This window comes from Orcinus orca, chromosome X (assembly GCF_937001465.1).
Source record: "Orcinus orca chromosome X, mOrcOrc1.1, whole genome shotgun sequence".
Classification (NCBI taxonomy): Eukaryota; Metazoa; Chordata; class Mammalia; order Artiodactyla; family Delphinidae; genus Orcinus; species Orcinus orca.
In genome coordinates this window covers 75250930-76404362 of record NC_064580.1, presented here as the reverse complement: position 1 = coordinate 76404362, position 1153433 = coordinate 75250930, and the positions used below count along the sequence as shown (strand labels likewise).

General features: G+C 35.8%; 2 protein-coding genes, 2 long non-coding RNA genes, 2 other non-coding genes and 1 pseudogene across 8 annotated transcripts; 4 read left to right on the top strand and 3 right to left on the bottom strand.

Moving 5' to 3' along the window:
- Window positions 1-183996: 183996 nt before the first annotated feature.
- Window positions 183997-827111, bottom strand: DACH2 (dachshund family transcription factor 2). 2 transcript variants are annotated; one of them, XM_049705106.1, is made up of 14 exons: window positions 826415-827111; window positions 678839-678877; window positions 585358-585470; window positions 419686-419817; window positions 352914-353072; window positions 339224-339396; window positions 322148-322283; window positions 319560-319643; window positions 216029-216207; window positions 215786-215933; window positions 202411-202557; window positions 200460-200525; window positions 188835-188881; window positions 183997-184496 (listed from the first exon to the last, which is right to left on the bottom strand). In XM_049705106.1, exons 1-13 carry the CDS (start codon window positions 826927-826929, stop codon window positions 188877-188879), a joined length of 1896 nt encoding a protein of 631 aa, XP_049561063.1. In that variant the 5' UTR covers window positions 826930-827111; the 3' UTR covers window positions 183997-184496; window positions 188835-188876. The 2 variants fall into 2 exon arrangements, with proteins under 2 accessions (XP_049561063.1, XP_033267425.1); XM_033411534.2 differs by lacking the exon at window positions 188835-188881 and having other exon boundaries at window positions 216059-216207.
- Window positions 384948-478186, bottom strand: LOC101284463 (ubiquitin carboxyl-terminal hydrolase 10-like; annotated as a pseudogene).
- Window positions 430031-430133, top strand: LOC117197883 (U6 spliceosomal RNA). The gene has a single exon (XR_004478781.1). It is a non-coding gene; the product is annotated as a U6 spliceosomal RNA (small nuclear RNA).
- Window positions 612848-612953, bottom strand: LOC117197884 (U6 spliceosomal RNA). Its single transcript, XR_004478782.1, has one exon. It is a non-coding gene; the product is annotated as a U6 spliceosomal RNA (small nuclear RNA).
- Window positions 782897-787484, top strand: LOC125963139 (uncharacterized). Its single transcript, XR_007474958.1, has 2 exons — window positions 782897-784988; window positions 785764-787484. It is a non-coding gene; the product is annotated as an uncharacterized LOC125963139 (long non-coding RNA).
- An 81275-nt stretch (window positions 827112-908386) lies between the features above and the next one.
- On the top strand, window positions 908387-1106633 carry CHM (CHM Rab escort protein). 2 transcript variants are annotated; one of them, XM_004283098.3, is made up of 15 exons: window positions 908387-908458; window positions 935047-935113; window positions 962847-962919; window positions 965238-965362; window positions 986190-986577; window positions 997766-997882; window positions 998402-998522; window positions 1000302-1000527; window positions 1034474-1034551; window positions 1049768-1049872; window positions 1050279-1050342; window positions 1055608-1055704; window positions 1091602-1091700; window positions 1097063-1097223; window positions 1103305-1106633. In XM_004283098.3, the coding sequence occupies exons 1-15, from the start codon at window positions 908410-908412 to the stop codon at window positions 1103494-1103496; spliced, it is 1962 nt and encodes a 653-aa protein (XP_004283146.1). In that variant the 5' UTR covers window positions 908387-908409; the 3' UTR covers window positions 1103497-1106633. The 2 variants fall into 2 exon arrangements, with proteins under 2 accessions (XP_004283146.1, XP_033267442.1); XM_033411551.2 differs by lacking the exons at window positions 1091602-1091700; window positions 1097063-1097223; window positions 1103305-1106633 and adding an exon at window positions 1077616-1078330 and having other exon boundaries at window positions 908400-908458.
- LOC117197880 (uncharacterized) lies at window positions 908468-935025 on the top strand. The gene is made up of 4 exons (XR_004478779.2): window positions 908468-909136; window positions 916511-916614; window positions 918639-918781; window positions 927524-935025. It is a non-coding gene; the product is annotated as an uncharacterized LOC117197880 (long non-coding RNA).
- Window positions 1106634-1153433: the final 46800 nt, after the last annotated feature.

Here is a 1153433-nt window from a genome sequence, read left to right as displayed (position 1 = left end):
CCCTGCATTCCAATTATGACTACTCTACCCCTCCCTCTCCCCAGCCTCAGTGAACAACAGAGCCCTAATCAGCCACTGCCTTAACCTCCTCTCTGGGCAGAGAACAGATGCCTGAGGGTGGCCTTCATGCAGAGGTAGGGCCAAAACCAAAGCTGAAAGCCATAAACAGGGAAAACAAGGAAGAGAAAGGGAAATTTCTTTGTGCAGCCACAGGAGCAGTGGATTAAATCTCTGCAATCAACTTGATAAACCCTGCATCTGTGGAATACCTGAATAGACAACAAATGTTCCCAAAACTGAGGTGATGGAAGTTGGGAGCAACTTTAGACTTGGGATTTGCTTTCTGTGTTTGGTTTGTTTTTGGTTTTATGTTCATCTTAGTTTACTTTTTAGTGCTTATTTTCATTGGTAGGTTTGTACATTGGTTTGTTGCTCTCATTCTTTTTTCCCTCTTCTTTCTGTGATTATGTGTGTATATGTTTCTTTCTGTGATTTTGTCTCTTTAGTTTTGCTTTCACCTTTTGTCTTGGGATTCTGTATGTTCATTTTTTCATTGTTTGTTTGTTTTCTTTTTCTGAGTGTATGGGTATGTTTCTTTGTGTGATTTTGTCTGTTTAGTTTTGCTTTTACCATTTGTTTGGTGTTCTGTCTGTTCAGTCTTTTTTCATCCTTTTCTTCTGTGCAGTGCAGCTGGCAGAGACTTGGTTTTCCAGCTGGGTGTTGGGCCTAAGCCTCCGAGGTTGAGAGCCAAGTCAGGACGTTGGACCACCAATGACCTCCTGGACCCATGTAATATTAATTGGTGAGAGTTCCCCCAGAGACCTCTGTCTCAACACAAAAACCTAGATACATCCAACAGCCAGCAAGCTCCAGTTCTGCATTCCCCATGCCAAACAACCAGCAAGACAGGAACAAAACCCCACCAATTAGCAGAGAGGCAGCCTAAAATCATACTAGGTTCACAGACATCCCAAAACATGACAACAGATGTGGCCCTGCCCATTAGAGGGCCAAGATCCAGCCCCTACCACCAGAACACAGGCACCAGACAACTCACCAAGAAGTCAACACAAGGCACTGATCCAACGTAACCCACTGGGGACAGACACCAAAGGTTAGAGGAATTATGAACCAGCACCCTACAAAAAGGAGATGCAAAACACAGTAAGTTAAAAATAAAAATGGGAAGACAGAGGAATATGAAGTAGAAGAAGGAGCAAAGTAAAAACCCACCAGACCAAACAAATGAAGAGAAAATAGGCAGTCTACCTGAAAAAGAATTCACAGTAATGATAGAAAGGGTGATCCAAAATCTCAGAAATAGAATGGAGAAAATACAAGAAATGTTTAACAAGGACTTAGAACTAAAGAGCAAACAATGATGAACAACACAATAAATGAAATTAAATATACTCAATGCCAGAATAACTGATGTAGAAGAAGAGATAAGTGACATGGAAGATAAAATAGTGGAAATAACTGCCACAGAGCAGAATAAGAAAAAAAAATAAAAGAATTGAGGACAGTCTCAGAGACATCTGGGACAATGTTAAATGCACCAACATTCGAATTATAGGGGTCCCAGAAAAAGAGAATGAGAAGGGACTGAGAAAATATTTGAAGGGATTATAGTTGAAAACTTCCCTAATATGGGAAAGGAAAGAATCAATCAAGTCGAGGAAGCACAGTGAGTCCCATACAGGATAAATCCAAGGAGAAACATGCCAAGACACATATTAATCAAACTATTACAAATTAAATACAAAGAAAACATATTAAATACAGCAAGGGAAAAGCAACAAATAACATACAAGGGAAACCCCAAGAGGTTAACAGCTGACCTTTCAGCAGAAACTCTGCAAGCCATAAGGGAGAGGCACGACATATTTAAAGTGATGAAAGGGAAAAACCTACAACCAAGATTACCCTACCCAGCAAGGATCTCATTCAGACTTGATGGAGAAATCAAAACCTTTACAGACAAGCAAAAGTTAAGAGAATTAAGCACAATCAAACCAGCTTTACAACAAATGCTAAAGGAACTTCTCTAGGCGGGAAACAAGAGAAGGAAAAGACCTACAAAAGTGAACAGAAAACAATTAAGAAAATAGTAATCGGGGCTTACATATCGATAATTACCTTAAATGTAAATGGATGAAATGTTCCAACCAAAAAACAAAGACTGGCTGAGTGGATACAAAAACAAGACTTGTATATATGTTGCCTACAGGAGGCCCACTTCAGACCTAGGGACACATACAGACTGAAAATGTGGGGATGAAAAAAAGATATTCCATGCAAATGGAAATCAAGAGACCTGGAGTAGCAATTCTCATAACAGACAAAATAGACTAAAATAAAGACTATTGCAAGAGACAAAGAAGGAAACTACATAATGATAAAGGGATCAATCCAAGAAGATGATATCACACTTATAAATATGTACATACACAACATAGGAGCACCTCAATATACAAGGCACATGCTAACAGCCATAAAATGGGAAATTGACAGTGACACAATAAAATTAGGATACTTTAACACCTCACTTTCAAAAATGGACAGATCATCTAAAAGGAAAATAAATAAGGAAACACAAGCTTTAAATGACACATTAGACGAGATGGACTTAGTTGATATATATAGGACATTCCATCCAAAAACAACAGAATACACTTTCTTCTCAAGTGCACATGGAACACTCTCCAGGATAGATCATATCTTGGGTAACAAATCAAGACTCAGTAAATTTAAGAAAATTGAAATTGTATCAAATATATTTCCAGGCCACAGTGCTATGGGACTAGATGTCAACTACATGAAAAAGCTGGAGAAAATACAAACACATGGAGGCTAAACATTATGCTATGCAATAACCAAGAGGTCACTGAAGAAATGAAAGAGGAAATCAAAAAATACCTAGAAACAAATGACAATGCAAACAGAACCACCCAAAACCTGTGTGATACAGCTAAAACATTTCTAAGAGGGAAATATATAGCAGTACAAACCTACCTCAAGAAACAGGAAAAATCTCAAATCTCAAATCCACAAGCAAACCTTACACCTAAAGCAATTAGAGAACGATGAAGAAAAAATATAAAAGCCCAAAGTTAGCAGAAGGAAAGAAATCATAAAGATCTGATCAGAAATAAATGAAAAAAAATTGAAGAGTACAATAGCAACGATTAATAAAACTAAAAGCTAGTTCTTTGAGAAGATAAACAAAATTAATAACCTTTAGCCAGAATCATCAAGAAAAAAATGGAGAAGACTCAAATCAACAGAATTAGAAATGAAAAAGAAGAAACAGCTGACATTGCAGAAATACAAAGGAACATGAGAGATTACTGCAAGAAAATATAGGCCAATAAAATGGACAACATGTAGGAAATGGAAACTTCTTAGAAAAACACAACCTTCCAAGACTGAACCAGGAAGAAATAGAAAATATGAACAGACCAATCATAAGCACTGATTGAGACTGTGATTAAAACTTTTCCAACAAACAAGAGACCATGACCAGATGGCTTCACATGTGAATTCTATCAAATATTTAGAGAAGAGCTAACACCAATCCTTATCAAACTCTTCCAAAATATAGCAGAAGGAGGAACACACCCAAGCTCATTCTAGGAGGCCACCATCACCCTGATACCAAAATCAGACAAAGATGTCATAAAAAAAGAAAACTACAGGCCAATATCTCTGATGAACCTAAATGCAAAAATCCGCAACAAAATATTAGCAAACAGAATCCAACAGCACATGAAAAGGACCACACACCATGATCAAATGTGGTGTATCCCAGTATTGCAAGGATTCTTCAATATAAGCAAATCAATCAATGTGATACACCATATTAAAAACTGAAGGATAAAAGCCATATGATAATCTCAATAGATGCAGAAAAAGCTTTCAACAAAATTCAACACACATTTATGATAAAAACTCTCCAGAAAGTGGGCAGAGAGGGAACCTACCTCAACATAATAAAGGCCATATATGACAAACCCACAGCCAACATCGTCCTCAATGGTGAAAAACTGAAACCATTTCCTCTAAGATCAGGAACATGACAAGGGTGCCCACTATCACCACTATTATTCAACATATTTTTTGAAGTTTTAGCCAGGGCAATCAGAGAAGAAAACGAAATAAAAGGAATACAAATTGGAAAGGAAGAAATAAACTGTCACTGTTTGCCAATGACATGAAACTATATATAGAGAATCCTAAAGATGCTACCAGCAAACTACTAGAGCTAATCAATGAGTTTGGTAAAGTTGCAAGATTCAAAATTAATGCACAGAACTCTCTTGCATTCCTATGCACTAACAACAAAAGATCAGAAAGATAAATTAATGAAATACATTCACCACCACAACAAAAATTAAATAAAATACCAAGGAATAAACCTACCTAAGGAAATAAAAGGCCTGTATGCAGAAACTATAAGACACTGATGAAAGAAATCAAAGAAGATATAAGCAGATGGAGAGATATACCATGTTCTTGGATTGGAAGAATCAACACGTGAAAATGACTATACTACAGATTCAGTGCAATCCCTATCAAACTACCAATGGCATTTTTCACAGAACTAAAGCAAAAAATTTTACAATTTGTATGGAAACACAAAGACCCCAAATAGCCAAAGCAGTCTTGAGAAAGAAAAACAGAGCTCGAGGACTCAGGCTCCCTGACTTCAGACTATACTACAAATGCACAGTAATCAGACAGTATGTCCTGGCACAAAAACAGAAATATAGATCAATGGAATGGATAGAAAGCCCAGAGATAAACCCATGAACATATGGTCTCATTATCTTTGATGAAGAGTCAAGAATATACAATGGAGAAAAGACAGCCTCTACAATAAGTGATGTTGGGGAAAACTAGACTGCTATGTGTAAAACAATGAAATTAGAACACTCCCTAACACCATACACAAAAATAAACTCAAAATGGATATTAAAGACCTAGGTGTAAGGCCAGACAGTATAAAACTCTTAGAGGAAAACATAGGCAGAACATTCTATGACATAAATCACAGCAAGATCATTTTTGACCCACCTCCTAGAGAAATGGAAAAAAAAACCCAAAAATAAACAAATGGGACCTAATGAACCTTAAAGAAAACAACAAAAGAAACCATAAAAAAAGATGAAAAGACATCACATAGAATAGTACAAAATATTTGCAAACGAAGCAACTGACAAAGGATTATCTCCAAAATATACAAGCATCTCATTCAGCTCAGTATCAAAAAAGCAAACAACCCAATATAAAAGTGGGTTGAAGACCTAAATAGCCATTTCTCTAAAGAAGATATAAAGACTGCCAACAAACACATAAATGGTTGCTCAATGTTACTAATTATTAGAGAAATGCAAACCAAAACCACAGTGATGTATCACCTCATGCAGGTCAGAATGGCTGTTATTAAAAAATCTAGAAAGAGTACATGCTGGAGAGGGTGTAGAGGAAACGGGAACCCTCTTGCACTGTTGGTGGGAATGTAAATTGATACAGCCACTATGGAGAACAGTATGGTGGTTCCTTAAAAAACTAAAAATAAATCTATTATATGCCCTAGCAGTCCCACTTCTAGGCATATACCCTGAGAAAACCAAAATTCAAAAAAATACATGTACCACAATGTTCATTGCAGCACTATTTACAACAGCCAGGACATGGAAGAAACCTAAATATTGATTGACAGCTGAATGGATGAAGAAGATATGGCACATATTTACAATGGAATATTACTCAGACATAAAAAGGAATGAAATTGAGTTATTTGCAGTGAGGTGGATATTCCTAGAGTCTGTCATACAGAGTGAAGTAAATCAGAAAGAGAAAAACAAATACCGTCTGCTAAGAAATATATACAGAATCTAAAATATGGTTCTGATGAACCTAGTGGCAGGGCAGGAATAAAGATGCAGACGTAGTGAATGGACTTGGGGACATGGTGGGGCAAAAGGTAAGCTGGGACCATGTGAGAGAGTAGCATTGACATATATACACTACCAAGTGTAAAATAGATAGTTAGTGAGAAGCAGCTGCATAGCACAGGGAGATCAGATCGGTGTTCTGTGACCACCTAGAGGGGTCGGATAGGGAGGGTGTGAGGGAGGCAAAGAGGGAGGGGATGTGTGGATATATGTATACATATAGCTGGTTCACTTTGTTATACAGCAGAAACAAATACAACATTGTAAAGTAACTATACTCCAATAAAGATTAAAAAAAAAACACCTGTGGTGTCTATGTATATCCACAACAATGCACACACACACACACACACACACACACACACACACACACACACGAATATTACTCAGCTATAAAAAAGAATAAAATTTTGCCATATGCAACAGCATGAATGGATCTGGAGCATGTTATGTTTATTGAAATAAATCAGATATAAAAGGACAAAACCTGTATACTATAAACTGTATGTCAAATCTAAAAGTAAAACAAAAGAATGAATATTATGAAATAGAATTTCACAGATACAGAGAACAAACTAGTGGCTACTAGTTGGGAAAGTGTTGGGTGGAGACACAAGATAGGGGTTAGGGAATTAGGAGGTACATACTACTATATAAAAACAGAAATAAGATACTGGGATATATTGTACAGCACAGGGAATGTAACCAATATTTTATAATAACTTTAAATGGATAATAATAATAATGATAATAATCATAATGAGGAGGAGGAGGAGGCAAAAGTCTCTTCTCTGAAAACTATAAGACACAGGCAAAAATAATTGAAGATGACACAGAAGATGTTAAGATACACTGTGTTCTTAGATTGCAGGAATTAATATTGTTAAAATGACCATATCAACCAAGGCAATCTACAGAATCAATGTAATCCCTTTCAAAACACTAATGGCATTTTCCACAGAAATAGAACAAATAATTTTAAAATTTTATGGAAACTCAAAAGACCCTGAATAGCCAAAATAGTCTTGAGAAAGAAGAATGGAGCTGGAGGAATCATGCACTCTGGTTTCAGATTATATTACAAAGCTACAGTAGTCAAAACAGTATGGTACTGGCACAATAACAGACACATAGATCTGTGGAACAGGATAGAGAGATCAGAAATAAACCCATGTGCTTATAGTCAATTAATCTATGACAAAGGAGGCAAGACTAAACAATGGAGAAAAACTGTCCCTTCAAAAGTGGTGCTGGGAAAACTGGACAGCTACATGTAAAAGAATGAAATTAGAACATTATCTAACACCACATACAAAAATAAGCTCAAAATGGATTAGAGAACTGAAAGTAAGGCCAGATACTATAAAACTTTTAGGGGAAAACATAAGCAAAACACTCTTTGACATAAGTCATAGCAATAATTTTTAGATCCATCTCCTAAAGTAAAAGAAATAAAAGCAAAAGTAAACAAAATGGATCTAATTAAAGTTGAAAGATTTTGCACAGCAAAGGAAACCATTCACAAAATGAAAAGATAACCTACTGAACAGGAGAAAACATTTGCAAATGATATGAGTTATAAGAGGTTAATATCCAACATTTATAAATAGCTCATACAACTCAACATAAAAAAAAACTATCTGATTAAAAAATAGGCAGAAGAACTGAATAGACATTTCTCCAGAGCAGAAATGCCAATGGTCAGCAGGCTCATAAAAAGATGCTCAACATTGCTAATCATCAAATCAAAATCACAATGAGAAATCACCTCACACCTGTCAGAATGGCTATCATCAAAAAGAACACAGATAACAAATGTTGGTGAGGATGTAGAGAAAAGGGAACCTGAGTACACTGTTGGTGGGAATGTAAATTTGTGCAGCCACTGTGGGTAACATCAAGGTTTCTCAAAAAACTAAAAATAGAACTACCATATAACCCAGAAATTCCACTCCTGGGAATATATCCGAAAAAACAAAACCACAAATTTGAAAAGATGCATACATCCCAATGTTCATAGCAGCATTATTACAGTTACAAAGATAAACAAGCTACCTCTGTCCATCAACATATGAATGGATAAAGAAGATGTTGCATATATATACAATGGAATACTCCTCAGCCATAAAAAAATGAAATTTTGCAATTGCAGCAACATGGGTGGACTTGGAGAGCACTATGCTAAATGAAATAAGTGAGACAGAGAAAGACAAATACTGCTTATATAGAATAGCACACAGTGGTCTGTTTTCCTGGGGTTTCTTTTCTAGCTGAAGCTGTGTCTAAATGGAAAATAGATTCAACTTTTCACTAGATTTGACTTATCAACTAAGTAACAAATAGATTACGTGTCTTGACCCATACTAAATTATCAGTTATTACGATGCCCTATAGTCACAGCCGTAGATATAAATGCATTTACTTCCCACTCACCCACAAACTAAGGCTTGGCTCATGTCCACCAACCAATAAATACCCTACATTCTTGAGCTAATATATATACATGATTGTAACAACATTTTTTCTCAATGAGTTCTTTTATTCAAATTATTCATCTTATTTATGGGTTTTCCACATATCACAAGGATGTTGAGCTATGTAATCCCTGGCAAATTATTTTAAGCTTTAATATTCTCTGTAAAATAGGGATAATAACAACTTATTGGGGCTGTTTTAAAGTTATTTGAGATTATGTAAGTAATAATAATATTAATAATAATAATTTTCTGACTACCACTGTGCTCCAGGACTGTGCTAAGTACCAGAATTAATTTTTAAGCAAATATCTTCCTCTTCATTCTTTATAATTAGGGCAACAATCTCAAACTCAAAAACCTAGTCTGTGTGACTGAGTAAATATTATTTTAATATGCTAATAATCCCTAATGAAAAGTTTTCATTTGTTAAATATGTAATCATGTAAGAACAGAAATATCAATTATGCACACCTTTATTAATTATGCATCATTGTTAACCAGTTAATCATGTAATTATGAACATTTGCATATATATTTGAGTATTTACACATTTGACAAATTATTATGAACATTCTCAGAGGTGTATACATTTGACTTTCCAAAAATTGTTATGTCTTTCATAGTATCATGTTACAATTTCATTGTCTTTTACAGTTTATCAAGCATTTGGCATACATTACTTAATTTGATTCTCAGGGAAATGCTTTTTGATTAGGTTAGGTGGTATTATGCCCGTGATATGAATGAAGAAACCACACTTCAAAGAGATCTTTTGAATTGTCTAACTTTACATGAATAATAAATATTAATAGAAGAGTGAGGAATAGATCCTCAGACCTTTTGACCCCCAATTCAGTGCTCTGTGCATTTACAAGAAGACTCTCAAAGTAAGAATAAATATAGGTAAAAGGTTGAGGTCAGAAAGTACATGAGTAGGTCAAAGGGTACAGGGCCATTTTAAAGTTCTGTTTAAATTAAGTGAACTAGATTGTAGCCTGCCGTCAGTGTGTAAGTGGATTACATCACTGTTATCAAGATTTACCCAAATAATCTTTGATACATAGATTCTGACAAAAGAATGTTTTGAGCCATTAGTCTGTCATGCCAAGTACTAATTAGAGAATGATGAGTTATCTGCCTCTGACTTCCATTTACTCTTTATTTGGTCAAACTGACCTATCTCTAAGTAATGATGGGATAATTCACCAGATGCCAATTTGTCCTTCTAAGGAATAAAAAATCATGGTCTATATAAATTCTACCTTGTTTATATGAATAGAAATAAATCTACCCCCTCAGCAAGATTTTCCTATATTTGGGGGAAAATTTTTAAAATTATTTTAATGATGATTGTTTGAATTGTCATTAATATTTATAGCATATGCTTTAAAAATCTCCTAGAAAATTAGAGAGATCCAATATTTGAAATGGCAATAAAAAAATCAACACCTGTCTCTATAAAAATATTAACAGAGAAGTGATAACCTAAGCCATTTATTTTTAAAGTTAGCTAAAAATAGAAAACTTAATCAATAAAAAGTTTACATACTTAAGCTTGTTTCCTCCACATTATTAGGTAGGAGTCATTAAATTATTTTTAGAATTATGCATTATAATTTTTATGTTTTAAAATTTAAACAACTGTGGGATAAGGGAAGCATTTATATTTTTATTTTTACAAAGGAAACAAAGTTTGAGCTAAATATTAATATAATTCCAGTTTTGACAAGCTTTATTCTTCCCCAAAGAAAATTCTCCCAATGAGTATAACTCTCTAATTAAGTATGTGTTTCCAAGTATTTTTACTCACACTCACAATTGAATGACTGCTATATTGAGATCTTTTATTTGAGAAATATTGGTCAGGGACACATTAATGTGCAAAAACCTTGTATGACATTTTTAATTCATTGATTAAAAAGTTTGAAGTTTATGTGCTATCTCTATGTTTCAGTAGAGTAAAATAAGTCATTTAAAAGACTTTTAATTTCCATTAGAGCATTCCCAAATTCCTTAGGAATGTTAACTGAGTCTACCTAGCAAAAAGCATCTTGAAGAGGTAAACAAAAGTAAAACAAACAAAACAACAACAAAAAACAAGGCTAGGGCTCTTTATCCCCTTAGTGAAGTACACTTTAAAAAGTGCTGATACCTTTTTGTTCTCACTAATTCTATGTCCTCCACTAATTCTATGTCCTCTAAACTTTTCTTCAAAATAATTGTTTTTTTCTGTGTTGAAAAAAAAACAACAAAGAAGTTAAACATTAGATAATGTCATAGGGCTTTTCTCTACATTTTTCTCTCAGTGGGTTAAAAGATTATATAAAGGGATCAGTTATTCAAATTTCAGCTGATAAAAATGCATAGGATATATTTCCAGTTCAGGCATAATGAAGTAGACTCATTTCTCCTTACACTTCTCTGCTAAGTAAAAATATAAACCCTGAAATTATCAAAAGAGGTGACCAAAGGAGAGCACTAACAGGTGGTGAGAAAGAGGTGAACTCATTTCAGACCCCAGGACTGGAAAAATAAGACAGTGGCAGGGTATTTTATTTTGCACTCCCAACAGAAAATGGTGAGCAAGACCTTGCACTTACTGACCCCCAAAATGACAGCAGGAGCTGGCTGTGGTAGGCTAATTCCTCTCTTAGATTGTCAGGAATTTGTCACAACACTAGGCAAGTATGACACAAAGAGAAAGGGAATCAGTAGGGAGCCCCACTAAAAATAAGTATCCAGGGGTGTTATTGTCATTTTCTGCTAGGCCTTAGAGTCTACTTTTTCATTGAGAGATACTAGGCTGTCAGATTTGCAGTGGCAAGAGGGACTCAATGACAACAAACAACCAACATGGGATGCTTCTTTGTAGTCATGGAACTGAGACTCCTTTCCCCCACCAATAGACACCAGGTTGCCCAGCCTTGGGAAAGCAATGTTGAGGGAATTTTATAACTGTAGATGCCTACATTAAATATATATATATATATATATATATATATATATATATATATATATATATATATATATATATATATATATATATGCAGTCAGTCCCCTACCTACAAACCTTCAAGTTGTGAACTTTCAAAGAAGCGAATATGCGTTTGCATGTCCAATCACACAAGTTAGTTCATGTGTCTGGTGTACATTGTCACATGTGTGCATCCTCTACGTGTTTGTGTGTACTTTACTGTACAGTGGTATATAGAACAGTATATTTATTTCACGTTCAGGATTATGGAAGCAAGCATAAAAACAGTGCTGATGTAGCTGGTACTACTGTACTTTTCAAGGTACTGTACTGTAAGATTAAAAATGTTTATTTTTGTTTGTTTTTATGTATTATTTGTGTGAAAACTATTATAAACCTATTACAGTACAGTAAAACATAGCCGATTGTGTTAGTTAGGTACTGAGGCTAACATTGTTGGACTTACGAACAAATTCGACTTATGAACACATTCTCAGAACTGAACTCATTCATATGTAGGGGACTTACTGTATATAAAATCAAATGTAACTTTACACTTTGAGGAATTTAAATGAAGAAAAAATTAAACCCAATGCTAGCACAAGGAAGAGGATAATAAATGCTGTAGCAGAGACAAATAAAACAGAGAATAGAAAAACAATAGAAACAATAAAACAAAAGATTAGTTCTTTCAAAAGATCAACAGAATCAACAAAGCTATATCTAGACTAACAAAAAAATAGAAAGAGAGAAGATACAAACACCTAAAATCAGAAAGGAAAGCAAAGACATTAATACCAATGTTACAGTTATTAAAAAAGGACCATAAGATAATACTATGAATAATCATACACAAATTAGATGATATTGATTAAATGTAGAAATTCATAGAAGTATATAAATTACCTAAACTGATTCAAGAAGAAATAGAAAATCTGAACAAACCTATCAGAAGTAAAGAGATCTATTTAGTAATTAAAAATCAAAAAAGAAAAGTCCAGAACCAGAAGTCTTCACTGGTAAATTCTATTAAACCTTTAAAGATGAATTAACACAAATCCTTCTCAAATTTTTCCCAAAAATCCAATAATGGGAAACACCCTTTGACTCGTTCTATGAGGCTAGTGTTATACTGATACCAAAGCCAGATAAAGACATCACAAAAAAATTACACAACAGTATCCTTTATGAATGTAAATGCAAACACTCTCAATAGTATCAAGCAGAATGCAACAGCATATTAAAAGAATTAAACACAATAACAGATTGATATTTTTCCCAGGAATGTAATAGGGGTTCAACATATGAAAATTGATCAATGTAATTGACCAAAATAATAGAATGAAGGTAAAAAGTAAATAACCACACATGGCCATCACAGTGCACACAGAAAAGGCATTTGACAAAATCCAACACCCTTTCATGATATAAACGCTCAAAATACTAGAAACAGAAGAGATTTTTCTTAATATGATAAAGGCCATTTATGAAAAATCCAAGAAGAAAAGCCAATAAAACTGTGGAGGCCCCTAAGACTGTGACAGTCAAGATTTTCTTACTTGGAACCTTGTCCACACTCAGCCTTCAGCAATTATCAAAAATTAACATTTAGGCTTCCTACGAGTTTATACTTCAAGCAGCTTCTTCTCCAGATAATTACTTTTATGATATATCCATGATATTGCTTTAATGAGCATGAGTCTTCAGATTTCAGGGTGATGGGTTGCCCTGAAACCCCAGTTTTCTGATAGGTCCATGAAAAGTCATTGATTTCCAAATAGTCCACCTCTTTCCTATAGTATTGATAAGAGTGAAAATTTCCAAGATTTTACATGTCAGAGCTGAAACTGGAAATACAGGATCAAATTTTTATAATAGTCTATTTTAAGTTGACAACAACTTAAGTTTGAATGCAACTTAAGTTTGAAAGCTCTACATTTTTACTTTCCCCTGTCCCCATGTTTTATGTTTATGATGTCACATTTTACATCTCTTTATCTTGTGTATCCTTAAATAATTATTGTATTTACAGTTATTTTATTACTCCCTTCTTTTAATTTTCATACTAGCATTATATGTGATTAAACAACTACCATCACAATATATTATATGTACAAGTGTGATTTATACTTTCATATATTTTCTTATTAATTTCTATCCTTTCTTTTCAGGTTAAAGAAGTCCCTTTAACATTTCTTGTAAGGTCAGTTTAGTGGTGATGAACTCCTTTAACTTTTACTTGTCTGGAAAACTCTCTCTCCTTCAAATTTGAAAGTTAACCTTGCCAGGAAGGGTATTCTTGGTTGAAGGTTTTTTATTTCATCCCTTTGGAATATATCATGCCACTCCCTTCTTTTTTAAAAAAAAAATTGAAGTATAGTTGATTTACAATGTTGTGTTAATTTCTGCTTTTCAGCAAAGTGATTCAGTTATGCATATATATATATATATTCTTTTACACACTCTTTTAAATTATGATTTATCACAGGATAGTGAATATAGTTCCCTGTACTATACAGTAGGACCTTGTTTTTTATCCATCCTATATATACTAGTTTGCATTTGCCAACCGAAAACACCCAGTCATTCCCTCCCTGACCCCCCCTCCCACTTGGCAACCACAAGTCTGTTCTCTATGTCTGTGAGTCTGTTTCTGTTTCATAGATATATTCATTTGTGTCATGTTGTAAATTCCACATGTAAGTAATATCATATGGTATTTGTCTTTCTCTTTCTGACTTACTTCACTTAGTATGATAATCTCTAGGTTCACCAGTGTTGCTGCAAATGGCATTATTTCATTCACTTTTATGGCTGAGTAATATTCCATTGTCTATATATATCTATATATATCTATATCTATATCTATATATATATATATCACTTCTTCTTTATCCATTCATCTGTTGATGGATATTCAGGTTGTTCCATGTCTTGGCTATTGTAAATAGTGCTGTTATGAACACAAGGGTGGATGTAACTTTTCAAATTATAGTTTTTTCTGGGTATATGTCCAGGAGTGGGATTGCTGGATCATATGGCAACTCTATTTTTAGCTTTTTTGAGGATCCTCCATACTTTTTTCCATAATGTTTACACCTTTTTGCATGCAGCTGTCCAGTTTTCCCAACACCACTGGCTGAAGAGACTCTCTTTTCTCCATTGTGCATCCTTGCCTCCATTGTCAAAGATTAATTGACTGTAGGTGTGTGGGTTTATCTCTGGGCTCTCTATTCTGTTCCATTGATCCATATGTCTGTTTTTGCATCAGTACCACACTGTTTTGCCTACTGTAGCTTTGTAGTATTGTCTGAAGTCTGGGAGGATTATAACTCCTGTTTTGTTCTTTTTCCTAAGGATAGCTTTGGCAATTCTGTGTCTTTTATTGTTCCATTTAAATTTTAGGATTATTTGTTCTAGTTCTGCGACAAATGTCATGAAGAGAAGTGATGAAAATGGGCATCGTTGTCTTGATTTTAGTGAGAAGTCTTTCAGATTTTAGCAAGAAGGCTTTCAGCTTTTCACTGTTGAGTATTATATTGATGGTGGGTTTGTCATAAATAACCTTTGTTATGTTGAGATATGTTTCCTATATACCCACTTTCATAAGAGTTTTTATCTTGAATAAATGTTGATTTTTTTCTAATGTTTTTTCTGCATCTATTGAGATTATCATGTTTTGTTTTTTTTTTTACTTTTATTTGGTTGATGTAGTGTATCACATTGATTAATTTGTGTTCGGTGAACCATCTTTGTGAGCCTGGGATGAATCCAACTTGGTCGTGTTGTATGATTTTTTAATTTTTGTTGGATTCAGTTTGCTAATATTTTGTTGAGAATTTTTACATCTATATTCATCAAAGATATTGGTCTGTAATTTTCCTTTTTGGTGATGTCTTTGTCTGGTTTTGATATCAGGGTGATGGTGGCTTCATAGCATATCTTTGGGAGTGTTTCTTCCTCTTCAATCTTTTGGAAGAGTTTGAGAAGGATCGGTATAATTCTTCCTTGTATATTTGGTAGAATTGTCTGTGAAGCCATCTGGCCATGGACTTTTGTTTGTAAGAAGTTTATTACAGACTCTATTTCACTTCTGCTAATCAGTCTGTTCAAGTTACCTATTTTTTCTTGATTCAGTTTTGGTTGGCTGTATGTTTCTAGAAACTTATCCATTTCTTCTAAATTGTCGATTAGTTGGCATATAATTGTTCGTAATAGTCTCTTATGATTTTTTTTTATTTCTGTGGTATTGGTTGTGATTTTTCCTCTTTTATTTCTTAATTTGTTTTTTTGGGTCTTCACTCTTTTCCTCTTGGTGAGCCTGGCCAGGGGATTGTCAAGTTTGTTTACCCTTTCAAAGAACCAGCTCTTTGTTTTATTGATTTTTCTATTGTTTTTTTAAATCTATATTTTATTTATTTCTTGTCTGATATTTATTATATCCTTCCTTCTGCTGACTTTAGGTTTTGTTTGTTTTTCTTTTTCTAATATTTTTGGTGGTGAGTTATGTTGTTTATTTGAGATTTTTCTTGTTTCTTAAAGAAGAGCTGTATCACTATGAACTGCCCCCTAGGAACAGTTTTCCCTGCATCCCATAGATTTTGTAGGGTTGTGTTTTCATTGTCATTTGCCTCAAGGTATTTTTAAATTTCTTCTTTTATTGTTCACCCATTGTTTTTTATTAGTGTGTTGTTTAGTCTCCATGTAATTGTTTTTTTTCTTGTTTCTTTCTCTGAGGTTGATTTCTAGTTTCATGCCATTGTGGACAGAAAAGATGCTTGACATAATTCCTATACCCTTAAATTTGTTGAGGCTTGTTTTATGCCATAGCATGTGGTCAATTCTAGAGAATGTTCTGTGTGTGCTTGAAAATAATGTGTATTCTGCTTTTTGGGATGTAATGTCCTGAAAATATCAATTAAATCTAACTGTTCTATTGTATCATTTAGATTCTCTCTTGGCTTATTGATTTTCTGTCTCAAAGATCTTTCCAAGGATGTGAGTGGGCTGTTAAAGTCCCCTACTATTATTGAATTCCCATCAATTTCTCCCTTTATGTCTGTTAATATTTGTTTTATTTATTTGGATGCTCCTATATTGAGTACATATATGTTGAGGTGTGTAATATTATCTTCTTGTATTGATCCTTTTATCATTATATAGTGTCCTTCTTTATCTTTCTTTATAGCCTTTGTTTTACAGTCTATTTTGTCTGATATGAGTATTGCAACCCTTGCTTTCTTGTCATTTCTGTTTGCATGAAATATCTTTATCCATCCCCTCACTTTCAACCTATGTGTGTCCTTTGTCCTAAAGTGGGTCTCTTGTAGGCAGCATATTGTAGGCTCTTGATTTTTTTTATCCAATCTGCCACACTGTGTTTTTTGATTGGAACATTTATTCCATTGACATTTAAGGTAATTATTGATAGATATGTATTTATTTCCATTTTAAACCTTGTTTTCCCATTGATTTTATATTTCTTTTTTGTCCCTTTCTTTTTCTTTTTGTTATTCCTTTTGTGGTTTGATGCTTTTCTTTTGTATTATGCTTATGTTCTATTTGTTTTTTTTGAATCTACTGTATGTTTTTATTTGCAGTTTCCCTGTTTTTCAAGTATGTTAACCCCTTCCTATATCTACTTGCCTTAGACTGGTAGTCATATAGGCTCAAACACATTCTAGAAAAAGAACCCTGCATTTTCTTTCTCTCCTCCCCCACATTTTATAATTTTGATGTCCTCTTTTACATCTTCATTTTTATCCTTTTGCTGTTCATTGTGGTTATCATCGCTTTAACAGAATTTTTTTTTTTTTAAATCTGGGTACTGACTTATTTAAGTAATTCACTTTCTAATCGTGATTTTCTTTTTCCTATAGATTCTTACGTCTTTCTTATTTAGAGAAGACTTTACAATATTTCCTTTAGGATAGGTTTAGTATTGCTGTATTCTTTTAGGTTTTGCTTGTTTGATAAATTCTTTAACTCTTCTATTCTAAATTATAATCTTGCTGGGTAGAGTATCTTAGGTTGCAGATTTTTCCCTTTCAAGACTTTGAATATATCTTGTCCAGCCCTTCTGGCCTGCAAAGTTTCTGTAGAGAAATCAGTTGATAGCATTATCAGGGCTCCCTTGTAATTAACTCTTTGTTTTTCTCTTGCTACCTTTAGAATCCTCTCTTTAACTATTGCTATTTTTGTTATAATATGTCTTGGTGTAAGTCTGTTTGGTTTTATCTTGTTTGGGACCCTCTGTGCTTTCTGTACCTGGATATCTCTTTCTTTCTTTATGTTTGGGAAGTTTTCAGCCATAATTTCTTAAAATACATTTTTAATCCCTGTTTCTCTTTCTTCTCCTTCTGGGATCCTTATTATGCGTAGATTGACATGCTTTATTTTATCCCATAGGTCTCTTACATTGCTTTCATTTTTATTTTCATTTGGCTTGCTGTCTGTTGTTCTGATTGGGTGATTTCCATTATTGTATTTTTCAGATCACTTACTCATTCTTCTGCTTTATTCATTCTGCTATTCATTGCCTTTCACTCAGCTTTCATCTTGGCACATGAATTTTCTTTTTCTTGGCTCCTCCTTATATTTTCTAGTACCTTTATTACAGTAATCTGTATTTCTATCAATAGTCCTGAATTTCTTCAGTATTTTTATTGTCTCCTTTTTGAACTCAGTGTCTATTAAACTGAAGAGATCTGTTTCATTTTTTGTTCTCTCAGGGGAATTCTCTTTTTTTTATTATTATTATGGAGTGGTTCCTCTGCATCTTCATTTTACTTATATTTCTCTTGCTCTATGAGTTTAGGAGAAACAATTATCTACTGTGGTCTTGGAGAGCTGTTTTTATGTGGAAGCATCCCTGTGTAGCCTGCACAGGTTTAATATTTTATGGTGAAAAGTCTCTTTTTAGTGTGGTTGCCTGTTTCTTCCTTCCTCAGTGTATGCTGGCCATTATCCCCTTGATTGGAGGTGTGATATGTGTTGTGGTGACCAGAGCCTGCACTGGATGTTGAGTGGGGTCTCCTCTTTGCTCTGCTGTCTTTACCCTGTCAGGGGCCAGTTCTGTTCCCTAGTTGTTGGGGTAGAAGCCCCCGGATCTATTTCTGAGCTGCGTTTCTGATCTGCAGTGTGAGTTAGATAGGATTGGAGTGCTCCAATTGGGAGAGGAGCCACTGAGTATTCCTCTGACAGAGCTGTTCACTGGTGAGTGTGTCCTGTTGTGTCACCTGTCACCTGTTGTGCTGGCTCACAATGTACACTGTTGTTGGCTCTGTCCTAAGACTTATCTCAACCTTGGGAATGCCAGCAATCAGTCCTGATGTCCCTCGGGTGTTTTTTTTCATGAGGCCACCATCACAGATCCATTGAAGTCAGGTCTCAGGACTGCAGTAGTCACACACTTGGACCCACTGTGGGAGTTATGGAAGCAGCTCAGACCCTGGCCCAGCCCAGCCCCCATGTGCATGGGCCCAGAAAGCCCACAGCTGTTAATGCCAGACCCATCCCAGCTGTGGGAGCACCTGTTGTCCACTCAGATGTCCCACAGGCACTGAATTTACAAAGCTGGTGGCAGAGGTATTAATCTACAGCTCACACAGCCACAGGGAAATGTCTCAGCTCTGTTTCCTAATTTGCACAACCCCTGGGGCTCAGTTGTGGTTTCAGCCCCACCTCTGCGAGTGGGCAACCCACTAGCATCTGCTCCTAGAGCCCATTGAGGTTACGGCTGGGGTGCAGGAGCCTGCTGAGGTAAGAACCCCGAGATGGCAGCTGGGGTGCATTCTCTTTGAGCCCACGGAGGCAGGGCTGCATGCCACTCCCTTCTAACCTGCAAAGTTCTGCTGAAAAGATACTTGAGAGTCTTATGGTAGTTTCTTTGTACTTAACACGTTGTTTTTCTCTTGCTGATTTTAAGGTTCTCCCCTTGTCTTTACCTTTTGATGATTTAATTTTAATGTGTCTTGGTGTGGGTCTCTTTGGGCTCATTTCATTTGCAACTCTTTGGGCTTCCTGGTTCTATATATCTATTTCCCAGGTTATAAAATTTTCAGCCATTATTTCTTCAAATAAATTTTCTTCCCCATTCTCTCCTTATTCTCCTTATGGGATTCTATAATATAAATGTTAGTCTGCTTGATGTTCCTTAAGTCCTTCAAGCTATCTTCAATTTTTTTCATTCTTTTTTCTTATTTCTACTCTAACTGGGTGAGTACTTCTGCACTGTCTTCTAGTTGATGAATTCTTTCTTCTGCTTCATCTAGTCTGCTGTTGAATCCCTCTAGTGTATTTTTCATTTCAGTTATTGTATTCTTCAACTCTGTAACTTGTATATAGTATCTTCTTATATTTTCTCTCTTTTTGTTGAAGACCTCACTGTGCTCATTCATTCTTCTCCTGAGTTTGGTGAGCATTTCTATGACTATTACTTTGAACTTCTTATCAGGTAACTTACTTATCTCCATTCCATTACAGTTTGTTTCCAGGGTTTTATCTTGTTCTTTTATTTGGAATATTTTCCTCTGTTTCTTCATTTTGCTTAACTCTCTGTGTTGGTTTCTATGCATTAGGTGAAAGTCATCTCTCTCAGTTTTGAAGAAGTGGCCTTGTGTAGGAGATGAATCTTATTCTTCAATCCTGCCCTAGCACTTGATTGTTTCTTAAATCTTCTGATTGTCTAAGCAGCCAGTTTTATTTTTAGTATCTATCAGTTGTTGAGGGTGCTCCAGGATCTATCAGTGTCCCAAAGGGAAGGATCTTAGTCAGAATCTAGGTTGGGGCTGGTTGGATGCCAGACTAAACCAGCAGCTTTTAAAGTATACAAATATATATAGTCCTGTGGGACTGCAAGCATAAGCCCAGCTGACCACGAGAGCCAAGCAATATGGAAGTGTCCCTTGGACAGCAGTCACAAAAATCAGGGGTCCAGACCAGTGTATAAGCTCATTTCTGGGAAATACCAGTGAGCTCTAGAGAAGTAGAAGGTATGAAGATGGTGTCCCCTGACCTACATTCCCTGAGAGTACCTCCATAATTTCCTAACTGTATGCCAAACCTGAAGCCTACTCCTCAGAATGAAGATCCAGGACAAACAAATAGGCCTATTTTGCAGAGAGACTGGAAGTGTATTTCAGTCTGCAGTCTTTGCAGCGCCCTGGGGTAGCCTGCCAAGAACTTTTTCTCTGATTGTTACAGTCCTGTGGGACTCAGGAATGCAAGACCCTCTGGCCATTAAGGACAGGCGATTGAGACATGTATAAGAGCTTTGCTCTGAGAGACAATGGTGCTCTGGAGCATAGCAGAGAGAGAGCACAAAGATGGTGCCCATCCTCTAAGTTCTCTGGAAACATTTATAGCCAGCCATTAGATGTAAAGTTAATTAGAAGCCTGCCCTTCAGGCTGCAGCTGTGATAAGCTATAGGCCTCTTTCACAAAAAGATTGAGCTTCTTGGTCTGTTGTCTCTTGCTGTGCCCTGATGGTGGTAGCTCTTTAAGAACTTTTTCTCCTTTGGCTATAGTCCCTTTGACCTGTGAGCATAAGCCCCACTAGGAACCAGAGCCTGGTAATGTAGAGGCAGCAGCACAAAAATCATGGAGGAGACAAGGTTATAAACACTTTTTTGGAAGATACCAAAAAGATGGAGCAAGGCAGAGGGAGAGTACAAAGATTGTGTCCACTGGCCTCCATTCTTGAGAGCACCTCCATAGGCCCCCTTACCTGTGCCAAACCAAAAGTTTTTCCCTCAGGCCAAAACTCCTAAATGAGGAAATAGGCTTGTTTCTTAAAAAGACTAAGAGTGTGTTTCAATCTTTTCTCTGTGCAGTGCCATTGGAATGGTAATCTGCTAAGAGCTGTCTCTCTGATTGTTACAATCCCATGGGATCCAGGCACACAAGCATTCCTGGCCTCCAAAGCCAGGCAATTAACGGGCATCACCTGGGCTGCATCCACAAAACTTGGATCCCCCGACATAAAAATCAGGACACCAAACTCATGTAGAAGTTCCTCTTCTGGAGATATTGTAATGAGGCTGAGTGAGAGTGCAAAGATGGCAACTACTGAAAAAAGCAAAAAAAAAAAAAAAAAAAAAGAAAAGAAAAAGTATAGCATCCATCAGCTTTAGCAAGGTAGAGAAGAGAATGAATATGTCACCCACTAGTTGGATGGAGGTAGAGAGGGTGTGCAAAGATGACACCTGCTGGGAAAAAAAAGAAATAAAAAGAAAACAGGGAAAAAAAGAAAGAATACACAAAAGAAAAATATGGCACCTACTGGCTTTAACAAGGCAGAAAAATAGTGCATGTAGATGGTACCTGCTGACTGTAGTGAAAAGATGGCACCTGTCTGGAAAAAGAAAAGATGATGGCTTTAGTAAAATAGAGGGAGAGTGGGAAGATGGCATCCCTCCGTCTCCATCCCTCAAAGTATCCTAGCAGGTCCCTGCCCTTCACTCTGATGCTTTAAAATTAGCAAATGAGTCTCTTTCATGTAAAGTCTGGGCACTTTTCATAGGTGACTTTTGTGCTGGACACTGTGGCAAGAGCATTTTAATAGCCATTTCTGAGTTCACCACAACCCTGCAGGTCTCACGGACGTGACTCCATTGTTTTTCAAAGCTAGATGTTTTGAGGTCTCATCTCTCAGGTGGAGGTCTTAAAAGTTGGGTGACCAATTTGGGGTATGAACCCTTTGCTTCTCAGGGAGAAACTCTCAGTTTTGAGTTCCCTTCTGATTGTGGGTCATCATGCCAAGGGTGGGGTTTGTGGCTAGATTGGGTCTTAGTCTTTCCTACCCATTTCAATGTGTTTTTTTTTAATTTGGTTAATGTAAAGGGGTTGTTCCACTAGTTCTGGGGGATTTTCCTAGAGGATTTTTTTCTATATGAAACTGTAGATTTGGTGTCTTCATGGGAGGAAGTGAGTTCAGGATATTTCTATGCCATTGTGAACTGGAACTCTCTCCAGGATATTTTTTAATATAATTAATGTTTTATTGAAATATATTTGATTTACAATGTTGTGTTAGTTTCAGGTGTACAGCAAAGTGATTCAGATATATATATATATATATAATTATTATATGTATTCTTTTTTTACATTCTCTTCCATTATAGGTTATTACAAGATATTGAGTATAGTTCCCTGTGCTATACAGTAAGTTTTTGTTGGTTATCTATTTTATATATAGAAATGTGTATATTTTAATCCCAAACTCCTAATTTATCCCTCCACCCAGGATAATATTTTTAATTCAAGACATATGTAGCCATTTCTCTCTTCCTCTCATTTGCACTTACGACATTCTTTCTTGTATTATATGAACTTTCTACATATGCTACTGTTCTTGGCATTAAACTCCTTGACTGTATAAACTATTTCTAATTTATTTTTATATTTCTTGTAGTGCTTAGAATGGTAGGCATTCCTTAAACATTCACTGAATGCATTGACTTTGGAATAGCACCTTATAGCTTGCAAGATTTCAGCTATATAAACCCAGTTAAATATTAGAACCTCCTAGATGAAATAAGCAGTATTACCCCACTCTACAAATTAGAAAACCAAGGCTCTGAGAGTTTAATTGGTTTGCTCAATGTCACTCATTAACAAAGTCATAATTCATAAGTTTTCTGAACCTGTCTAGTGTACTTTCCACTATACCTTGACTTTAATATTTTTCCAACTGTATTCCTTTATCATCATGATATCACAGTTGAAGAACAGTGTTCTTCCTTCAGAAGCCTGAACCATCAATTTTACTTTTATTCTTCTTAATTTACATAACATAAAACCAACATTTTTGGTGAACATTTTTATAAGTTTTGACCAATGCATAGCATCACACAACTGCCACTATAACCAAGGTAAAGGACAAGTCCATCATTCCAAAAAATACGCACATTAGTCCTTTGTAGTCAAATAGTCCTCCCAACACTTACTCCTGGAAACCACTGCTTTGTTTTATATACTTACAGTTTCACTTTTTCAAGTATGTCACATAAAAGGAATCATCAATTATGTGGCATTTTGAATCTGGCTTCTTTTGCTTAACATAACGCATTTAAACTTCATCTATGTTGTAACATGTATCCTTTTTATTGCTGAGTAGTATTCATAGTATAGATATACTAACATTTGTCCATTCACAAAAAGAAGGAAGTTTCACTTGTTCATAGTTATTGATGATTATGAGTAGAGGTGCTATTTATATTTACATATGGGTTTTTATGTGAATGTAAGTTTTAAATTCATTTGGGTAATTATCTAGAAATAGAACTGTTGGGTCATTTTGTAAGTGTGATTAACTTAATAAGAAATGGCCAAACTGTTTTCCAAAGTGGCTGTGTCATTTTGAATTCTAAAAATTAATGACTGAGAGTTTCACACGTACTTCATTCTTGCCAGTAATTGGTACATGTAAGGGTGGTTTTTGTCTTTATTTGCTTATTTTAGTTATCATAATGGATGTGTAGTGCTGTCTATTTCTGGTTTTAATTTGATTTTTCCCAATAACTAACGATGATGAATAATATTTCAGTATATATTTTTCATGTAGTATCTTTCCAAATCTTGTAAATTAGGTTTGCTTATCATTTAGTATGGGGAATTCTGTATATATTCCGAATTAAATATCTCTGTAAGAAATATGATTTGCAAATATTTTCATTCTCTTAACACATTTCATAAAGCAATTCTTTTTTTATACTTTTTTGTTTTTAAAAAAAATTAACATCTTTATTGGCGTATAATTGCTTTACAATATTGTGTTAGTTTCTGTTGTATAACAAAGTGAATCAGCTATACATATACATATATCCCCATATGCCCTGCCTCTTGCATCTCCCTCCCACCCTCCCTATCCCACACCTCTGGGTGGTCACAAAGCACCAAGATGATCTCCCTGTGCTATGCAGCTACTTCCCACCAGTCATCCATTCTACGTTTGGTAGTGTATATAAGTCAATGCCAATCTCTCACCTCGTCCCAGCTCAACACTCCCCCTCTCCATGTCCTCAAGTCCATTTTCTACATCTGCATCTTTATTCACGTCCTGCCCCTAGGTTGTTCAGAAATTTTATTTTTCTTGGATTCCATATATAAGTGTTAGCATACAGTATTTGTTATTCTCTTTCTGACATACTTCACTCTCTATGACAAATTCTAGGCCCATCCACTCCACTACAAATAGCTCAACATCATTTCTATTTATAGCTGAGTAATATTCCACTGTATATATGTGCCACATCTTCTTTATCCATTCATCTGTCAATAGACAATTAGGTTGCTTCCATCTCCTGGCTATTGTAGATAGAGCTGCAATAAACATTGTGGTACATGACTCTTCTAGAATTATGTTTTTCTTAGATTATATGCCCAGGATTAGGGTTTCTGGGTTGTATGGTAGTTCAATTTTTAGTTTTTAAGGAACCACCATACTGTTCTCCATAGTGGCTGTATCAATTTACATTCCCACCAACAGTGCAAGAGGTTTCCCTTTTCTCCACACCCTCTCCAGCATGTATCATTTGTAGATTTTTGCTGATGGCCATTCTGACTGGTGAGAGGTGATATCCCAATGTAGTTTTGAGTTGTCGCTAATGATTAATGATGTTGAGCTTCCTTTCCTTTGTTTGTTGGCAATCTGTACATATTCTTGGAGAAATATCTATTTCGGTCTTCTTCCCATTTTTGGATTGGGTTGTTTGTTTTTTTGATATTGAGCTGCATGTGCAGCTTGTATATTTTGGAGATTAATCCTTTGTCTGTTGATTCATTTGCAAATATTTTCTCCCATTCTGAGGGTGTCTTTTCATCTTGTTTATGGTTTCCTTTGCTGTGCAAAAGCTTTTAAGTTTCATTAGGTTCCATTTTTTTGTTTTGTTTTTATTTCCATTTCTCTAGGAAGTGGGTCAAAAAGGATCTTGCTGTGATTTATGTCATAGAGTATTTTGTGTATGTTTTCCTCTAAGAGTTTTAAAGAGTTTAGCCTTACATTTAAGTTTTTACTCCATTTTGATTGTATTTTTGTGTATGATGTTAGGGAGTGTTCTAATATCCTTCTTTTACATGTAGCTGTCCAGTTTTCCCATGACCACTTATTGAAGAGGCTGTCTTTTCTCCATTGTATAATCTTGTCTCCCTTGTCAAAGAAAAGTTGACCATATGTGCATGGGTTAATTTCTGGGCTTTCTTTCCTGTTCCATTGATCTATATTTCTATTTTTGTGCCAGTACCATACTGTCATGTTTACTGTAGCTTTGTAGTTTACTCTGAAGTCAGGGACATGATTCCTCCAGCTCCGTTTTTCTTTCTCATGATTGCTTTGGCTATTTGGGGACTTTTGTGTTTCCATACAAATTGTGAATTGTTTTTTCTAGTTTCTTAAAATGTCATTGGTAGTTTCATGGAGATTGCATTGGGTAGTATAGTTATTTTCACAATGTTGATTCTTCCAATCCAAGAACATGGTATCTTTCTCCATCTGTTTGTATCATCTTTAATTTCTTTCATCAGTGTCTTATAGTTATCCACATACAGGTCTTTTGTCTCCTTAGGTAGGTTTATTCTTAGGTATTTTATTCTTTGTGTTGCAATGGTAAATGGAAGTGTTACCTTAATTTCTCTTTCAGATTTTTCATCATTTGTGTATAGGAATGCAAGAGAGTTCTTTGCATTAATTTTATATCCTGCAACTTTGCCAGATTCATTGGTTAGCCCTAGTAGTTTTCTGGTAGCATCTTTAGGATTCTTTATAGATAGTATCATGTCATCTGCAAACAGTGACAGTTTTACTTATTTTTTTCTGATTTGGATTTCTTTTATATTTTTCTTCTCTGATTGCTGTGACTAAAACTTCCAAATCTATGATAAATAACACTGGTGAGAGTGGGCAACCTTATCTTGTTCCTGATCTTAGTGGAAATGGTTTCAGTTTTTCACCTTTGAGAACAATGTTGGCTGTGGGTTTGTCATATATGGCTTTTATTATTTTCAGGTAAGTTCCCTCTGTGCCTACTTTCTGGAGAGTTTTTATCATAAATGGGTCTTGAATTTTGTCAAAAGCTTTTCCTGCATCTCTTGAGATTATCATATGATTTTTATCCTTCAGTTTGTCAATATGGTGTATCACATAGGTTGATTTGCATATATTGAAGAATCCCTGTATTCCTGGGATAAACACCACTTGATCTTGGTGTATGATACTTTTAATATGCTGTTAGATTCTGTTTGCTGGTATTTTGTTGAGGATTTTTGCATCTATGTTTATCAGTGATATTGGCCTGTAGTTTTCCTTTTTTGTGACACATTTTTCTGTTTATGGTATTAGGGCGATGGTGGTCTCATAGAATGAGTTTTGGAGTATTCCTCCCTCTGCTATATTTTGGAAGCGTTTGAGTAGCATAGGTGTTAGCACTTCTCTAAATATTTGATAGAATTCCCCTGTGAAGCCTTCTGGTCCTGGGATTTTGTTTGTTGGAAGATTTTTAATCACAGTATCAATTTCAGTGCTTGTGATTTGTCTCTTTATATTTTCTATTTCTTCCTGGTTGAGTCTCAGATATTTGTGCATTTTTAAGAATTTGTCTTGTTCTTCCAGGTTGCCCATTTTATTGTAATATAGTTGCTAGTAGTAATCTCTCATGATCCTTTGTATTTCTGCAGTGTCAGTTGTTACTTCTTTTTCATTTCTAATTCTGTTGATATGAGTCTTTTCGCTTTTTTTCTTGATGAGTCTGGCCAATGGTTTATGAATGTTGTTTTTCTTAAGGAACCAGATTTCAGTTTTATTGATCTTCCTCATTGTGTCCTTCATTTCTTTTTCATTTATTTCTGATCTGATATTTATGATTTCTTTCCTTCTGCTAACTTTGCATATTTTATTTTTCTTTCTCTAATTGCTTTAGCTGTAAGTTAGGTGGTTTGTTTGAGATTATTCTTGTTTCTTGAGGTAGGATTGTATTATTATAACCTTCCCTCTTAGAACTGCTTTTATCGCATCCCATAGGTTTTGGGTTGTCCTGTTTTCATTCTCATTTGTTTCTAGGTATTTTTTTGATTTCCTCTGATTTCTTCAGTGACCTTTTGGTTATTTAGTAGTGTGTTATTTAGCCTCCATGTGTTTTTATTTTTTTACATATTTTTCCTGTAATTCATATCTAGTCTCATATCATTGTGTTAGGAAAAGACACTTGATATGGTTTCAATTTTTAAATTTATGAAGGCTTGATTTGTGCCCTTGGATATGCTCTATCCTGGAGAATGTTCCATGAGTACTTGAGAAGAAAGTGTATTCTATTTTTTGTGGGTGTAATGTCATTAAATATCAATTAAGTCCATCCCGTTTAAAGTGCCATTTAAGGACTGTGTTTCCTTATTTATTTTCATTTTGAAAGATCTGTCCATTGGTGAAAGTAGAGTGTTAAAATCCCTTATTATTATTGTGTTACTGTTGATTTCCCCTTTTATGGCTGTTAGCTTTTGCCTTATGTATTGAGCTGCTCCTTTGTTGGGTGCATAAATATTTACAGTTGTTATATCTTCTTCTTGGATTGATCCCTTGATCATTATGTAGTGTCCTTCTTGGTCTCTTCTAACATTCTCTAAAGTCTATTTTGTCTGATTTGAGAATGCTATGCCAGCTCTCTTTTGATTTCCATTGCATGGAATATCTTTTTCCATCTGCTCACTTTCAGTCAGTATGTGTCCCTAGGTCTGAAGTGGGTCTCTTGTAGACAGCATATATAGGTGTCTTGTTTTTGCCTCCATTCAGCTAGTCTATGTCTTTTGGTTGGAGCATTTAATCCATTTACATTTAAGGTAATTATCGATATGTATGTTCCTGTTCCCATTTTCTTAATTGTTTTGGGTTTATTATTGTAGGTCTTTTCCTTCTCTTGTGTTTCCTGCCTAGGGAAGTTCCTTTAGCATTTGTTGTAAAGCTGGTTTTGTGGTGCTGAATTCTCCTAACTTTGGCTTGTCTGTAAAGGTTTTAATTTCTCCATCAAATCTGAATGAGGTCCTTGCTGGGTAGAGTAATCTTGGTTGTAGGATTTTCCCTTTCACCACTTTAATATGTCCTGCCTCTCCCTTCTGGCTTGCAGTGTTTCTGCTGAAAGATCAGCTGTTAACCTTATGGGGATTCCCTTTTATGTTATTTGTCATTTTTCTCTTGCTGCTTTTTATTTTTTTCTTTGTATTTAATTTTTGATATTTGATTAATGTGTGTTTTGACATGTTTCTCCTTTGATTTATCCTGTATTGGACTCTCTGCACTTCCTGGATTTGATTGACTATTTCTTTTCCCATGTTAGGAAAGTTTTCAACTATAATCCTTTCAAATATTTTCTCATTCCCTTTCTTTTTCTCTTCTTCTTCTGGGAACCCTATAATTTGAATGTTGGTGTGTTTAATGTTTTCCCAGATGTTTTTGAGACTGTACTCAATTTTTTTCATTATTTTTTCTTTATTCTGCTCTGTGGTAGTTATTTCCACTAGTCCAGGTTACTTATCCATTCTTCCCCCTCAGTTATTCTTCTACTGAATCCCTCTAGAGAATTTTTTTTTTTTTGTGGTACACGGGCCTCTCACTGTTGTGGTCTCTCCTCTTGTGGAGCATAGGCTCCGGATGTGCAGACTCAGAAGTCATGGCTCACGGGCCTAGCCACTCCATGGCATGTGGGATCTTCCTGGACCGGGGCACGAACCCATGGTCCCTGCATCGGCAGGTGGACTCTCAATCACTGCACCACCAGGGAAGCCCCTTCTAGAGAATTTTTAATTTCATTTATTGTTTTGTTCATCATTGTTTGATTGTCCTTTAGTTCTTCTAGGTCCTTATTGAATGTTTCTTTTATTTTCTCTATTCTATTTCCAAAATTTTGAATCATCTTTACTATCATTACTCAATTCCTTTTTAGGTAGACTGCCTATCTCCTCTTCATTTATTTCGTCTGGTGGGTTTTTACTTTTCTCCTTCATCTCCTGCATATTTTTCTGTCTTCTCATTTTGCTTAACTTACTGTATTTGGGGTCTCCTTTTCACAGGCTGCATGTTCATAGTTTTCATTGTTTTTGGTGTCTGCCCCCAGTGGGTAAGTTTGGATCAGTGGATTGTGTATGCTTTCTGGTGGAGGGGACTGTTGCTTGTGTTCTGGTGGATGAGGGTGTATCTTGTATTTCTGGTGGCCAGGACCACCTCCTGTGGTGTGTTCTGGGGTGTCTGTGAGCTTAGTATGATTTTAGGCAGCCTCTCTGCTAATGGTTGTGGTTGTGTTCCTGTCTTGCTTGTTGTTTGGCATGGGTAGTCCAGCACTGGAGCTTGCTGGTCATTGATAGGAGCTGGGTCTTAGCACTGAAATGGAGATCTCTGGGAGAGCTTGTGCCAATTCATATTACATGGGGCTGGGAGGTCTCTGGTGGACCAGTGTCCTGAACTCAGCTCTCCCAAGTCTGAGTCTCAGGTATGACACCTGGCCAGAGCACTGAGACCCTGTCGGCCACACAGCTCATTCTGGGCTTCTATTTTGATGATGAGGCTCTGGAGAGCATGGGCCACTTTTCTGGGAATTGTCGAGAAGAACAAGCATGCTGAGTTTCTTGAAAATGCAAAACCTGTGCAGTCACTGCCCTCTCTTCCAGGAGAGCAGAAGCCTCCCCAAGATGAGTGGGGTAAAACCCAAGATACTGTGGGAACCTTTGTGTTCATGGAGAAGAACCTGTACCAGGCTTCTGTGGACTTGAATTCCCTGGGTTCTGGCCCTACAGACCCCCACCTCTGTTACTTCTGGGAGAGGTGCTTCCTGGAAGAGCATTTGAAACTCATCAAGAAGATGGGTGACACTTTATTTACTCCTTGGTTTTGTTGTGGCAATTTTCCACTAGCTTCCTCCTCTTGAAGGTTGGGAGGGGGTAAAGACTGTGCAGCTGAGCCAGCTGCAGCAGTAGCCACCTCCCTCCCTCATAACAATTCTTTCTTAAATTTTTATTTAGTCCGCCTATTCATTTTTATTTCCTGCATTATGGTTTGGAATTGTTTTAGGAATATTTGCCCAGTCCAAAATCAAAAATTTTATCTCCAAAATATTCTTTTTTTTAATTATTTTTATTGGGGTATAATTGCTTTACAATGTTGTATTCATTACTCTCATACAGCAAAATTCATCAGCTCTACATATACATATATCCCCTGTTTTTTGGATTTCCTTCCTATTTAGGTTGCAACAGTGCATTAAGTAGAGATTCCTGTGCTAAACATTAATTTCTTATTAGTTATCTATTTTACTCATAGTATCAATAGTGTATATGTGTCAATCCCAATCTACCAGTTCCTCCCACACACACCTCTTACCCCTTAGTATTCATCCATTTGTTCTCTACAACTGTCTCTATTTCTGCTTTGTAAATAAGATTGTCTATACCATTTTTTCTAGGTTCCACATATATGCATTAATATATGATATTTGTTTCTCTTTCTGTCTTACTTCACTCTGTATAACACTCTCTAGGTCCATCCACGTCCCTATAAAGGACCCAATTTCATTCCTTTTTGTGGCTGAGTAATATTACATTGTATATATGTACCACATCTTCTTTATCCATTTCTCTGTTTATTGACGTTTAGGCTGCTTCCATGTCCTGGCTATTGTAAATAGTGCTGCAGTAAACATGGAGGTGCATGTGTCTTTCTGAATTATGGTTTTCTCAGGGTAAATGCCAAGTAGTGGGATTGCTGGGTCATATGGCAGTTCTATTCTTAGTTTTTTAAGGAACCTCCATACTGTTTTCCATAGTGCCTGTATCAATTTACATTCCCTCCAACAGTGCATGAGGGTTGCCTTCCTCCACACCCTCTCCAGCATTTATTGTTTCTAGATTTTTGATGACGGTCATTCTGACTGGTGTGAGGTGATACCTTATTTAATTTTGATTTGAATTTCTCTAATAATTAGTGAGATTGAGCATCTTTCCATGAGTTTGTTGGCCATCTGTATGTCTTCTTTGTAGAAATGTATATTTAGATCTTCTGTCCCTTTTTTAATTAGACTATTTGGGGTTTTTTTTTTTTGATATTGAGCTGCATGAGCTGCTTATATATGTGGAGATTAATCCTTTGTCAGGTGCTTCTTTTGCAAATATTTTCTCCCATTCTGAGGTTCGTCTTTTCATCTTGTTTATGGTTTCCTTTGCTGTGCAAAAGATTTTGAGTTTGATTAGGTCCCATTTGTATAATTTTGTTTTTATTTTCATTACTCTAGGAGGTGGGTCAAAAAAGATCTTGCTGCAATTTATGTCATAAAGTGTTGTGCCTATGTTTTCCTCCTAACATTACACCTAAGGCAAGTAGAGAAAGAAGAACAAGCAAAACCCAAATTTAGTAGAAGGAAAGAAACCATAAAAATCAGAACAGAAATAAGTGAAACAGAAACAAAGAGAACAATAGCAAAGATGAATAAAACTAAAAGCAGGTTCTTTGAGGAGATAAATAAAATTGATATACCTTTATCCAGACTCATCAAGAAAAACAGGGAGGGGACTCAAATCAATCAAGTTAGAAATGAAAAAGGAGAAGTTACAACTGACATCACAGAAATACAAAGGATCATAAGAGACTACTACAAGCAACTCTATGCCAATAAAATGGACAACCTGGAAAAAATGGACAAATTCTTAGAAAAGTATAACCTTCCAAGACTGAACCAGGAAGAAATAGAAAATATGAACAGACAAATCACAAGTAATGAAATTGAAACTGATTAAAATTCTTCCAACAAACAAAAGTCCAGGACCAGATGGCTTCACAGGAGAATTCTATCAAACTTTTAGAGAAGAGCTAACACCTATCCTTCTCAAACTCTTGCAAAAAATTTCAGAGAGTGGAACACTCCCAAGCTCATTCTACAAGGCCCCCATAATCCTGATACCAAAACCAGGCAGAGATATCAAAAAAAGAGAATTAGAGGGCAATGTCACTGATGAATGTAGATGCAAAAATCCTGAACCCAATGCTAGCAAACCTGATACAACAGCACATTAAAAGAATCATACACCATGATCAAGTGGGATTTATCCCTGCGATGCAAGGATTCTTCAATATATGCAAATCAGTCAATGTGATACACCATATTAACTAAATGAATAATAAAATCATATGATTATCTCAATAGATGCAGAAAATTCTTTTGACAAAAGTCAACACCCATTTATAATAAAAACTCTCCAAAATTTTCTTTTAAACAGTTTTACAGTTTTATAATATACATTTAGATCCATGATACATTCTGAGACAATTTTTGTATGAAGTATAAGCTTTAGGTTGTGATCCATTTTTCTGCACATTCATGTCCAATTGTCCCAGTGTTGTCTGTTGAAAAGACTATCCTTTCCTCATTGAATTGCATCTTTTTCAAACTTCAATTGATCATAGTTTGATATCTGTGCTCTGTATCATGTCCGTTGATCTATATGTCTGTATTTTCACCAATACTTGATTATTGTACATTTACAGTAAGTCTTGAAATCAAGTCCACCAACATTGTTCTTCTCTTTCTAAATCATTTGGATATTCTAATTTCTTTATCTTTCTATATAAATTTTAGGATCAGCTTATCTGTATCTACGAAAATATCTGCTGGGATTTTGATCAAATTTGAGTTGAATCTATAGGTCAAATTGGTTATAAAGACATTTTTGTTGATAATTTTTATCATGAATGTATATTGTATTTTCCCGAATGGTTTTTCTGCATCTATTTAAATTATTATTTGATATTTTCCTCTAACCATGGTGAATTGTTTTCTATCTTAGTGGATGTTCCACAGATGTTCAAAAACAACGTGTATTCTGCTGCCTTTAGCTGGAGTGCTTGGCAAGTGTCAATTTTGTCAAGTCAGTTGATAGTTTGTTCAAGTATTCTATATTCTTGCTGATTTTCTGTTTACTTTTTCTATCAGTTGGTAAGAGACAAATATTGATGTTTCCAATTATAATTATGGATTTATCCATGTCTCCTTTTAGTCCTGTAAGTTTTTGCTTCATGTATTTTGGAGCTCTGCTCTTAAGACAATATACACATACAGGATTTTTATGCTTTCTTGGTAAAATGACCCTTTTATCACAGTGTAATACCTCTATTTATTCCTGGTAATTTAACTTGTTATGAAGTTTACTTTATCCAGTATTAATACATCTATTTGAGCTTTCTTTTGATTATTGTTTGCATAGTATAGTGTTTCTAATTCTTTTCACTTACCTATATGTTCTTATTTAATGTAGAATTATTGTAGGCAGTAAGCTGGGTCTTGTTTTTCATTCATTTAAATTCTTTGACTTTTAGTTTGTGTATTTAGAAAATTTGTATTTGCTATAATTATTGACATGTTTGGATTTAATTTTATGGTTTTATAATTTGTTTTTGTATGTCTCTCTCTTTTCCTATCTTTCCCCTTTTTCTGTCTTCTTTTGGATTATTAAATTGTTTTAGTTTTCAACTCTAATTTATCTATTGCTTTTGACTGCATCTTTTTGTATTATTATTTCATTGGTTACTGTTGGGATTACAATATACCTACAATTTCATGTCTACTTAGGATTAATACTTATCACTTCAAATCACACCCTTCTACTCTTTTCCTCCCTCCTTTATGTTACAACATTCATTTGTATTATATCTGTAAATGTTGAGTTGCATTCCAATAAAGTTATAATTTTTCATTCAACAGTATGCATATTTTAAATAATTTGAGAGAAAACTTTAGTGTCTTATATTTCCCCAGGAGTTTGTCATTTATGTTTCTCTTTCTTATTTTCTGATGTTTCAAGTTCTTTCAGCTTGAAACTCTTACTTTATCTTTTCTTTTAGAGCAATTATTCTTACACTGAATCCTAGTTTTCATGCACCTGAGAATGCCTTTATCTTTCCTTCATTCTAAAGGATAGTTTTGCTTGATATAGAATTGTAGATTGACAGTTTTTTCTTTAAGCACCATTATCTTCTCACTTTCATGTTTTCTGGAAAGAAGTCATCATTTGAATCTTTTTTTCCCATATGTAATGTTTTATATTTCTCTTAGCTGCTTTCAAGATTTTTTCTTTATATTTGGTCTTCAGCAGTTTAGTTTCATGTTTGGTTTCTCTAACATCCTGAATCTATAAATTTTCAGTAAATTTGAAACAGGCTTAACCATATATTTCTTTAAATATTTTTCTTTTCCAATCTTTTTTACCTCTGCTTTTGAGAATCCAATGACATAATTGTTAGACATTTTGCTATTGCCTCACATTTTCTTGATTCTCTTGTTCACTTTTCTGTAATTATTTTTCTCTGTGCTCTTAAACTTGGATAATTTCTATTAATCTGTCTTCAGTTTTACTATTTCCTCTATTGTCTCCATTTTACTGTTGAACCAATCCAATAATTCTCTTTCAAATATTTTAATTTTAGGTCTGAAGTTTCCATTTTCTTTTTTATAGTTGTAATATAAAGTTTATATTTCTATGCCACAAGCTTATATTTTTTTAATTCATTTCAAGATTGCTAAACTCTACTTCTTTTTTTTCAAGGGTTTGTCTAAGTCCAGAAAAATCCCTTGGTTTACTTACACTGATATTTTACTTTCAAATTTGAATGCTTTCGAACTCAGAAGTAACCTATATTTCAAAATATTTAAGAATGTATATGAAGAAACCTGCTTAGTTATATAACCACCCTCTACTTAAAGCTAAGTATTATTAACTACACAGTATCAAACAACTTCCCTAGTAAGATTTCAGAAAACATTATCTGTAATAGGCAAGTTTGGAATGGTTAGTCATACTGTTGGAGGGCAGTACGACCTCTTAACAGAGGTTAAGAACAGAGGTTAACAGAGGTTAAGAATGTGTGAGCTGAAGTCCAACAACACTTGTTTTTGTTTTATTTTTAACTTTTTACTTACTATCCCTGTCATATTAAACAGATTGTTTAAACTTACTGACCATTAATTTCCTCATCTGTCAAATAAAAATAATAATTATAAAGAAATCACAGAGCTATTGTAATGACTAAATGAGTTAATATAAGTAAAGTATGACATATCAATTATTAATTAATAAAGAGTAGTTATTATCAGTATACTAAAAAATGAGGAATGGCTCACAGTTGGTCCCACATGGTCATTAAGTCACAACTCAGATTTTAAAACTGTTTTCATAAAAGTTACTTCTTTCTTGTTCTAGATGAATAGAAACAACTCCACATCATTAAAGTTCATGTTGAATTCAGCATAAAATTCACTTTGTAAGACTAAATGTTAGATACGCTTTTAAGTCCTTTTGGGGAATCTATCTCTTGACCTTGGAGTTACCACTACTACCCATATATAACCTTGTAAATGGTAGTATATCAGTACAGACCTCAAAAGCTAACTAGAAACATTTGGGTGTTAGGAGCAAAAGAGCAACCTAATGTAGAACAAACTAAAGTGAACACACCCTGAGTCACTTGATACTATTTGGGGGAATCTAAGTAACACAAAATTTCAAGCCAATAACATCTAAAGTCATAAAAAGTCTAATATTTATTTAGCTTACTTTGTAATATTCCTAACATATAATTATTCACTTACTTGAATCACAAGATTGGTAAATACCTGTGCCTCTTTCCTTTACTTATATAGTGATGCTGGAACAAGGGTGTCAAAGATGACACTAAAAGTGTCTAGACAAAGAAACGGAACAATAACTTTTTTCATGTGTTTTATGGTTTTGAGGATATATTCATCATACTTTTATGAAATTGGAAATTATAAAAAATATCTGATGAGAATTCATTTCTGCCATTATAGATTTTAAATACCTCGGTATTTTTAATTCTCTTTATCCTTTCAAAGAGTGATCAGTGTATCACACCTCAGCTGGAAAATATCAAAATCTATTATGTAGTCCACAAAAGTATAAATCAAAGTAGGAAATGATGTGGGGCTCAAAATTTTCAGGAAAACTAGTGGAAATATTAGAAATAATTTACACAAAGGACCAGAAGTTAAGGCTTTGGGGGATATATTTGTACTCCTTTTTTTTTTTTTTTTTCAGTACGCGGACCTCTCACTGTTGTGGCCTCTCCCATTGCAGAACACAGGCTCTGGACGTGCAGGCTCAGTGGCCGTGGCTCATGGGACAAGCTGCTCCGCGACATGTGGGATCTTCCTAGAGCGGGGCACGAACCCATGTCTCCTGCACTGGCAGGCGAACTCTCAACCACTGCACCACCAGGGAAGCCCTGTACTCCTTATAATGACCAATATATGAGAAAAATAAAATGAAGGGGATGTTGTGGAGTTTCTGAAACCAATTCCTGACTACTGATTTAAATAACCAAATGCTTTCATTATGTGCTCTATCATGCAGAATTAACATCATACGTAAGGAATTTCACACTTTTATTGACATAATTTTCCTAGAAAATGTTAACCTGCTCAGCCTTTGTTGTAATATTTCTAATATCTTATTATTAGTCTCATTAATAAGATAGTGAATAAAAATAAGATAGTGAAGCATTTTGTCAGCCTGTCATGAAACAATTTATCTACTGCTTAATAACATTTCTAATGAATTAAGTTTGTTCATCTTAATATGTATAATATTTAAAAGGAACTTACAAATCAAATAGTACTAAAATCCTCCAGCATACATCCTCATTTTTATTATGCAGAAAATTCAATTGCAGATAATTTTAAAGGATTATATTCTCAAAAAGAACAAGTGTTTTTCATTGTTTAAAATGCTTATTGCCTTAATATTATGATTTGTCCATGTGTTATTCAAAATAAATGCTAATCACTTGGATATATGACATTTCATTATGAGTTTTACTAGTAATTAATTGCAATCCAGTTACTTGAAATATGTTTATTGTCAAATTTGGTCAAGTCTTCTAAATTATAAGTGAGCAAACTGGTTTTTCAGTGAATTTTAGTTTTCAAATAAATATCTCCCCTTGCAAAGTGGAATGTTCTAGGCGAACCCCCATACAATTTTATTTTGTGTTTCTCTTTTCTACATTAGTGAAAGCAGATAGAATATTGCATTGATTTATTTTCATACTAAACCAATAATATATCTTTGATATATTTGAACAATCTACTTTATTACTAGATATGATTCATCAATTCTATTGTTTTGCTTTATGCATTCATTTTTTTTGCAAACTCATCCAGCTATAGTTATTTTAAATTAATTTTTATTGGAGTATAGTTTCTTTACAATGTTGTATTAGTTTCTCATGTACAGGAAAATGAATGAGCAATACATACACATATAACTCCTATTTTTTGGATTTCCTTTCCATTTAGGTCACCATAGAGCATGGAGTACCTTCCCTGTGCTATACAGTACCTTCTCATTACTTATCTATCTTATACGTAGTATCAATAGTGTATATATGTAAATCGCACTCATCCAATTCATCCCATCCCCCTCCTTCCTCCTTGGTAACTATATGTTTGTTCTATACGTCTGTGTCTCTACTTCTGCTTTGTAAATAAGATAATCTATACGATTTTTCTAGATTCCGCATACATACGTTAATATACGTATGTTTGTTTTTCTCTTTCTTACTTCATTCTGTATAACGGACTCTAGTTCCATCCACGTCTCTGCAAAAGACTTCATTTTGTTCTTTTTTATGGGTGAATAATATTCCATTCTATATATGTACCATATCTTCTTTACCCATTTCTCTGTTGATGGACATTTAGGTTGCTTCCATGTCCTGGTTATTGTAAATAGTGCTGCTTTGAACATTGGGGTGCATGTGCCTTTTTGAATTATGGTTTTCCCAGGGTATATGCCAAGTAGTGGGATTGCTGGGTCATATGGTAGTTCTATTTTTAGTTTTTTAAGGGAGCTCCATACTGTTTTCCATAATGGCTGTATTAATATAAATTCCCACCAACAGTGTAAGAGGGTTCCCTTTACTCCACGCCCTCTCCAGCATTTGTTGTTTGTATATTTTTTGATGGTGGCCTTTCTGACTGGTGTGAGGTGATACCTCAGTGTGGCTTTGATTTATATTTCTTGAATAACTAGTGATGTTGATCATCTTTTCATGTGTTTGTTAGCCATCTGTATGACTTCTTTGGAGAAATGTCTATTTAGATCTTCCACCCATTTTTGGATGGGTTTGTTTGCTGTTTTGTTTGTTTTTGATATTGAGCTGCATGAGCTGTTTGTATATTTTGGAGATTAATTCTTTGCCAGTTTCTACATTTCCAAATATTTTCTCCCATTCTGAGAGTTGTCTTTTCATCTTGTTTATGGTTTCCTTTTCTGTGCAAAACTTTTAAGTTTACTTAGGTCCCATTTATTTATTTTTGTTTTTATTTTCATTACTCTAGGAGGTGGGTTGAAAAAGATCTTGCTGCAATTTATGTCAAAGGGTGTTCTGCCTATGTTTTCCTCTAAGAGTTTGATAGTGTCTGGCCTTACATTTAGGTCTTTAATCCATTATGAGTCTATTTTTGTGTATGGTGTTAGGGAGTGTTCTAATTTCATTCTTTTTCATATAGCTGTCCAGTTTCCCCAGCAGCACTTATTGAAGAGGCTGTCTTTTCTCCATTGTATATTCTTGCATCCTTTGTCATATTAGGTGACCATAGGTGTGTGGGTTTATCTGTGGGCTTTCTATCCTTTTCCATTGATCTATATTTCTGTTTTTGTGCTAGTACCATGCTGTCTTGACTACTGTAGCTTTGTAGTATAGTCTGAAGTCAGGGAGCCTGATTCCTCCAGCTTCATTTTTCTTTCTCATGATTGCTTGGCTATTCGGGGTCTCTTTTGTTTCCATAGAAATTGTAAAGTTTTTTGTTCTAATTCTATGAAAAATGCCACAGGTGCTTTCACTGGGATTACATTGAATCTGTAGATTGCTTTGAAAATTATGGTCAGTTTCACAATATTGATCTTCCAATCCATGAAAATGTTATATCTCTCCATGTATTTGTGTATTCTTTGATTTTTTTTCTTCAGTATCTTGTAGTTTTCTGAATACAGGTCTTTGGCCTCCTTAGGTAGGTTTAGCCCTAGGTATTTTATTCCTTTTTAAAATAAATTTATTTATTTATTTTTGGCTGCATTGGGTCTTTGTTGCTGTGTGCAGGCTTTCTCTATTTGCAGCGAGCAGGGGCTACTCTTCATTGCGGTGCATGGACTTCTTATTGTGGTGGCTCCTCTTGTTGCAGAGCATGGTCTCTAGGCAGGAGGGCTTCAGTAGTTAGTGTACAGGAACGCAAGAGATTTCTGTTTATTAATTTTGTTTCCTGCGACTTTACTAAATTCATTTATTACCTCTAGTAATTTTCTCGTGACATCTTTAGGATTTTCTATATATAGTATCATGCCATCTACCAAAAGTGACAGTTTTCCTTCTCTTTTTCCAAATTGTATTCCATTTATTTCTTTTTTTTTCTCTGATTGTCAAGGGTAAGTCTTCCAAAACTGTGTTAATAATAGTGGCAAGAGTGGACATCCTTGTCTTTTTCCTGATTTTAGAGCAAATGCTTTTAGGCTTCACCATTGAGAATGATGTTTGCTGTGGATTTGTAATACATGGCCTTTATTATGTTGAAGGAAGTTCACTCTATGCCCACTTTCTGAAGAGTTTTTATCATAAAAGTGTGTTGAATTTTGTCAAAAGATTTTTCTGCATCTATTGAGATGATCACATGGTTTTTATTCTTCAGTTTGTTAATATGGTGTATCACACTGATTGATTTGTGTATATTGAAGAATCCTTGCATCCTTTGTATAAATCCCACCAGATCATGCTGTATGATCATTTTAAGATGTTATTGGATTAGGTTTGCTAATATTTTGTTGAGGATTTTTGTGTCTATGTTCATTAGTGATATTGGCCTCTAATTTTGTTTTTTGGTGGTTTCTTTGTCTGGTTTTGATATTAGGGTTATGGTGGCCTTGTAGAATTAACTCAGGTGTGTTCCACACTCTGCAACTTTTTGGAAGAGTTTGAGAAAGATAGGTGTTAGCTCTTCTCTAAATGTTTGCTAGAGTTCGCCTGTGAAGTCATCTCCTCCTGGAATTTTGTTTGTTGGAAGATTTTTTTTTTTTTCTGTACACGGGCCTCTCACTGTTGTGGTCTCTCGCATTGTGGAGCACAGGCTCCAGATGTGCAGGCCCAGTGGCCATGGCTCACGGGTGCAGCTGCTACATGGCATGTGGGATCTTCCAGGACCCGGGCATGAACCCGTGTCCCCTGCATCGGCAGGCGGACTCTCAACCACTGCGCCACCAGGTAAGCCCCCGTTGGAAGATTTTTAATCACAGTTTCAAATTCATTACTTGTGTTTGGTCTGTTCATATTTTCAATTTCTTCCTGGTTCATTCTTGGAAAGTTTTACTTTTCTAAGAATTTGCCCATTTCTTCCACGTTGTCCATTTTATTGGCATATAGTTGCTTGCAGTAGTCTTTTATGATACTTTGTATTTTTTGTGGTGTCAGTTGTAACTTCTTTTAATTCTAATTTTATTGATTTGAGTAATCTCCCATTTTTTCTTGATGAGTCTGGCTAAAGTTTTATTGATTTTGTTTGTCTCCCAAGGGACAACCTTTTAGTTTCATTGATCTTTGCTATTGTTTTCTTTATTTCTATTTCATTTATTTCTGCTGTAATCTTAAGAATTCTTTCCATATATTAACTTTGGGTTTTTTTTTTTCTCTAGTTGTTTTAGGTGTAAAGTTATGTTGTTTGTTTGAGATTTTTCTTGTTTCATGAGGTAAGAATGTATTGCTATAAACTTCCCTCTTAGAACTGCTTTTGCTGCATCCTATAGGTTTTGGATTATCGTGTTTTTGTTGTCATTTGTCTCTAGGTATGTTTTGATTTCCTCTTTGATTTCTTCAGTGATCCCTTGGTTGTTTAGTAACATATGGTTTAGCCTCCATGTGTTTGTTTTTATATATTTGTGGGTTTTTTTCCTGTAATTGATTTCTAATCTCATAGAACTGTGGTCGGAAAATATGCTTGATATGATGTCCATTTTCTTAAATTTCCCGAGGCCTGATTTCTGACCCAATAAGTGATCTATCCTGGAGAATGTTCCATGTGTCCGTGAGAAGAAAGTGAATTTTGATGCTTTCAGATGGAATGTCCTATCAATAAGGTATATGTGTTCTAACGTGTCATTTAATGCTTTTTTTTCTTATTAATTTTCTGTCTGGATGTTCTATCCATTGGTGTAAGTGGAGTGTTAAAATTCCCCACTATTACTGTGTTACTGTTGATTTCCCTTTTTATGGCTGTTAACATTTGCCTTATGTATTGAGGTGCTCCTATGTTGGGTTCATAAATATTTACCATTGTTATATCTTCTTCTTGGACTGATCCCTTGATCATTATTTAGTGTCCTCTTTGTCTCTTGTAATAGCCTTTACTTTAAAGTCTATTTTGCCTGATATGAGAATAGCTACTCTATCTTTCTTTCTTTTTTTTTTTGTGGTACACGGGCCTCTCACTGTTGTGGCCTCTCCTGTTGCAGAGCACAGGCTCTGGACGTGCAGGCTCAGCACCCATGGCTCATGGGCCCAGCTGTACCGTGGCATGTGGGATCTTCCCGGACCGGGACACGAACCCGTTTCCCCTGCATTGGCAGGCAGACTCTCAACCACTGCAACACCAGGGAAGCCCTCCAGCTTTCTTTTGATTACCATTTTCATAGAATATCTTTTTCCATCCCTTCACTTTCAGTCTTTATGTGTCCTTAGGTCTGCAGTGGTTCTCTTGTAAACAGCATATATATGGGTCTTCTTTTGTATCCATTTGTCCAGTCCATGTATTTTGGTTGGAGCATTTAATGCACTTACATTTAAGGGAATTATTGATATGTATCTTCCTATTGCCATTTTCTTAATTGTTTGGGGTTTGTTTTTGTAGGTCTTCTTCCCTTCCTCTTTTGTTCTCTTCTCTTGTGTTTCCTGCTTAAAGAGGTTCCTTTAGCAATTGTTGTAAAACTGGTTTGGAAGTGCCTAATTCTCTTTCTTTTTGCTTGTCTGTAAATCTTTTGATTTCTCCATTGAATGAGATCCTTGCTGGGCAGAGTAATTTTGATTGTAGGTTTTTCCCTTTCATCACTTTAAATATGTCCTGTCACTCCCTTCTGGCCTGCAGATTATCTGCTAAAAATCAGCTGATAATCTTATGAGAATTCCCTTATATGTTTTTTGTTGCTTTTCCATTGCTGCTTTTAATATTTTTTCTTTGTACTTAATATTTGTTAGTTTGAATAATATTTGTCTTGGTGTGGTTCTCCTTGGGTTTATCCTGTATGGGACTCTTTGCACTTCCTGGACTTGATTGACTATTCCCTTTCCCATATCAGACAAGTTCTCAACTATAATCTCTTCAAATATATTCTCAGACTCTCTTCTTCTACTGTGACCCCTATAATTCAAATGTTGGTGCATTTAATCTTGTCCCAGATATCTCTGAGACTGTCTTAATTTCTTTTCATTCTTTCTTCTTCTCTGTGACAGTTATTTCCAACATTCTATCTTCCAGCTCACTTATCCTTTCTTCTGTCTCAATTGTCTGCTATTGATTTTTTCTAGTGTATTTTTCATTTCAGTTATTGTGCTGTTTATCACTGATTTTTTGTTCTTTAATTCTCCTTGGTCCTTGTTAAACATTTTTTGTGTCTTCTTGAAACATGCCTTCATTCTTTTTCTGAGATCTTGGATCATCTTTACTATCGTTTTTCTGAACTCATTTTCAAGTAGATTGCCTATTTCCTCTTCATTTATTTGGTCTTGTGGGGTTTTACTTGCTCCTTCAACTGCAACTTATTTCTCTGTCATCTCATTTTATTTAACTTACTGTATTTATGGTCCCCTTTCCACAGACTGCAGGGTTATAGTTCCTCTTGCTTCTGTTGTCTGCTCCCTTTTGAGTGAAATTGGTCCAGGTGCTTTTGTCAGCTTCCTGGTTGGAGGGACTCGTGCCTGTGCTCTGATGTGTGGAGCTGAGTCTTTTCCCTCTGATGTGCCAGACCACATAAGGGGGTGTGTTTTAGGGTGTTTGTGAGCTTAGTACAACTTTAGGCAGCCTGTCTGCTGATGTGTAGGTGTGTGTTCCTGTCTTGCTGGTTGTTTGGTGTGAGGTCTCCAGCACTGTAGCCTGTAGGCAGTTGGGTGGAGCTGGGTCTTGGTATCGAGATAGATACCTCTGGAAGAGTGCATGCTGATTAATATTACCTGGGCCCAGGAATTCTCTGTTGGTTCAGAATCCTAGACTTGGCATTCCCACCCCAGAGGCCCAGGACCAACCCCTGTTTGGGGAACCAAGAGCCCACAAGCTGAACAGCACTGCCAGAGAAAAAAGAAAGAAATGAAAGATAAATAAACAAACATACAAACATACAAAATCCAAGACAAATGGTAAAAACCAAAACAAACAGCAGCAACAACACAACACACAGGCAAAAAAAATAAACAAAACAAAAACATAAAAATGATCAAAAAATAAAGAATAAAAACAAGAAAAAACACAGAGTAGTAAGAAAGTAAATAAAAATAGAAAAATAAAAAAGGTGTATTTTAAAAAGTTAAAGTAAAGTAAAAAATGAAAAATAATAAAAACAACACTGTCAACAACTGAACAAGACAAAACAAAACAAAAATAATAGTAACGAAAATATTTTCCTGGGGCCTCCTCTGTCTGTTTCCTTGTTCTCACAGTGAGCAACAGCCAACCCCTGCCTCCCCAGCAGGCCCTCACATAACTCTAGGTAGATCTGTGGATCTTCTGTGGGCACTGTGGGGGCAGCTCACTCTGATCTGTCCCATCTCATGCCAGTACTTACACCCAAAGTCTACTGCTGCCAAATTTAGACTGGTATCAGTTGTGGGAACACTTGTGTATTCATATGTTCCATGGAAACAGGATTTACCAAACCAATCACAGGATTTAATCTATGGCTTGTGCAACTGCGTGGAGAGATTTCCTTTTCTCTTCCTTAGTTGTACCACCCCTGGGGCTCAGCTTTTATTTTGGCCCCACCTCTGCATGTGCACCACCCTCAGCCATCTGTTCCCCACCCAGGTGAGAGGGAGCAAAAGCAGCAGCTGACTGGGATACACTTACTCACTCAGGTCAGAGAGGGATATGGCAGCCACAACTGAGGTGTGCATGAATTGCCTGCAGCATCATAGACCAGAAGGCAGTTGCAAGAGATTGGGGTGCACTCACTCTGGTGGGAGTCCTACCCAGTGCCCTTGAAGGCAGGGGCTGTCATGTGGGGGTGGCCCCACCCCTTGCCTACCACTCAACAATGGTACCTCATTTCCTAGGTAGACCTCATTTCCTCTAGGGGCCACAGAGCCCCTCACTCCTGTCCCCTCTGTTGTATCTGTGCAGCCAACAGCTGTCCTCTCCCTGGATCTGGTCTCTTTACCCTATGCTTTAGAACTCAGCCCCCATCAGCACTGGCAGATTCCCGTCTCAGGCAGGGGAACCCAGGGCTGATTCCCAAGGAGGCTTTGGGATGGGTGGTGCTCATTACCCTGGAGCCTACGTGAGTGGAGGAGACTTTGGCTTCAGGGGTGGGTGAGCCTGCTTAGATGAGTACTCTCCCCAGTACCTGCAGAGGCCAAAGAAGCCAGCTGGTGGGGAAAGGGTTTGCAATGGCGGCTCTGTGCCTTGCACGCCCCTCAACAATGATGCCTTGCTGTATGGTGTCCCTGGCTTTTTCCTCAAATATTCCCAGTTGTGGAGCTCCTTAATCCTCTCCCATCAGACTGTCTTTTCACAGCCAACAGCTGTCCCCTCCCTGGATCCATGCTCCAAACACCACTTTCTAGCACCCAGCCCCCTCTGCAACAGGAGATACATGACTCAGGCTGAGGTCTGCACAGCTGCAGCACAGACCATACACTCAGTTCTTACTTTGTTCTGCCTTCCATAGACTGTCCGCTGCTTTCCCCTTTAGTCCCCTGAAGGTCCCTTTCTGTCCCAGCTGATTTTCCCACTGTAAGGGGGGTTTTCTGAATGCAGGGGTCTCTGCTCAATTTCAGCTTCCCACCAGGGTTTCTGGTCCCTTTTTTGATTCCTTTTTCTTTTTCTCTTTCTTTTGTGAGGGGATTTTTCTTGTCCTTTTAGGTGTCTGAAGTCTTCTACTAATGTTCATCATGTGCTCTGTGAGAATTGTTCCATTTGTAGATGTATTCTTGATGTACTTGTGAGGAGAGAAGAATTCTGCATCCTCCTATTCCACCTTCTTGACTCCTCCCCCATCAATTCTATTGAGAACTCAGAATGTGGTTTTAAACATTCATTCATTTGACAAATACTTATTGAGTACTTACATTGTTCCTGGCACTAGTCTAGATGCTGGTGATTTACCAGTGAACAACAACAACAGATTCCTATCCTTATAGCACTCAAGATCTAGTTGGAAGAAGAATGATACAGGGAGACAATCAACACCATAAATATAAAAATACCACTTGTATATTAACTAATTTAAAAACTTTTACCAACTCTGCCTAATGCACTGGTGTCAAGACTGGTAACAAGGAAGAGCTCTGATGTATTTGCATGGTTAACTTTCACAAAGCCAGTTTACTTTATCCATAAATGTCCTAGTAATTGAAGCAATGGTAAAATTTAGCTTAGCATTTTACTATTAAGCAGTAGTCATTGAATATTGGAAAGATGGTTCTGGGGGATCATTTCACAGAAAAACCAATTATCTGTTCTTTTAACCATTATTTGACCATGTAAAATAATGAGAACCAACAATTAAATATATTTTTCTCTACACACAATAAGATGACATATATAGATACAGAAGTAATATTGACAGTTTAATAACTAAACTAGAAAAATTTCATTTTAACAAATTCAACAGGCCATAAAAATTATTGTCACATTAACTTTTTTTAATGGTGAATTACCATTAGTGTCCAAAGGGAAATGTTGTTTACAATTTCAGAAAAAAAAAACCAAACTTGTGAGTGTTAATGGAATCATTATTCAACACTTAACACTTTTTCACATCTCCTCCCATTCTGGGTTTGTTCTATTCATCCAGTGCCTCTTGGATTCCACGTCTCAATTACCAACAACTTTTTTTTATAAATTCTATAAATCTTAAAAACACTTTACAATTCTGGGAAATATGGTTTTAACATAAAAGATAAATGCAAAAGCAGCAATGTCTTGTTATATAGACCTTGGCATCTCCATGGGCAAGTGCTGGATGAAACCATCTGTTATACAGGATTTGAGGTTTAATAGATGTCACTGTCACCAAATCAACAAAGCATTATGATTATGGGCCGCCTGCTACAACATGGAAATAGCCTCATTATAACAAACAAGATGTTATAATGGTGACTATTTAGATATGATTCTCCTGTAAAAGTATTTCCTATTCTACTGTTTGCTTGCCACTCAAATGGATGTAGATGTATTCTATAAACTGGTCACCAGTTTACACAAATACTTTCAAATATCCTTTAGCAATGTAATGTCTTAAATTGGCCTCAGGCTAAGTATATGAAATCTCTTATTTCATTTTCAGTTGAAGATGATTTCATCTTTACTTTTCCTCCCCCAATATTGGGAGGATACTGCTCTGGACACATGATTTTAAATGCACTCATTGCATGTCTAAGAAAAACTTTATTTGGATTGATTTCTACTATATCTGCCTGTCAGGTGGGTTTCTTAAAACAGTTGATATTATTAGCATGACAATTCATTATTTTTTTCTTAAATAAATACATCGATTGAGTCTTTACATGGCATTAAGGAAGAAAAAGTCATTTTGTGGTAGCAAATAGGTACATTTCCAAACCTTCCACTTACAATTTGAGGATTGCTACATTATTTTTCCCAAGCTGTCAACATTCTCAATGCAAAACAACTAAAAATATAACTCCAATGATGTTAACAATTTACATCTGAACCATGCTAATAATTATAGTAACACTAATATTAGTACAGTTTATATTAATTTATTTTTCTTTTTGTCATACCCAGTTATTTCAGAGGGCCATTTTTTTATATACAGAAACATTCTACTAACCAGAATTGAATTCTATACAATTATGTGGCTACAATTTTTGTTCTTGCATGTCCACATGTGTGTGTATATGTGTGCACTGTCAGAGAATGATCTCTGGAATCCATTGGAGCACATTTGTTCAATAACGTGATTTATTGCTGCTTATGAAACAAATGCAGCAACTGTAAACAGAAAGCAGATTGGCTAATAAACCACAAATATGTGTTGTGCAAACAAAATTCTACAGATGTCTGGCATTATAGTATCTTAGTTAAAGCACTTTGGGTATATATGAAAGACTTATTTATGTATGAAATTAAATGGTGCATTTTCCCTGCAAGCACACTGCATTTCTGCACATATGGAGGTGTGTCTTTCTAAGTTAAGTAAAAATAAGAGTGTTTAAATAAATGTATGGGAGTGTCCATGATAGCAGTGACTCTCTACCTCAATTTTTTAAAAGGAAGTTTCTTTTTATAAGTAATAGAAAGCAATGTGTTTATGAAGGCTGCTGACATAAAAGTAAGTTGATAGTCAGCTAACATATCAGTTAGTTGACTTGAAGTTATGTTTGTAACAATACAGAGACTTTTATTTGAAAATCCACATTAAAATGGAAACATGATAAAGTCTTATCATTGGGTTAGAAGCTCACAGTATGCATTAGAAATAAATGTAAATATCCAAAATTATTTTTCTACCTAGCCTATTTAAGGCATGGGCACGTGGATATGCAAATAAATATTTCATGTAATATTTATTACATGACTCTGCACCATGTAATATTAAATTTTCTGTTGTTGGCATAAAATGTAAGGCGATCAGACAGTATAAGAATATTATTCTGATAACTGAGTACACGTGGGAACTATTGTAAACAGGATTTCAGTGTGTAATATGTTATAAATCTTTGTGAGGGCCTCAATTTTTATTGAATTCACAGAAGGTGATTTTCCTTATTAAATACTGAAGGAAGGGGGGATCTCCAGATGATTCAAACCTTTTAAAATATCTTCATGATAATTTTATTTCTGTCTAGTCTATAGGTCCTAGAAGACTGAGAAAAAGAGAGTAAGCATTCCTGAAAACTTGCCAAATGTACAATAAAGGCAAGCTCTAAAAAATGTTTTGTTTCTTTAGTGGAAAAACAATTTTGCATTTAAACATGCAATACTAGTCTGTTAAAATATAATAACCTGAAAAATCTTTGAATCTCTATAAGATTAATGTTTTTAGGTGACTATAACCTCTTGAATTATATAATTATATAATTAATTATTTATATAATTATAATTAATTAATTATATAATTAACCTATCAGTATGCTATGTTCATCTGTGCTTATAAAACTTAAAATGTAAAAGTAAATGATTAATGGAAATTGAGAAATGTCCATAGTTGGGCCTCAGCATAATCGTGATTTTTTAACCAAGGTAAAACACATAAATGTTTTCTCTCATTAATTTCTAATAAAGATTTCTCCCACCTCCCAAAAATATTTTTCCTTCCCCAAAATATTAATTTTATAATTAATATCGAGTTAACAGACTTTTTTTCTGTCTTCTTTTGGCTTAACACTGTTACTCTTCACTCAGCCATTGAACACTGCATCAAAATTTTAATGTTTTACTGAAAGCAAGTTTCCAAAAGCTGTTTAATCAAACTGATATGTTTTTCATCACTTCAGAAAACATGCAGACTGTCTAAAAGTCTGTTAATGCCTTTGAAAATGAGAGAAGAATTTTCAGCAAAATATTTTCTGCTGATAGTCTAAAAATCAATTTAATTAAAAGTTTATTTATTAAGTGTCTTCTATGCACATAACATTAATTTAGTACGTTTCTCAATATAATTTAAATTGTGTTTATCAATAAAGAAACATTTTTAGTCTTATAATTAATGAGCTATGATGGAATTTAGAGTTGGTAAGTTGGATCTATGCATGTATATGTGTTTATGTTAGCAAAGCAATAGTACATTTTGTACAAAGACAGATCAAAATACACTTAAATCTGTAGAGTTTAAAGAATATTTTTATTAAATGTATCAATAGACACAAGACTTTTTCAAACTTGAATATCTATTGTAATTTACAGAATAATTTGTAACCTGTCAGCATTAGCCCTAGTAAGAATTCAAGAGGTTATAGTCACCTAAAAACATATACCTTTGTTATAATTTTAAACTCATTCAAGGTACAATGGATTGTTTTAAAGCAGAAACTGAATATTCATCTATGAAAGAAATTATAGATTTAGCATTGGTTAAGTAAGTAAATGATATGGTTGGCTTATGTGACAACCATCCTATTGATTGGCTTTGGGTCATTTCATTCTTTTATTCATGATGTTTTCATTTACTCATAGAAAAGAGTTATTGAATGCCACTCTGTTCTCAGTGCTGTGGTAGATAATACCAATACACCAGTGAAAAATATATGATGTTCCTGCTCTCCTGGAGCTTACAGCTTAAATAAAGAACCAGTCCTCTTCCTACATCAAAAAATATTTATTACTATTCTGATGTATGTTATGAGGAGATAACATTTGGAAGATTACATTGTAGTGTAACACAGCAAAACTTAAAATCTAATGTCAAAAAGTTCAGTTTTTAAAGTCATTTACTTTTACATAGTAGCTAAAACTTTTCCCTAGACAAATCTTTTTATAGATTCCAGCTTTCTAAGATATTCTTATGCTTAATATTTTGTTATTTCCTGGGATTTTCAATCCTTAATCTAAAGTTTCTCACAAAAATAAAAATTATTCTTACATTTTTGTGCAAAGGATGTGAAACACATTGAGAGGAAATACAGTGATAAGACCACAAACTCTAGAGCCTCACAACCTGGGTAGAAATCTTGGTACTATATTAGCCATAGGCAAATTCACCACTCTTTGCCTCAGAATGACAGTACTATCAGTGTTTTTGTTGTGAGTTTTTTTCCTTCCAGTTTTAGAGATAAAATTGACATATAGCACTTTATAAGTTTAAGGTATACTGCATAATGATTTGACTTATCTCTTAACTTCCATATAATACATCCAGCAGTGTTTAGTATATTGATCATGTTTGTACATTACATCTCTAGTACTTATTTATCTTATAACTCAAAGTATGTACCTCTTGAATGCCTTCATCCAATTCCCCCTCTTCCAATGCCAGACCTCTGGTAACCACAAGTCTAATCTCTTTTACTATGAGTTTGGCTTTTCGTTTGCATGTTTGTTTTGAAATATAATTAACACTGTCAGAAAAATAAAAATATTCTTAAGGTGGGAAACAGAATGTAAATTCTCATACAATTGCAATTTGTAAACAAGGATCAGATGAAAGAAGTAGGGGTGATTTAGACAAGAGTGGAATACCTTTATGTTCAATCTATCAGTGCTGTTTTGTTTTTTTTTAACATCTTTTTGTTTGTTTGTTTGTTTTTTTAACCACAAACTTCCTTTATTTGGCTTGCTTTTTGCCTATTAATCAGGAAGGGTCTATATCAGAAAATATAAGCCAAATTGTCCCCACAATGAGTGGTTTCATGTTCTGGCTTCCTACAATATTTTTCTCATCTCTTTGTTCCAGCCCATAGAATGCCGCATTATAATTTATCAGCTTACATATCTGTCTATCTACAAGCCAAGGGTTTTTTTTTTTTTACATCTTTATTGGAGCATAATTGCTTTACAATGGTGTGTTAGTTTCTGCTTTATAACAAAGTTGATCAGTTATACATATACATATGTTCCCATATCTCTTCCCTCTTGCATCTCCCTCCCTCCCACCCTCTCTATCCCACCCCTCTAGGTGGTCACAAAGCACCGAGCTGATTTCCCTGTGCTATGCGACTGCTTCCCACTAGCTATCTATTTTATGTTTGGTAGTGTATATATGTCCATGCCACTCTCTAACTTTGTCACAGCTTACCCTTCCCCCTGCTCATATCCTCAAGTCCATTCTCTAGTAGGTCTAATTGCTTTACAATGGTGTGTTAGTTTCTGCTTTATAACAAAATGAATCAGTTATACATATACATATGTTCCCATATATCTTCCCTCTTGAGTCTCCCTCCCTCCCACCCTCCCTATCCCACCCCTCTAGGTGGTCACAAACCACCTAGCTGATCTCCCTGTGCTTTGTGGCTACTTCTCATACACCCACTATGGAGAACAGTATGGAGGTTACTTAAAAAACTACAAATAGAACTACCATATGACCTAGAAATCCCACTACTGGACATATACCCTGAGAAAACCATAATTCAAAAAAAAAGTCATGTACCAAAATGATCATTGCAGCTCTATTTACAATAGCCAGGACATGGAAGCAACCTAAGTGTCCATCAACAGATGAATGGATAAAGAAGATGTGGCACATATATACAATGGAATATTACTCAGCCATAAAAGGAAACGAAATTGAGTTATTTGTAGTGAGGTGGATGGATCTAGAGTCTGTCATACAGAGTGAAATAAGTCAGAAAGAGAAAAACAAATACCGTATGCTGACACATATATATGGAATCTAAGAAAAAAAAAAGTCATGAAGAACCTAGGGGTAAGAGAGGAATAAAGACACAGACCTACTAGAGCATGGACTTGAGGATATGAGCAGGGGGAAGGGTAAGCTGGGACAAAGTGAGAGAGTGGCATGGACATATATACACTATCAGTGCTGTTTTGTTTTAGGTGTGTTTTAAACAGAATGGAACTAGACTGTTAAAAACTCAATCTAAATAGAAAGCCAAGAAATAAACCTTCATATACTTGGTCAATTAATTTATGACAAAGGAACCAAGAATATACAATAGGTAAAGGACAGTCTCTTCAATAGATGGTGTTGGGAATACTGGACAGCAACATAAAAAAAGAATGAAACTGGACCACTATAAAATTCCATGCAAAAATTAACTCAAAATTGGTTAAAAACTTGAATGTAAGACCTGAAAACATGAGACTCCTAAAATAAACATTGGGGGTAAGCTCCTAAACATTAGTCTTGGCAAAAATTATTTTGGATTTGACACCAGAAGCAAAAATACACAAGTGGGACTACATCAAACTAAAAAGCTTTTGTACAGCAAAGTAAAACATTAACAAAATGAAAAAGCAATGCAGAGAATGGAGGAAAATATTTGCAAATAATATATATGATAGAGAGATTAATATCAAAATATATGGAGAATTCATACAATTTAATAACAACAAAGGTCTGATTTTAAAATGGGCAGAGGAACAGACATGTTTCCAATGAAGACATACAAATTACCAACAGGTACATGAAAAGATGCTCAGCATCCCTAATCATCAGGGAAATGTGAATCAAAAACCACAATGAGATATCACCTCATACCTAATAGAATGATTATCATCAAAAAGACAACAGTGAGCAAGTGTTGGAAATGATATGGAGGAAAGGGAACATTTGTGCATTGTTGGTGGGAATATAAATTGCTGCAGCCACTATGGAAAACAGTATGGCGATTCCTCAAAAAGATAAAAACAGAACTTCTATATGATCCAGCAGTTCCACTTCTGGGTATTTATCCAAAGGAAACAAAAGAGATATGAGTACCCCATGTTCACTGACGCATTATTTACAGTAGCTAATACATGGAAAAAGCCAAAGTATCCATTGATTGATGAATGGATAAGGAAGATTTGTATATACATATAATGAAATATTATTCAGGCATTAAAAAGAAGGAAATCTTGCCATTTGTGATAGCATGGATCAACGTTGAGGGCATTATATTATGCTAAGATAAATTAGAGTAAAACAAATAATACATAATCTCATTTATATCTGGAATCTAAAAAAAATTAAAAAGTAAAAGCAGGGCTTCCCTGGTGGCGCAATGGATGAGAATCTGCCTGCTGATGCAGGGGACACGGGTTTGTGTCCTGGTCCATGAAGATCCCACATGCTGCAGAGCAGCTGGGCCCGTGAGCCATGGCCGCTGAGCCTGCACGTCCAGAGCCTGTGCTCTGCAATGGGAGAGACCACAACAGTGAGAGGCCCGTGTACCGCAAAAAAAAAAAAAAAAAAAAAAGTAAAAGCACCAGGTTCATAGGTACCCAGAACAGAGTGGTGGTTGTCAGTGGCAATGAGTGAGGAGTGGGTAAAATGGGTGAGTGGTCAAAGGGTACAAACTTCCAGTTATAAGATAAATAAGTCTTAGAGATGCAATATGCAGCCTAGTGACTGTTGTTAACACTGCATTTTGTATTTGAAAGTCACTGAGAGAGTAGATCTAAACATTCTCATCACACCCAAAAAATTGTAAATGTGTGGTGATGGGTGTTAATTAAACTTATTGTAGTAACCTTTTCCTAATATATACATATATCAAATTCTGGGGGCTTCCCTGGTGGCGCAGTGGTTGAGAGTCCACCTGCTGATGCAGGGGACACGGGTTTGTGCCCTGGTCCGGGAGGATCCCACATGCTGCAGAGCAGCTGGGCCCTTGAGCCGTGGCCGCTGAGCCTGTGCGTCTGGAGCCTGTGCTCTGCAACGGGGGAGGCCGCAGCAGTGAGAGGTCCACATACTGCAAAAAAACACTACTACAACATTACATGTCAATTATATCTCAATAAAAATAAAATGATTAAAAACTAAATCTGAGTCTCTCTCTTTAATAGTTGAATTTTATTGATTTACTCTTATTATAATTCCAGGCCTGCCAGTTAGTGCTTTCTCTTTATTTCATTTTTCCATTTTATTGCCTTGTGATGGTATAAATGGGTTTTCTGTATTTCTTTAATGGACTAATATCATACATTATTTGTCTCTTATTTTAATAATTACCTTTAATATTTTCACTGAAATATTTAAATTTATATTTGTTTTAAAATGCTTTTTTCAGTAAAAATTTTTTTCCAAAACAATTCAATAATTTTGGGAAGCTTTTACTGTTCTATGCCTCTCTCTCCTACTTCCCATGTTGGTATCTTCTAAATTTTATGTCCAGTTTTTATTTAATTTCATATGCCTAAAATCTATAAACTTTAGAGGTGGTAGGATATTATTTTAGATAATAAGCTGATTTTCCCTGCCCTTTCCTCATTCCCACAGACTGCTCATCATACTTTCAATTATATGCTCTGTGCCCCCTGAGTCTCTGTCCAATCTTCCTTCATTCATAGACTAGCTATACAGATGCCAGTTCTTTGGACAGACCTAGAGAAATAGGGGCATTGTACTCATGGATCAACTCTTCCTCCCCTGGTGGAATCTGAGAGCTGGGATTTTTTTGTCCACTGGCTCTGTGCTGAGCAGGGGGAAGGTCTATGGCATCTATCATTCTAAACCTCCATTTCTATTCTCCCATAGGCAGCTAGATTCTGCTGGACCCATCAGAACTTCAAGAGAGACAAGACAGAAGCCTGTCTCCTATGGAGTCCCCTCTGAAGGGTTGAGATGCTGGACACATGAACCTAATTCCTCCCTCCCTTGAGAGAAGTTGAGAACTAGGGGGTCTCTTCCTGATCACAAGGCAGGGACTCCAGGAAGAGTGCCCAGAATCTCCATACTTGCTTCATTGACTCTGCTTTTCATATTCACCTGGGGTGCAGAAGCTTTTCAATTAGTTTTTGTATTTCTCACAATGGGAATTTGTCCGTGGATTATTGTTGCATTATTGTATTTGTGGGCAGAAGAAGAGTCCAGGGCTTCCTACTGTGCCATCTTGTTGACATCACTCTTGTCTTTTTCCAGTGTCTTAGGGTGGAAGATTAACCTATTGATTTGAGATCTTTCTTCTTTCTTGACATAGACATTTATTGTTATAAATTTCCCTCCAAGGACTATGTTAGTTGTGTCACACAAATTTTGGTATGTTCTGTCTCCATTTCATTTATCTCAAAGTATTTTCTGCTTTTCCTTTTGATCTATTCTTTGATACATTGTTTATTTAGACATGTGCTGTCTAATTTCCATGTCTTCATGAGTTTCCCAAAATTTTCCTGCTACTGATTTCTAATTTTACTCAATTGTTGTTGAAGAACTTTGTATTATTTCTATACTTTTAGGTCTGTTGAAGTTTGTTTTATACCCTGGCATATTGGGTATCAGGAAACTTCCTCATGTGCACTTGAGAAGAATGTATATTCTGTTTCAGTACTGGGGAGTGTACTATGGATGAATGTTAGGTCTAGTTGGTTTATTAAGTTGACCAAATGTTCTATTTCCTTGTTAATACTGTGTCTAGCTCTTCCATTCATAATTGAAATTGGATATTAAAGTCTCCAATTATTATGTTTAATTGAATAGTTCATTCTTTATTTCTGTCAGTTTTGTTTCAGGTAGGTTGATGCTCTGTTGTGAGGGGCATATATGTTTATAATTGTTATATAGTTCCTGATTAATTGACATTTTAACATCATAAAATGTCCCTCTCTATCTCTAGTAAAATTTTTTGCTTTAAAGTTTATTTTGTCTGTTATTAGTGTAACAACTTTAGCTTTCCTGTGGTTGCTGTTTGCATGAAGTATCTTTTTGTTCATTCATTTTCAATTTACATCTTTCAATCTAAAGTGTGTCTCCTGTAGATCCCACACAATTAGATCATGTTTTTATACAGTGTGCAGTCTCTGTCTTTGAGTAGGACTGTTTAATTCACATGTAATATAATTGGATTAATATCTGCATTTTACTTTTTTAATATGAATCTTGTCTTTTTCTATTTTTATTTCTACTTTACTGCTCCCATTTAAATTAAGTGAATAGTTTCTAGTGTACCATTCTAATTTCTGTAATCTCTTTTTGATTACAGCATTTTAAATTAATTTTTTAATGGTTGCCCTAGAGTTTACCATGTGCATTTTAACATATCAGAATTAGCTTCAGATTTATACTCTCATAATTCTAGTGATGTATAGAAATGTTACTACTGCATAATTCTATTCTCTTTTCCTCCTATCATAGTATTATTGTTATACATAGTTTATTTATGAATTTACCACTGATACCCATTTCATCAGCTGATAGTTTTGCTCCACCCACCTTCTTTTTGGTGATATTGGCAAATATATTGCACATATGTGATATTTCTATGTTGTAGACTCAACATTATATTATATACATATTTTATACAATTTAAAAATAAGTTATGAGAATGAAGGTGAAAATATGTATTAATACTGAGCTTTTTATAGTTACATTATTAATTTTATGGTTGTTCTTTATTTCTTCATGTTGATTCAAATAAACAGGTAGAACCACTTGCTTTCAACCTGAAGAACTTCCATTAGCAGTTCTTGTAAAGTGGTTAAGTTAACAACAAATTCCCTCAGCTTTTTTATTTTTTAATCTGGGAGTATGTTTTTCACCTTCATTTGTAAAGAAAGCTTTTTTTTTTTTTTGCATGGCTATTTATTTATTTATTAGGGTATAGTTGTTTTACAATGTTGTGTTAGTTTCTACTGCAGAGAGAAGTGGATTTACCTGTGCTATACAGCAGGTTCTTATTAGTTATCTATTTTATACATATTAGTGTATATGTGTCAATCCCAATCTCCCAATTCATCCCAGCTCCCACCACCAACCTCCCCATTTTCCCCCTTGAAGAAAGATTTCTGTATATATGATTCTTGGGTGACAGTTCTTGTTCTTTGAGCACTTTGACTATTTTAACCCATTGCTTTCTGGCTTTCACTTTTTATACTGAAAATTCAGTTTTTAATCTTATTGGAATTAATTTGTAAGTATATATTCTTTGTCTCTTGCTACTTTCAAAATTTTCTCCTTGTCTTTGAGTCTCAGCATATTTTCTATAATATGTCTTTTTGTGGATCTCTTTGTATTTATCCAACTGGGATTATTTGCTTCTTGTATGCATAAATTATTGCTTTTTAAAATAAATTTGGATATTTTTCTGTCATTATTTCTTTGAATATTTTTTTCGGCTCATTTATCTTGCTTTTCTTCTCTGGTAATCCCATTACACATGTATTATTGCACTTAATACTGAGGCTTTGATCAATTTTCTGAGGCTCTGTTCATTTTTCTTCATTCTTTTTACTCTCTGTTCTTCAGCTTGTAAAATCTCTATTGATATGCTCTTGAGTACATTATTTCTTTTTCCAGTTTAAGTCTACTGTTGAGCTCCTCTAGTGAATTTTATTTTATTTTATTTTTTTTAACATCTTTATTGGGGTATAATTGCTTTACAATGGTGTGTTAGTTTCTGCTTTATAACAAAGTGAATCAGTCATACATAAACATATGTTCCCATATGTCTTCCCTCTTGCATCTCCCTCCCTCCCACCCTCCCTATCCCACCCCTCCAGGCTGTCACAAAGCACCGAGCCAATATCCCTGTGCCATGCGGCTGCTTCCCACTAGCTATCTACCCTACTACGTTTGTTAGTGTGTATATGCCCATGACTCTCCCTCGCCCTGTCACAGCTCACCCTTCTCTCCTCTAGTGAATTTTAAATTTCAGGTATTGTACTTTTCAACTCCAGAATTTCTAATTGATTCTTTTTTTCAATTTTTAATCTCCTTTTAGATAGTCTCTATTAGATGCCATATTTTTATCATGCATTCCTTAACTTCTGTAATCACACTTTCCTTTAGTTCTGTGAGTATGTCATAGTATCTATTTTGAAGTCTTTTTCCTGTTAGGTCTGATATCTGTTTACTCTCATAGGCAGTTTGTGTTGCCTGATATTTTTCCAGTGTATTATTAATAATTTCTAGTTTTTTACATGACTTATAATGTTTTATTGGAAATTAGCTGTTTTATATAACATATTGTAATCTCTGGGTCCTGATTCACTCACTCTGAGACTTGTCATTGTCATTTGTTTGTTTAGTTTTTAGTGACTGGCTGGATTATTTTAGTAAAGTCTACCCATCTTATAATGTTAAGAGTCTAATATTGCTCCTCAGGGATCCTCAGCTTCTGATAGGCTCACAGTCACCCTGTGATGATATTGATATGGGTAGAATTGTCTTTCTCCCTTTCCCTGACACAGATGTTAAATTTCTCTAATTGTTCTCCTATTGCTCTATTGTTTTGACCAATACTGTGGGACAGAATTTCCTCTACACGGTAGTCAAATCAAATTGTGGTTCCTGTGAAGGAATAGTTTCTGAGGTCTGAGGTTGATATTTGTCCTGACCACAAGACGACTTCCCCCAGATTTTTTATATCCCAATTCTCTCTTACAAACTAGCTGATCCTCATTCAATCCATAAATCTTCCAGTGCATTTTACTATAGCCTCTACCTTTTTTAAGAGCTTCTTTAGATTTGAAAGAAGCTTTAAAAAGTTCTCTGTCACAAATGAAGTCAATTATTTTGGGAAAAGAACTTACTAGAGGGCGCACTTTGAAGTCCTCTTGGCTTGCCACTCGGTTTGGAACCATTGCCTCATGAATGATAGTAAGGTCAATCAGGGCCCTATTATTCCTATTATGACATATTCAAGGTGGAGTTACCATTCTTTGAGTAGGAACTGGGTGGAAGAATGGATTCTCCACCTCTTGAAAATAACGTGCCCAGGATTTAGCCTCAGCAACAGGTAGCTTAAGGCAGGATGTGAAATGCTGAAATCCAGCTCCTTACAAAAAGAAAGCCTCTGACTAGAAGCTGGAGGTGAGGGAGCCCTGTGTTATTGGCTGTTACAGTCTAGAGTAGAGTCTCCATCTCACTGAGTTGGGAGGAAGTGGTTCTTGTTCAAGTATTGGAAATTCTTACCTTTATTACCAAGTTTCTATAGATTTTCTTCAGTAGCTGTTTCTTCATTTATTCTTTTATCTTAGGAGAATTGCCTGAGGCTTCAAATGGTTGTTTTTGTATAACTTTAACCAATTTCACTGGGGAGAAGGCTGACATGTTGCAAACAATTCACCTGTTATATCTTTTATCTTTTTTTCTTTTGGCTGCACTGCACAGCTTTTGGGATCTTCGTTCCCTGACCAGGGATTGAACCTGGGCCACATTAGTGAAACTGCCAAGTCATAACCACTAGATCACCAGGGAATTACTTATTTTATCATTTTTATCATTAGTAAGAACTTCCAGAATAAGGCTAATTATTACTGATAAAAGGGAGAGCCTTATTTTATTCATGAATATAATGATAATGATTGCATTTTATCTTTAAATATGATAGTTGTTCCTGTAATGAGCTTGGAATTCTTTTTTTTTTTTTAAAACATCTTTATTGGGGTAAACTTGCTTTACAATGGTGTGTTAGTTTCTGCTTTATAACAAAGTGAATCAGTTATACATATACATATGTTCTCATATCTCTTCCCTCTTGCGGTTCCCTCCTTCCCACCCTCCCTATCCCACCCCTCCAGGCGGTCACAAAGCACCGAGCTGATATCCCCGTGCCATGCGGCTGCTTCCCACTAGCTATCTACCTTATGTTTGTTAGTGTGTATATGTCCATGACTCTCTCTCGCCCTGTCTCAGCTCACCCTTCCCCCTCCCCATATTCTCAAGTCCGTTCTCCAGTAGGTCTGTGTCTTTGTTCCTGTCTTACCCCTAGGTTCTTCACGACAATATTTTTCTTCTTAAATTCCATATATATGTGTTAGCATACGGTATTTGTCTTTTTCTTTCTGACTTACTTCACTCTGTATGACAGACTCTAGGTCTATCCACCTCATTACAAATAGCTCAATTTTGTTTCTTTTTATGGCTGAGTAATATTCCATTGTATATACGTGCCACATCTTCTTTATCCGTTCATCTGATGATGGACACTTAGGTTGTTTCCATCTCCAGGCTATTGTAAATAGAGCTGCAATGAACATTTTGGTACATGACTCTTTTTGAATTTTGGTTTTCTCAGGGTATATGCCCAGTAGTGGGATGGTTGGGTCATCTGGTAGTTCTATTTGCAGTTTTTTAAGGAACCTCCATACTGTACTCCACAGTGGCTGAAACAATTCACATTCCCACCAGCAGTGCAAGAGTGTTCCCTTTTCTCCACACCCTCTCCAGCATTTATTGTTTCTAGATTTTTTGATGATGGCCATTCTGACTGGTGTGAGATGATATCTCATTGCAGTTTTGATTTGCATTTCTCTAATGGTTAATGATGTTTAGCATTTTGTCATGTGTTTGTTGGCAGTCTGTATATCTTCTTTGGAGAAATATCTATTTAGGTCTTCTGCCCATTTTTGAATTGGGTTGTTTGTTTTTTTGTTATTGAGCTGCATGAGCTGCTTGTAAATTTTGGAGGTTAATCCTTTGTCAGTTGCTTCATTTGCAAATATTTTCTTTTCCTCTAAGAGTTTGATAGTTTCTGGCCTTACATTTAGGTCTTTAATCCACCTTGAGCTTATTTTTGTGTATGGTGTTAGGGAGTGATCTAATCTCATACTTTTACATGTACCTGTCCAGTTTTCCCAGCACCACTTATTGAAGAGGCTGCCCTTTCTCCACTGTACATTCCTGCCACCTTTATCAAAGAAAAGGTGTCCATATGTGCGTGGGTTTATCTCTGGGCTTTCTAACCCATTCCATTGATCTGTCTTTCTGTTTTTGTGCCAGTACCATACTCTCTTGATTACTGTAGCTTTGTAGTATAGTCTGAAGTCAGGGAGCCTGATTCCTCCAGCTCCTTTTTTTGTTCTCAAGATTGCTTTGGCTATTCGGGGTCTTTTGTGTTTCCATACAAATTGTGAAATTTTTTGTTCTAGTTCTGTGAAAAATGCCAGTGGAAGTTTGTTAGGGATTGCATTGAATCTATAGATTGCTTTGAGTAGTAGACTCATTTTCACAATGTTGATTCTTCCAATCCAAGAACATGGTATATCTCTCCAGCTATTTGTATCACCTTTAATTTCTTTCATCAGTGTCTTATAATTTTCTGCATACAGGTCTTTTGTCTCCTTAGGTAGGTTTATTCCTAGATATTTTATTATTTTTGTTGCAATGGTTAGTGGGAGTATTTTCTTGATTTCACTTTCAGATTTTTCAGCATTAGTGTATAGGAATGCCAGAGATTTCTGTGCATTAATTTTGTATCCTGCTACTTTACCAAATTCATTGATTAGCTCTAGTAGTTTTCTGGTAGCATCTTTAGGATTCTCTATGTATAGTATCTTGTCATCTGCAAACAGTGACAGCTTTACTTCTTCTTTTCCAATTTGGATTCCTTTTATTTCCTTTTCTTCTCTGATTGCTATGGCTATAACTTCCAAAACTATGTTGAATAAGAGTGGTGAGAGTGGGCAACCTTGTCTTGTTCCTGATCTTAGTGGAAATGCTTTCAGTTTTTCACCATTGAGGATGATGTTGACTGCGGGCTTGTTATATAGCCTTTATTATGTTGAGGAAAGTTCTCTCTATGCCTACTTTCTGCAGGGTTTTTATCATAAATGGGTGTTGAATTTTGTCAAAAGCTTTCTCTGCATCTATTGAGATGACCATATGGTTTTTCTCCTTCAGTTTGTTAATATGGTGTATCACGTTGATTGATTTGCTTATATTGAAGAATCCTTGCTTTCCTGGAAGAAACCCCACTTGATCATGGAGTATGATCCTTTTAATGTGCTGTTGGATTCTGTTTGCTAGTATTTTGTTGAGGATTTTTGCATCTATGTTCATCAGTGATATTGGCCTGTTGTTTACTTTCTTTGTGACATCCTTGTCTGGTTTTGGTATCAAGGTGATGGTGGCCTCGTAGAAGGAATTTGGGAATGTTCCTCCCTCTGCTATATTTTGGAAGACTTTGAGAAGGATAGGTGTTAGCTCATCTCTAAATGTTTGATAGAATTCACCTGTGAAGCCATCTGGTCCTGGGCTTTTGTTTGTTGGAAGATTTTTAATCACAGTTTCAATTTCAGTGCTTGTGATTGGTCTATTCATATTTTCTATTTCTTTCTGATTCAGTCTTGGCAGGTTGTGCATTTCTAAGAATTTGTCCATTTCTTCCAGATTGTCCATTTTATTGGCATAGAGTTGCTTGTAGTAATCTCTCATGATCTGTTGTATTTCTGCAGTGTCAGTTGTTACTTCTCCTTTTTCATTTCTAATTCTGTTGATTTGAGTCTTCCCCCTTTTTTTCTTGATGAGTGTGGCTAGTGGTTTATCTATTTTGTTTACCTTCTCAAAGAACAAGCTTTCAGTTTTATTGATCTTTGCTATTGTTTCCTTCATTTCTTCTTCATTTATTTCTGATTTTTATGATTTCTTTCCTTCTGCTAGCTTTGGGTGTTTTTTGTTCTTCTTTCTCTAATTGCTTGAGGTGCAAGGTTAGGTTGTTTATTCGAGATGTTTCCTGCTTCTTAAGGTGGGCTTGTATTGCTATAAACTTCCCCCTTAGAACTGCTTTGGCTGCGTCACATAGGTTTTGGGTCATTGTGTTTCCATTGTCATTTGTTTCTATGTATTTTTTTATTTCCTCTTTAATTTCTTCAGTGATCACTTCATTATTAAGTAGTGTATTGTTTAGCCTCCATGTGTTTGTATTTTTTACAGATCTTTTCCTGTAATTGATATCTAGTCTCATGGCATTGTGGTTGGAAAAGATAGTTGATACAATGTCAATTTTCTTAAATTTACCAAGGCTTGATTTGTGACCCAAGATATGATCTGTCCTGGAGAATATTCCATGAGCACTTGAGAAAAATGTGTATTCTGTTGTTTTTGGATGGAGTGTCCTATAAATATCAATTAAGTCCATCTCATTTAATGTATCATTTAAAGCTTGTGTTTCCTTATTTATTTTCATTTTGGATGATCTGTCCATGGGTGAAATTGGGGTGTTAAATTCCCCTACTATGAATGTGTTACTGTTGATTTCCCCTTTTATGGCTGTTAGTGTTTGCCTTATGTTTTGAGGTGCTCCTATGTTGCGTGCATAAATATTTACAATTGTTAGATCTTCTTCTTGGATCAATCCATTGATCATTATGTAGTGTCCTTCTTTGTCTCTTCTAATAGTCCTTATTTTAAAGTCTATTTGTCTGATATGAGAATTGCCACTCCAGCTTTTTTTGGTTCCCATTTGCATGGAATATCTTTTCCATCCCCTTACTTTCAGTCTGTATGTGTCTCTAGGTCTGAAGTGGGTCTCTTGTAGACAGCATATATAAGGGTCTTGTTTTTGTATCCATTCAGCCAATCTGTGTCTTTTTGTGGGAGCATTTAGTCCATTTACATTTAAGGTAATTATCAATATGTATGTTCCTATTCCCATTATTTAAATTGTTTTTGGTTCGTTATTATAGGTCTTTTCCTTCTCTTGTGTTTCTTGTCTAGAGAAGTTCCTTTAGCATTTGTTGTAAAGCTGGTTTGGTGGTGCTGAACTCTCTCAGCTTTTGCTTGTCTGTAAAGGTTTTAATTTCTCCATCAAATCTGAATGAGATCCTTGCTGGGTAGAGTCGTCTTGGCTGCGGGTGTTTCTCCTTCATCACTTTCAGTATGTCCTGCCACTCCCTTCTGGCTTGTAGGGTTTCTGCTGAAAGTTCAGCTGTTAACCTTATGGGGATTCCCTTGTGTGTTATTTGTTGTTTTTCCCTTGCTGCTTTTAATATGCTTTCTTTGTATTTCATTTTTGACAGTTTGATTAATATGTGTCTTGGCATATTTCTCCTTGGATTTATCCTGTATGGGACTCTCTGTACTTCCTGGCCTTGATTAACTATTTCCTTTCCCATATTAGGGAAGTTTTCAACTATAATCTCTTCAAATATTTTCTCAGTCCCTTTCTTTTTCTCTTCTTCTTCTGGAACCCCTATAATTGGAATGTTGGTGCGTTTAATGTTGTCCCAGAGGTCTCTGAGACTGTCCTCAGTTCTTTTCATTCTTTTTTCTTTATTCTGGTCTGCAGTAGTTATTTCCACTATTTTATCTTCCAGGTCACTTATCCGTTCTTCTGCCTCAGTTATTCTGCTATTGATCCCATCTAGAGTACTTTTAATTTCATTTATTGTGTTGTTCATCATTGCTTGTTTCATCTTTATTTCTTCTAGATCCTTGTTAATTGTTTCTTGCATTTTGTCCATTCTATTTCCAAGATTTTGGATCATCCTTACTATCATTATTCTGAATTCCTTTTCAGGTAGACTGCCTATTTCCTCTTCATTTGTTAGGTCTGGTGCATTTTTATCTTGCTCGTTTATCTGCTGTGTGTTTTTCTGTCTTCTCATTTTGCTTATCTTACTGTGTTTGGGGTCTCCTTTTTGCAGACTGCAGGTTCGTAGTTCGCGCTGTTTTCGATGTCTGTCTCCAGTGGCTAAGGTTGGTTCAGTGGGTTGTGTAGGCTTCCTGGTGGAGGGGACTAGTGCCTGTGTTGTGGTGGATGAGGCTGGATCTTGTCTCTCTAGTGGGCAGGTTCACGTCTGGTCATGTGTTTTGGGGTGTCTGTGGCCTTATTATGATTTTAGGCAGCCACTCTGCTAATTGGTGGTGTTGTGTTCCTGTTTTGCTAGTTGTTTGGCATAGGGTGTCCAGCACTGTGGCTTGCTGGTCGTTGAGTGAAGCTGGGTGCTGGTGTTAAGATGGAGGTCTCTGGGAGATTTTCGCCATTTGATATTATGTGGAGCTGGGAGGTTTCTTGTTGACCAGTGTCCTGAAGTTGGCTCTCCTACCTCAGAGGCAGAGCCCTGACTCCTGGCTGTAGCACCAAGAGCCTTTCATCCACACGGCTCAGAATAAAAGGGAGAAAAAGTAGAGAGAATTAGTAGAAGTATGAAGAAAGAAAGAAAGAAAAAAGAAAGGTGGGAAGGAAGGAAGGAAGGAAGGAAGGAAGGAAGGAAGAAGGAAAGAAAGAAAGAAGCAAAGAAGGAAAGAAGGAAAGAAAGGAGGGAGGGAGGGAGGAAGGAAGGAAGGAGGGAAGGAAGGAAGAAAGACAGAAAGAAGATACAGTATAATAAAATAAAGTATAATAAGGTTATTGAATTAAAAAATAATTATTTAGAATAAAACGAAAAAAAGGGAAGGATAGAACCTTAGACAAATGTTGGAAGCAAAGCTATACAGACAAAATCTTACACAGAAGCATACACATACAACCTCACAAAAAGAGGTCAAGGGGAAAAAATCATAAATCTTGCTCTCAGAGACCACCTCCTCAATTTGGGATGATTCGTTGTCTAAAGGAGGGAAGGAAGGAAGGAAGGAAGGAAGGAAGGAAAGAAAGAAAGAAAGAAAGAAAGAAAGAAAGAAAGAAAGAAAGAAAGAAAGAAAGAAAGAAAGAAAGAAAGAAAGGAGGTAAAGTATAATAAAGTTATTAAAATTAGTTATTTAGAAAAAAATTAAATAAAAAACCATGGATGGATAGAACCCTAGGACAAATGGTGGAAGCAAAACTATACAGACAAGATCTCACACAGAAGCATACACATACACATTCACAAAAAGAGGAAAACGGGAAAAAAATCATAGATCTTGGTCTGGAAGCCCACCTCCTCAATTTGGGATGACTCATTGTCTATTCATGTATTCCACAGATGCAGGGTACATCAAGTTGAGTGTGGAGCTTTAATCCGCTGTTTCTGAGGCTGCTGGGAGAGATTTCCGTTTCTCTTCTTTGTTCTCACAGCTCACAGGGGCTCAGCTTTGGATTTGGCCCTGCCTCTGCATGTAGGTCGCTGGAGGGCGTCTGTTTTTTGCTCAGACAGGACGGGGTTAAAAGAGCCGCTGATTCGGGGGCTCTGGCACACTCAGGCCGGGGGGCAGGGAGGGGCACTGCGTGCATGGTGGGCCTGCGGTGGCAGAGGCCGGCATGACGTTGCACCAGCCTGAGGCCCGCCAGGCGTTCTCCCGGGGAAGTTGTCCCTGGATCCCGGGAACCTGGCAGTGGTGGGCTGCACAGGCTCCGCAGAAGAGGGGTGTAGATAGTGACCTGTGCTTGCACACAGGCTCCTTGGTGGCAGCAGCAGCAGCCTTAGTGTCTCCCGCCCATCCCTGGGGTCCATGCTTTTAGCCGCGGCTTGCGCCCGTCTCTGGAGTTCCTTTAAGCAGCGCTCTTAAACCCCTCTCCTCGCGCACCAGGAAACAAAGAGGGAAGAAAATGTCTCTTGCCTCTTCGGCAGGTGCAGACTTTTCCCCGGACTCCCTCCAGGCTAGCCGTGGTGCGCTAACCCCTTCAGGCTATGTTCAAGCCACCAACCCCAGTCCTCTCCCTGCGCTCCGACTGAAACCGAAACCGGAGCCTCAGCTCGCAGCCCCGCCCGCCCTGGCGGGTGAGCAGACAAGCCTCTCAGGCTGGTGAGTGCTGGTCGGCACCGGTACTCTGTGCGGGAATCTCCCCGCTTTGCCCTCCGCATCCCTGTTGCTGTGCTGTGCACTCCTCCGTGGCTCCGAAGCTCCCCCCTCCACCTCCCGCAGTCTCCGCCCGCGAAGGGGCTTCCTAGTGTGTGGAAAGTTTTCCTCCTTCACAGCTCCCTCCCACTGGTTCAGGTGCCGTCCCTATTCTTTTGTCTCTGTTTTTTCTTTTTTTCTTTTGCCCTACCCAGGTACGTGGGGAGTTTCTTGCCTTTTGGGAGGTCTGAGGTCTTCTACCAGCCTTCAGTAGGTGTTCTGTAGGAGTTGTTCCATGTGTAGATGTATTTCTGGTGTATCTGTGGGGAGGAAGGTGATCTCCGCGTCTTACTCTTCCGCCATCTTCAAGGTCCCCCCCGGAATTCTTTATCTTAAAAGAATATCTTCTTATTCCTACTTTAAAAATTTCCTTAAAAATTAAAACCAACTGAAAATAAAATTTATTAAATATGTTTTCCTTATTTAATCTTATTGTTATATATTTTTCTTATGTGGTAGTGATATGATAAATTATGTTATATGTCCTTCTATAGTTCCTTTTATCTTGAATTATCTTAGCTTTGATGTGCTGTATTTATGTACTATATAGCTATAATGAATTTTTAATACTTTATTAAGGAAGTGTCATCTATACTATTAAGTAAAACTGCTCTATTTGTGGTACATGTGTGTGAGTGAATATGTGTAAAATCTCTTGGTAAAAATTTGGTATTCTGGGTTTTACCAAGTAATCTAATTTTTTATTCTCATTTATTCCCTTCCAGACTCTACATGGAGATATTTTCTGCTTCACCGTATTAATTACTACTCCTTTATTTGTTTCCTCTTTTCCATGAATTTGTTAAAATATCTCATTTGCTGATATTCATTTTCACCTTATATTCATTTTTTGGAGCCTAGTGCTTTTTATTCCATCAGTTTTCTTGTAATATGATATCAAAAAGGATAGATGATAATTATGTATTTACAATCCATCATATTCAATTGGTATTTCATTTTTTGTTATATTTTCCTATATGTTTTATATTTTCTTTGCTTTTATTATTTTGAAAGCATACCTTCTGTTTTAATTTTATTTTTGGTTATATTTAATTGAAATATATATTTTCAATTATCTATGTGAAGAAAAAAATTATCAAATTACAAGTATTTGTTATTTTGGGGTCATCTTATATTTATACTTCATTTATCATTTTCAAGTTACACATATTTATGTTACTAAATATTTCATTTTAAGTTATTTTCAATGAAATTTGTATCTGTATTTAAATATTAACAAATTTATTCCATTTTTAATTTTCTCCATTTAATGTTTATAATCACTTTTTTATACAATGGTTTACTCAATTTTTGGTCTATTATTTGGACTCATCTCTTGTATATGACAGAATACTTTTCCAAGTATTATTTATGTTGTCAGTTTCCAGAAATGGCACAATAACAGGATGCTTTTGTATAAGCCTTTGTATAAGTTAGAATGACTTTTTGTTGAAATTAGATGACATGATTTAAAATTTGGCAGAGTATGATTTGTGAATGACAACCTTTCTAAATAAAATCTTAGATATTTCTCCATTATCCTCTGAAAAATAATATTGTGTAAAATAATTCTGAAAGCAACTAGAATCTTGTCCTTTTTATAAGTCCCTTATTTTCTCTGTGCTTATTAGATTCTTTTTATAATTGAAGTTCAAAATTTTTCACGTGTGTGTGTGTTTGAATGTTCGTCTCTTTTTCATAACTTTACCTAGTATCTTGCAAACCATTTCAATATGTTTTCTTTGATTATATCTTTAAATGTCTATCTTTATTTCTGTCTTTATTAGCAGTACCAATTATCTGTGTGTTGGCTTCCTAGTCTCTATCTTTCATCTCAATCACCTTTTCTCTCATTTTCATTTCCTTCTTATCTTTTCTTCCAAATTCTGGTATAGCTTCTCAGATTTTCTCTTCATTCAACTGATTCAATCTTTTGCATAATGTATGCTGTTCTATATTGCTTTCTAGGTAATTCCAAAGTCTACTATCACAAATTTCATTTTAATGCACTCTTTTCTAGGCTGTTTTACCTTCTTTCTATTCTTTTCTGTCTCAATCAGTTTTGTTTTCAACTTACTGTCCTGTATTTTAATTTTATCTTTTCCATTCATTGTTTCACAGATACCATGTTTTCTTCAATTTAACTGACAATACAAAATAACATATGCCTAAAATTCACCCTTGTTTCCCGCTGAAAAGTTTACATTTTCTCTGAAACTATGTTGTTAATTTTCAGCCCATTTACGTATATATACTTGAATAATGAATATTTTATCAAGGCCAGATTTTTGCTTACAATATAGTGTGAATGGATTGATCAGATCTTATGTAGTTCTCACCTTTGCAGTATAAATGTTCTTTTCATGCCTTAAGTTGAAGAGCTGTTTACTACTTCAATGATCTTCAATAGGACAAAAGAAACTCTCTCCTCATAGTTTAACCACTGAGTGATGAAACCATGGCCTGAAAGGATAAGCCTTTTTTGGATCAGGATCTTCTCCAGATAAGTTACTGAATACAACAGAGAAAAACCTTGACATTTTGAGGGGAAGAGGGATTTGAAGTTCCTCTACAATGCCTTCAATTTTCTGATTGGTACTGGAGGTTCCCAGTACAGCTGCTTTTAATTGTCGCTAATGCTGATTATCTACAGGGGCTCAGGAGGGTGTATTTTTCATCTGTCTCATATTCTCAAATATTTATTGGAATATCCATTTTATCTAGTTGAATTTTATAAAACCTGAAGGTCATCTGATGACCCAGCTTCCTCTATAACTTACTCAAGATTGGATATCATAGAGATTGAATTCATTTTAAACTCATGATTACAGCCTTCAAATGTCTACTTAATGAGGCCAAAAAAAATCATCTCATATCCCTGTTAAAATGTTTTCTCACTCTCTAAGATAGCTATTTAAAAACTTGTTATTTTCAAATGTCTGATATTTCCACCTGCTCACTCATTCTCAGCTGACAGTCTTATCAAAACCTTATTGAGAAAATAGAAGGCATCAGATACCATCATTTTACAGCATCAAATGTAAAACTTTACATACAAATCAATTTTCCTTCATGTTAATTCTATCACTTATTAGTTCTACAACCTCAGACAAATTTCTTAAACTTCCTCTGGCTCACTTTCCTCATCTCTATGGTACAGAAAATAATAGTAGCTTGTGCATAGAGTTACTATAAGGTTTAAATAGGTACTGTGTATACAATGCTTTGAACAATGTCTTCACAAAGAGTAAGCACTATATGTTTGTGTATGTTAGCTACCATCATAATCATCATCATCATCATTATCATTGCCTCTTTTACGTTTGAGGAAATCTCGCCTCTTAAACCAACTCCTCTGTTGTTCTTAATCATAAGTCTCTCTCTCTCTCTACAGTGTCTTTCCTTTAGCTTATAAATATGAAACATATTCTTGTATCTATTTTATTGAAAAAAATATTTCCTTGATACCACATTCGCCCCACATCTTGCTCCATCTCTTTGCTCCCCTTTACACTCATATTAAAAGATTCATGAAACACAGTGTCATTTCTTTATTCATTCAATCTTTAACAAATTCATTGAATGCCCATGTTGTACATTAGACTATTGTTTGACATACATTTGGGAACCTTCTCACCTCCATGGATACAATGTATTTCACTGTTTCACTTATTTGGAGCTATCATATGCCTTGCAGTGGCCTCTTAGTGGACAGAGTATACATCCATGTCCCTTGATTTTGGACGTTGCTATGTGAATTACTTTAGCTAATGAGTTGTGTTCAGAAGTGACACAATCACAGGCTTAAAACATATTTACACAGTTGGACTTGCTCTCTTGCATTTCTGCTAAAGCCATGAAAAGAGCATGCCTGTTATATCCTGACACCAAGCTGAACAAGAGACTCAGGTAGCTGACCTGGATCCAAAATGCAGCTTGGAGTCAAGATCAGCCAAGCCCATCCTATATTAGCTAACCTATAAATACATGAGTAAGAATAAATAATTTTTTTTAGCCAATGAAGAGTTTTTTGCTGGGGGTGTCTTGTTATGAAGCATTATCATAGTAAAAATCAACGAATATAAATGTTAATTTGGGTGAGGTGCTATTGTGAAAACAGCTTAACATGTGTGGTATTGGTTTTAAGACCCAGTAGTGAGACATAAAATATTTGTTATAGGACAGTGGGAAAATAACAAGGAAATTTTTATACGAAGCTGGAGAAATGGCAAATAGTTTTATACCAGTAGTGAGATATTTGAAAAAATTACTACCTACAATAATCAAGACAGAGATGAGATCAGAAAATAACTGGATAATTTGCAGGCAAAATTAGCATAAAGATAGAAAGTCTAGAAAGAATTAAAAATAATTTTTTATCACTCAATCAAAATCACCCAAAGATATGGACCAAGAACAAATACAGGGTAAAGAATAACTGTACTATAAGCTCCTTTGTTAAGATCACTGAAAAAAACTTCAGGGGGAAGCTAGTAGATATCTTAGTTGGACAAAAAACAAAACAAAACAAAAAACAAAACAAAAACCTCATAGAAAGATTTAATAAGCATACACGTCCTGTATGGAGTGTATGTTGACTTCCATGATGTAAATAGTCACACCATGGTCAAGATGAAGTTAACAATGGTTTAACAAAAACAGCCAAAATTCCTGAATATTTAACAATCATCTCTTGAGAGCTGATATAAACTGGCTTCAACACACCACTGGTAAGTGTATGGTCTAAAAGAAGATGACACACCCAAAGTATTAAACCATCAACATGAAAAGTGGTATAGTTGATCTTATTTGCAAAGCAGAAATAGAGACACAGAGGTAGAGAACAAACATATGGACACCAAGGGGGGGAAAGGTGGGAGAGTGGGATGAATTGGGAGATTAGGATTGACATATATATACTATTAATACTATGTATAAAATACATAACTAATGAGAACCTACAGTATAGCTCAGGGAACTCTACTCAATGTTTGCTGCACAGTAGAAACTAACACAACATTGTAAAGCAACTATACTCCAATAAAAATTAATTTAAAAAATCGTCAACTTATTTTCAACAACAGCTGTGCCATTTACATTGGCATTGGCAATGCATGAGAGTTGCAATTTCTACACATCTTCAGAAACACTTGTTTATTTTCCCCTTTTATAATGATGATCATACTAGTGGGTGTGAAGTGGTATCTCATTGTAGTTTTGATGTGCACTTTCATAATGACTAATGATATTGAGTATCTTTTCATCTCATTTGTATATCTTCTCTGGAGAATGTCTATCAACCCTTTGCTCATATTTAAATTGGATTGTTAGACATTTTGTTGTTGAGTTTTAGGAATTCTTTGTAAATTATGGATAATAATCCCTTATCAGTTATAGGATTTGCAAATATTTTATCCCATACTGTGGGGTATCTCTGAGTCTTATGATAATGTCTTTGATGCACAAAGTTTTAATTTTGATGAAGTCTAATTTATATATATTTTTTCTGTTGCCTGTGATTTTGGTTCCATATCCAAGAAATCATTGCCAAATCCAATGTCATGTATCTTCTTCTGTTTTCTTCTAAAAGTTTTATAGTTTTATCTCCATGTTAAGGATTTTGATCCATTTTAAGTCAATATTTGTATCTGTTATATGGTAAACATCCAACTTAATTATTTTGCATGTGAATAGCTAGTTGACCCAGAACCATGTGTTGAAAAGAATGTATTTTTACCATGAATAGCCTTGGTACTCAATGTTCAGATATCAACTGAAAATAGATGTGTAGATGTGAGGGATTAATTCTTAGGTCTCTATTATATTACATTTTTTATGTGTCTCTTTAAGACAGTAGTGCACTGATTTGATTACCAAAGCTTTATCATAATTTTAGAAATTCAAAATAAGAATTCTCCAAATTTGGTCTTCCTTTCCAAGAGTTGATTTGGTTTTCAGAGTCTCATGATATTTCATATGAATTTTAGTATGGATTTTTATTTTTCTGCAAGGACACTATTTTGAATTTCAGGAATCTGTAGATTACTTTGATCATAAACTTCTTTTTTTTTTTAATTTACATCTTCATTGGAGTACAATGGCTTTAAAAAAGTGTGTTAGTTTCTGTTTTATAAGAAAGTGAATCAGTTATACATATACATATGTTCCCACATCTCTTCCCTCATGCGTCTCCCTCCCTCCCATCCTCCCTATACCACCCCTCTACGTGGTCACAAAGCACCGAGCTGATTACCCTGTGCTATGCTGCTGTTTCCCACTAGCTATCTATTTTACGCTTGGTAGTGTGTATATGTCCATGCCACTCTCTCATTTTGTCACAGTTTACCCTTCCCCCACCCCATATCCTCAAGTCCATTCTCTAGTAGGTCTGTGTCTTTATAACCGTCTTACCCCTAGGTTCTTCATAACATTATTTTTCCTAAGATTCCATATATATGTGTTAGCATATGCTATTTGTCTTCCTTTTTCTGACTTACTTCACTCTGTATGACAGACCATAGGACCATCCACTTCACCACAAATAACTCAATTTCGTTTCTTTTCATGGCTGAGTAATATTCCATTGCATATATGTGCCACATCTTCTTTATTCATTCATCCAATGATGGACACTTAGGTTGCTTCCATATCCTGGTTATTGTAAATAGAGCTGCAATGAACATTTTGGTACATGACTCTTTTTGAATTTTGGGTTTCTCAGGGTATATGCCCAGTAGTGGGATTGCTGGGTCATATGGTAGTTCTATTTGTAATTTTTTTTAAGGAACCTCCATACTGTTCTCCATAGTGGCTGTACCAATTCACATTCCCACCAGCAGTGGAAGAGTGTTCCCTTTTCTCCACACCCTCTGCAGCATTTGTTTCTACATTTTTTGAAGATGGACATTCTGACCGGTGTGAGATGATATCTCATTGTAGGTTTCATTTGCATTTCTCTAATGATTAATGATGTTGAGCAGTCTTTCATGTGTTTGTTGGCAATCAGCATATCTTCTTTGGAGAAATGTCTATTTAGGTCTTCTGCCCATTTTTGGATTTGTTTGTTTGTTTTTTTTGTTATTGAGCTGCATGAGCTGCTTGTAAATATTGGAGATTAATCCTTTGTCAGTTGCTTCATTTGCAAATATTTTCTCCCATTGTGACAGTTGTCTTTTTGTCTTGTTTATGGTTTCATTTGCTGTGCAAAAGCTTTGAAGTTTCATTAGGTCCCATTTGTTTATTTTTGTTTTATTTCCATTTCTCTAGGAGGTGGGTAAAAAAGGATCCTGCTGTGATTTATGTTAAAGAGTGTTATGACTATATTTTTCTCTAAGAGTTTTATACTTTCTGGCCTTACATTTAGGTCTTTAATCCATTTGAACTTCTTTTTGTGTATGGTGTTAGGGAGTGTTCTAATCTCATACTTTTACATGTACCTGTCTAGTTCTCCCAGCACCACTTATTGAAGAGGCTGTCCTTTCTCCACTGTACATTCCTGCCTCCTTTATCAGAGATAAGGGGACCAAATGTGCGTGGGTTTATCTCTGGGTTTTCTATCCTGTTCCATTGATCTATTTCTGTTTTTGTGCCAGTACGATACTGTCTTAATTAGTGTAGCTTTGCAGTATAGTTTGAAGTCAGGGAGCCTGATTCCTCCAGCTCAGTTTTTCGTTCTCAAGATTGCTTTGGCTACTCAGGGTCTTTTTTGTTTCCATACAAATTGTGAAAGTTTTTGTTCTAGTTCTGTGAAAAATGCCAGTGGTAGTTTGATAGGGATTGCATTGAATCTATAGATTGCTTTGGGTAGTAGTGTCATTTTCACAATGTTGTCTCTTCTAATCCAAGAACATGGTATAACTCTCCATCTATTTGTATCATCTTTAATTTCTTTCATCAGTGTCTTATAATTTTCTGCATACACATCTTTTGTCTCCTTAAGTAGGTTTATTCTTAGATATTTTATTCTTTTTATTGCAAAGGTAAGTGGGAGTGTTTTCTTAATTTCACTTTCAGATTTTTCATCATTAGTGTATAGGAATGCCAGAGATTTCTGTGCATTAATTTTGTATCCTGCTACATTACCAAATTCATTGATTAGCTCTAGTAGTTTTCTGGTAGAATCTTTAGGATTCTCTATGTATAGTATCATTTCATCTGCAAACAGTGACAGCTTTACTTCTTTTCTGATTTGGATTCCTTTTATTTCCTTTTCTTCTTGATTGTTGTCTCTAAAATTTCCAAAACTATGTTAAATAAGAGTAGTGAGAGTGGGCAACCTTGTCTTCTTCCTGATCTTAGTGGAAATGATTTCAGTTTTTCACCATTGAGGATGATTTTGGCTGTGGGTTTATCATATACGGACTTTATTGTGTTGAGGAAAGTTCTCTCTATGCCTAGTTTCTGCAGGGTTTTAATCATAACTGGGTTTTGAATTCTGTCGAAATATTTCTCTGTATCTATTGAGATGATCATATGTTTTTTCTCCTTCAGTTTGTTAATATGGTGTATCACGTTGATTGATTTGCTTATATTGAAGAATCCTTGCTTTCCTGGAAGAAACCCCACTTGATCACAGTGTATGATCCTTTTAATGTGCTGTCGGATTCTGTTTGCTATTTTTCTGTTGAGGATATTTGTATCTATGTTCATCAGTGATATTGGCCTGTAGTTTTCTTTCTTTGTGACATCCTTGTCTGGTTTTGGTGTCAGGGTAATGGTGGCCTTGTAGAATGAGTTTGAGAGTGTTCCTCCCTCTGCTATATTTTGGAAGAGTTTGAGAAGGATAGGTGTTAGCTCTTCTCTAAATGTTTGATAGAATTCGCCTGTGAAGCCATCTGGTCCTGGACTTCTGTTTGTTGGAAGATTTTTAACCACAGTTTCAATTTCAGTGCTTGTGATTGGTCTGTTCATGTTTTCTATTTCTTCGTGATTCAGTCTTGGCAGGTTGTGCATTTCTAAGAATTTGTCCGTTTCTTGCAGGTTGTCCATTTTGTTGGCATAGAGTTGCTTGTAGTAATCTCTCATGATCTTTTGTATTATTGCAGTGTCAGTTGTTACTTCTTCTTTGTCATTTCTAATTCTATTGATTTGAGTCTTCTCCCTTTTTTTCATGATGAGTCTGGCTAATGGTTTATCAATTATGTTTATCTTCTCAAAGAACTAGCTTTTAGTTTTATTGCTCTTTGCTATTATTTCTTTCATTTGTTTTTCATTTATTTTTGAATGATCTTTATGATTTCTTGCCTTCTGCTCGCTTTGGTGTTTTTTGTTCTTCTTTCCCTAATTGCTTTACCTGTAAGTTTAGGTTGTTTATTTGAGATGTTTCTTGTTTCTTAAGGTAGGATTCTATTGCTATAAACTTCCCTCTTAGAACTTATTTTGCTGGATCCAATAGATTTTGGGTTGTCGTGTCTCCATTGTCATTTGTTTCTAGGTATTTCTTGATTTCCTCTTTGTTTTCTTCAGTGATCACTCCGTTATTAAGTAGTGTATTGTTTAGCCTCCATGTGTTTGTATTTTTTACAGGTCATTTTCTGTCATTGATATCTAGTCTCATGGTGTTGTGGTCAGAAAAGATACTTGATACAATTTCAATTTTCTTAAATTTACCAAGGCTTGATTTGTGACACAAGATATGATCTATCCTGGAGAATGTTCTATGAGCACTTGAGAACAATGTGTATTCTGTTGTTTTTGGATGGAATGTCCTATAAATATCAATTAAGTCCATCTTGTTTAATGCACCATTTAAAGCTTCTGTTTCCTTATTTATTTTCATTTGGGATGGTCTGTCCATTGGAGAAAGTGTGTTGTTAAAGTCCCCTACTGTGTGTGTGTTGCTGTCAATTTCCCCTTTCATGGCTGTTAGTATTTCCCATATGTACTGTGGTGCTCCTATGTTGCGTGCATCAATAGTTGCAATTGTTATATCTTCTTCTTGGATCGATAACTTGATCATTATGTAGTGTCCTTCTTTGTCTCTTCTAACAGTCTTTTTTTAAGTCTATTTTGTCTGATATGAGAATTGCTACTCCAGCTTTCTTTTGGTTTCCATTTGCATGGAATATCTTTTTCCATCCCCTTACTTTCAGTCTGTATGTGTGTCTAGGTCTGAAGTGGGTCTCTTGTAGACAGCATAAATATGGGTTTTGTTTTTGTATCCATTCAGCCACTCTGTGTCTTTTGGTGGGAGCATTTAATCCATTTATATTTAAGTTAATTATCGATATATATGTTCCTATTCCCATTTTCCTAATTATTCTGGCATTGTTATTGTAGGTCTTTTCATTCCCTTGTGTTTCTTGCCTACAGAAGTTCCTTTAGCATTTGTTGTAAAGCTGGTTTGGTGGTGCTGAACTCTCTCAGCTCTTGCTTCTCTGTAAAGGTTTTAATTTCTGCATCAAATCTGAATGAGATCCTTGCTGGGTAGAGTAATCTTGGTTGTAGGTTTTTCTCCATCATTTTAAAAATGTCCTGCCAGTCCCTTCTGGCTTGCCGAGTTTCTGCTGAAAGTCCAGCTTATGGGGATTCCCTTGTGTGTTATTTGTTGTTTTTCCCTTTCTCCTTTTAAAATGTTTTCTTTGTATTTAACTTTTGACAGTTTGATTAATATTTGTCTTGGCATGTTTCTCCTTGGACTTATCCTTTATGGGACTCTCTGTGCTTTCTTGACTGGTTACCTATTTCCTTTCACATATTAGGGAAGTTTACAACTTTAATCTCTTCAAATATTTTCTCAGTCCCTTTCTTTTTCTCTTCTTCATTTTGGGACAGCTATAATTTGAATGTTGGTGTGTTTAATGTTCTCCCAGAGGTCTCTGAGACTGTCCTCAGTTCTTTTCATTCTTTTTTCTTTATTCTGGTCTGCAGTAGTTATTTCCACTATTTTATCTTCCAGGTCACTTAACCGTTCTTCTGCCTCAGATATTCTGCTATTTATCCATTCTAGAATATTTTTAATTTCATTTACTGTGTTGTTCATCATTGCTTGTTTCATCTTTAGTTCTTCCAGGTCCTCGTTAAATGTTCCTTTCATGTTCTCTATTCTATTTCCAAGATTTTGGATAATCTTTACTATCGTTATTCTGAATTCCTTTTCAGGTAGACTGCCTATTTCCTCTTCATTTGTTAGGCCTTGTGGGTTTTATCTTGCTCTTTCATCTGCTGTGTGTTTTTTCTGTCTTCTCATTTTGCTTATCCTACTGTGTTTGGGGTCTCATTTTTGCAGGTTGTGGGTTCATAGTTCCCATTGTTTTTGGTGTTTGTCCAGTGGCTAAATTTGGTTCAGTGGGTTGTGTAGGATTCCTGGTAGAGAGGACTAGTACCTGGGTTCTGGTGGATAAGGCAAGATCTTGATTTTCTCGTGGGCAGGTCCACGTCTGGTGGTGTGTTTTGGGGTGTCTGTGACCTTATTATGATTTTAGGCAGCATCTCTGCTAATGGGTGGGATTGTGTTCCTGTTTTGCTAGTTGTTTGGGATTGGGTGTCCAGCACTGTAACTTGCTGGTCGTTGAATGAAGCTGGGTGCTGCTGTTGAGATGGAGATCTCCAGGAGATTTTGCTATTTGATGTTACGTGGAACTGGGAGGTCTCTTGTAGACCAGTGTGCTGAAGTTGGCTCTCCTACTTCAGAGGCACAGCACTGACCCCTGGCTTCAGCACCAAGGGCCTTTCAACCACATGGCTCAGAATAAAAGGGAGAAAAATTAGAGATGAAGAAAGGAAGAGGATAAAATAAGATAAGGTAAAATAAAATAAAGTTATTAAAATAAAAAAATAATTTTTAAGAAAATATTTTTTAAAGTTAAAAAAATTGGACAGACAGGACCCTATGACAAATGGTGAAAGCAAAGCTATACAGACAAAATCTCACACAGAAGCATACACATACACACTCACAAAAAGGGGAAAAGGGGAAAAAATAATACATCTTGCCATCAAAGTCCCCCTCCTCAATTTGGGATGATTCATTGTCTATTCATGTATTCCACAGATGAAGGGTACATCAAGTTTGTAGTGGAGATGTAATCCTCTGGTCCTGAGGCTGCTGGGAGAGATTTCCCTTTCTCTTCTTTCTTCACACTGCTCCTGGGGTTCAGTTTTGGATTTGGCCCCACCTCTGCATGTAGGTCGCCAGAGAGCGCCTCTTCTTCACTCAGACAGGCTGGTGTTAAAGGAGCCGCTGATTCAGGGGCTCTGGCTCATTCAGGCTCTGGGGATGGAGCGGCCTGAGTGCAGGGTGAGCCTGCAGTGGCAGAGTCCGGCAGGACGTTGCACCAGCCTGAGGTGCACCATGCATTCCCCTGTGGAAGTTGTCCCTGGATCATGGGACCCTGGCAGTGGCAGGCTGCACAGGCTCCTGGGAGTGGAGGTGTGGATTGTGACCTGTGCTCGCACACAGGCTTCTTGGTGGTGGCAGCAGCATCCTTAGCATCTCATGCCCTTGTCTGGGGGTCCACGCTTTTAGCCGCAGCTCGCGCCCATCTCTGGAGCTCCTTTAAGCAGCGCTCTTCATCACCCCTTCTGGTGCACCAGGAAACAGAGGGAAGAAAAAGTCTCTTGCCTCTTTGACAGGTCCAGACTTTTCCCGACTCCCTCCCGGCTAGCCGTGGTGCACTAACCCCTTCAGGCTGTTTTCACACCTCCAGTCCTCTCCGTGCGATCCAACCGAAGCCAGAGCTTCAGCTCCCAGCCCCTGCCTGCCCCGGTGTGTGAGAAGACAATCCTCTCAGGCTTGTGAGTGCTGGTCAGCACCGATCCTGCGTGCGGGAATCTCTCTGCTTTGCCCTTCGCACCCCTGTGGCTGCGCTCTCCTCAGTGGCTCCGAAGCTCCCCCTTCCACCACCTGCAGTCTCCACCCATGAAGGGGCTTCTATTGTGTGGAAAACTTTCCTCCTTCACAGCTCTCTGCTACTAGTGCAGGTCCCATCCCTATTCTTTTGTCTCTGTCTATTCTTTTTTCTTATGCCCTACCCAGGTATGTGGGGAGTTTCTTGCCTTTTGGGAGGTCTGAGGTCTTCTGCCAGCATTCAGTGCGTGTTCTGTGAGAGTTGTTCCCCGTGTAGATGTATTTCTGATGTACCTGTTTGGAAGAAGGTGATCTCCACCTCTTACTCTTCCACTGTCTTCCCCTTTGAATTTCACCTTGTTCAGGCGCCCATGTAAGTGGAGTATTGTAGCTCAGACGGTTCATGAGGGCAGTCAGTCTCTAAGCCACCAATCAGGAACCTGCTAGTGTTGGAGGGTCTCCTGTGTGGGGGTGTTTGGCTGTGGCTCACTGCAGGAACAAAGCCATTAACTTCTTAATAATATTAAGTATTCAATTCCATGAATACGGGATGTATTTCTATTTATGTACAATATTTTCAATGTCTTTCAACATAGTTTTATAGCTTTTATTACCGAAGTCTTTTGCGTCACTTATTAACTTTATTTCTAAGAATGTTATTTCATGCTACTGTAAATGAATTATTTTCTTAATTTCCTTTGTGTACTGTTCATTGCTTTACCAATTTTTTTTTGGATTCTTTACATTTTTCTAAATAAAGATCATGCCATCTTAGGATAGGAATAATTTTGCTCCTTCCTTTCAAATTTGAATGGCTTTTATTTCATTTTTTGCCTACTTGTTCCTGCTAAAACTGTGAGCATTATGTTAAATAGAAGTGGCAAAACTTATCATCTTTATCTTATTCTTATTCTTATAGGAAACATTTTCAGATTATCAACATTAACTATGATGTTAGCTTTGGATTTTTCATATATGACTGTTATCATGTTGGAGAAGTTCCCTTCTATTCCTAGTGTGCATATGACTGTTATCATGCTGGAGAAGTTCCCTTCTATTCCTAGTGTGCCTAGTGTTTTTCATCTTGAAAGCTTGTTGGATTTTGTCATTTTTTTTCTTTTTTGTCCTTGAAATAGGGTTGACGTACAATATTATGTTAGCTTCAGGTGTACTACGCAGTGATTTGACATTTGCATACATTATGAATTGATCACCACAATAAGTCTAATAGCCATCTGTTCCCATACAAAGTTATTGCAATATTATAATTACCCTTATAGGTTATTAAAAGAGGTTGAGTATAGTTTCCTGTGCTATACAGTAGGTCCTTGTCGGTTATATATTTACTATATAGTAATATGTATATGTTAATCCCAAACTCTTAATTTAACCCTCCCCCCTTTTCCCTTTAGTAACCATAAGTTTGTTTTCTATGTCTGTGGATCTATTTCTGTTTTGTGTATAAGTCCATTTGTATCATTTTTTTTTAAGTTTCCCTATATAAGCAATATCATATATTTGTCTTTTTCTGTCTGGGTTACTTCCCTTAACGTGATAAATGCTGGGTTCATCCATGTTACTGCAAATGGCATTGTTTCATTCTTTTTATGGCTGAGTAATATCCCTCTGTGTGTTTGTGTGTATGTATGTGTGTGTGTGTGCATGTATATATATATACCACATCTTCTTTATCCATTCCTCTGTCAATGGATGTTTAGGTTGCTTCCATGTCTTGGCTACTGTAAAAAGTGTTGCAATGAACATTGGGTACAATTATGGTTTTCTCTGAATATATGTCAAGGAGTGGGATTGCAGGATCATATGCTAGTTTTAATTTAAGTTTCTTAAAGAAACTCCACAATATTCTGTACCAAGTTGCATTCCCACCAAGAGTGTAGGAGGGTTCCATTTTCTCCACAACCTCTCCAGCATTTATTACCTGTAGACTTTTTGATGATGGGCATTCTGACCAGTGTGAGGTGATACCTCATTGTAATTTTTATTTTCATTTCTCTAATTAATGAAGTTGAGCATCTTTTCATGTGCTTTTGGCCATATGTATGGTTTCTTTTGAGAAATGTCTATTTAGGCCTTCTGCTCACTTATTTGATTTTTTTTTTGAGCTGTATGAGCTGTTTGTATATTTTGGAGATTAATCCCTTTTCAGTTGCATCATTAGCAAATATATTCTTCCATTCTGTAGGTTGTCTTTTCATTTATTTTAAGGTTTGCTGTGCAAAAGCTTTTAAGTTTAGGGTAGGAGGAAGATGGTGGAAGAGTTAGACATGGAGATCAACTTTCTCCCCACAGATACACCAGAAATACATCTACACGTGTAACAACTCCTACAGAACACCTACTGAATGCTGTCAGAAGACCTCAGACCTCCCAAAAGGCAAGAAACTCCCCACGTACCTGAGTAGGACAAAAGAAAAAAGAAAAAACAGAGAAAAAAGAATAGGGCTGGGACCTGCACTAGTAGCAGAGAGCTGTGAAGGAGGAAAGGTTTCCAAATACCAGGAAGCCTCTTCGCGGGCAGAGACTGCGGGTGGCAGAGGGGGGAAGCTTCAGAGTCATGGAGGAGAGCACGGCAACAGGGGTGAGGAGGGCAAAGTGGAGAGATTCCCGCACAGAGAATCAGTGCCGACCGGCACTCACCAGCCCAAGAGGTTTCTGTGCTCACCCGCCCGGGCGGTTGGGGCTGGGAGCTGAGGCTCAGGGTTTGGTCGGAGCGAAGGGAGAGGACTGGGGTTGGCAGCGTGAATACAGCCTGCGGGGGTTTAGTGCACCACAGCTAACTGGGAGGGAGTCCGGGAAAAGTCTGGACCTGCCGAAGAGGCAAGAGACTTTTTCTTCCCTCTTTGCTGCCTGGTGTGCAAGGAGAGGGGATTAAGAGTGATGATTAAATGAGCTCCAAAGATGGGTGTGAACCACAGAGATGGGCGTGAGACACTAAGGCTGCTGCTGCCGCCACCAAGAAGGCTGTATGTGTGCACAGGTGATTACGCACACCTCCCTTCTGGGGATACTGTGCAGCCCGCCACTGCCGGGGTCCCAGGATCCAGGGACAACTTCCCCGGGAGAAAGCACGGTGCACCTCAGGATGCTGCAATGTCCTGCTGGCCAGTGCCGCGGCAAGCTCACCCCGCATCCGCACCCCTCCCTCCCCCCGGCCTGAGTGAGCCAGAGCCCCCGAGTCAGGTGCTCCTGTAACCCCGTCCAGCCTGAGCAAAGAACATACATGCTCCAGCGACCTACACTCAGAGGCAGGGCAAAATCCACAGCTGAGCCCAGGGAGCTGTGCGAACAAAGAAGAGAAAGGGAAATCTCTCCCAGCAGCTTCAGGAGCAGCGGATTAAATCTCCACAGTCAACTTGATGTACCCTGCATCTGTGGAATACATGAATAGGAAATGAATCATCCCAAATTGAGGAGGTGGACTTTGAGAGCAAGATTTATTATTTTTTTCCCATTTTCCTCTTTTTGCTAGTGTGTATGTGTGTTTCTGTGTGAGATTTTGTCTGTATAGCTTTGCTTTCACCATTTTTCCTAGGGTTCTATCAGTCCTTTTTTTTTTTTTTTTTTTACTTTTTAAAAAAACTTTATTCTTAATAATTGTTTTTTATTTTAATAACTTTATTTTATTTGATCTTACTTTATTTTATTTTAGTTTACCCTCTTTCTATCTTCTTTCTTTCTTCCCATCCTTCTTTCTTTCTTTCTACTTTTTCTCCCTTTTATTCTGAGCCATGTGGATGAGAGGCTCTTGGTGCTACAGCCAGAATTCATTCTGTTCCTCTGAGGTGGGAGAGCCAAATTCAGGACATTGGTCCACAAGAGACCTCCCAGCTCCACATAATATCAAATGGCGAAAATTTCCGAGAGATCTCCATCTCAACAGCAGCACCCAGCTTCACTCAACGACCAGCAAGCTACAGTGCTGAACACACGATCCCAAACAATTAGCAAGACAGGAACACAATCCCACACATTAGCAGAGAGGCTGCCTAAAATCATAATAAGGCCACAGACACCACAAAACACACCACCAGACGTGGACCTGCCCAACAGAAAGACAAGATCCAGCCTCATCCACTGAAACATGTGCAATAGTCCCCTCCACCAGGAATCCTACACAACCCACTGAACCAACTTTAGCCACTGGGGACAGACACCAAAAACAATGGGAACTATGAACCTGCAGCCTGCAAAAAGGAGACCACAAACACAGTAAGATAAGCAAAATGAGAAGACAGGAAAAAACACAGCAGATGAAAGAGAAATATAAAAATGCACAAGACATAACAAATGAAGAGGAAATAGGCAGTCTACCTGAAAAAGAATTCAGAATAATGATAGTAAAGATGATCCAAAATCTTGGAAATAGAATAGAGAAAATGCAAGAAACATTTAACAAGGACCTGGAAGAACTAAAGATGAAACAAGCAATGATGAACAACACAATAAATTACTCTAGAAGAGATCAATAGCTCAATAACTGATGCAGAAGAATGGATAAGTGACCTGGAAGATAAAATAGTGGAAATAACTACTGCAGAGCAGAATAAAGAGAAAAGAATGAAAAGAACTGAGGACAGTCTCAGAGACCTCTGGGACAATATTAAACTCACCAACATTCGAATTATAGGGTACAAGAAGAAGAGAAAAAGAAAGGGACTGAGAAAATATTTGAAGAGGTTATAGTTGAAAACTTCCATAATATGGGAAAGGAAATAGTTAATCAAGTCTAGGAAGCACAGAGAGTCCCATGCAGGATAAATCCAAGGAGAAATATGCCAAGACACATATTAATCAAACTGTCAAAAATTAAATACAAAGAAAGCATATTAAAAGCAGCAAGGGAAAAACAACAAATAACACACAAGGTAATGCCCATAAGGTTAACAGCTGATGTTTCATCAGAAACTCTGCAAGCCAGAAGGGACTGGTAGGACATATTTAAAGTGATGAAGGAGTAAAACCTACAACCAAGATCACTGTACCCAGCAAGAATCTCATTCAGATTTGATGCAGAAATTAAAACCTTTACAGAGAAGCAAGAGATGAGAGAGTTCAGCACTACAAAGCCAGCTTTACAACAAATGCTAAAGGAACTTCTCTAGGCAAAAAACACAAGAGAAGGAAAAAGCTTACAATAAGTAACACAAAACAATTAAGAAAACAGGAATAGGAACATACATATTGATAATTACCTTAAATGTAAATGGATTAAATGCTCCCACCAAAAGACACAGACTGGCTGAATGGATACAAAAACAAGACCCATATATATGCTGTCTACAAGACACACACTTCAGACCTAGAGACTCATACAGACTGAAAGTGATGGGATGGAAAAAGATATTCCATGTAAATGGAAACCAAAAGAAAGCTGGAGTAGCAATTCTCATATCAGACAAAATAGACTTTAAAATAAAGACTATTAGAAGAGACAAAGAAGGACACTACATAATGATCAAGGTATCGATCCAAGTAGAAGATATAACAATTGTAAATATCTATGCACGCAACATAGGAGCACCTCAATACACAAGGCAAATACTAACAGCCATAGACGAGGAAATCGACAGTAACACATTCATGGTAGGGGACACTAACACCCCACTTTCACCAATGGACCGACCATCCCAAATGACAATAAATAAGGAAATAGAAGTTTTAAATGATACATTAAACAAGATGGACTTAATTGATATTTATAGGACATTCCATCCAAAAACAACAGAATACACGTTGTTCTCAAGTGCTCATGGAACATTCTCCAGAATATGTCATATCCTGGGTCACAAATCAAGCCTTGATAAATTTAAGACAATTGAAATTTTATCAAGTCTCTTTTCTGACCACAACACTATGAGACTAGATATCAATTACAGGAAAAGATCTGTAAAAAATACAAACACATGGAGGCTAAACAATACACTACTTAATAATGAAGTGATCACTGAAGAAATCAAAGAGAAAATCAAAAAATACCCAGAAACAAATGACAATGGAGACACGATGACCCAAAACCTATGGGATGCAGCAAAAGCAGTTCTAAGAGGGAAGTTTATAGCAATACAATCCTACGTTAAGAAATAAGAAACATCTTGAATAAAAATTCTAACCTTGCACCTAAAGCAATTAGAGAAATAAGAACAAAAAAACCCCAAAGTTAGCAGAAGAAAAGAAATTATAAAGATCAGACATGAAATAAATGAAAAAGAAATGAAGGAAATGATAGCAAATATCAGTAAAACTAAAAGCTGGGTCGTTGAGAAGATAAACAAAACTGATAAACCATTTGCCAGACTAATCAAGAAAAAAACGGAGAAGACTCAAATCAATAGAATTAGAACTGAAAAAGGAGAAGTAACAAGTGACACTGCAGAAATACAAAAGATTATGAGAGATTACTACAAGCAACTCTATGCCAATAAAATGGGCAACCTGGAAGAAAAGGACAAATTCTTAGAAATGCACAACCTGCCAAGACTGAATCAGGAAGAAATAGAAAAGATGAACAGACCAATCACAAGCACTCAAATTAAAACTGTGATTAAAAATCTTCCAGCAAACAGAAGCCGAGGACCAGATGGCTTCACAGGCAAATTCTATCAGATATTTAGAGAAGAGCTAACACCTATCCTTCTCAAACTCTTACAAAACACAGCAGAGGGAGGAACACTCTCAACCTCATTCTACAAGGCCACCATCACCCTGACACAAAAACCAGGCAAGGATGTCGCAAAGAAAGAAAACTACAGGGCTTCCCTGGTGGTGCATTGGTTGAGAGTCCGCCTGCTGTTGCGGGGGACATGGGTTCGTGCCCCGGTCCGGGAAGATCCCACATGCCATGAATTGGCTAGGCCCGTGAGCCATGATGCTTAGCCTGCACGTCCGGAGCCTGTGCTCTACAACAGGAGAGGCTACTACAGTGAGAGGCCCGCATACAGCAAAAAAAAAAAAAAGAAAAAGAAAAAGAAAAAAAAAGAAAACTGCAGGCCAATATCACTGATGAACATAGATGGAAAATTCCTCAACAAAATACTAGCAAACAGAATCCAACAGCTTTCAACAAAATTCAACACCCATTTATGATAAAAATCCCCCAGAAAGTAGGCATAGAGGGAAAATTCCTGAACATAATAAAGGCCATATATGACAAACCCACAGCCAACATCATCATCAATGGTGAAAAACTGAAAGCATTTCCATTAAGATCAGGAATAAGACAAGGCTGCCTACTCTCACCACTCTTATTCAACATAGTTTTGGAAGTTTTACCCCCAGCAATCAGAGAAGAAAAGGAAATAAAAGGAATCCAAATCAGAAAAGAAGAGTTAAAGCTGTTACTCTTTGAAGATGACATGATATTATACATAGAGAATCCTAAAGATGCTACCAGAAAATTACTAGAGCTAATCAATGAATTTGATAAAGTAGCAGGTTACAAAATTAATTCACAGAAATTTCTGGCATTCCTATACACTAATGATGAAAAATCGGAAATGGAAATCAAGAAAACACTCCCATTTACCATTGCAACAAAAAGAATAAAATATCTAGGAATAAACCTACCTAAGGAGACAAAAGATGTGTATGCAGAAAATTATAAGATACCGATGAAATAAATTAAAAATGATACAATTAGATGGAGAGATATACCATGTTCTTGGATTGGAAGAATCAACATTGTGAAAATGACTCTACTACCCAAAGCAATCTACAGATTCAATGCAATCCCTATCAAACTACCACTGGCATTTTTCACAGAACTAGAGCAAAAGATTTCACAACTTCTATGGAAACACAAAAAACCCCGAATAGCCAAAGCAATCATGAGAACGAAAAACGGAGCTGGAGGAATCAGGCTCCCTGACTTCAGGCTATACTACAAAGCTACAGTAATCAAGACAGTATGGTACTTGCACAAAAACAGAAATATAGATCAATGGAACAGGATAGAAAGCCCAGAGATAAACCCACACACATATGGTCACCTTATCTTTGATAAAGGAGGCAAGAATATACAGTGGAGAAAAGACAGCCTCTTCAATAAGTGGTGCTGGGAAAACTGGACAGGTACATGTAATAGTATGAGATTAGAACAATCCCTAACACCATACAGCAAAATAAGCTCAAAATGGATTAAACATCTAAATGTAAGGCCAGAAACTATCAAACTCTTAGAGGAAAACATAGAACACTCTATGACATAAATCACATCAAGATCCTTTTTGACCCACCTCCTAGAGAAATGGAAATAAAAACAAAAATAAACAAATGGGACTTAATGAAACTTCAAAGCTTTTGCACAGCAAAGGAAACCATAAACAAGACCAAAAGACAACCCTCAGAATGGGAGAAAATATTTTCAAATGAAGCAAATGACAAAGGGTTAATCTCCAAAATTTACGAGCAGCTCATGCAGCTCAATAATAAAAAAAACAAAGAACCCAATCCAAAAATGGGCAGATGACCTAAATAAACATTTCTCCAAAGAAGATATACAGATTGCCAACAAGCACATGACAGAATATTCAACATCATTAATCATTAGAAATATGCAAATCAAAACTACAATGATATATCATCTCACACTGGTCAGATTGGCAATCATCAAAAAGTCTAGAAACAATAAATGCTGGAGATGGTGTGGAGAAAAGTGAACACTCTTTCACTGCTGGTGGGAATGTGAATTGGTATAGCCACTATGGAGAACAGTATGGATGTTCCTTAAAATCTACAAATAAAACTACCATATGACCCAGAAATCCCACTACTGGGCATATACCCTGAGAAAACCATAATTCAAAAAGAGTCATGTACCAAAATGTTCATTGCAGCTCTATATACAATAGCCAGGAGATGGACACAACCTAAGTGTCCATCATCGGATGAATGGGTAAAGAAGATGTGGCACATATATGCAATGGAATATTACTCAGCCTTAAAAAGAAATGAAATTGAGTTATTTGTAGTGAGGTGGATCGACCTAGAGTCTGTCAGACAGAGTGAAGTAAGTCAGAAAGAGAAAGACAAATAGCATATGCTAACACACATATATGGAATCTAAGAAAAATAAATGTTATGAATTACCTAGGGGTAAGACGGGAATAAAGACACAGACCTACTTGAGAATGGACTTGAGCATATGGGGAGGGGGAAAGTTAAGCTGTGACAAAGTGAGAGAGTGGCATGGACATATATACACTACCAAACATAAAATAGATAGCTAGTGGGAAGCAGCCGCATAGCACAGGGATATCAGCCTTGTGCTTTGTGACCACTTGGATGGGTACATAGGGAGGATGGGAGGGAGAGAGATGCAAGAGGGAGGAGATATGGGAACATATGTGTATGTATAACTGATTCACTTTGTTATAAAGCAGAAACTAACACACCATTGTAAAGAAATTATAGTCCAATAAAGATGTAAGAAAAGAAAGCTTTTAAGTTTTTTAGGTCTCATTTATTTATTTTAGGTTTTATTTCCATACTCTAGGAGATGGATCCAAAAAGATACTGCTTTGATTTATGTTAAAGAGCTTTCTACCTATGTTTTACTTTAGGAGTTTTATAGTATCCAGTCTTACATTTAGGTTTTTAATCCATTTTGAATTTATTTTTGTGTGTGATATTAGAGAATGTTCTATTTTCATTCTTTTACATGTAGCTGTCCTGTTTCCCTAGCACAACTTATGGAAGAGACTGTCTTTTCTCCATTGTATTTTCTTGCCTCCTTTGTCATAGATTAATTGATCATAGCTGTGTGGGTTTATGTCTCAGCTTTCTATCTTGTTTCATCAATCTATATGAATGATTTTATGCCAATAGCATATTGTTTCGATTTTTTAGCTTTGTATTGTAGTCTGAAGTCAGAGACCCTGATTCCTCCAGCTCTGTCTTTCTTTCTCAAGATCGTTTTGGCTATTCAGGGTCTTTTGTATTTCTGTACAAATTTAAAAGTTTTTATTCCAGTCCTGTGCAAAATGCCACTGGTAATTTGAAAATGACTATACTACCCAAGGTAATCTCTTGCTCTTTTAATAGAGAGCAGATCCTTTGCCTTTTCATTTTGCTCAACTTTCTCTGCTTTTATGAAGTAAAACAGTTACCTTTTGTGGTCTTGAAGGGGTGTTCTTACATAGGAGTGTCTTTATACAGACTGCATGTGCCCAACACCTTTGGTGGGAGAGCTGGATTTGATGTGGATTTCAGACACATGGTTCCTCAATATGTGGGGTTCAAGCTGGAGTCAGATGTAAGGTGGGATTTCCCCGCTGCTTAGTGAATGTCTCCACCCTATCAGAGGTGGGGTCTGATCCCAGGTTGCTGGAGTAGAAGCCCTGAGGTTCAGCCCAAGCTGACTCTGTTCCCTTTAAGCGTTTGTTTTCCTCTCTCCCAACATCTGGACACTTGCCTCAGAGAGGAGGAATGCTGAAGCATGTGGGGCCAGTGAAAGCTCTTATCTTGTGTCAGCCACAGAGGGAGGTCTGGGCTGTATCCAATGTGCTGTCTGTGCAGGTACCAGTATTTGTTTCCCTCGCTTCACTCAGATGCAGCCTTGGATTTAAGTCCCCTTTGTCCCTTACAACCAATCACTTCTGCCAGCCTCCGTTGCCCCACCCTGTTGTGGAGCCACATCGCATGGTGTTTAGAGCCTTCATGGACTCTCAGCATTTATTGGGATGTGAGCTGTGGAGCAGTAGCCACTTTCAGAGATCTGGGGTGCTCCTGATGTACTGCTAGAGTAAGTGCCAACAACAGCTGCCACTACTCCACCCAGGCTCTGCCCCAGGAGCTGGTCACCACTGTGTCTCATGGTCGAGACTTCTCTTCAGTCATGGCGGCCCCTGGTCCAGTGCTGTGCTGTGACATAGAGCAAAGGAGCGGAGGAGTGCTTGCTTGGCTTAGGCTGGTGAGCACACTGAGACAGTCACAGGGAGCCCAGCAGCAGCTAGAGCAGGACTCTCACTGTCTTGTCTTGGGGGCAAACCAGCACATGTGTTTCTCATAGGAAGAATCCAAGCTTCCCATTGCCTTTTTTTTAGTCCTAGCAGTCCTCCAACCAGCCAAGTGTGCTCATCTCCCCAGTGTAGGACCCCAGGACTAGGGAATTCAATATGTGGTTTTCACTGCTCATTTCCCTAGGTGGGTGCTTTCTGTGTAACCTCCCTTTTCCTCTGAGTCCTGTCCTAAGGGCACAGGTCCCAACCCAACTGCTTTTATTCACTTCCTACCCAATTAGGTCTGTGTGTTTCTTACAGCCATAGTTGTACTAGAGTAAATCTCCAGTTTCCAGTTAGTTAAAAAGTTTCTAACAGTTTCTAACAGTTAAACAGTTTCTAAACTATTTCCCATGACCGTCCAGGAATGTGCCCCAGCCTTGGCCAATGCTCCCTCCAGTCCTGCTTGTTTCTTGATGCAGTTCCACACTGGGATGAAGGTTGCTGCAGCCAAAGTGGAGAGCTCAGTTGTGAGGGAAAAACGTGGCTCATACTCAGAGCAACATCTGAGTGGGGTGGTGGCAGCCTTTAATGGTGCTTATAGAGGGAGCACACCAGAAGCAGTCTGAGACCCTGACACTGGCTGGGTCACAACAGCCCACGCTCAGACCCATGCCAAGTGCCAACACTAGGTCCTTTTGGCACAACAACACTCACCTCTGTGGTGGGAGCCAGTGCTGGGAGTGGGGAGTGCACACACTTAAAAGGAAATGGAGCCAACTTAGACCTGAACTTCAGAGCTTCAACTCCAGCACCTCAGGACTCCCATCCACCCCTAATAGGGTGGTACTAACTGTTGAGCAGAGAAGAAACTCCAGCTCACACCTGGTTCTGGTCCTAGCACTTCCATATCCAGCCTTACCTCCTACCAAGGTGATAGCTGCCAGCATACCATGGGGAATGACATGATTCATGCTCATGTCAAATCCAGCTCTCTCACCAAAGCTATTGGGTACACTCAGATTGTGTTAAGATGCTCCCACAGAAAAGCACCCCTTCAAGACCATGATAGGTTACTTTTTCACCTAATTTCAGAGGGACAAAGAAAGTTAAGGAAAATGAGAAGACAGAGGAATATGTTTCAATTGAAAGAACAAGAAAAACACCTGAAATATCAACTAATAAAACAGAAATAACTAATTTGTCAGAAAAAGATTTTCCAAACATAAATAATAAGAATAGCAGAATTAGAGAAAATAATAGATAACACAGTCAGCATTTTATCAATGAACTAGAAAATATAAAAAAGAACCAGTCCAAACTGAAAACTACAATAAGTGAAATGAAAAATATCATAGAAGGAATTAACAGCAGACTAGGTGATACAGAAGAAAGCATAACTGACCTGGAAGATGCAATAATGTAAATTACCCAAGCAGAGCAGTAATAAGAAAAAAATACAATATTAATTCTTCTAATCCAAGATCATGGGATACCTTTCAATTTCTTTGAATCATTTTCAGTTTGCTTTATCAACATTTTATAGTTCTCAACATATAAGTTTTTCACCTCCTTGGTGAGGTTTATTCCCAAGTATTTCATTTTTTTGGATGGGGTTCTTAAAGGGATTGTTTGTTTACATCCCTTTTCTGATATTTCATTGTTAGTGTAAAGAAATGCAACAGATTTCTGTGTATTAATCTTGTATCCTGCTACCTTGCTGAATTCCTTTATCAGTTCTAGTAGTTTTTATGTGGAGTCTTTAGGGTTTTATATATATAGTATCATGTCATTTGCATATAAGGAAAATTTTACCTCTTCCCTTCCAGTTTGGATACCTTTTTATTTCTTTTTCTTGTCTGATTGCTGTGGCTAGGACTTCCAATATTATGTTTAATAGAAGTGATGAGAGTGTGTATCCTTGTCTTGTTCCAGATTTTAGCAGGAAGGCTTTCAGCTTTTCACCATTGAGTATTATGTGGGCTATGGATTTGTCATAAATAGGTTTTATTATGTTGAGATATGTTTCCCCTTTACACATTGTGGTAAGAGTTTTTACCATGAATGGATGTTGTATTTTAGCCAGTGCTTTTTCTGCATCTATTGAGATGATCATGTAGATTTTGTCTTTTCTTTTGTTGATATAGTATATCACATTGATTAATTTGCATATGTTGAACCATCCTTATGATGCTGGGATGAACATTTTTCACAGAACTAGAACAAATAATCCTAAAATTTATGTGGAAGCATAAAAGATGCAGAATTACCAAAGCAATCTTGAGGGGGAAAAAAAAACAAAAACAAACCTGGAGGCATAACTCTCCCGTACTACAAAGCTGCAGTAATCAAAACAGCATGATATTGCCACAAAAACAGACATATGGATCAATGGAAAAGAATAGAGAGCCCAGAAATAAACCCACACACCTACAGTCAATTAATCTTTGACAAAGGAGGCAAGAATGTACAATGGAGAAGAAGTCTCTTCAGCAAGTGGTGTTGGGAAAGATGGACAGCTGTATGTATATAAATGAAGTTGATCACACTGTACACAAAAATAAACTCAAAATGGCTTAAAGATTTAAATATAAGACATGACACTGTAAAACTATAAGACATGGCACTGTAAAGCTCCTAGAAGAGAGCATAGGCAAAACATTCTCTGACATAAATCATAGCAATGTTTTCTTGTCAGTCTCCTAAGGCAATAGAAATAAAAGGAACAATAAACAAATGGGACATAATCAAACTTATAAGCTTTTGCACAGCAAAAGAAACTATAAACAAAGTAAGGAAACCTGTGGACTGGAAGGTCTTCAAATGATGCAACTGACAATGGCTTAATTTCCAAAATATACAAACAGCTCATACAACTCAATAACAAAAAAAAAACAAACAATCGAATCAAAAAATGGGCCAAAGCCCTAAATAGATATGTCTCCAAAAAAGACATACAGATGGCCAATAAGGACAAGAAAATGTGCTCAACATCATTAATTATTAGAGAAATGTAAATCAAAACTATAATGAGCTATTGCCTCACACCAGTCAGAATGGACAACATTAAAATGTCTACAAATAAATGCTGGAGAGGGTGTGAAGTAAAGGAAACCCTCCTACATTATTGGTAGGAATATAAATAGGTTCAGCCACGATGGAAATTAGTATGGAGGTTCATTCAAAAACTTAAAAATGGAGTTACCATATGATCCTGCAATCCCACTCCTGGGCATATATCTGGAGAAAAACATTGTCTGAAAAGACACATGCACCCCAATGTTCATTGCAGCACTGTTTACAATACATTGCACTGTTCATTGCAAGATATGGAAGCAACTTAAATGTCCATTGACAGAGGAATGGATAAAGATGTGGTAAATATAGATACAATAGATTATTGCTCAGCCATATGAAAGGATGAAATAATGCCATTTGCAACAACGTGGATGGACCTAGAGATTGTCATACTGAGTGAATTAAGTCAGACAAAGACAAATATAGTGTGACATTGCTTATATGCAGAATCTAAAAAATGATACAAATGAATTATTTGTAAAACAGAAAGAGACTCAGAGACTTGGAGAACAAACTTTTGGTTTCCAGGGGAGAAGATTAGGGGGAGGGATAGTTAGTGAGTTTGGGGTTGACATGTACACATTGCTATATTTACAATAGATAACCAGCAAGGACCTACTCCATAGCACAGAGAACTCTGCTCAATATTATGTAACAACTTGAATGGGAAAATAATTTGAAAAAGAATAGATGATACATGTACATGTATAACTGAATCACTTTGTTGTACACCTGACACTAACACAACATTGTTAATCACTTGTACTCCAATATAAAATAAAAAGTAAAAAACAAATAAAAACACTAAAATTAGAATTGCCCAGAAATCCCACTCCTGGACATATCTCCAGAGAAAACTCCAATTTGAAAAGATACATCTGAACTTCACTTGGTTTATGGCTAAATAATAGTCCACTGTATGGTTGCACCAAATTTCTCTATCCATTCATCAGTTGATGTACATTTGTGTTATTTTGCCATATTTGATATTGTTAGTAGTGTTGCTATAAACATTCAAGTACAAATATTTGTTTTAATACCTGTTTTTAATAATTTGGGATATATATACCTAGGAGTGGAATTATTGGGTCATATGTCAATGCTATGTTTAACTTTTTGAGTTACTGCCAAACTGTTTTCCACAGCAGATTCACCATTTTACATTTCCATAAGCAAAGTACACTTTTTCTAATTTCTCCATATCTTCACCAACACAACTTGCTATTTTCTTTTCTTGATTTTAATTATCATCTTCTTAGTGAATGTAAAGTGGTAACTTATTGAGATTTTTTCTTTGCATTTTCCAAATAACTAATATTGTTAAGCATTTTTTATGCACTTATAGTCCATTTGCATATCTTTTTTGGAGAAGTGTCTATTTAAGCATTTTGCCCATGTTTTAATTGGGTTATTTATGTTTTTGTGTTTTTCTCATGGGAGTATCCAGTTGTACCAGTCCTACTTGTTTATGCCATTCAAACATCTTAGTTCCTTTGACAAAAATGAATTAACCATAAAATGTGAGGTTTTATTTCTGGACTTTTAATTCTATTCCACTGTTCCATACAGCTATTCTTATTCCAATACAAAATTATTTTGATTACTTTTGCTTTATATTAATTTTAAAATTAGAAAATATTTACCCTTCTCAGACAGAGAAAATATGGCAAAGTAGAAGGACATGAGCTCACATCTTATGAAAACACCAAAATAAGAGCTAACTTCTGTACAACTATGGACAAAAGAAAACAAAAAGAAAAAGCTGGATGCTACCTAAAAAGATATCATACATCCAAAGACAAAGAAGCCACAAGAGTTTAGGAGTGGTGCAATCACGATAAAATCAAATCCCATACCTGCCGTGTGGGTGATCCACAAACTGGAAAATAATTATGTCACAGAAGTTCTGTGAACTTCTTCTTCCACAATAGTGAATGTTCTGAGCCCCACGTCAGGCTCCCAAGCCTGGGGTGTCTGGCAACACCAATTTATGATAAAAACTCTACAGAAAGTGGACATTGAGGGAACATGCCTCCACATAATAAAGGTCATTTATGACAAACGTATGGCCAACATAATTCTCAATGGGGAAAACCTGAAAGCATTTCTTCTAAGATCAAGAATAAGACAAGGAAGTCCACTCTCACCACTTTTATTCAACATAGTTTTGGAAGCCCTAGCCACAGCAATCAGAGAAGAAAAATAAGTAAAAGGAATCAAAATTGGAACAGAAGAAGTAAAACTGTCACTGTTTGCAGATTACATGATAGTATACATATAAAATCCTAAAGATGCTACCAGAAAACTACTAGAGCTCTTCAATTAATTCAGTAAAGTTGCAGGGTACAAAATAAATACACAGAAATCTGTTGCACTTCTATACACGAACAATGAAAAATAAGAAAGAGAAATTAAAGAAAGCATCCCATTTACCATCACATCAAAAAGAATAAAATAAACCTACTTAAACAGGCAAAAGACCTGTACTCTGAAAACTATAAGATGCTGATGAAAGAAATTTAAAATGATACAAACAGATGGAAAGATATACCATCTTCTTGGATTGGAAGAATGAATATTTTCAAAATGACTATACTACCTAAGGGAGTCTACAGATTCAATGCAAGGCCTATCAAATGACCAGTTGCAGTTTTCACAGAAATACAACAAAAAATCTTAAATTTGTGTGGAGACAGAAAAGACCCTGAGTAGCGAAAGCAATCTTAAGAAAGAAAAACGGAGCTGGAGGAATCAGGCTCCCTGACTTCAGACTATACTACAAGGCTACAGTCTTCAAAACAATACGGTACTTGCACAAAAACAGAAACATAGATCAATGGAACAGGATAGAAATCCCAGAAAAAACTTATGCACCTCTGGTCAATTTATCTATGACAAAGGAGGCAAGAATATACAATGGAGAAAAAAACAGTCTCTTCAATAATTGGTGCTGGGAAAACTGGACAACTACATGTAAAAAATGAACTTAGAATATTCTTTAACACCATACACAAAAATAAGCTCAAAATGGATTAAAGACCTAAATGTAAGACCAGAGGCTATAAAACTCTTAGAGGAAAACATAGGCAGAACACACCTTGACAAAAGTCACAGCAAGATCTTTTTTGATCCATCTCCTAGAATCATGGAAATAAAACCAAAAATAAACAAATGGGACCCATTTAAACTCAGAAGCTTTTGAACATGAAAGGAAACCTTAAACAGAATGAAAAGACACTCCACAGAATGGGAGGAAATATTTGCAAACAATGCAACAGACAAGGGATTCATGTCCAAAATTTACAAACAGCTCATGAAGCTCAATATCAAATAAACATACCAACCAAGGAATGTGTGGAAGACCTAAATAAACATTTCTCCAAAGAAGACATACAGATGGCCAAGATGCACATGAAAAAATGCTCATTTTCGGTAATTATTAGAGAAACGTATGTCAAAACTCCAATGAGATATCACCTCACACCAGTCAGAATTGCCATCATAAAGAAGTCCACAAACAATAAGTGCTGGAGAGGGTGTGGAGAAAAGGGAACCCTCCTACACTGTTGGTGGGAATATAAATTGGTACTGCCACTATGGAAAACAGTATAGAGGTTCATTAAGAAACTAAGAATAGAGCTACCATATGATCCAGCAATCTCATTCCTGGTCATTTATCTAGAGAAAGCCATGGTTCAAAAGGATACATGCACCCTAATATTCATTGCAGTGCTGTTTACAATATCCACGACATGGAAGCAACTTAAATTTCCATCGACAGATGAATGGATAAAGATGTTGTACACATATACAATGGAATATTATTCAGCCATAAAAGGGAATGAAATAATGACATTTGCAGCAACATGGATGGACCTGGAGATTATCATAGTAAATGAAGTAATTCAGACAGAGAAAGACAAATATCATATGATATCACTTATATGCAGAATCTATAAAAATTATACAGTGAACTTATTTACAAAGCAGGAACAGACTCACAGACTTAGAGAACAAACTTTTGGTTACCAGGGGAGAAGGGTGGGGGGTGTGATAGATTGGGAGTCTGGCATTGACATATACACACTGCTATATTTAAAATAGATAGCCAACAAGGACCTACTGTATAACACAGGGAACTCTGTTTAATATTTTGTGTTAACCTAAATGGGAAAAGAACTTGAAAAAGAATAGATACTTCTATAAGTATAAGTGAGTCACTTTGCTGTACACCTGAAACTAATGCAACACTGTTAATCAACTATACTCCAATATAAAATAAAAATTAAAAAAGAAAATATTAAGCCTTCTTCATTTGTGTTTGTCTCGAAATTGTTTTGGTTGTTCTGGGTCCCTTCAATTTCTATATGAATTTTCTGGTCAGCTTTTAAGGTCTTCAAAGAAACCAGCTCTAATATTTTATAGGGATTTCACCAAATCTGTAGATCTGTTTGAGAAGTATTGTCCTGAAAACAATATCGTCTTTAATACATGAAAGTGGGATGTATATTTGCTTATGTTATTTAGCTCTTTAATTTCTTTCAACAAAGTTTTGTAATTTTCAGAGTCTAAGTTTTGCACTTATTTTGTTAAATGTATTTCAAAATATTTTCAATATTTTTGATGTTTTAAGTGAAATGTTTTCCTTAATTTCATTTTTGCACTGTTTATTGATAGTGTGCAGAAATACAATTGTTATTGTATATTGATCTTGTATCCTGCAAATTTGCTGAACTCATAGTATGTATGTGTGGAATTCTTAAGAATCAGAGTTTGGGAGATAGGGATTCCCATTTTTTTGGCCACATCTACTTTGAGTAGTCTCTGTTACACTGAGCTGTGATGTAAGAAGACAAGGAGTAAGTCATGGTTCAAGTGCCACAGATTCTTGCTGTTCTTCCCAATATTTTCTTGAGTAAATGTTTCTTCATTTTCCATATGCCCTTAGGACAATCTTCAAAGACTTTAATGCCACCCTGTACCACACAGACATAGCACTTGCCCTCTTTCCCACTCATTTTGCGATGAATGCTCCTTAGAAAGTCTCTTTGCAAATTTCTTTTCCACCACTTATGGATGTTTCTATGAATAACAAAATTTAATACACATAGTTGAAGCCTTCCCATCTATGAAAAATAGGATAAATTAATTTTTGTCTCTATGAAACAGTGGAAATATAATAGTTAATTGAAGTGAGAAAAGAGAACACATTACGAAATTCATTTAGTTTTAACCTTGACTGGGCATGTGTCTTCTGCCCTTGGCTTATTTTTTCTGATGTATTTGCAAAGACTAAGGCTGCATTTGTTCCTGTAACCAGGCAGTGCTCTTCCCAGGAGCCTGTCCAGGGCCACAGAAAATGAAAAAAAAGCCATTGTGCTGTTTCTTGCAATACTGTGTTTTTATATATGTTATCTCATTTAATTCTTACAGAAATTCTATATGTAAATATTATTATGTCTAATGTACAAAAAACTAAGCTAGCTCAGAGAAATTAAAAAACTTAATGTGGAAAAAAATGTTTATAACATTTCGAGGGGGATCCAGGATACTATTGCAATGTTCATTGGGTCGGATAAGATTTATTCAATTATACACAAAGAAAGTACCCACAAAAATAATAAGAAAATGATAAATTGGCTACCCTAAGCTGAAAATATTCCTCACAATAAGACATCGAAACAAAATTGCAAGTAAGTCATGTATTAGAAGACGTTAGCAATGTACATTACTGGCAGAATGCAGAAAGAATACTTCCAAATTAATAACATAAAGAAAAATCAATAAAAATGGGCAATGTCAATGAATAGGTAATTTAAAAAAAGAATGACCAATGAACATATAAAAAATGCTCAACTTCATTAGTAATCAAATAAATGCAAATTTTAAAATGAAGATACTATTTCACATCCATATGACTGACAAAAAAATCAATCAGGCAATAAAAGTTGGCAATGATGTGGAGAAACAGAAAGTGTAACATAATGAATGTGGGTTTATAAGTTGGTACAATTAATTTCAAGAGCAATTTGACAATATCTAGTAAGGTTCAGGATACAAAAATCTAATAACCTGATCAATCAATTCCAATTTAGCCTATATAAAACTGAACATCTATGCAATGAGATGTATAAAAGTGTTCATAGTAAGCCTCTTGGTGACAGAAATGAAAAGAAAAATCAATAAAAGAATGAGTGATGTGCCTATGTTTTCCTCTAAGAGGTTAATAGTGAATGGCCTTACATTTAGATCTTTAACCCATTTTGAATCTATTTTTGTGTAAGGTGTTAGGGAGTGTTCTAATTTCACTTTTTTACGTGTAGAAAACATAGGCAGAACACTCTGACATAAACTGAAGCAAGATTTTTTTGACCCACCTCCTAGAGTAATGAGAATAAAAACAAAAATAAAAAAATGAAACATAATTAGATGTAAAGGCTTTTGCACAGCAAAGGAAACCATAAACAAGACACAAAGACAACCCTCAGAATGGGAGAAAATATTTGCAAATGAAGTAACTGACAAAGGATTAATCTCCAAAATATACAAGCAGCTCATGCAGCTCAATATCAAAAAAAAACCAAGCCAATCAAAAAGTGGGTGGAATACCTAAGTATACATTTCTGCAAAGAAGACTACAGATGGCCAACAGACACATGAAAAGATGCTCAACATCACTAATTATTAGAGAAATGCAAATAGAAACTACAATGAGATATCACCTCACACCAGTCAGAATGGCCATTATTAAAAAATCTACAAAATGCTGGAGAGGGTATGCAGAAAAGGGAACCCTCTTGTGCTGTTGGTGGGAATTTAAATTGATACAACCACTATGGAGAACAATATGGAGGTTCCTTAAAAAACTAAGAATAGAACTACCATGTGACCCAGCAATCTCACTATTTGGCATATACCCTGAGAAAACCATAATTCAAAAAGACATATACACCCAAAGTTCATTGCAGCACTATTTACAATAGCCAGGACATGAAAACAACCTAAATGACCATCAACAGAGGAACAGGTAAAGAAGATATTGTACATATATACAATGGAATATTACTCAACAATAAAAGGAACAAAATTGGGTCATTTGTAGAGACGTGGATGGGCCTAGAGACTGTCATACAGAGTGAAGTAAGTCAGAAAGAGAAAAACAAATATCTTATATTAATACATGTATGTGGAATCTGAAAAAATTGGTATAGACAATCTTATTTGCAAAGCAGAAATAGAGACACAGACATAGAGAACAAACATATGGATACCAAGGGGGAAAGGGTGGTGGTGGGATGAACTGGGAGATTGGGATTGACATATATACACTATTGATACTGTGTATAAAATAGATAACTAATGAGAACCTACTCTGTGGTGATCTAAATGGGAAGGAAATCCAAAAAAGAGGGGACATATTTATACATATAGCTGATTCACTTTGCTTTACAGTAGAAACTAACACAACATTGTAAAACAACTATACTCCAATAAATATGTTTTAAAAAAGAATGAATGAGTCTAAATATACATCAATTGAAAAGTGGATGAATGTCTTTTGGTATATACATCCAATAAAATCTATTCAGCAGTGAGAATGAATGAACTAGATCAAATGCATCAATATGGATAAATCTTTACCACATTAGATAAAATATACAACTTACATATTTAAGTACAGTATTATATCATGATATAAAATGTTACATCATCACAGCAATTTTTGTATCACTAGTGAATGCACAGATATATAATGAGTGATTACACAAACTCACATATGTATAAATAAGTGTAAAATTCAATAATATTCAGTAGAGCCATCACCAATGAGGAGAAAGACAAATGGAATTGATGAGAGGCACACATGGCACTATAACTATGTGTATAACATTTTCTTTCTTTTTGTTTTGTTTGGTATTATTATCCTTTATTGTATTCTATAATTTTCAGGTATATAGCATTATAATTCTACATCTGTACACACTACAAAGTCATCACTGCCATAAGTCTACTTATCATCCATCACCATACAGTTGACCTCCTTCACTCATTTTGCCCACCTCAAAACATTTTCCCCTCTGGTAACAACTAATCTGATTTCTGTATAAGTTTGTTTTTGTTTTATTTTGTTTCTTCATTTGTTTTTTTGTTTAGATTCCTCATATGAGTGAAATCATATGGTATTTATCTTTCTCTGACTTCTTTCATTTGGCATAATACCTGCAAGTTTCATCCATATTGTTCACAAACGGCAGGATTTCATTCTTTTTATGGCTGAGTACTATTCCATTTTAGATATAGATATAGATGTTTTAGATATAGATATATACAGCAAAGGAAACCATCAACAAAATAAAAAGGTAACCTACTGAGTAGGAGAAAATATTTGCAAATCATATATTCAATAAAGGGTTAATACGCAAAAAAATATGAAGAATTCATACAACTCAACAACTGAAAGACAAACACCTGATTAAAAAACGGGCAGAGGATATGAATAGACATTTTTCCAAAGAAGGAATACAGATGGCCAGCAGGCACATGAAAAGATGTTCAACATCACTAATTATTAGGAAAGTGTAAATCAAAACCACAATGAGAGATTACCTCACACCTATTAGCATGGCTATTATCAAAAAGACAAGAGATAACAAATGTTGGAGAGGATGTGGAGAAAATGGAACCTTTGTACACTGTTGATGGGACTGTACATTGGTGCAGCCACTATGGAAAACAGTATGGAGATTCCTCAAAAAATTAAGAATAAAACTACCATATGAACCAGCTATTCCACTTTGGGGTATTTATCCAAAGAACAACAAAAAAAAAAAAACAGTAATTTGAAAACATGTATGCATCACTATGATCATTGCAGCATTTTATTTCTTTTAATAATAATTTGAAAAAATATGAGACTATTAAAATTTTGTAATTGACTCATGGTTGTTTATAATATTGTTTTCTACATGTTCTGTATTTGAAATGCTTTATAACAAAAACCATGTTAGAAATTTTGAAAAATTTCATGTGTTAACCTGGATAAGAGACAACTGAAAATAAATATTATAGCTCCTTCAAATCTTAGAAAATTGTCATATAGAATACTGACGAGTCTCATTCTGTGTTGATCTCAATTGTAGAACAGAAAAATGAAAGCCTAAAATTACACAGAGAAATATGAAGATGCAAAGAAGAATTTTTAAATATATTGAGGAGTAGAGATGTGTGCTCCTTTTTTCTAATCCTTGTGCTCCTCCTACTCTTTAAGGAGAAACTTTTAGAGATGCCATAGCAGGAATTCCTGTACTGGATGGAAAGTTGTATTAAAGCTTTAAGATTATCTTCTGTGTCTCTATGATTTGATTAAAAGGAGGTAATTAATCATCCTCAAGGTGAAACGAGAGGTTGTACTGCAACTCAAAATATGGTAGCTTTTGTGATCCTTTGGCTTTGAATTTTATTCTAAATTTTATTGACTTGACAGCATGCTGGTATATTTTGTGACCAGAGACTACATTAAATACATAGTTAACAAGAAGAAAATTTCAAATCATCTTGATGGGCTGAATAAAGTGGCCTAAAAAACAAATAAATATAAATAATAGATAATCACATACAAAAATAAGACATTTACAAGATGTACCTGTGGCCCAATTAAAAAAAAAAAAACAACCTACGCCATACAAAACAAGGGGTATTTTTCTCAGCATTTGTGAAAAAGACAATGGTGAGCTCATGTCAGTCAAAGACTGAACTGAATTCAAATGGTCATTCCCTTCCTAGAATGCACTAATAGATATTCCTGTCTAAAAAATGGAATTGATAGTACCACAGTTATAGATGACACAGTAAAAAGTATGAAACCAGAGGAGAATGACCAAATAGTAAGGGTATTCACAGCACTGATACATGAAGAAAAATTAAAGGAACTACAGAACTTGAAAAAATAAATTAAAATGGAAAGGGAAGCAATAGCTCTTTCCAAACATAAGAATGCTCTAATGTGGAAGAGGGATTAGTTTTAAGACTGATAGCTATTTTAGACCAATTTAAAGAAAAAATGTTCTAAAAATGTAAAGAAATCCTAAAATGCAAAAGACAACCTTGTGATATAGTAAGCTCTTCATCACTGAGAGTGTTTAAGCAGATGCTGGATGACAGTTTTCAAGGTTGTTTTTTCAGGCCTTCATGCATCAGGTATGATTCTCCCTAAATAACTAGGTGAGTATCTATTAGTACCAAATTTGTATCAACACTAGTCCCAAAAGTAAAAGTACCTTTTATGAAGGTCTGGAAGATTGTGATTTATTTAAATCATAGAACCATTCCATCTTGCTTTATCAAATTGTGTTTGTTTTTTAACAAAAATCATTATTTTTTGTTTTTGGAAAAAATATTATATATAATTTAAGAAATTAAGAAAATGTATATAGGAAAATGCAAAAAACACACAGGTTTGTTGTACCATACCTAATTATGCACATCATCTGAACATCATTCCAGGCAATGAATTAGAAAGATATAAAGGTAAATGGATAGATGGATGGATGGACGGATGGATAGGTAGGTATTTAGATAGATGATGATAGATTGATGATAGATAAATAAATTAATATTAGAAAATGTTTGATAAGCATTGGACCCTAATGCATGCATTATTTTAAAAAATAAGTATTCAGTGAAAATTTATATAAGTTTAACAAGAAACTGAAGTGAAATTTAGGGAAATGCTGAAGATTTTAAAAAGTATTACTTCATCATAAGAACCTTGACTAATACCTCCCAGTTTCCTCCTACCCCCAGCCCCTGGTAACCACCATTGTACTCTCTGCTTCTATGAGTTAGACTATTTTAGATTTCTTATCTAAGTAGTAACATGTAGTATTTGTCCTTCTCTATCTTGCTTATTTCACTTAGCCTAAGTCCTAGAGAACTACCATATGGTATAGTACCTATAGTTTATAATACTGTATTATATACTTAAAAATTAGCCAACAAGGTAGATAATATGTTGTGTTCTTATCACACAAAAATAGTAACAATAATAAAGAGAGTAGGAGAAAACTTTTGGAGGTGATGAATATGTTTATGGCATTGATATTGGTGGTGGTTTTAATGGATGTATATTTATCTCCAAACTCATCAATTTGTATTCATTAATTATGTATAGCTTTTTAATATCAATTATACTTCAATAAAGTGTTTTTTTTAAAAAAGAAATTGTTCCTTGATATTTATCTCTAAATATAAGAAAATAGATTCTGAAAACAATTGTTTGCTTTTTGTGTCTTTAATTCCTCTTTTAAAGTTTACAGAGTATCAATTGGCTCTGTGCCTAAAAGATAGGCATAGTATTCTTACATGTTGTCATACCTCCCTCTCTTCTTTTCCTGACTTGAGATTTATGTTATTATTTTTACACCATCAAGATTTATATTATTTAAGTATCTTCTGTTACTAAAATTTGCACAAGTTTATAATTGTGTGTTTTGTTCTTTATTTGATGTATCTCTTAATTCACTTGGTTTCATCATCAAGGAGTTTCTTTTTTCAAAAAGCTTTCAGAAATATTACTTCTTTAATTCTTTCATATTTTAGAATGCTTATCGCCTTTATGTTTCACCATTTTTTTCTAGGTGAAGAATTCTTGGGTCACATTTTATTCCCTTTAGGAATAAGATGTTTCTTTGTCTTAAAGTTCAATCACTTAACCATGGGATATGTCTTACTTAGTGTGACCATTCAGTGTCATTTTTTCCTGGAAGCTTTTATAACTCTTTCTTCATTCTCTGGAAATTCACTTTTATTATATATTTTAATAATTTTCCTAATCAATATGTTGAGTTCTTTACTTTAGAGATACCAGTTATCCACATAGGAAATTTTCTTTGTCTTTCATATCTATTTTTTTCTGCTTAGTTAGTCTTTCACAGTTGTGTTCACTGTAATTATCTTAAGCTTTTCCTCCATGTTAATATCTTGCTTTTTATCCATATCTGTTCGTTGCTATTTCTAGTTTATTAATTACCTAAAGAAGTTTTGACCCTTGACTTATTAAGTCAATAATCTCATTTTTTCTATCATATTTTAGCTCATTTTGTTTAATTCAAGTTGATCTACAGTAAAAAACATTTGTGGTGACTTGCCTTGTGTTCCTTGGCTTATGTTTTCTTTAGGTATAGTTTCTTTCTCTGTCTTTTGTATTGAAAATGTCTCACATTTTTCTTCTTTTGTTGTAATGCATTGCCATTAATATCCATGCTAAATCTTTTTAGCTTTTTCACACTGTGGAATCCCTGTAGCTTTGTCTAGACCTTTTCTTTGTTCTCCTTTAAGATGGGTAACTTTAACTCCCTTGACAATGCTTCTGAGAGTTAAATGTTTCCTCCAAGGAACAGTTGTTTCAGGCTGGTCTCTTAATGCCCTATCCACTTTTTCTGTAGTCTGCTTCCATGGAGAGAAAAAAGGACAATCTTGTGCCTGGATTCCCTTTCCCAGATTTTGTTTTGTCTGCTGTACCAAAATGAACTCTCCTAAATGTCAAATGTATTCCATTACCTTGGTTTGTATCCTCCAATTTCAAATTTACTTCACTAATTCAATTAGCCTTAGAATCTTCACTTCTGTCAGAGAAATTCAGTTACATAACTTCCTCTGTTTTACGCTTATGTTCCAGCATTTGTTTTCTCTAAGAGAGTCAAAATAAGGATACCCAATTAGTCTACTTTCCCACATTAGGTAAAATTAGTGAAAATTCTCAGGGTTTTGTGGAATCACCATTATAGTTTCTAAAGTGTAGGAGTGGGGTGGGCCTTGTCATATTCCTCTCTAACATCTGTTCTACCACATTATCACTTCTTTCTTTGGTTGCCACTTTTTGAAACTAATTACATTGGGCTGTGCCTCTTGTTTAGGTTTTGCTAGCTTTTTCTTATTAATTTTAAAATTTTATTTCTTATTGTTTTTGCTGTTTTTCTCATATTAATATTTGCTGGTTTTTATTAAATGTTCTTTTAAATAAGAATCTGAGGAAAATTAGAGCAGGAATATTCTCTTAGGCAGTTTTTTCCCTTCCATTTAAAACTGAAAATCTGAAAAAAAAAAAACAAAAACTGAAGATCTGAAGATTTGCTTTGATATGGTCCAAGTCTAGAATTATTAGGAAATGAGAAAATGACTTTGTGCCTTATGGCTGAGTGATTTTAAGAAAGTTTCACTGTAAATAAAACCTTCTGAACTGTTGTAAAGTATAAAGGTGCATAATCTGTGAAAGCATGAAATTTGGTTCCCATAGAAATAGTGGATATCTAGATCACAAAAAATTATATTAAAAGAATAAGATTTTTCCAAGTGTACATGTTTCATGTGTGCAAATAATATTGGAAGTCTTATTTAAGGTCAAAAACCAAAAAATGTATAATTTTCCCTTGGAATTATTTATATTTATTTTTCATTACTATTTCATTTTGGTCTTCTCCACTATATTACCAATATCAAAGTTTTAAAATTTATTTATGTGGTATAATTTTTATCTTTTTATATACCCTAATATATCATTAATGTGAACAAATGGAAAAGATTTGCCACTTAATCATATAAATTAGAAATGAAAAAGACATACTGATCATCTGTCCAGCCTCCTCCATTTTTTCTAAATATATGTTTTGTTTTTAACTAAAAGTCATGGTTTTGCTATGAAACAAAAAACACATTGATTTGGTTTAATGCTGAAAGTTTAAATAAAAATTCAACCCTAATGGGAAAATACAAAGTCCTATTTTAAGTTTATGATCTTCAGCTAATTCTATGCAGTATTACATTTTATCTTCCTAGCAATCATGTGTACATGCTATCATTTTTTTCAGTGAGAAAGTGCTGTGTATGAGTTACAAGTTATTTCAATGTCACCTAAAGCCTGACTCAGTAGAACTTCTGACAGAAAGAGAGTAAGGTCTAAGTGTGTTTGTCAGTTATGCCCAATTACAAATTGTACTTCTTGTAATTAATCTGTAGGATACATATTCCTAAGCAGTGTGTTAACAACCAAAAATATGTAGCTTTTTAACTTCTCTCTCACATTGTTTATCAATTTCTATTTTGTTTCAACATACCCAGAAAACCAGAAAGTTGTTTATATTGAAGCTTCACTGAGGTAATAAAAGTCTCTGAAATTGTGAATACATATTATTTGTAAATATAAAGTCAGAATTAAGAACCTAGATGTTCAAAGTAATATATATGTCCATCAAACACAGAAACAAAAGCAGGCAAGAAATATTTGGTGATATATATCATTTAGACAGTTAAAATGCAGGAAATATAGTCACCAAAGAAGAAACGGACAAGGATTGAAACAAATGATGTTAAAATAAATCTGGGAGTGGGAGGGAGGGAGACACAAGAGGGAAGATATATGGGAACATATGTTTATGTATGACTGATTCACTTTGTTATAAAGCAGAAACTAACACACCATTGTAAAGCAATTATACCCCAATAAAGATGTTAAAAAAAAATAAAATAAATCTGGGAAAATCTGAAGGTAAAGAAATAGTGGATGTAATAAAAAGTATTGCCCTGAATACTGGATGCAATCTGGTGGGAAACTGATGTGCTATGAATTTTATCTTAAAATTACCTGTGTTCTAGTATAATAATAACTTTAAAAGATTAAAGATTATGTTTTTGGCTTATTAATTGTCTTACAGTGAAAAATTTTACTCTTCATATATAAAAGATGCACAAAGAGAAGAAATTTTTTATGAATTGGTCTCCTAAATAGTAAATAAATTGCTTACTTTCATTGTTAGATAATCCTTGATGTTTCTGCATGCTGTGCACTGGAGAAGTATGTAAACATTTTAATATGATGGCAAAATCCCAGTTTTTCTTTAAAAAATTGGCAACATTATGAGTCAAAAACATGATAAAACATCATAATCTATTTCTAAATGTTTTGCATTTTAATATGGTTAAAGTTAAGGCAGTAAGTAATTTCAGAGATTTTCCCTTGAGCTACATAGTTCTTTTCACATGTAATTATTCTCTGAGTGCATTAGATAATGCTATGGTTCCCACAGCTGTATACACATCTATAAATCATTAATGAGGCAGTTAACTGAAACAAAACTATAAAAGATTTGCATTACCCGGCAGAGCCCTGCTTTAATTTACTTCTAGTTATTTACAATTAATTTTTCCTTTTGGAATAATGATTGCAAGTAATTTAGGATCCCTTTTTTCATACAGAAATTAGAAGTTGTCTGTTCATCAAAAGTTTTTTTTTTTTTTTTTTTTTCCTATGTAACAGAGACTCTTCAGTGACCACTATGGGGCCTGAGAAGATATTTTTTACTAGATTAAACCTCATCTCACTTTCCATTCCTACCCTCTATATTTGCCTCCCTCCCACCTAAAAGGGCAGGGATATTTTGGGGAGTCCAGAAATGGAAAGAAAACACTTTTGCCCAAAAATGGGATAAGGAGAATGAGCCCAGTGATAGAAATTTGGGGGAGTATATTTATTGATTATGCTTTGAAAGACTATCTTTTTCATTGTTTCTTAATTCATTAAAAGGATTCAGTGTTAAAAGTGAAAACCAAATAAAAGTTTTGAATGTATCTAAGGTAAGTATAAATGAAACATACTACTTATGTGATAAAAAAAGATGTCTATAAAAGAATTACCTTTCAAGTATAGCATAAAAATGCTTTGATGTTTATCAACTCATTTTACATTACTCTACCTGTCATACTGTAATGGTAATATTCATATGCCACACTTTCATATTTTCATTTCTCTACAGATCATCATCCCCCAAACACTAATATACAATACTCTATCGATGCCAAAAGGATTATTCTTCCCTTACTTTACACCCAGCAATGACAGAAACATCATGGAGAATAAAAGAAGAGTGAGGAGACCTAATTATCACTGACAGAAAAATACTCAAGGAAGTTATCCAAATAGGCAAAACTCTCATTGTGGTTTTAATATAAGTTTTGAAAAAAATGATTTTCCTTTTAAAGTTTCTTCTTAATGACTATCACTATGAATGAAATCTGGTTCCCAAATTTCCACACACTTAAAGTGAACCAGTCTGTCATTTGGGCAACAATATGGTGATTCCCACTTTATTGTCCTCAGCAGCTCAGGGAATTCTCTTAGGGAATCAGATTAGTTGGGCTGCCTCATCCTGTAAATTCAAGTGTAGCATCCAAACTTTTAGAGGTTAACTGGAGGCCATCACAGATGCAAAGGATTTCCTAAGGTGGAGAGATGAACTACTTTCCTTCATGAACAAAGACATTCAACCACCATCATGAATATCCGGGTAGTGACTTTGTCGGTTTCTTTTCTTTGGTATAACTTGCAATTCAGTTAACAGAAGAATAAACATTTGAAACAATAGTAATTTTCCTTGACTGGAAAAATATAAAAAACATCACTTTAATTGGGGCTACTCTAAAAAAATAAAAGTGAAATAAATGATCTTTGTCATTATTTCCCTCAAATTTCTCATTTTGTACCCTTCACTTGGACTCAGTAGTGACTCTGCCCTCATTATCTGCATACTTGTTTCCTTGTAAACTTTTCCCCATAATTTTTCTTTTACTAAGAGTAACAGCTAAAATTACTACACTTTTTCATGGTAATATTATTTTAACAGAGACTGATGTACTAAACCTTCTTTCCTTAACCTCATTCATCCTTAACTCATTCCTGCTCCTTGACTGCATTCCTTAATAAAGTAGTAGCCCATATGTTTTTGACTCAGGCTCTATTTCATAAAGGGCACAAGCTAAGGAAAAAATTCTACTAATATTAAGATATATTTAAAATACCAAATTATTTTAGTTTTATTTCTTATGTGGAATTAAAAGTAAAAATAATCAAATCTTTCTTAATCTGGATGAAAACTAAATTATGCTACTTGAGGACATTGTATATCCAAAAGCTCCTAACACATAATAGGTGTCCCATAAATACTTGTGAAAGTAATGGATAAATATCAACCTTTTGGATTTGCAGTTTGCCATCTATCTGTACAGTGATTCATTCATTCCACAAAAATAGGTGCCAAGTACTGTTCCAAATAGTGAGGATTTAGCAGTTCACAATAACACACAAAATTCCCGCCCTCATGAAGCTTAAATGTCTATAACGTAAATATAAAATAAACAAAGACATATAATGTCAGGTAGTTATATGAACTAAATAAAACAATGTAAAGAAATTGAGAGGGACAATGTCCTATTTTATAAAACGTAGTCAGGCAAGGCCTTTCTGATAAAGTAATATTTGAGCAGAGTCCTGAAAAAGTGAAGAGTGAGACACATACATATCTAGGGTCAGAGATTTTTAGACAGAAGGAGGAAAAACTGTGAAGGTATTGCAAGAAAGAACTGCAAGAAGACTGGTGTGCTAGAGTGAAGTGAATAGTGGTAACAACTAATGACATTAAAGAAATAAGGATCCAGTGTGTATCAGAATGTTATAGGCCATAGAAAGGACATGAGTTTTGTTCCACATGAGATGGGAAGATTTTGGATGTGTTGGAACAGAGAAGTGACATGCTCTGAGTTATGTTTTTAAAAAATTACTCTGGTTGAATATTTAAATGTATTTAAATAAAATATTTTCTGTTGGTTAAGCATGTGGACTGAGCTCAAATCCCACTTCTACCACTTATTAGTCATGTGACATTGGGAAAGTCAAACTTTATGGGCCTTAAGTTTTTTCATCTGTGAAATGAAGATATAATAGCACTTACATGATAGCTTATTATAAGGAGTTAATATAAATAAAGTACTTGGAACAGCACAATGTGAGTGCTAGCTTTTAGTCTTTCTAATTAACCACATAATGTGAACATCTTTTGAAATCAATGGACGTTCTTGCAACATTTTAATAGGTTCATATTACTTCTTTATACAGATACACCATAATTTATTTAAACTATGATTTACTCCTGGACATTTGGGTGGTTTCCAACTTTTTTTTTCTCATAGATCTTTATTGGAGTATAATTGCTTCACAATACTGTTAGTTTTTGTGTAAATCAAAGTGAATCAGCCATATGCATACATATATCCCCATATCCCCTCCCTCTTGAGCCTCCCTCCCATCCTCCCTATCCTACCCCTCTAAGTCATCTCAAAGCACTTAGATGATCTCCCTGTGCTGTGCTGCTGCTCCCCACTAGCTATTTTACTTTTGGTAGTGTAGTGTCAATGCTACTCTCATTTCGCCCCAGCATCCCCCTCCCCCACCATATCCTCAAGTCCATTCTCTATGTCTATGTCTTTTATTCCTGCCCTGCAACTAGGTTCATCAGTACCTTTTTTTTTTTTAGATTCCATATATATATGTGTTGGCATACAGTATTTGTTTTTCTCTTTCTGACTTACTTCACTCTGTGTGACAGACTCTAGGTCCATCCACCTCACTACAAATAACTCAATTTTGTTTCTTTTGATGGCTGAGTAATATTCCATTGTATATATGTACCACATCTTCTTTATCCATTCAGCTGTCAATGGACATTTAGGTTTCTTCCATGTCCTGGCTATTGCAAATAGTGCTGCGATGAACATTGTGGTACATTTCTATTTATGAATTATGGTTTTCACAGGGTATATGCCCAGTAGTGGGATTGCTGGGTCATATGGTAGTTCTGTTTTTAGCTTTTTAAGGAACCTCCATACTGTTTTCCATAGTGGTTGTATCAATTTACATTCCCACCAACTGTACGGGAAGGTTCCCTTTTCTCCACACCCTTTCCAGCATTTATTGTTTCTAGACTTTTTGATGATGACCATTCTGACTGGTGTGAGGTGATACCTCATTGTAGTTTTGATTTGCATTTCTCTAATAATTAGTGATTTTGAGCATCTTTTCATGTGCCTCTTGGCCATCTGTATGTCTTCTTTGGTGAAATGTCTATTTAGGTCTTCTACCCATTTTTTAATTGGATTGTTTGTTTTTTTTTCATATTGAGCTCCATGAGCTGTTTGTATATTTTGGAGATTAATCCTTTGTCTGTTGTTTCATTAGCAAATATTTTCCCCCATTCTGGGCATTGTCTTTTCATCTTGTTTATGGTTTCCTTTGCTGCGCAAAAGTGTTTGAGTGTGATTAGGTCCCATTTGTTTTTTTTTTTTTAATTTTCATTACTCTAGGAGATGGGTCAATAAAGATCTTGCTGCAATTTATGTCAAAGAGTATCTTTGCTATGATTTCCTCTAGGAGTTTTATAGTGTCTGGTCTTACACTTAGGTCTTTAATCCATTTGGGGTTTATTTTTGTGTATAGAGTTAGGTAGTGTTCTAATTTCATTATTTTACATGTAGCTGTCCAGTTTTCCAACTTTTCAATACACTTGCAGTGCATAAAATAAATTATTTTGCTCACTAACTATTATATAGCCATACTGCCCTCCTCAATGTTCCTTAAACAAGCCACACTGTTTCCCGCCTTAGATAGGGTGATCACATAAGGTATTGTCCAAGCCAGGTTGCTAATGAAATTGAAGGAAAGTAAAAGTGAGTACTATTAATGAATATACTAAGGTAACAGATAAGCTGACAAGAGTAGGACACTTTGTCTTGCTACTTCTAAAGCATTTGCATTGTTTTTTTTCCTCCCCTTTCTGGAGTTATATAGTCCCATATATCTGTATGACTCACCACCTCATTTCCTTCAAATATATGTTAAATTTTCACCTCATTGAGGATGTCTTTCCTAACCACCTACAGACAACAGCCTAACCCTAACAAAAGCATATACTACTTTATTTTTCTTCAAACTCTATTGCTGCATAATATATTTTTATTTGCTTTTTTTGTTGTCTATCTTCTCTTACTAAAATAAAAAACATCTGTAATAGAGTCATTGTTTTATTCATTGCTATAACCCTAATAATTAGAATAGTATTTGGCACATAGCAGGGACTCAATGAACATCGGATAAACAAATAAATGAATGATTGAAGGAATAAAATTTTTCCTAACTCTTCACCAGTCCAGAAACTTAATTCATGCAACTGGATTAGGATATTTAGCATTAAAATATAACTTTAAGATAGTTTCAGTTTGGGGTAAGATGGAATAAACACACACTACCTTACTCTCCCATTGAATGCAGCTATAACAAAATGCATGGCCCAGCTATTAGAGAATGCTTAAAAGTGAATAGCAACAGGCAGTTAAGGGAAATACACCAGCATATGAAGAATCACTAACTGGCAGTGAGTTTACCATTTCTTCCTTACAGTATCCCCTGGTCCAAATTCATGCAATACATAATATATAAGTGAACACAGAGGTAAAAAAATCCAGGGTAAACTTGGCTCTAAGAATGAGAAAGTGAACTTCTGAGGCTCAAAGAGAGGAAACAAGATCGCCTTTGTTTTTCTCTCCTTTTTCTCTTTTCTCTTGGGCCCCAGCCCCAGGCAATACCAAACAGCAGCGATAGTAGCCAGCAATGGGAGCTTAACAGAGCCAAAATTCTTAAGATAAGAAATATTCTTCTACATTAGGTGGAGCTGCAGCAAGAGGGCAAAGCCAAACACTGTTTCTTTCCCTCTCTCTCTCACTTCTCCCATTCTTGAACTATAATTTCAGAAGTGAGTGGTTTCTGGCCACATGACTATAAAGGAGAACCCCAGGGAACTGAAAATTCTTGGGAGACAGTGTAAAGGGAAAAGTTCAGAAAAGCAAACTTACAAATCTGTTTGTGAACTCCTGAGTTCACCCATGACCTGAGCATGTCAAATCTAAATTAGCATAACAAAACTTTTGAAAACTGAGCTAACATAGATCTCCACTTATGCCCTGGACTGACCACTGGGTGACAGATATGCAGGACAAATCCAAATCACACTGTAAAGCCTTTGGATAAAGAACCGACACTGAAACCACAGTCCATGAAAAGCAGTTTGTAACTTGCAGCCTGAATGAAACAGATCAATTTCCTTTTAAAACAATAATATCAACTTGCTCCACAGAATTTAAACAAGACCCAGAGCAACAAAAGTATTGTTCAAAATGTCCATGATACAGTTCAAAATTACTTGGCATATGAAGAACTACAAAAATATCAGTTTCCATGGGAAAATAATGAAACACCAACAAGATAAAACAGATGTTGAAATTGTCTGATCAAGACTTTAATGCAATTATTATATAAATGCTTGAATAAGTAATCATGAACACTCTACAAACAAATGGTAAAATAGAAAATTTCAAGAAAAAAATAGAAGATATAATGAAGAACTTAATGGAAATTTTAGAATTGAAAAATACAATAACTAAAAATGACACTAGATGGACTTAATGACAGAATATATATAAGAGGAAAGAGTAAGGGTACTTGAAGATAAATAAGTCAATAGAACATATCCTATCTGAACAATACAGTAAAAATTGTGAAAATAGAAACAGAGGTTTAGAGAATCTGTGGAGCACCAACAAAAGGTCTAATGATTGTGTTATGGGATTCCTAGAAAGGGAGGAGAAAGAGTACACTGCTGAAAAGACATTTGAAGAAAAAAATGGCTGAAAAATATATTGCTTGATAAAATACATAAATCTACAGATTAAAAAAGCTAAGCAAATTACAAAGAGGATAATCTCCCCCACAAAAAAAGTCCTTGCCCAGATGGATCATAACCAAATTACTGAAAACAAAAGTCAGAGAATAATCTATATGGTAATGATGATATGAATGACAGAAAAGTTTTCACCCAAAACCAGAGACCATAAGAAAGAGGCAAAACATTTTTAAACTGAGGCTGATGATGAAAGAAAATAACTGTCAACTCAAAATTCTACATCCAAGGAAAACAATCTTCAGGAATAAAACTGAGACAAAAAGAATTTCAAAAGAAAGAAAACTAGCAGAATTTGTTGCCAGCAGACCAGCTCTAAAGAAATTACTAAAGAAATTTCTTCAGACAGAAAAAATAATGATTCCAGAAGGAAACTTGGAACATCAGGAATTAAAGAAGAACAAACAGAATGTTAAATATCTAGGTAAATATAATAGACGTTCTTCTTATCTTGACTTCTTTAAAATAGATTTTTAGTTACAAGCAAAAAATATAACACTATCTAATGGGGTTTTCAAGGTATGTAGATAATATATAAAATAACTACAACATAAGGGGAGAGTATAAAGGACACTATATGATGTAAGTCTTCTATAGTGCAATTGAAGTGGTAAAATATTGATTCAAATTAGACTACAAAAATTAAGCATATATATAATATTTATACATTTAATACTAAACAGCCACTAAAAAACTATGCAAAGAGATATAGACAAAAACACCACAGATAAGTAAAAATTCAACATTAAAGAAAGTATTCAAATAAACCAATAGGAGGAAGAAAAGAGGGAAAGGGAGCAAAGAGAAAACAAATATTAAAATGGTAAACATAAATCTAAACACATAAAGTTTCGTTAAGTTAAAATCATCTAAACAAATCAATTAAATTACCGAGATTACCAGATGAATAAATATGACCCAATTATATGCTCTCCACAATAAATGCACTTGAAATATAATATAGAAAGATTAAAATTAAAAGGGTGGGAAAAGGTATACTATACACACATTCATCAAAAAAAGATGAGGTGGTTATATTAATATCAGAAAAATTAAATTTTAAGGCATAGAAAATTATCAGGGTTAATGAGGGACATTACAAAATGATGAGTCAATTCTACAAGAAGATATAACAAACCTACATGTGTACTCACCTAAAAATAAAGCTTCAAATTACATGATTTTTTTTTACAATGCTGCAAAAGAAATTCAATGGGGAAAGTATGATCTTTTCAACAAATGCTGAAAACAGAGAACTTCGATCTAAACTCCATACTTTATATAAAAATTAATTCAAGATAGACTGTATATCTAGATGTAATGCATAAAATTTAAAAATTTTTAGAATAAAACATAAGAGAAAAATTTTGTGACACAAAAATCACCGTCTCTGGAAGAAAAAGCTGATAATGTGGATTTCAAAAACCTTAAGAATTTTGCTCTGCAAAATACACAATAAAAAGGAAAAGACAAATTGCTGGCATAGGAGAAAATTTTACAAAATGTATATCCAACAGAGGAAATCTATACAGAATATATAAAGAAGTGTCAAAATTCAACAAGAAAAAAACAAGAATCCAATTAAAAATGGACAAAAAACTTGAACATTTCACCAAAGAAGTTATAAGGATGGCAAATAAGCACAGGAAAAGATGTTCAATATTATTAGCCATTGATTAAAACCATGATCAGCATGATCAGATACCTCTACACATTTATCTAAATGGTTAAAAGGAAATCGTTAATATCATTTGCCACTAAGGACACAGAGTAACCAGAACACTCATTCATTATTGATGGGAATGCAAAATAGTAAAGCCTCTCTGTAAAATAGTTTGGCAGTTTCTTATAAGTTAAACATTCATGGTAATTAGTCTCTACCTTGGACTTATGCCTGAAGAAGCATAAGTTCACACACAAAAAAGCTGAATGATTATAGCAGCTTTATTCGTATTTGCCCAAAACTTGAAACAACCCAAGTGTCCTTCCATACAATGGAATACCACTTAGAAAAAAAAGGAATGAACTACTGGTATAATGAAATGGCTTGGTGGAATCTCAAAGGCATTATGCTGAGTTAAGGAAGCCATTCACCAAAAGCTACATATTGTATGATTCCAAGTATACAATGTACTTGTCAGTTTACTCCAGAGAAATAGAACCAATAAGATGTATTTGTCTGAAGTCTAAAGGACGGAGGACCAGAAGACCTAAAGATGCAGTTGCTGTTTGAAGGCTGGCAGGCTCAAGATGCAGATGTACCCATTCGAAGGAAATCAAGCAGGAAAAATCCTTCTTTATTTAGAGGAGTGTCATTCATTTTCTTCTATTCAGACCTTCAACTGATTCAATGAGGCCCACTCACATTAAGGAGGGTGATCTGTCTTATTCAGTCTACTGATTTAAATATTAATCTCATGCAAAAACACCCTCACAGAAACATCCAAAATAATGTTTGACCAAATATAGACACTCCATGGCCCAGTCAAGTTGATGCATAAAATTAACCATTACACCTCTTGTCAATTTGGCACCCATATGCATCTCCTTCGATTTCCAGAAAAGTACAATAAAAAGGTGATGATTCTGCCTAATAGGATACAGCTATCCTGTGTACCACTGAAAACTTACTAACTCCTTCCCCAGAAGAGGAGGTAAAGTCCTTGAGTGACATTTACTCTAGTTAATATTCCACAACTTAAATACAATAATGTAAAGTTAACAATATTTAAATATCATGACATAAAGTCTACACATTGTATGTTACATGATAGAGTGACAAGAGAGGGAAGAAAACAAAGATATTTGTATACACACACATACACAATTATATTCATAAGGAAATAAGGAGGAAATACTCATGATAGTTACAGCTTTCATTTCTGTAACTGGTCACCTGTTCATAGCTCGTATTTACAAATACACCAGGTAGAGCGCTGATCACAATGAGAAATGATGCAATGGTGCCATATCATGATTCAGTGTTGGTCTCTGCTGCTGGCAGATTGGACATTAAGCAGTGGTCATAGACAGGCCAGCCTTAATGAATGAAAGTCCATGTTGCTGAGCCAATGCATAAATCCTATCCCTGCTAAAGTATCCTCTGGAGACTTTGTTCATGAACTCATTGGGTGATGTCATGGATGGCTAGAGAAAGAGGTTGACCAGTATCTACAGAATGGGTCATACTACCCATTTGATTATTAAAATCTTCCTCTGTTAAGGTGATCCTCTGATGATCATTCACATGATACACAAATATCTTTTTTTTTTTTGCCCTTTCAGAGGTATCTATCTACATAACTCTTTCTCCAATTCCCTTATCTTAACTTTTCCAATAATGTTCCCTGCCAGTCCCTGACCATCCAGCCAAACCATTGGTCACAGCTCATGAGCCAGTATAAAATTGCACATCAGGACATTTCTCCTTCCAAGAAAAGTCAGCAACCAGGTGCATTGTATGGAAATTTCCCCAGAGGATTTCCCTTTACCATTATCCTTCAGGGATGATCCAGAAAGGAACCGGAGTGCTACAACTGTCCATTTATGGGGGCTGGGTGCTTGAATATCACAGAGAACGATCTGTAAACTAGACCTGGGTCTTCTCTTCCTCTTTGAACTAATCATAGGGAATTCCCCCATGAGACCATAGATATAGCTGGGAGAGATAAAGTAGTGTACAAGAGTGGGGACCATGAACATTTGGGTCAATTCTTCATGTAACTTACTTGTGCCCTAAGGGCCTGCTGGGGCCTGACTCTACATATAATTTCCACTTGATGATGGAGTGCTGCTGTTCATGGCCAAATTCATGACTTTGTAGGTCAAATAATAACCAGTACATGATGAGTAGCTCACATGGCTTGGTAAATTGCTAACTTATATTTAAATATTCAGTCTCTCCTAAGGCCCAGTAGCAGACCACGAGCTGTTTCTCAGAGGACAGTAGGGTTTTCTTAGAAAACCCTAAGGGTCTGTGTGGTGATTTACTTCTTGAGGCTTTCAAAAGGTTGCAAAGAACACCCCTATCTGCCACTGACACTTCAGACACCACTGAGTCTGTTGGACCATATGGCCCAGGTGGAAGAACAGATTTATAGGCAGCCTGGACCTTTCGGACAGCTTTCTTTTGTTCTAGGCCCCACTCAATATTTGTATCTCTTCAGGTCACTCAGTCAATGTGCTGGAGTAATATACCCAAATAGGAATATGTTGCCTCCAAAATTCAAAGGGGCCCATTAGGTGCTGTGTCTCTCTTTTGGTGGTAGGAGGAGCCAGATAAAGTAACTTATCCCTCAACTTAGAAGGGACATCTTGACATACACTACACCTCTGGACTTCTAGAAATTTCACTTACATAGAAAGACACTGAAGTTTTCTCAGATTTAATTCCCACCATCCGATGCACAAATGTCTTCACTGTAAGTCTAGAGTAGTTGCTACTTCTTGATCACTGGTCTTATGAGCATAATGTTATCAGTATAATGGACCAGTGATCTTGTGGAAGGGAAAGGAGATCAAGATCCCTGCAAAATACATTAAGATGTAGATGTGGAGAGTTAAAATATTTCTTATTTATTTATTTATTATTTTTATTGAAGTATAGTTGATTCATAATATTATGTTAGTTTCAAGTGTACAGCACAGTGATTCAGTGTTTCTGCAGTCAGTTTATACTCTATTATAGGTTATTACAAGATAATGGCTATAATATCCTGTGCTATGCAGTATATCCTTGTTGCTTATATTTTTTATAAATAGTAGTTTGTATCTGTTAATCCCATATCCCTAATTTGTTCATCCTCCCTTCCCTCTTCTCCTCTTTGGTAACCACAAGTTTGTTTTCTATATTTCTGAGTCTGTTTCTGCTTTGCATATACATTCATTTGCATTATTTTTTAGATTTCACATATAACTAATATCATACGCTATTTGTCACTCCTGGTCTTATATTTCACTAAGCATAATATTCTCTAGGTCTATCCATGTTGCTGCAAATGGCAGTATCTCATTCTTTTTTGTGACTGAGTAATATTACACTGTGTACATATACCATATCTTCTGAATCCAATCAACTGTTGATGGGTACTTGGGTTGCTTCCATGTATTGGCCATAGTAAACAGTGCTGCTATGAACATTGGGGAGCATATACCTTTTCAAATTAGTGTTTTATTTCCAGATATATACCCAGAATAAGAATTGCTGGATCATATGGTAGTTCTAGTTTTATTTTTTTGAGGATCCTCCATACTGTTTTGCATACCGGCTTCACCAATTTACTTTCCCTACCAACAGTGTGCAATGGTTCCATTTTCTCCACATCCTCACCAACATTTGTTATTTGCAGACATTTTGATGATAGCAATTCTGACAGGTGTGAATTGATATCTCATTGCTGTTCTGATTTGCATTTTTCTAATAATTAGTGATGTTGAGAATCTTTTCATGTGCCTGTTAGCCATCTGTATGTCTTCTTTGAAAAAAAATGTCTATTCTGGTCTTCTGCCCACTTTGTATTTTTTTTTATATTGAGTTATATGAGCTGTTTGTATATTTTGAATATAAACCCCTCAATGCTCGCATCATTTGCAAATATTTTCTCCCATTCAGTAGGTTATCTTTTCATTTTGTGTATGGTTTTCTTTGCTGTGCAAAAGCTTTTAAATCTAATTAGGTTCCATTTGTTTATTTCTGCTCTAATTTCTTTTGTCTTAGGAGATGACCCAAGAAAATATTGTTATTATTTATGTCAAAATATTTTCTGCCTATGTTCTCTTATAGGAGTTTTATGATTTCAGGTCTTACATATAGGTGTTTAAACCATTTTGAGTTTATTTTGTATATGGTGTGAGGAGATGTTCTAGTCTCATTGTTTTACATGTAGCTGTCCAGTTTTCCCAGCACCACTTATGGAAGAGACCGTCTTTTCTCCATTGTATATTCTTGCTTCCTTTGTCATAGATTAATTGATCATAGGCGTGTAGGTTTATTTCTGGGCTCTCTATTCTGTTCTATTGATCTATGTATCTGTTTTCATGCCCATAGCACACTAATTTGATTACCGTAGCTTTGTAGTATAGTCTGAAGTCAGGGTGCATGATACCTTCAGTTTTGTTCTTTTTTCTCAATATTGCTTTGGCAATTCTCAGTATTTTGTGGTTCCATATGAATTTTAGAATTTTTTTTCTAGTTCTGTGAAAAATGTGATGGGTGTTTTGATAGAAATTACATTAAATCTCTAGATTATTTTGAGTAGCATGGCCATTTTAACAATACTAGTTCCTCTAATCCAAGAGCACAGGATATCTTTCCATTTATTTTTGTCATCTTCAATTTCCTTCATCAATGCTTTACAGTTTTCAGAATATAGATCTTTCACCACCTTGGTTAAATTTATTCCTAGGTATTTTATTCTTTTTGATGTGATTTCAAATAAGATTTAAAAAAATTCTATTTCTGTTATTTCAATATTAGTGTATTAAAATGTAAGAGATATCTGTATATTAATCTTGCATCCTGCTATCTTGCTGAATTCATTTATTTGTTCTAATAGTTTTTGAGTGGAGTCTTTAGGGTTCTTTATGTAAAGTATCATGTCCTCTGCAAATAGTGACTTCTTTACCTGTTCCCTTTCAATTTGGATAACGTTTATTTTTCTTGTCTGATTGCTATGCCTAAGACTTCCAATACTATGTTAAAAAAGATTGACAGGAGTGGCCATCCTTGCCTTTTTCCTGAACTTAGAGGATAGGATTTTAGCTTTCCATGGAAGACTATGATGCTAGCTGTGGATTTGTCATAAATGGTCTTTATTATGTTGAGATATGTTCCTTCTATACTCACTTTGATGAGAGTTTTTATCATAAATGGATGTTGAATTTTATCAAATGCTTTTTCTGTCTGTTGAGATGATCATGTGATTTTTATCCTTCTTTTTGTTAATGTGCTGTATCACATTGGTTGATTTCCAAATGTTGAACCATACTTGTGACCCTTGAATAAATCTAACTTGATCATGATGTATGATCCTTTTTGTGTACTGTTGGATTCAGTTTGCTAATATTTTGCTGAGGATTTTTGCATGTATAGTCATCAGTGATATTGGCCTGTAATTTTCTTTTTTTTGTAGTGTCCTTTTCTGGTTTTGGAATCAGGACAATGGGTGTCTTGTAGAATGAATTTGAGAGTATTCCATCCTCTTCAATTTTAAAAAATAATTTGAGATATTTATATCTCTATTAGTTTTTCTTTATATGTTTGGTAGAATTCCCTGTGAAGCCATACAGTCCTGGACTTTTGTTTGATGGCAAATTTTTTATTACAAACTCAATTTCACTTCTAGTGATAGGTTTGTTCAAATTGTCTGTTTCTTCTTGATTTAGCCTTGGAATATTTTATGTTCCTAGAAATTTGTTCATTTGTTCCAGGTTTTATAATTTGTTGGTATATAACTTCATAGTACTCATGATTTTTTGAATCTCTCTGTATCTGTTGTTATTTCTCCTCTTTCATTTCTTATTTTGTTTATGTGGGTCTTTTCTCTTTTCTTCTTAGTGAGTCTGGCTATAGGTTTATCAATTTTGTTTGTCTTTTCAAAAAAACAGCTTTTGGTTTCCTTGATCTTTTCTATTATTTGGACAGTTGAAATGTTTCTGAAATAGGGCCATAAATGTGTATTTCTGAACTTGTCAGCTGAAAGCAAAGTGTTTTTGGTGGTCTTTCTTTATAGGAATGGAAAAAATGTATTTGGCAAATGAATAGCTGCATAACAGGTATCAGGCAATATATTAATTTGCTCAAGCAATAAGACCACATCTACCTTATCTGGTAAGGTAGCTGCAATTGGAGTCACCACCTGGTTAAGCTTATGATAATTCACTGTGATTCACCAAGATTCATCTATCTTCTGCACAGGCCACATAGTCCAATCAAATGGAAGTGTTGAGGGAATCATCACCTCTGCAGTTTTCAAGTCCTTGATGGTGGCACTAATGTCTTCAGTCTCTTCAGGAATGCAGTATTGCTTTTGTTTTAAATTTTCCTAGATATAGGAACTTATAATGGTTTCCACTTGGCCTTTCCCACTGTATAACAATCACTCCATATGTCAGGAAACCAATATGGGGATTCTACCAGTTGTTAAATATGTCTATTTCTTTTTGTTATTTTTTATTGAGGTATAGTTGATATATAATATTTTATAAGTTTCAGGTGTGGGAATCAATTGAGACGTCATTCTCCTCTGTTTTTATGATTCAAGTTAGACTTTTTCTCACTTGACACTTCCACTATGCAGATTAAGTAACGATTTAGTTGACTTTTCATCTGTTTCACTTTTAGGAACATCAAGATCAAGTAGCCAATGTCATATATCTCTACAAGTCAGACTATTCTGATTGCTGTTTTGACTCTGATATCCAATCAAATAAACTATTATACCCCCTCCTAATCCCTTGTCCTGCAACATTAAACCCAGGATCTCAGTTCATTGGGCCCATGTTAATAAATTGGTCCTGATGCAGTTTTATGTTTTTTACATTATTGTTCACATCCTTAATACCCACTTCCACACATAGTCCCCAGATTTCCATCCATATCAATTGGAAAATCATGTAGTTCTTTTGGAGTTCAGTGTACCTCCTTATGGGTAACATTTTGTACCTCACTTTTCATAGCCTTCTTGGACTTGAATATAGTTATAGTTCCAGAAACAAAGAAGGGTTTTGTGGATGGGTTATGAGAAAAATCCTTGTTGTGTTGCAAGGCAACTAACTCAGTGGAATCAGTTACAGTTTCCTCAGGAAAAGCAGGGCTAACATCCTCAGGCATGGGGTGGAATAGCTGCTTCTACTTACAGTGAAGATTAATCAGAATTTAGGGGTTTGGTGTCTTCAGCTTCATCAGTATCTTTCCATACATCCCAACTTTAGGGATCTTATTCCTTCCTAGTCAATGCCCTCACTTTAGTAGCATAAAACTTGAGAATGGAAATTAAATTCATGTTATAATTTAGCTGCTCATAAGATGAGACTCTGGGTTTGGTTTTCAGCAATCTCAGAGCTATAGTTAGAGAATATATAGTTAGAATTTCTTCCAAGCAGACATAGAAAGTTTTATGTCAGGTATGGGGCATTTGAGCTAGAAATTAGAATTCATGAGTTCAAACTTTTCTTTCCTCACTTTATCCAGCACAATTAGGAGCAGCCATCCAATCTCAATATATTCATAAATTTGTAAAAGATGTTACAAAGTGTCAAATGCATGGTCACTCTGAAAATTGTTTTTTATTAGGAGTATCCAATTGTAATATTTTCTGTAACTCTATTGCCACATCATGCCACAGACTACCAGTGCTCTCTTTACTACTAAAAATAGTCATTAGTGCCTTAAAATCTAATCAAATTAGAGAATTAATATCAGAAATAAAAGAATAAAATCAGAAAACTCATTTGTATCTCTATCTCTATCTATCTATATCTATATACTTATGTCTATCTATCTATATCTATATATATTTAGATAGATAGATAGAAAGATAGATCTGTCGAGAGAGAGAGAGAGAGAGAGAGAGAGAGAGAGGGAGAGAGATTTAACTAAAGGAATTGGCTTACACAATTAGTGGAGGTGGCAAGTTCCAAATCTGCAGGGCAGGCTGGCAGGTTGCCAATTCTGGCAAGCATTGATGTTGCAGCCTTGAGTCCAAAGTCAGCCTCCAGGAAAAATTCCTTCTTTCTCAGGAGAACTTAGTCTTTTCTCTTAAAGCCTTCAATTGATTAGATGAGGTCCAATCACATTATTGGGGGTATTCTGCTTTACTTAAAGTTCACTGATTTAATATTAGTCGTATCTAAAAAATACCTTCATAGCAACATCTAGACTGGTGTTTGACCAAACAGATGGGTACTAGCGTTTAACTAAATTGACACATAAAGTTAACCATCACATAGCTTTAGAAAAGAAGAAAGGTATGACTCAGAAGAAGAATGAGTTTTAATAAGTTAAAGTCACCAAAGCCTACCAATGCCTTTAAGCCTCAAGATTTAAAGGTCTTCAGGCTTCAGTGATCCAGGTCCAAACTAAGAGGTAGTTTCTTAGTGAGATGTAGGTACTCCTTGAATAACTACAGCAATTACAATGTGTTACCTCCCACATATTAGCCACAAGATGACCCAAGACATTAAAACACCACCTTAATAGGGTTTTTTTGGCAAGAGTGTAAGAGTTATTATTTTCTACAGAAATGTACAAAACTGTTCATTTATGAAATTATATGAAGTCTGAGATTTACTTCAATATGAGACAGGTGTGGGGAGGAGTGGAGTGTAGATAAAAATTGATTAGTGATGTGTTGATAATTTTTGAGGTTGAATTATAGGTACATATGCTTTTTCATTGCTATTCTCTTTACATTGGTATATGTTTGAAATTTTCCATATTTAATGGCCTCCCTCCCCCCTGCAAAGAAGAAAGTAATCTGCTTCTTACTACATGTCTTCGCTAAACCTAACCTCTCTGCCAGAAATCTCTAACATCAAGCTCCCTTTAAATCATTAACTTCTAGTTATGGTTTAAAGTTCAGGATTTTATACATATGTCACCCCCTTTAGGAAGCCTTCCCTGACATTATTCTATGCTAGGTTAAGTGTCTGTACTCTGTATTCCTAGAAGACAATATTCCTTTATATTTAGCTATTGATTTAGCATCCACCCTCCAATTCTGCCTGCTAAACTGTGAATTCCTTGAGGAGTGGGATTTATTATCTTGGTATAAAGCAAAGTGCTCGGCACATGGTAGATACTCAAAGAGTTCTGAGTAAAAGAATCGACATTCTGGGAATCTACACTGATGTAATTTTTATAATTGTATTATTATACAATTGTATTGTTATAAATGTATTGTTATATATATAATTGCTAGCTATGCCAAAGGAAATAAAAATCAAATGCCTGCCTTCAAAGAGTTTACAGCATAGTGAGGGATTACATAGATGTGAAAATATATAAATATATGTAATAGTAATGAGATAAAAGCTAGTTGAATATAATTAAGTTTTGGACGTGCTGAGTTAACAGAACTTACTGAAAACACAAAGAAATGTTCAATGTGTCATATTGTACATATGTATATATATTATGCATTTGTAGGAATCAGTATTTTATTATATCACCTAGCCTAGCTCCTGACATTAGCATGATTGGTATACAGACAAGATTGACAAGTTTTGGTGGGAAAATCTGGTTTGTAAAGAGAATATTTCAGAGCAAGAAACACAATCTCAGGAGTGTAGGTGTGAGTGGAGTACTACAGTGTAGTGAGGTTTTCTTTAGTATAATTCCTTAGCTATTCTTTGTTTTTTTTACCCTTCCTCATTTTTATTCCCTCAATCCCAAGTCAGTGTTTTGATGGTCTAGATTCGTTTTCCATTTTTATGTAAATAGCCTTCTCCCATGGCTTAACTTGGATCTAACAATTAATCTTCTGAATAGTAAGTGATATTTAGTTTCCCTGGTGTATTTTCTTGTAATGTCTGTATTTTCACCATGTAGATACATTTATTTTCCAATTAAAAATGCAAATAATTTAAAATAACAACAACCATAAAGGGCAATTTCTAACAACGTAACTTGAGATGTTTTGGAACTGAGAAATAGCTTTATCTAGCAGTGCTCCTGTCATACTATTTAGACAACTGCTTACTTTCTCAACATATGGAACACTGGAAACAAACTTCGCCTATATCACATTTTAACCTCAGGCTAAGTCAGCCGTGATTAGTAACGGATGCCAGATCTTGTAATTCTGAGTCACATTTTTAGTGTTGATGCTTTAAAAGGAAAACATCTTATAAGAGGTTTAGAAAAACTTAATTGTGAAAAGTACATTTCCTTTCCTGAATAAAGTCAATTTCATTGTGTGGTCTTAGTTAATATGTAAATTATAATTATATATATCTATAGATATCTCAAAAAATTAGTTAAAAAGCAAATAATTTTGCTGTACATATATATATATTCTATCTTGATCAATAGATACAATTCCTCACAAGAGTGTTTTCAAGATTCAGAGAATTATTTATAATCAAAAGGTTCTGACTGATTATCAGATATCATGACTTAAAAAAAATTGCTTCCTGGAATTTTATCAAGTAAGTACCTTCACATGTCTATAATATTTTTGTGACCCTGGCAAACTTAGATTATATTCTTTTCAAATATTTGAAAGCTAAAAATTCTTTAGCTCCATCTCAAAGTGGCTGCAGCCAAAGGAAGCTAAGGTTCTTTACCTGTCAGAATATGAATTATTATTTATTATATGTCATTTGTGTTATATGAAGTACTTTGAAGAATAATTATGTATGATTTCAGTCCCCAGGAATCATGAGGAATGAACCTTCTCCTAAGGCTATCTTACTCATAAGGTATATCTTACTGTATAAGGTATTTAAATACCTTAAAATATTTTTTTTTAGAAAAACAAACATTTGGGCAATCCCATTAAAACCATGAGAAACATCACAAAATGAACTAATACAACACCATTAAGAGAAAAGTCTACCTATATTAGACTTCATATAGGTATATCAAAATAAAACTATAGAAGTATGTTATTTGATATGGTCCACTACAAATATTTTGTCAATCAGGCAATTATGTGTGAACTACAAAGGAAGACACAGCTCTAGAGAGTTAACTTGAAGTAGAAGCTTTCCTCAAAATGTTAATATAATGTTCTTAAAATGTGAAAAGCATGTGAAATCATTCCTTTTATTTTAAAACAGAAGGAATGGAGAAGTAAAGCTTTCTGAAAAAATTAAGACACTGTGTCAATAAGACTTAACTCAGTAGGATAAGTTTAATATTATTTAGATGGATGTGTGTAGTTAAATACACTCATGGATGTGTGAGCAAAATTGAACTATTTACTTAAAATTATATACACTACTTGAAAAACAGTCTTTCTTGAAATTTTCACTTTGTACAAAAGCATGTCCCTCTTTACTTGTAAAAATATGAGTGTTTATTATTGAACAGAGAGAGGCTGAAAAGAAATCTCAGAAGAAGAAATATCATCACTTTAAATTAAGAAAATTATGATATATCAAAGGCATTTTATAACATCAAGCCACATAAATCATGACTTTAGTTTTATTCTTCTTAATTGGGTGCCTGCAGGGAAAAAATTCCAGGCCCACTAATTGAGTATGAAGATAATTTACTTTAGAGATTAAACAGGTACAGAGAAAGGGTTCTCTACTGACAGATACATCAGATTCCAAGTACTAAATTACCATAGTAAAAAGACTGAAAGTAACATTGGAGAGACAAAATCCTGCTTCATCATTTCTGAGACAACTTGGAGAAAGCTAAATCAAGAATGGGGCTGCTTAATACAGAGAAAGACAGATATAGTGTAATATCACATACATCTGGAATTTGTAAAAGCTGAACTCACAGAAACAGAAAGAAGAACGGTAGTTACCAGGGGCAGGAGTGGGGTGGGAATTGGGGAGATGTTGGTCAAAAGGTAAAAATTTGCAGCTAGAAAATGAATAAATTCTGAAGATCTAACACACAGCCTTGTGATTATACTCAATAATACTGTATGATATATTTCAAAATTGCTAAGAGACTAGATATAAATATTCTCACCACCAAAAGAAATGATAATTATGTGATGTGATAGAGATGATGGGTAGTGCTACAGAGGTAATCACATCACATTATATAAATGTATCAAATCAACTGGTTGTATGCCTTAAACATTATATGCCAATTACATCTCAGTTAAAAACACACAAATGTAATAAAATGGTTATAAGAGTAATAAAAAAAATTGGGCTGCCTATTAAAATATAAAAACTTCAAGTCCTTTATAACTCAACTCAAAATCAAACTCAAGATTACTTCATTTTAATTCTTGATAGTTTTACTCCCAAATGAATAAGCGTACCTCAGTCTCCTCAGAACAAATGAATCAGCCATGGAGTAAAGTGGTTTCACCTTAAAGTCAAATGTAACAATAGTGGCATACAAAAGTGGAGTTACAAATTCAATGAACAATTTAGAAATGACACGTCTGTAAATGACATTATCTTATAAGTTGAAATTAAGTCATTGAGAAATACCTATTGAACATCTACTTTATATTAGAAGGTAAATTAACCCACAATTATCTTTTGAAAACCAAAAATGATTAGGATATATACTGAGAAGTACACAAAAGATGTAAGTGACCTGTTCTCTGAAGGAATGTTGATCTTGATGGTGACATATGAATTTAACTAGTGAGTAAGATCTGGCTAAACTGATGTAAACAAATGTGATAGGAAGGTAAAAGGTGTGTCTTCCACTAAGACTGTACATTTAATTGTTTGAGCTTCACTTTCCTAGAACTTAATTCTGTCTTTTCTTTTCTTTGAATTATATTTTATTTATTTTTTTTATACACTAGGTTCTTATGAGTTATCCATTTTATACATATTAGTGAATATAAGTCAATCTCAATCTCCCAATTCATCACAGCACCACCACAACCCCCCCGCTGCTTTCCCCTCTTGGTGTCCATACGTTTCTTCTCTACATCTGTGTCTCAATTTCTGCCCTGCAAACTGGTTCATTTGTACCACTTTTCTAGTTTCAACATATATGCACTAATATATGATATTTGTTTTTCTCTTTCTGACTTACTTCACTCTGTACGACAGTCTCTAGATTCATCCATGTATCAACAAATGACACAATTTTGATCCTTTTTATGGCTGAGTAATATTCCATTGTATATATGTACCACAACTACTTTATACATTCCTATGTCAACGGACATTTAGGTTGTACCACGACCTGGCTATTGTAAATAGTGCTGCAATGAACATTGGGATGAATGTGTCTTTTTGAATTATGGTTTACTCTGGGTATATGCCCAGTAGTGGGATTGCTGGGTCATATGGTAATTCTAATTTTATTTCTTTAAGGAACCTCCATACTGTTCTCCAATGTGGCTGTATCAATTTACATTCCCAACAACAGTACAAGAGGGTTAAATTTTCTCCAACCCCTCTCCAGCATTTGTTGTTTGTAGATTTTCTAAATGGTGTGAGGTGATACCTCATTGTAGTTTTGATTTGCGTTTCTCTAATAATTAGTGATGCTGAGCAGCTTTTCATGTGCTTTTGGCCATCTGTATGTCTTATTTGGAGAAAAGTCTATTTAGATCTTCTGCCCGTTTTTGGATTGGGTTGTTTGATTTTTTGACACTGAGCTGCATGAGTTGCTTGTATGTTTTGGAGGTTAATCCTTTGTCCGTTGCTTCATTTGCAAATATTTTCTCCCATTCTGAGGGTTGTCTTTTCATCTTGTTTATGGTTTCCTTTGCTGTGAAAAAGCTTTTAAGTTTCATTAGGTCCCATTTTTTTGTTTGTTTTTATTGCCATTTCTCTGGGAGGTGGGTCAAAAAGATCTTTCTGTGATTTATGTCATAGAGTGTTCTGCCTATGTTTTCCTCTAAGAGTTTGATGGTGTCTGGCCTTAAATTTAGGTCTTTGATCCATTTTGAGTTTATTTTTGTGTATGGTATTAGGGAGTGTTCTAATTTCATTCTTTTAAATGTACCTGTCCAATTTTCCCAGCACAAGTTATTGAAGAGGCTGTCTTTTCTCCACTGTATATTCTTGCCTCCTTTATCAAAGATAAGGTGACCATATGTGCATGGGTTTATCTCTGGACTTTCTATCTTGTTCCATTGATCTATATTTCTGTTTTTGTGCCAGTACCATACTGTTTTATTACTGTAGCTTTGCAGTATAGTCTGAAGTCAGGGAGTCTGATTCCTTCAGCTCCGTTTTTCTTTCTCAAGACTGCTTTGGGTATTTGGGGTCTTTTGTGTTTCCATACTGTAGGTCCTTTTCTTCTCTTGTGTTTCCCACTTAAAGAAGTTAGCATTTTTTGTAGAGCTGGTTTGCTGGTGGTGAATTCTTTTAGCTTTTGCTTGTCTTTAAACTTTTGATTTCTCCATTGAATCTGAATGGGATCCTTGCTGGGTAGAGTAATCTTGTTTGTGGTTTCTTCCCTTTCATCACTTTAAATATGTCATGCCACTTCCTTCTGGCTTGTAGAGTATCTGCTGAGAAATCAGCTGTTAACCTTATAGAAGTTCCCTTGTATGTTATTTGTCATTTTTCCCTTGCTGCTTGAAATAATTTTTCTTTGTCTTTATTTTTTGCCAATTTGATTACTATGCGTCTCGGTGTGTTTCTCCTTGGGTTTTTTCTGTATGGGACTCTCTGTGCTTCCTGGACTTGGGTGGCTTTTTCCTTGCCCTTGTTAAGGAGGTTTTCAACTATAATCTCTTCAAATATTTTCTCAGGTACTTTCTTTCTCTCTTCTCCTTCTGGGACCCCTCTAATGTGAATGTTTTTATGTTTAATGTTGTCCCAGAAGTCTCTTAGACTGTCTTTATTTCTCTTCATCCTTTTTTCTTTATTCTGTTCTGCAGCAGTGAATTCAACCATTCTGTCTTCCAGGTCACTTATCCGTACTTCTGCCTCAGTTATTCTGTTACTGATTCCTTCTAGTGTATTTCTCATTTCAGTTATTGTATTGTTCATCTCTGTTTGTTTGTTCTTTAATTCTTCTAGTTCTTTGATAAGCATTTCTTGCATCTTCTCGATATTTGCCTCCATTCTTTTTCCTTGGTGCTGGATCATCTTCATTATCATTATTCTGAATTCTTTTTCTGGAAGGTTGCCTATCTCCACTTTGTTTGTTTGTTTTTCTGGGGTTTTATCTTGTTCCTTCATGTGGTACATAGCCCTCTGCTTTTTCATCTTTTCTATCTATCTGTGAATGTGGTTTTTGTTCCACAGGCTGCAGGATTGTATTTCTTCTAGTTTCTGCTGTCTGTCCTCCGTTGGATGAGGCTATCTAAGAGGCTTGAGCAAGTTTCCTCTCTGTCTTTTCTTTGAGTCCTATTTAGTTGGCATAAGAAAACTAAGATATTAAGCAAATATAAAATTTCCTTATTGCAAAATCCTGCTTCCTTTCTTTTACACCACTCTTCATTGCTTTGGAATGATATCAGATGGTTGAGCAGGAATTTTCTCACCTCAGGTAGCTCCTTTTCCCTACTAGGCATCAAGGTTTATAATACTTAGCTTGCTAAAAGATTGCCTTTGTTGTGGTGTGTAGAAATATTAGAAGAGTAGTATGAAAAGACAGGAAAATACAGACAAGTGAAAAGCACAGATGTATAAGTATATCAAGAAAATTACTACCTAAGGATAAATATAGAATCTGTTCTTTGAAATCAAGGACTATAAAAATTTCAGAACCACATAACTCAAATTCATGAAATGACATCAAATCTCATTTTTAATATGAGGGAGTTAGTGAATCAAATTGGATTAATCCCTTTGGATTGAAGTGTGCCCTTACGACTTGCTTTAAACAATTAAATGTGATAACCTTTTGGTGGAAGATTAAGAACTGGTATTCAATTTGCCATGCTTTACTGTTATTTCTGTTTTTTTTTATGGTTACCCATAAGTCTCCAGTTAATAGATACTCTGTCACTGTGGGGGCCAGAGAGGAGCCACAATTCAACTGCAATGAAAATGTAAAGTGAACAAGAAAAATAAATCTTTGTTGTTTTAAGCCAACGAGACTGTAGGATTGTTCATTATTGCAACATAATAAACTGAAATTGAAGTTATGGGAATCTTCTTGAGAAAAGCTCAAAATATTTGGCACTGGCTTATTGGTTGGTCAATAGGCAGCAAATAAGTTATAATCAGAGACTAGAAAGGTTGTTACCTCTGTTATGCAGTAGCAAATCATGCAAATGTCTTCCCTGTAATAACGTGAAAAATGAATCATGTACCTTGTCAAATTGTTATTCTAGAGGAAATGGTTGGAAAACAGAATTTCAAAAGCATGTGTTGCTTGTTGTTGGCTGTATTTGCAAAGGTATTACAAAAAAGAGATAAACTCAAAAATGAACTAGTCCAATTTAAGACAGAAATGAAAGAGACTTGAAAGAATAGTCAAAGTATTTATAGTATTGGAAGAGACAGCTACTTCTCAAACCCAAATGGTAAAACCTGAAAAAGGAAATGTTCTAAGCTGATTAAAAGGTATCTTTACAATGAGAATCAAATCAATGATATGGCCTTCACTCCCATTGTAAAAATTATTTGAAGGGATTAGGGTGGCACTGAGTGAATTATTTCAATGGGAGAAATACTCAGAGAAAGAAGACAAAGGTGTGGTTCTCCCACCAAAGCCTGAAATCTACCCATAATTATGTTAAGAAAGATAATTAGAGAGAGGGGGAGTGGGGGAGATGCAGAAGAACATGGGAGTGAGAAAGTAAAAAGGCATACATCAGTAAGGTGGGAATTGGGTCTAAAAGATATGTTAGGATTCAAGAAACAATGGTGAGCTAAAACAAAGTTGTACATGAGAATAATTTATATAGCCACTGACTGCAAAAATAATTCAACGTAATAAAGAATAATATTGGGAATGAAAAATGCTTGATGAAACTAAATCCTAGACAATAAAAACATAGAAACTGATGGAGGAAAAACAGAGTTAGTGAGATTTAAGGAGGATTAAGATTTTTACTAACTTTATAAAATTTGTTGAGTATGCAAAATTTTAAGTTTTTTAACTAGAAAAACAGAAATAATATCTATCATATAGTGAGCAATAATTTTCTAAATACTTCACATTAATCTTTTAATTCCCACAACAACACTATTAAGTAGGTATTACTATAACCCACATTTTATAGGAAGGAAACTGAGGTTAAAATATTAATTACTTTACCCAGGTTATTATAATTGTTAAATTGTCTAAGTGGTTTCAAACTCAGGTGGAATAACTTCAGAAATAATGCTCCTAGTCACTATTTTGTACTGAGTTTTCCAATGCTAAACAAGAGATATACCAATAATAAAGTGGCAAAGAAGGTGAATTAAATGGTTAGGAAAAGATATACCAAGGAGATAATTACTAACTAAAAGACATCTGCTATGGCAGAATTGTTATCAAACTGTAGCAAAAGTAGTTCCTGTCTTTGCTTGATCCACTCTACTAAGTTGAACATTCCAGTTGTTGTAGCATTGGCTGCTAATAGCTCGCACCTCTACCCTTCTTCAGAAGTTTGTCCTTAGCCTCGTGGGTGATCCCTGGCCAGTGACTGGTTAATGTGTGGTTATAAAAGCCCAGACCCCTTGCTTCAAGAAATTGTAAACTCTGTGGTGCAATCCACGCTACAGAAATCATCATGGGAATAGACTAAAACTATACATTTCCTGAAATTGCATTTGGCCTTACTTCTTCTGCTGTCCAATCCTGCTTCCATCTCTTCTCACAGAGAACTCCTTCAGTAAACCCCTTGCACATCACAGACTCCAGTTCTAGGAAACCCAACTAACACACAAACAAATAAATGTTAAAGAAAATAAAAATATGATAAGTGGTAAAGAGGATAATTAATTCATGATAAATTGATCCATTCAAGAGGAATATGAAACAATCACAAAAATACCTCAAAATATATCCAGAAAACTTTGACAGAGTTACAAAAAAACTGTTTAAAAATCTACAAAGTTGGAAATATTTAACAAAATTTGTTTATAATTCAGAGTCAATAAAACATTGCTGAAGATATAAATGATTTGAACAAATCAATTAAGAATTTTATTTAATGGCAAAGTAGTGACACTTGGAAACAATTAAAGAATAGGTTTTCTTTTCATATGGAATATTTATAAAATTGGCCATGTACTAGGCAACAAATTTTTAAAATATTTTCTAAAAAAATATATTCCTGGAAAAAATAGCCAAGAAAGAAAACCTATGCACTATTTTTTTGGGGGGGCAGCACCCCTCAGCATGGGGGATCTTAGTTCCCTGACCAGAGATCGAACCCAAGCCCGCTGCATTGGACATGTGGAGTCTTAACCACTGGACTGCCAGGGAAGTCCCTGGAAATTTGTGGTTTTAAGTGAATACGTACAATAAGAAAAATTATTGAAAATTACTGAGCTATGCTTTTAACCTAAGATATTGAAAAACAACAACAACAACAGTTAAAAAAGAAAACAGGTACATCATTGACTAGTACACATTTAGAAAGTGGGCTTCCCCTATGATTATAAGATACAGGCAATGTAAGGACTGTGCATTACATGTGACATACATGACAATAAATAATAGAATCATCACAATAATATAGGCATGAGAATGGTAGAATGCATGTAAAATAGAAGGAAATAAATAAGAGCAGAACCTAATGAATTAGAAAACCAAAAAAACAATAAAGATAATTAAGACAATAAAGCCTGGTTCTTTGGATGAATTATAAAATAAGGAAACATATGTCAAGACCAGTGAAGACAAAAAGAGAAATGATACAAATATTAAGAAAAATTGTTATTTTTGAATAAATGAGAAGAAATGGAAGCATTTCCAGAAAAAATCAAGAAACACTGAGTCAAGAAAAGTTTTGTGTTTTATGAAACATGGAAAAATATATTCTTAAAGGTTCTCTCATTTCAAATTTTTTTTAATTTAATAAATTGATATCTGATGATTTCTAAAACTTTCAAGATAACCCCTCTCTGCCATACTGAGCTCAAATCAGAGCAGGAGCAGCAAGAAAACACAAGAGTTCGTGTTTCCCAGGGAGAGGATATTCAACTCAGTGCTACAGGTGATAGCATGATAAAGAAACTGAATGATTTGCAAGCATTTTCTCCATTCCATCAGTTGTCTTTTCACGTTGTCAATTATTTCTTTCATGGTGCAGAAGTTTTTAGAGTGATCTAGTCCCAGTTATTGATTTTGGTTTTTGTTCTTTTGGTGTCAAATCCAAAAAGTTATAGCTGATACTAAAGTCAAGGTGCTTTTTCTCTGTGTTTTCTCCTAGGAATTTAACTTTCAGACCATGTGTTTATGTCTTTAATCCATTTCAAATTAATTTTTGTGATCAATGTATGATAGGGATCCTATTCATTTGTCTGCATATGGTTATCTAGTCACTCAGCACCATTTATTCAAGAGGATATTCTTTCCCCACAGAGTGTTCTTGATTTCCTTGTTGACTATTAGTTGACCATATATGTTGAAGTTTATTTCTGGGCTCTCTATTCTGTTCCATTTGTCTATGTGTTTATTTTTATGCCAGTACCATATGCTTGATTAGTACAGCTTTGTAGTATAGTTTGAAGTCAACAAGTGTGAGGTCTCTGTCTTTGCTCTTCTTTCTCAGGTTTGTTTTAGCTATTTGGGGTATTTTGTGATTCCATACAAATTTTAGGATTTTTTTCCTATTTCTGTGAAAAATGACATGAGAATTTTGATAGGGATTTCATTGAATCTATAGATGGCTTTGGGCAGGATGGACATTTTAAAAACATTAATTCTTTCAATCCATAAACACAGGATATCTTTCCATTTGTTTTAGTCTTCTTCAATTTTTTTTTCATCAAAGCCTTATAGTTTTAATCTTGTCACCATTAGAAAGAAGGAAATTCTTCCATTTACAACAACATGGATGGATGCTGAGGGCATTGCTAAATGAGAGAAATCAGACCAAGATAGACTAATACTGTCTGATATCACGTATATGTGAAATTTAAAATTTTAGAACTCATAGATAAAGAATAGAATGGTGATTATCACGGGTTGGGAGTATGTCAATTAAGGAGATATTGGTCAAAGGACAAAAATTTGCAGTTAGAAGATGAATAAGTCTGGAGATCTAATGCATACTGTATTATATATTTCAAAGTTGCTATAAATCTAGATCTTAAATGTCTTTACCTGAAAAGAAAATGATAATTATGTAACATGACAGGTATGTTACCTAATACTGTGGTGATTATATTGCAATATATAAATGTATCAAATCAACACATTATACAACCTAAACACAAACAGCACTATATATAAATCATATCTCAATAAATAAAAAAGAAACTAACGGACAGTGTTGGGAAACTGATCAAAAGACACCCACAAAAGCTGGGATTTAAAGGGAGTTAAAGTGGTCCCAGGTTTTTACCACCCACAACCTCCCAGTAGCCCAGTGAGAATAAAAGCATCTCCTCAATGTGGAATTCTAACAGACTAAGAATAATTGAATATGCATTTAACAACAAAAATCACCAAAAACATTCAGGCAATAAATCCACACATTTATACCCTCAGGACTACACTTATTAGATGCAGAACATGAAATAACTATATAGTAAATATATAAATAATAAATGAAATTCCCAAAATGAGTAAACAAAAATAGTCTACACACAAAAAAAGCATATTAGGGGGAAATAATGTCTAGACATAAAAAACAAGGAATTGATAAAAAGAAACCCACTGGATGAGTTAAACAAAATATCAGATACAGTAGAAGAGGCAACTAGAAGATAGAACCAAAGAAATTATGCAGATTCCAAAAGTAGATAATAGAACTAATTTAAGGGAAGCAATATATTTTTATAGAGATATGATTGACATATAACATTATATTAGTTTTAGGTGTACAACATAATGATTTGATATATACTGCAAAATGACTATCACAATAAGTCTAGTTAACAGCCATCATCACACTTAGTTACAAATTTTTTTCTTTTGATGAAAAATTTTAAGATCTACTGTCTTAGCAACTTGCAAATATACAATACAGCATTATTAACTATAGGCACCATGCTGTTGTATATTACATACCCAGGACTTATTTATTTTAGAACTGGAAGTTTGTACTTTTTGACTACCTCCACCCATTTCACCCCCCATCCCCCATACCATCCTCCACCTCTGGCAGCCACCAATTTGTTCTCTGTACCTATCAATTCTTTTGTCTCCTTTTTTAGATTCCACAGGTAAATGAGATCATATGGTACTCGCTTTCTCTTTCTGAATTATTTTACTTAGCATAATGCCCTTAAAGTCCATCCATGTTTTTGCAAGTGGCAGGATTTCCTCCTTTTATAAGGCTGAATAATATTCCTGTGTGTGTGTGCACATACACAAAATGGAATATTACTTGGGAATGTATTTGCTTTATCAATTCATCAATCAACGGACACTGGAGAGGCAATACTTGGTATATATATATATATATATATATATATATATATACACACACACACACACACACACACATATATATATATATACACACATATATACACACAAAGACGGAGACAGAGACAGAGAGAGAGAGAGAACTACTAGAAGAAATTTGAAAAGAAGTATAACAGATATGCTTACAAAGAATATGTTGCCCTTGTTCTTTGTACCTATTTTGTCATCCACACTTTTACTGCCTTCTGTGGTTTTAATAGAGCATTTTATGGATTTCATTTTTTATTCTTTGTAAGCATATCTGTTATAGTTCTTTTCAAATTTCTTCTAGTAATTGGGAGATTGCGATTGACACATATACACTAATATGTATAAAATGGATAACTAATAAGAACCTGCTGTATAAAGAAATAAAATTAAATTAAAAACAAGAAAACAAACAAATATCATAGATATTGATACAACTATATCAAAAATCACTTTAAATGACAATGGACTAAATATATCAGTTAAAAGATAAGAATTTTAAGAGTGGATAAAAAAACAAAAGCCAACTATACGTAGTCTACTAGAAACCCACTTTAAATATAAAGTCACAGCTTGATTAAAGTAAAGGGATGGTGAAAGATACTTCATTCTGACACTAATCAAAAGAAAGTTGGAATAACGATATTAATATAAAACAGAGAAGACTTCAGAACAAAGAACGTTATCAGGGATAAAGAAGGGCATTAAATACTGAAAAAAAGGTTCAGTACTCCAAGAAGACATAATAATTCTTTTTTTTAATTAATTAATTTAATTTATTTATTTTTGGTTGCATTGGGTCTTCGTTGTTGTGTGCAGGTTTTCTCTAGTTGCAGCGAGTGGGGGTTACTCTTTGTTGTGGTGCACGGGCTTGTCATTGCAGAGGCTTCTCTTGTTGCAGAGCACAGGCTCTAGGCACGCAAGCTTCAGTACTTGTAGCACACGTGCTTAGTAGTTGTGGTTCCCGGGCTCTAGAGCACAGGCTCAGTAGTTGTGGCACACTGGCTTAGTTGCTCCACAGCATGTGGGATCTTCCCAGACCAGGGCTCGAACCCATGTCCCCTGTATTGGCAGGAAGATTCTTAAACACTGCACCACCAGAGAAGCCCCCAGACATAATAATTCTTAATGTGTATGAACCTAACAAAAAAGTGTCAAAATATGTGAGGCAAAAAATATTAGGACTACAAGGAGAAATAGATGAATCCACTATTGTAGTTGAGAACTTTACACCCCTCTATCAGAAATGGGCTGATCCAGCAGGCAGAAATTCAGTAAAGATATAATTGAATTTAACAGTATCATCAATCAACTGGATAAAATTGACATCTATAAACTACCCAACAACAGCAGATTACACATTCTTCTCAAGCTCACATGGAACATTAACCAAGATAGAACTAATTTGGGGCCATATAACAAAACTTAACAGTTTCAAATAATAGAAATAATACAATGTCTGCTCTCAGACCACAATGGAATTAAACTAGAAATCAATAACAGAAAGATAGATGGAAAATTCCCCAATACTTGGAGATTTAAAAACACACTTCTAAATTAAACATAGGTCAAAGAAAAACTCTCAAGAGAAATTTTAAAATATTTTGAACTAAATGAAAATAAAAATACAACCTATTAAAATTTGTAAGATGTAGCAAATGCAATATCTAGTGAAAAATTACAGTACTGAATGCATATATCAGGAAAGAAGAGAGTCTAAAATCAATAATCTAAGATTTTATTTAGGAAATTAAAAAAGAAGAGCAAATTAAATCCAAAGTAAGAAGAAGAAAAGAAATAATAAATTTGAGCAGAAATCAATAAAATTTAAAACAGTAAATCAGTAAACAAAATCAATAAATTTAAAAGCTTCTTCTTAGAAGGTGAATAAAATTGAAAAGCCTCTAGACAAGGTTAACTGAGAAAAAATAAATGTTATTAAATTAGAAATGAAAGAAGGAAAATCACTACAGAGCCAAAGAATATGAAAAAGATAATATTGGAATATTAGGAACAACTCTACACTTACAAATTTGATAACATAGATGAAATGGACCAATTTCTTGAAAGACACAACCTTCCTAAACTCACATAGAATCAAATAGAAAATTTGAATAGGCCTACGTCTATTAAAGACATGAAATCAATAATTAACAACTTTTCAAAACAGGAAACACCAGGCCCAGTTGGATTCATTGGTGAATTCAACCAAACACTTAAGGAATAAATTATACAAATTATCTACAATCTTTTTTTTAATAGAGATGCAGAGGCATACTCTTAACTTATTCTAAAAGGTCAGCATTATCTTTATATCAAAATTGAACAAAGAGGTTATAAGAAAACTAGAGACAACTATTTCTAAGGAACATAGACGTAAAAATTCTCAACCAGGTATTAGCAAATCAAATCCAACAATGTATAAAAATAATTATACACCACTATCTAGTGGGATTTATTGCAGGTATGAAAGAATGTTTCAACATTCAAAAATCAATATGACCAAACATCAATATGTTAAAGAAGAAAAATGACACAATCACGTCAATAAGTGCAAATAAAGCATTTGAAAAAATCCAACATTTATCCATAACAAAGACTTTCAGCAACCTAAGAATAGAGGAACTTCCTCAACTTGATAAATACTATCTACAAGAAAAATTATATCTAACATCATATGTAAAAGTATGGAACTCCAAACTTTCCCACTAAGATCAGGAATGAGGCAAGAATATTGTTTCTAGAGAATGGACTTGAGGACATGGGGAGTGGGAAGGGTAAGCTGAGACAAAGTGAGAGAGTGACATGGACATATATACACTACCAAATGTACAATAGGTAGCTAGTGGAAAGCAGCCGTATAGCACAGGAAGATCAGCTCCATGCTTTTCGTACATCTAGAAGGGTGGGATAGGGAGGGTAAGAGGGAGACAACAGAGGGAGGAAGTTTGGGGATATATGTATATGTATAGCTGATTCACTTTGTTATAAAGCAGAAACTAACACACCATTGTAAAGCAATTATACTCAAATAAAGATATAAATAAATAAATAAATAAAAGAGTGTTACTTCTCACTACTGCTTTTCAACATTGTACTGGAAGCCCTAGCTAATTCAGTAAGACAAGAAAAAGGAAGAAAGTGTATACAAATTGGGAAGGAAGAAATAATACTGTTTTATTTTGTAGATAACATAATCATCTGTGTCAGAAATCTGAAGGAATCAACCAATAACATTCCTGGAATGAATAAGCAATTATAGATCTCCCTTGACTTACAATGGGGTTATATCTTGATAAACCCATCCTAAGTTGAAAATATTGTAAGTAAAATGTGCATTTAATACACTTAACCTGCCAAAAATCATAGCTTAGCCTAGCCTACCATAAACATACTCAGAACACTTACAATATCCTACCTTTGGGCAAAATCATTTAACACAAAGCTTATTTTATAATAAAATGTTTACTATCTCATGTGATTTACCAAAGAGTGTATTGAAAGTTTAAAAAAAAAAAGAATGGCTATACAGATACAGAAAAGATTGTAATTGTATCAGTTGCTTACTCTCGTGATCACATTGCTGACTGTGAGCTATGGTTCATTGCCAGTGCCCAGCATCACAAGAGAGTATCATACTGCATATCACTAGATCAGGAAAAGATCAAAATTCAAAACTCAAAGTATTGTTTCTACAGAGTACATGTCACTTTTGCACCACCGTAAAGTCAAAAAATTGTATGTCAAAACATCATAAAAGTCAGAGAATATCTGTATATCAAGCATGCAGGATATAAGGTTGATATACAAAAGACAATTACTTTTCTATAATGGGCAATGAACAAGTGAAATATGCAATTAAAACATATTTACATGCACCAGTTATCTCATCACTGTTACTCTTATTATTGTTATATAAAAAATATAATTACCAAGTGAAAAATAGTCAGGTTAAAAACAGTGTGTACAGTATCATTCCTCTCTTAAATGTATGTTAGCATAAATAACTGGAAGGCTCTAAATAAAACTGTGTTATCTTGTAATGGTTGGATTCTAGATGAGTTTTCATTTTCTTCTTTTTGCTTATATTTATTTTCAAAATGAATGCTTACTGTCTATAATAGAAAAGTTAAAATTATAATAAAAAGTGAAGGGAGAGGGCAGATATGGAGGAAGAAATATACAGAGTTGAGGGAAGAAAACAAAGTTTTTTGAGGTCTGTGATAATCCAGATATTTAATCAAGCTATACATTTCCCTGTATTGTCTGTTCTTTGTAACTCAGAGTAGCCATTTGCCTACTAGTTACAGGTTTTTAAGGCCTCTAATTTTTAAATCTGTAGATCTGTATTTCTTAACCAGAGGTGCACATGGGAATCAGCAGGGAAACTTTTTCAAAGTATCCTTGCCAGGTTTCCACCCTCAGAAGTTCTGATTCAGAATGTCCTGGTAGGGCCTGGGTAGGGGCCATTTGAAAAACCTCATGTTGATTGAGGATCCCATGGTGTGCAAGATGATTTACTGGGGGAGGTAAGAAAAATATTAGAACTTCTAATTTTGTTTATTTTTATTTCATTCTTAAAAACTTTACTTGTATATGTATTAATACTGTATATAATATTGCTATAGTGAGATGTATAATTTTCAAATAAATAAATTTACTTATTTGGAAAAATCACATTTACATTAGTACTGAAAATAAATTAATTATGCACATCCATCAAAATGGTTTGAGACGACTTTCCTGGTGATGCAGTGGTTAAGAATCCACCTGCCAATGCAGGGGACATGGGTTCGAGCCCTGTTCCATGAAGATCCCACATGCCATGAAGCAACTAAGCCTGTGCACCACAACTACTGAGCCCACATGCCTAGGGCCCGTGCTCCACAAGAGAAGCCACTGCAATGAGTAGCCCGTGCACCACAACGAAGAGTAGCCCTCATTCACCACATCTAGAGAAAGCCCATGTGCAGATAGGAAGACACAGCACAGCCGAAAAAAACCAAAAGACAAAAACGGTTTGAGAGGCTCCCAGCATCTCTACCTGGGCTGATTCTATGTCAAGCCAGTCCATAAAAATTGGGAGAAGTGCTTGCTTCTTTATCATGTATTGACACCAACACAAAGAATCAGGGAAATATGACAAAACAAAAAGGAAGAATATAAACCTCCAGTAACCAACTTTAAAGAAATGGATATTTCTGAATTACCAGAGAAAGAATTTTTTAAAATCATCTTAAGGAAGCTCAATGAGTTACAAGAGGACACAGAAAGACCACTAAACAAAATCAGAAAAGTTTATTCTCATGAAAAAACAAATGAAAATTTATTCTCATGAACAAATGAGAATAACTACAAAGAGATAAAAAACGTTAAAAGAAACAAAACAGAATTCTGGAACTGAAGAATAGAACTGAATGAAATAAATGAACAGAGAATTTCAAGAGAAACCTTGATCAAGCAGAAGAAAGAATTAGTGAACTTGAAGAGAGGTCATTTGAAATGATTTAGGCAGAGGAAAAACAACAATAAAAGGAATGAAAAAGAGTGAATAAAGCCCAAGGAGCTTATGAGAAACCAGCAAGGGAATCAGTGTGTGAATTATGGGAGACCCAGAAGGAGAAGAAAGGGTGAAAAGCTTATTAAAAGAAATAATGGCTGAAATCTTCCCAAATATGAGGTAAATGTACGTCCAGATTCATGAAACACAAACAATTCAAATAGGGTGAACCCAAAGAAGACTGCACTGAGACATATAATAATTTGTCAAAAGTCAAATAAGAGAGTTTTCTAGATCCATCCATGTTGCTGCAAATGGCATTATTTCACTATTTTTATGGCTGAGTAATATTCCATTGTACATATGTACCACATCTCTATCCATTCATGTGTTGATGGAAATTTAGGTTGCTTCCATGTCCTGACTACTGTAAATAGTGCTGCCATGAACATGGGGTGCATGTATCTTTTCAAATTATGGTTTTCTCTGGGCATATGCTCAGTAGTGGGATTGCTGGGTCATATGGTATCTCTATTTTTAGTTTTTAAAGGAACTTCCATACTGCTCTCCATAGTGGCTGTACCACTTTACATTCCCACCAACAGTTTAGGAGCACTCCCTTTTCTCCACACCCTCTCCAGCATTTATTGTTTGTACATTTTTTGTTGATGGCCATTCTGACTGGTTTGATGTGATACCTCATTGTAGTTTTGATTTGTAGCTCTCTAATAACTAGTTTCAAAAAATAAAATATATAGGAAAAAATCTACCTAATGAGTAAAACACGTACTCAGAAAACTATAAGACACTAATGAAAGAAATTGAAGACAACACAAACAGATAAAAAGAGATACCATCTTCTTGAATTGGAAGAATTGATATTACTAGAATGGCCACACAACCCAATGCAATCTACAGATTCAATGCAATTCCTATCAAAATACCAATGGCATTTTCTACACAACAAGAACAAAAAAAAATTAAATTTATATGAAAACAGAAAAGACCCCAAATAGCCAAAACAATCTTGAGAAAAGAAGAGAGCTGGAGGAATCATGCTTCCTGACTTCAGACTATACTACAAAGCTAAAGTAATCTAAACAGTGTGGTATTTGGCATAAAAACAGACACATAGATCAGTTGAGTCCCTGTTTTCATTTCTTTTGTGTGCATGTATATATATATATGTGTATATATATATATGTATATATATATACATATATATATACACACACACAAACACATACATGTAAGTATGTATATATATATATATATATATATGTGGAATTCCTGGTTTATACTGTAATTTTGTATTTAAATTTCGGACAAACCTGTAAACTGTTATCTACAGCACTTGTGCCACTTGACTTTCTCACGTGCAGTGTACAAGGATAAAATTACTCTATATCTGTACCAAAAATATTGTTATTTTTCCTTTTTTTAATTGGGGTATAGTTGCTTCACAATGTTGTGTTCATTTCTGCTGTACAAAAAAATGAATCAGCTATATGAATACATATATCGCCTCCCAGTTAGATCACCCTCCTACCCCCCCATTCCACCCTTCTAGGTCACCACAGAGCACTGAGCTGAGTTCTCTGTGCTTTACAGCATGTTCCAACTAGCTATCTATTTTACGCATGGTAGTGTACATATGTCAACCCCAATCTCCCAATACATCCCACCCTCATCCCTGCCCCGGGACCACACATCCATTCTCTACATCTGTGTCTCTATTTCTGCTTTGGAAATAAGACAACTAGACCAATTTTTTCAGATTCCACATATATGCGTTAATATATGATATTTGTTTTTCTCTTTCTGATGTACTTCACTCTATATGACAGAATCTAGGTCCATCCATATCTCTACAAATGACCCAAATTCGTTCCTTTTTATGGTTGAGTAATATTCCATTGTATATACGAACAACATCTTCTTTATCTATTCATCTGTTGATAGATATTTAGGTTACTTCCAGGTCCTGTTTATTGTAAATTGTGCTGCCATGGACATTGGAGTGCATGTGTATTTTTTGAATTATGACTTTCTCTGGGTATATGCTCAGTAGTGGGATTGCTGGGTCATATGGTAGTTCTATTTTTAGTTTTTAAAGAAACCTACATACTGTTCTCCATAGTGGCTGTATCAATTTACATTCCCACCAATAGTGTAGGAGGGTTCCCTTCTCACTACACCCTTTTCAGCATTTATTGCTTGTAGATTTTTTGATAATGGCCATTCTGACCAGTGGGAGGAGATACCTCATTGTACTTTTGATTTACATTTCTCTAATAATTAGTTATGTTGAGAATCTTTTCAGGTGCTTTTTGGTCATCTGTATGTCTTCTTTAGAGAATTGACTATTTAGCTCTTCTGCCCATTTTTTGATTAGGTTGTTTGTTTTTTTGATATTGAGCTATATGAGCTGTTTGTAGATGTTGAAGATTAGTCCTTTGACAGTTGCTTCTTTCACAAGTATCTTCTTCCATTCTGAGGGTTGCCTTTTTGCCTCGTTTATGGTTTTCTCTGCTGTGCAAAAGCTTTTAAGTTTAACTAGGTACGATTTGTTTATTTTTGTTTTTATTTTCTTTAGAAGGTGGGTCAAAAAACATCTTGCTGCAATTTATGTCAAAGAGTGTTCTTCCTATGTTTTCCTCAAGGAGTTTTATATTGTCCTATCTTACATTAAGGTCTTTAATCCATTCTGAGTTTATTTTTGTATATAGTGATAGTGAGTGTTCTAATTACATTCTTGTATATGTAGCTGTCTAGTTTTCCCAACACCAATTATTGAAGAGACTGTTTTTTCTCCATTGTATATTCTTGCCTCCTTTGTCAGAGATTAGGTGACCAAAGGTGCCTGGATTTATCTCTGGACTTTCTATCTTGTTTCATTGATCTATATTTCTGTTTTTGTACGAGTACCATACTGTTTTGATTATTGTAGCTTTGTAGCAGAGTCTGAAGTCAGGGAGCCTGATTCCTTCAGCTTAGTTTTGTTTCTCAAGATTGCTTTGGTGATTCTGGGGTCTTTTGTGTTTCCATACAACTTGCAAATTTTTTTTTTAATTCTGTGAGAAATGCCATTTGCTCATTTGATAGAAATTGCACTGCCTCTGTAGCTTGCTTTCAGTAGTATATTCATTTTCACAACACTCATTCTTCCAATCCAAGAACATAGTATATCTCTCAATCTGTTTCTTTCATCTTTGATTTCTTTCATCAGTATATTAGAGTTTTCTGAGTACAGGTCTATTACCTCCTTAGGTAGGCTTATTCCTAGGTATTTTATTCTTCTTGTTGTGATGGTAAATGGGATTGTTTCCATAATTTCTCTTTCTGATCTTTTGTTGTTAGTGTATACGAATGCAACAGACTTCTGTGTATTAATTTTGTATCCTACAACCCTGCCAAATTCATTGATGAGCTCTATTAGTTTTCTGCCAGCATCTTTAGGATGTTCTCTGTAGAGTATCATGCCATCTGCAAACAGTGACAGGTTTACTTCTTCTTTTCCAATTTGGATTTCTTTTATTTCTTTTTCTTCTCTGATTGCTATGGCTAGGACTTCCAAAACTATGTTGAATAAGAGTGGTGAGAGTTGACATCCTTGTCTCGTTTCTGATCTTAGAGAAAATGCTTTCAGGTTTTCACCATTGAGAATTATGTTTGCTGTTGTTTTATCATATACTGACTTTATTATGTTGAGGTAGCTTCCCTCTAGGCCCAATTTCTGTAGAGATTTTATCATAAAAAGGTATTGAATTTTCTCAAAAGTTTTTCTGTACCTATTGAGATTATCATACAGTTTTTATTCTTCAATTTGTTAATATGGTGTGTCACATTGTTTGATTTGCATATATTCAGGAATCCTTGCATTTCTACAATAGATCCTAGTTGATCATGGTGTATGTTCCTTTTAATGTGGTTTTGGATTTGTTTGCTAGTATTTTGTTGAGTATTTTTGCATCTATATTAATCAGTGATGTCAACCTGTAATTTTCTTTTTTTGTGATATCCTTGTCTGGTTTTGGTATCGAGGTGATGGTGACCACATAGAATGAGTTTGGGAGTGATCCTCCCTCTGCTATATTTTGGAAGAGTTTGAGAAGGATAGGTGTTAGCTCTTCTCTAAATATTTGATAGAATTCTCTGTGAAGCCAAATGGTCCTGGGCTTTTATTTGTTGGAAGATTTCTTTTTAACATCTTTATGGGGGTATAATTGCTTTACAATGGTGTGTTAGTTTCTGCTTTATAACAAAGTGAATCAGTTATACATATACATATGTTCCCATATCTCTTCCCTCTTGCATCTCCCTCCCTCCCACCCTCCCTATCCCACCCCTCCAGGTGGTCACAAAGCACCGAGCTGATCTCCCTGTGATATGCAGCTGCTTCCCACTAGCTTTCTACCTTAGGTTTGGTAGTGGATATATGTAAATGTCTCTCTCTCACTTTGTCACAGCTCACCCTTCCTCCTCCCCATATCCTCAAGTCCGTTCTCCAGTAGGTCTGTGTCTTTATTCCTGTCTTACCCCTAGGTTCTTCATGGCATTTCTATTTCTTAAATTCCACATATATGTGTTAGCATATGGTATTTGTCTTTCTCTTTCTGACTTACTTCACTCTGTATGACAGACTCTAGGTCTATCCACCTCATTACAAATAGCTCAATTTCGTTTCTTTTTATGGCTGAGTAATATTCCATTGAATATATGTGCCACATCTTCTTTATCCATTCATCCGATGATGGGCACTTAGGTTGTTTCCATCTCTGGGCTATTGTAAATAGAGCTGCAATGAACATTTTGGTACATGACTCTTTTTGAATTTTTGGTTTCTTAGGGTATATGCCCAGTAGTGAGATTGCTGGGTCATATGGTAGTTGTATTTGTAGTTTTTTAAGGAACCTCCATACTGTTCTCCATAGTGGCTGAACCAATTCACATTCCCACCAGCACTGCAGGAGTGTTCTCTTTTCTCCACACCCTCTTCAGCATTTATTGTTTCTAGATTTTTTGATGATGGCCATTCTGACCGGTGTGAGATGATATCTCATTGTTGTTTTGATTTGCATTTTTCTAATGATTAATGACGTTGAGCATTCTTTCATGTGTTTGTTGGCAGTCTGTATATATTCTTTGGAGAAATGTCTATTTAGGTCTTCTGCCCATTTTTGGATTGGGTTGTTTATTTTTTTTTGTTATTGAGCTGCATGAGCTGCTTGTAAATTTTGGAGGTTAATCCTTTGTCAGTTGCTTCATTTGCAACTATTTTCTCCCATCCTGAGGGTTGTCTTTTGGTCTTGTTTAGGGTTCCCTTTGCTGTGCAAATGCTTTGAAGTTTCATTAGGTCTCATTTGTTTAATTTTGTTTTTATTTGCATTTCTCTTGGAGGTGGGTCAAAAAGGATCTTGCTGTGATTTATGTCATAGAGTGTTCTTCCTATGTTTTCCTATAAGAGTTTGATAATTTCTGGCCTTACATTTAGGTCTTTAAAAACATTTGAGCTTATTTTTGTGTATGGTGTTAGGGATGATCTAATCTCATACATTTACATGGACCTGTCCAGCTTTACCAGCACCAATTACTGAAGAGGCTCTCCTTTCTCCACTGTACATTCCTTCCTCCTTTATCAAAGATAAGGTCACCATATTTGTGTGGGTTTATCTCCGGGCTTTCTCTCCTCTTCCACTGATCTATCTTTCTGTTTCTGTGCCAGTACCATACTGCCTTGATTACTGTAGCTTTGTAGTATAGTCTGAAGTCAGGGAGCCTGATTCCTCCAGCTCAGTTTTTCGTTCTCAAGATTGCTTTGGCTATTCAGGGTCTTTTGTGTTTCCATACAAATTGTGAATTTTTTGTTCTAGTTCTGTGAAAAATGCCAGTGGTAGTTTGATAGGGATTGCATTGAATCTGTAGATTGCTTTGGGTAGTAGAGTCATTTTCACAATGTTGATTCTTCCAATCCAAGAACATGGTATATCTCTCCATCTATTTGTATCATATTTAATTTCTTTCATCAGTGTCTTATAATTTTCTGCATACATGTCTTTTGTCTCCTTAAGTAGGTTTATTCCTAGATATTTTATTCTTTTTGTTGCAATGGTAAATGGGAGTGTTTTCTTGATTTCACTTTCAGATTTTTCATCACTGGTGTATAGGAAGGCCAGAGATTTCTGTGCATTAATTTTGTACCCTGCAACTTTACCAAATTCATTGATTAGCTCTGTAGTTTTCTGGTAGCATCTTTAGGATTCTCTATGTATAGTAACATGTCATCTGCAAACAGTGACATCTTTACTTCTTTTCCAATTTGGATTCCCTTTATTTCTTTTTCTTCTCTGATTGCTGTGGGTAAAACTTCCAAATCTATGTTGAATAAGAGTGTTGAGAGTGGGCAACCTTGTCTTGTTCCTGATTTTAGTAGAAATGCTTTCAGTTTTTCACCATTGAGGATGATGTTGGCTGTTGGTTTGTCGTATATGGAAAGTTCCTTCTATGCCTACTTTCTGCAGGGTTTTTATCATAAATGGGTGTTGAATTTTGTCAAAAGCTTCCTCTGCATCTATTGAGATGATCATATGGTTTTTGTTCCTTCAGTTTGTTAATATGGTTTATCACATTGATTGATTTGCGTATATTGAAGAATACTTGCATTCCGGGAAGAAACCCCACTTGATCATGGAGTATGATCCTTTTAATGTGCTTTTGGATTCTGTTTTCTAGTATTTTGTTGAGGATTTTTGCATCTATGTTCATCAGTGATATTGGCCTGTAGTTTTCTTTCTTTGTGACATCTTTGTCTGGTTTTGGTTTCAAGGTGATGGTGACCTTGTAGAATGAATTTGGGAGTGTTCCTCCCTCTGCTATATTTTGTAAGAGTCTGAGAAGGATAGGTGCTAGCTCTTCTCTAAATGTTTGATAGAATTCGCCTGTGAAGCCATCTGGTCCTGGGCTTTTGTGTGTTGGAAGATTTTTAATCACAGTTTCAATTTCAGTGCTTGTGATTGGTCTGTTCATGTTTTTTATTTCTTCGTGATTCAGTCTTGGCAGGTTGTGCATTTCTAAGAATTTGTCCATTTCTTCCAGGTTGTCCATTTTATTGGCATAGAGTTGCTTGTAGTAATCTCTCATGATCTTTTGTATTTCTGCAGTGTCACTTGTTACTTCTCCTTTTTCATTTCTAATTCTATTGATTTGAGTCTTCTCCCTTTTTTTCATGGTAAGTCTGGCTAATGGTTTATCTATTTTCTTTATCTTCTCAACAAACTAGCTTTTAATTTTATTGATCTTTGCTATTGTTTCCTTCATTTATTTTTCATTTATCTCTGATCTGATTTTTATGATTTCTTTCCTTCTGCTAAATTTGGGTATTTTTTGTTCTTCTTTCTCTAATTGCTTTAGGTGCAAGGTTAGGTTGTTTATTCGAGATGTTTCCTGTTTCTTAAGTTGGGCTTGTATTGCTATAAACTTCCCCCTTAGAACCCCTTTAGCTGCATCCCATAGGTTTTGTGTTGTCGTGTCTCCATTGTCATTTGTTTCTAGGTTTCTTTTGATTTCCTGTTTGATTTCTTCAGTGATCACTTCGTTTTAAGTAGTGTATTGTTTAGCCTCCATGTGTTTGTATTTTTTACAGATGTTTTCCTGTAATTGGTGTCTAGTCTCATGGCATTGTGGTCAGAAAAGATACTTGATACAATTTCAATTTTCTTAAATTTACCAAGGCTTGATTTGTGACCCAAGATATGACCTATCCTGAAGAATGTTCCATGAGAACTTGAGAAGAATATGTATTCTGTTGTTTTTGGATGGAGTGTCCTACAAATATCAATTAAGTCCATCTTGTTTAATGTATTATTTAAAGCTTGTGTTTCCTTATTTATTTTCATTTTGGATGATCTGTCCATTGGTGAAAGTGGGGTGTTAAACTCCCACTATTAATATGTTTCTGTCAATTTCCCCTTTTATGGCTGTTAGCATTTGCCTTATGTATTGAGGTTCTCCTATTTTAGGTGCATAAATATTTACAATTGTCATATCTTCTTCTTGGTTCGATTCCTCGATCATTATGTAGTTTCCTTCTTTGTGTCTTCTAATAGTCTTTATTTTAAAGTCTATTTTGTCTGATGTGAGAATTGCTATTCCAGCTTTCTTTTGGTTTCCATTTGCATGGAGTAATTTTTTCCATCCCCTTACTTTCAGTCTGTATGTGTCTCTAGGTCTGAAGTAGGTCTCTTGTATACAGCATATATATGGGTCTTGGTTTTGTATCCATTCAGCCAATCTGTGTCTATTTGTGGGAGCATTTAGTCCATTTACATTTAAGGTAATTATCAATATGTATGCTCCTATTCCAATTTTCTTAATTGTTTTTGGTTCGTTATTGTAGGTCTTTTCCTTCTCTTCTGTTTCTTGCCTAGAGAAGTTTCTTTAGCATTTGTTGTAAAGCTGTTTTGGTGGTGCTGATCTCTATCAGCTTTTGCTTGTCTGTAAAGGTTTTAATTTCTCCATCAAATCTGAATAAGATTCTTGCTGGGTAGAGTAATCTTGGTTGCAGGTATTCCTCCATCATTTTCAATATGTCCTGCCACTCCCTTCCGGCTTGCAGAGTTTCTGCTGAGAGATCAGCTGTTAACCTTATGGGGATTCACTTGTGTGTTATTTGTTGTTTTTCCCTTGCTGCTTTTAATATGCTTTCTTTGTATTTAACTTTTGACAGTTTGATTAATATGTGTCTTGGCGTATTTCTTGGAATTATCCTGTATGGGGCTCTCTGTGCTTCCTGGACTTGATTAACTATTTCCATTCCCATATTAGGGAAGTTTTCAACTATCATCTCTTCAAATATTTTCTCACTCCCTTTCTTTTTCTCTTCTTCTTCTGGAACACCTATAATTCGAATGTTGGTGCATTTAATGTTGTCCCAGATGTCTCTGAGACTGTCCTCAGTTCTTTTCATTCTTTTTTCTTTATTCTGCTCTGCCGTAGTTTTTCCACTATTTTATCTTCCAGGTCACTTATCCATTCTTCTGCCTCAGTTATTCTGCTATTGATCTCATCTTGAGTATTTTTCATTTCATTTATTGTGTTGTTCATCATTGTTTGTTTCATCTTTAGTTCTTCTAGGTCCTTGTTAAACGTTTCTTGAATTTTGTCTATTGTATTTCCAAGATTTTGTATCATGTTTACTATCATTATTCTGAATTCTTTTTCTGGTAGACTGCTTATTTCCTCTTCATTTGTTAGGTCTGGTGGGTTTTTATCTTGCTCCTTCATCTGCCATGTGTTTTTCTGTCTTCTCATTTTGCTTATCTTACTGTGTTTGGGTTCTCCTGTTTGCAGGCTGTAGGTTCGTAGTTCCCATTGTTTTTGGTGTCTGTCCCCAGTGGCTAAGGTTGGTTCAGTGGGTTGTGTAGGCTTCCTGGTTGGGGGGACTAGTGTCTGTGTTCTGGTGGATGAGGCTGGATCTCGTCTCTCTGCTGGGCAGGTCCACGTCTGGTGGTGTGTTTTGGGCTGTCTGTGGACTTATTATGATTTTAGGCAGCCTCTCTGCTAATGGATGGTGTTGTGTTCCTGTTTTGCTAGTTGTTTGGCATACGTTGTCCAGCACTGTAGCTTGCTGGTTGTTGAGTGAAGGTGGGTGCTGGTGTTGAGATGGAGATCTCTGGGAGATTTTCGCCATTTGATATTATGTGGAGCTGGGAGGTCTCTTGTTGACCAGTGTCCTGAATTTGGCTCTGCCACCTCAGAGGCACAGCACTGACTCCTGGCTGCAGCACCAAGAGCTTTCATCCACACGTCTCAGAATAAAAGGGAGAAAAAGTAGAGTGAAAGAATTAGTAGAAGTAGGAAGAAAGAAAGATAGAAAGAAAGAAATTAAGAAAGAGAGAAAGGAAGGAAGGAAGGAAGGAAAGAAGAAAGAAAGAAGGAAGGAAAGAAAGAAAGGAGGGAGGGAGGGAGGGAGAGATGGTGGGAGGAAGGAAGGAAGGAAAGAAGGAGGGAGGGAAGGAAAAAAGAAAGAAAGAAAGAAGATAAAGTAAAATGAAATAAAGTAAAATATAATAAAGTTATTAAATTAAAAATACTTATTAAGAAAAAACATTAAAAAAAATAATGGACGGATAGAACCCTAGAACAAATGGTGGAAGCAAATGTATACAGACAATATCTCACACAGAAGCATACACATACACACTCACAAATGCGGAAAAGGGGAAAAATCATAAATCTTGCTCTCGAAGTCCACCTCCTCAATTTGGGATAATTCACTGTCTAAAGGAGGGAAGGAAGGAAAGAAAGAGAGAAAGAAAGAAAGAAAAAAGAAAGAAAGAAAGAAGATATAGTAAAATGAAATAAAGTTATTCAAATTAATTATTAAGAAAAAAATTATAAAAAAGAAAAAAATGGACGCATAGAACCCTAGGACAAATGGTGGAAGCAAAGCTATACAGACAAAGTCTTCCACAGAAGCATACACATACACACTCACAAAAAGAGGAAAAGGGGAAAAAAATCATAAATCTTGCTCTCAAAGTCCACCTCCTCAATTTGGGATGATTTGTTGTCTATTCAGGTATTCCACAGATGCAGGGTACATCAAGTAGATTGTGGAGTTTTAATCCGATGCTTCTGAGGCTGCTGGGAGAGATTTCCGTTTCTCTTCTTTGTTCTCACAGCTCACAGGGGCTCAGCTTTGGATTTGGCCCTGCCTCTGCGTGTAGGTCGCAGGAGGGTGTCTGTTTTTTGCTCAGACAGGACGGGTTTAAAGGAGCCGCTGATTCGGGGTCTCTACTTCACTCAGGCTGGTGGGAGGGAGGGGCACTGCGTGGGGTGCGAGCCTGCGGTGGCAGAGGCCGGCGTGACGTTGCACCAGCCTGAGGCCCGCCATGTGTTCTCCCGGGGAAGTTGTCCCTGGATCCCGGGAACCTGGGAGTGGCGGGCTGCACAGGCTCCCCGGAAGAGGGGAGTGGATAGTGTCCTGTGCTTGCACACAGGCCCCATGGTGGTGGCATCAGCAGCCTCAGCATCTCCCACCCATCTCTGGTGTCTGTGCTTTTAGCCGCAGCTCACGCCCGTCTCTGGAGTTCCTTTAAGCAGCGCTCTCAAAACTCTCTCCTCGCGCACCAGGCAACAAAGAGGGAAGAAAAAGTTCCTTGCCTCTTTGGAAGCTCCAGACCTTTTCCCGGACTCCCTCCCGGCTAGCCGTAGTGCACTAACCCCTTCAGGCTGTGTTCACACTGCCAACCCCAGTCCTCTCCCTGCGCTCAGACCAAAGCCCGAGCCTCAGCTCGCAGCCCCGCCCGCCCCGGCGGGCGAGCAGACAAGCCTCTCGGGCTGGTGAATGCCGGTCAGCACCAATCCTCTGTGTGGGAATCTCCCCACTTTGCCCTCTGCACCCCTGTTGCTGTGCTCTTCTCGCGGCTCCCCCCCTCCTCCACGTGCAGTCTCTGCCCGCAAAGGGGCTTCCTAGTGTGTGGAAACCTTTCCTCCTTCACAGCTCCCTCCCACAGGTGCAGGTCCCATCCCTATTCTTTTGTCTCTGTTTTTTTCTTTTTTTCTTTTGCCCTACCCAGGTACGTGGAGAGTTTCTTGCCTTTTGGGAGGTCTGAGGTCTTCTGCCAGCATTCAGTATGTGTTCTGTAGGAGTTGTTTCATGTGTAGATGTATTTCTGATGTATCTGTTGGGAGGAAGGTGATCTCCGCATCTTACTGTTCCGCCATCTTCCCCTCGTCCCTTGTTGGAAGATTTTTAATCACAGTCTCAATTTCAGTGATTGTGATTGGTCTGTTCATATTTTCTCTTTCTTCCTGGTTCATTCTTAGAAGGTTGTACCTTTCTAAGTATTTGTCCATTTCTTTCAGGTTGTCCATTTTATTGGCATATATTTATAGTTGCTTGCAGTAGTCTCTTATGTCCCTTTGTATTTCTGTGATATCAGTTATAACTTCTCCTGTTTCATTTCTAAACTTAGTGATTTGAGCCCTCTCCCTTTTTTTCTTATGAGTCTGGCTAAAAGTTTATCATTTTTGCTTATTTTCTCAAAGAATCAGGTTTTAATTTCATTGATCTTTGATGTTGTTTCCTTTGTCTCTATTTTATTTATTTCTGCTCTGATCTTTATGATTTCTTTCCTTCTACTTACTTTGTCCTTTGTTTGTTCTTCTTTGTCTAATTGCTTTAGGTGTGAGGTTAGGTTGTTTATTTCAGGTTTTTCTTGTTTCTTGACATAGAATTGTATTGCTATGAACTTCCCTCTTAGAACTGCTTTTGCTGTGTCCCATAGCTTTTGGATTATTGTGTTTTTGTTGTCATTTGTCTCTAGGTATTTTTTTTATTTCCTCTTTGATTTCTTCAGTGATCCACTGTTTTTTTAATAATATATTGTTAGGCTCCAGGTGTTTGTGTTTTTTATACTTTTTTCCTTTAATTGATTTCTAATCTCATAGTGCTGTGGTTGGAGGAGAAGCCTGATATGATTTCAATTTTCTTAAGTTTACTGAGGCTTGATTTGTGACCCAAGATGTGATCTATCCTGGAGAATGTTCTGTGTGCCCTTCAGAAGAAAGTGTGTTCTGCTGCTTTTGGATGGAATGTCCTATAAGTATCAATTAAGTCTATCTGGTCTAATGTGTCATTTAATGCTTGTGTTTCCTTATTAATTTTCTATCTGAATGATCTATCCATTCGTGTAAGTGGGATGTTAAGTTCCCTGACTATTATTGTGTTACTTTCAATTTCCCCTTTTGTGACTCATAGCATTTGCCTTATATATTGAGTTGCTCCTACTTTGGATACATCTATATTTATAATTGTTATATCTTCTTCTTGGATTGATCCCTTAATCATTATGTAGTGTCCTTCATTGTCTCTTATAACATTCTTTTTTTAAAGTCTATTTTGCCTGATATGAGAATTGCTACTCTAGCTTTCTTTTGATTTCCATTTGCATGGAATATCATTTTCCATCCCCTCACTTTCAGTCTGTATGTGTCCCTAGGTCTGAAGTGGGTCTTTTGTAGACAGTATATCTGTCTACAGATTGGGATTGTTTTTGTATCCATTCAGCCAGTCTATGTCTTTTGGTTGAATCATTTAATCCTTTTACATTTAAGGCAATTATTGATATGTGTGTTCCTAATTCCATTTTCTTAATTGTTTTTTTTTTTGTTTTTGTAGGTCTTTTTCCTTCTCTTCCTTTTTTTTCTATTCTCTTGTGTTTCATGCCTAGAAAATTATTTTAGCAATTGTCATAAAGATGGTTTGTTGGTGCTGAATTTTGCCTGTCTGTAAAGTTTTTGAATTTTCAGTCTAATCTGAATGACAGCCTTGCTGGGTAGAGTATTCTTGGTTGTAGATTTTTCCCTTTCATCACTTGTAATATATCCTGCTACACCCTTCTGACCTGCAGACTTTCTGCTGAAAAATCAGTTGATAACCTTATGGGGATTCCCTTGTATGTTATTTGTTGCTTTTCCCTTGCTGCTTGTAATATTTTTCCTTTGTCTTTAATTTTTGTTAGTTTTGTTAATATGTCTCAGTGTGTTCCTCTCTGGCTTTATCCTGTATGGGATTCTGTGATTCCTGGAACTTTGGTGACTATTTCCTTTGCCATGTTAGGGAGCTTTTCAACTATAATCTCTTTAAGTATTTTCTCAGGCCTTTTCTCTTTCTTCCTCTTCTGGGATGCCTATAGTTTGAATGTTGGTGCATTGAATGTTGCCCCAGATGTCTCTGAGACTTTCCTCATTTCTTTTTATTCTTTTTTCTTTATTCTGTTCTGTGGAAGTGATTTCCACCATTCTGTCTTCCAGATCACTTATCCATTCTTCTGCCTCAGTTATTCTGCTATTGATTCCTTCTGGTGTATTTTTCATTTCAGTTATTGTGTTGTCCATCTCTATTTGCTCTTTGGTTCTTCTAGGTCTTTTTAAATCATTTCTCATATCTTCTCAATCTGAGCCTCCATTTCTTTTCTGAGATCTTGGATCATCTTTACTATCTTTACTCTGAATTCTTTTTCAGGTAGATTGCATATCTCTTCTTCATTAATTGTTGTTGTTGGTTTTTATCTTGTTCCTTCATCTTCAGCATATGTCTTTGTTCCCTCATTTTGTCAGTCTTACCATGTTTTTGTCTCCTTTTCTCAGGCTACAGGATCCTAGTTCCTCTTGCTTCTGTGTCCGCCCCTTGGTGGGTACAGTTGGTCCAGTGGCTTGTGTCATTATCCCCTCGATAGGGGTTTGATTGGTGTTGTGTTGACCATGGTCTGCCCTAGATATTGATCACGGCCTCCCCTTGGCTCTGTGGTTGTCACTGCCCTGTGAGGGGCAGTGTCTGCTTCCTAGTTGTTGGAGTAGAGGCTCCCAGATCTATTTCTTAGCTGATATTCTGATCTGTGGTGCAAGGTAGGTGGGATTGGAGCACTCCCAATGGGAAAGAAGTCACCTAGTATTCCTCCTCTGGAGCTGTTCACCTGTGAATGTGTTCTGTTGTGTCCACTTTTATCCGTTGTGCTGGCTCACAAAGTACACTATAGTTGGCACTGCTCTTGTTCCTGCCTTAACTGTGGGTATGCCTGTAATTGTCTCTGGTGACTCTCAGGCATTGCTTTCAGCAGGCCACTGGCGCAGATACACTAAGATCAGGTCCCAGGACTGCAGTAGTTGTGCACCTGTACCCACTGTGGGGTCTCTGGAGGCAGCTCAGATTCTGGCCTGACCCATGCCCTGCATTTGCATGCCTTCAAAGCCCACAGGTGCCAAAGCCAGAACCATCCCAGCTGCAGGAACACTTGTTGTCACTTCAGATGTTTCCTAGGTGTTGAATTTAGGATGCTGTCAATGGAGGTGTGACTCTGCATTTCATGCTGCTGTGAGGAGAGATTTCTGGTCTTCTTCCTTAGCCACACACCCCCTGTGGCTCAGCTGTGCTTTCAGATCCTCTACTGGGAGGATTTCCTAGTGGGGGAACTATCCACGCCCTCTTGGGACAGCATGGGCTGGTCCTGGCACCTGCTGATGGATTTCTTAGTGGAAGGGCACTATCCACATTCTGCTCGGACAGCCAGGCAGGTTCCAGCATGCACTGATCGATTTCCTAGTTATGGAAGCTCTCAGTGCCCTCCTGGGACAGTGTGGGCAGGTCCTGGCACTGGCTGGTGGAATCTTAGTGGCTAGAGCTATCCATGCCCATCCAGGTCAGCAGGGACAGGTTCTGTGGCCTGTTGGTAGAATTCCTATTGGGGTAAGCTGTCTGAGCCCTCTGGGTCAGTGCTGAACTTTTTTAATTGGAAAATTTTTGATTACTGATTCAATGTCTTTACTTGTTATGGTACTTTTGAGAATTTTCTGTTTTTTCTTCAGTCATTTAGGAATGTTTCTATTTTATATGATTTGTCTAATATGTTGACATAATTGTTTATAGTATAGCCTTTTGACCATTTTTTATTTCTTTAATGGTGGCAGAAATGTACATACTTACATTTATGAATTTAGTTGTTTGCATCTTCTCTCTCTTTATTGTCAGTTAGCTAAAGGTTTGATTTTGTTGATGATTCCAAAGTAACAACTTTGAAATAAAAGAAACTTGGTTTCTTTTATTCCCTTTATTTTTTTTCAATTCTCTACTTTATTTATCTCTACTTCAAGCTTTATTATTTCCTTCTTTCTGCTAACTTCGGGTTTAGTTCATCTTTTTCTAGTTCCTTTAGTTGTAAAGCAGTCTTATTCATGAATATGAGTTCATTTTTTCTTTATAATTAGCCATTTACAGCTATAAATTTTACTCTAAGTACTATCTTCACTTCATTCCATATGTTTCAATACATTGTGTTTTTATTTTCAGTCATCTCTATGTATTTTCAAGTTTTTGTTGTGATTTCTTCTTTGATCCATTGATTTTAACAGAGTTTTGACCAGAGACATATTATGGCCACAGGAATTCGTTTCTGCAAAAATCTCCCAGTCAATAATGTGTTAAAGTGTGTATTGTTTAATTTCCACATATTTGTGAATTTTCCAGTTTTCCTTCTGTTATTGATATCTAGCTTAATTCCACTGTGGTTTGAGAAGGCACTTTGTATGATATCATTGTTGTAAAATTTATTGGAACACATTTTTTTTCCAATCACATGGTCTATTCTGGAGAATGTTCCATGTGCATTTGAGAAGAAGGTGTATTATTCTGTCATTGGGTGAATCTTGTATCTGCAATTATAATGAACTCATTTAGTAGCTCTAATAGTTTTTCCCCTGTGGATTTCATACATTTTTCTATATATAAGATCAATATAAAAAATTTGTTGTATTTCCACACACTAGCAATAAACAATCTGAAAATTAAATTGGAAATCAATTACATTTAAATAACATCAAAAGGAATAAAATATTTAAGAATAAATTTAACTTAAGAAGTTCAAGTCTTGTATACCTAAACTATAAAACATTGTGGAAAGAAATTAAAGATGTAAATATATGGAAAGACATCCCATGTTTCTGGATCAAAAGACTTGAGGTTGTTAAGATGACAATACTTACCAATTAATTTACAAATTCAAAGTAGTTCCTATCAAAATTCCAAAAGCTGTTTTTTTGTGTGCAGAAATGGAAAAATTTATTTTAATAATCATACAGAAATGCAAGTTTCCCTGAATAGTCAAAACAATCTTGAAAAGAAAAATCAAGTGTGATGATTCACATTTCCTGGTTTCAAAATTTACTGAAAACCTACAGTATTCAAAAAAGTAGGCTTCTGGCATAAAAACTGACATATAGACAAATATAACAGACTAGAGAGCATAGAAGTAAACCAACACTACTATTGATAACCAAAACTGTGAGATACAACTTCACACCCACTAGTATGGTTATAATTTTAAAAAGGAGATAACAATTGTTAGCAAAGATGTGAAGAAATTGGAACCTTCATACATTGCTGATGAGACTATAAAATGAGGCAGCCATTGTAGAAAGCAGTTTGGAGGTTCCTCAAATAGTTTAACACAGAGTTACCATATGATGCAGCAACTTCACTCCTATACACATAACCAAAAACTTATAACGTGTTCAAAATAAAAAGTTGTACACAAATGTTTTTGCTGCATTATTTATAAATGGCCACAAAGAGGAAACATTACAAATGTCCATTAACAGGCAAATGAATAAATAAAATGTATATACATACAATAAAATATAGTTAAGTAATAAAAAAGTATAAGGATTCTCTATGTATAGTATCATGTCATCTGCAAACAGTGACAGTTTTACTTCTTCTTTTCTGATTTGGATTCCTTTTATTTCTTTTTCTTCTCTGATTGCTGTGGCTAAAACTTCCAAAACTATGTTGAATAATAGTGATGAGGTTGCAGATGTCACCAAAATGGCGATACAGGAGACCCCAGCAATCTCCCTGCAAAGATCAATAATTAGACAGGAATCCATGAACAAAAACATCTCTGGGGGAGCACTAGAGTCTACTCATGAAACTTCAGAAACACAGTGGGAATAAAAACAACCTGAGAATAAATTCACAAGAAGAGAAGGAATACAGCTTCATTTGGCCTGCATAATCTCATCACCCAAGCTGTCATTACTCAGTGCCAAGAGAGAACTTCCCAGCTATAAAGAGTTTCTTTCACCAGGAAAGGAACATCAGAGTGAGGGGCCACCTTCTCCAGCTGGTCAGGGAACCACAAGAAGGTTCTGTCTCAGTTTCACCCCACTGTGATCAGCAAAGCTGAGATGTATAGAGACAGCTAGGAACAAGGAAGAAAAGCAGGGGTTTCCAGTAGCAGCCACAAAGCAGGAACAATTATGGTTCACAGTGACCTGCTCTGCAGACAAACCCAGCAGCTTTTAGTACTTAAGAAACCAAGAGCCAGCAGATTTCAACAACTTTCACCCCACCTGTTTGTTGATGCCAGTTGCCTGGGTCCCTAGCTTCTCTTACCCATCCCCATCTCTGCTGGAGCCTGGAAACCACACTAACAGCCAGCCCAGGCCTCTGCAGCTATGCAAATGCAAGACACCAATCTAGAGCTCTCTGGCTGACCCCTATTGCCATGCACATGCTTGGGGGTAGCCCCTCCAAGAATACATCTGCATGCTGCTGGTCTGATGCCCATAACTTTCCTCCACTGAGGGGAGACTGTGCAGCCACAATCAGAGTATGCCAACAGCCAGGGCTCCACAGTTGCTTATGGGTCCAGATCAGCAGGCTCTGTCTTATGTCACTGGCCTACACCATTGTGCGTACCAGCATCTAGTGCCTCCAGCTGTGCAAATACACACATCTGCCATGACCCCCATCACTGGCCTCGACTGCCATGAACGCAGGGAAAAACCCAACAGCCATGGTACTTCACACCCACAGCTGACAGCGAGCCCATAGTTGAACCACAACCATGCTGTCTGCCTTGCCACCCACACTATGTGTGTGTGTCTGCAACTTACTCCTTCCACCATACACACACCTGAAACTGGCCCCCACAGGGGAGTGTGTGCACACCACCAGCTCCAGCCACCACCACTGCCACCCTGGTTCCTAGCTATTGGTTATGGAGGCACTGTTGAGAATCCCAACAGATCATACAGTTACTGCGGACTCATCATAGTGCTCACAAAGGACCACAGTTCTTGATACTGTGGACCTCAGTGGCCTAAGTCAAAGGGACATCACACACTCCCAGACCTGCTGCTGCCACACTGTCTTACACTTGACACTCTGCACTATTAGACAGAGGATCACAGCACACTCCAATATGTCTTTACCTGTGGTAAAATCTTCCTTTACTAAAGTCTGTCCCTAAACTCTGGAAGAGATTACTGTTTCTTCAGATGCACAGAAACCTGTGCAAAGCTTACGAATCATGAAGAATCAGGGAAACATGATTTCAACAAAGTAATAGAGTAATCCTCCTGTAACTGGCCCCAAAGAAATGGAGATCCAGGAAATGCCCAGCAAAGAATTCAAAATAATGTTCTGAAGAAACTCAGAGAGTTATAAGAGAACACAGATAAACAATATAAATATATCAAGAAACTGACCACAATCACAGAAGAAAAAGAAATAAAAGAAATCCAAATTGGAAAAGAAGAAGTAAAATAGTCACTGTTTACAGCAGGCATGATATTCTATGTAGAAAATCTTGAATATGTTACCAGAAAGTTACTAGAGCTAATCAACGAATTTAGTAAAGTCACAGGATGCAAATTTAATACACAGAAATCTCTTGCATTCCTATACACTAACACTAAGAATCAGAAAGAGAAATTAAGGAAACACTCCCATTTACCATTACAACAAAAATAATAAAATACCTAGGAATAAACCTACCTAAGGAGGCAAAAACCTGTATCCAGAAAACTATAAGATACTGATGAAAGAAAGCAAAGAGGACACAAACAGATGGAGACATATACCATGTTCTTGGATTGGAAGAATCAATATTGGGAAAATGACTATACTACCCAAAGCAATCAACAGATTCAATGCAATCCTTATCAAATTACCAATGCCATTTTTCAAAGAACATGAAAAAAAATTTTACAATTTGTATGGAAACACAAAAGACCTCGAAGAACAAAAGCAATCTTTAGAAAAAAAGAAAAGAGCTTGAGGAATCAGGCTCCAGACAGTATGGTACTGGCACAAAAACAGAAATATAGATCAATGGAAAAAGATAGAAAGCCCAGAGATAAACCCACACACCTATGGTCACCTAATACAAGACAAAGGAAACCAGAATATACAATGGATAAGACAGCCTCTTCAATAAGTGGTGCTGGAAAAACTGGAGAACTGTGTGTAAAAGAATGAAGTTAGAATACTCCATAACACCATACACAAAAATAAACTCAAAATGGATTATAGACCTAAGTGTAAGGCCAGACAATATAAAACTCTTAGAGGAAAACATAGGTAGAACACCCTTTGAAATAAATCACAGCAAGATCTTTTTTGACCCACCTCTTAGAGTAATTAAAATAAAAATAAACAAATGGGACTTAATCAAACTCAAAAGCTTTTGCACAGCAAAGGAAACCATAAACAAGACAAAAAGACAACCCTCAGAATGGGAGAAAATATTTTCAAAAGAAACAAAAGACAAAGAATTAATCTCCAAAATATACAAACAGCTCATGCAGCTCAATATCAAAAAAAAAGCAACCCAATGAAAAAATGGGCAGAATACCTAAATAAACATTTCTCCAAAGAAGACATACAGATGGCCAAGAAACACATGAAAAAACATTAAACATCACTGATTATTAGAGAAATGCAAATCAAAACAATAAGATATCACCTCGCACTGGTCAGAATGGCCGTCATTACAAAATCTACAAACAATAAATGCTGGAGAGGGTGTGGAGAAAAGGGAACCTTTTAATATAGCCACTATGGAGAACAGTATGGAGGTTCCTTAAAAAACTAAGAATAGAACTACCATGCGACCCAGCAATCCCACTACTGGGTATATAGTTAAAGAAAACCATAATTCAAAAAGACACAGGCACTCCAATGATCATTGCAGCACTATTTACAATATCCAGGATATGGAAACAACCTAAATGTCCATCAACAGAGGAATGGACAAAGAAGATGTAGTACATATATACAATGGAATATTACACAGTCATAAAAAAGAATGAAATTGTGTCATTTGTAGAGACATAGAACTAGAGACTGTCATACAGAGTGAAGTAAGTCAGAAAGAGAAAACAAAATATTGTATATTAACTCATATATATGAATCTGAAAAAATTGGTATAGATGTCTTATTTACAAAGCAGAAGTAGAGACACAGAGAACAAACATATGTATAACAAGAAGGAAGGGGGATGGAATGAATTGGGAGATTGGTATTGACATATAAACACTATTGATACTATGTATAAAATCGATAACTAATGAGAACCTACTGTATAGCACAGAGAACTCTACTTAATGCTCTGTGGTGACCTAAACAGGAAGGAAATACAAAAAAGAGGGGATAAATATATGCTTATAGCTGAGTCACTTTGCTGTACAGTAGAAACTAACACAACATTGTAAAGCAGCTATACTCCAATAAATTAAAAAAAAACAATACAAGAACAAAATGAGAACTTAACAAAGAAATAGAAAACAAAGCAAGAGAATCATACAGAAATTTTGGAGCTTAAGAATAACATGATTGAACTGAAAATTTTAATAGAGAGCTCAACAGCAGACTTGACCAAGCAGAAGAAAGATTTAGTGATCTGTAAGGCAGATCCATTGTAGTTTTTCAATCAGAGGAACAAAAAAAGAAAAGAATGGAAAGGAATAAAGAAAGCCTACAGCACTTATGGGAAATCATTATATATATATATATATATATATATATATATATATATATATATATATGTAGGCAGCATTGGAGTGCCAGAAGGAGAAGAGAGGGAGAAAGAGATAGAATGCATATTTAAAGAAATAATGGCTGAGAATTTCCCAAAAGTCAGGAAAGATTTGTACATCCAAGTTCATGAAGCTAATAGTTCACTCCAAAATTTCAATCCAAAATAATCTTTTCCAAGACACATTATAAGAAATCTGCTTAAAATCATAATAAAAAGATAATTTTAAAAGCAGCAGTAGAAAAAAAATACTCTCATACAATGGGACCCCCACAAGACTATCAACAGATTTCTCAGCTGAGATTTTACAGGTCAGGAGTGAATGGGATATAAGTCTTGAAAACAAGAAACCTCCAACCAAGTATACTTTTCTCAGCAAAGTTGTCCTGTAGAAATGACGGTGAGTTAAAATTTTCCCAGACAAAACCTGAGGGAGTTCATCACCACTACTTCTGCTTCACAAGAAATGCTGAAAGAAGTTCTTTAGGCTGAAACAAAAGGTTTCTAATTAGTAACATGAAAACATAAGCAAATATATAAGACACTGGTAAAGGTAAACATATTGTAACATTTAGAAATGAAAGAAGAGATATTACAACTGATCATGCTTTATGATATTATAATGTGTTATTGAATTCAGTTTACTAGTATTTGGGGGAGGGGGATTTTTGCATCTATATTCATCAGGGATATTGGCCTGTAATGTTCTTTTATGTCATGCTCTTACAGCCTTGGTTTGAGAATAATGCTGGCCTCATAAAGTTAGGTTGGAAATGTTTCATCCTTTTTAATATTTTGGAAGAGTTTGTGAAGGATTGGTGTAAATTTTCCTTAATTTTTGGTATAATACACACATGAAGCCAACTAATCCTGGACTTCTCTTTGGTGGGAGGTTTATTATTACTGCTTCAAACTCCTTACTCATTATTGAACATTTCAGATTTCTATTTCTTCATAATTCAATCTTGATAGGTTGTATGTTTCTAGGAAGTTATTCTTTTCTTCTAAGTTATCCATTTTTGGGGCATATAACTGATGATAGTAGTCTTAATGATTCCTGTTTGGTCTTGGGCTGAATCAATGTTTCACAACCTCCTTCATGGGTCCCAAAGCTCCCACAAAGGCACTTTTGTCCATGGATGGCTGCAAAATTTTTGTTATTGTCAGAGGATATGAGTAGGGAACTTACTATATTGCCATCTTGCTCAAAATTATATTATTTTGCACAACCTGAGGATCTAATAATATGAGCTTAAACTATTATACCTCTGAAGTATGGAATGCAATGTAGTCATTTAAAAATATTCTGTATTGTAGAAAATGATGTGATGTTATGTGAATTAAATAGGTTCCAAAATTAAATGCACAGGGAGACTTCTGATTTCTGGTCTGGCATGTAAAGAGCTTAGAATTTGTCACTATCATCATCACAATAAGCAAAAACGTGAACTGAAAATCAACACCTTTTCTTATATCCATCAGAGAATTGAGGTTGGAGGGTGAACAACTGCTAGGAAAACTGGAGAGACGGATGCTGAGAATCACAGCTTACCAGTAGCAGAAGTCTTCCCCTAGAGCCAGTAGAAGTTGGAACATTAAACTCTAACGGATGAATTGCTAGAGGCTCAGGGAGCACAAGCTTCAGATTTAAAAACTTGGTGTGACTAGTCTTAGTGCAGCCCCCAAAACTTTGGAAGTTTTATCTCTAGGAGCCCCAACAAGTTCTCGGGGTGAAGGTTGGAGAAAAATCCTCTCATGCTTCTGGCACAGGGAGGAGAAAAATAACCATTTGGAAAAATATCCAGAGCATTCTGTTCTCCTTAACTATGGCCCTTCCTAAAACAAAACAAAACAACAACAAAAACACAAACTAATCATCAGAGACCAATCCACTTATTTTTTTACCAGAGCCTATCAGACCTCAGAGAAGGTAAATACCCAACACCAACCCCCTTAATTTGTCCTGGCTCACCTAATGTGAGAAAATCTAAGAGGCAACTGTGAATGTCACAACCCCTGGACACATGCTCCTATATGACTGAGACCTAATTATAGCAGTATAGCATGCTTCCTCTCACTCACACCTTACCACCATATTGATCTGGATCTTCTATAATAATAGTGGATTACAACTTATACTGCAAGGATAAAACCTTCTTTAAAAGAAGTCTCTAGGGAAACCCAAAGACAACAGAAGAAGCAAAAACAAGGACACTAGAGAAAAATGTAGCCTCTTCCAACTGCAGCTTCAGCAAACAGTAAACACAGACTATCTCCAGCCAGATGAACATAAATCCTTGCATTAAAGTTTATTTACCTCTGTTCCTTTTACCCAATACATTGCAACTGAGTTTTAACAAAAAATTACAAGGCAGGCTAAAAAGCAAAAATACAGTTTGAAAATACAAAACAAGTATCAGAACTGGACTAAGATATGGTAGAGATTTTGGAATTGTCAAGTGGATTTAAAATAATTATGGGGCTTCCCTGGTGGTGCAGTGGTTGAGAGTCTGCCTGCTGATGCAGGGGACACAGGTTCGTGCCCAGGTCCGGGAAGATCCCACATGCTGTGGAGCGGCTGGGCTCGTGAGCCATGGCTGCTGAGCCTACGTGTCTGGAGCCTGTGCTCCACAACGGGAGAGGCCACAACAATGAGAGTCCTGCCTACCACAAAAAATAAAAATAAAAATAAAATAATTATGATAAATATGCTAAGAACTCTAATAGAAAATGGACAATGTGGGAGAGCACATGGGTAATGTAAGAAGACAGATGCAAATAATAAGAAAAAAAATGATATGTTATAAATCAAAAACACTGTAAAAAGAAGTGAAGAATGTTTTCAATGGGCTCATCAGTGGAGTAGACATGGCCAAGGAAAGAATCAGTGAGCTTGAAGATGTGCCCATAGAAACTTCCAAAACTGAAATGAAAAGAAATGATCTAACAGATATAAAATAGCCATTTATTTCAAAATAATAATAGCAACCATGTATTTGGTGATTATAATTTATGGATAAAAAAATGAATAACAAAAATATTATAATAGATGGGAGGGAGGAATTGGGAATAATCTGTTACAAGGTACTTACACTACCTATGAAGAGGTATAGTGTTATTTGAAAGTTGACCTAGATTAGTTGTAAGTGTATAAAGCAAACTCTAGGGCATCCACTTAGAAGTTATTAAAATAAGCTTATTTGAAGTGCTAAGTAAGAAGATAAAAATGAAATCATCGAAAATGCTCAATTAGGGCTTACCTGGTAGCGCAGTTGTTGAGAGTCCGCCTGCCGATGCAGGGGGCACGGGTTTGTGCCCTGGTCTGGGAAGATCCCACATGCCGTGGAGTGGCTAGGTCCGTGGGCCATGGCTGCTGAGCCTGTGCATCCGGAGCCTGTGCTCCACAACGGGAGAGGCCACAACAGTGAGAGGCCCGCGTACCGCAAAAAAAAAAAAAAAAAAAAAAAAAAAGTTCAATTAAAGCAAAAGAAACCGGAACACAAAATGAGTGTCAAATAACAAGGGAAATGGATTGAACACATTTAAAAATGTAGTAGATTAAACCAACTATATTAATAATTACTTTAAATGTGAATGGTCTAAATATGCCAATTAAAAGACAAATTGTTAAAGTGAATATCATGACACAACTATATTTTGTATTAAAAAGTATGTACAATATGATTCCAATTATTATCATTATTTTTTTGCTGTATGCGGGCCTCTCACTGTTGTGGCCTTTCGTGTTGCAGAGCACAGGCTCCGGATGCGCAGGATCAGCGGCTATGGCTCACGGGCCCAGCCGCTCCGTGGCATGTGGGATCCTCCTGGACCGGGGCACGAACCTGTGTCCCCTGCATCGGCAGATGGACTCTCAACCACTGCGCCACCAGGGAAGCCCTGATTCCAATTTTTTAAAAGCTTTACATACCTTTCCCTACTTTATCTTGATAATAAATGGAAGCAAGATGAAAAGATCAAAAGTTATTGGTGATTGTATATCAGTGGTAAAATTCTAGGCTAAAATTTTTAATTTTCCTTTTACATGTTTTGGAAATTACTTATAATGAGATATTATTTCCCTAATGAGAAAAAATAAATTTTATGAAAGTAACAATGCAATTGGGAATGTTTGTGCATTTTATAAATTTGTGTCTAACTTTTATGGACAAAGTTACCTATGAATGTCAGGACTCAAGTCGAATAATAAAACATGGCTGGCCCTAGTTCTAGATTTTCTTAGCAGAAAGCTTATTAATACCTAGTTTAAGTTTTAAAAATAAACATGTAGCTTTGTGTCCACCTAGAGAGGTGGGATAGGGAAGGTGGTAGGAAGATGCAAGAGGGAGGAGATATGGGGATGTATGTATATGTATAGCTGATTCACTTCGTTTTACAGCAGAAACTAACACACCATTGTAAAGCAATTATACTCCAATAAAGATGTTAAAATAAATAAATACCTATAATAACATTCCATAATCATTGTAGCACCGTTAGGAAATGAGAAAAAGAAAAAATTAACTCTATATATAATACCCTTTCCAACCTTAGAGTGTGGCACTTACAGATTTACAGATGTCTGTCTGTGTGTATGTGCATGTGTGTGTGTTTCTGTGTGACTATGACACCCATAGATTCTATTTTCTCTTGATACAAAAACTCTACTGTGAGCAATATTGCATATTTATTTTCATATAGTTATGGCAAGGATTTAATAGAAAAATTATGAAAGAGAATTACTAAGTCAGAGTGTATGCACATTTATAAAGCTTTAAAAACATATTGATAAATTATCCTCCAAAATGTTAACAATAAACATGATCTACTGCAATGTTTGAATGATTTTTTTCACGCATCTTCATTAACCCTAGAGATAATTATTATTTCATTTTGTTAATATTATATGTAAAAGAGGATTTCTCATTTCAATTTGCATTTTATTATAAGTGATGTTGGGCATGTTTCACATTTGAATATTCTAATAATTTGATGAATCTGTCCATTTTTTATTTAACTTTTCTTATTTATCATCAATAACTTTATATATTAAAGTTATAAACCCCTTCTCAGTATGTTTTGCAAATATATTACCTGTTATTTTTCTTTAACTTTTGTTTTATATTATGTTTAATATACAAGTATAGTTTATTGCCAAGAGTCAAATCCATAAGTCTTCTCCTTTATGGTTTCTGCCTCAGGAGTTATGCTTAAAGAGCCCTGCTTCACAACACAATATAGATATTAATCTGTATTAGTTTAATTACTTTTATGGTTTCTTTAAAAAATGAGACTTTTAAAGTTAGCAGTCATTACACTTGCAAATTTTATGTAGGCACATTTAAATACATCTCATAATGATGCAAATGACTATGATTCTTAAAGAGAATGTTGACTAGTATAAAAATATTCTACAACTACAAGCATAATATTCTGCATAGATACAGATATACATGTATATCTGTATATATGTAGGCAAATCAACTTTTTTTTTCCCTCTCCTTTATAAGCATCTATATTGTCAGTATAAGGATATGTGCACATACATGTTAATGACATGTTGATGCTTTAGCTGTAATTTTTCACTTGTCATCATGGTTATATCCTAAAACATTCTACCGTGACTGTTTTTCAAAACATTGCTGGATTTACACATTCGGCATGGCATCAATCCACTTACATACATTTGAGGACTGTTAATTTAAAATCATAGTAACACTTTTATATGTATTGTTATATTCCATACAGTCAAAATAGACCATGTAATTGGAAAGTGTACTCTTGTTAGCTGCCGTACATCTTCTATACCAATTATCAACTAAAATTTCCTGTAGTAACTATTTTAGATAAATTGTAGATCCAATAAGCCTGTCCTGATGCTGCTGCTGCTGATGACTTTTAGCAATTTAGTTAGAGAAAACTAATATTAAATAGATGCTTGTGGCTTTTAATCTGTACATAACTGGAGCATTTTAATTTTCAAACTGGAATCACTTAGTACTGGATAAAAGTAATATGCTTTGTCTTCAGCTTTTCACTGGAGATTGTTATCCTGCAAAGAAACTGCTCTTTTTTAGAAAAATAAATCTAAATTCATTCAACAGCAATCCATTGCTGCAACTTGTCATTAGGTATTGTGAGACAGGCCATGTTACAAATGAATATTTTAAACATTAAATTGCATAATAAGTAATTCTGTGAAGATGGCTATTGGAGTTATGCTTTTATGGCACGAAAGTTGCTGCAGTGCCTTAGGGTCTCTACAGATGATCTCTCTGGACTACAGTCACAGATATACAGTTTACTCTTTTCTGTATTAGTCCCTGGGGCCTCCCTCAGATATAGGGTACATTCACCATGAAAGAAAATCCCACTGAAAAACAAATACTATTATGGAGCTCTTTGACATCCTTGAAATGGAAATATTATTCATCATGTAGGGATGTTTTCTGGCAGCCTGATTCACATGGGAGTTACACAAAGGTAACATTTGTGTTCTTATTAATTAATTTGAATGTCATATTTAGGAACCAGTGGTTGCTCACTGATAATCCTAATTTGCTCATATTGAATGTGTGAAAAACTCAGCAAAACAAAATATTAGTTACAAACCATTTAATTAGGTAAGGCTGAGAAATTTGTGCTTTATATCCTGGCCTGTCAATCTTTATCAGTAGCAAGCTAATAAGACCTTTATAGACTTCTCCTATAAATCCTAATAATTCTCTAAATGTCATTTGCCAGTAGTTTGATGTTTAAAATTCTTCTTGGAAGGGTAAATTAGAAGTCAATGACATACCACCAAGCTAATATCAGTGTAGTTTAGAGAAATGTAAAGCAAGGTTTGAGGGAAAATACTAAAATTAAAGTTGTGGGAAGTTAAAGAAAATGCAGGCAGTTGGCTCTTGAAGTTCTTTATGAAATGCCTACCATTAAACTTTATTTTTAATCCTTAGGTTATACCAGTGAAAATTCACTGGGAGTTTAGTCGTAAGAGAAAACAGTACTTCTCCTTCAATCAGCACTGTGAGAATTGATAAACTTATACCCAGAGGCTTCATGCTAACAGTTCACGGAAGGTTAATAATACAGATGGGCCTGAACTGACATTCTAGGTGTGTTGAAAAGTTTGCTGCACTGTGACAGAATATCAGATGTCATTCCATCAACATTTTCTTTTACTATTTGAGCATAACAGGAACATTGACAACTTGGAATTCAGAAAAGATGGTTTATAATCTCTATTTATTTTACTGTGGAATTCTAAGAGCTAGTCTTAACAAGAAAAGATAAACAAAGCCTTCCATTGGGCATCTTGTGCTATGGTATTAAAAGAAATGTTAAAAATGAAAAAAAAATCTTGGCCTAAGTCAGAAATCTTTTAAAAACTCCAGCATCCCCTAAGACAGGAATGACTGGTAACATTTGATAATCTCCTCTCCTCAATATTTTCCTTTAAATATAACTCCATTTCCTTGGAGTATGAAGGAAAATTTCTTCCTTTCAATCCCTCCACTTACATCCTTTGTTTCTTAATTTTGGCTGCAACTGAGAACTGTGACTTTAGGAGGTAAATGAATAACTATTTTTCTGAGTTCTAGAAAAATCTGTTTTGAGCAGAAGGATCCACAATTGGAGTTTATTGTGGATTTTTAGCACTCAATAACAGCTTCAACTGGAAAGCACATCATGGTGGTTAAAACATTCAATCATGGGCTTCCCTGGTGGAGCAGTGGTTGAGAGTCTGCTTGCTAACTCAGGGGACATGGGTTCGAGCCCTGGTCTGGGAGGATCCCACATGCTGCAGAGCAACTAGGTCTGTGAGCCACAACTACTGAGCCTGCGTGTCTGGAGCCTGTGCTCCGCAACAGGAGAGGCCGCGATAGTGAGAGGCCCATGCACTGTGATGAAGAGTGGCCCCCACTTGCTACAACTGGAGAAAGCCCTCGCACAGAAATGAAGACCCAACGCAGCCCAAAAATAAAATAAATAAATAAAACATTCAATCATTTCTTCACAGGTAATACAACACACATTAAAAGAATGAGTACTGTGTGCCAGGTGCTGTGCTAATTGCTCAATAAAAGCATTATCTCATTCATTCAGCATACTTTTATTGAGTGTTCTGAGAGCTGTTGTAGATATTCGGATAATTATAGAGTACAGATGATCTCTAGTCTAGTGAGGAGATGAATACAATACAAATAATCAGTATACTGTCACCCGCTAGTAACGGCATTAAAAGCTACCATTATGTTAAGTGTTAGGCACTGTTCAAATTATTTAAATAATTTTAAGCCTCATACCAATCCTGTGAAGTGCGTACTGTTACCTACATTTCAGACAAATTAAAACTCAGAATAATTAAATATTTTGTCTAATGTCACAGAGATAGCTTCAGGTCTCAAACTTATTTGTCTGGTTCCAAAGCCTGTGTACATTAACAGGGAAAAGTGTAAAGGGTTATGAAGTCAATAAAAAATGGGTTTTGTGAAGAATTTACAGAGAGGAAAATAATTGTGCTGAGTTTCAAAGGTTGAGGTAGGAGCTCACCAGATGGAGAAGAGATACTGGCAAGGCTAAATTTTGTATTGAAAATTGACAACACACGTAATAAAGTTGAATGTAAAAATGCATGCTAATAATTGTATTTTTCATAGAGTGATATTAAATAGCAACTAAAAAACACCATGTCAGGATTAGAGAGAGGCTGTGGTAGAAAGGAAAACCCTTTATATGTACATTTAATGGCACTTCTTCCCTGCTTTTTGAACAAGGTCATACATTTTCATTTTTCATTGGACCTCACAAATTATGTAGCTGGCCTTAGGTGCTAATCATTTTAGGCAGAAAGAACATGAGATACAAGGAAATGGAGGCATTAAATCTTTCATCTTGCTTAGGTTGTGGGTGCATGTTTGGTATGTGAGGGAATGTAGTAGGAATTAGGGTGGAAAAAGTAAGACTGCCTTGTATGTCATCCCCAATTAAGGAGAAGGCATTGAAAGCTTATGACTAATAATAACATGACCCAAATAAAATCCTGGAAAGATCTCTCTAGTAGGTGGGTTTATGATGAAATGAGTGAGAAAGACTAGAATCTGAAAGACCAGATAGGCTCTGAAATTCTCTGGGTAGGAGAAAATAGGGGTTTGAACTAATACAGTGGCAATTTGGAAGAAAATTATTTTGAAAGATATTTCTAAGACAGAACTGACCGGATTTGCTGGTTGATTCAATGTTGGTAATAAAGAAAAGGAAGGATTCAAGAATGTCTCTGAGGTTTCTAACTTGAGAGATGCAGGGATGGTTACGCCTTAACTAAGAAAAGGATTATACCAAAAGGAGCATGTGTGTGTAATGTGCAAATGGAGAAGTACAGCAGACACTTGGAAATATGAGTCCAGAAATGTTTGTGTTCCAGTAAGACTATATGTTGTGACTTCGGCAAAAATTTTGAATTATCTGTCTCTGATTTCTGGCCATTCATCTTCTTCACAAGTAGTTTCTAATTCCAAAATAAGAGAATCAGCCTGAGAAGCTAAAACCATAGCATGTATTCCTTTAGGATATGATCTAAAGTTTTATTCTTACTAACATTAAATCAGCTTGAGTATACATCCCTGAGACCCATGTCATTCATGCCATACTTAGAGAAAAGTTCTGAAAAGCATCAGGGATGTATAATGACGGGATATATGGAAATAAAGGAACTAATATTTCCTTAGAAACATATTGAATAGTTAACATTAAATGAAATGATTTATGAAAAGACAACTTGTCAAATGCCTACACAAATATCTGTTATGGTTTTAGTCATGTAAGATAAAACTTGTCACCCTCACCATTGAGGATAGAGAGTAAAACATATTTTCTCTTCTCACAGTTGCAAATATCATAAGAAATAAGGAAGGGTGATTTAATCTGGGAAGATGTTTGAGCCTTGAAGCACTGGAAGCTTTTAGGAGCTTCAGAAACCCTCAAGCCCTATGGACTATGGAGTGAGTATCTTGTATTTGGGGCTATCTCTAATTTTGGGGAAATAGTGGATCACAGAGAAGGGAAAATCAAGGGATAAATAGAGGTGAGGACACTTTAGGCTTATTTTTTCTTAGCGTATGAAGATACTAAAAAAGGAAGGATTTTAGGGAACAGAGGTAGAGTTTTTCTGGAAATAAATTGTATCTTTTCTCTGATCACCTAGTTAATGGTGCTTGTCCTTCAGGTTGCAAGTCAGATGTCATTTTCTCTGCGAAGTCTTCCTTGACCTCCAGGTCTTAGTTAAATGTTCCCCCTGTGTGCTCCCCCAGAAACATTTATTCCCACCCAATATCACACAAAACAGTTCAATTATTTGTAAGGACTGTGAGGTTCCTGCAGACAGGGTCCATTGCTACCTTATCCATCACCACATCCCAACATACAGCATAGAGCTCCATAAGTATTTGTATGAAAGACTGAATAGATGCATGGAAGAAATGAGTGAATATATGGTCTATTTTGGAGGAATCTGAGTCTCTGCATAAATGGGCATATTAAACATTTAGAGACCCACACCAGGAGATTCTGAATGTGACAGGAGATTTCAACCAGCCAAAAGGTAGGTAGGGGAGAATGGACATTGTTAGAACCAGTCACAGAGACAGTAAAAGTTATAGTTGCCTGCTGGACATAGAAGGAAGAGTCAAGCAAACTGAAATGCTGGCTTCCATGTATGTTAACCCATAAGAAAAAATAATTACGATCTTGAATCATAAAGAAAATATAAATTAGGCCTTAGAACATGTGGAAGTGAGACATATATGGTATATATGTGATTGCTTTTTCCTCTATTAGTCCTCCCGCCAATATTTTAATGTTTAAAATAATGATTTTAGTAAATCAAAACAGTAGAGTTTGGCATAAAAAGAGCCACATATATCAATGGAACAGAATAGAGAACACATAAATAAATACACACTTATATGGTCAATTAATATATAACAAAGGTGATAGGAATATACAATGAGGAAAGGATAGGTTTTTTAATAAAGGGTGTTGGGAAAATTAGACAGCCACATACAAAGAATGAAACTGGACCACTGTCTTACACCATACACAAGACTCAACTCAAAATGGATTAAAGACTTGACTGTAAGACTTTAAACCATAAGATTCCTAGAAGAAAACATATGATGAAAGCTCCTTGACGTTTGTCTTGGTAATGATTTTTTGGATTTGACACCAACAGCAAAAATAAAAAAGGTGAGACTACATCAAGCTAAAAAGCTTCTTTATAGCAAAGGAAACCATCAAAAAATGAAAAGCAACCTATGGAAAGGGAGAAAATATTTGCAAATCACATATCTGATAAGGGATTAATATCCAAAATACATAAAGAACTCATATAACTCAGCAAAAAAACAACAAAAAAACAAACTATTTGATTAAAAAATGGTCAGAGGAACTGAATAGACAGTTTTCCAAAGAAGATATCCTCATGGCTAACAGGTACATGAAAAGATGCTCAGCATCACTAATCATCAGGGAAATGCAAAACAAAACCACAATGAGATATCTACCTCATACCTGTTAGGACATCTATTATCAAAAAGATAAGAAATAGTACAGTGGAGAAAGGACAGCCTCTTCAAGAAGTGGTGCTAGGAAAACTGGACAGGTACATGTAAAAGTATTAGATTAGATCACTCCCTAGCACCATACACAAAAATGAGCTCAAAATGGATTAAAGACCTAAATGTAAGGCCAGAAACTATCAAACTCTTAGAGGAAAACATAGGCAGAACACTCTATGACATAAATCACAGCAAGATCCTTTCTGACCCACCTCGTAGAGAAATGGAAATAAAAAGAAAAATAAACAAATGGGACCTAATGAAACTTCAAAGCTTTTGCACAGCAAAGGAAACCATAAACAAGACCAAAAGGCAACCCTCAGAATGGGAGAAAATATTTGCAAATGAAGCAACTGGCAAAGGATTAATTTCCAAAATTTACAAGCAGCTCATGCAACTCAATAACAAAAAAACAAACAACCCAATCCAAAAATGGGCAGAAGATCTAAATAGACATTTCTCCAAAGAAGATATACAGACTGCCAACAAACACATGAAAGAATGCTCAACATCATTAATCATTAGAGAAATGCAAATCAAAACTACAATGAGATATCATCTCACAGCAGTCAGAATGGCCATCATCAAAAAATCTAGAAACAATAAATGCTGGAGAGGGTGTGGAGAAAAGGGAACACTCTTGCACTGCTGGTGGGAATGTGAATTGGTTCAGCCACTATGGAGAACAGTATGGAGGTTCCTTAAAAAACTACAAATAGAACTACCATATGACCCAGCAATCCCACTACTGGGCATATACCCTAAGAAAACCAAAATTCAAAAAGAGTCATGTACCAAAATGTTCATTGCAGCTCTATTTACAATAGCCCAGAGATGGAAACAACCTAAGTGCCCATCATCGGATGACTGGATAAAGAAGATGTGGCACATATATTCAATGGAATATTACTCAGCCATAAAAAGAAACGAAATTGAGCTATTTGTCATGAGGTGGATAGACCTAGAGTCTGTCATACAGAGTGAAGTAAGTCAGAAAGAGAAAGACAAATACCATATGCTAACACATATATATGGAATTTAAGAAAAAACAATGTCATGAAGAACCTAGGGGTAAGATAGGAATAAAGACACAGACCTACTGGAGAACGGACTTGAGGATATGGGGAGGGGGAAGGGTGAGCTGTGACAGGGCGAGAGAGAGGCATGGACATATATACACTACAAATGTAAGGTAGATAGCTAGTGGGAAGCAGCCGCATGGCACAGGGATATCAGCTCAGTGCTTTGTGACTGCCTGGAGGGGTGGGATAGGGAGTGTGGGAGGGAGGGAGACGCAAGAGGGAAGAGATATGGGAACATAAGTATATGTATAACTGATTCACTTTGTTATAAAGCAGAAACTAACACACCATTGTAAAGCAATTATACCCCAATAAAGATGTTAAAAAAAAAAGATAAGAAATAAGTGTTGGAGACAATATGATAAAAAGGGAACACCTGTGCATTTTTGGTGGGAATGTATAATGGTGCAGCCACTATGGAAACCAGTATGAAGTTTCCTCAAAAAGTTAAAATTAGAACTACCATATGATTCAGCAATTCCACTTCTGGGTATTTATCTGAGGGAAACAAAAGCACCATCTTCAAAACATACCTGTACCTCCATGTTCATTGCAGTATTATTTACAATAGACAAGACATGGAAACAACCTAAGTCTTCATCAACGAATTAATGGAAAAAGAAAATGTGATATATGTATATAATTCAGCCATAGAAAAGAAGGAAATCTTGCCTTCTGGATGGACAACTTGGATGGACCTTGACAGCATTATGTTAAGTGATAAAAGTCAAACAGAGAAATACAAATACTGTATTATCTCACTTATACGTGGAATCTGGAAAACTTGAACTGGTAGATACAGAGAATATATTGGTGGTTGACAGAGGTGGGGGATGGCAGGTAGATGAAATGTGGGTAGGATATCAAAATATCAAAACTTCCAGATATAAGATGAATAATTCCTGGGGATGCAATGTACAACATAGTGACTTTAAAAAGTAATAATTTTAGCTGTTGGGAAAATTTATTTATGGACCACAGCTTGTTCCCTGTCAAAGTCTAATTGTGTGGTATTACTGTTAGGCAACCCTTGATTTCCACCTAGAATGTGTTCAATAGTTTCATTGGTGACTGGGTTGTTCCTAATGAAAAATACATTTTCCCTATCAATCTTGTCATTTACAATGTTTACCTTCTAAAACCAACAAAAAATACAATTAAACCAATTGGATAGCTGATCTGTAGATAGAACAATAAGTCATTTAAAACTCCCAGTTACCTATCAAATCTAGCAGTCTTGTCCATGGGAAAAAATCAGCCTTATGTTGAGTTCTGTATTAGACCTAAAGTATATAGAAACCAGTGTATATTTAGCAGCAGGGTATGGAATTATTTATTTCCCATTTCAGGTTACTGAGTGATGGAAGCAAGGAGTTTCATGGTCTGTGAATGTTTTAGAGGCCCTGACTTTGGGGTTAGCCTGGACACAGAAGTACAGGTGGTAGGGGATGGGCAAGGGTTCATTGGGAGCTTGTCTTCTCAGGTGGTACAACAGTCTACATCTACAAGTAGCAAAAAGAGTGAAACCTTCGATGGTAGGAAAGGAGATGAAGGAAAGCTGGAGCTGTTTTCATGCACTGTTATGCTACTTAGAATTCAAGGGTTGCTTGTATTAGTAAAGGTGAAAGAATTAGGTTAATTGAGTCTTCAGCTGAAATGTCTTATTTCAAATAAAACTCAGTTTATAGCTTATGATTTTTTGATGTTTGTAGAACCTTAAATCCAAATATTAAATCTTACCAAGAACATATTCTTCATATTGACTGACCCACAGGATACCTGATATTTTCACAGTTAACTAAGATTTTAAACATCTATGGAAATTAATAGTGAGTGTGTCATCCTTAATTACAACAAGTACTGCTTACAAATTAAAAATATGTAGAGGAAAATATGAAAGTATTATTTTATGGCTTGTAACTGTTTCTCTTCCTGTACCATTAATTCAATCCATCCATTCAATCCATTTTACACTACTCTCAGATTAATCTCTCAAATGGGTTCCTACTATGTGCTTATTGCTACCTATTCAAGGTGCTCTGTAATTTAGTCCCATCTTAACTACCAAACCTTATCTCCCACTATGTTTGGACAAGATTCTGTGCTTCCTTTTAGTGGATTCCTCACTGTTTCATGAATAGTACATACTGCTCCAATTTTTTTCTTTTTTTTTTTTGATAAGGATATATTTATTTTAAACCATCGCATAAGATTCAGCTTAAGAATCATAAATGCCCCTTGCATTGTACATGACTGGTTTTAAATTTTTTTATTTTATTTATTTTTTTATACAGCAGGTTCTTATTAGTTATCCATTTTATACATATTAGTGTACATATGTCAATCCACTACAATTTCTTACTCTCTGGCTTAGCAGGTGCTGATCTCTTATCTTCACCCACCCCCAGTCCTACTTGTTCTTTAATGCTCTATTCAAGTTTCATAATGACTGCCCATTATCCTTGCATATAACATGTTCTTTCTCCTTTAGCCTTTGTACCATGCATATTGACATTTAATTATTTAGCATTTATAGTGATTTCTAATTATTTATAATGTAAACCCTTTAACTCAATTGGAAGTTGCTTTAACTCTATTGGAGTTTTTTGTTACATAAAAATTATATTTTCAATGTTTGGCATTGAATGGCACCTAAATACTTTCTTTTAATTTTCATTCTCCCCTTTGACTTATTAAGATAGATTTTTTTTGGTGTGTTCATGTTGCTTTGGAATTTCAAAGATCTTCATTCACATTCTGCTAATCTCAGATGCCATGGCAATCCAAGAGTCAAGCTCTAATGTATTTTTTTATTTTTTATTTTTATTTATTTATTTATTTATTTTTTGCAGTACGTGGGCCTCTCACTGTTGTGGCCCCTCCCATTGCGGAGCACAGGCTCCGGACGCGCAGGCTCCGGACGCGCAGGCTCAGCTGCCGTGGCTCACGGGCCTAGCCGCTCCGGCATGTGGGATCTTCCCAGACCGGGGCACGAACCCGTGTGCCCTGCATCGGCAGGCGGACTCTCAACTACTGCGCAACCAGGGGAGCCCCCACTATTTTTAAGCATACATTTTACCCAAAGTGTTTTAACTCGTTTTATTAAAAAAAATCATCCAAAGGTAAAGAAATATTTTCTCCATCATAATATAAAGAATTATCATGACACAGCCTGAAAAGTTCATTAGTTGAGTTCAACTTCATCTGTGCTTATTGTAGTGCATACTGGTCACCATGGCTCTCTGATTAAAGTAAGTGAGAGAAGTTGTCGATAGATTTATTTTAAAGATTTTAATAAATATGCCTGATATACCAGACAGTCTTACCATTGCTAAATCAGTACATTTGCCTTTCTGGAATTTCTGCCTCCTGTACTTCTAATGTATCAGGGCTTAAAACAGGGTCCCAGGTCTGTATTCCCAATTCTATTATTATTTAGTTTAAAACTAGAAACTTTAGAGAAGTATTGCAATATACTTAGATAAAGTATAAAAAGGGGAAATCTTACATGGCTAGTGGAGGCCGAGAAAGGGGTCTTTTTATTTAAACCTTTAAAGAGCTGAGATTCAGAATTATCATCAACATTTAGGCATTTTATATTTGAAATGACTACCACCCTACCCAATGATAATCAACTATCTTTATACTTGACTTTCTTTTTGTATCTAATAATTTAGCTGCTCATATACTTCAAGGGAGAATTGAATCAGGTGAAATTTTTTAAATGCCCAAATTCGATTTCAATAATTCACTGACAAAGAAAAGAAGACATGTTTTGTGTGTATGTACCATGTGTGTGCACACATGCACACACATGAATGCAAAGAGGAATGAAACTGTGCTTATTCATTTTCTAATACCTATAATATCTGATGGACTTCTATCATTTTAAATAAGGAGTGACTAGCTATGTGTGTAATTGGGGGTGGCTTTCCTTCATCAAGTTCAAGTTGAAGTGGCAAAATTTTGGTTCAATATCAGTTTTGACCTTTCTAATACTGACAGCTGGCTAACAAATAGGAGCTCTGTGGCATTATAATTGTTCAAATAATTGTAATTGTGTGCCTACCCTTGAGATGTCAGGCAATTGATGGCTTTTGAAGACGCTTCCACTAATTTCCTAATCTAACATTCTATTATAAGTTATTCTTTCTTTTTTTTCTTTCTTTTTTTTTTGGCCATGCCCCGCAGCATGTGGGATCTTAGTTCCCCAACCACGGATCAAACCCTCATCCCCTGTGTTGGAAGCGTGGAGTCTTAACCACTGGACTGCCAGGGAAGTCCCTGTAAGTTATTTTTGCAATGCTATTCACAGAGACACTTTTTCCTGAGTAAGAAGGCACAATGTTGGTGTTTGTTGGTGGAGGGGGCCTTCACGACCAAATCCCTTGGGGTTAATTTATACATGTATTAGTTATCTGGGAAGAGTGACAACAGTTGGATCCCCCAAAAGGTTAGGTGCTTCTCTTATCCTAGGATTGTATTTATATATGAAGGTACTGTGAGTAGGTGTGGAGGTGAGAGCAGTTGTGTTCTCCCACCATTACTCCACAAACAGTGAACTTGAGATCAGAGTCCCTTAAGTTTGTATGAGACTGATCCAGCTCCTCTAGCCATAGTCTCAGGATGAATGTAATCTGTATGTTTTCCAAAGAAAGTGCAAGGGCAATGATGTAAAAGTGATCCTCCCAACCCTAGAAGACAGTCTATACCTGAGAAAGAATTGACATAGAGTGAAACCACTGCCCTGCAATGAAGGAATTCCTATCCTATACCCAGCTTCTTTTCTTAAGGTTCTTATGTTGTTGGAGGAGGAAGGAAGAAGTGAGGAGGAGACTGTGGAAGGGTGGTCAAGGGTTTGCTTTGAAATGGCAAGCAATCCTATCCCAGGAAACATGGTGGTGCAGGATAGGTTTCACTCCAGGTAATTATCTGGCTCTTTCTTTCCAGATGGGCTAATTAACTGGGCTCCAAATAACCAGGAGATTCCTATAGTTGCACCACTTCTCAGCAAGTCCCAGTTATCTATGCAACCCAGAATCAAATCACTCCCATCAATGTTAAGCCAGTGTGGATAAGTTATAGCAGATGTGGCTAAACCACAGATAGTATTGGGCCCCTGGACCCCTGAGAGTTGGGCAGCTAATGGCACAGACCTCCTCTGGTCATTGCATTAAGCTTTAGATAATGCAACCCTGAATATCATATGATTAACTATTTGGTACCCTGCTTATTGTGCTATGGTGGGGACAGGGTACACTACCAGAGCACACCTGTTTAACCAACAAAAATCCTTAGGAATCTTTCTCCTCTAGAGCAGAGGAAGAGCTTTAGCCTTTTCAGGACTCTTAAAAATTCCATAAACAAGGATGATGATGAGCTGATGGTGAGAGGAAATATTTGTGGAAGAAAGCAGTTTCCAAACAGAAGGCCTACAGTCTTTGGCCAGCTAGAAGCATTTTGGAATACAACACACCTTTTATAAGAAAGGGTGAGGAGTGGAAGTGGCACTGCACAGGAAAAACTGTGGGTTCCTTGGTGAACCAGAATTTGGGTGACCTCCAGGATATTAGTAGAAATGAACCAAGGAGAAGGTGGAGACAGATTAGATAAACTGTAGGGCAGGGCTATGGTTTTGGCTTATCATTAGGCTATTTTTTTCCACTTGCTTTCATTTTTCATTAGCCTATAATGACTATTTGGAGGTAGAGGGAGACCTGGATTTTCTTTGGGCCCAAGTAGATACATGCCCTTCATATTTTCATTCACCACTGAAAACGGGAGAAACTCTTTTGAAATAATAGATATTCCGAAAATATTTTCCAGCTGTATTCACCACATTTTTCCTGCTTCCCAATACAACCCTTCCCCCTGGAAGCAGGTTACTAAGCACACACAACCAGAAAAAGGCAATGTCGTGTGCGATTCAATAAGAACAATTGGAGACAATTGTTTCAACAGGTGAAATGGAATAAGATGCATGTTCATATTTGTTTAGAAATAATCAAACCAGAGGAAGCTTTGCAAACATGTTCTTAGTTCCTATATTTTGATTTGTGCTCTGACTCTACTTCAATAATTACAGTTGGCAATTTGGAAATAAACACTCAGTTCAATTGACAAAGTCAAAATGTTTTTATTTTGCTGAAGTTTAGCAAGTACAGTTTTAACAAAGAAGGTGTACTTTAACTTAATATATGGTAGAACAGAGAAACCATACATATGTTTCTAGTCTCTAACACACTACCACATTTTTTCCCTTAAAAGACAAAAAGCCAAGCTGAAGTGAGCATAGAAAAGCATCAAATATGGTCAAGTTACTTTAGTCATTAGGATTTAGCTCATATTCTTAAATTGGTCAATCAATTGCAAAAACAGAGTTTACGTCATTGCTTTTAAAATGTACACACGTTCTTTCTTTAAAAAAATGTAATATAGATTGAATAACTGCTTCGGTAAACAAAGCTTTGCTGATAAACACAATTGAATTAACTCCATGTTGAATAGTTTCAGAGATAAACTGGAATCACAAGCATCTTCATTTATGTAAAGCCAGCGAAGACCTTTCAGGACGAATAAAACTGTTGTGCCATTGCTAAATAGTAATAGTTACCTCCTTTAAAAAAAAGAAAACAAGTTAGTTTTTCTGAGGAATAATTCTAATACGTACTTTAAAACACTAAACATCTATCTTCACGAACTTAAATGATCTGATGTTACAGGCTTGATTTAATATTGGTAAAATTTAAAATTTCTTAACACTTCTATATGTTAATGTGTCAGTTTTCAAAGATCCTTCAAGTTGCATGCTACAGCTTCTTTTTTTCTTTCCACTGCACTGAAGACATCAAAGACTGAGAAGACTCTTCATAAGCTATGATGACTATTGTTATCTACATTACTTTTCCTTTTGTACAGAATGTTATGTTTGAGATCCATATGGTTTACCAAAACAAGGAAAAAGGAATGTCTGGTTATGATCTAAGGTGATGACAGCTTTGATGAAACATTTCGTTTCCTCTCCCCAGGTTAACTGTCCATGTATACTGCATGAAGGGAGACAAGTTCTGAATATCATTTTAAACACAGTGTTTAGTGAAACTGGTATCTATTTAAATATGGGTAATCAAAAGAATCCATACCATTCTAGAGTTAGAAAATATTTGATGGTGTGGGTAAAAGTTATAGTTGGAAACAATTTCCAAAAACAATTCTACCTCTTTTTGTCCAACTTTCCTCTTTTCCATAGCCATGGCTTATAGCCCCAGTCTCTATCCAGCTACCTCATAAAAATTGGCTTTTGGTGACAAAAGCGGAACAAGGAAAGAAAGTGTGGATGATCAGTACAAATCCATCACCCAGGCTTAAAAAACACTTAAAGTCTATGTTTGTATCATCTTCACATATAAAGGAAAATACATTATCATTGTTGGACTGATATACCTCATCTAAAATATTAATTCAGTCTAGTCAAAGCTTAGCACTGTCAGGAGGAAGACATACCCCTTTAATGTATAAAATCTTTAAAATATTTTTTTTTCTGTGTCAGAGGTATTGCTAGTCAGTGGAATTTTCTGGATAATACCTCAGAACCAAAAATAAAGATGTGGTAAGGTAATAGAAGAATAAAAGAATGTGGTTCTATGTTAGACCACCTGGACGTTCAGACTTCATTAGAGGGCAACCAGGCATTTTGCCTAAGAGCCCATGGAATTCACCTGAACTTTTCCAGGGAAGAAGAAAACAAAGCTTGAATTTGGGGAAACTGTGTAGTAGTCTGTCACCCCAGAGAATTGCTCAGACTCCTTTGCGGTGTCTGAGATTTTTATTCTGATAAAATTCACCAGATAGTTGCTTGTTTTCCAGTCTACCTCGTCCTCTGTATACACAGCCTAAATGTCAAAAGAAAGCTCTTCAACATCAAATAGCAGACACTCATTTTACCAGAATTGAAATTTATACAATATAGTTAAAACTTAAATCATGCAATACAAATTGAGAACATTACAAATTTGAAAACAATGGTAAAAGTAACATCCTGTAAAAAAAAAAAAGGTACATAAACACAGTAACAAATGGCAAAAAGCAATCACCATCTTCCTTTAGAAAAATGCAGTTTCTGAAAAATCACCCTCTTTTGTTATGTTTAATTTTTGTCTTTGTTAAAAAAGACAAACATTTGCCCACACCCTTCATTAAATGTGCCAGTTTATAAGGCCTATCAGGAAGTGTTTCCACAGCAGTTCAAAAATCCAAAGAAAAACTAGGCCAGCAGAAGACAGTATTAATATGAATCAATTTTTCTACTTAGAATACAATAAGTTGAGATTTCAAAGTAGTTAAACTTTTTTCTCCAAATTTAGAGGATAGTAGCAAAATAGATTCTTGTGTAGCATGCTGTACAATGTTGACACAGATTCTGTTACTCTTTTACATATGCCAATACTGTGATCATATGGAAGGAGCCAATATTGACCTGCTAACTGACACTGATCCTTGGAGCAATCTCAAAGTTTGCCACATTTCAATTTCAAAATGCATTTTGCCTATAATATGAGTGATTTATCATTTAGTAGTAGCTGTCAAAGTAAACTCCTAGATAAAACAAAAACATCTGGAACCATAAACAGAGCAGAGCAGTAGCTGAATTTTAATCCAAACCTGGCATGCTCACTTCATTAGGAACAGGAAACAGCTAATTAGTAATTGAATGTTTCATGTTTTTAAAAGGTTTTATACTTGAGTTCCAAACAGAGATGATCTAATATGCATTGTGGATGTAAACAAGATTAAAGATCAGGAAGAGCAATGAACAAAGCCTCTCCAGAGGAATGTTAGGGAGCTTGGGAACTTACAAGGAGTGACACACACTGACATTTCAGGAGAGCTGGCAGAGTTTATTGCTTTAAGATATATCAGATAAGTAAAAGGGGGATTCAATACACACAAATGTAACCATTTTAAAAATAAAATAGAAGGCCCATACAGTCCCTCGCTTAGCACAGCACTGCCTGACATGGGCATACCCCATGGCACAGGAGTCTGGTGTGTCCTCCTGCATACAGGAGATAAGCCTCTGCTGATAAGTTATCTTTAAAGGGCCACACCTGGTTGTTACAAACTCAAGTAAGTGTGAGACTTGCCTTTTGTGGTATATATCTGAAGCTTAAGAAAAAAAAAAAAAAACTAAAATCAGGCATCACAAAGAAGGCAGGTATGTAGAAAAAGGCCAGAAGAAAATGCACGAGGATTCCTTATAGTGCAACCAAAGTCAATTAACATATATCTATTTTTAAAAAGATATTTATTTTTCAGTAACTTAATTAATTTGAAAATGCTGTTCAATTTCCCCTATAGCTCAATATATCCTGTTTGACTATCAAATAATGAGACGTTTCTGGATGTTATTTTTTAAGTCACACCTCTTTGTTATTCAATTCAGGTATTTGATATTAATAAAGTTCTAAAAAAATTTTATTTGCTTCGGTTCCTCTCCATAACTGATTTCTAATTTGGCACTATTTCACTGAATTAGGTTAAAGCAACATACCTACTCTACACAGATAGATCTTCTACAGTATGTAGAGAGAACCAGAAGCCTTAGAAAAAATTCCTTCAGAGCATGGAATGACTGGAATGTCACACTGATATGAATTAATGTGATATTTTAAAATGTGTAGGAAAGCTGGGCATTCCAGTAGAAATTGCATGTACTGCCACAGGGAACTGATTATTGGAGAATGGATAAAAACTCAGTTGGACTTTTGCATAGGATGAGTGATACTTCTGTCACATCAGAATTTAGTTCGAGGGCAGATGTAAAAATAACACAATGGATTAGGTTTTGCTTGGTGTAAAGAGGGCACTTTAGGAGGAGAGTTAATTTTTTTGATCACTAGACTACCATTTAGCACATTGGAATACTGCTCTATTAGATTCCTAGGAGGCATGAAAATAATGATGACAAGTATTTGCCACCAGCCTTTGGCCAGGTCTCCATTAAGTAAACAGTTAAAAATATTTGAGGCCATTTCCTGGGCAATTCAAGCCAAATGACCCATTGGGTTCTAACGACTGGAACATCTTAGGCATGTGGCCATGTCTAGACCAGAGGGTGAGCAGTGGAAAATATCCATGATGTGACTGACCCACCATATCTGCCTTTCTCCATTCTTAGATGTATAGATTTTTCAGTCTGTTTGCTGGTTGATAGCTTAATGAAGAGGAAACAGTATTGGAGATGGAAAGAGAGCAGAAAAAAATAAAAGAGGTATTTTTAGTTGCTTAGGTATGTGTTTTTATCATTGCCTTCTTTACAGTAAGGAATATGCTAGTAGAAAGGTGTTAAATGACTTGCTCCACCATCAACAAATCAAAGGAAGAACTAAGTGTGGTAAAACCTACAAACTAGAGCTCTCCATATTTCCTTAGAGAACTGTACAGGCAACGTGTTTCTTTCAGAAAGGTGATCTCCAAAGCAATGCTAACAAATATGGATCATTTGCACAAATGAATTACCTCCTCATGTTAATGCCTGTTAAATCTCGGGTCAGCCAAATATAAAGCTATTTCATAGTAATCATAGCTTAAAGTGGGTGTGTCTGCATTTTAATTTCTGTCACAGCATTTAGAAATAGAATTTTCTATGTCTTAAAAATTCTTCCACCTACTTACCCCCTAGGATGCTCTCTGGTTTAATGCGATAATGTTTATGAAGCACTATGAACTCCATGGAAGAAAGGGGTTATAGAAGTGTAAAGTATCAAGTTCAATCATCATTATGATTATCCCCTAAACACTTGTGAAGCCCATTCTCTAACACATTTTTCCTGTACGTGCCAGGTTCTAATTAACAGGAATGAACAAATAGTAATAGATGGTTCCATATTTTAAGAATTTGAGTATGAATTTTAAAGAATTACAGCACTAGATAAGCAGGTAACTGCTACAGCACCCTATTCGTGCCTATGATCAGTTGGAGTTCCGGCATCAGTGTTCAGGCTGCACAGAAAAAACAATAAAACCGGTCAAAATTTCATTCCAACAAAGAAAATCCAAAATCTACTTAATGAACTTCACTAAAAACCCCAAATTGGCTTTATAGTATTTTGCTGTGCTATATATGTTCAATATTTGAATAAATCTGTGTGTAATAAATGTATTATTTTATTACACATATCCCTTAATCATATATTTATTGATGTGGGCCTCGTTCTATTAAAAACAAAATTATACAAAGGTGAGCAAAACTGTAGATTTACAGTAATTTGAAGCTTAAGCAAATTCTCTGGGTGCGATATTAACAATATAAAAATGGTGTAAATGATATTTCCTAACTCTAAAATATGCTTATGAGCCTCTTGTGCATGTTCTACTGCTTTACAACCTGCAGTGAAATGCATGACTAGCTTAATAAGCAAGCCATTTAAAAAGTTTTTTTTTTCCCCTTCACAGTCTAAAACATGAGTAAAGATCCACACCGTTTTCTCTGAATCAAAATCTTTGTTAATGATTGCAATTTCCTTTCAGGGTGAGATTTCCTTCCCTGACAGGATGTTATTTAAAAGTAACTTCTCACTATTTTTTGAAAACTACCAAGAAACATGTCTATAACATTTTTGAAGGCTTAAATTTAAGTTTAGAAAAAATTACATTTTCTACCCAGAGCTCATATTTCCTTCCAAGTGTTGGGTCACCACTAATTCACTTATATAAACAAAGGGATTTCCTTAAAAACTACTAGGCTTCATCACAGGCATACTTTGAGCTATCAAACCTTTATTTTGGTGGGTAGCTAACTTATTCTTGAACAGATGCCAATATTTTATAAATGATTTCTCCTGCTAAGTATTAAGTTTTATACTTTCTGTTTTCTTGAAGTTGCCTAATTAGTGATATGTTTCTAATTTTCAAATGGGCATTATGTTATATGGCACTAAATAAGATCACATTTAAAAGATCATGCTTTCCTGACCTGAGTAAGAGAAAGAAAAAAAAAACATGCTGGTTAATGCTCCACTTTAGTCTTAGGTTCAATCCAAATTAAATACGCAATTATTTATATGAAGTTTACTTCAATTGTCAAACATGTTCAGAATGGGACATTCTCAAATCAAATAAGCAACAGTACTGAGGTTAGTTGGGGGTCCAGTTAGATATTAGGACAGTAATATAAATACAGTGCTTCTAATCTGTGAGTAGGAAAAGTAGAACTTTGCAAGATAGGGGCAGATAAATAAAAGTATAGCATTTGATTCGTCTTTCTCTAGAGAAAAGCATTGTTTTAGAGTCATTTTTCAGAAAGGTCTAGTGCTTATTTTTATAATGTAGCACTTATTAAAAAAAAATGGAGGTTTAGTGAAAATAATAACCACTTAGCCTTATTAGCCCTAAAAAATTTCGGACTTATACTTTAATCAAAACAAAGACCACTAGAGAATGGACTTGAGGATATGGGGAGGGGGAAAGTTAAGCTGTGACAAAGCGAGGGAGTGGCAAGGACATATATACACTACCAAACGTAAAATAAATAGCTAGTGGGAAGCAGCCCGATAGCACAGGGAGGTCAGCTCGGTGCTTTGTGACCACCTAGAGGGGTGGGATAGGGAGGGTGGGAGGGAGGGAGATGTAAGAGGGAAGAGATATGGGAACATATGTATATGTATAACTAATTCACTTTGTCATAAAGCAGAAACTAACACACCACTGTAAGCAATTATACTCCAATAAAGATGTAAAAAAAATTAAAATAAAAAAGAATAATAATAAAAAAACAAAGACCAGTACAAGTCGATTTTCTTTGCAAATGGTATAATAATGGAGTATCAACCTCTCTCACTTGCATTTAACTCACTTTGTTTTTGTGAATTAATTCTTTAATATACGCTTTTCTCTTTTATTTACTCTCTAGTTCTTGTAAGAAACACCCTAGAAAGGGATATGGCTATCTTCCTATTCTCATATGAGGATAAAATATAAAAATATATTTACCACAACTGTACACAGAAGAACATGTTTTAGAGATGGTTTTATATATCAATTATATGTCAATTATTTCACCCTTATTAAAATCTACATATACAAACACAAATGTTAACTTCATATGTATTTTATAGGGCATAGTAATAATAATATACTGTATTTATACTTGTCAAAGAGTATGGATCTAACTTATTGACGAGGAGGATTAGGCAAATATTACTATTTTACTAAAATTAAGGGAGAGAGAAATTGAATGACTTCTCAGTGTTAGTTAACTGAGTTAGCCAGTTAGTAACTGAGAAACCTTGACTACTAGACTTCTTCCCACCACTTCATTGTGCTTCCTATAGACCAGTTATAAAACAGCAACGAAAGTGCATGTGTTCAATACACAGACCTGCAAATTTTGAGCTACACTAAGAGCTCTAGAAATATGTGAACTCTACTTTCCAGCTGGGAGGAGAAAGAAAGGGAAAGGAGAATAAATAAAAACTAGTATTCATGGAATGCTATGTTAGGAGCCATACTAAGTCATTCTAAGCACTTATGTCATATGTAGAATGCCATATTCTTTCACTACTTCTTGTTGTAGATGATGTCATGGTAAAAAAGAAGTAAGCTACTTACGTGCTATGTCATTGCTGTAAAAAAATCTAGGGTCGTTATCACCTACCTTCCATAAGTACAGTTACAAAATGGATTTGTAAGGTCAAATTTACTTGAGATTTGTACAGGATGCATATTGGAAATATTTTAATGTAATAATTATTTTTTATTTTTATTATTGAGCTGTAACACAAGTCTTTCATTGGCTGTATGTAATGCAAATATTTCTTCCCAGTCTTTGACTTGTCTTTTGATTTTCTTGACATCTTTGGATGAACAGATTTTAAAATCTTTTATGAAACCCAATTAACAATTTTTCATGGTTAGTGCTTTTTATGTCTTTTCTAAAAAGACTTTGCCTAACCAAAGTTTGCAAAGATACTCTTCTAAGTTTTCTTCTAGAAGCTTTATAGTTTTAGCTTTTGTTTGTTTTCTTGCTTTTTAGGCTGGTTTTAGCTTTTTATTTATTTATTTTTTGGCTGCACCATTTGGCTTGCGGGATCTTAGTTACCTGACCAGGGATCGAACCCGCGCCCCCTACAGTGGAAGCACAGAGTCTTAACCACTGGACCGCGAGTAAAATTCTTAATGTAATATTTAAAAGTAGAACTATGTTCTCCTTTTTATAACTTTTAGCTACTCCTTTTGTATGCTGAAATGTTAGAAAAACACTGTAATTTCTCAATTCAAAGTAATCATAAAATGGAATCAAAATATGGAGAAAAATGAAAATGAGAGTAATGGAAAAACATTAAATGTTAATTTGAACAATGTTAAAAATGAACACATCCAACATTTCCCATAGAAGGTTGAAATGCAGTTACCAAGAGATTGTAAGATTTGAGTTGCAGGTTTTGCCTCACTCATTTAATTTTTAAATTTTTTTAATATCTGTATTGGAGTATAATTGCTTTACAATGGTGTGTTAGTTTCTGCTTTATAACAAAGTGAATCAGTTATACATATGCATATATCCCCAGTTCTCTTCCCTCTTGCATCTCCCTCCCTCCCAGCCTCCATATCCCACCCCTCTAGGTGGTCACAAAGGACGGAGCTGATCTCCCTGGCCTCACTCATTTTAAATAGTTACTCACCAATGCTAAGATCAACATGACATTCATTTGTATTGTTTTAAAGAAAATAAGAGCACTTAAATTATGGGAGAATAGGGAAATAGAGAAGAAATGTTTACAAAAAAAATGATGCTTTCTTAAAAGCTAATAGAGGAATTGGTGAAAGCGTTATCCAAATAACCATTTGTATAACTGAGGTAAAGTAGATTCCAACTTAAGTATGTGGATTACTACTGGTGTTAATCTTCAAACATTAAACAAGTAAATCATAAACTTTGTGATTAACAGATTAAGGAATGTCAAGGAGGTCTGTAAAAAATTCTAAACAACGTTTTTCTTTAAATTCACTTTAATTTCCAAAATTGAATGTTACATGGCCATCAAAAATGAGAAAAAAGTTCCTGAGAGCAACAAATAAAACTTTCTGCTAATGGCCTACAGAAAAGAATCCTAGCCTAAAATTAGATAACTGAAAATCTGTTAAGGCCTCATTCCTATAGGGTGATGTGAGTTTAGCCACAAATAGAAAAGTTTCTTTCTACTCCTACTTCAGCTTCTCTACATAGTTTTAAATAGAAAAGAGAGATTGCATTTGTGTAACTTTTGTAAGTATTACCCCAATCTATGCAAAGTTTTAAGGCAGAAGTGATTATTAAATTATAGTGGCTTTAGTCTATTTTGGTTAATTAACTACAAACTGGAGAAGCCTTTCCCCACCCCAGCCCTGCTGCATTGTTTTGCATGGGAGAATATTAAAGTCTAGCTAAATATCCTAGCTAGCTTACTAACTATGAGAGAGTTTTACAGATTTGGATTGATAGTAATATTATCAATATGGATTGATAGTGAAAACAATGGGTAAGGGAGTTAAGATTCCTGTGTTTTAGAACCCACTACCAATAGCAAGCCAATTAACTTCTCTTGGGTTATTTTCCTACTTATAAAATAGGGGTTAATTATACCTTTCTTAAATATCACACAGGAATAATCCTGCTAGAGGATGTGTGGATTAAGAATGGGACAGGGCTTCCCTGGTGGCGCAGTGGTTGAGAGTCCGCCTGCCGATGCAGGGGACACGGGTTCGTGCCCCGGTCCGGGAAGATCCCACATGCTGCGGAGCGGCTAGGCCCGTGAGCCATGGCAGCTGAGCCTGCGCATCCGGAGCCTGTGCTCCGCAATGGGAGAGGCCACAACAGTGAGAGGCCCGTGTACCGCAAAAAAAAAAAAAAAAAAAAAAAAAAAAAAAAAGAACGGCACGAAGACAAGTTCCTCTTTATGATGGAATATGTTACCAATGAGAGAGCTAGCAGTAAGCCTGGACTTGCAACATTTTATGTAATGGAACAAGAAAACCTAGCCAAATCTAAAAAGAAAAAATCAAAGTCTTCAAAGTGAAGGGAGACTGGGAGGAACTGGGAAGGAAGACATTTTGAATGGATTTATTATTTTGGTTTCTGGATCCAGCCAGGCCTGAATCTATCCTCTGAAGTGTCAGTTAAGTCACCCAATAAATTACCTTTTAAAATTAAGCCCCCCAATAAATAAAAAAGAAAAATAATGGCAAAATCTCACCAGGTTATACAAATATTAGGTATTGTCTTGCTTTTTTCACTGTTCCAATTTTAGAATATCAATTCCTCATTCCAAGAGTGATAAGCATCTTGGCATAGAACCATCTCACATCAACATGTCAGTAATATAATAATTTTATTTTTAAGTGATGTGACAACAGTGGCCTATGATTACAGCCTTCTATGAAAATGCTGTCTGTTTTCTTAATTAAAACAGAGATGTGAAAGTGAAAAATAAAACTAAACTTTTAATTCAAGAAAGGCTTTCCTTTTGCATGTTCCTTAGGTGTATCTGGGTTGGTAAGTGGGATAGGGTGACTCTTCCGCTTAAAAAATTGTATTGCATACGTAAAGAGGATGGGGCATAAAGTGACTAAACAGTTATACAAGTTGAGTTAAACAACTCATCCTATACTATAGTCAGAAAGACCTGTTAATGAATTACCCCTGTAGACTCTAAAATGCTTAGTAGCAGAACACCCTATTGTTATTTTGTCTTGCAAGTCTCACTATCTTGCTGTCCCTACAACTACAATTTCATCTATTATGTGAGTGAGATATAGCTAGACTTGTAAGTCTTAGATCTGTAGATGAGATTTTATGTTATCATCATAATTAGCATGACAGCCTTTTAGTCACTGCAAATATTCTTTTAACAATGCGGTGGTAAGTGGTGCAAGCCACTCCATGAAAACCAGGCCCTAAAGTATCAAGTAATGTTTGTCACATCCTCCTAAGAAAGAAATAGAAGCATAATGTGTGCTATAATCTGACAGGTATTTCACAGCAAAGAGGTATGACATGGGCTGGGAGGTACAATCAGTTAAAATAAAGATCCTGTGGAGGATGAAGAAAACGAGAGACAAATACTTCCTGGAATAGAAAGGAAAAAGAATGAGGCCATATAATGAATCTTACAGGAAAAAAAAATGTTGCTGCTTTAGAGAAAGATGCTAGGATTTTTTCTGTGGGGTGTGCGCTACAGCCTTTTCACACTCTATGATGGCAGTTGCAGTAAAGTTTCTTTGGGTAGTAAAAGTCTCCCTCTCTCAAAGGACATATTTATGAGGAAAGAGGACCCACTTCCCACAATCCTTATAATTGCTGGCATGCTATGTATTTCTACTTTATAAGAGAACATTTCTACTTAACACTGGGAATATTATAGTGCCTATGTATATCTTTCAACACAAGACAAGACATTAAAGGGGAGGGAAATGAATGGTTATGAGGGTAGGGCAGAAAATAGTCTATAGAACCCCTAGAGAAAGATGTAAACCACACTCTGGTGGAAGTTAGGAGAAAAGCCTGTAGAGAAATTCTATCTGTTCTCCTTTTAGTTTTTCTTGTCATATCACATACATGGCAAGAAATCATATGTTGATTTCTCTTTTCCAGTCCCCTTACTTGCCCCTACCATCACTTTCCTTGCTATTTTATCAAATCCTGCAATGACAATCTTAGCCCAAGGGTAATTGTTTTCAATAAATATTGGTATGGCATCTTAAGCTCTTTGGAAAAATGTAGTTTTAGTTATCAAGTGAGCAACAAAGAGAGAAGATAATGAGGTATCAAAGGTCAAGGAAGGATAAACACTGTTCAAATTGATTTTGAGAAAAATGGATAAGAATATACATATTCATATATATTTCATAGTATATATTTAAAATTCTATACTATAAATATATGTATATTAAATTACATTGTAAAATATGTGTTCTTATTAACATAGAGATGTTAAAATTGTGTCTGTTGCTTTTAGAGTCAAATAACACTTTAGTCACTTTGCTTTAATTCTTCAGTGGCATCTTCACCAAATGCTGCATAGATGAGATCATGGATTTTACATATCAGAACGGTAAGTTTATACTCTTTGAATAAGCTCCCACATTTTTTTCTGAACAAAAATGATTCAGAGGGAACAAATGGTTTAATACGTTTATTTTTTACATCAAATTTTGCTTAACTTTGACATGTAGGTTGGATTTCTTATCTACTTCTGGTGTGTTAGTATCAAAAAGAAGGGAAAATTATTCAAGATTCCACCATATATCTGAAAAAATATCAGATGAAAAATATATTCCAGTGTTAAACCATTTTGTGTCATTGTCAAGCATGTAGGCAAAAAAACAAATGTAAAAATGATTCAAAGATATTGACAGTCCTCTTGCAAAAGCAACTCCTAGTGTTTTTGTATTGTTTTGTTTTCTTCCCAAACAAATGCAGTGGCAGAAATGGGAATAATGCATCATTGTGTGCCCTTGTACTTTATGATGTTATTTCCTCTGAACTTTTTAAAAAATTATTTTATTTTGTTACTAGAAAGTCAGTTCATGAAGGCTGTTATCTGTTTTCTAAAATATAGAAGTTTCATATTCTGGATTTGTTTTGTCTATTATTATTATTAAGATGATGATATCAATTTTCGAAAACTAAAGAAACATGCACTGTACCAGTAGCCCCTAACAATGAAATATAGTCATACAAAAGTTAACTAAGGTATAAACATGCAAAAGGAGAAGTCTCCCTGTGATCATAAAATGATGTTATTTTCTGTTCAGCAGTTCATGCTGCTGCTGTTCATGCTAATTAATTAAAGGAGCTGTTGCTGTAATGTGCAAACAGGGAATCTGAGAAACTGAGAGCGCTTTTAGGTCTCCAAGTGAAGTTAAGTCAATCCGGGCACGGGCAATCAAAGGTAATGAAATCACTTGTCAGTGCTAAGCTTGCAAAAACTGTGAAGTTTGACTAGGGAGTAAAAGGATTATAATTAGATTTCCAATAGGATAATAACTAAATGGCAGAATGCAGTAAAGAGAAAATATTACTTTGTTAGCTAATGGTACTGCTGTTCGGTTTTAGTTTTTATCAGCTCACTTGTTGTTGTGCTAATTTAATTTGTTTTTATCAGCAAAAATGCACTACGCAAATGGTACTTGAATGTCATTTGCAAAAATCATTGATCTGAAGGTACACTTAATGACACCTGGTATGTTTATTTTATGTGAAACGGAGATTGGTTGATAAGATGGTTGATGTTCTGTCTTGTGGGCCCCTAACTGAGTTATGGGAATCTGTGTGGGAGGATATTAGTGTATATCCTTCACTGCCAGCAATAGTGGACACCGCTATCAGAGTGGGTGTGTATTCATTTTTTAATCACCTTAAAATATACAGGAGGAGTTGCTATCATAGACTGCTAAAATATAAGGGATACAGAAACCCTTTTATCAGAAAGTGATCTATGCATGATACCTTGTCTGTCAAACATTCAAAGCATAAAAGACATAAAATAACTAAGCTGAAGAGATTTAGAATACATATAAGAATCCTAGTACATGGGCAATTTGTGGAAATTATCATAAAACTATATATGAGTTGTTTTTTTTTTAGTTATTTTACTATTTATTTACTTATTTGGCTGCACCACGTGGCATGTGGGATCTTTGTTCCCTGACCAGGGATCAAACCTGCACCCGTTGCATTGGAAACATGGAGTCTTAACCACTGGACCTCCAGCGAAGGCTCCTATATATGACTTTATTACTTCTAATGATGGCCAAGCAACATTCTTCCAAGTCCTCTTAAGGAAATGTCACAAAACGACTAACTGAATTTCAGAGAAAAAGCACTAAGGAAATAATAGATTTCTATCCAGCAGAGCTATTGACAATAGGAAAAGACTTCACTGATGCTGGAATTGTTTGTTGTGATGAAGATGAGTTGTGGAAATGACATTGGATTAGCATGCATGAATTGAACCTCACAAACAATGCTGGGAAATAATCTTCCAAGTTAAAAAATGGGTAATTGAGGGAAGTGAAAAAGATGAAAACAGTATCAAAATATGTCACAAAAGAAAGGAACGATAACACACAAGAGCAAAATTATTAGGCAGAATGGAAAAATAATGGTTAAGCTTGCATTTTGTTTTCCAAGCATAATACATTTTCTTTAGTTCATAGGTACATATAAAAGTAATCTTTCAATTCTGAACATCTTAAACAAAAAAGTAATATTATTGAGATTTTTTTTGGTAATTATTTGAATTGATTGATTTGATGAATTATATTTAACTCTGATAATATTTTCTGGCACCTATTCCCCTGGAATAGAATAAATTGGTTTTGCTCATAAAATAATTTCTTTTAGATATTAAATTGTGACTCTACTCTCATATTAATAAAAGGAATTTACTCTAGTTTTTCATAAATTGATGATAGGAACTTTATCATTTACCATGCTTAAATGCTGTTCTAAGAGATGTGGGAATGTGTACTTTTTCATTTTTACCACTTTTATCAAGAATACTATTTAACATAACCTAAAAGACAGACAGTTAGTAAGAATTATTAACCCACCATACTTTACCATATATTGAAAATATTAACCACAAATTCTAGACAATTTGATTTGTAATTTGAAAAAATATATATAAAAGTTAATCCCCTTGCTTTAAAATATGTTCCATCTTAATCCTTTTAAAGGTAGAGCTAATTCTCTCCTGTTTACCCAGTAAAAACTAGGAAAGCTTATTAAAAGTATGCTCACTGAAAACAAATATTAAATGTGTCCTCTCCTAATCACAAATTAATATGCAAAAGCCATTCTTTGGAGACTCCATTAAAATAAAAAACTGAGCCAAATAGTGAAACTAGCTTTTCCTTATATCACCTAACTGACTTTCCATGGATAAGTTATCTGTTGTTTGTTGCATGGAAATGAAGCAACAACTTTAGGACAGTTCAAAAATTTATATTTATCTCAGAGTTAGAAAGTTAGTAGAAAGATGTTACTACTGTGAACTAAAAGAATTATATATATATATATATATATATATATATACATATATATATATTAAACAAACAGCAATAAATTGGGAGTATAGGATTAAAGGATAATGAAGGATAATTAAAGGAAAAAAAAGATACAACCCAGTGATGGTTTACCTCTTACAGTTACAAAGCTGCCCTTACATCCCACAAAGAAAGGTTCAATCAAGCTCAATGCTCCTTAAAGACTGGGTCTATATGTGTGTGTCACAGATTCAGAAGGGATCAAATGCTTCAGACTTGTTCAACCCTACCTTAGATCTATGGTGGCAACCACAACTAGTGGGGCTTTATTTATATGTTTCACTGTGGTGTACTGATTGGATAAACACTGAGTCCCATCCAAATTGGCTTTGCTCACACAAACAGAGCCTTTAAGTTGAGGGAAGAAAGCAGGTAAGCAAAAGAGGGATAAGAAACAGCAAAAGCTTTATTGAGTGAGCTAAACATGCATGCTTTCACAAAAGTTAATGCATTAGTTAGTTCTATCCAGCTGCAGCAGAATCAGGCATTACCAGAAGATCCATGATCTCTAACACTCCTGGTTTTGCAAAGATGATGTGCAAAACTACCTGAGTCAAGATTTCTAAATTTTCTGAAGTTGCCGTACAAAATGGTGACCCACAGATGAACCCACATGGATCTTTTGGTCACATCCAGTTCTGTTGCCTTCATAGATATCTGTCATTACACCGTGAAAAGGCACTGATTAGTTAAACATCCAGCAGGCAACCTTTCTATGGTTGTCTTCTTTTTTGAAAGTTAGGAAATCGTTTTCTCATGGAGATCCTTTTCTTTTTTATTAGAGTGAGACATGAATGTGAAAATAAATGTAATCTGCATACAGAGGGCTAGAAAACTGCATTAGAAAGACACTGAAAATCTCCAGAGGTCAATTTTTATTTTTAGCTGTCTTTGCGCTCCAATGAGACTATATTGATTTTTTCCCCTATTTTCTTACTACTAAATACTTTTAAAAATATTATAAAGGATCTAAACAGTTGTGGGAATCCTGTAAATTATGTATTACAAGTCCTGCTCTTATTTTCATATTTAGTTGGTTTCAAAAAGTATCTAAAATTAGCATCAGGACTTAAATATTGATAAAAATGTTGCCTAGAATACTTTGCAAATATTGAGGTTATGATTATTCTACCTGTGTCATTTACAAACAGTAAAGTAGTAAGATTTAAAAAGCATATTATTTTATACTTCTGAAAGGTAAATTATATTCACATTTTGCATTTTTAGAATATGCCTAACATATAAATGTACATCCTTTTAATGGATAAACATACAAGAAATTTGCTCACATTGTGTATGTAAAATTATTAGTCTCTAAATACATAGTCTCAATAAACACTGCAAACTTTTTCCTCTATCATGAAGTAAGAAAGTTAAACTTATTTATTTATTTTCCTTATATGAAAAGTATCAACATAGGAGCTTATCCCCTTCCCACCCCCAGGGGTCACATATTAAGCAGTTACAGAAAGAAGTACACTGTTTACTGTACCTTGCATAGAAGTACTATCATGAGGATTTCCACTGTTTTCTATTTCAATATCTGGAATCCCAGTATCTGAAAGAAGTGACATTCAATATTAAGATACATTTCTATTTTTCCTGATTCCATTTAAAGTGAAAACTCTGTTCACCACTGCTTTGGTCCTATAGATAACATGAGACTTTGCGTGGCATTTTGTTTTTGTTTTTTGTATGTCTGTATGTTTTTAATGGTAGGAGGGAGAATTATAAACCATAGCTGAATTTTACAATTGGGCATATATTTCCAGGTATATAGTAAATACTTCTTTATTCATTTTACACTCTAAAGATAAAACTCAGGAAAATAATCTGTCCATAAAACCCCCTCAGACTATCAGGTAACATGCCCTGACTGTGGAATTAAAAAAAAAATAATATAATTGCATAAGTAGAAGTGCCCCATCCTTATGGTATATTTTCCACTTGTAAAATGTGATAGATGATGAGATTATCTCTATTGTAAATGCACATGAACACCAAAACACAGGCTATTATTTGTGGTCTTTATTTAGTACTGGTCCTAGGGGCCAAGAGATACATGAATTGTTTCAAAAAAAGTTGAGAAAAAGAAACAAAGAGTTGGGTTTTTTATTTTCAATTTTAAATATGAAATGTGTTATCTAAAAGTTATTCATATACATGAAGCATAGCTTAATATGGCCATTTCTATATATATACATTTGCTCAGACACCCTTGGGTAATGTGATAACAGACACCCATATATCATCCATCAAGGACTGATGTGAGAAAGAAATGATTTGACTACAAGTTACCCATCATACTGTAGAAACAGCTGCTTTTCCTTTATAACAGAGAACACTGGAGCTAGAGTGGAATTCACATATGGGTGGATTTCAAAAACGTAAAAAGAAAAATGACAAACCTCCTCAGAACTACATGTTCAGAGCCTCAAATAATTAGAGTGCATAGCATGTTGGCCCCATTGCTGGCTCCCACTGTCTAAGATGTTCCTCAGTATGAGATATTGATGTATTATTATTTATCTTCTCTCTTCTGTGTCTCAATGAGGCATGGCTGTCATGAGCTAACAATCTACCTCTTCATTTCTATCGATTGTGAGGACAATGATCCAAGACAGTCACAGTAAAAAGGGAACTGAACTTTTGGAAAGGTAAAAATACGATTGAACATTGTACAGTATTCTCTATTCATTCTTAGTATGGGACACTTGAAGCAACCCCCTTTTAGTTCATGTGTGTGTCATATTAGCTATGGAGTATGTGTATTCACGTGTATAATATTCTTAGGCTCATCCCTGTTATGTACACATATCAGTTAGATATACCAGCTGTTAACGTGCTCTGAAAGAAAAATTTGAATAGCCTATGAAATGAAATTACGTTGTGAGGTTTCATCATTTAAAATGGAATCAGAAAAGTTTGGAATTAAGAGATTTCATGACAGAAGCACCTCTTCTCACAGGAGCTCCAGGAATTTACTTAGAACATTCATTTTCAACCAGGCACTCTTTAAGCCCTCATCACTGATGCAATCTGCATTAAAGGAACCAGCATTCTAAAGCTCATTAAAATAAAGTACACCAAACATCAGCATATTTTAACACGAATGGACCTAAAACACTTACATTTTAAGTGCAGGGAAGTTATCAATATTACTTCTTCTGCAAAAAGCAGCAGGATTTCCTGTTCCTAGACTATTTATATCTCCCAGAATAGGGCTTATTTTGACAGATTTAATTAATGAACTAAAGCACTTGGCCTCAAATCGATTTTTTAATTACTGTATTCCTGGACAAAGCTTCTCCCTCCCTCACTCCTTCCCTCCTTCCTTTCCCTCTCCCCCTCTCCCTCCTGGCTCTCTCCCCCTCTCCCTCCCTGGCTCTCTCCCTCTCTCTGCTTTGTGTACCTTGAGTGTGAAGGTGCAATACAGGCATTACCTTTCAACATCCTCAATCCACTGTCACTAGTAGTAGCTTGCTTAAGTGCTTGCTCCACTTGCTCCCTTCGCTTTGATTCAAATTCTAAGGCTTCTTGTAGTTTCCTCTTTGCTTTTTTCTCCTTCTTCAGGCGCTTTTGCATGGTAGCTAAAATATGGAAAGGAAAATAGTTTGCAAAGGCTTAGTCATTGAAATCAGTTTGCCGGTTTTGATGAATTATAAACCATAGATACAGTTTCAGAGAGATATATAAATGTATGAGTCAACATAAGATTAGATTCTTTTGATTCCGATTAACATTAGACTCAACCAAAGAGTATTCAATCATGCAACCAACTTATTTTTGCTTTCACATCTCCAGTAAGTATGCTCTATAATACACATGTATTTTTATGGTGGTGGTAGTAGTGGTGGAAGATTGTTTTCTACTTTGACTACAGGAATTTAGTGATAGCATGAAATATTTTATAAATTGATTAAGAAAAATATTCTTATTATTCATCAGGTTATTCCTATACATATTTCAAAACACAGAATATCTAAAGATATTTATTGAGTTTCAAAATATGGTATGTCTTTAAACACTCCCGAACATTCTATGAGGTCACCATCACTCTGATACCAAAACAAGACAAAGATGTCACAAAAAAGAAACAGGCCAATATCACTGATGAACATAGATGTAAAAGTCCTCAACAAAATACTAGCAAACAGGATCCAACAGCACATTAAAAGGATCATACACCATGATCAAGGGGGGTTTATTCCAGGAATGCAAGGATTCTTCAATATATGGAAATCAATCAATGTGATACTAACAAATTGAAGAATAAAAACCATATGATAATCTCAATAGATGCAGAAAAAATTTTTGACAAAATTCAGCACCCATTTATGATAAAAACTCTCCAGAAAGTGGGCATAGAGGGAAGCTACCTCAACATAATAAAAGCAATATATGACAAACCCACAGCCAACTTCCTTCTCATTGGTGAAAAACTGAAAGCACTTCCTCTAAGATCAGGAACAACACAAGGGTACTCACTCCACCACTATTATTCAACATAGTTTTCAAAGTTTTAGCCACTGCAATCAGAGAAGGAAAAGAAATAAAAGGAATCCAAACTTGGAAAGAAGAAGTAAAACTGTCACTACTTGCAGATGGCATGATACTATGCATAGAAAATCCTGAAGATGCTACCAGAAAACTACTAGAGCAAATCAATGAATTTAGTAAAGTAGCAGGATGCAAAATTAATGCACAGAAATCTCTTGCATTCCTATACACTAACAATGAAAAATCAAAAATAGAAATTAAGGAAACATTCCCATTTACCATTGCAATACAAATAATAGAATACATAGGAATAAACCTACCTAAGGAGTCAAAAGACCTGTATGCAGAAAACTGTACAACACTGGTGAAAGAAATCAAAGACAATACAAAAAGATGAAGAGATAGACCATGCTCTTGGATTGGAAGAATCAACACTGTGAAAATGACTGTGGTACTGAAACCAATCTACAGATTCAATGCAATCCATATCAAATTACCAATGGCATTTTCACAGAACTAGAACAAAACAATCTCACAATTTGTATGGAAACACAAAAGACGCTGAAGAGCCAATGGAACTGGAGGAATCAGGCTCCCTGACTTCAGACTATATGACAAGGCTACAATAATCAAAACAGTATGGTACTGACACAAAAACAGAAATATAGATCAATGGAAAAGGATAGAAAGCCCAGAGGTAAACCCACAGACATATGATCACCTTATCTTTGATAAAAGAGGCAAGAATATACAATGGAAGAATGACAGCCTCTTCAATAAGTGGTGCTGAGAAAACTGGACAGCTACATGTAAAAGAATGAAATTAAAACACTTCTTAACACCATACACAAAAATAAACTCAAAATGGATTAAAGACCTAAATGTAAGGCCAAACACTATCAAACTCTTTGAGGAAAACGCAGGCAGAACACTCTATGACATAAATCACAGCAAGATCCTTTCTGACCCACCTCCTAGAGTAAGAGACAAAAATAAACAAATGGGACCTCATGAAACTTAAAAGCTTTTGCACAGCAAAGGAAAACATAAATAAGATGAAAAGACAACTCAGAATGGGAGAAAATATTTGCAAATGAAGCAACTGACAATGGATTAATCTCCAAAATAAACAAGCAGCTCATGCAGCTCAATATTGAGAAAACAAACAACCCAATCAAAAATGGGTGGAAGACCTAAACAGACATTTCTCCAAAGAAGACATATAGATTGCCAACAAACACATGACAAGATGCTCAACATCACTAATCATTAGAGAAATACAAATCAAAACCACAATGAGTTATCCTCTCACATGAGTCAGAATGGCCATGATCAAAAAATCTACAAACAATAAATGCTGGAGAGGATGTGGAGAAAAGGGAGCACTTCTGCAATGTTGGTGGGAATGTAAATTGATACAGTCACTATGGAGAACAGTATGGAGGTTTCTTAAAAAACTAAAAATAGAACTACCATGTGACCCAGCAATCCCACTCCTGGGCATATACCCTGAGAAAACCATAATTCAAAAGAACACATGTACCACAATGTTCATCGCAGCACTATTTACAATAGCCAGGAAATGGCAGCAACCTAAATGTCTGACAGATGAATGGATAAAGAAAATGTGACACATGTATACAGTGGAATATTACTCTGCCATAAAAAGGAACGAAATTGAGTTATTTGTAATGAGGTGGATTGATGTAGAGTCTGTCATACAGAGTGAGGTAAGTCAGAAAGAGAAAAACAAATACAGTATGCTAACACATATATATGGAATCTAAAAAAACAGTACTGATGAACCTAGTGGCAGGGCAGGAATAAGCCACAGATGTAGGCAACATACTTGAGGACACAGGGGGAGAAGTGAAAGCTGAGATGAAGTAAGAGAGTAGCACTGACATATATACACTACCAAATGTAAAATGGATGGGTAGTGGGAAGCTGCTACATAGAACAAGGAGATCAGCTCACTGGTTTGTGATGACTTATAGGGGTGGGGTAGGGAGGGTGGGAGGGAGTCTCAAGAGATAGGGGATATGGGGATATATGTATACATATAGCTGATTCACTTTGTTGTACAGCAGAAACTAACACAACATTGTAAAGCATTTATCCACCAATAAAGATGAAAATAAAAAAGATGTATGGAAGAAAAAGAAAAAACATGGTATGTCTTTTAAAACTTACAGTGTCAAGGGTCTCTTTATTTGAGATGTTACCAGTTTTTAGGGCAAATATCTATCTCTTTAAATATATGCACATATCATCAAACTCTGTCTCTCTCCATATATTTATATTTGAATCTATCTCTACATTTTAAAGAGAATAACTTTCAGCAATGATTATGTTAAGCAATCTGTAAAGGCACAACAACATTTCTTTCATAAACAGAAAAGGTAATGAAGAGGTAAAAACAATTATAACTCAACTCTCAAGGCCTTATGTCTTAACTAGAAACTTTAACTGCCCTAATGTATGATTGTTACTATTCTCTGAAACCTTGAAATCTGTGATAATTTCTCAAACAGAATTGCTGGGCTCCAGCAATATAGTGGTTCATTGCAGGGTTCTAAGCAGACTGACCTTCACATTCTTCCTAAATTAGTTGTAAAAATTTAAGATATTGATATTAGGACAATAGAAAAATATTCAAGGAACATTAAACAAAATTATAAATTATATGACATTTAAAAAATCTTAAAATTATTCAAGTACAATTAAAATATTTTGATTGCACTAAAGTGAATATGATGCTAATTTGAGTTTCAGTTGTATTTATCTCACAGTTCAATGTCTTTTCATATAAATGACCTTCAGCAACTTGAAGAGAGTTATTTACTCATCTAAATTTATGTTCATTTGCGACAAAAATTCAGAGGACTAAGGTAATCACAAGATGGAAATCTTGGAATAAAGACACCGAGAATATATGGTTTCTATTATTTTTGATAAAAGACTATTAAATAAGGTTAAGCATAAAAAACTTTTACTATAATAATTATACTTAATTATCATCATTCCAATAAAGCATTTAGTAAATTATTTAAATCAAAAACATAGATTTATTCAAATTAATGTATAGCAATGTCCTTGATAAGACAAAATTTTGCTTCTAGTAAAATTATTTATTCAAAAACATTACATATGTTGATTCCCTTGAAATTTATGATTCCATATATTATAAACAATGCCACAGAATATTACATTAAAATTATATAAAAATAAACTATAATTTATTTAGGACGTACCATGTACTGAACATTTTTTCTAGGACTATATCTCATTTAAAACTTACAACAACTCAGCAAGGAAGATATTGTTATCTCCAATTTATAGATGAGGGAATTGAGTCCTTGAGAGGTCAAGAAATTTTTTCAAGATCCCAGAACTAGTAGTTCTCATAGATTGAGGGCCAAAGATTTTATAGGTAGTTGTTTCAAAGCCTGGGGACCATATAGTTGGTCAAGAACCAAGACAGATGAGCTCCAAGCTTTCCTGTAGCTCTATCATTCTTTGTTTCTAAGTGTTTAAACTGCAAAGAATATTATAACATATGTTTAATTCAAGTAACACATTCTGGCTAGGAACAAAAAGGTAGTTAGAAGGAATATATAAGTGTGAAACAATGTTTTCGTTAAAAAAAGATACTCATAGGGATTCTTACTATATACATAGTTATATATATATATATATATATATAGAGAGAGAGAGAGAGAGAGAGAGAGAGTTTACTATATACATATATATAGTTTTACATATGTTCTTTATATATGTATATATGTTGCTACTATTTTTTTCTATAAACCTGGGGAGACATTACTTTTCAACTACAATATCAATTTTCTCCATTTTTCTTTTCAATCATATGACTTTAGATAAAGAGTTCACCCTTTGTCCTAAAAAGTAGGTTTACTGGGTATGAGATATTTAGGCAACTAGAAAGGAATTTAAGTGATCATGCAGTCAACTATTGTAATAGATGATGATGCTGAGATTCATAGAGATGAAGCAGATAGTTTCTCTAAATCAATGAGGATAACAGAGTAGTATCTTTTCATTATGCTAGTCATAAGATGTAAAATGTCAAAAACAGTTCTTAGCACACGGCAGACAATTGATAAGCATTAGCTAGTGATGGTAATAGTAGTAGTAGTAGTAGTAGTAGTGATGGTAGTAGTAGTAGTGACAGTAATGACAGTAGTAGTAATGATGATAGAATATTACTAGTGGTATTATTATTATATCATAATAATTGCTAAATTTATTAAATATAAATGCTTCATAGTAAATCTGATAATAGATACAGTATTACATCTACAATGTCTAAGACTTTTTAAAAGACAATAGTTATGATATCAATTATAAATACAGACCTGAAGACTCTATAAGAAGTTAGTAAATAGAAATCGGTATGAGTAGATCCCTAAAAGTTAGAAGCCAATTTTACTATATGTAGTAGATTTTCCTAAGTCAATTTGTGAATGTTATTATATTTAACATATTTGGTACTTTCGTATAAATAATTTCCCTACTAAAGAAATGTGCTTTTATGATTCCTAATCATAATAATATATATTGCATCCCAAATATCAGAAATAAACTAATTTCTCAAAACTTTAAAAAGACAATTTAGCTTCTGTTTAGTAGTATTTAATGACTTTGGCAAGATAAGAAGAGGTTTAATTCTTTTTAAATGTAATGACTGAATTTCCATTTTGAACTGAACTAGTAATTCTTAGGTCTTAAGGAAAATATACAGTAAAATTTCAATTTCTTGATGCAAATTTCAGAATATAATATGCTATATTAGAATAGTATATAGTTAGTGGATTTCACTCGACTAGAGTAATTCTTCCTAGTTTAGGGAGGCATTATCTGGGTTGTGAATTTTCTCTCCCTTTTTGCCTCTCATTCCCACTCTTTAACTCTTTTAATTGACTTTTGCTTTGTGACTATTCTACAGAAAAATAAGCGAAGAAGAGAAAGAAGCTGAAAAGCACAATAGTCACTTTTGCTGCTGTTTTGTATTTTATGGTAAGTATAAGGAAGAGGTGAAAATTATTGGTTAAAGTTTTGAATTTTCTCTGGTTTTGATACAAGCTAGTCTCATTATCCACATCTATAGATTTTATCAAATGCCTACCCATTGTTAGAAAGTTATTTCTATTTCTGAACAATATTTTCCATTCTCTCACTTTTGTCTCCATCCATACTTATGCTACCCTATTCAGCCCTCATCACCACAGCCTAGATGAGGGCAATCCACTTTTACAGAGTTTCCTTGTTTGTAGTCTTACTCCAAGTCCCATCTAATCTATTCCCAACACCGGAGTGGTCTATCTGATTGAAAGCAGACCAGATCACTCCACTGCTTATCTTTTAATAATTCCCATAACCTACAGGACAAAGTCTAAGCTAATCTTTTACATGATTAAAAATGGCCTTTATGGGTGGACCTTCAAGATGGCGGAAGAGTAAGATGTGGAGATCACCTTTCTCCCAAAAAATACATAAGAAATACATGTACATGTGGAACAACTCCTACAGAACACCTACTGAATGCTAGCAGAAGACCTCAGACTTCCCAAAAGGCAAGAAACACCCCACGTACCTGGGTAGGGCAAAAGAAAAAAGAAAAAACAGAGACAAAAGAATAAAGATGGGACCTGCACCACTGGGAGGGACCTGTGAAGGAGGAAAAGGTTCCACACACTAGGAAGCCCCTTCACTGGCGGAGAATAAGGGTGGCGGGGGGGGAAGCTTCGGAGCCACAGAGGAGAGCGCAGCAACAGGGGTGTGGGGGGCAAAGCAGAGAGATTCCTGCACAGAGGATCGGTGCTGACTGGCACTCACGAGCCCGAGAGGTTTGTCTGCTTACACGCCAGGGCAGGCGGGGGCTGGGAGCTGAGGCTCGGGCTTCTGTCGGAGCACAGGGAGATGACTGGGGTTGGTGGCGTGAACACAGCCTGGAGGGGTTTAGTGCACCACAGCTAGCCGGGAGGGAGTCTAGGGAAAAGTCTGGAACTGCCTAAGAGGGAAGAGACCTTTGTTTCCGGGTGGGTGAGGAGAGGGGATTCAGAGCACTGCCTAAACAAGCTCCAGAGATGGGCCCGAGTCGCAGCTATCAGCATGGACAACAGAGATGGGCATGAAACACTAAGGCTGCTGCTGCAGCCACCAAGAAACCTGTGTGCAAGCACAGGTCACCCTCCATACCACACCTCCCGGGAGCCTGTGCATCCTGCCACTGCCAGGGTCCTGTGATCCAGGGACAACTTCCCCAGGAGAACACACGGTGTGCCTCAGGCTGTTGCAATATCACACTGGTCTCTGCCACTGTAGGCTCGCCCCACATTCCGTACCCCTCCCTTGCCCTGGCCTGAGTGAACCAGAGCTCCCTAATCAGCTGCTCCTTTAAAATCATCCTTATGGAGCAAAAAACAGATGCCCTCAAGTGACTGACACACAGAGGCGGGGCCAAATCCAAACCTGAACCCCAGGAGATGTGTGAACAAAGAAGAAAAGGGAAATCTCTCCCAGGAGCCTCAGGAGAACCGGATTAAATCTCCACAATCAACTTGATGTACCCTGCATCAGTGGAATACCTGAATAGAGAATAAATCATCCCAAAATTTATGCAGTGGACTTTGGGAGCAATGATATATATATTGTTTTCCTTTTTCACTTTTTGTGAGTGTGTATGTGCATGCTTCTTTGTGTGATTTTGTCTATATAACTTTGCTTTTACCATTTGTCCTAGAGATCTGTATGTCCCTTTTTTTGTTTTTCTTTTGTTTATAGTATAGTTTTTAGTGCTTTTTATCATTGGTGGATTTGCTTTTTGGTTTGGCTGCTACTTTCTTTCTTATTTTTTTCTCTTTTTTTTACTTTTTATTTTTTTAATTTTTTTATGTTACTTTTTTCTTTCTTTCTTTTTTCTTAACTTTTCTTCTAAGCCATGTGGCTGACAGGGTCTTGGTGCACTGGGCACAAAGGGACAGCCAAGATCAGGACATTGGTCCACCAGAGACCTCCTACCTCCACATAATATCAAACGGCAAAAGCGCTCCCTGAGATCTACATCTCAATGCTAAGACCCAGATCCACTCAATGACCAGCAAGCTACAGTGCTGGACACCCTATGCCAAACAACTAGCAAGACAGGAACACAACCCCACCTATTAGCAGAGAGGCTGCCTAAAATCATAATAAGGACAGAGACACCCCAAAACACACCACGGGACACAGTCCTGCCCACCAGAAAGACAAGATCCAGGCTCATCCACCAGAAAACAGGCACTAGGTCCCTCCACCAGGAAGCCTGCACAACCCACTGAACCAACCTTAGCCACTGGGGCAGACACCAAAAACAATGGGAACTACAAACCTGCAGTCAGTGAAAAGGAGACCCCAAACACAGTAAGTTAAGCAAAATGAGAAGACAGAAACACACAGCTGATGAAGGGGTAAAGTAAAAACCCACCAGACCAAACAAATGAAGAGGAAATAGGCAGTCTACTTGGAAAAGAATTCAGGGTAATGATAGTAAAGACGATCAAAAGTCTTGGAAATAGAATGGAGAAAATAAAAGAAATGTTTAACAAGGACCTAGAAGAACTAAAGAGCAAACAATGATGAACAACAGAATAAATGAAATTAAAAATTCTCTAGAAGAAATCAATAGCAGAAGATTTGAGGCAGAAGAACAGATAAGTGACCTGTAAGATAAACTATTGGAAATAACTACTGCAGAGCAGAATAAAAAAAAAGAATGGAAAGAATTGAAGACAGTCTCAAAGACATCTAGGACAATGTTACATGCACCAACATTTGAATTACACGGGTCCCAGAAGAAGAAGAGAAAAAGAAATGGCTGAGAAAATATTTGAAGAGATTAAAGATGAAAACTTCCCTAATATGGGAAGGAAATAGTCAATAAAGTCCAGGAAGCACAGAGAGTCTCATACAGCATAAACCCTAGGAGAAACATGCAAAGAAGCATATTAATCAACCTATCAAAAATTAAATACAAGGAAAAAAGATTAAAAGCAGCAAGGGAAAAACAACAAATAACATACAAGGGAATCCCAATAAGGTTAAGAGCTGATCTTTCATCAGAAAGTCTGCAAGCCAAAAGGGAGTGGAAGGACATATTTAAAGTGATGAATGGGAAAAACCTACAACCAAATTACTCTACCCAGCAAGTATCATATTCAGATTTGATGGAGAAATTAAAACATTTATAGACAAGCAAAAGCTAACCTTACACCTAAAGCAATTAGAGAACGAACAAAACAAAACAAAAAAAAACAAAGTTAGAAGAAGGAAAGAAATCATAAAGATCAGATCAGAAATAAATGAAAAAGAAATGAAGGAAACAATAGCAAAGATCAATAAAACTAAAAGCTGGTTCTTTGAGAAGACTAAAACTATTGATAAACCATTAGCCAGACTCATCAGGAAAAAAAGGGAGAAGACTCAAATCAATAGAATTAGAAATGAAAAAGGAGAAGTAAAAACTGACATTGCAGAAATACAAAGGATCATGAGTGATTACTATAAGCAACTATATGCCAATAAAATGGACAACCTGGAAGAAGTGGACACATTCTTACAAAAGCACAACCTTCTGAGACTGAACATGGAAGAAATTGAAAATATAAACAGACTAATCACAAGCACTGAAATTGAGACTGTGCTAAAAATCTTCCAACAAACAAAAGCCCAGGACCAGATGGCTTCACAGGCGAATTCTATCAAACATTTAGAGAAGAGCTAATACCTATCCTTCTCAAACTCTTCCAAAAATATCAGAGGGAAGAAAACTCCCAAACTCATTCTATGAGGCCACCATCACCCTGATACCAAAACCAAACAAAGATGTCTCAAAGAAAGAAAACTACAGGCCAATATCACTGATGAATATAGATGCAAAAATCCTCAACAAAATACTAGCAAATAAAATCCAACAGCACATTAAAAGGATCATACACCATGATCAAGGGGGTTTTATCCCAGGAATGCAAGGATTCATCAATATACGCACATTAATCAATGTGATATACCACAGTAACAAATTGAAGGATAAAAGCCACATGATCATCTCAATACATGCAGAAAAAGCTTTCAACAAAATTTAACACCCTTTTATTATAAAAACCCTCCAGAAAGTAGACATGGAGGGAATTTACCTCAACATAATAAAGGCCATAGCTGACAAATCCACAGCCAACATCGTTCTAAATGGTGAAAAACTGAAACGATTCCCACTAAGATCAGGAACAAGAAAAGGTTGCCCACTCTCACCACTGTTATTCAACATACTTTTTGAAGTTTTAGCTACAGCAATCATAGAAGAAACAGAGATAAAAGGAATCCAAATTGGAAAATAAGTAAAACTGTCACTGTTTGCAGATGATATGATATTATACATAAAGAATCCTAAAGACGCCACCTGAAATCTACTAGAGGTAATCAGTGAATTTAGTAAAGTAGCAGGATACAAAATTAATGCACATATATCTCTTGCATTCCTATACACTAATGATGAAAAATCTGAAAGAGAAATTAAGGAAACACTCCCATTTAATACTGCAACAAAAAGAATAAAATAACTAGGAATAAAGCTACCTAAGGAGACAAAAACCTGTATGCAGAAAACTATAAGAGACTGACGCAAGAAATTAAAGATGATACAAACTGATGGAGAGATATACCATTTTCTTGTATTGGAAGAATCAACATTGTGAAAATGACTCTACTACGCAAAGCAATCTACAGATTCAATGCAATCCCTGTCAAGCTACTAATGGCATTTTTAAGAAACTAGAACAAAAAATTTCACAATTTGTATGGAAACACAAGAGACACTGAATAGCGAAAGCAATCTTGAGAAAAAAAATGGCGCTTGAGTAATCAGACTCCTTGACTTCAGACTATACTACAAAGCTACAGTAATCAAGACATTATGGTACTGGCTCAAAAACAGAAATATAGACAAATGGAACGGGATAGAAAGCCCAGGCATAAATCCACGCACATATGGTCACCTTATTTTTGATAAAGGAGGCAGAATATACAATGCAGAAAAGAGAGCCTCTTAAATAAGTTGTCCTGGGAAAACTGGACAGCTACATGTAAAAGAATGAAATTAGAACACTCCCTAACACCGTACACAAAAAGAAACTCAAAATGATTAAAGACCTAAATGTAAGGCCAGACACTAAAACTCTTAGGGGAAAACATAGGCAGAACACTCTATGACATAAATCACAGAAAGATCCTTTTTAACCCACCCCCTAGAGAAACGGAAATAAAAACAAAAATAAACAAATGAGACCTAACAAAACTTCCAAGCTTTTTCACAGCAAAGGAAACCATAAACAAGATGAAAAGACAATGCTCAGAATGGAGAAAATTTTTGAAAAAGATGCAACTGACAAAGGATTAATCTCCAAAATTTACAAGCAGCTCATGCAGCTCAATATCAGAAAAACAAACAACCCAATCCAAAAATGGGCAGAAGACCTAAATAGACATTTCTCCAAAGATATACAGATTTCCAACAAACACATGAAAGGATGTTCAGCATCACTAATCATTAGAGAAATGCAACTCAAAACTACAATGAGGTATCACCTCACACCAATAAGAATGGCCATCATCAAAATATCTACAAAAAATAAATTCTGGAGAGGGTGTGAAGAAAAGGGAACCCTCTTGCACTGTTGGTGGGAATGTAAATTGATACAGCCACTATGGAGAACAGTACGGAAGTTTCTTAAAATACTAAAAATAGAACTACCATACCACCCAGTAATCCCAGTCCTGGGCATATACCCTGAGAAAACCATAATTTAAAAAGAATCATGTACCACTATGTTCATTGCAGCTCTATTTACAATAGCCAAGACATGGAAGCAACTTAAGTGTCCATTGACAGATGAGTGGATAAAGAAGATGTGGCATATATATACAATGGAATATTACTCTGCCATAAAAAGAAACAAAATTGAGTTATTTGTAGTGAGGCAGATGGACCTAGAGTCTGTCATACAGAGTGAAGTAAGTCAGAAAGAGAAAAACAAATACCATATGCTAACACATATATATGGAGTCTGAAAAAAAAAAGGTTCTGAAGAACCTAGGTGCAGGACTGGAATACAGATGCAGACGTAGAGAATGGACTTGAGGACACGTAGAGGAGAGGGGGAAGGGTAAGCTGGGACAAAGTGAGAGAGTGGCACTGACATATATACTACCAAAAGTAAAATAGGTAGCTAGTGGGAAGCAGCTGCATAGCACAAGGAAATCAGCTTGATGTTTTGTGACCACCTAGAGGGGTGGGATAAGGAGGGTGGGAGGAAGATGCAAGAGGGAGGAGATATGGGGATATATGCATATGTATAGCTTATTCACTTTGTTATAAACATAAACTAAACACCATTGTTAAGCAATTATTCTCCAATAAAGATGTTAAAAAAAGAAAATGGCCTTTATAATTTACCCTCTACTTTTGTTATGCATTATTCCCCAACATTCACTTCATAAAATTCAAAGTCATGGTATTAATACACTGTATATATTTGACCATGTTTGAGGCTTCTTGCCTCCATGCCTATGTTCATTGTTCTAGAATGATCAGATCACTCATTTACTCTCATGCTTTTCTTGCCTTACTGATTCTTCAAGACTCAGGTTCAAGTGTCAGCATCAGAAAACCTTCTTTGACCATCAATTCCCCACCAGGCTGAGCTAACTACCCCCCTCTCTATATAAACATATATGATGTACATCATTGTTCTTTCCACTTTGTCTTATAATTAGCTGGTTGGTTGTGCTAGTCCTCTGAAATGTAAATCTTTCAAGGACAGGGACTGAGTTTTATCTTCTAACACCAGAATCTAATATTGTTCTTGAAAAAGAGTAAGCATTTAATACATAAGGAATTGTTTGAATCTATCTATCTATCTATCTATCTATCTATCTATCTATCTATCTATGTGTATATATATATATATATATATATATATATATATATATATATGTCTCCAGGAGTATTTTGTGAAATTTTGAGAGAACTAAGAATATTCATGTTTCCAAAAATGAAGTGTAGATCTTGCTCATTATGTTTAATTACAAAGAGAAATAGTGTAAACATCTTACCTTGTGGATTGCACACAGTATTTGATTCTTAGCTTGTCATTTGTTTTCAGCAGTTCCTGGCTATCCCTGAGAATATTTCTATTACTACTGAAAATATCTCCAACACAGTCTTACCTTATTCACTTATATTGAACTTGTTAAACTTACTTCTGCTTTGAAGCTCAACTGCGAGTTGTCTTTCAAGGTTTTCTCTAATTTCTCTCTCTCTATAGAGCTCCATTCGCAGTTCCTTTTTCTCTTGTTGAGTCTGCTTCTCTTGGATGTGAGCATTATCCAAAGCCACTTTCAGTAGACCCTGTCAAAATACAGCAAATGACATGCAGTTCATCTTATCTGTTTTAATTTCTCAAATATGAAATAATTTATGTAGGTGCTAATGTCTTGTATTACATTTATTTTGTTTATAGAAATATTGTTGACCTGAATGTTGGTCAACAGAGTCTCCACAGAGGACAGACTATCAGCAAAAATGAATGGTCCAGGGAATCCAGGAGGCAATGCCTGCCCAGGAGTCAATTGGATCTTGTCCAGGGGTGACTTCATCATTGGAATTTGAACGGGTACCTCTTCTGCAAGAAACAAAATTAATATCAGAAGGTTCATAAACTAACAGCTCAAAATTTTCACTATGTTTCCTTTATCTCTATAAAGATTTTGTTGCTAAAGCTAAATGATGGAAAACTCATAACTGGAATTCATACCTATTTCCCAGCTGCCTCTCATTTCTCAAAATAAATGTTTCAGTAAAGAATCAGTGAAAAATGAACCAACATTTACTGCTAATTGGCATAAAATTTGGAGAAACAAATTTGACATGCTTATTAATATCTATAAATTAAATAATCAGATAACTTCCTGGTAAAACACTAATTGCTTTTTATTTTTTCCTCTTTAAATATATCTATATCTATCATTTCCATATTTTAATACCTTTATTGAAGTATAATTTACATATAATAAAATTCATCTATTTTAATTGTATGCATCGATGAGTTTTAGTAAATTTACAGAATCGTACAACCATTACCAAAAATCTATTTTAGAACACCTCAATCACCCCCAAAATACCCCTCATGCCCATTTACAATTAATCTCCTTTCCCATTCCCAGCTCCTGGCAACCACTAATCTACTTTTTGTCTCTATGGGATTGCCTTTTCTGGATATTTACATAAATAGATTCATATCGTAAGTGATCTTTTGTGTTTGTCTTCTTTCACTTAGCATAATGTTTTTGAGGTTCATCCATGTTGTGGCATGTATCAGTGTTTTTTTCCTTTTTATTGCTGATAAGTTTTCTATTACATGGATACATGACTGTCTGTCTAATCATTCACTAGTTTGGCATCTGGGTTGTTTCCAGTGTTACCTTTTATTTTGAAGAATATTTCTTATGAAAAAAAATAACCATCTATGTGTGAAACCACAAAGTGTATATTATCTCCCCTTATATTTTTATATTAACTTCTCCCACACACTAATTACTTTCATGAGATTCCCTCTTAGCTTCATATGAAGAGACACCAATAGAATTTTTGTCTAATAAGATATTTCAGATTTGTTTTGCACAGATACATCTAATTACAAAAGGAATCTCCTCTTATTTTGAGAAGCTAACTACTTGGCTATATAATTGAATTCTGGTTGAAAATCTTTGTGAGGTGTATGAACCAGATAGCAAAGTTTCTTCTGTAATTAGGAACTGGGGCCTTTTTGATATATGTAAAGATAAACTGCTACAGAGGTAATCTTGGAATGTAGCCAAACAAACCCTGGCATTCTTAAATGGCTTCAATAGCAGTGCACAATGAGTTGATCACAGCACCTCAAACAAAATTACTCTACTCACCAGTAACTGAGCACAAGCAATGTTTGAAAATATGTATCTCTCTGGTCATAAAAATTTTCAGTGACCCCATATATTTTGAGACTCATTCAGGAAAAAATTAGGCTTGAATCTAGACCTAACCAATTTTCACATGGTTTGAAAACAAAAATCTAGCTATTGGTCTAGTCTTTGTAGGGATAGGAATATGGATTTGTCATACAGTTAGAACTCATTTTTCAATTGCAAGCAGCCTATATATTTAGTGAGCAGAGTCTTGAGCCCTATTGATTTCACAGTCATCATGGTTTGCTGTGGGATTTCTTTTGTGGGAAGCTGTGACATACAATTGCTGGAACTTCTGTGAGATTACTTAATGGGATAGCATTATCTCTGAATAAAATACTCTTGATAGAGATCACCTTTACAATTTCTAATTTTCTAAAACCTATAGGGATAAAAATGCTAATGATTATTTTAGAGAATCAACAGTTTCACCTTATTTGAATACAAAATGTATTTGTTTATCAGTTTTAAAGAATTCAATAGTATGCAAAAAATAGCCTGCTAATTTTCTTTTAGCACAGGAAACTATAATGAACATATTCCCAGGAATTGTTTTGTAGTAAAACTTACAAATAATATTTTGATCATAAATGCAACTTGCTTGTAAAATTAACCCTAACCTCTTATAGAACATGTCTTCCTTCCTTCCTTCCTTCCTTCCTTCCTTCCTTCCTTCTTTCCTTCCTTCCTTCCTCCCTCCCTCCCTCCTTCCTTCCCTTCCTTCTTTGTCAGTAGTAGTTTTGGAAGAGGCAAAGTATTCCAGAGGGAGTGAGCACATGTTCTGTGATCTATTTCAAGTACAAGGTTTGAACATTGGAAATATCTCATTAAAAATATAAGTTCTAAAATATGTCTTAGGCAGCAGCTCTAATGTCTCTAAGGGATATTTCTCAACAGCTAACGAAGCAATATTTTGCTTTATTTGTGATACTTGAAGTCTGTATTTAGCTAGTATTTTGTCTTCTGCACATGAGTGCATTAAGTGAATAGGTAGAATGACTTCATTATGATCTATCAATATTAATAATAATTGAGGAGGTTCAACATCTTTATATTTATGTTTATAAATCTTAAAGATGAATTTATGTAGCCTGGAAGATCTATTTTTACAAAATAAACCACCACAAAGTGAGAACATTGACTTCTTGCTGATTCCGAGATAATATAATGATTCTCTTGAATAAATATTTTGCATCATGGGAAACTTCTTAAAATTATGGATTCTTTGTCATGTATTACTCTACACACACATGTAACCTCAGTGATCAGGGTATTCTACAAACAAAATACCTAAAAACGAAAGCAATATGTTAGGTATGCATAAAACAAACTTGGAACTACATTAAAATCATCCGAAGTCTTGTATTTGGAGATGAATGAAATGTCATTAAATTGGCTGAAAGTAAGATTACTATTGACTATGAAGACAGGTTGTATGGTCTATGGTTTGTAATGTCGCTATATAGAAGACTGAAGTTTCAAAATAGTATTACTCTTCTTTAAAGAGATAGACACAGCTGAATTAGGTGCTGCTTGCTGCAGTGAGGATCAAATGCAAGAAGAATCATATTTCATCAGACCTAGTCAACACCAGGAAAATAAATAGAAATATAAGAGGTATGCAGGCAATGATTCATTTTGATAATCTGGCCCAAGAGAGACACATAGAGACAGCACACAGATCTAAGCTTCTACCAAAAGACAAATAGGACACAGAGGGTGGGAATTGGGATGACAGTGTAGCAGAGGTCACATCGATTTTCAGCAGCAGTTTTCACACGGATGAGATAACCCTGGACTCTGTTTGGCCCATTGTTCATATCTTACCTGTCCCACAAGCAGTAAATTTCCTAGTCCTAGAAAAGGGCAATAAAGAAGAAGAATTCTACTTATGACTTCTTACGATTAAGCTTCTGTGCAAACCAAACATGCTTTTCCAGACCAAGGTCACATTGCATGTTAAGGTCCATAATAGCCGAAAACTAGTGGAAGTGTATTATGTTTGGTGTATATGAGTGGAAACTGTCAAACCATTCATCATTTTTTTTCTGATTTAAATCACATGCTACAAAAATGAATGATAAATGCATTAGAAATCTATTTCAATCTTGTAATAAGTTTTCACATCTGAATGACATCTACATTTTCCTCAGAGTTCGAATAGATGCACCGTTATGTAGGGATTTATTAGGTAGGATTGAGAAATCCTAATTGACAATGAAATAAAATATAAGCAAGTACTAGAAATATAGATTGTCAGTGAAATAAGAGCATCTCTTTGTAATCCAGGGAGAAAGGGTTTTGACGGAGCTTTTTGATTTAAAAGGCTAGTGTTCAAAATGTATATATTAAAATCTTTATCAACACATATGAAGCAATGTCATAACCTAAAAGATAAAGATAGGACAACTGCTATCTAGCTGAGGGTATAAGCAACCTCTTAATTTATTGAAGCAAATTTGAGACTGCTTTTATTGAACTTGTTTGTTAAACCTGCCATACTTTGTAATAGCACTTGGAAATCCATTTAGAGAACAAGCTTTTAATTTTAAGTTCTTACCTAGGGCCCAGATGAATAGATACAAAAGTTGACAAGTGTATTTGTAGAAAGAAAAAGATAAACCATATGGTAAATGCTCAGGATGGAAAAGTCCCCCTAAAAATTAAAGTCAAAGATGCTGGAACTTTTCTGTATGACTCTAGGGCTTGTTTTCCCACCTTTACATTGGGTTAAGTCTTTCCTCTTTCCCATGGGCTTTGAGGATTTTGATACAGGAATGGAAACTGAACACAGCAGACTCACTCAGCAGTGGAAAGATACAGCCACCTACCAGGTCATCAATTTTCATTCTTTAACAAATAAATTATATTTCATTATTTGATTTAAGAGCTTTCCCCTAAATAAATCTGGCCCAGGGGACTCTCCTTTGTTGGTGTCATTAGTATTACATTCAGCACAAGCAAGACACCTGCTTCCCTCTTCCAAAATGAGGAACAATAACAACAACAAAATGACCAACTGCTGTGAAATTATGTGACCTGCATGAATATGAGGAAGTGTTCATGGTCTGAGTTGAACAATGACTCAAGTGTTGCCATCATCAAATTTGGAAAAGAAAAACTAGATCCCCAAATTGGCTAAATGCATTAAATCAGAATATCTCAGAGCCTTTAAAATGCTAATTCTAAATATTAACATATGTCACATGTTAAATTAGATAGCTGAGAGCATAGTGACAAAGCATATAAGATGTTGGAGCCTGATTGCCTATGTTTGCAACCCTGCTCTATGATTTGCTAGCCCCTGGAAAAATTCCTTAATCTTTCTGTGCCTCAAGTTACTCATCTGTAAAGTTAGGATAATAATAATACCTCTCTTATAGGGTTGTTATAAAGATTAATAAGCTAAAATTTGTAAAGTTACTCAAAGTAAATGCAATATAAATGTTTGTCAAATAAATTGTTAATTGAAAATTCCCAGGAGTGGAAGAGAACATAGTAACATATTTGACCACCTAAGCATCCACTAACACCTCATGAAAGACATGTTGGAAAGATCCTCTTCTAGGTAATAACTAGATGAGCCTGGCTTCACCCTAAATTAAGCTAATGTTACTTTCTCAGTTATAAAAGGCCTGAGGAGTCTTCCTAAGTCAAGGTCAGTAGTTCTCAACTGGGGGCAATTTTGCTGCCCAGAGGACATCTGGCAGCGGCTGGAGACATTTTTGACTGTCAAAACTGAGGAGGTAGGGGTGTGTGCTACTGGCATCTAATGGTAGAGGCCAGGGATGCCCTGCCCTCTGTCTCCATCCCCACCAAAGAATTATCTGGCCCAAACGTCAATACTGGTTGAGAACTGCTGTTTCAAAATTACATAGGAAAATCTCAATGAATGAACAGTTCACTAGATCTCCCTTTCTGTACTAAACTTCTAGAGAGTTAATATGCTTAATAAGACAATAAGATCAAATCAGTGATGTAGAACTAACACAGTACTTTACAAGGTATGTTTTAGAGTTCTTGTGCATTTAATTTCAGGTTCCTGACTTCAGTTCTTTGCTCAAATATCACCTTATTAGTGAAACTTACACCAAACATTATTTAACACTGCAACCTGCACCCTTATTTCCATCCCCTTAACATGAATTTTTCTATAAAATTTATCACCACTTAATATACAATATAACTTATTTATTCACTATTTTTGTTACATTTCATTTTACTACAATATACTCTCCATGAAAGTGGGGACTTTTCCTGTTTTTTATTTCCCATTGCTATCTTCTTGGCATTTAGAATAGTAACTGTCTAGGGTCTTCAACAATTGTAATGATTTTAGATATGTACCAATAATCTTAAAGCGTGAGGTAAGATTCCTGATTATCAGACTGATTCCATTTTTTTCTTTTTATTCCAAAAAGGTAAAATTATATAAATACATGAATATGTAATTTTAAGTTTTTTACAAGTATGTGGTGAAAGCAAGGAAGAAAGAGGGGATCAAGGTAAAGAGTTTCTTATCAACTCTTAGCCTTTCCAATAAAATAAATGATTACTATAGTTTACAGATATTGTGATAAACTGAAATATTACAATTTTGAAAAATAGTTGATATAGTTATTAAAGGATGACTACTGTATATTTATTTAACCTGTCTGCATATCATAGTCCTTTGAGGACTAAAGATAGTAAAAGTATAAATCTTTCTGGCCCATACACATACTTTCTTATCATCTTTGAGATGATGTATTATTGTGTCAAAGATAAAGCAAACTTGACTGATTTTTTTGAAGTACATCTGTATTTTCTAGAGCTTAGAAATAGAAAACGGCTGGGGACTTGGAATAGAAAGAAGTTTCATACAGAGACTAGAATTTCATCTAAAAACTGCAAGACAGACAAGAATTTCTAATATAAACAACCAAACAGCACCAGAGGCATGTACAAGTCCCTTCTCCAGAAAACAAGCCTGGCTACCTCTGTGAAAAAGGCTGCAGAGAGAAGAACATTAAATGAGTGAAAAGTTAGTATGTAAGAGTTTGCATTAGAAATTGGCAAACAGGAGGCAGGAGTGGGCATAGAGGTAAAGTGGGAAGGAAGTTGATGTTTTAAAGAGATGTGTTTAGTAAAAATGGGGGAGAGTGCACATATTTCCATCAATCAGCTTACCCTTCCAGGGGACAATGTTTCATTGCCCTGGTTTATCTGTAAAATGGTCTCATGGTTCTAATATAACCCCACTTTTACCCTTACTAGGGGTTCAGTTATCTAGCTAACTGCAGAGGCTGTAAAGCAGATTTTTCATTTTGTTTCCCTGCTGGGAAATGTGCAATCTTTTCCATCAACCAGGGAAGAAAGCTCTCTCCTTAATCTGGCACAAATCAGGAAGAGAAATTTACTGCTTTGACCTGGCAGTTCAGTTGCTAACTTTAAAATCACTAAGTTTTTTTTTGACTTAGTTAACATATCTGAGTAGAGTGGATCAGTAGAAGGTACAAGGGAACAAGTTATTTATCAAGTACCTTAACATCAGTGGTTCTTAAACTTTATCATACATCAGAGTGTCCTGAAGGTCTTTAAAAAATCATTCCCAACTTCCAAAGTTTCTGATTCAGTAGGTCTAGGGTAGGGCCTAGCAACTGGAATTCCTAAGTGCCCAGTTGATGTTTCATGTTCCTGGTGTGGGGACCACAGTTTGAGAAACCACTGAGCTATATAAAAGCAAATTTTGCTGCATTTAAACATGATTAATATTGCTTCCTATTATAGTACCTTTTTAAAATAGTTGTCTTTGCCATTTTAAGAAATTTCAAAATGTTACCTAATTTTAAGTACGTATTTTCACAGCTTCAAAAAATTGCATAAAATTAGAGATACATCAACTAGCCTGTTCTACAGACCTAGAGATTCTGAAAACCAATTTACATTGCACTGAAAAAAAAATGTATAATGGAACCTATTTGCAACATAGAATCAGGAAACAAAACAGTAAAAAAAAAATTAGTGAGTCTATACAGGTAAAAGCAAAATACTTTTCCAAGAATGAATTTAACATAAGCAATTTGAGTACTATTTCCTTGTATCCATGAAAGATGGAAAGTGGGTATTTTGGTAGGGTTAAGATTAAAAATTAAAGATGATTTAAAATCAGAATGATACTGTCATGGAGAACTTGGCAAGAACAGTCTATATAACAGTTTATAATTTGTCACCTCCTATAAACTCTGTAATGAGGAATATGTAGATAATTATACAGGTTTGACATTTATATTTATATGCTCACTAATAACTCTGTAATTATACCTGCTTATAGTCTGTGAATATTTATATTTTTGATGTTTCCACAGTACCAATGATATAAAATTGAGAACATTCTTTTATTCATTAATTATCTCTCCTCTTCTCTTCTGTCTCTGTCTCTGTCTCTGTCAGACACACAAACATGCATGCACACACATTGGTGAGAATATATACTGATTTTTCTGTTTTAGCTAGGAAATAAAAAATTGAGGCACTGAGGCACCATATTTTTATAATAGAAAAAAATTAAGAGTTTTTCTAATAGTTGAGTTTTGGAATCATAATGACTACACTATTGTAAACCTAGCCAGTTCAAAATGACACTGATCATTTAATTTAATTATTTTACAAAACTGAATTTTCTTTAAAATAAATGTTAATTATTAGAGCAAAGCATTGCAATTTTCAGTTTTCATTTTCTGTGTAATGTTGGCATTAAGACCATCAAAACTGTTGCTTCTCCTTTGGAAACCTCTGAAGTTTTATCAAAGAAGCAGGTATCTATTAATAATGCTCAATTCAACAACCTTCACCAAATGCGCAATGCTATTTTTAGATATTGTCTATTGCTATGAGCGCCTATACCATCTGGTGAACAAGATTTTTGGTAAAATGATAATAATAATAAAATAATCCATAAGGTATAACCAAGGGAACAGGGAGGCGTAAACTTCATCACTAGAACAAATTAGTGTGCCATTTTTTTTTTTTTTTTTACGGTACACAGGCCTCTCACTGCTGTGGCCTCTCCCATTGTGGAGCACAGGCTCTGGATGCGCAGGCTCAGCGGCCATGGCTCACGGGCCCAGCCGCTCCGCGGCGTGTGGGATCTTCGCGGACCGGGGAACGAACCCCTGTCCCCTGCATCGGCAGACGGACTCTCAACCACTGCGCCATCAGGGAAGCACTTCTTTTGTGTTTTAACATTGCCTCTTCCTCATCTACATTTCTAGTTAGGCTGTGGAGCTTGTTTCAATTTTACTCTCTTCTATTTCAATATTCACATCTAACTTAGTGACTTTTATCAGAAACACTTACTTGAGTAAGTTGTGCCTGGTATTGTGGTGTAAATTATGAGTTCACAGATTTGTAAATTGAAGAGTGTTGTAGTGATTTCCTCTAATAATTGTATTAGAAATCTCAATCAATTGGAAAGTTTTCACAAATGTATCATTCACAGTAACTTCAATAGTTACTGAAAGGTTAATCACCAGATACACCCAGTTTCTTATTTTAACTTTTTTTTTTGACTAAAATGTATGATTCTGTTGTTCTACTTAAAACACAATGAACATGACTGAATCTCTCTGTGTCTTCGAATGTTACACCTCTAAACTTCAGTGTCCCTATTTGTAGAATAGGAAGAACTACTTCAGAGTGTTTGTGGGAGTTTTAAATGAGAAAACGAACGTGGAAGCACCTAACACTGTACTTAGCATATAGTAGGCCCTTAGTAAAAATTGGCTAAATCTGAAACTATGCTAGCCTTCTAAATATGGAATGCTTAAGAAAAATGATTGAACTAAATGTACACTGACTCGCCCATGAAATTTCTTTTTCTTTAAATTTCTTATGGTAAATTGATTGAAAGATTTAGTTAATGTAGCTACCATTAATTAAGATTTTGTAGCATTGTATTTTGTTTTCCTAATAACCAGACAAAAACAAACTTGCAGTTTTGTAACTAAAATCTCTCAGATTAGTTCCAAGGTAGTTGGAAGACTTTAGATTCACATAATTTGAGTCATATTTTTTTCTCTTAAGTTTAATTGAGGCTACATTTTTATTCCCGTGGAGAATTGCAAGTTTAAAATAAGTGTGCTTTCTACTAAAAAAAAAAAAAAAAAAAAAAACAGGAAAAATCTATCTTAAATATTCCTGCCAAATTCAGCCTTATTTTATTAACATTGAAATTCCTTCACCTACTATCTGTTACAAATATTTATGGATGCATATGGAATGGCAGATGTTGAAGCCGAAACACTGCAGGTATTTTTCACTTTCACTAATAACCCTGGTACTTGAGGATTTTTTTCACCTTCTATCATAAGAGCTCTAGTCTGAATAAAAAAATCTAAAAAGTTCACTGAATATAATATTTAGAATTATAAGACTATGTCTATGCTGAAACTGGGCCTATGCAGACAAAATAGAGTTTGATGTTTTTAATAGCCTGCAAATATATATATATATATATATATATTTACTATATATATTCAAAGCGTGAAACAAAGCGAATAATTGTTTGGGTGATCAAGATTACTATAATACTGCACAAACTGATCAGAACTTTTCAGGTAATTTCTCAGATCTCAACTTCCAGTGACAGTTTAAGTCCCTCTGATTTTCTCCTTTTTCTTTCCTTATCTGATCCCAACCTAATACATACTCATAACACTCATAATCAATTATATATCAATGATATTTCTTTTGAGGAAAAATTATATTTTTAAGATTCACTTTGCACAAAGCCCAACAAAAACAAACAGTTAATATTAAATGCAGTTCTCTAACATTTTCTATTTCTATGAATGTTTAAAATATTATGAACTCAGACAGAGGAATCATGTAGTGAGAATAAACAGAAAAAAAAAGAAATGAAGAAATAATACCTAATATCTTGCATTATGAATGTGTTGTAATCAGACTTGAATATATTGCCCAAACTTTCTGTTCTAGATTCCAATTCTATGAAATTGTTTTCTTTTATGATTCACTTATTTGGATAAAGTGCTTTAAGGAGCAACATTATAACATTCGATTCCAATGAAATTATATTCATTTTAGTACCATATATTAGCCATTTCTGCATTTGACCTGCACATGTCTTCACATTTGCTTTGGATGGCTTTAAGGAACATGGCTCCATCCCCTGAGCAGCTGTATTCATCCAGTTCCTTCAGAGATTGTCATTTTCCTAATCTGAATTGATCACTAGGGAAAATCATTTTGCTCACTGCCTCTGGGTCCATTGTCACCTCCCAGCCATTATTCAGTTCCCACTTGGCAATTTTCCAGTATGAAAATACCATATTTTTATACAATATTGAAATCACTTCCTACTTTTGGTTACTGACAATGGATTCCATCCTACCTTCAGTTAAAACACCTGTATTAACAGATAGTGAAATGTGCTATAGTTAGCCTGTGATTGTCAAGAAAAATCTGTATTACAGTTTCTTGGGAGAATGTACTAATAACCCAAGTAACCATCGAATCTAATTTAACACTGTCTGTGAGAATATCTGATGCTTTAAGAAAAACTTTCAGAGGGTAAAGGCAACACAATATGCTATTCAAGTTTAGACATTAATGTATATTTATTGCTTACAACATCCCATGAGATACTTTCTTATCTGGATACTTATAATATGTGTTACCTTTCCCATTTGCCTAGAAAGTGGGCTCTACGGTTAGCAAAATTCTATTAACAACACCTCATAGCTTTTTAAACTTTGTAAGCCCTTCCAAACATTTAAAGTATATAGAGGCTGAATTTTCAGGTCCCAGATAATATTTATTATTTACTTTTCAATGAAATAAAACATTTTGTAAAGGATAATTCTGCTATTATGTCTTTCCCTGCTTAGACTTCTTAAATAGCATATCCTATGCCATCCTCTGAAGCCAAGAAGTAAAGACACACAGTAGTAGTGTTTCCACAGATGTAAAATACCTCTAATAAAATAGAAATATAAGACAGGAACAAATTACTCAGGTCCACTATAATAAAAGACATGTCTTAAAACTGTATTACACTAATGATACTGGCATTCCCATTAGTATGTTGCATATACCCTTTCAAAGCTGTATACCCTTTTCAAATGACATGGCCTTTTTGTAATACTGTTTGTGTCCAAGCAGGTACAACGCTTGTAGGGAATGTATCTAGGGAGCCATAAAACTGTTAGAAAATATATTTCTCCATGATATCTTAGTACTTTGAAAAATTCTATCACAGGGAAAAATGTTTTGCTGTAAATATCTTAAAAACCTTATAAAGGCAATGGCTTCCCAAAGCACTTGTTTAAATAATTTTGAGAGCTAGAATAGAATAGTCTTCTTATACACTATAGCTCAAACTTTTTATAATTTCGTTGATTTTTCACAAGCCTTGTTCTTTAATTTTAAAAGATTTTAAGTGCATTGCAATATGTATGCTAATATGATAATGAATAATCTGGCTGCCAATTTGCAATATTACAATACATTTACCAAAACGAAGGCAAAAAATGCATTTTCCTTCAGCATAGCTTTTACTATTTCTGCATGAGGTATTGTTTGATGACTATAATTTAGCAAAGAAAAATGACATTTTACATACTCAATGTGCTGTGTATTTCTGTAAAGTTGAAATGAGTCAAAGTAGGGAAAAATGACCTATGCACTCTTCATGGTAGTTTACTTAGAGTTTAACTTAGAAGCAAAGACAGTAAAGTCCTAAATTCTGGATTTGGGGAATTGAATTTTGGAATATATGTTTTTGTTTTTATGCTTTTTCATTTTTTTAAGAAAATCTTATGAATTATTTAAAAATTAAGTTCTTCACTGTTACATGTTGCCTCTGTTCAGGCCTCATAGATTTCATTTCCATATTTGTGAACAGGAAATGTTAAGTGTATGTGTGTATGCATATGTGTGTGTGTATTCTTCCCTAACATTCAAGACACGTAAAAGGAGGGGAAGGAGATCAAAATGGTTCAGTAACAGGATGTGGAACTCACTTTCCCCCACAAACATGGTTCAGTAACAGGATGTGGAACTCACTTTCCTCCACAAACACATCACACATATATCTACAAGTGGAACACTTCTCAATGAAAACTAACTGGAAACTGGGAGAAGGACTCCTGTACAAGCAAGGCTGAAAGAAAGATACACACATGATAAGGTAGGAAGCGAAGAGAAGTGATCAGGTTGGAACCTGTGTCCTAGGGAGGGGATTCAGAGGGAAAGGGAGATTATGCAAGTGGATATCCTCCCTGGGGAGTGAGCAGTTCAAGTCACATACTGGGCACCCCAGTCCTGGGGTCGACACAGGAAAGATGGCTCCCTTGGCTGGTCAGAGGAAGAGTCCTGGTGAGAGCAACAGGAGGGCTGTGGGAAGCTTAAACTCTGCTTGTGAGGAGCACACACACATATGCTTGCTCACGAAACAGGGCAGAGAGGGCAGACTAAAACTACACAGGTGGCTGACTGGTTTCCTGTGACCATAGCAGCATACACCCTAGCCTGAGCCATGAGAGAGCTCTAGCCATGCTTACTTCACATTGTAGCTCCACACTGGAACAAGGGCTGCCTGACCAAGGAAAGAGTTCAGCTGTGAAACAGAGCCACACTGGAGCAAGGGATGCCTGACCAAGGAAAGAGCTCAGCTGTGAAACAGAACTGGCTAAGATCCAAAGTTCTGTCTGAGCAGGGTGAGAGCAGCCATTATTGGTACTTATATAGGGAGTACATTGGTAGCAGCCCTGACATCTGTTTGTGGCTGAACTTCCACAGCCTGAGACCTGACACATGCTGAGAGCCCACACAGACCCTGCCTACCCTGCAGTGCAGTTCCACACCAGAGCAGAGGCAGCAGAGGCCAACGGGAGAGACTTGCTGTGAGGGACAAAGGGGGCTCAGACCCAAAAAGGCATCTAGTGTGGCAGGGCAGCCATTGCTGGTGCTTACACAGGCAGTGCGTCAGAAATAGCCCTGACCTCTATCTGTGGCTTAACTGCCATAGGCCATGCACAATGAGATGCCCAGAACACACATGAACATCTCTTGCTCTTGCACTGCTCCCCTCAGGGGCAAGGGTGCCAGGGCTGGGAAGGGAGAGGGAACACACTTGAGTGCAAAAGAGTCAGCTCAGACCCGAATCTCAGGGCTTCAGATCCAGCAACTTGAGACCTGACCCTGCACCTGATAGGGCAGTGAAGCCACTTAGTAGAGGGGCAGCCCCAGCTCATGCCTGGCTCTGGCCCTAGTCCCTCCATCTCCAGCTTCACCTCTTACCAAGGTAATAGCTTCCAGGACACCCTGGGGGAAAGACATGACTGAAGTTCATGTCTAAAGCTACTGGGCACAAGCAGACAGTATAAGGACACCCCTTCAAGACCTCATCCAGGTATCTGTTTTACTTAATTTCATAAAGACAGAGAAAGTTAAGCAAAATAAGATAATAGAGGAATTGGTTTCAACTGAAAGAGCAAGAAAACAACCCTGAAAAAACAAATAATGAAACAGAAATAAACAATTTACCAGGTAAATAATCCAAGGCACTAGTAATAAGAATGCTAACTGAATTAGAGAAAAGAATAGATAAACACAGTAGGAATTTAAATAAGGAACTAGAAAATACAAAAAATAACCAGTCAGAGCTGAAAAATGCAATAACTAAAATGGAAAACACACTAGAAGGAATTAATAGCAGACTAGGTGATACACAAGAACATATAAGTGATCTGGAAGATAGAATAATGGAAATCATCCAAAGGGAACAGCAAAAAGGAAAAAAAGTTAAGGTGAGAACAGTAAAAGAAATCTTGGAATAACACCAAGCATACTAACATTCTGTTTCCCCAGAAGGAGAAGAGAGAAAGAAGGGCATTGAAAATATATTTGATAAAATTATGGCTGAAAATTTCCCATACCCAAAGAAGGAAAGAGATATCCAGCTACAGGAAGCATAGGAATTTCCAAACAAGATAAATCCAAAGAGACCCATGTCACAATTAAAATGGCAAATGTGACAGAGAGAATTCTAAAGGCAGCAAAAGAAAGGCAAAGAGTCATACACAAAGGAATTCCCATAAGGCTATCAGCTGATTTTCTGCAGAAACTTTGCAAGCCAGTAGGAAGTGGCATGATATATTTAAAGTGCTGAAAGGGAAAACCCTGCAAGCTAGAATATTTTACCCAGAAAAATGTTCATTTAGGATAGGAGAGACAAGGAACTTCTCAGACAAGCAAAAACTAAAAGAGCTCATCAATGTTAAACCTACCATAAAAGAAATGTTAAAGATGTTCCCTAAAGAAAAAAAAAAAAAAGAAAGAAAAGGCTATAACAAAAAGTAAAAATACATAGGAAAGTAAAAACCCCACTATAAAAAGGCAAATATATGGTAAAGGCTGAGGATCTACAATTTAAAGAAGCTAGTGTGAAAATTAAAAGTCAAAATATTGTAAAATTAACTATGAGTACAATAATCAGTAAAGGGATAAACACGAAGATGTAAAATATGACATCAAAACACAAACTGTGGGGGAGAGGAGTAAAAAACATTGATCTTTAAAAATGTGTTTGAACTTAAAGGATTATCTTCTTAAAACAGGTAGATACAGTTATAGATCAACATATATGAACCCCATGGTACTCAACATATACACAAAAACTAGAGAGAAAGGAACACTAGGATACCACTAAAGAAAATCATCAAAACACAAGAGAAGAAACAAAAAGAAAAATAAAAGAACAGAGAAGAACTAGAAAAACAATGGGAAAACAAGTAATAAAATGGCAATAAGTACATACCTATCAATAATTACTTTAAATGTCAACAGAATAAATCAAAAGACATAGCGTGGCTTATTGGATAAATAAAAGACCCATCTCTATGCTGCTTAAAAGAGACTCTCTTCAGAGCTAAAGACACACACATTGAAAGTGACATGATGAAAAAAGATATCTCATGCAAACAGAAAGACAAGAAAGCAGCGATAATGATACTGATATCAGAAAAAAATAGACTTTAAAACAAAATCTATAATAAAAGACAAAGAAGAATATTATATAATGATAAAGGGATGAACACAAGAAGAGGATATTATACCCATTAATATATATGCACCCAATACAGGAGCACTTAAATATATAAAGCAAATACTAACAGATATAAAGGGAAATTTTACAATAAAACAATAATAATAGGGGATTTTAACACCCAACTTACATCAATGGACAGATCATCCAGACAGAAAATCAATAAGGCAACAGTCTTAAATGCAACAATAGACCAGTTGAACTTAATGTATATCTACAGGACGTTACATACAAAAACAGCAGAATACACATTCTTTTCAAGTGCACAAGGAACATTCTCCAGGATAGACTGCATGCTAGGCCACAAAACAAGTCTCAACAAATTTAAGAATTAGAAGTTATATGAAGCATTTTTCCGACCACAACAGTATAAAACTAAGAATCAATTACAGAAAGAAAAATGGGAAAATCACAAACATGTGGAGGCTAAAGAACATGTTACATAAAAATACAATGGTTCAATGAAGAAATAAAAGAGGAAATCAGAAAGTACTTCAAGAATGAAATGCAAATGAATACACGAATTTTAAAAATCTATGGGACACATCAAAAGCAGTTCTAACAGGGAAGTTTATAGCAATACAGGCTTACTTAAGAAACAAGAAAAATCTCAAATGAGCAACCTAACCTATCACCTAAAGGAATTAGGAAAAGAAGAACAAAGCCCAAAGTCAGCAGAAGGAAGGAAATAATAAAGATTGGAAAGGAAATAAATAAAATACTAAAGACAGGAGAGGAAATAAATAAATTAAATAAAATAGAGATAAAAATGATAGAAAAGATCAGTGATGCCAAGAGGTTGTTTTTTTTTTTTTGGAAAGATAAACGAAATTGATAAACCTTTAGCCAGGCTTATCAAGAAAAAAAAAAAAAGGGCCTAAGCAAACAAAATAAGAAATGAAAGGGGAGAAATAAAAACTGATAACACAGAGATACAAAAAATCATAACACAATACTGTGAACAATTATATGCCAAGAAATTGGACAACATACAAGAAATGGGAAAATTTCTAGAACATAAAACCTACAAAGACTGAAATAAGAAGAAAATGACAATTTGAACAGACCTATCACTAGTAGAGAAATTGAATTATTTTAAAAAAAAACAAAAAAAAATCCCAGCACACAAAAATCCAGGAACACATGGCTTCACTGGGGAATTCTACCAAGCATATAAAGAGAAGCTAGTACCTATACTTTTCAAACTACTCTAAAAAATTGAACAGGATGGAACACACCCAAATTCAATCTATGAGGCTACCATTACCCTGATATCAAAACCAGACAAAGACACTACAAAAAAATAAAATTACATTCTAATATGTCTGATGACTATAGATGCAAAAATCCTTAACAAAATATTAGCAAAATAATCCAACAATATATAAAAAGGGTCATACACCATGATCAAGGGGGATTTATTCCAGGGATGCAAGAATGCTTCAATACTTGTAAATCTATCAATATAATATACCACATTAACAAAATGGAGTATAAAAATTATATGATCGGGGCTTCCCTGTTGGTGCAGTGGTTGGGAGTCCGCCTGTTGATGCAGGGGACACGGGTTCATGCTCCGGCCTGGGAGGATCCCACTTGCCGTGAAGCAGCTGTGCCTATGAGCCATGGCTGCTGAGCCTGTGCATCCAGGACCTGTGCTCCACAGCAGGAGAGGCCACAACAGTGAGAGGCCCGCGTACCACAAAAAGAAAAAAAAAATTACATGATCACTACAAAAGATACAGAAAAAGCATTTGACAAAATTCAGCATCCATTCATGATAAAAATTCTCATCAAGGTTGGTATAGAGGGAATATAGCTCAGCATAATAAAGCCCAATAATGACAAATTCAGTTATCATCATACTCAGCTGTGAAAACCTGAAATCCTTTCCTCTAAAATCAAGAACAAGTCAAAGATGCCACTCTCTCTACTTCTATTTAACACAAAATTGGATATCCTAGACACTGTAGTCAGACAAGAAAAAGAAATAAAAGTCATCCAAATTGGTAAGGAGAAGGATGAAAACTGGGAATACGTAAAACTGTAGGGAAGGAGTGAAACAGTCACTATTTGCAGATGATATGATACTATATAAAGAAAACTCTAAAGTATCTACAAAGAAAGTGTTAGAACTAATAATTTAGTAAAGTTTCAGGACACAAGACTAATATCTGTTGCTTTCTAATAAAATGCTATCACAAACAGAAAGCAAGAATAAAATACAAGATCACACCAAAAAGAATAAAATACCTAGGAATAAACTTAACCAAGGTGGTGAAAGACTTATACTCTGAAAACTATAAGACAATGATAAAGGAACTTGATAATGATACAAAAAAAAGGAAATATATCACATTATCTTGGATTAGAAGTATAAATATTGTTAAGATGTACATACTACTCAAAGCAATCTACAGATTTAATACAATTTCTATCAAAATACCCATGACATTTTTCACAGAACTGAACAAATAATCCTAAAATTTATATGGCACCACAAAAGACGCTGAACATACAAAGTAATCTTAAGGAAAAAAGAGCAAAGCTGGAGGTATGATGGTCCCTGAACTCAGACAATACTACAAAGCTAAAGTAATTGAAACACCATGGTACTGGCACAAAAACAGACACACAGACCAATGGAAGGTAACTGAGAGCCCAGACATAAACCCACACACTTATTGTCAATTAATCTACAACAAAAGAGACAAGAGTATACAATACAGAAAAGACTGTCTCTTCAGTAAGTGGTGCTGGGAAAACTGGATAGCTACATGTAAAAGAATGAGATTAGAAAATTTCCTCACACCGTATACAAAAATAAACACAAAATTGATTAGAGACCTAAACATAAGACCCAAAACACTAAAGTTCCTAGAAGAAAATACAGGCAAGACACTTTTTGACATAAACTGTAGAATTTTTTTTTTGGATTTGTCTCCTAAGACAAAAGAAATAAATGCATTTAAGTTCAAACACATTCTAAGAGGTCAATATTTTTTACCCCCCCACACACATTTTGTGTTTTTGATGTCATATTTTACATCTTCATATTTATCCCATCACTGTTTATTGTTGTTATAGTTGCTTTTATAATTTTGTGTCTATTAATCTATATACTGGCCTATTTAAGTGGGTGATCTTCAATCCTTACTTTATACTTGTCTTTTCTAGTGGGATGTTCCCTTTACTATAGATTCTTACTTCATTTCCCTTTACAGATGACCCTTCAACATTTCTTTTAGGGTAGGTTTAGTATTGTTGAACTCTTTTAGCTTTTGCTTGGCTGAGAAGTTTTTATCTCTCCTTCTATTGTTTTTAATTGAAGTACAGTTGATTTACAATATTGTGTTAGTTTCAGGTGTACAGCAAAGTGATTCAGTTATACATAAATATGTGTATATATCTATATCTATATTCTTTTTTAAAATTCTTTTACATTACAGGTTATTACAAGATGTTGACTATAGTTCCCTGTGCTATACAGTAAATCCTTGTTGTTTATGTTCCTCCTATTCTAAATGATAATCTTTCTGGATAGAGAATCCTAGGTTGCAGGGATTTCCCATTCAGCACTCTGAATATTTCATGACACTCCCTTCTGGCCTGAAAAGTTTCTGTAGAGGAATCAGCTGATAGCCTTATATGGATTTCTTTGTAAATGACTCTATTTTTCTCTTGCTGCCTTTAGAATTCTTTATATTTAACTTTTGCCATTTAATTATGATATGTCTTGTTGTGAGTCTGTTTGAGTTCATCTTGTTTGGGACCCTCAGCTTTTGTACCTGGATACTGTTTCATTCTTCAAGCTTGGGAAATTGTCAGCCATAATTTTATCAAATACAGTTTCAAACCCTGTCTTTCTTTTCTCATTCTGGCACCCTTATCATTTGAGTGTTGGTATGCTTAATGTTATCTTAGAGATCTCTTAAACTGTTTTCACTTTTTCAATTAGTTTTACTTTTTGCTGCTGTTATTGGGTGATTTCCATTATTCTCTTCTAGATCACTTATGTGTTCTTCTGAATAATTTAGTCGGCTATTCAATCTTTCTAGTGTGTTTTTTATTTTACTATTGAATTCTTCATTCATAATTAGAATTTTTTAATATTTCCTTGTTCCTTGTTAAAATTATGTGTATTTAGATCCATTATTTTCTCTAATGCAGTTAACAGTTTTGTTACATATAGTTTTAATTCTTTATCTGGTAAATTGTTTATTTCTTTCTCATTATTTATTTTTTCAGGGGTTTTCTATTGCTCTTACAATTGAGAATAGTTCCATTGTCTTTTCATTTTGTTTAACTTTCTCTGCCTCTGTGAATTTGGGTGAAACAGTTATCTATTGCGGTCTTGAATGGGTGTTCTTATGTGCTAGTGTACCTATGCAGACTCTGTGTACCCAGTGACTATGGTGAGAGGGCTAGATTTGATGTGGACTACAGTCACATATTTCCTCAGGATGTGATGGCAGTTATCATCCTGGTAAGGTGTGGGGCTGGAGATAGATGGGCTAGATCCAGAGATCCAGCAATTCCACTCTTGGGCATACATCTAGAGAAAATGAAAACACTAATTTGAAAAGAAACATGCACCACAATCTTCATAGCAGAATTTTCTACAAAGCCAAGATATGGAAGCAACCTAAATGTTCATCAGCAGACGAATGGATAAAGAAGATGTGGTATATATATACAATGTAATATTACTCAGCCCTAAAAAAAGAATAAAATTTTGCCATTTGCAACAATTTGGATGCACCTAGAGGGTATTGTGCTTAGTGAAATATGTCAGGAAGAGAATATCAAATACTGTATTATAACACTTATATGTAGAATCTAAAAAATAATACAAGTGAATGTATATAGCAAAACAGAGATGCACAGATATAAAAAAGAAACTAGTGGTTGTCAGTAAAGAGAAGGAAGGGGGAAGGGCACATTAGGGGTATGGGATTAAGAGATACAAACTACTATATAAAATAGGTAAGCAGAAGCTGGAGACAACATGGCAGAATAGAAGAATGTGAGCTCAGCCCTTCTTATGGAAACATTAAAATCACAACTAACTGCTGAAAAACCACTGAGAAAAAAAAATGCTGGAATCTACCAAAAAAAAATATCCTACATCCAAAGACGAAGCCATGACGAGATGGTAGGAGGGGTGCAATAGTGATAAAATGAAATCCCATACATGCCAGGTGGGTGAACCACAAACTGGAGAACAATTATACCACAGAAATTCTCCAACAGGAGTGAAAGTTCTGAGCCCCACATCAGGCTCCCAAGCCAGGGGGTCTGGCAACAGGAGGAGGGGTCCCCAGAGAATCTGGCTATGAAGCCCAGTGGGGATTGATCACAGGATTTCCACAGGAGTGGGGCAAACATAAACTCCACTCTTGGAGGAAGCACACAGGGTCTCGTGCATACGAGGACCCAGGGAAAAAAGCAGTGACCTCATAAAAGACTGGGCCATACTTACCTGTTAGTATTGGAGGGTATCCTGTAGAGGTGGGGGGTGGCTGTGGCTCACAGTGGGGACAAGGATACTGTCAGTGACAGCACTGGTACTGTGCTGAGTACTCACTGGTGTGAGCCCTCTTGGAGGCCACCATTTTCTCACCAAGACCTGGCCCCAACCAACAGCCTGTAGGCTCCATGGCTGGGATTCCTCAGTTCAAACAACCAACTGGGTGGCAACACAGCCCCAAACATCAAGAGACAGGCTGCTTCAAGTCTTCCTGAATAAACAGGTGCCTGATAAACACACCCCCTGACATGGCCTTGCCCACCAGAAGGACAAGACCAGCTCCACCCACAAGTGAGCAGGGTCCAATCCCTCTCACCAGGAAACCTGCACAAGCTTCTTAGACAGCCTCATCCACCAGGAGGCAGAGAGAAGAAGCAAGAACTACAATGCTGCAGCCTAACTGGAATCACAGAAAGTTAGATAAAATGAGACAGCAGAGGAATATGTCCCAGATGAAGAAACAAGATGAAACCCCAGAAGAACAACTAAGTGAAGTGGAGGTAGGCAATCTACATGAAAAAGAATTCAGAGTAATGATAGTAAAGATGATCCAAGATGTCAGAAAAAGAATGGAGGCACAGATGGAGAAGATACAAGCAATGTTTAACAAAGACCTAGAAGAACTACAGAACAAACAGAGATGAACAATACAGTAACTTAAATGAAAAATACATTAGAAGGAATCAATGGCAGAATAACTGAAGCAGAAGAATAAATAAGTGAGCTGGAAGACAGAATGGTGGAAATCACTGCCATGGAACAGAATAAAGAAAAAAAATGAAAAGAAATGAGGACAGTCTAAGAGACCTCTGGGACAACATTAAACAAACCAACATTTGCATCAAAGGGGTACCAGAAGGAGAAAAGAAATAGAAAGAACATCAGAAAGTATTTGAAGCGATAATAGCTGAAAACTTCCCTAACATGGGAACAGAAACAGTCACCCAAGTCCAGGAAGAGCAGAGAGTCTCAGGAAGGATAAACCCAAGGAAGAACATGCCAAGACGTAGCAATCAAATTGACAAAAATTAAAGATAAAGAAAAAATATTTCAAGCAACAAGGGAATAGCAACAAACAATGTACAAAAGAACTCTAATAAGGTGATCAGCTGATTTCTCAGCAGAAACTCTGCAGGCCAGAAGGGAGTGGCACGATATATTTAAAATGATGAAAGGGAAACACCTAAAACTAAGAATACTCTACCTATCGAGGCTCTCGTTCAAAATCGATGGAGAAATTAAAAGTTTCAAAGACAAGCAAAACCTAAGAGAATTCAACACCACCACACCAGCTTTGCAACAAATGCTAAGGAACTTCTCTAGGCAGAAAAGAAAAGGCCACAACTAGAAACAAGAAAATTACAAAGAGAAAAGTTTACCTGTAAAGGCAAACATACAGTAAAGGTAGGAAGTCATCTGCACACAAATATGATAACAAAACCAGCATTTGTGAGAAGAGGAGAACACAAATGCAGAATGCTGGAAATGCATTTGAAACTAAAATATCTGCAACTTAAAAACAACTTGTTTATATATGAACTGCTATATCAAAACCTCGTGGTAACTGCAAACCAAAAATCTACAATAGACACACACAAAAAACAGAAAAAGGAATCCAAACACACACTAATGTTAGTCATCAAATCACAAGAGAAGAGGAAGGGAAGAAAAAACATGTATAAAAACAAATCCAAAACAATTAACAAAATGGCAGTAAAAACATACATATCAATAATTACCTTAAACACAAATGAATTAAATGCTCTAACCAAAAGACAAAGATTGGCTGAATGCATACAGAAACAAGACCTGTATATATGCTGCCTACAAGAGACCCACTTCAGAACTAGGGACACATACAGACTGAAATTGAGGGGGTAGAAAAATGTATTCCATGTAAATGGGAAGAATAAAAAAGCTGGAGTAGTAATACTCAAATCAGACAAAATAGACTTTAAAATAAAGACTGTTATAAGAGACAAAAAAAGGACACTACATAATGATCAACGGATCAATCCATGAAGAAGATACAACAGTTGTAAATACATATGCACCCAACATAGGAGCACCTCAATATATATGGTAACTACTAACAGCCATAAAAGGAGAAATCAACAGTAATAAAATGATAGTGGGGGACTTTCACACCCCAATTTCATCAATGGACAGATCATCCAGAAAGAAAATCAATAAGGAAACACAGGCCCTAAATGACACATTAGACCAGATAAACTTAACTGACATTTATAGAGCATTCCAACCAAAAGCAGCAGAAAACACATTCTTCTCAACTGCACGTGGAACATTCTCCAGGATAGATCATATGCTGGTCCACAAAGCAAGTCTTGGTAAATTTAAGAAAACTGAAATCGTATCCAGCATCTTTTTCAACCTCAATGCTATGAGATTAGAAATCAATTACAAGATAAAAACTGTAAAAAACACAAACACGTGGAGGCTAAACAATATGCTACTAAATTACCAATGGATCACTGAAGAAATCAAAGAGGAAATAAAAAAATACCTAGATACAAATGAAAAGGATAGCAGGACGGTCCCAAACCTATAGGATGCAGCAAAAGCAGATCTTAAAAGGAAGTTTATAGCAATATAATTGTAACTCAGGAATCAAGAAAAATCTCAAACAACCTAACCTTATACCTAAAGCAACTACAGAAAGAACAAAGAAAACCCAAACATAGTAGAAGTGAAGAAATCATAAATATTAGACCAGAAATAAATGAAACAGATACAAAGAAAACAATACAAAAGATCAATGAAACGAAAAGCTGGTCCTTTGAAAAGATAAATGAAATCGATCAACCTTTAGCCAGACTCATCAAGAAAAAAGAGAGAAGGCTCAAATCAATAAAATTAGAAAAGAAAGAGGAGAAGTTACAATGGACACCACAGAAATACAAAGGATCGTGAGCTACTATTACAAGCAACTATAGGCCAAAAAAATGGAAAACCTAGAAGAAATGGACAAATTCTTAGAAAAGGACAATCTCCAAGTCAGAACCAGGAAGAAATAGAAAATATGAACAGACGAATCACAAGTACTGAAATTGAAAGCATAATTAAAACACTCCCAACAAACAAAAGTCCAGGACCAGAAGGCTTCACAGGCAAATTCTATCAAACATTTAGAGAAGAGTTAACACCTGTCTTTCTGAAACTACTCCAAAAAATTGCAGAGGAAGGAAGGCTCCCAAACTCATTCTATGAGGCCACAATCACCCTGATGCCAAAGCCAGACAAAGATACCATCAAAAATGAAAAGTACAGGCCAATATCACTGATGAACATAGACACAACAATCCCCAACACAATACTAGCAAACTGAATCCAACAATGCATTAAAAGGATCATACACTATGAACAAGTGGGATTTATCCCAGGGATGCAAGAAATTTTTCAATATCGGCAAATCAATCAGTGTGATTCACCACATCAACAAATTGAAGAATAAAAACCATATTGTCATCTCAATAGATGCAGAAAAAACTTGTGACCAAACTCAACACCGATTTATGATAAAATACCCTCCAGAAATTAGGCATTGAGGGAACATACCTCAACACAATAAAGGCCATTTATGACAAACATACAGCTAGCATCATACTCTATAGGGAAAAGCAGAAAGCATTTCCTCTAAGATCAGGAATAAGACAATGATGTCCACTCTCACCACTTTTATTTAACATAGTTTTGGAAGTCCTAGCCACGGCAATCAGAGAATAAAAAGAAGGAAAAGGAATCCAATTGGAAAAGAAGGAGTAAAACTGGCACTTTTTGCAGATGGCACAATACTATACATAGAATATCCTAAAGATGCTACTAGAAAATTACTAGAGCTCATCAATGAATTCAGTAAAGTTGCAGGGTACAAAATAAATAGACAGAAATCTGTTGCATTTCTATACACTAAAAATGAAAACCAGAAAGTGAAATTAAAGAAACAATCCCATTTAACATTGCATCAAAAAGAACAAAATAACTAGGAATAAACTGGGCATATACCCTGAGAACACCATAATTCAAAGAGTCATGTACCAAAATGTTCATTGCAGCTCTATTTACAATAGCCAGGACATGGAAGCAACCTAAGTGTCCATCAACAGATGAATGGATAAAGAAGATGTGGCACATATATACAATGGAATATTACTCAGCCATAAAAAGAAAGGAAATTGAGTTATTTGTGGTGAGGTGGATGGACCTAGAGTCTGTCAAACAGAGTGAAGTAAGTCAGAAAGAGAAAAACAAATACCATATGTTAACACATATATATGGAATCTAAGAAAAAAAAATGTCATGAAGAACCTAGGGGTAAGACAGGAATAAAGACACAGACCTGCTAGAGCATGGACTTGAGGATATGGGGAGGGGGAAGGGTAAACTGTGACAAAGTGAGAGAGTGCCAATATATACACTACTAAATGTAAAATAGATAGCTAGTGGGAAGCAGCCGCAGAGCACAGGGAGATCAGCTCGGTGCTTTGTGACCACCTAGAGGGGTGGGATAGGGAGGGTGGGAGGGACGGAGATGCAAGAGGGAAGAGATATGGGAACATATGTATATGTATAACTGATTCACTTTGTTATAAAGTAGAAACTGACACACCATTGTAAAGCAATTATACTCCAATAAAGATGTTAAAAAAAAAAACCTACCTAAATAGGCAAAATACCTGTACTCTTAAAATTGTAAGACACTGATGAAAGAAATCTAAGATGACACAAACAGATGGAAAGATACACCATGTTTTTGGACTGAACGAATGATTATCATCAAAATGACCATACAACTCAAGACAATCTACAGATTCAAATGATGCTGGTAAAACTGGATAGCTACGGGAAAAAAAATGAAATTAGAACATTGTTCAATACCACACATAAAAATAAACTCAAAATGGTTTAAAGACCTAAATTAAAGAGTGGATGTTATAAAACTCTTAGAGGATAACATAGGCAGAACACTCTTTACATAAATCGCAGCAATACCTTTTATGATCCATCTTCTACAGTAATGGAAATTTTAACAAAGTAAACAAATGGGACCTATATAAACTCAAAAACTTTTGCACATCAAAGGAAACCATAAACACAATGAAAAGACAACCCAAAGAATGGGAGAAAATATTTGCAAACGATGCATCTGAAAATGGATTAATCTCCAAAATTTACAAATAGTTCAATCGGCTCAATATCAAGAAAAACAAACAACCCAATCAAAAAATGGGCAGAAGACCTAAATAGACATTTCTTCAAAGAAGACATACAGATGACCAATAGGCACATGAAAAGGTGCTCAACATCACTAATCATTAGAAAACTGCAAATCAAAACTGCAATGAGATATCACCTCACACCAGTCAGAATGGCCATCATCAAAAAGTCTACAAATAATAAATGTTGGAGAGGTTGTGAAGAAAAGGGAACCCTCCTACACTGTTGGTAGGGATGAAAATTGGTACAGTCACAATGGAAAACAGTATGGAGGTTCCTTAAGAAACTGAAAATAGAGCTACCACATGATCCAGCAATCCCACTCCTGGGCATATATCTGGAGAAAACATAGTTTAAGAGGATACATGCAGCCCAATATTCATTGCAGTGCTGTTTACAATAGCCAAGACATGGAAGCAATCTAAATTTCCATTGACAGATCAATGGATAAATATGTGGTACACATATACAATTGAATATTACTCAGCCATTTAAAAGAATGAAATAATACCATCTGCAGCAACATGGATGGAACTGGAGATTATCATACTAAGTGAAGTAAGTCAGACAGAGAAAGACAAATATCATATGATATCACTTATATGAGTAATATTTTAAAATGATAGAAATGTACTTATTTACAGAACAGAAACAGACTCACAGACTTAGTGAATGAGCTTATGGTTACCAGGGGGAAATGTTGGAGTTGGAGGGATAGATTGGGAGTTTGGGATGGACATGTTCACATTGCTACATTTAAAATAGTTAACCACAAGGATCCACTGTATACCACAGGGAGCTCTGCTCAATAGTCTGTAATAACTTAAATGGGAAAAGAATTTGAAAAAGAATAGATACTTGTATATGTAAAACTGAATCACTTTGCTCTACACCTGAAACTGATACAACATCGTTAATCAACTATTCTCTAATTAAAATAAATAAAATAAAACAAATGCATGTAAAACTTTTTCTTTTAAATACTACTTATCCAGCTGTCTTTTTTATCAATTATATTATATGTCTGCCAAATTGTTGAAATCTCTTAAATATGTCATAAGAATTAATTGTTCTTTCCTGCCTCTTAAAGTTGTCCATACCATTGAAGAAAGAAAAGGTATAGTTCCATTTTTTATTTTTCTTTGAAAGAGAAAGAATTAATAAGTATCTAATCTGTTTTTAGCAATGACTTTTACTCTTAGGTCCAATCTTATAATTTCCCATTTCTACTAGACACTTTCACTGGAATATTCAGTTATTACATGAAAATATTGAGAAAGCAAACTGATCACTTTATTAAGGTCAATTATCATCCAAGCACAGGACTCAACCAAATATGACTTCATATCATGATTCTTATTTTTTCATTTTCATTCTGTCATTTTCACCATCTCTTACCAAGGCTTGAATCCTCCTAATTGCTTTGACTCTTTTCTCTCTTTTACCTCTCTGATATCTAATCTTTCTAAACAGGTCCTCTTAGTACTATTAAAATATCTCCTGTTCCAAACACTTCGCACTTGGATAGTTAAAACAATTTCCTTAACTAGAGTCCATAGCTTTGGTCTTTCCCTACCCTATACCATTTTGGACACTACCCACCAGACTAAATTGCCCCCAATCAATTTAATCCCCTGTGAACAAACCAATAGGCCCTCAAGGATCTCATTTTACCTTACCTTTTGTGCTTCATCCACAAATATTCCCCTACAAAATTTTCAGCTGTACTCAACCTGTTTGTCTCCCTGTTACCTACTACTCATAAAGCTTTCTAATTTCTATAATTTTTCTTCAACACACATAACTAAAATATTACCGCATCTACTAAACATTTCGAAATGTCATCCATCTTTAAGATCTTAAATTAATATTCTTCATTAAATCTTTTCCTGACTATCTTAGCCCACAATAGCCTTCCAGTTCTCAGAGATAATTTTCTGAAGCACACATATAGAAACTTGTGCTATCTACTAAAATATGTCTCCCATAATGCTATTTACAGCTTTTATCTGTAATTAAATATTCATGTTATTACCTTAAATCCCTAGTCAGACATTAAATTATTTGAGTATGGGGACTATTGCCTAATTAGTGTTCTCTTTCTCCTCTTCAGAGGCTACCATTTTGCCATACACACAATTGACATCAATGTATATTTGCAGTTTGATTTCTAAATTACTTAGAACTTGAAACAATAAGAATATTTTAAAGAGGTTAGGGCTATCTAGAGAGCACATATCAAAACTTAGAACACAGAAGCAATAAAGGTAAATAGATCTCTAGACTCTGAATCCTTAGAAACTTCCCATGATCCCAATTTAAGGTAAGAACACTCAATGGGATAGCACCTATTTTGTGGTTGGAGTGGGATTGTTAGAAATTGTAGACATGTCTAGTGGTAAGAAAATCACTAATTAGAATAAGATTTTGAGGTACTGATTCACTAGTGAACAAATCCCCATTTCCTAAATCCACAATGAATAAGTTTTTAGAGCTTGAAAAGAAAATGTATGATTTTCACAGCATTATTTGAGAACATTTCTTTAACCAACATTCTATGCTTGGTGGGAGCTAGATTCTCATTCTTTGACAGTGATTACATAAGTGTTTTTTTATCCTTAATAACAACACATGATTTATAATCTAAACTGGAGTTATTCCTCAATTCAACTTTTAATATTTTGAAAAAGTGAATTTTAAGTTTGTAGATTTTAAGTTCTTATGTACTTGTTCTTTATTATGTAGAACAAAATATAATTTATTCCTGAATACTACATTTTCTAAAGAGACTAACTGTAGTGGTATACACCTTGAGCTCTTTGTACACATGCAACTATTTTAATCTTTTTTACTGAAACAAGTTGGTATAAAACATTTCATAAATTGAGATAAAAAGAAACCATATTAGTTATCTTACAGAGTTGACATGTTTTCAGATTGAATTGATTGTTCAATTCAATTTTAATGACTAAACTCTGTGTGTGCATATGCATGTGGATTGAGTCAAGCACATATAAAATGAAGTCATCTTCATTTCTACCAAGAAATATAGTACACATCTGAAATATTTTTTTCTATGCAAAAATGAAAGAATTTCTTTACCACTGATGCATTACTTCAGATTGAATTACAACTGGGAAATTCAATTATTGTTGTTTTCTTTGGTTGATTCCAACCCTCCACTCCACTTTTGTCAAATTGTACATCATTTGGGATATAGGTGACATCTATTTCTAGTACCTTTAGGAAAAGGTAGCTTTATAAATCCTTTTGGCATTGTATTTCAAAAGCAGAAATGAAAGTTAATTCTATGCTGCAGTATCTCCAGGTACAAACAAGACATTTACACATAAATGTATAGTATTTAACTGCCTTTTGTCTCTGATCTCCCTTCAGTGTTGCACATAAAGCAGTATCTTAAACCTTATTCAAATTAATTTAGAAGGACCAGGATAGATAGTGTTGTATGCTATTATTTAGGGCTTAATACATATCAGACATTTTTATGCCTTTTGAATAAACACAGTATTCTAACATTGTAATTGAAGATACTTAAAAGGCAGAGATGTGTTTTCCAAATTGTGCATAGCATTTGAAATAGGCTTCATCTATTGGTTTTGCAATGAAAAGAGTTACTGGGCTTCCCTGGTGGCGCAGTGGTTGAGAGTCCACCTGCCGATGCAGGGGCATGGGTTCGTGCCCCGGTCCACGAGGATCCCACATGCCGCGGAGCGGCTGGGCCCGTGAGCCATGGCTGCCGGGTCTGCGCGTCTGGAGCCTGTGCTCCGCAACGGGAGAGGCCACAACAGTGAGAGGCCTGTGTACCGCAAAAAAAAAATAAATAAACAAATAAATTAAATAAAAGAATTACTGACACCAGATGTAACCTTTTGGGTTTTAACAATTTTCAAGAGGTTGTTACAACCTAAAAGTTAGGGGAAATGTACCTCTGTTAGCCATGCCAACAAAACACAGTCCAAATTGTTGATTACCCCTTTAAAACCTAACCTACTATTAAATACCTGAAACTGGAAAGCCATGCAAAAATATCCATCAGAGACAAGTGTGATTTTCTCCTTTCGTGAGGAAGATAAAATTACCTTGTGGGAGTCACTGTCCTTTTCCATTACTGAAACCACAGAGAAGTCTCTAAAATTTAACCATTTTCAATAACAATAAAAACTTTGCTTTTCTTTCATGAATCATTAATCATGGTTACACACAGTTTTACATGCATGGTAAAAATTATCTAGAGTTATATAGGTTGAAAATAAAGATTTGTCCTAGGGGAATAAAACAAATACGTATCCTCAAATGTAGATACATGGAATTTTTTTCAAAAAGACATATTGAAATTCTCACAAGTTGGAAAGCTAGCCCCACATCTAAGGACTAATCAGTATGGGAAAAGTATAATTAGATTAACCTTTGGAGTAGAAACAGCCTATGTTGAAAAGTGAATACCTCCTACATATTCTTAGAACCTGATTCAACTTTAATTAAGTAGGTATTTTATCAAGATGGGAAAAAACAAAGGAGAAATTTAAAAGTGAGTCTCCAGTAATTTAAAGGTGCCTTCTGTGTAATGTAAATACAGATAAGTTTTCTTTTACTGTCTGATTGTGTCTCAGCTATTATTCTCCTCACCTCTGTAATTCAGGCTTTGGGAAGAGAAGAATCTTCATTAAGTTACAGTAACGGAAAAGGGAAATCCTCATTTGCTTGAACTGTGGGCATTATCAATTAGAATAAAGAAATCATAGAAAAAATGAAAATTGGAAAGTGGCATAATTACAAATTTTGTGTATCACTGTAGTTCAACAATTGTGACAAGGCATATAACTTGTAAAAGGAAATTGAATTTCATTGACTGAGGTCTCAAATAATATGTTCCATCATAGCTATGTGCTTGAGAACAGAAATAGGATTTGTTATGTGTCACATTCTAGCCAGTGTATCTATGTTTTTGTAAAATTAACTCCTTGTCTAGCCTTGACAGAGTAAAATGAATCTTAATTTTCACTCAAAGGTGTCAAAACACAAAATTGTTTTCCGTTTAAGCCTCTAGAGAGTTTCTTTGTTGGTACTAGATTTTGGTGGCATCATTTGAAGATTTATTTTGAGCCCCTTATTAAAGGCAATGATGATGAAAGAAAATTATTTCTCGAGGAAAATATTGTTTACTACATTAGTCTTAAATTTGTTCACAGCTCCTGTTCATTAAATGAAAAACTTTTCCCAATCCAGTAATCACAATGCTGTGTTGCAACTGGCACAGGAAATACTAACAAAAAAATATTACTTACAAGTATTTATAAGTGGTTTGTAAACAATTAACCAAGACTACTGTGAACATTTGAGGTGCTTTTTTCTTTTTCTTTTATCACAAAATCAGTAAGAATTTTCATCAGACTAATTTGGGCATGCTGTTTCCATATACATTCTCATCCATCACTTAGGGTAATTAGTTTGGCTGCCTCCTTATCATGATGATAACCATGACACCAGCACTGACTGTTCGTGGTTTGGTCCCTGCAGGTTGCAGATGTATCAGTTGTGATATAATCATTACCAAGTACTCACAACCTAATGAGCAGCAGCTTGCTCTTTAGGTCCATTCGTGCATGTGCATTCCCACTCTCCTACTTACTATTCCTGGAACTTCTGGTTCTGCTCTTTGTGTTCCAGTTTGAAAAGAGAGGAAAGGGAGCCAAGATTCATATTCTGTTTATTTCAATTTTGTCACCCCAGTTCCAAGTGGTTTTTACCTGCCTTGCTTCATTTCTGCCTCCTCTCTCCTACCCTTCTCCAAAGTCCATGACCAGGATATATATGATGGGTTGGTGTTAGGGAGTAGTTAATGGTCTGTATTTGGGATTAAGGAAAGAAGGAGGGGAATTCCAATTTCTTCTCTCCCTGGTTCCTCCTGTATATTCCTAAAAAGATTTGCTTCTCATGATGTAACTGCCAAATTCTGAGATAGAAATAACTGAATGCTGTACATAGCCATCTTTGGGACCTAGTCATCTTGGTTTATCTTTTTCTTGAAACTTATGAGAAAATTCTCTAAATTGTAATTTGGGGAAACATATATGGCATATATGTGACATATATAGAGAAATGTTTTTGGAATTCTCAAGTTTTCAAACTCTGCCTCTCTGCAATTTTACCTCTTGTCTCCTTGTCTTTGAATTATGAATTGTGCTTCTAAAATTTTCTCATCTTGAAAAGAACCTTTTCTTGACCATAACCCCAACTATCATACCACTTGTCTTCTGACCTTTGGTAGCAAAAATCATTGTAAGAGTTGTTTGTTTGCCATTTCTGATTTTTCTGTGAACTTACTGCAATTAAGTTTTTGTGCCCACCTGTCCACAGACACTACTCTTACAAAGGTGGCTAATTATTTACATGGTCATATGCAAAGATCAATTTTTAGCCCCAGTCTTACTTATCAGTTTTTGACACAGTTGGTCATGCCATCTTTCTTAAAGTATATTCTTCATTTGAATTCTGGGACACACTTCTCTGTTAGTTTTCTTCCTACTTCATTTACTGTGTCTTTTGAGTTTCCTTCTTAAGTTCCTCTTCATCTTCAAGACCTATTTTGGATGCCTGAGGGCTCAGTCTTTAGACCTGTTCTCTTTTCTCTTTAATCATTCCTTTTGTTGATCTCATTCAATATTACGGCATTAAACACCATCCATGGGCTGATTATTTCCAATTTTACATCTCCAACCTGCATCTTTCTCTTAAATTTTAGACTGTATATCCCACTGCTTACTAAACATTTTCATTGGGTGTCTAATAAGTAACTAAAAGTTTGCATGACCAAAACCAAGATCCTTATCGCCTCTGTTTAAATGTTCCTTCTAGAGACATTCCATGGCAGCTAATAACAATGCCATCATCAAAAAAATCTAGAAACAATAAATGCTGGAGAGGGTGTGGAGAAAAGGGAACACTCTTGCACTGCTGGTGGGAATTTGAATTGGTACAGCCACTATGGAGAATAGTATGGAGGTTCCTTAAAAAACTACAAATAGAACTACCATATGACCCAGCAATCCCACTACTGGGCATATACCCTGAGAAAACCATAATTCAAAAAGAGTCATGTACCAAAATGCTCATTGCAGCTCTATTTACAATAGCCAGGAGATGGAAACAACCTAAGTGTCCATCATCGGATGAATGGATAAAGAAGATGTGGCACATATATACAATGGAATATTACTCAGACATAAAAAGAAATGAAATTGAGCTATTTGTAATGAGGTGGATAGACCTAGAGTCTGTCATACAGAGTGAAGTAAGTCAGAAAGAGAAAGACAAATACCATATGTTAACACATATATATGGAATCTAAGACAAAAATATGTCATGAAGAACCTAGGGGTAAGACAGGAATAAAGACACAGACCTACTAGAGAATGGAGTTGAGGATATGGGGAGGAGGAAGGGTAAGCTGTGACAAAGTGAGAGAGTGGCATGGACATATATACACTACCAAATGTAAAATAGATAGCTAGTGGGAAGCAGCCGCATAGCACAGGGAGATCGGCTTGGTGCTTTGTGACCACTTGGATGGGTGGGATAGGGAGGGTGGGAGGGACGGAGATGCAAGAGGGAAGAGATATGGGAACATATGTATATGTATAACTGATTCACTTTGTTATAAAGCAGAAACTAACACACCGTTGTAAAGCAATTATACTGCAATAAAGATGTAAAAAAAACTAAAAAATAATGCATCCTTCTAAATGCTTAGAATAAAAAATTTTGGCATCAACATTGATTCTCTTCTTTCTCTCACACATTGTAACAACTCTTTCAACAAACACTTTGGTCTCTACTTCAAAGCATATCCAGAATCAGACCACTTCTGACCACCTCCATTGCTACCTCCCTGCCAAGACACTATAGTCTCACATCACATCACTGCAGATTCATTCTGACTACTCTTTCTGTTTCAGCCCTTCTTAAACCAGTACTCAAAGTGATCCTTAAAAACATAAGTAAAGCTATATCTTTTCTCTGTTTAGAACACTCCAATGCCTTCCAATCGCAGAGGAAAGGTTAAAATCCTTAAAAGATGTTAATAGCTCTTAGGTGATCTGGCTCCCTTTACCTTTCTGCTTGTATCTCCTACTACACTCCCACTTACTCACTCTGCTTCAGCCATACTCAGTCCTCAGGACCCTCACATTTGCTATTCTCCCTGGTTAGAATGACCTTCCCTCAGACATCAGTATCAGTATGGCTAGCTCCCTCACCTGCTTCAGCTCTTTATTCAAATGTTACCTTTGCGAGATATTTTATAGCCACCTTATTTAAAATGGAATGACTTTCACCTCTGCCAACACAGCTCATCCCTCTTTTCTAGTTGATTCTTTCCATAGCACTTATCACCATGTAACATTCAATAGATAGATGATAGTTATATATAAACATGGATATGCATATATATATAATTTACCTTATGACCTATCTCTTCCAACTAAATATAACCTCCCTAGGAGTACATATTTGTGGCTCCTTTATTTAATGCTGTATATGTAGCACGTAGAATACTGGCTGGCACATAGTAGACATTCAATAAATGTTAGTTAAGTTAATGAAACAAAAATTAAAGCACTGTTATGTCTCTATTCAATCTGGGCATCATGAATGTTATTCATTTTTACACAATATTATTCATTTAATAATATACATATTAGGATTCATTTTCTTTTCTAAAATCCTAAACCAGTAGTTAGGTCTTTCATTATTACTGAGCATTGCATGCATTTGACTTGTTTCCTTAACCAAGCTATAAAATTTGTTGGCAGTAAACACTATTGCTTCTGCTTTTTTGCATTATACATTTAGTGTCTTTGTATAGCATGCTTAATGACTATTTGATGATGTATATAACTTAAAGGTGACTCAAATTGACATTTGTCTGATTTTTACTTCTCTTTGAAAAAGCTTTAATTTGAGATGAAATTTCTATATGTTGCCTGAGGCATCCTTTTTGATATTATCTATTTATATTCATATTAAACATACGCTGCATTGTCATTAGGGTTGCAGAACAGAGTTTGGCCATTCAAAGGAATGTGGAAAATGCTGATATCAGAAAGTGAGTTTGACAAGCTATTTGTTCCAGAAATGAAAGCTGATTTTTTTTCTAAGTAAACCATTTAAATATGTCATTTTTATTCAGAGAGAGACAAAAAACATCACTGGGGATTTTTAAAACTATCTAAAAGACATAAACATAAATATTATGAATGAGTATGCACTTTTTAGGCAAATATATAACATATTTTTCTTGTGTTTCATCAAAACACTGATATTTAAGGAAATAAAACATAATCTGAAATAGAAAACAGAAACTAGAGAGTCCCTTAATGTCAGGAAGAGTGTCTTTCAGTACATTTTCAAAATTTAATAATGCTTCCTCCCAGCCACCAGTGAGAACCCCCTCTTCTAGGACTCTATTAATCTCCAGGGACAGGTATGAATGTGTACACAAGAATTCTAGTCCAAAATGTTCTCTTTCACAAAAGGATAAACTCTAAGAAAATATACTTGTTCAAGGTAAACCAGATCTTTCCCATTTATCCACCATTCTCAGATATCTTAAAGTATGTGCCATTCTGATATTTTCATGAAAGTAGTGCATGATCTCCTTTACCTCGTCTCATGCCTAGGCCAGACAGTCTGGAAAGAAACATGTTTTAGCCATTATGCATACAGGTTCTAGAATCAGATGGTCTGGATTCAAATTAAGTTTCCACAACTTATTGAGTGACCTTGAGAAAATTTCTTCCCCCTAGGCCTCAGTTTTATCATCTGTGGAATGGGGATTGAAATAGTACCTACTGTATAAGGTCATTTGGAAGTTTAAATGAGTTAATACTTGTAAAGTCCTTAGAGCCATGACTGGCCTGAAGTAAGGTCTTATTAGGTTTTTATTGCTATTAATATTATTTCAAAAATATTTTGGATGGGATAATGTGTAAGAAGAACAAAGTCTAAACGTGAGTTCAACATTTCCTTGGTAGCAAGCAGCACTGTACTTTAGACATTTTCTTCTGCCACTAGATTTCTACTGTTCTGCTCTGCTTAATAACAAGATGGACTGAGGATATTATCATCCACTGTACATTTATTCATGTCATCTGGAACATTTCATATCTTCACTCTACTTAATCAAAACATACTCTTCCTTACATAGTTAAATCGAGTCCCACCTCCTCCATAAAGGCTTTCATGACTACCTGCACTCACAGCACATCGATTGGCTATACTAGTCATTAGCAAAGTGATCCTTTCCTGCTTTGTGTCACTCCCTTTCTTGATGTCCTTATTGTTCCTGAGTATACTTTTAAGGTCTTTATAGGGAGATCTCTTTATTAAACCTCTTTACATTCCTACAGCACCTAGAAAACTGCTTTGCAGACATTATATATTCACAATGATTATTTGTTGATTACGTTTTACTCTATTTTGTACAAGGTAATAATATAATAAGATTGATTTCTCTAAATTTCATATACAAAAAGAAACCTGTCTCATGAGTTTATACTCATCACACACATAAATGCATTGTCACTTGTGTGCATATAAGCATGCACACACATAGTTATCAACAGTGTCATGAATAGTTTCTTTTCTCAGTGAACTGCCATGAAAAATAACTCAACTAATGCCTCCCACTTCCAGTTTCCACTGAAATCACATTTTGCAGCTTGTTAGTGGGAAAGCACTAGGTAAAGGACTCGAGCCACTGTGTTCAGAAATGCCATTGATTGTCTTTATTCCTGGAATAACAACCCTCCCAAAATATAATAGCAAGTAATATGCTCATTGCCCTTGGCAGCACCATTAAACTGGGCAGTGAACTACTTCATATAGCTGTGAATGTTAAAACATTAGTTCAGCTTTAAGTAGGTTGATTTTAACAGCCAAATGTGCACTGCAGTCTATCTGAACACTGAAAGCACCTTTCAAACTTAATTTTACAGAAATGTTAATGACCAGAACAAACTCTTGAAGGCAGAAAAGAAAAGTAATTATTTCAACAGATGAAAGAAAACAGTAAATGAAGACTCATGTTTCAAACGGGTGGCAGAAACTTATCTCTTTTTAAGGAAATGTCCTAAGCTCAAAACACCATGGAGATATTTAAACTGATGTTTACATAGGAATTTTTTCATTTGCAAATACAATTCTCAGGGGAAAAAATTAACAGCTTTTGTATACTTGAGTGAAGCACCATAGGAATATTTGTTTACAAAGCAGAACTAAATTAGTTTCTAAATGCCTAATTTAGAATATTTCTATAATTTTCTACAATGATGAGAAATAGGAATAAATTACAAAGAGATAAAATGGGCATAATCAGAAAAAGAAAAGAAAATTACAAAAGCTGATGCTGAAAGGCTCTGATATGTGTTAGTATTGTGGTGGTAAAGATGCTGACAGTGAGGTGTAAGTCTAATGAGTTTCATTGCCTCTTTCCAATGCCACTGATGGGTGACTCTGAGAATGTGTTGAAATATTAAACAAAGAGCATAAATGTTTAAAAATATCACAGACTTGGAATTGTTCTCATTATTGCTATGTTGATATTTACAAGTGGATAATTCAAGGTGTAAATTCAAGTTATAAAAACGTCAAAATAATCAAATCATGACATTGAAAAATACTTTGAAAGAAAATGAACAATTATTTGCTAATAAAATATACTGGTCTAAAATCAGATTTGTGGTAAACCAAGCCTAACACATAGGTATTATATATAAACAAAATAATTTCAGTGCTTCATTCTATCAGAATTGTTTCCTTCAGGAACAACGTAATTTTGTTGCACTAAAACTAATACCTAAATTTTACTCTGAAAATTCCATACAGAAAATGCAAGCAATGAAAACTAAGCTAATTACCTAGGTATTCTTGTAACCCAGGCATTCATATTCCTAACCAAGATTTATGATTCCTTATTAAACACTATGAGAAACTCTTTCAGGTTCCACTTAAGTTAGAATAAAAACTGGAGTCCTTTTCAGAGCATTAAATGGCTTGTAGCGGTTTAGAAAGATAAAAATATGGTGAGCTGGTTACCTACATAAATTGGTTCTCTGGATTAGAAAGAATCATTACCACAGTTAGAAATATTTTGAGGTTGGATTTGTAGAGGAAATTTTAGTTTTCTCAGTTAGATTTTAAGTTCCTGGAAAGTAGGAGATGATAGACGTGTGTAGTTCATGTACTTCCACAAAGCACCTGATCAAATTCTCAATGTGTGTGGGCTTATAATTTCCTTAAAACAGTAATAACACAAATATGCCTGTCTCATATAGTAGGGGGAAATATGTCCTTAGGAATTCTATAAATGTCTTTTACTGATGATGGTGTGACTCCATTAAGGCAACTCAACCCAAGATTTCATTTCACATTGTATGTTTAGGGAAGCCATTTCAGAACACTAATTCTATGCAATAGGAGTAGAAATATAGGGTATATTTCTGGCAATTAAAATGGGAATAACAACCCTGACTGTCTTTTTCCTTCATCTCTCACCCTATTTAAATATAGTCTTCTATCACCACTATTTTCAGATGAAGGAAGAAGCAAAAAACCATGCCTTATTTTATAATGATTTCATAATCTCTATGTTTTCACAATTTTTGCAGCTATATATAAAGAAGATGAATGGGTACTTTTCACTCTACTTGAAAAGCATGAATACTTCTATAAGATTAAAATTAGGAACAAAAAAAGCCCTATAGTAACAGTAATAGTTATACAAATGCCAAGTACTATGCTAAGCACTTTACACTCATTATCTCACTTAATCCTCATAACAACAGCATAAGATTGGTACTATTATTCTCCCATTTTCTAGCTCAGGAAACAGACTTCGAGAGGTTAAAGATGCTTGCCCAAATCACAAAGCAAAGCTCAGAAGTGAACTCATTTCTGTCTGATTTCAGATTCTGAAATCTTAACAACTGTCTCTTAACTACACAGCATAATGCCTGGCTTGTGATACACTGTACTAATATATCAACATTTCACAAACCCAAAAAGTCATATTCCGAAAAAGAACACGTTAGGATGATGAGGCTTTGGTTTTTGAGTTTTCCTTACAGCAAAGACTCTCAGTCATGTTTGCTAATAGGGACAAACCTAAACTATGTGTTTAAGTAGGTGAATAGGATTCAAGAAGCCAAGATATAAAACCCACCAGGTTTAGCTGTATCTAGCAACGTACACATTTATTTAAAAACAATGTGAAATGCAGTCTTCCACAAAAGAAGCAGTGTCATGAGAAAACTTGGGTTTCAAGTTTTCTAAACGTTGCATTTTCAATATTATGGTGTCAGTCTTCATTCACTTTTGACAATGTTGTCAATGAAATAGCAATCTAGTTTTATAAGACTAAACAAAGATCAAAGCAATGATACTGCTGAGTTAACATTATCTTCCCACTTAAACACTTTCATACTCTAGCATCAATATTAACTTCAAGCTATTCTTTCAAAGCAAACAAAATGGTACAAACTTTAGTATCTCTATGGCTCATGAAAACCATAATTTCTAGATCTACTTCATATATTTATGAAACCATGGCTTGAATTTATATTTTTAAGGAATTGTAATTTAAAAAGCCTTTACAGTGTTTATCTTTAAATATTTTGTATATTTTGTTTAGCAGTAAGAGACAATGTAGTTAAACATGGAATATCATAATTTTCATTCTCACTTTACATCAATCACAAATGAAAGGCATAAAAAATCAATTTAATAAGCAAACAAGCAAACCAAAGCAGTTCAAATGCAACCTTAGCAGACTCATCATCCAGCTGACTTGTAAGTAACTCAGAGCCCAACTCCTGGATACTGTGTCACTATAAGCCTCAGTTTCAAGCAAGCCATACAACATTTCTATGATGCTCAAATGAAGACCATACTATTTTTGCTCTGTTTTCCAAAAGTGTTATCTGGTTAAGTGTCACCATAAACCCAAAATCTACCACAAGAATAAAATAGTTAACATATAGTATGTAAACATGTACTGATTCTACATATTAAGGGATTAACATTTGAGGACATTAGCCATTTCCAGTGAGTTATGCACTGAGCACTTTACAAACTTCTATATACTTAACTAGCATATAGTGCATACCATCAGAAGTAAGATGCTGTATTAGGCACCAACATGTCAACTGAAAATAACATAGTATTCCTCAAGGAATGCTTTATATCTTAGTTGCTCTTATTATTAGGGCCCCAGAACATTCCAGAATTAAAATAACATTGATTTGATTCTTTGGCTATGTTTAATATCCAAAACATGTTATTTTCCTCTGAAAAATATGGTATTTGGCCACATTTGAGAGTTTGATCTTGTCACCTGTCCAGCTATTGATAGAAATGGTCAAGAAAGATAACTCTGTAACCATCTCCGAGTAATGGAATTGGTGGATTTATAAATGTATCATTTATCCTTGAGCACCATTTGGTGATGAGAGCTGGTCAGGGTGAAAAGGCAGAATTTTGCTTTATGTTTACAGTTGACTGGGGAAAATGAGCTAATCTGATGTGGGGAAACCAGAGACAATTCAAATGAAATATTTACAACTACCTCAAGACTAAAGGAGCCAAGAATTCTTCATGATTCTTCAAAAGATGTTTCTTAAGCCAACAGGCTAGAATTTGAGAAGTCTTTGACACTGTGAACTTATGATTCTTCTTTGTTTTTTATTAATTATTCTTATTGGAGTGTAGTTACCTTACAATATTGTGTTACCTTCTACTGCACAGCAAAATGAATCAGCCATACATATACATATATCCCCTCCCTTTTGGATTTAGGTTTTTAAGTCACCAGAGTGAATTAAGTAGAGTTCCCTGTTTTACATACTATGTTCCCATCAGTTGTCTATCTTATACATAACATCAATAGTGTATATATGTTGATCACAATCTCCCAATGTTCCCACCCCACCCCTTCCCCCTTTGGTATCCATACATTTGTTCTCTACGTCTGTATCTCTATTTCTGCTTTGCAAACAAGGTCATCTATACAATTTTTCTAAATTCCGCATATATGAGTTAATATACGATATTTGTTTTCCTCTTTCTGACTTACTTCAATCTGCATGACACTCTCTAGGTCCATATACGTCTCTACAAATGAACAAATTTCCTTCCTTTTTCTGGCTGAGTAACATTCCATTATATATATGTACCACAACTTCTTTACACATTCCTCTGTTGATGGACCCATTTTTTGACTGGGCTGTTTTTTTGATATCATGCAACTCAATATAAAACAGAAAACACAGCCCAATCAAAAACTGGCACATGCATAAATATTTACAATTGTTATATTTTTTCTTTGTGAAATTAATCCTTTTTTTAACAACTTTATTTGCATATAATTGCTTTACAATGGTGTGTTAGTTTCTGCTGTATAACAAAGTGAATCAGCTATACGTAAACATTTATCCACATATCCCCTCTCCCTTGTGTCTCCCTCCCAACCTCCTTATCCCACCCCTCTAGTTGGACACAAAGCACTGAACTAATCTCCCTGTGCTATACAGCTGCTCCCCACTAGCTATCTATTTTACATTTCATAGTGTATATATGTCAATGCCACTCTCTCACTTCGTCCCAGCCTCCCCCTCCACATGCAGAATCCACAAGTCCATTCTCTACATCTGCGTCTTGCTTCCTGTGCTGTCACTAGGTTCTTGAAAACCATGTTTTTTTTTCAGATTCCATATATATGTGATAGCACACAGTATTTGTCTTCTCTTTCTGACTTACTTCACTCTGTATGACAGACTCTAGGTCCATCCAGCTCACTACAGATAAATCAATTACGTTTCTTTTTATGGCTGAGTAATATTCCATTGTACATATGTGCCACATCTTCTTTAACAATTCATCTCTCAATGGACACTTAGGTTGATTCCATGTCCTGGCTACTGTAAATGGTGCTGAAATGTATATGGTGGTACATGTCTCTTTTGAATTATGGTTTTCTCAGTGTATATGCCCAGTAGTGGGAATGCTGGGTCATAAGGTAGATCTATTTTTAGCTTTTTAAGGAACCTCCATACTATTCTCCACAGTGGCTATATCAATTTACATTCCCACAAACAGTGTATGAGGATTCCCTTTTCTCCACACCCTCTCCAGCATTTATTGTTTGTAGATTTTTTGATGATGGCCATCTGACCGGTGTGAGATGATACCTCATTGTAGTTTTCATTTGCTCTTCTCTAATGATTAGTGATGTTGAACACACTTTCATGTGTTTGTTGGCAATCTGTACATCTTCTTTGGAGAAATGTCTACTTAGGTCTTCTTCCCATTCTTGAATTGGGTTGTTTGTTTTTTTGATATTGAGCTGCATGAGCTGCTTGTATATTCTGGAGATTAATCATTTGTCAGTTGCTTTGTTTGCAAATATTCTCTCCCATTCTCAGTGTTGTCTTTTCATCTTGTTTATGGTTTCCGTTGCTGTGAAAAAGCTTTGAAGTTTCATTAGGTCCTATTTGTTTATTTTTGTTTTTATTTCCATTTCTCTAGAAGGTGGGTCAAAAGGATCTTGCTGTGATTTATGTCATAGAGTGTTCTGCCTATGTTTTCCTCTAAGAGTTTTATAATGTCTGGCCTTACATTTAGGTCTTTAATCCATTTTGAGTTTATTTTTTGTGTGGTGTTAGGGAATGTTCTAATTTCATTCTTTTACATGTAGCTGTCCACTTTCCCCAGTTCCACTTATTGAAGAGGCTGTCTTTTCTCCATTGTATATTCTTGCCTCCTTTATCAAAGATAAGGTGACCATATGTGTGTGGGTTTACCTCTGGGCTTTCTATCCGGTTCCATTGATATATATGTCTGTTTTTGTGCCAGTACCATACTGTCTTGATGACAGTAGTTTTGTAGTATAGTCTGAAGTCAGGGAGCCTGATTCCTCCAGCTCCGTTTTTCTTTCTCAAGTTTCCTTTGATTATACAGGGTCTGGTGTGTTCCATACAAATTGTGAAATTTTTGTTCTAGTTCTGTGAAAAATAACATTGGTAGTTTGATAGGGATTGCATTGAATCTGCAGATTGTTTTGCGTAGTAGAGTCATTTTCACAATGTTGATTCTTCCAATCCAAGAACATGGTATATCTCTCCATCTGTTTGTATCATGTTTAATTACTTTCATCAGTGTCTTATAGTTTTCTGCATACAGGCCTTTTGTCTAATAAGGTAGGTTTATTTCTAGGTATTTTATTCTTTTTGTTGCAGTGGGAAATGGGAGTGTTTCTTTAATTTCTCTTTCAGATTTTTCATCATTAGTGTATAGGAATGCAAGAGATTTCTCTGCATTATTTTTGTATCCTTCTACTTTAACAAAGTCATTGTTTAGCTCTACTGGTTTTCTGGTAGCATCTTTAGGATTCTCTACGAATAGTATCATGTCATCTGCAAACAGTGACAGTTTTATTTCTTCTTTTCCGATTTGGATTCCTTTTATTTACTTTTCTTCTCTGATTGCTGTGGCTAAAAGTTCCTGAACTATGTAGAATAATATTGGTGAGAGTGTGCAACCTTGTCTTTTTCCTGATCTTGGTGGGAATGGTTTCAGTTTTTAACCATTCAGAAAGATGTTGGTTGTGGGTCTCTCTTATATGGCCTTTAGTATGTTGAAGTAAGTTCCCTCTAGGCCCACTTTCTGGAGGTTTTTTTTTTTTTATCATAAATGGGTGTCGAATTTTGTCAAAAGCTTTTTCTGCATCTATTGAGATGATCATATGGTTTATCTCCTTCAATTTGTTAATATGGCTTATCACATTGAATGATTTGCATATATTGAAGAAACATTGTATTCCTGGGATAAACCCTACTCTATCCTGGTGTATGATCCTTTTAATGTGCTGTTGCATTCTGTTTGCTAGTATTTTGTTGAAGATTTTTGCATCTTTGTTCATCAGTGATATTGGCCTGTTATTTTCCATTTTTATGGTATCTTTTTCTGGTTTTGGCATCAGGGTGATGGTGGCCTCGTAGAATGAGTTCAGGAGTGTTCCTCACTCTGTAATGTTTTGGAAGAGTTTGAGCAGGACTGGTGTTAGCTCTTCTCTAAATGTTTGATATAATTCACCTGTGAAGCCATCTGGTCCTGGGCTTTTGTTTGTTGGAAAATTTTTAATCACAGTTTCAATTTCAGTGCTTGTATTAGTCTGTTTATATTTTCTATTTCTTCCTGGTTCAGTCTCAGAAGGTTGTGCTTTTATAAGAATTTGTCCATTTCTTCCAGATTATCCATTTTATTGGCATAGAGTTGCTTGTAGTAATTTGTCATTATCCTTTGTATTTCTGCAGTGTCAGTTGTTACTTCTCCTTTTTCATTTCTAATTCTGTTGATTTGACTCTTCTTCTTTTTTTTTCTTGATATTCTGGTTAATGTTTTATCAATTCTGTTTATCTTCTCAAAGAACCACATTTTAGTTTTATTGATCTTTGCTATCATCTCCTTCATTTCTTTTTCATTTATTTCTGTTCTGATTTTTTATGATTTCTTAGCTTTTGCTAAGTTTTTGGGTTTTTTGTTCTTCTTTCTCTAATTGCTTTAGGTGTAAGATTAGGTTTTTTATTTTAGATGTTTCTTGTTTCTTAAGGTAGGGTTGTATTGCTATAAACTTCCCTCTTAGAACTGCTTTTGCTGCATCCCATTGGGATGGGACAACACATCCCATTGGGTTGTCGTGTTTTCATTACATTTGTTTCTAGATATTTTTTGATTTCCTCTTTGATTTCTTCTGTGAGCTCCTGGTGATTTAGTAGTGTATTGGTTAGCCTCCATGTTTTTGTATTTTCTATAGAATATTTCCTGTAATTGATATCTAGTCTCATAGTGTTGTGGTTGGAAAAGATACTTGATACAATTTCAATTTTCTTCAATGTAACAAGGCTTGATTTGTCACCCAAGATATGATCTATCCTGGACAATGTTCATTAAGCACTTGAGAAGAAAGTGTATTCTGTTGTTTTTGGATGGAATGTCAATATCAATTAAGAACATCTTGTGAAATGTGACATTTAAAGCTTGTGTTTCCTTACTTATTTTCATTTTGGTTGATCTGTCCATTGGTGAAAGTGGAGTGTTAAAGTCCACTACTATTATTGTATTACTGTCGATTTCCCCTTTTATGGCTGTTAGCATTTGCCTTAGGTATGGAGGTGCTCCTATGTTGGGTGCATAAATATTTACAATACCTATATCTTTTTCTTGGATTGATCCCTTGATCATTACATAGTGTTCCTCTTTGTATCTTGTGATAGTCTCTATTTTAAAGGCTATTTTTTCTGATAGGAGAATTGCTACTCCAGCTTTCTTTTGTTTTCCGTTTACATGGAATATCTTTTTCCATCCCCTCACTTTCAGTCTGTATGTGTCCTTAGGTCTGAAGTGGGTCACTTGTAGACAGCATATATATGAGTCTTGTTTTTGTATCCATTTAGCCAGGCTATGTCTTTTGGTTGGAGCATTTAATCCATTTATATTTATGGTAATTATCGATATGTTTGTTCCCATTACCATTTTCTTAATTGTTTTTGGTTTGTTATTATATGTCTTTTCCTTCTCATGTGTTTCCAGCCATGAGAATTCCCTTTAGCATTTGTTGTAAAGCTGGTTTTTTGGTGCTGAATTCTCTTAGCTTTTGCTTGTCTGTAAATGTTTTAGTTTCTCCATTGAATCCGAATGAGAGCCTTGCTGGGTAGAGTAATGTTGGTTTTAGGTTGTTCCCTTTCATCCCTTTAAATATGTCCTTCCACTCTCTTCTGGCTTGCAGAGTTTGTGCTAAAATATCAGCTGTTAACCTTATGGGGTTTCCCTTGTATAATATTTGTTGCTTTTCCCTTGCTGCTTTTTATCTTTTTTTAAATGTACACATTTGCTTTTTTTTAAATAAATTTATTTATTTAGTCTTCATTGCGGTGTGCAGGCTTCTGATTGTGGTGGCTTCTCTTGTTGCAGAGCACAAGATCTAGGCACATGGGCTTCAGCAGCTTTAGCATGTGGGCTCAGTTGTTGTGGTTCGCAGGCTCTAGAGCGCAGGCTCAGTAGTTGTGGCACACAGTCTCAGGTGCTCTGCAGCATGTAGGTTCTTCCCGGACCAGGGATTGAATCCGTGTCCCCTGCATTGGCCGATGGACTCCCAACCACCGTGCCACCAGGGAAGCCCTCCCTTGCTGCTTTTACTATGTTTTCTTTTTATTTAAGTTTTGATAGCTTGATTAATATGTGTGTTGGCAAGTTTCTCCTTGGATTTATCCTGTATGGGACTTTCTGCACTTCCTGGACTTGAATGACTATTTCCTTTCCCATATTAGGGAAGTATTCAACTATTATCTCTTCAAATATTTTCTCAGTCCCTTTCTTTATCTCTTCTTCTTCTGGGAGCCATATAATTCGAATGGTGTTGTGCTTAATGTTGTCCCAGTGGTCTCTGAGAATATCCTCAATTTTTTTCATTCTTTTTTCTTTATTCTGCTCTGTGGTAGTTATTTCCACTAGTTTATCTTCCAGGTCACTTATCCGGTCTTCTGTCTCAGTTATTCTGCTATTGATTCATTCTAGAGAATTTTTAATTTTATTTATTTTGTTGTTCATCGTTTGTTTGCTCTTTAGTTCTTTTAGGTCCTTGTTAAATGTTTCTTGTATTTTTTCCATTCTATTTCCAAGATTTTTGATCATCTTTACTATCGTTACTCTGAATTCTTTTTCAAGTTGACTGCCTATTTCCTCTTCATTTGTTTGGTCTGGTGGGTTTTTACTTTGCTCCTGCAACTGCTGTGTATTTCTCTGTCTTCTCATTTTGCTTATCTTACTGTGTTTGGGGTCACCTTTTTGCAGGCTGCAAGTTCATAGTTCCCATTGTTTTTGGTGTCTGCCTCCAGTATGTATGGATAGTTCAGTGGGTTTTGTAGAGTTCCTGATGGAGGGGACTGGTGCCTTTCTTCTGGTCAATGAGGCTAGATCTTTTCTTTCTGGTCAGCAAGACTGCGTCCAATGGTGTGTTTTGGATGTCTGTGAACTTAAGATTTTAGGCAGCCTCTCTGCTAATGGGTGGGGTTGTGTTCCTGTGTTGCTAGTTTATGGCATGGGGTGTCCAGCACTGTAGCTTTCTGGTCGTTGAGTAAAGCTGAGTCTTACTGTTGAGATGGAGATCTCTGGAAGAACTCTTGCTGATTGATATTACATCAGGCTGGAAGGTCTCTGGTGGTCCAATGTCCTGAACTCAGATCTCCCACCTCAGAGTCTCATGCCTGACAGCCAGCCAGAGCACCGAGACCCTGTCAGACACACGGCTCACTCTGGGCTTCTATATCTATGATGTGGCTCTGGAGAGCGTGGGCTAATTTTCCAGAAATTGTCCAAAGAGAAGCACGAGGGCGCCAAGTGTCTTGCAAATGCAAAACCAGTGCAGCGGCTGCCCTGTCATCCAGGACAACCAGAAACCTCCCCAAGATGAGTGGGGTGAAACCAAAGACTAATTGTGAGCCACCATGCTCATGGAAAAGAACCTGAACAAGGCCCATGTGGATCTGCATGCCCTGGATTCTGCCCCCCGCAGACCCCCACCACTGTGACTCCTGGGAGAGCCACTTCTTGGTGGAGCAGGTTAAACTCATTCATAAGAGGGATGACCCTTGATATCCTCCTTGGTTTTGTTGGTGCAGGTCCTCCACTAGCTTCCTCCTCTCACAGGCTGAGAGGGCATACAGCCTGCACAGCTGAGCCAGCTGCAGCAGTCGCCACTGCCTTCCATTCATAGCAATTCTTTTTTTAAATTTTTATTTAGTCCACGAAATCATTTTTTTGTTTCATGGATTGTAGTTTGGGATTTTTCTAGGAATCTTTGCCCCGTCCCAAAACAAAATTTTATCTCCAAAATTTTCTTTTTTTAATTAATTTTATTGGAGTATAGGTGCTTTACAATGTTCTGTTACATTCTGCTGTACAGCAAAGTGAATCAGTTATAAATATACAGATATCCCCTGTTTTTTGGATTTCCTTCCCATTTAGGTCACCACAGTGCATTAAGTAGAGTTCCCTGTGCTATACATTATGTTCTTGTTAGTTATCTATTTAACACATAGTATAAATAGTGTATATGTGTCAATCCCAATCTCCCAATTCCTCGCACCCACCTCCCTTTCCCCTTGGTATTCATACATTTGTTCCCTACATAAGTGTCTCTATTCCTGCTTTGTAAATAACATTGTCTATACCATCTTTTTAGGTTCCACATATCTGCGAAGATATACGATATTTGTTTTTCACTTTCTGACTTACTTCACTCTGTATGACAGTCTCTAGATTCATCCACATCTCTACAAATGACCCAATTTCATTCCTTTTTATGGCTGAGTAATATTCCATTGTATATATGTACCACATCTACTTTATCCATTTCTCTGTTTATGGACACTTAGGTTGCTTCCATGTCCTGGCTATTGTAAATAGTGCTGAAATAAACATTGTAGTGAACATGACTTTTTGAATTATGGTTTTCTCATGGTATATGCTAAATACTGGGATTGCTGGGTCATAAGGTAGTTCTATTTTTATTTTTTTTAAGGAACTTCCATACTGTTTTCCATAGTGCCTGTATCAATTTACATTCCCATCAAAAGTGCATGAAGGTTACATTTCCTCCACACCCTAATCCAGCTTTTTTTTTTCCTAGATGTTTTAATGATGGCCATTCTGACTGAGGTGAGGTGATATCTCATTTTAGTTTTGATTTGCATTTCTCTAATAATTAGTGATGGTAAGCATCTTTCCATATGTTTGTTTGCCCTCTGTATGTCTTCTTTGTAGAAATGTCTTATTAGATTTTCCACCAATTTTTTATTGGGCTGTTTGTGTTTTTCATATTGAGCTACATGAGCTGCTTGTATATTTAGAAATTAATCCTTTGTCAGTTGCTTCACTTGCAAATATTTTCTCCCATTCTGAGCATTGTATTTTTGTCTTGTCTATGCTTTCCTTTTCTGTGCAAAAGGTTTTAAGTTTAAGTAGGTCCCATTTGTTTATTTATGTTTTTATTTTCATTATACTAGGAGGTGTTTCAAAAAAGAACTTGCTGCAATTTATTTCAAAAATTGTTCTGCCTATGTTTTCCCCCTACCATTACACTTAAGGTAACTAGAGAATGAAGCACAAACTAAACCCAAAGTTAGCAGAAGGAAAGGAATCATAAAGATAAGATCAAAAATAAATGAAAAAGAAATGAAGGAAATGGTAGCAAAGATCAAAACAAATAAAAGATGGTTCTTTGAGAGGATAAACAAAATTGATAAAACATTAGTGAGACTCATCAATGAAAAAAGGGGGGAGACACAAAATCAATAGAATTAGAAATAAAAAAGGAGAAGTAACAACTGACACTGCACAAATACAAAGGATCATGAGAGATTACTACAAGCAACTATATGCCAATAAAATGGACAACCTGGAAGAAATGCACAAATTTTTAGAAAAGCACAACCTTCTGAGAATGAACCACGAAGAAATAGAAAATATAAACAGACAAATCTCAAGCACTGAAATTGAAATTGTGATGAAAAATTTTCCAACAAACGAAAGCCAAGGACCAGATGGATTCACAGGTGAATTCTAACAAACATTTAGAGAAGAGCTAACAACTATACTTCTCAAACTCTTCCTAAATATATCAGAGTGAAGAACACTCCCAAACTCATTCTATAAGGCCAGCATTACCCTGATACCAGAACCAGACAAAGATGTCACAAAAAAAGAAAACTACAGGCCAATATCACTGATAAACATAGACGCAAAAATCCTCAACAAAATACTAGCACACAGAATCCAACAGCACATTAAAAGGATCATACAACATGATCATTTGGGGTTTATTCCAGGAGTGCAAGGATTCTTCAATATACACAAATCAATCAAGATGATACACCATATTAAAAAATTGAAGGACAAAAATCATATGATCATTTCAATAGATGAAGAAAAAGATTTCAACAAAATTCAACACCCATTTATGATAAAAACGCTCCAGAAAGTAGTCATAGAGGGAACTTACCTCAAAATAAAAAAGGCCATAGATGACAAACCCACAGCCAATATCGTTATCAATGGTGGAAAACTGAAACCATTTCCACTAAGATCAGGAACAAGACAAGGTGGCCCACTCTCACCACTATTATTCAACATAGCATTGGAAGTGTGAGCCAAAGCAATCCAAGAAGAAAAAGAAATAAAAGGAAATCAAGTGGGAAAAGAAGAATTAAACTGTCACTGTTTGCAGATGACATGATACTATACATAGAGAATCCTAAAGATGCTGCCAGAAAACTATTATGGCTAATCAATGAATTTTGTAAAGTAGCAGGATACAAAATTAATGCACAGAAATCTCTGGCATTCCTATACACTAATGATGAGAAATCTGAAAGATAAATTAAGGAAACACTCCCATGTACCATTGCAATTATAAGAATAAAGTACCTAGAAATAAACCTAACTAAGAGACAAAAGACTTGCATGCAGAAAACTATAAGACACTGATGAAAGAAATTAAAGTTGATACAAAGAGATGGAGAGAAATACCATGATCTTGGAATGGAAGAATCATCATGAAAATGACTCTACTACCCAAAGCAATCTACAGATTCAATGTAATCTCTATCAAGCCACCAATGGCATTTTTCACAGAACTAGAACAAAAAATTTTGCAATTTGTATGGAAACACAAAAGACCCCGACTAGCCAAAGGAATGTTGAAAAGAAACATGAAGCTGTAAGAATCAGGCTCCTTGACTTCAGACTAAATTATAAAGCTACAGTAATCAAGACAGTATGGTACTGGCATAAAAACAGAAATACAGATCAATGGAACAGGATAGAAAGCCCAGAGGTAAACCCATGCACATATGGTCACCTTATTTTTGATAAAGGAGGCAAGAATATACAATGGAGAAAAGACAGCCACTTTAATAAGTGGTGCTGGGAAAACTGGACAGCTATATGTAAAAGAATAAACTCAGAACACTCCCTAACACCATAGACAAAAATAAACTCAAAATGGATTAAAGACCTAAATGTAAGACCAAATACTATAAAACTCTTAGAGGAAAACATAGGCAGAAGACTCTATGACATAAATCACATCAAGATCCTTTTTGATCCACCTCCTAGAGAAATGGAAATAAAAACAAAAATAAACAAATGGGACCTAATGAAACTTCAAAGCCTTTGCACAGCAAAGGAAACCATCAACAATACAAAAAGATAACCATCAGAATGGGAGAAAATACTTGCAAATGAATTAACTGACAAAGGATTAATCTCCAAAATTTACAAGCAGTTCATGCAGCTCAATATCAAAAAACAAACAACCCAATTCAAGAATGGGCAGAAGACCTAAATAGACATTTCTCCAATCAACATATACAGATGGCCAACACACACATGAAAGGATGCTCAACATCACTAATAATTAGAGAAATGCACATCAAAACTACAATGAGGTATCACCTCACACCGGTCAGAATGGCCATTATTAAAAAATCTAGAAACAATAAATGCTGGAGAGGGTGTGGAGAAAAGGGAACCCTCCTGCACTATTCGTGAGAATGTAAATTGTTACAGCCACTATGGAGAACAGTATGGAGGTTCCTTAGAAATCTAAAATTAGAACTACCATACAACACAGCAATCACACGACTGGGCATATACTCTGAGAAAACCCTAACACAAAGAGAGTCATGTACCAAAATGTTCATTGCAGCACTATTTACAATAGCCAGGACATGGAAGCAACCTAAGTGTCCACTGACAGATGAATGGATAAAGAAGATATGGCACATATATACAATGGGATATTACTCAACAAATAAGATGAATATTTTTCGTTTAAAAAGAAATGAAATTGAGTTATCTGTAGTGAATTGAATGGACTTAGAGACTTTCATACTGAGTGAAGTAAGTCAGAAAGTGAAAAAGAAATACCATACCCTAATACATATATATGGATTCTTAAAAAAATAAATAAATAAATAAACGGTTCTGAAGAACCCTGGGGCAGCACAGGAATGAAGACTCATACTTATAGAATGTACTTGAGGACACCGGTAGGGGGAAGAGTAGGCTGGGAGGAAGTGAGAGAGTGACATGTATATATATACACTACCAAATGTAAAATAGATAGCTAGTGGGAAGCAGCCACATAGCACAAAGGGATCAGCTCAGGGCTTTGTGACCACCTAGAGGGCTGGGATAGGGAGGGCATTAGGGAGATGCAAGAGGGAGGGGATATGGGGATATATGTATACATATAGCTGATTCACTTTGTTATACAGCAGAAACAAACACAAAAATGTAAATCCATTATATCTCAATAAAGATGTTAAAAAAAAGACAATGGAATTCAAATTGTCTATACTGTGTAAACCATTATGCTTAGTATACATTAAAAATTCGTAGGCATGGAGAGAGGGGAAGATGGCGGGAGAGTAAGACACGGAGATCAACTTCCTCCCCACAGATACGCCAGAAATACATCTATACGTGGAACAACTCCTACAGAACACCCACTGAACGCTGGCAGAAGACCTCAGACTTCCAAAAAGGCAAGAAACTCCCAACATACCTGGGTAGGGCAAAAGAAAAAAGATAAAACAGAGGCAAAAGAATAGGGACGGAACCTGCACCAGTGGGAGAGAGCTGTGAAGGAGGAAAGGTTTCCACACACTAGGAAACCCCTTCGCAGTCCGTGAATGTGGGTGGTGGAGGGGGCAAGCTTTGGAGTCGCAGAGTAGAGCACAAAAACAGTAGGGCGGAGGGCAAAGTGGAGAGATTCCCGCACAGAGGATCCGTGCCGACTGGCACTCACCAGCCCGAGAGGCTTCTCTGCTCACCCACCGGGGCGGGCGGGGGCTGGTAGCTGAGGCTATGGCTTCAGTCAGATTGCAGGGAGAGGACTGGTGGTGTAAACACAGCCTGAAAGGGGTAGTGCACTATGGCTAGCTGGAGGGTGTCCGGGGAAAAGTCTGGACCTGCCAAAGAGCCAAGAGACTTTTTCTTCCCTCTTTGTTTCCTGGTGCACGAGGAGAGGAGATTAAGAGCGATGCTTAAAGGAGCTCCAGAGACGGGCACAAGCTGCGGCTAACAGCACGGACCCCAGAGACGGGCATGAGACTCTAACGCTGCTGCTGCCACCACCAAGAAGCCTGTGTGTGAACACAGGTCACTCTCCACACCTCTCTTCTGGGGAGCCTTTGCAGCCTGCCACTGCCAGGGTCCCGGGATCCAGGGACAACTTCTCCGGGACAACGCACGGTGTGCCTCAGGCTGGTGCAACATCCCGCATGCCTCTGCCACAGCAGGCTCACCCCACACTCCGTGCCCCTCCCTCCCCCCAGCCTGAGACAGCTGGAGCCCCTGAATCAGTGGCTCCTTTAACCCCATCCTATCTGAGCAAAGAACAGACGCCCTCCAGTGACCTACATGCAGAGGCGGGGGCAAATCCAAAGCTGAACCCCGGGGAGCTGTGCAAACAAAGAAGATAAAGGGAAATTTCTCCCAGCAGCCTCAGGAGCAGTGGTTTAAAACTCCACAACCAATTTGATGTATCCTACATCGGTGGAACACCTGAATAGAAAATGAATCATCCCAAATTGAGGAGGTGAACTTTGAGAGCAAGATTTATGATTTTTTCCCCTTTTCCTCTTTTTGTGAGTGTCTATGTGTATGCTTCTGTGTAAGATTTTGTCTGTATAGCTTTGCTTTCACCATTTGTCCTAGGGTTCTCTCCATCCTTTTTTTTTTTTAATTAAAAAAATTCTTTTTCTTAATAATTATTTTTCATTCTGATAACTTTTATTTTATTTTATTTTATCCTCTTTCTTTCTACTTTTTCTCCATTTTATTCTGAGCCGTGTGGAAGAAAGACTCTTGGTGCTGCAGTGGAGTCAGTGCTATGCCTCTGACGTGGGAGAGCCAACCTCAGGACACTGGTCCAAAAGAGACCTCCCAACTCCACGTAATATCAAATGGCAAAAATCTCCCAGAGATCTCCATCTCAACACCAACACCCAGCTTCACTCAACGACCAACAAGCTACAGTGCTGGACACCCTGTGCCAAGCAACTACCAAGACAGGAACACACCCCACCCATTACAGAGAGACTGCTTAAAATCATAATAAGGCCACAGACACCCAAAAAAGCAAAACCAGATGTGGACCTGCCCACCAGAAAGGCAAGATCTAGCCTCAATCACCAGAACACTGGCACTAGTCCCCTCCACCAGGAAGCCTACAAAATCCACTGAACCAACTTTAGCCACTGGGGACAGACACCAAAAACAACGGGAATTACGAACCTGCAGCCTGAAAAAAAGGAGACCCCAAACACAGTCAGATAAGCAACATGAGAAGACAGAACAACACAAAACAGATGAAGGAGCAAGATAAAAACCCACCAGACCTAACAAATGAAGAGGAAATAGGCAGTCTACCTGAAAAAGAATTCAGAATAATGATAGTAATGATGATCCAAAATCTTGGAAATAGAATAGAGAAAATGCAAGAAACATTTAACAAGGACCTAGAAGAACTAAAGAGGAAACAAGCAGTGTTGAACAACACAATAAATGAAATTAAAAATACTCTAGAAGGGATCAATAGCAGAATAACTGAGGCAGAAAATGGATAAGTGACCTGGAAGATAAAATAGTGGAAATAACTATTGCAGAGCAGAATAAAGAAAAAAGAATGAAAAGAACTGAGGACAGTCTCAGACACCTCTGGGACAACATTAAATGCACCAACATTCGAATTATAGGGGTCCTGGAAGAAGAAGAGGAAAAGAAAGAGACTGAGAAAATATTTGAAGAGATTATAGATGAAAACTTCCCTAATATAGGAAAGGAAATAGTTAATTAAGTCCAGGAAGCACAGAGAGTTCCATACAGGATAATTCCAAGGAGAAACACGCCAAGACACATATTAATCAAACTATCAAAAAGTAAATACAAAGAAAACATATTAAAAGCAGCAAGGGCAAAATAACACACAGGGAATTCCCATAAGGTTAACAGCTGAACTTTCAGCAGAAACTCTGCAAGCCAGAAGGGACTGGCAGGACATATTTAAAGGGATTAAGGAGAAAAACTTACAACCGAGCTTACTCTACCCAACAAGGACCTCATTCAGATTTAATGGAGAAATTAAAACGTTTACAGACAAGCGAAGTGACAGAGTTCAGCACCACAAAACCAGCTTTACAACAAATGCTAAAGGAACTTCTCTAGGCAAAAAACACAAGTGAAGGAAAAGACCTACAATAACAAACCCAAAACAATTAAGAAAATGGGAATAGGAACATACATATTGATAATTGCCTTAAATGTAAATGGATTAAATGCTCCCACCAGAAGACACAGACAGGCTGAATGGATACAAAAACAAGACCCATATATATACTGTCTACAAGAGACCCACTTCAGACCTAGGGACACATACAGACTGAAAGTGAGGGAATGGAATAAGATATTCCATGCAAATGGAAACCAAAAGAAAGCTGGAGTAGCAATTCTCATATCAGACAAAATAGACTTTAAAATAAAAAGTATTACAAGAGACAAAGAAGGACAATACATAATGATCATGGATCGATCCACGAAGAAGATATAACAATTGTAAATATTTATGCACCCAACATAGGAACACCTCAATACATAAGACAAATACTAACAGCCATAAATGGGGAAATTGACAGTAACATATTCATAGCAGGGGACTTTTACACCCCACTTTCACCCATGGACAGATCATCCAAAATGAAAATAAATAAGGAAACACAAGCTTTAAACGATACATTAAAAAAGATGGACTTAATTGATATTTATTGGATATTCCATCCAAAAACAACAGAATACACAGTTTTCTCAAGTGCTCATGGAACATTCTCCAGGATAGATCATATCTTGGGTCATAAATCAGGCCTTGGTAAATTTAAGAAAAGTGAAACTGTATCAACTATCTTTTCCAACCACAATGCTATGAGACTAGATATCAATTACAGGAAAAGATCTGTAAAAATTACAAACACATGGAGGCTAAACAATACACTACTTAATAACAAAGTGATCACTGAAGAAATCAAAGAGGAAATAAAAAAATACCTAGAAACAAATGACAATGGAGACACGACGATCCAAAACTTATGGGATGCAGCAAAAGCAGTTCTAAGAGGGAAGTTTATAGCAATACAATCCTACCTTAAGAAACAGGGAACATCTCGAATAAAAAACCTAAACTTGAACCGAAAGCAGTTAGAGAAAGAAGAACAAAGAAAATCCAAAGTTATCAGAAAGAAATCATAAAGATCATCAGAAATAAATGAAATACAAATGAAGGAAACAATAGCAAAGATCAATAAAACTTAAAGCTGGTTGTTTGAGAAGATAAACAAAATTAATAAACCATTAGGCAGACTCATCAAGGAAAAAAGCAAGAACACTCAAATCAATAGAATTAGAAATGAAAAAGGAGAAGTAATAACTGACACTGCAGAAATACAAAAGATCATGGAGAGATTATTACAAGCAACTCTATGCCAATAAAATGGACAGCCTGGAAGAAATGGACAAAGTCTTAGAAATGCACAACTTGCCAAGACTGAATCAGGAAGAAATATAAAATATGAACAGGCCAATCACAAGCCCTAAAATTGAAACTGTGATTAAAAATCTTCCAACAGGTCTTCCCTGTTGGCACAGTGGTTTAGAGTCTGCCTGCCGATGCAAGGGACATGGGTTCATGCTCCAGTCCAGGAAGATCCCACATGCCGTGGAGCAGCTGGGCCCATGAGCCATGGCTGCTGATCCTGTGCATCCAGAGCCTTTGCTCCACAACGGCAGAGGCCACAGCAGTGAGAGGCCCGCGCACTGCAAAAAAAAAAAAAATAACAATAATCTTCCAAAAAACAAAACCCTGGACCTCATGGCTTCACAGGCAAATTCTATCAAACATTTAGAGAAGAGTTAACACCTATCCTTCTCAAACTCTTCCAAAATATAGCAGAGGGAGTAACACTCCCAAACTCTGGATACGATGCCACAATCACCCTGATACCAAAACCAGACAAGGCTGTCACAAAGAAATAAAACTACAGGCCAATATCAGTAATGAACATAGATGCAAAAATCCTCAACAAAATACTAGCAAACAGAATCCAACAGCACATTAAAAGGATCATACACCATGATCAAGTTGTGGTTTATTCCAGGAATGCAAGGATTCTTCAATATTCACAAATCAATCAATGTGATACACCATTTAAACAAATTGAAGAAGAAAAAACATATGATCATCTCAACAGATGCAGAGAAAGCTTTTGACAAAATTCAGCACCCATTTATGATAAAAACCCTGCAAAAAGTAGGCATACAGGGAACTTTCCTCAACATAATAAAGGCCATATATGAGAAGCCAACATCATCCTCAATGGTGAACAACTGAAACCATTTCCACTAAGATAAGGAACACGACAAGGTTGCCCACTCTCACCACTCTTATTCAACATAGTTTTGGAAGATTTAGCCACAGCAATCAGAGAAGCAAAGGAAATAAAATAATCCAAATCTAAAAGAAGAAGTAAAGTTGTAACTGTTTGCAGATGACATGATACTATACATAGAGAATCCTAAAGATGCTACCAGAAAACTACTAGAGCTAATCAATGAATTTGGTAAAGTAGTAGGATACAAAATTAATGCACAGAAATATCTGGCATTCCTATACACTAATGATGAAAAATCTGAAAGAGAAATTAAGAAAACACTCCCATTTACCATTACAACAAAAGAATCAAATATCTCGGAATAAAATTACCTAAGGAGACAAAAGACCTCTATGCAGAAAATTATAAGACACTGATGAAAGAAATTAAACATGATACAAATAGATGGAGAAATATACCATGTTCTTGGATTGGAAGAATCAACATTGTGAAAATGACTCTACTAACCAAAACAATCTACAGATTGAATGCAATCCCTATCAAATTACCACTGGCATTTTTCACAGAACTAGAACAAACAATTTCACAATTTGTATGGAAACACAAAAGACCCCGAAGAGCCAAAGCATTCTTGAGAAAGGAAAACAGAGCTGGAGGAATCAGGCTCCCTGACTTCAGACTATACTGCAAGGCTACAGTAATCAAGACAGTATGGTACTGGCACAAAAGCAGAAATATAGATCAATGGAACAAGATGGACAGCCCTGAGATAAACACATACACATATGGTCACCTTACCTTTGATAAAGGAGGCAGGAATGTACAGTGGAGAAAGACAGCCTCTTCAATAAGTGGTGCTGGGAAAACTGGAGAGGTACATGTAAAAGTATGAGATTAGAGCACTCCCTAACAACATACACAAAAATAAGCTCAAAATGGATTAAAGACCTAAATGTAAGGCCAGAAACTATCAAACTCTTAGAGGAAAACATAGCCAGAACACTCTATGACATAAATCACAGGAAGATCCTTTGAGACCCAACCCCTAGAGAAATGGAAATAAAAACAAAAATATACAAATGGGACCTAAGGAAACTTCAAAGCTTTTGCACAGCAAAGGAAACCATAATCAAGACCAAAAGATAATGCTTAGAATGGGAGAAAATATTTGCCAATGAAGCAACTGACAAAGGATTAATCTCCAAAATTTGTAAGCAGCTCATGCAGCTCAATAAAAACAAACCAAACAACCCAATCCAAAAACGGGCAGAAGACCTAAATAGACATTTCTCAAAAGAAGATATACAGATTGCCATCAAACACATGAAAGAATGCTCAACATCATTAATCATTAGAGAAATGCAAATCAAAACTACAATGAGATATCATCTCACACCAGTCAGAATGGCCATCATCAAAAAATATAGAAACAATAAATGTTGGAGAGGATGTGGAGAAAAGGGAACACTCTTGCACTGCCGGTGGGAATTTGAATTGGTAAAGCCACTATGGCGACCGGTATGGAAGTTCCTTAAAATGTTACAAATAGAACTACCATATGACCCAGCAATCCCACTACTGTGCATATTCCCTGAGAAAACCATAATTCGAAAAGAGTCATGTACCAAAATGTTCATTGCAGCTCTGTTTACAATAACCAGGAGATTGAAGCAACCTAAGTGTTCATCATCGGATGAATGGATAAAGAAGATGTGGCACATATATACAATGGAATATTACTTAGCCATGTAAAGAAACGAAATTGGGTTATTTGTAGTGAGGTGGATGGACCTGGAGTCTGTCATACAGAGTGAAGTAAGTCAGAAAGAGAAAGACAAATACCGTATGCTAACACATATATATGGAATCTAAGAAAAGAAAAATGTCATGAAGAACCTAGGGTAAAGATGGGAATAAAAACACAGACCTACTAGAGAATGGAGTTGAGGATATGGGGAGGGGGAAGAGTAAGCTGTGACAAAGTGAGCGAGTGGCATGGACATATATACACTACCAAACATAAAATAGATAGCTAGTGGGAAGCATTCTCATAGCACAGGGAGATCAGCTCGCTGCTTTGTGACCACCTAGAGGGGTGGGATAGGGAGTCTGGGAGGGAGCGAGACGCAAGAGGGAAGAGATATGGGAACATATGTATATGTATAACTGATTCAATTTGTTATGAAGCAGAAACTGACACACCATTGTAAAGCAATTATACTCCAATAAAGATGTAAAAAAATAAAAATTAGTAGGCATGCAGTGAAGCATTAATATGGTGATGCTGCACATTTGGGGATTAATGGACACGTTGTTTTCAGGTGTAGATAAAATGGTGACACAGATAGACTATATAAGAGTCCATAAATTAAGTATTAATGTTAAAGAATGCCAAAAAATCGAATTCCTATAGACTATGTCCCCTTGGCAAAACATAGTCATACTGGAAAACATGATAAAAAATTATAAAGGAAATTAGAAAAATGTGAATTGCATAAAACTATAGCATGCCAACTCAGGGGGGCTGCATGTTAAGTATTTTTAGAGAAAAATTCTTGCTTTAAATTCATATATTACAAAAGGAGAATGTTGTTAAATCAATAATCAACATTTAAAAATGGGCGGAAGACCTAAATAGACATTTCTTCAAGAAGACTTACAGATGGCCAACAAACACATGAAAAGATGCTCAACATCACTAATTATTAACGAAATGCAAATCAAGACTACAATGAGGTTCTCACACTGGTCAGAATGGCCATCAACAAAATATCTACAAACAATAAATGCTAGAGAGGGTGTGGAGAAAATGATCCCTTATACACCGCTTGTGGGAATGTAAATTGATACAGCCACTGTGGAAAACAGTATGGACGTTCCTTAAAATACTAAAAATAGAACTACCATATGACCCAGCAATCCTACTACTGGGCATATACCCAGAGAAAACCATAATTCAAAAAGACGCATGCACCCCAATGTTCATAGCAGCACTATTTACAATAACCAGGACATGGAAGCAAGTTAAATGTCCATCGACAGAGGAATGGATAGAGATTATTCTTCTTTGGACTCCACAGTTTTCTTAAAGCCAAGAATTACTGACCGCTATAATTTTGCTGTGGAAATTCATGCATCCACATCAATATTGTATATTGGTGCTTGAATAAAAAAATAAGCAAGTGCCTCATATACAGTCACTGATGGGTATGTGTTTACGTGTGTATCTGTGCTTTAAAATTAATGGTGATGTCACTGAGCATTCCCCATATAAAATAAGAGCAGGGTAAATGGCCATTGTAATTACAGTGTTCTACTACTGGTATAGCTGCGGAATCACACAGAGCTTCTGGTATCATTTTGGGTGTCAAAATCAATAACAGTCTCCTGTCCTTAAAATAATAAATGTGACCCATAAGGTGAAATAACTTTACCTCAAGCTACTGTGATACTGCCTAGAATATGTAAATGTCTATGTCTTTGATTCTTATATGACTATACGACTATATGCTTACGTGATTATAGAATTTTAAAAAATCATAAAGTCATATTGTAACACTCCAAATTATATAAAATGAGTTAGTAATATACATATCTTGGCATTTTTATAAAAACTAGTTGGAATATATGCAAAATAATCTTTTTTAAGATATATAGATTTAATGCTGGAGAGGGTGTGGAGAAAAGGGAACAGTCTTGCACTGCTGGTGGGAATGTGAATTGGTTCAGCCACTATGGAGAACAGTATGGAGGTTCCTTGGAAAACTACAAATAGAACTACCATATGACCCAGCAATCCCACTACTGGGCATATACCCTGAGAAAACCAAAATTCAAAAAGAGTCATGTACCAAAATGTTCATTGCAGCTCTATTTACAATAGCCCGGAGATGGAAACAACCTAGGTGCCCGTCATCGGATGAATGGATAAAGAAGATGTGGCACATATATACAATGGAATATTACTCAGCCATAAAAAGAAACGAAATTGAGCTATTTGTAATGAGATGGATAGACCTAGAGTCTGTCATACAGAGTGAAGTAAGTCAGAAAGAAAAAGACAAATACCGTATGCTAACACATATATATGGAATTTAAGAAGAAAATGTCATGAAGAACCTAGGGGTAAAGCAGGACTAAAGACGCAGACCTCTTAGAGAACGGACTTGAGGTTATGGGGAGGGGGAAGGGTGAGCTGTGACAGGGCGAGAGAGAGTCATGGGCATATACACACTAACAAACGCAGTAAGGTAGATAGCTAGTGGGAAGCAGCCGCATGGCACAGGGCTGTTGGCTCGGTGCTTTGTGACAGCCTGGAGGGGTGGGATGGGGAGGGTGGGAGGGAGGGAGACGCAACAGGGAAGACATATGGGAACATATGTTTATGTGTGACTGATTCACTTTGTTGTAGGGCAGAAACTAGCACACCATTGTGGAGCAATTATGCCCCAATAAAGATGTTAAAAAAAAAAAAAAAAGATATATAGATTTAAGTTCTTTTTATCATAAGGTTACTGAACCCTCTCCAAGATCAATTATTTTCCAATAATTGCTAGCAAACTCTTTCTAGATTCTACTGATTTTCTTCCAAATAGAAAGAGACAATTAGAAAAACAGAGCTGACAGTTTTCAGTGTTTTACCTAGAATAAATTTGAAAAATGTGCAGCCTTAAAAAGGAAATGTAAATATAATTACTTTCAGAAGCAGACACTACTAATCACGAAGCTCTGCCAAACACACAATCTTTCTCTTTATTTTTTTATATCGATAATTTATTCGTGTTCCAAAAAATCCATTAATCATTTTAGAAATATCAAATGTGATGAGACAATCCATGTTTAAGTTTGGCTTAAAGCTGTGAATGATTTGTTACTTAAAAATACTATTCCATATACTACCCTACAGGGAAAATATTTGTCATGACATATTATAGCAATAATAGAGCCAATTCTTAATTATCCATAAAAGGAAGATGTCAAAGAAAGGAAAATCTAATACAGAGGATAATTCAAAGCAGCAAATTCATTTGATTGTGAAAGATGTTATATAATTTTAAGATAATTTTCCTTTCTAACTGCTTTGCTTAAACTATAGCATACTCCCAAATTTCAATTTTCTGAGCAAAAGCAGACTTAATTTCCCCCTATTCTAATCCATCCTGCAAATGACCAATAGATTTACCTTTCATAAACAGTGTTTTGATCACAAGACTCTTAGACCTGTAAAATAAAATATTAACACTTTACCCTGAAACTCCTGATGTTCTACAGCTGTATCCCACTGACCTTTCCTGCCACGTCATCTAGAAGTCTCTAATGGATGAACCCTTTTCTTAAGAGGAAAAAACAGCACGCTCAGTGTCCAGAAGATATTTTATGAAGGTGGTCAGGCAATGAGTTATAGGGCAAAGAACATGCACACCTATGTTCATATTTTGGTGTAATGCTTACTAGCTGTGTCAAAGTGGTCAAATTGCCTAGTCTTTCTGTTCCTCATTTGTCTCACCATGTTCTTTGAGCAGAAACTATATTATAAGCATTTTGTGTGTATTTGTTGATTGCTTAATTCATTAAATGTAGTTAAATATATCCTAGGCCACCTGAGTTAGCTTGAGATATAAGTTTGCCAAAGAGAATTTAGAGTGGCAAATAACAGAAAAGGTCAAATTAAGAGTTGACATCAGTTATAATTCAGTAATAGTAACTGGAGAAGTTTCTAAGAGCCTGTACTCTAATTATTTACACACATGGATTCTCAGAGTACCACTCACTCACATTTCTGGCAAGTGCCCTCCTTTCTTGATGCTTTCTAGAGAAAATGCAACTATCATTTGAATACTTAAGGGACATTTCTTTCTTTGTGATATTTTGCTTAAACTAGGGATGAAGGAGAGAAATATATTTTAAATAATGTTACAAGTAAAATACAAATTAGGAGCATTATAGAAGATAAATATTGCTTCAGAGGTTCTAGCCAATGAATTAACCCCATTCAAATCTTATGCAGCCCAAAAACAGATAAATCACAGAGATTTTGGTGGTATTAATTTTCTTACAATAGTGAAATTTTATGATCAATTAAATCTAATGTTAAACTACTTATTAAAGACAATTGTGCACTGCAATGATTCACTGGATATAGGTCAAGTCTACACAAGGTTAAACAAGTGTTTCTTTGGGTATTGGTGATCTGTTTCAGGAAAACTTGTTTCTGCTACTTTACAAAATGGGGAAGGAGAGAGTTTAAATGTATCACTAGAATAAATCAAACCACATCAATTAGCTGCAAGTGAGATATCGGTCTCTCCATCAGCTATAAATTTGTTTCAACTGTAGGCATTAAGGATCTAAGCAAGGCTAGGCTGAGTACTATTTGGGGGGAAGAACAAATCCCTGGACTCAAGATATTAAGAACCTTGATGGTGGAAAAAAGATAGAGAGGTTTGGAATTTTGTAAAAGCAACTCACAAAAGAAAACATTATAAAGTAAGTTAGTGTTGATACCAGAAAAATCTTCAAGGAACTATCCTTTAAAAGCTGATTAGGATTTCAGTTAGGTAAAGGTGGAGCGTGAGGCTTTTCCAAATTTAGTCAATAACATGAACAAAATAGCAATTTATAAAGTATACAGGTAGAAATGCCTGGTGCACATTCAGCAAACAATTGTTTAATCTAATTTGGTGCAGAAAGAGGCAATAAAGCTAGAGACAAAATTTGAATACGTGGTAAATGCAGTGGTGTATTGGAACTGGTTCACACTAGTTTGCCAGAGGTGACTATTAGCATCTCTTTTCATGTCTGCATTCAGTGACATCATATTGTTAGCTTGAAACTGGCCATAGTAGAAGAATTTACACCACAGAATTTGGCAAATGCTCCAAATCAGCACTGTTTCTTATTTATTTATTGAGAGCCAGTTGACGAACCCTTTTCAGGACACTACTGTGTTTAAGAATTACAATGCCAGGGTCAGGAAAATATATATCTTAGGAAACAAGTGTGAGGCATTGGAGAATTTTAGCAGACAAATGATATAATATGTGATATATCACAAATGATATAATTTCCCTAGAGCTGGAAGTTAAACCCACAGACACGGACAGGATTTTTAAGTGAGAAAATATTTACAGAAAAAAGTTCTGAGGAAAGAATGTTAGGGGACATCTAAATTTGGAGGAGGGAAAGAAGCTGACCCATGAAATACAGAAAAAAAGTAGCCAGAATGGAAAGAATGTCAGGATAGAGCCAAGTCATAGAAGAAAGAAGGCAGTTTCAAGAATGAAGTGCTACTGGTGAAAGAAAGATGTTAGCTTCCAAATTTCAGATTTATAAAAGGCCCTGATGGGGAAAATAGGCAAAATGACATGCTTTGGGTTATGTACACTACTAGGTTTCTGTACGTTTACTACATAACACATAGTTCTACAATTATATTTAGAAACAAAAGATCAAGTGTAGAATGGGTTTTCCTAGAATGTCATTAAGGTCTATAATAATCGTATTTTAAATACCAATTCATATGTAAAAGAAAAGGAAGAAGAGAGTAAAAACTTAATGATTCAGTGCCACCATTTTAAACACCATGCATTAAAAACGGTGTTGCTTTGGTTTTACAGTGACATAATTCTTACTAACACATGCTCTACTACTGACAAAAAGCCCTCACCCAACCTTTTTAAAGACCTATAATTGACATCTAAAATGTGTACAGTGCAAAGTACTTTCAAAAACATCATTTCATTTAAATTTTCTAACAACACAGTGATTATTCCCGTTTCACCAATGAGGTAAACAAGGTTGAGAAATGTTAAACGATTTATCCAATGTCACACATCAGACAAATGAAGAGTGTGGGGCTAGAACCCAGGCCTTCTGATTCCAAGTCAAGAATTATTTTTCCTACAATATGCTGTTTCACATCTTCCCCTCGTCTTAGTACTTATTAACTTGCAGAGCCATGCTCCTTAATTGAATTAACACCTAAACTTAATGATTTGGTACAGTGTCTTGATATATTAGGAATGACTAAGACATAGTGAATAAGAATGTGTCCAATGACTTGCGTATGAGACCTAGTTCTTCTTGCGTGTGACTTTGGGCAAGAAATTTTACTTCCCTGGGCCTTAGTTTCCTCATATGTAAATGAGAAATATAATGTGAAGATTTAATGAGACAATCCATGCAAAGCACTTATAACAATACATAGCACATAATAAGTTCTTAATAAATGCTAGATACATTAGCACTCCCTTTTTCTGAGGGCGATACATTTCAAGAACCCCAGTGGATGCCTGAAACCACAGATAGTACTGAACTCCATATATACTGTTTTTTTACATACCTATGATAAAGTTTAATTTATAAATTAGGCATAGTAATAGACTAACAACAATAACTAATAATAAAATAGAGCAATTATAATATATACTGTAATAAAAGTTATGTGAATATGGTCTCTCTCTCTCTCCCTTAAAATATCTTATTTTACTGTACTCACACTTATTCTTGTGATGATGTGAGATGATAAAATGCCTATGTGATGAGATGAAATGAGGTGAATGACATCGGCATTGTGATGTAGTATTAGGCTACTATTGATCTTCTTGTGATAGATCAGGGGGATCATCTGCTTCAGTTGAACTTGGATCATCCAGCCATAACTATGTGGATGGTTGGATGTCAGGAGCAGAAGATGTTGATGGTTGGGGATCCCAGATGGGATGGAATAGGGTGGCATAAGATTTCATCATGATTCTCAGAATGGCGTGCAATTTAAAACTTATGAATTGTTTATTTCTGGGATTTTCCATTTAATATTTTCAGACTATGGTTTACTTTGGGTAACTGAAACCATGGAAAATAAAACTGCAGATAAAGGGGAAGTACTGTACTTAGATTACTTCATTGTGGAAAGCAAAACCCACTTGCTGATATTCAACAGTTAATTGTGTTTTTATGTGGGCTGAGATCTTTCTGGATTGATGGCCCTCTGATAAATAAGTGCTGGAACTTACTAACTGTTCCATGTAACGTGGAACAGTAAGTTTCATAGATAAATCACTGATGTGTGCTTATCATATTATATTTTGCCTTTAACTAAATGTAAATAGACCCTCCTTATAGAGTACCACCATCTAAAAAGTAGTATTTACAAGTTTTTGAAACAGCTATAACAGATGTCACGATAGTCCAAATTACATTCAGAAACAACAATAACAAGGAATAAAATTTCAAATAAAATAAGAAGTTTTTTTGTGAACATCAATACTTTAGAATGATTTAAAATCTGTTTTACAGATGCAAACAGATTTTTTTATATGCACATAATACATTTTCAATAAATTGAATATAACCATTATAAGAAACAAAAAGGATAGTCTTTTAAAATTATTTTTTGCAGGGCTTCCCTGGTGGCGCAGTGGTTGAGAGTCCGCCTGCCGATGCAGGGGACACGGGTTCGTGCCCCAGTCCGGGAAGATCTCACATGCTGCGGAGTGGCTGGGCCCGTGAGCCATGGCTGCTGAGCCTGCGCGTCTGGAGCCTGTGCTGCGCAATGGGAGAGGCCATAGCAGTGAGAGTCCCGCGTACCGCAAATATATATATATATATATATATATATATATATATATATATATTGCAAAGCTGTTTCCATAGCAAATATCATTATTTATCACTTTTGAAATCAGACCAAATGCTAACAGTGGAAATGCACAAATCTTGGCACACAATATAAAGAATGGCAATCTCTCCCATTTTCAAAAGCAGTTTTGCATCAAATTTACACATTTGTCAAGTTCTTATCTCAAAGCTCAAGCACTGTTAACATATTTTTCAGAACTCATTATACTCTATTTCTAATAATTTCCTCATAGTTGATTTTCTAAAAAAGAACAAAAACAGGAAACATTAATTGCTGCCAGATACTGTTTACAATAGCCCAGAGATGGAAACAACCTAAGTGTCCATCATCGGATAAATGGATAAAGAAGATGTGGCACATATATACAATGGAATATTACTCAGCCATAAAAAGAGACGAAATTGAGCTATTTGTAATGAGGTGGATAGACCTAGAGTCTGTCATACAGAGTGAAGTAAGTCAGAAAGAGAGAGACAAATACTGTATGCTAACACATATATATGGAATTTAAGAAAAAAAAATGTCATGAAAAACCTACGGGTGAAACAGGAATAAAGACACAGACTTACTAGAGAATGTTACCTGTTACTTCTTACTTGTTCATATAACAAAAAAATGGACTCAAGAGATTGAAAAAAAAAACAATAGATACTTCATTTTTTTTTCATCTTCTATTCCTTTATTTTGTAGTTACCCTCACATTGTGATATCATGTGTCTTTGTTTTTCAGAGGTGCAATCTCATGTTATTTCATGGTTGTTCATTTTTACCATATCTTTGGAACGAAGAATCTTTATGTTTCACTTTATGATAGGCAGAATAATGACCCTACTCCAAAGATGCCCAGATCCTAATTCTTAAAACCTGTGAATACGTTACCTTACAAGGCAAAAGGGAATTTGTAGATGTGATAAAGCTTAAGGACATGAGATCAGGAGACTATTCTGGGTTATTAGGATGGGCCTAGTGTAACTGCATGAGTCATTAAACACAAAGGGAGAAGAGTGGGTCAGAGAGATACAACATGAAAATATCTAAACCCACCATTCCTGGCTCTGAAGATGGAGGAAGGGGGATGTGAACTAAGGAATGCAGATGGCCTCTAGAGACTGCGAACAGCCTTCACATGATAGCCAGTGTGAACACAGGGACCTTAGTCTTACAACCACAAGGAACTGAATTCTGCCAACAATCCAAAAGACCAGGATATAGATTCTCCCCTAGAGCCTCCAGAAAGGAAAACCCACTGCCAACACCTTGATTTTAGTCTAATAAGGGCCGTACCAGACTTCCCCAACCTACCGAAATATAAGATAATAAATTTGTACTCTTTTAAGCCAGTAAGTTTGAGATATTAGGCTATGGTAGCAATAGAAAACTAACACTGTTTATAATAAACTATTATATACAGAAGTTTCTACAGATTTTGTTATAATTTTTCTTGAAAAGATGAATAAAGATAAAACTTGGTCTGCATAAGGATCATCTCTCTGTTATCTGTGACTATAAAAAATGCAGCCACCAAAAAAAATGCAGCTATTCTCATTTGTTATGTGCTTCACTGAGGAAAATAAAACATAATTATTTGTTAGATCAATTAAAATATATGAAACAACAGATATTTCAAATCAAGTAGGAATCTAATGGAGGCCTAAATGTAAAGATTTTCCTTCTTTTCTGAAATTCAAATTCAGATTACATATCTGGAAAGAGAATTTAGCTAAGTATTTTGAAAGAGAAACAGCTACACTGGCAAGATATTGAAGATATTTAATTGTGCTGATGTAAGGCACATGAGAGATGGAAAGGAGACCTTAATAGATATGAATCTGCTTCTATTGCTTTCTTTAGGGCTCAGAAATTTGCTTTTAATTGTTTATTTTACTAATAATTATGAAATGATCCTAATAATAATTAAGGATAAATTCTATCTTTGACATTTTCATTTTTAAAACAAACAGAAAACAAACCCACCCTACATATAAATAATTTTAAATTGACAATGTAAAAAAATAGTCTCATATTCGTCAATACAATTGATTTTCAGACCAACACTGAGATGCCACATATTATTTCCTTCTTACAGATAAGGAAACTAAGGCTTAGAGAGATTAATTTGTCTAATTTTTCATTGATTAATTACTTAACTAATTCATTTATATTATCAAAGGTCAAATATTTTCTAGATACTTTAGCTAGTATGTTGGAAAACTATGACAAAGGACTTAGAGCTTTTAATTCAAATATGTTTCCCAGTTTGATAGTTTGCTTGTAATAATATTTTTTTAAGTGGGAGGTTGACATCTTAAAAAAGACTGTCTTCCTGACTGAATTAGCAAAATGCAGACAGATCTCTACTATTTCTATTCATTATAGAGAATAAAAAATACTCTAATTTCCCAACTATCTAGGAGCTGGCTTCCAGATTCCAGGGACTAGTAAAGCACCTTACCGATAGAAGACACTCAAAGAAAAAATATGAAAGGGTGGGAAATAAACTCACCTTTCTCTCATTTCCACACCCACAGAGTAGTACAAGGTTTATGAGGATTTAGTTTTTATTTTTTATATTTTTTAAACATCTTTATTGGAGTATAATTGCTTTACAATGGTGTGTTAGTTTCTGCTTTATAACAAAGTGAATCAGCTATATATATACATATATTCCCATATATCCTCCCTCTTGTGTCTCCCTACTACCCTCCCAATTACAACCATCTAGGTGGTCACAAAGCACCTAGCTGATCTCCCTGTGCTATGCAGCTGCTTCAAACTAGCTATTTATTTTACACTTGGTAGTATATATTAGTCCATGACACTCTCTCACTTCATGCCAGCTTACCCTTCTCCCTCCCCATGTCCTGAAGTCCATTCTCTACAACTGCATCTTTATTCCTGTCCTGCCACTAGGTTTTCCATAACCAATTTTTTAGATTCCATATATATGTGTTAGCATATGGTATTTGTTTTTCTCCTTCTGCCTTACTCCACTCTGTATGACAGACTCTAGGTTCATCCACCTCACTACAAATAACTCAATTTTGTTTCTTTTTATGGCTGAGTAATATTCCATGGTACATATGTGCAACATCTTCTTTATCCATTCACCAGTCGGACACTTAGGTTGCTTCCATTTCCTGGATATTGTAAATAGAGCTGTGATGAACATTGTGGTGCAGGACTCTTTTAGAAGTATGGTTTTCTCAGGGTATATGACCAGTAGTGGGATTGCTGCATCGCATGGTAGTTCTATTTTAGTTTTTTAAGGAAACTCCATACTATTCTCCTTAGTGGCTGTAACAATTTACATTCCCACCAACAATGCATGAGGGTTCCCTTTTTCCACACTCTCTCCAGCATTTACTGTTTGTAGATTTTTTGATGATGGCCATTCTGCCTGGTGTGAGGTAATACCTCACTGTAGTTTTGATTTGCATTTCTCTAATGATTAGTGATGTTGAGCATCATTTCATGTGTTTGTTGGCAATCTGTATATCTTTGGAGAAATATCTATTTAGGTCTCTTGCCCATTTTTGGATTGGGTATTTAGTTATTCTGATAGTGACTTGCATGAGCTGCTTGTAAATTTTGTGGATTAATCCTTTGTCAGTTGCTTCATTTGCAAATATTTTCTCCCATTCTGAGTGTTGTCTTTTGGTCTTGTTTATAGTTTCCTTTGCTGTGCAAAAGCTTTGAAGTTTCATTAGGTCCCATTTGTTTATTTTTGTTTTTATTTCCATTTCTCTAGGACGTGAGTCGAAAAGGATCTTGCTGTGATTTATGTCATAGGGTGTTCAGCCTATGTTTTCCTCTAAGAGTTTTATAATGTCTGGCCTTGCATTTAGGTCTTTAATCCACTTTGAGTTTATTTTTGTGTATGCTGTTAGGGAGTGTTCTAATTTTATTCTTTTACATGTAGCTGTCCAGTTTTCCCTGCACCACTTAATGAAGAGGCTGTCTTTTCTCCATTGTATATTCTTGCCGCTTTTATCAAAAATAAGATGACCATAGGTGCATGGGTTTATGTCTGGGCTTTCTATCCTACTCCATTGATCTATATTTCTGTTTCTGTGCCAGTACCATACTTTCTGGACTACTGTAGATTTGTAGTATAGTCGGAAGTCTGGAAGCCTGGTTCCTCCAGCTCCGTTTTTCTTTCTCAAGATACCTTTGGCTATTCGGGGTCTTTTGTGTTACCTTATAAATTGTGGAATTGTTTTTTATAGTTCTGTGAAAAATGCCATTGGTAGCTTGATAGGGATTACATTGAATTTGTAGATTGCTTTGGGTAGTAGAGTCATTTTCAAAATGTTGATTCTTCCACTACAAGAACATGGTATATCTCTCCATCTGTTTGTATCATCATTACTTTCATTCATCAGTGTCTTATAGTTTTCTGCATACAGTTTTTTGTGTCCTCCGGTAGGTTTACTCCTAGGTATTTTATTCTTTTTGTTGCAATGGTAAATGGGAGTGTTTTCTTAATTTCTCTTTCAGATTTTTCATCATTAGTGTAGAGGAATGCAAGAGATTTCTGTGCATTCATTTTGTATCATGCTACTTTACCAAATTCATTGATTAGCTCTAGTAGTTTTCTGGTAGCATCTTTAGAATTCTCTATGTATAGTATCATGTTATCTGCAAACAGTGACAGTTTGGCTTTTTCTTTTCCTTTCTGGATTCATTTTATTTCTTTTTCTTCTCTGAATCCTGTGGCTAAAACATCCAAAATTATGTTGAATAATAGTGGTGAGAGTGGGCAACCTTGTCTTCTTCCTGATATTAGAGGAAATGTTTTCAGTTTTTCACCATTGATAAATATGTTGGCTGTGTTTTTGTTATCTATGGCCTTTATTATGTTGAGCTAAGTATCCTCTATGCCTCCTTTCTGGAGTGCTTTTATCATAAACGGATATTGAATTTTGTCAAAAGCTTTTTCTGCACCTTTTGAGACGATCATATGTTTTTTCTCCTTCAATATGCTAATATGTTGTATCACATTGATTGATTTACATATATTGACGCATCCTTGAATTCCTGGGATAAACCCCACTTGATCATGGAATATGTTCTTTTTAATGTGCTGTTGTATTCTGTTTCCTAGTATTTTGTTCAGGAGTTTTGCATGTTTGTTCATCACTGATATTGGCCTGTAGTTTTCTTTCTTTGTGACATCTTTTTCTGGTTTTCGCATCAGGGTGATGGTGGCCTCATAGAATGAGTTTGGGAGTGTTCCTCCCTCTGCCATATTTTGGAAGATTCTGAGAACGATAGGTGTTAGCTCTTCTCTTAATGTTTGATAGAATTCGCCTGTGAAGCCATCTGGTCCTGAGCTTTTGTTTGTTGGAAGATTTTTCATCACAGTCTCAATTTCAGTGCTTGTGATTGGTCTGTTTATATTTTCTGTTTCTTCCTGGTTCAGTCACAGAAGGTTGTGCTTTTCTAAGAATGTGTCCATTTCTTCCAGGTTGTCCATTTCATTGGCATATAGTTGCTTGCAGTAATCTCTCATGATCCCTTGTATTTCTGCAGTGTCAGTTGTTACTTTTCTTTTCTAATTCTATTGATTTGAGTCTTTTCCCTTTTTTCTTGATGAGTCTGGCTAATGGTTTATCATTTTTTTTTGTCTTCTCAAAGAACCAGCTTTTAGTTTTATTGAAATTTGCTATTGTTTCCTTCATTTCTTTTTCATTTCTTTCTGATCTGATATTTATGATTTCTTTACTTCTGCTAATTTTTTTGTTGTTGTTCTTCTTCTTTCTCGAATTGCTTCAGGTGTAAGGTTAGGTTGTTTATTTGAGATGCTACTTGTTTCTTGAGGTAGGATTGTATTGCTATAAACTTCCCTCTTATAACTGCTTTTGCTGCATCCCATAGGTTTTGGGTGGTCATGTTTTCATTGTAATTTGTGTCTAGGTATTTTTTTATTTCTGCTTTGATTTCTGCAGTGGTCTCTTGGTTATTAAGTAGCGTATTGTTTAGTTTTCATGTATTTGTATTTTTTATAGTTTTTTTCCTGCAATTGATATCTAGTCTCATAGCGTTGAAGTCGGAAAAGATACTTGAAATGATTTCAATTTTCTTAAATTTACCAAGGCTTGATTTGTGACCCAAGAAATGGTATCTCCTAGAGAATGTTCCATGAGCACTTGAGAAGAAAGTGTATTCTGTTGGTTTTGGATGGAATTTTCTATAAATATCAATAAATCCATCTTTTTTAATGTGTCATTTGAAGCTTGTGTTTCCTTGTTTATTTTCATTTTGGATGATCTGTTCATTGGTGAAAGTGGGGTATGAAAGTCCCCTTGTATGATTGTGTTACTGTCAATTTCCCCTTTTATGGCTGTTAGCATTTGCCTTATGTATTCATATGTTGGGTACGTAAATATTTACAATTGTTATATCTTCTTCTTGGATTGATCCATTGATCATTATGTAGTGTCCTTCTTTGTCTCATGTAATAGTCCTTGTTTTAAAGTCTATTTTGTCTGATATGTGAATTGCTACTCCAGGTTCTTTAGATTTCCATTTGCATGGAATAGGTTTTTCCATCCCCTCACTTTCAGTCTGTATGTGTCCCTAGGTCTGAATTGGTCTCTTGTAGACAGCATATATACAGGTCTTGTTTTTGTGTCCATTCAGCCAGTCTATGTCTTTTTGTGGGAGCATTTAATCCACTTACATTTAATGTAATTATTGATATATATGTTCCTATTACCATTTTCTTAATTGTTTTTTTATTGTAGGGCTTTTCCTTCTCTTGTGTTTCCTGCCTAGAGAATTTCCTTTAGCATTTGTTGTAAAGATGGTTTGGTGGCGCTGAATTCTCTTAGCTTTTGGTTGTTCCTAAGTTTTTAATTTCTCCATCAAATCTGAATGAGATCCTTGCTTGGTAGTGTAATCTTGGTTGTAGACTTTTCCCTTTCATCACTTTAAATATGCCCTGCCACTCCCTTCTGGCTTGCAGAGTTTCTGCTGATAGATCAGCTGTTAACCTTATGGGGCCTTCCTTATGTGTTATTTGTTGTTTTTCCCTTGCTGCTTTTAATATTTTTTCTGTGTATTTAATTTTTGATAGTTTGAGTAATACGTGTCTTGGCGTGTTTCTCCTGGGTTTCTCCTGTATGGTACTCTCTGTGCTTCCTGGACTTGATTAACTATTTTCTTTTCCATATTAGGAAAGTTTTCAACTACAATCTCTTCAAATATTTTCTCAGTCCCTTTCTTTTTTTCACCTTCTTCTGGGACCCCTATAATTTGAATGTTGTTGCCTTTTAAGTTGTCCCAGAGGTGTCTGAGACTGTTCTCAATTGTTTTCCTTCTTTTTTCTTTATTCTGCTCTGCAGTAGTTATTTCCACCCTTTTATATTCCAGGTCACTTCTCCTTTCTTCTTCCTCAGTTATTCTGCTATTGATTCCTTCTATTGAATGTTTAATTTCATTTTTATGTTGGTCATCATTGTTTGTTTGCTCTTTAATTCTTCCAAGTCCTTGTTAAATGTTTCTTGTATTTTCTCCATTCTATTTCCTAGATTTTGTATGATCTTTACAATCATTACTCTGAATTCTTTTTCAGGTAGACTGCTTATTTCCTCTTTATTTGTTTGGTCTGGTGGGTTTTTACCTTGCTCCTTCATCTGCTATGTGTTTCTCTGTCTTCTCATTTTGCTTAACTTACTGTGCTTGGGGTCTACTTTTCACAGGCTGCTGGTTTGTAGTTCCTATTGTTTTTGGTGTCTTCCCCCAGTGGCTAAAGTTGGTTCAGTAGTTTGTGTAGGTTTTTTGCTGGAGAGGACTGGTGCCTCTGTTCTGGAGGATGAGGCTGGATCTTGTCTTTTGGTGGGCAGCACCACGTCCAGTGGTGTGTTTTGGGTGTCTGTGACCTTATGATTTTAGGCAACCTCTCTGCTAATAGGTGGGGTTGTGTTCATGTCTTGGTAGTTTTTTGTCGTAGGGTGTCCAGCACTGTACCCTGCTCATCGTTGGATGGACCTGGGTCATAGTACTGAGATGGAGATATTTGGAAGATCTTTCACCATTTAATATTATGTGAAACTGTGAGGTCTCTGGTGGACCAGTGTCCTGATCTCAGCTCTCCCTTATCAGGGGCACCAGCCTGACCCCTGACCAAATTACCAAGAACCTTCAGCCACACGGCTCAGATGAACAGGGAGAAAAAAAGAGAAAGAAAAAAGAAAGAAAGAAAGAAAGAAAGAAAGAAAGAAAGAAAGAAAGAAAGAAAGAAAATAAAGTTATAAAAATAAAAGGTAATTATTAGAAATTTTAAAAAATTAAAAAGTAATAAAAGAAACAATAAAAAGGAAGAAAGAAAGAAGAGAGCAACCAAACCACCGATGATACCAAGCACTAAAAGCTACACTAAAAAAAAAAATCAAAAAACAGAAACAGATGGACAGAACCCTAGGACAAATGGTAAAAGCAAAGCTATACAGACAAAATCACATAAAGAAGAATACACATACACACTCACCAAAAGAGAAAAAGGAATAAAAAGTATATATTGTTGCTCCCAAAGTCCACCTCCTCAATTTTGGGATGATTCGTTGTTTATTCAGGTATTCCACAGATGCATCGTACATCACGCTGATTGTGGAGATTTAATCCGCTGCTCCTGAGGCTGCTGGGAGAGATTTCCCTTTCTCTTCTTTGTTTGCACAGCTCCTCGGGTTGAGCTTTGAATTTGGCCCCACCCCTGTGTGTAGGTTACCTGAGGGCATCTGTTCTTCGGTCAGAGAGGACGGGGTTAAAGTAAAGGGTGAGTAGGGAGCTCTGCCTCACTCTGGCGGGGGGAAGGGAGGGGTACAGAATGCAAGGCGAGCCTGCAGTGGCAGAGGCTGGCATGACGTTGCAACAGCCTGAGGTGTGCTATGTATTCTCCCTGGGAAGTTGTTCCTGGATCACCTGACTCTCGCAGTGGTGGGCTGCACAGGCTTCAAGGAGGGGAGGTGTGGAAAGTGGCCTATGCTTGCACACAGGCTTCTTGGTGGCGTAGCAGCAGCCTTAGCATTTAATGCCTGTCTCTGGTGTCCGTGTTGATAGCCATGGCTCAGGGCAGTCTTTGGAGCTCATTTATGTGGTGCTCTGAATCCCCTCTCCTGGTGCACCCCGAGACAATGGTCTCATGGCTCTCTGGCAGTTCCAGACTTTTTCCCGGACTTGCTCCCTGCTAGCTGTGGTGCAATAGCCCCCTTAGGCTGTGTTCATGCAGTCAACCCCAGTCCTCTCCCTGGGATCTGACCTCTGAAGTCAGAGCCTCAGCTCCCAGGACCCACCTGCCCCTGCAGGTGAGCAGACAAGCTTCTCAGGTTCGTGAGTGCTGGTCAGCACCAATCTTCTGTGCAGGAATCTCTCTGCTTTGCCCTCTGCGCCACTGCTGCTGCTCTGCCCTCCATGGCTCTGAATATTCCCGCCTCAGCCAGCCCCGTCTCCACCACTGAAGGGGTTTCAAAGTGCGTGGAAACTTTTCCTCCTTCACAGCTCCCTCCCAGAGAGGCAGGTCCCATCCCTATTCTTTTGTCTCTAATTTTTCTTTTTTCTTTAGCCCTACCCAGGTACGTGGTGAGTTTCTTGCCTTTTAGTAAGTCTGAGGTCTTCTGCCAGCATTCATTAGATGTTCTGTAGGAGTTGTGCCACATGTAGATGTATTTCTGATGTATTTTTGGGGAGGAAGGCAATCTCCACATCTCACTCCTCTGCCATCTTAGAGGTCTCTGAGGATTTATTTTTAAAAACACTATTTATTTGAAAATAACTGCTTGTAGATTCTAATTTAGAGATATAAGTTAGTTTAGTTCTTATTTTTCCACTGATCTAAGTAATGGCTTTCAGGTTACACTTCTTTGAGGGAGTTTTTGCAGTGTGTTCAAGAGGTGACAAAATCACCTCTCCCTTTTGATCCATTTGTAGTGAAATGATGGTTTGAATCCTTGATAGTTTTAATCTTTTGTTTGTTCATCTACTTTTACCTTTAACAAAAATCTTTTAAAAACTTTTAAAAATAATATTTTGTGTTTAGTTTTAAAAGCATATTTATTTAATGCTGTGTAGACAATGTCATAATATAGTGTAATATGTGACTTGTACTTGCCACATTTCCAGCTTTTCTCATAGTCATAAATCATGATTTATACACACTTTTAAGTAATGTATCAAATTACCCAGCTACTCCAGATGAGTCTAAGTAATAAATTGATGACCTGCCCCCATTATTTCTTGTTATTATTTTTGATATCTTTATTGGACTATAATTGTTTTACAATGGTGTGTTAGTGTCTGTTTTATAACAAAGTGAATCAGCCATATATACATATATCCCCATATCTCCTCCCTCTTTGGTCTCCCTCTCACCCTCCCTACCCCACCCCCCTAGGTAGTCACTAAGCACCGAGCTGATCTCCCTGTGCTATGCAGCTGCTTCCCACTAGAGATCTATTTTACATTTGATAGTATATGTTCGTCCATATCACTCTCTCACTTCGTCCCAGCTTACGCTTCCCCCTGCCCGTGTCCTCTAATCCATTCTCTATGTCTGCGTCTTTAATTCTGTCCTGCCCCTAGGTTCTTGAGAACGTTTTTTTTTTTAATTTAGATTCCATATATATGTGTTAGCATACAGTATTTATTTTCCCCTTTCTGACTTACTTCACTCTGTATGACAGCCTCTAGGCCTATCCACCTCACTACGAATAACTCAATTTTGTTTCTTTTTATGGCTGAGTAATATTCCATTGTATATATAAACCCACACACATATGGTCACCTTATTTTAGATAAAGGAAGCAAAAATATCCAATGGAGAAAAGACAGCCTCTTCAATAAGTGGTGCTGGGAAAACTGGACAGGTAAATGTAAAAGAATGAAATTAGAACACTCCCTAACACCATACATAAAAAGAAACTCAGAATGGCTTAAAGACCTAAATGTAAGGCCAGACACTATAAAACTCTTAGGGGAAAACATAGGCAGAACACTCTATGACATAAATCACAGCAACATCCTTTTTGACCCACCTCCTAGAGAAATGGAAATTAAATAAATAAATAAACAAATGGGACCTAATGAAACTTAGAAGCTTTCACACAGCAAAGGAAACCATAAACAAGATGTAAGGACAACCCTCAGAATGGTAGAAAATATTTGCAAATGAAGCAACTGACATATGATTAATCTCCAAAATTTACAAGCAGCTCATGCAGCTCAATATAAGAAAAACAAACAACCCAATCCAAAAATGGGCAGGAGACCTAAATAGACATTTCTCCAAAGATATACAGATTGCCAACAAACACAAGAAAGGATGCTCAACATCACTAATCATTAGAGAAATGCAAATCAAAACTACAATGAGGTATCACCTCACACCAGTCATAATGGCCATTATCAAAACATCTACAAACAATAAATGCTGGAGAGGGTGTGGAGAAAAGGAAACTTATTGTGCTGTTGGTGGGAATGTAAATTGATACAGCCACTATGGAGAACAGCAGGGAGGCTCCTTTGAAAACTAAAAAAGAGCTACCATATGACCTAGCAATCCCATTACTGAGCATATACCCTGAGAAAACCATAATTCAAAGAGTCATGTACCACAGTGTTCTTTGCAGCTCTATTTACAATAGCCAGGACATGGAAGCAACCTAAGTGTCCATCAACAGATGAATGGATAAAAATAATTTATTAAATTTCCCTTCCATCTGAATTCCTTTTAATTTGTAATACCTGGGGCATTATGATAATTATGTCAAAATATAAATAGCTACTTGCATTTATCTTTACATATTCTCTTTCTTTTGCTTGGAAGGCAGAATATTAGATATATGGCTATAGATATACATAGAATGATATCAAGCTTAACACAGATTTATAATATGTATCTATCAGAATGCATCTATGTAAACATTCTTCTCTCATAACACCCTGTATCTTCAAATAGAGTAGCTTAATGGAGCCCATGTTTAAGCTGTTCATCTCTCTATTAACTTTTATTAAGCTATCAGTTGTTTTCTATGAGAAGAAATGCACTCTGTCAAACAGGAAATTGGTGCTAAAATCCTGTATGGACTAAAACAGCAGAAGTAAGCAAATCAGATAGTGTTTCAAAGTAGCATGCTGGGTACAAATTTAATCAAAGGAGTATGTTAGAGATTAAAGTAGTTGAAATACTAATTGACACTTTAGCTACTATCTTCAGTGGCTCTCAATTTCTACATCTTTTTCAGAACAGTAAAGATTAGCTTTTCATATACTTTTTCATTTTGCCTCTCTCTCTGTATTGTCTATTTTGTAAAGATTTCAACACATAAATCCAAGCAAATAGATGTCTAATATGTATTCTGTATTCACAGAAATAAACCATTAGCCATGTCAAGGTTATTGAATTCAGCAAGATAATTGTCCTAAATGTAGAGGATTATTAATACACTGATGTAAAAACATTGTATTATCACTTAATATAGCCTAATCCAGCTAAGCTATTAAAGTGTGGGATTTCTTTTCTTCCCAGGATTTGGGTTACACAAACATTTACTGGACACAATTTCATTAGCTAGATGATTTGAGTTACAAATTTTTCACAATGGCTTCTAACCTTCTATCAAGAAAAAGAATTTCTCCATTTTTTAAAAATAATCAATCTTGAAGTCTGTTACCCTCATGCCACTATCCACTCTCTCCTTCCCATGACTGCTGAACTCTGTTAAAGGAAGCCTACACATGCTGCTTCCAATTGCAGACAACATAGTTATCTAATTATATTAATTCTGGTTCCAGAGACAAGTTCTGGAAAATTTCTTAGCCATTTCTCTTTGAATATTTCTTTTCTTCTGTGTTCTCTATTCCCTTCTTCTGAGAATCCACCTAAATAGGTATTGGAATTTCTTGCCCTACTCTCATTTCTCTTAAACTCTCATATTTTCCATCTCCTTGTCTATCTGTACTGCATCCTAGATAATTTCTTCAGAGATATCTCCCAGTCCACTATTGCTCTCTTCAGTTTCGTCTAATCTTTTGTTTAAGCTATGCATCAAGCTTTTAATTTTAAATATTATATTTATTTCTAACAATTCTATTTTGTAATTTAAAAAATATGTTGAGAAGTTTCTTGCTCATTAATTTGATCTCATTTTTTATTTCTTTATGCAGTTCACATAAGGTATCAAATGACTATATATCTGAGTTTCTTAGGGGTCTAAATCTATGGGGTTTTTTGTTACTGTGATTCTCACTTATGGTGATTTGATTCCTTGGATGTTTAAACAGTTTGTTTGTGTGTGTGTGTGTGTGTGTGTGTGTGTGTGTGAGAGAGAGAGAGAGAGAGAGAGAGAGAGAGAGATAATATTTGGTTAAATTTAATTGTGAGAATCCCAAGAACCTAAAATGGAGATGCTTTACTTTAGTGGAAAAAATGTATTGGTTTATGCTAGGAGCCAAGAAGTGCTACTGACACACGGATCCTAGCTTAATGCAGGAGTCTCAAGTTCAGCATCCTCACCTTGCTTTTAGCTCAAAGCTTTGTCTCTTGATCTCACTACCATATAGATATTCATCTCTATGACAACCAAGCTTACTTATTAATTTATTATTTACTGCATATAGCTGCTTTCTTGACACTTGGTTTTCGATTCTGTTCATACTTTCTTTTCTTTTTCCATTTCTTCATTCTTTCCTCCCCTTCTTCCATCCTTCCCTTTCTCTTTCTGTCTGTCTTTCTCTCTCTCTCTTTTTTTTTGGTTCACTGAGATTTGCCTCTTGTGAATCAAACAATGCATTTAAATATATGTTCCTTTAATGAGGATTTCATTGTAGCAGGAGAGCCATTTAGTGTATCTAATCTGACATATTGTTAGAAGCAGAATTGTCAATGCATGTTTACAATGAATGAACATGTCACTGTGTGTTTGAGCTCACTGTACCTTATAACACTTTATGCAAAACATTACTTTAGAAGACAATTACCAAAATGCCGTGGAAACAGTTTTAAATACTCTAAAATAAACACTATTAAATATATATATATATAAATATATATATATATATATATATATATATATATATATTAGAAACATCCATGTAAATGTATAGACTCTTATGGAAAATACTAAACTCACAGAAAAAAATCTCTATTTTTTAAATTTCTTTCTTTTTTCAGTGTAAATAAAACAGGGAATTAATTAGAAAAATACAGTTTTTTGCAGGGACTCCAACAGCGGAAATGGGTTAACAGCTAGAAGCAGGCGTTTTGGCAGGACAGATCATGTTGCAATCACAAACGTTTAATTCTGGGTTTTGCAAGAGCATGAAGAAAATATCCTAGAGGTCAGTTCTCCTGGTATAGTACATAAGGCACTAGAATGTGGCTTCATTTCTGCTGGCTTTTGTTTTAATATCTTTATTGGAGTATAATTGTTTTACAATGGTGTGTTAGTTTCTGCTGTATAACAAAGTGAATCAGCTATAAATAAACATATATCCCCATATCTCCTCCCTCTGGGGTCTCCCTCTGACCCTCCCTCTCTCACCCCTCTAGATGTACAAAAAGCACAGAGCTGATCACCCTGTGCTATCTGGTTGCTTCCCACTAGAAATCTATTTTACATTTGGTAGTGTATATATGTCCATGCCACTCTCTCACTTTGTCCCAACTTACCCATCCCCTCTCTGTGTCCCCAAGTCCATTCTCTACATCTGCATCTTTATTCCTGTCCTGCCTCTAGGTTCTTCAGAACTTTTCTTTTTTTTTTAGATTCCATATATATATGTGTTAGCATACGGTATTTTTTTTCCCTTTCTGACTTACTTCACTCTGTATGACAGTCTCTAGATCCATCCACCTCACTATAGATAACTCAGTTTTGTTTCTTTTCATGGCTGAGTAACATTCCACTGTATATATGTGCAACATTTTCTTTATCCATTCATCTGTCGATGGACACTTAGGTTGCTCCCATCTCCTGGCTATTGAAAATAGAGCTGCAATGAACATTGTAGTACATGGCTGTTTTTAAATTATGGTTTTCTAAGGGTATATACTCAGTAGAAGGATTGCTGGGTCATATGGTAGTTCTATTTGTAGTTTTTTAAAGAACCTCCATACTGTTCTCCATAGTGGTGTTATCAATTTACATTCCCATGAACAGTACAATAAGGGTCATTTTATCCACAGCCTCTCCAACATTTATTGTTTGTGGATTTTTTGATGATGGCCATTCTGACTGGTGTGAGGTGATACCTCATTTTAGTTTTGATTTGCAATTCTCTAATGATTAGTAATGTTGAGCATCCTTTCATGTGTTTGCTTGCAATCTGTATATCTTCTTTGGAGAAATGTCTATTTAGGTCTTCTGCCCATATTTGGATTGTGTTTTTTGTTTTTTGATGTTGAGCTGTATGAGCTGCCTGTATATTCTGGAGATTAATCCTTTGTCAGTTGCTTCATTTGTAAATATTTTCTCCCATTCTGAAGGTTGCCTTTTCATCTTGTTTATGGTTTCCTTTGCTGTGCAAAAGATTTTAAGTTTCATTAGGTCCCATTTGTTTATTTTTATTTCCATTACTCTAGGAAGTGAGTCAAGAAGGATCTTGCTGTGATGTACGTCAAAGAGTGTTCTGCCTAGGTTTCCTCAAAGAGTTTTATAGTGTCTGGCCTTACATTTAGGTCTTTAATCCATTTTCAGTTTATTTTTGTGTATGGTGTTAGGGGGTGTTCTAATTTCATTCTTTTATATGTAGCTGTCCAGTTTTCCCAGAACCACATATTGAGGAGGCTGTCATTTCTCCATTGTATATTCTTGCCTCCTTTATCAAAAATAAGGTGACCATATGTGTGTGAGTTTACGTCTGGATTTTCTATCCTGTTCCATTGAATTATATTTCTGTTTTTGGGCCAGTACCATACTGTCTTGATTACTGTAGCTTTGTAGTATAGTCTGAAGTCAGGGAACCTGATTCCTCCAGCTCTGTTTTTCTTCCTCAAGATTGCTTTGGCTCTTCGGGGTCTTTTGTGTTTCCATACAAATTGTGAAAGATTTTGTTCTAGTTCTGTGAAAAATGACAGTTGTAGTTTGATAGGGATTACATTGAATCTATAGATTGCTTTGGGTAGTAGAGTCATTTTCACAATGCTGATTCTTCCAATACAAGACCATGGTATATCTCTTTGTATCTTCTTTAATTTCCTTTGTCAATGTCTTAGAGTTTTGTGCATACAGGTCTTTTGTCTCCTTAGGTAGGTTTATTCCTAGATATTTTATTCTTTTTGTTGCAACGGTAAATGTGAGTGATATCTTAATAGCTCTTTCAGATTCTTCATCATTAGTGTATAGGAATGCAAGAGATTTCTGTGCATTAATTTTATATCTTGCTACTTTACTAAATTCATTGATTAGCTCTAGTAGTTTTCTGGTAGCATCTTTGGGATTCTCTATGTATCGTGTCATGTCATCTCAAAGAATGACAGTCTTACTTCTTTTCCAATTTGGATTCCTTTTATCTCTTTTTCTTCTCTGATTGCTGTGGCTAAGACTTCAAAAAGTATGTTGAATAATAGGGGTGATAGTGGGCAACCTCGTATTGTTCCTGATCTTAGTGGAAATGATTTCAGTTTTTCACCATTGACAAGGATGTTAGCTGTGGATTTGTCATCTATGGTATTCATTTTGTTGTGGCAAGTTCCTTCTGTGCCTACTTTCTGGAGAGTTTGTATCATAAATATGTGTTGAATTTTGTCAAAAGCTTTTTCTGCATCTATTGAGATGATCATATGGATTTCTCCTTCAATTTGTTAATATGGTTTATCATATAGATTGATTTTTGTATATTGAAAAAACCTTGCATTCCTGGGATAAACCCCAGTTGATCATGGTGTATGTTCCTTTTAATGTGCTGTTGGATTCTGTTTGCTAGTGTTTTTTTGAGGATTTTTGCATCTATATTCATCAGTGATATTGGTCTGTAGTTTTCTGTTTTGTGCCATCTTTGTCTGGTTTTGGTATCACAGTGATGGTGGCCTCGTAGAATAAGTTTGGGAGTGTTCCTCCCTGTGCTATATTTTGGAAGACTTTGAGAACGATAGGTGTTAGCTCTTCTGTAATGTTTGATAGAATTCGCCTGTGAAGCCATCTGGTCCTGGGCTTTTGTTTGTTGGAAGATTTTTAATCACAGTTTCAATTTCATTGCTTGGGATTGGTCTGTTTATTTTTTCCCTTTCTTCCTATTTCAGCCTCGGGAGGTTGTGTTTTTCTAAGAATGTGTTCATGTCTTCAGTTTGTCCATTTTATTGGCATATTGTTGCTTTTAGTGATCTCTCATGATCCTTTGTATTTCTGCAGTGTCAGTTGTTACTTCTCCTTTTTCATTTCTTATTTTATTCATTTGAGTCTTCTTTTTTTTCTGGAGTCTGGCTAATGGTTTATCGATTTTATTTGTCTTCTCAAAGAACCAACTTTTAGTGTTATTGATCTTTGCTATCATTTACTTCATTTCTTTTTCCTTTATTTCTGATCTTATCTTTATGATTTCTTTCCTTCTTCTAACTTTGGGTTATTTTTTTCTTCATACTCTAATTGCTTTAGGTGTAAGATTTGTTTATTTGAGATGTTTCTTCTTTCCTGAGGTAGGATTGTATTGCTATAATCTTCCCACTTTAGAACTGCTTTTGCTGCATCCAATAGGTTTTGGGGCATTGTGTTTTCATTGTCGTTTCTTTTTTTAGATATATTTTTATTTAATCTTTAATTTCTTCAGTGATCTCGTGGTTATTTAGTAGTGTATTATTTAGCTTCCATGTGTTTGTATTTTTTACAGATTTTTTCTTGTAATTGATATCTAATCTCATAGCATTGTGGTTGAAACAGATATTTGATGATACAAGTTCAATTTTCTTAAATTTTCCAAGGGTTGATTTGTGACCCAGGAAATGATCTCTCCTGGAGAATGTTTCATGAGCACTTGAGTAGAAAGTGCATTCTGTTGATTTTGGATGGAATGTCCTATAAATATCAATTAAGTCCATCTTTCTTAATGTATCATTTAAAGCTTGTGTTTCCTTATTTATTTTCATTTAGATGATTTGTCCATGGGTCAACTGGGGTGTCAAAGTCCCCTACTATGATTGTGTTACTGTCGATTTTCCCTATTATGGTTGTTAGCATTTGCCTTATGTATTGAGGTGCTCCTATGTTGGGTTCATAAATATTTACAATTGTTATGTCTTTTCATTGGATTGATCCCTTGATCATTACGTAGTTTCCTTCTTTGTCTCTTGTGATAGTCTTTATTTTAAAGTCTATTTTGTCTGATATGAGAATTGCTACTCTAGCTTTCCTTTGATTGTCATTTGCATAGAATATCTTTTTCCATCCCCTAACTTTCAGTTTGTTTGTGTCCCTAGGTCTGAAGTGGATGTCTTGGAGACAGCATATATACAGGTCTTGTTTTTGTACCCATTCAGCCAGTCTATGTCTTTTGGTTGGAGCATTTAATCCATTTACATTTAAGGTAGTTATCGATATGAATGTTTTTATTACCATTTTCTTAACTGCTTTAGGTTTGTTATTGTAGGTCTTTTTCTTCTCTTCTGTTTCCTGCTTAGAGAAGTTCCTTTAGCATTTGTTGTAAACCTTGTTTGATGTTGCTGAATTCTCTTAACTTTTGCTTGTTTGTAAAGGTTTTAATTTCTCGGTTGAATCTGAATAAGATCCTTGCTGTGTAATCTTGGTTGTAGGTTTTTCCCTTTCATCACTTTAAATATGTCCTGCCACTTCCTTCTGGTTTGCAGAGTTTCTGCTGAAAGATCAGCTGTTAACCTTATGGGGATTCCCTTGTATGTTATTTGTAGCTTTTCCCTTGCTGCTTTTAATATTTTTTCTTTGTATTTAATTTTTGATAGTTTGTTTAATATGTACCTTGTAGTGCATCTCCTTGCATTTATCCAGTATAGGACTCTCCGTGCTTCCTACAGTTGATTATTTCCTTTCCCATATTAGGGAAATTTTCTACTATAATCTCTTCAAACGTTTTCTCAGTCCCTTTTTCTTTTTCTTTTGCTTCTGGGACCCTTATAATTAGAATTTTGGTGTGTTTAATGTTGTCCCAGAAGTCTCTGAGACTGTCCTAAATTCTTTCCAATCTTTTTTCTTTATTCTGCCTGCAGCAGTTATTTCCACTCTTTCATCATTCAGGTCACTTACCCATTCTTCTGCCTCAGTTATTCTGCTATTCATTCCTTCTAGAGAATTTTTAGTTTCATTTATTGTGTTCTTCATCATTGTTTGTTTGCTCTTTAGTTCTTCTAGGTCCTTGTTAAACGTTTCTTCTATTTTCTCCATTCTATTTTCAAGATTTTGGATCATCTTTACTATCATTACTCTGAATTCTTTTTCAGGTAGACTGTCTATTTCCTTTATTTGTTTGGTGTTGTGGGTTTTTACCTTGCTCCTTCATCTGCTGTGTGTTTCTCTGTCTTCTCATTTTGCTTAACTTACTCTGTTTGGGGTCTCCGTTTCACAGGCTGCAGGTTCGTAGTTCCTGGTTTTCTTGGTGTCTTCCCCCAGTGGGTAAGGTTGGTTCAGTCAGTTGTGTAGGCTTCCTGGTGGAGGGGACTGGTGCCTGTGTTCCTGTGGATGAGGCTGGTTCTTGTCTTTCTGGTGAGCAGGACCACGTCTGGTGCTGTGTTTTGGGGTGTCTGTGAACTTATTATGATTTTAGGCAGCCTCTTTGCTAATGGATGTGGTTGTGTACCTTTCTTGCTAGTTGTTTGGCATAGCATGTCCAGAACTCTAGTTTGCTGGTTGTTGAGTGGGGCTGGGTCTTCATGTTGAGATGGAGATCTCTGGGAGATCTTTTGCCATTTTATATTACATGGGACTGGGAGGTGGACCAATGTCCTGATCTCGGCTCTCCCACCTCATAGGCACAGGCCTGACACGCGGCCAGAGCATCAAGACCTCTGAGCCACACAGCTCAGAAGGAAAGTAAGAAAAAAAGGGAAGGAAAGAAAGAAAAATAAAATAAAATAAAGTTATTAAAATAAAAAATATATTATTAATAATAAAAAATTAAAAAGTAATTGAAAAGAAAGAAGGAAGAGTGCATCGAAACCAAAACACAAATCCACCAATGATAACAAGCTGTAAATCTATACTAAAAATTAACAAAAAACAAAAAATAGATGGACAGACAGAACCCTAGGACAAATGATAAAAGCCAAGCTCTCCAGCTCCTGGTCCTCTTCTATGGAGTGGGCAGCTTCCAGGATCCTCAGGTGGTGCTGGTGGGCCGGAGGTGCTGCCCCATTCCTCGAAGCATGAAGGCACCACAGGAAGGAAGGACTGAGAGAAGGTGCAATCTCTATTTAAAGATTTTCAAGCTACTTGAGTACAAGAACAAGGTTCTGTCATCATTACATTCCAAGCATCTGAAATAATGTGGGGCACAGAAAGCATTATTTACAAAAATAATTAATTGAAATCATATTAAGGGCCCAAATTATGACCTTGAGAAAATTGTGCATGTGTGAACTCTTTTTGTTATTCTATCACTGTGGCATCAAATGCTATAGATTTTTATAGCATTCTCTACTACAGTACTTTAGCAAGATCTGTTCTGATCTATTGTAACCGTGGAAATCATCAAGATTACTCTGTTTGTGGAAATATACACAGTAAATTAATATGTTTAACTATACTTTCATTCATAATAAAGAATTTTAAATATTTTTTGTTAGTTTTACCTGGGGACTTTTGTATAATACAGTTATCCAAACAAGTACATCCAGAACAAATAATTTAAAACCTTGACAAAACTATTTATTATTAGAAAATTAAACCTAAAAATTGAAAGTTTGAGTTTTAAAAATACACATGATCATTCTCTGGTTATAGTAACTAATATGTGATGCTATTATCTCAACAAATAAATTCTAAAGGACCAGGATAACTAAATTAGAATAAATAGAAATACATTACTATGACTTTTTGATTTGTTACTGGAATTGTAAATAAATTGTTTTGGATCAGAGTATATCACTTTTCTAAATACCAACAGCAGACTTTTTCCTTGCATAACAAATATTCCTAGATTGATGGATAACTATAGAATCTTGGAAAATAAAAAGAGATTAAATGTATTTTAAAAGTGCTGTTTTATTGGGACTTCCCTCGTGGTCTAATTGTAAAGAATCCGCCTTCCAATGCAGGGGATGTGAGCTCGATCCCTGGTCTGGGAACTAAGATCCCACATGTCACAGGGCAACTAAGCCCACATGCCACAACTAGAGAGCTCATGCACCTCAACTGGAGAGGCCGTGTGCTGCAAACTACAGAGCCCATGTGCCCTGGAGTCCACGTGCCACAACTAGAGAGAGAAAACTCACACACCACAACTAGAGAGAAGCCCACGCACTGCAACGAAAGATCCCACATGCCACAACAAACACACAGCACAGCCAAAAAATAAAATAAATAAAATGTTTTTTAAAAAAGACAACACATTGATTTAAAAAATAATAAAAGTGCTTTTTTATAATACAGAAGAGCCAAATGAACCAACCTATTTTTTATATTTGTATTCAAATGTTTATATTTTCAATTAGCTTAAACCTGAATATAGACTGTGTAATCTAATAATACTACTCTAATAACATCATAGAACGTTTCTTAGGCAAGAGCTTTATGAATATGACTATGAGACTATTAATGTAGAGCTAGTAATAACAAGTAAGTTTGTAATAACAAGTAAGTTTATCTTAATTGAGCTCTCACATTGTAATTAAATACAATCTCAAATACTGGTCTCAGAATTTAGCTCCCTTAAAAATGAGAGTATGCACATGGACACACACACACACACACACACACACACACACACACATACACATACACACCATGGCTCATTCATTATTTAAGAAAGGCTCTTAGTTAAAAATAACAGAAATACATTCTGGTTACATCCAGTTTGTTTTATGTGTTATTACTGGCTTTTAAGCTCATGATCCAAATAAGGATGTTTGAGAACTATAACAAACCTCTACATCAGGTACAAATAATTTTTGAAAAGTGAAATCCTGTCATAATGATCAAAACAGGTCAGACAGTGTCAAAAGTGTTGTAGCTTATCTTGACAAATTTTGATAAGAAGGAAAAAAGAATGAGAAAGGGGTTTCTAAAAGTTATAAACTACTAGCTTGATCTGTCTGGTTTGAGGTTTGTCAAAATATTCCCAGAAGTGTTCTTATAGCAATCACATCCTTATAAGCAGCATCAGACTCTGTTCTAACATGATTTTCAGGTATGGGCAATAGAAATTGAGATATATCTAGTTTAAGTTATTTCAAAACTCCTTGTCATTTTAATTTAGAATGTTAAATTATTGTTATTAAAGGCTTTATTTTGTCATGATCTTTCACAATGGGAAAAAAGAATGGCTGATCTTTAATCTGGAGATATAATAGAAATATATATGCATATTATATATATATATATGTGTGTGTGTGTGTGTATACATATATTTACCAGCAAAAACATCATTGAGGACACATATAAAATCATGCCTCGAACTATTTACCTTAAAAATGGCATGAAAATGTCTAGTTCACAGATCACAACTGACCCAAACTAGTAATAAGCCAAACAATGTGTAGATATTATAAAATAACATTGCCTTTTAAAATCTTTGAATTTAATGTATGCCTTGGTTTCTCAGCTCATTGCTTGTGCTTTGTTCACCTCAACTGGATGCTTTCAGTTAATTGCTAGAAAACTACTGAGAATTAATCCTGATACCACATTTGCTTATTGCTGTTTCAGGTGTTGTGCACTTGTTTTATCTATAGTTGTTTCATCACTGTAAAAATAAATTAATTCTTTTTTGTCAAAGGAGTATCTCAATTGTACAATATACTTTTCCACTCATAGAATATGTTAGATTAAAATGAAGTTAGAGAACACTTCCCAGCTAATTCTGTAAAGCCAGTTTCCCAATTCATCCTATGAAGTGGTAATTCCCTGATACTAAAACTAGACAAAGACATCACAAGAAAGGAAATAACTATAGAACAATATCAATTATGAATATAAGTGCAAAAAATGTTCATCAAAATACAAGCAATTGAAATTCAGCAACACATAAAAATAATTATACATCATGACCAAGAAGACTTTATCCAAGGAACAAAAGTTTAGTTCAACACAAAAAAAAACAGTGAAAATATCTCTTTTTGCAATGACATGATGTGACATGTAGAAAACCCCAAAAACTCCACCAAAAGCCTATCAGAACTAATAAACAAATTCATTAAAGTTTCAGGATTCAAAATCAACATACAAAAATCTGTTGTGTTTCAATACACTAATAAAGAACAATAAGAAAGAGAAATTAAGAAAACATTCCCAAGTACAACTGCATCAAAAAGAATAAAATACTTAGGAATAAATTTACCCAAGGAGGTGAAAGACTTGAACACTGAAAACTACAAAATATTGAAGAAAGAAATTAAATACACAAATAAAAGGAAAAACATCTCATGTTCAGTAATTGGAAGACTTTTATTGTTAAAATGTTCATACTACCCAAAGTGATCTAGAAATTCAGTGCAATTCCTATCAAAACCCTAATAGTATTCTTATAGAAATAGGAAAAAAAAAACAATTCTAAACTTCATACAGAAACACAAATGACCCCAAATAGCAAAAGCAATATTAAGAAAGAAGAACAAAGATTGAGGCATCATAGTCCTGCTTTAAAATTAACCCTAACCCCAACCCTAACACTAACCCCATCACAAAGCTGTAGAAATCAATAGTATGGAACTAGCATAAAAACAGACATATAGACCAATGGAACACAGAAATAAACCCATGCATATATGGTAAACTGACTTTGACAAAGGTGCCAGGAATACACAATGGGCAATGAATAGTCTCTTCAACAAAAATGGTGCTGGGAAAACTGGGTATCCACATGAAAAATAATAAAATTAAACCCTTATCTTACACCATACACAAAAATCAACTCAAAATGGATTAAAGACCCAATACTGTAAAACTCCTAAATGAAAACATAGGGGGAAATCTTCATGACATTGGTCTAGGCACTAATTACTTGGATATGCCACCCAAAGCACAAGCAACAAAAGCAAAAAGATAAGTAGTTATGCATCAAATTAAAAAGCTTCTGTACAGCAAAGGAAAAATCAAAATAGTAAAAAGACAACCTACAGAACTGAAGAAAAGATTTGCAAACTATATATGTGTTAAGGTGTTAATATACAGAATATAGAAGGAACTCCTACAACTCCATTTAAAAGAGAGAGAGAAACAAATAACCTGATTTTAAAAAGTACTTAGACATTTACCCAACGGAGACATACAAATGGCCAAGAAATATATGAAAATATTGTCAACCTCACTAATCATCAGGGAAATTCAAATCAAAACCAAAATGAGATATAACTTACACCTGTTAAGACAGTCATTTTAAAAAGATAACAAATGTTTATGAGGATACGGAGAAACTGAAACACTTGTATACTGTTGAGTGGGAAAGTAAAATGCTGCAGTCAATATGGAAAATAGTATGGAGGGTCCCCAAAATTAAAAAATAACAACTATGTGATGGATTCTGGGTATATATCCAAAAGAATTGAAATCAGGAACTTGAAGAGATATCTGCAGTCCCAAATTCATTACAGCATTATTTACAACAGCCAAGATATTGAAACAACATAAATTCCCATCAATGGATGAATGTATAAAGAAAATATGGCATATATACATAATGGACAATATTATGTATAAAGAAAATATGGCATATATACATAATGGACAATTATTCAGTCACAAATAAGAAAATCTTACCGTATGCAACAACATGGACAAAACTGGAGGACATCATGCTAAGTGAAATAAGTCAGTCACAGAAAGACATGTAGTATATGATTTCACAATATGAGGTATCTAAAACAGTTAAGCTTATAGAAACAGAGAGGAGAATGGTGGTTTGTCAGGAGCTGGAGGGAGGGGAGTGGGAAGTTGCTGTTCAATGGGCACAAAGTTTCAGTTATGTAACATGAATAAATTCCAAAGATATGCTGTACAACTTTGTGCCTACAATAAAAATAATGTATTGTGCACTTAAAATTTTGTTAAGTGGATAGATTTCAAGTTAAATGTTCTTACCACAATAAAACAATAATAATTATTATTATTATAAACAATTTCCTTTCAAAAATCAATCTAAAGTATTTTATTAGTAGAATAAAGGACAAAAACCACATGATCATCTCAATTGAAGCAGATAAATAATATGACAATATCTAACATATTTTCATGGTAAAGCATTCAATGAACTAGACCTAGAAAGAAACTTCCTCAGTCTGATAAAAGGCATATGAAAAACCCATTGATAACATTATACTTAATGATGAAAGACTGAACACCTTCCCCCTAAGATTGGAAAAAAAGACAAGGATTTACACTCTCACCACTTCTATTCAACATTGTACTGGACATTGTAGCCAGGGGAATTAGGTCAGAAAAAGAAAAGGCATACAGATTGGAAAAGAAGAAATAAAACAATCTCATTTTCAGATGTCATGATTTTATATGTAGAAAACCTTAAAGAATCTACAGAAAACCCATAGAGCTAATAGCCAAGTTCAACAAGGCTGATGAATACAAATTAAATATAGAAAAATAAAATGTATTTCTATACACTAGCAGTGAACAATTCAAAATTGTTGAAATTAAGAAAACAATTTCATTTACAATTGAATGTAAAACATTCAAAATAAAATATGAATAAACTTAGCAAAACAGGTGCAAAACTATGCTCTGAAAGCTACAAAACATTATTGAAGAAATTAAAGAGAACCTATAAGAAATGGAAACACATCCCATGTTCATGGATCAAAATATTAATATTGTTATGATGGCAATGCACCCCAAATTGATCTACAGATCCAGTATACTCCCTATAGAAATTTCTGTTGGCATTTTATTAGAAATTGATTATGAAGTTCTTATGAAAATATAAGGGACCCATGATTTCCAAAATAATCTTGAAAAAATAAAAAAAATAAAATTGGAGTACTCATATTCCCAAATTTCAAAACTTATTATAAGGTTACAGTAATCAAGACATTGTAATACTGGCATAATGATAGACATATTGATCATGGAATAGAATTGAAAGTCCAGAAATAAACCCTTAACTTTTATGGTCAAGTGATTTTTGACAAGGGTGCTAACTCAATGGGGGAAATAATAGTGTTTTCAATAAATTGTGCTGGGACCATTGGATACCCAACTGCAAAAGAATAAAAGTAGTTCCCTGCCTAATACCAAACACAAAACTTAACTCAACAGAGATCATAGGTTTAAGTGTGAGAGCTAAAATAACACTCTTAGATCAAAGAATTAGTAGTATATCTTTAAGGAGTATGGTTTAATCTTCAAAGATCTAAGGACAGGAGTATACCTTTAGAAAGATGGTTTTAGTAAAGGATTCTTAGATATGACAACAAAAGCATACATGGCAAAAGAAAAAAATAGATAAATTGAACTTTATTAAAATTAAAAACTTTGTTATGAACAATACTATGAAAAAAGTGAAAACACACCACAGAATGAGATAAAATGTTTAAAAATCATATATCTGACAAGGTTCTTGTATCCAGAATATATAAAGAACTCTTAAAAAACTTGAAAACATCAAAGACAAACATTTCAATTTGAAAATACAAAACAAAGAAAGGACTTAACTAGATATTTCTTCAAAGAAGATAAGCAAATGGACAATAAGCACATGAAAAGATACACAAAATCATTATTTATCAGGGAAGGCATGTCAAGACCACATGATAACACTTCATACCCACTAGAATGGCTATAATCAAAAAAGCAGATAATAATAAGTGTTGAAGAGGATGGAGGAGAATTGAAACACTCACACATTGCTATTGGGAACATAAAATTCCATAGCCACTGTGGAAAACAGTGTTGCAGTTTCTCGAGAGGTCAAATATAGAGGTACCATATATATGACCCAGCAATTCAACTCCTAGGTATACACAGAAAACAAATGGAAACATAAGTGGACACAATAACTGTACACGAATGTTCATAGCAGCATTATTTATAATAGCCAAAAGAGGGAAACACCCTGAATGTCCATCAACTAATGAACGGTTAAACAAAATGTAGAAAATCCATACAATAGAATAATATTCAGACATAAGAAGGATGAACCTTGAAATCGTTATGCTTAGTGAAAGAAGACAGCTGCAAAAGGCCACATATTGTATGATTTCATTTATATGAAAAATCCAGATTCGGCAAACCCATAGAGATAGAAATCAGGTTAGTGATTTTCAGGGCCTGTGTAAAGGGGAATGCGCAGTGACTACTAATGGGTACAGGATTTTTTCTGGTTTATGAAAATGTTCTGGGGTTCAATAGTAGTGATTTTTGTACAACCATGAGAATATAATGAAAAACACTGAATTGTACATGTTACATGGTTGAGTTTTATTATATATGTGGTACATCTCAGTTTTTTTAAAATGAAAGAGAGATAAAGGGACTTCTGTCTCCAAAAGATGGAGAAGATATACTTTTCCTTATTCCTCCCTCTAAGTACAGCTAAGTACCCTGGACATTATATGCAAAACAAATATAAGAAGACTCTGAATGTGTAGAGAAAAGGTAGACCAATTAGGGACATTGGAACCTGAGGAATAACACAGTAGTGAATAGCCTGGGATCTCTCTTTGCCTCTCATATCCCTGAAGACTATTCGAAAAGCCAGCAATCCATAAACACCAATAGGCACAGACAAATAAATCCCCCAGAAAAGTGTGTTTTCTCTAGCCAAAGGACCAGGAATGGGTAGTTGAGCAACACTAAAAACTTTTAAACAATAACTGCTCTACTTCAGACAAACACCCCAGAAAAATATGCAGCCCTACCTCCACCCCACCAGCAAAGGCCAAATGGGAAACCTAAACTTCGCTCTTCCTAGCCTATAATGAGCTGTGCCAATGCCCTTCAAACTCCACCACCACTGGTGAGGGTGGTGTCAGAAAAGAAGGCTTAATGGAGTTTCAGTAATTTAACAGTGTTTAGCAGCAATGAGGCCACCCCCTCACACAGAGTATCAGTAGAGACTACATGGAGAGCCTAGACTTCCACCTTCTATCCAGTACCCTTTACCATCTTGGGTGGTATCAGAGAAGATATACTGGAAAGTCAAGACTTTTGCCACTGCTCAGTGGGAATGAGGCCATGTGCAATGTAAGGCAAGGCCACAATGGAGAGTAGTAACTCCTTCCAGACAGCGTGGTATCAACAGAATAAGGAGCCTGAATTACTACCCCCACCCAGCACTACTGTGGCACCAGCTCACCCCAGGATTTCAATGGAGGCAGAGTGGAGAATCTGGACTCCCATACACACCTGGTAGAAATGAGGCAGTGTTGCCTCCCTTGCCCCACCAGAGCTGTGTCAGGAGGCGCCTGAGAAAATGCAAGATTTAAATAAGATCCAGAGTTTCATAATACCTAAAATATCCATGTTTCAATAAAACAATTACTTGTGAAACCAAGAACCTGGAATATATCAACTTGAATGACTAAAGACAATGAACAGCCACCAAACCTAAGATTTCACAGATGATTTTAAAGCTGTCATTATAAAAATACTTCGATGAACAATTACAAAGATGTGTGAAACAAATGAAAGAATAGAAAATATCAGCAAAGAAATGGAAAGTTACAGCAAAAAAATAATAATAAAAATGTTCAAAAAGAAGCAAATGGACATTTTAGAACTGAAAACTAAAATAACCAAAATTTTAAAATTCAATGGACAGGCTCAATACATAGAGTGAAGAGGGCAGATGATAGAATCAGTGAACTTAAAAATAGAAATATAGAAATTTCTTAATCTGAACAAGAGGGAGAAAACACACTTTGGAAAAAAAAAGAGAGAGAGAAAAAGAGCTACAGCGGTATGTGGAACTATGACACAAGATCCAACATTTGTGTCATTGGAGTCCTAGAAGGAGAGGAGAAAGAGGTCAAGGCTAAAAAATCTACTCAAAGGAATAAGGTCCCAAAACCTCCCAAATTTGTCAAAAGACATGCACTTACAGACTCAAGAAGCTGAACAAATTCCAAACAGGATATATCCAAAGAAATCTTCACCAAGACACATCAAAGTCAACTTCTAAAACCAAAGACAAAGAAAAAATCTTGAAAGTAGTCAGCCATTACCTATCAGAGGAAAAGCAGTTCAAACAGCAGTGGATTTCTCATCAGAAACCATGGCAGCCAGAAGGAAATGGGACACCATTTTTCAAGTGCTGAAAAAATAATCATCAACCCAGAATTATGCATCTGGTGAAAATATCCTTCAGGAATGAAAGGGAAATGGAGAAATTCTCAGATGAAGGAAAACTAAGAGAATTTGTTGCCAGCCAACTTACTTTAAAAGAATGGCTAAAGAAAATTGTCTAAACAAAAAGGAAATAAGAGAAGGAAAATTTGAACATCAAGAAGAAATAAAGAACAACAGAAAGAGAAAATTATAAGTAAATACTTATGAAACACTTTGAACTGAATGAAAATAAAAATACAACATATCAAAATTAGTAAAACTTAGCTAAACCAGTACTGAGAAGAAATTTTATAATATTAAATACTCATATTAGAGAAGAGAAAGGGGTAAAATAAATTATCTAAGCTCCCACTTTAAGAAACTACAAAAAAGAAGAGCAAATTAAACAAACCAAGCAGAAAAGGGCACTAATAAAGGTAAGAGCAGAAATAAATGAAATTGTAAGCAAAGGAACAATAAAGAAAATCAAAGAAACAAAAGCTGATATTTTGAAAAGATGAATAAAATTTGAAAACCTCTAGCTGGAATGACAAATACAAAAGAGAAGGCACAAATTACCATTATCAGTATTCCACAGATTTCAAAAGGATAACAAGGAATACTACAAACAGTACTATGCACATAAATTCAATAAGTTAGATTAAACAGATTAACTCTTTAAAAACACAGACTACCAAAACTTGCTTAATAGGAAAAATAGTCTGAGTATTCCTATGACTGTTAAGGAAATTTAATCCAGAATTTTTAATTATCCCCAAAATGTAACTTTTGCACCCAAATGGTTTCACTGAATAATCCTAACCAAGCATTTTAAAAAGAATTGACACCAATTCTACATAATTTCTTCCAAGAAAGAGAAGAAATCCTTCCCAATTCATTTTATGAGACAAGTGTTACTCTGACACTAAATACAAAGCCATTGTCAAAAACAGACTGTAGGTCAATCCCTCCTGAATATAGATGCAAAATTGCAAACAAAATATTAACTAACCAAATCCCACAATGTATAAAAAGAATTACACACCGTAACCAAGTATGATTTATTCCAGGTGTGTGAGGCTGGTTTAACATTGAAAAATCAATCAATGTATTTCACCATATCAACAAGCTAAAAATTAAAAAAATAATAATACTATCCTATAAACATAGGCTGAAAATTCATTTGACAAAATGCAACACTCATTCATAATACAAACTTTCAGCCAATTAAGAGCAGAGCTAAATTACCTCAACTAGATAAAGAGTATCTACAAAGAAATCTACAGATAATATCATACATAATGTTGAAAAACTGAACATTTTCCTGCTAAAATCAGAAAGAAGTGAAGGAAGTCCACATTCATCACTGTTTTTCAATGTAGTACTAAAAGTCCCAGCCATGACAATAAGGCAAGAAAAAGAAATTAAATTCCCATAAATTAAAAAGGCAGAAATAAATTGTTTTTATTTACAGATGGCATGGCCTGAATGCATATGTAGGAAACCCCAAGGATTAAAACCAACCAAAAAACTTGTAGAGCTAATAAGTGAGGTTAAGTAAGATGGCAGGATGCAAGACCAACATATAAAAGTCAACAGTATTTCTATATACTAAGAAAGCTGTAGTGTGAAAACTGAATTTGAGAATACAAAAACATTTATAGTTATTCAAACCATTTATAATTATACAAACAATGAAATACTTAGGTATGAATTTAACAAATCTTGTACAGAACTTGTATGCCAAAAGCTAACTTTGCTGATGAAAGACAGAAAACCTAAATAAATGGAAAGACATACTGTACTCATGTATTGAAAGACTCAAAATAGTAAAGATGTCATTTTTCCCAAATTAATCTGTAGTTTTAATGTAATTCCTATCAAAACCGCATCAAGTTTTTTTTATAGACATATACTATCTTTTATAAAATATATGGAAAAGTCACAGTCTCTAGAATAGCCATGAAAATCTTGGAAAAAAAGAATAAAATAGAAGGAGTAATTCTATCAGATATTAAAACTTACTATAGGGCTTCAATAATCAAGACTGTGGTACTGGTAGAAGGATAGATACATAGGTAAAACTGAAGAAGTAGTCCTGAATAAGTACAGATTACTGATTTTTGATAAATCACCACAGCAATTCAATGAAGGAAGAATAGCCTTTTCCACAAATGGTGCTGGAGCAGAAAAACAAAAAGAACCTTGAGTTGAGATAATGATCATAAACGTAAAAGGTAAAACCATAAAGTACAGAGAAGAAAACACAGGAGAAAATCTTCAGAACCTAAGGCTAGGTAAAGAGATTTTAGACTTGACAGGAAAAGCACCATAACAGAAAAAAATTACAAACTGGACTTCATCAAAATTAAAAACTTTTGCTCTGCATATGACCCTTTTAACAGGTTATAAAAATAAGCTACAGAGTGGGGAAAATATTTGCAAACTACATATTTGACAAAGGACTTGTATGTAGAATATGTAAAGAATTCTCATAATTCAACAAAATAAAAACAAACCAATTGGAAAATGGGGAAAATACATGAAGAGACATTTCATCAAATGTGATATACAAACAAGAGGTTCAATATCACTAGCCCTTAGAGAAATGAAAATTAAAACTGCAATGAGATATCACTACATGCACCTATGTGAAGAGCTATTTTTTTTTCTTTTTTTAAAAAAAGGACCACACGAAATGCTAGTAAAGATGTGGAGAACGTGGACCACTCATGTATTGCTTGTGGGGATATAAAAATGATCCAGCCACTCTGGGAGAGAGTTTGGCAGATTGTTATAAAACTACACATATACTTATCACATGACCCATCACTTGAGCATTTGTCCCAGAGAAATTAAAAGTTATATCTATATAAAAACATGTACATAAGTGTTTCTAGAAGTTTTATTAATAATAGACAAAAACTGGACACAATGAGATGTCGTACAATGGATAAATGGTTACACAAACTCTGGTACATGCATACCATAGAATACTACTCAGTAATAAAAAAGGAAAAACTATTGACACATGCAACAATCTGAACGAATATCAAGGGAATTTTGCTAAGTGAAAAAATGTCAACCTTAAAAAGTCATATACTGCATGATTCCAATTTTAGAACATTCTTAGGATGATGGAATTATAAAGATGGAAAACGGTGGTTTTCAGGGGTTAGGGATCATGGAGTGCAGAGGAGACAATAAAGGAATAGCAGGAGAGACATCCCTGTGGTGATAGAGCAGTCCTATATCTTGATTGTGCTGGTGGTTATACAAATCTAAACATGTGATAAAATTCCATAGAAGGATACATGCAGACATACACACCAATGAATTCATGTAAAACTGGTGAAATTTGAGTAACACCTGTGGACATAGCAATGTAAAACTTCTGATTTTCATATCGGGGTAAGATTATATAAGATTTTGCCATTGAGGGAAACTGGTTGAAGGGTTTACACAAGATCTTTATGTATTCTTTTTGGAACTTAATTTGAGTCCACAACTGTTTCTAAATAAAAAGTTTTAAAAATGAAGGCAATTCGAAGAAAATTTCCAGTAAGATATGTTTCTTCTTTCTCTCATTTCTATTTGGAATCACAGAATGGCATAAAATGCACAAAATTTTATCTTTCACTTTCCTTTATGTATTTTAATGTCATCATAAGTTTATTTGTAATGATGTTTATATTTTAGTTGGTGCAATACTTTAGTATCTCTTATTCATAAAATATAATATGCATCAGATATATTTTCCATTTTATCCAGGGTTATAATCATTTCCAAACACCTTCCATAAATGATTTACTGTAGTATCTGGGATTGTCTCAGGAATAGATTAAGAGGGAGAAGCATCTGATTGAATAGAAAGTATTTACATTATTATAGTGTCAATATATAGCCCAAGCCCTCCTCTAAACTGAATTAGCCTATTTGTATAAAAGTAAATACAATAGTACCTTTATTTTAGATGAGATATACTTTAGAGTCTTATGATCAAAGGATGTTAAAACTATTAGCTTTTCATCTGTAAACTGTGGACTGATTTAAAATGTAATGTTTCAGTGGACTCAAGTCATGTAATGTTTCAGTAGCTAGATGATACATTTATTGTTCCAATGTTTATACAGCATTCCAAATTTGACCATCATACTTCTTGTACATATAAAGTTTTCAATAGATACATTCAATACAAAATGCAAAATTTCAAAAAGCTCCTATTCCTGACAGCAGTTTGGGAGACCAGTGGCTGCCAAGGGAAGAGGGTCTTGTTTTGGACCTTTGCTTCCACATGGGTGAAGTAAGGTATATAGTCCCAAAGTCTCTACTCTAAAGAATCCCAGAACTGATTGCTAAAAATTATGTAACACAATGTCATAACATGTGATTGATTTGGTCAATTTGTTTGACTAAGTCTGTGGAAAAATAAAATCAAAGGCTTTATTTGACTGACGATTCAGTTTAGTCAAAATACTTGAGTCAAAACTAAAATAGCAATTCTGGTAAGTCATGTTGGACGTAGTCTAAATGGAACTCACTGCATGAAAGCCCAGATCATATAGACTTTGAAATGTCTGCATATGAAAATGTAAGGCAAAATACAAATTATCATTTGAGATATGTATCACACTAGCTGTCACCCAATTTTACAAGGTAGAGTAAGAGGCGGGCTACATGAAGCATACTTTAATCATTTTCTGAAAATGTCCACATAACAGCAAAGCTGGCATTTTATAATTTCCAGAGCTATAAATCATTTTTAAAATCACGATATTACTCAAAACAGATGTGAAAACATATGTTTGCTACAGTTGTATAAACTGCCTACTTGTCAAACTTAATAAATGTTGAGACTTCTACTTTAACTGCATTCCCTTTTAAGAACTAAAATCTATTTGAGGAAAATATATTTTATTTTAAGTACAAATGTAACTGGTAGAACTTAACATAGAAAATCTCATTTAAAAGAAAGTTTTCCATTATAACCAGAGAAGTACAGTTTAATATGCCACTCCAGTCTATTAATGTCCTCACCAGGATGTGTGACCAACATATTTGAAATGAATATAACTGTGCCATTCCACAGTAAGAGATTCAGAAATGCCAGTGCATACCACTGTGTATTTTATGAAAATCGGCTACTGTACATCTGTACTAGCACTCCAGCTGATTTTTAATAAGACACAGCAGTGTGTACTTGAACACTACAGCAAACAGGCCAGTCCTAAATGCCATTTTGACTTATGGGGTTTGCAGTTCTGACAGAATCATATGTATCACGTACAGCTTGAGATTTTCCTAGAAAATATGCTTTACTTCCAAGCTGTCCTTCACATAGTGATGACTTGCTAGGAAAGAAGTTTCAGGAACAAATTGTTTTTGAGTTATGAATGAAATTTCATCTTTAACTATAATTCCATTACCTGTGTAAGAGTTTGGGTAGTTTAATATACTGAACCTGACTTCCATTCTGACCACTTTTCTGAAATAAAGCATTTATATCTTGGTGCCCCAGAGGGTACAGTCTTTCAGTGTTTGGATAAAAAAGACAAAATATGTGGCAAGGAAACCAACAATGGACCAATGAAATTAAAATTATACATTATTCCAAATTCTAACTAAAATGCTCATCTAGGTCATTAGAAAGCAAGTTCAGTCTAGAGAAGAAATAAAAAAAATGTCTCCATTAACTCTTCAGCTCATGGAATGTTTTTTTCTGTATATTATGAGCATCTTTATTAAAGATGGAAAAATACACCCTATAGTGAAGTACAATCAGACCATCTGATGATCTGATAAATTACATGTTAGCTTATGTTCTTTAGCTTAGAGTTACTAACTCATGGTGATAGTAATAATGCATAGCCTATAACATATACTGATATATTTTCCTTTACTCTTACCTTTACAGCCTTTTAAACAAAGTTGTACTCAGTTTTCATATCAAGGAAGCAAGTCTTTGAAATTCTGACTTTCCCTACCTTCTTTAAACAGATATCCTAAGAAAAAATTGGATACTGTGCAGAAATGACACGTTTGTCAGTTGATTACAAGCCAGATTGATGTCATATCTATTAATATTATGGGTAAATACCTGATTGGAGCTGCTTGCTAAACTTTCCTCTGAAATGTCTAAATTATCATATACTTTTAAAATCACTTTTGAGTGTTGAAGGGAACATCTCTCCTCTATGACAGTAACTCAAGTTTTTCAAACATAACCATCAAATAGTGATTCATTTAAATATAGTCAACAAAGTGCATACATAATAAAAAGAGAATCAGATGTCTTGGAATAGGCATAATAAAAGGGCTTAGGGTAAAGTTTCCAACCATAGGCACAGAGAAACTTTGGACTAATATGTTATTTATAACATCAAATAAACAAGCTTCAGGTAAATATTATTTTTTTACTACTAAAAGAATTTATCCAAAGCCAGTATGGATCTGTTCTGACTTAGGGAAATGTGGATGCAATATACAGCAATGGAATGTTAATTGAGTTAGTATCTGATCTTTATATGTACATCAAATAAGCAAAAGTCATTTTACCTTTATTTTCCCTTTGGAATTTTTTGATGGTTGGTCCATTATCCTGATCAACGATAAGTTCCTCTCTATTGTTGGGCATCATAACTATAAATAAGAGATATAACCGAGTAATTTTATTGCAAAACACCCAAAAGAAAAGCAGAAAACCATTACATAAATACCTATTTTACTCCAATAACAACATGAATTTTATACACTTCTACTTCTGAACAAGTGAAAAGATTTTTGTTGTTCTGATCATACAATTTAAAAATCAATAAGCTGCTTAATCATATGAATTTTAAAGTATAATTAATACATAGTACATATATAATTTCCAACATATTTTCTTTAAATCATTTAAAATATTTCCTCTTTTGAAATTCATGTACAAATTAGTTATTTACCTCCATAATTAATAATATATTTCCCAAAATGCTTCAGAGAGAATTTTGCACTTAATCTCATGAGTTTAAAATAATTATGAATTTAGTTTACTTTGTAGAGTTTTTGCAAATATATAGCAAAATTAATAGATAAAATATAATTTTCTGGTAATTGTAGGTGCTTCTTCACAAGACATTTATATTGAAAGAGGAAAAACATGTCAATTTCAGTTTATCATTTAATTCTCTTTAGTTATATTTTATTAAAATGTTATATAGCACTATCAATAAAGTATGGTCACTTTAAACCAAAAATCATCAAACCTTTTAATTCACTTATAAACAATCGCACTATCACGCTTGGACAATTGTGGAATGTGCATAGAGAGTATAATTACTGCCGGTGGAATAAGAAATGTTTTATGTTGTCAAGATTTTTTATAATATTATATTGCTTTGGATATAGTTTATTTCTAAGTATGACATCTCTTACGATATGTCTATTACAGAGTACACATATTTCCCTGTGTGCTCTGCTTTTAGCCAGCACTCAATAAATAATCCTCTCTCTCTTTTTCCTCTCTACCGCCCTCCCTCATCAGTACAAAGATTTTCCTAATAGAAGAATGTATGTTTCTTGATTCCTTTATGGTCATCTGGCTACCCCCACAGGTCTTGCTCAGACTCTCTTGAATCTGTTGCACACAATATTGTAACTAGTAGTTTAGTCTGCATCCACAGAACAGAGTAAAGCTAGAAAACCTCTGTCACCTCTTCCAGGAATTAAATTTACTCCCTTATGGCCAATAGCTACAAGTTCTAATTCAGTGGTTAATTCTGGCTGCACATTAGAATGTCCTGAGAAGATATTGAAAAGCAAAACAGAACACTCCTTCTAGGCTCTGTTCCAGACGAGGTAAATGAGACCCTGAGCGTGTGGCCTGGGCATCCAGATTTGTAAATACTCCATAGGCGATTATAATGGGGAGCCAGATTTGAGACCCACTGGGATCACTATGAAGCTAAATAGTTACAAAGAATATATAATATTGACAAGCTAAGTGAGACTTGGATGAATTTCCACAAGAGAGAAATCATCTTTGTCCTTCCCCACCACAAATCCAGAACCTAACACCTTCCCTAATCCCTCAAATTCCTTTCCTCCCCCATAAAAACATTATTTTGGAGAGTCTTGAAGCAATCACTCTTATGAAGTGTAAAAATTTAGAGTTTACATTAAAAATGTCCCAATAGTAAGACTAAAAGAAGAGAAGATATTATTTTCCCTAAAGGAAATGGGTACTTAGGAAATTGGATTGTGTAGGTACAGAAGATTAATGAAGATTTTACCTAGCTCAATTTGTTCATACTTATTATATACCAAATGAGAATTTGTTATAGCTGAATGCACTGGGTAATGTCTGTATACCTGAGTAGGATCAAACAGCAGGAGATGATAAGTAATCAAGGTAAAGCCACACAGAGAAAAATAGTGCTTATCCTTCACATTTCCTTAGCGCTTTAAATTTCTGAAGGGTTTTTTTCCACATATTATTTCATTTGACCTCATAAAACTCCAGTGCAATAGGCAGAGCAGTAATTATATCCATATGTTAGGTAAAGATACTCATTGTGGTTAAGTGACATACCCAAGATCTCATAGCTAGTTAGTGCCAGACTGTGTCTAGATTCAAGTCTCCAATATGCCAGATCACTGACAATAACATTATAATATTTCTGGAATAGTGTCTGTGGTGTAAGACTTCTGAAACAATAAAAAAGAAACGTAGGAAAAATCATGTTAAAATTTGTGATCTGAATTGTTGAGATTATTGCAAATCATATATTGATTCACTTTTTAATCACTCTTACATGATCAACTGTCCAAAGGATATCTTATCTTCCATTATTCAAAGGGTGCTGTGAATATAGCAAGTGATTTGTATCACACTAGCTGCCAAGTACCAGCATATTGAATTAACATATACTCTACAAAAATCCCATCAAATTGTTCCCATGAGATCCAGTGATACAGTAAATGAAGCCCCTTCCAGAGAACAAACTTCTAACACCTTTTTTGTTGTTCATATTGCTTCTGTAATAAAGAATCACCACTTTTCAAAAAGCATCAATTCCCCTAGGTTTTTCTCCCCTCTCTATTGCCTAATGAAGAATTTCCTGAAAGATTATCTTTCAGTTCCTTGCTTCAGGTGAGATACTCACGCATTCTCTCTGAATGGTGATCCATCTGAGAGGGAGAGCTGGACACGCTGCTGCTGGGGTGGGAGGAGGTCTGGCTCCCAGGGCGATGACTCTCTTCCAGAGAAGGAGCAGGAGAAGGACTCTCTGGGATCCGTTCCTTACACAAAAGGAAACACAAAAGGAAATGTGATCTTGCACAAAGTTTTTCACGTTGGTGGAGTCCATAACATTTGAAATGTTGACCTTTCATCCTGAAAGTGCATACATCCATAATACTTGGTCTTAAACACATATCTTCAGACAAAACCATATTTTTTTGTTCTTGGGAAATTAATGGGATATTGTGAGGGTTAAATAAGAGAAAAAGATGAAAAGTCTCAGTGCTATGCCAGATACATGGTAGAGTATAAGAAAGGTTAGTTTCCATTTCCTTTCCTAGGAAATACGTCAAGGATTATGAAGCAAAGTGACTATTGTTAGTGAAAATTTGTTATTGTAAGCTTCTACATTGATATAATGTTCAGGCCATAACCTGGAGTGTGAGCTTACTGTCTGAGTAAAAAGATCCCCCAAAGGTAAACACCTGGAACCCTGGAATAAAACTTACAAATAGTGGTGCCTGGTACATGTTGTGTCTTTCTGCACTGACAAAACTTATGGCAATAATATACTTGTGATCTATCAGACCTTAGGAATTCATGTTGAATTTTGCAAACAAAATAGTTTGATAGTCACAGGACACAACGATGGGTTTTTGAAACTAACACTAAGACCTATCAATATCAGTTCATTAGTATTGTTTAGATTTTTATAGTTTTAAACTATGAATTTGAATAAAAATAACATTTCTTTTATATATCTCAACAGTAATGGTTATGGTTCTCAGGACTTTTGTGATAATTAATATTGCTAAAAACTCTGAAGTTATTCACTGTGCTTATGTATCACAAACTGATGAATAAATCTGAAAATCATTTAGTTAATTTGATCAATTAAAAAAACATATTGTAGATTTTTTGATGATGGCCATTCTGACTGGTGTGAGATGATATCTCATTGTAGTTTTGATTTGCATTTCTCTAATGATTAGTGATGTTGAGCATTCTTTCATGTGTTTGTTGGCAGTCTGTATATCTTCTTTGGAGAAATGTCTATTTAGGTCTTCTACCCATTTTTGGATTGGGTTGTTTGGTTTTTTGTTATTGAGCTGCATGAGCTGCTTATAAATTTTGGAGACTAATCCTTTGTGAGTTGCTTCATTTGCAAATATTTTCTCCCATTCTGAGGGTTGTCTTTTAGTCTTGTTTATGGTTTCCTTTGCTGTGCAAAAATCTAGAAACAATAAATGCTGGAGAGGGTGTGGAGAAAAGGGAACACTCTTGCACTGCTGGTGGGAATGTGAATTGGTACAGCCACTATGGAGAACAGTATAGAGGTTCCTTAAAACACTACAAATAGAACTACCATATGACCCAGCAACCCCACTACTGGGCATATACCCTGAGAAAACCATAATTCAAAAAGAATCATGTAACAAAATGTTCATTGCAGCTCTATTTACAATAACTTGGAGATGGAAACAACCTAAGTGTCCATCATCAGATGAATGGATAAAGAAGATGTGGCACATATATACAATGGAATATTACTCAGCCATAAAAAGAAATGAAATTGAGCTATTTATAATGAGGTGGATGGACCTAGAGTCTGTCATACAGAGTGTGAAGTAAGTCAGAAAGAGAAAAACAAATACCGTATGCTAACACATATATATGGAATCTAGGAAAAAAATGTCATGAAGAACCTAGGGGTAAGACAGGGATAAACAACAGACCTACTAGAGAATGGACTTGAGGATATGGGGAGGGGGAAGGGTAAGCTGTGACAAAGTGAGAGAGTGACATGGACATATATACACTACCAAACGTAAAATAGATAGGTAGTTGGAAGCAGCCGCATAGCACAGGGAGATGGGCTTGGTGCTTTGTGACCACCTGGGGGGTGGGATGGGGAGGGTGGGAGGGAGGGAGACGCAAGAGGGAAGAGATGTGGGGGCATATGTATATGTATAGCTGATTCACTTTGTTGTAAAGCAGAAACTATCACACCATTGTGGAGCAATTATACTCCAATAAAGATGTAAAAAAAAAACACATTGTAGTGTTTATCCATATATGCAATAAATGTGACTCAGTGATATATATGCTGGGACAGAGAATGTTTATTCTATAAAATATTTAATTAATCCATAATAAATTTCTTAAATTAAATGTTCTGTCTAATTATGTGTAATTACAACCTCAGTATTCTAATCATAACATTAAAAATTAGTTTGTCAAATATGTGCTTATACATTTTCACAATGATTTTGCACAAGAGGCCCAAAACAGATAAACTCCTTAAAGGAAAACTGCTTAATGCAAAATTAATATTATGAGAGTTAAAGGTTATTATTTCATTAGTGGAAATTAGCATTTTGCAATGTCTATCATTGTGGCAGAGAGAATAGTGCCTCTCTGCCCTGCCAAAGATGTTTAGTCCATATCCTAAGAGCTAGAGCCTGTGAATATGTTATCTTACATGGCAAAATGGACTTTTCAGATGTGACTGAGAACCTTGAGATAGAGCTATTACACTGGATTATCTTGGGGCAGAAAGGAAAGTCAGAGGAAGATATGATTATGGAAGAATGGTCAGAGAGATAAGCTGGAAAAGGCAAGGAAATCGATTCTTTATTGGGAGCTTACAGAAAGAAATGCACTCTTTCCAGCAGCTTGATTTTAGCTCAATGATAGCCATGTCAGACATCTGACCTACAGAACTATAATATAATAAATTTGCATTGTTTTAAGCTACTTAATTTGTCATAATTTGTTACAGAAACAATAAAGAACTAATACAGTCATCAATGTAGTATGTTCATTTTTAATGTTGTTTTATATATTATTATTTAGCATTTAGCTAACATTTGATAATTTTAATGAAATGAACAGCAGACTTTGTGTATATTAGCTACAATATGATATAGTTATTAAATACCAATAATTGTAAATATATACTACACCTTAAAGGCTCTATGACTTTTGTCATGCTTCAAAAACAATGTTTTAAGACAGAGAAATATATATTTCATTTATATTTAGTATACAGTTAAGTATACAGTTGCAATACTATGTACACAGGGCAAGATCAAAAGACAATATAAGCAAAGCAGAAGAAGAGAATCATTTTTTTCCAAATAATTATATTTGTATTTTGGAGGGAAGGTATGGAGATGGGCAGCAAATTATATATAGACTTTATACCACATTGTTTTACTTTTTGAAAAGACTAGTAGTTCATCAGCTGTGAAATTCAACCTGAAGTGTAGTGATTAAAAATATAATCCCTAAATAGCACGTGTACATACACACACACACCCTTACGAAAGGAATTTCATATATGAGGTCAAAATTATTTTTTGCTTTTCACTGTTGTGTAGTTTCAATGATTCTATTCTAAACTATGCCCATTCAGTCTTTGAATTCTAACATTGGATATTTGCTGAAAAATATGTAATTTAATAGCTATGTTTATCTCTAATGGACCTGTAAGTGAATGGATAGAGACAAAGTACAGCAGTTACTGAGCAAAAATAGAACTGAACAAACAAAATCACTGTGTAGTGGCAAACAGGAATAATACACAGCAATATATGCTGCCATAATAAAAATGGAAAATTTGGGAGTGATTCATAAAGTTGATGGTTTGGAAAAGCAAGAGAATTCAAGTGACAGTGATACTTGATCTTGCTCACCCTGCTTATAAAATGAAAGCTCATACTGAATTTTTTAAAAATTGGAAGAACATCTACACAAATAGAAAGTACTATAAATAATGAGAAAAAATACAATGCTATAAAGAGGAATCCTCCAAAATGTTTAAAATTTTCATATGAACAAATAATATGAACTCAAATAATTACTCTTAAACACTTTCTTTGACATTTTGAACATTACATTAGGTGGAAAAATAAATTAACTTTGAAAACATGACTTAGAGCTACAGTAGCATTTTGCATAAAGTCATATTTCTGCTTTAATATTTTGTAGCCTGCACTTTCCAAATTCGATCAAGGTTCAATTCATTGTTATTGTTTCCTAAGAGGTCAGACTTTTTTCACAGACTTTTTTCACCATGTAAACAACATTAGATGAATCCAGTGCCTCATACTGATTAAGAATTAGGTGGGTTTAAAAAAGTAATCTGTGGCTTCCCTGGTGGCACAGTGGTTGAGAGTCCACCTGCCGATGCAGGGGACCACCTGCCGATGCAGGGGACACGGGTTCGTGCCCCCGTACGGGAAGATCCCACATGCCGCGGAGCGGCTGGGCCCGTGAGCATGGCTGCTGAGCCTGTGCGTCCGGAGCCTGTGCTCCGCAACGGGAGAGGCCACAACAGTGAGAGGCCTGTGTACCTCAAAAAAGAAGAAAAATCTGTAGGAAACTGGGAATGTTTAATTTTGCCTAAAATAATGAATAGTTCTATAAACAATTTCTACTTTGCAAGTAAGCAGATCCATTTTTCAGCCCTGTAATCAGTATGCATCTATTTAGCTACTTAACTGCAATGTGTTTTGGTTCATTAGGTGGCTACTGTTGTGTCTCAGTCTCGTTAAATTTTCACAGCAAGTTAATCTGTTTTATTACAAATGAGAACACAAGTGATAATGTCTTCACCATTTTCCAAATACAGGGTTAACAGTATTTGCAACAAATCAATAAGGGCATTTAAAAAGGAAAATTGCAAATCTATAACTCCATTTTACTCATTGATGACATAATTTTATTTGGCATTTATGAGTTTTACAACACTGTTACTCTTCATGTATTTCATTTGTGCCCCATCAAAAACAGCTGTAGCTCTTCTGAAACACTGCAGAAGTTTTCTCCATATTCAGTCAAAGTAGCAAAGGAGGGAGATTTCCAAAACTGATACATACTTACCCAATCAATCCCCACTTTCCCCTGAAATTAGTAAAATTATCTGCAATAATAACTCAAATTCTAGCATATACATACATAGTTCAAGGCTTGTGCCTAAGAAGAGTCATTATAGAAAACATTTTTAATTAGTACCTATTATTCCCTCTTCTATCACACTGTTTCCCTTTTTTGGGGGTACATATGTTCAAAGGAGATGTTCATCATATTAAATCATTTGAAAGTACATTTGAACCTTAATAAAAAACAGGGTCAAAGCTGAGAATAATCAGTTTTATACAAGGTTTAACACAGTCAGTTTGGTAAAGGCTTTAGTTTGTTGGCACTAAGGTATCAATTCTGCCCATTTTCATGGAGATCCTTTATTTCATCTCAATGTATTTCTTTACATCTTTGGAAGTATAATATACGTAGAACTTGTGAAGTACTAATACATGCATATTAAACGTGTTTATATGTATGTGTTCATATGCGTAGTTGCCTTTTAAAAACACCTATCTCAATGTTAAATTGTACCTCTGATGTTTTATGATACTGATTCTTCTCAAGCATTCAGTGGGGTTATGTAACATACAATTTGTATTTTTATTTAATTGGAATTCAACTCTCACTGCAATTACTCTTCCAAATGTTAATCTATTAATGAGTTCTAAAGGATTTAATGGCATTTCGCTGCTTAGGAGTGGCTTTTGGAAGTTTATCTGAATGCTAGATATTTTATTCATGCATTTGTCTTGATATTTCATATTTAATTGATGTGTTCCTTCTGTACTGTCACCAGAGTTATGCAGAAACAGAACAGATTTTAATTTGACAGACTTAAATAATAAAATCAGGAACAAGAAAATAAGAAGTTTGTTCATTGTTGTTGCTAACTTGGGTTACCATTAGTCCTGAGGAAGAATTTGATGCTCAGATTTATTATCTTTGAATACTATTGGATGCATGATACTTTATGAATTTTTATGAATCAGTTTAAGAATTAGTATGTGTTCCACAATCAACAATATACAAATGTATTTAAGTTAACACAGATGGATATGGCAGGGTTTTCATGAATTTAGAAAAAAACAGACAGATGAGGGGGGTACAACTGGAACATGTAACCATGAGAAAGTCCAAAATCATAAGCATGCCCTAACTGTGACCTATGTAATATTTGGACAAAGGACCCTTCCACCTCTTCAATTTGAAACTTGTTCTGGAAGAGGCTGACAGCTGAAGAGAATCAGCCATAATATCTGTTCATAGCATGTAAATGACCTCGAGTGGGAGAATGGATAGTTCAGTGGGAATATGTATGGCTTGCAAATTATGTTGTAGGCTTGGGCCTCTGCCACCCATCCAAACACACACACACACACACACACACACACACACACACACACACACACACACACACTCACCTTAATTCTCACTCAATGCATCTTCATCTCACGTTCTAAAAACAGTAATAGCTTTGTCTTTCCACAGAGCACTTAGAATAAGACTCAACTAGTGATTTTTTCAGTGAATTTGAATTATCACAAAAAACCCTCTCTGTGTTGACTAATTTTAATACCAGATGTTCACGTGCTAATGCCATTGCCTTGTGACAATTTCCAATCAATTCATTAATTGCCAGCTGCTCAGCTAAACAAAAAACACAGCTAATCAGATGATACTGGTAAACAGCTAAATAACAGCTTCCTACTTAAATTTCTTAAATTTGTTATCAGAGAAAACTATGGCACACTGATATGACAAAGTTTCCCACAAATACAGAAAAACTGTATTATAAAATATTTAAATGTAGGAAAATATATTTTCATATCAGTCAGGTATTTTACCTATTCTGTTCTCAGGATTTTGTCACATTGAGTAATATAACTGAAGGATGAAAACTTTGAAAGCCTAATGATCATAATGCAATTTTCAATTCATGTTATAGTTATATTAGTTATTAGCTACAAATGATAATATCTGAGCCAACAGTAAAGGGATCTGAGCCAGACCTAAAGACTATGTGCCTGGCATAACAATATTCCCAAACTAGTTTCTGGCCAAAAAACAGAAGCAAACAACAACCACAAAACCAAAACCAAAAAAAGATTTGTTTGCAACTTATAATGTCTTTTCCAGCTTGGGAATTAACGTCTGTATCACTAATGATCATTTATGTTGAAAACACTCCTCAAAGTTTAATATCCGATGAATCATTAGTTTTCATTCATTCATGCAACAAACATTTATTGAGTGACTAATATACCCACTGAGGATGAAAGAAAGGCCTATGGGTGTCTTCATATGGTGTGTAGATTCTCATAGTTCAGACTAAAGACTAAATAATCCACATATAAACATTTAAAGATAAGTTAAAATAAAATACAAATTAGATCAATTTTGATATCAGAATGGGCACCTCTCTCCAGTTCCCACCAGATTCCTAACTTTTCTTTTGTGGCACTGAGATCTAAACAGCCATTGCACATGAACAGATGCTCTCTAGAGGGCGGGTCCAATACCTGTATATGCATCTAATGGTGGGGAACCCTTGGTCCTGGTACTGATAAGAAGTTGCACAGACAAATGTATATAGGGAAAGCTACTTCTTTCTCAGGGTAGCTCTTTGCCATGATTTTGGTTTCTACTTATTACTATTTCTATGTGAGTATAGAAAACGTAATAAAAGAAAACAAGTATAAAACATAATAAAAGAAAATAATATTAGGTAATATATATACTGAGTATTTACTAGATGTCAGACAGTGCTCTAAGTGTGTTAACAAGTTTGTCTCATTGAAGTCTTTTGTTAACACTGTGAAGTAGGTACAATTATTATCCCCATTTCATTGGGAAATAAGGCAAACTGAGATACAGGCAGGTTAATTCATTTTCCTAAAGTCATATAAAAAGAAATTTTGAAACCAGGATTCAAATACAGGCAGACAATCTGACTTCAGAGCTTGTGCTCTTACGCATCATGCCATACTGCCTCCAGTGAAATCTTCTCAATGCATCTTACTTAGCTGACAAACTATGATGGCTCTAGCCAGAAACAGTATATAATTCTATAAATTATTTGGGGGATGGGGTATCTGCCTGTTTCATTTTGTGTTTTTGATAAAGCAATGTAACATGATCCTTTACACATATTAGACCTTTGCTAAATCAGTGAATTCTGTGTTCTTGCTCTCTGTTTCCTAATAGAAAAAGATGACAGTAATAATGGAGTAAGACAATATTCAGCAATAGCTATCATTTCTGGCAAATTCAAGGCTAATTGCAATCCACTTGCTGATTTTTTCAATCTGTATTATCCTTTTTTGCCAAAGATTACTAGGGATTCTGAACTTTCCAACCATCCTCTCTAATGCTCTAGAACAGTGCTGTCCAATAAAATTTTCTTCAGTGACGCAAATGTTCCTTACCTGTGCTATCTAATATAGTAGTCAAGAACCATGTGACTATTGAGAAGTTGAAATGTGGCTAGTTGAAACCGAGGAACTGAAGTTTTCATTTTATTTAATTAATTTAAATTGAAATAGCCACATGTGGCTAGTGGCTACTATATCGAATAGTGTTGCTATAGTAGGTATGTGCTATGCATCTGCCTAAGATACTTTGTTAACTGTTTACCACCATGGAGGTGGGGAAATTTATTAAACCATAAGCAAATATATATTTTCTGTAGATTCTAAGTTTCTAAAAGTCACATCACTTCTCAGAGCTCTAAAAAGCTATGTTTTTCTCTCCTACCTGTGAAAAGGAAATGAAAAAGACAAAGCCAGGTCTAGCCTACCTTGCGTTAACTTTCACTATCTAAGGATATTTGCAGGAGTCAACACCTCTAATCACCTAACTTTTTTCACACTAGGGTAGAAATATTTACACAGTGGTAGAAGAAAAAGGCACAAATGAAATTATGCTCTTTCCAATTTGACTTTATTCTATGTTAAGCTGGTATAATATCAATTGTCAAAGAAACTAATTATTCATTCATTTTATAGAGACTTCTCAAACTTTGACTCACATGTTATGTCTTTCTGAAGAAATAAAAGATAATAGGTAAACTTCTTTGAAAAGATTTTGTTTGATTTGCTTAATGGATATGGGAGAATATTGGCATAGAAAGTTTGATTTGATAAACATTTCATATTTCATGTAATGCTTTCAAAGGAGAGTGTTGTCTTGCTCAAACTAGAGATAATTGTTAAATATACAGTAATTCTGTGAGCCAAGTGTTAAGCTGTTGTTAACTTGAAATCAGCCATTGTGGGAATATTTACACCATAGAAATTGGCAAATGTTATAAATCAGAGGTTTTCTTTTTTATTTTGTTTTGTTTATGAAGAGCTGCTTTACAGACACACCACTGGATGCTGGACCAAATATAAACTCTAAAACACTGAACTTTTAAGTCTATTATAGGCATTTGAAGGTTTTTTATTTCATTCTAATGTTCAACATTATCACACTAGACAAATAACAAGATTATGAATAAGTACACTAAGTGTTGCATTCATTTGAGTTTATGAGCATTCAAATGAACTCAAGTACACTGTCACATTATTAAAACACATATTATGCAAATATGCAATCACAGTTGTATGCATTCTACATTGGTCCTTTTAAAGAACCTGAAAAATTAAGGACAAACATGACACACTGACAATCATCCACAAATAAACTTTTAAGCACAGAGAAAGTAAGAAAACTTAAATCATTATACGTAGTTTCCATTTTTCTTATGACAGGAATCCTGGTCTCATGGAGTATAAAACAAAATCAGCAAAAGCATGTTTTCAAAATAGTACATATTAGTTCATTTTATCTGTTTAAATTTTTCATAAAGAATTCTGTTTATTATTTGTCTCTTCCCATTAGGTTATAAACCTTAAAAACCACCTGATGCATAATAGGGACTCAATCAATGGAGAATAAAAATTATGGATGGCTTTAAACCAGATATCAGTGGCTTCTTCTGATTCAAATAGCTAACAATATACTTGCTAACAAATACCAAATTGGCTAACCTGAATTATGATTAGGAGTTAACATGACTTATAGATTAGCCTAACCAGTTTTCTGATGCAGATTCAATCAGAAGAAATTGAAACATAGAAATGAAGTGTAAAGAATGTGAGAGATCTAGTTTGCAGAAAGAAAAAGTGAAGCACAGGAATATTAAAATATGTCCTCCCAGGCACTTTAATCAGAAATGCTAAGTGCTTTCAACACCCATTTATGATAAAAACTCTCCAGAAAGTGAGCAAAGAAAGAACAAACTTCAATATAATAAAGGCTATATGTGACAAACCTTCAGCTAACATCATACTCAACAGTGAAAAGCTGAAAGCATTTCTTCTAAGATCAGCAACAAGACAAGGATGTCTGCTCTTGCCACTTTTATTCAACATAGTTCTGGAAGTCCTAGCCATGGCAAACAGAGAAGAAAACGAAATAAAAGGAATCCAAATTGGAAAAGAAGAAGCAAAACTGTCACTGTTTGCAGATGACATGATACTATACATTTGATACTATACATAGAAAATCTTATAAATGCTACCAGAAAACTACTAGACCTCATCAATGGATTCAGTAAACTGGAAGGATACAAAATGAATACACAGAAATCTGTTCCGTTTCTATACACTAACAACAAAAGATCAGAAAGAGAAATTAAAGAAACAGCCCCATATACCATCACATCAAAAAGAATAAAATACATAGGAATAAACCTACCTAAGGAGAAGAAAGACCTGTATTGGAAAACTATAAGATGCTGATGAAAGAAATCGAAGACAACATAAACAGATGGAAAAATATACCATGTTCTTGGATTGGAAGAATGAATATTGGGAAAATGACTATACTACCCAAGGCAATCTACAGATTCAATGCAATCCCTATCAAATTACCAATGGCATTTTTCACAGAACTGGAACAAAAAATCTTGAAATTCATATAGAGACACAAAAGACTCCGAATAACCAAAGCAATCTTGAGAAAGAAAAACGGAGGTGGAGGAATCAGGCTCCCTGACCTCAGACTATACTACAAAGCTATAGTCATCAAAAGAGTATGGTACTGGCACAAAAACAGAAATATAGATCAATGGAACAGCATTGAAAGCCCAGAAATGAACCCATGCACCTATCGTCAATTAATCTATGACAAAGGAGGCAAGACTATACAATGGAGGAAAAACAGTCTCTTCAATAAATAGTGCTGGGAGAACTGGACAGCTACATGTAAAAAAATGAAATTAGAACACTCTTTAACACCACATACAAAAATAAACTCAAAATGGCTTAAAGACCTAAATGTGAGACTATAAAACTCTTAGAGGGAAACATAGGCAGAACACTCTCTGACATAAATCACAGCAATATCTTTTTCAATCCATCCCCCACAGTAATGAAAATAAAAACAAAAAATAAACAAACCTAATTAAACTCAATAGCTTTTGCACAGCAAAGGAAAACATAAACAAAACAAAAAGACAACCACAGAATGAGAGAAAATATTTGCAAATGATGCAACCAACAAAGGATTAGTTTCCAAAATTTACAAAGAGCTCATGTGGCTCAATACTATAAAAACAAACAACCCAATCAACAAATGGGCAGAAGACCTAAATAGACATTTCTCCAAAGAAGACATACAGATGGCCAAGAGGCACATGAAAAGATGTTTAACATCACCAATTATTAGAGAAATGCAAATCAAAACTACAATAAGATATCAACTGACACCAGTCAGAATGGCCATCAGCAAAAATTTACAAACAATAAATGTTGGACAGGGTGTAGAGAAAAGGGAATTCTCTTCCACTGTTGATGGGAATGAAAATTGGTACAGCCACTATGGAGAACAGTGTGGAGTTTCCTTAAAAAACTAAAAATAGAACTACCATATGATCCAGCAATCCCACTCTTATGTATATATCTGGAGAAAACCTTGGTTCGAAAGTATACATGCATCACAATGTTCATTGCAGCACTGTTTACAATAGCCGAGACATGGAAGCAACCTAAATGTTCATCAACAGATGAATGGATAAAGAAGATGAGGTACATATATACAATGGAATATTACTCAGCCATAAAATGAATGAAATAATGCCATTTGCAGCAACATGGATGGACTTGGAGATTATCATACTAAGTGAAGTATGTCAGACAGAGGAAGACAAATATATGATATCACTTATATGCGGAATCTAAAAAAAATGATACAACTGAACTTATACACAAAACAGAAACAGACTCACAGTCTTAGAGAAAGAACTTATGGTTGTCACAGGGAAGCATGGGGTGGGGGTGAGGGATAGACTGGGAGTTTGGGACACACATGTACATACTGCTATATTTAAAATAGTTAACCAGCTACCTACTATATAGCACAGGGAACTTTGTTCAATATTCTCTAATAACCAAATGGGAACATATTTTGAAAAAGAATAAAATAAAACCCTTTAAAAATAAAAATGTCAAAATATGTGAAATATAAAAAAAGAAATGCTAAGTGTTGGAAATTAAATATGGTTTATGGAGCAAGTCATTCACTAACTTGATATTCTCTATTTCTCATATATTCAAAGCACATACTGCAAGTCCAGCTTCCGAAGGAAATTGTGATTACAGTCTCATGAGCATCAGTGACAACACACAGGCATCAGCTTAACACAAACTACACTAAAGGAGACTAGCAGGTGTTTAGAAGGATTCTGAAAACAATATCACAGCACTTTTTAAATTCCAGAGATTTAAAAAAATGATATGAAAACAGGATATGATATGAAAACATTTAAACACATCAATAAGTTTGGTAGATCTTTTTGTGAATATTTGTAAATTTTAATACAACTAAACACATATTTTGGACTTTTTTGTAATGTGTTATAATCTCTTACTGTGTATATCAAGTTTCTGATATATATATATATATTTTTTTCTGCAGCTGTGTGTTAAATCACTTGCTTTCCTAGATGACTCTATAATCACATTAGATTGTCTCTGCTATGGACTGAAAGCTTGTCTCCCCAAAATTCATGGGTTGAAACTCTAATCCTAAATGTATGTGGTGGTATTTAGAGATGGGGCTTCTGGGAGGTAATAGGTCATAAGGGGGGAAACTTCATGTTGGGATTAGTGCCCTTATAAGAAGAGGCATTGTAGAGCTAGCTTCCTCTCTCTCTCTTCACCTTGTGAGGACACAGCAAGAAGATGACTGTCTGCAAACCAGAAAGAGAGCTCTCACCAGGAACATAATCATAGGCACTTTGGTCTTGGATTTCCCAGCCTCTAGAACTGTGAGAAATTTCTCTTGTTTAAGCCATCTAGTTTGTGGTATTTTGTTATAGCTGACCGCCTAAGCTCAGACAATGTAATACACAGCAAAGAGGGTTTTGTGAAGCAAGCTGTTGTGGCTTTCCTTAATTCATAGTGGATTTGTCAGAAAAAATCAAATTCCATAATTATGTCATTTATTTCTAAATGTTAAATGTTAAGTTTTCTGATCATTCAAATTTTGGAAGGACAGTTTACCTCTAAATGGTAAATATAATATAAAAGGTCTGATGACTTCAATGCAAATATTTTGTGAGTAATTACAATGAGTAATACAAATTTAAATACCTGTTTTTTTATGACAAACTACCAGGATAAAAATAATCTGTAAATGTAATAGAGAAAATGTGTTTTTTTAATAGTTCCTGTATGTGACAAGTAGTAGTACATGATAAACTCTCAATTCATAGGTTTGCCCACTGCATGTGATATTTTAATAGATTGAACTTTGAAAACGTGCTTCACCAAGAAGCACATTGAAAACAAATTTCTGTTGAAATATAGATCAACAGAGGTGTGAAATTTCTGTCCATAGAATTGGGTACCACATAGTATCATATTGATAACAGTTCTTAAAAGAAGGGGTGAGGTTTTAACATATGAACACCTAATTTGTCAATTAATTCAATTATTTTTGTTATGCTAGTTCCTGTGAATTATTATTTTAAAACTAATAATGTTACTATCATACAATAGCATCTTTTCAAAAATAAACAAGAAAAACTTGGCAATTATATTAAAAACTTCTCACTACATATTCACTGAAATCAACTCTGTAAAAAATTTTTTTATTTCCTTCTCATCCTCTGATGGAAATCTATTTCAATAGATTTGCAGAGAAATTTATCAAAAGGAATGCAAAATAAATATTTTGTTTTCAACTGACTTTAGTCAAAATAACTATATGAAAGTAGATGTAATTTTCTTCAGCGTAAAATGGTTTCTGCATAATTGCAGGACTTAAATAACCATGTGATCCATGGCAACTTTTACAAAACAGCATCCAATTGTGTTTGTGAAGGTTCTAACTTCCTCTTAAAATAGGTTGCATATGAAATAGACAAATCAGCAATAAACAAAAATATAGCTATATTGCTTTTATACATTAACAATATTTGGATTATTAAAGGAAAAGATAATTATCCTTTCCATTTCAATCGTTATCTCCACCAATAGCCAAATACTAGTCATGAACTCCGTCCCCAAGTGCCTCTTTGATCCAAATTCATCACAAAGCTATCAAAAGTCCCAAACATTCAATCAAAATGTAGCTGATTCATTCTGAGTAATGGTCATTAAGAAAGTAAACAAAGGTACTTCTGAAGAGCCATAATCATGCCTCTATTGAGAGTATTTTTTCATCATTTCAAAGTAAGCATGACAATTCCATTACTGTAAATCATGGTTTTTTTCATAATAGAGTTTCCCTGTTTTGTGTGGGGTCACATTTATATAGTAGCCATCCAGTTTCAAAATCATAGGAAACTTATTCCATCTTTTTTTTTTTTTTTTTTTTGCGGTACACGGGCCTCTCACTGTTGTTGCCTCTCCCGTTGCGGAGCACAGGCTCCGGACGCGCAGGCTTAGCGGCCATGGCTCAAGGGCCCAGCCACTCCACATCATGTGGGATCTTCCTGGACTGGGGCACGAACCCGTGTCCCCTGCATCAGCGGGTGGACTCTCAACCACTGCGCCACCAGGGAAGCCCCTACTCCATCATTTAAATAATGTTCATGGGTGATTTTTTGTCTCAAAGACAACTCAGATTCCTGGTTTACGTTCTGATCAAGTATTCAAACAGAGCTCTGATTAGCTGGGGTAGACTAGTTCACTGAGGACCACAATCTTTACAGGAAGTACAATGCCTCTTGGCCATGGAAATACATATGGAGCTTAATAAAAATTTATCAGTTTTCCTTTCCTACAAAGTTATGTTTTAAATTTTCTCTTTTTTTTTTTACATCTTTATTGGAGTATAATTGCTTTACAATGGTGTGCTAGTTTCCGCTTTACAACAAAGTGAATCAGTTATACATATACATATGTTCCCATATCTCTTCCCTCTTGTGTCTCCCTCCCTCCCACCCTCCTTATCCCACCCCTTTAGGTGGTCACAAAGCACCTTGTTGATCTCCCTGTGCTATGCAGCTGCTTCCCACCAGCTATCTATTCTATGTTTGGTAGTGTATATATGTCCATGTGACTCTCTCACTTTGTCACAGCTTACCCTTCCCCCTCCCCATATCCTCAAGTCCATTCTCTAGTAGGTCTGTGTCTTTATTCCTGTCTTACCCCTAGATTCTTCATGACATTTTTTTTCTTAGGTTCCATATATATGTGTTAGCATATGGTATTTGTCTTTCTCTTTCTGACTTACTTCACTCTGTATGACAGACTCTAGGTCCATCCACCTCACTACAAATAACTCAATTTCATTTTTTTTATGGCTGAGTAATATTCCATTGTATATATGTGCCACATCTTCTTTATCCATTCTTCATTGTTTTAGAAGTCCCACAAACTGGAAGCTAATTTAAAATGGAACAAAAATGTCTAGAATCTCACATTTCTTCTGCCTTCACTTCTTTTACTCCCATGTACATCTATTACAATCATATCAATATTTCAAGGCCCAGCTCAAATCCATCAACTGTAATGCCATTTGTGATTCCTGCTCCCTCTTTCTTCAATCTAGGTTTGATCTCTCCCTCCTCTAAATTCTGGTAATACTTGGTTACTCTCTATGCTATCCATCACAGTCTTATGTAAGTTAAATGGTACTTGTTGTTTGTCTTAAATTTAGTTTGTGAGTCCTGGAAGTCAGGAATTATGTCCTATTCATATCCTGTATTTCTCTCTCTGTGATGTGTAAATATCAAGAGAATAATATTTGTTGAATAAATGGAGGAACAAAGGAACAAATCAAGGGTTGCCCAGATTAGCTACTCTTTTGATCCTATATACCCTTATATTATCTCCTCAACAAAAGGAAAAATATATTAAAGAGCTTAGTTCACGTGTTACTTGGAGGGCAGAGAGACCATGTGCCAAACTAATAGGAGACATAGGGGGGATTATAAAATATTATTTTTGTTTCATTACCCATTTATCCTGAAATTTTGAAAAAAAATATTCTAGAATATGATGATAATGATATAAATTATCATAAGTATTTATTTAATGTTTCACAGTTTTAAACTATATTTTACTCATATTATCTCCAGACAGCCAATGAAATAAGTGGTATAGATTATTACTATCACCTATATTTTACAGTTGTGGAAACAAGTTCAGGAGGGTTAATTGTCATATCCAAGGTCATTCAGCTATTAATTGGCAGAATAAGAATTGAAATTCAGGTCTTTCTGACTATAAGCCTTGTATGGTATATACTACTCCACAACCGCATCACAAACACCAAAAAGATGCAGTGGTTACTTTGTCTCACACCAGCAATGGGAATAGATTTTGCACATTCTTCTACTCTGTCCTTAGCTGGGCACACCTGCCACACACTGTTCTTATGAATGCAAGACAGGAAGCTAGAAGTAAAGGTCATATCTGTGGTCATTTAATGAAAACAAACAACAACAATAACAAAAATAAAAAACAAAAAACACCTTAGCAGGCTTAGTCAGAAATCAAACTCATCAATACTTTATGCTAGGCAACTGAGTCAATGAGCTGTGTGTTTTTACTGAAGATCTAGTGGTATTGCTATTATTTTATCAACATTTACATGTAATTAACACCTTTGTCCTCTTCTAAATCATGATTCTTACCTTTATAACTGAGGCCCCAGCTCTGGAGAGTGGACTGTGAATCTGGGCTGCAGCAGCCATGTTGGCAATAGTATTGAGATGGTTCATCTGATTCATTGCCATGGCAACTGATGCAGGAGGTAAGCTGACTGGAAGTAGGGGATGAGGCATCATCATAAACGGCAGATCCAGTCCTAAAAGAGACAGCACATGTTAAATTATTACATTAGTTACATTGTTTGGACAAAGGGAAATCACATCAAAATTGATCCTATAAAATAGTAAAAAAAAAATCTATATTTCACTCTTGTTGAATTTTTTTAAATGAATTTTTAATATATCCTAGTATCTCTTTGAGAAATTACTAGTACTTATGGCATTTAACATTGTTTTATAATTTAAAAATATTCCTATATCCACAGACTTTTATTTAACAATATTCCTTGTTCATGCTCTCACTCCCAAAATAGTTTCAAGGTTCAAACTTTTTTACTTATAAAAACAAACAAAAATCTTTCAGCTGAACATCACTTTGTTTAACAAAAAGAAGTAACTTTCTTTTTAAACATTATAATGTACTGATGTGTAGATAGTTTCTAGCTTAACTCTTTCTTTAGGAGACATAATAGTGGCGCTGGTATGATAAGATATAGATTCTCTAGGCTTCAGAATTATTGAAGAAAATAAGATTTGGAATATGTCCTACTCTTTTAGTTATAAATCTCTAAAATGAATGTGTATAGCTCTAATTTGGAATCTTTGTCTGTAAGGAATAACTCCCCTACCAAAATATCAGCCTGTTTTCCAGTTTAATAACAAATACCAATATCTTTGAGTAGCGTCAAGAATTCCATTTGTTTTCTTATGCAATGTGAAATATTTCTCACATATTTTGAATTTCTTAATATCTTTCAAGTACTATCCACATTACACTTGTGGTAGCCACAGATATGTCATCACGAAAATGGTAACAAATTAAAATAGTTGTCTACTTTCCCCTTATAAGGTTGGGATTTGTGAAGAAATACCTTTGAGCAGAGGATAAGGAAAGTTAGCCTAACATTACGGATGTTAACATGACTACAATAAGTAAACCATAGCACTTTATAATGTATTTTAAACTATTATCTTGATCTTGCCTTCTTTTGGACATGAGCCCAGAAACTATCAATCTTTAACAGATGTTCTAAAACATTCTTGCCTAAAATTTTCCTAAATTGTTACAGACTATTAACATTCTACTATGGGCAATGTTTGTGTTTGTCTTGCACACAATTATCAACTGTTAATAACATCTCTTTTTCCTCTTTGCCATCCCCTCATTTTTTCTTGCTTCCCATATCACAACAGCAAGTGTACAACGATGAATCTATAGGAAATATATTCACAGGACCCTTAAATATCTTTCCTCAAAACAACAGTAACAGTAATACAAACACTTTACACACATATTTTTAGGACAAAAAGGAGGCTAGAAGGAAGAAACATTGTGAATTGATTTGAAGTCCATCTCCTGGGTTCAACAATAATGGTTGAATTAAAGTCATTAACAAAACAATTTCAAAAGCAGCACAATAAAACAAACTTCCGGATATAACAGGTCTCATACATTAAAGTGGTTATCTCTATTAAAGAAACTTGTAAATAAAGAATACAACCATCACCAATATTTCTGATAAAGATAGCTACAAAATGCACTGTTATCAGAATTACACAAGGATAATAAAAAAGCTAGAAACAAATTTTGCATGGAACCCCAGAAAGGAAACATATTCTATACTTCCTATGACTCCAAATCCCCAAAGAATATTGATAAAGTATTTTAAACTTTTCCCCATCACTTCACTTATGACTCAGTCTCTGAATCCTTTTTAGGAGCAATCTATCAAAACATACTTTTCAGATGTGAAACCTTTTTCCTGTGATTATTACTTTAAAGCCTGAACACAGCGTAAACACTGAATTCAAAATGGATTTCTGCACCCCGTTTTAAATTGGTTTATTTTCAGTTAAGCTTTCAAAATTACTTAGATATATATGCATTTTATACGTTAACCATCATACAGCTTTGCTATAATGATAGGATATTCCATAACATAAATTAATCACTATTTATCTTCCCCTAAGAACCTTCACTTTATGCTCCATATAATAGCAACCATCAATAACATACATAGATTTCTATATAAGCTTCTCATTTACCACAAACCCAAGATAATTATAGACTTCCAATTCTTCTTTATGTACTCAGTATTTTAATAGAAAATTGATCAAACCGTAGATGAAAAGTAGCCATCAGTGCCTCCATTTACCTCTCAAATAAACTTTTGTTCAGTTTACATTTCCCTTAGCAGTATAATAATCTTTCCTCATTCTCCAAAATTTTCCAGCATCATTCACAGTATCAAGTCATATGCCTACTTAAAGTCCAATTGACATGCAAACTAAATGCAAACCACAAACAGAATTTAACAGCTCATTGACAGTTTTAAAATACAATTCATCAAACATTTCAAATAACCATGAAGTGCTTAAAAGTCACAATTTCATATCATGACCTACAATAACTAACCATGAATTGACTATAGTACCCTGGAATTTAAGCTAATATTTATATTACAGGCAAGTTTAACAGTGACCCCAGTTGAGCTGCACATGCAAAGCATATGCAAATACTGCATTATGTAAGTCAACCTTTTCCCAAAGCTGGAAACATTAAGAGCCATCAATAGTATACAACACTCCAGCAATCTGGCTCATTTAGTCACATGTCAGAAATGTACAGCAACTTTTAATAGAATGGTAATGAAGACAAACTCTTTTTAAATATCACCAAAATGAATTTTTCTTTCCTGTCAACCACAAGGACATCAGGCAGACGACTATAAGCACTCTTTCTAATGCATCTTGGTATTCTGGCAACTCCTATAACTTTTATGTAAGTGCATGGCACCACCTCCTCCCAGCCATTAAGGTTACAAACTTCAATAATACTCTAATCTTCCCTCTAAAATATCACATTCATTTGGTTTCCAAGTCATGTTTTCCTCTGTGATATATTGCATTCTACAGTCAGGCACTAATCCCACCATGCTTAGAAGGTAACCTGTCTTCCTGGTTTTCCTATGCCATTTAATTTGCCTTTCCACTCCAATTTTTAGACTTTCAGTGGCTACTCACTGTCTCTAGAATAAAATATAAGCTCTTTGGTTTCATGTGAACATACCTTTCTAGCTTTGATATCTCACTATATCCCTCTGTGTATGCTCTACTCTAGCCCCTCTGGACTAGTTGTAGCTCTCTGCAATTTTAACTTACCTTAGCCTTCACTTTTGTTGATGCCTCTCTCTGGAATCTACCACTCTAACACATTTATTTGGGTATGGTAAAAGTCCTCCTCCTCTTTTTCATCAATGGACTTTAATTTTAGAGCAGTTTTAGGTTTACAGAAAAAAAATGAGCAGAATTTACAGAGAATTTCCATATACTTCCCCTCCACCAGCAGTTTCCCCTCTAAGTAACATCATGGATTAGTGAGGTACACTTGCTACAATGGATGAATCAATATTGATACATTATTATTAACTACTGTCCATAATGTGCAATAGGGTTCATTCTTTGCGTTGCAAATTCTAAGGATTTTCACAAATGCACAGTATCATGTATCTACCATTACAGTATAATACAGAATAGTTAGTTTAACTGGCCTTAAAAATCCCCTCTGCTCCATCTATTCACCCCTCCTCTTACACTTGGCTTTTAATGTCTCTATAGATTTGCCTTTTCCTGAATGCCATATAAGTGGACTCATACAGTATTTGTTTTTTTCAGACTGGCTTTGTTTCTCTTAGAAATATGCACTAGTCTTTTCCAGGCATCACAACTCATTTGTTTTTATTGCTAACTATTCTTCCATGGCATGGATATACCACAGTTTGTTTACTCATTCAGCTATTGAAGGACACTGTGGTTTGCTTCCAACTTTTAGCAATTATGAATAGGGCTGCTATAAACATTGGTATGTAGATATTTGTGTGGACATAAATTTTCAATTCATTTGATAAACAAGGGGGACTCAGTTTAGCTTTGTGAGAAACTGTCAAATGCTTTCCAATATGGCTGTCCCATATTGCATTCCCACCAGCAATGAATGAGAGCTCCTCTTGCTCCAAATCCATACCAGCAATTAATGTTGATGAAGTTTTGGATTTTAGCCATTCCAATAGATGTGCAGGGGTATCTCATTTGTTTTAATCTGAAACACCCTAATAGCATATGATGTTGAGTATATTTTCATATGATTATTTGTCATCTGTATATCTTATTTGATGAGGTGTCTGTTCAGGTCTTTGACCCATTTTTAATTAGGCTATTTCTTTTTTTAAAATTGAAATATAATTGACTTACAATTTTATATTAGCTTCAGGTGTACACTTGATGATTCGATACTTTTATAGATTATGCACCATACAAAGTTATTATAAAATATTGGCTCTATTCCCTGTGTTGTTCATTACATCCCTAAGATCTATCTGTTTTATAACCTGTAGTTTGTACTTAATCCCCATTACCTATTTTGCCCTTCCCCCAACACCTGCCCCTTGTGGTAACAACTAGTTTGTTCTCTGAATCTGTGAGTCTGTATATGTTTTGTAGTATTTGTTAATTTGATTTGTTTTTTAAATTTTGCATATAAGTGAAAACATACAGTATTTGTCTTTCTCTGTCTGACATTTCTCTAAGCATAATACCCTCCAGGTCCATCCACATTGTTGCATATGGCAAGATTTCAAGTGCTGAGTAATATTCAGCACTTGAAATGGCAAGATCTCAAGTGCTGAGTAATATTTCACCTCTTCTTTAACCATTCATCAGTTGTAGACATTTAGGTGGCTTCCATTATCTTGGCTACTATAAATAATGCTGCTATGAAAAGTTAGGTACATATTTTTTCTTTCAAATTAGTATTTTTGGTTTCCTCAGATAAATACCCAGGAGTGGAACTGCTGGATGGTATGGTAGTTCTATTTTCAATTTTTTGAGGAATGTCCATATCATTTTACATAGTGATTAACATTACATCAACATTCCATCAACAGTGCATGAGGGTTCCTTTTCTCCAAATCCTTGCCAATATTTGTTACTTCTTATCTTTTTGACAGGCATGAGGTGAGATCTCATTTTGGTTTTGATTTGCATTTCCCTGATGATTAGTGATGTTGAGCATACTTTCATGCATCTGTTGGCCACCTGCATGTCTTCTTTGGAAAAATGTCTATTCAAGTCCACTGCCCATTTTTTAATCAGGTGATTTTTTGATGTTGAGCTGAATGAGTCCTTTGTATGTTTTGGATATTAATGCCTTATCAGATATATCTTATATAAATATCTTCTCCCATTCAGTAGGCAGACTTTTATTTTATTAATAGTTTCCTTCACTGTGTAGAAGTTTTTTAGTTTTAGGTAGTCACAATTGATTATTTTTGCTTTTGTTTCTCTTGCCTGAGGACACATATCCAAAAATATATTGCTAAGATTGATGTCAAAGAACTTACTGCCTATGATTTTTTATAAGAGTTTTATGTTTCAGGTTTTACTTTTAAGTCTTTAATCTGTTTTGAGTTTATTTTTGTATATTGTGTGAGAAAGTAGTCCAGTTTGATTCTTTTCCATGTAACTGTCCAGTTTCCCAACACCATTTACTGAAGAGGCTGTCTTTTTCCCATTGTAAACTTTGCCTCCTTTGCCAGAGATTTATTGACCATGTGAGTCTCGGATCATATCTGGGCTCCCTATTCTGTTTCATTAATCTATGTGTCTGTTCTTGTGCCAGTACCATACTGTTTGGATTACTGTAGCTTTGAAGTACATCTTGGAATCAGGGAGCATGACACCTCCAGCTTTGTTTTTCTTTCTCAAGATTGTTTTGGGGTCTTTTGTGTTTCCATATAAATTTTAGAATTATTTGTTCTAGTTCTGTGAAAAATGCCATGGGTATTTTGATAGAGTCTGCATTGAATCTGTAGATTGCCTTGGGTAGTATGGTCATTTTAACAATATTAATTTTTCCAATCCATGAGCATAGCGTTTCCTTCTATTTGTTTGTATCATCTTCAATTTCTTTCATCAATATCTTACAGTTTCCTGAGTACAAAACTTTTAACTTCTTGGTTTGGCTTATTCCTAGGTATTTCATTCTTTTTAATGCAATTGCAAATGAAATTGTTTTCTTAACTTCTCTTTCAGATAGTTCATCGTTAGTGTATATAAATGCAATAGATTTCTGTATATTAATTTTGTTTCCTACAAATTTACTGAATTTGTTTTTTAGCTCTAATAGTTTTGGGTGGTATCTTTAGAGTGTTCTCTATATAGTATCACATCATTTACAAACAGTGAGTTTTTACTTCCCTTCCAATTTGGGTTCCTTTTATTTATTTTTTCTTACCTGATTGCTGTAACTAGAACGATCTTGAATAAAAGTGGCAAGAGTGGGTATCTTTGTCTTGTTCCTGACCTTAGATGAAGTGTTATGAGCTTTTCACCATTGTGTACTCTGTTGGATGTAGGTTTGTAATATATGGCCTTCATTATGTTGAGATATCTTCCCTCTATACCAATATTATTAAGAGTTTTTAATCATAAATGGATGTTGGATTTTATCAAAAGCTTTTTCTGCATCTATTGAGATGATTTTTATCTTTTGTTTTGCTAATGTGATGTATTATGTTGACTGAGTTTCAGATATTGAGCCATCCTTGTATCCCTGTAATAAATTCCACTTGATCGTGGTATATGATCTTTTTAATCAATTGCTGATTCAGTTTGCTAATATTTTGTTGAGAATTTTTGCATCTATGTTCAACAGTGATATTGGCCTCTAATTTTATTTTTTGTGGTGTCTTTGTCTGATTTTGGTATAAGTGTGACATTGGCTTCATGGAATTAGTTCGGAAGCATTCCTTCCTTTTCAATATTTTGGAATAGTTTGAGAATGATAGGCATTCACTCTTCTTTAAATGTATGGTAGAATTCACCTGTGAAGCCATCTGGTACTGGACTTCTATTTGTTGAGAGTTTTTCTATTATTAATTTGATTTCCTTACTGGTCATATTTTCTATTTCTTTCAGAGTCAATCCTGGGAGATTGTACATTTCTAGAAATTTTTCCATTTCTTCTAGGCTGTCCATTTTATTGACATGTAATTGTTTGAGGTAAACTCTTAGGATCCTTTGTATTTCTGTGATATTGGTTTAAATTCTCCTTTTTCATTGTTGATTTTATTTAGTTGGGTCTTCTCTCTTTTTTTCTTCATGGGTCTGCCTAAAGATTTAACAATGTTGTTTACCTTTTAACAGAACCAACTCTTAGTTTCCTTGATCTTTACTATTTTTGTCTCTATATCATTTACTTCTGCTCTGATCTTTATTATTTCTTTCTTTCTACTAACTTTGGGTTTTTTTTTCTAGTTCCTTTATGTGTAAGGTTAAGTTGTTTAAGATTTTTCTTCTTTCCAGGAATGGACTTATATCACTATAAACAACCCTCTTAGAATTGCTTTTGTTTTCCATAGATTTTGATTTTTTTTCCATTTCCATTTGTCTCCAGGTATTTTTAATTTCCTCTTTGAATTTCTTAGTGACACATTGATTGTTCAGTAGCATATTGTGTAGCCTCCACATTTTTGTGTTCTTGCAGTTCATTTCATTATGGCTGATTTCTAGTCTCATAGCGTTGTGGTGGGAAAAGATGCTTGATATGATTTCAACCTTGCTAAATTTATTGGGACTTGTTTGTGGCCCAGCATGTGATCTATCCTGGAAACTGTTCCATGTGCACTTGAAAAGAACGTTATTCTGCAGGTTTTGGATGGCATGTTCTATGTATGTATCTTTTAATTCCATCTGATCTAACGTGTCATTTAAGGCCAATGTTTCCTTATTGATTTTTGTCTGAGTGATAGATCCACTGATGTAAATGGGGTGTAAATGTCACTTACTATTATTTTGTTACTGTCAATTTCTCCCTTTATGTTTGATAGTATTTGCTATGTATTTGGGTGCTCTTATATTGAGTTCACATATATTTATAATTGTTATATCTACTTGTTGGATTGATCCTTTTATAATTATGTAATGCCCTTCTTTCTCTTGCTACAGTCTTTGTTTTAAAGTCTGTGTTGTCTGATATAAATATTGCTATCCCAGCTTTCTTCATTTCCATCTGCATGAAGTACCTTTCCCCATTCTCTCAGTTTCAGTCTGTATGTGTCTTTAGATCTGAAGTGAGTCTCTTATAAGCAGCATATGTATGAGTCTTGTTTTTTAATCAATATAACCAAACCTGTTTCTCTTGGTTGGAATATTTAGTCCATTTACATTTAAAGTAATTATTGATAGATATGTACTTACTGTCATTTTGTTTTCTGATTGTTTTTGAAGTTCTCTTTTGTTCCTTTCTTACCTTTTGCTCTCTTCCCTAGTGATTTGATGACTATCTTTAATGTTATATTTGAACACTTTCTCCTTTTGTGTGTGTATCTATTATAGGTTTTTGGTTTGTCTTTACCATGTGGTTCATATATTAAGTGGATGATCTCTTAAGTTCAAACAGATTCTAACAACCCTGCATTTTATTCTCCATCCTTCACAGGTAATGTTTTTGATGTCATATTTTACTTTTTTTTTGTTTTGTATATCACTTAACTACTTATTGTGGATATAGATGATTTTACTACTTTTATCTTTTAACCTTACTACCAGCTTTTAAGTGGTTGATCTACTACCTTTCCTGTATGTTTGCCTTTACCAATGAGACATTTCCTTTCATAATTTTTATATTTCTAGTTGTGGTCTTTTCCACTTAAAGGAGTTCTTTTAACATTTCTTGCAAAGCAGTTTTAGTGGTGCTGAACTCTTTAGTTTTTGCTTGTCTGTAAAACTATCTCTCCTTCAAATATGAAAGACAGGCTTACCAGATTGTTTATTCTTGGTTGTAGGGTTTTGCCATTAATCACTTTCATCATGCCAGTCATTTCTGGCCTGCAAAGTTTCTGCTGATAAGGGTCTGATTGTTTTATGGAAGTTCCCTTCAAGTTAACCAGCTGCTTGCATATTACTGTTTTTAAGATTTTCTCTTTATTTTTTGTCATTTTAATTATAATTTGTCTTGGTGTGGATCTGTTTGGTTTCACCTTGTCTGGAACTATCTGTGCTTCCTCGACCTGGATGTCCATTTCCTTTCCCAGGGTAGGGAAGTTTTCAGCTATTATTTATTCAAATAAATTCTCTGCCCTCTCTTTTCCTCCTGCCCCCCCCCAGCATGCTGATGTTAGAATGCTTGATGTTGTCCCAGATGTCTTCTAAACTGTTCTCATTTTTTAAAATTATTTTCCTTTTTTCTGTTCAGCTTGACTGATTTCCACTACTCTGTCTTCCATTTTGCCAATGCATTCCTCTGTATCATCTAATCTACTATTGATCCCTTCTAGTGCATTTTTTTATTTAGGTTATTGTATTCTTCATTTCTGTTTAGTTCTCCTTTATATTTTCTAACTATTTGTAAAGCTTCTCACTGTGATCATCTATTCTTCTCCTGACTTCATTGAGCATCTTTATGATTATTAAGTTGAACTCTTTATTGGGTAGATTGCTTGTTTCCACTTTGCTATGTTCTTCTTCTGTGGTTTTGTCTTGTTTCTCTGTTTGGAACACATTCCTCTGTCTCCTCACTTTGCCTAATTTTCTATGTATATTTCTATGTATTAAGTAGGTTGGTTACATTTCCTGATTTTGGAAAATTGGCCTTTTATAGGAGACGTCCTATGGGGCACAGCAGCATAAACCTTCTGGTTGGCAGAGCTATGTGCTCTAGGAGTGACTTCTGTGTGGGCTGCATGAGCCTTTCTGTTGTGATGGGTTCAACTACTATGGGCACACTGGTAGGTGAGGTTAGTCACCAGCCCATTTGGCTGCCAGGCCTTTCCTTGTGCAATGGCTTCAAGCTCACTGGTGTGTAGGGCTGGGCTGGCTGCACTGCTCAGGCAGTCCCAGGGATTGTGCCAGCCCACTGGTGGGAGGGTGGTTCTCAGCATGGCTGGCTCCTGAGTTTTCTTATCTACTGTGTCTCCATTATTTTTACTTTTTGCTGTTGCTGCTTTTGCTTTTTTTTGCTTTTCTTTTACTTGATACCTGATTACACAAGAAGTATTTTGAGTACAAGCAAAATCATCAATAACCCAGGTCACTAATATTCATAGGCCAGTCTATGTCTTTAATTGGTGTATTTAGACCAATCATATTTAAAGTGATTATGATAGTTGGATAGGTAGCTATCATATTTGTTACTGTTTTCTATTCATGTCCTTGTTTTTTCTTTTTTTTAATCTTGTCTTCCACTCTTTTGTTGTTTTCTCTGGTGTTAACTGACCATTTTATATGACTCATTTTTCTCTCCTCTTTTATCATGTTAATTATACTTATTTAAAAAAAAATAAGTGATTTCCCTGGAGTTTGTAATATACATTTTACAACTTATTTAAATCTGCTTTCAAATGACACTAAGCCATTTCATGGGTGGTGAAGTTACCTTATAGCAGAGTATTTCCAATTCCTCCCTCCTGTCCTTTATAATATCACTGTCATTTATATCACTTATTCACTTATCCATAAAGTATAATCACCCAATATATCATTGTTATTGTTATTTGGAACAGTTTATTTGTTCAATTAAGAATATATATATATATATATATATACACACACACACACACACACACACACACACACACACACACATATAATTTACCTTAATTTATTCCTTCTCTAACTCTCATCCTTTCTTTCTGTAGATCCAACTTTCTGACCTATACCATTTTCCTTCTCTCTGAAGACTTTCTTTTAACATTTTTTACAGGGCAGATCTGGTGGTATGGTAACAAATTCCTTTAACTTTTGTTCATCTGAGGAAGTCTTTATTTCCTCACTTTTAAAGGAAAATTTCACTGGATACAAAATTCTAGGTTGGTGGAATGTGTTCTTTCATCATCAACAATTTCACACCACTCTATTCTTCAATGCCTGGTTTCTGAAAGTAAGTCTAAAGTAATTCTTCTCTTTGTTCCTGTACGTGTAAGGAGTTTTTTTTTTCTCTCTGTCTTCCTTCAAGATTTTTTCTTTTTGATTTTCCATTTTGACTATAATATGCATAGCAGTAGATTTGTTAATATGTATCTTTCTTAGTGTTTTGTAAGCTTTCTGGGTCTGTAGTTTGGAATCTCTCATTAATCTGGGAAAATTTTCGGCCATTGTTACTTCAAATATTTCTTCTCTTCCTTTCCCTCAATCTTGTCCTTCTAGTATTTCCATTACATGTGTGCTACACCTTTTGTAATTGCCACACAGTTCTTGGATATGCTGTTCTGTTTTTTTTTTTCATTCATTTTTGCTTTGTTTTTTCAGTTTGGGAAGTTTCTTTTGACATATCTCCAAGTTTCCTAATCCTTGCCTTGACCCTGATGAGCCCATCTTAGGCATTTTTCATTTTATTGGAGTATTTTTGATTTTCAGTATTTCCTTTTGATGCTTAGATTTTCCCTTTCTCTGCTTAAAATTTCCATGAATACTTTTGTTTTCCACTTTTCCCATTCTCTTAGTATATTAATCATAGTTATTTAAAATTCCTAGTCTGATAATTCTAAAATATCTGCTATATGTAATTCTGGTACTGTCACTTGCTTTCTCTCTTCATACTGTGTTTTTTGCCTTTTACATGCCTTGCAATTTTCTTGTTTAAAGCCAGAAATTGTGTATTGGGTAAAGGGAAGTGACATAAACAGACCTTTATTGGGAAATTTTATGTTTATTGGCAAGGAGTTAGACTGTTTACTGTTTGCTGTAGTTGTCATATTAGCAGCTATATTTTCCTATCTTCCCTGTTGTCTTTGTTTTTACCTAGAGGCTTTCTGAGGCATTCTGTTCTTTCAGTTGTAACATCCTGTTATTAGGCAGAGCCCTAATGTGTAGAGAGAAGAAATGGTCTATAATCCTGTGATCAAGTCTCAGTCTCCTAGTGAGACTGTGGCCTTGGGCTGTGACTTTCGCAAGTTCTTTTCTGCCTTTTTGCCCTCTTAGGTGAGACAGGAAGACTAGAGGGGACTAGAGTTGAGTATTTCTCTTTCCCCACATGAAAAACTAAAGGGGCTGGAGTTTTGTATCTCTATTCCCTCGCATCAATGTCTACAGGGTACTGGAGTTTACTGTATCCCTTCCCCCAAGTCAGGCTGTGGTGAAAGTAAATAGTTTAAGCTCTGGTAAAGTAGTTTCCTTTGAGGATGGGCCTCTGTTAAGGAGGACAGAACATTCTGGACATATTTTGAAATGGTTATTTTTTCTCTCCTCTTCTAGAAGCATGAGGACAATTTTCTCAAGTCTTCATCCTGAGAACTTCATAGGGTTCTGGAGGTAAAACTCATGAAACTGTAGGGACCCCCTAAGTGTGGGCCCCCAGGAATCTTTATCTCTCAAGCTAGATTCACTCTGAATCTTCAGAAATAACTCAATTACTCTTTAAATACTTCTACCAGGCTCTAGCTCTGGCTTCTGCTCCCTATAATCTGTGATTCTCTGTATCTGCCAATCTATCCAGTTTGGGGGTTAACTGTACCCCGTGTACTCAATCTCTGATGGATTTAAAAGAGCTATTGATTTTCAGACTGTCCACTTTTTTCTTGTTGTGAGGACAAGAATGACAACTTATAAGCTCTTTACATGTCAGACCAGAAACAAGAAGTCCTCTAGGTTTCCCCTCTTTATGACATAAGTCTATCTTAATCAGTTGGTTTTGATTTATAATATTTACAACTTTTCTGACATTCATTTTATTTGTCTTTGCTTAACATTACATTTTTTATGAGACATTTCACCCTTTAGATTATAATCTCCTTAAAGGATGAAACCATAACTTATTTTATATGCTTAATGACTGATGAATTTCATTAAGATTTAGGACATCATGTTAAAATATCTCAGAATTCCTCTGTTGCCTTAATTCTAGTGGGGGGATGAAAGTCTCAGAGAAAGGAATAATGGAATTCTTCTCCCAGATTTTCTGTCTGTAAGGAAAGTAAGATTTTAGCTAAGCAAGATATATAAGGCCTGCTTTCCTACAGAAAGATTTCTGAGTCTTTGAAGCTCCTAAAGACATTATCTAAACCTGAATTTGTATAATTCAGCTGTAGTTTGACTACTGAGTAATAAGTACTTACTATATGCAAGTCACTGCTAACAGTTTTTCCTTAATTATTTTTAGCCTTCTCAATAACCTTAATGCCTAGGTGTACTTTTATTCCTATTTTTCAGTTGTGGAAACTGAGACTTGGAAAAGTTATCTGACTTCTCCAGAGCCAGACAGTGATACAGAATTCAAAAGATGTGGAATTCAAACCCAAGTTTATGTGACTATAGCCAGAATTCTTAACTACTCTCTTACATAGCCTCCTGTGTACCTCTACTCTGTTATACGGCCACTCAATATATCTCTGTTCTAAAAACCTCACACTTTCAAATGAATTCCTCTTTATCTACCTTCCTAACTTCAAATTGTTAAACCTTATCGAAGAGAAATAAACCATCCCTGGTATTGCAAGTTGTTCAGTGGGTCTTGGGTGGTATTTTTCTTACACACCAAATTTGGTAAGTACAGTATACATACTATTGGCCAGCAACTGGTTCTGCTGCAGTGGATTGAGGGTAGGAGCTCCTCCAAGGCCTGACTGGCCAGCCAGGGCTGCATGAGCAATTCCATGTTGGGGTCCAGGAGCAGCAAGAGGAGACTGCATCTTATCCTTATCCCAGGAAGAGTCACTTCCACCTGAAAAACATTCATATAAACAGATTGCAAGTTAACAACTTTCCAAGAGAAGGATTTTTAAACTCCCTTTTTAGGGTTGTAATTATTAATATTACTATATAGAAAATTATTATTAAACATAAGTGACTCATTTTTTATGATGGTTTCAAAAACTTTCAATAGCCTTGGATTTAAGCTGACTCTGGGAAAACTAAACAGCTTTCACTAATAATATAGGCTCACTTGCCTTACAGGTAGTCTAAAAAATCTGGAAGCATAATGAATAACTTTTGAAAGCATTTATATTTTGAAGGCCTTTAACTGAACACTACTGCCTCTCCTTCCAACCCTCTAACATATGTGTGCTATATCTTAATGAAAAGCAGTTGCTATTCACTCAAAAAGAACACATTCATAAGAGCATGATGACATGCAAAAATATGTTTTAAGATACAAAATGATCAGTTATTTTGTTTTCAGATCCAGCCCTCAAAAAGTTAATCTCTTCATACACAGCAGGCTTTTATACAAAATAAGAGGGATAAAACATAAAACCACAGCTCTTAATTTGAAATTGTGCTTTACTTTGATCATCCATGCTAGAGAGTGAAGTAAAGTATGCATAAATGCAGACTACTATACTATATCATCATAATAATCTACAGTGGCATAGCTATTTCATCTGGCACTTAGCATACTGTGGGGCAGAACCATTGCTTAAAAGCATATAGGAAACAGCCACAAAATTATTTCCAGGGCATCTTTTTAAGAAGAATACTTTAAACAGAGGGGTAGGGGTTGAATTCCAATCACTGCAGTAGCACACAGTCTTGCTTTAGAAAACAAAATGGTTGTGTGGGCAGCCCCATCTATTCACTTGATGTATTTCATTAATTCAGAGATCAGTGGTTCTGTTCTTATTCCCATGCTGGAATTGTGACATTAGCATCTCCACATGGCTGACTCTATCCCATCTGATTGCCAAAACATTGACCCTGTTTTGTAGAGAGATTTAGGCCTGGGGATCTTGGGCATTCTGTAAAATATGTGCACTTACTGGCTTAAGAAAAAAGTAGAAAGAAATCAAGGTGCTCATATTCCTAACATTCAACATTGTAAATTTTTTCACTTCTTTGAGTTCCCTCCTAGGCTTTGTTCATATAGATACTCATTTATACATTATAAACATCTCTGCCATGTTGCTTCAGGTATCAGATTTACAAAGTGTAATGGCTACATAGCAGTCTACTGAGTTAATGTACTATAATTTATTAAACATTGGATTATACGTTTGTTTCAAATTTGTCACTATTATAAATTTACTGTAATAAAAACATTCATTTGAATATTTCCTTAGACTCAATCAATTCCCTAGAGTGTGATTTCTGGGTCAAAGAGGTTGAATGTTTTTATTTATAAAATAGAGTATTTACTTAGTTTATACTATTGCTTTCAAGTATCACATTTGCAAAATCAGTTTTTAGAGTTGTAGACTTTTTAGGGAAATATTTTCAAGGCAAAGTGGTGTTCTCCCTGAGGATTTAAAATTTATTTAAGCAAACTGCTAGAATCTCTGGGAGGTTTTTATTTGTTTGTTTGCTTTGGTTTTTTAACCTTTTTACCCATTCATCTGCTCTTATCCCACTTCTGGGAATCAATCCCCTCTGCTGGACACTTTCAAGTCGTCTTGTGGCCAAAGTCAATTTCTAATCCAAAAGTGGGAGACTTGGCCAATTTCCAATTAGACAAGTTTCAGACAAGGAAACACTAGATTCTCCATCAGCATATATAAAGGCCGAGGAGTACTTGGTCATACTTATAAAAACAAAGTTTTTCCAATCAAACAGGGAAGAAATAAGTAGCTAATTGTTCAGTTTCTGCTTTAAGCCATTCAGTTAACATGCATGGAAGCTCAAAGATAGGCAAATTAGTTGAATTGATAGATTGGCTTAATGGACCAGAAATCATTCCCTTGATCATGTTGAGGTTTGGTGTGTTTATTGAAAACATGCAACACTCTTTTTTTTTTTTAACATCTTTATTGGGGTATAATTGCCTTACAATGGTGTGTTAGTTTCTGCTTTATAACAAAGTGAATCAGTCATACATAAACATATGTTCCCATATGTCTTCCCTCTTGTGTCTCCCTCCCTCCCACACTCCCTATCCCACCCCTCCAGGCTGTCACAAAGCACCAAGCCAATATCCCTGTGCCATGCGGCTGCTTCCAACTAGCTATCTACCTTACTACCTTTGTTAGTGTGTATATGTCTATGACTCTCTCTCGCCCTGTCACAGCTCACCCTTCCCCCTCCCCATAACCTCAAGACTGTTCTCCAGTAGGTCTGTGTCTTTATTCCTATCTTACCCCTAGGTTCTTCATGACATTGTTTTTTCTTAAATTCCATATATATGTGTTAGCATATGGTATTTGTCTTTCTCTTTCTGACTTACTTCACTCTGTATGACAGACTCTAGGTCTATCCACCTCATGACAAATAGCTCAATTTCGTTTCTTTTTATGGCTGAGTAATATTCCATTGAATATATGTGCCACATCTTCTTTATCCAGTCATCCGATGATGGGCACTTAGGTTGTTTCCATCTCTGGGCTATTGTAAATAGAGCTGCAATGAACATTTTGGTACATGACTCTTTTTGAATTTTGGTTTTCTTAGGGTATATGCCCAGTAGTGGGATTGCTGGGTCATATGGTAGTTCTATTTGTAGTTTTTTAAGGAACCTCCATACTGTTCTCCATAGTGGCTGAACCAATTCACATTCCCACCAGCAGTGCAAGAGTGTTCCCTTTTCTCCACACCCTCTCCAGCATTTATTGTTTCTAGATTTTTTGATGATGGCCATTCTGACTAGTGTGAGATGATATCTCATTGTAGTTTTGATTTGCATTTCTCTAATGATTAATGATGTTGAGCATTCTTTCATGTGTTTGTTGGCAGTCTGTATATCTTCTTTGGAGAAATGTCTATTTAGGTTTTCTGCCCATTTTTGGATTGGGTTGTTTGCTTTTTTGTTATTGAGCTGCATGAGCTGCTTGTAAATTTTGGAGATTAATCCTTTGTCAGTTGCTTCATTTGCAAATATTTTCTCCCATTCTGAGGGTTGTCTTTCGGTCTTGTTTACGGTTTCCTTTGCTGTGCAAAAGCTTTGAAGTTTCATTAGGTCCCATTTGTTTATTTTTGTTTTTGTTTCCATTATTCTAGGAGGTGGGTCAGAAAGGATCTTGCTGTGATTTATGTCATGGAGTGTTCTGCCTATGTTTTCCTCTAAGAGTTTGATAGTTTCTGGCCTTACATTTAGGTGTTTAATCCATTTTGAGCTTATTTTTGTGTATGGTGTTAGGGAGTGATCTAATCTCATACTTTTACATGTACCTGTCCAGTTTTCCCAGCACCACTTATTGAAGAGGCTGTCCTTTCTCCACTGTACATTCCTGCCACCTTTATCAAAGATAAGGTGTCCATATGTGCGTGGGTTTATCTCTGGGCTTTCTATGCTGTTCCATTGATCTATATTTCTGTTTTTGTGCCAGTACCATACTGTCTTGATAACTGTAGCTTTGTAGTATAGTCTGAAGTCAGGGAGCCTGATTCCTCCAGTTCCTTTTTGCGTTCTCAAGATTGCTTTGGCTCTTCGGGGTCTTTTGTGTTTCTATACAATTTGCAAAAGTTTTTGTTCTAGTTCTGTGAAAAATGCCAGTGGTAGTTTGATAGGGATTGCATTGAATCTATAGATTGCTTTGGGTAGTAGAGTCATTTTCACAATGTTGATTCTTCCAATCCAAGAACATGGTATATCTCTCCATCTATTTGTATCATCTTTAATTTCTTTCATCAGTGTCTTATAATTTTCTGATTACAGGTCTTTTGTCTCCTTAGGTAGCTTTATTCCTATATATTTATTCTTTTTGTTGCAATGTTAAATGAGAGTGTTTTCTTGATTTCACTTTCAGATTTTTCATCATTACTATATAGGAATGCCAGAGATTTCTGTGCATTAATTTTGTATCCTGCCACTTTACCAAATTCATTGATTAGCTCTACTAGTTTTCTGGTAGCATCTTTAGGATTCTCTATGTATAGGATCATGTCATCTGCAAACAGTGACAGCTTTACTTCTTCTTTTCCGATTTGGATTCCTTTTATTTTCTTTTCTTCTCTGATTGCTGTGGCTAAAACTTCCAAAACTATGTTGAATAAGAGTGGTGAGAGTGGGCAACCTTGTCTTGTTCCTGATCTTAGTGGAAATGCTTTCAGTTTTTCACCATTGAGGATGATGTTTGCTGTGGGCTTGTCATATATGGCCTTTATTATGTTGAGGAAAGTTCCCTCTATACCTACTTTCTGCAGGGTTTTTATCATAAATGGGTGTTGAATTTTGTCAAAAGCTTTCTCTGCATCTATTGAGATGATCATATGGTTTTTCTCCTTCAATTTTTTAATATGGTTTATCACATTGATAGATTTGCATATATTGAAGAATCCTTGCATTCCTGGAATAAACCCCACTTGATCATGGTGTATGATCCTTTTAATGTGCTGTTGGATTCTGTTTGCTAGTATTTTGTTGAGGGTTTTTGCATGTATGTTCATCAGTGATATTGGCCTGTAGTTTTCTTTCTTTGTGACATCCTTGTCTGGTTTTGGTATCAAGGTGATGGTGACCTCATAGAAGGAGTTTGGGAGTGTTCCTCCCTCTGCTATATTTTGGAAGAGTTTGAGAAGGATAGGTGTTAGCTCTTCTCTAAATGTTTGATAGAATTCGCCTGTGAAGCCATCTGGTCCTGGGCTTTTGCTTGTTGGAAGATTTTTAATCACAGTTTCAATTTCACTGCTTGTGATTTGTCTACTCATATTTTCTATTTCTTCCTGATTCAGTCTTGGCAGGTTGTGCATTTCTAAGAATTTGTCCATTTCTTCCAGATTGTCCATTTTATTGGCATAGAGTTGCTTGTAGCAATCTCTCATGATCTTTTTTATTTCTGCAGTGTCAGTTGTTACCTCTCCTTTTTCATTTCTAATTCTATTGATTTGAGTCTTCTCCCTTTTTTTCTTGATGAGTCTGGCTAGTGGTTTATCTATTTTGTTTATCTTCTCAAAGAACCAGCTTTTAGTTTTATTGATCTTTGCTATTGTTTCCTTCATTTCTTTTTCATTTATTTCTGATCTGATTTTTATGATTTCTTTCCTTCTGCTAGCTTTGGGTTTTTTTTGTTTTTCTTTCTCTGATTGCTTGAGGTGCAAAGTTAGGTTGTTTATTCGAGATGTTTCCTGCTTCTTAAGGTGGGCTTGTATTGCTATAAACTTCCCCCTTAGAACTGCTTTTGCTGCATCCCATAGGTTTTGGGTTGTTGTGTCTCCATTGTCATTTGTTTCTAGGTATTTTTTGATTTCCTCTTTGATTTCTTCAGTGATCATTTCATTATTAAGTAGTGTATTGTTTAACCTCCATGTGTTTGTATTTTTTACAGATCTTTTCCTGTAATTGATATCTAGTCTCATGGCGTTGTGGTCAGAAAAGATACTTGATACAATTTCAATTTTCTTAAATTTACCAAGGCTTGATTTGTTACCCAAGATATGATCTATCCTGGAGAATGTTCCATGAGCACTTGAGAAAAATGTGTATTCTGTTGTTTTTGGATGGAGTGTCCTATAAATATCAATTAAGTCCATCTTGTTTAATGTATTATTAAAAGCTTGTGTTTCCTTATTTATTTTCATTTTGGATGATCTGTCCATGGGTGAAAGTGGTGTGTTTAAGTCCCCTACTATGAATGTGTTACTGTCGATTTCCCCTTTTATGGCTGTTAGTATTTGCCTTATGTATTGAGGTGCTCCTATATCATGCAACACTCTTATGATTACACCAGTTGTTCTCTCTTTTCATCCAGATGTTTGCTGTTGTTTAGTCACTGCCTAAGAGCAGGGAGGTATTTTATGGTTGGTGCATTGACATAATTTAGCATTCACAAATTTGAAATTCCAATTAAAATCAATATGACGTTGTTATGCTGTAATGAAAAAGAATGGCGGAGGGGGATGAGGAGAGTATCTTAATAAATGATGAAAGTAACCACATTGCAACACTGAGAATTCTTTATAGTAACATTGGGCCCATAAACATGATTAATACCAGAAAATGCAAAATTTTGGAAGATCAATTGCTGAGCAACAACAGAAACACTTCATCATTTTAGCACTATGTCTAAGATATGAATTATCTCACCATTACAGAACTGTAATTTGTAAAATGATGAGCAACACATTGACAAATAAAGATACATTTAGAAGACACTAAATTATACCATTGATATTAACATGGTATTGCACCATCACAGCAGCAACAGCATGAAACAATACTAGAGCTGAGATTATGTCAATATTTATTTTATAAATTGAAAATCCTTTAGTCAATTTTCAATAACAAATGGTACATTAGATATTGTCTAATGTTTTATATATTACATATTCCAAATAACTTGAATATAAATGATTTTTAAACTGCATTAAAGGATTCCAGGTGTTTTTTTGTCTGCTTTTATGAGAACTTTAGACGAACTTTTTCCAACAATTCTCATCTTTTTAACTACTGGGTTAAAAATGATACAAGGAAGCTGGTTACCAGCTGTGCCCATCTTCACTAAGTATAAATACATGAAATTATCCTGCATTCTTAAGGCAACTATATATGAAGTGAGTGACAAAGGAGTATGGGACATCCTTGATATTTGCATAGGAAGCTCTGGACACATTTTTGTCTTTTGACCTAAACTACTTACCATTTTAAAGTCTATACAAATTGACTTATGACTCATTCTGGAGGCTTTGGAAGACCCAAACTTTACATTTCCCTATGCCCTTGTGCCAATCTGTAATAACATCTACTGCACTTAAAGCTGCACTTAAAGCTAAAAAATTGTTTTTACCAATGTAATCTAGAGTCAACCTTTTTCTACCACTATGTGAAGGGCACATCCTGAGCTCCCTTATACCATGTGAGGACACAGCAAAAATATGGTTGTCTGTGAACCAAGAAGTGGGTCCTCACCAGATACTAAATCAACCATCATCTTGATCTTGGTCTTCCAGCTTCCAGAACTGTGAGAAATAAATTCCCTGTTGTTTATAAGCCACCCATCTATGGAATTTCTGTTATAGCAGACCAAATGGACTAAGACACCATGGAGTGTGTAGATTAAACAACAAAAATTAATTTTCTCACAGTTCTGGAGGCTAGAAGTCCAAGATCAAGGTGTCAACAGATTTGGTTTCTTCCAAGGCCTCTCTTCTTGGGTTGCAGAGAAAACAATTCTATTTACTAGTGCATGAAAAAGAATAATATGGCTAGAAGTAAATTTGACCAAGGAAATGGAAGACCTATACACTGAAAACTATAATACACTGATGAAAGGAATTGAAGAAGACACAAATAAATGGAAAGGTATTCTGTGCTTATGGATTGGAAGAATTCATACTGTTAAAATATCAATATTACTCAAAGCAATTTACAGATGCAATGCATTCCCTCTCAAAATCAATGACTTTTTTCACAGAAATAGAACAAAAAGATCCTAAAATTTCTATGGATACAAAAAAAACCCTGAATAGCTGAAGCAATCTTGAGAAAGAAGAACAAAGTTGGGGGCATCATGCTCCCTGATTTCAAACTATATTACAAAGCTACAATAATCAAAAAATATGGTATTGGCATAAAAGCAGACACATAGATGAATGGAACAGAATCAAGAGTGTAGAAATAATCCCATGCACATGGTCAATTAATGTATGACAAAAGAGGTGTGAATACACAATGGGGAAAGGACAGTCTCTTCAATAAATAGCGCTGAGAAAACTGGACAGCCATATTCAAAAGAATAAAACTAGACTACCATCTTACAGTTTACACACAAATTAACTCAAGATGGATTAAAGACATGAATATGAGACCTGAAACCATAAAACTTCTAGGAGGAAACATAGGCAGTAACACTTTGACATTTGTCTTGGAAATGATTATTTGGATCTGACCCCAAAAGCAAAGGCAACAAAAGCAAAAATAAACAAGTGGAACTTTATCAAACTAAAAAGCTTCTGCACAGCAAACAAAACATCAAAAAATGAAAAAGCAACCTACTGAATGGAAAAAAATTGCAAATCATATATAAGTATTTAATATCCAAAAATACAAAGAACTCATAAAACTCAACCTCAAAGAAACAAAAAACTGGATTAAGAAATGGCCAGAGGACATGAATAGACATTTTTCCAAAGAAGATATACAGATGACCAATAGGCACATTAAAAGATGCTCAACTTCACTGTTTATCAGGGAAATGCAAATCACAACCACAATGAGATATCACCTCAAACCTGTCAGAAAAGCTGTTCTTAAAAAGACATCAAATAACAAATGTTGGCAAGGATGTAGAGAAAAGGCAACTGTCATGTCCTGTTGGTAGGAATGTAAATTGGTCCAGCCAGTATGGATAACAGTATGGATGTTCCTCAAAAAATTAAAAATAGAACTACCATATGATTCAGCAATTCCTCTTCTGGGTATTTATCTGAAGAGAACAAAATTTCTTTTGAAATTTTGAAAAGATAATTTGAAAAGATAATTTGAAAAGATATATGTGCCTCTTTGTTCATTGCAGCGTTATTTACAATAGCCAAGATATGGAAACAATCTTAGTGTCCATTGATAGATTAATGGACAAAGAAGATTGGTATACAAATACAATGGAAGATTAGACAGAAAAAAGAATGAAGTCTTGCCATCTGTGACAACATGGATGGATCTAGATGGTAATATGTCATGCAGAAGGAGATAAATACCATATAATTTCACTTATATATGGAATCTAAAAGGCAACAACAACAGCAAAAAAAAAAACGAACAACAAAATAAAACAAAGCAAAAGTCATATATACAGAGAACATATTGGTGGTTGCCAGACAGGATGGGGGGTGGGCGGGGCAGGCAAAATGGACAAAGGGGTTCAAGATGTACAAATTTCCAGTTATAAAATAAGTTAGTCATGAGGATGTGATGTACAGCATGGTGACTACAGTTAATAATATTTTATGGCATATTTGAAAGTTGTTAAGAGAGTAAAAGTTCTCATCACAAAGAAATAAATTTTTTAACTTTGAATAGTGATGGATGGTAACTAGACTTATTGTGGTGATCATTTAGCAGTGTATACAAATCATTATGCTGTACACCTGAAACTAATATAATGTTACACGTCAATTATTCCTCAATTTTAAAAAAGTGGCAATATATGAATGGAAAGCTAGGAGTATGTGTGCAGATCTGCTACAATCTACATACTTTGTTATTATGCTTTTATTTGGTTTTCTTATATGCATTCACAAAAGTGAACATTTTGCAACTTTCTAGATTGGTCCAGATAGGTAATGTAAAATATGCACTGTCTCTGGAGTTTCAACTGATATTTATAGAAAATAGATAACAAGTATCCATTCAAAAATGTTGAAGAGGTCTCTAAACAAGCTTGTCTTCTATTTGATTTGAAATGTTGCCTATAGGAACAACCACATCCTAAGGCTATAGGCTAGGAGTTTCAAGTTTCCTCAGAGGTAAAAATGGCAGTTTGTTGATGGATCTCTAGGGCTACACTCTCCAATATAGTAGCCAGTCTTCACATGTGGTTGTTTAAATTTTAATTTTAATATGGTAAAATGGAATAAGATTAAAAATTCAGCTCCTCAGTTGCACTAAACACGTTTCAAGTGTTCAAAAGCTACATATGGCTAGAGACTACCATATTGGGAGGTACAGATATTGATCATTTCCTTCACTGTAGAAAGTTATATTAGATAGTGCTGTTCTAGAGTATAAGGAGTCAGCAGTTTGTTTGTGTAAAACAACTTAATACACAGAGGTATCTACAGCATCTTCAGTATCCAATTTATCCAATATTCATATCCAATACTAAATTGACCCTTATTCAATGAAAAAAATCTAGTCTCTTTACTCTCTATATCTGGTAGTTGCATAATTTAATTGTTTTAACTGGAACGTTTTGAGTTCCCAATATGTGTCAGGTGCCATTCGCAGGCACTGAGAAAACAGAGATAACAGAGCCCTTGTCCTCAAAGATCTCTATCTAATAAGTATCATTGACATCTCTCTATCGCTTCAATCCCTGCTAAAGTGACTGAGTCTCTGGAATTGACCTTGCATTTGTTTCATTTCCATTCCCACTGCCACCACCTTCATTTGGACCCTCGCTACTCTATCACTTATCTCAAGAGTCTCTTAACTGACTTTCCTACTTGAAGATCCTTTTGGATCTTCTTCTCCAAGTGACCCTTGTCACTGCTGCCAAAATAAGCTATCAAAAACCAAAATAAAGAAGGTGGAGTTTCAGGAAGGATAATTAGAAAAGTAGAGGGAAAACAGCAGAGCAGTATCCGGAAAGCAAGAAAGGAATACCTTGGTTCCATGACCACCAAGTTTACATACAATGAACACTAGTACAGAAGAGTGAGTATGGACAGGCATGCTCTATAGCTGTTGTATCAATGTATCAGCATCACTCTAATTAGGAAAATAAAACAACTTTACATTTTTATCATTATCATCATCACCACCCTAAAGGATATGAAGTCAAGCCCAAAAGTTTATATCTGGAATTAATGGAAAATTATTGCTTAAAAGTATATTTAATAATTAAAAATTAAGTAGTCATTTCAGGCTTACCCAAATAAATTGCCCCTGACTCATACATCATTCTAAGAATTAGGCTGACATGTTTCAGTAAGTAAATGTAAAACTCAAGCAAAGTCCCAGTACATTTGTTTCTAAATTAAAATGCTACAAGATGTATATATTCCCTGTGTGCCACTTTAGAGCACGGTAGCTAAAACCTGAATATCACATTATTGAGTTTCAAAGATTAATTCAGATATATAGGGAATTAAGTCACATGTAATGAAGTCACAGTGCCCACCTGTACGACCCGCTGAGTGTGATGACAGGGTCGCAGAAACTCTTGCAAACTGTTAGTCTGTATAACTTGAAAAAGACTCTGGTTAAAAGGAATTTTGCTGAAGACAGGAAGAAAATGGGGTTTTGTCTGCTATTATTTTTTAATTCTAAATGATAAACTTATCTTAATTATTGATACTCTTCTGTGAACCCCACAGATTTTTAAGTTGTCCTTGTATTTATCTGGTATAACTTTGTGTTTCTTGGAACAAATTTAAAAATCCTTCAATTTCATATAAACTGTGTGCTGTGGCTAGTACAGAACATTTTTGTATGTGACGTGACAATATTTTTGAAATTTGGATTCATTTCTTGCTACTGTAAGTAGTAAATTTGAAAGATTCTCCAAAACATACAATTTCAAACCATTGACAGTACATTCTTATCTGAATTTGAGTTTTCTCTGTCACCCTTAACAGCATGAGGTCTGTCTAAATGACAGCCATATTATCATCACTTTGCAATAAATAATCATATAATACCAGTATCTATCTTTTCCCTTTTTCTGTCATATTTCTGAAATACTGAATATCTACTGCTGAGAAAAATGCTAAGAATTTATTATAAAGATATAAGTCCTGGAATTCATAAATTGTGACATATTCTTTTGTGAAATATATTTTAAACTGGAGGTCCCTAAAGTGAGGTATGCATACCCTAGGGAATACAAAAGATGAAGATAAAGCAAGATGTTCAATTTTTTTCTTCTACTTTAACTGAAAAGGAAGTACAACATTATGTTTTGCTAATATTTAAGATATGGATCATCACTGATGCCCTCACCAGTCAAGTGCTAGAGGTATCTCAAAGGAAAAGTGGGAGTTTGAAGCAGAGTAAGTGGTTGACGATTGGCATCTCCGGTGTTACACTTACTCTTACCTCATTGTGATGTGATCTACGTATGCCCAATTGAGTGAATTAATGGGCTACCTTAGTTATTTTTAACTAAACTATGTCTTACTTAATGGACAACACAAGCACAGATTGAAGATAATGGAAGCACAGGAGAAGAACAATAGAATAGCAGAGCTGATAAATTTCCTTTTGGTAGGAAATTTTTGTCACCTTCATTATGAGGTAAAATATTGTCAGGGTCATCAGATAGGACATATTAGTTGTATTGTTCTTATTGCTATTAATAATATATTTTAAAGTTTTTATATCACTGAAAAATAAAATGCTTTAGTTGAAATCTTGTTTCTTAATCTTAGTCTAAACATTTAATTTCTACCTTGTGTACATATGTTAGTACATGTATAAAGCTTATAATACAACTTATGCATACTAAAAGAACATGCTCATTATTTATCTGACGGGGTACATGAACAAAAGTTTTCAGAAAGCTGTCTTAATTTGAAAAAACTTAAAAAAGGGAGCACAAACTTAAATTTCTTTTCAAAATCTATCAGAAATCCTCTCAAAATATGTATTCACAATGTTCAATTTTTACAACCCTCATTTTTCATTTTATTACACACTAGAGCTATGACCTACAAACCTGCCATTTACACTGCCATTTACTGCTTCTATTACACTGTTAACTTAACCAAATAAACCATACTTTTAAAGCTAATGAGTTAGACCTAAAAAAGCAAAAGACAAGACTGGCTACATGGAATGAGGCAGATGAATTCACCTTTTCTAGTTTTTAACCCCCCATCAAATATGATATACATAATTATCATATGTATACATATGAGTAGCATGTATAATACATGTATATTAATATTATCCCTACAAGTAATTCTACTTTCCTGCAGAGTAATCCTTACCAGTAACAAAAATTATTTGGGGGAACCATAAAGTAGTCTCTACATAATAGAATTAATTTTGCCCAGGAAACTGAAGTGAAGTTGTTATGATCTTTTGGAGCAGATGAGGAGAGTTAATTATTACTCATACAGTAATTTTGCTTGTGGGGATTTTTATGCCTTGGAGTGGTGAGGTTACAATGATCTTACTTGACTGGCAGTTGTCAACTGGTAAAGGTCTAAGAAAAATAGTGGCAGATAGAAACAGTTGCAAAAAAGAGAAGGAAGGACTATATCCTCCCCAAACTAGAATAGCATAGTAGAAAGAGCATCAGACAGACCAAGGGTTGAATCTAGCCTCCTCCAATTAATAGCTATGGTTTTTGATATCTAATATAGAGACAATATTATCTACCCACTTTATGGTTGTTGTAAGGATTAAATGAGATAGAACATGTATAACAGCACACTATCTGGACATAATAAGCATGAAATAAGTGTGAGCAATTATAATTTAAATTATTTTAGAATATAAAAGACAAAGTAAAATGTTTTTAGTTATTAATATCATTAAGTTGTCTATAGGGTAAATATCTTTTTTTTTTTTTTCCAAGTAAGATACCTGAAGCATTTCCTTTTATTTTTTTTTTATTTTTTTTTAAACATCTTTATTGGAGTATAACTGCTTTACAATGGTGTGTTAGTTTCTGCTGTATAACAAAGTGAATCAGCTATATGTATACATACATCCCCATATATCCTCTCCCTCTTGCGTCTCCCTCCCCCAGAGTAACTGTTAATTCAGAGCCAGGATGTGGAGTCTTCCTTGAGGGTTGTTATAGCTTGTAATTGGTCTGTTCATATTTTCTATTTCTTCCTGATTCAGTCTTGGCAGGTTGTGCCTTTCTAAGAATTTGTCCATTTCTTCCAGGTTGTCCATTTTATTGGCATAGAGTTGCTTGTAGTAATCTCTCATGATCTTTTGTATTTCTGCAGTGTCAGTTGTTACTTCTCCTTTTTCATTTCTAATTCTATTGATTTGAGTCTTCTCCCTTTTTTTCTTGATGAGTCTGGCTAATGGTTTATCAATTTTGTTTATCCTTTCAAAGAACCAGCTTTTAGTTTTATTGATCTTTGCTATCGTTTCCTTCATTTCTTTTTCATTTATTTCTGATCTGATTTTTATGATTTCTTTCTTCCTGCTAACTTTGGGGTTTTTTTGTTCTTCTTTCTCTAATTGCTTTAGGTGCAAGGTTAGGTTGTTTATTCGAGATGTTTCCTGTTTCTTAAGGTAAGATTGTATTGCTATAAACTTCCCTCTTAGAACTGCTTTTGCTGCATCCCATAGATTTTGAGTCGTCGTGTCTCCATTGTCATTTGTTTCTAGGTATTTTTTGATTTCCTCTTTGATTTCTTCAGTGATCACTTCGTTATTAAGTAGTGTATTGTTTAGCCTCCATGTGTTTGTATTTTTTACAGATCTTCTCCTGTAATTGATATCAAGTCTCATAGCGTTGTGGTCAGAAAAGATACTTGATACAATTTCAATTTTCTTAAATTTACCAAGGCTTGATTTGTGACCCAAGATATGATCTATCCTGGAGAATGTTCCATGAGCACTTGAGAAAAATGTGTATTCTGTTGTTTTTGGATGGAATGTCCTATAAATATCAATTAACTCCATCTCGTTTAATGTATCATTTAAAGCTTGTGTTTCCTTATTTATTTTCATTTTGGATGATCTGTCCATTGGTGAAAGTGGGGTGTTAAAGTCCCCTACTATGAATGTGTTACTGTCGATTTCCCCTTTTATGGTTGTCAGTATTTGCCTTATGTATTGAGGTGCACCTATGTTGGGTGCATAAATATTTACAATTGTTATATCTTCCTCTTGGATCGATCCCTTGATCATTATGTAGTGTCCTTCTTTGTCTCTTCTAATAGTCTTTATTTTAAAGTCTATTTTGTCTGATATGAGAATTGCTACTCCAGCTTTCTTTTGGTTTCCATTTGCATGAAATACCTTTTTCCATCCCCTTACTTTCAGTCTGTATGTGTCTCTAGGTCTGAAATGGGTCTCTTGTAGACAGCAAATATATGGGTCTTGTTTTTGTATCCATTCAGCCAATCTGTGTCTTTTGGTGGGAGCATTTAGTCCATTTACATTTAAGGTAATTATCGATATGTGTGTTCCTATTCCCATTTTCTTAATTGTTTTGGGTTCGTTATTGTAGGTCTTTTCCTTCTTTTGTGTTTCTTGCCTAGAGAAGTTCCTTTAGCAGTTGTTGTAGAGCTGGTTTGGTGGTGCTGAACTCTCTCAGCTTTTGCTTGTCTGTAAAGGTTTTAATTTCTCCATCAAATCTGAATGAGATCCTTGCTGGGTAATCTTGGTTGCAGGTTTTTCTCCTTCAACACTTTCAATATGTCCTGCCACTCCCTTCTGGCTTGCAGAGTTTCTGCTGAAAGATCAGCTGTTAACCTTATGGGGATTCCCTTGTGTGTTATTTGTTGTTTTTCCCTTGCTGCTTTTAATATGTTTTCTTTGTATTTAATTTTTGACAGTTTGATTAATATGTGTCTTGGCGTATTTCTCCTTGGATTTATCCTGTATGGGACTCTCTGTGCTTCCTGGACTTGATTAACTATTTCCTTTCCCATATTAGGGAAGTTTTCAACTATAATCTCTTCAAATATTTTCTCAGTCCCTTTCTTTTTCTCTTCTTCTTCTGGAACCCCTATAATTCGAATGTTGGTGCGTTTAATGTTGTCCCAGAGGTCTCTGAGACTGTCCTCAATTCTTTTCATTCTTTTTTCTTTATTTTGCTCTGCAGTAGTTATTTCCACTATTTTATCTTCCAGGTCACTTATCCGTTCTTCTGCCTCAGTTATTCTGCTATTGATCCCATCTAGAGTACTTTTAATTTCATTTATTGTGTTGTTCATCATTGCTTGTTTCATCTTTAGTTCTTCTAGGTCCTTGTTAACTGATTCTTGCATTTTGTCCATTCTATTGTCCATTCTATCTCCAAGATTTTGGATCAACCTTACTATCATTATTCTGAATTCTTTCTCAGGTAGACTGCCTATTTCCTCTTCATTTGTTAGGTCTGGTGGGTTTTTATCTTGCTCCTTCATCTGCTGTGTGTTTTTCTGTCTTTTCATTTTGCTTATCTTACTGTGTTTGGGGTCTCCTTTTTTGCAGGCTGAAGGTTCGTAGTTCCTGTTGTTTTTTGTGTCTGTCCCCAGTGGCTAAGGTTGGTTCAGTGGGTTGTGTAGGCTTCCTGGTGGAGGGTACTAGTGCCTGTGTTCTGGTGGATGAGGCTGGATCTTGTCTTTCTGGTGGGCAGGTCCACGTCTGGTTGTGTGTTTTGGGGTGTCTGTAGACTTATTATGATTTGAGGCAGCCTCTCTGCTAATGGGTGGGGTTTGTTCCTGTCTTGCTAGTTGTTTGGCATAGGATGTCCAGCACTGTAGCTTGCTGGTCGTTGAGTGAAGCTGGGTGCTGGCGTTGAGATGGAGATCTCTCGGAGATTTTTGCTGTTTGATATTATGTGCAGCTGGGAGGCCTCTTGTGGACCAGTGTCCTGAAGTTGGCTCTCCCACCTCAGAGGCACAGCACTGACTCCTGGCTGCAGCACCAAGAGCCTTTCATCCACAGGGCTCCTTAATTTGGGATGATTCGTTGTCTATTCAGGTATTCCACAGATGCAGGGTATATCAAATTGATTGTGGAGCTTTAATCCGCTGCTTCTGAGGCTGCTGGGAGAGATTTCCCTTTCTCTTCTTTGTTCTCACAGTTCCCAGGGGCTCAGCTTTGGATTTGGCCCCGCCTGTGCATGTAGGTCGCCGGAGGGCGTCTGTTCTTTGCTCAGACAGGACGGGGTTAAAGGAGCCGCTGATTCGGAGGCTCTGGCTCACTCAGGCCGCGGGGTAGGGAGGGTCACGGAGTGTGGGGCGGGCCTGCAGCGGCAGAGGCCGGCGTGACGTTGCAGCCTGAGGCGCGCCATGCGTTCTCCCGGGGGAGTTGTCCCTGGATCCCGGGACCCTGGCAGTGGCGGGCTGCACAGGCTCCCCGGAAGGGCGTGTGGCTAGTGACCTGTGTTCGCACACAGGCCTCCTGGTGGCGGCAGCAGCGGCCTTAGCGTCTCATGTCTGTCTCTGGGCTCCGCACTTTTAGCCACGGCTCGCGCCCGTCCCTGGAGCTCTCTCAAGCAGCGTTCTTAATCCCCTCTCCTCGTGCACCAGGAAACAAAGAGGGACGCAAAAGTCTCTTGCCTCTTCGGCAGGTCCAGACTTTTCCCGGACTCTCTCCCGGCTAGCCGCGGTGCACTAACGCCCTGCAGGCTGTGTTCACGCCGCCAACCTCAGTCCTCTCCCGGCGCTCCGACAAAAGCCGGAGCCTCAGCTCCCAGTCCCGCCCGCCCCGGCGGGCGAGCAGACAAGCCTCTCGGCTGGTGAGTGCCGGTCGGCCCGATCCTCTGCGCTGGAATCTCTCCGCTTTGCCCTCCGCACCCCTGTTGCTGTGCTCTCTTCCGTGGATCCCAAGCTCCCCCACTCCGCCTCCCAAAGTCTCCACCCGCGAAGGGGCTTCCTAGTGTGTGGACAGTTTTCCTCCTTCACAGCTCTCTCCCGCTGGTGCAGGACCCGTCCCTATCCTTTTGTCTCTGTTTAGTTTTTTCTTTTGCCCTAACCAGGTACGTGGGGGGTTCCTTGCCTTTTGGGAGGTCTGAGGTCTTCTGCCAGCATTCAGTAGGTGCTCCGTAGGAGTTGTTCCACGCGTAGATGTATTTCTGGTGTATCTGTGGGGAGGAAGGTGATCTCCGCGTCTTACTCTTCCGCCATCTTCCCGGAAGTCTCCTAAATATCTTTTTAACAATACTACCAATATGAGGAAGAGCACCAGGGACCCCAAAGATTAAGAGAATAATCCACAAAGGTAAAATTTCATTATTTTTGTGGGTAGTGCATTTATATGCATGGCCATATGCATTTTAACATATTGTCCTTAAAATGATCTGTAAAATCAGGTATGTTATAGCACTGAAAATCAAAAACTCCAGATATGACTTACTTAGCTACTTCCAACAACATATCAAGTGGTTCAGCAGATGTAATTACCACCAAGCCTTGCCAAGGATTTGAAATGTGCCCATTAATTCAGCAATTCCCAATCTGTCCATCAGTCAGTCATACTTAAAATATATGCCTTTCACAAGGTAGGTAAAGGAATCTATTGATAATTATACAGTAAAATACCTTTGAATATTTAAATGTATACTCCAAACTTTTTCTTAAAAAACGTCCTATTAGCAAAATCAGACTTTTTCTCAGAAGCAGATTCAAAAAGAGATACTGAAAATAGTGGGCATTTCAGAAAGTTATTCACAAAACAGCTTAGCGTGTTGAGGTTGAGTGAGATCTAAACAAGTACATATATTCTGGTCTTGGGAAAGCAGAAGGAGATTGTTTTTTCTTTCTGTACAGGGGAGACTGAGTTTGGATGGCAGACAGTGGGTATTAATACTAGGATTTCCTGAAAGAAGAACCATAAGAAAGAGCAACATATTTAAAAAGAGGAAATAAGCACTAAAATGAGACTGTTGGTAGAAAAAAAAATAGATTATAACCTTTTAAAATTGTTTTATTGTCACTCTAAAATGAATGCAAAATATAATAAAAGATAACAGAGAAAGTAAGCAGGCAAACAATGTAAAAGTACAAGATCCAGGGGAAAGGAGAATTTCACCAGGAAAAAAAAAATCATTTTACTTAAAGACAAAATCTACACTAGAGAAACAAGATAACAGATATAGGGCTTTTAGCTAAAAAACAAAATTCACGGAAAGCTATAAAACTTGGCAAAATGGAATAAATTGAAATACAAGGCAGAGCCTAGGATAACAATACAAAGGGAAAAACATATATTTTGTTAAGTAGAGACATTAGAGTGAATATTAAAAAATCTATTTTAGATGGAAAAAAAGAGATGATAGAAGAACATGGCTTTTTAAAAGGGAAAAGGAAAAGAAAGGAGAAGAAAATGGAGTAGGAGAAAGGAAATGAATAATTACAGAATCAAAGTAACCATAACAATACATAACAATTATGGGTTTTATAAGAAATGTTTATTAGGTCTAGGTTTTTAATGCCTATGGATATATGTAATGAATCTTTCACACTTATTATGAGGGGACTTGTGAATTACTGCTGATGGTATCAAAAAAAGTTCATAAACGAACTTTATAACTATGTGAGAAATTAAAACTACAATTAATAGTTATGAGGCACTACTTAGAAAAACATAGCAATACATATCTCATATCTGTGGGAATCACATTTATTGAACACTTACTGTGTGCCAGAAGATATTCATCTAGTCCTCAGAACAACCCTATAGAGTAGTACTATAATCAGTCATATTTTATAGAGAAAAATTGGGCTCAAAAAGATTTAGTATTTTCCCAAGCTTACATAGTCAGTAAGGAATTGAACCAAAACGGGCTCCAGAATGCACACACTAAACTACTATCATCAACCATTGTTTATACAAGTCATATTGATATAAATACTTTTTTTTTTTTTTTTTTTTTTTTTGCGGTGCGCGGGTCTCTCACTGTTGTGGCCTCTCCCGTTGTGGAGCACAGACTCCGGACACACAGGCTCAGCAGACATGGCTCACGGGCACAGCCGCTCCGCGACATGTGGGATCTTCCCGGACCGGGACACGAACCCGTGTCCCCTGCATCGGCAGGTGGACTCTCAACCACTGTGCCACCAGGGAAGCCCTATAAATACTTTTAATTGAAGTATTGTTTGTGCATATGCACCCTGTTTCATATGCACCTCCTGAAACTTGGGAGGGGGAGGAATAAATTGGGAGCTTGGGATTAACATATACACACTACTATGTATAAAACCGATAACCAACAACGACCTATGATATTGCACTGGGAACTCTACTCAGTATTCTGTAATAACCTATATGGGAAAATAATCTGAAAAAGAATGAATATATGTATATGTATAACTGAATCACTACGCTGTACACCTGAAACTAACACAAAAATGTAAATCAACTGTACTCCAATAAAATTTTTAAAAAATAAAAAGGCTTACTAGACTAGGCCAAGATCTGTAGTGAGCAGACCCATGAGTGGTGAAGTGGGAAGGCCTTTAAAGAAAACTTCTTGGGACTTCCCTGGTGGCACAGTGGTTAAGAATCCACCTGCCAATGCAGGGGACAGAGGTTTGATCCCCAGTCCGGGAAGATCCCACATGTCGTGGAGCAACAAAGCCCATGTGCCACAACTACTGAGCCTGTGCCCTAGAGCCTGTGAGCCACAACTACTGAGCCCACGTGCCATAACTACAGAAGCCTGCATGCCTAGAGCCCATGCTCCACAACAAGAGAAGACACCACAATGAGAAGCCCGTGCACCACAAAGAAGAGGAGCCCCCACTCGCCACAACTAGAGAAAGCCCACATGCAGCAATGAAGACCCAATGCAGCCATAAATAAATAAATTTATAAATTTATTTTAAAAAAAAGAAAACCTCTCAATCACAAGCAGGCAGGAAAGCTTTTGTATTCAGGTCCCTCTTTTAAAAACAAGTCTTGAAAATCATAAATCATATGGTCTAACTCTGGGTAGTGTTTTCTCTGTCTTTTGAAAATGTGGGTGAGGCTGCAAAGCATCAAGAGGAAAAAGGCCAGCTGGATGCATGAAGAGAAAAGAAGAGTGGAAAAATAATGGCATTTCTTTGAAGACAATCCCTGAAAAGAGGATAGAACATATAAGGCTTAGTGTCACAACTAAAAAGAATAACTGAAGTGGAAAAGGCAGCATTACTGCATCCAATATGATTGTTAACACTCGTTTAATTTTTAGAAAAAGCCATGGGTTTAAAATAATGAAAATATACCTTATTTGAAATACAATAAAAATGCTGTAACTATAGAAAACTTTCTAGTTGTTTTTCTTAATTTTATTTTATATATTTTTATATGGCAGGTTATTATTATTTACTATTTTATACAAATTAGTGTATATATGTCAATCCCAATCTCCCAATTCATCCCACCACCAACAACACCACCCCCCCCAACTTCCCCACTTGGGGTCCATAGGTTTGTTCTCTACATCTGTGTCTCTATTTCTGCCTTGTAAAACGGTTCATCTGTAACATTTTTCTAGATTCCATATATATGCTTTAATATACGATATTTGTTCTTCTTTCTGACTTACTTCATTCTGTACGACAGTATCTAGATCCATCCACGTCTCTACAAATGATCCAATTTCGCTACATTTTATGGCTGAGTAATATTCCATTATATATATATGTACCACATCTTCATTATCCATTCATCTGGCAATGGGCATTTAGGTTGTTTCCATGACTTGGCTATCGTAAACAGAGCTGCAATGAACATTGGAGTACATGTTTCTTTTTGAATTATGGTTTTCTCAGGGTATATGACCAATAGTGGGATTGCTGGGTCATATGGTAGTTCTATTTTAAGATTTTTAAGGAACCTCCATACTGTTCTGCATAGTAGCTGTACCAGTTTACATTCCCACCAATAGTGCAAGAGGGTTCCCTTTTCTCCACAACCTCTCCAGCATTTGTTGTTTTGTAGATTTTCTGATTATGCCCAAAATAATCACATTCTAACCAGTGTGAGGTGATACTTCATTGTAATTTTGATTTGCCTTTCCCTAATAATTAGTGAGGTTGAGCAGCTTTCTAGGTGCCTCTTGGCCACCTGTATGTCTTCTTTGGAGAGATGTCTATTTAGGTCTTTTACCCATTTTTTAATTGGGTTTTTTTTTTATCATATTGAGCTGCATGAGCTGTTTATATATTTTGGAGATTAATCCTTTGTCTGTTGACTCATTTCTAAATATTTTCTCCCATTCTGAGAGTTGCTTTTCATCTTGTTTATATTTTCCTTTGCTGTGAAAAAGCTTTTAAGTTTCATTAGGTCCCATTTGTTTATTTTCGTTTTTATTTTCATTACTCTAGGAGGTGGATCAAAAAAGATCTTGCTGTGATTTATGGCAAAGAGTGTTCTTCCTATGTTTTCCTCTAAGAGTTTTAGAGTGTCCACTCTTTCATTTAGGTCTTTAATCCATTTTGACTTTATCTTTGTGTATGGTGTTAAGGAGTGTTCTAATTTCATTCTTTTACATATAGCTGTCCAGTTTTCCCAGCACCTCTTATTGAAGAGACTGTCTTTTATCCATTGTATATATGCACCTCCTTTGTCATAGATTAGTCGACCATAGGTCTGTGGGTTTATCTCTGGGTTTATATCCTGTTCCATTGATCTATATTTCTGTTTTTGTGCCAGCACCATATTGTCTTGATTACTGTAGCTTTGTAGTATACTCTGAAGTCAGGGAGTCTGATTCCTGCAGTTCCATTTTTTACCGACAAGATTGCTTTGGCTATTCAGGGTCTTTTGTGTCTCCATACAAATTTTAAGATTTTTCGTTCTAGTTCTGTAAAAAATACTATTGGTAATTGAAAGGGATTGCATTGAATCAGTAGATTTCTTTGGGTTGTCTAGTCATTTTCACAATATTGATTCTTCCAATCCAGGAACATGGGATATCTCTCCATCTATTTGTGTCATCTTTCATTTCTTTCATCAGTGTCTTATAGTTTTCTGAGTACAGGTGTTTTACCTTCTTAGGAAGGTTTATTCCTAGGTATTTTATTCTTTTTGTTGGGATGGTAAATGGGATTGTTTCCTTAATTTCTCTTTCTGATCGTTCGTTGTTAGTGTATAGGAATGCAAGAGATTTCTGTGCATTAATTTTGTATCTTGCAACTTTACCAAATTCATTGATTAGCTCTAGCAGTTTTCTAGTGGCATCTTTAGGATTATCTATGTATGGTATCATGTCATCTGCAAAGAGTGACAGTTCTACTTCTTCTTTTCCAATTGGTATTCCTTTTATTTCTTTTTCTTCTCTGATTGCCGTGGCTAGGACTTCCAAAATTATGTTGAATAATAGTGGTGAGAGTGGACATCCTTGTCTTGTTCCTGATCTTAGAGGAAATGCTTTCAGTTTTTCACCATTGAGAATGATGTTTGCTGTGGGTTTGTCATATATGGCCTTCATTATGCTGAGGTAGGTTCCCTCTATGACCACTTTCAGGAATGTTTTTATCATAAATGGGTGTTGAATTTTGTCAAAAGCTTTTTCTGCATCTATTGAGATGATCATATGGTTTTTATTATTCTCTTTGTTAATATGGTGTATTACATTGATTGTTTTGTGAATATTGAAGAATCCTTGCATCCCTGGGACAAATCCCACTTGATCATGGTGTATGATTTAATGTGCTGTTGGATTCTGTTTTCTATTATTTTGTTGAAGACTTTTGCATCTGTATTCATTAGTGATATTGGTCTGTAATTTTCTTTATTTGTAGTGTCTTTGTCTGGTTTTGGAATCAGGGTGATGGTGGCCTCGTAGAATGAGTTTGGGAGTGTTCCTTCCTCTGCAATTTTTTGGAAGAGTTTGAGAAGAACAGGTGTTAGCTCTTCTCCAAATGTTTTATAGAAGTCACCTGTGAAGCCACCTGGTCCTGGACGTTTGTTTGTTAGAAGACATTTAATCAGAGTTTCAATTTCATTACTTGTGATTGGTCTGTTCATATTTTCTATTTCTTCATGGTTCAGTCTTGGAAGGTTATACCTTTCTAAGAATTTGTCCATTTCTTCCAGGTTGTCTATTTAATTGGCATATATTTGCTTGTAATAGTCTCTTATGATCCTTTGTATTTCTGTGGTGTCAGATGTAACTTCTTTTTCATTTCTAATTTTATTGATTTGAGTCCTCTCCCTCTTTTTCTTGATGAGTCTGGCTAAACGTTTAACAATTTTGTTTATCATCTCAAAGAACCAGCTTTTAGTTTTATTGATCTTTGTTATTGTTTTCTTTGTTTCTATTTCATTTATTTCTGCTCTGATCTTTATGATTTCTTTCCCTCTACTAACTTTGGGTTTTGTTTGTTCATTTTTCTCTAGTTCCTTTAGGTGTAAGGTTAGATTGTTTATTTGAGATTTTTCTTGTTTCTTGAGGTAAGATTGTATTGCTATAAACTTCTCTCTTAGAACTGCTTTTGTTGTATCCCATAAGTTTTGAATCATCGTACTTTCATTTTCATTTTTCTCTAGGTATTTTTTGCTTTCCTCTTTGATTTCTTCAGTGATCTCTTGGTTATTTAGTAATGTACTGTTTAGCCTCCATGTGTTTGTGTATTTTACATTTTTTCCCTGTAAGTTATTTCTAATCTCATAGTGTTGTGTTCAGAAAAGATGCTTGATATGATTTCAATTTTCTTAAATTTACCGAGGCTTGGTTTGTGACACAAGATCTGTTCTTTCCTGGAGAATGTTCTATGTGTGCTTGAGAAGAAAGTGTAATCTGCTGTTTTCAGATGGAATGTCCTATAAAAATCAATTAAATCTATCTGGTCTATTGTGTCAATTAAAGCTTGTGTTTCCTTATTTATTTTAATTTTGGATGATCTGTCCATTGTTGTAAGTGAAGTGTTAAAGTCCCCCACTATTATTGTGTTACTGTCGTTTTCCTCTTTTATAGCTGTTAGCATTTGCCTTATGTATTGAGGTGCTTCTATGTTGGGTGCATATATATTTATAATTGTTATATCTTCTTCTTGGATTGATCCCTTGATCACTGTGCAGTGTCCTTTTTTGTCTCTTGTAATAGTCTTTACTTCAAAGTCTATTTTGTCTGATATGAGTTTGCTACTCCAGCTTTCTTTTGATTTCCATTTGCATGGAATATCTTTTTCCATCCCCTCACTTTCAGTCTGTATGTGTCCTTAGGTCTGAATTGGGTCTCTTGTAGACAGCATATATACAGGTGTTGTTTCTGTATCCATTCAGCCCGTCTGTCTTTTGGTTGGAGCATTTAATCCATCTACATTTAAGGTAATTATCAATATGTATGTTCCTATGACCATTTTCTTAATTGTTTTGGGTTTGTTTTTGTAGGTCCTTTTCTTCTCTTGTGTTTCCCACTTAGAGAAATTCCTTTAGCATTTGTTGTACAGCTGGTTTGTGGTGCTGAATTCTCTTCACTTTTGCTTGTCTGTAAAGCTTTTGATTTCTCTGTCGAATTTGAATGAGGTCCTTGCTGGGTAGAGTAATCTTGGTTGTAGCTTCCTCCCTTTGATCACTTTAAATATATCATGCCACTCCCTTGTGGCTTGTAAAGTTTCTGCAGAGAAATCAGCTGTTAACTATGGGAGTTCCCCTGTATGTTATTTGTCATTTTCACTTGTTGCTTTTAAAAATTTTTCTTTGTCTTTAATTTTTGTCAATTTGATTACTGTCTTGGCGTGTTTCTCCTTGGGTTTATCCTTCCTGGGACTCTCTGCACTTCCTGGACTTGGGTGGCTATTTCCTTTCCCATGTTTGGGAAATTTTTGACTATAATCTCTTCAAATATTTTCTCAGATCCTTTCTCTCTCTCTTCTCCTTCTGGGACCCCTATAATGTGAACTTTGGTGCATTTAATGTTGTCCCAGAGGTCTCTTAGGATGTCTTCATTTCTTTTCATTCTTTTTTCTTTATTATGTTCTACAGCAGTGAATTCCACCCTTCTGTCTTCCAGGTTACTTATCCTTTCTTCTGCCTTAATTATTCTGCTTTTGTTTCCTCCTAGTGCATTTTTCATTTCAGTTATTGTATTGTTCATCTCTGTTTGTTTGTTCTTCAATTCTTCTAGGTGTTTGTCCTTTAACTCTTCTAGGTCTTTGTTAAAAATTTCTTGCATCTTCTCGATCTTTGCCTACATTCTTTTTCTGGGGTCCTGGATCAACTTCGCTATCATTATTCTGAGTTCTTTTTCTGGAAGGTTGCCTATCTCTACCTAATTTAGTTGTTTTTCTTGGGTTTTATCTTGTTTCTTCATCTGGTGCATAGTCCTCTGCCTTTTCATTTTTGCCTATCTTTCTGTGAATGTGATTTTCATTCCACAAGCCTCAGGGTTGTATTTTTTCTTGATTCTGCTGTCTGCCCTGTGGTGGATGAGGCTATCTAAGAGACTTGTGCAAGCTTCCTGATGGGAGGGACTGGTGGTGGGTAGAACTGGTTGTTGCTTTGGTGGGAAGAGCTCAGTAAAACTTTAATCTGCTTGTCTGCTGATGGGTGAGGCTGAGTTCACCCCTTGTTGGTTGTTTGGACTGAGGTGACCCAGCACTGGAGGCTACTGGCTCTTTGGTGTGGCTAATGGCAGACTCTGGGAAAGCTCATGTGAAGGAGTTCTTCCCCGAACTTCTGCTGCCAGTGTCATTGTCCCTGTGGTGAGCCTCAACTTCCCCCTGCCTCTGCAGAAGACCCTCCAACACTAGCAGGTAGGTCTGGTTCAGTCTCCTATGGGGTCACTGCTCCTTTCCCTGGGTCCCAATGCATACACTACTTTGTGTGTGCCCTCCAAGAGTGGAGTCTCTGTTTCCCCCTGTCCTGTCGAAGTCCTGCAATCAAATCCCGCTAGCTTTCACATCTGATTCTCTGGGAATTCCTCCTCCGTTTGCTGGACCCCCAAGTTGGGAAGCCTGACTTGGGGCTCAGAACCTTCACTCCAGTGGGTGGAGTTCTGTGGTATAATTTTTCTCCAGTTTGTAAGTCACCCACCCAGCAGTTATGGGATTTGATTTTATTGTGATTGCACCCCTCCTACCATCTCATTGTGGCTTCTCCTTTGTCTTTGGATGTGGGGTATCTTTTTCAGTGAGTTACCTTGTCTTCCTGTCAATGCTTGTTCAGCAGTTATTTGTTATTCTGGTGTTCTTGCAAGAAAGAGTGAGCTCATGTCTTCTACTCCGCCATCTTGAATCAAACTCCAGTTTTTTTTTGTTTTTTTTTTTAACCTCAAATCCCAAACTCTATTTAACCAACAGGAATTATTTTTCAAGTAGTGCATTAGACAGACGTTAGAAATAAGACTCTATGTTTTCTTGATGGAAAAAGAGAGCACATGCTTTTAGTAGCTGCATTCTTTTGATATTATATGCTAACCATGTCATAAAGAAACAAGTTCAAGAAATTCATATCAAGCATGACAGAATGAATCAGACACACATACAGATTTATGAGTTTGAAACACATGGTCTCAACACACTGTGAACTGAGTCCTAGATAAAGAAATGTCCTGTTTTAAAACCAAGGGAAATGAGTCATTATAGATTAAATCAGTAAAATAAATTTACTGGCTATAAAGCCACTACATTTTTTAAAGAAAATAATGAGTGTAGTTAAGATATACATTACATTTTCAAGTGATCAAGGAGAAGCACTACTGATTTGCTCTACAAATGGCCATTCACTGTACCATAGGCAGGATAGCAAGAAAAATATCTGATAGTTTGTTCTGATTCCAGGTTGTTCCTTTGAATATATTTTTCAAAGAAAGAAATAAACCATTGCATAAAAATCCTTAATATGTTAATAGTTCAGCTGTAATTTTTTACTACACATACACATACACACATGTGTAACAGGCAGATGCTTCAAAAATATGATTATATATTTTGCACTAATGGCTGAATGATCATTAGTTAACTCGAACAAGTTTTAGTTATTCAGGAGCAGTGCAATAATTAGAAAAGTTTTAGAATATTTTAGTTATGCTTCAGTGTTCATTTTCAAAATTCAGCAAGATTTGGAAGAGTGAAATTAGTCTCAAAATAAAAATAATACAATTTAGTATGCTTGGAACTCTTCAATTAAAAATTGAGTATTTTACAATCATTATATTCTTTGACTTTATCTCTTCATATATATATATATGATATGCTCAGAAAAGACAGAGTAGAATTTAAACAAATGGGTCTATTTTGCCTAAATATGTATTTTATCTCTTGTGAATTACTAATAGACCACAGATTTTTTCACATACAAGCCCTGATTCAGTTGCATAATGTAATTTAGTAAGAGATTCTCTATTTATTGTTCACAGGCTACTAAATCTCAATACCTAACCACCATTAAGCTCAGACTCATTCCTGTAAGGATTAAAGGTTAAATATGCAGGGCACACCACACAGGTTCAGCTCATTAGGGCTGGCAATGCAGCAAAGGTAACAAAGACTTATAGCCAAAGAATGTCTGGTGCTTTTGGCCAGTTTACAGACTTTCGTTTCCAAGGCTGAGAATCTGGTGTGATGAATACATTTGGAAAAAAGCAATACATCACCTATGCCTGGCACTGAAAACAAAGTCTGTATGTTAAAGTTTAAAACTAACTTTTTGAAGTTTTATAAAATAATAGTAGCTTCAAACTTATTGACATTATAAAACTATAGGCATCTTAAAACTTTGAATTTGTCTACAATTGTTTTTTGTGTTGTTTTCAAGAGTAGTAATATATGTTTTTCCCAGGTTGTAGAACAGAAAACAGCAGATAGGATCTCTAAATAAAGAGTTGGATGAGCTCTTGATAGATCTGTTGGTGGGGGAAGGGACAATTCAGCCTTGCACATTTACACAAATTTCCTTAAACTTCCCAACCTAACACAGCAGAATACGAAGTAGCCTTGGAAAATGGGTTTCAAATTAAGGAGTCACAAGAGCAAGTTTTTTAAAAAGGTTAGAAATTATTATTTCCAAAGCTTGATTAACAACTCAATTCATATCTGTTTACTTCATGCAGTCTAGATTGTTCAGACACATTTTATAAAGTAAGCTTGCAAAATTTAAATTACTGTAGAAACTCAGATGAGAAGGAACATTTCTGGGGTGTAACTTGATGGAGGATGATGTAAGATTGTTGCCCAGGAGTAGACTAAGAAGAGAAAAGGACATGGAGATATGGAAGGTGGGATGCCAAGGGAGCAGGTAACTCCATATATTTGCCCTTAATTCCCCTTCTCTGTCACTGACCAAAGGGATCTAATTTGAAGTCATTCAGTTGAATTCAGCATCTAGTACGCAGGTGACAAAGATGAAAGAGATAACTTCTCCTTAAGCAGGGCAGAAAAGTTCAAAGATAAATTCACTAGCTCTTGTACATATGTCTTTGACTTGATAATAAAATACATTAAGGTGGTCTATTTTACTATTTTACATTTTATTTTAAAGGTTGCCCTTATTCATTTATTTCTCCTATTACACCTATGTAATAATGTCTATAGATCATATGTATCTGAAAGTCAAATTTATAAAACGTACTTGATATGTAATTACTGCTGCAAATCAACACATTTTTTGATCAAATGAAGTTAGTTAGATTTCTGCTACTGATATTTTGTAAATGATATGAAAATGAATTCTTATTGTCTTATTTTTACCAAATAAAAAATTTAAATGTTTTCAAACATTGCTGTCTCACTAATATGTTTTCTTTTTGATGTTACATTTGTTTTCCAATTTTGAAGCATATTTTCAGTTTGGCAATAGACACAATAAATATTTCACATTCTGTTATTTGATTGGAAAGAAAAATAAATAATATTTTGTCTTTGAATACAGAATGTGTGTACCTTGTTTCAAATGAAAATAAGCCACTTATTATCATAAAACAGCATGGCCTGAAAGGATTTCATGGCTACAGTGCTCAGTGGGAATATAACATCAAAAAATGTATTAATCTTCTGAAATGTGAACAGTTGCACCTTTGTATTTTCTCCTTAAAATATGGGTTACATTTTTCCATGTACCACCTTATCTTTTAAAAAAATATTAACAGCTTGCCTCTTCATACCAATGCCCAGTTACAAATTCCAAATGTTTTGTCACATTTCTTGTGAGCAATACCATCTGCCAGAGGTGGCATTTCATGGCTGTTTACCCTGACTCCCTCCAAGAATTCATCTTCCACTATCTAATTCTGCCTGAATAAAGGGGATTAAGACTCTGATGCAAAAGAGACTATTGATAATTTGATATAATTGGGAAGAAATGAAGATAAATGAGGTTTAGGATGGAGAGGCAATTAGTTGAGCTGCCTGTACAGCTGTGTTCTCGGCCTAGCTCCCCTGGCCTTTTCTTCAGTGAGGTATGTGCAAATTAACTATAATGACAAATACACACTTCCCAAAGCTCTCGCACTTTGTAAAACTTGAGAATTCACTTTTTGCTTCTGATAACTGAGTTGGTTGTTTGGTAAAGTTGTTTTAACATGGTCTCCTAATGTCCTTATCACACAGGACTACTGTACCTGCTATACTTTAGGAATAATGCCCCCCCATACACACACACCCCATATTTTGCTTTCAGTTGATGTCAAACTACTATTTACAACCTGAGTATGTTGAAGACCCAAAGCCTATTTTAACTTAATTGTTGGCCAATATTTAGGACAGATTGGCAATGTTTTCATTTTTACATGATTAAAAGGCAAGAGGACTCTTTAGTCAATGGAAAGAAGCTTCTCTTTTAATTTTAGGAAAATAGTCAGAAAATAGCATTCTTTTTGATAGTTTTCAATGAAATGGCAGAGCTAGCTTTTCAAAGAAGCTTTAAGGGATCTTTAGAGATTGGCAAAACCAATAGTTTCAAGGATAAAATTTACATATTCTTATTAAAATTTTTATTGTCATTATTATTATGCTTCCTAAATGAAAATGGCAACTCAGGAAAAAGTTATCTGTTAAAATGTTTAGGAACTAATTAACCTAATTCTAAGATCCTTTTTTCTAATCACAAAAATGGTTATGCAGGGTATTTAGTTAAGGATGCTATCCTAGGAACTAAATATTTTGAGGTCCAGTATTTCTATTGGTAGGCTTTCCTCTATTTTGTCTTTGAAATTATTCTTATTATTCCTTGTATTAAATGAGAATCATATCACTGTGTTCCTCTCTGTTGTTACTCCTTGTGAGAAAATGACAACTCTACACTAATAAATTTAGAATATGTAACTGTACTAATAAAGTGTGGGGTGATGGATGTCTTTCCCAATTCTATGAAAAGAAATGTATAAAGGTAAACACTTTTTCAATTTTTTATTTATTTTACTTACATAAGAAACTAACCTAAAATTATTTATTTTAAAACAAACATTATAGTCATTACAAATGCTTATCTACTCAGACGAACATGTCCATTAGGATGTCTCTTTATGATTATATCCTTATTTCTTGAATATAGCCAAGTTAACCTTTTATTAATTTTTATCTGATCTTTCCAGTATGGTATCCAAAAGCTACATGTTGCTATCTAAGTTATTAAAATAAATTAAATTAATAATTCAATGCCTCAATCTCACCACATTTCAAGAGCTATAGAGTCATGTGTGTCTAGTGTGGACAACATGTAAACACATTTCCATCATCATAGAAAGTTCTACTGGTCAGTGCTGGCCTATATTTCAGACTTACTACCTCCTTATTAATACAAACTGGTGAGATTCAACTTTAGGCAAAACTATGAATTTAAGAACAGATAAATCAAATACAGGGTCTTCAATTTACAAAAGGATTCAGAATTCCTTTAATTTAATTTCCTCAGTAGGAGGGCAAGAAACTCCAATTTAAATAGACTCAGATGGTAAACAATTAGAAACACATTATGATAAATTTACAAAGCACCAGTGTCTTTCTTTTCTTTTTTTTTAACCTCTTTATTGGAGTATAATTGCTTTACAATGGTGTGTTAGTTTCTGCTTTATAACAAAGTGAATAAGCCATATATATATATATATATATATATATATATATATATCCCAATATCTCCTCCCTCTTGCATCTCCCTCCCACCCTCCCTATCACACCCCTCTAGGTGGTCACAAAGCACCAAGTTGATCTCCCTGTGCTATGTGGCTGCTTCCCACTAGCTATCTATTTTACATTTGGTAGTGTATATATGTCCATGCCACTCTCTCACTTTGTCCCAGCTTACCCTTCCCCCTCCCCGTGTCCTCCAGTCCATTCGCTACGTCTGCGTCTTTATTCTTGTCCTGCCCCTAGGTTCTTCAGAACCTTTTTTGTTTTTAGATTCCATATATATGTGTTAGCATACGGCACTTCCTTTTCTCTTTCTGACTTACTTCACTCTGTATGACAAACTCTAGGTCCATCCACCTCACTACAAATAAAATTTAATTTCTTTTATGGCTGAGTAATATTCCATTGTATACATGTGTCACATCTTCTTTATCCATTCATTTGTCAATGGACACTTAGGTTGCTTCCACCTCCTGGCTATAGTAAATAGAGCTGCAATGAACATTGTGGTGCATGCCTCTTTTTGAATTATGGTTTTCTCAGGGTATATGCCCAGTAGTGGGATTGCTGGGTCGTACGGTAGTTCTACTTTTAGTTTTCTAAGGAACCTCCATACTGTTCTCCATAGTGGCGGTATCAATTTACATTCCCACCAACAGTGTAAGAGTGTTCTCTTTTCTCCACACCCTCTCCAGAATTTATTGTTTGTAGATTTTTTGATGATGGCCATTCTGATTAGTGTGAGGTGATACCTCATTGTTGTTTTGATTTACATTTCTCTAATGATTAGCGATGTTGAGCATCCTTTCATGTGTTTGTTGGCAATGTGCATATCTTCATTGGAGAAATGTCTATTTAGGTCTTCTGCCCATGTTTGGATTGGGTTGTTTGTTTGATACTGAGCTGCATGAGCTGCTTGTAAATTTTGGAGATTAATCCTTTATCAGTTGTTTCATTTGCAAATATTTTCTACCATTCTGAGGGTTGTGTTTTCCTCTTGTTTATGGTTTCCTTTGCTGTGCAAAAGTTTTTAAGTTTCATTAGGTCCCATTTGTTTATTTTTGTTTTTATTTCCATTTCTTGAGGATGTGGATCAAAAAGGACCTTGCTGTGATGTATGTCATAGAGTGTTCTGCCTATGTTTTCCTCTAAGAGTTTGATAGTCTTTTTAAGACTCTGAAAAACTTTAGCAAGACTATTTAGCTAAATCAGTGCCATCTTACTCACAATGCCCCCTAAACGAATCCAGTAGCCAACATATGGAGTGTGAAAATGACAAAGCATCAGAAAGAAGTCTTTAGTTATCAATTCTATAAGAAGATGACTGTGATAACAAAGAAATAATGTGCTACAATTTCTAGGAACAGTTTTGGAAATTAATACTCTGCTTCGCTGGTCTGAATTCTCAGACCACACACATACTTGAACTTATCACATTAGTTCAGTAGTTCATCATGCTATTTTAGTGTATGCAGCAATATAATTCTAAAGAAAATGAGAGCAGATTAATATTTTCATCAGGAGTTATTTTTCATTGAGATATTTCTTTTATAAGAAATTACTGCACATTGTAAAGTTTGCTCCTTTCCAATGGGACTGATGCTGTGTTTATAATATAAATAAGAGACTAATATACAATGTATACCACTTTAATTTATAAGCAGTTTTTCTGAAAATATGTCCTTATATAATTTTTATATTTTTAACTTACCAAGACTCCTAATTTGCGAACTATAACACCTAGTTTTATTGTTAAGTTTTTCAATATAAATTATTATGATTGTGGTTATCACTGATTGGATAGTAGATTCATAGAATATTCCCTTTTTCCAACCTCCAAATGATGATAATACTCTCACTTATAAGCTAACATCCTCATTCTACCTTCTATGGATTTTGTTTTTTCTTTATATAAAGTAATGGAGTTGATCTGGATGATCTCAAAGGAGCATTCCAGCTCTGGCATTCTATGATTCTGTAAGTTGTTCCTATAAATAAATATTTCCTTTAAAGTAAGCAGTTTAAAAAAAATGAGGAGTTAAACACAAAATATTGGAAATGCTTACTGTTGGTGGAGAGGCAGAAGGATGGGAAAAGAGATGGGCACATAAATAAATGCAAGTTTTGTATGTTTTAATTCTTGAGTTGCCTGGTGGGTTCACTGATATTTATATTATTATACTTTATAATTTACATATATGCTACATATTTGTTTTCTGTATTTCAACTCTTCTTTAAAAATAATAAAGGGAGGGGCTTCCCTGGTGGCGCAGTTGTTGGGAGTCCGCTTGCCGTTACGGGGGACACGGGTTCGTGCCCCGGTCCAGGAGGATCCCACATGCCGTGGAGCGGCTGGGCCTGTGGACCATGGCCGCTGGGCCTGCGTGTCCAGAGCTTGTGCTCCGCAGCGGGAGAGGCCGCAGCAGTGAGAAGGCCGCGTACCGCAAAACATAAAAAAAAATAAAATAATAATAATAATAAAGGGAAAAATACACACAATGACCTCTGGTTACTCTATTTGGTTCTAAGACTCAAATTATTTAATGTCAGGATGTGCTACATGAATTTTAGGGCAAGACTTCTTTTAACCAAATACTAATGGGAGAGGAGTAGATGTATCCAGGTTTCACAAAGTGAACAAAACTAGCTTAAAATACCTGTCATTTTCTTATGAGGTAGAAATCTTGTATTTTTATCAATTATCAAATAAGACAAGCCAAAATGCAGAAGAGTGACTGATTTTTAATTTGTGCAATGTCATTACTAAGCCAGAGAAGATAAACACTGAAAACCCAAAAGATTTCTATCCACAATGACGTTACTTAACCTTAATAAGTACAACATCGTAATGAGTGGGTCCTGATTTATATCAAATGTGACGCTATTCTGCACTTTGGACCATTCAGCTGTAAAAGATCAAAACCAACTGTATGTGTACACCAATAAAAATCAATTCAAGATAGAACAAGCTTGACACTGGGGCCACAGCCTTCTTTGCTGGTAGAACACTTGGACACTTATGGTTTCTAAATTTCCAGTCACATATTTCCTGAACCCTGTGGCTAATAAAGTCCAATAAATTGTGAATTCCAAAGTTGTCAAATGTGAGATTGTGGCTAGGTAGAGGCAAATGGTTTCTCTTTTGAGAGTCTGTGAAGGTGACTTCTAAATAAGAGTAATAAAGGATGCCCTCAATACACATGTAAAAATGAACCAATGATGAATTTTGGCTCTATCTGAGAGAGCAAAGAAAAGAGCAGAAGTTTGCAAAATGTCTTCAGAGTTCTGAGGAATTATGTAGGGAACAAAATTATCCAAAAATTATCCTCTATAACACTTTTGGTGTCAAGGTTAATGAGCTAGAACTAGTCAAATTATTATTAATAAATTAATGTCTTTAAAATTTAATAAATTAATGATAGTAAAATGCATGGATTTTAACAAGCTAATGTGGAATATAGCTAATCCTACTTGAATTAGAAGGTATTACATATATACAGTTAAGATGACTGAGAATTGTAGTGCTAGAGAATAATTATATTTATTATTTTTTTTAATTTCGTCTATTTTCTACTCATATAGTAGATATGACATACAGAGTTTTTTGTCACTGTACCAAATGAAATTCAATTGTTATGCTGCTAAAACAAAGGAAACAATTCAATCAAATGAATACACATTAAAAATTTGGATTGTGAGGCCATTACTATTGTCATCTTTAGTATATCTTATTGAAAACACCCCTCCCGCATTGATTTCTGTCACCAGAAAGTCTATCTGCACCAAATAGCTAGGTAGCAGTAACTCCTCAGAAAAGACAACTGAGACACAATAAGGGGTGAATTAAAATATACTGGCTAGTTTGGTAACTACAGCAGTGCCCATACCCTATTCCTTCATGTTAAAAGTAAAATGAGCAACAAAAAAATTCTCATTTGTACTTATAGTAACAGTATATTTCAACTGGAAGGAACTTTTTTTTTTTGCGGTACGTGGGCCTCTTGGAAATGCTTACTGTTGTGGCCTCTCCCGTTGCGGAGCACAGGCTCCGGACGTGCAGGCTCAGCGGCCATGGCTCACGGGCCCAGCCGCTCTGCGGCATGTGGGATCCTCCCGGACCGGGGCATGAACCCGCGTCCCCTGCATTGACAGGCAGCTTCTCAACCACTGCGCCACTAGGGAAGCCCCTGGAAGGAACTTTTAAAATGATCATTTTTAGATGGGAGAAACAGAGATTCACACAGAGGTAGATCAAGATCTCACTGTCACTTAGTGGCTGGACCATTAATTTACTGCTAAAACCTGTTTCTGTTCATCAGTCAAAAAATATAAGTGCAGAAGTGTACTCTGCACAAGGATGCAGGGTCAGAATAGGTATCGAGCTTAAGTGGGGAACTAGGGTAGATTTCACAGGGGATATGAAGGTGATATCTCTCCTCTGGGAGAAAAACAATCTCCATTCTTAAAGTAAGTAAATAATTACCCCTCACATATGTTTGACAATTAGAATCTATAAAAGTATATTTCACATGCATAATTTCATTTGATTTTCACATGAACTCGTGAGAAAATGGATATGAAACAGCTTTGAAATAAAAGTTCTATATAACCTATATAACTACAAAATATTACTGCAGTTATACAGAAAAGCATTCTATCCACTTTTCCTCCCACATTTATTTCCCAGAATTACCTTAAAAATTAAGAAAAAGATAGTCACGAGGCCTAATTCATTCAAATGAACTGTCTGTATACACTATCCAAGTTTATGAGATAGTCATCACACATCCTGGGAGTTTGTAATAACAACACTTAGCATTTATAAAGTACTTGTAGTTTTTGAAAGCACTTTCAAAGCCATTATTTCATTTTATCTTCACAACTGTTCTATGAGTATCTCTAGGGAACAGACTCTTCCTTTCCTTACCATCAATGTCACAGAGTAGGCAATCAATAAATACTTATTGAATGAATACATGAATTAAAGGAAAGAAGAATAGACAGATTGTGTGAAAATAAATAAAGGAAACCTCATTTAAAATGGAGTCAGAAAGCCCTGAAGGCGGAGCTTTCAGGCACCACCACTCAGACCCCACCAGGAGGAAAGAATTTCTCCTTGCCCGGCAACAGCCCAGACAATTAGAATCTATTGCCACCCTCTTAGAAATAGCCACTCCCAACTTACTCTTTTCCTCTATAAAAGCAAGCCCCTTCCTCTGTTCTTCGGAATTCCCTATGGTTGGCCATAGTTTGCTTGTCCCAAATTACAATTCTCTGCTATTCTTGAATAAACACATTTTGCTGGTAAAGAACTGGCCCTTTTGTTTTTTAAGGTCAACAATTGTGTGGATGTGTAAATGAATAAAAAAAGAAGCAGTTTGTTATTTATTTTTATGGTATTTCTTGGCAATGTATCTATAATCTGTCTCTCCAATTCTACATATGTAATGATGTTTCAGATGGTTAAGTATACAATCTTGCCTGTATTCTTCTTTAACATTATAGTTTGAGGACTATTTCCTTTCTGACTTATATTGCATTCCTATCTTTAAGAATATCCTAATTCAGTATACTTTGTGTAACTGAATTCAACTCAGACATGAGATTCTCTAAATGCTTCCATAAACGGGTGAAAAATGTAGATATGCCTACACTTGCTTTTGTTTTTTCTCTTTGTTTATTTTACTGACCATTCTAATCCAGTATTCCTGGATTTATTTTATTTGAGCCTCTTTTATATTCAATATCATGACTTTTCACAGATTTCCAATGACTCCATTTCCACCATCACTTGACTTTTGCTTTTGGGATAGCTAGGTTCCACTGGTTTGGTTTATGTTGTTCCAACTCTGTCTAGCTTTATGTCTACTGGCCAACACCCACCACTGCCCTCTTCCATTTACTCTGACACATGCTATCAAAACTATCAGGAACAGGTCAAAATATATTAAAATTTAGTGCTCTCAGTGGTTTGAATTTTTTCCAAATTCTTTATGATCACCTTTTTATGTTACCTTCCATGCTTAATACCTAAATTTTCCTGTACTAATGCTCCCATCACTAAGACAACTTATCTTTCAAATTGGAAGTGATTCAAAATAATCCATTGATAAGTACTTTGTGACTGACTTTGTTTGTGGTAGTAAATCACGGCAACAAATTCAACATTTTCCTTTGAAGTTTCTAAGTTGAAACTTATAATTGTTCATTATAACTATTTTACTTTTAGGTATACTTTTCTGTAGGCTGCTTAGAAGGTGAAATAATGTTAGTCATAACATTTTCATTTATGTATTTATTTTGGACTTTGCAGGGAAATGCAATTTTTTGTGTTTTTTGACAAAAGTATCTTTGTCAATGATGAAGACAGAGCTAGAATGACAATATAGTGTAGTAATCCATAGGACTCCAGTGTAATGTATAGAATAAGATGCACACTACATAATCCGCATTCAGTAAATATTTATTGAGTACCTACTACATGCTAGGAACATCTGTTAAAGTTGATAATTGATCCATCCTTTATGTATTTATCATACCAACTTTATATTAAGATATTATTCTAAGCTAATGAATATAAACAGGAAAATGAGACATTTACTGTATTGCTGCATAAGTGTAAAGAGTTTTCTAGTATTTCATAATAAAGCACTAGAATTCCTACAGTTAATTTGTACTTTTGAACTCAAACAGGTCATTTTATTAGCCCTTATAGCTAACTGATTACATGTACAAATAACAAAGAAACTGATATTTTTAAATTAGGAAAAGAAAATCTAATGAAAACCTTCAATACAAATATGTTGGTGTTTGCAATAAACTGCAACAGGAGAAGTAAAGTGCACGTCTTTTTTTTAATCTTAAAGAACAAGGATTTTATAATTGTTGCTTTGTCATTGATATGATCTTTGATTCCTTTTGCAAGGAGAGGGTAGGGAACCCAGTGGTGGTCCTACGTTTCATGAAAAAAATATGCTAGTTAACACAGCACATAAAATATTCTGTTTACCATCAGCAAATTGAAATCCACTCCATTGCTCTAAAATGTGAGCAGAGTTACGAACCCAAGGTTTGGGAAAATTTTCTAATTACATTGTGTTCTTATCCATCATGGAGTCACCAAAATCTATTAACCTGTATATTGATGGAACCATATGTGTTCTCGATTTACTTTCTTCACAGTGAGTAATTTTGTCATGGAAGAATGTTGGCTTTGGAGTTAAAAGTAATGTAATTGAACACATACTATCTGTTTGAACTTAGCCAAATCTTTGAGACTTTGGGGACTTTGGTTTCTTCAACTACCAAAAAGGATAATGATAATACCTGTTCTGCTTACTTTACAGGAGTTTTGCGATAACCAAAGGAAATAAATAGATATGAAAATCACTTTGTAAAGTAAATCGTTAAAAAGTTTGAGCTTCTGAGGAAATGATTCACAATATTTTTTCTCTTTTGACAAGTCTTAGATCTACTAAGAAGACTCCAACACATGAATTAGAAAGCAAAGGAATGCAGTAACATCTCAATTGATGAACGTATACTATTAAGTACATACTAATCAAAATCTCCATGAAAATGTTCAAACGTTCTTACTATTATAAATGGCAATAGCACATGTGTTTGAAGAGAAGATGAAACCTATCCATAACACAACTAATTTCTTTGTAAGTATTTTTGTGGCTCCTGCAGTCCATTAGCATTAAATGTAAAAACATCTAATATCTACAAACATTACTAAATCTTCAGTGACCTGAATGATTTGTGATGGTAGCATTTACTGACAATGAAGAACATGATGTACAGAACAGCTGTTGCTTTCAGTCTGCCCACTCTTTAAATTCTTTGTTTAAATATAAAATTTGTTCTTTAAAAGATGATATTAATTATTTTGTATAATCATCCTAACATATAATACATGCTTCAATCATCCTAACATATAATACATGCTTCAATGATATGATCTCTGTCACTTAATTAAACTTCTCTACCTAGTCTTTGCAATAACGTTCAAAGATCATTATCAGGAACAAAACAACAAATCTAAAATCCTTGTTTCCTAAAATTAAAAACAAGGTATGTACCCTTTCCCTCCCTCACTACAATATATTGAAAGTAACATGAAAATATTTGGATTGGAAGGTTTTATTAGACCTTATTTTCCTCTTTTTTAAAATCAATTTCTTTGTTCCTTGCACATATCTCCTGTCAATAAAATGAACAATTATATAGATTTAGGAGGATAGTGGTCTCAGTGTAGCATCTCTCATATTATTATTCCAGTATCATCTGTTACAAAGTAAGACCAATTCCCACATCTAATTACAAACAGGATTTCAGAGTCATTAAACAAAATACATTTCCATTAGTGCTGCTGTAAGAAGATAGGGAGAAAAATGAAGATTAGTTCATGCTACAACTCTGTTTTTTAAGCTTTGAAGATTTCGACCTCTGTACTCAGAGCCCATAAATTTGTAGATCAGCAAGGTGATAGACATGTAAAGTGCTTCATTTTAAACAGTTTAACTGTGCTGCTTACATTTTTATCATTAGTTTTTGTTGCACTGCCTTTAGTTCTTGTAGTAAATATAGCAAGAAACTGAAAGGTTCCTTCCCTGTTACTTGGCAGGTGCCTGGAGGTATTTCCTTGTGTTCTACAAAGACATATTCCTTATACTTCAAAGTAAATTTGGTACAACAAAGCTTACATATGAAAATAGATTATTTGCAAGCAGGTAATTTTGATTCAATGAGACAAAGTTATATTTTCTGCTATTAAAACACAGTGCCAGTTCCTAGAATGCAAGGAAAGTTACAGACTAGATAAATCAAGTAAAGTAGATCATGCAATATGCCTAAATGGCTGAAATACAAAGGTATATATTTTCCTTCAATGAGTGCATGCAGTTCCCATTAACGTTAATGCATCCAGGGAAGACTATACCCTGAAGCACTGCTGAACAGCTGAAGTGTACAATCTATTGTGCTTTATTTAGTTACAACTTTTCCCACAGATAGTCTGTTCAGGTAGTTCAAAGAGAGCTTTAAAGTGTTGCTGTTCATAGTATGTTAAGCCATATAGCTCATGGAAATCAGAATTCTTCTAAACTGAAGGAGATAAATATAATTGACCTGGTCCTACAAGCAAAGGAGTTAGACGGCTTCTCATCTGAGTTTTAACTCTTTCAAGACAGTGACAAACCCAATTCTTCTTCTGGCATATATTATATTAATACTTTTACCCTTTTATTGTGAGGGCAAGGGGATTTGGGCCAGGGCCACTTTCTTTATTATGTACTGTTGAGAAGCAATACACAGCAATTCAGTGTCATCTAATCTGTATGAAGAAGATGTACTCTAGTTACACTAAAATTCTAGGAAAGTAACAGAGGGTTCACAATAAAACCATATCTGCATTATTAGTTTTCTAAAATCTATTTACAGGGAGTCTCTGAACTAAACAGCCACACTTACCTATATATAGAACACTTCTCTTGCCCCCTTCTGAAATTAGAGTGCCGGAAATAATTCTACCCTGTGCACAAAGGTAGAATTACCACAGCTGGAATTATCCTTAAATGTCATCTAGTTCCACTTCCTATTTTTACACATCGAAAAGCACAGGGTCAGATACAGGAAGAGAATTGTTTAAGGTCTCACAGCTACTTCTTGGCAGAATTGGTTCTAGAACCCAGATCTCCTAACATTTAATAATCTGCTGGCTTTGTCTGCAACTTTACAACTTAACCTCAAGTGCACTCTCTTATTTTTCCTCATTTCCAAACCATCCTGGCAGTTCTTGTTTCTTGCTTGAGGGCAGGGCTTCAGTTTGATCAGATATAATCCAGTTATCTTCAATCAACACAACTATTTCATAAAATGCAGTATGTACCAAATATATTTTGAAAAATAACTGTAACAGATAATGATACCAAAGTGGGAAATAATCAGAAATAGTCAGGAAGACTTTGCATAGGAGGAACATCTCTCTCTCCCTCTTCTCTTTTCTCTTTCTTTCTTTCACACACACCTCCAGAAACATTACTGCAGGATATGAAATGCTCTTATTAATGTAGATGGCCATTAATTCAAAAGGTAGACACAGCTCAGAAGGAGGGTAAAAAGAGGTTGGTGAAGAGGAAAAGGAGAGTTAGAAAACATCAACAAGAGACAAAGAAGCTAGATAAAGTGGTAATTTAGACCTCAGATCATTCCACAGGTAGACTGAAATTATTAATTTAGCTCCCTGAGAATTTCACTTATTGTGATTTAGTCAGTTGAAATAGCAGGTAATGGTAATGATGACGAGTTTTCTGAAAATAAGAAGTATAAATTGATGATCGTCCCAAAGGAGTCTTTGTAACACAAAACCCATAAGAACTTATGAAAAGAAAGTTTAAACATCTATATGGCAAAATATGCACATCTCTCTCCATAGAGAGGCTAGAGATGCAGAAAACAAGGAATAACATGCATTCTATAAATTACTCGTATGCATTATTTCCAGTGGTAATAACATCAAAGGTTTATAATTTTCTACCAAAGTAAGGTGTAGTTTTAAACTGGACCTCATTAGCAATTTAACTTCTACAACCTATCTGGACAGACTTTTCCAAAATATAGATGACACTGAAAATCTTATTTTCCAACTTTATGCCATTACTCTTGGTCAGCTAGTTATGTGATTCTTTCTTCATTGATTATAAATTATCAGCTAATATGGAATAGGAGATTTTATTAAGTGTTTTCTGGCACAGAGACAAATTAAACCCATAAATGCACAGCAACTTACAAAGAAAAGTCTGGATGTAACAGTAGCATAGAAAGCCCACTAGGCTCACTATGTTGAAAACATAAAATCTTGTCTCTATTACCATTAATTTTCTCCTATTGTAAAACTCTGTAACCTTAAAGAAGACACTGGATTTGTTTGTGCCTGTCTTTTATACAATAACAGGAAGAGTACTGGCTTCTTACTTGCCTCACAGGAGTAATGCAAGGGCATGAGGAGGTCAAGAACTATATTTTGCAATATAGTACTAGAAAGATGACACCATTATGTATTTAATAGAATTATTTTAAGTGTTCATATATATAGTATCTATATATTCATTTTATATTAGTAGAGGATAAAACTTTCCATGTTTATAAATGGTATGCTAGTGTGGTTAAAGCATTAAAACAAAGTGTCTCCTGTTTGTTGAAAGGAAAATGGTTAAAATAATACTCTGTCCATGGGATAAATGTGTAAAAATAATACCTACCTTAACAACCCTAAAACACTCCTGGGAAACATGCACAGCATTCATAAAGATGAAAACCAGTCTTTCTTTGGTCTTGTCATCTTTAACACTAAAATAACAGCCTAGATAGTTTGCTTTTTCAGAATAAAAGACCTACCTCTTTTGTCTTTTGAAGCACTTGAAAATTTAGAAGAGAAAAACTCAAAAATGCTGACCGCATAATAGCTGACTATTCATGGTGGGTGTAGACATGAAAGGTTACAATATGGATCTGTGCCTACGCGTTTCTTTCAACTTGAGCAGCATCCTCCTGCTTCTGCTAACTCGGCAATCATACAGCTGACAGATTTCTGGGTTTTCTAAATAATGCATGGGCTTTTATTTTAACATGTCAGTGCAAAAGTATCAATTCTGCCCCGGTGCCGTTTGTGATGTTGATTTGACTTGACAGCATTCCATTAAACCAATGAGTTTTTCCCCTCCTGATGATTCCTTAAATATTCCTCTGAGTGATGTATTTGTTTTTTTTAAAACAGATTGTGAAGGATGTTTGCATTTATGAGAAAACTCCATGGCAGGTAGATTTGGAAAAAAGGTACAACAACAATAAAACTTTATAACAGGACACTTCTCCCCATTCTCTGGATTCCTCAAATGTCACCCATCTTATCCTCTCCAAAAAAGGTTCACATTCAAAACATTTGAATTTCATAAGGAAATACCGCTGAAATATTTAGTACTGCTTAATATCTCTACTGGGAATACAAAAACACATTTATTAAACCATGCACGTTAACTTCAGAGTCTACACAAGGAAAACAAATGCTTTGTTCCTTGCTCAGTCCTTTATGGGAGCAGGTTTGGTCTCCAGTACAATGCATCGATGCTCCATTGATTATTTCCCAGAAGGATAAAGCAGTCTAAATGCCAGAAAGTTTGAAGGGAAGAGCATTTGTGCTCTATTTTTATAATGAGGTATATATTTTGCACAGAAGCTACTGTCCCATAAAATGCAAACCTTGAACATCTGGAGAAAAAACTTTTGCCTCTTGGTTAAAAATGATTTAGATGCAAATAAGTCCTGGTGGTTTCTAGAGGTTGCTTCACAAATTTCTGCAAGCCATTTAAGATAAATATTAGGATCTTATAATGATCACCTAGAGAAGGTATTTGTAACTATTCATGACCCAGCTAAAGAGGCTTGACAATTTGATTCATATAGAAAAAGAAACGTGGACTGGGAATACATTAGGTAAAGTAGACATGGACTCAGTTTGCATGTGGAGAATAGTCCTTGTGAAGTAACTTTCATTTTTTTGGCAAGAAAGACAAGTTAGGCATTTTCAAATTGAGAAATTTTTAAATTTATATATACCTTTCCTTAGGAAATATTGTGGGTTCAGAAAAGAATGAGGTGAAATGTGAAAGTGTCAGACTAAGTGTTTGGGGTCCTAACCTTCAGTTCTCTCTTCTGGTTACACACAACCTCTAGCTGTTAGGCTTTGCCCAGGGAACTCCCTCCTGTCATCAGTAACAGCTCTCAAACTTTCATTCACACTAAGATATAAACAACTGATAAGTGTGAAAATTATAATGCCCTGGGGAGCTTTAAAATGAATTTATAGTTTGTATTAGACAGGTACTAGGAGAGTTGACAATGGCACAAACACTGATGTGATTTCCCAGAGTCCATGAAATCATCTTACTTACAGATCAGACCAGCTCTGATGAAGTGTTTTATATTACTTAATTAATTGAATCTAATTTTGCTAAAGGAAACATGCTCTATGAGAATCCATGCCCAATCAACTTCTCTCAGTAAGTCAGAAACCAAAACTCTCACACATAAGTGAAATAAATATTTCCTACAGTGAGTGCCTACATTAAGTTTCTACACTGATTTTCTACCCTAAGAGCCAGTGGTCTTAATTGAGATTTCTGGAAATGTTCTCCAAATATATTCTTCTTTTACTCCTGAAGATCTACTCATTTTCACTGTGTGCACTAAGATTTGTGTTTTGCTTTGTTTTTCCTTAGTTTTCTATGTTACCACTTAATTATTTGTTAATAAAATTTAAGCAGAAATATACTGAGAGTATTTTAATAATTACTTATGTATAAGCCTTACCCTTTTATCATTAGGATGATACATGTGCTTATATACAGATAAAAATAAATGTATGTGTGATTTTTGGTGTGACAATTCCCTTGAAAGTGCTCTTATTTAACTGTTTTAAGGTTTAAGATTCAGGCCTAATTCTACATGGTAAACTGGGAGAGAAAGGAAAAGTCCTAAGAGGATATAACTCCTTTGAGGACATACCTGAATCCATAAACAATGTATCTTAAGACTTTTCAGCCAGTGACAAACTCTCCAGTATATGAATTTTTCTTGCCTTGTTCATGCTATTTCAGTAGGAAAGTCTTGCACAACCCTCCTTGCTCCCCCCAACCCAGAGTCAAATAGGCATGGCTTTATCCCTGCTAGTAGTACTCTTCTCACTCTTTTGACTAATCTTTTCCCCTCTGAACAATCTTACCTCCACCTGTGACCAGTAGCCAAGTTTTAGAATGCCAGTCTAATTCTAGGACGATTTTGTCTATGAAAGCACTGGTTTTGATGACAATACAGCTATAACTATCCCTTTGTGGTATGATTTATTTCTCTGTTGTATATTTATGTACTAGAAACTTTAGAAAAGTCAGAGGTCAATTCCTCTCTCCCTACATCAACCGAACTATCATATTTCACTTCTTAAATTCTCTTTAAAGTCACAACCTTTGCTCTTCTTAACATTCTTGGGGGCACTGGAGTTACTGCTACTCAGCAGGATCAGCTTCCCTTTAAAAGGGGAATTTTAACGTTGGAATGCTATGGAATTTACACAACAAAGACCACAGAATGAAGAGTATCCAAACAAATGTATGATATATTAAAGTAATTTTTGAAACCAATCTGTGGATATATAAACCACAAATTTACTTTAGGAATGTAAAATGTTGCAGCCATTTTGGAAAAGTTTGGGATTTCTTCAAAATGTTAAACATAAAGTTACCATTTGACCCAGCAATTCCACTTCTAGGTATATATGGAAGAAAAATGAAAACATGTGTCCACCTAAAAACTTGCACATCAACATTGATAGCAGATAGAGAATGGACTTGAGGACACGGGGAGGGGGAAGGGTAAGCTGGGTCGAAGTGAGAGAGTGGCATGGACATATATACATTACCAAATGTAAAATAGCTAGCTAGAGGGAAGCAGCCACATAGCACAGGGAGATCAGATCGGTGCTTTGTGACCACCTAGAGGGGTGGGATAGGGAGGGTGGGAGGGAGACGCAAGAGGGAGGAGATATGGGGATATATGTATATGTATAACAGATTCACTTTGTTATAAAGCAGAAACTAACACACCATTGCAAAGCAATTATACTCCAATAAAGATGTTAAAGAAAAGCAAAGAAAACATTGATACCAGAATTATTTATAATAGTCAAAAAGTGGAAACCACCTAAATGTCCATCAACATATGAACTGTGAAACAAAATGTAGAATATTCATTCATATGATGGAATATTATTCAGGCATTAAAAGGAATGCTAAAGTATGATGAACCTTAAAAACATATCAAGGTAAAGATGTCAGACTTAAGAGATCACATGTTGTATGATTCTATTTATATGAAATATCTAAAATCCATAGAGACAATATAATGCATTAGTCGATTAGTGGTTGCCAGGGGCTGCGAGTAGGAGAAACAGGAGTGACTCTTAATAGCTATAGGGTTTCTTTCAGGGGTGATACAAATTTCTGGAATTAGATAATGGTGATAGTTGCACAAATCTAAACTTACTAAAACAACCGAATTGTATACTTTAAAAGGGTGAATTTTGTGGTATATGAATTATAGTTCAATAAAACTTATAAAAAATCACTTTGTGACAACATGGATGGACCTTGATGGCATTATGCTAAGTGAAATAAGTTAGACAGAGAAAAACAATTATACTATGATCTCACTTATATATGGAACCAAAAAAAAAAAGAAAAAAAGAGCTCATAGATACAGGGAACAGAACAGGTTTGTAGTTGCCAGAGGCAGGGAGGGGTAATGTGCAAAATGGGTGAAGGGAATCAAAAGGTACAAACTTCCAGTTATAAAATAACTAAAGTCATGGGGATGTGATATACAGCATAGTGACTATAGTTAATACTATATGGCATATTTGAAAGTTGCTAAAGAGTATTAAAAGTTCTCAACACACAAAAAAGTTTTGTAACTACGTATGGTGACAGATGTTTACTAGATTTATAATGGTGATCATTTTGCAATATATACAAATATCAAATCATTATGTTACACCTGAAACTAATATAATGTTATATGTCAATTATATCTCAATTAACAAAGGTTAAATAATTATGTTTTCGAGTTCCAAAGTGCAGAAAAGAGTATTTGTGGTTGATAGACTAACATTAATTTGAGCCACAAAATGATAGAAACTTTCTGAACAATTGCTTTCAAAATTGTTTCTGTATAGTAAAAGCTGCTTTTAAAAGACAAAAAATTCACTTTTGGTGCTAGACAATTTTTAAACTTTCCAAAGGAGACACAAGTATTTATTGAACCTCAGTTCAATGCATGCATTTAGGTTCATTGCATACACTGGTCATATTCATACTGAAGAACTGATGATATCCAAGTACCACATAATTATAAAGGATAGAATTTAGAAAAAAAAGTGATTATTTCCGTGTCCCTTACACTAATGTGTTCACTAAATGTGAATATTCATTAAATGTGAGAAAATATTTAATGTGCCCAGTTCTATGTAAAACTTTATGTATATTAAGCTGTCATTTATAAAAGAAATAGGAACAATAATGACAATTTATAATAACTATTATTTTAATTTTGTAGTTACACATATACTTTTAAGAGGTAGATATATGCTGTAAGTCAGCTTTTGAAATCTGGCACTGTAATAAGCAAATTACTATCGAATTTTTTGTCAAGTTCCAATTAATTCACAAATGACCTTTAAAATGATAAAATGTACAACAGTCAGCTATTATAAACTCCATTTATGAACACAATCTCTCAAGCAATATATATAACAAATTATTTACAATAATTTCTCCAAAGGTTTTAGAGAAAACAATTAAAATTCTATTTTTTGGTCCAGTTTAAGAACTATTGCTTACATTTTCCTTTTCTGTTACTTTTCACCTGTTTGCATTTAATCTGTAAGGAAAACATGTGTTTTCTAGATGATACTGCAAATCAATTTGCAAATACCTTGAAGAGAAAAGTATGCTGGGTAAACCCAGCATAGCTTCCTAGAGATCAAGTCTTGTCAGACAAATCTAATCTCCTTCTGTGACAGAATGACAGCCTGAGAGATAGAGGGGAAGCAATAGATGCAATTTATTTTGACTTTATCAAGGTTTTTGAGACCAGACTAAACAATTGGCTCATCAATAAACTGTGAAAATCCAAGCAGGTCATACATCTACATAGAGTTCTCAGGAGGCAGGAGAAGGGCATTCTAAGTGTGGTCACCTCTGGATCAATGTCAGTCCGGGGCTACAATACAAAATATCTCCCAGATTCCCAGGCAAATGTCTGTATCAGTGCCCTGAATATGGACATAGGCATAATTTTGATCAGGCGACACTAGTCCAAAACTTCTGAAGATGAATTCAGAATCTGAAGTGACATCACTAAATGAAGACTCAATAAGAAATGAATGATATGGAATGTCAGAGCACTGGATTCTGGAGAGCACCTGTTAAGTAAAAACAATACAAGCAGACTATGGGTACAAACAGATGATGTTTGAGAATCATAGAAATGAAGATTAGAATTCAAAGGCAATAAATAATATTTCAAACTCCTTCATTGTATCTAAGGCCCAAAGAGAGGAAAGGACTCATTCAAAATTACAGGACAAAACTGTACCAGAGCTAGGTATTTAGTATTAATGCACACACAAAAAAGAAATGCTTAAGGAGTATATAACATGTAGGAACCAAGACAGTAGACCCAACACTGGTTAGATTCTTCCTCAGAAGTAGATTTCTGCCCTTTGTCCTAATGATATTCTATATGGGGGCAGGAGGAAGGTGGAAGATTAAGGGAATAAAACAGAATGATTATAGGTTGGCAAATAAGATCTATAAGGAAATATCACATCATTTCAAATTATTCACTGTAAAGAAGATGAAATGGTTAGGATTAACTTGGAGGTATTTTTATACAAACTGCCTTAGTAACACTGACAAAACAAGTTCTTAATCCACTACATGAATTATTAAGAGTAGATATCATAATTCTCCAATAGTGAGAGTTGCTTATTCCTGGAATAAATTTGTAGAAGGGTCTTTAAAAATATGAGCTCTCCTTGTTTACATCCTTTTTAAGGGGCCATAGGCATGGAAGAAAGATGGATAGTGTGCTAAAAGTTTAGAGTTCTATGAGAAAAGCCATCTAAAAACAGTTCTTAGTGTCAGGATCTAATGAAAACAAGCATGCCTCACTTGATTATCTAGAAACATCTTGCTCCATATCCAATGAGGTGTTTGGATAAAATAAAGCAAAAAAGGTAACCTTAGGATTTTCTAATTCTACTTTGCAAGTTAATCAACCACATGTACGTTGATTCTTTCCACTATAAACTATATTTTCTAAAGGTAAAATACTTAACATCTGCTCAGAAGCTAAACCAACACAAAAGTCAGAGCAAGCAGGGACTCAGAAGATAAAGATTTACATGAAAATCATCTTGAATTCTCCAGAGGAAGTCACTGTGCAAAATTCCTGAAATAAGCAATGCAGTTTTAAAATACTCCATTTTTTTCTACAGGTAAATGGGAAACTCTTGAAATCTTTGTTACAGTAAAAAAAAAAAAAAAAAAAAAAAAAGAAGGACCTGCTGCTGTATAACTATATTTCTGATTTGACAGCTACAATTATAATCATTCAAGCATCTATTTCCCACAAACTCTCCACAGCCATAACCTTTAGTGTGATTAATTATAAAGCTCCAGGAGCAATAGTACACAGACTAATTTCCTAAAACAATAAAAGACAGAATTTCTCATTTGGAGCTAAATGAAACACGAACATGTTGTTATTCATGCTGAACTCTTGATGCAGAGTCGCGGTGCAGACATTATAGAAGCTATTAAACAAAACCTTGAATCAAAGAAACTATAGGTCTTCAAAAGAGAAAATGTTGTTCTTGCCTAAGGATCCTCTAACATCTATGTTTACTTTTCCTTTTAAAGTCTAGTGTTATGAACTGTAACTTCATATTATTTTGGCTCTATTATTACAGAATCATCCAAGAATATCAATTTTAACCAAACAGAAGGTGATATAAGAATTCATAGAAGGAAAATTCCTGTTTACTCACATTCAAATATCTCAACTAAATACAGGCTTCCTGTCCTGCTTATTTCAGGATATGTCAATAGATTTGAAAATTACCTTGGGTCATGGAGCACGTGCTCTGTGACTACCCTTGTTGGTTATCTGAAGAACAAAATAGGCAATGGTTGATCCCATACCCTGGAGGAAAATGTTACATTCTGCACATTTTCCTGTTAAGTATGGAAAAGGTGATGTTTCACTCCTTATTTTGATAAAATTTATCATAAACAAAAGTTAAATGACAAGAGTCAAGCATGTAATGGGGGTTGGAATAAGAAGTTATGAGAGGGCTTCCCTGGTGGCTCAGTGGTTGAGATGTCCGCCTGCCGATGCAGGGGACACGGGTTCGTGTCCCGGTCCGGGAAGATCCCACATGCTGCGGAGCAGCTAGGCCCGTGAGCCATGGCCGCTGAGCCTGTGCATCCGGAGCCTGTGCTCCGCAATGGGAGAGGCCACAGCAGTGAGAGGCCCGTGTACCGCAAAAAAAAAAAAAAAAAGAAAAGAAAAAGTAAAGTTATGAGAAATGTGCAAACTAAAATATAATTATTTTTTAAATGACAAAATTGTAAACATATTAACAACAATACAAAATTTTCATTGACTATTTGATATATTTTTACAGCTGTCATACTTTCAGGGATTTAGCAACTAGTAACAAGGATGAAATTGAATGGCAATTGTGCCACAATATGATGTTTAAAATAGAGCATGTTCCTTCTGAAATGAAAAGAATTCTCCTCCTTTCTTGAGTTTTCTGATTATATAGATGGTTGTGAAAATGGCTTATGGGAGCTAAACATCTTCCCCTATGGTAAAATGCTCACACGGCCACAGATAGATGGGATTAAGAGAGATTATTCATTTCTATTTACAATTTTGCCTTATAAAAACAAATGTTGCCCATGAGGGAAAAATTAAAACATTCACTCAGATTGATTTAAGAGCTGAGATATAAATCATTGAGCTATAATTTTTAAAATGATAGAAAATTCTAAATCATTTTTCATCATTTGGAATATTTGTGGGTTTAGCATATTTTAAGCCTTAATTAATTGGACCCAGTTTCAGAACTATAAACATTTCTGTTCTATACCACACTTAATTTATGAGAAAGAAGATAATACAAAGAAAGAAAACCTGTCAGAAATAGAGTCAAAATAGTAATGCCCACAGTAGATCCTGAGGTCAGGTCAAGTCTGACCTTACGGCTGACCATGTAAATAGAACTTCGGTCAGTCTAAATTAGGGACAGTCTCCTTTATCAGCTGCATCTCCATCTCCAGGCTTATTGATTGATTAAGACTCAATATAAAGGAAATAAGTTTTATTATATACCTTAGACTATTCTGGTAAATCAGTTCAAATATCAGAAGCATAATGTTATAGCAAAAAGATCACTGCCAGCTCTTTCATTACCTATCTGTGTGACCACAAATAAGCCAATTTCTCATCCTCCAAGCATCATCTGTAGTATGAGGGGACTGTACTTTATTTCAAGTCACTTAGATCTCTAAAATTTAATTTGAGAAATACTTGCCAATAAAAATGTAAACAACAGGTGCTTTATAGTTAACCTAAGAATGCAATTAATTAAAACTTTCTGGTTATCAAACATAATATTTCCTCAAGCAAAAAGTCAACTCTTACCCAACTCTTAGAGATAAGCCAAGGCTCTGAGAACCACTATTTGAAAATGACTGCCCTGGGGAATCACTCATACAGTCTCCTTAACACATAATTTAAATCTATCCATTTTTCTCATTTTCAATTTGACATCCTTCAAAGAAGAGTTCAAATGTCACATCCTAAGCTTGAATTCCTTCCTGATTCTCTTATTCAGAAGAATTTTCTTCTTTCTCTATATTCTCACAGTTCTTTGTTCCTCTCATTGCTTTTATCACATATCTTCTCAGAGTATGGTCATTTATTCATTGATTCACTTTAATGTTTCTTCTCCTAGATCATAAACATATGAAAGTCAGTAATTTTTGTCTTTTCTCCTCACAGTGTCAATGTATTGCTTTTTTTCATTGTTGGAATATTGTACATTGTGGATGAAAATTGAATTTAGTTAAAAAACTATTCAAGAATTACTATAATCCCTTATGGAGTGGCAATTAATGGTCACTAGCTACATGGTTTATTTTATTCACATACTGGACATTTAGGAATGTCTATCATTTGCTAGTCACTTCAACCATACCACTGGAATTCATAATCGCATTAGATCATAATTTAATGCTCAGATTCTAGGTGAATATACAAATTATATAAAACATTCAATATGTTTTTTTCCTCATATGATACCTCACAATTTAATTGAATATTATAACTGCATTAACTGATTTTTCTTTGCCTGATTGGATCTAGTACCTGTCTTGTAAATAGAGCCTTTGTGTTGCTCCAGTTTTTTTTTTTTTTGGTTTGAATATCTGATTTCCCATTAATGCTTGAACCAAAACATTCAGAAAGACCATGTCCATTAACAGTAATCAGACTTAAATGCTGTTAACTGATGTCTTCCTTTTCACTGTCTACCTGCTTCTTTCCTTTCTTGGAATACATTAAAATAAACCAAAGGTTATAACCATGGAAATTTTTCAAAAAGAGAAATCAAGCCCAGTCTTTTACCTCAAACAAGTTAAAGAATACAACCAGTTTAAATCTTGTAATAGGATACCCAAGGGGCATCAAAGATATACTAGTACATGGATTATCAAAAATTTTCATATCTAACATTCTTGATATGAATTTCCATTTGTAAATGATCACTTTGAAACTGAGCTTATTATTTTCCAGTGAACACAGATTTCATTTATCCAAACTTTCTTCCATTTAATGAAGTATAATTGACAAATAAAAATTGTATATATTTAAGATATACACTTGATTTGATATACATATACATTGTGAAATAATCACTATAATCAAGTAAATTAACATATCCATCACCATGTATAGTTAGGATTTTATTTATTTTTTTCACTTTTTGTGGTGAGAATACCTAGCAAATTTCAAATATACAATTTAGAATTGTTAACTGTAGTCACATAGCTATACATTAGATCTCCAAATTTTTCATCTTGTAAAACTGAAACTTTGTACACCTTGACCAAGATCTCCCCATTTCCCCCACCCCCAGCCCCTGATAACCATCACTCTACTCTCTTCTTCCATGAGTTAGACTACTTTATAATCCAACGTATGAATGAGATCATGTAGTATTTGTCTTTCTGCATCTGGCTTCTTTCACTCAGCATGTCTTACAGGTTCATCCATGCTTTTGCAAATGGAGGGATTTGTGTTTTTTTTTAAAGACTGAATAATATTTCATTTTGTATATATATACAAAATTCTTCATCCATTCATCTTTGGAGAGACATTTTAGTTGTTTCCATATCTTGGCTATTGTGAATAATGCTGCAATGAATATGGGAGTGCAGACATCATTTTGAGATCCTGATTTCATTGCCTTTAAAAATATACCCAGAAATGGGATTGCTAGATTATAAACAAGTTCTATTTTTAATTTTTTGAAAAACCTCCATGCCATTTTCTATAATGGTTGTACAAATTTACATTCCAACCAGCAGTGTACAAGGGTTCTCTTCTTTCCACATTCCTGCCAATACATATTATCTTTTTGTCTTTCTGATAGTAGCAATTCTAACAGGTGTGAGGTAATATTTCATGGTTTTGTTTTGCATTTCCATAATGATTACTGAAGTAGAGCATAATTTTAAATACCTGTTGGTCATTTGTATTTCTTTATTAGAGAAGTGCTTATTCACATCCATTGCCCATTATGGGGGAGGGGTGTTATGGCTATTGAATTGCTTGAGGTCCTTATATATTTTGGATTTCAGCCCCCTCATCAGATATATAGTTTGAAAATATTTTCTCCCACTTCATAGACTGGGTTTTCACTCTGTTGACTGCTTCTTTTGCTGTGCAGAAGCTTTTTAGGTTTATGAAATCCCATTTGTCTATTTTTGCTTTTGTTGCTTTTGTTCTTGGTGTCATACTCAAAAAATCATCTCCCAAATCAGCATCACGAAGCACTTTTTCCTATGTTTTCTTCTAGTAGTTTTACTTTTAAAGGTCTTACATTTCAGAGTTTATCCATCTGAAGTTAATTTTTGTATATGGTGCAAGATAAGGATTCAATTTTATTAATTTCATATGGATAACTTCTCCCAACACCATCTATTAAAGACACTATTCATTCCCCATTTGTGCGTTCTTGGCATCTGTGTCACAGATCAGTTGACTATAAATGCATAGATTTATTTCTGGTCTTTCCATTCTTTTCCTTGGTATATGTGTGTGTTTTATGCCATTACTGTGCTGTTTTGATAATTATAGCTTGGCAGTATATTCTGAAATCAGGCAGTGTGGTGTCTCCAGATTTCTTCTTCTTTCCCAAGACCACTTTGGCTATTCAGGGTATTTTGTGGTCCCATAAAAATTTTAGGATTGTTTGTTCTATGTCCATGAAAAATGACATTGGAATTTTCATAAGGATTGCAATTGAATTTGCTGATCACACTGGTTAGTATGAACATTTAAACAATACTAATTCTTCTAATCCATGAACATGGGGTATTTTCCCACTTATCTGTGTCTTTAATTTCTTTCACTGTATTGTAATTTTAAGTGTACAAGTCTTTTACCCTAATCAATAAGTTTATTCCTAAGTATTTAATTTTTTTTTGGCTGCACTGCATGGCATGAGGGATCTTAGTTCCCTGACCAGGGATTGAACCTGTGCCCCCTGCAGTGGAAGCTCAGAGTCTTAACCACTCGACCGCCAGGGAAGTCCTTATTCTTTTTTTTGCTATTGTAAATGATTGTTTCTTTAATTTATTTTTGGATACTTTATTGTGTGTGTATAGAAACACAGCTAATTTTTGTATATCAATTTTTTTCCTTTTTATACTGAATTATAGTTGATTTACAATATTATATTGGTTTCAGACATACAGCTTAGTGATTCAATATTTTCATAGATTATACTTCATTTAAAGTAATTATAAAATACTGACTATATTCCATGCTGTACATTACACACATTGTATCTTATCTATTTTATACATAGTAATTTGTATCTCTTAATCCTATAACCCTATCTTGCCCCTCTCCTTTTCCCATTCCCCACTGGTAACCACTAGCTTGTTCTCTATATCTGTGAGTCTCTTTCTTTTTTGTTGTATTCACTAGTTTTCTGTATTTTTTAGATTCCACATGTAAGTGATATCATATAGTATTTGTCTTCCTCTGTCTGACTTATTTCACTAAGCATAATATTTTCTAGGCCCAAGCATGTTGTTGCATATGACAGAATTTCATTTTTTTTTAAAAAGTCTGAATAATATTCCTTGTATATGTATCCCACATCTTCTTTATCCATTTATCTGTTGATGGACACCTGGGTTGCTTCCATATACTGGTTATTGTAAATGATGCTACTATGAACATTAGGGTGCACGTATCTTTTTGAATGAGTGTTTTTTTAATCTTCAGATATATACCCAGGAGTGGAATTGCTGGATCATATGGTAGATTTATTTTTAGTTTACTCACAATTTACATTCCCACCAACAGTGTTCAAGGGTTCCATTTTCTCTGCATCCCCACCAATATTTGTTACTTGTGTTCTTTTTCATGATAGCCATTCTAACAGATGTGAGGTAATATCTCACTGTAGGTTTTTTTTTTTTTTTTCGGTACTCAGGCCTCTCACTGTTGTGGCCTCTCCCATTGCAGAGCACAGGCTCCGGACGCGCAGTCTCAGTGGCCATGGCTCACGGGCCTAGCCACTCTGCAGCATGTGGGATGTTCCCGGACCGGGGCACGAACCCATGTCCCCTGCATCGGCAGGCGAACTCTCAACCACTGCGCCACCAGGGAAGCCCTCACTGTAGTTTTGATTTGCATTTCTCTGACAATTAGTGATGTTGAGCATCTTTTAATGTGCCTGATGGCCATCTGCATGTCTTCTTTGGAAAAATATCTATTCAGGTCTTCTGCTCATTTTTTGATTGGGTTGGATTTTGTTGTTGTTGTTGTTGTTATTGACTTATATGAGCTGTTTATATATATTGGATATTAACCCCATATTAATCATAACATTTGCAGATATTTCCACCCATTCAGTAGGTCGTCTTTTCATTTTGTCAGTTGTTTCCTTTTCAGTGCAGAGGTGTTTAAGTTTAAGTCACATTTGTTTATTTTTGCTTTCATTTCTTTTGCCTTAGGAAACAGATTCAAAATAATATTCCTATAATTTATTTCAAAGTGTGTTTTGACTATATTATTTTCTAGTTTTATGGTTTCAGGTCTTACATTTTGATCTTTAATAAATTGTTTTTTCTTATATAGTGTGAGGAAATGTTCTAATCTCATACCTTTACAAGTAGCTCTCCAGTTTTCTCAGCACCATTTACTGAAGAGATATTCCTTTCTCCATTGTACATTTTTGCCTCCTCTGTCATAGATTAATTGACTATAGGTGTGTGGATTTATTTCTGAGCTCTCTATTCTATCCCATTGATCTATGTGTCTGTTTTTGGTGCCAGAACCATGCTGTTTGTATTACTGTAGCTGTGTAGTATTGTCTGAAGTCAGAGAATGTGATATCTCCAGCTTTGTTATTTTTCTCAAGATTGCTTTGGCAATTAGGAGTCTTTTGTTGTTCCATATAAATTTTAAGATTAGTTGTTCTAGTTCTGTGAAAAAATGTCATGGGTATTTTGATAGGGGTTGCATCAAATCTGTAGATTGCTTTGGGTAGTATGAGCATTTTAACAATATTAATTCTTCTAATACAAGAGAATAAGCTATCCTTCTATTTCCTTGTAGCATTTTCAAATTTCTTCATCAATGTACTATAGTTTTCAGAGTATAGGTCTTTCACCTCTTTGGTCAAGTTTATTCCTGGGTATTTTATTCATTTTGTTTTGTTTTGTTTTGTTTTGCAGTATGCGGGCCTCTCACTGTTGTGGCCTCTCCCGTTGTGGAGCACAGGCTCTGGACATGCAGGCTCCAGACACGCAGGCTCAGCGGCCATGGCTCACGGGCCCAGCCACTCCGCGGCATGTGGGATCTTCCTGGACCGGGTCACGAACCCATGTTCCCTGAATCGGCAGGCGGACTCTCAACCACTGTGCCACCAGGGAAGCCCTATTCGTTTTTGATGCAATTTTAAACTGGATTGTTTTCTTGCTTTCTCTTTCTGATAGTTCATTATTAGTGCATAGAAAAGTAACAATTTTCTGTATATTATGTATCCTGCAACTAAAATGAATTCAGTTATTAGTTCTACTAGCTTTTTGGTATAGGCTTTAGGGTATTCTGTGTAAAGTATCATGTCATCTGTAAATAGTGACAGTTTTACTTCCATCCTTCTAATTTGGATGAATTTTATTTCTCTTTTTTTTGCCTGATTGCTGTGGCTAGGACTTATACTACTATGTTAAATAGAAGTGGTGATAGTGGTCATCCTCCTATTTTTCCTGATTTTAGATGAAAAGCTTTCAGCTTTTCACAATTAAATATGATGTTAGCTATGAGTTTTTCATTAATGGCCTTTAATATGTTGAGATATGTCCCCTCTATACCAACTTTATTGAGAGTTTTAATCATGAATGGATGTTGAATATTGCCAAATGCTTTTCTGCATCTGGTGAGATGATCATATGACTTTTAGCCTTCGTTTTGTTAATGTGGTGTATCACATTGATTGATCTGTGGATATTGTACCATGCTTGCATCTCTGGAATAAATTCCATTTTATCACAGTGTATGATGCTTTTAATATATGGTGGAATTCAGTTTTCTAGTACATTGTTAAGAGTTTTTGCATCTACAGTAGTCTGAAATACTGGTCTGTAATTCTTTCTCTCTTTTTTTTAATAGTGTCTATTTCTGATTTGGTATCAGGGTAATGGTGGTCTCATAGAATGAATTCAGGAGTGTTCCCTTCTCTTCATTTTTTGGAATAGTTTGAGGATAGGTATTAACCCTTCTTTATATGATCTGTAGAATTCCCCTGTGAATCTGTCCAGTCTTGGACTTTTGTATGCTAGCAGTTTTTTAATTATGGATTCAATTTCAGTACTAGTAATTGTTTATATTTTCAATTTCTTCCTCATTCAAGCTTGGAAGTTTGTATGTTTCTAGGAATTTATTGTTTCTTCTAAATTGTCCAGTTTGTTGGCATGTAATTTCTCATAGTATCATCTTCTGATTGTCTGTATCTCTGTGCTATTTCTCCTCCTTCATGTCCTATTTTGTTTATTAGTGTTCTCTCAATTTTTTTTCTTAATGAGTCTAAACACTTATCAATTTTATCATTTCAAAAAGCTTCCCCTTTTCTGTTGTTTTCTTGGACTCTATTTTATTTATTTCCTCTGTGATCTTTATTATTTCCTTTCTTCTGTTGAATTTGGGCTTTGTTTTTCTTTTTCTAATGCCTTTAGGTGGTAGGTTAGCTTGTTTTTTTTTTTTTGAGCTTTTTGTTTCCTTAAGTAAGCCTATATTGCTATAAGCTTCCCTCTTACAACTGCTTTTGTACACCGCATAGATTTCAAAAAGCTATGCTTTCATTTTCATTTGTCTCAAGGTATATTCTGATTTCCTCTTTGATTTCTTCATTGGCACATTGTTTTTTTTAGTAGCATATTGTTTAGACTCCACTTGTTTGTGTTTTTCCCATTTTTCTCCCTCTAATTGATTTATATTTCATACTGTTGTTGTCAGAAAAGATGCTTGATATAATTTCTATGCTCTTATATTTGTTGAGACTTGTTTTGTGACCTATCATGTGATCTATTCTGGAGAATGTTTAATGTGCTCTTTAAAATAATATGTATATTGCTGGTTTTGGATGGAATGTCCCAAAGAAATCTATTAAGTCCAACTGATCAAATGTTTCATTTAAGGTCACTGTTGACTTACTGATTTTCTGTCAGGATGATTTGTCCACTGATACCAGTGGGGTGTTAAAGTCCCTGACTATTATTGTGTTATTGTCAATTTCTCCCTTTATTTCTGTTAATATTTCCTTTGTATATTTAGGTGCTCCTATATTAGGTACATATATGTTTATGAATGTTATATCCTCTTCTTGTATTGATATATGTATCATTACTAATGCAATTCTTTGTCTTTTGCTATAGACTACGTTTTAAAGTCTACTTTGTCTGATATGCATATTGCTACCCCAGCTTTTTTTCATTTCCATTGGCATGGAATATCTTTTTCCACCCCCTCACTTTCAGTTTGTGCATGTCTTTACCTCTGAAACGAGTCTGTTTTAGGCAGCATATAGATGGATCTTGTTTTGTTTATCCAATCAGCCACCCTGTGTCTTTTGATTGGAGCAATTATTCCATTGACATATAAAGTGACTACTGATAGGCATGTAGTTATTGGCATTTTTTTAACTTGTTTTCTGGTCATTTTTGTAGTTCTTCTCTGTTCTTTTCTTCTTCTTTTAGTCTCTTCCTTTGTAGTTTGATGATTTCCTTTAGTGTGATGCTTGTGTTCCTTTCTCTGTAGTTTTTGTGTATCTATTGTAGGCTTTTGATTTGTGGTTACCATGGAGGTCATATACATTGACCTCTAACTATATTTACTTGTTTAATCTGATATTTCTGTTCAAACACATTCTAGAAGAGCTATATTTTTTGCTCCCCCATCCACTTTTGTGTTTTTGATGTCATATTTTACATATTCATGCCTATCCCTTAACTGTTAATCAATTTTACAATTTTTGTCTTTTAACCTTTGCACTAGCTTATTTAAGTTGTTGATTCACAGCCTTCACTATATATTTGCCTTAACCTGTGGGATTTTTCCTATCCTATAATTTCTTGTTTCATACTGTAGCCCTTATGTTTTCTCCTAAAGAAGACCCTTTAATACTTCTTATAAGGTTGGTTTAGTATTGATTAGCTCTTTTAGTTTTTGGTTGTTGGAGAAGTTCTTTAGGTTTCCTTCAATTCTGAATGATAACCTTCCTGGATAGAGTGTCCTAGGTTGAATTTTTTTCCTTTTCAGCACTTTAACTATATCATGTCACTCCCTTTTGGCCTGCAAAGTTTCTGCTGAAAAATCAGTTGATAGACTTATAGGAGTTCCCTTGTATGTGACTCTGTTTTTCTCTTGCTGCCTTTACTATTCTCTCTTTATCTAACTTCTGCCATTTTAATTATGATATGTCTTGCTGTGGGTCTCTTTGGGGTCATCTTGTTTGAGAACTCTGAGGTTCCCGTAACTGAATATCTGTTTCCTTCTTCAGATGTGGGAAATTTTCAGCCATAATTTAATGAAATATATTTCCAACCCCTTTCACTCTCTCTTTTCCTTCTGGAACCCCTATAATGTGAATATTAGTACTCTTGATGTTGCCCCAAAGGTCCCTTAAACAATCCTTATACTTTAAAATTTGTTTTTCTTTTTGCCCTTCTGATTGGGTGATTTCTGTTATTCTATCTTCCAGATCACTTATGTCTTCTTCTGTATCACCTAATCTGTTATTATTTCCTTCTAGTGTATTTTTTATTTCAGTTATTGTATTCTTCAGCTCTGACTGGTTATTTTTTAATATTTTCTAGTTCTTTGTTAAAATTCTCACTGTGTTCATCTATTCTTTTCTCAAGTTCAGTTAGTATTCTTATTACTGTTGCTTTGAACTGTTTATCAGGTAAATTATCTCTGTTTCATTAGAGTTTTTCAGGTTTTTTTTTTCTTTTTCTTTCATTTGAAACATATTCCTATGTCTTATTTTGTTTAACTTTCTGTGTCTCTATGAAATTATGTGAAACAGTACCTATCCTGATCTTGAAGGCATGTCCTTGTGTGGGAGCACCCCTATGCAGTCTGTGTGTGCCCTGTGGCTTTGGTCAGAGAGCTGGATCTGAAGTGAGCACAGGCTTTGTCTTCCCCTTGGATGTCCAGCCACCACCTTGGTTGGTAAGACTGGATTTGGAAAGGCTAGAGCCAGAGCCAGGTGTGAGCCAGGGCTTCTCCTAGGCTCAGTGGCCATTACCACTTTAAGGGCTGGGGCTGGGGCAGGGACCAAGGGACCTGTAGCATGAGCCCTGAGGTAGAATTTTTTGTCTCCAGGTTTTGTTGTTAGTCTCTTTCTAGATTGGGGTGATGACTGGGTCCCGAGGGCTTGGTGCTGCACTTCTGTGCTGGCTTAACTTTTTCCTCACCATGTGCACCTTAGATAGAGACTGGGTTGGAATCAGAGGTTTTGGTGCCACACTACTGAGATGGTTTCAGTCCACTGGGAATGGCGGTCTCCACCCTGGAACCAATTTTGTTCCCCACAAAAGGGGCAAGAACACACTTGCTAGCAATGGCTGCTTCCACCCTTGTCAGAGACAGGGCCAGGGTCCAAGCCAGCGTCATTCCTTCCAAGTGTGCACTCTCTCATTAGCAATGGCAAGAGAGACTGGAGTAAGAGCCTGGTGCAGGCTCGGGCATACTGGGGTTGTCCTGGCAAGCCAGCCAGAGCCCCAGACACTTTTCAATCTGTTGTCATCACACTGTGACCAGGAGTAAGCAAGCTTGTGCATGGGCTCTTCAAGAGCAGTCTTGGTTTCTTATAGATCTCCAGTAAGCCTCACTGGTTTTCAAACAAGCTAAGGGAGCTCATCTTCCTTTGTCAGACTCCATGGCTGGGGTGCCTAATATGTGGCTCATACCCTTCACTCCCCAGAGAGGATCCCAGAGCCCATGATATCCTCCTCCTTTTCTGGGTCCCCAGCTAGGGATGTGGGACCCAACCAGATCACTTCTCCTCTCCTGCCAGACTCTGCATGGATCTCTCTTTACAGCCCTGGTTGCAGAAAAGCCATTCTGCCAATCTCCAGCTCATATTCAGAAAGAGCTGCTCCCCATGTAGTTGTATTTTTGATGTGCTCGTGAGGGCAAGTGAGCTCAGTGTCCTCCTACTCTGCCATCTTAACATATTGTATTGATTTTGTATACTGCATCTTTACTGAATTCATTTTTTAGTTCTAATTGTTTTATGGTCGTTGTTGAGTTTTCTACATATATGATCATGCCATCTGCAAATAGAAATAACTTTACTTCTGGGTGCTTTTTATTCTTTTTACTTACTTACTTTTTTTACTTACTTACTTTTTTATTCTTTTTACTTACCTAATTTCTCTGGCTAGGATTTCCAGTAATATGTTGAGCAGGTGTTGAGAGTGGGCATCCTTGTTTTGTACCAGAAAGGTACAAAGGGAAAGCTTTATGTTTTTCTCCATTGATTATGATGTTAGCTGTGGGCTTTTCATATATGGTCTATAAGCTGTGAGTTAATTTTCTTTTACACCTTTTCATTGAGTTTTAATCATAAATGTATGTTGAACTTTGTCAAGTGCTTTTTCTTTGCCCATTAAGATAATCGTGTGGTTTTATTCTTTCATTTAAATTTTTTGTATCACACTGATTATTTGCATATGTTAAACCAACATTGCATCCCAGGGATAAATCCCTCTTGGTCATGGTGTATGATCCTTTTAATGTGCTGTTAAAATTGGTTTGCTAGTATTTTATTGAGAATTTATGCCTCTATACTCATCAGTAATATTGACCTTTAATTTTTTTTCTTGTAGCGTCTTTATCTGGAATTATTATCAATGTAATGCTGGGCTTGTAAAATGAGTTTGGGAGTACTCCCTCCTATTCAATCTTTGGAAGAGTTTGAAAAAGATTGGAGTTAATTTTTTAGACATTGGTAAAATTCAACAGAGAAACCATCTGGATCTGGGTTGTTGGTGGTGGTGGTGGCTTTTTTGTTTCTTGTTTTTGTTTTTTTGGTTGGGAGGTTTTTGATTACTGATTCAACTTTGTTAATAGTAATTGATTTATCCATGTTTCTATTTCTTCTTGATTGAGTTTTGGTAGGTTGTATATTTCTAGGAATTTATCAGCTTCCTCTAGGTTATCCAGTCTGTTCATGTATAATTGTGCTTATTAGTCCTGTGTGATCCTTTATATTACTGAGGTACCATTTAAACGCCTGCTCTTTTATTCCTGATTTTATTTATCTAAGTCTTCTCTCTTTTATCTTTGTCTAATTAAGGTTTTGTTGATTTTATCTTTTCAAAAAAAACCAACCTTAGTTGTGTTGATTTTTTTTCTATTGCTTTGTTATCCTCCACTTGATTTATTATTTATTTATTTAAACTTATTTATTATTTCCTTCTGCTAACTTTTGACTCGGTTTGTTCTTTTTCAAGTTCCTTGAGGTGTAAAATTAGATTGTTTATTTGATACTTTGTATTTTTTAAATATAAACTTCCCTCTTAGTACTACTTTTGCTGCATTCCATAGTTTTGGTATATTTTATTTTCATTTTTATTTCTCTCCAGATACTTTTTAAATGTTCTTTTGATTTCCTCTCTTGATTTTCCTCAATGGTTGCTCAAGAGAGTATTGCTTATTTTCCACATATTTATAAATTTTCCCATTTTCTTGCTGTCATTGATTTCTAGTTTTATTTCACTGTGGTTGGAAAAGATACTTGGTATAATTTTAATCTTCATAAATTTGTCAAGACTTGGTTTGTGACCTAACATGGGATATATCCAGAAAAATGTTCTATGTGTGCTTGAAAAGAATGTGTATTCTTCTGCTGTTAGGTAGAAATTTCTGTAAGTTTCTGTTATGTCCATTTGGTTTATAGTGTTGTCCAAGTAAGATTTTTCTTTATTGCTTTTCTGTCTGGATGTTGTGTCCATTATTGTAAGTGGGATATTGAATCCCCCTACTATTATTGTATTGCTGTCAATTTCTGCCTTCAGATCTGTCAATGTTTTCTTTATATATTTAAGTGTTCTGCTACTGGGTACACATATATTTATAAATGTTATATCTTCCTATTGAATTGACCCTTTTATAATTATATAATGACCTTCATTTCTAAAAATAGTTTAAGACTTAAAGTCCATTTTTTCTGATATAACTATAGCCACTTTCACTTTATTTTGGTTACCATTTGCATGGTGTATCTTTTTCCATCACTTCACTTTCGACCAAATCATATTGCTGGATCTTATTTTTTTATCCATTCATCCATTCAGTGCATTTTAATTGGTGAGTTTAATCCATTTACATTTAAAGTCAAGCACAGTGACTACTCTAATTCCATTTCTAAAACATCAAGTATAACATACATAGATCGAAACCTACTACTTTCTTTTTTCACAAAGATGGATACCTGGAGTTAAGTCAGCTTATAGTTAACCAGGAAAATTAACCATTTACTAAGTTAGAAATTAGGTAACCAGTATAGCTCTCAAAATATTTTTTGTTGTCTTGTTATAAAGGAACAACAGAAGTTTTATTGAAAGTCTTTTTCAGAAACTGGTATACCTGAGAAAAACATGACAGAAGTTATTCCTTGAGATCCTACTAATTTTTATTGGTACAAAAAATTCTTTTTATTTGCAAGTGGCTTCCTGTAAAATGTTGGTCACTTCCGAGACACCAAAAAATTTTAAAGCCAGTATCAGTTAAGAGAGGCGTTAAGACTAGGAAATTGATCATAAGTTTATTACTGTATCCTCATCGTAAAAACAACTTTATTCCAGAGGTTAAATAAAATAAAATTCCTGGGTTTCCCTGGTGGCCCAGTGGTTAAGAATCCTTATGCCAATGCAGGGGACATGGGTTCAAGCCCTGGTCCAGGAAGATCCCATCTGCTGTGGAGCAACTAAGGCCATGTGCCACAACTACTGAGTCTATGCTCTAGAGCCCATGAGCCACAACTACTGAGCCAGTGTGCCACAACTACTGAAGCCCACGTGCCTAGAGCCGGTGCTACACAACAAGAGAAGACACCGCAATGAGAAACCTGCACACCGCACTGAAGAGTAGCCCTCGCTCACCACAACTAGAGAAAGCCCATGCATAGCAAAGAAGACACAACACAGCCAAAAATGAACATAAATTAAAAAAAATTCCTGTTGCAAAACAACATTGAAGTGGAGGAAGAATGTGAAAAGATTAAACATTTTGGACTTAACCATATATGGGATTGAAACTTAGCTCTGCCACTTACTAGCTTTGCGATTATGGGCAAAGCCAAAACACTCTTTCCTCTGTTTCCCAATCTGCAAAAATTGGAATATTAAAATTTCCCTTTTTTCCAAAAATTTGGTAAGAAATAAATGAGTTAACATGAGAGATAGAAGATGAATAAATTTGGGGGATGTAATGTACAACATTGTTATTAGCGTTAATGATACTCCATTAAATACTTGACAGTTGCTAAGAGATACAATCTTAAAATTTCTCACTACACAAAAGAAATGATAATTATTACATGATAGAGGTGTTAGTTAACATGGTTGTGATAATCATATTGTAATGTATAAGTGTATCAAATCAACACTTTGTACACCTCAAACTTATACAATGTAAAACTGAGCATGTTTCCATTTATTCCCCATTGTGAGCACTGGTTGAAGACCATTCTCACTCTATAATTCACCATGAAAACTTCAGCTTTAAATGAGTCTATCATACTGATTTAACTCAATAATGTCCCTTTTTAATTCCTCTCTCCTTTTCCCTCCAAAATAAAGACTTACCATGCTTGAAATTCTAGAAGCTGAAAAGAAGAGAGAAAAGGCTGCTACTTATTTACCTATCACATTATATTGAATTTAACTGCAAACGCAGATTGGAAGCCTGTGGCTCCTAAGACCATCCTAGGTTGCCCCTTATTATTCCCCACTAAAATTATATTTTATTTATTTATTTATCCATTCATGTATGTTGATAGTTATAATCCCACCTACTTCCAAAGGAGATCTCAGGGGTGATCTTATGATCAAGTCAAGGTACAGTTATCACAGGGTCAAGGAAAAAAAAAACAGTTACTAAGAAAGGAGGAGACATTCTATTCCACAGGCATCTTTCTCTTTTCTCCCCTTTTTCCATCTCTTTTTCTTTTTTTCTTCTTGTTCTACATCTTTAGCCCCTGCCAATAATTCCTCAAGTCTCCCAGCACCCTCACTTATCTAAGGAGGTGGTACTCCAGCTTGAAGCAAAGGTGGATTCTCAGAACTGCATTTCAGTGGCAAATTATTTAGAGAAAAATTAAGAAGCCTGAGGTGAAATTGAAGGAGGCAGCTTTTAGCAATCAAAAGGTGCAATAGTTAGCACTATAAAAATTAGAATTTAACCCCACCACAACAAAACAATAGAGATAAATCAATGTTTCCTGAAATGGGATTCTGACCCATAATAGTTTTCTAATTTCAATGTACAAATTAGAGGTAGGGTTAAGCCTCCTTTTGTACTAACTGCTGATAATCAAAGTATACATATTATTCTCTCCTCTCCTCTCAGCCCTCCTCTCTCCCTTCCCAGAATAAAGCAATGAGAGTCACCTGCTTTGGATTCCTGTAGACACTCACCTGTATTAGAATTAAGATCATCAGGCTCTGATTCGGTCCCATTTTGGCTTCCATTTCCCTGAAGAGTGTTCATAGCCATAAGCTTCATCTTCTGCAGCTTCATCGCCTCAGCCATTGTTGCAGCTGTTATACCTAAAACCATAACCATTCTTTTAAAACAGGGGCCATTTCTTAATGTAATTGAAGACTGTATACATTTCTTTAACAGGCCTATGCTGCACAGCACAAGCCAAAAGTAAGCCCAAGTCTGATTTATGAATAATATTCTTTAACAAAGTAATTTTCAACTCCTCTAATAACTTCTTACAATGGACAGTTTGAACATCTGAAAAAGCATTAAATATGGGTCTGATTCCCAATTGAAAACAGCACAGAGAAAACAAACAGCATAATGTGAAAATTGTCTGAGAAATTTCAAAACTCTTGCTAATGTGTTCTGGTGTCTATTAAGAGCTCTGGACAGTTGTTTTAGACAGAGCTCACCATGCACTAAAATCCATCTAAAACAACATTGTCAGAGGAAGCACTCTGAAATGCTAGAAGGAACAACTTTCTAGTGAATATCCTTGCTAGCACTTCTACTAAAGAATGGGCTACCTTCCTTATGAGAGTTACCTTAGAAAGAAGAATTAAGGGGAGGAAACACAAAGTTGTCTTTATACCTTTTTACTGACCTCCTTCTTATATACTGAGGGACCAAATAAATGAAAACATGGCAGGCCACTTCTGAAAGTGTGCCAGCCCTTGTAGTATAATTACATTCTTTTGTATTAATATAAGGCAATTTTTAAAACTCTATATAATGGTACAAAGAGGTAGGAATAAAAAACCCAAAGATAAAATATGAGTGCATAAGTTTGAAATTCTTCCTCCTAGGAAGTCTATATCCAGCAAAACCATAGAAATATAACCGGAAATTGGTACTAAAAATAGATCAATCTGTACTCCACCAATGCCCTTCAAAATGTATAGTGAATTCAACTAAATTATTTTTAAATAGTATCGAAATCCCTAACCATCTACTGGTGCACTGGTACCACGGGCCAAAAAGAAAAAGAAAAAAAACTCTGGCAGATTTAAAACAGTATTTTAGAATTCAGTGAAATCATTCTCCCCTGCAAATGCAAATCAAAGAAAAGAAGGCATGTATTGGTTGCTGCAAAAGAGTGGAGGTTCCTTAAAAAAGTAAAAATAGAACTACCATATGACCCAGCAATCCCATTACTGGGATATACCCTGAGAAAACCATAATTCAAAAAGACACACACACCCCAATGTTCACTGCAGCACTATTTACAATACCCAGAACATGGAAGCAACCTAAATGTCCACCAACAGATGAATGGATAAAGAAGATGTGGTACATATATACAATGGAATATTACTCAGACCTAGAGTGGTGAAAATAGTTCTTAAGAGTCACAAGAACTTTAATGAATATCTAAACCAACCCTTCCATTTTACAAATGAAAAACTGAATCCTAGAGAGGAAAAGTGAGGGACTTAATACAACACAGACAGTAGAGCTAGGATGAGAACTCGTGTCTCCTGACATGTACCCTTAGTGCTTTGTCCACTAAATCCCACCTTCTTAATCTTGATTTTAATTTCTTTAAAACTCTCTAAATGGGTTTGAAGAGAGGCATTATAAGTCACTGACCAGAACAAGGGAAAAATCATGTCATATAACTTCTCAAGGATTCAGATTACTCAATATGAAAAATGAAAGGGTTGGACTAAGTGGTCTTTACAGTCCTTTATGAAGCAATAATTCTGACTAGATTTACTTTGTACTGTATAGTTTTGTCATACTTCTGGTTTTGTATAGATGTTATCCATGCATGCTCTAAAGCAAAATTTTTCTTGGACTCCTTTCTCACTAGTAAACAAGCATTAGACTTATAAATTTATGTGATCTATAGTCCTTAACCTAGAAGTGCAGTGGGGAAAAAAATCCATGCTGCGTAGAAAAATTTACAAGGGGAAAAATGTGAATTTGGATTTGCAGCAGTGATTGAACAAAAATTAAGGCAATTTTATAGTTTCCTAATTGGTTATACTGTGCCTATCTCTTCATATTAGTTTGAAAGCTTTTCTGTCAAAACTGTGAATAAGTAAATTAACTAAAGGAGAACTATGAGTAATCAAATCTTGAGGTTTACAATTAAATGAAATGGTGGGTCAGTTCACTGCAACATGGTTTTATATTTTAAAAATAGCATTTAATTAAATTAACGAAGTGTTGCATTAATAATATCCCTCCAAAAAAGAAAAGCAGTTTAGAACAAAATTCCATGGTTGCCAAGCAACTGTTTATTTTCCTGTAGACGCTTCTGAAAATGCATAAAAGGCATTTTAAATGTCTTTGAAAGTCTAATAATCTCTTCAAATGTTCCAATTATATCTAATGTTAAAAGATTAAAAGCAAGAAAGAAACATCCTATTGAACCTATACCAACATCTTCCAAATTATTTTCCATTTGCCTGCTTGTTTCATAAAATGTTAAAAGAGAATTGTTTTTAAAAAAAGGGGAGGGGGGAAGATGGCAGAAGAGTAAGACACGGAGATCACCTTCCTCCCCAAAGATACATCAGAAATACATCTACACATGGAACAACTCCTACAGAACACCTACTAAAAGCTGGCAGAAGACCTCAGACCTCCCAAAAGGCAAGAAACTCCCCACGTACCTGGGTAGGGCAAAATAAACAGAGACAAAAGAATAGGGACGGGAACAGCACCAGTGGGAGAGAGCCGTGAAGGAGGAAAGGTTTCCACACACTAGAAGCCCCTTCATGGGCAGAGACTGTGGGTGGCGGAGGGGGGGACCTTTGGAGTCGCGGAAGAGAGCACAGCCACAGGTGCAGAGGGAAAAGTGGAGAGATTCCCGCACAGAGGATCGGTGCCAACCTGCACTCACCAGCCTGAAAGGCTTGTCTGCTCACCCGCCGGGACGGGGGGCGGGGGCTGGGAGCTGAGGCTCGGGCTTCAGTTGGAGTGCAGGGAGAGAACTGGCGGCCTGAACACAGCCTGAATGGGTTATTGCACCACGGCTAGCCGGGACGGAGTCCGGGAAAAATCTGGAACTGCCAAAGAGGCAAGAGACATTTTCTTCCCTCTTTGTTTCCTGGTGAGCGTGGAGAGAGGATTTAGAGCACAGCTTAAAGGAGCTCCAGAGACGGGCGCGAGCCATGGCTAACAGTGAGGACAACAGAGATGGGTATGAGATGCTAAGGCTGCTGCTGCCACCAACAAGAAACCTGTGTGCGAGCAAAGGTCACCCTCCACACCTCCCTTCTGGGGAGCCTGTGCAGCCCGCCACTGCCAGGGACCCGGGATCCAGGGACAACTTCCCTGGGAGAACGCATGGTGCGCCTCAGGCGGGTGCAACGTCACGCCGGCCTCTGCTGCCACAGGCTCACCCCACACTCCGTACCCTTCCCTCCACCCAGCCTGAGTGAGCCAGAGACCACGAATCAGTGGCTCCTTTAACCCCGTCCTGTCTGAGCAAAGAATAGACGCCCTCCGGTGACCTACACGCAGAGGCGGGGCCAAATCCAAAGCTGAGCCCCTGGGACCTGTGAGAACTAAGAAGAGAAAGGGAAATCTCTCCCAGCAGCCTCAGGAGCAGCGGATTAAATCTCCACAATTAACTTGATGTACCCTGCATCTGTTGAATACCTAAATAGACAACGAATCATCCCAAATTGAGGAGGTGGACTTTGAGAGCACTATTTATTATTTTTTCCTCTTTTCCTCTTTTTGTGAGTGTGCATGTGTAAGCTTCTGTGTGACATTTTCTCTGTATACCTTTGCTTTCACCATTTGTCCTAGGATTCTATCCGTCCGTTTTTTGGTGTTGTTTTGTTTGTTTGTTAAGTTTTTTAAAAAAAAATTCTTAAAAATTACTTTTTTCTTTTAATAACTTTATTTTATTTTACCTTATTTTATTTTATTTTATCCTTTTTCTTTCTTTCTCCTTTTTCTCCCATTTATTCTGAGCCATGAGAATGGAAGGCACGTGGTGCTGCAGACAGGAGTCAGTGCTGTGCCTCTGAGGTGGGAGAGCTATCTTCAGGACACTGGTCCACAAGAGACCTCCCAGCTGCACGTAATATCAAATGGCAAAAATCTCCCAGAGATCTCCATCTCAAAACCAACACCCAGCTTCACTCAATGACCAGCAAGCTACAGTGCTGGACACCCTATGCCAAACAACTAGCAAGACAGGAACACAACCACACCCATTAGCAGGGAGGCTGCCTAAAATCATGATAAGTCCACAGATACCCCAAAACACACTACCAGACGTGGACGTACCCACCAGAAAGACAAGATCCAGCCTCATCCACCAGAACACAGGCACTAGTCCCCTCCACCAGGAAGCCTACACAATCCACTGAAACAACTTTAGCCCCTGGGGATGGACACCAAAAAAAACGGGAACTATGAAACTGCAGGCTGCAAAAAGGAGACCCCAAACAAGTAAGATAAGCAAAATGAGAAGATAGTAAAACACACAGCAGATGAAGGAGCAAGATAAAAACCCACCAGACCTAACAAATGAAGAGGAAATAGGCAGTCTACCTGAAAAAGAATTCAGAATAATGATAATAAAGATGATCCAAATTCATGGAAATAGAATAGAGAAAATGCAAGAAACATTTAACAAGGACCTAGAAGAACTAAAGATGAAACAAGCAATGATGAACAACAAAATAAATGAAAATAAAAACACTCTAGAAGGGATCAATACCAGAATAACTGAGGCAGAAGAACGGATAAGTGACCTGGAAGATAAAATAGTGGAAATAACTACTGCAGAGCAGAATAAAGGAAAAAGAATGAAAAGAACTGAGGACAGTCTCAGAGACTTCTGGGACAACATTAAATGCACCAACATTAGAATTATAGGGGTTCCAGAAGAAGAAGAGAAAAAGAAAGGGACTGAGAAAATATATGATGAGATTATAGTTGAAAACTTCCTTATTATGGGAAAGGAAATAGTTAAGTCCAGGAAGCACAGAGAGTCCCATACAGACTGGCTGAATGGATATAAAAACAAGAACCATATATATGCTGTCTACAAGAGACCCACTTCAGACCTAGAGACACATACAGACTGAAAGTGAGGGGATGGAAAAAGATATTCCATGCAAATGGAAACCAAAAGAAAGCTGGCATAGTAATTCTCATATCAGACAAAATAGACTTTAAAATAAAAACTATTAGAATTGACAAAGAAGGACACTACGTAATGATCAAGGGATCGATCCAAGAAGACGATATAACAATTGTAAATATTTATGCACCTAACATAGGACCACCTGAATACATAAGGCAAATACTAACAGCCATAAAAGGGGAAATCAACAGTAATACATTCATAATAGGGGACTTTTACACCCCACTTTCACCAATGGACAGATCATCCAAAATGAAAATAAACAAGGAAACACAAGCTATAAATGATACATTAAACAAGATGGACTTAATTGATATTTATAGGACATTCCATCCAAAAACAACAGAATACACATTTTTCTCAAGTGCTTATGGAACATTCTCCAGGATAGATCATATCTTGGGTCACAAATCAAGCCTTGGTAAATTTAAGAAAATTGAACTTGTATCAAGTATCTTTTCTGACCACAATGCTATGAGACTAGATATCAATTCCAGGAAAAGATCTGTAAAAAATACAAACATATGGAGGCTAAACCATACACTACTTAATAACGAAGTGATCACTGAAGAAATCAAAGAGGAAATCAAAAAATACCTAGAAACAAAGGACAATGGAGACACAACGACCCAAAACCTATGGGATGCAGCAAAAGCAGTTCTAAGAGGGACGTTTATAGCAATACAATCCTACCTCATGAAACAGGAAACATCTCGAATAAAAAACCTAACCTTGCACCTAAAGCAATTAGAGAAAGAAGAACAAGAACCCCCAAAGTTAGAAGAAGGAAAGAAAGCATAAAGGTCAGATCAGAAATAAATGAAAAAGAAATGAAGGAAACTATAGCAAAGACCAATAAAACTAAAAGCTGGTTCTTTGAGAAGATAAACAAAATTGATAAACCATTAGCCACACTCATCAAGAAAAAAAGGGACAAATCAATAGAAATGAAAAAGGAGAAGTAACAACTGACACTGCAGAAATACAAAAGATCATGAGCGATTACTAAAATCAACTCTATGCCAATAAAATGGACAACCTGGAAGAAATGGAAATATTCTTGGAAATGCACAACCTGCCAAGACTGAATCAGGAAGAAATAGAAAATATGAGTAGACAAATCACAAGCAGTGAAATTGAAACTGTGATTAAAAATCTTCCAACAAGCAAAAGCCCAGGACCAGATGGCTTCACAGGCGAATTATATCAAACATTTAGAGTAGAGCTAACACCTATCCTTCTCAAACTCTTCCAAAATATAGCAGAAGGAGGGACACTCCCAAACTCATTCTACGAGGTCACCATCACCCTGATACCGAAACCAGACAAGGATGCCACAAACAAACTACAGGCCAATATGACGGATGAACATAGATGAAAAATCCTCAACAAAATACTAGTAAACAGAATCCAACAGCACATTAAAAGGATCATACAACATGATCAAGTGGGGTTTGTTCCAGTAGTTCAAGGACTCTTCAATATACGCAAATCAATCAATTTGATACACCATATTAATAACTTGAAGGAGAAAAAACCATATGGTCATCTCAATAGATGCAGAGAAAACTTTCGACAAAATTCAACACCCATTTATGATAAAAACCCTCCAGAAATTAGGCATAGAGGGAACTTACGTCAATACAATAAAGGCCATATATGACAAAGCCAGAGCCAACATAGTACTCAACAGTGAAAAACTGAAAGCATTTCCACTAAGGTCAGGAACAAGACAAGGTTGCCCACTCTCACCACTCTTATTCTACATAGACTTGGAAGTTTTAGCCACAGCAATCAGAGAAGAAAAGGAGATAAAAGGAATCCAAATCAGAAAAGAAGAAGTAAAGCTGTCACTGTTTGCAGATGACATGATACTATACATAGAGAATCCTAAAGATGCTACCAGAAAACTACTAGAGCTAATCAATGAATTTGGTAAAATAGCAGGATACAAAATTAATGCTCAGAAGTCTCTGGCTTTCCTATACACTAATGATGAAAAATCTGAAAATGAAATTAGGAAAACACTCCCATTTACCATTGCAACAAAAAGAAACAAATATCTCAGAATAAACTTACCTAAGGAGACAAAAGACCTCTATGCAGAAAATTGTAAGACACTGATGAAAGAAATTAAAGATGGTACAAATAGATGGAGAGATATACCATGTTCTTGGATTGGAAGAATCAACACTGTGAAAATGACTATACTACCCAAAGCAATCTACAGGTTCAATGCAATCCCTATCAAACTACCACCGGCATTTTTCACAGAACTAGAACAAAAAATTTCATAATTTTTATGGAAATACGAAAGACCCAGAATAGCCAAAGCAATCTTGAGAACGAAAAACGTAGCTGGAAGAATCAGGCTCCCTGATCAGACTATACTACAAAGCTACAGTAATCAAGACAGTATGGTACTGGCACAAAAACAGAAATATAGATCAATGGAACAGCATAGAAAGCCCAGAGATAAACCCACGCACATATGGTCACCTTATCTTTGATAAAGGAGGCAGCAATGTACAGTGGAGAAAGGACAGCCTCTTCAATAACTGGTGCTGGGAAAACTGGACAGGTACATGTAAAATTATGAGATTAGATCACATCCTAACACCATACACAAAAATAAGCTCTAAATGGATTAAAGACCTAAATGTAAGGCCAGAAACTATCAAACTCTTAGAGGAAAACATAAGCAGATCACTCTATGACATAAATCACAGCAAGATCCTTTTTGGCCCACCTCCTAGAGAAATGGAAATAAAAACAAAAATAAACAAATGGGACCTAATGAAACTTCAAAGCTTTTGCACAGCAAAGGAAACCATAAACAAGACCAAAAGACAACCCTCAGAATGGGAGAAATTATTTGCAGATGAAGCAACTGACAAAGGATTAATCTCCAAGATTTACAAGCAACTCTTGCAGCTCATAACAAAAAAACAAACAACCCAATCCAAAACTGGGTGGAAGACCTAAATAGACATTTCTCCAAAGAAGATATACAGACTGCCAAGAAACACATGAAAGAATGCTCAACATCATTAATCATTTGAGAAATGCAAATCAATACTACAATGAAATATCATCTCACACCAGTCAGAATGGCCATCATCAAAACATCTAGAAACAATAAATGCTGGAGAGGGTGTGGAGAAACTGGAACACTCTTGCACTGCTGGTGGGAATGTGAATTGGTTCAGCCACTATGGAGAACAGTATGGAGGTTCCTTAAAAATCTACAAATAGAACTACCATTTGACCCAGCAATCCTACTACTGGGCATATACCCTGAGAAAACCATAATTCAAAAAGAGTCATGTACCACAATGTTCATTGCAGCTCTATTTACCATAGCCAAGAGATGGAAACAACCTAAGTGCCCATCATCGGATGAATGGATAAAGAAGATGTGGCACATATATACAATGGAGTGTTACTCATCCATAAAAAGAAACGAAATTGAGCTATTTGTAATGAGGTGGATGGACCTAGAATCTGTCATACAGAGTGAAGTAAGTCAGAAAGAGAAAGACAAATACCGTATGCTAACACATATATATGGAATTTAAGAAAAAATGTCATGAAGAACCTAGGCATAAGACAGGAATAAAGACACAGACCTACTAGAGAATGGACTTAAGGATATGCGGCGGGGGAAGGATAATCTGAGACAAAGTGAGAGAGTGGCATGGACATATATACACTACCAAACTTAAAATAGATAGCTAGTGGAAGCAACCGCAAAGCACAGGGAGATCATCTCGGTGCTTTGTGACCACCTAGAGGGGTGGGATAGGGAGGGTGGGAGGGAGGGAGATGCAAGAGGGAAGAGATATTGGAACATATGTATATGTATAACTGATTCACTGTGTTATAAAGCAGAAACTAACACACTATTGTAAAGCAATTATACTCCAATAAAGCTGTAAAAAAATAGAAAATAAATTTTAAAAAAGGGGAGGTGAGGGATGAGGGATTTCCATGACCAATTGAGACAACACTGGGTTGAAAATAACAAACTTCATTTAGCCCGTATTATATGCCGCACACTGTTGTACGTTCTTTACATATTTATTTATTTAATATTCACAAAAACCTTCAGAGGGAAGTACCAACACTATTTCCATTTTTCAGATAAGGAAACAATCACAGAAACTGAAAAACAAATCTAATGTCACATAGCTAATAAACCTTGAAGTTGGGGTTTAAACTCAGGTACATTGGCTCCAGGCTTCTTTAATGCAGGTAGTTTCAAAGCTTACAATATGCTAATATTTACTGTGATTTTCCAAAAGAGGCAGAGAGCAGACTACATTTTCTAAACTTTTTGAATAATGAAACTCATTTTCATGGAATACCTATTCAATATATATTGATATATATCAGGATTTTTCACAGTTTACACAAAGCTAACTACTATCTTGTTGAGTAATCATCAGTTATACTTGTCTTTGGTGATATCCTTTTAAATTAGAAATGTTCCTGGTTTTTAAACATCACTGACAATCATTAATTATGTTGTTGGTACCATCCGATAGGCCATTTCTTATTTATGAAAATTTGAGATATGAAAATTCTTCTAATGGTATGTACAACTTCTTGTAAGTTATACACGTCCCTGGGTACCTTATTTGAGCATTTTTATAGAGTATTATAGAGTAGACCGTTCAAGATAATTTCTAAGGCCTTGCAGCCCTGACCTCCCATTGGTCTGATTTTCAAACCAGCAATGGCACACCCAGCAAATCCCATCATAAGTCTAGGAGAGGGTATGCATTAGATATAGATTAAGGGTGACAAAACACCTCAAATTTCTGACATTAGGACAAGAGTAGCTGTCCCCATAACTAGTTAGTTCAAGAAGGCAGGAAGCTAAGAACAGTTGCAGTAGCCTCCTTCCAGAGCCCTTCTATCCTCAAGTGCAGGATTTCTTCAAATAGACCAGCCCACCAGATAAGAAACCTACCTGATAGTCTATGAAATATGGTCTCTCAGATACCTATCAAATTCAATAAGCCAGAGAAATACTTAAAAGCTAACAGTTCATATACCAAAATGAGTTTGAATACTGTTTCACTAGTCAACTTATTTTACTTTTTCTACTTAGTCTCAAAGAGATTTTTGACACTTTATAAAACATATTTATTTGTTAGCTTCAGTAGCTCATATGTTAAAATTAGAACAAAACAGAGAAAATTACCATGGCCCCTGCACAAGGATAAAATGCAAGTTTGTGGAATGTTCCATATTTTTGATGATAGTTACACAACAATGTGAATGTATTGTACTAAATGCAACTGAACAGTATTGTTACAATTGTAAAGTTTATGCTATGTGTATTTTATCAGAGCAAAAGAAAACATATTTGGTCAAGTCAGTGATCTCTTATAAATCAAAACTGATAACAAGGATATAAAAGAAGAAAAAGATTATTAATTCTGGCATACTACCAAATTTGTGGCTATTTTCCCCCCATAGTTGCTCAAAGAAAGTATTTAAGTTTCATTTCAAGCATGTTAACCAAAATTAATTTCTATTTTGAAATGTGCTTGACTCTATGGTGCCAATAAAAATATATATTATACAATAAAATATATAACATCTGAACTATAACTTTAATTTATAGAAACAGACAGCCACAGAAAAAAGTCACATTCTTAGAAGAAAGCTGAAAAAAAAATAGTGATCCATTAGCTCAATTTAATTTTGACTAGCAAATCAATAATAACAGTAATCAACTGAAGTGAGGCCTACATTTAGATGATTTTGTATTGCTCTGCAGCAGATATCACCAATTAATAGAAATGAGAAAGATTAGCATTTACAGAATTAATAGGAGAGAAAGAGAAACAAACCTAACCAAGTTCAAATTTATAACAAAAATAATTTGCCTTCAGATACATTCCAGATTGAAAAGGAAATTCAGTTTACTAAATGTATTTTTGAAATACACATTTCAGGAAATCGGAAGATGTTTAGGAAGATACAGTTTAAGATTTCTCACTAAGGATATTAATATAAAAAAGTGATCAGTGATTTTTGTGGAATTTCATTTTCTCTACATGATTTGTTCTGCTCACTGCAGCTATAAGACTTGTATTCCTGCTGCTTTTTGGAAAGCCAGTTTTGCCTGTGTGGAAAACCATCAATACATTTCAAAACTAGATTGAATAAAATATATTTTGTTTAGATAGCAAATTCAGGAGGAAAACTTCCTACCCATTTTCCTTTAGAAATAAAATAAATAGGAACTTAGCCTCAAATTAAAAATCTATTTTGGTCTAAAATTAAGTTGCAGTGCTAACTTCTGTGTAGCAACTAGCGACAATTCAAATGTATTTTGTGTTCATTAAAAGGTGTTAAACTGCCACTACGAGAATATTAAACATTGATAACAAACCACCTTCCAGAAAGGTAATTGGCTTCTTGAAGATCACTGCCACTCATGGCTTGTAAGTAGTTGGTTTTCCCTTGTATCTGCCATAAGTGCCAGAGAATCAGCTATGAAATGGATTCTCCACTCTCCTAGATAGTAGTTCTCAAACACTGCCATGGTCTGTTGCCCATAGAGCTACTAAAATGATTCTTTGTTATTTGTATTCAACATTATGACATTTGCATCATAAATATTTATATACTACTTAAATAAAACCCAAAAAATCCAGCAAAATATCTTGAAACGTTGATTGGTCAGAAAACCCTGCATTTTAAGATAATCTGCATATTTATGATAATCAAGGTGTAATATATAACATCAGGAAATACCTGAGAAAATTGCAAGAAGAGTGCTTGTCTGGCCCAAATTATGATGTAAAAAATACTGTATGAGGAATCAGAAGGTCTGGATATTAAATCTGGACTTATCTATAGCTAGTTATATGCCTATCTGAGTCACTTTACACTCTCCCAGAATCAATATTCTTGTCTTAAAAATGAGGTTCATGGAAGCAGCCATGATGTCCTTCAATAGGTAAATGGATAAATATAATGTGGTACATCCAGGCAATGGAATATTATTTAGCACTAAAAACAAATGAGTTAGCAAGTCATGAAAAGACATGGAGGAACCTTAAATGCATATCACTAAGTGAAAGAAGCCAGTCCTAAAGGCTACATACTGTATGATTCCAACTATATTACATTCTGAAAAAGGCAAAATTACTGAAACAATAAAAATATCAGTGATTGTCAGGGATGGAGCCAGGGTGGGAGGCGGGGGCCAGGGACAAATAGGGAGAGCACGGAATTTTTAAGGCACTGAAAATACTGTGTAACATCATAATGATGCATATATGTCATTATACATTTGTCCAAACCCACAGATTGCACGACACAAAGAATGAACTCTAAGGTATACTATAGACTTCGGATTATAATGTTGGGTCAACGTAGGTTCATCCTTAGTAACAATTGTACCATTCTGCTGAGTGATATTGATAATAGGGGAGACTATGCATTTGTGGATGTAGGGGGTATATGGGAAATCTCTATACCTTCCTCTCAACTATATTATATAACTAAAACTGTTCTAAAAATATTGTCCTTAAAAATATGAGGTTCAATCCACCATTAACTTTCAATGAGTCTACATGGAATAATTACTTCCAAGATAACCATTTATTGACTTGTCATATATTAATTTTATATGTTAATCATGTCTCCCCTATCTAGGCTGCAAGCTCCTTACTTGAAGAAACTATGTATTATTCTTTTTTTTGTATTATTCTTAACTTTTTTGCATTCCTTGGTGCCTGACATAGTAGTGGGTAGTTGGTGGTGCCCAGTGAATGACTGCAGAATAACCAATGGGTATTGTGAGGGACACTGCCAGGAGGAAGAAAAAGCTCTACTTTACTTGCCCAACACTAGTAATTGTGTATGGTTTTCTAGTAGTAGGACTATTTTGCATTCTCTCCACAATCACATTCTGCCTGACCTTCCTGCCAAGACATGACAACAAACATAAGAAGTGGGGAAAGAGATGGTTCACTCAAACACTGGAGCTGCCAATAGTTCTGTGCTTGTTTTGTTTTACTTTTTCACTGTCTGATGGTGCCATTCTTTATCATCAGCTTATGCTTATGCTTACTGAAGAGGTATATGTCAAGAATCTGTTTTAGAAGGAAAAGAAATGTGCTATATTAAACATAATTATGTGAAAAATTTTGCAACAGAATTAGTCCTATTTGCAATTTAAGGAGCACATGAAGTTAACCATAGGTGTATTGATGCAAACGTATGAATAAATGTATGGTCACATCTCAGAGGCTTCCATTTGTATAATATTTTAATAAATGTGAATGCTAATTCTTTTAAATCTAAAACTTTAAAGAGATTAATTCTAAAACTCTGGATAAATATATACAAAAGAAGAAAGTCTAAATTATGCCCACTATGATAATAATATTCAATTGTATGTATATTTTCCTACATGTTTTGAAATATATATATATATAGATAGATAGATAGATAGATAGATAGATAGATAACTATGTCTCTATTAGCTATCAGAATGTATAATTACTTGGAGCTACCTGAAACAACCAACAACAACATGAACATTTGCTATATGAGTTACAAGCCACAGTAAATAGGTACCATGAGAACCTGGCTCTTATTCTTGAATCTTCAAATGGCACAAGGTATCTTGCAAGATTATTTTTCAAAGTTTACATTACTTTGCCTCATAAAATGCAGTGTGATAACTCAAGACCTTTGTCATTTTTGAAACATACCAGTCTATTACATTTTTAATAACCAAGTATAATAAAAGATTTTGGTATTGTTATTTCCATATTAAAACTACACTCTCTAAATTTCTAGGACCAGAAAAATCTGGCTGTCAGAGTGTTGACATGGTTAAGCATTCTTCCACAACATATGAAGTTTTACTTTAAATTGAGCTGCCTTTCTTCTGAGAGCAGTATCATTGCCAAGATGGGCAGGGTTTAGGGAATTATGAGGTATTGCCATACAACACTAAAAAAAATCCAGTGGGCATGATTTTCCCCTAAAATTGCCGTGGAGAATATTATCCTCAGTTAAGATACTAAGATGACATAGTTGAACTACAAGCATCCAATATTTCATTATAGCCCAGTAAAACAGATAGTTACAAAGGAGAATTCTGACTCCTATCCATCCTGCTCAAAAGCATCTTTATCTGATCATACACGAGTTATGACACTAGTTAATTAGTGCTTGGGTGACAGAAAAATAATTTGAAATTAAATAACTAGGCCAGATCATTAATAGAGGACACACACACACACACACACACACACACACACACAAGCATGCACACACAATAAAAATTATTCTTCACAGAGCTGGGGGTTAATGAATGACTTATAAGGTGGCACATACTTTCTGATTTCCCGAATTCTGTCACAGTCCTATTAAGAATAAATTCAGAGAGAAATACAAACCATTCTTTTTCTGCTTCAACCAATAGCTTGAGGTTGCTAAAGGGGGAAACTAACTCAAATGGATCAAATGAAATAGAAGCCCTAAAGAAATTTATCTCTTTTATAACCTTTTTTAAGTCAGAATTCCAAACATTTTGGTAATAATGTCTGACCTCAAAACTGCTATAGCTAGAGATAAACAAACACACACAGATGGGATATAGATGTGAACAGATCGGTCCAGCAAAATGTTAGGAATACTACACCATGTTGATGATGAGACAAGGAACTCCATCTTTTGCGGCTTGTGAAATTCCATGGCTTTTGTTCCTGTGAATAAGATATTATGTCTGGAACAAATAAATAAGAACAGAATCATCATGCCAGATTCCAGCTCTCCAAACTATGTTCTATTTATTCCCTTTCATTTCAACTTATTTGTGCCTTTTTCTTTGTTACTCTCCTAGGTCTTTGATATTTTTTGGAAAACCATGTTTCCATTAAGAGTGTAGTAATTTGTGCAAACAGATTGTCATAAATAATGGCTTTCTCTAGTTAAAGGTATCATTTCAACATGATCTATACCACCATTCTTCCTGTTGGTGATCGTAGTAATGAAGCCCCTTCAACTCTGTCAAATTACACAACTTTTTAACAAGTTATTACTCTCTATGTTTGTAAGGAACAGAGCCTTAATTTAGTTATATGTGCTGGGTTTTTTTTTTAACAGCTGCCATGTACCTCAGGAAGACCGATACATTTAAAAAAAGGTTTCCTTTGGCTGGTTGCAATTGAATTGAGAGCATAGGAACTTCAAAAATTTCCACATGAAATAATCAGATTTTATAGACAAAGTGCATTTAACTTTTTAGTTAGAATCCCTGCTACCAGTAATTTCAAACACAGCACATTTTAAACAGCATTACTACAAACTCATACATTATGAAACTAAAAGGGGTATCTTGATTCCATAAAAATGAACTAAGAATTTCACAATCACTTTTTTATAGGTCTACATTCCTGCTTAGCTAGATTACTTAAATAACTTCCTAAGTAATCTCCCTGGCTCTAATTCTACCCCACCTCCAGTACATCCCATAATCTCTTACTCCTCAGTAATGTTTTCTTGAATAGCATTATTTTCACATCACTCACCCACATTAAAAAATTTTAGTGGTCCACCACTGCCTATAGAATAAAGTCCAGAGTGATATTTGCTGCAGCTGGGGAGGGTTACGTGCTCCAGAGTAGGGATTTGGACAAAGACTGCCTTATCCACTACCACGTCCTTTCAAAATTGTGATCACACCACTCTTGGTGCTGTAGCCAGGAGTCAGTGCTGTGCCTCTGAGGTGGGAGAGCCATCTTCAAGACACAGGTCCACAAGAGACCTTCCACCTCCACGTAATATCAAATGGCGAAAATCTCCAAGAGATCTCCATCTCAAAAGCAACACCCAGCTTCAGGCAACGACCAGCAAGCTACAGTGATGTACACCCTATGCCAAACAACTAGCAAGACAGGAACACAACCACACCCATTAGCAGAGAGGCTGCCTAAAAAAATAATAAGTCCACAGATACCCCAACACACACCACCAGACGTGGACGTGCACACCAGAAAGACAAGATCCAGCCTCATCCATCAGAACACAGGCACTAGTCCCCTCCACCAGAAAGCCTACACAACCCACTGAAACAACTTTAGCCACTGGGGACGGACACCAAAAACAATGGGAAATACGAAACTGCAGCCTGCAAAAAGGAGACCCCAAACACAGTAAGATAAGCAAAATGAGAAGACAGAAAAATACACAGCAGATGAAGGAGCAAGATAAAAACCCACCAGACCTAACAAATGAAGAGGAAATAGGCAGTCTACCTGAAAAAGAATTCAGAATAATGACAGTAAAGATGATCCAAAATCTTGGAAATAGAACAGACAAAATGCAAGAAACATTTAACAAGGACCTAGAAGAACTAAAGATGAGACAAGCAACAATGAACAACAAAATAAATGATATGAAAAATACTCTAGAAGAGATCAATAGCAGGATAACTGAGGCAGAAGAAGGGATAAGTGACCTGGAAGAGAAAATAGTGGAAATAACTACTGCAGAGCAGAATCAAAAAAAACGAATGAAAATAACTGAGGACAGTCTCAGAGACCTCTGGGACAACATTAAACACACCAACATTCGAATTACAGGGGTTCCAGAAGAAGAAGAGAAAAAGAAAGGGACTGAGAAAATATTTGAAGAGATTATAGTTGAAAACTTCCCTAATATGGGAAAGGAAATAGTTAATCAAGTCCAGGAGGCACAGAGAGTCCCATACAGGAAAAATCCATGAAGAAACATGCCAAGACACATATTAATCAAACTTTCAAAAATTAAATACAAAGAAAACATATTAAAAGCAGCAAGGGAAAAACAAGAAATAGCACACATTAGGGAATCCCCATAAGGTTAAGAGCTGATGTTTCATCAGAAACTCTGCAAGCCAGAAGGGACTGGCAGGACATATTTAAAGTGATGAAGGAGAAAAATCTACAACCAAGATTACTCTACCCAGCAACGATCTCATTCAGACTTGATGGAGAAAGTAAAATCTTTACAGACAAGCAAAAGCTGAGAGAGTTCAGCACCACAAAACCAGCTTCACAACAAATGCTAAAGAACTTTCTCAAGGCAAGAAACACAAGAGAAGGAAAAGATCAACAATAACAAACCCGAAACAATTAAGAAAATGAGAATAGGAACATACATATCGATAATTACCTTAAATGTTAATGGATTAAATGCTCCCAACAAAACACAGACTGGCTGAAACAAGAACCATATATATGCTGTCTACAAGAGACCCACTTCAGACCTAGAGACACATACAGACTGAAAGTGAGGGGATGGAAAAAGATATTCCATGCAAATGGAAACCAAAAGAAAGCTGGCATAGAAATTCTCATATCAGACAAAATAGACTTTAAAACAAAAACTATTAGAATTGACAAAGAAGGACACTACATAATGATCAAGAGATATATCCAAGAAGAATATATAACAATTGTAAATATTTATGCACCTAACGTAGGAGCATCTCAATACATAAGGCAAATACTAACAGCCATAAAAGGGGAAATCACCAGTAATACATTCATAGTAGGGGACTTTAACACCCCACTTTCACCAATGGACAGATCATCCAAAATGAAAATAAACAAGGAACACAAGCTATAAATGATACATTAAACAAGATGGACTTAATTGATATTTATAGGACATTCCATCCAAAAACAACAAAATACACATTTTTCTCAAGTGCTCATGGAACATTTTCCAGGATAGATCATATCTTGGGTCACAAATCAAGCCTTGGTAAATTTAAGAAAATTGAACTTGTATCAAGTATCTTTTCTGACCACAATGCTATGAGACTAGATATAAATTCCAGGAAAAGATCTGTAAAAAAATACAAACACATGGAGGCTAAACAATATACTACTTAATAAAGAAGCGATCACTGAAGAAATCAAAGAGGAAATAAAACAATACGTAGAAACAAATGCCAATGGAGACACGATGATCCAAAACCTATGGGATGCAGCAAAGTCAGTTCTAAGAGGGAAATTTATAGCAATACAATCCTACCTTAAGAAACAGGAAACATCTCAAATAAAAAACCTAACCTTGCAGCTAAAGCAATTAGAGAAAGAAGAAAAAAAAAAAAACCAAAGTTAGCAGAAGGAAGAAAATCATAAAGATCAGACCAGAAGTACATGATAAAGAAATGAAGGAAACGATAGCAGAGATCAATAAAACTAAAAGCTGATTCTTTGAGAAGTTAAAAAATATTGATAAACCATTAGTGAGACTCATGAAGAAAAAAAGGGAGAAGCCTAAAATCAATAGAATTAGAAATGAAAAAGGAGAAGTAACAACTGACATTGCAGAAATACAAAAGATCGTGAGAGATTACTAAAATCAACTCTATGCCAATAAAATGGACAACCTGGAAGAAATGGAAATATTCTTAGAAATGCACAATCTGCCAAGACTGAATCAGGAGGAAATAGAAAATATGAGCAGACCAATCACAAGCACTGAAATTGAAACTGTGATTAAAAATCTTCCACAAACAAAAGCCCAGGAACAGATGGCTTCACAGGCGAATTCTATCAAACATTTAGAGTAGAGCTAACACCTATCCTTCTCAAACTCTTCCAAAATAGAGCAGAGGGAGGAACACTCCCAAACTCATTCTACGAGGCCACCATCACCCTGATACCAAAACCAGACAAGGATGTCACAAACAAAGAAAACTACAGGGCAATATCACTGATGAACATAGATGCAAAAATCCTCAACAAAATACTAACAAATAGAATCCAACAGCACATTAAAAGGATCATATGCCATGATCATGTGGGGTTTATTCCAGGAATGCAAGGATTCTTCAATACACGCAAATCAATCAAAGTGATACACCATTTTAACAATTTGAAGGAGAAAAACCATATGATCATCTGAATAGATGCAGAGAAAGCTTTTGACAAAATTCAACACCCATTTATGATAAAAACCCTCCAGAAAGTAGGCATAGAGGGAAATTACCTCAACATATTAAAGGCCATATATGACAAACCCACAGGCAACATAATCTTCAATAGTGAAAAACTAAAAGCATTTCCACTAAGATGAGGAACAAGACAAGGTTGCCCACTTTCACCACTCTTATTCAACATAGTTTTGGAAGTTTTAGCCACAGCAATCAGAGAAGAAAAGGAAATAAAATGAATCCAAATTGGAAAAGAAGAAGTAAATCTGTCACTGTTTGGAGATGACATGATACTATACATAGAGAATCCTAAAGATGCTACTGGAAAACTACTATAGCTAATCAATGAATTTGGTAAAGTAGCAGGATACAAAATTAATGCACAGAAATCTCTGGCATTCCTATACACTAATGATGAAAAATCTGAAAGTGAAATCAAGAAAACACTCCCATTTACCACTGCAACACAAAGAATAAATTATCTAGGAATAAACCTACCTAAGGAAACAAAGACCTGTATTCATAAAATTGTAAGACACTGATGAAAGAAATTAAAGATGATACAAATAGATGGAGAGATATACCATATTCTTGGATTGGAGAATCAACACTGTGAAAATGACTGTACTACTCAAAGCAATCTACAGATTCTACGCAATCACTATCAAACTACCACTGGCATTTTTCACAGAACTAGAACAAAAAATTTCACAATTTGTATGGAAACACAAAAGTCCCCAAATAGCCAAAGCAATCTTGAGAACGAAAAACTGAGCTGGAGGAATCAGGTTCCCTGACTTCAGACTATACTACAAAGCTACAGTAATCAAGACAGTATGGGACTAGCACAAAAACAGAAATATAGATCAATGGAAAAAGATAGAAAACCCAGTGATAAACCCATGCACATATGGTCACCTTAACTTTGATAAAGGAGGCAGGAATGTACAGTGGAGAAACGACAGCCTCTTCAATAAGTGGTGACGGGAAATCTGGACAGGTACATGTAAAAGTATGAGGTTAGATCACTCCCTAGCACCATACACAAAAATAAGCTCAAAATGGATTAAAGACCTAAATGTAAGGCCAGAAACTATCAAACTCTTAGTGGAAAACATAAGCAGATCACTCTATGACATAAATCACAGCAAGATCCTTTCTGACCCACCTCCTAGAGAAATGGAAATAAAAACAAAAGTAAGCAAATGGGACCTAATGAAACTTCAAAACTTTTGCACAACAAAGGAAACCATAAACAAGACCAAAAGACAACCCTCAGAATGGGAGAAAATATTTGCAAATGAAGCAACTGGCAAAGGATTAATTTCCAAAATTTACAAGCAGCTCATGCAGCTCAATAACAAAAAAACAAACAACCCAATCCAAAAATGGGCAGAAGATCTGAATAGACATTTCTCCAAAGACGATATACAGACTGCCAACAAACACATGAAAGAATGCTCAACATCATTAATCATTAGAGAAATGCAAATCAAAACTACAATGAGATATCATCTCACACCAGTCAGAATGGCCATCATCAAAAAATCTAGAAACAATAAATGCTGGAGAGGGTGTGGAGAAAAGGGAACACTCTTGCACTGCTGGTGGGAATGTGATTTGGTACAGCCACTATGGAGAACAGTATGGAGGTTCCTTAGAAAACTACAAATAGAACTACTATATGACTCAGCAATCCCACTACTGGGCATGTACCCTGAGAAAACCATAATTCAAAAAGGGTCATGTACCAAAATGTTCATTACAGCTCTATTTACAATAGCCCGGAGATGGAAACAACCTAAGTGTCCATCATCGGATGAATGGATAAAGAAGATGTGGCACATATATACAATGGAATATTACTCATCCATAAAAAGAAACGAAATTGAGCTATTTGTAATGAGGTGGATGGACCTAGAGTCTGTCATACAGACTGAAGTAAGTCAGATAGAGAAAGACAAACATCGTATGCTAACACATATATATGGAATTTAAGAAAAAAATGTCATTAAGAACTTAGGGGTAAGACAGGAATAAAGACACAGACCTACTAGAGAATGGACTTGAGGATATGGGGAGGGGGAAGGGTAAGCTGTGACAAAGCGAGAGAGTGGCATGGACATATATACACTACCAAATGTAAAATAGATAGGTAGTTGGAAGCAGCCGCATAGCACAGGGAGATCAGCTCGGTGCTTTGTGACCACCTAGAGAGGTGGGATAGGGAGGGTGCGAGGGAGGGAGATGCAAGAGGGAGGAGTTATGGGAACATATGTATATGTATAACTGATTCACTTTGTTATAAAGCAGAAACTAACACACCTTTGTAAAGCAATTATACTGCAATAAAGATGTAAAAAAAAAAGTCCAGAACTCTTAATCTGGTATTTATAACCTCCTGCAATCTGCTCCCACCCAACTCTAAAAGTGAAGCTCCACTTTTTTTCCATCATATACTGCACACTCTAACCAGACTGAACACTGTGTTGCCCATACAAACCCAGTGCTAGCTCATCTTCACACCTCTGTAGATTGTCTCTTTTGTCTGGAATGCTTTTATTCCTGTCTTGACAGCTGCAGCCTAAACAATCCTTAAGGCACAACTTAAATGCCATCAACTCCAAAAAGCTTTAATTCCTATAATTGGAAATAATCCTCTTCTTTGAACATTCCCACAGTACTTTATATAGACACATTTATATAAGCATATTTGTTACTTTCTGCCTTATTATGATTATGTCTATACATAGGCCTCACTTTCCCACCTAAAAAGAAGGTTGTGAAGGCTACTGCAGGGCATTATGTCTTACTCAGTTTTGTACTCATGGCAGGATATAGAATGTTGTCTTGCTGTAGGCAGTACTTAATAAATGTATGTCTAATGAATTTACCATTCTATAGAAAATGGTTTAGAAAAGGTGTTATAAAGATATTCAATACTCAGAATGTAGTCATACATACGGGTAAATAATACTCACACACACATACATATACTGATATCAAACACCACTTTTTTCTGTTTAATTCAACTAATCACCATGTGTTGTCATGTCTCTTTTGTCTTTTATATGTTGTGGAAATTTCCTTATAGTTTACTTAATATATGAAAGAAAGAATGAAAAGTACATAATCCTTCCTAGTGGTTTTAAGATATTTTTAAAACAAAGTTTTTATTTAACAAAATCTGTGGAGAAAAAGTATTTTCCTCTGATTAGTCATGTAGTAGCTATGACTGGTGAGGAGAAAATTACATTACAAATGAGCAGCTACCTGTTATCAAATTACAAGGCATTTTCATCAAAGGACCTAAAAAGGCAGCAGACTGACCAGTTAACATGTTTCTACTAATCTGAGGGGACTTTTTTCCAGTTAATAGCTTCTGAAGAATGCTTCCTTTTGATTCTTGTCTCTGACACAAAAATGATTGTCCCATTTAACCAGTCTTCTATCACATATATCAGAGAATCCTATTTACTCACACACTACTGGAACATTAAAATACAATAGAGTGATTGTCTCTAGAAGAAAAATTTAAAGATTGACATTTTTTTTACCCCAAAAGGGGGTTGAGATCAAAAGGTAACTTTAATAGATGTTTGACTAAGGTCATACTCCCAGGAAATGGAACACTGAAGATGAAAGAAAAGAAATAGGTTTGGCTTTTGATCTCAGCCAAATCCATTTGGCATTGTTTAGCTTTTATATAATATTTCAGTTTTAGGTGATATCATGACTGAAATGAATTGGCTTTATTCTTGAGGATTTAATAGCTCTGTATTACTTTAGCATTTAGCAAAGTTTAGGAAAACAGATTCCTACTTTGTTAGCTGGTATTAAAATAACAGTGGCAAACACGTTTTCTTCATCTATAAGTGCTAATATCATATGATATTCATGATATATTTTCAAAAAACATAAAAGGGAGCTCAAAACCCAAAAGTTTCCTATGGAATGCTCTTCAAAGAAAAGCATCATTGAAGCCACCACAAATTTGTAAATAGCAAAGGGCCTTCTTAATTTTAAGTACACTTGAATGTACATTTTCCATGAGCTGGAAGAGTTTTATTGTTACTTTGTAGCTCATCATTGGACAATGCCAATATAAAAGAAGAACAAAAAGCTAAGCTCACTACTATATGTCAGACACCATGTAGGAACATTATATACATTATCTTATTTAATCTTCAAAACCTCCCTATGAAAATGCAAGGACTATTATGCCAATAATACAAATGAGGAAAGTGAGAGTAGAAGAAACTAATTAGCTTTGTCAGATCATATAGTGAATAAGTAATAAGGCAGAGCTTTGAACCAAGCTTTATCTAACTCCAAGGTTCTATCATTTCCATGCTGCTCTTTAATTATTAAAATGCTAGAAAAAAAGAGTTATTTTTCTTAGTTCCATGAATTAATGATTCTTAAAACTACAATAATTTGATAGACTTATATATACCATACAGGCCATTATTTGAGATGTGGGTAAGAGTTATACTATTTAATTTATCAGGCACTTGTCTAGATAATTCATGCCTCCCCAAATTAACTTTTGTCAAAAGCTTACAGATTATCAGCCTGAACGTTTAGGATATTGTGTTTTATTTCTTGAATAATCTTAATAATTGTCTTAATGTGCCACTTCTCTTAGCAGGTGCAAGCTGTCTATAAGTATCTACATCTTGTAATGCTTTAAAAAAAACAGAATAAGAGATTTCTAAATGACAGCTTCCCATCATCTATCAAAAGACTTTACCCAGTGGATTTTTTTTTAAGACAAGGATCACCACAAAGATCAGTGACTCTAAAGAGAAGCTTGAGTTTCCAAATTAATATTGAATAGATTAGCAAATGATTTTAGAAGGGAAAACAAAAGTCAATAGAAACATCATATACAACAGCCTCTTTTCAATGGATCTTAAACTTTTCAACTTTATTAAAAGACAGACCCATAGTTCCTATGTCACACTAGCCTCTAAAAAGGTGGATGTCAATCAAAAAGATTAAGGACTCTCTGCACTGAAAACTGAAAGCTACCCAGGATTGGAGGTCCCTGCAAATCTACTTGTCTTTGAAAAACATGGGGTAGATTAGGATACCCTCTTTCTCTCCTTTCTTTTATTTTCTTTCTTTGCTTGTCAAAAGATTATTCAGTGTCATTTCTTCCTCTCCTGCACTGCCCCACTCCTCAATCCTCTACCCTAGCACTTTCACAGTCTGTCTCGATCACAAACATAAAGCACAGTAGAGAAAATAGCAAAAGAACTTTCTAACTGTTCTCTGGAACAAATCAAAATATAAACATCCTGAGGATAGAAGGCTCAGATTAAAATACTTTTGAGACTCAGATTTTACAATATGTTTGGCATTCTAGTTTCAAAAGAAAAACAGACCAATATGTCAGGGGATCATTGAGGGTTTTTTTCAATCCTTCAAGGTAAAAACTCTAGTAGGAGGAAGCATGTAAAAGACAGAAAGCATACAATTAACATTTAGTGGTTATTTTCTCTGATGCCTTTTTTATGTGAATGATGGTGAGGAAGCTAGGGAAGGGTGCTATCCATGTTGCTCATGGAGAAGGAAGAATTATTCTCCATATTTCAAAACAATTAGCCAACTCTAATCCTGAAAGCGACAGGGAACAAAGCACAAGTGACAGTCTCAGCAGTTACTTGATTGATGAGAAGAGGCCATTCAATTTCATGTCCTTTGTCTATGTACAACTTTAAAGGTAACTAGATTTTCCATTTTAAAAGTTATGACCGGGCTTCCCTCGTGGCACAGTGGTTGAGAGTCCACCTGCTGATGCAGGGAACGTGGGTTCGTGCCCCGGTCCGGGAGGATTCCACATGCCGCGGAGTGGCTGGGCCCATGAGCCATGGCCACTGGGCCTGCGCGTCCGGACCCTGTGCTCCGCAACGGGAGAGGCCGCAGCAGTGATAAGCCCGCGTACCAAAAAAAAAAAAAAAAAAAAAAAGTTATGACCATAAAGGAACAGTTAACTGTTGACTGGAATGATTTTACCTTTAGTGCCGAAGGGTAGAGGTGGGGGAAGGGGAAATGAAACATTTCAATCACTGAAGATCTAAATAAAGGAAAATTCAACCACTTTAATTCTATGGATATTTGATTGAATAAGTTTGAAAAGTCATCCTTCAAACAATCATGGTTATGTTTCCCTTATGAGAGTTAAAATTTGCAACCTATGTAAAGCAGTCAGTGAATTAAAAAAAAAAAACATTTTACTTTTGTTGCAATTTTTCTCAATAAAAAAACTAATCATTAGAAAGCTAGCTACACATATCAAAGATTGAAATAAGTTCATTTGAGTTTAAAATATTTCTTAATGTTAAAATTATGATAAAAACTTGTGAGTAGTAAAAACATTTTTATCTTTTTGACTGACATTTAATTGGAATATTTTATATTTCAGCTGCTATAGCCTTAACAAATAGAACACTATTTCGCCTCACATCTACCTTCCAACTGTATTGCAATTTCTCTGTTTATAATGAATTGGTATTGTATTTAATGCATGCCTCCATTAGCAGAACTCTAAGCATTTTCCATTTTTAAATGTGATCAAACCATCAGAGTGATTGTAATACAACATTTCATGGTACAGTGACTAAGGCAAAACACTGTATTATCAGTCTAGGCACAACTGATACTGTGTCTTTCTGTTCATTCAGCAATTCACTTGCACAGTTCCTGTGAGGAAAAATGATAGGTGGGTATTATGCAGCATCTCAAGTCCTGAGGACCATGGTTTATTTAATAGCAATGTCAGTCAGGATCTATGGCTTGAAGAAGTCTCAAGAGTTTATTGTTAATGCCACAGAGAGCATAGGATGATTTTCAAAACAGTTTATTCCTTATAGGTAGATATTCTTGAGGTAAATAGGTTGATATATCTCACAGGTATTTAGGATACTAGGTTAAAAACCATTTCTCCCATATCCTCGCTTGTCCCTGTTGACTTCAGTAAAAAGAAATTCACACAGAACACTTGCCTGGGGATGCTTTTCTGGTTTTCAGGAATATTTGATTAATGTATAGAAAATAAAATATGACATAGCTCGATTGCCCGAGTCTAAACCATAGATATTCAATTACAACAGACATTGTTTTTTCAAAGGAAATTTTTACATAGAATTATTTTATGCTTTTATGCGGTAGGGTTCCTAGAAGACCTATTCAAACAGGTGTTTGACTATTTCAACTTATCTTCCTTTTTTTAAAAAAAATATTTTAGAGATCCTGGTTATACTTGATCAAGTTTCTTTCCCAGCATTGACAAATAATTTTCCAGTTGAAGGAAATTCATTTTAGACTCTCAGGTGTATTTTCATAGAAAATTATAAATCGGTATGAATAGCTGGACTGTACGGGAGAAGACACATGACAGAAAATATGAGATTTAAAAAGCTAGAGCTGAACCTAAGTCATCATGAGAGACGATTCTGTGTACATTAAAAAATGAGCAAATAGATGTTGTAAGTAAAGTATAAAACATGGTAGGTAAGCCAAATCAGCTGTGAAATTCCATGTAGCTTATATAAATGAGCAAGTATATATTCTTTCTTCCCAAATCTGCCAAAACATTCAATTTTAAAAGGTGTATTTATTTCCAAATAACTGAAATATAATTGAGGGTTAGACGAAATACAAGGCAGTTAGTAATAAGAAATCTAATGTAAACTATAAAAAGATAAAACTACTTATAAAAAATCTGAAAGAAAATATTGTCTTTTAACTTTGTATATTATCATTTACCTATGTATTTGTCCATTTAAAAGATCAATATTAATAATAGTTTACATCTATATATAGATTCATAGTTTACATAAAACATTCACATATATAACATCATTTAATCATCAGAAAATTTCTACAAAGTAGTCCAATTTAAGCTTAGCACATTTCAACAAGTATATATATTATGCACTGTATAAGATATATGTATCCATTTTATATCTCTATGATATCAAATATCATAGAGAAAAACAATCAAAACACAGAAAAGTTTTTATAAAATAATGATGCTTTCTTGCATTTTCTTTTTTATTCATGATTAACAAAATATAGTAGTACATTTTGCACTGAACCACCAAACACCTAATATTCATTGAGCTCATAAACTGTGTCTGGCAATATGATACCTTTTTAAACATACACTGTCACTGTCTCAATTCATTCTCCCAATAATTCCAAAGGAATTGAAAGTTGTCTCATTTTGCAGACAGGGAAAGTGAAATGCAGACAAGTTAAAATCTTGGCCCATTCATATAACAAAATGATGGTGGAACCAGAATTCAGTGCAAAAGTTTTCACTATGGTCTAATGTTTTAATACACAAGGCTATTTCAGATGCATTGTTCAAAACAGGGCTTTTTAAGTTGAAAAATCCTTATTCTGTGTTGAGAAATAATGTTTTTTATCATACTTATATTTGAGAGTTTTTATGGTAAAAAAAGGAACTTTTTCTAGTAACATTTGGCTACTTTATGTGTGCTTAACATGTACCACATGTAAGTTGACACAAATGTTACCAATATTTGTAGAAAATAAACTATTACCAATTTTGGTAGAAAATTCGTATGCTAAAACTTTAGGCAATTAAATGGCTGCTGTCCCTCTATAAGGTCAATGTAGCATAGAAGAAAGATTATAGGCTCTGGAGGCAGAGAGATTTACATTCAAACACTGTTTTAGTTACTTTGTGGATGTATGATCTTGTGCAAATTCTCAGTGTTCTCACTTATAAAATAAAGAAAATGATACTTTACAAATTGTGTGGTTGCTGTGAGGATTAAGATGGATTATGAAAATAAAACATCTGCATACACTGGGCAATCAATAAATATAATAAATATATACACAGATTATTATTAGTAGTAGTCTTTGAAATATGTAGTCTAGTTTCCACCACCAGACCATGGTGATCTGGAGATATGTAAATCCGGTTTCAAATTTCAGCTCTAACACTTTACTTTGTCCAAGTCGCTTTACCTGTCAGAACTGCAGTTTCTTCGTATGTAAACAGGAGCAACAATATCCATTCAGTGTTGTGAGTAATAAGCTGAAGACAGGATAGTTTGCCTTATAAAAGATTTCCACTTGCTAATTTTGTCCCAGAAAGACATGAAATATCACTTTAAAGAAGAAAAGAGATAAAAAAATGCAGTCGAATTGCTTCAAGAAACTCAAATCTACACTCTGACAGCAATAAAAGATAAAAAATGCAGTTGAATTGCTTCAAGAAACTCAAATCTACACTCTGACAGCAATACCTCCAGGTAAAGAAACTCTCCGTTTCTGGTTTGTGTTAAGGTCTTTTTCAGAAAGGACTAAAAGGAAAGGGTGACATTAAGCCCTGATACAGTGCTTTAGAAGCTTTCAAAGTGATCTAACACTGTATGGACTTATTCATTGTGTTCCTCTCCCAAAGAAGGCTTTGCATGGAAAAAGTATAGAACTTTAATAGACATATTCAATAAATTTTGGTATTCTTTGCCAAATGTTGGGCGAGAACTTGTATCAGTGACAAGGATTAATCTCCAAAATTTATAAGCAGCTCATGCAGCTCAATAACAAAAAAACAAACAACCCAATCCAAAAATGGGCAGAAGACCTAAATAGACATTTCTCCAAAGAAGATATACAGACTGCCAACAAACACATGAAAGAATGCTCAACATCATTAATCATTAGAGAAATGCAAATCAAAACTACAATGAGATATCATCTCACACTAGTCAGAATGGCCATCATCAAAAAATCTAGAAACAATAAATGCTGGAGAGGGTGTGGAGAAAAGGGAACACTCTTGCACTGCTGGTGGGAATGTGAATTGGTTCAGCCACTATGGAGAACAGTATGGAGGTTCCTTAGAAAACTACAAATAGAACTACTATATGACTCAGCAATCCCACTACTGGGCATATACCCTGAGAAAACCGAAATTCAAAAAGAGTCATGTACCAAAATGTTCATTGCAGCTCTATTTACAATAGCCAAGAGATGGAAACAACCTAAGTGCCCATCATCGGATGAATGGATAAAGAAGATGTGGCACATATATACAATGGAATATTACTCAGCCATAAAAAGAAACGAAATTGAGCTATTTGTAATGAGGTGGATAGACCTAGAGTCTGTCATACACAGTGAAGTAAGTCAGAAAGAAAAAGACAAATACCGTATGCTAACACATATATATGGAATTTAAGAAAAAAAAATGTCATGAAGAACCTAGGGGTAAGGCAGGAATAAAGACGCAGACCTCCTAGAGAACGGACTTGAGGTTATGGGGAGGGGGAGGGGTGAGCTGTGACGGGGCGAGAGAGAGTCATGGACATATACACACTAACAAACGTAGTAAGGTAGATAGCTAGTGGGAAGCAGCCGCATGGCACAGGGATATTGGCTCGGTGCTTTGTGACAGCCTGGAGGGGTGGGATAGGGAGGGTGGGAGGGAGGGAGACGCAAGAGGGAAGAGATATGGGAACATATGTATATGTATAACTGATTCACTTTGTTATAAAGCAGAAACGAACACACCATTGTAAAGCAATTATACCCCAATAAAGATGTTAAAAAAAAAAAAAAAGCTACAAATAGAACTACCATATGACCCAGCAATCCCACTACTGGGCATATACCCTGAGTTAACCGAAATTCAAAAGGAGTCATGTACCAAAATGTTCATTGCAGCTCTATTTACAATAGCCCGGAGATGGAAACAACCTAAGTGTCCATCATCGGATGAATGGATAAAGAAGATGTGGCACATATATACAATGGAATATTACTCAGCCATAAAAAGAAACGAAATTGAGCTATTTGTAATGAGGTGGATAGACCTAGAGTCTGTCATACAGAGTGAAGTAAGTCAGAAAGAAAAAGACAAATACCGTATGCTAACACATATATATGGAATTTAAGAAAAAAAAATGTCATGAAGAACCTGGGGTAAGGCAGGAATAAAGACGCAGACCTCCTAGAGAACGGACTTGAGGTTATGGGGAGGGGGAAGGGTGAGCTGTGACAGGGCGAGAGACAGTCATGGACATATACACACTAACAAACGTAGTAAGGTAGATAGCTAGTTGGAAGCAGCCGCATGGCACAGGGATATTGGCTTGGTGCTTTGTGACAGCCTGGAGGGGTGGGATAGGGAGGGTGGGAGGGAGGGAGATGCAAGAGGGAAGAGATATGGGAACATATGTATATGTATAACTGATTCACTTTGTTATAAAGCAGAAACGAACACACCATTGTAAAGCAATTATACCCCAATAAAGATGTTAAAAAAAAAAAAGGAATATCAACTCAAATTAATAAAGCACCAATAGAAATATATATATAAAAAAAAAGTAATCTTGTAAATGTTCTTTTTCGGTTTTTAGATTTGGGCATCTTAAACTGCTTAACCTCCTAGGTGCAGTTTGCCTTAAATGAAGATATGAATTAACCCACTTTTGTTAATAATTGAGCTGTGTTCCTTCAATTTTTGGGGGGGGCTGGATTTTTAGAATTTTCCTTTAACCACAGTATGTTCCCCCAACCCTTTCTGAGCCCTTTGCTATGACATAAATAGCAGTGGCCTGCTAAAGCTAAAAAATATGATGTGAAAGTAGTAGAAAGGACACTGAACACAGAATCAAGGGAATAATGTTAAACTCTAAGCTTCAATTTCCTTACCTATAGAATGGAGATAACATCTTCTCTGCAGATTTATTGTGAGGTGTCAATGAGATATGAGATATGACAAATACTTCTTGTAAACATTAAAGTATTATAGCCAAGATAGGTGTTTTTCTCAAGAATTTTCTGAATAGTCCCAATATCATATTTTTCTTTTTTTTTCCTATTTCTTGAATATCATTTTAAGAATCATTTTTCAAAAGTCTGAGTAGAGTATTACAAATAAATTATGTTTCCCATTAATAAGATTGCTTGTTAGAGGTAGAGTTCAAGATTCCCCAAACACTATCAAGTTCCAGCTAAGTTAATGAATCTTAACATGATTATTGTTCAGTACTGATAAATATACACCTACCCATCTAAATCATATAGTCATTTGGTCAAGGAGCCTGGAAAAAAACAATAATCAATATTTTTTTCCAACAGATCAAGTTTCTCACTTGAAAAACTAAATTTCTTTAAGAAAATTATATTGCTATACTGTAGTTTGTCTTTGAGTAAAATGCTGAACTGTGTAATACAGTAGCTCATTTTTAATATTTGTATGGGTCTACAGTAATGTTTCTCAGAAGAGTCAACATTAGTTTATACCAAAAAGTATATTCTGCATTTCTCCTTTACGAGTGTATGAGGATTATGTAGAAATAGGCTGAATAATGTGCTATGAATTAGATCTTAAGTATGAAAATAGAAGGACCTGCCCCACCTGCTGGAACAGACCATGACTGATTTATGCCATGGGTCCTGAATTATTGATACATATGCTTATGTATTATATTTTATAAGAGGTATCAAGGGATCACACCATCTGGAAAGAAGGCATCAATGACAGTATCTTATTCTCAGTAAATACTAGAATCCAGATAACTTAATAATTAAATCATTTTTCTTTTAATTATGAGGTTCTGCCAAGGTAGGCAAAACTAAAAACTGGAAATAATTTGTTTCATCTTCCCAAATCCAAGACACCATACTCTACTAGGAAGTTATTGCCCATGGATTATACCAAATAAGACAATATTTTATTCTTAAGTGAAGACATTACTCATAGGTTTTATCAATAGTAATAGGATAATAATTTAAAGAGGAATTATATATGTTATATATAATATATTGGGTTGGCCAAAAAGTTCATTTGGGTTTTCGTAGGATATTACAGGAAAACCTGAATGAACTTTTTGGCCATATATATATATATATATATATATACATATATATATATATATATATATATACACACATATATATATATACACACACACACATACACATATATACTGAAATAGAAAGGCGGCAGAAGCAGTAGAGCAGTAGCCAGCATGGAATAGATAAGAGATTCACAGATTGAGAGGAAAGAGAAAGGTGAGAGAGGAACACCTACACTGACAAGAGGTGGGAAGTGGGAAAGACCCTTTCATCTAAGACAGCAGTCCCCAGCATTTTTGGTACCAGGGACCAGTTTAATGGAAGACAATTTTTCCATGGACCAGGATGGGGGGGATGGTTTCAGGACGATTGAAGCGCATTACATTTATTGTGCGCTTTGTTTCTATTATTATTACATTGTAATATATAATGAAATAATTATACGATTCACCATAATGCAGAATAAGTGGGGGCCCTGAGCTTGTTTTCCTGCAACTAGATGGTCCCACCTAGGGGTGACGGGAGACAGTGACACCTGAAGTGTGTTGCTTATGTCCAGTCTGCTCCGTAAGATGCAGCTTAATTGTCACTTGCCACTCACAATAGGGTTTTGATATGAGTCTGAAAGCAATTGATTTATTATGGTCTCTGTGCAGTCAAACCCCTCTGCTAATGATAATATGTATTTGCAGCCGCTCGTCAGTGCTTAGCATCACGGCCTCAGCTCCACTTCAGATCATCAGGCATTAGATTCTCATAAGGAGTGGGCAACCTATATCCCTTGCACTCGTAGTTCACAGTAGGGATCGTGCTCCTATGAGAATCTAATGCCGCTCCTGATCTGACAAGAGGTGGCGCTCAGATGGTAATGCAAGCGATAGGGAGTGGCTGTAAATACAGATGAAGCTTGCCTCGCTCGCCCGCCACTCACCTCCTGCTGTGCGGCCTGGTTCCTAACAGGCCACGGACCAATACCAGTCTGTGGCCTGCGGGATGGGGACCCCTGATCTAAGGGACAGAGCCTTTTTTTAACCACAGATAAATGATAGATTATTTAAAACCGAAAACTGGGCTTCCCTGGTGGCGCAGTGGTTGAGAGTCCACCTGCCGATGCAGGGGGCACGGGTTCATGCCCTAGTCCGTGAAGATCCCACATGCCACAGAGTGGCTAGGCCCGTGAGCCATGGCCACTGAGCCTGCGCGTCCGGAGCCTGTGCTCCGCAACGGGAGAGGCCACAACAGTGAGAGGCCCGCATACCGCAAAAAAAAACCAAAAAAAACCCAAAAAAAAACTACTGAAAAGACAAAGCTTATAATTTAGCTGATAAATGAACACAAAATATCTGTATTAAGAATTAAAGAGCTTGCAAATTGGAAGGATTTATATAATAAAATATATTCTACTACTTACTCATGTTAATATGCATTCAATAATATGCATTCAACTCCTGATACATAAAACTAGATGTTTAGCTAGGAAAACAACATTGAAAAACAAATTAAGATCAGTTATAAAGATAAATTTCTTGATGGTAAATATTATGAAATTTTAAAAAGCAATTTTAAGTCCTAGAAAAATGAGTAAAATAATATCTATCTTTTAAAACTAGCTGAAGTAACATAAGCTCTGACATGGGTAGTACAGAGTCTGGTAATACAGCAGGCTGTCAGTAAATACTTTCTTTGTTGCCCTCTATTCTTCCTTAAGAGAGGAAAGATATTTCTTAAGAATAAGTTGGACTATTTAAATAATATGTTAATTCTTCTAGATGCCTATGGATCATTTAATTGTAAATTATTTCTAGAAAAAGTCAAAGAACTTCTGAGAAGTATCCAGGAGATAATATGCACTGGGAGAATTTGACTGGCCTTTTCCTATGAGGAAGAAATCTATCATGTGATCACTAATCCAAGAATTAGGACTTGGTAATGTAAGCCACTAACATTTTCCCAGCAATAATAGATAGAATACTATAGAGGAAAAGCATTTGTCTGACAGTCAGTACACAGGAACATTAGTCCTGGCTTTGCCACTGATTCCCTCTGTAAATTTGGGCACGTCACAATTCCATGTATGTGCCTTGGTGTCCTGATCTGAAACATGAGAGGGTTGAATTAAAAGACTTCCAAGTTTATCTTCCAGCTCCAAAACATTGCAGGTAATAATATCTTACTCTTACCATAGAAACCAAGCTCTGTTATCACAAATAGCTGACAAGCAAATTCTCTCAACTTCCTATTTTTCCATACAAAAAGACAGTGCTTCTAATTCTAGCTTGAAGGGAAAAATCAGAAATAAGAATGAACCACAAAGGATTATAGCTGTATCTCTAGAGCTTTTAAGGATGGACTTGGCCATTAAAACCTTTAAAAGTACCTTGGTGGGAAATGGGAGTTATCGTGTGTTTTTTAAACACAAGTTAAAAATTAGTATGGGTTTTTATGTCAGTTTAGTTTCCTTACTGCCATAGAAAAAAAATCACAGTGTAATCTAACATTCTTATTTGTCTCAGCCACAAAGTTGCAGAAGAGAAATAATCTCTCAAATACATATTTATTCTGTTCAGTCTAACTTCCTGAGAATCAGGTAGGTATATGGGGTAAGCAACTAACAATATTATTAGATAGTATCACTGTCACATTTCATTAAACATAAATACCCATACCCCACATTTCCTACTAGCCATTTTGGAAAACAGCTCAAAACTACCTACCCTTTCTTTCCTTGATGGCCTACTTTTCCTTAATTCATTCAAGGACTCAAGCTGACATTTCTCAGAAAGAATAAGATGTTAAAAATAAAATTAAAAGACTGGCAAAAACAAGCTCTTAACACAAATTTGTGGTTTTAAAAGGCATTAGTAATTTGGTTTCCATGATTGATGAACCCCAGAAGACCACCAAATAACTGATGAACAGAACCAGTTTGAGAGGACAACAAACACTTTTCACCAGCTCCTGAAGGAAAGAGTTCCTACAAAAGTTTTCAGTTCTTTACTGAGAATCGGGGAAATGACTTAATGGCCATCTACAGAGCAGCAGAACATTGAGACCATGTGTAACATAGATCAAAATTCCAGTATCTATGAAAATTATATATGCAGGGTTTAAATTTAAGTCAATTTTGAACACATTTTGCATAAAATAACGTCTCCATAAATGTTATTTTTTTATTTTTTTTGCGGTACACAGGCTTCTCACTGTTGTGGCCTCTCCCATTGCAGAGCACAGGCTCCGGACGCGCAGGCTCAGCGGCCATGCCCCACGGCCCCAGCCGCTCCACGGCATGTGGGATCTTCCCGGACCAGGGCACGAACCACTGTCCCCTGCAACGGCAGGCGGACTCTCAACAACTGCGCCACCAGGGAAGCCCCATAAATGTTATTTTTATCAGTGCTCGTATTACTACCTAATTGTCAAGGTAACAAAATACTTATAATCAATGGTTTTATTATCAGAAATGATTTATTATCAGAAACGCTTACAGCTTTCAGTATAAAGTACAAACTTTTCTGATGTTCAATGCTCTTCATCATTTCTTCCCATCAGACCTCTACAATTCTTAACCTACTGCCCAAGCTTCTCTAATGTACCAGGCTCATTCTTGTATCTAAACTTCTAATTTTTGTTTGTTGAACTACATAAATCTTACCCATAATTTAGTACCTACTTCAGTCTCATCTGTGAAGTTATTCCCAGCAACTTTATCCTACATACTTTTATGAACACCTGAAGAACATATTGACTAAAATAGCCCCTTTTTTGTCCTTAACAAAGATTCAGGGAGAAAGATCTTGCATTCTAAACCTTGCTTTTCCACTCTCTCATTATTTGTCTTTGATTGAGTCTCTGAATTTCTTTACGCCTCAGTTACCTCATCTGTTAGAAGAGGATTTTAGACCCGGTTCCAGGGTTAGCAATATATGTCTTACTTTATTAAATAACGTGTGTCACTGTTTCAACTTTTCCATAATTATATATATATATGTGTGTGTATACATATATATATATGTGTGTGTGTGTGTGTGTGTGTATATATATATATATTAGAATTCTTTTAATTATTTTCTGACCTTTAATATGCCACCAAATATACAATAACTACTTGAGGAAAGTAGAAATGACTATAACGAAAGTGCATTTGTTTTCTATTGCTCATGCAAAAAAATTGAACAGACAGAGCTTTAAAACAACACAAATTTATTATCTTGGTTTCTGTAGGTCAGAAGTCTGACACAAGACTTTGAATAAGGAATAGAATAAGGATGTCAGAAGGGCTGTATTCCTTACTCAAGGATCTGGGAAGAAATCCACTTTCAAGATCATTCAGGTTTATATTTGAATCAAGTTTTTGCAGCTATAGGACTGAGTTCTCCATACTTTTGCCAGGCTTCCAGTTAGTGGTTGCCCTTAGCTCTCAGTGGCCTCTGTTCAGTCCCCACACATGGTCTCCTATATCTCAAAACCAGCAACAGAGCTTCAAATCCTTATCCTTGGAATATCTCTGACTTTTTCTGAGTCATCTCTTTCACCTTCTTCTTTCTCTACATCCTCTGACAATTCTGCTTTCACCATATTCTTTTAAGGACTCGTGTGATTGCATTGAGCTCAACAAGATAATCCAGGATAATCTCCTTATTTTAAGATCAGCTGATTAGTAACCTTAATTATATGTTCAAAACCTTCACAGCAAAACCTATATTGTTTGAAGAACCAGGAGACAGTAATCTTGGGGGAAAATCTTATGTTCAAAATTTCAAGAAATTAGCATTGCAATTCCAGCAATACAAAAAAAGGGTAATATATCATGACCAACCAGAGTGTATCCAGGAAATGTAAGGTCAGATCAATTTTCCAAAGTCAATAAATGTATCTCACCATATCAACAGATTAAAAACACAACAAAAACATATGATCATCTCAAAAGACAGAAAAAGCATTTGTCAAAATTCAGCAGCTATTTGATTTAAAAGAAAAAATCTTTAGTAAATCAGAAATTTAACAATATACTAGCACCTAAAAGTCATATCTTGGGTTCTACATTCTCTAATAAGAAAAACCAGGGCTCTTGGAGATACAGTTGCATCTAGGACTGTAGTAGGAAATATACACAATGATCCTGGAGCATCTTGTAGCTCCAGAAAATAAGAAAGTACTTAGAAAAACAAAAGACAAACTAAAAAACACAATCTTGGGGACATAGGAGCACATAAAAGTTTCCAGTGACCAAAGCTAGAAAAAAATGAGTAATAAAAGAAATAAAGTAGTATTGTCCTTATAAAAAGGAGAAATTTGGACATAGAAACGTGCATAGAGGGAAGACGTCAAGTGACAGAGAAGATGGCCATCTACAAGCCAAGGAGAAAGGCATAGAATAGATATTTTTCCTTCACAGCCCCCAGAAAGAACAATCCCTGCCTACAACTTGATTCTTACTTCCAGCCTCCAGGACTCTGTGACAATAAATTTCTGTTTTTTAAGCTACCTAGTCTGTAGTATTTTGTTATGGCAGCCATAGCAAATTAACACAGATTTTGGTACCAGGAAGTGGGGCTCTGTTGTAACAAACATAAAAATGTAGAATTGGGTAATGAGCAGAGGCTGGGAGAATTTTTAGGTGCATGCTATAAAAAGCCTCGATTTCCTTGAAGGAACTGTTGGTAGAAATATGGATGTTAATGGCAATTCTGGTGAGAGCTCAGAAAGAAAAGAGAACTGTAGAGAAAGCTTCTATCATCTTAGGGAATACATATATTGTCATTAACAGAATGTTGCTAGAAATATAAATGTTAAGGGTGCTTCTGGTGAGATCTCAGATGAAAATGAGGAAGATGTTATTGGAAACGGGAAGAAAGGTGATCTTTGTTATAAAGTAGCAGAGAAATTGTATGAATTGTGTTCTGTTGGATGGAAGGTGGAACTTGAAAGCAATTAACTTGGGTATTTAGCTGAGATTTCTAAACAGAGTGTTGAAGGAGAAACCTGATTTCTGCTTGCAATCTACAGTAAGATGAAGGGGGGGATTATTAAGCAAAAATGAAAATTCTCAGCCTATCCAGATAAAGTGCTCTGGAAACAGGGCCAAGGCTGAGGCTGGAAAACTAAAGAGTTATAAGCCTGTGACTCATGGATCCAATCAACCATCTTAGCAGAAGCAAGGAATAGATATTTGGTTATTCAGAAAATATACATGGAGGACCTTCTTGTTCAATGGCTTGGACTCCCATGAACTGCACAAGGGGCTAACAAAGTTTTTGAGAATGTTATACCAATATAAACATTGTCAGCCTAAATTAAGTAAACAGAGATGGAAAAAAATAAAGGAAGAATGACTTTGAGGACACAGCTACAGATGCAGAGCCTGGTGGGGCTGCCACTGCCACTCCATGCAACAAGGTGCAGGCTGAGTGGGTGGGACTGCTGTTCAGAGACAAGGGGTGGGGTCGCCACCTGGTGGGCCCAGATGACAGAGCATAGAGCCAAAAAGAATTATTCTCAAGCCTTAAAATCTAATTGAATTGTCCCTGTTAGGTTTCTGACTTGTCTGGTACCTTCTGAGCCCTTTCTTCCTTCTGATATCTCCCTTTTGGAAGGTGAATATCTATCCTATGTCTGTCCCACCAATGCATTTTTGGAAACAGATAATTTATTGTCTGGTTTCATAGGGTCACAGTTGGAGAGGCATTTTGCCTCAGGATAAATAATTCCCAGAGTCTCACCCACAGCCAATTTAGATGAGGTTTAGATGAGATACTGGAGTTAGAGTTGATGCTGAAATGGAATAAGACTTTTGGGGATGTTGAGATGGGGGTGAATGTGAGAAACTAGAATTTAGTGGGAGGGTCAGAAGGCAGAGTGTTATGTGTTGAACTCTGTCCCCTCTACCAAAATTCGTATGTTGAAGCCCTAACACTCAGTACTTTAAAATACGGTCTTGTTTGAAGGTGGAGTCTTTATAAAGGTAATAAAGTTTAAATGAGGTCAGTTATTGGAATTCCCTGGCAGTCCAGTGGTTAGGAATCCACACTTTCACTGCTGAGGGCATAGGTTCAATACCTGGTCGGGGAACTAAGATCCCACAAGCCATGCAGTGCGGCCAAAGGAAAAAAAAAAGTAAATGAGGTCAGTTAGGGTGGGCTCTAACCCAATATGACTAATATCCATATAGAAGGAGGAAATTTGGACACAGGGACATGTATACAGATAGGATAATGTGAAGGGACATATAGAGAAGGCCATCTATAAACCAAGAAGGCAGGTATAGAATAGATCATTCTCTCACTCTCTCACAGCCTTCAAATAGAACAAACCGTGCTGACACTTGGATTTTAGACTACCAGCCTCTAGAACTGTGAAAAAATTCATTTATATTATTTAATCCAACCAGCTTGTGGTACTTTGTTATAACAGCCCTAGCAAACTAATATAATAAACCTGTAGTAAAACCCAAAATTATAAAATATTTTAGCAGAACACATAGGAGAAAAACTTGTGACCTTGGATTATGCAAAGATTTCTTAGACAAAATTAATAAACATAATTCTTAAAAAAAATCATAGACTGGGATCAAGGTGGCAAAGTAAGAGGATATGGAGCTCACCTCCCCTCACAAATACATCAAAAATACATCTACATGTGGAATAATTCTCACTGGAAACTGACAGAAAGACTCTTGTGCAATGAACACTGTAAGAAAGGACATATTTAACTGGGCATAATGGGAGGAAATGATCGGGTTGGGGCCAGTGCCCCTGGGAGGGGACTCAGAGGAAAAGGGAGATTACATGGGCGGACATCTGCCCTGGGGAGTTAGTAGTTCAAGCCACAGATTCGATGCCCCAGTTCTGTTCTACATAAGGGAGAAAAGCCCCCTTGGCTGGTTGGAGGACCGCTGGAACTAATAGAAGGGCTTTGGGAAGCCTGGACTGTACTCCTGAGGAGCACAAGCATGCAGGCTTGCCCCCAGGGGCAAGTGCATCCCAGCCTGAGCTGAGCATCTCAGCCTGAGCTGAGCGAACACTCTGGCCCCACTCCATAACACAGCACAGCACTGGATCTGGGGCAAACATGACCAGGGAAAAGATTTGACCATGGACACAGAGGAGACCCAGACACAAGGTGGAGCCTGGGTGGGGCAGCAGTGGCCATTATTGGTACTTACTCAAGCAGTGACTCAGAAGCAGCCCAGATCTCTGACAGCAGCTTCTCCATCACAGCTATCCCCTGGATACAAGCCAAGAGGCCATGTGGGCCCCTCATGAACTGCAGAGCAATTCTAAAACAGGGTGCTGGCAGCAAAGGCTGGAAGCAGTGATTGGCTGCAAGGGACAAAGGAGACTTTTACCCTATGTTGCGTCTGAGTGGAGCAAGGGAAACAATTGTGGGTGCCTCCACAGGCAGTGCACTGGATGTCAGTCAATGGCCAACATGAGCCAAAAGACACACAAGCCCCACTTGCCTCAGCACTCCCCTTCTCTAGGGCAAGGGTCTCAGTACAAGAAGAGGGAAAACACACACTTAAAGGTACAGAACCATCTCAGGCCTGACACTCGGGGCTTCTGCTCCAGCAATGTGGGATCAGACCTCACTCCTGATAAGGCAGTGACAGCCAGTGACCAGACGGGAAGTGCCACCTAAACACTGGCACCAGCTCTAGCTACTCCATCTCCAGCTCCACCCCCCACCAAGGTGAGAGCTTCCCGCACACACTGAGGAAAGATGTGACTTGAGGCCACATCAAATCTAACTCTTCCACCAAGGCCATTGGGCACACACAGTCTGTATAGGGATGATCCCACATAAGGTTGCTCCTTCAAGACAGCAATAGGTAACTGTTTCAAGTGAAATCATAGAGGCAGAGAAAGTTAACCAAAATGAAAAGGCACAGGAACTACTCTCAAATGAAAGAGCAAGAGAAAAACCTTATAAAAATAATGAAACAAATAAATAATCTATCAGATAAAACATTCAAACCACTGGTATTAAAAAAGTTAACTGAATTAGGGAAAAGATTTCATGTACATAGGGAACACTTCAATAAGGAACTAGAAAATATAAAAATGGCCCAATCAGAAATGAAGAATTTGACAGCTGAAATTAAAAAAAGCATACTAGAAGGAATGAATAGCAGACTAAGTGATAAAGCAGAACGGATAAATGATCTGGAAGATAGAATAATGGAAACCACCAAACCAGTATAGAAAAAAAAAATGTTAAATAATGAAAACGATTTAAGAGATCTGTGTAAAAACATTAAGCATACCAATATTTGCATTATAGGTTTGCCACAGGGGCTACTGCCTCACCACAGTCCCCAGTCTGAGCTGAGTGAACACCCAGGCCTTGCTCACTCCATGCCACAAACAAAATGAAAACAATCTATGATATCTTTGGGATAACATTAAACATGCCAAAATTCACATTATAGGGGTCCCAGAAAGAGAAGAGAGAGAAAAGGGGGTCAAGAATGTATTAGAGGAAATTATGGCTGAAAACATCCTGAGCCTGAAGAAAGAAACATATATCCAGGTACAGGAAGCAAAGAGGTTCCCAAACAAGATGAATCAAAACAGACCCACACCAAAACATATCATAATTAAAATAGCAAAATGATAGAGAATTCTAAAGACAGCAAGAGAAAAACAAAGAGTCATATACAATACCCCCATAAGGCTATCAGTTGATTTCTCTGCAGACACTTTGCAGGCCAGAATTCTGGGAGAGGCACAATATATTCAAAGTGCAGAAAGGGAAAAACCTATAACCTAGGATACATTATCCAGCAAGATTATCAATTCAAATTGAAGAAGAGATAAAGAACTTCTCAGAAAAGCAAAAACTAAAAGAGTTCATCAATACTAAATCTACCCTAAAAGAAATGTTGAAGGGTCTTCTCTAACTGAAGAAGTAGGAAACTATAGGAAAGGGAAAATCCCACTAGAAAAGGCTATATAGCAAGGACTGCGTATCAACCACTTAAATAAACCAATATGGAGACTAAAAGACAAAAAATTGTAAAATCAACTAGAATGACAGTAAACAGTGAAGGGATAAACATGAAGATGTAGAATATGACATCAAAAATACAAAATGTGCTCTCCCAGAAGGCACTGTGACTGAGAGGATGCCGGGAAGGAAAGCTTTCTCCTGCAGATTCCAGTGCCTCATAGCTGATCTGCTACTGCTTTTCCCTGGGTACTGGGTCAGAAATGACCTTCAAGATGGTGGAGGAGTAAGATGTAGAGATCACCTTTCTCCCAACAAATACATCAAAAATACATCTACATGTAGAACAATTCCTACAGAACACCTACCAAATGCTGGCAGAAGACCTCAGACTTCCCAAAAGGCAAGAAAATCCCCACATACTTGGGTAGGGCAAAAGAAAAAAGAAAAAGCAGAGACAAAATAATAGGGATGGGACCTGCACAAGTGGGAGGGAGCTGTGAAGGAGGAAAGGATTCCACACACTAGGAAGCCCCTTTGCAGGCAGAGACTGTGGGTGGCAGAGCGGGGAAGCTTCGGAGCCGTGGAGGAGAGCACAGCAAGAGGGGTTTGGAGGACAAAGCAGAGGGATTCCCACACAGAGGATCAGAGCCGACCAGCACTCACCAGCCCGAGAGGCTTGTCTGCTCACCCGCCAGGGTGGGTGGGGCTGGGAGCTGAGGGGGAAGATGGCAGAAGAGTAAGACGTGGAGATCAGCTTCCTCCCCACAGATACACCAGAAATACATCTACACGTGGAACAACTCCTACAGAACACCTACTGAACGCTGGCAGAAGACCTCAGACCTCCCAAAAGGCAAGAAACTCCCCACGTACCTGGGTAGGGCAAAAGAAAAAAGAAAAGGCAGAGACAAAAGAAAAGGGATGGAACCTGCACCTCTGGGAGGGAGCTGTGAAGGAGGAAAATTTTCCACACACTAAGGAGTCCCTTCACAGGTGGTGATGGGGATGGGCAGGGTTAAGCTTCAGAGTCACAGGGGAGAGCATAGCAACAGGGATACAGAAGGCAAAGTGAAGAGATTCCAGCAAAAAAATCAGTGCTGACCAGCACTCACCAACCTGAGATGCTTGTCTGCTCACCCACCAGGGCAGGTGGGGACTGGGAGCTGAGGCTCTGGCTTCAGAGGTCAGATCCCAGGGAGAGGACTAGGGTTGGCTGTGTGAAGACAGCCTGAAGGGGGCTAGTGCACCACAGCTAGCCAGGAGGGAGTCAGGAAAAACTCTGGACCTGCCAAAGAGGCAACAGACCATTGTTTTGAGGTGTGCGAGGACAGGGGGTTCCTGCTCCATGTGCGCACAGAAGGCAGAGCATTGCCTAAGTGAGCTCCAGAAATGAGCTTGAGCCACAGCTATCAGCTTGGACCCCAGAGATGGGCATGAGATGTTAAGGCTGTTACACAGCCTCCAACAATCCTGTGTGCAAGGGCAGGTTACTACTCACACACACCCCCGGGAGCATGTGTAACATGCCACTGCCAAGGTCCTGTGATCCAAGGACAACTTCCCCAGGAGAACACATGGCACACCTCAGGCTGTTGCAATGTCATAAAAGCCTCTGCCACCACAGGTTCACATCGCATTACAATTATGACTACTGTACCCCTCCCTCTCCACGGCCTGAGTTGGCAAGAGAGCGCTAATCAGCTGCTACTTTAACCCTCTCTGGTCTGCACGGGGAACAGATGCCTTAGGGCAGCCTACATGCAGAAGCAGGGCCAAAACCCAAGCTGAACCCCAGGAGATGTGTGAACAAAGAACAGAAAGAGAAATTTCTCTGTGCACCTCAGGAGCAGCAGAATAAATCCACACAGTCAAGTTGATAAACCTGCATCTGTGGAATACCTGAATAGACAATGAATGTTCCCAAAATTGAGGTGGTGGACTTTGGGAGCAACTGTAGAATTGGGGTTTTCTTTCTGCATCTGATTTGTTTCTGGTTGTATGTTTACTTACTTTAGTTTTTAGTGCTTGTTATCATTGGTGTATTTGTTTATTCGTTTGGTTACTCTCTTCCTTTTCTTTTTCTTTTTTACTTTTTATTTTTTTTCATTTTTTCTCTTTTTATGAGTATGTATGTGTATGTTTCTTTGTGTGATTTTGTCTCCTTATGTTTGGTTTTACCATTTATCCTAGGGGTCTGTCTCTTCGTGGTTTTTTTTTTTTTCTTCCTTTTCTTCTGAGCCATGTGTCTGGCAGGGTTTTGGTGCCCCGGCCAGGTGTCAGACCTGAGCCTCTAAGGTGGGAGAGCTGAGTCCAGAACACAGGCCCACCAGAGACATCCTGGCCCCACATAATATCAATCGGTGAGAGATCTCCTAGAGATCTCTGACTCAACACTAAGATCCAGCTCCACCCAATGGACAGCAAGCTCCAGTGCTGGATGGCCCATGCCAAACAACTAGCAACACAGGAACATAAACCCACCCATTAGCAGAGAGGATGCCAAAAGTCATACTGAGTTCACAGACACCGCAAAATATACCACTGCACATGGTCCTTCCCAGAAGGATAACAAGATCCAGCCCCACAACAAGAACACAGGCACCAGTCCCCCCCCCACCAGGAAGCCTACACAAGCCACTGAAACAACCTTACCCACTGGGGGCAGACATCAAAAACAACTGGAACTATGAAGCAGCAGCCTGTGAAAAGGAGACACAAACACAGTAAGTCAAGAAAAATGGGAAGACAGAGAAATATACAGCAGATGAAAGAGCAAAGTAAAAACACACCAGACCAAACAAATGAAGAGGAAATAAGAAGTCTACCTGAAAAAGAATGCAGAGTAATGATAGTAAAGATAATCCAAAATCTTGAAAATAGAATAGAGAAAATACAAGAAACGTTTAACAGGGAATTAGAAGACTTAAAGAGCAAACAGACAATGATGAACAACACAATACATGAAATTAAAAATACTCTAGAAGGAATCGAAAGAAGAATAACTGAGGCAGAAGAACACATAAGTTACCTGGAAGATAAAGTATTGGAAATAACTGCCACAGAGCAGAATAAAGAAAAAATAAAGAAAAGAATTGAGGACAGTTTCAGAGACCTCTGGGACAATGTTAAATGTGCCAACATTCGAATTATAGGAGTTGCAGAAGAAGAAGAAAAAAACAAAGGGTCTAAGAAAATATTTGAAGAGATTATAGCTGAAAACTTCCCTAACATGGGAAAGGAAATAGTCAGTGAATTCCAGGAAGCACAGAGAATCCCACATAGGATAAATCGAAGGAGAAACATGCCAAGACACACAGTAATCAAACTAACAAAAATTAAATACAAAGACAAAATATTAAAAGCAGCAAGGGAAAAACAACAAATAACATACAAGGCAATCCCCATAAGGTTAACAGATGATGTTTCATCAGAAATTCTGAAAGCCAGAAGGGACTGGCAGGACATATTTAAAGTGATGAAAGCAAAAAACCTGCAACCAAGATTTCTCTATCCAGCAAGGATATCATTCAGATTCAACGGAGAAATTAAAACATTTACAGACAAGCAAAATTTAAGAGAATTCAGCACCACCAAACCAGCCTTACAACAAATGCTAAAGGAACTTCACTAGGCAGGAAACACAAGGGAAGGAAAAGACTTACAATAACAAACCCAAAACAATTAAGAAAATGGTAATAGGAACATGCATATCAATAATTACCTTAAATGTAAATGGATTAAATGCTCCAAGCAGAAGACAAAGACTGGCTGAATGGATACAAAAATAAGACCTGTACATACACTGCCTACAAGAGACCAGCTTCAGACCTAGGGACACATACAGGCTGAAAGTGAGGGGATGGAAAAAGGTATTCCATGCAAATGGAAATTAAAAGAAACCTGGAGTAGCAATACTCATATCAGACAAAACAGACTTTAAAATAAACACTATTACAAGATACAAAGAAGGACACTACATAACAATCAAGGGTTCAATCCAAGAATAAGATATACCAATTGTAAATACTTATACACCCAATATAGGAGCACCTGAATACATAAGCCAAATGCTAACAGCCAGAAAAGGGGAAATTGACAATAACACAAACATAGTAGGGGGCTTTAACTCCCCACTTTCACCAATGGGCAGATTATCCAAAATGAAAATAAATAAGGAAACACAAGCATTAAAGGACACATTAGTCCAGATGCACTTAATTGATATTTAAAGGACATTCCAAACAAAAACAACAGAATACACATTTTTCTCAAGTGCTCATGGAACATTCTCCAGGATAGATCATATCTTGGGTCACAAATCAAGCCTTGGTAAATTTAAGAAAATTGAAATCATATCAAGTACCTTTTCCGGCCACAATGCTATGAGACTAGATATCAATTACAGGAAAAGATCTGTAAAAAATACAAACACATGGAGCCAAAAAAATACACTACTAAATAACTGATATCAGTGAATAAATCAAAGAGGAAATCAAGAAGTACCTAGAAACAAATAACAAAGAAAATAGGATGACCCAAAATCAATGGGATGCCCCAGAAGCAGTTCTAAGAGGGAAGTTTATAGCAATTACAATCCTACCTCAAGAAGCAAGAAATATCTCAAATGAACAACCTAACCTTACACCTAAAGCACGTAGAGAAAGAAGAAGAACAATAACACCAACAACAACAAAAAAAAAACCAGAGTTAGTAAAGAAATCATAAAGATCAGATCAGAAAAAAATAAAAAGGAAATGAAGAAAACAATAGCAAAGATCAATGAAACCAAAAGCTGATTCTTTGAGAAGGTAGACAAAACTGATAAAACATTAGCTACATTCATCAAGAAAAAATGGGAGAAGACTCAAATCAATAGAATTAGAAATGAAAAAGGAGAAGTAACAACTGACACTGCAGAAATACAAAGGATCATGAGAGACTACTACAAGCAACTATATGCCAATAAAATGGAAAACCTGGAAGAAATAGACAAATTCTTAGAAAAGTACAAGCCTCCAAGACTGAACCAGGAAGAAATAGAAAATATGAACAGGCCAACAAAAGCACTGAAATTGAAACTGTGATTAAAAATCTTCCAACTAACAGAATCCCAGGACCAGATGGATTCAAAGGTGAATTCTATCAAACATTTAGAGAAGTGCTAACACCTATCCTTCTCAAACTCTTCCAAAATATAGCAGAGTGAGGAACACTCCCAAACTCATCTACAAGATCACCATCACCCTAATACCAAAACCAGACAAAGATGTCACAGAAAAAGAAAACTACAGATCAATATCACTGATGAAATAGATGCAAAAATCCTCAATAAACTACTAGCAAAAAGAATCCAACAGCACATTAAAAGGATCATACACCATGATCAAGTTGGGTTTATCCCAGGAGTGCAAGGATTCTTCAATATATGCAAGTAAATCTATGTGATACACCATATTAACAAACTGAAGGATAAAAACCATATGATAATCTCAATAGAGGCAAGAAAAGTTTTTGACAAAATTCAGCAACATTTATGATTAAAAACTATCCAGAAAGTGGGCATAGAGGGAACCTACCTCAACATAATAAAGATCATATATGACAAACCCACAGCCAATGTCGCTCTCAATGGTGAAAAATTGAAACCATTTCCTCTAAGATTAGGAAAAAGACAAGGTGACTCACTCTCACCACTATTATCCAACATAGTTTTGGAAGTTTTAGTGACAGCAATCAGAGAAGAAAAAGAAACCAAAGGAATCCAAATCGGAAAAGAAGTAAAACTCTCACTGTTTGCAGATGACATGACACTATACATAGAAAATCATAAAGGTGCTACCAGAAAACTACTAGAGCAAATTAATGCATTTGGTAAATTAGCAGGATACAAAATTAATGAACAGAAATCTCTTGCATTCCTATACACTAACGACAAGAAATCTGAAAGAGAAATTAAAGAAACACTCCTATTTACCATTACAACAAAAAGAATAAAATACCTAGGAATAAACCTACCTAAGGAGTCAAAAGACCTGTAAGCAGAAAACTATAAGACAGTGATCAATGAAATTAAAGGTGATACAAACAGATGGAGAGATATACCATGTTCTTCCATTGGAAGAATCAACACTGTGAAAATGACTATACTACCCAGGGCAATCTACAGATTCAATGCAATCCCTATCAAACTACAAATGACATTTTCCACAGAACTAGAACAAAAAATTTCACAATGTGTATGGAAACACAAAAGACCCCAAATAGCCAAAGTAATCTTGAGAAAGAAAAATGGAACTGGAGGAATAGGCTCCCTGGCTTCAGACTATACTACAAAGCTACATTAACCAAGACAGTATGATCCTGGCACAGAAACAGAAATATAGATCACTGGAAAAGTATAGAAAGCTCAGAGACAAACCCACACATGGATGATCACCTTAAATTTGACAAAGGAGGCAAGAATATACAATGGAGAAAAGACAGCCTCTTCAACAAGTGGTGCTGGGAAAACTGGACATCTACATGTGAAAGAATGAAATTAGAACACTTCCTGGCACCATACACAAAAATGTACTCAAAATGGATTAAAGGCCTAAATGTAAGGCCAGACACTGTAAAACTCTTAGAGGAAAACATACCCAGAACACTTTGTGACATAAATCACAGCAAGATCCTTTTTGACCCCTCCTAGAGAAATGGAAATAAAAACAAAAATAAATAAATGGTATGTAATGAGACCTAAAATCTTTGCACAGTAAAGGAAACCATAAACAAGACGAAAATACAGCTCTCGGAATTGGAAAAAAATATTTGCAAATAAAGCAACTGACAAAGGATTAATCTCCAAAATATACAAGCAGCTCATGCAGCTCAATATCAATAAAAACCCAACCCAAACCAAACATAGGCAGAAGACCTAAATAGACATTTCTCCAAAGAAGATATACATATTGCCATCAAACAGATGAGAGGATGCTCAACAACACTAATCATTAGAGAAATGCAAATCAAAACTACAATGCGGTATCACCTCACACAATTCAGAATTGCTATCATCAAAAAATCTACAAACAATAAATGTTGGAGAGGGTGTGGAGAAAAAGGAACCCTCTTGCACTCTTAGTCAGAATGTAAATTGATACAGCCACCATGGAGAACAGTATGGAGGTTCCTTAAAAAACTAAAAATAGAACTACCATTTGACCTAGCAATTCCACTACTGGGTATATACCCTGAGATAACAATAATTCAAAAAGAGACAGGTACCACAGTGTTCATTGCAGCACTGTTTACAATAATGAGGACATGAAAACAACCTAAATGTCCATAGACAAGTGAATGGATAAAGAAGATGTGACACATATATACAATGGAATATTACTCAGCCATAAAAAGAAACAAAATTGAATTATTTGTTAGGTGGATGTACCTATAGTCTGTCATATAGAGTGAAGTTGGTCAGAAAGAGAGAAATAAATTCCGTATGTTAACACATGTATATATGGAATCCAAAAAAAAAAAAAGTTTCTGACAAATCTAGGCACCGGACAGAAATAAAGACACAGATGTAGAGAATGCACTTGAGTACACAGGGAAGACCAAGTGTATGCTGGGATGAAGTGAGAGAGTAGCATTGACATATATACACTACCAAATGTAAAATAGATAGCTAGTGGGAAGCAGCTACATAGCTCAGGGAGATCATCTTTGTGCTTTGTGACCACCTAGAGGGGTGGGATAGGGAGTGTGGGAGGGAGACTCAAGAGGGAGGGTATATGGGGATATCTCTCTCTCTCTCTCTCTCTCTCTCTCTCTCTCTCTCATATATATATATATATATATATATATATATACATATAGCTGATTCACTCTCTTATACAGCAGCAAGTAACACAACATTATAAAGCAATTATACCCCAATAAAGATGTAAAAAGAACACAAAATATGAGTTGGGAGAGTAAAAAATGTAGATCTTTTATAATGTGTTTGAACTTAAAAGAGTACCAATTTAAAACAAGTGGATATAATTATGTGTCAACATATATGGACTCCATGGCAACCACAAATCAGGAACACACAATGGATACACAAAAACAAAAATAAATGAACTCAAGCATACCATTAAGGAAAATCATCAAGCCACAAGGAAAGAAACAAAAATAAGAATTAAACAAGGAAGAACTACAAAATGAACCCTAATGCAAGTAATAAAATGGCAATAAGGCATACCTATCAATAATTACTTTAAATTTCAGTGGCCTAAATGCATCAATCAAAAGACATAGGGTGGCTGATTGGATAAAAGAAAACACCAGGACAATCTCTATGCTGCCTACAAGAGAAGCAGTTCAGAAGTAAAGACACACACAGACTGAAAGTGATGCGATGGAAAATGATATTTCATGCAAATGGAAATGACTAGGAAGTGGAGTTAGCAATACTCATTTCAGACAAAATAGACTTTAACCCAAAGAAATATAGTGAAAGACAAAGAAGGGCATTATACCATGATAAGGAGATTAGTACAAGAAGAGAATATCACAATTGTTAACACATATGTACCCAATACAGGAGCACCTAAATATACAAAGTAAATACTAAGAGACATTAAAGGATAAACTGACAATAGTACAATAATATTAGGGGACTTTAACACCTCACTTCCATCAGTGGACAGATCATCCACACAGAAGATCAATATGGCCACAGTGACCTTAAATGACACTATAGACTAGTTGGACTTAATAGAGAGCTACAGTACATTCTATCCAAACACAGCAGAATACATATTCTTTTCCAGTACACATGGACCATTCTCCAGTATAGATCACATGCTAGACCATAAAACAAGCCTCAACGAATTTAATAGGACAGAAATTATATCAAGCATATTTTCTGAGCACAAAAGGATGAAACTGGAAAACATCTGCATAAAGAAAAATGAAAAAACAAATGAACACATGGATACTGAACAACATGCTAGTTAAAAACCAATGGGTCAATGAAGAAATCAAAGAAGAAATCAGAAAATACCAGGAGACAAATGAAAATGGAAACACAACATTCCTAAATCTCTGGGATGCAGCAAAAGCTCTTCTAAGAGGGAAATTTATAGCAATACAGGCTTTAATCAAGAAAGAGGAAAAATCTCAGATAAAGAACCTAACCTACCACCTGAAAGAATTAGAAAAATTATGACAAAGAAAGATCAAAGTCATCAGAGGAAAGAAATAATCAAGATCATAGAGGAGTTAAATAAAATAGAGAGTAAATAATAGAAAAGAGCAATGAAACCAAAAGGCAGTTTTTTGAAAAGATAATCAAATCTTCCAGGTTCACCAGGAAGAAATGAGAGAACCCAAATTAACAAAATAAGAAATAAAAGAGGAAAAATAATTAACAATACCACAGAGATATAAAAAATCACAAGTGAATACTATGAACAGTTATATGCCAGCAAATTGGACAACTTAGAAAAAATGGAAAAATTCTAGAAACATACAACATGCCAAGACTGAATCACGAGAAAACAGACAATTTGAACAGTCAAATTACTAGTAGTGAAATTGAATTTTTAATAAAAAATACTCCTAACAAACAAAAGTCATGACCGGACAGCTTCACAGGGGAATTCTACCAAATATAGAAAGGAGAGATAATATCTTTCTCAAATTATTCCAAAAAATTTAAGAGGATGAAACACTCCTAAATTCATTATATGAAGCTACCATTACCCTGATACTAAAACAAACAAAAACACTACAATAAAAGAGAACTACAAGCCAATATCTTTGATTAATAGAGAGGCAAAAATTATCAACAAAATATTTGCAAACTGAATTCAACAACATATAAAAATGGTCACAAAACATGATCCATGTTGGATTTATTCATGGGACTCAAGGATGTTTCAACGTTCACAAATCAATCAATGTGACACAGTAACAAAAGGAAGGATAAAAATCACATTAGCAGATGCAGAAAATGCATTTGACAAAATTCAACATCCATTCATGATACAAACTCTCATCAAAGTGGTTATACAGGGAATGTATCTCAACACAATAAAGGCCATTTATGAAAACTCACAGCTAACATCATTGTCAATGGTGAAAAGCTGAAATCCTTTCCTCCATATTCAGAAACAAGACAAGGTGAGAAGTAGTATTCTCACCACTTCTTTTTAACATAGTATTGGAAGTCCTAGCTACAGCAATCAGACAAGAAAAAGAAATAAAAGGCATCCAAATTGGACGTGAAGAAGTAAAACTGTTATTATTTGAAGATGGCAGTATACTATACGTAGAAAACAATGAAGTCTCCACCGTAAAACACTAGAATTAATAAATAAATTCAGTGGACTTGCAGGATACAAGATTAATATACAGAAATCTGTGGCTTTTCTACATACTAATAATGAACTATCAGGAAGAGAGAATGTAAAAAAAAAATCCCATTTAAAATCACATCTAAAAGAATAAAATATCTATGAATAAACTTAACCAAATAGGTGAAAGGCCTATACTCTGAAAACTATAAAATACTGATGAAAGAATTCGAGGATGATACAAAGAAATGGAAAGGTATCCTATGCTATTACTTTGGAAGAATTAATATTTTTAAAATGGCCCTACTACCCAAAGCAACCTACAGATTTAACGAAGTCCCTGCCAAAATACCCATGATATTTTTCACAGAACTAGAACAAATAATCCTAAATTTCATATGGAACCACAAAAGACCATGAATTTACCAAAATAATCTTGAGAAAAAGAACAAAGCTGGAGGTATCACCCTCCCTGACTTCGGACTATACTACAAAGCTACAGTAATCAAAAAAGCATGGTACTGGCACAAAAATACACACAAAGATCAATGGAACAGGATAGGAAGCCCAGAAATAAACCATGCACTTACGGTCAATTCATATATGACAAAGGAGCTAAGGAAATAAAATGGAGAAAACACAGTCACTTCAACAAGTGGTGCTGAGAAAACTGGACAGCTACATGTAAAACAATGATATTAGAACATTTACTCACATCAAACACAAAAATAAACTCAAAATTGATTAAAGACCTAAATGTAAGACCTGAAACTATAAAATTCCTAGAAGAAAACATAGGAGGAACAGTCTTTGAAATAAATTGGAGAAATATTGTTTTGGATCTGTCCCCTAAGGCAAAAGAAATAAAAGCAAAAATAAACAAAGGAGACCTAATTAAAATTAAAAGCTTTTACACAGCAAAGGGAACCATCAACAAAATGAAAAAACCTATGGGACAGGAGAAAATATTTACAAATAATATGTCCAACAAGTTTTAATATCCAAAATACATAAACAGTTCATACAACTTAATACATTTTATTATATATTTATTAGTTTTTTTTCATATTTCTTAAACCAATATTTGTCTCAACAGAAAGCCAGGAAACTTTTCTGTAATATCTAATACTTTCCTCAGATTTCAGGGATGAAAAGTATGTGGTGTATTTATATCCATTGATATGGTTTTCAAAACTACGCTGAGAATGCTATCTTTTCATTTTCTTATTAAGGTATACTTTTTAAAAAATTATTTGTTTTATATATTGGCTGCATTGGGTCCTCATTGCTGCATGCAGGCTTTCTCTAGTTGTGGATAGCAGGGGCTACTCTGTTGCGGTGTGTGGGCTTCTCAGAGCACAGGCTCAGTAGTTGTGGCACACGGGCTTAGGTGCTCCATGGCATGTGGGATCTTCCTGGACCAGGGATCAAACCCCTGCTCCCTGCATTGCCAGGCAGATTCTTAACCACTGCACCACCTGGGAAGTCCCTCATTAAGGTATACTTTCATCTATCAATCCATAATTACCATTTTATAAATATGATTCAAGTCATAAATTACTTTCTTCTTTTTCTAGATAAAGAAAACTACAATTCCAAACTAGGAAAATGACAATTTTTAAACTGCAAAAAATAAACTTTTAAAATGAGGATAAACTATTTTTTTAACCAACTTTGTGATTTTTTTATTGATGGACGACAACTTTAGACTCTAGGTATCACTAGCTGTGTAGAATTAGAGATGTAGCATCGTAGAGGAGCAGGCAGCAGAATTAAACAGCAGACATAGGGCAAAGTCAATCTTCATTATTTTGCCCATTTTTCATTATGTGTACACAGAAGCGTGAATGCAATTTGAAATCTCTTAATGGCAATAAAGTTACAATCACTCATCTATATTGCTAACATCTTAGCTCCAATATTTCACTTGCAATGTGCACATAAGCAGCTTCTCATCACACAATTGTTAGTCAATTTTTTCCTATTAGGAAACAGCAACTTAATTTTTGTGTTTATTTATCTTTTGAAGTAAAAACTATTTCTTCTCAGATAATAGCTCATTTTTATCATTTATCAAAAAATTAAATGGTGGGGGAGGAAAGTGTGATGTATTAAAAAATTTACTTTTTAAGGAAAGATAAAATTCATTTCAACAAATTTAAAAGTGTTGTTACTGGTGCAGGATCTATTCTACTGTACAGTTAGATGGAGAATCGGCATTATTTCAGAAATATGGTTTTTTTTTCCCGTACAATTTCTTTTTTTTTTTTTCATCTTTACTGGAGTACAATTGCTTTACAATGGTGTGTTAGTTTCTGCTTTATAACAAAGTGAATCAGTTATACATATACATATGTTCCCATATCTCTTCCCTCTTGCGACTCCCTCCCTCCCACCCTCCCTATCCCACCCCTCCAGGTGGTCACAAAGCACCAAGTTGATCTCCCTGTGCTATGCAGCTGCTTCCCACTATCTATTTTACGTTTGGTAGTGTATATATGTCCATGTCACTCTCTCACTTTGTCACAGCTTACCCTCCCCCCCCCATATCAAGTCCATTCTCTAGTAGGTCTGTGTCTTTATCCCGGTCGTACCCCTAGGTTCTTCATGACATTTTTTTTTCTTAGATTCCATATATATGTGTTAGCATACAGTATTTGTCTTTCTCTTTCTGACTTACTTCTCTCTGTATGACAGACGCTAGGTCCATCCACCTCATTACAAATAACTCAATTTCATTTCTTTTTATGGCTGAGTAATATCCCATTGTATATATGTGCCACATCTTCTTTATTCACTCATCTGTCAGTGGACACTTAGATTGCTTTCATGTTCTGGCTATTGTAAATAGTGCTGCAATGAACACTGTGGTACATGTCTCTTTTTGAATTATGGTTTTCTCAGGGTATATGCCCAGTAGTTGGATTGCTGGGTCATATGGTAGTTCTATTTTTAGTTTTTTAAGGAACCTCCATACTGTTCTCCATAGTGGCTGTATCAATTTACATTCCCACCAAGAGTGCAAGAGGGTTCCCTTTTCTCCACACCCTCTCCAGCATTTATTGTTTGTAGATGTTTAATGATGGTGATTTTGACCACTGTGAGCTGATACCTCTTTGTGGTTTTGATTTGCATTTCTCTAATGATTAGTGATGTTGAGCATCCTTTCATATGTGAACTCAAAATGGATTAAAGACCTAAATGTAAGGCCAGACACTGTGAAACTCTTAGAGGAAAACATAGGCAGAACACTCTATGACATAAATCACAGCAAGATCCTTTTGGACCCACCTCCTAGAGAAATGGAAATAAAAACAAAAATAAACAAATGAGACCTAATGAAACTTCAAAGCTTTTGCACAGCAAAGGAAAGCATAAACAAGACGAAAAGACAACCCTCAGAATGGGAAAAAATATTTGCAAATGAAGCAACTGACAAAGGATTAATCTCCAATATATACGAGCAGCTCATGTAGCTCTATATTAAAAAAACAACCCAGTCCAAAACTGGGTGGAAGACCTAAATAGACATTTCTCCAAAGAAGATATACAGACCGTGTATTTTGTTAAGTCAAGTGACAATCTATTTCAATCAAATGATTTTGATTTGGAAATTAGAAGTTAACATAAACTATGTTGTGCACAAACTCCAAGGTGTCTCCTTTCATTCTAGCCCATTTTTGCAACAGGGAGAAAGAGTTTCTCTCTAAAGAGTCACTGAAGATAGGAGGGAAGTCGGTGAGACTTGGTGCTCAATAAGCAGTGTTGGGCACAGACAGTGACAGCTACAGCAGGTCCACATGGCAGTAATACAAGAAGTAGGCTGTGCACTCAGTAGTGGGCTTCAACACTTGGTATTGGTTAATCACCTTGACCATCTGGTCGTTGATGTGCAGCCAGCCGTTCAGACCAATCTGGAAGACATCCATGTTGTAGTGGCCACCAGTGTTGCTGCTGCTGTGGTGGTAGACCACTGCAAATAGCCTATAGGCTCTGTGACATTTAAAATTCTTATTTTTTAACCCCTGGAGAAAGCAGTTCTTTATTAATTTCCAAGTCTACAGGATATCCAATATTTTTTATAAGCTTCTGACTTCCACCAGTCTTCTCGTAAAGAAACCATTTCAGGTACAACACGTGAAAAAGAGGGAGTTTTTCCAGAGTAACTCTTCAACTGATCTCAACCTCTTATTTGTTTTTGGTGGTATAACCCTGGACAGATTCTCTTGTCACCAAGCTTTCCAATGCATCCTGGATGGTGCATATCTTGTCCAACTGGATATCCAGCTGCAACGTGAAGAACGGCTGCAGCGTGGCAGACACTTCTGAACTCTGCTGGTAAACCACAGACCTGATGTGTTCACCAAAAATGCCAGTGATTGGGGTCTGGACAAAATCCGCCTGGTGAATGAACAAGGTCTTATTTCAGGGGCCAACTTGCTCCCATTAGTCCTCATTTCATTTGCCTGGTTCTTCCTGCTTGTCTTTGTTCACTGAGTGGCTTTTGGGTCCATTGGAAATAGTAAGTTTTTCATTATTTGCTGAGAGAAGTTTCTTTAGGTTCAGCATTTCCTCATAAAATCCATTTAGAATGAAGCCTAAGTACTCCTCAGCATCTTTTTGGTGACCCTTTTCAGAAAGGCTCGACTTGATAACTGTCAGGAGTCTATAAGTATATGTTGTTTCAAAGGCAGCTCCAGGGCGGATATCCCTCATGATCTCCAAGAGCTTGTCTGGGTTTTGGAGGCACTGGCATATTAGTAAACTTATTCATTAGCCGAACAAAGCTATCTATCATGGGTGTGGATATACAAGGCCTCTGCACTTTTGAATGCAGAGGAATGAACTTCATCAGGTGATACATCAGAGGGCAAGCAACCAATGCCTGGAGTGTAGCATTAATGTAGCCCCAGTTTCCTTTATTGATCAGCCCGCGGGGTTGCAATGACACTGGTTTATGAATCAAGGTTACGTTCTCCAGTAACTCTGCAATCTTTATGGCTACAGGATCCTCTGAAACTGGAACCAGCCCTTCCTTGACTTCAGCCTGCTTTTCAGAGACCAGGGTAGAAGTGGCGGGAGGGGAATACTTAGTTTCCATGGAAACCACAGACAAGGAGGGAGAGGGGAGGGGAGGGGGTAGGAAGAAGAGGGCTTAGAATCCTGAAAAAGACTGGCCCACGATTTTGCAGGCCAACTGGTGGGAGCAGGGCCTACCACAGAGGCCCGGGCATCTGCAGGAGGGGAGGTGCTCTTAGCTTTCTCAGGGTCCATGTCCGAGCTTGCACAGTGTGCAACTCCACCCTGTTGGCAGCTGTGCCCTCAACCAAGGATTCAAGTATTTGTGCATTGGTACCTCCAAGGTTCTCAGTAGTATCAGTCCCAACCTAAGGCTGAGCCACAGCTGTCCTCAAAAGTTTGTCCATGGCAGCCTCTGTGTGGTAGCAAGATTATTCAATGTCAGCCCCATGGCAGGCAGCCCTCATGCTGCCCCTGCAGTCCTGGCCCTGCTGATGAAGACTCTAGGAAAGAACCACTAGGCACAGCATCACTGCTGAAGTCCGTGGCATCCTGGGGGCTGCCACAAGTTCTGGGTGTCCCTGACAGGGACACATCACCCATCAACTTTGCATCCTCTGCGCTTACACTGTTCTGGACTCTGGGATTGACATGGCCATTGACCAGGGCTTCTGTGGAAGTATACACTCGCTGCCATCTTTCAAGTAACTCTACCCAGGTGGACTTTTTTTGTTTTTGTTTTCTTTTTACGCTCCCTTTGTCCAAGACCACCCAAGATGCCATCATTTTCTAAAACTTCCACCTCCACGTTAGTGCTGCCATCCAGAGCAAGGGCAGAGCCTGGGTACTGGTAGTTGGTGGAGCTACAGTTCACTTCTGTATCTATGTCATCAGGGATCTTTTGGAAAGCTGTGCAAATAAGGATAAATTCAGGGGCCTAAGGATTCAATGTGCTTGAAATACTGTATGTAGTTGGGAGTTCTTGGCAAAGTGTCAGTGGGTTCAGTTACTTCATTAACACCAAATTCAATTCTCTAATAGTCTTCTCCATTAGGTAGTTCATCAGCAGCTTGTGCACCAGGCAGAACTGCTCCACTACATAGACGATGCTCAACGGAAGAGCAAGGAGTCACAAAGAACTAATGGAATTCATCAGAGCTAAAATCTCCAAAAATATACTGTGGGTTGCGGAGGGCCATGGAGGCCTGTTTCAATGAGCCTCGGTGCTCGACTGACTCCTCACGCTGCTTCCCTTCTAAATCAAATTTTTATTTGTATATATTCTCACTAAATTGTTATAGAACAAAAGAAACATTTGCATGCAATAAGTGTTTATGGAATAAATAAAGAGGGGGAAGAGGATGGAAAATCATTAAAGGAAGACAAGTGGAAATCAAGGATGTTCACAAGGGAGTAGAGTTCTATAATTTTATAGACACAAAAGAACTAAGGTACATTTTATTCCACCCATTCATTTTGAAATAAGCACCGAGTCTCTAGATGTTAACATTTCCCTTTTTTCAATGCATCCTCTATATTAAATACTTGTTCAAAAGACAAAAGTATAATTCTGTCCTTGAGACTGAAAAACAACAACAACAAAAACAACAGCAGCAGCAGCAGCACACTCTCCCATGGAAATAAGCTCTTTTCCATTTGAAAGAACTTAATATTATGATCCTCAATAATGAAAGGAATCTGCATTGTATATTGCAGTAAAAATAACAAACCTGTAATGAAGATCTTCAACCAGAAATCACGGAAACTGGACAGTTTACTGTCTGCTCTTAATTTTTTTAGTCAGGATTTTTATTTTATTTGAGAAAGGAAGTCTGTATGCCTGGGTTTCTATTGGCCTCAATCATAATTTCCAACTGTATCTATTCACAGATGACTACATATTGTCCTCTATATGAATAGAAGGAAAGATGTCTGCTGTCCCTTGACATACTATTCATTACAGTGAAAAGTAAATAAGAACTATTTCATCTTCAGAGTATTTTTCTATGACATTAAAATTGAAACAATATTAAAGTCACATTACAGATCTTTATTACATTAAAGACCTGTAATAGAAGATATACAGTAATAACACATTTTTGCTTTACTCTAATGCAGTAATAATGGTGTCAAGTTAAATAAAAATATTCACTAAAATAAACATTTGAGTTACAAACTTAAGAGTTTGCAAATATTACTAGAAGCAAATGAAATAAATTTCAAGGTCTTAAATTGTGAAGGAAAGGCTGTGAGTTTAATCGTACTCCATAGTAGTATGAATTTCCTCTTTCCCTTAGGACTGTAAGGGGAAATCAATAAATTGATGGATAATCCAAATCAAAGTTCATCAAAACTCAGGGCCTTTGTTACATGTACAGCAAGGACTACTAAAATCATATACCATAATTTACCTGTGTGATTAGTGGTACAGAAATTGTGTACCTGGCCATACAGGGAAAGGTCAAAATACATGCTGTAACAAAGTTGGTGGTGCTTCTAGGTAAAACAGGTAAACACATACCACCCTTTCTCTCTCACACAACACAGTGATACCTAGACAGAATGCATGATGTAGCTTTTTGAGAATTCTGAATAGTATATTAGCAGGAGGATAGAGTAAGAACATCAGAATTCAAAGTACTACTGATCTGGTAGTAGGATTGCACAATTTCCCCTCCAGTATCTTCTAGCTTGAACTCAACATAGCCTGAAACATATAAATGGGCACTGGTGCAGACAGAGAGGGAAATAGGAGAAGCCCTCTGCCTCTGGCTTAAGGAGCAGGAAAGGGAAGTCCTACCATTCAGAGATACTGGAAATCCTTGATTTTTTCTTTTGTTTTTTGTTTCTTTGTTTTCCTTTCTCCAACCCCTCATGTCCTAGCTCTCATACTGTAGTGTGGAACCAAGAGTACAGGAAGTTCCCCTTCTGATCAGAGGAGATCTGGTACCAAGAACTTGGGACCAAGCCCATTGATTTTTTTTTATTTCTGACTCCCTACCACAAGAAAATGAACACAGGCACAGGAATGGAAGTGCCCAATAAGGTGAAGTAACCAAGTCTCAAATATCTGTCCAAAGGTCTGAAAAGAGGAGACCCAAAGAACTTGAAATCACAGGAGAAGTCAAGAAGAGGGAGGTACTCAAGACACTGAGCCTATAAAATAGTTTATGAAATCCTGGTATCAAGTCTGAACTGTGTGTGCATGGGGATCTGATCTTATTCTGCATACCAAAGACTTTGAGAAATAAACTAAATGAAACTACTGCCAAGCACCAGAATGCCCTAGGTAATGCACACAAATGATAGATTTTAAAATCACTGCACAGACTTTTAACAACAATTACATTGAAAGCACAACACACACAGTGTGGATGAGAAGTTGTGGCCTGAACATAAAAAGGTCGTTTCCTTGATAAAACAAAATATCAACATTCTGCACAGGCAACATTCTGCATAGGCTTTAAATAAGTCCTAAAATCTAACATAATATTCAAAATATATAGAATAAATTCTAAAGTTATTAGATACACAAGAACAAGGAAAGACTGAGCTTGCATGGAAGAAATAATCAATAAGAGATGAATTCTAGAACAGTGATGTTAGGAGCTCTGCAGAACTGCTCCCAGGGGAAAAACATAATTGATAAGAATTATTTGAAACCAAAAATTTTAAGTCTGTTAGAAATAGCCCCAATTAAATACAGCAAAAGGAGAAACATTTATCCCCCCCAAAATATATAAAATCCCAATAAGAACAGCAAAAGTCAGTGACACTTGAGTCAGGAAACCCTCTCTCCCTCCCCTCTGCTTCAATTCAGCAGGACAGGAGCTGCACTATGAGCAGGTGTGACCAAAAACCCAGGGTCGTCTCTTCCCCCAGATCCCAGTTAAGGGCTATGATATCTCTGAGGATGGAAAGACATTTTTCAACCTCCTCAGTTCCATGTTACAAAAGCTCTATTACATTCTGAGTGTTCTAGGTCTCTCTTCCTCCACCTAGCCACAATTTACAAGGCAGAAGCTCTAACAAGGTGCAGCAGAACAGAAACAGTGCAGCCCAGATCACTTTTGTCCTAGCTCATTCAAAGGACGAAGGTTCTATCTTGGGAAAGGCAAGCGAAGAAGAGCAAAAGTTACTGCCATGTGAAGCAGGGGTGTCATTCTGAGAGAAGTAAGCTCCTCCCTGTACCCAAATCCAGAGAAATGGTGCACAATTGTTAACTGGAGAGACAGAGGTGGGCCATAATAACAGAAAACTAAGAAGCTCTTCCCAAGGGAACTGACTTTATTTGGTAGAGTTTTGGAAAGTTCAAACTTCATGGTGTTGTTGAATATAATGGATATTTTAGATGTAAGCAATAAAGAGGAGGCTAATAACTCCATGAGAACAACCAGTTAAACCACAGGCCAGCTAGCTGACAAGAGAAAACCAGGGAAAGAAACAAGTAAGAAGATCCCTCCTGGGGTCAGAACAAACCTCAAAGAATAGCTTATAAAATCAACCCCTGCAAAGTAGCCAGAATATAATTGGGTCAGACTATATGTAGTATTTATACCCCCAATGCGTTGTCAAAAATAAGAGAAAAATGAGCTGGTTATGACTCAGGGCTAAGGGCTGAATGAGATATCAACAGAGGCAAACAGCTTGACAGAGATATCAGAGAAAGTGACAGTCAAAGAGAACCATGATAAAACCTTGTCATCCCATAGTGACTGTATTTATGCTAAAGGCTGTGCCCTCTGAGGAGGAATAAAATAGACATTTTAAAAATGTTACTAGTAATAGAGAGGGACATTTTATAATAATAATGGTCAATAAATCACAAAGATGTAATGATTATAGATATATGTGCACCTACAAACAGAGCTCCAAAATGCATAGTGCAAAGCCTGAAATAATAAATGTAAAAATAGATAATTCAGATCATAGTTGGAGACTTCAGTAATCCACTTACAATAACAGATAGAACAACTAGGTAGTAGGTCAACAAGGAAATACAAGATTTGAACAATACTACAAAGCAAGTAGACCTAAATGACATCTATAGAATACTACACCCAAAACCAGCAGAAAACATTCTCCTGAAGTACATAGAACATTCTACAGGATAGACCATATGCTAGGCAGTAAAACAAACATCAGTAAATTTAAAAGAATTGAAAACATGCAAGTTTTATTTTCTGAACACAGTAGAATTAAATTAGAAATAAATAAAATGAAGGGGACTTCCCTGGTGGTGCAGTGGTTAAGAACCTGCCTGCCAATGCAGGGGACATGGGTTCGAGCTCTGGTCTGGGAAGATCCCACATGCCACGGAGCAACAAAGCCCATGTGTCACAACTACTGGGCCCGTGTGCTACAACTACTGAAGCCCACGCACCTAGAGCCCATGCTCCACAACAAGAGAAGCCACCACAGTAAGAAGCCCCTGCACTGCAACGTAGAGTAGCCCCCACTTGCTGCAGCTAGAGAAAGCCCGTGCCCAGCAACAAAAACCCAACACAGCCAGAAAGAAAGAAAGAAAGAAAGAAAGAAAGAAAGAAAGAAAGAAAGAAAGAAAGAAAGAAAGGAAGGAAGGAAGGAAGGAAGGAAGGAAGGAAGGAAGGAAGGAAGGAAGGAAGAAAGAAAGAAGGAAATTTTTAAATAAATTAATTAAATAAATAAATAAAATGAAGATGTTTGGGGAATTCACAAATATGAGGTAACTAAAAAACATGTTCCTAAGTTACCAATGGTTGAAACACAAGATCACAAGGGAAATTAGAAAGTCGTTTGAGATGAATGAAATGAAGACACAACATACCAAAACTTATTGAATGTAGCTAAAAAAGTACTTAAAGGGAAATTTGTAGATGTAAATGACTATATTAAATATGAAGATGGAAATACACTCCATGTTCATGGATTAGAAGACTTAATATTGTTAAGATGGCAATACACCCCAAAGCAATCTATAGATTCAATGCAACCCCTATCAATATGACAACAGCTCTTTTTTTTTTTCTGCAGAAATGGAAAATACAATCCTAAAATTCATATGGAATTGCAAAGGGCTCCAAATAGAAAAAAAACAATCTTGAAAACAATAACAAAGTTGAAGAACTCAAACTTACCAATTTCAAAACTTACTACAGCATTGTAGTAATCAAGACAGTGTGGTACTTCCTTAAGAATAAATACCTAGATCAATGGAATAGAATTGAGAATCCAGAAATAACCCCCACATCTATGATCACAAGGGTGAAGAGACCATTCAGTGGGGAAAGAATAGTATGTTCAACAAATGATGCTAGTACAACAGGAGCTAACTCTAAAACTTTTAGAAGAAATTATAAAGGTAAACCTTGATGATCTTGGATTTGCCAACAGTTTCATAGATATGACACTGAAAGCACAAGGAACAAAAGGAAAATCTACATAAATTGGAATTTACTAAGTTAAACATTTTTGTGTATCAAACACTATCAAAAGAGTGGAAAGACAACCCACTGAAAAGGAGAAAATATTTACAAATCATATATCTGATATGATTCTAGTATCCAGAATATGTAAATATTCTTACAACCAAAAAGCAGACAAACAAATAATGGGCAAAGGAGCTGAGTAGACATTTCTCCAAAAAAGATATACTAACAGCCAAATAGGACATGAAGATACTCAATGTCATTAGTCATTAGTGAAATGCAACTCAAAACCACAAAGAGGTACCACTACGCACCCATGAGGATGACCATATGGAAAAAAATAAAGTAAGTATTGGGGAGGATGTGGAGAAATTAGAACACATATACATTGCTGGTAGGATTGTAAGATGGTGCAATCACTGTGGAAAAATGTTTGGTGGTTCTTGGAAAAGTTAAACATAGAATTACCATCTGAGCAAGGAATTCCACTCCTAGGTCTATACCATAATTGAAAACAGGTCTTAAAGCAAAAACCTGTACACTAATGTTCAGAACAGCACTATTCACAGTAGTGAAAAGATGGAAATAACCCAAATGTCCATCAACTGATAAATGGATAAACAAAATGTGGTATATCTATAAAAATAATAAAAAATAGAAAATAATAGACATAGAAAATAATAAATATTGATACATGCTACACCATAGATGAACCTTGAAAACATTATGCTAGTGAAAGAAGCCAGATGCAAACGGCCACATATTGTATGATTCTTTTCACATAAAATATCCAGTACAGGCAAATCCACAGAGAAAGAAAGCAGAATAGTGGCTGCCAGGGGCTGGGAGAGGGAGTATGAAAAGTGACTGCTTAATGAGTAAGGTATCACTTTGGGATGATGAAAAAATTCTGGAGCAACATAGTGTTTGTACAATGCTGTGGCTGTACATAATGTTCCTGAATTGTACACTTTATAATGGTTAAAATGGTAAAATTTTTTTGCCTTTAAAAAATTATTTTCATTTACTTGGATCCCTCAAAAGCTTTAACTAAAATATTAATTTTGTTAACCCAATGTAGACCCATCCCTACATCCACAAATTCACCAAATTAGAAAAGAATGGCTAGGTCCCATGATTGGGCATAAACACTGCAATGGTATTAACCCAAGTTTTTAGTAGGCTTTTTCTCGCCTTCATACACTAATTTTCTACTTCTGGGTTTATGGTATTATGATAAGTGTGCTGGTTTTTATAATCTTAACTTGTACTTAGCAGTAGATATATATAAATTATAAATTCAAATAAAAATAGAAAAGTTGAATCTTTGAGGTAGAGAATAAAAGGGATCATGGACAGTTCCTCCTTCTAAACTTTATGTTATGTGTATTTTTCCACACAAAAAGTCTCAAAACAACAACCTTCTACCTTATGAAACCAGAAATAAAAGGAGAGAACACTCAACCCAAAGCAAGTAAAAGAAAGAAAATGGTAAAGTTTATAGCAGAAATAAGTGAAATAGAGAATAGAAATCAATAAATAAACTCAAGGAAACCAGAAGTTGTTTCTTTGAAAGATCAACAAAATTGACAAACTGTTAGATAGACAGACAACAAGAGAGAGAAGATTCAATTGACTTAAATCAGGAATAAAAAAGAAGACATTACTAAAGACCTTACAGAAATAAAAAAGATTATAAGCCTAGGTGCAATGGACAAAATCCTAGAAACAGAAACAAACTATCAAAATTGACTCAAGAAGAAATAGAAAATGTGAGTAAATTGAATGCCAAAATCAAAGATATCACAAGAAAACTATAAAACAATTTATCCTATGAATCTACATGCAAAAATCCTCAACGAAATACTAGCAAACAAAATTCAGCTACATATAAAAAGCAATATACACCATGGCCAATTGAGATTTATCTGAATAATTCAAGAATGGCTTAACATAGAAAATCAATTAATGTAATATACCATATTAATAGAATAAAGGGTCCAAACCATATTATCATATCAATAGAAGCAAAAAAATTCGACAAAATACAACACTCTTTCTTAGTAAAAAACTACTCCACAACTGGGAATAAAGGGAACTTCACCTGATAAAGGGCATATACAAAATCTCACAGAACATCATAATTAATGCTTTGCCCCTAAGATCATGAAAAAGAAAAGGATGCCTGCTATTGCCACCTCTGTTGAAAAGTGTACTGGAGGTTCAAGTTATAGGAATTAGTGAAGTAAATAAAATAAAAAGCTATGAGATTGGAAAGGAAGACATAAAACTATCTCTACTCATGTATCACATGATATTGTATATAGAAAATCTTAAGGAATTCAATTTTAAAAGCTATTGAATTAATAAAGTAGATCAACAAGGTTGTAGAATACAAAATCATTATATAAAATAATTGTATTTCTATAAACACCTAAAAATAACACAATGAAATTGAAATGACTATTAATTTACAATAATATCAAAAGAAATACAATATTTAGGAATAAATTTAACAAAAGAAGTGAAAAATGAATACTCTGAAAATTAAAACACAACTCATTAATTAAAAGGCAAATAGCCCAATTAAAAAATAGGCAAAAGGATCTGAATCAACCCTTCTCTAATGAATTATATACAAATAGCCAATAAACACATGAAAATATGTTTAGTATCAGTATCCATCAGGGGAATGTAAGTTAAAACCATAATGAAAGATGTTGAATATACAGACTTACAGCTTACTAGAACAGAGGCCTAGAAAAAGAATTTTACTATTAGAGCCAATACCAAGGCAGAAAACTTAAACTGTAATTGTCAAAGGCTCAAAGTAGACAAGCTTGAGAGTTAAAAATGCCAGGGAGGGCCAGTCTTAGAGGGTCCCCCATAATTTTAGGTGTTTTACCTCCAGGAGATCTACCAGGTCCTCATAGTGAAGATCAGAGAAAAATCCCCTAGTACTTTTGGCTAGAAGAGGGGGAATGTAGCCATTTTTAAATACACCCAGAGCATTCTGTTCTTCTAATGAAAAATGACCTCAGGGAGACTATATTACCAGAGCCCAACTGACTGGAGTTTTACTGGAAACTAACTGACCTGGAGAAGGGAAAAATCTAACTCTAGATACCTCTGACAGATCTCCATGTCTAGACAATATTTAAGAAGTAGGCTCTAGGGAAACCCATGGTCCACAGGAGACAAAAACAAGGAAAATAGAGACAATTTTAGCTTCTTACACCTATAGAGATAGCAAACATTAAACACAGGCTAGCAACCACCCAGATAAAAATAAAACCTCACACTAAAAGGCCTATTTATCTAAATTCCTTTATCCAGTACATCTTGTCCAGCTTGCAACAAAACATCACAAGAGGGCTTCCCTGGTGGTGCAGTGGTTGAGAGTCTGCCTGCTGATGCAGGGGACATGGGTTCATGCCCCGGTATGGGAGGATCCCACATGATGCGGAGCGGCTGGGCCCGTGAGCCATAGCTGCTGAGCCTGCATGTCCGGAGCCTGTGCTCTGCAATGGGAGAGGCCACAGCAGTGAGAGGCCTGCGTAATACAAGAAAAAAATAAAATCACAAGACACAATAAAAGACAAAACAAAACCAAAAACAAACAAACAAAAAACAGTTTAAACAGACAGAGCAAACATCAGAACCAGACTCAGATATGGCAGAGATTTAACAATTATCAGACTGAGAATTAAAAATAACCATGATTCATATGCTAAGGATACTAATAGACAAAGTAGACAACATGCAACAAAAGGTGAACTGATGTTGGCAAAGAGATGGGAACTCAAGAAACATGTAAAATGAAATGCTAGAAAGTTTTTAAAAACTGTAACAAAATGATGTATGCCTTTGATATGATCATCTATAGACTGGAAACAAACAAGAATAAGTGAACATGAAGAAAGGTCAATATGGACTTTGAAAACTTAAAATCAAAGAGAAAAAAGAATGAAGAAGATGGAACAAAATATCAAAGAACTGTGGGAAAACTACAAGTGTTGTAACATATGTTTCATGGAAATATCAGAAAGAGAAGAAAGAAAGACAGAGAGAGAAGACATATTTAAAGTAATAATGAAATTATTATTGTAGACACCAAATTATAGATCCAGGGAGCTCAGAAAACAAGAAGCACTATATATATATATATATATATATATATGTGTGTGTGTGTGTGTGTGTGTGTGTGTGTGTGTGTGTATACACACACACACACAGAGTTGACCTTTGAAGAACATGGATTTGAACTGCACAGGTACACTTATATGTGGACTTTTTTCAATAAATACTGCAGTACTACATGATCTGTTGTTGGTTGAATCCATTGATGCAGAAACAGGGATACAGAAAGCTGACTATAAAGTTTTATCCATATTTTCAACTATGTGTGGGGAGTCATACCCATAACCCCTACGCTGTTCAAGGGTCAACTGTATGTATAACTATAACTAGGCATATCTTATTCAAACTAGAGAAAATCAAAAACAAATAGAAAATCATAAATTAAAGAAGTAGGTGGATAAAGCCATACTTATAGAGGAGCAAGGACAAGAGTTATATAGGCTTTTTCTCCAAAAACCAGCAAGCAAGAAGACAGTGAAGTGTAATTTTTAAAGTGTTGAAAGAAAAGAAAAACACCAACCAATAATTCTTTACTCCATGGCATTATCCTTCAAAAGTAAAGGAGAAATAAAGATTTGTTAGACAAACAAAAATTGAGGGGATTTTTTACTAGTAGACTAGCCATGCAGAAAATGTTAAAAGAAGTTCTTCAGAAAGAAGGAGAATGGTATATATCTAAAATCTGGAACTATATAAAGAAAGGAAGAGCATTAGACAAGGAATAAATGAAGGTAAAATGAAATCTTTTATTTTCTTCATTTTTAATTGATTTAGCAGTTAGCAGTATGTTCAAAATAGTAATACCAATGATGCACTTGGCAACTTATAACATACGGATAGGCAAAAATGAATGATGGCAATATTGTAAGGGAGAGAAGAGAGGAATTGGGAATATTCTGTTATAAGGTAATTGCACTAACTGTAAAATTTTGGATGTAGTATTATTTGAGAATGGACTTGGATTAGTCATAAATGTATATTGCAAACTCTAGGGCAACCACAAAAAATAGCAAAATAAGAATATAATTGGAATGCTAAAAGAGAAGATAAAATGGATTCATGTACAATGCTCAGTTAAAATCAGAGGCAGAAAAAGAGTAGGAATCAAAAGCAGACACAAAAAACAAGGACAGTGAATAGAAAAAAGCTACAAAAAAAGAAAAAAGCTACAAATACAATAGGTATTAATCCCACTATATCAATAATCACTTTAAATGTCAATGGTCTAAATATACCAATTAAAAGGCAGAGACTATCAGAGTGTATTAAAAACACCTAATTATATGTTATTCATAAGAAACCAACTTTAAATTTAAAGACACATATAGCTTTAATATAAAGGGATGGAAAAAGACATATCACGCTAATACCAATCAAAAGAAAGCCAAAGTTTTCTTAATTTCAGACAAAACAGACTTCAGAGCAAGGAAAATTCTTAGGAATAAAGAAGGCACTGCATGATGATAAAGGGGTCAATTCTCCATGAAAGTCTTAATTCTTAAGGTGAATGTGCCTAAAAACAAAGCATCAACATACATGACACAAAAGCTAATAGAACTTCAAGTAGAAAAAAACTAATCCACTCTTATAGTTGGAGATTTCAACACCCATCTATCAGTAATTGACAGATCCAGCAGGCAGAAAATCAGTAAGGACAGAGTTGAACTGAATAGCACCATCAATCAACTAGATCTAGTTTACATTTACAAATTCTTCATTCAACAACAGAAGAATACACATTCTTCTCAAATTACTTTGAACATTCTCCAAGACTGACCACATTCTGGTCCATAAAACATGCTGTTACAAATTTAAAGGACTAAAAATCATACAAAGTATGCTCTCAGATCCCAATGAAAATACACTAGAAATTATAATAGAAAGATACTTGGAAAGCAGCCGCATATAAACATTAAATAGCATACTTTTACATAACACGTGGATCAAAAAGAATTTCAAGATAAATTTAAAGTATTTTGAACTGAATGAAAATGAAAATACAATTTATCAAAATCTGTGAAGTGTGATGACTGCAGGACTTAGAGGGAAATCTATGAAATTGTATTAGTAATTACAAAAGAGAAAGACATAAAATGAATTATTTAAGCTTTCATCTTAGGAAACTAAAAAAAGGAAAATCAAATTAAATCCAAAGAAAGCATAATAAAAGTAATAATAAAATTACAGCAAAAATCAGTGAAATTGAAAACAGAAAATCAATGAAACCAAAACCCGATTATTGGAAAAGGTCTATTAAATTTATGAAACTTCTAACCTTCCTAACTAAGAAAAAAATGAGATAATTAAATTACTAATATCATAAATGAAAGAGGGGCCATTATTACTGATCCTATAAACATTAAAAACTAATAAAGAAATATTGAAAATTACTATGTTTGCAAATTTGATAACATAAGTGAAATGGAAAACTTCCTAGAAAGACACAAATTACTGAAAGCAAAAAAAGTGAAAATAAACAAATGGGACTACATCAAGCTTAAAAGGTTTTCCACAGCAAAGATAACCATCAACTAAATGAAAAGGCAATCTACTGAATGGGAGAAGCTATTTGCCAATGATATATTTGATATGGGGTTAATAACAAAAATAAATAGAAAACACACAACTAAATATCAAAAATAAAAACATTAAAAAACAGGATTTTAAAATGGGCAAAGGACCCAAATAGACATTTCTCTGAAGAAGACATACAAATGGCCAACAGACACATGAAAAGATGCTCAACATCACTAATCATTAAAGAAACACAAATCAAAACCATGAGCTATCACTTCACACCTGTCAGAATAGCTATTGTCAAAAATACAACAAATAATAAGTTGGCAAGGATGTATAGAAAAGGGAACCTTCGTGAACCATCAGTGGGAATGTAAATTCGTGCAGCCACTATGGAAAACAGTATGGACATTCTTCAAAAAATTAAAAATAGGTCTTCCTACAAGGCAGCAATACCACTTCTGGGTATTTACCCAAAGAAAACAGAAACACTTATTTGAAAAAATACATGTACCATTATGTTAATTGCAGCATTATTTACAAGAGCCAAGATATGGAAGCAACCTAAGCCTAGATATGGAAGGTAACCTATGATTAGCAACATAATCAATAGATTAATGGATAAAGAAGATATAGTATATTACTCAATGGAATATTACTCAGCCATAAAATGGAATGAAATCTTGCTATTAGTGACAACACAGGTGGATCTAGTGGGTATTATGCTAAGTGAAATAAGTCAGAAAGAAAAAGACAAAATCTGTATTTCACTCATATGTGGAATCTAAAAAACACAAAACAAATGAACAAATATAACAAAACGGAACAGACTCATAAATACAGAAAACAGACTGGTGGTTGCCAGAGGGGAGGGAAGTGGAGGGTTGGATGAAATAGGGGAAGGCGATTAAGAGGTACATACTGGAGTTATAAAATAAGTCACAGGGATGTCATATACAACATAAGGAATATAGTCAGTAATACTGGAATAATTTTGTATGGTTACTCGACTTATCATGGTCATCATTTTGTAACATAGTTAAATGTCAAAACATTATGTTTTACACCTGAACCTAACATAATTTTGTACATCAACTATACTTCAATAAACAAATAGATAATAGGCCAATATCTTTTTAAAAATTTTAATCAATATTTAATAAACTTCAAAATCAGAAAGCACAAGGCCCAATTGTTACACTAGTGAATAAAACTAAACATTTAAAGAAGAAATTACACCAATTCTTTACAATATCTTACAGAAAATAGATGCAGAGGGAATACTTACTAACTCATTCTTTGAGGCCAGCATTACAGATACCAAATATTTTCTTTTATTAAAAGAAACAAAAACTACAGATGAATATCTCTCATAAACTTAGACACAAAAGTCCTTAACAAAATATTAGTAAATTGAGTCCAACAATTTATAAAAAGTTATACACCATGATCAAATGAGATTTCTTGCAGGTATGCAAGTTTGCCTCAGCATATGAGAATTGGTGAATGTAATCTGTCACATCAAGAGGATAAAGTAGAAAAGTCATGTGATTATATAAATATATTCAGAAAAAGCATTTGACAAAATCTAACGCATATTCTTTTTTTTTTGTGGTACGCGGGCCTTTCACTGTCGTGGCCTCTCCCATTGTGGAGCACAGTCTGCAGACGCGCAGGCTCAGTGGCCATGGCTCACGGAACTAGCTGCTCCGCGGCATGTGGGATCTTCCCGGACCGGGGCACGAACCCGTGTCCCCTGCATTGGCAGGTGGACTCTCAACCACTGTGCCACCAGGGAAGCCCTAACACATATTCTTGATAGAAACTCTCAATAAGGTAGAAATAGATGGGAACTTCCTCAACTTGATATAGAACATCACAAAAATTCTACAGTTAACTTCATAATTAATGGTTGTAAACTAAGTGCTTTTCTGCTGAAATAAAAAATAAGCCAATGAAAACCCGCCCATGGACAGACACCAGCCCCAGGAACACCACAGCCATACAGCATGCTCTGGCAGGACCCAGCACACCCACCAGCAGACAGGCACCAGCCATGGAACCCCCACCCTGACCTCATTCCTGACAATCAGCAGTCAAGCACCAGCTCTGGGACACATTGGGCCCCTCAGCCAGTGACCCATGGAATTCAGCCCCAACCACCAATGAGCAAACACCAGCTTCAGGACCCCCAGTGCCCTGAAGCCAGTGACCCCAGGCCAAGTTATGCCTACCAGTAAGCTGGCAGTAGCCCCAGCACCACCTGGACCAGGTGACAAAAGAAAATGAAAACACAACAATCCAAAATCTGTGAGATGCAGCAACAGCAGTTTTAAGAGGGAAGTGTATAATGATACAGGCCTTCTCAAGAAAGAAGAAAAGACCCAAACAACCTAACTTTACACCTAAATGACTAGAAAATGAAGAAAAAACAAAGCCTAAAGTTTGTAGAAAGAAAGAAATCATAAAGACCAGAGCAGAAATAAATGAAATAGACACCAAAAAAAAACCCAGAATAGATTAATGGAACTAAGAGTTGGTTATTTGAAAAGATGAACAGAACTGATAAACCTTTAGCCAGACTCATTAAGAAAAAAGAGAGCTCAAATCAATAAAATCAGAAATGAAAATGAAGTTACAACCAACACCACAGAAATACAAAGGATCAAAAGAGATTACTATAAACAACTATATACCAATAAAATGGACAACCTAGAAGATATGGACAAATTCCTAGAAATGTACAATCTCCCAACACTGAACCAAGAAGAAATATAGGACATGAACAGAACAATTAACAGGAATGAAATTGAATAATAAAATATCTCTCCATGAAAAAATGTCCAGGACCAGATGGCCTCACAGGTGAATTCTGCCAAACACTTTGAGAAGAGTTAACATCTATCCTTCTCAAACTATTCCAAAAAGTTGCAAAGGAAAGAATGTTTCCAAACTCATTCTACAGGGCCAGAAACATCCTGATACCAAAACCAAACTTATCACAAAAGGAGAAAATTATAGGCCAATATCACTGACAAATATAGACGCAAAATTCCACAAAAAATATTAGCAAATCAAATTCAACAATACACGAAAAGGATTATACAACATGAACAAGTGGGATTTATTGGAGGAATGCAAGAATGGTTCAATATCCACAAATCAATCAATGTGATACACTACATTAACAAAAGGAAGGATAAAAATGATATGGTCACATCAAAAGATGCAGAAAAAGCTTCTGACAAAATTCAATATTCATTTATAATAAAAATGTAGGTATAGAAACAACATACTTTGTCATAATAAAGGCCATATATGATAAGCTCACAGGAAACATCATCTTAACAATGAGAAGTTGAAAGCATTTCCTCCAAGATCAGGAACAAGACAAGGATGTCCACTCTCACAACTTTTATTCAACATAGTATTGGAAGCCTTAACAATCAAACAAGAAAAATAAATAAAAGGAATCCAAATTGGAAAGGAAGAAGTAAAATCATCATTGTTTGCAGATGACATGATATAATACATAGAAAATCCAAAAGGCACCACCAAAATACTATTAGAGATCATCAATGAATTCAATAAAGTTGTAAGATAAAAAATTAATATACAGAAATTTGTTGCATTTCTATACACTAACAATGAACTATGAGAAAGAGAAATTATGAAAATGATCCCATTTATAATTGCATCAAAAAGAATAAAATATCTAGGAATAAATCAAACTGAAGATGTGCAAAACCTGACATGAGAAAACTATAAGACACGAATGAACAAAATTAAAAATGACACAGACAGATGGAAAGATACACGGTGTTCATGGATTGGAAGAATTAATATTGTTAAAATGACCGTACTACCAAAGGCAATCTACAGATTCAGTACAATCCCTATCAAAATACCAATGGCATTTATCACAGAACCAGAAATAATAATTCTAAAATTTGTGTGAAAAAAAAGACACCAAATAGCAAAAGCAATCTTGAGAAAGAAGAACAGAACTAGGGGTATCATTCTCCCTGAGTTCAGACTATATTACAAAGCTACAATTATCAAAACAGCATGGTACTGGCACAAAAGCAGACACATAGATCAATGGAACAAAATAAAGAGCCAAAAATAAACCCATGCACTTATGGTCAATTAGTCGATAACAAAGGAGGTAAGAATATACAATGTGGAAAGACAGTCTCTTCAACAAGTGGTGCTGGGGAAACTAGACAGCTATATTTAAAAGAATGAAATTGGAACATTTTCTTACACCATGCACAAAAAAAAAACCCCTCAAGATGGGTTACAGACCTAAATGTAAGACTGGAAACCATAAAGTTCCTAGAAGAAAACATAGGCAGAACACTCTTTGACATAAATCATACCAATAATTTTTTTGGACCTGTCTCCCAAGGCAAAGGAAAGAAAAGAAAAACTAAATAAATGGGACCTAGTTAAATTTAAAAGCTTTTTCCATAGCACAGGAAACCACTGACAAAACAAAAAGCCAAACTATGAATGGGAAAAAATATTTGCAAATGACATGACTGATAATGGGTTTATTTCCAAAATAAATAAACATCTCATGCAACTCAATATCAAAAAACCAAACAATCCAACTAATAAATGGCCAGAAGGCCTGAATACATATTTTTCCAGAGAATATAGATGGTCAACAGGTACATTAAAAGATGCTCAACATTACTAATCATCAGAGAAATGCAAATCTAAACCACAATGAGATATCATCTCACACCTGTCAGAATGGTTATTATGAAAAAGACCACAAATAACAAGTGTTGGAGAGGATGTGGAGAATAGAGCGCTCTAGAATGCTGTTAGTGGGAATGTAAATTGGTGCAGCCACTGTGAAAAACGTTATGGAGTTTGCTCAAAAAGCCAAAAATAGAACTACCACATGATTCAGCAATTCAACTCTTGGGTGGTTTATCCAAAGAAAATGGAAACACTAACTTGAAAAGATACATGCACATGCTCCCCAATGTTCATTGCAGCACTGTTTACAATAGTCAATACATGAAAGCTATCTAAATGTCCATTAACAGATGAATGGATAAAGAAGATGCAGTACATATATACAATGGAATATTACTCAGCCATTCGAAAGAATGAAATAATGCCATTTGCAGCAACATGGATGGACCTGGGGATTATCATACTAAGTAAGTCAGAAAGAGAAAGACAAATATCATATGATATCGTTTATATGCAGAATCTAGAAAAAAATGATACAAATGAACTTATTTACAAAACAGAAACAGACTCACAGACTTAGAGAATAAACTTATGGTTACTGGAGGGAAGGGTGGGGGATCAGGGGGAAGGGTGGGGGGGAGGGATAGACTGGAAGTTTGGGATTGACATGTACAAACTGCTATAGTTAAATAGATAATCAGCCAGTGGGCCCCAGGGCCTGCCTCCAGTGACCCAGAAGGGTACAGACAGCTTTGACCATTAGGAATTCCACTAGCAGTCCCCAGGACTTGCCCATGCTATCCCAGGAGGTCGCAGAGAGATTCAGTGACTGGGAAATCCATCAGTGGGTGCCAGGACCTGCCCTGCTGTACTGGGAACATGCAAATAGTTCTTGCTACTAGGAAATCTGCCAGTGGGTGCCAGGACCTGCCCTGATGTCCCAGGAGGGCACAGAGAGCTTCACCCACTAGGAATTCCACCAGCGGGCCACAGGACCCATCCTTGCTGCCATAGAAGGGTGCAGACAGCTCCAGCCACTAGTAATTCTGCCAGCAGGCCACAGGATCCTCCTCCACTGACCAGGAAGGGTGTGGAAAACTCCTGCCTCTAGGAATCCCACCAGCAGGCCCCAGGACTTGCCCACACTGCCCAGGGAGGGTGCAGAGAGCTTCCATGACTCGGAAATACATCAGTGGGTCCCAGAACCTGAACTGCTGTCCCAGAAGTGCATGGATACCATCCCCACTAGGAAATCCACCAGTGGGTGCCTGGACCTGCATGCACTGCCTTGGGAGGGCACAGATAGCTACGCCCACTAGGAAATATGCCCAGAAGATGTGCTGAAACCACAGTTGAGCCCCATGAGCTGTGTGACTAAGAAAGAAGAGCTGAAATCTTTGCTCACGGCTGCACAAACTGTGGAGTCACACCTCTGTTGACAGCTTCCTAAATTCGATGCCTGCAAAACATCCCAAAGGACAGGAAGTGCTTCGGCAGCTCAGACGGGTCTGGCTTAGCAGCTGTGGGCTTTGTGGGCACAGACCCACAGGAGTTGCACCAGACCAGTACCTGGGCTTCCTCCATAGCTCTGACACTGGGTCCAGGTGCACAACTACTGTAGTCCTGGGACCTGACCTCAGTGGATCTGTGATAGTGGCCTTGTGAAACAATGCCTGAAAGTCACCAGGTCTAATTGCCAGCATACCCACAGTTAAGGCAGGACTGAGAGCAATGCAAACAGCAGTGTACTTTGTGAGCCCACACAACAGGCGAAAGGGAACACAACAGAGCACATTCACAGGTGAACAGCTCCAGAGGAGGGATACTCAGTGACTTCTCTCCCACTGGGAGTCCTCCAATCCTGCCTACCTCACACTGCATATCAGAATCTCAGCTAAGAAACAGATCTGGGGGCCTCTACTCCAACAAACAGGGAGCAGACCCCACCCCTGACAGGGCAGTGACAACTGCAGAGCAAAGGGGAGGCTCAACTCAATACCTAAGGCAGGCTCTTTTCTCTACAACACCAATTAAACCTGCTTTCAAGGGGTAACGGCACAAGCCTCTGGACCAACCTCACCCACCAGGGGTCAGACACCAGAAGAAAGAGGAAATATGATCCTGTAGAAAGGAGACCTCAAACACAGTAAATCTGACAAAATGAGATGACAAATAAATATTTTGAAGACGAAGGTGCAAGATAAAAACCTACAAGAACAACTAAATGAAAAGGAGATAGGCAATCTACTTGAAAAAGAATTCAGAATAATGATAGTAAACATGATCCAAGACCTCAGAAAAAGAATGGAGATAGGGATCAGGAAGATACAAGAAAAGTGTAACAAAGACCTAGAATAACTAAAGAACAAACAGAGATGAACAATACAATAACTGAAATGAAAAAAATACACTAGAAGGAAGCAATATGAGAATAACTGAAGCAGAAGAACGGATAAGTGACCCAAAAGACAAAATGGTGGAAATCTCTGCTGCAGAACAGAATAAAGAAAAAAGAATGAAAAGAAATGAGGACAGTCTCAGAGATATCTGGGGCAACATTAAACACACCAAAATTCTAATTATCAGGGTCCAAGAAGAAGAAACGGCCTGAGAAAATATTGGAAGAGATTGTACTGGAAAACTTCCATAACATGGGAAAGGAAATAGTCACCCAACTCCTGGAAGCACAGAGAGTCCCTTACAGGATGAAACCAAGGAGGAACACACCGAGGCACATATCAATCAAACTAACAAAAGTGAGATACAAAGAAAAAATATTAAAAGCAGCAAGGGAAAAGCAACAAATAACACACAAGGGAATCTGCATAAAGCTGATTTTTCAGCAGAAACTCTACAGGCTAAAAGGGAGTGGCAGGGTATATTTTAATTGATGAAAGGGAAAAAATTAAAACCAAGATTACTCTACCAAGCAAAGATTTCATTCAGACTCAAAGGAGAAATCAAAAGCTTTACAGGCAAGCAAAACTAAGAGAATTCAGCACCACCAAACCAGCTTTACAACAATTGCTAAAGGACCTTTTCTAGGCAGGAAACAAAAGAGAAGAGAACAAAAGAGGAAGGACAGAAAAAAGACCTATAAGAACAAACCCAAAACAATTAAGAAGATGGAAATAGGAACATACATATCAATAATTACCTTCAATATAAATGGAATAAATGCTCCAACCAAAAGACATAGACTGGCTGAATGGATACAGAAACAATACCCATATATATGCTGTCTTCAGGAGAACCACTTCAGACCTAGGGAAACATACAGACTGAACACGAGAGGATGGAAAAAGATACTCCATGCTAATGAAAATCAAAAGAAAGCTGGAGTAGCAATACTCATATCACACAAAATAGACTTTAAAATAAAGACTGTTACAAGAGACAAGGAAGGAGATTGCATAATGATCAAGGGATCTATCCAAGAAAAAGACAAAACAATTGTAAATAAAGGAGCACATCAATATATAAGGCAAAGGATAACAGCCATAAAAGGCAAAATCAATGGTAACAAAAAAATATTGGGGGACTTTAACACCTTTCTTATACCAATGGACAGGTCATCCAGAGAAAAAATTAATAAGGAAACACAAGCCTTAAATAACATATCAGACCACATAGACTTAATTAACATTTATACAACTTTCCATCCTAAAGCAGCAGAATACACTTCCTTATCAAGTGTACATGGAACACTCTCCAGGATGGATCACATCCTGGAACACAAATCAAGCCTCAGAAAACTTAAGAAAATTGAAATCATATCAAGTATGTTTTCTGACCACAACGGTATTTGATTAGAAATCAATTACAGGAAAAAGTGTGTAAAAAACGCAAGCACATGGAGGCTAAAATATATGTTACTAAATAACCAATGGATCACTGAAAAAATCAAAGAGAAAAACAAAAAATACCTAGAGACAAATGACAATGAAAACACGACAATCCAAAACTTGTGGGATGCAGGAAAAGCAGTTCTAAGAGGGATTTTTATAGCAATACAATCTTACCTCAAGAAACAAGAGAAATCTCAAACAAACAACCTAACCTTACACCAAGAGCAATTAGAGAAAGAAGAACAAACAAAATGCAAAGTTAGTAGAAGGAAAGAAATCATAAAGATCAGAGTAGAAATAAATGAAATAAAGACAAAAAAATCAATAGCAAAGATCAATGAAACTAAAAGCTGGTTCTTTGAGAACATAAACAAAACTGATAAACCATTAGCCAGACTCATCAAGAAAAAAAGGGAGAGGACTCAAATCAATAAAATTAGAAATGAAAAAGGAGAAGTTACAAATGACACTGCAGAAATACAAAGGATCATAAGAGACTACTACAAGCAACTATACGCCCATAAATTGGAAAACCTGAAGCAAATGGACAAATTCTTAGAATGATACAACCTTCCATGACTGAACCAGGAAGGAATAGAAAATACGAACAGACCAAACACAAGAAATGAAATTGAAACTGTGATTCAAAATCTTTCAACAAATGAAAGTCCAGGAACAGATGTCTTCATAGGAAATTCTATCAAATATTTACAGAAGAGCTAACAGCTATCCTTCTCAAACTCTTCCAAAAAATTACAGAGGAAGGAACACTCTCAAGCTCATTCTATGAGGTCACAATCTCACTGACACCAAAGACAGACAAAGATACCACACACACACACACAAAATTATAGGCCAATATCACTGAGGAACATAGATGCAAAAACCCTCAACAAAATACTAGCAAACAGAATCCAACTCATTAAAAGGATCCTACAAAATGATGAAGTGGGATTAATCCCAGGGATGCAAGGATTCTTCAATATACACAAATCAATCGTGTGATACACCATATTAACAAATTGAAGAATAAAAACCATTTGATCAACTCAGTATATTCAGAAAAAGATTTTGCCAAAATTTAACACCCATTTATGATAAAAACTCTTCAGAAAGTGGGCATAGAAGGAACCTACCTCAACATAATAAAGGCCATATACAACAAATCCTCAGCAAATATCATTCTCAATGGTGTAAAACTGAAAGCATTTCCTCTAAGATCAGGAACAAAAGAAGGATGTCCACTCTTGTTACTATTATTCAATATAACTTTGGAAGTCCTAGCCACAGCATTCAGAGAACAACAAGAAGTAAAAGGAATTCAAATTGGAAAAGAAGAAATAAAACTGTCACTGTTTGCAGATGACATACTATACATAGAAAATGCTAAAGATGCAGCCAGAAAACTACTAGAGCTCATCAATGAATTTGCTAAAGTTGCAGGATACAATATTAATACAGAAAAGTCTCTTGCATACTTGTACACTAACAGTGAAAGATCAGGAAGAGAAATCAAGGAAACAATCCCATTTACCATCACAACAAAAAGAAAAAAATACCTAAGAATAAACCTACTTAAGGAGGCAAAAGACCTGGATCAGAAAACTATAAATACTGATAAAAAAATAAAAGATGACACAAACAGATGCAGAGATATACCATGTTCTTGGATTGGAAGAATAAATATTGTGAAAATGTCTATATTACCCAAAGCAATCTACTGATACAATGCAATCCCTATCAAACTACCAATGGCATTTTTCACAGAAGTAGAACAAAAAATTTCACATTTGTATGGAAACACAAAAGACCCCGAATAGCCAAAGCAATCCTGAGAAAGAAAAACAGAGCTCGAGGAAACAGACTCCCTGATTTCAGACTATGCTACAAAGCTACAGTAATCAAGACAGTATGAGTATGGTACTGGCACAGAAACAGAAATGTAGATCAGTGGAACAGGATAGAAAGTCTAGAGATAAACCCATGTATCTATCATCGTCTAATCTCTGTCAAAGGAGGCAAGAATATACAGTGGAGAAAAGAGAGCCTCTTCAATAAGTTGTGTTGGGAAAACTGAACAGCTATATGTAAAATAGTGAAATTACAAGACTCCGTAACACCATATACAAAAATAAACTCAAAATGGATAAAAGTATAAGGCTAGACACTGTAAAGTTCTTAGAGGAAAACATAGGCAGAATACTCTTTGACAGAAATAGCAGGAAGATCTTTTTGATCCACCTCCTAGAGTAATGAAAATAAAAACAAAAATAAACAAATGGGATCTAAGCAAACTTAAAAGTTTTTGCACTGCAAAGGAAACCATAAACAACACGAAAAGAAAACCCTCAGAATGGGAGAAAATATTTGTAAACAAAGCAATCGACAAGGAATTAATCTTCAAACTATACAAACAGCTCAGTGCAGCTCAATATCAAAAAAAACAAACGACCCAATCAAAAAATGGTGGGAAGATCTAAATAGACATTTCTCCAAAGAAGACATACAGATGACCAAAAGGCACATGAAAAGATGCTTAACATCGCTAATTTTTAGAGAAATGCAAATCAAAACTACAATGAGGTATCACCTCACACTGGTCAGAATGGCCATTATTAAAAACTCTACAAACAATAAATGCTGGAGAGGGTGTGGAGAAAAGTGTACCCTCTTGCACTGTTGGTGGGAATGTAAATTGATACAGCCACTATGGAGAATAGTATGGACGTTCCTTAGAAAACTAAAAGTAGAACTACCATATGACCCAGCAATCCCACTCCTAGGCATATACCAGGAGAAAACCGTAATTCGAAAAGATACATGCACCCCAATATTCACTGAAGCACAATTTCAATAGCCAGGACATGGAAGCAACCTAAATGTCCATCAACAGAGGAATGGGTAAAGATGTGGTACATATATACAATGGAACATTACTCAGCCATAAGAAAGAACAAAATAATGCCATTTGCAGCAATATGGATGGACCTAGAGATTATCAAACTGAGTGAAGTAAGTCAGACACAGAAAGACAAATATCACACAATATCACTTATATGTGGAAGCTAAAAATAGCCACAAAGGAGCTTAGTTATGAAACAGAAGTAGAGTCGCAGATGTAGAAAACAAACACGGTTACTGGGGGATAAGGGGATGAGGAATAAACTGGGAGACTGGGATTGACATATACATACTACCATATATAAAATAGATAACTATATAAGAACCTACCATAGAGCACAGGGAACTCTACTCAATACTCTGTAATGGTCTATATGGGAAAAGAATGTAAAAAGAGTGGGTATATGTATATTTATAACTGATTCACTTTGCTCTACACCTGAAACTAACACAGCATTGTGGATCAACTATACCCCAATAAAATTTTTTTAACATCTTTATTGGAGTATAATTGCTTTACAATGGTGTGTTAGTTTCTGCTTTATAACAAAGTGAATCAGTTATACATATACATATGTTCCCATATCTCTTCCCTCTTGCATCTCCCTCCCTCCCACCCTCCCTATCCCACCTCTCTAGGTGGTCACAAAGCACAGAGTTGATCTCCCTGTGCTATGTGGCTGCTTCCCACTAGCTATCTATTTTATGTTTGGTAGTGTATATACGTCCAAGCCACTCTCTCACTTTGTCACAGCTAACCCTTCCCCCTCTCCATATCTTCAAGTCCATTCTCTAGTAGGTCTGTGTCTTTATTCCCATATTACCCCTAGGTTCTTAATGACCTTTTTTTTTCTTAGATTCCATATATATGTGTTAGCATATGGTATTTGTCTTTCTCTTTCTGACTTACTTCACTCTGTATGACAGACTCTAGGTTCATCCACCTCACTACAAATAACTCAATTTCGTTTATTTTTATGGCTGAGTAGTATTCCATTGTATATATGTGCCACATCTTCTTGATCCATATCCATTGATGGACACTTAGAATATACAGTGGAGAAAAGACAGCCTCTTCAATAAGTGGTGTTGGGAAAACCGGACAGGTACCTGTAAAAGTATGAAATTAGAACACTCCCTCCTAACACCATACACAAAAATAAACTCAAAATGGATTAAAGACCTAAATGTAAGGCCAGACACTATCAAACTCTTAGAGGAAAACATAGGCAGAACACTCTATGACATAAATCACAGCAAGATCCTTTTTGACCCACCTCATAGAGAAATGGAAATAAAAAGAAAAATAAACAAATGGGACCTAATGAAACTTCAATGCTTTTGCACAGCAAAGGAAACCATAAACAAGACCAAAAGATAATCCTCAGAATTGGAGAAAATATTTGCAAATGAAGCAACCGACAAAGGATTAATCTCCAAAACAAATAAGCAACACATGCAGCTCAATATCAAAAAAACAAACAACCCAATCCAAAAATGGGCAGATAGACCTAAATAGACATTTCTCCAAAGAAGATATACAGATTGCCAACAAACACATGAAAGAACGCTCAACATCATTAATAATTAGAGAAATGAAAATCAAAACTGCAATGAGATATCATCTCACACTGGTCAGAATGGCCATCATCAAAAATTCTGGAAACAATAAATTCTGGAGAGGGTGTGGAGAAAAGGGAACACTCTTGCACTGCTGGTGGGAATGTGAATTGGTACAGCCACTATGGAGAATAGTATGGATATTCCTTAAAAAACTACAAATAGAACTACCATATGACCCAGCAATCCCACTACTGGGCATATACCCTGAGCAAACCATAATTTAAAAAATTTTCTGAAATAAAAAATAAAATAGATAACCAACAAGGATGTACTGTATAGCACAGGGAATGCTGTTCAATATTCTTTAATAACTTAGATGGGAAAAGAATTTGAAAAATAATAGATACATATATATATATATAACTGAACCACTTTGCTGTACACCCGAAACTAACACAACATTGTTAATCAACTATGCTCCAATATAAAATACAATTTAAAAAGAAAAGTAAATGAAGGATACATTTCCCCAGTGTTCATAGCAGCACTATTTGCAATAGCCAAGATTTGGAAGCAACCTACGTATCATCAACAGATTAATGGATAATGATGTGGTATGTATATACAATGGAATATTACTCAACCATAAAAAAAATTGACATTTTGCCATTTGCCATAACATGGATGGACCTGGAGGGTATTATGCTTAGTGAAATAAGTCAGACAGAGGAAGACTCTATGTCATCTCTCATATGTGTAATATAAAAAATAAAACAAACTAATGAATATAACACAACAGAAACAAACTCACAGATATAGAGAACTAGTGGTTACCAGTGGAGAGGGGGAAGGAGGCAGGGCAGTGTAATAGTAGGACATTAACTGATACAAACTATTATGTATGAAATAAGTAAGTTACAAGGATATATGGTAGAGCACAGGGAATATAGCTAATATTTTATAGCAACTTTAAATGAAGTATAGTCTATAAAAAATTTTAATCACTATATTGTAAACCTGAAACTAATATAATATTGTATATCAACTACATCTCAATAAAAAAGAATCAGAAAACATAAATGTTTATTTTATCTTCACAAAAAAAATAATAAGGCAATGATATCCCCTATCACCATTCCTCTTCAACATCATACTGGAAGTCCTAGCTAATACAATAAGACGAGGAAAGGAAAGCCAAGGTACAGAAATTGGGAAGGAAGAAGTAATACTCTCTTTGGTCTTAGATGACATGTTTGACTATGTAGAAAATCCCAAATAATTAATAAATAACTCCTTGAATTAATAAGTGATTATAGCAAGGATGCAGAACACAAGGTTAATATACAAAAGTCAATTGATTTCCTACATACTAGCAATGAACAATTGCAATTTGAAATTAAAAACACAACTTCATTTATATTAGCATCAAAAATGACATACTTAGGTACAAATCTAATGAAATATGTATATGAAATATAGGAAGATATCACAAAAGTTTGATGAGAGAAACCTAAGTAGATCTAAGTAATAGAGATTTTGTGATGATGCATCTAAAACTCAATAATATTAAATTGTCATTTCTTCTCAACTTGATTTATACAATTATCACAATCTTAATCACACTCTCAGGATATTATTTTGTGGAATCAACAAACTAATTTTAAAAAGTATACAGAAATGCAAAAGCTCCAGTATAGGCAACATGCTACTTAAATGTAGGGAAAAAACAAAAGGAAGAACACTACATTACTTTTAGACTTACCATAGACAAATGGATCAGTGGAACATAGTAGAGAACCCAGAAATAGCCTCATACATATATAGTCAATTGATCTTTCATGAAGGAACAAAGACAATTAAATGGAGAAATCATAGTGTTTTCAACAAATGCTACTAGAACATTTGGACATCCACATGCAAAAAAATGAATCTAGACATAGATCTTACATCATTCACAAAAATTTCACTAAATATGGATCATAAACCTAAATGTAAAACAAAATTATAAAACTCCTAGAAGATAACATGATGGAAAATCTAGGTTATCTTGGGTTTGGTGATGTCTTTTTAGACACAGCATTAAAAGCATAATCTATGAAAAAAATTGATAATTTGTACTTAATTAAAATTAAAAACTTATTCTCTGCCAAAAAGATTTTTAACATAATAAAAAGGCACATTTTGGGATTTCTCTCATATTTGGGGAGAAAATCTTGCAAAGGGCTTGTTTCAGAATATACAAAGAATTCTTAAAACTCAACAGTAAGAAAACAAGCAACCAAATTGAAAATGTGGCCAAAGACTCCAACAGACATAACCAAAGATACACAGATGGCAAGTAAGCATACGAAAACATGTTCAATATCACATATCATTAGGAAACTGCAAATTAAAACAAACATGATATACCCTTCACACTTATTAAAATGGTAAGCATCCAAAACACTGACTACTTCAAATGGTGGCATGGCTGTAAAGCAACAGGAACTCACTTTCACTGTTGGTGGGAATGCAAAATGCTACAGCCACTTTGGAAGATAGATTGGTAGTTTCTTATGAAAGTAAACACACTCTTATCATGTGATTCAACAATTGTGCTCCTTGGTATTTACCCAGATGAGTTAAAAATTCATGTCTACACATACACTTGCATGAGAATATTTATAGTAGCTTCATTCTTTTTTTTTTTTAATTTCTTAACTGCTAAAACTTTAAAGCTACCAAGATGTCATTCGATAGGTATGGATAAACAAACTGTGATACATCCATACAACGGAATGTTATTCACCAAGTTAGAAAAATGAACTATCAACCTATGAAAAGACATAAAGTCACCTTAAATGCATATTGCTAGGTACAAGAATCCAGGTTTAAAATGCTACATCCTGTATTATTCCAACTATATAACATTCTGAAAAAGGCAAAACTATAGAGACAGTGCACAGATCAGTGTTTGCCAGAGGTTCAGAGGAAGTGAAGGAGGGATGAATAGGTGGAGCACAGAAGATTGTTAGGTCAGTGAAACTACTCTGCATGATACTATAATGATGGATACATGACTTATATTTGTGAAAAATTGCAGAACTGTACAACACAAAGAGTGAACCTTAACGTACTTTACTTAATAATGTATGAATATTGATACTGCCTCATCAAATTATAACACATGTACCACACTAATGCAAAATGTTATTAATAGGAGAAACTGTGTGTGAGGGGAGAGGGGTATATGGGAACTCTATCTTTTTTATTCAGATTTTCTGTAAACCTATAACTGGCCTGAAAAAATAGTCTATTGATTCAAAATAAAATAAAACACCATGAGATAACACCATTAGGATGGGTATAATCAAAGCAACAATTACATTTGTACACAAATATTCATAGTATCTTTATTCATAATGGCCAAAAAGTGTGGGAAAAAACTCTAATGTCGATCAACTAATGAATGAATAAACAAAATATGGTATATTCATACAATAAAACATTACTTGGAAATAAAAATTAATAAAGTATATATGCTATAACATAAATAAGTCTTGAAAATATTATGTTAAGTGAAGGACACAACTCAAAAGACCACATATTGTATGATTCCATTTATATGGAATGAACAGAATTGGCTTATCTACTGGGACATAAATTATACTAGTATGTGCTTAGCACATAGGGGAAAAGAGGGAATGGAGAATGGCTCCAAATATGTACAGGATTTCCTTGGGGGATTGTATTCACCCTAACTGTGAATATACAAAAATCATGGAATTGTACAGTTTGAATGGCTGAATTGTATGGTAGGTGTATTATATCTCAATAAAGCTCTTAAAAATACAATAATTAACAGATACCAATGCCAAGATCCTATAGTTGTTTAGGATTCTCTAAGACATAAAAGCAACTATTATAAAATTGCTTCAACAAAATTATCATACATGCCTTTGAAACAAATGCAAAAATGTTTATATATATATTACAAAAGAAATAAAAGATATGTAGAAAACCCAAATGGAAATTCTAGAACTTAAAAATATAATAATCAAAATTTTAAACTCAGTGGAGAGCCTCAATAGGGGAATAGAGATTACAAAGGAAATAGTGAACGTTAAGCTAGATCAATATAAATTATCCAATCTGAACAATGGAGAAAGAAGTTGAAAAAAATTGAACAGAACCTGAGAGATCTGTGGAATAATAACAAAAGGTGTAATATTCATGTCATCTGAGTCCCAGAGAAGAGAATGTGAGCAGTGCTGAAAAATATGTGAAGAAATAATGGCTGAAAACCTCCCATGTTTGTCAAAATACATAAACCTACTAATTAAAGAAGTTTAGTGAACCTTGAACAGCAAAAAAAAACCCCAAAGAAATCTGTGCTAGACACATCATAATCAGACTACTGAAAGGAAAAGACCAAGAAAAATTTTAAAAGCAGCTAAACAAAAATTATGCATTATCTAAATAAGCACAACCATTTGAATGACCATGAATTTCTTATCAGAAACTGTGGAGAACTTAATGAAATGGTACAACATTTATAAGCACTGAAAGAAAAAAAATCTATATAATTCTATATCCACTGAAAAATACGCTTCACTTAAGGTAAAATAAAGATATTTTCAAATGAAGAAAAATTAAGGAGAAAATATTGTCAGTAGACCTGCTCCAAAAGAATTGCAAAAGGAAATTCTTTAGAGAAATTTTTTTTTTGCAGTACACGGGCCTCTCACTGTTGTGGCCTCTCCCATTGCGGAGCACAGGCTCCGGACGTGCAGGCTCAGTGGCCATGGCTCACAGGCCTAGCTGCTCCATGGCATGTGGGATCTTCCCGGACCGGGGCACAAACCCGTGTCCCCTGCATCAGCAGGCGGACTCTCAACCACTGCACCACCAGGGAAGCCCGAGAAATTTTCAAAGAAAGAAACCTTTAATATCAAGAATGAAGGGAGAATAACAGAAATGCTTAAATATTTGGGTAAGTATAACAAATAGTTTTTCCTGTCTTGAGTTTTTTAAAGTAGGTTTGACAAATAAAAGCAAAAGTTGTAGCATTGTTTCATGAGCTTTTCTGTGTATGCATATGCCATAATACACACATATTAAGAATATTATATCTCAATAAAGCTCTTAAAATACAAATATAATCTATATATTTATACCTATATAAATATTTATATGTAAATATATAAATTTATACCTATACATTTATACCTATGTAAATATAAAGAAACATAAAGGGGGAGGATAAAGAAAACTATATGGTGAGAAAGTTTCTATATTTGGAAACTCCAATAGTTCTCTTTTAATAATTCGTAGAACAAGAAGAAAGAAATCAGCAAGAATATAGAAAAACTAAGCAATACCATCAACTTACTGTATCTGACTGACATTCATAGAACTCTTATTCTGCAACAGCAGAAAACACAAATGCAACATACATCAATATACAACATATTATGCATCATTAAACAAACATCAACAAATTTAAAAGAATTGAAATCATACAAGTAAGGTCTCATCATAATGGAATCAAAATAGAAATAAATAATGGAATTGATAAGAAAATATCCAATCACTTGGAAATTAAACAACACACTCCTAAATGATCCATGGATCAAAGAAGAAATATCAAGATAAATTAGAAAATATTTTGAACTGAATAAAAATAAAACATACCAAAATTTGTGAGATTCTGCTAAAGCAATATTGAGGAGAAAACTATTGCATTAAATGCTTATATTAGAAAGAAAAATATCTCAAATTAATAATCTAAGTTTTCACCTTAAGAATTTACAAAGAGAAAAATAAGGCAGAAGGAAGGATCATATAAACATAAAAGTAGAAACAGAAATCAGAAAAATAGAGAAAATCAATGAAAACAAAAACTGTCTTTTAAAGGATGAATAAAATAGAAAAACATCAAGCATGAAAAAGAAAAAGTGAGAGAAATATTAGAAATGAAAAAGGGACTAGCCCACACATTTGAAAATCTTTTAAATATTGAAATATTAGTAACTTTATGTACATAAATTCAACAATTCATAAGAAATTGACCAATATCTTGAAAACCACAAACCACCAAAATTCACTCACACTGATAAAGATAGTTTATAGATAGTATATTCCTCTAAACATTAAAAAATTGAATTGAGGGCTTCCCTGGTGGTGCAGTGGTTGAGAGTCCACCTGCCGATGCAGGGGACACATGTCCGTGCCCCAGTCCAGGAAGATCCCACATGCCACGTAGCGGGTGGGCCCATGAGCCATGGCCACTGAGCCTGTGCGTCCGGAGCCTGTGCTCCACAACAGGAGAGGCCACAACAGTGAGAGGCCAGCATACCACACACACACAAAAAAAATTGAATTGATAGTTGACAACTTTCCAAAAAATAAAAAAGAAATTTTCAAGACTCTATGGTTTCATTGCAGAATTGTAGCACACATTTAAAGAAGTAGCACCAATTCTACATAATTTTTCTAGAAGAAACACTTCCTGTTTCATTTTAGAAGGCAAACACTACCCTCATACTAAAACCAGAAAATATTTTACAAATATTTTACAAAATTCAGATGGATATCCCTCGTCATATAGGCACACAAACCCTTAACAAAATATTGGTAAATAAAATTCAGCTATATAAAAAATTTATACAACAAGACCCATTGGAGTTTATTTCGGGGATACAAGGCTGGTTCAATATTTGAAAATCAATCAATATACTCCATCATAGAAATGGTCTAAAGAAGAAAAAACACATGATCTTATTAGCTGATGCAAGAAAGAATTCAACAAAACCAATATTCAAATATGGTAAAAATTCTCAGCAAAATAGGAATACAAAGTAACTTCCTCTGCCTAATAAGGGGCACTACAAAAATCCTACAATTAACATCACATCTGACAGCAAAAGAAGTAAATACTTTCCCCTAACAGCAGCAAGGCAAAGATGTCTACTCTCACCACTCCTATACAACATAGTACTGGAGATCCTAGCCCATTACATAGGTCAAGAAAGATAAAGATTAGAATTACCCTGATACCAAAGCCAGAAAAGGACACTACAAGAAAAGAAAACCACAGGCCAATATACATAATGAATACACACGCAAATATTCTCAGTGAAATACCAGCAAACCGAATTCAGCAGCACATTGAAAGAGTCATTCACCATGATCAAGTGGTGTTTATACCTGGGATGCAAGAATGGTTCAACATATGCAAATCAATAAATGTGATACAGCACATTAAGGAAATGAAAAGAAAAATATCATATCATATCAATAAACAGAAAAAGCATTTGACAGGATTTAACATATGTTCATGATAAAAACTCTTAACAACACATGAAAAGATAATTAGCATCATCAGCAATTAGGGAAATGCAAATTAAATCCAGAGATTGATTCCACTATACCTATTAGAATGGCTAATTTTTTAAACTATATTGACAATACCAAATTCTGGCAAGGCTGAAGAGTGGCTAGAACTCTCTAGCATTGTTGATGGGAAAGCAAAAAGGTACACACACTTTGAAAGATAATATGGCAACTTCTTTTAAAGATAAACATTACCATACAACCCAGTAATCATGCTCTTCATATTTACCCAAGTGAATAGAGAAATTATGTATGAAAAAAATTCTGCACATGAATATTCATAGCAGCTTTATTCATAATCACCAAAAATTGAAAACAACCAAGATGTCCTTTAATAGGTGACTAGATAAACTGTGGTACACCCATCCAATGGAATAGTATTTGGAGATAAAAAGGAATGAGTTGCCAATCCACGCAAAAATATAGATGAGTCTTAAATGCATATTGCTAACTGAAAGAAGCTTGTCTGGAAAGGCTAGATACTCTATGATTCCAATGATATGACATTCTTAAAATGGTAAAAACAAAATAAATCTGAATTTAAAATTTTAAAAATATGAATAAAGGATGGATTTTAGTTGTAATAATGTATCAATATTTGTTCAAAATGTGTGACAAATATACAGTAGTAATCTAAGGTGCTAATAATAGGAAAAACTGGGTGCAAGCTAAGGAAACTCATTTCCATCTCTGCAACTTTTCTGTAAGTCTAAAAATATTTTTTAAATCCTTTATTTAAAATATCTATACAGCATTATAACAAAAAGCACTACCATATTATTTTATTTATTTATTTATTTTGCGGTACGCAGGCCTCTCACTGTTGTGGCCTCTCCCGTTGTGGAGCACAGGCTCTGGACGCGCAGGCTCAGCGGCCATGGCTCACGGGCCTAGCCGCTCCGCGGCATGCTGGATCTTCCCAGACTGGGGCATGAACCCGTGTCCCCTGCATCGGCAGGCGGACTCTCAACCACTGCACCACCAGGGAATCCCTAACATATTAATTTAAAGTAGTGTTTTAAAATTTTAAAAATTGAGGAATACAGCAGATCTAAATTCTGAACAATATTTTACTGTAAAACAGCTCTAGAATTAATTATAATAGCCTATTTTCAAAAATTTGACAGACATCTACTTCATTCCTACTTCCTTCTACCTTGCCTAACTCCTTTCCTGCTCCAAGATGCACAAACAAACCCTCAGAAACAAACAAAAGCAAACCTCACAAATCTTTAGAAAATAAAGATAATTGCAACTGCCACTAATGGTGCATTATTTCATCTAAATTAGATGTTGTATTCATCACAATACCTGAAATACAGTAAAAAGTAAATATTTCTTGAATATAACTAGTAGTATAATAATGAAAGTAAATGATGTCTAGCATTTGGTATGAGGCTCAAACTTACTATTTTTTTAAACATCTTTTTTGGCACATAATTGCTTTACAATGGTGTGTTAGTTTCTGCTCTATAACAAAGTGGATCAGCTATACACATACATATGTCCCCATATCTCTTTCCTCTTGTGTCTCCCTCCCTCCCACCCTCCGTATCCCACCCCTCTAGGTGGTCACAAAGCACCGAGCTGATCTCCCTGTGCTATGCGGCTGCTTCCCACTAGCTATCTATTTTACATTTGGTAGTGTATATATGTCCATGCCACTCTCTCACTTCGCCCCAGCTTACCCTTCCCCCTCCCCGTGTCCTCAAGTCCATTCTCTACATCTGCGTCTTTATTCCTGTCCTGTCCCTAGGTTCTTCATAACCATTTTGTTTTATTCCATATATATGTGTTAGCATACGGTATTTGTTTTTCTCTTTCTCACTTACTTCACTCTGTATGATGGATTCTATGTCCATCCACCTCACTACAAATCACTCAATTTCATTTCTTTGTATGGCTTAGTAATATTCCATTTTATATATGTGCCACATCTTCCTTATCCATTCATCTGTCGATGAACACTTAGGTTAAGCTTACTTTTGAAAAAGAATTTTAAAATGTTGTTTTGAGTTAAGACCTATCATGTAGATGAGGGAACAGAATGGCTAGATTAGAAATTATCAATTATTGTAAATATTTCCTAACCCAAAACTATTCTACATATTGTATGTTGTGTTCTATATTGTATGTGAATTTAAGGACAAACCATTTATTTTAATATATGCCGATAAAAATGTATGTTAAAAATAACTTCCCTTTGTAAAGTTAGGGTAAAATATGTTAATGCATATTAGGCAAAATCAGATACAATTTTCTTATATATAGCCTTATCATATCTCCTTTATAATACATGTCCTGATCCCCTCACAAACTATATCATTCTTTTCTTTGCTTCTCTCTTATAGTATTTATATTCAATATTGACTATTTGTGAATTACCTTAGACCCCCCAAAATTTTAAGCTCTTTAAGGGCAAATGTTGTCTTCTTTATTAAGGCTCTGTGTTTACCACAGTGCTTGGACCTTAAAGGCATAAAATATACGTTGAATAAATGAACTAGTGGATGAATAAATGAATAATTATTGCCATTGTATTTCTTTTGAACACTTGACTTCAAAGAGTAACACTGTGCAGCTTCATTGTACGTCTGTACATGCATATGTGCAACCAGTAGGTGGTTTACAACACTAATGGAAAGAGATTTTAATTGTACTATCTATAGTTTATATACCTCATTTTTCTGTGACCAGTACCACATATTTGCAAAACAGCTAGTTGAGGGGAGCTGCCACAATTTATGAACGTGGAACTAACTGCCCCAAAAGTCTTACAACCTATGCCTTATATTTATAGTGTGAAACCTAGCTGAACTGAACAGCTATACCCTATTGTCAAAGTACACCGGAGCTTCTGTTTAGTATTGCAGTTCAATCAATAATTACTTATTATGAACTTGCTTAAGTGAGCAGCCTTGTATTTCTATTGTGTTCTAATGTGTTTTTCTTTTATTATTTCAATAACTACCCACCCCCTTCTAAGCATAAGAGAGATTCAGGATTTAGTGAATTCTGCTCTGATGAAAAATTATGTTATACTGGAGTTCCAGGGAATTCAAGAAAAGGCTAAGAGCACCACATAAAATTCATTTGCAAATTAAGTAGAGTACTCTTCAAAGTTAAATCTCCTGCTTAGACCCCTTCTGTTAAATGGAACATACAACCCAACTAAAACTCTGAACTAATCACTTGCCAACTTTGATTGAAATCATATTCATTGTTTGTGTTTTTAAGCAACCGCCCCAAACTGCAGCTGAACATAATTAACAATTTGTTCTAATTTGCTATAACTCAAAAGCAAGCCAGATCAATTTTTTAGTCATTAAAATTTATAAAGAAAAAATTACTCTCAAGTGCCAAATCTATTATAGAAAGAGTTTAAAGTTGGCATTAGTCTTCATAGTTTATTTTTTTTAACTCACTAAAATGATCTTTATAATGGAAACACAGTTCCTTACTAGCAAGAGCCCAACATGGCACATCAGCAAGCCAATGACCCACATTCAGATAAAAAAGAAATTCCTTCCCTCTATTAAACAAATATATTTCTCATCTATTTCTCATATTGCTATATCAACTATAAAACATTAATCACCAAGTAATTGTTAGTAACAAATGTTTATGTGCTATTTTTGTTTTACCATGAGAGTTATTTTTTAACTTGAGATTTTATTGTTCTTCCATTAGCTACAAACAAAGATATTTTAAATAAAGAAAAAATAATTAACTGAGTATATCAGAAAGCTCTGGTCAGCACCCCCTGCCTCCTTGATTATCTATCTTAATCACTACCTTACATCCCCTGATACTGCAACATACAGGACCTCCTTGGAAACTGAGACATTTATTTTGAAAGGAAAACAAGTCTAAAATTATGTTTGATAGTTTTATTAAGAAAAGAGGAAATACTTCTCAGGTCCTGAAGGAGTGTAAGCAAAATGACCAGGGAAAAGCAGTGCATTTGAATATCTGATCATAACCTTACCTTTCAAACTTGTATACATTCAGGGCCTTCCACAATAAAATGAGCAAAATTTTTAAATTAAATAACTTTCCTGGCCTGTATCTCCCACAAATCATTTACTTTCATAAAGTAACTATGGCATAGAAAGTAAGCTATGATTTTCCCCCACTTTTGCAGACGACCAACAGTTTTCACTAGATCACGCTACCATGGATCTGTATTATGTGTTCTGCCCTGTGAGGCTTTGATGTGCACATCTCATCAATACTTGATGTACTCCTCATAAGAAAGAGTTTAGGTGTCGGGAATTGAACCTAAAATCTTCTGACTTTCTCTATTGGACAGCATTGCTTCAGGATAAGAGCATACTAAAGTAGATACCCCAACCTGATTGGTTATACATATTTAATAAATACAGTTGACCCTTGAACAAAGTAGGGGTTGGGTCACCCTCCAGCAGTTGAAAATCCATGTATAACTTTATAGTTGTCCCTCCCTATCTGTGGTTCTACATCAGGGATTCAACCAACCACAGATTGTGTAGTACTGTAGTGTTTATTGGAAAAAAAACCCACATATAAGTGGACCCTGTATTTCAAACCAGTGTTGTTCAAAGGTCAACTGTAATCCAAAACTTCTATATGTAACACTACCTTCTTTTATTTTAATATTTAAAATACTTACCTTAAGTTTAAAATGTGCAGTATTTATGTGTATAGTTCTCAATGCCTGCCCATGCATATATAGAGATGGGTATGATAAAAGACAGAAGATACACAATGAAAATCTCCAAAATGACCATATGTGTATCTGTACGCTTGGACACATGCATTTGTTAATATAAGGGATATATGTAGGTGTATCTTTAAATTTGTAATTATAAAGATCAATGGGTCAGGTAATAATAGTAATGACTCAGGCAGGCCTCATCAATTAAATGTCATCACATCAAGTAATATTGGTCCATATTTTTTAATTGACTGTAAAAATTATGGCAACTGACAGAGATTGTTTGTATAGCTACTAAAGAAGAACTGTTTTGGTACAGCTGCCTGAAAGCTGCTTTTGTTTCCCGTGCTATGCAGCCCGGGCCCCAGATACAGAAACCATCTTTAACCATCTTCTGTTTTTCTCCCCCTCCCTTTGTGATCTTCCTTCCTTCTTTCCTTCCTTCCCTCCTTCCTTCCTTCCTCCCTCCCTCCCTCCCTCACTCCCTTTTTTCTTTCCTTCCTCATTCCCTCCTTTCCTCTTTCATTCTAATTGAATATTTTCCATGTGCTTGACACAAAAAATACAGAGATAAAACTCAAGGCCCCTAACTGCAGTAACCTAAGTCTAATAAGAGAAGAAGGAAAACACAATTACTACACATATGAAGGGCTACACTTGCAGTATACACATGGTACTCTGGGGAGGACCAAGGAAGAACAGTTGAGACAGCTGGCAGTGGGAAATGAAGAAGTGTGTGGACAAAGGAAACATCAAGTGAAATCACTAAAGTTTTCCCTGAAAAGGGGAGCATCCTGAAATGAGCATTAAAGAATTTATAATTACCTATGTGACGCTAAGGGCACAGCATTCCAAACAACAGATCAATAAATTTGTGCAAAGGAAGTTTGAAGCAGTATGTCATGTTCAGGCGAATTGCAACCTGATACACATATAACAAGTAAAGCAAAGAGCTGTGATGAAGGAATGGTGTGAAGGATGAGAACGAAGAGTCATGCAGAAGTCAGATCAAGAAGGGCCTTACAATGACTGAAACTGACCTAAGAAGAAAGAGAAAACAGAAATAGCTTTATTAAATAAATTAAATCTGAATTAAAACCTTTCCAAACTCAAAATGCCTGCCCGAAATAGCTTCACTGGTGAATCTGATTAAATATTTAAAAAGAAATAATGTAAAATGGGAATGTAAATTGGTACAGCCACTATGGAGAACACTATGGAAGTTCCTTAAAAAACTAAAAATAGAACTACCATGCGACCCTGCAGTCCTACTCCTGGGTATATATCCACAGAAGAACATGGTCCAAAAGGATACATGCACTCCAATGTTCATTGCAGCACTGTTTACAATAGCCAAGACATGCAAGCAACCTAAATGTCCATCGAAAGAGGAATGGATAAAGAACATGTGGTATATATATACAATGGAATATTACTCAGCCATTAAAAAGAATGAAATAATGCCATTTGCAGCAATATGGATAGAGATTGTCATAGTGAGTGAAGTAAGTCAGACAGAGAAAGAGAAATATCATATGATATGCCTTATATGCGGAATCTAAAAAGAAATGATACAAATGAATTTATTTACAAAACAGAAACAGACTCACAGCCTTAGAGAACAAACTTATGGTTCCCGGCGGGAAAGGTAGGGGGAAGGAATATTCAGGGAGTTTGGGACCGACATGTACACACTGGTATATTTTAAATGGATAACCAACAAGGACCTACTGTATAGCACAGGGAACTCTGCTCAATGTTATGTGGCAGCCTGGATGGGAGGGGAGTTTGGGCGAGAACAGATATATGTATATGTATGGCTGAGTCCCTTTGCTGTGCACCTGAAACTATCGCATCATTGATAATCGGCTATACTCCAATATAAAATGAAAAGTTAAAAAGCAAAAAAAGAAGGTTATGAAGAACCTAGGGGCAGGAAAGAAATAAAGACACAGACCTACTAGAGAATAGACTTGAGGACAAGGGGAGGGGGAAGGGTAAGCTGGGACAAAGTGAAAGAGTAGCATGTATATATATACACTACCAAATGTAAAACCGATAGCTAGTGGGAAGCAGCCTCATAGCACAGGGAGATCAGCTCAGTGCTTTGTGACCACCCTAGAGGGATGGGATAGGGAGGGTGGGAGGGAGGGAGATGCAAGAAGGAAGAGATATGGGGATATATGTATATGTATAGCTGATTCACTTAGTTATAAAGCAGAAACTAACACACCATTGTAAAGCAGTTATACTCCAATAAAGATGTTACAAAAAGGGCCTTACAATGACTGAAACTGACCTAAGAAGAAAGAGAAAACAGGAATAGCTCTATATTAAATAAATAAAATCTGAATTCAAACCTTTCCAAAATCAAAATGCCTGCACAAAATAGCTTCACTGGTGAATCTGATTAAATATTTAGAAAGAATAATAACAATCCAGTAGAGCAACTGGATCTCCCATGCTGCTGGTAGGAATGCAAATTAGTTGAGCCACTTGAACAATTTGGCAGTTTTCTTCTAAAGTTACATATGCTTACCTTCTGACCCAGAAGTCTTACTCCTAGTTTTTACTCAAGAGAAATGAAAACATATATCCAAAGACTTGTAAGTATAACACCATAAGATCATAGTAGCGAAAATGGTAGCAAGCCAATCATCATCAACTAATGAGTGGATAAACAAATTTCAGTATGTCCATAAAAGAAAGTTTAATGAATTACTGATGCAGTCAATGTCATACATAAATCTCAAAAGGACTATGCTGAGTGAATGAAGCTGGATGCAAAAGACTACATCATGTATGCTTGTAATGGAGAGCAAATCAGTGGTTGACTGGGGCTGAGATCAGGGGAGAGGACTGGACTGCAAAGCGGGTAGGAAATGTTCTAAATCTTGATTGTGGTGATTATTACTACATACAATTGCCAAACTCATCACTCGGTACATATAAAATGGCAATATTTATTGTTTGTATATTATACCCCAGTAAAGGGAGGGGGGCTTATATAGAGATCAGTTGAAATCTGTTAAAGAGGCATAAGTTGTTGCTTATGAAAACAGTGAAGGGCATTTTTAGGGTATCGGTAGTGAAAACAGAGGGGAAGAAATAGATATGAGAGGGTTAAAAGGTAAAATCTATAGGATATGTTGACTGTTCACTTCAGTGAGAAGTTAATGATGACTTCTGGATTTCTGGTTTGGCCAGGGTTGTACCACTTTCTCTGAGAAAGAAAACTCAGGGAGGAGGATAAAATAATGAAGGTAAAGACAATGAACTTGGTTTTGTATATGTTGGTTTTAAGCGGTATTTTGGAAACCTAGGTACCCAGAAAGAGGGTGAGCATATAGTCTGGAGCTTAGGTGAGAGAGGTCTAGAATGGTATTCAGTCACTTCCTCTTATTTTTTTAGGAAGGATGAATTTTCATTTTATTGTGGTTAGTTTGTTTTTGGTAGTGCAATTGACTGAGAACTTAAAGAGTAATAAGCATGAAGACAGTACCTCCAATTATACTTTTGTCACAAACTACGGATGATTCCCTAATTTCAGAGCCTATTAGATCTGTACAACATTAAAGTGAGCTGCTACGAGTTCCCTAGGATAATTGTGGAGCTCATCAAGGATGAGAGATACCTGCCTTAGCATATTGTCATCATAAACCAAACCTAATCTACTGTGGAAAAAAATATGCTTGGTGTAATAAATGAATATCAACCAGGAACAAAAGAGTCAGCCTGATCAAAGCTCTGAAGAATCAACTCATAGTACAATCTGGTAGTAATGTATCCAAAGACTGGGCTAAATCCTCTGTCACATTGGACTTAAAAACGTATACATGTATTTAAAATTTTATGAGCTATAAATCTGTTCAGATATATAGGAGATTCTGTACTGAAGATAGGGGAAAGGTAATACCACAACAGGAGAAAAGATCCAAAAGGTGAAACTGGGAGTGATCATGACTGACATAACTAACTTCTTCCCAAATCCATTTCTCAATAACTTTGGATTTTTGATATTTCATTTATCTACTTATTTTCCTTCCTGCATATCGACTTTTGTTAATGGCAAAACCATCATATTTGTCAAGTAGTAATCAAACAGTGTCTAGAGTATATATCTATACAGCAGCATTCAGTTATCAGGAATCTAGCATAAAGGCGCCAAATATGCAGGAAACATGAGTCACACACAAAATGTGACATTTCACACATTACATTTTCATCCATATAAACTATGGAAAAGATAGGAAGTTTTGATATTACTTTTCTAAAAACAGGTAATTCAAACATTCAGTGTAACCTTCCACTCTAACCTTACTGTCCCTTGATTCATGTGTAAACTGAAACTAGAGTTTCAATAACAAGTGGAATTTTTAAAAACTCAAAGTCCAACCCTAAAGTTATAAAAATAAATGTCATTATAACCTCATCTACTATAACACAATGAACGTTTCAAACAGCTAGCCAGTTAACAATATTTATCAGGCACCTACAATAAGCAAAGCACTTTATTTGCCAAGCTGTAGGGGAAACGTGTAGAAATTTTATAAACTGCACACAGGAATCATCAAGGATCTTGTAAACAATGAAGAGAGAGAGCACACTCCACACATGTACAGATGAGGAACGCACATATCACTCTTTTCTATTGTCACTGCTGAGGTTCTAGCTCAGGCCTCACCTCCTCAAATTGGGATTATGACAACCAGTAATTAGAGACAAAAACTCTAGACACTCCTCCCACCTACTTCTCTGTTCCAATATAATTACCTATAACTGCCAGATAAATCTGCAGAAAATTTTCTATTCCAGCATCCTCTATTCAGAAGAGATTCATTGGCTTCCTATAAGGTTCAAACTTCACTTTGGAACAGTATAGTTATTAAAACCAACCTTAATCTGTCTTTCCAATATCCCACTTCTCTCCAAAGTGCATTATTCATTCATTACTCATTCTTCAGTATGCCTTGGCTTAAACCACATCTCTTTTTATTAAGTCATAATTCCAAGCTAGACTTGTTTGCTTTTCACTTAATATCCTTAAAGACATTGGAATGCATCATACCCAAATATATCCAAGCATAATGTCAGGCAGACAGCAGTTAGTCTATACATTTTTGGTGAATGGAACTGAATCTGTAGAAGTATGGGAGAAGTATAACAAAGTGGAAGGAGCACTCGACTAGAATTCAGGCAACCTGGGTTCTAATTCCAGTTTTGTCATTTCAGTTATCTGGGTCTTGGTTCCTTCATCTGTAAAATAAGAATATCTGCTTTGACCACCTTACAGGATATTGTGAGAATGAAATAAGAAATTGAATATGAAGCTATTTTGAAACAACTAAAGGTTTTACTATGACATTATGATGATGAAGATGTTCATGTATATATAGAGAGAGTTGTCTATTTTTAAAATAATCCCCATTAAAAGCCACAGTAAATATAACCACATGGTATGGGCATACACATAAATTCATAATCCACAAATAACTGTTTCCACCTACATCTACATGATGAATATGATTTATGCTGCTCCTACACAATTGCTAACATTTTTAATCTTCCACGACTTATTTTCTGCTTCTGAAAAGCACATACATCTAAATAGAAAGACAAAAAGGTTACATTATAGGAGGAGGAGCTTCAAGACGGCGGAAGAGTAAGACGTGGAGATCACATTCCTCCCCACAAATACATCAAAAATACATCTACATGTGGAACAACTCCTACAGAACACCTACTGAACGCTGGCAGAAGACCCCAGACCTCCCAAAAGGCAAGAAACTCCCCATGTACCTGGGTAGGGCAAAAGAAAAAAAGAATAAACAGAGACAAAAGAATAGGGACAGGACCTGCACCGGTGGGAGGGAGCTGTGAAGGAGGAAATGTTTCCACACTAGAAGCCCCTTCGCGGGCGGAGACTGCAGGTGGCAGAGGGGGGAAGCTTTGGAGCTGCGGAGGAGAGTACAGCAACAGGGGTGCAGAGGGCAAAGCAGAGAGTTTCCCACACAGAGGATCGGTGCCAAGCAGCACTCACCAGCCCAAGAAGCTTGTCTGCTCACCCGCCAGGACGGGTTGGGGCTGGGAGCTGAGGCTCGGGCTTCAGAGGTCAAATCCCAGGGAGAGGACTGGGGCTGGCTTCATGAACACAGCCTGAAGGGGCTAGTGTGCCAAACCTAGCCGGGAGGAACTCCGGGAAAATGTCTGGAGTTGCCGAAGAGGCAAGAGACATTTTCTTGCCTCTTTGTTTCCTGGTGTGCGAGGAGGAGGATTAAGGGCACTGCTTAAAGGAGCTCAAGATGGGCGCGAGCTGCAGCTATCAACGCGGACCCCAGAGACGGGCATGAGACGCTAACGCTGCCGCTGCAGCCACCAAGAAGCCTGAGTGCAAGCACAGGTCACTATCCACACCTCCCCTCCTGGGAGCCTGTGCAGCCCGCCACTGCCAGGGTCCCGTGATCCAGGGACAACGTCCCCGGGAGAATGCACGGCATGCCTCAGGCTGGTGCAATGTCACGCCGGCCTCTGCCGCCACAGGCTCACCCGCACACTGTACCCCTCCTTCCCGCCGGCCTGAGTGAGCCAGAGTTCCCTAGTCAGCTGCTCCTTTAACCCTGTCCAGTCTGAGCAAAGAACAGAAGCCCTCCAAAGACCCACACCCAGAGGCAGGGCCAAATCCAAAGCTGAATACGAGGAGCTATGAGAACAAAGAAGAGAAAAGGAAATCTCTCCCAGCAGCCTCAGGAGAAGAGGATTAAATCTCCACAATCAACTTGATATACCTTGCATCTGTGGAATACCTGAATAGACAATGAATCATCCCAAATTGAGGACGTGGCCTTTTGGAGAAAAGATATATATATATATGTTTTTCCATTTCTCCGTGTGGATGACACACTCTTGGTGCTCCAGCCAGGCATCAGGGCTGTGCTTCTGAGGTGGGAGAGCCAAGTTCAGGACACTGGTCCACTAGATACCTCCCAGCTCCACATAATATCAAATGGCGAAAATATCCCAGAGACCTCCATCTCAATGCCAAGACCCAGCTCCACTCAACAACCAGCAAGCTACAGTGCTCGACAACCTGTGCAAAACAACTAGAAAGACAGGAACACAAACTCACCCATTAGCAGAGAGGCTGACTAAAATCATAATAACGTCACAGACACCCCAAAACACATGACCAGATGTGGACTTTCCCACTAGAAAGACAAGATCCAGCCTCATCCACCAGAACACAGGCACTAGTCCCCACCACCAGGAAGCCTACACAACCCACTGAACCAACCTTAGCCACTGGGGGCAGACACCAAAAACAACGGGAACTACGAACCTGCAGCCTGCAAAAAGGAGACCCCAAACACAGTAAGTTAAGCAAAATGAGAAGACAAAGAAACACACAGCAGATGAAGTAGCAAGGGAAAAACCCATCAGACCTAATAAAAGAAGAGGAAATAGGCAGTCTACCTGAAAAAGAATTCAGAATAATGATAGTAAAGATGATCCAAAATCTTGGAAATAGAATGAAGAAAATACAAGCAATGTTAAACAAGGACCTAGAAGAACCAAAGAGCAAACAAACAATCATGAACAACACAATAAATGAAATTAAAAACACTCTAGAAGGGATCAATAGCAGAATAACTGAGGCAGAAGAATGGATAAATGACCTGAAAGATAAAATAGTGGAAATAACTACCGCAGAGCAGAATAAAGAAAACAGAATGCAAAGAATTGAGGACAGTCTCAGAGATTTCTGGGACAATATTAAACACACCAACATTCGAATTATAGGGGTCCCAGAAGAAGAATAGAAAAAAAAAGGGACTGAGAAAATATTTGAAGAGATTATAGTTGAAAACTTCCCTAATATGGGGAAGGAAATAGTTAATCAAGTCCAGGAAGCACAGAGAGTATCATACAGGATTAATTCAAGGAGAAACACACCAAGACACATATTAATCAAACTATCAAAAATTAAATACAAAGAAAACATATTAAAAGCAGCAAGGGAAAAACAACAAATAACATACAAGGGAATCTCCATAAGGTTAACAGCTGATCTTTCAGCAGAAACTCTGCAAGCCAGAAGGGACTGGCAGGACATATTTAAAGTGATGAAAGGGAAAAACCTACAACCAAGATTACTCTATCCAGCAAGGATCTCATTCAGATTTGTTGGAGAAGTTAAAAACTTGATAAATTTAAGAAAATTGAAATTGTATCAAGTATCTTTTCTGACCACAACATTACGAGACAAGATATTAATTACAGGAAAAAATCTGTAAACAATACAAACATATGGAGGCTAAACAATACACTACTTAATAACCAAGAGATCACTGAAGAAATCAAAGAGGAAATCAAAACAGAAATACCTAAAAACAAATGACAATGAAAACACAATGACCCAAAACCTATGGGATGCAGCAAAAGCAGTTCTAAGAGGGATGTTTATAGCAATACAATCCTACCTTAAGAAACAAGAAACATCTCAAATAAACAACCTAACCTTACACCTAAAGCAATTAGAGAAAGAAGAACAAAAAACCCTCAACATTAGCAGAAGGAAATAAATCATAAAGATCAGATCAGAAATAAATGAAAAAGAAATGAAGGAAATGATAGCAAAGATCAATAAATCTAAAAGCTGGTTCTTTGAGAAGATAAACAAAATAGATAAACCATTAGCCAGACTCATCAAGAAGAAAAGTGAGAAGACTCAAATCAATAGAATTAGAAATGAAAAAGGGGAAGTAACAACTGACACTGCAGAAATACAAAGGATCGTGAGAGATTACTACAAGCAACTCTATGCCAATAAGATGGACAACGTGGAAGAAATGGACAAATTCTTAGAAATGCACAAACTTCTGAGACTGAACCAGGAAGAAAGAGAAAATATGAACAGACCAGTCACAAGCACTGAAATTGAAACTGTGATTAAAAATCTTCTAACAAGCAAAAACCCAGGACCAGATGGCTTCACAGGCAAATTCTATCAAACATTTAGAGAAGAGCTAACACCCATCCATCTCAAACTCTTCCAAAATAGAGCAGAAGGAGGCACACTCCCAAACTCATTCTACAAGGCCACCATCACCCTGATACCAAAACCAGACAAAGGTGTCATAGAAAAACAAAATTACAGACCAATATCACTGATGAACATTGATGCAAAAATCCTCATCAAAATACTAGTAAACAGAATCCAACAGCACATTAAAAGGATCATACACCATGGTTAAGTGGGGTTTATCCCAGGAATGCAAGAATTCTTCAATATACACAAATCAATCAATGTGATACACCATATTAACAAATTGAAGGAGAAAAACCATATGATCGTCTCAAGAGATGCAGAGAAAGCTTTCGAAAAATTTCAACACCCATGCATGATAAAAACGCTCCAGAAAGTAGGCATAGAGGGAACTTACCTCAACATATTAAAGGCCATATATGACAAACCCACAGACAACATCATCCTCAATGGTGAAAAAATGAAACGTTTTCCACTAAGATCAGGAACAAAACAAGATTGTCCACTCTCACCACTGTTATTCAACATACTTTTGGAAGTTTTAGCCACAGCAATCAGAGAAGAAAAGGAAATAAAAGTATCCAAATTGGAAAACAAGAAGTAAAGCTTTCACTGTTTGCAGATGACAGGATACTATACATAGAGAATCCTAAATATGCTACCAGAAAACTACTAGAGCTAATCAGTGCATTTGGTAAAGCAGCAGGATACAAAATTAATGCACAGAAATCTCTTGCATACCTATACACTAACAATGAAAAATCTGAAAGTGAAATTAAGAAAACAATCCCATTTACCATTGCAACAAAAAGAATAAAATATCTCGGAATAAACCTACCTAAGGAGATAAAAGACTTGTATGCAGAAAACTATAAGACACTGATGAAAGAAATTAAATATGATACAAATCGGTGGAGAGATATACCATGTTCTTGGATTGGAATAATCAACATTGTGAAAATGACTATGCTACCCAAAGCAATCTACAGATTCAATGCAATCCCTATCAAGCTAACACTGATATTTTTCACAGAACTAGAACAAAAAATTACACAATTTGTATGGAAACACAAAAGAACCCGAATAGCCAAAGCCATCTTGAGAAAGAAAAATGGAGCAGGAGGAATCAGGCTCCCTGACTTCAGATTATACTACAAAGCAACAGTAATCAAGACAGTATGGTAGTGGCACAAAAACAGAAAGATAGATCAATGGAACAGGATAGAAAACCCAGAGGTAAACCAACGCACATATGGTCACCTTACCTTTGATAAAGGAGGCAAGAATATACAATGGAGAAAAGGCAGCCTCTTCAGTAAGTTGTGCTGGGAAAACTGGAGAGCTACATGTAAAAGAATGAAGTTAGAACACTCCCTAACACCATACACAAAAATAAACTCAAAATGGATTAAAGACCTAAATGTAAGGCCAGACTCTATCAAACTCTTAGAGGAAAATATAGGCAGAACACTCTATGACATAAATCACAGCAAGATACTTTTTGACCCACCTCCTAGAGAAATGGAAATAAAAATAAACAAATGGGACCTAATGAAACTTCAAAGCTTTTGCACAGCAAAGGAAACCATAAACAAGATGAAAAGACAACCCTCAGAATGGGAGAAAATATTTGCAAATGAAGCAACTGACAAAGGATTAATCTCCAAAATTTATAAGCAGCTCATGCAGCTCAATATCAAAAAAACAAACAACACAATCCAAAGATGGGCAGAAGACCTAAATAGACATTTCTCCAAAGAAGATATACAGATTGCCAACAAACACATGAAAGAATGCTCAACATCCTTAATCATTAGAGAAATGCAAATAAAAACTACAATGCGATATCATCTCACACTTGTCAGAATGGCCATCATCAAAAAATCTAGAAACAATAAATGCTGGAGAGGGTGTGGAGAAAAGGGAACCCTCTTGCAATGTTGGTGGGAATGTAAATTGATACAGCCACTATGGAGAACAGTATGGAGCCTCCTTAAATAATTAGAAATAGAACTACCATACGACCCAGAAAACCCACTACTTGGCATATACCATGAGAAAACCATAATTCAAAAAGTGTTATGTGGGCTTCCCTGGTGGCGCAGTGGTTGAGAGTCCGCCTGCCGATGCAGGGGACACATGTTCGTGCCCCCGTCCGGGAAGATCCCACATGCCGCGGAGCGGCTGGGCCCCGTGAGCCATGGCCGCTGAGCCTGCGCGTCCGGAGCCTGTGCTCCGCAACGGGAGAGGCCACAACAGTGAGAGGCCCGCGTAATGCAAAAAAAAAAAAAAGTGTTATGTGCCACAATGTTTTTTGCAGCTCTATTTCCAATAGCCAAGACGTAGAAGCAACCTAAATGTCCATCGACTGATGAATGGTTAAGAAGATGTGGCACATATATACAATGTAATGTTACTCAGCCATTAAAAGAAATGAAATTGAGTTATTTTTTTGAGGTGGATGGACCTAAAGTCTGTCTTACAGAGTGAAGTAAGTCAGAAAGAGATAAACATATACCATATGCTAACACATATATATGGAATCTAAAAAGAAAATAGTCATGAAGAACCTAGAGGCAAGACGAGAGTAAAGATGGAGACCTACTAGAGAATGGACTTGAAGACATGGGGAGGGGGAAGGGTAAACTGGGACAAAGTGGGAGAGTGGTCGTGTATGTATGGACATATATACACTACCAAATGCAAAATAGATAGCTAGTGGGAAGTAGTCACATAGAACAGGGAGATCAGCTCTGTGCTTTGTGACCAGCTAGAATGGTGGGATATGGAGGGAGGGAGACACAAGAGGGAAGAGATATGGGGATATATGTATATGTATAACTGATTCACTTCGTTATAAAGCAGAAACTAACACACCATTATAAAGCAATTATACTCCAAAATAAACGTTAAAAAAGAAAGTTTACATTATAATATCATTTGAGTTTGTTTGACTTTTCTATCTGATAGAGATCCTCCCAAAATACGTTATATTCATAAGAAATGTGTTAAAAGTCTAGAAGGAGGCTACTCAAGTAGATTCATGTTATAAACAAATGTTATACCTAATACAGGGGAAAGAAAATCACTTAACCCTTGTTAACATCTAATGTAATTGGATAATAACATACATTACTTATTTTTATAGTTGAGATTAATGTACTTTAAGAAATAAAAATGTACTTTTCAATGACTTCATTGTAGTTTGATAACGTCTACATTTTTACTGGTCCTGTTTATCTATATATTACTTATCTATGTTAATGTATTCACTTAATAACAAATCAATTTTATAGAACCTTGGTACCCACAGCCAAAATACCTGGAACATACAACATATGTTATAGCATAAAATGCTCAAGTGTTAGCTGAAAGTTATGAGTTTAACTAAAGAATATTAATATTAACATTTAAACAAATTAGACTATCTTAGCTGCATAAGATAGTCAATATTTTTTCACCCAAAACATTACTTCCAAAGATAAAATAGCTATATTAACCTTTTGAGAATATCAGTAATCATACAAACATACTTCTGTGGGATTTATCTTTTGTTGCACAGAAGGAGTTGACGTATTGATAATTTATGATCTTGGTTCACTATTTAAAATAAAGAATCCACACGCTTAGGGAAACATAGATTTTGCATTTTTGTTGGAGAAAGGGGCAATTTGAAAATTACTTGTATCTTCCATAGCTTCTCTAAGATTTGCCATTTTTGCATACCATTTATTACATCTTTCCATAATGCATTCATTGAAAAAATATTCTTAGTACTTACTATGTGCTATAATTGGCCATGTGATGAAGGTTTTAGAAATGAATAAGCTTTTGTCTTATGGTCCCAAGATGCCCACCATCTAAATGGTTCTCAAAGTTTACTGTCCATCAGAATCACCTGCAGGCCTTGTTAAAACAGATTGAAAGGCCCCACCCCTGGAGTTTCTGAAGGAGTAGTTCTGGGATGAAGCCTGAAAATTTGCATTTTTAACAAGTTCCCAGATGATGCAGATACTGCTGGTTCAGGGACCACACTTTGTAAACTGTTTAGTGGTTGGAGGCAAACATGCTAACAGAAATAAAAGGCAATAAAATAAGTGAAATGTTAGAAGAATCTAAAGTGTTGTAATAGAATAAGAAAAAGTGGTGATGAGATTTTGGGGAGTGTCAAAGAAAACTTGACAGAGGAGGTGGTAGATAAGCAAGGAAAGTGTTGATAAATCAGGAAAGGGAATTGCCGGCAGCAGAATTTATCTTCTTCATTTATTTTCTAAGTTGATAAGTAAGGTTTAAATTGTAGATTAAGGGCCAGAACATGAAAGAATTTTTATGTCATGCTAGGGAATTTCAACTTCATCTTGCAGACAATAGGTAGCAGTGGAAGTTTATATCCAAGGTGGTTAAAAGATGAGATTCTTGCAGGTCGCTACACAGAGGATGGGTTGGTGTTCGGGTTGCGCAGAAAAACTACATAAATTTGTGCAATTGTCCAAGTAAAAAGAGATGACAGTTGTACTAAGTGGCATTAGGGCTTGAAAGAATGGGATGGATTTGTCACCTAATTTCCCTGTGCTTCCCTATATGAAGCCAATAAAATGCTTACTTTTCGTATGGCACACCTGTTTTGTAGAACTAGATGGAACAATTAAATGCAGTTTAACTCTAAACTGGGACCTCTGCTTGTGTGGCAATATACATGGTTGCTGCTGTGGAAGATTTCATATTACGTCTTTAATTGTGGGCATTTAGCAGACAGCCTCTTACTATTAAGATACAGCTGACTTTTATTGTCAATGTGGCCACAGGACAAAGCTAATAATTACCAGCACCCGAAGCACCTTGTGGTTTTATATTACATTGAGGTAAATTACACTGGAATTAGAGTGGATTACTTTTATCAAATGGGGGATAAGCTGTTAATTAACTCCCCGCTGTAGCAATCTTTTTCTGAGCTTGCAACTGTTATTAGGTCTAGATTAAACTGTTGAATTAATTTCCCACTTACTTACTATTTCAAGAGTTTTTAATTTACCTGGCAGCAGTTTTAATGGGGAATTGTATTAGAGAGCATAAATTGTTTTGGGGAAGGGTAAACAGTTTGTGATAATGTTTATTAAGTCGTTTTGTTTGAGCAAAAATATAATTGCAGTTTTAATTAGTGTATGGTTTTTGGAGTATTAGGTTTGAGATTACATTATGGCTTTCTGAGAAAACAATCACTCAGGTAATCCCAGCATTTATAACTGATAGCAAATAGAAAAGCTATGTCAATATGGCATTGACTTGGATTTTGTACCATAGTTCAGGAAAGAAAATGGGAAATTATCAAAGTGTTCTTCCTTCAATTATCTTAAGGTTTATTGGCTGCTCCTGAATATCACTGTCTGCTGTGACAGGTATATAAGATGTAGTACATGTGAAGGGTTAACTGAGAAAATTTTAAAACTAAGAGGTGCAGTTTCCTTAAAGGTAAAACAAACGTGGAAATCAGGAAATTTATTTAGATGATCAATATAATTTTTGTGCTTTGTTATTGTTTATAATGCTAGCAATACAATTTGTCTTTTAACACCAACAATAATCATGCATTATGTTAGTGTGCTGTTTTACAGAAGTGGGGACTTGAGAGATAATAGTGCATATTGAAAACTGAGGGCTAAAGAGAATAAAAAGATTTGCCCCAGGATATAGAGCTAGTGACTGAAATAAGACAAAACATGGGGCTGTTTGCATAACTACATATGGTCTCTTGGTCCAACATTTATGTTCCATTTTGTTCCCAAATTAAATAGAGTTGGCATTCATTGTAAATAACAAACATTATATGTAGAATTTTATGTCCCAAAGAAATCTAAAATATTTCCCTGTGACACTTTTAATATTGTACCTTCAAATTAATATTACACTTGTTTTCAATGATACAATTGCCTGATTCATACACAATTGTTATTTTTTAGCCAAACTCTTTATAATAATCAGTAGGACTTCCAAGATGGCAATACACATTTAAATGGTCAAGACTATAAAATTAATATTATTTCTTTAACATTAATTTCTAATCAAAAATAATTGTGATATTTCTATATTGGTGCAGTAAGCATACATGAAATAATAGAATTTCCTTAAAATTAGGTCAGCAGCTTTGACTTCATACAAATGACCTACTATTTTGCAGAAATTTAATTCAGTCTCTCCTGGATACCCATATTATGTATTATAAAATTCTGTTTCAGAAAAAACATAATTCCCCTACAAAATGCTAACAATCAAATATAGATTTCCCTGACCCTTTTCTTTCAGAAACCCAGATCGATCTAAAACCTTGTGCAATGAAATATATTCATAAAGTCCAAATCCTCTTCATATGCCTGCCAAGTTAATATTTGGCTATCTATAATTTCTATCTTTGAATATTAAAAGAAATGGGAATACAATCATATTTTTGTTATTGAATTCTTTTCATCTATTTACTTTCCAATAAATGTTGGATTTTGAATAAGGAAATAAAAATAATAAAAATGCATTAATGATACAATACATTTATGACATCACCAACAAATCTTGTAGTCATTAGGAATAATAACTTACAAAAGAAGTGTCTGGAAGACCATGTGCCCTTTTTTAACTGCTTATCAATGCACTTTGTTCTCACACAAACCTCCTGGGTTACCATTCAAATTTAGGATTAATTTTAGAAAACCATTTTACTCTTTGGATTAAAATTATAAAAACATTTATTTTGATTTTTGTTTGTTTGAAACTTACATAATGTCATAAAACAATGTTACTTCAATAAAAAATTTAGTTAGGAAACCAAAGATTGATAATATATAGATATATATGTATGTATCTCCACACCAAATTAATAAAATAGGCTTCCATATTTTCCATTATTTTGGTGTGAATGTGTATGTATTATATGCATATATACTTTTAAGTAACATTAAGTAGGTGGCTCAAATATGAAATATAGGCCATTTATGTTAAGAGGTTTCAGAAACATTGATATGATTAGGTATACAATCTGGTTATAATGAGAAAAGGAAGAGCTTTTCATTGCTCCAACCTTCCTAATCTTTCCTTTGAAGCCATGTACCATTCATTAGAATCACATAGCTGGGAAAGCACCCTAAGTTGTTTCAGAAAAAATGAGATTGTGTTGTCTCTTCACAGTGAAACAGACAATCTCATTGTCACAGACAAATTGAGAGGAAAAAATGAATAACCAAAACAAATCTTACAGGCAAAGAAATGAACCTTATCCTTGAAAACTCAAACTTCCAGACAAGCAGCAATATAATAGTACCCATCCGCATGAACAGAAAAATAATAAAATGCCACCTCACTCTTAAATATTTAAAAATGAGGAAAATAAAAGAAACGTGTTATTGGGAAGTTTTGCCTTGGAATATAAATTCATTTATATAGTATCTTCAAAATATTTTTTCAGAGCCCACCCATGTCTCCCACCTAATTTTGTTCTCCCTATAGACAGATTATCATCCCCATTTGATAGATGAGGAAATGAGGCACAGTGAAGTTAAGCAATTTGTCCCAGTTCGAAATCTGGCTATAGGCACAGAAAAGAAAGAGTACCTGCTCCTTTTGCTATTCCAATATCCCACAGCTACTAGCATATACCACACCTGGAACTTAGAACCTGAAAAAGGTAATGTGGCCCAGTAGTTAAGAGAAGGACCTTGGAAAATCCAGATAGACTTAACATTGATTCACCAGCACTGTGATTTCTCTGAATCTCTGTTTCCTCATCTATAAAACAAGGATAACGATGACTCTCATAAGTTCTTGTGGACGTTAAGTGAGATAATGGATATAAAGCACACAGCACCGTTCCTGGCATATAGTAAGCACTTGTGAAGCTGTTTCTATTGTTGTTACATGACTGCTATGGACTGAATGCTTGTATCCCCCAAAATTCATATGTTGAAGGTGGAGCCTTCAGAAATTAATTAGGTTATGATGGAGGAGCCCCATGATGGGATTAATGTCCTTATAACAAGAGAAAAAGTACTCTCTTTCTCTCCTCTCTCTCAGTCTCCCTCTCTCCCTCTCTCCCTTTCTCTCTCTCTCCCTCTCTCCACCTCTTTCAGCCATGTGAGAATACAACGAGAAGGCAGCTGTCTACAAGGCAGGAAGACAGCCCTCACCAAGAACCGAATCTGCTGTCACCTTGATCTTGGACCACCCAGTCTCTAGAACTATGAGAAATAAATACTTGTTGTTTAAGCCACCTAGTCTATGGTATTTTTTATAGCCCAAACTGACTAAGAGAATGACTATGTTAATATACTCTTTAAATTAAAAAGAATTGCCTGTTCTGACTATAGAGTAGGCAGCAGTTTTCTTTTAGGCCATTAATTAGCATCCTCTCCTTTACAACTACCTGCTTCTATTGAGTGCTTACTTGTGTGAAAAACAGGAGTGTTTTCCCTATTGTAAACTTCCATCACCACCATTCTCCAGTACTGGAGTTTGGCATTCTGTACCACATGAGTGATGGCAAATTCTAGCTTTCTAGGATTCCATAAGAGTTCTATTATCAAAATGAATAGAAGCATCCTTAGCATAGAAAAACAATGCCTTTAAATTGGATGCCTTACTTTTACTCATTAAGGTATTAAGTTCTTTACTCATAGGGTAATACTTAAGGTATTTTGGGAGGCTGTGGGTTAAAATAACTACTGCACAAATCATACTTTCTGTATTGGTTGGGGAATCATGCTGGTCAAATCTAATTTAGATATTGTAGATGCTGGAATTAATGTGTATATTAACTTTGTAAACACATTAGGTTTAAAAACTGAAAATAAACGGTGCTTCACACAACATCATTTTCCCTTGCACTGCATTAAATTTGGGAGGGTTGAACACGTTAGCCACTGTCACCAGCTCTGAAAAATTTACAATGTACTTTTTAAAATGCATACAAAAATATAAAAACATTCAATTGGAGTTTATTCAATTAATATTAGTTTCTAATTTATAAAGTTTTTCTATTTAAGCAAAGGAAAATGAGAATTAAAATGTGTTTGAAGACATAATTTGCTGACATCAAGCACAAGTTTATAATCTTTTTAATACTAAAGTAATTTTTAAAATAATAGGCTTAAAATAGTAAAAAAAACAAAACTAAATTGTACTTTATTACATGGTTTCAATTAGCATTTTTTCTTCTCAAAGGTACAAATTATGCTTTAACTTTTACTAGAGTAAATTATAGGATGATAGAAATAAGAAGACTTTTTTCTAAATGGTGGCTGACTGCCCAACTGATAGCATACATAGCATGTATGGTTTCCAGAATGATTTGCTCTTGTAAATATTGAAAACATTAACTCCTGGGAGCATATGTAAGCTTCAAAATATATTTCTCACATATGGAAAGGCATGTCTTTCTACAAAACTCATTTCTTTTACATTTAATATAGAAAACCCCCAAAATTACAAATAATAAAATGTTTTCAGTATGAATGTGATTTTGGATAGCTTTGAAGTCATTAGAAATATACTTTGGTATTACTTAAGGTATTATACTATAGCATGAGGAAACTGTTAAATGGCAGGTGTGTAGAAGATTTATTCCATATGTTATTAGCCATCTGGTTTACAAACAGTGGATGAACGATACATTTTTGGTGGTAATGAAATATATTTCATAGATCAGGAAAAAATCATTCAGCTCATGGGTTAGTCTATGATAGCCACAAAATCAAAATATTTTCCTTCACATTACAATGAATCTATGTCTTAATTCCATAATGTAGCATACATTCATATTAAAACATTGACAAAAGTAAGAATAGTACTGAATACAGTATTTTGCATCATTCAAAGCATTTTCAAATATAATTCATAAATTCATTTGCAATTCGTAATGACTGAAGAAATGAACAAGGCAAGCATGACCACATACATCTTTCAGATGAGAAAATTATTCCTTGGAGAAGACAAATATGACTTACTAGAAATGACACTTATTTGGTTGTTAGCTAGGACCCAATCCAGTCTCATTCTACAGCATCATGCTGCCACAATAGAGTCAGAAGAAAAGATATACCATGATATTCTCTAAGTAATAGTAGAAGCTAACATAACTACTTCCTCTGGCCCAGCTTCATCCCAATTTATAATTTCTGAGTAAAATAATATGTGTCCTCATTTCAATCATAAAAGACATAATATAGGCCAATAAAGCCCCTGTAAAAAAATTTATTTGGAAGTAGAACATTCCATTTGATATAGTGTTTCATCTTGTACATGTGCATGGTAAAAATATTAAAAATAAAATGTATTGACCAATTAAAATCGTGAGAATAAAGCAGAAAATACATTTCCAAAAAGAAGGTGGCTATAAATTGTATATCGTAATCATTATCAACATTATTATCACTATTATTATTATTTATTCAGACTGCCACTGGGTGATATGATTACACCTTTCCTCTTGATACTTATGAAAGCAATAACAAACACAACTAAAGCATCAAAACAATTGTATTAACTTCCCATTAAGGTTTATAAAACCTGTATGTAATAAAAGGATCATACACCATGATCAAGTGGGGTTTATCTCAGGAATGCAAGGATTCTTCAATATATGCAAATCAATCAATGTGATAAATCACATTAACAAATTGAAGGAGAAAACCCATACAATCCTCTCAATTGATGCAGAAAAAGCTTTTGACAAAATTCAACACCCATGTATGATAAAAACCCTCCAGAAAGTAGGCACAGAGGGAACTTACCTCAACATAATAAAGGCCATATATGAAAAACCCACAGCAAACAATGTTCTCAACGGTGAAAAACTGAAACCACTTCCTCTAAGATCAGGAAGAAGACAAGGATATACACTCTCACCAGTATTATTCAACATAGATTTGGAAGTTTTAGCCACAGCAATCAGAGAAGAAAAAGAAACAAAAGGAATCCAAATTGGAAAAGAAGAAATTAAGCTGTCACTGTTTGCAGATGACAGGATACTATACATAGAGAATCCTAAAAATGCTACCAGAAAACTACTAGAGCTAATCAATGAATTTGGTAAAGTAGCAGGATACAAAATTAATGCACAGAAATCTCTTGCAGTCCTATACACTAATGATGAAAAATCTGAAAGAGAAATTAAGGAAACACTCCCATTTACCATTGCAACAAAAAGAATAAAATACCTAGGAATAAACCTACCCAAGGAGACAAAAGACCTGTATGTAGAAAACTATAAGACACTGATGAAAGAAATTAAAGATGATACAAACAGATGGAGAGATATACCATGTTCTTGGATTGGAAGAATCAACATTGTGAAAATGGCTCTACTACCCAAAGCAATCTACAGATTCAATGCAATCCCTATCAAACTACCAATGGCATTTTTCACAGAACTAAAACAAAAAAAATCACAATTTGTATGGAAACACAAAAGACCCCAAAGAGCCAAAGCAAACTAGAGAAAGAAAAACGGAGCTGGAGGAATCAGGCTCCTGGACTTCAGACTATACTACAAAGCTACGGTAATCAAGACAGTATGGCAGTGGCACAAAAACAGAAATATAGATCAATGGAACAGGATAGAAAGCCCAGAGATAAGCCCATGCACATATGGTCTCCTTACCTTTGATAAAGAAGGCCAGAATATACAATGGAGAAAAGACAGCCTCTTCAATAAGTGGTGCTAAGAAAACTGGAGAGCTACATGTAAAATAATGAAATTAGAACACTTTCTAACACCATACACAAAAAGGAACTCAAAATTTATTAAAGACCTAAATGTAAGGCCAGATTCTATCAAACTCTTAGAGGAAAACATAAACAGAACATTCTATGACATACATCACAGCAAGATCCTTTTTGACCCACCTCCTAGAGAAATGGAAATAAAATCAAAAATAAACAAATGGGACCTAATGAAACTTCAAAGCTTTTGCACAGCAAAGGAAACCATAAACAAGACCAAAAGACAACCCTCAGAATGGGAGAAAATATTTGCAAATGAAGCAACTGACAAAGGATTAATCTCCAAAATTTACAAGCAGCTCATGCAGCTCAATATCAAGAAAACAAACAACACAATCCAAAGATGGGCAGAAGACCTAAATAGACATTTCTCCAAAGAAGATATACAGATTGCCAACAAACACATGAAAGAATGCTCAACATCCTTAATCATTACAGAAATGCAAATCAAAACTACAATGTGGTATCACCTCACACTTGTCAGAATGGCCATCATCAAAAAATCTAGAAACAATAAATGCTGCAGAGGGTGTGGAGAAAATGGAACCCCCTTGCACTGTTAGTGGGAATGTAAATTGATACAGCCACTATGGAGAACAGTATGGTGGTTCCCTAAAAAACTAATAATAGAACTACCTTACGACCCAGCAATCCCACTACTTGGCATATACCCTGAGAAAATCATAATTCAAGAAGAGTCATGTACCAAAATGTTCATTGCAGCTCTATATACAGTAGCTGGGACATAGAAGCAACCTAAGTGTCCATCAACAGATGAATGGATAAAGAAGATATAGCCCATATATACAATGGAATATTACTCAGCCATAAAAAGAAATGATATTGATTTATTTGTAGTGAGGTGGATGGACCTAGAGTCTGTCATACTGAGTGAAGTAAGTCAGAAAGAGAAAAATAAATACCGTATGCTAACACATATATATGGAATCTAAAAAAAAAATGGTTCTAAAGAACCTAGGGGCAGCACAGGAAGAAAGACGCAGACTTAGAGAATGGACTTGAGGACACAGGGAGGGGGATGGGTAAGCTGGGACGAAGAGAGAGAGTGGCATGGACATATATATACTACCAAATGTACAATAGATAGCTAGTGGGAAACAGCCACATAGCACAGGGAGATCAGCTCAGTGCTTTGTGACCACCTAGAGGGGTGGGATAGCGAGGGTAGGAGGGAGACGCAAAAGGGAGGAGATATGGGGATACATGTATATGTATAGCTGATTCACTTTGTTATAATGCAGGAACTCACACACCATTGTAAAGCAATTATACTCCAATAAAGATGTTTAAAAAAGTTTCTAAATTAGTTGTATTAGGGAAATCAAATATTGCCACACACACACAAGAAACCTGTACTAAAGCACATTAGCAAACAAAAAAAATTGTGTTGAGTAGTCACTGAATGTGGTGCTCTGACCTCAGTACTCAGACATGTGTTGTTTTTGTCCTATTTTTATCCATGAACCATTTAAACTTGGCAAATAAGGTTAAAGATCTTTTTTAACTGATGGTCAAGAAAGGCTATTAGCCACCGGAAAGATCTAAGCAACCTGGAAACAGGAATCAACAGTTCATCACGTTTGGACTTTACAACTGACTGTGTGAAATAAATCATATCCAATACATTTGACTTCTAAACTTACCTACCTACTTACTAAACTTTTCTACCTATCTATGAAGCATCTAAACTCACATATTTATCTACCATTGCTATGTACATTTTTTCTTTCTTTGAAGTAAACTTCCTCCCTAGATGTGTCTGTTTCTTGGATCTTGATTATATACTACATAGTGTATCAGCTGATGCATATTTAGTTATTAAAATGTATTACATAAGTAACAATAAACATTATATTAGGAACATTTTGTTTTCCTATGGGACTTTCAATGCTGTCAAGCTGCTACTATACACTGAATATGGAAGCCAGGAAAGTTTATTATTTATTTTAAAAGCGGGGAGGGGTAATTAACAGCCATTGGATTAGATTAGATTCACATTAGCTTTACATTCTGTGTGTAACAAATCCTGCTACAAATTTAATGAAGGCATTTTTCAACCAAATTATAGCACATTTTACTTCATATGTAGCTATAGTCAAGCATACCATGCATTTGCATAGCATGAATTGTATTGTTACCTTTAACATTTTTAAGTGTTTAAAATTTCTGATTAAAGCAATTCAAACTTGCTTTGCATTTTAATCTTTCCTAAGAAGAGGCCCATCCTTAGCTCCCTCATTAGTTGTGCTGCCTGGGGTGTTTTGCAATAATGCCAGTGCCTAATACAATGAATAGAAACATATCATTAAATATGTCTTAGCACTTCACATTATGATGATATAGAGAAAATTTGGAATACTTAAAGTGCTACTTTACAGCTAGTTTAGCCATGGGCAGGGTGAGGGTCAATGGTGGGTACAACAATTTTTAACTTTTTAATACCCATTTTAACATTCCAATTGTCTCCATATGAATATCTGAAATGAGGTAGCCTGCTATGCATAATATGCCTCTTTATTTTCTTCCAGTCAGACAAGTGTTAATTGAGAGGTATTGGCTATGTAAGTGAGAGGAACAATAAATAATGTTGGAATTCACTTCTATACATGTTAAGCTTCAAAAGGCACTAAGATAAATTTACTCATATAAAAATTAGATGGCTTAATAACTAAGATAACTATATAATTTATTTTTCAAATAAAGGCACTTTTGAGAGTGATCAAAAGCAGGTAGGGTATCAGACCAAGCATAGACCAAGAAAATCCCAGAAAAATGAACCACCCTAGTTTTAATACATAGATTTCCTCCTAAAATTAAATTGTAAGGGAATCAGGAAGCACTTGGAACCAGGCCTGCAAATTTTCAAGTTTCCGCAACCTAGAAAAAGCACACTCAGATCACGTTTTCTACTAAGCACTTATCTAAGCCATTTCCACAAGATAAGAAGTGATAAACAGATTGGATTTGAGTCATCAGGAGAAAAACAAAATTCATATATTGAGGTAAGAAGGAAATACCAACACGAAACAAGTTACCGATTCTCTGAAAAAATAAAACTTTTCTGCTACAGAAATAATGTATTTAGAATTACCTGTATAGGAGGCTTGACATCCAATATCATGCCTTCCTAGTGTAACTAATAAGAGGAAAAGGAAGTTTTAATGTAGTTAGATACAAAGTATTGACAGAAACTCTCCACGGTGACATTTAGCAATGCTAAAAATCCTCAAGGGACAGAGGCATCACTCTTATTATGACTTGGTGTAAAATTGTTTTTCAACTTGATGATTTGTAATCAGTTTCCTAAGTTAGTTACTGAGTGATATTCGAGATCATGGGGCAAAAAGCTGTGAATATAACTCAGAATCAGCAGTATGAGGCAGGTATGCTGTAACATTTCAATGATGTCTTTAAATTCTAATAGCTTTAAGCTGCTCCAAACTCCTGTAGCAATCAAAAATAATCTGTCATGGGACCAAGGGCTATGAACATCATGCCATAGCCACTCTGCTATTAGATTTATTGGAGGGTAAAGCATGTCATTTATGCATCAACTCGCAGGAGAAAAAAGCAATCCCTATGAAGTTAATCTAATAATAGACTGGAAAGCAATGATTACCGTTTCATGTACACTATTTGTAGCAGTGGCTGGCCTAATTCTGCAGGCATCGTTCGTCAGAGCTTTGGGATTAACAAGTGTTCAGCTCAAAATCTATTGGGAAACATCAAGAAATGTCTTAATGAGGAACAAATCTTTTATTTGTTGCCACTGAGAGGATGCTGAAACCATACTTCCACCTCCCACTTCACTCCTTCACTTTTTAAAAGCTTGTTGTAAGAATCATATTTCCCATGTAAAACAAACCCCTGGGAATTAATTTTAGCAGATACACAATAACTAGACCATTTTTCCACATAATACTCAACAGTTTTCATGACAGTAGTCTCAGTTTTAGTCAGTCTTTTAGTAGCAGAACCAAAACACTTGAAGAGGGTATTCACCACTGACCTCCTTATGGGACATTTTCTTGTAACTGACAAAGTGAAAGCAGATAGCATTACCTACAACCTGTTTTTTACCCATAAAAATCTCTGAGTCCAGGATTTCTTTTTCCCTACAGGAGGGCCAACATCATCGGGCTATCACAACCTGAGAATGGCACAAGGACATAACAATATGGCCCCAATTTGAAGAAAAATAAAGAACTTCTTTTTCTTTTTTTAGCCTTTACACTCAATGAGGGTTTTCATTGCTAAGTTACACAGTGAAAAAATTAGCACTTATGCTATAGAACACTTCATTTCATCTATTTAATAGTTTAATCCTAGAAGCTTTTATTCTGCAGTTAGATTACACAAACATATTTCTCCCACCTTGTCATGGAGGAGAAAAACCAAACATACTCATTTGAAATGAAACTTTTCCATAGATTAAATTCAATTTTCTTTTATAAGATATTGCAAAATTCCAAATATTTAAAATCAAATCATTCAAAATTACCATCTCTGTATTGCCTTGTATACTTTTCCAGAGTCTTCATGTGCTTCATTTAAGTTTTAAAAGATCCACCTATTTCAATATAATTTTCTCGGTATCACTAAGAAATTTGCAACACTCAAGTTCTAATCTCACGAAGGTATATAATTTTGCAATCAAAGGTGACCTCCATTAGACTCCAAAGACTCCAATTTTCAACACAAAGATCACTGTAATTATTTCTATAAATCTGCATATTTATAAGCCAGGAAAATAAACCTCATCTTTTGTTGATAAATAATAGTTTTCACAGAAAGTGATGATTGAGGCCTATTTACATTCTTAGTATAAATCTGGTCACTTATTAAAGGTAAGTGTAGGTTGATTAATAACTATTTTAAATTAATGTATTCCTTGACTCCAAAAGTTATTTATGGAAATTAAGTTGAAAAGTGAAAATTCAAATTAAACATCTTAATATGTAAATGCATTTTATTCCAATTATTCTTAGGAATATACCAATAATGTCAGATGTAGATTTAATAAAATATAAGTGGTAGGTCTGACTACACTTTTAGTGATTTTCTAGGTTAAAAAAGCCTTCATAATCCCAATATTGTTATGAAGAAAAATAGTGTTTTTAACTTACACCTGAAAGAATACAAAGGAGAAAAAATCTTTTTCTCCTGATTCCTGATCTTTTTTACATATAAATATTTTTTAAATTATTTCACTGTATACCTAACAGAATTCATTGAAAATTTTAACAATTGTTAAATCAGGGCATAGTTTAAGCAGTATTCATGCATCATGCATTTTAAATAAGATTTTAAATATTCCTCTTACATGTTACTAGAATTATATAATACTATACTTCAAAATTGTGGAAAATGCTATTAAACATGCCAAAGACTGTTTCTTAATAACTGCCTTACAGAAATTGAAAACATTTCTACCAGGAACAAAGCATACATTATGGCTTTAAACTGTGTTATCTAAAGTGGGAAATTAACATCATTATTATTATCAATACAAAAATATCATGTATAATTTGGATACATTGTTCCCAGAGAAAAGGACTCATACCTGTACATCTCAAAATACACAAATGCCTCTTGAGATGTCAAACAAAATATGTAGAACATGGGATTTTTGTTCCCAGCTGCCAACCTGAAGAAATGTGTTTGTGTGACATCTGACATGTGACATCTAACATCCTATACTATAGCTCATCCACTTTTGCAAGTACAACTGAATCTTGTTAAATGAACATATGTAGGCAGAAAATTCTCAGCAATTCAACTGTCATTTCCCAAGAAAATTTTAAGGGACATTCCGTAGTAGGAGAACAAATCTTCAAATAGTCTACCACGTCACTAAGAAAATGCTCCCAATCACAGAAATATATGCAACTACTGGCTATTCTTTAAAATGTTTGTCTCAAGTTCAGGTTTTTGACTGCTACAAAATAGTACATTTTCCTATTACATACAAGCAATAAGCAGAAGTGGACAGAAAACTGCATGTTACATAAAATTTTTGTTACATATTTTAAGATGTTACATTTTCTTTGTCCCATTCAAATGATAAATAGAAGTTGATATGCATATAAGGATTCTATTGTGCACTTTAATTTCTACACATATGCACAAATATAACAATGATTCTGTTAAAAAGAGTTAAATCTGATCCAGAAATTCAAAAGTGGGTAAGAAACTGGATGGAGGTTTGCTTCAGAGATGGGCAGGAGGCACTGTTTGTTTAACCAAGAGTAAATTATCTCTCACTTAAGAATCTGTATTTAACTGAAAGTATGTCCCATTTTCTAAAGCTTGTGTCTGTACTTCTATTAAGAAAAATTTAGTAGGAGTAAAATTTCATTAAAGCTCATCTTATTTAATCTTTTCTTCCCCATTCATTGTGCCTCATTTTAAAATCATAGCATTGTTTGTATTTAATAACGGTATGAATCATAATAAATTTTGGATGTTTCCTAAATGCATTGCAACTCTAAAGTATTGGCACCAGTAGATGAGGAGGTTGCATATCTAAACCTACCCAAGCACACTGACTGATTCACATTCACTAAATGGATTAACTGAAATAAGCATAATAAATGAAAGAGAATAAAATTAAAAACAATTTCACTCTAAGTGAAGGCTTGACTTATAGAAAGTGGCAGCTCTGGTGGCCCAAGGCATAGAATTAGTTTTGCTACTCGATAATTTGACTGATTCACTTGAGTGGCCAGAAGAGGACATTTTCTGCCTGATTTCAGTGTAATCAAGTCACCTGTTCAGTGATTGCTAGGCCCAAGTCAACTGAACTCCACTGAGCACTGAGTGTGTGCAGGGAGTAACAAAAACAGCTTTCTGCATATATGTGCAGAACCATTGAGCGTTAATGATAGTAGGAATTAACTCTTCCTAATGCATTGTTGTGCTTTCCTTACCATGTAATATGTACTGTGAAAAGGAGTTAGCCACCTTACATCCTCAAATTACCACCCATACCAATCAGCCATACAATGGTAGGTTCACTTCCTTTACTAATAGATTTTAAAATACATATTTAAAATCAACCAGAAAAGGTACAAAGGAAAACACTGTGACACCATCTTTCCCTCAAAATTGACTCATGTCAATAATGTGTTTTACTGTAAGCAGCTGCTTGGTGTGTGGGGTATGTGTGGTGGCAATGATGGTGGTGGTGGTGGTATGTATGTGTGTACTGTAGCACTTTAGGCTTCATTTCTTCTAAAAGCTGACTGAGGCAGCACCATCCCAACATAAAGCAAAACAATACATCAAATGACAAGGTCGAAATGATCATAGGAACAATTAAGAGAACAACATCAATGACTTATAAATACAAACTTTGATTCATAAATGGTGACCTTTGCAAAATGTATCTCCATCTATTACCAATGCATAATAGATATTCCCACTGACCAATGTAATTATAAATAGTATCTAAGGAAACTCCCAGGGTTTACTTTAATTGCCATGCACTAGTAGGTGTTCAATAGCACTTCATTGAATGCATATACATTTGTTTCTACAAGTTAACCTCTTTCTTTTATGTAATAGAGATTCTCTCTGGCATGGCAAAAGGACATCAGGCAAAACAACTAGACTGGGACATTGGAGAATGTTACATTGATTTCACTCCTCCACTAAAAACAGGTTCCTCTGATCCACAGGCATGTGACCCAAATTTTTCTATATTCTATAGGTCCAATGTCTAAATAAAGGGGCTTCAAGAGCGAGGTTGAGGTTGACAATACCATGACAAGGGCGGAGAAGGTCAAGTCCCACCGTGCTAATATTAAGGAAAGTAAAAGAGGACACAGTTCAATTGATTTACAATCTGCAAAAAAAAAAAAGAAAAAAAGGTAGATATGGGCAAACAACAGCCTAGCGGCATCTGCCCCTCCCCAAGGTTTCAGATGCAAGAGGTTCAGCTCACCAAGCCAAACACTGAACACTGACCACCTTAGGCTGAATCCACCTGCTGGTGGAATTTTGGAAATAGTGCATTTGAAAGGGATAGCCAATCAATTTGCACATGATTTATTCCCATATTAATTGAGTCATTCAAGGGAAAAACCTGCTACAAAAATAATTGAAAAATAACGAATACTATTAAATGCCATCTAAATTACTACTATTTTAGCCCATGTTTTATTTCTTATTCTGTGATATGATTCATCCACTTTTTCCTTAGGAATAAAGTACACAACCACACAAACCATCTACATTAGTAAAATGAAAAGGTAATCTTGCCTAATTTAATAAGACAGTGTAGAAATATTCTTTCAATATGCTAAGACTTATGAAAGATTATATCTTTCATTTCTTGAGTTTATTCTTTCCCTTCAGGGTTCACTTTTTAATCTGCCCATATTTCTCAGATACAAAAAATATTATGAAATATGATCTGTTCTTAAAAAAAATGGTCAGAAGAACCTAGGGGCAAGACGGGAATAAAGATGCAGACCTACTAGAGAATGGACTTGAGGATATGGAGAGGGGGAAGGGTAAGCTGGGACAAAGTGAGAGAGTGGCATGGACGTATATACACTACCAAACGCAAAATAGATAGCTAGTGGGAAGCAGCCGCATAGCACAGGGAGATCAACTCGGTGCTTTGTGACCACCTAGAGGGGTGGGATAAGGAGGGTGGGAGGGAGGGAGATGCAAGAGGGAAGAGATATGGGAACATATGTATATGTATAACTGATTCACTTTGTTATAAAGCAGAAACTAACACACCATTGTAAAGCAATTATACTCCAATAAAGATGTTAAAAAAATAAAAATAAAAAATGGAATGTTGGAGACTAAAGAAAAAATATATATATATATGATCTGTTCTTAACAACTTTTTCCTAAAAAATGTCTCACTCCTAATTTAAATTACAGGTATGAAAATAAGAGTAACATTATGCATTTAACTTGCCAAAATAGACTAAGAGTTGGATGAAAATTTTATTGTTTACAAAAAAGACCATGGGCTCTAAATCACTTTAACATTTTTGCCCTTAGTTATGTTTTTCAGACTGGAGGGATTATATTAAATTTTAGATTATCTGTGTTATTGAGTGGAAGGGTGATTGAAATGCAGAATAAATCTGATACCTTACTCTTGCTCCAGGGAATTTTGCTTTCTTTTTCTACCCTCACCTGTCCAGTGGAGAAGCAAACAAGCAGAGACATAGACAAAAGGCAGACAAGTGTCCTCCATCTTTCCATCACTATCTCTGCAATCAAACAAACTGTTCATAGTGAAATCATAGGGCAAGTATTGGCTGGAGATGGAGTATTTATTCTAAAATGTAAAAAGTAGCAAATTCTTAAGATAATGATTAATCATCCCCTAACACTCAAAAAAAAAAAAAACCTCCTTTTTTCCAAAAAATGCAAGGGTTAAGGGTACAAGCTCTGGAGTCAGGACTCCTGGGTTGAAATCTTATGGCCAACATTTATGGCAGATCGTTTCCTGGGAAAAATCACATCACCACCCCCCATACTAGTGTGGTATAATTTCTTTATCTATAACATCAAAATAATAACAGTACCTATCTCATATAGTTGTTGTGAAGATTAAATGAGATGTTGTGTGTATAGTACAGTACTGGATATTCAAAGTATTCAATAAATGTTATCTATTATTTTTTCTCACAAATATAATCTTAAATAAATTTAGTATTATTGATCTCTTTGCCTGGCTTTTTGATAATAATTCTTGGACTAAAATCAGACTTTTTCCTTTTTCCATTTTACAAACTAAGGTGTATAAATGTTAACCCAAGGAAACCTGGGTTGTCTTTTATCAAGGACAAAGAGTTAATAGGTAACCAAATTTAAACTCTTTGTTCAAGTTTAGCCTAGATATGTGATATGCATATCTTTATATGCATATTTCAATTCAACAAACACATATTCAGCAACTATTAAAGGTAATATACAATGTTAGACATTGGTGGGGAGGGGGAATGGGAGGGAATAAAACAGACTTGGACCACAGTGAGCCCATAAACTGGGGTGGGAAGAAAGCAACTATTATTCATTATAGAAGTAAAGAAGCACTATCACAGAGGCCAAAACTGTGTGATATGGAGCACACATTCTAATATCATCAAGCAACAGTTACATATTCTCTTGCGTTTTGTAAATTCAATACTGTAGGAATGAGAACCTGATATGTTTTCAGTCAAAAAATTGATTTTACAGCAAGAAAGGAAATCTGCTTTGCATATCAATGTGTTTCTGACTTATAGGATTAACTAAACACTGTAATCATTATATTAGCACCCACATTTTTGCAATACATGGCTTTTTCACAGGTAAGCATTTGGTCACGAATATTTCAGTCCCTTGGCTCATCAGGACCAAAGAGTGAGAGATGATATTCATTATTGGATGAAAACTTTGTTTAGACCTAACATTCCTGGATGCCAACCAGGCATCCCATCAGCATTCATAAACATATGGACTATTACTTCTCTAGCACAGTAGTTTCCGTTAATTTATTGTATTTTTATGTAGTAAAGACTCACATCTTTTTCACAGCCTGTCAGAATAGCAACAAATTATAGTGATCATAACACTAAAAATTACAACATAAAGCAAATATTTATCTAATTTGGAGTTTGTAATTTTGAAACTAAGTGAATCAGCTCTATGCTACATTAATGAATGAATGAATGAATAAATAAATAAATAAATAAATAAATAAATAAATAACTCGTACCATTTTCCAACTGAGGAACAGCTACTGGTCCAGCAATTTAACTTCCAGATCAGCAGCCATAGTTTGGGTATTCGCCAAAAGATGTGACTGTACTGACTATGCCAGCAGAAGAGATCAAGACACATGGTATCACTCTTCATACTTGACAATGACTCTCCTGATTGGGCTACTTCTTATGCATACAAATGTGGTTACAAAAATGGATGTGAAGCTGCTAATGTTTCTCACACAGGTTAGGTGATGCATATTTTCTTTCCATGATGGTTGTAGCCTCTGTCCTCAGGGTCTTTCACATTCTACATCCTGTTTCTTAGTTTGTGAACTTCCTGGCATTTTATTTCAGAGAGTAGTAGGCCCAGTATAAACTGCTGAATATTTGTATGTGCTGGCTACTCCTGATTTTCCTCATATGTAGAAAAAGGTCAATTGAGAGGTACTTAGGACTATCTGGAAATTGGCAGGCAGCAACTACCCAGTAGTGGAAAAATGATGAATCAAATGTTGGGTTGGCCAAAATGTTCATTCGGGTTTTTCATGTTACAGAAAACCTGAATGAACTTTTTGGCCAACCCAATACATTTTCTAAAATGCCCAGACAAAAAAATCAAATAATGTTATGTTTAGACAGAGATTTTTTTTAAGATGTATTGAGTTTATCAGAGCTAAACATAACATTATTTTATAACTTTTCTAAGTTGAGAAAAATGGGACTGCTTTATGACCATAATTTTACAATCATTCATTTTTTAAAATTATTTTTGCTGATTCTTAAACCTCCCAAGTGAAGTTGTAAATGGAAAGACCCCCTTTCAGATGGATCAGCTGTAATATAGTATCTTTATGCCATGGCTACATGATTTTAAGTCATATTTCCCAAATAATAATAATGATAGTAATAGCCGACCATTATTGAATGCTTATTATTCCAGACACCATGCTAAGTTATTTACATGCATAATATCATTTAACTCTTACATCACATTTATTAGGCCAGCCCTATTGTTATCTTCTTTCTACAGGTGAGGAAAGTCAGGTACAGAAAAGAAAGAAAAATAGGCTCACAGTCATAGAGCTAGTTATATAACACCTTTGTGTGCCTCACATTTAAATGCACTCAGTTCTCAACATAGCAGTTTTCACTTTTTTGCCATTGTAAGAGCACTAAATATGGACCCAGAAAAGTTATATTTCTATTCTGATTCTACTGCTATTACCTCTGTATTCTTTTTTCTTGGCCGCGTGCAGGCTTTCTCTAGTTGCAGCGAGCTGGGGCTACTCTTCATTGCGGTGCACGGGCTTCTCATTTCAGTGGCTTCTCTTGTTGCGGATCACAGGCTCTAGGTACGTGGGCTTCAGTAGTTGTGGCGTGTGGGCTCAGTAGTTGCGGTGCACGGGCTTAGTTGCTCCACAGCATGTGGGATCTTCCCAGACCAGTGATCGAACTCATGTCCCCTGCATTGGCAGGCGGATTCTTAACCACTGTGCCACCAGAGAAGTCCCAACTCTGTATTCTTGAGCAAACCATTTAATTTGTCTAGGCCTCAGTTTCATTATCAGCAAAAATGTTAAGATAAATACTCCACTTTACCTTGAAGGATTTAATGTGGTAGTAGTCACCAAAGTTCTTTTAAATTTCTAAGGTACTACGCATGCTTAAGAGAGTAATCATCATCAGCAACAAAACAAACTGATTCAAGCTATTATAAAATGAAAGTAGGAAGGTGATACACTCGAGGTCTTTTTTATGGAGCTGTCCTCAAAAGGACACATACCTATGGTGAACACTGATATCTGTATTTTGGAAAGTATGTCATGACTCTCTCCATTTTTCACTCGTTATACTTAGAGAAATGTGCCCCCCACCATTACTCTTATGGTAAACTCCTTTGTCTCCCTACACATTCAAAAATTTCAATCACAAAATTATTTCTTTGGTCTAAAACATTCTCAGTCTCTCTTTTATGGTGCCCTCTCTTTCATATGCAAAGAGACCTAAATACAATTATCTCATAACTGCAAGTTTATTGAGACACTCTCCCAACTTGGAAGGTGAGTTATTTGAAGGCAGGTGTCATGTTATACTAAACTTCAAATCCCCACTAACTAAATACTAAGTAAATGAGTTGAATGAATGAGACATTCCATAGATGAAGTTACTACTTCCACCTCAAAAAACATATTTTTTTTAAAAAAAACAATGCTTTGTAAAACGAGTTATGAATAATTTTTAAATTATGTATTGTTTGGCATATCACAATTAATTGAGAAATTTCTACATATTGGCTGTCCCTTTCATCTCTTTGCTTTTACTAAGGAAATTTGTGTGTGACAGGAAAATTATAAACAAGTTCAGTGTAGTCAGATAACTGGATTTCCTTTATATTTAGTTGAGGATCAGGGTAAATTTGATGAGACAAATTGAAAATTCAAGATTAATTATTTTGAAAAAAGATAAACAATTTAAAATAAAAAGTAGTTAATAAGTTGCCAGAAATAATATTTAAACGGTACAAAAATGGAGTAAGCAGAAAATGGGATGGATTAAGAGAAAAATTAGGAATAGTGTACAATCATAAAACCAAAAGCATATAAGGTTTTCAAGAAGAAAGACACAGTCAAATACTGAAGATCCATAAAAGAAAATAAACAATTAAAAAAGAAATGGCATTTTAGTAAAGTCATGGGGCTACATGAAATAGAGTTTTAGGTCATTCTTAGATGGATCAACCATAGAAAGAAAGAGGAGTACTCCTGAGTCTGCCAAGAAATATAAGTGTAATCTAATGCATGGTTTAGCCCAAGGTGAATATGGTCTGGCCAGTAGGACTCGATTACAAAATGTTGGGCATACAGACTTCAATGCACATAGGTTTTTATTTTTGTTTGATTAATATGGAAGAATGTTAATGAAAGAGAAGAGATGTTGTCCCTTTCAAACAATTAGTTAATTCCTTATCTATTTCTTTGTCATCCTACTATACCCAACCCAGGTGATAAAATTCACAACTTCTTCAGTTTCCTATGCTGTGAATGGAAACACTGCATACAACCCACATTTTTTACTAGCTAGACAAATACAAATGGACAATTAACTTCTTCCCTCCCTTTCTGTAACTTCATACAATGGTAGCCATACTGTGGTGAACCTTCATCTTGGGGTACTTTCCCTCCACCATCTTTGATTTCTACTTTCCTTCCAGCTGCTCTCCCCAACTCCATCATGCAATACTGCAGACAAATGGCTGGGGCTTCAAATTAATAAACTAAAAATTAAAAAGTAATCAGGCTACAGGGGAGCTGCTAGCAGATAAATCAATGTTCCAGAGTACTTTTAACAGTCTCAAGTTGTCAGTCCACTTTTCTGGGTAACAGAGCATGTGTAGTAAGTAATTCCTAGGACTTCACAAAGGTTGCAGTGCCTTTTTTCAAGTAATCAAATCAATGGAGATTGCATCATAGAAGTTCTTACTTTTGCACACATTTGACACACCAGAGATATTATTTGGCTTTATGTGGCATCATTATTCCTGCCCTTCTGGAATCAAAACCTTAAAATGGCATAAATTAGTGACACCAAAGAGGTTGTAAGAGTCAAAAATGTAAATCACGCTCAGTAAGTATTCATTAAATACTTTTGTTGAAAGAGCTTGATACTCATAGTAAATTGACAGAAATGGTCACAATATTCAAGTATTTTATTTTAAAGATAATAAAATAATTGTATACAATTAATATCTTGCTATGCTAATTCAGACATTCCTATGTCAAAAGAGATTCTGTTTTGACGTAATAGCTTTTGCTCACCTTCATAAGTAGAGCAGACCAGAGGGAAGAGCATACAGAAAGTCATGGATGTGTGGAAGAGCATGGGGTATCTGAAGAGTAGAGAGAAGTTTAATGAGGTTATACAGTACATGGTGACTGAGGAAGGAGTTGTAGGAGATGATGGTAAAAAGTTATGCTGATCCTGGATCAGAAAGACTCTTTTTCCATGTTAACGAACTTTATTTTGCTGTCAATAAAAAGCCATAGAAGAGTTTCAAGCAAGGGGTAATAAGAGATTTGTATTTTTGAAAGATCAGAAGTGTTACAGGAGGGTTGACTACAGAAGGGTTGATCTGTCGACTACAACTAGGACTAATGTTAAAGTACTCTCCTTTTGGGATTTTAAACATGGACACAACTTTGGAAGCTTTGCATTTTATCTTCAGTTAATTTTTATGTTAAATTTTTGGAAAACCACAATATATCAATTACTGTTAGTTGTAAATTACTAATATAAAATAAATTTGAATATGTAACTTATTAAAGGAGTGTTCATTGCTGTTCAAATGAACAAAAGTAATATTTAAACAAACATATATTTTTAGCTGGAATTCCTCAAAAACATACAAAAGGACAAAAAGAACTTTATTTTGCATACCTCTTTTAAACAATGTTATTTCTTTAGAAATGAACAATGTAAACAATGTCAAGAGAAAATAGGCCTTTCTTTTGTTCTACCTCTAACAGGACACCCAAGGATGATTTGTGGGAAATCATGATCATTTACTTCAACAAATGTCACCTTTGGGGGAAAAATGGGTTTATCATGAACATTCCTAAGATTTCTTAATCATTCTCTATGACTTTGTTATCTGAATAAGTCTAACAGACAATTCACTGGACTATAACTGAGACAAACACACTTCTAAACCAGAAAATCAATATCTTTCTCTCCTTTTCAGCCTATAAAGTTTTCAAGTATTACTCCTATATCCTCCTCCAATCTTCAAGATACTTATTTCATATTATGAAAATTAGTAAACAGGTCTTCAATCACTCAGTACATGTCTTTAAGAGGCTAGTATACTTAGACCATATTCTCTTCTAAATTTTAACTATCTTGCATAAAGTGTGCAATTTATTTTAACTTGCTTCCTATGCAAGCCTCTCCACACCCTCGGTCATTTTAGTTATCTTTCACAAAACACTCAACAGATATTGTAGTCCTAAAATAAAATCAAATGTACAGATATCAATATCAGCCTGGGACACACAAAAGTTTTTTTTTTTTATTTTAAGTAGTAGGCATAGAAGTTATGCTCAGAAAATATAAAGGTCCACTTCCATAGACCATATATTCTTCACTAAAATACACACCAGAAAATGTTTGACTTCAAACTTCAGTTTTCCTTTGATAGTGTGATGGAATACCACACATTTCTCACAGTTTAAGGACAATGTTCTTTGCTACTAATCCATTTATCTAATTAGTTTAATTAAGCTTTTAATTCAACTCACACTTTCACAGTGAGGTGTAATATCTTGAGAGCTTTTCCTGAAAAACTAGACTTGGGCTTTTTACCCCTTGTGACCAAAGCATCTAAGCCCAAAGTATGTGGTCTGTACATAAAGCCCTTCACATAAATGAATTCAAAAAATTATTTTTCTTCTTTACCCTTATGGGAAGATGCTTTTTTTCCCCAGAAATATCTATTTCAGCTTTCAAGTGTGATCCCAATCAAAGAGTAAACTGTGAAATAAGAAAGTCATAAAATGTATGATTCCAACTTTCAGCTTGAAAATATTTGTCTAATTCTACCCTGCGATGACTCTAGGCAAACCATGAGGTAGGAAGAATTTGTTTGGGTTACCTTTCCTATCTCTCTAGTATTGGCTTCTCTCCCCTGCCCCTTCTTTTGTTCTACTTCACAATGTCAAGGTCCATGATGTTGCACAGAAAGAAACCACTTATCACCCCGGAAGGATAGGCCCTTCACTTTGATCCTCAATCTTCATTCCTCATTGACTATAATCCTGCATTTAGGCAGAAATAGATAGCCATTTATACTAAGGTCTCATGATTAAACAATGTATGACTTACTTTAATTCAAGGATTAACCTTTAAACAGGACAGTATTTTGTGCAAAGGCTTGAATTCAGGATTTAGGGATAGATTGTCAAAGAATGTATTTCTAAAACCAACCACCCCAACTGTGAGAAATTATATGAACACCTGAAACTTTTACACATTGCTGATGGGAATGTAATTGTACAACTTTAAAAAACAGTTTTAAAGTTACCTATAAACTCAAGCATACACTTACCATACAACCAAGTAATCCCAGTATCATATTTATTCAAGAGAAATGAAAATACATATCCACAGAAAAATGGGTAAACAAAGGATTAAAGCAATGTCATTCACAATAGCCAAAAACTTAGATACTCAAATATCTACAAGAGGGAAATGTAGGAATAAATTGTGGTATATCCATACCATGAAATATTACTCAGCAATAAAAATGAAAGAACTATTAATACACACAACAACTTGGAATCTGAAAATAATTATGCTAAGTAAAAGAAATTAGACAAAAATAATGCATGTTCTATGATTCCCTTCATATAAAAGTTTAGAAAATACAAGCTATAGTGACAGAAAGCAGATTGGTGGTTGCCTGGGAGACAGACAGGGAAGTATGGTTGGGGAAATAGGAAAGTTTAGGGTATTGAATGTGTTCACAATCTTGATTGTGATGATGGTTTCGTGGGTATGCACATATGTCAAAGCACCAAATTGTACATTTAGATATGTACAGTTTATTCTATGAAAGTTATGTCACCAAAAAAAAAGCTTTTTAAAAAGAATGTATTTTTAGCAAGGAATATTCTCAATCTTTTTCAAATAAAGATACATAGGCAACAATCCTCAGTTGCATATGATGACCCTCTATCCACCAATTGATTATTGCCAATTGCCCTTTTTCACCAATGCCAGTCTATGTGAAAAACTCCCCATCTTTTCTCACCCTGACTTCAATTTAATATTCATTGCTATCCTGTATAGATATTTTTATTTATTTTTATTACAGTGATTTAAGTAACTTTATGTACCTTCACATGGGATACAAGGGGGAAAGGGTATTTTATATGGTTAAAAAAATAGTTCTTCTCTGTTGGTCCTTGGGTTACAGAAGTAACAATACTGAAAAAGAAAACATTACTTTTGAGGAATCAGACAAAAGAGAAAACTCAGAGTTTAACTGGTCCTTTTTATGTTGTCATTTAAAGTCAGAATTATAACTTTTATTTCCAATGTTAATGTAAGTAGAATATTAAATGATTTGCTAACCTAGATTTATTTTACAGAAAGATTTAAAAAACTTCTCACCTGGTACTTTCAGGTATACATTAAAAGGATTAAGTGAAAGCACTCAGAGACTAAAAGCACAAATTAGTAACATTTTTAAGATCTATATTTGTGCACTCTCTACATTGACTCAGGCATGTGTACAAAAACACAACAATTTTCTTTCCATTTTGAGAACTCGCAGGATTTTGCCTCTATTGATTATAAAAAAATGAGTTCAAAATATGATCCAGAGTTTATACATTTCAAAAAGGGAAACAAAGAAGTCACACAAAATTTTTTCACCACCTCCAACACCACAGTAATCAATCTCTACCCCCAACTTTTGGCTGATAATAAAAGAAAGATATCTGGTGGTCTATAGATTTTTTTAGAGGTGGGAACCAGGTATCGAGGCTAATTTTTGTTACTCATTTCTGGTCACAATATGAACATGATGCCTATAGGTGCTAAATCTTATTACCCTTAACCTCTTTAATTGAAAATAGTATGAAATGTATTCAATATTTTGTTCTGTAGGGTTCCTTGAATGATTGATACTCAGTGTATTTTTAATAACTATACAGAATATTTTTTGATTAACTTAACTACATGCTTTAGTATTATAATGGGTTATTTCAATACAGCCCTCCACTGCCGCCAATAAAATAAAGTGGTGACAAAGTAGCTTATCATCTGTCAGGCATATTGTACAATGGAAAGTTTTATTGTGCTACTTAAATGGACTCTTTCTTCCCTGGGAAAAAACAAGCCAGCGTAAAGAGCAGATACTGAAAGAGTGACACATGTAGTAGGTGAAGAGTTGTATATTTCATTTCATGTACGTTGCCTACAATTGAGAAGACAGGGTTGGGGTATGGGTCCTGGAAAGGCAAATATATCTTTCTACAACCCACTAGACTTGTCCTGCGACAATGTGATTTTTATGAGATTTCTCATTTGGGGATGGTTTGAGTATTGACCAGATGGAAAGCAGGACAATATGCAATATATCATTTATCACAGTGACAGTGTGTGTTTATCCTCTCAACACAGGGGGAAGCTAGAACTGTAAATGTGGAGAAGCATTACAGCCAGACCAATGGGTTTTGGCAACATTTCTATTTCTCATTAACTTAATCATATTAATTCATTAGCCAGATATATCAAAGTAATTCACTCAAGAGTTGTCACAAGAAACAGTTTATAACTGTTACCTTTTTCTATAGGAAAAGTAAGTTGCAATCATTCAAAGGATTTTTTTATACTTCTTGGAGAGAAAATCATAGCTATATCTAATTATAATAGCTGTCCCACACTGTAAACGTCTATAAGAATGATCAAAAAAGGAAAGGAGAAGATCAAGGTTTTATTTTATTGAAGTTATACAATCACCAACAGTTAATTATATGTATTATTCCAAGAATTTCCTTCTTCCAAAACATGACACATCCTATCTCTCATATTTAACTTAAGCAGTTCTGATATGACCCTGAAGATTTATAGCCTCAATTTTCAATGTCAAGTTTTTGTATGAAAGATATAGCTCAGTATATTTGTAAAGTTATGGTATTAATGGTCAAGAGACCTGGGCTTTGAAATTCTGACTCCACCCCTTACTGTCTCTAAGATTTGAGGCAAATCATTTAAATTCTTGAACAGTCATTTTCTTCATCTGTTAATAAGAAATATTAATGCTAAGCTTACAGGATTGCTATGAGTATCACGAGAAAACATTTGAAAATCATTCTTTTAATGTTTATTATTATATAAATTTCAAGTGTACAGAATTATAATTGAAGATCTGTATATACTAAAATGTGATCACCACCACAAGTCTAGTTGCCATTCATCACCATACAGTTGACCTCCTCCACCCATTTTGCACACGCCCCCACTCCCTCTCCCCTCTAGTAAACATTAATCTGTTCTCTGTATCTATAAGTTTGTTTTTATTTTGTTTGTTTGTGTCTTTTTTTAGATTCCACATGTGAGTGAAATCACACAGCATTATTTACAACAGCCAAGATATGGAAACAACCTAAGTGTCCATCGATGGAGAAATGGTTAAAGAAAATGTAGTATGGGGGAGTGGCCAACATGGCAGAACAGGAAAACCCTGAGCTCACCTCCTCCCACAGGCACACAAAAATTACAACTATTTACAGAATGACTATTGATGAGAAGGATCAAAAGACTAGCAAAAAAGATATTCTACCACTAAACATATAAAAAAGGAACCACAATGAAAGGGGTAGGAAGGGTAGAGACACAGTATAATCAAGACCCATACCCCCAGGTGTGTGACCCATGAGCAGGAGGATAATTACAATTGCAGAGGTTCTCCCCAAGGAGTGAGGGGTCTGAGCCCCACATCAGACTCTCCAGCTCAAGGGTCTTGCACTTGGAAGAAGAGCCCCCAGAACATTTGACTTTGAAGGCCAGGAGAGCTTACTTTTGGGAGAGCCAGCGGGTTGTGGGAAATGAACTCCACACTTAAAGGACTCACATAAAACCTCATGTGCTCCAGGACACAGGGCAAAAGCAGTAATTTGACAGGAGCTTGGGTCAGACCTACCTGCTTATCGTGGAGAGCCTCCAGGAGAAGCAGGAGGCAAATGGAGCTCACCCTGAGGATACAGACACCAGAGACAGCTATTTTTGGAAGCTTGTTCTACAACAAGGACTCCAGTGCTGGCAAGTGCCTTTTTGGAATCCTCACTCTAGCTTACTAGCGCCAGGACCCAGCCTTGCCCATCAGAGGTCATAAGACCTGGGCTCACACACTAGTACAATGGCACTAGCACCGGGACTCTGAGGACCCTATAGCCGGAGACCTCAGGACGCAGCTCCACCCACCAATGGACCAGAACTAGTCCTGGGAACAGCCTCACCCACCAGTGGGCAGGCACCAGCCCTAGGACCACCATAGCCACATAGTTTACTATGTCAGGAAATAGCCCAGACACCAGCAGGGTAGCACCAACTCTGGGACTTTCTGGGACCCAGCTCTGCTCAACAGCATGCCAACAGGAGATTTGGCAACCTTGGGCCCCTCAGGCAGCCACCCTGGGATCTGGCTGTACCCACCAGCAGACCAACACCAGCTCCAGGACCTCAGGGTCTTGCAGCCAAAAACCCCACCAGCAGGCAAGCTCTAGCTCTGGGATGCCATGGGCCTCAGCCCCTGCCCCTACCAACAGGCTGACACCAGTCTCAGGACATGTCTTCGCAATGCCCCACCCACCAGCAGGCCAATGCCAGCTCTGAGACACCTTGGATCCCACAGCCATCTGGCCCAGGATCCAGTCCCACTCACCAGGAAGCCACCACCAGCTTTCAACACTATGGAACCTGCAGCCAACCATGTCAGAAACCAGTCCCATCCACCAGCAGGCCAACGGTAGATCCAGAACTCCAAGAGCCACAATCATTTACTCTGGAACATGTCTCTGCCCAGCAGCGGCTCCAAACCCAGCCCTGCCCACCAGCACTGACAGCCTCTGCACAAGGTAAGGCCTGGCAACCAACTGGAATGGGGGTCAGTCACACCTACCAGACCAACCACAGTAGGCAGCCTGTCATAACAGAAGGATCCACACAGTCCACATAGGGGACACCCTAGAGCATATAACTCTAATGAGCAGAGGGGAGTGTGCTACTGGGAAGCATAGGAGGTCTCTTATAAAAGGCAACTTCTCCAAGGTCTAGAAGAGTAATCAACCTACCAATACATAGAAATAAAAACAACAATTTAGGCAAACTGAGGCAACAGAGAAATATGTTCCTACTGAAGAAAAAAGATAAAATCCCAGAAGAAGAACTAAGTGAAGTGGAGATAAGCAATCTACCCAATAAAGAGTTCAACGTAATGATCATAGAGATGCTCAAAGAACTCAAGAGAAGAATGGATGAGCAGAGTGAGAAGACAGAAGTTTTTAATAAAGTGTTAGAAAAAAAAAGAAGAACCAAACTGAGATGAAGAATACAATAACTGAAATATTTAAATACACTAGAAGGAATAATCAATAGTTCAGATGATATAGAGGAACTGATCAGTGAGTGGGAAGACAGATTAGCATAAATCACTGAAGCTGAACAAAAAAAAAGGAAAAGGAATAAAAAGAAATAAGGACTGTTTAAGAAACATTTACAACATCAAGCATATTAACATTTGCATTATAGGGGTCCCAGGAAGAGAAGAGAAAGTGGCAGAGAATATATTTGAAGACATACTAGCTGAAAAGCTCCTTAAACTGGGAAAGGAAACAGACATCCATGTCCAGGAAGCAGAGAGAGTCCAAAACAGGGTCAATCCAAAGAGGACCACACCAAGACACTTTGTAATTAAGATAGCAAAAAGTAAAGATAAAGAGAGAATATTAAAAAGCAGTGAGGGAAAAAGCAGTCAGTTAGGTACAAGGAAATGGCCATAAGGCTATCAACTGACTTTTCAGCAGAAAATCTAAAGACTAGAAGGGAATGGCATGAAATATTTGAACTGATGAAAAGGAAAAACCTACAGCCAAGAATACTCTACCCAACAAAGCTTTCATTCAGATTTGATGGAAAGAACAGTTTTACAGAAGTTTTACAGACAAGCAAAAGCTAAAAGAGTTCAGCACCATAAAAGCAGCTTTGCAAGAAATAAACAGACCTCTTTAAATGAAAAACAAAAGGATACAGTAGAAATATGAAAATTATAAAAGGAAAAATATCATGGGTAAAGGCAAATATACAGTAAAGGTAAAAAATCAAGCATGTATAAAGCTAGTAGAAAGGTTAAAAGAGAAAAGGAATGAAATCATCTATATATACAATACATAGTTAAGGGATACACAAAAAAAGATGTAAAATATGATATCAAAAATGGTAAACATGGAGGGGTGGAGTAAAAATGCAAGGTTGTTAAAATGTGTTTAAACTTATGAAATCAGAAACTTAAATAATCAGAGAGAGAGAGAGAGAGACAGAGAGAGAGACAGAGAGAGAGACAGAGAGAGACAGACTGCAATATACAAACCTCATAGTAACCAGAAACCAAAAATCTATAATAGACACACACACACACATGCACACACACACACAGAAAGAAAGAAATCCAAGCATAACACTCAAGATAGTCATCAAATCACAAGGGAAGAGAGCAAAAGAAGAAGAAAGGAACAAAAAAGAACTACAAAAACAAACCAATAACTCTAAATACATACTTATCAATAATCACTTTAAATGTCAATGAACTAAATGCTCCAATCAAAAGACACAGAGTGGCTAAATGGATACAAAAACAAGACCCATATATATGCTGTGTACAAGAGACTCACTTCAGATCTAAAGACACACACATGCTGAAAGTAAGGGAATGGAAAAAGTTATTACAGCTAATGGGAATGAAAAGAAAGACAGGGTAGCAATACTTATATCCATAAAAGTAGACTTTAAAACAAAGAACAACGAGAGACAAAGATGGACATTACACAATGATCAAGGCATTGATCCAAGAAGATATAACAATTGTAAGTATATATACATCCAACAAAGGTGCACCTAAACACATAAAACAAATATTAACAGATATAATGAGAGAAGTTCACAATAAGACAATAATAGTACAATAATAGTAGGGGATTTTAACACCCCTAGTACATCAATGGACACAACATCCACAAAGAAAATCAATAAGGAAACACTGGCCTTAAAAGCCACATTAGGCCAGGGCTTCCCTGGTGGCGCAGTGGTTGAGAGTCCACCTGCCGATGCAGGGGACATAGGTTCGTGCCCCGGTCTGGGAAGATCCCACATGCCGCGGAGCAGCTGGGCCCGTGAGCCATGGCTGCTGAGACTGCGCGTCCGGAGCCTGTGCTCCGCAACGGGAGAGGCCACAATGGTGAGAGGCCCACGTACCACAGAAAAAAAAAAAAAAAAAAAGACACATTAGGCTAGAAGGACTTAAGAAATATATATACACTATTCTACCCAAAAGCAGCAGAATACATATTTTTTCAAGTAAACATGGAACAATTCTCCAGGATATATCACATGCCAGGCCACAAAATGTCTCATTAAATTAGATAAAACTGAAATTATATCAAGTAACTTGTCCGACCACAACACTATGAGACTAGAAATCACCTTTGAGAAAAAAAGACTGCAAAAACACAAACACATGGAGGCTACACAATATGCTACTAAACAACCAATAGATCACTGAAGAAATCATAAAACACCAGGAGACAAATGAAAATTATAACAGAACAATCTAAAAACTATGGAACACAGCAAAAGCACTTCTAAAAGGAATTGTATAGTGATACAAGCCTAACTCAGGAAAAAAGAAAAATATCAAACAACATAACCTCACACCTAAAGTAACAAGAAAAAGAACAAACAAAACTCAAAGTTAAATGAAAGAAAGATATCATAAAGATCAGAATAGAAATAAACTAAATAGAGACTAAAACAAATAGAAAAGATCAATGAAACTAAGAGCTTGTTCTTTGAAAAGATACACAGAATTGATAAACTTTTAGAGATACTCATCAAGAAACAGAGAGAGCTGAAATCAATAAAATTAGAAATGAAAAAGGATAAGACACAACTGACACCACAGAAATACAAATGATAATAAGAGATTTCTACAAACATTTATACACAAATAAAATGGACAACCTATAACAAATAGACAAATTCCAAGAAATGTACCATCCCTCAAGACTGAACCAGAAAGAAATAGAAAATACCAACAGACCAATTACAAGTAATAAAATAGACTCTGTAATAAACAAAAATGAACAAAATTCAAGGACCAGATATCTTCACAGGTGAATTCTAATAAACATTTAAAGAAGAGTTAACACCCATTTTTCTCAAACTATTCCAAAAAACTGCTGAAGAAGGAATGCTTCAAATTTCATTTTATGAGGCCAAAACCAGACAAAGATATCTAAAAAAAGAAAATCACAGGCCAATATCACTAATAATTATAGATGCAAAAATCCACAACAATACATTAAACAATATATTAAAAGGGTAATACAATATGATCAAGTGGGATTTATCCCAGGGATACAAAAATGGATCAAAATCTGCAAATCAATCAATGAGATACCCCATATTAACAAATTAAAAAATAAAAATCATATAATCATCTCAATAGTTGCAGAAAAGCCTTTGACAAATTCAACACCCAAACAGCAAGGTCCGGAAGAGACCTTCAAGATGGCGGAGGAGTAAGACATGGAGATCACCTTCCTCCCGACAAATACATCAAAAATACATATGCATATGGAACAACTTCTATAGAACACCTACTGAATGCTAGCAGAACACCCCAGACCTCCCAAAAGGCAAGAAACTCCTCATGTACCAGGGTAGGGCAAAAGAAAAAAGAAAAAACAGACAAAAAAATAGGGATGGGATATGCACTTCTGGAAGGGAGCTGTGAAGAAGGAAACATTTCCACACACTAGGAAGCCCCTTCACTGGTGGAGACAGGGGGTGGGTGGAGGGGGAGGGAAACTTCAGAACCATGGAGGAGAGTGCAGCAACAAGGGTGCAGAGGGCAAAGCGGAGAGGTTCCTGCACAGAGGATCAGTGGTGACCAGCACTCACCAGCCTGAGAAGCTTGTCTGCTCACCCGCCAGGGGGGCGGTGGGGGTGGGCTGGGAGCTTAGGCTCGGGCTTTGGAGGTCAGATCCCAGGGAGAGGACTGGGGTTGGCTGTGTGAACACAGCCTGAAGGGAGCTAGTGCACAACGGCTAGCCGTGAAAGAGCCCGGGAAAGAGTCTGGGCCTGCCTAAGAGGCAAGAGACCATTGTTTCAGGGTGTGAGAGGAGAGGGGATTCAGAGCACCGCCTAAACGAGCCCCAGAGATGGGCGTGAGCCACGGCTATCAGCCCAGACACTAGAGACAGGCATGAAACACTAAGGCTGTTGCTGCAGCCACCAAGAAACCTGTGTACAAGCACAGGTCACTCTCCACACCTCCCCTCCTGGGAGTCTATGCTGCCCGCCACTGCCAGGGTCCTGTGATCCAGGGACAACTTCCCCGGGAGAACATAGAGGGCACCTCAGGCTGTTGCAATGTCATGCCGGTTTCTGCTGCCACAGGCTCACCCCACATTCCGTACCCCTCCTTGCCCCCAGCCAGAGTGAGCCAGAGCCCCCTAATCAGCTGCTACATTAACCCCATCCTCTCTGAGCAAAGAATAGACACCCTCAGGTGACATACACGCAGAAGCGGGGCCAAATCCAAAGATTAACCCCAGGAGCTGTGTGAACAAAGAAGAGAAAGGGAAATTTCTCCCAGCAGCCTCAGGAGCAGTGGATTAAATCTCCAAAATCAACTTGATGTACCCTGCATCTCTGGAATACCTGAGTAGACAACGAATAATCCCAAAATTGAGGTGGTGTATTTTGGGAGCAACTGTAGACTTGGGTTTAGCTTTCTGCATCTAATTTGTTTCTGTTTTTATGTTTATCTTAGTTTAGTATTTAGAGTGTATTATGATTGGTAGATTTGTTTATTGATCTGGTTGCTCTCTTCCTTTTATTATATATATATATATTTTTTTTCCTTTTTCTCTTTTTGTGGGTCTGTATGTGTGTGCTTCTTTGCATGATTTTGTCTGTATCACTTTGCATTTACCATTTGTCCTGGGGTTCTGTCTGTTCATTTTTTTGTTTTGTTTCATTTGTTTGTTTTCTAGGATAGTTTTTAGCACTTGTTAACATTGGTGAATTTGTTTTTTAGTTTGGTTGCTCTCTTCTTTCTTTTCTTCTCTCTATTTCTTTATTACTTTTTAATTTGTTTAATTATTAATAATTTTTTATTTTCATAACTTTATTTTATTATTTTCTTTCTTTTTTTCTTTTTTACTCCCTTTTATTCTGAGCCATGTGGCTGACAGGGTCTTGGTGATACAGCCAGGAGTAAAGCCTGAGCCTCTGAAATGGGAGAACCACATTCAGGACATTGCTCCACCAGAGACCTCCTGGCTCCATGAAATAACAAATGGCGAAAGCCCTCCCAGAGATCTCCATGTGAATGCTAAGACCTAGTTCTACTCAATGACCAGCAAGCTACAGTGCTGGACAACCTATGCCAAACAACTAGCAAGACCGTAAACAACACCACCTATTAGCAGAGAGGCTGCCTAAAACCATAATACTGTCACAGGCAACCCAAAACGCACCAACAGATGCGGTCCCGCACACCAAAAGACAAGATCCAGCCTCATCCACCAGAACATAGGCACTAGTCCCCTCCACCAGGAAGCCTACACAACCCACTGAAGAAACCTTAACCACTTGGGGCAAACACTAAAAACAATGGGAACTATGAACCTGCAGCCTGCAAAAAGGAGACCCCAAAACACAGTAAGTTAAGCAAAATGAGAAGACAGAGAAACACACAGCAGATGAAGGAGCAGGTAAAACCCCATCAAAACAAAAAAATAAAGAGGAAATAAGCAGCCTACCTGAAAAAGAAATCAGAGTAATGACAGTAAAGACAATCAAAAATCTTGGAAATAGAATGGAGAAAATTCAAGAAAGGTTTAACAAGGACCTAGAAGAAATAAAGAGCGAACAAACAGGGATGAACAGCACAATAAATGAAATTAAAAATTCTCTAGAAGAAATCTACAGCAGAATAACTGAGGCAGAAGAATGGGTAAGTAACCTGGAAGATACAATAGTGGAAATAACTACCACAGAGCAGAATAAAAAAAAAAAAAGAATGAAAAGAATCGTGGAGAGTCTCAGAGACCTCTGGGACAACATTAAAAGCACCAACATTCGAATGATAGGTGTCCCAGAAGAAGAAGAGAAAAAGAAAGGGACTGAGAAAATATTTGAAGAGATTGTAGTTGAAAACGTCCCTAATAAGGGAAAGAAATAGTTAATCAAGCACAGGAAGTGCACAGAGTCCCATAAAGGACAAATGCAAGGAGAAACTCTCCAACACACATATTAATCAGGCTATCAAAAATTAAATAAAAAGAAAAAAATTTAAAAACAGCAAGGGAAAAGCAACAAATAACATCCAAGGGAATTCCCATAAGGTTAACAGCTGATTTTTCAGCAGAAACTCTGCACGACAGAGAGGAGTGGCAGGACACATATAAAGTGAATAAAGGGAAAAACCTAAAACCAAGATTACTCTGCCCAGCAAGGATCTCATTCAGATATGACAGAGAAATTAAAACTGTTACAGGCAAGCAAAAGATAGGAGAATTCAGCACCACCAAACAGGCTTTACAACGCATGCTAAAGGAACTATTCTAGGCAGGAAACACAAGAGAAGGAAAAGACCTACAATAACAAACCTAAATGAATTAAGAAAATGGTAATAGGGACACACATATTGATAATTACCTTAAATGTAAATTCATTAAATGCTCCAACAAAAAGACAAAGACTGGCTGAATGGATACAAAAACAAGACCCATATATATCCTGTCTCTAAGGGACCCACTTCAGACCTAGGGACACATACAGACTGAAAGCGAGGGGATGGAAAAAGGTATTTCATGCAAATGGAAATCAAAAGAAAGCTGGAGTAGCAAAACTCATATCAGAAAAAATAGACTTTAAAATAAAGACTATTACAAGAGACAAAGAAGGAAACTACATAATGATCAAGGGATCAATCCAAGAAGATTTAGCAAATGTAAATATTTATGCACCCAACAAAGAAGCACCTCAATACATAAAGCAAATGCTAACAGCCATAAAAAGGGGAAATTGACAGTAACACAATCATAGTAGGGGACTTTAACACCCCACTTTCACCGATGGACAGATCATCCAATATGAAAATAAATAAGGAAACACAAGCTTTAAATGACACATTAAACAAGATGGACTTAATTGATATTTATAGGACATTCCATCCAAAAACAACAGAATATGGTTTCTTCTCAAGTGCTCATGGAACATTCTCCAGGATAGATCATACCTTGGTCACAAATCAAGCCTTTGTAAATTTCAGAAAATTGAAATTGTATCAAGTGTCTTTTCTGACCACAATGCTATGAGACTACATATCAATTACAGGAAAAATTCTGGAGGAAATACAAACACACAGAGGCTAAACAATACACTACTAAATAACCAAGAGATCACTGAATAAATCAAAGAGTAACTCAGAAAATACCTAGAAACAAATTACAATGAAAACACGATGACCCAAAACCAATGGGATGCAGCAAAAGCAGTTCTAAGAGGGAAGTTTATAGCAGTACAATCCTAACTCAAGAAACAAGAAACATCTCAAATAAACAACCTAAACTTACACCCAAAGCACTTAGAGAAAGAAGAACAAAAGAAACCCCAAAGTTAGCAGAAGGAAAGAAATCATAAATATCAGACCAGAAATAAATGAAAAGGAAATGTGGAAAACTATAGCAAACATCAATAAAACTAAAAGTTCGCTCTTTGAGAAGATAAACAAGATTGATAAACCATTAGCCAGACTCATCAAGAAAAACGGGGAGAAGTCTCAAATCAATAGAATTAGAAATGAAAAAGGAGAAGTAACAACTGACACTGCAGAAAGCCAAAGGATCATGAGAGATTACTATAAGCAACTATATGCCAATAAACTGGACAACCTGAAAGAAATGGACAAAATCTTAGAAATGCACAACCTTCCCAGACTGAACCAGGAAGAAACAGAAAATATAAAAAGACCAATGCAGGCACTGAAATCGAAACTGTGATTAAAAATCTTCCAACAAACAAAAGCCCAGGACCAGAAGGCTTCAGAGTTGAATTCTATCAAACATTTACAGAAGAGCTAACACCTATCCTTCTCAAACTCTTCCAAAATATAGCAGAGGGAGGAACACTCCCAAACACATTCTGCGAGGCCACCATCACCCTGATACCAAAACCAGACAAACATGTCACACAAAAAAGAAAACTACAGGCCAATAGCACTGATGAACATAGATGCAAAAATCCTCAACAAAATATTAGCAAACAGCATCCAACAGCACATTAAAAGGATCGTACAGCATGGTCAACTGGGGTTTATCCCAGGAATGCAAGGATTCTTCAATATATGCAAATCAATCACTGTGATACACCATATTAACAAATTGAAGGAGAAAAACCATATGATCATCTCAAGAGATGCAGAGAAAGCTTTTGACAAAATTCAACACCCATGTGTGATAAAAACGCTCCAGAAAGTAGGCATAGAGGGAACTTACCTCAACATAATAAAGGCCATATATGAAAAACCCACAGCCAACAATGTTCTCAATGGTGAAAAACTGAAACCACTTCCTCTAAGATCAGGAAGAAGACAAGGGTATCCACTCTCACCATTATTATTCAACATAGTTTTGGAAGTTTTACCACAGCATTCAGAGAAGAAAAAGAGATAAAAGGAATCCAAAATGGAAAAGAATTAAACTGTCACTGTTTGCTGATGACATGATAGTATACATAGAGAATCCTAAAGATGCTACCAGAAAACTCCTAGAGCTAATCAATGCATTTGGTAAAGTAGCAGGATACAAAATTAATGCACAGAAATCTCTTGCATTCTTGTACACTAATGATGAAAAATCTGAAAGAGAAATTAAGGAAACACTCCCATTTACCATTGCAACAAAAAGAATAAAATACCTAGGAATAAACCTACCACGGGAGAAAAAAGACCTGTATACAGAAAATTATAAGACACTGAAGAAAGAAATTAAAGATGATACAAATAGATGGAGCGATATAACATGTACTTGGATTGGAAGAATCAACATTGTGAAAATAACTATACTACTCAAAGCAATCTACAGATTCAACGCAATCCCTATCAAACTACCACTGGCATTTTTCACAGAACTAGAACAAAAAAATTCACAATTTGTATGGAAACACAAAAGACCCCAAAGAGCCAAAGCAATCTTGAGAAAGAAAAACGGAGCTGGAGGAATCAGGCTCCTGGACCTCAGACTATACTACAAAGCTACAGTAATCAAGACAGTATGGTACTGGCACAAAAACAGAAATATAGATCAATGGAACAGAATAGAAAACCCAGAGATAAACCCACACACATATGGTCACCCTATCTTTGATAAAGGAGACAAGAATATACAATGGAGAAAAGACAGCATCTTCAATAATTGCTGCTGGGAAACCTGGAGAGCTACATGTAAAAGAATAAAATTAGAACACTCCCTAACACCATACATAAAAATAAACTCAGGGCTTCCCTGGTGGCGCAGTGGTTGGGGGTCCGCCTGCCGATGCAGGGGACACGGGTTCGTGCCCCGGTCTGGGAGGATCCCACATGCCGCGGAGTGGCTGGGCCAGTAAGCCATGGCCACTGAGCCTGCGCGTCCGGAGCCTGTGCTCCGCAACGGGAGAGGCCACAACAGTGAGAGGCCCGCATACCGCAAAAAAAATAAAAATTAAAAAAAAAAAATTCAAAATGGATTAAAGACCTAAATGTAAGGCCAGACACTATCAAACTCTTAGAAGAAAACATAGGCAGAACACTCTGACATAAAACACAGCAAGATCCTTTTTTGGCCCACCTCCTAGAGAAATGGAAATAAAAACAGAAATAAACAAATGGGATCTAATGAAACTTAAAAGGTTTTGCACAGCAAAGGAAACCATAAACAAGGTGAAAAGACAACCCTCTGAATGGGTGAAAATATTTGCAAATGAAGCAACTGACAAAGGATTAATCTCCAAAATTTACAAGCAGCTCATGCAGCTCAATATAAAATAAACAAACAATGCAGTCCAAAAATGGACAGAAGACATAAATAGACATTTCTCCAAAGAAGATATACAGATTGCCAACAAACTCATGAAAGAATGTTCAACATCATTAATCATTAGGGAAATGCAAATCAAAACTACAATGCGATATCATCTCACAGTTGTCAGAATGGCCATCATCAAAATATCTACAAACAATAAATGTTGGAGAGGGTGTGGAGAGAAGGGAACCCTCATACACTTTTGGTGGGAATGTACATTGATACAGTCACTATGGAGAACAGTATGAAAGGTCCTTAAAAAACTAAAACTAGAACTACCATACAACCCAGCAATCCCACTACTGGGCATATACCCTGAGAAAACCATAATTCAAAACGTGTCATGTACCACAATGTTCATTGCAGCTCTATTTACAATAGCCAGCACATGGAAGCAACCTAAGTGTCCATTAACAGATGAATGGATAAAGAAGATGTGGCACATATATACAATGTAATATTATTCAGCCATAAAAAGAAATGATATTGATTTATTTGTAGTGAGGTGGATGGACCTAGAGTCTGTCATATAGGGTGAAGTAAGTCAGAAAGAGAAAAACAAATACCATATGCTAACATTATATATGGAATCTGAAACAAAAATGGTTCTGAAGAACCTAGGGGCAGGACAGGAATAAAGATGCAGATGTAGAGAATGGACTTGAGGACATGGGGAGGTGGAATGGTAAGCTGGGAAGAAGTGAGAGTGTGACATGTATTTATATATACCTCCAAATATAAAATAGATAGGTAGTGGGAAGCAGCCGCATAGCACAGGGAGATCAGCTCAGTGCTTCGTGACCATCTAGAGGGGTGAGTTATGGAGGGTGGGAGGGAGATGCAAGAGGGGGGCGATATGGGGATATATGTATATTTATAGCTGATTCACTTTGTTATAAAGCAGAAACTAACACACCATTGTAAAGGAATTATACTCCAATAAAGATGTTAAAAAAAGAAAAACAAACAAACAGCAAGGTCCTACTTTATAGCACAGGGAACTATATTCAATATACTGTGATAAACCATCCTGGAAACGAATATGAAAAATAAATTATATATATATATATACATATATATATATATATATACATATGTATATATATAACTGAATCACTTAGCTCTACAGTAAAAATACAGAAAACATAAATCACCTAAACTTCAATGAAATATTTTTTTAAAAAGTCAACATCCATTTACTATAAGAACTCTCCACAAAATGGGCATAGAGGCAACAAACCTTGACCTAATAAAGGCCTTATATGACAAGCCCACAGCTAACATCATACTCAACAGTGAAAAACTGAAAGTATATCCTCTAAAATCAGGAACAAGACAAGGATGCCCACTCTCACCAATTTCATGCAACATAGTTTTGGAAGTCCTAGCCACTGCAACCAGACAAGAAAAAGAAATATAAGGAATCCAAATTGGAATGGAAGAAATAAAACTGTCACTGTTACTATGCAGATGGCATTATAATACATATAGAAAATCCTAAAGATACCACCAAAATACTAGAACTCATCAGTGAATTCAGTAAAGTTGCAGAATATAAAATTAATATATAGAAATCTGTTGCATTTCTAGACACTAACAATGAACTATCAGAAAGAGAAATTAAGAAAACAGTCCCATTTACAATCGCATTAAAAAGTATAAAATGCCAAGGAATAAATCTAAGTAGGAAAAGACCTGTTCAAAGAAGCTATAAGACACTGATGAACAAGACTGAAGATGACACAAACAGATGGAAAATATACCATGTTCATGGACTGGAAGAATTAATATTGTTAAAACAACCATACTACCCAAGGCAATCTACAGATTCAATGCAATCCCTTTCAAAATACGAATGGCATTTTTCATAGAAGTGTAATAAATAATTCCTCATTTGGATTACAAATTCTAAACTTTGTATGGAAACACAAATGACCCCAAATAGCTAAACCAATATTAAGGAAAAAAAGTACAAAACTGGAGATGTCACACTCCTGATTTCAAACTATACTACGAAACTATAGTAATCCTATCTGTATGGTACTGGCACAAATACAGAAACGTAGATCAGTGGTACAGAATAGAGAGCCCAGAAATAAACCCACACACTTATGATCAATTAATCTACAACAGAGAATGTAAGAACATACAATGGTGAAAAGACAACCTCTTCAGTAAATAGTGTGGGAAACGTAACAGTTACTTGCAAAGGAATTAAACTGGATTACTATCTCACACCACAAATATAAATTCAAAATGGATTGAAGACTTAAATGTAGGACCTGAAACTATAAAACTCCTAGAAGAAAACACAGGCAATAAACTCTTTGACATCGGTTTTGATAATATTTTTTTGATACATCTCCTCGGGCAAGGGAAACAAAAGCAAAATAAATACATGGGACTACATCGAAGTAAAAAGCTTTTGTACAGTGATGGGAACTATCAACAGAACGTAAATGTCACCTACTGAACGGGAGAACATATTTTCAAAGGATGTATCTGATAAGGAGTTCATATCCAAAAATATACAAAAAATTCATACAATTCAACATCAAAAGAACAAACAACCTGATTAAATCTGAGTAGACATTTTTCCAAGGAAGACATACAGCTGCCAACAAGCACATGAAAAAATGCTCAACACCACTATTCATCAGGGAAACTCAAATCAAAATCACAATGAGGTATCACCTCACACCTATCAGGATGGATATTATGAAAAAGACAACAGAAAACGAGTATTGGCAAGGATGTGGAGAATAGCAAACCCCTTTGCGTTGTTGGTGTGAATGTAATTGGTGTAGCCATTATGGAAAATAGTATGAAGGTTCCTCAAAAAATTAAAAATAGAACTACCATATGATCCAGCAATTCCACTACTGGAGATTTATCCAAAGAAAACAAAACCACTATTTTGAAAAGATATTTATTCCCCTATATTCATTGCAGCATTATTTACAATAGCCAAGATATGGAATAAACCTATGTTCCCATCAATAGATGAATGCATAATGAAGAAGTGGTATACATATAAAATGGAATACTACTCAGTCATAAAAAAGAATAAAATCCCATCATTCATGACAACATGGATGGACCTTGAAAAGTGTTCTTTTTTAAAACTTAAAGTTTAGCTACCTACATACACATAGACACACATTAAAGATTTGGGAGTGCTTAATAAAGCACTATAAAGCTTATCATCATCATCATCACCATCATCATCCTGTAAGGTTTGCTTAAATTCCAAGTTTTCTCCTCCATCTACATTGGAAATAAGCAATGGCTTTTGCTCTATGAGCCATCAATATAATACAAAAATGATTTGCAGGCATCTAAAAACATTGGGTGGAGACATTTTTAGGTTAGGATAATTATAATATATATAGAAAAAAAGCACTGACAAATATTTAAATATAAATCAGTGTTTTGGAAACCCAGATTTAGCTAATATAATGAATGAAGTTCCTGTTATTAAACTGATGTAGTTAATCTTTTTGTTTAGTGGAGATACCGAAATTGTATGTTAGTCTAAACTCTATATTAGAAAATTTAGTCATTCAACTCTGGCTCCTATTAGGCCAATGGTTCTTCCTGGACACACAAAAAATAAAGAAAATGCAATGACATGAAAGCAGTTACCATTTGTGTGACATGAAGCATGCTTTACAATATTACTCATTGAAAAAGTCAAAGATAGTCACAGAAACAGAAATGTCTTAAGTTGACCATTAAAAAGGTTGGTTTGGTTCTTTCTAGATAGATCTCTCCTGTCTTACACTCACAGAAGAAAGGCCTAGGACCACTCTGTCCTCCTTATGACCACTTCTTAGCATCCAAGCCAACTGAGTAAGAATATGAAATGCATCTTGAAAAGGGAAGGGTGCTGATTCCAATCATGCTATCAGGCTAACTGGCATTATACCATATCATGAAGCTAACATCTCACTGCAAAGACCTGGCAGGATTCTACTTATGGCTCTGCCAATCCTGAGTTGATTGTTGTAGCTACTATTACAGAATTGGATATTCACAGGCTCAGTTTCCCAAGGAGTTGGATGGCAGCTGAAATTCCTAAAAATATTTTGTCACAATAGAACTTGAAGAAAAAAAAAACAAACAGATGAAGAATCTGCTAGCTTTTAAAGAGTGAACACTACAGGAATTTCATTTGAAGCACTTTATTACTTCCTTGTAAGTTGTCAGTTTAAATCTCTCTGAGGCCAAATTCCATGTCTGTCTGTTTGAAATAGTTCATAAACTGAGGAAAGGGGGGTAGTCATATTTTGGGAAATTCAAAGGCACACATGACTAATCCATGCTTTGAATGTTATCCAGGGATATCAGCACTTCTCCAGATCTGCAGAGAAAGATGGGGATAAAAGTCCTTCCTCTTTTTCCCTCTATAACCCAAAATATTTTACAGAAAATACTAGGTAATAGGATTATTTTGTATTAATGACCTATCAGGGAATTAAGACACACAGATTGTACAATAGAAACAGAGACAGAAACATGAGATGAGAATATCAGCAGTGCAATATATGAAGGCAAAAAAAATTAAATTTCATCATTTTTTAGTAACTCAATAAAAGGCTGATGGAATTTGAGAAAAATATGACTCACAAAATGAATTTTAGGGCTTCCCTGGTGGTGCAGTGGTTGAGAGTCCGCCTGCCAATGCAGGGGACACGGGTTCGTGTGATCCCACATGCCATGGAGCGGCTAGGCCTGTGAGCCGTGGCCGCTGAGCCTGCGCGTCCGGAGCCCGTGCTCCGCAATGGGAGAGGCCACAACAGTGAGAGGCCCGCGTACCACAAAAAAAAAAAAAAAAAAAAATGAATTTTATTTCAATGTGTTGTAATGTTTTCTCATATTGTTTGGTGCAGAACAGATGTTCAAGAAACATATGTTAATGAAAAGACAACCCTCAGAATGGGAGAAAATATTTGCAAAAGAAGCAACAAAGGATTAATCTCCAAAATATACAACAGATCATGGAGCTCAATATTAGAAAAACCCAAACAACCCAATTAAAAAATGGGCAGAAGACCTAAATAGACATTTCACCAGAGAAGACATACATATGGACAAGAAGCACATGAAAAGATGTTCAACATCATTAATTATTAGAGAAATACAAATCAAAACTACAATGTGGTATTACCTCACACCGGTCAGAATGGCCAGCATCAAAAAATCTACAAACAATAAATGCTGGAGATGGTGTAGAGAAAAGGGAATCCTCTTGCACTGTTGGTGGGAATGTAAATTGATACAGCCACTGTGGAGAACAGTATGCAGGTCCCTTAAAAAACTAAAAATAGAACTACTATATGACCCAGCAATCCCACTACTAGGCAAATTCCCTGAGAAAACCATAATTCAAAAGGGCACATGTACCCCAAGGTTCATTGCAGCACTATTTACATAGCCAGGACATGGAAACAATCTAAATGTTCAACAACAGATGAATGGATAAAGAAGATGTGGTACATATATACAACGGAATATTACTCAGCCATAAAAAGAAACGAAATTGGGTTATTTGTAGAGACGTTGATGGAGCTAGAGTCTGTCGTACAGAGTGAAGTAAGTCAGAAAGAGCAAAACAAATATCATATATTAATGCATATATGTGGAATCTAGAAAAATGGTACAGAGGAACCTATTGCAGGATGGGCATAGAGACGTAGACATAGAGAACGGATATGTGGACACAGGAGGGGAAAGGGAGGGTGGGATGAATTGGGAGATTAGGATTGACATATATGCACTACTATGCGTAAAATAGATAGCTAGTGGGAACATGCTATAAAGCACAGGAAGCTCAGCTCGGTGCTCTGTCACTACCTAGATGGGTGGGATGGGGGGGTGTGGGAGGGAGGTCCAAGAAGGAGGGGATATAGGTATACATATAGCTGATTCACTTCATTGTACAGCAGAAACTAACAAAACATTGTAAAGCAATTATACTCCAATTTAAAAAAGAAACATGTTAAATGAAAATCATGAATTCATATACATTTTTATCTATAGACAGATATTAATTGATGATAGATACATACATATATACATACATACTATATCTCTTGGTCTGTAGTTACATAGATATAATCTCTAAATCGATATCAGACAATATTGTCAAGAATAGCACCTGTGGGTCCTATCTTAGTGAAAAAAGAATTATCATCAGTAATTAGTATGTTGATTATATGTATAGAAATTAATTTTTGGAGTAATTTTTAGATACCTAAGTACATTTAAATTTCCCAAGTATTTTAATGACCCTACACCAATGCACACACACACACACACACACACAGATTTTTATTTATACTTTTCATTTGCTAAATGAGATACGTTTATTAATACCAGAGACTTTAGCATAGCCACTCTCTGAATTATCTCAAGATCTGAATTAGTGGAGTTTGAATGAATCAGTTTCCATTATACAGAGGAAATATAACAAAGAGGAAAATAAACATCTTTGAAATGGAAAAATGATACACATCAAAAAAGGAAATAAAATCACATAAAGTAGAAAATTTGAAATACCTTTATGCTAAGCAGATAAAACAATATGGCATACCTGATATTATTCTGCATTTTTAAGAATTTACATGTCAAGCTATATGAATAAATAGAGCACTCTTCTCAAATGACTTAACCATTTCTAAACCTTTTTACTTTCATTTTTTTGCTTGCAACTGTTGGGGGAAAAATAACAATTTAAAGGCAAAAATAATATACAAAAACATCACTATATTTAAAAAGTGATGTCATGATCATTGCATTTTGTTACCCTTAGACCCCATTTTCAAATTGCAAATGCAAAGAAATAATATAAACAAATGGAGAACAAGTTTCATTTACTTAGGCAAACTCAGTAGGGTTCAAAGAGGCTTCTCCAGACATATGACATTGAAACAGAAGATAACAGCAGACTCTTATCAATAATTAATTTGACAGTTGTATGTAAAATTATACAGAGCTGTAAAATATTATCTCTTTCTTTACAAAAAAATGTTGAGACATAAGGACCTGAAACAGGAAAATACTGTAAAGCATTTTAACAATCATTTGGGAAAAATAGGATAATTCTCAACCCATAACAGATCATATTAAAAACATCAACTGAATTTTTCAAAAGTATATTTAAGTAAAATTAATGAAAGTTAAGTTTTTAATGGATAATAAGTGTAATGCCAAATATGAAACTTACTGATAGCTAAATTGAGAATTGATTCTATCTCAATTATCTTTACTAATGGAGGAGTGAAGAAGTGTGTCTAATGCAAAATAATGCATAATCCCAGAATTATTTCTACTTGGCTTACAGAGCATTTTTCTTCTTAGATGACTGTAAGTGAGTAGGATATCCTTGAGCATGTAAAATAAATTAATGTATTCTAAGAAGAGAAATTACTATAGAGCTGTGCAGATTCCTCTTCCTTCCCGTTTAATGATTTTTCTACTGTTTGCTATTTAGACTGAAGTATTCATGCCTTTCCCTACTCAATCCTTTATCTATCTCTATCATCTCATTCTAGGCACAAGCAAAGGGTTATGAATTGAGGAGTCTTTTTTTGTTCCAATAATTCTCATTGTGGTAAATCCAAGTTGTAAGACGGAAGGCCAAGGCTCTAATCCAAGGAAGGAGGCTCCGTTATCTTGTAGGAATTGAAGCATACATGCCAAGTAAATTAGGAGGGGATGAAAACCTCAAACTGGATTTTAACATTTACTATAAGACATCATTGGGGAGAAGGCGGAAGATGGCGGAAGAGTAAGACGCGGAGATCACCTTCCTCCCCACAGATACACCAGAAATACATCTACACGTGGAACAACTCCTACAGAACACCTACTGAAGGCTGGCAGAAGACCTCAGACCTCCCAAAAGGCAAGAAACTCCCCACGTACCTGGGTAGGGCAAAAGAAAAACCAGAGACAAAAGAATAGGGACGGCACCTGCACCAGTGGGAGGGAGCTGTGAAGGAGGAAAAGTTTCCACACTCTAGGAAGCCCCTTCGCGGGCGGAGACTGCGGGAGGCGGAGGGGGGAGCTTCGAAGCCGCGGAGGAGTGCACAGCAACGGGTGCGGAGGGCAAAGCGGGGAGATTCCCGCACAGAGGATCGGTGCCGACCGGCACTCACCAGCCCGAGAGGCTTGTCTGCTCACCCGCCGGGGCGGGCGGGGCTGCGAGCTGAGGCCGGAGCGCAGGGAGAGGACTGGGGTTGGCGGCTTGAACATAGCCTGAAGGGGTTAGTGCACCACAGCTAGCCGGGAGGGAGTCCGGGGAAAAGCCTGCACCTGCAGAAGAGGCAGGAGAATTTTCCTTCCCTCTTTGTTTCCTGGGGCGTGAGGAGAGGGGTTTAAGAACGCTGCTTAAAGGAACTCCAGAGACGGGCGCGAGCCGCGGCTAAAAGCGCGAACCCCAGAGACGGGCGCGAGCCGCGGCTGAAAGCGCGGAATCCAGAGACGGGCGCGAGCCGCGGCTGAAAGCGCGGAATCCAGAGACGGGCGCGAGCCGCGGCTGAAAGCGCGGAATCCAGAGACGGGCGCGAGCCGCGGCTGAAAGCGCGGAATCCAGAGACGGGCGCAAGCCGCAGCTAAAAGCGCGGACCCCAGAGGCGGGCGGGAGACGTTAAGGCTGCTGCTGCCGCCACCGAGGGGCCTGTGTGCGAGCACAGGTCACTCTCCACACCCCTCTTCCGCGGAGCCTGTGCAGCCCGCCACTGCCGGGTTCCCGGGATCCAGGGACAACTTCCCCGGGAGAGCGCACAGCGCGCCTCAGGCTGGTGCAAAGTCACGCCGGCCTTTGCCACCGCAGGCCCGCCCCGCACTCTGTGCCCCTCCGTCCCCGCCGGCCTGAGTGCGCCAGAGCCCCCAATCAGCGGCTCTTTTAACCCCATCCTGTCTGAGCAAAAAACAGACGCCCTCCAGCGATCTACACGCAGTGGCAGGGCCAAATCCAAAGCTTAGCCCTGAGAGCTGTGAGAACAAAGAAGAGAAAGGGAAATCTCTCACAGCAGCCTCAGAAGCAGCGGATTAAAGCTCCACAATCAACTTGATGTACCCTGCATCTGTGGAATACCTGAATAGACAACCAATCATCCCAAATTAAGGAAGTGGACTTTAGGAGCAAGATCTATGATTTTTTCCCCTTTCCTCTTTTTGTGAATGTGTATGTGTATGCTTCTATGTGAGATCTTGTCTGTATAGTCTTGCTTCCACCATTTGTCCTAGGGTTCTATCCGTCCATGTTTTTTTTTTAATTTTTTTTTCTTAATAATTAATTTTAATAACCTTATTATACTTTACCTTCGTTCTTTCTTTCTTTCTTTCCGTCCTTCCTTCCCTCCTTTAGACAACGAATCATCCCAAATTGAGGAGGTGGTCTCTGACAGCAAGATTTAGGATTTTTCCCCATTTACCTCTTTTAGTGAGGGTGTATGTGTATGCTTCTGTGTAAGATTTTGTCTGTATAGCTTTGCTTCCAACATTTGTCCTAAGGTTCTTTCCGTCCCTTTTTTTTTTTTCTAAATAAGAATTTTTTAATTCAATAACTTTATTATACTTTATTTTATTTTTACTGTATCTTCTTTCTTTCTTTTTTCCTTCTTTCCCTCCTTCCTTCCTTCCTCCCTCCCTCCCTCCCTCCTTTCTTTCCTTCTTGCCTTCTTTCCTTCTTTGCTTCTTTCTTTCTTTCTTCCTTCCTTCCTACCCTCCTTTCCTTCTTTCTTTCCTCGTACTTCTACTAATTCCCTCTACTTTTTCTCCCTTTTATCCTGAGCCTGTGGATGAAAAGCTTTTGGTGCTCCAGCCAGGAGGCAGGGCTCTGCCTCTGAGGTAGGACAGCCAACTTCAGGACACTGATCAACAAGAGACCTCCCAGCTCCACATAATATCAAACGGCGAAAATCTCCCAGAGACCTCCATCTTAACACCAGCACCCAGCTTCACTCAACGACCAGCAAGCCACAGTGCTGGAAAACCTATGCCAAACAACTAGCAAAACAGGAACACAACACCACCCATTAGCAGAGAGGCTGCCTAAAATCATAATAAGGCCACAGACACCCCCAAACACACCACCAGACGTGAACCTGCCCACTAGAGAGACAAGATCCAGCCTCATCCACCACAACACAGGCACTAGTCCCCTCCACCAGGAAGCCTACACAACCCACTGAACCAACCTTAGCCACTGGAGACAGACATCAAAAACAGGAGGAACTACAAACCTGCAGCCTGCAAAAAGGAGACCCCAAACACAGTAAGATAAGCAAAATGAGAAGACAGAAAAACACACAGCAGATAAAGGAGCAAGATAAAAATACACCAGACCTAACAAATGAAGAGGAAATAGGCAGTCTACCTGAAAGAGAATTCAGAATAATGATAGTAAGGTTGATCCGAAATCTTGGAGATAGAATGGACAATAGATTGGACAAAATGCAAGAATCAGTTAACAAGGACCTAGAAGAACTAAAGATGAAACAAGCAACGATGAACAACACAATAAATGAAATTAAAAGTACTCTAGATGGGATCAATAGCAGAGTAACTGAGGCAGAAGAACGGATAAGTGACCTGGAAGATAAAATAGTGGAAATAACTACAGCAGAGCAGAATAAAGAAAAAAGAATGAAAAGAACTGAGGACAGTCTCAGAGACCTCTGGGACAACATTAAACGCACCAACATTCGAATTATAGGGGTTCCAGAAGAAGAAGAGAAAAAGAAAGGGACTGAGAAAATATTTGAAGAGATTATAGTTGAAAACTTCCCTAATATGGGAAAGGAAATAGTTAATCAAGTCCAGGAAGCACAGAGAGTCCCATACAAGATAAATACAAGGAGAAATACGCCAAGACACATATTAATCAAACTGTCAAAAATTAAATACAAAGAAAGCATATTAAAAGCAGCAAGGGAAAAACAACAAATAACACATAAGGGAATCCCCATAAGGTTAACAGCTGATCTCTCAGCAGAAACCCTACAAGCCAGAAGGGAGTGGCAGGACATACTGAAAGTGATGAAGGAGAAAAACCTGCAGCCAAGACTACTCTACCCAGCAAGGATCTCATTCAGATTTGTTGGAGAAATTAAAACCTTTACAGACAAGCAAAAGCTGAGAGAGTTCAGCACCACCAAACCAGCTTTACAACAAATGCTAAAGGATCTTCTCTAGGCAAGAAACACAAAAGAAGGAAAAGACCTATAATAACGAACCCAAAACAATTTAGAAAATGGGAATAGGAACATACATATCGATAATTACCTTAAATGTAAATGGACTAAATGCTCCCACCAAAAGACACAGATTAGCTGAATGGATACAAAAACAAGACCCTTATATATGCTGTCTACAAGAGACCCACTTCAGACCTAGAGACACATACAGACTGAAAGTAAGGGGATGGAAAAAGATATTCCATGCAAATGGAAGCCAAAAGAAAGCTGGAGTAGCAATTCTCATATCAGACAAAATAGACTTTAAAATAAGGACTATTAAAAGAGACAAAGAAGGACACTACATAATGATCAAGGGACCGATCCAAGAAGAAGATATAACAATTGTAAATATTTATGCACCCAACATAGGAGCACCTCAATACATAAGGCAAATACTAACAGCCATAAAAGGGGAAATCGACAGTAACACATTCATAGTAGGGGACTTTAACACCCCACTTTCACCCATGGACAGATCATCCAATATGAAAATAAATAAGGAAACACAAGCTTTAAATGATACATTAAACAAGATGGACTTAATTGATATTTATAGGACACTCCATCCAAAAACAACAGAATACACATTTTTCTCAAGTGCTCATGGAACATTCTCCAGGATACATCATATCTTAGGTCACAAATCAAGCCTTGGTAAATTTAAGAAAATTGAAATTGTATCAAGTATCTTTTCTGACCACAACGCCATGAGACTAGATATCAATTACAGGAAAAGATCTGTAAAAAATACAAACACATGGAGGCTAAACAATACACTACTTAATAATGAAGAGATCACTGAAGAAATCAAAGAGGAAATCAAAAAATACCTAGAAACAAATGACAATGGAGACACAACGACCCAAAACCTGTGGGATGCAGCAAAAGCAGTTCTAAGGGGGAAGTTTATAGCAATACAAGCCCACCTTAAGAAGCAGGAAACATCTCGAATAAACAACCTAACCTTGCACCTCAAGCAATTAGAGAAAGAAGAACAAAAAAACCCCAAAGCTAGCAGAAGGAAAGAAATCATAAAAATCAGATCAGAAATAAATGAAAAAGAAATGAAGGAAACAATAGCAAAGATCAATAAAACTAAAAGCTGGTTCTTTGAGAAGATAAACAAAATAGATAAACCACTAGCCAGACTCATCAAGAAATAAAGGGAGAAGACTCAAATCAATAGAATTAGAAATGAAAAAGGAGAGGTAACAACTGACACTGCAGAGATAAAAGAGATCATGAGAGATTACTACAAGCAACTCTATGCCAATAAAATGGACAATCTGGAAGAAATGGACAAATTCTTAGAAATGCACAACCTGCCAAGACTGAATCAGGAACAAATAGAAAATATGAACAGACCAATCACAAGCACTGAAATTGAAACTGTGATTAAAAATCTTCCAACAAAGAAAAGCCCAGGACCAGATGGCTTCACAGGCGAATTCTATCAAACATTTAGAGAAGAGCTAACACCTATCCTTCTCAAACTCTTCCAAAATATAGCAGAGGGAGGACCACTCCCTAACTCCTTCTACGAGGCCACCATCACCTTGATACCAAAACCAGACAAGGATGTCACAAAGAAAGAAAACTACAGGCCAATATCACTGATGAACATAGATGCAAAAATCCTCAACAAAATACTAGCAAACAGAATCCAACAGCACATTAAAAGGATCATACACCATGATCAAGTGGGGTTTATTCCAGGAATGCAAGAATTCTTCAATATACGCAAATCTATCAATGTGATAAACCATATTAACAAATTGAAGGAGAAAAACCATATGATCATCTCAATAGATGCAGAGAAAGCTTTTGACAAAATTCAACACCCATTTATGATAAAATCCCTGCAGAAAGTAGGCATAGAGGGAACTTTCCTCAACATAATAAAGGCCATATATGACAAGCCCACAGCAAACATCATCCTCAATGGTGAAAAACTGAAAGCATTTCCACTAAGATCAGGAACAAGACAAGGTTGCCCACTCTCACCACTATTATTCAACATTGTTTTGGAAGTTTTAGCCACAGCAATCAGAGAAGAAAAGGAAATAAAAGGAATCCAAATTGGAAAAGAAGAAGTAAAGCTGTCACTGTTTGCAGATGACATGATCCTATACATAGAGAACCCTAAAGATGCTACCAGAAAACTACTAGAGCTAATCAATGAATTTGGTAAAGTGGCAGGATACAAAATTAATGCACAGAAATCTCTGGCATTCCTATATACTAATGATGAAAAATCTGAAAGTGAAATCAAGAAAACACTCCCATTTACCATTGCAACAAAAAGAATAAAATATCTAGGAATAAACCTACCTAAGGAGACAAAAGACCTGTATGCAGAAAATTATAAGACACTGATGAAAGAAATTAAAGATGATATAAATAGATGGAGAGATATACCATGTTCTTGGATTGGAAGAATCAACATTGTGAAAATGACTCTACTACCCAAAGCAATCTATAGATTCAATGCAATCCCTATCAAACTACCACTGGCATTTTTCACAGAACTAGAACAAAAAATTTCACAATTTGTATGGAAACACAAAAGACCCCGAATAGCCCAAGCAATCTTGAGAACGAAAGAAGGAACTGGAGGAATCAGGCTCCCTGACTTCAGACTATACTACAAAGCTACAGTCATCAAGACGGTATAGTACTGGCACAAAAACAGAAAGATAGATCAATGGAACAGGATAGAAAGCCCAGAGATAAACCCATGCACATATGGACACCTTATCTTTGATAAAGGTGGCAGTAATGTACAATGGAGAAAGGACAGCCTCTTCAATAAGTGGTGCTGGGAAAACTGGACAGGTACATGTAAAAGTATGAGATTAGATCACTCCCTAACACCATACACAAAAATAAGCTCAAAATGGATTAAAGACCTAAATGTAAGGCCAGAAACTATCAAACTCTTAGAGGAAAACATAGGCAGAACACTCTATGACATCAATCAAAGCAAGATCCTTTCTGACCCACCTCCTAGAGTAATGGAAATAAAAACAAAAATAAACAAATGGGACCTAATGAAACTTCAAAGCTTTTGCACAGCAAAGGAAACCATAAACAAGACCAAAAGACAACCCTCAGAATGGGAGAAAATATTTGCAAATGAAGCAACCGACAAAGGATTAATCTCCAAAATTTACAAGCAGCTCATGCAGCTCAATAACAAGAAAACAAACAACCCAATCCAAAAATGGGCAGAAGACCTAAATAGACATTTCTCCAAAGAAGATATACAGACTGCCAACAAACACATGAAAGAATGCTCAACATCATTAATCATTAGAGAAATGCAAATCAAAACTACAATGAGATATCATCTCACACCAGTCAGAATGGCCATCATCAAAAAATCTAGAAACAATAAATGCTGGAGAGGGTGTGGAGAAAAGGGAACACTCTTGCACTGCTGGTGGGAATGTGAATTGGTTCAGCCACTATGGAGAACAGTATGGAGGTTCCTTAAAAAGCTACAAATAGAACTACCATATGACCCAGCAATCCCACTACTGGGCATATACCCTGAGAAAACCAAAATTCAAAAAGAGTCATGTACCAAAATGTTCATTGCAGCTCTATTTACATTAGCCCGGAGATGGAAACAACCTAAGTGCCCGTCATCGGATGAATGGATAAAGAAGATGTGGCACATATATACAATGGAATATTACTCAGCCATAAAAAGAAACGAAATTGAGCTATTTGTGATGAGGTGGATAGACCTAGAGTCTGTCATACAGAGTGAAGTAAGTCAGAAAGAAAAAGACAAATACCGTATGCTAACACATATATATGGAATTTAAGAAAAAAATGTCATGAAGAACCTAGGGGTAAAGCAGGAATAAAGACGCAGACCTCTTAGAGAACGGACTTGAGGTTATGGGGAGGGGGAAGGGTGAGCTGTGACAGGGCGAGAGAGAGTCATGGGCATATACACACTAACAAACGCAGTAAGGTAGATAGCTAGTGGGAAGCAGCCGCATGGCACAGGGATATTGGCTCGGTGCTTTGTGACAGCCTGGAGGGGTGGGATAGGGAGGGTGGGAGGGAGGGAGACGCAACAGGGAAGACATATGGGAACATATGTTTATGTATGACTGATTCACTTTGTTATAAAGCAGAAACTAACACACCATTGTAAAGCAATTATACCCCAATAAAGATGTTAAAAAAAAATAAAAAAAAAATAAAAAAAGACATCATGATGATGAGGAAAAATTATAGGCCCTGGACTTTAGAAGACCTGGTCTGAAACCCAGTTCTGCCACTCAGTTGCTCTGTAACCTCAAGCAATTAATTTAAACTCACTGAGCCATACATTGTTTACTTGAAAAATGAAGACAATATTCATAAGGTTACTATAAGATTAAATGAAGTGTATATAAAACACTTAGCACCCATGTCTGGTACTAATAGAAACTTAATATATGTTATAGGTTTTTCTCAACAGATAAGGTACCGAAGTTTACTCAAGAGTACATTAGCCTCAAAGCAATTATAAAATCCTTTTTTTCTTCCATCTACACAGGATACATCTTTCATCAGGACACAGACCTGATTATTTACATGGTACTGATTCTAGGCTCTGTCAATGTATTTTAGAAGTCAATAAATAGATTATCATTTATTGAGCACCAAGGTAATATATTTCAGGTACTATTATGACCTCTATATTCATTTATATGCACAGGGCTGCTTTCTTCTTGTATCAGAATTTGTTTATAAATATTTAAAGTCTAAAAAATCATTATCTAATCCCCAAAGCCTGAGTCTCTTCCTAAATTCTCTATCTTAGCTAATGACATAATCATCCAACTTATAACCTAGGCTAGACATGAATCATCCTGGATTTCATCCTCTCGCTCTCTATTTTGATCAGTTACCAAGTGTCATTAATTCTAATTATGAAGCAACTATGAATCTCTTTTCTACTCTTGAATTCTCCTCAATTCAGGTCCTCAGTATTTCTCCCTTCATTGCTACTTACCTTCAACTGCAATTGTTTTTAAAGCATTTACTCAGTTACTTATCAGTGGTTCCTTTTACCTACAGCAGCTTTTTTTTTTATTTGAACAAAATCCTATATGAAATAGAACATGTAAAATTCTGAGGCAGAAGTGGGAAACCTAGAAGTACTTCCCCAATCCCATGTCAGCCAGTAAGGAAAGTCCTTGAAAGACCCTTTGGAAAACCATTGGTCTATAGGGAAAAAACTGTTAAACAAGATAGCTTCCCAAGCTGGTTTTTCCCACTCTTTCTAACTCTAACTCTAACTCTAACTCTATCACCTATAAGTCTCCCATCTTAAATCTCTGCTCCCGTCTCTTCCACTTAATTGCTATTCCCCCTAGCATACCAGGCCCTTTCTCATCAGTGTATATCTGTCTACAGAGGATGTTTTTCCTCTGATTCTCCATCTGTCCAACACTCAGCCTATAAGACATAACTCAAATCTCTATGAGCATTACCCAACTTAACAAATTGATTTAGTTGCTCTCATTCTGTGATATTATAGCACCTTGTATGTACTTGTATTATAGTCTCTATCATACTTTAATTAAATTGAAATTATTAGTTTACATTACCTTCTCCCTAATTCTACTGTGACAAGAACTACTACTCATATAATTTTGCATTACCTAGGATCTAATACCCAAAACACATTAGGTTTTTTTAGTTTTATGTATCATTGAAGATACAAAGATCATATTGTCATTAAATACATTTTCTACCACATAGTAGCTTTAATGATTTTTAAAGGTTCAGTTAGAGAAATAGCAAGCTTATTTTTTTTCAATTCCTTTTTTTAAATTGAGGTATAGTTGCAAGCTTATTTTTGAGTGTTTTATGTGCTTTTATGTTCTTTGTTTTAGAGAATCAAAAATGCAAATTTATGAGACTGGTATTTTTAGGGGAGTACTGTTTATCACAGTGTTCGATGAAAAACACTGAATCATTATTCAAGACAATGACTACTTGTACTTTCTTCTTTTCTAATCATAAGGTACTACCAGGGATGATGCATATTATTTCTACATTTTATCCTAGAGTAATAACATGGAAAAGATACACAGATGCCCAGAACTTTTGGAAACAAAAGGAATATTATTGAGACATATCAACAAGCAGGTATACTACATCCCATAGGAGGCTTTGAGAAAATGCTAGTTTGGCCAGTCCCCCCCACCCCCTGCCATCTCTGCCCACAGCACACAAAAACATACATACATACACACAATAAGGCCTTGAAAGAGATTTCTTACAAGGAAATGACAATTAATTTTTAAGTCATGTCCATTTGATTTGAGTCACTGGAATAACAAAACTGTTTTCATGAATAATCAAAAAAATTCAATAATGTAACCTCTAGTAGAGCTTGAAAAGCTCTGAAGGACAAGGCAGTTAGATCAATATGAGTTCATTTCAAATGCTGGGCAGTATGAAGAGACAAGGCTGATCATCGGATGGATTTTATTACCTGTCGGAGTGATAAGTCCTGGTGATAAGAGGCCTGGAACTGAATGGGGCAGAAGGCGAGCATTGTCCTGCAACACTCCCAAAGAACGCTTAGGAGGCCTGCCAGGCCTTGAACTGTTGAAAAACAGACAAAGATCAGGTTAAAATATGCTCTTTGGAAATACCATCACTTGCTACATTCGCCTAAATCTTGTTTAATTACCAAGAATGATATACTTTTATATTAAAGACTATTTTCATTGATTACTAAAGGACCAATACTTTATACTAAACTTCCAAAATAACTATGGCAAGCATTAAAATCATAAGAGATCAATTTCTAGTTTAGATTCTATTTACAAGCCAGAACTTTGCAATACAGCTTACCTGTTGTGAGAAACCCAAAGTTACCCCCGCTCTTAAAGGTACACTTGATCCCTGGTATTAATACATGCAACTGAGATCTGAGATAGGGGCTCACAGAATTAGGATCGTATAGAATATGAAGTGATTAAGTCTCTGTTCAGCATGCCAGAGGTGAGGGGTAAAAAGCTGATATGTAGAATAAGACCTGATGTTTACTAGCATTTCCACAGCTGCTGGGAGCCCACAAGGAACAAAGAACCCCTGCCCTCAGGTTTTTTTCATACCTATTATTTAAACCAGGCTGTATAACCAGCAGTACACTCTCTTGGAGTGGCTGTACTAAGGAAACCTGCCACCTTTGCAATCTAGGCTGTTTTGTCTCACAGATTGATTGGTATTTTTAACTGATGAGTTGATGCTAAACTTAAAACATTAACCTAACCTATTCTATTTGCACATTCTTCACCCAGGTGTGAACAGTTTGCAGTTGCAAATATTAATCCATAAAATAATGAAATAGAAAGTCAGTATCAGGCTTCCATCTTGTACTCTAATACAGTCAGTGTACTAAATATATCATTTAGAAGCTGTCACTACATGAACAGACTTATAAGTCACTGAACATTAGGATCAAGTCATTCTCAAGTCATGCAGTATATTTCAAATATTACCTTCTTAATGTTACTTAAAATACTGCTGTTGCTTCTTAGTAGAAATGCAGTTTACAAAGCTGAATCAGAGGGATTTTGACAAAATACTGCAAAATACTATATTAAATAACCCAAGCTGCAAAAATGTATAAGGTTCAGATAGAGAACATTTCCAAAAATGACTTTTTGTTCACAAAGAAATTTAAGTTAAACCTCACTCTATCAACATTGCAGTAGCAAAGTGCTCCATCAATGTAAGACAAACTCTGCTTTCAAATGAAGACGACTTCTAGCAACCTTATACAGAGGTACTATTACCCAGTTCATTTTTCATACACTGTGCTGATGTTATTTTCTTTCATTGTACATCAATATTGTATATCAATCTAGCATGAAAGATTCTTTTTTTCTCATTTAATGTTTCAATTTTATAAACTGAATCTCCTCTCCCTCTTTCTACTCAAGTTTGGGCTATAATTTATTTTCTTTAATTCAGCGTTGTTATCCTGTTTGTCCTTGCCCTGTTTTATGGCTTCCTAACTCTTTGAAGGAATATTGATAAGAAAAATATCCAATTTACTTCAAATGCCCTAAAGGATCCCAAGGTCACTGAACAATATTCATCAGGTTATATCCAGTCATTAGAAAAAGGCACTTTTTGTTGAATAATCATCACCAAGTCTGTACTTTCCAAGTGATTCTTTGTATCTTTCTATTTTTCAGAATTCAAGCCTACTAACTTTATTAAAGACCACCTGATAACTCTTTGTACTTTTCCAGCATAAAAATTTCAGTGCTGTCTTTATGCTCATAATCAATTTCAGACAGGCTGTCTCCAGAAGAAAACAGCCTGATGCTCACTCTACTTCCCTGAGACAGTTGTTGACAGTATACTTTGGAAGCTATAAGGTTTAAACAGTTCTGTTCCAAATTTATTGGTCAATCTCACAATTTGATGTAGCTCTTTTCCAATAAGCTGACTCAGGCTTGGGGGGCATTAGATTACAGCCCTCTTAGTCTGATGGTTCTACCTTAAATTCCAAGATTTGAAAAATTTGGTCAAATTTCCCACCATCAGATCTATATGGGGGAATTCATGGCTAATGTCACAAATGGCTTGGTAGTATTTACTACAAATGCTATAAGCCAAGAGGATCATATTCTCCATCCTAACATTATTTTCAGTTTATAATTTTATGATGTTGGTATGATTAATTGTGAGCCTCCCCAACTAAAATGTAAGGTCATGAAGGCAGCACATATGTCTGTTTTTGTTTGTCACTGTACCCTGAGCAATTCTCATGGTGTCTAGCACACAGTAGGGGCTGGTAAATGGTTAATTAAAATCAGTTAATGAGTAATGATAGGACACATTATTTTGCCATGGCTACAGTTTCCAAATATTCCTTTGATTGCTCTATTATTGACCAAATAAATAGAAAGCCATCATTTAATCATCAGGTAAGCACTTTTAAACTTTGGACTTTACAGCAATTATAAGAGCTTCAAAATATGATCCAGTCCAATCTGACTATTTACAAGGTTAAAGAAGGGTAGATGATAGATACTGTCTTATGTCTGAAAGTTCCTACAAACTTCAAGACCCATTCAAGGGCTGAAGGTTCCAGCAGTTATTCACGTGTAATGACAGTTTCACTTATTCAATCATCCAATAAACAAACATGCACTAAGTGCCCATTCAGTGTGTATCTGGCATTGAAACTAGGTATCAGGGTTACAAGGTTAAAAAGTTAGCTTGACAAGGGCAAGGGTTTTGGTCTGTTTGTTCATTGATATATTGTGAGAACCTAGAACAGCTTCTGCCTTTGAAGAGCTTAAGGTCTAGTGATAGAGATGTGTGTTTGACCTGCTATTTAAAATTTATGATTAACTCTTTAGTGGGTATGGTTGTGTGATGTATCCTTCCAAACTTGTTTAAACTTATCAGTGAGAAAAATCATATTCAGATGCTTTTGCTTATACTCTTGGAAAGAAGACTTGGGCCCCTAGGGTAAACTAATTAGAATAAAATTTGTGAAGGTGCTTTATAATCAATAGAGCTCCATACTAATACAAGGTAGATTTATTCTTACTTTTAGACCAAATAACCCTCAGTAGTAAGATATTCTTAGCAATAAAGTTCTTGCATTTCTTTTCAAAGAACACAAGCCTGACAACATGATGAAAGACTATGGAGGACTCTGTAGAAAGTTGGGAAATATTCTTGATAGATGATCTTGCCACACTTCTTATCTTTAAGAGCTTTATTAGCATTAGGCAGATATTTACATATTAATCAAGACAAACATGTGGTGATTTAACTAGAAAACTGTTATTTGGATGACAATTTAATCAGCATAGGTTGAAAGGTTCATCATTGCAGCATCCTGTTTCTGCTAAAATATTGATTGTGTTACTGATTTCAGTAATGCTTTATTTTACAGGGCACAAATAACCATGTAATTACTCTTTAAATGAATGATAATTGCTTGTTGGCAATTATTTGTTTTCAGTTTAATTACAAGGTTATTTGTACTCTGTAAAATAAAACAGGCCCTTTTTAAAGTTCCCACTCAAATGGCTCAGTGGTTATATCACCCATGAGCATCATAAACAAAACTTTATGGTACAAGGCAAACAACCCGCCAAAATAGCAAAACTCTTATTAAAAAGCTCAGCTAAATCTTTGAGATCATCAGCTTTATAAAATCAACATTAGGTGTAACATTTATAGGTGGTTTGGAAGGAAATTATACCAAAGAATCATGATTTTCTCTGGGTCCAGGTCATCCCATAACATAATTTATCCTGATATGTATTTTACCCTTCACTCTGTAAACTTCTTCAGAAGAAATGAAATAGTAACTCAGCTTCCTGCGATTAAAGAAAAAAACAAATTGAAATATGTATCAACAGTATTTCATTTTTCTGCAGTTAAAGTGGATTACCATCAGAGCATTACCTCAAAGTTTATAAACTTTGTAGAGTTGACAGGTCCCTAAGAAAGAAAGTCAGTAGGTCTTCTGGTGTCAACAAGATATGACACAGTCTGTGAAATATCTATTCCAAGTTGTAATAAAGTAGCTGATATTTTGCTCATTAAGATTATGAAATTTCACTGTTGGAGTTATTTTTATCTTGTATCATCAGCCATTTGTATATGAATCAAGGAGTAAACAATTGAGTAATTTTATTTCAAAGAAAAAATCTTATTAATAAATTAATTAGTGATGTCATGAGACTTCAAGATATTTAATGTAAACCATATATCATCAGCACATGATTTAGCGAGGAACCACAAGTCATGTTATCCTCTTCAATGAAAGTTTGGTTTACTACTCTTTAAAGAAACACTCATAACATTCTTGGACAAACTGAGGATATAGTGGCAGTTAACTGTGGTATTAGCAGCAACTTATAAAGATCGCTGCAATTGGATTCCTGAAGTGGGAGCTGCAAGCCATGACCTGGGATTCACTTTTCAGAGCCATCACTGATATTTAAAATCCCTTGGGACAGTCCCTGAATGTGTCATTTTTTTCAATTACATTAGAAGCCAAGAAAACCAAGAATGGCATTCGCTTTGAAGGTGTTGTTTACCTGACTGTGAGAATGCTGCTCTGACTTTTCAATATGCTTGTTAAATTAAATAAGAATCTTTCTATCAGAACAATAAGACTTTTAATTGCATTGCGGATTAATAATAATCTCTTAGGCCTGACATTTATTACAACATTTCAAGGATGCCAATAGTAGTTAAACTCTACCTGACCTTTCAGTGTTTATGAAGAGAAACAAACTCTGACCTCACAGCAACTTAAATCCATCTTCTCTCAGTGTTAGCAAACTGATCACTTGTCTAACTATTGCACTGGATTGTATTCTCAACCAGATCAAAGGCAGCAGCAACCAATTCAGCACCCGGGAAAAAGTCATCCATGCAAAATGGGCAATTAACATTAATCATATATGAAATTGTTCAAGCTGATAACTGGAACCTGGTCACTATGGTAACTCTCATAAAATGGTGCTTATGTTAAACTGGGCATCAATCAGCTCTTGGTTTATGGGAACTTAAAGTGTGGCTCATCATGTCTCTAGGAGCTATCAACACAAGGAACAAAAAAACACACCAGAGGCAAGGTCATTTATATTCCATTACCATTTACTTCCTTTTTCAGCTCTTATAGGCATATCCAAAACTTAAATTTGAATACATTAAAAGCATCAATACCAGCATTCCATTAGAGTTAGGGAAGTTAAGGAAATTATCTTTAACATAAGGGGGTTCAGAGGATGAGGAAAAATCTTCCTTGTTAGGGTCATGTCTTACAATACCAAGGATCATGTAGAATAATTCATGTTTAGCATTAATCTTATGATTGTAATAAATTGGATAATTTATAGTTATTATTTTAAATGGTGATATTTAATTTCCTTTTCTAATGCTGAATTTCTATTTTTCCTTCAATAAAAAAAGAAATCTGATGTAATAGACAATTTAAGGGTTGACTACTCACTTCTTAGAAAGTATAAATGTGAAGCTATTTTATACTTCATTTACTTGACTCTGCTCCCTATTTAAATTAAATTTGCTCTAAGCCTGGTGTTAGCACCTTTAAACAAGTTTAGTTTTTGTCATAAATTGACTGAATTCTAATAAATGTCTTAGTATAATTAACAAAGATTGTATAACAGAAATGCTGGTATATGACAAATTCTTAGTAGCCTCTTTTCGTTCTGCTTATGTAATTCCAATTAACATCGATGGAATCATTGCACCTTAGTAAATCTTAGAGTGAATCAAATTAAATAACCATTTCCCTAAAGATGCAGACATAGAGAGTGGACTTAAGGACAAGAGGAGGGGGAAGGGTAAACTGGGATGAAGTGAGAGAGTAGCATTGACATATATACGCTACCAAATGTAAAATAGATAGCTAGTGGGAAGCAGCCGCATAGCACAGGGAGATCAGCTAGGTGCTTTGTGACCACCTAGAAGGGTGGGATAGGGAGGGTGGGAGGGAGACGCAAGCAGGAGGGGATATGGGGATATATGTATACATATGGCTGATTCACTTTGTTGTAAAGCAGCAAGTAACACAACAATGTAAAGCAATTATACTCCAATAAAGATGTTAAAAAATAATAAAATAAAAGGTTTAAAAAAGAAATAACAATTTCCCCTTCTAAAGTGTATCATACCACTGTCAGACACAATGTTTTTAAAATACAGGCATTCTTGAATTCAAAGAACGTGTCACTGCTCAAAAATTTGATATTAAGAGAATGATAAGAAGTTAACATTCACATTTGGATACATTCCACTGGCATCTCAAATTCAAAATATGCCTCCCCCAAATCCCACTCCCCACACCTTCCTTCTCTTGTTTTGTCAGCAATATAGGCATGCTTTTCGTTGCCAAAACTATAAACTTGAGGGTAATTTTGATTCTCCCTCCACCTCTCCCTTCATTTTCAGTCTCCAATATTTTTGTTCCATTGTAATATATGTTGCAAATTTCCATCTCTATCCATTCCTATCTCTAACACCCTACTTCAGGCCCTCATCACTTCATGCCCAGGTTATGTTCAACAAGTTGTTTCATTGTTCCAATACATTCTACATAAACTGTGATCTGAATTTTGGTGAAACATCCTTTCATTATGTCATCTTTTGCTCTAGAACCCTCAATACTTCCTGAGTGCATACAAAATAAATTCTAAATGCCTTGGTCTAGCAATCTGCCCCAATATATCTTTCTTCCCTTTTCTCTAATTACTTCTTAAATGAATGTCCTTCTCCAGCTGGATGAGTAGATTCCCTATCTGCTAAGCATAGTATTTGACCCTAGAACCCTTCCATTGTGAAATATCTTCAAGGTATTAGGGTTCCTGGGGAAAAATTTTGTTAAGCTCCACTGTCTTGGGAAGGTTTCAGTATAACCTGCTGTAAACGGTGCTGTTTTTCTGAAAGGCCACTGCCTTTTACTTTGTGTCATCATACAGGCTCTCTTTAATGATTATCACAAAGGGAACTTCAGTACCAGCATTAAGGGAGCATGTTACAACTAGCCAAAATATTATTTTTCATGTCTGGCAAATGAAGTCCCATTGGTAATTGTCAGTCTGTGCATAATCCCATGATGATCTCAAGAGTTAACATTTCATGTTTGAATGTCAATCAGAAACTGCAGGAGTATTGTGTTAATATCACAACTCTGGAGAGCTTAGGAAGTTGAGTAAGATTTTTAGGAAGCTGATCACTATTAACCTGACTGCATTAGTCTCTATGGTTAGGAATACAGCCTGGAAGCACATATTTAATGGATAAATACAGAAGCCAGTTTCCTTGCTGATTTAAAATCTTTTTAAAATTTTGCTCTACATGGATAAATATTAGCAACCCATATTAAAATAAAACTACTTTAAACAATCTTAGATATTCAATGTAATGCAGTGGAAAGCACTAGGACTTAAACTTGAGTTCTAATCTCAGTTGTGGGAGGCAGAATTCCAGAATTCTCCTCCATCCCAAGATTTCCAGCCCTAACTGCTAAAACTGTGAATGTAATGAGATATTAAGTTATATTACATGGCAAAGGTGATTTTCTACATGTGATTAAGGTAACTAATCACATGAATGAGCTAATTGAAAAGGAGATTATCTAGGTAGATCCAATCTAATTATATGAACCCTTTAAAAACAGAAAATTAGAGAACACAACATTGCTGGTATGAAAATGGACAGCGTTATATGTCAAGGAATGCAGGTAGCTTCTAGAAGCCAAGAGTAACCCTGGGCTGACAGCCAGCAAGAAAACAGGTACACAAGTTTTACAGTTGAAATGAACTAGCTTCTGTCAACGTCAATGAGCTTGTGAGCAGATTCTACTGCAGAGCTTCCAGATAAGAGCCCATCCTGACCAACACCTAGATTTCAGCCTTGTAAGACTGTGAATACAGTCAAGCTCCTCTAGATTTCTGACAGATAGAACTCTGAGACAGTAAATGGTTGTTATTTTAAGTTGCTAAATTTGAGGCAATTAGTTGCACAGCAACAGAAAACTAATATACCAGTTTTGCCATTATTGAGCTGTGTGACCTCAGGCAAATTACATGACTATTCTAAATATGTTACCTCATTTTATGATTAGAGATGTAAACTAAATAATCTATTAATCTGATCATTAGAATCATGCTACATTTCTGGTCAAAAGCAGATAATTCATTAACTTCTAAGTATACATAGTTTTCCACTTTCTCATATGTCTATTTTAGCTCATATTTTAAGTAAAGCTGCTGGATTGGTCCTATGGAAAATTACTCCAAAAAAGGGCAAAATGTGTGCATAATACTATAGCATTATCCTCACCTTATAGTTGTGTGTAGATAATTAATCAATATATGTGAACACCAGTTTGAAAAGCTAAAAGTGCTACACAACTTAAAAGGAAGAAAATTCTGACACATACTGTAACATGGATGAACGTTGAGGACATTATACTAAGTGAAATAAGGCAGTCACAAAAAGACAAATGTTATAAGATTCCAATTATATGAGGTATCTAGAGTAATTAAACTCATGGAAACAGAAAGTAGAAATGTGTTTGCCAGGGGCTGTGAGGAGGGAGGGAAATGCGAATTGTTCTTCAATGGGCATAGAGTTTCAGTTTTGCAAGATCAAAAAGTTTTGGAGATCTGTTGCATAACAATGTGATTACAGTTAACATTACTGAACTATACACTTAAAATGGTATAGAGGGTAAGTTGTATATTACATGTATTTTACCAAATTTTTTAAAAATAAATAAAATGTTTAAGATGATACATTTTATGTTATATGTATTTTACCACAATTTTAAAGTGCTATATAAATTCAACAGTAATATTACTATGCTTGCAGTTATTGAGTTAAAATTTCCACTGAAATAATTTTGAAGGCCAACATAAGTCTAGCCAGAGAGATATATTCTGCAGTTTACATGTTAGAAAAGTAGTTTTCTCATCTGAATGATAGTACTGAAAGAATTTCCAACTCTCCCAACCATCTCCTACTACATACTTAATTTACGTTCTGGTACGTCCTTACTTGTAAGGCAAAATTCAAGAGCTCAACCTTTACACTTTAATTTCACAACTCTAATTTTTCCTTAAGGTAACTGTAATACATGTAATACATGTTTATACACAGATTTCTTTCTCATTTTCCTTCCCCATTCCTTACTTTGATAGGAAAACAGGGGGTTTTTTAGGTATTCCTCCCCCCAAAAACCTTTGCCCGCTTCAAAATAATAAAGAAAATTTTCATCAAAGACAGAGTAGCTCATAGCAGTTGATTAGAAAATAGAGAACTAAATTCTAATTTTTCTTTGTTGCTGACTGGCATAGTCATGGATAAGTTGCTAAACTTTAGTAAATAGGCATGACGATCTTCAAGGTGGCCATGGCAGTGGACATGCATTTATAAGGTTCCCTGCCCGCCCTCACTTTCATTCTGAAGTCAGGTAAATTTGGGTAGATTCAGATATCACAAGTAAATCCTGACACAATGTGGCCTGGATACACATTAACACACTTTTCTAAAAGTCATTTTTCTTCCTAAATCATCGTTCCCGTGAGGCAGCAAAATTCAATAGCCCAACAAGGGACTATGAACCCAGAAACTGAATTTATCTGTGCCATTGATCCAGTTTGTGACCCTGAGAAACTCAACTTCTCTATGCTTCAGTTTTATCATCTGCTAAATGGGTACCAAAATGATTTGATTCAAGGAATTATGAAGAACTGGAAACTCCCCTCTGTAAAATCCTCCACAATAAAATAATATGCAAGAAGGGAAAATAAACAGCTAATGTGTGAGCATCTTTGAGCAGAATTTTCCAATTTAAACAGATTCTCACTTTATACAGTAGTGGTGTGGTGCAGCATACAATTACTTTGATAATGTTTTTATAGGGGTATCCTTGAAGCTGTTTATTTTTTCTTCATTAGCTGTTCTAAGTCAAAAACACTATCACTTTCAGTATGGAACTCTCAAAATAACCTTTTATTTCACTGTCTTCAAGCAAACAAACTTAACAAATCCAACTGCTGGCAAAGATTATTTTCCTATTTCCTTCTAGGTTCCCCTCACCCAGTGTGAATAAACTCTTCCTGTAAAAGAGAACCTTTTCCAAAACACATGGTTATTTCCCCCCATACCTAAACTTACATCTCTTCTTTAACTATAGGAAAATAAAATAAATGTAATTTGCATATTTTAATGTTCCCTCATAAGTACATTTGACTCTCACTAGAATGTTTTACCACTTTCCGAAGCAAAATGAAATTTAATAGCACCCATGGCTAATGTGGGTCTCCATTTCAGATGAGATTTCTTGATAATACTGATGACAATTTGATCCTATAGCTCCTACTACCAACAAGACAAGGTTGCAAAAAGGGCAATGTGATACAAGTCCTTAAGACTGACTTCTAACTAATGTGAGATAAACTTGAAACCAAACTTCACCAGCTTATCCATAAGTTAGATTTAGATTCAAAGCCTATACAGGCCTCTAAGAGTAGGATATGTTGCTGTGGGCACATTCCTGATGGCTAAACCCACAGCACAGTTCAAGGTTAGAAAAATGCCTGACACAGCTCAAAATGGAAAACCATAGTTTTACTGTGAGAAAATGAATATATACACACTTATGTTCACTGTTTAACACTTGAAATGACAAAATTTATCCCAAAATATAGGGAGGGAAATGGAGTAAAAAAACATTAGAAACTTTTTCAAAGTTTACATGAGGGAACTGTATTTATAAATAAGAAATGAGAGTATGTATTTATTCTGTGTGATTTTGCTTTTGTTTTTTGATTCATGCCATTATCTAGACCATTACTCTTATATTAGTATTATTATAATTATTGTACTAGAAAATACTTTTTGTGACATAATCTCATAGTGTATGTATTCATTGTCTTTGGAATTTCTCTTTCTGGGGGTTGTTTTCTTCTTTGAGAGAATGCTATTTTCTGGCACAGCAGGCTAGACAATAACAAATATGCTGTTAAAATAACATTCGCCTCAAGGCAGGAGGATTAGATAGAAATAAACTTTTATATCCTAAAATTAGAAGTATTTCTAAAAGAAGTGTTTTATCACTGATAATTTTTTTCCAAGATAAATTCAACTAACATGCTTCTATTACATAATTATTAAATATAATTTAAAGCCTGCTCTAAGCAGCGAAACCTGTTGATTGCTTCTCCTTTTGGGGAAAAAAATAACATTTATCAAGGTCAAAACCACAGAAGATTTAAAATTCTTAAACACTCTTGGCAAGTTAACCCCATCAGTGGGGTGTACTGAGAGCAATGTAATATCCACCTCACAAAAGAGCTGATGATAACCCTCACTCTAACGCTCCTTCTATGTTCGGAACAGCAAGGCATTTCCTTGCATTTCATGTGTACAACACTTTCATATTTTCAGGCATTGTATAAATGTAAATTAAATTCATCTCAGCACCATGGTAAAGTTATCAACTTGTCCCACTCTGCCTGTTGTAAAAAAAAAAATTAGATGTAACTAGAATATAGCTACTTGTCTTAACTCTAAATTTCTTATTGATAGGGACTATATAGCTTATTGAATATGTAGTGCTTGATTGTGCCTAACAAAATTCTTGGTACAAAGTAAACATCATCTAGGAGAGAAGGAAGGAAGGAAGGAAAAGATGGAGGGAGGGAAAGATAATTATTTTTCATGTTTTATCAGGATACTTTGTACTGTGCTATGGAAGTGCTTTTGTGAGATTCTTTTGGAGCTTTGGAAGCAGAAGTAAGAGTCAAATATATTTGGCTCCTGAACTCTCCCAGAACTGGCTTAAAATACCAAAATTAACAGGTGGCAGGTTTACAATTAGTGCAACAGGAGAGAATCACACCGAATATTTTTTGCAATCTAAACTTTTGAAAGAGAACTTTTTTGAAAATTGGCAGGATATAAAAATCGAAAAGTATTTTCCTTTAGTTTCCTATTTAAATGAAAGGATTGGTTCTGCTTCTAATGTACTTGGTTAGAAAAGCCATCCACAAGCTTAGTTTAAAAACTGGGGAAGCAAGGTCAGTGAGGTAACACAGTTTCTATTTAATTCTCAATTTACATTAAGCCACAGGAAAATTAATCATTCCAAATAAACTTCAAAGTAACAGTGAGGAAGGAAGGGGTTTTGCATTTTCCTAAACCCTTGCTGAGAGGCTATTGTATCCTTTATCTTCCTGTCTTCCAGAAAGTTAGTGGTTGTATTTAACTTAAACTATTCATTTACCCTTCAGATATAACATATCTTGAGATGCTTTTCAATGACTATAAGCCGTTGAAGAGTACAAACTCTCTGACAGCTTCCTTTAAATTCTTGCATTTACAGGAGCATTTCACAAACCCATCTACACAACTGCACACATCATAATTTACACGTTAACTACAACAGGGTTTCACCTTAGGCCTGTTGCCAAGAATAATCATTTTAAATCTTTTTATCCTTTCGTAAAAGGATAATTATAAATGTGAAAGTAGCAGCAAAGGAAAGGTGTTAAGAAAGCACTTAGAATAATCTCCTCCATTTGAATACAGGAAGGCTGATGAAGAAGAGAAGGGAAGGGAGGCAAACCAATTCTTTGGGTGAGACGTAACATGTCAAATGCAAGGCATGAAACATTAAACCGAAGGTGTGATAGATCTGTCTAAACGTCCCAAACAAAATCAGCCTGCCTTTGTGCTGGAAGGACAGGAAAACTCACAAACATTCCTCATTGGAATTTACTGATAAAAAGCCAGCAACAAAATATACATGCAAAAGGTTACTCACTGCTTGTACTTCCCATGAGTTGGGGCTGTCCAACAATTTAGCAACTATGTTTTCCCTGAAGATAAATAGTACGCTCATTTAATTTGCCTTTTGTTACAACCTGAATGCATATAGTTTAATCTTACTCTCTTCCTCCACACTACAGGTGTTTCCCTTTAGCTAATTAAACATTAACATTGTGCAACTGTCAGTGCTCTAAAATTGGTGGTTAATCACCTCTGACTAAGAGTACTACAGAAAGTCTAAGTAAGTTGTGTTCCAGATAAATTGCAATGAATACAAGATGTTTCCGTCCTCTGAAACATTACACTGGAAGTTCATAGTTTATTTTTCAAGATTTCTACTTTAAATGGCATTGTTTTTTTACAACTTCATTCCTTGAAGGAGTGAATGGTAATGTGGCATATGAATAAAGGATGTTCTTAGAGCAAGTATGTCATATTATTTAGGACCTCACGTCAAAGTCAAAGACATGAGGGTTTTGCTCAAATACTGCTACTTGTAGTGTTGGGGAATTCCTTTTGTTTTGTTTTGTTTTTAATCAAGAAATGTCCTGATTAATGTTAAGGTTTACATCCTCCTATGAGCAAGCATCTATTACTACTCAAGGTAATATTTTTAATATATGGAGAAATAGTAATCCATTACCAAAGCGATAGATATTGGGTTTGAGACAGCCTGGGACCTGGGGCCCTTTGCTGCAGTACTGAAATACTTACACTGAGACACACATCTCCAACAACAAAATACAAAGAAACTATAAGGGACTAAAAATAACTGCACACATGCCCAGTTGGGGCAAATTCTAGACAGAAAGATACAAAAGACTAAAAAACCCAACTGCCACTTCTGAAGAGCCCAAGGCAAAAACTGGGTGTTGGGAGCAAAAGCAGGGTACTGTGCATGACCCCTGCACACACCACCACCTAAGGGGTGGGCACACCACCTAAGCCACCCCTCCAGCCTGACCCCTGCACACACCCCTACCCTCACCCCATATAAGGAACAAGTTCGACCCCCACTCAGGGAGCCAGTGAGTGAGTAAGGGAACCTGTTACTTGTTCTTGCTCCCCCCCTGCTGCAGCAGGGGCCCCAATAAAGCCTTGCCTGAATTTCTTATCTGGCCTCAATTTCTATTGATTGGGGAAGGCCAAGAACCCTGGTCGGTATCAGGTTGAAAGAGAATACAGACAGAATCATGAAATTCAGAAGTCGAATGTATGTATCAGTGAGTGTATAAGTATATAAACTAAAACTCAGAACCCAAGTGAAAAAAAAGACCCTGAATCAGATCACCAGTCTGTCATTTGGGCTCTGAAAGCAGTGATGTGCCGGAACCAATTTTTACCAGCTTTCGAGCACCAATTATGTGCATCAACTTCTAACTTCACATTGAGGATCTCATGTCAGTAGCTTGACATAGGCCGTGCTGGGATTATTTACACCACAGAAATCAGCCAATACTACAAATCAGGGCTCCACTCCTACCCTAACCTGCAGCCAGTTGTTAAACATTTACCAGAACATAACTCTCTGAAAGGAAACCATGGTGGTCATGTTTTCTAAATCAAATAATTCTTCATTTGACCTTGCCATTTTCATATTTTATATAATTGAAGATAAAACTATTATATCTGCAATGAAAAATCATGAAGAAACACAGTGTAAAGTATCTGATTTTAGCAAAATTTAACTATGAGAAACAAATCTATATACCAAAAGATATGGAAAGCTATTTTCTTAAACATTTAGTAGTCCTGGAAATGAGCATATTTAGAAGCATAAGAGTATTACAACAGATTTGGAACTGCCATTATAATCTCCACAATCTTAAGTGAGTTACCCCACCCCTTGGACACCATTCCTCTATATTCGTAAGCTGAAGATGTCAGCTTAAATGACTTCTGTTCCTTCTATTTAATATTATAGGATCTTTGGGATAATACCAAGGAGCCTTCACTTGCCTCCATATGGGTCAAATTTTCCTGTCTTTTTGTGGGGGGGCAATAACAGTCAGCATGGCTTATGAAGAATTCAATAGCAACTCTCACCCTTCAGAGTCTTGAGGTTTTTTATTGGATCTTCCTACATTATCAAGAATTCTTCTTTTCTGTACATTAACTATACACAAAGGTAAATGGGTAGCAAACTAAACCAACTGCATTCTGAGCAACAATGTCCTTACTTCCAGTTAAAATTAACTATTTCAAATCCAAAATTGTTTTTTGTAATCTGAGTAGGATATTTCAAAAGAAATAAGCTGCCTATGTACACATTGGTAGTTAATGTACAATGTTAATACATTAATTTTTTTAACATTAATTTTTTGATATGAAGCAAATGTTTAAAATGGTGATGATTTTTTAAAGCTCTCTAAGTATAATATATATCTGCAAAGAAACACAAAGCAAGTAAGTTATCAGCCTTTAACCAGAAACAAATATTTATAAGTAATATATAAATCAAAATTGACTAGATTTGGAGTGACAAAGACAAGAACAAATTGATTTAATATTTCAGACTTTGAGTTTATAAACTTTTGAGAAAAATGCTATTCAACAGGCAGGCCAAAAAGTATACATTCAAGTGCTAAAGAGAAAATATTGGCATATGAATAAATTGGTTTAGGCCATCTCCATATTTAGTGATAATTCATGATAATTTATGACAAGTCATAACTATAAAACAGGTATGATTCTTACCTAAAGTAAAAATCCAACATAAAAAAAAAGTCTAAGTTGACTGCTAAGTAACTGCCAGTCTCCTAAGCAGGGACAGTTCTAAGGAATGATTCACAATATGTATGTTCCCATGGTGGAAAGTACAGATAATGTGATGTGCAGCAATTAAAAGCATTTCCAAAACATTTAATGCTAATAACATGCTAATACCATATCTATGCTAGCAACCTAGCTATCGATGTTTCGGTAGATCATCTACCTGTAATGCAAACTATATTTGCAGTGTCACTGTTCAGCCATATGCTAAAACTATGGTCACTCACTTTTATTTGCCTGTTTAATAAGAATGGATTTTGGTATTGAAGAAATAATTTATCATAGTTCTAGCTTTTATAAGCATTGCACTTCTTTCATTTAAACTGTTCTTTAATTATAACAATAATTACAGCTGAAATATAGAAATTTATACATCAAAATATGCCTTATAATATTATGTAGCCCCATGTGGTTATTGAGCACCTGAAACATGGTGAGTGCAAATTGAGTTGTTGTGTAACTAAAATACACACTGGATTTTGAAATCTTGGTACAAAAAATTAATAATGTAAAATATATCATTAATATTTTTATATTATTACATGTTATAGTGATATTACTTTGGATATATTGGGATTGATAAAATGTATTAAAATTAATTTTGCCTATTTATTTTTAGTTTTTAAATGTGGAAACTAGAAAACAAAATTACACATGGGGATCACATTTGTGGCTCATCATATTTCTATCGGACAACACTGGTCTAGAATATATATAGTCATCTGTAAATATTGGTGCATCAAATGATCTTTGTCTTTTAAACCTAATTTCATTGATATTAAAAAAAGAGTCTGAAAAAGACAAGATGAAACCAAGAGAGATAAAGGTGTCACTTGGTGATTCGGCAGTAGAAAAGAAATACACATAGTGGCTTATTCCGGAAAAAAATACAAGATTAAACATATTGATTGGAAGATGTTGAGGTTGGGAGTTAGGTGCCCAATCACAGCTCTGAAGTTGCTTTATTCGTTCATTCCACTCATCTTCATTGTGACATTTCTTATATCTTAGTCAGATGTGCTCATGTCTCTCCAATTTAAAATTTAACTAATGTTTTATTTCCCTCGCTGTATTTCAAGTTCCTTGAGGATCCCTGCATCTTTATATTTATTTACATACATTATTGATGCTAAAAAATTGTTGGGGTATTAGCAGTCACTCACTATTTGTGAGTCTTAAAAGTTGACCCAGAAAGGAAAATTTCTAATTTAGGAACAACTACAAATCAAGAGCAGTCCTTACAAACAAATAAATTTTTAAAATGCACCTCCAGATACCTTTCTTCAGTTGCTAAAGCCTTGCTCCATGTATGCAAAATGTCACGGCTACATCTTCCTGTAAGTTTGTTATACTATTTGCTCACCTGCAGCCATATGGATTTCACTGCCATTCAGAATTAGGCAGAGATAACATTCATGGCCGTACTAGAGCAGGGCTAGCACCCTCTGCATTTAGGCCACACTAACGGGCTGAAAGCACCTTGTGGCCTTCTAAGTCAAAAGGCATGAAATAGACCTCCAAGAATTATGACCAGAGTTTGACTTTGGGGCCTTGCTTTGGACAGATCATTTGTCAGGACAATCAAGATTGCCTCTGTCTTAGTCTCATTCTAAAGTCCAAGAGAAAAGGTCTCTAGGAACTGATGAAACTGTCCAGCTCATACCCTTCACCTATCTATTGCATTACTATTATAAAGGCTGTTAGTTGCAGCAGTTGTATGACAAAGAAACACAGATGTTTTAATTCCTTTAATATCATGTAGATCAGGTTTTGAGCCTATTGCCAGCTGTACCTAGGCAAGTGATTTGATACTAAGCAAGTCATTTAACCTCTATGTGTCTCCGATTCTTAATCTGCAAATTAGAATTACTAACACCTACCTCTCAGAGTTATAGAAAACACACACACACACACACACACACACACACACATGAGCACACATGAGAGACAAAGTATGTCTGCAGAGTGGTGCCTGGTACACAGTCTTTAATAATTGTGCTTAACAACTTGACAGCTATTATTTGTAGTAGTGTTGTAATTAAGAACCTTAGAACTGTTAAATTGATGCAGTTTATTTAATTGGTATAACATTTTTCTTTCACTGTAGTATAGTACATAATGAGCATCATATTTTGCTTTTCTCAAATTTCTTATCCATATTGTCTGAGTTAAACCTCCTTAGAACTCCATAAGCAGCCTAAAGTTTTAAACCACAGTGACAGAACAATGAAAAAAATACAACTCATGGTTCATTTAGTGTTTATATTCACTTTTTTTCCTCTTTGTCAAACTTAAGACAGATGCAGGTATTTTTACTTGCCCAGTCCGGGAAACTGAGGCAAAGAGGAAAATCATTTAAACTGGTTTTAGAGACGGTTGTATTGTGCTGGAAAACACTTGAAACCATCCATAGCTGCTCAGGTTTATAGTACCTATACAAAACTGGAAATACTTAATTCAGGTCTCAGAATACTATGCTTGTTTTATTTGTTTCTTTGTTTTTATTTAAATAAAACACAAAGGCAAGAGAATTTACCATTATAAAAATAAAATTATGATATGGGTCGCGTTTTATTTAAAAATATAGAAGATACTTAGATCTCTGAAGACTCATGTTGTTACTGACCAGGGTTCTTGGTCTTCCCCAATCAATAGAAGTTGATCAGAGGCCAGACAAGAAATTCAGGAAAGGCTTTATTGGGGCCCCTGCTGCAGCAGTGGGGAGCAAGAACAAGTAACAGGTTCCCTTGCTCACTCACTGGCTCCCTGAGTGGGGGGGGGGCGAGCTTGTTCCTTATATGGGGTGAGGGTAGGGGTGTGTGCAGGGGTCAGGCTGGAGGGGTGGCTTAGGTGGTGTGCCCACCCCTTAGGTGGTGGTGTGTGCAGGGGTCATGCACAGTACCCTGCTTTTGCTCCCAACGCCCAGTTTTTGCGTTGGGCTCTTCAGAAGTGGCAGTTGGGTTTTTTAGTCTTTTGTATCTTTCTGTCTAGAAATTGCCCCAACTGGGCATGTGCGCAGTTATTTTTAGACCCTATAGTTTCTTTGTATTTTGCTGCTCAAGGAGAGATTTGTCCAGGTGCAAGCATTGCAGCACTGCAGCAATGGGTCCCAGGTCCCAGGTCCCTGCCTGTCGCAATGTATTCAATAGATATTTTACTGAAATGCAAAATGCAGATTATATGGCATTTAGTAAAACTCCCTTCTCTTGCTGATTAATAAACTGAAACCTGAGAGAGGTCAGGTGATCAGTTAAAGATGACCTAACAAGTAAGCTACAGAGTCAAACCCAGTATCTATTTCCATCGCTTCTAGTATTCTTTCAACTGCACTATACTGTCATTTTTGTTTAAACTTCCTTAAACTTTGAAAGCATCCTTCTAACACTTGCAAAGACAACATTTTCAAAATGTTTTTGCTGTTTTCATGGTCAAATTACATTCTCAAAATATTTCCATAGGGTGATGGGTGGGAAGCAGAGAGACTCTCTTTGTGAAAATAAAGGGTGGAAACATTTTGAAAATGCTATGAAAACATTTGGCTGCCTTAACAGCCTTAAAGAAAACATTTATTTTGGCCACAGTGACTAAAACATTTGCTTCCTTTGGAAATGCTTGCTGCCAAAATAAAGGTTTGTTTCTTTTTTCGTATAGAAGCAAACATTGTTAAATGAAATATTTTGTATTATTGTATACATTATTTGAATATTGATTATGGCCACTCTTAGTGACATCATTGTGCATAGAGTTTGTTTTGTAAAGAAATTAGGGACACTTGTATTTAAAAACAGATTTAACATTCTGAAGTGGCAACTGTATTGCAACAAAATACCTACATGAGTAATGAGAAATTCAGTTATCCTGTTAAGAAGTTTGTCTTGTACAATGGTTATGTTCATGTAAGTAAAACATCTGGAGTACAAGGTATTGTGTACATCAAATAGCCAGAAGACAGACTGGTTGACTAAACTTTTTACATTTTAGGCTATAGTTGTATTTTTTTGTGGAATTATTCTGTATTCTAAGGATTTCTGTCTACTGAGTGCATAATACATATTAAGAAACTCAATTTGCTTCTACTTGGAGTTTATTTCTGTATCTAGGCTGATTTTAATGTATTTTATGTTACCATTTTAGCTAATGGTCTTCAACTCCAATCCTCCAAATCAAGTCACATACAACTGTATTCATGAATCTATACACACATCAATTGAAAGGACCTGCCTACGTCTATAAGAGATGGGTTACAATTCAATACCTATAAAAATCTACCAGTGTTAAGACTAATGATTACAGCAAACCTTTGCTCACTTAATTTATAGTCTCACTGGGAAAGCAGTTCATCCTGAAGAAAATGGAAAAGGGAGACAATTTTTTTTTTTTGCCGTACGCGGGCCTCTCACTGCTATGGCCTCTCCCGTTGCAGAGCACAGGCTCCGGACACGCAGGCCCAACGGTCATGGCTCACAGGCCCAGCCGCTCCGCAGCACGCGGGATCCTCCCGGACCGGGATACGAACCTGCGTCCCCTGCATCGGCAGGCAGACTCTCAACCACTGCACCACCAGGGAAGCCTGGGAGACAATTTTTATCATAGAAAAGAGTAACCTGGTGATTCTCAATCCGGGAAACATATCAGAATTACCTGTGAGGCTTTTAAAAATTACAACTGCCTAGGCCTTACTCTAGACCTGCTGAATTTCTTTTAAAGGTGAGTTTTAAGCCACAGAAAATCATTATAGGACCTATCCAGCACATAGCTACCTCAAACTCGGATAACTAAAAGGGACTGAAGTATCTGGGTTTGGTTTGATTCTACTAGAAATGAACAAACTTGACCTAGGTCGATTGCTGGTAACCAGCATTACATTTCTTGGCATTATTATTCAGATATAATCAGACTATCTGACATTCTATTTTTGTTTCTGAGAGCCATCTCCCGTATTGCTTCCAGATTATGAGACCAGTGATGGTGCATTGCTCTAAGATCCACAACTGCCCCAGCACAGGGATCAGTAATGGAAGTTTACCCTTTTTCGTTCACTATTGCATTCTACAAAATTAGCCTGGGCTTGGTTTGTTTTTAGAATGAGACATACAATATTTTAAGGAGATGTCTGTACTTGTTATTTTTTCTACTTAGGAATAAAGAATACAAAACAACTTGTCTCCATTTTACAGTGCACGTAATGTGAGTGTTCTGAAAATTAAAACAAATGGAAAGGAAATAAATTGCAAAATGAATAACAGAATACATGGATGCGCTCTGCAACTATGTCCAAATGGTAGCAGGCAAAAAGAGTCTAAGATTCCTTCTAAAGTACACTGTGACTTCCTGACTTTAATTACATAGCTTTTCCTTAAGAAAACATTAATGACAGAGCAAATATTGTTGCCCAAAGAGGCTATTTTCTAGTAATTTTCTAGTCTATTTGTTTTAAAGCCTCATGAAAACCATACTAAGTAAACATTCTAAATAATTATAAAGAATAGATTTAAAGAGACTTTCTAACTCTTTTAATCAGCAGAATTTTCTTCTTCTAACAATAAGACAATATTTTTCCAATCTTATAGCACAACAGTGAGCATTTAACATCTAGAAATATAATATACAAGGATACATTATTTCGGAAAAAATCAGTCAGAAATGTGATGGTGAAAGTAGTCTAGCCTAAAATGTAATTTATGAAGTGAGGTCATCTGTAATCTTTATGATCCATACTGCCCAATATTGTTATTTGCTCATCATGATTCAGGGTGCATTCTTCCATAAATATGTATCTGGAGTCATATTAAACTTAAAATGAGAACTGTGGAGTTTTCTTAATGCAGCTACTCTGGGAAGGATTAAAACCTGTATCATCAGTCAACTATTCATGAGCATCTACTAGCAGTAAGGTCCAATGTCAGATGATCTGAATGAAGGACAATAGAAAGTATAAGATGTGAATTTTGCTCTCAAGTACTTTACAAATGTAAGATATGAATTCATGAAGGGATATCTAACAATATAGGGAAATATAATATTAGACCTAAATACAGGTTATTCAGTTCTGTACAGATTCAAAGTAAGATCTCAATATTGAAATAGATGGGTGAACTATCCTGCTGGATTACTGGCTATACTCACTGGCCTTATGAATATATTCTTGCATCATCAGGATTTGAGATTAGCAGGATATATTTCATTAGTATACCTCCTCTGCAGTTTTGTGTAATAATAACATGTAATTTTTAGTGGGTACTTACTATGTATCAGGAATTCTTCTAAGTTCTTTATGTATGTCAAATCATTTAATAATCTTAACAACATTACAAAGTGTATATGATTATTGTCCTGCTCATTTTAAAGATCAGGAAACTGTGGCTCAAGGGATTAAGTGACTTTCCCAAGTCATACAGCTGTTATATTGGGTAATTGAGATTAGAGCCCAGGCAATCTGAATCTTGTTCCCACACACTGACTTGCCATGCTATGCTAACTCAAGAGTCAAAGAACCTAAAGAATCCTAAAAAGTTAAAGCTATAAGGAACCTTAGGAGACAGTGCAAATTCTTCCTCATACACATAGGGAAACTAAAGCTCAAAGAGATGAAATGGCTTGCCTATCTATGATCACACAGCTAGTTAGAAAGAAACCATGATTGCAACCCACGTTTACTGATTTCCAGCCCATGGATCTTTCCATAATAATCATTATAATCCCTTTAAGCATTTCTCCTTTGCTTCATTTTTCCAATCTGGACTATTAAAAATGATGCATGTCTATAATTATCTGAGTTGAGTTTGACTGTATACAAGCAAAAGTAAATGGAAACACTGAGATATAAAGTGTGATATATAAAGTATGATAGATGAGAGATAGATGGATAGAATGAGATATAGATAATATAGATATATGGATATAACATATGTAATAACTACCAAAACTCTGCTAGTAGATATTATTGTCCTCAATTTACAGATTAGGAATCTGAGGCTCATAGAGATCAGATAACCAGCCTAATGTCACACAGCTAGTAAGTAAATTCAAAAATCAGGTCTGCTTGACTTTAAACTCCTATGTTATTTGTACTATCTGAGTAGTGGTTGCAATATGAAAATACTTTACAACTTTTACCCCATGGAGAAAAAAACTTTGTGTGCTTTTCTTTTATAACAAAGATCATAATTTATTTTTCTAATTTACGGGTAGTTGATAAGAATGGTTTTAATTAAGAGATAATTTATAATTAGACATTTTATTATTTTTAAAAAGTTGGGATTCCCTGGCGGCGCAGTGGTTGAGAGTCCGCCTGCCGATGCAGGGGACACGGGTTCATGCCCCGGTCCGGGAAGATCCCACATGCCACGGAGTGGCTGCGCCCGTGAGCCATGGCCGCTGAGCCTGCGCGTCCGGAGCCTGTGCTCTGCAACGGGAGAGGCCACAACAGTGAGAGGCCCGCATACCGCAAAAATAAAAAAAAAAGTTATTTTTACTAAAATGTATGTTATGGTGTGGAAGAGAAAATTTTAACCTAAACTGTCATTGAGTATTTTCAATATAGAACTGTCATTTATAAAAAAAAAGTGAGCTTGAAAGAGGAATACAGGTAAACAGTTTTACATGCATGCTCTATGAAAGAGTTCTATTCTCTAGGAATTGAAATAGCAAATTAAATAGATATTTAGTGAGACCCTAGCTAGTGCAAAGTACTCTGCAAGATCTCCTCACCATATTAGGCCCACATGGCCAGTTTTGTGTGAGGCTTACCGATTTCATCATTGAGCCCACCACAGTTCCTGGCATAGTACCTTACACACAAATGTAGTTTGAGTTAGACTACAGAAAAAGTATACCCAGTTCACAAAATCAAACAAGAAAGAGTATATAATAGGCTGTTTCAAAGAGTTGAAATGACTACAGCCAGAGAAATTATATTTAAAGTGAATCCAATTATGAGCCCACAGTGGAGTAAAGTTTGTCTTCTCTGAGACCTGGAAAAACCTAAGTCCATATTCTGACTGAAAAATCCTAAACAGCTGCATCGTGATTTTGGTCCTTTTTATTTCCTTTAAAAAATAATAGTATGTGTTAAAATTAGGCATCTATACATTCTGGTCCCTGCAGAGAAGAAATTTGAAAATTTAGTCACATACTGCTCCTGGACAAACTCTCCACTGTTCCTTTCCCAGATCTCAGTTAAGGAAGAGCTTTAATTCCATTGCATAGCCCATTATTATGAGTTCTGTTACTGTTGTTGGATGATTAAAAGGAAGGAAAAGTACTGACAAATGAACACCTACTATGTGCTGAGCATTATGCTAAAGTTCACATCAACTTAATTTAATTCTCTGAATAATTCCATAAGATGGGTACTATTATCCCTATTTTAAGACCAGAAGCTAACCCTCAGAAAGGCTAACTTGCTGAAGTCCAGCCAAGAGATCCAAATTGTAGGTCTCATCTGTCTGACTCTAAATACACTATATCATATGCATGTATTTCTTGACCTAGTGTAGGACAAATGACCCTTCCTTAATTTCTGATAAACAGAAGAGCACCTCCTCACAGTGGAAGAAACAAACTCAACCATAACAGAATAGAATAAGCAGGGCCTGAAGGGCGGAGTTGTGCCTGGTCATCTCATCTCACTTGAGGCTTCATACATCTTGCATCTCCACGATTTACCAAACTTGGATAAAGGCAAAAAAGATAAAGGGGGCTAGTACTTCACACTAGGAGTAATTTTTAGGTTGCATGACAGAAACCAAATAAGTGGACTATAGGTTTCACAACTGTAAATCTGGTGCAAACAAAAGAGATTAGGAAATGATTAAACAACAAAGACTGTGACAGAGGAAAACTAAGAAAAAGTGGAGCTGTTTCAGAGGAAGGAGTCAGTGAAGATTTTATGGAGAAAAGGAGCCCTTAGCCAGGTCTCAATTTGGATGGGACCTGGACAAGAAGATGCATGGTACACCCATTCCAGACTAAATCATAGAGATAAGAATGAAGCTGTCTTGGGACCAGAGAGGAGACAGGCCTGCAAGGTAAAAATGAGAGTATGATGGGAACAGTGAAAATAAATAATAACAATAAGTTGCATGGGGCTTACCAAGTACCAGGCACATTTCTAAGTGATTTATATTGTCACCACATTCTGGCAGAAATTCTGAAACTTAAGCACAGTTAAATGATCTGCCCAAAGTCACACAACAGGTAGTGTTAGAGCTGGGATTTGGAACCTATGAAGTATGATTCCAGAGTTTGTTCAATTAACCACTACAATGATACATTAAAGGAAAAGTATATTCAAGCAAAGACATATAGGTACCACTTCTCTGTAGTCAATAATTAAGCTTTTCAATGCAAATTAAGAGAAAGCGAATATGTAGGAAAAATAGGTAAAAACTAGGCATAGCCTATAACTGGTCGAGATTTATAAAATTTATTACTTATGGGCAATGTGATTTACTATAAACTATAAATAAATTGAAATATATTTTAATTAATTTTTATTGGAGTATATTTGCTTTACAATGTTGTGTTAGTTTCTGCTGTACAGCAAAATGAATCAGCTATACATATATATATATTCCCTCTTTTTTGGATTTCCTTCCCATTTAGGTCACCACAGTGCATTAAGTAGAGTTCCCTGTGCTATACTTTAAAAGAATTAACAGCACTTACAACACACTTTAAGTGGACCTATTAAATTTATATCCTTTTAGTTCATAATCTGATCACTTAGAAAGATTAAGTGGAAAATTTCAAATATTTTTAATTACCCTTTTTATCCTAATCTTCATATTACATAAAGTTTGATATACTATTATTAAACAGAGGTTAAAACTATGCACACACACAGCTACATCTATACACACTACATATTTAAGAGCAAAGGTGGGTAGTCAGCTCTGTCTCCATTGACTCTTTATTTTAGGTAATTTTAAGATAATAACATGTAGGAGGTGATATACAGTATTACTATCCCAACAATCTATACTAAGAAGTGTTATCCACAATTACCATTGTTCAATTTGGCATACTAAGATATATGGTAGTATCTGAAATATGTTTAAGAATTACATTTAAAGTTTAAGACATTAATTTTCAAACCACATATATTTTTCTATATCTATCTATCATATATGACAAACTGCAACCATTGTAATATAATGGCAGTGTTCTTATAATTAAAGACAAATGCTTTTCTGCTTTAAATACCTTGATTTTTCTATTAAACAATGACCACTTAGTTGGAAAATGTGAATAGTGTGTGTAAAATTTTGATTTAAACCTTCCCCCACTTCTTTCTAAAGACAGCAGCCAAAAAACTGAATAAGTCAGGGTGCCTTTGAAGATATTTAATTAAAATCTAATCCCACATTCTTAAAAGCTCACATAAATTAAGCTGTCATTCAGGAGATTTATGCATTCACATTTGCATATTACGTACAATTCATCAATTACTCATGTTTGAAAGCAATGCCTTTCCCAGGGTGCTGAACTGCCAACAGTGCCAACAGGCACGTGCAACCCACAAAACCATACCTACTGGTACCTTGGAGAAAGCCACCTCCATATGGTCTTTCATTTGCACATCCACAGAGCTCCAAGCACACTTAGAAAAATATGACCATGGTTTGATGGATTCTATTCAGCTAAATTCGACAGAGATGAACATTTTACTTAATCTTGGTGCAATTGTATAGTGGTGGCAATTCAACAACCCTTCTTCCGCTCATGGCAAGTTTTAAGATTGCAGTAAAGATACAGAATCGTTGCTGAGCTTCAGCATCACCAGTCAAAACAGTTAAACTAATATTCTCTGCAAGTTGATAGAAGGCAACCATTTGTTTAGCATGGCATATTTGAGAAAGGTAAAAAAAATGTAACAAATATATACCTGTGTGTGTGCATACATACATAATACATAGATACACATACACACAGAGAGACAGAGAGACTTGAAGGTGAAAATATCAAAGTGTGCAGTGGCTCATTCAGAACACTTGGAAAGCTTTAGATGTGGCAAAAATAAAATGCCCATAACTTTTCCAGACTGTGTTTTTTCCTAAATACTATTTTTGGGAAAAAATGGCAACTCTTTAATAGCACAATGTCTACAAGCAAACAGATGCAAAGACACATTTTCCCCATGAGCTATAAGCTGTTACAAGATACCTTTAACTTTTTATACATACTGAGAAAAGAGGTCACTCTAGTAGTCCCAAAGGGAAAATGGTACACTTTATAAGACACGATATATAAGAAAAAGAAACACAGAAGCCAAATGACATAATGGGGTAAGCTCAGCTACTGCCACAATATTTTACATGAACCTATTCCTTAATAGTCAGTATAATTGTTTTAGAATTCCAAACAACTGCTTGCTTTAAAAAGTGAGGCCTGAACCAGGGACATTTCTCCTTTCATACGCAATGCCTTCTCCCCTCTTTCTAAAATCTGTCACCAATTCCTTTATCGTTTAGACATCCAGAAAACTTCCAAAACTTAGAGCAACTGGTAAATTTAAATGATCTTCTCTCATTTATTTTATATAAGTTATAAGCCTGTGTACTTGCACATGTGCATACTGCAGCTAATGTTCAGCAAATGACTCATAAAAATTCAACTCTGTAAGGATATTTTGAGTGCCCACTATGCACAAGGCACTGTGTTAGATGTTGTGGGGAGTATAAAGATGCATTATACATGGTCAGAACTCAAAATAATATAAGAAAAATATACATGTACACTAAGGACTAAAATACTGACATAAACAATGCATTTTGAGGACAAAAAGAGAGAAATATTCATCCTGAGGAGACCAAAGGGGGTGGCATTTGATCTGATCCTTAAAGATGAGTATGAAAAATGTGAAGATTGTTTCATAAATGTGCATGCCTTGTAGAGAGGCCATGCTAATCTTTCTGTGTATCATTCCAATTTTAGTATATGTATTGATAGAAAAAAAACACATAATCAAAACTAGCTTGAGAATCCAGCTAGTGTTCAAAGCAGGAAAAAAACCAACACGAATATATGAGATAAACATTGTATCTTCTAATTATATACTATTTTCCATGGTACATACAGTTGGTTTAGTATAAACTGTGCTTTTACATATATCAAACATTGACCATTAGCCAGTCTTAATGTCAATTGCCATTGGGTATTAACTTGTTGCTGAACATTAGTTGGAATATAAAGACAGCAATAATAGTGGATTTATTCTACCAGAAAACAATATCTGCCTTTTATTCCTATCATCCTCTTCAATTTTCAAAATCCTGATTTCCCCCAACAGGTAATAGTATTAAGTGTGTATTACTTTTGTCATATAAATTTAATGTAAAACATTCCTATAAGAGGCAGTATGTTTAGTATCTGGAATGGGAGTAAATAGTACTGTAGAATAGAAGATTAAGTGTGTGTGTGTGTGTAATGTCACTCTCTCTGGCTGCAATTTAACCCTGAGGAAAAGTATTTGAGTTTGGTTCTGAATGAAAAATATCTGTCACGAGTTACCAGGTTCAGTTAACAATGTTAGCAAAACAACTGATATTCAATGTGTCCAATGCTCTAGCATTCAGTTTTACAAGCTTTCTTCAACCTACATGGGTTTTAATTATGATCAAGAAGCTGTCAGAAAAAATCTATATGGACAGATTTTTAGAATAACTAATTATTCATTGTAACAATTCAACTAATTAAATAATGTCTGAAATATGTTATTTTAAATAATGCAGTGTAGTGGGGACATGTACAACATAAGGTGATTATATCTGAACAGTTAGTGATCATTTACTGTTATAATGTTTTTGCCTTACAGGACAAAAACAGGTCTTTACTTAAATCTTAACTGCTATTTACAACTGAAAGTTGTCTTATTACACTATCTCTCCCTAAGTGAAGAATAATGTATCATGCTGCCGTATGTCTCTTTTCAAGAAATATTTCTCCCTTCTTTCAGGAAAAAAAAAGACTATACCCCCACAACTTTATTTCTTCAGACGAACACAGCCCTAATACTGAATAATGTCTTATTGAATGATTAGAAAATAGTTCTTCATTTCCTATGCTTACTGTGGTAAAATCCTTATTTCATAGAGGGAGGAAAATGTTTCCTAGGTGAAAAATCATAGCAGAATTCAAACCAAAGAGAATTCAAGTTTTGTTAATAAATAAAACTGCCATAAATCCAAAAAACAAGGCTGACATTTTACCAGATATATAACACTCCATCCTAAGTTACTCATTATTCTAAACATTAATTAAAACTAACTAGTGAATTAAAAGGTATTTTAAGCCAGAAATAAAGAGGGAAAAAAGTCTCACAAACAATCACTATAAATAAAATATTAAAGTGGCAAAACTCACAAGGTTGTCAGTGTTCTATTTTTAAACATATCTTAAGGATAGGTATAGTATAAAAATATTTTATGCTAAGAATGAGTGAACTGAATGAGATATCTGCTCAGTTTAGAGGCTATTTTGATATACTGGTTTTGTTCTAGTTCAATAGTTATAGAAAATCTATAAATTCATTTCCAGTTCTGAGTCATTGGATTAAAAAATTTTAGCTCAGCTTGTGATTTAGTAAAAATAATAATGATAATAATTTGGAGGTTTGGATTCCACCAACTAGTAAGGCTTACTGCATTTTTAGATCATAATTTAGTTTAGCTCAAATCCTTATTTTAGATAATAGCAAAGAGCTAGACTAATGACTAAATTATAGCACTGTGCAAAAATATCTTACCTTTTGACATATAATGTGTATTTTAAGTTAAGCATAATATCTTCCACATTGTATTAATTTTTATTTTACTTCCTCTTTATATTTTCTATCTAACAAAACTGTCCTAAAATTAACTTGTGCAACAAATATGCTACATGATAGTGGTCTTCAAGAATCTGATGATGTTATTATATGACATATGGCTGGCAGTGTGACTTCTGTGTTGGAAAAGTTATCACCTAACAAGAAAGATAAATGTCCTGTCCTCTGTGAAACTCTATTATATGTTGTTTAGGCAAGAAAGTCATTGAAAATGACAGAAGATATGTCAATCAAAATATAGATATTAAAAATCCTTAAATACATATATTGATAATCCATACTGTGCTAAAAGAAGCACAATAAGCAGAATATTTTCTAAATTATAACTTTAAAGAAGGTCATAATTCTTGACCCAGGCACACCTAAATATGAAACCTTCTTACTACTTTTTTGCAACAGCCTCACCATAAGCACTCATCAATTTTGCTGTCCAGAATGTTGTTTCAATCAAAATAAGATTAACAGTGCCACAGTAGAATATCAATGAAATATCTAACTTACTGAGAGCATCTGTCAGGATAGAAAGAGACAGAGTTTCGGTAGGAAACACTGTTAAGTTCCCATTTTCAAAGTTGGAGAATAAGGCAATAACAATCTCAATTCATTCAATTTGATATAGCAAATGCTTATTGAATTATTAATATTTACCATTGGTTAGCACTCATTATCAATCTAGTAGAATTTGGAAACTTTACACAAAAACATAGGTGCATGCATAAAATATGTATATATGTGTGTATATACATTTCTACATCACTAGAACCTAGTAGAATTCATGGCACATGGTAAACACTTAATAAATGTTTATTGAATGATGTAATGATTTAATCCACTTTAATTTTCCACAGGTAACTCCCTAAAAATGTATTGTCACATCTCTTCTACCAACAATGTTATCTCTGTGAGGCTTACTGCGGACTGGGGGTTAAAATGGAGGACATTAAATATGTCTTCTTCCAACTGCTGGTCCTTATCGCTTTGTCCTTACCCTTCCGTTCCTAAGCCACACAGGCTAAATAAACAGCTAAGTCTTTAACTTCCAACATATTAGACAATATCACATTATAACTGTCTTTTGGGTTTTGTTGGATTTTGAATACAAGTCTTTAACATGATGACAAGACACACTCCCTAACCTTGTTTGGTGGGTGCATTAATTTCTAGGAGTAACAAGCTTGGAATCAGCATATAGAGTGGTATTTTACAGATGGCTTAACTAGAAATGAGTTCATATCTTTAGCAAAAACTCAAAAAAGAATTGGTAATATGCCCACTAGCTTTCAACTGACATAATGAAGAGAGTCCCTGACATCTTAAAAGAAGGAGTTAGAATTAAATAAGTGAAGACATGCTCAGTTAAAAATGGAATAAGGACAAATGATAAATGGCATACCAATAAATAATAACAAGAAAATAATAAGATGAATAAAATGGGCAATAGCTTACAAAGTTACAAATGTAGGCAAATGAAGAGGAGAGCTCCCTAAATGACATCCAAGTACTTAGAACATTACTGTAGTCAGCAATACTCTAACACCAAAATGTAAACATACAGCTCTATATATTTCATGGTGTTCTGCTTATATTCTATTTTATTATTCAAGCACAAATGAACTTGACTCAACCATTGACAGTTACTATATACTTCTAGATTGAAAATACTGTCCAAATAAGAATGCAGTAACCAAGGCTTGCTCTGGTAATTCTTTCACATCTTTCATTCTTAAGCAGAATTGGAACTTTCTAACCACTTCTGGTTGCTGATAACAAGAAACAATAAGGTATTACTTAGGAAAAAAGAAAAGAGAGTTCAGCATCATTTCTGCTGACACCATGATTTCACCCTTAGAACATTTTCTAAATTACAAGGTTAGGTATTTGAAGCCAGTTACCCCAACGTGTAAAATAGCCTTATGAGCTTGAAGAAGCCTCACCAACCATATTCTGTCTATCACTATAAAGTACCAACCCCGCTTCTACCATTCAACAACTTATCCATGTAGCCTACTACTTTCATCAGCAATGTTAGATTTGCATTTAGATTGTGCAGCCATGGGGAACCATATAGCACAGTCTTTAACACCTCCAGCTTCCTTGACCCAAATTGGCAAAATAAAATGAATTTATCAAGGTCTTCAAAGGTCATAGTATAGGAAATCAGTAACATACAGGCAAAACAAATGCATTATCCCATTTTTGTGTTTACTATACAGAGAGCCCCAACTGCAAAGCTCTTCAGGTCATTCATTCTGAAAAAAAACATTGAAAATGAATATATTAAAGCAATGTATTGAGATTAAAAGTAGGTAATTCTTTTTGAAGTAACAGATACTCTAAACCACCTTTTTAAAGCTTGTAGGAATCAAGCCAGGGCACAGAACACTTAAGGCATCAATGTGATATCCCACAACATTATGTACACATCTCTTCCAGGTTGTCAAAATTATGGCCAGTTTCATTGGATCTGGTGCCTTTTACTTCAAAGAACCTACAGATATCTGTCAGAAACTATGGTATCTGGAAGTGTATGCTGCTAGTGAAGAATGCCACAAATTCAAAGCCATAGTCTTGGGTGCTCCATGCATTTAAGCATGATCTGATGGACACCACAGGTTCCTTTCAAAATGGAGCTGCTGGGATCATGCAAGTATCCCTGACAGTATCAAGACAGAGGGTTTGCAAAGGAAGCAAATATAGCTCACCTCTTTTTTGGACATGGAAATCTCTGTCCATGCCTCTTTTCTGAAAGGATAGAAGAGTTCCAAATATACTAAAAATTTCCATTTGTGCATTTTGATTAAGTTGAACTTTATGACATTATCAAATATTTTGTTATTTGTCTCTCTTTCTCTGAATTTAAAGCTGTAGTATATTTCAAGTTTTATATTTTCACTAGAGTAACAAATCAAATATTGTCATGGAAGAAAAACTATCCATACTTTTTCTTTCAGAGAAAAACAGTAATGTAAATTCATAAAAATTGTTTGGTTTTGAATTATGATTTGTAGAAATTTAGGAGTCAAGAAAAAGCATAATACTGAGCTCAGCTCTGTTCTTTTCTTAATAATATATATTTCTTTTCTTATTGACACTTTGACTTTCAGTCATTCTTATTCATTGTAAGCCTTCCTATTCTTAGTAGCTAAAAGCCTTTCATCCTTCTGAGGCCACGCTATTCTCTATCTTTTTCTATACCTGTCTTAAGGCATTTACATTTCTTACCTTTTATTTAATCAATACAGAAATACATGAATTATTTCTCATATTAGATTCAAGGGGCAAGCAGGAAAAACATGTGCCTCCATATACTTCTATAATGTCCAGTACAGTTCTTTCAATATTATCATATACATGAAAATAAAATCATACACATATAATAGGCTTAAAGATAGTTAATGTGTTTTTCAAGGTATAATAATTAACAGAATTGTTCAGGGAATGGAATATTATAGATAGTATGTCATAGAGCTTTGCTGAATCTGCTCAAAATGACTATTTAAATTATACTTAAAGTCCTATAGTTTAATATCTTTAGAAATATGTTAGAACAATTTCCTACTTTTGCAAATACAAGCTTATAAATAAAATGGAATCTTTCTCAGATGACCAGAGATCTTGCTATAGCTTAGTGTCATCACTCTGAACATAACTAAACATTGTGCCATAAAGATGCAGAGAGCAAATAAAATTGAAATGAAATGTGTACTGATGCCAAGATACTTCTTGAATTGCCTTATCTTGCCATATTCTCCTCAAAGTTAACTACAACTCCCCAGAGAAATTTGTTTAATTGAGGATTTAAAGTAGTTGTTTTTCAGTTAATCATGGTTCTGCTGTAACATTACCAAGCATTTCCAACCAGCTCTACAGAATGAGCAAGGCATCCATATACCATTTAAAAATAAATACTATGCAAGTATATATGTATATAAACTTATAAATGCATAAATACATATATACAAAATTTAAAAATGTATAAATACATATATATACAAAAACATATAATATAAATACATATATATATATACAAAATCATTCAAAACCATTATGATAGGAAACAGCTTATAATGATGAATAGGCATTCTGCAATTCTTCATTGTATTGTGGACTTGTGAATTTATTTGCCAAAAGGAGTGAAGAATGTATTAATTAGGTGAACAATACATGTACAATCCCCATCCTGCAAAAATGCTCTCATTTCAATGGGAAAATCTCACAATGACAACTGATTTTCAAATTTCTGTTTTGTATTCTCTACTATTCATTTCCCATTCATCATCTGCATTAATTTCACTCTATTCATTCTGCTTTTGTGTCAATATAATGCAAAAATATAACAACCAAAACATCACTCCCAAGGAAGGAATTTATTCTAAGGATAATGTTTGTTTTATACAAAAATACATTTATGAGAAATATAAAGAAACTATTCAAGTCAGAGTGAGCTACTGAGTTACTCATATATTTATAGTTTAATCTGTTATTTTCCTTCTCTTTCATTCTCTATCTTATAACATTTGTTTTTATATCATAAATGTTTTTCAATTAAATGGAAAATGAACAACACTTTTTTGTCTACACATATAGATGGGATCTCTTCAATAACATCTCTATGTGGATAATCTCCCATAATCTGTACATAAAGGTTTTTGGTCAAGGTCATGCTAATACTTTCCAAAATAATTATCTTTTTGCTAAGAAGTTCTGAGTCTATATTATTTTTTCATACATGATAGAGAAAACTTATCCACTGAATAAGAGACCAAAGATTTGAAAGGGTAAATGTCAAAATTTCTGTTTGTTTTTCACTTTCACAGAAACTCCATCACTATATGCTTTTAGATGGCCACATTTTGCTGACATTTACAAACATTTCATGTTGATCTTACATGGGTCACATCAATCATCTATACAGTTTCAATGACACTTTGTTAAATAAACTGTCATGAAAGATTTATAGAGAATTTGATAAAAGTAAAGAAGATGTAGTTTAGCTTTTAAAGATGCATTACTCCTTTTCTGAGGGGTAATATCACTTTGAAAATACCACTAAGCTTTTCTAGCAATAAGTAAAGAAAGCAAAAAAAAATCCCTTTCTCCCATACTTTTATTTGCATAACATTCTTCTTCCAAACATAGAAGGTGGGAGTGGGAAAGAGAACCATCTCATCAATGCTCCTTAGATTTAATGGTTATGCATTGATCCCATTTTAAGAAATATTACATGTAAGTTAACAGCATTCAAAATTTATCACTAAAGAATAATTAAATAAATATGACTCCTTAATCCATTCATGCAAACAAGTGCTTCTCTCAAACACTTGAATATTGTATTTTGAATTGGATGGTATATGATGACAAAAATGACACAAAGTATTCCTCACACATTATTGAGGCATTCAAGTGCAAGAGGGTTACACTGGAATTCAGTGTAAAAGCTACACTGGAATTCACAGATTTTTTTTAGCATGAATAATTACAATATGAGACCACTTAATTTAATTTTAAGCTAACAGCTGCCTTAAGCACCTGGCTAGTTTTGTTGTTTGTTTTTTTTATGAAATTAAAAATGGGTATTACTTTGACTTAGACTTGTAAAGTAAGTCTAAGTCTAGAGGCTGAGGCTCTAGTAGGCAAACAATAATGAAGCCATGTTATGTTCACAATTATATATCTCATTGTGGTGGGAGAGTAGGCAATAAAGATTTTGTTAACATCATGGATCTCATTTTTTTTCATTTTACATGTGAATTTGTTGAAAATTACTAATTTAGAATATAATTCCAAATTGTGGTACTGTTCTAGACTCCCTTGTAAGTTTCCTTGCCTAATGATCTATTGATATTTGCTGAGATATTTCCTTTGCTATCAATTCTCAGGAAAAATTTAAAATCTTTCAGATCACTGAGTTTTGTTGCCTGTAAAACAAGGATACACTCTGATAATGAATAATTTATAATCTAAAATTTCAGATGCTTATATTTAAGATAGTAAACAATACATGCTAGAACCCAAGAATATAGATGCTTAGTACAATATTTTGCATAGTTAAATGCATACTATTTATTCAGTATTAAGGCATGTACTGGTTATGTTTCTAAAGATGACATTTGACCTGTTGTATAATCACATATGTGTTTTAAAAATAAGCTCTATTATACTAGAATTCAATTCTATAATTGGCTACAGTACACTAAGCATTCTTTATGAAAAGAAAGCCCAGAGAAAGCTTATATTTTAAACAGAGCATTCATAATTCGTTTACACATAGCAGTTTAAAATTTAGTAAACTTATAGTAATTAAATAATATTGTATACAGAGATATGTAAAAAATCTTTTTCTATTTCAAAGGTTAAATTTCTCCTCTGATAACATTTACTAAATTATTGTTACACATTTTAGTGCCAAATATCTTTTTTGTAAGTTTCTTTCTTTAAGAAACCACTATGATCCCTAACATGTTTTACTCATGTGACAGTAGGCTGAGGTTTTGGGCTTTTGATTCTCTTTTATTTTTAAGTAACCAGATCTTCATTTGTTATGAAATCAAGGGAGAAGTTTATCTCTTAGAAGAAAATATAGTCAGAATGCTCTATGATATAAATCACAGCAACATCCTTTTTGACCCAACTCCTACAGAAATGGAAATAAAAACAAAAATAAACAAATTGGACCTAATGAAACTTAAAAGCTTTTGCACAGCAAAGGAAACTGTAAACAAGACCAAAAGACAACCCTCAGAATGGGAGAAAATATTTGCAAATGAAGCAACTGACAAAGGATTAATCTCCAAAATATACAAGCCGCTCATGCAGCCCAATATCAAAAAAACAAACAACCCAATCCAAAAATGAGCAGAAGACCTAAATAGACATTTCTCCAAAGAAGATATACAGATTCCCAACAAACACATGAAAGGATGCTCAACATCACTAATCATTAGAGAAATACAAAACAAAACTACAGTGAGGTATCACCTCACACCTGTCAGAATGGCCATCATCAAAAAATCTACAAACAGCAAATGCTGGAGAGGGTGTGGAGAAAAGGGAACCCTCTTGCACTGTTGGTGGGAATGTAAATTGATACAGCCACTATGGAGAACAGTATGGAGGTTCCTTAAAAAACAAAAAATGGAACTACTATACGACACAGCAATCCCAGTACTGGGCATATACCCTGAGAAAACCATAATTCAAAAAGAGTCATGTATCAAAATGTTCATTGCAGCTCTATTTACAATAGCCAAGACATGGAAGCAACCTAAGTGTCCATCGACAGAAGAATGGATAAAGAAGATGTGGCACATATATACAATGGAATACTACTCAGCCATAAAAAGAAACGAAATTGAGTTATTTGTAGTGAGGTGGATGGACCTAGAAGCTGTCATACAGTGTGAAGTAAGTCAGAAAGAGAAAAACAAATGCCATATGCTAATACATATATATGGAATCTAAAAAAACAAAAATGGTTCTGATGTACCTAGAGGCAGGACAGGAATAAACATGCACACGTAGAGAATGGACTTGAGGACAGGAACAGGGGAAGGGTAAGCTGGGACGAAGTGAGAGTGTGACATGGACATATATACACTACCAAATGTAAAGTCGATAGGTAGTGGGAAGCAGCCACATAGCACAGGGAGATCAGCTCGGTGCTTTGTGACCACCTAGAGGGATGGGATAGGGATGGTGAGAGGGAGACACAAGAGGGAGGAGATATAGGGGTATATGTATATGTATGGTTGATTCACTTTTTTATAAAGCAGAAACTAACACACCATTGTAGAGCAATTATACTCCAATAAAGTTGTTTAAAAAAAAGTAATTATATCAAAGTAATGGTACACTAAAAGTTACATATCAAAAGAAGGATCTATTATAATTCTATAAATGTCTTCAAAGTAATGAATATGCTCAATTAAAATCATATGTGTGGATTGAAAAGAAAAAAAACAGAGAAGTTTCTGAGTTGTTAAAATTGAAGGGGGAGCAAACTTGATTTTCAAATTAAGTCTTGACTAGCAATTCAATTGCACAAACACATTTTGAGAATCACTGGACAATTTTACAGTAAAGAGTAAGTAATGAGGACATTATTAATATCATACAAAGGCAGCTTCTTATTATAGTTCTATATATAAAAAGACATTCATTATCTTGTGCATGGCATTTTTATTTTACCAAAAAAATTTTTGAGTAAAGGAACTTAACTTTGGGACTAGAAATAGCTAAGTATGCTACTTAATAGCACCAGATCTGCACACTTACTATCATATCAGAGATGGTTTCATTACAAAAGTGTTGCAATTCTAATCATTAAACGTGCTAAAATGAAATTTAGGAGACTCTTATTTCAAGTAAAACTAAACATTATCTAAGAAAGCAGAAACTACAAAGAATGAACCAGGGCATTTTCATTATCTTTAATATTTACAAGTTAAGTTTGCTAAGTTAAAAGTCAGTGAAATATATCTGTATCCGACATTAATTTGTCACACAAACTTAGAGGTTAGTAAAATATGTTTGAATCCTCATGAATCCAAATGAGCAAACATATAAAGCCTACAGCATGGTGTCAGGTACACAGTGAGTGCTCAAAGGTTGTTTTTAAATAACTGAAGGATTCTCTCAGAAAGCATTTTAAAGAAACAGTTAAAATTCTTGGAAAAGTATAATTAATCTTTTCATAAATATTTTTGAGAAGCATCCAGATGCCTTATAATGGTCCTTAAGAGTTTATACAGCTTCTAAGTTTCATTAGGTCCCATTTGTTTATTTTAGTTTTTATTTTCATTACTCTCGGTGGTGGGTCAAAAAGGATCTTGCTGTGATTTATGTCAAAGAGTGTTCTTCCTATGTTTTCCTCTAAGACTTTTATAGTGTCCAGTCTTACTTTTAGGTCTCTAATCCAGTTTGAGTTTATTTTTGTGTATGGTGTTAAGGAGTGGAAACCATAAACAAGACGAAAACACAACCCTTAGAATGGTAGAAAATATTTGCAAACGAATCAATGGACAAGGGATTAATCTCTAAAACATATGAACAGCTCATGCAAGTCAATATCAAAAAACAAATTACCGAATCAAAAAATGGGTGGAAGATCAAAAAGACATTTCTCCAAAGAAGACACACAGATGGGCAACAAACACTTGAAAAGATGCTAAACATCACTAATTATTAGAGAAATGCAAACTAAAACTATAATGAGGTATCACTTCACACCAGTCAGAATGGCCATCATCAAAAAATCTACAAACAGTAAATGCTGGAGAGGGTGTGGAGAAAAGGGAACCCTCTTGCATTGATGGTGGGAATGTAAATTGATATAGCCACTATGGAGAAAAATATGGAGGTTCTTTAAAAAACTAAAAATAGAATTACCATATGACCCAGCAATCCCAGTACTGGGCATATACCCAGAGAAATCCATAATTCAAAAAGACACATGCACCCCAATGTTCATTGCAATATTATTTACAATAGCCAACTCATGGAAGCAACCTAAATGCCCATCCACAGAGGAGTGGATAAAGCCATAAAAAGGAATGAAACTTGATCATTTGCAGAAATGTGGATGGACCTAGAGACTGTCATACAGAATGAAGTAAGTCAGAAGGAGTAAAACAAATATCATATATTAATGCATATATGTGGAATCTAGAAAAATGGTACAGATGAACCTGTTTGCAAGGCAGAATTAGAGACACAGAAGTAGAGAACAAACATATGGACACCAAGGGGGAAAAGGTGGGGTGGGATGATTTGGGAGATTGGGATTGACATATATACACTAATATGTATAAAATGGATAACTAATGAGAACCTGCTATATTAGCACAGGGTACTCTACTTAGTGCTCTGTGGTGACCTAAAGGGGAAGGAAATCCAAAAAAGAGGGTATATATGTATACATATGGCTGATTCACTTCGCTGTACAATAGAAACTAACATAACATTGTAAAACAACTATACCCCAGTAAAAAAATGGAAAATAAAATAAAAAGTTTATACAGCTTCTATAAATATCTCTTCCAATCTACAACTTAAGCTTCTTAGGGAAGCAAGTTTTACAGGGTAAAACGTGTGTTGTAAAACAACTGAAGAACAAAATAGCATGTTACTTTCATGTCTGTGGTGAAAAAAATGTTTATTTTTGGAATATTTACACGACTTGAAACCAATTATTTGTGATGAAAACCATCCCTCTTATTTCTTTTACTTTAAAATTGTTTAAGCCCTTATATAATAAGTAATGCATCTATATAGTAAATTTTGCCTCACATGCTTAACCCTTTATCTTCAAAGAAATCTTTATAATTGTTTCCAATTATACTATATCTGGCTCTTTCTATTACAAATTCTTTGGTACAGACTTGAACATGAAACCAACTTCTACAACCCATTATAATAAATATCTCATTTACAGAAGCTGAATATTAATTGAGAACCAAAACGCTGTATTATTTCATGACCATATCATCCATGTCAGAAGTCCTAAGACAACCTACTATTAGTTTCCCCTCAGGAATAAAACTGTATTCTTTAGCTTGCATCAAAAAACAGGCCACAACCAAGACAACTGTACTTTTTTGCTATATTTCTTCAGTCCATTATCTCCTTCATCAATCACATTCTATCAGCCCCTGACTGGGTGAGCAGCTTGATTTCCAGATTGCGTGTTACCCTTTCACATTACTCACAGGGTCTTAATCTAGTCCTGTTTAAAGACTTACAAATCCTATCATGAATGTCAAATTGAAAAATCTTTTTTGACTTGGAGCTTTTTCCAATATTTAGCTTTTTAATGAAAACTTTATTATGTAAAATATGACACAAAAAGAGTATAAAGTATAAAATATCCTGAAAAGTAAGAAGAGTTTGGATAGTTCAATTATAAGTTTAGACTCTGATACAGTAAAAAGAGCAAACGTATAAGAAAGAGAGTCTAAAACCAAAATTTCTTTCATGTAATTTGTCAATCAAATTTACTGGAATGATTTGGAATGGACTAAAATATAATTACTAAATGAAATGAGGTGTTTTATTTAAAACTGATCACTGTGTAGTTTCATATTGGTAAGTATTTCTGGGGACAATCCACTTTGGGGATCTGCCATCCCCCAAAAAAACACCAATGGTTATAAAATGTTCACCCTTCTCTCACCAGACTAAGCCTTAAAGTGTTAGCTTCAGAATCTTTGTACTTTCTGCTGTCTCTGCCTAAAATATTCTTACCCAATATTTAGGCTGCTTGCCACTCATTTTATTCAGGCTCAAATGCTACCTCATCAGAAAAGCCTTCTCTAACCACCTAATTGAAAAACTATCCCAAAGACATTTTCATTTTTCTCTGCCTTATTTTTCCTCATAGTACTTATCTCACATGACTTATAAGTTATTTGTTTACTCATTTATCATTTGTCTCCCTCAACTATAATGTAAATATAATTTTGTTTTGTTCATTATTACATTTCTGTGCCTAGAACTAAACCTAGCACATGCAATCAATAGATAATTTTAACTAGTAAATAAGTAAACTTGAATTTAGTAGGTTTTCTTTAGGTACATCCTACACTTAAATTTACACAATAGTATAAGTTAAACTGATTGTGAGATTCTTGCATGTAGGTGACCTTGTCCCTGAATGTCTAGCTGCTCTCAATCAGTCATAACTAAGCACAGTTAATCCTGTAACAGGCCATGCCTCACGAAGCTTTCTCACAGTCTGGCTGAGATAACAGGCCATGTAGTACTCTGATCCCAACCACTTCTGTTACTTACAGAATTGCTATCTGTCCTCCTGACGCAGAATTCCTTGAGTGCCACAGGCTGCTGAGATGACATCTTACTCCCTCCTCCTTTTTCCATAAGCATAAGTCTGCATTCTGAATAAATTATTGAAACTCTCAAGCTCTCATCCTCATATTCAATTCCATAGGTATAGGGAGGCAGAAGACAGTGGTGTTATAACTACATTTGACTACATATCATATAATATTCAAACTGCAGAAAACCAGAGATTAAGAAAGATACCTGGATATGTCAGGTTGCAAAAAAACTTGCCTGTAGAACAGCAAAGAGTTACATCTGACTTCTGCTCAGAAGTCATGCAAGCAAGCAGAGAGTGAAGTAAAATATTTGAAGTGTTGAAAGAAAAAGCCCACCAAACTAGAATTCTGTATTCTGTAAAATTATCCTTCAAAAGTAAAGGAGAAATAGACTTTCTCAGACAAACAAAAATTGAGGAAATTTGCTGCCAGTAGACCTGGCTTGCAAAAAAGTTAAAATAGGTTAATCAGAAAGAAAGAAAATTATGTAGGTCAGAAATTCAGTCTACATATAGAAAAGATAAGTATTAGAGAAGGAATAAATGAAGGTAATATAAAACCTTAACACTTCTTATTCTTAATTTAGCTAATAGATAACAGTTTGTTCAAAATAATAACAATGCATTCAATGACTATAGCTTATATATAACTGAAATGAATGACAGTAATAATACAAGGGACAGGAGGAAGGAATTAGAAATATTTTGTTATTATAAGGTAGTTGCCCTACCTAGGAAGTAGTACAATGTTATTTGAAAGTAGAGTTGGGTTTGTTTAAAATGTATGTTCCATTACACTAGAACAACTGCTAAATGATGTTTAAAAAAAGTATAATTGATTTGCAAAAGAGGAGAGAAAATTAAATGATATAAAGTGCTCAATAAAGGGACTTCCCTGGTGGTTCAGTGGTTAAGAATCCACCAGCCAATGCAGGGGACATGGGTTCAATCTCTGCTCTGGGAAGATCCCACATGCCACAGAGCAACTAAGCCTGTGTGCCACAACTACTGAGCCTGCACTCTAGAACCCAAGGGCCACAACTACTGAGCCCATGTGTCACAACTACTGAAGCCTGCACACCCAGAGCCAGTGCTCACCAACAAGAGAAGCCACTGCAAGGAGAAGCCCGCACACTGCAACAAAGAGTAACCCCTGCTCGTCACAACTAGAGAAATCCTGTATGCAGCAACAAAGACACATCACAGCCAAAAATAAATAAATAAATTTATAAAAAATAAAAAAAATAAAGTGCTCAATGTAAACCAGAGAATGCAGAAGAAGGGTGAAAGACAAAAATAGGAACAAATAACAAGGACAACAAACAGAAAACAGTTACAAATATGGCAGATATTAATCCAACTATATCACTAATCACTTTAAAGGTCAATGATCTAAAATATGTCAAGTAAAAGAGATTGTCACAGTGAATCAAAGAATAAGACCGAACTATATGTTGTCTACAAGAAATGTACTTTAAATATAAAGACATATGTAGATTGAAAGTAAAAGGATGGAGAAAGATATACCATGCAAACACTAACCAAAAAAGAGGTGGAGTCACTATATAAATTTCAGGCAGAAGAGACTCCAGAGCAAGGAAAATTATTAGTGATAAAGAGGGCCATTACAAGATGATAAAAGTGTCAATTGTCCAAGAAAACATAATAATACTTAATGTATATGTACCTAACCCTAACAACAGAGTATCAAAATATGTGAGGCAAAAACTGATAGAACTGCAAGAAGAAATAAATGAATACATTATTATAGTCATAGACCTCAACACCCCTTTATGAGAAATGGACAGATCCTGCAGGCAGAAAATCAATAAGTACATAGTTGAACTCAACAGCACCAAAAATCAACTGGATATAATGAACATCTATAGACTATTTCATCCAACAACAGCAGAATACACATTCTTCTCAAGCTCACATAGAAGATTCACCAAGATAGACCACATTTGGGGCCATAAAATACACCTTAACAAATTTAAAAGTAGAGAAATCATGCAATATCAGCTCTCAGACCATAATGGATTTAAAGTAGAAGTCAATAACAGAAAGACAGCTGGAAAATTCCAAACTACTTAGGGATTAAACAACATGCTTCCAAATAACACGTGTCAATGAAGAAGTCTCCAGAGAAATGTAAAAATATTTTAAGCTGAATGAAAATGAAAATACAACTTAACAAATTACGTGAGATGCAGTGACTGCATTGTTCAGAGGGAAATTTAGAGCACTGAAAGCATATATTTTTAAAAAGTAAAGATTTAAAATCAATCATCTAAGTTTCCACTTTATGAAGCTAGAAAAAGAGCAAATTAAAACTAATGTAAGCAAAACATAAAAAATAATTATAAGTAAAGTTGAAATAAAAGAAATTGAAAGAGATTAAATCAATAGAGAAAATCAACGAAATCAAAAGTTGGCTTTTCGAAAAGTTCAATAATATCAATAAGCCTCTAACCAGGTGAACTAAGGAAAAAGAAGACACAACTTAACTGATATGAGAAATGAAAGAGGAGACATCACTACAGATGTCATGGACATAAAAAAGTTTAATAAAAGGATAAAAAAAGGAATATTATAAACAACTCTATGCCTATAACTTTGATAACTTGTATGAAATAGACCAATTCATTAAAAAACACAATCTGCAAATCTCTTACAAAAAGAAATAGATAATCTGAATAGACCTACATCTATTAAAGGAGTTGATCAAGAATTAATAAACTTGCAAAATAGAAAGCACCAGGCTGAGGTGGGTTCACTGGTGAATTCTACCAAATATTTAAGGAAGAAATTATATAAATATTCCAGTATTTCTTTCAGAAGATAGAAGCAGAGGAAATAACTCAATAACTCATTCTAAGAGGCCAGCATTACCCTAACATCACAACCAGACAAAAACATTACAAAAAAAAAAGACTAAATCTCATAATCATAGATGCAAATATACTCAACAAAATATTAGCATATCAAATCCAACAATGTATAAAAATAATTTTACACCAAGACCAAATGGGATTTATTCCAGGTATGCAAGTCTGGTTCAACTTTCAAAAATAAATTAATGTGAAGTGGAGAGGGTGATCAAGCTGGCAGACTAAGAGGATATGGAGCTCACCTCCCTAACAAACACTACAAAAATACATCTACATGTGGAACAATTTTCCTGGAAAACTAACTGGAAACCACCAGAAGGACTCATGTAAAACTGAGACTGTAAGAAAGATACACATGTGATCAGGTAGGACTGGAAGAAAAGAGATCAGGTCAGGACCTGTACCCCGGAAGGGGACTCAAAGGAAAAGGGAGACTACATGACTGGACACTCTGGAGAGTGAGCGGGTCGAGCCACAGACTAGGCATCCCAGTCCTGGGGTCCTACATGTGGGAGACAAGCCCGTTTGGCTGATTGGAGAACCACTGTGACAGATAGAAAGGCTGGAGAAGCACAGACTCCACTTGTGAGGAGGGCACAGGTACTGGACTTGACCCCAGGCAAGGCAGAGAGAGATCTGCCATAGCAGCTGCTGCCTCATAACACTCCCCAGTCTGAGCTGAGTGAATACCCAGGCCCTGCTCACTCCATGCCACAAACAAAATGAAAAAAAATGAAAGAAATCTATGAGATCTTTGGCATATCATTCAACATGCCAAAATTCGCATTATAGGGGTTCCAGAAGGAGAAGAGAGGGAGAAGGTATAGAAATGTATTTGAAGAAATTGTGGCTCAAAACGTCCCAAACCTAAAGAAGGAAAAAGATATCCAGGTATGGGAAGAACAGAGGTTCCCAAACAAGATGAACCAAAACAGACCCACAGGAAGATATATATAAATTGAAATGCCAAAAGTTAAGAATAAAAAGAGAATTCTAAAGGCAGCAAGAGAAAAGCAAAGAGTCATGTCAAGGGAATACCCATAAGGGTATCAGCTGATTTTTCTGCAGAAACTTTGCAGGTCAAATGGGAGTGTCATGATATAGTCCAAGTGCTGAAAAGGAAAAACCTGAAACCTAAGATATTCCACTCAGCAGGATTATCATTTAGAATGGAAGGAGAGAAAAAGAAATTCTCAGACAAGCAAACACTAAAAGAATTCAGCAATACTAACGTACCCTAAAAGAAATGTTTAAGTGTCTTCTCTAAATGGAAAAAATGTAAGAATCTATATGAAAGAGTAAATCCCACTAGAAAAGCCAGATATGTAGTAAGGATTGAAGATTACTTAAATAAGCCATTATGTGGATTAAAAGACATAAAATTGTAAAAGCAGTGATAACTATAATATCAGTGAAGAGATAAGCATGAAAATGTAAACTATGACATCAAAAACACAAAATGTGAGGGAAAGGAGAAAAACTGTAGATCTTTTAGAATGTATTTGAACTTAAGTGACTATCAGTTTAAATCAAGTAGATATAATTATAAGTCAATATATGAATCCCAAGGTAACCACACATCAAAAACCTACAATAGATACACAAAAATCAAAATGAAAGAAATCCAAGCATACTACTAAGGAAAATCATTAAACCACAATGGGCAAAACAAAAAGAAAAAGAAATGAACAGAGAAAGACTACAAAAACAAGTGGAATACAAGTGATAAAATGGCAATAAGTACATACCTATCAATAATTACTTTAACTATCAATGGATTAAATGTTCCAATCAAAAGATAAAGGTAGCTGATTGGATTAAAAAAACAAGACTTTTCAATATGCTGCCTACAAGAGACTCACTTCAAGGCTAAAGAAACAGACTGAAAGTGAGGGGATAGAAACAAATATTTCATGCAAACAGCAATGACAAGAAAGCGGGTGTAGCAATACTCATACCAGACAAAATAGACTTCAAAATAAAGGCTATAACAAAAGACAAAGAAGGGCATATGTAACTATAAAAGGATCAATACAAGAAAAATATTACACTCATTAACATATACACACCCAATATGGGAGCACCTAAACATATAAAGCAAAAACTAGTATACATAAAGGGAGAAATTGATAATCATAAAATAATAGTAGAGGACTTTAATACCTCACTGACATCATCGGACAGATCACTGAGACAGAAAATCAATAAGGCAACAGCAGTCTTAAATGACACTATAGACCAGTTGGACTTAATAGATATTTACAGGATACTACATCCAAAAACAGCAGCATACACATTCTTTTCAAGCGCACATGCAACATTCTCCAGGATAGGTCACATACGAGGCCACAAAACAAGTCTCATACTGAATTATGTCTTCTTGAATGAATCATAAGAGAAAGTAATAAACAGTTATATGCCAGCAAATTGGACAACGTAGAAGAAATGGACAAATTTCTAGAAACATATAGCCTGCCAAAACTGAATCAAGATGAAACAGACAATTTGAACTGACCAAACACTAGAATTGAAATTGAATTTGTAATAATAATAATAATAAAAAAATCCCAGCAAACAAAAGTCCAGGGCTGGACAGCTTCACAGGGGAATTCTACCAAACACATAAAGAAGAACTAATACCTATCCTTCTCAGACCATTCCAAAAAAATTGAAGAGGAGGGAACACTTTGAAATTAATTCTGTGAGGCCAACATTATCTAGGTACCAAAACCAGACAAAGACACTACAAAAAAAGAAAATTACAGGCCAGCATCTTTGATGAATATAGAGGCAAAAATCCTCAACACAAAAGCTGATAGTTTCCCCACTAAATTCAGAAGCAAGAAGAGGATGACTACTCTTTCCATTTCTACTTAACATAGCATTGGAAATCCTAGCCACAGCTATCAGATAAGAAAAAGGAATAAAAAGTATCCTATTTGGAAGGAAAGAGGTAAAACTCTCACCATTTGCAGAGGACATGATAATTTATAACGAGAACCTTAAAGCCTCCACCCAAAAACTATGTGAATTAATAAATGAATTCAGTAAGGTTGCAGGATTCAAGATTAATATATAGAAATCCATTGTACTTCTATGCACCAATACTGAAATATCTGAAAGAGAAAGTAAAAAAAAAAAAGCTTTTTAAAAATCACATCAAAAAGGATAAGATACCTAGGAATAAACTTAACCAAGGAGGAGAAAGACCTATACACTGAAAACTAGAAAATATTGTTGAAGGAAATTAAAGATGATACAAAGAAATGGGAAGATATCTGGTGCTCTTGGATTGGAAGAATTAATATTGTTAAAATGATCATATTACCCAAAGCAATCTACAGAGTTAATGCAACCCTTATAAAATACCCATGACATTTTTTGCAGAACTAGAACAAATGATGTTCAAATTCATATGGAACAACAAAGACCCTGAATTTCCAAAGGAATATGAGAAAAAAGAGCAAAGGTGGAGGTTTAACCCTTCCAGACATCGGAATATACTACAAACCTACAGTAATCAAAACAGCATTGTACTAGCACAAAAACAGACACATAGATCAATGGAATGGAGTAGAGAGCCCAGAAATATACCTACTCACTTATGGTTAATTAATCTACAACAAAGGAGGCAAGAATATACAATGGAGAAAAAAACAGTCTCTTCAACAAGTGTTGCTGGGAAAAACTACACAGTAATATGTAAAGCAATGAGATTGGAACATTCCCTAACATCATGTACAAAAATAAACTCAAAATTGTTTAAAGACCTAAATTAAAGTCATAAAACTCCTAGAAGAGAACATAGGCAGAACACTCTTTGACATAAATTGTAGCAATATTTTTTGAATCAGTCTCCTAAGGCAAAAGAAATAAAAGCAGAAATAAATAAATGGGACCTAATTGAATTTAAAAGCTTTTATACAGCAAAGGAAACCACTGACAAAATGAAAACACAGGGCTTCCCTGGTGGCACAGTGGTTGAGAATCTGCCTGCCAATGCAGGGGACACGGGTATGAGCCCCGGTCCGGGAAGATCCCACATGTCGTGGAGCAACTAGGCCCATGAGCCACAACTACTGAGCCTGCGTGTCTGGAGCCCGTGCTCCACAACAAGAGAGGCCACGATAGTGACAGGCCCGCGCACTGCGATGAACAGTGGCCCCCGTTTGCCACAACTAGAGAAAGCCCTCACACAGAAACAAAGACCCAACAGAGCAAAAATAAATTAATTAATTAATAAACTCCTACCCCCATCATCTTTAAAAAAAAAATGAAAACACAACCTACTGAATGGGAGAAAATATAACAAATGATGTGATTGACAAGGGGTTAATATCCAAAATACACAAACGTCTCATACAACTCAATAGCAAAAAACAAACAACCCAATCAGAAAATGGGAAGAAGACCTGAATTGACATTTTTCCAAAGAAGATATACAGCTGGTTAACAGGCATAGCTCAACACCACTAATTATTAGAGAAAAGCAAATCAAGACAGCAATGAGATATCACCTCACACCAGTCAGATGGTTATTATCAAAAAGTCTGCAAATCTTCTGCCCATTTTTGGATTGGGTTCTTTGTCTTTCTGTTATTGAGCTGCATGAGCTGCTTACAAATTTTGGGGATTAATCCTTTGTCAGTTGCTTCATTTGCAAATATTTTCTCCCATTCTGAGGGTTGTCTTTTGGTCTTGTTTATAGTTTCCTTTGCTGTGCAAAAGCTTTGAAGTTTCATTAGGTCCCATTTGTCTATTTTTATTTCCATTTCTCTAGGAGGTGGGTCAAAATGGATCTTGCTGTGATTTATGTCATAGAGTGTTCTGCCTATGTTTTCCTCTAAGAGTTTGATAGTTTCTGGCCTTACATTTAGGTCTTTAATCCATTTTGAGCTTATTTTTGTGTATGGTGTTAGGGAGTGATCTAATCTTATACTTTTACATGTACCTGTCCAGTTTTCCCAGCACCACTTAGTAAACAGGCTGTCCTTTCTCCACTGTACATTCCTGCCTCCTTTATCAAAGATAAGGTGACCATATGTGCGTGGGCTTATCTCTGGGCTTTCTATCCTGTTCCATTGATCTATCTTTCTGTGTTTGTGCCAGTACCATACTGTCTTGATTACTGTAGCTTTGTAGTATAATCTGAAGTCAGGGAGCCTGATTCCTCCAGCTCTGTTTTTCGTTCTCAAGATTGCTTTGGCTATTCAGGGTCTTTTTGTGTTTCCATACAAATTGTGAAATTTTTGTTCTAGTTCTGTGAAAAATGCCAGTGGTAGTTTGATAGGGATTGCAGAAGACCTAAATAGACATTTCTCCAAAGAAGATATACAGATTGCCAACAAACACATGAAAGAATGCTCAACATCATTAATCATTAGAGAATGCAAATCAAAACTACAAGGAAATATCATCTCACACCAGTCAGAATGGCCATCATCAAAAAATCTAGAAACAATAAATGCTGGAGATGATGTGGAGAAAAGAGAACACTGTTGCACTGCTGGTGGAACTGTGAATTGGTACAGCCACTATGGAGAACAGTATGGAGTTTCCTTAAAAACTACAAATAGAACTACCATATGACCCAGCAATCCCACTACTGGGCATATACCCTGAGAAAACCATAATTCAAAAAGAGTCATGTACCAAAATGTTCATTGCAGCTCTAGTTACAATAGCCCGGACATGGAAACAACCTAAATGCCCATCATCGGATGAATGGATAAAGAAGATGTGGCACATATATACAATGGAATATTACTCAGCCATAAAAAGAAACGAAATTGAGCTATTTGTAATGAGGTGGATAGACCTAGGGTCTGTCATACAGAGCGAAGTAAGTCAGAAAGAGAAAGACAAATACCGTATGCTAACACATATATATGGAATTTAAGAAAAAAAATGTCATGAAGAACCTAGGGGTAAGACAGGAATAAAGACACAGACCTACTAGAGAATGGACTTGAGGATATGGGGAGCGGGAAGGGTAAGCTGTGACAAAGCGAGAGAGAGGCATGGACATATATACACTACCAAACGTAAGGTAGATAGCTAGTGGGAAGCAGCCGCATAGCACAGGGAGTTCAGCTCGGTGCTTTGTGACCGCCTGGAGGGGTGGGATAGGGAGTGTGGGAGGGAGGGAGACGCAAGAGGGAAGAGATATGGGAACATATGTATATGTATAACTGATTCACTTTGTTATGAAGCAGAAACTAACACACCATTGTAAAGCAATTATACTCCAATAAACATGTAAAAAAAAAAGTCTGCAAATAACAAATGTGTCAAGGATGTGGAGAAAAGGGAATCCCTGTACACTGTTGGTGGGAATGTAAACTGGTGCAGCCAGTATGCAAAACAGTATGGAAGTTCCTCGAAAAACTGAAAATAGAACTACCATATGATCCAGCAATTCCACTCCTGTATATGTATCCAAAGAAAATGAAAACACTAATTTGAAAAGATACATGCACCCCAGTGTTCACAGCAGCACTATCTACAATCACCAAGGCATGGAATCAGACCAAGTGCCCACCAATAGACAGCTGGACTAAGAAGATGTGGTATATATATATGAAATGGAATATTACTCAGCCATAAAAAAGAATAAAATAGTGCCATCTGCAGCAACATGGATGGACCCAGAGTTTATCATACTAAGTGAAGTAAGTCAGAGAAGTACAAATATCATATGTGGAATCTAAAAAATAATACAAATGAATGTATATGAAAAACAGAACAGACTCACAGATACAGAAAACAAACTTGTGGTTACCAAAGGGGCAAGGGAATGGGGAGGGACAAGATAGGGGTATGGGATTAAGATACACAAACTTCTAGGTATGAAATCAATAAGCAACAGGAGTATATTGTATAGCACATGGAATTACAGCCATTATCTTGTATAAACTTTTAATGGAGCATAATCTCCAAATATACTGAATCACTATGCTGTACTCCTGAAACTAATATAACATTGTATATCAACTATACTTCAGTTAAAAACATAAATAAAAGAAAATGAATTTATATACTCCATCACATAACAGGCTAAAGAAAAAACTATATGTATTCTATTCTTAACTATGTTTTCTCTATTTAAAAACAACCTCAGGGAGAGGAAAATGCACCTGGTCTCAGTTCCACTTTGCCACAGAAATTTAGTCTTGAAAAAGGCGAAAACAAAAGAGTTGACTGATTTTTGATGCTACTGAACAGTTCCAGTTACATCCTTGAATTAAAATAATAGTTGATAAAATTTTTCTTATGAGCATAACTTCTGAATTTTTAATGGTACATCAATAGAGATTTCAGGATTATGGTATAGCTCAGTGGGAAGTCTATAATTCAAAGGACTGTTCATATTTCAGAATACATTGTAAGATAATAAAATTTGATTAATTAATGAACTATAGATCTCCCTCAGGACAATTACAGAAGATATGCATATTGAGATATTCTACAATCTATTTCCTAGTGTATCAAATTCAGTTGAAATCAGTCAATCCTCTTTAAAATTGCCATGGAATAAAGATATTCATAAATGCAAAATGCCACAAAGTGAGTGGAAACAGATTTCACTTCTTTGGATCACTAATCCCATGTTAAAACAGTCATTTTCCACTTAATGCTGTTTTGTACATTCAGAGTGTGTCATTTATTTGTAAAAAGAGTAGAATTGCTTTAAGAATGAATGCACAATCTTGTGCTGCCATTTCTAGCCAGTTTTCTGGAAGTAGAGTATACAAACTGACATTCTACTAATGTAAACTCATTTGTGTACACTGATACAGGGTCCTAGACCTTTAAAAATAATACATTCAACCTTCCATCCAAATCTGCTATTGTATTTTCTTTTTAGAATTTATCCAAAATAGTCCCTATCTGGGGATGCCAAACCAAAAAAGCAGTTGGGAAAATTTTTTGAAGTCACACTTCATATGTTTTTGAGAACTTAATATTGAATACATCATAATATTTGTTAGTCGCATTTGCTCTGGCTCAAATCAAATTTAAATTTTAATATTTTATTATTTAACTTAAGTTTCTGCTAATGTACAAACAGAATTAAAAGTTTCAAATTGAAATACACAGGTTTTCAATATAAGCTGCTAACCATTTCTGTAACAACCCTATATTTAATCAAAATGTGAAAACCTTGATGCTAAAAGACCTTGACAGATGTGGAAAGTAATTGCCACAACAGAGGCTAGAATCAAGAAGTTAAATGTTTTTCAAAGATGTATACCAGTCATCAGCTTATAAGTCACAACTGATTTATCCAAATGACACTCCTTTAATTTAGCCCTCACTAAGAAATGATATTTTTTCACTAAATTCCATTTGAAGAGAATTCAAGAAAATAAAAACGTAGTGAGAGGAAGGGATTTCCATGGATACACATGACAAAAACAAACTGGAACCTGGTCACACATGATGTAGATAGCTTAGGAATTTCTGCAACTATCGTTTAATCTTGTCAGATTGCAAAATGAGTTTGTATAATACAATATGCTTCTATACTTTTACTTGAATCACAGTTATATTAGTATATCATGATGGATAAATGAACCATCAAGATAAATGAATTTTTTTTATTCTGGAAAAGATTGAGAAAATATTATACAGTAGCCAATCAGGAAATCATAAGTGAAGAAATTAGCTTAAGTTTTGAAAAGGCACAGTTTTTAAAGTAGGCATAAAATTGCATGTACATGAGGAGAAAAAAAATGGTGAAGTTGCTATCATATACATGAAAGCACTAAAAGCTAACAAATCAAATTCTGCATGTTAAAAGGTAGATTTTTTTTTCTCTCATACAGGTAAGCTCTTGACCAAAACACCAAATGAGTAAAGAATTACACCCTGCATAGCACAGTCCCAATTAATTAATGCTTTTCTCTGTGTCATGTCACTTGATGCTGCAGATTACCTTCCATGAGCACTGCATCATTCACAAGCCGGTTCTCACTTTGACCCAAGAATATATGTGATATTTTTCTGCATTGCTTGGACCTTCATTGTTAAATACAATAAACTCCTGATCATTTTTCTTCATTCTTTGTTCTTAGTACAGTAAATACCTGATAATCTGCCGCCAATGAGAAATTAAATGGGTTAACTTCCTAGCCTAATTTTACAGAACAGTTAAATTATCTAGCTACATAATTCCAAAATAAAGACATAATAATTGAAATGAAACCATGCATTTGTTACCACAATTGCAGCCTAAATGGTTCCTTCAGCCAAACCATCTATCATAGCTACTGATAACTTTAAAAATGAAGTTTCATCTCCTTTTATATTATCTACCCATGCTCTAGTGAAAGTTTTAAATGCCTGGCACACAGCCTGGTATACAAAAGGTGAACAAAAAAAAAGAAATAAGAAAAGGAATATTATAAACAGCCCCTAAATTATTGAGAATTACCTATTCTTTTTCTTACCAGTGGACATTATTTTAGTTGCATGTACTATAAGACTTATCCTGGGAAATCTGAAACACCCAGTATATTTATCAAAGAAATCATAATAATACTGTATTTGAGCTTTATATGTTTAACCATGTGGACCTAATCAGACAAGTTTTTCTAGATACCACCACAGGAAATATCAACCTATAATTTCATGGATGAGGCCTGAAGTAATTTCTTCCCCCAATTTTACGTATGTATTTAACAAACACATATACTCTTCCAGTGTACCAGGCATTGTCCTAAGGACTTTACAAATAATGACTCATTTAATTCTTAAAACAGCCTTATTATTATCATCACCATGTCTGTTTTACAGATTCAGAAACTGAAAGAGACAATTTAAGCAACTTGGACAGGATCACATAACAAGCAAATGCTGAATCTAGGGTGAGAGTCTCCACAATCTGGCTTCAGAGTCCATGTGTTCAACCACAACACTATGCTTCTTCTAAGTATGATTTTACTGATTGTCTCCAATTCTCATATAACAGAATTGTATCTTGTAGTCAACAATTTTGCTTTCATAACGTGATTCAAAATCCACAAGCACAACTTTTAATTAGGGTACAACTTTCATCTGGCCACGCAAGAGCAAAATTCTGTAAACCTAAAACTAATACTCCAGATGGAAGTAATTTCATAGATTAGGTTCTTTAGAGATATTTATAGTAATAAACCCACAGGATGGAGAAAAACAGACCTGTCTTATACCAAATTCCATTCTATAAATGAGATGTATCATTTTGAGTCTCCAGTGTACACTGTTATGTGTAAGTTGTACACAACAACTATAATGTCTGTTAAACAAGATATTTGCCTGGATTGTTCTAAGTGAAATAAACCAGAGAAAGAAAAATACTGTATGATCTCACTTATATGTGGAATCTAAAAACATTGAACTCATAGAAACAAAGAGTAGAATGGTGGTTGACAACAGCAGAGGTATTGGAGAAATGGAGAAATGTTGGTCAAAGGGGTGCAAACATTTAGTTATAGATAAATAATTTCCAGGGGTATAATGTACAGCATGGTGATTATAATTAGCAATACTATATTATATATTTGAAAAATGTTATGGGAGTAAAAGCTTTAATGTTCTCAGCATAACAACAATAATATGGTAATTATGTGAGGTGAAGGATGTATTAACTAATCTTATTATGGTAAACATTTCCCAAATTATATGAGTATCATTTCATTATATTGTACACCTTAAACTTACACAGCGTTATATGGCAATTATTTCTCAATAAAGCTTGAAAAATGTATATTTGCCTGGGACATTTGGAACACTTGACTACTCTTCCAAGCTTCAGATGAATGGTATTTCTTCTCAGTCTGGTATTTCTGATTCCTCCTTTCTCAATGTGCATTACAGGCTATAGAGGAAACTACATAACAGCTTTTACTAATGGCAGAAACTCTCTTTTGTCAGAGAGGATTACTGTCACTCAGTACCAGGGAAAACAGAACCCTGAGCTCATTTGGTTGTATTTATTTAATATTATACTCTAATCTGTTTAAAACTGTAGCAGTACAAAATGTCATGGGAAGATGTAAATACTCACCGAATTATTTTTTGTACCTACAAACGAACGGAAAACAAACACCCAGTTTGTTTCCTGTCACTCAAACTTTTCCAAGATTCCAATAGTCTAAGTTATTTAGCATTTCAGCTGACTTGGGATTTTGCGGACTTCTCTGATGAAGCATGTTTCAGTGGCAGCCAACGGTGTATCCTGGGCACACTTGTCAATCCAAATAAAACTAGCAGATAGTTTTTTTTTTAAGTGGGTTTTCTCTGGACCCTAAAACTTCCTTTTTATTATAGACTTGACAATCCAGAAAGAAAAAATAATTTTTTTCACTAAGACCAGAAAAACTCAAACTAAATATAGAAAAGTCTTTATTAATCCAAGCCTTTTGCCCAAATATCATCTTTTTATCACAAATAGAATGATCAATGGTACCTATACAGGTTCAGCTTTTATGAGCTGTTCAAAGAAAAATTAAGAAAAAAAAAGAATGTGAAGTCAAATGGATGACTAGTACAAAATTCAAAACAGCCATTGTCTACTGGTGGTACAAATTATACAACTAGTCTTGAGTAAATAATCTAATGATTCAGAACCTGAAATTTTAAGAGACTGTACAAATGACCACTGGTATTACTCTCATTACACTGTTATTATGCTGTTTTTATTATTATTGTTATGATTCTGTGGTGGCAGTAATGGTATTATAACAGGGGAGCTGAGTCACTCTGTGTACAATACTCAGACTCATGCATTTAAATAATTGTATCATTTCTACCACTACACTACTTGCACCAATCATCACATTCACATTCACTGTCTGATCTTTCATGTTCTCAGGTGGATACAAGTTTTCAAAAGCTCATATTATTCTTCCCTATAATCGCTGACTATGTATTGTGAAAAATTTTGTGGTAATTAAATCCATTTGAATATTACTTTCTAAAGGAGACACCATTTGTTTCATTTTTCTTTTTCACCTATTTTCTTCAATTTGCTTTAAAAATGATTCTGAGCATTACATAACCCATTACTTCATCCTTAAATAGTTCAATAAAACCAATTTGGCTAAATAATGACCTCAATTTTCCCAGGGACACAAAATTTACGTAATGGTGGCTACACGCTTTTAACTCATAAAAACCATCATGAGAGTAATATAATTTTCCTTTCTTCAGCTTCTGTTCTCTACTTAAAGGAACTATGAACCTATAAAAAGTCACTATATATGATTGGTATACCTAGTTTATTCACTTGCAAGCCCAAAATAGCAGAGGAAATTTACTCAATGGATAGATAAAATTTAGACAACTTCAAGGCAGCAGACAATAGAGTTTAGTCACTCATAACAGAGTTAATGCTTACACAGAAGGGAATATGCACAGAGGCTGCTACATTGAATAGGACCACAAGCTAAGGTTCCTAGGTAGCAAAACTCAGGCTTCAACATCACATAAGTGACTCTTAGCATGTTTCTTATCACTATTGGTTGGAATTTATGGATAGCTTTTGAGTTACATTATTATAGTATTAAAAAATAGAACTTAATCCTCTGAAACACCTGTAGGTTACATTTGAAATCAGTATTTATTTCAATACCCCAAGTGTTTTTCTTTCCCCAAGTCAAAATAAAATTTTGCTTACTTGAATCTTAGTGGACACAATTTATAGAAAGTATGGGGGAACATGCAATGGGAAAAAGAAAAATATAATAGGACCAAATGAAAGTGAATTCACAGAGAAAGATTCTCCACTCTATTTATACAGGTTTGTTAGCTTCTCAATTTTTGTGATCATCAGAAAAACGTATAAATGTCTCCTCTGCATTTTCAAAAGTCCACAAAATTTTGAATTTTGTAAAGGACAAATTCAGAGACTCTAATCTGGCCTTTATATATTCAACAACCTGTTTATGCAATGCACCATACCAGGTGCTAAGGGTACAATAAAAAGCAAGCTAGATCTGGCCCTGAATTAATGGAGTCTGTAGCTAGATACTTGGCTCTTAAGTCTCCAACCTATCTTTCATTTGTATAAAAGGGGACAATTACCACTCAATATTGTCTTAACATTATAAAACACTTTAAAAATAACAAGTTTAGGGACCAGCTCTCATAGCATTGATACATGAATTTCTAGACAAGTTCAGGTTATTAAAGATTTTGATAATTTTTTCAAAAAAAAGTGAATAAGGAATTTAAGAATACAAATTAAAGAATATGCTATTTTTGTCTGGAATGAAAATTCTATATCAACTAAATTAGATGTCAAAAAAAGTTTTTAAAATAGCTAGAGGACAGTTTTAATATAGCCTTTCACTCTAGGCCACTCATTTGACTGTTTTCCAGTTCTAATAAATAGGCACTTTCAGTTGGCTGCAGGAATTGTATTTGTAGAATTAAAATAGCCCATAAACTCATAATATCATCAATAGTAATTAGCCATTCACCTCAAGCAGGCCAACAATCAAATAGGCATTGGCAGTGGTGGCTTTTGTAAAAATAAAAACCAAGCAAAACAGCATTTTAACAACTGAATCCAGTAACATTATGAAAATATGCATCTATAAATTATAAATTTAATAATCTGTATTTATATTCATTATTTTGTGTGAATTTTTGTACTGACATTTCTTGAAGAGTATATGTATGCTATCAGTTTCAGTGGCTATTTTTTAATCTTAAATTTTCTGCTTTTATTTGGGATTTTATACAATATATCTACATTATATTTAAGCTACTGTCTTATTAATTTGTAAATTGTATAATATGGGATCTAACAGTTCTATTTCATCTCTCTTGCTAAATTTTTTGCATATTCTGAATTTAACAATCTCACTGTAGTTAGTATAAATTTCATCACAGTTTTGAAATAAACAAATAGTGTTCTAACTTTTAAATAATGTACAAACTTGTGTTTAGATGCATTGGGATTTGAAGAATCCTCCAAATCTTTTTATCACTCAACCTAAAAAATTGTCAAGGTCAGTTTTTGAAATTTAAGAAATACTTATACTACATCAACCTTTTGCTTTCTAAAATAAACCGCCAACCATTATCTTTTCTGGAAGTAGAGCAAGGAAACTTAAATCCAAACATATATGTAAAAATTTCCCTTATATTATCAAGTAGGTCATTTGATTCAGATTTCTCTAGCCTTGGTTGTTTTTATTTCCATTTCCTGAATCAAGTTAGTAAATATTTAATGGTATTTGCTTCTTATATATTATATATTTAAGACTTTTCATTTATATTGGAAAGATTTACCATTATTTTTGACAACCGTGGCTAGAAGAACACTTCTTTTTATAAACAAATTTTTCTCAGGGATCTAGAATCAGCTTCAGTTTCAGCAAAGAAAAACCTAAAGTTTAGAGAATTTCCAAGTATCAAGCCACCCATAGTCTAAACCTGTGGAAATACTTCCAAGAGACTGCAGAACAACTGACATTCCTAACATTTGTAGTCCCAGAATGGAATTCTTTTTTCTGCAGACAATCCATCATATACTGAGACCAAATTTATTTCATAGAAATAAATCACTGATAAGAAAAAGAAGCAAAAATCTTTCCCTGGAGTGGTAGAACTAATCTGCCAAAATTTTCTATTGACCAGAATCTCAAATCCTGAATTTATAAAAGATTTTGCCCAATTTGCAGTGTTATTTTTTAAAAAAATTATAAAACCTGCATATCTCCCTCAAACATGAGACAATACTTTGTGAACCAATTAAAAGGAATGATCCATGTTCAATATACAACCAACCCTAGACTTCAATCTACAGCACAGCCTGTCTTTAAAGAAAAAGGGCAGACTCGTTAAGGTAAGAGTAAATTGTTTAACCAAGACATGGAAACAACCTAAGTGTCCATTGACAGATGAATGAATAAAGAAGATGTGGCACATATATACAATGGAATATTACTCAGCCATAAAAGGAAACGAAATTGAGTTATTTGTAGTGAGGTGGCTGGACCTAGAGACTGTCGTACAGAGTGAAGTAGGTCAGAAAGAGAAAAACAAATACCATATGCTAACACATATGTCTGGAATCTAAAAAAAAAAATGGTTCTGATGAACTTAGGGGCAGGACAAGAATAAAGACGCAGATGTAGAGAATGGACTTGAGGACGCGGGGAGGGGGAAGGGTAAGCTGGGATGAAGTGAGAGAGTGGCATGGACATACATATACTCCACCAAATGGAAAATAGATAGCTAGTGGGAAGCAGCCACATAGCACAGGGAGATCAGCTTGGTGTTTTGTGTCCACCTAGAGGGGAGGGATAGGGAGGGTGGTAGGGAGACACAAGAGGGAGAAGATATGGGGATATATGTATATGTACAGCTGATTGACTTTGTTATAAAGCAGAAACTAACACACCATTGTAAAGAAATTATACTCCAATAAGATGTTAAAATAAAAAAAAAGGACTACCCTATGATGTGGAGAAAAAAATAGTAAATTGTTCTTGTAAGTTATTAAATGTAATGAAGATCTCCTATCATCTGGATTGAATTCTTTTGAATGATATAAGTGGAATCATCAGGCAAAAGAAATAACAAGAAAACTGACAAAAAGGGATGTACTCTAAATATTTTAATGCTGCTCCTGCATTTTGGCTGATAGGCACTCTCTAAGTGAAATTTATTTTAAAAAAAGCAAATAGGGCTTCCCTGGTGGTGCAGTGGTTGAGAGTCTGCCTGCCGATGCAGGAGACGCGGGTTCATGCCCCGGTCTGGGAAGATCCCACATGCCGCGAAGCGGCTGGGCCCGTGAGCCGTGGCCGCTGGGCCTGCGCCTCCGGAGCCTGTTCTCCACAGCGGGAGAGGCCACAGCAGTGAGAGGCCCGCGTACCGCAAAAAAAAAAAAGCAAATATATCAGCTCTTCTAAAGGGTCTAAATTGGATATAATTTATTCTCATTAAATGATTTTTCTAGTTACTTATTTGCATATTTATGCTTATTTTTTATTATTTTTATCCTATTTTGTAAGTAAAGGCAAACAGAATTATTCAAAATGCATAAATACCTAGAGGAAATCTGTACCTTGTCTTTTGGGGGTTAGACTGAAGAATGAGACTTAGACTGAGAATGCTAGTTCTACAAGCCAGCACTCTAGTTAGCATAATGAATTGAAATATTTTAATCACAATGACAAGAAATTATCCTCTCTCTGTTTGAAAGAGAAAGCTGGAGGCAGACAGGGAAATAAAGGCACAATTTATTTTAATTCTGCCAAGAAGCATCTAGAACTGGGGGGAAGTTTATTTAACTATAAATTTAGCAAAGTTTTTCAGAGTTAAGAATACATTACATTACAAAGTTATCTAATGAATCTGTTACAAAAAGCTTTTCTTTAGTAATTATAGCTTAAAAAAAGAACTCCTGATAATTTAAAGAAAGTTTGTAGAGAAACACCCTAGACAACACAGCCAAATCAACCCTCAGAACTGATAAAACTCATTCTTAAGTAGAGAGAGAAAGCAAGTCAGACTTTAAGGAAATAACTATAGCTACAAAAGGAAAAAGAAGGCGCACATGGAGTGGGGGAGAAACCTGCTAGGTGCGTATGCACATGTGCACACACACACACACCCCACATAAGTAATATCACACCCATCAACAGATGGAAACTTTAGTACCATCAACTTTAATACTCTGATAAGTATGCTTTTGCCTATCTAACTATGCACACACCAAGTCCAAATACGGAAGAAGAGCTCCATGTTCATCATTCAATTCCATGGCTAAAATATTTGCTATTTTAAAATCACAACATTATTACATAATTTTTCTAATATATCAGTCTCCTAAGCATTCAGTTTCAGTATTACAAGCATTCCTTTGTACTATTTTTTTTTTGATCTTACACCTGCTCATCCCAACTAGTATAATTTCTAACTTGTTCTTTAACCCTTTACTACCACTAAACATAGTTATTTGCTGCTTCAGGAAAGCTGTCATCCTAGCTCATTATCTGGGTCATACCATACCTTAAACCTTACCTAACCCTAGCTTATCACTTTACTTAATCTGTGCTTCATAGTTCTTCACCAGGACTCTTTACACTAAGTAAAGCTGATCTTTTAACCCTATTCCCCTAATTGTAACTTAGGTTGAGTATGGCAAATTCCTTTCCTCTCCTTCAAGGGCTCCACCCAAATGGCACAAGAAAAGCTCCTCCTATGATTACAAAGATTGCCAAACATTTTCATTGCTATTCCTACTTGTAACCCCTTAATATCCTTCCACTTTTTGAAACTTTCTGGAATGATCAAAGAAGGCGAGATCATCTTCCTGTATCTAGCTACAATCAACATATGGAACTCTCAAAATTAACTGTACCTCTTTCTACTTAAAAAAAGAATTTATCTACTGTCTTCTCACCTAAAATACATTTAGCCCTCCCATGTATATAATGTATACAATTTACCTATTTGCATTTCTTCAGTGTTTTCATCCTGCCGTGTATCCTTTAGATGTTGATGTGCATCAGATTTGCCTTCAATTTTAAAATCCTTCAGGAAGACATCACTATATTTAGATTATCTGTACAGCTTCTACCTAGCATGAAATGATGGTAAATACGTGTTTACTGGATGGTATTTAATATGATAAAAATGATGAATCTAATCATTATGATTTTCTTCCATTATACACCATTCGTAAGAGTATGAAGTTATTTCTGAAGGCTGCATGAAATCTTTGAGGACAATAGGGCAGTATAATAAATAAGAGCTCAAGTGTAATAATGGTTGGCTGATGATTAGAAATCTAGTATCTGACTCGTCATGAATACAGACTGGTTAGTTAGAACACTGGGTTAGGCCAAAGCAAAGGTTTTGATCCCTATGTGGACCAACAATTACAGATTGTCTCCTAAGTCAGCTTTCTGAAAAGGCATACCATTGAAAACAGGGTGTGGCCTAGAAGAGATAACATAGACTGAGCTAAAATAAAACAAAAGAATTTTTTAGAAAACATCAAAAGCAAGACTCAAAAGGGTGATTTTCATGTATGAATGACAATCAATTACAAGGTAACCTTCCCCCTAAATATCACAAAAGATTCCAAATACGGCAATGCTATTCTCACTGTCAACTTCCTCCAGAAGAGGAAGGAAAACTATAGCCTAAGAAGATAAATAATGGAATCATAATATAAAACAAAACAAGGACAAATTAGTCTTTTAAAACTATTCTGTCAGTTGATTCAGGGAAAAGACAAAGAAAAAGATCAAATAGAAACTTGGATCTGCAACTTTTTTCCCGGTAGAGTATTTACTTGACTCATTTCACCATTCATACTATAAATGTCAGTTCTTTTCTGTTCTGCACTAACTTAAGAAAAAGCCTCTTAATTGTAAGGATGTCATATCCTTAAATTCTAACAAACAATGAACTATATTTACACAGTGAGAGTTTTTTCCTCCGATTTTCATTGTAGTTCCTACATGCACATTATTGGCATAAGTTTAAGTTTTTCAACTTTATTCTGGCCTGTTGCCTCAACCCTCCCCAGGGGGCTTCCCTCATTTTCCATTAAACTATGAAGCTATTTACATAGCTGTAATGTCAATGGTATAAGAATTTAAGTATTATAAATGTTATCCTATATGACTAAGCAGGACTTTTTTTCCAGTACAACCAGCTGGGATAAACAAAGTATTTCTTCCATATGTCTGAGAATTTTTCCCCGCTAGCTAAAAGCTAAGTAGCATTCCAAAAATTGAATTATTTTATAATAGAAGTTGATTTGACAAAGGAAGATGATACCAATACATTCATACAACAAAAGTTTCTGTGTTGGGAATTTGGATTTATCTTTAAAGAAATTAACAAGGCAAAGAAAATTATTTACCAGGTCTTCACTCAAAAAACTTTAACCTGTTTCTCTTTATAGCCAAACAGAATTGTTCTGCATTTCTCAGACACACCCTATGCTTTCTCATCACTTCACTCTTGTTTGTGCAATTCCCTCCACCTGGAATATCCTTAATCCTAATCTACACCCATTCAAATCAATTACCCTTCAAGGCACTGCTCAAATACTATGTTTTAAATCTTCCGTCAGCCATTAATAATCCTGGCATCCTTAATCTGTCGCTCTAAAGGGACTCTTTACTTAGCACCACCTAACTCTTGGGGCTGCTTTAAAGATCAATGAAATAACACGTGCTAAACCACTTACTAAATTATGAAGCACTATACAATTGTTAACTATTGTTGTAAGTACTCTAAAAGTACTTGCTGGGTACATGTATGAAAGCATCTGCTCATATCCATGAAATATTTTATCTTCAATCTCTGTAAGGATATGCCATAAAACTTACATTCATAATTTACAATTTACTTATACTAAAAATCAGAGTGCAAGTGTACATTATAAAGTATTGTGTGCTTTGGTGCATGGTAAATGGAGTGAAAAGGGAAAGTCTAGAGAAGAAACATACATTTTATAGTTGTATAAGTGGCTGAAAATTAGCTTCGACCATCAGTTCCTAAAAACTCCTACATAATATATAATTATTTATATTTTTTCTTTGTATGTGATTCATTATGTAAAATGTCATTAAAAATTTAAGGGCAGCATACAATATACTAACTTCTTTAAAACTGTTCAAAGTGTTCTATGGTTAAAAAATAAAATGTAATCAAAATTACTGATATCTAGGAGACTGAATTCATAAATTTAAAACCTTTATTAATTTACGCCTTAATGAAGCAAATAACTTTAAACGTTTATAATTTCTTGTGTTCTTTCAATTTTACATTAATGTAAATGAGAGATATTATTATTATTAACTTATGACAGTAAGCAATACAGTTTAGGTGCATGTGAATATGATTAAGGGTTAGACAGAGGGTAAATTTTCTGTAACGCAATTATAGAATAAAAATAAGCTGCTGGGAAAATGTGACAGGTTCTGTTTTTTGTTCATGTAAATGTGTTCTATTACAAAAAGAAAAATGCTTGGGCACAAATACATGTACAGTACTTGGGATTTTATTAGACAAGGCATATACTCCATGGAATATTTTAAGGAAGCCCTCTCTAAAGATGCTAATATATAATTCTTCAAGGAAAAGAAAATGTACATGTCTGCATCTGTCACAAAAATTTATTAACAGTCTGCCTCCTCATTTATGCATCACAAGACAATAAAGTCATCAGTGATGTTTATTTCTGGTCAAAAGAAAAGTATCTTATTCAGAGACCTAGAGCATAATAAATTATAGACACAGAAAGTGCGGTTGTTTATTTAACTGGAATATAGTACTGGCACCATGCACTTACTGGCACAGCTTCCTATCATTGAGGTAAATATGATTGACTAGATGCCCTGCTTTATTCCTTAACTATTTTTGTTCTCTATCAGGAACTGAAGCCAATAGGAAAACTGTACAACTAGCAATGCTCATTGCAGGTGAGACTGTCATTTACTGAGCACTGATATGTGTCAGGTCTCAATCTCCACACAATGACCCTTTAGGATAATATTATTTTAATTTCGCAGCTGAGGACACTGAGCTCACAGAATGTGAGAAATTTTTACCAATTCCCAATAGCTAGAAGAAATAGTACATGGATTTGAACCAAGATTTCTCTGATGTCAAAATCTATGCCTTTTCTATTAGACCATGCTACCTCCCTGAAGCTGGGTATCACCTGTATGATCTTATGGCTGCCCTGCCTCAATCCAAGAATCAGGAGCTCACTTACAAAAGCAACTACTTACTGGTGTTACCGTTCCACAAAATTTTCTGAGACCCACCCCACAAGAGCTACACTTTCATGAAATTCCCATTCAATATTGCACAAGCTAAACAGAAAGTTGCCTTCTAAACAATTAAGTATATCTAGAGTTCTGCATTCCCACCTTCCTTATGAACAGATATTTCTGTATCTTTTTGCTACTATTATACCAAGAAATGCTATTTAACGGAACCCGTCTCTGTTAAGTAATAGAAATCTCATTTATAATAAATGAGTTTACACACACAGACCTCAGACAGCCTTTCTTTTATATTTAAAAATATCGCATATAAACTGCAACAAGAAACACTATATATATATTCCAATTAAGGCAATGAAAATAGTAAAACCAGAGGATAAGTCACTTGAATCCATTCACTATGAGTCAATTTTTTGAGCTGTACTCCTCCCACCCTACCCAGTCAGTCTCTTCAGAGCTTAAACCAACCATTCAGGACTTCCCTGGTGGCACAGTCGTTGTGAATCTGCCTGCTAATGCAGGGGACATGGGTTCGAGCCCTGGCCCGGGAAGATCCCACATGCCGCGAAGCAACTAAACCTGTGCACCACAACCACTGAGCCTGTGCTCTAGAGCCCACGAGCCACATCTACTGAGACCGTGTGCCACAACTACTGAAGCCCGTGCGCCCTAGACCCTGTGCTCTGCAACAAGAGAAGCCATCACAATGAGAAGCCTGTGCACCGCAACGATGAGTAGCCCCTGCTCGCCACAACTAGAGAGAAAGCCCACATGCAGCAACAAAGACCCAACACAATCCCCACCCGCCAAAAAAAAAACGACCATTCATTTCATCAAATAAGTACAAAGTCACATTTATCTTCATACCTCTGTGGAATCTCATTTCAGGGACAAAAAGAAGGAGGTTTCTGTATATACAATCTTGTTAAATTCCTAAATCTACGTCCTTCAATCTCCCACATTTTGCTTGACTTTTCTCTATTTTCCAGTCACGACTGTCATTTTGGTCCACCAGCTTCTCAATAAGGGCCAGCAAACTTATTGTTTGACTGCAAATCAGAAATACAAACAGAAAGGGATTGAGAATATTTGAAAGAGGAATAAAACTAGTGAGCCCATTTTCTTTCTTCCCCTAAGAAACCTGGTGGTTTATAGAGGCAGTGATATCTTCTTATATATACAAATATTTTGGTAGAGTTTCTCAGTGTATCAGGTGGATAACTCTCTCAGACATCCTCTGACTAACAATTTCCTCCTTGTTAGACAAAATATTGTAATTTCCCTCTTGCTGGAAATTCTGGACTTGAGCCAAGGTACAGTGGGAGCACACATTTTCTTCAGATGAAATTTTGTGTTGAGTACAAATCACTCTAGTAATATTTTATTTTTTATAAATTTGAGGGAAATCTTCTTAAAAGTATTTTAATATGATGCAGAAAATTGAATGTCAGTACCAAGAATGGAGGGGAAGGGAAAGAGTGAATGAGGAAGAACTTTAAGATAAAACTGCACCAAGCCAAACTCAAAGGCAAGATAACATCCTGGAGTAAAATAAAAAATTCATGAGAGCCTGTTGTCTAAAATTAAGCTGTTATAGAAATAGAATAAAAATATAGAGGAAAATCATAATTTCCTTTTTCTTACCACAAAAAAATCAAAGAAAAAGATAATTTAGAATTAAGCAAAATAAGAACAAATGTTACTAGTTTTCTTCCAACAGGGCTCTGTTCTCCAGGGACTGATACACACCACAGAGAGCAACGAGGAAACTGCATGATCTTGAGTAAGCAATTCTAACCATGTTCTCCATAAATGCTCCTTGAGAAGAAAGAAAAGAAAAGAAAGAAAGAAAGAAAGAAAGAAAGAAAGAAAGAAAGAAAGAAAGAAAGAAAGAAAGAGAAAGAAAGAAAGAAAAGGAAAGGAAGGAAGGGGAGGAGAGGGGGAGGGAGGAAGGAAGGAAGGAAGGAAGGAAGAAAGAAAGAAAGAAAGATTGATTTTCTTTCCTAGCTATGATAATCTAAATCTGCTTTTAAGTCTCATTTTTTTTCTATCAACGCTGGTCTATTTAATAAGACACATGTGCTCAGCACATATTGGCAATAAATCTCAACAAGAAGAAGATCATCTTCTTGTAGACTAACACTTGATACATACACTTGCCAAAGCCATAGAGCTCATGAAACCATTCTCATGTCCTAAGTACAACTTTGACAATAAACTGTATGACTAATGTTGATGGCCAGATCCAGCAAGTGTGGCAGAAAGATGACCGGACTGTCAATTAAAGATTCCTAGAGACAGGACACAACAAGGATATTGTGGAGGTAGGATAGGGAAGATGTTCTTTAATGAAAATAGGGTAAATTAGGATATTCCTTGGGAAAGGAAAAGGTGAGAAGAATAAGCACAATCAGGATCGGCATCCCATCTCCAAACATGTTTGGTTTGGGATTTGAGGCAACAAATTTCAAATTGACATTAGTCATTAATCTAATATCAAGTGAATGATATCAGGTTAATGGCAGAAAATACATCAAGCAAAAAATTAAAAAACTGAACTGTTGAAAAAGGGTCACTAGAAGACTATTCTTCAAATTCCCAGACACAATAGGATGAAACAAATTTAATTTCCCATGTTAATGTGGAGGCTTGTATAATTCCCACTGTATCCACAGAGTAGAAGACTATTAGGAAAGCAAGTAGTCAGTTCCAACTAGAAACAGCTGTTATTTTCCAATTAAAATTCACAAGACCAAAATATTAATTTATTAGGCAACAATGTTTAATTTAGGCAACCAGAGCAACATTTTCTAGCAAAGCATTATTTTTAAAAGGAAGCTGTCATGATTATTTGGCACAAATAATTCAATATGACAAAACAATTTATTGTTTACTGTTGAAATGTAAACAACTTAATCCCATATTGAGAAATAGCAATTTAATATGAATCCAAGTTTAAAGATTGTTCCTTAGTAAAAACTGAACATCATTGACAGCTTCCCAAACATTTCACTCAGTAAAGTATTGCTGTTTTAGACAGTGGAAAGATTATCTTTTGCTATCAACGAAGCGAGTTAATATAGTGACAATAACAAAGTGATGTATCTGTCAAAGTTTATAGATAAGGATGTCAAGCTATAGGTTATCAGCCTACAGCATTGACACTGTTCATATATCATAGCTCCCCAACACACTCTGTCAGCATTGTTTATTTTCAGTCAGGGGTTAAATAATGACCATGTACTAAGAATGCCTTTAGGGAACTGCTTTGTCTTACGTACTGTTCACCTGTTTACTTCAGAGCAAGTTTTCAGTTGCTTTTGTTTAGTTTTTTGTTTGGACAGAAGGCATTTATCAATTTGAAACAAGCTTTAGGTCAACTATATAAAAAGTATATTTTACTCCCTTTTCTATATTTGCTGTATTACTCTTTGTATATTGAAATGAAGTACTACTCTGCCCAGTTACTGCTCCAAGTGCTTCAGTAATCAATTGTCACTTAATTATGAATAGTTTTTTTTTAACACTTGCCTCACACACCATATCTATGTAACCTAAGAAGGATGATAGGATAAGTAATGGTCTGTAAAAATAACTAAAAATTATTCGGTTTTGTATGAGTAACTTGACAAACCATCAGCAAAGAAGAGTGATGGTTAGTTCTTGCTCTTCAATAGATAGCTAGCCAAATATTCCTCTCCCTTTACTAATCTTAAAAATTAAACTACTCCCCTGGATTATCCTGGATGGAAAAAGAAGGTAGGCTCTTGAAGGACCTGGGGTAAAGACTTAATATATGTCTATTTAATTTAATGTCACCTTCTACCCTAGTTCAACCATTTTTTAATTGATTCATATTTATTTGATGATTCATTTATTTATTGAGCAACTATTAATGTGCACATTATTGCATCTAGGTTATCAAAACAAGTTTCTTGACACCTGTCTTCCAGAAGTTTACAGTGACGTTAGGGGAACAAAACATACATGGTGCATGTGACTAAAAGCAATTCAAGAGCTGTCTTGTGTCCAGGTCCTAAAAGGAATAGATAGGAAGTGCATATTCCAGGAGAGCTCTTCCCAGATATTTTCTTTCTACTCCACTTTAATTCAACTCCTTCTTCTCAAATCTCAAGATTCTCACACAAATACAGCTGGTTTACCTATGGGGTTAGCATTAAAATTTCTAATTGAAGCAATCCTAGTAAAATGATCTAATATGCTATTTTTTTGTGTGTAAAAGACATTTATATAAGAACAGTACTTTCAGAGACCCAGTAGTGTTATCTACTTTATCTGTGTTTGAGGTTGTTTTCCTAACTTTAAGGTAGGGAGAGGAATCCTCTCATGTGTTCTCACAGCACTTGAATCATACCACTAGCATACAATTTAACACGCTTATAAAAAATGTTTCCCACAAATTCCCATTCTCTTCCAACTATCTGAACCCAACATTCACAATACACAGGGCTACTTGACAGGTTACTTTCATCTTTGTATCCCTTCTATCCAACACAGTCTCTGGCATATAGTAGATGCTTATTAAATATTTATCAGAGATTATCAAAAATGGTCATAGTGTATTCAAGTGTTGTTATAGGCTAGACTTTATAGTTTCTAAAGGCTGCAATTGAGAATCCATCACTATTCAATTGTATATCGTCCAAATAATATCATTTTGTTTTGAACCCATAGTATAGTGACATTGAATAGCACTCCAGTTGTACAGTGCAGCAAAGGGGGTATTGCACTTTCAGTCAAATGACATCTGTTTAAGTCCTAAATCTGCCAGTTACTAATTACAGAACCCACAGTGTTTATTTCCTTACCTGAAAAAAGGAAGGAAAACAATTATTATTGCTTTCTTCAAATGAATGGCCTGAGAAACAAATGAGTTGGGAGTAGGAGAAAGCTTTGTAAAATATAAAACACAAAAGTCAAAGAAGTATCATTTTCAATTTCTCAAATAATTCTTCTGAAGAGCTGTTTAAATGTGCTGCAAAATCTTCATCCATCCTTGAGATTGAATATTCTGCCTATCTTTTTCATATGTAATACTCATGCTTTTAAACCTTCGGGCCTCAAGGCCCTAGAAAAAAATTGCCTCAATTGACTTATCAAAACTCGTCTCCATAAATTATAGCAATGTCTTCTTAGGTCGGTCTCCCAAGGCAATAGAAATAGAAGCAAAAATAAACAAATGGAACCTAATCAAACTTACAAGTTTTTACACAGCTAAGGAAAACATAAACACAACACAACAAAACAAAAAGACAACCTACAGACTGGGAGAAAATATTTGCAAACGGTGTGACCAAAATGGGCTTAATTTCCAAAATATACAAACAGCTCATACAGCTCAGTAACAAATAAGACAAACAACCCAGTCAAAAAATGGTCAGAATACCTAAATAGAACTTTCTCCAAAGGAGACATACAGATGGCCAAGAGGCACAAGAAAAGATGCTCAACATCGTTAATTATTAGAGAAATGCAAATCAAAACAACAATGAAGTATCACCTCACACCGGTCAAATGGCCATCATCAAAAAGTCTACAAATAACAAATGCTGGAGAGGATGTGGAGAAAAAGGGAACCCTCCTACACAGTTGGTGGGAATGTAACTTGGTGTAGCCACTATGGCAAACAGTATGGAAGTTCCTTAGTTAAAAATAGAGTTGCCATATGATTCAGCAATCCCACTCCTAGGCATATATCTGGAGAAAACTCTAATTTGAAAAGATATATGCACCCCAGTGTTCATAGCAGCAGTATTTACAATAGTCAAAACATGGAAGCAACCTAAATGTCCATCAATAGAGGAATGAATAAAGAAGATGTGGTACATATATACAGTAGAATGTTACTCAGCCATAAAACAAAATAAAACAATGTCATTTGCAGCAACAAGGATGAACCAAGATATTATCACACTAAGTGAAGTAAGTCAGAAAAAGATATATACCATAAAAATATATACCAAAAGAATACCATATGATATCACTTATATGTTGAATCTAAAATATGAAACAAATGAACTTATTTACAAAACAGACTCCCAGAGAAAACAAATTTATGGTTACCAAATGGGAAAGGGGATAGGAGAGGGATAAATTAGGAGTTTGGGGTTAGCAGATACAAACTACTATATATAAAATAAACAACAAGGTCCTACTGGGAAGCACAGAGAATTGTATTCAATGTCCTGCAATAAACCATAATGGAAAAGAATATGAAAAAGAATGTATATATATATATATATATATATATAGAGAGAGAGAGAGAGAGAGAGAGAGAGAGAGAGAGAGAGAATATACATATATAACTGAATCACTTTGCTGTACACCAGAAACTAACACAACATTGTAAATCATCTATACTTCCACAAAAAATTTTTTTAAAAAACTTCTCCCTTCCGTTCTCTACATCTTTGAGTATGGTGTACCTCCACTTAGAAGCTCTTCCCCATCCATTAGCCATTGAATACAACTTAACGTTCAAACAAAGTTCAATGCCATTCTCTCATCCATGGAGTCACAAAGTATTTTAGGCCACAGTGATCTCTCCCTCTTCAAAACTTTTGTCTGTACTAATCATGTCAGGTTTGTAATCACAGAAAATGGATTGAAATTTAAAGAGAAAATCCATCCCTTGCATATGGAGTACTGAAGGATAGGTACTTAACATGCATCATATATTCCCACAACAAAGCAATATCATAGAGAATATTATTATCCTTTTTATAAATAAGAAAATTGAGTCTCAACAAGATTACATAACTGGCAGAAGGTCAAGTGGCAGAGCTGGGGATATAAATCCAGGTCTACCATGCTCATTAAAGTTTGCTATGTTGTATTCCCAACTAGATTTCCAAACTTCCAAGCTTTGTTTCCTGCACCTAGCACAGTACTATCAGTTCTCAATACTGTTGATAAATGAATCGATGAATGCACTGTTTTAGTTGATTATCACATTATCATGTTAACTAAAACTTTTCAGGCTAAATCATGTTAGTTCATGTTTCCGTGTTCAAGTAGCTTTACTCTACACGACCAAAGAAGAAAAATAATTAATCCAGTCTGACACTAATTCTAATGTTTGTGTTTCATGAGTTGATTCACATGCATTTTCCCTCCTCCACATTTTCCTTTTAGGTCTTTAAAATTCTTCAGATAGGAAGTTTTCATTTTTAAAAAATCTAAAGTAAGTAATTGTAATAAGTTTTTTTAAAAAAAACTTGGATCTAAAACTATTTTTTAGACCATTAACCAGATATACATGCTGTTCTCTGCAGAAACTTTGAAAATAGGGATGTAGATCTGTTTCTGATGTAAGAACATAAGTGAAATCTGGAATACATTTTTCCTAGCCTTCGACTCAAAGTTTATTATAGGGATTAGTCATTCTCTCTTATATTCTGGACACATCTTAGCATTTCTGAACTAACATAAATTATGTCTATGCCTTAAATGAGGTCAACATAAACTAAAACCATGCCAGTTTCATTATCAACACCTCTAACAGACTTCCTAATTAAATTTAAAATACTGTCAATACTATATTTTAGTGTTATTTTTAGTAATGAATCCTATGAACATCTTTTCTTCCTATTATATTCCCTTGCTATAAAAACTCAGTGGGGCTTCCCTGGTGGCGCAGTGGTTGAGAGTTCGCCTGTCGATGCAGGGGACATGGGTTCGTGCCCCGGTCCGGGAAGATTCTACATGCCACGGAGTGGCTGGGCCCACGAGCCATGGCCGCTGGGCCTGTGGGTCCGGAGCCTGTGCTCTGCAACGGGAGAGGCCACAACAGTGAGAGGACCGCGTACCGCAAAAAAAAACAAAAAACAAAAAACAACTCAGTGTTCTTTGGATAAAGCATTTTCCTATTTGAGAAGAAGTAATAAACCTTATATATAACATATCTTATTACTTGAACTTGTTTCAGACTCATATTGCCATGAGTAACAGAAAACATTTTTACATTTATTTTTAATTGCTTGAATAACTCATGGCAAAAGTACTCTCTTTTTTTTTGTTTGTTTTACCAACCTTGACTTGTTCTATCCTCATAAGTTGTTAAAATAGTGTTAAATATAATATTTTTGAGTATTTTCATTATGTCATTTAATGCATTGGGTGAAAGAATTGTTTTCTTGGTTCTCTGTATGCTTATATGACTTCATTCTGTCATAATAGAATTATGTTTTCTCTTTTTTTTGCAATCTACACTACTAATACTTTTTTTAAAAACAACTTTGTTCTCTGAAGGATATTATGATTTATTATTTTATTTTATTTTTGCTTTTTATTTATTTATTTATTTTTTGGACACCCCATGTGACTTGTGGGATCTTAGTTCCCTGACCAGGAACCGGGTCCCCAGCAGTGGAAGCATGGAGTCCTAACCATTGGACTGCAGGGAATTCCCTGATTCATTATTTTAAAAGGTGACTATTTGTGAAGTTTTGTTTCCTATACAAAGAACTTCCTGAACATTGACCTTGCCCTTGTCCCCAGGAACTTACAAATACAGTGAGGTACGTATATATATATAACCTGGAGACCTGTGAATTTCCACACTCTTATTCAATCTTACTTAAAAGACTTGCAGTGTAGTTGAGTATATAAGACCTACATCGACCACAGTTAAAGACATTATTACATGGTTAAAATATATGAGCCTACTCAAGTGTTGGCTGCTTACTCTCTCACATCCCTCATACTACTGGGCCTGAGGTGAAGTAGGTGTCTACCTTGCTCCTCATTATTGCTTCCAGATCATTTTCACTCTTTCTGTAAAACATTGAGCTTTGAACCCCATGTTATCAAAATATTCATCAAATAGTCCTCTTTTAGACTCATCTACTGATTTACAGGTCATTCTTTCTAATCTTTTGAAGATTTTAGATACCTGGATCATTCTCTGACTGTATATATTCCTGTTATAATCCTTGGTTAAAATATTGTAGTAGACAAGATCCTTCCACAGAATAATTCTATTAAAACTTAAGTAACAATATGTCACTCCTCTTTTCAAAACCCTCCAATGGCTTCTCATTTCCTTAAAAGTAAAAGCGAGTCTCTACATGTTCTTGTCCCTTGTCACCTCTTTCGTCTATTTTCTTACCACTCATTCCCTCATTCACTCCACTCAAGCCACACTGCCCTTCTTGCTGTTCTTTGAAGAAATCAGTCAAAGCTCCTGCTTGAGGACCTTCACACTTACTGTTCCTTGTGCCTGGAGGGTTCTTCCCCTAGATACCCACATGGCTGGTTCACTCACATCCTTCAAGTCTTTCCTCAAAAGTCACCTCAGTAAAGACTCCCCAGTCTCCTTATCCAAAATTTCAATTCACCTCTTCCTCAAATTTCAAATCCCCCTTTCCATCTTTATTTTTTTCTTTAGCACTTATTACTATATAATATAACATAATGTAATATAATTAATATACATTTTACTACTTTATCCTGTTTGTTGCTCTGTCTCCACCCACTAGAACATAAGTTCCTTGTGTGCAGGAATTTTTTTTCTGTCTACCTTGTTCATGACTGTGTGTCAAGTACCTAGAATAGTACCTATAGTACATATAGGTACTCAATATATATATATATATTTTTTGTGGTACGTGGGCCTCTCACTGTTGCGGCCTCTCCCGTTGCGGAGCACAGGCTCCGGACGCGCAGGCTCAGCGGCCACGGCTCACGGGCCCAGCCGCTCCACGGCATGCAGGATCCTCCCGGACCGGGGCACAAACCCGTGTCCCCCGCATCGGTAGGCAGACTCCCAACCACTGCACCACCAGGGAAGCCCATCAATAAATATTTTTTTAATAAACTGAAAGAAATAATAAATATATGAGTGATACACAACAAAGAATGTAAGAAGAGTTCAGAAAAGGGGGAATATATATTTTTGTTCCCTTCACTTCAAGAAAGGTATATGGAGGAGGTGACATAATCTAGGCCTTAAAGATGGGAAAGGCAGAGAATAAAAGTAATTATGATAGGCACTTTTCCCTTCATAATTCAAGAAGTTGAATTTAACTATGTTTAAATATCACTCAAATTGATTAAATAAAAGGTTGAATAATAGGATGTTTTCTGGTCTATAATGTGTTTATACATTTATGAAATTACATCTATTTCTAGCCCTTGTCTCTTACCTATTCTGAGGAAGTCAACCAAATATTCATAGATATTTATGGAATACTGCCTCATTAGTTTACCTCTTTCAGTTATTATTTTTACCAGCTAAATGTCACTGCTTGTTGATGCAAGTTCATGAATAGTGCAATAAATATTAATATTTTTCATGCTATTTATGCAACATCCAGGTAACTCCACCCCTTCTCTTCTTTGAAGCAACTATCAACATTTTCTGAAAAATGTACATTTGCCTAATAGCTAATCACATCAAAGAAACTATCCCAAATGTCAAAAATAACTTGATTAATTATGTACCACTTAACTAAGGCTACTGAACACTTGGAAAAGTTCTGTTTTTATAAGATTAGAGTGAAATTGCTTGGAAGGAAATACTGTAACATATTAAAAATTACATCTTCACCTAGTCCTTTGGTGTTATATGTTAGAGCTGGTCATTATAAATCAGAGTATGCTCATGTAACCTTTCAGTTGAGACTCATTTATTATACTGTCCTGCTTACACATGTAAACCAAAGGCAAAGTATGTCCCTAAGATGTGCACTTGAAGTCCCAATTGAATTCTATGGCAGGTGTACTCACATCTATAGTAAAAGAAGGTTGATCCAACTAGGAATCATGCCCACATATAATAAATAAATTACAAATATAAAACAGTTCCCTAAGCACAGAGAAGTTTATTGAATCACTGAATCAAATTAAATCTGTGCAAAAGACATGAAAGAATATCTCACACTGAAGTTCTTAAGTTATATAATGTAACTACAAAACTTTCCAGACATCCCTAGGCTGTATTTTCTGAACTTAGTTCTGAACACTTACATAAGTGATATTTTATATTTTCAATCTCAAGGGAAACCACAAGGGATGTGCATTCTTGGAAATTTATGGACATTGGTTATTTCATTTTTTAAAAAGTCCATCATCTTTTATGCAATCTTTTAATACATCTGTTTCTTCAAAGGTTTGGCATTAAAAGCAAAAATAGTCTTTCATAACTTATAAACAAAAGACCTTTCACTATTACATAATAGCTTAAAAATACCTAATTAAAAAATGCTCTTTAATCAGGTATGCTTTCCAATAATAATGAAACTTGACTAGCATCAATTAAATACATTTAAATTATTCAAATTGCTTAGTACTCAAGTTAAAATGATGTTCTGTACGATTTCATAAAACATAATTGATGCTTTTTGAAAATATTAAGAACATTGATACTGAATATAAATGAGAGAACACATTAATTCTAAGAGTAAACTATCATACCCTAATGATTCCCCAAATATAATAATAAGAATGACAACTAATTATCATAACCTAACATTTATTTAGCACTTTCTATATGTCAAGAAAAGAGGAGTAAGTCACAGTCCTACCCTCGAGGAACTCACAATGTAAATACATGTGCAAATGTAGGACTGGGCAGTATGTGAGAAGTGCAAAAAAAAGTTGCTAAACTAAAATGCTATAGGAGTTTAGAGGAGGAAGGTGATCATCTTCCCCTTGAATCACCATAAAAGGCTTCATGGAAAAGATAATAGATGTACCGGAAGAAGTTTAATTTCAAAAGGCAATTGTAAATAGAGCTGCATGGAAACAGCCTAAATGTCCATCATCAGATGAATGGATAAAGAAGATGTGGCACATATATACAATGGAATATTACTCAGCCATAAAAAGAAATGAAATTGAGTTATTTGTAGTGAGGTGGATGGACCTAGAATCTGTCATACAGAGTGAAGTAAGTCAAAAAGAGAAAGACAAATACCGTATGCTAACACATATATATGGAATCTAAGAAAAAAAAATGTCATGAAGAACCTAGGGGTAAGACAGGAATAAAGACACAGACCTACTAGAGAATGGACTTGAGGATATGGGGAGGGGGAAGGGAAAGCTGTGACAAAGTGAGAGAGTGGCATGGACATATATACACTACCAAACGTAAGGTAGATAGCTAATGGGAAGTAGCTGCATAGCACAGGGAGATCAGCTTGGTGCTTTGTGACCACCTTGGGGGGTGGGATAGGGAGAGTGGGAGGGAGGGAGACGCAAGAAGGAAGAGATATGGGAACATATGTATATGTATAACTGATTCACTTTGTTATAAAGCAGAAATTAACATACCATTGTAAAGCAATTATACTCCAATAAAGATGTAAAATAAATAAATAAAAATAAAAAGTAAAAAAAAACAAAAGGCAAAGACCAAAGAAGGAAAGGACCCTTACAGCAAAATAATAATAATAATAGCTAACATTTATTAAGTGTTAACTATATGTCTAGCACTGGGATAAGTGCTTTTTTTCATGTCAAACTGCTTTATTACATCTTAAATAATAGTACAGTTGAACATAGGATCTATCTGTATTAACTCATGTAATCCTTACAACCACCCAATTAGGTAGGTACTCATACTTTACCCATTTTACAGATAAAGAAACTGGGGTTAAATGATCACAGAGCTAGTAAGTTCACTCAGACTGAAATATTTTTCCCACTTCTTATAGACATCAGTAAGTCATTACCTGACTCTTCAAGATCAAGCTTCCTTATGAATTCCCTCATTTCTGTCCCCATTCCCTCAGTCTGCCTGGTTTGTAGAAATCATCTTTGACTCTCCTGTCACAATCCACATCAAATCATTTACCAATCTGAGGAAATTCTCCCTTTGCAGTCTCTCTCAAATTTACTTCTTCCTCTTCATCCCCACAGCCATTATAGATAATCACCCAGGTCCTTACCGTCTTTGTTTAACTCAGTATCCAAACCCCTACCAACTGATGTTATTTCTTTAATAAGCATTTATTGTATCTCAAACAACATGCTGAGCAATGGGGATACAAAGGTGAATACAACATGCTTCCTGCACTCAGAGTCTATTAAATAGGCATATATAGAAGAGTAAATAGGTTTTAGCAGGTTGAAGGGCAGAAGTGTGGGAAGAAGGGGAACAGACATGTGTTCTAGGTAGAGAGAAGAGTATTTATGAAAATCTGAAAGTGAGAGAGAAACTGGAATGTTCAAGGGCACCAAAGCAGTTGAATTGATAGTAAAGGAGAAAGTAGCTTGAGATGAGATTTAAAAGGGGGCAGGGGTTACATATAAGGTAGCATTTCTCATTTCTCCAGCTCAGCATGATTGAAGACTTAAGCTGAGTAATTCTTTGGTATTTCTGGAGCTTCCCTCTGCATTACAGAATTTTAGCAGCATTCCTGGCTTCTCCCCACTAGATGCCAGTAGCACCACCACCACACCCTGTTGACAACCAAAATTGTCCCCAAACATCGCCAAATATCTAGTGGGAGCAAAATCACCTCCAGTTAAGAACCACTGATATAAAGGCCTTGAAAGTCATGTTAAGATATTTGGACTTTATTGTAAGATCAAGGGGAGTAGTGATGTGCAGCAGTGTGGAGGATGGACTAATTCTCAAGATCAGTCAAAAATGGAGGTAGAGAAACAAATAAGGTGACTATTCAATATCAAAGTGTTGTTCTTACTAGTCCCCAGTGCTATCACTTCAGTGTTAAGTCAGACACAGTTCTACAATGTTCCTATCATATTCCATGATTACGTTTATCTCTGTGTCTTTGTTCATTTGGGCTCTCAAAACCTAGAGTAGCACTTTTCTGACAATTCAAATCTCCCAAATTCATTTAAGGTCTGAGTTAGAATATTCTTACCTCCTAACTTATTATCATCTATGAAGCCATTTCAGACATTTTCCCTTATCACAAATAGCTTTACTTCTTATGCCTGTGATCTATATATAATACAACATTACACTTTCTTAATTTAGTACTTTAGGTTTATTTTCTGGTTGATTCATGCTTATAGTTAATATCTTGGTCAACTAAATTATAAACTCCTAGGAAATAGAGACAATGCGTTCTGCATCTTATATATATTCCAGATCACTGAGTAAAATCTTGAGCCAAGACCAGCTGTCATTTTAAAATAAAAATCATGTCCTCTTGTGTGATTTCTCCATCATCTAGAAGATTTGCAATCAAAATTACCTTATTTTCTTATATAAACTGAGGTAAATCATTATGACATTGAATGGTAAACTCCATCTTCTTAACTATTAATTGGGAGCAAAATTACTAGCTCTGAGAATAGTCAGAGTTAATTAAGGATTTTATATTCCTACCATAGCCTTGTAGGAAATGTACAAATAAAAGGTATTAATGAAAAGATACCAGAGATCCTACTTTATATAATTGGCTTATCTGATCCTCTGAATGAAATAAGTATTTTTATCCTTAGAAAGGTTTAAATTAGATAAGAAGTAAGTGTTTGGAAAATTCCTTACATCCATATTTTTTAAAGCCTCATGTATAAAAGCTAGGTTAACTTTGATATGCATGCTTATGTTATATTTCTGTTATTTAAAGTCAGATAGTTTCAGTATTTTACATTCAATATCTCTGATTTTTGATGTTTCTACAGCTCCTTATAAATCATAGACTAACTCCACTGAAAGGATCTCAAAATGATTATCTGATTTAGCCCTTTGTTTTGATCAAATAGGTGGCAGAAAAATCCAGGAAACTTTCTAGAGGTCCAAATATCGAATAATTTCATTTTTGATAAATTGACAGTAAAACCAAGGCAGAAGGTTCATTATATTTCCAATATTTTAAATCACCTACAACAGAAAAACTGATAGATGATCCTCTTTAAATAATGGCAATATGTTATTCCTCAGCCTACCACACACATTAAAATCAACCTAGAATATGCAATTATACATTTATTCCACTTTTAGAAAGACCTCAACATTAAAATCAAATTAAAAAATCATCTTTCTTCTGAGTTCAAGCAAGTTCAATGCACACTGCACCCCCTTTTTCCTTCTCCCACCTCCCTATGTAAGGATATTATCAGATACCATAACTTTAAACAACCTAACAGCTTGCACTCACACTTAAGAGCAGCATTACAGATTTTCTTTGAAACGTTAAGTGACAGAAACAAATCTGCTCATTTTCAGCTACTGAACGTGCTTACTAGTTTAACACTTTTTTTTTTACCAAAGACATTGCCAGCTTTCACTTTGTCAGATGATTTGAAAATCTCTACCATATTTCCACCCTGCATTAAATGAGATCTAATGGATTAAGATAAGAGTAGACTTTCTTGTATGTCATGTTGGAAACTTTTCACAGGCACCCGCAAGCCCCTAATATAAAAGTAACCTAGGGGTGCCAATGATGAAAGACTTTGTTGCCATGGTGTCATCTCATAAATCATCAATTATTGTCTGTTATTATAAATGTGACAGCCACATACTGTCATAAAGGGATTTGCATTTTCATCTAGTTTTAAGATTTTTTTCCAGACATCACTTGCTTTGTAAAAGAAATGTCATGACAACCATAGAACACTTAAGCTTGTTATGAAGTGTTCAAGCATTCATTCAGACTTTTGTCAGTTTGGCATTTTGGCATCCCAACCTCTTTTGCATTATTGAGTAGTTTATCTTTATAGTTCATAAACGTATTTCTAAACATGGGCATATAGCATAATAGGCTAAACCTAACAGAAGCAATGGAACTATTTTGGCTGCTATGACAACCTAAACTGATCAATTTCCTGTCACTGTTTTAAAAGAGGCACTCTCCTGTGGCCGTAAATACTAATTACAAACGCAAGCCGTTTACTAACATGTTCAGTTTACAGATTAAAACAGTTCATGCCTAATTTATCATTTAACATGTCCTCTCACATTGGTAGTATGGTACAGAATGAATAATTACTTTACTTGTTTACAAAATTTTCAACTTAATTTTACTAATTATTTTTGCAGTTGCTGGAATTTAGCTATGCTGCCATAAATTCAAAAAACTTGGTGAATTTTCAAAGTGCAAGGAAAGATTCCGGAATGTAATTTCTGCATTAAGGTTTAAATGTTTGCTTAAAACCCCTTCCTGTAAATGCTTATTTTAAAGAAGATGGTTCTATTTTACATAAAAGTTGCAAATTTTTCAAGAGCACATGTGAAAGAATCTCTTGTCCCACAATCTATTCAATTAAATAAAGAACTAATAAATTTGGTTAAAATCTGCAATGAATAATTTAGTGAAGGTAGATTCAGAGAAAAAATAATACATCCATCAGGCAATACAGTCATAGTACTGTATAATCTAATATTAAGCCCTCGCTTCTCCACCCACACACATATTTTATAGAAGCTTTAAATTAAAGTATATACTTCATCTTTTGATGGGGAAGGAGGCATGGGGGATATTTCTAACTATTTCAGAGTGTAAACAATTCTACAAATTGTTAAACTATCTTTGTGGAATTTCCATGTCTGACCAACACTTGTGAAAAGGATAGGATACCATTATCCTATACAGAGGCTTTTTTTAACTAAATCTTTTTTATTTTCCAGCATTCATGAACTACATGATGAACAAAGCTTTGCTAGTATGTGTCATTTTGATTTAAATAGTAAGAAAGGAAAAACCCCTGCATTGATCTTGTCTATTGTCTCACTAACTTACCAACAAACCTAGAACTTGATTAAAATACTTTTACAATTTCCAAAGCTAAATGTGTTCTTCCTACACTTCAAATAATCACCTAGCATTTCTAGGGAGGCTGACAATTTTTCAAAATCAAATATAATAAACATGCTCCAGTTGATTCCCTAAAAAGAGAAGCTGGAATCTAAAATGTTTGCCTCTGAGAATACTTATAGAATATGCTGTTTTGTGGGGGATTAGGCAAAACAGATGATGTGAGGTCCCTGTTTCTGTTACTATCTGGACACTACTATCCTTACCAAAATATGTTGCTTAACAGGGCCTGCCCTGCCACCCGCAGCACAGCTCCACCCAATAACTCCTGTTAATCAACACAGATTATACATCCAAAGAAATTAAAAAGCCTTTAGTGGGTTTCCTGCGGTTGCACAAGAAGGAGTGACAAAGCGCTTCCAATTGCTTCTCAACCCAGCAGCTGTAGCCTCAACACTCTAGGGTTCAGAGGGCCTTCTGACAGCCTGTGCTCACAGGTGCTCCTGTTCTAGCACCAGCTCAGTGAATCTGCAGCAGGAATTTTACATCACCACAGTGTCGAGGTGAAAGCTCCAGTGCCCTTATTTCAAAAGGAAATCTGGTCAGCTTGAAGCAATGAAAACTAATCTGAATGCAGCCAGTCATTGGCTGGGAACACATGCTCAGTAAAACAAAGGCTGCAATCAAAAGTTTTTTTTTTCATGCATATAGCCACTTCAACTGTGCCTGCATTCTGTTATTTTTTTTAACATAGACTCCTAATTTCAGAAACAATTTATAAAATGTCATAGGCTGCTATACAGCGCTAGGAGAAAAATAGAAAATAATGTAAGTGATAGTAATATTCAATTGCTCAATAAATATTTATTGGATACTGAAGACTAAATGTCAGGAAAATATGTTGGATACTGGAGATAACAGTGGTCAGCAAAACAAAGGCACAGTCCCCACCTTCACAGTGGTTATTAAATTTCCAAAGCATTTTAGCTTTTCCAAAAAATTCTTGCATATTTTGCTCATTTTTGCCCTTCACAACAATCTTGTGAGAGACATCCATAGGTCCATCTGATCGATAAGAAAACAAAGACTTAGAGATGTTAACTGATTTTCTTGTGATCAGAGAGCTAGCTGTTACTGGTGAGGGATTAAACACAAGATCTCTGACTACAAACTCAGGACACTTACCACTATAGCAGTATTTCCAAAATTGTACTTCATGGAACACTAGTTCTCTAAACAAAAAGGTTCTTTTAATCAAAAAAGACTGAGAGGCTTTCCCTGGTGGCGCAGTGGTTGAGAGTCCGCCTGCCGATGCAGGGGACACGGGTTCGTGCCCCGGTCCGGGAAGATCCCACATGCCGCGGAGCGGCTGAGCCCGTGAGCCATGGCCACTGAGCCTGCGCGTCCGGAGCCTGTGCTCCGCAACAGGAGAGGCCACAACAGTGAGAGGCCCGCGTACCACAAAAAAAAAAAAAAAAAAAAAGACTGAGAAATCGTGTATTATTACATCTTATACATTCATAGAGCAAATTAACAAAGTATAAACCCTGAAGAAGACCTGTGATAAACAAACTTGTTTATTTTTACTGAACCCCATATTTCCCAAACATATTTGACCTCAAACCCTCTCTGAAGAAAAAAAAAAGAATCCACAGTGACTCAGGAACTGATGATAAACTTAGTATACTGGATGCAGGGTGCGGGCGGTGTTTTGCAGAAAGGACATGTATGTTGGAGAGTTGCACAGTACATTTCTAAATCTATGCATGACCATGAATGTGTGTGACTGTAGAAGACTATGATATCTAGAAGATATGATATGATAACATTAGATATTATGAAAGAAATGAGGAGATATATGTGATGAGACAATGAGGCCTATGTGCATTATCAGGATGATGGAAAATTTAGGGTACCAACAAGAAAATGGAACTGAGAGAGTCCCCCTGACCCTTTTTTTTAGCCACCTCCAATACTTGCTCAAGATTGAGAAGATCAAATCTTCCTCTAAACAAACTTTCCCTTAATGGCTGATTCTAGGACTAGAGCAGTAAATCTACAAAATGAGCCTGGAGTATCTTGTAGTGCTAGAAAGTAAAGAAGGGCTCAAAAAACTTTACAATGATAGGGGCATGTAGAAGGTACCCAGCGGCCAACTGAAAGAGTGCCCAATGGCCAAAGCTAGAAAAATTTAAGCAATAAAATAAATAACGTAGCATTGGATTATAATCTAAAATATAAATTAAATACTTATACGACCATAGTGAAAAAAATGAATGAATAAATATTAAGAAGAGATAAATCTCCCTTGCAGAAGAATTCCAAATAATTTCTGCAAATACTCTGCCTTTAAGAATGTGAAGCATAACTAGCTCCCCACTCTTTAACTATGGGCTGCACATAGTGACTTCCTTCCAAAAACTTCCAAAAAGTACAGTCAAGGAAAAGGAAAAAAGTAACTTTACAGTGGAGAAACCTAACAAACACTACAGGAACCAGGTGATCAAGTCAACCTCAACAATGATAAGTCATAATGATAGCATGTACCTTTGATATGATGTGTTGAAAATGGAATATTACCTCTGTGGTCTTCCTTCCAAAAACTTAGTTTAACAATGAGAAGAACACCAGGCAAACTCCAATTGAGGGGCATTTTACAAATACCTGACCTGTCTCCTCAAAACTGTTAAGGTCATCCAAAACAAGGAAAGTCTAGGAAACTGTCATAAGCCAAGAGGAGTCTAGGGAGACATGATGACTAAATATGAGGTGGTATCCTATATCCTGGAATAGAAAAAGGACATTAGGGAAAAACTGAAGAAGTCTGAATAAACTATAAACTTTAACAATAGTGTGTCAATATTGGTTCATTAATTGTGACAAATGATTCATTAATTGTAAAATATTAACAACAATTAGGAAACTGGACACAGGGTGCATGGGAAGTCTCTCTACCTTTTCAATTTTTCTGTAAATCTAAAACTGTTCTAAAACAAAAACTTCATTAAAAATAAAAAAAAACCATTGCCTCTAACCATTTTTGTGCCAAGCCCAACTTAATTAAAAACTGCTTTATCTCTACATGAATAGGAGTTCAACTTAGTCCCAAAAATCACAAGCAGTGATTTTTGAAGAGGAAGAGCTGGACAAACGAATTAAGGAAAGCACAATTTGAGTTAATGCAACCAAAAAGTAAAATATGTATATACAATTTTTTAATGGGCTGCCTCAGACAGATGTCCCAAATCCCTTCATATAATGTTCTGAATACAGTGGGTGCTTTATTGCCTAAAGTAATCCATGATTAAAAAATAAAAACTACTAACTTCTTTATACGTAATATGTTAGATACATCAATATGTGATTTAATGGGTATTTGTAAAACTTTTGCAGCATAAAGAATATAAAATAGCTATATTTGTTATTTAGGCTAATTTCATTTTAAAGCAGTATAAGCATACAGCTTTACTGACTAATTGTATTGTAGAAATATACTATTTGGTTAGAATTAGCCAATTTAAATGAAAACATCCAAGTTATTTGATTTTCATCAAATAAAAATCAAAGAATAACTTTGTTTATATATTTAAATTAAAATATTGTCACAGGGAGAATATTTGGTTACGATAAATCAGTTTAAAATGCTTTAAACTCTTCTAATTGCAATAAATCAAAGCACAACTGCTATTATTAATAGGCTTCAATATTTTATATGTTTTAACATCTTTTAAATATTTTTTTAAAAAGTCTAGAACGCTATATGTCAGATGATATATCAGTTTATATCATGATTTATGAGACACCAACTTACATGAATCTGTTGATTGAGCTACATACAGTTTTTACATCTTAGTTTTCTAATGGATTTATTAAAATAATGTTTTACATTTTGTGGCTGAATCATTTTGTACTTGCCCCCTTTTGAACATTACAATTAGTTAAAAAACAAAAATTCCCAATAATAATCCCAAGTAACAGCAGATCTTTGTAGTCCTAATATGCTGGGAGGAGTTGAACGCTTTGAGTAAGTTTATTCTTTGTATTGAAAACTCGGTGTTATCAAAAACAGAAAGCAGGACACGTCTTTAAGGCACTTCACATGTATGCAGGACTGTTGAGCACGTTGCCATGGAACATAACTCCTTCAAGGATTACAAACCAAAGAACGGCCATTTTGGCATAATAGTCCCATTTCTGAACATTATTTTGTAGCATTCATCAAGATGTATTACAAACCCTCCCAATTTAGGGACAATGCACTGTCTTTTCAAATGCATTCATACTGGGTCTTAGAATCAACTCCATTTTAGCAACTAATTAGTTACACTGACAAAATTTTAAGAATAGGGCTATACAATTTTTAAAAAATGTCACCACTCTCTTTGTAAATTAATGATATGTTCCCCATTGCACAATAATAGGTGGTTATCAACCTTTCCTCTTTATCCTGTCTCAGTCATTTAGTTAAATCTACCCTGCACCCTCCAGAGAAATTCATGGTCTGTCACTCTACTCACTGGTGTCTAGATTTATGGATATTTTAGCAGTCCCTTTATTTTCACATCACTAGGCAACTCTTCTAAGTTTCAAAGAAAGGATCAACTTCACCTGAACATTCAGACAAGTATCCTACTTACAAAAGGCCGTTTTCCTTCTATAATTCACTTTCTTTTCCTTTATATTAAAGAGACACACAACCTGAAACCTAATGTATTGCACCTTCACATTATTAAATGGAACATGCAGAACATTGCATTATTATGCTACACATAGCCAAGAAATTTTAGTATTCACGGGATTATGGTAATTAAGTCTTCCTTCACTTTGGGTGATGTGACACTTGCTTGACTATAATGTCACTCCACTTAAAGTGCGTGTAAACAACATTATCTTAGTCACTCTGCATTACATTTCCAACTGTGAGCAAAATTACAAGGTCAGAGTGGACAAGAATGTAGGTAATCCCAAGGAAACATCATGTAAATGACTTGCTCAAGGTTCAAACTGGGTTTTCAATAAAAGCAAAAAGGAATCTTTCCATATTAATATTATAGTATTATTATCTAAATGCCATCAGTGGCAAAGCACCTGGGTATTCTTGGAGACAGTGGTAAAGACAACAGTGTCCATGATTTTGATGTTTTGTGGATAAAACATAAATGTTGTTTGCCAAGGATTCGTTCAAGCTAACAAAAGCGTCTGCACTCAATAAGGAGTAGTACATAGAAAAACAGCAAACGGTTTTGTAAATAAAGATTGTTAATATCTCAACTGCAAATAATACTTTTTAGAAATGCAGATGAAAAGGCAAAACAGCAATGCTTATATTTCCTCCTTTCCTGTTTTTTAATAAATACTCAGAACCATGATTTTTATTCTTTTTAAAAGTAGAGTAGTAATTTCCCAACAGTCTTATCAGCTACTTTGTGATTATATCCAAGATGTGCTGTCTTAAAAATGCTCTGACCTACAGAAACTAGCTGAAAGACTTTGGAATATCTTGTGTTTTGAGTGATTTATTTAGTGCTTATTGAAGAAGTTAGATAACCTGATTAAATCCCCACAAAGGATAAGTAAGATCAGGGCAAAAATAGTCTAGATTAACTTGGCACAAGTTCCTCTTCATTGAACTAGTGGAAGTAACACAATGAGCAAAATAATGGTTTTCAGAGTATGCTTAAACTGTAAAGCAAGATGCCAATTAGCAAAAATAGGAATGGAAGTTCTTAGATATGGGCCCCACAGTCAGTTCACAAATACGTCAAAGTGGGTAAAAACACTCAAAAGCAACTTATGTGGGATTCTCTAGGCTTAGTGTCACATTTGGACAATGAGGGATACACGTGAATTGTATTAATCTGGAGATCATCTGAACAAAGTGTGTGAACCACAGTTTTCTTGTAATATCTGATGTTGAATCTCTGTAGGAGGTCAACTCACTTCCTAGGAAGGCCGTAGTCAAACATTTTTTCCCAGGACTATTCAGAAAAAAAGAGAGGCCCCCAAAAATGTCTTCATCATCAGAGATTAACTGATTTAGACTCTGCTTGCCAGAGTTGCTACCTTCCATAAGTAGAAGCTTCACTAAAAACATAACTATGTTCAATATTCTCATAGATAAACAGAGTTTCCTTTTTAAAAGTCATTGAAAATAATAGGTATTCTGTGCTTGAGATAGGATATACTTGTGTGTGTGAATGTGTGAGTGTTTGTGAGTGTGGTATATTTTCAATTCTGGGAGGTTAAATAAAATCAGTTTCGACTCTCTCCCTTTTATACTTTAATCTCTTACAATATTAGATAGGTTTCTAACTGAGTGTTCTTTCCAGTACACATAGAATCTAAGAAAGCCTGAAAGCTCTTTGTTAAGCCTCAGGTTAAAGCTCCAGATCTTTCTAATGAAAAGTCTCTCCAAACACAAAATCAATTACTTATCCTCCCCCATCCAAAAAGAAATACAGAACAGTCAACCTGAGTCCTCCCTCTACTTTAAGTAGCTATGTGCAGCACCAAAAAAGCACTGTTAGAATCAAATCTTAAGTGAGATGAAAATACTGAATATTCTTTTCTCTGAATCTGAAATGCATAAAAAGAGCTTGAAAAGAAACACAAAGCCACAAAAAAATAGTGCTTGAACTTTCATTGTATTTTCAGCATTTGCAATGTAATGCTTCAGAGTGTGGAACATTGAAGATTAATTCAAGATGGTGTGTTGCCACTGACTAGTCCTTATAATGCTGAGCTCCTGCTCCCATCTTCTTTCCCACCCCCACCCCCAATTGTCCTTGAATTAAGAGAAACACAAAGATAAACAGGATAAACTCATGATCTTAACTAAGTGAGAGGGTGTTACAACAGTTTCACAAATTGATAAAATTCAATTTTGTCTTTATGTTTTATGCACAATAAGTAAATTACAGCTTCAAGGAAAGGGGGCAATATGTATCATAGATCAAAGGTTATAGTATGTCTCTAAGAGATAGCTTAGTCCAACATCCTAATTTCACAGACGCAGCAACTGAGGTCCCAAGTCAGAGTGATTTGCAGGGTTGTTTTCAGGCCATGAACTTCTGACTCGTTCTCCAGAGCTCTTCCTGCTATACCACAATACCTCATCAAATGAGGCTTTATGGGAAAGTGCTTTGAAACCTGGAAAAAACTTTACAAATTTTACATAGTATCCTTATGCTTATCTGAACTGCATATTGTTTTAAATGAAAAATAATGACACAAATATATAGTATCAGTAAACATCGTCATGTACACTGTGATCAGAATCAACGTTTCGTCTGTAGTGTATAATCATGAAAGAGAATCAATGAAAAAGAATTATTTTTTCTTCAAAGAAATTTTTGTTAAAAATACCTACTACATTTGCAAGAATCTTGGGAAATAGGAGCTCTCATAAAATGCTAGTGGGAGGGTAAATCAGAACAGCTTTAGAGAGCAATTTGGCAGTAACTATTAAGTTGAAGATGTGCATAGCCCACAGCTCAACAATTTCACTTCTGGCTTATACACCAGAGAAATTTGCCCACAGGGGCACAAGAAAACATGATTCCCATTACAACAAAAATTAGAAACAACCTAAGTGTTCATCAGTACAGTAAAAAATAATCAAACTGTGGTATACTCATAGAATGAAAGAGTATAGTGGACAATTTTTAAAAATGAACTAGAACTACATGTATCAACGCAGATAAATCTCAAAAACATAATGCGAAAACAATTACAAAATGATACTATAATACCAAACCACTTAGGTACATTTTAAAAACACAAAAATCAATGCTGCATATTATTTACATATAAATACACATAAAATTTAAAAACATAGCAATGATACACACCAATTTTAAAGTAGTGGTTACTTCCAATGAAGAGTGAAGTATAATAGAAAGAATATTAGTGTTACTCATATCACTAATGCTTTACAGAAACATCTGTATCTGTAATTTTTTCAATTGAGCTCTGAATCAAATGTAGCAGAATGTAGACCTGATTATTGGTCCACAGGTATCTCTCATTATTTCCTGCTCTTTCTATTTGAACTATTTTATAATTAATGTTGCTAACTTTACACACTACCAAAGTGATGTTACCAAAATTGATTTCAGAATAGAAATGTCATTTTTGATAAGTCAGAAAAAGTATATATATACATATATATATAATGTATATGTATATATAAAAATATAATGAAATTACGTGTTTTGGTAATTAGTCTGATTCCAGTTGTCAGGTTATAAAATATGTTAATCCAAAGTATATGAGCTTTGAACTCAAATGGCCTTGATTCAAATGCTGGCTCTGGTATTTGTAGGCTGTGTGGCCTTAGATAAATCACTTAACTTTCTCTGTACCTCAATGTCATCATCCATAAAACAAGAATCACAATAGTAGCACCTGCCTTATAGGGCTGTTATGATGATTAAATGAACTAACACATGGAAAACACCAGGGATATCATGTTCAAAAAATGTTAGATATTATAAAAAGTACTAGTTCATCAAAATTTATCCTGAATAACCTTACTTATATGTCTACATTGGTCAAAAAGTCACTTATTTCTTAGATTCTGTATCTTTCAGGACTAGCCAATTAACTAAGAATCTCCACTTGTTAGAGTTTTTAGGGAATGGTTTTAATTAATTAATACATTTAAACGTAGTTCATCCCTATCACACAAAAGATTACCTGTGGTCAAAACTATCTGATGATCTAGAAAGGGTAGCACTGTCCACCCAAATTTTATTTAAGTAAAACATCAGCTATTTTGCACATTGTCATATGTGTTGACCAGTTGTCCAACAATTTATCATCTTTCATATGTTTTTTGTGTTAAATCTACAAGTAGAATAGTATGTCAACAAATGAGGGGTGGGTTTTTTTTAGTTAATTTAGGATTTGAGATTGTGAATTCTTTTCTTTCTCTTTCATTTTTACTTTTCTCTTTTTCTTAAGTCCTCTGATAAACGTTTCTCAACAAAAATGACAATATTAACTTACCATCCTAACTAAGGATTTGTGGTACAGATCATGGGGGTCATTAAAGCAGGTTTAGCAGTGTTTTTTTTTTTTTCTGGTTTACTTTTTTTTTGCTAGAGAGGTTGGAATTTAATTGTTTCCTTTTTAGACAAATATTCTTTTGGATTGCCAGTGATGAAAGGGGCATACAGATGTCAAAAGCACTGTAGCACAGTGGGATTATGTGCTAAGGTCCAGGGCAGGACAGACAAACAAGCAAAGTCTCAGATCAGTCAAACAGTTACCTCAATAAAATCTCAGATGACCAGCTTTTGTTTTATCTTTGCCAATGCCTATCAAAAGTTCAAATGAAGTTTTGTTGTGCTAACTACTTACATTTCTTTTATTTCTTACTTTAATCATTTGTAAAAACAAAGGAATTTCACCAGATAAAATAGGGAATTTGTTTAAAGGCAAGCCAATTTAAAATAAAACAACACATGTTATATACATGGCTTTCTTCCTATTAAAGCACCATAAATTGGGATTTAAGTAGTAGCCTTAATTATGTTATATGACAGAGCCTAACTTAAATATTCTCTTTGGACATAGAAGAAATTATCTTTCGTACTGCATTGCACTGATAAATATGAAAATGAAAAATTCATAATTTTATCTTAGTTTTCAAACCACATTAAGGGAAAAATATCTTGGCTATTTCCATGTAGTAAGAAAAAAATCACAAGGTGCATAACCACCATTTTGAGTATCAGGAGAATTATTTACAAGCGTTCCACTTATTATTTATTTACTTTACTTGAATTTTCCATCATCAAGATCTTTGTGTGCATTTATAACATACTGTGATTTTCTAAACCGCAGTACCTAGAGGACTTACAGTTTAAAGCAGAGGTCGCAAACTGATAGCCCATGTGCTAGATCCAGACCACAGTTGGGTTTTGCTTTGCCTGCATAGTGTTGCTTTTTATTGAGTTAGTTACCAACATTTAAGAATTGGAGAATTTCATATAAAAATCTGGATTCCCAGTTTCTCTTAAAAAGTCAAATCTTAACAACAGTGGGCCTGCATTCCCACCTGGTAGCAATCAGCTGAGCTGAGTAATAGCTGCCATCTTTGGAAAGAATATATGCTCTCTAGGTCACCATAGTCCCCACCACTCCCTATTGCTTATGGCCTTTCATTTATGCTACCACCCTTGTCTCAGTAGGCATTAGAGTTTGCAACTCTCCTGTTTCCCTGTAGTTTATTTGAGTGTCATCACACATACTTTCAAAAACATTTCACAGTTTTTCTCAGATTACAGTTAGTGTAAAAACTCATTACATATATATATATATATATATATATATATATATATATGCATATGTAATGTGTGTTCTGACTAATCTAGAAATAAATATATACAGTTATAAACTACTGTTATGCTTAATTAAAAACAAGAAGTTGACATTCATTCACATATCATTTTACTAAAAAAAGTCAATTTCAATGCCTGAAGTCAATTGCATCCGTATAAAATCAAAGCACTTACTTTCAATATCCCAAACCTAATCTCAAAACTCAATCCACTTAAACTTTTTCAGTTAAAATCATTCATTAATGAAATCTAGTGGGTTCTAGTCTCCATCAGCATTGAAGTCACAGTTTAAAAATAAGTTTAGCACTTAAGGAGGCACATCCACTGCTTCAGGTCACTTGGGTATTATTTAGTGTGCATGATATTTGACAGTAATATTTAGTACAGAAAATGCCCCAGATATTATAAATACCACCATGATGATTTTCATTTTCTATGTTGTAAACCCAGGATAAATCACATGGTGTGGTCCCCATCTCTCTAACAACCCTATGACATTTTTCTTGTAGAAAAATACAGATAAAACATGCATCATGAGCAGCCCTGAAGGAAGGGGGTAAAGTCACCATAGGGTGATTTAACCTGAGAAGGGTGTGTGGCAGTCAATATCAAACTGTACTTTAGAATCATGGGTTGCCCTCCTTCTCCCTTGCGCCTCTGAGTTAACTGCCCATTCTTTGTTCCCATTACAACCTAAAAGGTATGAAGTCTGGAGCAGTATGGTGTCTCTGATTGCAATTTAACTGAAATTGTCATAGATATTTTAGGAAGTTTCAAGCATAAATCTTAGACTTCCAAATATTTTTAAAATGTATTTTTAGAGAAAAAATAATTTCAAATATTTTAGAACTAGTAGCATGCCTACAATATATATCTGTGCTTAATGCTTAGAAAAATTCCAGAAGATTAGAAGGCCTGGGTTTTTGGGGTTTTTTTGCCATTATTGCTGTAGCACACTTAATAGCCTGTGCTGCCCTGCAAAAGTGAATGTACCTTCCTAAGCATTTCAGAGCCATGGGGCAGGTGAATTACTTTCCCATTATTTTACATAGTTGTCATGATTTTTATGTCAGTGACCCTTACTCAACCCCCATCAACTTTGCAGCCTTTCTCCAGCTTCTGCTTTAGTTCACAGGGAAGGAGTTGCTCTCTGTGGCTGGAAGTCATCTCCCAACTACGCGTTCCTGAGATTCACTCCCAGTTAATACATATGAATGATCACTAACTGGCAATAGTGAAACCGTGAAGACCCCAATTAACTAGAACCCTCAAATGGATAGACAGGTTCTAATTAGCTATTTGGATTTCATTTTTCTTATTATTAACTAAAGATTAAGCAAGATTCAATATTTGCTGCTGAAAATTTTAAATGGCTCTACTTTCCTACCTTAGTAAGTATAGTACAGGGAATAAAATTACTGAAGTTGGGCTGAATCTGTACAGACTCCAGGACATTCCCAGGAAGTTGATTTTTAAAAAATAAATACATAAATACCTGTTAACAGCTTGTTTTCTTGTCATTTGCCTCTTCCTTCTAAAAGGAGAGTGTAGCAAAAAATAAATAAATAAAACTGGTTAATTGAGAGTTCTGGTTAGTAGCTTCCAATTAATCAAGTCTTTATTATATTTCACAAAAAATCTTAAATTCTTCAGAAATTTTAGATAGGTTACACACAATGAAACACCAGCAGGGAAGAGCACAAAGAAGGTAGGAAAGCCTGAATTGCTATTAGATAGTGTTTTAAATATATGAATAATGTTATTACATTTCTGGTCTAATCCCCATTGAGTAAAGAATAATGTGAAACGTCATGTAGTTTAGGGCTTTTCTATACATGAAGGCAAGGAAATATGGTTGTAAATTTCTGTTGAAGAAAATGGCCTTGGGTCGTAACAGTTCCAAAAACAGATTCAGCAGTATTTTGTCTTTCCCCTTTCTTTCAAGAGCCTTCCTTCTCATCCCATTGAGTATTCCAACACTTTTTAGGGAAAGAAAATCCCTTCTAGTTTTTTTTCTCATTTTATTCGGCCAACAGGATGATGAAAGTAAGCCAATATCAATGTTATGCTTTAATTTCCTAAATATGGAGCCATTAATCACACAGCTCACTATATACTGATTTCTGAAGCAATACTGAACTATCTTACATCTTCCCCAAAAGGGTTACACATGCACACACACACACACACACTCAGACACAAACACACATACATAGTCATACACACATCTGCACAAAATAAGTTAAACACATACATAAGAGATCAATAAAAAGCCCACATAATTATCTTAGTTAACAAAACAACCATTCTTTCCAGTAGTATAATATTTCCCGGTGTTCCTAAACCCTTTAATAAAGAACAATGAAATTTAAAATGAAAAGATACAAAAAAACTATAAGTAGTGTAATTTGGCTATTTTGAGCCTTATTGTACTTCTTAGTAGTATAGAAACTGGAACTTCCTTCTAATGTCCACTACAAATATGTATGGTTAGTTCATCACCCCCTTCATAATCTCTTCTTCTAATAGCCATTTTGTTAAAAGACTCCTTTCAGGTGTTTGTTTGTTTATTTGTTTTAGAAAGGCAACTGCTTCCCTGGTTAAAGGCCTATGGAAACATTTTTAAAAAAACCCACAGATGCAAACATGTATCTGGGGTTGCGGGGGAAAGGAGGTGGCAGTGAAGGAAGGTGAGCATTTTTTCACCTACTCTTGTGTTTTTGTCACTTGATTGTCAGAACTATTTGATTTTGCTTTATAGTTCACTCACACAACCTGTTTTGAAATTACATTTTCTTAAAGTAGAATATACTCATACATACCAAGTCAATGATAATGCATACTTCCTTAATCCAATGGGCTTTATATTGGAGGACTTTTTCCCTTTTACCAGAGATCCTCTTTTTTTAACTATAAAATTTCCTGAAGACAACAGAACTTTTTTGACTGTCACCATATGTACATAATCATACTAAGTTAAAAAATAATTTAAGCCTTCTATAGCTTGAGCTTCATAGATTATTTAAGCATAGATTTTGAAATTACCAAATACTGAAACATTCTTGTTAGAATTATACAATAAATATATAAACATCCATGAGTTAACTGGCCTTTTATTAAGGATCTTAAAATTTCTTAGAAAATTAGGAGTTTACCTTGACTTTTGAAAATTTCTCATTTGTCTTGTCAAATGTGAGAATGCATTTTACAATACTGCCTAACACTAGCTATAATTCTAGGACTTTAGGGACCACATGTTAAATACATATACTTTATTTTTGACATTCAAAATAAAACGTGACTTCTATATTTCTGAATTTGTTCAGAAGCAGTATTGTTCAATCAGAATAGTAACCATATATTTAAAATTCCAAAAGATCAATAAAATGTTTCCTATGCCTTGATATATGTAAAATGATTGTACACCTCAAAAATACACAAATTTGATTTGCCAGTTACCTTGATAAAGCTGGAAAAATGTCTCAGGTTTTTAAATGGGAGTCACCTGTTAACCTGGCATAAATGACCATACTTTGGGGACTACTAAATTAGGCTTTAGCTGTTCCTCATACAGATAATATCTTTTAGTCATGTAATGTATTTTCCTTGCCCAATACAATAAACAAAATGTTGATTTGGGAACAAATATGATAAATAAATAGGACACAAGTCAAGCAATGCCCTGCCCCTACCCCTAACTTCATCTGTAGGGGATAAATGACCAGTAAATACGTGTTGGTAAAATTTTTTTAGTTTCTTTCTGGAGACATGATTAAATCATGTTAACTTTTGCATTTTCAGTGTTGGAGGTTTTGGGGAGCTTCCCTCACTCTTAACTAATAATTTTATTCATTTTATATGTCAACTCTTGCTCTACAGCAGCTTTTATAAACCTGTTTAATCTCTTTAGAGATCCTGGAAATTCTTTGACAAGAATGTATTTCAAAAGCAAAAGGAACTGAAAGAGGCCTGGATATTTTAGGCTTATTTAAGTTTCCAGAGGGTATCCAAACAACCCCTTGATCACTTAAGTCTCTAAAGGCATGATCTTCCGATTCAAGAACCTGAAAAATAAAACTATTTTCCTCCTTTCAGAAATTTATTTTTCCTAGAACTATTTGAGAATAACAAAAACCTTGGTCATACTAAATATGTTTCTTCTGAAATACTTTGGTGCATGAGCTTGACTCTTTAAATGTCAGTGTGATTTAAAGACACAGTCTAAAGTAAAAAAAAAAAGGGAAAATTACATACGGGATGGGTTGATAGTAAAGATAAATGAGCTTACAGCATTTTAAAATTTTTGTTTGTAAGAAGGGGGTTTCAATACATATATATTGTAAATATCAGTCACATAAATGAACTTTAATTATTAGATAAACTATCTGAAATCATTTCTACTGTATAAAATTTTAGCATTAAAATCCTTCAAAGCCTTCATAAATTTTAAATTATTTATTGTTGTGGCATATGTGTTCACAATATTTCTGTTGGAAATTTTTCTCCTTGTTTGTAGGTTTGGCTAAAGACACCATGAGTGACCCCTTGAATCTTGTCTGTTGATCCATATGGGCGTTCTAGCCAGCCTTTTGTAAGGGACTTTTTAAACCCTGTTACCTAGTTATATTTCATGTCTTCTGGTTGATGATTATGTATTTCTATAGTATGTTCAGAATGGCTCAGATAAAACACTAAGTAAATGTTCTAGAAACCAAACCAAACATTTAGGGTAGATGTACATTAAAGCCCCTGAGACATTGGATGCAAACACTGCTTTATCAGCTTTTAGTTAACTTTGGTTTTGATGGTTTGATATCACACTGAGATGATAGTAAATTGTCCTACTTCTAAATTGTATGCTGCCTGTGGAGAGAACTTTGTCGCAGCCTCCAACTGTTAATTGCTGATTAAGATGGTGTTTCCTTCATAACATTTATAGTAATGTGTAAATATTTTATTTATTTACATGTCTTAGATCTATTTTCCTTTTGAAATGCAATCTCCATTGAAGAATGAGTTTAGGTTTCTTGTTCATAGACTAGGCACTCAGCAAAAATTTGTCAATGAACTGAACATTGGCTATGTGAAGGGACAATTTACTCATTTAAATCCATCACTGTACAGAGTCTTAAAGCTTATTCTAATAAAATATATTTTAAGAACCTATTTCTTCTATGCTACACTGATTTACATCATTGATGATGGGGCTTAATTTATATAAGGATAGCTGGGGTGTTTTAGAATGAGTGAACTTTCACTGATTAGGTAAAGTTGATCAGAAATATCATGAGCCCAAATTTAGTTCATGGCATCAAATATTCTGAATTATTGATGGGTGAAAAGTATAGAGTCATTATAAAGTTATTCAAGAGAGAAAGAATATTCTAAAATTTATTTTAATTATACCTTAATTTTTTCTAACATTTGGCTTATTTGTTTAGTGAAGCTTAAATTCGATGTGAAACACTAACAGTTCTGTAAGCAGAACTCAGCTAAGCTGTTTCTAACAAAATGAGTTCATTTGCCAGTTGATCATTCTGGTAATCCTATCTGGTTTAGTCTAGCTGCAGATAAAGACAATCAAGCAGGGTCAGAGCAAAGGAATCTCGGCCTGGACATGCTCTCAAAGTAATACTAAGAGGTGGGAGTGGGAATGAAGAAGATTACTTATTTCAAAGTCTGTTAAATTCTTTACATTCATCCCTTGATTTAATCTCTGACAAGGACCACTCTACCACCATTAAGTAAGATAAGATAAAATAGGATAAGATAAAATAAAATAAAAAGCATGTTCCTCACCAATTAAGACATCAGAGGCAGATACTCAACATTACAAATGATTACCTTTTGATGTAGCTCCTTTTGGTATCCAAAATCTCATGTTAAATAATAAGACCTTATTGTTACATAGTTTTACAGTTAACAGAGCATTTTTCTCATCATTAACTGAAGGAGTAAAACTATTCTGTGAGCAAAAGTGGGTTTGAAACACTTTCCCACTTTTATATATGTAGAAACTGAGACTGAAGGGTTTTTAATTTGATTCAGTGTTCTTCCACTTCCTGTTGTTGACAATATTTATCTATCTGAATATGAATGAAATACCCCTTTTTCTTGATACTTTTTTCGCTTGATCACTTTCATGATATGTAAAGAACCAACTTCTTTAAGGGTTAAGGGAAGCTCTTCAAACATACTTATAATTGGTTTTTCGTACTGATCCCACAGAGGCCGCATTTATCTCCTTACCCTATGATAGCACTTTCTTAGTTCAATATTTATCTACAAATACTTACTGATCATCAACTATGCACAAAAGCCTCTTTGCTATAGGCTATGGAGAATACAAAGATATTCAAGCATGATCCCTGATATCAAGAATATTACGATCTGAAACGAAAGACATATCATAGTCACAAATTGTTACATTGAAAGTCTGTGAGTGATAAACGCCACATGATTTCCTGGTGTAGAGTAGGCATTTAAAAATATCAGATGAATGAAAGTTGAATGCATGGTGGTATAAACTAATAGCTATAAGAATTTAGTTGAAGCCATCACTTATACCTAGAGTGGTAAGTGAAGTCATTATGAAAGAGATGACGTTTGATTGGGGCCTAGAGGAATAGATAGGTTTTGGAAAACAAAGAAAGAGGATAACAATGCTTTAGGAAGTTGAAACTGACAGGATAGGCAGAATGAATTGCTACAAGAGTGTCTGGAGGTGAGATCAGGCAGAAGATTACTGCAATGTCCTCCGCATGAGATAACCAGGTAGAGATGAGAATAAAAAGGAATGGACATGTGCAACAGAGAGTCTAAAGCTAGCATTAATATGACTTAAAGCTTAAATTAACATGGAAACAAAGTATAGAATGGAACAAAGGAGAACTCTGAGCTTATGACTGATTCCATGAAAATTGATTTTCCAAGTTCTATGAAACCAAGTTATGAATGAATTTTCAAACAACCTATTCTGTAAGCAATAGTGTCAACAGAAAGAACACTGAACAAGACATAAGGAGACTTGGGTATTAGTATCAACGATGCAACCGGATGTGTGACCACGAGCAAATGACTTCCCTTTTCTAGATCCCAGTATCCTTATTTGTAAAACCAGGGCTGGATAAATTGACCTCTCCAGCCTATCATAGCTCAAATACTCTATGGTTCTCTGATTTCCGAGTTGCCGACAACCTAACTAAAATACTGGTAGATTAAATTAAAATTTCTCTGAGAAATTAGTAGCTATTGTAACTTAGTTGCCACTCCTGAGACATACTTTTTCTTGATTCATAAATAGTTATCGCAATATCTGTCAGTGGTATTGAACTAAGGGTCATATCCTTTCTATGTTTCAGAAAAGTATTGAATGAAAATTCTTCAGACATTTTACTTCACAAAGGAAATCAGTAGAGCATTGCTCTGTTTGCATGCTACAGAAAAACTGACTTGAAAACCTGAGAAGTACAGAAGCAAGTTTCACTTCGATTGAAATTTATACATCTCTATCTATACGTATATTGAAGTGAGTTTATTTTCAATTAAATCTTCTTCAACCTTTGCTCTTTAAAGGTTACAGAAATTCAGGGTTCTATCCTGTCTTCACAGTTAATACCTGGTAGTTCTAAGGTCAGTCTAACTCCTTTTTTCAAATGCTACATCTTTTTTAAAAATATGGTAACCAGAACTAAACATAACATTCTAAGTGGGGTTATAGGAATGTTGCAATCTCATCATCTATCCTGTAGAATTTTAGGTCTTTCCTATAACCCTGCATGCAGGTAAAAATAAGCTGTCATTCATCAAGGAAGTCACTGTTATTTTCATTTCTCCTTTAGGCAGTTAGTTTTATCTGGGACTTCCTCATTGGAAAATTCCTAGAAACATAGAAAATGAAAGACATAGTTTGCTACAGAGAAAAACACACCACTCCCACTAACTGCTGTCTACCATCCCACTTCCTCCACCTACAATAAAAGTGAAAAGACATAACAGTATGTACATTTTCATCTATTTATTGATATATTAAACATTACCTAACCCCATCAGTATCTGCTGGTTTTATCATTTAAAATGCAAACAACTAAAAGCAAGAACCATAACTAATGGATATCTCCTTGTAGTGTCTAAAAATAAGACCATGTACACAAAGCCTCTAAGACAAAGTGGTGAAAACGAACATTTAAAAGGGCTGTGAAGGGCTTCCCTGGTGGCGCAGTGGTTGAGAGTCCACCTGCCGATGCAGGCAACAAAAGGACTAATACAGACAACTTCTGAAAAGGAGAGAAAAAACCCACTTAGTCACTGAAACAAAGAGAATAACCAAAAGAAAATATTAGGTAGTGAAATAGCTAACAGCCTTCATAGGTATTCATTTAGAGCTAATCATAACCCTTGGTGTGAATTTAGCTAAGAGATGTATATTTGAATAAGCTGCCTAGATATCCATATATTGGAAATTTTGTTTGAAGACTTATTGGTGGGCCTGTTTGATTGTGCTAAAATGTTAAAATTGACACCTAAAATACAAGACAGTATCAGAATATTGACTTTCACCAAGGAGAAATAATTATTTTATTTTATTGGGATCAAGTGATAAAGGAAAAAACTTGTATTAAAAAAACCTGAGTGAGGGTCTTCCCTGGTGGCACAGTGGTTGAGAGTCCACCTGCCGATGCAGGGGACAGGGGTTCGTGCCCCCGTCCGGGAAGATCCTACATGCTGCGGAGCGGCTGGGCCCGTGAGCCATGGCCGCTGAGCCTGCGCGTCCGGAGCCTGTGCTCCGCAACGGGAGAGGCCGCAACAGTGAGAGGCCCGCGTACCGCAAAAAAAAAAAAAAAGAAAAAAAAAAGAATAAAAGGGCTGTGAAACTTTCTGTCCCTCTGCTCTGAATAAGTTCCCCTATTCCTTTCTAATAGTAAAATGAGGTCAAATAATATGCTGATCTTAACATTAACCCTGGTTGCCTCTTTTTTTTTTCGCATTTTTTAAACACATAAACTAACAATGGTTCCTTCCCCTCTGCTCACATAACACTTTGTGCTTGCCTGTGTCATAGTACTCAGTCATATGTGTGTCTCTCACTACGCTGTGATTCTTTGAGAACAACAAAACCTAACTACTTAACACCTCCTTGATAACAAAATCAGCTCTAACATTATAAAACACGATTAAAATCTTTAGAAGACACATGTTTGATAAAAAGTATTTGAGGTGATGGTATTTATTTCAAATGTAAATGTCAAGAGCAAGCTCATTTTTCCAGGTCTTATATCAAATCTTTGATGCAATGATATATTGCTTTTTAGTGGAAATTAAAATTAATCTTTATTTCTTTATTATGTTCATTTTTCCCCAGATTTTTATGTATACTACTATAATCTTTATGAACATAGTTTGAATTTTTTATATTATCTGATTTTAATACTTTTTATCTTGTTGCAATGCCATGAATTATGAATCACAGAAAATTTCCTCCAACTGAAATTTCCTTCCCTAAGTATTATTCCACACATTCTAGAGTTAGTTTTCTGTTGTCTCAAAAGTGTTCTGTATCATCTCACTCAGGTTTTTTTTTTTTGTGGGGTGGTACGCGGGCCTCTCACTGTTGTGGCCTCTCCTGTTGCGGAGCACAGGCTCCGGACGCGCAGGCTCAGCGGCCATGACTCACGGGCCCAGCCACTCCGCAGCATGTGGGATCTTCCCAGACAGGGGCACGAACCCGTGTCCCCTGCATCGGCAGGTGGACTCTCAACCACTGTGCCACCAGGGAAGACCCTCACTCAGGTTTTTTTAATACAAGTTTTTTCCTTTATCACTTGATCCCAGTAAACTAAAATAATTATTTCTCCTTGGTGAAAGTCAATATTCTGATACTGTCTTGTATTTTAGGTGTCAATTTTAACATTTTAGCACAATCAAACAGGCCCACCAATAAGTCTTCAAACAAAATTTCCAATATATGGATATCTAGGCAGCTTATTCAAATATACATCTCTTAGCTAAATTCTCACCAAGGGTTATGATTAGCTCTAAATGAATACCTATGAAGGCTGTTAGCTATTTCACTACCTAATATTTTCTTTTGGTTATTCTCTTTGTTTAAGTGACTAAGTGGGTTTTTTCTCTCTTTTTCAGAAGTTGTCTGTATTAGTCCTTTTGTATATTTACCCTTTTCACTTTATAAATTACTAGAGGTTACTCCCATAACTGTCTTCTCAAATAATGCATAAGCATCTTTTTTATTCATACATAGCTATGTGTATACTCCATCTGTTAGAAGATATGCCCCCTTAAGTATAAAACTTCACCAGCCATGCATTTCTTTTTTCTGAAAGTTTATCAGCAATACTGTCACAGGTAGTTGGAGGTAACTCTTCCTAACACTTTGTCTCTCTCTCAATTCAAACAAAATTTTAAAAGAATGAAAGAAAAGAACAATAAAAGAATGAATGAAAGAAAAGGACTCTACCCTTCTGTTAGTTATATGAATATGAATCATTGTTAATAGAAATGATTCAATACTCCCCAGCATGTGTTGTGGGTCTTTTCCACCCATCACATCATGCTTCTCCTAGTGTCTCTATAGTCACCCCTTTTTAAGACTCCTTAGTACTGCATTCTTTCTCTTCCACATGTAGAAAGTGTAGCAATCTTCACACTGAAAACCAAGAGATTTCAGACTGCCTCCTCATCTCTCCAGGGCAACTAGGTCTTCCCTTTTTTTCTTCTAACCAATGTAGCAATCCTACATGAGATCTTTAGTCTTTTACTCTGCTTACTTGTAAGGCCCCTGGTCTTATAGTGATCACATCCTTAAGAATGTCTTTGCATCTGTGACTGCTTCCGCCTAAAAGTCACATCAAGTGGCAATAAAAGACCACCCAGTTATTTTTGAAGGTGCATTCCTAGTAGGAAACAATACATTTTTTGCCATGCTTACAAATAGCATGTCCTTCTTACCTCACACTTGCCATTTACCCATTACAATCTGCAGCAAAAAAATTTTATAAATCAATAGCAATGTCACAATATAAGCATACAGGTCTTAAATTCTTCACACACAATTTACAGAGCATTTAGAAATGGGAGAAAAACTCAAAGGTGTTCAAAGTCTTGACTTTCTTTTAAAAGCGTCATTTTTGTTAAAGGCTTTTGATAGGAAAGAAACTAATGTCCTATTTTAATAGTCTTTGAGTACTAACATCAAAAAGTAAAATAAAAACCATGTGCAACACAAGGATAAATGTTTTTTTAATTGTAGGAGACAAAATTCATTTGTAAGTAACAATAGCCTGCTAATCAAATAGCCTTTTATATCCTTTAAATACTATTGTGGTTCAAACATTTCATCTGCTGAACATAGTATGTGTGTAGAATGTAAACCTACATATAAACATGTATGTGGTCCATCCAGAGAAATGAAATCTTAATACTAGACCACATGATTTTTCTGAACTATTTTTCAGGGGAAAAGATAATTTTATAATTAACTGTCATCATTAAAATTCCAATTTTGGTCTCTTGCTAAAAGGAAAAAAAAGACTAGTGAAAGCAATCATGTATATTTTCAATTAAGTAGAAGCAAGCTGTCTTCATAGAAGACTTCTGAAAATCAGTTATAATATAGTTTTGACAACTTCTCAAATGTTAGGATTAAGTTGTGGTTAGGCAAGGCCCATTGTCACAACATAGGGAAATTTACCTCACCACCTTGTCACATGACAATATCAACAGGATCCTTTACATGATCAAAATATTTTAATGCTGACCATATCATATTTTAGTGCAAACTTTTAAAGGTTATGCAGTTGTAAACAGGATGATTATTAGACAGAAAATTTTCTGTGGAATCTATTTGAAGCACCAAGAACACCTTAACAAAGGAAAAATGAGGCCCCAAATCAATTACTTCTTCTTTAATTACTACCTTTACAAAAAAAAAAAAGAAAACAAGAAAATCTGATTCCAAATAAAGCAGTTAAATTTGACTTTGAAACCCTAGATTATTTGATATACTTAAAGTATAATCTAAACATATATGTCTTATTAGAAAAACTTTATTAGGGAAATATTATGTTATTAAATAGGAATAACTTCCAAACAATCTGAATTGCTTGACAAATAGTTTTTTTCCTAGAACCAGTTTTTCTTTGGGTTGAAAACTGATCAGTGTCATATACTAGATTCTGGCCTTATTTTCTTATATTTGAACTAGCCAAAAGTGCCAGAAAACTTAGAATTTAAGCACCAAGTCTCAAGCCTATACCATCTCACCAAAGGATTTTTGCCGAATACTGATGAACTGCTCCTAAGCTAATACTATGATTTCTAGAATACAAGTATTATCACAATTAAATGTAAGACTAACTACAATATAGTACTGAAAAATCATCTATTTAGCAACTGGCAAATCTACACTATTTCAGAGTCACTGTCTTTTCAAAGTTTAGTAAGTTGGTAACATGTTGGAGTTATAAGCACTTCTGTTTGCACAGGCTCTAGAAAAAGGAGAGGTTAAGTGTCTTAGAAAACATGAAAGTGTATGTTTTCCTTTCACGTGAAACAATTATTAGAATGAAGTGGGGGAATGTCAAGGAATTAAGACTTTTCTTTCCTTTGCAAATGAATTCCCCCAAGTTATCCGTATGTTGTATTGGTATATCTCTTAACGAATATTTTTTCAAAACAACCCTCCTTTTAAACTTCTTTATTTTATTTACTATACCATCTTAAATTTGTTTTAATTTATTTTAAAGATGTTGGTTAAAATTCATCACTTTTAGACTTTAGCCAATTGTTTTTTTTTTTAAAGAAGATGTTGGGGGTAGGAGTTTATTAATTAATTTATTTATTTTTGCTGTGTTGGGTCTTTGTTTCTGTGCGAGGGCTTTCTCTAGTTGTGGCAAGCGGGGGCCACACTTCATCAGGGTGCGCGGGCCTCTTACTATCGCGGCCTCTCTTGCTGCGGAGCACAGGCTCCAGACGCGCAGGCTCAGTAGCTGTGGCTCACGGGCCTAGTTGCCCTGCGTAATGTGGGATCCTCCCAGACCAGGGCTCAAACCCGTGTCCCCTGCATTAGCAGGCAGATTCTCAACCACTGTGCCACCAGGGAAGCCCCCTAGCCAAATTTTTAAAGTTTATTTTTTGGCCATCAGCATTTTTCTGTCAATTCTGTGTGTGTGTATACATATACATATATACACACCTATATATAATTTAATAACTTCCGTTATTAAAATTAATGCCATAACGATGCTCTCTTTCTCTGAATTTATACCTCACAGTATAACTGCAACCATGGGCTCTAAATTTTATATTCATCTTTGCCCTGGGCCATAATGACTATGTAAACTCTCAACACCTTATTTGAATATTTAAGTTTCTAGCATTGTTCTAAAGTATCTAGCACTGCTCTAAAGATTAACACTCATTAAACACACAATGAATATTTGCTTAGTGAAAAGCAAGAATAATCCAAGGATTTTTCTGAAATAGTCCCAGCATGTTTTACTATAGGTATAATCATTTGGAAGTATTACAGAGATTTATTAATATGGATCAGATGTTTGTTTACCCTTTCATAATTATTACAATTGTAACCATCAAGGTAACATCTGGTAAGTTAATTTTCTTATTTCTGAATTTTTAAATGAGTGGTGGTCTCTATTATTTTTTAAATGCTGCAAAAGAAATCCTTTTGAATCTGTCATATTTAACTCAATACTTAAAGGAGAAAAATAGATATAATTTATTCTGTATTCTTTTCAACTTCATTTTCATGTCAAAATATTCATCATTCTGTCATATGATGCAAGTTGAGCACTATGTTTAGAATATTTTATAAAAATGAGCAGTTTATTAAATGTATATCTTTTGTGATAGTGCAAATATGTTTGCATCTACTGAATAAAAAACTATAAAGTCTTAGTACACCAATTTGCAAGGTATCTTGACACCTTCCAAATAAAGTCCTTCTTTAAACACTATACTTAATTATGAAATAATTTTATTTTGCAGAGAGAAAAAGTGTTAACAAAATGAATAATAATCTTGCTATGATTACACACACTGAAACACCATTATATCTCTTGAAAGGGAGATCCTGTCATAAAATATCAAGAAAGCCAATGGAGTTCTCTTTTTGAAACACTGGAATCAAATAATGGAATAAAAATTATTCAACTGAAAAAAATCATATATAAACTGAAAAATGTATCATTTCAATAACTACCATCCTTAGATATCAACCACATTTTCTTAATTTTATTTTTTTTTATTTTTTTTATTTTTTTAGCATTACGCGGGCCTCTCACTGTTGCGGCCTCTCCCATTGCGGAGCACAGGTTCCGGACGCGCAGGCTCAGCGGCCATGGCTCACGGGCCCAGCCGCTCTGCGGCATGTGGGATCTTCCCGGACCAGGGCACGAACCCGTGTCCCCTGCATCGGCAGGCGGACTCTCAACCACTGCGCCACCAGGGAAGCTCTCAACCACATTTTTTAAAACTATAATATTAAGTAATATTCGCAATATGCCTCTGGTAACCTTAAACACTCCAATTAAAACAACAACGATTCACTTTGTTATAAAGCAGAAACTATCACACCATTGTAAAGCAATTATACTCCAATAAAATCATAAAAAAAACAAAGACAAAAAGATAGACAGTAGGTCTACACACAAAATAATAAAATTATGCACAATATTACAAATTATATATTGTTGCTGAAAAATGCTTAAAATGCAGGTACATTTTAAAGAGTTTTTCAAATTTTAGCAAATTGCCAGATGGGACAGAAAAAAAAGACAAGCTGTTCTTTCATTTCCAAAAGATTATTTCAGGTTTTATATGTGTTTTGACTTAATAATGTTGTAATAGTGGGTTTTTCAAGGGTCCCTCAGAATAATAAAGTGCATACTATAACTCAAAATATGCTCATCAATAATAATGCACATTCTGGATCATCATTCAAAGATAAATATTAAGGTATGAGTAAAATATTAGCTAACATGTAAGTTTTGCTTCTTTTAATGCCATTGGGGTAAAAGTGTTTTTTGAATAAGTTATTTATTGGTCATGTATCTGTGTTCAAATTTTTTGTTTTGGAAATCATTTAGCATTGGCTTGTTAAAATTTTTCATTACCAAAAGGATAAAAAGAGATTCCATCTCTTCTTAGGAAAGAATAGGAGGGAGATGCATTCAAATCAAAAGTAATGTACATTAGCTGCAGGCCTTTGGAAGAATAACAATCACATAAAAAACACTACTGAACTATTAAACAATAGGGTGAAAATATGCATTTTGTTGATACTATAAAATGTAAAGGTGTGCTTTTTCCTTAAACCTTTATAGGGTCATCAAGAATGAAAAATTTGTTGATCTTATTTTCCTGGGGAAAAAACAGAAAAAGGTATAAGTAAGAAATGTCCATTCTAATACATGAGCTTGGATGTGTGTGCGTGTGTTTCACTCTTATCTTCCATCTACCACTCCTCCAGTGTTTTATATAAAGATGCCAACAGAACGGAAGCTTGAAGTAGCAGGGGAAATATCCTTGGGAATGAGATCATTCTGCAGGGTAGTAGTGATCGTGATATAGAAACATCTGATTCTACGTTATTATCCTACAAATGCTTATAGTGCCTAAAAGAACAGAAGACATATAGATATGTAACATATTGGATACCATTATATGGATGCCATATAAACAATGAATATTTAATTAGAGGAAACAATCTTAGAGAAACCACAAATCTAAAACGAACAGATGAATCAAATGTGCAGGAGGAATCATTCTAGTCAGCTGAAAACAGAATTTAACACTTTCTCACCTTGCTCTTAGTCTTCTACGTTACCATACAAGTTTATGATTCCCTTCCCTGCCGTAACGATATTAGAAAATCTTGTGTTCTAGGATAATGCAAGATGTCACAAATAATGGAAGGTGGATATTTTTAATGTATAATATTAAAATATAGCTCAGCCCACAGGTGACATTTCCATATGAAACTTGTATTGCAATATATTTCATCCTAATTCTTTATTTGGCCTTGAATTTTATTTTCAGGTTGATAATAGCATTTATATTCAGCATCAGAACCAACATTAATTAATCTTAACTGTAATAAACTTATCTGTAAGAACCTAAAGATATCCTTTTTAGTTAAACACACACAAGGCAAAACATAATGGTCCTATTTATTCCTTTCTCTTGTGGCACATTCTTGACAAATATGTAACATCCATTAACATGTCTCACTTCCCACTGGCTATGCAACCTGGCTCTGTAACACTAGATCATCATTTTCAAATCTGATCTGAAAGTTTCAAAAATGGAAATTTCAATGATATTCTGCAGGCCTAGCTTCTTATCCAAGGAGCTGAAGGTTCCTCCAACCCCCATTAATCAGATTGTTACTAGGATATGTCAGCTATAGACTGGTTAAAACTGGACTTCTATAGAAAGTGCATAAAATTTCAGTCTTAACAGCACGTTCATAGCACCCTTTCATCAGTCATTTGAAAAATGGAGGGGCTTCCCTGGTGGTGCAGTGGTTGGGAGTCCACCTGCCGATGCAGGGGACGCGGGTTCGAGCCCCGGTCCGGGAGGATCCCACATGCCGCAGAGCGGCTGGGCCCGTGAGCCATGGCCGCTGGGCCTGCACATCCAGAGCCTGTGCTCCGCAACGGGAGAGGCTGCAGCAGTGGGGGCCCGCGTACCGCAAAAAAAAAAAAAAAAGAAAGAAAAGAAAAGAAAAATGGAGACTATATATTTTTTCTTTTTGCAAACAAGAATAATCAAAGATGAGCTGAGAGGAAGAAAGAGCTCCTAATAGGGGCTTTTTCCCTACTCATTTTTGCTACCATGCTGCTGGGCATTCCTTCTGGCTGAGATTCTCAAGATGAGTCTGTTCCATAGTGTTTTCAGGAAGCCAAACAATAAGAGGTTAAAAAGAAGAGGGTTATCAGTTAGCAGCAGGGTCAGAGGGGCTTACAACAACTCCATAATTGCTACCCAGATCTGGAGTATGTGTGTGTGGGGGGTGCGTGTGCATGTGTGTGCGTGTGTGTGTGTATGTGTGTGTGTGTGTGTGTGTTTGAGAAGGCTCAGAGGGGATAATTTGGAAAACACACATTTGTCTCAACTAAATCTACTCTGACTAGTACTGTAAACAAGTTTATTTAACCAGTGGAGAAAGTGATTGGAAGAAACATACAAACTCAAAGAGCCCTAGCTAGTAATGCAGATTTTCTAAAGTGAATTATTTCTCTCTCTTACAACTTGGCTGAAAGATATAATTATTTCTTTGCTTAATTATTATTACTACTATCATTATTATTATTATATTAATTTTGGGTATACAGCATTATAGTTCAACATCTGCAAACACCACAGAGTGATCACCACAACAAGTCTAGTTATCAACCATGACCATACAGTTGACCCCCTTCACCCACCCCCAAACCGCCTTCCCCTCTGGTAACCACCAATCTGTTCTCTGTATTGATGTGTTTGTTTTCATTTTTTGTTTGTTTTTTTTAACATTCCACAAATGATTGAAATCATATGTCATTTGTCTTTCTTCATTTGACTTATTTCACTTAGCAAAATACCATAAAGGTCCATCCATGTTGTCACAAATGGCATGATTTCATCTTTTTTTATGGTTGAGTAGTATTCCATCATATATATATATGGAATATATATATATATTCCATCTTCTTTATCCATTCATCCGTGAATGAGCACATAGGTTGCATCCATATCTTGGCAATTGTAAATAATGCTGCCATGAATACTGGGGTGCATGTATCTTTTCAAATTAGTGTTTTCATATTCTTCAGATATATACCCAGAAGTGGAATAGCTGGGTGATTTGGTAGTTCTGGTTTTAATTTGTTGAGGTATTTACATACTGTTTTCCATGATGGCTGCACCAGTTTACAGTCCCACCAACAGTGCACAATTGTTCCCTTTTCTCCATATCTTCTCCATCATTTGTCATTCCTTGTCTTTTCGATAATAGCCATTCTAACAGGTATGAGGTGACATCTCCTGCTTCTGATTTGCATTTTACTAATAATTAGTGATGTTGAATATCTCTTCATATGTCTGTTGGCCATTTGTATGTTTTCTTTGGAAAAGTGTCTATTGAGATATTCCTTGTCCATTTTTTAATTGTCTTGTTTCTTTGTTGCTGAGTTGTATGAGTTCTTTATATATTTTGGATATTAACCCCTTGGATATATGATTTGCAAATACCTTCTATTCAGTAGATTGCATTTTCATTTTGATGAGACTTTCCTTGGCTGTACAGAAGCTTTTTAGTTTGCTGTAGTCCTATTTGTTTACTTTTGCTTTTGTTTCCCTTGGCTTTGAAGTCAAATTCACAAAAATATCTCTAAGATTGAAGTCAATATGGTTACCACCTATATTTTCTTCTAAGAACTTTATGGTTTCAGGTCTTACATTCAAGTCTTTAATCCATTTTGAGTTCATTTTTGTGTATCTTGTAAAAGTGTGGCTTGTTCAGTTTTCCGAACACTATTTGTTTAAGTGACTGTCCTTCCTCCATTATATGTTCTTTGCTCCTGTGTCCTAGATTAATTGTACATATATGTGTGGGTTTATTTCTGGACTCCCCATTTGTTCCATTAATCTATCTGTCATTTTTTGTGCAAGTGCCATGCTGTTTTCATTACTGTAGCTTTGTAGTATACTTTGAAATCAGGGAGTGTGATACATCCAGCTTTGTTCTTATTTCTCAAGATTATTTTGGCTATTCAAGGTCTTCTGTGGTTTCATAAAAGTATGAGGATTATTTGTTCTAGTTCTGTGAAATATGCTATTGATATTTTGATAGGGATTGCTTTATATCTGTAGATTTCTTCCAATCCGTGAGCACAGAGTTTCCTTCCATTTTTTGTCTCTTCTTCAATTCTTTCCATTAAGGTCATACAATTTTTGGCATACAAGCCTTTCACCTCATGGTTAAACTTTTTCCTAGGTATTTCATTCTTTTTTGATGCAATTGCAAATGGGATTGTTTTCTTAATTCCTCTGAGAGTTTGTTATAAGTGTATAGAAATGCTACAGGCTTCTGTGTATTGATTTTCTATTCTGAAACCTTACTGAATTCATACATTAGTTCTACCAGTCTTCTGGTGGAGTCTTTAGGTTTTCTGTATATAGTATTATGTCACCTGTAAGTAGTGACAGTTTTACTTCTTCTTTTCTAATTTAAATGGCTTTATTTCTTTTTCTTGCCTAACTGCCATGGTTAGGACTTCTAATACTATGTCAAATAAAAGTGGCAAGAGTGGGCACCTTTCTCTTCTTCCTGATCTTAGAGAAAAACATTTTAGTTTTTTGCCACTGAGTAAGATAAAGCCCTTATTATGTTGAGGCATGTTGCCTCTATCACCACTTTGTGGAGAGTTCTTATCAAATATTCGTGTTGAATTTTGTCAAAAGCTTTTTCTGCATCTATTGAGATTATCATATGATTTTTATCCTTCATTTTGTTAATCACACTAATTAATTTGCAGATGTTGAACCATACTTGCATTCCTGGAATAAATCCCACTTCATCGTGGTGCATGATCATTTTAATGTATTTTTGGATTTGGTTTGTTAGAATTTTGCTGAGGATTTTTGCATCTATGTTCATCAAGGACATTTGCCTGTAATTTTCTTTTTTTGTGGTCTCCTTGTCAGCTTTTGGTATCAGGGTAATGCTTCATAAAATGTGTTTGGAAGGTTTCTCTCCTCTTCAATTTTTTGAGTTTGAGAAGGATAGGTATTAAATCTTCTTTGAATGGTTTGTAGAATTCACCAGTGAAGCTATCAGGTCCTTGGCTTTTGTTTGCTGGGAGCTTTTTGACTACTGTTTTAATCTCCTTATTAGTAATCAGTCTATTCAGATTTTCTATTTCATCATGAACAGTCTTGGAAGATTGTATGTTTCTAGAAATTTATTTATTCTAGGTTGTCCAATTTGTTGGTAGAACTATTTCTATATAGAAATATTGGTATTAAGCAAATATTAGACTACACTTGAGTTTATCCAAATTATAATCTGAAACAAAATTCTGGAGGGGAAAAACAGAGGGGTGGGGTGGGAGGGGAGGTGACAGGAAGGTTGAGGAAAGATTAACTAGGGTGTGAGGAGGAGAGCAATCCATAAACCTAGTGTCTTCACTGCCTGTAATTCCTGCCCCCCCAACACACACAGACACACCCACGTGTGCACGTGCACACACACACACACACACACACACAAACACACATCTTCTCTGCCCAGCCAACTCCTAATCATCCTTAAAAACTCCACTCAGTTATCACCTTCTCTGTCGCTACAGGATTGACCTAAGCCCTTTGTTTTGGAATAAAGGGGAGAAGATTTCTATCTTCTGATGTATATTCAGAAAAAAAAAAACAGAAATACATAAACAGGAGCTTTACTGCTATCCTTTAATCAGTTCACTCCATTTAATCAAGTGTACATTGGTGTAGCAATTCAGTTTCTTCCTTTGGATTTCAGGTGAATGTAAGAATGAGTTTAAAAACACGGAGGTAATACCCAAGCACTCCTTATTAAGGCTACATGTTTGGAAAAGCCATGAAAAAGCTTAGGAAAAATGGTACTACTCTGTTCTAATTTATTTAAATATATGAAGAATGTTACATCATAGAATTTCACTCTAAGGATAAGAGCATTATTTTTTTTTTGACCTGACCCTATAAGTTGTACTGGCTTCTATAAAGGGAACTTACCTATATGTTTCCTCATAGAGAGCTCAGGTTGCTTCCACTGTGTAAAACGTTGTGTACCCAGGCATTTTAAAACTCTAAAAGGTAGGAAGTATTTTTTGTGCCTATTTCCTAAAACTAAGACACAGAATCAACTGCTAAACAATTCGTAATCCTGTTTGTACAGAATAAAAATAATAAATGCAATTCTTTAAGAAATATTCATCAAATATAATATAGACATGTTAATATAACTAAGAATACACAGAGAAAGTCAACTCAGAGGACCACTGTTCAGCTTAGCTTCCATAGTTCATTAGATCTTGGTTATGTTTCTATAAATGATTATGCTGCATGAGATATAAAAGAACTATGATGAGAAGGTTCATGGAAAAGCAAAGATTACTGTAAAAATGCAGCTTCCCATTCAAACAACACCTTAATCTAAATGAGATCAATTGGATCTGTAAGAATATTTAAGCATTTATCTCAGAAAAGTCAACCTGCTCTTTTCCATTTTAAAAATTAACAGGGGCCAGAGTCCAAAGCTGACTAGAATAGAGCTGTGTTTATAATGACAAAATATTAAAGATGGGAATGCTGTTTTAAACAAAGTCCAAATTTTCAGGTTCACAGAAGCTAATATAAGTTATGCTCACCGTATTAAGAAAACATTTCCTTTATTCTATTTTGAAGAAAACTGTTTTGTTAGATTTCACAAAAAGAAAATGTTACCTCCACCTCAAAAATCTAAAATATACTACAATTTCCCTCATGTCAAATTTAACAAACATGAATTTTAGAGCAATGAGTTACAGGGCTAAACAAATAATTCTGTAAAAAATTAAATATACTGATAATAGTATAGAGGTGGCATAAAAATTGATATACCTTTTTCACCCTATAGGACTGGTACATACTGGAAACAAAAGGCAAAAGCTTTTATAAACAAGGTTTCCTCATAAAACATTTTAAGCAATGCAAAAATCATTGGAACATTTAGGCCTAGTCAGAGCCTTAAAGAAGAGTTCAAACTGAGGTTGTATCCATTTTCACATTTGAATTAAACTCTGGTGATGCCATTCAAATAATGGTTTGATGTCTTTTGCTTATCACTCAATAAATGCACTTCCAATACTAAAGATTAAAAAACCTACACATCCTGAGTCAATAACACAAAGTGTAGATATCTACCATGGTAAGTAAAGAAAACTAAGAAACAGCATCACTCATAAGCCTAATGGCAAAGCATGTCAATTTTAGCAACATTCCAAGATGATAAGGGTCTGAGTAGAAGGTTTGTTCCCAGATTCTGTCTGTACATGAGATAGCCTTCAACTAAGTAAAAGACAGATGGTGAGATGCTGACTTATAAACAATACTTCCACATTAGAATCCATGAGCTTGATTCTCTCTAGAAAAATATCTGCATTCATTACAATGGGTGGTCTTATGAGTACATCCACCTGAAGTGCCTTCCTGAATATATGTTTAAAAACTACCTGTGTATTCATAAAAATGAGATTTTAACAGGCTTAAGTATCGATCCCTAATACTTGAAAGCAAAAGTTGAGGGGAAAATAAGACCTTAAACAGAAAGCTTAAGTTGTAAATATTAAGGAACTTTTCCCCTTAACATAAACTGTTTGGCAGGGCATGTGGCGGGGTAGGGGGGGAGGCGATGGGAGGGGAATCATGCAGTACTAGTGCCCCAAAGAATTTGATTTGATACTGATTCATGGAATGAAACCCATCTGTGTATCTGAATCCAAAATGTTGATATCTCAGCTGCAATGGCAACAATTATGTTTCTTTGAAAGATGATGGTGAGTCTTTAATTATTAAAGCAATCGTATTTAACAGATGGCCCAAGAAAAGTACTTTTAAAAAGTTACCCAGAGGGTTATATAAATGAACAAGCTAAAACAGCTGGCAGCTGGTGCATGAAATCAATAATGAGAAAATGAGTTCTACTGTATCTTTGTTTTCATTGTCTAGTTGAAGACAGAGAAGACAAGAGAAAGAGCGAGAGGGAATCAACTTGTGAACTTCACAAAGGGGCCGAATGGATTATGTGTATCTAATTAGAAAGAGAGAAACCTCCTGGAGTGAGGCTGTAAAACTAAAGAAATGGTGTGTGCGTGTGTGCCCTTGTGTGTATGTGTATGCAAGTGTACCCACGTGCTGAGTGGACAGGAATACAGAGAGGAAATTGTACTTTCTGACTACTTCAGCTATACTGTTGTGGGGAATACATTGCTTATTTTATGGCCTCGAAAAATCCAAATTGCACTTAATCAGAGGAAAATACTTCAAGAGACAGAATAAGCAATACTAATGGAATAATGATGAATTTGAATATTGCTGGTTTTCCTTCACTTATTCTTTTAAGCAATTTCACCAGTTAGAACTTCTTAAATTAAAAATTCCCATTGAGGAGACCTTCAAAACGGTGGAAGAGTAGGATGTGGAGATCACCTTCCTCCCCACAAATACATCAAAAATACATCTAGGGCTTCCCTGGTGGCACAGTGGTTGAGTGCAGGGGACATGGGTTTGTGCCCCGGTCCAGGAATATCCCACAGGCTGCGGAGCGGCTAGGCCCGGGAGCCATGGCCGCTGAGCCTGCGCACCTGGAGCCTGTGCTCTGCAACGGGAGAGGCCACAACAGTGAGAGGCCCGTGCACCGCAAAAAAAAAAAAAAAAAAATCTACATGTGGAACAGCTCCTACAGAACACCTACTGAATGCTGACAGAAGACCTCAGACCTCCCAAAAGGCAAGAAACTCCCCACGTACCTGGGTAGGGCAAAAGAAAAAAGAATAAACAGAGACAAAAGAATAAGGATGGGACCTCCACCAGTGGGAGGGAGCTGTGAAGGAGGAAAGGTTTCCACATATTAGGAAGCCCCTTCACTGGTGGAGGCGTGGGGGGTAGGCGGAGGGTAAGCTTCAGAGCCACAGAGGAGAATGCAGCAACAGGGGTGCAGAGGACAAAGTAGAGAGACTCCCGTACAAGGATCGGTGCTCACCAGCACTCACCAGCCTGAGTCTGCTCACCCGCTGGGGCGGGTGGGAACTGGGTGTTGATGCTCGGGCTTCAGAGGTCAGATCGCAGGGAGAGGACTGGGGTTGGCTGCGTGAACACAGCCTGAAGGGGGCTAATGCACTGTGCCACAGCTAGCTGGGAGGGTGTCAGGGAAAAAGTCTGGACCTGCCAGGAAGGCAAGAGACCTTTGTTTCATGGTGCATGAGGAGAGGAGATTCCTGCTTCCTATGCCCACAGAAGGCAGAGCACTGCCTAAATGAGCTCCAGAGACAGGCACAAGCTGTGGCTATCAGCTGAGACACCAGAGACGGGCATGAACCGCTAATGTTGTTGCCGCTGCCACTAAGAATCCTGTGTGCAAGCGCAGGTCACTATCCACACACCCCCAGGAGCCTGTGCAGCACACCACTGCCAGGGTCCTGTGATCCAGGGACAACTTCCCCAGGAGAACACAAGGCACACCTCAGGCTGTCACAACGTCATGCTGATTTCTAACATCACAGGCTTGCCCCACATTCCAATTATGACTACCATACCCCTCCCTACCCCTAGCCTGAGTGAGCCAGATAGCCCTAATCAGCCGCTGCTTTAACCGCCTCTTGTCTGGACAGGAAACAGATGCCTGAGGGCGACCTACACGCAGAGACAGGGCGAAAACCAAAGCTGAACCCCAGAAGCTGAGTGAACAAAGAAGAGAAAGGGAAATTTCTCTGTGCAGCCTCAGCAGCAGCAGATTAAATCCCCACAATCAACTTGATAAATGCTGCATCTGAAGAATACCTGAAGAGACAACAAATGTTCCCAAAACTGAGGCCATGGACTTTGGGAAAAACTAACACCTGGGGTTTGCTTTCTGTGTCTAATTTGTTTCTGGTTTTATGTTTATCTTAGTTTAGTGTTTAGTGCTTATTATCATTGGTGAATTTGTTTATTGGTATGGTGGCTCTCTTCCTTTTTTATATACATATATATTTTTCCTCCTTTTTCTCTTTTTGTGAATGTGCATGTGTATGCTTCTTTGTGTAATTTTTGTCTGTATAGCTTTGCTTTTACTATTTGTCCTAAGGTTCTATCTGTCCATTTTTTTGTTTTTGTTTTCATTTTTGTTTTTTTTCTTTCTTCCTTTTCTTCTGAGCCCTGTGGCTCATAGGTTATTTGTGTTCTGGCCAGCTGTTGGGCCTGAGCCTCTGGGGTGGGAGGGACAAGCCTGGGACACTGAACCACCAGGAACATCCTGGCTCCATGTAATATCAATCAGAGAGAGCTCTCCAACAGATCTTTGTCTCAACACTAAGACCCACCCCTACCCAATGGCCAGCAAGCTCCAGTGCTGTATGCCCCATGCCAAATAACTAGCAAGACAGGAACACAAACCCATGCATTAGCAGAAAGGCTGCCTAAAATCATACTAAGTTCACAGACACTCCAAAACACACCACTGGATGCGGCCCTGCCACCAGAAGGACAAAATACAGCCTCACCCACCAAAACACAGGCACAAGTCCACTCCAACAGGAAGTCTACACAGCCCATTAAACCAACCTCACTCACTGGGGGCAGACACCAAAAATAATGGGAATTATGAACCTGCAGCCTGTGAAAAGGAGACCCCAAACCCAGTAAGTTAAACAAAATGAGAAAACAGATACATATGCAGCAGATGAAGGAGCAAGGTAAAAACCCACCAGACCAAACAAATGAAGAGGAAATAGGCAGTCTAACTGAAAAAGAATTCAGAGTAATGATAGGAAAGATATCCAAAATCTTGGAAATAGAATGGAGAAAATACAAGAAACATTTAACAAAGACATACAAGAACTAAAGAACAAACAAACAACGATGACCAACACAATAAATGAAATTAAAAATACTCTAGAAAAATCAATAGCAGAATAACTGAGGCAGAAGAACGGGTAAGTGACCTGGAGGATAAAATAGTGCAAATAAGAGCCACAGAGCAGAATAAAGAAAAACGAATGAAAAGAATTGAGGACAGTCTCAGAGACTTCTGGGACAACATTAAACTCACCAACATTTGAAATACAGGGGACCCAGAAGAAGAAGAGAAAAAGAAAGGGCCTGAGAAAATATTTGAATAGATAATAGTTGAAAACTTCCCTAACATGGGAAAGGAAATAATCAGTCAAGTCCAGGAAGCACAGAGAGTCCCGTACAGGATAAATCCAAGAAGAAACATAACAAGACACATATTAAACAAACTACCAAAAATTAAACACAAAGAAAAAAAATATTAAAAGCAGCAAGGGAGGGCTTCCCAGGTGGCACAGTGGTTGAAAGACTGCCTGCTAGTGGAGGGGACATGGGTTCGAGCCCTGGTCTGGGAGGATCCCACATGCGGCAGAGCAACTGGACCCATGAGCCACAATTGCTGAGCCTGCGTGTCTGGAGCCTGTGCCCTGCAACAGGAGAGACCACTGTGGTGAGAGGCCCGTGAACCATGATGAAGACTGGCCCCTGCTTGCCACAAATAGAGAAAGCCCTCACACAGAAACAAGGACGCAACATAGCAAAAATTAATTAATTAATTAATTAATTCCATAAAGACAGGAACCATATCTATGCATTGTTCACAGTGGTATCTTTGTTTAAAAAAAAAAAGAAAAAGCAGCAAGGGAAAAGCAGCAAATAAAATCCAAGGGAATCCCCATAAAGTTAACAGCTGATCTTTCAGCAGAAACCACAAGCCAGAAAGGAGTGGCAGGACATATTTAAACTGATGAAGGAGAAAAACCAACAACCAAGATTACTCTACCCAGCAAGAATCTCATTCAGATTTGACAGAGAAATTAAAACGTTTACAGACAAGCAAAAACTAAGAGAATTCAGCACCACCAAACCAGCTTTACAACAAATGCTAAAGGAACTTCTCTAGGCAAGAAACACAAGAGAAGGAAAAGACCTACAATAACAAACCCAAATGAATTAAGAACATGATAATAGTGACATACATATTGATAATTACCTTAAATGTAAATGCATTAAGTGGCCCAACAAAAAGACAAAGACTGGCTGAATAGATATAAAAATAAAACCCATATATATGCTGTTTATAAGAGACCCACTTCAGACCTAGGGAAACATACAGACTGAAAGTGAGGGGATGGAAAAAGATATTTCATGCAAATGGAAATCAAAATAAAGCTGGAGTAGCAATTTTCATATCAGAAAAAATAGACTTTAAAATAAAGACTATTACAAGAGACAAAGAAGGACACTACATAATGATCAAGGGATCATCCAAGAAGTTATAACAATTGTAAATATTTATGCACCCAAAAAAGGAGCACCTCAATACATAAGGCAAATGCTAACAGTCATAAAAGGGGAAATCAACAGTAACACAATCATAGAAAAGAACTTTCACACCCCACTTTCACCAATGGACAGATCATCCAATATGAAAATAAATAAGGAAACACAAGCTTTAAATGACACATTAAACAAGATGGACTTAATTGATATTTATAGGACATTCCATCCAAAAACAACAGAATATACTTTCTTCTAAAGTGCTCATGGAACATTCTCCAGGATAGATCATATCTTCGGTCACAAATCAAGGCTTTGTAAATTTCAGAAAATTGAAATCTTATCAAGTATCTTTTCTGACCCCAACACTATGAGAATATATATCAATTACAGGAAAAATTCTGTAGAAAATAAAAACACATGGAGGTAAACAATACACTACTAAATAACCAAGAGATCACTGAAGAAATCAAAGAGTAAATCAAAAAATACCAAGAAACAAATGACAATGAAAACATGATGACCCAAAACCTATGGGATGCAGCAAAAGCAGTTCTAAGAGGGAAGTTTATAGCAGTACAATCCTACCTCAAGAAACAACTCAAATAAACAACCTAACCTTACACCTAAAGCAATTAGAGAAAGAAGAACAAAAGAAACCCCAAAGTTAGCAGAAGGAAAGAAATCATAAATATCAGACCAGAAATAAATGAAAAAGAAATGAGGGAAACAACAGCAAGCATCAATAAAACAAAAATCTAGTTCTTTGAGGAGAAGATAAAGAAGATTGATAAACCATTAGGCAGACTCATCAAGGAAAAAGGGGGGAAGACTCAAATCAATACAATTAGAAACGAAAAAGGAGAAGTAACAACTGACACTGCAGAAATACAAAGGATCATGAGAGATTACTATAAGCAACTATATGCCAATAAAATGGACAACCTGAAAGAAATAGACAAATTCTTAGAAAAGCACAACCTTCCGAGACTGAACCACGAAGAAATAGAAAATATAAAAAGACCAATGTCAAGCACTGAAATTGAAACTGTGATTAGAAATGTTCCAACAAACAAAAGCCCAGGACCAACCAGACAGCATCACAGGCGAATTCTATCAAACATTTACAGAAGAGCTAACATCTATTCTTCTCAAACTCTTCCAAAATATAGCAGAGGGAGGAACACTCCCAAACTCATTCTACGAGGCCACCATCACCCTGATACCAAAAGCAGACAAAGATGTCACACAAAAAAGAAAACTACAGGCCAACAGCACTGATGAACATAGATGCAAAAATCCTCAAAAAAATTCTAGCAAACAGAATCCAAGAGCACATTAAAAGGATCATACACCATGATCAAGTGGGGTTTATCCCAGGAATGCAAAAATTCTTCAATATACGCAAATCAATATGACACACCACACTAACAAACTGAAGGATAAAAACATGTGATAATGTCAATAGATGCAGAATAAGCTTTCATCAAAATTCAACACATGTTTATGATAAAAACTCTCCAGAAAGTGGGCAGAGAGGGAACCTACCTCAATATAACAAAGGCTATATATGACAAACCCATAGCCGACATCGCTCTCAATGGTGAAAAACTGAAACTATTTCCTCTAAGATCAGGAACAAAACAAGGTTGCCCACTCTCAACACTATTATTCAAAATAGTTTTGGAAGTTTTAGCCACAGCAATCATAGAAGAAAAAGATATAAAAGGAATTGAAATTGGAAAAGAAGAAGTAAGGCTGTCACTTTTTGCAGATGACATTATACTATACATAGAGAATCCTAAGATGCTATGAGAAAACTATGAGAGCTAGTCAATGAATTTCGTAAAGTAGCAGGATACAAAATTAATGCACAGGAATCTCTTGCATTCCTATCAACTAATGACAAGAAATCTGAAAGAGGAATTAAGGAAACACTCCCATTTTACCATTGCAACAAAAAGAATAAAATACCTAGGAATAAACATACCTAAGGAGACAAAAGTCCTGTGTGCAGAAAACTATAAGACACTGATGAAAGAAATTAAAGATAATACCAACAAATGGAGAGACATACCATGTTCTTGGATTGGAAGAATCAACACTGTGAAAATGACTATAGTACCCACAGCAATATACGGATTCAATGCAATCACTATCAAGCTACCAATGGCATTTTTCACCAAACTAGACCAAAAAAATTCACAGTTTGTATGGAAACACAAAAGACTCCGAATAGTCAATGCAATCATAAGAAAGAAAAAACGGAGCTAGAGGAATCAGGCTCCCAGAATTCAGACTATAATACAAAGCTACAGTAATCAAGAAAATATGGTACTGGCACAAAAACAGAAATATAGATCAATGGAACAGGATAGAAGCCCAGAGATAAACCTATGCACCTATGGTCACCTAATCTCTGACAAAGGAGGCAAGAATGTATAATAGAGAAGAGTCAGTCTCTTCAATAAGTGGTTCTGGCAAAACTGGACAGCTACATGTAAACGAATAAAATTAGAACACTCCCTAACACCATACACAAAAATAAACTCAAAACGGATTAAAGACCTAAATCTAAGGACAGACAATATAAAACACTTAGAGGAAAACAGGCAGAACACTCTATGATATAAATCACAGAAGGATCCTTTTTGACCCATTGCCTAGAGAAATGGAAATAAGAACAAAAATAAATAAATGGGACCTAATGAGACCTAAAATCTTTGCACAGCAAAGGAAACCATAAACAAGAAGAAAAGACAACCTGCAGAATGGGAGAAAATATTTGCAAACGATACAACTGACAAAGGATTAATCTCCAAAATATACAAGCAGCTCATGCAGCTCAATATCAAAAACACAAACAACCCAAACCAAAAATGGACAGAAGACCTAAAGAGACATTTCTCCAAAGAAGATATACAGATTCCCAACAAACACATGAAAGGATACTCAACATCACTAATCATTAGAGAAATGCAAATAAAACCACAGTCAGGTATCACCTCACACCGGTCAGAATGGCCATCATCAAAAAACCTACAAACAGTAAATGCTGGAAAGGGTATGGAGAAAGGGAACCCTCTTGCACTGTTGGTGGGAATGTAAATTGATACCTCCACTGTGGAGAACAGTATGGAGGTTCCTTAAAAATCTAAAAATAGAACAATCATATGACCCATCAATTCCACTACTGGGCATTTACCCTGAGAAAAGCATCATTCAAAAAGAGACATGTGGAGGGAGGGGAAGATGGTGGAAGAGTAAGACGCAGAGATCACCTTCCTCCCCACAGATACACTAGAAATATATCTACACGTGGAACAACCCCTACAGAACATCTACTGAATGCTGGCAGAAGACCTCAGACATCCCAAAAGGCAAGAAACTCCCCATGTACCTGGGTAGGGCAAAAGAAAAAAAGTAAAAACAGAGACAAAAGAATAGGGACAGGACCTGCACCAGTGGGAGGGAGCAGTGAAGGAGGAAAGGTTTCCACACACTAGGAAGCCCCTTTGCAGGCGGAGACTGTGGGTGGTGGAGGGGGGAGCTTCGGTGCCGCGGAGGAGAGCACAGCAACAGGGGTGGGGAGGGCAAAGTGTGGAGATTCCCGCACAGAGGATCAGTGCTGACCAGCACTCTCCAGCCTGAGAGGCTTGTCTGCTCACCCACCGGGGCGGACGGGGCTGGGAGTTGAGGCTCGGGCTTTGGTCGGAGCACAGGGAGAGGACTGGGGTTGGCTGCGTGAACACAGCCTGAAGGGGTTAGTGCACCACGGCTAGCCAGGAGGGAGTCCGGGAAAAGGTCTGGAGCTGCCGAAGAGGCAAGAGACTTTTTCTTCCCTCTGTTTCCTGGTGCGCGAGGAGAGGGGATTAAGAGCGCTGATTAAAGGAACTCCAGAGACGGGCGCGAGCCGTGGCTAAAAGCGCAGACCCCAGAGACGGGCGGAAGATGCTAAGGCTGCTGCTGCCGCCACCAAGGGGCCTGTGTGCGAGCACAGGTCACTACCCACACCCCTCTTCCGGGGAGCCTGTGCAGCCGGCCACTGCCGTGTTCCCGGGATCCAGGGACAACTTCCCCAGGTGAACGCACGGCGGGCCTCAGGCTGGTGCAACGTCACGCTGGCCTCTGCTGCCGCAGGCTCGCCCTGCACTCTGCGCCCCTCCCTCCCCCCCGGCCTGAGTGAGCCAGAGTCCCCGAATCAGCGGCTCCTTTATCCCCGTCCTGTGTGAGCAAAAACAGACGCCCTCCAGCGACCTACACGCAGAGGCAGGACCAAATCCAAAGCTGAGCCCCTGGGAGTTGTGAGAACTAAGAAGAGAAAGGGAAATCTCTCCCAGCATCCTCAGAAGCAGTGGATTAAAGCTCCACAATCAACTTGATGTACCTTGCATCTGTGGAATACATGAATAGACAACGAATCATCCCACATTGAGGAGGTGATCTTTGAGAGCAAGATTTATGATTTTTTCCCCTTTTCCTCTTTTTGTGAGTGTGTATGTGTATGCTTCTGTGTGAGATTTTGTCTGTATAGCTTTGCTTCCACCATTTGTCCTAGGGTTCTATCAATCCGTTTTTTTTTCTTAATAATTAATTTTAATTTTAAAAACTTTATTTTATTTTACTTTATCTTCTTTCTTTCTTTCTTTCTTTCTTTCTTTCTTTCTTTCTTTCTTTCTTTCTTTCTTTCTTTCTTTCTTTCCTTCCTTCCTTCCTTCCTTCCCTCCTTTAGACAACAAATCATCCCAAATTGAGGAAGTGGACTTTGAGACCAAGATTTATGATTTTTTCCCCTTTTCCTCTCTTTGTGAGTCTGTATGTGTATGTTTGTGTGTGAGATTTTGTCTGCATAGCTTTGTTTCCACCATTTGTCCTAAGGTTCTAGCCATCTGTTTTTCAATAAAAATTTTTTTCTTAATAATTATTTTTTAATTTAATAACTTTATTATATGTTACTTTACTTTATCTTCTTTCTTTCTTTCTTTTTCCCTTCCTTCCCTCCTGCCTTCCTTCCTTCCTTCCTCCCACTGTCCCTCCCTCCCTCCCTCCTTTCTTTCCTTCTTTCCTTCTTTCTTTATCTCTTCCTTCCTTCCTTCCCTCTTTTCTTTCTTTCTTTCTTTCTTTCTTTCTTTCTTTCTTTCTTTCTTTCTTTCTTTCTTTCTTTCTTTCTTTCTTTCTTCTTACTTCTAATTCTTTCTCTCTACTTTTGCTCCCTTTTATTCTGAGCCATGTGTATGAAAGGCTCTTGTTGCTGCAGCCAGGAGTCAATGCTGTGCCTCTGAGGTGGGAGAGCCAACTTCAGGACACTGGTCGACAAGAGACCTCCCAGCTCCACATAATATCAAATGGCAAAAATCTCCCAGAGATCTGCATCTCAACACCAGCACCCAGCTTCACGCAATGACCAGCAAGCTACAGTGCTGGACACCCTATGACAAACAACTAGCAAAACAGGAACACAACCCGACCCATTAGAATAGAGGCTGCTTAAAATCATAATAAGTCCACAGACACCCTAAAACACACCACCAGATGTGGACCTTCCCACCAGAGAGACAAGATCAAGCCTCATCCACCAGAACACAGACACTAGTCCCCTCCACCAGGAAGCCTACACAACCCACTGAACCAACCTTAGCCACTGGGGACAGACATCAAAAACAACGGGAATGACGAACATGCAGCCTGCAAAATGGAGACCTCAAACACAGTAAGATAAGCAAAATGAGAAGACAGAAAAACACACAGCAAATGAAGGAGCAAGATAAAAATGCACCAGACCTAACAAATGAAGAGGAAATAGGCAGTCTACCTGAAAAGGAATTCAGAATAATGATAGTAAAGATGATCCAAAATCTTGGAAATAGAATCAACAAAATGCAAGAAAAGTTTAACAAGGACCTAGAAAAACCAAAGATGAAACAAACAATGATGAACAACACAATAAATGAAATGAAAAATACTCTAGATGGGATCAACAGCAGAATAACTGAGGCAGAAGAACGGATAAGTGACCTGGAAGATAAAATAGTGGCAATAACTACTGCAGAGCAGAATAAAGAAAAAAGAATGAAAAGAACTGAGGACAGTCTCAGAGACATCTGGGACAACATCAAACGCACCAACATTTGAACTATAGGGGTTATAGAAGAAGAAGAGAAAAAGAAAGGGACTGAGAAAATATTTGAAGAGATTATAGTTGAAAGCTTCCCTAATATGGGAAAGGAAATAATTAATCAAGTCCAGGAAGCACAGAGAGTCCCATACAGGATAAATCCAAGGAGAAATACGCCAAGACACATATTAATCAAACTGTCAAAAATTAAATACAAAGAAAGCATATTAAAAGCAGCAAGGGAAAAACAACAAATAACACACAAGGGAATCCCCATAAGGTTAAAAGCTGATCTTTCAGCAGAAACTCTGCAAGCCAGAAGGGACTGGCAGGACATATATAAAGTGAGGAAGGAGAAAAACCTGCAACCAAGATTACTCTACCCAGCGAGGATCTCATTCAGATTTGATGGAGAAATAAAAACCTTTACAGACAAGCAAAAGCTGAGAGAGCTCAGCACCACCAAACCAGCTTTACAACAAACACTAAAGGAATTTCTCTAGGCAAGAAACACAAGAGAAGGAAAAGACCTACAATAATGAACTCAAAACAATTTAGAAAATGGGAATAGGAACATACATATCGATAATTACCTTAAATGTAAATGGACTAAATGCTCCCACCAAAAGACACAGACTGGCTGAATGGATACAAAAAGAAGACCCATATATATGCTGTCTACAAGAGACCACTTCAGACCTAGAAACACATGCAGACTGAAAGTAAGGGGATGGAAAATGATACTCCATGCAAATGGAAACCAAAAGAAAGCTGGAGTAGCAATTTTCATATCAGACAAAATAGATTTAAAATAAAGACTATTAGAAGAGACAAAGAAGGACACTACATAATGATCAAGGGATCGATCCAAGAAGAAGATATAACAATTGTAAATATTTATGCACCCAACATAGGAGCACCTCAATACATAAGGCAAATACTAACAGCCATAAAAGGGGAAATCGACAGTAACACATTCATATAGGGGACTTTAACACCCCACTTTCGCCAATGGACAGATCATCCAAAATGAAAATAAATGAGGAAACACAAGCTTTAAATGATACATTAAACAAGATGGACTTAATTGATATTTATAGGACACTCCATCCAAAAACAACAGAATACACATTTTTCTCAAGTGCTCATGGAACATTCTACAGAATAGATCATATCATGGGTCACAAATCAAGCCTTGGTAAATTTAAGAATATTAAAATTGTATCAAGTAACTTTTCTGACCACAATGCCATAAGACTAGATATCAATTACAGGAAAAGATCTGTAAAAAATACAAACACATGGAGGCGAAACAATACACTACTTAATTACGAAGTGATCACTGAAGAAATCAAAGAGGAAATAAAAAAAAATACCTAGAAACAAATGACAATGGAGACACGACTACCCAATACCTATGGGATGCAGCAAAAGCAGTTCTAAGAGAGAAGTTTATAGCAATACAAGCCCACATTAAGAAACAGGAAACATCTCGAAAAAACAACCTAACCTTGAACCTAAAGCAATTAGAGAAGGAACAACAAAAAAGCCCAAAGTTAGCAGAAGGAAAGAAATTATAAAAATCCGATGAGAAATAAATGAAAAAGAAATGAAGGAAACAATAGCAAAGATCATTAAAACTAAAAGCTGGTTCTTTGAGAACGTAAACAAAATTGATAAACCATTAGCCAGACTCATCCAGGAAAAGAGGGCGAAGACTCAAATTATAGAATTAGAAACGAAAAAGAAGTAGCAACTGAAACTGCAGAAATACAAATGATCATGAGAGATTACTACAAGCAACCCTACGCCAATAAAATGGACAACCTGCAAGAAATGGACAAATTCGTGGAAATGCACAGCCTGCCAAGAGTGAATCAAGAAAAAATAGAAAATATGAACAGACCAATCACAAGCACTGAAATTGAAACTGTGATTAAAAATCTTCCAACAAACAAAAGCCCAGGACCAGATGGCTTCACACGCGAATTCTATCAAACATTTAGAGAAGAGCTAACACCTATCCTTCTCAAACACTTCCAAAATATAGCAGAGGGAAGAACACTCCAAATTCATTCTACGAGGCCACCATCACCTTGATACCAAAACCAGACAAGGATGTCACAAAGAAAGAAAACTACAGGCCAATATCACTAATGAACATAGGTGCAAAAATCCTCAACAAAATACTAGCAAACAGAATCCAACAACACATTAAAAGGATCATACACCATGATCAAGTGGGGTTTATTCCAGGAAGGCAAGGATTCTTCAATATATGCAAATCAATCAATGTGATAAACCATATTAAAAAATTGAAGGAGGAAAACCATTTGATCATCTCAATAGATGCAGAGAAATCTTCCGAGAAAATTCAACACCCATTTATGATAAAAACCCTGCAGAAAGTAGGCATTGAGGGAACTTTCCTCAACATAATAAAGGCCATATATGACAAACCCACAGCCAACATCATCCTCAATGGTGAAAAACTGAAAGCATTTCCTCTAAGATCAGGAACAAGACAAGGTTGCCCACTCTCACCACTCTTATTCAATATAGTTTTGGAAGTTTTAGCCACAGCAAACAGAGTAGAAAAGGAAATAAAAGGAATCCAAATTGGAAAAGAAGAAGTAAAGCTGTCACTGTTTGCAGATGACATGACACGATATATAGAGAATCCTAAAGATGCTACCAGAAAACTACTAGAGCTAATCAATGAATTTGGTAAAGTTGCAGGATACAAAATTAATGCACAGAAATCTCTGGCATTCCTATACACTAATGATGAAAAATCTGAAAGTGAAATCAAGAAAACACTCCCATTTAACATTGCAACAAAAAGAATAAATATATAGGAATAAAGCTACCTAAGGAGACAAAAGACCTGTATGCAGAAAATTATAAGACACTGATGAAAGAAATTAAAGATGATACAAATAGATGGAGAGATATACCATGTTCTTGGATTGGAAGAATCAACATTGTCAAAATGACTCTACTACCCAAAGCAATCTACAGATTCAATGCAATCCCTATCAAACTACCACTGGCATTTTTCACAGAACTAGAACAAAAAATTTCACAATTGGTATGGAAACACAAAAGATCCCGAAGAGCCAAAGCAATCTTGAGAACGAAAAATGGAGCAGGAGGAATCAGGCTCCCTGACTTCAGATTATACTACAAAGCTACAGTAATCAAGATAGTATGGTACTGGCACAAATACAGAAAGATAGATCAGTGGAACAGGATAGAAAGCCCAGAGATAAACCCACACACATATGGTCACCTCATCTTTGATAAAGGACGGAAGAATATACAGTGGAGAAAAGACAGCCTCTTCAATAAGTAGTGCTGGGAAAACTGGACAGGTACATGTAAAAGCATGAGATTAGATCACTCCCTAACACCATACACAAAAATAAGCCCAAAATGTATTAAAGACCTTAATGTAAGGCCAGAAACTATCAAACTCTTAGAGGAAAACATAGGCAGAACACTCTATGACATAAATCACAGCAAGATCCTTTTTGACCCACCTCCTAGAGAAATGGAAATAAAAACAAAAATAGACAAATGGGACCTAATGAAACTTCAAAGCTTTTGCACAACAAAGGAAACCATAAACAAGACCAAAAGACAACCCTCAGAATGGGAGAAAATATTTGCAAATGAAGCAACTGACAAAGGATTAATTTCCAAAATTTACAAGCAGCTCATGCAGCTCAATAACAAAAAAACAAACAACCCAATCCAAAAATGGGCAGAAGACCTAAATAGACATTTCTCCAAAGAAGATATACAGATTGCCAACAAACACATGAAAGAATGCTCAACATCCTTAATCATTAGGGAAATGCAAATCAAAACTACAATGGGATATCATCTCACACGAGTCAGAATGACTATCATCAGCATATAAATTTATGGCTATCAGCAATAAATGCTGGAGAGGGTGTGGAGAAAAGGGAACACTCCTGCACTTCTGGTGGGAATGTGAATTGTTACAGCCACTATGGAGAACAGTATGGAGGTTCCTTAAAAAACTACAAATAGAACTACCATATGACCCAGCAATCCCACTACTGGGCATATACCCTGAGAAAACCATAATTCAAAAAGAGTCATGTACCAAAATGTTCATTGCAGCTCTAGTTACAATAGCCCAGAGATGGAAACAACCTAAGTGCCCATCGTCGGATGAATGGATAAAGAAGATGTGCACATATATACAATGGAATATTAGCCATAAAACGAAACGAAATTGAGCTATTTGTAATGAGGTAGATAGACATAGAGTCTGTCATACAGAGTGAAGTAAGTCAGAAAGAGAAAGACAAACACCATATGCTAACACATATATATGGAATTTAAGGGAAAAAAATGTCATGAATAACCTAGGGATAAGACAGGAATAAAGACACAGACCTAGTAGGGAACGGACTTGAGGATATGGGGAGGAAGAAGGGTGAGCTGTGACAAATCGAGAGAGAAGCATAGACATATAAACACTACCAAATGTAAGGTAGATAGCTAGTGGGAAGCAGCCGCATAGCACAGGGATATCAGCTCGGTGCTTTGTGACCGCCTGGAGGGGTGGGATAGGGAGTGTGGGAGGGAGATGCAAGAGGGAAGAGATATGGGAACATATGTATATGTATAACTGATTCACTCTGTTATAAAGCAGAAACTAACACACCATTGTAAAGCAATTATACCCCAATAAAGATGTTAAAAGAAAAAAGAGACATGTACCACAATGTTCACTGCAGCACTATTTACAATAGCCAGGACATGGAAGCAACCTAAGTGTCCATCGACAGATGAATGGATAAAGGATGATGTGGTACATATATACAATGGAATATTACTCAGCCATAAAAGGAAATGAAATTGAGTTATTTGTAGTGAGGTGGATGGACCTAGAGACTGTCTTACAGAGTGAAGTAAGTCAGAAAGAGAAAAACAAATACCATATGGTAACACATATATATGGAATCTAAAAAAAAAAAAACAAGTTTCTGATGAACCTAAGGGCAGGACAGGAATAAAGACGCAGACGTAGAGAATGGACTTGAGGACACAGCAAGGGGGAAGGGTAAGTTGGCACAAAGTGAAAGAGTGGCATGGGTATATATACACTACCAAATGTAGAATAGATAGCTAGTGGGAAGCAGCTGCATAGCACAGGGAGATCAGTTTGGTGCTTTGTGACCACCTAGACGTGTTGGATAAGGAGTGTGGGAGGGAGGCGCAAGAAGGAGGGCACATGGGGATATATGTATACATATAACTGATTCACTTTGTTATACTGCAGAAACTAACACAGCATTATAAAGCAATTATACTCCAATAAAGATGTTAAAAAATAAAAATAAATAAATTAATGAGATGATAGATGTTCACTAAACTTATTCTGATAATCATTTCATGATGTAAGTCAAATCATTCTGTACAGCTTAACCTTATGCAGTGCTGTATGTCAATTATATCTCAATTAAACTGGTAGAAAAAATTAGATGTATAAGACATTTTTGCAAAAATTGATGACACTTGAATATGGGATGGGAAAAGATAATATTATTATATAAAAATTAAATTCCTTGGTATTTATAAAAATAAAATTCCCACTGAGCATCATAGAATCCGAGACTGACTAGTAACTACTTCTACCAGAAGAATCACGATCCAAGATTTTCTATTATTCTTTTTACACTGATAATTCTTTATTACTTAAGGGAGATTGCAAATGCATCTGTGTGCTTGAAATTACGAACAACTTCTCCCTGAAAATGTTATGCTAAAGAGCACTTAGGACACGAATTTAAAATATGAAATGAAATAAATAAAAGTATATTAATTTTTACAACTGAAAATTATACTGAAATGCTACTTAAATAATTATTTGTTGAGGCCCCAAACATCCTGAATTCTAAAATGTAAGTCTATGTTCCCAGTGATTGTATGCAGTCAAATTTCTCCCATAATGTCTCAGGGTGTAAAACTAACACCAAAAAGGAAAACTCAATAGGGAATCTAAATTTTAATTCACCTTTACCAAGGAAATGTGTTATTTGAAAGGAGGAAAGGGAGAAATACTGTAAAAACTTTACAACTGATGTTTCAGTTTTATAGACAGAAAATAAGAAACAGATTTGTAGTATAGAGATAGCACACCCTGTTCCAGCTCAAGTCAGCTGTTTTATTTTATTGGGTTTTATCTTAAGATGAAAGCAATACATACTGCTTCAACCCATGCTGAACTGTTTCATTTCATAGGATTTTATCTTCAGAAGCCAGTAATAGTCTCCGGTCTAACTTATATAATTTTTATGACATGTAATGCATAGTTTTCTATGAACACAGAGACTCTAAATGTTTCCTGAAATATGGAAATGACACTTTCTGTGGGTATCAGGGTAAGGCAATGCAATTAACATTAGATTACTTGGCTTTCACCAAGGAAGGTTTGCCAGAGCAAATAAAACTCTGGTCTTCAACCTGCACAGAAAGAGAGATGGGAAAAAGATGAATTTATGTCCTGACTAGAGGTTAGGCAGATTATTGTGCACTGCGTACTAGTACTCAAGTAAAAATATTTTCCCATAACAGCAATTTTGACATAGATTAAAAAACATAGGATGTCTTCTTTGATGCTCCTAGTACTTGAGTTTCAAAGTCATCACAATCTGGCTAACATTTTTTTTTAGAGAATACAAAGATTTTTCAGCAGCTCAATTTACCTTCCATTATTCACACAGATTCTACTAAATAAAGCACAACTATCATTTTTTAATTATTTTTCTGTTATCCAGAAATATCTTTTTTCAATCATACAATATATGAAATGTAGATTACCACCACTGAGCATTATTTTTTCCTGTTCATTTATTTAGGAATCTTGAAGTAAGCTTCTGAAATATTGTTTACAGCAAAACTGTAAACTAAAATGAACTAGAATAATAAAGATAAGGCTGCCTCATTTCGTAAGGGAAATGTCTGCATTCTTGGGTAAACAGGAGACTTGCATAAATCCAGCTTTGCCTTGTCAGACAGTTGGTGTAACTTGAGGTTGCATGGTCCATTATATTTTCTAAGAAACTTGATTAATTTATTGAATAAAACTTGAATAATACTTTTACTTCTAGAAAGTGACAATATTGATTCAAATAATTTTTATTCTTCTTTCTGTTACTTACATGACTGTTTTTTCTTTCTTTTCCTTCCTTCTTTACTTCACTCCTTGCTCCCTCCCTTCCTCTATCTTTTCTTTCCATTTTTTTCTTTCCTCTTCCTTCCTTTTATTTTTTTCTGCGATGAATTTAAAAACACAATCTAATCCTTGTCAGGAAATCTATCTATAAATGAAAAGAGCTTGCATTCTTACCTCTCATCATTTCATGTGTGAAACAGTAAACTCATGAGGCTATTAAAATGTGGCTTATTGGCTTTGAAAAAGAAGGTGTGACACAACCTCAACACTTCCCATTTCCTGAGACCATAAGGATAAAGAAGCCATAGCTGAACTATCAACTTCATCAGGATAAGAACATTGATCCCCAGCAACCCTGACTGGTTAGTTAAAATTAAATTTAGCTCTGAATTACCTCTTTTTCACAGAAAGAGGAGAGAAACTTCATAGGAATACAGAAAATATCTTGAAAAGTTTAATGATTTAAAATGAAAGGAAAAGTAATATCATTGTTAATACTGCTCCCCCAATTACGTCTCTGGAATTCCTGGTTATAACTACACTAGAGTATCCAAAGGATATCATCCGTAACTTAAAATCCAGAAGACAAATAAAACCACAAGTATTTTAAATGCAATACTCATTGAAGGTGGTTGAGTTTAATTAGGATTTATGGATACAGAAATGAAAGCCTATAAAAGCTAACCAGAAAAGAAGTTGGTCAGATGTGTGTGTGCTCTCTTGCAGCAATTAGACAAGGGGAAAGACATCTGTCAGAAAGTCCTGAACGTCAGGCAGGAGCCTACGGACTTGTCACCACAGATACTTGAGCATAGAAACAATATGGAAGAAATTAAGTGCAGGCAAGAGTATCTTTCAATAGGATTAGAAAGGAAAAATGACTGTGGACTGAAGCAAATATGACTAAAAGATGATAAAAGAAGTTCCAGATGTGAAGTGAAAACAGCCTAAGTCAGTATGAAAAATAAGAAAATAAAACTAGAAGATAAGATTTTTCTAAAATACAATGCAGAAAAAAAAAGTTGGTAGGTCTTGTTGATATACTGCCTGAGACCAAAGACAAAAACGTAAAGATATGGTTTCGAGCCTAGAGAACTAGAAAATTAATGATGTAAAAGAAATGGGCAAGGGGTCCAAAGAGGATCTCAATTTTCAACAGGATGTATATTTCTATATACATTCACACTTTCAGTTACTTTTTGATTGGGGCTATATCATTAAACCCTTGGTATTTGCTGTTTCTTTCTAGAATTCTAGAATTTTGAAAATAGTAATATAAGCTTCCACTATCTATCCAATATATAATAGATTGTAGAATATTTTAAATTATATCTTCCAAGGGCATCAATATAATGAACACTATTTCACAAGTAATTTCACTTGCTAATCTTTGTGATGTACTCTTAATCTCCAGCTAAATCCTTAAAGACCTTACCCTTATTCTTGAATTCTCTAAGTCCAAACTCTAATGCCTAAAATGCCAAGGGTGTTATTATCACTTTAGTTGGTATTCTTGACCTTTACTACTTCGGCTACATTCTCTCTTTTCCTCTAGACAATAGGTGACTGCAGCAGAATTCTGCCTTTTAAAAAAATGGATACTTCTTCCATTGGATATGATTAGAAGCCTCTATGGTTGTAATTTTCTAGGCTCTACGTCACCCTACAGTTTTGGGCACAGATGATGCAAAATGGAATTGAGGCTATAAACATACTCAGATCAGCAGCTGACAGGATTAAGTCTCCAATTTCCTGGTCAAGAATTGTTAGAAACTTACTATCTGAAGTATCAAGAAAGCTGTCAAATAGTACCCCCACACACAACCACTTTCAATTACTTACAAATAGCTCTCCAACAGAAGTAGACTCTTTTTCCATTCAGTAATGTATACTTGATTGATATTTATCTTCCTGGATAAAGAATAAGCCAGTACCCAAATCCCACAGTAGTCTAAGGCATCCTAGGAAAATCACTCAAGTCAAAAACATTTGCCATGTAAAAGGTAAAAAACAATGTTTTTACTTATTTTTATTAACTGTGCAGGTGATAAGGTGATGAAAATATTTCAAATCCTTTTTAAAAGGCTTTCAAAAAGGTTGACAATTATTTAAAGATAATTTACAAAGTTTATTAATGCACTTTATGTAGCCAACAATTCTTGACATATTTTTCTGTGAAAAAATTTCAATGTTGCAGTATCAGGGTATTTCATTTCCTATCTTCTAGAGCTTCATTTAACCTCATGAAGGAAAGAAACACAGTACACATAGTGAATCTGCTTCTCATTTTTCATAGAATCTTTCAGAAAGAAGTTTTTAAAACTATTGCAGACCTTCAGACTCTTTCCTTCCCTTTTCCTGATTTCTTGGCAAATTTGCACAAAACCTAAGAGGCACTGTGGTGCAGAAATAAAGAGCATGGAATTTGAAGCCAGGATTAGGAACTTCATTCAAAAAAATTCCACCACTTATTAGCTGTGTGACTTTGACCAAGTAATTCAACTTTCCGTGCCTCAGTTTCCTCATCTGTAAAATAGGAATAATGACAGCATTTATTTCATAGGGGTTTTGCCTATGTTCAATGAGTTCAAAATATATTAAGGTGTTCATGTTAATGCCTGGCAAATAGTAAGGGATATAAATGTCTGCTATAATTATTATTCTGGTAAACCAAGTATCATTACCATAAGAGTAAAGAGAGTTTGTTTTATTTGATATATGGGAATAGAAAGTCTATAAAATCTACTGTACTTACTAATGAAACTTCAAAATGTAGAAATCTGGACTGGTGAGTTCCCTTGCTCTGATTTCTTGTGAAACAATGTTATAAGGAATAAGTTCTTCTTCCACCAGGTATTGCAATTGCTCTTTGAGAGATAGTACCAGATTTAAAGATATTTCCTGTTTCATATTGTGTCAGCTAATGAAATTCATATTTATAGTCATTTCAATTTAATGTTGAAATAATTATCAAAGACTAACATTTCAATCAAGATTAACCTTACAGAATTGTACATCTCATTATTTTTTCCCAAATATCTACCACTCTTTGACCAGTATCAAGAAAAACCTGGTACATAAAGGAGTGTCAGGCTCCTTTGATTTAAGTCGACAAGGGCACGTTTTGCCTATGTTTAGACTTGTCCACTAGTTACTAATTCTCATTGTTAGCTTTCAAGCTCTCTTCACCATCCTCTTGCTTCAAGTTCAGACTAAATGACCACACTTGCTACTGCTAAGAGTGCGAGAAGATCAGCAAAGGTCATTCGTTCCCACAGACTCACTGGAGAATTCACACAAGGATGGGGAGTAAGCCTCTATTGCATTTTCCCTTCAACAAAATGCAGGCTTTTGGTGACACAGCCTTTTGAAATTATCCAGCAAGCTCACCTTTTTTTAAGTGTGCATGATTTTTAAATATGTAATTACTTCACCTTTTAAGTTTTCTTTCATTTGAAGAATGAGGAAATGAGATTAAATGGTCCTTGCTAAATATAAAAACTTCAAAAATTGGAAATCAACAGAATAAAAGAAGAAAACTTCTGAAAATATAAGAAGTCTACATCTGGAGGCATTAAATCATAGAGTGGTATAGCTCTGAATTTTGAATATTCTAAATCACAAGGTACTTTCCGTATGTTGTTTTCTTTTCTTTGCAAAAGACAGTATAATATCAATTTATAAAGTACTAGTCACAGCAACAAATCAATGAGAAACTAATAAGTGTAAATTACTTAACGCTTGTTTAAAATGGTAGCATTAAGCAAAATACAACACATGCACAAATATACACATGCTTTTCTTACTCTCAATGTATTTTTTTCCTGTAATATAATCTTATAAATTTGATGGGATAAAATAAATAGGTTATAGTACGTTGCATTGATGAAATTCTTTAGCTTGCCATTATGGAATTTTAGTCTTCTAATCCTAAACAAACACAAAAGATAGATAAATATTCATAATTTAAATCTATCTTTTAAAAATTGTTCAGTTCAGCATAATTGTTACTATCATAGCTAATCCTCTGATAATAACAAACAGCATTTTGTCAGGTCCCTGTATTTTAGACATGTTAGTGTTATGGTCTATAATAACATTTCTTTAAAGAACTCAAAATGATCTTAATATATTATCTCAATACACATATATAAAAATAGTACCTGAAGACAGATACTATAATCATTAATTACAGATTGACTAACTCTCATTAAGAAGTTGAGTTCAGTACTAAAGGTGGAACTGCAGTCAAAGTTTTCCTCATTTTACTTTTCAGGGATTAAAGTACTTATTGAAATACACTGCTTAGTACTAGATCTGATCATATACAAATAGAACTAATAGATAGAAATCTGAGGCCATACCAACAATATGATCCTTAGATACAATTTAGTATCATGGAAAATAGTATTTATTAATTAAACAGTACTGATCTTGAAGAATCAAAGTGTTTTCAAAATAAAATCATTTCATTTATCACAAAAACAATGGTAAGAAATAAGTAGCACAGAGTACTAAGACATATATACCAATATGTCATAAAAAATTTACCCACCACTTGCATAGTTTTCTAGATATTAGCTCAGTGACTATAGAGTCATACATTTATGACACTTTATCAACATTTTACAATGAAACCTTAGTTACCATACTTTTCAGGCAAATGTGAGTTTTCACTTAAGCTTAATTTTCAGGTTAACTGAGCGTTACCCAAAAAACTCCTAGTTGGTGAAAATCTTTTCAAACAGAGCCTCAGAATGGGAATGTATTTCAATCCTATTTTTCCTGATGGCTCAGGACCTCCCAGGGTCTTACTCAGTACATGTATCATCACTAACATAAGCACCTGCAGGTTTGAGAAGGGTTAGATCCTGGAATTGTGTAATGTCTCCCCTTCCTCCAAACCACACCCATCACATCCACTGCAAGTTGAAAGATTTGACACCTATATTAGTCAAATCTTATTTTTAATGTTAAACTATGATTTTTAACTGTGAAAGTAGACATTTGATAGTAAAAAATCACCTACAATCAAGCGTTGATAGTTTCCATAATAATTCTCTGACATGCACATTTTCCTGTCAATTTACCTTTTATGTAAAAGTAGAGGGCAGATAAAATCCCCTATATGATAGCAATGTCAACCTGGAGGACAGGCACCAGTCAGTGACGATTAGACTGCAGACAGACTTGCTTCCGTTTTTTTCTTCAGGGACTTACATTGTAATTTAGAGTATTTAATATTCTATAGCTAGAGTTAATATTAAGGTTCTAGTAAAGAGCTCTTGTCTGGAATATTATGCAAGTGACCTTGCTGTTATATTTTAAAGTCCTGTTGTCATCAAGCAGTGTAATTGACCACATTTGGTTAGCTTTTGTTGATGAAATCTACATTTACTGACATCAACAGCCTCGCCTCTTGTAACTGTCCCAACAGTAGCAACTTGATAACCTTTCATCCGATGATGTATGAAGCAAAAACTGTTTGCTGTGACATGTGCAAACTCCATGGTGAACGGACAAGCATTGGAAGTAGCTTTCCATGTTCAAATACAAAGCTAGTTTTATTTTTTACAGTACACCAGTTTGAATTATAATTCTGTAGTGAAAAATACACCCCCCCATTCTCAGAGTAATGGTGAAATTGTGGGTTTGTAAGTAAAAATTCATGTATATGTATACTAAGTTCAAATGATCTCTGTACATTTGAAATCATGTTCTCCATAGATGTTCAAATCATGAAGTAGGGACTAAATCCACATGGCCATGGTCTAAGCAATCTAAACGATTCACCTCAAGTCACTAAATTAATACTTTTACCTCAAAGGAGTGATGCTTTCCATGTCTGTATTTCTTAAGGTCCCATATGTTTATTGTCAAAAGTATTGTAACAAGTCTACTTACTTCACAAAAAAAACATGTAAACATAACTTCCATCACTGCCATCCAAGGAAAACCCAAATTAAATACCTTGATTATCTAAAATTCAATTAGCTAGAGTAATTAACACCAGTTATTTAATTATATACTATGATTAGGAGAAAATATTAAGAAGTGATATTTTAAAATTATTATTGTTTTATAAAGCATCACTAACTTACAAGCATATTGCAAGAAACAGAAAAACCAAACTTCTATCTATCCACATTGCTGCACAATCAAAATGGTGAGAAAATAATGATTCTGAGGTCCTAAGAGCTTAATCACCCAAATAAAGTTATATTTATGTTCACTGTACTATGCTACATAAGGCAGGCGATAAAATGGGCCAATATTATTAAAAAGATTTTCAACAAGGATTAGCAACAAAATATTTGATTAACTTCAATTAGCTGGACCTCCTTACCTGATCCATCTTGTTAATAAAGCTTTTTGATGTAAGTCCACACTCCACAAAATAATTCTTATTTGGAACAAGTAAGATTTTGATGATCTAAAATCAGTTTTACACTCTGCTAAGCCAATTCCTGTGAGGGAAGTATCTATCTAGTTATACCAAATTTGTTCTCTTTCCTAAAACAAGGATGAATAACAAATCTCTCACCCGAAGCAAATATTCTGCTTATTATACAATGGCACATGCCTACTCAGGCATAATACAATGGCACATGCCTGCTCAGGAAAGTTCCATTTTTCTTGCTTTTATCTGAGTCACCAGTGACCACAATTCTAGTTGTTCTGTCACCAAACATGTATATTTCTCTATTTTCCAAGAAAAATCACTTCCAATGAGTTTTCAAACACTAGCCCAAAATAAAAGCATTCCCAGAGAGTTTCTGAACACTGGAATCCCACACCAACTACAATGCTATAAATATCTTCTAAACACTCAGATCAATGTCAACAGTGGTTTGCAATAAATGAGTCCTAGTGAATTCTAATGGAGGTCCAAATCCCACTGGCTGTTGATAGGCTATTATGAAATGAAAGTCCCTTAACATGATATAAAATAATGTTATATTTTTCTGTTGTCCTTGAAGACAGTTTCCTCTTCCATTTTTTTATCTGTAAACAGAATGCTCACACAGACTTACACAGCCCCCTATTCAACCACAACCAAATCCAAAGCTCACTAATACTCATATACAGCAAGGTCAGAATTTTTTAAGTAAGAAAAAAATTTCTTTGATTAATGCTGAGAGCTGCACCATGTTTAGACAGGGTCATGACTCCAGGCATCCATTTAATCAAATTTCTCTGCTGCCTGTCCCAGTGGAGCCATTTCAACAAGAAATTCTCTCAATGAAAAAGGGGGGTAAAAGGGGGGAAAGCATACTTCACATCTCACATTGTTTACATGCTGTTAAGTAATTATTTCACTGGTCCACCCCCACTGGCCATCAACAGACAAGTCACCTCCTTAGAGACTCTGAAAAGCCTATTCAGCTGTATATAGCTCATTTTGTTTTGTTTTTTTTTCCTCTTCATAGTGAAGCTAACTGCTTAGCTTAAAGACTTCTTTGTGGATGCTAAAGTATACTTTGTCCATGCTAATGATCTCACTAATTACAAGGGTATTTATCATATAGATGTTCTCAGTTTCTCTTTATGAATACACTGTTTCTCAACTACTCTAGAGTAATAATTTCTCCACCCCCATCACATCACTTAAGTACTTCAAGATGAATACCCCTTCCCATCCACACATACACAATAAACCTGTTTTCCCAAGGAATTGTCATAGCTTGAGTGGCCAAACAAGTTATTATTTTTCGGGAGTTTTCAATAATACTCTGATCTTTAACCAGCTCTTCTCAAGGGCAAAGAGCAGAATGAGGCAGGCAGATAATAAAGAATTACAGTTTGCCATTACTTAATAGCTCTATCAGTCAGAGTAATAGAGACAGATAAAATGGTAACCTACCCACCCAACCCTTCCAAATTGCTGTCCTAAAAAGCAAGAAGGGAAGTGGGGGCAAGAAAAAATGTTTATTTCTAATTGAATTTCAAGAATTAAAGGCAAATGACTTGAAAGCTAAGTATAAGCAGAATCTTCCCAAACCCAAATGGAAACAGTCTACAAAACACACTACTTTTAGAGACTGAAGAGAAAGCTGAAAAGTAGGAGTCTCAGGCCTCAAAATCAGAGGCCATTTTTCTTTCTGAATTTCTTCTTTTTCTGCAACTTCTGCTGAAGTAAACATTTCACACAATTTGGTTCATATTGGCAGATAAAGGGAAAAAATTCAAAGATTTTTCTGATTAAAAAATAAAGCTGCAAGGAAATTAATACATTTCTTATAATTCTTACTTGGAAATTCAATTTTAAGTGAACACTTATCCTTATTTTACCTCCAATATTCACTTTCTGGTTAATGGTCACCTATGAAAGTGAAATTCTTCAAGTGAATGACTTTCCCAATGAGATGCTCCTAATACCTTATTAGATTATAATCTCACAAATACAATACATGCTTCTTTCCTAAGAAGCTTAATACACAGGATATAATTAGACCGGGATTTCTACCCTTTCAGTCCTTGTACAGTGTCCATTACCAAAAGGAAAAGAGTACCCTTCTTGATCCATAGAGAGATCAAAACCACAAAGTTAACATGGTGGGTGTGAATGAAATTGTTTTTGTGTTTTTATATGTAGCTATAGTAAACATTTCCAATGAAGAATGAAAAAAAGAAGAAAACCAGCTGAGAAAGAAAGTTACCAAGGAAGAAGAAAAAAAACATGTATTGTAGGAATGGGGAAAAGCTACTAATTATAAGGAAGATTGGGAAATACACAGATGCAGAAAGGAAAGTAAAAAATACTGAAATAAAAATTTAATGTGGATTGAAAAGAAAGATTTGTTCTAGTTATCCCTTATAGTCCTGAAGATAAATGAAATAATAAGGGAAAATTGAGGAGAATAAGCTTGATGTGCCAGAAAGTACACTGGGCTGAGTCTCAAAAACTAAGCTCCAGTGGCTATTACTAAACATCTGAGCTATGAGAGGCAAGCCATATCACATTTTTTTTTAGATTTTGTTTCCTCATCTATAAAATAAGACATCAAACTAAATGATCTCTAATGTCCCTTCTGTCTCTTAATCAGTGAAAATTCTAAGGTCACTGAAAAGCTTTAAGGTATACATGACTGACTTTTTCCAATCTTTTCTCTTACACTCATAATAGCTTCATTTTGTAATGGGAACAGAGGAAAAATAATCTATTCTTGACTTCATTACTATTTGATATTGGCATTTAGTAAAGAATATTGATTCACCAGGAATAACCAACCATTGGAAAGCTAATAGGAATCTCAATCTAACATCAATTTTTCTCTCAAAGCCTAGGGTGTAAGACTGGTTTAAGAATGATATATGTTTCTTGGTGAAAAGGAAAGCCAGAGGTGGGGAAAACACAAGAATCTGCAAGTGATTAGAAAGAGAGTATTTATATTAGCATTTCCTTTCCTTTCAAGTTTCACCATCCATTTAAAAATGCCCAGTATTTCACAGTGACAGCCAAAGGAATATTGGGCAGATGTCCTAAGTGAAGGGAAAATACAAAGATTTCCAAGGTCTCTTACCTAGTTTTATCTAACAGCAGAGAGCCCTTATTTTAAAAAAGTAGTTGTGTCATTTTATCCCTCAAGGTGTTTACTTACTCAAGTTCAAACACATATTTTATTTTCATCCACTTACACAGATTTGAGTGAATATAATGGTGCCTGGCACACAGCCAACTCTTGAAAAATATCAACGTAATGGAATAATGGATGGATGGGTGGGTAGATGGGTAGATGGATGAACAAATCATTATTTCCTTCACTTGGCTTCTTCACTACTCACAGAAGGTAGGGTCATTAGAATTGTTCTGAACACATCCAACTTAAAATTTACCTCTTTAAAATCTAGAAAGTAAAGGTCCCTTAAGAAAGAAAATTTAAACATGTAAATAAGGGCTGAAGATTGCACAACTCCAAGGTGTGCCATTCACATTGTATTTTGTGCAAATGGTGACTACTGGAGAAATTTAAGGGAGCAGCCTGACAAGGTGGGAAATTTAAATTCTTCAGAAATAGTCATTCACATACAAGTATTCAACAGAAGTTTTACATGCATTATTTAATGAAGTTCTCCAGCTCTGTCCATCAGATATTACTAACACAAATTAAAAATGAAAAAACTGAGACTCAGTAAAACTAAGTAATTTACCCAAAATCACATCTAGTGAGTGTCCAAGCAAGGATTAGAACCACATCTATCTACTCAAAGCTTCCACTTTTCCATTATACTGTAATAGTCTCTCTATAAGGCAAAAAAGTCTGTTCACCTTGTTTTAATTAAAGAATTTAGCTAAATTCAACAATATTCTATTTCTTTAAACCTAGGATTACACCCCCCATCAGTTCAAAATAATGACACTTCTTCTAAAGTTGGAAATGTTATTGTGAAAGATTTTACTCCCAGCTTCCAGCTTTGCAAAGAACAAAATTACTACTGATAAGTAGTAATGGCTTCATTAAAATGGCACCAAGTTGATTGTATAATATCCTTACAATACCAATGGCAACAATGAAAATTAAACTAAAATAATAAAAATAAAAAATCAAGTTACAAGAAGATAATTACATTAAAAATAGATTCAAGCTTATTGTTCATTTGACTAAAATTTAATTCAATACTCAATAAAAGTACAGCCCGAAATATTAAATCACAATTCAGTAAGAGCATTTGCAAGAACAATCAGGTACTACATTACGGATACACTTTTGAGTCATCCAACATGATTTAAAAACATGGCACTGAAATAACCTAGTTAATTCATCCTTCTCTCTCTCTTTCTCTCTCTATCTCTCTTTCCCTCCCTCTCTCTCTTCACTTCACTCATTTCACTCATTTCTCTTGAACTTTTGGTGGAAGCTGTGAACTACTCAATTATGTAGGAGCTCTATGACAAGTGCCTAGAGTGCAGATAGCTAGCGTATATTGACATGAAAGCCATATGCTTTAGATACCAGGTATTCACGTAGCAATACTGACATTATATGACCCTTAAACATACCATCAATCTTCTACCACAATCTTTAAGTCAATATTGGATCACATTAAAAAATAAAACACAAACATCAAGTTGCACACCTTAAATATATGCAATTCATATTTTTAAATTATACCTCAATAAAGTTGAAAAAATAAAATAGAAAAAACATAGATATAAAATAATGGCTAAAAGACCCACATATTAAATAATTTAATTCTAACAATAACCCTAGGGACCAGGCCTCTTATTACCCCCAGTTTACAAATGAGGAAAGTGAGATTTGAAAGCGTTAAATTACTTCCCAAATTTCACAGGTACTAATGGTACAGCATTCATTTAAATCTAGACAATGCTTTCTCTAGGGCCCATACTTACAACCATTCTGTTGTTTATAATTAAGGTATAAGGAAGGAAGTGTCAAGGGAGCACAACTTATCTCCAATGCCATTCTTTATGTAGTTTCACCTACTTAGAGTATGCTCGATTACAAAATATCTGCTTAATAGATAGCTGAAGCCTTCTGTATAATGCCATATTAAGCTATAAATCAATATTCTTAAACATTCTATCTTTCTTAAATAAGCAACATTGCCACTTACATTTTAGCTTATTTAGAACTAGAACATCTACAAGCTTTTTAAACAGATGAAATTCATGCAAGATCCATTCTATAAGCCAGATTCTTAAAGAAAAATGTATACAGTATATTCACATAATCATATATATGTACCTATAGTTGTAGATAGATTGCTCTTTTTAAATGAATGAATAAGATGTTGATGGGATTTACAGAATCATAAAACTTCAGAGTAGAAAAGAACATTAAAAGTCAATGTATATATCATCACATTATACACTTTAAAAATCACATCGTACAAACTAAATATATACAATTTTTATTTGTCAATCATACTTTAATAAAGCTGAGTGGATGTCATCCAGTCTACCCTACTGCATAATTGGTACTTGAGTCCTCTCTTAAGCACCCTATCATATTGTCCTCCAAACCTCTGCCTGAAAATTTCCACTGACGGTGAATGCACTGTATGCTTAAGTCAGCCTATTCCATCTTTGGACAGCTTAGACTAATAAGGTCTATTTCACATTTGAACCCAAACCTCTTTTCCTTTAAGTTCACCCTCTCTAGACAATATAACAAATGTTAAGCATTGAAGCAGAAGTTCAGTGGGCAAGGCACAGATGCCAAAATAATTAGTCTGCTTTTGAAGCTCTCATAACCCCAGATTAGAGACCCCTGCACTTTTCAATTTTGCATGAGAGGAGACTTGGGACCAGTGAATAATCTTGTGCAGATCATAGGACTACTTACTAACCGTAAAAATAAAATTAGGATCCAGGTCTCTTGATTCCCACTCCAGACTTCTTTACAGTATATTGTCCTATGAGATATCCTTAGTGGCTTAAGAACATGTACTCTGGAGACAGACTGCCTGGGTTTGAACCCACCTTTACAACATACTAGTTGTACATATCCTCTCTGCGCCTCAGTTTCTTCACCTGAAAAATGTCAATAATAGTAGTACCTCCCCCATACAATTTTGGGTGGATTATGTGTGTTTATATATGTGATGTTCTTAAAATAGTGCCAGAACATAGTCAACTTTATTCAGTAAATACTGGTTATTATTATTATCATTAGTATTTTGACTATAAGCATTCCTTCTCTCCACTGAGGAAAGAAAAATGATATGAGCTTCTTTGTTTATATATAGCTATTGTGCACTACTTTCAAATTTATCTTAAAGAAATTAGATCTTTAACAGTTTATTAATCTTCTGGCCTGGGCAGTGACTTGGGTAAACTTTCTGACTTTGGGTACCAAAGAGGAAAACTTTTCTCCTTGGCACACCCAGGAGTGTTTAAGCACACTTATGTGTTTAAGCACACACAAGAGAAGATATAAAGAAAAAGTTGCAAGAAAATATTTTAAAAAGGAACAACTCACCATTATAAAAGGTCCTTTCCAATCCCAGGAGAAAGTTTGCAAAAACACACAATTAATTCTCTGTAATTCAGGCCAATGGAAGCAGTAGCCATCTAAACCTTTTTTCAGAGGCTTTCTGTATGAATAAATGTCAACCACCAAGTGCAAACTCATGGCTAGATCACTTCATGCATAAATCTATTATTAATCTACTCATAGAGAAATTTATCCTTTCCTAAATTAGATTAACTGGAAGATTTCACAGCAGAAAGAAATCAGATACTAAAGAGATCTATTTTCTAGAGTTATGCAAAGTTAGGAAATAAAAGATTTTGTCTACAGCTATTTAGACTAATCTAAATACTAAAATTGTATCTCTGGCTATTTAGAAGTAATTACTGACATTATCATTCATTTTAACATAAAAAGTGGATCTACTTTATAAAACATTTGTGCAAAATATTTGGTAAATACAATGTATTCTTCCCGAGAGTGAGGAGAGTTATAGAATAAAAGAAAAGAGAAAAATGTCAAACCAGGTCCTTTTCCCTTCATTTATCTGAATGCATGAAGTAGAAGACATTTAAGCCAAAAACCTTAAGAAGACAGAAGATAAAACTTGGTGAAGTAATAAGGATGTTAATTATATATTTACACTGGGTCAGGTGGTAATTACTAATTCTCCATATTTATTTTAAGGCTTTGTAAAATAGAAGAGGAGAGAGAGGAGGAAAGAAAATAAGTGGGATCAAAAATATGGATACACTGGCTTCCCATAAGTATAGACATGGCTTTGGAAATTTTTCAGAAATTTTTGTCTATGCCATATTGAGAACAATTAACATAGTGCAGATATACTTATAAAAATTCCGACCATGTAACAAAAATGCAGTTGACAACTTGTATATTATGCAATTATGACTGTCATTTTATTACTGTTATTAATTTATTAGTATAATTGCAATGTTTTTCAATGTCATTATGTGATAATAAAGGACTTGTCATTACTAAGTTAACCTCCAAACATCTCTGACCTCAGGGGAGGTAGTTGTACACTTTCAGTCCAAAATGAGCTGTCAGCTACCACAATGACATTTTGATGACTACATTATCTTGTAATTAAATGTCTCAACAAACTTCTGCTTTTGATTGACAAGTAGTTAAGACTATCATTGACCACAGGGCAGTTTCTTTATATTTCAAGAATAATTTTCTATATATTTCAAGGATAATTTGTTATCACTGAAGCAGTAAGACAAGGTTTTAAAAATTAAATGCTTTCAATAAAATATTTATTAATCTATATTTGGTTCTGGTAAATACAAAGAAAATTATGCTGTTATGTTGATCTGTTGCCCAATCCATTGTAATACAGTGAAAACTTTAAGACATTTCTATAATGTTCTTTGTTAACATTACAGAACATATAGAATAATCTCATTACACTTCTCTCTCATGTCCAATTTTTCCATGACTGAAATAATTGAAAGCCACAGGTAATGGATGCTTGTATATGTTTTATGATCGTTATTCCTCTTACCTTGCTTGAGTCCAATGTGTTAGCTCAATATTCTAAGGGCAAGGTAGATTACATATAACACAGACATTGTATTCCTTCTCCTTTTTCCTGTTACCTTTCTTAACATACGGACCACTAAAGAAATCCATTTCATATTACATTGCTCACAATACTGACATTAACATTTGCATTGTTTCAGATTGAAAGAAAATTTTTCTTAGATGAGGGTAAATATTTGTTCCATTTTAATAATTTTTAAATTGTAGGAAACTGAATGAGCAGAAAAGCCAGCAAAATAGAATTTTCATGTACCACACCCTAAGATTACTATAAATTGTATAGTCAGGTATTCAAGGGTAAAGCCACTGGGAAGTTAAATTAAAATGAGCCTCTTGGATTTTATTTTGTTTTTTTTATTATACTAGTTTAAAAATGTTTTATTTTAAAAACTGGTATATTTATAAAGGAAATTTTTTTAAAATAAAGATCTCTCATGGCTAAAATAAAAGTAACATAACCGGGCTTCCCTGGTGGTGCAGTGGTTGAGAGTCCGCCTGCCAATGCAGGGGACACGGGTTTGTGCCCCGGTCCAGGAAGATCCCACATGCCGCAGAGCGGCTGGGCTTGTGAGCCATGGCCGCGGAGCCTGTGCGTCCGGAGCCTGTGGTCCGCAACGGGAGAGGCCACAACAGTGAGAGGCCCGTGTACCGAAAAAAAAAAAAAGAAAGAAAGAAAAAAAGAAAAAGTAACATAACCTGAGAAATTCTACCAGTAACGTGAAATCCCATTAAAACCTAACATTATCAGCACTGAATTAGAGACACCTTTTTCTCAATCACCATGGTGCAATTTTCTTTCACAAAGAAGTAAAGTGTAGTAGTTCCTTAAAGTTTCTTCATTAAGTGTTTTATCTGGGATGACTGTATACTAAAAAAATATAGAATGAGAATATCTAAAATAGGTTTTATGTTGTTACTGTCAGCAACCTGCAAATTTTATGGAAAGGCTACTTGCTTGCAAATGCATACACCCTTCTCAAAATGCTGACAGATGGAAGAGGCCAAATGGGGAGAAATGCTACAAATGCCCCTGATTTTAAGCTGAGCTCTATGTGGATGCACATTATTTGGAAACCTTTGCTTCTTCATTTGAATGAGCAATGACATCTTTTTCAAGTTATGGAATAACCTGACTTCTCAGAATATGAAACAGATTTGGAGGAGGTATTCACCTTTTTCTGTTACTATAGGTAAAACCTAGACTAAAGCAACCATCACAACTCCCGGTAGTCCTGAATATTCCTTAGGTAATCATATCTCAGCATACAAATCTTTATGAGTTACAGAACTAAATTTTATGGCCAAATCATATTCAGCAAAGAAGCACCTACTTTGTGCTGAGCACTTTCACAGTCACTGCATAAACATAATCATTATATTCACATGTCACTGGATATAAAAAGGCAGAAGTAGAATGAAAATCCTCATTTAGGGTACAGGAGTGAGGTAAAGAAAGGTGAACTCAACTGCATGTAACATAGGAATCATGATAAAACTGCTTCTTACTTATTGTGCAAAGGTTGACCCAGAGTAACTTAATTACAAAATGCAACTGGCATTACCTAGTCTCCTTCAAAAAAAAAGATACTATATATTCATGAAAAGTGGTTGTGTAGCTCACAAAAGTAAAGTTTGAGGCTACTAAAATATGTGCGTTAAAAAGTGGAAAATTATTTTAAAAGAAACAAAGATGTTGACAGAGTAAAGAGGAACTTTCCAAACTCAACATATCTCAGAATCTAAAGATACAAATTAAGAAATAATGCAACGTGACAATGGACTGAACTAAGAGAGTACATTGATGATTATATTTCCTCTTAGCCAATGAAGAGGGTGGCGTGAGTCTCCTTATCTTTCAACAGCACAGTTACACAGTCACAAAAAAATTTTAAACTGAATTGTTTTTTTCTCAAAATATTATGAAAATTAAATAGATCTAGTTATACATCAAAGGTGCAGAAGTACAGAAACAAATATGAACTAGCCAAGCAGCTCACAGCTAAAATAATTTTTGCCATCATTTACAAGTTGCACCTGAACTTTGAAACCTTTTTCTATGAAAATAATTCAGAGGCATTGGAACAATTGATCTAATTCAGCCTTTTCAAAATTAGAAAAATATTCTTTTCAACAGCATTTTGAACAGTGAATTAAAGACTTGTGGATGACTATTACACCTATAAAGCACTTAGCTTGTGGTTCTATTGAGATAATAATACTCCATGTGGCTATATCGTCTTTCAGCTGAAAAACCTAAGGAAGTTGCATAAAATAAATGCACAGTTTATTATAAAACTTCATAAAGATGTTAACAAAACCACTTAGTCATTTGTCTAAGAGGCCACAGTGAGAAAGCATCAGAGCAAATGAGAATTAAGAGTGTTTTTCTCAAGCCTCTCTTTTAACTAGAATATCCATATTAGTCAGATGTGCAGAAAAAATAGGGTTCAAAAGGGAAGCAAATAAAACATACTACATTTTGTTAGATTGTAAATCAGTCTCAAACAAAAAATTCTAAGAAGGAAATAGAAACTGGAAATAGGCCAAAAAGGTCAAAACACTAGTAGAAATTACAGAATTATATCACTTTTGATGGCAGCCATTGTATGAGTCATTTCCATCCAATGATATTGCAACACCCTACCACATTCAAACTTCTTTAGGTCTCAGAAGAAAAATCCATAGACTCAACAGGCTCAGGAACTATATTATATCCTCATGTTATAAAGTAAATACATATTATATGGAAATTGATTCATTTATACAAATGTCACTTCAGTACTAGGCAGATGACAATGAGTTTCACTATTGGCCGGTCCTGAGTCACCTGTGGAACTACCTCGTAAAGTTTCCCAACTCATTCTTTTTTTTTTTTTTTTTGTGGTATGCAGCCCTCTCCCGCTGCAGAGCACAAGCTCCGGACACGCAGGCTCAGCGGCTATGGCTCACGGGCCTAGCCACTCCACGGCACGTGTGATCCTCCTGGACCAAGACACGAACCTGCATCCCCTGCATCGGCAGGCGGACCCTCAACCACTGCACCACCAGGGAAGCCCTCCATCTCATTCTTAAGGTATTTATACATCCCAATTTGTCTAAAACAGTCCTTCCTAGTTTATGCCCATTGAATTGAAGTAATTATTAATGGCACTCCCAGTTTCACCCTCAATAATGTTCCAGTATGGAAGATAAATTATATGGCCTCCCTATTAATATCCCATTGACCATCTATAAATAGGTAGAATTATCTACTAGAGGAAATATCTTTACTTTTTCTTTTATCCAGCTATTATTCTTCTGACAGCAGTATGAGTAGAGCATGAAACATTTTCTAAGCCAACATAATTTGGTGTGACCACTGAGTATTATCACCACTCACAATTCAGCTACCTCCAATTTCACACACTTAGCTCCTGATTCACTTGCAGTAGAGTAATTTAACAGTCTCATACATTCTGACTGAATTCCAATAAATTCTCCTTTTGTCATTACTCTTGTCAGAAAGCGATTTCATTAAGAAGGCAGAAATTCTGAAATGTTCTACATAAAATGAAATCATATGATCACAGGACCACCTATTCCTAGTACAACTAACCTCCTATGATGGGGTTGCTGTATGCTTTAGTGTCCAGACAGCTGCTCACAGACCAATACAACTGACAAATTAATTTTTTACACCAAAAGCAGAAAGGCACTTTCTATCACTGGGTAGTGATACAGGTTGTAACAAACCATAATGAGAGCCAGCTGTGACCATGGACTGTTAACTTGGTCTCATTTGTCCCTTGGTCATTGGAAAGAACGTATCTAGGAAGGTCAAAGCTCTTTTTTTTTCTTTAACCCTATGATATGTGAATATTGAGCTACTTGTCACGCTTTATAAGGTTACCAGATTGACACCTTGTATTGGTAGAATTGGAGAGTTTTCATTGCCTTAACTACTCAGATTTTGCTTCTGTATATAATTTTATGTTTCTGTATATGTCTTTGAAACCAGAAAAAGTATGTTTGTGAATGGGAGTATTATGGAATGTGTGTATATATGTGCTGCATCCCTGTTTCTGGGCTCCCTGTCTTCAAACAATATACTGCCAGTAACATCTATGATTTTATCTTCTGTGTGCAGTCTCTACATATCCTCCACAACCTGATTTCTCAAGAATAATCCTGTATAATAAAATTACTAAACCCTATAAAATATAATAACACAAGTACATACATAATCAAATTCACCAGAGCCCTTTATAATCAACATGTAAATCTCAAAATCTCTATTTGAAATCAAAATGTATTTGAAATCAAAAGGATTCCGTTTTTATTCAGCTTATAGACAAATTAGAAGAAAGCAAAATAACAAGGAGGGTCTAATAATAAAAAGGTTAATGATAGAAAAGAGATTATTCCTCTGATATAAATTTATGGAAGATACAGCCATTGATTCTTATATTTTATAGGAAAATTTGAACATATGCTCTACTAATAGTAAAGATTAAATTTTAATTATAATTGAGGTGATACATTTGTCACAAATTATACCAATAGGTTGTATTAAGATATTTCATATATGATTTTCACAAATAATTTTTGTTTAAAAAAGTTATCTTGGAATTACCTCAAGATGGTAGAGTAGAAGGACATGCGCTCACCTCTTCTTATGAGAACACTGGAATCACAAGTAACTGCTGAACAACCACTGACAAAAAAGTGCTGGAACCTACCAAAAATGATACCCTACATCCAAAGACAAAGTAGAAGCCACAACAAGAAGGTAGGAGGGATACAATCACAATAAAATCAAATCCCATACCTGCTGGGTGGGTGACCCACAAAATGGAAAACAATTGTACCACAGAAGTTCTCTCACTGGAGTGAAATTTCTGAGTCCCACACCATGCTTCCCAGCTTGAGGGTCTGGAAATGGGAGGAGGAGTCCCCAGAGAACCTGGCTTTGAGGCCAGCAGGATTTGATTTCAGGACTTCCACAGGACTGGGGGAAATAGAAACTCCACTCTTGGAGGGCATACACAAAGTCTTGTGTGCACCAGGACCCAGGGGAAAAAATAAGTGACCCCATAAGAGACTGGGCCAGACCAACCTGCTAGTATTGTGGGTCTCTTGCAGAGGCAGGAGGCAGCTGTGGCTCACTGCAGGAACAATGAAACTGGCAGCAGCAGTTCTGAGAAGTACTCATTGGTGTGAGCGTTCCCACAGGCCGCCATTGGCCCCACCAAACAGCCTGTAGGCTGCAGTGCTGGGTCACATCAGGCCAAACAACCAACAGGGAGGGAACACAGCCCCACCCTTCAATAGACAAGTAGATTAAAGTTTTACTGAGCACAGCCCTGCCCACCAGAGGGACAAGACCTAGCTTTTCCCAGAACCAGTCCCTCCCATCAGGAATCTTGCAGAAGCATCTCAGATAGCCTCATCTACCACAGGGCAGATAGCAGAAGCAAGAAGAACTATAATCCTGTAGCCTGTGGAACGAAAATGACAATCACAGAAATTTAGACAAAATGAAAAGGCAGAAGATTATGTTCCAGATGAAAGAACAAGATAAAACCCCAGAAAAACAACTAAGTGAAGTGGAGATAGGCAACCTTCAGGAAAAAGAATTCAGAATAATGATAGTGAAGATGATCCAGGATCACGGAAAAAGAATGGAGGCAAAGATCGAGAAGTTGCAAGACGTGTTTAAGAAAAACCTTCAGAACTAAAGAACAAACAAACAGAGATGAACAATAAAATAACTGAAATAAAAAATACACTAGAAGGAATCAGTAGCAGAATAACTGAGGCAGAGAATGGATTAGTGACCTGGAAGACAGAATAGAGGAAAACACTGCCACAGAAAAGAATAAAGAAAAAAGAACGAAAAGAAATGAGGACAGTCTAAGTGACTTCTGGGACAACATTAAATGCAACAACATTTGCATTATAGGGGTCCCAGAAGAAGAGAGAGAAAGGACCTGAGAAAATATTTGAAGAGATAGTAGGTGAAAACTTCCCTAACATGGGAAAGGAAATAGTCACCTAAGTCCAGGATATGCTGAGAGTCCCGTGCAGGATAAATCCAAGGAGGAACACACCGAAACACATAGTAATCAAACTGACAAAAATTAAAGACAAAGAAAAATATTAAAAGCAACGAGGGAAAAATGACAAATAACATACAAGGGAACTCCCATAAGGTTATAAACTGATTTCTCAGCAGACACTCTGCAGGCTAGAAGGGAGGGACATGATATATTTAAAGTGATGAAAAGGAAGAACCTAAACCCACAAATACTCTAACCAGCAAGCTCTCATTCAGACTTGATAAAGATATCAAAAGCTTTATAGACAAGTAAAAGCTAAGAGAATTCAGCACCACCAGACAAACTTTGCAATAAATGCTAAAGGAACTCCTCTAGGTGGGAAAGAAACCAACAACTTCAAACAACACTGTACATATATAGACTGCTATATCAAAACCTCATGGGAGGGCTTCCCTGGTGGCGCAGTGGTTGAGAGTCCGCCTGCTGATGCAGGGGACACGGGTTTGTGTCCCGGTCTGGGAAGATCTCACATGCCGCGGAGCGGCTGGGCCCGTGAGCCATGGCCACTGAGCCTGCGCATCTGGAGCCTGTGCTCCGCAACGGGAGAGGCCACAACAGTGAGAGACCCACGTACCGCCAAAAAAAAAAAAAACCTCATGGGAATAGCAAACCCCAAAACTACAGTAGATACACAAACAAAAAAGAAAAAGCAACCCAAACACAACACTAAAGATGGTCATTAAACCACAAGAGAAGAGAACAAGAGACAAATGGAAGAAAAAAGACCTGCAAAAACAAACCTAAAACAATTAAGAAAATAGTAATAGGAACATACATATAGATAATTACCTTAAATGTAAATGGATTAAATGCACCAACCAAAAGACATAGACTAGCTGAATGGATAAAAAAACAAGACCCATATATATGCGGTCTACAACAGACCCACTTCAGACCTATGGACACATACAGACTGAAAGTGAGGGGATGGAAGAAGATATTCCATGCAAATGGAAATCAAAAGAAAGCTGGAGTAGCAATACTCATATCAGACAAAATAGACTTTAAAGTAAAGACTATTACAAGAGACAAAAAAGGACACTGCACAGTGATCAAGGGATCAATCCAAGAAGAAGATATAACAATTGTAAATATTTATGCATCCAAGAGAGAAGCACCTCAATATATAAAGCAAATACTAACAGCCATAAAGGGAGAAATCAACAATAACACAATAATAGTGGGGGACATCAACACCCTACATTCATCAATGGACAGATCATACAGGCAGAAAATCAATAAGGAAACACAGCCCTTAAATGACACATTAGACCAGATGGACTTAATTGATATTTATTGAACATTCCACCCAAAAGCAGCAGAATACACATTCTTCTCAAGTGCACACGGAACATTCTCCAGGATTGACCACATGCTGGGCCAAAAAGCGAGACTTGGTAAATTTAAGAAAATTGAAAGTATGTCAAGCATCTTTTCTGACCACGATGTTAGTAGATTAGAAATAAACTACAATAAAAAAAACTGTAAAAAAGCACAAACACATGGAGGCTAAACAATATGCTACTAAACAATCAATGGATCAGTGAAGAAATCAAATAGGAAATCAAAAAATACCTAGAGACAAATGAGAATGAAAGCACAATGATCCAAACCCTATGGCATGTAGTAAAAGCAGTTCTAACAGGGAACTTTGTAGCAATACAATCTTAACTCAGGAAACATTAAAAACCTCAAATTATCAACCTAACCTTACACCTAAAGCAAATAGAGAAAAAGGAACACACAAATCCTAAAGTTACTAGAAGGAAAGAATTCATAAAACCCAGAGCAAAAATAAGTGAAATAAGACAAAGAAAACAATAGTAAAGATCAATGAAACTCAAAGCTGCTTCTTTGAAAAGATAAACAAAATTGATAAACCCTTAGCCCAACTCAACCAAAAAAAAAAGGAGATGACTCAAATCAATAAAATTAGAAAGGAAAAGTTACAACTGACAGAAGAGAAATACGAAAGATGATAAGAGATTCTAAAAGCAACTCTATGCCAATAAAATGGACAACCTGGAAGAAATGAACAAATTCTCAGAAAGGTACAATGTCCCAAGACTGAACCAGGAAGAAATAGAAAATATAAAGAGACCAACTGCAAGTACTGAAATTGAAACTCTGATTAAAAAGCTCCCAACAAACAACAGTACTGGACCACATGGCTTCACATGCAATTTCTAGCAAACATTTAGAGAAGAGCTAACACCTAACCTTCTAAAACTGTTCCAAAAAATTGCAGAGGAAGGAAAACTCCGAAATTCATTCTACGAGGCCACCATCACCCTGATACCAAAACCAAAGAGATGACATGATATTATACATAGAGAATCATAAAGATGCTGCCAGAAAACTACTAGAGCCAATCCATGAATTTCATAAAGTAGCAGGATACAAAATTAATGCACAGAAATCTCTTGCATTCCTATACACTAACGAAAAAAAATCTAAGAGAAATTAAGGAAACACTCCCACTTACCACTGCAACAAAAAGAATAAAATACCTAGGAATAAACCTACCTAAGGAGACAAAAGACCTGTATGCAGAAAACTATAAGACACTGATGAAAGAAATTAAAGATGATACAAAGAGATGGAGAGATATACCATGATCTTGGATTGGAAGAATCAACATTGTGAAAATGACTATACTACCCAAAACAATCTACAGATTCAATGTAATGCCTATCAAGCTACCAATGGCATTTTTCACAGAACTAGAACAAAAAAATTTACAATTTGTATGGAAACACAAAAGACCCTGAATGGCCAAATCAATCCTGAGAAAGAAAAACGGAGGTGGAGGAATCAGGCTCCCAGAATTCAGACTATAATACAAAGCTACAGTAATCAAGAAAATATGGTACTGGCACAAAAACAGAAAGATAGATCAATGGAACAGGATAGAAAGCCCAGAGATAAACCCACACACATATGGACACCTTATCTTTGATAAAGGTGACAGGAATATACAATGGAGAACAGACAGTCTCTTCAATAAGTGGTGCTGGGAAAACTGGACAGCTATATTTAAAAGAATGAAATTAGAATACTCCCTAACACCATACACAAAAATAAACTCAAAATCAATTAAAGACCTAAATGTAAGGCCAGACACTATCAAACTCTTAGAGGAAAACATAGGCAGAACACTCTATGACATAAATCACAGCAAGATCCTTTTTGATTCACCTCCGAGAGAAATGGAAATAAAAACAAAAATAAACAAATGGGACCTAATGAAACTTAAAAGCTTTTGCACAGCAAAGGAAACCATAAACAAGAGCAAAAGACAACCCTCAGAATGGGAGAAAATATTTGCAAATGAAGCAACTGACAAAGGATTAATCTCCAAAATATACAAGCCACTCATGCAGCCCAATATCAAAAAAACAAACAACCCAATCCAAAAATGGGCAGAAGACCTGAAGAGACATTTCTTCAAAGAAGATATACAGATTGCCAACAAACACATGAAAGGATGCTCAACATCACTAATCATTAGAGAAATGCAAACAAAACTACAATGAGGTATCACCTCACACCAGTCAGAATGGCCATTATCAAAAAATCTACAAATAATAAATGCTGGAGAGGGTGTGGAGAAAAGGAAACCCTCTTGCACTGTTGGAGGGAATGTAAACTGATACAGCCACTATGGAGAACAGTATGGAGGTTCCTTAAAAAACTAAAAATAGAACTACCATACGACCCAGCAATCCCACTACTGGGCATATACCCTGAGATGGCCATAATTCAAAAAGAGACATGTACCACAATGTTCATTGCAGCACTATTTACAATAGCCAGGACATGGAAGCAACCTATGTGTCCATCGACAGATGAAAGGATAAAGAAGATGTGGCGCATATATACAATGGAATATTACTCAGCCGTTGAAAAATGAAATTGAGTTATTTGTAGTGAGGTAGATGGACCTAGAGACTGTCATACAGAATGAAGTGAGTCAGAAAGAGAAAAACAAATACAATATGCTAACACATATATATGGAATCTAAAAAAAAAAATCGTTCTGACAAAGCTAGCAGCAGGACTGGAATAAAGACGCAGATGTAGAAAATGGACTTGAGGACACAGAGAGAGGGACGGGTAAGCTGTGATGAAGTGAGAGAGTAGCATTGACATATATACACTACCAAATGTAAAATAGATGCCTAGTGGGAAGCAGCTTCATCGCACAAGGAGATCAGCTCGGTGCTTTGTGACCACCTAGAGGCATGGGATAGGGAGGGTGGGAGGGAGATGCAAGAGGGAGGGGATATGGGTATATATGTATACATGTAGCTGATTCACTTTGTTATACAGCAGAAACTAACACAACACTGTAAAGCAATTATACTCCAGTAAAGATGTTTAAAAAAAAAGATACCACAAAAAAAGAAAACTACAGGCCAATATCACTGATGAACATTGATGGAAAAATTCTCAACAAAATACTAGCAATCTGAATCCAACAATACATTAAAAGGATCATACTCCATGAGCAAGTGGGATTTATCCCAGGGATGCAAGGATTTTTCAGTATCCTCAAGTCAATCAATGTGATACACCATATCAACAAATTGAAGAATAAAATCCATATGATCATCTCGATAGATGCAGAAAAAGTTCTTGACAAAATTCAGCACCAATTTACGATAAAAACTCTCCAGAAAGTGGACATAGAGGGAACATACGTCAACATAATAAAGGCCATATATGGCAAACCTACAGCTAACATCATACTCAATGATGAAAAGCTGAGAGCTCCCACCACTATTATCAACATAGTTTTGGAGGTCCTAGCTATGGCAATCAGAGAAGAAAAAGAAACAAGGAATTCAAATTGGAAAAGGAGAAGCTAAACTGTCACTGTTTTCGGATGACATAATACTATACATAGAAAATCCTACAGATGCTACCAGAAAACTACTAGAGCTCATCGATGAATTTGGTAAAGTTGCAGGTTACAAAATTTATGCACAGAAATCAGTTGCATTTCTATAAACTAACAAGGAAAGATCAGAAAGAGAAATTCAAGAAGCAATCCCATTTACCATCACATCAAAAAGAATAAAATACCTAGGAATAAACCTAACTAAGGAGACAAAAGGCCTGTACTCCAAAAAAAACAGAGCTACTATATGATCCTGCAATCCCACTCCTGGGCATACATCTGGGGAAAAACATGGTCTGAAAGGATACATGCACCCCTATGTTCATTGGGGCACTGTTTACAATAGCCAAGACATGGAAACAACCTAAATGTCCATTGACATATGAATTGATAAAGAAGATGTGGTACCTATATACAATGAAATATTACTCAGTCATTAAAAAGAAAGAAAGAGTGCCATTTGCAGCAACATGGATGGACCTAGAGATTGTCATACTGAGTGAAAGTAAGCCAGAAAGAGAAAGAGAAATACCATATGATAACACTTATATGCAGAGTCTAAAAAGAAATGATACAAATGAACTTATTTACAAAACAGAAACAGACTCACAGACTTAGAGAACAAACTTATGGTTACCAGGGGGGAAAGATAGGGGGAAGGAATAGTCAGGGAGTTTGAGACCGACATGTACATACTGCTATATTTAAAATGGATAACCAACAAAGACCTACTCTGCTCAGTATTATGTAATAACCTAAATGGAAAAGAATTTGAAAAAGAATAGATACATGTATATGTATAACTAAATCACTTTGCTGTACACCTGAAACTATCACAACATTGTTAATCAACTATACTCCAATATAAAATAAAAAGTTTACAAAAAGTTATTTTAAATTATTATTCCATCCAAGATTTTAATTAAGTGATTCTAAATTAGTATCATCTATAATTAAAATTTAAATAATTTAACATGAAATCATTTTTGAAAGGACAGTATCAAAATGGTGTTGTGGTATCAACTTTCTGTAATAGAATTTTTACTAAACTACAAAGAAGTTTTAAATTACACAATAAGGTTTGTGGTTTAAACTCTTTTTGATGTATTACTTCATTATATGTAAACCAGGAGGAAAAGAATTCACCAGCTGCAATGCATTCTTCTTTATTCTGCCTGTTTAGTTCTTTCAACCCTGACCTGCAGGGATCAAATTCTCTAAAACATGCCAGTAGAAATGTGCAAAGTCGTGTCTCATTTAGTTTTACTATGTCCTGCTGTGCTGCCTTCAATACTCTGTGCTACATAATTACCTCAAGCCTCAAATCATTTTGTATTCACTGAAGATGGTTTTTATATTACCCTCTTTTGTGATGCCCTTTATTGTTTTTATTAATTAATTCTTTCCCCAACACTCCCAGTCTTTTAAATACTATATGCCTTCAGTAATTACATAATTTAAAATCTTTACATGATTGAGAATTTAAATTGTCAGCTCATTCTAAATCTATCCTAAGACAACGTTTCAACTCAGGTTTGTAAAAGAAATGGTGCCACTAAGTCTTTTTTTGGCCAGTATATTCAGCCTGAGTGGTCAGTTTTACAGTCATTTCCATAAAGTTTTGGAACTGGGCCTGAATTGAAATTGCTTCCCATCTTGTTCAGAATTACATCAGTCAAAAGACAATATATCGGGCTGCTTCCCAGTGCAATGTAGGTTTCCTCCATTTAGAAAAGTGCAGTGATTCATCAGTAATTTAACCTATAGACATTTGAAGGTTAGAAAGTACCTCTAAGGGGCTGTTGACCTTCAGCAAATGAAAGAACTGGAACTCCAGCCTCAGTCAATATATATTTATCTTTCTGTTGGGACTATTACAACTGTGAAGTAATGCTGACCTTGAAACTTCTGGTGCATGATGCACTCGAATAATATTCTCTAAAGGAAAAATATAAAAATACCAAAATAGGATACCTAGATCTAAAATGCACATTCTGTAAAGATCAAAAGAAAGTGTTCTAAACATTAGAATCAACTGTGAAAAATAATAAGCATATTATTTTTATGACCTACAGGGTTTCTCTTAAATATGAATCTGGGTGTAACCCTATTAAACCAGAATCATAAAATTTGGAAATGCTAAACATTTCTGATTTTCCCAAAGGTTACTGATATCGAGAGCATGGCTTGTTTGCAGGTGAACTAATCTTTTTTTATTTCCCACAGTACCATAATAATATAGATCTCTCAAAAATCATATCCCATATTGACTAACTTTATATCAAAAATATGCTTTTGTTTTTAATCTGAAGAAAATCTAAATGGTGATATGCTGAAACTCTTTTTAGTAATTTTCTATGTTATTTGATGGAATATTTGTTTTAAAGGAGACCTTTCCCACTTATTAGCTATAGTGTGCGTTCTCAGTAGGGACCAATAGGAATATGTGTATTCTTTTAGGACACTGACTAAGGCATCACTTAATATATAACAATTTAAGTGTGTTAAATAGAGGCCAAAAAGAGTACATTAAAATTGACTGAGTAAATTAGAACTGAGTTGTAACTAACAACCAGTAAGTAATAGAAATCCTAGGAAATTTGGCTGGGCAACCTATTCAAATATAGTAGGAGATTTCAGAAAAAAAGGAAATGCTCATTCTTTCATAAACAAATAGGAAATTAATGTATAGGGCTAATTGAAAGTAAAAGTGAAGTAATAAGACCTTTTGAAAGACAGATATAACTATATATTACTTGTAAAAACATATAACTTTTTATTTCTATAATTTTGTTTTCCTAAAATACATATACAGATAACTGGGGCAGTATAAAAAGGTTTATGAATGGTAACAGAGACATGAATGCATAGTTTTAAAAAATCTCTCTATTATCAAATAATTGGTTTGTCTGTTGAGTGGCATGGGGTCATTTGTATATCCCCTCTTTGGATGTCATCTTTGTTAGAGAGGAAGACAACCACTTGGAGTGGGGGGAAGCTCTTTTGTGGTCCTGTCAGCAGTCAAAATCTTTAGTCCTCTCCCCCCCCAAAAAATTATTACAACTGATACACAAAACCAAGAGAGCCACAGACTTGCTGATATATTGATAAAAGCTACATTATCCAATTAAGTCTCGCAGTATTTACTATGTTAGGGAAAGATTTTGTTTATTCAAAAAAGATTTTCAACTGACCTTATGATATGGAATTATCAAGCAAATCTTTGCAGGGACTTTTCTCTGATGTACACCACCTCACTTGAGTTGACTTCTGAATTGATCCATACAATTCAACTTGACAGCAATCTAAACCTAGTTGCTCTTCAACGGTACAGGTTTATGTCATTTTCACTCTGCATCAGAAATAACTAGAGATCTTTCCAACCCTTTAATTAGGTGTCCAATCTTTCTCAATCCAAACTATCTTAGTAATGCTCACACAAGGCAGTTTTCCTCATGTTCTTTTTTTTTTTTTTTGAGTTGTTTTACCTCTATACTCTAGCTACCTTCAGAGAGTGACCTCTACAATAAACAACTTTCTTATCATTTACTCTTAAGTTCTCTCTTAATCCAAGTTAAATTTTATCATCTTTTACTTTATTCCCCACTCTTCTCAAAATGCCCTCTTCCATTAAAATAATATATTTAACATCATAGGTATTATTTTAAGAAGGATAATTAAAAACACACCAAGCCTTTTTTTTTTTTTTTTTTTATGCGGTACGCGGGCCTCTCACTGTTGTGGCCTCTCCCGTTGCGGAGCACAGGCTCTGGACGCGCAGGCTCAGCGGCCATGGCTCAGGGGCGCAGGCGCTCCGTGACATGTGGGATTTTCGCGGACCGGGGCACGAACCCGTGTCCTCTGCATTGGCAGACGGACTCTCAACCACTGCGCCACCAGGGAAGCCCACTAAGCCTTTTTATAAAACTATTTTAACAAGGGCATAATAAAATTTGAGGTAGCATATCTTAGCTCTTACACTGATAGCCATTGGTTCTGGGGAATACAATGGAAAGTGTAAAAATACCTTTATTATACTCAAATAAAACTATATTTTAGAATGCACTTTTCTACTGCTTATAACATTGCTAAATTCAATTGCACCCCCATAACTGTATTCCTTACTTTTCTCTGCTTAACCAATTCCTACTCATCTCTCAGGGCTCAGCTTCTATACAGTTCCCATCTTTAATAACAATTCCATTGAACAAACATATATTGAAATTCTATTATGAGCAAAGCACTGTGATAGGCACTAGAGACAAAATATTAGAAACATTGTGTTACAATATTCTACACACAGAAAAGGGAAAAATCAAATCTAACTGGGGGGACTCAAGGAAAGGGTAATATTTGAATTAGCCTTAAAATATTGCAAGTAGAAATTTGAGCAGGGGGTGGGGCAGGAAATATTGAGGAGCTGAACAGCATCAACAGAAAAGGACAGCATTAACACAGCGAGTCAAACAAACTAATTTTTGAGGGGTCTTGATGAGACTATCTCTCCTCTGTCCTCCTAGAGCACTTCTTCTCCATAGTATACAATTTTGCACTTACTTGCTATAGGGCTGTTGTGTACTCTTTTGTGTGTGTCTTGACTCCTACAGGAGCCTATAAGCTGTGTGAGTGCCCAAACATCTTATATTTCTTATAAATTTCCCCTACAATATCTATTATAGAGTGGACACATAGTAGACAACCAAGAAATAGTTAATTGGTTTATTAATTTATTTATACAAATTGAAGGTTTTTTTAGACATTTGTCTAAATATTAATTTGATTTATTTTGATGCTTTTTTTAAAAAGGGGAGATATCTCCCTCTTTGGGGAACCTTTAAGCACCCAAAAAGGATATCTGTATTCACTCACATGTTAAAAGTGAAACAGATGAAATCTGCACATTGTCAAATCAAATGGAAAACAATACTTCAAATACTGTTGAGTCTACACCCTGTCTTCCTATTATCCAAATATAATAATGCATTTGGCAAGAGTGATAATCAATGAGTTAGAAGAAAAATTGCTAAAATATGTGCAAGTATGAAGAGTGAAGAGATTTTTACGTTCTTGTGGTTTTGAAGCATCAGAATCAATGACTACTGAGGAAGTAAACTTATAAATTTATAGAAAAATCTGACCTGAAATTAATCCAACTTCTAACTAACCATGTCTTGTAATCCAAATGACTTTTAGAGGTGCTGGCAAATTACATGTGATTCATAACTATTTTATATAGAGTGAGTTATTCACAAGTATGTATATGGAGAAATTTACTTAATAATCATTGTCTCATTTTCCCTCCAACTTGCTTCATTATCACAGGTCCCCTCTTATAGTCTCAAAAAGAAATCTATGTGTTGTTTCTTTTCTGTATTCAGTATCAGTGTAGAAACAATGGTTTTACTATTCAAAGTCATATTTTGTACCAAAGTCTAAGGATCATCAGCATTAGGTTCCAATATCAGCCTTCAAAGCTCTATAAGTCATTCAACTTTGTGTTAACCAAAATACACCCAATTGAAAACATGAATTTCTACAATCTGCATGCATTCCCACCCCAACCCAACTTTACCCAATTGAAGAATTTTCTGAATATAAATTAGAAAATAGATGTGAGAGTTCATTAATTTTTTAAGAAAAAATATAATTAAAAGATGAATTTCATTTTAGGTTGTTTTCCACTTAGAAGAGTGAGTGGAGAATTAATACTTATTCACTTTTCTGAAAGCCTTATATTTAGAAACAATCATTCCATTAGCTTAAAAATTCAAACCTAATAGATAATAATAGTATATATATACAACCAAACAGCAAAGACTTAAAAGTCTGAGAGTAATTTTTAACGCAAAATGACAAATCTTAAAGAACCCCATTAGAGAGCAACGATTAAGTTCTATAATTTCAGCCCATTCTGCTGTACAGTTAAGAATGTTGATGCCTAACATTTCATTTCTACATAAACTTTGTCCCATTTTAATATAGTTTTAGGTTTTAGTCCTGCCTTTGGTAAAAGAAGATATCAGGTTCTATGGATTGAGGATATTAAAAAAGATCCATCCAGTGAATTGTTGAGTTCTTTATACGGGGCAGAAAATTTTCTCCCTGCCCTTACAGAAGACCAGATTATTCTCTGAATTGTGAATTTTGATTATCTGTATTATCAGAACTTACATTTTTTAAAAAAATAAGCAGACTACTGGCAGAGTCACTAAAATACATGGCAGTGGATTGTCCCTTTATGTGGTATGTAGGGTTTGGCTCTAAAGGTTCAAGCCAAATATGGTGATAAGCCAAAAGGCTTTCACCAACACTTACATTTCTTCAAAGACAGCAACAATAGAGTGCATAGCACAAACCTCTAGGACAGCCTAACCACACCTTCAACTTCCCTCCTAGATAAAGCCTAGGTATTGATTTTGAGGAATCATCATTGTTTTGTTTTGTAAACTTATTCTAAAAAAATTATCTCTACTATTACTGTATATTTGGCTCAGGTAGCTTTGAGTAAGAAGGTAATTTTGCACCTAGTATTAAGTCTCTAAGGAGTATTTCTTATCACTAGTATATTATTAGGTCCTCAATTAAGCTTCACTGTTTACTTGCCATGTGAGATGGGTCAAATTGCTTAGCTTCTTTGTGCCTCAGCTGAAAAACAGGGATAATAATAGTACCTAACTCAAAGGTTGTTGTGAGAATTACATGAGTCAATATATAGGGCTTCCCTGATGGCGCAGTGGTTGAGAGTTCACCTGCCGATGCAGGGGACATGGGTTTGTGCCCCTGTCTGGGAAGATCCCACATGCCGCAGAGCGGCTGGGCCCATGAGCCATGGCTGCTGAGCCTGCACGTCCGGAGCCTGTTCTCCGCAACGGGAGAGGCCACAACAGTGAGAGGCCCGCGTACCGCAAAAAAAAAAAAAAAAATATATATATATATATATATATATATATATACACATATATATATGTATATATATATATAAAGCACTTAGAAGAATTCTGAGCACATAGTAAGAATTCACTAAATGTTAGCTGCTACTCACTATAATTACTTTTAATTTGCACACTAGCTTTTCTCAAGGAACTTAAGAAGTTTGAGATTATTACATTTCCACTAGATGAATAAAGCAATAAAATCTATTATTACAGTTTCACACATGATAAAATGAACTTAACCCAACTCTTTTCATCCACAGAGATGAAATCATTAATTTCCTTGAAAGAAAAAAAAATGTCCTTATGTTTCTAGTCATCTGTTTTCCCTGCCAATTGTTCTCATCCACTACTGTTCCCCCCAATACATTTCTGCTGAGAAATCAGCTGATAACGTTATGAGAGTTCCCTTGTATGTTATATGTCACTTTTCCCTTGTTGCTTTTAATGTTTTTTCTTTGTCTTTAATTTTTGTCAGTTTGATTGCTATGTGTCTTGCCATATTCCTCCTTGGGTTTATCCTGCCTGGGACTCCCTGTACTTCCTGGACTTGGGTGACTGTTTCCTTTCCCATGTTAGGGAAGTTTTCAGCTATTACCTCTTCAAATATTTTCTTAGGTCCTTTCTCTCTCTCTTGTCCTTCTGACTGACCTCAAATTTTCTGCTGTCAGAATTTAACCTGGCAGGCTGTGGTCTGTGACATTAATGTAATAAGCACTTGTTTTACCTATATTAGTCATGAAGACGATGTATGGTGAAATTTAGGTCAACAATGAATCTAACTATAACATTTAGTGCCAAAAACTGGGGGTATATGCTTAACATACTAAGCCAGGAATGGTTTTAAAACATTAAGACAATGAATATGAACAATCTCTATTTGGCACACTACTCTAATGACTTTCTCATAGTACTAATAGTAAAAGAATCACAGAACATAATGGCTGAAAGTGATCTTAAAACCATTGATTCTGACCACATTTTACAGATGAGGTGACTTAGGCCTAAAATGACTAAATGAATAGACTAATGACACACAGGGAGAACTGACATGAGAAAACATATGAATTCATCTTTGAGAAGGCATTCAATCAGTCTCCACTTCAGGTACTGATTTTCAAGAAACACAATATTTTAAAAGAATCTGTAACTTTAGAAATTTTCAGATTTCAGACTTCTCCATGACAAAACAGTCAAGACAGTCTGCAGATTTATATTTATTTATACCTAAATAGATTCTTACCTTCACAGACCTTCATATGAACACACTTCTCAACAGTATAGGAAGTTCTAATGAATAAAGTTATGTTCACTTATCTCAATTTGTCTTCTAGAACTTAGTGGAATATTCTCTAAAATTTAGATACTGAATATTCAGTATATGTATACAGAAGGTTTCATCCACAGCAATGAATGATATATTCCTTTCAAAAATTACACATCAAAAGCAAGGCTAATCATTAGTGTAAACTCATGATCATTCATCAATATAAAAATAATCAAACAAATTGAATTGATTTAAATTTGGCCTTAAACATTTAGAAAAATAATTTAGAAAGTAATCTGAGCTGCATGATTATGATTATTTCAGGATACTATCTAAATTATTTTTTATCTAAAGGAGATATTGAATATCAAAGACAAAAAAAGAAAAATTAGTTCAATATTCCATAAAATATTTTGTAGAGATAAATTTATATAACTGACTAATAATATTAGTAACTGATAGTTATATGGCACCTATTGACCATCAGGAAATTGTTTTATGCACTTTTACATGGATAATATAATTTATTCTTTACAACTCCATGAGGTAGGAACCACATAACATGTTGAAAAAACTGAGAAACAGAGAAGTTAAGTAACATGCCCAAGCTCACGTTGCAAGTTAGCAGCAAAGCCAGCACTCAAATTCAGGCAGTCTGTTCCAGAACCTACACTTTTAACTATTAAGCTATGGTGCCTCCAGATCATGCTACAAATTTACATGAAATACATTGCATAAACCACTTCATGAAGCCATATATTATAGTAAAATTATACACTTTGATATTATCAATTATCATTATCTCTCTTTTTTTTTAGAATTTCAGCGTTGTAGTGGCCTTCAAAATTATGCAAGTCTAATCTCTTCATTCTATGCATTAGGAAACAAAGTTTCAGGGAGGTTCTGGAACTTAATTGTTTAAAACATTTCATTACCTATAGTTGAGTTGACCCTAGCACCCGTCCTTGTTTCCTACAGAGTTAAGATAGATTGGATATGAAAGAAAAATCTAGTAGATTGATTCTAGAACAGTGTGATCCCCAGACCAGTGGTATCAGCATCACCTGGGAACTTGTTAGAAATACAAATTCTTGGTCCCACAGGACACCTACCAAATCAGAAAGAAGGGGTGGGGCTCAGCAATCTGTGTTTTAACAAGACATCCAGGAGTTTCTGATCCATGATAGTTTGAAAACCATTTGCCTAGAACCTGCTTTTCCTCTAAACTCAAGTCATAGCTTTGGACATAGCTTCATTTTGTTAGTTGAAATCCCATTAGTTTTACAGACAGAATAAGAAACAATTCCTTTCATATACTCACACACACACAAATTTAATTTTTACATATATAGATATACATTATACTATTTACATTATACACATAGATAACATGATCATATGTATAACTGTATTGATAACTAATATTATCTACATAATATACATAAATAGGTATGATCATGTTATTTATGTGTACTGTGTAGATAGTTCTGCCATACTCCAGACATATTTCCATTCCAATCTCCGCGCTCACCTACCTTTAAAAGAAAATCTCCCCTCTACCAAAGTTCTTCTTTAAGATAGTAAAATGCGTCTTTTTTCTCTCTGATCTCAGCATCTGTGGACCACACTGTAGCAGGCACCACTTTTTTCATAAGATGCAAAGTTACTAGACTACCAATGACTCTAGAAGTGTGCTAACTAAAGAAATAGAAATGCACAATTAATGCTTTGTTTATTCTTCGATTTTATACTGTGCACAAATGTGCTGATTCAACATTCAAAATATTGGTTCAAAGACAGGGCATGTCCATCAAATTACCTTTAGTCAGCTAGTACTTATTCAAAAAATAAAGCAGTAATGTTATTGGAATTCTGTTTCGAGGTTGAATTTTTTAAAAACTCTGATTACCAAAGACAAAAATTAGGTAATGTTTTCTGTTTTTGATAACCTTCACATTTTGCCTTTGTTTTAGGCAACTTGGTCAGCAACTGAAAGGGGGGGGAAGTGGTAACAAGTCTTTTAACATACAGAGTGACACTAGTCTTTTAGAAAGTTAATACAACAGGCACTATTGGAGATAAATATAAATGTTCCCTTAAGGAGACCCCTACACTCTAGGAAGACTGAGAGAATCTGTTTTACCACTCATCCTTCCCACAGTAGTGTTGCCTACGTGTGTTCATTTATAAAAGTAACCGCTTCAATTGAAACATGGGAAGTACAAGGAACTGTTAACATTCACTCCCCATAATATGCACTGATCTCTGTACATTTCAATGCTGAGCTTATCAGGTAAAACTTTTAAGATGGCTTTGAACCTAATGATCGTGGAGATTATCCATCCCTTCTCAACTCCTCATGCGCCTTTATGACTAGAGATGTTAGTTACAGCCCTCTTGTTATCTTATCCCCAGGTTTGTACTTCAGCAAAAATCATGATAAAGGTTATTTCCCACAGAGAGCTGAGAACTTGGGAATTCTTTTTCTCCAGCCCAAAAGAAACCTTTACAGTGAGGGACAAGTCTATATAGCACAGTTCCATGAACTATAAAACAGGAGCTAAGTTTCTGGTCAGGAAGTCACAGATCGTTAAGAGTTAAAGGAAATAATCTATCAAGTCTCTCTCGTATCACAAATAAGACAACAAAGGCTTAGAGAGGTTAGCTTACTCCAGTCACATGACCAACATGCAGCAGAACTCACATCTCCTAATGTCCAGCCCACCAATCTTTTTATAACACCATAACACCTCTCTTTCAATAATACTATTTCTAATATTCCCATTTTTTATAAAAATAGAAATCTAGTGAAAGATTTTTACATTGTTACCTGTAGTAACTCACTGTTGGTTAAATTGTAAGAGAACAGTTTTGTAACATCTTCAGGTTTTTAAAAGCTGTTGAGTTTGAACCTATCTAATTTAACGTGGATTGGAAAGAACTGCTGGAGATACCAAGCTTTTAATATAAAGGATTTAATCTTGATTTTTCTCAAATAAAATGCTGAATATCTTTATCCTATCTAACAAAAATGAAGTTTGCAAAAACTTAGTATAGGTGCAAATAAAGTGGTAGGTGAGCTGACTTAACCCACTTGAGAAAACAAGCTACTTAAGCACAGTCCCACAACAAATGTATATAAATATCTATTCATTAGAATAGTCATTAGAATAGCTGTCAGAAAAGAGCAATTCCAGTTACTGAATGTACATGAAAAATTGTAGTTTTTTCTTTCACTGTTCTATGATGGATTTTATTTTTGGCTTTTTAGCGTTGAAAAAATATTGTAATAAATGAGCTTATATTCAGTGTCCATGAAAAATATTGTCATTTCAAATTTAATTTTTTAAACATATTTGACATGATTACCAATACTTTTAGAGTGCAGTTTGTAATAAGACTTAGTAATTTTTTTTTTTTTTGGCCGTGCCGAGCAGCTTGCGGGATCTTAGTTCCCCGACCAGGGATTGAACCCAGGCCATGGCAGTGAAAGTGCCGAGTCCTAACCACTGGATCACCAGGGAATTCCCAAGACTTACTAATTTTAACCAGCTAACATTAAAATATTCAACTTATTTTTTTCCTCAGCAGAAATATAACTAACTTCTTGGTTTTGTGTCTGTAAGGAGAATCATATCCAAAATTTGTTTGGAAAGATCAAATTTTTCATCAATGTCACAAATGAATATGGTGAATTGAGTACCTAGTGTAGTAGTGTTTATACCTCATGTTGCGATAGGTTTACACATGAATGTTTGTTTCCGTGTGAAACACGTAATTTCTTTTTTCTCACAGTTTTATTGAGGTATAATATATACAATTTGGTTTGGACATATGTATATACTCATGTTACCATCACCACAATCAAGGTAACAAACATATTCATCACCTCCAATATGGGGACTGCAAAATGTGTCCCTTTGTTATTTTTTAATAATTGTAATTTTTAGGAATATCCTATAACTCAAACTTTTCATTAATTCAGAATGTCCTCTCCCAGGTGCAAGTTAGTACATCTGATTTTATCTTGTTTTTTCTACAAATTTGCTAGCTTTACTCAAATCTATGTGCATCTATCTGGATGAATTCAGTTTTCAAGTTGCTGTCAATATCTAAATCACATAAATATTTTAAGCATATATTATACAAAAACTACATTCAGAAAATTGTTTTGTTTCCATGTGCATGATTGCAAGGGAGAAGATTCTTTAACTTTTTAAAATATTATTCAACAACTTATGAATTCTTTATAAAATTATTCTATGCTTGGCATGTTAACAATCAATTGCCTCTTGAATTTTATATCCAAAAATCTGAAAGAGATAGAAGTTTGGGGGCAATGAGGGAAGAGAATAAAGCTTCCTTTATCCTAACCAAAAGAGCTGTACCTAATTGTTTTTCACATGCCTTAAATGGCCGCAGCCTGAATTTCTACCTGATGTAAGCGAATTTGATTTGTACTTAGTGAGTAGTCATGAGTGGTAAGCTCTTAGATTCACACAGAGAATGAACTGCAAAGACAATGGCATCCTGCTGGCATCCTGGAAGGAAGCTAAACATTCTCATTCAATGACATTCCCAGAGTCACACAACACCATTTTTTTGTAGCTTGAACTATCACAAAAAAGGTTTCTCTTTTACTCAATTTAATTCTGACCTTTGGTCTTAAAAAAGAAAACCTGAATATTTATTTAATAAAATGTGAGAAAAACATATCAATTCCCTATGAATGATTTTCATGTTGTTAATCTACTTGGTGGCTACAGTCTGAATACACAGACATGCTGCATTTAATCCAATCATCCCAAAATGAAAATAATTAAGACTGAGCACTCCTGCAATGCATATTCTTCTAACATCATTCTTTAAAGCTATTTTAGATAAGTGAGATAAAGCCCACTTTAAAAGCATTGGCTACTTAGGTGTTAAACATAAGCAGTAAATTCACTTTTCTAAATTGCCCCATTTATTATATTTAATCCTCTTTCTGTAATCAGGAGCACTGAAGTACAAATTTATAGTTGCTTTCCTTTAACACGGTTCTTTTATTACTGTCTCTTTTCCTTACATAATGTCCCGCAGCAGGTGGCCTATTATTATGATGCTTTTTCTCCTGTCTTTTTCTTTAGCGGTTTCACCAGCTCAAATAATTCAAATGTACTTACCTTCACTGCTTTGGCTACAACTAAGGGTGTTTTGGGTGCATATCTCTGGGAGTGGGGTGGTGGAGGGGAGTGTTAATGTGGAGGGGAGCTGGGGTTGTTTGTTTCTTTTTATTTTATTTCTGAACAATGACATATTGATGCTTCAGATAATAAATCATTCCAATTTGTTCATCCCTGCGAGCAATGGTTTTAATCTTCATTTACTATTTGCAAAGTCTGTTTTGTTAGAAGCATTTGATAAAATACTCAATTACCATTTTTTCACACTGTAGTTCAACTGCTGTGCTGATAAAAGGCTCCAGCTCATAAGATAAACTGCAAATAATTCCTGAGAACAAATGTCAGATGCGGTATACAATGAATGGGATTTTTTTGAGCAGATTATTCCCTCACCAAAGTGACAGGGTGGTTCAATATTTATTTTGTTGAGAATGTCATTTAAATATTGTTTGACACCTGCTCCCTATAGTCAGCTACTCATCACATTACAATTTCTAGGGATTTAAAAGTGAGATTTAACTCTATGTCTATTAAGAAAAAAAGAAACTCATTTATAAACCAAGATGAGACTACACGGCTGATAGTATGCAAATTATTTAAATAAATGGAAATGCAATTGATTCAGCTTTGTGGGGTTATATGGGAGAAGAATATTTAAGACTTGGCACCCTTTCCTGCCCTTAGCATTCAAGTGTTTATTTTTGAGATCATATTTGAAATCTTACCAAGAATACCTGCCTGTTCGTTCAAATTGCCTTTTTCTAGGCAATCTACTTAAAAATGACCACTTCACTCACCCTTCTTCAATTTTCCTCCACATGCATGCTCTAGGTGGCATTGCTCATTGGCTGAGAAGACAGCTCACAGTGCAGAAGGCTATAATAAACTAAGTTTTCTTAATGGGAAGAGGTTTATTTTATTATCCTCCATTTGCTAAAGTTGAAAAGTTCCTATTAAGTGCTCAGCAAATGGAAACAGCTATCATTTCAAGTATTGGCCCCAGAATGCCATATACTCTATTAAGCATTTTCCTCCCAGGAATTCCTCTCCACCCTCCATTCCTAGTCAATCACTTTTGACAATTTTAAATCCGGCACTTCTTGCTGTGAATTTTAAGTAGTCAGAAGACGTTTTCAGATGAAATCAAGTCTTAATCCCTGCCTCACTCTTTGGAAAGCAGCATGGCAATAGAATACGGGAGTGAAGAAATGAGATAAGAACCATTAGGGGAAGAGGAACCAAAGAACTGGCTTGTGAAATTTTCTGTTTGCTTTACCCCAGTTGTTTTGATACCAGGGCTTTACTTTCCACTATATCCCCCTGTATTAAGTCATTAGATTACCCCAGGGACTGAACACAGGTCACAGATTTGTATATTATCTCTATTGGAAACAGGTTTTCATCACTTTTGAGTGAAATCAAAGAAACCACTGCATTCAAGAAAAGCACTGAGACACTACTGAGCAGAAAAGTGTGAACATGTATTGTCATTGGTCTAAGGGCCAACTCTTTTGGCCCTTAGAACTTTTCTGAAGTATATGGGAACTCCAAACTTGAGAAATAATTGGAATTGAACCAACAAAAGGCACCACAGGCAATAGAAATAATCAACTTTGTCTACTAAGTAAATCAGCTAAAATTACTGGAATCATCATAGACACTATTAGACTGAGCAACATTAAGAGTGGAATCAATTTTGCCAAGACTGAAGATTGAGCACCTGGGTTAGATCCTCCATTTTTACTTCTTGGGATATTTCAGATAACTTTGCAAACACATAAACTCCTTCCCTTAACAGGAAACAACATGATGTGAAAGAAAAAGTAAGTCTTTGGAGCCCCCATTTGGATTCTAATCCTCATAAATTGGCCATGGGGCAAGCCACTTAAACTCTCAGAGGCTCAGATTTTTCATCTGCAAAATGGAAGTAATAATACCTTATTGAGGGGGTATTTGAGGATTAAATGAGATCTTTTGAGTATGTAAAAGAACCTGGCATTAAAAAAGAGATTAAATAAAAACATATGAATAGATGTATTTTATTAAATTAAATAAATGGTGCCTGGTTTTTGTTATTATTTCATGCCACTAGAATTTCACTTCAAAAATTCCAATTCTTAGACTAAATGTTAACCCTAGTGACTTAAAAAGTACATGGTTAATACAAAGATGTCCAAAGTAGTTTACCTATTGGGAGAACCGAGCTCAGTGACCTGTGAAAGCATTCCACAGTCCTTGCTGAGCATTAATGGGTTTTACATCTGTACCTTCACATAGGAGAGGGCCTTGAGAATATCAGGTTTTTAGGGCATGATCTTCTTGAGAACAAAACAAGTTCAATCTCTCAGCACTAAGTTAAGGATTCTCCACAATAGTGTGGTTCCTATTTAAAAGGAACAAAATGAGGTCAGTTTGAAGACCCCCAAGCTGATCCAGGAATATTACCACAACTATTAAGTTTTGTCTGATTTAAACTGCTTTGTCATAAGGTTTGATATTGCAAAAAGAGGTGTATATACAGAATTTACCTATCTTAAATAGTTCTTTTTTTGAAATATGTTGAAAACTTTAAGTAGGTCAATTTAAAGCTGACCCACATTCACTACAAACTTTTTTTAAATTACATGATGCAATCTATTTCAATCCTTCAGATATATCAATATTTCAAATACAAATAAGCAGAAAGAAAATCTCTTACTGTAATCTATATTTTAGTATTACATCAATATGACCAAGAATATCAAATAAAGGTACATGAATGGATAACAGAATTCTAAAACTATGGGGGTACTTGTCATGAGGAAACAAGGTTAATAAACAGAAGCCAGTTAAAAAGAATTGCTTACAACTTCTCAAAGTTTAACTTAAGTTTTATCCAGACTTAAAAATATATCATGATCTTCAAAATAAAAAAATATATCATGATCTTCAACTTCAAGTCACTGCAATTTAACAAATGTTTCAGTGCTTACTACGTGCAAGACACTGTGCTAGCTGGTTAACTTCCCTCCTCCCCCACTCTCAGTGTTGTCAGACATGGTCCTTTTAAAAATCCATTATTGCTTTTCACTTGCCTCTCAGAGAGTATTAAAGATAGTGAATCGTGTTTCCAAACGTTTCTTATTTTCCTCTCAACTTCCTATAGTTCAATACAGACATCATTACTTCTCTGCTAGTATAGTGATTCTGTTCGTCATGCCTGAAACAACTATAGCACAGAGATTAAATACAATCTATATCCACATAAATCACTGAATAAATGAATCATGAAATTAATATGTAAATTGTGTGTTTAACCTCTATTTATACAGCACTGTCTGTCACCATGCTGTAAATCTAAAACTAATTGCAAATTCACAACTCTGCAAAAAGAACACCATGGTAAAAGCTTGACATATTTATTAACTAAATGTTGAACTACATTGAGTAAGTAATTAACGGTCATGCCAGAACAGGGAGAGAAAAATTATATTTAAGCACAGATGTCACCTGTATGAAATGGCTAAAACTATTTTAGATTAGATTTTGATATTAGTCAAAGAATACTGCTATTTAATTTTTGACAGACAAATCTGTTCCCATTTATTCATGAATCCATTAAGCATTTTATTTTTTATTTTTTAATTATTTTTTTAACATCTTTACTGGAGTATAATTGCTTTACAATGTTGGGTTAGTTTCTGCTTTATAACAAAGTGAGTCAGCTATACATATATCCCCATATCTCCTCCCTCTTGCATCTCCCTCCCACCCTCCCTATCCCACCCCTCTAGGTGGTCACAAAGCACCAAGCTGATCTCCCTGTGCTATGCGGTTGCTTCCCACTATCTATTTTACATTTGGTAGTGTATATATGTCCATGCCACTCTGTCACTTTGTCACAGCTTACCCTTCCCCCTCCCCATATCCTCAAGTCCATTCTCTAGTAGGTCTGTGTCTTTATTCCTGTCTTACCCCTAGGTTCTTCATGACCTTTTTTCTTTTCTTTCTTAGATTCCATATATATGTGTTAGCATACAGTATTTGTTTTACTCTTTCTGACTTACTTCATTCTGTATGACAGCCTCTAAGTCCATCTACCTCACTACAAATAACTCAATTTCATTCCTTTTTATGGTGAGTAATATTCCACTGTATATATGTGCCACATCTTCTTTATCCATTCATCTGCTGATGGACACTTAGGTTGCTTCCATATCCTGGCTATAAGCATTTCATTTTTAAATGCGTATGTCACGATCACCCACAGAAATAAAAGTTCCCTTTAGTCTCCTTAAAGAAAAGAAAGATTCCCAAAATATTAGATGACAATAAACCCATTCAAAACTTAGCCAAAATCTCCTCCACTCAGCACATTAATAACATTTTATATTTGATATATAGATAGACAACTTAAACAATTTGTACATGTATTTTAATGATGTACTGAATAACACTAAATGTTTAATGAGTCTTGCCACGACCAACATGGGTATCTTCTGAAAAATTATTTTGTTCTATAAATAACAAGTTATTATTCAAAGAATACAACTCTGAAGTTAAGCATGGCACATAAATATGTACCCAGGAAAATGTATTAGACTAAGTATTCTTGTCCCTTCATGCATTTTTATCATTGATTTTAAGAACTCATTCTCACTCCTAGCTGCTATACTTCTAACCTGATTTTTCTCTTAAGAAGTTACATTTAAAAAACATACATGCCTAAACTATGGGATATGGTATTTAAAATATTTATAATACATAATCTTGATTATAATGAAAAATAATCACTTATTTGAACTGGTATTGCACATGCACAGGAGGGGCAAAATCTGATTAGCTTCTCATTTTCCTATCTAAGTAAATCAAATTCACATTTACAAAAGGCAAAATAGAACGAATTTTAAATTCAGTGAAAAAAAACTGTTTCTCAGAGTTTTTCACTTCAATAAACGTGTGCTTTAAGTTTCCTCATGTCTGGGCCATTTAGAATGTGCCCAAATACTCTCAGAAAAATCTAATGTGCAAAGCCAAGCTTAAAAAGTATGAACAACTTTCTGACAAAATAATTTAAACAAAATTGTATGAAAATGAGGCAGTCAATACTCCTAATTTCTATGTTGGCACCTTATCTTGGAACATATTTTTTTGTTCAATATGCAAGAAATGTCATTAGTACTCCACAACCCTCATGGATAGCTTGTACTGAGATATCCACATTCTCCTGCCTGATTGTCTTCATAACCACTGACATGCATTCTTTTTTGTTCTTTTTTCAAAAACCTTTTTATTTTGAAATAATTTTAGCTTTACAGCTGAGTAAAGATAGTAAAGACAGTTTCCATATACCTTTCCCTAGCTTCCCCTACTGTTAACATCTTCCATAACCATAGTATATTTATGAAAACTGACAAATTAACATTGGTACAGTAGTATTAAACTATAGACTTTATTTGGATTCTTAACACAGTAGACTGGAATTAGCAGTACACTGCATATCTGTGAGGTGGAATTTCTCTGCATTTAAGGCTTCCTGGCCCCTACCAGATCTGGACCCGTATCTGTGGCATTTCCAACCAAACTAAATAGAGCAAATTCCTCCATCCCAGGAATCCTGAAGAAGGGGTGGAGAGGAAGAGAGAACCTTAGCTAATCACATCAAACAGAAGCAGAAAAAAAAATAACCACAATATTTTTATATAGATAGTGCTCATTAGAATGAGTTAAATTGCAATAATTAGACAGTTTTTCCCTTTGCTTCTTATTTACTAAAAGCAAGAGATGGTCCAATATACCTCACTCCCTTTTAAGTATGATCTGTCCAGTAAATCCCATGATAGAAAGAATTCAAGGGGCCAAAGAAAGAAGATTACTTCTTAAAGGAAATAGCTAGACACCTCAAAAGTGAATTAAATGCAATAAGGCATGTTAAGAGTTTAGCACAGTGCCTAGAACATAAGTAAAACTCAATAATTGATATAATGACAAGAGTGATGATGATGATGAAGATGATAATAATATGATCACCATTAATAGAATGTTAAAGATTACATATAAGGAATCATTACACCATCAGTAAATAGAATGTTTCTGAAGATTATGAAAAACATTGCAAAAGAATTAATGACATAAAGTTAAATGGAAAAAAAGAATGGAGAAATGTGTATGCCTTGTAATCACAGTTTTGTTTAAATAAATAGGTAGATGTATGCATAGAAGAAAAGAGAGAAGATATGCAATACCTCTGGATGGTGGAAATATAGGAGGTTTATATTTGCGTCTATATAGATTCCCAAATGTTCTCTAGCATATTTTACTTTTATAATCAGACTATATATATATGTAAATTATGAGATGATCTAATCTCTAAACACAAATAAAAATCCTTACATCTTAGTGTAGCAGTTTTTTGGTCTTAGGATCACTTTCCAACTTATTAATTCATTTAAAATAACAATAATAATGGCCACCATCAAAAAATCTAGAAACAATAAATGCTGGAGAGGGTGTGGAGAAAAGGGAACCCTCTTGCACTGTTGGTGGGAATGTAAATTGATACAGCCACTATGTAGAACAGTATGGAGGTTCCTTAAAAAACTAAAAATAGAACTACCATACAACCCAGCAATCTCACTACTGGGCATATACCCTGAGAAAACCATAATTCAAAAAGAGTCATGTACCAAAATGTTCATTGCAGCTCTATTTACAATAGCCAGGACATGGAAGCAACCTAAGTGTCCATCAGCAGATGAATGGATAAAGAAGATGTGGCACATACATACAATGGAATATTACTCAGCCATAAAAAGAAACGAAATTGAGATATTTGTAGTGAGGTGAATGGACCTAGAGTCTGTCATACAGAGTGAAGTAAGCCAGAAAGAGAAAAACAAATACCGTATGCTAACACATATATATGGAATCTAAGAAAAAAAAAAAAGGTCATGAAGAACCTAGGGGTAAGACAGGAATAAAGACACAGACCTAGTAGAGAATGGACTTGAGGATATGGGGAGGGGGAAGGGTAAGCTGTGACAAAGTGACAGAGTGGCATGGACATATATACACTACCAAATGTAAAATAGATAGTTAGTGGGAAGCAACCACATAGCACAGGGAGATCAGCTTGGTGCTTTGTGACCACCTAGAGGGGTGGGATACGGAGGGTGGGAGGGAGATGCAAGAGGGAGGAGATATGGGAACATATGTATATGCATAACTGATTCACTTTGTTATAAAGCAGAAACTAACACACCATTGTAAAGCAGCTATACTCCAATAAAGATTTTAAAAAATAATAATAAAAATAAAATAAAAAATAACAATAATAAAATCAATATATATTAACAAAAATACCATGTTTTATGAAAAAATAACTATTTTACAAAACAAAAAAACATTTTTTAACATTCTGTGAGAAGAATGGCTTTGTTTTACATTTTTGATTATCCAGAAGATAGCTGAATTCTCTATCTACTTCTATATTCAGTCTGATGTACTATGTTGTTTTGGTTGAAATACACAGAGAAAAATCCAGCCTTATACACGTGTGTAATTGGAAAAGGAGGGGACCTTTTGGACCTCCTGGAAGTATCTTAGGGGCTCCTAGGCAAACCTTAAACCATACTTTGAAAACTGCAGCCTTAATTCAGCATGTTATTTTGTAAGAATTTTTTTCTATACTTTGACTATAATTCTCTCTGGGGTTTTAGGCAAGTCACTTAAAACCAACCTGTGGCTAAAATGATGATGAGAAAGTTACCACCCTCCTCATATTACAAACTTAGATACTTTGTTGGAAATTTTTCTTCTGTAAATTAAGTGTGTTTCATTTTGTTTATTAAAAATGCTATCAGACCAGTGGTATTGCTCTCTTCAGGAGGAAATTATGATCTATTATTTTGCTTAGAATAGAGTAGGTCAAGGAACAATATGCTGTTCTTCAAGGAGTTGTAATTTGGCATTCCACTGTTGACAAGTATGATGATTAATTTGTATGTAGATCAATTAGGATCTCCTGATGCTCTTCCTGTTTCCCTAAAAAAGGTACCTGAGTCTGCATTACGTACTTTCTTTCCACTAGTTTGTCTTCTCTTTTACTTTTTTTTTTTTTAAAGACAATCCCTATGTGAATCTAGCTTGCCCAGTGACAAATTATATAAACCAAACAAGATTGTGCTGGATAGAAAGAAAAATGACTTGCTGCTCATTTCTAGCTCTGCTAATAATCCTCTCTGTGGTTTTAGGCCAGTCATTTAAAACCAACCTGTGGCTAAAATGACGATAATTAAGTTACCACCCTCCTCATGTTACAGATTTACTCTAGATACTTTGTTGGAAATTTTTCTTCTGTAAATTAGGTGTGTTTCATTTTGTTTATCAAAAATGCTATCAGCTTTGGTAAGTTAGTAATTATATATATATATATATATATATATATATATATATATATATACATACATACATATCCTAGATGATATTATCATACTGATGACAGTAATATAAATTTTTTAAACAATAAGAAAAAAAAGTTTTTGTTGCCATTTAACCATTTCTAGGAAAAGACAAATGCTCACTACATACGTTAATAGCCTATTGGAAAGGGAAAGAGACTAACATTTTCAATTATTTATGATGCACAAAGCACTGTGCTAGGTTCTTTTTATATGTCATCCCATGAATTTTCCCAGTAACTTATGAGATCAGTATTAGTATTCCCAGTTTACTGATGAGGAGACCTACACTCAAAGAGGGTAATAATAAGTAGCTTGCTTAAAATCGCAGGGTTGCTTATGTAGATTTGTGGTTAGCCAGAAATCGAGACCTGAGCTCTATATATTTTACTACATACTGTACCTTCTTCTAACTGAATATCATCCCAGCCCAAGATGGCTTTCATGCTAAACCAAAACTGTGAGTTCTTTAAAATTTTTCTGTTTCTGACTTTTTAGAATTAAGAACTAAGCTACATCAAGCCAAGTAGAGAATTGTTATCATCATCTAACTATTCTGCATGATAGGATAAGAAGGAATTGCAGCAAGGGGGTATTTTCTTCACCTCACTTTTAAGCTAGAGGTTGGCACTACACTGTCTTTCTGTCCCTCCTGGAGATTTATGTTAAAGAGATGAAACTTTCTCCTACTTTTTTGTTTTCATCTGTTCCCTGTCTCTGTCCAACATTTCATTCTGGAAAGGAGAAAGAGCTGCTCATCTCAGTGGCAGGAAAGAACAATCTTCGATTTATAACATGCTAGGAACCCATCACTGTGATAGAGCAATCTTTCCCCCAGACATCTCTCTATTACTGAAGCTGATGCCTCCCTGTCCTGATGCCACTTCGGTACTGATCCGTCAGTCCCAACGGCAAGGTTAATGGCACCACCTGTCCCTATGTGCATTTTTCATCTTTATCTCAGAAAAACTTATTTTGTGAGTTCTTCTTTAAGCAAACTGAAAATATATGTTCCACAATTTTTGTTTTACAAACCTCCTCCCTCGCATATATATTTGAATGACAGACCACATACTTGGCAGTGTATTTTAAGTTGTACTTGCTTTCCTTCCTTCCTTGTTTTAATGAGTGCTTTAGTTCTTGTGAAATAAAACAAAAAGTAAGTAGAGAAGTTTCATTTGCAGAGAAGTGCAGAAATAGTGGGTCAAGAAATTATTTAATTAACACTGGGAAGTCACTGGAATAGATGCAAGGATTCTTTGTTAAAAGCCTCCTTGCTAGAGCTGAATTTTATTCTTAGCTACCATTTTTGAATTTGGCATATGATATAAATTAGTTACTGAAATAAGGCTTTTAATTGCTTTGCAAAAAATATTTGAGAGCAAACACCAAAGAAAGGGAGAGAGCATCATATGAGAATCTCAAGTTTCTAAAAAGGTAATGAATAAGAGAAAGAAAAGATGGATAAATGGTCATTCATCTTCAGCAACAATTCTGAAGATTATATTTGCCTTACTCTGAAATAGAAGAATATTAAAGTGATGCTGTTACACATATCTGTGTGTCTGGTGATCATCTATAATACATGCTCAAATTCATTTAAACATGTTAGAAAGTATTAGCCAATTGTCAGAAACACCAATTTCCCCATGTTCTGAAGTGTAGATACTATATTCAAAGTAAAATACGTTTTGATTAAAGTTGATCACCTAACATAATTTTAATGCCCCTTTTATACCCAGGGATTTTTCTTGGAGCTGATTCTTTTCAATTTAGAATTCCCTGATTTATAATATTCATAGGGAGCATTTGAAAATCCCATCAATCATACAAAATATGTGTTAGGATTTAATATATTTATCTGTAAATATGGGAAGCATACTGACCAGAGCATCACAAGTACAGATAACATAATCTGCAAATATTTGTCACCTCCTTAGCGGAATCACCTCCCTAATATAGTAAACATGAAGAATCCAACCAGATTCCTGGATGACTTGTATGGTATTTATGGCTTTAGCCTTTTTTACCTTTCCATCCATCCCAGAGCTTCCTGGTTTTCAAAATCCATCTGGTTCTTAAACTAAAGACAAAGGCAAATAGAAAGTAAAGTAAAAGAAAAATTTGTTGACAAGTAGCACCTTCCTCTGAGTCACATGTTTATACTAAGTTCCCTTAAAATTCTTAAACTGAAGCCATAAAAATCTATTATTTACCTCTCATGTCAAAACTGGTTTAGAACTCTATTTTCCAGGGCTATTTAGATGTTAAATTTGAATCTCACTAGTCTTGTTTGAAGGGTTTTTTTTAGAAATTCTTGGATTTGCATATCAACATGCAAAAAAGCAACACATATTGATCATTTGAGCAACAATTTAATAGAAGGGAATTTAGGAAGTAGTCATTTAAGAGGCGATAAGATTGTCGGTGAATGAGAAATTTCGAACAGGCTAAAATATTTTTTCATTTAGTGAAACTTAGACAAAATTTGCTGTTTTTACATCTTTGATATTTCTATGAGACTGTGAAGACAGACCATCTCCAAGACCCATTTAAAGTATATATCTATTTTGAATAGACAACTGTGCTTTATATAAATTCTTTTAATGATATATTTTTAAAACTCAGAGCCAATGTGGATACATTGTATAACTGGAAAGGTAATGCAAGCAAGCATCTGATGCTTGCAGCATCTGTACAAGTTAAGAGTCAGAACACCTACAGGGAAATGTGCTTTGTTGAAACTAACTGGAAATCTCACATTGCACCTCCAGTAAGTTAATCACCTGATTTAAAGGTAGGCTGCCCTTTATTTTATCTTAGAAGTAAACTGACAGCAGTGAGGCTTTTACAATGGCACTGTTGTGATCAATGCTGTAGCCTCAGGTGTTAATGCTTCATTTACCTTTAAAAGCAGATGTAATAACCCAGAAATATCAATATTATAAGCTCTTTATTTGGTGTTAAATTACTGTGGATTCACTGAATTATTATATTACAGAGGTTTTTCAGTGATATTAACTTAAAAAACAAATAAATGTTATTCAGAATGGTATATCTAATTTCTCTACTCCTGGAACTTTGTGGTTACCTATAAAGGGAGTTTATAATAAGAATGTATAGAACTCAGATAACGTTTTCAGAATTTATAAAAACCTAAAATGAAGAAAATGAGAAAAGATATAAAAAGATGAAATAGTACAGTCATAAAATATGTAATATTATTAATAATCATTTTTATACCTCCTATTAATTGTATATATCCATATAACAATATGAACCTATTTCCCTAGAACAAAGCAATACTCTGATTGAGCTAGAAATATCCAAGTGATAGGCAAGTATTTAATATTCCTCCTAAACTAGTACCAAAATAATAGAGAATCAGTTCTCAAACATACCCAGCCATTACATATACATGATCCCACTGATGACATTTTAATTAGCTTGTCTTTGATAATCTTGAATTTTCACATTTACTTTAATTCCTTTGTTATGGATGGGAAGAACTGGTGGTGAAGAATTCAGAGTGAGTTTTTTTTCAATGTTTCCTCAAAGTAAGATAGTTATAACAATATCTTTGTTTTATTGGTTTTATCACATTATATCCTATATTATTTTCTATAATAATATTAATTTTGTTATTATAGTCTTGCCTTAAATCCTTTATCAGACTATCTCTTACTGGTAGTGCAAACTTTTATTAAATAATTAAAATTGCATAATATACATAACACAAGGTGCAAATGTATTTTTCTGTTTTATGTTCCATTATTTTACCAGTTATCATATATAATGTGTACTCAACAGAAATAAAGTTTTCTTTTCTTCCTGTAATACTTGTTAGTGCCAATCTCTATAACCTAGATTCGTAAAATCCTAATAACAGTGTACTATGTTTACAGAGTGCTTTAAGTTTGCACATCTTTTTAATGCTTATGATGGATATATAAGATGGTAAGGGTAAATATTTCCTCCTTTTACAGATGAAGAAGCTAAGATCAAGAGAAGTTAAGTGACTTTCATAATGTTACACAGATAGCAACTAAGGACTATAAATTTTCCGCCAGCTATCCCAGCCTTCCTTCTGCTACTACCTCAACCTCAATCTAATCAAATAACTTTTCCTTGCTCCATCCATAAATTAACTATAACTATATCTTTCCAAGATATTTATTCAGTATTAGAAGTAGTATTAGTAGTATTACGATAATCAATTGACTCAGAGGTTGATTATACAATAGAAAAACTTCTATCCTCTTTTTAAATTCAGTGTAGACATGCAATAAACTCATATTGATGTAACCAGTGCTCTTGAGTAGCTTTGCAATGTGACCTCTCTTAGGACCTAATCACAGATTAAACCCTTTTAGGAATAACCCCCCACTTCTTAATACAAGACAGCCAATTCTTAAAATTTATTACAGTGTAGACCTGACCTACAAATATTGCTCTGTGAATACAGAACACTCATTGAATTTCCCAGATAGTCAGATACTGACATATGGTAAAGTAAAAATGAAATTATTCTAAATTATCAACACAAAAATTTTAATAAATATTAAAATATTAAATATAATGCTCAAAAATACTGCCAATTGCCTAATATTAGGGTGATGGGGTGGAAATTGTGAATAATCTGGTGGCTTCAGACAGAAAAATCTTATGGATTCCATGACTCTGAAAACAATGCGACCTCTGAGTTAATTTATGACCTGATTGAATATTATTCATATATTATAAATTAGCCTTCATAAACATTGATCAGGTATCTTTCAACATCTCCTCTTTCTATGTTATAATTACATATTTATTCTGATTAACTTAAAAAAGATAACCAGAGACTGTGGAAAACACATCTTTCTTGGAAGAAACCCTGAATGGTAACAACACTAAAGAAAATATTCTCTGCCTCTGTGTAAATCCACTTTCTCTGAGTAGTGGGCAACCTACCACATCAAGATAATCTGTTTAAAGCAGATGAAAAATAATCTCTCTTAAAGAGGTAATGATCAGAAAATGATGATTGACAGAGTAACTATCTCTTCACTGACATCTAGTTTTAAAAACCGTATGGGAAAAAATGAAGGGCAAGAAATAAAATAATATTCTGATACAGCAGCCACAGTGATTACGTATTTTCTTATTACATCCAATTGCAAAATACATGTAGCCTAAAGAACTTGTTTGAGAGTATCCAATTTTGACATTTCCTAAAAGTTACATAGACTTTCAAAATGCATAGCCCGCTTGTTGATCACCAAAAAACGTCAGAACTCTGGTCTGGTGAGTATATATTTAAAATTCAGAATTGGGTTTAATCAGGTTAATCTTTCAAGACTATTAAATATTTCATTTCCAGGATTCCACTAGCTTACAGGGCTGGTTTCAAATGACAGTTTAAATAGCATCAGTTTGGAAGTTGCTTGCTTTAGTTGTAATTGGTGAGATGAAAAGACTGAAATAAAGTGAATGACATTGAGCTTCTCTGTGGAGAAATGGTGACACTGAGTAGGACACTGGTTCTTCCCAGCCAGGTGACTCTGCAGTTAATATCAGGTTATCACTTACAGATCTTCACTGACTGAATAAATTTTTTTCTATATTTAAAAATTCTTATGCAGATACATATTTCCCCTTCTAATAATTTTAACAGACTTCATTAAACAGACACAAGAACGCTTAAAACAAAAAAGATGGATTATACCAAGTGTTAAAAATAAAGTGGAGAAACCAGAACTCTCATACCCTGCTTGGTGATGGAAGTATAAAACTATTTGGCAGCATCTATAAAACTTAAAATAAGAGTATCTTATGATACAACCTATATATATAGCATGAATGCTCATAGAAACACTATTCATAATAGCCCCCAAAATGGAAACAACCCAAAAGCCCCTCAACATTAGAATGACAAAAGAAATTGTGATATATTCACATACTGGAATATTATGCAGCAATAAAAAAGAACAAACTATCACTAAACATGAAAACATGAATGTATCTCACAGATACATTCCGATGTATACATACATTGTATACATACAGATACAATGAATAAAAGAAGCCAGATAACAAAGGCTACATACATCGTGATTCTATTTAGAGGAAGCACAATAATTGGCAAACAGAAATGCAGATAGCCAACAGGCACATGAAAAGATGCTCAACATCAGTAACCATCAGATAAATGCAAATCAAAACCACAATGAGATAACACCTCACACCAGTCAGAACGGCCATGATGAAAAAGTCTACAAATAATAAATACTTCAGAGGATGTGGAGAAAACGGAACCCTCGTCCACTGTTGGTGGGAATGAAAATTGGTGCAGCCACTCTGGAAAACAGTATGGAGGTTTCTCAAAAAATTAAAAATTGAACTACTGTATGACCCACCAATCCTGCTCCTGGGTATATATCTAAAAACAAAACCACTAATTTAAAAAGATGCATGCACCCCAATGTTCATGCCAGCATTATTTACAATAGCCAAGATATGGAAGCAACCCAAGTGTCCATCAACAGATGAATGGATAAAGAATGTGTGGTATATATATACAACCATAAAAAAAGAATGAAGTTTTGCCATTTGCAGCAACATGGATGAACTTGGAGGGCATTATGCTAAATGAAATAAGTCAGACAGAGAAAAACAAATACTGCATGACATCACTTATATGTGGAATCTAAAAAATACAACAAACTAGTGAATAATAATAAAAAAAGAAGTAGACTCACAGAAATAGAGAACTAGTGGTTATCAGTGGGGAGAGAGGGAAAGAGGGAGGGCAATATAGGGGTACGGAATTAAGAGGTACAAACTATTAGGTATAAAATAAGCTACAAGGGTACATTATACAACATGGGGAATATAGCTAATATTCTGTAATAACTACAAAGGAAGTATTACCTGTAAAAATAATAGGCAAACAAACATATGATGATAAATGTAAGCTTAAACTTTGGCAGGGTGATAGTATCTGAAAAGGGCAAAAAAGGGGCTTCTGGGGTGTTGCTGATGCTCTAATTCAGGGTGCTGGCTTCACAAGCACAGGTGTATTCTACTTGCAAAAATTAATCAAGCTGTATACTTATGATTTGTGCACTCCTCTGTAGGTATATTTCATTAAGTTGGAAAAAAAAGAAAATTAACAACCTAAAATTAACAACGTAAATTAGTTACCTCAGTTCACAACAGTAACCATGACTGCTTTATCTCATCACTCTTACCTGTAATAATACTACATAAACTATGATATATACTGTGACGGATAAAATTTGGTATTGTGACCTTACTCTTTTCTCTATTAGCAGAGAAGTGGCTCACTGGCAACAAAAATGCAAATCCTAAAGATTCCTCTTTGTTTTCCTTTGATTTTTAGTAGTTTTCACTTTCTAGCAGTTACCCTGTTAATCCACATAACTATAGACACACAGTCACATCCTGTCGTGGCTGAATTATTTTATCATGATTTATATTTGCTTGTTTTGTTTAAATAGCACTGTTAATATTTTTAAATGAAAACCCTCTTTTATTGAATTTTAATATAAAATTCAGTTATCCCACAAATCAACTGAACTCAAGACAAAAGCATACACCCAGTATTGGAAACTTTAAAAACCTTATATTTTGATTAATTTCATGTTCTTGCATTATGTACTGGCAGGGACACACATTCATTATGCCATGCAAACTATTACTCTATCTGAATTGCTCTTTTATATAAATACAGATACAATCAGAGAGAAGCAATGGGCAATTTTATTAAAGTAAACACTACCCAAATGTCAGCTTTTCATTATGTAAATACAGTACTGTTGTAGCAGCTTAACAAATGGGCAATGACTTTTGCTGGAACATTATATTTTTACCAACATATACATCATTTTCAAAGTTTAAGAATAGGTTTCATAACCATAAAAAGCTGCTAGTTTGGCATTTGTTTTTTTGCCATGAAGGACTTGATTATTTCCTTGCAATAATGTATCATGTTTTTCTAGTGCTAACAGATAGCCATTAAATATTTGAAGGTTTTCGAAGGAGGAAATAAAGTTATATTTAAAAGTTGGTCAGCACAGCAAAATAATGCCCCCTCCTCCTTTATTCTTAATCCAACCTGGATTGTCAGAAATATACTATGAATGTTTCCCATATCATTAGGAAAACTTGATGATGTTTAGGAAGGGGAATCTACCAAAAGGCATCTAAAGATCATCATACAAAAATGAGGCTAATGAGGTAAAAAGAGTGATTGTGGACAAATCATTAGAATTAAGAAATATTTATTACCATGAATATGACCCTGCAAAATCTGTCAAGTAAAACTATAATAGAACGTTGGTTAGCCAAAAAGAGCCACAAATGGATTATTCTGATTTAGGAAATTCTGATTACCTCAGGATTAAGGTGAAAACTGCTTTTGTTTCAAAACTGGAACAACATTAATCTAAAATGATTAAAGATCTCACAAGACCACACGATCATAATTCTGCATGTCAATGAACACATCAAATGTAGAAAAAAGAGAGGACAAAATATGTACTGCCAAAGGATACTCCATCAAAGTCATCTGTTCTAGATTTTCAACAAGAAACTGATGCATATCTTTTTCCCTTTTTAACTAGGCTTCCTTTTAATAGTGAATTATAGGAGAAATAGTTATGTGAGATATAAAATGTATGAGCTTATGTTAACAACTGTGTTTTCAACTTCATATTTCTTTTACTCACTCCTTCATTCATTTATTCATTCAATAAGCATTTACTATGTGCCCACAAAGTATGAGACATTGTTTGCTGGTTGAAGATACAAACTCAAATAACACATGGTTCTTGTCCTGGAGATTATGTACAGTGGGAAAGTCAAACAAGTAAAAACAGCTATCAAACAGCTTAATAAGAGCTTTATAGGAATATGGACATTGTTGTATCAACAGAGAAGAGGCTCATCTAAATATGACTGAGCAGAGGCACCCCAGAGAAGGTATGAACTACATGAATGCATGACCTAGATGAAGATGGAAAAGTAAACAGAAGGAACTGCATGTCTAAAGAGGTGAAACAGCGTGAAGTACATGTAGTTCAATGTGGCTTCAGTGAAGGTTGGTAGCAGGAAATGGTGGAAAATGAGACAAGACAGGAAGCTAAACCAAAGAGCTAAAACTTTATCCTAAAAGATAAAAGTTAACAGTTATAATCATGTTGATAGTATCTATCCTTGATATGATGTGATGAAAATGGCACTTTACCTTTGTGGTCTTATAACTCATAACTCAGGCTTATTATGAGAAAAGCATAATTCAGGCTTATCATGAGAAACACATCAGACAATCTCATTAAGGACATTCTACAAATGACCTAACCGGTATACCCCCAAACTGTCAAGGTCACCAAAAACAAGACAAGTCTGAGAAACTGTCACAAACAAGAGCCTCAAGAGACATGACAACTAAATGTAATATGGCATCCTGGATGGCATCACAGAACAGAAAAAAAAAAGGACGTTAGGTTAAAAACTAAGAAATTATGGATAAAGTATAGACTTCAGTTAATAATAAGGTGTAAATATTGGTTCATTATTTGTAACAGATGTACCATACTAATGTACAACAGGGGAAATGAGGTACAGGGTATATGAGGTATAGAGTATATGATAACTCTCTGTACTGTTTTCTCATTTTTCTATAAATATAAAACTGTTCTAAAAAATAAAATCTATTTTAAAAAGGGGGGTAGCCAAGGTAAAAATTTGGTAGAGCACTGTATGTGTTCAGGAAATGTTGAGTACGTAAGATTAATTTGTAGGCAGAGTTCATGTTGCAAAATAATAATAGCTAGAATCAGAGAAGCCAGTCCAACTGTGGTAGACCAGCTTGAAATTTCTCAAAACACATTAAATTATACTCAGTCTTCTTGACCAGGTCACCACTCATTCTATATGCAAATGTCAGTGTCCACAGGCTTCAAATGATATAATTTGTACCATTTTAAAAAATCTTCCTCATCCAAAGTTTATGTCCTCTAAGTTCATCTCCCTGAAAAATATATTCCCAAGTGAATCAAATGCAGAGAGATGTTTATCTATCTTGAATTACAAACACCTACACTGAAAAACTGCTCACTATCCATTTTCCTATAAAGAATTTCCTCTACAGAGTCCTCCTCTAGCTTACCTTAAGAAGTTCTCCCAGAAGCACAACCCACTGTCCTTTATTTCCCTAGGTTTATCCTTACTACTATCTCCCACCCTAGAGCACATAGAATTTACTCTTGCCAGAACCTGGGTTTTCAAGTCCCAACCTGGAAACTGGTCTAACTGGATGGTTCAGAGAAGTTGCATTCTTGGTACCTCCAAAGAGTTCAGAATTCCAACTCATTACACCATTCTTGGCTGGTGGTAATGAGTAAGCAAATGAATTGAGGCAGATTTGTCTTTAGCATCTTTCAAGATCATCAACATGATTTCTCCCAATTGGCCTGCCCTCTACTGGTCATCCAGGGCCAACATGCCCAGGGTTGCATAACACTTCCAGGCCTACCCTGAAGAACCGAACAGCATTTTAACAGAGGCATTAATGCCAAGATCTTGGCGGAGTGGGGGGACCTACATGACTAGTATTGAGAATTTCAGGAACCAAGTTAGTTCATAAGGGGTAAATATTTTTGGCAGAATGAGTATTCTTTGAAGCCTATCCCAGAGAGTATGGCTAAAAGAATGCTTAATACAAACAGGGATGATAAAAAATGAAGTAATTACATATGATGGCTGGTGAGATAAAGAAAACCAAGCAAAGATGTTGAATAAACACACCAAAGGATATAGGGGAAAAGCTCTCTTTATAGAAGTAGGAAGCTAAGTCCTTATAAACCAACATAGCACTTTTCTTGTACCCAACTAATCTGTGGTATTTAAAAAAAAGGCAAGCACAGGTATCATAATGTTAAAAACATATTGAATATAATCCTACTTCATTCATCAATGAGCTCCACTTCATATGATTGAGCTTGAACTTATTATATTGCTGTTGGGCACATAGTACATGCTCAATAAATATAAACCATTATTGTAAATGTCAAATAATTTCAACTATTAAATTATTTTAATAGTGACATATATTTAGAACAATAGTGATCTCCTCATTTGGAAGAGTAGGTAGAATATTTTTTTTCTGTCAGACTAAATGACTGACTAAATTTATCTCTATATCCAAATGACAAGGGCAAAAATTCTCAAAAAAAAGATCTCTTTATATTTTCATGACAAAATTTGTATCCAGTTAACATTAAAAGTATATTGTAATGAGAAATTAGTGTAATTTGACAATGACAAATTATATTGACACTATAATGTATATTCCATTATTTGAAGTAAAAATAAGAGAATTGTTTTTCACATACAACTTATGATGAATACAGACATATTAGAAACACATAGTATGCATACACACAACTTCTTGACTTGGAGTACTTGGCTTTTCTTTCCTTCTAAATCCATTTGTCAGAAAACTAAAAAAAGAAGGAAAATTGAGAATCCCAAACAGACTTGTGATTTGTAAAGAAACTTGGAACTCTTTTTGCCAGCATTTTTTTTTAAATTGCCTTACATGAAAAATGTATAAAAGTAATGCAACTCCAGACTGAGGCTTTAATCCTAGTCACTTCTGTAACAGAAAGGTAGATCAGAGAGTATAATTTTCCCTTATCATACAACTCATCTCCTATGTTGACAAAAGAAATCCTCCTGTTAGTTTTTCTTAGACAAATGTGACCCCCAACCTGATATGACACTTTATTTTTTCAGCTGTGTAACACCACCATAAAACCAAGTGCTTTTTAAGCTGCATTATACCAATTCATGAAACCTTTGCATTGATAGCTGCAAGCTTCCAGACCAATTTTTGTTCATTCCAAAATCCAAGTCACCTAGCTGATTAATTTTTTAATTGAATTATACTAAATAACCTACCACTTGACTGTTTCATACATTCAAAACTACATTCCTCTTTATAGAGTTCTCAGGAAAACTTTTGAACAGTTCCAAAAGAAATAACAACTCTGACTTGGACAGTGCTTTGCTTTCTTATGTCCATATTCAATTTGTGTATTTTTTAAAATCAGGCATTAGTTCTGCCACTTCTAGTATGATGTTTCTCAAAGAGGGGAAAGAACTGTGCTTGCTCCTTTCTTCAGCTATGAATATTCATCAGTTAAAACAACTTGGGGACTGGAGTCTTTGGCATTCTGTTTTAGTACCTGCTAGCCATAGAATTTTGCACCATAGCTCTGGATTTATAGCCCTTATTTATCCATAATGGTATTCAAAACCCTGGCTTTAAATATCTGCCACACAGATATGAGTAACAAAAAGAGACAGAGTATAGCTATTGTGCCTTCAAAGAAGAGCAATAAACCATTCTGCTCACTCTCCTTCATGTTCTTTAATTCATTTCATTTCATTTTAACTACCCAGAACAATTTCACCAGCCATTAGCCTGGAATGAAACCTTACAAAGGATGATTGTTTTTATCAAGATGAGTCCCAACATTCCCTCCCTCTCCTTTTCATAACTTTTAGGACAAATAGCCTACTTTGTAGCTCCAGACTTTTTTTTCAAAGGAGAAGCCTTGTGAAGCAAAGGGTAGACAAATTTCAGATCCATATTCAAAAACTTCAAAATAATATCCACTGAGAAAAATCTGTGTCACATTTTGTAAACCAAGAACATTTTTATGCAAAAAAAGAAATAACAGGGTGAAAATCTCTTTGGTAAATTCTAAAACTAGATAATTCCCAGTCTGAATCTGAAATAAAAATATCCCAAGCCACTAGTTGCCGGAGTCATGAAAATCAGCTAGTTAAAGAATTTTTTAAAAGAACACTAGCCTCCTAACATGGTAATTGGGGAGGATGAATATTTTGCAGTATTGAATTGAAACAAAATCACAATAAAATTATTTGTTGAAACATATACAGAATAATATATATATATGTTCCCTACACTTCTGGATGCAGGTGATTAGCATATTTGGAAATACAAATTAGCTCTCATTTTAGAGTGTTTGTAGATTTTCAAGAGAGGGCATGCAAAATTCATAATTTTATTAGAGAAATATTAAGGCCAGAGCTCACTAGGAAGTGAAGAGCATCTCTGACTTTGTTAACAAAGAACATCTCCATTCCCTGTCAGTACTGTCAGCTCTAACCAATCATTCAGAACCTCAGTGAAGGCTCCTGCCACATGCAGGAACTAAACTCTCCAAGTATGGGGGTGGTGGTGGAGCTGGGGGTTGTATTAGAAACAACAAAGCAGCTTTGCTGAGTAAAGCATATTATTTGTGATGCCAATAACAGGGGAACTCTTTAGGTTTTCTTGAAGTCCATGCATTTTCTTATTATTAAATTGTATAAAATGGTTGCATATTAAATCATTATTTCAGGAGTATGATTAACAGAATGCTGAATTAGTTGAAAAGAAAATCCAGTTGTTCTCAGCATTTGATAAAACCCTTTCCTCTTATAAATGTTTTATTATTATATTTGCAAATTTTGCCTCCCAATAAAATATTAAGAAAAAGCCTAATTTTAGAAAAAGCCTTGTGATGTCACCTCACTTTTTAAGTTATTAACATCCATTTCAAATAGAAAGTAAGGATGGTTATTAAACTTATTCTGAAAGTTCTGGGTAACTTGGGTCATCTACTAGTATTTGTACCAGTTAGTGTGGAAAGAGCTGGTTTGTGATTAATAAGTTACAGAATACACATGCGTCAGTGTTCACCACCAGATATGTGTGGAATATGTTTCTCAAGTGAGAGATAGTGAGCACACTAGCAAATACAGACACAAGAATCAAATACGTTCCCATGGTACTTATCAAGATTTTTGTTTTTTAAAACAGATGACCAAAACTTCACACAAAAATGTACGAGTTCTTAAATAACTTCTTAAAGTTGAACTCACCTCTAGATAAATTAGATAAATGTGCATACTTCAGCCCATTTTCAGTTCGTAAGTGAAAAAAAAACAATAAACTTAGAAACTCACATTATTTCTAAATGACAGTTTTCCTTCTTACAGGAAAGGGCAAATACCAGATCAATAGCCCAACACAAAACAGAAACAACATTCCAAACATAGAGAAGAGAATGATGGAGAAAGCTATGAAACTAGAATTTCAAAGAGAACCCTCTTTGATAAATGATGAAACACCTTTCCATGTTACTAAGACATACAAGCTACACAACGATACACCAAGACCCTACTTCTCAAAAGATGGTCATCATCTGGAAATAGGAACATCAGTCCAGCATTCAATGTGTTAGAATGCGTGCACAACAGAAGATAAATAACTACAACCCCAACAGCCAGATGAACAGCAAAAGGCTATTTCTCCTTAAAGCTCAGGTCTATCTTTCCCTTTGGCAGGGATACAAACTGTGATGTCCCTTTCTGTTTGGACCTTCCCTTGAAAACAGAAGTTGTCAGGATGATCTATGAGCTGATGGTAAGCTCCTCATTATAAAGACATTTCCAATTCTATTTTCCAGTACAAGAAAAAGGGTTTTGTTTTATCTAGCACCAAATAAATGAGGAGAGAAAGAAGATGCCCTTTATTGTACACACACATAAAAATAATACACATTTCTTACATAATATACATAACTATGTAAGGTTAATTATCGGCATCAAAATTCAGAGTATACTTGAGCTCAGGAAGGGGAATTCTTCATTGCTGGGACATCATGGTAACGTAGGAGATTTAACAAAAAGGGTATCAGGCTAAAATTTTAAAAGGCACCAACAGAAACCAAAATCTAGAGGTAAGAAAGAAAACATCTTTTTGAGGTTTGATGTAAAAGGAAGCAAAGTTCTCTATTAAGGACATTACATTATACATAAAAAATATGAAGTTCAACAACATGATTATACTTCAGTCCCTTCCTATGGATAAGATAAATAGCTATAGCACAAAGGCCAGTGACTGAATATCAGTTAGGTATTATTTATTAAGTTCTTATCGTTTACAAAGCAATGAGTTATTAATTCATCCATGAGTTATGATATAACCATTCAATAATATGCTTTTTTGTGGAATACTCCCCACTTTGTAAGCAGGAGTTGTAGCTAGTTGGTAGTGTAATTTTTGAGGCAGGTTCACATTGCATCATAACACAAAGTTTGTACCCTCTTTCCTAGACATTAAACTTTTCTCCCTGCCCCCACACATATCCCTTTTTTATTGTACAATTTAAAGTATTTTCTTCTTTTTTGGTCATCTTCAACTTTGGCCTAATAAAAAATTGGACTCCCTTCGCATAGGACCGTTGTAATTTCCCTTCTTTCTTTCATGCCATTTCCTCAGACTTTTCTCTCCCTTCCAATGCTCTCCTGGTTGGTGGCCATTTTCCTTGATCCAACTCTCCTGGTTAAGTAGTCTGTTTTGTGTCCCACTCCCTAGTGCTGCATTCTCTTCCTTAGACTTCCTTTTAGCACCCTTGGGTAAAATCATGAAATTATGTTTGCCTTTTGGGACTCTTCAACTACCACTTTACTGTCAGCTTCTCCTTCTCAGTACCAGTTCCACTATCTTTCTGTTATCCCTGACTGCCTAAACCCTCCCATCCAATAACTGACCCCATGCCCCAGAACTTTCGTCCTCTAGTTGCCATATGATTGTTTTGTATCCAATTCCCAAATGAATCTACTCATTACCAACTGATACCTACCTTGATCCCCTTCTTGCACTGTTGGCTCTTAGGCCATTTGTTCATGAGCTGCTACTAAGTTGGACACAGCCCATCCTGTACTTCCAGAATGGTATTCTGAATAGACCATGTGTAGATCCCTTTATGCATCACAGTTCATCATCTAGAACTGACCCAATACTCCAACCTGTCACAATCTGAAGCAATCATTTCTAGAGACCCAACTCATCCTGCTAATATTTGAGAGGATTGAGAGATTCCTATTCTTATATGTTAATCCAATTAAATACATTATTTTCACGTAAAGCAAACTGTATCTTAGGAGGTTTACCTGATGTTATGGACTGAATTGTGCCCCCTAAAATTTGTATGTTGAAGCTGTAACCCCAATGTGACTGTATTTGCATATAGGGCCTTTACAGAGGTAATTAAGGTTAAATGAGTCATAAGGGTGGACTTCCAATCCAATATGACTGGTGTCTATATAAAAAAAAGGAAGAGACATCAGAGATTTCTCTCTCTAGCATTTGTACATACACAGAGGAAAAGCCATGAGCGGACAGAGGGAAGAAAGCAAACATCTGCAAGCCAAGGAGAGAGGCCTCAAGGGAAACCAAACTTGCTGACACCTTGATCTTGAAGGTCCAGCCTCCAGAACTGTGAGAAAATAAATTTCTGTTGCTTATGCCATCCAGTCTGTGGTATATTTTTTATGGCAGGTTAGGTAGACAAATACATCTGACTTTATGGATCTAAGTATTGCTCCAGTTTGTTATTTATGTTAATAAATACTTGTTTAAAATATGACTATAAATGCACCAACTATTAGACGGTAGGGATCATAAATTAAGTTGCCTTCAAGGAAAAAGAACTAGAACTCATTACAGTGCTGTGTTCTCATTTAACTTTTTATTTTAATGTAATGACATTCTATGTCCTAACTTGGTCCACAAATTCCATTATATGTTTTAATGTTGTGTTAAAACAGATAACCATTTTCACTATTCATGTTTCAACTTACCAAATATTTTTATTTAAAAGTAGTTTGGTTACAAGTTCTTTTGTACTAAACAACATGATATAAAAAATGATTCCATGGAAAGTTCCCTAGGGATCATAAACCCTCTTCTCAGAAATTAAGAGAGAAATCTATTTCATATGAAGTGTCCCCATTCGAAAATATTGCATAAACCCAAACATTACAATGTAAATGCATCAACTTACATTCTGAGTTTGTACAGATGTTACATGAGAAAAGTGACATTAAGTAGTTCATCATAGTGCCAGTTTTTACTAAAACAAATTTACTAAAATATAAAAATGGATCATACATCTTATTTCTATCAATGTGTATTTGAAGGACATTCAAACTATTTTCCCAAGTTCTTTCAGGATATCAAAGAAGAAATGAGAGCAGATCAACCCTCTATGTATTTCTTTAAAATCCTTTTATCACATTTCCAGTAATTACAACCCAGAGATAAGAATTCAAGTTTTGTGGGACTGGGGAAGTATTTCCTTTTAAATAGATTTTTAAGTAAAATTGAATTTTTTAAGTTATATGGAATAAAATAATATAAAAATAATTGTCCTAACTCAAATCTCACAATTTATACAATGTGCAGATCCTAATGGGAAATCACAAAAGAGTCAAAGGGGAAAGATGGCGTAAGCCCTCATGAACTTTAAAGTTTCACAAGTAAACTGTGATCCAAAGAATTGTCTTTTATTCGTTTTTAGAATTCATGTAATTATATACTCCAGTTTTACCATCAACCATCAAACTTTAGCACTAAGGGTAATCAGAAAGTATTAACCATGCAATAAATGTGATAGTGCTGATAACATTTACTTAAAAGTTAACCAAAAAAGCAGACTTTCACTAACTCTCACTAACAAAGTTTTCTGCTAATGACCAATTTTAGAAAAATCAATAAATGGAAAATATTTTTCAACAATTGAGGAAAAATTGACAGTCATTTAAGTTATTTTGAGGAAACCATTTATATAATAATCTTTAAAGACAATGTAAATCGTTAGTATAACAAGATATTTATTAATAAACTTTTTTCTATAAAATTATCACAAACTAAGATCTAATTTTGAAGATTGAAATGTTTTTGAGGCAGAATAAATTCATATGTTCTTCCTAGATCGTTTGATTTACACACTATCCTAGCTGTAATATACAGCATGATATTCATGCCTTTTTCTCATATTAGCTGGGCAGTCACCCAGAGCAAGAAGATACGACAGAGACAGAAAGACGAAGAGATTGAGGAGATACACCACTATATCCTTTATCTAAGCAGTCCTACCTGGAAGCCCAACATGTAACAGAACTACTCTAATTAATGCCCCTTTACAACTATCAGACCCCATCTCGCTCCATAGCCCCTGAGGCGACTCTGCATGATATTGGATTTCCAAGAACCACAGTTGGAAAAACATTGGCTCTGTTCACCTTTGGATATGTGTAACCTGAGAGTTTTCATGACATATGTGTTACCTGTATTCACTCTGTTTACACTTTCTAACCATTTTGTTTCTTTTGCTTTCTACATGATCTTTCCTTCTTCATCTACTGATTTCTTCTATAATGTTATTAATATTATTTATTTCTTTTTCTAAACCACTAGTCCGGACACGCAGGCTCAGCGGCCATGGCTCACGGGCCTAGCTGCTCCGCGGCATGTGGGATCTTCCCGGACCGGGGCATGAACCCGCGTCCCCTGCATCGGCAGGCGGACTCTCAACCACTACGCCACCAGGGAAGTCCTAAACCACTAGTATTTTTTAAAGCAGTTTTACATTTAGTAAGACTCTCATTATTTCTATTTTTGTGGTTTTGATATTATCTATCATTCTCAAATCCAGGCCCATGTTTAACCACCAGATTTGATTACTGACTTAACTAATATTTTATGCATTTTAAATGTGCATTAGTATGTTCCCTGAAATACTAGTATACTATTCAAATAAATTGTTCTTTTATTCTTTCAATACTTTTCACTGTCTGAAGTTTCCATTGTAAATATTTATATGTGGTAAGTGACATTTTCTGTAGTTTTATTATTAATAATGAATTTACAGCTTACACGTTAATTATCTAAAAGGACATTTTTAAATTTCATGAACAGGAGTTCTGATGCATAATTGTTTTGTTATTAGTTAAGAGTAGAAGAACAAAATGGGGCAGAGTGGTTTGTAAATAAACCTATTTTTTTTCAAATAGGATGTGTATAATAAATGACATGACATTTTAGTTACTATGTTTATTTCATTCTTACCTTTCCCATTTTTTATATTCCCTTTAATGCTTCTTTTATTATTGCATTATTCAAAGGTAAAATGTATTTCAATACCATATTGAATAAAGAAGTACCTGTATAGTTATTATAGTCCCTTTATTTTTCAATGTTTACAACTATTGCTGTTCACTTTTGCTATCTCCCTCTCTTTTCAACTATATTAATTTTCCAAACCCCTCTTGAAAAGTCACTGGAGCAGTATTTGTTGAATTCAGCATTCAATCCAATCTCCCTGTCACAAATAAAAACTCCAAACAGGTATCCAGAAAAACATTTATCTCCAAAAGTATGAATCTTTTGTTTATAATTATATTTCCTAAAGCCATGATATGTCCCTGACAATATTTGGTGGTCACAACCTGTTCATACATGCTCAATCAAATGTTGTATCAAATTTGAGATCAATGATGTATTTAAAGGTGGATGTTATAATGCACACAAAATCATATTGTTGGATTAGTTATTAATATATTTAGTTTATCATTTTATAAATATACACAGATTTGCTCATTCAGGAAAGGAGGAAATAGTCATTGAATATAGTGAAAATTTTGTATTTATAGAATGTAGATCCATATAGTCATATCTGAGAACTGATAAAAAGTTGCCAAGAAGTACTGTTTTAATACTCAGATATGGCTCATTCACATTTGTCATAATAAAAACTTTTGAGTCTAACATATGTTAACCTGACTTCTTTTTTGTAGAAGTTTGGGTAATGATCTATCCTTACTCTTGTCAATTACTTCAAACAGCAGAACTTCCCTCACCTGCTATCAAGAATACAAGAACCTACCTTGTGCCTGCATCCTCACCAACCTCTTCTCAGGCTACTCAGCTAATTTGCAAGGGTGCTCAGAACTGAAGTGCCACAACCTCCAATAAATGTAAACCCAGTCAAAGGGAACTAGGTGAGTGGCAGACAGGGGGTGATTGAAGGAAGACTTCCTTTTTATACCATAGCCTTTTGTAATTTTTCTTAACACACGCATCCACTATCTATTCAAGCAGAACCTAGATTTTATAGAAGTCTATTTATATTCTGCATCATAGGATAGTACATCCATTGCTTGTATATGCCTAGATATGACTAAAACACTTGAAAGTTGTCTTGCATAGTTTTTAAAATAATACATATTCAACCTTATCATTACTGTTTTGCTTAGCAAACTCTTCCCAAAAAGAGTATCTAAGAAACTTCAGTCCATTCTGGGTATATATTATCAAGAATTCTTAAATGGTAGAATTCCTGAGGCTGAACTCTATGTTTTCCTTAGATCCAGGTATTCTAGAGATGTGATCCAATTTGTCAACTATGTGCCTTCCAAAGGGTAGCTTATTTCCCAAAAAGTGTAAAAGAGAAAAAAAAAAAAAACGGCGGGAAAAGACATATCTTGCATAAGAAGGAAATAGTTAATATAATTTGGGGGACACTGGGAAGGACTATAACCAAGAATGAGACAGAGAGGAAAGAGAAAGGAAACTATCTCACTTTCTACACCTTATGTCATATACTGACATCACAAATGCTTTTTCTCATAATTTAATGTCAACCTTGTGTTTTAGAATGTTAATTACTTGAATAAATAAATTTTGTTTTCAACACAAGAAGTTTAGGTTTCTCTTGCTTTATATTTACATGATACAAATGCTTAATGACTGTGTAATTCTCTCCATTCTAAACAGCTAAAGAGATGCAAGAATATTCAGTTCAACCACAAGTTCCTTCACTGTGAACCCAATGACTCTGAAAACTATGAAAGCTGCTAATTTTCATTATTTTGAATATTATACAGATAGGAAGTAAAATCCCATAAAAATTTCTAATTCAATAAATCCTACTATGCCATTGTAAGAGAAATGGTGCCTCAAAGAAAATTAGAATAAAATAAAGATCTATTTCCAAACATATGCCATGTACAGATCAAGTTTTTTAAAAGGGTCTCTAAAAAGAGATCAAGCAGGTAGGGAAGAAATCAAGAATATTATTCCAGAGAAGCCAAAATAAGAATGCCCAGAAGCCATCAAATGCCCAATTCTGCTGAGACGTTAAAGAAAATAAGGAATATTTTAAGAGTTAACTTTTTTCCATTTAGTAAAAAAATAAATAAATACAAATAAAAACGTTTGTGTATAAGGATGAGGAAGAGTAGTATACTGTGTGTAGCTTGCATGAAGAAAAATGTATTGGGTGGGCCAAAAGGTTCATTTGGTTCTCTCTGTAAGATGGCTCTAGTAGCACTTAGTTGTCTTTAACTTCGTTCAAAACAATTTTGTTAGATTGTATGTGACAGCTGTCATATCAGTGTGCATTTAAAAATAGACTTACAAAATGGGTGAATTTTTGTGTAGCCATTTTAATATTGAAGATAGAAGAAAAAAGCAACATTTTCAGCACATTATGCTTTATTATTTCAAGAAAGGTAATAATGCAACTGTAATGCAAAAAATGATTTGTGCAGTGTATGGAGAAGGTACTGTGACTGACTGAACGTGTCAAAAGTAGTTTGCGAGGTTTCGTGCTGGAGATTTCTCACTGGATGATGCTCCGCTGTCTGATAGACCAGTTAAAGTTGATAGCGATCAAATCGAAACAATAATTGAGAACAATCAACATTATACCACACGGAAGATAGCTGACATATTCAAAATACACAAATCAAGCGTTGAAATCATTTGCACCATCTCGGTTACCTGAATCACTTTGACATTTAGGTTCCACATAATTTAAGCGAGAAAACCTTCTTGACCACATTTCCGCATTCAATTCTCTACTGAAACGTAATGAAAACGTTCCATTTTTAAAACAAATTGTGACAGGTGATGAAAAGTGGATACTGTACAACAACGTGGAACAGAAGAGATCATGGGGCAAGCGAAATGAACCACCACCAACCACACCAAAGGCCGGTCTTCATCCAGAGAAGGTGATGTTGTGTATATGGTGTGATTAGAAGAGAGTCCTCTATTATGAGCTCCTTCCGGAAAACCAAACGATTAATTCCAACAAGTACTGCTCCCAGTTAGACCAACTGAAAGTGGCACTCGACAAAAAGCATCCAGAATCAGTCAACAGAAAATGCATAATCTTCCATCAGGATACCGCAAGACTGCATGTTTCTTTGATGACCAGGCAAAAACTGTTACAGCTTGGCTGGGAAGTTTTGATTCATCCACCGTATTCACCACACATTGCACTTTCGGATTTCCACTTATTTCGGTCTTCACAAAATTCTCTTAATGGAAAAAGTGTCAATTCCCTGGAAGTCTGTAAAAGGCACCTGGAACAGTTCTTTGCTCAAAAAGGTAAAAAGTTTTGGGAAGATGGAATTGTGAAAAATGGCAGAAGGTAGTGGAGCAAAAGGGTGAATACGTTGTTCAATAAAGTTCTTGGTGAAAATGAAAAATATGTCTTTTATTTTTACTTAAAAATGAAGGCATTTTTTGGCCCACCCAACATATGTATATGTATAGCTGATTCACTTTGTTATAAAGCAGAAACTAACACACCATTGTAAAGCAATTATACTCCAATAAAGATGTTTAAAAAGAAACAAAACAAAAACAAGACCTGTTCTTTAATCTAGTCCTAGACCAATGCCAGCCGAGGCTAAATAATAATAATAATAATAGTAATAATAGCAATAAACTGAATAAAACAAAGGAAGGTCTAGAACTAATGCAGAAAGCTCTCTGGATTTCATTATAGTTGTGATATAGATGTTCATCCATGGAAATAAAGATAACTATTTTTAAATAATCATACAGAGAGAAAACACTTTATTTTATGTTATGTTATTATATTATTTTTTCTGGCCACACCACGCAGCATGCGAGATCTTAGCTCCCCAGCCAGGGATCGAACCTGTGCCCCCTGCAGTGGAAGCATGGAGTCTTAACCACTGGATCGCCAGGGAAGTCCTGAAAACTTTACTTTAAGACAGTATTTTAATTCTATCAACATTTTTCGAGTGTCTTCTGCATGCACTGTAGAGATCTCTGACTTACTCATACTTACTTGGCTAGAGGCAAAGCCAAGAGAGCTGATTCACCAGTTTCATCATTCTTCTACAACATCAAACTTAAGGTATTAATTTGTGAGCCACAAGCCCATGACTGATCATTGAAGCTGTTAGAATGAACACTCTGAAGGCCAGATAAGTTTTTATAGGTAGGTGGTAATCAACTAATGGAAAGGATTGAATACTTAGCTAGGGAGTTCAAATTTAATACTAAAGGCAATTAAAAAGTCACTAAAAAATTCACTAAAGATTATTAAGGAAAATAACAGCATGCTGTACAATTTTTAAAATCATTATTCTAGAAGCAATATGAAGGATAAACCAGAAAAATGAAGAGACTGAAAAAGCCAGGAAGCTATTTCAACATTATAGTTATTGTATGTTACGGTTGGCTAGAAATGGAAAGTAGGGAAGGAGAGGAAAGGGGGTGGGTGGGGGAGATGGTGTCAAAAGTCAGGAAAGTGTGAGTGGGAATCATAAGCTTGTCAAATGAAATCATAGAGATGCTATACACAACTATGAAAAATATATACAATTATTATACATACAACAAATAAATATAGGAAATTATGAAGGCTGATTTAGAGATGAAAATTCTAAGTTCAGTTTGGGATATGTGAAGTAGGACATGACAGAAAGCAGCTAGAATTTTAAGACATAAAAGAGAAGCTATTGTTTCTGGAGTTTGAGGATCATTTTTGAAGAGGCAACAGTTAAAGTCACGAACTCTACAAGGCAGTGAATATAGACATAGAAGAACAGAGAGCTTGGGACAGAATTTTGTTATTCATTAGGTATAGGGGTGCAGTGGGACCAGCAAATGATGAAGAGGGATCAAAGAGTCCAAAGAAAACCAGAAAATTATATTGTCACAGAAGGCAAGGAAGAAAGAATTCCAAACTTCTCAAAGGCTGCAGAAAAAACAAGTAAAATGAGACTTAGAAAAAGATTACTTGAGTTTTCCAGTTTTTCACTAATATGTAGATTTATGATGTTATAATGAAAGATAAATCACACTAAAGGGCTGACACCAATGACTAAGAAAAATGAAATACATGATTAGAATATAATTCCAAAAAAGGTGACTCAAAAATGTTATGAGCAGGAGCAGTATTAGTGGGAAATGTTTATATCTAAATAATTAGTTTAGATACAGAAATTCTGATGTGTTTATTAAATATCACATTGTAGACACAATTCATAAGCAAGTGCCTATTCCACCTTTATTCCTTTGTCTATCAGTAGCCTCTTAATTATTTTCATTCCTTTACTGGATCAACTTTTCAAAAGTATTTAATTTTGGTTTCTCAGTCTCACCACAGTAAATGGAATTTATGGCATTTACTTCCTTTTTTTTGGAGTTTGGCCATGGAGACTAATAGAATGCTGTCAGGAGACTGCACTGAAGACTTTGTGTAAGTTTAGTTAGGTCCCATTTGTTTATGTTTGCTTTTATTTCTTTTGCTTAGGAGACAGTTCCAAAAAACATATTGCTACAATGTATGTCAAAGAGTGTTCTGCCTATGTTTTCCTCTAAGAGTTTTATAGTGTCTGGTCTTACATTTAGGTCTTTAATCCATTTTGAGTTTAGTTTTGTGTATGGTGTTAGGGAGTGTTCTGATTTTATTCTTTTACATGTAGCTGTCCAGTTTCCTCAGCACCACTTATTGAAGAGACTGTCTTTTCTCCATGTATATTCTTGCCTCCTTTGTCATAGATTAACTGACCATAGGGGCATGGATTTATTTCTGGATTCTCTATTCTGTTCCATTGATCTGTGTGTTTGTTTTTTGTGCCATGCTGCTTTGATTACCATAGTTTTGTAGTATAATTTACTCCAATTGAAAAAAATTCAAGTCAAGAAGGTTTGATAAATCAAAAAATCATAGTCTCAGGAATACATACATTAGGTATACATTAAAATAACACAATTTGGGGGTGCTATTTAAGTTATAAGTCCATTCTAAAATATTCACATTTGTTTTCAACCATAAAATTCTCCCATCCAAAATATTCAAGATATTAGTTAATGAAATCCACTATAAATAAAATAGTTAGTTTTTGATCTATACATGCATGCAAATGCAGACATACAAGCCTCAGCTTATTTATATATGTAAAGATTTTCAACATTCTAGATTATATAATAATTTTTGCAGAAAGTATTACAATCCTCAGAAAGAAATTGCAGTGCCACTGTCTGTTAGCTCTTCAGAAATAAAAGCAAAATAAGAAAGAAATACAATAGGATATAAAGTTTGCCACAGAAAATTAGGTGACTACCTCTCAACTGACTTGATCCTTGACTTTCTCCCAAACAAACTAGTAGCACATTTATACACATAATTACCATTCAGTGCAAGTCAGGTCTCTTCTAGGAAACTTTGAGGTCCAGATGTTTTCCTGCTTTAGTGATTTTTTAAATAGCTTCTAAACAATTAACTGTATCTGTAAACTGGACAGGGTCAATGTTTCTTACAAACAACTGCAACAACAGAAATTACTGTGTTTGCCACAGAATCACTTCTGTAAACTGCTGGTTGAAATAAAGTAAAATAGGTATGTGATGCCTTGGAGCTCATAGTTTTGAATGTATACTTTAGATGAAAGCCTAAAGGTGCTACATTTTAATCTTTTAATATATAGAATTTCCACTTTACCGAACTCCACTTTACCAAGATAAAAGGCATAAAAATAACACAACAAATATCCAAAATTTGTCATTTAGTTAACTTAAGGCAAATTCTATAACTTTAAGTAGGGGAGTTAATACAATGAATACAAATGATCATTGTGGTTTTGACCTTCCTTTCTTTAATTTTAATATTCTGCATCATTCATAAGAACAAGAAACTGCTGGCCACCAAGAGAGCTATGTCAGAGCCATAAACTCCTCTCTGACTCCCAACTCAAATTACACAAATTAGCCATCATTTAATGAAGCAGCTATGCTACGCATCCCAGGGTTCCGTCCAAATCTGCCTCAACAGTTTATACTAATGACAGAGGCACACTAATAAATGCCAACATCTATTCACAGAATTAAGGCTTACTTAAAAGGAAAAATACAAAAGTATACTTGAGTAAAAATCAGCAGTAATTTATAAGCAGCAAATAATCAGAACTGCAAACTTTTTATGTGTAGAAAAAATGTAGTTTCCACCCCAACAATGTATCTCAAATGACTTCGTTGTGTTCTCAGTACAGATAAAATACATTTTGTTTGATTATTTCTTTTAAAACCTCCTTTTTTGGGATTCATCAGAAAAGAAAAGCCCCAAGGTCACCTGTCAATAACAGAACAAACCCTCAGTAAATCACAGTGCTTCACAAATAAATTCCTCATCAGTAATTAAAACCAGGCCTCTCTGGCCCTGTGTTATCAGCTCATCAAATTCATTGCTCATCTAGAATAACAGATCCACATCTGCAGTCATTACAGCACGCCAGATAAATCAATCCTCTCAATGATGCTTTGAGCCATCTCTGCTCCCTTTTAACCAGCCCGATATTTATTTCCCCCTGACACTTCTGACATTCTATTTACTGTAGGCAAATGGAACTCATACAGCACCTTGTAATGGCTTTACCAAATCCCATTGTGGGGCATATCTTAGAAGATTGATGGTTGCAATAAACAAGGTTTTATGGTGTAAGTGTGAGCTTCCAACTTTTTTTCCCCTAGAATTTGACTTCTGCTGTGAAGGTTTATTACACTTGATTGCAGGTGGAAGACTAGTAGCCATTTAGAGCTTTGTTAACTAAAAGTCAGCAAAAAACTTTGGAGCTTATGTCAGTGTTTCTTGTCTATCTTTTTAAATTTTTCTTATTTAATTCTCAATCAAAGGAATCTTGAACAGAAGTTTGCAGAGCCAAAGTCCATAGACTAACAACAATAAAGCTATGATTAATTCATTCCTTTGCTTTGGGGGATCTTTTAAAAATTAAACTATCACAAGATTAAAAGTGGTTTTTAAATTATTTATTCTTAAAAGGATATAATCACACAGAAAAATTATACACATCCTAAATGCAAATGTTCATGCATTTTAATACAAAATAGTTTTTGTATTAAAATGTATATCATATGAACATGATATAATAGCAATTCAAGGAAAATATAGATAGTAATCATGCTTTTGAACAAAATGGACATTTTTAGAGAGCCCCTTTTTTAATCTTCACAAATGAACCCCTTTTTTAATCTTCACAAATGTGAAGAAAAAATAAAACTAGAAATTGTAACTGTTGTGTTACTCTAGTCAGCCAGACAAATCTGGGGTGGCTCTGCACAAACCATTCTTCACTGAGCTGCACTACCTTTCTTGGCAGCAATTATGCAGTGCTCAAAGAGACTCACATTAAATTAATGCACAATGTTAGTGGAGCTCACTCTTGGCATATATTAAACTTATTTCTTTATGCCACAATAATATTTGAAAGAAACTGTCAATTTCTTTTCTATTCCTTTCTTTTCTTCACCAGCACAAAGCTAGAGCACATAGTAGGTTGTGAATGCTGAGATCACCTTCTGAACATTGATTTAAAATGACAGAATATAGTATTTTTCTTTAATGACAATTCTATATTTATCACCCTATTGTTCTGGTGTACTGATTCGACTGCTCTCAGAGGCCAAAGTTTGAATTTATTTGATTTTGAAATAATCGCCTAAAGCAAAGAGTTTAGCTGCTGGGCCACGATACACAAGTGGTAGAAGGCTTACCCCTCCCCCATAACCTTCCTGCCAACCACCTCAAGCAGGGAAGGAAAAATACAGATTCTAAGTTGAAACTTTTAGAAAGCCTGTGTTATCTGCACTGAAATGGAAATTATGCATGAGTTTTCTTAGGACTCCAAGGAGTACAAACAAAAGGATATTCTGAGCAAGATAAATCTGCCTACAACAAAGATAGAGTAAATCACATAAAGCCCTCTGTTTGAAAAATAAAATGTTTCATTTCTGTCTTCACTTAACACTGCACACAGCAACAGCCTCAAAGTAAAGTCCAATTTTGGTTGGTCCTCTAAATTAAGGAAATGTAATCCAAGAAGGCAACAAACTCAGTTCGAGAGTTTGTTTGTGTTTGTGTCTATGATGGGCTAGATAGGATCACCAAGCTCATCATTTCCCTTTACATACACAATGAAAGATGTTATTTATTCAAGGGTTGATAGGGGACCTTTCATCTCAGACATTCTTCTACAATCTGGATTGCCTAATAAGGCTAATCAAAAGAAACAAACTCTCTTGCCTTTAAGAACTGCTGTCTTACCTATAGCAGGATGACAGAAACTCACAGAAACTCAGAACTAAATGAGGTCTTAAAGATTACAGATGAGAAAACTGAGATGCAAAGGAGCTACGCTACTGTGCCCAAGGTCACACAGCTAGGTAATAGATGAATGATGGAAACTAAGAGCCAGCACCTCAAGCTTCTCTCCTGTGAAATAGTAGGCATGATCATTAATAACTTAAACTGGCATGCTTTTTTGGGCCCTGTCAGCACACTGCTTTCTTGCATGTACCTGAAGAACAGCAGAACTCAGCTGAAGAAACTTATTAATAATCATACCATCTTTGAACTTCCAGCACTAAACCCAATTCCTGGCACACAGTAGGTGTTCAATAAATATTTATATAATGAGTGAAATGAATGATATTTCAACTTAAGTCAGAAGAATACAAGATCCTGCGGTCAAGTCCATGAGTGGGAGGAGGGAATATAGGAGAAAGATATATGAAAAATTCTATAACTACATACTAGAGAGAAGGAGAAGATTTTATCTCTATAATTTATTTATACATGCTATGCTAAGACTGTCCACAAAGATGCCACTCAGAATAAAGTGTGCTAACAATTGTTATGGTCCTTTATATTTGAGAATCTTGAAAACGGAAAGTTAAGGTTCATAATATCCTGTATGATGTAGTTAAATATTATTATCCACATTTTACAGAAGGCAAATTCAGGAACAAAAGGTGTGAAGTTGGATGTTCACATCAAATAGGAAGTTTATGACAAAACTGACAATGTAATCCATGAACCCTGATCTTCAGTGCTCAACACAACCAATTGTACCAGTTATAATGGCTGTGCGATGATAATAAAAAGCTACTTTTTTTATATGCTTTTCCTGCTAGTAGTTCGAAGTCCTCTACAAACATACTTTCTGTCCAATAGTTTTGTAAATATCAATCTACAGATGGACAAAGAAAAGTAACCCCAATCTCAAAACCCCACTGAGGTGTTCTAACTTTCAAAAAAGTTATTATTTGTGATCAAGAAATGGTGTTATATTCAGACCTTGTATTAGGAACTGTAGTCTTTTCTAATTATAAACTATATGAATTTTGAATAGCAAAATATCATTACCATGCTGGAAAAGTACTGTGGAGGGCAGGCTGAAATGCTTAACTTGCTAGAATGAATTCTGTTTTTCTGTTTGCATTTTTTTCATTAACCCAAATCAAATATAGCAAGTTACAGGGTTTCTATCAAGTAATAAAAATGAAAATTATTCAAAACTAAAATAGAATAGAATAAAATAGAGCTGATATAAGTATTATGGTATAGGAAATGTTTAGGTCCAAATTTTGCCTCAAAGCTACTTATCTTATGACATAAATAGGTATTTTTCTTCCATTTTAGGGTGTGTAAGGAGATCATTATGGGCCCGATGTATTACAAATGTTTTAATTCAAAGCTTCAGCTCCAATACCCATTACCTGGCTCTTTACCTTAGCAAAACCAAATTATATTCTTTCTCAGTCATTTTACGGGTCCACAAAAATATAGTTTTATTTAAAAATACAGACGTTTGCTGTTGGCCTAAGGTTTCCAGATTCATTATGGTCTTCTACCAGAATCATAATTGGTAACAAAATCCTAAAAATTTATTTTTAATGGCAGCATATTTTAGCATATGCCTAGTGAAATCTGCAGCCACATCAGATTTGTTAGTAAAAATTTGATAGCTTGTGCATGGACTACATCCACGAAAAAGATCCTGGCACTAGTGTAGAGCAATATGATGCAAAATTACACAAAGACTGATTGGATTGTAGAATCTATGGAACCAGAAAACAATGGATCTGTGTTCTAGGACATATGGGAATGCCACCCAATCTACTTCTCCCCTTCTTGACAATAGAAGGCAGAAGTGTGGCCTGGAGCATAAAATAATAGACCCCAAACTGGGAACATGTATCTGACTAATCTTTACATTTGACTAAATCATTTTACCTTACTTCCTTTTTCCTTGATCACTTCATGGTTAAAACAGGGTTTGTAACAGTGATTCTCCCACACCAAACCACTGAATCTTTTGGTGTCACCTGAAAATATACAAGGTCCACTGCAGACTGTGATGCTCTCCAAACTTTGAGAATCACTGGTTTATAATGTTATCAAGTGACATTATAAGTTTTAAAGTGAATTACAATAAAGATTATAAGGGGCTTATCCAATATTGCACCTAGTTTTCCCTCCTAAGATATGGGAACAAACATCCCATGTTATGAAAGAGCATTAACCTTTCAAGCCACTGAAGTCCATTTAGTGTGTGGCATTGCTCTAATTTAGAAAACTGCTATAGGGGTAAGTCCAAGGACAGACTCTCTGATAGTAAACTGTGAGGAAAACAAGACACTTTATATTCAATGAGGCAAACAGGATGGTTATTATTATTCCCATTTTACAAATGAGTAAAGGGAGTTAGCAAAACTAAATGACTTTACCATGGCTACATGTTTATAAGTTCTGGAACCATGACTTGAACTCGGCCTTCTGACTCTCGTCTAGCTTCTGGTGTCTTTCTATTATATCATGATGCCTTCTTGATAAGTGGAAGGCATTTTTTGTATTTTTATTTTTCAGAAGACATGTGCAAATCAGTCTACATTTTACAAAGGCAGTATGTACCTTACCAACAGTGTTCATTGGGACAGGCAATGTAAGAAGGGAAAGTACTAAACAGACTCAGACCCAACCATCATCTGGTGCCAAAGATTCTCAGTGACATGCATTCTTCAGCATGTGCCGACAGAACACTAACTAGGAGAGGATTTGAAAAACAAGTAAACCTAGTTTCTTCCTTTTGGAACATGCCCCAGTGAAAATAACTTAAGAAAAAATTGAATGTATATACCAAGGAGTGCAAATTCATATGTTATGCTGACTGAACAAAATGATAAAGTGGGTGTGGTTCATCAGTGACAGATTCCTAGCAAGGGATTGGTCAGAGTTTGGCTTTCAACACACACAGGACAGATTGCACTCGTCCTTCTATCATTTATTAGCAGCAGAACCTAGGTAAGCTTTTTTCCCTCCCTATAAAACGAGGGAAAAGTCTGTTCTTCATAGAGTTTTATGAAGATTCAGTGAAAGAATAAATATAAAAGCACTTTGTAAAGCATAAAAGCTATTGATTTGGAGTAGGCAGCAGGTAAGAAGAGCTTACAACTCCATCACAAATTTTTGAAGGTAAAGAACCAGAACTTAGCTGTCTTTGAAATTTCCACAATGCTTTGTTTAGATGGAACATTATACATACAAGCTGGCATTTATTCATTCATGCATTTTTTCAATTACTCAACAAACCTTAATCAATCCCGTTAGACAACAAATTAATGACCCCTTACTATGTACAAGGTACGGTGCATGGCTCTGAGTCACAAGACCAGAAAAGGCTCTCTCCACTTTTTCATTCAGTCCACAAATCCTGTCAAATGTTAACTTCAGAGATGGCTCTCAAACAAATCCATTTTCCATCCCCACTGCCACTGCCAAGTCCTCAAAATCTCTTAACCCATCCTCCTTCCCTCCATAAAATAAAGCATATGCTCTTCCAGCATAGGGACTGTATTTTATTAATCTTTTTGTTCCAAGTAGCTAGAACAGAGCCTAGACATAGTAGGTACCTACTAAATGAAAATTAGGATAATACAGTTTCTGTATTCAAATAGCTTACAATTTAGTGACGGGAAGGATAAAACAAATATAAAAATGTATATTGATGCTTTGCAAACCTACATTCACAGTTTTTATTCAATTTTTTTTCCAATCACTCATAGAAGTAAGTAAGGTGGTTATTATCCCTCTTTTACAAATAAACAGGGCTGAGAAAGAATACATGACTTGTCCTACGTCACACAGTAAGTTAGAGAAGGACAAGGGCTCCTGTTTCTCTGAATCCTCACCAATATTTGTTGTTTCTTGTCCTTTTGATAATAGGAGGTGTGAAGTGATATCTCACTGCAGCTTTGATTTGCATTTTCCTGATGATTAGTTATGTCGAGCACTTTTTCATGTACATATTGGCCATTTGTATGTCTTCTTTGGAAAAATATCTATTCATGTCCTTGTACACTGTTGGTGGGAATGTAAACTGGTGCAGCCACTGTGCAATACAGTGTGGAGGCTCCTCAAAAAATTAAAAATAGAACTAGCACACAATCCAGCAACCCCACTTCTCAGTATGTATTTGAAGGAAATGAAATCTGTAGCTCCCAGAAATACCTGCAATCCCATTTTCATTGCAGCATTATTCACAATTACCAAGATATGGAACCTACATAAGTGTCCACCAACAGATAAATGGATAAAGAAACTGTGACTATATTGATACAAACACACACACAAACACATGCACATACACACACACACACACACACACACACACACACTGGAATATTATTCAGCCTTTAAAAAGAAGGTAATTCTGTCATTTGTGACAACATGGGGATGAAAATGGAGGACATTATGCTAAGTTAAATAAATGAGAAAAAGATAAGTGCTATATGGTATCACAAATGGAATCAAAAAAAAAAGTTAACTATGAGAGATGATGGATGTTATTAACTTGATTATAGTAATCATTTCACAATGTATACATATATCAACTCATCATATTGTACACTTTAAATATATACAATTTTATTTGTCAGTTATTCCTCAATAAAACTGAAAAAAAATGGGAGAGGGACAGACTAGAACCTCAGTCACTTAGAGTAAGTATGCTTCTAGTCTGAAAAAGGCAAAATCATAGCAAGCACTTGCCCAAGTTGTATGAATTTAGATTGAATTTAATAGAGATCATGGTAGAATTACTCTCTCAATATACCCAAATAAAATATACTTTAATCTAGGAAAACTAATTACTACTAAATAACTTATATATATTATTTATTAACCCATAATGTTTCATCTTCATTCTATAAAGTTTTTCATGTTAAATATTTAATAGTTGCTCCCTTGAAGAGTAGTTTAAGAAACCACAAGTATTTTACGATGAACAACCAACTGAAATAAATAACTTTAAGTGCATAAAATAATATTTGTCAAATATTTCTACTTAGTTATATCTTGGAGGGAGACTACATTTTAATGAGCTTATAAGTTTCTTCATGAAGAATATGCAGGGTTTTTCCCAAGAAGCACTATCCCCAACATAAGATGGGTTGCACTTTAACCAAGTTCTCCATGGCTTTGATATTTTTGAAAAAATCAACTCAGTGCTAATTAGCCTCCCTCAGTCAAATTAGCCAAATTGGGGCAGAATTCTAAACAATTCCATCAATCTGTCAGTTTCAAGTGATATACATAAAGGTTACTAGTGGGGCAAGAAGATCACATCACAATGATGTGAACAGCGAAGTTGACTTATGAATAATTAGCAGAATTTACAGTATATTCTCTTCAACCTATGTTCACTTAAAAAAACAAAATGATATGAAGATCTTTGACATACTAATGTCATATAAAGGTCTCTAAAGAAAACAATAGAGTTATTCACAAATGGTAGATGGAACCTGCAGTTAGTTATCTTGTGACTAACCGCACATACCTCTTAGTAAATAAACTGACTAAAGGAGTTCTTAGTACCTAGACAAAATAATTGGTAAGGATGATTACTGTTCTTTTAAGATATTCACCTTGCTTGTTTTGGTGATGTTTGGTTTACTCCTTGAAAAAAGTCAAGAATTGGGCTGAAGTCATAAAAATCTATATTGAAATTCTTAAAATATATGTCTAAAACATCTATTCTCCCTGACTTGTTATATTGTTACAAGCCACTTTAAACACCAGATAGCCTCTAGTTACATCCATAAAAATATAGCTTCTACTTCCTTAAGCAAGCATGTTCTAAAGAAAGGGTTAACAGAATTCATGGCTTAAATAAGGGGAAAAATAACACAACCCAATTTTGACCTGTGATATTTGAGCCTGCAGATCAAATGCTTTCCCCTGTAGAATAATAACTTCCTTGAGGTTGTTGCATTTTATTGAGCGATCAGTATTAGTACAACCTCTTCATCTTTAGAAATGCAAAAGTAACAACTGGCAACACTGTCAATAAATGCAAGGAGTTGTACTCCTCACATAGGAGAGTAATGGAAAAAAGAAGGCAGGCAAATTTTTGTTGTACTGAGTAAAAGAAATTTACATGGGCTTAAGTCACAATCATTTTAAATTTTTAATTATAAATCAGATATTGTCTTTCTCTTATTCAACATGTCCTTACTTTGTGGAAACTGATGAGCAAATAGAATTTATTTTCCAATAATGTTGCATAGAATAATTGATTTTACAAAAAAAAAAAGTCATTGAAATAGAATCCTTACACTGGAATGAACATTCACCAGAGGGCACTCTACTGCATAAAAAAGATAAGCCAAATTCTTGCAGTGTATAGTTTAAATGTATAAGGATAAGGAGGCTGTGATTCTCCACACCATCCCAAAATAAATGAAAAGCAGACTTATGTTTTTTAAAGAACTGAAAACATCATGATCCTTTTCTAAACTTCTACAGAACCTAAGGAGTCTATATTGCATGTTTTGATAATTATATTCTTTTGTTGTTTCATGTGTGCAGATGTTGTTTATCCAATGGGATTCCTTGAAGGTAGGAAAAAGGAGCAGATCATTCACATCTTTGGAATCCACCATCTGTGTCCTAGTGCTAAATATATTAATGAACCCTACTTGTTAAATTTATTTTAGACATTTACATGGAGTTAATCAAGACAACAACTTATAGCAACAATCCACCAAATCTCTATTTCACATCCCATAAAGGAAGACTGGATCTTTTTCAAATACTACTCTTATCAATTACCATTAAACTAGCATTCACTATGTGACAGGCCCTTTACCAGGTATATAACACACAAAAACACACACACTTACTTTATACAAAATACTGAATTTTCACTATACTGTGATTTGGGCAGTATTTCTCACTGATAAAGTCAAGCTGGTTGCAAACAGGCTGAATAGTAAAAACCAAAAGCAGTTGCATCATTTAATCATTAATAAAATATTCATTATAATGTTTTGATTAAACTCAATACTTATTGAGCACCTCCTATTTGTGAGCCACTGTTTTGTGGAAAAATCAAAACACATAAGGCTTCTTATTGATTTCAAGGTGATAACAACCTAGAAAACAGCAATCACATACACAAAGTGCTCTTTTCTTTAGGGTTTTTTGGATTCTTTTTCAAACAATTGTTTACTTCAACACTATTCATAATAGTGAGAATATGGAGTAATATTTTTTGCCACTGTTCTATGAAACTTGACTGTGTATAAATCTGAAACTGCATTCAAGAACGCTCAACAGATACTACACACGTCTGGGACATTGATAGAGGTAAGGTGAGCCAAGCAACTAGCAATAAGAGTGCCATCGTGAGTATGGGCTAGCACTGCTTCACCTACAAAACACAAGTAATGGAATCAGTAGGTGTTAGAAACTACAGTAAGAATAAAGAGGAATCAAAGCTGAGTAAGACTAATTAAAAGAGATTGTTTTAAAACAAGTTTTGAAGTAGTTTTCAAAAGAGTAAGAGACATGTATTAGTGTAAAGGAGTACAGTGAGCTTTCCAGAAATGAATGCATCTTGAGTAACGGAAATTGAAACACAGTAAAATGTCTGCAGAAAAGCCTGCATGATGGAGAGTAATGAGTAATGAAATTGGTCAAATATGCAGAGGATGAAAAAAGAGGAGTTAGTATAGGGTTTATGGTATGATGAAAAGAATGAAATGTAGAGATCTGCATAGGAGTCCAGAGAGGAGATGGTCTCAGAAATATTGAGAAGAAAGAAGCAGCAGGATTTGGTAGTTTGGATGTGAAAAACAAAAGAATTTTTTTAACTATTATGAGATTGAAAGTCTAGGGGATTAGGTGACACTTAACAAGATAGAAAAAGTAGAAAGAGTGACCATCTGACAATAGGAAAATTATAAATTTCATTTTTATGATGTTTCACTGCCAGAGAGACATTAAAATATGAATATGAAATATTTTTATTTTAATATTTTGTGTATTTTTAATTCAGCTGTAACCTACATAGTAACATTTTTACTTAGAATTTTGGTACCATGACCTAAGAAAAGTCTTACCTATATTTTTTTGGTTTAGTTACTTTACTTAATGACTAATACACCCTACTTAAGGGCCTTCAGACTAAACTGAAAAGCACAGTATTTTATATAACTCATTCTGAGGCTGTTACAGAGCCATACAGTCTATTGTTATTTTAAACGTGCCTATCTGTGATGTGCTCTTGTCCATTATTTGCACCTATCAATATGATGAAGTCTTAATAAGCAATTGAATAAATTACATTTGCTCACTGACAATGGTTTATGAAGGTGAATGCAACCAAAGCCCCCCAAACCCCCCAAGTTATCATTCTTCCTATTTAATATAATTCGGTTTTAATTCCAGCGATAAAAGTAGCAATGTGGATGGTCCATTGCATTCAGACATTTCTGCCAGAGCTAAATGATAACACAGTCAAAATATCTAATGACAACTAACTTCCTATACTTTCTAAATATTTGTGTGAATATGGAGACCTATAGTATTTTGCATAGAATTTAGCTACCTTAATCCTTAATCTCTCTGGGACAAATTCCAGCATTTTACAAAAGTGTTGAAGATTTTCCAAATCTTTTCAACAACTGCCCATTGATTATATAAAGATTCTCAAAGTCACTTCTAGTTAATCTTTTACTTGTTTTTTTGGTAATATAGCCAAGCAAAAAATGTTTACTGTCTACCATGTACTCAGTCATGTAATAGATATTATGGGAAGAGACAACTGAGTTTAAGGTATATATTAGTTTCCTACTGCTGCTGTAATAAATTATCACAAACTTAGTGATTTAAAACAGCACAAATGCATTTTTTTATAGTTCTGGAGGGCAGAAGTCAAAACTCAAGGTATCAGCATGCCTGGTTCCTTCAGGGGAGAATCCATTTTCCTGCCTTTTTCGACCTCTAGACACTACCTGCATTCTTTGGCTCATGGCTCCTTCCTCACATCACTCCAACCTCTTGCTTCCATCATCACATCTCCTGCTACTGACTGATACTCCTACCTAAGTTTTATAAGGGCCCTTTTGATTATGTCAGGTTCACTCAGAAAATCCAGGATACTTTCCTTATTTTTGGGTCCTTAACCTTAATCACATCAGCAAAACCCTTTTGCCATGTAAGGTAATATTCACAGGTTCTGAGGATTAGAATGTGGAAATCTTTGGGGAGCCATTATTCAGCCAACCACAAGGTTTATATTAAAAAGACAGAAACTGATCTCAGGTACCTTATCTGGTAAGATCAGTGTTGCAGCCACAGAAATACTCTATTGTAGGCACCATCAAAGAATATCTCCTTACCTATAACCAGACTGAAGTTTGGAGTAAAGGTCAACACAACTCTTCCCAACTATTGATTTGCCCTGAGTTTTAATTACTATCCTCCCTATCTTCCCTTAGTTCTTGATTTACAGCATTTAAACAGTGGAAGAGAAAAAAGAAAATAAAGACCAGAGAAAATAGGCTTAACAATTCATGCTAATTACACTATCAGCAGACATTGGCTGGTCTGGAATTACTATTGAGTATCCCTTTCGTTTTATCAGTTGTACAGATAAAAATACCTAAAATGTTCCAGACCACATAAAATTTTATAAGCTCCCTTTCTTTGGAGTTAAACAGACTATCTAACCAATAAAACAACCTCCTTCCCTACTGACATAACATTTCCTTATTAATAGTTGCCTGAAGACAGGTCAGTAGTTATTTGCAAACCATTTTAGAAGTATATGACAATAAATCAATCTTGGAAACCCATTATTATTTATTTTATCCCATCTCCTTGGTATGTATTTCCTCTCTACTCTAACCCTTCTGACGTTCTATGTCCTAGAGTTTCCTTCTTTCCCATAGTGGAATCTCAGACTTAGATACATACTGGTACCCTCCTGTTCTCAAATTGGAAAAGTTTTGTTAAGTGTTTTCCCAAAAAACATCTAAGTCAAATGACAAGTTACCTCATTAGTTACTACTGAATAGGAAGTATATATCAACTAAAATATCTTGCAGTTTCTCCCTTATATGGTAAGATTTGAAAGAGAGACCATTAGTAAACCTTTTTCTATACACTCTTATAGTGGTTTATGCCATGGCAGAAATTTAGGAGAAATTTTCCTCTGATAGCATCAATTATAATCTCGAGGTAGTTGACACCTCTGACCATGTTTTCACAATATCCAGTCAGACATCTCACTCTGTTATAATGAAATACCTCTCATTAAATTTTATTGTCATCCTATGTAACCGTAATATTTCATTAACTACTGTTAATAAGCTATTCCAAGATCCCTACGTAAATTGAGTTATATAGCAATGAAAATGACATTATAGAAAACATTGTCTGATGACTAGAGGACTCAAATTAAGTACATGTCCATTTTTTTTCCACCATTGCCAGTTTGGCTTTGATAGGACACAATCCTTATAAGACTTGGTGCCTCCATTCGCAAAATGAGATAGTACTAACTTGACAAAGTGTCATGAAAATGTATGTATGAAAAAGGAAATCCATATATGCCCTACAATTTAGATCACCACTACTATTAGGAAAATGTTAATTGACTTATACTATACCCCTGCCTGGGGTCTGGACCCCAATTTGTATGGATTCTCACTATTCCTTTCCCCAATGTGCTTCCTTTGTAATGTTGAATGGAACGTGGTCTTTCATTCTCCTTGAAGTCACAGCAAATTGCATAATTAAATCCTGTGCAGTAGAGATGTAAGATTGTTTCCAGTTTATAGCTCCCTATAAACATCCTACTTAACATTCAACTGCCTGAATTATTTTTTAGATGATTGTTACTACCTGTATTCAAAACACCATTTTATCATTTAAAGGCAGTAGACAAGAGAAACAGAACAATTGTAGGTTCAATGACTCTATTTCCCCCTGAAATATATTTTTCATTATTTGGAATGTTTACTGATAAGTTCAATGAATAACTGACTTGTAAAAATAAACAGATATTCATTATACAGATGACAATCTCTATTCCATTCATAATCAGAGCTTGATGGGAATATATCTACTACCCCTCAAAAATGCACTAGTATATATCATTGATCAAGATGTGTTCTATATTCTAAGCAACCAAATATAGATCATTTCAATTTTCTGTCCTTATTTCAAATATCCTTTCCTCAAGTCTGATCCAGTTGGTGCCCCAATTTACAGATGTTTAATTAATGTATTATTTTAGTTAGTACAGAATAGAATAGTCAAAAAGAGCATAGGTTTGCTGTCAGAAAATTCCTGGCTCTCCATTGACTAGCTCTTTTATCTAATTTCCCTTAGCTTCAGCTTTCTCAACTGTAAAAATAGACTAGCAATAGCAAACTTGTACGGTGGTTGTGAGGATTAAATTGGGTAACAAATGGAAAGTCCCAAGCACTGTGTCTGCCTCACAGATGATGCTCAATAAATGGAAATTATTATTATAACTTCAAACCCTATAAAAAGATTGCAGACTGATTTTTTTCTAGGAACTTCAATCTACAAATTTTCATTTAATTACAGTATAGCAGCCATGTCTGTTTGGGTACAGATACATGGTAATGAATGCCATTTAATAAATCAGGTTTTGAAACTAATGCTATGGGGCATTAGAAAGTTATTCAAAATTTATTTAATAACCTATATATAGAGAATATGTATGAAAGAAGGCTATATAATGCTCTAAATTGAATAAATATAATTCTGAATGGTTTATTAGAACTGTGAAAATGAGTGAACTTCAAGAGCTCCTACAAAAAATACAGAAATTAATCACTACCACAAAACTGGTATCAACCAAGGGCAAGATTCTATAGAACCAGGCATGCCAGAAGGTTAAGTATGCTCTGGGTGAGGAATCAGGCCCTTTAGCAAACTAAAAGACATGTTCTTCCTCTGCTTCAGTCACTTAAACTAATTACCTAGAAATTACAGCCTGGGGTTAGGCCCTGTCCCATCTCATTAAGATTCCCTACCACTACACAGTATAAAGGATTAGAGAAAAGAAATAGTCACATGAATGAGAGGAACACTGAGAAAAACTATTGATGGTGCTTCCCTATATTCTTAGGGAATAAAGAAGGTTGCCTCTTACAGGTAGGGTTCACCAGAGACATATATCCTTCACCACCAGATGATTTACTAAGGTTTGACATATACCAAGTCACCATAAATGGATGGCAAGCTCAGGTTTTCCAAAGATCACTCACCTTCCCAATCATTGAAGAGGAGGAGTAATAAAATGGTAGCACATTAATCTCCCATACTTCCTATTCCTCTAAGTCCTCCTGAGGCATATTACAAGCCCAACTGCTTGTAGTTTGGAATTTTAAGAAAGTGATCTCTTAATTCTGACTATAATGTAACAGTAGATGATAAGCTTCTCTGAGTGTTTTTTCAATTCTCAGAGAAGATAAGCTTCCTGTAGAGGGTACCTAATCTCCCATTTGGTGGATAGTCAGCTTGTTTTATGCATCTAGGCCTTAAATGAAGAAAAAATAGTGGAGTTTTAGATTCAAACTGTTTTCTAATTTTCTTGATAATACTTAAAAAGCACTTAATTGCTCCAAACTATGTTTTAAAATCTGCTTCTCATAACCCAAGGATTCTGTAAAGGTGTTTTAAGAGCCCAGGAGATACGGGTAGCACTTGATGTTGTGACTGAGTTTCTCAGTCAACTAAAGCAGATCTCCTGTTAATCTTTTATGTAAAGAATTAAATGATAAATCATAGAAGTACTTATTTTATTATAATAAAATAATAAAAATGAGTTTGGATATCACTATTCTATCATCGTATACAAATTACATGCTGTGGAAAACTTACTAGAAGCCAGGAATTATAAAATCGATTACTACTATTCCCAGATATTCAAGCCATTCTTCTTTGGCGCCTTTAAAACCAAAGGAATGTCTGTTAAACTTATTTTTTTAATAAATTTATTTATTTTTGGCTGCGTTGGGTTTTCGTTGCTGTGTGCGGGCTTTCTCTAGTTGTGGCGAGTGGGGGTTTCTCTTTGTTGCGGTGCACGGCCTTCTCATTGCGGTGGCTTCTCTTGTTGCAGAGTACAGGCTCTAGGCATGCACGCTTCAGTAGTTGTGGCACACGGGCTCAGTAGTTGTGGCTCGCAGGCTCTAGAGCACAGGCTCAGTAGTTGTGGCCCATGGTCTTAGTTGCTCCATGGCACGTGGGATCTTCCCGGATCAGGGATCGAACCCGTGTCCCCTGCATTGGCAGGCGCACTCTTAACCACTGTGCCACCAGGGAAGTCCTGTTAAACTTATTTACACTCATTAGAAAACCACAGTGGTGACTAAGGATTAACTCAATCTCAAAAAAGAATGTATTAATAGGGACATATTCAGTTCATTGTTTTTTATCATATGATATGGTAATGTACAACTTTGCGGGGGTGAGAAATGTAATAATCATGTTAGTTTCCAAAGGGAAAAGAGAGAAAAAGCTTCATGGGATGACAATGAAATAAGTTATAAAGGACTCACTATTCACTTCCATAGGCTAACTTAACCCTTCTGAATTCAGTGCAATCCTGAAGGCAGTGGTCTCCTCACTGTAGAAATCTAAATATAAATGGCTGTCCTCTATAGGAATGCATGTCAAATCTCAACAACAAAGTTCAAAAATGTCAACCTTGGAAAGTCCAGTAAGTCAGACTCATTGGCTTCAACTGTCCGAATAAACAGCTTAAACATTTTTCTTCAATAAAAGCAGATAAACTATAGTTTGATGCCTACTCTTAACATGAAAAGATGTTAAATAAATGCCTATATCCAGTTGGCATCAATATAGTAAGGATCTGCCACACACCAATAAACAGCAGCTGCTGGTGATCACTGGGTCTTCTCAGTGAACTGAACCAGCACATGCAGGAGAATAAGCTCAATGAGAAATAGTAACAGAATGATAGCACTTTCATGACTTTCAAGAACTTGAGAATATTTATTTGGTACAAATCTGGTACCAAAAAAAATTATGTTCTACTTTGTATATATTTCTTGATATTTTGTTCTCAAATATGTTGGGAAATGGTTTGCATTATATGAAGAAAATACCTTGGAGTTCACTGTAATAACCAGCACAAAATTCAAATCAATTAAAGACTATATTAAAAGGACATAAACATTATGATTTCTGACTCTCACAAATGTACCTATAAGAAAGAATTTTAAGAGGCTCTAAAATACCCACAGTAATTTTATTGCTATGGTCTGATTTACTATGTTTTGTTTTACACTATAAGTACTATGTCAATATATAAAATTTGACATGGTTGCTAAGGAACATTAATAATATTATTTATTATCATTATAGTTATTAATTAGCATAATAAGTATTTATCATTGATAAAGAAACGCTCTCTATATTGTACAGAATAATTATGGCCACAGCTAATAGGACAATTGTGCTAAAATCTCTTCACAATCAATGTCTGGAAGCAGCACAAAACTGAGAAGGTAAGATCTTGCAAATACATACCTGGAATGATGCTTGGAATTTAAACCTAAGTTCCCTAATAGGAGGACTATATTTTTTCTGGGTTTGCATGTCCTGACTTTAATTTTCAGGGAAAGGGGAACTGCTTTTGTTAAACCAGTAATCTGAAAACCTTGTGTATATTCATAATCAATATGCAGTCCCATTCCTTGGCTGATTATCCTCCATGGATTCAAAAAGCAAGCCAACGCCTTCATTGGGTGAGATAATAAAACCCCTAGATCTCTTGAGTTTTCAAGAACGCAGGAAACTTAACACTTGCCTTACTAAGAATTTGAAGTTAATCCAAAAAAAAATGTCATCAGAGGTAGGGAACTATATTTCCTGCCAAAAGATGACACATGTCAGGTCTATGGATAGTATGTATGAGCCTTCCCATTTCTTTTTGTACCATATATGTAGATTCATCTAGTACACATTACTGTGCCTTCAGTGGTTTCATTGTCAGCTCCCATTTTCTGCTTTCTGCATTCATCCCTCTCCTGATTCAAAACCATCCCTTTAACACATCATTCCTAATTAGATGATTAGTGCTTGGAAGGGCAGGAGATAAGTCATTTGCATAATTTAATCATAAAAGAAGTTAAAGATACAGATTTTGCTGTTCGTTTGTACAATTATCTTCTTCAGCCTGGGGGGGCTGAGATATTAATGTGATTAAACAGTATTTCTGCAAACAGGCAACTGTGTGTCCTCTATTAAAGCAAGGCTGGAAGCAAATGAAAAATTAATTTTAGAAGACAATCAATTTTATCCTACATGACTGTAATAAATAACAGCCCATCTGCAGACAACTCATTAAGCCTTGGGAGGGTACATGTGTCACAAACTCTAAATGACACACAAGGCTGAATTTTCCACGAAAATAGAACTAGTAATAAATGGCCTACCAGCTGCCATATCAGCCTAGAAAGTCAACAGACAGGAATTTCCTAGAAAATGAAGTGCATACAGTGTCACAGTCAACCAGTTAATTTAGTTCTAGCAGCAAAAATTTCTGAAAACTGGTTCATTTTATTCTGAGATTTGCTCTTTTTCTTGTGTTCCGAATGTATGTGTGTGCTCACACATAGTAGTGTGATACCACTTTCACTAAGAAGAGCTAACATTTACTGAGCTCTTATTATGTGCTAAGCACTTTATGTACATGATCTCAATTAATCTTCTTAACCAGCCCAGAAGTTATGTGACTAATAGTATCCCCATTTTTAGATGAAAAAACTGAGGCTTAGATGGTCATACATCTAGAAAGTGTTAGAACAAATGTGGCTGTCTGAGACAGAATAGTAATTCCCTAGGCTTTCATTGTTCAAGAGGAGCTGTCAATCAGAATCAGAAAAATATACCCCTTAGGTATAACAAAAAATTTCCTTAAAATATGAACATTTCCTTAAGTTAAATGCATTTAATTATAATAAATCATAGTTACACTGTCAAAGCAACAAACTGAAAACATTTTGAGTACTTACATCCATGTACTATATTAGGTGCTATGAATGATAAAACAACACATCAGACTGCTTGAAGTTGAGGAATTTGGAAGGTAGTTTTGGGAGGGAGAAAACATATACAGCTTAAAACAATTTATAAAATGAGAAGGAGGAGGAGGTGGAGAAGGGGAGGGGAAAGGGGAAGGAGAAGAAAGGCTATCTGCAGATCAAAGTTCAGAGAAGCAAGAGATCACTGCAGGTGATATAAGAAGTCCTCATAGAGGGAGCTAAGACTTCAGCTAGATCTTTAAAGATGGCTGTTTTCAACAAGACCTTGAGTATTTCTATACTGCAATTCTTCCTGGAAAGGAATCTCAACCTTAACATTTTCTGATTTCAGTTTTCTTAAGCAGTTTACATTACTTTAGTTCACTTCCATTCAGTTTGAACAAACCCGCCAAAGATCCATTCTTGCATAAAATATTCATTCGCAGTTCTAAACTCATCAAATTTGAAATACTGGGCAGGATGAGTAATCACTTGTTCCTTTACTTGGCTTTTGTGGAGTTGATATTAGGGTCCTAGTGCCTAAAATAGTTTTTCCACAACACTTTGCACAGCCTATCGTGATTAAGATAACCCAGTGTCTAGTGTACGCACATGTCTCTTTTCAGTGCTATATAAAGAAGGGAAACGAGATTTTTTTTAATCAACCCAACAGAGCTAAAATCAAATTTTAACAATGGATTTGCCTTTTTTTCCCTAAACAAGAGTCTTAAGAGCAGATGTTACTACATCTGGCTTCCCTTGCTCTTCTCCAGCTGCAGAAATTAAAACTCACTCAGAATCTGTGACACAATCTATTAGTTTGCAAATGCTGACCAAACCTTTCTTCCCAACCACTTTATTAATGTGCCAGGTGAATGGCTGGGCATGCCCCACCAGAAAAACTTTGTTTCCTAGGTAATTAGCAAGGAATTAAGACTGAGATCACCAACTTCTTGGCTTTTCTCTGCTATGATTTCACATGAGAACGTGATTTAAAGCTTAACTATTTCTTCATCATCAAATCTCCAAGGCCACAGAAATCCCAAAAGGAGTCAAAGAGCAGTGAGGAGAAGTAGTGACTACAGCAGGAACTGTTTAAGTAGATTCCATGTGAGGTTAATAATACATGAATCAGAACAGCAGGTGTTAAGTATATATATTGATTGGGTTTATGCCACTTTGAATACATTATGAACCATCTATAAGTAAAGAACCATGACTATTTCCTAGCTCTGGACCATGCCTAGCAGCTTTGTAGTACTCTGTTTATAAACTACCAATGTGTTGAAATGAAAGTAGGAGCCTAATGTACTCTTCATGAGTATATGACGTACTAATAAGATCAACAAACACACATCCTGGGACCAATAATGCTTCTGGTATAAAATCAGTTCATAATAAAATGAAGTACCTCATCTATTGTAAAATAATGTTAGTTACACATGAAATAAACCAAACATTATTTCAGTTATTTAGAAAATGTTATTTTTCTTTATATTCTTCAAGACGGCTGAACTGAAGCACAGCACGCCCGTGGCAAAACAGGGATTATTAAGTAAATATTCAAATCTTCATAATATATTTAATGTAGATTATTTTTAAAGAATACATTTGTCAAGTTGATCTCCCTGAGTTCTTAATTCCGATAAATTTAATTTTAAAATTTTAGAAATTAAGTTAGTTTTTTAACAAAGCAAACTCTAACAGCATTACTATATATATACTACAAAATTTGAAACTCATCAAAACTCCTCTCTTAATCCTTAGGAATTTCAACGAACAATGTACACATAGATGAAATGACCAAAGTTCTAGCCTTTCCGTTTTTTTACCTCCTCTCGTCCAAAGATCTTGTTCTCTTTACTTCTGCCACTCATGCCCATGGCCATACCCTAAACCTTGTAATTAGCAATAACTTCAACTCCTCCATGTTCTTAATTTCAGGCATCCTACCCTCTAACTACCACTACTTCTTTCTGGTTCACTCCTTCTAGTACTCCAACTCCAAAAATCCTTTGACCTCTTCTTGGAACCTCCAATTCATTGATACCACCATCCTTTCACTGTCTCTCACTTCCTTGAAATCCTCTTTTTTCCTTACCAGTTTAAAGTGTGTTGTCATTCATTGTAATCACTTTTTGCATGAACCCTCAACTCTCTTGCTCCCTCTGGCTTTGCTATACTCATATGACTTAGCAAAACCACAGTTCTTATTAAATCCAATTATTTGCATTCTTTGCATCAGGCTGATGCAGCTTTACATGGTGGAATTAAAACACACAGCCATAGTGACCATTCTGAATTATGACCAAAAACCTCAATGGTCATTTAACGTTGCCTGGCAATCATACTAAACTTTAAGTAGTTTACTCTCCCACTCATAAAGATGGCTATTTTACATTTTCTCTTTCTCCTCAAATCTCCAAAACCTCCTTTCCAATCCTCATTCTTAACTAATGACTTGTTTCCCACTTCACTGAGCAAATTGAAACAATCAGAAGAGGACTCCCATGGAGTCCCAATACCGGTGCAACCAGAATCTCCACCATCTGTTAATGGAAATGCACTAACCTTGCTCCTACCTAAAGCCAATGCCTCTGCTTGTGCACTAGATCCTATCTGCTATCTCCTATTCAAGAATATCACTTCAGCAATACTCCTCTCTTTCATACAACATCATTTTTTAAAATTTCTACTGGATTATTCCTAATAGCACATGCTATAACCTCTTGATCCATTCCCCCCTACTCTCAATTTACTCCCTCCCACCTCCAGTTGTTTGCTCTCTTTGCAGCAAATCCCTGGAAAGAGTTGTCTATAATTCATCTCCTCCTAATAATCTCTCTTAAACATGTCACTCAGACTTTTCATTATTATCCTGCCAAAATTACTCTCATAAAGCTCACCAATGACTGCAATTGCCATATCCAATGGCCAATGTTCACTCCTCATGGTTTTTGGCTTATTAGCAGCATTTGATATAGTTGATCACTGCCTCCTTTTTGATACATTTTCTGTGCTTAGCTTTTGGGACACCATTCTCTCTTGGTTTTCCTCCTACCTCCTTGCATGTTCCTTCTAAGGCTTTTGTTGATTCCTCCTCTTTTCTCTATTCTCTTTATGTTGGTGAGACCCAGAACTCAGTCCTTGAAACTCTCCTTTTTTCTATTTACAGTCACTCCTGTCCAAAATTTATATTTCCTGTTCAGGTATTTCTTCCAAACACCAGACTTACATCCAATGACTACATCTTTGCTGAAAAGGCTAAAATATATCTAAAAACTAACACGTATAACACTGAACTCCTGAACTTTCTCCCCAAACCTGCTCCACCTACAGCCTTCCCCTTCACAAATGATGGAAAATTCATCCTTCCAGTTGCTCAGACCAAAATTTTGGAGTTTTCTGTGACTCTTTTCTTTCTCTCATACTCAGTATCTAGTCCATCAGCAAGTTCTATGGGTTTTATTTTCAAAACTCACCCAGAATCTGACCAATTCTTACTATCTCTACTCTACCACAATGGTCTAAACCACCACCATCTCTTTCCTTGTTCACTGCAGTAACATCCTAACTGCTTCTAACCTTGCCCCACTTGAAGCCTATTCTCAACTTAGCAGCCAGAGTGATCCTTTAGAAACCTAGGTCAAATCATGTGATAGCTTTGCTCAAAACTCTGCAGTGACTCCCCATTTCATAAGTCCTCAAAATGTCCTAAAAGGCCCTATATGACCCCCCAACATTACCACTGTGATCTTGTTCCTACTACTCTTCCCCTAGAACCATTATAAGTTTCATATAACTATGGATGATGCTGATTTAGCATTGAGTGAAAAAAGTCTATATGAGATTAAGTGACCCCCAGAAGTATCATGTTGTAAAGTGATCAGCCATCTGTTTATGAAAAATTTAGAAATTTCACAACAAAATTACAAAAATAGACTAAGGATTAGATTAAATGAGCTAATGTATATGAAAGTACTATATAAACTATAAACCAGTATATACATGTAAAGTTTTTTGTTTGTTTGTTTGTTTGTTTTTTTCAGTACGCGGGTCTCTCACTGTTGTGGCCTCTCCCCATTGCGGAGCACAGGCTCCGGACGCGCAGGCTCAGTGGCCGTGGCTCACGGGCCCAGCCGCTCCGCAGCATGTGGGATCTTCCCGGACCGGGACACGAACCCGTGTCCCCTGCATCGGCAGGCGGACTCTCAACCACTGCACCACCAGGGAAGCCCTACATGTAAAGGTTTTTACTATTACACCTAGCTAATAATTTTAAACTTCCAGATATATTTTCAGGCAGAAGGCATGAAGGAAATATTTAAACTTTACTGTACTTATTAAATACAAAAATGACAAAAATGCCACTTTGATGTTCTTTAATTCAAATTTTAATGTTCATTAAACAATCTTGAAGGCAGTGGTTCAAATTACTCCCTAAAATGCAAACTTAGTTACTATTGAATACAATAAAAACTTCACACACATACCCAAAGGCAAAATGTAACCCTTTTTAAAACATTCATACTCAACATGTGTTTCAAAAATGTGCTACTACAGCAAGCTAGAATCAGGCTAACAGACCAGTAATAGTAAGGCAACTTACAGAAGAAGTATAAATGGACACTGCATAAAATATTTTAGAAATTAATGTAACATTTACTAGTGTAGTAAAGGAATATTATTTTAGTGACAACACATATGCAAATGTTCTATTATGGTTTCAAATGCTACCATCTCACCGCAAATGGAATAACATTTTGCCTTTAGTGTTTTTATCTTTACTTATAGCTAATATTTTTTATCCTTTCTGTTCCTGCTCATGAATCTGCTTAAACTAACCACTAAAATAAAATGAATGCCATTAAAAGAGATCATTCAACAGCGCTATGGAAAGGACTTCATCAGTCCACATTATGCTGCCTTCCTCTAATCTATCATCTAGTTCCTAGTCCATTCAATATTTCCATGAGAAATATTTTCTCATCAAGTTTTCTTCATCCTTATTTAGCTTCATTCCGTTGTCCATGCACAAATGGAGCTACATCAACGCTAACATGACCCAAATTAGAGTCCGCCTATCTTTAAAATCAAGAGCCTTCCTAATTGGACAGAAAACTTTAAATTATTGAGCTCCACTGCCCCTTCTTTGATGGGCACTTTTACATTTTTCCCACTAATACAGAAAAAGATCTAAAAAGCGGAATTTCTTGAGTTGTATTTACATTTAAAAACTGAGAGTCCCTGGGGGGGAACAAAACAATACACAGAAGAGCAGTCATTCAATTCAATGGGACTAAACTGCAAAGAATAAGAAAAGCTTTAGACTGGCAGAATGGGGATTATGTAAACATCATACAACCTGATGAAAAAGAACATGCCCCTAAAATAGCAAAAACCTGTCAGTCTTCTAGTATGACGAGGACCAATCCAAAACAACTGGAAGTGCAAGAAAGCAGCTATGCCAAGTGTACTTGCATCAATTAAGCTCTGGAGCAGTTACTACCTTCTTCAGAGATCACAAGGTTCAACATGTGCCCATCGTCAAAATGCCCACTCTTGCAGGACATGATCAGCATCAAGACTATAATGTTCCATGTTTTAAACTGCAAGTGGAATATCGATTAAGTATCCCAATCATAAACACTTCACAAAAATCTGATTTAGTGCTATACTTATCAATGTGTTTTAACCCAAAAGCCATGATTCCTCTGATGTGAACGAATGTTTATTTAACTTATGGAAGATGGTTATTTAGGGGTCCTAAGCACAGGAAAGCATGTTAAAGTCAACAACTGGACTCATGCAGTTTGCCAGGTTTTGATCTGCTAATAGCTATAATGAGTACTGTATCCATTAAGTGGATAAGTCTTTCCATAGACAACATAAGAATAAATTCAAGCAAAATATACTAATTTAGTTAAGCGCTAACTAACATGATCCAGTACACAGTTGTTAGCTATGACAAATAAGCTCTATGTCTGCTTATGCTTTGTTCACTTCAGATGTCTTCTACACGAAGCATTTAATTTCAGATTTAGTTCAACCTTAGCATGTTTCTTGGCTATCTCTCCTTCCCACCAGTGCATATTTATAAAATGTAAATACAATTTAATAGTAGAATAAAGTAAGCAAAATATATTTAGACAGGTAAAGGTACCATAAACATTTTATAATGTACTGCAAAGCCCAATTAATGTTATTTTAATTTTCCACGATTTTACTATTCCTTGCATTAATGTAGGTTAGCTGAGAGTTAACCATGTAACAGTAAAACTCTACCTAGGTAATCTGGAGATGAAACAAAAAAGAATTTGGATAGTTCTTAAGATCACTACTCTCCCCTTGAAAAGTAGCCTTGTACAAACTAATAGCAGGAACTTATTTAACATTTGTTCAAATGAAGTGACAAATGGGGTGAATTGGAAATATACAATATATACATATTATATATACGTATATACACACGATACACGTGTGTGTGTGTGTGTGTGTGTGTGTGTGTGTGTGTGTGTGTTCAAACTGAATATTCTAACTGGCTTATAAAATGAGACCAAAAATTTGTGTTCAATGCATAAAATGTACTACGCAGTAAATTTCTTTGTATGAATGAATTCCCCTTTTGTCTTCCTCAAATAAAAACCTAAATAGTACTCATAAACCTTTTTACAAAATACATTTAGAAGTTTAGCAGATCATATTCTATTTTCAAGGCAGCAAATTTAACATTAACATTAAACATTTAATTATACATGTTTACAAGTAATCTTATTTTCCAGAGTTATTTATGTTTAAATGTAATACATGTAAGGGTCAATGTATTCTGAACAAATAAAAACAAATAACTTTTTCTCATCTGTGTTTTAATTTTTGACACATAATATTGTACAGCACTATAACCAAAGCATATCAAGCTTGAGGATCTATTTAAAACTCGAAAATAAATGAAAGCAAGCTTTTTTACATGGGGAAAAAACAAATGTTTTTCTAATCCATAGTTGCACATTCTACTACAAAAGCATATGTCTCATAGAATGACTAATTTTATCAATTTTTAAGGACTCATATCCCTTGCAACAAATACATGTCAAAGATATTAAAGTCAATTAACTACAGCCATTCTTAAGTGGAAATACCTGTTTTATTCCAAGCTCCTCTTTATTTATAACCTAGTAATTCCCTACATTCATAAAACTAAAATATTTTATATATCAATAACTGACTATTTTTAGTTGGACCTTTCTGGTATAATTCTAAAGACTAAAAAAAATCTAGTGTTTACTGATATAACATATGAGGCAGATATGAGAAAGGAAATTTAAGAATTATTCAACACTGGATAAGGCAAAAATTTGTAATCTCAAAGATTTCACAATTTAACAAATATAAAAGGGGGGATATAAAATATAAAATATATAAAATATAAAAGCTAAAGACAGCATGATTCTAGAATGTAAGCTCCATGAGAGAAGAGACTGCTTTGTTCACTCTCTTCACCCAGAACAAACACTGCCTGGCACCACAGAATATACTCTATACACACACACGCATGCACACACACACACACACAATTATGACAAATCTAATCATGAGAGATCAAAATTATTGTGAAGAAGTTTTTGTATTTAAATTCTAATAATTAAGTGGATAGAATGAATTTTCCAAAAGTTTACAGATTAAAGACAATATTGCAATGAAGATACTCACTAGGGTATAACTTATGTCCTCCAGAGAACTATTTCAGGTGAGCTCCTCTTGAGTTTTTCTAATTAAACTTGCTTGGATTGAATTCAAGAGGGGAACCATATCATAAAGCATCTCACCCTATTGTCTGTAGTATTATATAGAGCAAGTCTTCAGTGCCTGAATGTTTATTATCCTTTCAGAAGGATCAAGGCCTAACATATATATATAATAACATTTTATGGATGGTCACATTAAAATTTTTATATCATTTCTGTGAATTTGGTGTGCTTTAATATGGCATTAAACTCAACTTTCTTAAAATAGGTACTGTGTAAATAGCACCTATGTATCCTACTATCAAAATCCATTAAGAGATAGTATAGTCTTACATGATAATTAAGTATGCATTTTAAAAACTGTTTTTACTTCAATAAAGCAGGGAGTCTCACAACTGATACATAATGTAGATAATGCATTAACAAATATAATAATAAAATAAATTTATCCAAATATTGTTTCTGATGATATTAGTATACTTCTTAGGCAAACAATTGAGAGACAGACTTCTTCCAAAATAACTAAAAGCTCAGAATCTAACATATTGCTGTAAGCTATAATGGTTATAACTGTTAATCCAATACACCTTTTATACAAACCCATAAACACATGAGTGGAAAAATAGCACAGATGTTCATCTCTAATGCAATTTCCATTCAATTTCCTAAGTGCGGTCCCTGTGTGCAAACTAGCTTAACATTATGTTTAGCTTGCAAATTCTTTTAATAAATAATGAATGCAATAAAACTAGGAGATCAATGGCAAGCTGAGAAATCTTAAAAAAAAAAAAGCCTTTTGTGTTCAGGCTGTTGCCCATTTCAAACTTTAATCCAGAGACAGATCAATATTACTTTTTTCTTTTTAACCCATCACATAAATAGTAGATAGACTAAATGTAGCCTAAATGCTGTTAGCAGCTAGCAGTTGTCAACAACCTGATAAGATCATTGGACACAATCGCAACTGAATGTTTTATACCTTAACATACACACTACATTATACACTATTAATCTGTTTAAAAATAAAAAGGTTATAGAGCAATAAAAATACTGTGGTTCATTATTTTTTAAACTTTCCTGTACTATATATTTTTCCAGTAGTATAATCACAAAGTTTTCACCACTATTTGCTCTAATAAACTAAATAATTGTAATGGGTCAAAATAGTACATGCGTAAGAATAGTTTCAACCTTAGGGTTCCTAGATGAAAGGAAATGTTACTCTTCAAAATTAATTACACCGGAAAGAACTAAGCTATTCCTTTAAATGGAGGGGAATACTTCATGCAAATTTGTGTTGCAATTGGATGTGTCTTGAGATTATCCAAGAAAAAAGTAAATCATTATACTTAAGTATTTCTCTTTCTATTCACAAACTGTAGATAGAAGGAAGGAGAACCCTCTTCTCACTAACTCATTTTCCATAAACGTGCATTCACTGTTTGAAAAGAGATCAAGTCAACTGCCTGGTTTAGTGCTGACATCAAGTAGTATAAATCTAAATAGTTAAGAATCATTTTATGGTAGTAGGTTTGTTTTATTTATTAATTTTTGCCTATTAATAATATTAGAACATCTCCTATGGAATTTCACTAAAAAAATATCAAGAAGTCACTTTCTTTAAAGATACATTTCACTTAAACATTCTAATTTCATATAATAGATTTTGATAGCTTTATATGTATATTTGTGAAAATTTTATGGCATGATTACAAATGGTTTTATAATGGAATTAAAATTTTAGGATGAGTGTCTTTTTATAATTGTATACTTTACATAACTACTTCTTAGCTTTTTTTAAAGCACAGCAATTTGTGCAAAGAATTCTGATGAGAGGAATAAATGTGTGTGTGTGTCCATGATTGTATTCATTTAACAAATGTGAATTAGGTGCCTAATATGTATACAATATCAGGCTTACTAAAGTTTTACAGTGAACATTACTGAAGTTAAAGATAACTCCTCAGAAGTTATTATTACAAATCCAAGGTTTTGTTTTATGTGAAAAATTCAGTTTTATTTTAGGGATATCATTACAGGTAGCGATAAATATATCAGTTTGCTCTTTAGCTATATTATATCCAATTTTGCACAAAACAATGTATATTACATCTTATAATCACATTCTCAGTAGAATAATTTCACCAATTCTAATATATAAATTTATCTTTAAAGAAGGATGTGGCAAGATCTCACCATGAAGACATTCCCATGCTTTAAGCAAAATTTGAAAAAAAAAAGTTAACTCTTGTCCATAACTTACTGAACTTCATTAGAAACTTATGTTTAAACTATACTGTAGATCATAGCATGCATCTTAAGCTTCCAAGATTAGCCTAACACTGGAGATAAAAATGTCCTGAAGAATTTGAGACCTCAACGGTATCAGTGAACAATGTTTCCTCTTTTCCTATTCTAATAAAGCTAACAGTAAAATTATGATGAAAGAATACTGTAAAGGCCTGCAGAGAGGAACTACCTCTGAAAGCTGATTTTTAAAAATATATATTCTCCAGAAAGTTAAACAAGAGAAAAACTGAATATCTTTTTTAAAATCTGTATTTTCAAACATCAGAGATTAACTAAAAAGTTATAACACTGATAACATTAAACTCAAAATACTTCACAACAATTAACAGAATTGTTTCTCTCCAAAAACCAAGGCAATGATGCCATGGATGAAATGAAACAAAGTATGATAGTGATGATATTTAATGCAGGTAGGTAATAAATTTCACTAGAGTTATAGAAGTTCCTTTTGGAATGCATATGTTTTTCTATAGTCTAAGAAATTAAATTATAAAAGTAGCACTTACTGTTATTGAATGATTTGTAATTTACAAATAATTACCCAAAATATAAATAGCTGAGACATACTAAAATGAAATAAACTTTTCTAAGATTTTCAGCACTGCAAAGTGAGGAAATGATAAATACACAATGCACAGGCTGTCTCCTTCTTACTAAAAAGAAATATTAAATCCTGAAGGAGTTCTAAATCCCTTGGTAAGAGTATATTGCAGCTGCATTAAGCCAACAAGAAGCTTATTAGTAAGGATTTAAAAACTAACACCCTTCTGTAATCAATTTGGATACAGCATTATTCTATTTATAGTGACACTTTCAATGTGTCCCAATCATATATTACTAATTCTCATTTTTCCTACCATGATTACATATTAATGTGGAGGCACTATTAAGCAGCTACACTATATTTAGCTTTTAAGATACTGATTTCCACCATTTTGGAAGAGTTAACGTAGCATGAAAATTAACAATCTTTCCCATGAAGAAACTTATGATTGGTTCGTTATTTTTCTCTGATTCCTAAATAAAATAAAATAAATTTAGTTGTTCTAGCAGAAAATGTAAAAAAGGATGCAGCCACTTTAAAAGCTTCAATCTCTTTGACATTGTTGGCAGTGTATGGGAACATTAATGCATCTGTCATGATAACAAGCTAAGAATAACATCTAGACATCAAACCGAGCAGAGAATCCATCTGAAGTGATTCATTCAGATCTGTCTCATTGATTTATTAAACACAGGGCAACATCTGCAGCCTCACAGAGCCGCTTGGTGAAATTAATGCAAGATCAATTCAAATGGAAAAAAGTGTAAAAGAGATAAATCAAAACACAATTTGCATGCAGTTCCACAATCAGGCTTATTGGGTGCAAATGCTCGATTTCCCTTCCAAAGCAAATGTGTTTAAATGTTGTTTTATCTTTTTAAAATTGTGTGATCTGAAGTGACAGTGAAGAGTTTTGCAGGTTGAGATGGTGAAAGGGAAGAAAAGGAGGAAAAAAATGCTACCAAAGACCTTTTGAATATGCAACAAGAATATCATTAATACCTAATTGTTTTCCTTTTGGGGAAAGGTTTGATGTCCTTTCTCTGAAAACATGATCTTTTCAGTTTTTGTCAATTAGGGCAGTTTTAATGTATATTTGAGATGTATAGAGTGGATATATCTAAATCATTTGTTTCTTGAAATGCACCAGATAAAGTGCCACTGGAGATATAGACTGCCAACTGAAATATAATATATTATGATTAGGATTTCTCACAATTACATTTGCCAGCTGGAAGCACTTTTAAAACATCTAGAGATTTCATTAAGACAAAATAAGTTTACTTAAGAAAGCAGCAAACAATTCAGACTTGATATTTTATACAGTTATTTGGGATTTCCTGTATGAAACCATCTAAAACATCAATGGCTGAAGACCATCACTTCTTAATTATTTATTGGCATTCATGTACTATACACTGAGGTTAATATCATATATAAATATCCAAAGATATTCTCCATCATACCATGCATCATTTATTTAATATAATATCCCTCACCCAATAATGAGTGTTTGGGACAAATATGAAATCCAGCTAAAGTATTAGATAAATACAAATATTGTTGGTTATACAGAAGTGTGCATTTAAAATGAATGTACACGTGGAGGTTCTGTGCACTGGCACATGACTAGATTGCTTTAATTATAATCTTGACATCATTCTCTAATAAAAGACAGTGCATTGTTGACTATGTGACTACTTTTAACAGACATGACTATCCCCTCATTATCCCATGAATTAAAATGTCTGCATTTACTGCCCAGATTAATTTCTAAAACCTTTTATCATTTCCGAAAATGTAAGTCATACAAAATATTAGCCCAGGAAAGTGATGCAAGTTCTTCAAAAATTTGATTTTGTTTAACTTTACTATGAATGAAAATATCAATTTTCAAAGTAAATTGTTATTCTTTATGGATTATGAACTATATTCATCAAGTGTGAATACAAAGCCAAACTCATTGAATGCTTAAAATAATCATATTTCTAGTACTTGAAAGCAGTAGTTTTAAATTGTTGTAAAAGTCAGTATAAGTCACATAAAGTTATTCTAATGTGGAAGCCCATTTATGTTCTGTTCACACAGTCAAAATAACAATAAACCACAACTGGACCATTTAAATTTTTACTTAAAAAAATGAACTTTATTAATTTGAATATATGTTGAATCATGTCTCTAAATGCATTAAAATGTTTTCTTAATCATACATTCTTGTTTCTTTAAGCATCCATTTAACTATATGTAAATGACTGAATAACATTTAATCAGCTGGTCCTCAAATGAAATTAAATGCTGATCATGAAATCTGACAATGTAACTCTTATATAGATAGGTAGATAAAGAGAGATAACACTATAATGTATTGGCTGATTTTTCACATTTACTGAATACCAATTTTTAATTTAATATTTTACTGTCACATTAAACTTTGAAGAATTTAGTAAAGAAAATCCATTGCATAAGAGTGAGATTTTTAGACATTTGCTTTCTGACCTGCCTGCACTCTCTGATATTAAAACTCCAAGTTCTCTTGGACAAGAATTAGAAAAAATAATCATGGTGCTTTATCTGCAAAAACAAAGATCTAAAACAAGGTAACAATTTTTCCTATTTGGTTTGGGTCTTTTTATCATTTCTTAATAACCATCAAAATAATCTTCTTTACAATTAATTTCTGAAGCTAAAGGGCATCAAGGAAAAGTACTTATATAGCCCTTTGCAACTGCAGTGATGTAAAGCTTGACTTATTTAATAGAACAATGAATAGTCAAGAGTTTTAGTCTTTCTATTCTCTAGTAGCTGAGGCAGGTATTATTTTCCAACTTCTTTTCTGGGAAGACAACTTTGAATATTTTGATAATTAGCTAATAAAAGTATTTAATGTAAGAAACTGAATTCTTTTTGTGGCTTTCAGTACTGTCAAAGAAACGATTATATATGTATTTTACTCATTCATTTTTCTTCAGTGTGCATTAATAAAAACATGCCCTGAGCTAAATCAAAGTGCCACTTAGTGGCAATACCTTAAGATCTTTGAAAACGACCAATTTGAAAATGGTCTATTTTGTGTGTTCTGGAATAGTGTAGGAAGCATTCCAAATTAAAATACCCTAAATCAGGACTTATACTCTTCCCCAGTTATCTGACAGAGAGGGGGAGAAATGTTTGTTATGTAGGAAAAGAAAATTGCCAATGACACCATTACAAATAGGCCTTCCATTCTACAATACACTATGGAAATTTATCCATCAGGACATGAAGATGAATCTCTTTTCTCAAATAAGAATAGTATGTAGGAGTTTCCACTCGGACTTTTTCCTTGCACTTTTCCCCCTTTTAACTTAAAGTGCTAGGAAGTCACGAATCCTAAAAGACAATCCTCTTTAGCCAAGTCTCCAATGGTACATCGCTCATCTCCTTTGGGCATCTCTATAACCTCTTCTGATCCATCTTTCACTCCCTCTCATGGCATCATTCAGCTCATATCCTACATCTCTTTTCTCTTACTGGCTCTGTGTCTCATCTACCTTATTTTGTCTCTCTTGGGTCTCATTCCTATTTACAGCCCTCATCTTTCTTTTCACTGAACAGAAAAGTCATAGAAATAATGTTTACTTAAATACTAATTTACAATTTTATAAAATCATTCAGATGTTGGGAATGATTTAAAGTACACGTATCTGTAAATAATGTTACCTCAAGTCATAAGACATTCATTACAAGCATTATCATATTTTGTAGTTTTTAACTATGTGATGATGAGGGCATTTTGCAACAAAATTTGGTAATGTTAATTAGTTTTTTTCCAGAAATTGTGAGGGTTTGTTTACTATCTAGAAACTTCAATATAGATGTTTCTAGTAGTTTTCTTCATCTTTATTTATAGATTGAATTCATAGAATATATTTCATAAATTTTTACAATTATATATTGCAACACTTGTAACACAATTATAGAAAATGCATGCAGTAAATAAATACAAAGAAAAAAACGCCATAGGAAGCACATGCATCATATCTCAAATATATTTCTTCTTACATTTTTAAGATTTATCTATCACCTTTATATGTGCACATACACAAAAGCAATCTAAACTCCAAAAAAAGTTGGCATTGTAAATGCTGTGATAAGGATTAAATAAAACTTAACTGAATAAAAATAATAACCTAAAAACACATCATATAACAGGGTCCAAAAATAGTATAAGAACACTTGCCTCTGGATACAGAGAAATTTATCATTTTTTCCTTCAGTAAGTAGCTCTAATAAAAATTAAAGTTTCTATTTACAGAGGAAAGCATCAAAATCACATTAAAATACTAATCTTTTTTTTAAATGAAAGTCATAGATTTTGCTCAAGGGTGTGTAAATTAATTATTAAAGAAGGTAGAATTTCCTATGTGTAATCATTGTTCTTCTTTAAGAGTGGGCATTTGTAAGAGAGAGAGAAGAGGGAAGGGGGAAAGGAGGAGAAGGAGGAGAAAAAGAAGATAAAGAGGGAGGAGGAGGAGGAGGAGAGAAGATAGGTTTTCAGGTCTGCGATTGTTTAAATCTTTTCAAATGACAACAAATAAACTAGATGGCCCTCATCTGAAGTCCCTGGTAACCCTCTGAGTTTGTGTATTAGTAGAGTGCTTTGTGGTCAAAATAAAATTTCCTTTCTACTCTTAAAACCTATATTTGCTTATTTTATTGAGGGAGCAGTTATCCTTTGTGTTTTAAGGCCATCCATCTTCCTTAAGAAAATGTGATCTAATAAACCAGGTTTTTAAGCCCCAGATATGAATCAGGTAAGAGTTCTCATATGAACAGGTTTCTGTTTAATTGCTAGAACACAGGAGAACACTGCTCAAAGGGAAAAAAAGAAAAACAAAAGGTTCCCTTGTAAGTTCTGTACCATTATCTGATTGTAGCAGTCAGCAACAGTTTGTCTACAAGTTGCCAGTATACTTCAACTATACATAGTAATTTGGATTTTACAACAGATGTGACAACTGAGTTAGTTTTGGTTCATAAACCCAGAGATCTTATGATCTAAAGTTGCATTGTAAGAAAGTCTACCTCTGCAGAAGTTTTCTGCAAAATGATCAACAGCAGTGCTATTTTACAACGAAACCCTTTGCCCCCTTTAGCCTGGTGATGGTGGTTTGGCTTGTATGTTAATCACATCTGCCAAATGTGTACTTAGGATCCTAACAGATATTAACAGACTGCAGATGGAATAAATACTAAGAAGACTAATTTACAGGTCTTTAAAAAAATCAAATAATCTTGAATATAGTTTACTTTTCTATTTTTAAAAAACTCAGAAACATTGAATAAAATTTGCTTATGGACATATGCAAATGGCTATTTTTCTATAATGTACTTCTAAGCTGTGATATGAAGGAGGTACACTTACAACCAGAGAAGCTGGCCATCATCATTTATGGAATCCTCTCTCTGGGGGAATGGGATCCTTCCAACTGTTTGCCTGGGGGGAAGAGCTGAAAGCATCCTCTCTGGAAAACCTGCCAACTTTTACTCCGACCCCCAACCCGGTCCCAGCCCCAGCGTTCATGCCCCACATTGCCCTCTGCAGATGACCCAAAGGGACGATCCCAGGAAAGTGACATCTGTCATCATTCTTTAAAAAAAAAGGCTCCATCGACTTTCCTGTATCGTGTACGGGGAAGCTTTGCGCAGCAGGCGTGAGCACTTGTCCTCACGCTCTCTCTCTCTCTCTGTCTGTCTCTCTCTCACACACACACCCAGACACACACACACCATCACCATCACCACCACCACACACCAACGCACTCTCACAACAAACACACAGGATGGGGAACGAATCACCCTCTGGGATGGATTCTAGACTTCCGACCCTCTGCATCCCCCAAATGCTGTGTTCTGGATTGCCAGCTTAGGAGCCCAGTTTACAGCTCAGCCAGCCCACTCATCCAGAAAGCCCTTGGTGTCCGTGTTCAGGAGAAAAACCTATCCGACCCATACGGCCACAAAAGAGCAGGAAAGAAAACCAAATAGAGAAATTAACAAATAACCACAAGCAGCCAGAAAGCCATGCAAGATATGGGAGAAAGGCTGGAAACTTTCAGTACAGGACCGCAAACGGAAGTTTGTGCGGGATTTTCTTAGACCCAAGCCCTGCCACTGAGCTCAGACTAGAAAGGACAGGCAATTAATGAGTCCTTCCAGTCCTCTTTCCCCACCGTCTTACACCGTAAAGAGTACAGCAAGCTAGTTAAGACTCACTCTCTACAAAGTTGGATGAGAATGAGACATGCAGAAGAGGGCAAAGGGGGAAGAGCGAGCCAATAAACGAGTATCTCACCTGGCATTGGTGCAATCGGTGAACAAAGTTTCAAAGTCTTTCCTGGTGATGAGTTTGCAGCGGTTGACCCCGGGCTGGATGGCCCCCAGCCCGCGGAGGATCCGGACCTGCTCGACAGTACACACCACCGGAGATATGTCCAGTCTCTTCAGCTTGGTGTACACTGTATGCAACCCTCCCACCAGGTGCTTGAGAAAGAGATCAAAGACTTGCGGCAGGCAGATCAGTTCCTGGCCGTCCAACAGGAACGAAGCTACCTTCACCCCATGCATGTCGACCATCCTGCACTCGTTGGTGTTGGTGTTGCCGCTGCCTCCGCTGGCACTACCGACCCCGCCAGCCCCCGCGCTGCCGCTGTGGTTATTAGCCATGAAACTGTTGATCATATTGGGGGTGAGACGAGGAGGCTCTCCAGGAGTCGAGTACAGGGGTTCGGCCCGAAATAAGCCCCCCGCGACGCCTGTGCCGCTGGAAGTTGCAGAGATCACCGGAGGTGCGGAGACGGCCATGGTCATTCAGTCTCAAATCGTTGGTCTTCAGGCCTTCGCTCTCTTGCCCTGTCTCTTCTAGGTCTCCTCCTACTCTCTCCCTCACTCTCTCGCTCTCTCTCTGGTGCGCTTTCGCTTGCTCCCAACTGTTTGCAATTCTACAGTAGCTAGGCTCACGCTCACCCACCACCCAGCAAACCGTAAGCGGCCCAGACCAGTGGCGGCCCGAAACCCCACCCCCACCACACCCCCTCCCGAGACTGGCAGCGCCCCCCAGCCAATGGGTCCCAACCCCTCGGCTCCCGAGCGCGCCGAATGGCTGCCGCCCACGAAGAGGTGGAGACTCCTGGCCTGCCTCCCGACTACCTGAGGCAGTTCAGGGCCAGCGGGTGAATGGGGATGGAGCCCGAGAAGGGGGCGGTGTGGTGCTTCTGCTTCATGCCTAGCAGTCTGACGAGAGAACGTCCAGTTATTACGCAGAGCTCTCAAAGTGGCCTAGGATACGAACTCCTCCCCTCCGCGCCCCAAGAGTGTCGAGGTGGGAACACAAAGGGGGATTCCAGACTGTGCCTCGCCCCAATCTGCTGCCACCCCGCACCCGGGTTCAGTCGAGGAAAGAGAGGTGGCAGCTCCAATTCCATTTGCACATTGCTCCCAAACTCTGCGGGAGCTAAGAAATGGCTTCGCCTAGCTTCCAAGAGGATGAGTCCAGTGAGTTCAGAAGTAAACAGTCAGCCTTTCTCCAGCCCATCTAGCGCGCTTGGTTTAAGTTCTCCCACATCCAGTGCACAGAGGAACTAGCGTCCAATATCGCACTCAAATCACAGTCGCGGGTTGCTAACCCGCTCCTATGCACTGACAATCAGCAGGCACAGCGAGCCTGTGAACACTTTGGAAACAGGCAGACTTGGTTTTGGGTGGCGGACGGACGCCTCTTTTTACGGAACTTCCGCCGCTATCCTGGAACAGACTCGGCTTTCTATGTCGCCATCCCTTAGTTTCAGGATTGCCCTGTCCCATCCTCGGCTAAAATTGATAAGAAAAGTTCCTTTATGTCTCAAGACAGTCATTACAGAATATGAGAGAAGAGCCAGGGTTTGTGCTCTTTAATATTGCATTTTCTTCCCTTGTCTGTGGGCTTGGATGGTTCAGTGATTAGAGCTCCACGTCCTGAAGTGTAGCTCAAGATTCCTCCTTCCCCACTTGTCAAGTGCCCTCAAACGCACTGTAAGAGCTCATAATAAGCAAAATGTCTAGGCAAGGTATGTTCCAGGGAAAAGGCATGGTGTTTTCCACACATCATGTGGTGGTTAGATCACTAACAAAGTTGTTTGAAGACTGCTTGTCGACCTTGCAATTCTTAGGTATTTCCTTTCCTGTGCTCCTCTCCTCTAGAGGCTGTTATTCAGAAAGTGAAATCCATGCTTTTGCTTCCTTACAAAAGGTTATCAATGATACAGCTAAGACGTCTCCAATACTCTTACAGAATGTAAATAATTTTAGCAACTTACTGAATTTTACTCAGATCTTGTACTTAGCAGTATCAAAGAGTAGGAATAAGTGGGCTTCTTTTCCCTCCCTTAGTAAGACATAAATGTCCTAAATTGGATTTTTCAGCCTCTCTCTTCAACATCTTTTCTCCTTTTATCATTTCATCAACCAAGTAGTAAGAACTATCCTTTGAGTCACTTTAAAGTTTCAATTTTTAATTGTATGGAGTCAAAATGCTAAGAAGTTATGATGATAGTTGCTTTTGGAATAACGGTGAAAAGTGACTCTAACATAATGGACTGTAATGGGTGCAGCCACAAAAGGCATTGAATTGTTCTTGCTAGTTTGCTACTGTTGTGGAAAGAAAATAAGAAGGAACAAAAAAGGACAATTGAGAAAGATTATCAGAAAGATTATCAGATTATTCTGAAAAGTAGAGATTTTCAGAAAAGAATAGGAAAGCACTAATAGAAATGTTGGTATTTACCAGGATTTTTAAAGATAAATCCCAAATTGTGTTCAACAAGTGTTTTGACAGAAATGTCTATTAAGCTGTGTGCTGAAATAACTCAACTTTGATAACTGAGTGTGATTGAAATTTCGAGGTGAATAAGTTTGACTTTAAAAGGGAAGGTTTTTGGGTGTTTTTTTTTTTAGAAATTTCTCTAACTGCATTAAAAATCCTAAGGCCAAGCTGTGCTCCCTTTGTATTGCTACCCTCACATTATCAAATCCTTTTTATTCGCAGGGTGGTTTGGAGTTTTCAGGAATGGGATGTTGCACAGATGTTTCAATATTTCAAATTTAAGAAATTCTGATATGTAAAAAGGAAAGGTAGAACATTCAGGCTGAAATCACTATTTGTAATATTGAAAAACAAAAGTTGTTTTCAATAACAAAAAGTTACTTTTTGTTATTGAAAACAACTTTTGAAAAGGCTCAAACTAGATATGTCATATATTTAATGTGATCTATCAGATATGTAGTAATATTTTTTTAACATCTTTATTGGGGCATAATTGCTTTACAATGGTGTGTTAGTTTCTGCTTTATAACAAAGTGAATCAGTTATACACATACATATGTTCCCATATGTCTTCCCTCTTGCGTCTCCCTCCCTCCCACCCTCCCTGTCCCACCCCTCCAGGCTCTCACAAAGCACCGAGCCAATATCCCTGTGCCATGCGGCTGCTTCCCACTAGCTATCTACCTTACTACGTTTGTTAGTGTGTATATGTCCATGACTCTCTCCTCCTGTCACAGCTCACCCTTCCCCCTCCCCATATCCTCAAGTCCGTTCTCCAGTAGGTCTGCGTCTTTATTCCTGTCTTACCCCTAGGTTTTTCATGACATTTCTTTTCTTAAATTCCATATATATGTGTTAGCATACGGTATTTGTCTTTTTCTTTCTGACTTACTTCACTCTGTATGACAGACTCTAGGTCTATCCATCTCATTACAAATAGCTCAATTTCGTTTCTTTTTAAGGCTGAGTAATATTCCATTGTATATATGTGCCACATCTTCTTTATCCATTCATCCGATGATGGGCACTTAGGCCGTTTCCATCTCTGGGCTATTGTAAATAGAGCTGCAATGAACATTTTGGTACATGACTCTTTTTGAATTTTGGTTTTCTCAGGGTATATGCCCAGTAGTGGGATTGCTGGGTCATATGGTAATTCTATTTGTAGTTTTTTAAGGAACCTCCATACTGTTCTCCATAGTGGCTGAACCAATTCACATTCCCACCAGCAGTGCAAGAGTGTCCCTTTTCTCCACACCCTCTCCAGCATTTATTGTTTCTAGATATTTTGATGATGGCCATTCTGACTGGTGTGAGATGATATCTCATTGTAGTTTTGATCTGCATTTCTCTAATGATTAATGATGTTGAGCATTCTTTCATGTGTTTGTTGGCATTCTGTATATCTTCTTTGGAGAAATGTCTATTTAGGTCTTCTGCCCATGTTTGGATTGGGTTGTTTGTTTTTTTGTTATTGAGCTGCATGAGCTGCTTGTAAATTTTGGAGATTAATCCTTTGTCAGTTGCTTCATTTGCAAATATTTTCTCCCATTCTGAGGGTTGTCTTTTGCTCTTGTTTATGGTTTCCTTTGCTGTGCAAAAGATTTGAAGTTTCATTAGGTCCCGTTTGTTTATTTTTGTTTTTATTTCCATTACTCTAGGAGGTGGGTCAGAAAGGATCTTCCTGTGAGTGTTCTGCCTATGTTTTCCTCTAAGAGTTTGATAGTTTCTGCCCTTACATTTAGGTCTTTAATCCATTTTGAGCTTATTTTTGTGTATGGTGTTAGGGAGTGATCTAATCTCATACTTTTACATGTACCTGTCCAGTTTTCCCAGCACCATTTATTGAACTGGCTGTCCTTTATCCACTATACATTCCTGCCACCTTTATCAAAGATAAGGTGACCATATGTGCGTGGGTTTATCTCTGGGCTTTCTATCCTGTTCCATTGGTCTATCTTTCTGTTTTTGTGCCACTACCACACTGTCTTGATTACTGTAGCTTTGTAGTATAGTCTGAAGTCAGGGCGCCTGATTCCTCCAGCTCCTTTTTTCGTTCTCAAGATTGCTTTGGCTATTCGGGGTCTTTTGTGTTTCCATACAAATTGCGAAATTTTTTGTTCTAGTTCTGTGAAAAATGCCGGTGGTAGTTTGATAGGGATTGCATTGAATCTGTAGATTGCTTTGGGTAGTAGAGTCATTTTGACAATGTTGATTCTTCCAATCCAAGAACATGGTATATCCCTCCATCTATTTGTATCGTCTTTAATTTCTTTCATCAGTGTCTTATAATTTTCTGCATACAGGTCTTTTGTCTCCTTAGGTAGGTTTATTCCTAGATATTTTATTCTTTTTGTTGCAGTGGTAAATGGGAGTGTTTTCTTGATTTCACTTTCAGATTTTTCATCATTAGTATATAGGAATGCCAGAGATTTCTGTGCATTAATTTTATATCCTGCTACTTTACCAAATGCATTGATTAGTTCTAGTAGTTTTCTGGTAGCATCTTTAGGATTCTCTATGTATAGTATCATGTCATCTGCAAACAGTGACAGCTTTACTTCTTCTTTTCTGATTTGGATTCCTTTTGTTTCTTTTTCTTCTCTGATTGCTGTGGCTAAAACTTCCAAAACTATGTTGAATAAGAGTGGTGAGAGTGGGCAACCTTGTCTTGTTCCTGATCTTAGTGGAAATGCTTTCAGTTTTTCACCATTGAGGATGATGTTGGCTGTGGGCTTGTCATATATGGCCTTTATTATGTTGAGGAAAGTTCCCTCTATGCCTACTTTCTGCAGGGTTTTTATCATAAATGGCTGTTGAATTTTGTCAAAAGCTTTCTCTACCTCTATTGAGATGATCATATGGTTTTTCTCCTTCAATTTGTTAATAAGGTTTATCACATTGATAGATTTGCGTATATTGAAGAATCCTTGCATTCCTGGAATAAACCCCACTTGATCATGGTGTATGATACTTTTAATGTGCTGTTGGATTCTGTTTGCTAGTATTTTGTTGAGGATTTTTGCATCTATGTTCATCAGTGATATTGGCCTGTAGTTTTCTTTCTTTGTGACATCCTTGTCTGGTTTTGGTATCAAGGTGATGGTGGCCTCGTAGAAGGAATTTGGGAGTGTTCCGCCCTCTGCTATATTTTGGAAGAGTTTGAGAAGGATAGGTGTTACCTCTTCTCTAAATGTTTGATAGAATTCGCCTGTGAAGCCATCTAGTCCTGGGCTTTTGTTTGTTGGAAGATTTTTTATCACAGTTTCAATTTCAGTGCTTGTGATTGGTCTGTTCATATTTTCTATTTCTTCCTGATTCAGTCTTGGCAGGTTATGCATTTCTAAGAATTTGTCCATTTCTTCCAGATTGTCCATTTTATTGGCATAGAGTTGCTTGTAGTAATCTCTCATGATCTTTTTTATTTCTGCAGTGTCAGTTGTTACTTCTCCTTTTTCATTTCTAATTCTATTGATTTGAGTCTTCTCCCTTTTTTTCTTGATGAGTCTGGCTAGTGGTTTATCTATTTTGTTTATCTTCTCAAAGAACCAGCTTTTAGGTTTATTGATCTTTGCTATCGTTTCCTTCATTTCTTTTTCATTTATTTCTGATCTGATTTTTATGATTTCTTTCCTTCTGCTAGCTTTGGGGTTTTTTTGATCTTCTTTCTCTAATTGCTTGAGGTGCAACGTTAGGTTGTTTATTCGAGATGTTTCCTGCTTCTTAAGGTGGGCTTGTATTGCTATAAACTTCCCCCTTAGATCAGCTTTTGCTGCATCCCATAGGTTTTTGGTCGTTATGTCTCCACTGTCATTTGTTTCTAGGTATTTTTTGATTTCCTCTTTGATTTCTTCAGTGATCACTTCATTATTAAGTAGTGTATTGTTTAGCCTCCATGTGTTTTTATTTTTTACAGATATTTTCCTGTAACTGATATCTAGTCTCATGGCATTGTGGTCGGAAAAGATACTTGATACAATTTCAATTGTCTTAAATTTACCAAGGCTTGATTTGTGACCCAAGATATGATCTATCCTGGAGGATGTTCCATGAGCACTTGAGAAAAATGTGTATTCTGTTGTTTTTGGACGGAGTGTCCTATAAATATCAATTAAGTCCATCTTGTTTAATGTATCATTTAAAGCTTGTGTTTCCTTATTTATTTTCATTTTGGATGATCTGTCCATGGGTGAAAGTGGGGCGTTAAAGTCCCCTACTATGAATGTGTTCCTGTCGATTTCCCCTTTTATGGCTGTTAGTATTTGCCTTATGTATTGAGGTGCTCCTATGTTGGGTGCATAAATATTTACAATTGTTATATCTTCTTCTTGGATCGATCCCTTGATCATTATGTAGTGTCCTTCTTTGTCTCTTCTAATAGTCCTTATTTTAAAGTCTATTTTGTCTGATATGAGAATTGCTACTCCAGCTTTCTTTTGGTTTCCATTTGCATGGAATATCTTTTTCCATCACCTTACTTTCAGTCTGGTTGTGTCTCTAGGTCTGAAGTGGGTCTCTTGTACACAGCATATATAAGGGTCTTGTTTTTGTATCCATTTAGCCAATCTGTGTCTTTTGGTGGGAGCATTTATTCCATTTACATTTAAGGTAATTATCAATATGTATGTTCCTATTCCCATTTTCTAAATTGTTTTGGGTTCGTTATTATAGGTCTTTTCCTTCTCTTGTGTTTCTTGTCTAGAGAAGTTCCTTTAGCATTTGTTGTAAAGCTGGTTTGGTGGTGCTGAACTCTCTCAGCTTTTGCTTGTCTGTAAAGGTTTTAATTTCTCCATCAAATCTGAATGAGATCCTTGCTGGGTAGAGTAGTCTTGGTTGCAGGTTTTTCTCCTTCATCACTTTCAGTATGTCCTGCCACTCCCTTCTGGCTTGTAGGGTTTCTGCTGAGAGATCAGCTGTTAACCTTATGGGGATTCCCTTGTGTGTTATTTGTTGTTTTTGCCTTGCTGCTTTTAATATGCTTTCTTTGTATTTAATTTTTGACAGTTTGATTAATATGTGTCTTGGTGTATTTCTCCTTGGATTTATCCTGTATGGGACTCTCTGTGCTTCCTGGACTTGATTAACTATTTCCTTTCCCATATTAGGGAAGTTTTCAACTATAATCTCTTCAAAGATTTTCTCGGTCCCTTTCTTTTTCTCTTCTTCTTCTGGAACCCCTATAATTCGAATGTTGGTGCGTTTAATGTTGTCCCAGAGGTCTCTGAGACTGTCCTCAGTTCTTTTCATTCTTTTTTCTTTATTCTGCTCTGCAGTAGTTATTGCCACTATTTTATCTTCCAGGTCACTTATCCGTTCTTCTGCCTCAGTTATTCTGCTATTGATCCCATCTAGAGTACTTTTAATTTCATTTATTGTGTTGTTCATCGTTGCTTGTTTCATCTTTATTTCTTCTAGGTCCTTGTTAACTGTTTCTTGCATTTTGTCCATTCTATTTCCAAGATTTCGGATCATCCTTACTATCATTATTCTGAATTCTTTTTCAGGTAGACTGCCTATTTCCTCTTCATTTGTTAGGTCTGGTGCATTTTTATCTTGCTCCTTTATCTGCTGTGTGTTTTTCTGTCTTCTCATTTTGCTCATCTTACTGTGTTTGGGGTCTCCTTTTTGCAGGCTGCAGGTTCGTAGTTTCCACTGTTTTTGATGTCTGTCTGCAGTGGCTAAGGTTGGTTCAGTGGGTTGTGTAGGCTTCCTGGTGGAGGGGACTAGTGCCTGTGTTGTGGTGGGTGAGGATGGATCTTGTCTCTCTAGTGGGCAGGTTCACGTCTGGTGGTGTGTTTTGGGGTGTCTGTGGCCTTATTATGATTTTAGGCAGCCTCTCTGCTAATGGGTGGGGTTGTGTTCCTGTTTTGCTAGTTGCTTGGCATAGGTTGTCCAGCACTGTGGGTTGCTGGTCATTGAGTGAAGCTGGGTGCTGGTGTTAAGATGGAGGTCTCTGGGAGATTTTCGCCGTTTAATATTATGTGGAGCTGGGAGGTCTCTTGTTGATCAGTGTCCTGAAGTTGGCTCTCCTACCTCAGAGGCAGAGCCCTGACTCCTGGCTGGAGCACCAAGAGCCTTTCATCCACACGGCTCAGAATAAAAGGGAGAAAAAGTAGAGAGAATTAATAGAAGTATGAGGAAAGAAAGAAGGAAAGGAGGGAAGGAAGGAAGGAAGAAAGAATCAAAGAAGGAAAGAAAGGAGGGAAGGAGGGAGGGAGGAAGGAAGGAAGGAAGGAGGGAAAGAAGGAAAAAAGACAGAAAGAAAGAAGATACAGTAAAAATAAAATTAAGAATAGTAAAGTTATTGAATTAAAAAATACTTATTTAGAAAAAAAAAAGGGACGGATAGAACCTTAGGACAAATGTTGGAAGCAAAGCTATACAGAGAAAATCTTACACAGAAGCATACACATACACCGTCACAAAAAGAGGTAAAGGGGGAAAAATCATAAATCTTGCTCTCAGGGACCACCTCCTCAATTTGGGGTGATTCGTTGTCTAAAGGAGGAAGGAAGGAAGGAAGGAAAGAAAGAAAGAACGAAGGTAAAGTATAATAAAGTTATTACAATTAAAATTAATTATTAAGAAAAAAAATTTTTAAAAACCATGGACGGATAGAACCCTAGGACAAATGGTGGAAGCAAGACTATACAGACAAGATCTCACACAGAAGCATACACATACACATTCACAAAAAGAGGAAAAGGGAAAAAAATCGTAGATCTCGCACCTGAAGTCCACCTCCTCAATTTGGGATCATTCCTTGTCTATTGAGGTATTCCACAGATGCAGGGTATATCAAGTTGATTGTGGAGCTGCTTCTGAGGCTGTTGGGAGAGATTTCCCTTTCTCTTCTTTGTTCTCACAGCTCACAGGAGCTCAGCTTTGGATTTGGCCCTGCCTCTGCGTGTAGGTCGCTGGAGGGCGTCTGTTTTTTGCTCAGACAGGACGGGGTTAAAGGAGCCGCTGATTCGGGGGCTCTGGCGCACTCAGGCCGGGGAGGGTGGGGGGAGGGAGGGGCACTGCGTGCGGGGCGGGCCTGCGGCGGCAGAGGCCAGCGTGACGTTGCTCCAGCCTGACGCCCGCCGTGCGTTTTCCCGGGGAAGTTGTCCCTGGATCCCGGGAACCTGGCAGTGGCGGGCTGCACAGGCTCCACGGAAGAGGGGTGTGGAGAGTGACCTGTGCTCGCACACAGGCCCCTTGGCGTCTCCCGCCCGTCTCTGGGGTCCGTGCTTTTAGCTGCGGCTCGCGCCCGTCTCTGGGGTCCGCCTGTAGTAATATTTTAATTATTACCAGAGATTAAGGTTCAAATTCTAGTAGAAATACTAGAGACTAAAATTGATCATTGAAGGGTTAAAGTCCCTTGGAAGCTTGAAATACACAAAAGACCATTGGCTTCATTATTTGAATTCCCTCCCATTTGCAGCCTTCTAGAAAATAAACTTGGTAATTTTCATAAGGGATACTTGTAACTTAAAGATTTAGGCATTTAGATCTAATAGACCAGGTGTTTTCTCCTTGGGTTTTCTTGATATTTTGATTACTTTATTTCTATTATGCTATTTCTTCTCTTATTATTATCTAGGCTTTGAGATTGAGACAAATTCCACATGGAGAATTTGCTTTTATCCCTTTCTGACTTTAACGTCTCCCATAAACCAAACAGATTTCTAAATAAGTCTGGGTTTCTACAAGGCCCAAGGAAGCCTTGCACATCAACACCCTGTAAGTTGGAACTGCATGAAGCAATATAAAATCATAAAGGCTGCAGTAAACAGAGTACCCTTGGGAGATGACTCTTTATGGAGAGAGGCACTAAACTAAAACTACGTAAATACTCAGGGTGTGTGCATTCCAGGAACTCCAGAAAATAAGAACAAAATTAATGCAGATATCATATCTCATCAGAACAAGAAGTTCTAGATGCCACTATTCCAGTGGAATGATTTGGGGCCTAAGTGTAGCCTCTCATATACTGAAATGCTATAATCTTCTGTGATTTAATTAGCAATGTACATTTACTCCTAATTCATGCTCAGTTTGGAGGGTGAGGGTGCTCATTTGTGAGTTTAGGCAAAACATTCTACTTTGTTCCACATTGTCAGTGAAAGCAGGTACCATTTTCATTAAAAATAAATAAATATATTGTCAGTCTTATGCAGGATTACGAAATATCCAGAACCATTTGAAGGGGATGGTTTTTAGAATGGGCATTCAAGCAAAACCCAAGGTAATGAATGGTATTATTTGAAACCCTCAGATGACTGAGGTTGCAGCCTCTAATATGGCCTCTAATCAGAACCTCTCAAGAGCCCTCTAAGGTTCATTTTCAGACAAACAATAAAAGGAAGTTGATTGGGCAAGGCAATAAATGTGAAATTAAAGCATTCATATAATCAAGAGTTTAACAGGCTAAAGCCTATAGGTATACCCCACTCAATGGAATATATGGTTTCCTAGGAAACTGGCTATAAAATGACCTTCTATAATATAAATTCTTTTTTCTCATTCAGTTCAACATTAAATTAAAGATGAGTTCCAAGGGAGGCAAAGATGGAGAAGGGGGTCCACTGGAGCGAGAAAACAACTGGCCAAAACTGAAGGAGTAACAGTTAAAAATCAGATGTTTAAAGAAAAAATGAACATTTGCTAACTGAAATATAAAAAGAAACTCTCAAAACACCTCAGAAAGTATAAGCACTTGCCAACTTTCAACATATCATACCCCTAACTGCACTGTTCTACAGGAGAAGGAGATGTGTCAATTTTAAAGTCCATCTCTGTCTCCATATGTATTGTTCCCCTTTAAATCTTAGACTTTTGACTGTTCAAATTCAAGCCATTCTAACTTCAGCTGGACGCCCACTGCTACTTAGCATCCTTTTATTCATTTTGTTGACTCCCTGTTAAATTCCCTGCAGCAGCAACTCCAACCCTTTTCTACTCTGCAAGTCACCCTCCCCCTCCCTCTCATCAGCTATTGCCTCCTACTTCTCTATGATTTTACCACAAAGTTATTCAAAAGGAGCTCCCTCCACCTCCCTTTTCCCCTAAAAAGCTTTGTCCATATTCCCTCTTATCTTCTACTTCTTCCCTCATCTCTCAGAAAATAAAAAGTTTTCTCTACTCCCTTCACTGATGTTCATGACCCCTCTTACCTCCAAGTCACTGTCTACCAAATTTATCTCCATCGTTCTCTTTGGCATCTCCAATCTCTTCCTCTCTACTTGATCTTTTCTTTCCCCCTTTTACTATTATTAAAAATGTTCAAGGCTAGAAATCCTTTAGACAGACAGACAAAAACTTTCCTCAATCCTAACCAGTGGTTCTCAGAGTGTGGTCTGTGGACCACTCTGGCATTACCTGAGTACTTGAGAGAAATGTAAATTGTTAGGCCTGACCCAAGAACAACTGAATGTGAAACTCTGAGAGTGAGGCCCAGCAACCTGCATTGTAACAAACCCTGGTGATTCCAATGCCTGCAAAACTTTGAGACCGGGCTTCCATGGTGGCGCAGTGGTTGAGAGCCCGCCTGCCGATGCAGGGGACACGGGTTCATGCCCCGGTCTGAGAGGGTCCCACATGCCGCGGAGCAGCTGGGCCCGTGAGCCATGGCCGCTGAGCCTGCGCGTCCGGAGCCTGTGCTCCGCAACAGGAGAGGCCCCAACAGTGAGAGGCCCGCGTAGCGCAAAAAAAAAAAAAAAAATGTATCTGCACATTCCAAACTATTGAGAAATGTTCAGCATGTCCAAAACTTGCCTTAAATTCAACCAATGAAGAGGAATACTTTATGAAAATGAACATAAACTCAAGATGTCCCATTATAGTAGGAGTAATTGTATTTGTTGGTACTTTACAGTTCACTGTTTTATTCATTGTTTGGTGCTTAATTAGAACTCTACAATACAGCAATCCCTCCACAACTTTAAGATCCCTTCAGACCAGATCTTAGTTATTCCTCTCTGAGAAAGCAGTCTAGCCTAGTGATAAGGGAGTGGAATCTGCAGCCAGACTTCCTGGGTCCAAATTCTGGCTCCACAATTTAGTAAACTGGGTGATCTCGGGCAAATTAGCCTTGCTTTGCCTCAGTTCCCTGATTTGTAAAATTGGAACAATAATAATAGTACTTTCCCATAGAATTTTGTGAGATTGCAAGAGTTAATATATACAGCAAATTTAAAGTGCTTAGAATAGTGATTGTCACAGAGTGCTATTCCTCCTGTTAACTATTATAATTTATCTTTAAACATTTTTTTCAAAATTTCAGTTTCAGTATATACAAATTATGACTCCCCAAACTGGGAAGAATTAGAAAAGTTAGGGAGAGGGGAATGTGGACAAGTAGTAATAGAAAAGGGAAATGAGTAGGAGACAAACTATACATTTTTGCAGTGCAATCAGGGGGACATAAAAGAAGCAGAGGGAAAGCAACCCAGGCCTTAGAATTATATTCAGGCATCTGAGAAGGAGGGAATCGAGATACAGGCAAGAAGATCTGACAGCATGTTTGGTAGGAAGAAGAGTTGAAACAAATTAATTCTAAATGGGGTCATTTTTAAAGGATTCCCCAAAAGATTTTCTTCATCTAGAACTTCCAGGGGTCTATGCTTCTCTGAGATCTGCAGCTTGAGAAAAAAGAAACTGAGTCATAACACCTGAAAGGCTGTGAGCATTTGAATGGTAGACTAGACAACGAGGAGCACTGTTACCATCTACTAATGTGCACACAACCAGCATTAAAGTGAAACAAGGTGATAAGCCTCTCCTTGAAACCTGAAGTGGGGAGAGGAGAAAGAAGGAAATCCTGAGCAGTTTCTTATGAGCAAAGTATGACAAATGACACTAATTGGGCAGTCCTCTGTATTGGTCATTGGTCATAATGTGAAAAAAGCCCTTGTAAGTCCATCTCTTAATGTGCCAGAGTCATCGTCTCAGTTTAATGCATTTAAAATCCATTTATAAGGGCTTCTGGGTGCACTCATGGGGTCAGTGCTTCTAAATCTGGATGCCTAAAGTTGTAAGTTCATCAAATATGACCTCTATTAAAGACATTTTGAGGAACCTTGCCCTCACAGTTGGAGAAGGACCTATCTGCTCCACTTCTTGCCTACTTTAACCACTTATCAGTGATTTCGAATGATGTCAGAAGAGATGATGGTAGCACTACACATGCATTCAGGATAAAGTACACTTGTTGCTTGATTTTCATTTATGGTAAGGAATTTTAAAAATATATATTCTCCAGGAACACATTATATAAAAAAGAGACCTACTTATATCCTTCATCTGGCTGTTGATTGGGCCTCATCTTGTCCATTTATCCTTCAACTACTTAGTTTTAATGGGTCCTATGCATAAAAACAAACAAGAAGCCTTAGCTGGTGCTGTACTCCTCCATGCTGTCTGGATTCCAGAATTCTACTGATTTCATAGTCATAACAGAATGATCAGTTTTGTCTGTGAAGCTACACTCACACATTAGTGTTCCTGAGTTCCCATTTCCACCATTTCTTCTCACAGACAACTTAACCCAACCTTAAGACTGCCAGGTTGCAGGCAAAGGAGAGAGGAGACATACTTGTCAGAGAACTTTTACTTATAATCCTGCTTCTCCTCAATCCATTTCCATTATTGCAATCATCTTCATCAAGTGCATAAATCTACTTGTATAAACAAAAAAGTTACACATATGCCTGGTCCCTAAAAGAACTCAATTCTCAGTTAATTTTCAAGTTAAATGTAGTACATGGAATATTGTTTAATATCTTAACTTGCCAGTGCTAAAGTAGAATTGATAATATTGACAGTGGACAGGAAAGCCAAGGAGACCCTGAAGTACATACACTATATTCTTCATTAGAAATTTCTATAAATGCAAACATGTTCTAAGTTTCTGTGAACAGTAATTTATGTAGGTTATAAGAGATATGGAAAAACTAACAGGAAATAGGCTTCCAGAAAGAAAGTTGTTCAAATAATGGAAACCCGAACAGTATACCTTTACAATTAAGTGAGTTACATCCCCAAAAACAAGCAGAGAAAAATGTAGGAAAGGGAGGCTGTAATTCTTCTCCCCCCTTTCACCAACTAGAAAGCTGATTTCTCCTTTGCTTACAATTAGAGTCACCGATTTTCTGTTTCGAAAAATGATTATGAAAATAATTTCCTGTCAGAACTAAAAAGAAAACTATGGCTTGTGGTGTGGAATTCAGGTGATAGTATTGGGAGCAGTTTCACTATAGTTTTGGCTTTACTAATATTACTGAATCAAACTCAGTTTAATGGAAACCTTAAAGTAGGAGAAATACTGTCTTGCACTGTAAGTTAAAAAAGCTCCCTGCTCTCTCCAATGACCTACACCAAATAGAATAATTTGCTTTTAAAAATTCATTTATATATACAATATTAGGTTGAGCCAAAATACCAAGCCAAGGGACTACTTGGGGCCTATGGCATGGTAGAAGAACAATTATTAGAGTAGCACCGCTAAGTGATGGAACTTGTTTCCACTATGAACTCACCTTTTCTAGACACCCTGCTTATCTTGTCCTGCTCCCCAGCCTGGCCCCAGTGAATCATCACATTTTATTCTCACTACTCTCCTACAAGTCAAACTGTTATAGTCAATATCCTCAAAGCCTGCATTTCTCTTCCATGCATGCCTTCAAGCCTTTGTGTATGCTGTTACTCTGCCTAAAATTATCTCGCTTAACTTATGAAAATCTGTCTTCCAAAGTACTTGGTCAGTTTTAAAGTCTTCCCTGACTGCCACAGGCAGAGGTGACCATACCTTCTCCGAAAACCTATAGAACACATTTCCATCATAAAAATTTCTTACATTTTTTTCAAGATCAATATTTAGACAGCAAATATTTGTTGCATTCCTACTGTACACAAGATATTCTATTAGGCATTGTGCAGGGTATGTGTTTAAGTGCTGAAAGCTGTACAGTTCTAGGAAGTGACAAATCATTGGCCATCTCAGAGATATATAATTGAGCAGCATATTAAAATTGATGAAATCTTGCTCAGAAACTTATATTTCTTAGGCATCCCTTTAAAGGAGACAAATTCGGTTTGATATTAATATCTCAAGCACATTCTTATTTCAGTTTGGATCAACTCTTATTACTCAAACTTAATTTTTTTTGTTTTTAAATAAAACTGATGAATTCAAATGTCTGTATATCAACAGAAAAATGATCCCTTCTGTGTAAGTGCATTGTATTAACGTGTGCATAATGTAAAATCAATAAATAATGAATTACCACTGATTGTAATTGAATGTTTTCATAATTTTATTGTCAGCCATGATAAATAATCAGTACATTTATACTGCATTAAATTAATTAGTGTGTCATTTCTATTACATACATCAGCAGTGAATTAATGCAGTGACATCTGTTTTTAATGTTTTAAAGATGGGATATCCCTTATTAAGTAAAAGAAGGAGTTACTAGAGATGTTTTCAGTGATTGGCATTTATGGTGGTATCTTCACAAAGATCTAATAGAGGCATTTATACTTCTTACAATAACTATATTTTAATCCATTATCAACTATGAGTAACAATACTCAGGCATAAACCCTTTCTTTCTGTTGAAATAAACTGAGGAACTCTTCTTTTGTTACATTGCTCTATCACACTGAAAGCTTATCAATTAGCAAGGGTAGGCTATTCCTCTGCCATACTAAGATGTTGCAGAGTAAAGATATAAACATAGTTTAATCAGGCCAAAAAGGAACAATGGAGAATTTTGTATTGAAGTTCACTTTGTAACATTTTGAAATCAGTCCTTTCACAAAAGGCATACTCACGTACTTTGTTAGTATATGAAGCAAATAATGATGAAGGAATTCTCATGTGGAATTATTTGATAAGGTCAATGAAACACTGCATTTTGTAAATGACAAAAAATCTCTTAACTAAGGTAAGGTTGCCAGATTTAGCAAGTAAAAATACAGGATGCAATATTTGGGACATACTTACACAAAAAATTGTTCATCGTTGATTTGAAATTCAAATTTAGCTGTGTTTCCGTTAACTTTACTTGCTAAATCTGGCAACCCTTACACAGGGGGAATCAGGGAAGGCTTCTCAGGTGAGGTGATCCTTGAGCCATCATGAAAGATCACTTGAAGTTAGCTAGGTGAAGAAAGTGGGTGGAAGGATGGAGCAAGATGTGTGAGGTAGAGGCATGAAAATAATAGTAAATATGGCTGGAGGATAGGAGTATGAGAGAGTGATGAAATATAGGGGTGAGCCCTCCAGATTATCTACAAAACTCAAACTTCACAATGATAAAAAAAAATGAAAGGGACGTTACTTTACTTGAATTATCAACCCTTTTCTCCAAGTTCACAGTGAAGTCTGACAGGTGCAAACACAGCAGCCGTTGTGCAAAAACAGTTGCTTAAAAGAATACAAAGCTCTGCTCTGTCCAAAATTCTTTCTCTTCTTTCAGAACCTTCAACAGGTTTCACCTTGCTCTGTGAGAGCTGATCAGCCTTTGATTTTCTCCAGTAAGGAATCTGATCACTTCTCTTCTTTGAACATGTCACATTCCACATTCTATGCAACTGTTTCCAACGGTCAGGATGTCAGGTCGCAGTGTAATTTTATGGCTGGAGTAGGAAATTTGAGTGCTCCAAAAGGAAAATTTTCACCAGTAACTGATGGTTGATGCAAGAACCAAATACCCTTTAACGTAAACTGATGTTTGTATCCTATTTGGATACCGACTTCTGAAAAGTTTTGTTCTAAGCATGAACTGTTTTTCATCATGTTACTCACTAAAATTTCTCACCATGAGGCCTTTACTGTAGTAAATCACACTTGTCTCTATTGTCCTGGGAGGGATCTTCATACAAGGTATAAATTCCCATTGTTATCACTTCTCACTAGGAATCTCAAAAATTCATTTAAAACTCAATAAGACATGCATATTCAAATAACTTATCTAAACTATGCATTCTGAGTCCAAAATGTCTGAAAAGGAAGAAAACGCCAAGTAGAAGATGTGACCTGCTCTTATATAAAAATGATGTCCTGCTATCATCATCAATAATGATTTGTAAATCATTCTGTTTGGAATATAAATACTAAATGTCTGCACAAAGGGTAATGTATGAAAATGAAAATGTTCTGTATTTTATCATATGAAATTTTTATCTTTTTCTAATTCCTTATTTGGTTTTAATTTCATACATATGCAAAAAAGTAATCTAAAACAGAGTTTCAATTCTCTTGTAAGCCATGGACAATGTCTTCAACACAAAAACATTCACACATACACACACACATACATGCCTCCATCTTCTCTTCTCCCACAAACACACACTCATTCTACCACTACCACTGAAATCTCAATCATAGGTAACTAGTGGTGTACCTTTATCTTTAGTGCAAACAAACATTTCCATTTTACTGCTTTACTGCAAGAGACCCATCCGGGAGTTACCGCCATCTAGTGACAAGTAGGGGTATTTAATCCTTTTATTTTTCAAAACTAAATTGCCTAAAATTTTTAAAAGTAAAAGAAAATGGAAATAAACAAGAAAATCAATAGAAAGACTCTGAAAGAACTCTTCAGTCTATAATATAGCTGCCACAGCATTGTTTGACTGTAAATGAAGGTAATTATTTTTGTTTTCAAATAAATTGGACTTCCTCCAGGTTTCTAGCATGTTAACATTTTACTTTGTGATGAAAATGTAAACTACATATTATGTGTTCCTGTGCATCTTAAACTTATTGAAATTCTATGCTGAAATAATATTTCTTTTTTATTGACTTACCAATTGTTTTCAATAATAATAATTTGCTATTTTTATAGAATATGCTTACATACACAGCTCTTATCTTGAGAAGTTTCTGTGTGTGCAGGTTCCTGAGATGTTGTCACAAATGATTTCCTTGCATTCATGTCTACATAAATATTGCCTTGAAGGAAAAAAGTGTTAACATTTGGTCAAAATATTTTAGAATTCTTTCAGAAATAGGGTATTAAATAAGTTGTGCTAAATATATCTGTAAAATCTAGCTGTGTAAGAGTAAGAAAGTTTTTTTAAAAAAAACAGTGCCCTATTGTCGTTTTTCAGGGTCACACACACAGTAACTTCAATCTGGAAAGTGACCTCTTGTTTAAACTAGGAAACACAGAGGTACTGCAGGATTTCTGTTCAGACTTCTTAACCATCAAATGCAGCCCTATTGACTACAAATGGCAACTTCCGCATAATGTCCATATTTTATAAAGAACTAGTATTTAGTGTCAAATAGTGCTTATTTAAAAACCATCTGTCCTAACTTTTTAAAAATACAAAGAACTATGTATAATATTTTTAGTTAGTTCACTTTTCCATAAGGAACAGGATAAAAATATTTACCATGGATACTGATCACTCCCTGATCATTGAAGTGATTAAATGAGCAATTTAATCACTTCAATCAGTTGAAGAACTGCTGGGGTGATTGCGCCAGTTCTTTTGTCTCTGCCAGTAAGGAAAAACCTTAAATATGAATGGGTAGGTTCTGGGTCTCTAGGCTAGCAACCACTTTTAATTTCACAGAGTCACTGGAACAAAATCTCATTAATCTGTCTTGTAAAAAGTTATAGAGGTCACATTAAAATGTGTGTGATATAACCATTTCTCCATCTGGGCTATAAAGGAAAACAAAAGTAACAGTAGATTTCTGAGGCTTAGCTCTTTCATAATTTAATATCGAATTGTATTCAAGAAGTGTCAGAGTGATATAACTGAGTCCTGATATTAGAAATGTAAGGATTAAGGCATCAGTTGATGCCTTAAAAATAGACATCAACTAATTAATTGGAATATTTGGTCTATGGTTGGAATATGTTTTAAATGATTTTGAATTAAGTACATACAATGCTGATTCAATTATGTTGTTATTTGAGAATTATAAAAATTTGTTTTCCGTATTTAAAAGACAATCTATTTGCATCATGTAAAATATTCAAAGCAATATAAAATAGGCTTTGTTCCTGGTTATCTTTCTCTGTTTTCATATTCATGATTTTACCCCAGAAGTGTAATCTAAGTTGAGAAACAGTTAATGAGGGCCTGTGTTATATCCTGGATATTACATAACTCTGCTTTAATGTATGCAAATAAAGAACATGATAGGAATTATATAATGGTTTCAACATTAAGAAAATCCAAAATCTTTTATGATTAATGTGAAAATTAATAGGTCATTAAAATGATTAATTTGAGTAAGCACAGATACCTCAAACATCAGAAGTACATTTTCCCAGTTTGATGCCTCAAGTGGTCATTAGTTCATCTGTATTACGAGAATCTTAAATTTTAAAAATGGGTAAAATTTCCTAAGTGAGACATTTAATATAGCAAGAGGAATCATTAGAAGCAACATTTTGCTTTAGTTAGAGAGATTAAAAAAATCATTATCTGGTATCCAGAAATCATCAGTCAGAATGTTATAGTAGAAATTTAAAGGACATTAAATAAAAGATTAATTTCTCCAAATATTCATGTTAGTTTCTTCAATTCTGAGCTAGATATTTTGCTTCCCATTTAAAATGCATGTTTTGGGCTTCCCTCATGGCAGAGTGGTTAAGAATCCGCCTGCCAATACAGAGGACACGGGTTTCAGCCCTGGTCCGGGAAGATCTCACATGTTACAGAGCAACTAAGTACACGCGCCACAACTACTGAGCCTGTGCTCTGGAGCCCACGAGCCACAACTACTGAAGCCCATGTGCTTAGAGCCCATGCTCTGAAACAAGAGAAGTCACCGCAATAAGAAGCTCACGCACCGCAACAAAGAGTAGCCCCTGCTCACCGCAACTAGAGAAAGCCCGCATACAGCAATGAAGACCCAACACAGCCAAAAATAATAAATAAAAATAAAATAAATTTTAAAATAATAATAAAGTATATAAAATACATGTTTTGAATTCATTCAGCATTTCTTATTTAAAGTCAGCAAGTAGGTCAGGGGTTAGGCTACAGTAATCCATCAGAGGAAAACCTCCCATGTGTAAACTCAGGAATAGGAGATTTTGTTGTAGTGTCAGGAAAAGCAGTAAGGCCCTATATTATTGTATCCTGTGGCATCATAAGGCAAGAATTAGACAGAGAGGTAATCCTTAAATTTAACACAAAGACAACAAATTTAAACTCAGACAACTCTGATTGTCTACATAACCTGAGGCAATTAAGTTCAGAAAAAATTTTGACCTGAACTCATTGACTGAGATCCCAGGAGAGAAGCTGTATTTTTTTTTGAGCTATACATTTTTTTAAATTTATTTTTTATAGAGCAGGTTCTTATTAGTTAACTATTTTATACATATTAGTGTATATATGTCAATCCCAATCTCCCAATGCATCCCACCACCATCACCCTGCCTCTGCTTTCTCCCCTTGTTGTCCATATGCTTGTTCTCTATAACTTTGTCTCTATTTCTGCCTTGCAAACGGGCTCATCTGTACCATTTTTCTAGATTCCACATATATGCATTGATATACAACATTTGTTTTTCTCTTTCTGACTTACTTCACTCTGTATGACAGTCTCTAGGTCCATACATGTCTCTACAAATGACCAAATTTCTTTCCTTTTTATGGCTGAGTAATATTCCATTGTATATATGTACCAAATCTTTATCCATTCGTCTGTCAGGGAGCATTTGGGTTGCTTCTGTGACCTGGCTATTGTAACTATTGCTGCAATGAATATTGGGGTGCATGTGTCTTTTTAAATTATGGTTTTCACTGAGTATATGCCCAGGAGTGGTATTGCTGGGTCATATGGTAATTCTATTTCTAGCTTTTTTAAGGAAACTCCATATCGTTCTCCATAGTCGCTGTATCAATTTACACTCCCACCAACAGTGCAAGAGGGTCCCCTTTTCTCCACACCGTTTTCAGCATTTATTGTTTGTAGATTTTCTGATGATGCCCATTCTAACTCGTGTGAGGTGATACCTCATTGTAGTTTTGATTTTGCATTTCTCTAATAATTAGTGATGTTGAGCAGCTTTTCATGTGCCTCTTGTCCATCTGTATGTCTTCTTTGGAGAAATGTCTATTTAGGTCTTCTGCCCATTTTTTAATTGGGTTGTTTGTTTTTTTCATATTGAGTTGCATGAGCTGTTTATATATTTTGGAGATTAATCATTTGCCCATTGATTCATTTGCAAATATTTTCTCCCATTCTGAGGGTTGTCTTTTTGTTTTATTTATGGTTTCCTTTGCTGTGCAAAAGCTTTTAAGTTTCAATAGGTCCCATTTGCTTATTTTTGCTTTTATTTCCATTTCTCTAGGAGGTGAATCAAAAAGGATCTTGCTGTGATTTATGTCATAGGGTGTTCTGCCTGTTTTCCTCTAAGAGTTTTATACTGTATGGCCTTACACTTAGGTCTCTAATCCATTTTGAGTTTATTTTTGTGTATGGTGTTAGGGAGTGTTCTAATTTCATTATTTTACATGTAGCTGTCCAGTTTTCCCAGCACCACTTATTGAAGAGGCTGTCTTTTCTCCATTGTATATACTGGCCTACTTGCCATAGATTAGGTGACTGTAGGTGCGTGGGTTTATCTCTGGGGTATCTATCCTGTTCCATTGATCTATATTTCTGTTTTTATGCCAGTACCATATTGTCTTGATTACTGTAGCATTGTAGTATAGTCTGAAGTCAGGGAGCCTGATTCTTCCAGTTCCGTTTTTCTTACTCAAGATTGCTTTGGCTATTCAGGGTCTTTTGTGTCTCCATACAAATTTTAAGATTTTTTGTTCTAATTCTGGGGAAAATCCCCTTGGTAATTTGATAAGGATTGCATTGAATCTGTAGATTGCTTTGGGTAGTAGAGTGATTTTCATGATATTGATTCTTCCAATCAAGAACATGTTATATCTCTCGATCTGTTTGTATCGTGTTTGATTTCTTTCATCAGTATCTTATAGTTTTCTGAGTACAGGTCTTTTGCCTCCTTAGGTAGGTTTGTTATTAGGTATTTTATTCTTTTTTGTTGCAATGGTAAATGGGATTGTTTCCTTAATTTCTCTTTCTGATTTTTCGTTGTTAGTGTATAAGAATGCAAGAGATTATTAATTTTGTATTAATTTTGTATCCTGCAACATTACTAAATTCATTGATTAGCTCTAGTAGTTTTCTACTGGCATCTTTAGGATTTTCTAAGTATAGTGTCATGTCATCTGCAAACAGTGACAGCTTTGCTTCTTCTTTTCCAATTTGGATTCCTTTCATTTCTTTTTCTTCTCTGATTGCCATGACTAGGACTTCCAAAACTATGTTGAATATCAGTGGTGAGAGTGGACATCCTTGTCTTGTTCCTGATCTTAGTGGAAATGCTTTCAATTTTTCACCATTGAGAATGATGTTTGCTGTAGGTTTGTCATATATGGCCTTTATTATGTTGAGGTAGATTCACTCTATGCCCAGTTTCTGGAAAGTTTTTATCATAAATGGTGTTGAATTTTGTCAAAAGCTTTTTCTGCATCTATTGAGATGATCATATGGTTTTTATTCTTCAATTTGTTAATATGGTGTATCATATTGATTGATTTGCATATATTGAAGAATCCTTGCATCCCTTAGATAAATCCCACTTGATCATGGTATATGATCATTTTAATGTGTAGTTGGATTCTGTTTGCCAGTATTTTGTTGAGGATTTTTGTTTCTATATTCATCAGTGTTATTGGTCTGTAATTTTCTTTTTTTGTAGTATCTTTGTCTGGTTTTGGTATCAGGGTGATGGTGGCCTCGTGGAATGAGTTTGGAAGTGTTCCTTCCTCTGCAATTTATTGTAAGAGTTTGAGAAGCATGGGTGTTAACTCTTCTCTAAATGTTTGATAGAATTCATATGTGAAACCATCTGGTCCTGGACTTTTGTTTGTTGGAAGATTTTAAATCACAGTTTCAATTTCATTACTTGTGATTGGTCTGTTCCTATTTTCTATTTCTTCCTGGTTCAGTCTTGGAAGTTTATACCTGTTTAAGATTTTGTCCATTTCTTCCAGGTTGTCCATTTTATAAGCACAGAGTTGCTTGTAGTTGTCTCTTATGATGCTTTGTATTTCTGTGGTGTCCATTGTAACTTCTTTTTCACTTCTAATTTTATTTATTTGTGTCCTCTCCCTCCTTTATTTGATGGTCTGGCTAAAGGCTTATCGATTTTGTTTATCTTCTCAAAGTACCAGCTTTTAGTTTTATTGATCTTTGCTATTGTTTTCTTTGTTCATATTTCATTTATTTCTGCTCTGATCTATATGATTTCCTTCCTTCTGCTAACTTTGGGTTATATTTGTTCTTCTTTCTTTAGTTTCTTTAGGTGTAAGTTTAGATTGTTTATTTGAGATTTTTCTTGTCTCTTGAGGTAGGATTGTATTGCTATAAACTTCCCTCTTAGAACTTCTTTGGCTGCATCCCATACATTTCAGAGCATTGTGCTTTTATTGTCATTTGTCTCTTGGTATTTTTTTATTTCCTCTTTGATTTCTTCAGTGATCTCTTGGTTATTTAGTAACGTATTGTTTAGCCTCCATGTGTTTGTGTTTTTTACGTTTCTTTCCCTGTAATTGATTTCTAATCTCATAGTGTTGTGGTCGGAAAAGATGCTTGATACGATTTTAAATTTCTTAAATTTACTGAGGCTTGATTTGTAACACAAGATGTGATCTATCCTGGAGAATGTTCTGTGTGCACTTAAGAAGAAAGTGTAATCTGCTGTTTTCGGATGGAATGTCTTATAAATATCAGTTAAATCTATCTGGTCTATTGTGTCATTTAATACTTGTGTTTCCTTATTAACTTTCTGTCTGGATGATCTGTCCATTGGTATAAGTGAGATGTTAAAGTCCACCACTATTATTGTGTTACTGTCGATTTCCTCTTTTATAGCTGTTAGCAGTTGCCTTATGTATTGAGGTGCTCCTATGTTGGGTATATATATTTATAATTGTTTTATCTTCTTCCTGGATTGATCCCTTGATCATTATGTATTGTCCTTCCTTGTCTCTCATAACATTCTTTATTTTAAGTTCTATTTTATCTGATATGAGTATTACTACTCCATCTTTCTTTTGATTTCCTTTTGCATGGAAAATCTTTTTCCATTCCCTCACTTTCAGTCTGTATGTGTCCCTAGGTCTCAAGTGGGTCTCTTGTAGACAGCATATGTGTGGGTCTTGTTTTGTATCCATTCAACAAGCCTGTGTCTTTTGGTTGGAGCATTCAATCCATTCACATTTAAGGTAATTATCAATATGTGTTTTCCTATTACCATTTTCTTATTTGTTTTGGATTTGTTTTTGTAGGTCCTTTTCTTCTCTTGTGTTTCCCACTTAGAGAAGGTCTTTAAGCATTTGTTGTAGACCTGGTTTGGTGGTGCTTAATTCTCTTAGCTTTTGCTTTTCTGTAAAGCTTTTGATTTCTCCGTTGAATCTGAATGAGATACTTGCTGGGTAGAGTAATCTTGTTTGTAGGTTTTCCCCTTTCATCACTTTAAATATATCGTGCCACTCTCTTATGGCTTGTGGAGTTTCTGCCTTGAAATCAGCTGTTAACCTTATGGGAGTTCTCTTGTATGTTATTTGTCGTTTTCATTTGTTGCTTTTAATAATTTTTCTTTGTCTTTAATTTTTGTCAATTTTATTACTATGTGTCTCAGTGGGTTTCTCCTTGGGTTTATCCTGCCTGGGACTCCCTGCACTTCCTGGACTTGGGTAGCTATTTGCTTTCCCATGTTAGGGAACTTTTCGACTATTATCTCTTCAAATATTTTCTGAGGTCCTTTCTCTCTGGCTTCTCTTTCTGGGACACCTATAATGAGAATGTTGGTGCATTTAATGTCCCAGAGGTCTCTAAGGCTGTCTTCATTTCTTTTCATTCTTTTTTCTTTATTCTGTTTTGTGGCAGTGAATTCTACCATTCTGTCTTCCAGATCACTTATCCATTCTTCTACCTCAGTTATTCTGCTATTTATTCCTTCTAGTGTATTTTTCATTTCAGTTATTGTATTGTTCATCTCTGTTTTTTGTTCTTTATTTCTTCTAGGTGTTTGTTCTTTAATTCCTCTAGGTCTTTGTTAAACATTTCTTGCATCTTCTCGATCTTTGCCTCCATTCTTCTTCCGAGGTCCTGGATCATCTTCACTATCATTATTCTAAATTCTTTTTCTGGAAGGTTGCCCATCTCCATTTAGCTGTTTTTTGGGGTTTTATCTTGTTCCTTCATCTGGTACATAGTCCTCTGCCTTTTCATTTTGTCTGTCTTTCTGTGAATGTGGTTTTCGTTCCACAGGCTGCAGGATTGTAGTTCTTCTTGCTTCTGCTGTCTTCCCTCTGGTGGATGAGGCTATCTAAGAGGCTTGTGCAAGCTTCCTGCTTGAAGGGACTGGTGGTGGGTAGAGCTGGGTGTTGCTCTGGTGGGCAGAGCTCAGTAAAACTTAATCTGCTTGTCTTCTGATGGGTGGAGCTGAGTTCCCTCCCTGTTGGTTGCTTGGCCTGAGGTGACCCATGAGCAGCCCATCCTTCGTGGCGTTAATGGCGGACTCCGTGAGGGCTCACACCAAGGAGTACTTCCCGGAATGAGAAACTGCATTAAGAAGTTGGGAAGCTCTCAGAAATGAAAATCTCACTATATAACTAAAAATAATCCCCAAGTACCAGAAAAGGAGAGTGAATCTAAAGATTATGTTACGTTATAAGGAGCTTTCAGATGAGCTCAGATTATAAAAGCTCAGACTGTAAAAGGAGGCATATAAAAGATGGAAAAATAAACACACTCAAGGAGAAATATCTTTAAATGACACATTTATATACTGTTAGGAAGGTTCAAGCCAAGGAAGGGATAACAACTATAAAATTAGAAGAACAATGTAAAATCTCCAAACGTGCCTTTTAAAAAAGTTATATTTGGAACAAGAACAAAAACGGGCTACACTGATGTGTTTCTCAAAATTGGGATGTTTACTTAAAATGCAGATTCACCCCTGTGTGCTAAATGAATCCATATCTCCAGGAATCTGCGTTTTAATTAACTGCTCAGGTGAATCTGTTTAATTTATTAAAAGTAGAAAGTGAACATAGTTTTAAAAGTCAAACAATGCTAAAAGACCCTCAGTAAATAATAGTCCCCCAGCCAATCTATTCACAAACCCTTAAACTTCCTCCTAAAAGGAAACAACTTTCATATATTTTAGTTATCTCTACTGGCATTTACTTCCACATTCCTAAATAATATGCTTATATTGCTATTTCTTGATTAATCAGTTTTAAATATTTCCCTTTGACTTCCTCTTACAGTTGATTAGGTTTAGGATCCTTCCACTTCCACCCTTATACTTCCCCTCCCTGACACTCCTAGTATAGTTATATCACAATTTGGGGAAAATCAGTATTCATTGTTTACATTGGTATGATCATATGCATCTCATTCAGAGTTGAGCCAATAGTAAGTATATTGTGATCACATTTCTTTTCTCTAACAACTTCTTGTTTCTCCAAATATTGATAATTACCTCATATATGCTTAGATTTTTATGTACTTATTACTAATTCTATCCAAACACCCCATCACTGTCTCAATACTTTTTTCCATATAAGCAAACATGTCAAATAATTTCTCAGTTCATATTATCCCAGAAGACTTCCCTCCTGGAGCCCTTTACCTTTCTGCTCTGTTTTAGGTTAGTTTCATTCCAAGTCGGTTGCATGTCTATTGTTCTAGGAATTCCCTTTGCCATCATCCTGTGTTGAATCCCCTGTTCCTTTAATCCTCTTATTTCCTAATTTACTCCTTTTTTTTGGTAGGCCATATCCTCAGTCACTTTCTGAGTACTGCATGGAAGGTGCTTTTTATGTCCTGGCGCATCTGAAAATAGCTTTATAGCTTTGTGGTGTCTCATTCTCAACAAGAATGGGAAGCCAAATATCATCAGATATTTAAGGAAGACCCTTGCTATAAAAAACAGAGACCAAACTAAACAGAGAAAACATGGAGAGAGAAAAAAGAGTGTCAAGGCTGGAAACAGAATAAAACAGTAAAATATATAAATAATATGCTCAGACAGGTGAGAGAAGTTGTTACAGCTATGAAACAAGAACAAAATACTATACAAATAGTAATCAGTGCTCAAGACTTAGATCCTGGAAGTTTTAGATGTTTGACATAAAAAGAGAATCAGCTCTATAATCTCTCTGGTTGGTTAATATTACATTGTTGGATATAGCCTATTGTTCTCCAGGTTTAGTGTACCCGAAAAATCACCTGGAGACTGTAGGTTGAAAATGGTAGAATACATAAAGACATTTATCCACTCTTCACTCCTGAAACCCTAGTAAAATAATATTAATGGGATTTTTTAAAGCTTTTATTGTGACAGAGACCAAAACAGAAAAAGGGAAATTGGAGAAAATATAGACAAGGCTAGGAACAGAAGAAAAGTTTAAAAAAAGTATAATTACTGTCCTAAGAGATAAGGGAAAATGTAAAAAGTGCATAGAGGTGTGGTAACTGACTTAGCATATGGCAGAGAGCATGCTCATAAGATCCCTTCTCACCAGATTATTCCTGCACAGTCATTTCAGCTTCCTCAAAATCTTGTAAACCTCTCTTCTCTGTTCTTTGTGTCCATTGGTAGAACTTGTAGACCCAGAAGCTTCAATATTAGCTGACTGAGCAGTAAAGCAAACAGATCCCCAAATGGCAGCATTTAGAGTTCTTGAAGAACAGACATCTTAAATTTGATGAAGTCTAAGTTATTAATATTTTCCTTTATGGTTAGTGCTTTTTGTGTTCTGCTTCAGAAATCTTTGCTTACTCCAACTGGTAATGAAGATATTTTCCCATGATATATTCTACAAGTTTTATCATTTTACCTTTCACACATATTTATATTTTCAATCCTCTTAGAATTTATTTCTATTTATGTTGTGATATAAGGGTCTTTTTTTACATGGATATCAAAGTGACACATTTATTTAAGCAAAACATTCTTTCCCCAGTGCACTTAAACATTATCATAAATCATGGAACCATAAATGATTCTCTATTTCATTCCATTCCTCTCTTTGCCTATGCATGCACCAATATCATACTATCCTAGTCAAAGAGTTAAAGTATATTGATAGGTCTTGATATCTCACAATTTCATTTATTAATCCTCTTTGAGGTTGCTTTCCTTGACTATTCTTGGGCTGTTGCATTTCCAATATAATTTTGAGAAGCAACTTGTTAGTTTCTATACAAAACTTGTTGGGGTTTTCATGGGGATCAAACTATAGGTTTGCAACTAATTGGCATCTTCACAGTTTTGAGTCTTTCAATTCATGAACATGGTATATCTCTCCATTAATTTTGGTTTTCCTTAATTTTTCTCAATAATGTTTTAGAGCCTTCTGTGTAGGGTTTATGCACATATTTTGTTAGATTTGTTCTTAAGTTGTTGTTTTTTTTTTTTTTTTGCGGGGGGTATGGGGGCCTCTCACTGTTGTGGCCTTTCCCATTGCGGAGCACAGGCTCTGGACTTGCAGGCTCAGTGGCCATGGCTCACAGGCCCAGCTGCTTCGCGGCATGTGGGATCCTCCCAGACCGGGGCATGAACTCATGTCCCTTGCATTGGCAGGCAGACTCTCAACCACCGCACCACCAGGAAAGCCCCTGTTCTTAAGTATTTGATGCTGTTATAAAAGATAGCATATTTTCTCAATTCTAATATTGAATTATTTTTGTATATTGACCTTGTATCCAGAAAACTTTTAAAATTCACTTACTATTTATAACATATGTGTGTAGATGTTTTTGGATTTTCTCCATACATGAAGTGTCATGTGCAAATAATAATGCCCATATTTTTTCATTTCCAACTCCTTTACCTTTTATTTATTTTTCTTGCTTTATTGCATTGGTTATGACTTCCTGCACAATGTTGAATATAAGTGGTAATAGCAGGTATTCTTGTCTTATTGCCACCCTCAGGAAGAAGGCTTTCAATATTTCACCACTAAATATAATCTTTGCTGTAAGATTTTGTTTGATATACTAATTATGAGGTTAAGGAAGTGTTTTTCTATTCCTGGTTTACTAAATGTTTGTGGGTTTTTAAAACATAGATGGGTGTAGAATTTTAACTGTAATCCATCACTGAGATTGTCATAAGCTTCTTCTAATTTCTCCTTCTTTTCTCATTTCCCCTCAATTGCTTTTTATCAATATAATTAAATTATATTAAATTGAATAATTTTTTCTTTACAAAAAGTTTATTTTATTTTCTACTTCTGTATACCCCACATGCTCACCACCTAAAATTTAGTTTTCATCCATCACCATACCATTGATCCTCTTTACCCATTTTGCCCTCTCTCCAAACCCTCCCCCTCTGGTAACCACTATTTTGTTCTCTTCATCTACATGTTTGTTTTTGTTTGGTTTTTTCATTTATTACAAAAAGTTAATTTTTATTATTAGCATGGAGTCAATATTAAATAAGCTTATATTAAAGTATTTGGAAAAAATGTTAAATGTATCATGGGAAGAGACAGTACTCTTAAAACTAGAGCTATCAAAATGTTGATATATTAATTGAATACTTTTTTGAATATCATTTTACCTTTTAATTCTTGGAATAAACCTAACCTGGCCATGATGATTATCCATTTTATATATCACTGCAATCAATTTTAAAATATCTCAAAACAATTTTTAAATGTATGTGAATCAGAGATATTGGCCTGTAATTTTTCTTTCTTATAATATCCTTGTCAGATTTTTTTGTGTTATTCTGATCACATAGACTGAATTGGTAAACATTCTCCCATTTTCTATTCTTTGAAAGAGTTTGTGTGACATTGGTGCTGTTTCTTCCTTAAATGGTTTGAAAAATTTACTGTCATCTGGGACTGGAGTTTTTCGTGTGTGGAGGAGGAAGTTTTTAACTGCAAATTCAATTTCTTTAATACATATAATACTATTCAAATGTCCTATTTCTTGTGTGTTTTGGTAAATTGTGTTTTTTCAAGGAAGTTTTCTATTTTATCTAAAATTGAAATTTATCATCATAAGTTTAAAATAAACTATCTTTTTAATATCTGTAGGCTCCTTAGTGGTATTCTTCTTTTCACCCCTGATATTGGTGATTTGTCTTCTTTTTTTTTTCCTGTCTTGAGCAGTTTTTCAAGGAGTTTATCAATTTTATTAGTCTCTGCAAAGAAGTAATTTTGATCTTTTGGATTTACTCTATTGTATGTCTCCTTTCTATTTAATTAAATTCTGCTTTTATTTTTATGATTTTCCATCTATTTTCATTGAGTTTAATGTGCTGTTTTTTTCCTAATTTCTTGAGATGGATACCTAGAATACTAACTAGATCTTTCCTTCTTCCAAACTCCTGCCATTATCTCTCATTGGTGAACACAGTCAGAAGTCAGCCAACATATGAACCTGGGGAAAACAACCTCACAAGGTAACCCCTTTGTGATTCAGGCAGAACGAAGGAAGGGCAAAGGATGAATACAATAGCCCACAAGCAGATGTCTAATACAGAGTGTGAAATTTGGAGGAAAAAGACTTGGGCAGGAAGGATAATGCTCTTTAACTTCTTAAAGGCTTGTTACATGGGAGAGGGACTGAATATGTTATGTGTGAAATCAGAGGTCCATACTAGAACTAATGGGGGAAATTACAGAAAAACAGATTGCAGCTCAGTATAAGAAAAAAAATTTTTAATTTATTTTATTTTTAGCTGCATTGGGTCTTCGTTGCTGTGTGCAGGCTTTTCTCTAGCTGCAGCAAGCAGGAGCTACTCTTCCTTTTGGTGTGCGGGCTTCTCATTGTGGTGGCTTCTCTTGTTGTGGAGCATGGGCTCTAGGCGCATGGGCTTCAGTAGTTTTGGCTCACAGGCTCTAGCGCGCAGGCTCAGTAGTTGTGGTGCATGGGCTTAGTTGCTCCACAGCATGAGGGATCTTCCTGGACCAGGGCTCAAACCTGTGTCCCTTGCATTGGCCGGCAGATTCTTAACCACTGCACCACCAGGGAAGCCCAAGAAAAAATTTTTAACAATTAATTGAGCCACACAGAAACAGAAGTGCTGAAGTGTAAGAAATCAGGTATTCTCATAAAATTTTGGTTGGAAAGCATTTTGACAAAATCTATTCAAATCAGTATTCTTTCATTCAACAATTCTACTCTTAAGATTGTTTTCTATAAGTATTAGTGTAAATGTGCACCAAGAAGTATGAGCAAGGATAGTTACTGAACACTGCTTGCAATATAAAAGATTGGAAACAACCTAAATGTCTATCAACTGTGAACTGACTAAATAATGGTACATCCATACGATTACAATACAGTGCAGCCTTTTAAAATGTGGCAGATCTAGATTTACTGGTATAATGTCCAAGATGTATTATGTGAAAGAAGCAACATGCAAAACAGTTTCATAGTCTGTTACCATTTACATAGTATGCTATTATTTGTGTAAAAGAAAGGAACACAAATTTACACAAATGTATATATGCCTTATTTACACAGTAAAGCTCTGGATGGATACACAGAAAACAACCAAGTGGTGGAAAAAGGAAACTTAAAAGAATAAGTTATCTGAATTTTCATGAACCAAATGAATTAGAAAACTTTCACATTTCTAGTTACATTTTTATAGGTAAAATAAAGAAATATTAGCTGGATAATTGGGTAAATAGCAATTACTGGATCAATATCAACCACCAGTAAATTCTCTGTATTGTGCCACAGAGCCCTATCCTTCACTCTTCTCAGCCTGGGTAGGAATGACTTGAATGAGAACATAGTTTACAAACTCAGCAATTTCCATTCTATCAGAAAACTCATAAAAATAACAAATACCTTGGATTGTTTGTTGGTCAGTGTTCAGGGCTCTTTTCAACCAAAGTAATCTACATTCCTTAAATAAGCATTTGGATAGAAACAGAACAAATAAGAGGAATTGCTATATTTGTCATCAATTTCACATTTCAAATTGGAAATTTGACTATTATTATTTTCTCTATATTTGTTAAGAAAAGTGAATTTGCTGAATTCCAAGTCAAATGTGGATTGTTTATTTTCTTTAAACCTTAGGAAGAAAACTTATTACTTTTCATATTTGCCTTTAAGCATTTGAAGATTCTTTTTTATTTTAGGTATTTTCATCACAAAAATTGGTAAGTGAAACCAAGGTTTAGACTGCTTAATGGATCTATAACAACACATTATTAGATAACATAAGAAATGTTAAAAATAAATATCTCAAGGACAACGATGTAAAGAGATTCAGTTCACCACAAAAACAAGGATTTGCAGCTCTATAGCTTGGTATATTAAACCAATCATAAAATATATACCTATGCCCCTGTTTTGAACCTAAGAAAAATCAGATTGGGGTGAAGGAAAGCAGCCACAGCATCCTTATTTCAAAACTGATGATTCTTTGAATTGCCTCATGTACTCATCAAACGGTCAAAGTAGGACCTCACTGGTTGGCAGACCTTTTTAGATTTAACTCTTACCAGTTGTAACTGTTTCTCAATGCAGACTCTCAGTACAGCAGAAGCAATAAAACACTTACAAGGAAGGGCCATCTAGTCTTTCCTTGTGGGAGCATCAAAAGCCATTCAAGCAGAAAACACTTGGAAAAACAGATCTCTGTACAAAGCTTTTTAACATAAGTTGTTTGTCTCAAAGAACTATCTACATAGAATAGTATAGGATTATTTTATCTACATAGGGTTTTACATGTCACTTTTCCTCCCATCAAACCCTTTGAGTATACATGAGAGTATAATATAAGCCTTCTTGAGTTTTAGTCATTTGCTTCTATAGTCAGTAGGGTGATGTTCCCAATAATGGTGTGGAAAAGAACTGACCAGTGAAATATCCAAATCATGCTCTATACCTGCCATATATTTGGTTTGGCTTATTATTTAGGAGTAAAAATAATACTGTGAAGTAGATATTATATTAAAAAAGGAATCAATCCCAAATAGAAATTTAATAATATTTTCTCTTTAATAATAGCCCCTTTTTTGTTGTTGCTTGGGAAACATGAAGACTTACTTATAGATATCATATAATATTGTTAGGAAAATTTAAGATCTAATGAAACATTTTCAATCTATGAGAAGTGCCAACAGTGTAAAGCCTAGAAATGGAAAGAAATCCTGTCAGTCCTTAAGCCCTACTTAAGGATCACTGAGATGGAGATTGACCTTGTTTGGGACACCTAAGTGGCATGTTACATATTGGTGCAAGTTATACTAAATTGCATTTCTTTGGACAGGGATATTAGATCTGCAAATTAAAATTCCAGGTGAAAAAGTGCTGTGTTGCCTTCTCCTAAGGAATTCATACTAAGGGCCTTTTTCCTCTCCACAGTGATTGTTGGTAAAAATTTTAACTGCATACATTTAAAAATACATTTTTATGATAATGCTAACTTGTAAAAGTCAGTTTCAAAAATGTTTTTGAAGGGATTTGTAATTTTATAAATAGTTCAACTATGTTTAGTTCTCTACCTGTAATTAAAAGTGATCCTTTAAATTCTACTGGAGATGCAATATTACTAGCACTGATAATTGTACCCTTGTTACCTGGTTCTCAAGTGAAGGGATGGCTCCTGTTTGCTTGATATGTTAACTCAGCTCCCACTAATGTGAATAAGCAATCCCCAAGGATAAGAAAAAAATTTATAGATCTGGCATATGAAACACCAACTCAATAAGTTTAATTCTGCAAAGAGATGTGAAATTTTACCTGACAGTACAAGAACAGCAATTATAAGAGGCTCTGGTAAACTAAACAGAGGATGAAAGGATTGAAGTATGGGGAAACAATCTCTGTCAAATCCTGGCAAAGGTAACCACAATTTTGGTAATCTAGCTTGAAAATTTTTGATATTATTAATGTACTGCAATGTAATCACAATACTAAAGGACTATGAAACATGTTGTCAATTAAATTTAAAATTGTGATAAATACAAAGGTGCTAATTGAATCGTGTGGTGGAGCCCTTGTAGAATGGAAAACAACTTTGAACTCCCTTTTTCTCTATTGATTTCAATTTTTAAAATAAATAAAGCTTACAGGGTATATTTAGGATTCATTTTTTTAAAAAACACAAGAGTAATTGGATTTCAAAAATCATCTTTAGAGGGAAGGATTTAGTTAGGTGAATAAAGTCTCTGGGCAGCTCTGTCTCTACTCACATGGTGAGGGACTGAGTAAGTCAACCATTCCTTGGCCCTGAATGCAGGCTGTTGTTATCAATCCACAGAGAGGCTGAAGTAGAGCGTATTCACCTACCAGGACTTGCTCAGCTTTGGAGCCACTACAGTTGTAGCTATTCTCAACACCACTTAAAGAAAAGAATTGATTTTTTTTTCACTCATGCATCAACTCCTTTCTTTTTCCACTACCTGAGTATAAACTTTTTCTCATGAGAAGGAAAAATGCAGAAGTTAACTATGCTCTTAAGTGCCTATAATATAGGCATTTGTATAATCTAGCTCCAAAAAGATGGACTACATGAACCCACAGGGTTACTTCTCTTTACATTACAGTCTCTTTCTTCCCCAAAACACTCAAGTTCCCTCAATTTCCAGTTCTGCCCAAACTTCCTCAATCCTCATAACAAAAAACTGATGCTTACAGGTTTAAGAAAGTTACCACTTCACCACCTCTCACAGTATATTTAAAATGGAAAAACAATTGCATAGGTCAAATTTTTTAGAAAACATAGTGAAGACTCAATTTGCAGCTAGATTTAGCTGGGATCTCCAATTGAGAACTTAGGCTATGTATTTTCTAGGAATCAGACATATCTGGAGATATAAGGGAAGTGGTTTGGCCATGGATCTATTACATGTAAGTACTGGGGAAAATTCAAACTAAAAGAAGAGGGAATCAAAACACATAAAGACAGTACGTGGGAATGGATGGGGAGGTACAATTCTGAGTATAGCCCCAAGGTTCTCATTCAGCATGGTCCCCTGGTTTACCTTCTGTGGACTCATGGCTGAGATATCATACATGGAGAGTGCAATGGAAGAAAAAAAAGGAAAAGAGCTACTTCTTTAAGTCTTTAATAGTACTGAGCAGTGCTTCTCTGTACCTTCCTTAGGAGGGTATCACACCAATGGACGTAAAGGGTACTTTCTCTAGAGGGGTTAACTACTAAACCACAGAATGGACAAAATATTGGTGGGCTTCAGTGGGTATGGGTGTCTGTGGTAGGCATGAGGGTAACCTTACGTATCACAGATGTGCATACAAAGCACTTAGCACATTTTCTGACGCAAAATATGTGCTCAGAAAATACATGCTTAATGACATGGTTATTACTAATAGCAGCACCCTTGGTGTTATGAGCTGAAATGTGCACTCCCCAAAATTAAACTCAGAATGTGACTGTATTTTGAGAAAGGGTCTTTAAAGAAGTAACTAAGTTAAAATGATGTCATTAGGGTGGACCCTAATCCAATATGAGTGTTATCCTTATACCTTATAATAAGAGGAAATTTGGACACAGACATACACAAAGGGAAAACATGTGAAGACACAGGAAGAAGATGGCCATTTATAAGCCAAGGAGAGAAGCCTGGAACAAAACCTTGTTCCACGGTCCTCAGAAGGAGCCAATCCTGATGACACATTGATCTCAGACTTGTAGCCTCCAGAACTATGAAAAAATAAATTTCTGTTGTTTAAGCCACCCGGTCTGTAGTATTTTGTTATGGGCATCACTAATATAGTGGGCATTAGCAGCAACAGGATACATTATGTTAGCAAGCTGGAAGAAACAAAGAAAATGGTGATAGTTGATATGACTAGTTCCTAAGCATTCATTTATTCATACACATTCATTCAATAAATATTCCTTGGTCATTATATGTGCCAGACATTATTCTAAGTGCTAGAAATGCAAAGCCCAACAAAGCATAGTCCCTACCAGAGAGGAGCTCATAGTCTTGTGTACGTGTGGTCATTTGGGAATGAGAAAAAGAGGAGAGAAAGAATATGAATGAGATGATGGAAAGGGCATAGGGTGTCAAATATGTAAATCAATTATTACAATTCTATAATCAACACTGTGAAAAGCAGATAAAGTTAGGCATAAGGTTTTATGGATGTACAGAAGCAAGCCATCTAACTCAAAATGGGGGTCAGGAGTTAGCTAGATAAAAATAGAGAGGAAAGGCATTGCTATTTAAGATACACCACCCCTTCTTCTTCTTCCTGATCTCTTGCAATAGTTATAGGAGAAGTGTCAGAAAAATTTAGTTTTGTTGCTCTTCTGATGATATAACTTTTCTCCTCAGGCTGGAATAGCCTAGAAAGTTCACGGATTTTACACATGGGCAGCAAATTTCAGTTTTGTATTCAAACTAAAACTTGAAAGCTACACACACAATCACACACATTTGTGAATGCTAACAAGGCCCAGTTCATGAAGTGTAATCCTTGCTTTATAACGACTATATTGAACACTAAGAGAAAGACTAAAAATAAATTTCAACTCATATTGAAATGATATAAAATTGTTTTTTATGATGCTTTTGCATCTGATTTGTATCTAGTTCACCACTATTCTAAATAGACTTTCATAAGTTTAGTGATGTGAAGTCACACAGAATGATACGTATATTAATGTTTTCTAATATCTCATTTCATGTACAAGTAGCTCTCCTATGAAGTATGGAATCAATTAACACCTCTGTATATCAGTTATCTGTCTATAAGAAAGTTGATATTTTTTTTCTCCCGGAAAAATGGCAAAATTGATTTCAGCACAAAAGAGTTGTTCTAGTTTTATATTGTATTTGAACAGTGAATAATGTGGGCCTATTAACTGAAAAAGATGATAATAGCATCTTTGAACACATCAGAAGCTAAAGAAAGCAAATTTTAAAAAGGAAAGCATGACAGTAAAAATTTAGGTGTTATGTATGTGAAATATACTAACATGCTATTCCAATTCAGTCACTTAGGCTCACAAAGATAATGATGATGTTTATGATGACATAATTATATTCAGCCAAAATATCAATTTTAATTCATCCATTTTCTTTTACAAATAAAAAATCACATTTCTCTCTCTTCCTAGGAGGAATGTAACCATTTAAAAATAGGTCTTCTTGGGCTTCCCTGGTGGCGCAGTGGTTGAGAGTCCGCCTGCCGATGCAGGGAACACGGGTTCGTGCCCCGGTCCGGGAAGATCCCACATGCCGTGGAGCGGCTGGGCCCGTGAGTCATGGCTGCTGAGCCTGAGCGTCTGGAGCCTGTGCTCCGCAGCGGGAGAGGCCACAACAGTGAGAGGCCCGCATACCACAAAAAAAAAAAAAAAAAAAAAAAAAAAAAAAAAAAAATAGGTCTTCTTGCCAGTCTCCTTCTAATAACTTGCTTTAGGACGAAGAACTGAATGGTCATTCTTTGGGTCAAAGTTTTCACTGGATGCTTTGACTTCTGCGGAAGGCAGAATACTGGCAGCATGGCATGCTGGCTTTGGAACTGCTGGAGTTAGGCTTGTGGTATATTTGAACATATATTTTAGATATAGACTGGCAAGATTTTTTTTTTACTTAAGATCCTAACCCACCATAATAATTTGTCCTTTATGGGGACAGACTCTATTCATTATGAAAGGACAGAGTATGAAAACAGCTGAAATCTTGAAAAACAGTGCATTTCAGACAAAACTCTGGCAGCTTTGTACTCTTGCAGACTCTGTCAAAAAACCTAGAAACAAAATAAATGCTTGCCCCAATCTGATTATGGAGATCAGACTTAGTATCTGAAACAGAAAATAATGCAAATAAGAACTATAATAAAATGCTAAATTCTGTGAGAGGGAAAAAAAAGGCTAAGTTATGAGAACATCTCCATTATCAACTCAGGTGATGTGAGAATAGACTTTGGGATATCTAAAGAAATGAAAACAAAATTCAAATCATAAAAGATAAAACGTTTACTGAGGGAAAATTTTGTGTTCTCTTAAAGAGTTAACTTTTAAAGGGCACGCCTCCAAACCATGCCATAAAAATCTTGTTTTCATAGCTAAATTTCATATCTCTCTCCCATAGAAATATTGGGAGAGAGTCCAGAATGGTGAGCTTTGTCTTGCTGTTTGTTATGGAAAGCAGACACACAAATGCCTGGCATGAAAGAAACACTTGTTTCTGTCAAATACATTCTGTTCAGGAAGAGTGCATCCGTGTGAAAATATGACCCCATCATGCTGCCAAGTTTAGCAAAATCTAAGGTGAGCTGTCGAGGAAGTGCTAAAAGCAGCTTTAACTTACACACCCAGTTTTTAAAGACTTTCAAAAACCATCTCAAGGAGAATACTTATAACACACTCTTTTGGTAATTCCCCACTCTTTCTAACTTCCTTTGTCTCAATTTAGACACTACATAAATATATTGTCCCTGAAGGAATGGGAAACATGCTGCTTAACCTGTATCTTATGTTTTTCAACATTCTGGTTTGCATGTCTTGGTACTAAAGTTTCATATTTATTTATATCCCTGTGAGCTTAAAATAAGTGTCTTCTTCAAAAAATCTGAGTTTGTAAGAACTCATTTCATATAATGTCATTATGGCCTTTTATTTATGGTTTCTTTTTAAAGAGTCGAAGTTAAGATATTGCATATGAGAGACATCAGTGCTTTAGCTTATGAACCACATTAAACCCTCTGAGTTTTGTGAAAAATATGTGGTAAAATTCTAAAAGGAGTTTAATCAGTTTCAAAACTTTGGGGATTATGAAAGTTTTTTTTTGGTCGTGTATAATTTTATTTTTCAGGGTTGTAGGAGGGTTATATTTTCTTTTAATTTCCCTAATTTTCCCATTTCTTAAAAAGTACAGACAATGTAAGCTTCAAACTGGAGTTCAGCTATACAGTGACACAGAGCTTTCAGTACACTAAAAACAATTGTATGTGGTTTGGGTAAATGTGAATTGACTACTGAGAGTAGGTTCAACACGCGATCAGAGTTTTGGTGTACCTGCTATGATGGGTTGGAGAATATGTATAACAGCAGTCACAGACTCATATGTTTACAGGGGCCTGGCAGGGAATATAAATGAATGAAGCTCTCTGGTATAAGAATTATCTTGAAATAGGAAGCAATCATCATCTTCCATTTTCCCACTTTTGATGACATACAGCTACAGCTTTTTTAGTTTGTTTTCCTTTGAATTACTTTAGGAAAAACAACAATGCAAGCAAAACAAGAAATAGCAATTAACAATTGAATTCAAATATGTCAATGTACAAGATTTGGCCATGTGTTGTCATTAATTTGTGACTTTTGGTTTAGAGCAAAATATAAAAATTGTTAAGCTGTCCAGACATTGTGGTGTCAGGCACACAGCACCATCTGTGAACTACTCTTGCCAAGAAGTTGATTTCTCTAGAATTAACTCTTATTTACAGAAACATAAAGGACAGAGGAACAAGTAAAATGACACCTCAAGGAAGGAGACAGACAAATCTAGAATGTGGAATATTCCATATGAACAACCGACGTGGTTTCTCCAACAACCCAATGGTAGGGAAAATGAAGGTGGAAAGAAGATACTGCTTCAGATTCAAAGAGACCAAACAGGCATATCAATTAAATGCAGTATGTGGATCTTATTTGAATCCTAAACTGAATATGCATTTTTAAACAATCAGGAACATTTGTTTATGGACTAAATATTAGATAATACCAAGAAATATTGTTAATTTATTAGGCATGATAATGGCATTGTGGTTATATAAGAGATTATCTACAATTTTTACAGATGCATACAGAAGTACACAGAGGCAAAATAATGCCACCTAGGATTTGCCTTAAATACCTAAGAGGAGAGGGGGAAGATGGCGGAAAAGTAAGACGCGAAGATCACCTTCCTCCCCACAGATACATCAGAGATACATCTACACGTGGAACAACTCCTACAGAACACCTACTGAATGCTGGCAGAAGACCTCAGACCTCCCAAAAGGCAAGAAACTCCCCACGTACCTGGGTAGGGCAAAAGAAAACAGAGACAAAAGAATAGGGACGGGACCTGCACCAGTGGAAGGGAGCTGTGAAAGAGGAAAGGTTTCCACACACTAGGAAGCCCCTTCGCAGGCGGAGACTGCAGGTGGCGGAGGGGGGATGCTTCGGAGCTGTGGAGAAGAGCACAACAGGGGAGCAGAGGGCAAAGCGGAGAGAATCCCGCACAGAGGATCAGTGCCGACCGGCATTCACCAGCCCGAGAGGCTAGTCTGCCCAACAACCAGGGGGGGCGGGGCTGGGAGCTGAGGCTCGGGCTTCGGTCGCAGCGCAGGGAGAGGACTGGGGTCGGTGGCGTGAACACAGCCTGCAGGGGGTTAGTGCACCACGGCTAGCCGGGAGGGAGTCCGGGGAAAAGTCTGGACCTGCCAAAGAGTCAAGAGACTTTTTCTTCCATCTTTGTTTGCTGGTGCGCGAGGAGAGGGGATTAAGAGCGCTGCTTAAAGGAGCTCCAGAGACGGGCGCGAGCCGCGGCTAACAGCACGGACCCCAGAGACGGGCATGAGATGCTAAGACTGCTGCTGCCACCACCAAGAAGCCTGTGTGCGAGCACAGGTCACTATCCACACCTCCCTTCAGGGGAGCCTGTGCAGCCAGCCACTGCCAGGGTCCCAGGATCCAGGGACAACTTCACCGGGAGAACGCACGGCGGGCCTCAGGCTGGTGCAACGCCCCGCTGGCCTCTGCTGCCGCAGGCTCACCCCCGCATCCGCACCCATCCATCCCCCCAGCCTGAGTGAGTCAGAGTCCCCGAGTCAGCTGCACCTTTAACCCGGTCCTGTCTGAGTGAAGAACAGACACCCTCCGGCGACCTAAACACAGAGGCGGGGCCAAATCCAAAGCTGAGCCCCGGGAGCTGGGCGAACAAAGAAGAGAAAGGGAAATCTCTCCCAGCAGGCTCAGGAACAGCAGATTAAATCTCCACAATCAACTTGATGTACCCTGCATCTGTGGAATACATGAATAGACAACGAATCATCCCAAACTGAGGAGGTGGACTTTGAGAGCAAGATTTATTATTTTTTCCTCTTTTCCTCTTTTTGTGAGTGTGTATGTGTATACTTCTGTGTGAGATTTTCTCTGTATAGCTTTACTTTCACCATTTGTCCTAGGGTTCTATCTGTCCGGTTTTTTTGTTGTTGTTCTTTTTTTTGACTTTATCAAAAAAATTTTTCTTAATAATTATTTTTTATTTTAATACCTTTATTTTATTTAATCTTTATTTTATTTTATTTTCTCCTCTTTCTTCCTTTCTTTCTACTTTTTCTCCCTTTTATTCTGAGCCAGGTGGATGAAAGGCTCTTGGTGCTCCAGCCAGGAGTCAGTGCTGTGCCTCTGAGGTGGGAGAGCCAACTTCAGGACACTGGTCCACAAGAGACCTCCCAGCTCCACGTAATATCAACTGGCGAAAATCTCCCAGAGATCTCTATCTCAACACCAACACCCAGGTTCACTCAACGACCAGCAAGCTACAGTGCTGGACACCCTATGCCAAACAACAGGCAAGACAGGAACACAAACCAACCCGTTAGCAGAGAGGCTGCCTAAAATCATAATAAGTCCACAGACACCCCAAAACACACCACCAAACGTGGCCCTGCCCACCAGTAGACAAGATCCAGCCTCATCCACCAGAACACAGGCACTAGTCCCCTCCACCAGGATGCCTACACAACCCACTGAAACAACATTAGCCACTGGGGACAGACACCAAAAACAATGGGAACTATGAACCTGCAGCCTCCAAAAAGGAGACTCCAAACACAGTAAGATAAGCAAAATGAGAAGACAGAAAAACACACAGTAGATGAAGGAGCAAGGCAAAAACCCACCAGACCTAACAAATAAAGAGGAAATAGGCAGTCTACCTGAAAAAGAATTCAGAAAAATGATAGTAAAGATGAACCAAAATCTTGGAAATAGAATAGAGAAAATGCAAGAAACATTAACAAGGAACTAGAAGAACTAAAGATGAAACGAACAACTATGAACAACACAAGGAATGAAATTAAAAATACTGTAGAAGGGTTCAGTAGCACAATAACTGAGGCAGAGGAACGGATAAGTGACCTGGAAGATAAAATAGTGAATATAACTACTGCAGAGCAGAATAAAGAAAAAAGAAAGAAAAGAACTGAGGACAGTCTCAGAGAATTCTGGGACAACATTAAACGCACCAACATTCGAATTATAGGGGTTCCATAAGAAGAAGAGAAAAGGAAAGGGATGAGAAAATCTTTGAAGAGATTATAGTTGAAAACTTCCCTAATATGGGAAAGGAAATAGTTAATCAAGTCCAGGAAGCACAGAGAGTCCCATACAGGATAAATCCAAGGAGAATCATGCCAAGACACATATTAATCAAACAGTCAAAAATTAAATACAAAGAAAATATATTAAAAGCAGCAAGGGAAAAACAACAAATAACACACAAGGGAATCCCCATAAGGTTAACAGCTGATCTTTCAGCAGAAACTCTGCAATCCAGAAGGGACTGGCAGGACATATTTAAAGTGATGAAGGAGAAAAACCTACAACCAAGATTACTCTACTCAGCAAGGATCTCATTCAGATTTGATGGAGAAATTAAAACGTTTAGAGACAAGCAAAAGCTGTGAGAGTTCAGCACCGCCAAAGCAGCTTTACAACAAATGCTAAAGGAGCTTCTCTAGGCAAGAAACACAAGAGAAGGAAAGACCTACAATAACAAACCCAAAACAATTAAGAAAATGGGAATAGGAACATACATATCGATAATTACCTTAAATGTAAATGGATTAAATGCTCCCACCAAAAGACACAGACTGGCTGAATGGATAAAAAAACAAGACCCATATATATGCTGTGTACAAGAGACCCACTTCAGACCTAGAGACACATACAGACTGAAAATGAGGGGATGGAAAAAGATATTCCATGCAAATGGAAACCAAAAGAAAGCTGGAGTAGCAATTCTCATATCAGACAAAATAGACTTTAAAATAAAGACTATTAGAAGAGAGAAAGAAGGACACTACATAATGATCAAGGGATCCATCCAAGAAGAAAATATAACAATTGTAAATATTTATGCACCCAACATAGGAGCACCTCAATACATAAGGCAAATACTAACAGCCATAAAAGGGGAAATCAACAGTAACACATTCATAGTAGGGGATTTTAACAGCCCACTTTCACAAATGGACGGATGATCCAAAATGAAAATAAATAAGGAAACACAAGCTTTAAATGATACATTAAACAACATGGACTTAATTGATATTTATAGGACATTCCATCCAAAAACAACACAATACACATTTTTCTCAAGTACTCATGAAACGTTCTCCAGGATCGATTATGTCTTGGGTCACAAATCAAGCCTTGGTAAATTTAAGACAATTGAAATTGTATCAAGTATCTTTTCCGACCACCATGCTATGAGTCTAGGTATCAATTACAGGAAAATATCTGTAAAAAATAGAAACACATGGAGGCTAAACAATACACTATTTAATAATGAAGTGATCACTGAAGAAATCAATGAGGAAATAAAAAAATACCTAGAAACAGATGACAATGGAGATACGATGACCCAAAACCTATGGGATGCAGGAAAAGCAGTTCTAAGAGGGAAGTTTATAGCAATACAATCCTACCTTAAGAAACAGGAAACATCTCGAATGAACAACCTACACTTGCACCTAAAGCCATTAGAGAAAGAAGAACAAAAAACCCCAAGTTAACAGAAGGAAAGAAATCTTAAAGATCAGATCAGAAATAAATGAAAAAGAAATGAAGGAAACGATCAATAAAACTAAAAGCTGGTTCTTTGAGAAGATAAACAAAAATGATAAACCATAAGCCAGACTCATCCAAAAAAAAGGGAGAAGACTCAAATCAATACAATTAGAAATGAAAAAGGAGAAGTAACAACTGACACTGCAAAAGTACAAAAGATCATGAGAGATTACTACAAGCAATTCTATGTCAATAAAATGGACAACCTGGAAGAAATGGACAAATTCTCAGAAATGCACAGCCTTCCAAGACTGAATCAGGAAGAAAGAGAAAATATGAACAGACCAATCACAAGCACTGAAATTGAAACTGTGATTAAAAATCTTCCAACAAACAAAAGCCCAGGACCAGATGGCTTCACAGGAGAATTCTATCAAACATTAAGAGAAGAGCTAACAGCTATCCTTCTCAAACTCTTCCAAAATATAGCAGAGGGAGGAACACTCCCAAACTCATTCTACGAGGCCACCATCACCCTGATACCAAAACCAGACAAGGATGTCACAATGAAAGAAAACTACAGGCCAATATCACTGATGAACATAGATGCAAAAATCCTCAACAAAATACTAGCAAACAGAATCCAATAGCACATTAAAAGGATCATACACCATGATCAAGTGGGGTTAATTCCAGGAAAGCAAGGATTCTTCAATATACACAAATCAATCAAAGTGATACACCATATTAACAAATTGAATGAAAAAAACATATGATCATCTCAATAGATGCAGAGAAAGCTTTCGACAACATTCAACACACATTTATAATAAACACCCTGCTGAAAGTAGCCATAGAGGGAACTTTCCTCAACATAATAAAGGCCATATATGACAAACCCACAGCCAACATCATCCTCAATCGTGAAAAACTGAAAGCATTTCCGCTAAGATCAGGAACAAGACAAGGTTGCCCACTCTCACCACTCTTATTCAACATAGTTTTGGAAGTTTTAGCCACAGCAATCAGAGAAGAACAGGAAATAAAAGGAATCGAAATCAGAAAAGAAGAAGTAAAGCTGTCACTGTTTGCAGATGACATGATAGTATACATAGAGAATCCTAAAGATGATACCAGAAAACTACTAGAGCTAATCAATGAATTTGGTAAAGTAGCAGGATACAAAATTAATGCACAGAAATCTCTGACATTCCAATACACTAATGATGAAAAATCTGAAAGTGAAATCAAGAAAACACTCCCATTTACCACTGCAACAAAAAGAATAAAATAACTAGGAACAAACCTACCTAAGGACACAAAAGACCTGTAATCAGAAAATTATAAGACACTGATGAAAGAAATTAAAGATGATACAAATAGATGGAGAGATATACCATGTTCTTGGATTGGAAGAAACAACATTGTGAAAATGACTCTACTACCCAAAGCAATCTACAGATTCAATGCAATCCCTATCAAACTACCCCTGGCATTTTTCACAGAACTAGAACAAAAAATTTCACAATTTGTATGGAAACACAAAAGACCCCGAATAGCCAAAGCAATCTTGAGAACGAAAAAGGGAGCTGGAGGAATCAGGCTCCCTGACTTCAGACTATACTACAAAGCTACAGTAATCAGGACAGTACGGTGCTGGCACAAAAACAGAAATATAGATGAATAGAACAGGATAGAATGCTCAGAGATAAACCCATGCACATAGGGTCACCTTATCTTTGATAAAGGAAGCAGGAATGTACAGTGGAGAAAGGACAGCCTCTTCAATAAGTGGTGCTGGGAACACTGGACAGGTACATGTAAAAGTATGAAATTAGAACACTCCCTAACACCATACACAAAAATAAGCTCAAAATGGTTTAAAGACCTAAATGTAAGGGCAGAAACTATCAAACTCCTAGAGGAAAACATAGGCAGGACTCTCTATGACATAAATCACAGCCAGATTCTTTTTGACCCACCTGCTAGAGAAATGGAAATAAAAACAAAAATAAACAAATGTGACCTATTGAAACTTCAAAGCTTTTGCACAGCAAAAGACAACCCTCAGAATGGGAGAAAATATTTGCAAATGAAGCAACTCACAAAGGATTAATCTCCAAAATTTATAAGCAGCTCATGCAGCTCAATAACAAAAAAACAAACAACCCAATCCAAAAATGGGCAGAAGACCTAAATAGACATTTCTCCAAAGAAGATATACAGATTACCAACAAACACATGAAAGAATGCTCAACATCATTAATCATTAGAGAAATGCAAATCAAAACTACAATGAGATATCATCTCACACCAGTCTGAATGGCCATCATTAAAATATCTAGAAACAATAAATGCTGGAGAGGGTGTGAAGAAAAGGGAACACTCTTGCACTGCTGGTGGGAATGTGAATTAGTTCAGCCACTATGGAGAACAGTTTGGAGATTCCTTAAATACTACAAATAGAACTACTGTGTGACCCAGCAATCCCACTACTGGGCATATACCCTGAGAAAACCAAAATTCAAAAAGAGTCATGTACCAAAATTTTCATTGCAGCTCTATTTACAATAACCCGGAGATGGAAACAACCTAAGTGTCCATCATCGGATGAATGGATAAAGATGTGGCACATATATACAATGGAATATTACTCAGCCATAAAAAGAAATGAAACTGAGTTATTTGTAGTGAGGTTGATGGACTTAGAGTCTGTCATACAGAGTGAAGTTAAGTCATAAAGAGAAAGGCAAATACCATATGCTAACACATATATATGGAATCTAAGAAAATAAAATGTCATGAAGAACCTAGGGGTAAGACAGGAATAAAGACATAGACCTACTAGAGAATGGGCATGGGGACATCGGGATGGGGAGGGGTGAGCTGTGATGGGGTGAGAGTTGCATGGACAGGTATACACTACCAAACGTAAAATGGATAGCTAGTGGGAAGCAGCCGCATAGCACAGGGAGATCATCTCGGTGCTTTGTGACCACCTAGAGGGGTGGGATGGGGAGGGTGGGAAGGAGGGAGATGCAAGAGGGAAGTGATATGGGAACACATGTATATGTATAACTGATTCACTTTGTTATAGAGCAGCAACTAACACACCATTGTAAAGCATGTATACTCCAATAAAGATGTAAAAAAATTACCTAAGAAAGATGAGAAAAAGCAAAAAAGTGATAGATGAAACAAGTGAGGGAAATCTTGATAGTGACCAAGTCTGGTGATAGGTATATGGAGATCCACTGTACTGTTTTCTGTTTTTGTTTGAAATTTTTCATTAAAAAAATTAAAACTACATAGAGTTCCACTTCTAGGTATGATAGATTAAGACCCTCCCTGACAACTCTCCACCCCCACCCCACTGCATAAAATAACTGTAAAACCTGGGCATAAAACAAAAAGCAAATACCTGAACTTACTGGAGAGTGAAAAGAAGTTTCCGCTGGGTTGGCAGGGCACGTTCACTTGCGGGGAGGGAGAAAAATTCCTATCTCTGCAGTTTTTAGCCTTAGGCTAATTGCAGTCCACACCTGGCTGGGATTCATGTAGAAAAACAACAACTACAACAAAACACAACCTGTCTCTGGCCTGTGAAATAAGAACATTAAAAGCAGGAAACTGGGAATGCAGGAATCCTGCATGGGAAAGAACCAAAGAGTGGATCCCCAAGCTCTGTCCATCCACATTTCTGACTGAAATCTGAATTGGGCGTGTATGGAACAGACTGAAAACATGTCAGCTAAACCATATAACTGTAGACCAGAGATTGCAAGCTGACTACTCACGGGTAATTCCTGAACATAGACACATCTAAATCCAATCTGAATTGAGTTTGAAATTTGAAGTTCAGCCCAGCCCCACCTACAAAAAAAGTCACCTGTTAAAACAAAGGAGACAACAAACCCTCAATGGGGAAAAATAAGGGAATCCACAATCTCCACAATTTCACATCCAAAATATCCAGGATATTTTAGAAAATTATGATGCATATGAAGAACCAAGAAAATGGAGCATATTGGAAAGAGAAAAAAAATCAATTGGATCTAACCCCAAGATGAATCAGTTGTTGGAATTAATATACAACAATTTTAAAATGGCTATAATAACCATCCTCAATGAAGTAAAAAAAATATGGTTTGAATAAATAAAAGTTTCTGCAAGGAAAGAGATACAATAAAAGAGAAGTAAATGGAAATCTTAGAACTGAAAAAATATACTTTCTGAAATTAAAAGTTCAGAATAGACTTAACAGCCAAATGGAAATGACAGAGGAATGAGCAAGTGAACTTGAAGATTGATTAAAATTATCTAATGTGAAGTACAGAGAACTAAAAGATTGAAAAATAATAGGCCAAGAGTCAGGGAACCATTAGGTGATATCAAGTGATTTGACATGTTTGAAAAGGCAATACCAGAAGATGAGGAGAAACAGAATGGGGTAGAAAAAATTTTTGAAGAAATAATAGCTTGAAATTTCCCAAATTTGATGAAAGTCAGAAATTTGAAGATTCAAGATATTCAACAAACATCATGCAAAATAATCAAAAAGATGCTCATAGCAAGGAACATCACAGGTAAACTATTGAAATCCAAAGATGAAGAGCCAAACTTGAAAGCAGCAAGAGTAAAACAATATTGGTGGTGATGGTGGTAGTGGGGAACAATAGTTCGATTAACATCTGGCTTCATCAGAAAGGAATGAGGCTAGAAAAGAATGGAGAGAAAAAAATAATGCTGAAATAAAGAAAACTGTTAACCCATTACTGTATATCCAACAAAGATATTCCTCAAAAATGAAGTGGAAATACAGACATTTTCAGAAAAAGAAAGCTAATTTCATCACTATTGTATATGCATGACAAGAAATGCTAAAGGAAGTTCTTCAGGTTGAAGAAAAATAATACCAGATGGAATCTCAGACCATTAGAAAAGAATAAAAAGCACTGGAATGGCAAATATCAGGGTAAATGCAAAAATGACTTTGTTTTTGCTCTTTTGTTCTTAATTGCTTTTTAAATCACATAACTGTTTAATGAAAAAATAACATTGTCTTGCAGTCATTAGAATGTATTTAGATATAGTACATATAACAACTATAGCAGAAATGATATTATTAACTATAAATGGACTACAGAATTTAAGGATTAATAAAATCACAAAGAAATAAAATGCAAAGAATTATAGCTAAACATTCATCAAGAAATTTAATGTAATTCTCTAAATGTAATTCTCTAAAATTCAAATAGAAGGCAAGAAAGGAGGTAAAAAGAAATGAAAGGCAGAGGATGCAAGTTGAAAACAAAAGCAGTTGGTAGAATCAAACACATGTCAATAATTACATTAAAAAATTACTGAACTAAATACACCTAGTAAAAGGTAGAAATTGTCAAAATGGATAAAAAGAAAATAAGACCCAACTATTTGTTGTCTAAAAGAGATATACTTTCAATTAAAAGACATAAGTTGAAAGTAAATGAATGTAGGAACTTCCCTGGTGGCACAGTGGTTAAGAATCCGCCTGCCAATGCAGGGGACACGGGTTCGAGCCCTGGTCCGGGAAGATTCCACATGCCGCAGAGCAACTAAGTCCATGCATGACAGCTACTGAGCTGCGTGCTGCAACTACTGAAGCCCACGTGCCGCAACTACTGAATCCCACATGCCTAGAGCTCGTCCTCCACAACAAGAGAAGCCACCACAATGAGAAGCCTGCGCACAGCAACAAAGAGTAGCCCCTGTTTGCTGCAACTAAAAAAAAAAAAAAAAAAGCAAGCCCATGCAAAGCAACGAAGACCCAATGCAGCCAAAAATAAAATAAATTTAAAATACATATATATATATAAAATAAAAAAGAAGCTTCAAAACTTAAAAAAAGAAAGGAAATGGATATATAAAGATATAATTTGCAAACATTACACTCAAAACATATTGGCTTTAAAGAACAAACATCTATTTCCCAGTTTCTATGGGCTAAGAACACTTTCTGTGGGGCTCTCACAAGGCTGCAGTCAAGGTTTGGTTGAGTCTGCAGCCATCTCAAAGCTTCTCTGGGGGATGATGTACGTCTAGGTTCACTCACCAGGCTGCTGACAGGCCTCAGAAGATCCACTTTAAACTTCACTCATGTGGCTGTAGGCAGGAATTATGTCCTCACTGGCTTTTGGCACTTCATCATATGCTGCACTGTGAACAAATTCCTTTCTTTGACTGTATTTTTTTGACTTTCCAAATTCCTGTAAGAAACCATGCCCTTTCTTTATAATACTTCTCCCATGTTCTACCCTCCAGTGTTAACTTCACGTTCCTACAGCATCCAACAAATTTATAGCAGGGTCAATATATTTAATGTTATGGCCTCAGAAAAGGCACAGTGGCATGTGCAAAACAATCTAAATAGAACACCAATGTGGAATGAAAGACTATAAACTGCACCTATCTAACCATTCTACAGTCAGTTCATGAAGTTTAGAATTTGGATAGCGACATCTTAACTATCTTAAGACTGAATCCTCTTGTCTCTGCATAATTGTGCTACAGAAGGGACCTAAGGGCACCTAGCAATAGAAAAGAGGAGAGTGAATTCTCATCCAGCTGTACTCATTAGAAGTTGCAGGATGGCAATACAGGAACCACTGGAGTCTTAGTTGCTCAGGGAAAATAAAAATCTCTAGAGCAAATTCTCACATACCAGTAATGGGTTCTCTATAGCAGAGTTTCTCAACCTGTGACTATTGACAATTGGAGCCAGATAATTTTTTGTTGAGAGAGGAGGGGCAGAGACTGTCCTGTGCATTTTAGGAGGTTTAACATCATCCATGGCCTCTACACACTAGATGCCAGTAGCTACCCCCACCTCATCACCAACCCTTGCAATTGCAAGAACAAAAAATATTTGTAAACATTGCCAAGTGTTCCCTGGGGGGAAAAAGCACCTCCCATTGAGAACAACTTCCCTAGATGGTACTTTTCAAGCTGAGAGGCACATCCCTTACTGGGTACTGAAATCAGTTTAGTGGGTACCAGCCAGCATTTTTTTAATGAAATTGAATTGAATAGAAAATATCAGAGCACTTAGACTCTAGTACACATAATACATCATGTGTGTACTGAGTTGCTATGTAAAATCTATTTTTTTCTTCAACCTCAATTTCTCTCTGCAAAAACACAAATATGCATATATGCCTAAGTAATATGATGGGCATGAGTTGTTTCTTTCTAATATTCAGAAAAAAGTAGTATGCTTGGTTTGAAAACTCTAAAGGAATTGTAGACACTGTTAAACATTAGATGAGGCATCAAAACCCAGATTGATTTTGTCTGGTTTTCTCTCATTATTCACATCAGAATTAAAGGATTCCTCCAGACTCTTGTCATTATGCTGTTCTTGCTCCTCTCCTACTGGTCCCTTCTCTTCCTGATGATGCTCCTTAATTCTTCTATATATGTAGTTTCAATAGAAACTTACTGTGGGTTGCTGCCCCCAAAACGTTTGAAAGCAACTGTGCCCAGAGCACAGCTGAGAGTCCTCAACCAGAATGGCTGCTCTGAGGTCATAGAATTTATTTTAGCTAATCTACAATAATAGTCTATGATCCTGGTATGAATCTTCATCCAAGTGTGACCCAGCCCCACTGTACCCCTCAGAAATATGCTCATGCCTTCCTGTCTTTATCTCTTTTCTCCTGCAGTTTTTCCTGAACTAATATATTTATCGATACTACCCATCTTTCAATGTCTCTTCAAGTATTCTATGATGTCACACCTGAAATTCCAGTACAAAATAATCCCTCCATTCTATGAACACATGTTTTACCTTTGTCTATACTGTAGATGCCCTCTTAAACAGTGTAACTGGGAACCATACTTTGGAGGTTACCATTAAAAAATTAATGAAAGAGAAGTCAAGATGGTAGAATAGGAGGATGGGGAAATCGTCTCTCCTCACAAGTACATCAAGAATACATCTACAAATGGAACAGTTCTCACAGAGCACCTGCTGTACATTAGTGGAAGACTTCGGACACCCAAAAGGACAAGAAAAAAACCCTTGCAACCGGGTAGGACGAAAGAAAGAAAAAAAGAAAAGAGGAATCAAAAAAGGGACCAGCAACCCTGGTGGGAAGCTGAAGGTGAAGAGAGGTCCCTGCACTCAGGAAACCCCCTCATGGTGGGGAAAATAGCTAGGACAGAAAGGGACGTTCAGGGCCTCAAAGGTGAATACAGCAGACGGTCTGTGGAAGGCAGGACAAAGAACTGCGTGCATGGTCTGTACTGCACCCCTGTGCACCCCAGCTTGAGTCATGTGTCTCCTGTTGCGGAGCGGGGCTGGGTGCTGGAAAGTGGGGCTTGGAGCGTGGACCCAGGGAGGGGACAGCTGTTGGCTGTGAAAAGATAGCCTGAAGGGACAAGAGTAAGGAGCGCCACAGCTGGGAAAGTTTGCAGAAAAAGCCCCGGACACCATAGAAGCAAGGCATCATTGGTGAGTGGCACGCAAGTGTCGGAGCCATCATTACAAGCCCTTTCCCCACGTGCTGGCTTCTTCAGCCTCCACCGGCACTGGGAGGGGCACCCATCTGAACAGGCTTACCTGCCCCTCAAGCCAAGGCCTCCTCCACCTGCATAGGCTCTGGGGTCCTGAGTGCCACCCATCCCAAAGCCTCCTTGGGAATCAGCCCTGGACACCCCTGCCTGAAACAGGAATCCAGCAAAGCTGATGGGGGTTGAGTGCTAAAGCATGGGGTTAAGAGAGCAGATCTGGGTACAGGACCGATGTTGGCTGTGTGGATACAACAGAGGGGACAGGAGTGAGGGGCTCCGAGGCTGGGAATGCCCCTAGAGAAAGCATGGTATACCTAGGAAACAAGGTGCCATTGTTGAGTGTCACACAAAGGACAGGGATGCCATGGCACCCACATGCCAGCCCCTGCCTCAGCAGGCACTGGGAGGGACTCCCACCAGTGCACCCCAGTCTGTTGCAACTGCCTGCTGGTCTACACTGCCACAGTCAATTCGCACACACCCCAGTTGTGGCCACCGTACCCTCCCTGGCCTAAGTGAGCAAGCGTGCCTGAATCAGCCACTGCTTTTGCTCCCTCTTGCCTGGGAGGGGAACAGATGTCTGAGGGTGGTGCACATGCAGAGGTGGGGCCAAAACCAAAGCTGAGCCCCAGGAGTGGTGCAACTAAGGAAGAGGAATGGAAATCCCTCCTTGCAGCTACACAAGCCACAGATTAAATCCTCATGATCTACTTGGTAAATCCTTTGTCTATGGAATATCTGAATAGACAACAAGTGTTCCCACAACTGAAACTGGTCTAGCTTTAGCAGCAGTGGACTTTGGGGGCAAGTACATGTGAGAATTGGGCCAGGTCAGAGTCTGAGCCAACCCCACAGGGCCCACAGCAGGTCCAGAAACCTACCTGGGTGTATTGGAGGGCCTCCTAGGGAGGCAGGGGTTGGCCATGGCTCACTGAGGGAGTAAGAACACTGACAGAGGAGGCCCCAGGAAAATATTCTTATTACTATTATTCTTTTTTTGTTTGTTTCATTTTGCTCAGGTGTTGGTGTTGTTTTCATTATTATTTTTTATTATTTTTATTTTTTAATATATCTTTTTCTATTTTTACTTTATTTTTGTTGTTTTGTGTTTTTTCTTGTTTTGTTCTTTCATTTTTCTTTATTTTTTGATCATTTTTATGTGTTTGTTTTATGTTTTCTTTGCATTTTTTTTAGTTTGCTTTCTGCTTTTGCCTTATTTTGCATTTTTTGTTTTTGGTAGTTTAGTCCTTATTGATTGTGCTCATTTTTGAGTTCCTTTGTTTGTTTGTTCTCTTGTATTTTCTTTTTTTTCTTTTCTGTCTGCTTATTTGTTTCTGCTAGTTTGGTTTTGTTGTTTTCTTTGTCTTCAGTTTGTTGTATCCATTTGTTTTGTTCCTTCTTTTATTGTATGTGTGTTGTTGTTTGTTTTTGCTATTTGTCTTGGCTTTTGTCTACTTTCTTTTGTTTTTTTTCCCCCTTTCTTTCCTTTCTTTTTTCTCATGGTTTGTGGGCTATTAACTCCCTGGCCAGGAGTCGGGCCTCGGCCTCTGGGGTGGGAGTGCTGTGTCCAGGATGCTGGACCACTGGCATGATATATTCAAAATGATGAAAGGGAAAAACCTAAAGCCAAGAATACTCTACCCAGCAAGGCTCTCATTCAGATTCAAAGGAGAAATCAAAAGTTTTACAGACCAGCAAAAGCTAAGAGAAGAGAATTCAGCACCACCAAACCAGCTCTACAGGAAATGTTAAAGGTACTTCTCTAGGCGGGAAACATGAGAGAAGAAAAAACTAAAACAAATGAAAAATAATTAAGAAAATGGCAATAGGAACATACATATAGTTACCTTAAATGTAAACAGATTAAATGCTCCAACCAAAAGGCACAGGCTGGCTGAATGGATACAAAAACAAAACCCTTATATACACTGTCTACAAGAGACCCACTTCAGACCTAGGGACACATACAAACTGAAAGTGAGGGGATGGAAAAAGGTATTCCATGCAAATGAAATCAAAAGAAAGCTGGAGTAGTAATTCTCACATCAGACAAAATAGACTTTAAAATAAAGACTGTTACAAGAGATAAGGAAGGACACTACATAATGATCAAGGAATCAATCCAAGAAGATAAAACAATTGTAAATATTTTTGTACCCAACATAGGAGCACCACAATACATAAGGCAAATGCTAAAGACATAAAAGGGGAAATTGACAGTAACACAATAATAGTGAGGGACGTTAGCACTCCACTTACACCAATGGACAGATCATCCAAACAGAAAATTAATAAGGAAACACAAGCCTTAAATGACAGATTAGAGCACATAGACTTAATTGATATTTATAGGACATTCCATCAAAAAGCAGCAGAATATGCCTTCTTCTCAAGTGCTCATGGAACATTCCCTAGGATAGATCACATCTTGGGTCAGAAATCAAGCCTTGGTAAATTTAAGAAAAATTGAAAATTGAAAATTGAAATCATTAAAAGCATCTTTTCCAACAACAACACTATGAGATTAGAAATTACAGGAAAAAGAAACTGTGAAAAACAGAAACACATGGAGGCTAAACAATATGATACTAAATAGCCAATAGATCACTGAAGAAATCAAAGAGGAAATAAAAAAATACCTAGAAACAAATGACAACAGAAACACAATAATCCCAAACCTATGGGATACAGCAAAAACAGTTCTAAGAGAGAAGTATACAGCAATAAAATCTTACCTCAAGAAACAGGAAAAATCTCAAATAAACAACCTAATCTTACACCTAAAGCAATTAGAGAAAGAAGAACAAAGAAACCCCAAAGTTGGTAGAAGGAAAGAAATCATAAAGATAAGAGCAGAAACAAATGACATAGAGATGAAGAAAATGATAGTGAAGATCATTGAAACTAACAGCTGGTTCTTTGAGAAGATAAACAAAATTGATAAGCCTTTAGCCAGACCCATCAAGAAAAAAAGGGAGAGGACTCAAATCAATAAAATTAGAAATGAAAAAGGAGAAGTTACAACAGACACTGCAGAAATACAAAGGATCATGAGAGACTACTACAAGAAACTACATGCCAATAAAATGGACAACCTGGAAGAAATGGACAAAATCTTAGAAATGCACAACCTTCCAAGACTGAACCAGGAAGAAACAGAAAATATGAACAGACCAACCACAAGTAACGAAATTGAAACTGTGATTAAAAATCTTCCAACAAACAGAAGTCCAGGACCAGATGGCTTCACATGCGAATTCTATCAAACATTTAGATGAGAGCTAACACCTATCCTTCTCAAACTCTTCCAAAAAATTGCAGAGGGAAGAACACTCCCAAACTCATTCTATGAGGCCACCATCACCCTGATACCAAAATCAGACAAAGATATTACGAAAAAAGAAAATTACAGGCCAATATCACTGATGAATATAGATGCCAAAATCCTCAACAATATACCTGCAAATCGAATCCAACAACACATTAAAAGGATCATACACCCTGATCAAGTGGGATTTATCCTAGGGATGCAAGGATTCTTCAATATACACAAATCAATCAATGTGATACACCACATTAACAAACTGAAGAATAAAAACCATATGAACAACTCAATAGATACAGAAAAAGCTTTTGACAAAATTCAACACTCATTTATGATAAAAACTCTCCAGAAAGTGGAGATAGAGGGAATTTACCTCAACATAATAAAGGCCATATATGACAAACCTACAGCTAACATCATATTCAATGGTGAAAAGCTGAAAGCATTTCCTCTAAGATCAGGAACAAGAAAAGTATGTTCACTCTTGCCACTTTTTATTCAACATAGTTTTGGAAGTTCTAGCCATGGCAATCAGAGAAGAAAAAGAAATAAAAGAATCCAAACTGGAAAAGAAGTAAAACTGTCACTGTTTGCAGATGACATAATACTATACATAGAAAATCCTAAAGATGCCACCAGAAAACTACTAGAGCTAATCAATGAATTTAGTAAAGTTGCAGGATACAAAATTAATACGCAGGAATCTCTTGCATTCCTATACACTAACAACAAAAAATCAGAAAGAGAAATTAAGGAAACACTCCCATTTACCATTGCAACAAAAAGAATAAAATACCTAGGAATAAACCTACCTAAGGAGGCAAAAGACCTGTACTCAGAAAACTATAAGATACTGATGAAAGAAATCAAACATGACACAAACAGATGGAGAGATATACATGTTCTTGTATTGGAAGAATCAATATCATGAAAATGACTATACTACCCAAAGCAATCTACAGATTCAATGCAATGCCTATCAAATTACCAAGGGCATTCTTCACAGAATAAGAACAAGAAAATCTTAAAATTTGTATGGAGACACAAAAGACTCCAAATAGCCAAAGAAATCTTGAGAAAGAAAAACAGAGCTGGAGGAATCAGGCTCCCTGACTTCAGACTATATTACAAAGCTACAATAATCAAGAGAGTATGGTACTTGCACAAAAACAAAAATATAGATCAATGGAACAGGATAGGATGCCCTGAAATAAACCCATGCACCTACAGTCACCTAACCTATGACAAGTAGGCAAGAATATACAATGGATAAAAGACAGTCTCTTCAATAAGTGGTGCTAGGAAAACTGGACAGCTGCATGTAAAAGAATTAAATTAGAACACTTCCTAACACCATACACAAAAGTAAGCTCAAAATGTATTAAAGGGGCTTCCCTGGTGGCACAGTGGTTGAGAGTCCGCCTGCTGATGCAGGGGACACGGGTTCGTGCCCCGGTCCAGGAAGATCCCACATGCCACGGAGCAGCTAGGCCTGTGAGCCATGGCTGTGGAGCCTGCGCATCTGGAGCCTGTGCTCCGCAACAGGAGAGGCCACAACAGTGAGAGGCCCGTGTACCGCAAAAAAAAAAAAAAAAAAATGTATGGAAGACCTAAATGTAAGATCAGACACTATAAAACTCTTAGAGGAAAACATAGGCACAACACTCTTTGACAGAAATTGCAGAAGATCATTTTTGATCCAACCCTAGAGTAATGAAAATAAAAACAAACCAAAAAAATGGGACCTATTGGAACTTAAAAGCTTTTGCACAGCAAAGGAAACTATAAACAAGATGAAAAGACAACCCTCAAAATGGGAGAAATTATTTGCAAATGAAGCAATTGACAAAGGATTAATCTCCAGAATATACAAACAGCTTATGCAGCTCAATATCAAAAAAACAAACAACTGAATTAAAAAATGGGCAGAAGCCCTAAATAGACATTTCTCCAAAGACGTACAGATGGCCAACAAACACTTGAAAAGATGCTCAACATCACTAAATAGTAGAGAAATGCAAATCAAAACTAAATGAGGTATCTTAGCACCTCACACCTGTCAGAATGTCCATTATGAAAAAATCTACAAACAACAAAGGCTGGAGAGGGGGTGGAGAAAAGGGAACCCTCTTACACTTTTGGTGGGAATGTAAATTGATACAGCCACTGTAGAGAACAGAATGGAGGTTCCTTAAAAAGCTAAAAATAGAATTATCATATGACCCAGCAAACCCACTACTGGGCATGTACCCAGAGAAAACCATAATTCAAAAAGACACATACACCCCAACGTTCATTGCAGCACTATTTACAATATCCAGGATATGGAAGCAACCTAAATGTTCATCAACAGAGGAATGGATAAAGAAGATGTGGTACATATATACAATGGAATATTACTCAGCCATAAAAAGGAATGAAACTGGGTCATTTGGAGAGATGTGGACAGACCTAGTGACTGTCATACAGAGTGAAGTAAGTCAGAAAGAGAAAAACAAATATCGTATATTAACATGTGTATGTGGAATCTAGGAAAATGGTATAGATGATCTTATTTGCAAAGCAGGAATAGAGACACAGACGTAGAGAACAAAGGTATGGCTACCAAGGGGGAAGGGGGGTGGGATGAATTGGGAGATTGGGATTGACATATGTACACTGTTGATACTATGTCTGAAATAGATAACTAATGAGAACATACTGTACTGCACAGGGAACTCTACTCCATACTCTGTGGTGACCTAAATGGGAAGGAAATCTACAAAAGAGGGGATATATGTATATGTCTTGCTGATTCACTTTGCTGTACAGCAGAAACTAACACAATGTAAAACAACTATGCTCATTAAAAAATTAGTGAAAAATGTGACATATCTAAAACATTTTGTTGAAATGTAAATAATATAAACGTATGTATATTTGACGATCTGTTGACATAGAGGCCAAGGCTTGTCTTTGAGAGCACGTCTGCTGACTCAAGTTCTATACAGTCAGTTACTATTTCAATTTATTTCTTTTAAATAAGGAAAAACCTTAAAGACCTTTGTAAGTAAGTCTAAGTGCAGAATTCTTCAGATTATGGTTTTTCCCACTCTGTGGCAGTTTCCCCACAGTTCAACATTTTTTTAAGCAACTAAACTTTATTCAGTCGGTCTGAGATATTTGATTTAGTTTTCATAAACTGACTCTTGCTAAGTATACAACCAGCAGAGCAGAGGTATGTAGGTATAGCAGAGCATTCTAGCTGTGAGCATTCAGTGGGTCATGGGCATCATTCAGTGTGTGGGGGGAATGAATGGCATGAGAAGGACAAGTATTTGTAAGCTATTACCGTTCTCATCTTCTCTGGCCTCTTACCATCCCACTAATGCCTCAAAGGAGAAGTACGGATAGAGAAGGAGTAGGGTAAAGTGGTTTCTCACCCTTGAGATCTGTCTCCCAAAGTAGCACCCTATCAACACTTTTAAAGGTAATAACTACATTGACCTAAAAATTGCTTAGACAAGTGCTTCTCAAACCATCTGTTGTGAAGTAACTTTTTAAGAAATTTGCAATTACAGACATACCTTGTAAAACACAATGATTACTAGAAAAATGAAAAGACATAAAATACAAGCCCCAGTTTTTAATTATTATATTCAATATACATTAAATTACTGTTAATTCCTATAAACATTTGTTAATGTTAACTCTCAATTTCTGTACTTATCCCAGGCCTGTAACAGTTTGGGGTCAGGTACTGGTCAAAGGACCTCACTTTGAGTAGCCTCAGAATATAATAAGACTGTAGAGGAAGTCATGTTAATTATGCAATTGAAAAATTATTAGTGAGACCCTGAGATGAGAGTAAAAAGGTGTTATTTTTTCATATCCTCACTCACCCAGCAACCAAAAAGTGCAGGCTCTTGCCCATTCCGACACCCTTGTTGGAACCTGGCAAGTTCTAGCAGGCAAGGGAATGGAGATAGAGGGGTGCCTAGGGTATAGCCCAGAGGCAACATTTATGTTCATGTCAGGTCTTTCTTAAATTCCCACTCCTATCCTCTTCTCCATTACCTACTTCAGAAATTGCCCTACTATACCTCACACACATTAAATAATTACTTCTTTAAAATTTGTCACTCTGTATAATAGAAACCAGGATAATTGACAAAACCAAGCCATGATAAAAAAAAACACACCACTTTCTTCTTGAAATTAACATGTATTTACCCTTTTGGTAAAAATGTAAATATTTTAAGCACCTTTAAGCCTCTTTCCTTCAACTGTTTTCTCCCAGATGGCACAAGTTTTTGTTTTGAAAAATTATACACAGAGAGTGAAGGCAATGAACTCTGTATCCAGCAATGAGGGAACATTTACCTAAGAAGCAGTAGGTACTCACAATGTTTCTAAATCTGAACACATTTGGTATTGGAGAGAGCCAGATAGACTGTAATTACATCTACACTTTCAATAAGCATATTGGATATGTAGTAAATGTCAAAAGATATAAATAATTTTCATAATTACAATATTCCACTGGGCTTCAGGGCTTGTAAAGATAACAACTAGGAACCTTCTTCATTATTTTGAGTTTTAAAAACAGTTTATACTCTTTGTTGCTAATGTACTTTCAGCAGTTATTGAACAAAGAATTATTTAAGCTAAATCACTCACATTACAATTATTTCTTTTCTTTAGAGTTGTGTAAGCTCCAAGAAGGTAAGGACTTTGTTTTTCTGGTTCATTGCTTGTATCCTCATCATCTGTCACCATTCTTGACACATGGTAAATGTTCAATAAATGCTTGTTGAATGAATAATACTTCACAATTTTAATGGGATAGCTATAATTGTATTTGGAATATAAGTTCTTAAAAGCAGCGTTTGTGGGTTTTAGGGTCTGTAGAGTATCTAACCTTATCATATATCAGCACTCAATATCACTTGTAGGTAGTGATGTGCTGGTTAATATGTGTGGTGTAAATCTCCCACCAAGGTCGATTTCAAGCCACCAAGCTGACATTCCTGAACTTGGAGCTAGGAAGAGATGTGGACGGCTCCAGCACACCATGGCCCAGGAGATGTCAGTCCCCACTTACTCTGCTCTATCAAAATTTAGATATTGAAAACTTCAAACTGTAGATTTAATATCTCCTCCTAAAACAATGCTTGACCAAGCCTGGCATTTTACCAGGAGCTCTCAATTTCCACCAGAAAATGAGAGTCTGTAATTAGTCTTGTTGCCATAATCCAGTAGTTCTCTAAGTGAAGTCCCAAGAGCGGCAGCATCATTATTACATAGGAACTGGCTGCAAAATTCCCAGGCAAATTCTCAGTCCCCACCCCAAACCTATCTATCCAATCAGGAACTTGGTAAATGAGCGGAGGAATCTGTTTTAAGTGCTCCAGGTGATTCTGATGCTCTTGTTGGAGAACTCCTGCCCTAATCCAATATTCAGTACGCCTGAGGGACGCTCCACAGGCACCTGCATTTTCAACCAGCTGCAATCTTTTCCTCCTACATCCACATGTAATTTCAGTCACTTTGACTTAGTTTCTGCCCCTTTCAGTGAATCTTTATCCACTTTTCTGAAGGGACTACTAGTGTCTTGGCCTAAACCACAAATAGAACCCTTGAGAATTAGACACAGATGCCAGGTGAGATGGAACCAGTTACCCATATCCAGGACAGTAATGTTAGTCTTCCTAACCCAGCTGCAGCTCTTTCTCCAGTAGCTTCCCAGTGGCTTTCAGCTTAGACTCCACAGATCTTGGCTCTATGCTTAAATATCTAGAAAACTTAAGTGACAAACATGACAGTATTTTTTTCTGTTGTCTACTGTTTCTCAAAAACCATATAAAAAGGTGATTTTAGGTATGATTTTAGTTTTGAGAGCCTCTAAAACAAAATACAGGTTTAAAAATTGTGTTCTAAGGCAGCTGTAGAGAGATTAAAATATTAGGTTGGCCAAAAAGTTCATTCAGGTTTTTCCATAAGATGTTATGGAAAACCTGAACGAACTTTTTGGCCAATCCAATATAATGAAGCTGTATCCCAAGTGATAACTTTCTTAGTTGTCATATTATTTAAGAATTAACTCCTGGGACTTCTTCCCAGGAAAAGCACTTCCCAGGGGCTTCTTCCTCTATCCTGTCCAGGTCTACCACAGAAATATAGAATATATGCTAACAGGATGTACGCATGAATATAAAGCACTAAGAAAAAGAGAAAATAAAGGTTATATTTTAAATTGTCAGAAACTATAAACAATAATGTAAATTAGTAAAGGCCTTGAATTCTGAGATGTGAAAGAAATTAACAGGGTCTTAAAGAAATTGAATTATATGCAAGTTTAAAATATCAATAAAAATAGAAAATGTAGCCCAATATATTTTCCTATTCTTAAGATGCTATAGTAGACGTCTATTACTTTTGTTCCTGAGGAATCATCCAGCACTTGGTTTCTGACAAAATGTACCATAATTTTCCTTAGAGGTACTATCTTCTATTCAGTTTATGAATAGGGTGGAGCTTAGGGTGGAGCTGAGTCCATCCCAAGTTCTAAGGCAAGCCACCTATGTCACTTGATCCTTGCCATTAAGAACTTCATATTTCCACAATGATTTGTTCAGAGATGGGCACATGGCCCAGTTGGAGCTAGTGAGACTTTTACTGGGTTGAATGAAAGAAAAGTAAGTTATCTTCCCTATTAAGACTGTGTTTAACTAAGAGGATCAAGCTACAACAACCATCTTGTCACTAGAAAAGGAGAGCCTAGAGTCACTGGAAGGCCACCACAGTCTGAAAAAGGAGTGACATACAGCAGAAGGTAAAGCTGAAAAATGAAGTGACATTGTTTGGGCCACACTCCTTGATATTCAGTTATACAAGTCAACAAATTATTTAAACTTGAGACAGTCTGAGTTTGATTTTCCGTCTGATACAAATGTATCATCATGAAGTCCGTGAGGAGTAGTAAGTTGTGAACTTATATCTACCCAATGCACCATAATATTCTGACAGAAGAGTCCAGAAAACTTCAAGTACACTCAATAAAGTATGTAGAACAAAGTGAGTTGCCTCCACAGAACAAGCTGAACAAATAAGCTGACAGATTTAGGAGTCGAAAGAAACTGGGGGTGGGTGAAAAACAACATTTCTGAGGAAAATTGTTGGGGGGACAAGTGGGCATCCTGTTCTTTTTCTTGAAGACTTTAGAAGCTAAGGTATTTGGGAAGGAATCAAATGATTAAGAAGTCCTGTTGGTAAATAAAGGAGAACATTTCTGTGGATTTTTAAAACCTTACATGAGAAGCTTATATTTACTTTTTTGAAATAAGTTTTATACCACAAATTTTCAAAAATAATTAATCAGAAAATGGATAAAATGTACATTTCCTCATGGGCTATTTGTTTCATTCAGTCAAGTAGTGGATATCTTCACATAAAGTTATTTAGTGTGTGTGTGCATGTGCATGTGTATATGTGTGAAATGAATTAATAACTTTAAGAAAGGATCACAAACTCAAATATCTACACAGATAAAGGCAGGTAATATGAAAGAAGGAGGTGGGCTATTTGAGACAAAGGATCAGTGGGGACTGTGGTGAGTTGGAAAGCAAATATGCTACTCAATTCAGTTTTTCTGTGGGGATACAGATCCAGTATTGCCATATCCCTTGAATTTTCAAGAAAGCCTCAAAATCTGTAGTTTTAAATGAAATACTCCAATTTTTAAATATTGGCAACTATTCTTGTATTGTCAACACTGTCATGCCAAACAAATTCCAGCATTCATTCATGTAACAAATATTTATTGAGCTTCTACTGTTATATTCCAGGCCTTATTCTAATCACCAAGGATAAAAACAGTAAACAAAACAGACAGAATATCTGCCCTCATGGAGCTTACTGTCCTAGAATAACAGGGTAGGCAACCTAATTTACATTAATGCTTTTCATGTCCTTGTTCACAAAAGTTGACAAAAACAGAGTTTCAGTGGAACACGTATGAAGTGTACATACATTTCCACATGTCATTTTTTCTTCCTCTTCTCTAGTAAGTAAATATTAAAGTTATGTCTCAATATTAATGTTATATTATTGTGTAACAGAAATGATTATTAAATTTCTTCTAATTTCCCACTGCGTTTTAGGGAGTGTGAATAGTGGTAAATTTAGGGACCTTTATTTGTTGAGCTCCTGTGGGTGTCTATGTGAACTACTGTGAGCTAATATTTTGAGATCCTTCATCTCCACTGCCTCTATTCCTTGTATCCATTATCCTTTCCCACTAATTGGGCAACAGAGATAGCTTACAATATGCCCTGCCCATGCTTGCAGGGTGAACCTGTCTTAAAGATGTCAATTGAGTTGCTGATTGGATTTTGAAACTTATAACAGACATGATAATTTAAAATCCAAAGTATTTTGATTTATAAGACCCAAGTATAGTTGATAAAGAAAAATGTTCCTGGCATTCTAAAATTTATATATGGAGCCAAAGCTGAGAACACGGAGTTTATATCATCAGCCATTAAGTGAGGCTTTTGCTATGTTTTTGTTTTTTGGAGTGTGGAAAGCAGACCACCAGAGACCACTGTCTAGCTTCTCAAGGTGTAGTGTGCTGAAAGCTAAAAGTCTCCTAGGGATGTACTTTGGCAGTAGATCAGCAATTGTGGTGGGAGGTGTTTAGGAAGATAGACCTCAGGGCAGCCTGCATACATCATGCATACCTCAACATGGTGCCTGTAAAGCAACTATGTGCTCCAGAACCCCAAGAAGAGATCAAAACAGTGCTGATGGAACCAGTTTTTTGGGGTTTTTTTGCAGTACGCGGGCCTCTCACTGTTGTGGCCTCTCCCGTTGTGGAGCACAGGCTCCGGACGCGCAGGCTCAGCGGCCAGGGCTCACGGGCCCAGCCACTCCGCGCGCGGCATGTGGGATCTTCCCGGACCGGGGCACGAACCCGCATCCTCTGCATCAGCAGGCGGACTCTCAACCACTACGCCACCAGGGAAGCCCTGGAACCAGTTTTGAAGATAAAAGGAGGAGGAAGTGATAAATTCAAGTCCTGCACTGACCATATTTAAAAATATGGTGACTGAGTTACATTGAATTGGTAGTTTTAAGTTTTCTGCCATTTGTGAAAATGGGATTCATGAGCTAATCTGAATTACAGTAAAATAGAAGTTCTGAAGTTTCATACCTGAATTTTGGGACAGTGCAATTTATATCTGCTGTATGAGTTTGGAAGAGCTGAGGAAAAATTCAAAATTCAGTGCTGCTGAAGAAAGGAGCAAGATTTAAAGGTCCAGGGGAAAGATCTTTGATCAAAGAAGATCCAAGTCAAAAAGACTGGACAGTAAGGAGGAAGACTGCAAGTAAAAAGGAAGGAGGGAATGGAAGAATCACTGCCCCCCTCCCAGCTAAGTGCACACACACACACACACCCCCACACACGCACACACATTGTTGATGCAACTAGAGAAACTTAGAAGGATTTTTGTCATTAAATTCTATGCAATGTGCAGAGTGATCCTGTGTTCTCACAAATGTTCAGTAAAACTCAAAACAAAAATGCAAACATAGACAAACAAGAATGATATGCTCAATATGATTGGAATTCTTGTGAAAGCCAGTGAAGGAATCAAGTTTTGTGTCAAGGTTTGTGGGAGGCCAAATTATAGTCACATTGTGCAGATGGGGTGTAAAGCCAATAAATTGGCTTGAAAAGTTAGTTATGTATGAGAGAGTTCAATATAGGAATTATGTCTCAAATGCCTTTGTACCTCTCTGAACCTCAGCTATTTAATCTATAAAATGAAGATGAAGATATCTACCTTGTAAAGTTCCCCAAAGGGTTAGAGATAATGTACTTAAAATACCTAACAGCAACCCCATAAGAAATAATGGCAATTACAATATTATTATTATAGCTCATTGCATTTAGTTTTTGTGTTTTTGTTTTTGTTTTGCCATGCGGCATGCAGGATCTTAGTTCCCCCACCAGGCACTGAACCCGCACACCCTGCAGTGGAGGCATGGAGTCTTAACCCCTGGATAGCCAGGGAAGTCCCACATTGCATTTAGTTTTAAACTTCAATATATATTGTTCAAAGCTACACATTATTCTGCCATTTAAAACTCTACCTATAGCCCACATGTTATAAGGGAACTTGTTTCAAACTATATTTGTCAATGTCCTAATCAGCATAAATGTTTAATGGACAATGTAAGAATTCATATATTAATTACATCAAGGGAAGAAACTGGCTGTATCACCTAACAATTATAAAGATATCCAGAATACATGTTTTATTACTTAAAATAATCTTTATGTGAAGAAATAAGTTCGACAGTTTGTTTAGCTACAGCAGGACAGACCTCTTCCTAGTTCTTCAGACATATCTTGACTTTAATGCTTTAATCTCATTGAAGACTTCTACCAGCCCACAGATCAGAAGGAAGAACTCCTTCCTTTGCATGTCCATGGCATTTTGTTTATTCCTGTATAATGGCACTTATCATCTAATGTCTGGTATTATAAGCCACTTTTTGTTTCTTTTCTCAAAGAAGGATATGTCTACTTCTTATTCACCTTTTTTTTTTTTTTTTTGGCGGTACATGGGCCTCTTACTGTTGTGGCCTCTCTCATTGTGGAGCACAGGCTCTGGACGCGCAGGCTCAGCAGCCATGGCTCACGGGCCCAGCCGCTCTGCGGCATGTGGGATCTTCCCGGACCAGGGCACGAACCCGTGTCCCCTACATCGGCAGGCGGACTCTCAACTACTGTGCCACCAGGGAAGCCTATTCATCTTTTATACTCTGCTGATGTGTTGTACCTAGTAGGTCTACTCAATATATCTTTTAATTTTAACAAGTTTTGATTCTTTCTCATTTACATACTCAAATAAATGATGTAAATATATCTTCTTAAATAAAATATGTCAAGATTTTAAAATAACCTTTGCTTTATCCTAAATGTGAGGATATTAGTTTGAAGGTCTGCTATTAGCTCCAAACAATTAGGGAAATGCAAATAAAAACCATAATGAGATGCTATTTCACATTTACTAGGATGGCTAGCATTAAAAAGTCAGATAATAAGAAGTGTTAGCGAAGATATGGAGAAATCAGAACCCTGATACAATGCAGGTGAGAATGTAAAATGGTGCAGTCACTTTGGAAAACAGTCTTGACAGTTCCTCAAGTCATTAAACATGGAGTTATCATGTGATTCAACAATTCCATTCCCAGGTATATACCTAAAAGAAATGAGAACAAATGTCCATTCAAAAACTTGTACACAGATATTTATAGCATTACTAAAGTAGCATTACTCATAATAGCCAAAAGGTAGAAACAACCCAAATGTCCATCAACTGATGAATGAATAAACAAACTGTGGTGTATCTGTACAATGGAATGTTATTCAGCCATAAAAAGGAATGAAGTACTGATACATGCCGAGACAAGAGTGAACCTTGAAAACATTATGCTAAGTGAAAGAAGCCAGACACAAAAGACCACATATTTTATGATTCCATTCATATGAAATGTCCAGAACAGGAAAATTTACAGAGATATAAAGTAGATTAGTGATTGCCAGGAGTTAGGGAGTGGGCGGGTGTCAAAAGGGAAAAGGGTCTGATAGTTAAAGAGTATGGAGTTTCTTTCTGGGGTGATGAAAATGTTCTAAAACCGTGTTGATGTACAACTATGTGAAAAAAACTAAAAACCCATTGAATTGTACACTTTAAATGAATGAATTCTATGGTATATGAACTATTTCTCAATAAAGTGGTTAAAACAAACTCTGCTTTGTCCTAAACCCTGAGAACACTAGTTTGAAAACCCACTGTTAGTCCCAGACAACTGCTTTTTGTAACAATGCAAATGAAACAGCATAGTAAACTGATGCGTAAATAACATTTAAACACACATCCCTAGTCACTTCAATGGTTTATTATTCAACTTGTTCACTTGCTATTCCCTAAATTTTATTCTCTTACTGTTTTATTTCTGCTTTACTATATGGCTTACTTGTCATCTCAGAAATCAATGGAAATCAATGTCATTAAAATTTCTATTTGTCAATAACAGTAAATGGTACTTTCTTAATAAAGGAGGGAAACAGAAACCAGGACCCCTGCTTATAGCTGTGCAGGCTGTGTTATGCACTACTTCAGAGGATGCCATTTATATAGAACACAATGTCAGTGGTGCCTCCTAGAACTGGGCAACATGGTAGCCTTGATAAAATCTTCTTTGGTTTCATTGCCATTCTCCAATCACCTAGGGTCAAGTTTGACTTCTTCTCCTCACATCCATACCACAACATATTGACTGGTATGTCATTTCTACTAATCAGTCTCCCAAATTCATTCTCATTCCATTCTCACTGCCACTGCCCTAGTTTCATTACTCATTTTCCTTTCCTCCTAACTCCTAATAGCCTCCTAACTGATTGTTCTATCTCCTGTTTTTTACTATATCCTTCATACCACAAGCAGAATTTTCTTCTAAAGATATAATTATACCTTTGCTTGTACCAAAAGTTCTCAGTGCTTCCAGTTACCTATAAAGTCCACAATTCTTAGCCTGTCATTCAAAGTCCCTCATGATCTCACTGTAACTACTTTTAAAATCTCATTTTTAACCAATTCTTCCTCATGTTCCATGCTACAACCACATAAGTCTATTCTCTTCCTCAAAGCTCATGCACTTTGCTGCCTCCATATCTCAGATCATGTTGTCTCTCTTGTTTATAATGCCTATTTCATTCATTTCCATCTGTTTAAATTCTATTCTTTCCTTAAGGTCTACCCTAATGCTACCATCTACTGTATGCCTTCTCCCATCCTTCTTGGCAGAATGAATAGATCTTGGGTCTTCCCTGGTGGTGCAGTGGTTAAGAAGATGCCTGCCAATGCAGGGGACATGGGTTCGAGCCCCCGTATGGGAAGATCTCACATGCTGTGGAACAACTAAGCCCATGTGCCACAACTACTGAGCCTGCGCTCTAGAGCCCACGAACCACAACTACTGAGCCTGCACACCACAACTACTGAAGCCCATGTGTCTAGGGTCCGTGCTCTGCAACAAGAGAAGCCACTGCAATGAGAAGTCTGTGTACCACAACAAAGAGTAGCCCCCACTTGCCACAACTAGGGAAAGCCCGTGTTCATCAACAAAGACCCAACACAGCCAAATTAATTAATTAATTAAAAAAAGAATGAATAGATCTTTATTCTGCAGGCTCATATTATTTTATTTATACTTTTCTTATCATACTCATCTTATGACTGATATTATATAAAACATCTGTGTGTGTGTCCATCCTTTCCATCATGACCCCTCATCTCTCTTATTCATCTTTGAAAATAATAGGTGCTTTTAAAATGTTCATTGAATGGAAGGAAAAAGAAATATGACACATGGGATTAGGGAAAGATAAAATGAGATGCAGATGCAAAGAAAGAGCTATATAAAAACACAATAAAATAAAAAGATATTGAAGAAGAAGCTGAAGGCCTACTATAGGTTGGATCCTTTAAACAAGAATTCAGAACACCTATGAGCTTGTATCATAGGAAATATATAATTGAGACTGATGATTCACATTAAAAATATCTTTTTGTAGAAGCTGTTTGATGTTTTCTTAGAATAAAAAGGCTCACAACAGAAAATATAATAAAGGAGTAAGTGGATGTGTGAAATTGAGGATAAACAAGAAAGAATAATTTTGATAGCATTTATAAACTGAAGTATTTATTTTTTCCCCTTTTAATTACAGCAAATCCAAGGTTAGGACCATTTTATATCTGTGTTTGCACATCTTCTCACAATTGTATGATTGTGGTCACAAACATTTCCCACATTACTCATACCTCAACTGCCATGACACTATTTCTTATTCTAAGACTAGGTCTTAATGGAGCCAGGCAGTTTGCAAAGGAAAAGCAAAGACAAACTTACAATTTTAGTTTCAAAGATTGATGCCCTCTTTCGGTGATCTTAAACGAATATTTATTAGATTATGTGCAAAATTTTGTCATTGTTACATTTTGACAAGTCAAATCATGCCACTTCTATGAAATTTGCACAGATCTGTGATTTTATTAAAATAAAAGTATACCTCCAGGATAATAAAGATATTAATTACTATTTCATTTCACTAACAAATAGTTTTTGCACATAAGTGTATGCATTGATAATTTAAACATTTCAGAGTTCTATTAGGAGAAATAACACATGGCATGTAGTACACTTAATCTCTCTCAACTTCATCATTATTTAAGATCTATGGCAAAGGTCAAACCAACTGTTTTAGTAGGCTTAAATGCCTAGAAACAGATGGCCATAAATATATGGTGCAAAGCATCCATGTATGTGCAGGAAATGTACCTTGGGGGCAGGATTTCCAGCTGAGAAAATCTGACAGATTGTAAATCCTAACCTCATGTCACTCTTAGATAAGGGCATCTGTGCCAACAAGGCAAGCTCTGGTATAACTTTTTGTAAGAGCAAAAACATACAAATCATTCATTACCAGGCATTTAAAAAAGACATCTCTGAGCCAACTTGGAACATATGAAACTTCTCAAAATAGAACGAAGATAAATGCTTTACTTTATATTTCCATTAACTGTTCTCAAAATGTATAAACAAAAGATATTTCAACTGAATATTCATTAACTTTATTTAAGAATTGTTATGCTCCAGGTATTGTGATAGAGGCTGCAGGGGACTCAAAGATGATTAAAAAAAAACCACATAAGTTGTGTTCTCTAGGTGCTTTTACTCTGATTGGTGGGATAAGAAAAGTCAGAACTTAAGACTGAAATCAATAGATACCCTCAAAAAAGGTCTAAAGCAGAACTGGGTTTGCATTAGACATACATTTTTATCCAATATCATTTGGGGTACTACCCTTGTATCAATCTACAGTTCTGATTGTTCTGTTAATTATTGTGCCACTTTGCCTCTGCCTCAGTCCCCTTCCCCCAGGGTGATCATGTGACACGAGCTGGTCAACCTGACTAGCCTGTCCTGTGCCACAGTGATTGGTCTGTGTATGGGCACATGACCAAAGTAGGGTGTCCTAAATATTTCCCTCCCTCTCTCCAGAGCTATTGATATTATCTACACTTTTTTATTCTGCTCTGAGCCCTGGAAGGCTGACCTTCAAGAAATAAATTAATGGACTTCTTTGTCCTCTGTTTTATTTTTGGGTTCAGCCAATGAGGAGCCTCAAGAGATTAAAATAAGGGAGGGAGGAAAATGAGGCCAGCCAGGATATTTATTCCTGTGGTTCTTTCTTTGCAAGTTTGCTGTGAATTGGCTGCATCCCTCTACTGAAGTCACAGCACATGCCAGGTGACCTTCTCCATACAGCTACCCTCTCTGGGCTCATGTAACTATCCCCACCCATTATCTCTTCTGGTCCAGTGAGGATAACATCTATCCTCAGTTGTAATTGCTGCAAAATTCTTTGCAGGTTTCCCCAAACTCTGAGAACAAATTATGCAGGTTGAGTCTGCCCTCAATTCCTGCTGGGACCCTGATAGACATGAACAGTCAGAGTCTTCCTTCATATATGGAGAGAGAGAGGGGAGGGGGAGAGGGAGAGAACGAGCTCATGACATTGTTTGAGCCTCAGGATCTAGTCATGGTTTAAATCATCTCTACCCTTTGGCTATCCCACTTTTGTGAGCCAATAAATTCCCTTTTTGCTTGAACTAGTTTGAGTTGCAATTCTGTCACTTGCAGCTAAAATAGTCCTGAATAATACAGGGCTTAAAAGGAAGAAGCTGTATCACCCAGTTTGGGAGATCAGTAAAGCTTTCATGGAGCAGATGGCAAATGAGAGGAATTCTGAAGGGAATGTGACTTTCACAGCAAAGATGGGAAAAACAAATGCTTTTCAGTGAGAGAAAACAATCTGAATGAAGACATGGAGGCATAAAAATGTTCAAGGAATAGTGAAATTGACCAGTTTTGCTGGACCATACAGTATAGGTAGTGGAAAAGTAATGGTAGATAAAGCTGGGAAGGTTAGATTAGGGCTTGACTTGACTAAAACATTTGGGATGAAGTAGGGGCATAGATTTCTTGGCTGTAGCAGTGGCAGTTTTCTCCATGAGACAGCATGATTGAAATGTCTTCCTGAGGTGGATTATAGTGCTTTATTTCTTTTACTAGCTACCTATTGCTAAATGAGAAATCACCCTAGAAATTAGTATCTTAAAACAATAGACAGTTATTATTTCACAGTTTCTGTGGATCAAGAATTCAGGAGCAGCTTAGCTGAGTAGCTCTGTTTTGAGGTCTCTTGTGAGGTTGTAGTCAGGATGGCAGCTGAGGTTGCAGGCATCTGAAGGCTTAACTGGGAATGGAAGATCCACTTCCAAGAATGCTCATTCACTCACATGGCTGCTAGCAGGAGGCCTTGGTTCCTTGCTGCCTGTGGACAGAAGTTATTGCCACACTGACCTCTCCACAGAGTTTTGAATGTCCTCATAAATTGACAGCTAGATTTTCCCAGAGCAAGTTATCCTAGACAGAGTAAGGTGGAAACTGCAATGTCTTAAATGACCTGTCCTCTGAAGTCACACTCCATCATTTCCACAAAATCCTATTTGTACACAGGTCAGCCAATTTTACATGGGAAAGAACTACACAAGGGCATGACTGCCAGGATGTGGGACCCATTGGGGCCATTTTGGAGGCTGGCTACCACAGTTTCAATTTTCTGTCTTGATGAAAACCTGTAATTTGTATACCGCAGTAGGGCAATTAGTACTCTGAGGTTTCACCATTAATGCAGCTGATTTCATATGTTTTGATAGTTCTATAACATTTCTCACAGACTCCTTGATACCATGCTTATATTGGGACCATTGTATGGAGGGTTTTGAATGCTAGGCTGAATTGGCATCAGTTGTTTTATATTCAATCATTTCATGATGATATGTTAATAAGTTATTAATACATCACTTAGAACCCCAAACTTAATATTAAAAATTATAGAAATCAGCATTGCAGTGGTTGTTTCCTAACTGTTAATAAAGGGCAAAAAATAATGAAATACAAATCTCCAGAGGTATTCAAAATATAATAGCTTCTTCCAGCCACCTGCAATAATTTGGCTATGAACTGGGCTGAAGGCAAAAGATAGACAGATTATCTCTTAAGATCTGTTCTCATCCTATGATTTCTTGATCACTATTTAAATTTGAATTGTGATAATATTTGAATGGTGATAATAAAAACCTCTTTCAGCTGTAATTTTTGGGTGGAGAAATAGTTTGCAGAGAACCATCTGTAATTGTCTCTTATTTTATAGGGCACATATGCTAATTTGTCCTTGGCTACATGGGTGTTTTAAAATCTTTTAATCAAAATTCTTTTGGTAGCAATACTCACCCAAGCTAACTGAAGAAAAGGGGGTGTTATTGTAAGGATACACTGGAGTCTGCTCTCATGGCAACTGTACCTCTCTTTGCAGATCTCCTCCACTCTCCTTTCTCTCTACCAGTTGACTTCCTCTTGAAGAACACCCCCTTTTCTTCAGGTAGCCTATTTATCTTGATTATGGCCATATACAACATGGATGCCTTACACAATGGCTGCTCCAGCTCACTTTACATCAAGACAAATCTCAATACTTCTTTCAGCTTCTCTTATACTGTATCTTCTATCTATGTCATGTATTTAGAATTTCCTGAACAGGGAATCTGGTTGGCCTGGGTTATCTTTTTAAACAGGCCTCAAGTCTAGGCATAAATCTTGGCAAGCCATGGATTCTCTTGAGTCAGCTTTATTCTTTTTCCTCCAAAGGTTAGAGGCTTGAAATTGTGTGGTATTTAAAACATGATTGCTGCCTTTTGGAAGGATGTAGGAGGGGTAGCTTCCAGGAGGTACAGTGGCAATGGTAGACATTGGTACTACAGAAATACAGAGACAATTCCTGCTTTTTAGTAAGTATTTCATATATTTCTCTCAAAACTCCTATTCTATACCTATAGAGAATGCAAAATATGGTTCAAATGACCTCATCATATTCAAACTTGTCACAAAATTAGTCCAAACATGAAATGATTCTTTCTATTCTTAATGGTTTGAGTCATACATAGACTTAATAAAACATTATCCTTGAGGATCAGAATCTTAGGTTGTTCAACCATTTCCTGAAAAAGACTAATTTAAAATGCTTTTGCATTGAGAAAAAACATGAATGTATTACAGTAAAAACAAACTGTACTAATAAAACACAAATAATAGGAAAGACTACTGGTACAAATTATAGAATATTTAAAAATTTTACTATGAATATTCATGTTATAAATTCTGATGTGATGTTGTGTCAGCAAATTTGGGGAGAAATAGCTTACCCTTTGAGATTAATTATCTCTTTAAATAAGAATTTTTTTCTTATCAAAAATGAAAAATCAAATACAATTAAATGGGAAGCCATCCCATCCTATATTGCAGATTTCCATGTGTTTGTCTAAACTTTTTACTTTGTGCAACCATACAGAAAATTTGCTACGTTCAAACTTTGGGGATAATAAAACAGAAGAAAACAAATTATTTTATTGAAGGATGAAATGCAAATGAATAGTGTTTATACTTAATCTTTCCATTGTGTGTGCTTGAGTATGTTTAGACAATTCTAATTAACTGGATATTAGTTCGATAAAATATAGGGAAACTTTGCAATCAGGCAACTGAATATTCAGTTTAATTATGTTGGTATGCACTTCTATTTGCTTTTAATGCCAAGGATCCACTGGTAAAATGAATGCCCATTTTGTGGTCTGTTATTCATAAAATGTTTAATCCAGTGTTTGATTTACTCTGTTAAATCTTCCTTAGTGAATGTGCTTATTCATCCATGCAGAATTGGGTATGCTGCTTTCTGTTACTATGACATTACAATTAAACAGCTAAAAGAAGAACAGCAAGACTTTCTGTAAATGTTCATGAAATTCCCACAAAATTATTGAGTTTATTGCTTTGTTTTGTAAGGACTATGAAAAAATGCCAACGTGTTCTGAAAATTTCTGTTTCGAAGAAACTGACAAACACAATAGTTACTACAAATAATCATCTTGTTACTAAAGCTAGCACTTAAAACATATTTCTGATATAGTGGAAATGATTCCTGTGATTACACTGAGTATTTTTTAAAGATGGAAATGAACATGAACTCAAAGAACCTGAATTTTATACAGCAGAAAATGGATGTAATAATATTTGTACTTATTTGAAATGGAAAGTCTAAGTTGACTTCATCTGTGTATACTGTAAAACTGAGATAGTTTGTGTGCTCACAAAAGTTCTACTTTGTATAATTTCAGGTTGTTTTCTCCAGTAGACTGGACTTTCTCCACTTTTAGCTATGTTTTATTGTCCAGAGCACTTGTGCTTGTGAATTTTTGTTACCACTACAACAACAGGCTTAGACAGAAAATTTTTAATTCAAAGCAAGCTCTAACACTAGGTCTTCATTTTTAAAAACTTTCCATTGTAAGTCTGGAACTTGTAGTAAGATGTTAATAATCTACTTCCTGAACTGTTATTGCTTGTTTTTGGGGGGAGTGTTAAGAGCTATACATTCATACAGACATAGCTATTTTCTAAGAAGCTCTCTTAAAGAACTCAGGGTATTGATGGTTTGTATGACACTCTTGCTTTAGTTTATATAGTAGAAGATCAGTGTCTGGTTAGTTGGTTTTCTACAATATGGTAACGAGATTCTACTGTAGTGGATTCAATTTGTGTGTGTGTGTGTGTGTAAAATTATGTGACTGCTGGATCATAAACTGTACTAATAACACTGAAATCTGGGAAGAGTATATAATAGTTCTGGTTCGTCTGGCTCATTACCACTCCTAGAAATTCTTTTGCATGTCCTACTGATGACGGGGCAATAACATCATCTATGAAAACATAAGAAATGCCATTCTAGATCAGACCAATTCCAGCCTAGTGTTTTCTAACGTGTGTTCTGTGGCTTAAAAGTTATTGTGAAATCCTAATAATTCACATGTATATTTATAATAAAAGATTTGAAGAGTCCTCCAGCAAAGAAACCATTTAAATTTAATTGCTCCCTAAATGTATTTGATCATGAAACCCCTATTAATATCCTGAAGAATTACTTTCTCCCCCCAGAACACACTTTGGGAACGAGATTAACCATGGTAGCAAAAGGGATTTCATAGGGCAGTATTATAGCTCTCCACCCCTTCATCATTTAAGAAATATTTATTGAGCTCCTATTCAATTACAAGCAATCTTCTAGATGCTTGGGTTAGTTCAGTGAACAAAGTTCCCTATCCAAGAACTTATGATTCTTGAATTTATATAAGCCTTTCTTAAATATGTATATTTGTTCAGTTCCCAAGCCATCTTGGAGGGAATACATTTTATATATTTTTTGAGAACAGATTATCTATGCTATGGTACTGCATGTCAAAATAATTATTTACATAAAAAGTCATTTTTTTCAGATATATTAACTACTTCTGTTATTTAGTTTTCTATTTTGTTTCATAATCACCATTTCACAAAAAATATAAATGACAGCTAAAAGAATAAAAATAAGCTTTTTTTTAAGACCACAAGAAAATTACAGAGAAGAAACTAAACAGATGTGAGCAAAAGTAGGAATCATGAATAATACCTCCCTTTCTACACTAAATAAATATGGTCACTTAGAGTAGTTACTATAATGTTATTTGTTTAAAAAGTTATTTTTTGATCACATGAATTTGAAACTCGAGGATCAGAAAAATATTTAAGTGATCAATATGGTGTTATAGTATCACAAATAAGAATTTAAAAATTCACAAGTAGGATAAAGTCCAAATGAGAAAATGCTAAATCACCAGTATATACATTTAAAATTTTGACAGATATTGCCAAATCACCATCCAAAAAATTATATCAATTTCGACTTCTATTAGCAATGTATCAGTGTGCCCACTTCCCCATGCATTTACCAATACCATATTATCAAATATTTTCATTTTTGCCAATCAGATTGGTGAAAGTTGTTATCTCCCTCATGCTCAAAATGACTACTACTACTGCTGAGGTTACTACTACTAAGAACAATATTTATTGAGTGCTTACTACCAGTCAAATGTAGTTTTAAGCACTTTATTTATTTATCCCTCATAACCACCTTGGAGGGTTAGTAATATTATTGTCACCATTTTACAGATGAGGAAACTGAGATTCAGAGAGAGTAAATAATTTACCTGAGACTGTTCAGTTGGATGGAATAGAGACTCAAACCTGAACTCATAACAATTATCCTATATTGCCTCTCTAAGAAAAGGCTGTTCATTGTAGTACCACTTATAGTAGCAAACGACTAGAAAAAACTAAATATCCATCAATAAAGGAATATTAAATAAATCATGGTGTAACCATATAATGGAATTACAGGAAGCCATTAAAAATGAGGCACCCCTATATGTACTGAGAATACAGGATCTCCCAAATATGTATTAAATGAAAAAATAAAGGTGTAAAGTAAGGAATAATGTTTACAGCATGTTACTGTCTGTGTCAAAAAAGAAATAAAGGGATTACTGCTCCTCTCATATACACACATACACACACACACACACACACACACACACAATCTTTAGCAGGATTCACTAGAAACTGATAACAGTGTTTATTTCTGGGGAATACAACAGGGGGGCCATGAGGGTATGGAGACTTACTAATATGTCTTTGTATGACATTCTGTGCTGATTTAATTTTTTATTAACTACGTGTGTATTACCTGTTCAATTATAAACACAAAACCTGCTGATGAAACATTTTGCTGGACAAGCAACTCATTTTATTCCCATTTAAAAGTGTACTCTTGTGTTGTTTCCTGAAGAATTCCTACACCATATTATTCATCCATTCACTAAGCAGGTTAAAATTTATTTGTTTTTGACAAATAAAAAATCCATATATTTAAGGTATACAAGTATAGAACATGATGTTTTGATATATGTATACAGTGTGAAATGCTTACCATAATAAAACTAATTAACATATTCATTACCTCCCATAGTTACCTTTTGTGTGTCTGTGTGTGGTGAGAACACTTGAGATCTACAGTCATAGCTAAATTCATGTATACAATACATTATTATTGACTATAGCCATCATGCTGTACATTAGGTTTCCAGAACTTATTCATCTTATAACTAAAATTTTGTACCCTTTGATCAATAGCTTCCCTTTTTTCCTACCCCCAGCCTCTGGTAACCACCATTCTACTCTTTGCTACTATGAGTTTGACTTAAAATTTTTTTTTACAATTCCACTTATAAGTGAGATCATGTGACATTTGTCTTCTGTGTCTGGCTTATTTCACTTAGCATAATGTTCTCCAGGTTCATCCATGTAATTTCCTTCTGTTTTAAGGCTAAATAATATTTATATCTAGTATACATATATATGCCACATTTTCTTCATTCATCCATTGATGAACACTTAAGTTGTTTCCATATCTTGGCTACTGTGAATAATGCTGCAATGAATATGGATATCTCTTCAAGATAGTGTTTTTATTTGCCTTGGATATATACTCATAAGTGGAATATTTTTGAGTGTCTATTTTTTGCCACGCACTGAATGATGTACTGGGAATATAATAATGAACAATATAGGAACAGTCTTTGACTTTGTGGAACTTACCTTCTAAGAGGATGGCAGATATGAAACACGTAATTGCATAAGGAACTTGATATTTCCCATCATGAAAAGTTCAACAGAGGAGGAGTATAGGGTGAGATCCTAAGATAGACCGAGGCACCTGCCAGATTATGTGTTGTTTCGAATGAACTGCAAAATGAGGATTAAGCTAGAAGAAAGGGGGAAGAAGGATCAAAGTTCACCTCAGGAACATGGAAGAGCATGTGGGAAGGCCCTGAAGTAGGAAGAAGTATGGGATATCAGAGGAAAGGAGGGAGAGCCAATATGGCTGGAGCTTAGAGAAAAGTGAGAGGTATGAGATGAGACTGTTGAGTTCAGCAGGGCCTTTTACAACACGTTGAAAATCTTGGAGTAGATTTTAAGAGCAATAGGTAATCATGAACCTTTTAGGTAAAGGAGAACATGATCAGGTTTGAATTTTTAAAAGTTTACCGGCAGTGTGGGGAGTGGACTGGGGAGAAGCAAGCATGAATGAGGTGTCCAGCTGGGATCTATTGCAGTTTAGGAAGAGATTATGGGGGCAGAACAGATTTAGAGGTGGATATATTTACAACATATCTTTGAGATAAATCTGGCAAGAGTTGCTGATGGATTGGTTTAAGGGTGAAAGAGAGTAATATATCAGGGATGATCCTTAAGTTTTTGACTTGAGTAACTGATTGGAAGGTGGTACCATTTCTAAGCTGGGAAACACTAGACGAAGAGGTTTGGGAGTGGGGATGAAGTATTCAGGAATTCAGTATTGGACATGTTCAGAAAAGATATTGAGTAAGGGGTTGGATATATGGATTTGGAGCTCAAAGGAAAGGCATAGAGGAGACCATTAAATTACTGGTCTGTAAAAATATGATACATCAGATCCCACACTTGAATAAGCTTCTGAATACAAGGTAAATGTTCAGGGAATTGTGATTTTTCAATTCAGGAAAACATTAAGTAAAAAATCAATGTCACAGTGATTTAACAGGGTACTCAATCTGTAGGTATCCATCATCTCATTGTATTGTGATTTATCCAAATAAAATATTTCAGTTCTCAAAAATAGATGTCCTTAGAATAATAAAATAGACAGCAATTAAGCTGCTTTGCTTTATGCTATTTTATTGATGTTGTCAACTCTCACATTTATTTTTGCCTTGCAAAAAATTAACAAAAATACATTGGGAGGAAAAGGTATTTTAAGCGTTTTCTCTATGCAGATGCTTTATATTTTTCAAATATAATAATCTTTTCTATGCCCAGAGAGGATGTGATAACTTTAAAGAAAGGGCAGCTAAGTATAGGCTGTCACTTTTATCTTTTTGAGGGTTGTGCTCTCTATCCTCAGGGGGAAGAAAAGGATTTTAAATTTGGGGAAAAACATAGTGGAAAATTAGCACTACAGCGTAATTACTTGTTTATTTTGTTTTACTTCACTAGATGTAAACTTCATTAAGACAGGGTTTTTTTTTCTGTTTTTTCATTGCTGTAATCCCAGCATCTAAATCAGTGCCTTGCACATAGTAGGTACTCAATGAGTATTTAAGGAAAATTAAATGAGTTAATGAGTTGTAGCTTCACAGTGTGATTATATTTGTTAGGAAATTTCTGAATCTATAGTACTTACCATCTATTAGAGGAATCAGAGCCAAGCTTAGTTCAGCAAACACTTACTGAATTCCTACTATACGCCAGGCTTATGTTAGATGCAGGGGGTAAAAAGATAAGTAAGGCACAATCCCTGTCATATAGGGGCTTATAATTTAGGGTATTGTATATCTGGGTATGTATTTTGGGGAATATGTGTCCAGTATAGGAACCAACATAAATGCAAATAATTTTCAGTGTAATATGGGAGGTTATGACAGAGGGGTAGCACAATGTAGGGTAATATAACCCAGTATAGGGAAGAAATGTAAGAAGGAGGTGGTGGAAATGACTCTCAGCCTTGGGGATAATTGTTAGCTAGAGAACGGGAAGATCATTCCACGATGAAGGAACAACAGTGTGACTGGGGAACCACAAACAGTTCAGAGGTCAGTCAGGTGGTGTAAGGGAAGGTCCACCACTGCACTCTCTGAATTATCTTGAAACTCTGGTAAAATACTACACAATGAATTTCTGGGATCCGAAAATTACCCTCCCTCACTCCCATGCATTCTCTACCTCTTTTTTGCTTTGGAATTGTCAGACAGCAAAGCATTTTAAATAACGGGGCTGGCGGTACGGGTGGGAGGATGCCGACCTTGAAAATACTTACCAGAGCTACATTAGCTGCTTGGCACAGGTAATCTAAATCCTCTTCAACAAATACAATCACTTGAATATAAAGGCCACTTTACCTTGATCATTTCTGTGGTACCTTATTGGGAAAATCTTGTATGAACTCCTTGTATACATATATAAAACCAGATTCAGAATCAATAAACGCCTATCAAGCAACTACTATGTTTTCATAACTTTTTTCCCTCCTGTAAAGCAAGACTAATTTTGCATATGTATATGGCCAAGGTGGCTGATCGGACTAACTAGAACAAATGCAGATGCAATGACGGTTCCATTCTGGCGAAGCTAGGGCGAGATTTTTTGTGGGTTTTCATTGGGGAGACAGAGACAAAAAAGATAAGGGATAGAGTTTGAAGGTATTGGTGTGAAAAATTATGCCTCGCAGGCCAAAACGAAAATACAGACATGCTGGGGGAAACAAACAGTTTCCAGGCTGGAATGAAAATTTCCTTTCTTCACAAAGCAATCCCCTTTCAATTTCACTCCGCCCTCCTTGTCTCCTAACAATTCTTGCTTCATCATTGTCAAGGGGTTCCCAGGTCTTCCCACATTCATCCTAGCCATCAGAGTAAAAATCTACAACTCTTTTCTACCCCAAAACTCCAGGCTAAAAGTGTTACTGCACTCAGCCTGGAAAATGAATCGAGCTTTTAACATTCGCATAAAACATTTCAAATACAATGCTGTAGCCGCCTATCTGGACCCGCCACCCAGGAACTACAATACCCAGAATGCAGTGTTTTCCCTTCCGCCTTCTACCACAGCAATGCTTAACTTGATCTCATTTCCACAAGCAATAGTCACATGACACGTTTCCTGTCAAGATGGCGGATAATCTACCTTCGGAGTTTGATGTGGTCGTAATAGGGACGGGTATGTGTGGCTCTGGTACTCCCTGGACACAGTGTAGGAAGTCTTTCCCGTTCCTACCTTCTCTGTCAGTGGCGAGGGTCGGCGAGAAATGTTGGGGGTCGAGCGTGAGAGGGAGGACGGAAAGGAAGCGAAGTAGTCTGGAGCCAGCGCGGGACTTGGCAGCTGCAGGGAGGGGCTTGGACCCGCGGTGCTTAGCGCCATTTGAGTAGGGGTCGATCTGCTCGATGTCGATTGCTGAGGTTGGTTGCTGCGGGTGATTCCTGTAATTTCCTTAGAGGGAGGTGGGTTTGCAGTGTCATGAGAACGGAGGGTGGGGATTTTGTCAATGGAGACACCTTTGGCATGACATAATTTCCTCCTTGTTAGTTTCAAGGTGATATTCCCCATCATTTTGTCTCGCCATTTTATAGGAATTTTTCATATATTTATGTAATCCTAAGGTGCAGTGCAGCTCGGATACATTTTGTTACTCAGTTGTTGCCCGTGTACGTTTTAATTTACTAAGGCGATGAAATGGATTCTTTTATGTTTTGCTGAGAAGCCTAGGGGGTTGTAATTTGTTGTGGTGGCCATTATTCCTGCTTTATGGTGCTGAAAGAAATCATTTTGCTTTATACCACCCACCTATCTACCAACAGCTAAATGAGCTGAGAACAAGCGTCTGTGAGTCCAGTTCAGGTGTGTGATCTTATCTTCCCCTTGTTTTCCCATCATTTATTCTTCATGTTTTGGGTGGTGCCAGAACTCCCCCTGCAATTTATAGTTGACAAATTACACGTACAACACGTGGCAGAAAACATTTTGCAGCAGTTGGTATTTTGTTTTTCTTAACAGTGTAAAGGGTGGATTTTAGATGGGGTGAAATAATTTGTTGGGTGGGGTTTTCTCCTGTCTACGGAACGTGGGAGGCTGGGGAACCCCGGTGGTTGAGACCCTGTCCACTGTGTTGAATTCAGTTCATTGTCTTCTTAAACAGTAGGAGCAGCCATGTTTCCAGGTCGGGAGTAAAAATAATAACTACGTATTTTCGAATGCTTATTATTTGCTAATCGACGTGCTAAGCACTTTACAAGCTGTATATAATCCTCGCAACAATCTTGTTAGAGTACGTATTCTTTACACTATACAGAGGAGGCAAAAGGGCTTAGAAAGGTTGCAATTTGCTCAAGATCACACAGCCGGTAAATTTCCAAAGGTCAATTCCATACCAGAAGGAGAATCAATGGCTCTGACCCTCAGAGTTAACCCATATTAATAGAAATAATTTGGAAAACTTGGTTCTAGACCTTGCTTGGCCATTAACTAGCTGTGTGAGTTGCTAGGGCTAGGAACTTAATCTCTCTGAGCCTCAGTTTCCTTGTTTATGAACATAGGGAGGGTAAACTAGATAACCTTTACAGTGTTGTCTAACGAAAAATTATCTTGCTCTAGTTGTACCTGGGTAATTGTTTTCAAAACAGCAAGGACATGTTTATTCTCAACCTGAAAACTGCATGGCTACAGATAACCTTGCTGTAGCTGCTATGAACAGATGTTGGATGAGAGCTGGAAGGAGTCAACAGACTCTATTTATTCTCTCCAGTCTATCCTAAAACTTAGAACAATATCCACTTTAGAATAGTTGTTATACCATACTTGGGTCCTATGTTACTGCCTTCTTTTGTTGTTGTTTTACCTTGGCACTTAGGGCGTTTTAAAAATTACTTTGAATCATTAAGATACTTTTTCTTATCTTGATTCAAATTTTAATTGATAAGAGTGCTAATTCTTATCATTAAGTGCTGTTAATTCTTATATGAGACGTATTTTGCCTTCTAGTTCAGTTCATAATATGGATTACATCCATCCTGTTAGAGTCCGTTATGATAGAGGTAGGAAGATTCTGTGAGTGATCCAGAAAATTGCATCAGGGGTATCTGGTGTATTTGGAAAAAGATTCATTTTAGACTTATTTCCGTGAGAGTAATGTTATTTCTCAAAGCGTGGGAAGAACTTATTTGAGTTAGAAGTTTTTCATATCACTTAGTGAACACGTTTTTACTTTTCAAGCACATTCTTTAAATTTATGATATGAAGCTTTGTTTTTAGGTAAGTCAAACTGGAAAAATTGGATAAAAGCCATTTCCCAAATAAATGAATCCAATAATTCCAATCACTACTGAATAAGAATGATTTTTAATGTGTTTGGAATATTTCTCTTCTGAAATAGTTTGCTGAAAGTGGTCTTTAAAATGTGTTTGCCTTACTATATGTACTAGCTTGAGTAAATCATAGAAAAATCAGTGTTTCAAAGATTCAGTTTTAATAACAAAAGCAGAATTAATCATGCATGTATCAGAAACATGAAGAAATAGGCTATGAGATGCAGTTTTTCTTTTAGCAGATTTAGTTCTAGTTAAATGTCATCAAGAGACAATTGCTTTATCAAGTAAAATAATCTGTGGATAATATTTTAAACCCCTTTGACCTTGATTAATTTGTATTTCTTTTCATTCTTCATAACACAACGTTTTCCTTAAGATCATGTTTTGAAGAGATTATGGGAAAATAAAGTTTTGTATGTATTTTCTTAGTTAAGCCCATTTCCTCCTGATTACAAAATACAGGAAATATCACTAGAACACCCAAAGGCAGAAGAATAAGATAAAGTACTTGAACCATGGAAAATATAGAAGAAAATGGAATAAGGAAGGAGCACCAAATGGAGTCTCAAGGGAGAGGACAAAAATAGATATAGTGAGTTAAATATAAAATAAAAAAAAATTAATGAAAAAATCCTGACAATTATTTGTAAAAATAGATATAGTAATAAGTGTCTAGAAAATGGCCTTCAGTTTGGGTGCATGGTTGTCATTTTAAAGACATTTTGCCATTTAAAGACATTTGAGTGATAATTTTGTGGGTTACAGAGAAGTATCATCGGTTGCAGGTTAAAAATAGTCCCAGTAGCATAATACCTCACTGCAGGTGACTTATCTGGCAAACTGTGTAATCTGTAACCCGCAGCAGAGCCATCCACTCAACAAAAGGGCAGACAAGATGGAAGTTACAAGAGTTATGGGATAATATCGGCATGCTTCTTACATAGAGGAATCCCTCATTCTCTTATTTAGAGCATATTCTTTCTTATTTTAGAAAATTCTAGCATGCTCAGAGTGTATTAGAAGCATCTTATTAGAAGATATAGGAAACGTTATCAACTTCTGCAAAAGCCATGTTTGGGAGGTGTCATTAGACATAAGTGACAGTTCATATCCTTATGGGAAAGGGGAGAGACAAACACCTAAAATGCAAACCTACATCAGACAGCACAATGACCTGGCACCATTTAGTGTAGTGACAGACTACACATTTTTTAGAATATTCAACCCACATTTACTGAGAACCTAGTCCCTGCCCTTGTGACATTTACTGTGTTGCCTATTCTGAGGAGCTGTTTGGGGTTCCTGACTGTCACATGCTCAGAGCTGTTCTAAGCCAATGTGGCCTTTTCAGTGCATCCTTCTTGCTTTCTGAAGGCCACATAGATATTCATTCTGCATCCCTTTCCTTACTAAGGTACACCACACATATTATATTTTGGAATTCTTCCCCTAAATGGTCTGTGGAGTAGACTAGCTTAACATTTTTCCTGCAGAGCACAAACACATAGACCCTATTTTGATTTAAGAGTTTTATTGCTAAAGATTATGGGGAAAGAAGTGAGATAACAAAAATAACAAATATGGGGTAAATTACAAGGGGTATTGCTCCTAAATCCTGACTACCTTGCTAGATCATGCTCAGCATAGTCCAAAATCGATGTGGCAGCATGGCATAATGGGAATCACTTAACCTTCCTACTGGGTAACTTTGGGAAAATTGCATAACATCTTGGGACATCAATTTGTTCATCTGTAAAGTGAGAGACTTGAATTAGGTGACCTCTAAGGTAGGCATCTACCAGTTCTAAAATTTACCATTGTGTGTGCATAATTATGACCCTGGGTCCTTGAGAAAAGACAATTCTGTATAGTCCTCTTAAGAAGTCAAGTCAGTGTTTGATATACTTCAGAAATTTTTCTATCAAAATGGTTCATAAAAAAAATTTTCTTGGAAATGATAAGCTGCTTTCATCAGGAAAGGTCATGTAGGTAGCACAGCTCCATTTCTTGATGTTAGTTGAGCATTGAAACTTTAAGGTGGTTAACTTTGGCCAGCAGCTTATTGACTATAATGCTTATGATGGTGGTGGAGTAACTTCACTTCTCTAAACGTTGGGGGATAGTAATGTTGTAGGAGGTATCGTGGAAACTGATTTTTACTAAATACCTGTTTATGCCAGACTCTCTGCCAAGTGATTTCTTATATATGTATCTTATTTAATCCTCTCCCAGGATGCCTGTGTGTGGTTCTAATATCGGAGGATGTCCATACTTTCTCTGCCTGTATTTCCAAATATCCATGAACCTGTAGTCTAGAGCAGAGTTGTTTTTTTTTAAAATTGCAAGATGCCACCTATTTGTGGGTCATGAAATCAATTCCAGCATTAAAAAAAACAGAAGTAGAATAGAATATGTATTAGAATATATTACATGTAGTAAGGATGAGTATACTTTTTTTCTTTATTTGGATGCAACATTTTAAAAAATATTTTATTTATTTATTTTTATTTTTGGCTGTGTTGGGTCCTAGTTGCGGCACGTAGGATCTTCGTTGTGGTGTGCGTGCTCTTTGTTGTGGTGCGTGGGCTTCTCTCTAGTTGTGGCGTGCAGGTTTTCTCTTTCTAGTTGAGGTGCGTGGGCTCAGTAGTTGCACTGTGCGGGCTTAGTTGCCCACTTAGTTCCCCGACCAGGGATTGAACCCACATCCCCTGCGTTGGAAGATGGATTCTTTACCACTGGACCACCAGGGAAGTCCCAGGATGAGTATAGTTTCATGAAACATATATTTCATGTGTGTATCACTGTGTGAAGCACACACACATACATATATTCATATATATTTTGGGGGTGGCTAGGGGCAAAATGTTTTAAAGTTTAGAGAATATTGATTAACTGAATAACGTAGTGAGTAGGAATGAAATAATATTTCAAAAGTCATTTGGTTTTACAAATGCTATACCATCCATATGTTTTATTTACCTTGACATGTATGTATCTCATTTGAGAGCATAGTGTAGTGATTGACAAGGTGGCTCTGAAATGGGACAGTGTTTGAATCAGCTATGCTGCTTGTGCCACCTCACACATGTTCCTTAATGTCTAAGTTTCAATTTTCTCATCTCTAAAAGAGAATAAATCTCACAGAGCTGTGTTGAGGATTCAATGGAATAATTCTGTAAAATGCTTAGTAAGTGCTCAGAAAACATAGTTGATTTTTATAGCCCATAATACCATACTGAGGTGCTTTTATCATCACTACTGTTACGTGAATGCTTCCAAGGAAAGGCTCATAGTTTTCATGGAGAGCAGTGGAAAGATTCAGGTGTCTGAGTCATCTTCCTCCTCTTCCCATTGGCCGTTTGGTGGGAAAGACCTTTGTGTGTCTGTTACCACTATTTCTATCAGACTTCTTAACTGACGGTTTTCTTTCCTTTTTTTTTTTCTTCTTTTACTCTGTTTTGTTCACCAGCTTGCATTATTTGTCATTTGTTTTGAACAGATTTGTCTTGTTTGAGGCATAGTGTGAAACTCTTCCTTGTCAGTGTAAGAATGCTGAAGGAGCTAAAGAGAGCTTACAGGTTTTGCTGTTCTGAAAAATGCTTTGCAATTCTTCAGGCATTTATTGATGGAAAAGTATGCCTTTTCTGCGCTCAATACCTCGAAAAGTAAAGGGAATTATATAACTCTGGAGAAGACTCTCTGGAGAGGCTTATGCTTCCCTGTAAATCATAAGTTTGAGCCAGTCCCTCAGAGAGAGGCGTATCTGTTACCAGAGTTCTCTCCGCAGCATCATTTTCATCTCCCATGCCTCACGTCATTTTCTCATTTTCTCCAGTATCCTCATGATGTTTTGGAGAACTCAAGCTACAGCAATTAAAATCAAACATGGCTGCTCACCATCACATTCTCATATTTCACATAAAATCCCAGTGCACAGAAACAATTATAATTCCATGTAATTGAACTGTTACTCATGTTAAATCATCTGCTATTCAGTTTCACTACAGTCTTTACACTGAAAAGTTAGGCTGTGCCTGCTATGTATGTAAATGGTTTAAAAAGTAAAATAGTCTAAAAATCATCAGTTCCCAGTTTATATTAATATGTATATTACAAAACTACATATATATACACATATATGTCAATATATGCACATGTATGTATTATGTATATATGCTAGAGAGATTGGAAACATTTTGGGGATATTTAGTTGTGACCAACAAAATAGGGATACTTTGAAAGATTGATTTATTCTTTTTTGCTTTTCTAATAATCTTATTAAAGGGCAGTGTAAAAAGATGATAATTTATCACAGATACTGATTTCTCCAAGTGTGATTATGAGAGCTATCATGTTATCATAATGGGACTATTTAAAAAATAGTTTGAAAATAGGTGAAGAGACCAGGGGCAGCTTTTCGCCAGGGTAGTGCTTCACTTGAGTGTTTGATCTCATATTAGATTTTACCAAGAGTTTAAGTGGGTAATGTCATACCGCTTGACTGATTTGGTTTATATCACATTTACAAAAGTACCAACATCTGCTTTTTCTCCCGAGTAGTGTTCATACATATCTTTTTTGTCCAGCCTAGTGTTGATGTTGAGTTACAATGGCTTTTGGTTAATGGCAGTTTTAGTCATTTTGTATTGCTTTCAACTGTTTTGGATCATGTATCTGTGATCTGAATTTGCACATTGGTTAAACTGCTTTTCTGTATATGCATTTAAAATAATTATGGAAAAGTTTGCACAAGCTAAAGTACAGACAAAGAAGGTTTCACATACAGATAGCAGGCATATTAGGAAGATGCTGAGTTGTGTTCTAATCCTTAGTTTTCTATGTTACTTTGGCATGAGCTATCTAGGCCAAATAGAGGACATAGAATTAAATTTAGTATGTACAACACACTGTTAAATATATGAAATTATTTCTGGCATTTATTATGCTGAATCCAATGCTAAGCCCTTAAAATGCATTATCTCATCTGATTCTCACAGTAACCTTGTCGTGTTAGATGCTTATTGTTATCTCCATTTTACAAATGTGGAACCTAAGGCTTAGTTAAGTTTGACCGAGGTCAAACTGTTAAGACTGGAGTTACTCTGGCTAGGTATTAGATTTAGCTGGTTGGATTCTTCCATGTGAAAAAATAGCTTATACTCTCAAGATTAGATTATTGTGTTCTAGCTTAGCAGTTGACAGTTGCGTCATTTTGGGGAGTTACCATTGTTGACATTAAAATCCTGATTCCAGCACAGCCTTGTGGTGTTAACTCATTATTGACAGCATCATGACATCTGTCAACTCGCAGACCTTTTGATGAAGGTGAACTGAATGACTTGGTTGTGTTTATCCCTTAAAACTGAAAAAACAGAATCAGCCACTAAAGTAATGGCTAGAAATGGGATCAGAAAATACAGTCATATTTCAAGTGATAATCTGTTTCCCTAGGAATTATTCACTGATTACTAGATACGTAATTTCCCACAGAAATAAAACCATTGTTAAAAGTCAGCTATAGGCTATTTGTGCATGTGGGAGGGTTTGCCATTTTGTCTTTTTAAAAAAATGTTTTTTAGTTTTATGCACTTATAAATTGAATTTTCAAGATCAAGTATGAGACTCATTGTTCTGTTTATGAAGCTTTTCTTTTTTTAATTGACTCTTCTTTTGGTTCCTATAATTGTCAACAATTGTCAGCACTTGCAATGGATGCATCTTAATTGACAGAGTAGATGTGGTATCTTTTCCCTCCAAGAGCCGTGTCATTAACAAATAATATTAATAACTAACACTTTTAGGAATATACTTCCAGACCTGTGTGTATAGATGTGTGTATGCTATTCTGTTTTTCACTTCACAGTATGTTATGAACATCATTCCATGTTAATCAAATCTTCTTCCTCAGTGTCTTTTTAAAAAACTTTTCATTTGGAGATAATTCGACTCACATGCAGTTGTAAGAAGTAATATAGGAAGATCCTGTATATGTTCACCCAGCTTCCCCCAGTGGTAAGTAAGATCTTGCATAACTACATGTAGCATAACCAGGTAATTGACCTTACCCAGTGACCTTATTCAGATGTCACCAGTTTTACATGTACTTGTGTGTGTTTAGTTCTGTACAGTTTTATCACATGAAGATTGGTGTCACATCCAGATACAAAACAGTTTCATCATACTCTCTCATGATACCTTTTTATAGCCATGGACACCTCCCTCCTACCTACATCCCTAAACCCTGGCAACCCCTAATCTGTTCTTCATCTTTACGATTATGTCATTTCCAAAAGTTTATTAAATGTCATATTAAGTAGATGCTTAGTAAATATTATTTTCTATAAATGTCCTGTCATTTATTTAAATTAGCAACTTTTGTTGGACATTTAAGGTTTTCAGTTTTTCACTTTCATAAACTAAGGCTGTGATGAACATGGTGTGCCTAAATCTTTTGTACGTATTTAATTATTTCCTTAGGATAAATACCTAGAACTGTAACTGTTAAATTGAATTATAGAGGTGGTTACGTAAAGCTTTTGATTTGTATTGATGAATTGCCTTAAGGAAAGTTTGCCAGTCTAATCTCACCAGCGGAGTATGAGAATGCTTATTTTCCCATAGTCTTTCAACATTGTCTATGAATGTCTTATTCTTAATTACTATCAACATCATAGCCAAAAAAAATATTTCCTTGTTTGCATTTACATTTTCAGATCATAAGTGAGGTTGACTATTTAATAGGTATATTGGTCAATTATGTTTCTTTTGGAAATTGCCCTTACCCATGTTTCTATTGTGCCATTTTTTTCTTTTCAACATGTAATAATTCTTTATATACTAAAGACTTTAAATCTTTATCATGTATTTTGTAAATTTGCCTTCTATTTTTATGGTGGTTTCTCATGTATGAAACTTTATAATTTTCACGTAGTGAAATCTATCAAATGTTTTTTTCTTTTATGGTTACTGCCTTTGGAGATATGCATAGAAAGCCTTCCCCTCCAAGATTAAGTAAATATTGATGCTTAGTTTCTTTTTTAACATTTTATTTTTTACATTTAAATTTTAATTCACCTTAAATTTACTTTGTTGTAGAATATGAGGGTATTTTCCTTCTAAATCATTAGCTGGTTATTCTAACACCATCGATCTATTCTTTCTCCACTGAATTGAAATACTTCCTTTATTTTTTTTCTATTATATGATCAGTTTTTGGACTTTCTGCCAGTAATCTGGGTGTCTCTTTGAGTGTAGTCGGAACTATAAAGTGGGAATATACTGGGTCATCTGATCTGTAGAGAAATGATAACTTTCCCTCTTTGAAATCTCAAGAAACACAAGGCAATATTTGAATATATAAAAAATTATAGCATCTACTCTGAAAAATAGCAAACTAAAAGAAAAAGGAAAACAGAGTAGGAGTATTTGCAACTCATAACAAAGAACTAATTACATAAAAATAATACCTTCAAATTTATATGAAAAATGTCAAGATCTCTACAGGTAAATGGGCAGAGAGTGTAAACAGACAAGAGAGGTTACAAATAGTCAACAAACTTCAGGGAAAATATTTTTTTCTGATTAATAGTCAAATGCAAAATAACCTGATAATTAAAAACACTAAATTAAGGGAGTAGTCACTAATTGTTGATGAAGTTTATTCAGTTGAAATGCTGATGGTATTATAAATTGGGACAACACTTTGGCAGAGTAACAGTTCGTACCAAGAATTGTCAATATGTTCATTCCCTTAGACTCAGTAACTCCAGATCTGAGAATTTATTGTGAGAAAAATCATTCAATAGAGGTAAAAAGCTACAAGGGTGACAACATCTATTTTAAAGCTGCTTATCATAGTAAAGTTTGGAAATAATGTTGTATGTCGAAGAGCCCCGATGTCTCAAAGGATTCTGGTGGACTGATGGAGTAGGCAGTTTTACAGTGTGGCCTAGGATATTTTTTATTACAGAATATCATACATACAAATGAAATATATGTGTGTGTATGTATACATATTTTTAATTTCTTTCTTTCAGTGAACAATAACAAAGTGAGTGGCACGTATGTATGACCCACCTAAAGAAAAAGAACACTACCAGAATATTACCAGTACCTTAGGAGCTCCCTGGGTGCACCACCATCCATCTCCCCTTCCTTTCCCACAGCTGTAACCATTATGGTAAACTGCTTTAATTGTCCTCTTGTTTTTTTAAAGTGTTTTTTATCACGTGTATATCACCAAACCATATGTTGTTAGTTTTTCCTGTTTTTGACACTTGTCTAACTTTTGGAATTCTACTCTATGTATTCTTTCTGTGACTTGCTTTCCTTGGTCAGTGTTATGCTTGTGAGATTCATCTGTACAGATACATATAGCTGTAATACCCCCACATACTCCCACATACACACACACACACACACACACACACACACACACACTCACACTCACACACTGCTATTATGTAGTATTCTAGGCTTGCAAATCTTCAACTTCAGTAGGTTATGCATATTCACCAAAATAATTGTATTTATTTGCCCTTTGGTTTTCAGCTTTTCAAGGCCCCTGCCTCCCTCAGGAAATGTATAATGTCATAAACACACATTCACGACAAAATAAGATCGTTAGGTACACGTCATTCTGCAACTTTTTCAGTCAATAATTCTCACCTTTCTCTCCATTCCAGGACTGTTTTATCCCATGTAGCATCCCAGTACTGTTTAGTAGTATCCCAGTACTGTTTTATCCCATTGCTTTACAATGGTGTGTTAGTTTCTGCTTCATACCAAAGTGAATCAGTTATACATATACATATGTTCCCATATCTCTTCCCTCTTGCGTCTCCCTCCCTCCCACCCTCCATATCCCACTCCTCTAGGTGGTAACAAAGCACCGAGCTGATCTCACTGTGCTTTGCGCCTGCTTCCCATTAGCTATCTATTTTACATTTGGTAGTGTATGGATGTCCATTGCCACTCCCTTACTTTGTCATGGCTTACCCTTCCCCATCCCCATATCCTCAAGTCCATTCTTTAGTAGGTCTGTGGATTCATTCCTGTCTTAACCCTAGGTTATTCATGACATTTTTTTCCTTAAATTCCATATGTATGTGTTAGCATAAGGTATTTGTCTTTCTCTTTCTGACTTACTTCACTCTGTATGACAGACTCTAGGTCCATCCACGTTATTACAAATAGCTCAATTTCGTTTCTTTTTATGGCTGAGTAATATTCCATTGTATATATGTGCCACATCTTCTTTATCCATTCATCCGATGATGGACACTTAAGGTGTTTCCATCTCCTGGCTACTGTAAATAGAGCTGCAATGAATATTTTGGTACATAACTCTTTTTTTTTCTAACATCTTTATTTGGGTATAATTGCTTTACAATGGTGTGTTAGCTTCCGCCTTATAACAAAGTGAATCAGTTATACATATATTCCCATATCTCTTCCCACTTGTGTCTCCCTCCCTCCCACCCTCCCTGTCCCACCCCTCCAGGCGGGCACAAAGCACTGAGCTGATCTCCCTGTGCTATGCAGCTGCTTCCCACTAGCTATCTACCTTACGTTAGGTAGTGTATATATGCCCATGCCTCTCTCTCGCTTTCTCACAGCTCACACTTCTCCCTCCCCATATCCACAAGTCCGTTCTCTAGTAGGTCTATGGCTTTATTCCTGTCTTATCCCTAGGTTCTTCATGACATTTTTTTTCTTAAATTCCATATATATGTGTTAGCATACGGTATTTGTCTTTCTCTTTCTGACTTACTTCACTCTGTATGACAGAAACTAGGTCTATGCACCTCATTAAAATAACTCAATTTTGTTTCCTTTTATGGCTGAGTAATATTCCATTGTATATATGAGCCACATCTTCTTTATCCATTCATCCGATGATGGACACTTAGGTTGTTTCCATCTCCGGGCTATTGTAAATAGAGCTGCAATGAACATTTTGGTACATGACTCTTTTTGAATTTTGGTTTTCTCAGGGTATATGCCCAGTAGTGGGATTGCTGGGTCGTATGGTAGTTCTATTTGTAGTTCTTTAAGGAACCTCCATACTTTTCTCCATAGTGGCTGTACCAATTCACATTCCCACAGGCAGTGCAAGAGTGTTCCCTTTTCTCCACACCCTCTTCAGCATTTATTGCTTCTAAATTTTTTGATGATGGCCATTCTGACTGGTGTGAGATGATATCTCATTGTAGTTTTGATTTGCATTTCTCTAATGATTAATGATGTTGAGCATTCTTTCATGTGTTTGTTGGCAATCTGTATATCTTCTTTGGAGAAATGTCTATTTAGGTCTTCTGCCCATTTTTGGATTGGGTTTTTTGTTTTTTTCTTATTGAGCTGCATGAGCTGCTTGAAAATTTTGGAAATTAATCCATTGTCAGTTGCTTCATTTGCAAATATTTTCTCCCATTCTGAGGGTTGTCTTTTGGTCTTGTTTATGGTTTCCTTTGCTGTGGAAAAGCTTTGAAGTTTCATTAGGTCCCATTTGTTTATTTTTGTTTTTATTACCATTTCTCTAGGAGGTGGGTCAAAAAGGATCTTGCTGTGATTTATGTCATAGAGTGTTCTGCCTATGTTTTTCTCTAAGAGTTTGATAGTTTCTGGCCTTACATTTAGGTCTTTAATCCATTTTGGGCTTATTTTTGTGTATGGTGTTAGGGAGTGTTCTAATTTCATACTTTTACATGTACCTGTCCAGTGTTCCCAGCACCACTTATTGAAGAGGCTGTCCTTTCTCCACTGTACATTCCTGCTTCCTTTATCAAAGATAAGGTAACCCTATGTGCATGGGTTTATCTCTGAGCATTCTATCCTGTTCTATTCATCTATATTTCTGTTTTTGTGCCAGCACCATACTGTCCTGATTACTGTAGGTTTTTAATATAGTCTGAAGTCAGGGAGCCTGATTCCTCCAGCTCCATTTTTCGTTCTCAAGATTGCTTTGGCTATTCGGAGTCTTTTGTGTTTCCATACAAATTGTGAAAATTTTTGTTCTAGTTCTGTGAAAAATGCCAGGGGTAGTTTGATAGGGATTGCATTGAATCTGTAGATTGCTTTGGGTAGTAGAGTCATTTTCACAATGTTGATTCTTCAATCCAAGTATACGGTATATCTCTCCATCTATTTGTATCATCTTTAATTTCTTTCATCAGTGTCTTATAATTTTCTGCATACAGGTCTTTTGTCTCCTTAGGTAGGTTTATTCCTAGATATTTTATTCTTTTTGTTGCAGTGGTAAATGTGAGTGTTTTCTTGATTTCACTTTCAGATTTTTCATCATTAGTATATAGGAATGGCAGAGATTTCTGTGCATTAATTTTGTATCCTGCTACTTCACCAAATTCATTGATTAGCTCTAGTAGTTTTCTGGTAGCATCTTTAGGATTCTCTATGTATAGTATCATGTCATCTGCAAACAGTGACAGCTTTACTTCTTCTTTTCCGATTTGGATTCCTTTTATTTCCGTTTCTTCTCTGATTGCTGTGGCTAAAACTTCCAAAAGTATGTTGAATAAGAGTGGTGAGAGTGGGCAACCTTGTCTTGTTCCTGATCTTAGTGGAAATGCTTTCAGTTTTTCACCATTGAGGATGATGTTGGCTGTGGGCTTGTCATATATGGCCTTTATTATGTTGAGGAAAGTTCCCTCTATGCCTACTTTCTGCAGGGGTTTTATCATAAATGGGTGTTGAATTTTTTCAAAAGCTTTCTCTGTATCTATTGAGATGATCATATGGTTTTTCTCCTTCAATTTGTTAATATGGTTTATCAAATTGATTGATTTGCATATATTGAAGAATCCTTGCATTCCTGGAATAAACCCCACTTGCTCATGGAGTATGATCCTTTTAGTGTGCTGTTGGATTCTGTTTGCTAGTATTTTGTTGAGGATTTTTGCAACTATGTTCATCAGTGATATTGGCCTGTAATTTTCTTTCTTTGTGACATCCTTGTCTGGTTTTGGTATCAAGGTGATGGTGGCCTTGTAGAAGGAATTTGGGAGTGTTCCTCCCTCTGCTATATTTTGGAAGAGTTTGAGAAGGATAGCTGTTAGCTCTTTTCTAAATGTTTGATGGAATTCGCGTGTGAAGCCATCTGGTCCTGGGCTTTTGTTTGTTGGAAGATTTTTAATCGCAGTTTCAATTTCAGTGCTTGTGATTGGTCTGTTCATATTTTCTCTTTCTTCCTGATTCAGTCTTGGCAGGTTATGCATTTCTAAGAATTTGTCCATTTCTTCCAGATTGTCCATTTTATTGGCATAGAGTTGCTTGTAGTAATCTCTCATGATCTTTTTTATTTCTGCAGTGTCAGTTGTTACTTCTCCTTTTTCATTTCTATTTCTATTGATTTGAGTCTTCTCCCTTTTTTTCTTGATGAGTCTGGCTAGTGGTTTATCTATTTTGTTTATCTTCTCAAAGAACCAGCTTTTAGTTTTATTGATCTTTGCTATCATTTCCTTCATTTCTTTTTCATTTATTTCTGATCTGATTTTTATGATTTCTTTCCTTCTGCTAGCTTTGGGGTTTTTTTGATCTTCTTTCTCTAATTGCTTGAGGTGCAACGTTAGGTTGTTTATTCGAGATGTTTCCTGCTTCTTAAGGTGGGCTTGTATTGCTATAAACTTCCCCCTTAGATCGGCTTTTGCTGCATTCCATAGGTTTTTGGTCGTTATGTCTCCACTGTCATTTGTTTCTAGGTATTTTTTTATTTCCTCTTTGATTTCTTCAGTGATCACTTCATTATTAAGTAGTGTATTGTTTAGCCTCCATGTGTTTGTATATTTTACAGATCTTTTCCTGTAAGTGATATCTAGTCTCATGGCGTTGTGGTCGGAAAAGATACTTGATACAATTTCAATTGTCTTAAATTTACCAAGGCTTGGTTTGTGACCCAAGATATGATCTATCCTGGAGGATGTTCCATGAGCACTTGAGAAAAATGTGTATTCTGTTGTTTTTGGACGGAGTGTCCTATAAATATCAATTAAGTCCATCTTGTTTAATGTATCATTTAAAGCTTGTGTTTCCTTATTTATTTTCATTTTGGATGATCTGTCCATGGGTGAAAGTGGGGCGTTAAAGTCCCCTACTATGAATGTGTTCCTGTCGATTTCCCCTTTTATGGCTGTTAGTATTTGCCTTATGTACTGAGGTGCTCCTATGTTGGGTGCATAAATATTTACAATTGTTATATCTTCTTCTTGGATCGATCCCTTGATCATTATGTAGTGTCCTTCTTTGTCTCTTCTAATAGTCCTTATTTTAAAGTCTATTTTGTCTGATATGAGAACTGCTACTCCAGCTTTCTTTTGGTTTCCATTTGCATGGTATATCTTTTTCCATCCCCTTACTTTCAGTCTGGTTGTGTCTCTAGGTCTTAAATGGGTTTCTTTTAGACAGCATATATATGGGTCTTGTTTTTGTATCCATTCAGCCAGTCTGTGTCTTTTGGTGGGAGCATTTAGTCCATTTACATTTAAGGTAATTATTGATATGTATGTTCCTATTCCCATTTTCTAAATTGCTTTTGGTTCGTTATTATAGGTCTTTTCCTTCTCTTGTGTTTCTTGTCTAGAGAAGTTCCTTTAGCATTTGTTGTAAAGCTGGTTTGGTGGTGCTGAACTCTCTCAGCTTTTGCTTGTCTGTAAAGGTTTTAATTTCTCCATCAAATCTGAATGAGATCCTTGCTGGGTAGAGTAGTCTTGGTTGCAGGTTTTTCTCCTTCATCACTTTCAGTATGTCCTGCCACTCCCTTCTGGCTTGCAGAGTTTCTGCTGAAAAATCAGCTTTTAACCTTATGGGGATTCCCTTGTGTGTTATTTGTTGTTTTTCCCTTGCTGCTTTTAATATGTTTTCTTTGTATTTAATTTTTGACAGTTTGATTAATATGTGTCTTGGTGTATTTCTCCTTGGATTTATCCTGTATGGGACTCTCTGTGCTTCCTGGACTTGATTAACTATTTCCTTCTCCGTATTAGGAAAGTTTTCAACTATAATCTCTTCAAATATTTTCTCAGTCCCTTTCTTTTTCTCTTCTTCTTCTGGAACCCCTATAATTCTAATGTTGGTGCATTTAATGTTTTCCCAGAGGTCTCTGTGACTGTCCTCAGTTCTTTTCATTCTTTTTTCTTTATTCTGCTCTGCAGTAGTTATTGCCACTATTTTATCTTCCAGGTCACTTATCCGTTCTTCTGCCTCAGTTATTCTGCTATTGATCCCATCTAGAGTATTTTTAATTTCATTTATTGTGTTGTTTGTCGTTGCTTGTTTCATCTTTATTTCTTCTAGGTCCTTGTTAAATGTTTCTTGCATTTTGTCTATTTGCAAGATTTTGGATCATCTTTACTATCATTATTCTGAATTCCTTTTCAGGTAGACTGCCTATTTCCTCTTCATTTGTTAGGTCTGGTGGGTTTTTATCTTGCTCCTTCATCTGCTGTGTGTTTTTCTGTCTTCTCATTTTGCTTATCTTACTGTGTTTGGAGTCTCCTTTTTGGAGGCTGCAGGTTCGTAGTTTCCACTGTTTTTGATGTCTGTCTGCAGTGGCTAAGGTTGGTTCAGTGGGTTGTGTAGGCTTCCTGGTGGAGGGGACTAGTGCCTGTGTTGTGGTGGATGAGGCTGGATCTCGTCTCTGTGGTGGGCAGGTCCACGTCTGGTGGTGTGTTTTGGGGTGTCTGTGGAGTTATTATGACTTTAGACAGCCTCTCTGCTAATGGGTGGGGTTGTGTTCCTGTTTTGCTAGTTGTTTGGCATAGGGTGTCCAGCACTTTAGCTTGCTGGTCATTGAGTGAAGTTGGGTGCTGGCGTTGAGATGGAGATCTCTGGGAAATTTTCGCCGTTTGGTATTCTGTGGAGCTGGGAGGTCTCTTGTTGAGCAGTGTCCTGAAGTTGGCTCTCCCACCTCAGAGGCAGAGCCCTGACTCGTGGCTGGAGCACCAAGAGTCTTTCATCCACACGGCTCAGAATAAAAGGTAGAAAAAGTAGAGAGAATTAGTAGAAGTAGGAAGGTAGAAAGAAAGAAAGAAAGAAAGAAGGGAAGGAAGGAAGGAAGAAAGGAAGGAAGAAAGAAAAAGAAAGAGAGAAAAGGCAAGAAGGAAACAAAGGAGGGAGGGAGGAAGGAAGTAAGGAAGGAGGGAAGGAAGGAAAAAAGACAGAAAGAAGATACAGTAAAATAAAATAAAGTATAATAAAGTTATTGAATTAAAAAGTAATTATTTAGGGAAAAAACAGGACGGATAGAACCTTAGGACAAATGGTGGAAGCAAAGCTATACAGACAAAATCTTACACAGAAGCATACACATACACCCTCACAAAGGTAAAGGGGAAAAAACCATAAATCTTGCTCTCAAAGTCCACCTCCTCAATTTGGTATGATTTGTTGTCTAAAGGAGGGAAGGAAGGACGGAAGGAAGGAATAAAGAACAAACGTAAAGTATAATAAAGTTATTAAAATTAAAATTAATTATTAGGAAAATATATTTTAAAAAATGGACGGATAGAACCCTAGGACAGATGGTGGAAGCAAAGCTATACAGACAAGATCTCACACAGAAGCATACACATACACATTCACAAAAAGAGGAAAAGGGGAAAAAATCATAAATCTTGCTCTCGAAGATCTTGCTCAATTTGGGATGATTCGTTGTCTATTCATGTATTCCACAGATGCAGGGTACATCAAGTTGATTGTGGAGCTTTAATCCGCTGCTTCTGAGGCTGCTGGGAGAGATTTCCCTTTCTCTTCTTTGTTCTCACAGCTCACAGGGGCTCAGCTTTGGATTTGGCCCTGCCTCTGCGTGTAGGTTGCTGGAGGGCGTCTGTTTTTTGCTCAGACAGGACGGGGTTAAAGGAGCAGCTGATTCGGGGGCTCTGGCGCACTCAGGCTGGGGGAGGGGAGGGAGGGGCACTGCGTGTGGGGCGGGCCTGCGGCGGCAGAGGCCGGCATGACGTTGCACCAGCCTGAGGCCCGCCGTGCATTCTCCCGGGGAAGTTGTCTCTGGATCCCGGGAACCTGGCAGTGGCGGGCTGCACAGGCTCCCCGGAAGAGGGGTGTGGATAGTGACCTGTGCTCCCACACAGGCCCCTTGGTGGCAGCAGCAGCAGCCTTAGCGTCTCCCGCCCGTCTCTGGGGTCTGCGCTTTTAGCCGCGGCTCGGGCCCGTCTCTGGGGTTCGCGCTTTTAGCCGTGGCTCGTGCCCGTCTCTGGAGTTCCTTTAAGCAGCGCTCTTAAACCCCTGTCCTCGTGCACCAGGAAACAAAGAGGGAAGAAATAGTCTCTTGCCTCTTCGGCAGGTGCAGACTTTTCCCCCCGGACTCCCTCCCCGCTAGCCGTGGTGCACTAAGCCCTTCAGGCTGTGTTCAAGCCGCCAACCCCAGTCCTCTCCCTGCGCTCCGACCAAAGCCCAGGCCTCAGCTCGCTGCCCCGCCCGCCCTGGCGGGTGAGCAGACAAGCCTCTCGGGCTGGTGAGTACCGGTCGGCACCAATCCTCTGTGCGGGAATCTCCCCGCTTTGCCCTCCGCACCCTTGCTGCTGGCTCTACTCCGCGGCTCCGAAGCTCCCCCCTCCGCCTCCCGCAGTCTCCGCCCGCGAGGGGCTTCCTAGTGTGTAGAAACCTTTCCTCCTTCGCAGCTCCCTCCCACTGGTGCAGGTCCCGTCCCTATTCTTTTGTCTCTGTTTTTTCTTTTTTTTCTTTTGCCCTACCCAGGTACGTGGGGAGTTTCTTGCCTTTTGGGAGGTCTGAGGTCTTCTGCCAGCCTTCAGTAGGTGTTCTGTAGGAGGTGTTCCACGTGTAGATGTATTTCTGGTGTATCTGTGGGGAGGAAGGTGATCTCCGCCTCTTACTCTTTCGCCATCTTCCCAGCACCCCCCACAAATGCTTTCTTTTTCTTGATTTCTTGTAGGAATTGAAAGACTACTCGGTAGGTGTCAGACTTCTCCGGAGGGATCGAATCAGCGCATGTCCCCGGCGCGGGCTGCCCCAGGGCCACAGCTCCGCCGCGCCGGGTCTGTGCTTGGTCAGCTCGGCCGGCCCCCACCACACCTGCAAGCTGCAGCAGCTGCTCCCCTACATAGATATTATTAACAGTATTTTCTCCCATGAGGAAGAAGTCCATAGATATTAAATTTATTAGTATGTTTGATATTTCGTGTGGGTCAAACTGAATTACAATAATTGTCAATTTAAAAACAGTCTTTTTATCTATACTTCTTGGAGTTTCCCTAAGCTACTTCACTGGCAGTTTTTTTTCTTTTTAAGGTAACCACTAAAAAGTAAATATAAGATATAAACCTTTTAACTTATTATTTAATAGGAATGAACAAAACTACTTAAACCTGCGTTGAAATTTAATTTCTGTCTAATTTTGTGATGTCACTTTGAGCAGCTGTGACATGAGTTAAGTGGGTCGTTTTACCTTTGCATTGCTTAATCTAGTCAGTTCTGTACCTAATGTTGTTTATGCTTTGTTTACGATGGTACAGAAGGTCTGTACATAGGGTTGTTTAAATAGTAAAGGATGTGGCTCTCTGAAAGCTTCTTATACTCACAAGTTTTTCCTTGCCAGTAATTCTACTTTATTCCTAAAAAAAAGAAGTTATTCTTTATAAAAAGTCGCAGTAAATTTTCTAGTTGTATGTAATTTTCTTTCCATTGTGGTCTTCAATAGTTATAAATAACACATGAAATGACTTTCAAGGTAGAAAGCAGGAATCCATTTTGAAATGTTCTATAAAATAAAGAGTGATTTATGGTTTCATATGATTTGGGCTGAAAGCACTCAGGCTTTGCCAGGTCATCAAAGTCCTGTCAGGGGAATCTGTTGTATATTGTTTGATATGCTGGGAGTGGTGTAAGTATTTAATGCTTATCTTATGTAAGTATAGTGTTAGGAAAAATCAATTCCAGATACTAATACAATTTTAAGAATAGATCATAGAGTGCTAACCTAAATATTGTAGTTGTAAGTGATGAGGTTCAACATTAAGGATTTGGATTAAAAGGGGATTTTGAAAAATGAATAAATAATGGTTTCATTCCTATAAAATATTTTAGATAAGATTCTTGAAAATGCTAATTTCATACCTTTTTGGGCTTGATTTTAGCTTAGCTTCGTTTGATAGTGAAACATCTTTTTATCTAGACAGGTTTTGGAAAATCATAGAGCTGGGACTATGTGTTTGTTATATGATCATATAACATTCTATAAGCTTCTAATATATTTTTTCTAGTTGCCAACTTTATAACAGAACCTCAACTTAGAGGGACGTAATGTAACAAACCTCAGTTTCCCCTGTTACAAGCTGTTATGAAATGCTAATATAATACCTAGTATTTACCTGTGTTTGATAAAAATGACTTGCCAGTAAAATTGATGATCTTGCATCAGATTTATACATTTTTCCTACAATCCTTTGGCAGAGTTCTTTGAAACAGCCTCACTAATGAATTTAATGATCATATTTAATGATGTGAAATGTTTAAATGATATTAAGTATTTGATGAACTTCTGTAGCATACATCTGGAAAAGCCCTATAGTGTACGTATAGAAAAGGCTATTGGACTTTCTTTTCAAGAAACTATTTTAAGTTGTTAGATCTTTGAGGATAACTTAAGTCAATAGTAAACAAATGGTAGTTTTTTTCCCTTCAAATAGCTTAAGTATAACTTCAGGTAAGTTCAGATTTGTTATTGAAGGGGTAGGAAGAGAAGGGAAGAGAACCAATATTTATTGAATGTCAGCGACATGCTAGGAGACACTGTGTAAGGTGTTTTATATCATTTTTTAACCTATTCTTCCATATATCCCTATGAGATATATTATTAGCCCTATATTACAGTTGAAAACATTGTACTTGTATATTTGTACTCAGATTTTTTACAGTGTGTTTCCAGTGTAATGCTGTGTGACTTAACCCTGATTATTTGTTTCTAACTCATGTCTGGCTTTCCCTTGTGGGAGAGACTGTATAATTCATTGTAATAAGCCTATATATGTTCCATATAAATGCCTCACAAGGATGTTGTGTGAATTTGAGTAATGATTCAGAAGCTAAGTAGTTCACTTTTTATGGTGCCAAGTGTTAAAAAAAAAAAGGCTTTATTTTGAAATTAGTCAAGGGTTTAAAAGCTATTAAAATTGAGCTTATAAATATTAATTTAAACAAAACAAGCAGTTAGTTGTTTTACTTATTTTGCTAAATTATAAGTAAGACCAAAAAGTTTAATTATGTTAACTTTTCCTAAATAAGAATTAAAAAAAAAATGAAACCTAAAGCTCCAGTTTTATGCAAAGTCATCCTTCGTGCTGTGCCTAGAGTTATTTTTCTGAAACACTGATTAGATCTTGTTCTTATGGCTAAAATCTTAGACTCCCTGTTGCTTACAGGTTCAAGTTCAGACTCCACAGTTTGGCTCCAACCACTCTTTGGGCCATCACTTTTTGGTACTCTCTTCCTTCACCCTTCGCCAAGAATATTCCCTTCCACTTTCCCTTTTCCTTCAGCTTTTTTCTTCTACACTTTTCAGTTGTGTTATTACAGATCTGAAAGACCCAGCTGGTTAGTGTCCCCTGCTCCTTGGAGCTTTCCATGACTCACCTCTACAGAGGGAATGCTTCTTTCCTTTGTGTTCCTCTAACAGTTTTAATTACCTTTATTATTTCAGTCCCTTTAAATTCTTATTCTTTAGACTCTGAGCTCTTTTAGGCTAGGCATTGCCTTTATCTTTTTTTTCCCCTCACTACCTATCACAGTCTGTTCTATCCCTCTCTCTCTCTTCCCTTTCCCCATTATTGTATGTATTTCTTCTTTTCTTTCCTTAAACAGGTATTTATAGAGAATCTACTATGTGCCTCCTCTGTTCAAGGAACTCGGTGTTTATTGAATGGATGGGAAGAAATATGAAATCCTGGCCAGGAAGACATTATTAACTGTATTATTAGTCTGTCGCTCTAATCATTCTAAGCATGAAGATATCTTCTGTTCAACACATATTTGTTGAAAACCTACCACAAGCGCTGCTTTACTGGGGATTCAGTGGTGAATAAAATATACACAGTCCCTGCTCTTATGAAGCTGACATTCCAGTAGGAAAGTGAGTTGTGGCCACAAAGAGACAGGGAGCCCAACCTTGTAAAGTCAGACAAATTGTCCAGACCTCTATGTGTCTGTGGCTTCTTTGTCTATAAAACTGTGTAGCATTATATAACATTAAAGCGTATTGAAAATGCAGCACTTCAAAGGATCTAGAATGGCCAAGACAATATTTAAAAAGGATGAAGTTGGAGGACTTATTCTACCTGATTTTAGGACTTAACCGTAAAATGTACAATAATCAAGACAGTGTGGTAGTGGCATAAGGATAGACACATGGATTAATGCAACAGAGAGTCCAGAAACAGACCCACACTGACATGGTCAATTGAGTTTTGATGAAGTTACCAAGGTAGGAAATAGTCTTCAATAAATCATGCTGGAATAATTGGATATCGACATTAAGAGAGGTACCTAAACCTTTTCCTCATGACATACACAAAATTTAAGTCAAAACAGATCATTGCCATATGGACACCAAAGGGGGAAAGGGTGGGGGTGGGATGAAGTGGGAGATTGGGATTGACCTATATACACTAATATGTATAAAATAGTTAACTAATGAGAACCTGCTGTATAGCACAGGGAATTCCACTTCGCTGTACAGTAGAAACTAACACAACATTGTAAAACAACTATACCCCAATAAAAACATAAAACAAACAAAAAAAAAACCCAGATCATTGGCCTAAATCTAAGAGCTAGCGCCGTAAATCTTCTAGAAGAATTTAGGAGAAAATCTTTGTGACTTTGAATCAAGTAAAAGTTTCTTACATAGAATACAAAAAGCATGAATCATAAAAGAAAAAATAGTAAGTTGGACTTCATAAAGATTAAAACATTAGCTTATCAAAAACACAGGAAATGAAAAGGTAAGCCATTGATAAAGAGAAAATACCTGTAAGGCATATATTTGAAAAAGGACTTGTATCCAGACAATATAAAATTCTCTTACAACTCAATTATAAAGCAATCCAATAATAAAATGAGAAAAATACTTGAATAGATACCACACAAAGGAAACTATATGGATGGTCAAAAAGCACATGAAAAGATTCTCAGCGAAATGCAACTTAAAACCACAATGAGGTGCCACTATACCCACACTAGAGTTGGTAAGATTTAAAAGACTAAAAATAAGAAGAATTGGTGACAGTGTGGAGGAACTGGAAATCTCATACAGTGCTGGTGGGAATGCAAAACTATATAGCCATTTCAAAAAATGAAGTTTCTTAAAATGTTAAAATACACTTACCATATGACCCAGCAATTCCACTCTTAGGTATTTATCTGAGAGAAATGAAAACATATGTCCACTGGAAGACTTATACATGAATGTTCATAGTATCATTATTTCATGATAGTCCCAAACTGGAAACAATCGAAATGCCCATCAACTGATGTACAGATAAAAAAAGAAAATGATGATATACAATGGATTAGTAACAACTAGAAAAAATGGAGTGCTGGTACAACAACATGGATGAATCTCAAAATTATCATATTAAGTAAAAAAATCAAGAAAAAATTATATATACTGTTCTGTATGATTCCATTTACATGAAATTCTAGAAAAGGCAAATCTGGTTTCCTGGGGCATGAGGAAGGGATGAAGATTAATTACAAAGGGGCTTGAGGAAAATTTGGTGGTGATGGAAGTGTTCTAAAACGTGATTGTTGTGGTAGTTGCATGACTCTACATTTACTAAAATTTATTCACAGTTAAAAAAAAAAGCATGAAGATAATAGGCCCTTACCATTTAACACAGAAATAGCCTATCAGTTTCACGAACTTGAGGGGATGTCTGGATGGAAATATTAAGGGAAAACACAAATGATAATCATTTTGGTTTTATGTAATTTGAACTTAAATCATGTTCAGTATTGAAATCTATCCTTGGTTTTGCCTTGTCAGCAGAGACATGACTCCTGACTGTGTTGATCGCAACCGTGGGAATAACCACATGCCTATTTGCCTATCCAAAGTAACAGCTAATTTGATCCAAATAGAGGAGGGTAATTTTATTATTGTTTGCCATTGGAGTTGGCATCTGGTAAAAATGGGTGTATGTTTGGAGTAGTATTTAGGTGAAAATGTAGTGCTTCTAAAATATCTTTCTGAAGAAAATAAAAGTAGGTATTCTTTATAGAGCAAGTACCCTCTGCTAACAACTGAACAACCCTATGAGGTAGATGGTGGTATTCCCATTGATGGATGAAGAAACAAAAGCTAAGAGAAGTCAAGTGACTTGCCTGAGATCTCATAGCTAGTTAAGCAGCAAAACTAAGATTCAAACTTAGCTCTGTCTGACTGGGACCATGCCCATTTCATTACGTTGCTATCCTGCCCTTACATCCTCATTCTCAGACTCTTGTCCAAGTTGGAGAGAGTGAATTTACCATGGTAATTTGAATTTGTGATGCCGAATTACTGAATTACTTGATCTTTGGCAAGTTATTTAACATTTCTCATCCCATTTTTTTCGCATGGATAATACTGCCTGCTTCCCAGAGTTATAATGAGGAATAAATGAGATGATGTGTATGAAAATGCATTGTGAATCATAAAGCCCTGTACTGATGTTTGGTGATGTATTATTAATGCTGTCATTATTACACACATAAACATACTACTAATCCTGCTTCCTGAATATTTCTTTGCTATTGTCCTTTTTAAGCCACTTAGCAGCTTTTACAGTACCATAGTGACTGAATTTCATTAATAAGGAAAGTTATTTTTTAGATATAAAAATTCAGTTAGTCTTAAGACAAAAGACATTAGAACAATACAGTTTTAACCGTTTGAAGAACTAAGTATGCTTAACTATTTAGAATTTTCCTTTCTTCTATTTCCTCCTACACCACAAAATTTTTTCCTGTGTATTATATCCAAAGTTAAGGTTGCAACTTTATGATGGCTTATTTCCAATAATTGATATTTAATGGCTATATTCAGTACATTTGGTCAGAACTTCTTTTTTGAACCAAACATTTTATACCCACAAAGCGTTCACCACTAGAAAACTCTAGTTCTTCCATGAATGCAGCTGAATCTTTTGTTTAATGTGGTTTTAACTACAGATTGACTACATAAGTTGCTTCCATATGCATATTGCTTTTTACATAAAGAAGATAATCATTCTCTTTTCTTGAAATCCTTGATGCTTAGTGTGTAGTTTAAACCCTTGCCAAAAGAATGCTATTTCTTTTCTACTAGGTAAAATTCCAAGAGGTCCATGGTATCTCATTGTAGTGAAACAGTAGCAGCACTAAACTTTCAAAACATGCTTTGTTCATCGGACTGATATAAAAGATTTAATAGCCTCTGTTGAAATGGTAGCTCTTATGATAAAAGGTTATGGAAGAGTCTTAAATTTACAACATAGAGTATTAACTAGTTGATGTAGCTGAACATCTGAATTTTTTATTATAAAATTGTTATATTTAGTAAATTTTTTTGGTACTGGTAGTAGTAATATATATATTTCCTTTTATGATAACAAACTTTATGGTGTGGCTTAATTTAATTCCCAAACAGTAATATTCTTATCAAACTGCTGTATTAACCAGAAGTAAAATAATATATCATGTAAATGGCCTCTTTTTAAATTAGTTAAGCTATTGCTTAAACTGAAAAATGTATGCCATTCCCCCAAAGAGGCACTGTGGCTTGGAGTTAAGATTTGGGTTAAAATTTCAACTCTAGAACTTTTTTTTTTGTAAAGCATTGGGCAGCAAGTTAACCAATTTGCACTCTAGTTTCTTCTTCATCTCTAAAATGTGTATACAGATCCTTCTCTCTCAGTGCATTTGGGAGAATCAGATGAGCTAGTGTGTGAACATAGTTTCTTTTTTTTTTTTTTTTAACATCTTTATTGGGGTATAATTGCTTTACAATGGTGTGTTAGTTTCTGCTTTATAACGAAGTGAATCAGTTATACATATACATATGTTCCCATATCTCTTCCCTCTTGCGTCTCCCTCCCTCCCTCCCACCCTCCTGAACATAGTTTCTAAATAACAAAGTGCTATATGAACAATATTTTGACAGTTGCTCATTTATGGTAATTGGTAGATAAAAAGAGTTTAAGTACTTGATTTTTAAAAACCTCTCTTCCACATGATAAAATTTTCAGTATTAGTAGTATATGTTTAAGAAACATCATTCAACAGCATAATAATACAAACTATAATTTTGAATACAAGAATGAGCCTCTTTTGTTAAACTCTTCTATACAGCGACGGCATGAATATTTTTTGTGTTTTTTTAATATATATATATATATATATATATTTCTACATTCTAAATGATATAGGTGTATGTTTTTATAGGTTTGCCTGAATCCATCATTGCGGCTGCATGTTCAAGAAGTGGCCAGAGGGTTCTGCATGTTGATTCGTAAGTTTATCAATGGTAGCATTTGATACTTCCTAAATACCTCTATACAAAATTAAAATTTAAATATACACACGTGTTTGTGTATATATATACATCCTATATAAACTTTTTAAGTTAGGAAAATAATTGGAATTGTTTAATTTTCACCAAAAACGTGAAATATATAATGTACAGGCTTTACTATTATACTCTGTGAAATAGTGTACTGTTTCCTTTGAGGATAAACCAAATGTACCATAATTTTATTTTTCACATGAGTGATTTTGTTTTTTTAAATGATAATTCTCCAAGAGGCTTGGAAACCTCACACCTGACCATTTAATTATATACATGTGTGGGTGTGTAAAACCTGTATATGCTGTTGTATTTTAGGCTTTGTATTTGATTGTTGAAAAAATCAGCTGATAAGAGTATGTGGTTTTCTTAAAATTCATCAAAATTTAAACTATTAGAAAAATCTAGAATATCTAGAATTTTGTTTTCCCCTTTTTCCTTAAATGTGATGATAAAAAGGAAGTTAATGGAAAATTCAAGTTTAAGATAAAGCATAAATCTTTCCCTTCCTGCTTCCTCCTGAAACAAACCCTTAACTTTTTGCCTATTTATTTAGTGCTTTTGACTGTTGTATTTTGGCCCTTTAATTGTTCATTAAATAGGAGTAGAAAGGAAACAAGAAATAATGACTTTATATTTTCTGTTTGATAGTAACTGCAAGTTTTTCAGAATGTCAGAATACTAAGAATAACAAGATTTGCTATAGTTCACAGTGCCTTCTCATATATTATCCCATTGTAAATATGTAGGAATCCAAAAGTGGTATTAGTTCATTTACCCTTTCTAAATTTATTTTCAAAGCATAACTCCTCAGTTATTGAATGAAATTTCTAAATTAGATTAGTTTCTGTTCTCAAGTCCTGCTCTTGGAATTCTCTTTCACTATCATATGTGTAACTGCTGTGTTAATGTCTTAATTCAGTCTTTTTGACATATGGATTCACATGCTGAAAAACTTGCTGCCTTGAAAGCTGAGGTACTGGGCCAGTGTGCTTTAAAAAGGCTTAATAAGAATGTAAATTCAAATTTATTTCTGATAATGTTAATTAACCTAAAATTGAAAATAAAATCTTAAATTTCCCAAAGTTATTTGTTGTGCTCACACTGTAAGCTACTTCCCATATCAGTTTCTTTGCACGTTATATAATTTAACTCTCGTCACAGCTGAGTGAGGAGGGTGGTGTTATCCCAATTTAGCAAATGGGGGTGGGATGTGAGGCATAGAGAGGTTAAGTAATTTTTCTAACTTTACCCAGCTAGTGCATGTCTAAGTTTAAATGCAAATAACTTTTAAATTGTGGTAAAAAGAACACATAACATAAAATTTGCCATCTTAACTATTTCTAAGTGTATACAGTTGAGTAGTGTTAAGTATATTCATATTGTTGTGTAGCAGATCTCCAGGACTTTTGATATTACAAACCTGAACTCTATGCCCATTAAACAATAACTCTCCATTCCTCTTCCCCCCAGCCCTGGCAACTACCATTCTACTTTCTGTCTCCATGAATTTTACTTCTCTAGATTCCTCATATAATTGGAATTATACGTTATTTGTCTTTTTGTGATTGGCTTATTTCAGTCAGTATAATGTCCTCAAGGCTCATCCATTTTGTATCATGTGTCAGAATTTCCTTCCTTTTTAAGGCTGAATAATATTCCATTGTATGTATATACTATATTTATTCATCTGTTTATAAACATTTGACTCGCTTCCACCTCTTGACTATAGTGAATAATGCTGCTATGAACATGGATGTGCAAATATATCGTCAAGATCCTGCTTTCAGTTCTTTTAGATATATACCCAGAATTGATATAGTAATTCTATTTTTAATTTTTTGAGGAACTGCCTTACTACTTTCCATAGCAATGGTACCTTTTACATTTCAACCAACTTCCCGTGCTTTGGCTCCAACTGGGAAGTTGTATATGGGCTTTTAAGCTAGTATACCTGGGTTTAAGTCCTGGTTTCTTCACTTACTAGGTGTGTAACCTTTGACAAATTAATTAATCTTTCTGTAACTCAGTTTCTTGATATAAAGTGCAATTGTAATAGTAATTTATAAGATTGTTTATTGGATTAAATAAAATAATCAATGTAATGGATTTATAACAGTGCCTGAAACATAGTAAGCCCTTAGTAAATGTTAACTTATATTACTCTAACAATACTGTTGTTTATTGTTGTTGAGAAATGTTGTTCTTTGGTAGGTGAATTCTCTTTTTTATTTTCTGATTGCTTTGATATTCTTCTGTTTGTCTTTGTAGTTATATAGTCTTCCTCTTATCTGTCAAGGTGTGGATTTTATTTCTATTTATACTGTTCAGAAATTGTTTTGTTTCTTGAAATCAGATGACTTATGCCTTTTGTTGGTGGGAAAACCCTCAACTGTTTCTTCAAACATCTCTCTTCTTTCTTTTGGAAATTCTCTTATAAATTGCACCTTTTCATTCTATCCTTTATGCCTTTTAATGTCACTTTCATATTTTTCATCTTTTTACCTTTTGATACAGCATTCTGAGTAGTTTTCTCAGCTTTATCTTCTTGTTCTGGGGTTAGCAACTATGGCCCACAGGTCAGCCACTTTTTTTTTTTAAATAAAGTCATATTGGAACACAACCATGCTTATTATATACTTATAGATATACATGTTTACATATTGACTATGGCTGCTTTCACACTACAAAGTCAAAGAGTTAAGTAGTTGTAACAAAAACTGTGTGGTCTGCAAAGCCTAAAAATTTACTATCTGGCCCTTTATAGAAAATGTTTGCATACCTCTAGTTCATTAACTCTGTCTTTAGATGAGTCTAATTTTCTATTTATCCTAGCTATCATTTTCTTCAATGACTTTCATTTCTAGAAGTCCTGTTGGGTTATTTTTTAAAGCCATCGTGTTCTTTCTTTGTGTTTCAATTCATTTTTTTAAAAACGTGTGAAATATTTTATGTGAAGTTCTTTGAGGTTTAATACTGCTCTTTGTCATTTTCTCTCCATCTTCAGGGTCAGTACTTTTTCTTATTTCCTTTCCCTAAAATTTCCAGTTTTTCTTTAGCGGGGTTTTATCTGTGGGAATGCTGTGTGACCTGTTTGAGGGGGTATGTTCGTACTAAGTGGTTTTGCATTTACTTTTGCCTGGTCAGCCAGTGCTATTACTGACCATATTAGTTCCTATTGCTGCTGTAACAAATTACCACAAATGTAGTAGCTTAACACAACACAAAGTTATTCTTTTACAGTTCTGCAGGTCAGAAGTATGAAATGAATCTTACGGGTCTGAAATCAAGTTGTAGGCAGGCAGTGTTACATTCCTTTTGGAGGATATAGGGGAGCATCTGTTTCCTTATCTTTTTCAACTTCTAGAGGCCACCTCATTCCTTGGCTTATGGCCCCTTCTTCCATCTTCAAGAGCCTCACTTCACCCTCTATCATGCTACCTTGTTTTTCTGCCCCTGACCTTCTTGCCTCTCTCATAAGGAACCTTGTGTTTACATTGGGGCCTACCTGGATACTGTAGGATATTCCTCCCATCTCAGGATACTTTATTTATGCATGTTAGCAAAGTCCGTTTTGTCATATAAGAAAGCTTATTCACAGCTTCTGGGGATTAGGACATCGACAACTTTGGGGAACCATCATCTACTACACTGGCTCAAAACAATTTGTATGTTAATTTCTAGGCTTGAGGTTTCTTGGTTTATGTGAGTAGCATGTATTAGAACAACATAATCACCTGTGGTTCAAGTTTGCAGTTGTAAATTCTCATAGAAATTTCCCCTTCCGCCTACAGCCTGCTTCAACAGTATCCCATCATGTACTCTCTCTAAGTATACAGTATTCTCTCACATCTTTATGCCTTTTTTCATGCTGGTCCCTATTCTATGCGAATAGAGTACTCCTTCTTTAGGACATAGCTAGTATACCACTTTCTAGTGATGTCTTCCTTGATAATCCAAGTAGTATTAATTTTTTCTAGTTGCCTGTACTTTCAAGTCTTCTGTACATTCTTATAATATTTTTCACACAGTATTATTATTGTTTATAGATCTCTTGGCTCTATTAGACTTTTAGAGATTAGGGATCATGTCTTAGTCATCTTAATATCCCCAGTGCCTGAGAGGTCTGGAATACAGCAGTCCCTAAATAAATATTTGATAAATATTATATATGCCAAGCCACTGTTCTAGTGATGGGAATTTAGAATCGCCTCATATACGCTCAGTGCAACATTGGTCCTTGCTCATCTACAGATGGTAGATTCATGGTAGTTTGGAAGGGAGTTATCTGTTGATGAGAAAGTTGAGGTTTGCCCATAGTCAAACAAGCAGATGACTGGGGAAAAACTCAGTTCTTATTCCTATTCCAACATTCTTTGAAATATACCACACTGTCTTTGTTGTTGATGTACCTGTATGTATTTATTAAAAACCAATTAGTTGAATTATTCTAACTAATTCTAATTTGTAGACAAAGTAGAAAATCATTACCTTGTATTTTTGCTTATTTCTCAATTAAGTTCTACTGTTGAATAGATTAGAATCATGCTTCTCAAACTGTAGTGGTGTTCTGGCACTTGGGGTGGTGGTGGCATATGAAGCCAAAGGATAAACAGTGGAGCATCTGCCTGGTGTGTAAATTTTATAAACATTATAATACATTAAATGCATTAAAATATTAAGATTTTCTGAACAAATTTTAGATTTGTGGTAAAGTTGAAAAATTAGTACAGAGAGGTTCTGTATATACTTTATTCAGCTTCTCCTAATGCTAACATCTCATGTAGCCGTAGTACCATGATCAAAACTGAGAAATTAATATTGGTGGAATACTAACTACTAAACTGTAGACCTAATTTGAATTTCACTGATTTTTTTCAATAATGTTATATTTCTGTTTCAGGTTCTGGTCCAGGATCCCACTTTGCATTTAGTTGTTAATAGTCTCAAATTATCTCCCCCAAGGTACACTAATGTTTGCCTAATGGTCATTTTCTATTTTCCTCTTCCCATTTTCACTTATTTATTGCAATTCTTCTGTAAATAAGAGCTGTCTCTTCTTCCTCATTTATTTATTTATTAAATTATATGTATCACTGTGGGTTCATAGATATTTATTTTATACTATGGGTTATAATCTCATACTACCATTGTTTATTTTGTTGTTCAAATTGTTTCAGCTTTGGTCATTGTGAGTTCTTTCCAGTTGGTTCTTGTGTCCTTGTGAAATAGCCTATCCTTGTTTGAGCACTTCCTTTCTTTCTGACACTGCAGGATGCTCCAGCCTCATCTTGTGTTTTCCCTGTTCTAGCCCTAGAATCAACCACTTTTCCAAGAGCCCTCTCTCTGTGTATTTAAGAATGGGATTTAGAAACCAAGTTCTGAATACTAGGTATCATTCCTACTGGGCTTCCCTTTTCTCCACATCCTCTCCAACATTTGTTATTTGTGTTCTTTTTGATAATAGTCATACTGACAAGTATGAGGTGATATCTCATTGTGGTTTTGATTTGCATTTCCCTGATGATTAGTGATGTTGAGCATCTTTTCATGTGTTAGAGAATGTTCTGATTTCATTCTTTTACATGTAGCTGTCTGGTTTTCCCAGCACCAGTTATTGAAGAGACTGTCTTTCCTCCATTATATATTCTTACTTCCTTTGTTGTAGATTAATTGACTATAAGTACATGGTTTATTTCTGGGCTCTCTGTTCTGTTCCACTGATCTATGTGTCTGTTTTTGTGCCAGTACCAGACTGTTTTGATTACTGTAGCTTTGTATTATAGTCTGAAGTCAGGGGGCATGATTCCTCTAGATCTGTTCTTCTTACTCAAGATTGTTTTGGCTATTCGGGGTCTTTTGTGTTTCCATAAAGTTTTTGAATTATTTGTTCAGGTTCTGTGGAAAATGCCATTGGTATTCTGATACAGATTGCATTGACTCTTTAGATTTCCTTGGGTAGTATGGTCATTTTAACAATTTTACTTCTTCCAATCCAAGAGGACAGTATATCTTTCCATCTGTTTGTATCCTCTTCAATTTCTTTCATCAGTATCTTATAGTTTTCTGAGTATGGGTCTTTTACCTCCTTAGGTAGGTTTATTCCTAGGTATTTTATTCTTTTTGATGCGATGGTAAATGGGGTGTTTTTTTTTTTACTTTCTCTTTCTGATAGTTCATTGTTAGTGTATAGAAATACAACAGATTTCTGTTCATTAATTTTGTATTCTTCAACTTTACTGAATTCATTGAGCTCTAGTAGTTTTCTTGTGGCGTCTTTAGGATTATCTATGTATAGTATGATGTCATCTGCAAACAGTGACAGTTTTATTTCGTTTCCAATTTGGGCTCCTTTTATTTCTTTTTCTTGTCTGATTACTGTGGTTAGGACTTCCAATACTATGTTGAATAAGTTTGGTGAGAGTAGGCATCCTTGCCTTGTTCCTGATCTTACAGGAAGTGCTTTCAGCTTTTCGCCATTGAGTATGGATTTTAGCTGTGGGTTTGTCATATATAGCCTTTATTACATGGAGGTATGTTCCCTGCATGCCCACTTTCTGGAGAGTTTTTATCATACATGGATGTTGAATTTTGTCAAAAGTTTTTTTCTGCATCTATTGAGATGGTCATATGGTTTTTATTCTTCAATTTGTTAATGTGGTGTATCACATTGATTGATTTATGGATATTGAAAAATTCTTGCATTCCTGGGAAGATGTACTTTTTTTTGTTTTATACTTAAACAACATTTTAACTTGCCAAAAATGTGATTTTCCAATTAATTGTAATGGGCTATATATTATTTTATTCATACAAACACACTGCAATTTATTTAACCAATTCTCTACTGCTGTATTTGAGGCTGTTTCCAGTTTCCTGTTATAAGCAAAATGTGGACATCCATATACATATGGCTTTTATTTATAAATTTCTAATATTTTGGGAAAAAGGGTATTTTCCCAAATTTTTACCACATTTGTATATTTGTAAAATCACCTTATGATCTTTTTCTTTAATTTAAAAATTCACAAAGTCAGTGACTTTAATGAGATTGTGTAACTGCTGTGCCTCAATAAGCTTAAGTGTTATGATAAGGAATTAGGTAAAATTCTCTCTTTTTTTTGCAGGAAGATTTATATAGTTAGCCAGCAGAATAGTGACTTGAACTGATTATTTCATCCTGATGAACTGTTGAGTGGTATTGTTTTTCTAATCTTGGTTAAAGTCTTTCTTACATTAAAACATTAAATATTAACTGAGACAAAAGCTATAGGAATAACAGCAGACAAAAGTGTACTTTGAGTTTTTTTATGTGTATGGATTACATTCATGATTTTGTGAAGATCAACTTAGTACTTTAACCTCCTGACACTGTTTACATTTATATACCATTTAAGTGATGATAGTTGATGGTTCTGAAATGACTCATTATAAAATCCTAAGTACAACCTCTGTTGATTTATAAGCACTATCCAAGCATTATCACTATCAACAGCAGCTAATCTCATTTAAAATAGTCATTTCATTGCTGTGTTGTCATAAAATTCACAGGCAGATTTTAAATTAAAGTTAACTTCTGCCAAATTGTAATTGAAGGAGCTCTATTTTTGTGTGCCAGTTATCTTTCTAAATAAATGTAAAATCTGTGGTTCTTTTTAGAGAACTACATTTACAGTAGATATTAATGAGCTGTTGACATGTGAAAGTTCGAGAATAGGTGCTATGATTTAGAAAAGCAATTAGCAATTCAGAATGTAGAGATTGGCATTTACTTTAATCTTGAAGTTGCTGGAGGGAGGTGCAATAGGACCAAAAGTTTACACTTGAACAGAATCTACTTCTACCAATAATTGTTCATCTGCACATCCTCAATCAGTCTTTTCTTCTAATCATATATGTCATTGTTTAGTTTTATTTTGTTTCCTATAAGTCTTTACTTTCTACTGTAACTGCTTCAAAGAGAAAATAAACTAAATAAATTGAAAATGATGATGTTACCTCACTGAATTAATCCAAATTCATGATTTCTTAGAGTCTTTTTTAAAAACGAGTATTCAGTGTTTGAAGTCTTTACATCCGATTCTGTTAAGTATTTAGTGGATTTATGATGTCAACCCAAATGAAAGTCACAGATACAGCTGTTGATGTTTTAGTCTTATGTAATAACCATATTATTATTTCTAAAAGTTGAAAACATTGTTATACTTTAATAGTTTGACCAAAGAAGGATATTAATCTAAATAGTATTATCTTGTGGGGTTAGGAACTGATGTCACCATTACATGTCTATCAGTTTCTGGGCTAGATTTCTCTTTGGTCTGACAAACAACATTTTTGTTTTCTATTTAGCAACTGTGTCTAGTTAAGAATTATTTAGGAATTGTGATAAAGAGAAGTAAACAATTATTTTGTCTCTGGTTTTCTGTTTTTGTTTGTTTGAAAAAACTTTTTGCCTTTAATCAAAAATATTCATATGTTCATCATAAAAATTTAAGCAATGTATATGTCTGTATATTACATGCACATATACATAAAAATATACATGTCATTCTGCCCACATACCACTCCCGAGAGACCACTGTTGGTGTGGTGTATTCTATCTGGTGGAATTAAAGATAGTTTTATGAGAATGGATGAATGCATGAGTGAAAGGATAAAATGAATTGAATTGATGAGGTGAAAATATGCCATAACGGTGTCTCATCATCATGTCTGTTTGCACATTCTTTTCACATTTAAGGATATTATTTAGTAATATTATGTTATGGTACTAATAGTGGAAAAAACAATTTTTTACACAGATAAATAGTTGATCAAAACTAGATGAGATCATATAGGATTGTATTAGGAAAATTCATCCCAGTAAGTTTCTTGAGAGTTGTAGAGCTATGGTTGACCAGGATTTCAAAGGACACTTTCTGGGTTCACTGTTTCTCCACCATTGATTTGACATTATTTTGACATCCCCTTTTCCTCTATATCATTTTTCATCTTTATGTTTTGGCACTGAGGTGGGAGACACTAAAATTTGCCAAGAATTCTCACTTCTCAAGAAATGTATACATTATGATTAGAAACCAGTTGTAAAACCAGATGAGATTATGGGTATTGCTAGTCCCCGAGTATTGAGAGGTGAACAACAAAACAGATCATGACTCCTGCCCTCATGATGACCTTGGACCCTAGTAGGGGGAAATAGACATTAAACATGCTTAAATTTTATATTATAAATTGTGCTTATGAAGGAAAAAAGGGTAGTGCTCTAAGAGAGTAATGGGGGTATTATTTAGATTTGGTGGTAGGAGGGTGGCTTGAATGGGAGTGATTACAATAACTTCTTATTGACTTCTCACCATGGATATGGGACTATAAGGATCTTTGAGAACTAGCATCATTTTCCTTTTATAGAAAGAGTTAAAGTGATTTCTTATTAGAGGCATTATTTTTGTGTGGCTTAATAGAACTCTACCTCATTGAGTCACTTCAGAAATTGCATCTGCAGTTGTGTGTCAAATGAATTTTATGATGTTTTTCTGCCCTGGAAATTAATACGTGGAATTGTGTGAAAAATTTCAGTCTGATGCCTTGCTTCTGCAGTGAAAGAACAAAAATAATCTGTTCAGATGTTCAATGATTATTGGCTCCTAAAAAAAGGAACCAGTATTGATTCAACAGCTAATCCTATTGTAAAGTTTCTTTTTAGTGGTTTTAGTTTGTGAAAATTCAGGTCTGTTTATGTTTTTTTTAATGCAAAAATAAAACAACATGGCTGTTTCTCTTATACTGGAATACTTGCACATATGTCAATAAGGTAGCTCAAAGATAAGTATTTGAAAGGTTTTAGATTTAAGACTACCATAAAAGGATAGGGAAGTAAAAGAAATGTAACCTCACTTAGAAGAAAAATTTTTTTTTTACCTTCTGTTACCTAGATGAAAGGAAGAAAACCTCGCTGTGTCTCCTGTAAGGATGAGAAAAATATATCAAAGAAGGAAGTGTTACCCTAGCTTTTCCCTTTCTCTGTTCCCCCATGTTAAAGACATTTCCTGAGGTCTGTGGCACTAATTTATGAATGAAAGTAGTTTTCAGTTGCTTAACATAATCTAGTATTCAGGATGGTGTATGCTGTTACAAACAACGTGATGTAATAATAATAGCTACCATTTACTGAATATTTGCTCAGTACTGTGTTAGGTACTTTACAAATATTAAGCTATTTAATTTTTATTATATTTCTCTAAAAGAAGTATAAATTCTCTCCTTCTGCAGATGAGGAAACAAACTCAGAGAATTGAAATAACTTGTCCAATGTCACATTTCTATTAAGGGGACGAACCAGGATTTAAAGCCAGGTCCATTAGACTGCAACGCCTATGCTCTTTCACTAAGATAAGCTGTAGGGTTGGAAGACAAACAAATCCTGGGTTTGATGATCAAGAGACCCAATTCAGGCTGTTACTCTGTCACTGATTAGTTATGTGACTTATGTTGTTTTCTTCAACTGTAAAATTGGCGTAGCGTACCACCTACCTTGAAGAGTCCCTGTGAGGGACCAGTGGGATACATGTAAAAAATTGAGGTGTGGCTAGCAAGGTCTGACAGTCATATGTACCAGGTTCACTAAAAGGCTTTTACTTTGGAATCACTGGGAATATGTTCAGTCTTTATTTTGGAGGGCAGTGTGGGGGAAAAAAAATCCTTGGAAGCAACTTGTGAATTTTTATGGTTTTGAGACAGAAATGTCATTTTATCTTTAGTTCACTGAAATCTGTATGACAGGAGCTTCATTTGCAAATGACAATTCTTGCATAAGGAGGCTTTTTTTCCTATAGAGCTCAAACAGAGGCTAGATTGATTGAGATAGCTCTTTGCAGAAATCATGATATATCAGCATCTCTCTAGATATTACTAACTTTTACTTGTTTTATTCAGTGGGTTTGAATGAGGATAGCTTTCACACAGACCAGAAAACTACAGGCAAAGATAATTGAATGTACATATGCATTTTTCACTACCTCTCCTTGCCCCCCCAACCTTCTTCCTCTTGAGCAATTTCTTTATCATTCACCCTCCTTCTCCTTCGAAAAGGAGGGTTTTGTGGGTTTTGTTTTTACTTTGAAATGGCAACTGTTCTTACCAGCTCCTTGGAGCTTTGAAGACTATTAATCAGCTTGACAGCTGGAAGCAGAGTGATCGACAGCAATCAAGCTTAAAGCTTTTTCTTATCACTCTGATTTCTCTTTTTTTCCCCATTAATGAAACTAGAGTTTGATTTGCCTTTCCATGGCAAAGCAAGGGTAAATTTTAGGAGCTGTGACTATGAAGTAGAGGATAGGGAAAAAGGGAGAGGGGGTCAACAATCTTCAATCCTTTGACTTGTCAGCTCTGTTGTTCTCTCAGCAGTCCCCATTCTTGTCTCTCTCTCTTCTTCCTTCTCAGGGTTGTCAGTGAACCTAGCTATGCCTGGCTGGCACTGGACTCTGGTAATTGTCAATGGAAAGGGCACTGGAGACTCCTGTGGGTGTGTTCTGTGTCTACACTTGGCATGGGAGGGGGAGAATGATAACTTACTATGTGCTAGGCACTGCTTTAAGTGCTTTCATTCCTATATTTAAGATAAATCGAGGCTTTTAAAGAGTAACTGTAAGGTTATTGGCTGAGGTCACACAGCTAGTAAGAGGCACAGCTGGGGTTTGAACCCAGGTCCATATGATCCTGAAGCCTTGATTAATAGCCATGCATTTACTCCTCTTAGTTAACAATTATGACCATGCATTAAGGGTTCCAAGATGACCAAACTGCTGTTATTGCCCTTAAGTTTCTCCTGGCCTAGTCAGAGGAAACACTCATGCAGTCTAATTACAAGACAATATAAAAATTGTATAATGATTCATTCATTAGTGTATAGGCTAGGCTACCATGAAGCAATCATATCGGTTATACTGGGCTACAGTAAAGCAATCATATTACTACCTCTCTATCAATGCATGAATTGTTATACCTGTAAATAAATGTGAATTTCTTTTTTCACATTAAAAAAGACAGTATGGGGCTTCCCTGGTGGCGCAGTGGTTGAGAGTCCGCCTGCCGTTGCAGGGAACGCGGGTTCGTGCCCCGGTCCGGGAAGATCCCGCGTGCCGCGGAGCGGCTGGGCCTATGGGCCATGGCCGCTGGGCCTGCGCGTCCGGAGCCTGTGCTCCGCAGCGGGGTGGGGCGCAGCGGTGAGAGGCCCGTGTACCGCAAAAAAAAAAAAAGACAGTATGACAGCTCTTACAGAAGTATGTGCAGAGCTCTAGAAGCACAAAGATCAGTTTTATTTATATATTGGAGAGCTGAAGCCTTCACAGGGAAAATGATACTGGTTTTGAGTAGTTCCAACTGGTTTGACTAGTTCCACCATTAGTTTTGTGATGGAATAACCTTGGGTATAGGATATAGCATTAATAAAAGCAGAGAGACATGCAGGCACTTGACTCACTCAGGCAGTGTTAACTGTGGTTGTGGCTAATGCATTGGATGCATGGCAGAGAAGAGTGATGTCTAGAGATAAAGCTGGACAGTAAGTTGGAAGTAAGTTTTGAAGGTTCTTAGAGCGATGCCAAGGATTTTGGACTCTACTCTAGAGGCATTAGTAAACCATTAAACATCTTAATGCCAGGGAATGACATAATGTGTTCTGCCAAGACCTGATCACAATGGCAGTAATGTGAAGGTTGGGTTGGAAGGGAAGAAACTAGAGGCAGGGAAACCTTTGAGGAGGCTAATGAAAAAAAAAAATGGGATAAGAGAGAGGGCCTGAAATAAGGCAGCAGTGGTAAGGATCCAAAGATAGAAGGGGTTTGAGGAATTAACTAGAATTGACAAATGAGGAAGGGATGATGAGTGAGTTCAAGATTTTCTAGCATTGGCAGCTGTGAGAATCGTGTTGACATTTATTGAAATGGGGAAACCAAGAGGAAAACCAAATTTTGGGTGGGGGACAGTTAATAAATTTGCCTTTTGGACCTGTAGAGCTTAAAATTAATCTGGGATATTTAGTGGAGGGAGATGTCCAGTAAGCTAATGACTCATGATATGTATTTTCAGTACAGAAATATCAATAGCTATGAGTCTGGAGCTCTCCCCAGAGGGCCCAGATTGGAGATGGCAATTTGTGAGTCATTGGTAGAGAAGTGATGATTGAGTCAGTAGGAATAGATGAGATCATAGAGGAAGACAAGAATTGAGGGCAGCCTTTGTACATTACCCACTCGTCTACCTGTCTAAAAATGGATTTGAATGGGTGGACTAGTGTGGAATGACTAATAACTCTAAAGATAGGAAGGTCTCTTCTCCAGCCCTAATGACTGGGAACACAGCCTGCCATTTCGTTCTGGCAGACTGAACTGATTGCCAAAGCAGCTTCCTATAGCTTTATAGGATTCTAAAAACCAAGTAAGGGTTTGGTCTTCCTCTCTAATATTAGAACTGCATCTGCGTACTCTACCAAGGAGGCTGACCTTCCTTGATCTTAGAATGAGGGTATGGTGAAAGGAGCTTGACTTTCTTGTGTATCAAGTATATGGAGCTTTTAGTAAATGAGAATTTGTGTAGGGGGTAACTCTATTATATTCCCTAAGCTGTTCTGTTATTTGTCAACAAGGAAGACAGAAACATGTCATGGTTCTTTGTAATACTACAACCAAATTTAAATAGAATAGAGCCTCTTTCAGTGTGCATGGTGTATAGCTGGCAAATTGATACAAGTAGACATGCCACACTATTATTTTCCTACTCCTATCATATACAGAAAGATATTTGTGCACATTAAATATGAGATGTGTAATAAAATTGATTGTAATTTAGGTCCTAGAAATGAATAGTCCCTCCAGGTTTGGCATTAGAGTAGATGTAGTCATGAAGTTATTATTCCATTTTCATTATCCAGATGAGTTGGAGAAACAAAACAAAAATTAGACTTCATCCCATCTAATGTCTGTAAATATCAATAGATCCCATTGCCTTTACTCATAGTAAGTCAGATTCGAAGATTTGTATTATGTGCTTATGTTTATAATTTTAAGTATTCCAGTCTTGTAGATTATAGCAGGCAGTGTTTCATATAGTGGAAAGAGCATAGGCTTGGGGGCCTGATATGTCCTGGGCTTAATTAAGGGCCGGCTCTGCCATTTCCTAGCTGAGTGAGTTAAAACAAGATACTCAACTTCATGGTTGGTTTTTTTCTTTTTTCTTCTAAAATGGGGATAATTATAGCACCGATCTCTCAGGATTCTTGTCAAGATTAAATGAGATAGTGAATGGAAAATGACAAGCTCAACATATATAGTACCTATTTTTCTTCTTCCCCTTAACATGAATTAAGCCAGCATTTCTCAAAATACGTTGTTGAACCAAATGCTATTTCAAAAAAAAAATGCTCATTGGTTAACTGAATTTATTCCTTCTTGGAGAGAACAGACATTAACATATTTAATGGTGCTGAGAAGGTCTGCCATAAATAAACCATTTTCTGGTGGTTTTACTCTTTTAAACATAGCATGTTCCAAATTTATTTTGTCATTGTAACTTTTTTCTTGGAATCCCTGTTAACAGCCCATGTTATTGATGGGATACAGTTTGGAAAAGGTGAATTTAGTAATTGGGTCCAGGTGCTATTTGATATCTAAGTGTTTGGCTTCATTAAACCACAGCAACCATTACAATATCCTATGGTCTAAATGTTGCTAGCCAGCTTAGATGTTTGGGATTGTTTATGTTGCAGTGGACAGGATTAGGGTTTGGAAAGCTAAGTTTCAGTGGCAGTCCTGCCAGTTGTAGCTGTGTGGCCCTGAACTGACTTAATCTCTACATAGACTGTTTTCAGTGTCTTCATCTGTAAAATAACAGCCTTATCTGCCTCACAAGATTGTTGGGAGAATCCATGAGAAAATAATTGTGAAAACGATTTTGAAAATGAAAGATGCTGTCAGTGGAAGGTGGTATTACTACTATCCTAGGAAAAGGAATTTAGGAGCAGTGAATATAGAATAGGGGCATCTAGAGTTTAGGCTAAGCTGCTTCTCTTTTCTGTTGCGCAGGTTTGCCCTCCATCTGCTACCTTCCTGAAAACATTTCCAACTCCTCAGTTTCCTAATAATTAAAATGGTTCCCAGATGAATGTGCCTGAATGTCAGTAGCTCTATCTTTTGTCAATGTTCTTGTCCTTGTTTACAGAAGCCATTTCCCAATACAGGATGTAGTTTAGCATCATGTAACTATGGCTGTTGCTAAATATTCAATACTGATTTGTAATTATGATGCACAATAGAAAAGAAAATTGTTAGGATTTAATTAATAGGCTCTAATTAATAGGTTTAATCCTCTGCCTTCTCTTACAGTTCAACTTTCTTTATGTCTACCTGTAATGTATTTCTTTTCTGTTAGTAGACATTAAGCAAAGTGATGTTGCTTTAACGTTAAACACTGTAAACGACGAGAAATCTCTTGTTACTCTTTTATACTATTTTTTCTGTTTTACTGGTTGGTGTTAATGAAGACAGTTGTGTAACTCATTTCCTTTGTGTGTCTGGAAAAACGTAGGTGGTACTTTGAGTAAGCTTTATGAAACTTTAGAAAGATTAAAACCATGTTTTCTACAATTGTAAAGTCAATATTTCACACAATGCAAAGCTGTACCTCAGTATTGTGATAACTGGGCTTTTCCGCCTTTGAAAATAAAAATGTCTGTTTGTGATTTTTACTGTTCTAGCTGAAAATTATAGGTCACTTTTCCATCATGAAACTTGAGAGGGCTTTAGATAATAGTTTTATGTTTGCTGTTTAAATACTGTGAATACTCACTCTCTAGTTTCACAGATAAACTCTAGTTTTAAGGAAGTCTTTTTCATCATATAAAATAGTGTTCCTGGCAATAGAGATAAACGTCGTCCTTCATCATAAACTACTTTTTCCTTTACTTGATGTACAGAGACAGATGTGACACAAAATCGGCAGAAAATGTTCCATTCCCCTTTTTCCTCAGTCAGGAAGTTCTCACTTTGTCCTTAAAATAAATTGTATCTATGGTTTTAAAAACAAAACCAGTAACTTAGCCTTGTTATTCATTACAGAAACAGTTTTAAGGACTGTAGAAATAGTATTTTATAATTGAATTTGAATGTCAGAATTCTGAAGCTATATCTTTAAAGATAAAATTTAAGAAAATATTTGCAATAATGTTCTAGAGAGCATATTACAATGTTGTATTGATTTTTTATTTTTCTTTTTGTCATGATTTTGACACCTAAATTCTTTGGCTTTTTCTTTAGGGTATTGTAAACAATATTTAGAACCATGCAAATACCAAAATGAATTTAGTCAAAATCTGCTTTGGTTTTATAGTGAGTTTATTAATAATTATGTTACCCTCTTTTGTCAGAAAGACCACAGTAATGAAAACCATGTTTCACCTTTTACATACATAATTGGATGAGATCACCAGATGCTGATGTTAAGAGCACATCAACAGGAAAAGTTGAAAATAGGAGCTGCATGGAAAAATACTAGAACCAGTTAGCTCTGTCAAAAACCATATGACCAAGTATAGGGGAGAAAAATAGAATTTGACCATGAACTGACCTCAGGTCATTTAATAATGGAAAGAAACAGAAAGATGGCCCTTCTTAGAGCTTTTTAAGACTTTTAATAATAGCAGAAAATATCTTGGAAATTGGCACATTGTGGTCAGTGTTTGAAAACTCACGTTAGATTACTTTTGTTTTTCTAAAATTTTATTATGATAATTTTCAAACATACACAGAAAAGTTGAGAAAATTGCACTGTGAACAGCTGTGTTTCCCCTACCTAGATTCTACCACTAACATTTTGCTGTATTTGCTTTATTATATAATTATACATTTACTGATTTTTCTATCCATCTGTCATTCCATCTTACTGTTTTATGCATTTCAGAGTAAGTTGTACATGTCCAGTACCTTCAGTCTGGAACACTTCATGCATATCATTAACTAGTTATTTATGGTTCTTTTTTTTGAGATAAAATTGCAAGCAAATGCACAGATCTTAAGTGTACCACTTAATAAGTTTTAGCAAATGCATACACTTGTGTAACTAAGAACCTTATCAAGATAAAGAACATTGCCATCGCTCCAGAAAGTTTCCTCACGCCCCTTCAAAGTCAATTCCTGCCCTCATTCCCACCCTCAAAGGCAACCATTCTTAGGATGTTTTTCACCACAGATCAATTAATTTAGCTTGTTCCAGAGCTTCATATAAAAGGAATCATGGAGAGTGCACTCTTTTGGAACAAAGCTTCTTTCACTTAGCATAACGTTTTTTGAAATTCATTGACGTTGTTATATTTGTATCAGTAGTTTATTCCTTTTCATTAGTGAATAGTATCCATCATATGGATATACCACAGCTTATTTATGTAGTCTCCTATTGATGGATATTTGAATCATTACCAGTTTGGAGCTATTGATGAATAAAGATGCTATGAAAAAACTTGTACAGCTCTTTTGTGAACATATGCTTTCCTTGTGTGTAAATACCTAGGAATGGAATTACTGGGTCACAGGGTTGGTATATGTTTAGTTTTGTAAGAAACTGCCTGACAGTTTTCCAAAGTATTTGTATCATTTTTTATTCCCACCAAAATGTGTGAGCATTCTGGCCATCCACACCAACACCTGGTCTTGTAAGTCTTTTTCATTTTAACTATTCTGGTGTATGTGTAGCGGTATCTCATGTTCATTTTTAATGCTTATTTTAATGTATATTTACCCAATGACTAATGATGTTGAGCACCTTTTCATATGTTCATTAACCACATCTATCTTCCTTTGTGAAATGTCTGTTCAAACCCTTTGCCCACTTTAAAATTTGCATATTTGTCTTATTTTTAAGTTGAAAGAGTTCTTTATATCCTGGATACCAGTCCTTTGTCAGATATGTTTTGTGAATATTTCTCCTACTTTGCCTAGCCCATTCATTTTTTAAAATGACGTATTTTGTGGAAAGGTTTTTCATTTTGATGAATTCTAGTTTATCGATAGTTTTTTTTTTTTCCAGAGGTCCTTGAATGCCATTCTAGAGTGTGGCATTTCCCAGGAGTAATTGATCCAATAAATACTATTATTTGGAAATAATGACATTAATAGCTAACACTGCACAGTACTTCCGACACCCCAGGCAGTATTCCAAGCTCTGTAGAGTAACTGGCCAAGATCAAAAAGCTGGCAAGAGTGCATGGAGGCTTAAGGTTTTTCTTGCTGTAAATCTCATGCTGTCTAAAATACTACAGGCAGACCTTGTTTTATTGCACTTCGCTTTCACAGATACTGTGTTTTTTACAAACTGAAGGTGTGTGACAACCCTGTGTCAAGCAAGCCCATTGGTGCCATTTTTCCAACAGCATTGGCTCACTTGGTGTCTCTGTGTCACATTTTGGCAATTCTCACAATATTTCAAACTTTTTCATCATTACTGTATTTGTTACGGTGATCTGTGATCAGTGATCTTTGATGTTATGACAGCCAAAAGATTGTGACATGTTGAAAGCTCAAATGATGATTAGCAGTGTTTAGCAATAAAATACTGTTCAGTTAAGGTATGTACATTGTTCTTTTTTAAATTTAATCAATCAATTAATTAATTAATTTACATCTTTATTGGAGTATAATTGCTTTACAACGGTGTGCTAGTTTCTGCTTTATAACAAGGTGAATCAGTTATACATATATATATGTTCCCATCTCTCATCCCTCTTGCATCTCCCTCCCTCCCACCCTCCCTATCCCACCCCTCTAGGTGGTCACAAAGCACCAAGCTGATCTCCTTGTGCTATACGGCTGCTTCCCACTAGCTATCTATTTTACATTTGGTAGTGTATATGTCCATGCCTCTCTCTCGCTTTTTCACAGCTTACTCTTCCCCCTCCCCATATCCTCAAGTCCATTCTCTAGTAAGTCTGTGTCTTTATTCCTGTCTTACCCCTAGGTTCTTCATGACATTTCTTTTTGCTAAATTCTATATATATGTGTTAGCATACGGTATTTATCTTTCTCTATCTGACTTACTTCACTCTGTATGACAGACACTAGGTCCATCCACCTCATTACAAATAGCTCAATTTCATTTCGTTTTATGGCTGAGTAATATTCCATTGTATATATGTGCCACATCTTTATCCATTCATCCGATGATGGGCACTTAGGTTGTTTCCATCTCCGGGCTATTGTAAATAGAGCTGCAATGAACATTTTGGTACATGACTCTTTTTGAATTATGGTTTTGTCAGGGTATATGCCCAATAGTGGGACTGCTGGGTCGTATGGTAGTTCTATTTGTAGTTTTTTAAGGAACCTCCGTACTGTTCTCCATAGTGGCTGTACCAATTCACATTCCCACCAGCAGTGCAAGAGTGTTCCCTTTTCTCCACACCCTCTCCAGCATTTATTGTTTCTAGATTTTTTGATGATGGCCATTCTGACTGGTGTGAGATGACATCTCATTGTAGTTTTGATTTGCATTTCTCTAATGATTAATGATGTTGAGCATTCTTTCATGTGTTTGTTGGCAGTCTGTATATCTTATTTGGAGAAATGTCTATTTAGGTCTTCTGCCCATTTTTGGATTGGGTTGTTTGTTTTTTTGTTATTGAGCTGCATGAACTGCTTGTAAATTTTGGAGATTAATCCTTTTCCAGTTGCTTCATTTGCAAATATTTTCTCCCATTCTGAGGGTTTTCTTTTGGTCTTGTTTATGGTTTCCTTTGCTGTGCAAAAGCTTTGAGTTTCATTAGGTCCCATTTGTTTATTTTTGGTTTTGTTTCCGTTTCTCTGGGAGGTGGGTCAAAAAGGATCTTGCTGTGATTTATGTCATAGTGTTCTGCCTATGTTTTCCTCGAAGAGTTTGATAGTTTCTGGCCTTACATTTAGGTCTCTAATCCACTTTGAGCTTATTTTTGTGTATGGTGTTACAGAGTGTTCTAATTTCATTCTTACACACATAGCTGTCCAGTTTTCCCGGCACCACTTATTGAAGAGGCTGTCTTTTCTCTACTGTATATTCTTGTCTCCTTTATCAAAGATGAGGTGACCATATGTGTGTGGGTTTATCTCTGGGCTTTCTATCCTGTTCCATTGATCTATATTTCTGTTTTTGTGCCAGTACCATACTGTCTTGATTACTGTAGCTTTGTAGTATAGTCTGAAGTCAGGGAGCCTGATTCCTCCAGCTCCATTTTTCGTTCTCAAGATTGCTTTGACTATTCGGAGTCTTTCGTGTTTCCATACAAATTGTGAAATTTTTTGTTCTAATTCTGTGAAAAATGCCAGTGGTAGTTTGATAGGGATTGCATTGAATCTGTGGATTGCTTTGGGTAGTAGAGTCGTTTTCACAATGTTGATTCTTCCAATCCAAGAACATGGTATATCTCTCCATCTATTTGTATCATCTTTAATTTCTTTCATCAGTGTCTTATAATTTTCTGCATACAGGTCTTTTGTCTTCTTAGGTAGGTTTATTCCTAGATATTTTATTCTTTTGGCTGCAATGGTAAATGGGAGTGTTTTCTTTATTTCACTTTCAGATTTTTCATCATTAGTGTATAGGAATGCCAGAGATTTCTGTGCATTAATTTCTGCTAGCATCTTTAGGATTCTCTGTGTATAGTATCATGTCATCTGCAAACAGTGACAGCTTTACTTCTTCTTTTCCGCTTTGGATTCCTTTTATTTCATTTTGTTCTCTGATTGCTGTGACTGAAACTTCCAAAACTATGTTGAATAAGAGTGGTGAGAGTGGGCAACCATGTCTTATTCCTGATCTTAGTGGAAATGCTTTCAGTTTTTTCACCATTGAGGATGATATTGTCTGGGTTTGTCATATATGGCCTTTATTTTGTTGAGGAAAGTTCCCTCTGTGCCTACTTTCTGCAGGTTTTTTTTATCATAAATGGGTGTTGAATTTTGTTGAAAGCTTTCTCTGCATCTATTGAGATGATCATGGTTTTTTCCTTCAATTTGTTAATATGGTGTATCACGTTGATTGACTTGCGTATATTGAAGAATCCTTGCATTCCTGGAATAAACCCCACTTGATCATGGTGTATGATCCTGTTAATGTGCTGTTGGATTCTGTTTGCTAGTATTTTGTTGAGGATTTTTGCATCTATGTTCATCAGTGATATTGGCCTGTAGTTTTCTTTCTTTGTGACATCCTTGTCTGGTTTTGGTATCAGGGTGATGGTGGCCTTGTAGAATGAGTTTGGGAGTGTTCCTCCCTCTGCTATATTTTGGAAGAGTTTGAGAAGGATAGCTGTTAGCTCTTTTCTAAATGTTTGATAGAATTCGCCTGTGAAGTGATCTGGTCCTGGGCTTTTGTTTGTTGGAAGATTTTTAATCACAGTTTCAATTTCAGTGCTTGTTATTGGTCTGTTCATATTTTCTATTTCTTCCTGATTCAGTCTTGGAGGTTGTGCATTTCTACGAATTTGTCCATTTCTTCCAGGTTGTCCGTTTTATTGGCATAGAATTGCTTGTAGTAATCTCTCATGATCTTTTGTATTTCTGCAGTGTCAGTGTTACCTCTCCTTTTTCATTTCTAATTGTATTGATTTGAGTCTTCTCCCTTTTTTTCTTGATGAATCTGGCTAATGGTTTATCTATTTTGTTTATCTTCTCAAAGAACCAGCTTTTAGGTTTATTGATCTTTGCTATCGTTTCCTTCATTTCTTTTTCATTTATTTCTGATCTGATCTTTATGATTACTTTACTTCTGCTATCTTTGGGGTTCTTTTGTTCTTTTTTCTCTAACTGCTTTATGTGCAAGTTTAGGTTGTTTATACGAGATGTTTCCTGTTTCATAAAGTGGGATTGTATTGCTATAAACTTCCCTCTTAGAACTGCTTTTGCTACGTCCCATAGGTTTTGGGTCGTTGTGTCTTCATTGTGATTTGTTTCTAGGTTTTTTTTTTTTATTTCCTCTTTGACTTCTTCAGTGATCACTTCGTTATTAAGTAGTGTATTGTTTAATCTCCATGTGTTTGTGTTTTTTACAGGTCTTCTCCTGTAATTGATGTCTAGTCTCATAGCGTTGTGGTCAGAAAAGATACCTGATACAATTTCATTTTTATTAAATTTACCAAGGCTTGATTTGTGACCCAAGGTATGATCTATCCTGGAGAATGTTCCATGAGCACTTGAGAAAAATGTGTATTCTCTTATTTTTGGATGTAATGTCCTATAAATATCAATTAAGTTCATCTTGTTTAATGTATCATTTAAAGCTTGTGTTTCCTTATTTATTTTCATTTTGGATGATCTGTCCATGGGTGAAAGTGGGGTGTTAATGTCCCCTACTATGAATATGTTACTTTCAATTTCCCCTTTTATGGCTGTTTGTATTTGCGTTATGTATTGAGGTGCTCCTATGTTGGGTGCATAAATATTTACAATTGTTATATCTTCTTCTTGGATCGATCCCTTGATCGTTATATATGTATCTTTGTCTCTTCTTATAGTCTTTATTTTAAAGTCTATTTTGTCTGATATGAGAATTACTACTCCATCTTTCTTTTGGTTTCCATTTGCATGGAATATCTTTTTCCATCCTCTCACTTTCAGTCTGTATGTGATTCTAGGTCTGAAGTGGGTCTCTTGTAGACAGCGTATATATGCGTCTTGTTTTTATATCCATTCAGCCAGTCTGTGTCTTTTGGTGGGAGCATTTAATCCATTTACTTTAAGGTAATTATCGATATGTATGTTCCTATTCCCATTTTAATTGTTTTCGGTTTGTTATTGTAGGTCTTTTCCTTCTCTTGTGTTTCTTGCCTTGAGAAGGTCGTTTAGCATTTTTATAAAGCTGGTTTTGTGCTGCTGAACTCTCTCAGCTTTAGCTTGTCTGTAAAGGTTTTAATTTCTCCCACAAATCAGAATGAGATCCTTGCTGGGTAGAGTAATCTTGGTTGTAGGTTTTTCTCCTTCATCACTTTAAATATGTCCTGTCAGTCCCTTCTGGCTTGCAGAGATTCTGCTGAAAGATCAGCTCTTAACCTTATCGGGATTCCCTTGTGTGTTATTTGTTGTTTTTCCCTTGCTGCTTTTAATATGTTTTCTTTGTATTTAATTTTTGACAATTTGATTAATATGTGTCTTGCCGTGTTTCTCCTTGGATTTATCCTGTATGGGAATCTCTGTGTATCCTGGACTAGATTAACTGTTTCCTTTCCCATATTAGGAAGTTTTCAACTATAATCTCTTCAAATATTTTCTCAGTCCCTTTCTTTTTCTCTTCTTCTTCTGGAACCCCTATAATTCTAATGTTGGTGCATTTAATGTTTTCCCAGAGGTCTCTGTGACTGTCCTCAGTTATTTTCATTGTTTTTTCTTTATTCTTCCCTGCAGTAGTTATTTCCACTAGTTTATCTTCCGGGTCACTTATCCGTTTTTCTGGCTCAGTTATTCTGCTATTGAATCCTTCTACAGTATTTTTAATTTCATTTATTGTGTTGTTCATCGTTGGTAGTTTCATCTTTACTTCTAGGTCCTTGTTACATGTTTTTGGTGTTTTGTCTATTCTATTTCCAAGATTTTGGGTGATCTTTACTATCATTATTCTGAGTTCTTTTTTAGGTAGACTGCCTATTTCCTCTTCATTTGTTAGGTCTGGTGGGTTTTTATCTTGCTCCTTCATCGGCTGTGTGATTTTCTGTCTTCTCATTTTGCTTATCTTACTGTGTTTCGGGTCTCCTTTTTGCAGGCTGCAGGTTCGTAGTTCCCGTTGTTTTTGGTGTCTGTCCCCAGTGGCTAATGTTTCAGTGGGTTGTGTAGGCTTTCTGGTGGAGGGGACTAGTACCTGTGTTCTGGTGGATGCGGCTGGATATTGTCTTTCTTGTGCGCTGTCCACGTCTGGTGGTGTGTGTTGGGGTGTCTGTGGACTTATTATGATTTTATGCAGCCTCTCTGCTAATGGGTGGGGTTGTGTTCCTGTCTTGCTAGTTGTTTGGCATAGGGTGTCCAGTTCTGTAGCTTGCTGGTCGTTGAGTGAAGCTGGGTGCTGGTGTTGAGATGGAGATCTGTGGGAGATTTTTGCCATTTGTTATTATGTGGAGCTGGGAGGTCTCTTGTGGACCAGTGTCCTGAAGTTGGCTCTCCCACCTGAGAGGCACAGCACTGACTCCTGTCTGCAGCACCAAGAGCCTTTCATCCACATGTCTCAGAATAAAAGGGAGAAAATGTAGAAAGAAAGAAAGAAAGAAAGAAAGAAAGAAAAAGCAAGAAGGAAACAAAGGAGGGAGGGAGGGAGGGAGGAAGGAAGGAAGGAAGGGGAGAAAGAGAGAGAGAGAAAGAAAGAAAGAAAAAGAAAAGGAAAAGAAAGAAAAGGGAGAAAGAGAGAAAGCAAGGAAGTAAGGAAGGAAGGAAGAAGGAAAGAAAAGAAAGAAAGGAAAGAGGAAAAAATAGCATAAAGTAAGAAAATAAAAGTTATTAAAATAATTAAGATAGTTTTTTTAAAAAAGAAAAAAAAACGGACGGATAGAACCCTAGGACAAATGGTGACAGCAAAGCTATACAGACAAAATGTCACACAGAAGTATACACATACACACTCACAGAAAGAGGAAAAGGGGCAAAAATAGTAAATCTTGCTCTCAAATTCCACCTCCTCAATTTGGGATGATTCGTTGTTTATTCATGTATTCCACAGATGCAGGGTACGTGAAGTTGATTGTGGACCTTTCATCTGCTGCTTCTGAGGCTGCTGGGAGAGATTTCCCTTTTTCTTCTTCGTTAGTACAGCTCCGGGGGCTCAGCTTTGGATTTGGCCCTGCCTCTGCATGTACGTCGCCAGAGGGCGTCTGTTCTTCGCTCAGATAGGATGGGGTTAAAGTATCTGCTGCTTCAGGGACTCTGGCTCACTCAGGCCGGGGAGGGGAGGGAGGGGCACGGAGTGCGGGGCGAGCCTATGGCGGCAGAGGCCGGTGTGATGTTGCAGCAGCCGGAGGAGCGCTGTGTGGTGTCCCGTGGAAGTTGTCCCAGGATCGCGGGCCCCTGGCAGTGGCAGGCTGCAGAAGTTCCCGGGAGCGGAGGTGTGGAGAGTGACCTGTGCTCACACACAGGCTTCTTGGTGGCAGCAGCAGCAGCCTTAGCCTCTCATGCCCGTCTCTGGGGTCCACGCTGTTAGTCGCAGCTCGCGCCCAACTCTAGCTCCTTTAAGCAGCACTCTTAATCCCCTCTCCTCGCGCATCAGGAAACAAAGAGGGAAGAAAAGGTCTCTTGCCTCTTAGGTAGGTCCAGACTTTTTGCCGGACTTCCTCTTGGCTAGCCGAGGTGCACTAACCCCCTGCAGGCTGTGTTCACACCGCCAACCGCAGTCCTTTCCCTGCGCTCTGACCAAAGCTGGAGCCTCAGGCCCCAGCCCCGCCCGCCCCAGTTGGCGAGCGGACCAGCCTCTCGGACTGGTGAGTGCCGGTCCGCACTGATCCTCTGTGCGGGAATCTCGCCGCTTTGCCCTCCACACCCCTGTTGCTGTGTTCTCCTCCGCGCCTCCGAAGCTTCTCCCCCTGCGCCACCCGCAGTCTCCGCCCCCGAAGGGGCTTCCTAGCGTGTGGAAACCTTTCCTCCTTCACAGCTCCCTCCCACTGGTGCAGGTGCCGTCCCTATTCTTTTGTCTCAGTTTTTTCTTTTTTCTTTTGCCCTACCCAGGTACGTGGGGAGTTTCTTGTGTTTTGGGAGGTCTGAGGTCTTCTGCCAGCGTTCAGTAGGTGTTCTGTAGAAATTGTTCCACGTGTAGATGTATTTCTGGTGTATCTGTGGGGAGGAAGGTGATCTCTGTGTCTTACTCTTCTGCCATCTTCCCAATTCCCCCATCTATCGATAGTTTTTATTGCTTTCTGTGTCCTGTCTGAGAAGTCTTTGTCTACCCTGATTGTCAGATTTCTGATATATATTTACTAGTTATAAATTGATGTAGCCCTTAAAAAATTTTATTTAGGTCTTGAAGCTTTCACCCAGTAGTCAGAGCTTCTCATTTAGGACCTTATGGTGGCTTAAAAGAAATCTAAATATCTCAACAAAAAATTTAAAGACAGTGGTTTTTATCACTGCTTCAGGGTTATTTTTTTCAACACTCAGGATATTTTATAGTTTTGTTGAGTGATATATTTAGAGGATGGGAAGGGATGGCAGAAGTGTATTATTCTCAGGCAAGGGAGAGGAGAGTATAAATTTGCTATGGGAAAACTCTAACATCCCTCTCTTTTCCCTCCTTCTCTATACTGGCTATTACCCACCTTCTCCTTCCACTGTTGTCTCTGATCCAAGGGATCATAGCTTCTAGGCTTCCTTGATTCCAACACCTAGAATTGTTAGTATAGCTGAAATTTTTCCTAAATTTTAAAGCTCTGTAGAGATCTGGATAGTGTAGGAATTTGCATCATCCCCAAGAGAATTATCAGATTATAAGTAAAGTAGTGATCTGTATTAATAGACCTACTTTCAAAGGTGTTCAGTTTAACCATTTTCTCTGTTAGAGCAAGCAGTGATTTTTGGTAAAATATTTGAGCCTAAAAACTGACTGTTCTTGAAACCAACCAAGAGTTGATTGAGGAGAAATCTATCAGAATTTTTAGAGGATATCCAGTAGCATTATGGATGAGTAATTTTAGATATCATCTTAAAGGTTTTAGTTTTTGTTTAAAAAAGACCTTTTATAGATTTTTATTTCATTAGAGAAGGATACAGAGAAGCAAAAATGTAAACAAAACCAAGAATCTCTCAGAATTAAAGTAGATATTGTAGGTGGGTTTGAGTGTACTTTGGGGCTCATCATACAAAGAATCAGTATAACGTGATGAGTTTTGCAAGGATTGGGAAGCCCTGTGTGTAGTGCTGAGAGTTCTGGTTGCCAAAAGTCTGCTACTTACAGAAGTTAATCAGAAGTCCAGTGTCTACAAGGTTTACCTGATCCTAGCTAGGAGACCTCTGGGTTCTCTAAAATGGAGTGATCTTCACAGGACTGTGGAGTGAAGAATAGTTTACCCAGTTACCAGTGGAAATATTGTTGTTGTTATACTTATCACAGAAGTCTTGATGTGAATGACTGTGTCCCAGGATCTACTTTTATTTGTGGCCCTGAAGGCTTAGAATGGCACAGGGCCTTCCAGCAGATCTCGAGTAGCCAATTATATATGTGTATATACAAAATTTATTTAGGCATGGGAGATGGGTTTGGTGGCGGTGCTAGCAGTGGATATTTACTGCTTGTGGAAAACTTAGCAGTTTTTTCCAGTGGCTTTCTTTGAGATCTACCAAGATTTTCTTCCCAGCCATTTTTATTAACCCAGGAGTGAGATTTGTTTATGTTAAAACAAATGTACTGCTCAGTGACCATATCAGGATGTTCACAATCACATGATCCAGTGGCACTTGATCAGTGCTGAAAGCTCTAAGGAGGCCAAAGCGATCTTTTAACTCCTTATACAATGAAAAGTTGACTTTGAGATCTGAAAGGCCCACTTCTATTTATTTTGTTCTACTGTCTCCTCTAATCTCAGCATCCCTATTATGTGTGCTTTTGAACTCTGGGGTAGCAATGTTGAAAATGACATGGGATGAAGATCAGTGACTTGATTTTTTTATACCCTTTTCTTTACTCTTATTTTTTATTGTTACAGAAGAAGCTACTATGGAGGAAACTGGGCCAGTTTTAGCTTTTCAGGACTGTTGTCCTGGCTAAAGGAACACCAGGTAAAGTTCTTATCTGATTTTTTAATCTACTAGGTTATATTTTGTGTCACGTAATAACCCTGCATTGAAGAAGACACTAAGTTTCCTCTGTAATATAGGATTGATAACTTATTTACTTATTTAACAAAAACTGTGCAGTCACCTTTTCAGCTAATATTTTTCCAATACCTCTAAAATATAGATTTCACTTTTTAAGTATAAACAGATAACATTGGCTGAAGAATAAATCATATATGTTTCATACCGTTTGCTAATTACTCCGTACGCCCAAATATCAGGCAAGATTTTTTTTCTCCCAGTCTTTCAGAAAAAATATTTCAGTCCTTATAAAATCTCACATATTACTAGTTGTTCTTTCAGTTAGTATGTTTTGGAAAAAAACCTAAGTGTTTGGGGAAGATACATTAATTTGAAATGATCTCAGTCATTGGTGGTTTTACATATTTATAGAAGTCACCTGACAGAATCATACCTGACAGTAAAAACAAAATGCAAGGAAAGAAACAATATAAATTTAGTAATTTTTTTCCCTAAGGGTAGGATCTCACTACTACAGCTGTTGGATATCATTGTAAAGAAGTTTTTAGAGATCATTTACAGCGTACGTTTAACACGGGGAGTTGATTGTCATGCAGTTTACCAGTTTTTATGAGACATTAAAAAAACTGTCCTAATTTTATGTAAATGGTGCATGTGGCTTGAAATGGAATTCCTACTGAGAGCATCATACATAGAATCAGAAACTGCTGTATCTCAAAAGGGTTCAGACATTTGGGAAAGGAGGATGATAGACTCTAGAAAATTGTATTCAGTTAACTAAGAATAATATAGCTAAGACTTAACTAAGCACTTACCATGTACCAAGCTAAGCATTTTAGTTTTCTTGATTGATTTAATGGTATATATGACTCAAAAAGTGTAGTGATGACAAAGACATTGACATTGAAGATACACTGAAGATTCAGTTTGAATCTTATTATTGTATGAAATGAGAGTGTGGAGAAACAAGCAATATTTGTAAAGTAACATTTCATGTAATGACTCAAACTATGTATGAATCAAGAAAGTAAATGTTATAAATAGATTCATTTAACTGTTTAAATGAATATGCCTCAAATATTTTATGTTGATCAGAAACCCTTTTTTGAACCTTATCCTTGGGAAGTGTGTGTGAGGATCACCTCGTGTTGAGTCATATTCAGTACTTCCATGCAAAAATTTAGTCTAGATTCTCAGAACAACAGCAACAAAAATACCCTAATTGTCTGAATGGAAAATTTTTGGTGAGTGAAGGGATTTTTAAAAAATAAACTTTGGTAATGGGTTAGATTTATTAAAACAAAATATTTTTGTAGATGTTCCTTTTATTTTAATGCTTCTTTTACTCCAACATCTTGACTCTGTCACCATATCCTTTTTCCCTTCACTCTCTGTCACTGGTCCATAGTTCTTTTTTCAGGCTGTTAACCCCTGTCTATATGTTCAAAGTTCCTGTACTTCACCTCCTCTTCTATTTATGTTGGGATGTTTAATGCTGTCTAATAATTACACTTGATAATAAGAGCCATCTGCCACTACTTTTCTTCAGCTTAAAATATTAAATTCAGGACAGTGCAGCCTTTTAAAAATAATTATTGCCCTACTTTATGAAATCTGTAACTTTAGAAATTTTCTGAGGTGAATTTACTTAAAACAAAGGCTACTGTAGTTATATTTCACTACTAGTTTGTTGAGTATATATAATACGTTAAAAAATTTTTCTCTCTGAGAGATGGGTAACAAGTGGATTAAAATTTTAAACAGATTAAAAATTGATCCTTGACCTTTGGAAAAGGTTTATCTTGACATCTTCAAAAATCCCCTGTATTCAAATATTGTATCATATAACTTTCTCCATAAAATATAATTAGGAATTATTGAAAAACTTAAAGAACCACTTTCAGTCCTTAGTGAGAGTTTATATACTTTGTTATACATTCTTGTTTTTATTGTATTTCTAAATATAAAATATTCAGGTCGATTATTGTAAAGTCCTTAGTTATATTGGGCTGAGTACTTTTCAAAAATACTTTTACATATAATCAAAATTTGACACAGCTAATGACCAACCTTCAAAAATCTGAAAGTTAGCAGAATGAAGTAATTTTGGGCCTGCTTTTTTAACAACAAAATGTAAAACTTTATTATTAATAAGTAATATGTGCCTTTTGATGTGATGAGAGGCAAAGCATGAATTTAGAAAGGTATAAATTTTATCAGAAAAGTAGAGGTTCAGAGTACCCAATTTAATTACAATTTCTTATCTGTATATTGTTTAGGAAAACAGTGATATTGTAAATGAATGCCCACTGTGGCAAGAGAAGATCCTTGAAAATGAAGAAGCTATTGCTCTTAGCAGGAAGGACAAAACCATTCAACATGTGGAAGTGTTTTGTTATGCCAGGTATGAAAATTATTTATTTACAATAAACTATGTTCATGACTTCTTATTCACATGTCTTCAGAAGAAGCCAGCAGTAAGAATTTATATGGCACTGGTTGCTACAAGTCTACTTGATATGCTGGTTTGCATTTTTTAAAATGTAACATTAGTTTTGTTAGGTTTGTTCATTTGTATTATTTTTTAGATTCCACATATAAGCGATACCATGTAGTACTCGTCTTTATCTTATTTTATTTAGCATAATACCCTCTAGGTCCATCAGTGTTGTCGCAATTAAACTTCAAAAACCAACAAACTCATAGAAAAAGAGATCAGATTTGTGGTTACCAGAGACGGGGGTGGGGGGTGGTGGTGGTGGTGGCAGGGTGCGGGGAGGATTGGATGAAGGCAGTCAAAAGTTACAAACTTCCAGTTATAAGATAAATAAGTACTAGGGATGTCATGTACAACATGATTAATATAATGAACACTGCTGTGTGTTATATACGCAAGTTGTTAAGAGTCAATCCTAAGAGTTCTCATCACAAGGAAAAATATTTTTTCTATTTCTTTAATTTTGTATCTGTATGAGATGATGAATGTTCACTAAACTTATTGTGATAATCACTTCATGATGTATGTAAATCAAATCATTATGCTGTATGCCTTAAACTTATACAGTGCCGTTATGTCAATTATATCACAATAAAACTTTTGTGGAAGAAAAACATAAAACTTTCAGTTGTGGAAGAAAAAAATAAAACTTTCAGTTTTCTCTGTTTAGATAATATATTAATGACTTATAATTTACTGAGCTCTTTTATTTTTACTTTTTATTAAAAAAAATTTTTTTGGCCGCACTGCGTGGTATGTGGGATCTTAGTTCCCAGACCAGGGATCGAACCCACACCCCTTGCAGTGGAAGCACGGAGTCTTAACCACTGGACCTCCAGGGAAGTCCTGTGAGCTCTTTTAATTACATTATCTTATTTGATCCTTACAATGGTCCTGTGCTAGGATAGAGCACATAGTATTAGATTTTTCACAGAGTCCTCAGTGGAGCTCAAAGAGTTTAATTTGCTGAAGGTCACATAGCTTGATAAATATCAAGGCCATACCTAAGCTAGATAGTGGTGGAGTCCAAGATTAAAGCCCAGGGTTTTATAATCCTAATTCAGTGTTCTTCTAACTCTTAGATAACAGTCAGTGTAGCAAAATGGAAAATTATAATTTTGAATTAAATCAAATTGAGTGGCCATGACATCTGGGGGCATATTTTTGTAAATCAAGAGAGAAGTGGGGGGAAAGTAATGTTTTCAGTGTCTCCTTCTGAGTGAAAGAATTCATTGTTTTAAAACAATTGGAATAGTTTATTTTTTCAGATGACATGGTTGATGGGCTGAAAGGTAACAATCACATAGTTCAGTTCAACTGTTATGGAGTTATGGAGTTGAGGGTTTTAGAAATCAGACTGTCAAGCTCTTTAATAGTAATTAAAACTTAAAATCCAAGATACTAGAAATTTTTCAGGACGTGTACTGTCATCATACATATCCTTGCTGTGGTACAGTGGTAAGCGTGACCTGAGCCCGTGAAAAGTTGGGGAACCTGTGGTTGATTTCTTAACCTATATTCATATCTGTCAGGTGACTAGCATTTTCTGCCATTAATACATAGTTAATTTTCTATGATTTTCTGCAAAAGGACAGCCTTTGAAATATCAGATACAGATTATAATTTGCATAATGCTAAATGGCATTCAGTATGGAAAGGTATAACTCTCTGATATTGTTTAGACCCAGCGTAGACAGATCTAGAACAGAAGGTGATCTCAAGTGAAAATTCATACGCTTTAATGAAACCAGGAATAAATATTTGGTAACTTTCTTGTGTGTCCATGAATACTACTTGACTAGAATATAGTGATAGTCACACTCAGGCCCTTTGAGAGGTACTTTTGCTATTTCAAGGCCTTTGATTTCTCTATGCTTCATGACAATTAGTGTTTATGGTTTCTGGTGACTGAAATGACACATTTTGAGTGCAGAGGAAATCATCTCGTTTTTTATTTCTGATATCTACAGTTTCATTTTTGGAACTTCTCAAAGTGATAAAAGATTGGTGGTGGAAGGTTTGTTTTAAAACAGAGAAGTAGGTCTCTGCTGTATATTTTCATTGCCCATTAGAGGTTGGAACAAGAGGTGAACTGGGATAATGTTCTATATGTCTTCATTTACTTGGAAAGGGTAGCTAGTTATTAATGCCATAGTAAGCAGGATGAGCCCTGAGAGCATCCAGTGGGGGAATGTACAGAAAATCTACTTGTCTATAATAAGTGCTACAAACATGAGTAAACAGGAATAACAGTACCTTTCTTAGCCCCAGCCAGACTATGGCATCCTTAACCTTTTGGATCATGACCACAAACTTGGCATTATATGAAAAGGGCTAGGGCCAAAATACCTGTCACAGAGATTTACTTTATATGAGAATTCATCACCCAGGACCCACTGGCTTAAATCAGAATCCTTGTTGAATACATATTTCTGACAACCCTATTTTCTGGTTTTCCTACTATAGTAGTTTAAAGCGGCAAATAGGAAAGGGGTGTCTGCTGGAGGCAGGCACACTGAGAACCACACTGAGACCAGGGTTATACTCCTGCCTTTATGATTCAACTTACTGTATGATACTGAGCAAAAGATGTCCTCTTGGACTAGGTCATCTCAGAAGTCCCTATGGGCTCCAACATGCTGCTGTTTTATGTGTTAGTTGATAGAGTAACAGAGGAAAAGTAGACAGAATCAGCAAGCTGAGAGCAGGCTTTGGGCCATTTAGTGTAGGGGCAAATGGCTTTGAATCAGGATCCCTCAAAGACATCACTGTATTATAGCACAGTATAACAATTGATGATCATAATTCTATCCCGATGTCTTCAGGAAAAAGTTAAATTATGTTCTCTCTACTCCACTTGAAAAGGTGGGGGTATTTGAAATACACTTTAGAAAGATGAATATTAAAACTGATTGGAGGGCTTCCCTGGTGGCACAGTGGTTAAGAATCCACCTGCCAATGCAGGGGATGCGGTTTCGAGCCCTGGTCTGGGAAGATCCCACATGCTGCAGAGCAACTAAGCCCATGCGCCACAACTACTGAGCCAGTGCTCTAGAGCCACAACTGCTGAGCCCACGTGCCACAACTACTGAAGCCCATGCACCTAGAGCCTGTGCTCAGCAACAAAGAGAAGCCACCTCAATGAGAAGCTCGCGCACAGCATCGAAGTGTAGCCCCCGCTGGCCGCAACTAGAGAAAGTCGGCGCACAGCAACAAAGACCCAACACAGCCAAAAAAAAACAAAAAAACAAAACTGATTAAAATAAAAATTTTATCATTTTAAAAGATTACTTTTGGTGCTCTTAGAAAATTCCCTCATTTTCTCCCTAAGAAAGGATATCACTATGTAGTAGATCCTCGACGTTCTTGTGGGATACATCACAAAATTCCTTGTGAATCCCCTTTTGTAAATATGTAATGAAGAATATGGTGCAGGTTCCTGGCTTTTTGTTGTTATTGCTGTTTACATATGTGTTATTGATGTTACTGTTACATTTTGTGGATATAGTGTGTGTGTGTGTGTGTGTCTGTGTTTCATTCTGTACAGTTTTAACACATATGTGGGTTCATGTAACCATCACCACAGAGAACAGATCAGTTCCATCACCACAGGGATCCCTCCTGTTGCCATTTTATAGCCACACCTCATCTCCTTCCCCAAAGTCCTAACTCCTGGCAACCACTAATCTGTTTTCCAACTCTATAATTTTGTCATTTTTGAGGACATTATGTAAATGGAACTGTACAGTATGTAACCTTTTGCCACTGGCTTTTTTCGCTCAGCATAGTTACCCAGAGATTCATCTGGGTTGTTGCTTGCATCAGTATTTTGTCCCTTTTTATTGCTGAGTAGTATTCCATGGTAGCAATGTACCACAGTTTATTTAGTCATTCATCCACTGAAGAACATCTGGGCTGTTTCCATTTTGTCTGTTACAAATAAGAATGCTATAAATGTTGGTTTACAGGATTTTGTGTGAACATAAATTTTTATTTTTCTGGGATAAATGCCCAAGTGTACAATTCCTGGGTCATATGTATGTTTAGTTTTAGAAGAAACTGACTTTTCCAGAGAAGCTGTACCATTTTACATTCCCACCAGGCATGTGTGAGTGATTCAGTTTCTCCGTATCCTCACCATCATTTGGTGGTGTAACTTTTTTAGTTTAGCCAATCTTATAGGTGTGTAGTAGTGATATCTCATTGTGGTTTTAATTTGCATTTCCCTGATGGCTGATTTTGAATATCTTTTCATGTGCTTATTTGCCACCCATATGTCCTTTTTGGTGAAATATCTGTTCATGTCTTTTGCTCATTTTTTAATTGGATGGACTTTTTTTTTCCTGTGGAGATTTAAGAGTTCTTTATATATTCTAAATGTATCCCTTGTTAGATATGTGGTTTACAAGTTTTAATTTTTGTATAAGGTGTGAGGTTTAGGTCAATGTTCATTTTTTTTAACCTATGGATATCCAGTTGCTTCAGTACTATTTGTTGAAAAGGCTGTTTTTCCTCCATTGAGTTACTTTTGCATCTTTGTCAAAAATCAACTGACTGTACTTGGATGGTCTGTTTCTGGATTCTGTTTTCTGTTCCATTGATGTCTATGTCTTTTCCCACACCAGTATCACACTGTTTTGATTACTGCAGCTATACAGTTGGACTTAACATCAGTTTGAATGATTTCCCCCAATTTATTCTTCTTTACCAAGATTGTTTTAGCTGTTCTACAGTTTGTGCCTTTCCATATAAATGTTTTAATAAGCCTGTCCATGTCTAGAAAACATTGCTGGAATTTTGATAGGAATTGCACTAAAGTTACAGATCAACCTGGGGTGAATTGACGTCTTTATTATTTTGAGTCTTCCAATCCATTGACAAGGTAGGCCTCTCCATTTAGGGAGGTCATCTTTGATTTCTTTCTACAGGATTGTGTAATTTTCAGCATACCAGTTCTGTACATGTTTTGTTAATTGTATACCTAAGTATTTAATTTTCTTTGGAGCCAGTGCAATTGTAAGTGGTATTATTGCTTTTTTAATTTTGGTTTTCACTTGTTCATTATTCATATCTAGAAATATAATTGGTTTTTATGCATTCATCTTTTATCCTGAAATCTTGCTGAACGTGCTTATTCTAGGAATTTTTTGGTAGATTCCTTGGGATTTTTGCATAGGAAGTCATGTTTTCTGCAAAGAGGAACAGTTTTACGTCTTCGTTTCTATTGACTTTTTTTTTAGTCTATTTTCTATTGAGAGTCATGTGTTTTCTGTCCATAGCCACATACTGCAAGTTAATTGTATTTTCTACTTATCCTTAGGCTCACTTAATGAGCATTTTTTTCATAAAGGAAGTTATTATCACTTCCTGAGGACTTTGTAATTATACACTAATGCTGGGCAATCATTTAGGTTCTCTCACTTGCTAATTATCTTGATCTTGTACACTACTCTCTCAGCATATGCAAGTCAAATCCACAATCTGACCAAATGACAAATTACCAAAAACCTTACACTTTAATGGTCATTCATGCCAAGAGTTTATTTAGTTGCATCAGGCATATAGAGAGAAGTCAAACCTCAATCCCTGGTAAATTATGCATATAGAATATTGTTTTAAATATTGATATTTTGGTAAATTTCCAAAATATCATGTAAAGATAGCTTTATAATGATATGAATGCTGAAATATTATGACTTGTCTTCCCATCTTAGACCAGATGAGTTAGCTTATAGAGTTGACGTTTATTAGGCCAAAATCTATGGCTTGATTCTTGTAGATGTCACTTGATATTTCATCAAGGAAGAATAGTGTCTATCTCTTGGCCACAAACAATATTATAGTCATAACCAGTAGCCTTTTGATTTTTAATCTTTGATTACAAGGAGGACAGGGCAAGGATTCAAGTAGATCAGTGCAAACCCATCACCACTGCTTGGAAAATACCTCAAACTACATGGCAAGTCAGTAACACCATATTCTAATGTAAACAAATAGGATAGCACATTATTTTTTTTTATGATTGTTGACTTTACTTATTTTCAAAAATAATTCTTAAGTGTTCAATCTAAAGGTTTTAGTGATCTTTTGAACATTAAAGTTAGTATTTTTTGGTTATTGCATAGTTAGGCTAAATATTAAAATAGAAATTGTAGGGATTAGTCTCTTTTCATAACTTAAGTCCAATTAACACAAATTCTATAAAAAACTACCCAGATTGTTTTGTTTTATCAGTGCTTTGTTACCCTGAATGCTGCTTGTAATAGGTGAGTTAATCTCTAGTTTGGGCCAGAAATACTTTTGCTATACATAGATTATCTTTCTTTGAAACAAATTTTGTGATTATACAGTTGACTTATAGAAGGGAAGAATAAAAGAACTATAGCATTTATTGGATATTATCTTTGTGGTAGCTGCTATAACTTGCTTCCTTACATATTTTATTTCATTCAGTTTCATTTAATCTGTGCTATGACCAGGGAGAGCCAGGATTTGAGCCCACATCTATCTAACTCAAAAGTTTGTGCTGTTTCCATTGTGTCACATTGTATTTCAGGAATCAGATAAATACATGTATGCGTATCAAGGAAGCCATTCCACCAAGTGAATAAAGTATTTCCTTTGTGAAGACTAGCACCTAAAGAAGTACATTTACTTCTTTAATTTACTAGAGTAGTGTTTAGAATTGTAAAGTAATTATACCTATATTGGGGAATGAAAGTGCCTAACTCCCAATGTTCGGAAGATAAGGGATGAATCCAGTAACCTTTAGTTGTTGTGACTGTAGTTTGTACGCCACAAGATACAGTAGTTTAGGTGAGGGGATAAAAGCAGCTGCTATTTCTGGTTTTAAATATCCAACAGAAGATGAAAAGGCACAGTACATTAATCCACGCAAACCCAAACAGTTCTTAGGTAAAAGATGATTGCCTATTAATTGCATGATGTCATGTAGTTTCTTTAGTGAGAAGAGATTTTTATCTTTCTAAAATATTGGCAAGAACTTGTACCTTTTCTGTCCTTTCTTTTTTTGCATAATACTGAACATTGTTTCCCCTGTTCTGGCGTGATAATGTTAAAACAGGATGAAAACTTGCTTCTTAGATTTATAGACGAACCAGCTCTTTCATGGATTGATACTAAAATAAAGACATTGTAATACTCATCTAAAATTCTGTTTATTTACTTTAGGTTCTAAAACTTTAATTAAAAAATTTTATAAGTAACATGAGCCTTTTAAGCAAAAACGTAATAATACCAATAAGAAAGAAATACAAAATTTAAAAAAAATGAAAAATCACCTATAAGTTTTATAATTTAGAGGAAGCTATAATTTACCACTGTGTACAAGTAAGTTTGTTTTAGGCTATAAGTGACACAGTGCCCAACTAAAAGTGGATGGGTAGGTGGGAGGGTAGGCAGGTGGGTGGGTTGGTTGGTCCTGTTGCAGAATTCACTAATTGAGAATCTTAATCACATCAGAGTTGGGGTAGGTCCCCAGCACTTCTCTTAGCTTCCTGTCCAGAGTTACAAGATAGTTGCCATGATTCTGAACAGGTTTTCACACAGCAGAAATCTCAACGTGAAATGAAGGGGGAGAGATTTTCTTCTAACATGTGTATGCTTTTTTTTGTTTGTTTGTTACTATTATACTAGGGAGTCTTTACCAAAGCCCCCAGCAGATTCTCCCTTGTCTCATTGGCTAAAACTAGATAACCAACTCACTCTTAAATCAGTCACTAACAAAGGGCAGTAAAATTACCATAATTGGTTTTAATCAGTCATGATCCATCCCCTAGTCCTGGGTATCTTCTGCCTGATATTGGAACAAAATTGCAGCTCTTGTGGCAGGGAGGAAGACAGTAATCGTTGTTGAGTAGGCAACCAATAGTACCTGCTGTACACCACCTTATGCTATTTTGTTCTTGGAGAAATGTGACAAGAGGTTGATACTTCAGCTATATTCTACTGTACGTGTTAACATTTTAAGTTGGTAACAAATAAGGAAATATATCTACCAATATATTATATTGCAGCAATTCAAAATCGACTACAGTGGTTTTTTTATATTGCTGTTTTCTGGAACAACAACTTTTTGATAGTCTGATTCTTATGAGTAACCATTAAACATTTATTTGCAGGAATAAACAGCTGGGTAGCAGTGTAACGTGTACTGTGCAAATCAAAAGTGAATGGCCTTAGCACAAAGTGCATACATCAAAGTAAAAGAATACAATTTCTGCAACAAGCTATACTGTGGGGAAAAAAGGTGCAAATGACTGAAAAATAAATAGTGAACACCTGTGCTGAATAAATTAACCAGCTGGTTGGCAATTTTTCATTTGACTTATCTAAAAGGGTGACTGTTACAAGGCATTAATAAGACATATTCACTTTGAGGTGTTCCCTTGTTACTACCATTAATTGATAAGCAATACTAGATAATATCAGAATTTATACCCCTAAATTCTCAGAGTTATATGTAGATTGTGGCAAGCGGTAAAAAGTGCATTCAACTAAGCAGTTATTCAGCAGTTGCAATTAGGTAAAATTATCTCAAAAATACTGTTACACTGTATTGTAAATATCCTTTGAAATTCAGATAAGCAATATGTGACATTAGATTTCATCTGTCAATTTATTTTCATATTGAAAAATTTTATAAGAACTAATGATGCAGATTTTTCCCCTTTGTATGTTAAAATCATAGTAGTGTTTTAGAACTCAAAGTTTCCCTTGAGAGCTTATAATTCAGCCACATTCATTTACAAATGGCAAATGTGTTTTTATACTTTTCAAACTTTAAAATTAATAAAATTGAGTTATTATTCTGAGGTGTTCTCCAAAGTTTGAATTATTTTTTTAAGAAAAAAAAATTTTTTTTAACCACAGTATAAAGTTTTAAATTTGAGGGACGATAAGTCCTTTTTGATGAACAGAATTTTGCTTGCTGAGGAATTAAGTGGAATTTGGGGAGTTTTCTGGTGTCGTTATAACTTCTAGTTAGGTATTAAATTCAATGTTGGCAGAACTCCAAAAAATATTTTAGTTGTCGTTAATGGAAAGTAAGGAAACTATAGTGTTTCTATTGCATGTGTTTTCCATAGTGCTAGGAATTTCACCAGATTATGATGTTGAGAATAGTAAAACTTAATAGCTTATGCATGTAAAACAAATTCACAAAGAATAACTCCTTTCCTTAAACTTATACCCTTAATTAAGTATTTGGACTTATATTTTCCAGATTGTCCAGTACTGGTTAATGCATTTCATTCACTCTAGAAAGCTCTCTTTTTCAGAATATAATAGAGAGCCACTGACCAGATAGTAGCTGTGCTCAATTTTCGTGGTGTCATCATCATGCTCTGTAATAAGAGAAATTGCCATATTCTGTCTTACCTGTAAAGTATAATTAATTATCCTGCCATTTCTTAGTTTAATCTTTAGATGTGGAACTTTTTGCTGAAAGTTGTCACCTTAGATCCCTCATGGAACACACTTTGGTTTACTGGTTTTCAAACTAATGAAAGTGAATACAAAGCATGAACAATTCTGTAGAAAATATACAAATCACATTTCATATTATTGCTCTTCATTTTTAATGTTGCTTAATGGCAGTGGTGCTCTTACGTGGTTATGTGGCCAGAGAGCTTTCAACATGTGATTACAAACCTAAGAACACATGTTTTGAGTTGCCTGTTGACCTGTGGGAAATTTAACAATAGCTTAGGTTTGATTAATATCTCATGTTTGATTAACCTTTTGGAGTTTATGAAAAATACTCTTCATATATGTTAGCTCATTAATCTTACAAAACCCTCATGAAAGTTAAGGCAGATGAATGATCTCCCATTTCATAGATGGGGAATCTGAAAGGTTAATAAATACATTCAGGACTAGAATTTTCCCACTACCATTTCCTAGATCTGAAAATGGTTTTGACATTAATGATTTCATCCTTTTTTCATTATATTTAATTGAAATTACTAGATTATAACAGTAACCATGGTATTTTATTTCTTAACATTTAAAATAAGTTATTCTTTCCTTGTAACCTTTCTTATTGTAGTGTTTTTTTGTGTTAATTTCAAAGAGGCACTTTTTGTTCACTGCCCACAAACTTTTTTTTAATTATTTTTTTTATTTTTAATTTTTTTAAAACTCTTTATTGGAGTATAATTGCTTTACAATGGTATGTTAGTTTCTGAGTGAATCAGTTATACACATACATATGTCCCCATATCTCTTTCCTCTTGTGTCTCCCTCCCTCCCACCCTCCGTATCCCACCCCTCTAGGTGGTCACAAAGCACCGAGCTGATCTCCCTTTGCTATGCGGCTGCTTCCCACTACCTATCTATTTTACGTTTGGTAGTGTATATATGTCCGTGCCACTCTCTCACTTTGTCCCAGCTTACCCTTCCCCATCCCCGTATCCTCAAGTGCATTCTCTAGTAGGTCTGTGTCTTAATTCCCGTCTTACCCCTAAGGTTCTTCATGACCATTTTTTTTTTACATTCCATATATATGTGTTAGCATACGGTATTTATTTTTCTCTTTCTGACTTACTTCTGTCTGTATGACAGACTCTAGGTCCATCCACCTCACTACAAGTAACTCAATTTCGTTTCTTTTTATGGCTGAGTAATATTCCATTCTATATATGTGCCACATCTTCTTTATGCATTCATCTGTTGATGGACACTTAGGTTGCTTCCATGTCCTGGCTATTGTAAATAGGGCTGCAGTGAACATTTTGGTACATGACTCTTTGAATTATGGTTTTCTCAGGGTATCTACCTACTAGTGGGATTGCTGGGTCATATGGTAAATCTATTTTTAGTTTTTTAAGGAACCTCCATACTGTTCTCCATAGTGGCTGTATCACTTTACATTCCCAACAACAGTGTGAGAAGGTTCCCTTTTCTCCACACCCTCTCCAGCAATTATTGTTTGTAGATTTTTTGATGATGGCCATTCTGACTGGTGTGAGATGATATCTCATTGTAGTTTTGATTTGCATTTCTCTAATGATTAATGATCTTGAGCATTCTTTCATGTGTTTGTTGGCAATCTGCATATCTTCTTTGGAGAAATGTCTATTTACGTCTTGAGTCCATTTTTGGATTGGGTTGTTTGTTTTTTTTCACACACACACACTACATTTTATTTTTACAAGAGATAAATAAACTGACACCAAGCATTGTAAATGGATGACCACAACAAAAGCAACAATGATTGAAATTACCAAACACAAAACACACTCATACTATGTCATAATATTGACATTCAGTCCAGTAATCCTCCACTGGAACAGCTCCTTTACTTTGCAGTGAAAATTGATTTGTATATTTTTTGCCTCTGAGTCCTTGTGGGACTTTTATTTTTTAATTCAAACAGAAAGTCACAAAAATTATAATCATCCTCATCAGTTCACTCAGTCCCATGTAATTAATATTTTTTTTCATCTTGATCTTTTGTTAGCACTTTTATGAATTCATCAGTTTTCCATTAGAGTTCTGAAAATGCTTATTCATTCAGTTCAGCAGTATAGTCAGTTACCAGAAACCTGTACTTGTCAGAGTCTTTTCCATGAATTCCTTGAAGATGAAACCCTTTTATAGGAACATTTTTGCAAAAGCATCACAGTACACCCAGAACTGTCTGTAAATGACAAAAGACTTAAAAATGACCACGGTTAAAGATTTGATGAAAGTTCATAATAATGCAATTGACAAGGAAATTTAGTTATTTCAGAGATACACATTTTAAAGTAATAACTAGAATTATGACTTATCATACCAAAACATATAAGATTTCTAGAAATTTCATGTAATGTCTGAAACATTTAAATTAACATATTTCCATACAAATAACCCAAAGAAAGTTTAGTATTAGTTGTTTTTTGTTTGTTTGTTTGTTTGTTTATACTGCAGGTTATTAGTTATCATTTTTATACACATCAGTGTATATATGTCAATCCCAATCACCCAATTCAGCACACCACCATCCCCACCCCACCGCGGTTTTCCCCCCTTGGTGTCCATACCTTTGTTCTCTACATCTGTGTCTCAACTTCTGCCCTGAAAACCAGTTCATCTGTACCATTTTTCTAGGTTCCACATGTATGCGTTAATATATGATATTTGTTTTTCTCTTTCTGACTTACTTCACTCTTATGACAGTCTGTAGATCCATCCATGTCTCAACAAATGACTCAATTTTGTTCCTTTTTATGGCTGAGTAATATTCCATTGTGTATATGTACCACAACTTCATTATCCATTCATCTGTCGATGGGCATTTAGGTTGCTTCCATGACCTGGCTATTGTAAATAGTGCTGTAATGAACATTGGGGTGCATGTGTCTTTTGGAATTATGGTTTTCTCTGGGTATATGCCCAGTAGTGGGATTGCTGGATCATATGGTAATTCTATTTTTAGTTTTCTAGAAATGTCCATACTGTTCTCCGTAGTGGTTGTATCAATTTACATTCCAACCAACAGTGCAAGAGGGTTCCCTTTTCTCCACACCCTCTCCAGCATTTGTTGTTTGTAGATTTTCTGATGATGCCCATTCTAACTGGTGTGAGGTGATACCTCATTGTAGTTTTGATTTGCATTTCTCTAGTAATTAGTGATGTTGAACAGCTTTTCATGTGCTTCTTGGCCATCTGTATGTCTTCTTTGGAGAAATGTCTATGTAGGTCTTCTGCCCATTTTTGGATTGGGTTGTTTGTTTCTTTAATATTGAGCTGCATGAGCTGCTTGTAAATTTTGGAGATTAATCCTTGGTTACTTGCTTCAGTTGCAAATATTTTCTCCCATTCTGAGGGTTGTCTTTTCGTCTTGTTTATGGTTTCCTTTGCTGTGCAAAAGCTTTTAAGTTTCATTCGGTCCCATTTATTTATTTTTGTTTTTATTTCCATTTCCCTAGGAGGTGGGTAAAAAGGATCTTGCTGTGATTTATGTCATAAAGTGTTCTGCCTATGTTTTCCTTTAAGAGTTTGATAGTGTCTGGCCTTACATTTAGGTCTATAATCCATTTTGAGTTTATCTCTGTGTATAGCGTCAGGAAGTGTTCTAATTTCATTCTTTTACATGTAGCTGTCCAGTTTTCCAAGCACTACTTACTGAAGAGGCTGTCTTTTCTCCAATGTGTATTCTTGCCTCCTTTATCAAAGATAAGGTGACCATAGGTGCGTAGGTTATCTCTGGGCTTTCTATCCTGTTCCATTGATCTATATTTCTGTTCTTGTGCCAGTACCATACTTACTGTCTTGATTACTGGAGCTTTGTAGTATAGTCTGAAGTCAGGGAACCTGATTTCTCCAGCTCCATTTTTCTTTCTCAATATTGCTTTGGATCTTTGGGGTCTTTTGTGTTTCCATACAAATTGTGAAATTTTTTGTTCTAGTTCTGTGAAAAATGCCAGTAGTAGTTTGATAGGGATTGCATTGAATCTGTAGATTGCTTTGGGTAGTATAATCATTTACACCATGTTGATTCTTCGAATTCAAGTACATGGTATATCTCTCCATCTATTTGTATCATATTTAATTTCTTTCATCAGTGTCTTATAATTTTCTGCATACAAGTCTTTTGTCTCCTTAGGTAGGTTTATTCCTAGATATTTTATTCTTTTTGTTGCAATGGTAAATGGGAGCATTTTCTTAATTTCACTTTCAGATTTTTCATCATTAGTGTATAAGAATGTCAGAGATTTCTGTGCATTAATTTTGTATCCTGCTATTTTACCAAATTCATTGATTAGTAGTTTTCTGGTAGCATCTTTAGGATTCTCTTTGTATAGTATCATGTCATCTGCGAACAGTGACAGCTTTACTTTTTCTTTTTCAATTTGGATTCCTTTTATCTCCTTTGCTTCTCTGATTGCTGCTGCTAAAACTTCCAAAACTATGTTGAGTAATAGTGGTGAGAGTGGGCAACCTTGTCTTGTTCCTGATCTTAGTGGAAATGCTTTCAGTTTTTCACCATTGAGGATGATGTTTGCTGTGGGCTTGTCATATATGGCCTTTATTATGTTGAGGAAAGTTCCCTCTATGCCTACTTTCTGCAGGGTTTTTATCATAAATGGGTGTTGAATTTTTTCAAAAGCTTTCTCTGTATCTATTGAGATGATCATATGGTTTTTCTCTTTCAATTTGTTAATATGGTGTATCACATTGATTGATTTGCGTATATTGAAGAATCATTGCATTCCTGGGATAAACCCCACTTCATCATGGTGTATGATCCTTTTAATGTGCTGTTGGATTCTGTTTGCTAGTATTTTGTTGAGGATTTTTGCATTTATGTTCATCAGTGATATTGGCCTGTAGTTTTCTTTCTTTGTGACATCTTACTGGTTTTGGTATCAGGGTGATGGTGGCCTCATAGAATGAGTTTGGGAGCATTCCTCACTGTGCTATATTTTGGAAGAGTTTGAGAAGGATAGGTGTTAGTTGTTCTGTAAATGTTCGATACAAGTTGCCTGTGAAGCCATCTGGTCCTGGGCTTTTGTATGTTGGAAGATTTTTAATCACAGTTTCAATTTCAGTGCTTGTGATTGGTCTGTTCATATTTTCTGTTTCTTCCTGGTTCACTCTCGGAAGGTTGTGCATTTCTAAGAATTTGTCCATTTCTTCCAGGTTGGCCATTTGATTGGCATATAGTTGCTTGTAGTAATTTCTCATGATCGTTTGTATTTCTCTAGTGTCAGTTGTTACTTCTCCTTTTTCATTTCTAATTCTGTTGATTTGAGTCTTGTTCCTTTTTTCCTTGATGAGTCTGGCTAATGGTTTATCAAGTTTGTTTATGTTCTCAAAGGAGTAGCTTTTAGTTTTATTAATCTTTGCTACCGTTTCCTTCATTTCATTCTCATTTATTTCTGATCATATCTTTATGATTTCTTTCTTTCTGCTAACTTTGGGATTTTTTGTTCTTTGTTCTCTAATTGCTTAAGTGTAAGTTTAGGTTGTTTATTTGAGATGTTTCCTGTTTCATAAGGTAGGATTGTATTGCTATGAACTTCCCTCTTAGAGCTGCTTTTGCTGCATCCCATAAGTTTTTGGTTCTTGTGTTTTCTTTGTCATTTGTTTCTAGGTATTTTTTGATTTCCACTTTGAATTCTTCAGTGATCACTTGGTTATTAAGTAGTGTATTGTTTATCCTCGATGTGTTTGTATTTTTTACAGTTTTTTTCCTGTAATTGATATCTTGCCTCATAGCATTGTGGTTGGAAAAGATACTTCATACGATTTCAAGTTTCTTAAATTTATCAAGGCTTGATTTTTGACCTAAGATATGATCTATCCTGGAGAATGTTCCATGAGCACTTGAGAAAAATGTGTTTTCTGTTGTTTCCGGATGGAATGTTCTGTAAATATCAATTAAGTCCATCTTGTTTAATGTATCATTTAAAGCTTGTGTTTCCTTATTTATTTTCATTTTGGATGATCTGTCCAGTGGTGAAAGTGGGGTGTTAAATCCCCTACTTTGATTGTGTTACTGTCGATTTCCCCTTTTATGGCTGTTAGTATTTGCCTTATGTATTGAGGTGCTCCTATGTTGGGTGCAGAAATATTTACAATTGTTATATCTTCTTCTTGGATTGAACCCTTGATCATTCTGTAGTGTCCTTCTTTGTCTCTTGTAATAATCTTTGTTTTAAAGTCTATTTTGTCTGATATGAGAATTGCTACTCCAGCTTTCTTTTGATTTCCATTTACATGGAATATCTTTTTCCATCCCCTCATTTTCAGTCTGTAGGTGTCCCTAGGTCTGAAGTGGGTCTCTTGTAGACAGCATATATACGGGTCTTGTTTTTGTATCCATTCAGCCAGTCTATGTCTTTTGGTTGGAGCATTTAATCCATTTACATTTAAGGTAATTATCGATATGTATGTTCCTATTTCCATTTTCTTAATTGTTTTGGGTTTGTTATTGTCGGTCTTTTTCTTGTGTTTCCTGCCTAGAGAAGTTCCTTTAGCATTTGTTGTAAAGCTGGTTTGGTAGTGCTGAATTCTCCTGGCTTTTGCTTGTCTGTAAAGGTTTTAATTTCTCTGTCAAATCTGAATGAGATCCTTGCTGGGTAGAGTAATCTTGATTGTAGGTTTTTCTCCTTCATCACTTTAAATATGTCCTGCCACTCCCTTCTGGCTTGTAGGGTTTCTGCTGAGAGATCAGCTGTTAACCTTATGGGGATTCCCTTGTGTGTTATTTGTTGTTTTTCCCTTGCTGCTTTTAATATTTTTTCTTTATATTTAATTTTTGATAGTTTGATTAAATTGTGTCTTGGTGTGTTTCTTCTTGGATTTATCCTGTATGGGATTCTCTGTGCTTCCTGGACTTGATTAACTATTTCTTTTCCCATATCAGGGAAGTTTTCAACTATAATCTCTTCAAATATTTTCTCAGTCCATTTCTTTTTCTCTTCTTCTTCTGGGACCCCTATAATTCGAATGTTGGTGCGTTTAATGTTGTCCCGGCGGTCTCTGAGACTGTCCTCAATTGTTTTCATTCTTTTTTCTTTATTCTGCTCTGCAGTAGTTATTTCCACTCTTTTATCTTCCAAGTCACTTTTCTGTTCTTATGCCTTAGTTATTCTGCTATTGATCCCTTCTAGAGAATTTTTAATTTCATTTATTGTGTTGTTCATCACTGTTTCTTTGCTATTTAGTTCTTCTAGTTCCTTGTTAAACGTTTCTTGTATTTTTTCTATTCTATTTCCAAGATTTTGGATCATCTTTACTATCATTATTCTGAATTCTTTTACAGGTAGACTGCCTGTTTCCTCTTCATTTGTTAGGTCTGGTGGGTTTTTTTCTTGCTCCTTCATCTGCTGTGTTTTCTTCTGTCTTCTTATTTTGCTTTTCTTCCTGTGTTTGGGGTCTCCTTTTCACCGGCTTCAGGTTCATGGTTCCCGTTGTTTTTGGTGTGTGTCCCCAGTGGCTAAGGTTGGTTCAGTGGGTTGTGTAGGCTTCCTGGTGGAAGGGACTGGTGCCTGTGTTCTAGTGGAGGAAGCTGGATCTTGTCTTTCTGGTGGGCAGGTCCACATCTGGTGGTGTGTTTTGGGGTGTCTGTGGCCTTGTTATGTTTTTATGCAGCCTCTCTGCTAATGGATGGGGTTGTGTTTCTGTCTTGCTAGTTGTTTGGCATAGGGTGTTCAGCACGGGAACTTGCTGGTCATTGAGTGGAGCTGGCTTGGTGTTGAGATGGAGGTCTCTGGGAGATTTTCCCCGTTTGATATTACGTGGAGCTGGGAGGTCTCTTGTGGACCAGTGTCCTGAACTTGGCCCTCACACCTCAGAGGCACAGCCCTGACGCCTGACTGGAGCACCAAGAGTCTGTCATCCACACAGCTCAGAATAAAAGGGAGGAAAAAAAAAGAAAGAAGAAGATAAAATAAAGTACAATAAAATATAATAAAGTCATTAAAATAAAAAAAATAATTAGTAAAAAAAAGCATTTTTAAGTAATTAAAAAAGGGAAGACAGGCTATACAGACACAGATCACACACAGAAGCAAACAGATACACACTCACAAGAAGAGAAAAAGGGAAAAATTTATATATATCGTTGCTCCCAAAGTCCACTTCCTCAATTTTGGATGATTCGTTGTCTATTCAGGTTTTCTACACATGCAGGGTACATCAGGTTGATTGTGGAGATTTAATCCGCTGTTCCTGAGGCTGCTGAGAGAAATTTCCATTTCTCTTCTTTGTTCATACAGCTCCCAGGGGTTCAGCTTTGGATTTGGCCCCGCCTCTGCGTGTAGGTTGCCTGAGCGTGTCTGTTCTTCGCTCAGACAGGACCAGGTTAAAGGAGCAGCTGATTCTGGGGCTCTGGCTCATTCAGGCTGGGGGGACGGAGGGGTACGGTTGCGGGGCGAGCCTGTGGCGGCAGAAGCTGGCATGACGTTGCACCAGCCTGAGGTGCGTCGTGTGTTCTCCCAGGGAAGTTGTCCCTGGATCACTGGACCCTGGCAGTGGCGGGTTGCACAGGCTCCCGGGAGGAGAGGTGGGGATAGTGACCTGTGCGTGCACACAGGCTTCTTGGTGGCTGCAGCAGCAGCCTTCTCGTCTCATGCCCATCTCTGGGATCTGCGCTGATAGCAGCAGCTCGTGCCCGTCTCTGGAGCTCCTTTAAGAGGCGCTCTTAATACCCTGTCCTTGTGCACTGGGAAACAAAGAGGCAAGAAAAAGTCTCTTGCCTCTTCAGCAGCTCCAGACTTTTTCCCGGACTCCCTCCCGGCTAGCTGTGGCCTGGTAGATCCCTTCAGGCTGTGTTCACGCAGCCAGCCCCAGTCCTCTCCCTGGGATCCGACCTCCAACCTCCGAAGCCCGAGCCTCATCTCCCAGCCCGAGCCCGCCCCGGCAGGTGAGCAGACAAGCCTCTTGGGCTGGTGAGTGCTGTTTGGCACCGATCCTCTGTGGGGGAATCTCTCGACTTTGCCCTCCGCAGCCCTGTTGCTGCACTCTCTTCCGTGGCTCCGAAGCTTCCGCCCTCTGCCACCCGCAGTCTCTGCCCGCGAAGGGGCTTCCTAGTATGTGGAAACCTTTCCTCCTTCACGGCTCCCTCCCACTGGTGCAGGTCCCGTCCCTATTATTTTGTCTCTGTTTTTTCTTTTTTCTTTTGCCCTACCTAGATACATGGGGAGTTTCTTGCCTTTTGGGAGGTCTGAGGTCTTCTGCCAGCGTTCAGTAGGTGTTCTGTAGGAGTTGTTCCACATATAGATGTAGTTCTGATGTATTTGTGGGTAGGAAGGTGATCTCCATGTCTTACTCTTCTGCCATCTTGAAGCTCCTCCCCACAAACTTTTGAATGTAAAGTTTATTGTTTTTTACTGTCCTAGTTTTATGTGTTTTCTATAATACGAATGTTTGTTTCATATTTAAATATGTATATTTATAAATATGTATTTATAATTTTTTATATAAATGTATATTTATACTTCCATCTTTTGCTTGTATAAACCATTTATTCATCACGTATTTATTAAATACCACATCTATAGAGCAGTGCAGTAAGTGTTGTGAGGTGCACTCAAGACAAGATGTTAGGGTCTTCCTTCAAGGAGAATAAAGTCTAGTTGAAGATAAAGTATATATGGGACAGCCAAAAGGCTATTAACAAGGAACTGATAAATAAATGCAAGGTAAACTGCATGTGTGTACTATGGGGCATGGAGTAACAGAATGATGAGTGTGGGTGGGTTAAGGAAGACTTCCTGGAAGTGAAATTTAAACTTTTTCTTAAAATGTGTCAATTGGTGAAGTATGTGATTATGTTTGGGGATGAGGGAATTGTGATATTACAGGAAGTGGGAAGAATAGCCCAGAAGAAGCAATTAACATGGGCCAAATCATGGAGATTTGAGTTGATAAATTAGGAGTTAGAGATGCCATTTCAGAAAGTAGGAGAGATGAGACAAAGAAGATAGTTGATAAAGAAGGTGATTTGGTTTAGAGACTGGAAGAGGAAGATTTTGTGGAGTAGGGTTGAGATTCAATATGAGAAAGAACTGCTGTTAGTTCTTGAGCAATCAGTTAGCAGATGTTTACTTCCCACAGCCTGTCATGTACAAGGCATTTTTAGTGTTGAGCAGTAGGGCAACTCAGTGAAAACATAGGTTCTGTGGAGGATAAAACATCATGGAGAGATACATGATGCAGGCACAGCGAACGGGAGCCTGTTGTGTCAGTCAAGGCAATAATGGACTGAGAATGTTCACTCTAGTAGTAACTTTGGAAGTGGCGCTTCCAGGAAAGTAATAGACACTAACAATAAAACAAAGTACAGCAGGAAAGAATTCAGAAAGATACCACATTGTGATAAGCCAACTTACACTTTCACAGCAGTTTTTTTCTAGCTCTGTCACACTACAGTAATAATCTTTGAATAATAATCTTTGCTCAACAGTAATTACCACTGTTGAGCATTTGCTGTGTGCCAGGCACTGTGTCAGGTTCTTTGCATGTGATACTTCATTTAATCTCCAAAACAACCTTGTGAGGTAGGTGGTATTATCCCTATGTTATAGATGGATAATTTAGGTCAGAGAGGATAAACAACTTGTCTACATTCACAGAATTATCTAGTCCTAGGGTGAGGCTTTGAACCTCGATCTTTTTATTCTGAGGGATGTACTTGTAAGCACTGTGTTGATTTGTTTCTAAAATGCAGTTCCCCTGTCTGCCTTAAATTCTCAAAAATATACATGTGATTAACATACACACTACTATATATAAAATAGGTAATCAACAAGGACCTACTGTATAGCACAGGGGACTCAATATTCTGTAATAACCTATATGGGAAAAAAATCTGAAAAAGAATGGATATATGTATGTATATAACTGAATCACTTTGCTGTATACCTGAAACTAATGCAATATTGTAAATCAACTATACCCCAATATAAAATAAAAATTAAATAAAAAAATAAGAATCTGCTTTTCACCAAAAAAAAAAAAATACACACACACACACATGGCATGGCCTGCTAAACCCTGAAATCTTTATGTATATTTTTCAGATCTTAAGTATGTTTCATATCGTATTGAAACCTTAACAGATGAATGTTTAATGTGTGTGTCTCACATAAAGCAATGCATCCAAGATAAATGAGGTAAAGAAATAAAAATTGCCATTGAAAGTTAAAATAATAAAAAAAGGTAGCCAAGTATAATTATCAAAAGCCTGGTGTGGATTATTATTATAATTTCTCATTAGTCAGGATTTGCATGAAGATGTCGAAGAAGCTGGTGCACTGCAGAAAAATCACGCTTCTGTGACATCTGCAAACTCCACAGAAGCTGCAGATTCTGCCTGCCTGCCTACAGAAGATCAGTCATTAAGTACTGCAAGCTGTGAAATACCCACAGAACACACTCCAAGCAGTGATCCAGAGGGTGCCCTAGAAGTAAATGATTTTGAAGCGACAGGGGAGAAAGAAAACCATTGTGATGATAAATCTTCTATGCCCTCAACTTCAGAAAAGGAAACAAGTGAAAATGTGCCTATGGCCGAAGAAACTGCAGAGCAACCAAAGAAAAATAGGATTACTTACTCGCAAATTATTAAAGAAGGCAGGAGATTTAATATTGATTTGGTGTCAAAGGTAAGTACCAGTTTTACCCATCTTTTCATAGAACAATACTAAATTTTAATTGATTGAAAATAGCATCCGGGTCCATAAACCCACTTTTAATAATTTTATTCTCTGAAATGTAGAACATTTACTTTATAAAGAGATAGTATCTGAAGTTTATAGCTCCATTAAAATATTCTTTAAACATAGTTAAAAACACATTAAGAATGCTCAGTACTATATCAAGGATACTTCTGTATTGGAACACGTTTTCCACCCTAATATTCTCCTCCTACTGCATGGGCACTATGAATTCTACCAAGAAAAAAGTCTAATGAACCTAATTACAGATCCATGTTATTTATAGTCAGTCTATTAAATGAACTTTTGTTTAGCCCTTATTTATATAGTAACTATTTTAACATCTATATGATGATGAACATTTTGAAAAAAACAATGCATTTTTGAAAATTATCGGTTCAGCTGTGAGGACTTTGGAGGATAATTTAATAGTAGTGGGGGCAGGGAGATTGGTAAGAATGCTATTTACTTCAGTTATTTTTCTATCCTTACCTCTAATGTTAGGTCAGTATGACTTCAGAAGAGGTTCCTGAGTCTTAGGAGGATATAGTGTTGTACTGGGTTTATGGGAAGCAAGGCTAATTTAGTGCAAAAGCATAGAAAACCAGTAACATAAAAGGTAATGGCCTTAAAGGGTTACAGTATAGGGCTGGGTGAAAGTAGAAAGAAACAGACCAAATACCGTAAGTTGAGGGCAAACGAGAAATTGAAAAGAAGTAGGAGAGGGTGGTGAATAACATCAGACTTGCCTCAAAACTAGGCTTTTCTATTTAATGTGCTCTCCTGAAGTTCCAGGTTATAAAGAGAGGGACTAATGCTCCTCACATTTTGCTGATCCAATCACACATCCTCATACTGCTGATATCTTTGAACCTGGTGCCTGAAAATATGAATATCTTTTTACTACTCATAGTTTCTTTCTGACATAGCTCTCTGTGCCTGATTCTGCCTTGGTCTGAGTTGGCTACTGCCTTGGTCCTACCTAATATTTCTGTACCACCTATTCCACCTACTTTGATCCTGCCATCCTTTGAAATCTAGCATTCTTTCTATGTTACCTTGGCTATTAATTCCTGGGTGGAAGTTAAATCATAGCTCACTAATAGTCTTCCTATTCTCATGAGCAGGAAAGAATTTAAAAAAAAACAATAAATAAGACAAAACACTGAAGTAGTCAAGTAACAAATAGGTTTTGTTCTGAAATTTTCATTTTGAATTAGTTACTTGGAATTTGAAATGCTTAACTGAAAGAAACGGTGAATGGTGGTTAAGAATCAAGACTACTTCATAAAAGTCTCTAACTTTTATGTTCGCTGAAATATAGTATAAATCTTGCAAAGGGAAATGGTAAAAGAAGTGCTGTTAGAATTTTTGGAATTATTGTAGGAAATGATTCAGTTGTATAAGAAAATGCATGCTGGTTGTGGTGCAGGGGGAGATAGTTTAATTAGATGCTGAGATATTTGAGGAGACTCTGGAGGAGATTTCTGGGTATTTTCACAAGTTTGAACAGTTAATAATAGTGGTTCTCTTAGGGTAAATTAAAAACAAACACGTTAAGGCAGTTGTATTTTGTCCTGCATAGGTTTCATGGGTTCACATGTTTAAAAAATAACCAATAATGATTTACTGTACTCATCCTACAAAAGCAGGGGTAGCTAAAGAATGTATAACCATAGCAATACAAGAGGTTTATTATCATTTTTAAAAAGTGAGTCATTTAATGAACATTTATTGAGTACTTACTGTGTGGAAAGCAGTATATTCCATGACATTGGGTCAATCAGTTACTCCTAGGAAATTCCATCTGTTGTAATAATTGCAGTTATTGCATCTGAGTGTAGGGTGATTGACAAATATCTGTCTGAAGCCCTACCTCTTTCCTAAAGTCCAATTTGATATCGCCAAACTATTTGACATTTCTACATGCATTCCATTTCAGAGTCATCATGATAAAACTGACAAGTATTGTGGTGCTTTACAGTTTACAAAACTCATCCCTATATACAGCCTTTTAAAAAGAAATCTTATAGCTCAGGGTAGGTTAGTTAAATAAAATATAGTACTTTACTGCTTATGCTTATAGAGAAGATGATCAAAGATGAAGTTCTTACAAATAAAACTCATTTCAAAGAAAGTCCATACCCTTAATAATTATGAAACCAACATGCCAAGTGAAGCAAGAGTTGTTAATTATTTAATTTAGTTGCCATTATTATAATCAAATTGAAGTATTCTTTAGCCTCTCACCACTGTGAAATTGCTATGGTAGGTCACTTACATAATGATGGAAAAGAAGCTTAGGTTTAAATATGGTACATAATCATTTCTAAGCTTCAGACAAAAGGTTATGTAGTTTTTATTGAAATGTGTTTTCACTCTTCAGTGGTATCTTAAATGCTTTATTTTTAAAGCTGGAATTAAATCTTAAGGTTTATTAGATCTTAAAATACATTCTGTGTTTGATATATTAATATTTGTGAAATTATTATGATACTGAGGGATCACTGAATCTTGAGTATTTGTGTTTTTAAACAAATAAGGTATTTGAAGTAACTTTTATTATAATTATAGAATTAAGACTTGGCAATATATTCTTAAAAGCATGAGCTATATCAGTTGTGTAGTTTATTAGGCTGAAGGTAATGAAGTAACATGCCATATTTAGTCAGGATAATTGACTTTTAAAAAAGCAGTGTCAATTTTGTTTCTTATGCACAATGTTAGACTGATATAATAGTTTTAAAAAATTTACCTAACTGATACTGATTTACAGAACGACTGTACTGAACCTCTTGCGTACTCAAACTAATGGTTTTTTGTTTTATTTTGGTTTGGGTTTTTTTGGCTGGTTATGCTCTGTATAGGTTTTTTTTTTTTTTTAACATCTTTACTGGAATATAATTGCTTTACAATGTTGTGTTAGTTTCTGCTGTATAACAAAGTGAATCAGCTATATGTATACATATATCCCCATATGCCTTCCCTTTTGTGTCTCCCTCCCACCCTCCCTATCCCACCCCTCTAGGTGGTCACAGAGCACAGAGCTGATCTCCCTGTGCTATGTAGCTGCTTCCCACTAGCTATCTGTTTTACATTTGGTAGTGTATATGTCATTGCTACTCTGTCACTTTGTCCGAGCTTACCCTTTCCCCTCCCTGTGTCCTCAAGTCCATTTTCTATGTCTGCATATTTATTCCTGTCCTGTCCCTAGGTTCATCGTAACGATTGTTTTTCTTTTTTTTTTTCTTTTTTCTTTTCCATTCCATATATATGTGTGAGCATACGGTATTTATTTTTCTCTCTCTTGACTTAACTTCACTCTGTATGACAGACTCTAGGTCCATCCACCTCACTACAAATAACTCAATTTCTTTCTTTTTATGGCTGAATAATATTCCATTGTATATATGTGCCACATCTTCTTTATCCATTCATCTGTCGATGGACACCTAGGTTGCTTCCATGTCCTAGCTATTGTAAATAGTGCTTCAATGAATATTGTGGTACATGTCTCTTTTTGAATTATGATTTTCACAGGGTATAACCCAGTAGTGGGATTGCTGGGTCATATAGTAGTTCTATTTTAAGTTTTTAAGGAACCTCCATAGTGTTCTCCATAGTGGCTGTATCAATTTACATTCCCACCAACAGTGCAAGAGGGTTCCCTTTTCTCCACACCCTCTCCAGCATTTATTATTTGTAGATTTTTTGATGATGGCCATTCGGACCAGTGTGAGATGATACCTCATTGTAGTTTTGATTTACATTTCTCTAATGGTCAGTGATGTTGAGCATCACTTCATGTGTTTGTTAGCAATCTGTATATCTTCTGTGGAGAATTGTCTGTTTAGATCTTCTGCCCATTTTTGGATTGGGCTGTTTGTTTTTTTTTGATATTGAGCTGCATGAGCTACTTATATACTTTGGGGATTAATCCTTTGTCAGTTGCTTCGTTTGCAAATATTTTCTCCCATTCTGAGGGTTGTCTTTTGGTCTTGTTTATGGTTTCCTTTGCTGTGCAAAAGCTTTTAAGTTTCATTAGGTCCCATTTGTTTATTTTTGTTTTATTTCTATTTCTCTAGGAGGTGAGTCAAAAAGGATCTTGCTGTGATTAATGTCAAAGAGTGTTCTGCCTAAGTTTTCCTGTAAGAGTTTTATAGTGTCCGGCCTTAACATTTAGGTCTGTAATCCATTTTGAGTTTATTTTTGTGTATGGTGTTAGGAAGTGTTCTAATTTCATTCTCTTACATGGAGCTGTCCAGTTTTCCCAGCACCACTTATTGCAGAGGCTATCTTTTCTCCATTATATATTCTTGCCTCCTTTATCAAAGGTAAGTTGACCATAGGTGTGTGAGTTTATCTCTGGGCTTTCTATCCTGTTCCATTGATGTATATTTCTGTTTTTGCAAGTGCCATACTGTCTTGATGAGTGTAGCTTTGTAGTATAGTCTGAAGTCCAGGAGCCTGATTCCTCCAGCTCCATTTTTCTTTCTCAAGATTGCTTTGGCTATTCGGGGTCTTTTGTGTTTCCATACAAATTGTGAAATTTTCTGTTCTCGTTCTGTGAAAAATGCCATTGGTAGTTTGACGGGGATTGCACTGAATCTGTAGATTGCTTTGGGTAATATAGTCATTTTCACAATGTTGATTCTCCCAAAGCAAGAACATGGTATATCTCTCCATCTGTTTGTATCATTTTTAATTTCTTTCATCAGTGTCTTATAGTTTTCTGCATAAAGGTCTTTTGTCTTCTTGCGGAGGTTTATCCCTAGGTATTTTATTCTTTTGTTGCAATGGTAAATGAGAGTGTTTTCTTAATTTCTCTTTCACATTTTTTATAATTAGTGTATCAGAATGCAAGAGATTTCTGTGCATTAATTTTGTATCCTGCTACTTTACCAAATACATTGATAGCTCTAGTAGTTTTCTGGTAGCATCTTTAGGATTCTCTATGTGTAGTATCATGTCTTCTGCAAACAGTGACAGCTTAGCTTACTTCTTCTTTTCCAATTTGGATTCCTTTTATTTCTTTTTCTTCTCTGATTGCTGTGGCTAAAACTTCCAAAACTATGTTGAATAATAGTGGTGAGAGTGGGCAACCTTGTCTTGTTCCTGATCTTATTGGAAATGGTTTCAGTTTTTCACCATTGAGAACAATGTTGGCTGTGGGTTTGTCATATATGGCCTTTAATATGTTGGGGTAAGTTCCCTCTATGCCTACTTTTTGGAGAGTTTTTATCATAAATGGGTGTTGAATTTTGTAAAAAGCTTTCTCTGCATCTGTTGAGATGATCATGGTTTTTCTCTATCAGTTTGTTAATATGGTGTATCACATTGCTTGATTTGCGTATATTGAAAAATACTTGCATTCCTGGGATAAACCCCACTTGATCATGGTGTATGATCCTTTTAATGTGCTGTTGGATCCTGTGTGCTAGTATTTTGTTGAGGATTTTTGCATCTATGTTCATCAGTGATTTTGGTCTGTAGTTTTCTTTTTTTGTGAAATATTTGTCTGGTTTTGGTGTCTGGGTGATGATGGTTTTGGTGTCTGGGTGATGATCGCCCCGTAGAATGAGTTTGGGAGTGTTCCTCCCTCTGCTATATTTTGGAAGAGTTTGAGAAGGATAGATGTTAGCTCTTCTGTAAATCTTTGATAGAATTCGCCTGTGAAGCCAACTCGTCCTGGGCTTTGGTTTGTTGGAAGATTTTTAATCACAGTTTCAATTTCAGTGCCTGTGATTGGTTTGTTTATATTTTGTATTTCTTCCTGGTTCAGTCTCGGAAGGTTGTGATTTTCTAAGAATTTGTCCACTTCTTCCAGGTTGTCCATTTTATTGGCATATAGTTGCTTGTAGTAATCCCTAGTGATTCTTTGTATTTCAGCGGGGTCAGTTGTTACTTCTCCTTTTTCATTTCTAATTCTGTTGATTTGAGTCTTCTTTGTTTTCTCTTGATGATTCTGGCTATTGGTTTATCAATTTTGTTTATCTTCTGAAAGTACCAGCTTTTAGGTTTATTGATCTTTGTTATTGTTTCCTTCATTTCTTTTTCATTTATTTCTAATCTGATCTTTATGATTTCTTTCCTTCTGCTACCTTTGGGGATTTTTTGTTCCTATTTCTCTAATTGCTTTAGGTATAAGGTTAGGTTGTTTATTTGAGATGTTTCTTGTTTCTTGAAGTAGGGTTGTATTGCTATAAACTGCCCTCTTAGAACTGCCTTTGCTGCCTCCCATATTTGGGTCCTCGTGTTTTCATTTTCATTTGATTCTAGGTATTTTTTTATTTCTTCAGTGATTTCTGGGTTATTTAGTAGCGTATTGTTCAGCCTCCATGTGTTTGTATTTTTTTAAGTGTTTTTCTGTAATTGATATCTAGTCTCATAGCGTTGTCATCACAAAAGATACTTGATACGATTTCAATTATCTTAAATTTACCAAGGCTTCATATGTGACCCAAGATATGATCTATCCTCCAGAATGTTCCATGAGCATTTGAGAAGAAGGTGTATTCTGTTTTTTGTTTTGTTTTGTTTTGTTTTGTTTTGTATTGCGGTGCGCAGCCTTGTCACTGTTGTGGCCTCTCCCGCTGTGGAGCACAGGCTCCGGACGTGCAGGCTCAGCAGCCATGGCTCACGGGCCTAGCCGCTCTGCAGCATGTGGGATCTTCCCAGACCGGGGCACGAACCCGTGTCCCCTGCATCGGCAGGCGGACTCTCAACCACTGCACCACCCGGGAAGCCCTATTTTGTTGTTTTTTCATGCAATGTTCTATAAATATAATTTAAGTCCATCTTGTCTAATGTATCATTTAAAGCTTGTGTTTCCTTATTTTTCATTTTAGTTGATCTGTCCATTGGTAGAAAGTGGGATGTCAAAGTCCTGTATTATTTGGGTTACTGTTGATTTCCCCTTTTATGCCCATTAGCATTTGCCTTATTTATTGAGGTGCTCCTATATTGGGTGCATAAATATTTACAACTGTTATATCTTCATGGACTGGTCCCTTGATCATTCTGTAGTGTCCTTCTTTGGCTCCTGTAATAGTCTTTATTTTAAAGTCTATTTTGTGTGATATGAGAATTGCTACTCCAGCTTTCTTTTGATTTCCATTTGTGTGGAATATCTTTTTCCATCCTCTCACTTTCAGCCTGTATGTGTCCCTAGGTCTGCAGTGGGTCTCTTGTAGCCAGCATATATATGGGTCTTGTTTTTGTATCCATTCAGCCAGACTGTCTTTTGGTTGGAGCATTTAATCCATTTACATTTAAGGTAATTATCGATATGTATGTTCCTATTGCCATTTTCTTAATTGTTTTGGGTTTGTTTTTGTAGGTGTTTGCCTTCTCTTGTGTTTCCTGCCTAGAGCAGTTCTTTTAGCATTTGTTGTAAAGCTGGTTTGGTAGTGCTGAATTCTCCTGGCTTTTGCTTGTCTGTAAAGTTTTTAATTTCTCCGTCGAATCTGAATGAGATCCTTGCTGGGTAGAGTAATCTTGGTTGTAGGTTTCTCCCTTTCATCACTTTAAATATGTCCTGCCACGCCCTTCTGGCTTGCAGAGTTTCTGATGACAGATCAGCTGTTAACCTTATGGGGATTCCCTTGTATGTTATTTGTTGCTTTTGCCTTGTTGCTTTTAATATGTTGTCTTTGTATTTAAATTTTGATAGTTTGATTAATATGTGTCTTGGCATGTTTCTGCTTGCATTTATCCTGTATGGGACTCTCTGTGCTTCCTGGACTTGATTGACTATTTCTTTTCCCATATTAGGTAAGTTTTCAACTATAATCTCTTCAAATATTTTTCAGTCCCTTTCTTTTTCTCTTCTTCTTCTGAGACCCCTGTAATCGAACATTGGTGCATTTAATGTTGTCCCAGAGGTCTCTGAGACTGTCCTCAATTCTTTTCATTCTTTTTTCTTTATTCTGCTCTGTGGTAGTTGTTTCCACTAGTTTATCTTCCAAGTCACTTACCTGTTTGTCAGTTGTTCTGCTATTGATTCCTTCTAGAGAATTTTTAATTTCATTTATTGTGTTGTTCATCATTGTTCGTTTGCTCTTTAGTTCTTCTAGTACCTTGTTAAACGTTTCTTGTATTTTTTCCATTCTATTTCCAAGATTTTTAGATCATCTTTACTATCATTACTCTGAATTCTTTTTCAGGTAGACTGCCTATTTCCTCTTCATTTGTTAGGTCTGATGGGTTTTTACCTTGCTCCTTCATTTGCTGCATATTTCTCTGTCTTTCCATTTTGCTTAACTTACTGTGTTTGGGGTCTCCTTTTTGTAGGCTGCAGGTTTGTAGTTCCTGTTTTTTTTGGTGTCTGCCCCCAGTGGGTAAGGTTGTTTCAGTGGCTTGTGTAGGCTTCCTGGTGGAGGAGACTGGTGCCTGTGTTCTGATGGGTGGGGCTGGATGTAGTCTTTCTGCTGGGCAGGGCTGCATGCAGTGGTGTGTTTTGGGGTGTCTTTGAACTTAGTATGATTTTAGGCAGCCTCTCTGCTAATGCGTGGTGTTGTGTTCATTTCTTCCTAGTTGTTTCGGCATGCAGTGTCCAGCACTGGAGCTTGCTGGCCGTTTGGTGGAGCTGGGTCTTAGCATTGAGATGGAGATCTGTGGGAGAGCTCTCACCGATTAATATTACATGGAGCCTAGAGGTCTCTGGTAGCCCAGTGTCCTGAACTCGGCTCTCCCACCTCAGAGGCTCAGACCTGACACCAGGCCCGAGCACCAAGACCCTGTCAGCCACACAGCTCAGTAGAAAAGGGAGAAAAAAAGAAAGAAAAAAAATTAATAAAATAAAATTATTAAAATAAAAGAATTGTTAAAATTTAAGAAATATTTAAAGTAATAAGAAAAAAGAAGAGATCAACCAAACTAATAAATCTATGAATGATAACAAGCACTAAAACCTATACTAAGATAAACATAAAAATCAGAAACAAGTCAATTGCAGACAGCAAATCCCAAGTCTGCAGTTCTCCCAAAGTCCACCGCCTCAGATTTGGGTTGATTCCTTGTCTATTCAGGTATTCCACAGATGCAGGGTACCTCAAGTTGATTATGGGAGTTTAATCTGCTGCTCCTGAGTCTGCAAGGAGAAAATTCTCTTTCTCTTCTTTCTTTGTACAGCTCCTGTGGTTCAGCTTTGGTTTTGGCCTCACGTCTTCGTGTAGGTTGCCCTCAGGCTTCTGTTCCCACCCAAACAGGATGGGGTTAAAGCATCGGCTGATTAGGGGCCTCTGGCTCACTCAGGCCGGAGGGAGGGAGGGGTAAGGTAGTTATAATTGGAATGCCAGATGAGCCTGCTGCAGCAGAGGCCAGAGTGAGTTTGCAACAGCCTGAGGCGTGCCTTGTGTACTGCTGTGGGGTTTGTCCCTGGATCACAGGACCCTGGCAGTGGTGGGCTGCACAGGCTCGCAGGGCAGTGCGGCAGCGTGTGGGTAGTGACCTGTGCTTGCACACAGGATTCTTGGTGGCTGCAGCAGCAGTGTTAGCATTTCGTGCTCATCTCTTGTGTCTGAGCTGGTAGCCGGAGCTCATGCCCATCTCTGGAGCTAGTTTAAGCGGTGCTCTGCTTTCTGTGGGCAGACAGGGAAGGAATCCCCTCTCCTCGCGCTCCCCAAAACAATGGTCTCTTGCCTCTTAGGCAGGTCCAGAGTTTTTCCTGGACTCCCTCCCGGCTAGCTGTGGCGCACTAGCTCCCTTCAGGCTGTGTTCATGCAGCCAACCCCAGTCCTCTCCCTGAGCCCGAGCCTCAGGTCCCAGCCCCCGCCTGCCCTGGCTGGTGAGCAGACAAGCCTCTTGGGCTGGTGAGTGCTGGTCGGCACGGATCCTCTGTGCGGGAATCTCTCCGCTTTGCCCTCTGCACCCCTGTTGCTGCACTCTCCTCTGTGGCTCTGAAGCTTCCCCCCCTGCCCACTCCCCATCTCCACCAGTGAAGGGGCTTCCTAGTGTGTGGAAGCTTTTCCTCCTTCACAGCTCCCTCCCAGAGGTGCAGGTCCCATCCCTCTTCTTTTGTCTGTTTTTTCTTTTGCCCTACCCAGGTACGTGGGGATTTTCTTGCCTTTTTGGAGATCTGAGGTCTTCTGCCAGCGTTCAGAGGTGTTCTGTAGGAGCTGTTCCACATGTAGATGTATTTCTGATGTATTTTTGGGGAGGAAGGTGATCTCCGCATCTTACTGCCATCTTGAAGGTCCCACCCCGAAAGTAATGGTTTTGATTGATTATTTAAATTTCCTTTTTTTTGTAGTTAAGCTGTTTTTTTCTTTTTCCCCCTTATTTAAGATGTAATATTTACATTTTTTAATATTTATCGAGTTATAGGTACTTAAAGGTATCTCAGTATAGGAATTAGTGAAATCTGTTGCATTTATCCATTTGGTTAAATTCAAAACATGCTAGATAATACTGTTGAAATTGTTTTTGTCTCTCTGAAGTTGATTATGAGATATATTGAAAGATTAAATCAGTCTCACATGCATGCTAGCAATAACCATCATCCTCACTTCTTGAGAAAGACGTATCATATAAATCTAGATAGCTAGGATTACAGAGACCGTATAATTTCACTCTTTGCGTGGACATGCGTAGCCAGTCTTTTTCTTTTTTAGTTTATGAGGAGGTCCAGCAGGCTGGTTTCTTCTTAATAACCACCTGGCCTTATGTAAAGCTATAGTCTTTTATCCAAAACCCTTGGGGCCTGGTGTGTTGTTATTTGAATTTAAAAAAATATATTTTAGAAAGTAATACAGTATATATGCTAGCTGATATTTTATATATGATGTAACATTCTTAACAGGGTCTGTAGAGTCACTCTATAATTAAACATATTAATATTTCTGCAGTGAGATGTATGAATATTCACATTAACTGGGACAAGCGGATGGAAGAGCCTTGTATCAGTTTGGGTCAGTTATGAAAAAACTTTGGATTCCAGAATTTTTTGAACTTTGAATTTCAGATAATCAGTGGTGAACCTATAATAAAGTGTGTTATGTATTATAATATTAATAGGTATAATGCTTTTTACAAATAATTTAAAATATAACAAAATTATATGTCTTTATTTAGTGTTTATCAGTTTTTCCACTATTTCACCTTTTATTTCATTCTCTAAAATATTTTCTTTGTACAGCTGTTGTATTCTCGAGGATTGCTAATTGATCTTCTAATCAAATCTAATGTTAGTCGATATGCAGAGTTCAAAAATATTACCAGGATTCTTGCATTTCGAGAAGGAAGAGTGGAACAGGTACTGTGCTGAGCAAGTATTGTAACTGGGTATGATTTTGAGTTACTGTGTTTTATTTGGGACGGATAAGCAAATACGATTGTTATTTTCCTGGTAAAGCAGCAAAATCCAATCCTGCATGGTGATTAACAACTGTAAATAGTAAGAGATTGCCAATTAAAATGTCTAATGTTAATTTTCTCATGATTTATTCTGCAGCTTGATGTTGGTGTTGAGAAAGTGTTAATTTCAGACAGCGTTGCTAGATTTGAGCTGTCATTTGTTCCCAGTTAGGGGTGACATGCTGGTGGCCTTCTAATGGCCTAAAGAGCAACTTGGCAGGATTAAGTAAGAGAGCTCACAAGTTAATTAGCTCTGAAGTCAACAGCGATGCCATAAAAACTGATGGAAAGTAACATGAAACAGCCTGATTAGAAAGGAAATAATAATCTTGTTATACTTAAAGGGAAAGAAAACGTCATTTGGAATACTTGTATCACTAGGAAGCAGTTTCTTAACTTTTAAAATCATGTTTTTCAGGTTCCTTGCTCCAGAGCAGATGTCTTTAATAGCAAACAACTTACTATGGTAGAAAAGCGAATGCTAATGAAGTTTCTCACATTTTGTATGGAGTATGAGGAACATCCTGATGAATATAAAGGTATTGTTTTTCATTAAATTTGTTTTCTTACATTATTTGAGAGTTCTTATTATTTTAATATGCTTGCTCTGATTTAATGAGCCACTCGCTATGCTTTTAAAATATTTTTACTTTGCACTGTCCAATAGGTTAGCCTCTAGCAAAATGTAGCTATTTAAATTTAAATTAATTAAAATAAAATAAAATTTAAAATTTGTTCCTCAGTCTCACTAGCCACACTTCAAGTGCTCAGTGGCCACACGTGGCTAGTGGCTACTATGGCTACAGTGCAGCTGTAGAACATTTTCATCATGACAGCAATTCTGTGCTGGGTGTTCATTTTTATTCTTGTTAATTAAACACTGCAGTCAACTGGTTCTTCATAGATGATACTCCCTTTTCATTATCCATTAATTTTTTAATCATTTTTTAAAATTGAAGTATAGTTAATTTACAATGTTATGTTAGTTTCAAGAGTACAGCAAAGTGATTCAGTTATATTTATATTATATATATATATATTCTTTTTCATATTCTTTTCTGTTATAGTTTATTGCAAGATATTGAATATATTTCCCTGTGCTATACAGTAGGTCCTTGTTGTTTATCTATTTTACATATAGCAGTGCATATATGTTACTCTCCCACACCCCATCCATTAATTTTTTTATCAGTCATTAAAAAATCAGTATGTTTTTTCATTTTTCCAGGATCACTTTTGCTTGGAATGTTGAATTATTTATTTTGATTGATTAAAAACAAGCTAGATAGTATGGGGGTGGGAAACCCCTGGATTAGGCGAAGATATGGATGGTTTCTAGTCTTGGCTTTGACCCATCTCACTGTGTGATCTGGGACCAGTTACTTCAGAGTTCGTTGAAAGTTGAATACACCACTTTAATATCAGAGCTTTACACTTAAAGTGCATTGAGCTGGAAGAGTTATCCAAAATAGGAATATACTGACAATTCACTTATAAAGTTACAATGAGAAATACAGCAGTTTTTTTTATATTAGATGGAATATTAAAAGTCTAGCGCTTGTTCTTAAAGCTTCAAGTCCATTAGATACTGCCAGATTATTCTCCACAGTAGTATAAACTTATATTCTCTTAGGAAATTTTTATAATTTTTGTTTATATTATTTCTATGAAGTTTTTGTCTACCAATAACAGTCCAATTACATTTTTTCTGTTCTTGGCTTAAAGGAATAGTATTTAGGGGATCCTTATGTTTTGAGGTGTGATTATAAGGCAGTAAGACTGATTCCACTAGCCATACAGAAATTATTTTCATTACCTTTTAGTCATAGTTCATTGTTTGCAGTTTTAGGAAGAAATAGCAATTCAAAAAAAACAAGTATTACTCTATCGTTTTCACCAAAAAAATTGCCATTTGTCATATTTAATATTTCAAAGTATAATTATTGGCATTATTCTGCAGTTTTAATAATAAAGTAAGATTATTGCCAACTGTGGAAACCTGTTGTGATGATTTAATTATTTAATACTTTTAATATTATTTAATACTTTTCTAATTTTTTAAATCCATAAAATACTAAACAAAGAATCATCATTTAAAGCTAAATATTGTATCGTCAGTCCAATTAGGATAGTGAGATTGTTTCTAGTTTTTTTTTGTCCCCCCACAATCAATAGTCTCTGTTTAAAATGTAATAATATTACCATCTGTGTCCTTTGCCAAGTGTTTTAAACAGATCTGACCTCATTTTTGTGCAATGGTTTTAAGTGGAAATTTGGGTTTGATTTTAATTGATAAATTTTCATCTTTCTTTTCATAGCCTATGAGGAAATTACATTTTCTGAATATTTAAAAACTCAGAAATTGACCCCCAACCTCCAATATTTTGTCCTACATTCAATTGCAATGACATCAGAGACAGCCAGCAGTACTATAGATGGTCTCAGAGCTACCAAAAACTTTCTTCACTGTCTTGGGCGGTATGGCAACACTCCATTTTTGTTTCCTTTATATGGCCAAGGAGAACTCCCTCAGTGTTTCTGCAGGTAAGACAGGCATTGGTTTTCTTATCTCTTTTAAACTGATACTTGAATAACAGATGAAAAATAGAAAGACAAAAATGAGATTTAGTCAAGATTTAGTATATGCAAACATATACTTTGTTGTTCTACTCTTTTATAATCTATTTGCCTGCCTACCTACTTACCTAAATGCTATAATCAGTCTGGCCTGTTTTTGAACTTTATAAAATAGAGTCATACTGTAAATTCCATTTTCCACTCAGTATTATGTTTCAAAGCATCATCCTTGTTGTGTGTGGTTATAGTTAAACTTATTTTCATTGCTACATAGTATTCCATTTTGAATATACCACAAGTTATTATTCCATTTTTCTGTTGATGGACACAGGGTTTTTCCAGTTTTTTGTTGTTATTAACATCCTGTGTATGTTTCAGAGTATACAAGTTCAAGATTTTCTCTAGTATACATATCTAGGAGTGGAATTACTGAGTCATGGGATATATGAAGGTTCATACAAGATAGTGTCCAGTTGTTTCTCCAGAGAGTTGTACCAGTTTACCTCCCCCAGCAGTATAGTATATAAGAATTCTCATAGCTCTACATCTTTGCCAACATTTGGTGTTATCAGACTTTTTAATTTTTGTCAGTCTAATTCACCTAAAGTATCATCACATTGTATTTTTATTTTACATTTCCTGGATTACTAATGAGGTTGAGCGTCTTCTCATATGATTATTGGCTATTCATGTTTTCTCTTTTGGGAAATGCTTGTTCATGTCTTTTACCCATTTGTCTCTTGGGTTGTTGTCTTTTTCTTATTGATTTGTAGGTGTTTTTATATATTCTGAATACTGATCTTTTCTCAGTTAAATGTGTTGCATGTATCTTGCCTTATGGTATTTATGATGCGTGGAGGTCATTAAGATTAATGTAGTCAAATATAGCAATCTTTTCTTTTATACTTAGAACTTTTGGGGGTAGTAGAGCATGGTAGTTAAGAACCTGGACTATGGAAACAGACTGCATAGATTTAAATCCTGGCTCCTCTATTTATTAGCCATGTAACCTTGGACAAGTTTCTCAATCTCTTTATTATGTTTTGAAAGAATCAACTTTTGGGTTTTTTGATTCTCTGTATCCTAGTTCATTAATTTCTGGTCTTTATTATCCTTTATTTTGCTTTCTTTGGGCTTTGTTCAACTCATCCCTCCCCTCCCCTGCCCTTGCAAATTCTTAGGCTGAAACCTAATGAGTTAAATAGTCACCTTTTTAATTTTCTAATATAAGCATTAATATGGTAAAGTTCTAACTATTGTTTTGAATCTTACACAGTTATTATATATTATTTTCATTTTAATCCTAATTATCTTAATTTCCATTGTGATTTCTTCATTGACCCATGAGTTATGTATTTTTAAATAGCTAATCTGGTTGATTCTTCTGCTCTTACCATCTCATTTAATTCTACTGTGTATAGAAAATATGTTTTTATGGTACTAATTCTTTGAACTTTATGACTTAGTATGTCATCAATTTTTATAATTTTTCCACATGTGCTCAAGAAGAATGTGTTTATCTAGTTGTTGGTTACAGGGCTCTCTAATTATTGCTCTTGAAGTCTGATAAGTCAAACTTCGAGTTGTCATTTTCAAACTTTATTTTTATTGAAGTGTTTTTTCTTTGATCTGTCAATGATAAGAGTGATGTGTTTTGAAATCTCCCATTATGATGTTTGATTTGTCAGTTTCTCCCTATAATTCTATCAATTTTTACCTTATATTTATTTTGAGGCAATTTATTAAGATTATATAAATTTATAATTGTTTAATCTTCCTGATGAATTTAATGTTTTGTATAGTCTGCTGACTTTCTCCATCCCTAATAATACATTTTTTTCTTAAAGTCTAGTTTATCTAATATCAAAGAGCTACTCCAACTTTTTAATATTTGCCTGTTATATCTTTCTCCATCCCTTTATTTTTCAACTATATTTAGAGCTCTAAATAGCATATTATTACATATTTTTAATTCCATCTGACAATTTCTATCTTTTACCAAGTAGTGTAAGTGCAGTTAACAGGAGTCTGTTCCTTCCTTCAGAAGTACATAATTTTTTTTTTTTTTTTTTTTTTTTGCGGTACGCGGGCCTCTCACCGCTGTGGCCTCTCCCGCTGCGGAGCACAGGCTCCGGACGCGCAGGCCCAGCGGCCATGGCTCACGGGACCAGCCGCTCCGCGGCATGTGGGATCTTCCCGGACCGGGGCACGAACCCGTGTCCCCTGCATCGGCAGGCGGACTCTCAACCACTGCGCCACCAGGGAAGCCCAGAAGTATATAATTTTAAAAGTTCCTCTAGTTTATGCTCTGGGCAGTTAATGCTTTCTAGTTTGTGTGCATATGAAAATAACTTTTTTTTTTTCCTTTTTTCTTGAGTGAATATTTGTTAGGTAAACATTTCTATGTTGGCAGTTCTTTTCTCTCAGTACGTTAAAATTTTATTCCACTGTCATTTGGGTTCCATTTTTGTTGTTGAGATGTTTGATGTCAGCCTAATTGTCATTTCTTTATAAGTGATATCTCTTTTTTTCTCAGGCTGTTTTTAAGATATTTTGTCTACAGTGTTCTGCATTTTCACTACAGTGAATTTAGGTATTGGTTCCTTTGTATTTATCTAGCTTGATATAGGTCAAACCATATGAAATTAACAATATTAAAACATTTTGACCTACAATTCCATATGATTCAAACAACTACATTGCAAGTTCCTCTATCTTTGAATTGTCATTTATTATTTTAGAAAATTATCAGTCAGTATCTTGCAAATGTTGTTTTCATCCATTGTCTCTTATTTTCACCTTTTTGGAACCACAAATAGGTATGTTTTAGAACTTAGCATTCTCTCTTCCATGTTTTTTAATCTCTCTTTCATATTTTCTATTTCCTTGTCCTTCCTGCTACATTCTGGGTACCTAATAAAGGTCTGTTTTCCAGTTTATTCTCTTCACCTGTAACTAATCTGCAGTTTAACCCTTTTCTTTTACTCCAATATTTTTATCGTTCATTTTTAGAAGTTCTGCTTTTTCCCCCAAAATCTTCCTGTCATTGTTTGATAGACTCTTTTGCTTGGTCACTTCTTTCATATACAGATATTTTATATTCTGCCATGTGTTGTTTCTGTTGATTTACGTTAATGATTTATTTTCTTGTGCCATGCTTATTTTTGACTGAGAGTTTGTATTTGATTGATTTTAATCTGTGGAAATCTGGGGGCCCAAATTAAGAATGCTTTCCTTCAAGAATTATTTGTGTTTTCCTTCAGCCGGAAGGCACTAAGACTTGGGACCATTCTAACTCCCTTCAGGGGGTCTTTGCTTAATAAAGAAACCCCAGATACAGCTCCCACACTGATACGGGCAACACGACTTGTTTGTTTGTTTTTTTTTTAATTGCAGTGTTTGTTGCTCAAAGCTTTGAGTTCAGCTCAGGGTTTGTACTGTGCATATGTGTGTTTGGGGTTGTGGATTTCCTATGGACATTTCTCTTATTTCCTTCACTCTCAGCAGTGCAATAAAAATTATGTTTAATGTAAGAAATAGTCTTTTGTTAGTAATAGGAGGTCCCTTCACAGTATCTAGTCCAATATGTGATTTTATGAATGGTGGTAAGAATGTTATAAATTTGAAAGTAACTTAATTCTGAAAGATAGGTCTGTGTAATTCCAGACAAGTTCTTTCTCCTCCACCTATTGTCAAAGTAGGGATGAATGGGCAGTGTCATGTCCCCCAGGACCAGAGGTCCTCCTATCAATTGAAACTAATAGGGGAGTTGTATGGGTTTCTTAATCATTCTTTTCCTCTTCCTGTGGCTTTGCCCGATTCAGAGGGAGCTACACTACTTTCTCTCATGTTCCCACTTGCCACTTACTCCTACAGAACTTTAGGGTAAGGAATAGGGACAAAATCAACAGGTCACTGGGGAGTGAGCAGAAGATCACTGGCTTCCTTACCAGCACTTTATGAAAATGGATTATTTAACCTCATTCTTATTTTTTCACAAAATCCATTTATTTCCTTTCCTAATTCATATATTTGTAAATATATATTTAATGTTTGTTTATTTGTTATTTTTAAGGGAAACAAGATTTAAAAGTTTCATTTGTCCTGTACTGATAAAAAATTTGAATGACACCCTTATGTGTTGAATTCTAGACAAAGGAAATATTTTTCGCCAAAGATGATTGTAACCTTCTTAAGGCTGAGGTTTTATCAGCCTTCTGTATCTTTTTATCCTCTGCAAGCCTATCTCAGAATTTTGTGTGTGGTTCATATTTAATGTTTGTTATAAAAATTATATCTCGCTCTCTCCAATTTGAAGTGAATTGAAATTTCAGGGAATGATATAATTAAATGTATATGTATTTGTGTAGATAGATAGATATTAAAGACAACAACAAAAGACTGTTATATTTGAAGTAGTATATTAAACTTCTGGGTGGTTCTTTGGCAACTCTGAGTTCTTCCTACATATTATATATATGAATCTGTGTGTTTATAAGTTATAATAAAATGCATTTACTTGGCCTAGGGATATTAACTTTTAATTTTATATTTGATTCCCTGCATAATGCTTTACAATTTCATATAAATATTGTTCTGTTTATATCCTAAAGTACTAACACTACCACCATCTGTACATCATAGTCTACACTTTTTATCACCAGGTTATCAGAATTAGGTATCACCTGTTCTGTGATTTCTAACCACCGTTTTATATTCTGTTTTAATATAACCCTCTTAAGCATTTCTCACAGCCAGTTACAGTGTGTTCTCATCAAGGCTACTGTTATAAATGGCATGCATGTATATTTATGTGAAGGATTCAAAGACTTTTGTAAGTCATATCCTTGCATTCTAAATGAACTCTGCATAAACTATAACATTTTAACTACTGGAGATAACTTTCATGAATGACCACACTTTGAGGTTTTTATCAATTTAAATAGGTAGGGTTTTTTTTCAGCAAAGAAAATGAAGCTTATTTATTGTACTACCTATTACCCATTGATATGTCAAGATACATAAATTGGACCATACTGGAAGAAAGTCATTGAAACCTATATATTTTTCTAGTCTAGCAAGCCATAGAATTTCCCCTACTGTATATTCGTTGGTTAATATTTTTTCTGGCACACTGGGCAGGATATGTATGCAGTATATAGGTTTTTAAACTCTCACACTATATCTTCCAAACAGAAGTCCTTTTTAAGCCCTAACCAAGTAATTTGTTTCTGTTATCTGTGTGGTTGGTAACATGGTAGCCTTTAGAACTACTTTCTAGTTCAGAATGGGTTTCATATACTGTGTCGTGTTTTCATAACCTATGAAATGGAGCAGTACCTGTGGGAGCAAACAAACTCTACATTTTTTTTTATAAATAGACTTAGACTGCCTGGAGATTGTTACTTGTTTTTTGTAAAGAGAGAGAATTTAACTAATAGTTTACTAGGTAATTCTGCCTTCCATTCTTCAGATTTTAGCCTACATTTTATTTCCTTTTTTTCCTTTAATGTAATGGGATTGTTAAAACATACAGAATGAATATGTTTTACTTTTAACATGTAATATAAATTGTGTGTGTGTGTGTAAAATCACCACCGAATATTTTGTACCAAGTATTCGCATTCAAATATCATTTTCCTGAGTATTGTATATGGAACATTGAATAGACGCATGATCTACCTCAGGAAATTGTGGAACACACATTGATTAAATTAGAGCTTTTTAAAATAGAGAATGAAAGAACACCAAAAGTCCAAAACATATAAGTAACTTGCTCAAGATTATAGGAATAGCATGGAACAACAGGAAAGGGAATCTCCCATTTGATACATTCAATCAGTAATGGAAGAAAGAATGATGCCCCAAATGGGCCACATAGATGCTACTATGATTTTGTCATAACCATGGAATTGGTTTTTTAATATAAAGTGTAAGGTATTTTATATTTTGTCTTTTTTCCTCTGCTTTAAAAAAATAACTTCTTTAGTCCAAAGTCCAAGATCAAAACATACACTTTACTGAATGTTGTATTGTTCTATTTGGAGAACTCATAGTATAAAACATCTCTCAGACCAAAGTTGCCTGCTTATTTTCTTCTGTAATAACCAAGCTTTTTTTTTTTCTTTTTTTTTTTTTTTTTTGCGGTACGCGGGCCTCTCACTGTTGGGGCCTCTCCCTTGCGGAGCACAATCTCCGGACACGTAGGCTCATGGGCCATAGCTCACGGGCCCAGCGGCTCCGCGGCATGTGGGATCTTCCCGGACCGGGGCACGAACCCGTGTCCCCTGCATCGGCAGGCAGACTCTCAACCACTGCGCCACCAGGGACGCCCCCAAGCTTCTTTATTTAGAGAATTTTCAGAAATCTAAGAGATGTTTGTTAACCTGGATCAACATATTTGAAAACCAAGAGAAGCCTTAAAATTGATGAAAGATTATACTGATGGAAAATTTTATGAGTTTATTTATGGCTTCAACTGCATGTGAAGTCAGAAAAAGCAAAATTGAGATGGTTTTTTACTGTCTGCCCCCAATGTTCTTACCCCTTCACCCCAACAAGTGTGGGCTAGATTATGGATCTAGATTCTTTAATTGTACATTTTTTCCCCCTCAACAGCATTCTCCTTAATCTCTCTTCTTGTAAAAATCTCCCTACTATTTTGCTAGTGATATGACAGAAAAACTTAGAGTTGGAAGAATGCTGTTATATTGTTTTGACTGGTTGTCTAATTTTACAAATGAGGAAAGTTAAGGTAAAGAGAGGCTGAGACTAGAAACCAGATTTCCTGGTATGCATTCTACACAACTCACTTCTTCTACAATGTTTCTTTAAACAATGTTTTCTGGAAAAAATTAAGAGGAGATAATTAAAATATTGTTATTTGGGGGGATTTTTAAATATTTGTGGTTTAACAACTTGTAATTTGCTATGATTTCTTTTCTCACAGTCGATGCATAGTCATTCCCCCACCACCACCCACCACCCCCACAAAAAAGACAGGAGAGAATAAGGGCCATTCTTACCGTGTTCTAGAAACATGTTCTGATTCTGTGCCCAATAGGAAATACCAGTTTAGATGAATAAAGAAATTATGTCAAATTCCTAAATTTACCTAATTGATAAAGGTAAAAGGAGAAACAGACCATGAGCAAATCGATCTCCCCCCCACCCCTATAACTTGTATGTATGCATTTGATAAACAGTAATGCAGATGAGCCCAGTAGCAGTTATGTTTTATACGTTTTGGGGACTAGTTAGCATTGATCTGTTTTATGCTCCAAATCCCATTGGTTTCCTCCCACAGTGTCATAAGTAGAACTCCACGATACACCTAGGTGCAGAATCTGGCCCTATGTCTAATTGTTGGTAGATCTGACCAATCCAAATGTATGTGTGTGTGTATTTATGTAAAGCTTGATTATTGAATCAAGCCTTAAATATTTGAAATTAAATGTTAAAAAATTGCCAGAGTGAATTTAAAAGAAACGGATTAATTAATTGGACATCAAGTATATAAATCATATGGTTAAGAAATATTTTCACAGTGGATCGCTACACACTATTGTTTTGCAGCAGTGCAGCTGAATAGAACTGCATTGAAATATACCAAAGGTTCTTAATCTAGGGTCCATAGGTCCTTGGAACTTATATATAACAGGTTATATGTATATCTTTATAAAAATATTGGTAGTTTCATCAGATTTTCACAGGCATCCGTGACCTAATAAGGGTTGAGAACCATTGTGAGAATTTTCTATGAAAGAAAGCATTATTTTTTTACTCAGATAATCATCCTTAAGAGCTTATAAAAAGAAGAGGTTCTAAAGAGTGAATAGCAAAGGTGCTTCTGGGCTCTAAAGACCAGGGAGAGATGGGAAAACTTGAAAATATTGCTATTGGAACTGTAATTTACAAGCGCCTCTTCGGGTAGATGCAAGCAGATATCTGTGCTCTAGTGGTGTGGGGGAGAAGTAAGTTCAGTGCAGTGAACCAGAGTGTACATTTTAGAGCCAGACCAATGGGGTCAAATTCCGGTTTCACCATGTGCTAGCTGTGTATCATTGTGCAAGTTATTTAAACCCTCTGTGTTCCAGTCTCTTCAGTTTTTCCATGGGGATAATAATAGTAGTATCTACTTCATAGGTTGTGAGGCTTAAAGTGAATTAATATCTAGAAAGTGCTTAAACAGTACTTGCCTTAGTAAGTACTACATAAGTGTTAGGTGTTACTACTCTTACTGTTACTATGATTATGATGATTACTGCTGCTGTTGCTGCTGTTGTAGAATGCTACCAGGGCAAGTATGAGACCAAGTTAGGGACTGAGCTAGATTTGTGTTCTAATCCAGTGGGTCAACAAACTTTTTCTGTAAGGGTCAGATAGTAAATAGTTTAGGCTTTGCAAGCCATATGGTTTTGGTTGAAACTATTTGCAGTCTTAGACAGTATGTAAAAGAATGGACGTGGCTGTGTTCCAAAAAAACTTTATTTACAAAAATAGGTGGTAGTTTTTCCGACCCTAGTGTAATCAACGGGATAGACTTGTACCTACAAAACATGATAATTTTTTTAAAACCTTGATGTTAGGAAATTATAGAAAATTGCCTGAGTGCAATACCTGGTATTTATTAGTCATTCATTAAGTATTTGATGGATAAGTGAGTGAATAGTTGGTATTTATGAATTGCTGCAAAAATTAGGTGTTAAAGGGCCCATAGAGCAATATTTCTCAAGCTTTCACTTACGTCAGAATTTAACAGATTACTGTGTCCCATTCCCAGAGTTTCTGACTTGTAGATCTGAAGTGGGGCCTGGAAATTTGCATTCTAATAAGTTTCCAGATGTTGTTGATGCTGCTTGTTTAGGGAACACTGCTGAAGAGGAAGCAGCCAGGGGAATTGCTCTCCGGGCCCAATTCTAATCAACAAGAAGGAAAAGATTTAGTTAAAGTGACAGAAAACTTGTGAAGAAGCATCTCTGTCATTTGTTATAAGTTTGATTATTTTCATTTCTTCCCATTTTAATTCAACAGCTATTTTTTAAGCGTCTGTTCTCTACTTTATACTCTCCTAGGTGTAGTGGATATATATGAAAAAGAATATGATATAGTCAGACTTTGATGGCAGTGTCAATAGTGTTTACTGTAGTTGAGGAAAGAAAATAAAATGCACACTCATAGACCAATTAAAGAATAAGAAAACATATTTCATCAGGTTCCAGAGTGTGCAATGCAGGAATGAATGCCATCAGTACTCAGAAATGATTTGAAGGAGCCTAAACAGATATGACATGAAATTAATTTAATCAAAGCACACAGATGACACTTAGGAAGTTATAGGAATCTCAGACTGCTCTGTTAACCCATCCATTTCTAGAAAAGAGCAAGAAGATTGGGCTCCACTCTATGCTAAGAACCATCAGTGGTCTGACCCCACCTTGTCATTGAACATGGTCCATTTCTGTGAGATACATAATTGTTCTAGAGGCTCTTGATTTAGGCTAGCTTCTCAATTGAAGTATTGTTGACATTTTTGGCAGTATAATTCTTTGTTGTGATGTTGAAAGAGCTGTCCTATGCATTTTAGGATGTTTATTTAGCAGCATCTCTGGCCTCTATCCACTAGATGCCACTACCTTCACCTACCTACTTGTGACAGACAAAAATATCTCCAGACATTGCCAAATGTCCCCCGGGGCAAAATAGTCCCTGTTTGAGAAATACTGGTTTAGTCCAACTCAGTATATATTTAATTTGGTGTAGTCTACTCTAGTTAAATGTTGACAGGCAGGGAGAATAAAATGTTCTTTCAGGTCTTTCTTACATTCTTCTTACTCAACTTTTGGTTCTGTAATCTGGAACTATGTAAAAATTCTTTAAGGAACAGAACAGTTTAAAATCTCTTGGCACTTGAATCAATGGAATAATTCATGTAGGTCATTTAGCAAAGTATACCTGTCAGGAGATGTTAAATAGCCATTAAAAAGCAAATTTTGGGGTAACATATAATCTTAGTAGGTAGAAAAAAATGAAAATACTGAAAAAAAATAATAAAGCACACAGACACTCACTTTTATAAGGAAATGCAAGCCCTATTTCCCACCCTAGAATTCCACCCCCAGAGTTAACCATTGTTAAGTTAGTTGCATATCTTCCCATATTTCCCATGCTTATACAGATATCTATGTATGAACATGTATGTATATGCATACTTAAAATGTTAAGGGCTGAACAGTTCTCTGGTATATGGACCTATGTGCCATAATTTATTTAATCATTTTCCTATTGTTGGTGTCATCATGCTTAATAAAATTATGTCTTTATTATATAAGAAATACAGGGACTTCCCTGGTGGTCCAGTGGCTAAGACTCTGTGCTCCCAGTGCAGGGGGTCCGGGTTCAATCCCTGGCTGGGGAACTAGATCCCGCCTGCATGCCACAACTAAAGATCCCGTGTGCTGCAACTAAAGATCCCACATGCCACAACTAAGACCCAGTGCAGCCAAAATAAATAAATAAATATTTTTTAAAGAAATATAATTTCATGTACAGAAATTTTGGAAAACAGGAACAGAAGTATTACTATTGATTATTATAGTTAAATCCCATCACCTGTTAACAATAACCACACTAAATATTTTGGTATATTTTCTTTTCCTTTCTTTCAATCCACACATTTAAAGAATACACGTAATTACAATCCTCTTAATTTTTTTTAATTTGGGCATCTTCAATTATAGCATAAGCCAACTTATAGCCATCATCTTTAAAAACACATATCTCAGCTTAAAATAGATAGCAGTGGAAGGCCGGTATAATAATAGGCATTCTTCAAATTCAGGGGTCCTTAACCTGGCTTCCAATGCCTGGAATAAATCACCTGGGTTTCAGGAGTTTGGGGGTAAATACCCTGAAATCTCATGCCAAATTTTGTGGGTGTAATGTGCATAGCTGCATTTTTTAGGAGGTTCTTAGTTTCTGTCAGTGTCTCAAGGGATGTATCACAGCTCAAAAAGGTTAGGAACCACTGGGATGTACTATTTCAATTGAGAACCGTCCTTATTAAATTAGAATAGCATTGTAGAATAGGTTAACCAAAAGCTTGTCTCCCAATAGTTTGAGGACTATTTTTTGAATAGGCTTTTTATAAACTGTAAAATCCTAGAGGGTAAAATAAACAGTGACATACCTCATTTTTTGAGTCTTTTGTATATGATTTTCCAGACAGTTTTCCTTCTAGTTAATAGTTGATATTGGCATGGAGATGATACATAAAGTATAGGGGGTAAGCATGATGATGTTTGTATGATCACTTGTTTGTTTTTCCCTTGAGGAGAGAGTATTGTGTGGGATAAACTGCAGGGTGGTGAGATAATCCATCATTTTGAAACCTGTTCTCTGGTGATGGATGGATAGACAGGTAAAGTAACTCAATAATCTTCATTTTTTGCCAGGTTATTCACAGATCAGTGAACGTTGTCGTTAATAAAACAATGGAATGCTTTTGTGTCCTTTCCTGCATTATTCCTCAGGTTTTGACAGGACAAGTCTTTTAATTTGGGAGTAGCCTCTTATTAAAACTTATATTACGGGCTTCCCTGGTGGTGCAGTGGTTGAGAATCTGCCTGCCAATGCAGGGTACACGGGTTCGAGCCCTGGTCTGGGAAGATCCCACATGCCGCGGAGCAACTAGGCCCGTGAGCCACAACTACTGAGCCTGCGCGTCTGGAACCTGTGCTCTGCAACAAGAGAGGCCGCGATAGTGAGAGGCCCGTGCGCCGGGATGAGGAGTGGCCCCCGCTTGCCACAACTAGAGAAAGCCCTCGCACAGAAACGAAGACCCAACGCAGCCAAAAATAAATAAATTAATTAATTTTTTAAAAAACTTATATTACACTTAAGTGTGTGGTGCTGGAGCATTTATTGTGACTCTTATGAATATATTAGAATTGTATTGGCTACACAAATTATACAGTTTCAGGTTCTACTTTACTTCCCCTTCAGTGCTAATTCAGATACTAGATTAAACTCACCCAATCATTTTCTCCTCAGGTCTATGTGTGCTATTCCAGATCTTAAAATAATTCTAATAACTTGTATTAGAGTGAAAGGTGGCTGACTATATATAGGGCAAGAGTGATATTCGAATTAAGTCCAATGATATTTCAATTAAGTCCATGTTTAGAGCTGAAATTTTAGTTTGATTAAATTGAAAGGTAACACTGTATGATTGCATAGACTAACTTAAGTATCATTCAAAACAATTCTTAACCCATCTCTTTGGAGCCAATATATTATTGTGCAACTGTAATAGAAATAATATGTGAAGTGTGTTTATTTTCAAGTCAATTCAAAGAGCAAAAAAAAACCTTAGGGCAGCCAGATTACAAAGATCTAAGGCTTTATTTGCCAGCTATGTTAGATAGCTGGGTTTCCAGGCGTTCTCTGCTCTTCCCTTGTTTAATTTGGTTTTGTTCCAGATTGATCTAATTAATGTGATCATCTATAGTTGTAACAAAGCTGTTCATTTCCAATTATTCATCAGTTTATATTCTACTTTGGTAAGGAGTGCTCAAAAACTGAATCTTTTTATAAAATACCTGTCGTACTTCCAAGAAAGAAAGTTTTCTGTGTATTATAAAAGTATCAGTCTTAGAATTGGGTTCTGATTCTAGCTCTGTCATGTTGTTACTTGCATGAACTTGAACATGTCATTTAAATTCTCAGAGCCTCAATTGTTTTACCTGTATTATGGGTAGTTAAATCTAATCCTACCTCCTGACCTGGGCTATTGTGAGCCTTAAATGTGATGATGTTAGGGAAAGTATGTTGAAAATTGTCCAACACTGATGTAGGGTATTACAACAAAAATTGAATGACTTCACAGTTTTGGTATTTAGAATGAATGTTTTTGTAATTACTGAAACATTAATTTATATATTGTAGACCAGTTTATACAAACTAGATTTAGAATTTAATTATGTAATTAAATTACCTAATAATTTGAGTCTGTTGATAGATATATTTGCGGTATAAAATTAAGTCATCTCTATGTCTCCTGTAGTTCCTAGAGCGTAAATGGGTACTCCATAATTTTTCTTTTTTTACTATTGAATTTGGTATACTTTTCTCATACATAGGTAACTGCTTAGAACTTTGGCTGGCACATAATAGGTGCTTAATAAGTTAAATATTTTGAAAACGGAATTAGAAATTACCATGGAAAGAAATTAAATACTGCAGGACAGAAACTGTTTTATCTTTCAGGTACTAGAGAAATAATTTGTAAAGGAGAGCTCTCTTGGGGCTGAAATAATTAATGTAACTTAACCATTCCTCCTTATTTTTCTATCTGTTCATGCCTCATCTTCTCCCCTCTCCCCAAATTAGGCAGTAGGTTCTCACTTGCCTGATATATTGAAATAGAATAAAAGTTTTGCCAAAAAAACACCCCACTTCCATATGGCAAAACTTCACCAATTTTAATCTCACCAGTTTAACATTCATAACAATTTGAATGTTTTTACTTTATACTCTGTATGTAAACAGTTTGCTAAACAAATGAGTAGCATAAACAGGAAGGTATATTTAGCCTACTCAAGAAGCCAAACTAGTTTCAACTAATTATTTTAATTACTCCTACAGTTTTTAATTCACATACATTGAATATAATAAACCTGTAATTTTTAACTTACATTTAGACTGGTATCCCTACGTTAATTCATACAAGTGCACATGTATTTGTAAACAGCCATATTTTTCAAACTTTTTGCTTACCCAACTAGAGTTTTTAAAAGAAAAATGAATATATGTATAGCTGATTCATTTTGTTATAGAGCAGAAACTAACACACCATTGTAAAGCAATTATACTCCAATGAAGATGTTAAAAAGAAAAAGAAAAGAAAAATGGGATCACAGTGTGGCTTTTTTTCTTAAGTAAATCTCTTTTATATTTGAATTTGAAAATACTCATTTTTGAATCTATAATCTTTAATTGTGGTCCCATATGCATAGACCCATATTCTTCAGGTGCATTTAAAAATAGAAGGAATTAACTCTAAAATAACCTCTTTTGAATTATACACACTTGTTGAATGAACAATTAACTTTGATCCTAATTTTATGTTTTAACATATCATATTCCTAGAGGTAGCATAGTTTAGTAGTTAAGAGTAGAGACTCTGAAGCCAGACTTGCTGAGTTTGAATCCTGGCTCTGGCACTTACCTACTGGTTAACCACCCTGTGTTTTCAGTTTCCTCCTGTATAACAATGGAATAACAATATAGGGCTGTTATGAGGATTAAGGAAATGAATATTTGCAAAGCTCTTAGAAGAGTACTTGGCACATGATAAGCACTACATGAGCCTTTGTTATACAAAATTTTAAAATTTCCAAGTTTCTTAAGTTGTGCAGATGAGAATTTGCGTTCTTAGGTATAGTGGAGTGGTTCCAAATGCTTAATGAATTGAGAGCCAAATTTTTGACTGAAGTGTTTCCACCTTCCATGATGTCTTCAAAATCAACACTTAACTGTCATCCTGTAGTGGTCCTAGTATAGAGGTGGATGTACCAGGATCAGAGCCACTGCTGTCTGAAATCTAGTGCAATACCTCCTCCCCTGCCTAGAACTGGCTTTCTTGCTTGTCCCTTTTTTGTGAGGTTAGACCTGACTTTTCCCTGCATTGTGGTAGTGCATGTTATGATGTACTTCTTTCACAAACAAATCAGTTGAAAACAAACATTAGTTTTCTTTGTATTTCTAAAGTAGAAATAAAACCCACTATTGAATGTCTGTTTAGGACATGAATCTTTTAGTGCTTAAAATGGACTCTTTTAAAACCAGCAGACTAAGGCAGTGTCTGTATGGTACAGATAAATCAAGTGTAAAGCAGAAGCATTTGGTCATCTTCTTTCAAATTTTAACTTAAATATTCTGGCCATAATGAGACTATTACTTATCTCCAATACAGTTTTTGGTATATAATAATGAGAGATCTGGGCTTTCCTGGTGGCGCAGTGGTTGAGAGTCCGCCTGCCGATGCAGGGGACACGGGTTCATGACCCCGTCCGGGAAGATCCCACATACCGTGGAGCGGCTGGGTCCGTGAGCCATGGCCGCTGAGCCTTGCACGTCCGGAGCCTGCGGGAGAGGCCACACCAGTGAGAGGCCCACGTACCACAAAAAATAATAATAATAATAATTAGAGATCTAATATTATCAAAACTTACATGAGAAAAGATATTGCTTTATTCCTGAATACTGGCTGGGGTAGAAAAGAATTTTCCTTGGAATGTAAACTGTGGAGCTGGTATTTTTAAGGGCCCAATAAACATACTGATGCTCTTGATGTTCAGTCAGTTGAGCAGACTGAATGTTTCTGCTGTTAACCATTCTTTATGGAAATGATCTTAGTCACAGAATACTAATAAAATTGGCCTGATCACTGCATTCAGAAAGGTTTTTTAAATACCCTCATATATGATATATAGTTAGTGAGATTAAGAAAATGAATCTGTCAACCTTGCAGATTAAGCTTGAGCTTCTATGCATTTTGTTCCTCCTGGAAGATGTCAAACCATAGGTAAAATCTCCCCTAAGTAGGAATGTTTTCTCTAGGGATACAAAGCTAAGTTTGAAAACGTAAGTGAGTTTAATTCCTTAATGTCAGTTTGGAGCATGTAGTTAATATGTTGAAATGGTATGAGAAAAACACGCTACTTGTCTGTGGGAAATAAAATCACGGTAGCAAAAAGGACGCCGAAGACAGCAAAGCAGAAAAGCATAGCCAAAGGTACTTGGGCAGCTTTGAGGTTCTCTGTGATGTAGGATGCTTTCTTGTTTTGTTAAGAATAGGATATTTAGACAACCAGTAGTTCTCAACCCCTTTCTTTGTCAGCATACATGGTGCATCCATCCTTATGCATGTTTGACCCAGTCAGGCTTTGGCCTAGTTGAGAGGCTATAGTCTCTGCATGAGTCTCACTGTAACGCCACCTTTTTTTTTTCTCCCACAAACTTAAGGCACACTGTCTTGCAGAATACCAAGGTTGAGAACCACTATGTTATTAAACTGAGCATAAAATTCATACAAAATCTGGAATTCACCTATGAGTGATGGCTTTTATCACTTTTACCTTACCAAATGGAAGGTAGCTTATTAACAGCCAATATGTATGTTTCCTTGTGTTCTAGGAATAAAGGAAAACATAATTTTAGATGTCTTGTTCAGAAGAAAAAAAATAGTATATAAGATATATGAACTATATCTGTGGTTCTAGATTTTTATGTATTTTTAGTTCCATAAAGTCAATTGAAAGATGTATCTTCAGCAGTGCATATATTCAGTAAGCCTCAGATTCTGTTTACTCTTTTGCTGTTTTCTTTCCTAACGTGCTACTGTACACTTCCTGGTTATACCTTGCAGCAAGTTGAGCTTTATTTTTTTCCTAAAAGGAAATAATTTTTTCTCTTTCTGCTTATCAGAATATCCATGCTTATGATAAGAAATTTAGACAGTATAGAAGGTATGAAGAATGTAAAAATTAAGTTGATGAGATAATTTTTTTTAATCAGAATTACTTTGAATCATTTTGGTTTTTAAAATAGCCTTCATAACATTTATCCTCTTTACTTTGACCATCCTGTTATTTACTTAGTATCCCAGCCTTAATTTATGCATAGTGTCAAAACTACTCTAATGCTTGAAAACTAAAACAGTTCCTCCAGATTGCTCAATATGGTAAGTATCATTGGATAAACAAATTTGTTGTTGTTGTCTAAGTCTGAGAATGTTAAAGCTTTTTTTTTCCCTACCATGGCTTCTAGTGTTGTAAGCACGTTTTGCCTTTTTAAATATTTACATTGTTTATTGACAAAGGAAAAAACTGATCCTCCTGTAAATAACTTGATAAAAACTTGAATTTCCCATTGGAGTTAAAAGATGTACGCTTGAGTCCATATACTGGGGAAATTAAGTTATGGGAAAGGATTACACGCACCCTCTTTTTTTTTTAATGTGTTTTCACAAGGTTCCAGTAAGGACTGGGAAGAAGAGTGTATATTTCCAAGGTCAAATTATCAGAGTCGAAGCATTTTTTCCCAGAATGTAGGAATAGTGTAGAAAACAGTTCAGTGTTTATATGTTTATGTGCTACTTTTTTACAAGAGTAAAGAATACTAGTTATTATGATTATTAAACTAGAAACTTGAAGTTTCACTGAAATCAGCTTTTTCTACATTAGAAAGTTTAAAATAAACCTGTAAAAGGCAAAAAGTTTCTGAGACCTTGGAGACTTAAACTGGTTCTGATCTCATTTTTTTTCCTTTCCACTGAATATGTCCTCTTGGAAACGGATATCTTCCCTGGCCAAAGATTGAGCCAGTAACGTGTCTTGCAGATGTGTACTCTTGATCACGAGGAACCTAGTAAGAGTGTTCATTATGTTTGTTACCGCCAATACATTGGCAGTTTTTGTGCATTCTTTGATAGCCATATGCGTTTTGTCTAAATACCCATACACTGTCACACACACTCAAACATGCACACACTCAGTCACTCACTCACTAGGTCACAGTTACTGAGTTTTTTACCAAAGACCTAAAACGAATACTTTTTTACATGAAAAGTTAGGAGAGCGTTGACTATAAATTTGGGCTCTCTGTTTTATCATATGCAAATTTAGAATAAAAATTAATTTAATGAATGCATGTATTGAATGCTTTATACTAGCTTTTCTGTAGGTGCTAGACATACATTGTTGGAAACAGAATGTCTCTGGTGGGGTGGGGATGTTGAAGAGTGTTGAAGAGTGTTGGATGGAAAGACAGTAGACAAAATTTAAGAGAATTATATGTGCTGTGCAGAAAATACAGGGTGATATGGAAGGAAGTGACTGTTGGTTGGGGCAGGGAGGTGCCCCATTAGATGCTGTGATGGTCAGGGAAGGCCACTTGGGGTGGCATTTGAGTGTAGTGACACCACAGATTGTACCCTTTCAGCTTTCGATGATTTGAGGAAAGAGTCTAGGCAGCGGGAACTGTGTCAAAGGTCTAAGGTGGGGTCTTCTGAGTTATAGAAAGGTTAATATGACCGGGACACAATGAGCAAGTTAGAGTGGACTTTGTGACAGTACCCCAATTGAGGCCATGGGTGAGCATACAAATCACTGCTACCTGCTCTTTGTAGCATCTCTGTGTCCCAATAATTTCTTATATGCAAACTTTCTATCTTTTGAAATATGATTTCCTGTTTGAGGATTACTTTTTGACTTCTGTGGAAAAATATGCATCATGTTTAATTTTCTTTATTGGTTTGATGTAGTTGTATGATTCAATAGCTTTGATGATAGGACCTCAGCTGAAGGTCTAGAGAACTTTAAAAAAAGTAATAAAATGAAGCATTAAATCCAGGACACAGAATGTTCTGTGTGTAAAAATAGATTAAATAAGAATAATACATTAATGTGAGCCCTTGCCATTTTTCCTCTGATCTCCCTCCAAAGCTGTCAGGGCCTTGTGCCCAGTATTTATCTTAAGCGGCAGAGAAGGTCTCTTGCCACCTTTAGGAAAAACTCTGGTTAAGGCAAAGACCTACTGTTCATTTTTCATATATATTGAATAGAATCCCACATTTATAATTTTAGAAATGAAAACAGTGCCTTACATTTTACATTAATGAATTTGAAGAATATTTTCAAAGATTCTTTGTTTTCAAATTCTCAAGCATTAATACAGTTCAGATTTTATTCTTGTAATTTCAAAATTAGTACAAATAAATATGTATAAAATAGTTCTTCCATTTTGAAGGTAAAGAAATTAGATGAAGAGATACTTTTTGTTTTGTTGGATTTGTCCTGGGAACATTATATCCACACAGTACATTTTTCTTGTAGCAACAGATGCAGTAACCCTGAAGTCTTATTTTCTTGTTACATTAGTTTTTAATTAGAGAAAAAAACTAGTTGGAGGCAGTTACTTTCTGTGAAATGTAATGAAGATTTATTTTGGAAGTGACCTTCAGTTTATTAGCTGAAGCAGTAATCAGCAGAATTAATAGAATAATCAAATTATATACAAACTCATAAATCATCATGAATAGTGCTGTCAAAAGTTCAGCTATTAATGGGTCCTATTGTTTTGCAGCTGTATTAAAAAAAATTACCACTGCTGATTCCTACCTTGATAGGCACTAAAATTGGATTTTTAAAGGCTATGTAGGATAAGGGCTACCAGCCAAAAATTTTCACAACTGTTAATTTATCTGTAATACAGTTTGATGTCACCAGGGCAAAGTTGAAAGTGAGTACAGTGTTGATGTGCTCTGAGTAAAATCTAAATCACTGTTGGAAGCAGTACTCACTTAGACTTCTGTCAGTTTAAATGTCTATTTGGGGTTAATGGCATCAAAGAGTTAGGTTATGCTCCAAATATATACAATTATCTGAATAATATATTGGATAGATATTATGTTGCTTTTATGAATTTTATTTGAGCTTGTTATAAATAAGTAATTGAAGTGGCAGTTTAATATATGAAACAGAAAAAATATATCTCATTAGACTCAGTGCTTCTTAATTCTTCAGGAACTTATTTACTTGGATTCGCATGTTCTTTTTAACTTAATTACAGTGGGACAAATGAGAAATTTCTTGCTGCTGAGCTTTGTATTTTTTACAGTTGCATGTACGGGAATGGTAGATCTCCATCACCCATAGCTGATGATACTTAAACTCTAACCACAGCTTTGTGCAGTCAAGCATTACATCTGTCAGAGCCTATTAAAATAAATTTATATTTGAAAAAAATCTGAGACTTTGTGAACTTAGAAAACAAGTTGTCATTTTTTCTAATTAATGTGCAGTATAATTATTTTATTTTGTATCTTTGAAAGTGACATTTTTCTTTGTTTCCTTTTAGTTTGACAGAGGAAGACATGTTCACAAGTGAGGAAAATTGTCTTTATTCTCTGTCATTAGGCAGACCCAGATATGAATTTCACATGAATGACCATTGCTTATTTTTCAAATTTGTATTTTCATTGTGTTAATTTTAATGTCTGAAAAGTATGAAGAATATCTCTGTATTAAATAGTAAATAACCAAAGTATAAAATGTGTTAGCATTCTAAGTAAGAGGAATTCAAAATAAGGTTTAACCTTTGATTTAACACTGCCTCTCATAGGTAGATTTTTTTTAATCTAAAGGAAGCTGAGATAATTCACAGGCTTTCCCAAGATTCCTCCATTACTTGTTACAGTCAATTTGAAATGGAAACACCCTACTGGTTTTCAGAAAAATAAATTGTGGCCACCTCAGAACATCAAATACCTTTCCCTTTTTCAGTATCTTCTATAGCTAATAAAATGAATGAACACTGTCAGAATTCTACCAATTCTGTTAACATTTGCATTTTGCTGTGTCTTTAATGGATTTCTTTTTCTTTTAGAAGATCCTTATTTTAAATTGTAATGAACAACATCCTGAATAATAGTCGTTTAACATAGAACATTCATGATAAGGTAAATAAAAATATCAAAAGAAAACGTAGTGAACAACTGAGGCATAGGGATTGCAATTACAAATGTCTCCAGGGACCAATCAGGTCACAGAAAGGAAGTGAAGTTGGGAAGGACATGGTGGGAGTGGTAGCGACCACACTGAACTGTTGAGCACAGGATGCACCTAAAGGGAGCAGCTGCTATACGACCCTAAGTCTCAATTGCAGACCCATTGTTGTCAGATTTTCTCTTATTCAAAGAAGCTAGAGATCCAGATCGTTTTTGCCAAGGGAATTTTTTTTAACTGTGATGTCATACAAAACTTATCTACAGGCAGATTTATCCTATGGACTTCCAGTTGGCAACTCCTTGCTATAGATAAATGACAATTTTTATTTGTGCATTTAAGAGGCTGATATTTTTCACCAAATTGAGATTTTTCGAAAATTATTATAGCCATTCTAAAATTCTTCTTCATTACATCAAACTCATTGTTAGCAACTGTGGTAGGTAGTGTATTTATACCACGCGCATACCATTTCCGAAGTCTAAACTTGGATTTTGAGTTACTATATAAATTGAGCACCCCTTAAGGAAACCACAAGCATTCCAGCGATATTTTTCTTGTCACAAGTCGACAGCCTAGAAATTCTGGGGTTAACCTTTGACTCTGTCCTAATTACTGTGTTATTTCTTCTCAATTTCTTAGAGTTATGCTTTCCTCAGTTTCCACTCTTCTGCCATGATCCAGGACTTATCACTTAACTGAGTTCCTGCTGTAACCCTTAGCAGTCCTCCTGCTTCCAGTATCTGCCACCTTCATTGAGATGACTTGTCACTTCCAGTGGCATTCTGTTGTCTGCCACATCAGATCCAACGCTTCTACATACCTTTTAACCCCATTCCATAATCATTTGATCCTTCAACTCCTTCTTGTCATTCCCCAGTTTGTACATCCATTCAGTTATTCAGATATCTATATACATTCTCACCTTTCTACATTTCCTTATATTTTCTCACCTTTTAGAGTCTGCCCCCACCCCTAGCAGCCTACCCTATTCCTCTTCCAAGGCTTGATTCAGGCCCAGCCATCAGATCTTCCAGTACCTCTGGCTGCAAGAAGCTGTGTGCTTTTCGGCAAGTAGTTTAACTTCTCTGATGTTCTGTAACAGGGAATTGGTCCAGCTGTTGTAAAGGTTTTCTCTGTTTCTGACATTCTGTAATTCTGCCTCCTCCAACATGTTGACCTCTTCCTTCTCTGAACTCCCTTTTAGAATGCTTTTAGTCTCTACCACATAATATAATCTTCAGTTTTTCTCTAGTTATTGCACTTAGTAATGTCATTTGTCTCATATGCTTAACAGAGGGCTAAGTCCATGACTTAATACTTTTGCATCTATTGCAGATTAGTGCAGGGCAGGTAACTGGTTGGGTAATTTGAGCACTTTCAGTCTCATAACACAGCCCGAGGTGAATCATGGCTGACAGCTCTACCTTCAGGTCCCAGGCCAGTACCATTAACCTTTGAACTGAGAAGGTTTGCAGGCCTTTTCTAGGATTTGTCCAACAGAAGTGACTCTACTTTGTTTTATTTTACTATATGAATTGCCAACAAAGGAGAAAAATGAAAGGATCTGGGATCGCAGAGGCCTGGGTCACTTTTGTGTGTGAACCATCTCAGTTTAAAATGTGACAGGCTTGGGCAGGGGTTCAGGTTGGGAGGGGCAGTTGAAGGAAATCAATTGCTGTGGTTTGTAGAGAAGGTGTAGAGGGTGCATAGTTTAAAGAAGGAGCCCAAGGAACCACAGAGGAATAAGGCTAACTATTCTACTTGAGAGTCAGTTTTGTAATAAATAGCTAAAGGGTGAAGTTATTGAACATATAATAACCCACAGGAGGAAAGAACATGGTTTTTGTGAGGTAATTATACCTCAGCATCTAACAGGGTTCTTTGAGAGGGGTAAATAAGGTGTGAACAAGGCAGAGCCAGTGAACAGTTTAGATTTTCAAAAAGCCTTTGATAAGATTTTATACCAAAGACTGCTTTAAAAAATGTCCTCTCCCCATGGGGTTGGGGATAATGTTTAGTCATGCAGAGAGATCTAGTTTAAACACAGGAAGGAAGAAACAAACGGGTGGTTTAAATGAGCTCTTACTTGCATGGAGAGATTTTTACAGTAGGCTCTCCTAAGAATCAATGTTTAGGTTTTTTTTTTTTTTTAACATTTTTATAAATGATTGGGGGGTCAGCATAGTAACTCTCCCAGATGCTTCCCAATTTATAGTTGACACTGAGAGCTTGTAGATAGTAAAATACTAAGCTGAAGAGTATTAGCTGAAGGACTGTTTCACAAGGCAATGTGAGAAGGCAGGAAAATAGCATGAAAGACTATGTCTGAGAAGATGGCTGTGCACATATTTTTCAACTCATGAAAGGGATCCAGGAGTCATTATGTAGGGATCTCTGAAGATATTTACTTTGGGTATTCTTGTGTCTACATTCAGAAAGACTTACATAATACTTGACATAATCATAAAGGTCATTAGAAATAAAAGAGTATATTATTGTCCTGATTCAAAATTGATGCCTTTTTACCTGTGTTATTTGTACAATTTGAGTTTTGAAGACTACGCAGGAAAATGGATCAAGGGTTTGAATAAGGATTATTCAAACAAGAGATGAGTATGTCATTTATAGAATGTCAAACAGAGAAAGTCTGAGAAAGGAGATTAATCAAAAGAAATCTCATGGAGAACATAAGTTGGTTTACTGTAGACTTGTTTGCTACATCCCAAAAGTTTGAACAAAAGGCTTTCTTTTGAATTTGAAAGATCTATTTTTAAATGAATTTGCCTTAGCAGACATGTGGCAAATAAGAAACATGAGGCTGTTAGCCTGAGTGTTCAGACTGAAAAATGCAGTTTTATCAAGAGCTTAGTTTATAATATGTTTAAAGAGTAGCCAGGAAACACCAGTGCTTTTTCATTAAAAGCTCTGTGGATGTCATTGTGATGGGCTGTATTGAAGAATCATTGAGTTGGCATGGTGATTCTGGCCCTTTTACAAACCAGGGAGCCATTTTACACAAGAACTGTAGATACAGAACCTAGGTTGTGACCCAAGCGTATAAATTGACCCCCAGTATTTTTGGAAGACTTTATTTTTTAAAGATTGAATGATGACTTGTACTCTGTAATTTATGCTAATTTATTCTGGGCCCCTGGTGCAGTTATTAAATACAGATCTGTTTCTGTCATCCAATACATAGTTTTATTGTGACTTTTCCTATAGAAAGTTAAATTTAAGGACAGCTGGAAAAGCTGGAAAAAAAAAGAATATATCATCTACAGAATGTCACCAAGAACAGAGGAAGCTAGATATATGGCTAAGATCTATAAAATAGGGGCAGTTTCTGGGAGTGAGTTTTCTGAAGGCTATGTATTGCTTTTTGACAGCTTTTTCTAAGTTAAGCATGATGATAATGCCTTCCCAGAGTGACGGCAGTGCCTAAAGGGCAATCCATCTGCCCACAACCTTTTCAGTGAGTGTGAAATTTGCATCAAAAGACCCACTGACTCAGATACTTATACCATATAATTTCTTGAATCATTAATAATGCTGTGCCCTTCCAGGCCCATGGTAACTCCTTGAAAGCACAGAAACTAATCCGTTCATTGTGCCCTCCTATGTAAAATTAGTATTAAGTAGTAATTTTGTTGAATGGTCAGGAGTTAGTGATTGTTGAGTTTGTAACAAATAGCTGACTCTAATAACCACACCCCAGGTGGAGGAAGAGGGTTTCTGCAGGAGCCCTTCAAAGCGCTGCTTGTACGGGAAGACTGTACCAGACTTGAGCAGTTGGATTTGATTGTTACACACTTCAGAGGGGAGACTGCTCTCATGGATATGTGCATTACCTTAAACTTGTCTTCAGGAAGATATCTTCCTGCTACATCTAGTCCATCAGCAATTCTTGTCAGCTTTATGTCTCAAATATGTCCCCAATCTCTCCACTTCGTCTCTGTTGCCATGACCCTGCTTCAGGCTGCCATCATCTCTCGCTGGTCTACTGCAGACATAATTGGCCTCCCCTTTTCCACTCTTGCCCCCTTGACAATTCTCCAGACAGCATCCAGGCTCATTTTTTTAAAAAATACTAGTCTGATTATGTCACTGTCCTGCTCAAAACCTTCTGGTGGCTTCTCATTGTTCTTAGAATAAAATTCAAAGTCTTTGCTGTGGCCTTTGAAGCCCTGCATGGTCAAGACCTTGGCTATCTCTGTGACCCCATTTCATACGATATTTCTCCGTAAGTCACTACATTCCAACCCCTCTAGTGCTGTCTCTCTTCCTCAAATACACCAAGCTACTCTGCACTTCCAAGTTTCAAGTTGCTGTTTCTTCTGCTTAGTATATTCTTTCTCCAGATCTTCACATAGTTGATGTCTTCTGGTCACCTGGGTCTCAGCTCAAATATCAGTTCCTCAAAGAGGCTCTCCCTGATTATCCTATCTAATGTTCAGACCCATGTATCACCCTCACGTTATCCTGTTTTACTATTTCAGAACACATATCACTGTCTACTATTACTTTATTTCTTGTCTCTCTTGTGCACTAGATAAGTTATGCGTCAGCAAGGACAGTGTTTGTGTTGTTGACTTTTATATCCCTAATATCCAGAACTGTAGCTGATGCATAGTAGGCCTAGTTTCATAAATATTTGGGAATGAAGAAATAAATCTCAGTGTTCATCAGCATCAGCAGTTCTCTTACAACTGTCACAGTTTCCTCTGGGGAAGGTAGTTGACTTGACCAGGTGGTACCTAAGTTGCTTAAATTGTATTAGAGGAAACTACAGGCCTTGAACACCTGGAGGCAGATTCTCATAGTAATGGCAGTTTAGCCTTATAAACCCCACATGGGTGGTACAGTCTTTAATCATTGTCTTCTTTGCTATAGAAGGTGATAGCCAACAAAAGCTACAATTTATTGAATGTTTATGGTGTATCAGGCACAGAATAAGCACTTCACAGGCATTATCTCGTTTAATCCACGCAACAACCCTATGTGGTAGGTTTTATTATTATCCCCATTTTATAGTCTTGAGAACTGAAGCATAGTCACACAGCTAGTAAGTGGGGGAATCCAGATAGGTACCTAGGCAGCCTGACTCCAGAGGTTGACCATACATGTGGATTGCACAACCACCTCTAAGAGGTGATCTCTTGATCTCTGTGCAATTTGTACATCATGACTGAGATTTTACACTTGACTTTTAGTGACCTTTTAGTTTTGGTGATCACTGCTTCCCAAACAAGTTCCTTTGGGTTCTATCACCATGACCAATATTAGGTAAGATGTGCCTTTTTGGTCATACTGGATCACTGTGAATGAGACCACGTTGTAATGGAGCACTCATTTGAGGTGTTTTTGTTTTTGTTTTGTTTTTCTTTCTTTTTTCATGGTCTTGCTGCATAGTCTAAAACTTCATAGTAATGAATCCCAAGAACTTATAGCAAGGGATGAGGCCTAGCTTGGGATTGTTATGAACATAACTGTTTCTTGAGGCTGCAGGAATCATTCCCTGTTGTGTAGCTCTTGCTCTCAAGAAAGCATTCAGTTCTGGGCCAATAGGAAATCTATGCTGAGTTGGATGACACTAGCTTCAGTTGGGGAGATATTGAGTGGAGGGGGGAGATGATACTGTGACTTACATGCTGCCCAATTTTTTATTCCCAGGAGACAGACCAACTACAGCAAAAATGCATCATTCATTTCTGACACCCACTATACAGTCACCCTCCTTCTCCCTACTTCCTGCTGGAAGAAAGTAGAAAAAAAGGGAAAAAAGGATGGTAGTATAAGTAAACACCCTGCTAAGTAATATAAATATGTAACCAGTTAACATGATGTAGTAGTATAAATATGCAATGTAAGTATATAACCCATAAACATACTATATTCTATGTAATATATATTAAAAGTATGTGTGTGTCAACAGCACTAAGACGTTTGGGACCCACTGTATGTATGTGTGTATTTAAATATTTAAAAATAAACACATATACCTACATGTAAGCCTCCTCATACAGGTTTTTCAGACCAGCAGGCACTGGTTAAACATGATGGAAAGCTCAATGTGTTACTATAAATGTAATGCTCTGATAGATGTATGTGTCTGAATATAGTTACAAATAAGTAACCACAGTTGAACTTTGTATAGATAGATGGAATCACTGAAGCTTGTCTTTCTCTCATGAAACTTAGACTTGCCTAATTACTGTTGAATGGAACTTCTGCTGTATCAGTACAGGTTAAGCTGAAGTGTCACTAAAGCACAGTGATGATGATCAGTGGTCACTCAGAACTCTCTTATAATGGACTTTTTTGTTTGGTTTGTTTTTAATGGCATTTGATAAAGTGTTTCAAATGTATTTCTGTACTGACTTTTTTTTGGTAGTATTACCTACTGTATTTAGTATGTTTGTAGATTTTTTTAAGTCCCATAAAACGTATACTTTCTTGCCTCTTAGCCCCGTAGTACACTCTAGAAGGTAGATGTACAGAGCTATCTTGCCAGGCATTATGTTAGGCCCCAGGATGGCTGATATGAACTGGGAAATCTGGGACCTGACTGGCATTTTAGTCATTGATGTTCACCATCTTTGTCAGCTTAATTGTCCATCAAAAGGCATGTTAACCCTTGGATCACTAGGCTGCCATTTAATGCACTGGAAGAAAACGTGTCTTGTAGAAACTTATTACCTCCCAAAGAATTAATGGTAAAATGTTTTCTTTCTACTAACAGCACTTTTTCTGTTTAAAAATCTCTAGCTTACCAATATATACTTTATAAATCACTTTTTAAAATGTGAATTGCAAAGTATTCATAATTTGCTAGGTACTCTAAAGATGAGTACTCCCATGGTTACTCTTACTCTGAGCTTATGTTCTAACTAAAATGCAGTCACACATAATCCATTTAACATTACAGATAGAGAATAAACATGTACTTTTTAGGAGACAATGTAGAAATTGAGGAGTTATTTTACTCTTTGTAATAATCTTTACAACTCTTCAGGAATTAGAACAACTCTAAGAGTAACTTTGACTATCTGACTCCATGTTGCTTTCCTTCATAACACCAAAAAGGATGGTACTGACAGTGAAGCAGTTTGTATGATGGTTAACTGAGAAGCCACTGGGGCCAGATCGCCTGAGTTTTTATTCAGCAGTACCATTTACTAAATGACCTTAAGCAAGTCACTTGACCTCTCTTTCCCTCAGTTTCCAAATCTCTAAAACTCTGCCTCATGGATTTGTAGGATACAATGTGTTAATACATGTAAAGCTTCTGGTATTTAGTGAGCACTCAGTGCTAGCCATGATGATTATTTGTATTGTTGTCATTATTATTGACTGTGTGCACCAAAGACCACTATGTAGCCAACAGTTATTTCTTCACTTCTCATGTAATTCCCTACTTCTCATGTAAATGAGTTTTGCATGCAGCTCTCAAGAACTGCCTGCTGTTGTGCTTCTTACCCACTCATAAAAGAGTTCCTCAGTGGCTCATTGCCACCAAGTAGCTCTCCCCTAACCACAAACATTTTTTAAAAAGACTAAATGTGAAAATACTTCATAAGAATATCACACAGAGGAGTTTTCATCAATCCCATCATTTTGCCCGGCACTTTTTACAAAACACTGTTTTTTGTCACTTGGGCACTAGGTACATTGATGAAAATACTGAAGTGAGAAAGAACAAATGCCACCATTGTGAGCAACACATAGCTCCCGTAACAAGTAAACCTGCTGTAGGGGAAAAAAAGCCAGTGAGAAGCAGTATGAAAAACACATATACATACAACTGTATGCTTTTGCAGTTACAGACACTTATAGAAGATATCAAGTCATCTTTCCAAGAGCACAAAATACTTCCTATGTTCTCATTTAAAATTAAAAGGAAATTTGTTGGATTATCATGACAGTGTCATTATTGTACTTCTTCCTCTGTAATATTCACCATCATCCTCACAAACCAGTTCTTAACATCTTTACATTCTTATGTTTCTTCCATATAGTATATGTCCACTGTTAATAAATCATGTTTTTGAAAACCTGGTAATTTTTTCATGGCTTACTAAAATAAATATAGATGCCTCTGTTGCATTTTATATTTAAATGTATTTTTCAGAGGTCTCATTTACCATAAAAACTTCATAGAAATGAATTTTCAAACAAAAAATTACTTGATAATATTATATACTAAAGTAGCAATGTGTTTCATAAACAAGTACAATATATAATGAAAGGAGGTCTCTAGAAAATTGCATTTCATCTTAGTTAAATGGATTTCTCATGCCTTTGATAAACCTGTAATAGTCTATGACATAATGTTTTATGATTTTTTTAACCTTATACAATCTCTGACTAATTCTGAACTTGATCTCCTTGCCTTTCTTGCAATCTGAGAAGATACTTAAAATTGTTTTTCCCCAGAGGGGGAATTGATGTTTGTGTTGGGGTGGGGAGAGAGAGAGAGGGACAGAGAGAGAGAGGGACAGAGGGAGAGAGGGACAGAGGGAGAGGGAGAGAGGGAGAGAGGGAGAGAGAGAAAGAAACATGCACCAGTCTGACTGAAATGAAAAACTCCACAGGTCAGTTGGTAACAGCTCATCTGTAGCTACTTACGAGGAAGTTGGAAACACTGGTGCAACTATTCACATGAAAAAGATATCCCCAAGCTAAAGAGAATGTTAATTGTGTGGTTCATACTTTTAACTTGCTTGTCCATATTGGGGCCTTAACCTAATTCAGCCTATTTATTTTTAGTGGGCCAGTAACATTTCATGTGCATATGATCTCCTTCAATATCATCAGGAAATTGATGGTGAAAGTTGGGCTGTTTGTCTTGATCACATCAATTTCACTGTATCAGTATTCCCTTACCAATAACAGGAGGCAGAATATCACTTGAGAAATGTAGCTAAACAGTCCAGCAGAAATATGACCTCATCTAACACTCTTTAGAATCTGAGTACAATGTCTCAAATAGTACCAGGTGTACCAACGCAGGTAATAAATATTGTTTCATAATTTGATATGTGACTGGTGAACAAGATTAGCAAGGAGAAGAGAATATCTTGTAGCTAATGTCCTGGGTACAATTTGCAGTCTAAAGGGTTTCTGAACACATGAAATTTTGCTTGCTTGCTCTAATGTGCCATTTCTTGTATTAGTCTAAATTTTTCAATGGGAAAAAAATCCCTGATTTCCTCGTTGTTCTATACCAGAAGGAATTATTACCTAACTTAATTAGCTTGGTCATAGCTACTAAAATGATTGAATTTAGAAATACAATAAGAATATTATGCCATGTTTAGAGAGAGTCACTTATCTGTATCACTCATTTATATTTTTTATTATAATCTGGTTATGAAGTATTTTAAGGATGTTTCAGAAAGTACAGAGAATAATATAAAGAACACCCATGTAACCACTCACAGTTTTGCCAGATCTTAACATTTTGCCATATTTGCTCTCAATATATTTTTTAAAGAAACTGAGCAATTGAAACCTTCAGTGTAGCTTTCACTCTTTCCCTTCTCAGAGATAACTACTATCCTGAATTTCATGTTCCTAATTCCCTTAAATGTTTGTTTACTTTTACTACATGTATATGTGTCCATAAATGATATTGTGTGTGTGTATATATATATATAGTATTATTTTACATATAAAGTTTTAAAACTTTTTATAAATGATATCACTCTGGATATATTCTTCCCCAACTTGCTATTATCGCTCAATTTTTATGTTTTTGCCATATATCCCTGGTGATAGATGGAGCTGTAGTTCATTCATTTAAATTGCTTATAGTATTCCGTAGTACAATGTGAGAGATTAAGCCAACTGTACAGTTAGAAGGTGTAGTCCCCACAAGACCTCCCACACTTCTGACACAAACTGCATGTTTGGGGGATTCCCAAAACGACCCTCAGTTTTGATAGTTCACTAGAGGGACTCCCACGACTCACTAAAAGCTGTTAACTCACCATTATGCTTTATTTATTATTATTTTTTAATATATATATATTTAAATTTATTTATTTATTTTTGGCTGTGTTGGGTCTTCATTTCTGTGCGAGGGCTTTCTCCAATTGCGGCGAGCGGGGCCAACTCTTCATCGCAGTGCGCGGGCCTCTCACTATTGCGGCCTCTCCTTGCGGAGCACAGGCTTCAGACGCGCAGGCTCAGTAGTTGTGGCTCACGGGCCCAGTTGCTCTGCGGCATGTGGGATCCTCCCAGACCAGGGCTCGAACCCGTGTCCCCTGCATTAGCAGGCAGACTCTCAACGACTGTGCCACCAGGGAAGCCCCACCATTATGCTTTATTACAGGGAATGGGTATAGCTTGAGATCAGTCAAGGGAAGAAGTGTGTAGGATAGAGTACAGGGGGGTTCCAAATGTGGAGCTTTCAGTTGTCCTCTCCCCGTGTTATTCTCCTCTTATTGATGTATAGCAGTATGCACAGAGGATGGCTAACCAGGGAGGCTCAGCAGAGCTTCAGTGTCCAGAGTTTTCATTGGAGCTCCATCACTCAGGTGTGACTGATTTGCCCATGGGGCTGATCTCAGTCTCCAGCCCCACCAGAGGTTAACTGAAATACCACAGTTCCCAAAGTCTCCACCCTAAATCACACTTTGGTCTTTCTGGCATGACTAGTTCCCACCCTAAGACTCTCTGGTGTGGCCAGCCCTCACCCTAAGTCATATTGTTAGACTGTCTGGTGACCCAAGGGCTACACACAAACAAGGACACTTCTTTTAGGCTTGGCATTCCAAGGGCTTAGAGATAACCTCCCAGAAGCCAAGAACAAAGGCCGGACGTCTTTGTGGGCCAGGTTAAATTCTTTATTACACATATGAATATACCACATTTCCTTTTGTTCATTCTCCTCTTGATGGACATTTGAGTTGCATGTGATGTATATCAAGTAGTACCTATATTTATTTATTTAATGAATGCTTTATGTAATACTGTATGACAGGCACTGTGTAGCTTCTTTACAAATATTAACTCATTTAATTCCCAGAAGAATCCTCTGTGATATAAATACTATTATTCTCATTCCACAGATGAAGAAAATAGGATACATAGAGGCTAAATGCCTTGTTCAAGGTCACACAGTCAGTAGGTGGAATAGCTGAGGTATAAACTCAGGCAGTCAGAATCCTTCCCCATAACCACTATGTTTTGCTGTCTAAAAAAAATGCAGCAACAAATATTTTTATACACGTCTTCTTTTGTATATGTGTCTGAGAGTCTTTGTAAGATTTATGCCTAATAGAATTGCTGCACTGTAGGCGTATGCATCGTCAACTTTATTAGACATGGCCAAATTATTATCCAAACTGATATTTTTAAATAATTTGTAAGATATTTGCACATATCTTTCCTAGCCTGTGGCTTTTCATTTTCTTTTGTTGTCCAGATGTTTATAATTTTAAAATACTTCATTTTTTCAAGATTTTCTCTATGATTTTGCTTTTTGTATCTTATTCAAGAAATATTTCTTTCCCCTGAGCACAAATGTATATCCTCCTATATTCTAGAAGCTTTGCATTTTATAGTTATACCTTTCATCTACCTGGGATTGATTCTGAATATGGTGTGAAACAGTTGTCTCAAAACCACTTGTTCAATGGTCCATTCTTTCCCCATTGGTCTGTAATGCCACGTCTGTCATAATCATATTCATATACTTAGAAGTCTTTATATTAGTTTGCTATTGCTGCCATAACAAATCACCACAAACTTATTAGCTTAAAACCATACAAGTTATTATATTATGGTCCTGGAGGTCTTAAGTCTAAAATGGGTAGGCAGGGCTATCTTCCTTCTTGGGGCTCTAGGAGAGAATTTGTTTCTTGTCTTTTCCAGCTTATATAGGGCCCCTACATTCCTTGGCTTGTGACCCCCTTCTAGCAGTAGCATCACTCTGACCTCTGTTTCCATCCTCAAAATCTTCACTGACTTTGACCCTTCTGCTTCCTTTTTTAAAGTACTTTTCCGATGACATCGCACCCACTGGGATAATCCAGGATAACCTCTCCAGCTCAAGATCCTTAATTTAATCACATCTTTAGAGACCCTCTTGCTGTGTAAGAGAACATATCCACAGGTTGCAGGGATTAGGATGTGAACATCTGTAATGGGGGCATTATTCAGCCTACCACAGTCTTCTTCCTGGACTTTCCATCATTCTTATGTTTTTAATTCATCCCTTTTAAGCATACCCATTTTATAATCTCTGATAGCTCTACTATCTAAGTAAAGTGTTTTGGGAATCTAATCCTGCTGTTTATTGTGTCCAGTAATTCTCACTCAGGATAAGATGTGTTTCTTCATCTGTTGTATAATTTTAGATTATAAACTCATCATAAGGGAACTCTGTGACAATCTCATGTGGCCTGGGTTGAGGTCATATTGCTCCAGAAAGTTTTAGCGGTTGCTTCCACCAAGTTTCCAGGGGATACCCAGGGGGTACCCAGAGCCACTTTAGTGATGTTTTATTGGTTAAGGGTTTCTTGGATCATGTAGTAGTGTAATTTCAAATTCCCAACCTGTGTGAGAGCAGACCACTGGTTATAAATATAGAGGTATATATATATATATATATCTTCTTCCACACAGGGCTTTAGGTAAAACAATTTATGTTTTCTCTCTCTTGTAGTCATTGGATTTTCTACCTCGATCACCTTTTCACTGAGTCCTTTTAAGGATCCAGGTGTTGTTAGAGAATATCTTATTCTCTACTCCCTGCCTTGTTTGGATCCTAAGGCCTCTCTTTTCCCTATGTGGATGGACATTAAAACCCCAGCCCTTAGATTCATGAGTTAGGCAAACTTCTTAGAGCTTCTGTAGCATTAACTCTTGTGCTTACTGCTCTGGTTTTCAGTTCCTGGTTTAGTTTTTGCTTACTTTTATGGTAAACCTCCAGAGCTTTCCCTGCTTGTTTCTTCCTTAACATTTATTTGCGGTCACTTCTGTTGAGGGGGGGGTCTCATTCATCACCTCTTGAGGCTATTTGTAGCCTATGTATCTCAGTCAGTAGCTGGTTTGGTGTTGGGGGTAGCTGAACTTTGCTTAGGGACACTTTTGGCTTGGTCTCAATTCTAGGCTTCCACATTGTATTATTAGCACTATTACCTGTGCTGCATTAAAATATTACTAATCTTACCTCTGAGAGATTCTTAATACCATGATAGAAAAGGTAATAAATTGTCAAAATCTTTTTTCTCTAAGACCAATTAAATTTATTAAATGTTAGATATTTAAAAGAATATTATGTTACCCTAATTTTGAACTCAAGAATTCTAATCCTCATTTTCCTATTCTCTTCCTAGGATGTGTGCAGTGTTTGGTGGAATCTATTGTCTTCGCCATTTGGTACAGTGCCTTGTCGTGGACAAAGAATCTGGAAAGTGAGGATGATATAAGTTACCTTCCTATATTTACATCCCAAGCACAAGTGAAAAATGCTAAATTCAATTTTTAAAAAATGATTCTTCAAAGATCCTCCTTGGTATTAATAACATATCAACCTTGATTAAAAGTAATTTGTGTTTACATCCTCCAGAACAAGGAAAGTGAGTTCAGAATATAGAAACTAAATTAATTTCCCTACAATATGACTATAGCTCCTGATCATCCAAGCTTGGAAGACAAATCATTTCAGCTGCCGGGGGTGGGTGATGAGTGATGTTAGTTTTCCTTATGGCCTTACCTCCTCTAATTGATTTTTATCAGATGACAACAAAGCCCTCTGTTATTGCATTTTTAAAAATGGAGCTCACCTAAAGACTCATCAGATTAATCTGTGCTGATAATGCATGTCACTCCAAGAGAAAAGACTTTAATGAGTTTTTAGGTAGATTGTTGTCATAAACTATGCTGCCCTGTTATCTGAGGATAAATTATTTTACAACCGTATCAGGTCTACAGTCTGGTTTAGGATTGAAATAAGGATGTACCTGCTTTTAAAGAAAGCTGAGCACAGTCTATTTATCTGTGTATTTTTATATTTCAGCTATATTTTTCTAGGATTTATTATTTAGTTACTAGCATATGCTGTTGTCTAAATTACACTAAATAAGTAGTATTCTTCGATATCTGGGGTTTACATTGAAACTTAAATGGGTCAACTGGATCAAGTTTTAGGAGCTATTTAATTTACTATGTATTTTTCTTTTTTGTTATATGTTCTTAAGCATATACTGACCTATATCTCTTGTGTGACTTTTTAGGGGTATATAAAGAAATAGTATTTTTCAGGTCATAAAATACCTTAATATCTTGAACTGGAAGCTTAAAAATATAAATTTTAAGGTGTTTTTTTCATTTTACAGTAATTCTCTATAGTCTAAGTAGCATAAAATGTCTGTTAACTTCTTACAAGCCAGTTATAGTGCACTACTAGTATTTCAAGATATGGTGGAGAACAAATTCAACTAGAATATGTAATAGTTAAACAGTGAATTTGCTTTAGAAAAGTAATTCTCTACTATAAGATAAAATAGGCACATGGTTTAAAGGCTTATAATTTACTTTTAGCAATTTAACAGAAAGGTACTACGTAAATGAAGTATGATAATCTACAGTGAAAAAATCCACTCTGAAGGCCCAAGATACTCATATATTGATGCGTGAAGGGCTCTGTGGAGGTTCATGAAGGAATAGTTGTCTTTATGACTCTTAGAGTCATTTTTCCTTATGCATTCATTTTGAAGCATGAGTATGTACCCATGATGGAAAGGCAGATAATGAATTGCTTGTTTGGTGTTTATTTACTTAGATTCTTTTACCTTTTGGGGGCCTCATTCCAGTCCTACACGTTACTTTTAGTGACATGAAGAATTTGCATGGCTCATGTTTGTTTAAAAAAAAAAAGGATATGTTAGTACAGTAAAAACATCTGTTGAACTAAAGGCTACATTTACCTTAACTTTGACTTAGTTTTTATTACAAACTCTGAACAGAAGAACTCTTCTTTGTGGTCTGCTGCAGATTTCAGTTGCAACAGATAGCTGAGGGCTAAGGGTCTAACGACCAAAGTTTGGTAGTTTTCAAATTTTAATGTGCCTATGAATCACTAGGTAAACTTGTTAAAAAAAATACACATTTCTGTGCCTCACGCTGAGAGAGTGAAATTGGATAATGTGCTTAGAGTGGAGCCAGGGAATTTGCAGTTTTAAGGAACACCCCCAAATGAATATAATGTAGGTTCTCCTTAGATGACACTAAAAAATACTGATCTGTAAGGTAAAGTTCAGGATTTAGCCAGTGGTACTATGTTCCATGATGGACTGGGGACTCTAGGTCTTAATTCATTTCTTTTACATCTTTGTAGAAGGACCTCAAACATAACAGTTATTCTCTAATGACTCTGAAGGCATGCAATGGTCAGGTAACCCTGGAGTGAAAGAAGACATGGAACTCTGTCACTGCCATGAGTGACAGTGGACACAAGTCAGTTTTCTCTGGGCCAGTTCCCTTATCTGCAAGATGAGTTAGATGGACTCTGCAGTAGTTTTCGAGTCTCCTCCAGCTATGACATGCTTCAGTTGAGTTACTGAAAGTACTTAGTTTCTCCTTAACACTTAGAAGTAAGTTATTTTAAGATGTTTTATATGCCCAAATGTAGTCCATTCTCACATACTGGGTTATCTTCAATCCCAGTGAGAAATTGAAAAAAATGTTCAAACAACTTGTATGTGTCTACTTTAATGAATGTAAATGAAATAGCAAGATGTCTACTTATGCTATTTATTATTATTTTACTAGAACCTCAGTTTTCCAGTGAATATCTTTTTCTTGTCCATCTTGGGGTGGTTAAGATACAGCCATTTTGTATTCTGCATATGATTCTCATGCTGGAAAACTTATTCCAAGCCATAACTATTTAATTCCTTAATAGTGGGACAGTTAAAACTTTGACCTGCATTTATAATATTCATGATATCTACAGTATTCTCACTATACTAAATTGTGTATGGGATCTTTAAAAGGTTTCTTTTAAGAGACAACCAGTACTTCAAAATTGTAAATTCATATCTTTGCTAGTAATTATGAAATTTTGCTTCTTTAAAATATCCATTCTATCAACTCAAAGAGTCTCTATAAACATCTAAAGCTAGCATTGATTGAAGTTGACTCAGGCTAATGTATCTTTCCCAAATACTATTTTGTCATTCAAAATCAAATAATTGAGAGACCTACCAGTAATAGGAGATGTTTTGTTAGGACTTGAATATAAAGTGAGGGATAATTTTTTGAGGGGAAAAACTTGAGTTTATATTTGGGCATATCCAGCATACATTTCTTTTTAAGCAATCCAGGTTGACTAATTGTTTATTCTAAGTGTAATTGGCGTATTAATCAAGGAATCTGCAGATGTTTGTATTTGTCTCCTTATGGTTTTAGATTGCCTTTTTTTCCCCAATTTTCCTATAAGGAACACTTGACATCCCCTTTACTCTTCGGTGTAGTTAAGAGCTAACCATGCTTCAGGTCTAAGGTCTAAGTTTATTTCCTGATCCCACAGACTAGATCAGAACCCAGCCCCCCAACTCAGGTCCCCTTTTATGATTGTAAATTCCCCCTAAAAAAAGTCAGGGTCTCACTTCTTTATCTCCAGAACCAAGGCAGTTTCCGATCACCCATTATACGCAGTAGCTTTGTGTTAAATGAATGAACGAAGATTAAAAACTGATGATAGCCTCTTTTGTGCTTTTCTTTTCACCTTTCACTGAGGAAACCTGATAGAAGCATAAATGATCATAGCATTGAGTTTAGCGTGGTGATTACACATCAAAGTATCATACCAATGTTGAGAGGAGAAATATGGAATATGTAACTAAATGCATGCTTATTTTCAGCTAGATCTTATTTTTCATTTTTTTCCCCAAAGATCAAGGTTTATTTATTCTTTTAAATTTTTGAATGTTATTTTATTTATTTTTTTATACAGCAGGTTCTTTTTAGTTATCCATTTTATACACATTAGTGTTTATATGTCAATCCCAATCTCCCAGTTCATCACACCACCACCACCACCACCACCTGCCGCTTTCCCCCCTTGGTGTACATAAGTTTGTTCTCTACATCTGTGTCTAAATTTCTGCCCTGCCAACCAGTTCATCTGTACCATTTTTCTAGGTTCCACATGTATGCATTAATATACAATATTTGTTTTTCTCTTTCTGACATACTTCACTCTGTATGACAGTCTCTAGATTCATCCACGTCTCTACAAATGACCCAATTTCGTTCCTTTTTATGGCTGAGTAATATTCCATTGTATATATATGTACCACATCTTCTTTATCCATTCATCTGTTGATGGGCATTTAGGTTGCTTCCATGACCTGGCTATTGTTAATAGTGCTGCAGCGAACATTGTGGTGTATGTGTCTTTATGAATTATGGTCTTCTCAGGGTATATGCCCAGTAGTGGGATTGCTGGGTTGTATGGTAGTTCTATTTTTAGTTTTTTAGGGAACCACCATACTGTTCTCCATAGTGGCTGTATCAATTTACATTCCCACCAACAGTGCAAGAGGGTTCCCTTTTCTCCACACCCTCTCCAGCATTTGTCGTTTGTAGATTTTCTGATGATGCCCATTCTAACTGGTGTGAGGTGATACCTCATTGTAGTTTTGATTTGCATTTCTCTAATAATTAGTAATGTTGAGGAGCTTTTCATATGCTTCTTGGCCATCTGTATGTCTTCTTTGGAGAAATGTCTGTTTAGGTCTTCTGCCCATTTTTTGGTTGGGTTGTTTTTTTTTTTTAATATTGAGCTGCATGAGCTGTTTATATATTTTGGAGATTAATCCTTTGTCCGTTGATTCATTTGCAGGTATTTTCTCCCATTCTGAGGGTTGTCTTTTTGTCTTGTTTGTAGTTTCCTTTGCTTTGCAAAAGCTTTGAAGTTTCATTAGGTCCCATTTGTTTATTTTTGTTTTTATTTCCATTACTCTAGGAGATGGATCAAAAGAGATCTTGCTATGATTTATGTCAAAGAGTGCTCTTCCTATGTTTTCCTCTAAGAGTTTTATAGTGTCTGGTCTTACATTTAGGTCTCTAATCCATTTTGAGTTTATTTTTGTTTATGGTGTTAGGGAGTGTTCTAATTTCATTCTTTTACATGTAGCTGTCCAGTTTTCCCAGCACCAATTATTGAAGAGACTGGCTTTTCTCCATTGCATATCCTTGCCTCCTTTGTCATAGATTAGTTGACCATAGGTGCATGGGTTTATCTCTGGGCTGTCTATCCTGTTCCATTGATCTATATTTCTTTTTTTGTGCCAGTACCATATTGTCTTGATTACTGTAGCTTTGTAGTATAGTCTGAAGTCAGGGAGTCTGATTCTTCCACCTCCGTTTTTTTCCCTCAAGACTGCTTTGGCTATTCGGGGTCTTTTGTGTCTCCATACAAATTTTAAGATTTTTGTTCTAGTTCTGTAAAAAATGCCATTGGGAATTTGATAGGGATTGCATTGAATCTGTAGATTGCTTTGGGTAGTATAGTCATTTTCACAATATTCATTCTTCCAATCCAAGAACATGGGATATCTCTCCATCTGTTTGTATTATCTTTAATTTCTTTCATCAGTGTCTTATAGTTTTCTGCATACAGGTCTTTTGTCTCCCTAGGTAGGTTTGTTCCTAGGTATTTTATTCTTTTTGTTGTAATGGTAAATGGGAGTGTTTCCTTGATTTCTCTTTCAGATTTTTCATCATTAGTGTATAGGAATGCAAGAGATTTCTGTGCATTAATTTTGTATCCTGCTACTTTACCAAATTCATTGATTAGCTCTAGTAGTTTTCTGGTGGCATCGTTAGTATTCTCTATGTATAGTATCATGTCATGGGTAAACAGTGACAGTTTTACTTCTTCTTTTCCAATTTGGATTCCTTTTATTTCATTTTCTTCTCTTACTGCCATAGCTAGGACTTCCAAAACTATGTTGAATAATAGTGGCGAGAGTGGACATCCTTGTCTTGTTCCTGATCTTAGAGGAAATGCTTTCAGTTTTTCATCATTGAGAATGATGTTTGCTGTGGGTTTGATGTATATGGCCTTTATTATGTTGAGGTAGGTTTCCTCTAGGCCCACTTTCTGGAGAGTTTTTATCATAAATGGGTGTTGAATTTTGTTGAAAGCTTTTTCTGCATCTATTGAGATGATCATATGGTTTTTCTTCTTCAATTTGTTAATATGGTTTATCACATTGATTGATTTGTGTATATTGAAGAATCCTTGCATCCCTTGGATAAATCCCACTTGATCATGATGTATGGTCCTTTTAATGTGTTGTTGGATTTGTTTGCTAGTATTTTGTTGAGGATTTTTGCATCTATATTCATCAGTGATATTAGTCTGTAATTTTTTTTTCTGTAGTATCTTTGTCTGGTTTTGGTATCAGGGTGTGGTGGCCCCATAGGATGAATTTGGGAGTCTTCCTTCTTCTGCAATTTTTTGGAAGAGTTTGAGAAGGATGGGTGTGTGCTCTTCTCTAAATGTTTGGTAGAATTCACCTGTGGAGCCATCTGGTCCTGGACTTTTGTTTGTTGGAAGATTTTAATCACAGTTTCAATTTCATTACTTGTGATTGGTCTGCTTATATTTTCTATTACTTCCTGGTTCAGTCTTGGAAGGTTATACCTTTCTAAGAATTTGGCCATTTCTTCCAGGTTGTCCATTTTATTAGCATAGAGTTGCTTGTTGTAGTCTCTTAGGATGCTTTGTATTTGTGCAATGTCTGTTGTAACTTCTCCTTTATCATTTCTAATGTTATTGATTTGAGTCCTCTCCCTCTTTTTCTTGATGAGTCTGGCTAATGGTTTATCAATTTTGTTTATCTTCTCAAAGAACCAGCTTTTAGTTTTATTGATCTTTGCTATTGTTTTCTTTGTTTCTATTTCATTTATTTCTGCTCTGATCTTTATGAATTCTTTCCTTCTGCTAACTTTGGGTTTTGTTTGTTCTTCTTTCTTTAGTTCCTTTAGGCGTAAGGTTAGATTGTTTATTTGAGATTTTTCTTGTTTCTTGAGGTAGGCTTCTATTGCTGTAGACATCCCTCTTAGAACTGCTTTTGCTGCATCCCATAGGTTTTGGATCATCGTGTTTTCATTGTCATTTGTCTCTAGGTATTTTTTGATTTCCACTTTGATTCAGTGATCTCCCGGTTATTTAGTAACGTATTGTTTAGCCTCCGTGTGTTTGTGTTTTTTACGTATTTTTCCCTGTAATTGATTTCTAATCTCATAGCGTTGTGGTCAGAAAAGATGCTTGATATGATTTCAATGTTCTTAAATTTACTGATGCTTGATTTGTGACCCAAGATGTGATCTATCCTGGAGAATGTTCCATGCGTACTTGAGAAGAAAGTGTCATCTGCTGTTTTTGGATGGAATGTCCTATAAATATCAAGTAAATCTGTGTGGTCTGTCATGTCATTTAAAGCTTGTGTTTCCTTATTAAATTTCTGTTTGGATAATGTCCATTGGTGTAAGTGAGGTGTTAAAGTCCCCCACTATTATTGTGTTACTGTTGATTTCCTCTTTTTTAGCTGTTAGCATTTGCATTGTGTATTGAGGTGCTCCTGTGTTGGGTGCATATATATTTATAATTGTTTTATCTTCTTCCTGGATTGATCCCTTAATCATTATGTAGTGTCCTTCCTTGTCTCTTGTACCATTCTTTATTTTAAAGTTTATTTTATCTGATATGAGTATAGCTACTCCAGCTTTCATTTGGTTTCCATTTGCATGGAAAATCTTTTTCCATCCCCTCACTTTCAAGCTGTATGTGTCCCTAGGTCTGAAGTGGGTCTCTTGTAGATAGCATATATATGGGTCTTGTTTTTGTATCCATTCAGCGAGCCTGTGTCTTTTGGTTGGAGCATCTAATCCATTCATATTTAAGGTAATTATCAATATGTATTTTCCTATTACCATTTTCTTAATTGTTTTGGGTTTGTTTTTGTAGGTCCTTTTCTTCTGTTGTGTTTCCCACTTAGAGAAGTTCCTTTAGCATTTTTTGTAGAGCTGGTTTGGTGGTGCTGAATTCTCTTTGTTTTTGCTTGTCTGTAAAGCTTTTGATTTCTCCAAATCTGAATGAGATCCTTGCCGGGTAGAGTAATCTTGGTTGTAGGTTCTTCTCTTTCATCACTTTAAATATGTCATGCCACTCCCTTCTGGCTTGTAGAGTTTCTGCTGAGAAATCTGCTGTTAACCTTATGGGAGTTCCCTTGTATGTTATTTGTCCTTTTTCCCTTGCTGCTTTCAGTAATTTTTATTTGTCTTTAATTTTTGCCAATTTGATTACTATGTGTCTCGGCGTGTTTCTCCTTGGGTTTATCCTGTTTGGGACTTTCTGCACTTCCTGTACTTTGGTGGCTATTTCTTTTCCCATGTCAGGGAAGTTTTCAACTATAATCTCTTCACATATTTTCTCGGGTCCTTTCTCTCTCTCTTCTCCTTCTGGGACACCTGTAATGCGAATGTTGTTGTGTTTAATGTTGTCCCAGAGGTCTCTTAGACTGTCTTCATTTCTTTTCATTCTTTTTTCTTTTTTCTTTTCCACAGCAGTGAATTCCACCATTCTGTCTTCTATGTCACTTATCCATTCTTCTGCCTCAGTTATTCTGCTAGTGATTCCTTCTAGTGTTTTTTTCATTGCAGTTATTGTATTGTTCATCTCTGTTTGTTTGTTCTTTAATTCTTCTAGGTCTTTGTTAAACATTTCTTGCACCTTCTCGATCTTTGCTTCCATTCTTTTTCCGAGGTCCTGGGTCATCTTCACTATCATTTTTCTGAATTATTTTTCTGGAAGGTTGCCTATCTCCACTTCGTTTAGTTGTTTTTCTGGGGTTTTATCTTTTTCCTTCATCTGGTGCATAGCCCTCTGCCTTTTCATCTTGTCTATCTTTCTGTGAATGTGGTTTTTGGTCCACAGGCTTCAGGATTGTAATTCTTCTTGCTTCTGCTGTCTGCCCTCTGGTGGATGAGAGTGTCTGAGAGGCTTGTGCAAGTTTCCTGATGGGAGGAACTGGTGGTGGGTAGAGCTGGCTGTTGCTCTGGTGGGCAGAGGTCAGTAAAACTTTAATCCACTTGTCTGCTGTTGGGTGGGGCTGGGTTCCCTCCCTGTTGGCTGTTTGGCCTGAGAGGACCCAACACTGGAGCCTACCCAGGCTCTTTGGTGGGGCTAATGGTGGACTCTGGGAGGGCTCACGCCAGTAAGTACTTCCCAGAACTTCTGCTGCCAGTGTCTTTGTCCTCTCAGTGAGACACAGCCACCCCCTGCCTCTGCAGAAGACCCTCCAACACTAGCAGATAGGTCTGGTTCAGTCTCCTATGGGGTCACTGCTCCTTCCTCTGGGTCCCGATGCACACACTACTTTGTGTGTGCCTTCCAAGAATGGAGTCTCTGTTTCCCCCAGTCCTGTCAAAGTCCTGCAATCAAATCCTGCTAGCCTTCAAATTCTGATTCTCTAGGAATTCCTCCTCCCTTTGCCGGACCCCCAGGTTGGGAAGCCTTATGTGGGACTCAGAACCTTCACTCCAGTGGGTGGACTTCTGTGATATAAGTGTTCTCCAGTTTGTGAGTCACCCACCCAGCAGTTATGGGATTTGATTTTATTGTGATTGCGCCCCTCTACCATCTCACTGTGGCTTCTCCTTTGTCTTTGGATGTGGGGTATTCTTTATGGTGAGTTCCAGTGTCTTCCTGTCGATGATTGTTCAGCAGTTAGTCGTGATTCTGGTGGTCTCTCAAGAAGGAGTGAGAACACATCCTTCTTCTCCGCCATCTTGAACCTGGTCTTCAAAGTATTTCTTTTTCATAAGAAAAACTTGTGTTGTCTTATTTTTCATTTTTGTTTAATTTGCTCTCCGGAGATCTACATTGACTGTGCTCTCTTGGCTATATTATCCATTGACTCTGCTTTACTAATTTTTAGAGGACATGGATATCAGTAGTTCTTTTCTCTACCCTCTCATTAAGTTCTAATACTGAACCCCTCTGTTGACTGTTTCTGGAGACACTGAATGCTCTTGTTGAGCAGCTTTCTTTTTCTTTGCAGCAGTGCTGACCATGTAAAACTCCTGTACATTAGATTTGGCCATTTAGCAGTGTAGTATTTGATATTAGGGTAGGGTATGGATAACCTTGGACCAGACATGTCTGTAACCAGTAGTCTGAATCTAATTACTTCAGCTAGTGTTCTTGTGAACTTCAACTGTCTCACTTACTAGATTTCCTGCTATTACTATTTCTTGAGATATCTTTTTCTCTGATGTCAGGAATAACTCTACCTTTCCCAGGTACTTGGAAATTAGTAATGAATAGTATGTTAGACCAAGCGTGAGGTGACTGATTCTTAATACCATTTGTCATTGTAGGAAAATTGCTGAATTTCTGATTTTAGTATGTCCTATTTGCAAAATGATAGTGGTAATATTCTAGATATTTAACCTCCACCAACCCACATGCTAGTTGCTATGGGGATAAAGAGATAAATAAAACATGAATCTTGCCCTTGTGTACAAAGATTACAAGCTCTAAGGTCAGGTAGGCCTGGATCTGTACCCTGGCTTCCCCACTTACTAGATGAGTGAACTTTAACAAGTTCTGTGATTGGAAGTGATTTGGAAGAAGCACTGTGATGGAAAGAGATTCTTTACCTGCTAAATCAGAGATTCTATATCTTTGTTTCTGTCTCTGCACTATTCATGTACATGGAATACTTCCATCATCCGTCCATCTATTCAGTCATCCATGAACAGTTGTTATCTGCGTGCCAGGCACTGGAGATACAGCACAGAACAAGACAATCATGGTCTTTGTTCTTGTGGAGCTTAGAGTCTACTGGGGGACATTAAGGAACAAATAAATTAGTAAGATAATTACACATTGAGATCTGTTCAGTATGCAGATCTGGCTTTGTCCCTCCCTATGTAAAAAGTTTCAGTGACTTTATATCACTTCAGAATGAAGTCTGAGACCCTTTTACATGACACATGAGACTCTGGGGTCTGACCTTTGCCTGCCTCTCTCAGCTCATCTCTCTTCTCTCTCTGCTTCCATTTTATTGTCAGTAACACTGAACTGCTTGTGGTTCCCTCCCTGTACTTCTCTTACTTGCCTCTGTACCCCTGCAGATGCTGCCCTTCTGCTGAAATGTTCTTCTTATTTGCTTGTTTTAACTGGTTTTAACTGCTTCAAAAGCAGCTAATATATCACTTCCTCCAAAGAGCATTCCCTGATACTCTGCCCCTCCCCCCCAAGCTTTCACCTCTTAGAACAGTGCTTGGCACATGGTTGTTATGCCACACACTATGTCAAACAAATAAGCTACCAATGTGTTAGCAGTCCAATGCCTTATTAGACTTAACAAAAATCTAGGGCAGTGTCAGTGGAGATGGAGAAAAGGGGCTAGTTTTGAGTAGCAGATTAGATGTGGGAAGAGAGATTTTGAGCTAGGGAAACTCTATAACTGCTGGTCATGCCATTAACTGAGACTGGGATTCCAAGTGGGGGAACATGTGAGGAGCCATGATTTAACTGTCTATTACCTATCCAGAAAAAATAGGTAATAGACAGTTAAAAATATGGATACAGAGCTTGGGATTGATTACAACAGAGAACCATAGGTTTGGAATTATAATCATGTTTGAGACTATTGGAGTAGATTTTTACCCAAGAAAAATGAGTAATAGGCATTTTGGAATGGTTTCATCGAAGAGGTGGCATTTGAACTAAAGTGTTTGAGAAAGTATGGAAGGGCATAGTGAGTAGGGGGAATTATCTTGTTTCCTTCAATTACTGGGAATCTTCTAATTTCCTTAATTAATATATTTTCCTTTTCATGATTTCATATGTGATTTATGTATTCCTTATCATAAAAACAGTTGGGATATTAATTCTGAAGATTATAGAGAATGGATACCTGTTTTAATGTTATTTTTATCTTCTGGGCCAAATTCCAGATAAAGAGTTTTCATCTTGCTGATTGTTTTCTTCCTTATCATCATTTTGCTCTTTATGTCCTCATGTCATTGAACCAAGAACTGAATAACCGTTGTGATTTGTTGATTTAGAAAGCTCAGCTCTAGAAATGTTCTGTCTGGCTTCAGTGATTCTTATGATCAGCTTGGTCATTGTGTCCGTGTAACTGGAAATTCCTATCATGTTCCTCCTCAATTTACTATTTATGAGGCTCAGCAAGGCCCTCAACTAAATCCAGAATGTTGTTAATCTTTAATGGCTTCCTCAGGTTCATGTGGGAGGGGTGGACAAGGGGATATTTTAATGTCTCTGGCAGCACTGTTTCATTTTGTTGTTTTTCATTACTTGAATGTCATAATTTTTATATTAATCTTTGTAATACAAAGTCTAAGTCTAGGTACCAAATTAATATTCCTTTACTCATTGTTCTCCCAATTAGGCCTAATATATGACAGTAAGTAAGTATCTGAGCGGAAAACAAATCTTATCACTTACTTAAATGTATTTTGGTTTGAACAGCTTTGCTCAGGCCTAGAGCCTTAGTACTTTAGCGTGAGACTGTCAGGTAAGTTGTATTATCATCTACCAGACTGACTAGGCATATGTGACCATCACCTCAATTTCTGCAGAAATCAGTATTTTTTTCTGTAGCAATAGCTCTTGACTTTTCTCCACCTAGCACAGCGTAAAGATACAACAGTACTGTGGCACACTACATGGTGATTCTTCCTTGGGATTTGGGAGCTTATCAGAATCTCCAGGGGTACTTATAATTTGAAAAAGTCCCCCAGGTGTGATTCTGATTTGCTTCCTTCTCCTCCTTCTACTCTAAGAATCACTGTTTCATCCAGAAGCTTCAGCATAAAGAGGCACATTTATTGGCATATTGTGCTTGCATAGTTGAGCTCCCCAATCTCCATGCACCCATCCTTCCCTCTTGAGTGGTCCTCAGTAGTTCTAATACCGTAATTTCTGAAACCAATGTCTGCCTGTCACCAAAGGTGTAGCTACCACCAAAGCAGCCCCATTAGTGTTTGGAAGCCTACAAGCAAGGAGCTCTCCACAAGCTTGAGGGCAAGGTTTAGTTGTGTGGTTTATTTAAATGGGAGCCCTTTGCAAAGACTTAGACTGGAGTCCAAGATTTGTACTAATATCGCTCCCTCTCTCAATTTGATTCCAACATTTTATGGTGAAAATTTTCAACTCTGCGCCAATGTTGAAAGAATTTCAAGATGATCACCTATATATCCACCACCTAGATTCTGCAGTTAACATTTTAATATGCTTGCTTAATCATATGTCTACACAAATATTCATCCCTCTGTTCATCTATTCACCGTTTTTAAGCATTTCACAGTAAATTCCGGATATCAGTACAATTCACCCTAAACACTTCAGTACACATATCATTAACTAGAGTTTAATATTTGTTTACAGCTTTTTCTTCTGATATAATATTTACATATGATAAAGTGCAAAAATCTTTTTTTTTAAATATTTATTTAGGCTGTGCTGGGTCTTGGTTGTGGCACGCAGGATCTTCACTGCTGCATGTGGGCTCTTTAGTTGTGGCATGCAGGTAGCGTCTAGTTCTCTGACCAGAGATTGAACCCGGGCCCCCTGCATTGGGAGTGTCTTAGCCACTGGATCACCAAGAAAGTCCCTAAAGTGCCGAAATCTTAAGTGTTCATTACCTGAGTGCTGACAGATGATAAATCTGTATAACCCAAATCCCTATCAAGATATAGAAGATTTTTACACTCTCTTTTTTCTGCCCAGATTATTCCCTCTTGACTTTGTATAGTCTCTGAGTTAAAGGTAAGAAAAAGGCTTGTCAGTGTTTCCAGGACAAATAAGGATCAATGCTTCATGATGGATCAGCAGATTTCTCTTTTCCCTCGCCAAAGTACCTTGTGTTTTAAATTATATATGAATGTCTTAAACAAGAGAATGAGAGAATTCCCTGGTGGTCCAGTGGTTAGGGCTCGGTACTTTCACTGCCAGGGCCCAGGTTCGATCCCTGGTCAGGAAACTAAGATCCCACAAGCCTCGCGGCACAGCCCCCCAATTTTTTTTTTAATTAAAAAAATAAGTAAATAAATAAAACAGGAGACTGAATGAGTAACTTGCCTTTCAGTTTTTAAATACTTATTTTGGAAAATAGGTATAAATACTTTATGTAGTTAAGTATTATAAAATGAGAGCTCTAGGTTAATGAAATGTGAAGAGATATGCATAGAAACATAAGTGGGGAAGAGAAAGGAAGTGGGATGAAGGTGAGATGGGGAAAAAAATCACCTAAATATTAATGTAATATAACATGCATTAATATGTAGTTAATTGATTTAAAATATGTATATCTAACATCACGAGATATCATAGTCTATCCTGATGACAGTGGCATGCCATTTATTCAAGAATATCAGCGTATCATAATCTGCCTTTAGGAAATACACATTAAATTCCTCTCACAATTGGCCTTGGGTATTTGTCATTTTACTGTTAATGCCTTTATGCCTGGTAAATAGCTCTTACTTGGCTTATTTTTAGAGTGATGTAACATATTTTAATTTATACCAGTATATTTAAAATATGACATAAGTTTGAAATTATTTGCTTGCGTTTTATGAGGAGCAACACATAAGTGTATTTCTAATAAAATAATTCTAGTCCCGAAAGGAAAGCTGTGACAAAAGTAAATTGTGCTATTTCCATAATAAAAAGATATAGAAAACATGCAGGCATTTGCATATAGTTCCTGAAATATTGCATACTGGCTTGGTCAGTGCTGGTAAGTCCATTTCAAGGATGTTTCCCTTAGTCCATTAGTTTGGATAATGAGCCCTATAAAGTACATTTATAACTTGTGGCACTGTAAGGAGATGGATTCTAATTTTCATCCTTTTATCTAGACACACTGAAAGAAGGTCAGTGGAGGGTTCTATATGATTCATTTTCCCAACACACATCAGATGACAGAGACCTGATAATGTCCATGCATAAGTGTTTTCCTTATTTGGAAACAGCACTTGAAAGAAATCTTTATATGATCATCCTTTGGAGTAAAGTGGAAACAGATATTAAAAGAAGCTCCATCCCATTTTTTTGGTTTAAAACATTATCACACGTGGGACAAGATAGCTATTCTTGAACAAAAGAGAAAGTGACACTTAACAGAAAAATAAAAAGCCTTTAGTGACTTTTATAGGCTGTGAATGATATAACAAGATATTTAATCAACTTTTCCTCCCCCTCTTCTTAGATCTGTTAAGGAAAAAAAAAAGCCTGTTTCCTAAACAAAGAAAAAGCTTCTATGTTCCTAAACATTAGAAAAGCTTATAGAATAATACTTGTCCTAGCTTTATTCTTATTATTAAGCATTCAAAATAAATAAGTTCTAGTCTATACTTATCTTATAGTTTAAAAGACTTCAAAATAGCAATAAGAATGTATATTCTGCAGTTTAGTGAAGTTTTGTGCCAAAAATGTGAAATTGTAGGCAATTTAAAAATCTTGTCTTTTAAGACATTAGTTTTAGATTCAAGATTGGTAGTTGATTATGTTCATTTTCTCAATTATGTAATCATTAATGAGAACTATTTCTCTGTGCTTATCTTCTTCGTAGATGTAAAGCAATCATAGATCAGTTTGGTCAGAGAATAATCTCTAAGCATTTCCTTGTGGAAGACAGTTACTTTTCTGAGAACACATGCTCGCATGTGCAATACAGGTAAGGCACCCCTCCAGCCACTCTGCAAGGGAAGGTGAAACGGGGAAATTCATCTGTGTGATTACACTGACACTTCTGAATGACTCTGTTCTTCAAGTAAGATGCAAATGTATACCAAACCAAAGATATATTCAGTGTGTTACCACTGTTCTCTTATAAGGTCTGGTTTTGTGGAGGAGCCTAGCCTAATGTTGACTCCTTTGCATCAGCTGGGGTCTGTCTCCAGGTCACACATCCTCCTTTCATGAGCCAAGAAAAGATTAAAGCAGAACTTGACTTGGTTTGGAGAGGTGACACTTTTATCATAACAGTTCTTTGAAACATGCCTTCTGGTGGTTGTATAGCTATATAAATGAAATTTATCCATGGAATCTGAGTCACTTATTAACTGTTTTCTGCATTACAGGCAGATCTCCAGGGCAGTCTTGATTACGGATAGGTCTGTACTAAAAACAGATTCGGATCAACAGGTAATTCCAGTTCTGTACTTTTTAATAGCATGTTACTAACTTAATCTACATGGTAATATGTGTAAATTAACATCGGTGAAATAAAATATATTAACCAATATGTACTAATACATTTAATGCATTTTAAAAACACATAATGGCAATTATGTAATAATCTTGGTTTCTTAAAGATTTCCTTTCAGTGGAACAAATAATTGCATCTTATGTAACAGATTTATTCTAGGAATATTGAAATCACCGTAGTTTTTTTCACAGCTATTTCTATGAAATTGAAAGTATATTACTATGAGAAGAAAAGCATTTAGAAGCATTTAAAAATCTTGGAGGAAAAGGCTTTATGGTAACCAGTCCTACAGCAGTGGTGGTAAGCTCACCATTAGGGGCCCAGTGTGAATGAATATCAGCACACGTTTTCAGTTCTGACATTTCCTCATCACCATGGTTCATTTCGGTACCCCCTTCCTCCTCATAACTCCTGATTCGTTAGAAGTGTCTTTATACCTGTGGTTTTTCCTCAGTTTGAACACTTAAATTCCAGAAGTATGCCCCCTTCTCCTTCTGACCATAATTTACAGGACTGATAAAATCAGCTTACTTAGTAAGTGTGACTGTCAGACCTATCCTATATGCTACTGCTAAAAATAGTTTCCGAAATTTCCTTAAGTTGGAAGCTTTGTATTATATAAAGCAAATATGTTAATTTTACGAGTGAGCGCAAATACTTTCATTTAATCATTCAGCAGACAATGAGTGCCTTCGACATGCCAGCCAGTGTGCTGGATTCTGAGGAGATAGTGCTGACCATGATAGCATCTGTGCCCTCATAGCTTGCAGTCTAGAGGATACAGATACAGACAGATAAATAGCAACAACAGTACAGTGTGACAGGTGTGAGCGAGAAGTGGTAAAATCATAGCACTCATCACACTGTCCTGTAGTTGCTAGTTTACTTGTCTGTAGCTCCCAGTAAACCATAAGCTTTGTGAATGGGTCGAAGAATGACAAAGGCAGAAAAGTGAAGAGAGCAAACAGATGCTTCTGAAGAAGCTAAGCTGGGAAGAGTAAGAGGGAAGAAGTGATTCCTGCAGCGGGATGTGGAAGCGAAGAGGGCATTTCTTTAAAGTATTAGAGCAGCGGTCCCCAACACTTTTGGCACCAGGGACCAGTTACGTGGAAGAGTTTTTCCATGGACCAGGGTGGGGGGGATGGTTTTGGGATGATTCAATCGCATTACATTTATTGTGTGCTTTATTTCTATTATTATTACATTGTAATATATAATGAAATAATTATACAACTCACCATATGGCAGAATCAGTGGGGGCCCTGAACTTGTTTTCACTTGCGACTCACTGATAGGGTTTTGATATGAGTTTGCAAGCAATTGATTTATTATGGTCTCTGTGCAGTCAAACCTCTCTGCTAATGATAATCTGTATTTGCAGCCGCTCACCAGTGCTAGCATCACCGCTTCAGCTCTACCTCAGATCATCAGGCATTAGATTCTCATAAGGAGTGTGCAACCTAGATCCCTCGCATGCGCAGTTCACAGTAGGGTTCGCGCTCCTATGAGAATCTATTGCCACCACTGATTTGATAGGAGGCGGAGCTCAGGCGGTAACGCGAGCAATGGGGAACGGCTGTAAATACAGAGGAAGCTTCACTCGCTTGCCTGCCGCTCACCTCCAGCTGTGCGGCCCAGTTCCTAACAGGCCACAGACACCAGTACCCATCCGTGGCCCGGGGGTTGGGGCCCCCTGTATTAGAGTATATTTCACCTGATGGGGATGGGGCCAGTAGAGAGGGAGAGGTTGAAGATTCCCAGGAGAAAAGGAGGATAATTGATGCAGCAAGGTCCAGATAAAGGCTGGGGAGGATGGGATTCAGAGAACAGGTAAAAAACATTGCCCTTAGATGGGATGTGAGACACTTTGAAATAAGAGGGTGAATGCAGGAGAATCTGTAGGTTTGGGAGTTCCCATCTGATGGGTTCTATTTACTTTTTAAATTACAAGGTGAGGTTATCTCCTGAGAATGGAGGTATGAGTGTGGGGATGGGTCAAAGCTCATGGAAGGGTGTAAAATAATCACCATGGAGAGTGACCTGTCTCATGGTCAGATGGCTGGGCAGTGTTGAGGGGTCCAATTAAATCTGGAGGTCATGGGTTTACAGTGGCATTAATCTGCTCTGATCCTTCCAGCTTTTTCATTCTCTTACCCCCACCCAGCCTACTCATTGACCTATTAAAAGAGACCTACAATTCCTTGTTCCCTCTGTTTCCTCTGGGATTACTAGCTTCCTTCTGCCCTCTTCCTTTTCCGTGTCCTAGACCACACGGTGGATCTTCTGAACTGCTCTTTCTCCAACACCTTCAATTCCTGTGTAGCCATGTTCTTCCTCTGCACCCACAGAGGAAAGTCCCATACCTGGATGAAGCTGGGATCTACACCTGGATCACTAAGGCTGATTGGGAAAACAGTACAGCCAGACAGACTGGCGCCACCACAGTGTTGGGGGCACCGACCTCATCCAGCAGGACCCTCAGTACCCACCACCAGTTAGCTCCTCACTGGCTCAGACAGTGCCCTCTCCCCTCAGAGCCTAGTCCAACTTTTCACTATTTTACCCACCTTTAGCCCTCTCACTCTCCCCCATCACTTTGCTGAGAAAAGTAAGGACACCTACTAAGCACAGTGCCCTTTGACCTCCTGCCCGACCACCCACAACTTATGTACACCAGCACAGAGACTAATGAGGGGTCTCCCGTCCTTGTCCAAGGCCAAGCCCTTTCACCAGCACGCTTGACACACACATGCACCCACACCACCCTGTATGCCTGCTCTCTCTCCTACATTTTTAGCCTCTCCCCACTATTGGCACCTTCCCCTCAACCTATACACATGTATTAGCATTTTCTGTTCCAAAAATTAAAATAATAAGGCAAACAGAAAAATGCTCCCTTGAGTCTGCCCCCATCTGTAGCTAGTATCCAATCTCTCCCCTGCTCCTGTCAATATTTTTGAGATGGTATCTCTACTTGCTGCCTCCAGCTCCTTACGTCTCATTCATTTCTAGACCAACCTGGCTTCTACCCTCACATTCCTACCATAGTTTCTCTTGGTAAGTTTATTAATAACTTTGTACTAGTCAAGACCACAGGGCGTTTTTGGGGTTTTGTTTACTAGGTCTTTTCTGGTATATTTGACAGTGTTGATTATTCCCTTTCTCTTGAAACTCTCTACTCCTTTGGCTTCCATGACACTGTGTTCTCCTGGTTTTCCTCATAACTCTCTGGCTATTCCCTTTCTGCCTCCTCTGTGGGCTCTATCCTCCTCTTAAATATTGGGCTTCCTCGGGGTTCTCAGCTCAGCCCACCATATCTGTTACTCTTTGCACACTTGCTGTTTGACTCCATGTACTCTCATGGTTCCAACTCTGCATAAAAGTTGGTGACAGCTTTCCACTTGTATATCTCCCAGGACTTTTGGCCCACAGGCCAAATTTCCTACTGGACATCTGTCCCAAGGACTCCTCAAACTGAACATACTCAGAGCTGAACTCACCGTCTTCCCTCTCCAAACTACTCATCCATCGCTTCCTACTTCCATGAAAGCACTTACATCCTTCCAACAACGATTTCTTCCTCCTATCTCTGAAATCTCATGAGCCTCCAGGTCCTTGTCACTGTACATCCTAGAAGTTGCTCCAGTCTGCTTTTCCTCTTGATCCTTATTCTCACTGCTCCAGTTTTGGAACTCATCACCTCTTCCTTCTAACTGGTCACCCTGCTTCTCATCTTGTCTCCTATAAATCTATCCTCCATATAGCCATCAGAGAGATCAATCTAAAATGTACACCTGGCCTGCCTTTTTTTGTTTCCTATATGAGTTTTTTTCCCCCTTTTTAAATTTTTGAAGCACAAATAAAATGATGAGACTTAGAGGAAAGAGTAGGTGTCAGTCTAGATAAATTTTATGGAAGTGGTATTAAAGTGTTGAAGGAATTATCTTTTGGTGGCTGTTATAATCTCTCTGAGATTTAAGACAGTTACATTCTCAGGGTTCAGACAGAAGGCACTGTGGTAGGGGGTCACTGATTATATCTCAGTTTTTTTAAAAAAATATAGATGATAGTTGTAGGAAACAAAAGAAGTACTTACGTGTTGATACAGTCCTTAAGATACCTTTCCAGTTATACACATGTTTTTAGTCATAGTCATTTGATAATTATATGACATTAAATCCATGTTTTAGTGGTTCCTCTCTCTTTAATGCTAAAGTACAACACTTTTTATCATAGACAGCAGCAAAAGGAGTTAAGAGGAATATGGAGAACACAATTTTTGAGACATTGTAAAACCCAAAATGTATATACAGGTAATGACAGTAAGATAGTCATGACTATCAAAATAATTTCTATTTTCAGAACTTGTAGGCATTTCCTCAGTAGGCTATCAATGTGACATTGCCAGTCAAAAATCTAAGCATAATGCTCACAGGTAAAAGTACAAATGGGGCTTTACTTTTTGGCAATGTTTCCTATATAAAATGATATAGTTTCCTCAGATTGAAGATTAAATTGAGAATTAATATTGAAGCTTTTGGTTCTGTAGAGAAACACTGACCTGATGGTTATTTAAAGTCTTTTAAATATAAAGCCATATAGCATATGAGTGCTGCCTAGGGCAGCATACTACATATTAATGGAGTCCTTAAATTACTTGGAAGCCATTCATTTTGAAACATTTTGGTATATGTTTAGCTGTACTTTGGTACATTTTGACATATACTTTGCTTATTTCAATTTCTTTGCAATTTGTAACATTTTAAATTTTTAGTGCTCTATAACTGCTATTTTTAGCCAATATGAATAATCAAAATTAATTTAATGTGCTCTGATTTCAAACAGTGAAGTACATACAACTCAGAGGTAATTAATCATATCCTTTGAAAATATGTAGTAAGTGAAGGATTTAATAAATATTAAAGATATTTGAAATATTTATTGTCTACAAATTAAAGGACTGCAATATATATATCATATGTAAATATATCAATAATGCAGAAACTGGACATTAGGACACATGTGCATGCTTTATGTTTCAAACTGTGTTCTAAAATTCAATCCTTCCAGATCAATGTTTTTCAAACATCAATGAGAGTTTGAAAAAAGACACTCAGTTTGGAAGTTAATTACACTCTAATGATAGAAAAATGAAAATGAGATCTAACAGCTATGTCTGATATTTTGTTTCTGCTTTTTAGATTTCCATTTTGACAGTGCCAGCAGAAGAACCAGGAGCTTTTGCTGTTCGGGTCATTGAGTTATGTTCCTCAACAATGACATGTATGAAAGGCACATGTAAGCACAACAGAGTCTGGTATTTTCTTTTGTGTTTGTTTAGGAAGTAAATGGGGACAGCTGTTGTTACCGTTCTCAGGGTTGTGTTAGTAGAGTTTTGCCGTATATATATATATATATATATATATATATATATATTTTTTTTTTTTTTTAATCTACAGTATTTGTTCAAACAGTGTATGTTCATACAGTAAGTCATTTCATACCTTCCCCTTGCCTCTAAACATTTCTATGGCTAAATCTTCACAGGCACCATTGTTAATCTCTCCAGTGAAAGGATTTCTGTGACTTTCCAATTCTTTCTTTCTTTTTTTTTTTGTAACATCTTTATTGGAATATAATTGTTTACAATGTTGTGTTCGTTTCTGCTGTATATCAGTGAATCAGCTATATGTATACATATATCCCCATATCCCCTCCCTCTTGTGTCCCCTCCCACCCTCCCTATACCACCCCTCTAGGTGGTCACAAAGCACCCAGCTGATCTCCCTGTGCTATGTGGCTGCTTCCCAGTAGCTATCTGTTTTACATTTGGTAGTGTATATATGTCAGTGCTACTCTCTCACTTTGTCCCAGCTTACCCTTCCCCCTCCCTATGCCCTGAAGTCCATTCTCTGCTTCTGCATCTTTATTCCGATCCTGCCTCTAAGTTCATCAGAACCGTTTTTTTCTTTTTAGATTCCATGTATATGTGTTACCATACGGTATTTGTTTTTCTCTTTCTGACTTCCTTCACTCTGTATGACAGACTCTAGGTCTATCCACCTCACTATAGAGGACTCAATATCATTTCTTTTTATGGCCGAGTAATATTCCATTGTATATATGTGCCACATCTTCGTTATCCATTCATCTGTCGATGGACACTTAGGTTGCTTCCATGTCCTGGCTATTGTAAATAGTGCTGCAATGAACATTGTGATACATGACTCTTTTTTTGAATTATGGTTTTTTTCAGGGTATATGCCCAGTAGTGGGATTGCTGGGTCGTATGGTAGTTCTATTTGTAGTTTTTTAAGGAACTTCCATACTCTTCTCCATAGTGGCTGTATCAATTTACATTCCCACCAACAGTGCAAGAGTGTTCCCTTTTCTCCACACCCTCTCCAGCATTTATTGTTTGTAGGTTTTCTGATGATGACCATTCTGACCAGTGTGAGGTGATACCTCACTATAGTTTTGATTTGCATTTCTCTAATGATTAGTGATGTTGAGCATCCTTTCATGTGTTTTTAGGCAATCCATGTATCTTGTCTGGAGAAATGTTTATTTAGGTCTTCTGCCCATTTTGTGATTCAGTTGTTTGTTTTTTTTGATATTAAGCTACATGAGCTGCTTGTAAATTTTGGAAATTAATCCTTTGTCAGTTACTTCATTTGAAAATATTTTCTCCCATTTTGAGGGTTGTCTTTTCATCTTGTTTATGGTTTCCTTTGCTGTGGAAAAGCTTTTAAGTTTCATAGATCCCATTTGTTTATTTTTGCTTTTATTTCCATTTCTCTAGGAGGTAGGTCAAAAAGGATCTTGGTGTGATTATGTCATAGAGTGTTCTGCCTATATTTTCTTCTAAGGGTTTTATAGTGTCCATCATGTTTAATGTGTCATTTAAAGCTTGTGTTTCCTTATTTATTTTCATTTGGATGATCTGTCCATTGGTGAAAGTGGGGTGTTAAAGTCCCCTAGTAGTATTGTGTTACTTTTGATTTCCCCTTTTATGCCTGTTAGCATTTGCCTTATATATTGAGGTGCTCCTATGTTGGGTGCAGAAATATTTACAATTGTTATATCTTCTTCTTGGATTGATCCCTTGATCATTATGTAGTGTCCTCTGTGTCTTTTGTAATAGTCTTTATTTTAAAGTCTATTTTGTCTGATATGAGAATTGCTACTCCAGCTTTCTTTAAATTTCCATTTGCATGGAATATCTTTTCCCATCCCGTCACTTTCAGTCTGTATGTGTCCCTAGGTCTGAAGTGGGTGTCTTGTAGACAGCCTACTTACGGGTCTTGTTTGTATCCATTCAGCTAGTCTGTGTCTTTTGGTTGGATCATTTAATCCATTTACATTTAAGGTAATTATCAATATGTATGTTCCTATTGCCATTTTCTTAATTATTTTGGGTTTGTTTTTGTAGGTCTTTTCCTTCTCTTGTGTTTCCTGCCTAGAGAAGTTCCTTTAGCATTTGTTGTAGAGCTGGTTTGGTGGTGCTGAATTCTCTTAGCTTTTGCTTGTTTGTAAAGGTTTTGATTTCTCCATTGAATCTGAATGAGATCGTTGCTGGGTAGAGTAATCTTGGTTGTAGGTTTTTCCCTTTCATCACTTTAAATATGTCCTGCCACTCCCTTCTGGCTTGCAAAGTTTCTGATGAAAGATCAGCTGTTAAGCTTATGGGGATTCCCTTGTATGTTATTTGTTGCTTTTCCCTTGCTGCTTTTAATTTTTTTTGTGTATTTAATTTTTGATATTTTGATTATAATGTGTCTTGGCATGTTTCTCCTTGGATTTATCCTGTATGGGACTCTCTGCAATTCCTGGACTTGATTGACTATTTCCTTTCCCATGTTAGGAAAGTTTTCAACTATAATTTCTTCCAGTGTTTTCTCAGACACTTTCTTTTTCTCTTTTTCTTCTTTTGAGACCCCTATAATTTGAATGTTGGTGTGTTTAGTGTTGTCCCATAGGTCTCTGAGACTGTCCTCAATTCTTTTCATTCTTTTTTCTTTATTCTGCTCTGTGGTAATTTTTTCCACTAGTTTATCTTCCAGTTCACTTATCAGGTCTTCTGCCTCAGTTATTCTGCTATTGATTCCTTCTAGAGAATTTTTAATTTCATTTATGGTGTTGTTCATCCTTGTTTGTTTGCTCTGTAGTTCTTCTAGGTCCTTGTTAAACGTTCCTTGTATTTTCTCCATTCTTTTTCCAAGATTTTGGATCATGTTTACTAACATTACTCTGAATTCTTTTTCAGGTAGACTGTCTTTTTCCTCTTCATTTGTTTGGTCTGGTGGCTTTTTACGTTTCTCCTTCATCTGCTGTATAGTTCTCTGTCTTCTCATTTTGCTTAACTTACTGTGTTTGGGGTCTCTTTCTTGTAGTCTGCAGGTTTGTAGTTCCCGTTGTTTTTGGTGTCTGCCCCCAGTGGGTAAGGTTGGTTCAGTGGGTTGTGTAGGCTTCCTGGTGGAGGGGACAGGTGTCTGTGTTCTGGTGGATGAGGCTGGATCTTGTCTTTTTGAGGGGCAGGACTGCTTCCAGTGGTGTTTTTGGGGGGTGTCTGTGAGCTTATTATGCTTTTAGGCAGCCTCTCTGTTCATGGGTGGGGGTGTGTTCCTGTCTTGCCAGTTGTTTGGCATGAGGCTTCCAGCACTGGACCTTGCTGGCCATTGGGTGGAGCTGGGTCTTAGCTTTTAGGCAGAGATCTCTGGGATAGCTCTCGCCAATTAATATTACATGGAGTTGGGAGGTCTCTGGTGGTCCAGTGCCGTAAATTCAGCTCTCCCACATCAGAGGCTCAGGCCTGACACCAGGCTGGAGCACCAAGACCCTGTCAGCCACACAGCTCAGAAGAAAAGGGAGAAAAAGAGAAAGAAAAAAAAAGTGAAAAAAAATAAAATAAAAACAAATAATTAAAGTAATAAAAATAAAAGTATACTTAATAAAAATGAGAGAGCAACAAAACCAATAAACAAATCCACCAATGATAACAAGTGCTAAAAACTATACTAAGATAAACATAAAAATCAGAAACAAGTCAGTCGCAGGCAGCAAACCCCAAGTCTACAGTTGCTCCCAAAGTCCACCACCTCAATTTTGGGTTGATTCCTTGTCTATTGAGGTATTCCACAGATGTAGGTACCTCAAGTTGATTGTGAGGATTTAATCTGCTGCTCCTGAGGCTGCAAGGAGAAATTTCCCTTTCTCTTCTTTGTTTGCACAACTCCTGGAGTTCAGCTTTGGAGTTAGCCCCTTCTCTGCGTGTAGGTTGCCCTCAGGCTTCTGTTTCCCCCCAGACAGGACGGGGTTAAAGCATCGGCTGATTAGGGGCCTCTGGCTCACTCAGGCTGGAAGGAGGGAGGGGTACGGTAGTTATAATTGGAATGCAGGGCGAGCCTGTGGCAGCAGAGGCCAGAGTAACATTGCACCAGCCTGAGTTGTGTGTTCTCCTGGGGAAGTTGTTCCTGGATCACGGGACCCTGGCTGTGGTGGGCTGTACAGGCTCGCAGGGTGGTGCGGTGGTGTGTAGATAGTGATCTGTGCTTGCACACAGGATTCTTGGTGGCTGCAACAGCAGCGTTAGCGTTTCATGCCTGTCTCCGGTGTCTGAGCTGATAGCCGCAGCTCACGCCCATCTCTGGAGCTCGTTTAAGCCGTACTCTGCCTTCTGTGGACAGACAGGGAAGGAATCCCCTCTCCTCGCGCATCCTGAAACAATGGTCTGTTGCCTCTTAGGTCCAGAGTTTTTCCCGGACTCCCTCCCGACTAGCTGTGGCGCACTAGCCCCCTTCAGGCTGTGTTTACGCCACCAACCCCAGTCCTCTCCCTGAGCCCGAGCCTCAGCTCCCAGCCCCCGCCCGCCCCCCGGTGGGTGAGCAGACAAGCCTCTTGGGCTGGTGAGTGCTGGTCGGCACCGATCCTCTGTGCGGGAATCTCTCCGCTTTGCCCTCCGCACCCTTGTTGCTGCGCTCTCCTCCGTGGCTTCGAAGCTTCCCCCCCTCTGCCACCCACAGTCTCCGCCTGCAAAGGGGCTTCTAGTGTGTGGAAACCTTTCCTCCTTCACAGCTCCCTCCCAGGGGTGCAGGTCACATCCCTATTCTTTTGTGTCTGTTTTTTCTTTTTTCTTTTGCCTACCCAGGTACATGTGGAGTTTCTTGCCTTTGGGGAGATCTGAGGTCTTCTGCCAGCGTTCAGTAGGTGTTCTGTATGAGTTGTTCCACACGTAGATGTATTTTTGATGTATTTGTGAGGAGGAAGGTGATCTCCACATCTTACTCCTCCACCATCTTGTAGGTCCTCCTATTATTCCTTTTAAGTGGGCAAACTGAAAGAGCCAGTTCACAGAGGTCTAGTTCCAAGATCCTTTGCAAGGATTCTTTCTTTAATTTTTTTAAGTTTATTGGAAACTTACTTTCACAAAATTTATTTTCTTTACTGCTAGTTTTCCTCTTTTCCTTTGAATTCTTAATCTAGTTACTGAATTTCTACCATGTATAAATCCTCAATGTATTTCTTTTTTATGAGACTAAAGTTAGGGACTAATTAATCTATCTATTCTTTTATTTGTGTGTATTAAAATTTCTGTCTCACCACTCTCATGTATCATGCCTCCTCCAACATGTTTCTTAAAGATGTTTCACTAAGTTGAAATCAACATGTATACATTAGCCATCACTATGCCTAGACCTAAACTGTACTTGTAGGGATTATAAAGGAACAGAGGCTGACATTCCTGATTTGAAGTATTCATAATCTTACTGCACATCTAATGGAACAAGACAATATTAACTGTGTGCTCTGGTAGGCATATCAGGATAGATAAAGATGAATACAACATAGGCCCTGAACTTGGGGGACTCACAATCTAGTGGGACAGATAAGACAAACACAGAAGTAGCTGTAAGAGGCAGACTATTAAAATACCACAAGAGAGGTACCAACAAACTAGACACTAGAGAGTCATAGGAGGAAAACATAACAGTATCATTAGGATGTTTTTAAAGTCTATAAACTTATATTAAGTTTTACTGAAACTCTTACATGAATTATGAGAAGCAGAAGACCAATCTGGTTTGGCCTAGTCAAGGAACACTTGACTATGTTTACAAGTGTAGTGCTATTACTTAAAAAAAATGACAAAAATGTGGTCAAAGAGAAGTGAGAGCTTGATGCCAGCAGAGAGAGGGAAGAAAACTTATCCAATATTGCTGTAATCCTAAATTTCCATTTGAAAAAGTAGCTCAGAGAAGGTTTTTTTCCTTTTATAGTGATACAGGTAAATCTTTACCCTGACATCTGTCCTTATTATTTTTCCCCTATTACTTTAGCCAGTTTTTGTGTGTGTCTTTTTATCTGTGTTAGCATCTTAAGTATAAAATAAAACTGCACATTTTTAATTTTCTAAATTGCATTTATTTTATGTTTGTGAATATTTCTGTAAATTTATTTTTATTGATTATTTTTCTATGTGAAATATTTTGTATTCCCAGTCTAATATTGCATATTCACTGTTGACAATTTGGAAGATATAAAAAAAGAAAAGTAAAATTAGTATAATCTTTCTACTTAGAAGTGATAAATACTTGGTTATGTTTGTCTTTTTTTGTTTGTGTATGCATGTATATTTTCATAAAAATGCAATACTAATTTATATACTGCTTTATAACCTGCTTTTTAAAAAGACTTAATAATACAACAAAAATCATTTTGCATGTCTATGATATAATTTTCAGTGATTGTGGATATGCCATTTTTATTTAATCCCATGATGTTGGATTGTTTTGAAAAATTTTACTTGATACTCCTGTAACAAGCAGCCATCTTTATAAGTAAATATTTGTGAGCATCCATTATTTTTTGTAAGATTTTTTTTAGTGGAATTATTGGGTCAAAGTGTATGGATTTTTTTTAAATTTTGGAATAATTATAGATTCATAGGAATTTGCAAAGATAGTACAGAAAGGTCCTATGTATCCTTCATCCAGTTTCTTCCAATATAGTGCAATATCAAAACCAGGAATGTGACACTGGTACAATGTGTGTATGCAGTTTTATCACATGTGTAGATTCTTATGACATTACCACAAGGATCCCTATTGTTGCCCTTTTATAGCCACAGCCAAATCCCTCCTTCCCCACACCTGTTACCTAATCCCTGGCAACCACTAATCCGTTTTCCATCTCAATAATTTTGCCATTTTGAGAATGTCATATAAAAGGAATCATACAGTATGTAGTCTTTTGAGATTGACTTTTTTCACTCAGTGTAATTTTGTTAAGGATCACCCAACCTGTTGCATGTATCAATAGTTCATTCCTGTTTATTGCAGAGTAGTATTCCATGGTAAGGTATACTTTCTTCTGGCCTTCATGGTTTCTCATGAGAAATCTGTTGTTTTTCCCCTATAGCTAGTGTTTGTTTGTTTGTTTGTTTTTCTCTCAAGGCTGCTTTCAAGATTTTTTTCTTAGTCTTTAATTTTTAGAAGTTTGATTATGATGTGTCTTGGAATGGATTTCTTTGGATTTATTCTATCAATATTTGGAATTTGTGCACCTTCTTGAATCTGCAGGTTTATATATTTTGTCAAATTTGGGAAATTTTCATCCTTTATTTCTTTGAGTACTTTTCAGCCAACCCTCTTTCTCCTCCTTCTTCTGGGAGGAAACATGTCTATTAGATCTTTCACTATAGTTCCACATGTCTCTGAGGCTCTGTTCATTTTTTTTTATTCAAAGATATTTATTACACCTATTGACAGCAGTGTACCCTGCTAGACACAGTGGATTATATGAAGGAGTATAGCCAAAGTGGTACAATACTAAGATAGTATTGATACAGAGAGTACAAAGATAGTACAAAGAGCAAGAAGAGCCCAAACTGCATGTATTTCTGTTCATGTTCATATAGTCTGTTTTCTCTCTTTTGTTCATATTGTGTCATATTTCTACAGTTCTACTTTTAAGTTCACTGATTCTTTCGTCTGTGCATTCCATTCTGCTCTTGGACCCAACCATTATGTTTTAAAGTTTTAATTATTACATTTTGGGTTTAAAATTTTCCATTTGGTTCTTCTTTAAATCTTATACTTGTTACTTGTGGAATACATCAGGATTTTCAGAACTCTAGTGAAGAAGCAGGTATCAGGAGACGACTAACCCATGATTGATTAGAACAAGAATTCATTACTAAGATGGAATGAACTGATGAGGGATGGTTGTGACTTTTTATTTTTTAGATTACTGTTAATGTTTTAATGTTCTTTTTTTCTGGATTTAAGGAGCCCTTTTTTTTCTTAAGCTATCTATAAATTATAATGATTATGTATATTGTGCTTTGTAAACAGAAATGAACAATTTATCTTTTCTCAAAAAAAAAATCTTCTACTTGTTTGCTAAGGCTTTCTCTTTCTTTGCTGAGACAGTTTGTTTCATTTGTTTCCAGCATGTATGTTTGTAATTGGTCATTGATGCTTTTTTTTTTTTTTTTGGCTGCGTTGGGTCTTCAATGCTGCACATGGGCTTTCTCTGGTTGCGGTGAGCAGGGGTTACTCTTCGTTGTAGTGCGTGGGCTTCTCATTGCAGTGGCTTCTCTTGTTGCAGAGCACGGGCTCTAGGCACACGGGCTTCAGTAGTTGCGGTGTGTGGGCTCAGTAGTTGTAGCGCACAGGACCAGTTAGTTGTGGCTCGTGGGCTTTAGAGTGCAGACTCAGTAGTTGTGGTGCATGGACTTAGTTGCTCCGCGGCCTGTGGGATCTTCCCAGACCAGGGATCAAACCCTTGTCCCCTGCATTGGCAGGCGTATTCTTAACCACTGTGCCACCAGGGAAGTTGCTGATGCACTTTTATGATTGCTACATTAAATCTTCAGACAAGTACAGCAGCTGTGTCGTGTTGGCATCTGCTGATTGTCTTTTCTTATTCAAGTTGAGGTTTTCCTGGTTCTTGGTATAATGAGTAATTTTGGATTGATACCCAGGCATTTTTGTTATATAATGGGACTTAGATCTTATTCTTAGGCTTCCTCTGACACTGCTCTGGTGGGGAAAGGGAGTGCTCCCTTGTTACTGCCAGGTGGTAGTGGAAGTCCTGGTTCCCCACTTGGCCTCTCCTGGCACCCAGAGGTTGGAGAACTTCCCTATTACTGCTGAGTGATTGTAGTGCCGGCTCTCCACTAGGCCTCCACTCATTCCAGCCTGGCTAGGAGGAGCAGCAGTGTCTCGACACTGCTCCCCACATGGCCTCAATGACACCGTGGGGAGAGGGTGTGGCCTCATTACTCAGGCAATGGTGAGAGACTTCACTCTCCATTTGGCCTCCTATGACACCACTACAGTGGGACTGGGGAGCGGTCCTCATTACTGCTGGGTAGGGGTGAAAATCTAGGATCCCATCATGGTCTCTGCTGACATGGTAGAGGATGGGGACTGTTTCTCCATGTGGGGATGAAAGTCCTGGCTCCATACTTGGCCTTCTTTGACACCACCCTACCAGGGAGGTTGGGGCACCTCATTACAGCCTGGTGAAGAGTGGAAGTCTACACTCCCCATTCAACCTTTAATGGTGAGTGTAGAGGTGGGGCCTTGGTTTTTTTCTATGGTCTTTGACTGGGGTAGAACAACTATGTCTAAAAGTTTTTTATCTTGCTAGGTTGCCCCTTTCCTGGTCTTTTGACTAATGAGAGCAGACTTTTGTTGGGGCTTTGTTTGTCTGAGTCCATTGATGTTTCTTGGTTGCCATTTTCTCTGGTAACCAGTCTGAGATACATGAGGCAAAAAGAGAACCCAGGGAGGGAATTCCCCGGTGGCACAGTGTTTAAGAATCCGACTGCTAATGCAGGGGACACAAGTTCAAGCCCTAGTTCAGGAAGATCCCACATGCCGTGGAGCAACTAAGCCCATGCGCCACAACTACTGAGCCTGGCCTCTATAGCTTGCGAGCCATAACTACTGAGCCTTGCGCCACAACTACTGAAGCCCGTGCGCCTAAAGTCTGTGGTCCACCACAAGAGAAGCCATCGCAATGAGAAGCCTGCACACCACACCGAAGAGTAGCCCCTGCTCACCACAGCTAGGGAAAGCCCACACACAGCAATGAAGACCCAACGCAGCCAATAATTAATTAATTAATTTTTAAAAACAAAAGAAAACCCAGGGAACTCTGCCATTTTGTTCCTTTGGTCCCAAGGTCCCTAGCTGGTCTGCTTTTCTTCTCTGTACTTCAGGGTTTTCTTATGTTTGTTTTATATATTGTGTCCAAAATTTTTAGCTGTAGTTAGCAAGAACGATAGAGAAGAGTACCTTTGCTCCATCTTTCTGGAAATGGAAGTCCCAAAGTTTCTGAAAGTTTCTGGAGTTTTTAGGGCTTTTGATACATAATGTCAAATTGCCCCTCTCCCAAAGTGGTATCAACTTGCATATCCACTGGTAGTTTATAAGCAAACATGTCTGTTTCTCTAAACAAACAAGAGCACTGGGTATTATCAAATCTCCATTGCCAGTTTGAAAGTAGAAAATATTTTGTTTAAATGTGTATTTAATAATTCATGAAGTTGACCATCCTTTCTTAGTGTTTATTGGGTATTTATACTTTTTCTATGAATCCCTTATTCATTTCATTTGTCTATTGATTATTCTTTTCTTATCAACTTATAAGCACAATATAAACATTAAGGGTAAAAAAATAATTAAAAATAAACATTCATGAAAAGCTGTTCAGCATCACTAATTATTGGAGAAATGCAAATCAACACTACAATGAGGTATCACCTCACAGCGGTTAGAATGGCCATCATCAAAAAAATCTACAAACAGGGCTTCCCTGGTGGCACAGTTGTTGGGAGTCCACCTGCCGATGCAGGGGACACGGGTTCGTGCCCCGGTCTGGGAAGATCCCACATGCCGCAGAGTGGCTGGGCCCGTGAGCCATGGCCGCTGAGCCTGCGCGTCTGGAGCCTGTGCTCCACAACGGGAGAGGCAACAACAGTGAGAGGCCCGTGTACCGCAAAAAAAAAAAAACAAAACAAAACAAAACAAAATCTAAAAACAATAAATGCTAGAGAGGGTGTGGAGAAAAAGGAACCTTCCTACACTGTTGGTGGGAATAGAAATTGGTACAGCCACTATGGAGAAGAGTGTGGAGGTTCCTTAGAAAACTAAAAATAGAGCTGACATGTGATCCAGCAATCCAACTCCTGGGCGTATACCCGGAGAAACCCATAATTCAAAAGGATACATGCACCTCAATGTTTATTGCAGCACTATTTACAATAGCCAGGACATGGAAGCAACATAAATGCCCATCTTCGGATGAATGGATAAAGGAGATGTGGCACATATATACAATGGAATATTACTCAGCCATAAAAAGAAACGAAATTGAGCTATTTGTAGTGAGGTGGATGGACCTAGAGTTTGTCATACAGAGTGAAGTAAGTCAGAAGGAGAAAGGCAAATACCATATGCTAACACATATATATGGAATCTAAGAAAAAAAATGTAATGAAGAACCTAGGAGTAAGACGGGAATAAAGACGCAGACCTACTAGAGAATGGACTTCAGGATTTGGGGAGGGGGAAGGGTAAGCTGTGACAAAGTGAGAGAGTGGCATGGACATATATACACTACCAAACGTAAAATAGATAGCTAGTGGGAAGCAGCCACATAGCACAGGGAGATCAGCTCGATGGTTTGTGACCACCTAGAGGGGTGGGATAGGGAGGGTGGGAAGGAGGGAGACGCAAGAGGGAAGAGATATGGGAACATATGTATATGTATAACTGATTCACTTTGTTATAAAGCGGAAACTAACACACCATTGTAAAGCAATTATGTTCCAATAAAGATGTAAAAAAAAAAAGAAACTTTGCAGTTTCATATTAACTATAATGATAACATAAAGTTTGCTTATATAAATTTTCTGTCATGAGTAAAATTTTTGAACTAATTTTGTATTGTGAGGGATGAACCTATTTGTGTGTTTATATATACATATGCAGACACATACGTGTATTTATTGGTACATCACTGTATAGGAAACAAATTCCAAAGAGTATATGCCAAAATAGTCGTAACAGTGGTTATCCCTAAATGGTGGGAAGACAGGTAACTAACTTTTTTTTTTATTTGTTTACCTTGATTTTCTGATTTCTCTACAGTATGAATTAAAAACAGATTTAACTGGTTATGCCACAAAGATAAGGGATCATATTACAGACATGTATAATAGTGTAGCCAAAATTTGACATACTATACCAGATGTTTGTTATAATTTTGATTATGTACAATTTAATCCACAGTTCGGGGTGTTTATTTCCAGGCTGCTACAGTATAAAAATGTTTCAAGTGGTCATTAAATTTGAGCATTTTTCTTTATGCTTCATTACTATCAAACCTTCCTACTTTGATACATAATTTCCTGGAATTTTAAACCACTTTTCCAAATTGCCTCACAACATACTAATCAGTGACCCATCTTAAGTTAGCCCTTTCCCATGTGGCTCCTCCCTTCTTTGTCATTTGGATTCTGTTCCTGCTTAATTCATTTATTTATGTGTGTGTATACTTTCTCATCCCCAAACCTCTTCTTCAGGTCAGCTCATTCAGGAAAGTCTTTCTAATGATTGAGAAGAACAAAGCATGTATCTTTGTGTTCTGTAGTCATATGTAGCATGAAGTGGTACTGTGATCTTCACATTTTTTTAAAAAAAGCAATATCTTAGTTATTTTAAACATCACCGGGACATTTCCTTGGAATTTTGACATTGTTAAATTTCCAATATATTCTTTGGGGGAAACACTAAAATGCATTTCACATGTATGTATTTGTCTTAGTAGCTTTCTCATATAATAGAGTTATATTTATTCATGGAATCACTATAGAGGTCAAGGAACTTCCCTCATATTATTAAATTCTCCAGGGTTAAATGTTATGTGGTAAGAAATGGTGGTAGGACATCTCTGCACTTTCCAAATATAGGAGATCCCCACCTTTGGATGAAGTGTATTCTTTGACAATATCTATTAAAGCAATTTGTGTTGAGGCAAACTTTTGTCTACTCACCCCTGCATTTCACACAGAGACTGTCATAAGCTTCGTAAGGGTTGTCCTTGCAGACTGGTTTAAATGCCTGTTCATCCTTCAAATCTTAGTTCAAATATTATCACCTTCCCCTGCCTCATTCATGTACTTAGGCTTTTGCTCCTATATTTAGGTAGAACTCGAACTTCTTTCTAAGTTAACATTTATTACAATTTAATAGTAATGATAATTAACATTTATCAAGTACTTAATATATGCAGGCTCTGTTCTAAGTTCTTCACATGGATTAACTTATCCCTCACAACAAATCTGAGATAGGTGCCATTGTCTTTTCTATTATTCAGATGAGGAAACTGAGACACAGAAAAGGTAAATGATTCACCCAGGGTCACAGATTTAGTAAGAGGGAGAAGCAGAATTTGAACCCGGACAGTCTGACTCTAGGGCTTACACTTTTAACCACCATGCTATACTGTTTCTCAGAGTAGTTGTAGCATAATTAGCTTTACATTTCTTATCCAATATGAGGAACAGAACCATGGCTTGCCATTTCTATTCCTAGAACTTAAGTATTGGGTTGGCCAAAAAGTGCCTTCAGTTTTTAAGTAAAAGTAAGACACATTTTTCATTTTCACCAAGAGCTTTATTGAACAATGTATTCACCCTTTTGTTCCACTACCTTCTGCCATTTTTCAGGCAACTTCATAATTCCATCTTCCCAAAACTTTTTATCTTTTTGAGCAAAGAACTGTTCCAGGTGCCTTCTAGAGTCTTCCGGGGAACTGACACTTTTTCCATTAAGAGAATTTTGTGAAGACCGAAATAAATGGAATCCGAAGGTGCAACGTCTGGTGAATACGGCGGATGAATCAGAACTTCCGAGCCAAGCTGTAACAGTTTTTGCCTGGTCATCAAAAAAACATGTGGTCTTGTGGTATCCTGATGGAAGATTACGCGTTTTCTGTTTACTATTTCCAGATGCTTTTTGTCGAGTGCTGCTTTCAGTTGGTCTAATGGGGAACAGTACTTTTTGGAATTAATCGTTTGATTTTCTGGAAGGAGCTCATAATAGAGGACTCCCTTCCAATCCCACCATATACACATCACGTTGTTTAGATGAAGACCGGCCTTTGGTGTGGTTGGTGGTGGTTCATTTAGCTTGCCCCACAATCTCTTTTCTTCCACATTATAGTACAGTATCCACTTTTCATCGCCTGTCACAATTTGTTTTAAAAACGGAACGTTTCAGTAGAGAATTGCATGCGGAAATACGGTCAAGAAGGTTTTTTTCCCTAGTGGAACCCAAACATCAAAGCGATTAACATAACCAAGCTGATGCAAATGATTTTCAACACTTGATTTGGATATTTTGAGTATGTCGGCTATCTCCCACATGGTATAATGTTTATTGTTCTCAATTAATGTCTCGATTTGATCACTATCAACTTCAACTGGTCTACCTGACCATGGAGCATCTTCCAGCTAGAAATCTCCAGCACAGAACTTCTCAAACCACTTTTTTTTTTAAATGTTGAGCCTTCTTTTAATTTATTTATTTCTATTTTTGGCTGTGTTGGGTCTTCGTTTCTGTGTGAGGGCTTTCTCTAGTTGTGGCAAGTGGGGGCCACTCTTCATCGCGGTGTGCGGGCCTCTCACTGTCGTGGCCTCTCGTTGCGGAGCACAGGCTCCAGACACGCAGGCTTAGTAGTTGTGGCTTACGGGCCTAGTTGCTCCGTGGCACGTGGGATCTTCCCAGACCTGGGCTCAAACCCGTGTCCCCTGCATTAGCAGGCAGATTCTCAACAACTGCGCCACCAGGGAAGACCGCAAACCACTTTTGACATGTTCGGATCAGTCACAGCACCTTCTCCATACACTGCACATATCTTTTTGTGCGTTTCAGTTGCATTTTTACCTTTCCTGAAATAATAAAGAAGAATATGCAGAAAATTGCTTTTTTAATTCCATGTTCAATATTAAAATTGCTGCACAAAAATTCACAAATTTTGATAAGTCTTTCGTAAATGCACACTGATATGACAGCTCTCACATACAGTCTAAGAAAACTGTTTTGAATAAAGTTAAAGAAAACTAAGTGCTACTAGAGCCATCTTATGGAAAAAGCCAAATGAACCTTTTGGTCAACCCAATATGTACATTATGCTTAGTACTTTGAGTAAAAAAAAAAAAACTACCTGCATAGTCTTGTTTCTTCTTTTTTTATTTTTTTACATCTTTATTGGAATATAATTGCTTTACAATGGTGTGTTAGTTTCTGATTTGTAACAAAGTGAATCAGTTATACATATACATGTGTTACCATATCTCTTCTGTCTTGCGTCTCCCTCCCTCACACCCTCCCTATCCCACCCCTCCAGGTGGTCACAAAGCACCGACCTGATCTCCCTGTGCTATGCGGCTGCTTCCCACTAGCTATCTACCTTACGTTTGGTAGTGTATATATGTCCATGCCTCTCTCTCGCTTTGTCACAGCTTACCCTTCCCCCTCCCCATATCCTCAAGTCCATTCTCTAGTAGGTCTGTGTCTGTTCCTTTCTTACACCTAGGTTCTTCATGACATTTTTTTTCTTAAATTCCATACATATGTGTTAGCATACAGTATTTGTCTTTCTCTTTCTGACTTACTTCACTCTGTATGACAGACTCTAGGTCTATGCACCTCATTAAAATAACTCAATTTTGTTTCCTTTTATGGCTGAGTAATATTCCATTGTATATATGAGCCACATCTTCTTTATCCATTCATCCGATGATGGACACTTAGGTTGTTTCCATCTCTGGGCTATTGTAAATAGAGCTGCAATGAACATTTTGGTACTTGACACTTTTTGAATTATATTTTTCTCAGGGTATATGACCAGTAGTGGGATTGCTGGGTCATATGGTAGTTCTATTTGTAGTTTTTTTTAAGGAAGCTCCATACTGTTCTCCACAGTGGCTATATCAATTTACATGCCCACCAACAGTGCAAGAGGGTTCCCTTTTCTCCACACCCTCTCCAGCATTTATTGTTTCTAGATTTTTTGATGATGGCCATTCTGACTGGTGTGAGATGATATCTCATTGTAGTTTTGATTTGCATTTCTCTAATGATTAATGAAGTTGAGCATTCTTTCATGTGTTTCTTGGCACTCTGTATATCTTCTTTGGAGAAATGTCTATTTAGGTCTGCTGCCCATTTTTGGATTGGGTTGTTTGTTTTCTTGTTATTGAGCTGCATGAGCTGCTTATAAATTTTGGAGATTAATCTTTGTCAGTTGCTTCATTTGCAAATATTTTCTCCCATTCTGAGGGTTGTCTTTTGGACTTGTTTATGGTTTCCTTTGCAGTGCAAAAGCTTTGAAGTTTCATTAGGTCCCATTTGTTTATTTTGGTTTTTATTTGCATTTCTCTAGGAGGTGGGTCAGAAAGGATCTTGCTGTGATTTATGTCATAGAGTGTTCTGCCTATGTTTTCCTCTAAGAGTTTGATAGTTTCTCCCCTTACATTTAGGTCTTTAATCCATTTTGGGCTTATTTTTGTGTATGGTGTTAGGGAGTGATCTAATTTCATACTTTTACATGTACCTGTCCAGTTTTCCCAGCACCATTTATTGAACTGGCTGTCCTTTCTCCACTATAGCTTCCTGCCTCCTTTATCAGAGATAAGGTGACCATATGTGTGTGGGTTTATCTCTGGGCTTTCTATCCTTTTCCATTGATCTATCTTTCTGTTTTTGTGCCAGTACCATACTCTCTTGATTACTGTAGCTTTGTAGTATAGTCTGAAGTCAGGGAGCCTGATTCCTCCAGCTCCGTTTTTTGTTCTCCAGATTGCTTTGGATATTCTGGGTCTTTTGTGTTTCCATACCAATTATGAATTTTTTTGTTCTAGTTCTGTGAAAAATACCAGTGGTAGTTTGATAGGGATTTCATTGAATCTGTAGATTGCTTTGGGTAGTAGAGTCATTTTGACAATGTTGATTCTTCCAATCCAAGAACATGGTATATCTCTCCATCTATTTGTATCATCTTTAATTTCTTTCATCAGTGTCTTATAATTTTCTGCATACAAGTCTTTTGTCTCCTTAGGTAGGTTTATTCCTAGATATTTTAATCTTTTTGTTGCAATGGTAAATGGGAGTGTTTTCTTGATTTCACTTTCAGATTTTTCATCATTAGTGTACAGGAATGCCAGAGATTTCTGTGCATAAATTTTGTATCCTGCTACTTTATCAGCTTCATTGATTAGCTCTAGTAGTTTTCTGGTAGCATCTTTAGGATTCTCTATGTATACTATCATGTCATCCGCAAACAGTGACAGCTTTACTTCTTTTCCGATTTGGATTCCTTTTATTTCCTTTTCTTCTCTGATTGCTGTGGCTAAAACTTCCAAAACTATGTTAAATAGGAGTGGTGAGAGTGGGCAACCTTGTCTTGTTCCTGATCTTAGTGGAAATGCTTTCAGCTTGTCACCATTGAGGACGATGTTGGCTGTGGGTTTGTCATATATGGCCTTTATTATGTTGAGGAAAGTTCCCTCTATGCCTACTTTCTGCAGGGTTTTTATCATAAATGGGTGTTGAATTTTGTCAAAAGCTTTCTCTGCATCTATTGAGATGATCATATGGTTTTTCTCCTTCAGTTTGTTAATATGGTTTATCACATTGATTGTTTTGCATATATTGAAGAATCCTTGCATTCCTGGAATAAACCCTACTGGATCATGCTGTATGATCCTTTTAATGTGTTGTTGGATTCTGTTTGCTAGTATTTTGTTGAGGATTTTTGCATCTATGTTCATCAGTGATATTGGCCTGTAGTTTTCTTTCATTGTGACATCCTTCTCTGGTTTTCGTATCAAGGTGATGGTGGCCTCGTAGAAGGAGTTTGGGAGTGCTCCTCCCTCTGCTATATTTTGGAAGAGTTTGAGAAGGATAGGTGTTAGCTCTTCTCTAAATGTTTGATAGAATTTGCGTGTGAAGTAATCTGGTCCTGGGCTTTTGTTTGTTGGAAGATTTTTAATTACAGTTTCAATTTCAGTGCTTGTGATTGGTCTGTTCATATTTTTATTTCTTCCAGATTCAGTCTTGGCAGGTTGTGCATGTCTAAGAATTTGTCCATTTCTTCCAGGTTGTCCATTTTATTGGCATAGAGTTGCTTGTAGTAATCTCTCATGATCTTTTGTACTTCTGCAGTGTCAGTTGTTACTTCTCCTTTTTCATTTCTAATTCTATTGATTTGAGTCTTCTCCCTTTTTTTCTTGATGAGTCTGGCTAATGGTTTGTCAATTTTGTTTATCTTCTCAAAGAACCAGCTTTTAGTTTTATGGATCTTTGCTATCATTTCCTTCATTTCTTTTTCATTTATTTCTGATCTGATTTTTATGATTTCTTTCCTTCTGCTAGCTTTGGGTTTTTTTTGTTCTTCTTTCTCTTATTGCTTTAGGTGCAAGGTTAGGTTGTTTATTCAAGGTGTTTACTGATTCTTAAGGTAGGATTGTATTGCTATAAACTTCCCTCTTAGAACTGCTTTTGCTGCATCCCATAGATTTTGGTTCGTCGTGTCTCCACTGTCATTTTTTTCTAGGTATTTTTTGATTTCCTCTTTGATTTCTTCAGTGATCACTTCGTTTTTAAGTAGTGTATTGTTTAGCCTCCATGTGTTTGTATATTTTACAGATCTTTTCCTGTAATTGATATCTAGTCTCATAGCGTTGTGGTTGGAAAAGTTACTTGAAACAATTTCAATTTTCTTAAATTTATCAAGGCTTGACTTGTGACCCAAGATATGATCTATCCTGGAGAATGTTTCATGAGCACTTGAGAAAAATGTGTATTCTGTTGTTTTTGGATGGAATGTCCTATAAATATCAATTAAGTCCATCTTTTTTAATGTATCATTTAAAGGTTGTGTTTCCGTATTTATTTTCATTTTGGATGGCCTGTCCATTGGTGAATGTGGGGTGTTAAAGTCCCCTATTATGAATGTGTTACTGTCAATTTCCCCTTTTATGGCTGTTAATATTTGCCTTGTGTATTGAGGTGCTCCTATGTTGGGTGCATAAATATTTACAATTGTTATATCTTCTTCTTGGATCGATCCCTTGGTCATTATGTAGTGTCCTTCTTTGTCTCTTCTAATAGTTTTTATTTTAACGTCTATTTTGTCTGATATGAGAATTGCTACTCCAGCTTTCTTTTGGTTTCCATTTGCATGAAATTTCTTTTTTCCATCCCCTTCCTTTCAGTCTGTATGTGTCTCTAGGTCTGAAGTGGCTCTCTGGAGACAGCAAATATGTGGGTCTTGTTTTTGTATCCATGCAGCCAATCTGTGTCTTTTGGTGGGAGCATTTAGTCTATTTACATTTAACGTAATTATCGATATGTGTGTTCCTATTCCCATTTTCTTAACTGTTTTGGGTTCGTTATTGTAGGTCTTTTCCTTCTCTTGTGTTTCTTGCCTAAAGAAGTTCCTTTAGCAGTTGTTGTAATGCTGGTTTGGTGGTGCTGAACTCTCTCAGCTTTTGCTTGTCTGTAAAAGTTTTAATTTCTCCATCAAATCTGAATGAGATCCTTTCTGGGTAGAGTAATCTTGGTTGCAGGTTTTTCTCCTTCATCACTTTAAATATGTCCTGCCACCCACTTCTGGCTTGCAGAGTTTCTGCTGAAAGTTCAGCTGTTAACCGTATGGGGATTCCCTTGTGTGTTTGTTGTTTTTCCCTTGCTGCTTTTAGTATGTTTTCTTTGTATTTAATTTTTGACAGTTTGATTAATATGTGTCTTGGCGTATTTCTCCTTGGATTTATCCTGTATGGGACTCTCTGTGCTTCCTGGACTTGATTAACTATTTCCTTTCCCATATTAGGGAAGTTTTCAACTATAATCTCTTCAAATATGTTCTCAGTCCCTTTCTTTTTCTCTTCTTCTTCTGGAACCCCTATAATTCTAATGTTGGTGCGTTTAATGTTTTCCCAGAGGTCTCTGAGACTGTCCTCAGTTCTTTTCATTCTTTTATCTTTATTCTGCTCTGCAGTAGTTATGTCCACTATTTTATCTTCCAGGTCACTTATCCGTTCTTCTGCCTCAGTTATTCTGCTATTGATCCCATCTAGAGTATTTTTAATTTCATTTATTGTGTTGTTCATCGTTGTTTGTTTCATCTTTAGTTCTTCTAGTTCCTTGTTAAATGTTTCTTGTATTTTGTCTATTCTGTTTCCAAGTTTTTGTATCATCTTTACTATCATTATTCTAAATTCTTTTTCAGGTAGACTGCCTATTTCTTCTTCATTTTTTAGGTCTGTTGGGTTTTTATCTTGCTCCTTCATCTGCTGTGTGTTTTTCTGTCTTCTCATTTTGCTTATCTTACTGTGTTTGAGGTCTCCTTTTTGCAGGCTGCAGGTTCGTTGTTTCCGTTTTTTTTGGTGTCTGTCTGCAGTGGCTAAGTTTGGTTCAGTGGGTTGTGTAGGCTTCCTGGTGGAGGGGACTAGTGCCTGTGTTCTGGTGGATGAGGCTGGATCTTGTCTTTCTGGTGGGCAGGTCCACGTCCGGCCCGCAGTCCCGAGGACTGTCGCAGCTTCGGCTGCCGGGGCCCCTCCAGAGCCGGCAGCCTCATTGAGGCCGCCCTCCCCTCGGGCTCTGTGGCAGTTCCATGATGGCGGAGGGAAGAGACCCCCAGCCGGGAGTTCCATCTCTGCGGAAACACGGGCTCCATCAAAGTCTTGTTTCTAAAGTGACATTTTCTAACTTTAAAGCTAAAATACTAAAGTTTCTTAGAAATTTTTTACCCCCTGGCAAATGAAAACAAAGGATTTTAAAGCACTCTGTCTTAATATGTCATGAAATTGAAATGAAAAATTATTTTAATAATTTGTTTTTTATTTTATGTACCTAATGTTGTGGGAATCAATTTCCAGCTTGACTTTATAGGAAATGTAAGGAGCATACTGGTATAGTGGAGAGAATATTGTCCGAAGTGTCTACAGAATTACTACTTCCAATTAGTTATTTAACCTTGAACAAATTTCTTATTTTCTTGTGTCTTGATTTCTTCATTAGAAGTTGGTGGTGGGAGTTAGTCTAAAGAATTTAGAAAGATCCCATACAAATCGAACACCCTTAATGGTCAGATTTTGCATGTGTGTGCAGAAAGCCACCTGTCCTGTATACGTTTTTAATAATGTATGTGACAGTATTTTAAGCAAAATAGCTAAGATCCTTTTTCTTTTAAAGCTGTCTCCAACTTTCTCACTTCTTTTTTTCTGTGATTAAATTATCTTACAGATCTTTGCTATAGCTTAATCAATTTATAAATATAAAACCAGCAGTATAGACAAATGGACTGGTTTTGGTTTTTCAGTCTCAATAGTAAGGCAGCTTATACCAGGAAGGTTGACTGAAAGAGATAAGTGCGAATTTATTATTTATAGGTTGCCTTGTTCCAGAGAAAAAAAGAAGTTCATGTTCATTTTTAAATCTTGTATGCTTTCTTCCTTTAATAATATGCATGTATTTAAAAAGTCCTAGTTAATAGTTTTAATAGAGTTAATACTTTATATGATATATTAAGGAGATTTAAGAAATACACTGAGATAGAAACTGACATCACCATTCACTCTCTTTTATTACTTAAAGTTTGGCTTCTTTTTTTCCTCCTCCTTTTCTTATGTTTTGGGCCTGTTCACAGACTTTGTAACTTGGACGTTAAAGTCTTTAAAAGTGTATTTTCTGATGCTGCCCTAATTGAGTCATTCATGTCACAACTAGTCACAAGTTGTTCTGTTCTTGATAATTAGTTTCTCTTCTGAAAGAGAACTACTCTGATAATATAACAGAGTACTTTAAACCACGCTTTCCTTTTCTCTTGATATTTTTTTTAAGTCAGGAAAAAGAAAAAAAAAGACTATGCATGTGTTTATTTTATGTATCCAAACCTGTTCCCAGCTCATTTTATTTTCCTTTTGAAGCTCCCTGGTTATAGACAAATTTCTTAGCTTATAGTGTTACATAGTCATTCTCTTCTCTCTACTTTTACTTCTAAATCTCTTTTAAGAGTTTTGTCTTTTTTCCTGAACCTTTTGAATAAAGCATATCCTGAACCCAATAGAACAGGTTTTTAAAATTTATATAATTGTTTCTTCACAGAAAATTTTCATTATTTCCCAGGTCAAGCACCAAGAAGTGAAAGTGCTGAATATTTATGGTGTAAGAACCCACCTTTTGAGGGAGGAGTACTATGGAATTTGACATTACTCATACTTGGAAAAAAAAGTATCTTCAGAAGAATTTATCACAATTAGGATTCTTGAGAGAAGACTTTTTACTATTCTGTCTGAATGTTCTTGTTTTTATATATCTAGGTTAGCTATGTTGTGGTTTTCTCATATTTATACTAATTATGATGAGCTGTTAATGATCATCCATGTGCTCATCATTTTGTAGAAATCAAAAACTAAAATATTATAGTATTAGAATAAATTCTAAATGTTGTGTAAATTTGATATTTTTTATTCATTAAGTGGGTTTTACTGTGGCTTATTTTCCCTTAAAACTGTTACTTAAGTAGACAAGTACATCTAGACTTTGGTCCCATTTTATAAATGATAGGCACATAATAATCAGTATTGCCAGCTGAGTGGAACCAAAAGCCTTCACTTGTTCTAAAAATTGAGGCTGTAATGTTGAAATCATAATCTAAACTCATCGTTCTTCCTCTTGGAAGAATCACTTGAAGACAAATGTTGGCAGCCATTGTAACTAATGCAGTTGTACCTGAGTAAATCAAACATAATCAAAGTATATACCATTGAGGCTTTGTGACTTGAATTCATTCCTCAAAGTTAATAAAATGAAATGTATAGAAAGTAAATGATGTGAAGTTTGGTGATTTATAGTTCAGTTGTTCAACAGTGAAATGCATTTTAAAGATACATTATTCATGAGCAAATTAGCTTGTTTGTAAGACATATGACAAAATTATGGCTTCTAGACAAAAAATAGGAATTGTTTAATAAAAATTTGTCTTTTTTAATTGAAGTATAGTTGATTTACAGTGTTTCAGATGTTCAGCAAAGTGATTCAGTTATATATATATTATTTTTCAGATTCTTTTCTATTATAGGTTATTACAAGATATTGAATATAGCTCCCTGTGCTATACAGTAGGTCCTTAAGTCTTTTTTTTTACTTTAAATACTGGGTTTTATTGAAGCCTAACTCTAGTATAGTCCATTCTTCATTAGCCACAGCAATCTATATCTAATGATTTTTTTCCTTTTAATGATGTTATTGATTTCAAAGGTGTTTTTCTCCACTTAAATAAATATGAAAAAACAAGGGAATTTACATTTGCCACAGTTACTCTGCTCTTAGTTAATGAAGGTTTTATGTTATTCTTTCTGAGCACATACTAAGTACTCGTTGACTAATTCTGGTACTCAGTTTATCTTTACCTCTGTTGAGTATCTACTGCTCAAACTTGCTCATTCTTGAATCAGCACCAGCTTTTACTTTCTTCCCATTTTGAACAGGGTAGAAATTTGTGACCTTTTACAGTATAATTCAGGGTTGACCAATACTCTGGTACTTTATATTAAATATTTTTCAATTGCTGTGTTGCATTCAGTGAAGCAGACATAAAATTCATTTTGTAGTCTTTTGTTTAAGACAATCTTATATTAATGTTTTAGGCATTGTGTAATAAGCTAGAACATATAATTCTCTCAATATTTTCAATTTGTAAACAATTTTAATTTTTCTTTTTACAAATCACGTTTTAGACCTTTTAATTCTTCATCTAATGCTATGTCAATACTGCACCGCACCGTAGTCTTTAAGTATGTGGCCAAGAATGTACTTAAGACATTAAAATGCCTTAAATTTACTTTAACCTTTTAGTATTCTTAATTTAAGAAATTTTCATGGCTTATATTTGGCTTGATTTAGAATTTGTAAAACCGTAAGTGTACAATTGATGTTTACCTTCAGGTAGTATGGGGATAGTGTATAGTTCATTTAACAAGAAAGATGCATTCTAACGATACAGTATTGTATGGTAGTTGAGAACAGTCTGAGTTCGAATCCCAGCTCTTTTACATACTAGTTGGATTGACCTTAGGAAAATTACTTAATCTCTCTGTGCCTCAGCTTCCTTATCTATAAAATAGGGATGATGATAGTACCTACCTCAGGATTGTTATCAGGATCAAATTCATGTGAACAGTGTGTGGCACTTAAAAGTGCTCAGTACCTATTAGTTTTTACTTAAAAATTGATCACCAGAGTTAGAGAGATCGTAGGAACCATAGAGGTGTGTTCCAAAAACATGGATGAATACTCTTGGACACATGTGTTGGTGAACTGAGCCAGTGATTATCTGTATTTATTTCAGAATAATTTCCTGCTCCAAAAGCAGACTTCTGTCTGCGTACAGACCAGAAATGCCTGGCAGAGATTCCTTCTAAGGAAACTGGAAATACCATTTGTTCAAAATGAAAATATTTTAGGTGACTTGTTAAATGAGTTTTCATTACAATGGAATTGAGGTTAGATAGGAGAAGTTTGAGAGCCAGTTAGGAATATCAATTAGCTTGTAAATACTGGTCAGTAATGCATCATTTTTTTAGCACCCCCTAGGGTGCTGTAGTCTCCTCAAATGCATTCTTCAGATAGCTGAAATGTATCCTTTCAGGATTGAAATTTATTAGGATTGAAGTTTTTTAATAATTACCTTCCTAGCATGTTTCACACATTTCCTTTGCCATAGTATACTGAATATATGAAACATAATTTAACCTTTTTTTGTTTGTTTGTTTTGTTTTCTGGTCCCTAACTTTTTTAATTTAATTTTTATTGGAGTATAGTTGATTTACAATGTTGTGTTAGTTTCAGGTGCACAGCAAAGTGAATCACTTATACATATACATATATCCATTCTTTTTTAGATTCTGTTCCTATATAGGCCATTACAGAGTATTGAGTAGAGTTCCCTGTGCTATACAGTAGGTCCTTACTAGTTACCTATTTTATATATAGTTAACCTTTTTCTTATAATTTAGGGATATTGTGAACATTATTTATTATATTTCATTGTAATCCAGTGATGCCCTTGAGGCCTATTGAGGTGTTTAAGTCTATTTGTTCCTATGCTAAATGACCCTAGATTGTGATGCTTTTATCATTTCTTACATCTACATTTTATATGTCTTCCTCCAGCTGTTTTCATGCAACTGTCAGGATGTTCTTTCTGGCCGCTCTTTCCACACACTGCTCTTCCCCCTTATTTGCTACTTGGAATCTGCAGAGGGCCAGAAAACAAGATAGCCAAGCTTGTTGAAATTGATGTAATATTAACATAACCAAGTCCTGAGAAAGTGGTTGTGTTAGTCTATGGGTATTGTAACATCTACCTTGGGTGCTGAAGCCTTTCTTCAGGGGGGTTGGGCACACTTCCTGGTTCTTGATTGTGGATGAAATACTTCTGAATAAATGAGGTCTTACTGTAATTGCAATATAAACAGAGGTCAGTATTGGTTAAGTGTATTTGATACACTGATAGCAAATCATTGTTATCCATTAATGTAGGGGTTTTCTAAGCAACCCTAGGTTAGCCTAGTTATTTTATCTTTTTAAAGTAGTAATGTTACATTTTTTTAATCTATAAATCAATTTAACTTCCCCTCCCTTCAGGTAATTTGATTCAAGTTTTAAGATTTTTAAATATTTGAAATTTATTTATTATGTTTTCCAAAGGTGAACAAGTTATATTTTTTACACACATAGTGCATCTTTCAAAACATACCTTACATCTTTATTTTCAACTCATCCTTTCTTATATCCTAAATGAATCTAATATGGAATTTATTTTCTTTTAAAATAATTTGTAAGTGAGCAAAACATCATCTCTGTAACCCTTCCATTTGACATTCAGTTTCACTTTTTTACAGTACTTTTTCTAAGCAGCTTGAAATCTCTATTTTTGTGTACATGGTCCGTCAGTAACAGCTGCTTTATTCTGAGATTTGATGTTACAGGATGTTATTTATCTGTGATATGATTATATATTATGAATATATATTTACGAATACATAGCGTGAATATATACACATATGTATATATATATATACACATAAGTATATATATAAATGGATAATCAAGAATTTTATGTAGGTACTGGTTTATATAATCTTTTCTGCTTTTATGATTCTTTAAAGAAAATGTTATATACCTTTCATAAAAATGAGTTTAGATAATGATTTAACACAATCAGTGGTGCCTTTTTTCTTTTCTCTTTTATTAGTATTGTCATGAAGCACGGATTTAATCTTGCAAATAAACTGATTTTTCCTAGTGATCTTAAGTTGACATTCAAGGGTTTGTTTTTTGTTTTGTTTTGTTTTTTCCATTAAATTCTATTGAGAAAGTGCAAACTGACTCTGGAGTTACTCTGGAGTTTTTCTTGGTTGGATTCAGAAACCAAACTGTGTACCATATGTCATGAAACTCAGTTCCTCACTTGGTATCATAAAGAAAATGTGTTTCTGACCTTTTCTGTCTTACTGACACAGTCATATTCTTACTTGGACTATATTACATAAATGACATTTGGCCTTTATGCCTATATGAAAGACAAGTTATGAGCCACATCGATCCCTATGTACATAAATTATTTAGTCCTAGTTAGGTTGCCCAACAAAATGCACTTGTTGACTAACCCATATGTAAAGTTTCTTTAAATGCATTTGGAACAATTTTGCTTACTTGTATGACTGCTGTGTGTGATAGTCTCAGAAGCTTGAGAAATAGAGTTCCTATTTTTTTCAGCAAGCATTCATTTAGGTTTTACATTCACATTTGTAATGTCATCAGTTTCTGGGTTAACATCTGTCATCATTGAAAGAATCATGGCTGATGAGTATGAAGTTAGATTCATAAAACTTTAGAACTAGAAGAAGTCTTGTAGATGGAACTAATTCCACTCCTTCCATTTAATCATGAGAACAGAGGCCAGAGAGATAAACTGACTTGGCCAAATTGATACAAAGACCAAAGTAATACCAGACCTGCATAGCCATCCTCTACTGTGTCACCCTGCTACTGCACATTAGACTTCTCACTTTTGTCACTTTTAAATGTGTACATTACTATTGTGCAAATTCTGAGTAGAAATCCCACTTCCCGTGTGTTTCAAAACAACAACTTGTAAGAAGGCAGTCATTTATGTGAGAAATGGGTGTTCCAAACCCAATTTTAGAGAACTGAAAGTGTGTTATTTCTGGTTTGTGTTGAGTGATGTCTGACTTCTGAGTTTCAGATGCTCTTGTTTCAGTGGTGCTGATTGTGACTGCCACTCCACCAAAGTTTTTCAGTTATTACCCTTATGCTATGGTCTATGAATTAAAACTTCTTTTGTAGTTTCTTTTTTTTAAAATTGAAGTATAGTTGGTTTACAATGTTATGTTGGTTCCTGGTGTGCAGCAAAGTGATACAGTTATATATATGTATATGTGTGTGTATGTATATACATATATATATATACACACACATATATATATATATAACTTTCTCAGATTTTTTTCCATTATAGGTTATTACAAAATATTGAATATAGTTCCCTGTGCTATAAAGTGGGGCCTTGTTGTTTATCTGTTTATATTTAGTAGTGTTTATCTGTTGATTCCAAGCTCCTAATTTATCCCTCACCCCACCTTTCCCCTTTGATAACTATAACTTTGTTTTCCATGTCTGTGAGTCTGTTTCTGTTTTGTAAATAAATTCATTTGTGTCATTTTTTAGATTCCACATATAAGTGATATCATATAGTATTTGTCTTTCTCTTTCTGACTTACTTCACTTAATATGATCATCTCCAAGTCCATTCATGTTGCTGCAAATGGCATTATTTCATTCTTCTTTTCATGGCTGAGTAATATTCCACTGTATATGTATACCACATCTCCTTTATCCATTCATCTGTTGATGGAAAATTAAGTTGCTTCCATGTCTTGGCTATTATAAATAGTGCTGCTGTGAACACTGTGGTGCATGTATCTTTTCAAATTAGAGTTTTATCCAGATATATGCCCAGCAGTGGGATTGCTGGATCATATGGTAGTTCTATTTTTAGTTTTTTAAGTAACCTCCATACTGTTCTCCATAGTGGTTGTACCAATTTATATTCCCAGAAGTGAATCAGTTATAAATATACATATATCCACTCTTTTTTTAGATTATTTTCCCATGTAGGCCATTACAGAGTATTGAGTAAAGTTCCCTGTGCTATACAGTAGGTCCTTACTAATTATCTATTTTATATATAGTAGTGTGTATATGTCAATCCTAATCTCCCAGTTTATCCCTCCCTCCCTTTCCCCCCAGTAACCATAAGATTGTTTTCTACATCTGTGACTCTATTTCAGTTCTATAAATAAGTTCATTTGTACCATTTTTTTTAGATTCCACATATAAGTGATAGCATATGATATTTGTCTTTCTCTGTCTGACTTACTTCACTCAGTATGACAATCTCTAGGTCCATCCATGTTGTAACTGGCATTATTTTGCTCTTTTTTATAGCTGAGTAATATTCAATTTTATATATATACCACATCTTCTTTATCCATTCCTCTGTTGATGGACATTTAGGTTGCTTCCATGACCTGGCTACTGTAAATAGTGCTGCAGTGAACATTGGGGTGCATGTATCCTTTCAAATTACAGTTTTCTTCGGGTATATGCCCAGGAGTGAGATTGCTGGATCATATGGTAGCTCTATTTTTAGTTTTTTAAGTAACCTCCTTATTGTTCTCCATAGTGGCTGTACCAATTTACATTCCCACCAACAGTGTAGAAGGGTTCCCTTTTCTCCACACCCGCTGCAGCATTTATTGTTTGTAGATTTTTTGATGATGGCCATTCTCACTAGTGTGAGGTGATAACTCATTGTAGTTTTGATTTGCATTTATCTAATAATTAGCGATGTTGAGCATCTTTTCATGTGCTTCTTGGTCTTCTTTGGAGGAATGTCTTCTTTGGAGGAATGTCTATTTAGATCTTCCACCCATTTTTTGATCAGTTTTTGTTGTTGTTTTTGTTATTGAGCTGCATGAGCTGTTTGTATATTTTGGAGTTTAATCCCTTGTTGGTTGCTTTGTTTGCAAATATTTTCTCCCATTCTATGGGTTGTCAATTCGTTTTGTTTATGGTTTCCTTTGCTGTGCAAAAGCTTTTAAGTTTCATTAGGTCCCATTTGTTTATTTTTGTTTTTATTTTCATTACACTAAGAGGTGGATACAAAACGATATTGCTGCAATTTATATCAAAGAGTGTTCTCCCTAGGTTTTCCTCTATGAATTTTATAGTATCCGGCCTTACATTTAGGTCTTTAATCCATACTGAGTTTATTTTTGTGTATAGTGTCAGAGAATGTTCTAATTTCATTCTTTTACATGTAGCTTTCCTGTTTACCCCGCACCACTTATTGAAGAGACTGTCTTTTCTCCATTGTATATTCTTGCCTCCTTTGTCATAGATTAATTGAACATAGGTGCATGGATTTATTTCTGGACATTGTATCCTGTTCCTATATTTCTGTTTTTGTGCCAGTACCATACTGTCTTGATTACTGTAGCTTTGTAGAATAGTCTGAAGTCAGGGAGCCTGATTCCTCCAGCTCCATTTTTCTTTCTCAAGATTGCTTTGGCTATTTGCGGTCTTCTGTGTTTCCATACAAAGTTTGAAATTTTTGTTCTAGTTCTGTAAAAAATGCCATCGATAATTTGATAGGGATTGCATCGAATCTTTAGATTCCTTTGGATAGTATAGTCATTTTCACAGTATTGATTCTTCCAGTCCAAGAACATGGTATATCTCTCCATCTGTTTGTGTCATCTTTTATTTCTTTCATTAGTATCTTATAGTTTTCTGAGTACAAGTTTTTTGCCTCCTTAGGTAGATTTATTCCTAGATATTTTATTCTTTTTGATGTGATGGTAAATGGGATTGTTTCCTTAATCTCTCTTTCTGATCCTTCATTATTAGTGTATAGCAAGAGATTTCTGTATCTTGCAACTCTAGCAAATTCATTGATGAGCTCTAGGAGTTTTCTGGTAGCATCTTTAGGATTTTCTCTGTATAGGATCATGTATAGGATCTGTATAGGATCTGTATAGGATCATGTCATCTTCAAATAGTGACAGTTTTACTTCTTTTCCAATTTGGATTCTTTTATTTCTTTTTCTTCTCTGATTGTCATGGCCAGGACTTCCAAAACTATGTTGAATAAAAGTGGCAAGAGAGGACATCCTTGTCTTGTTCCTGATCTTAGAGGAAATGCTTTCAGCTTTTTACCATTGAGTATGATGTTAGCTGTGGGTTTCTCATATATGGCCTCTGTTAGGTTGAGGTAATTTCCCTCTTTGCCCACTTTCTGGAGAGTTTTTATCATAAATGGGTGTTGAATTTTGTCAAAAGTTTTTTCTGCATCTATTGAGATGATCTTATGGTTTTTATTCTTCAGCTTGTTAATGTGGTATATCACATTGATTGGTTTGCATATATTGTAGAATCCTTGCATCCCTGGGATAAACCCCACTTGTTCATGGTGTATGATCCTTTTAATGTGCTGTTGGATTCTGTTTTCTAGTATTTTGTTGAGAATTTTTGCTTCTATGTTCATCAGTGATTTTGGCCTGTGATTTTCCTTTTTTATGGTGTCTTTGTCTGGTTTTGGTATCAGGGTGATGGTGGCCTCATAGAATGAGCTTGAGACTGTTCCTTCCTCTGCAGTTTTTTGGAAGAGTTTGAGAAGAACAGGTGTTAACTCTTCTCTAAATGTTTGATGGAATTCCCCTGTGAAGCCATCTGTTCCTGGACTCTTTTGGAACTTTTTAAATTCAGTACTTGTGATTGGTCTGTTCATATTTTGTTTCTTCCTGGTTCAGTCTTGGAACATTGTACCTTTCTAAGAATTTGTCCATTTCTTCTAGGTTGTCCATTTTATTGGCACATAGTTGCTTGTGGTAGTCTCTTATGATCTTTCGTATTTCTGTGGTGTCAATTGTAACTTCTCCTTTTTCATTTCTAATTTTATTGATTTGAGTCATCTCCTGTTTATTTATTTTTTTTGATGAGTCTGGCTAAAGGTTTATCAATTTTATCAATTTTATTTTCTCAAAGAACCAGCTTTTAGTTTCATTGATCTTTCTGTTGTTTTCTTTATTTCTATTTCATTTATTTCTGCTCTGATCTTTATGATTGCTTTCCTTCTACTAACTTTGGGTTTTGTTTGTTATTCTTTCTCTGGTTGCTTACGGTGTAAGGTTAGGTGCTTATTTGAGATTTTTCTTGTTTCCTGAGGTACAATTGTATTGCTGTAAACTTGCCTCTTAGAATTGCTTTTGTTGCATCCCATAGGTTTTGGATCATCGTGTTTTTGTTGTCATTTGTTTCTAGGTATTTTTTGACTTCCTCTTTAATTTCTTCGGCGAACCGTTGGTTGTTTAGTAACATATTGTTTAGTCTCCACGTGTTTGTGTTTTTACAGGTTTTTTTTTTCCTGTAGTTTATTTCTAATCTCATAGTGTTGTGGTCAGAAAAGATGCTTGGCATGATTTCAGTTTTCTTAAATTTACTAAGGCTTGATTTGTGGCCCAGTATGTGATCTTCCTCGAGACTGTTCCATGTGCACTTGAGAAAAAAGTGTATTCTGCTGCTTTCAGATGGAACGCTCTATAAATATCAACTAAATCCATCTGGTCTAATGTGCCATTTAAGGCCTATGTTTCCTTATTGATATTCTGTCTGGATGATCTGTCCATTGGTGCAAGTAGGTTGTTAAAGTCCCCCCACTATTATTGTGTTACTGTCGATTTTCCCTTTTATGGCTGTTAGCATTTGGCTTATATGTTGAGGTGCTCCCACATTTCTCTAATAATTAATGATGTTATTCATTTTTCATGTGCCTTTTGGCCATATGTATGTCTTCTTTGGAGAAATGTCTATTTAGGTCTGCCCATTTTTTGATTGGGTTGTTTGTTTCTTGATATTGGGCTGTGTAACTTTTTGTATGTTTTGGAAATTAAGCCCTTATTGGTCACATCACTTGCAAATATTTTCTCCCATTCCGTAGATTGTCTTTTCATTTTGTTTTGCACAGCTTTTGCTGTGCAGAAGCTTATAAATTGAATAGGATATTTTGCAGTTTCTTTAATGCCAATACAAAGCTAAATATATTGCCAAGAGAAGAATTGTGACAGAGAACACATTTTGTCATCTTTTATCCTGTTAAGCCTTTAAGCAGTTGCTAAATGAAGTAAAAGGAGCATACTTTATAAAAGGTAGAGTCAAGGTTTAAACTATTTTTTGAGTCAGTTATTATCTCACATGATGCCAGTGGCTAATGTTTCCAGTTCTATTGCATCTTCCACAATCTTAGTTATAGTTGTTAATTGGCACTAATGAATGTAATACTTTTAGGAAAGCAGTTGCCCCATATAATCTAATTTGTGGTCATTTTTAGCATTTACTGAGCAAGTTAGTTTCGTGGAGAGGAGTTAAGGTCACAGAATAGAAAGGAGCATTTTACACAGAGTTAAATTTTGGTAGAAATATGACAACATGTTCTATAGGTATGGTTTTGCAATTATGTTAACACCTTAAGGTATTGAAACCTTTTTGCTCATGTACCCCTCAAACACGTATAATTTGTATAATTTGACATATACAGTTTTTCGTCATAAAATTCAAATAATCACCAAGAGTGTAGTTTCCAACATTATAAATGTTGGTATGTAATGGTAAAATGGTAACATCACCCCTTTAAATGTATTCAATGGAATTTAAGTATCAGAGATATTTGATACCCACTATCACCCACTTCAAATAATAAATAGAAATAGATTTTTTTAAAATTTCCAAAGACAGTAAGCTTAAAATATGTCTTCTGGATTCAGTAATTAATCCAATTATATTTGTGCAAAATGAATCAAACTATCAAATATATTACAGTTTTGATAAAGGATTATTAAACACAAAGTAAATTTCTTGAAATGTATTGCTTAATAAAATTGCAGGAGGTGAGGTTGAGCATCTGGACAGTGACTCCCTTAGAGTTATTTACCTTGTGGAAAGTCCTCTTGTATCTTTATACACCTCCCAGTTTGAATGTTGCTGCCTTAAGTGACTAGCTGTACCTTCTGCAGGTGATTATTACAGTTACACAACATTGTTCAGTGACTAAGAGCAGGCACTCTAGAGGCAGACCACGTGGGCTTGAATTCCAACTCTGAGCCCCAGCTCTTCCTTTTAGTAGTTGCATAACTTTGGGAAATCTGCTTAACTCCACTGTTCCTCTGTTTTCTCTCCTGTAAAATGAAGATAATAGTTGGCTGTTGCACAGGTAAAATGAAGTAATACTTCTGACATGCTTAGAGTAGTGTCTGACACATGCAAGTTCACCATACAGTAAATTCTAGATAATCTTTTAAATTATTTTGAGAATTTTAAAGATATATCTTAAAGCGCCTGTGAGCATTTCTCAGGCAGATTTAAGTAATTTGAGGATTATCCACTTATGCTTTCCTTACTTCTACCCTGGTCAGTCATAATTTTTCCACACTTCATATAAGTAATTAGTAAAATTTTCCCTATGCATGTGTATGCATACGTATATTTGTATGCACATGTATGTCTTCCTAAGACTGTGAGTACTTAATGTCTGCTCATGGCAGGGAAGCGAATTGTCTTTAGCCACAAATATTTATTAAACACCTATTGAAAAGTGAAAGTTATATTCGACTAAGAGGAAAACTGACTCTAAAACTTGCCCTTGCTAAAGACTTATGAGATGTATGAAGATTAATAAACCAACTTTGAAAATAATCTGAATTAAAAAAAAATAATACAATCAACCTCTGATTTGAAAAGAAGCAATAAATTCAGAGTAACCTATACAAGGAAGTGACATAGATAACAGGAAAAGCGGGTAATAAGCAGGGAGAAAAAATAGTTGTTCATACCTTAAATTTGTAAATGAATTAACAATGTAGCATCGGGATTCCCTGGTGGCACAGTGGTTGAGAGTCCGCCTGCCTATGCAGGGGACACGGGTTCGTGCCCCGGTCCGGGAAGATCCCACATGCTGCAGAGTGGCTGGGCCCGTGAGCCATGGCCGCTGAGCCTGCACGTCCGGAGCCTGTGCTCTGCAACGAGAGAGGCCACAACAGTGAGAGGCCCGTGTACCGCAAAAAAAAAAAAAAGTAGCATCTAAGCAGAATCAAGGTATTAGAATTCAAGGTATAGATGTCTTTAATTTTTCCTTCTAAGAATTGTAATAAAAGTTATTAAGTACAAGATGATAATCTGAATGTATTACTAGAAATTTTTGCTAGCATTCCATGAACTGAACTCTGTTACACTGTTAGGAAACATAAGGATATATTTACTCTGGTGTATTTCTTTTATATATCCTGACTTATAGAACTAGTAGTTTACAGTTAAGATATTTTTCAAAATATGCTTTTTTATTTATATTCATGTTCATCTGCTTTCCCCCCTAGTGTACGTTAATTGAATAGGAAAGAACTGGAAAATTGAGAACTTTGACATGAACGTTGGTATTTTGTGAGACTGTGGGATAAGAGAGGACAGTTTCTCTCAAGTGTTACATCAGATATTTCTGCCTTTATAGTTATATACTCTGTTTAATTCAGCATTTATCTAGGGACTTTAAACTCCCTCCCTACCAAAGTTATATTGCATTTGAAAATTTTAAGTTCATTAGGAATAATTTTGTTGTAAAGGTTATGTATTGAAATACTGTATATCCTTCAATATCCCAAAACCAATGGGAATCATTGTTATATTAATATAAAAACATTGCTTAAATAAGGTAGATATTTTATTAGGCCATACATAAGACAGGAACTTTCTTAGAATATCACTTTCTTTGGTGCACCTGGAAAAAAATACTACAAAATTTGATTTTAGCTCACATGGTTATTAAGAGTCCCTTTATGCTTAGACATATTTTAGAGTAGAATGTGGAATTAATTTTAATAAAGAGAATTCTATTCTGATGTTGTGCTTCCATGATAAACTTTGAACCATGTTCCTGGGGTTTTAAAAAGTCTACTAGCCTAAAGTAAACTTTAGAAAAGAAGTGCATGTACTTCTCTACTGGTGTTTTAGGAGTAGGAATGTATCAGTTCTTATACTTTTCTCTAATATATATTCTTTCTGCCATAATTCTGTTCTGCCCTAAACCCTTTCCAAAACCAGAAGAATTACTCCCATTTAGGGATCCCCTTAGTTCTTCCTTTCAGTACGTAGAACGTTTTGTCCTTCCTTTGCCCTTTGTATGTAGGCCTTTAGGAATTCTAAGTGCCTTAGGCTACAGTATTTCACTTCTGTGAAGGACCTTTTTTGTACATGGTATTCTCTAACCCAAACATTCTCTGAGGTCTGGGCCCCATGAACCTGTAAATGCAAAACAAAGTGATTTGGAAATCCTGAAAATATTACACAAGTTTTGACTTGTGCCATATTATGGACTTTTAAGTATGATTCAACTAAGCTAACAGTGTTCCCCAAAAAACTTTCTTAGAGAACCCTATAATGAATAGATGATTTGTTTTTAACTTGTCAATTTATATTGTTTTTAACTTGTCAATTTATATTATATTTAACTTGTCAATGTATAAATGGGTTTTTCTGTCTGAAGAATACTGTGTGTTCTCTAGGTAAAAAAATAGTCCACTTTTAGTCTTTTTTATACAGTATTTTGCTTAGCAATCCTTTATCCACCCTCGTTGGGAATGTTGTAAGGATAGCTTAAGCTCTTTCTATGAATAAATGGTTTCCTAAGCTTTTTTACCTTGCTGGTTTTACATAACCATCAACTGGTACTTAGTCTTGAGTCTTAGTGTGCTCCCTCTTTGTTATTAGTTAACATATATTTTCGCTATTTTTTTTAACACACATAGCATATTGTTATGGTTTTTACATGTCCTCCATCACTAGATTATAAAGTTCTTAAAGACAGGAGCCATGACGTGCTTGGCTCTATTCCCAATGGCACCAGCTTAGTGCCTTGAATATGAGTACACAGTGAAATTTGTGATAAGCAGGAACTCAAAATATTTTTTTTTTAAACAGATTTGGTTCATTTGACTTGTACGTCTTCTAAAACAGCAAGAGAAGATTTAGAACCAGTTGTGCAGAAATTGTTTACTCCATATACCGAAAAGGAGATAGGTAAGAACAATAATCAGTGATTCATGATGGAAAGGTAACGTGACCACTTTACTCCTCTTTAGAGATCTCAGGAAGGTTTCTGCAACCTGAATTGAAAGGTGATGTATTCAGCACCAATGCTTACATGTTTTACTAGGATGACTAAGCACATTCTCTTCCTAAAACTGGGGAAATATTTATAATAAGAGAAAAAGCTACATCTCACACACAATGTATATAATTAAGTGCAAAAATATAAATTTATATGTGTACATACTCATATGCATAGAAAAAAGACTCAGGAAATCTCTCAATTTTGGTGGGATTATGTATAATTCTTTTTCCTTTTAATTTTCTTTATTTTATAGATGTTGTATGAAGAGCATATATTCCTTTATCAGAAAAAGTTATCTTCATTTATAAAGAAAAAAAAAAACTTGGTTCAACTGAGAGAAAGTTAAGCTATTAATTGGCAAACGTAGGAATCCTTCCTAACCAATAATTGTCTTTTCATGCATTGCATGCTAGTGATGTGATAAATATTTAGCTTTCAAAACATACGTGCCACTTTGCTGCCTACTCATGGTGGAAAGATGCTTTTCAACCACGAATTTTTTAACTTTTCTCCCCGCATCATAGGGTAGCCCTTGTAGCTGTGAATGGAGCAAATTGTAGTGAATTCTATGTGTAGGTGATCAAAACATGGCCTAATGGATCTTATTCATTTATATGAAGTGACGGTGATTTTCATTATAGGATTTGGATGTCCACTTGAATCCTGGCCAGTTCATTAATTCATATATCTTCATTTTCTTTGGATGTTATGTTTGTTCAGGCAACCATTTATTTACCCCTACCTATTGTATTTCCTTTTAGCTCATCTTCTGTGTGTCTTGTTTGTTTTCTTTGCAAGATAGTGCATAAAGGAGCATTTACATTTACATAGGAAAACAAACTGCTCCATTCTCAGGAGCTAATATCGGTATAATTAATTTCTTTTTGGGCTGCTTGAATCAAATTCTGCAGTCTGAAAATTTACTTCACTTTAGTTTGGAATTTAATTTGTTTCATATTTACTTTTTTTTTCCATTGGAAAGTCTCATATAAATGTATTGTTAAAAATTTGATTGCAGAGTTACAATACACAATAATATTCCTAAATGTAAAATGGAATAATAGTTTTGTCTTTGGCTTTAGTTACCTTGCTTATAAAAACTCAGAATTCCTTCTTTATTTCTGAATTTTTTCATAATTTTTGGTTGTAATTTCATTGTGTGGTGGTCCCAAATAATATACTAAATTTGAATATTGTATCATTGCTCTTCACTTTTTAAATGCATTTTCTTTTTTAAAAAATCAAGATGGGTAAATTACATATTCATTACTTAGCATCCTCTAGCCATTTTAGATTTTTAAACATTAATCTTAATGGTTAATGTGATCCTATTTTGAAATGATGTATTGTTTAGAACCTGAGTGAAATTCTTTAGTAAGAACTATGTGCTCAGAGGGGTCCTCAGGTGCACTGAGGCACTGAAAAGCCAGTTTTCACTGACACATAGGCCTTTTTATCATCAGGATGAGGTAGTGGTCATATTTTAATTAAAATGTCAGAACAAATACTGTTGGAGTTATTGAAAATGAATCACCAGATAAAGTGAGCACTGGGCCATGGCAGGTCAAAGAGGCAAAGTCACCTGGAGAAGAGAACTCAATTCATTTTCCTGCCTAAATGAGGAAGAAGGAACTTTATGAGTAATATGAACTTTTAATACATTAAAGCACATTCTTCTCTGTAGCAAAAGCCCCTATTTTCACAGATTGATGGCTTTTACTATTATGTTTTAATTATTTGACTATGATATGAAACCTTATGATTTAAAGCTTTATAAATATTTTGTTTTAAAATGTGTGCCAGAGGAATAACATTATTTAAGCTTATTTTCTTTTTATTCGACTTATATGTTCTGTGTAGTGCTGTGCTTCCTGAGCTTTTGTGAAAGTCAGCCTAGTCACTTTGCAATGAAGTTCATTTATAGTATTAAAAGATAATGTTCTCTTCTCAAACACAGTACTTCTTTGCCTTTGTATCTGAGGAATCCAATAGCCTTGTGAAGGTATTCCTTCTATTCCCTCTCTTTCTTACTTGTTCATGTTTAAGGTATCAGCTGGAGCTCGTGACATATGCTCTGTCTTAAGAAGCAGTTGTACTAATACTTCTAAGAGCCCTACTTCCCAGCCTCCTTTAAGAGCATCAGAGATCTCTAAACTCTTCCCTACTTCACAGTCCAAGGAAATTTCAGATACTTTATGCTTAATAAACCTGATTCTGCAGGTGAGAAAATGAGGTGATTGCTCACCATTCATATGTGCATTAATTCTTCCAGATTCCATAATATCCTTCAAAGCACAGGTAGAACTTTCCTAAGTGATTTCTTATTTTACGCAGGAAATTGAGGTTTTTCCATACAAATTGAAGCAAGAATTTCATTAGTACAATATCTTCAAATGTCTGCAGTGTAATATCATCACTGCACCATCTTCTTTCTCTTCTTCCCTCCACTGGGCACAGCATGTGGCATTATCTCATTCTATCTCATTCAGTTCCTATCTCAAAAAATCAGCACTGCCTAAATGCAGGAATTCCCCTTATAGGTGTCATTTTGAAATAGGTGGCTGGTGAGGGTGTTTTTACTAAGCTGAGAAGTAAAATACCTTATCTTAATTCCTTTTTGTATTTGTTGTGTCCAGTCTAGGTCATAGCTGTGGCAGTCTTCCTACTCTCTTGGTCTTGTGCTACTGTGCTATGTTGCTAAAATAGTTCACTCTCTCCCTAAACATGGCATGCAGCTATAGACTATTTGTTGCTTTTATTTGGTGTGCCACTGTTGATTTTCTTCAGCCTACTTTATTCTGTACTTGCCCCAGTTTAATTCGCCCAAGATTTTATTCTAAATTACCTGTTACTTGTTTAGTCCTTTGCACAATCTAATTGAATGAAATGAGCTATTACAGAAAACCAATTCTATTTCTGACCAAGTGATGTATTCCTAACCAAACCTCGATAGCTTTAATAATTTTTTGACAATTTTGCACTGCACAATTGCATGTTATTTTTCCAGCTCTCTCTCTGCCTTCCAGCTGGCCTCAAAGAAAGATGAAGCAATTACTTGTTTCTTTGAGGGTTTTAAGGTCAAAGCCCAATAACTCCCTTGTGTCTAGAGCATTTATCTTCAGCCTATGTCAACTTTTCATCTTCCTCTCGGTTTCTTTTCAAAACTTCAACCTCTATGAAATTTCTTTCCTATAATTGAATTATTCATTTCCCCCAACTTTTATTGAGTGAAAGCCCTCCTCTGAGCTGGAACTTTCATAAAATATAAGATAAGCTCTCTTAGTATATGCTTAGAAATGGAATGAGCAATATTAAAGGACTACCAGACCTTAGCTCACTTTTCTGCAATGCTCCTAGAGTCTGGTTTCATAAGTGATAGGCAGTATGTTTAACCATCTTCCTGTAAGATTTACTGAAACTAAGCTCACCAATAAATTTACTAAGAGCCATATGGTTTTAGCTGTGAAATATGAGTCCCTTATGTTCCTTTATTTTGTAAGTAAGTAGGTTTTGCCACCTATTTTGTGCTTTACATGAAGTTAGTGATACCTTAGACTCATAGATCTTAGCATTAGAAAGGGGCATCTTAAAGGATCACTTCATCCAGAGTTTCTTCATTCTATCACATTAATAATTATGGATTATTCAGGATGAGCTAGAAAGAGAACATATTTGGTATTGTTGTAGTGGAGATATTTTAAATTAAGTATAATAAAAAACCTATTTGTCCTGAATTGGGGAATGGGACATTCTTTTTAACTGAAGAATGAAATTAGCTAACTTTTCTCCACTGATTATAAATCTACCAATAAGAGTTAATTAACTAGATAATTATACCTTTAGAATTTTCTTTATGATTCACAAGGTGCCTTATGGTCTTGGGTAATCGTCATGCACGTCCTTTATTATCATTGTACAGAATTTGAATTTTTCTTCAGATTCAGGCTAAGAAAACACTGTAGTCAATAAATATATTAACAGCAATATTTTCTGTTTTCAACCAAAGAAAATGTAATTATAACATTTCTAAAGAAGAAAGGCATAGAAATAATTATTAAGATAGCAAGGATTAGGCTTTAGGTATTGAGATTAAGAGGGCTGGATCTTTTAATAAGCACATCATGCTTTGATTATACCTGAAAGCAGAATTAAAATTGGTTCAGAAATTATTCATTGAGCATCTGTTATGTGCTAGGCTCTGTATTAGGGAACATGAAAGAGCAAGATAATAAGGACTAAGTCTACTTCATCTTTGTATCCCCAGCTCCTAGCCTGATGCCTAACACATAATAGATGCTTGCTGTAAATGAGAGAATGTGCACTGAAAACAGCTTACAGTCTCATAATCATATTTTTGTTATTTGTTGGTTGGTTGGCATTACTTTTGTAATCTAGTAGGACAGAGTGTTAGTGAGTTAGGATATCCTGTATATACTATTTTTTAATAACAGCTTTATTGAGAGTCACATACCATACAATTCACCCATTTAAAGTATAAAATCCAATGTTTTTAATGTATTGTTCAAACATCACCACAGTCAATTTTAGAATATTTCCATCACTCCAAAAAGAAACCCATACCCCATACCCATTAGCCATTAACCTCCACTTACCCTCAATTCCCCCACAGCCCTAGGTAACCCTAATCTACTTCCTGTCTTTTTTTGAGGGGGGTGGGGTGGGCATGCCACGCAGTTTGTGGGATCTTAGTTCCCCAACCAAGGATTGAACCTGGGCCTCGGCAGTGAAAGCACTGAGTCCTAACCACTGGACCGCCAGGGAATTCCCCTACTTCCTGTCTTTATAGATTTCTCTATTCTGGTCATCTCATAATCCTGTATATAGCATTGACTTACTTTATAGTTTTTTAAGTTGGTTTATCCATGTGAAACATAAGAAAATAAATTTATGTTAACTTCTCACTTCATTGGCATAATTTAAAGATGAATATGATCATAAGTGCTTTCATACTGGTGATGAGAAATAAGAGAAATCCAAGGGAACATGATGGGAGTTAAATCTAAGTAACTTACTAATAATCAAAATAATTTTTAAAATCTAACTTGTTTTAGGTTGAAAAGCCATCATTGCTTGAAATATCATACACATGTATTAGAGTGTGTGGATACAGATTTACTATAGTTTACATACAAAGCTCTGATTTACTACAATATATAGTGGTAGCTTTGTTAGCAATTGGCTACATGTTGTAGTAATTGAGAGGCATGTTGTGCTTTAGATGTAAGTAAAATTTATATCTACATTTAGAAAATGAAGAAGTTGAAAAGCCAAGACTTCTGTGGGCTCTTTACTTCAATATGAGAGATTCTTCAGACGTCAGCAGGAACTCTTATAATGATTTACCATCCAACGTTTATGTCTGCTCTGGCCCAGACTGTGCTTTAGGAAATGATAATGCAGTCAAACAGGTAAGGCTGTTGGTGTTTCTTGGTTTTATGTTAGGAAGTTGGTGTGGTAGGGAAAGTGAATTGTTTTTTCCTCTAGGAGGTGGGAAAAGAAACTTAAAAAGCATCTCTCTCATTTAATACCATCTCTGCAATTTGCCCCTAAACTTTTTCTCGGTGAACAACAAAGCCACTTTAATATCAAATATTTTCACGTTCTTGAATATAATGATGAACTACAAGAGACTGTTTATGAGTTCCATTGTGGGAATAAAGATAGAAGATGTTAGAAATACATATTCAGAAAAATTAATTTATAATGCCAGTATTCTAAAGAAACATTGCTTCTAATTTAAATGGTGGCCTATCATTGTATTTTGAAATACACAAACTTTTTCCTCTGTAAACTTGAGTCATTTCCAAAGGAGTGTAACTAGTAAGGCATACAAAATGTATTTTTAAAATGGCACATTTTTAAGGCACATCCTTACCATGGAAAAGAACATATAGTTTTTCACAATTAACATGATTCCTTTAATGTTTTGACACAAGCTGGTGTCCCAAAGCTACTATAATAGCTGCTGAGGAGTATGTTAAATCAAGGTGGAATTTTGTGACAGCGTTCTTGGGCAGGGCTATCAATAGGTACAGGGCAGGTGACACAAAATGCCAAAAGTGAATTATGAGTCTACTAAGCTGAAAATTCATATGCATGTACAAACACACTTTTCTGCACTTGACAGGAAGAGTAGAGCAGAAAATACCATTTTTTAAGGTATAAGTCTAAACTTTTCACCAATGTAGTTGGCGCATCTGTTTATTGAAACAATAAATGGATAATTTAACGTTGTTCTAAGACCACAGATGGAAGTTTCATTCCCACTAGTGGTAGGGATCTTATAGGAGCAGATGGCCTTTTTGAGCCTTTAATTTTTAGGCATAGCAGCAAGGCTATGACCTATACATTTACAGTTTTTTACCAGATTCTTTGTTTCTCATCTTCAGAGTCTAGTGGTGATCCAGGATAATCATATTTAGTCAGTGATAAACAAAAATAGGAAGTCACATCTCTCATCCATCATTTATTCTGTTAGTTTAATAGGAACTCAGGATGGTTCAATATCTACATTTATGGCTTAAAATGGCCAAGTCATTTTTGCTTTGATGGTCCATTTTTTTCCAAGAAGAAATTACCAGCAAGTTATCAGCCAGGTAACTTTATTCCTGAGTGAACTTTAATGTTTTTTTTAACCAAAATGGAAGGCCTTAAATAAGGACTTAATATAGAAGTGCTAATGTGATCTAAACTGCAAGCTAAAAGATTAAAATTAAAGGATAATTTTATCATGAGATATTGATTCCCAAGAAGATAGACTTGAGTGCAGTGTTTTCACAGAAGAAAACAGTAATACTAGTTTGGGTGCTAATTATTATATACTGTTAATTATAAGTAGGTTTATATTTGTTATACAGCTTTTAACCTCACATCAGTTTTGGGAGAAATATTATAATGCCTACTTTAAAGGGCATCAATAATAACATTTAAAAATAGCCAGTTTATTCAGATAGGGCTTCCCTGGTGGCACAGTGGTTGAGAGTCCGCCTGCCGATGCAGGGGACACGGGTTCGTGCCCCGGTCTGGGAGGATCCCACATGCCGCGGAGCGGCTGGGCCTGTGAGCCATGGCCGCTGAGCCTGCGCGTCCGGAGCCTGTGCTCCGCAACGGGAGAGACCACAGCAGTGAGAGGCCCGCGTACCACAAAAAATAATAATAATAAAAAATAAAAATAGCCAGTTTGTTCAGATAAACTCTGTTCTAATTCCAGTATGTCATGCTGTGTTCATCCCAAGCACTAACTGATGACTCTGTCTTCCAAATTGTCTCTAAAAGCCCTCAGAACATCACCTAAGCTTTGCCTGTGTAGGAAACATAAGTACCTGCAGATATCATTTTTCTTTCTTTCTCTTTTTTTTTTTTGAAATAAAATGCTTCATTTTGCTAGTTGGCAAGTTTGCATCTGCTCTTCTTATTTGTAAATGTATAGATGTTGAATAACATAGACCTGTCTCTCTGTGTTCATATGAAGCTATTTATGATTTGAAGACATATTAAAAATATAAAGTAATCTGATCTGTTTATTACTCACAAGTTAAAGTTGTGTGCAGGAGCATACCAAGACATTCTCTATTATGTGAATCTTTCTGTGACTTGCTAGTTTTTGTAGTTTGTGTTACTCCAGTTTTTTTCTGAACCTGACATAGATATTTCTTTTCTTAATACAGGGAGTGTTTCATTTACCCACAGATACTGATGAACAGACTGGTCTATAGTCCCTACTTGTCTATACTCCCAAGCCAGTGATAGCTCCCTCCTTCTTCAGGAACCCCCATTGCCTAGGAGCTGCCACTGCCTTGAGAATAAGAATAGTTAAATAGTACTGTACTCTGTATTATACTTAAGGTATGAAATGGGTTATATTGGCTGATGTGGACTGGGCTGGCAGTCTAACCAGCATGTAGAATGTTGTTTATATGGACAGATCAGCAACTTGCTTATGACTTTTGGTTCATAATTTGTAAGTTGAAGACCAGCTTTATAGGTCATAGGAACTGTCAAGTTGCTCACATAGTGCAGTAGCATTCACTTTCTCAAGCCATTGAGGGAGAGGGCAATTTTAGGCGTCATATCTTCTGAAGCTTCCATTCATTGAGCATTTTCTACATGCCAGGCATTGTCCTAATCATCTCATATATATTATTGTATTTGGTTCTCACAACAACCCTATGAGGTAAGTAGCTGTGACATCCCCATTTTACAGATGAGGAAACTAAGCGCCAAAGGGGCTAAATAACTTTTCCAGAGATCACATAGCTGTTAAATTTTTTATCCAAGGTTTAACCTCAAGTCTGTTGGATTCCAGTGCTTGTACACTCATCTAGTATACTATGCTACTTTCAACTCGTTAATACAGATACATCCTAAATACATTAAACTGCTAGATTGACAAAATATTTGTTTGTTTTGTGTGGATGTATGTTAAAGAAACAGGAATATCTAAATAACTCAACGTGTCCTCTCTGTACTTCCCAATATAAGGAAACTAATTCACAATATAATTAGCCCTTTTTAATTATTTTAACCACATGAAAGTCTTTACCTAAGCTAACTTCTGGCTTTAAAACAGCAAGGAAGGTTAAAAGTTGACAATTAAGTACTCTGAACCAACCTCTTGGTGACAACTCTCAGAACTGGGGCTTAGTTGGCAAATGAAATGAAGTTCACCAAGAAGCACTAGATAGACCTTCCAGAAAGTGGCAGTTGACCCTAAAAGGTTCCAGCAGTTGGAAAGAGGAGAGACTTGGGAAAGGCTGGAGTCTGGCTTTAGGAAATTGGCATCAGAGAGGGCCAATGGCAGTGAGCTGAAGGTGGGATTTCCACAAGCAGGTAGAACACAAATAAAAGCAGGGTGGCAACCTGCAATTGTTTGGCAGTCTTAGGACACACATTGTTCATGACAGGGATATACAAAAACAGGTCGAGTGGGATCTAGCCACAGGGACTGGAGTTCAGGAGAAAATCTATCCTACAGGGAGGTGGCAAAAGGGAGACAAGGTGTGAGATACAGAGGAATTGGAGTAGAAGTAAGAGGAACAGTAATAATAATAGTAATCATAATAATTGTTACAATATTTATATTCAACATTTGTATAATATACGGTTTCTAAAGTTCTCCCATATATATATAATATATATATTATATATATAAATATATTAAAATATATATATATAAAGAGAGAGAGAAAGAGAGATTCTACTCCATGCCTGGCACTAAAGATTCAGAGTTAACTAAAACCCAGTCGTTATTCCTGGATGAATCACTGTCTGGTAAAGGAGAAAAACGTGTAAACAAATGACATTGCAGTGTGGTATATGCAATAAGAGAATGATATCGAAAGTATAAAAGTAATATAGAGGAGCCATGAGTTGTATCTAGGAGTCAGAGAACCTTACAGGGAAGAATATAAAAGATGAGTAGCAATTCTTCATCCAAGTGATAGACAATCAAATTGATAGCATTTGCACCAGCCCAGGGTGTAAACATCATGGTATGTTTAAGAAAGTACCAATAAACAGGTAACAGTGGAGCAAAAGGCCTGAGAGGCAGAGATGGGATGAAGAAGAAGATGATGATACCAGAGAAGATAGGCCTGAAGGATGTTGTTTGCTATAAGTATCTTGGATTTGTATCCTGTTAGAAGAGTTTTAAGCCAAAAAAAGGCATAAACAGAATTTCATTTTCCACTGACCCTTCTAAGGGCAGCATAAAGATGGATTACACAGGGGAACCCTAGAGGCAAAGTGACCAGTCCAGTTCTGAGATGTTGCAGTTGTCCAGGGGAAAGATGGTGCATGTCTGGGCTATGTCTCTAGTGGAGGAACAGGTGGAGTCAAGAACTAAGAGATAAAATTGATAGGATTTGCTGACTGATTGCATGCAGAGAGTAAAGGAGAAGGAGAACTTCTATAGGCAGTCAAGGTAGAGATAACAGACACAGTGACCATTAGAGGAACTAAAGTGTGAGGTAGAGGCTCTGTCTGACCTCAGTCCTGCTTCTAGGGACTAAATGTCTCCAGCAAAGATGTATATGGTAAGACCCCAGGATGGAAGCAAAGCAGGCATCTCAAATATTTAATTTCAAAATATCCATAATAAAATGGCATGTCTAAAAATATAACTTTGAACTATACTTAAGAAGGAAAGAAGCTATTTTTCTCTCCCTGTCCCTTCTTTCAACTCAACATCAAAGCTCAAAAGTTTCTGCTTAACCAACCCTTCACCCTATCCCAAAGATACTGGTTTTATTCACCTGATGTAGGAGTTTACAAGCTATAGATGGCCAAATGGCAAATAGTTTCGATTTTGCAGCCCATATAATGTATTTTGCAACTACTCAACTCCACCATTGCAGTGCAAAAGCAGCCGTAGACCATAGATAAATGAATGAGAGTAACTGTGTTCCAGTAAAGCTTTACTTATGAAAACAGGCAGCAGACTGGATCTGACATGTGGGCCATAGTTGTCAACTCCTGACCTAATGGATGACTTTGCGTGTACTTTGGGAAGAAGGGTTGAAGTGGTACAGACAGACATTGTAACCTTTAAAGCAAAACAAGCATATGTTTAAAACCCGTTAATGACGTTCTTTTACCGGTAGGCTAGAGTGCAAGCTCCCTAGCCTGGCAGGGACCCTTATCTAACAAAGAACTGTATTCATCTAAATAATAGCAGGAATATGTTTAGAATAGAATAACAGTGCTACTTGCCACATTTACTTTCTTGTATGTGTGTGTATTTGTTGTTGTTAATTAAGATCACATTTACTTTATTATTCTCTTACCCTGCCAGACTAAGCTCAGCTTAAATCTCAACATTTTAATTTATGTTATTATTAATAGCAATGATTACAGTTACCAAATAGAGAGGCTTACTTTACTCTGCCATTCTATAGGCAAGGAGAGCAAGGCTCAGAAGCTGAGTAAGCATTCCCCAGATCACATTGCTGCTAAGTGGCAGAGCCAGCATTTGGGCATGGTTATCTATTCAGTGTCCATTGTCTTGGACACTGTGTTATATTCCTCAAAGCACAGGGAGAGGAAAATTAGAAAAGCAAATAGTAGAGCAAACAATGAAGAATTTTCTTGATTTGAACAATGACTTGTTAAACTTAGTATATGCTAAATTAGACAGTACAAATATCACAAACAGGCTCTATTAGGAAATTATATAAAGGATATTAAGGGAAATTGTATTTCTGTTGACATGTAGAATGAATGACCTTAAAATCTCAACTATCTGAGCACTTCATAGAGTCTTAGCAAGTACTGATATACTTGAAGGGTGGGCCTGAATGAATGTATAAATTAGAGGGAGAAAAGTCATGGAGTTCTGAAAGCAGTTTTTAGAAGCTCGTGTGTGCTGTGTAAAGTTCTATAACTTAAAGAAAATTTTAAGGGTGATACTTCATTGTTTTGATAGTTCCAGAAAGGCACATACATTTTACGTTAATATTCAAAAACTCTTGTGCCCTTTCTTCCCTGGCCAGGCTGAAGCACTTTTCCAACAAATCTGCCCCAACGAAGACTTCTGTCCACCCCCACCAAATCCTGAAGACATTATCCTTGATGGAGACAGTTTACAACCAGAGGCTTCAGAATCCAGTGCTATACCAGAGGCCAACTCAGAGACTCCCAGGGAAAGCACAAATCTGAGAAATCCAGAGGAGCCCTCTGAATAATGAGTATACACCAAACTGAATAGCACATTTTGGAAAATCCTCCTAGCCTCAGAGTCCTCTTGATGGAAGAAAGGTTTGAAAAATGTTACAAAGCAGCAGCCAGCTGACATGCAGAATTACCAAGAGAAACAGATGATAGAAATCCAAAAGGGAATTTTCCTTAAAAAGGACATTCCAAGACCACAAAACACTTGTAAAGCACATTGACTTGCCTGCTTTAAGATACCAAACCTGTGGGATTAGCAGATAAAAATTATAAATGGATTGATTCCCAGAAATATAGCTATGTTTATGAAAGTGATCCTATGCATTGTTAATAATTCTATGGTATTAGGACAGCTTTTGCTTGCCACTTTGGATCTTTGTTTGAAAACCACATCTGCAAAATCTGCTTACATATTTCCTTTGATTATTTGAGTTATATTTTCTTTATGGGTATGAGCATCGTGACACAAATGATAAAAGCATACATAAATATAGCTGATAAAAACTAAAGTGTCATGATCCAGGCAGGAGCCTATGCTTGAAATAGAGATTTGTTTTGTTTTCTATCTTGAGTATTGAAAATGCTAATATTAAAGTAGACACTTTTATAAACAAGTCATGAGTTCATTACTCAGTGATTTTTTCTTTTAAATGTTAGTAGTGATATTTGTATGTGAATCCTGAACATACTAGGAAGGCTCAATACTGAAGAAGTGGAAAGATTTGAATAGGCTCATTGGTATTTGGAAATTCTGTCTAGTCGAGTATCTGGAGCACTAGCCTAATTGTCTATGGACCTAATTTAGTCCTAGCTATGCCACCGATGATATTAAGCAAATTGTTTAACTTCTGGGCCTCAGTTTCTCCATATGTCTACTGTATGAGAATGATATTGAAGATAAATGCAGTGCCGTCCTTAGAATGTTTTTTCTGGAATAAAAGTTGTTTCAGAATTTTCTCATTGTCTTGGGGGTGAATATCAAAGATCTCATGCAGCAAATAACTGTTTGCTGTCACCTCCCCCAACACAATAGATCACAGTGTTCTTATTGCATTAAGCTTTTAAAATAAAAATCTATTTCCTTAATTAGTATTTTATAGTCTAATAGAAAAGTAAACATAGTAACGTGAAATTGTGGTTTTGAATCTTAATAAGGAAAACAGTCTATAAACTCTTCATATTCCTCTTCTAGTAGGTAAACCTGAAACAACCAAGGACTCTAAATAGAATATGACAATTGGTAAACCCTAATATGCACTTAACATAAAAATACAAGGGCTGTACTTAGGCAGCAAATCTAGTTACAGTGACAGTGCCTATATTAAAATCTTTCCAAATGCCAAGCTCTAATGGTTTACCTTTTTTGAGCAATAGTTTGGACTCAACAACTTATTTCAATAAATAAATACATTAAAAGTGCGTTGTCATGCAGTCTGGCCTATCTTGCTGATCAGAGAGCCATGGCTACAGTAGAAAGCACATAGTTCTTACATACTTCAGCTGCAGCAGGGCTCTGACCTCTCCAGATTTCAGAGAAGATCTTAAAAGAAACCAGCTCTGTCAGGTCACAGACTCACGAGAAATGGAAAAAATCAAGGAATGTAGCTCTTGCCTCACCTTTTAAACCCCCTGCGGATATACCTGAATCCAGAAGAAAATCTTCCCAGCCTCTCAGGCTACTCCTAATCCTTCTCCCCATTGTATAGCCTCTCTCCTATCTCTTTAATCCCCTCTATCCCTTTCTTCCCCTTTTATAATGTTATACAAATCAGGGAATCACATTATAACCTACTTTGTTATATGGATTCAGATCCATCTTAAATCATATTTCCTGAAACCCAACCACGGCATGCGCTAAATGCACAATACATACCTATAAGCGCCGGGTATTGGCTCTGCCCCGCAGTACCAGCAATATAAAAGCTTCCACTATATGAGAGTATTGAGTCTGAATACAATTGCAGTAAACTGCACCAATTAAGATATTGTACTTTGTTATAGTCTTAGAGTTAAGGCCTCTTGATGCAGCATGCACACTTATGTAAACAGCCAATCAGGGTACACCCAGAATGACTAGAAAAATACTGATAGCTTTACTACAGCTCTCTAAAACAATGAAGGAGATATTCTGTGGTCTTATGGCCCAGTCCATACTGTACCCTATTTCATCCATTAGCCAGCATCGGAATTTCTCTTCCAGGTTATTTATTAAATACTGTTGAAATGTTTAAAAGCTCCTGAATATGATTAGTGATGATTAAGATAATACACAACTGTTAAAAACCTTGTGTTAGAGAACTTTAGATATTTCCTGTTGCCTCAGAATGTAATAGAAATTATTCTAAGAGCATTCTTTTCAGCTACCTTAATTACTGCAAATACTTGTTTTCATAGCTTTAAAGGAAAACCTTTTAGTTTTGTTGTAAAACCATAAGCCTGAAGTCATATGAATAAAATATAAATGCTGTATGTGATGCAGAAATTTCAGTAGCTAATTTTAAATTTTGAAAATAGCTATTATCAAAGAATTTTTATTCATGTGTTTAAAATGTTTATGTTATGCATGCTTCTTATTAACCAAAAATGATAATACCATTCAGTTTAGTGATCAACATGAAAACTGGTTACTAGACCTATGTTGCTACTGTATTTTTGTCTAGTTGGTATGCCTGCCCAGAAAAAGATAGATATATATGATATGTATATTATAAACATATATTTTTCTATAGGAAAACTGAGTTATAATTTCCCCATCTTCTATGATATCTAGCTGCTCATAGGAAAATAGGCATGTTAATGGTTAACTTCTGGAATAGTAGTTTCTGAGATGGGCAGCCCTTTGTGTAAAATAATGCCACACTAATGATTAACTTCTGTCACAGCTGTAGTTCTGGAGAAGGCAGCCCTTTGTCTAAAGTGCTAAAAACCTTGAAAAAAATTTGTTGAAATTTGATTGCTAAATAATAGTGATCCTTCAAAGCAGTTTTCTTACAAATAAGTTATTTACTGCTATTGGTATTGGATAATTTCTCTCTCAACTCTTGATTGATTTTTCTTATATGCATTTCCAAAAGCATGAATATATGATTATTCATAATTTGCACACTGTAACCGTAAGTTTTCAGAGGAAATAAAGTCTGTTTTTAATGCCTTTCAGGCGTGGTATCCTATTTTTTAATATTAAAATTTTGTATATATGCCAAGAAATTAAAAATTGTCTTGGAACTGATTTATTTGTTGATACTGATCTATTACTTAAATTCTTAGTTAATTGTCCAGCTGTATACTTGGTTTTATTCCTAGGCATCTGCCAACTGTGTCAGTTTTGTGAAAAAGGCAATCAAATGATACATGGGTATGTTTACTTAGCAAACTGTTCTAGTTGCCAGCATCAGATCTCATTCTGTTTGAAATCAGTGTTCTGAGGCATGGGATATGGCTTTACAATACATTACCTGCAAACTGTTTTCGCATCTCACTTAGTGTATGAGAATCTGAAACGTTTTTCTTATTTACTTGCTGAGTGTGAACCTGATGTATTTGTCTTTGTGGTCGTTGAGTCCCCAGCAGCTTACTTGCAACAGATAAGAGACTGCTGATGTTCTTTTCATGCAGAAATCATTCACTGAACTATGATTTGTTCTTGAATCAAATAATTAAAGAAGAGTGACATTTTCTGTCAATTCCAAGTCATTTTTAAACCTTCCCAGACAGGACGTATTCAAAAGGTAACATCATTATTTCAAAACTGGCAATTTATCTGTGAGATTATTAATGAATCAAGTTTAAGAAAGATAAGGTTAATTGAATTTTTAAACAAGTAGCTGTATTATCCTTCAAACACCTTGGAGTTCATAAGAGTATTCACACTTTTTTTTTTCTTAAACAAGTGTTTTGATATGTTTCAATTCTCTTCTTTAATGATGGCTTTTTAAAAATGCAAGAGGTTTAACACAACATCCCAGGTCACACTTTGAAGGCCACTTTTCTTTCTATTAACATAGTTCAGCTGTGGGGCTGCAGTGAGATGCCCTTCCCATACAAGTTGCCACGTCTGCTCTTTCTAGTGATGATGACTCTTAGGACCATTTGACAGGTAATCATTAGAACTTGAATCCTAGTAGACTGGAGGGTCTTTTCACCTATCACTACAGGGAGATTTATGCTGGTAACACCTATTAATGTTAATAGGACTTGCATGTGTAAATCCTCTTCCTGTCAATGAGACAGTTGACCCCTAAAAGAAATATTCTTTAGAGATGGACAACTTTCTACTCGAGAAGCATTAGTGAATTGTTCTATTCAAATTTTTCATGTGTGGGGAAAAATCTCAAGACTATACTAATTCAGCAAAGGATTTGTAGAGCTTGAAAAGGTGAAATAATAGCTCTTAGTTTTCTATTCACATTCTAATATATATTAAATACTATTACTCTTCATGTTATCAACATAGCATTTTTCTCTTATTTTCACTTACTTTTATTATTTTCTAATTAAAGTATAATTGACATTCTACACTATGTTAGCTCCAGGTACACAATATGTGATTCAATATTTCTATAGATTACAAAATGATCACCATGATAAGTCTAGTTACCATCTGTCACCATACAAAGTTATTAAAATATTGACTATATTCCCCATGCTGTACATCTCATCCCCGTGACTCATTTATTTTGTAACTGGAAATTTGTACCTCTTAATCTCCCTCACTGATTTCACTCATCCTCCCCACACTCCTCCTCCTCTCTGGCAACCACCTGTTTTTCCTCTGTATCTATAAGTCTATTTCTGTTTGTTCATTTGCTTTGTTTTTTAGATTCCACATATAAGTGAATTAAAACAGTATTTGTATTTCCTGCCTGCCTTATTTCACTTAGCATAATACCCTCTAGGTGCAGTCCCTTTCAAACCACCAATAATAGCATTTTTCACAGAACCAGAACAAATAATACAAAAAATTGTATGGAAACACAAAAGACCCCAAATAGTCAAAACAATCTTGAGAAAGAACAATGCCGTAGGTATCACCCTCCCTGATTTCAAACTATATTACAAAGCTACTGTAATCAAAACAGCATGGTACTGGCACAAAAACAGACACATAGATCGATGGGACAGAATAGAGAGCCCAGAAGTAAATCCACATTTATATGGTTAATTATAACAACAGAGGCAAGAATATACAATGGGGAAAAGAGAGCCTCTGACAAATGATGTTGGAAAAACTGGACTGCTTTCTCACACCATATACAAAAATAAACTAAAAATGGATTAAGGACTTAAATGTAAGACCTGAAAATATAAAACTGTTAGAAGACAACATAGGTAATACACTCTTTGACATCAGTCTTAGCAATATTTCTTTGGATCTGTCTCCTCAGGCAAGAAAAACAAAAGCAAACAAACAAATGAGACGTCAAATGAGAAAGCTTCTGCACATCAAAGGAAACCATTGACAAAATGAAAAGATAACCAATGGAATGGGAGAAAATATTTGCAAGTAATATGACCAACAAGAGGTTAATATCCAAAATACATAAACAGGTCATACAACTCAGTATCAAAAAGAAACCCAGTTTAAATATGGGCAGAAGACCAGAATAGATATTTTTCCAAAGAGGATATACAAATGGCCAACAGGCATATGAAAAAAATGCTCACCATTGCTAATCATCAGAGAAATGCACATCAAAACAATGAGATGTCTCCTCACACCAGTCAGCATAGCTATCATCAAAAGGTCTACAAATAACAAATGTTGGTGAGGATGTGGAGAAAAGCAAACTCCAGTACATTGTTACTAGGATTGTAAATTGGTGCAGCCACTATGGAAAACAGTATGGAGGTCCCTTAAGAAACTAAAAATAGAACTACCATATGATCCAGCAATTCCACTGCTGGGTATATATCCAAAGAAAATGAAAACACTAATTCAAAAAGATGCATGCATCCCAGTATTCATAACAGCATTATTTACAATAGCCAAGACATGGAAGCAACCTAAATGTCCATCAACAGATGAAAGGACAAAGAAGATGTGGTACATATATACACAATGAAATATTACTCGGCCATAAAAAAATGAAATTCTGTCACTTGCAACAACGTGGATGGACCTAGAGGGTATTATGTGTAGTGAAATAAGCCAGAGAAAGAAATGAACGATATAATGAAAGACAAACAGGCTCACAGATATAGAAGACAAACTAGTGGTCACCAGTGGGGAAAGGGATGGGGGAGGGGCAAGATAGGGATATAGGAGATACAAACTATGTATCAATCTAAAATAGATAAGCAACAAGGATATATTGTGCAGCACAGGGAAATATAGCCATTATTTTGTAATGACTTTAAATAGAGTATAATCTATAAAAATATTGACTTGCTATGTAGTACACCTGAAACTGATATACTATTGTTAATCAACTATACTTCCAATTTTTAAACAGGCTACTCATGGACCATAACTACTGAGCCTGTACTCTAGAGCCTGTGAGCCACAAATACCAAGCCCACGCGCCACAACTACTGAAGCCTGCTCACCTGGAGTCTGTGCTCCACAACAAGAGAAGCCACCGCAATGAAGCCCACGCACCGCAATGAAGAGTAGCCCCTGCTCACTGCAACTACAGAAAGCCCACGTGCAACAACAAGGACCCAATGCAGCCAAAAATAAAAATAAATTAAAAAATAAAACAAAAGGCCACATGTCCTTAAAAATTTTTTAAATAAAAATTCTAATAGTGAGTGGAGATCATACCGGTTGTTTTTATCTAAATAGAGCTACTGATGGAACAAATAAGTCAATTGAAATGTGGACAGGTTTTTTAAGCCAAAAAAGTTGACACAGTGGAATTAAAAGATCTATTCACTTTGCTTACATACATGTTAAATTACAGTCCTCACTTCCTCAGCTCCCTCATTCAGTTGAGCACAATATCTTATTGATTTTATCTCAGAATATCTTACTGATCACAGCCTCCTCTCTATTCCCACAATCCTCTGTTCTCATTCTCTTTCAGATTAATTACTATAATTAGTTTTCCTGACGCTAGGCTCCTCATTCTATTCCAATTACCTATTGAGGCAGAAACCAGTGCATGGATTCCTTCTCATGTTTACATATCATGAGAAGGGACCCACTTAGCATAATAACACGCCAAAGTTAGCAACAGTGAAGCCCTTGAGTGGGCATTTATTCCCAGCCTACAACAAATGTGGCAAGGTGTAGCTTGGGACCCTGAGGTCAAGGCAGAGAGAGAGAGTAGAAAAGGAAATGACAGGTAACACGTGGAGTGCCTACTATGTACTAGGCAGTATTCTATTAACACTTTTAACCTGAAGACAACCTGTGGGTACTATTATCATTCTCCATTTTACAGGTGAAGAACTTGATGAGGAAACTAAAGCACAGAGATAAAATAACTTGTCCAAGTTCACACAGTTAGAAAGGTTTGGATTGTTCCTCCTAATTCAGTATGCACTGAAACATGTTTGTGATCTACTACTAGTAAGATTATATTCTTTCATCTTAATGAGCTGTATCTGCCTGCCCTACTGGTGGTAGAGTTTCACCTAAAAAATAAATACAAATAAAGGCCCTGACCTTGTCATTTCTCTCCTTAAAATCCTTTCCATATTAAATACAGTCTGAACTCTTCAGCATAGCATATGAAACGAGACCCTCCAAAAACCAACATGTTCCCCTTTGGCTTCATCTATCATTCTACCTCCCTCCCCACCTCACACTATATTCTTCAGACACAATGAACTTCTCAGTATCTTCAAACTCTTTGGCCCTTTGCATATGCCATTTCTTTTTCCGGAATTTCCTGGCCTCTCTCTGCTATCACTACACCCCTTTTCCCCTGACCCTTCTTTTCTGCCTTTTAAACCCAGCTCTAATATTACTTCAACTGCTAACACTTTGGCAACTCCACGGGGCAAAGTTACTTTTCCCTCTGTACCGCCCCCACCAAAAACTGTTCATAAAGCCCTTATCTCATAGAAATCTAAGTTTTCTGATTTTGTTTCTGTCTCCTAGATAGTGAGAAACTTGAGAGCAGGTGCCCTGCTATTCATCCTTCCATCTCTAACACCTAACAACACCTGTCTCATGGCCATGTGTCTCCTGCATAACCATGCTCCTCTGGCCACGGTGGTTTCTATCTAGGATAGGGACATGCTCCTGACCCTCTTCGGAATTGGGACTCATAAAGAGTTTGACTTTCTGAGTGGCTGACCCATAACACAAAATCTCTTTAGCTATGGACAGCCATATTTTCTACCATGTGGCTAGGAAAGCAAAGACAGTTTGCAAAGAAAGAAGCAGTGATGAGACACAGAACTGCCAGATGAACCTAAAGTTGGTTTCTGAGAGCTTTCTAATTCCATAATCAAGTCCTTCCTGAGGCCCAGTATCATTCCTGCCCTTGGTTTGTTTGAGACATTCCTGTCTCATAATCAGATTTCTTTAGATGTTCAAGAAATGCATGTTAGGGCTTCCCTGGTGGTGCAGTGGCTAAGAATCCACCTGCCAATGCAGGGGACACAGGTTTGATCCGTGGTGTGGGAAGATCCCACATGCGGCGGAGCAACTAAGCCCGTGAGCCACAAATACGAGCCTGCGTGCCACAACTACTGAAACCCGCGCACCTAGAGCCCGTGCTCCGCAATAAGAGAAGCCACTGCAATGAAAAGCCCGCACACCGCAATGAAGAGTAGCCCCCGCTCACGGCAACTAGAGAAAGCCCCCGCACAACAACAAAGAACCAACACAGCCAAAAATAAATAAATAAAATATATAAATTTATTTAAATAAAAAAGAAATGCATGTTGAATTCTGATACTTGCAAACACAAAATTTTAAATTTTTATTTTAAATAAACACGTCTGGGAAATTTCATTATTAGAACATTCCAAACCCCCTCTATCTGTGTAAATATGTATGTAGGTTTGTGAATGCATTTGTGTACTGTGCAAATTTGGACTTTTACTGATTAGGAAATGTCATAAAATTTTCAGGTCCGAAGTTCCACACAGAAGGGGGAGTAAATCAAGGAAGAAAGCAAATATTATCTACACTTGAGAAGAACTTTGGCAGAGAATTATCTTGGTGACTTCTAACCACTATCAATTTATTCTGAGAAAAACCGTAGGAGAGGCAATACCCATCTAACAAGTATGTGCTGTAAAAAGCAACTGTTGTTACAATGGAAGTCAACTATAGGTAGGATACCTAAAGTTAGTGCCTTTGGCACACGTGATGTGAAATTGTCCTTTCTGATTTGTATTAGAAATATATTTTCAAAATAATACCCTGGAATAAGACTCTTAAGGTCAAATATGGTCTAAAGTTTTGAAGAAATTCACCTTTGTTTGGTATGGAAGCTATTTGCATAATATGTAAACATTTAAGTTTTACAGATAGGTAAGTTTACAAAGCATTAGATATAAGCTAAGTTCTATACCCTAAGGAGCTTACAATTTTTAAGTCAGAAATGGGCAGTGTAGCAGAAAGTGGTTTCCTTTGGTTGAGCAATAGCAACAAAAAGATTTGTGCAGAACTTAAAACTGCTCTCTATTGATCTTTATTATGACTGGAAAAAATTGCCTACAGGAAAATGCCATTCCTTTTCTAAATCTGGATTTGATCATTGTAAGGACAGATACGCTGAATCTTGAACATCATTTTGTCTTTCAGATCTTCTGAAAATAATTTTTGACTGCTAGATTTGAGATGTTAATCCATATTCAGACACATCCTGTTTTAAGAGAACACTCTATAAGATCTAGATTTATAAAGCACAACATTTTGGAGGGTGACTGTGCCCATTACAAAGTAGTTCTTTGCTTTACCAAAGAATTCAGGCTGCTTTTAAGTAGGAGTTCCTAGGAGTTCCCTGATGGTATATATCAGCGCTGCATAAGCTATTAACTTCTAGGCAGAGAGAGGTAGGGTAGAACCACTGCCAAATGAAGATTGAATTGAAAATAAAGCAATTCTAAAATTATTGTGGAAGTAAAGGAGAAGATATGGATTCACAGAAGTCTGGTTTAGGACAACTTTTCAGGAATACATGTGTGGCATAAAGTGTGTTGACTTAAATTGAAGATTATTTGGGGACTACAGTTCCTTCCTAATAATAGAACCCATCTATCAGATTGCCTGCAATAAGTCCATGTGAAATTGCCATTCAAAAATACCCCTTAGGACAGGGAGATCAGCTTGATGCTTTGTGACCAGCTAGAAGGGTGGGATAGGGAGGGTGAGAGGGAGGGAGACGCAAGATGGAAGAGATATGGGAATATATGTATATGTATAACTGATTCACTTTGTTATAAAGCAGAAACTAACACACCATTTTAAAGCAATTATACTCCAATAAAAATGTTAAAAAAAAAAACCCTTACACTTGATTGATATTTTTCATTAATACTACTTGGCCACAATCTTCTTGAACAAAAGATTTTATGGCGGATAGTTTTTTCCCCAAGATGTCTAAGAGTAAGTTGTAAAACCATGACATTTACAATGTGGTTCAGGCATTATAAATAAGCAAATGTTGATCTTCTTCAGTAAAACCTGGGAAGTCTGCCTGTATAAGCCTACCTCACAAATGGAAAAGGGAATAATATCCCCTGGCAATGTGAAATATCACGTGTTCAATACATACTTAGAATTGAGGGAGCTAAGTGGAGCTGGGAGTGGGATCTTAAAGCTATGGCTCAGGCCATAGGATCCTAAGTAGCCTCTCCTGAGAGGGTATTGGGGTGGCTTCTGCTGGCCCCACCACATCCCTTCCTTTGTCTCCTTCACTCTCTGGGTCATCAGTAGTATGCAGGTAGGTATAACAGCAGGAACACCTTAGCTGTATCAGTGAAAAAAAATGTTGCCTGCCATATCAGTAAACAAAGGATGTTGCAGCCATAAAGCCATCATATTACAGCCTCCCCAAGAGTGAGCCCTGAGGGAACTCAGGATAGAAACAAGATGCCCGGCATCAAGCAGTCAACTGCTGCATCCACCCCTGACAATGCACCCTGAGGAGACTTGGGATGAGAAAGCACAGGACACTGGCCCCAGATAGCTGAGGTTCATATCAAAGGAATGAGTTCAGTGAACTGTGATTTTTGTATCTCTTCCCATGTATAGAAAAGTGCTAAATTCCTTAACTTGAGATATCTGGTTTTCTTTAATTAACAGTAATCTTTTTTAATTTTTAATTTTATTGGAGTATAGTTGATTTACAATGTTGTGTTAGTTTCAGGTGTACAGGAAATTGATTCAGTTATACATATCATATATTTATTCTTTTTTAGATTCTTTTCTCATATAGTTATCAGAGAATATTGAGTAGAGTTCCCTGTGCTATACAGTATGTCCTTGTTGTTATCTATCTTATATACAGTAGTGGTGTGTGTGTTCATCCCAAGCTCCTGATTTATCCCTCTCCCACAGGTTTCCCCTTTGGAAACCATAAGTTTGTTTTCAATATCTGTAAGTCTGTTTCTGTTTTGTAAATAAGTACATTTGTATCACTTTTTAAAATTAGATTCCACATATGAGTGATATCATATGATATTTATCTTTCTCTGTCTAACCTACTTCACTTAGTATGATAATCTCTAGGTCCATCCATGTTGCTGAAAATGGCAATATTTCATTCTTTTTATGGCTGCATAATATTCCATTGTATATATATACCATATCTTCCTTATCCATTCCTCTGTTGTTGGACATTTAGGTTACTTCCATATCTTGGCTATTGTAAATACTGCTTCAGTGAACACTGGGGTGCATGTATCCTTTCAGATTATGGTTCTCTCTGGTTATATGCCCAAGAGTGGGATTGCTGGATCATATGGTAATTCTATTTTTAGTTTTTTAAGGAACCTCCACAGTGATTGTACCAATTTCCATTCCCACCAACAGTGTAGGAGGGGTCTCTTTTCTCCACACCCTCTCCAGCATTATTTATTGTTTTTAGACTTTTTTATGATGGCCATTCTGACCAGTGTGAGGTGATACCTCACTGTAGTTTTGATTTGCATTTCTCTGATAATTAGTGATGTTGCCATCTTTTCATGTGCTTTTTGGCCGTCTGTATGTCTTCTGTGGAGAAATGTCTATTCAGACCTCCGGCCCATTTTTTGATTGGGTTGTTTGTTTTTTTGTTATTCAGCTGCATGAGCTGTTTGTATATTTTGGAGATTAAGCCCTTGTCTGTTGCTTTGTTTGCAAATATTTTCTCCCATTCTATGGGTTGTCTTTTCGTTTTGGCTATGGTTTCCTTTGCTGTGCAAAAGCTTTTAATTTAGTTAGGTCCCATTTATTTATTTTTGTTTATATTTTCATTACTCTAGGAGGTGGATCCAAAAAGATACTGCTGCAATTTATATCAGAGTGTTCTGCCTATGTTTTCCTCTAAGAGTTTTATAGTGTCTGGCCTTACATTTAGGTCTTTAATCCATTTTGAGTTTATTTTTGTGTATGGTGTTAAGGAGTGTTCTAATTTCATTCTTTTACATGTAACTGTCCCGTTTTCCCAGCACTACTTACTGAAGAGGCTGTCTTTTCTCCATTGTATATTCTTGCCTCCTTTATCAAAACTAAGGTGACCAAATGTGTGTGGGTTTACCTCTAGGCTTTCTATCCTGTTCCATTGATCAATATTTCTGGTTTTGTGCCATACAAAGACAGTACCATACTGTCTTGATTACTGTAGCTTTGTAGAATAGTCCAAAGTCAGGAAGTCTGATTCCTCCAGCTCCATTTTTCTTTCTCAGGATTGCTTTGGCTATTGGGGTCTTTTGTGTTTCCATACAAATTTTAGAACTTTTTGTTCTAGTTCTGTGAAAAATGCCATTGGTAATTTGATAGGGATTGCATTGAATCTGTAGATTGCCTTGGGTAGTATAGTCATTTTCACAATATTGATTCTTCCAATCCAAGAACATAGTACATCTTTCCATCTAATTAGAGTAATCTTCTGATGTTCCGACTACCTGGTCTGTATTGCAAAAACTCCTATATATCCTGGTTCCTCCCTTACCTTACCTCTTCAGAGCAGTCTCTCAGAGCTATCTGAGATGCTGTGTCCTGGACTTAAGTCCTCAGTTTTGTCTGCTGAATAAAACATAATTCTCAACTTTTAAGTTGTGCATTTTTTTCCAGTGACAGCAGGATATAGCAGATCAAGATGGCGAGCCATCCAGTCCACTCACACCCCCATTTCAGCTCTATTTCAGTATTATACCCCTAAGGGAAATTATACTCTTTTATTAAATAAGAATATGGAAAGAAAACTCCACAAGAAATAGTTGCAAAACATTTATTCAGAAAAAAAGATTTCTGAAAATCTCCAATATACAAGGGCAAAGACTTGGGAATGAGGCTTGACCATATAGTAGAAAGAAGAAACTATGGCTAAAATGAATGAGCTGGAGGAAATCGTAAGAGATCATTTACTTCTAGTCCAATCTCCTCATTCTGTAACTGAGGCCAAGAGAGGGGAAGAAACTTGTCCAAAATCCTTAAAAGCTAGAAAAACAGGACAATTTACTATTTAAGAATTGAGTTTGGGATCAGAGAGACTTGGATTTTTCATGTTTCTAATGTTTATTTTCATTATAGTTACCATGAATCCATTAGAGTACAAAGAGACCTGGATTTTGAATCCTGGTTCCTCCACTTATTAGCTGTAACACTTGGAAAACTATTCCTTCCTCTCTAGTTATCCGTTTTCTTGTTTGTTCAATGGGAATGATGATAGTACCTATTGCATTGGACTTTTGAAAGAATGAATATGAGAAAATCCATGTGAAGCCCTCAACAAAGTGCCTGACACAGAGAAAAGCCCTCAATAAGAGGCAACATTGCTGTTACATGATTAAGGACAGAGGCAGGATTACGAGCCGGGTTTCCTAATTGTCAGGTCACTGTTCTCTTCACCATGACTGCAACAGCACATATGCTAGAGAATTTTTAGTAAACTGGAACGTATATTTTCTAGTTGTACCCCATTAATCAGACCACAGTCCCTCTCATTACTGGCTATTAGTGGTTTTAGATATTTTAACCTACAAGATGAAAAGTGACATCTATAATTCCATTAAAAGAGACAATTAATTGTAAGTATTCAGTTTTAATCCCAAGAGAAACAGTACAATATACTCTCCAAGTTACAATTTATCAAGTAAACTGTTTCAGAATACCTAAAATTTAGTCATGAGACACAGGAAATTCAGGAGGCATGTGAAATTCAAGCTTTTGTTGTTGGAAAAGATTTGTTATGGATTCCACCACTAGCTTTATTTACTGGCTTTTTGCCCATATTCTAATAGTGATTGGTGTATCACAGGCTGAAATGGAAACTTCATGGAAATATTGTAAATCTCTGCAGCAATTGGGACTTAGAACTTGACAAGGAAGATCCAAACAGATGCAGAGGCTGTCTGCATAGGAGGTCTGATCAAAGGGAACTGGCATGGAAAGCACTACTTGGGCCATAACTTGAACAGACAATAAATATTCGACTAACAATCCTATTTGTGGTAAGAAAATCTACTTGGATGCATATCAAGAACGTGGTATATATTTAAATAAAGTTTTGTAACAAGAGTCATTGACTTGTTTTTCTGTTCATGATGCGGTCCAGACCAAAAGAACATTTTGCAGGTATTTTCTATAAAAACCTCAACCTCTGCATAGAAAGTTCTTTGAAAAATATCTCAGTTCAATCACAGTGATGGGCACTCTTTCCCTTCTGCTTCTTCAAATATCAAAATACCTGTTTTGATATTGCTCTGTATGAGCAATGTTGATGTTACATACACAAAAGTTAATGCTTCTGCAGCAATGAAACTAAAGTCTTAATAGAACATAAAATAATATGGACTATATATGAACAAGGGATCTGGGAAAGTGTCTGAAATGTAGTAAGCCCTATAAATGTTTTATAAGTAAATAAATAGGTAATTAATGCCATGGGGAAAAGTCCACAATATATGGTTAAATGAAAAAAAGCAAGTTACAGCTGTACACCTGAAACTAACATAACATTGTAAATCAACTATACTTTAAAATTATTTTTTAATTTAAAATAAAGCAAGTTACAGAAACAACATATCTAGCATGATCCCATTTTGTGTAAAAAAGAGAGGGAAGTCTACGTGCATATGTGTGTTTGTGCGAACTCTAGAAGAGTGCACACAAAATGATGACATTATTTTTGAATTGTGCAATTATATGAATAATCTTTTCCCTTTATATTTCTTTGAATTTTCTACATTTTTGACATATTCATGCATCAGCACTTCTAATATCGCTCCTCATCAGATGTGAAACTGTTGTTTGCTGTGTTCTTTCAGATATTTTTCTGTGCATGGACACATACACACACAGACACACTGAGTATAGGGTACGTGATCATTCAAATAATTGTTAAAACATAAATTGGCTCATGCCATAGTTCTGTAACTGGCTTTTTACAAAACAATATATCTTAGACATCATAAAATACCAATACATAAAAATTTTCTTCCCCCTTTTTAATTGCTGCATAATGTTCCATGGTATGAAATTCATTTAACCAGTCATTATTAATGAACATTTAGGTGTTTCCAGTTTTATTGCTATTGCAAGCAATGATTCAATGAATATTTCATACACATATCTCTGTTCACATGTATATTTCTGATGAGTAGATTCTTAAAGATTGAATTCCTGGGTTAAAGAATCTGTACATTTAAAATTTTGATAGAAACTGCCAAATGGTACTCCAAAAAGAATTTATCAATTTACACTCTCATTTGTACTGGAAGTTATTATTCTTTTACTGTCTGCCAATCTGATGGGCCAAAACATGGCATCATATTGTTATACTTTGCATTTCCCTGATTGCTTATGCATCTGAGCATGTTTATTGGTGATTTTGAATGACCCCCTCTGAGATTTACTAATCCATGCCCTTGCCACTATTATGATTTGTTAGCAGTTCTTTTTATATTATGCATACTAATTTTTGTTATATATGTTGTAAATATTTTCCCCCAATTCTGGGTTTTAATATTGTTTATGGGGTGATTTTTTACATAGAAAATTTAAATTTTGATGTAGTCAAATCACTCAGTATTTTCCTTTATGGCTTCTGGTCTTTGCATCATGTTTAGGAAAGTCTTCCCCAAATTGATATTATGAAAATAAGCCCTATATGTTGTTCAAATACTGTTATGGTACTGTTTAACCTTTAGCTCTTTAATCCACCTAAAATTTAGTCAAGGTAATTATGTGACATAAAAATCTATTATAACTTTTTATATATGAATATCCAATTGCCCTAACACTGTTTATTGACTAGTTCATCCCTTTCATACTAATTTGAACTACTATCATTATCAAATATTAGATTCCTATTCTGGATTCTATTCAGTTTCATTGATATTTTTGTTTATTCCTATGATAATACTACACTGTTTTAATTCCTATAATTTTCGTAACATGTTTTGATACCTATTAGAGTCAGCCCGTTCCCCTCATATTTTTCATCAAAATTGTCTTAGCTATTCTAGGCCTTTTGGTTTTTCATAAACATTTTGGAATCAACTCGTGAAGTGCCATACACAAACACACACATAAATCTTTGTAGTGATTTTGATTGGAATTTCATCCAATCCTATCCCACCTTCCCATCCATGAACATGGTATATCACTCCATTTACTTAGTTTTTCCCTATGCTTTTCAATAATCTTACACTTGTTGGCAGAGACTGATAATGATCACCAAATATCCATGTTCAGCTCTACATTTCCCAACCTCCCTTGAAGATAAGTTAGGGTGATTGGGCAATTAAGAGCTAGTTGGCCTCCTCCATTCCTTTTCCCCCTTTTCCATCATTAATAGGCCACATGTTACAGATAGCATTGTCACAAGTTGGAAGCTTTCAGGAATGCTGAGTCATCTCTTGAAAGAAAGCTGTGCCAGAGGGCCACCTGACTCAGAAAAACTGTAATTAAGTTATAAGAACTGAATAAGTTATAAGAAGTAGCTCTGTGTTGTGTTACAACATGGAGATTTCAGGGATTATGTGTCACCACAGCATAGCCTAGCATTACCCTGACTAATTCAAAGGTCTTGCCTATCTTTTATTTATTCCAAGATGTCTTACAGTGTTTTTGTTTGTTTTCTGTATAAGTTTGTATACACCATAATGATTTGACTTATATACATAATGAAATGATAACCACAGTAAATTTAGTGAACATCCATCATCTCATATAGATACAAAATAAAAGAAAAAAATATTTTTCCTTGTGATGAGAACTCTTGGGATTTACTCTCTTAACAACTTTCATATATAATATACAGCACTGTTAATTATATTTATGATGTTGTACATTACATCCTTAGTACTTATTTATCTCATAACTGGAAGATTTTACCTTTTCACTACCTGCATCCAATTCCGCCTCCCCCACCCCTCTTCCTCTGGTAACCACAAATCTGATCTCTTTTTCTATGAGTTTGTTTGTTTGTTTGTTTGTTTTAGAAGTATAATTGACCTATAACACTATGTTAGTTCCTGGTGCACAACATAGTGATATATTATTTCTATATATTCCAAAATGATCACCACAATACTGCTAGTTACCAAAGATATTACATTATTATTGATCATATTCTCCATACTGTACATTTCATACCCATGGCTCATTTATTTTGTAACTGGAGGTTTGTTCCTCTTAATCCCCCTCACATATTTCTCTCCTCCCCTCACCCCCACTTCCTTCTGGCAACCATCTGTTTGTTCACTGTATCTATGACTATTTTTGTTTTGTTTATTTGTTTTGTTTATTAGATTCCATATATAAGTGAAATCATATGGTATTTGTCTTTCTTTGTCTGAATTATTTCATTTAGTATAATACCCTGTAGGTCTACCCATGTTGTTGTAAATGGCAAGATTTTATTTTTTTATAGCTCAATAATATTCCATTATATATATTTATACACCACACCTTCTTTATCTATTCACATATCCATGGACACTTAAGTTGATTCCCTATCTTGGCTATTGTAAATAATGCTGCAGTGAACATAGGGTTGCATATATCTTTTCAAATTAGTGTTTGCATTCTCTTCAGATAAATACCCAGAAGTGGAATTGCTGGATCATATGGTAGTTCTATATTTAATTTTTTGAGGAACCACACTTTTTTCTATAGTGGCTGCACCAATTTATATTCCCACCAAAAGTGCATGAGTGTTCCCTTTTCTCCACATCCTCACCAACAGTTGTTATTTATGGTCTTTTTTGCTTTTTTTCTTAAAGCATATTTGATTTACAATATTATGTTAGTTTCAGGTGTACAGCATAGTAATTCAGTATTTTTTGCACATACTCCCTTATAGCTTATTTCAAGATAATGGCTCTAATTCTCTGTGCTATACAGTATATCCTTGTTGCCTATCTATTTTATATATAGTAGTTTGTATCTGTTGATCCAATACCCCAATTTGTCTCTCTCCTCTTCTCTTTCCTCTTTGTTAACCACAAGTTTGTTTTCTATATCTATAAGTCTGTTTCTGATTTGCATATACATTCATTTGGATTATTTTTTAGATTCCACATATAAGTGATATCATACAGTATTTGTCTTTCTCCATCTGACTTATTTTTTTTTTTTTTTTGCAGTACACGGGCCTCTCACTGTTGTGTCCTCTCCCATTGCAGAGCACAGGCTCCAGACGCACAGGCTCAGTGGCCATGGCTCACGGACCCAGCCACTCTGTGGCATGTGGGATCTTCCTGGACCGGAGCACGAACCTGTGTCCCTTGCATCGGCAGGCAGACTCTCAACCACTGCGCCACCAGGGAAGCCCTCCATCCGACTTATTTAAATAAGCATAATATTCTCTAGGTCCATCCATGTTGCTGCAAATGGCACTATTTCATTCTTCTTTTATGGCTGAGTAATAGTCCATGTGTATATATACCACATCTTCTTAATCCAAACATCTGTTGATGGGCACTTGGATTGCTTCCATGTCTTGACTATTGTAAATAGTGATGCTATGAATATTGGGGTACATGTATCTTTTCAAATTAGTGTTTCAGTTTTTTCCAGATATATTCCCAGGGATGCAGTTGCTGGATGATATGGTAGTTCTATTTTTAGTTTTTGAGGAACCTCCATACTGTTTTCCATAGTGGCTGCACCAATTTACATTCCCACCAACAGTGCACAAGGGTTCTGTTTTCATTTTCCCCACATCCTCACCAACAATTGTTTTTTATGGTCTTTTTGATAATAGCCATTCTGACAGGTGTGAGATGATATCTCATTGTGGTTTCAATTTGCATGTCCCTGTTGAATAGTGATGAGCATCTTTTCATGTGTCTGTAGGCCATCTGCATGTCTTCTTTGAAAAAATGTCTATTCAGATTCTCTGTCCTTTTTTTTTTTTTTTTTTTGCGGTACACAGGCCTCTCACTGTTGTGGCTTATCCCGTTGCAGAGCATAGGCTCCAGACGTGCAGGCTCAGTGGCCATGGCTCACGGGCCCAGCCGCCCCACGGCACGAACCCGCGTCCCCTGCATCGGCAGGCGGACTCTCAACCACTGAGCCACCAGGGAAGCCCAGGGTTTTTTTGTTTTTTTGATGTTGAGTTGTATGAGTTCCTTGTGTATTTTGGATATTAACCCTTTATTGGATATATCGTTTTCACATACCTTCTCCCATTCAGTAATCTGCCTTTTTACTTTGTTGACAGTTTCCTTTGCTGTGCAAAAACTTTTTCATTTGATGTAATCCCATTTGTTTATTTTTGCTTTTGTTTCCATTGCCTGACGAGGCATATCCCAAAAAAAATATTTCTAAGACTGATGTCAAAGAGTGTACTGCCTATGTTTTCTTCTAGAAATTTTATGGTTTCAGGTCTCATATTTGTCTTAATCCATTTTGAGTTTATTTCTTATACGATGTAAGAAATTAGTCCAGTTTGATTGTTTTGCATGTAGCTATCCAGTTTTCCCAACATCATTTATTGAAGAGGCTGTCTTTTCCCCATTGTATATTCTTAACTCCTTTGTTGAATATTAATTTACCATATAAGAGTGGGATTATTTATGGAATCTCTATTTGATTCCATTGATCTAGGTGTCTGTTTGTCTGTTTCTATGCCAGTACCATACTGTTTTGGTTGCTGTAACTTTGTAGTGTAGTCTGAAGTCTGTGAGGGTGATAGTTCCAGTTTTGTTCTTTTTTCTCAATATTGCTTTGGCTATTTGGGGTCTTTTGTGTTTGGTACAAATTTTTAAATTATTTGCTCTTGTCCTGTGAAAACTGCCCTTGTTATTTTGATAGGTGATGCATTGAATCTGTAAATTTCCTTGGGTAGTATGGTCATTTTAACAATATTAATTATGTCAATCCATGAGCACAATGTATCTTTTTATTTGTTGGTGTAGTCTTCAATTTCTTTCATTATTGAATTATAGTTTTCCAAGTACAGGGCTTTTACCTCCTTGGTTAGATGTATTCCTAAGTATTTTATTCTTTTTGAAACAATTGTAAATAGGATTGTTTTCTTAATTTCTCTTCCTGATAGTTCATTGATACTGTATAGAAATGCAACAAATTTCTGTATATTAATTTTGTGTTCTGCAACTTTACTGAATTCATTTATTAGTGCTAATAGCTTTTTGGTGGCATCTTTAGAATTTTTTGTGTGTAGTACCATGTCATCTGCAATGTGACAGTTTTATTTCTTCCTTTCTGGTTTGGATTTTTAAAACTTATTTTTCTTACCTAATTCCTGTGGCTAGTACTTCCAATATTATGTTGAATAAGAGTAGCAAGAGTGGGCATCCTTGTCTTGTTCCTGATCTTAGAAAAAATGCTTTCAGTTTTTCACCATTGAGTATGATGTTAACCATGGGTTTGTCACACATGGTCTTTATTACATTGAAGTATGTTCCCTCTATACCCACTTTGTTGAGTGTTTTTATCATAAATGGATGTTGAATTTTGTCAAAGCTTTTTCTGCATCTATTGAGATGATCATATGATTTTTATTCTTCAATTTGTTTATGTGGTGTATCACATTGATTGATTTGCAGATATTGACCATATCTGCATCCCTGGGATAAATCCCACTTGATCATGGTATATGATCTTTTTAATGTACTGTTAGATTTGGTTTGCTAATATTTTGTTGAGGATTTTTGTATCTATGTTCATCAGTGATATTGGGCTGTAATATTCTGTTCTTATGTTATCTTTGTCTGGTTTTGGTATCAAAGTGATGCCAGCCTCATGAAATGAGTTCAGAAATTTCCTTCCTATTCAATTTTTTGGAATATTTTGAGAAGGATGGGTATTAATTCTTCTTTAAATGTTTGGTAGAATTCACCTGTGAAGCCACCTGGTCTTGGACTTTTGTTTGTTAGGATATCTTATAGTGTTTAAAAAAATTTTTTTATAATAACTTGCTGCTGATGTATAAGAACAAAATTAATTTTATAGTTAATATTGTATCTAACAACCTTGCTAAACTCTCTTATTAATACTTTATCCATATATTCTTTTTTGTTTTCTATGTAGATAATTAAATAATCTGTAACTAATGACAGTATTATCTTCCTTTTGAACCTTATAACTTTTATTTCTTTTTCTTGTCTTACTGCACTGCCTGACACCTCCAATATAATGCTGAACAGAAGTGGTAACAGCATACATATTTCTATTTTTCCTAGCTGGAAAAAAGAAATGTTTAAAATCTTTCACCATTAAGTTTAATGTTTATTGTGGATTCTTGTAGACACTCTTAATTAGGTTAAGAAATTTGACTTCTATTCCTAGTTTTCTAAGAGTTTTTAATATGAATAGGTATAGAATTTTGACAAAAACCTTTTTGGCATCTATTTATTGACAGTCTATTCTGGGATAGGCACTGATCATGTTTTCCACTCCTATAATCTGTTAATATTGTAAACAACATTAATAGTTTTTTTTTAATGTTAAACCATCCTTATATTTTTCATATTAGCATAGATGCTCACACCTCTGGGTTCATTGAAAGTTCACACGTGTTGCCAATGTCTAGTATAGCTGCTGGCACAACATAGGTTTTCAATAAGTATTGGCTAATTAAATTAATGATGATAACCATAATGTTTTACTAATATTACTTACTGTCTTTTTAATACCCCTACCGATTCTTGTCACCAAATTCTTGTGATTCTATTTCTTAAATTTCTCTTTAATATGTCTCTTCTTTTAGATCCCACTGTCACTACTCTTGTTCAAAACATCATCACCTCTCACCTGGACACCCTGCACTATTCTAAGTGAACTGGTCTGCTTGCCTCCACTTTTGGTTCCCTACAATCCTTTTAACACAGTGCTACCTGGACAACCTTTCCAAAATGCATATATAATCACATCATTCCTCTGCTTGAAATATTCTAATGTCTTTCTAATCTCTACCCCTACCCTTCTGCAATCTGTGCTCTAATCATTCAAAATTATTTGCAGTTAATTGAAGGTGCCATGCTCTCTGTTGCCTGTGCATTTGCACATGCCACTCCTACTTTCTTTTTTTTTTTTTTTTTTTTGCGGTACACGGGCCTCTCACTGTTGTGGCCTCTCCCATTGCGGAGCACAGGCTCCGGACGCGCAGGCTCAGTGGCCATGGCTCACAGGCCCAGCCGCTCCGCGGCATGTGGAATCCTCCCGGACCGGGACACGAACCCGCGTCCCCTGCATCGGCAGGCGGACTCTCAACCACCGCACCACCAGGGAAGCCCCACTCCTAATTTCTTGAATGTCATTCCTTGCCTGGATATCTCCTACATTAAGATGTTTCTTAGATATTACCTCTCCTCAAAGTCTTCCCTGTCATCCTCAGTCCAGGTTAAAGTATATTCTCTATACTTCTATAACATTGCTTAGCATTGTCATTGCAGACAGAACTGTCTGCCTAATAGACGAACTTTTTGAGAGCAGAGACTCTTTGTCATCTCAGTGTTTCTGAATGATATTTTCTTAAGTCTTTAGTTTTGTGTGTTTTAAAATAATATGTCTGTCCTTCTCAGCAAAACTTCAGTTCTAGGTTTTCTCCAAATCTTGCACCCTACAACAATTCTTCAGTGGCAACAAAAAATCATTTAAAAATTGCCACTCTCCATTGACATATATACACTACCAAATGTAAAATAGCTAGTGGGAAGCAGCCACATAGCACAGGGAAATCAGCTCAGTGCTTTGTGGCCACCTAGAGGGGTGGGATAGGGAGGGTGGGATGGAGGCACAAGAGGGAGGGAATGTGGGGATATATGTATATGTATAGCTGATTCACTTTGTTATACAGCAGAAACTAACATTGTAAAGCAATTATACTCCAATAAAGATGTTAAAAAAAGAATTACCACTCTCTGAAACAAGCTACTCAAAATCAGAGTATATATCCTTTCTTGGAATGAGAAAGAGAAAATGTCTACAAACTGAGAGAACAAACCCAAATTAGTATCTCAGTAAATGACAGAGTAAAAGATGCTACTTTACGGGCAATAGACGGCTACTACTAGAAAAAGCCTTGAGAGTTTCTTGGTTTTGTCTTCTTTCTTTGCCTAAAGCAGGTCAAAATTCTCCATTGTTTTCTCTAAAGTACAAAACACACTTGTTATTAATTTTAAAAAATTGTACATTGGGAATTAAGTTCAAAATTGAGTAAGTGCTTATAACAAAATAAAGAAACTTTTGCTAAATTAAAATAATAGGAGTAGAAATAAAGTTCAGGCTATATAAGGGTTGGTTATAGAAACACCTAACATAACAATTTTTAATCAGGAAATCAGAATTGTAGAGCTAAAAAGATCTCCTTTTTAGATAAAGAATCATCTCAGCATTGGTATGGTGGCAAAAAAAAATATTGTGTATACACTTGTAATTTGTAAAAATACAGGATTCAAACTCCCACTCATTTTGCCAGCAAGGAAATGTCTACTTATTCTGCTTCCTGAAGCTGCCATGTAATTTAGATTGGTAGGCTTTCAGGAGAAGATAGCTCTTAAAATTGATCATCAGCGAAAGTACTTCCAAATTCCAATTGAAACTTTCAGCATGGACCCAAGTTGAATTGGGTCAGTGAGCTGAGGGCAGTATGTCACAAATGCTGTTCTCACTCTATTTGAACATGCTGAGAGAGAGCTATGATATGCCTGCTGAAATGGAGGTTTCGATTTCTGGACAATCTCAATGTGATAGCAAGAGAAAGGTCAGAGAAAATGTCTAACAATTAAATAAACGAGGTCAATAGGAAAAACACAACAAGCAAAGCAATCTTCTCTTTATAATGAAAAATGTGTGTTTTTAAAGCCAAGTTTAACTTTTATTAATTAGATTTTATAAAAATAAGACTAATAATTAGCTATTACTTAACACTTACATAGCACATACACAGTAACAGATATTTTTTAGATGCTTCATATACATTAATTCAAATCAATGAAGTAGACACTATTATTATCCCCATTTTTATAGATGAGGAAACTGAGAAATATACAGATTAAATAACTTGCCCAGTATCAATACAACTAAGTGACAAAGCCACAGTTTGAACTCAGGCAATCTGGTTCCAAAGCCAGGACAATTAAAACATGTGTGGATCTGGTACTTTGGATTGGGGGGATAATTTGAATTTTATAAAAGCAACAGATAAATCTAAATGCAGAGTACCCACACTCCCTGCCCCCTTTCCTCTACCACCCTGGTATTGTTCCTTTCATTTGGTGGTAGTTCAGGGGATTAAACTAAAAAGAGAGAGTCGTAGTCAAATGCTTGATTTTGATGCAAATCTCTTTCACTTATTTAAACGCAACATACTGGACAATTTTAGTAGCTCAGTTTCTGTAGAATTTTTTACCCATCAACTTTAGATTAGAAAAGCCATGATAGCTATCTATAACCTCACTGTGGGAGAGTTTTCTTATTTGACCTCCATTAAAAGAAAGTAACATATTTCATATTTAGAATCTTCCAGTCTAATAATGTAGGCTGCTAAGAAAGAGGTTTATGGGTACAGTTTTCACTAGCATAGTGTAGTGCAGAGTATACTACACCATCAAATAAATGAACGCCCAGTCTAATATTTCAACAAAATTAAATGAGTTCCATCTTAAGTGGGCCATGTTGTCCATGAAAACTGGTCCCTAACAATAAAACTTGATCAATCAGGCCCAGGTTACTTGCTAAGGAGGTTGGATTATATCTAGGAATTGAGAGACAGATCACATCCCTCTTTACCTAATGCAAGAGATATGGCGCTGTTCAATTCTTAAAAAGATACTGGGAAGTGAGCAAAAGAATTAAAAGTGAGCTAAGTGACACTAATTAAGCTTAATTGGTGGTGTCAAGCATATGAAGATCATATTTTCCAAAGGCTCTAAACTTTAACCTGATATAATATGGTAATAGAATGCAACCAGTGGTACCTGTGTATCCTTGAAAGTGTATAATCTCACTATGCAACTCAAACTATTTCTTCTGCCTGATTTAATTATACAGCATGGTTGACAACACTCAGTGCAAACAATCATTTCTAATGCCTTCTGAAGAGAATACCTGAGTCCAGGTACCTAAATGCTGACAGAACAGTGATAAATGGACAAATCACCTTCTTCTGACATGAATAGCAGCACTGGTTCAAGAGTGTGAAGTGTTGTTTAGCAGAGGAAACAGTGAGTGTTAATGATATGCTGTAAATATGTGTTGGAAAAAAATACTGAGGCCAGGTGCAAACAATTTTCTGTGTGGAAAATCAAATATAGCTGTAATGATAAGTGATAGAACAGCAGATGTTTCCCAGAACAAGTACCACTTCCATCACTAATGCTCTCCTTATTTTTTAAGCTACTTTCATTGACCCACAGAAACTTTGTTTCGTTTGGGGTTTAATAAAAACAGAGGTAATTAAAGTGTAATACAAAATGGCATTTTATTGAAATATGTTTTATTTCTATACATGATTTGCTAGCAGAGGGAAAACTGCTTATTCTTTAATTAGGTCCAAATGCTAATGTCATTATATTCTTGATTGATAAAGGTTTGAGCTTTCCTGTTTCTGACCAAGTGATGAATAAAGTTATGTTATTCTTATACTACAATAGTTACGACTATGAAATACATATTTTAGGTTTTAAAAAATGTATTCACTTATATTTGAAATGAACTGACATTATTATGAGAATGAATGCCATTGAGTCTCATATATTATTCTATTACTAGGAACCTGCAAAAGATTTAAGCTCACAGACAAAAATGTCCTTATTTACAGACCACTGGATCTATAATAAGGGATGGAGAACTAAGGGAAATGGAGGAAGGCACGTGGATATATAAATGTATAACTGCTGATGACATGATACTATACAAGGAGAATCCTAAAGATGCCACCAGCAAACTACTAGAGCTAATCAATGAATTTGGTAAACTTGCAGGATACAAAATTAATGCACAGATATCACTTGCATTCCTATACACTAACAATGAAAGATCAGAAAGAGAAATCAGGGAAAGAATCCCATTTACCAGCACATCAAAAGACTAGGACTTCCCTGGTAGCACAGTGGTTGAGAGTCCGCCTGCCGATGCAGGGGACACAGGTTCATGCCCTGGTCCGGGAGGATCCCACATGTCGTGGAGTGGCTGGGCCTGTGAGCCATGGCCGCTGAGCCTGCACGTCCAGAGCCTGTGCACCACAACGGGAGAGGGCACAACAGTGAGAGGCCCGTGTACCGCAAAAAAAAAAAAAAAAAAAAAAAGACTAAAATACCTAGGAATAAACCTACCTACAGAGGCAAAATAACTCTACTCAGAAAATTGTAAGATACTGATGAAAGAAATCAAAGATGGCACAAACAGATGGAAAGATATACCATGTTCATGGACTGGAAGAATCAATATTTTGAAAATGACTATACTACCCAAAGCAATCTACACATTCAATGTAATCCCTATGAAATTACCAATAGCACTGTAGAAGAAAATATATCACAATTTGTATGGAAACACAAAAGACCCAGAATAGCCAAAGCAATCTTGAGAAAGAAAAACGGAGCTGGAGGAATCAGGCTCCTGGACTTCAGACTATACTACAAAGCTACAGTCATCAAGACAGTATGGTACTGGCAGAAAAACAGAAATATAGATCAATGGAACAGGATAGAAAGCCCAGAGATAAACCCACACACATATGGTCACCTTATCTTTGATAAAGGAGGCAAGAATATACAATGGAGAAAAGATAGCCTCTTCAATAAGTGGTGCTGGGAAAACTGCACAGCCACATGTAAAGGAATGAAATTAGAACACTCCCTAACACCATACACAAAAATAAGCTCAAAATGGATTAAAGACCTAAATGTAAGGGCAGAAACTATCAAACTCTTAGAGGAAAACATAGGCAGGACACTCTATGACGTAAATCACAGCAAGATCCTTTTTGATTCACCTCCTAGACAAATGGAAATAAAAACAAAAATAAGCAAATGGGACCTAATGAAACTTAAAAGCTTTTGCACAGCAAAGGAGACCATAAACAAGACAAAAAGACAACCTTCAGAATGGGAGAAAATATTTGCAAATGAAGCAACTAACAAAGGATTAATCTCCAAAATATACAAGCAGCTCATGCAGCTCACTATCAAAAAAACAAACAACCCAATCCAAAAATGGGCAGAAGACCTAAATAGACATTTCTCCAAAGAAGATATACAGATTACCAACAAACACATGAAAGATTGCTCAACATCATTAATCATTAGAGAAATGCAAACCAAAACTGCAATGAGATATCATCTCACACTGGTCAGAATGGCCATCATCAAAAAATCTAGAAATTATAAGGGCTGGAGAGGGTGTGGAGGAAAGGGATCCCTCTTGCACTGTTGGTGGGAATGTAAATTGATACAGGCACTGTGGAGAACAGTATGGAGGTTCCTTGAAAAACTGAAAATAGAACTACTATATGACCCAGCAATCCCACTATTGGGCATATACCCAGAGAAAACTATAATTCAAAAAGAGTCGTGTACCACAGTGTTCATTGCAGCTCTATTTACAAAAGCCAGGACATGGAAGCAACCTAAGTGTCCATCGACAGATGAATGGTTAAAGGAAGATGTGGCATATATATACAATGGAATATTACTCAACTATAAAAAGAAACGAAATTGAGTTATTTGTAGTGAGGTGGATGGACCTAGAGGCTGTCGTACAGAGTGAAGTAAGTCATAAAGAGAAAAGCAAATACCGTATGCTAACACATATATATGGAATCAAAAAAAAAAAGGTTCTGAAGAACCTAGGGGTAGGACAGGAATAAAGATGCAGATGTAGGGAATGGACTTGAGGACACGGGGAGTGAGAAAGGTAAGCTGGGACAAAATGAGAGAGTGACATGGACGTATATACACTACCAATTGTAAAATAGATAGCTAGTGGGAAGCAGCCACATAGCACAGGGAGATCAGTTTAGTGCTTTGTAACCACCTAGAGGGGTGTGATAGGGAGGGTGGGAGGGAGATGCAAGAGGGAGGAGATATGGGTATATATGTATATATATAGCTGATTCACTTTGTTATACAGCAGAAACAACACACCATTGTAAAGCAATTATACTCCAATAAAGATGTTAAAAAAAAAGAGTAGTGTTTGAGCTAAACTGGGGAATTAGAATCTTTCATATATCATCTATGGACATTACTTGGTAGTGCTTATTTTTAATTAAAATTATATCTTGATAAATCTGTATTAAGATCTGAGAAACAAAATATCGGTATGTCTTTTTAATATGGAAGCTATTCCCAGAACTGCTGACAAAGGGGGAATGGCTATGTATGTGTGTCTGTGTGTGACCAGAAGCAGGGGACTGATGGCATAAGTGGAGAAATGCTACTCAGTGGCAAGGTTTGTTTTGACAATTTCAGTTTCAAGTGAAGGATAACTCAACTCAAACTAGTTTTATATTTTTTTATAAGTAGCTTTCTTTTTCTAAAAAAAAAAATTATTTGGCTGTGCCAGGTCTTTGTTACACCATGCAGGCTCTTTTAGTTGTGGCATGCAGGATCTAGTTCCCTGACCAGGGCCCCCTGCATTGGGAGCACCACCAGGAAAGTTCCTCAAACTAAACAAGAGAGAAATCTACTGTTTTGTACCAACCGAAAGTCCAGAGCTTCAGGTATATCTGGTTCCAGACACTCAAAGGGTGGTTTTCACTTTCCCTCTTTGATTTCCTCTGTGTGTGTGCTATCTTTTGGAAAATCTTCTCCCATGGTAGTAACAAGTATAGGTTTCCACCATCTTTATATCTCTTAATTGCAGAGATAGAATTTCTTACTCAAGTTCCAGCAAGAACTAGAAATTTCCCTCAGTGACTATCTAAGATCACTTGCCCATTCCTGAATTAAACATTTTGGCCAATGGAACATTTTGGCCAACCACTCCTGTGGTCAGTGAGTGGAGTCATCCCAACAGAAAAGAAAGAGGAGGAATGGGGTAGGAGAAAGTCATGTTGAGCAGACAAAACTGTAGATAACACAATACACCATCAGTAATACCCTCAAACTGATGATGTGATAAGGGCACATATGATATGATATGAGTGTAACAAAAAACAAAGTAAAATACTTCAGTCTCAGTTACCTGGATGTAAAAGTATAGGCAGAATACATGCCCATTTTTCTTCAGATAAGAGCCTTCGTTTTTAATTAGTATTTATCCAGTACAGTCCTTGGACCAATTTCACCAGAATTATTTGGGAATCTTGTTAAAAATATAGTTTCCTGGGTTCTACCCTAAACGTGCCAAATCAGAATCTACAAATAAATTCTTGTTGGCCAGGAATCTATATTTTTAGCAGGTGCCCTGGGTGATTCTTATGCACACTAAAGGTCCAGAACCATGGCTCTATTTTATTAAGACACATTGAATTGTAATACTGGGAGAAGTTATTGTGTTTGGGCTTGTAATTAAGGCTGTAAACCTAGTCAAGCCCATTGTTGGTGCTCAACAAGTATTTGATGCACTGAATAACTGTATCTTACTAGTTCAGACTAGTTCATACTAGTCCAGACTAATTAGGTAGAAGCCATAAGAACTAATGAAAATTCAAAACCACATGTTATTTTTATTTTTATTATTTATTTATTTATTTATTGCAGTACCTCTCACTGTTGTGGCCTCTGCCGTTGCGGAGCAACAGGTTCCGGACGCACAGGCTCAGCGTCCATGGCTCACGGGCCTAGACGCTCCATGGCATGTGGGATCTTCCCGGACCAGGGCACGAACCCGTATTCCCTGCATCGGAAGGTGGACTCTCAACCACTGTGCCACCAGGGAAGCACAATTTCCTTGCTTTTTAAATGAAGTTTTGCCATTTCTCTATCAGCCATAAACAACACATGTTATTTTTAAAAAGAAACATGGGAGCTTCTGGCTATGATGTAGTGATGAAGACAATAAAAATCCTCTGCCACAAAACAATTGTAAAATTCAACAATATTGTTAAAAAAAAAAAAACAATCACCATTTCGGAGCTCTGGCACTTGAACAGAAGCAAGTAAAAAAATCAAGAAACATTTATTCATGAAAAACTGAATTTCAAGTACGAACAATGAGAGTCTATGGTATTCTTTTCTGGGACTGCTCCCATCCTACCTCCATATCAGTAGGTGAGCTTGTTCTACCACAGTGGAGCTGGCAGTGAAAAATCAATGGCTTCACTGGTAGAAGGGGTTAACTTGGTTTGGAATAGATGATGGAAAACCTATGCTCAATTCCACTTATACCAAGTATGCAGAGTAGTCACATTCATAGAAACAGAAAATAGAATGGTAGTTGCCAAGGGCTCGGGGGGAAGGTAGTCATTGTTTAATGGGTGTAGTTTCAGTTTTGTAAGATGAAAAGAGTTCTGTATTTGGTTGCACAGCAATGTGAAGATACATTACACTACTGAAGTGAACACTTAAAAATGGATAAGATGGTAAATTTTATGTTATATATTCACAACAATTAAAAATAAACAATATAGAATGATAAAAAAATTTAAATATGCTAATACCATCTATAAGGAGAAAAATAATGTTAAGTGTTTTGTTGTACACTTCCAGAAAGTGGAATATGCATATTCCATATTCCATTTCTATGCATATGTGTATGAATAGTCAAACACATGTCCACTTTATTTAAATTTTAAAACAAAAATGGGTGTTAAACATAGTGTTTTATAAATTTTTTCAGTTTATGTATATAAATTTTTGCAGTTCACATATCACAGACAACTTTCCATGACAACAAATCTACATCCTCATTTTTAGCAAAGGCATAGTTCTCTGTAATTGATTAAAATAATTCCCTGTTGATAATGGGCTAGCAATTATTTATTTTTACTGGCATATGTTGTGACAACCACTCCTGTATAAGATCATTTTTGTAAACTCAAGATACAATTTTTAAGTAGAATTATTGAATCAAAAGGTATTAATCAATTATAAAAAATAAAACATGGACTTGAAAGAAAGAAAAAAAAACAACCTGTGTCCAATGGCATTGTCAGTAAAAGTAGCAAATTTGGTAGAAAATGAGCAAGGAAAGCCAGGAACAATGCTAAACTCACGGGGAAGCCCTGGTTGGAGTCAGTGGCAGACTAGCCAACAAGTTGAGATTCAAGAGGGAAATTCTGGTTATGAAAGAGGCATAGAGGAACTATCCATGGCTGTCCAGGAGGCTGAATGAATGCAGAGGGAGACCTGAGAGGACCTGGTGAAAATTAATAGCTGGGGAGTAATTGGAAATGGCCTGAATTTGTACACACACTTAAAACCACACACAAATCCATCAGCAGTGGGTGGATGCCTTACTGACACAAGTTGTTTGAGCACAACTTCTAACCAATTGTTAACTGACCATTAAAATATGAAAACAGAGAGGTGACTCCTAGGAAGCCAAACTCAAAAGGAAAAACAGAATTAAAAAAAAAAAGAAAAAGGCAGAGCCATCAAAGACCAGAAAGTAGAAAGTAGGGGGAGACAGATTCCACAGATTAAGCCCAGGAAGGCTACAAATAAATGAAACAAACAAAACGAGCAACACCCTCAGGGGAAAAACAAGAATCTAGAGCTCCTACAATATATTATATAAAATGTCCAGTTTTCGAAAATAAAATGACAAGACATGAAGCAGGAAAGAGTGACCCAAACTCAGGAAAAAAGTAGTCAGTAGGAACTGCCTGAGTGAGCACAGGTGTTGGATTTAGCAGACAAGGACTTCAAAGCAGCTGATAAATATGTTCAGAGAATTAAAGGCAGCACTGTTTATGAATAAAGGGAAAATATAATGACAATGATACAAAAAAGAGCAAGTCTCAGGGAATTCCCTGATGGTCCAGTGGTTAGGACTCCGTGCTTCCCCTGTAAGGGGCATGGGTTTGATCCCTGGTCAGGGAACTAAGATCCCACAAGCCGCACGGCATGGCCAATAAATAAATAAATAAAAATAAAATGTAACTTGTAACTTAGTGAATGGCCAATTGTTAAAAAGGTTTTGTTGTTGTTGTTTTAAGATCAATCTCAATTAAAAAAAAAAAACTTTAGGGCTTCCCTGGTGGCGCAGTGGTTAAGAATCCGCCTGCCGGTTCAGGGGATGCAGGTTCGAGCCTTGGTCTGGGAGGATCCCACATGCCATGGAGCAGCTGTGCCCGTGCGCCACAACTGCTGAGCCTGCACTGTAGTAGAACCTGTGAGCCACAACTGCCAAAGCCCGTGTGCCGCGACTGCTGAGGCCTGCGTGCCTAGTTGTGGAGAGGTCGCCACAGTGAGAGGCCTGTGCACCACAATGAAGAGTAGCCCTTGCTCTGAGCAGCTGGAGAAAACCAGTGTACAGCAGCGAAGATCCAATGCAGCCAAAAATTAAATAAATGAATAAATAATTTAAAAAGATAAACTTTAGAAAGAACCAAATATAAAGTACCGTTGCAATTAGAATAATTGATATGAAAAATTTACTATATTCAACATTATATTTGAAATTGCAGAGAAGAGTCATCCAGTCTAAAAAACAGAGAAAAAAAGATTGAAGAAAAATGAACAGACCCTTAGTGACCTGTGGGACAACTTCAAGCTTACCAACTTACATGTAATAGGAATCTAAGAAGAGGAGAGAGAGAAGAGCAGAAAAAATATTTGAAGACATAGTACTAAAAGACTATCAAAGTTTGGTGAAAAACATTAATTGGGGGGTCAATGAAGCTCAGTCCCAAGTAGGATAAATGCAAAGGGATCCACATGTAGCCACATCATAGTCAAACTTTTGAGAGCCAAAAACTGAAAATCTTGAAAGGAGCAAGAGATAAATGACTCCTCATATACAGAGGAACTACAATAATTTACCCTATGGTTAGCATTATACTTAATGATGAAAAGCTGAATGCTTCCCCCTTAAGATCAGGAACAAGGCAAGTATGTATGTTCTCACTACTTCTACTCAATATTTACTGGATGTTCTAGCCAGAGCAATAAGGACAGAAAATGAAGTAACAGGCATCTAAATTTGAAAAGAAATGAAAACTCTATTTGTAGATGGCATGATCTTTTATGTAGTCTACAAAAACATTAGAACTAATAAGCATATACAGAATGATCATAGGATACAAGATACGAAATTCAATTGTGTTTCTATACATAAACAATTAACATTTTGAAAATGAAATTAAAAATACATTTTTATTCCTTATAACATCAAAAAGAATAAAATAGAAATAACTAACAAAAGAAGTATATGACTTATATACACTAAAAACTACAAAATACTGCAAAGAAAACTTAAAGACTTAAATTCCTCACATTGATCTATATATTCAACACAATTCCTACAAAAATCCTAGCAGACTTTTTTTTTTAAAGAAACTGATGGCCTGATCCAAAAATTTATGTGGGAACACAAAATACTAAGACCCAGAATAGCCAAGCAATTTAGGAAAGAAGAAGAGTTGGAGGGCTTAAGCTACACAACTTCAACTTACTATAAACCTACTGTAATGAAGACAGTGTGGCACTGGCCTAAAGATAAATATAGAGACTAATGGAACAAAATAGAGTCCAGAAATAAACCCTTAACTTCATGGTCAATTGATTTTTTTCAAAGGTTGAAAGGCAATTAAATGAGGAAAAGATAATTTTTTCAGCCAATGATTCTGGATATCCACATCCAAAAAAATTTTTCTAAACTTCTACCTTTACCTCACACCATACAAAATATTAACTTTAAATGGATCATAGACTTAAATGTATTGTAGGTAAAAATTGTTAAAAATTTGAAGAAAATATTGGGACAAATTTTAATGCTGTATATTGGGTTGGCCAAAAAGTTCGTTTGTGTTTACGGAAAAACCCAACGAACTTCTTGGCCAACCCAATATTATATTTCAATAAGGCTGTTAGAAAAATGCCATTTTATGATTGTTTCGGTTTCTATGACTACATAGCAAATTATCCCCAAACTTAGTTTGTGCAGCTTGTTATGCTCATGGATTCTATGTATCAGTGCATACAGCATACAGAGGAGATGGTTTGTTTCTGCTCCACAGTTCCTAGAACTTCAGCTGAAATACTAGAAGTCTGAAGACTGGAATCATTGCAAGGCTTGTTTACTCTCATGTCTGATGGTTAATGCTGACTGTCAGCCAATACCTTAACTGGGACTGAATAAGCACATGTGGTCTCTGCTTTAGTATGGGACTCCTTACAACATGGTATGTTTGTCTGATGTTTTTCTCATGGTTAGACTGGGTTTATGGTTTTGGGGAAGATGATCACAGAGGTGAAGTGACAGTCTCACCACATCATATCAAAGGTATAAGCTTATCTATCACTTGTTAGTGATGATGTTACCCTTGATAATCTGGCCAAGGTAGTGTTTGCCAGATTTCTCCACTGTAAAGTTACTTTCTCACTTCTCCCTTTTTTAATACTCTACTTTTTGGAAGCAAGTCACAACCTCCTTAAGGAATGAAGAGTTATGCTTCATCTCCTCGAAGGCAGTATACAGGTCATTTAGAATTCTTATACAAAAGAAATTTTTCTATTCTTCACTTATTTACCTATTCAATCATTTATTTATATCAGTGAGGAGTCATAGATATTTATTTGTAGTTTGGGTTTATAATCCAATACTACTTTCTTTTATTGTTCATATTTTTCCAGCTTTCGCGGTTGGGAGCTCTTTAAGTTGGCCCCATTGTCCCCTTTATATATCTCCCATCATTGTGACAGTGTGTGTGTGTGTGTGTGTGTGTGTGTGTGTTGACCATTTCCTTATTTTATGGCATTACAAAAATGCTCCAGACTCATCTTGTATATTCCCTACTCCAGCCTAAGAATCAGTCATTTTTTTAAAGAGCTCTGATTCTTTTTATCAAAGAATGATATTAGGTATCAATTTCTGGACACTAAATGTGTTCACTGGGGTGTCATTGCTTCTAGGCACTCTCAGCTATCAGAGCAAGAAAATATATGTGTATATACTAGCCCAGTTATGTATACATATCTATACATATGTCTAAATGCATCCATATGTATCTATTCAGCAAAGCATGAGCTCATACTAAGATTTCCAATTCTAATCCAATAACACATGGGTCACTCTAGGCTTCTACCCTTGCTTGCTTTTAAACCCCTTTTTCAACAGTGAGAAACCCAACTCTCACTATTTATCATTCATTTACTTATTTGTTCAATCACAGTGTACATCTACAGCAGTTTCAGAATTGTTATCTGTTTGCTTTTTTACAGTATACTTCCATTTTCAGCTCAGCAGTGTAACTATATCCACAGGTTCCAAGGTACAATGAAATAGATTCACTTAGGAATCAGCATTTTATTATTATTGTTATTTTTTTACCATACCGTGAAGCATGCAGGATCTTAGTTTCCCGATCAAGGGTCGAACCCATGCCCCTGCAGTGGAAGCACGAAGTCCTAACGACTGGACCACCAGGGAATTCCCAGAATCAGCATTTTAAATATTTTAGCTTTTGTACCACATAGCATCAAGGCCAAAGATCAACGATTGCTAAAGAGAAAAGAAGAAACATAATTTTAAAAATAATTTCTTTTCTCTTTTTATAATTTTCTTTTTTACCGTGGTAAAAATATATACAATATATACCATTTTAACCATTTTTAGTGTACAATTCAGTGGCACTAAGTACATTCACGATATTATAAAACCTTCACTACTATCCATTTCCAGAACTTTTTCATCAGCTCTTATTGAAACTCTGTACCCATTAAACAATAAGTCCTCACTTCCTTTCCCCCATCCTCTGATAACCTCTCTTCTACTTTATGTCTCTGTGAATTTGCCCATTCTATGTAACTCCTATAAGTGGAATCATAAAATAATTGTCTTTTTGTGTCTGGCTTGTTTCACTTAGCATAATGTTTTCAAGGTTCATCCATGTTGCACCATATGTGAGAACATCTTTCCATTTTAACGCTGAATAATATTTCATTTATATATATATATATATATATATAAACCACATTTTATTTATCCATTCATCTGTTGATGGACATTTTGTTGTTTCAGCCTTTTGTCTATTGTGAACAATGCTGCTAGGAACATGGGTGTACATGTGTCTGAGTCTCTGCTTTCAATTCTTTGGATTTATACCTAGAAGTGGAATTGATGGGTCATATGGTAATTCTATGTTTACCTTTTTTGGAAGACACAAAACTGTTTTTCACAGTGGCTGTACAATTTTACGTTTTCAACAGCAATGCACAAGGGCTCTAATTTCTCCACATCTTCACCAACACTGGTTATTTTCCTTTTTTCTTGAATAATACCTATCCAAATGGGTATTGTCTTAGTCCAGTCAGGCTGCTATAACCAAATACCATAGGTGTGACATAGGCAAGATGGCTGGACAAGATGTCCCTTGCAAATATTCCCCCTCAACAACAAAACTTGGCATCCACCCATGAACAAAAGTGCCTTTGAGGGAGCTGTGGGATCTAGTACCATACACAAGGAGGCTGAAAGGATTCCTGCTTACCCGTGAATTAGGTAATAGGTATGCAGACCTTGGTGCCAGTTGTGGACCTAAAGTGGTCCACGAACCAGCTCCAGCCCCTCTTAGCCATGGTCTAGGAGCCTCTGGAGAACACTGATTTAGACAATAACCCACAGATGAGAGAGTCTTTGTGAAAATCTAAGAGTCCAGTGGAGAAGTTCTAGCACACCACAGGAGTAAAAACAAATCCAAGATTTGATACTTTGACACATTGGAGAGGGTAAAAGGAATATTATGACTTTACTTGCCTCACCTCTTCCCCAAAGTGGCACAGCTCACTTAAAGAGAGCCCTTCTTGGCTTGTAATTTCTCCCACAGGAGTAAGTAGGAGCATGGGAATGAGCACCTGGCTACTCCAGCTGTGTGGGCTGTTGCCAAAGAGGCTCATCTCTCTCTTACCCTTCCAGAGTACTGAGTCATGAGCTGCATGACTTGGGGGCAGTGAAAAGCTGGGAGAATAGAAGCCAGGGCTCTGAATGAAACATATCAAAGGGATACAGATCCTACTAACCACATCACAGACTCCACTGGAAGCTTCCCAAGAGCCACTGGGGATACATCACCTGCAAATCCCCCCAACTGGTCTACAGGCAATCCCAAGACCCTGTGAGCCTCACTCTCACACACCCTGCAACCCATGGCCAGACCCCTGTGTGCACTCTTGATGGAAATAAGAGTGAGCTGTTATAGATGGCAAATACTGCACATTCAGAGAGCAGTCCAGAATCTGGGGGACAGATAGAGGTCACAAACTTGAGCATTTAACACCAACCTTGGGAGAGCAAAAGAGAGGCTGTAAGTGCTAGGCCTGGCTTTGCAAGATCAAGAGAAGGCACACAGCTTAAGAATTCTGCCACAAGGGGGAGCAAAGAGTGTGGAGAAAGCCTATCCAGAGAAGGTCTGAGAAAGCCTGAGAATCCCTAGCAGGACTGATGGAAAGTATGTCTCTCTTGAAGTCAGTCACTAAAGGCTTCAAATGAGAAGATAGCAAGGTAAGACTTCAAAGAACATGAAAAATCAAGAAAATATGACACCACCAAAGAAACACAATAAATTTCCAGTAACTGACTCCAAAGACATGAAGTATTTAAAAATAGCTATAGGGCTTCCCTGGTGGCGCAGTGGTTGAGAGTCCACCTGCTGATGCAGGGGACATGGGTTCGTGCCCCGGTCTGGGAAGATCCCACATGCCGCGGAGCGGCTGGGCCCGTGAGCTATGGCCGCCGAGCCTGTGCGTCCGGAGCCTGTACTCCGCAACGGGAGAGGCCACAACAGTGAGAGGCCAGCGTACCACAAAAAAATAAAATAAAATAAAATAAAAATAGCTATAGCTACAATAATTAGTTAATGGATACAATATACAAAAAGTATAGACTGTAACATCAAAAACATAAAAGGGGGGAGAAGGGTAGAGTTTTTGTATGCAACTGAAATTATTTTTTCTTGGCCGCAACATGCAACTTACAGGATCTTAGTCCCCCAACCAGAGACTGAACCCAGGTCCCCTACAGTGGAATCATGGAGTCCTAACCATGGGGCCACCAGGGAATTCCCAAAATTAAGTTGTTATCAGGAAAAATTAGACTGTTATATCTAAAAGATGCTTTACACGAGCCTTATGGTAACCACAAAGCAAACACCTACAGTAGATACACAAAAGATAAAGAGAAGGGAATCAAAGCATACCATTATGAAAAACACATTCACAAAAGAAGACATCAAGAGGGCTTCCCTAGTGGCGTAGTGGTTAAGAATCCTCCTGCCAATGCAGGGGACACAGGTTCAAGCCCTGGTCCGGGAAGATCCCACATGCTGTGGAGCAACTAAGCCCTTGCGCCACAACTACTGAGCCTGCACTCTAGAGCCCATAGACCACAACTACTGAAGCCTGCACTCCGAAAGCCCAAGCTCTGCAACAAGAGAAGCCACCGCAATGAGGAGCCCAAGCACCCCAACGAAGAGTAGCCCTCACTCACCGCAACTAGAGAAAGCCACACACAGCAATGAAGAACCAAAGCAGCCAAAAATAAATAAATAAATAAATAAATTTATTTTTAAAAAAAGGCAGCAAGAGAGGAAGAAGAGAATAAGGGAACAACAAAACAGTCAGAAAACAATGAATAAAATGGCATTAGTAACTTCCCACCTATCAATAACTACTGTAAATGTAAATGGATTCAATCTTCCAATTAAAATACATTGAGTGGCTGAGTGGATATAAAAACAAGACCCAACTATATGCTGCCTATAAGAGGCTCACTTCAGCTTTAAGGATACACATAGGCTCAAAGTGAAGGGATAGAAATATATATATCATGCAGTGGAAACCAAAAGAAAGAAAGGGTAACAATATGTACATAAGACACAATAGATTTACCTCAAAAACTGTAACAAGTGGCAAAGAAGGTCATTATATAATGATTAAAGAATCAATTCATTAAGAGGATAGAACAATTGTAAATATATATACACCCACAAAAACAGCACCTAAACATATTAAGGAAATACTAAGAAATATAAAGGGAGAAATAGACAACAATACAGTAATAGTAGGGCACTTCAATACCTCACTTTCAAAAATGGATAGATCATCAAGACAGAAAATCAATTAGGAAAATCTGGAGTTGAGCTATACTTAGACCAAATGGACTTAACAGACATACACAGAACTTTCCATGCACCAGCATCCGAACACACATTCTTCTCAAGTACACATGGAACATTCTCCAAGATATATCATATATTAGGTAACAAAACAAGTCTTAACAAATTTAGGAAGATTGAAATCATACCAAAAACCTTTCTGAACACAATAGTATGAAACTAGAAATTGATAATAGGAGAAAAACTGGAAAATTCACAAATATATGAAAATTAAACAACACAATCTTGAACAACTAATGTGCCAAAGGAGAAATCAAAAGGGAAATTGAAAAACATCTTGAAACAAATGCAAATGGCAACACAACATACCAAAACTTATGGGATACAACAAAAACAGTTCTCGGAGGGAAGTTTATAGCAAGAAATACCCACATTAAGGAAAAGGAAAGCTCTCAAATAAACAACCTAACTCTACCACTCAAGGAACTAGAAGAAGGACAAATAAAATCCAAAGTTAGCAGAACAAAGGAAACAATAAATATCAAAGCATAAATAAATGAAATAGAGGCTAGGAAAACTGTAGAGAAGATCAGTGAAACTAAGAGCTGTTTTTTTTTTCCTAAAGATAAACAACATTGTAAAACCTTTTAGCTAGACTAAGGGAAAAAAAGACAGAACACTCAAATAAATAAAATCAGAAATGAATGAGGAGACATTACAACAGATAGCACAGAAATAAAAAGGATTATAAGAGACTACTATAAACAATTATATGACAATAAATTGGATAACTTAGAAAAAATGGATAAATTCTAGAAATATATAATCTACCAAGCTGAATCCTAAAGAAACAGCAAATCTGAATAGACCAATAATGAGCAAGGAAATTGAATCAATAATCAAAAACTACCCAACAAAGTAAAGCCCAAGACCAGATGGTTTCACTGGTAAATTCTACCAAACATTTAAATAATAATTAGTGCAAATTCCTCTTAAACTCTTCCAAAATATCAAAGATGAGAGAACACTCCTAAATTCATTTTTAAGGCCAGCATTACCATGATACCGAAGTCAGATAAGGACACTACATCCTTGATGAATATAGAAGCAAGAATTTTCAACCAAATATTAGCAAACCAATCAAATCACATTAAAGTGATTATACACAATGGTTACTGAGATTTATCCTTGGTATGCAAGGATGCTTCAACATATGCAAATCAATAAATGTGATATACCACATTAATATAATGAAAGATTAAAATCATATGATCATTTCAGTAGATGCAGAAAGAGAAATTGGCAAAATACAACATTCTTTCACGATAAAAACTCTCAACAAAGTGGGTATAGAGAGAAAGTACCTTAAAATTATAAAGGCTATATATAACAAGTCTATAGCTAACATACTCCACAGTGATATGTTGAAAATTTTTCTTCTAAAATTGGGAATAAGATAAGGGTGCCCATTTTAACCACTCCTATCCAACATAGTACTGGAAGTCCTAGTCAGAGAAATTAGGCATGAAAAAGAAAGAAAAGATGTCAAAGTTGGAAAGTAAGAAGTAAAATTGCTCTGTTTGAAGATGAATATATATAAAGCTCCACTAAAAAAAACTGTTAGAACTAATCAACAAATTCAAACTGCTGAACTCAAAATTAACATACAGAAATCAGTTGCAGTTCTATACACTAACAACAAAATGTCTGAAAAAGAAATAAAAAGAACAATCCCATTTATAATAGCATCAAAACCAATAAAATACTTAGGAATAAATTTAACCAAGAAAGTGAAAGATATGCACAGCGAAAAGTATAATATTTTGATGAGAGAAATTGAAGAAGACAAAAATAAATAGAAAATTATCCCATGTTCATGAGTCAGAACAGTTAATGTTGTTAAAATATCTATACTACCCAGAGCCATCAATGTAATACCTATCAAAATTCCAAAGGCATTTTTCACAGAAATAGAAAAAATCCTAAAATATGTATGGAATCACAAATGATCCCAGATAATCAAAGCAATCTTGAAGAAGAAGAACAAAGCTGGAGGCATCACACCTCCTGATTGCAAACCATATTAGAAAGCTATAGCAATGAAAACAGTATGATCCTGGCATAAAAACAGACACATAGACTAATGGAACATAATGGGGTGCCCAGAAATAAATCCTCGCATATACAATCATCTAATATTGGCAAAAAAAGGCAAGAATACTCAATGGGGAAAAGATATTCTCTTCAAAAGAAAAAGACTCTTCAAAAAGAAAACTAGATAATCACATGTAAAATAATGAAACTGAAATTCTATTTTATACCACTCATAAAAGTTAACTCAAAATGCAATAAAGATGTAAACATGAGACCTGAAACCATAAAATTTCTAGAAGAAAACAGACGCTTTGACATTGGTCTTGGCAATGATTTTTTGGCTATTCACCAAAAGCACCAGCAACAAATGCAAGAATAAACAGGTGGGACTATATCATACTAAAAAGCTCTTCCCAGAAAAAGAAACAATTAACAAAATGAAAAGGCAAACAGTTGAATGGGAGAAAATATTTTCAAACCATCCGTCTGATAAGAGCTTAATATCCAAACTATAAAGGGAACTCATACAACTCAATAGCAAAGATACAATCTGATTTAAAAATGAGCGAAGGACCTGAATGGTCATTTTTCCAAAGAAGACATCTAAATGGCCAAGAAGTACATGAAAAGGTGCTCAAGATCACTAATCATCGGGGAAATGCAAATCAAAACAACAATGAATACCATGCTTTTAAATTTTTATTTATTTATTTATTTTTATACAGCAGGTTCTTATTAGTTATCTATTTTATGCATATTAGTATATATATGTCAATCCCAATCTCCCAATTCATCCCACCAACATCCCTCCTACTTTCCCCGCTTGGTGTCCATATGCTTGTTCTCTACATCTGTGTCTCTATTTCTGCCTTGCAAACCAGTTAATCTTTACTATTTTTCTAGATTCCACATATATGTGTTAATATATGATATTTGTTTTTCTCTTTCTGACTTACTTCATAATGTATGACAGTTTCTAGGTCCATCCACGTCTCTACAAATGACCCAATTTCATTCCTTTTTATGGCTGAGTAATATTCCATTGTATATATGTACCACATCTTCTTTATCCACTCGTCTGTCAATGGGCATTTAGGTTCATTCCATGACCTGGCTATTGTAAATAGTGCTGCAATGAACATTGGGGTGCATGTGTCTTTTTGAATTATGATTTTCTCTGGGTATATGCCCAATCGTGGGATTGCTGGGTCATATGGTAATTCTATTTTTCATTTTTTAAGGAACTTCCATACTGTTCTCCATAGTGGCTGTATCAATTTACGTTTCCACCAACAGTACAAGAGGGTTCCCTTTTCTCCACACCCTCTCCAGCATTTGTTGTTTGTAGATTTTCTGATGATGCCCATTCTAACCAGTGTGAGGTGATACCTCGTAGTTTTGATTTGCATTTCCCTAATAATTAGTGATGCTGAGCAGCTTTTTATGTGCCTCTTGGCCAACTGTATGTCTTCTTTGGAGAAATGTCTATTTAGGTCTTCTGTCCATTTTTTGATTGGGTTTTTTTTTTTTTAATATTGAGCTGCATGAGCTGTTTGTATGTTTTGGATACTTTGTCCATTGATTTGTCTGCAAATGTTTGCTCCCATTCTGAGGGTTGTCTTTTTGTCTTGATTATAGTTTCCTTTGCTGTGCAAAAGCTTTTACGTTTCATTAGGTCCCATTTGTTTATTTTTGTTTTTACTTCTATTACTCTAGGAGGTGGGTCAAAAAAGATCTTGCTGTGATTCATGTCAAAGAGTGTTCTTCCTATGTTTTCCTCTAAGAGTTTTATAGTGTCCAGTCTTACATTTAGGTCTTTAATCCATTTTGAGTTTATTTTTGTGTATGGTGTTAAGGAGTATTCTAATTTCATTCTTTTACATGTAGCTGTCCAGTTTTCCCAGCACCACTTATTGGAGAGACTGACTTTTCTCCATTTTTTTTCTTTAGATTCCATATATATGTGTTAGCATATGGTATTTGTTATGGCACTGATGAACCTAGTGGCAGGGCAGGAATAACAATGCAGACATAGAGAATGGACTTGAGGACACGGTGGTGGGGGAGGGGGAAGCTGGGGTGGAGTGAGAATAGCATCAACATATATACACTACCAAATGTAAAATAGTTAGCTAGTGGGAAGCAGCAGCATAGCACAAGGAGCTCAGCCCGGTGCTTTGTGACCACCTAGAGGGGTGGAATAGGGAGGGCGGGAGGGAGGCTCCAGAGGGAGGGGATATGGGGATGTATGTATGCATATGGCTGATTCACTTTGTTGTACAACAGAAAATAACACAGTGTTGTGAAGCAATTATACTCCAATAAAGATCTATTAAAAACAAGGAAAACACAATGAGACAAATATCATGTGATATTGCTTATATGTGGAACCTAAAATATGGTACAAATGAACATATTTACAAAACATAAACAGAGTCACAGATGTAGAAAACAAACTTATGGTTATCAAGGAGGAAAGGGTGGTGTGAGGGATAAATTGGGAGATTGAGATTGACATATACACACTACTATACATAAAATAGATAACTAATAAGAATCTACTGTATAGCACAGAGAACCCTACTCAATACACTGTAATAACCTATATGGGCATAGAATCTAAAAAAGAGTGAATGTATGTATATGTATAACTGATTCACTTTTCTGTACAGCAGAAGCTAACAGAACATTGTAAATCAACTATACTCTAATAAAAAATAATTTTAAAAAACACGATGAGATATCACCTCACACCTGTCAGAATGGCTATCATAAAAAAGAGATAACAAGGGGCTTCCCTGGTGGCACAGTGGTTGAGAGTCCACCTGCTGATGCAGGGGACACGGGTTCGTGCCCCGGTCCGGGAAGATTCCACATGCCACGGAGTGGCTGGGTCCGTGAGCCATGGCCGCTGAGCCTGCGCATCCAGAGCCTGTGCCCTGCAACGGGAGAGGGCACAACAGTGAGAGGCCCGCGTACCGCAAAAAAAAAAAAAAAAAAGAGATAACAAGTATTAGCCAGGGTGTGAAGAAAAAGGAATTCTTGTGCACTTTTGGGGGGAATGTAAATTGCTGCGGTCACTATGGAAAACAGTGTGGAAGCTCCTCAAAAACTTAAATGGGGAGATGTTATTCAAAGGATACAAACTTGCAGTTATAAGATAATTAATTTTGCAGATGTACAGCATGGTGACTATAGTTAAGGAGATTGTATCATATACTGGAAATGTGCTAAGAGAGTAGACCTTAAATGTTCTCACCACAAAAAATAAAATGGTAATTATATGAAGTGATGAAAGTGTTAACTAACCCTACTGTGGTAATCATTTCACAAGATATGCTTGTATTACATCATCCCATTGTACACCTTAAATTTAATGTTATATGTCAAGTATGTCTCAATAAAGCTGAAAAAAAAGTACTATAAATTGTGTGGCTTATAACAACAGAAATTTATTTCTCATAGTTCTAAGGGTTGAAAGTCCTAGATCAAGGCGCCTACACGTTCAGTGTCTGGTGAGAGCCCACTTCCTCGTTCATAGATGGCTGTCTTTTCACTGTAACCTCAGTTGGTTGGAAAGGTGAGAGAACTCTTTTAAAAGAGAGGCAGGCCTTTTATATAAGGACACTAATCCCATTTATGAGTGTTCCACTTCATGACCTAATCACCTCCCAAAGGACTCACCTCCAAATACCATCACATTGGCAGTTAACATTTCAACATATGAATTTGCGGGGGGTGGAGGTGGGGGTAGGACGTAAACGGTCTGTCCTTTGCAGATTTGAAGTGTTATCTCTCTGTGGTTTTGATTTGCATTTCTTCATGTGTTTATTGGCCATTTGTGTACTTTGGAGATATGTCTATTCAAGCCTTTTGTCCATTTTTAAGTTCAACTGCTTGTTTGTTGTTGCTGAGGTGTAAGATTTTTGTTTTTATGTTCTGGGTATTAATCCCTTATCAGGTGTATGATTTGCAAACATGTTCTTCTATTTTTTGGTTCAATATTGATGAAGTCAAATTTATTTTTTTCTTTCTGCCCATGCTTTTGGTTTCATAGTCAAGAAACTCATTGTCATATCCAATGCCATGAATATTTTCCCCTATGTATTCTTCTTAGACTTTCCCAGTTTTAGGCGGACTCTCAACCACTGCGCCACCAGGGAAGCCCTGTACGCCGATTTTTGAAGGTTATTCATCTCTCTCGAAATAGCTAAGATGAAGTGTCATTTCTGACTCTGCATCTGAGAACATTATAGTATTTTTAATAAGTAACACAAGCACAAAGTTAAATAACCAGATAGGGGCTTCCCTGGTGGCTCAGTGGTTGAGAGTCCGCCTGCCGATGCAGGGGACACGGGTTCGTGCCCCGGTCTGGGAGGATCCCACATGCCGCGGAGCAGCTGGTACCGTGAGCCATGGCCGCTGAGCCTGCGCATCTGGAGCCTGTGCTCCGCAACGGGAGAGGCCACAACAGTAAGAGGTCCGCGTACCGCAAAAAAAAAAAAAAAAAAAGAAAGAAAGAAAGAAAGAAAGAAAAACAACCAAATAGGAAAGGCTATAATGAAAATTAAGAGCTTCCAGATAGGCCCCTCCCACTTCTACTCTTGCTCCCCAGATGCCACAATACTTTTAACCATTTTGGTTTTTAGTTCTTTAGAATTTACCTCCATGGGTTTAAATTACATGCTTTAACCTCTACATTGTGTTTCGTTTTGTTGACTTTCTCTTATTCTAGATGAGGCTATAAGCTCACTTGTACCATCCCAATATCTACCTTCCATCTAAATTCCCAGTACAATTATATTAATATTGTTAATTTGAATTGAGATAAAAAGCCTTTTTTCCTATGAAGACTTTAAAGGAGTTATGGAGTCTTGCATGTGTGAGAAAAGGAAAGTGGGAATGATCCTTTTCTGGTCTGACAAAAAATCTTATAAATATTTATACTTTTATGAATATGAGATCATAATTAAAATACTTTTACTATGACAAAAAATTATCAAGAAATACATTGACTTCTTCCAAGGAAAGTTTATTATTAGCAGCTTCCTGTTTATTTTGAGCCTAGTCAGGTTCTGCTAATATTCCTTTAACTAAATTCCAAAACTTTTCTTGATGGATTTGTATTTTGCAGGACATAATAGTCATGTGTCTATATTCCACATAACAGTCCCCTCCCACTTTAGGAGTCTCATGGTGCCAAAGAATAGGATAAAAGTGAAATTGACTCTACTGGATAGTGCCCTACAACCCAGTAGGCTACTTTATAATAATGTATTGATTAAGCACAGGGGACCATGGAGTCAGACAGATCTGGCTTAGAATCCTAGATCCACCATGTACTAGCAAGTTAGGTAATTGACCTGTGGCCTCAGTTTCTTCAACTAGAAAATAGGAACAAGTGCCTATTTCATAGCATTGTTGTGTTACACAAAAGAAAGAGACAATTTATTATCACATGATAATGTGTGGAAATGGCTAGGGTGCATAATTTATGTCCAGCTTGCCATTGCCACTCCCACAGAGTTATAATGTGCCGCCACTTATTGTATTGGCAAAATAAAATGAGTTACTCAAACATCAAAATGCATTTAACTCAAAGCCAACTATAATCTTTATGGCAGTGAGATACAGTAAAGTTACAAACAAACCAGAACTGGTTCTCTTAAACAGAGGTCACAAAACTGATGACCTAAATGAATAAAGAGGGTCTGGTGTGGACTACGGACAATTGGAGAGCACAGACTCTGTCTAAATTAAATATCACCTATTCAACGACTGCCACTTGTGGCAATATAGTTTTTCCCATGCAAGGAGGCAGAGTAACAGTTGATAAATCCTCTGAATTTGCAAGAGTAGTTAGAAATCTAAATTTTAATACAAAATCTCCTGATTAACTGTTGACAACTAATTCAGTTTAAAAAAACAAAACACTGTCTGGGTCAAACACAACCCATCTCTGGGCTGGAGGTAGTTCATGGGCTTCCAGGATGCCACCTCTATAAAACAACTTGCATATCAGAATATAATTATCTTTAGTAATCAGAGCTCATGAAAACATAGATCTTAGGTCAATTGACTAGGTCTCAAAATCAGTATCCTATTTCAGCTAAAAATGTAATATATTTTATTTCCCATCTATGTCAAAACTGCTTCTTACCTGAGTGCAACATGTCTGTATGTAGATTTTTCCCAAAGCAGTTTTTGTTTTGTTTTGTTTTTTTCGTTACGCCAGCCTCTCACTGTTGTGGCCTCTTCCGCTGTGGAGCACAGGCTCCAGATGCGCAGGCTCAGGGGCCATGGCTCACGGGCCCAGCCGCTCCGTGGCATGTGGGATCCTCCCGGACCGGGGCACGAACCCGTGTCCCCTGCATCGGCAGGCGGACTCTCAACCACTGCGCCACCAGGGAAGCCCCCCAAAGCAGTTTTGTTGGATTTTATCAGATATATTTTAAAGAAGAAATTTTATGTTATACCTTTCTTTCTGTGTTCTCCTGCAAATTTAGTGATAATCTTACAATGTAATGATATTTAATCATAAAATGTAATGGAAATTTCAATGTAGCAAGCTGCTTATTGGTGAGGCTGGAAGAGTAGGAGGTAGATTTGGGGTAGAAACAAATCAATTCCATTTTTGTTGTGAACAGCTTTTCTATTAGGAAAAGTCTGAAATGTCTACTTTTCTATGAATTTTTCAAATTAGTTTGAGCTTTGTAGATAATGTAAATAATATTCTAGTATGCATTTTGTTTGTTATTTTTACAGACATTACTTTGAATATCTTTTATATTTTTGGATAAGTACTTAATAATTTGCCTTCCTGAAAAATACAAGTTTCTTCTTATCTTAATAGGAAATGATTCAGAATGCCATAAATCTGAATATTACCCAAAAAAGGAACTTGGAAATTCAGTCATCCATACTTATAGTAGTTTATGTCCATGTTTGATACATCACTGCCTGGATATCATACTCTCTTTTGTGTAATTTGTTATGTTGCTCTCATAGTCTTTTCTTTAATGGAGAAGGGACCCGTTTGTCCCACTGATTCTTTTTTTCTGAATATACTTTTTATTTTATATTGGTGTATAGTTGATTTACAATGTTGTGTTAGTTTCAGGTGTATAGCAAAGTGATTCAGTTATATATATATACATATATCCATTCTTTTTCAGACTCTTTTCCCATGTAAGTTATTATAGCATATTGAGTAGAGTTCCCTGTGCTATACAGTAGGTCCTTGTTGATTATCCATTTTATATATAGCAGTGTTTATATGTTAATCCCAAACCCCTAATTTATCCTCCCCCCCCATATTTCCCTTTTGGTAACCATAAGTTTGTTTTTGAGGTCTGTGAGTGTCTTTCTGTTTTGTAAATAAATTCATTGGTATCATTTTTTTTAGATTCCACATATAAGAGATAAATATATTTGTCTTTAAAAAATTTTTATTTTATATTGGAGCATAGTTGATTAACAATGTTGTGTTAGTTTCAGGTGTACAGGAAAGTGATTCAGTTATACATATACATGTATCTATTCTTTTTCAAATTCTTTTCCCATTTAGGTTATTACTGAATATTGAGCAGTGTTCCCTGTGCTATACAGTAGGTCCTTGTTGGTTATCTATTTTAAATATAGTAGTGCATACATGTCAATTCCAAACTTCCAATCTATCCCTCCTCCCCACCCTTTCCCTCTGGTAACCATAAGTTCCTTCTCTAAGTCTGTGAGGCTGTTTCTATTTTATAAATAAGTTCATCTTTATCATGTTTTTAGATTCCATATATAAGGGATATCATACGCTGTTTCTCTTTCTCTGTCTGACTTACTTCACTTAGTATGTTAATCTCTAGGTCCATCCATATTGCTGAAAATGGCATTATTTCATTCTTTTTTATGGCTGAGTAATATTCCATTGTATACATGTACCACATCTTCTTTATCAATTCCTCTGTCGTTTGACATTTAGGTTGCTTCCATGTCTTGGCTATTGTAAATAGTGCTGAAATGAACCCTAGGGTGCATGCATCCTTTCAAATTATGGTTTTCTCCAGATATATGCCCAGGAGTGGGATTGCTGGATCATATGGTAGTCGTATTTTTAGTTTTTT

Bases quoted from the DNA above. Each gene is read 5' to 3' on its own strand.
- DACH2 (XM_033411534.2), bottom strand. From the start codon at position 826,929: ATGACCATGGCCGTCTCCGCACCTCCGGTGATCTCTGCAACTTCCAGC. The intron at 339,397-352,913 runs GTATGTATACTG...TGTCTCTTTTAG, and splicing joins GAACCAGTTGCTGGCCAATA to GACTGGATCTGCCGTTTATG. The intron at 184,497-200,459 runs GTACAGTAAACA...TTTTTTTTAAAG, and splicing joins TGATAGTACTTCTATGCAAG to GAGGTAACTATTACTATTTA.
- CHM (XM_004283098.3), top strand. From the start codon at position 908,410: ATGGCGGATAATCTACCTTCGGAGTTTGATGTGGTCGTAATAGGGACG. The intron at 935,114-962,846 runs GTAAGTTTATCA...TTATTGTTACAG, and splicing joins AGGGTTCTGCATGTTGATTC to AAGAAGCTACTATGGAGGAA. The intron at 965,363-986,189 runs GTATGAAAATTA...ATTTCTCATTAG, and splicing joins GAAGTGTTTTGTTATGCCAG to TCAGGATTTGCATGAAGATG.